The sequence below is a fragment of the Balaenoptera ricei genome, chromosome 1, assembly GCF_028023285.1.
Source record: "Balaenoptera ricei isolate mBalRic1 chromosome 1, mBalRic1.hap2, whole genome shotgun sequence".
Lineage (NCBI taxonomy): Eukaryota > Metazoa > Chordata > Mammalia > Artiodactyla > Balaenopteridae > Balaenoptera > Balaenoptera ricei.
Window position 1 is genome coordinate 50,134,846 of NC_082639.1, and position 1,105,745 is coordinate 51,240,590.

At 41.3% G+C, this 1,105,745-nt stretch overlaps 4 protein-coding genes, 1 long non-coding RNA gene and 1 pseudogene across 17 annotated transcripts; 2 read left to right on the forward strand and 4 right to left on the reverse strand.

Annotated features, from left to right (window-relative positions):
- Positions 1-211,279: 211,279 nt before the first annotated feature.
- Positions 211,280-329,579, reverse strand: LOC132366173 (uncharacterized). Its single transcript, XR_009503404.1, has 6 exons — positions 329,415-329,579; positions 328,842-328,902; positions 247,929-248,032; positions 245,195-245,249; positions 220,323-220,540; positions 211,280-211,359 (listed from the first exon to the last, which is right to left on the reverse strand). It is a non-coding gene; the product is annotated as an uncharacterized LOC132366173 (long non-coding RNA).
- A 102-nt stretch (positions 329,580-329,681) lies between these two features.
- FGGY (FGGY carbohydrate kinase domain containing) lies at positions 329,682-740,848 on the forward strand. Of its 8 annotated transcripts, none has more exons than XM_059898898.1 (17): positions 329,682-329,787; positions 348,460-348,612; positions 350,361-350,575; positions 364,017-364,128; positions 369,888-370,039; positions 397,622-397,710; positions 488,219-488,334; positions 536,436-536,564; positions 566,035-566,138; positions 604,726-604,833; positions 619,480-619,541; positions 630,913-631,060; positions 647,654-647,728; positions 653,575-653,695; positions 659,757-659,851; positions 735,747-735,808; positions 740,620-740,848. In XM_059898898.1, the coding sequence occupies exons 3-17, from the start codon at positions 350,375-350,377 to the stop codon at positions 740,699-740,701; spliced, it is 1,656 nt and encodes a 551-aa protein (XP_059754881.1). In that variant the 5' UTR covers positions 329,682-329,787; positions 348,460-348,612; positions 350,361-350,374; the 3' UTR covers positions 740,702-740,848. The 8 variants fall into 8 exon arrangements, with proteins under 8 accessions (XP_059754881.1, XP_059754872.1, XP_059754920.1 ...); XM_059898908.1 differs by lacking the exon at positions 329,682-329,787 and adding an exon at positions 344,209-344,230; XM_059898889.1 differs by lacking the exon at positions 348,460-348,612.
- A 29,544-nt stretch (positions 740,849-770,392) lies between these two features.
- On the reverse strand, positions 770,393-925,950 carry LOC132350016 (cytochrome P450 2J2). Of its 4 annotated transcripts, XR_009497795.1 has the most exons (10): positions 925,660-925,950; positions 914,643-914,805; positions 911,947-912,096; positions 911,390-911,550; positions 908,606-908,782; positions 906,654-906,795; positions 903,700-903,887; positions 900,846-900,984; positions 895,326-895,693; positions 770,393-770,426 (listed from the first exon to the last, which is right to left on the reverse strand). XR_009497795.1 is itself a non-coding variant. In XM_059899009.1 (9 exons), exons 1-9 carry the CDS (start codon positions 925,867-925,869, stop codon positions 895,515-895,517), a joined length of 1,455 nt encoding a protein of 484 aa, XP_059754992.1. In that variant the 5' UTR covers positions 925,870-925,950; the 3' UTR covers positions 895,218-895,514. The 4 variants fall into 4 exon arrangements, 3 of the variants coding, with proteins under 3 accessions (XP_059754992.1, XP_059755000.1, XP_059754978.1); XM_059899009.1 differs by lacking the exon at positions 770,393-770,426 and having other exon boundaries at positions 895,218-895,693; positions 925,714-925,950; XM_059899017.1 differs by lacking the exon at positions 770,393-770,426 and having other exon boundaries at positions 895,218-895,608.
- On the forward strand, positions 781,015-845,244 carry HOOK1 (hook microtubule tethering protein 1). Of its 3 annotated transcripts, XM_059898966.1 has the most exons (22): positions 781,015-781,216; positions 787,889-787,974; positions 794,411-794,483; positions 797,229-797,279; positions 798,571-798,703; positions 805,963-806,030; positions 807,213-807,275; positions 808,217-808,300; positions 813,476-813,642; positions 819,644-819,784; positions 820,922-821,123; positions 821,938-822,048; positions 827,603-827,690; positions 827,778-827,838; positions 829,489-829,629; positions 831,775-831,868; positions 834,905-834,939; positions 835,493-835,575; positions 836,198-836,298; positions 839,091-839,192; positions 841,088-841,156; positions 842,949-845,244. In XM_059898966.1, the coding sequence occupies exons 1-22, from the start codon at positions 781,154-781,156 to the stop codon at positions 843,117-843,119; spliced, it is 2,187 nt and encodes a 728-aa protein (XP_059754949.1). In that variant the 5' UTR covers positions 781,015-781,153; the 3' UTR covers positions 843,120-845,244. The 3 variants fall into 3 exon arrangements, with proteins under 3 accessions (XP_059754949.1, XP_059754966.1, XP_059754959.1); XM_059898983.1 differs by lacking the exon at positions 839,091-839,192; XM_059898976.1 differs by lacking the exon at positions 807,213-807,275.
- LOC132349998 (large ribosomal subunit protein eL43-like) lies at positions 821,471-821,780 on the reverse strand (annotated as a pseudogene).
- Positions 925,951-984,047: 58,097 nt separating the features above from the next.
- On the reverse strand, positions 984,048-1,093,122 carry C1H1orf87 (chromosome 1 C1orf87 homolog). The gene is given in 13 exon segments (XM_059913533.1): positions 984,048-984,208; positions 991,882-992,089; positions 995,378-995,457; positions 1,016,350-1,016,414; positions 1,035,365-1,035,462; positions 1,042,635-1,042,786; positions 1,044,492-1,044,564; positions 1,046,541-1,046,624; positions 1,048,045-1,048,185; positions 1,063,727-1,063,876; positions 1,063,878-1,063,962; positions 1,091,624-1,091,727; positions 1,092,931-1,093,122. Coding segments are annotated over 13 exon segments (1,593 nt in total).
- Between the last annotated feature and the right edge of the window lie 12,623 nt (positions 1,093,123-1,105,745).

Consider the following 1,105,745-nt stretch of genomic DNA (forward strand, 5'->3'; position numbering starts at 1 on the left):
CCCACACGCCACGTGTAGATTCCTCATCCTCACCGCCCAGCCATCCACCCTGTGATCCAAATCTCAGGGAAATGCACCACCATCCATTCATTAAACGTGCAAGGAGCAGCTTCAGGGTACTAGGCACTGCTGCGGGTGCAAACAGGATAGCAGGGAACAGAACAAAGTCCCTGCTCTCATGGCATTTATGTTCCGTCTACCAAGATGTCCAGTGACCTGGGACTCGTTGCAACCATCTTCACCATCCATATGGAACTGGACACCAAGACTTGTCAATTCTGCTTTCGTAATATCACTTGGATTGGTCCCCTTCTTTCCAGCCATTCTTACTGCCATGACTTAGTTCAGGCAACTGCTTCTGACATGGTCTACCAGCCTCGAGTCTTGCCCTTCTAATCCACTTGACGTTGCAGCCAGTGTGTTTTAGAAACACAAATCGGGTTATGGTCCTCTTTTGCTGAAAGCCTCCCATGGCCCCTTTCCACCACCTTAAGGGTGAAGTCCACTTAGCTGGCTAGATGTGTATCAGTCAGTTAGGGGTCTACCAGAGAAAGAGAGCCAGGGGGAGATTAGGAGTCTGTCTATCTACCTATCTCCCTATCTCTAACTATCATCTCGAGATTTATTTCAAGGAATTGGCTTCTGTAGTTGTGGGGCCTGGCCAAGCAAGTCCCAGAGGTGTAGGTCAGCCCGAAGGCTGGAAACTCTCAGGTAGGAGCTGACACTGCAGTCCACGGGTAGAATTGCTTCCTTCTCAGGGAAACCACAGTTTTGTTCTTAAGGCCTGTCAATGGATTAGATGAGGGCCACCCAGATTATTAAGGATAATCTTTACTTAAAGTCAACTGATGGTAGATGTTACCCATATCTACAAAATACGCTCACAGTGACACCCAGATTAGTGTTTGATTGAATAACTGGGAACTACAGCCTGGCCAAGTCGACACAGAAAATGAAGCATCACTACATGATACTCTTGGACCTGCTCCATCCTTGTCCTCACCTCTTTTTTTTCCCTCTGTCCCTACCTCACACTCTAGGCTCAGTCACCCCATGCCCTGTGCCAGCTGGCCTCCTGCCACCTGTCCCTACACAGGCCTGGAATCTTACCCACCCCTTTCCTAGATGACTCTTATTTGTCTTTAAAACCACCCAGGTGCTGCCTTCTCAGGAAGTCTTCCCTGCCTCCATCCTTGTCCAAGCCCTCTGAGCTAAGTGCACTGCCTCTGAGTTTGCAAAAACCCCACTATTCCCACGAGATGGAGACTGCCTGTTGGCTGCATGGTCTGCCCCCCCAGCATGGGAACAGCTCTGGGACAAGAACTGAGTAACTGTCATTTTCTATCACATCACTCTGTGAAGTCCCCACATTGCACAAATCCCAGTCAGCAATTATCTTTTTTATTTACTTGTGTATAAGTACCCCCCCACCCACCCAAAATTAGAATATAAGCTCCATGGACATGGGAAATCATGCCTGTCTTATTCTGTGCAGTATCCCTACAACCTGCTTGTGCCTGGCACATAGTAGATGCTCAATAAGTATTTTCTGAGTGAATGAATTAATATTTGTTTGAATGCATTGAACAATAAATACTTAAGTTCTAGGCACTATTTGGGGGGCTGGAAACATTATAATCCACAAGAAGGGCAGGGGTCTGCTCTCATGGTGCTTATATTCCAAGGAGGGGAGGCAGACAGCAACAAAGTAAATGTAAATAATCAGGCTAGGGGAAACGAAAATGTAATATGACTGAATGAATAAATGAAGGGATGGATGAATGAATAAATGAATGAATGGCTGGGAAAAAATATAAATATATCTGGCTTCCTCTAGGGGAAGTGCCACATTGGGAGAGGGGTGGGAAATAGTGGAATGGGCACTGGGCTTGGAGTAGAAATTAGAACGGTCTGACTCGGTTCTTTGCTGGTGGTACATGTCTGAATAAATAACCTAGCCCCTTATACCTAGGTTCCCAATTTGGGATAAAGAGGTTTCAGGAATTGCTTTGTTTCTCTCACAGGGCTATCATATCACATGAGACAGCAACCATAAGTGAATTTAGTAACTATGAAACTCTGTACAAAAGTTAGGGGTCATTGTTGTTGCTGTTGTAATTGTTGCAAACCAAGCACTTGAGTTCTGCAAGTTAATTGTATTGTTTAGTTTGAGAGAGGCAGAAAGGAATTTTGGCATGAGACATGTGGGTTTCAGTTCCATTTCAGCCACAGAATGGTGAGCCGTGTGACCTTGAACGTGAATTATTTCACCTCTCTGGGTCTCACTTTCCTGATCTGTGAAAATGGGGAGAACATTTAGAGCCATCTCAGAAGGATGTTGCCAGGTTTAAACAAGACAGTCCATTCCAAGCTCTTGGCATAAGGTTGAGCCCATATGAATGGCTCAGCTAATGTTAGCTATTAATAGTCATTCTGTCAATCACTGGTGGCTGTTCATAAATGGAGCCATTCATGGTTCAATTTCTCAAGTCTCACATTTCTGCCAGGGAACTTCCCGAATTCTTTATGCACCAACACCTGTGATTATGCAAAACTCCGTTTAAAACCACAATCAGCATTCATATCCAGAACATAAACAAACGGAGAATTTGATGTTCAGTACACTCCCTCCCAACTTTCCAAAAAAATATTTTCTGGAACATAGAGAGAGATGCACTCTCCATTTCTGTAGAAAACAAGTGTTCCTGGTTTTATGATCCTATAACCCTAAACTGTTATGTTTTTTCATGTAAGGCATTTTAGAATTCCCATAAAGGAGTCCTTGTCGAGAGAAAACACAGCTGGTGCCCAATTAGAGAGGTGATCAAGACCAATCGACCGGCAGACTCTTAATTAAGCTGGACCCCAAGCTGCAGGAGGGATGGCGGCTGGGAAACTGAGGTGGCCCCGCATGCTCACGCAAAGGCAGTGAGTGGGGAAGGCAGAAGGTTTTCTTCAGGAGGCAAAGAGTTGGTCATTTCAGTGACCCCTGAATTTAAGATTTATGGCTGGCTCTGCAGAGGCTGACACCTGATTTTGGCTCACTCCTTTCCAGGAGAAGCCTCAAAGTCTTCAACTTCTATTTAGGCATCAGCTCCTGTCTTATTTGTCATCACAGACCCCTGGGAAATTTCCAGAAGGGGAAGAGAGATAATCAGCTTCAGGAGGGCCTCCAGTGATGACTTGTCTGTGCTTCTCTCCTGCATGGCCATCTTCAGACAACTGCTATCTTCCTTACCAACCCAACACTCACACCCAAGTCTCTCCCATTCTAGCCTATGGCTGCCGCCTTCTCTGCCCCTCTTCCCATTCTGCCCTCTAGAGCCCCTATATGTACCAAATGCATGCCATTCAAAACCTGGCCGCTCTGTATGCCTCATCTCCGGACTTTAAGTGGAACCTGTACCATTCGCTCTCTCTCTGGAGATGCTTTGTTTTTCCATATCTCACATACCTCAGGGCCAAGAGGCAGGATCAAGTTTCTTGTCTCCCAGTGCTACTTAAGTCATAATCCTCTGCCCTCTGTCACACACACACACGCACACACATGCACACACCTACACCTGCTCCCAGGCATTTGGTAACCATGTTTGGAAAGAGATGTTGTACTTGCTGTGCCCTGAATAGTTGCTCTGTGTCTATTTGTGAGGCAGTAGCAAGTGTGGTCTTGGGACCCGCAGCCTGAGGATCACCTGGGATCTTCTTAGGAATGAAAAATCTCAGGCCCCACCCCAGACCCCTAGGGGAGGGTCCCAACACTCTGCTTAATGAGCCCTGGGTGATTCTGATGCTGACCCATGTTGGAGACCCACTCATGTAGCAGTTAAGTGCATGGGCTCTAAAGCCAGTTTGCCTGAGTTCAAATCCCACTTCTGACACATTAGTACACAACCTTGGCCAAGTTATGTAGCCCCACCTGTGCTGGGAATAAAAATGATACCTCTGTGTAGGGTGTCATGAGAGAATTGAAGCAGCTATACATATAAAGTGGTTAGGACAGTGTGTGGCATATAATAAGCTCTCATGAACTGTTAACTTTTATTATCGTTACCATTGAATGGAACTTTTAATAGACTCCTGGTTGTTGGATGTTTGCATCTCAAATCCTCCTGGTTGTCATCATCTACGACTTTTCAGTGATTCTTCTACATCTAGTGCTTCTCCAGCTTTCTACTGGAGAGGGGAGTGGGCTTCCACACAGACCTTTTTTGAGGTCTTATATTTATATATCTATGTTTGATTATTAAAAAGTCATTATTTCCAAACCTCATCTCCTGGTGAAATGTACAGCCCAGGGAGCTGCAATATACTTAATCAGTGGCTTGTTATAACTTTGCCTGGACTCCCATTCTCCCCAGGGAATGGAAGCACTGCTCCATCTGTCAGAAACTTGACCTCCTCAGCTCTGGGGACCTTCACCTTTATGCCACTCCAGCTACCCACACACAAAGCCACACCTGGCTTTTATCTTGGCTGGCTATTGCTCCACCCCTGAAATCTCAGACAGCACGGTCCCACTCTCTGACCCCTCCCTCTTATCTTTCCAGAGCTCTCTCACCACACTGGCCCTTTGACCTCCCCCTGAATTCCAGGCTCTGGACGCCTCCCTCCTTCCCTTCCCAGACTTTCAGATCTTAGTCTCTCTGTGTCTCTTCTTCTGATACATTGATGGATGGACGAGTTGCGTGAGCAAGAAATAGATTTTTTGTGTCTGTCAGCCACTTAGAATGGTTCTCGTGTGTTGTTGTGGTTTTTTTAAATTTCTGCAGCATGACCTGGGTCATCCTTACTTAGGCACCTGCCTCCTGGGTGAATGTGAAGATGAAAGGAAGGCATGTAAGTAGGGCACCAGGCCCAGTTCCTGGCCTGTAATAATTGCTCCAGGAATATTAGCTTTTACTCTTATCCACCCCCCACCCTCCAAATCATAGAGTCCATGGCACTACCTTGCAATGTGTCTGCAGATCCCCAATCAAGTCAGTCTCCCTTCTGTTCAATAGCAATTCCAAACTTCATCCTTTATCTTCCCACCAGACCCACAGCCTTCATAGAGAAAATAGAAGCAATCAGGTGGGTACTTTCTCAATGACTTTTCTCCAAATCTGCAAGTTTCAATTTCATTGAAATTGAAGAGACAGTTGGGTTCTATGTCCTGACCGCAGGAATTGGAGGGCAGAAGTAGAAGTGACTTCTAAGACTGGGAAAGGTTAGATGTTCACTCATTCATTTATTCATCCATCCATTATGAATAACTAGTGAGAAGGGATCTGGGGCTTGGAGAGACATGACTTGAAGATGAGGGAAGATTGAGACCTAAAGGGACAGCCAGGACAGACCTATTTTTCTTTCCCAAATTGGCACTCTCTGTGCCATCTCTTGCCCGCCTCGCCTACCCAGGTACATCCAGTGGCCAAAGGTGGGAAGTGGGAGACTGGACTGAAGCTCATGAATCAGGCCATCCCGCCACCATCCTGGGCATATGGAGGAAAGAACGAGAAGCCCAGTGAGGCATCTGTGAGGAAAGCTGGAGGAAGAAGATGAAGTGGGGATGACAGTTCCGGAACCCCCATCCGCCTTCCATGATGGCTACCTGAGCAGTTGACCCACAAAGGCCTTCGTGCTTCCCCCACCTCCAGGCAGGTTTTCCTGGAACCCCAGACAGACAGACAGTGATGTTTCTCCTCTCCAGACAGCATCCTCAGCAGCTACCGCTGACTCAGCCTCCCCACCCTCCGTACGGGTGGGGTAAGTGGGCGGCCCAGTCCCCAGGGGTGATGCTGTAGGTGGCACCAGGAGAAAAGTCACAGACATCTGCGGACACAGAGACCTTTGATCTTCTCCCAAACCCAGGGACATTTGCAACTCTCTCTCCTTTACCTGTCACTCAGCCCCACCATCCGGATACAAATCCAAGCAGTCATCAGCACCCTCCTTAGGAAACTGGGATGGAAAGTCCTTGGAGGCAAAGCAGGTTCCATCTGAAAGGGGCTTAGGGACTGGCAAGTGCTACCCCTGGGGAGAAGAGGACCGCCCACCCATTCCAGAAAGATCCAGGAGTCCTGAGGGCAGCTCCTGAAGAGCCAGAAGAGCTGAACAGCCGATGTCCGGGGTGATATTCCGCTAAGTGCAGCAGGCACAGAACCTCGGGCCCACCGTACTTTAAGTCAAAGAAAGTGTTTCAGTATATAATATTAATGTATTTGCCTTTATACCAATGCAGTTGTAAAATATAATTATACATACACATATGTACATGCATATGTGCATGAGTACGTATGTGTACATACATGTATATGTATACATATATGCACATCTATGAAGAAAGGGGTCCATGAAGCTAAAAGTGCCTAGAGCCCACAAAAGTTCTCTTGCAGCCCTGCTCACATCACCTCTTGGGGTCTCAGTTTCCCCATCTGTAAAGTACAGATCATAACACCGTCTGCACCATTCGCCTCCACAGTGCCACAGTGCCATCCATGAACTATCACGTTCCCAATTCACAGTTTGGAAGCCTCCCCATGTACACCTCATACAACATCCAAACCTCCTAACTTTGCATTTGAAGCCTTTCACTGTTTTCCACTTTGAGCTTCTCCCGCTTCCCCGGGATGTACAGCTCTCCGACTAGAAACAGCGTGCCTGGCACTGTTTCCAGGATGAGCTAAGCCTCAAGTTACGGCATGCCTTTGCACACTCAGAACCCTTTTGCTTCAAAGATACCCCCTCTTCTCTGCCTGATGGTCTCCTATTCACAGCACTGCTATATAATTTGTCGGGTCCAGTGGACAATGAAAATATGGGGTCCTTCGTTCAAAAATTCAGAACTCCAAGATGGCAAAGTAGAACATTAAACCAAGCACAGGGATCTTCTGAGCACAGGGCCTGGTGTGACAGCACAGGTCACAATCCTATGAAGCTAGGTCTGGCTCCTCCTCTTCCAAAGTCAGCTCAGATCTCACCTGCTTTTTGAAGCCATGCTTGATCCCTAAGACAAATAATAGGAAGCCACAAAATGAAGCACTTCTTATGTCCTAGCCACTGTGCCAAGCACTTTACAGCCAGGGGTTCATTTAATCCTCACAAATGTCCCATGAGGTAGGTAGGATTATGGTCCCCATTTTGCAGATGAAGAAACAGAGGCTCAGCAAGCAGGTGTCAGAGCAGGCATTTAAACCAAGGGCTGCCTGGGCCCAGAGTTCATGCTCTTACCAGCTAGGCTGTACCAACCCTTCTGACTCCATAGCCTTTTAATCTTGGGTTTGCCATCCAATTTCTAAACTCCCCGGCCCTCACCCTGTTCCCTCAGTCCCTGGGCATCCATTCTCTGTGCATCTCTGGCCCTTCAAACACACCAAGAAGTCAATGTCCTTCTTTCCAGCCCAGAGTAGCTTCTGCTTTCCCAGGAACCACACATTGAATTGAAACATCTTTTCCCTGGGACACCTGGGAATTATCAGTCAGTATTCTCACGTTCTCTGTGACCCCAAGTTTAGTCCATTTGGGCTCCATAAGGTCTTATGAGCCCCATGCTTAACCTCCAGTGCCAGGGGTAGTTCAGTCCCTTTTTAGCCTTTACCAGACATCAACGTTCCCCTCACTAGCCCGTTTCTTTCTCCGATCTATCTGACCCCCTGCAGCCATCCTGTCTTCTAAAAAATGCAGACCCGTTCATGTCTGCCTTCTTTAAGATCCTTCTGTTCTCCCCGTTTTCCTCAGCTCCCTGAGCCTGGTACACAAGACACCACCAGCCCCTCCACTAGAACCCTCCCACATGATGATCACTAATTACTTATTTGAAATTCCCGGAAAGAGTCATGCTTTCTCATGTCCCCGTGACTGTGCACACGACACTTGCTTACCTGGCATGCCCTTCCCAGAACTCTTAGAAAACTCCTCCTGACAAGTTGGGACTCATTTAGCCTCACCTCCTCCGGGAAGCCTTCCATACTGGCCCTTCCCAAGGCTGAGTTAAGGGCTTCTTCTCTGCCCTCCCTCCACCCCAAAACTCCCAGAGCTCGCCTCTGGCCCAGCACTTACTTGGGCTCAGACCCCTTTGGAGGTGGAGACCACATCTAATTCACCTCTGGGTCCCCAGCCTCTGGCACTGGACCTCTTTGGGACCTAGAAAGCACACAATAGGTATTTTCTGAGTAAAATCTATAGATGAATGACCATTGGGCCAAGATGCATCTGACCCTGGTCACCTCTCTGGCCTCAGGGGCTCCATTGAAACACAGCTGGGTGTAGCTACCTCTGCAGCATGCAGAGAAAAGGTGTCTGAATTAGAGTAGGAGCACTGAAGGCTCTGGAAGGAAGCAAGATGGACAGATAATTGATTAGCTATTGCGTTTGAAACTTCTGAGAAAAGATTTACATTCTCAGATGGATAAATGTGCTTAGAAAATGAAGTGTATCGCATTAAAACCTGAGACCTTAATTTCAGCAAAAAGAATAAGTTGTACAAAAGGAGAAATTTAATCATCATACTATATGGTTCAGCTGTGATCTACGGGGCTGCAATACTAAATGCTAAATCTAACCAAAAATTATGTTGTAACTGGACTGGGAAGTTGGGGTAAGGGGAAGTGGCTTTGTAGGGAAGAGAGCTAGATCCTTCTCTTCCATCATAGCAAGTCGATAGAACATATCTCAAACTGAAAATGAAGGAAGAGATGTTTAAACCCATTATTTAGAAATATGGAGTTAACTATGGAAGAAATACTGGTGGTTGACTGCCTCTGGGCAGTGAGATTTGGGGATGGGGGGAAATGGGGCTGGGGAAAGGGCCTTACAGGACTGTCTGACTTTCTGAACTATGTACGTGATGTTGGTGAAACACACATGTAATTTTTTAAATATCGCCTATGGTTTGAAAGCAGGGATCTGTCGTGAGGCAAGCGTCTCTGTCCAATCAGCCTGACTCATCTCCTGAAACACCACTTGCGTAGTTCATCCCAGCCCTCCCAGCCCTGGAACCAGACTGGGCTGGGCCACCTCCCCTGCCCTCCACGACCCGACCCCACCCTGCCACGCACAGCGGCCTTTGCTCCCTGCAGACCGGCCTCCTCCCATTTCTCCTGCAGACACTGCTGCTTCCACCCTTTGGCTTTCGCTCAGGCTGTGCCTTCTGCCTCCAGGTTAACACCTTTCCTCCCTTCTGCCTTCCCAGCTCTTCCTCCCGACACTAAGGCCATCGGGGACAAGCATGTCGGCTTTTCCCGGGCCAGCGCTGCAGACATCTGAGGGATGTCGTGGGCTGCCCCTCGCTCCCCTGGGCCTTGACACCATCCCTGCTCTCTGGATCTGAGTGAGAAGGCCTGAGGAGCCGCATTCCAGCACCATCACACCCACCTCTACCATCACAGCCAAGGATCTCTCTGAGTCTGTTTCCTCACCTGGAAAATCGAGATCTTCAGGACCACTCGCCAGGATGTTCATGAGGGTGGGCTGACATGACCTTTGTGGGAGGGCGCAAGCTGACCCCCCGCTTTCAGGCCTCCTCTTCTCTAGACACATCTTGCCCAACGGCGGCAGCAGCTGCAGTCAGAGGTCACATTTATCAAGTGTTTACAACGTGTCGGCACTGCCCAAAATGGTGCATCATCTCATTGAACCCTTACAGTGGATAACAGTATCCCCATTTCACAGATGACAAAATGGGGGCTCATCCAGGGTAACTTGCTGGTGAATCTACCTGTCGCCCCCCACATTAGACCACAGCAGCTCCAAGCCAAGGAGAACTGTCCACCCCTGTTCGTAGTGGCGTTATCACAGTAGCCAAAAAGATCCATCAACAGAAGAACGGACAGGTAACATGTGGTCCGTACACTCAGTGGAATGTTATTCAGCCTTAAAAAGCAAAGAATTTCTGACACACGCTACAACACAGACAAACCTTGATGTCTGTGGACATGATGCTAAGTGAAAATAAGCTAGGCACAAAAAGACAAATATTGCGTGATTCCCCTGATGCCAGGTTCCGAGAATAGTCAAGTTCATAGACACAGGGAGTAGAATGCTGTCAGGAGCTAGGGAGAGAGGATGGGGAGTCAGTGTTTAATGGTACAGAGTTTCAGTTTGAAAACGTGAGAAATCTGGAGGTGGATGGTAAGGATAGTTGCACAAAAATGTGAATATACTTAATGCCACTCACTGAACTATGCACTTAAAACATGGTTAAAATGTTAAATGTTAAGCGGTATATTTTATCACAATAAAATGTTTTAACATGTAGTTAGAGACAGAAGGTAGAATGTATTTTGATGCCACTGCATTGGGCACTTATGAATGGTTAAAATGATAAATATTATTTATGAATATTTTACCACGCACACGTGCAAAAGGCGGGGAGATTTCTCTTTGATTTCTGTGGACCCAGAGTCTCAAGCAGGGCCTGGAACATAGCAGGTGTTTAAGAGTGTCTGTGGATTTGAGTAAGTTTCTGTGGGAAGGGAGCAGAAGCCTTCAGCCTGGGAGAGATGAACAGGATCAGGACGCTACTTGGAGTCAGTTCTGGGGCCTGTTCTAGCTTCTCTGCGGGCAAAAGTTCCACGGATGCGTGGAATCCCCCAAGACAGAGACTGAAATGGTAATAACATTATTAGAAAGCGGCTATTAATTGCTAGGCATTTTACACGCATAATAGGAGCTAGCAATTATCGAGTACTTAATCTATGCTAGATGCTGTTCTAAGAGTTTTCATGCCTAACAATCCCTCTGAGGTTGCTACGATTGTAATCCCCATTTTGTGGTTGAGGAAACTGACACAGAGAGGTTAAATAACTCGTCAAAGTCGCCCAGCCAAGTCGCCATGAAACCCAGACTTGCCCGCAGGCAGCCTGGTTTGCTTAAAGACCATGGTTTGCACTTCTGTATGGTGTTGTCCCTGGCATTTCTGCGTCTTCCCAAACCCCGGCCAGGAGGGCATGGAGAGCCCCTTCAAAGCGGGGAGGGAAGTTAGGACCAGGGCTTTGGAGGCTCCACATTGGGTACCACCCCAGGTTTGGGCATCACCCAGACTTGGCTCAAGGCTGGCTCGGCTTTTATTGATTGCCTGGCTCCGGACAAGCTACTGCGCCTCTCTGATCCTGTGTTCTCATAGCAACAGTATCCACTTCATGGGGTTTTCTAGGGGTTACATAAATTAGTAAGCATGCACCTTTTAGTGAGCATGCTGCTGGGCGGGGGAAGCTCCCAGGAGGTGGGAGTTGGGATGGGGCTCACGCACTTCCTGGAATGATCTTGGGCAACTTCCCTTCCTCTCTGAGCCCCGCTGATCTCAGTCACGAAGCAGAATTACTAAAACCAACCCCACAGGTTTGTTGTGGGGATTACACAAACACCTTGTTTTGTATTTATATCTATTTACAACCTTAACTCATTCTCCAAAAGTGTTTAAGGCAGCTAACAATAATACACGATTATTTTTAACTGGAAAATGAAGAACGGGGGGCAAAGAAAAAGGAATGGAAAGAAAAAAAGAGGAAATAAGATAATTTTTAAAAGGGCCTGACTGTTCTGACACACATTAGACAATCAATATTGAGCGTTATATTCTGGCTGTAACATGTGGTCCAGGTGAATCTGGCTATTCAACGTAATCAGGGCCTGGAGGTGAGAGGGACTTCAGAGTGCATCCAGCTGCACTCCTCCTGGAACAGGGAAAGCAGAGGTGAGACTTGAAGGGTCAGAGACCACGTCTCACTTCAGAGAAGCTCGGACTTTATTTGTATTGCACATTGGGCTTCGAGTAAGATTTCACTTCAAGAAAAGACTTCACTACTAGAGAGAGAGAGAGAGATTGAGAGAGATGACAGAGAGACAGAGAGAGAACGGGAATTGTGTTTTAAAGAAAAGCACTGGTAACTAATTTCTTCATTTCACAGAGACAGACACCAAGGCTCAGAGAAGAGGCGTTAAACGCATTTGGCTATTTACATCTGTTGTAAGACTTTTCCTATGGAGAAACCCACCAATCACAGATAAACCCTTTCTTCATTGATCTCCATTTAGCAAACATTTCTTGAGCCCTTCCTCTGTTCATGCTGTCCTGCTAGGAACTAAGCTACGAATAAAACACATCTCTGCCCTCAAGGAGCTCACTGTTGAGAAATGAAGTCAGAGGTCCAGAGACACAGAGTGAAAGGGGCTACCTCAGGCTTGGGGAAGTCCGCCTGATTGGAGGCGTACTGGACAGCTTCACTGAAGAGGGATGCTGACTTATGCCTCAGAGAAGAGTAGGGTTTTGTCGGGTAGTCAATGTGAGGATAGGTTCACTCTTTCTGATCTCAGCACTCCCCATACCCTGTCCTTACCCGGTATTACTTGTCTAACTCTCTTTCCTGCCAAGTTCTCAGTAATTTGTGGACAGAAAGGATTCCTCGTCCATTTGTCCTGCTGTATCCAATGCCCCCAACACAGGAGAAAGAAAGAAGAAGGGAAGGGACAAAAGAGGGCATTCCGGGCAGGAGGAAGAGCACATGCAAAGAGCCAGAGGTGGGAAACAATACGGTTCTAAGAACTTTGGGTTGTTCGGGGTGGTTCTAGCCTCCGCTGATGACTTGAGTTTGACCAGACATTTTTTAGATTTCATTTTGTGGTTGATGAGAAATCATGTGTCCTGAACTTGGATTCAGAGAATAGGGAACTCTTTGGTGGTTGGTAGTGTTACGGCAGCAGATACACTGTCTGAGGAACCTGGAATCTTGGATTTGAAATGAACCTGAGGCCCTTCAGTTATATCCATTCACCTGAGAGATCATGAACCGTGTACAATGAACAAAAGATGTGGCTCCCATTCTCCAGCAACCTGGCCACCCTGACATTTCTGTTAACTGCCTCAATTATATTGCAGGATGTGTTACAGGATTCACCTTTTGGCTTTTACTAGATAATGTTTGTCCATAGTTATTGAGTGTTCACTTTGGGTGATGCATTTTACATACCACTAGTTCATAGACTCTAAAATGCGAGAGATTACAAGACACATTCTAATTTCAGAGATGCTAAAATCACTATCTTAGGATCTATGAGCTATGATACAGTTATCCTTAAATTCTCTAATAAATTTTGGTGATATCCAGATCTACATTTGAGAAACTAAGTCTCAGGGAGGCTACACACTTTGTCCTCGATCTCACGACACATACTTGGCAGAGCTGGAACCTCCAAAGACCCCCTTCCCTCTCTCCATTTTTCCTCCCACCCTCCCATTGCCACCCTGAGTATTCAGGAGGCCCTTTCCATTATCTTGCAAAATCTTTCTAAGATTTTAGTCAATTTTGCTACAATAGGCAAAACTCTGCTCCTTCCTTCTGCTGCCACCCAGGCTGGAAGTATTTTTCGGTGTTGCTTTGTTTTTTCCTCCTTTGCATTTTTCGAGTGAGTGGACCAGTGTGCTCCCATCATTTCATAACTTTCCAGATTAGCCAAGTGCTCTCATGTGACCCAGTCCTCCGGGCTGTCACTTGAGTGGAGTGCTTCTATTTTCCTCCCAAACTTGGACAGCCCACCAAGAAGTGTTCTGGGCTTGGGGCCTCCTTCCTCCCCTTCTTTGTTTTTTCTGTTGTTGTTGCATTAGCCAAAGATAAGCATGCTCACCACCCCACCCCCTCAGGAGAGCTCTCCGCTGTCACCCAGGCCGCTCTGTTGTCATGTGGCAGAACCAGGGCAAGTCAGATTGATCAGTGGGAGAAACCCTGGTTTGAAATCCACTGGGGACCTGTCTCCTGCTTGGGCTTGGGCTTAGAAGAAGATGGGCAGATGCCAGTCAGGTAGAAAATAGCAAGAGGATAGATTCAAGGAACACGTGTGTGGTCTGGCTTGCTCACAGATACAGTAGTTAATATTCACAGATACGCTGGGAGGTAGATGTAAGAGCTGATAGGGACCTGGGTCAGCAAGTATGGTCCCTCCTGTATCAGACGGAGAACAGAGACCCAGAGTCAAGAAGGGGATTGACTGAGGTCAGGCGGCTCATGGCAGGACCAGTATTAAAATATAGTACATGCCCGTGTGCTTCAGGCCAGTGTCAGACTCTGAAAAGAGTGGCTCAGCTGGGTGGCCTATGTGGGGTGCAGACTGCAGTTGTGTGCCTGACACCCTATGTCAGCAGCCCTGCAACTCCCACTGCTGGACCCACTTAACTTCCTCCTCTGGACGCTGCCCTGGCCGTATGCTTGAGGTTTTTGCTCAGCTGTTTGCATCAAGTTATCCCTGTTCCCCTCTGACCTTGTGCCCTAGACCATTAGGTTGGTCTTTTGCCTTATAAGGAGATCTTGCCTTACATCTCTGTTGGAGCCCTGGCCCCTGCCTTTTCCTCCAGCCAGTTTCCCAGAAGTTCAGACTCGGTCCCTGCTTCCTTCTTCCCTGGCCCTTTCCCATTGCCTGCTGTGGGACTTGCTGACATGATGCTTTTCCTACTGCTGGGGATACCCCTGGCACCTTTGCCACACTACTTGCATTGATATCTGCTCTTCCAGGCCTGAACCCCTATTGGCACTACAACTGGGGCATTTGGGGATCACCAGTTCAGTTCTGTCTTCTTGATGTCTGGAATCCCCTTCTCCCCAGCCCAGGGTCTGCTTATCCCTGATGGCCATACTCTGATCCTGACACACAGATGGCTCTTCAAGCTTGTTACATGTTTGAGTTTTGTTTTTGAAAACTGATTTCCCTCTTCTGTTTAACCAGTGTTTACTGGATTGACTCCAAAGGCAATTGTTCTTAAGCCTGAGTGTGTTTTAGAATCAGCAGGAAAGGTTGGTAGACAGCCCTGCACCCAGCAATTCTGGTTCAGTGGCTCTGGGGCCTTGGCCTTGGAACCTGCATCTTTGACGAGACCTCCTTCTGATTCTGAGGCAGGTACTAAGAGAACCATGCTTGGAGGAATCCTGTTCCTCTGAAGGAAGGTGGCAGTTAATAAGAACAACAGGAATCTCACATGTCACAGTTTGCAGGGTACTATTAGTTCATCGACACCACCCTTTCATTAAAACGAAAACAAGACAAAATAAAATGCATCTTACAAACTAGTATAGAAAACAAGGGCTCTGGAGTCAGAGAATCGGGGTCCCCAATTACCAGTTAAGAGACCCTGGACACCTAACCTTTTTTAGGCTGTGTTCACTCCTGCTTAAAGGGGCTCTTAATTTGGCTCTACCTTAGAGCATGGTCAGTATTGAAAGAAGTATTGTATGTAAATGTGTCCATTTTCATGTCCAATAAATGTTTGGAGAACAAAGGAAGAAATAAAGCTAATATGTTGTGATCTCTCACTGTTTGCCAGGAAGTGGGTGAAGAGCTTTATATGCATTATATCATCTCACACCCATGGTGGCCTCCCAGGTAGGGACATTCTTCCCCTTGAAGTTTCCAGGAGGTTATGTGACTTGTCCAAGGCCACCAAACCAGTGGCAGGGCAGCTGGATCTCAGACTCAGTGTCTCTCACCTTAGAAACAGAAGTCCTACCTGCTGTGTTGTTGTGCTACTCAAACACGTAACTCACACAGTCCTTTAAACAATTCTTTTGGGATTTGATCTCCATCTCCTGACATCACCCTGTAGAAAGACCACGGGCCTGGGAATGAGGGAAATGGCAGTCCAGGCTCCACCGCTAATGGCTGTGTGACGTTGGATAAGCCTTCTCCCGTCTCCGGACGGAGGGGCCATGATTCTGCATTTAGATGTGGGGCTGTACAGAAGGCTGTTGGGAATACCCACTGTGATGTCCTAATGGAAGCAGCTGATGGTTTGGGAGCAGAGGAGGAATTTGGTGTCTACATATACCCAGCTGCTGGCCCCTGCTCCCCTGGCAGGGACTTCTTGGAGCAGGTCCTCCTCACCTCTCCTCCCCTTCAGCTCTGGGTGCCAGCACATACTTTCCGGGAGATGCTCATGAACGGATATGCCTGTGTCCATTGGTGGTAGGGGGTGACATCTGCTTCCAGAGGGGGTGGGCACTGCCCAGGAAGGGATGACCACAAATGTGTGATGTCCACCTCTCTTTTCAGTCCCAACGCCCACCGTTATGGGGACACACTACAATGCAAGCCAACACCCAACACATTAACACAGTCTGGCCATGTAGATCTTTTACTTCGGCCTCTATAGAGAGGAGATGTATTCTTCCTGCTGGAAGCATCAGAAACAACTAGAGGGCCAGAAACTCAAGTAGGTCAGAGGAAAGGAAAACCTCAAACCAGAACTCTTCCTGGCAGTGCAGGGCAGGGGTTTAGGGTGTGAGCTCCAAAGTTGTCGCCTTTGAGTTCCAGCCCTTGTTCTGCCACCCACTAGCTGTGTGAACTTGGGCAAGTCATTTGACTGCTGACATGCTGCGTAAGTCTATCTGAGAAGTAAACACACACAAAGATGAAGGCTGTCCCGTGATCATGTGCAGTGGACACGTGTTCTTGTTCAAGCCTGAGCTACCACTCTGAGGGACTTGGGCTTCATCTAATCCACCTTCTCAAACTTCACTAGCAGTTGCTAACTTCCAGATGGAGTTTGGGGTACTGGGTATACAGCAGTACAGAGATATGCTTGTTCCAAGGAATTCACAGCCTAAAATTCCTAAAATCTTTGTTGACCTTTTCCCTCATACATGGGGTTGGCCAAAATGTTTGTCTGGTTTTTCCGTAAGACGTTACAGAAAACTCAAAAGAACATTTTGGTCAACCCAATACTAGTAGCAATAATGATATTAATGAACACCTTGAGCCATTTACTGGACAATTATTACATGCAGGTTCAGTGCCAGACCTTGTATATATATGAGTATTGTTGATATTCATAACAATCCTTTGGGGGTATGTATCACTATTCCCATTGAGGACGGAGACTGAGGCTGGAGGAGTGAGGGTGATTAGTTACTTGCCAGGAGTTCTGCACACATAAGTGATAGAGCTGAGACTGCAACGCAGATCCTTCAGATTCTAATAAATTCCTCTCCTCCCCAGGCCGCCTCCAGTGGACTTCACCACACTCCTCCTCCCGGGCACAAAGCTTTACAGACGTCTGACATTTCTGCAGGACCTCATTTAATCCCCACAACCACCAGGAGAGGCAGGAACCTTTATTACCAGACCCATTTTCCACGTGTGGGATCCAAGCGCAGGTGAAGGAATCTGCCAACTGTAGCTCAGCTCGTGAGTTATAAAGACATTGCGTGTCTTAAGATCAAATAAAAGGCAGCTCTGAGGCTGCTGCTTGGTGAGAAGCCTTTTGCAGAGGCGAAAAATATGTGCAAACAAAACCAACAGCTTTCTTTATGTTCCCCAAAGTTACTAAAAATGCCTGCGGGTTTGCACACAAGCAGACGCTGTGCTGACAGAGCTGTGTGGCTTCTGTCGTGGGCGCTGGCAAGAAGAGACCTGGCAGGTATTTCTCACGTCTTGGTTAGACACACACCAGACCAGGGAAGGAGCTCCAAGGTAGTCCCAGGGTGTGGATTTCTGCCAAGTCTCCTTTTTATTTGTCATTAAGTTAGGGGGAAAAAAAAGACACCTCATGGACGAGTGGATGAGCCCTTGAGGTGACTGGTGTTCTTGAAAAATGCTTTCTCTGTACTTGGAGTCAGACAGCCCTGTGTCCTAACTGGGGTTCTTTTCCCTGCAAGCCCCATGACCTTGGCCAAATTACTTAGCCTCCCTGAGCAAAACTCAGTCTGCCCATCTGTAAAATAGGTAATGTGTTCTATAGGAATATAAGCTCCATGAAAGCAGGGACTTCTGTCTCTTCTGTTTGCTCCTGCATTCCGGTGCCTAAAACAGTGCCTGACACAGAGTTAAGTGCTCTTACTTAGTTGAATGAATGAGTGAGTGAGTGAATGAATGAATGAGTTGCTATCTTGTAGGGTCATTGTATGGTTGAAATAAGATCATGGATGTGAAATTGCTTTACAAACTGTAAATTGCCATACAAATGTGAGGATGTATTATTATACAGAGTATGGTCTGGTTTCTATCAAATGAATTTATTCAGTCAATCAGTCAGTGATTGCTGAGTGAGCTTTTTCTTGGGTCTGGCCTTGGGATCTAAAGAAATATGAGACCTGGTTCATTCCTTCAAGGGCCCACAGTCCAGAAGGAAGCCAGACAAGTAAATCAAGTACTAAAATACAGCAGAGACAAGCGTAGGGTGCTGTGGGAACAGACAGGAGAGACAGAGCTGCCCTGGAAAGGGGTAGGTCAGGGAAAGATGTTCCTGAACATTCTGGAAAAAATGTTCTGGGACTGTCCAAATCCCAAATCCGTTGTCAGACTCTTCCTAGCAAACCTAAGCCTTTGGGCCACTGGCTTCCTTATTACACCCTTTTAACTCTCATATTGTCATTTTCATTACAGTCACTCCCTGATGTACAGTTTCTCTTGTCCCATGTGACTCATTACACTGCAGGGCAAAGCCCCCAACCTGGCTAATGGTGGCCCCTCCACTCACTCTGCTGCCCCACCCGTGCAGTTAACCACAGCCTGAGAAAAACATGCAAACACGCTAACTGTGCCTGGCGAGATACTATAGTTTATTCTCCCGTCACTCTCCCAGTCTCAGCTATTTCAAACTTTCTCCTCTGTCCTCCAAACTCCAACCCCTCCTCCTCCGTCATCGCTTCCAGCTGGAGACCTTGCTTCCCAGCTCACCAGGGAAACAGAAGTCCTCGCAAGAGAAGTCCAATGTGCTCGCATCACTCCTACCACGAGGACGCCCTGGGGAGGGCGGGCCTTACTCTATCTAAGGGTAGAAGCGGAGGGGAAGCTTCTGGAGACATTCTCCAGGCAGGCAGCTGGAGAAAGGACATTTCTGCCCAGGTGACGGTCTGCACCCATCTGGAGGGACGAGCGAGAGTCCGTCCTGCCAACTCACTGGGCGGCTGGTGGGGCGAGGCTGGAGATGGAGAGGTTACTGAGGGCCAGGGGGAGACTGCTGGGCCAGGGTCTCAGGAGTGGCCTCGGGGAGGAGGGGAAGGCCTCTAGGTGGACCCTGAAAGAGCGCAGGTCCTGGGTTTGTGGGCAGGCGGTCCCCTTGGGGGAGAAGAGGAGAGGCGTATCTTCCGGCGCTGGAGCCCACGCCCATGGCGTGACGGAGAAGTACACTGAGAAGGAGGATGGCTCCTGAAAGAACGTGGCCGGCGCAGCCCAGCCCAACCCCCGTGCAGCTACTCGCTCCATTCTCCCTTCGTTCCTCCGACATGTTCTCATGGGAGACCGCGGCAAGGCTCTCCACTGGGACTGAGAGGAGCGCACGTGTGAAGAGACAGCTTCTTCCCTGACGACAAACGGAGGAAGACAAAGCCAACTGCAGATTCATTCGCTTGTTACACGTGGGCGGCACGCTGACTGCGTGGCGCCGGCGGTCAGCGAGGCTGTCCTCACCCGCGGCCGGCGAGCAGCTCGCGTTCCAGGCAGGGCTGACCGCAGGCCCAGGAGGAAGGGCCCCGCGTGCCGGGGAGAGGGGAGCAGAGCAGGGGAGAGACAGGGGAGCGGTGGAGAGGCCCACATCCAAGTGGGCGTCAGGGAGGGCCTCGCTGACAAGGCGGCCTGGAACAGGGACGCGGGGGACGCCCACCAGCCTGGGCGTGGCTTCCAAAGGCACAGCGCGCCAGGCCCAGGCGGGTCTCAGGAGGGCGAGGAGCAAGGCAGAGGGGCGCGGGCCGGGCACAGGTCCTACAGGACCTTCCGGGCTCCTCTGCTGACTCTGCCTTATGTTCTGTCTGTAATGGGAGAGCATCGGAGGGTTTGGAGCAGAGGGGTCACGTGACCTGCCTCTTGTGTTAATAGGATTCCTCTGGGGACTGTGTTGAAAACAGCCCAGGGGGACAAGGCTGGAAGCGGGGAGACTCCTTGTGAAGACTGGATGACCACTCAGGGGAGAGACGATGGTGCCCAGGTTTGGGCAGCAGAGGTGGTAAAACATGGTCAGACTCCGAACCGCTTTTGAGGGGAGAGCCAACAGTACTTGCTGACAGCTTGGAAGGGCAGTGTGAAAAAGAGAGAGGAACTAAGAAGGACTCCAAGGATTTGGACCTGAGCAAAGGGTAAGACTGAGCTGTCGTTAGCCAAGATGGGAAAGATGGCAAGAGGTGCGGGGATGTTCGGTGAGGTAGGAGGTAGGAGGCGGATTTTTGTAAACATCCAGGTGTTGTAGGCGATGTGAGATGCTTGAAGACGTCCACGTGGAGGTGCTGGGCTGGCAGGGGAGAGGCTGGGCTGGAGGTGGACATTTGGGAGCCAACCGTGGAGAGACGGTATTTGAAGCCAGGAGGTTGCAGGAGATCACAAACGTGTGAAGGCAGTTACAGAAGGGAAGAGGACCGAGGACTGAGTCCTGGGCCTCCTGTAAACTGTGTGGGAAGATGTGGAGGAACTGGCAAAGCAGACTGAGGAGAAGCCACCCAGGTGGAAGGGGAATCAAAAGACTCTTGGTCGTAAAAGCCAAGGGCAGAAAGAACTTCATGGAGGCGGAGCAGGTGGTGAATGGTGTGTTACCTGCCGCTGCTTGGATCAGTAAGATCCGGATTGAGACTCAACCATTGGATTTATGGTCAGGGGTTGCTGTGACTTTAACAAGAGTACTTTTGGGGGGGGGGGCGGGGGTGGAGGGTGATGTGAACTTGACCAGAGTGATTCCAAGAGCAAGAGAGAGGAGAGGATTTGGAGGTAGGGCGTGTACTCAACTTTTCTGAGTATCTTTGCTATAAAGAGGAGCAAAGTAGCAGGATGGTGGATGGAGGAGGGTGTGGGCTCAAGAGGAGATTGTGTGTGTGTGTGCGTGTGTGTGTGACATCACAGCACGTTTGTATGCTGATGAGAATTACCAAGTCTAAAGGCAAAAATTGATGGTGAGGGCGAAAAGGAGAGAATTACTGGAGCACTGGCCTTAAGTACACGAGACGGGATGGGATATGGTACCCAGGGGAGGAGTGCGGGTTTGCTAGAAGCCCTGGCATGCAACCATAATAACAAAAGAGAAGTCATAGGAGAGGAGCCAAAGAGACAGTGAAGTATATTCTCAGTGCTTAGCGCAGAGTAATAGAAACCCACACTTCCGTAGCTGAACTGTGTGCCAGGCACCGCTCTGAGCCATTTACATATATTAATGCAAATTCTCATAACAACCCTCTGAGATGAATATTGTTATTGTGCCCATTTTACAGAAAGAGTACTGAGGCATAGCGATATTAAGAAGTTTGTGCAAAGTCACACAAGTAGCAAGTGGCATCCTGGCTGATGACCACCACTCTCTGTCTCGGTATGAATGGAGGGATGACGGATGAGTGGGTGGTGCAAGAGAGGCTGCATGACTTTGGTGAGCCCAGAGCTGGGGCGCACTACTTGGTTTCTCCTTCTGAGACACCTGTCCATCCACAAAGCACTGTTTGGTCATTACCTATTGAGTCAGAGGTTGGGGAGGCAGAGGTGGGGGGCTGGCTCCAGTTTCCAGTGTGGCCTTGGTGCAGTCTGGAAGGATGGCTTTCTCCCTACTGCCATGCATCTTCCACTGGTTCCGCAGGGAATTATTATCCTTTCTTTTCAGAAACACCCCTGGGATTCTGAACACCTGGGATGCCACAGTCCTCATATCTTCCTGATGAAGGGAAGGGAGGGAGAAAAGCATCGGGGTAGCAGTAAACCTGGTCCTGATGTGGGCTGAGGCCAAGTCACTTCCATCCTCCAGGCCTCATCTGTGAAACACCGGAGAGGCTAGGATGGTACGTACTTTATGGACTCACGTGTTCCGTCAGCACACAGGTTGTGAGTGCAACTGTATAGCAGGCAGGGACAGGGCATATGACAGCAAGCAGAAAGGACACATTCTGAGTTCGTGGAGATTACCGCCTGGGGAGAGGGGTGTGGCAGGGGAGAAACGGACAATTGCACAGTTATAAACCATGATGCTTGAAGGAATGTTGAAGGAACATTCTAGGGCGCTATGACAGTACCCTTTCCTGAGCATTTTTGTAATTTGGGGGAAATCTGACTGAGGTTTGACCCCAAAACAGAAACGGCCTTTGTTCATTGTTTATTCATTCACTGATTCATTCCTTTTACAAATTATAATGAACACTTATCTTTTGGAGTAATAACTTTGCATTTTGCATTCCCCAAGGAAAGTATAAATTGTAGTTGACACGAAATGGGACTGGGAACCAGTTTATTTGTTCAAGAGAAATTTGACACGTGCTACTGTGTGCCAGGTAATAGGGACATGAGTACATAGGGCAAAAAGCAATGGTGTCTGTCCTCAGTGAATTCTCTGGGGGTGCCATGAGATCTAAGTATTGGGGGGGGAGTAAGGTGGACTAGGGTGAGACCACTGGGGTTTGAGTTTGTGCTTCAGCACACAGGAGTGTGGACCTAAGGAGAATTTTGGGACATTCTGTAGCCTCAGTGTTCTCGTCTGTATATAAAATAAGAACTTTTCTGGGTATTATTATACACTGTTCTAAGCGCTATGCATGCATCATTTCATTGGCCCATAAAACAACCGTATGAGGTAGGTACTTTCCTATCTCCATTTAACTGATGGGGAAACTGATGCTCAGAGAGGAAAAGGGTTGGTGGCATCACGATACTGCAGAGGGTTCTCCCTCCCGTATTCCCATAAACAGGACAGGCACCTAACAGGAACCTTGGAACCATCAGACAGAGGGGTCTCCAAACATTTCTGATCCTTCATCTCTCAGCAGATAATATTAGACATGTCTTTATCCATCATGTTTGTTTAGAAGCATAGGTGTGTTCTACCATCAGTCTAAATAGCAAATACTAGAAAAGATTAACTTCTTATCTTGGATAAAATTAAACGTAAATAGATTAAGTATTAAGTATAAAGTTGCTACCTGCCCCCCCAGACTTACTGAGCACTTGGAGACCACTTGCCCAGAGTGTCTTATAGGGGAGGGAAGATTTTGCCCAAAGGCGACATGGGGCAATATCAAGAGACATTTTTGGTTGTCATAATTGGTGTGTGTGTGTGGGGGGAGGTTACTGGCATCTAGTGAGTAGAGGCCAGGAATGCTGTAAAACACCTGACAGGGCACAGGACAGCGGCCCAAATGTCAGTGGTGCCCAGGGTGAGAAACCCTGGCTTGAACCCTAAAACTTGGACTGAAATTAGGTACGTGTATGGTCTCTGAGTGTGAATCTGGGCTCTGCCACTAGCTGACGACTGTGGGCACATCACTTAAGCTCTGACCTCTAGTTTTTTTCAGCTGAAAACGGGGTTAATAATACCACTGTGGGGAGGTGATGGCTTTAAATGACATCCCTTCTGTGTGAAAGGCCAAGGGTTCATTCTCATCTTGTTCCACTGCCCAGCTCCTCAGTGAAGCTGACTGGTTTCCCGGGGTGACAGGGGAGGGTAGGCTGAGGGCCACTGGGGGGTTTGGGAGCCACAGAAGCACTCTAAATGTGGAACATCCAGTCCACTAGGGATGAAAACTTCCAACACCAGGTTTCGGTCGTTTCAAGACCTGAGGCAGAGTCCAGGCCAGGCCGTGAGCTCTGTGTCTGTGGAAGAGGTAAGTTCCCATCTACCTACAGCACTGCTATCTCCTCCAGCTCCAACCTCCCTGAAACTTTCCTGTTCCACCTCCTGGGGGTCTCTCTGTCTTTTCTTTTCTTCCTTCCTTCTCATGAACAAACTTCAGACACCATGACACAGATACAACACAGTCCTGGACGTCTCTGGCAAACAGACATGTAAATAGACCTTTATAGTCGGTGTCCTGGTACAGAGGGGACACCAGGAAGGAGGCGGCCACTGCTATCTGAGAATGGAGGGGGCTTTGGGAAAAGGGTTCTCAGAGGGGGTTGCTGGAGCTGAAGATACCCTTCCCCCCACCCCTAGTTAACCTCTAACCAGGTTAGATGCTTCTGCTACCAGATAGTCAGTAGGCTGCAGGTATCATGTGGTCAGGGACTTCTATTTTGCTCCCTGATGTAGCCTCAAGGTCTAGAACAGTGTCTGGCACATCGTGGACACTCAATACATACTTGTGGAATGAATAAAGAGTATTTTAAAAGATGTCTAGAAATTTGCCAAATGGGCCTGGGAGGGAAGGGAAGGGAAGGGAAGGGCATCCCCAGCACGGGGAACAGAATGAGCAAAGGCAGGTAAATGATGAGAATTATGAAGGATACAGGAGGAAATGATGGGGTTAGTTAGTTAGCTGGGCAGATGGGGCCACACAGGGGCTGATAGTAGTGGCCTTTGTATGTGCATGACAAGGCATTTGAAGTCATCTCAGGATTAGAGGACTTTACAGGGAAAGGGCGGATGAAGAAGGAAAGTGTCTGGAGAGAGCATGACTGCATTCACTCAACAACATTTACCGAGCACCTGTGAAGTCCTAGGCACCGTGCTGGCCTCTGGTTCTTGAGAAGGTTATTGAGCTGGCCCAGAGGAGAGACAGATGGGACCAGAAACAGTGAGGATGCAGCTCAGGAGATAGACTCACATGTCACTGAGTACTTGCCAGAGGCCTGCACTCGGGGGTGGGTTGGGAGGGGGGCTGCTAGGGAGAAGGACCAGTTAAAGAAGACTCTGGACTCTGGTTTTAAACCATGGGAACTGCCGGAATGCTGGAGTCATTGATAAAAATAGAGGCTACAAAAGGAAGAGTTCCAGCAGAAAGGGGACTTTTTGTGAGCCTGTTATTCTTTTTAATACTAACATCATCATGACTACATACCAGCCATGTACTAGGGGCTTTAGGTATCCATTTCACATTTAATTTACTCCTTATAACACTTCTGCAAAGCAGCTATTATCTCCCCTATTTTACAAATGGGGAAATTAAGGCACAGAGGTTAAAGGATTTGCCCAAGGTCATAGAGATAGGCAGGGGCTGGGAGAAGTGGTGATGTTATTGATTCTAGGACAACTGACTCCAAACCCACTCCTTTCTCCCTCCACCAGCTCAAAGAAGGAGGCCTCCTGGCGGCCAACCTTAATCCTGAAATGCCTAAACTGCCTCTTCATGACCATCGAGGCTCCCTGGACCTGAGCTGGGGCTACAGGGCAGGAAACCTGCATTGTTCTCAGGACTGGTTTATTCCCCACAGACCGTTCCCTCAATTGAGCCTTGAATAAAGGTTAAAGCCAACTTTTGCACTTTAGTCAGGAGGTTCCTTCCCATAAATGTGAAATCTTAGTCTAAATGAGGCTGTACCAGTCTCTAAAATAGGGACGATCAGTAACGCATCTCAGGATTGTCCAGGGGACGAGGTGAGTACTGCCTGGAAAACAGCTGCATTTTGCTTCTTCGCAGTAAGAGCTTCGTACAGGGGCAGGCAGTGGGGTGAGTGGTCGAGCTCCCAGGCTTCCTGGAAGCAGTTGGCTTGCATTCAAACCCCTGTTCCATCACCCAGTGTGCTAGCTGTGAGATTTGGGGCAGGTCTTAGCCTCTTAGTGCCTTGGTTTCCCCAGCTGCAAAATTGGTATAATAACAGAATCTACTACGCAGGGTACTTGTAGCGACCAAATGAGTAGAGATTAAAGCCATGAAGCACTTGGAACACCGCCTCTGACCTCCTTGCCACTGGAGGTCTGGATCCTGATCAAGCAGAATCCCCTCAAGGACTCCTGCCTCAAGCTGTTCTCAGAAACCGGTCCCTCCATGATGAGGAGTTGCTGAGAGCAGGCTTGGATAAAGAGGAAGTGAATAGCGTGGGAGGAGGCTTGGATTCATTCTTTTCGCCAACATTTTACTTGGCACTTCATTTGGACCGTGTCAAACACTTATATGCTAGGGACCTTCCAGGTCTCACCTCCTGTCACTCACTCCCAGGGACCCACCATGCATTCTCATTCCGTCGAGCCTTTGCACATGCCAATCCTTCTGTCTGAAACACCTTTCCCCTTCTTTTGGGCCATCAAAAGCTTTCCATGCATGGATCTCAGCTCAGTGGCCCTTGCTCTGGGAGTCCCTCCTCAAGGCTCTGGCCGCTCTCACCTCAGATCTTGGGAGGGATGACCCTCTTCCTTGTTCTGCAACACTGGGTGCAGCTCTCATATGGGGGCTGCAGCTCCAGGCTCCAGGTGGCCGAGTCTGTGCCAGCATCCAACTGCCTTTGCCACATGTCACCATGCACCCGTTACGTGCCAGGCACCGGACTGGGCTCTTGGAACACAGGGGTAAGCCAAACAGGTGTGTGTCAGCCTTTGCAGGGCTGGTAGCCTGGTGGGGGACACAGGCCAATGCTCGGGACCATATGGACGGCTGTTGGCGGCGGAGGGGAGGACGAGGGCTGTGACTTGGGAAGCGCAGCAGGGCTTTGTGGAGCAAGCAATAGTAAACCAAGGTGTATTTAGGGGGGACTAGAGGGGAATTGACTAAAGGGGAAGCCAGTGTCCCAGGCAAAGGAAGCAGCCTATGCAAAGGCCCAGGGTGAGAAGAAGCTGGGTGTCTCAGGATGGCACAGAGGTTGGCAGTGCCAGGGCTGCAAGACCACTCTGGAAGGCGAGCCCTGATGGACCCCTTGACCATGAAAGGTTGCCTGAATCCTTCCTCCCTCTCCCACTCGTCTGTGGCTCCAGGTGGCTTTGAGGACAGTCCCCTATGGCGGTTAACAGCCTGGCCTTGCAGCCAGCAAACCTGGGCTTGATTTGAGTGACCTCAACAATCTGCTTAACTGTTCTGGGTCTTACTACATCTTTTAAATGGGAATATTAATGGCCACCACCTCCTAGGGTTTGGGAGAAGACTATATAACTTGATAGAATAAGCACAGTCTCTGGCACATGGGAAGAGCTTAATCATGTGATTGTCACCGTAGCGGTAAAAATAACATCTGATATTATTGTTATCACTAGTATTCTCATCCTTATTTCTATGACTGGATCTGAATCATTTCTGCCTCTCTCATGGGGGGCACAAAAGTCCCCTGTTGCCTGCCCAGCTCTTGGTCCTGGGGAAGGAGCAGGGAAGACGGGCAAGGGCCATGGTCATAGAACAACACTTTGCCCTCTACAGCTGTGCACAGGCCAAGGTATGAGATGTCTGTGGCTGTGTGGACTATTCTGGCAGATGCGCTGGGCACAGGATCTGGATGCTGTGTGAACACCTCGGCCTGGCCAGGAAAGCTGCCGGTCAGCCAGATTCCCTCTTCCCCTTCCATGGAATTCTCTTTCTTGGGGGAAGAGCTGGCCCTCTTAGGGTTGGCTGTTCTCACGGTCCCTGTAGGATGCCGGGACACCTGCTGTGGTGGTAATTCTTCTTTTGTGGTCATTCCCATCCAATCAATGTTTCTGCTCTCTGTTTGCTCTGAGTCCCAGAGGACTAACCCCTAAGAATGGCATCACTCAGACTCCCCAAGACTAAATTCTAGCTGAATCTGGCCACAGGGAATCTGCAGCAGGGGAAAGGAGTGTGGGAGGAGAAAGAGGTCAGGTGTCCATCCCTCCCTCTGTCTGCTCCTTTCTTCCAAAGTCTGGCATTGGCTGTGACCCAGAGAGCCATAGCACCGAGGTTGCTCCCCCTTGGTGCCAGCTCTCCAGCCTCCCAGACCATGTGTTCCTTCTCTTCCCTTGACCCCTAGAGTGGCACGGGCTTCCCGTTGCCCTACCCCCAGGGTGCTTTGACCTCTCTTGCTGGTTTCCTTAACCCTGCCCTCACCACTAACCAGAGTCCTGCCATTAGAGTATTTGCTGCTCAGCCCTTCTGTGTGCAATTTGTTTCCTGCCATGATTCTGGTCAGTAATACCATGGAGGCGCCCCACGATTCCTCAAAGAGACCTGCCACAGCCAAGAGCCAGGCACTAGCCTGTTCCTCTCCTCAGCTGCTCATAACCTTGCTGTCTTCCAAGAAGGCAGGATGAGGTCCCATGTGGGCACCCATCCTGAAGGGACTGGAGCTGCCTGGCTTCCCGAGGCACGTGGGGCTGCAGAGGAAGCCAGGGCCCCATCGAGGAGGGCCTCAGCGGCCATAATGGAGGATTTGGGATTTTACTGTAAGAGCAGTAAGTCATGACAGATGTTTGTGCTGGGGAGTGCCATAATCTGAGTTATAATTGTAGAGGATTTATCCTCTGTGAGGTTCTAGGGGATGGACTGTAGACCCTGAGAAACTATCTGGGAGGCTGGTGCAGTAGGTCCCATGTAATGTTATGCACTGCCACCCTCAGAGACATCTGCCACCTCCACCAGGAAGCCTCAGCTGATCACCCCATGATGAGTCAAAGTCTCCCTTCCATTGTGTGCACAAAACTTTGTTATGGCAATGCTCACAGTTGGCTTCTGTGACCTTCTCCTCCTCTCCAGGGTGAGTTCCTGGGCTCAGTGCCCACTCATTCCTAGGGTCCTGAGCCCAGCACAGGGCGGGTAAAGCAGGGCCTGCACACCGCTGAACTGGTGGGTACTTGCTAGTTCAAGTACAAGTGCCTTTGAAGGTATATCCTGTCATAACATTATCAATGAATAACGGAGGTCTAATATCAGATCAGCCTGCATCACCTTATCAGGCACAGAAAGAAAGTAAACATCTGACAAACATGGGCTCCATGCTGGGTGATTTTCCATGTGTGTTGTCTTATCAGTCCACACACCAGCCTTGGGCATAGGCAGGACGGTCCCCATTTTACAGTGTGGAAACAGAGGCTCAGAGAGGTGGTCTAAATGGGCTCAGGTCGCCCAGCTTGTGAGCGGCAGAGCCGGCATGCAAACCCGGGTCTCTCTGTCTACCAAAGAGGGGAATGGGAAAACATCTGTTGGAAGAATTAGGCCAAGCCTGCTGAGGAAACTGGGCCTGGAAAGACACATTTGAATAATAACCAATCAATACAAATTCAACATTAATGATGTCTAGCTTCACACACTTTAGAGGCGTCAACCATCACCCACTGCCAGGGCAGAGAAGATGCGCCCTGAGTCTGTTCCCTCACTGTTAGCTATGGGACTTTATACAACCACTTCACAGCAACTACTCACCTTCAACAGCCTCTTCTAAGAAGCCTCCCGGACCTTCCAAGTCTTGGCTAGGCACCCCTTATATGTGTCTATGTAGTCCTCGTAACTACTTATATACACACACGACATACAAATACCACACACACACCTGCACTCACATAAGCATATGTGTATGTATGTGTGTGTACATATATATATACATATATCTATAGAGAGCCTTGAGGATTCTGGAGGCACCTCAAGGAGGGCCTGAGAGATGTCTTCTCCTATGAAGAAGATTGCAATGGTGGTGAGGGTGTAGGCTCTTTTTGAATGGCCCTGAGTGGGAAGGGCTGATGGGTGGAAGCTCCAGAGAGACCACTGTTAGACTCCCTTTAGAGTCGGTCTAAGGAAGAACTTTCTAGTGGTGAGCATTTCTTCAGGAGGCAGCAGGCTGCCCTGAAACCCTGTAGGCACAGGCTGGAGAGGAGCCGCGGAGGAGACCGCACTTCAGATGGACCGGGAAGGGGGTAAGACTGGACGCGTCCTGACAGATTGGAAGATCTGTTATGAGAACAGAAACCTCCACTGATTAATTTCCTACAAAGTGCTTGGCCCATCACGTGCATGAATTCATTTAATCCTTACCTTAGCCTGTGAGGTAGGTGTAATCCAGTTCATGGATGTGGAAACAGTGTTCAGAAAGTTAAGTCACATGCCCGGGAGATTTTGGCAGAGCCAGGATCTAAATATGAGCTGAGTCTGACCCCGGAGTTCCCCTAATAAGCCCGCTGCCACCACCTCCCCCAGGATTTAGGTTCATACAGGCTACACCTGCGTCACCAGCACAACTTTATTTTGTTTTGTTTTCATATGCCTCAGTTTCTCCTCCAGGGTTCCTACCTCCCTGATGCTAGCCTAGCAGGCAGGCCATCAGATACAGTAGGCTCTGGAAGAGTGGAGACCTGGCCTGGGGCATTGTTTCCAGATTGCTTGCTCCCTCCCCAGCCTCCCTTTGTCTCCTTCTAGAAGGAATCCATCATTTATCAGCTTGTTACTGGATCTCTGTACATATTTACGGATCCACATGGCCTGGGAGGGGTAAGCAGGTGACATGAAACATGGCAGCGACAGCTGAGAGAGGTTTCAGAATGGTCTGTGGCTTCAGGTTTAGGTCTGATGAAAGAAAAAAAAAATCTAAACCCAAACCCAGCAGGCTGCCTGCCAGAGTCTGTGAAACACGGTCCAAGCTAAAGCCAGTGTCGGCCAAGAGGGAAATTACAGGCCTTAAATGGGAGACAAGTCTGCACAAAACTTCCAGTTGTGTTTGGCATAAGTTTGTTTGCATACATATGTGTTTATGTAGATGTGTTTTTCAAAGTGCGTCTTTTATTTATATATGTATTTAGCCCTAAGACCCTTTTTAAAAACAGTGTACAAACTGTACTTTAAAATACTTTAGCCCTGAATGATATTTGGGGCAATTCCATTTAGTTTAGTTAAAAGTCAGCCAGTATTTACTGACAGCCTATTTTGTGCCAGGTACTGTGCTCGGCTCTGGGGTCTAGGGATGCAGAAGGCACTACCCTGTCCTGAAGCCGCTCATCGTCCATCATGGTTACTTTAAGGGATGTGGCTTAAAGTGGCTACTTTAATACCCACTGTTGTGTTCCTATATGACTTGATATTGCTAGGTATCATTTAATGGAGCTAGGTTTTTCAACAGTATAAACACAGGCAATCTTTCATTTACTTAATTTTTGTAAAACAAACATTTGTGATTTCTGTGTCATGACTGTGTTTGACAAAGGAGATAGAAGGAGCAATAAGACTGTCTTTGAGGGCAGAGATGATTTTAAATTCCTTTTTACTTCCCATCACACCTAGTAGGTACTCAAGAAATACTTGCAGAGCTAGCCAGGCTTGGCTATATTCACTCATGGAGGTGTATTAGTCAGGTATTGCCACAATAATGCTAGGTAACAAATTGCCCAAGACTCAGTCGCTTACAACTAGACGTATTTTTTCTCACTCATGGGTTTGAGGGGTGGCTGGGTGGCTCGAGTTCTGGCTACAGGTTCAGTGGGGTTGTGGGTCTGGTGTGGGTCTGTTTCATTTGTCTCATTCTGCGGGCCAGGCTGAAAGGTAGCCTCTGGTTGCTCTTCTCATGGTAAATGAGCAAGTAAGCAGACAAGAACATGATGAAACAGGTTATGTCTCTTGAAATCTCATCCCAGAACTACCATGCTGTCATTTCCCCCTTTTGCTCAACATTCCTTTGCCCATGATAAAGCCCAATATCACTGGGCAGGGAAATACATTTGCCCACTTTAATGAGAGGCCCTACAAAGTCAAATGCAAAGGGTATAATTCTAATACAAGGACAGCATGAAAATTTGGAGAAAGGTACTGGGCTTCGGAGGTAGACTTGATTCCAAATTTGAGTTATTTCTTACCTGCTTTGAAGACTAGAGAAACCGTTTAACTCTTCTGAATCTCTTTCTTTCTCACATACTGAGTGCTCACAATATGATGGTCACCGAGCTAAGTATTTTAGGAACATTGCTGTATGTAAGGTAGGTAAGGTAGGTTTTCAGCCCCCATTTAATGGATTAGAAAACTGAGATTGAGGGAGGTAACAGACATGCCCAAAGTCACATGCATTCAGAGTTTCATGCCAGGCTTATACATGCCACTTCTTCTTGATTGAAAGAAGGTGTGTATACTGTCCGCCATATAGAGGAGAGGGTGCTTGTTTCAGGTGAATTTCTGTTTTCCCCTTATAGTATCTTGGAACCTCCCAGGTCACTGAACTTTTACTGTCTGATGAACTTTTCCCAAGGGATAACCAGCTGATGTGACTGGCTACCACCACCCAAGTTTCAAAGTTCATTGTGGTTAGAAAAAAGTAAGGGCTATTATTAGCAGCAATAGGAGGGCAATCACACTTCCCAGTCACGAGTCTTCAGGAGGAAGGACACTTGAAGCACAGCCTGGATGGCATTGGTGGTGCAACGTGTTTGGTGCAGAGGGGAGTTTCGTAATCGCCATGCCTGTCAGGTGATGCCGAGGTCTCTGCTCCCCAGATATCTTTCCACTCTGGGGCCAGCTGCTTTGACATCACTCGGGAAGGACAGATGGCAGCTTCTCTTTTGCAAGATTTGATTCATGTGGCATGGAAGATACTAGCAAGAGCAAATCTTGGATCAGACTGACCTGATTTGAATCAAGGCTGTGCCTCTGGCTGGTTGGGTGGCCTTGCCCTCGGCAGCACTGTTCCCGCTGCCTTCACGACCCCTCCTTCTCAGGGCCAGCTCTCTGCCTAAATGTCCTGTCATCCAGGAGGTCTTCCCTTACCCCCTCCAGCCCTTTGCTCCCTTAACACCCCAGACACCCCCAGGCCCTTCACTCAGGTTATCCTATTGCTTGCTTCATTCGTTCTCTGCTACTAGAATACCTGCTCTGAGATGGCAAGCCCTGACTCTTGTTTCCCACAGAAATTCTCCTTCCTTCCTAGTGCCCAGGGCATAGTAGCCACTCTAGGAACATTTATTTATCTAACGAATTCAATAATAAATTACTAAAAGCAGGCCATTGCTTCATAACCTTTCTGTGGTGGATTCAATATTGTCCGGGCTGTGGAAGTCACTTGGCTCTAAATCCTTGCCACTTCAAGTGTGGTCCTTGGATCTGCATTTCCTGGGAACTTGTAAGAAAAGCAGCGTCTCAGGCCCCACCCTAGAACTACTGAATCAAGAATTGCATTTTAACCAGATCTCAAGCAATTTGCGTACACATTAAAGTTTGAGAAGCACTGTCCTAAACAGCTTTAGGCTACTTCTAGAAATCAAATCTAAGTGTTGAATCTTGCTTGGAGATATTCAAAGACTGCCCCAGCCTCTAAAGCCAGCTCCATTAGCAGAAGCAGCCTGGTATTTGTAAGTGTGCAGACCCTGAGGGGGGACTGCTTGGACAGGACTGCCACTGTTGGGGTGGATAGGTGACATGTTTGTTAAGCAAGCAATTGCCTGAGTCCTTCTGGTGACTAGTTTCAGGAGCATGCTGGACGCCCCATGGTCCCCTGGAGGATTTTCCATTAACTCTCTAACAGGGACACAGGGATGGGCCAATGCTTGGTGTCTCGTCTCACTGTAGATCTGTGAGGCAAGCAGTATAATCTCCACTTTATGTGGGAGGAGGCTGAGGTCCAGCGAGGGGAAGTCACTTGCCCATGGCTACATAGTCGGGGAAGAGGTTCAGTGGGGATGTTCTCTTTGCTCCAAGCTGACTCTCCAAGGAAACTGCCCTTCTCACTCTGACAGTAAAACCTCTGCCTTATTCCACGTTCTGTTCTTAACTCCTCTTCATGCAGGACTAACTACATTCTCTGAACCATGTGAACTGGCTCTTCTCCATGCTCCTGACCTCATCTCTTAACACGTATGCCCACGGCTCCCTCTGTTCTAGCCACACTGGCCTGCTTTCTGTCCCTTGAATACACAAATGCTGGTGCCCACGCCAGGACCTTTGCACTTCCTCCTGCTTGCCGATCTCCAGATCTCTCTGTTTGCCTGTTTGCCTTCTTCTCATCATTCAGGTCTTGCTCAAATGTCACTTCTTCAGAGAGTCTTTCACCAACCACCCCAGGGAAAGTCATCCTCCCCACCCGCCTCTCCACCCCAACCAACCATCACTCTCATTCCCATTATTTTATTTTTTTCATAGCACTTAGTTTATCCAGTATTACCATAATAATTTGTTCACATGCTCTCCCCACCCCTCCTTCTCCCTCCGTTAGAGTGGAAGCTCAGTGAGGACAGGGGCCTTGTCTGGTTAGCTGCTGTATCCCCAGACTAGAACAGTGCCTGACACACAGCAGGGCTCAATGATATTTGTTGAAGGTATGAACGCGGGATCATATTGAAAGTTACAACACAGAGTAGATGCAGCATGGATTTTGCCATCTGATAGACCTAATTTTGAGATCCTAATTCAATTTCATGACCTTTGGCAATTCTCACTTAGCTATGTGAACCTCAGTTTCCATATCTGTGAAATGGGGATAACAACCCAACTCAGAGAGGTGGTGAGGATCACATAAAACCATTTAAGAGATAGAATTGGGCATAATTCAGATACTCAGTAAATGTTAGGAAACTCCTCAAACCCGCTCTACCCCTCACATCCTGAGCCTTAACCGTGACTGAACTTTTTATCGTTCCTCTGAGCACATCAGCCTGGTTCTCACCTCCAGGTCTTTGTTCATGAGGTACTTTGTCTGTACTGCCCTTCCTTCATCTTTGACTGTCTGCAAGTACTTACTCATCTTTCAGAACTCTCAGTAAAGTCTCCTGCTCCCCAGGAATCCCCATTCTCTGCATCATGATAGGACCTCACCCAAACATCTAGTCAGAGCCCCTGTGACACTGTGGCATGATTTCACACCTGGATTGGGGGGTGGGCATCTCCTCTCCTCCTGGCAGGTGGGAAGCCAGTGCAAGTCCTGACATAAATTCACTGGAGAGTTAGTCATTGTGATAAAGAGGTGTATTCGAATTACCCATGGACTACAATTGATTTTGACCCTGTCTTTGAATGTAAACTCCATGAGGCTGGGCAGTGTCTGCTTTTCTTATTGCCAGTACATGTCACTTGCTCAGCCCTTTGGAAGGAAGCATCTGATAAGCATGTGTTTCTTCTCTGACTTGTCTGGGTCTCAACTGAAAATGTTAACAATGGTAGGCATGACTTTTTGAACTCTTTTTGCTTTGCTCTGCCTGAGTCAGATATAAAAGGAAAACAAAGTGAAGCAGAAAGGAATGGAGGGGACCCTCATCCTCTTGTTTGAACATGTAAAAGCCCCAGATTTGGGATGTCAACTTGGGGAAGCCATCTAATTCCTGGATTCAGAGTGAGCCTGATTTCTGCTTTTTATGAGAGCAAGGCCCGTTGTCCACTTGGGCTGTGGCATTACTGAATTGAATTGCCCTGTTATATCCACATCATCCCTCTGTGGCATGCCCATGGTGACGCAGAACCCCTATACACACCCACCTAGTGGGCACAGAACCCCAGCCTGTGCTCTTCTGTTTCTAGTCTTGGCTAAGTTAGCCTACAGAGATAGGATTTGCAAACCAATCTCTGCCCATGGTCTGGTTTATAACAGACCTGTTCCCTAAATGCTGTGGGGTGAGGCATGGTGCTGAAGCATTTCTTGGACAGTTTGATCCAGCTTGAGTGGAGAGGGGCAGTGAGTTGGTCCTAATAGATCTTGAGGGCCTACCGTGTAGGAGACATTTTGTATACATGATCCTTAATTCTCACAATGACCTTTATTATGCTCTACAGATGAGGAAGCTGAGGCCCAGAGGAGTTCAACGAGTCCCCACTGGCCCACAGCCGCTATGGAGGAGAGCCTGTTGCTTTATCTTCCAGCCCAGATTCAAGGTTAGAGCCAAGGAAGTCCAGGTTAGATATACCAAGTGCCTTGACTGAAAGGTCGCATCTCCTACACCCCTGATAAGTGGCAGACCTGGGATCCAAACCGGGTCTGCCTCACTCCCAAACTCTAAGCTGCCTGCTAACCCACACCAGCTCCAATTCCCTCTTTGTCATAATTGAGGAAGCAATTTGCCCGAGGTCACATGAAGAATTAGAGGCTGTGCCACACACACATTGTCTCTGCCTGAGACCACACCACCCGTCCTCCCTCGGCATTGCCCTGGGAAAGTGCTTCCCGAGAATGGTCTCAAGGATGACTTCTGATCCCCGGTTGACCCAGGCTTCTTATGAAGCCGAATGAGTCACTTTGGGGAGGCTTGTGGCCCCTCCTCTGAAGCACTGTTTCTGTGTTTAGTCTGATCTGCCTCCAGGGGCAAGATGATGAAATGGAGGATGGCCTTGGACAGCTTCTGTCACTTGCATGCCAATCTGTCCTCGTGTTTTCCTTTTGCCAGAGGGTCTCCAGAGCTGGGCTAAAACCCATGAGCTCAACACTGGAGGGAAAGAGAGCTTATCTGCAACTCCAGCTGTAGAGAAGGAATAGTCAAGAGGACTGGATGACTTCCCCAGAAAGCCAGGCTGAAAAGTCCTTCCGGTCTCTATCAGGGAGTCACAGCCCTGGAAAGATTCTTAGAAAGCCTAAGTAATTGCAGCTTAAAGGCTGGAGTCAGGTCTATGATCCAGCCCTGCTCTGCCTCTTCCCACTACTTCCCGTACTAACTCAGCATGGTGGTGATTTTAAAATGAGATATGTGTCATACGCCTGGTCTAAAGAAGACAAGCAATAAATAAAGAGCTGTGTGTGTGTGTGCTTTCCCCTCTTACGTCCTCATTTATAGACAGAGAAATAAGAGCCAGAGACAGAAGTTGTGATGCACACAGACACTTGGGAGATAGTGACAGAGCCGAGTGGGAACGCTTGTCTCTGGCCTCCCAGGCCAGTGTTCTTTACTCAGCATCACAACCATAAGGATGACATTTTTTAAACATATCCCTAAATTAGAATTGGGATTCCATGGCCTAGAGGCCATGGAAGCATAAAGAAAGATAATTCTCAGAGAGCATAGGGTGGATACACTAAAATGAAATTGTTCTTCAAGCACTGCAGCATCTGAAAAGCCCTTCAAGGTAGAATTCTTGTATGGTCAGGGCAGTAGGCATATGGCCAGACTTGACACTTTTCACCCAAGGGACAGTTAAACTCAGCACTGTCCTCGTGCCCATTCCACTCCCAAGACCAAAGGATTTCAGCCAGGTGTGGTCCAAGAGGAAGTCAAGGGCAGAATACAGGCACATTGTGTACGGGCCCTGGAGCCAGCTGGGGCACCTTTATCTATAAGATAAGGACTGTGAATGAACCTTATAAACCATAAGTTAACTTTAGTAATTTTGTTGCTATTATAAAGGACTATTCCAGAAATAACCTTATCCCTCAAGGCCCAGGGCCTTTTCACTGGTCTCTGAGACCACATTAGAGGATGACTCTTACATCACAGCACAATATAAGGATGGCATTTGTTAAGCATATCCCTAAACTGATAATTTGAGGGAAGTGACATTCATAATTAAGAGTCAGAGATAGAGCCCCAGCATCCTTTGCTGCCTTCTGAACATCAAGAAAAGGCTCAGGCACGGCTCTGGTCATCTTACTGACCTTCAGGTCTCTGTTCAAATGACCCCTTCTCAGTGCAGCCCACCCAAACTAAAATTGCAAAGTTGCCACCAACATACTCTATCTTCACTCCTTAATTGACTCTTCATCTTCACACTTACTATCATGCAACATACTACCTATCTTACTTACTTTGTTATTGCCTGTGTTCCCCCACTATTTATTTAACAATACTCATATGCCCTAAGTGCTTTACAAATATCAGCTCATTCAGTCCTCAAAACAACTGTAAAGGGAGATACTATACTTGCCTCTCTATTCAGATGAAGTAACTGAGGTACAGAGAGGTTAGGTAACATGTCAAAAGTCACACAGCTTGCAAGTGGCAGGGTTAAGATGTGATCTCTGGAGTCTAGCTCCCAAGTCGCTGCTCACACCCACCACGCCGTTCCACCCATAGGATGTGACTTACACAGGGGCAGGGCGTTACCTGTTTATTCCCGGTGCCTAGAGTAACACCTCGCACACCATGGTACCCAGTGGTTATCTGTTGGATGGAAGGTTGGTGAAATGGTGCTTCTACTATTCCATTGCTTTCAAAGCTATTCCCCATGAACCAAATCTGTGGATCATAGAAAGGCAGTGGGGCAGGTAGAAAGATCATGGGCTTTAGTGTCAGAAAAAAAGGGGGACCACAGTCCTCACTCTGTCAGTCACACATACAATATTACCTGAGCACGTGACCTTAACAAATTCATCTAACTTCTCTGAGCCTTGGTTGCCTCATCTTTAAAATGGAGAGAATGGTTTGTTCCTTATAGGGTTATGCATTACAGTGAAAGGTCAATGTAGATAAAGGGCCAGAACCAAAGCAGGTACTCAGTAAATATCAGTTCTCTCCCTCCTTGGGAAAGATGGAGGAAAGCATAGTGAAACTCCATCTTCCTTTTGCTGAGCAAGCTCTTACTTTTCCAGAATGAATATATTAGGGTCAGGGTATGGGGAAAGCAAAGAAGACCAGGAGATGGAAAAATTTCACTTTTCCCTTCTATTGCAATTAAGACTGGAACAACTTCAGTCAAATCAGCAGTATATTTCTTTTGATTCTCAGATAAAGCTGTATTGACGTCACTTTTTTTTTCTTCTGTTACCTTATTAAATTTGGTTGCCTATAACATAAAACACTGGCTCTTCAGAAGTGGTTTCCACCATATTATTGAGCAGGCGGGATGATTTCAATCTATCTTCCACCAGAAAACAAAGTCTGCTTTAAATTAGAGAGAACAAAGTTGTACATCTGATGTTGAAGTTTCCCATTCTTCCTAATTTGTACGCAGAGCTTTTAAAACTCTAAATATTTGTCTTACTTCTAAGACTGTTTTCTTCAAGTCTTAGGGATTCTGCTGTGAAACCAACCAAGAGTCCTGGGCTCAGGCTAAGTTGGGTTGTGGTGCTTGGAAGTTGCTTCTGCTTTCCGGATTCGGTGAGCGCCTTGACATCAGATGGCATTGGACTTCCACAAACTGCCATCAGACAGAGGTCTCTCCTTCTATATGGGGAGGTCCAAGGTCCACGATCCTCTGGCATGTGCTCTGTTCTCTTTCCTGGATCCTCCTTTTTCTCATGGTGTGAATCTTGCATGGCAGCCACACTGAATTAACTCAATCTCTGCACTGGCTTTGCACATGCTGTTTCTTCTTCTTGGAATACCCTTCCCTCATATCCTCTGAACTCAGAAATCTCCTACTTAATCCTCAAAACCCTGGGGCCTATGGTTGCCAGCTCTGTGTCCTTTCCTAGCAACTAGCCCTTTTATCATCTTTAAATGTTCTTGTTTTTTTTTTTTTTTAATCTCGGAGCTCCTTCAGAGTAAGGGTGATGTTATTCATTTAAATATCTTCAGGCCCTAGCATGGGGCCTGGTCTTCAGCAAGTACTCAATGAATGATAGATTTAAAGAGCAGTGCTGATGTTTAAACTTTATGTGCAAGTGAACAGGGAGTTGGGTCCTTGATGGCAAAAGCAGGAGGATGAGGGGTGTGTGCACTGCTCCCTAGACGACTCCTTGGGTCAATCTGGTCCAGCCCCTGTGATTTTGCACACGAGAAAGTGTGAGCTTAGGGACATCCCCGTGGCTGCATGTGTAACTGGCAGGGCCGAGGTCTCCTGCCCCTAAGTCCAGTGCCTGCCTGTGACATCAGGATACCTCTTGTCCTCATGAGAAGGAGCTGCAGGAGGACACGGCTGGAGGAGTGGAGAAAGGCATCCTGGGGCAAAATACTGGGAGTGAGCAAAAATCATGGGAGCATGGCCTGCCATCTCGGCAGCAGGTTGCCTGGCGACTTGGAGGATGCTGATAAGAAGAAAGCCAGGGGGAGGGCGATGGGGAAGACCTCTGCAGTGGAGACTTGGGCTCTTCAGGCAAGAACCACTGGCCTGAGTCAGCACGGGAAGCAGGAAAACGTGCCACAGAGCCGTCCCCAAACCAAAGGCTTCTGGCTCCTTGCAGCCAAGCATCTAGCCAGACATGAAGGAAAGGGGACATTGCAAAAAATCTCTAGTAGGAGGAAGTGGTTTGCATTTCCTGCTTGAAGGAGGATGCTTCATTTAAATAGAATTCAGTAGAATTACAGGGAAAGGGGAAGTATCTTCAGCCTTCCGCTTGGACCTTGAATTCTGCTTCTTGTAGAGAAGGAGGATTCAGAAATGGCCTTCCAGGGAACCAGAGGGAGGTTTTGAGCAAAGACTCTCAACCAGGGTAGGAATGGATGTCACAGAATACATTTCCATCTATTGAACACCTATTCTGTGCTAGGTACTTACCTCAGCTAGTCCTCCTGACATTCTCCCCAAGTCCTGGTAGAAACTCAGGTTTTCAGAGGGGAAGTGGTTTGCCGGAAAAGACGCAACAGAGCAAAGCCTGCACTCAGATCCACTCCACAGACTGCTGCTGTATCAAAGTTTGCTCCCAAAGCCGACTGACGAGCCCCGAATCCTTTGGACCTCAGTCTAAGTGAGCGTCTCTTGTCTGTGAGCTGAACGTCACCAGGCCAGTCCCCTTCCCTGCTTTGCAAATCTCAGTTTTGCCCAGCTCACCCCTTTCAGGAGACTCCGAGAAGATTAGACTATGAGTGTCTGAGGACAGGCTCTGGTTGAATTCAGCTGGTACCCATCCCAAAACCAGGAACCGAGTAGATGCTCTACAAGGGCTTCCTGCGTCAGGATCTTTCTGCGTATTAGCTCATTTCACTCTCACACCAAACCAATGAGGTAGTTTTATCATGCCCATGTTTGAGATGGGAAAGCTGAAAGTAATTTTCTCAGTTGATTGTCTGTTTAAAATAAAGGTGTTTCTGAGTATGGTATAGGTAAGAAGTATCCTATTTATTTGTACAGTTGTCCCTCGGTATCCGTGAGGGACTGGTGCCAGGATTCCCGTGGATACCAAAATTTGTGGATGCCCAAGTTCCTCATACAAAATGGTATGGTGTTTGCATATAACCCACATACATCCTCCTGTACACGTCTCCTGTGTAGTAATCATCTCTAGATTACTTATAATAGCTAATACAATGTAAATGCTACGCAAATAGTTGCTAGAGTGCAGCAAATTCAAGTTTTTGTTTTTGGAACTTTCTGGAATGTTTTTTCCAAAAATTTTTGTCTGCCGCAGTTAGTTGAATCTGTAGATGTGGAACCCACGGGTGCAGACTGTTGACCGTACTTCTAAATCAAATCAATCTGGCTTGCCACCCCCCTGCATTTGGCAGGGAATTTCATCTCAGTTATATGAGGTGGAGGTAGCCCCAAACTCTGGGGGTTTAAAAGGAATGGAGTTTAAGAAAGAGTCTGTCTCTGGTCTTCAGCTCCAAGATGTTCCAACTACAAGGGTGATGTTAATGAAGCTTCAGTCTCAGAACCCCTCACTTGCACAGGCCCCCTCTGAGAGGGACCCTGGAATGTGTCCACAGGTCGGATATTAGAAAATTTGCAAAAGTGTGATATTTTAACTTCAGTGGGTGGAGATTGCTGCCTCCTTCCACCCACCCTCATCTCCTCCATCACACTTCCCATCCCCTCCATCACACTTCACATCTCCTCCATCACACTTCCCATCTCCTCCATCACTTCCCATCTCCTCCATCACACTTCCCATCTCCTCCATCACACTTCCCATCCCCTCCATCACACTTCCCATCTCCTCCATCACACTTCCCATCTCCTCCATCACACTTCCCATCCCCTCCATCACACTTCACATCTCCTCCATCACACTTCCCATCTCCGCCCTCACACTTCCCTTCTCCTCCAGCACACTTCTCCTGCTGGGTGAGTCGGAGTGACCATGGGCACTTTCTATTTGTAATTTTTTTCCTTAAAGAAAGCTCCCCACATTGTATATGGTTCAGGCCCCACGAAACCTAGCTCTGTTCCTGCTGTGCTCCACTCAGAGGGGGCAGTGCCCCTCCACACGTGCCCTGGGCAGCTCGCCTTGTGCCCCTGAAGCCACGGTTCTTCCTGTTCAGTCTTCTGGCTTTTCACTTTCAGAGGTGCTGCCCCTTCTGGAGGGAGAAGGGTGCTATACGGGAGTGGGATGCAGGTCCCCTTTTTTGGAAATAGAAGCTATTACAGTTTACTTTGCCATCTTGGGGAACCCCTGCCAGGGTCAGTCCATTCCCCCTTTGAACTAGAAGAGCAGCCTTGCCCATCCCTCCCCCACAGAATGATCGATCCCTATTTTACCAGGGAAGTAGGGGAGAGGATGTGCAGGACTGCTCAGACCTTCTGAAAGACAAGAGTGGCCTCCTGTCTTGTGAGAAGAGGTATTCCACAGTATGCGAGGAAACAGACCAAACAACTGGCCTATTTTTTTTTGACCTCCTGCCAGGACGCATGGACTGAAGGGGATGGGGCTTCCTGGAAGAAGTGGCATTTGAACTAGGCTGTAAAGAACAGAAGGGTTTCTGTGGGGTAACAGGGTGGGGAAGCCATGATTGGAAAGGGTCCGGAAGTACATATGCTTTGCAAACAGTGTCAGAGTCAAAGAACAGAGGAAAGGCCAGCAGTATAACAGTAGGCATGGTGGATGTGTTTGTTTTTATTATCTTAGATGAAGTTCAAAGCAAAGGTCTCTGATATCCCCTGAAGAGAGAACATCCAGGTTGTTTTCCTGCCCAGAGCAAAGTAAACAGGATTATTGGAACCTGTGGTGGCCTCAGCAGGACACTGATGCCCGTCTGGCCCCGGGAGAGAGGGCAGTGTGGAAATGGCAGAGATTAGACACCGCCCTGGCCTCTGGACTTGGTTCCTGAGGAAACGCCTTTGTTGGGACAACCTGTCTCAGACACTTGGAATCTATATCTCAGGTCAGAAAATATGCATAGCCTTTGACCCAATAATTCCGCTGTTAGAGATCCAGCAAGAAGAAATAGTTGCTGATGTGTGTAAAGCTATGTGTACAAGGATGCTCAACTCAGTGCTGTTTATAATAGAGAAAAATTGGAAGTAAATATCGAGCAATGGGGGGTAAGTTAGGAAACTTAGAGTGCATCTATGTGATGGGAAAATATTAGTCCATGTTTATTGGTATGGAATATTCAGGATATTTTGCCAAATGAAAAACTGGCTGTAAAGCAGTATTACTATCTGCTCTCAATTATGTAATATATATTATGCTGACATTCACTGAACACTTACTGTGTGCCAGGCATGGATCTAAGCATTTAAAATACATTAATACATTTAATCATGCAACGAGCTTATGAAGAAGATGTTTTTATTATCTATACATTGCACATAAGGCCACTGAGACACAGAGTGTTTAGGTAATTTGTCCAAGGTCACACAGTAGTAAGTGGCAGAACCTGAATGTGAACAAGGCAGCCTGGCGCCAGAGCCCATATGGAAACCGCTAGGCTGGTATGATCTCTCTTCCTGTGTATATGTGTGTTTGTATAGTTTTCTCTCTCTTTCTCAAAGGATTTACACCTAGATGTCAACTGTGTGTTAAATAATCTTCTCCTACAACAAAATAATGGGATATTTCTGTGGTACAAGTGAAGATTCCAGCTATTTTGCAGTTATTACTATCTTACAGCTGGTGTAGGCCCTGGAGAACATCTTGACCTTGAACACAGAGACCACAACACATGCCTATTTGGATCTTCCACTGGCCAGACACAGCAACTCCCCAGTTCACTGATTTAGCAGAGATGGAGTGCCATTTCTGCACAGGCCTGTTCTAGGTTCTGAGGATTCAGCAGTGAACAAGGCAAGGCACACAAGGCCAATTCCCTCATAAAACTTACATCCTAGTTGGGGAGGCAGGGAGGTAACCAGTAAATAAATAGCTAAGAAAAATACCACATGGAGTTCAGTTGCTGTTGAGAACTGCAATTCCAATGGTGGGATAGGGACCATTAAATGGTCAGGGAAGGTGACCTTTCAGAGGTGACATTTCAGCTGAGACTTGAATGACCAGAAGAAGCAAGATCCATATCTATACTTCTTTATCTATCTTCTCTATCACTCATCTATCTCTATCTCTCATCTATCTCTAACTATCTACCTAATCTTAGAGAGGGAGAGAGAAATAAAGCTCGCTCAGTAAAATGTTAACGTTTTAAGAAGCTGGGTGAAGGGTACTTTAAAATATTTTATATATATGTTGCAACATTTCTGAAAGTCAAAACTGTTTTAAAATAAAAGGTTGAAAATATATGAAAACAAATATATAAGAAATAAAAATGATCGTTCTACATCCAAGGAAGTAGTCAAGAGAGCTTGCTGTTGAACAGCATATGGTAGGCGAGGAAATCAAGGGCTAGGTGGATGCTGGTGCCATTGACAGAAGTGGGGTGAGGCTGAGGTTTGAGGAGCAGAAATCAGCATTGTTTTGGGGCCCTGTTAATTGAGATGCCTCATAGTCATGGTTTCCAAACTGCTGTACATTCATCTCCTCATTGGGTCTTCCCCTGTATATCTGTGCATTAGTTAGGATTGGAATGATATTTCTTTTCTGCCAATGAAGAAATTGAGGCCAAGAGTGTGAAAATGATTACATAAGGTCTCGTGGTGAGTGTGTAGCCGAGTTAGGGGCCAAAGTCAGATCTTCCAGATCTACTCAACACAACATTCCTAAAGCTGAGTCATAAGAGGCGCTCTGCATGTATTTTCTGCTGCTCCTAAGGCCCTATAGACATTGAACAAGCCGACAAAAAAAAAAAAAGTATATGGAGGAAGCACATAGTTCAAACTTAATTAGGTTGTCTGGGAGTGGTTGACACAACATTCTTTCTTAGAAACTGCCAAGGATCTCCAGTGGCCCCTGACCCAATCGAATCCCCAGGAGGTACAATGCCATGGGCTGCAACTTGACTTCTCTTGATGCTAAATTATTATTCAATTTTTTTATTCTATAATAATTATTACAGATGTAGGTAAGACCACCTATTCCCATGCAAAGATAGTTATGAGAATTAACACCCAAGGGAGATAATGCAGATGAAAGGGCTTTGTGGTCTTCAGTACCCTGCTGGACAGAACTCCTGGCTGGGTCTTGGGCCTTGTTCATTGTTTCCAAGCACGTGGCAAGTGCTTCAAAGTGCTTTTGGAGCTCGTGGCTTGTGACTGACTTCACTTCTGCCGATTTGGAGACCAATTTAAAATTACAAGACATTACAAAAATGAAACAAAACACAGGAGCTTAGAGAAACAAAGATGACTATCACCAAATCAGTACCTACCAAGGTCCTGTTACCTCATTTAATACCCCCAACAATATTTTGAGGCAATTCTGTTAGCCTGGTTTTACAGAAGAGGAAACTAAAGCTTAAATCAAAACATGACCCTACCCCTGCCGTGAGCCCATACTGTCTAATGTCAAAGCCCCCACCCTTTCCACTGTACCACATGGCCAGGTTGACCCTCTCTGCTCCAAAAGACGAAAGCTAACCCAATCACAAGGTGCAAGAATGAGTTGCCTTGGAATCCACACTGTTTGCAGGTCTCCACCACCCCAAATCAACGATCTGCATTATTTCATTGGGATGGTATGCATACTTGACTTATGTTGGCACAGAGCAAGCTATAAATTGTGCCCATGGACCCATGGAAGCCTTTTCTCACATTGGAGATGTTTATAGAAACAGAAAACATGGCCTCTGCATGAACATACTGGTCCTCTCTATGTCAACATCCTCATAAATAGACGTATCCAGGATCTCTGCCTGGACTGTTTTCCATAGATACTCAGCAAGCCCATGAGGTGGGTTATGATTACCAAGGAGGAAGAAAGAGGCCCTTCCTATGTCTAGAACTTATCCTGACAAGAGGCCCACTTCACTGGGGGCTATGAAAAAATGCCCCGCCCCCACTCCCCCTTCTCTGTTGCTAACAGCTGAGTCTTGTCCTTTTGGATGTCCCTCCTCTTTTTTGCAGCTTTGATCAGCAGACTCCTGACCTGGAAATCTGGAGTTGTAGAGCTGTTCTCTGCTCCTGGAGAAGCGGATCCGCCCTGTGGATTCCATACACCTCTGCTCTCATTGCTCAGTCTGCAAAGCTGTCCCGCCCTTTAGCACAGTGGACTTGCCTAAGGGTCACATTAGGGACTGCTTTTAATAGCCCCATTCTGCAGATGGGAAGAATGAGGCACAGAGAGGGAAGGGCTCATTATTTGCCTTTACATTTCTCCCAGAGTTTAGCATCTTTGCCTTTCTCAAGGAAATTTACAGTGGTTGTAGATTATTACCACTGTAGCCATCAATATCTGTATCCATGAAATGGCTGCCAGAAAACAGCCAGCACGCTTATAAAGCATTCAGATTAAACAGCACTTATGAAGATACTACCGTAGAGGTGGGGACAGGGTTAGGGACTAGCACCTAGGAACTTGCAACAGTCAGGAGACTTTGCCATCTCTTTGGGCTGAATCTTTCCCCCCAAAACTCGTATGCTGAAGTCCTAACCCCTGTACTTCAGAATGTGACTATATTTGGAGATAGCGTCTTTAAAGAGATAATTAAGTTAAAATGTGGTCATTAGTGTAGACCCTAACTGATGTTCTTATAAGAAGAGGAAATTTGGACACAGAAAAATACAGAGGGAAGACCATGTGATGACAGAGAGAAGAAGGATAATTACTCTCTCTTCTGAGAGAGTCCTCAGAAGGAACCGCTCTGCCGACATGTTGATCTTGGCTATCTAGCCTCCGGTACTGTGAGAAAATAAATTTCCATTAAGACCCCAGTCTGTGGTACTCTGTCATGGCAGTCCTAGCAAACCAACACACTACTCTCTAAGCTTGAAAGTGAGGGAAGGGAATAAACAGCTCAACTCTTTCCCTCCCTGCCTCTGATCTCCTGCTGGGTCCTCCAGTGAGCTGAACCCAACTGAAAACCAGGTAAGATAAGGGTGTAATTAGCATATGATCACAGTGAGAGCTTTGGATAAGGGCTAAGCCCATTCATTCATTCATTCATACATACATTTATTCAACAAATATTAATCAGATATCTACAGTGGACCAGGAGCTAGTCTGGGTACCATGGATACAAAGATAAATAAGATACCATCCCCTGCCCCCTAGGGGCTAACAGTGTGGTAGAGAAGGCAGACCCTACGACGTGTTCTACTCTGTAAATAGCCCACTATACAATGCAGTCTGTCTACTAGCCGATACCTGCTGTTTGAGCATGGAGCTGTGGCAGCACAGAGGAGGGCTCACTCACTCAGCCAGGGAGGTGGGAACAGTACCACAGAGGAGGGACATTCCGGCTGGCCCTTGAAGGATGCATGGGGTTTTACAGAGAGATAGAGGGGAAGGTCATTCTGGGCTGAGGGACATGCAAAGATCCAGAGATGCAAAAATGGAAGACTCCTTTGGAAGGAGAGGCTTAGAGATAGATGTAAACCTTGTGTAGTTAGAAGCACTTCCTAATTGTGATGCCTCACAACACTAAGGTCTGTGATCTGAGTACTTGTGGCCACATGGTGCCGTGGCAAGAACAGGGTTCTAGGGTCTTGTGTTCAAGCTCCAGTGCCAGCACCTTCTCCCCGGGTGACCTTGGGCAAATCACTCAACACTTTCAATCTTCTGTTTTCTCTCTGGTCAATCGTCTGCCAACCCTATTGGGCGCCTTCTCTGTTCAAAGCCCTGGAGCTGTATGAGCGCATGCGCTGGCCCTGGGAGCCCAGATTAGAGGGAGGGGCAGACCCTATACTGAGCACCTTTGTGCAGACGGGAAGGTTCCCAGTGCTCTGCCTCAAGTGCTCTGGGGATACGCAGGTTAACACACCGCCCTGCACACTTCCTGGGGACGTGGAGGGAGTCTGGGGAAAAATCAAAAGAGCAAATGCTTATAAACTGTTATTCTGATTGGGTGGCAGTTGTGGCTGCTGGCATGTTACATAAAGGCTCGTGTTACGTAAGGGTTCATTGTTCTTACGTGCTATCCTCACTGTACGTCCTGATCACTTTTACCTTCGCACCTTGGCTCACACCACATCCACCTTATGCCTCTGACTATTGGATTCCTAACCATCCTTCAAGGTCAAGGTCCAGATCCACTGTGTCCAAAAATCCTGCCCAGAAGACAGGCCACAGAAGTATTGCTTTCCTCTCTACTCTGTTCCATCTATGGGCTCACTGGGCATTTATCCATTAGTAAAAGACAGTTGGGCGCTCTTCTAGGAGCAGTGTCTGGTCCACAGCTGTCTGGATCGGAGAATGCCAGGGCTGGAGGGGACCTTAAAAAGCCACCATGGAGCCTCCAGTGTCCCAGCTCGTCCATCTGGCAGTCAGAATGATCACCCAAAACATAGGCTGGAGTGTGGTCCCCTACTGCTTAAGACCAGGTGACTATAACTTATTGACCAGACAGGGATACTTTGGAGGGCAAAAAGGAGTGCTATTATCATAATGTTAGGACAACAGGCTTAGACACCAAGCCAGCTAGGGCAGACAGTCCCTGTGTGACCCGCCTACCTCTCCTGGACTCCAGCCAACCTGCAGTGTCCCAGCCTCTACTGAACAACTTGCAGTTAACCAAACATTTTTCACTTGTTCTGGCCCGTATGCCTCGTACATGCTGTTCCCTTTGCCTGAAATGCCATCCTCTTCACCTTGTCTATTTCATCTCTAAATCTCAGGCCAAGGGTAGCTGCCTATATGAAGTCTTCTGATTTGCTCCGCACAGAGGGAATTACTTCCAGCACATGTGTTCTGTCTCCTAGCACAAGGTTGTCCCCACCAGTGAGCCACTGGCCTCTCCACTCAACTCTTGAGTTCTCAGGCACCCTTGTCTCCCCATCCACTGGTCCAATATCTGTGTCTGACCCCCAGGAGATGCTCAGTGTTTATTATTATTATTTTACAGATGAAATAGTTCACCTTTGCACGTGTTGCTCTGTGTTTTCACTTCATTCTTTTCCTATTTAACTTTTGATGTGTAGGTTAGACATCCCAATGAGGGCTGACTGCTCAAATATCACATCATGAAGATGGAGGTTTATTTTATTACTCCAGATTTTCCAGCAGCTTCAGAACCTGAGGCATGGCTCTCTGTGTCTCCTGGTGGGAAAATCCTCACCCCATACGGCAACACACGTTGAGTAAAAATTGCCAAAAATCTTTCAGAGCCAAGTGAGGAAGTGAGTGAAGGAAACAACAGGTATCCCCGTCCACGCCGACTAAATAAATGCGTGAAAAAGAAAGGAAGGAAGGGACAGAAGGAAGAAAAAAGAGACTAATGTTCTTATTTTGCTTTTCAACTAAACCTGAATAGGATTTTACAAAAGGGAACTGGCAGAGTAATAGGCAGAAGCATAAGAGAAGGAAAAGGAGCTAGCTTTTACTGAGAGTATATTGCATTTAATGGACTAGCATTTGGAAATTATGTGCTCTCACTTTAATTTAAATGTGACAACACCCCACTAGGGCAGAGATCATCATCTGGGTTTTACAGATGAGAAAATTTTGGCCCAGAGAAGGTAAAAGATTTTTCTCAAGGTCACACAGGTTTAAACTGTGGCTTGAAGGGACGTTATACCCAGGTCAGTGTAACTCTACCTCTCCTGATTTGTCTCTACCTTAGGGAGAAGTCTAGAGTCTCCCAGCAGGATTTTCAGAAGAGTCACACCCATTTGGATGAGTCTCTTCTGAGTGATTTTGTTTTTAAAAAGCAGCCCTCTTATTTCATAATCACAGCTTATAGATATGAGAAGGACAAGGCCATGTCTTGTTTGTCTCCACAGGGGTTACTCCATACACATCTACTGAATGTCTGAGATCAGGTTCTCTGGCTTTCTGTGGCCAATCCACCCCAGCAGGCCCACTTCTCTGAGCCTTTTGATCTCTTCCTCTCTTCTTTGCCCTGGCATTTCTACTTAACTTAGTGTGGGCACTTCCTGTGAGCTTCTGCAAGATCCCCACAGCCAACGTTGTAGCGCATTGGGACTGTCTCTCAGGGTCCCTGCCAGGTGTTCAATCCTGTGTCGGAGGAGGGGTGCTCCCATGTCAATAAACTCTCTGTCATCCCACTGTCTTTTTTTTTTTTTTTTTTTTAAATGGGTGCATTTTTTTTTTTAATTTTTATTTATTTATTTATTTATTTATGGCTGTGTTGGGTCTTCATTTCTGTGAGAGGGCTTTCTCTAGTTGCAGCAAGTGGGGGCCGCTCTTCATCGCGGTGCGCGGGCCTCTCACTATCGCGGCCTCTCTTGTTGGGAGCACAGGCTCCAGACGCTCAGGCTCAGTAATTGTGGCTTACGGGCCCAGTTGCTCTGCGGCATGTGGGATCTTCCCAGACCAGGGCTCGAGCCCGTGTCCCCTGCATTGGCAGGCAGACTCTCAACCACTGCGCCACCAGGGAAGCCCCCCACTGTCTATTGCCTCTGGATCCAGCCCCACACACATGCTCCTGGCACCTGCCAAGGCAGGTTGGGTGGGGCCTGCAGCTCCTTCAGGGTGTAGCCCCTTTCCTGGAGGCCCAGAACATCCCTGGTGGGATAATGGTGTGACTTGATCCTCATTTTTGGTCTGGGGGTCTGGAGAGAAATTCCTGAAGCAGATGTGTGCTACTTTGCCAGACAAAGTCCTCTGTGTCATCTGCAAGCAAGGGGGAAGAGTCCATAATTGAGAAGACTGGGCCACTTCTGCAGCCCAGAATGTCCAGGCTGGGCTGGAGTGTCAAGGTTCTCAAGTGCTTCATCCCAGATGTCTTAACCCTACATCTGAGGGTCCCACTTCTTCCCAATCAGGGCCCTGACCTTAGTCAGTCCAAGGTGGAAAGTTATGACTTTACTGAAACTCTGCTACCCTTCTAAGTACGTCCTGGGCCCAGTCCTCAGCTTTTTCTGCTCTCCAGCTGCAGGAGAAGAGAATCTCTTGACAGGCTGCCAAGGAGGCCCTCTGAATTTCACACATTGTCTTAAATTAGTGATTAATCACTTCCAGCCTTTCACTGACTTTCTCCAATACATTGATAGACCTCAGTGGAGTCATCACATTCCATAGTCTTAATAATGACTGCTTTCCCCCAAATCTCCCAAATGCCTGACGTATGGCACCAGCCAGTGCTTTTCCTTGTACTATCATCCCACCCCAGCTCACCAAGAGTGAAAATCCTCCCAGTTTCAGGGCTTCAGGACTCCAGGTGCTGTCAGTACTGTCCCTGCCCCAGTGGTGGCATGCTAACGCCGGCCAGCTGACGGGTGACCCAGCTCCAAAATCCTAGATAGAGCCATTCCTGCTACCAACAGCCTTAGGATGTGTGTCTTGGGAAAGAGACTCTGAGACGGATATTTGTACGCAGAAAGTTTATAAGTGGGTGCTTCTGGGAACACACCCCATGAGGGAGTAAGCAAACCAGGATTGGGTGGAGGGAGAAGTTGAGCTGGGGTGCAGTTGCCACGGACTCTGCGGCTGGGATGGCCCTTCTAAGTTGTCACAAATAGAGGCAAGGGGGCAGGCTCGTGTACCTTCCACATCCATCCATTGATGGACATGTGTTGCCCCTAGAAAGCAGCACAGCTTTTCTCGGGACAGCACCCTTCATCTAATGGTCATTCTTGGAGAGGATGCCAGCTGTGAACTGTCAGCAGCCAGCACCCCTGGCAAGTGGGGAAATGGCCTTAAGGGGACATCCGGGCAGTACTGCACAGAATCCACTACACTGAACGAATGACTGAATGAATGAACGTTCTGCTGCTCTTTCGAGCTACCTTGAAAATCCTTGGAAAAAAAAGAAAAAAGTTCTTCTATTCTGTGGTCTTTTCAGACCCAGCAGTGCTGGTTGCCCAGGATTATGCTGTATATTCGGTCCCTTCACGTTAGAAAGAACCTTTGAAAATGCCCTTCTAGTTCAATCTACTTATTTCCCGGCTGAGAAAACTAGGATCCAAAATGTGTAAACAACTTGCCAGAAGTCCTACAGTGCATTTGTGATTGAGCCGAGACATCACAAGTGTTCTTTCAGCTTCAGAAACAGAGGTCGAAACACACAAGGATTTCCTCTGATGTATAAAAGAAGCCTGAAGGCCCAGAGTTGTTTGCAAGCTCTCTAGTTATCAGGTATCCCCCATTCTAGCACATGGCTTCCATCCTCAAGGTCACCTCAAGTTCCAACATGGCTCCTGGAGTTCCTTCTATCACCTCTGGTTCTAGATTAGCAGCAGGAGAAACTGGGGGAAGCAACAGGACACGTACTCTATCCCTTTTCAGGAGTCTTCTCTGAAGCCCCACTTGCCCTCTCTGACTATATATCATTGGCTAGAACTTCACCCCATGGCCACTCCAACTATAATGAGGCTGGAATTCTGTCTTTATTCTAGATGGCAATTTGCCCAGCAGAGAGTAGAAGTTCTACATCTAAGTGCAAAGGGGAAAATGGATATTTGGTAGGTAACTTACAGAATTTGCCTCATTGGTTATGGGACTGTAAAAAAGCATACACTTAGGGATTATACCTGGATTGGTCCCCTCTTAGATGTTGGATGAGTTGAAAGTTATTTAACCTCTAGACCTTTAGTTTCTCCACATGTGAAGTAGACAACGATCCTTAACCTCACAGTTATATTGTGAACTGCCCTGTGGAAAGCACCTAACCCAAGGTCAAGTACATGAATCAGCAGAATGGCTACCCCTCCTTCTCCCAAGTACCAAATAACTTGGTTACAACTTAATGTCATTACATCCCATTGTCTTGTTCTAAAAAATCCAAAAGAACCATTCCCATCTTGCTCTTGGAGCACAGTTTGGTTGAGACGTGTCCAGCATTCCACCGATTTGTTGGGGATTGTTTTGTTTTTGTTTTTTTGGCTGTGTTGAGTCTTTGTTGCTCCATGTGGGCTTTCTCTAGTTGCGGTGAGCAGGGGCTACTCTTCCTTGGGGTGCACAGTCTTCTCATTGCGGTGGCTTCTCTTGTTGCAGAGCACGGGCTCTAGGCGCAGGGGCTTCAGTAGTTGCAGCATGCGGGCTCAGTAGTTGTGGCTCCCAGGCTCTAGAGCGCAGGTTCAGTAGTTGTGGCACATGAGCTTGTTGCTCCGCGGCACGTGGGATCTTCCCGGACGAGGGCTCGAACCCGTGTCCTCTGCATTGGCAGGCAGATTCTTAACCGCTGCGCCACCAGGGAAGTCCCTGGAGACCATTTTATGGGAGGAGAAAAGAAAAGTCTGACACGAGGATTTCAACAGGCTTCTCTGTGAGTTCAGCTGGTGGCAGACAGACGTAAACCCCAAACAACCCCCGGAGCACTTTTGAAATGAAAACCTTTCTTCTCCATTTTTCTTACTCAGGAGGCCAGATCCAGCCTCTAATATTGCCACACATGCCCTGGGCAGCTCCTCCCTATGCAACGCAGCCACTGCCTGCTCTCCACAGGACCCTCTGCCCCTTTGGGTGGCTCAGCTCCTCAGACAGCTTCTGTTCATTGAGTCAAGCTCTGCGAGAGAAGCCGGGATATAGAGGTGTGCAAGGTAAGGTCCCTGCTTTTGAGAAACCACAGTCTGGTGGGGAGACCAATATGTAAATAGATCATTCCACTTTTGTTAGTTGAACGATCAGTAAAAGGAGCCAGGGGTACAGAGCAACACCTGTCCCAGTTTGGGGGGGGAGCTCACAGAGGACTTCTCAGAGGTGGTGATGCTTGAGCTGCATCTTAAGGGAAGAGTAAGAGTCTCCTTAGCTGAGGAAGAGGACAAGGAATGGGGAGGGTCCCCAGGAAAGAGAATAGCAAGAACAAAGGCTCAGTGGAATAATAATATAGTTTGGTGACAGTTGGATTGTAAAGGAAGAGACAGAGGGGCCTCATTATTGGAAGGACCGTTGGGTCTGACAGTCAAAGTTTCAGTGACTTATCTCTTCTCAGCTCTCAGAATAGGCCATTCTGGAAAGCAGTGAGCGCCCATCAGTGCCAGATTCAAGCAGTGGTGAACGGTGGGGGATAGAGAGTACTAAATCTAGTGTAATTGTTCTGTAATTGATCACTGCTACAGTCACTTCCAGTTTTAGGATACTGTGATTCAGGATGCTCCTGGAGAGTGTTTCTCAGAGATGTGTTTGCCTGAAAACATCTGGCCTTAAGTTTCTTTGTGTTTTCCTGGCAGACCCTAATTCTCTTTAAATAGAAAACACACAAGAAAAAAAATGGGCAACTTGGAACACCTTCACTGTGCTAAACAGCCACTTTCACACGCCATCTCCTTGAAGCCTCACAAGTAGTTGTGAGTAAAAAAGATGAGCCTAAAATTTTTTTTTAACAGATGAAGAAACAGATTCAGTGGCACGCCTTCATTTACACAGTTAGTGATGAGGTGGGGAGTTGAATCTAAGCCCACCTGACTCTGAAGTCCATGCTTCTACCACCATCTTAAATGTCTTGGTTTGGTTGGATAGAACTTTGTTTTACTCCCTTCCTTCCTTTCTCTCCTCCACTTTAAATCCCTGCTCTTTTGGGAACTTTCCCTCCAGGATGACCTTGAAGTTGGGATCGCAGCCGATTATTCCAAAAGAGACTCCAGAATTGGCTGAGGTCGGGTTCTCCCAAGGAGAATGGGCCTTTGTTTGACGGTTCATTCTTCTGTTAGTCAGTTCTTGCCACAGGTGGTTTGTAAGGGTCCAGATCATGGAAGGTTAGAGCTACAAGGGACCTCAGTTTACTGGAAACCACCTCCCATTGTTTTACAAGTGAGGTCACCGAAGCTCTGACTGGGACAGTGGGTTGCACATGGTTGCTCAGGGAGTGAGCAGAATTTAACGTAATTTCATGAGAATGTTGTGTTTGGATTTACCATTTCTCTTTTCCTAATGGATTTTTGGCTTCAGGAAGAGAGACAGTCAGCCAGGCATGAGCCTAGACATGCAGACCAGTGGCAGGAGTTTCTGTGCTGGTTCAGAGACTGGTGTGAATACTTGAAAGAGTGTGGGAGAGGATCGTCAGGTTTCTGCTGACTTGGGATCATCATCAGACAGGTGACTATTCTCGGTGGGAATCCCAGGACTAAAGGAATGTAGAGGACTATGTGGACACTGCAGAGAATTAGATGTCTCCAGGAGGGAAGGGAGCTTACCGATTATTGAGTACAATCTTTTTATTTTACAACTAAGGAAACTGAGGTTCAGAGAGGGGAAGTGATTGCCCAAGGTCGTAAAGTGAGTGAATAACAGAGCCAGCTTTCAACCTAGCCCTTATGAAGCAGGAAGGTCTGTGGGTCAGTAATCAGAGCACCAGACGTTTGGGTTCAGCCTCTGATTCTGCCGCTTTCAGCTGTAGAAAGTGTAGCTGTGAGTCTTTAGAAAGTTGCTTAGGATCTCTGAGCATCAACCTCCTTGTCTGTAAAATGAGGTCACTGCCCTATACTCAGAGTGTTGTTGTGAGAATTAAATGTGACCCTAGCATAGGTGCAAGTGTCTGGCCCACAGTAGCTCATTTCCAGGCCAGAGCATCCCACTTTAATATTACCAGAGCATCGAAGCTGTGGTAATATTATGTTGAGGCAGGGAAGAGAGAGAGTTGTTACGACGACATTACACATAAAGGTGTCGGGAAGTCAGGTTGTGAAGATGCGGGGTGTGCTATGAGTCTGGAGCACAGGTGTAGCAGGATAACACATGAGGCTGGAGGAGCCAGCAGTGGCCAGGGCCTGGAGGGGGTGTTTGGTTGTTGTTTGTTTGTCATGTGAGTAGCTTATACTTAATCTTACAGGTGAAGAGAAACCACTAAACGTTTTTAACCCAAGAGAATAGCATGGTCTGATGTGAGTTCTTTAAAGTTCCCTACGGGGACTGTGTGTCTGATGAGAGTGGAACCAGCGAACCACTAGGAAACTAATGCAGTTTTCCACGGGAGACATGGAGGGTCTGAGCCAGGGTAGGAGTGGCTAACGCGGGGTAGATGGCAGAGAGAGGAGAGAAAAAGCAGCAGGGCCTAGAGACTAATTTAATGTGTCCTCACAGACACACCCAAATAATGTTTAACCAAATGTCTGGACGCCCTGTGGCCCAGTCAAATTGACACACAAAATTAACCATCATAGGTATTAAGTTTCCTGGGTGTTTTTTCCCCCTGGTATCTTTTAGCTTAGACGCTAGGGAGGGCAGCCTGAATCCTGGAGCTGAGCAGTATGCATGGACAGTAAAAAAATCCAAGATAAACTCTCTCCTTCTGGCTAGAGGACTAGGAAGAGTGGGTCCTGCAGGACCAAAGGTGTTTGTGCTTTAGGAGGAAGCAAAATCTCATTTTATTTTACTCATTTTACTCTCTTGGCTTGACCCCAAGGCAAGTCCTAGTCATGAGCTACATTCCCGCAGTGACAGTGGCAGCTTATTAAGCATGTAAAACTCAGAAAGAACTCTTCCTCTGATCAGAAGAACTGGGTAAAGGGATCCCTGTGGTCTAAAGACTATTTTGGGGTGGGTATCTTTTTATTTCTCCTTCTTTCTCCCACTGATTCATTCTCAGGGGGGACTCAATTGTGAAAAATGTGTGCTAGCATAAGGGAGCTAACATCCTGACTTTCTATCCAGCACACCAGGAAAATGGGACTCTGAGTATGGGAGAGGGAAGGATATCCGAGAAGAAGGAGCTCAAGAGAGGGGTTCCTTAAATTTGTGGATGAAATTCTGGGCTCATTCCCTGGCTGCACATATAAGGAACTGACCCAAAGCAGCACAACAAAAGCTTATGACTTAACCATTGTACAGAATACTTTCCAAGTCTCAGGCTTGCCATTGGGTGGTTCATACATGGTGTTGACCCTAGTAGCACTGCAAAGGCTATAAAAACTAAACTGGCATTACAACCTTAGCCCAAAAATGGTAGGTTGGGACTTGTGGTCTAACCCTAGCCATGTTAATTGCTTGCTTAAAACAAACAAACAAAATCCTTCAGACACTCTTAAGAGGACCCAGAGTCTCTTAACATAATATTCAAAATGTATCCAAGATACAATTCAAAATTAATCAATGTACAAAGAACAAAGAACCAGGAAAATTTCAATAACTCTCAACGGAAAGACAATCAATACCAAGCTGACCCAGATATTGGATTACTATGACAAAGCCTTAAAAGCAATTATTATACCATGCTTTATGAAGCAAGAGCAAACATTATTGAAACAAATGAAAAGATAGGATTTTTCAACAAATAAATAGAAGCTATTGAATAAAACAGAAATTTTATAACTGAAAACTACAATAACAGAAATAAAAGATTCACTGGGGTCGGTGCGGGGAGGGAATCAGTAATGTAATGGAGTCAGTAAACTTGAACTTATATCAGGGGATGGATTGGCCATCTTCTTCTATAAAGGGAGAGATAGTATATATTCTAGAATTCTCTGGCTATTCAGTCCCTACTGCATTTCTTCAGCTCTGCAGTTAGAACATGAAATTAGCCACAGAAAATATGTACATGAACAGGCATGTCTGCGTTCCAATAAATCTTTATTTACCAAAGCAAGCAGCTGGATTTGTCTTGATTGGAAAAAAAAAAAAAAGAACAGTCTCAGGGCCCAGTGCAAAAACATCAAAAGATTTAACACACATGTCATTGGTGTCCCAGAGCAGAGGAAAAAGAAATGAGTAGCAGAAAAATATTTGAAGAAATAATGGCTGAAAACTTCTCAATTTTTATGAAAGTTATGAATTTGCAGATTCACAAGGCTTAGTGAAACCCAAACCGGATAAACTCAGTGTAAAACACACCCAGATACATCATAATCAAACCAAGTATAATGAAAAATATCTTGAAAGTAACCAGAGAAACTTGGGGAACAATGATTTCATATTTCTCAATAGAAAACATGGGAGTCTAGAAGATAGTGGAACAGCATCTTTAAAGGGCTGTGAACATTTTAAAAGAGCTGTCAACTCAGAATTCTGTATCCAATGAAAATATCCTTCAGAAAAAAAAGGCAAAATTAAGATATTCTCAGATGAAGAAATGCTAACAAAATTTGTTATTAGTAGATCTGTTCTAAAATAGTTGCTAAAGGAAGTTCTTTGGGTGGAAAGAAAAATAATAACAGAAGGAAACTTGGAACTTCATAAATGAAGAAAAAACAAGATAAAAAGAAAGAAGACACAAATTGCCAATATCAGGAATAAAAGAAAGAATATCACTAGAGAACCCACAGACATTAAAATAATAATAAGAAATAGTATGAACAACTCTATACCCGTAAATCTGATCACTTAGATGAAAGGGACCAATTCCTTAAAAGACACAAGTTACCAAAGCTCACTCATGAAGAAAAACACAACCTACGTAGTCTTATATCTATTAAAGGAATTAAGTTTATAGTTAAAAAACTCTCTGATAAAGAGAAGTTTGGGCCCAGGTGGTTCCACTGGTGAATTTTACCAAACATTAAAGGAAGATATAATATTAATTATATATAATCTCTTTCGGAAAATAAAGAGAGAAATTCCCAACTCATCTTCTGTGGCCAGCATTATCCTGATACTAAAAGCAGAAAAAAAAACAGTAAAAGAAAATAAAGTTAAACAAAATATTAGCAAATCAAATCCAGCAAATATAAAAAAGATAGTTCACAACTAAGTAAAATTAAAGAAATGCAAGGGTGATTCATCATTTAAAAATAAAAGAATGTAACCACTATATTAGACTAAATAAAAACTACATAATAATAGATGCAGAAAAAGCAATGTCCATTCTTGACAGACTATCAACAAACCAGGTATAAAAGGAAAGTTCCTGAATCTGATAAAGGACATTTACAAAAATCTGAAGTTACATATTGATACAGGAATAAATCTCAAAGATATAACGTTGAATGAGAAAGGAAATAACCAGGGTGATATTTTTAGTATGACATCATTTATATAAAGTTTTATTACATGTAAAACTGTTACATATTGTTCATGGATAAAGTATAAATGTTTGCAAAGAAATAGAAAACAGTAAAACCAGAAAAGTGGCCACATCTGGGGAATGACACAAGGGCATAGGGTTGGAGATTGGCTCAAAAGGGAACACAGCTTTACTATAATGCTTGAATTTTTCTTTAAAAAAAAATCTGAATCAAACATGATAAAATGATATGATTTGAAGAGCAGAATGGAAGAAACATGACTGTTCATTATATTTATTCTCTATACTTATATGCCTGGTGAAAAATCTTACAATTTTAAAAAATCTGGTAAAATACTGTGATAAAAGGGTACTAAGGATCTTATAGAAGTACAGAAGCCTTAGATAGAAGGGAAGAAGGCTGGGTCTTGGAGAACCTCCTGCAGAGGAGGCTAATAATTCTTGAACACTTACCATGTGTCAGGCAATATCCTCAAGTAGTAATGCTAGAAGTAATAACTGATTTCACACAACAACCTTATGAGATTCATACAACCATCCTCATTTATTGAGTAAGAAATTGAAATTCAGGTTAGGTAACTTACTCTTGGTCAGAAAACTAGTGAATAGGGAGTTGGGATGGAAACTAGGCAGTCTGGTCCCAAATCCTGAGCTGGTCACCCTGAGAACAACCCTCTGCCTTTCTGAGCAGAGTGGTGAATTGACCCTATCTCTACTTGAGAGTAATTTCTCTGCTTGTGTCTGGAGAGACATTTAGACTTAGGTGAGGCTGGAGGTTGGGAGATAGAAGGTTATTTTTGTCTAAGCCTTTCTCTTTTTTCTTATTGATTTTCTTCCTGAATTTTTATATATTCTTAACACAAACCTTTGTGTTTTTTATTTACCAACATCTTTCACCATTCATTGCTCATCTTTTCCCTTTATTTGTGGTGGCTCAGGTATGGAGGTTTTTCATTTCCTCTGGAAAATGGGACCTGAATTGGTGGTGAAAACTAGGAGGAGAGAAATTCAAGAGAGGTTGTGAATTTTTTTTTTTTTTTTATGGCTGAGTAGTAGTCTATTGTATATATGTACCACATCTTCTTTATCCATTCATCTGTTGATGGACTTTTAGGTTGTTTCTATGTCTTGGCTACTGTGAATAGTGCTACTATGAACATAGGGGTGCATGTATCTTTTTGAATTATAGTTTTGTCTGGATATATGCCCAGGAGTGCCATTTGCAGCAACATGGATGCAACTAGAGATTGTCATACTAAGTGAAGTAAGTCAGAAAGAGAAAGACAAATACCATATTATATCACTTATATGTGGAATCCAAAATATGACACAAATGAACCTATCTATGAAACAAAAACAGAATCAGAGGCATAGAGAATAGACTGGTGGTTGCCAAGGTGGGGGTAGGAGAGGGTAGGAGTGGGAGTTTGGGATTAGCAGATGCAAACTGATATATATAGAATGGATGAACAACAAGGTCCTAAGGTATAGCACAGAGAACTATATTCAATATCCTGTGACAAACCATAATGGAAAAGAATATGAAAACGAGTGTATATATATGTATAACTGAGTCACTTTGCTGTATAGCAATAATTAACACAACATTGTAATTCAACCCTACTTCAATAAAAAACAAATTAAAAAATAGAAAGGAGAGGTCATGAAGGCAGCAGAAATAGCAGTGTTTGGTAAAGCTTCCTGCCTCCCATTACTTGGAGATGAGGCTGGCCAGCCTGAAGGGGTGTTTAATTCTCTCTGTTCTGTTCAAGTCTAACCTCCTCCTAAGGCTGACTTATGCTGGGCTTGGCATCTCCCACAGCACCTAGCTGAGGGTCTACAGGGCTGGAGCACTTGACATCTAGAAGCCAAGGACTGGTCACGGTTTGAGACATGTTCCTCACTCCTGGGGTAGGGAAACGAGAAAAGCACCAGCAATGCAGTAAGGTTTTCATAAAGCTAAGTTTATTCAGCTAAACTTTATTGTGTGTGTGGTTTTTTTCCAAAGGGTATGTGGTTAAATTTCTTCCTATGTAAGAATAGTGACATTTGGGACTTCCCTGGTGGCGCAGTGGTTAAGAATCTGCCTGCCAATGCAGGGGACACGGGTTCGAGCCCTGGTCCGGGAAGATCCCACATGCCACGGAGCAACTAAGCCCGTACGTCACAACTACTGAGCCTGCGTTCTAAAGCTCGTGCTCTAGAGCCCACGAGCCACAACTACTGAAGCCCCTGTGCCTAGAGCCCGTGCTCCACAACAAGAGAAGCCACTGAAATGAGAAGTGCGTGCACCGCAACGAAGAGTAACCCCCTCTCGCTGCAACTAGAGAAAGCCCACAGCAGCAACGAAGACCCAACGCAGCCAAAAATGAATGAATTAATTAATTAATTTAAAAAAAAGAGAGAGATATCAGAACCAGAGCAGAGAAAATGAAAATGGTGACCTTTGATGTTTAAAAAAAAAAAAGAATAGTGACACTAGATGGTGAATTAATTGCTTTCCAATGTTCTTGTTTTGCCAGATAAAAAGTTGGCAATAAGTCTGTTGGTGCCTCAAAGTTATTTTTATATTTTTCTGCTCAGTTAAATTAAAAAAATATCTGAGAACAACTGTCAGAAAGAGCATGGGCTTTTGAGTCTCAAAAACATGTGTTTTCAGTTCTGTCACATGTATCAGCTATATAAACGGGAGGGAAGTCACTGAACTTTGGTGAATCTTGGTTCCTTCACTAAAATAGGATAATTATACTCACCTTAGAAACAGTATGAGGATTAAATGAGATACCTGTAGGCCTAGTACATATCCATGAATGGATCAATTCAGGTTTATTTTGTTGCCCTCTGTCTTCCTGGAGGGCAGAGACTGGACTTTATTTGTATATCCTGACAATTATCTAGTTGAGACTTGGATCATAGTCAGTGCTCAAAAACTCTGTTAAAAACCACAATGAGATACCACCTCAGGCCCATTAAGATGTCTACTATTAAAAAAAAATTCCAAAAGAGAAAATAAGACGTGATGGTGAGGAAGTGGAGAATGTGGATGAACTGGAACCTTTGTGCATTGCTGGTGGGAACGTGAAATGGTGCAGCTGCTATGGAAAACAGTATGGCGGTTCCTCAAAAAATTAAACACACAATTATCATAGGATCCAGCAATTCCACTTCTAGGTATATACCCAAAAGAAATGAAAGCAGGGATTTGAACAGATATGTGTACACCCATGTTTGGAGCAGCATTATTCACAATAGCTGAAAGGTGGAATTAACTCAGGTGTCTGTTAACAGATGAATGGATAAACAAAATGTGGTATATACACGCTTGGCATATTATTTAGTCTGAAAAGACAAAGAAATCTGACACACGCTACAACAGGAATGAACCTTGAGGACATTGTGCTAAGCAAAATAAGCCAGTCACAAAGGACAAATATTGTATGAGTCAATATGAGGTGCTTAGTGTAGTCAAATACGTAGAAACAGAAAGTAGAATGGCGGCTGCAGTGGCTGGGAGAAGTGGGAATGGGGAGTTCGTATTTAATGGGTATAGAGTTTCAGTTTTGCAAGATGGAAAGGGTTTCGCAAGATAGAGCTGGATGGTGGTGATAGTCACACAACAAGGTAAACACAGTTAATGCCACTGAATTGTACACTTCAAAATGGTTAATGTAAATTTTGCATGTTTTTTTTTTACCATAATTAATAATAAAAACTTTAAAGTTTAAAAATTGTCTGCTAAATGAAGGAACTGATAAATAAATATGGAGAGGAGAGAGCCACAAGAATGACTGAAGCAAGAGCCTTTTAAGCAAGGAAATAGACAGCAAGCATACTCAGTCCATGGAGAACCAGCTAAGAGGCCTGCTGGGCTGCGGTGGGGTGAGTGAGGCGGGGACTGGAGGAAATGAGGGCTGAGGGGCAGCCAGCCGGATCACGCAAGCTTTGCAGGTCCTTGCACTTTATTTTAACTCAATATGATGGGAGGGAACACATATGAGCAGATAGAGGAAGGAGGGCATCCTGGAAGCCAGGAAGAGGGGCAGGACTGTTGTATCAGAGCTTCTGCGTCCCTCTTCCCCAAGCACACACCTGCCCCTTGGACAGAGTGACCAGATGACGTGCAGGCATTCCCTGGGGACTCATGGCATCCTCTGATCAGACCCCTCCACCCCTGAATGTCCTGATGGTAAGTTTGGCTGGACAGGGGGAAGTATTGTTTTCCCCAGAGACCACTGAATGCACATCACTGCTCTTGGTTTCTAACGTAGGAGGAAGAAGTGTGAAGGGTGGGGGCGTGGTTTCTTTTATCACACAATTATATTAGAAAGCTGGTGGCTACTCCGGGCAGGGACCCACCCATGCCTGGCCCACATGGGAGTTGCCCCTGTGGGTGGCCCAGCTTTGCCCTGGAGGAGCTTGAGTTTTCTGGCTCTGACTTCTTTAGTTCTTCATATTCTTGAGAAAAGGCCTGTGCCATGCTTCATGTGAAAGCCCAAACCAGATTCCCCCAACTCACTTTGAGTCCTATGTCACTCATGTATTCCCTCATTTATTCATTCACTCATTGATCATTTTTTGAGCACCTACTATGTGCCAAGCACTATTCTAGACCCTGTCGCTGAGTTGCTCAAAGAATCAATGTGGGAATCAGACAGATAAACCTGGAATTATACTTGGTGTGTTAAGGACTGTGATATACTGATAATAAAGAGATAAAAATAAGCTGGCTAATATTTATTAAGTGCTTACTCTGTGCCAGGCACTATTCTAAGTGATTTGTAAACATTGACTCATTTAACCCTTAGGAAAACCCTGTGAGGTGGATATTAGCAACACCCCATTTTACAGATGCTGATACTGAGGCACAGAGAGGTTAAGTGGCAAGAACACAAAGCAGCGAAGAAATGTTGTGTCCAGGAACAGCAAGCTGGGCAGTCCAGCTCCAGAGCCTTGTAACACTCTGCTGCCTCTGCATGAGAACTTTGGGGAGCGTGGGTAAGGGGCATCACCTAGGGGAGGTGCCACCTGCATGTTGGCAGATGACAAGAAGTTGGCCAAGCAGAGGGCAGGGGCGGAGGATTTGTAAGGACTCTCACCAATCAAATTTTCACCCATCAAAAGTTTCAAGTGCAAAGTTGAGAAGCACGTCAGGACAAAAGCATTCCAGAAAGTTCCAAGAGAGGAGAGGCAGGAGATGAGCTGGGAGAGAGGGTCTGGGACAGGCTGCCAAGGGTGGGGGGCTCACGTCTTTAGGTACTAGGAAACCACTGTAGGCTTTTTTAGGTCTGAAGTGATGTGATTACCATGACCCCTTTAGGATTTTTGCAGGAGTTTTGTTCATGGTTTGGGTTGACTAATACTAGCCAATATGTAAGTCACAAGGAATTCCTCTCTCCAAACGGCCTAGTGATTCACCATTTGCACCCTCTTCCCACTGAGCTTTATTCTCTGGTTTGCACTGTGTCCTGGGAGGCTGACCCCTAGGATTGCATCCGGGGACTCCCTTGCCTCTGTCTTCAGCTGGGCTTGGCCAGTGACAGGCAAAGGCAAGGGATTAGAGGGTGGGAGCAGGAGAGGCTGGGACACTTCCCCTCAGCTGCCTCCCTGCTTCTTTGCCTCTCTCTGTCAGTGGCTACGTTCCTCTAAAACTACAGCTCCTGCCCATGGCCCCCTCCATGGTTCCACCTCTGACTGGGCTCCAGCAATGCCTGGCCCTCCTCTTGTCCCATTAGGTCTAGGGCTGGTGATAGGTCCCACTGTTGCAGGTCTCTGGGTGACTCAACATCCCTTATTGGTTCCCCTAGCCCCACCCATCCCTATAAATTATCCCTTCATTACATCCTCTTCAGAATCCCAGCAGAATCAGCCTTCTTCTTCTTGCCATAATTAGTTCTGCCAAGAACTTCATAAAAATGGCCATTTACTGAATACCTACTGTGTGCTTGGGGCTTCACATACATTTTTTCCCATTTAATTCTCACCACAGCCCATGAATTATAGATCATTTGTATCCGTTTTCAAGGTGAATAATCTGAGGCAGGCACATACACAGATGTTAAGTACCTTGCCCAAGACAGTGTAAGCTTCTTGTCCAGAATCACACAGCTAGTCATGAACAAAGTCAGAATTCAGTCCCGGGTCTCTGGACTCCAAAACTTATCATCTTTCCACTGCTCCATGTCACAGAGTAAATCCTTATAAGTGCTTAGTTTGCCAGACTCTGGAAAATCAGTGAGGGCTGTAATAGTAAAATCTCTAGGGGAAGTGGGAATGAGGTATTTTGTGGAAGGATGTGTGTCTCTGGAGGAGAGGCAGATCTTTAAGTAAAAGTTCCTGAATGTTGCCAATCCTGCATTGATGGAAAACACAACGGAGGATGATTACCCAGAGTAACTCATGCTACACAATGTAGTTCCTCTGTGGAGGGGAGTGGAGGCCTTAATGAGTTCAAAAAGAAGAGGAAACTCATCCCTCCAAGACCCACAGCAGAAAGCATAAGGGTTTATTTATAGAGAAGAATTTTATTATTTTTTAAAGTCACTGTGGGTTCCTGCACAAAGCTTAGGAAAAGGCACATACTCGTGGCCAGCGGTCAAGGGAAACCACCCTGTTTCTTGGCAGTGCTGTGGCTGAAACGGCCCTTCCCAAAAACAATACGTGGGGGAAGGAAAGGCAAAACCAACAGGAGGTTTTAAAACGCTGTGGTTTGCTTTTCAATTTTTTTTTTTTGGGTGTGTGTGTGTGTGTGTGTGTGTCTTGGGGAATGGAGTAGGCAGTGGGATGGATTCTACAACTGGTCGGAATCGTAGTGCCCCTTCATATATACAATGGAATATTAGCCATAAAAGAAACGAAACTGAGTTATTTGTAGTGAGGTGGATGGACCTAGAGTCTGTCATACAGAGTGAAGTCAGTCAGAAAGAGAAAAACAAATACCGTATGCTAACACATATATATGGAATCTAAAAAAAAAAAAGAAAATGGTTCTGAAGAACGTAGGGACAGGATAGGAATAAAGACGCAGACGTAGAGAATGGACTTGAGGACACAGGGAGGGGGAAGGGTAAGCTGGGACGAAGTGAGAGAGTGGCATAGACATATATACACTACCAAATGTAAAACAGATAGCTAGTGGGAAGCAGCTGCATAGCACAGGGAGATCAGCTCGGTGCTTTGTGACCACCAAGAGGGGTGGGCTAGGGAAGGTGGGAGGGAGATGCAAGAGGGAGGGGATATGGGGATGTATGTATATGTATACGTATAGCTGATTCACTTTGTTATACAGCAGAAAACTAACACCCCATTGTAAAGCAATTATACTCCAATAAAGATGTTAAAAAAACCCAAAAACACAGTGAGTGATAGCAAAACAGACAGTCCAACAATTCAAAGAGAATGAGTAATTAATTAATTAATTAATTCTTAGTATATATAAATGTCCTTTAAGTAACGGTTTTTTATTAAAACGTCATGACTCACAAAAAAAAAAAAAAAAAAAGAAATGTAGTGCCCCTCGTCCTGAGCGTTCCTGGAGCTGCGCTTGCAGTCATGCCTTCTCTGACCTCCTACCGCCTCCCTGCCCTCATCCAGGCCCATCTGCGAGGGTTAGTGATAATAATGCAGCTATGATAACGCCTCCACTTTAGTAGATTTTAGTAGCTCTCTCTGTTTCCCAAACTCTTTGGTATTGTAACAAAAATGGCTGCCTTTATCCTAAGTACTTGGTTTTTTATCCTCACGATTTTATTTCATTTTGGAGCCAGTCCTTATCCTCACTTGACGAATGAAGAAACTGAGGCTCAGAAGATTAAATACCATGCCCCAAATCACGCGGCTAGTGAGGAAGAAGCTGAGATTTGAACCCAGGTTCATGGCAAGGCTGGTGTCTTGTGCTTCAGAACCGTTCTGGGGATTGGTGTTATGTTCCCATTTTCCAGATGAGGAAAATAGAGAGAGATGGAGGAAATGCTCCAGACCACTGGCTAAATTGGGGATGACCTTGGACCAAATGCAGAACTCAGGATGCCCCCCAGGCAGGGCCCGTCCACAGGCCCGTGGCTGCGTCTCACAAATGGTACCAGCTGGTCAGGTGGACAGACCACCACCTGCCAGGACACATCAACCAATCACAGAGCTTTTGTTTCAGACCCAAACAGGCACCCACCTCGGCTCTGATACATCCACAGCTTTGCCTGGTGATACCATCAGTTCTTACACATATTTTTAAAGAAGAGGACTTCGACAACTCTCCCCCTGCCAAAAAAAATGTCAAGAGGTAGGTGGTGATTGAATCTGACATAAAAGAACCCAGCCTGAAGGACATCTGAATTTACCTCATGTTCAACCCCAAGAGGAATCAGAGCTGGAGAAAATGCTCTTGCCTGGAACACCTCTCCACAGACTCTTGCCCTCCTGCATGCTTGGTGCCCTGAACTCTGATTCACCGTCACTCACGAGCTGTGTGTCCTTAAGCAAGTGACAGAACTTCTCTGAGGCTCGCTTTCCTCAGAAAACTAATTTAGGTTTTCACAGTTAGGAGTTTATTCCTTCTAAAAACCTGACTAGCTGCGAGGGGACCCAGCTGGGCCTTCTGGACCTACAGGGACACAGGACCAGTGCTGAAGAGTAAGGTGGCTGCTAAAACTTAAACTCTCCCATCATGATTCACAGTTTATTTTAAATGTGGAAAGTTTTAAGCCATTACAAAGAATAGTGTATATGTTTGGAGCTGGAAAATTCTGCTCTCCTTTCACAGAATTTCAGAGTCAATAGGTCCATACAAGCCATCTTGTCTGACAAGCCCCTCATGGTATAAAGATTAAGGTCCAGGAAAGGTAAACCCTGGATTGAGACCTCATGAGGGCTTGAACCAAAACACCAGCGTTCTTTCCAGTAGGTCTTGCCTTTTAGAGTATTCCCTCATCTTCATACAGGAAGAGTAACTAACACGTATCATTTTTCTGAGGATAATAAGAATTAAAGCCTATGCAAATGTTTTGTACACTAAAACAGCGTGCATCTGACAAGTTATCATTCATCACAGACAGAGTCATACCAGGATGCCGAGGAGGCAACGTGTGATGGGCCCATGGGGAGGTCTTGCTTGAAAACATAATTGTGCTTCCATTTGTTTTCAGTCAGTATATTGACATTGCTTAGAGATTGTAATCAACATTGAAGGTAGGCGATATCTGATTTTGGTTCTCAAAATGGGTGCCTGAATGTTGAGAGAGACTGTTTATCAGGACTCTCAAACTCACATCCGTCCAGAAATCTGCAGATGAATGCCTCACTGTGGGTGGTGAACTCCTATCTGCTCTAATACCAGCTGATTTTTGCCAGACAGGAATGGAAATTTGCCCCCTTCATCATGCTGATGGCTGCTTTTTATACTTAGGTGCAAGAATGGGCTCCAGATTTTCTTTAAACCTTGGTTGAGCCCTCCCAAAACACACCTGCGAAGCTGATACAGGCTGTGGGACACCAGGGAACGTACTCTGTTGGTCCAGGTGTTAACTTTGGTGGCTTCTGTTCCCCTGCTTAGCACAATATGGGCATCTTCTTCTTTAAGTCCACTAGACACCAGGACCATGTTACCATTACTTACCCCTGAGGCTAGGGTTGTAGGCCGAGGGTGTCAGGGTATGGAAAGTGCATAGGCTCTAGGCAGGTGGCCCAAGATTGGGTCTCAGCTCTGCCATTTACCAGCTGAACAAGGGACATAATCACTCCAATCAAGCCTCAGTTTCCTCATTTGTAAACATACAATACCCACCACCCTGCGTTGTGGAAAGGAGTAAATGAGATGGCAGGTATGAAAGGTTTAGCCCATAAAAGATGCTCAAATATGGCAGCTCCGTTCTCTTTTTATGAACCTTAGCTTATGTTCAAAGTTCAGTGCAGGCTTCAGCCCTTCCAGAAAGGTTTTCATGACCTCTCTTGACCACAGGATGCCTTCCACTTATAATTTCCAGTTGCCCTTTATAATTGATATTTAGTGGACAATCCTTGGCATTCCCAGGTAACTTTTCATATGTACATGATGCTTTGCCTCAATTAGGTCATCAACTCCCCAGAGGACCTTCTTTTTCCCTTTTCATGAGCTTAATTCCTTGCATTTTATTTTCCACCAGGCACTGACTTGTGTCAAGCTTTCTCACAACAACTGCGTATGAGAGGGAGCCCCATGGACTGGATATCCCAATGGGGCAACTGGCACACAAAGTTGGATAACTAGAAAGACCTAGGTAAATGTACAGTGTTCATGGTCACCAAGGAGACTAGGCAAGAGAGTGTCGATGATCAAACTTAACCTCACTTCCACTCCTAGAGAAATAATGCAAAGGGCAATTTTCAGGGAGAAAGCAGGTGTGGTAGGCTGAAAAATGTCCTCCAAAGATATCAGGTCCTGATCTCTGGAAGCTGTGACTGTTACTTTACATGGAAAAAGATGTAATTAAGTTAAGCATCTTGAGTTAGAAAATTATCTTGGCCCAGACGGACTCTCAATGCAATCACAAGTGTCCTAATGAGAGAGAGGCACAGAGAGATTCAACATAGGCAGAAAAGAAGAGAAAGAAGGTCCTGTGTGGATGGAAACAGAGAACAAGGCCTGACTGCGACAGAAGAGAAGAAGAAGTGTGTTGGAAGAAGAGGGAACCAGAATCAGAGAGAGAAGATGGTGTGCTGCTGGCTGTGAAGATGAAGGAAGAGGCCACGAGCCAAGGAATACAAGGAATGCAGCTGTAGATGCTGGAAAAGCCAAGGAAGTGGATTCTCCCCTGGAGCCTCCGGTGGGAGCGTGGCCCTGCCAGCATCTCGATTTCAGCCCAGTGATACTGATTTCCAACTTCTGGTCTCCAGAACTGTAAGTGAATCAATGTGTGTTGTTTTAAGCCACTGAGTTTGTAGTCATTTGTTACAGCAGCCCTAGGAAACGAATTAGAGCAAGCAAGGGAAAGAAGTAGCAGAAAAGAAACAAGGATGGGGTGTGGAACTCATGTGAGGTGCTTGAAATAGCCCTTCAGAAAATATCAGAGGACCAGGGTGCTCGTCCCAGCCATTTCATCATCTGGCTATTTCAGCTTGGGCAAATCACTCAACCTCTTGGAGCCAGGATTTCCTTATCTGGAAAATAGGATAATAACCTACCTGTCATGTGAAGAAGCTCATAAAGGCCAGCTGTTATTATCTTAATATTAAAGTAGGCCAAAATATCATGGCCAGCTAGCAGAGGTGGGTTCCCATCATGCTTCCGTGGAACATGAGAGCCAGGCTGAAGCAACCTGCTCACGAAATTGAATAGGAGCCCCTTTTTATTCATTTCACAGGGAGGGAAAGGAGACAAGAGGGATAGTTTTATTAATTTTATGTTTTGTTCTCATACTTTTCTTTAGGCCTTTGGCCTTGCCCATAACCAGAAATCAGTTAGGATGGCATCTTAGTGCAAAATTATACATTTAGTCATTTTAAGTTTAAAAAAGTCAAACAACATTCTGCCTATAGGTGATATTCTGCAGAGACAACCAAGACCCTGAGGCTCTGCATCAGAATCAGTCTTTGAACCGCTGCTAAAAACTAGCTGACCCCTAGAGGTCATTCTGCCACTTCCTGGTTAGGTGACCTTAGGGAAGCTCCTCACCTTCTCTCTGACTCAGTTACCTCATCTGTAAAATGGGGATGCCCCCTTCCTCAAAGGGTACTTTTGTGGGGTGGTTGAAATAATATATGTAAAGTGGGTATAGAAAGTGCTCAAAAATTGGCAGCTTTTAGCAAGGTTATTATTTGTTATTATTGTTGCCCAGCTCTCACTGAAGCTAATTAACTATAGCAAAATTTCATCCCCTATATTCTTTAACCAGTTAGCTACAGCTCCCACAAGAACCTTGTGATATTGGAGCATTAGAGCTTAGTGGATAAGAGGCATGAAGTTAGAGACTAACCTGAATTTGCACCCTATTCACACCACTGGCTGTGTGGTATCAGGCCAATCATGGGAACTTTCCGAGCCTCCATTTTCTCATCTGTAATATGCACCATCTTGGTATTTATCTCTCAGAATCCTGAAGAGAATTATTCAAAATGATACGTTTAAAGGGCTTAGCCTAGCTGGCACATAGGAGGCCCTTAGTCAATATTCAGCGAAGTAAATTCCCTTGCTTTCATTTTCATTTAAAAATAGAGGGGGAATAGAAGTCTGAAGGTCCAAGGCAACGAAAGTTTTTGGGCCATTAACCAAAAGTGAAAACTGCAGCTTCATGCCTGGCGTTTGTGCCACTTAAAAACGTAGAGTTAGGGCTTCCCTGGTGGCGCAGTGGTTGAGAATCTGCCTGCTAATGCAGGAGACACGGGTTCGAGCCCTGGTCTGGGAAGATCCCACATGCCACGGAGCAACTGGGCCCATGAGCCACAACTACTGAGCCTGCGCGTCTGGAGCCTGTGCTCCGCAACAAGAGAGGCCACGATAGTGAGAGGCCCGCGCACCGCGATGAAGAGTGGCCCCCGCTTGCCGCAACTAGAGAAAGCCCTAGCACAGAAACGAAGACCCAACATAGCAATCAATCAATAAATAAAATAAATAAATCTTTAAAAAAAAAAAAAAAAACGTAGAGTTATTTCTAGGAGACTGACTTAACAGGAAATAGGACCTCTCTCTTCCAGAAACCTGAGGTATTGGCCTGGAGAAAAATCCCTGAGCCCAGAGGCTGTTCACTGGTGACCTTTCACAGGCAAATTTACCCAAAGCCCGGAGGGGAGAGGCGTGGGCCCACCCCTTCCCAAGTGCACAGCTGTGGGATTTTCCTCCTGACCTTCCTGGGCCTACCCTGCTCTGCCTGACTGGGCTCCCTGTGGCTTCTGTCACCCCTGAAACTGTTGTGGAAAGTTCAGCTTGAGAAGAAGAGGGAACTGGGCTGTTTTGATTTTTTTTTTTTTTCCCCCTTCTGTTTGAAAGTCGAACAAACCCACGACTTGATTTCAGAAAGTTTAACCCAAACCAAATGCTCTTCTAATGGGGGGAGGGACCACTCTGTGGAGCACCCGGGCATTTTGACTTCGTGAAGACGGTGACAGTGGGCAACGCCAGATCTCTCCAGAAATCAGAAGTTACAGGTTCACAGGCCAGCAGGGACCGCTGGAATGTTGCTTAGTTTTGGACTCCGGATTTATAGTCCAACCCCTCCTTCCTCACCCCCTGGAACTTGATTTATTGTTGTGCAGATCCAGTGGCTCTCCTCCAACTTTATTTCTTTCTTCAGAAGTAAACAAGAATCTTACCGCTCCATAACCTCCCCGAAGTTTGTTTGTTCTTTCCTCCGTACAGTGTGGGCCATGTTTGTTCCCTGGGAAAGTCTCTTCTCTAATTATTTTCACATTGCCACAGTTTCTGCTTCTTCTTCTTTCTCTGAGGTTTATAAAAATGCTGATGGTGGATTTGCTTCAGGCGAAATTGTGCTGTAAACATTTTCTCCTAGGCAATTGGGAGCCTCAGTGACTGGAGGCCATGTTGCCTTTTCTTATAGTGTAAAGTGCCAGAAGGAAATGTGAAAATCTTGAAGTGCTTCTTTGGATGGCTGGAGGAAAAATAGGTACATTGGTAAAATGGGGAAATTCTGCTGATCTTGTACAAGGGGACTTCTTTGACAGCTCTGTGTGCAAGACTCAGCTAAGAGTCACAGATGTAGAAAACAAACTTATGGTTACCAAGGCGGAAAGGCGGGGGCGGGATAAATTGGGAGATTGGGATTGTCATATACACACTACTATATATAAAATAGATAACTAATAAGGACCTACTGCATAGCACAGGGAACTACACTCAATACTCTGTAATGACCTATATGGGAAAAGAATCTAAAAAGGAGTGGATATATGTATATGTATAACTGATTCACTTTGCTTTACACCTGAAACTAACACAACATTGTAAATCAACTATAAAAGTTAAAAAAAAAGACTCAGCTGAGAAAAAGGCTTCCTCGAAAGTTGAGTTTTCATTTTAGTTGAGATCTTTCTGCCTCCAAGCACAGATGGAAAGTTGGTGCATTTTAAGGATAAGAATTTAGGAAATCAAAGGCTGATATTCCTAGCAAAATCTTGGATTATGGAACAGGTAATGGCTTGTTCTCACCAAGAAGTGTAAATCTAATCTCGATGTTTGCATGTCCAGTTTGAAAACTGAAAAATCTGTCTAACAATAGCAATCGTTGTTTCTGGATGAAATTGAGGCTCAAAAGGATGGTGGGTTGTTTGTTCCTCTCATCCTTATATGGTCCTAAGGGTCTTGCTTGTTTCAGTACAACCTCTCCCTACATCTATCCCCCAATAGCATTACCACCTATATCTCTAGAATTTCAGATCCACACATCCAGTCAGCCATTGTTTGAGGTTCCAGGCCTGGCCCTAGTATCTCTCCTAGTATCTGATAGGAACCTCTTTTACATGCAGCTGTCCAGTTTTCCCAGCGCCACTTATTGAAGAGACTGTCTTTTCTCCATTTATATTCTTGCCTCCTTTGTCATAGATTAGGTGACCATAGGTGCTTGGGTTTATCACTGGACTTTCTATCCTGTTCCATTATTCTATATTTCTGTTTTTGTGCCAGTACCATACTGTTTTGATGACTATAGTTTTGTAGTATAGTCTGAAGTCAGGGCGCCTGATTCCTCCAGCTCCGTTTTTCTTTCTCAAGATTGCTTTGGCTATTCGGGGTCTTTTGTGTTTCCATACAAATTGTAAAATTTTTTGTCCTAATTTTGTGAAAAATGCCATTGGCAATTTGATAGGAATTGCACTGAATCTGTAGATTGCTTTGGGTAATATAGTCATTTTCACAATATTGATTCTTCCAATCCAAGAACATGGTATATCTCTCCATCTGTGTCATCTTTGATTTCTTTTATCAGTGTCTTATAGTTTTCTGAGTACAGGTCTTTTGCCTCCTTAGGTAGGTTTATTCCTAGGTATTTTATTCTTTTTGATGCAGTGGTAGATGGGATTGTTTCCTTGATTTCTCTTTCTGATCTTTTGTTGTTAGTGTATAGGAATGCATGAGATTTCTGTGTACTAATTTTGTATACTGGGGCTTCCCTGGTGGCGCAGTGGTTAAGAGTCCACCTGCCAGTGCAGGGGACACAGGTTCAATCCCTGGTCCGGGAAGATCCCACAGGCCATGGAGCAACTAAGCCCATGTGCCACAGCTACTGAGACTGCACTCTAGAGCCCGTGAGCCACAACTACTAAGCCCGCGTGCCACTACTACTGAAGCCCACACACCTAGAGCCCATGCTCCGCAACAAGAGAAGCCACCACAATGAGAAGCCTGTGCGCCATAACAAAGAGTAGCCCCCACTTGCCGCAACTAGAGAAAGCCCGCATGCAGCAATGAAGACCCAACACAGCCAAAAATAAATAAATAAAATAAAATACATTTATAAAAAACAAGATTTTGTATCTTGCAACTTTACCAAATTCATTGATGAGTTCTAGTAGTTTTCTGGTAGCATCTTTAGGATTTTCTATGTATAGTATCATGTTATCTGCAAACAGTGATAGTTTTACTTCTTCTTTTCTAATTTGGATTCCTTTTATTTCTTTTTCTTCTCTCATTGCCATGGCTACGACTGTCTAAAATGGATTTTGTATCCTTACCTTCAATCTACACTCTCCTCACATTTCCCACCTCGGTGAGGGGCACCATCATAAGCTAAGGCCCCTTGTGGGAAGCCTGGAGGCATCTGAACTCTCTCTCGCCTATCTGATCTGGCCTTAGTCCTGTCCACTCTAGCTGCCCAGTGGCTCTTGAATTGGTTTGCCTTCGTCTTTTCTCACAGCCATTGCCTTATTCAGACTTTCATTGCCTCTCACCTAGACCACTACTAGAGACTCCTTGTTGGTCTCTGCCATGATCTGAATGTTTGTGTCCCCCCCCCACCGTTCCCCAAATCATATATTGAAATCCTAATGCCTGGTATGATGGTGTCAGTAGGTAGGGCCTTTGGGAGGCAGTGATTAGGTCATGAAGATGGAACCCTCATGAATGGGATTAGTGCCTTCATAAAAGAGGCTCCAGAGAGCTTCCTTGTCCCTTCCTCCATGTAAGGACACAACGAGAAGTCTATAGTCTGCAACCCAGAAGAGGGCCTTCACCAGAACCTGACCATGTTGACACCTTGATCTTGGACTTCCAGCCACTAGAAGCATGAGAAATAAATTTCTCTTGTTTTTAAGCTACCCAGTCTGTGGTATTTTGTTTTAGCAACCTGAATGGACTAAGACAGTCTAACCCACAAATCTCACTTCCTTGCCCTCATTAAAAGAATTGCCTCCCAAGCTATGAGAGTGTTCTGACCACAGGATCAGATCATAGACATCACCTCTGTCCCCCTCACCCCACTGTCCACACAGGCTAGTCCAGGCCCTGAAGCATGGCTGGTTCCAGCCTTCTCTCCAGGCTTGTTGTGCTGTTCAATGCCCACATCCACCCACCCATCCACATGGCTGGCTTGTCCCCCCAGTACACACCATGCTCTTGCATACTTCATGCTGCTCCCTGACTTGGAGTACTCTTCTGCCCCTTGTCTAACTGGCAAAAGTCCGGTAAACCTTGAAGGCCCGATTCATACATTAGCTCCTCTGTGAAATCTTCCCAGATACCCCTAAGAATGTCTGTTGCTCCTTCTCAAGTGTTTCCAAAGCAGTCTGTACACATCTTTACACTGTATTTTTGCCTTAGCCTGTTCTCACCTGTACTCCCCATCCCCCATCCCCTGCCTTTACAAGGACTGTGAGTCCCTGGAGGGCAGGATGTGAGTCCTTCCTACCTTTATATCCCTTCTGTTTAGGACAGAGTCTGGCCTATGGGAGGGACCAGGGATGGGTGTGGAAAGATCCTATGGACCGAATTTTTCCCCCCATCCCCATGACCCAAATTTATATGTTGAAGCCCTAACCTCCAATGTGATAGTATTTGGAGACAGAGCCATTGGGAGGTAATTAAGTTAGATGAGGTCATGAGGATGGGACCCTCCTGATGGGATTAGTGTGCTTATAGGTAGAGACACCAGAGAGCTTGCTTTCTCTCTTTTTTCTCCACCATGTGAGGGCCCAGTGAGAGGGCGGCTGGCTGTCTGCAAACCAGGAAGAAAGCCCTCACTGGGGAACCTTGATCTTAGACTTCTAGTCATCAGAACTGTGAGAAATAAATTCCTGTTGTTTAAGTCTATGGTATTCTGCATGGCAGCCTGAGATGACCATGGAGTTGTTATTAAGTCCATTTCAGCACAGACCCCCCTGCCCCGGGATGTACTTGTGGTGATGAGGGTGAAAACATGGCTTCCAGCATTGCTTGGAAGACCCTGGACAAAGCTTTGATCCAGGTCTGGGGGAGACCAAGACTCTGAATGGAACAGGGCAGAGGCTGCTGCCATAGGCTTCAAACTGTATCCCCTGCAGGGTTTTCCCTTCAGAATAAAGGAGAAATCATCTTGGATCCCATCTAACTTCAGGTACCATGCTCTGTCTAGGACCTCTTGCTGCTATACGCCGTTATCATCTTGGTCCCTCCTGCCCCACCTTCCAAGCCTGAATTTGCCACATCCCTAACAACAGGAGGAATTGAACTGGGGCCACCCTGGCTCAAGGTCCTGCTCCCCCAGCTCTGATATTGCCCTGACTTGGCTTCTTTCACACATGAGGAAATCCCAGCATGCCTCAAGGATGATACTGCTTTTGACTGATGGTACATGTTTTATCCAGGAATAGGGCAGCAAAGAGTCTATGAGGCTGAGGGCAGTGTCTCCTCTGCTAAGACTTGAATGAGGCAGGAAAGATTCTAGGATCTGAGAGGTCAAAACTACAGAGTTTAATTCATTTATTCAATTCACTTTTCAGAGAACCTACTATGTACCAGGGATTGGAGTTAGGTGATGAGGATACAAAGATGAGTTAAATAGCATACTTGTCTTAGAAGACAGCGTCTCTTGACTCTGTATGGGAGGTTCCCTTCTGGGACCTGCCTAATCCCAGCCTCAGCCTGAGGACTAGGAAGTCTCTTGAGCTCAAAGTCAGGCTGCACATGCAGGATGGGTAGAGCTGGGCTGGGGGTAGGGAAGTGAGAGAGCTGAAGGTTAGTTCCAGGAACGTCTGAGTCTTGCAATTATCTGGGGCCCTTACTTTCTCTGTGCCTCAGTTCCCTTGTCTATAAAGGAGGGACCTGCATCCTTGCTTGTTCACACTACAGGACTGTAGGCACCTGCAATGTGGTCAAGCCTAGGGATGCAAACATGCACCCAGTACAGTGTCTACTATAGGTGCTCAAAAAATATTGGTTGAATAAATGAGAACAAATGAGTGGTTTCTGTTCTCAGCCTTAGAGGGAAAGGTCATTCACTTATCGAGTGCTTGCTGTACTTTGCCTATGTCACAACATAGCATATGCTACCACAGATAACAGGACGAGATAGCGTAAGTTGAGGCTCCGTGTGGAGCAAATGGTTTGCTTTCCTTCTCCACTGGAGGGACAGCAGTTTCTGTTCAGGGATGCTGGGAAAGGCTCCACGGAGGAGGGGAGCTCAGAGCAGCCCTATGGTAAGGTTGGATCATACACTCTTGAACCCTCCCCCAAGGCTCCTTGGAATACAGCAGAGTTTCCAGGGAGGGTCTCCTTGCATCTCAGCCTCCTTCTTCTTGAGCATGGCAGGGAGATGCACAGGGATTGTGCATCATGGAGGCAAGACCCTTTCTTGGGATCCTCTGCAGATGGAGAAGAGGTCTTTGTGGTAGGGAGACTCCTTGGCCCTGTCTCTGCTTCTGTGTTTCTAGGTATTTTACCACATCTTCCTCTCTTCCTCCCTCTGGGTCTTGGTGTGCCTCTGACTGTCTTTTATTTTTGCTCTCATGATGTCTTTTCTTCCTGCCCACTTCCACTCTGGTTGGAGGTGTTTCTCTTTTTCTCTCTTCTCTTCTTTTCGAAATGAAACGACTTTGGAACTGACTGCGGTTACTTTTGACCTGGAAGTTCTTTGATCACAGGCTCCTTGAGGTCAGGAATCCACATCTGTCTGTTCACTGCAATGTACCTGACATCTAGCATAGAGACTACACTCAGTAGGGACACCCAAATATTGTTGATTGAATACGTGGAGAAGGTACGTTTGCTTGGGAAGGCTGAGCAGGGTCAGAATAGGGCCTGGAAACTCTGAGCAGGGAAGCTATAGCTTGGGTCTGGCTTCAGTCTAAGCTTTAAGGGAAAGGGCAGAAAAACATCCCTTGAGAGTTTTAGATTGTCCAGCCCAGATTCCTACGTGAAAAATCTGACAGATTCTGAGTAGAAGCATCTCTTGAGAATAAAGAGGCTGTGTCTATAAACACGTTCCCTGGGTTTTATCTCTTAGAAACATGAAGACCTGGGAAACAGAAAGTTCTAAGGCATCCTGATGCTATAGGAGCACTTAATGCAGAGCCCCTATCCTCAAGGACCTGACAGTCACCTCATAAAGATCTTAATTGCAGTAGCGGTCCCCATTCTTGTCCTGTCTCCGGATGGCTGTATGAACCTGCACAAGCTGCCCACTCATTGGCCCTGTCCCATCTATAAAGTGAAGGGTATGGGCCAGATCCCTAAGGGCTCTGCCAGGATCGGCTGTTCTCGGATTTGCGGTAAGGGATGGGCTGGCGATTTGATAAGGATTCCTTATCAGAAGCTGTTACTCTCCCAGGAAAGATGAGAAACAATAATTTGATTGATCTGCTCATTGCTGGCAGCACTGAATGTGCCTCTGAGCTGTGTGCTGACTCATACAGGCCTTTCTAGAGGGGCTGCTTGGCTCAGGTATGATGCTACCTTCACTGTGAATGTGGTAACCAGCACATGTGAGCATAGAGCACAGAAATCCAGGTCTCTAAACACAAGTATACGTATGGAGGATAAACTAAATGTTTCACAACTTGAATTGTCAGGAAAATAGTACTTGGTTGCCTGGTTCATCTTTATATTTCCCCCTTTGGGTGGTCTTCCTACCTTCCAACAGATACATACTGACCACAGCTAATGAGGTCAGGCAGTGTATGCCCCCTGAACCACACACAAACACATCCACCCATGTGAACACCCAGCATACATACACATGTCACACACATAGACACAAGACTTAGACACATAGAGAGAGTCTATATGTTCTACACACAAACAAACCTACCTGCATACCGAGATATTCTACTTTTGCCCTTGGACTAGCATTTGGGGATACACAGTGTGGCTGGCAGAATAATGGCTTCTCAAAGATGTCCACGACCTCATCCGTAGAACCTGTGAGTATGTTATGTTACATGGCAAAGGAAACTGAGATTGCAGATGGAATTAAGGTTGCTAATCAGCTGACTTTAAGATAGGAACATTAGACGGGACTATCCAGGTAGGCCCAATATAATCACAAGGGTCCTTAAAAGATAGAAGAGGAGGCAAAATAGTCAGTGTCAGAGTGACACAATGTGAGAAAGACTCCACCAGCCACCGATGGCTTGGAAGATGGAGGAAGGGACCATGAGCCAAGGGATGCAGGCAGCCTCCAGTTGGAAAAGGCAAGGACACAGGTTCTGCCCTAGAGCCTCTGGAAAGGAACACAGACTCCACACAACTTGATTTTAGCCCAGTGAGGGCTGTGTTGGACTTTTGACTCTAGAACTCATATGATCATTAATTTGGGTGCTTTAAGCCACTGAGTTTGTGGTAATTTGTTACAGCAACAATAGGAAACTAATACCCACACAGGCAGAGTCCTACCACCATGGAGCCCATGGTCTAGTAGAGGAGACAGAACCAAGGTTCTAGAATGCAGAATAAAAAGACTATAATAGGATCAGCTCAGCCTGCTGAGAAAACACCCAGGAGAGCCCCCCAACCCAGACTTGAGAACAAAGGGAAGGTTTTCTCGTAGAAACTCCATGAGGGAGGGACCAACGCTGACCAATGTCAGCAATACCTACCACTGTATCTGCATGTACTGTGTCCAATAAATATGTGTTGGAGGGAGGAAAGAGAGAGGGAGAGAAGGAAGAAAGATGAAAGAAAAGACAAAGCTAGGGCCTGATAGATAAATAGGGTTTAAGATGAGTGAATACAAAGCAGGGGAAAGTGTTTCAGGCAGACGGGACAACATGGACAAAGACCTGAGGGTTATTTAGAGGACTAAATAAAATTTAGTTTGGCTGGGACACAGTGCCCCACAGGGAATGGGGAAAGATGAGTCAGGGCAAGGTACAGATCATAAGGGGCCTTATCAGCTATAATTAGACATTTGGCCTGTATCCTATATGCAATTGGCATTCTCTTTCTCTCTCTCTCTTTTTTTCTGGGGGCAGTTTCTCTCTCTCTCTCTTTCTCTCTCTCCCTTTTCTCTTGGTTTCTATTTTAATATCTCTTAAATGGAATGTGTATATTCAGTCTCACTTAAGTCAAATAAAGCTTATGGAAACATCTCATTCTTGTCTTGCAGCTTATATTTCAGTCACTCCCTCCATTTTAGCATTGCTTTACTACCTAAATCATCTATTTTCATTTTGGGTAAGATGGGCTGGTCCGGTAGACAAAGAACACTGGATCTGTAATCACGGTCATCTGGGTTCGAGTCCACACTCCTCTATTTACAAGCCAGCGGCTCTGTATTCTCTAGTTTCTCAGTCTGTAAAATGGGATCAGGATAGTGCTTACCTCATGGGCTTTCTGTGAAGATCAGATGAGTTAGTCCATGAAAGAGCTTTCAAAGCGCTAGGTATACATCATGTAGTTGATGGCAGCCATCTGCCAAAATCATCACTCGTGGTATAGTTATTCTCAACCAGCCATAACCATTGTGCTGGTAAGTGTCCATGTCCTCCAGGTCCCTCTCACCCTTCTGCACCCCAAGAGGCTGACCTACATGGACCATGTCAGTGAGCTCCCTGGCCCTCTAATTTATTTATTTATTTATTTATTTATTGGCTGTGTTGGGTCTTCGTTGTGGCGCACGGGCTTTCTCTAGTTGCAGCGAGCAGGGGCTACTCTTCCTTGTGGTGTGCGGGCTTCTCATTTCAGTGGCTTCTCTTGCTGTGGAGCACGGGCTCTAGGCACGGGGGCTTCAGTAGTTGTGACTCATGGGCTCTAGAGCATAGGCTCAGTAGTTGTGGTGCATGGGCTTAGTTGTTCTGCGGCATGTGGGATCTTCCCGGACCAGGGCTCGAACCTGTGTCCCCTGCATTGGAAGGTGGATTCTTAACCACTGTGCCACCAGGGAAGTCCCCCTGGCCTTCTAGTTTCTAGTTGACTCCAGCCTATGGGAGGCATCAGCAGGAGGTCCGGAGAGTAGATTGGGGCATTTGTTCTCCTTGGCTCCTTCCTTTCAGGGTTTCTGGGGCTCAGCTGATTTCCTTTATCAAAGGTGGCCTCTTCTCTGGAGGCCCTCTCCCTACAACTACCCACTTCTGGTTGCAGGAACTTCTCCCTCTTCTTGTCCTTTAAGACCCAGTGATGGTAATGGCTTTCCCACCTTTGCAGGCCCCAAGGTTTCCTTCATACCATCTCTTGTTGGTTTCCTTAGCACCTAAGTAATGGTCCTTTCATTAAATGTCCCCCAAATGACCCCGTTTGAGCATGCCTTCCGTTCTTGCTGGAACGCTGACCAAGACAACTTTCTTTCAGGTATTGGGCCTGCTGGCTTAAGAGGCCAATAAGACCTCATCCTGTTAAGGAAGCCCTTGTCCCTCTGGTCAGCTGTGGAACCTTCAATGAGGTGACCACATTGTCACAAGACCACTTCTTTTTCATTCTGCAAGAAGCTTTGGAGGTATCAAGGAAATTTGTAATCTTAACATACATGATGACCATACTCTGTGCCAGAAAATGAAACCAAAACCGAGTGGCCCAGGGACAATACTGGGTTGCTGTGGGTTTCCAGCAGCCAAGGGGCGATGAGTCAGAGTGACTGGTATGAGTCCATGAGGGGAAGTAGGTCAGTGGATCTAGGGACCACTGTAGTCACCCTGCTGCCCTGAGCCAACTCTGACCACGCTCCAGGGCTGTGTGGTCCCTTCATCCATATGCTTCTCCAGCCCCATTCTTGAGCAGGCTCTCTCCTGCCGGCAACACCACTGAAATGGAATTTCCAAGTGGTCTTCTCCTGCTATAGCCCTGGTGTGACACTAAAGAACTTGAAGTTCAGTTGTGTCTATACTTACCCCGTTCACGTGTGCAGGACCCAGCACTGGCACAGCCCTCCTCTGTCTGCTCCTCACCCCCATCCCATACAGTGGTTCCTTTCTTGTTCAAACCAGGTCTTCCTTTTTTAGACTGAGAGCTTGTTGTGGTCAGAGAATGAGTCTTTATATCCTTGGTACCCAGCTCAGAGCTTGCCTTTTAGAGAGTCCTGAGGTTAGCAGGAGAGTTAGAAATATAGGCTTTGGCAGCAAGGAGATGAATCTTGGTTCCCTTAGCCTTTTATCCGTCACTTCTCACATTACTCTGTTAGTATCTTCTGATTCTAGTCTCAATACCACTAACTTTAGGTAAGATATTTCATGTTCTTGAGCTGTATTTTCCTCATGCATAAAAATGGAGAAAAAATTACCCTCCTTATAGGGTTGTTACGGTAATTAGGTAAGATTAGCATATACAAAGACCTTAGCATATTAGCAAACACAGAAACTATTATTGTTATTACACTGATGAATAAAACTTTCTGAAATTAGAAACCCACATACCTACTTGTCTATAATTTCAATAGACAAGGACACAAGAGAAACATCAGAAGATCTGATCAAAGCAGGTGAAGCATCGTGTTTCCATTAATGTATCCACCTGTGTCCACGGAGCAGCAGTTTCCTGTAGCATGAGAGGCCTGGGTTTTGAGGAGGGCTTTGAATCTCAGATTTGTCAATTACAAGTTGCTGACAGGAGACATGTCACTCCACATCCATAGCCTCAGTTTCCACATCTCCAAAACTGGTATCCACTCAAGGTTATTTTCTCACTGGATGATAATTGAGCACCTACTATGTGTCAGGCACTATTCTAGGCTGTAAATATAGCCACAGACAGGACAGGATAACCCCTGCCCTCATGGGGCTTACATTTTAGTTGGGGAAGGGGCAGGGGGTGTGGGGAGACAGATAATAAGTAAATGAATCCATAAGCTAATTTCAGGTGTTGATAAGCATTATGGGGAGAATGAAAGAGGATACTGGAATATAGAATAACCCTGTGGGGGGATCGGGTTGGGTTCCTTGATTAAGGTGGTCAGGGTGAGACTCTCAGAGTAGGTGACTTTGGAGCTTAAATAAGAATGGAGAGAAAAAGCCAACCATGGAAGGATCTGGATAGGGGTTAAGTATTCCAGGCAAATGGATAACCAGTGCAAAAGTCAGAGGTTGAACAAGCTTGTATATTTAAGTCATTAAAAATAGACCAGTGTGGCTGGAGCACAGTGAAGGAGACAAGGTCAGAAGGTAACGAGGATTAAATGAGATGGTGTGACTGAACTGTCCAGAACAGTGACACTGGGGGTGTGTTTGATGAGTGCTGTCTTTCCCTCAACAACATCTATACCTTGAGGACCTACTGTGCGTCAGTGTAAGATGCAAAATTCAGAAAACAATATTGCTATCTCTAAGGAGCTCATGGTCTAATAGGAGAGGAAAGATATCCACTTTAAAAATAAACAAATCAAAATGAGGCAAATGATGAGACCTGAAAACCAGTGATAGTACCTGGGTGATGATATAAATATAGAATAGATACAGATATGGATGTGGGTGTGGATGTGGACATTGGATGTTGGATACGGGTGTAGAAGTTGGATGTGGATGAGGATATAGATGCGGATGTGAATGTGGACGCAGATATTCGATATGCTTGTGGATGGTGGGTGTGGAGGTGGATTCGTATATTACATATATATATAATGGAATGAATGAATAAGTGATTGAATAAGTGAATACATATAAAGGAGGCAAAGAGTCCTGGGTGGATGGCTGAGGAGAAGGCTTCCTACCAAAGGCAGAGGTAGGCAGAGGTGGTGATGCAGAAGACATGTCCACCACTGGAAGACACCAGCTGGGCTGGAACAGAGGGTTCCTGTAAGGAAGTAATAGCTGGGAAGTAGGTAGAAGACCGATCGTGAAGAATTTTTGATTTGCCCTGTGGACCTGTCACGTTATTTATACTTGTACAATTAATAGACATTTGTTTAGCACATGAATGAACAAAGCATGTCTACAGCAGGCCCGAGTTTCTATGAGCATATTCTATTTCTCCAATTTCTCCATGCGAAAGCAGAAACACAGAAAATGACTTCCTCCTGCCCTTTCTCCATAACCATTTTGAAGTCAGTTATTATGTCTTAAATTCAACAATCAATGAAACATAAAAAGGCTCATTTCAGGCTCTGATGGGGGAAAGAGGATGGAAGAGCCAGTGGTGATTTTAAAAAATGTCATACATTTGTGTATTTCTTTAAAAGAAATATTCGTAATGTTAAAATCTGAGCATGAAACAAAAATCAGGACGGTTCAAAAAATAAAATTATCATAAATGTCAAAATTGGGGTGGCCCAGGAATACATATCGGCAGACCATAAGGACCCTCATGATTTCTACTATCCATTTGATTCTGTGCAGCTTCATGGTCAGAACCAATCACAGATTTAGACTATAGAACTCCCCACACAAATGTTCTTCTCATGGAACTGTGTTTTGGCAAAGGAAGCTCTGGGAAAAGCTAATATATGCCATTGAATATAGTCAGTATGATTTAAACTGAAGACTTTTTAAAGCAGGGATTGCCAGTTGTTCACTAGAACTGTAGAACTGCAGAAAAGATTTTAATAATATACTACAGAACATGCAGTTTTGAGCAATATAACTTGTCATTAAGATTTTTTAGGTTGAATTAGTTGCAAATTATGTCACTAAAATTACCATAAAAAACTGAGCCAGGGCTTCCCTGGTGGCGCAGTGGTTGAGAATCTGCCTGCTAATGCAGGGGACACGGGTTCGAGCCCTGGTCTGGGAAGATCCCACATGCCGCGGAGCAACTGGGCCCGTGAGCCACAATTACTGAGCCTGCGCGTCTGGAGCCTGTGCTCCGCAACAAGAGAGGCCGCGATAATGTGAGGCCCGCGCACCGCGAAGAGGAGTGGCCCCCACTTGCCGCAACTAGAGAGAGCCCTCGCACAGAAACGAAGACCCAATACAGCCATAAATAAATAAATAAATAAATAAACCCAAAGTTAAAAAAAAAAACAAGAAACAAAAACTGAGCCATTGTAAGGGTTATGGGCTATGAGACAATTACATTTTTGTAGTTGTCAGCCCAAAACAGAGTTTTAGAAGTGTAGATATTAAGCTGTCCTTGCTGCCAATAATTGGATAAAAGATCACTTGCCCGTTGAAGTAATAACTTCAGCCAAAGAGAAGATCCTTTCCCCCAGTCTCTATGGGAATGTGGCACGGGGCATGTTTGTGAATTAGCATCCAACTATGATAGTCAGGATCCAGCGTTGGCCTTTGTAGCTCAGGGGTCGACATGAAAAGGACCTCAAAAAATACTGGGTGACAGTGATGCCAAGAGAAGGTTGCAGCTCTTTTAGAAAAGGACAGCTGGTGGCTCAGTGGTTGAGAGTCTGCCTGCCAGTGCAGGGGACGCGGGTTCGAGCCCTGGTCTGGGAGGATCCCACATGCCGCGGAGCGGCTGAGCCCGTGAGCCACAATTACTGAGCCTGCGCGTCTGGAGCCTGTGCTCTGCAACGAGAGGCCGCGATGAGGCCCGCGCACCGCGATGAGGAGTGGCCCCCGCTCGCCGCAGCTGGAGAGGGCCCTCGCACGGAAGTGAAGACCCAACACAGCCATAAGTAAATTAATTAATTAATAAAAAAAAAAAGAAAAGGACAGAGTTGAAATAGCAGAGTTTTGTTTTGTTTGTTTAGAGAATGTAATAATTTGGAAGAGTTTTTAAAATCGGGGAGTGAGTCCATTTTGCCTTCCCTGGCTGCGATCAAATTGGTTTGCCTTTGAGGCAGGTGAAAGCTAAGCGCTTGGTCCTGGTATAGGTCTTGAGTAGCCCTGTGTCCCTCAGTTTGACAAAGACTGTCCTTCCCGCCCCCGCCCTGAAATCATTGCAGAAGCAGGGGTCTTCTAGTGTTTGGCACTCAGACCAGGATTTCAACCTGCTCTAGGACACATTTACCTAAAGGGCCCCACACCCAAATGTCTTGTTTCCCCCGAGAGCCTCTAGACCTAAGCTGCCATGTGTTGGAAGCCCAGGGCCTGTGGAGTGGAACAATATGACTCCTTTCTCCCCCTCATAAGTTTTGGAAGGTTCAAAAAAAGCAGGTGCAAATCACAACTGAATTTGAAACCCCAGAGGAAGCCAGAGCAAATCAACTTAACAACAACAAGAAAGCTTATTACAGAAAAACCTGGAGATAAACTTCAGCTGTGGTATCTCCGAGCAATTATCAACTCCCTGGCTGATTTCAAAGCCCCCTCAGGATCTCGTGTAGATTGAATCCTCATGATCTTGTCTCATGTGAGGACCAGTGGGCTGTTCTTGAGCCTTGGGTCTGTGGTTGTGGGTAAATATATTGATATCCTAGCAACTTGTGAAAGCCACAGTAACCTAGCCAGGGCTTGTTTTCACTTTTTGTTAGCAGGAGAGTAGGTTTGAGGTGGGAGCCTGGGGATATTTTGAGCCAAGCAAAGAGGTTCTTGGTAAACATATGAATTCTCTAACTTCTGGTCATCCTTGGCTGCCCCTTGAAAGTTGGGGTCATCTTTCCATTCAGCCTTCCCATGTCCTCCTGAAATCTGAAGTTTGCTCTTCTTTTAAAAATGTAGAAACCATATCATTCATTCACCAAACTTTCACTGCTTTGGGGTGCCTAGCTCCAGGCACTGTGCATGGTTATGAAAATGGAGGTGTTCAAGACAAGGTTTCTACCCTCAAGAAGCACACTGTCTAGTCAAGAAGACTGATTGCAACAGCCATAGCAGACCTGCTGCTTCCCACCTTCGTGTCCTTGCACTTGACCTTTCCTCTGCCTGGACAGAATGCCCTTGTCTCCCTTTCTCCTCTAGGGGAGGCTTCCTCCATCCCTACCCACAGCCAAGTTGTCCACACCTCTGGGATGCTCTTTACTTTGGTCCCACATCTGTTTCACATTTTTCACCTAGTATAGGATGATCTGAGATCCTGTTTATTACTTCTTCCAGACATATTCCTGCCTGGACTGTTTCCTGGCACATGGTAGACACATGATCATTATTGGTGGAATGAATGAGTGAATGAATTCACAGGAAAGGTGTAGCACTCTGAAGCTTAACTGCCTCAGCTTAAATGCTGACTCCAATGCTTATGGATTGGGCAAATGAAACTGAGTTATTTTGCTTCCCAATACTCACTGTTTCTATCTGTAAAATGGGAATAAGACCTGTTTCACAGGGTTGTTGCGGGGATGAGCAAATCCCCCTTGATACGTGCTTAGCAAAATGATTGCCACTTGATAAGAGCTCCATGCATCGTAGCCATTAGGAGAGTCATCACTAGTACACATCTACTGGTTGACCACTAGGTGCCCTGCACTGAGGATATAAAATGAATAAGGAATGGTATCTGCCATCAGTGAACTCCCAGCCTGATTGGGGAGACAGATGCAGTAACAGAAATTAACAGGCTGTTTTACCAGTAAGTGGGATTAGGAACACAGGGGTAGACACCTAACCCAGACTGGGGTGGAGGGGCTAGATCAGTGAGGAAGGAATCACAGAAGTGATACTGGGGGATCATGAGATCTAAAAACAAAAACAAATTCAGAATCTTGAAGGCCTATGCCCAAATCCTGCCTTAAATATTTCCAACATACTTCAGCATTTCCTTTTTTCTAGCTGTATTATTGACTTTCATTATTCCTTGACTTCCATGAGCATACTGCTTTACAATTTACCAAGGGCTTCCACACACCATGTAATGGTTTTATTCGATTCTTCCAACTTCCCTGTGAGGCAGATAAAGCAGGTAAAATAAAATTCAGTTTACAGGTGAGGAAATTGAGGCTCAGAGAAACCACACAGCTTCTGTGTGATATCAGCTAGATGTGGCCCCCATTAAGTCTGATGCCTTCCCATTCCCATAGTCTGTACGCCCCATGAACAAACCAGGAGCCCACCACCTCTGCACCTTTGCCACACTATTTCCTTCACCTGAAATGTCCTCCCCATCCTCTTTGTCTGAATCTTTCTCTTCTCTGAAGTCGCTACTCTAACCCTAACTCCCCTGGGGAGTCTTTCCCTGTCCACACAGCTGGCAGGAGTCTCTTGAACTCCAAGAAGACTCACTGTCTAGGCTGTAATAGGACATTGACATCCTCTGGCAGAAGCTTTTGGTCTTTTTCATGTGCCCGTGTCTGCCTTCCCTACCTGGCTGCGAGCCTCTGGAGGGAGAGTACCTTGTTAATCTCTGTAATTGACATACAGTAGATGTTCAGTAAATGCCTGTTGATTAAGTGAACGGCATCAAGGTTGTTAGCCAAGTTTCCTTTTAGGCTGATGGGAACATACTCGCAGGAGAAGCAGAAGAGCTTTTATTAGGCAATGAGGTCCTGAAGGTGGAAGTGAGATGGAGCGTCAGTGAGCACAGAGTCTGCCAGCAAAGCACATGTATAACAACTATACAGATTGGAAAGTTCCAAACAGAGTAAGACACGTGTAATGGGAGAACCCAGGTGGTAGATGGAGGGGATGGAAGCACCGACAGAGGGAAGGGGCAGTGGGGAGATCTGAAGAAGGTCATGGAGCGTGAGAAGGAACTGACCAGGAAAACAAGGGGTGGCAAGGCAGAGTGTAGACAGGGGCTCCCAGGTCTACAGAAGGAATAAAAACCAAAAACAACCCAGAGTCATGAAAAGACATGAAATGGATCTGAAGATAATATGGGATATTGTTTAAGTGCCATCCTGAAGTCCAAATAGATTCTGCCTCCTCAATGGATGGATGGATGGATGGATGGATGGATGGATGGATGGATGATACGAACGTCCACTCAGAATAAAGAGGAAACATAAGTCAAAGATAAACTCTTGACTCTGAATACTAGAATTGTTCGTATTGATAACTATGTGTTGACAAAAGCAAGGTAAATTTATTCTTTAATAATCAGGAACCAAAGGTTAGCAATTTAAAAAATTACTCTTAATCCCCCCCATCCATATATAACCACTGTTAATATACTGGTGTAGGTCTTTCCAGTCTTTCTTTTATGTCTCTCTTATCCATCTGTCTGTCTATCTAACTATATACCTACTTTCCTCCATATCTACCTATGATCCTTCTATTTATTCATCCGTCAATCCATCTAGTCTTTACTAAAACAAAAATAGGCTCATCCGGCACTTTACATTCTGTAACATAATTTTCTAACCAATTTATTATAAGAATCCAGTTATGTCTACCTATTTTTAACTCAGATTATAGTAGGTGCATAATATCCTTGTGGAAAGTACCAGAGTTGATACTACAATTCCCTACTTGTTTTTGCCATTATCAAAGATACTTCAGTGAACGTGGGTACTCTTTTTTTTAACACCTTTATTGGAGTATAATTGCTTTACAATGGTGCGTTAGTTTCTGCTGTATAACAAAGTGAATCAGCTATACATATACATATATCTCCACTTCTCCTCCCTCTTGGTCCAAAGTTCCAGCACAGAGGCTTTCTCTAAAGCTGATGGGGTTCTGGCTTGACTGAGCAAAGATTGAACTTGATACAGGGACAGGTTTAATCCTCTGACATAAATCACCTGTCTCCTGGAGTGACACCCCTTCATCTCCTCTGGATTTGTCTCTGCAGCCGCCAGGCAGGGTGGAGGGACCTCTGCCGCAGCATAGGTACATTAATGCAGCCATCGGCAATCGCAGGCCGTCTCCAGCTGATACGGTTTGACGGCACCAGCCCTTCTGGCATCTTCACAGCACTGGTGATTCAGAGCTGTCAATTAACACAGCTGCAAGAAAATGTCAATGATGGATTTATGGTGTGTGGCAGTGACTTCATGACCCATAGATGGAAAAGCAGATGCCTTTGAAATAAGACTAGTCAATTTGGCAAGAGGAGGAGAGAGAGACCTACCTTATATAGTAAAACAGCACCCATTCTGTTACTTCCTTGAAGTTCAAGAATTCAATGGCTCCACACAACTTCCAGGAAAAATACCAAACTTTTTAGTCAAGCAAAGAGGTAAGTGATGTGGTACAAAGAGGATGGGCTTGAAAGCCAGAAGTCATAGATTCTAGCTCAGTTCTGCTCCCCACTAGCTGTGTGACCTGGGCAACTGGCTCTCCTCTTGGGTTTAGCTTTCTCCATATATAAATGATCATACATAGAAGATGTCTGAGTGAGTAAATGAGTCAGTAAAAAGTCATGCATCATTTGAAAATCACTTACTGAGGGAATCTGATGTGCAGAGGGTACACAGTTGAGCTAGATAAACCAACCCCTGACTTTGGAACTTGTATTCTCAGGGGGTGTGTACTCGGGGGTCAGAACATAAAATAAACAGACTGTCAAATAGTGATTAAGTGCTCTGTTGAAGACAAAGCAGAGGAATGGTAGAGACCAGCTGGGTTGGGTTGGATTGGGTGGTCTGATGATGGTGACTGGGTAGGTAAGGTTGGAATGAGAAGATAGAGAAAGCCACAGGTAGAGCTGGGGAGGAACAATCCAACCTGAGGGAACCACTATACAAGGCATATATGTGAGTTTGGTGTTCCATTAATTAAACACATATTTACTGTGTATCCCTCTGCTCTACCACAGGAATGGGAGGATGAACAGGAAACCCACAGGCTCTGCTCTCACTGCACTTGGAGTGAAGTGGAAGAAAAGGACTATTTATTAAACAGGTGATTGTGACACAGACTGATGGATGAGCACCAGGAGGATGAGCCGGAACTTGGGGTACTTCTGGGAAAATATGACAGGAGACTCTAACCTAGCCTGGGAAAGCTGGGAAGGCTTCCTTGAGGAGGTGCCACTGAAGCTGAGTTCAGATCAAGCAACATCAAAGCAAAACAAAACAAGCCAGCATGGAATTTGAATTTGAATTTGAACCGACCATTGGTCTACCTGCCCATGCCCACTCTTTGACTGGCCACATTGGGATTCTGCTGGACCCAAAGTGATGTTGCAGAAAGTCTTTATTCATTTGGAAGAAGCCCAGGACATCACAGGAAAAATACATGAGATTCATTAAAGCATCAATAAAACATTCACGCTGTCACATTATCACTTATTGCAGGGGTTCTCAAACTTGGGCTCACATCAGAATCCCCCTAGTGGACTTGGTTAAACAGAGTGCTGGCCCTGTACTACCCCCTGGTTTCTGATTCAGGATGCTTGTGTGGGGTCTGAGAATTTGCATGTCTAATAAGTTCCCAGGTGATGGAGCTGCTGCTGGTCTGAGGACCATACTTTGAGAATAACTGACTTCGAAGGGGTGCTTGAGTCTCTGGGTAGGACTTTTAGGGCCATGGGAGTGTTTTCTAAAACTTCCTCGAAGCTGATGAAGGAGAGAAGAAAGAGCAGAGCTGGGTACAGGAGCTCCCAGGCCAGGACATCTGGGGCCCTTCCAGAAGGATCCTCTCCAGCCTGGTTTCCCCTTCAGACTTCTTGTAGCCAGTGGATCCCAAACAACAATACTTACCCTTGCTTTGGCATTTGTATTCTAACATGTAAATGCACTTGGAATTTTTCTTCTTTTCTGAGAGAAAGGTAGCAGGGCTTTGCCAAACCAACTACACATACTCGAACACACATTTCAGCTTGGCCTCTTGGATAGTTTACCCTCAGTTCTTTTTCTCTCTCCCAAAGTCCATATTAATTCTCTGCTGGGTCAACTCCCAAAGATGTTGCTGTCATAGCCTCTGGGCTCTGGACAATGTCCAGACAAACCTGCTGGGCAGCGTGTGAGGGGAATAGAGCAGAGCAAGTCCCGGCTTTGCAGACACCTCACTCTGGTTCTGAATTCCTGACCAACCACGTAGCAATGACCCTTCATGGGAGCTGCCTAACCTCTCTAAGCCTTCGTAGAATGGTTGGGGAGGGGGAATAGCTCCACAGGATTGTTGGGATCTTGGCCAGAGATGATGGATGTTAAGCCTGGGGGCATAGGAGGCTCCCAGCAGGTTAGGGACCCACAGCATTCTGTCATGTAAAGTGGTGCTGGACACAGAATTGCTGGCTCCAGGTCCATCACCCTCTCCCACATGGCTTCCAAAACACACAAGAGCGGCTGGAGGGGCCATCGCTCAGTGCTTACTAGCCCTCCTCTGGCATATTTCCAGGCCCTTGACATCTTTTGCCTGGATTATTATTTTTTTAATTAATTAATTTTTTATAGATTTTTTTTCAGTTTTTAACATTTTTTATTTATTTATTTATTTATTTATTTATTTATTTATGGCTGCGTTGGGTCTTCCTTGCCGTGTGTGGGCTTTCTCTAGTTGCAGTGAGCAGGGGTTACTCTTCGTTGTGGTGCACGGGCTCTAGGTGCGCAGGCTTCAGTAGTTGTGGCACACGGGCTCAGTAGTTGTGGCTTGGGGGCTCTGGAGCACAGGCTCAGTAGCTGGGTGCACAGGCTGAGTTGCTCCACAGCCTATGGGATCTTCCCAGACCAGGGCTCAAACCCGTGTCCCCTGCATTGGCAGGTGGATTCTTAACCACTGCGCCACCAGGGATGTCTGGCCTGGATTATTGCAATGGCCTGCAAACGACTTCTCTGCCTCCAGAGTGCCCCTAAAATCCCTCTTCTGCCTCATCCAAGGGAACCTTTGTAAAGTAGAGGCCTGATCATACCTCCAAAAACTCTTCAGAGTCTCTCCACCATCCAGAGCAGAGACCATGTCCTCAGCGCCTACAGATGGCAGTAGGAAATAAAAGTGAGTGCCAGGACCATGGGTAGGCAACAGGGAGCAGTGGGGATTATGGTGAACTGAAGCATAGCTGTCCAAAGGCATTCAAACTCAGAATTCTGTAAAATCCTCCATGGGCCAAGTACAGCTTGTCCTGGCACTGAGTGTAGCCTTGGATTACCAGTGTGTGAGAGCTCACCTGGTGTATGAAGTCCAAGCTCCTTAGCCTGGCTTACAAGGATCAGCGTCCTCCTCCTTGCTCTGCCCTGACTTGAAATTCATACAACTGTCCAACTGTTCGCAGTTCCTCCACATGTGCTGGTCCTTAGCTCTGTACTTTGATCAAGGCTAGAATGCTTTTCCCCTACTCTTCACACGGTAAAATCCTGCTCATTGCTTAGAACTCAGTGCAGGCAACACCTCCTCCAGGAAGTCTTCTTTTCATTCACTCCTGGTTCTGCCAGATGGGTTATGCACCTTTTCCTGGTGCCCCAATGATATGTGGCTTTTTTCCATCGTTATACTCATCACATGGTACTACAATTATCTCTTTTGCATCTGCCTCTCCTGCTAAGGTGTAAACTCCTAAGATTAGGGACCAAGTGTGATTCACCTTTGTGCCTAATGAAAAGGAGCTGTTCACTCATTGTTTGATAAATGGATGATGGGAGGCAGGTGGTCTCCACAGCAGTGAGAAGTCTGAACAGTGGCACAAGGGGTGCACCCATTAGCAACAGGCAGAAATTGGGAGAGGCACAGGACTGGTCATCCCTCTCTCCCTTCCCAGGATGAACATCACAGGAATGAGTATAGAACAATGAAAGTAACAGAACTGAAGTGCAAGAATGTCCTTGACTTTATCTCTCAAACACTAAAGACTGTGTCCTCTTATTGCTGATTTAAATTCCCAAGAGAAAATCTGATTGTCCAGTTAAATCCCTTTAGGCCCCATGGGACAGCTGCCCACACCAGACTAGCCCAAGATGCTGGCCAGGCTGCATGTTGGCTGCCTATGGTCAGGGGTCCTTCTTTGGTCCAATTGGGGCAGGATCATATGCAAGAAAACATGGCACCTTCCATGGATAGAACCTCTCCGAAGGGACTTTGAGTGTGGCAGGTGAGTTCTCTAGCTTGGGTGGTACAGGGTTCAGGACTGAGACTAGGATGAAGCAAATGAGGTACCTAGGGTGCAAAATTTCAGGAGGGGTCACTCAGGGTCATGTAGGTGCCTCACTCACCTCGCTCTAATCCTAGTCCTGATGGGTCTGATTTTCTGCATGACTTCAGGAATTCCCTGTCTCTCTGACCTTCAGTTTCTTCATCTGTAAAATCAAGAGGTCAAACTATTTGGCCTGTTAGGTTCTTTTTGGTTTTAGGACTCCTTTATACTCCCCCAGCTTTGGGGACAGCTCACCTTCCCCCATCTTACCCACTGGACTTTCCCCCTTTGTCTGAGGGACCTGATCATCTCTTGATTAGCTGCCCTGGCCAAGCCTGGCTTGATGTCCAAGGGCCCAGCTCACAAGCCACTTAGCAAAGGCAGTCATGAAAGAAAACATAACATCTGTTCTGGGCTTTCATGGAGGACATGCTTCACATTCTTCCCCTCAAAGTAAAATGGATCAGCCTTGACCTGGGGTCAACCAGGGAGAAGTAATCCTCAGGGGGTAGGGTGCCATTCGGTGCTCAGATGAAGTCATTTACCACATGGTCGTTGGTAGCCCTGAGGAATGAAAAGTATTTGCCTTCCCTATTAATCACTCAAAAAAGTTTGTGAACATCTTGGGTCAAATTGACAGTTTGCATCTTGCACACAAAGGGGCCTAAGGTTTGACTCCCACTTAGTAAAAGTCCATGTAGGTTTGTTCCTCTGAGGATAAGCCGGAGGACCACAGAGATAGGAAGGGGAGATAATGGGAAGGCGGGGAGAGGAGGCAAGAAGGTGTTATTCATCTAGTCCAGTCTCAGATCCAGTGCTTGAACCCAAACTAAGAGGGTTCCATCAGTCATCCTCCTCCAAAGACAGCTCATTTCACTGACAGATGGCAAATGTTATTAGAAATATCTTTTATACTGATGAGCCAAAGTATATCTCCTTGACACATCCATATATTAGTCAGTATGGAAGAGGAACAAGTCAATATCTCACCCAAATAGTTGCCCTTAAAGCATTTGAAGACACATCCTACTTGAATCTCCTATTCCCCATGGAAAAAAAAAAAAATCCCTAGTTCTTTCAGTCCATCCTTATACAATATTTCCAGGCACCCATCCCCTCTGGCTCATCCTGACCCCCTCTTCTGGGATCATAGTGTATTGGTGACCTTCACACAGTGTGGGGTCAGACCACACATGGTTGTGCAAGTGTGCAGAGCAGATCAATCATCTGAACACACAGATGCCATTGGGTGATGACAGAGCCAGGAAAGAGCCCAGTTCTATTGATTCCCAGGTACCTGGGGCAGATGGAGAGATACCAGTAAACCAGCGAGGGAGGGGACTAGCCTTTGCAACATGCAAATAGTTGCATGGAATTTATCATGTGGGTACCATCCCTGGGGGCTCCCGTGGACCACACATCTACACAAAGCCAGCACGCCCATAGATACAGAATCCAGATCTGAGCAACCAGATGTGCTATCAGCCAATCAAACAAGTAACAATTCCATGGCTAATGTTAAAAAGCCTATAATACAGTGTAAAGGGAAGGCCTGGATGAAGACTCACACCTCTTTGATGTATATCCGTGTTGCCTAAACTCTCTTCCTTTCCTTGATTACTAACAACCATGGAGATGCTCAGTTCCCTTTATACTACATTTCCAAGAAGCTCATACAATGTGTCAGCTCAGTTTCCCTGGCTTCCCTTATTCCAAAATTCTGGAACAATTATTCCCTCATTTCATATGGTACCAGATTTTTCATTCTGCTTTTAATGATGCTGTGATTTCTTCTTTAAGGTATATATTAGTTCCATGAATATTGCACAGTATTTCTATGGTAATGGAAAGGACACTATTCTTGACTTATCCCAGTGGTTTCAGCTGCTACATACAATGACATCTCCCAAACTTTTACCCTGAACTATATCCTAAATCATGCACTACATCTTTCCAATGGTACCTCTCCCTTTGGGGGTTCCACAGGTACTTGACATTCATCATCTCTCCTCCCCACCCATACTCTGAATAATCTACCATGATTAATGGTCCTGTGATCACTGCCAATCAGAGCACTGTGCTGCTGAGAGAGGAAATTCACATTTCTTGAGCATCCACTGCAAAGTTTAACAACTGTGAGGTACAAATATTATCCCTATTTTATAGAGAAGGAGACTGAGGTACACTGTCTTCTGCCCCATGCTTGATCCTTTAACAAATGCAGTGGGCTCTGCTTCCAAGGTACATCCAGAATTCTAGTGCATCATACACATTTGAAGCATAACTATCTTGTTTCCAGCAACCATCATCTCCTGCTGTGGTTACTGCAATAGGCCCTAACTAGGTCTCTCTGTTTCCATGTTTGTTCCTCTAAAACTGAACTTTGTAAAGTCTCCAGAGAGAAGTCTTCATGTGATTCAGATAAACTCCCTGCTAAATTTCCATCTCACTTAAAATGATGTTCTTCTCATTGTCCTAGAAGACCTATGTAATCTGCCTCCAGTTCCTCTTGGAACTCACCTCCAACTGTGATTTCTCCCTCTCCCTGTGCTCCATCACATGGGCCTCCTGGAACTGCCACAAACACATCAAGACACTCTTGCCAGAGGGCACTTGTACTTGTTTTTCTCTCCATCTGGATACACCTCCCCCAGATAGCCACATGGTTTCTCCCTCATTTCCTTCAGCATCCCACTTAAATAGGACTGTATTCCCTGACCACCCCATGCATAATCTTCATACTCTCCCTTCTCCTTTCCTCACATGCTCATTTTCTTTTTCTTCCTGACACATCTACAGCCAACATATATATTCAATTTTTATTTGTTTGTTGTCCAGCTCCTCTCACGAGAATATAAGCCTCATAAACTTTTATTCTTGTGACAAAATCTATTTCATCTTACATCAGGGGTCCCCAACCCCCGGGTCATGGGCTGGTAGTGGTCTGTGGCGTGTTAGGAACCGGGCTGCACAGCAGGAGGTGAGCAGTGGGTGAGCAAGCCAAGCTGCATCTGTATTTATAGCCGCTCCCCATCGCTCACATTACGGTCTGAGCTCCGCCTCCTGTCAGATCAGTGGCGGCATTAGATTCTCATAAGAGCGCGAACCCTGCTGTGAACTGCGCATGGGAGGGATCTAGGTTGTGCGCTCCTTATGAGAATCTAATGCCTGATGATCTGAGGTGGAGCTGAGGCAGTGATGCCAGCACTGGGGAGCGGCTGCAAATACAGATTAACATTAACAGAGAGGTTTGACTGCACAGAGACCATAATAAATCAATTGCTTGCAGGCTCATATCAAAACCCTATCAGTGAGTGGCAAGTGAAAACAAGCTCAGGGCTCCCACTGATTCTGCATTATGGTGAGTTGTATAACTACTTCATTATGTATTACAATGTAATAATAATAGAAATAAAGTGCACAATAAACGTAATGCACTTAAATCATCCTGAAACCATCCCCCTCCCTGCCCCAGTCCGTGGAAAAATTGTCTTCCATGAAACTGGTCCCTAGTGCCAAAAAGGTTGGGGACCACTATATTACATCTAGTAGGTGCTCAATAAATAGCCAGTGAAAGAATGACTAAGAGGCAACTGGTAAAATAGGGAGGACCCGAGATGGTATGGGATTCAGAGACCATCACCTACAAGAATTATTGGGAAGGAGGAAGAAAATATGACCTGGAAGGATAGCACAAGGAAGGGAGCCATGAGGACTGACTTCAACTATTTGAAAGGCTGTCATGCAGAGTAGAAGATTTATTCTGAATTTTCCATAAGGTAAAACTAATACTACTGAGTAGTTTGCCAGGTGGACAAAAGGGGTGTGGCAGGCATTCAGGACAGAGAATTATTTGAGCACTGGGTTGATGCTGAGACATGGAAGGACATGGCTTGTTTGCTGAATACCAGTTAGTCATGTGTAGCTGGAGGGGAGGGGTAGTAGATGAGGCCACAGAGATAAACTGGGTGGGCTATGTAAATATGTCATGTCACGAGCTTTGACTTTTATTGTATTTATTTATTAATTTATGTAAACATCATATGCTCCCCATTTAATGAGCACACATTCTGTTCTAGGCTCTCTACTGGGTCATGGGGATGAAAAGAATGGAATATAAAATCTCTGTCCTTAAAGGATACTAATGGGCATTAATCAAGTTCCTAATGGCCTCTGCACATAACAGGTGCTCAAAAAATACTGGATGCCTGAATGCAAGCTAAATTTTTCTAGTTAACACTTATAACAATCCTGTGAAGCAAATGAAATTTTACCCATTTTATAGGTGAGGAAACAAAAATTTAGAGAAGTTTTCTGTCCCATCTCTATAGAGTTGGTTAAATTTTGAGCCATCATTTAAACCCAGCTCTGTCTGGCATCAAAATTTTTTCCTTTTTTGCATTATGTCCTCTTGTCACCTCAAAGGAGCTCAGACTCTCATAAATGCCTTCATAGACCAGGGAAGTACAAAGAGGAGGGATGGATCTACTATATACATCAGGGGAGTTTTGAGGGGGAACCTGAAAAATGAGTGAGACTCTTTAATCTCCTTGCCCAAATAGTTACCAAGGACCTAGAATGTTCCCAGTGCCTTGCTACCAAACCCTGGGAAGCAAGGGTCACCAAGATTGAATGTTCCAGACTTGGGTTGTACAGTCTGGGTTTAGAACACCAGCTTTCCCCTTGATTAGCTCTGTGACCCTGGGCTATCAATCTTCTTAATTCTCAGTTTCCTCATGCATAAAATGGGTATTAAAAATTGTACATCCTGGGACATCACTACAGATCCTATGGCTATTATAGGGAAATAAAGGAGTACTATGAACAACTCTATACCTACAAATTCGACAACCTAGATGAAATTAACCAATTCCATGAAGGACACAATTTGCCAAAACTCACACAAGAAGAAATACATAACCTGAACAGGCCTATGTCTATTAAAAAAATTGATTCAATAATTAATAACCTTCCAAAACAGAAAGCACCAGGCCCAGATGGGTTCAGTGGTAAATTCTACCAAACATTTTAAATAAATTTTACTAAATCTCTGCAATCTCTTTCAGAGGATAGAAGCCGAAGGCATACTTCCTAACTTACTCTATGAGGCTAGCATTACCCCAATACCAAAAACAGACAGACATTATGAGAAAAGAAACATACAGACCAATATCTCTCATGAACATAGATGCAAAAGTCTTCAAAATATTAGCAAATTAAGTCCAACAATATATAAAAAGAATTATGCACACAACCAAGTGGGATTTATCCCAGGTAAGTAAGGCTGGTTGAACATTAGAAAATCAATTCATGTTATCCATTACATCAACAAGCTAAAAAAGAAAAATCACTTGATCATATGATCATATCAATAGATGCAGAAAATACATATGACAAAATCCAACAACATTCATGATAAAAACTCTTAGTGAACTATGAATAAAGGAGAACTTCCTCGACTTGATAATATCTACGAAAACCCCACAGCTAATATCACACACGATGAGAAACTCAAAGCTTTCACACTAAGGTCAGGTACAAGATAAGGATGCCCCTGTCACCACTCCTTTTCAACATCATACTGGAAGTTCTAGCTAATGCATTAAGACAAGAAAGGAAAAGAAAATAACAGGTATGCAGACTGGGAAGGAAGAAATAAAACTGTGTTTGTCTGCAGATGACATGATCATCTAAGAAAATCTGAATTAGCAAAAATCTCCTGGAACTAATAAGTGATTATTACCAGGTTGAAGGATACAGGTCAATATATAAAGGTCAATTGCTTTCCCACAAACCAGCAATGAACAACTGGAATTTGAAAGTAAAAATACAATACCATATACATTAGCACCCAAAAAAATGAAATACTTAGGTACAAATCTAACAAAATATGGATGAAATTTATGTGATTAAAACTACAGATCTCTGATAAAAGATATTAAAGAAAAACCAAATATATGCATAGGAAGAATCAGTATTATCAAAATACTGATAAGTATCAAGTTCTTCACAACTTGATCTGTAGGTTCAATCTAATCCCAATCAAAATCCCAGCAAGTTATTTTGTGGATATTGTCAAACTAATTCTAAAGTTTATATGCAGAGACAAAAGGCCCCAAATAGCCAACACAATATGGAAGGAGAAGAGCAAAGCTGGAGGACTAAAACTACCCAACTTCAAGACTTATTATATAAAGCTACAGTAATCAAGACGGTGTGGTACTGGTGAAAGAATAGACAAATAGATCGGTGGACAGAGTAGAGAGCCCAGAAATAGACCCACATAAATATAGTCAACTGATCTTTGACAAAAGAACAAAGGCGATACAATGGAGCAAATTTAGTCTTTTATACAAATGGTGCTGGACCAATTAGATGAACACATGCAAAAAAAAAAAAAAATGAACCTAGATGCAGACCTTATACCCTTCACAAAAATTAACTCAAAATGGATCACAGACCTATACGTAAAACTTAAAAGTATAAAACATAGAAGATAACATAGGAAAAAAACCTAGATGTGGGTATGATAATGCCTTTTTAGACATAACACCAAAGACATGAACCATGAAAGAAATTATCATTAAGCTGCACTTCATTAGAATTAAAAACTTCTGCTCTGTGAAAGAAATGTCAAGAAAAGGAGAAGATAAGCCATGACTAGGAGAAAATATTTGCAGAAGACACATCTGATAAAGGACTGTTATCCAAAATATATAAAGAAATCTTAAAATTCAATGACAAGAAAACAAACAACCTGTTTAAAAAATTAGCTAAGAACTTAACAGACACCTCACCAAGGAAGACACATAGATGGCAAATAAGCATATGAAAAGATGCTCCACATCATATGTCAACAAGGAAATGCAAATTAAAGCAGTGATATACCACTACATACCTATTAGAATGGCCAAAATCCTGAACACTGACAACACCAAGTGCTGATGAGGATGTGGATCAACAGGAACTCTCATTCACTGCTGGTGAACCTGCAAAATAGTACAGTCACTTTGGAAGACAGTTTGGCAGTTTCTTACAAAACTAAATACATTTAGCAATAACAGTCGTTGAAAACTTATGTCCAAACAAAAACCTGCACAAAGATGTTTATAGCAGCTTTATTTATAATTGCCAAAACTTGGAAGCAACCAAGGTGAATGGATAAATAAACTGTGGTACACCTAGACAATGAAATATTATTCAGTGCTAAAAATAAATGAACTATCAAGCCATGAAAGGAAACTTAAATGCATAATACTATGTGAAAGAAGCCAATCTGAAAAGGTTATATACTGTATGATTCCAACTATACGACATTCTGGAAAAGGCAAAACTATGGAGACAGTAAAAAGATTCGTGGTTGCCAGAAGTTGGGAGGGGGCGGGGAGGACGAATAGGTAGAGCACAGAGGATTTTTAAGGCAGAGAAAGTACTATGTATAATGTTACAATGATGGATATATGTCATTACACATTTGTCCAAAGCCATAGAATGTACAGTACCAAGGGTAAACTATGGATTTGGAGGTGATTATGATGTGTCAATGTAGATTCATCAGCTAAAACAAACATACTGCTCTGGTGGAGGACGTGCATAATGGGGGAGGCTGTGCATGTGTAGGGGCAGGGGTGACGTAAGACATCTCAGTACCGTCCCTTAGTTCTGCCGTGAACCTTAAACTGCTCTAAGAAAATAAAATCTTAATGAAAAAAATGTACCTCTCATAGGAGGTCATTAGGGAATTCAGTGACATAAATCATGTAGAATATTTAGCACAATTCCTGGCACAAAATAAGCGATCACTGACTCTCAGCCATGGGATAATGAAGGTAATGATGATGAGGGTATTCTGGCTCCAGCTGACAAAGCCAAGGACACGTCTGGCTAATAACGTCAGCTTAGAGGCTTCTAATCTGAAAATATTCAGAATAAAAGCTGGGAACCCATTCTTCACAGCCCCACAGTGAGAAGTGCTGTACCTTAGGTAGGACAAGGAGGAAGATAAATTGCTCTCCAGCCCACAGTGCTATAAAACCCAAGAAAAGTTTGTTTTTGTTCTAAATCCTTTTTAAATTAATTCTTTTAAAGAAATAGTATGACATTTGCCTGGGGTCTAATCAGAATGCCTATAAATTTATATATTCGAGAACGTTAATACAAAACACTTTTCAAAATTCCCTTTGCTTTGGGGATGCTGATCTGCATTTTGTGTAAGTCTCGGCTGTGCTCTAGGCGGCTGCTCTAATATTTCTGCTGAGGCAGGCAGGGTCCACCCACCCAAATGCATTTCATCTAAGTGTGATTTGGTCTGGGACATCTCGGTAATCAGGCAAGACAAAGCAGATTGAAAGCATGTGAGCAACCAGTTTCCCAATGAGCTGAAACAGGCTCTGTTGATAGAAACCACTCCACACAGGGCACGGGTGGGATGTGGTGAGGGAGAGGGAGAGAGGGAAGCCCGAGGTCAGGTTGTGATGAGGAGGTAGCAGTTTGGTCAAGCCCGGGGTCTGTCTGGGATGCCAGCCATGAGAAAGCAAGCTTCAGCACAGCTGTCTCAGATATGGAGTAACCCCACATATTTATATTTCAAAACTCATTTCCTAGGGGGGATTTTTGGGAATTCACAACATGTTGTTAAGGTCAGAAAATCCTTGGGCCTTGGTATTCTTCTCCCAGGACTCTACAATATTCAGTATGAGGAAAACCCAAGAAATGACCCACTCTGACTTGAGAATCTAATATGTGCTTTTCTTAATTTTCCTCTAATTATCACAGAAGAGATTACTAAGTTTCAGAGAGGAGCAGTAATTAGTGTTTGAAGACCCAAATGTCCTAGAAGGGCCCTGGGAATCTACTGGGGAGGAGAGAAGGAGGGAGATCTCCGTTTATGTCACCTTCTAAGTTGTGAGCAGGGCACTGGAAACTGAGACAGGAACGTGGGCAGCCAGTGAGCAAGCCCTGTTCCAGATCATTCTGGGGAGTTCCGCTTCAGTTCAGAGGGCTGTTCCAGGTTCCCTCAGGGGTGATTTTGGAGGCCCCACAGGACTTCCCAACTGAGATAAGGAAGGAGAGGTCATCCCTATTCCCTTGAAAATGATTCCGCCAAGCCCATCATGTCAACCTTCTGGACCAGTGAGCAAAAGAATAATAATACACATTCAGTCTTCTAAAGGGAAAGTGTCATCACTTATCCTCATTTTTATTGTACTGGAAGTAGGTTTGCCAGATAAAATATAGGATGCCCAGTTAAATTTGAATTTCAGATAAATAATGAAAAAGTTTTTGGTATAAGTATGTCCCAAATGTTGCATGGGATAGACTTATACTTAAAAAATTATTTACTTTTTATTAGAAATTCGAATTTATCCAGGTATCCTGTATTTTTATTTGCTTAGTCTGGCAACTCCTTCCACAAGTCACTAGATAACTTCTTACAAGTGTCCCCTTGCAGGGGGTGGGAGGTAGCAGGACATAGCACAACTTGCTATGGAGATGGGGATGATGATAAAATATGCTACTGAGTGGTAGTCAGCCTCCTGTCACTGAGACTTCACTTGGTAGTTCCCATACCTTCCCTGTACCCTTAACCCCTCACTCTTCAGCTCCTGGGGAAAACAGCATGGACCCTGAGCCAACTGCTTGGGTTTGAACCCTGGTTCCACAAATTGTTAGCTGTATGACCTTATATTAAGTAACGTAACCTCTCTGTGTGTTTCTAGGTTTCTCATTTATGAAATAGAAACAATAATAGCAGTTCCCTTAAAAAGTTGTTTTGAAGCTTAAAAGTACTTAGATCAGTTCTTGGCCCATGGGAAGAAATAAATGTTAATCATTATCATTCTTCTTCTTATTGTTCCTCGGTAACTGTATATAAAAGGAGTTGGGCTGGTGAACATCCTGTGGTCACATCAAAGCTGGGGCAGAATTTTGGATCACAGAAGACTTTGTAGAACCACTGTAGTTCAGAGAAGACAAAGGCTTTGTGGACATTTAGTGCCATCCTCTTGTTTTACAGGTGAAGAGAAAACTCAAGGCAGAGAGGACAAATGGCTGGCTCCAAGCTTCACAGGTGGTTGATGGTAAGGTCTTGGGTGAAAAGGCAGATATAGATCAAAAGAAACTAAAGGAATTGAGCTAATGGTGGAGAGCCTTTTTGCTAGAATCATAGAATTACAGGATCATGGAGCCACCACGAAGAGCCATGGCAAACTTTGCACCAGGGTTAGCCTAAGGCGAGCCACTGACTCAAGAGTCCAGGGTTGATGATTCCTCTTCCAGTTTTGCCCTGATGTTTGCTACGTGTCTTTTGGAAAGTTCTCACCTTCTCTGGCCTTCGGTGTCCCATCTGTCCAACAGAGATAATCATCTTAGCTCTGTCTGCTTCCTAGGGCTATTGCAAAACCTTTGGAAGGAATGACACTCTGGCCACCTCCCAAAAACTCACTACCCCACTTTGCCCTTTTGGCCTCTCCCCAGCTCATCAGAGTGCTGCCTTCCTTCATGTCCTTGGCTTCTGGCCCTCAAAGGCCTGGGGTATCTGGACCTCAGCTGACTGATGACCGGCAGATTCCAGTAGGTGGGGTAAGGGTGGAGACGGCTCCTTCTTGCTGGTTTACATTACCCATCAGCCTAGATTTAAGCCATGCAAAGACAGCCTCTGAGCTCAGCTCTCAAGAAACACTTCTTGAATTGAGCAGTGACTTTGCTAAAAAGCAAGTCTGATCTTGACACTTACCAACCTAACTTGCGTATAGGTGTGAAACTGGTCCCCGCCCACACTGCCATTTATTACTTTTTACCCAGTTACCTCTGATCAAATCCATTCTTTACATGGCCGCTGAGAGGTCCTTCTAAACTAAAATGTAATTAAGACAACTATTGGCTTAAAACCCATCATCCACTGCAGAGATTTTTTTTTTAAGTTCATGGATAGGCTTCAGCAAATTTTTGAACACCCTGAAATGCACACCATATTCTGCTTGTGTGCACATTAACTTTGATCAGATTCTCAGAGGGCTCTGTGACATCTCCCACGTTGCATTATGCACCCCTCCCCCCCAGAAAATGTTTTCACACTTCTGCTCCACAGGATAAAGTCCAAACTCTTTAATTTGTAGGGCATACAAAGCCCTTCATGATATACCAGCTTCATTTTGAAGTCTCTTGATCAATTGCCCAAACATATCATACTATTCCTCACCTCCTTGTTTTTGCTCAAGGTCTGCCCTCTGACTTGAACATCTTTTTCTTCCTATCTCTCCTGCTGAACCCCCTCACCTGGTTGACTCCTACTTAACTATTATAACTCAATTCAAGAGTTCCCTCTTCCAGAAAGCTTCCTCTGACCCTCTCCTCCACCCCCCACTGGAGGAGAGGTCCCCCCCCTGGCCTGTCACAATGCAGATGCATCCACTTCTCTAGAATTGCACCATTCACACTGTGCTCCCATAAAATGAAAGGTCTTTGAGGATCAGACTGTGTCTCGCTCACCCTTTCCCTCCTCTCTTTCCCTAAATCCAGTGGTCCTCTGGGACCAGCAGCATCTGCATCACCTGGGACCTTGCTAGAAATACAAATTCTCAGGCCCCATCCCAGACCTACTGAATCAGAAACTCTGGGAGTGGGGCTAGCAAGCTGTGTTTTAACAGGTCTTCCAGGGGATTCTGATGCCCACTCAAGTCTGAGAAGCACTGACCTGGAGAGACTCTCCTATCTCTTGCCTGGTCTACTGGGACAGCGCCTCACTGAGCTTTGCCATCTGTTACTTTCCAATCTATTCTCCACACTACAGCCAGATTACTTTGTTGTAACATGTAAGGGCCCTGCTCAAAAGCCTTAAGTGGCTTCCTTTTGCCCTTAGAATTAAAGTCAGATACCTCAACATGGCCTACAGGGTCCTCCATGATCTGGCCTTGCTTTTTTACTCCAGCCTCACCCTGCATTTCCCCTCCATTAATTCTCTACCACCAGGCCCACTGGCTTGCTTTAACTTCTCAGACCAGCAATCCCTTCCTGTCTCAGGCTATGTGCTGGGGCCAGGGAGAAGGACACAACTGAGTCACCTTCTCTGCCGTTGAGAAGGGGCAGTCCAGTAGGAGAGACAGATATGGACACAAATAAACATTTAGATTACAGGAAGCAGAGGAACAGAGTTAAGTACGTGGTACAGAAGCAGTCAAGATTAATTCCATTTGGGGGCTTCTTTTCTGTGGCCATGTCTAAGTGTTTCTAAAGCTCTAAGGGGTAGGTTTTCCCATTTGAACATTCCAGCCCTAGTCATTCCATTGCCCTGAGCCTCAGTCCCCAAATCTGTAAAATAGGGACATGGGAAGGGGCACATCAGGATGCACGAAGAGCCCACCTGAGCACAGGGCAGGCCAGGCCTGCAGTAGGGGCTCAGCAGGGTAATGGTTCTCCCTTATTTCTGGAGCAGAGTCAAGTTTAGATTGTGGGGAGACCTGAGCCTCAGCAGAAAATTAAGTACAGCCTGAAAAAAAAAAAAAATGAGTTAAGGAGCAAGCTTGAGGTTAGGCCTAAAGAGAAAGGAAATTTCCCCTCCACGTTGAGAAATCTCCCTCCTGTGGGTGTGGTAGCGAATGTGAAAGTGGAACCTCCCTCCTGGCCCCTGCACTTACCAGAAGGGGCAGTGAGGCTTGCAAAGGCCTGACAGAAAGAGCAGCAGCTGAACAGGAACTGGGGTGCCGGTTCTGGGAAGCTGGGGGCTTCTGGGGCAGAGCCCAGAGGCCCAGTGTTTACAAAGCCCAGAAGCACCTGCCCCCAGACTGTGTTAGACACAGAGCAAATCGCGTGGAGCTCTTGGCGCCATCCCCGGTGCTAGAAAGTTGGAGAGAAAGCCAGGATCACTTCTCCAGGGCTCAGAGCTCCCAGCTTTCCAGACAAACAGCCCAGCTATGGCCACTGGGAGGAGGTGGGGGACACAGAACAGGTTGAGTGGGTTAGATATTCATGTATTCATTTATTTATTCATTCATTCACTCCCAATTTCTCCATCTTTAAAATGGGAAAAGGAATTCCTTTGCTGTCCATTTGGAATGCATATCGTGGGGAAGGGTGGAGGAAGGGTTGTTATAGAGATCAAATGAGAGAAAACATTCAGTCATCATTTCATGTACACTAAGTAAGCATCTGCTATAATAAAAATAATAATGGACACTTACAGAGTGCTGCTTTAATCCTTACGACCACTCTCTGGGGCAGCCGCTGTTATTTCCACTTACGGATGAGGAAACTGAGGCTCAGAGAGAGAAATGTGCCCAGATCACATGGCTAGTCAGTGGTGGAGCTGGGATTTGAACACGAGCAGACAGGTGACTGGTCCTGTGCTCAGAGCCACAAACAGGGCCTACATCTTATCTCTGGCACTAGAGTGGGGGATCTTCAAAGTCAGGAATGATCATCTATTGACCTCTGAATCTGCAGTGCCCAAGCCACAACCCAGGATGTAGTAGTTGATCACTAAGTGTGGGTGGGCAACTTGAATATCTATAAAACAAGGTGAAATGAAGCAATCTGGTAGGCAGACAGGGAAGCAAATGGCATTGTGATGTAACAGGTAGGTCCCTACAAAGGACTCCTTGGAGTTTGTGCTGGGTCAGTGTATACCAGTCAGGGTATCAATGGCCCATCTATTTATTTATATTTAAAGGAGGGCTTATCTGCAAGGATGCAGATGTAGAAGAATCACAAGGGAGAGCATAGCAGCTTAGTGGCTGCTGAACTTTTCCCAGAGGGGAGGGAGAGTCCTGCAGAGTGGACCACCTTAGGAGAAGCAGCGAGGGGCATGGCCAGCTCCAGTGCCCTTGCAAGGAGGGAATCATTCCCTCTCTCCTTCTGGTCCCCTTCTGAAACTCCCAATTGGCCCAGAACCCACTGATGCCATCCGCACAGATCAACCTCCTGGGCACAGAGCAAATGGGGAAAGCTGGAATATGGGTCTAAAAGGGAAAACAAAAGATATTCTGCACAGATGGAAGGGAAGTGCAGGTGTTTACTGGAAAGCAGAGCTGGAAAGGACATCCCGTCGAGGGAAAGGATGTGCAGTCACATTGTCCGGAAGGCTTGGAATACTTTGGTATATCAAAGGCATTGGGAATGAGAGATGGAGTGGTAGGAAATAAGATTAGAGAGAGAGGCAAGGACTGGGTCATGGGGAGATAAAGCAGGGGACTCTATCCCACAGCACTGAGGAACCATGAAGGCATTTAAGCAAGGAAGTGACTAGCATGTATAAGTTTAACATATTATTATTAATATTATATAAACACTTAAGGTGCCTGGTATAAGATAGATGCTTTGCAAATGGTGGTTAACTACAGCGGCCATTCCCCAGTGAGAAAGCAGACTCCAAGAAATTAAGGAAGGTCGGGCCATACTGCAAGAGCCTGGTCTTGCCAGAGTTCAGCTGCAGTTCACTCTTGATTTCTGTCCTGTAGGATGAAGCCAGCGTGATTGGCTGCATGAAAGTGAGCTCTGTCTCTCTGTCCCATATGCAGGGTTCCCCCCCGCCCCGCATCAGATAAGCCCTGTGTAATCTAAATCCATTTTGATCTCAACAGAGATCTATGTATACGTGCACACACTTAGAGCCATGGGCTGCAGACCTGGTGCTCCTGCTTGTGATTTGAGCCATGTTATCAATACTTGCGAGGGTAAACTTGGGAGATCAAAGCTATCCAGGTCGGAAAGGCTAATATTGAAATTCCAGACTTGCAGGCACAGCTCTGAAATTCCATGGCTCAGAATCAAGTTCCCATACAAAATCAAATCTAACATTTGCTTGACAGAGTTGTAGGGCTCTGGAGTGTGGGTGGGGTTTGCATTTAGGAGAAATTGGGGGCCCGCCCAGAATGGAATTCTGTGAAATTCTGGCTGAGGATAGTCTTTCGGTTAAAAGCTCTGTGTGACCCTAGTTGGAGTAAATATATTTTCATGGCCCAGCTTTAACATCACAGAAATGTTTACAGTCTTTGGAAATAATACATTCTGCTGCTCTCAAGAGGTAAGACCTGGAGATACCACCATTTACCTTGCAAGGTAATATGAAAACTAGAGATAATGGACATAACTTTCTGAAACATAATAGGCTCTTAACACAAGGAGCTGTTTTTATAATTGGCCCCGTTCTTACTGTTCCATCCCCTTCACCACCACAAACATGCAGACAAATACAATACTCTTTGCAGATGCCAAACCATCTTTGTCTGCTTACCCCATTCACTTCAGTAAACCTTTGGAGAGTGCCTTTCACATGCTAGGTAGAATGTAAGGCTTATTTTGAGTGCAAAGATGAAAAAGATGGCCCCTGAAGTAGATCAGTCTGGTCTTGGGTGGCAGATACACTCAACTACTAGTTATAATACAATGCAGATGACTTAGAAGTGGGATATACCCAAGTCTGTGAATTCACAGGTAACAGAAAGAGTCATTCATCCTAGTAGCAATGGATTAGCTTTTGTGGATGAGCTGGACCTCCAACCCTTTCCCTAATGTAGTATAATAAATAGCACTGGATCTCAGAAACATAGGTTCAAATCCTGGTTCTGCCACTTTTTGAGTGTTATCTGGAGCATATAACTTAACCTCACTGAATCTCAATTTCCTTGTCTGCAGAATGGGGATAATTATAGGATCTACCTCATGGAAGTGTTGGAAGAAATAATGAGATATCCATGTAAGGCACTTAGCACTGTTCCTTGTAAAGCTAACACAGAGTAGATTATTAAGCTACCATCATTTCAAAAAGGAATTAATTTAACCTTTCATCTTGAAAATGTAACATCCCTTCTTATTGTGCTGACATACAGCTTAATTATATCTTACATCCATGTAATTCTTTTAACAATTTTATAGTAAGTTGAAACATACACAGTTGCCAATATTTGACCAATTTTGACCTATAAAATGGCAACTTCATAATAGCTTTTGAAAGCACCTTCTCCTGCAATGTCTCATTTGATCTCTACAAGAATTTTGTGAGTGTGTTGGCACCTGTGGGATGTCCTCCCACGGTCCTTTTCCAAAAGTTTCTCCTCCCCCAGTTCACACGGACAATGAGACACAATCATGTTCAATGGCCGCTGCTGTTTGCCAAGCATATGGCCTAGTTGGACCGAACAGTTTCTTCTCTGAGATTTTTTTTTTTCTTGTCTGAGTAGAGTCCTAGAGACTTTTGCTTGCCTTTCTCCAGTAACTGAAATTGTTCAGTATTAAACTCTGGAATAGTTGGTGGCTCTGTTTTCTACCATTCATTTAACTAATTAGCATATCTTGAATACCATCTATGCTCCAGGCACTGTGTTGGGGGCAAGGGATTAACAAATGGATAAGATCCTTTCCCTCAATGAACTTTATTGTACTTGAAGAGACTGAAACTAAGCGAGAAAACAGATCAGTTATGGCAAAGTGTGGTCAATGCTGTGCTGGGAGTGTGCGGAAAGAGCTAGGCTACATCGAGAGAGGAGGATGCAACCAATATACCGAGAGCTGCAGAGAAAACGCTGGAGGGAGCAGGACTGGGATTTCAGTCCCTGGTTCCAGCAGCATCTGAGGCCATGCTCTCTTGCTCTCCTCCCAGCACCTTAGTTATTCAGTTTTCCTTGGATCTCATGTTATAGTTGAATTCAGTTCAGCTTCTATCATCTGCAATCAGAAGGACCCATTGTAAAATATAACAATCTAGATGGAAGCATTTATTCTTCTCCCTGTAACAATGAAACAGGTAAGGGTATGTTTGGAAAAGTGGGTCTGAAACCTAAGCCACACAAATCCTTTTTGGATATGTAGCTTAAGTACAAATCATAAATAACTAATGTAATCTGGGACATGGCACGAGATTAAAGAAATAATTCATCAACTTTAGTTGGGTCATTGCTCTCATCACCATCTTTGACAGCTTTCTAATGTTCAACAATATGAAAAGATTGATAGGATCAGAGTATCTGGAAGTTGAAAAGAACTTTAAGGATCATGAAATCAGAACTCATTTTACAGATGTGGAGATGGAGGCCCAGGGCAGATACATGACATGTTCAAAGTCACATAGCTTGAAGGCAGCTGGGTTAGAGTTGAACACAGGACTCCTGACTCTCAATCCATGTTCAGGCTACCATTGACTCATTCATTCACTCATTCAAGAAACATTTTGAGTGTCTATTATACGTCAGGCCCTGTTGTAGGTGTTGGGGTCACAGTGGTTTCTGCCCTTATAGTTTCACTCTAAGTGGGGGGAAGACAGACAATAAACAAATAAATAGAAAATCTCATGGTACGTGTTAGGAAGAACCTAAAACATGATAATATGAGAAAGTATGTGTGTATAGGGGGAGGAATCATGTTATTCTAAGTCGAATGGTCAGAGAAGTCTTCTCTGAAGATGTGCTGTTTAAATCAGGATCTGAATGGCTGGAGGAATCAGCCATGTGAAGATCTGAGGGAAGAGTATTCCAAAGAGAGGTGACAGTTGGTTCAAAAGCCCTGAAATTCGAATGAATTTACTTATTCAAAGAACAGAAAGAGGGATAATGTGCCTGAGGCACAGTGAGAAAAGGGGAATGAGGGGTTGATGTGAACTGAAATTGGAGAGGTCAGCAGGGGCTAGATTGCGGCTTTTGGGGCCAAGGTAAAGAACTGGGTTCTTATCCTAAGTGTAACAGGAAGCTATTTGGACAGTTTTAAAGAAAGAAGCAAAATGATTTAATTTCGAAGGTCAACGACTGACGATGTAAACCTGAAAAAGAATCAGTAGAAAACCTTAGAGGGCAGAGGCCATGGACTGCTGCTCAGTTGCTACACAGCTGGTTATCTGGTCCCCTTATTCCTCATTGATTAATCAGTGTGGAGCAGCCTAACAAGTAATAATCCGCATGAGAGCAAACCACAGAGAGGTAGCCAGAAACGGCCAAGAGGTTCATCCCAGCATTGAAAGTTACCAGGTCAAACCCCACCTGGAGATGGACATTCCATCCATTGGACCAGGAGGGGCATTCCAGGCAGAGGGAAAGCATGTGGTCCAAAAGCCCAGAGATGGGAGCCTCACAGTGAGCTGGGAAGAGAGAGCAGGGGCCCTCAGACAGCATTTCATTTTGTAGGGGAGAAGTAGGTGTAAGGAAATATCACCATGCGAACAAGCGAGGAGGAAAAACAGACTGATTCATCCATTCATTCATTTATTCAAACAAATCCTTATTGAGCCCAGTCTTCATGTAAAACGGTTCTAGGTACAAAGACATAACAATGAACAGAACAAAGATCCTGCCTGCAAGGAGCTCACATTCTAGTAGGAAACGACAGACGGTAAATGAGAAATATAACCATATGTCAGGAGCAGGTAAGTGCTGTGGAGAAAAATGAAACAGTGTGTGTGTTTTGTCTGGGCATTTTGTTCTCTGCCCAGAGGGGCCTGGCTTACAGAGAAAGCAGGAGAGAAACGCAGTCCTTGCTCTGCTCATCTAGCTCTGCCCAGCAGCTGGCTGCTTCCCCACCAAGGAAGCCTTCCTGCTCTTTCTTGGCACAAATCACTGGGGTTGAATGTACAAGGGCAGGGGAGGGGAGGATGAGGTCAGAGAGGTAACAGGGCCAGGTCGTGTAGAGCCTCGTAAGCAGTGTCAGAATCTTGGGTTTTACTCTGAGTGTGATGTGTTTGCTAGCACAATGGGAAGGAAGGCACAGGGAGAGGGGCCCTATGTTTGTTCCCAAACAACCCTACTTCATTCACCTGTCCCTGCCCCTGCCCTGCTTTGGCTAATACGTCCTCTGCAGGTAGATAAAGAAATCAGAAACTTTCTCTCTCTAAAGAGACACCTACCAAACATCCAACTCTCTTTTAGCCCCTTTACAGAAACCCCTCCAGAAATTTTTGAGTTTGATGGGGGGAGGGGTAAACCTACTATTTCCTTCAAACCTAATAACATCCAATTTAACCCACTCTATCCCCAAGGTGGTCTTCTTGGTGGGAGGGCTCCAGGATGAAAGAGGAGATGCCAAGGAACTTGGTCTTGGGTCTGCCCCTGTCTGTCTGTGTCCCCTTGGGTAAGTCAATTCCCCTCTCTGTGGGTGAGGGGAGAGTAGTAGCCGAATGGGGGCTCAGACTTCATTCTCTCTAAACTTATTTCCTACTCTAGTATTCCTTGAAGCCCCATCATTCCTTTCCTTTTCAAAGGGCCGCCACCTTCAGGCTTTGAAATGTGTACACCGTTGAAAACAAGGAGTAGGAGGTTCAGGGTGGAGAGGGGAGGCAAGGCTGGGCCGAGTGAAGGGCGAGGCTGGCTGGTCCAACACCACGGAGGCTGGGCAGCGGGAGCATGGGGTCCCTCTCGGTGACTTGGGGCAAGTACTAGCTCTCTGTGCAGAGGGAGCTCTGACAGGCTAACGCAAACCAGATGTGCACCAGAGGGAGCAGAGCCTATTACAGAGTGTTGTGAAACGGCCCAGGGGAGGTAAATAAGCAAAAACAGGCCAGTTGCCTAGCAGCATGTACAACCAAACAAGCCCCAGCTCAGTTGGCATTGGCAGGGGCGGGACTGTTCTCTGCAGTGGGGAAGAAAGAACAGGGAGGGTTTGAGCCTGATGGGGGCCTGCTCCCCAGCGGCCCCGCCCCACTCCCGACAGGCAGCTCCTGCTTTCGGGGGGCGGGGGGGCTTTGCACCCAGCCAGCCCCACAGGGCTGGGTAGCTGAGAGGAGGGAGGGACTGTGTCCACTGCTAAGGGCTGTGCTCTGGTGTATCCACCAGGCCAGGGAAGAGGGGGACCACAGCTATAAAGATCTATTAAAGCTGCGCTGTGTGCCCACCTGTGCTTTGCACGTCACATATTTCTTGAGTACCTACTTTGTCCCAGGCTGACCCCAGGGATAGACAGAAAGGAACAAAGAGACACCCTGCTCTCCACCTATGGGAGGAGACATTGAATGAGGAATCACATAATCGAATGCACGATTATAAATTGTGATAAGGACTATGAAGGAAAAGGAAGATCAGCATGAGACCATGAAAGAGGGGGTTGGATTTAAACAGAGCATTCAGGGAAGGCCTCTCTTAGGAGGACAAATTGAGATTTAAAGGATAAGTAGGTGTTAGCCAGGTGAAAAGAGGGGAAAGAGAGTCCCAGGAGGCTGGAACAGCAGGTGAGAGATCCCTGAGGCAGGAGAGAGCCTCTGCTTAGGAGGCAATGATAGAAGGGAGAGTGGGCCTGCAGAGGAGTCTGGAAAGGGGTGGTGAGTGCAGAAGTAGGCAGGGGCCAGATCACAAAGGCCCTTACGTGATAAGGATGGGGGTTTAATTCTAAGTGCAATGAGAAACACTTGGCATTTATTTGTTGATAACATTGGGGAGGAGCTCTAATGATCAGATTTATGTTTTTAAAAGATTATTCCTGGGTACAACGTGGCAATTCTGAAAGGGAACAAGAGAGGGGACGAGAAGGCCGGTTAGGAGGCTCCTGCAATAATCCCAGCAAAAATGTCAATGGCTTAGATTGAGGGCAGGAGAGCGGGAGATGAAACAGCAGAGAAATTCAAGGTCCGTTTTCCATTGACTCCAATATTACAAGTCAGGTATTATTATCTCACTTATAAAGGTTGTGTAATTTTCCCAGGTCACACAACTCCCTTGGAGGGGCAGTTCATAAAGGACAGATCTGGACTTGGAACCCAGATCTTCTGGACTCCTAAGCCCTTAATCTGTTCATAACCCTGCACCACCAAGACTGGTTTTCGCCAATGACCTGCTAAGGATGCAGAGCTGAAGACGGTTGGCTCTGGGCAAGTGACAGGGGTAGAGTCACAGTAGCAAGGGAGGGTGTGTGTGTATGATGTCTGTGTGTGTGTGTGTGTGTGTGAGTGAGAAAGAGAGAAAAGAGGGGGAGGAGGAGGATGACGAGGGATGACAAGGCTGATGAGGAGGAGAAAGAGGAGAGGGCAGCAGGCAGAAGTGCTTGCACAGCTTCCCAGCACGTTTCCCGCCTCTGTGTGGCAGCTTTGCAAGGCATCTCTGGCTACTGTCAATTAGCTTTTTCCAGGCCAGTGTCTGCTTACCCCCAGCAATGATGGAGACACACACTCCCTCCTTAGGGGATGGTTGAGGCAACTTCTGCAGCTCAGCAACAAGCTGGTCTGGGAGTCAGGAGTTGGTGGTTACTTCATGGGTCCAGGCTTGGATCCCAGCTCTGCCTATGACCTTGGGCTGATTTATGAACTTTTTTCCATTTTCAGTTTGCTAATCTGCAAGATGGACATAGTAATACCTGTGTTGTAAGGTTAGCATATTTAAGGAGATATTGATGCTTAACTTAGTGCCTACCACAGAAGAAGCACTCAATAAAGAGTGTCCATTTTTATCATGGTAGCTGAAGACCCTTGTCAGAATTAAACAAGGAGGTCTGTACTCCACATCTACAGTGGACATCTCCCACTCCTGCCATGTTCTGCTCTTCAGAAGAGCACTGGCCTGGGAGTTGGGAGACCTGAGCTCTCCTTCTGGCTCTGCTGCTGAATTGCTGTGTGACTTTGGGTGAGATCCTCTCCTCTCTGAGCTTCAGGTGCTCTCACCTATAAAATAAGGGGGTTGTACAGATAGGATTCTAACCCAGGGCCTAGAAAAAAGACCGTGCTATTTACTTGGGGCTGCTCTGGTGATGGAATGGAGGAGCAAGGCCCAGAGGATAACCTCAACATAAATGCTTTTAATTAAATGTGGATTTTTTTCCCCTGAATGCTCTTTAACATCCCCAAAGAGTCTGCACTTTGGGTAAATGTGACCTACACAATAGAGTTGCCTATAGCCCCACAGACGGGTCCTCTGGTCTCTTGTTCTACTTCTATTTCTTCCACTCAGAGACAGTTCATCAACCACAAGATTGTAGGATCTCTTTCCAGCTTTCAAAATTCCTTTGAACTTTCACAGTGTTGGAGAAAGAAAAAAAAAAGATAAGCAAAAGTGGAGTGCTAGAGTGAATCCCATGCTGCTGGGTTGGAGTTGGAGACATCAGCATAAACACTCGTTTAATTTAATGAATATACACATGGAAAGAGATGCACGTACATGTAGGTTAGTAGACATACATATTTTCCTAGCTCTGTCTACTAAAAGGGCCCAGAAGCAATGATACTCCAAGAGCAACAAGCTCAACTTAACTGCCCAGGGCTTGGTTTCTAAATACCATTCTCCAATAAAAGAAATCAGGATTCCTTGGAGAAACGCAAGATGAGCCTAGAGTATCATATACTAGCAAAAAAAAAAAAAAAAAAAATGTGTTCAAAACTAAGCCAAAAAAGGATGGGGAATGTCAAAAGGACCCGTGAACCAACCTGAAAAGAGCTCCCAGTGGCCAAGGCTAGAACAATTTGAAGAACAAAATAAAAATTGTATTAAATCGTATCCAAAGAATAAACTGTACTGTATTGAACACAAATAATAAAATAAATACACATGAATCCATATTGATATAGATAAATGATTAATTGAATAAATAAGTTGGGGGGAAAGGATCAATCTTCTTTACAGACCATTTCCCATAATGAGTGTAAAAGAAATGAGAGAAATAGAAAATCACCATGAGAACAGCACAGTAATAATCGCCTCAGGTAAGATCCACTGATGAAGGCTAAAATGAATGGATGAAACCTTAAGGAGAAACAAGATATTTTGCACAGCCTCAAACTATTTTCCCATAAATATGTATTAATACTGTGGCGATTTTAACATATGTCCTAAATTCCTTGATACTCCTCTCTCCAGAGGTAGAACTTAATTCCCTGCCCTTGAGTGTGGGTTAGACTTAGTGACTCACTCAATTCTAGTGACTAGAGTATAGGAGGAAAAAAAGAGCAGCTTTGCAGTAGAGAAACCTGGCAGACACCACCTTATATAGGTGTTCCAGGTTAGCATTACCAGGGATAAGTCATGGTGATATGGGGTACCCACTGACAGGACGAGATGAGGTGGCAAATCATTTATGTGTATTCTTCCCTCAGATCCATAACCTCAGTCTAATCCTGAGAGAAACACCAAACAAACTGAAAATCATTCCGCAAAATCTTGTCTTTCTTGATCTGTATCAAGATCAATGTTATGAAAGACAGAGAAACTGTCACAGGTTGGAGGAGACTAAGGAGCCTGGAATGGTAGATTGGATCCTGGAACAGAAACAAGGACATAGGAGGAAAAACTAGAGAAATCTGAATCACATCTGTAGTCTAGTTAATACTAATGGACCAGTGTTAACTTCTTAGGGTTGACAAATGTACCTTGGTTATGTAAGATGTAACATCAGGGGAAGCTGGGTGAAGGGTATGTGGGAATCTGTACCATCTTTGCAACTTTTCTGTAAATCTAAAATTGTTCCAAAACAAAGAGTAAAAACAAAAACACAAAACCCTTTAGAGTGTAAACTCTTCTAGGGGAAAGGTCATAATGTATATTTTTCTCTATCTTCTCAGAGTTCCTAGCAGTGTCAAATATTCTCAAGGAATTCTTGTAGAAAAGACTCTTTGGGAGGACAGAGTGTGTCCTAATCATAACTGTATCCTCAGCATTAACTAGTGCTGGCATGTGAGAGATGAACGTGGCTCTGGGAGCCTGGAGAATGGGGTGCCAATTCAGGTTTCACAGTAAATGACTCTGTACACCTTAGGAAGCTCACTTCATCTGAGTCATAGTTCTTTACCTAGGAAATGGGGACAAAAATACTACTTGCCTTATAGGGTTATGAGGATTAAATGAGACAATGTATTGTGGGGAAAAGCTTTATAAATGGCAAAGCCCTGTGTAAATATTCGTTATATCGACACACAGATGCTTATCAATCAGAAGTTCCACCTGAAAGGATCGGTGTTTCCCCAGCTCTCCACCTATGACACACCTATGCACAGAGTCAGGACTGCAACCTTCCCTTCCGGTGCTCACCTAATCCAGCTACCTGTCCGTACACATCCTGGATAAGTTAAGCACGTGAAAATGTTCAGCCCTCTTTTCCTAACATGGAAAGAACCATCTTCATTCTCTGCTTGCTTTTGTTCATGTGCTGGCAAAGAGAAATGAGGAAATCCTGGTTGTTCCACAGCATCTAAGGCTTCATAAAACTATGAAACTCTATAAAGTTGTAATATGGTGAGTAATAATAATAATAATAATAATGTCTACCATTTATGCTGGGGTTCTAAGGGTTATATGTGGACTAGTTTAATATTTTTAGCCATTTTAGCCATTTTTGCTCCGTCTTACTTTTTTCTGCCAGATATGAGTATCATTATCATCTCCAATCTGCTTTAACATGATTCAGTGTATATTCAGTGAGCTCTGTAAGTCTATGTTAGTTTATTTTATTCTGTACCCTGGGATGTCTTGTTGTCCTAAGGAGGAAAACACACTCCGGGGGTATTTAGCCAGCATTTAGTCAGAGGTGTTTAATTAAGAGGTCACACTTCAGAGACAACATTTCAGTTATATTTCACTCCGTTTAACGCCAAAAGTTTTGTTAATTAACATAACAGATGTTAGAAATAGGTTTTTATTGATAAAATTAATGATTTTAAAGATATGCAGTTGGCTAAAATATTATGGAAGCAGTGGTCACTTTTGTATGAATAGTACACAAGAATCTAGTGGGCTCTTTACTTTTCACTCTTTGGAAGTGTGGATGAGGCTTGATTCTAAAACACTTTGAGTACAGCTACTGATGTAGAGCATTCTGATTGTCTGCCACTATGGCGGCCATGAAAATGGGCTTCTCAGATCACTGACTGCATGAAGCTTAAGAGCCCTCACCTCTGGGCTCTGCAATCCATCACTGCATTAGCACCTGAGCCATGCTCCCACCTGCTGCTCCCAGCCCATGACTGCGCACACCAGGAATACTAAGATAGGCTGGTTGTGAGGAGATGACAGATGAGTACCATTGGCTCAGGACTCCCAACAACTTTGCCAAACTTCCCTTGGGACTGCGCTATCATCTAAGACACTTCCACCCAACTTTCCTTCCTTCATTTTCTCTCCTTCATTTAGGGTTAGACCAGCATCAGTGTCTAACACTTTCCTCCCAGGATCCCCCAGCTCCTTCCCTAGGAGCTTTTCTGTCACACATTTAAATTTCCCTAATAAATTGTCACACGTTTAAAACTGGACAGCTACATGTAAAAGAATGAAATTAGAACACTCCCTAACACCATATACAAAAATAAACTCAGAATGGATTAAAGACCTAAAAGTAAGACCAGACACTATCAAACTCTTAGAGGAAAATATAGGCAGAACACTCTATGACATAAATCACAGCAAGATCCTTTTTGACCCACCTCCTAGAGAAATGGAAATAAAAACAAAAATAAACAAATGGGACTTAATGAAACATAAAAGCTTTTGCACAGCAAAGGAAAACATAAACAAGACGAAAATACAACCCACAGAATGAGAGAAAATATTTGCAAACAAAGCAAAGGACAAAAGATTAATTTCCAAAATATACAAGCAGCTCATACAGCTCAATATCCAAAAAACAAACAACCCAATCCAAAAATGGGCAGAAGACCTAAATAGACACTTCTCCAAAGAAGATATACAGATTGCCAACAAACACATGAAAGGATGCTCAATATCACTAATCATTAGAGAAATGCAAATCAAAACTATAATGAGGTATCACCTCACACCGGTCAGAATGGCCATCATCAAAAATCTACAAACAATAAATGCTGGAGAGGGTGTAGAGAAAGGGGAACCCTTTGCACTGTTGGTGGGAATATAAATTGATACAGCCACTATGGAGAACAGTATGGAGGTTCCTTAAAAAACTAAAAATAGAACTACCATATGATCCAGCAATCCCACTCCTTGGTATCCAGAAAAGGTGAAAACTCTAATTCTGATGAAACTAGGGGCAGGACAGGAATAAAGATGCAGAGATGTAGATAATGGACTTGAGGACACGGGGAGAGGGAAGGGTAAGCTGGGACGAAGTGAAAGAGTAGCATTGACATATATACACTACCAAATGTAAAATAGATAGCTAGTGGGAAGCAGAAGCATAGCACAGGGAGATCAGCTTGGTGCTTTGTGACCACCTAGAGGGGTGGGATAGAGAGGGTGGGAGAGAGACACAAGAGGGAGGGGATATGGGGATATATGTATATGTATAGCTGGTTCACTTTGTTATACAGCAGAAACTAACACATTGTAAAGCAATTATACTCCTATAAAGATGCTAAATAGATAAATAAATAAATCCACCTTGTGTCTGCTTCTCAGAGGACCCAGAACAGCATAAGTGGCACTGAGAGTGCTCTGAAGAAACAGACAGTAAAATTGGGAGTTGAGATGGGCTCATCCCCCACATGGCAGGAGAAGGGGACAGAGTCATGGTTGCTAGGTGAGGCACAGATGGTCCCTGGAATCAAGTGGTGGTCTCACTAAAAAGATTTCATCAGTGGTGACCTGAAAAAATGTCCTGGTGGAAGGAAACGCTGTGGCAGGTTCAGTGATGTAAACATTTGAAAAACAAGGGAGCACAAGACCTAAAAGACTAGGGAGTTGGCTGGTTACTCCCAAGTTGCATTAACACCCAAAAGAAGGATAATGAGAGAGTGAGGGTATTTAACAAGCAGTTAGTGCCCAAGTATGAGAGTCATCAGGCCTCTATGGCAGCCTGCACAGAGGCCCTCATCACCTGTGACTGAAGGGCAACTCCAATCAAAGGGCATGCTGAAGCCCTAACTGTGAGAACTGCAGAGCTCCAGAGATGTTTGAATGCTTAGTCAAGGAAGATCTGTTACTTGAAGGACAGAGTCCTGGTGTGAAAACCTGGGACCCTGAAATACGGGACAGGGACATCTGGATGGGTCCCCCTGAAGATGTTGACTCTGCTGACTTCCAAGCCAATATCTAGGATTAAATCTCCACACAACTCAGCTGGAGGTACGCTGGGTCTAGTAAGAGAGGAAAGAGACCACACACTTAAAAAGTTGCAAGAATGAGCTGTTATGCACCAACAGGAGCCAAGGGACTACCCCTGAGATTGGATTTTGAGGATGTTTGATCAAGGAAGCCAGAAAGCAAGACTGGATAAGCAAGAATTCCTTGACTTGGGGGCACATTCTGGGGACATGGGACTTAACGTTCCAGGAAGGACACAAGGATGAGGCAAACTCATCCTAGGAATGGCTGTTTAGAAGCCTGGAAAAATGATGGTCAACTCTCAGGGAAGTGGAACTGCCAGAAGCATCCTGGCAAATGGTAGAGGAAGGAGTAGAGGGGCTGAGAGATGAGGCACGCTGGAATTACCGCAATATATAAGGCCAGAAGCTCCACCTGAAGACACGCTATTCCCCGAGGCCAGCAGCAGTGCACTGGTGAGAGGAGCACAGCATTGCTGAGTCCAGAGGCGGCCTTCTCTGCAGGCCAGGGATAACTGCCGAGAGGCCATCACAGAGATGGGCTCTTTGATAGCCCCAGGGGGTGATGTCCCACCCACCCAAATAATGGAGGTCAGGTGGTGGTGCTTAACCACCAGAAGCCAGGACACCACAATTACTGCAATGACTAACAAGGTCAGAGAGGTAACCAAGGGAGATTGACCCACAGGGAGCTGAGGAGATGGTTAATAGCACGTGATGTCCGTAGGGGAAAATAGATGAATAGTCAGCCAGGATGATGCTTATTATCTATTCCCAAGAAAAACAAGCATGGAGGGGCAGGAGGTTGAGGGCTGTCACCCTCATAAAAAGCCATGATCCTTGTTCAGTTCCATACCTGAGCCAATTTTCAGATCCAGAACTCATTGGTGCAGAAGTGGCTGGGTCCCTCAGAGGAAACACCCTGGAGCACCATGACAAGCACATACTGTGATGCTCTCCCCAGTCCCTTCCTAAATGGACCTATGACCATTTACCTGGGTGACTATTCTGGGGAAAGACGGAACATCAGGATTGGGTGCATTATTAGCTACAGCTAGTGCCGGCGTGCCTGGGAGGATGCAGGGAGGCTGGTTCTCCAAGAATTGGAAAACCACCACCTGGATTCAGCTGGAAGGTATTACGGCTGCCAGAGTGAAGAAGCAAGGCTGGGGCGACACTGACAGGAACAGGAAGCAAACAGGAAGGAGCAAGTCCCCTCTTCCTCTACCAGGCTTACAGTCTCTCTCTAGCACCCCATATTGGCAGAGCCTAAAAGGGAGCTGGTGGTAAAGGAGGCATTCGGTTGACAGAGTCCCAGCCCAGCATCTCAAAACGGAGAACGGAAGTGGGAGGTGGGGGAACAAGGGGTTGTAACCCAGAGACAGTCTCTTCGTAACTTACACACAGAGCCATCCCCAACACTGGTGACAGTGATTCGGTATCTTTATTCTTTAATTTCTTTAAATGCTCCGTTATAATAAGTACTGACATTTGCAAATCTCACTGTAGTTTTTTTTTTTAATCAAGCCTATTGTCTCATTTAATCTTTTGAGAATGATAGGAATCATTCTTTCCCTGTTGAAGATAATGGTGCCCAGAAAAGCCGAACACCTGCCTAATGATATAAAACATATAAATGGTAGACTTGGGTCTCTCGGATCTCATGACTAGGGTCTTTCACTACACCCTACTGTCTTCTCAAAATCTGGCCACAAAGCAAAAGCACTAGTGACCCTATCTTTATTAGAGAATCCTCAATTAAACAAAAAGTAATTCAGGTAAGCATATTTAGTAAATATCATTTTAATTCTCCTTGAGTGAGTTAAATTTCATCCATTCATTCAACAAATATTTGATGAGTATACTCTGTGCTGCAGAGGAAGATAAAACCTGAAACAGAATAGGCTATCTGTCCTCAAGGATCTCCAGTATAATGTGGGAGATAAAAGTTACAGTGAGTAAGAAGTGTTATTCTAGGGGTGATATAAGATGCCAGCAGAGAGGACAGCCACCCTTCTCTACTAGGGGAAGGGAAAGGAGGCGAGGGAAGTCAATGAAGGCTGTGGGGAGGGGATGACAGGGCCTGAGCTGTGTTCCAGGAAGAGGGCACAGCCTAGAAAAGTCCAGAGTCTAGAAGGAGCAGGGTTCATTTAAGGAAACTGCTTTTGTAAGTGCATCAAGCCTCCCTCCTGGAGAATGGGCGGAGAGGAAGGCACTGGGGGAGAAGGAGAGAGGTACCCAGCTATCTTGAATATTTTGAATGCAGTCCTGAGGGCACTCAGGGAATCTTTGTCTCAGGGGTCTGCTCTTCAAACAGCGGCAAAGCCAGAGTTTGCCTTTGGCCAGCTCATTTGTGTGCTTGAGGTGGCAGAAGGTAAAACCTTCCCCTCTCGTGGGTGCCCTGGACTAGGAGGGTTCTGCTCTAGGTAGCCAGGACCAATTGGTCCTAAGTCCATTGCTGAAGAAATTCTCGTCTTTCTTGGTTCCATTAGCTCACTCTTTGATGTCACAGGGCATTTTTCAGGGAAAACATCCGCCAAACTTTCCTCCTGATATCTGGGCAATGTCCCCACAGAGAAATTAAGGAGGAGAAAGCCCCTATTTGGAAAGCCCCAGGTGATCAAATTTCCAGCACTCTGTGTTTTCATTCTCTCTCCTTAGCTCTGTGAAGATCCCTTTCTGAAGTCTCCATAGACTCTAAATCCCCATCTGAGAATGCAACACAAAGAAATCTGCTCCTCCACATAATAAGCCCAAACTCACTACCTCGTCACCTAGCACACTGAGGGGCTGCAATGATTTTGAGCTGAAGGAGAAACTTCAGATCCTTTCAAAAAAAGGTCCTGTCCATAATCAGGACAGCTGAGCATGACTTTTGGCGGTGGTCATATTCTTAAATACTTTAATTACACCATTAACAATGGTTCTCTCTTGGGGGTCGATTACCAGGGTACTTCCACACCCTATGTTTTTATGTTTCTGTATTGTTTGAATTTTTTTAACCATCTGTATCATATATGTAATTTAACAAATGTGTATGTAAGAATATACTTAAACCCCTCGGAAACGTTATTCTTGTCACTAAAAAGAGTGTGATGTTTTTAGAGCACAGGAGCTGGAGGGAACTTTTGAAACAGATTCTTACTCCAACTGTGGTCCCCGGTCCAGCAGCATCAGCTTCGCTTGAGCTTTTTAGAAATGCAGAATCTCAGATTAACCCTGGGCCTGCTGAATCAAACTCTGCATTTTAACAGATTCGTAGGTGATTCCTATACACATTAACATTTGATCTAGTGTAGCCAACTTCCAGGACTTTGATCACTGAGGCAACAGGAGGGGTAACAGGAATTATTTGTTAAAGTTCACACAGCTCCTCAGTACCAGAACTAGGGCTTTAGCTCCTATCTTTAAACTCCTAGACCAGGACTATTTTCATGCCTTTGGGTTGCCTCTCCAGCTTGTGGTCTTCCTAGAACCTCAGCTTATTTTTCTGTACTTTATAAGGGAATGCATTCTAGGTCTCAGGGCAACATGGAAGGTGAATATCAAATCTCTTAATACAGCTCAATACTTCTTGGTAAGATAAAGCACTGCAGTCTAGCAATTAGGTCCACCAGACCTGGACTGGGCCCCAAATCATATTCTAATAGTGTTTGAAAGAAAGCCCAAGGTGGATTTAAGAACAAGTAACAGTAGGAAAACAAGCAGGGCCAGTGACATCAGAGCATCTCTGGAAACTCAGGGGCAGGGGAAATATCCAGGAATCCCGTAGTTATTGGTTCCCATCTGTACAGGTGATGGAATGAGTCAAGTGCTGGCTGCTGTGTTACAAAGAAGGGAATCACCTCTGATTGAGTATTCAGTGCTTTTATGGATATTAACCAGCCAAGCTGTTCAGAATTTGAATTCAGCTCCCTGTACACACTTACCCAGAGGAAATCATCACAGGCTGTTGGCATGTCTAGAGGAAGAAAGCCTGGGTCTACAGTGCTGGCTGCCCCTATGGATCTGAAGTCATCCTCAGACTGGGGTATATCTTTTTTTTTTTTTTAACATCTTTATTGGAGTATAATTGCTTTACAATGTTGTGTTGCTTTCTGATGTATAACAAAGTGAATCAGCTATATGTATGCATGTATCCTCATATCTCCTCCCTCTTGTGTCTCCCTCCCACCCTCCCTATCCCACCCCTCTAGGTGGTCACAAAGCACGGAGCTGATCTCCCTGTGCTATGCAGCTGCTCCCCACTAGCTATCTATTTTACATTTGGTAGTATATATAAGCACATGCCACTCTCCAACTTCATCCCAGCCTCCCCTTCCCCCTCCCTGTGACCTCAAGTCCATTCTCTATGTCTGCGTCTTTATTCCTGTCCTGCTTAGACTGGGGTATATCTGACTCAAGAAAAGTCTGAGTCCAGCTCCAACCAGCAGAGAGACCAGATCACAGGAAGGCCTCCGCAGTGCCACATGTCTGGAGCCAAGGAGTCCTTGTCTGAGACCTTTGGCGATACCTTGGGAGGCCAAAGGTACAGGCTGAGCCAAAAATACACAAGAAAGGCGGAGTCCCAAACATCAGAAGTACTGTCCAGAAATGAGGTTCACTGCAGGAAATGAGCACAAGGGAGAAGCCACTAGGCAAGAAGAGTGGTGTGGTTAGTAACTAAGAGGTGAGCGATGCAGGAAGGGTCAGTTCTGCCTCCAGTAATCTCTAGTTGTGTGATCCTGGGTGAGCGCTTTCTTCTTTCAAAGGCATCATATATCAAATTAAGTAATATTATTGCAAGTTAATATCATATCTTGTTCAAATTAAAGCACTGAATTCTACTGATATAAGGAGTTGAATACAAAGTTACTCCCTGCTATGGTCTGAATGTGTCCCCCCCACCCCAAACTCACTTGTTGAAATCCTAATGCCCAACGTGATGGTATTAAGAAATTGGGCTTTTGGGGAGGCTTAGGTCATGAGGGTGGACTCCTTATGAGTGGGATAAGTGCCCTCATAAAAGAGAAGCCACAGAGCTTCCTCCCCCCTTCAATCACATGAGGACACAAAGAGAAGTTTGCCACCTGATAGAGGGCCCTTCTGTGACCATGCTTGTACTCTGGTCTCAGACTTCCAGCCTCCAGAACTGTGGGAATAAATTTCTGTTGTTTACAAGCTACCTAGTCTGTGTTATTTAGTTATAGAAACCCAAACAGATGAAGACACCCCCTCTTTTGTGAGAGATCATTTTTTGGGGGGAGGGATCGGGTAGAAGGAACAAACATTGCCTTATATTCAGGCCTGCAGGTGAACTTACTCAGGGTTTTAGTTAGTGAGTGGTCGAGTGGGATTCAACACAGTCTCATCCCAGAGTCTAAGTTCTCAGCCAGAAAGCTGTGGCAACATTTCCTTCAGGACAAGGCTCCAGCATCACCTGCCCAAGCCCTCCCTGAGCAGTGCCCCCTCTTCTTTCCTATACACATAAGACCTGGTTAAGTAGCTCTGCTCTGCCATCCCTTGGGACTCCAGGCTTTCCTCATAGAACTTTGCACACTGTGCTGTAAATTGGACAGGAAAACTCTTTGAGGGTAAGGGCTGTGTCATATTCAACTATGACCATGGCACTTAATAAATGCTCAGTAGAGAAACTTTGTTGAATGACTCTCAGGATATGATAAATCTACTTTGCCAGATAGGGTAGATTAGCACTCCATATCCATTTCATCCTCCTTCTAGTAGATATTGCTATAATGTGGGAGCTAGAAAGGTAAAACATACATGTCCTAGACTCCCCTGCAGCTGAGCTTTGGATGTGATTTAGGTTTGGCCAATCAGATGCATGAACATGAATTCTGGAAAGCAGAAGTGAGGGGACCAGCTTCTGCTGACTCTGCTGCTTCTGGGGCAAGCTTAGCTGTGAGGATGTTTGGTTTTTTGGTAGCATCCTTGGTGGAGGGCCCAGAGCTGGGTTGCTTATTTTGTGGGGGTCAAGAGACAGGGCACCAGGGGTTCATTCTGTTGGCGGGGACTGTAGCAGGCATAACGTGGCTCTTCCTGGTCCTAGTAGCTCTGGAGTAGTTTTGGAACCAAAGCTTCCATTCCATAGAAGGTCCAGGAAGAGATAGATCTCTGCCTTGCCCAGGACTTTGGGCTCATTTCTAAAAGCTCAATCTAAATTCTATTTATTCAGTCCTTCCAATAGCTCCACAAACCATTTAATACTAGATGTTTCTAGTTAGGCCATTGCTTCGGCCACTTCACTAGGACAAATACAGTCACTTAAACAAGGTAAAAGGCAGTCCAGTGAACTATGGTGGCTCTGCCTCTCAAGGCCATTCAAGGACTCAGTTCTCTTTTCTCTTGGTGCCCAGTCACTCCCTAGGGTGCTGCTCTCATCCCATGGTTGTAGTTTTTCACCACAGCCATGCCCCATGTTCCAGTATGTGGGAAGTAGGCAAGAAGAAATGCAGGGGAAGCAGCTTCCTTTTAACGAAATGAATTAAAAAATTCACACATCCCTTCCTCACAGACTCCCTCGGCCATAACTTAACCAGAGGACCCCCCCTTACTGCAAGGGGACTGGCAGTAAGAATGCATTAGAGGGAGCTGAGAGCGAAAACAGGGAAACCAGTTAGTTTTTGCAGTAGTCCAGGTCTCTGGATGCTAAATTTCAGATACTTTTCACTACACCACAATGTGTACTTTGAGGTACTGGGGCTAGGAGTTTGCAAACCACATTTTAGGCTTGGCTAGCTGGTGACCTATTAAACTCTGCCAATAGGGGTGAAAGAGGGAGACTGCACAGCTGGTGGGGTGAGAGGGGACTGCTCCTTCCTGTTTACTTTCTATCTCCTTGGCGTTCCTGTCTGTGTTACTGAGCGATGCTTCTTTACCCTGGCAGCAGGAGTTCCTGTTAGGAGCAACAGTTAAATCCACATTGCAGCAACATTCATAGAACCAACCTCACTGTGCCCCCTCAGTGATACCAGCCAACCCAGAGATCTGGGTCCCCAGCCAATGGAGCCCCTCCTTCAAGCTCAGAAACGCCATCATAAGCCAGGTATGACCCCTTCTCACAATCTAAGTTTCAGCTTCATAAGCTCTCACCCTTGTTTTTCTAAGTTTTAACCTCTTACCCCAACATAATAAAGGCCATTTATGAAAAACTCACAGCTAACATCCTAATCAATGGGGAAAAACTGAAAACTTTCCTTTAAGATCTGGAACAAGGCAAAGATGTCCACTCTCACCATTGCTATTCGACAGAGTACTGGAAGTCCTAGCCAGAACAATCAGGCAAGAAAAAGAAATAAAAGCCATCCAATCAGAAGGGAAGCAGTAAACTTATCTCTGTTTGCAAATGACATGATCATACACATAGAAAACCCTAACAATTCTACACACAAACACCCCACACACACACAAACACGCATACACACATGCAATCTTGAGCAAGAGGAACAAAGCTGGATGCATCATACTTCCTGATTTCAAATTATATTTCAAAGCTGTAGCAATCAAAAGAGTATGGTGCTGGCATAAAAATAGAAATATAGACCAATTAAACAGAATAGAGAACCCAGAAATAAACTCATGCATTTATAGTCAACTGATCTTCAACAAGGGTGCCAAGATCTTCAACAATGGGGAAAGGATAGACTCTTCAAAAAATAGTGCTGGGAAAACTGGATATCCACATGCAAAAGAAAGAAATTGGCCCCCTATTTCTCACCATACACAGAAATCAACACAAAATGGATTAAAGTCTTAAACATAAGACTTGAAACCTTAAAGTTCCTAGAAAAAAAAACAAGGAAAAACCTTATTGACATTGATATTGGCAAAATTTTTAAAAATAATGATGCCAAAAGCACAGGCAACAAGCAAAAATAGAGAAGTGGGACTATATCAAATGAAATAGAAACAATCAACACACAAAATGAAAAGACAACCTATGGAATGTGAAAAAATATTTGCAAATCACACATCCAATAAAGTGTTAATATCCAAAATACCTAAGGAGCTCCTACAACTCATTGCCAAAAATACAAATAACCTGATTTAAAAATGGGCAAAGGACCTAAATACACTTCTTAGAAGAAATTCAAATGGCCAACAGGTATGAGAAAAGGTGTTCAACATTTCTAATCATCAGGGAACTGCACATCAAAACCTCAATGGGATATCACCTCACACCTGTTAGAATAGCTGTTATAAAAGAGACAAAAGATAACAAGTGTTGGGAAAGATGTGAAGAAAAAGGAACTCTTGTGTCTGTTGGTGAGTATGGTAATTGGTGCAGCCATCGTGGAAAACATATGGAGATTTCTCAAAAAAATTAAAAATAGAACTACCATATGATCCAGCAATCCCACTTCTGGGTATATACCCTGAGGAATCAAAAACTGTATCATAAAGAGATATCTGCATTTCCATGTTCATTGCAGCATTATTCACAGCAGTCAAGCATAGAAACAAACTAAATGTCCTTCGATAGATGAATGGATAAAGAAAATAAAGTGTGTGTGTGTGTGTGTGTGTGTGTGTGTATATACACACACACTGGAATATTACTCAGCCTTAAAGAAGGAAATCTTGCCATTTGCAACAACATGATTGGAGCTGAAGGGCATTATGTTAAGCAAAATATGCTAAGCGAAATAAGCAAGACACAGAAAGAGAAACTGCATGATCTTATATGTAGAATCTAAAACAGTCACACTCATAGAAACAGAGAGTAGGTCAGTGGTTGCCAGGAGCTGGGGGAGGAGGAGATGGGATGATGCTAGTCAAAGGGTACAAAGTTTTAGTTATCTAAGATGAGTAAGTTCTGGAGATCTAATGTACACATAGTGATGATAGTTAACAGCACTGTGGCATATACTCAAAATTTGCTAAGAGGATAAATCTTAAATTAAATCTTCTTAACACATACACACACAAATGGTAACTATGTAAAATAATAAATATGTTAACTGTTTTGTGGTGATCATTCCACAATATATACATATATCAAAATATCAAGTTGTACATCTTAAATATATATACTTTTTATATGACACTGATATCTCAATAAAGCTGTTAAAAATTTTAAGCTTTGCAATCAGGAAAATAGCAGAGGTGCATACTAGCAATGTGACCACGGGTATGACCCTTAACCTCTGTGAATCCTAATTTCTGCATCTGTAAAGTAGGTATAGTAAACCTCTATTGAAGATGGTCATTGTGGGGGTCAGCACATGCCGGGCACGTCATAGGTATACAATTCATGACAGCTATTATCGTTAAAATATCTCACATGGAGAGCATTTGATTTTAGACTATTAATTTAACAAATATTTTTTTTAAATGCTCTGTAAATGTTAGTTTTCTTTCTCTTTTTTCTTGCCAACCTTCAGGTGCCTCTGATTCATGACTTCTCTCATTCATGTTCCTCAGAGTCACTTCCCTACACATTCAACTTGTCCTCACTTCCTTTTTCTCCCTCCAAAACCTTGACCTTGACAGCATCAGGAAGAAAGCACTCAGCACAATACCTGACATTTGTACACATTCAATAATCATTTGTTGTCTGTCTGATCTCCTCTGCTTTCAAACCACTCACTCCTGGCTTTTCCTGGTTCTTACATCCTCCAGATACTTTTGCTTCCCAGTCCCTCATGACCAGGACCAAACATCCAGACAAAAAGACAGAGGAAGAAAGTGAAAAGAAGACACTTTTCACCCACCCCATGGCCTCCTTCTATTTTCAAGGCCAGTGACACGTTGACAACCAGCTTCCCTTTAACCTTGGCTGGCTGGAGCCCTATCAGCCACCCCGGGTGGGCAGCTAACACCCATTAGCAGTTGATCGAGGAGTAATTAGTGAGCCCAGTCGGGGCCATTAGCATTTCTAAGTTCCCATTTGTAAATCATAACTGGCTTGAGTGGGGTGCAGAAGCAGCGGGTGTGGGGAGATCCAGTCTGGAAATTCAGCTGCAGCTCCCACTATAGTACATATTAGAAATTCTTGGGAACCTCCATAGGCCAGATATTTCCTGTCTGCCTGCTTGCCCACCCGCTACGCCACTATCACTACATGTACACACTATCCACAGGGGGTAATAGTCACCAAGACCTCTGGACCTATCCTACAGCACAGACGTTCAAATGTCTCCACTCCTAGTAAGAAAGGGCTTGGCCATATTGAACAGAGATTTGGAGTCAGACAGACTTGGGTTGGAAACCCAGCTCCTGCACTTACTAGTTTGGTGACCTTGAACAAGTCATTTAACCTCTGTATCAGTTTCATTTTTGAAAAACACTCTTTTCTTTACAAAAGAGTTTTTATTACTTTTCTAGCAAATCAAAAGGGTATTTGATGGTAAAAAGATCAGTGTTTGCCAGGCTTCAGGGGGAAGGAGGGAGAGATGAATAGGTGGAGTACAGGGGAATTTTAGGGCAGTGAAACTATTCTGTGTGATATTGTAACAGCCAATACATAACATTGTGTATTTGTCAAAACCCACAGGATATACAAAATAAAGAGTGAACCCTAATATAAACTATGGGTTTGGATTTAAAATATTGTATTATTGGTTCATCGATTGTAACGAATGTACCACACTAAGGTAAGATGTTAATGTTAAAAGATAAACTAAAGCATGTTAAAATGTGTAAGTTTATTTGAGCAAACATCCATTCCAATAGGGCAGCGCCAAACCGGAAATGGTTAAGAGGGCTCCAACAACAGGAGTAGGGGGGTAGAGAGGTCCTAGACTTTAGTGGAGAAGATGCAGAAGCAAAGCAAAGGAATCATTAATTAGCTCTAGCTTTAGCAGTTGCCTTATTTGGGGAAGCCTAGTTGGCCATTTGTGATTGGTTGTCTTCAGGTTCCAAGCTCTTAGCCTTGAGGCATTTATAGGTTAGGTTTGGGTTTGCTTAAGCAGGCAGCCACAGCATTAGAAAACCACCTCTGTCTAATGACCTCTTTGTTTAATTAATTAAATATTAATAATAGGGGAAACTCTGTAGAGGGGGGAAGAGGTATGTGAGAACTCTACTTTCTGCTCAATTTTTCTGTAAATCTAAAACTGCTTTAAAAAAAGTCTATTTTTATTATTTTTTTTAAAAAAGAGTCTTGGACTAGTTATTCCTTACCTGGAGTTGCCTCACCCAGTACTGCTTGAACTTTGATGTACATATGAATCACCTGTAGGTGACTCTGTCAGTCCAGAGTGGGGCCTGAGAAACTGCATTTCTAACAAGCAAGGCTGTCGGTCCCTGACCGTACTTGGAGGTGCAAGGCTCCAGACCGAGGCAATAATTGTCTAAGTAAAGGAGCTGTGAAGTGGCAGGTGCTCAACAAAGTGGGACAAATATTAATATGGTTCCCTTCCCTGCCACAAGTTAGGTCTTGAGAGGACCCAACAGCTGGCTCCAAACTTCAGGGACTTAGCATTTAAATAAAAAGTGGGTGCAGGGAATTCCCTGGTGGTCCAGTGGCGGTCCAGTAGGACGCTGTGTTTCACTGCCTGGGGCCCGGGTTCAATCCCTGGTCAGGGAACTAAGATCCTGCAAGCTGCGCAATGTGATCAAAACAAACCTGAGTCCATTTAGGAATAGAATTGTCAAATAAAATATAGAGCACCCAGTTAAATGGGAATTTCAGGTAAGCAACAAATAATTTTTAATATAAGTATATCTTGTGTAAATATGTTCCTCAAGAACCAACCTACTTCATCAGGGAAATGCCTCTCTTCCATCACTTTCTTATCCACTTATTACTCATGAGCAAATGGCCAGCAATGACTGGATGGGTAGAAATACTGAGAGTGTGTAGGCACACTGCTACTTATCTCTACCAAGTCACTGCTAACACAGTGCACCTGACTTTACAGTTTACTAAACACATCATTTAGCTCAATGTTTCTCAAACTATAATGCACATACAAATCACCCAGGGTCTTGCTAAAATACAGGTTCTGATTCAATAGGTCTGAGGTTCTGCATTTCTAATAAGCTCCAGGTGATGTTGATGCTGCTGGTCTGTGGACCACTTAGATCCCCTTTTCCTGGGATTTGATGACATGAGGAGAAGAGAAGCGAATAATCGTAGGTGGTAGGTTGTATCATCCCCATTACATAGTTGAGGAAATAAAGCCTTAGATTAAGTGGACATTCTCAGGACTGGGGAGAGAGAGAGGGAGATGGAGAGAGAGGAGGAGGGGGAGAAAGAAAAACTTACCAGGATATAAATCTGGGTCTACCGTTCTGTGATATACCATCTCTGCAGGAGGGAGAAATCCTGGGCCTACGTCCCTTTTTAGTCTTTCACAGGCTGCATGATCTTGGAAAAGTCATTTGGCCTCCCTGCATCTCAGTTATCTCAACTATGAGAAAGAAGGGTGATGACCACTGCCTCCCAGAGAGTGCCTTGAGAGGCAAGGAAAGGACCTGTGGAAAGGTCTTAGACTCTGTAACATGATACAAACGTTGGCTATTATTTCTATTAGTACTTGAGAACAGCTCTTTAAAAGATTGTTCGAAATGCTTTACATGTGTTAAGTATTTAGTCCTTACAATGGCCCTCAGAGGTAAAGAGTATGATTTTTATCCCCCTTTTACAGTAAAGGAAACTGAGGCACAATGAGGTTAAGTAAACTGGCCAAGGCTGAGAGCTAGCAGAGGCAAGGTTTGGGCCCTGGCAGTCTGGCTTCGCAGCCCATGCTCTTCAGCTCTAGCTATATTGCTTCTCTGTAGGTATTAGCCCACCTCTCCCCCTGCTGGTTTTATAGATAGGAAATTGAGGTTTGGAGAAGATAAGTGACTTTCCAATGGTCACAGAGCAAGACTCTACCTACATGAACCACACGGAATCTTCACACTTTTCTCAAAGCAATTGTCTGGTCCCAAGAGGGCCCCACCTCTCTACCTTACAGGAATCCAAAGAAGTGTCTCAAAGGTGGGGAGATAGTCCTAAATATTGTGTCCTGGGGAGGGGAGTGGAGAGGACCAAAAGGATCTTTTCAACTCCCTTCCAGTAAGGCCAAGCAGGTGAGACCATGTCAGCCCCTTGGCCCACTCATTTCTACCTCCAGGCCAACACCCTCCAGTGAGACCCTAGAATTCATCAACGCTGGGCAGACACACACTGAGATGAGATGGCTTCTTGACCTGAAGGTGAGCAACATGCCTTTGTGTAACAGATGCAGCCCAGAATTCTAGGACAAAAGTCTGGCTTGCTACATGTACTCAACAGTTATAATTTTAAGACAATTTGGTAGGAAGGGCAGCATGGGTCGTGAAATTTGGAAACCAATTTCTGGCTCCACCATTTTCTAACTGAATGACAATAAGCAAATTTCTTCAGCTGGCTGGGTGTTGGTTTCCTCCTCTGCAAAATGAGGATGATGACAATGTCTCTATGCAACTGAATGTCATCATGGATGTGGAAGCACACTGTCAACTCCAAAGGGCTGTACCCTTATTAATTACGACTAATATGATCGAGTCCAACCTGCCCATTTCTCAGTAGAGAATGGTCAGGACATTACCTGCCCCATGACACACGACCACACCACTCTTTCTCCCTAACATACTGCAGACCTTCTGTGTTCAGGCCTGGCTGCCAATCTTCTACATGGGATGTCCCTCCCTGTTTCCCCACTTGGGGAAATTCTCCTCGTGCCTTAAGGCTCAGCTCAGATGCTGCCTTCTTTATGAAACCTTCTCTCCTCAATTGGAATTAATTACTCCTTTCTCTGTGCTTCTACAGTATATACTTTTATTTTTATTTAGAGTGAATGAATGTATATATTTGGGATTAGATACCTGAGGTAGAATGCTATTTCTTCTACTAAAAAATCACTTGAAAAAGTGATTTACTGTCTGAGCCTCAGTCTCCGTTTCTGTGAAATGGACATAGGAAACAAACTTGAAAACCATTGCCAAGCTTAGGGTATGCACATACAAATTTGCCTGCCGTGTGACTCTGGACCCCCCAGGGATTCGATGCAATCTGTCTCAAACCTCATTGAAAACAGTGTCCCGGATTTGTGACCTGCACCATTGTAATAACAAAGTAAGAGTGTATAATCCAATCATTCAGCTCATGAGGTGACCAGAGACTTGAACTCAGAGTCTTGACTATGTGATGAACTCACTTCTTTTTGCCATTATCACCCACCCTTTCAATTCTGCTCTGGGAGACCAGCTAAATTTGTTTCTGAAGTGTTTCTGTTTTTCAGCTCTGGTAGTGTTCATAGTTATATTTGACAACATTTATCTCACAGGATATGGTGATGCGTAAATGAGTTTGTTACAGTGTTTGGTGTATGGTAAGCTTAATAAATGGTAGCTAACTAGTAGTAGTAGTATTGTTATAGCATTAAGGTAATTGCATACTTCTCTTTTCCCCTAGAGGTTCTGAGTGTTTTGAGAGTAGGGCATGTCTTACCTCCCACAGTCCCCAGCACACTGTTCCTGGCACGGGAATTAAAATGAATGTGAAGGTTATTTTTAAATGATGAAGCACCCTACAAGTGGGACTTGTGATTATTGAATAGATATTGGTAGAAATGAACTGAATTGAACCCCTCTCTGGTCATGAGGACACAGGGAAGAGGAAGCATAGAGATGAGGGTTTATGAAGGTAGGTGTAGAACTCAAAGAGAACCAGACCCACACAGAAGGTGAGGAGTTTTAACTGGCTTGACTCCAGCATGTGGGAGATGGATCCACACGATGGCAGATGAGGGGGAAGTAGCCACCTGCTAAAGCCTGGAGCTACCTGGGTTTGGGTGAGGACTCAGGGCTGCAGTGGTGGGGTGGGGATGAGCGGACGGATCTTGGCGTATTTCCTGGATTGTCTCCGGGGTGAGGTGGGTGCCCAGGCTGTGCCGCCCCTGGAACTCCTCCGGCAGGGAGTGGTGGCTACTTGTTCATGTGTGAATAGCACTGGCAACACAGAACCCCTCTCCCCTTCCTGCGATTGAAGAGGGAAAGAGCTTCCCAACAGCCTCCGGGTGGCCCATCAGTGCTCAGAAAGTCGGCCGGGTCACTAAAGTGGTCCTGTGATCTCAGTAGTGCACTTAATCTCTTTGTCCTTCAGAGTCTTGTGTCTTTAAATAGAGGATAATAATGCCCACCCTGGTTACCTTGAAGGTCATTGAGAGGGTTATATATTGAAAAACATAAGGTATTAAAGAGAAATTTACTGGTATCTATCACCAAAGCTAGGTACAGGATACACAAGAATGAAGCAGACACAGATCCTACCCTCAAGGAGCTCACATTAGTAAGGGGAGAAAGAGAGAGAGAGATTACCATACCGTGGTAAAACAGAATTATTTATGAAATGTTGAGGAATAGTTATTGACAATTACATAACAGTCATAGCCCATTACCTTAATATTATTGTACGATCATGATATACTATTATTTTATTAGTGTTATTTTCACAGCAAACTTAAGAGGCAGTTATTACTATCCATGTGTACAGATAAGGAATCAAAGACGTAGGTTAACAACTGGCCATGGGTTGCAAAGCTGATAAGTGGCAGAGCAAGGATTCAGATGCAGGCAAGCTGACCTGAGTCCTGGGGCTTAGCTACTGCCCCTCAGCGACAGAGGGCTCTAAGCTGCAGAGGAGGTTCCTGGGGGCTCTGGCTCTCTCCTCCTTCATCATGCAAGTCCACTAATGTTTATTGATTTTGCTCTGTGTCAGATGCTGTCAAGCCTTGGAAAATCAACAGTGAAAAAGGCAAAATCATTGTTCTTCCTTTGCAATGCAGACATTCTAAAGGGAGTAACAAATGAAAAGCCAAACACAAAGCCACCTTGAATGCAGGCACTGTGCTAAGCGCATTACAAATATTATGTAATCTTGGAGACTCTCCTACAAGGTCCCATCATTAGCCTCATTTTACAGATGAGGAAACAGAGGCTTGAAGAAATGAGACAGTTTGCCCAAGGTCCCATAGCTAACAAATTACTAAGCGAGGATCTGAACTCCAGTGTCTGACAAAAGAGTCAAACCCCAAAGCATAGGGTCTATCTGAGAGCTAAAGACCCACTGGGTACTAGGATGGTAAAGTGTGAGGTATAGGAGAAGATCTCATTGAGATGGAAAGACTGGAGACAGCCTCTCCAAGAGATGATGTGACATTTAATCCAAAGCTGGAATGATGGAAAGTTCTAATGGCTGGGCACTGTGTTAGGTGTTAATTAAGCCAACTTCCCCCATCATCTCCAGGAGCTCACAGTCTCCTGATAAAAAGAAAGACAACGCAGTAAGTGCTAGGACTGACCTCTTTCCAATGTTCCAGAGGTACCTGGGAGAATCCAGGAGAGAGCGCTTAATTTTGCTTGGGGGCATGGATGGGTTGTAGCATCCTTAAAGGGGGCTCTGCTGAGGGTGGAGGGCACTACATAAGCCAAGGCATGGAGAGAGCCATAGTTCAAAGTCCGAGAATAGCTGAGTTCACAAAGAGCCTCGGCTGCCATGCTAAGGAGCTTGGCCCAGATCCGAGAAGGAGGCTGTGTTGGAAGCCCAGGCCATAGACTCTGGAGGCCTAGAGCAAGTACCCACTGTGTGCCAGGCAGTGCTGTGGGTGAAGAAGAGGCCATGGGTCAACATCAAGGTGAGGGGGCAGAGGCAGGCTAGGTGAGGAGAGAAGGTTCTCTTACTCAGCTTGGCAAGTTTAGTGGAGTCTTACTTGTCAGGCAACCCTACTGATGCTTCAGGAAAGGTAACCAGTGATTTCTGAATGAAGCTCTGAACCTGCTTCTCAAGGGTGAGGGTGGTGAGACGTCAGACTGCAGGAAGGAGGGACTGAACTCCTAAACAGGTTACCTGCCCAGCCTGGTCAGCTGGACGCTTGCAGGATGATCTCAGAAAGGGTTCTCGACCCCAATCATGCTGAAAGCATGTTGGAATCAGACAGACCTGTGCTTTTACTTTTTTTCTTTTCTGTGCTTTGGTTTCCTTGCTGTAACACAGGGATAACAGTTATATCTATTCCACTAGGTTGTAGAGGATATACGAGATAACTCACTCATTATTGTTGTGAAATGAAATAACTCAAGAAGGCGTTTAGCACAGTGCCTGGCACAGAGTAAGTGCTCAGTAAAGAGGGACTGTGGGTGAGAAAGAAAAAATAAAAGGTTTCTGAAGTAATCGGGCAGTGGGAGGAAGGAAGGAAACAACTGGATGAAACCATTTAAATCCACATCATCAGTAAAAGTGATTTGCCTACTGAAATCCACAAGTCTCAGAGTTGGGAAACTCATTTTCCTAAAGAGGGGATGCAAATGAGTTTCTCTGTCTGTAGGGACAGCATTTCTCTCTCCCTCCCCTTCTCCCTCCCCAAAGAGAACTGCTCTAGGGGAAGGAACCTCAAGTTTGCCTAGTAGCTACCGTGTGCAGGGCCCTTTATCAAGATCTTTCTTTTATATCCACCCAACACCTTGGTTGCGATGTAAATTCTATTCACTCCATTTTATGGAAGAGGAACCAAGACTCTGGTTGAGCGCTACACCCAACACCGGTCCGACATCCACCCAACATCCCAAGCTCATGTGTGATGGATCCTGGATTCAGACCCACCTCTGTTGAACCAACATCAAGGCTTTGATGGTTCCTTCAGCTCACAGGAGGCCCTCCCTGGGCCTGGCCAGTACTCACCACTCAGCTTCTGCCATGACATCACTCAGCACCAGATGATCTTGAAGGCACTCTACCACCGAGCACAGAATCGTTTTCCCACAAGCTAGGTGGTTCAGTTGTATTAGCCCCACTTCACCCCTGAGAGAAGGCAATTGAGTTAATTACTTGAGCTGAGAGCCCGTGGATGGTATCAGCTGAGATAACAATCACAGCTAGTGGCTGCCAGCCCCAATCCGAGCTTTTGCCCCCTATCTTCCCCCAGAGAAACAGCAGCACTCAGTTGATCACTAACATGATTTGGATAATTTTCTCAACAGCCCTCCAGTGGAGCAGCTGAAGAAGAAAACCGTAAAAGCCCATCAGTTCAGAGGCACAGCCACCCCTTTATTATTTCTTTCCCCCATAGTCGAGAAAGATAGATCTGCCTTGGACATCTGGCTGGGACAGTCACTTGCTGGGTGATCCTAGCTTATAATGTCCTCTCTCTAGGCCTCCTTGTAAAATGAGATATAACAGAACGTGTGATTCATGTGTTGTTTCAAGGACTAAACTGGTAAAGTTTGTAGAGATGTCCTGGAGTGTGTCTGGGGTTTAGGTGGTGCTTGATGGGGGGAGTAGAAAGGGAGTAGGCAGGTTTATTGAGTGCCTGTTGGATGGCAGGAAATGCATAGACAATATTTTATTTGATCCTCACAACAATCCTATGAGATAAGTAATATCACCCTTATTTTCCCGCTGAGGAAACTGAGTCAGAGAGCTTTATTCGAAGTTGTATAGCTGGTAGTAGCAATAATTCAAGCCAAATCTGGGGGACTTCAAATCTTGATCTCTCTCTTTTTTTCTGTTTCTCTTTCTCTTTCATTCTCTCTCTGTGTGTCTCTCTCTCTGCCTGTCTGTCTCTGTCTCTCTGTCTCTATCTCTATCTCTGTCTGTTTCTCTCACTGTCTCCCTCATTGTTTCTCTGTCTCTCTCTCCATTCGCTCTTCCTAATCTTCTCCCCTTCACTCTCACTTGCCTCTCGTTCATTCTCACTCTTATTTGCTCACTATCTTTCATTCTTGGTCTCTCTCAGGCCATGTTATTTCCCTAAATAACTAGGAAAAAGGAAAGGGAAAAGACTGGACAAAGATATGGCAGGCAGAGCAGTGATGAAAAGCCTGAGCCCAAGAAGGGAAATTTTAAAGGGTGAGTAGGAAGGGTTAGGAAGGCAGAGAGTCCTTCGTCTATGGATTTACATACCCAGGGTCAAGGCCAAACCCAAGGCAAAATCCAACCTCTAAAACACCTCCAGTAAGTGAGAAGAAAAAGCACAACTTTTTCTTCTATCCCTGTTTCATTGGTGAGACTCACATCTCACCTAGAGACTGGGTTCAAATCTCCAGCCCCACCACTTTAGCACTGAGACTTTGGACCAAGCCCTTCACATCCTCTGAGCCTCAGTTTCCTCATCTGTAAAATGGGCATCATAGAAACCTCCCTGCCCCCAGGATCTAGGTGAGGATTACAGGCAGTGCTGTGCACCCTGCCTGGTACACGACAAGTACTCAGCAAGTGCTCAGCAGAACTAGTATGGCTGCTATCACAACCCTGAATAAAGCTATGTCCCTAGTTTCCTCAAAACTCTTTTCTCCATGTGGGTCTTTTGTAAGTGTGAACTTTTCCCTTTCTGCAGACTTCCCATGGTGATCTGCCCCCTTTAACTACAGAGATGTCAAGGAATCTTTGTGAATCAGCCATCAAGTGTAGGCTGCTGATGTGACTCTGGGGTTAACTTACAAGTGACTAATTTTTGGAGGCACGATTTTGTACCTTCCCACCAGTGGCACCTGGCTGGGTGTAATTACTACTGATGAGTTTACTGAGGGGCTCATTAAAGTGCTGGTATTAATATCCATATGAATACTTTCAACAAAACCTTTTGTTCTTGGAGGAGGGGATGTAGGAGGTGGTTACGGGAACTGTCCTGCTTTTCCAAACTTAATTGTCTAAATACAGTGCTGTCTCAGCAATTCAGGATATTTTTTCCCCACTCTGTCTCTTTTTTCACAGGGCACTGCCAAAAGCCTACTTTGGCAACAGGAATGATTAGTTTGTGTTTCAATAAAATCGTTCCCTCAGAGTCACTTTATCCCAGCAGGGCACGGGGAGCTGAAATGTGCTCTCCTTAACCAGTTTGAACTGTCATTTATTAGAGATGAGTCCAGGGCGAGATTTGTGGGAGTTTGGATGAAGAGGAGCTGAATAGCTTGTAAGGGAGTCATCTTTCTTTTAGCGGATACTTTGGGCTCCCCATGAATGTCAGGGTCAGAGTCTCCCTAAAGACAGACCCACCTCCCTTTTCACAGGCTGCTGAATTAATAATTGCTAACAGTGCTCTGAGTGGCACAGCGCAAAGCTTTGCTAAGTTAATCTTCACAATAACACATAGAAGAAAGAACTATTGTCAGCAGTCTCATTTTGCAGATGGGGAAACTGAGTCTCAGAGAAATTAAGGAATTTGCCCAAGTTCACACAGAAATCAAGTGGTGGCATCAGTATGGGAACCCAGGTTTGTCTGATTCCAGAGCCTAAGCTCTTAACCACACTCCTCTGCTGTTTGAAGCAGTTTGGGGTTCCTGGGACCCCATCCACAGGCTTGCACAGGGTCACAGAATTTTGTAACTGGGAAGTCTTGATTTGCCTGAGAATGAGGGGTTCTTGTGATATGGGACTTTCAATTTTAAAACTGGGACAGTCCCAGTCAAACCAGGACGAGTTGGTCATCTCCTACAGGCTGGAAGGTTGGCCAAACTATCAAAGAGATAAAAAGTGAAAAAGCTTCCAGACTAATATGAGGCACTCATTACCTCTTCCTCTCTAAGTCTATAGATGAGGAAAGTGAGGGTAAATGACTTACCCAAGGTCACTCGGCTCCTTAGTAGACAGAGCAGGAAATGGAAAACAGATCTTGAGACTCTCCTGTCATTTCTTTCTTCCAATGAGCGAAGCTGCAGAATTTCAGTCAAGGAGCATTTATTGAGCTCTTACTGTGTGAGCAGCTGGGCTGTGGGTTAGCAAAAGCCCAGGAGAAATAGGAAGCATCTAAGCAGCACTGTCCAATAGAACCTTCCATGACGATGAAAATGTTCTATATCTGTGCTGTCCAATATGGCAGTCATTAGCCATATGTGGCTAGTGCGACTGAGAAAGTGAATTTTTACTTTAATTTAATTTTAATTTAATAGTCACATATGGCAAGTGGCTACCATATGGCACAGATCTAATGGATATGATTAATATTTCAGAGGCATTTTCTTTCTCTAAGAGAACAGATTCTATCTTCTATTGTGGGCTCACTCTTGAAGATGAAATTATTTCTTCCTCTTAAAGAGAAGGACTACTATACATAAAATAGATAAACATCAAGGACCTACTGTACAGCACAGGGAACTATATTCAATATCTTGTAATAACCTGTAATGGAAAAGAATCTGAAAAAGAATATATATATATATATATATATGTATAACTGAATCACTTTGCTGTATACCTGAAACATTGAAAATCAACTACATTTTAATAAAAAATTTAAAAGTTAAAAAAAGAGAAGGGAAGATGGGAACAGAAAGGAAGTACCATTTATGGATGGCATACTGGGTACCAGGACGAAGTAAGCATTAACTCACTTATTCTGGAGGACTGTGGCCAGCGATTCTGCAAACTTTCTAACAAGCTTCCAGGTGATTCCAATGCTGCTGGTTCAGGAACCACACTCTGGGTAGCAAACCCTGTCTCTCTTGAAAAGCTAAACTTCCTCCCTTCCTTCCGCTGTCAGGAAACACTTACTAGACACCTGTGGAAAGGAGGAGACATTACAAGTTGTAAAAAAAGTCATGAAAGCTCTGAGAAAGAGTTCCCTGGTTGACTTGAAAGAGAACACCTCCACCATCGGAGATTTGAGGGGCTTTTCCTCAGGTGAGCTTCATCCAACAGCCAATCACATATCAGTTTCATCAGATGGTACACAACCAACCAGGAAAGGGTTTTGAATGAGAAGCGTGAGGGAGAACAAAGAACGTGTGCTTTGGAATGAGGCCGACCTGGGGAAGGATACCAGTTCTGCTCCTTACCAGCAATGTGACCTAGTGCGAATCGCCATCATTCATCCCTCTGAGCCTCCATTTTCACCCTTCACCCTAATGAAAATGAGGTTGCAATTCATGGTGATGGAGATGGTATAAGAGAAATCACGTGTGTAAAGTGCTTGACCGAGTACACACTTAACAAATGGTGGTTTCCTCCTTCCCTCTCTCCCTCCTTCTCTCTTTCTTTTCTCTCACCTCTTCTGGGAAGTCTTCTCCAAAGGCCACTCCGAGCACTAGAGAGACGATGGTGCCTGTATTCAGGTCAGTCCATCTAGACTTTATCCCATTTGGCCACTTTCAACTCTATGAGCTCCAGCCAGGTTTGGAGTTCCACAGGAAAGGCCAGGAACCTTGCTACTTCTCCTTCTTACCCAGGGCCCACCACAGAAACTTCTTCAGGCCCTCTTCACCATCTTATTTCTGCATAGATTGGAAACACAGCAGAGAGAGAGAGAGAGAGAGAGAGAGAGAGAACATGCCTAATCACTAAACTGTGTCTGTGCTGAAATCCAAATAAATTTAGCGTAAAAAGATTAAGTATGTGATTTTCTTGACAGGAAGCAAAGTTCACATGAAGGGCCCATGTTTTAAATGACGGTGATGATTTTTTGTTTTGCACCTCATAAGAGTCTCAGAGGGAAGAATAGAATTTTTTTTTTAATTAATTTATTTATTTAATTTATTTATCTTTGGCTGAGTTGGGTTTTCATTGCTACATGTGGGCTTTCTCTAGTTGTGGCGAGCAGGGGTTACTCTTCGTTGTGGTGCGCAGGCTTCTCATTGCGGTGGCTTTTCTTGTTGAGGAGCAGGGGCTCTAGATGCACAGGCTTCAGTAGTTGTGGCACATGGGCTCAGTAGTTGTGGCTCACGGGCTCTAGGGCACAGGCTCAGTAGTTGTGGCGCATGGGCTTAGTTGCTCCGGGGTATGTGGGATCCTCCCAGACCAGGGCTCGAACCTGTGTCCCCTGCATTGGCAGGTGGACTCCCAACCACTGTGCCACCCGGGAAGCCCTAGAATGTTAATCTAAGATGAGTGCAACTTTCTTCAGCAACCATTCCTGGGGACGACGGTGACCCTACACTCACTTTCAGCTGTTCATCTTCCCCGTGTGCTTAGTCAGGGAGAGGGGGTCTCTTCACCAGGGTCCCTCAGCCAACTGATTTGCCATACAAGTCATTCCAACACTGTTGATTATCTATTACCTGTCTGAGCCACCTATTGAACTGTAAGTTTCTGGGTTAGCTATGTACTACACATTCCTAGCAGCGTTTGACATATACTTAGAGTTCAATAAACATTTGTAAAAATGTATTGATTTGTTCATTGTTTTGATAATCCCTATGACGGTAGACTGCAGTATTGATTCCAATTCTTCAACCCACACTACCATCCATCTCTGCCATGGCTAAGCTCCTGCCATGTCCCTTTTCCCCACCTCCACACCCACACACATGCACACACACACACACACACACACACACACACAGCGTTTCTGATGCTGTAGGTCTGGGGTGACACCAGAAACAACTCAACTATAAAAAGAGCTTAAGAAAAAGCTCCAAAGCATGCATTCTTCTTTGTAACACCAAAGGAAAAGCAAAAGAAGGCTTGTTCTGATGAGCCTCCTATTTATTTTCCTTCTATAAATGTGGAGAGAAGACTAGATTAAGATAAAAGCTGGAGAGAGGCCACCCAGAAATGAGAGCTCAGCTTTTAACAGTTATTCAGCCTACGTCTGATGAATGATTGCCCTGAGACCGGAAATGGTTTCTCCTCCCAGGCCCCGTTAGACCAGGCACTTCTGGGCTGGGTCCCAGGCCTCACGGTGCTGGATCTTTTCAGGGTCCAGGGTCCAGGTCGGGGGCCTGGAGATCCAGAACTCCTGTCATTTTCCTCTCCTCCATCCCTCCCTCCTTCCTTCCTTCTCTCCTGGCAGAGACTGTATCCTGTTGCTCTGAGCAAGCCTAAGAGAAAGGCCAGCGGCAAGTGAGCGTGCTGGGAATGAAGACAAATGAGTCCCTTTTCTGTGGGGCTCCTGGCATCCTGTGGGAGGAAGGAAAGGACAATGCTTTGAGGGAGCTGGCTCTGCTGACCCCCTCCCGGCGGGCTCCCCCCTCCCCTTTCCGGTGCCACGTTTGTCAGCCCAAAGCCTGCACTTCCTGAGTAATCATTAGATGCATGCGTGAGGGTGAGGTATGTGGTCCCCCATGCCCGGGGCAGATTCCTGGCCCAGCCTCAGGAAGTGCAGCTCGGAGAGTCCGGGCTGGGACCCTGAAACACAGAGAGTCTTGGCTGCTTCTCTCTCCCTGCCAACGTGGCTCCTGCCAGGTCACTGCACATCCCTGGGCCTCCGTTTGGCATGCTTATGAGTGCCTTCTGTGTGCCTGATATGGCCATCTGCATCAGCGCTTTCCAGACCTCAGTGGGCACCAAAATCATCTGGGGGCTTTGGAGCCCTCCACCTTGAATGTGCCAATCCTGCCATCTCGGCACACAGAGCAGACATGTCATCACTGGAAACATTCTGGGATGATGCCAGGCCCCCTGGAATGAAAGGACTATCCCTCTCTCTCCCCTTGCCCAGCTATTTCCAATCTCTTTCTGATAAATTGGTAGATGAGAGGTTGGTAGGCACAGGGATGCTGGAAGTAGTAAGGAGTAGCAGTTAGGAGAGCGACCTTCAAAGACAGATTCCCAGCAACCAAAACACAGACCCACCACCTGATCCACAGCCTTGGGCAGAACGTGTAACCATTAGGTGCATCCCTTTATTGATCTACAGAATAACAATAATAGTAATAACAACAACAACAACTTCCTAGGACTGTTGTGAGAGTTAATTGAGTTGATATGTCCATAGTTGATATGTCCAAATATCTTAAAATAGTATTTGGCAAATTGTAAATACTATATAAGTGTTAACCAATATTATTATTATCCTAGAGGTTCACAGGTATATTTCTCCTTCATTGAACATATAATGAACATCTTTTTTGCACCTCATGTCAGGCTAAGCAGTGGTGATTTAGTAATGAATAAAATGAGCTTCCTTGTCCTCAAGAAGCTTTCAGGATAGCAAAGTCTTTTAGACTCATAAAGAACTAACTATAATATAATATTGTCACAGGCTGAGTCCCCGAAAAACTAGACTTGGAAGGTGTTTAGCACACAGGATGTTTTTAGGGAGTGCCTTGGGATTAACACCTGTGGAAGCGGGCAAGGTCAGAAGAAGGATTGGCAGAACGAAAGGCACTCCAGAGTTGTCTGAAGTTAGGTCAGGATGGCCAAGTCTTTATACCCCTGAATTAATCAGTCACTGGACGTGGGCTGCCCCAGGAAGACCTGCGACTTTGGGGGAGGTGGCTCTTCACAGCTGAAGCATCTCTGAGGGCTGTCAGCTGATGGTGTTCCCAGCAGCTGGAGTCATCAATTACAAGTTCCTCATTGAAAGGAGGTCTGGCTAGGTCAAAACAGTATCCACCCAAATATGGAAGGGCAATTCTGATGAAATGACAAAAAGGACAGATGAGTGCTTCAGAGGATGAATAGTTAATAATATATTTTAAACGCCACATATTTCTATGGCATTTTATATTTTTCAAAACATTCTCCCATACAAAAGCTTACTCATGATTTCCATGCTGGGTTCCGCAGGCAGGCTGGGAAGCCATATGCTCTAAAGGAAAAGCATTGGATTTGGAGCAAGAAAAGACACTGAATCCCAGCTCTGCCACTGCTTAGCTGGGAGTTCCTGAGCAAGTTGCTCGTGTTTTCTGGGTCTTCTCTCTGAAAAGGAAATGATCATACACAATTCACAGACTGGCTGTAAGGATTTAATTAAGGAATAGATGGAAAGCAGTGTCTGGCACATAGTCAGAACTCAAAAAATAGTAACAACACAAAACACAACTTCAAAAAAAGCAACAACAATAAACATTATCTTCCCCATTTTACAAACAAAAGTATTGAGACCCATAAAGGTAAGATTCATCCCTAAGAACTCACAGTGGACTCTAGGTGGATCCAAGACTATTCTACTCAATATAACCTACTGAGTTCAGTGCTATGTAACCCCATAGCTTTCATCTTACCTACAGAACCTATAGAAGTTGCACACCTTTGAGGGCTCAATCCAGATGTTCTCTTTATGGTTAACGTTAGAAGGAATCTTAGAGATTATCTTCTTGTAACTTTCAGATATTCAGGGTTCTATGTGGCCTAATCTCTACATGTAGACTATCAAGAAGCCTAGCCCAGTAGTAATTAAGGACAAATTCCTGTATTTTTCTTATGTCTCGTGGGAACTTTAAGGAACACCAATTCTCAGCAACACTCCTCGAGAAATCTTTCCTCCTTAACTTATTGAATTGTACTATTGCTCCAAAACCACACACTTAGCAAATACACTGGCATTATCTCTCAGACTTTAGCCTTCAAGGTTTTCTTTTCTTTTCTATCTCTTCTCCTCAACTCTTTATTACACAGATCACCTAGTTTCCCTTTCCTTCTGCCTTTCGGTTTCTGTTTCTTCTACATTTTCCAGATTCACCATCACATAATTTAAGGACCCGTATTAGTAAAGATAGAACTCCATAGGTGAACTGGGTCTGTGAAGGAGGAGAAGGAGGAGGCTAGGGGCAGGGACAATATTCAAAATTGTTAACAGCTGACATAGTCTAGATACTCACGGATCAGAATAGACTGGCCAAAGATTTGGATTAGGGTCCCAGAGGCTCCCTACTGTGTGATGACTTAACTATTTGGTTGCTGACTCAAGGGGAGGTGTGAGAGGTCCTGGGAGCGGTCTGGGATGGCTGAGGTAGCAGAGGGAACCAATGAAGGGATCAGGGCAGCAGCAACTTATGAATCGGTAGGAAAATATTTCTGTTGTTATTTCAACAACTAGTACAGTCTTACAAGTAAGTTGCAAACTGTCTGTCTCCCAAGCCAATATACATCTTCTGTGTGGGGCAGTCAATGCATTTTACCACTTCCATCCCTGGCTCCCTAGTCTCTGGTGTCCAAGGAGAGCCTGTTGATTTCCAGGTACCTTCTTCATAGGGTTCTTTAGAGTACTAAGTAAGTTAATACATGTTAAAAAATGTTTAAGCAGTGCCTAGTAATGGAAGTGTCCAATAAATATTATCCATTATTAGTAATTAGAGGCTTACAGGCATTTCTCATTTAATTTTACAACTTATAAGGTGGGAACTATTATCCCTATTTTACCAATAATAAAACTGAGGCTCAGAGAGATTAAGTAATTTGCCGAGGTTCACACCAAGAGTAAGTTATAGAGCATGAATTTAAGCCCCAAATTGAGGGACTCCAGATTTATTGTCACTACACCTACTGTCTCTGGCTCCTTCCCTCTGACTCTGGCTCCCAAAGTTTCTAGATTTGGACAACTACAAGCCCCAGGCTGGTTCTACCTCTGAAGACTCAAGCATTCAAGTTGAATCAATGCACACACTAGGGGACTTCCCTTAAGACTCTGCTCTTCCACTGCAGGGTGGGGAGGGTTTGATCCCTGGTTGGGGAATTAAGATCCCACATGCTGTGTGGTGCAGCCAAAAAAAAAAAAAGCACACACACACACTATGGACTTCCTGGATTCTGCTTTACTCTGTATTCCTAGAGGCCAGAGGTTGAAGCCAGCAAGTCCAGCTCCTCTAACATCCCGTCTTCTGGAATGGATGTGAGCATGCAATGTTTAGTCTATTGTTTGTTTCCAGTAAGTCTACTTTCCAAGCTGCTTTACTGGAGGATTACAACTTAGGAATCCAGAACGAATGGCTTTTCCAAAGCACTCCTGATCATGTCTTTTGCATTTATTCATGCTGAGATGTTTTATCATGTTACTTATCTGATGCAACCAAAAATGTCAAATGTCATGGTGTCTGGGATTAAGTGACAGGCAACTCAGAGGTGCTGTGTGCAAAGCATGTGAAGCACATTCTCAACCCCCCAAAATGTGTTTTAAAGTTGAGAACTCTTTGTAATGACTGCATTGAAATTTCAAAACTATTCATTATGTTACAGTTATTGTAAATTTTGACAACTGCATTCAGAGGTATGTTGTAATGGAGTCTATAGTCTAGTCATTGACTCTAGGGAAATGAATCCCAGCTCCACCACTTACTAGATGTGTGACCTGAGGCAAATAACTTCATTTGTTGAGGCTTCAGTCTCCTCATCTATAAAAAAAAAAATAATAGTATTATTATATTTCATAAGGCTATTGTGAGGCTTAATAAGCAAGTGCATGTTAAATGCTTAGACGTGGTTAGACATGATATTAGCTCAATACTAATTGACGTATTATTCAGAGCCAATAACCCTGATTTTTCTAGAGCTTTAATAATTTGGGTAAAAGCAATTAGTATAATGCTTGGCACAGAATGAATGCTCAACAAGTATTCGTCATCAATAGCGTTGCTGTTGTTTTGGCATTATTATTATTAAACCTGGAGGGTTTTTTACCTTTCATTCATTCAATCAATCACAAACGTAAAGTCAGACATTGCTCTCAACACTAGAATGAGTCAGACATTCTTGGTGTCTAAAAGGTCACAAAATCATGGGGGAGGCAGACCGATCAAGAGAGAAGGGTTTCTGGAGGGTTTTTATCATATATGGGTGTTGAATTTTGTCAAAAGCTTTCTCTGCCTCTATTGAGATGATAATATGGTTTTTCTCCTTCAATTTGTTAATATGGTGTATCACATTGATTGATTTGCATATATTGAAGAATCCTTGCATTCCTGGGATAAACCCCACTTGATCATGATGTATGATCCTCTTAATGTGCTGTTGGATTCTGTTTGCTAGTATTTTGTTGAGGATTTTTGCATCTATGTTCATCAGTGATATTGGCCTGTAGTTTTCTTTCTTTGTGACATCTTTGTCTGGTTTTGGTATCAGGGTGATGGTGGCCTTGTAGAATGAGTTTGGGAGTGTTCCTCCCTCTGCTCTATTTTGGAAGAGTTTGAGAAGGATAGGTGTTAGCTCTTCTCTAAATGTTTGATAGAATTCACCTGTGAAGCCATCTGGTCCTGGGCTTTTGTTTGTTGGAAGATTTTAAATCACAGTTTCAATTTCAGTGCTTGTGATTGGTCTGTTCATATTTTCTATTTCTTCCTGGTTCAGTCTCAGAAGGTTGTACATTTCTAAGAATTTGTCCATTTCTTCCAGGTTGTCCATTTTATTGGCATATAGCTGCGTGTAGTAATCTCTCATGATTCTTTGTATTTCTGTAGTGTCAGTTGTTACTTCTCCTTTTTCATTTCTAATTCTATTGATTTGCGTCTTCTCCCTTTTTTTCTTGATGAGTCTGGCTAATGGTTTATCAATTTTGTTTATCTTCTAAAAGCTACAGTAATCAAGACAGTATGGTACTGGCACAAAAACAGAAATATAGATCAATGGAACGGGATAGAAAGCCCAGAGATAAACCCACGCACATATGGTCACCTTATCGTTGAAAAGGAGGCAAGAATATACAGTGGAGAAAAGACAGCCTCTTCAATAAGAGGTGCTGGGAAAACTGGACAGCTACATGTAAAAGAGTGAAATTAGAACACTCTCTAACACCATACACACAAATAAACTCAAAATGGATTAAAGACCTAAAAGTAAGACCAGACACTATCAAACTCTTAGAGGAAAACATAGGCAGGACACTCTATGACATAAATCACAGCAAGATCCTTTTTGACCCACCTCCTAGAGAAATGGAAATAAAAACAAAAATAAACAAATGGGACCTAATGAAACTTAAAAGCTTTTGCACAGCAAAGGAAACCATAAACAAGATGAGGGGACAACCCTCAGAATGGGGGAAAATATTTGCAGATGAGGCAACTGACAGGGGATTTTACAAGCAGTTCATGCAGATCAATATCAAAAAAACAAACAACCCGATCCAAAAATGGGGGGAAGACCTGGATAGACATTTCTCCAAGGAGGATATACAGATTGCCAGCAAACACATGAAAGAATGCTCAACATCATTAATCATTAGAGAAATGCAAATCAGAACTGCAATGAGATATCATCTCACACAGGTCAGAATGGCCATGATGAAAAAATCTACAAACAATAAATGCTGGGGAGGGTGTGGAGAAAAGGGAATCCCCTTGCACTGTTGGTGGGAATGTAAATTGATACAGCCACTATGGAGAACAGTATGGAGGTTCCTTAAAAAACTAAGAATAGAACTACCATATGACCCAGCAATCCCACTACTGGGCGTATACCCTGAGAAAACCATAATTCAAAAAGAGTCATGTACCACAATGTTCACTGCAGCACTATTTACAGTAGCCAGGACACGGAAGCAACCTAAGTGTCCATCGACAGATGAATGGATAAAGAAGATGTGGCACATATATACAATGGAATATTACTCAGCCATAAAAAGAAACAAAATTGAGTTATTTGTAGTGAGGTGGATGGACCTAGAGTCTGTCATACAGAGTGAAGTAAGTCAGAAAGAGAAAAACAAATACCATATGCTAACACATGTATATGGAATCTAAAAAAGATAAATTTTAAAAAAATGGTCATAAAGAACCTAGGGGCAAGACGGGAATAAAGATGCAGACCTACTAGAGAATGGACTTGAGGATACTGGGAGGGGGAAGGGTAAGCTGGGACAAAGTGAGAGAGTAGCACTGACATATATACACTACCAAATGTAAAATAGATAGCTAGTGGGAAGCAGCCGCATAGCACAGGGAGATCAGCTCCGTGCTCTGTGACCACCTAGAGGGGTGGGATAAGGAGAGTGGGAGGGAGATGCAAGAGGGAAGAGATATGGGGATATATGTATATGTATAACTGATTCACTTTGTTATAAAGCAGAAAATAACACACCATTGTAAAGCAATTATACTCCAATAAAGATGTTAAAAAAATAATAAAAAATAAAGAAAAGAGAAAAGATAAAGAAAACACAATAAAGTAGATCAAACATACATATTTATAAGGAAGATCATTTTTAAAGCAAGTCTTCTTAGCATGTGAACTCCTTGCGTTAGGGGTCATATATTTTGAATGCTCTAACCAATACTGAACACGTTGTGGATGCTTAATACTAAGCAGAAAGACTGTCAAGACAATTATATTGTGGGAAAATGAATGATGAATTTAAAAATTACAATTAACCAATTAAAAAAAAAAAAAAGGAGACTGCCAGACGGTCTTCCAGAGTGGCTGTACCGTTTTGCATCCCTACCGGCAATGCGTGAGGGTTCCCATTCCTCCACATCCTCACCAACGTTTGGCATTGCCAATGTTTGGGATTTTAGCTACTCTAATAGGTAGGTAGTGGTATCTCATTGTTGTTTTAATTCATAATTCCCTGACGATATATGACGTTGAACATCTTTTCATAAACTTACTTGCCAACTGTGTTTCTGCTTTGGTGAGGTGTCTGTTCGGGTCTTTTGCCTATTTTTCAATTGGGTTGTTCATTTCTTATTGTTGAGTTTTAAAAATTCTTCGTGTGTTTTGGATAATAGTCCCTTGTCAGATGTATCTTTTGAGAATGTCTTCTTCCAGTCTGTGGCTTGTCTTCTCAACATCTTGAAAGTGTATTTTTCAGAGCAGAAGTTTTTAATTTTAATAAAGTCAAGCTTCAGATATTTTTAAAAACCAAAAAAAAAAAAAAAAAAGAAGAGAGAGAGAAGGGTTTTAGCTGCTGTGACAGAATGAAAGGCTGTACTGGGGCCAGTCAGCAGGCAAGACTGGTGGAAGCAGTAACTTCTGGATCAGAAACAGTGAGAAAAACTCTGCTGAAGAAGGCATTGAGCTGAGGGTTGATGGAAATGTGGATATTCCCTGGAAAGACTGGGCCACTCCAGGCACGCAGCCTTGAGAGATGAAGCAGCAAGTGTTGCACCTGGGAAACTGCAGAGGGTTTAGAATGGCTTTATGCATTGCGACAAAAACATGGTAAAGGAATTGAATGAGACAAGAGTTGGATAAAGCACGACGGTGGAGGGCCTTTTATGCACAGTAAGGACTTGGGCTCCAGCTCATTGTAACCCCTTGACCAGATTTAAGCATGAATGTGAAGTGATGGTCTCTATGTTTTAGGCCCCTGGAGGCTGTGTGGAGGGTAGGTTGGAGGCACCCATATGGGGAGACCAATCCAGAGACAGTGATCTGTGCAAGAGATGATGAAGACCAGGACTAGGGTGGGAGAACAAGAATGGAGAGGAGGGAACAAATTTTACAGGTCTTAGTAACTGCTTGAAGGTGGGGGGTGGGATTCAGGTGACTGGGTGGATATTCACACCATCCTCAGATAGTACAGAGAACACAGGAAGACAAAGAAGCAGGTCTCAGGAGATAGTGATGAGTTCAAATTGGGGCACATTAGAATGGTGATGCCCAGGGCACAATCACCAGGCAGAGATGTTGTCTCTAGGCTGATATAACAGATACCATAGACTGGGTGGCTTAAAGAGAAACATTTATTTCTCAAAGTTCTGGAAGCTGGGAAGTCCAAGATCAGGATGCCAGCAGATTCTGTGTGTGATGAGAGCCCACTTCTTCGTTCATAGATAGCTGTCTTTTCACTCACTGTGTTCTTAAATGGCAGAAAAACCCAGAGATCTCTAGGGAGTCTCTTTTATAAGAGCACTAATCCCATACATGAGGGCTCCACCCTCATGACTGAATCAAGTCCCAAAGGCCTCACCCCCTAATACCATCACATTGTGGGTGAGGGTTTCAACATATGGATTTGAGGGGGCACAAACATTCAGTCCATAACAGATATCCAACAGCCCCCTGGAGCTCTTCTGTATCCTTATAGATAAGGATTTGAGAGTCCTCAACACACAGGTATTTAGAACCAGAAGGTAGCTAAGGTTTCTCAAGAGAGGTTTGTGAGGTGAAGAGGCCTGAGGATAGAACCTTGGGGAACCCTGGTATTTATGGGGCTAGCTGGGAAGTGGTGCCCACAAAGGAGACTGATAAGGAAGGATACAAGAGTGAGGGGTAGAGAGAAAAAATGACAAGGTGTCCAGCTAAGGCCAAGGTCTTGGGCATCGTACAAGTGTGGATTTGAGTCCAGGTTCTGCAACTTACGAGCTCTGTGAGCTTGAGAAACTTACTGAAAACTCTGAGCTTCTGTTTCCTCTTCGGTGAAATGGGACAACAATAGCATCTAGCTCATAGGAATGTTGTGAGGATGGGATGTTGTGATGACGCAAGTAAGGTCCTGCACTCATTAAGAGCTTGGCAAATGTTGATGAATCAGGAGGCTGTGTCACAGAAACCCAGAGGAGACGGAGTTGTGAGGAAAGGGGACTGTCAATCCTGCAGGTGTCGTAGGGAAATCAAGTGAGACAAGGTCTTAAAGGTGACCAGCGGATCAGGTCGTTGGAAGGCCAGTTAGTGATCTTGGAAAGCACTGCTTCAGCACAGGTGCCTGATACAGTAGGTTCCCAGAGTGGGAAGAGGACTTTTGAGGATATCTCTCATTGTAGCTTTATTATTAGACACGATGTAAGAATAGAAGCCCCACCTTGATGGGAATCTCTCCAGCCCTGGATGACTGCAAACCACCCACCAGCTTCCAGCCGGAGTGCCTGCCCCTCATCTCCCATAGTTCCTCCCCAGGTCAGAACCCCATCACACTCCTGACTACCTGCCCAAATGTAAGCCCCACAGGAGCCTCAACCCCTCTGGGTCCTGAGTACCCAGCAGAGGACCAAGCACCAATCTACCTGCTGGGACAGAGATGTGAAGCAGTAGCCAAGCCTGGCTCTTGTGGAGTTTACATCCTAGTTCAGGAGACAGACAATGAGCAGGAGACTCCAGACAGGGATAGAGGCTGTGAAGGAAGCCCAGGTGTGTAATAGGGCGGAGAGTAGGCTGGCGGTGGAGGGAAGCATTAGATTTGGGGTAAGGAAAGGTCTTGGTGAGGGGCTGGCTTTTCGGCTGAGAGAGGCAGCCGTGCAATAATCAGGAGGAAGAGCAGTCCCAACCCTGAGACCAACAAGCACAAATGTGCTGAGGTGGCAACAAATGTGGCCTGTGTGAGGAGAAGGAAGGTCTGTGGGGCTAGAGTCAAGGGGGAGGGAAGGGACACAGGAAATAAGATTGCAGGGATAAAAACAAAAACCAAACAAATAATAAATAAAAATAAATAATAAAAACATTAAAAATAAAACTTTTTAGTTTTTTAAAATTTTAAAAATAATTAAAAATTTAAAAAATAATGCCATTTGCAGCAACATGGATAGACCTAGAGATTATCATACTAAGTGAAGTAAATCAGAAAAAGACAAATATCATATATCACTTATACGTGGAATCTAAAGAAATTATACAAATGAATTTATTTACAAAACAGAAACAGACTCATAGACATAGAAAACAAACTTATGGTTACCAAAGGGGAAGGGGGGGAGGGATAAATTAGGAGTTTGGGATTAGCAGATACAGACTACTGTATACAAAATAGATAAACGACAAAGTCCTACTGTTTAGCACAGGAAATTATATTCAGTACCTTGTAATAACCTATAAAGGAAAAGAATCTGAAAAAGAATATAAATACGTATGTATAACTGAAATCACTTTGCTGTATACCTGAAGCTAACATAACATTGTAAATCAACTGTACTTCAATAAAAAAATTTAAAAAAAAGATTGCAGAGAAAGGCAGGGCCTTATCACTGGTGTAATGGGCCCCTAATTTCCTCACTCACACCCCCTCTTCTGATGGTCTGCCCACCTTGAGAGTGTCCTGAGGGCCACTGTCACACACACTGAGCCCACTCTACAGGTGCGACCTCAAATGTCCTCACAGTGTCAAGGCTGTGTGTCTCTGTGCTGACAGCTGTGGTGTCACCCACCTGGCCCATGGGTTCTCTGGCATAAAGGGCCCAGGGCCTGTGGCAGAGGGAAGCATTGTTCTGAAGCTTTGTATATTTCACTCTATGGCTAGAAAAAGAAAAAGAGACTTTTCCCTCAAGTTTTTATTTGTAAAATTTGAAATTTACAGAAAAGATACAAGAATAATACAACGAGGATATGCTGCCCTTTCAGTAGCCCCACCAAGTGTTCATATTTGGCAACATTTACTTTCTCTCTCCCTCTCCCTCCCTCTCTCTCTCTCTTTTCTACTCTCTCTCCCTCTCTCCTATGTGTTTATCCATTTTAAATTTTTTGCTGAACCATTTGAATATTAGTTGTAGACATCATGACAGTTTGTCCCCAAACACCTCAACATGGATCTCTTAAGAACAAGGAAATGGGAATATTCTCCTACATAACCATAATTTTCACACTCAGGAAACTTATATGATACAATACCATTATATAATATAAAGTCATAATATAATATAATATAATAATAATATAATATAATATAACATAGTATAGTATAACATACAGTCATATCCAGGATCCAATCAAGAATCACAAATGTTAATTATCATGTTTTGTTAGAATCTCCTTTTATCTAAAATAATTCCCTAGTTTTTGTTTTTATTTTGGGGTTTTTTTTAAGACTTTTATGCTAGTGAAAAATCTGAAGCGTCTACGCCAGTTGTGCAGAATGTCCCTCAGTTTGGATTTGTCTGATTATTTCTTCTTAAATAGTTTCAGGTTGATCAGTTTTGTCATGAATACTGTAGAGACGATGTTGAATCCTTCTCAGTGCCTCACATCAGGGGCCACAGGATGTCCCATCGTTGGTGACATTCTCTTTGATCATCTGGCCAAGTGGTGTCCACCCAACCTCTCCACTGTGGAGACAGCTTTGTAGTTGATAAGTAACCTATAGAGTGGTGCGTTCAGACTGTGACTATGCCGGTCCCCATTTTTTCACTCAATGGTTTTAACGTCCAGTGATGATTCTTATTTGAATCCAATATTATGGTGGTTGAAAAATGGTGATTTTCAATGTTTAGCTTTCCTGTTACATTTCTTAAATGATGTGCTTTAGTGAGGAAGAGCTTTCCTCACCACCCACCTCCAGGACTTATCCACTCCTGATATTCTTGGTGCTTGGGTTACGCTGTCCGAGATTTGAATTCCATTCAAATTGAAAGTCCAACTAGCCTAGCTTAGGAGAAGGTGATGCAACTTAAATCACAGCTCCACTAAGGCTGGGAGAGGGGTCATTCCTCAAAGAAAACTTGATGTGCAACCATTAAAAGTGGGAAAAATGGAAGCCAGACAGGCAAAAGCAACAGCTACTCATTATGGCAAGGAGTTAATATTGATAGGACTTCTTCCCATTGCTGCCTGACATATCCTAGTACCCAAAATAGCACTGGCTTAAAAACAATAGAAAGAAATCTTAGGTCAACACATCAGGAAGCTATTCAGGAATGGTTAGGGCTCATAGTGGCCCAGACTGCTTCTATCCTATGCTTCAGTGGGTGTGGCCTTCATTCCCATGGTTACCTCTTGGTCCCCAATAGCTCCTCTAGCTTAAGTTTTCAGCACTATATTTCAACCAAAGGCACGAAAAAAGTAGAAGAAAGTCATATTTCTACCCTTTAGGAATATTTTCTGGAAGTTGGACATGCCATTTCCGCTGGCATTCTACTAGGCTGAGTTCACTCATATGGCTATGCCTTGCTACAATGAAAACAGAGGAAGTGTGGTCTTGGGTCCAGACAGTCATTTGCCCAGCAAAGAACTGGGGATTCTATTACAATAGAGGAAGGAGAAAACCAAACTGAAAAACAATTAGCCCTTCGAAAGACCCCACAAGGTACATGCTCATTCTAAAGGGGAGAAAAAACACAGTTCAGGGAAATTGAACAACCCAGTAAAGGTTGCACAGACAGTAGTGTCTGTTTGCTGCCAAACAACACTGTGCTAAAGTCATTCTGATTTTATCTCATTTGATCCACTTTCTAACTCTGTATATCAGTATAGATTTGTTAGATTGCTTTCTTGGTGGAGTGAGTTACAGCCTCATGACATAATGACTCTAGTGACAGCAGGTCTTTCTTAGAAATGTGCTGTTCATTCCTGGCCAATGTTCCCTAGACGACCAGTGCAAACAGCTGAAACCCTGATACGTATGTGGCAATAACAAGAGATGCAGATGGAAAATAGAATGGCAGTGGGTATGTGTTGGAAAATACCCCAGCCTGGGAGCCTAGATACCAAGTTTCCAGCCCCAGCTCAGTCACTCATTAATTGTGTGATCCTGGTCCGATCATGACCTACTGTGCCTCAGCTTCCCCCTCCACGTGTTCCTTCTAGCTGTGACTCTCTTTTATTTTAGGTCGTATCTGTTTGCATGATGACTCAAACTGGGATCTGGATTCTAAAAGTTTAAAGCCTCTACTTCCCTATGTGGTGCAATTTTAGAATCTGTTGGATTGCAAGGCCATGCTTGCTAATTGGGTTTGCATTTTGATTTTATAAAATCTCATAGGATTAATGGGAAATGTTCATTAACCAGAAGCTCTTTGAGAGCAGGAACTGTGTTTGATTTTTCTCACAGTTATATCCCCAGCAACTGTCGAAGTCCCTGGTACATGGTGAGCTCTGCAATACTGATTGACTTATTGACCAACCTAGACAATGTCCTTGCTAGACAGACATATATGATTAATTATTCCCCTCCCCTGCTCCTTAAGAGCAAGCATGAGCTTCAAGGGAAGGAATAAGGAAACTAGGATTTACACGACACTTATTTTCAATTTACCTCATTTACTTTTCACAAAAACTCTTCAAGAAAGCTCTAATAATCCTCTTTTTTATGGATGAGAAATCTGAGATTCAGAAGGATGAAGTGACTTCTTAAAAACGGCATAATTGGGCTTCCCTGGTGGCGCAGTGGTTGAGAATCTGCCTGCTAATGCAGGGAACACGGGTTCGAGCCCTGGTCTGGGAAGATCCCACATGCCACGGAGCAGCTGGGCCCGTGAGCCACAACTACTGAGCTTGCGCGTCTGGAGCCTGTGCTCCGCAACAGGAGAGGCCGCGATAGTGAGAGGCCCGCGCACCGCGATGAAGAGTGGCCCCCGCTTGCCGCAACTAGAGAAAGCCCTCGCACGAACAGAAGACCCAACACAGCCAAAAATAAATAAATAAATAAATAAAGTAGCTATAAAATTAAAAAAAAAAAATCAGTAGATTCAACTGACTATGAAATTCTATATATAGATTTTTTAAAAAAAGGCATAATTTTTGACAAGAAATGTTCAGAAGTTATACTAAGAAAACTATAAAACACACCTGAAAGACACAAAAGTAGACTTGAACAGCATTTATGCCATTTACTGTCTCTCAAAGCAATTCACAAGGTCATCCCAAATTCAACAGCAGAGAAAATAGACTCCACCTTTTGCTAACAGGAGCAGCAAATAATTTGTGGCCATGATAGTGTATCACAAATATGCACGTGTGAAAAAGAGTGGGGCACATCTCCATGAATGGATATGGAGTGACTTCCAGGAAGGAAAGCAAAGTGCAAAAGTGTATATTTTGTGTAAGAAAGAGGAAGAAATAAGGAAACAGAAATGTATCTTTCTACTTACTTCTACAAAAAGAAATATAGGAATGATAAAGCAGGCAGCAATCAAGTTGGTTACCCACCAGGGCTTGAGGGAGTGAGGTGGAAAGGATTAACTCTACGTTTTTGTAGAGTTTTGAGTTTGGAAGCATGTTAATGTTTTCAATATTCAAAAAATAAAATTAAATCCACACGGAAAAATGTAAATCTGAATACAAATAGAAATAAATGTACCAGTAAGTACTCCAGTTACTGGAGGGAAAAAAAACTGCTATAAAAGACATTGAAAAAATTGGAATACAGACTGTACATAAAATTATTCCATTAAGGTTAAAGTTCCAGAAACTGCACTGAGGTTATATTAAGAAAATATCCTTGTTCCTACGTAGTACACATGAAAGTCCTAAGAGGTGTGATTTATGCAGCATGATATATGTAATCTACTCTTGAGTGGCTCCAAAAATAAATTCATATTATTATGTAATATCATAGCATGTCCCAAAAATGTTAGTGCAGTTTTAAGCTGTAGTAACTTTAGAAGTATAAATGCTAAAAACTTACAAGCAGTGGCATTTTAAAGTTTACTTATATTTCTTTTACATTTATTTAGTTTTGTGATTTTTGAACAATTTTTTGTTGTAATTTTTTGTTTCAGAACATTTTTGTTTGTTTCCGAATGTAATTTTTTGTTGTTGATGAACATTTGTCCTCTTCAACCAGAGGGACTAAAACAACAAATTAAAAGAAAGAGAGAAAACGAGATAGCAAATGTGGCAAAATGTTAAAAATTGGTGGATCTGAGCAAAGAGTTCCCAGTACTATTCTTGTAACTTCTCTGTAAGTTTGAAATTATTTCAAAATTAAAAAAAAAAATTTTAAGATTATACAGTTGGTAAGTGAGGCATCTATGTTTCATTCCTAGGGTTGTCTGATGTCCAAGCTCAAGTTCATTCTTCTTCATGGCACTGCCTTTCATAGTGAGTAGGAGGGATGGATTCACACTGACCCACCCTCATTCTCTAATCACTGGGACCGAGCAGGACCATGGGCACCACTGGCCAGGACTGGGCAGTCAGCATGCAGCCGTGGAGCAGAGGAGGGGAAAAGCTCCCACCGCCCTTGGCTTTGAAGAACTCACTCTCTAATCCACTGAGCTAACCATCTCCAGACCTTTCCTTACAGAGAACCGTGTAATAGGCATGTAAAAGTGATGAAGGGGATTGCTTTGGAAACTTGTGTAAATAACTTTTTGGGCAGGAGAAAGATTGCCAACACCTGCTTTTTGTTTTCTGGTATTTATTAGAGCCACCCTGTGAGGGACCTCTAAGCTTCCTGGATCTTATTCATTTATCTGAGTTCATTCTTGGTTCAGGGTCAGCATTGTTGGGGGGTGTAGAAAAAGTTGGCAAGGATCAGAGGAGGGTCACTGATTCTGGGCTTTCAGTAAGTGAATATGGTTCAGAAGTCCCCAAATCAACAGTAATGATCTTCAGGCCAAATCTGATTGTTCACCATGCTTTTCCTAACCCATTACTTCCTACTCTACTCCTCTCACAGTCATTTATGAATTTATCCATCCGTCCACACATTCACTTACCCAGTAATAATAATTAGTCTCGTATCATGATAGGCATTGTCCTAGATGCTGGGAATACGGTGTTGAAACAGACTGGTCCATGCCCGCAGGAAGAGAAAGGGATGGACGATTTAGTACAGCATGATCAGTGCTGTGACAAATGTAGGTACAGGGTACCTAAGCCAGACATGTGAGGCCAATCCAGAGAAGTCTCTGGAGATTCATCCGGAAAGTGGTGGGAGTGGTGGGTTAGAGGAATAGCGTGAATAAGGGCAGGGGAACCTAAACTTTTGCTGCTTAAAAGTGTGGTCCATTGATCAGCCGAATCAGCATCACCTGGAGCTTACTAGAAATGCAGTCTCTTGGGCCCCACCCTACACCTCCTGAATCAGATGCTGCGTATTAACAAGATCCTCGGGGAAGTCCTATGTACACTGCTATTTGTGAAGCACTAGTCTAAACACCATTCTCGGGGAAATCACCAGTGGTTGCCAGGCATCACACTCCTAGTCCAGAACACCCTGCTCTCAGCCCCAAGTGAGAATGCCCTACCTTGCTGCAAACCCTAACATCCTCAGCTATCTTATGGTTTCTGGGAAATGAGAAGTTCCTCTCCCTGGAAGAGTTGCCATGTCTAGCTTTCTTCTAGCTATAACGCCGGCTGTACTTTTGGACCCAATAATTCTACTCTGAGGACATTAGCCCAAGGGAAAAAAAAAAATCCAAAAGAAAATAGTCATTTATACTCAGATGTAAGATGTTTACAGCCATGTCATCTTCAATCATAAACAATCAAAAGAGAAACAACCCAAATGCCTAGCAACGGTGCAGGAGTCGAGGGCAGGGAGCTGGGTGTTCCCTAAGCACATGCGGGGGAAGCCGGAGCTGCCTCTGGGGACACGTCAGGATGTCCTGGAACATGTCCTGGCTGAAAAGTCAGGAAACCTGGGTCTACTTTTCCGTCTGCCCCTTTGAATTGGACCCCTTTGGGTAAGCCCATTCCCATCTGAGGTCTTCAGGTTCTTGGGTGATCTTTATTCTGTGACATTCCATCTGTGCTCCTTGGTGCCCTATATCCTCCCAGCGTAAGCCTGCCCTTCCACCCAGAGAGGCGAGGTCAGACCACAACGACCCTGGGAGGGGTGACGTGGAGACAGAGGTATGAGCAGAGCCAACAAAAACTGCAAGGAGATGATAGAGAAAAAGAACATGTACTGAACTCCTAATCTGTGTAGACTCTATAATACTAATAAAAGCTAATGTTTACTCCACGCTTGTTGTTTGCCAGACTGTTTTAAGTGCTATATATGAATTAATTTTCTTAATCCTCACATCAATACTATAAAGTCAGAATGATTATCACCCCCGTTTTCCAGATAAGATTTAGGAATTGCCCCAAGTCACTCTCCTAGAGGTGGCAGTGCCAGGAGTTGAACCCATTGTGATCTGTCTCAAGAGCTCACACACTTAACCCCAGACCCAGTGGTGATCCCCAGACCAGCAGCATAACCATCACCTGGCAACGTGTAGGAAAGCAGTACTATCCAGACCCACTGAATCAGAAACTGGGTGCTGGGGCCCAGCAATCTCAGATTTAACAAGCTCCCCACCAACCCAGGTGATTCAGATGCAAGATACATTTCTTGAACCACTGTTCTAGCCACTTGTTGTTTTTAGTATTCATAACAATCCCTAGAAATAGGTATAATGAACACCACTATATCACCGAGGCAACTGAGGCTCCAAAGGGTCACATGCTTATGGTCCAACAGCTAGAAAATAGCAGAGTCAGGATTTGAACACAAACCCACTGATGCCTAAACACCAGCTCTTTCTAGTATACCATGCCCACCTTCAGTCCCTCTGCAAATGTCAGTTTACCTGGAAATAGAGGAGATGGAGGAAAGGCAGAGGAAGGCAGTGGTTCTAATGGGGGAGGGGGATGCAGGAGGAGGGTGGAGAAAGAAGATGCATGTGGGGAAATGAGCCAAACATCCTCTCTTTGGTCACTGTGCCCCTGGGATGGTGGTGGCTGTTTACTTCTGCCTGGTTGGCCAACCCCGTATGTGCCGGGCTGCTGATTTTCCTGGGCTCCACAGCACAGGACCTATTTTTAGCTCAGCCCTGATGGGACATGTTTGCCCAGTGTTGCCAAGTCATAAGAACCATCACACCCTGGTAGCAGGCGGGCTCTGCTTGGCTCACAGACCACACAGGGCTGCCTGGGCATGCACCCAGCCTCCACCCAGATGCTACTTCCACCTGGGCAGGCCCTAGGTGGGGAGAAAGGGATTCCAGGGGAATCCATGCCATGGCACATCCTTTCTCCGGTCACAGGAGGCTGTTGCTGATGCGGGTCTCAAAACTCAGAGGCCCAGAGGGGCACTGTGACTTATCCCCAGTCACCCAACCAGTTGGCGGTAGGGTGAGAATCAAAAGCCAGGCTTCCTGACTCCTTTTCCCTCACAATGTAGATGATCTTTGTGTCTTCCAATATGTTTGTGTATTTGTGTCCTATCTGTTTCTGCTAACAACAACAACAAATTATCCCAAGGAATGCCAATGCCCATTATAACAGATGGAGCTTCCCAGGAGGCAGTGTGCAAATAAAGAGAGCAAACCAGCAACCACAGGAGACAATTTTTTATGCACAGCAACAGCAATCCAGAGAAACTGGTCAAGGGAGCAAATATTGTGGCTCCTGGTCACAACTGTAGGTGGTATTTTTATGCTAATTTCCCTCCAAAGTGCTAAAAGTTTCTTCCTCTTTATTATCTAATAGCTCATCACAACTCACCTAAGAAGGAAAAAAGCCAGAGATGCTTTATTATTATTAATCATAAAGATGTTTGCAATGATAATAACTGCTATATTTGCTGTCAGGCTCTCTGTTTTGCATTCATTAGCTCATTTAAGCCTCACAATAACCTCATGAGCCTCATTTTACAAATGGAGACATGAAGACTCAAAAAGTGTTAGTCAGTTGCTCCAGGTCACATAGCTAGTAAGTGTCAGAGCATCAGAGCCAGGCCTGGAGACACCCAAGCATGTCAGCTTCACCATATGGCACATGTGCTCTAGAAAATTGGAGACTGATTGGGAAAGCAGGGGACAAACATGGGAAAGTGCCTTCACATAGCAAACGGGCTATTCTGTAGCATGAGGAATAAGCAAGACCTGTTTCCTAGCCGAATCAGAGCTGTTGGGTGAAAGTTCCCAGGATGCAAATATTATTCATGTACGAAGGGAGCATTGTGCCTCCTCGAGTAAGCAGCCTCAGATGTCGCCCCCAAGTCTGGAGGTGTGCCACTAGGAATCGAAGATGCTGTGTCTAGGACAGAGTAGAAGAGAAGAGTAAACCACCCCCAAGATTCCTCCCAGCTCGGAGATTCTATTGTGTGTGAATACACCAGCCTCTGCAGGGTAGATACCACACTCAGTACTGCCCCACTGATGACCCAGCACAGGCCTGCTCAGTCAGTGGTGAGGACACATTTGCTGGGGCATGGTGTTATTGGAGTTGCAACTGACTTCCTCTTCATGGGCCTCAGAATGGACCAACGGGGGGCAACTCTCTCTTGGCCACACTAGCAGGTCTCAACTCTAGCAAATGGTGATCCAGAATAAAGCCCTCATTTCCTAATCTCTCTGGCTCCTAAATATGGGAATGTGGCTAAGGTCTGGTTAATCAGAAGTAAACAGAACTGGAGTGTGCAAATTCCAGGAAGTGTCCTCTTCTGCCACTCTCTTGACTGAAAAACAGATCTAATGATTCAAGCATGAGCAGCCCTCCTGAATCATGAGGTGGAAGCTGTGAGCTGAGGATGGCAGAGCAGTAAGACAGCAAGAGCCCAGGTTTGACAATCAGGGGACGGCTGCCCTAGGCTTGTGATGCTCACGTGACAGGAGAGAGAAAGAAGCTTTACCATTACTTGAGGGTTTCTCTTACTCCCAGCAGAATCCAATTCTAATTCTTACAGAGTTGAAAAAGTTCAAAATTCAAAAACAACCACATGAAGAAATGATTGTGAAGGTAAATCTTGAAGGGTTATTAGGATATAAATAGTCATAGAAGAGGAGAAAAGAAGACAAAGAAGAGAGGAAGAAAAAGAAGAAGGAGAAGAAGAAGAAGAAGAAGAAGGAGGAGGAGGAGGAGGAGGAGGGGGGAGGGGGAGGGGAGGGGAGGGGGAAGGGGGAGGGGGAGGGGAGGAGGGGGAGGGGAGGAGGAGAAGAAGAAGAAGAAGGCGAAGGAGAAGGAGAAGAGAAGGAGAAGAAGAAGAAGGAGGAGGAGGAGCAGGAGGAGGAGGAGGAGGAGAAGAAGAAGGAGAAGAAGAAGGAGAAGAAGAAGGAGAAGAAGGAGGAGGAGGAGAAGAAGGAGGAGGAGGAGAAGAAGGAGAAGGAGGAGGAGAAGAAGGGGGAGGAGGAGAAGGAGGGAGGGGAAGAGGAGGAGGAGGAGAAAGAAGGAGGGGAGGAGAAGGAGGAGGAGGAGGAAGAGGAGAAGGAAGAAGAGGGCAACAGCAACAAAAATGACAATGATGATAAAGACAGGAATGTGTCCTGTTTACAACCAGGCTACAATATTCCTGATGCCCAATGTGTGAAGAACTCTACGTTCCCACGGCCACCGTCCTAATTCATATGCATGCCACATCTCAGTGAAAATTTGGGTCAGCTTTCTATTTGGCATCTGTCTCCAGTCTCTCCTTGCCTTTTCTCCATCCATTCTGCAGACTGTTGTCCTAGACATCAATATCACTCCCTTGTCCCTAATCCTTCCAGGCTTCCCTTTGCATTTCAGACTAGATAAGAGCTCCTTAGCTTGACATGTGCCAAAAATCTACCATGCCTGCCTTATACCCCCTCCACACCCCACCCCCCTCACTCACCTTCCATTTCAGGAAGAGTAAATTAGTCACTGTTCCTCAAATGTTCCTGTTAAATTCCTGTCCCTGTCTCTTTGCTTGCACTGGCTTGCCCTTTGCCCTCATCTCTGAGTGCTGACACCTCATCTGTCCTTCCAGTCCCTGGTCAAATGCCCCCTTCCACATGAATACTTCTCAACTCTTTCACTCCAGCTGTGATCAATCTCAAAAACTCACGCATTTTCTGCTACACCGGGCTACCTCCTTCAATGTTCACACCAGAGCCTGTCTATGGCAAGAGGACTTGACAAGAGAAGGAAAAAGAGGAGGAGGAAGGGGAGGAGGACAGATGTCTCTCTCTGCCATAATCTGGCCTTTTCTGGCTCTTCATTCCTACAAAGATGTCCTAGGCCAGGTGAATTAAAGGAGACATTCCAAGATTTTTCCACCTCTGAGACTGTATCACTGTGGCCTCCATCTGTAATCTTCCTTCCCACATAAAGACCTTCTTGTTTCTCAAGGCTCTGCTCCAGTTTACTCCTCTATGGAGCCTTCATGATCCTCTGTCATCTCTCCCTTTTCTGACCACCTCTGATCTCACAGAGCATTCATCATGCTCCTTCCTCCACTTTATGGATCTGAGTTTTTATACTTGCTGGACAGAGCACGGAGCTTTGGAATTAGATTTGTCATTGGACAAGATAGTAACCTTGCTCAGCCTCAGTTTACATCTCTGTAAAATGGGGATCCTAACACCTACCTCACAGAGTAGTTATGAAGATTAAATAACACAAACTTGTGCTAGAAGCAAGGTTAGCATCACCTGCCCATGAAAACTCAGCCTACAAGTTGAGCGTTGCTGTTATCTCAGTAACACCTGAACAAGACGGGCTTGACTGTGTGGTGGAGGACAAACCCTGAAACTTCCAGAGGCAGAGAGACAAAAGGACCAGGTAACCTCAGATAAAAGGCTTCTCAAGTGCCCAGTTTAGGCCTTGGGACAGCCTGGGCTTCTTTGTCACCGGGAAGCTTAGGAGAGCAACAAGGAAGTTCTCATTGACCTGGTGAAGCTGGTCCAACAGGAGAAGCTCTGATGGGAGACCTCAGAAGATCTCAAGAGATGTGAGTCAACTGTCCCCCGGTACTCTGTGCTGGCCAGACCACTCTCAGGGAGCTTGGTTCTCTCAGAGATCCATTCTATCAGAGGGATTTGAATAAATGCAAGGTTTCAGAAGAGGGGGGCAGCTGGAGGGTAGGCAAAGATTCCAGCCTCATTAAGCTCATTGAAAAATTCATTGAGCTAAGATAAGTCTGAGGAAAGGTAGTTCAGAGAGCTTGGGTCCTGTATTCAATGGGCTATCATAGGAATAGAAAAGAGTGAAGTGGGTCAGATGCAAGAGAAGTAGGGCATGGTGAGAATATACTCACAGGCAGCTGAGTACAACTGACTATTACACAGAGTGATATGGGTCCAGATCTTCCAGGTTTTCTAGAGAAGATATAAATCTGGGTTTTCTTGTGAAGTGTTATAATTTTTCCTTTTGGCAATTCATTAAAAATTGTCATTGCTCTGCACCAACCAACGCTGCAGGCCAAACAAAACACATCTCTAGAAAATGAAAGGGTCCCTGAGCTGACAGTTTGCAATCTTTGGATGAGATGATCCCTAGGGTTGCTTCTAGATTGTACTCTATGGTTATAAAATGGTCCATAAATTTGGGGTAGGTTGACTCAAACAATGGGTGTTGGCATCATGTGTCTTAGGAAAACATACCCTGTTATGTCTCTTTAGTCCCCACCATTATTGCTCTCATCAGCCAAAGAAGGGTTGAGAGCACACAGTGGCTGGAGTCAGGCAGATCTGGGTTCAAATCCCAGTTCTGCCACTTTGTAGTTCTGTGACCTTGGGCAAGTGATTTAACTTCTGACCTCAGATTCTTCAGCTTGAAATAGTAGCTGAATTTGAGTTTACAAGTGCTTTATTTATTAACTTAGTTCTCTAAACAACCCTAAGATGGGCAAAATTACCATTACCTCTATGCCACAGATGAGAAGACTGAGGTAGAGAAAAATTAAGGTCACAGCTAGTAAATAGGAAGCCGAGATGCAAACTCAGACACTCTCCTTCCAGGGTCTGTGCTCTTAGCACTTTATAATACTGGCTTGAATCTGAGAAATGGGGATGGTAGTGGGAGTGGACCCCAGGATTTTTTTGAGAATATAAATGAGGATGTATATAAGATATTTAGCCCAGTGCCTGCATATTCTAACAATACAAAAAAAGGCACTTATTAACCTTTTTCAATGTTCACGCTCATGCTCTCTTTCTCCTTGTGTCTGTCTCTGTCTCTGTCTCTCTCTATATATTCTAATTATTAGAGTCAGGATTATTTCAATACCCACCTCCAGAAAAACCTTTTTCTATTTACCTCCACACCATGGCTTATTCCTATTCATTTTTCTGTTCCCTGCAATCCCTCCAGAGTTCCTCCCCAACCTTTTTGTTTAATCCTAGGGATTATTTATCAGGTAAATCTATCATGAGGTAATGTTTTAATAACACATTTCCCATCAGATAGTGGCTATTACGTATTCCCTGTAACCAGCCATGCACTATGGTAAATATTACCCTAAAAAGGAAATTCATGACTCACGAATAACTGAACAGCCAACTGGGAAGCCAGGGAGTTCTCACTTATGAAAATTATTATTGTTTGATTGATTTTTAACCCACCCACTGCCTGAGGGTCCTTTGAGTCATGCTGTACATATGCAGCATGCAAACCAGTGGGGGCTGATTGGCTGGGGATGAAGTCAGGGTTATTTACAATCCTATATTTATAATATCTACCTACAAGGGAAAAATCTCCTCTGTTTTATGCCATTACCTATAATCAGGAATTTGCTGGCAACGCAACCTCGCGAACACTGACAATGGCTCCTGCGCCTCACCTGCCCCAACAGGCCAAGAGATGCTTCCCAGTTCCTTTCCTCCATCCCAGGGCTGAGCTGTATGGAACGTTCTCAGGTCTGGCAGTCACTCATGCCTGGTTTGAACCCCAGCACGGTCACTGACTTGCTATGTGATTTCAGGCAAGTGACAAACTCTCTGAGCCTCAGTTTCCCCCCTCAGGGATATTGCCATGAGAATTAAATCAAATAAAGTGGCATACATAGTAAAGTGTTCAAAATATGGCTTTGCTGAGGGGGGCATCGAAGAACGTGAGGTTGGAGAAATTCTGCTCCAGGACAATGGTGGCTATATTTTTGAGATCATAATTGGGAAGGGACAAGGCTCCACACACATTTTAGAACCATCAGTCATTTGTTTGCCTTATATTAGTAAGTCTGGAAACAATGCCTCCTCCATACAACAAGGTTGAAATTCACATTACCTGTCCTTGAGCACTTACTACAGGTCAGGAACCGGGGTGGATAGATGCAGGGTCATTTAGAGATGAATGTCATATCGTCCCTGCCATCACGGAGCTCACGAGTAACCAAGATTCTCTGAGTTAGATGTAGTGTCCAGACCACCTTAATTCCTGTGCCTTGACCCCAGACATTGAATCGTAATCTCTGGAGAAAAAGCCACTGGTCCTGCATTTTCACAAGTCCCTCTGATTGATATTATGTACACTTGTCAGCAGTTAGCAGCATCCAAGATTTATTGTGTGTTGATTATTCATTCCTTCACTGGACAAATATGTGCTGAGGGTATTTCTGCACCAGGCGCCGGTCTAAGTGAGTTATATGCGCTGTTTCAGCACGTCTACACAACAGGTACCGTTAGCCTTATTGCTCTAGCCAGAGAGCTAAGGAAAGTACACACTTTACATGACTGGATGTGTTAGGTGTCATAACAAAGGGACATAGAATGTGCTCTGGAAACCCCCAAAAGGGAGAAACCACATCTAATAAAGAGAGGCAGTGCCAGGAAGCCTCTAAAAAGGGCCAGATCAAATTTCCCTCCAGCAGAGTTTTGGAGTCCTTCAGGGATGGGCAAGGCACTCACTCACCAAAAAAAAAAAGGCAATTGCTCCCAGGCTCCCTAGTTACAAGGTGTGGAAATGCAGACGAGCTGTCCCACAGAGAGATTTATACATCAGTAAGCACTTTGTGTGTTTCTCAGACATAATTGATAGCTTAATAATCATATCCATATGCACCAAGAAGGAAGCATGGGGCTTTTCTATTAATGTGAGGTGTTTTTAAAACGAGTTGTCATTCTTCAACTAGTTTGTGTCAGTGACATCTATTTTTCTCTAAGTAAAACTAAGTACAGTCTGTGGTTACAGAGCTATGAATGTGATGCCTATCAGATACACAGGATTAAAAAGAGAGAGAAAGAATAGTCAGTGTTGGCAAGGGTGTGGTGAAAAGGACATTCCCAGAAACTGCTGAAGTTGATGGGAGTGTAAATTGCGTTACACCCTTTCTGAGGGTTATTTGGCAGTATGTGTTAAGAACTTGAAGGAATATTCATACCTTTCAACTGTATCATTCCCACTCTGGGAAACTCTCCTCATGAAAAAAGCAAAGGCTTGGAAATACATTTATCAATCATTATGCTGTCCCTCACAGTGTGATTTTTTTTTTTTAAGGGCATTAAATCAGAAAGAGTTGAAACATTCCACCACAGAGATTGGTTAGGTAAATGACCACAAGTTCCCATAATAGAGGTGAAATACAATGTAAGCCCCATCGGGGTAGGGATCTCGTCTCCTTTGTTCATGCTGTATCTTCAGCACCTATCACAGTGCCTGGCACATAGTAGACACTCAGCAAATCTTTGTTGAATGAGTATAACACCGTAGTCAGGCAGGTGGACCTCCTGGCCCTCACTCTCCTCATCTGCAAAATGAGGGTGAACATAGAATGTTTTCCATAGGACTCTACTGAGGATTGAAGGCCACAATGAACACGTAAGGTGGCATTAACATAGAAGCACAAAATAAATGCTGTCTGCTGTGATTATCCACGGGAGTTCATAAGGGAGTATCCTCATGGTTAGTAAACACCAACATCCCAACTAAATTCAGTGAGACTCAACAGTTGCAATAGGAAAGTACAAACACAGTATTTATATTTAAAAGATGAGAAGGAAGCTTACTAAGTTCAGTGATATCTGAACCACGGAAACACCATAATTTTCATGAGCAAAGGAACAATGTGCCCCTGAAAGACTTGTGATGAAAGACAGAGTTTAATACATCCATGTCTCACTCTCTGCATTCACAGCCCCTGAAGGGATCAAAGCAACTCGGCAGCATCTGGGGGCCGGGGCCGGGGAGCGGGGGGCAGTGGGGGAGAGAATCATGCTGTAATCAATTATCAAAATGGCAAACACAGGGCTTTGAAAACTTTATTCACATCAAGCCACATGTTCGATGTTGAGATTTGATCTTTGTCTGCGTGCTGATAAGAGGCCCCCCCAAATGAAATTTAGTTCTTGGCATACTTCTAGAATTGGTAGAGAACATCTGGGAACCTCAGGGAAAGTTCTGTCATTTGCTATTTCAAGGTTTCCCCGAAGCGCTTCTTGGCTCTAGACAAAGCACATGCCCAGACGGCTTTTCCAGAACTTTGTCTAACAACATCAGTTAGATCTCGCCAATCTAAAAATCCTATTGGGTAATTCATGTTTTCAGAGCTTGCCATAAAACTTCCTGGTGGCATGGGAAGCCCACAATAATCTGTGGTTAAGAGCAGTGATAATTGTTTGGAGTGACTTCGTGCTTTAAAGGAGCTACAGACAGAGTTCATACTATGGAATTTTAAGATGTTTCCCAGGCCACCAGCCTTAAATACCATCTGGGAACCCAGAGGAAAGCCAATGACACAAAAGCATTTTCGTGGTTCCACCTCCACCTCCACTGGACTGTTGGTCCATAGGTGGGCTGTGGAGAGGGAAAATGGGTGAGAAACCAGTCTTGTATGTACAATTCAAGTATCAACTACTGAAATCAAGCGTGAGAGACCCCTGACTGAAAGCATATTTATTGAGAGACATGTTGAGAACATTCATTAATCACAAAACAAGGGGAATTTTTTTTTGTTTTAAACTGCCTAAAAAAATCAAAGCAGAGAGGTTTGGCGAGGTGGTGTGCTGGTTAAAATTCAGATTCCCAGGTTCCAGGCCAAGAAATTCTTACTTGGTGGATCTGCATGCACACTGTTATCTGCATTTTTAATAATCATACCAGGTGAAAAACACTAATCTAGGAAAACTTCAGTTTAGGAAATAAATCCTATTTTGCTTGAGAAATTACTTTAATTGGCTTTTTGGACTCTGCAAAGGTAGGTGCCAGGGCTCATCTTGATGGAGAGGTTAAAAAAAGACAGGACTTACATTTTTAAAAATTTTACAACATAGTAGAACTTGGGGGTTTCCCACTGTCAGCCCCTGTCAGAGTCTAAGTGCTTGAACTTGAGAGAGAATGGAACATGGCCAGCCCCATGGAAGGAGGGGCTGAGTCACTGCCTTCAAGGGGCGGATGATGAATTCCACCAACATGCTGTCTGACATTTAGCTTTCCTTGTCTCCTCTCTTGTGATGTGACTTCCTTACTTCATCACCAAACCTGTAGTAAAATGCTGTATACAAAATGGCTCTGTGTTGGTAGTTCACCGGGGGCTGAGGAGAGAGGAGCATGCCGGGGTTTTCCGGGGAAATAACTAGAGAGAACTGGAACAGCCAGGAGGAGCAGGGGTGTGAGAGTGAAAAGTGGGTGAGAATCGAGGTGGAGGGAAATTCATAGAACAAAGAAGGAGGGGTTCACGGGGCAATCTGCAGACACTTGAGGGACCTTCCCTCTGGAACCTTTGAGAAGACTGCTGGAAGCCCGGGGTTTGTGGAATATCATTTACATACAATAAAATACTCCCATGGTACATGTACGATTTAATCAGTTTTGACAAATGTATATACCCACGTAATCATCATCACAGTCAAGATCTCCACCACCATCACCTAAAAAGTTTCCTTCTTCCCATCCTATCAGTCAATCACCACACACCCCTGGTCATAAAAAATGGTCAAACAAGTTTTTGTCACTGTAGATTAGGTTTGTCTCTTCTAGAATTTCATATAAATGGAATTATACAGTATACACACTTTTGTATAGGATGATATTTGAGGTTCCTCCATGTGGTTGCATTTTTTCAGTAGACTGGTTGGTGGCTTGATTTGATGAGCAGTGACTCATTGTATGGATATACCAAAATGTGTTGATTCATTCACCTGTTGGTGGTCATCTGGGTTGTTACCAGTTTGGGGATAGTATCAACAAATCTGTTATGACCATTTGTGTACAAGTCTTTGTGTGAACATATGTTTTCATTTCTCTTATGTAAATAACTTGAAGTAGAATTGCTATGGTGTAGGGTAGTTATATAGGTATCTGTTTAACTTTATAAGAAAATGCCTTTTTCCCAGAGTGGTTGTACTGGTCTTGTTACCACCAGCAACACAGAAAAATTTTAGTTAATCCACATCCTCTTCAATACTTGATATTGCAGTCTAAGTTTTGCCATTTTAATGACAGTGTCCTGGTGTCTCACTGTGATTTTAATTGACATTTCCCTAATGACTAATAATATTGAGTATCTTCTCATGCTTATTGGCCATTTCTATATCTTCTTTTGGAAAGTATCTGTTCTAGGCTTTTGCTCACTTAAAAAAAATATTTTTTGTCTTCTTATGTTTTAGGAGTTCTTTATATATGCTAGATATTTGTCCTTTGTCAGAATTATCTATGACAAATATTTTTCCCAGTCTGTGGGGTACCTTATTATTCTTTTGATGGTGTCTTTGGAATAGCAGTTTTAATTTTTCATGAAGTCTAATTTATCTAATTGTTTTTATACTGTTTGTGTCCTATTGAAGAAATATTTGCCAACATAAAGGTTGCAAATATTTTCTCAATGTTTTCTTCTGGAAATTTGTAGTTTTAGCTTTTACATTTAGATCTATGATCCATTTTAAATTTTTTTGGTGTTGGGATTTAAGTTACTAGGTTAATGGTCTTGTTCCTGATCTTAGAATGAAAGTATTTTGTCTTTCACCTTTACGTATGTTAGCTGTAAGATTTTCACAGATGCTCTTTTTTAAAATTTTTATTGGAGTATAGTTGATTTACAATCATAGATGCTCTTTATCAAGTGATTGAGGAAGTTCCCTTCTATTCTCAAGAGGTGTTTTCTTTCATTATTAAAAATATAATGAATAAATATAAATTTTTTAAAATGCTTTTTCGGCACCCATTAAACTTCTCTTTTTTCCTATTAATATGTTAAATTATATTAACCAATTCTTAAGTGTTAAACCAAACCTGTATTCCTGGAATAAACCCCATTTGGATGTGGTATATTACCCTTTTTAAATATATTCCTGGATTTTATTTGCTACTTTTTAAAAGGATTTTTACACCAATCTCGTGAAGGATATTAGTTTGTTTTTTTTTTCTTATAAAGTCTTTGGTTTTGATTGCAAGATAAGGTTAGCCTTATAAAATGAGTTGTGAAGTGTTTCCTCCTCCATTCTTTTCTGAAACAATTTAAGTAGGATTGGTATTATTTCTCTCTTAAATGTTTGATATAATTTACCTTGGAAGACTTTATTTTTATCCATGGAAATGTTTTAATAACAATTTCAAATTCTTTAGTTGATTTAGGGCAATACAAGTTTTCTGTTTCTTCTGCTACCTGTTTTGGCAATTTGAATATTTCAGAAATCTGTGCATTTCATTTAAATTGTTGAATTTTTGGTATAAGATTGCTTATAATATTACCTTATTGTTCTTTAAATTTCTGTAGGACTTGTAATGATGTCCCCTCATTTATTCCTGTTACTGATCATTTAGGCCTTCTTCCTCTACTACTTGATGAGTCTACTAGAGATTTATCCACTTATTTATGTTTTTAAAAAAACAGCTTTTTAAAAAAATAAAAATAAAAAAAAAACAAAAAACAAAAAACAGCTTTTAGGTCAACTAATCTATGACAAAGGAGGCAAAGATATACAATGGAGAAAAGACAGTCTCTTCAATAAGTGGTGCTGGGAAAACTGGACAGCTACATGTAAAAGAATGAAATTAGAACACTCCCTAACACCATACACAAAAATAAACTCAAAATGGATTCGAGACCTAAATGTAAGACTGGACACTATAAAACTCTTAGAGGAAAACATAGGAAGAACACAATTGACATAAATCACAGCAAGATCTTTTTTGATCCACCTCCTAGAGTAATGGAAATAAAAACAAAAATAAACAAATGGGACCTAATGAAACTTCAAAGCTTTTGCACAGCAAAGGAAACCATAAAAAAGACGAAAAGACAACCCTCAGAATGGGAGAAAATATTTGCAAACGAATCAACGGACAAAGGATTAATCTCCAAAATACATAAACAGCTCATTCAGCTCAATATTAAAGAAACAAACAGCCCAATTCAAAAATGGGCAGAAGACCTAAAAAGACATACAGGTGGCCAAGAAGCACATGAAAAGATGCTCAACATCACTAATTATTAGAGAAATGCAAATCAAAACTACAGTGAGGTATTACCTCACACCAGTTAGAATGGCCATGATCTAAAAATCTACAAACAACAAATGCTGTAGAGGGTGTGGAGAAAAGGGAACCCTCTTGCACTGTTGGTGTCAATGTAAATTGATACAGCCACTATGGAGAACAGTATGGAGGTTCCTTAAAAAACTAAAAATAGATTTACTATATGATCCAGCAATCCCACTACTGGGCGTATACCCAGAGAAAACCATAATTCAAAAAGACACATGCACCCCAATGTTCATTGCAGCACTATTTACAATAGCCAGGTCATGGAAGCAACCTAAATGCCCATCGACAGACGAATGGATAAGAAGTTGTGGTACATATATACAATGGAATATTACTCAGCCATAAAAAGGAACGAAATTGGGTCATTTGTTGAGACGTGGATGGATCTAGAGACGGTCATACAGAGTGAAGTAAGTCAGAAAGAGAAAAACAAATATCGTATATTAACGCATGTATGTGGAACCTAGAAAAATGGTACAGATGAGCCGGTTTGCAGGGCAGAAGTTGAGACACAGATGTAGAGAACAAACATATGGACACCAAGGGGGGAAAACTGCAGTGGGGTGGGGATGGTGGTGTGCTGAATTGGGCGATTGGGATTGACATGTATACACTGATGTGTATAAAATTGATGACTAATAAGAACCTGTAGTATAAAAAAACAAACAAACAAAACAACTAATACTAAACTTTCATTGGGTTATTTGTATGGAAATATGTTAATATAAATGTTTCAGACATTACATGAAATTTCTAAAAATCTTATATGTTCTGGTATAATGTTATAAGTCATAATTCTAGTTATTACTTTAAAATGTATATCTCAGAAATAACTAAATTTCCTTGTCAATTGCATTATTATGAACTTTCATCAAATCTTTAACCATGGTCATTTTTAAGTCTTTTGTCATTTACAGACAGTTCTGGGTGTACTCTGACGCTTTTGCTATAAAAGGGTTTCATCTTCAAGGAATTCATGGAAAAGACTCTGACAAGTACAGGTTTCTGGTAACTGACCGTACTGCTGAACTGAATGAATAAGCATTTTCAGAACTCTAATGAAAAACTGATGAACTCATAAAAGTGCTAACAAAAGATCAAGATGAAAAAATAAAAATTAATTACATGGGACTGAGTGATCTGATGAGGATGATTATAATTTTTGTGACTTTCTGTTTGAATTAAAAAAAAAAAAAATCCCACAAGGACTCAGAGGCAAAGAATATACAAATCTATTTTCACTGCAAAGTAAAGGAGCTGTTACAGTGGAGGATTACTGGACTGAATGTCAATATTATGACATAGTATGAGTGTGTTTCGCGTTTGGTAATTGCAATCATTGTTGCTTTTGTTGTGGTCATCCATTTACAATGCTTGGTGTCAGTCTATTTATCTCTTGTAAAAATAAAATACAGTGTGTGTGTGTGAAAAAAAAAAAAGAGTACAGGTCTTTCACCTCCCTGGTTAAATTTATTCCTGGGTATTTTAATTCTTTTTTATTTGCTTGTACAATAAATGAGATTGTTTTCTTGAAAAAAACCCAAAAAAGCAAAAAAAACCAGCTTTTAGATTCATTGATTTCCCTAAGATGATTACTCTATGTCATTGCTTTCTGCTATTATTTTTATTATTTCTTTTCTTCTACATATTTAGGTTTGAAGCAGTTTTCTTCTTCTAGATTCTTAAGGTGGATCACTGATTTTGGACATTTCTAATTTTCTAATATAAGCATGTAAAGCCATAAATTTCTCCCTGACCACTGCCTTAACTGCATTCCACAAACTTTGATGTGTGTTGTCATTTTCATTCAGTACAATATATTTTTCTAGTATACTTTGTGATTACTTTTTGACCCATGAATTATAGAGAAATGTGTTGTTTAATTTCCAAATATTTGAGGATTTTCCACACATATGTCTGGAAATATGATTTCTAATGTAGTTTTATTGTGGTCAAAGAGCATACTCCACATGACTTTAATACTTTTACAAGTATTATTTTCTTGCATATGGTAGATCTTGTTAAATGTTCCATGTGCACTTGAAAAGTAGGTGCATTCTGATGTTGCTGGGTGGAATGTTCCATAAATATCAATAATATCAAGTTGGTTGATACCTTTGTTGAAGTCTGCTATATTTCTTTATACTTGTTATAACAATCTGTGGATTTGTCTATTTCCCCTTTCTGTTCTGTCAGTTTTTGCTTCATGCATTTTGAAAATCTGGGGTAGGGATTTAGGAGTATTGTGTCTTTCTGATGAATTGACCCTTCTGTCATTATGAGATATCCCACTTTATCCCTGGTCATATCGTTTTTGCTGAAGCCTACTTTGTCTGATGTTATCATAGAGAATCCAGATTTCTTAAGACTGGTGTTTTCATGGTATATTTTTTCCACCCTTTTACTCTATGCCTTTATGTTTAAAGAGATTTCTAATAGTATATTGTTGAGGCTTGTTTTTTTTAAAAATCTAGTCTTACAATATCTGCCTACCAATTTGAGTGTTTCCACTACTTACATTTAATGTAATTAGCAATATCGTGCTTCAATCTACCATCTTGTTATTTGTTTTCCATTTGTCCCATCTGTCCTTTGGACATTCTTTACCTTTTTCTGCCTTCCTTTGGATTGATTATTCCACTTTCTCTCCATTATTAGTTTATTAGACTGCCATTTTATTTTATTTTTTTCTTTTTTTTTGCAATATTGCTTCTGTTTTATGTTTTGATTTTTTGGCCAAGAGGCATGTGGGATCTAAGCTCCCTGACCAGGGATCGAACTCACTCCCCCTGTATTGGAAGGTGAAGTCTTAACCACTGGACCACCAGGGAAGTCCCCCATTTTATTTTATTTTCAGTGATTGCTCTAGGCAGGGGTTAGCAAAATACAACCTGTAGTCAAATCTGACCCACTATTTATTTTTACAAATAAAGTTTGATTGGAACACATCCTCACTTACTCATTTGTGTATTGTCTATAGCTGTCTATCTAGCTAAGGAGTTTCATGCTATAAAGGCAGAGTTGAGTAGTTGTGACAGTGATCATCTCACCCACAAGCCTAAACTATATACCATCTGACCTTTACAGAAGAAGTTTGCCAACTCCTGCTGTAGTATTTACTATATGTTTCTATAACTTACCACAATCTACCTTCAAATAATATACCACTTCACATATAAAAACTGTAATATCTTATATTTTCATTTTTCCTCTCCTGTCCTTTGTTCTATATTTTACTTCTACATATATTATAATCTCCAAATATATTGTTATTATTTTACTTTGAAGAGTCCATTATTTTTAAAGATGTGAAGAAATAGGGATTTCCCTCGTGGTCTAGCAGTTAAAACTTCGTGCTTCCACCGCAGGGGGCACGGGTTCGATCCCTGGTCAAGGCACTAAGATCCCACATGCTCAGCGGTGCGGCCAAAAAGTAAAAAAAAAAAAAAAAAAATTAAGAAATAAAAGGTATTTTATATTCACTCATACATTTACCATACTTTGCATTCTTCACTTCTTTTGTACATCCAAGTTTCCATCTGTTGAAATTTTCCTTCTGTCTAAAGGACATCCTTCAATATTTCTTATAGTCAGGTCTTCTGGCAAGAGATGATCTCAGCTCATATTTGTCTGAAAGTGTTTATGTCATCTTCATTTCTGAAGACTATTTTCATTGGGTATAAAATTTTAGGTCAACATTTGTTTTTTTCTTCTTCTATTATTCAGCACTTTAACTATAGTGTCCCATTGTCTTCTTACATAGTTTCAGATAAAAAGTCTATAATCATTTTTTTTTTATCTTTGTTCCTCTACACATAATGTGTTTATTTTTCTTTGGGTACTTTTAAGATTTTCTCATTATCACTTGTTTTTGAAAATTTGGTTATAATGTGCCCTGGTGGAGTTATCTTTGTTATCTTGATTGAGGCTCATTGAGCTTATATTTTTCATCAAATTTTGGAATTTTTAACTATTATGTTTTCAAATATTTTTCTGCTTCCCATTGCCCTAACCTCTCCTGTAATTCTGTTAAACCACTTCAAAATTGTCTCAAATGTCACTAAGACACTGTTAGTTATGTTTTTCAATTATTTTCTTCTATGTGATTCATTTGGATTGCTTCTATTACCATGTCTTCAAGTTTACTAATATTTTCTTTTGCAATATATAATATACTCTTAATCTTTCCAAAGACGTTTTCATTAGCATATATATTTTTTAATCTCTAGAAGTTTCATTTTGTCTATTTTAAAATCCTCCATCTCTCTCCTCACTACATACATGTTTATAATAATTCTGTATAACTTAAGAGCTGTTTAAAGTCCTTCTCTGCAATTCTATCATCTCTATTACTTCTTGGTCTGTTTCTATGGACTGTTTTTATATTCCTGATTGTAGATGATATTTGCCTACTTCTTGGCATATCTACTTGTTTTTTAGTGGATGCTGACTATTGTGTTTTATGCTGAGGGTCTGGATTTTGTGGTTTTCCTTTAAAGAGTGTTGAGCTTTGTTCTAGCAGGGAAAGTTACTTGCTGATCAGCCTGATCCTTTCCAGACTTCTTTTTAAGACTTTTTAGGGCAAGTCTAGAGAAAGCCTTTACTCTAGAGACAGTTTAACCCTCTATTAAGGCATCACACCTCTCTAGTCCCTACTGAATGTCCCAGATGATCTATGAGGACCTTCTACTCTTAGTGGTTGAAGTCTCCCAATTCTGTGACCTCTGTGAATTGTTCAGCCTACAGCTCCCCAGTCATCTATCACTTGGTCTCATGGAGTTATGTCCTAGGCATAGATGAATTAATATTCAGCAAAGACTCTGAAGTACTTTTTCTATGTTGTTCTCTTTTCTCTGAAACTCTGCTCTACAACTTTGGGTCACCTCAGCCCCCCAGATCTCTGTTTTCTCAACTTCGTGAGACCACTGTGTTCAGCTTAGGATTCCCTTGCCTGAAATGAGATCCAGAATGTGATTCTAGGCAGAAGGCCAAGGGCTTACCTCACTTATTTCCCTTTTCTTGGGAATCACAATACCATACTGTTTGTTGTTCAATGTCTGAAAACAGTTGTTTTGTATAATTTTTTCCAGTTTTCTTATTGTTTTTGATGGGAGAATATATCTGGACCCTATCACTCCATCATGGCCTGACACAGAAGTTCAGCTATTGCACTTTTATTTGTACATTAGAGAAAAAGGTAAACCTCAAGACTGGAAACAGGGATATTCATGTTACAATAGCAAAATGAAACAACATTTACAAAGAGTGATGTCTAAAATGTGAAAACCATCCTAGCCTGCATTAAAGGAAGTATGGTGTCTAAGACTAGGAAAGAAATAATCCCACTTAATCCCACTCTACACACGATTGGCCTTGTTCCCACATTCATTTATTCCATAAGCATGTTTTGAGCACCATCTTTGTCATTGTCTGTGCTAGGCACTGAGGATACCATGATGAATGAGATATAGCCTTTGTCCTTAAAAAACTCATAGACCGGGGAGAAATAGACAACATGGAAATAATCATACATCATGATAAGTAATACAGTAAAGATAATCCCAGGGGTTATGAGAACACAAAGGAGGGATAGCTATTCCAAACTGAGTGTGGGTGGGAGTGTCAAGGTGGACTGTCTATAGGAGGTAATGATTTATGAGTGGAGTCCTGATGCATGAGTAAGAATGCATCAGATGAAGAAAGTGGGAGGAGTTGAGGGTAAAGCACACACATGAAAAAGCCTATTTAATTTCTTCAGGGAATTACATGTATTTCAGAGTGGCTGAATTGTCAAGTGGGAAGAAGAGGAGTGAGGTGAGATGAAGCTAAAACGAGATGTAGGAGCTGGGTAATACAAGGTCTTATTAAAATTTTTAATTCTATTCTAGGAGAACTGAGGAACTATTGAATAGTTTATCCAGGTGAATAATAGCCTAATTTGTATTTCAGAAAAATATCATGGGCTGCAGTTTGGAAAACAGGGCTGTATGGGGGAAATAATGATCCATCAGGAAGATTTAGCATTAATTTAGGCAAAAAACGCTTTGGACCTAATCTGTTATTGGAAATGGGAACCAAGATAAGTAGATGAATGAGAGATATTTAGAAGGTATAATCAACTGAGCCTAAAGAGTGGCCAGATATGGGGAGTAAGGAAAGGGAGGAACCATAGACAGCACCTGGAGTTTGACTAGGATGACTCAAGCATTCTATTAAGGGATAGCAGATTTCTTTGTTTCTGTCTGTATTGACTATTGTTTTGCTATGTGTGTGATTCCAACCTTCTGGTTACCTGGGCCTAGGCACTTCCTCTGGGTGTTTGAGATTGTTTCCTGTCTGCTAAGGTGCCTTCTATCTCTTGCCTCTTCTAACAGTCAGAATGTGTATGAGCCAATACTCCTGGCTGCTCTCCTGGTTCTGCCTGGATTACCAGGTTGGGTACCTTACTGGGTATGTCTCATTCCTCTATCTGCTCTAGACCCTATATGTCCAGCTCAAGAGTTCTGCCATATTTCTTTCTATGATTCATGGAAAATTGTGACATAGAGCTGACAAAATAATACTTGGAGATCAGCACTAGAAAGGAGTTAGGCACTATGTGGAACAACATGTCAATTTTTCAGCTGAAAAAATTAAAAACATAGATTCATCATTCCATTGATACATTCCCTAAACCTGTGTTGATTTTACTCCCCTTCCTGGATCAAATACAACTTATTAGTAATTATAACTCTCCCATGTATAGAGGCATATCTGTATATTCTTACAGTCTTGTATTGGGTAAGAAAGATGGTGATTTCCTTGCATTATGGATATCAAGACTGAAGGATAGAGGTTCAACCTACAAAAAGTGAACCTAAGAACTGATCAAGAAAGACTGATGGGACCATGGTCAAGACTACTAGCTGTTCCGTAATATGGGTTCTCTTCTCCTTTTTTGGTAATAGAACCTTCAATTTTTAGGTGAGTGCCTGGCCCATAATAAAAACCTTGTAGTTAGGTAAATGTGTCAAAGTCCCAACAGAAAACAGATGACATACTAAAAATGGGATAAGCCAAAGAGGATTTATTTATAAAGGGGCTATTTACTAAGTTTGGGTATGGAGGAACTGTAAGTATAATGCAGTAATCTAGTGCTCATAGCAGCTAGGCTGTTACCTCCCTCATTGCCTAATGGGATGAAGGGAGGGAACAGTTACCAGAGCCTAGAAAAAGAGAGAGGCAGGCAAAATCAATTTTTCAAGGATCATAACCCTCAGTTGAGGGATAGAGCCTACCCAATGCAAACTTGAAGGGAGGGATCCAGATAAATAAATACCTGATCTCATGCTTCTTTTTTTTTTTTCTTTTCTTTTCTTTTTATTATCTCCTGCTAGAGCCCCTATTGTCTGAACTAGAACCATAAAAACCAGAGGTTACCATCTCCCATTGATGAGGTCCCACAGGCCAGCCTCCCATGGCAGAGAGCAGATGAAGAAGAGTAGGCAGTGGGTCTGGAGAATCAAATAGCTGGCATATGGGCGTTATATAACTACATTTTGGCCAATGTAATAGAAGCAGAAATAGTGTGTTCCACTTTGGGGGGGCACACCTTTAAAAGGAGGGGCATGTCTTCTTCCTTCCTATACGCTGGATTGGTGACTAGAATTTGTGAAGCCATCTTGGCCCATGAGATGGAAGTTCTGTCCTGAGATTGGCAGAACAACATGATAGAGGGAACTTGGGTGCCTGAGGATCAGGCAATTAGTTCTGGTTGTCTACATTCACCTGAGAGAGAAATAAACTTGTAACCTTATGTTGGGTTTTCTGTCACTTGCAACTGATACAAATCTTAATTCAGAGACCAAGCAGGAAATTTTGGGGGGATTTGTACTGTATTGGTTATGATTTTTTTTTTAACTTATAAATTTCTGAAATAGACTTCGTCTAGCTTAAGCAAAGGGGAAATTTATTGGAAGGATGCTGGGGGTGTCTCAGAGAATCAAAGGAAATGCTGAACTACCAAGATAGGAGAACCCAAGGCAGTTCTGGTATCTCAAAATTCTTCATGGCTTTTCACCCTGGAGGACTGCCACAAATGTGACTCAGCTCCAACAACTCCCAGGCTCTTCAGCAATCCATTCCAAATTTCATATTTCTGTTAGAGAGAATCTGATTGGGCCAGCTTGGGTCAAGCTCTCATGTCTTTACTGGGGGGGTAGGGTGGGGGGGGTCACAATACAGACAGGGTCACTGGGGTCCTCCAAGATTCTTAGAACCAAGAATGCATTGTGTGTCAGACAGTCACTCCAGTGACTGTGACCATCACCTCGGTTTAAACCTATCATTTAAATACTAACAGCATGGACAATAATAATGCCTGGTCCACAGTAGCTACCAAATAAAGACATTACTTGATGTTATAAGCTCATTACAGGGGTAAGGATGGGCAACAACTCAAAGCCACAATTTTTTGTAAATTCAAAATTGTAACTAGATTCACCAAAATTCTCAATACCTACTCTAAGCCAGGACCTATGTTGAATACAACTGACAGGGAAAAAAATGACTAAATGTTTTCAAGAATTCATAGACTGGCAGAGAAGAGAAGCATGTAGACAAATGATCATAATAAAAAACAGCAAGTCATATGCCATAGTAAAATTAAGTGTCAGATTCCTTAAGAGAGAACAACTGAGAGAGTTGGAAGAGGTGATGTTTGAGGCGGGTATATGTGGATGAGTAGGAGTCCTACAGGCATAAAATGGAGGAAGAGAATTCCAAGTAAAATGAATAGCAGGTGCAAAACTACTGAGCCATTTAAATGCTCATCCACATTCAGAGAAAAGCTAAGACCTCCAGGTGGATAGACTTCTAGGTACTGACTGGAAACTCCTTTATTCATTCACCAGTAATTCATTGAGTACTGCGCTGTGCAGGGTTACCAAGGAGTCAAAGATAAATGAGATGCAAGCCTCACCTTCAGAGCGAGAGGCAAACACAGTGGCTACAATCAGACGAACGTTAAGCAGAGGGGAGAAAACTACTTGAAATGGAAACAGGGGAAAGGACGTTACCTAGGAACTTAGGAGGAGCCTAGAGCTGTAGGCAGGAGTTAGGACCTTGAAACTCATGCTATAGCTGCTTGAGTTTCTTTATCTTGTAGGTCATGGGACCGTCTAAAGTTAAACTCACATGCGTTTGTTAAAGTAAGACGATTCTTATTTGCTGAGGCTGTTTAAAACCCCTGACTCAAGACAGATAAATCCCATTTGTTTCATGCTTGTGTGCCAAGCACTGCGCTAGGGATTTTATATATGTTCATTTGAGCTGAGACTGGTCAGCAGATGGAGAGTCCTACACGCCCAACTTTGGAGGTGAGCAAAGCAGAGAACAGAGAAAGGAACACTGTGTAGTGTGAGGGGAGGAGGATGGTTGAGCAGGTTAATGCTATTTTGTGAGTAAGGTACAGGAGTTTAAATTCCACCTGCATTTCTGAGAAAGGTCCCTGCTCTAATCAAAATGCTTACCATTTATTTGGGTATGTATGGTGTGTCAAAGCCTAGATTATTCCATCAGTTAGGAATACAGACAGCTGCAAACTGATTAGGCTAACCAGGGTCGATTTGTCTCAAGCAATGAGAAGTCCAGGGAAAAGCAGCCCAACAATACCAGGAGAGGTGCAAGCTCTTCCATCTTTCCAAGATGGCTGCTGAATCTCCATTTTTGTTCTCTATTCCTTGGAATGCACTTCCATGCCAAGAAGGAAGAAGGTGAGAAGAAAGGCTTTTGCCAAAAAGGTTTAACTTTCTTATTCAGGACCAGGTACCCTTTCTAGAGACTCCTGCTTACATTTCATTGGCCAGAACTACATCATATGGCCACACCCGAGTGCAAGGGAGGCTGGAAAATGTAATGTTTTAACAGTGTGTCTTTGCTGCCCCCTCCACATCAAGTTAGTTTTGAGTCCTAAAGAAGGAGGAAATTGGTAGCACATGGGCAGCATATATAGTCTCATTCCATGTTTCCAACAGTTCTATATGGTAGATAAAGTTATCCCCATTCTACATATAGGAAAATGGACTCAGAGAGGAAAGTAAATTACCCAAAGTCATACCAAGTAGTGAGTATGCAATCACTACTTCATGGAATAAAGATTTTAAAACAAGCCTGTATCATTCCAAAAGCAAAGGATTTTTAATGATACCAGTTTATCTCCCTTAGCCTGTGACCTTGAGCAAGTCACTAAATTTCCCTTAGCCTCCATTCCAAGATCTGTAAAAGAGGATAATCACCCCTGACTCAAAGTTTCTTAAAGCATCAAGTTAGATGGTGGATGCCAAAGGGTTGGAAAGGATAGTATCGATGGGACCCTGATTATTATCCATATACATCTGCCAAAGTGTCTCTCCCAAGGTTGACGAGCAGGAATGGCTCTTGGAGAAGCACAGCTCCCAACACTGGTATTTGAGCTTGGCACCAGTAAAATCTCTTGACTGGCATTTCCTATTTGGGCCCCATGACAGTTTCCCAGGAATTTCCACTGGCTGGGTTTCCTTTGTCCATTCCAATAGCTGCCCATGCAGATAAGTTATGAGCCACATTCCACAGCAGGTCAGATGAAAACAACGTGCAAACCACTCATCCATCTCTCTTGCCTTCTTCCTCTGTGGCTGTTCCCCAGCTAGAACTAAACTCAGGCCCCTGCTCTGACTGTGCTTCTTCTGGTGCCCTGTTTCAGGATGGAAAACCATCTGAGCACCGAGGGTGTCAGTCCAGCCACAGACCTGCCACAGCCCACGCTGTTTCATGCTCTGGGCCTGGGTTCTTGTGCACCTGTGCCTGGAAGGCTTTGCCTTCACTGTTTTCCCCTGGACAGCTCCTCCTCCCCAGCAAAGGTTCAGGCTAACCACCAGAGCCTCCTCTTCTGTACCTCTTCCCCTGTGCTTCCAGGAAGATGTTTGTTTTGTTTTACATTCTCTTCTGTGTTAGCACAGGGCTTTGTCCATACTTTTATTACAGTGTAACACATAGTTCACCAGATTGAACTAAACCTCATCACAAGTCTGGCTTTGCCTTACTGGCACCAGAACCTTACCAAAAACAAACAAAGTGATATTGATACCCAAATGCATGTTCATTATACTGAAAGAAGAAAGGATAGAAGGAAGGAAGGAAGGAAGGAAGGGAGGGAGGGAGGAAGCCACAGATATAAATGGGGGGAAAAAGTCCCATCTGCTCCTTCCCTTCCTGCCCCTATTCCTTATAATCACTTAGCTATGTATCTGGTGTGGCACCACCATGGACAAATCGGAACAAAGAATCATAGCTAGACTGCCAGAGGGCTCCTGCAGAGACAAGCGTTCATTTTTTAGAATCTGGTCATCTTTCCATTTCAACACATCTTTCCATTCCATTCTATGAATATACCATCATTTTTAAAACCATTTCCCTACTTTGGAAGCTTCTGGTTTTTCACTGTTACAAATGATGCTGGAGTGAATTTGCTTGAAAATATATTTGTGAGCATATGCGCTGGTAAATCTGTGTGGTAGAGTCCTGGAAATGGAATTTTGGTGGAGACTCCAAATTTAGACTCCCACTAACTGGATATCATCTACCTATTTCCTCAGAATCTCATGGACCCTGGATATTGTTGATCTTTTTAACTTTTGCAAACCTTGAAAAAAAACTCAGTACTTAGTTTGAATTTCTTTGATGATTTAGTGCAATTGAGCATCTTTCTATATGTTTACAGGATATATCTTTTTCTTCTTTTGTGCCATCACTGTTAGCATCAGAATCTTGACTGCAATGGGTTCCACTCAGTCCTGAGATCCATTTCCAACAACACCCCATTAAGTTTTTCAACTCAAGACCATATGACAGTGAGGCGAGAATTTGTTAACAGTGACTGAGACAACACTCTGGAATTAGAACTCCAAAAAGTTTTCCCCTTTGGAGTTTATTTGACATCATTGTGTTTGTCAACCACGCACACCATTCACTGAGGTTCTGAGGGCAACTTCCAGACCATCCTCATTGAGCACATATTGAGGGTCCTTCACTTGTGTGGCTAAAGGAAGAGTTTTATGTGGAGGTTTGTATATGGGGTTGGTTTTTTTAAATTTTTTTTCAGTTGACTCATCTGCACGGCTTTTGTCTTTGCTTTGTCCCAGTCTGGCTGCATCCCTTCTGTGTGAGATGATGTCTAGCTCTGCAGTATTCTGACCTGGGAAGTCACCTTCTCAATTTAGAGACCTTGGTATTAAATAGTCGTAGCCAACTGCCTTTGTATGATGAGTCAATTGCATTTCATTTCAAAGTCAAGGGGCACCTACTCTGTGCTAGACTTTGGGAATACAAAAATGGATAAGACTCAGTCCCTGTTTTAGGGGGAGCCTGACATCCAGCGGAGATGAAAGCCACGTAAAGGGGATTGTCATGGTCATATGGTTAAATCACCAAAGAGTGGAACCCAGGTGCTCTGGGAGACAGGTCAGCTCTCCTGCTTCCCACTGATGACATCTCAGGCAGGTGATGTCAACTCTGTGTGCCTCAGTGTCTTCATCTGTAAAATGCAGAACATAGCTTCCCTTACTTAATAGGATTATTATGAGGACCATGAGTTAATTCAAATAAAAGCAATTAGAACCTGTCATGTAGTAAGTGATCAATAAATGGTGGTTTTTCAAACTACTATCAGTATTATTTTAATAGCACAGCAAAGGGACCTAACCCCATCTGGAGGCTACTGGAGAAGGTAATGGCAGGGTCGAATCTTCAAGAGTAGAGAAAGTAGATGTAGACTTGATCTAGAGATGAAAATATCCCATTATTATCATGTGCTGAGCAGTGACAATGGGCTGGACATTTAACCTTTATGACCTCACGTACAAATGAAAACACTCAGACACAGAGAGGTTATGTAACTTGCCCAAGGTTAACACAGCTAGTAATATATAGTATTTTTATTTCTTCTGTTTTATAGCTAAGAAAGGTGAAGCGTGAAGTGGTTTTAGGGGCAAGATTTAAATCCATGTCTCTCAAACTCCTAAACCCATGTTCTTCCCACTACACTATGTTGCCATCCAAGGGAGTATATGAGTCTTGTCTCATTGGGACTTTTGAACAAAACATGGGCTTCTTTATGCTTTGGTTTTCTTCTGTCTAAAGCAGGCATCTCCACACCTCTCCTCTCTGCACACAGCCCTTCTTTCAAGCTCCAGGAGAGTCTGTGACAATGAGTGGGCTCCCTCTGCAAGATGCCTTGATTCCTTTGAAGAAAGGCAGCCAGGAAATGTGAGGTATGGTGATGGTGGCCTTTTCAAGGGTGGGTGATGAGTGGAAACTTCCTGACATTTCAAGTGACAACATCAGAAAGGAAGTGGAATTTTCCTGAGGCACAGGCAGGAGATCTCACCAGCTATTGATTTGGGGTGTGCATCTCGCATTTAACCCAGTGATTAATTTGGAAGGAGGCAGCATGCATGCTGGGCTTTCATTTAGTGAGTTTAAAAGCATACGCCTTCTGATTTATTTTTGCTTTATTCGTGCAGGGCTGTTTTATTGCTAAGGGTTGAATGACAGGCTTCCCAGCAGGCTGTAAAGACAGGTAAAATTTAAATAAGAAACATAAAATCTTTCAAGGCACTCTATTTATCTTTTATAATTTATTAATCACACCTAGTGAAGGCTGGTTGACCCTCTGGGAACCAGTTCAGCAAAGGAAAACTATTCGGCAGGCTCAGCTTGCCAATCCCCTTGCTTTTCTTTTTCTTTTTTATGGATGAGAAAACTAAGGATCCCAAATAGGAAGTAACTTGTCCGAGTCATAATACGGGTTAGAAATGAAGTTAAGTCCTAGCCCTGCCTGGCAACCTCGGGATCACTGAAACACAAGGAATACGTGTAGAGCTCCAAATATGTTCCCAAAACGTTCAAAGTATTTTCAAAACAAATTGATGAATTAACATATGCACTCCCTTGTCTACATCTCTTTCGTTTTCCTAAAGGACAAACTTCAGGGTGAGGCTTACAAGATCCTTTAAGAGCTGGCCTCTGCTTAACAGACAAGCTTCATCTCTGTCTTTCCTCCTTTGAACGCATCCATTTATTTGGAACATCTTTATCTTTTCCCATATAGAATATCCTTCTTACTGCTGGGTCGATGAATATGCTGTCCATCTGCCTGGAACATTTCTCCCTGGATGGATGGATGGATGGGTGGATGGATGGATATATGAAAGAATGAACAAACAACCTAGGACCTGGGTTTATAGCTCATTTCATTAGAAGTCACTACCTCATTAGGTGAGTGCTCATTCAATCAGTTCAAACTACCTCTAACCCCCAAGAATTTTAACTTCTCTAGCATGACTTTATCATTTGCCTGAGATTCTCCAATTGTAACCTTTGGGTCTGAAATGACCCACTTAATTCAGGAAGCTGCCATACTTCCTGTGGTACAAGTCTTCCCTCTTAAAAATTCAAGAAATTCTCTCCATTTGATGCCTTACTAGGAAAATCCCCCCATCTATAAGCACATGGATTCCAAGAAATCAAATAAAAATTTGAGAAGTTCAGAGTGAAAAAAAAAAAGAAAAAGCAGGCATTTCCAAAAGGGATTGGGGATGTACAAGACATGATATAAATGTGATAGGCTGCTGAGGGGCAGGTAGAGATCACAGGGCGGGAGGGGTGGGTGAGCATGGAGAATATGTCTTGACTATGTTGTTAGCCTCATGGAAAAGACAGAACCCTAAAATAAAAGGGTGGAGGGATGGGGTGCTGGGAAATTTGGGCAATAGGTACACATTTTATTGAGTACCTACTATGTGCCAAGCCCTGTTCTGGGACCTGGGTGTTTTCAGAGAAAAACGTGTGATGGAAAGAAAGTTTAGAATTCAACATCATGGAAACCTGGATTTCAATTTCAGTTCTATCACTCATTACCAGTTTGATCTTGGATGGTTTATTTTGGTCGCCTCATTTGTAAAATGTGTGTGTCCTTTTGTCCTTTCATGTTTATCAATAGTCTACTATGTCATTCAGACACTATGCTAGGCACTGGACACCCAAGAGTGAACAAGACAGATATGGTCCCTGCCCTCCCAGAAGCTTACTGAGTAAGGGAAGAGACTGACAAGTTATTAGAGTAAGCTATTTGCTGTGGGAAGATTAGCAGGGCTGAGATAACACTTGACATACAGGACTATTAGGATTAAATGAGATGAAGTATTTGAGAGCCCACCACGCCTTTGATAAGAGCACAGGACAGGACTGGAACAAGACTGCCTGGGTTCAAATCCCAACGTGGCCACTTATTAACTATATCACTTAAGGAAGTTACTAAGCCATTTTCCTCATCTATAAAATGGGGATAATGACAGTACTCAACTCATGGGGTTGTTAAGAAGATTAAATAAGTTAATATATGTAAAGAGTTTAGAACAGTGCCTGGCACACACTAAATACACAGTAGATATATATTAATTATTGTTTTTGCTGTTGCTGTTTGCACACACTGGCCCACGTGGGTGCTCACAATCGCAAGTTCCCTTCCTCTACTCCAGTGCTCTTCTGAAAGTCCACGGCCCTGGCAGAGAACAGGAGTCCATGCTCATGTTCCATCATATATCAAAGACTCAGACTGGTAACTACAGAAAGGATTGTTCTCAGTGTAATTTATAATTTATTCCTGTCCAAGCAATTTGCCTTGTTGAGCCTTTGAAGAGCACAGAGTTCTTTCCTGTACTTGGCTGAACTGAGCACAAAAGGTCATGGTAAAATTAGAGCTACAGGGATGAGAGCTCCTGGAAAAGAACTTGGGCCCCAAATGGATGACAACTGGCTCCTTCCCTGGGAGCCTCATGGGAGAAAAGGCCACGTGTTGATGTTCAGCCATAAGGGGCCTTTGGGTCTCACACACTTGTGAACAATGCTTGGCTCTGCAGATACAAGCTGTGCAATCTCCTGGGTCATGTCTACATCTTAGGATCACCATGAGGATTATATGGAATGGCTAATTTTCAAATGCCTGGCAGTTGTCCAGCCTTGTCATCAAATGATGTTCATTAAATTCTCAGAGCAAGAAGAGCTTGCTTCAGGGAGGTCAGCTCGGTGCTTTGTGTCCACCTAGAGGGGTGGGATAGGGAGGGTGGGAGGGAGACGCAAGAGGGAGGAGATGTGGGGACATATGTATACGTATAGCTGATTCACTTTGCTGTATAGCAGAAACTCGCACACCACTGTAAAGCAATTATACTCCAATAAAGATGTTAAAAAAAAAAAAAAAGAAGGGCTTGCTTCTTCTCAGCACTGAGTGGTGGTTGCTGCAGGGTTACGGTTCTGCTAGTCAAACAGCTAAACAGCTTTCCTCCTCCAGTGTTTGAAGATCTGGTCTACACCCTCCCGGGAATGCAGCCTTAGAATTAGTGGCCCAAGCTCCATGAAGGCAGGCACTGGTGAGTCTAGCTCCTCGTTGTGGTCCCAGATGCTCCCTGGCATGCAACAAGAATGCAAAGAATACTTGCTGGAAGGATAAACTGTAAGGACAGGCATAGAAATGTAGCACGTTTGGAAGGAGACTGGCATGGTGAAGGGACTCAAAGCCACTGTGTAAGGAACATTTGTGGAACTAAGGCTGCAAAACTGGAGAAGGAAGGCTGGGGAGACAGAGGTCTTGTGAAAGGTGATTGAATCAGTCAGAGTTCAACCAGTAGGACAGACAGATAACTGAGATAGATAGGTAATAGATGACAGATGATAGATAGATAATAGATTCATTAAAGGAAAATTAATGTTTTATATATATATATACGTATCTCAAATCATGTTGTACACCTAAAACCAATACAATGTTATATGCCAATTGTATCTCAATTTTTAAAAATGTCAAATAAATAAATAAAAGTAAGGGAGCTGTTTCAATGACACTTGGGAAAGTTAGGATCTGTTGTGTCAATACCAAGAATTTCATGTGTCTGATTTTTGTCTCTTTCTTGTTTGATTTTATTAAACAATACCACTCCAAAAAAGAAGAAGAAAAAAAGTGAGAAAATTTACAATCCACATTGTTACAGGAATAGCACAAGTTTGCTTTTTAATAGAATACCAACTATGTGAGGGTAAAATCTTCTATAACTGCAAATCCCATCAATTTTTGTCTGAAAGCAAGAACAGCAAATCAAGGAGAAAGCAGCTCAGTTTATTTATAGATTTAAAAAATCCAGTCATGTTTCATATATTCAATAAACTAAGGGCTTTTGATTTACATATAGGAAGCATATGCAAACAAATTGAAGAACAGGCTTAAAATATTCTAAACTCTGACGAAAACCTATTACATAGGGACTCGTTTGTAGACCAACCCCCAAAATAAAATTTAGCAAGAAATGTACTAAGTATTCACATTTTTCTAAGCAATGTATTAATAATCAATTTTATATTATCTGTGCAACAGATTAAAAAAAGAGGGATATCTTTTAAAAGGAAATTTAGTAATTTACAATTCTTATTGTTATTACAATTGTTAATTATCCTGTGTAATCTGGGGAGCTGGCTAAGCAAACATCTCCAGGTAAGCAGTCAGGAAGGGAGGACCCACAGGGAAGTGAAGTCATTGCAGACCCCTGCTGGCTGTGTGGACCAGGAGAGACTTCCTGGGGAGTTAGGGTTAGAGCAGGGACTTCAGAGAAGAGAAAGATTCAGACAAACAGAGAGGATGGGGAGGGCATTTCAGGTGGAGGAAATAGCGTGGCAAAGGTGCAGAGGCAGTGGGCTCCTGGTATGTTCGAGGGGCGTACAGACTGTGGGAATGGGAAGGCACCAGACTTAACCCTGGGGGCTGCGTCTAGCTGATATCACACAGAGGCTGTGTGGTTTCCCTGAGCTTCAATTTCCTCCCTCATGGACTGGATGTTATATTACCTGCTTCATCTGCCTCTCAGGGAAGAAGATTTGGACCCAATTGAAGAAAGAACTTCTTAACAGGTGGGAATGGGTTTCTGAGTCCTTGCTATGGGCAGGCTTATTGGGAGGGTGACCTGTGAAGACCGTTCCCATGCCCACGATTTTGTGATCCCATGAGTCAGAGATGCAGGCCCAGCTTCTGACATTGCCCCTCACACATCAGCCTCATTCAAATACTCAGTCAACATTTGTTGCTGGCCTGCTCTGCACCAGGCACAGTAAGATCTGAGAGGCACTTAGATGAAATGACACCTGCATCACTTCAGTTTTAACATCCAATAAATCTCTTCCTAGGAATTGAGAAGGTGCCACTGACACCCTTAAAATTACATCACAACAAAGACAGGACAGTTAAAACCATGTACGTCAATTAGTGGGGGGAACGCCAGATTTGTGGATCATGTGGCCTGGGGCAAAAGCTTCGACCTCACCCCTCGGGCAAACACAGAGGTGGCTACATTGCACCCGTCGGTCTGTAGCGGATCAAGACCTCGAAATTCTACATGAGGATATCGAATCTCTTCAAATTGCAAAAATATTTTAGACACTCTTTCACCTCTTGAAACCCCTGCACCTATTATTGTGTCCTTTTCCTGAAACCCTTACAGCCTGTTTCAGGTATATAATGCTGCATAACAAAGTGCCCCAAACATAATGCTTTAAAACCACAAAAATCTTTATTTTGCCCCCGAATCTGCAATTTAGGCTGGCTGAGAGGAAAGAGCTCACCTCCGCTTCACTCAGTGTCAGCTGGGTGCCATGAAGGCTGGGGGCTGGAATTAGCCAAAGGTGGGCTCCTGCACATCTCCCTCTAATGTGTGTGGCTTTTCCACGTGGTGTCTACAGCATGGCAGCTTCAGGGTAGCCAGACTCCTTACCAGTCAGCTCGGGGCTCCCGAGGCATGTGTCCCAAGGGAGAAAGAACCAAGGAGAAGTCGTATTGCATTTGGGTGACCTGGCCTCAGAAGTCACATGCATCGCTTCTCTGCCCTCTCTGGGTGGAAGCAGTCACAGGCTGCCACCCAGATTCAAGAGCAGGGAACACAGAACCCCCTACTTCCCCATGTGAGGCATGCCAGTCCCATTGTGAGAGGAGCACGTGGGACAGGAGATATATCATGGTGAATGTATCTCTGAAAAGTATAATCTGTATCCACTCTTTTTCTGTCTGAAAAACTCATGCTTCAAGACCCAGCTCAAATATCACCTCCTTTATAGAGCTCCGCCCCCGCCCCCCTGCCGCCATCTCCCCGAGGGCTAGTTACCTCCTTCTCAATGGGGCTTAATTGCACCTGGTACATCTGCTTTCAGAGAACTTAGCACCCTGAAATGGTGTGGTCTGTCTCTTTCTGGAGACTGTGAATGGTGAGTTCTTCAAGTTCTGGAGCTGTAACATGTATTTCAATGCTCCTACCTTTCGGTCCTGGGGAGGTGCTTAGGAAATAGATGTTGCTACAAGCTAGACGGGGGTTCTCATACCCTGGATTACCTGCAGCAGAATGCCTGGGTGCTTAATCAAAATGCAGACTCCCAGATCTGCATCAAACCTGCTGCACTGACTCTTGGGGGTGGGGCTATAGAAGCTACATTTATTCAACTCCTCGCATGATTCCAATGGGTATCAACCTTTGCAAGCTATTGTATCCCCAATGCCTAGTACCGTGCCTGGCACGTGGTTGCCACTCAATAAATACCTGCTGAATGAATGAATGAATAAGTGAGTGAATGAATACATATTTTTAGACTCGACTAGGTACACAAGAGTCAGTTCGCTCTTTTGGCTAACATGACGTCCAGGTCTGGCTCCAGAGTCAGATAAGCAGACATCCCTCTAGGTTAGGCCCAGGTGGGACTCAATGCCCCCACTGTCCCTTAAATGGGCTGGCTTCCTGGAGGAGGTGGCTGAGCCAGTAGAAGGGAGAGACTCTTGGCAGGTGTCAAGCTGGTGCATTATCTCACCCTCTACCATTGGGCTCCTTTTCCATCCCCACCTCCTGCTCATCTCCCCACCCCCAAGCATCCTGTCACATCCCAGATCAGAAACGTTCTGGAAGCAGTATTTGCTAGTTTGACATTTCAAAATAGCATCGAGGAGGCTAAAGATAGCTAGGTTACAAGGGAGGTTAAACAGCTTGCCAAATGACGCTGAGCAAATTCGGTCTCCTCCGCGTCGTCCAAAGAGTACTTTGATGTTTTCCCTGTTTGCAGGAGTAGAGTACTGGATGAAGGGGGAAGAGGATATTGAGCCAGAAGCCAAAGAGCACAACCCTGGTGTGAATTCAGTGAATGGTAAAGGAGTGTGTGTTTCAGAGGTCTAGTTAACAAACTCTGCTTTCTCTAGCTGTCTGGGACAAAAAGCCGATATGGTAAGACCCTACTTGCTGGGCTGCCTGCGTGGCCCCGGGTCTACCTATGCATCTGGTTTCCACTGGGACCAACACAACCATGAGGAAACGATTGGTCCATTTGAGATAGTAAAATTTTTAAAATGTCACTAGCCTTTTACTTCCTTTTCATTTCTTCCTGGCTCGCTCCCATTTTAACTAAATTGCCCCAAGGCAGGACTGCGTGACTGTGGATGTGGGAAGGTGGAGGCCAAGAGCATGGTGACTGCGCGGAGATGCCGTGTTCTCCAGGAATCAAGTATCCACGGAGAGATCGGCGCGTCCAAATAATAATACCTACCATTTATGGACTGTTTACTGCTCGCCAAGCTCTCTGCTAAGTTTCTTGCATCCTTTATTTCATTAATTCTCACAACAGCCCTATGCCTTAGGTAATATTATGGCCTCCCTATAAATGAAGATCTGCCAGTGCTGTAGAGATGGGATTCCAATCCAGGCGCGCCTGACTCCAAAGCCTGCTCTCCTCCCAACCATGTTACAGCATCTCCCTTTACAGAGACGGACAAGGTCCATCTTCCCCAACAGGCCCTGCATTGAATCCATTCCAGAAATCACAGCAGCTTCAAAGAGCAGACGGGTGCCCCTTGCGATGGGCAGGCCACCATGGCAGAATGGTGGGGAGGGACATTCACACCCAGTGACTCAGCAGCCCAGCCCACTCGTCTGACCTTTTCCCATGTCACAGATATCTAATGAAAGGGTCAGCCCTGCTTGCGCCCTGCAGCCCCAGGGGCAAGTGGCAACCTGAGTCACAAGGGACGGACTGAATGTCAGAGTTGAAGTGAGTGTCTCTGCCTCACCCTCTCTAATTGTGACCGCAGCTGCCCATTCAGTGGTGGCAGTGCTGTCACAGCCAGAACTGTTGGCAGAGAGGCAGGCAGGGTGCCTGAGGGGGCAGGATGCTGGTCATCTGGCTACAAAAGAGGGGGGCGGGGGGGAGGCGGCCCAATTATGCCTGGCTTTGGTTCCAAGCTCTATAATCGGATTCAGGTGCTTCCAAAAGCTCCTGCCTCTTCCGAGCAAATTCAGTGAAGGGCAGGGGGAGGGTGCGCTAATGGTTTCCACATTGGGGGCCCTCAGCAGCGAGGCCTCTCAAGCTCAGGGGCGAGGAATCTGACCTCGCCTCCAAGTAAAGCCCTGCTCTCTGGAACACAAACTTGTTCATTAAGCACCTCTTAGGAGTGAGGGTCTTAGGCCTTGTGGGCTGGACTCTGGGAATATGGTAAATAAGCACACACAGATGCAGCCCGCCCAGAGCTTACAGCTGGTGGGAGAGACAGAGAATGGACCAGAAAATTGCAAGACAGAGTGAGGAAGGCTGCAGGCACTGTAGGAGCAAAGAGAAGGCCACCTACCCAGATTTAGGGGTTCAGGGGAAGGGTTGGTTCCCTGTGTTAGTGGCTGAGGCCGTGGACTGAAGAGGAGTGCACCAGGGAATCTGGGGGTTCCAGGAGCAGGGAAAACAGCCCATGAGAAGAACATGGGGTGGGGGAGGCGTAGGGCAGGCCAGAGCGTAGGTGCAAAGGCCCAGAGTGTAAGGAGTTAAGTTAGGAATGCGGAGCGGTTGGTAAAAACTTTCAGTCTTGTAATCCAGCAAGGGGAACAATTGAAGAATTATAAGAAGGCCAGAGATATAAGGAGATCTGTTTAGAAAGGTCAGTCTGGCCGGGATGGGACAAGCTGCGTGCAGGCGGACCAGTGAGGAAGCAGCGGGGGTGATTCAGGGCAATGCCAGTGATGTCCCAGACTCGGGCGGAGAGGAGGGGAAGGGTACATCTAGTTATGAGGCCAAATCAACAAATTATATGGTCCTTGCCTTCAAGGAGAAAACAGGTTTAGTTGAAAAAACATTTTCTCCCTTAATTCATCCCAGCCTTATATGACCGGAAGGGAGCTTAGGGGTCACTGAGTTCAATCTCCTTTGGCAAGAAGTCCAGTGGTTTTCAATCTGGGTTTGAACTCCTTCAGTGCGGGGAGGGAGTGGTGGAATATTAGGCAGCTTGGGAAGAGTCTGGGTGGGCAGCTGGCCTGAACACAAGTGTTCTTGAAGTTTCAGAAACCCTTGGACCTGAGAGACTGTATATCCTCCTGGCAAAGCCCCTGGCTGCAGGCAATGGGGCAGTTTTGAGGCGACATCTATTCTGTCAGCTGTGATGGAGCAGGCTGCTGCCCTCCCCCAGAAGAGGGGGGCCACGGAGGTTGGTTGGGGGCTGAGGCCACTTTTCTGCCGATAGACCCGCCCACAAGCGCTTGCTGAGTGACTGCCCCGTGCCCAGCCTTGTTCCTGGAAACTGCTGTGATAACACTCCCTGGGTGAGAACCAACACTGGCTGACCTTTTACATGGGCAGAATTCGCAGGGAAAAGTTGTTGAAAATTTAATGACAGCAATTCCTGAGGCTCGTAAAACTCTTTTAAGTTTCTCTAAGCACAGATGACAACATCTTCTCTTACCCTGAGTCAGGTTCTACAGCTCTAAAGCACTCACTCATTCAGTGTCGTGCTTTATCCGCAGACAAGCCAGGGAGAGGCAGAGATCCTGGGCCCTAGAGCCCAGTGACCTGGATTCAAATCCTCACTCTACCCCATACGACAGTGTGACTGTGGTCCTTGCTTTACCTCTCTGAGCTTCCTCTTCTGTAAAATAGGGATAACACACCTATTTTGAAAGGTTGCTGGAAGCATTAAATGAGAAGATACTGTCTAGCCCAGTGCTTCGGAAAGGTTAATTTCCTCTGCCTTATTTCTCTCCCATTCCTATATTCCAAACAAGGGCATATCCAAGGTTGAAAAACTAGAAGAAGTGGTGCCTGGCATATAGTGTCTTAGTCAGCTCAGGCTACTGTAATAAAATACCATAGACTGGGTGGCTGAAATAACAGACATCTATTTCTCATGGTTCTGGAGGCTTGGAAGTCTGGGTGCCTACATGGTCAGGTCTGGTGAGGACTCTCTTCCTTGCTTGTAAATGGCTGCCTTCTTGTTATATCCTCACATGACATAGGGAATAAGCTCTGATGTTTCCTCCTCTTCTTATAAGATCACTAATCCCATCACAAGGAGCTCCATCCTCATGACTTCATCTATACCTAATTACTTCCCAAAGACCCTACTTCCTAATGCTATCACCTTGAGGGGTAGGGCTTCAACATATGAATGTAAGGGAACACAAACATTTCGTCCATAACACAGTGGGTCTGAAATAAACCTTAGTTTTCCTTTTTCTCCACTTCAAGGCCCTGAACTAGGGCTACCTCTTCTCCAGGCTTCCTTTTATGCGTCCTCTTGCGCTTCCTGGCAACCCCCTGTGAGAATGTAATGAGAGCCATGGAGCCTCTCTCCTGAAAATGCACATGTATATAAATAGGTACCATGCACACCTTCTTACCTACCCAATTTTGCTTACAATTTTGCAGAGGTCACAGATCCCTGAAGCTCATTCATGAACTCTAATTTAAAACCTGCCATAGCGCCCATATGACACAAAGTACCTTTTGTCACAAATTGTGGTTCAGTTTTCTAATTTCCCCAGGTGGATTATAAACTACAAGAAATCGGGGGACCAGTTATTCTTGTTCAAGTCTGTATGCCATATAATGACTAGAGAGAGGTAGGTATATAGTGAATATTAATTGAATGCTTTGGTGGATAAATGGATGGATGGATGGATGGATGGATGGATGGATGGATGGATGGGTGGAAAGAAGGATGGATAGATGGATGGAAAGGTGGTCGGTGGGCGTGTGGGTGGGTGTGTAGATAGGTAAGATGGATAGATAATAGATAAATAGGTGGATGGCTGGCGGGTGGGTGGACAGATATGTGGGTGCTTTGGGTGGGTAGATAAGTAGAGGGATGGTTGGGTGGATAGATAAGTTGATGAACGTGTTGTCATGCTCAGAGAAGAGCCCAAACAAGCTCTTCTTGAGAAGATAAATTAATGGTGGTGGGGACCCAAATACTGGGGGACATTGAAAGCCCTGGCTAAAGACCTCTGAATTAACTCAGTAGAGAATATAAATATAAATTCTAGAGAGAACAGAAGCAGAGGAGGCATGGAGGGAACAATGTGATAGCAGGCTGGGTCTGAAGCAGGGCTTTGGGCTGGGGTGGGAGAAGAAGACTCTGAGTCAGAAAGCCAAGTAGGAAGATGGACAAGAGGTGGGGGAACCTCTGATGGAAGTACTGAATGGAAAGCAGAAGCTGCAGGACCCATTTCTAAGGCAAACTGGAGAGAAGGCAGGACCTAGTAGGGAAGGGAGAGGGCTGAATGGAGACACAAGAATTCATCGTCTGTGAAATTCTCTGAGCCATGCATTCAACGATCGTTTGTTGAGCCCCTCCTGAGTGCCAGGTTGTTGTAGGCACTGAGGAGAAGTCCCAGTCCTTGCTGTCAGATAAGAAAGACAGAAACACTAGTAAAAGTTGAAATTTACAGAGCACCTACCATGCACCAGCCACTGTTCTGAATGTTTAAAGTGACTCTCCTCAACAACAACCGTACGAGGAAGGTATTATTATCATCCCTACTGAACGGGTAGGGAAACTGAGGCACAGAGAGGGTAAGTTACTTCCCAAAGTTAACACAATCAGTTAAGTGTGAGGGTCAGGATTGGAACCCAGGTTCCAGAGCCTATGTGCTTCATCACTGTGCTATATTGCTGCCTTAAATGAATGATGAAGCAATAGTCGTAATGCAAGGTGATGAAAGACATGTTGGCAGTCTGAACTGTTACAGTGGGTTATAGAAGGGGCGGCGGGGTGATTGACTCTGGTTGGGTGAGTCCAAGAGGATTTGAGAGAGGAGACCCTTTGGAGCTGGGCCTTGAAGAATGAGTAAGGTTTATTAGGCATCCTGCGAGTAAGGGGTACAGGTGAAGAATGAGGGGAAGGGCATTCCAGGCAGAGAAATCAAGCTGTGCAAAGGCTACAGGCACTGAGGCATGAAACAGGAGAGACCTGTGCAGGTAATCGTAAGTAGTTCTATGAGACTGCTTTGCAGGACTGGGAGTTGGGAAAAGGGGAGACAAGCTGAATGTTGGAAATAACGCTTAGGGATGTTCCCTCATACTTGTGTGAAGATTTATGATGTTCAACACATTTTTCTGTCTGTTTTGATCACTCTGAACAACCCCAACAAGTAAGCAAGTCAAATATTAAGTCTATCCCTATTTTGGAGATAAGGAAACAGGTCAGAGAAATTACATGACTGGTCTAAGGTTGTATCAGCATGTAACAGAGACCAAACTAGACCCTCTGACGCCTAACTTGAATAATCTGGACACTTCTGGCACACAAAGCATTTTGCTGAGCATTGATAAAAAAGATGAATACGATTGAGTTCTCTGTGTTTTCTGCTACAAAGGGAAAGATAAGGCAACTCAGATCACCAAAGGACTGGATATAAAGCCTTGAGAGAAAAATAACTACCAAGAATAATCAGCATGGGCATAGCGCTTCACAGTTGCAAAGCACATGAACAAACAGAATCTTACTTGATATCTAGGAAGACAGTCTGTGGCAGATTGTACATATAGTATTTTTGTTCCCATTTTTTAGTTGAAAAAACTAAGGTTCAGAGATAGTAATCGATTTGCCTAAGGTCACACAGCTTGTAGGTGATAAAGCTAAAGACTCAAACATAGTTCTTTCTAACACCAAAGTACAAAACCCATGAGATCTGTTAATATGATAATAGCCAGTATCCATCCTATGATTACTATGTGCTAGCCACTGTGTTCAATGCTTGTCATTTCATTTCTGCAAATATACCATGAGACAGATGCTGCTGTTAAGCTCATTTTAAAATAAAGAAAATTGAAACTCAAAACAGCTCAGGTCCTCCCACCACTAGGATGATCAACCAACCACCACACAAAGCCCCCGTTCTTTGGCACCATGCAATACTGTCCTCACTGACTTTGGACTCTTGTCTAGCCCACCTGAACTAAGGAAAAAAAATGCTTTGAGCTTTGCACAAAACCTCTGTGAAAGCAGGTACATTTGATGATGAAAAGTTTCTAACTATTCTATACAAAACTATCCCCTTTGTGGGTGAGCCAGTTAAAAAGGCTTTGACTGAAAATCCACTGGGTTCCAAGACTCCTGGGATATCCCTGGTTCCTTCACAATCAGGACTAGAGACCATGACTTTCATTGCTCTGGGAAAGAAAGGGCTTAGACTGGGCAGGAGCCAGGCATGAGATAGGCCTGGGCTGCAGGGCACCGTGTCCCTGGCCTGGGTGTTGAAATCGGCAGGCTAGAGCTGGGATAACAGAAGAACCAGCTAACATTCACTGGGTAGTTACTTTGTGCTAGATATGCTTCGTAACCTTTAACAGAAATTATTCACCCTGTCATCTGCCCAGTGAGTCAGTAAACATTACAGCAATCTTTCAGATGAGAAAATTGAGGCCCAGAGAGCTTAAGTGACTTGTCTAAGATCATACAGCAAGTCAGTAGTGGAAGCAGATTTCCAGCCCAGCTCTTCTGGCCCCAGAGCCTATGTGCTAACCTACATGTTACACCTGGAGGAGGCTTTTGTAGCCAGCAAGCGGAGCTCTCCATTTAACCTGTAAGGAGGGCCCAGAGAGGTCATAGAACTTCATCAGTAACACACAGCATCACCCAACTCTCAGTCCAGTACTCAAAAGTTTCTACTCCAGAGCCATTCCACTTCTCCTTCCTCACCTCCCTCTTCTTTGTGGTAGCCTTGCCTCCAAGCTGGCCTTGTAGGTTAATGGGAACCAGCTCAGGAGTCAGTCAAACTGGGGGTTAAATCTTGGCTGTACAACTTACCAGTTGTAGGTACTTGGACACGCTGCATGGTCTCTCAGCCTCAGTTTTCATATCTATCAAATTGTTATATAGTCTTATTCACCTAGAAGGGGGACTGAAAGGGTTAAATGAGGTACTGTTGGGTCCTTCTGCATCATTGTTTTTATTTATTCAGAGAGCTGTGAAGAACACCATCTATTGGACAGCGCTCATCCTGAACGGCGTCCAGCACAGACTAGGTCCTCAATAAATCACTGAATGCATGCATACACATTCTTGAATAAATGAGTGTCCAGCACAAAGGCCAACGTAGGTAAATAATAGTTTCTCTAGGTGACCTCAGAGGATCCGGCTGTCTGCGTTAGGCTAATAAATTAATTTTGGTTGAGGTGTCCATAGCTCCTAACAGTTGAAACTAGTGTCATTCTTCAAGATCAGATTGACATTTTAACTGCAACTTTCTAGTAGTCGGACAAAAGTAGCCTTTTTAGTTCTACCATGGGACCTTCCGGAAGAAAAATTCCTTGAGATACAACAAGGAGAGGTAGAGGGAAGAACAGCAAATTCTGGGAGGGCAGGGGAGAGCTGGGGTGCGGAGGGAGCAGTGGAAGGTGGGGAGAAACGGATTGAAGACCCTGTAAGTCCCCTGCCCACAGGTTCCCTTGTTTCCACCGCTCACCCCCCAAAGCCTAGGACCATCCTGGGCACGTCGTGGGCGCCTCATCACTCTTTGTTTAAAAAAAAAAAAAAACACGGGATGAGAATGAAAAAGGAAGAGGGGGCGGGGAGAACAAATCGGGTAGGGGGAGACAGAGATGAAGAGAGAAAAATCAGAGACGGAGCTCCAACAAAGACCCGGAGACTACAGCCAGAGGCAGAGAGAGAGTGACCGGCGGCGGGCGGGCAGGCGGAGCGCCGCGGCGGACCGGAGCCCAGCGCCGGGATCCCACGAGCGCGGCCAGACCGGGCGGCGGCGGCGGCGGCGGCCTTGCTCCCGCGCGCAGCGCTTCCGGCCGCGGGCCCCCGGCAGCCTGCAGTGGGACGTGGCCGGCGGAAGGTCATGGCTGGGCCGGGGCGCTTTCCTGGCGTGGGGGTGGAGGACCTGGGAGCGCTGACCTTTAACTTCCCAGGTCAGACCACCCCGCGCGGCCTCTGACGCTGGGAACCCACCCGGTGTTAGCCCGCCCGCGAGGACGTGTCCTCTGGCCTGACCTTTTAAGTCCCTCCCCGCCTTTAAGGCTCAGATAAAGTCCCTCCTTTCCCCCAGCCCAGGGGTTCTCCCACTTGAGCGCATCGCAATCACCGTGAGGCTTTGTTCATTAATTTAATCGAACGATTTAATTAAGTCCGTGGTTTATTTGTTGTTAAACCCATTGTTGCACGCTCACCCCACCCTCCTGTTTCTGATTCAGTGGGTTTCGGGTGGGGCCTAAGACTATGCATTTCTAATAAGGTCCCAGGTGATGCCGATGCCTCTGTTCCGGGCACCAAAGCTTGAGAACCACTGCCCTGTATGGGACAACTGTCTCCCTCATTTTCCTCCTTAGTCCACAGAGTACCTCGTTCGGCCTCCCGCTGAGCCTGCAACCCTTGACAGCTAAAGAAACAGGCAGGGGAGAGGGGATCTGCATTTGGGCAAAGCCAGGAGGGAACCGGGGAATCCCGACTCCCAGCGCAAGAGGCCGGCCCACAGCATCAGCTGCTTCCTCTAGTCTCTAGGGAGACCTATGCGTGGGATCCAGAACAGGGCAGAGCCCTGAGTAGTAAAAGCTGAGTGGAAAGCAAGATTAATCAAGTCCCGCCCCAGGAAAGGGAGCAAGACAGTCCTTTTCTTCAGGAGAGGAGAGAATGCATGGAGGATGCCTATCCATCAGCCAATCGTGCCCCAAGCAGTGCCACTGACACTCACTTATTCCAGAAAATGTTAGTTGAGCAGCTACTCTATGCCAGGCACTGTCTGGGTATTGGGGATAATGGAGGAAATAAAACTGAGGTCAATGTCTTTAGGGAGAATGCTTTCTGGTAGGGAGATTAACAATAAACATAGTAAAGAGTAAATTATTGAGTATGTTAGAAGGTAATAAATGCGATGGAAAAAAGAAAAACAAAACAAGAGTAAGGTAAGGGAGTGCCAGTGGGTGCAGTTTTAAACCAGATGATCAAGGTAGGCCTTGTGGGGAAGGTGACAGTTGAACCAAGAGTTAAGGTAGTTAGCCATGTGATAGCTTAGAGGAGAACTTTTGGGTAAGGGGAACAGCCAGTGCAAAGGTCCTGAGGCAGGAGCATGCCTGTGTGTTTGAGGCCCCATGAAGAGGTCAGTGTAACTGGGGTGGAGATGCGGTGCAGGAAGAGCTGAGTTGGAGATGAGGGCAGAGAGGTAAGGGGCAGGCAGGAAGATATTATAGGGCTGGGTGGGCCATTCATAGGGGCTTGACTTTTACCCCAAGATGTTCCTCCATTTTTCTTTACTTTTTTGCCCTGACTGTTCTTGCCTCTTCCATCTACAATACCGGGTTTAAGAATAGTGTTAATCTGGCTCACAGCTGGAGCTGGTTCTGAGAAAGAGACAACTTTCAGTAAGTCAGTCAGCCCCACCTTCTCAGATTGGGGGCTTACAAAGTTTGTAATAATAGAAGGTTAGAAAGAGTAATGAGATAGCAGGATAGAAGGTTAGCAGTTCACGTTTGCCTCAGCATCCTCAGCATTCTCTTCTCCCATCATTCTCCACGCCTCCTCCAGGCTCTAGTTTCCCTGATGCCCCTGCTCTCTGACTCTCCCCAGCCTTCTACATCAGCACTGTCCAATCAAAATATAACATGAGGGCTTCCCTGGTGGCGCAGTGGTTGAGAATCTGCCTGCCAATGCAGGGGACACGGGTTCGAGCCCTGGTCTGGGGGGATCCCACATGTCGTGGAGCAGCTGGGCCCGTGAGCCACAATTGCTGAGCCTGCGCGTCTGGAGCCTGTGCTCCGCAGCAAGAGAGGCCGTGATAGTGAGAGGCCCGCGCACCGTGATGAAGAGTGGCCCCCGCTTGCCACAACTAGAGAAAGCCCTCACACAGAAACGAAGACCCAACACAGCCATAAATAAATAAATTTAAAAAAAAAAGTATATAAAAAAATGATCAATTTCATTAAAAAAATATATAACATGAGCTGCACATGTAATTTAAAATTTTCTAGTGGCCACATTAAAAAAAATTGAAAGAAATAGACAAAATTAATTTTAATAATAGATTTGATTTAACCCAATATAACCAAAATAGCATCATGTCAACATGTAATCAGTACAAAAATTAATGAGATGTTTTACTTTATTTTTTCCTATGCTCAGTCTTTGAAATCCAGAATGGTTTTTATACTTATATCACACCTCAATTCAGCCTAGCCTCATTTCAGGTAGTCTAAAGCTTCATGTGGCTAGTGGCTACTTGGACATCACCACCCTAGACTATACTCCTGATCTTCCCTGGCCTTCCCCTCCTCAACATAACTCCTCCTGTTTCCAGAATAAGCTGACACTTCCTTCAGGAAGCCTTCATTGATTTCTTCACTTCCCTCATTGGTCTGTGAGAATTAAATGAATTAAACTCTGAATATAGAGTACTTAGAATAATTCCTGGCACAAAGTAAATTCAATTGAGCTTTTAGCTATCATTATTATACCACTTACTGCAATTGTAATACACTGATTGTTGTATAACTCTTATTTCCTGTTTTCCTCTCCTGGCTACACTGAAAGCTCCATGAAAGGAAAATGGCTGCCTTTTTCACCGCTCCACCCTCAGGACCTTGTGTCTGGCACAAGTAGATGAACAGTCAATATAAATGTATTGAATGAATGAATAAATGAATAAGAAAATATGCTTGGAGTTATGATTAAGTATTTTAATTCTAACATTACAGTAGATAATCATAATCCTGGATGACATGATATCAGGTTCCATTTTTACAGAAGTTCAGACAGTAGGTACTAAGGAGAAATGAAGTCTGGTTTCAAAAATGAAAAAAAAAAAAAAAAAAAGCAGGGTGGTGTGGTGAAAGGGCCCAGACTCTGAATTCAGACAGACCTGGGTCTGAAGTTCTGTTACCTCACTCACTACTTGTATGACTTTGGAGAGGTTAGTTAATTTCCCTGTGCCTCAGTTTCCCCATCTGTAAAATGGGGATGTGAGCACTTCTTTACATTATGTACCTACATGCATAGTTAGTTTGTAAGTGGCAAGAACACAGGTCCCAATCTCAGCCCAGCTACACTTTGGCATGTTATTTACCCCTCTGTGCAGCAATACCTGGGTGTGAGTGTGTGTGTGTATTCTGTTAGTGTTTAATGAGATATGATACTATACATACAAAGGTTTGATACACATTAGATGCCCACATCAGTGTCTTTAGTTTTTCTTTCATTTCCAACCAGCGGCATGGGATCTTTCTATTCTCCTTCTCCTTTTCTTCATCAAAGGAGAAAAGTTCAAGCAGTTTATTTACTATTTTGGGGAAATTTCACCATCCTGCCTAGTAGGTAGTGTGAAACAGGTTCAAGTTAAGAAAAGGCCCCTTGTCAAAACTGTAAAACACGCCACTTTAGTCTCCCTGCCCTTTTGTCTCTTTCTTCAGCCTCCCTACTTCCAGAAAGTCCTTCTTTTGTACCATTTTGATTCTTGGCATTTTCTTCTCTCTCTGGCTCCCAGAGACAAAAGTAATTCCCACCCACACTGAATTTTGCTGCGTGTTGAAGAGGAATTCCAGGCACCTAGAAATGGTTGCTACTCATTCCTCAGCGTCCTCGAAGCTCTCTCTAGCTCTGCTACAGTGCTTTTTCCATTACTTCCTAATGTCTGTTGAATGCATTCTCCCCACCGGACCCCTGAACGGTACGGGCAGATACAGCCACATCTCTCTGGATCCCAGCCCTTAGCAATCAGCCAGACACATAGTAGGTGCTGGATGAACACGTGCTAAACGCATACGTGCACGCATGATGTCTGAGTGACTGTTTCTCATTACCTCCCCTCGGAAATGCCCAGAAGACTGACAGTTGTGTGCAGTGAGAGCTGTAACAGGAGGAGGTTGGCTGCTTGTTTAGAAATGAAATGGAACACGCCGAAAAGCTCAGCTCCACCGTCTGCTTTCCTTTGCTGTCCTCTGGGGACGAAGGGGAGGAGGGAGGGGGTGGGGAGCTCAGGAGGGCTGATAAGGTGCCCTCTTCAGCACTGAGTCAGCAACACCCAGCCCTGTGGACAGAGGAAGATCCCGCTTTCGGGGGCTGAGTCACATGAATAACTGGAATAGTTGTTGTTTAGATCATAATGAATTCCCAGAAGCTTTCCAGGCCAACCAGCAGGCACTTGCTCTCTCCCTACCCTAAGAGCTTTTCAGCTTTGTGACTTAGCAGAAAGGAGGAGCCAGGGCTGGGGTTCTGGAGGGGAAGGGCAGCAGGGGAGTGGGGTTACAAGCATCTTTGCCATTCCCATCAGCCGGCACTGCAGGTTGTTTCTGGGCCTTTTTGTGTTTCCAAGAAGGTGTAGAAGGAGGTTGGCATTGCGGGCACAAGTCCTACACAGTCCACACAGCTGTCGTGTCAACTGGGTAAGGTGTGGACCAGAGGCCCTGGCACCTCTCAGTAAGCAATTAGGGTGTCAGTGGATACTAAATGCCTCAGGAGCCCAGACAGGTTATCCTCTGCTGAAATGTCATTAGAGGTCTGTGTACCTTGGATGAAACAAGATATCTATCTGCAGCCCTAGAAGAAGTGTATGGGGGAGGGGAGAGGTCGGCACCCCAGGCATTGTGGGACTGGTGCACAGGTCCACAGGGTGTATCTTCTCAGCTGCAAGTCCCAAGACCAGCAGCTCCCAGAAACGCCTGTTCTGAGTGTCACAGAAGCTCTCGGGGAATGCCTCATCCAAAATATTGGCCGAGTTCAAAGCTGTGTCTCAGTGTTTCCTTCCTGAGAGCATCCAAAGAAGATCTCAGGCTTCCAAAATTTTTCTATACCTTCTTTGATACCATATCTACTGTGAAAGTCCCACTTAGGCCAGCAAAATGCCCCTAATGCTGTATCACTCATGCTTATGCTTGTGCTAGGGCAGTGGTTCTCAGACTTGAGCATACATCAGAAGCACCTGGAAGACTCATTAACACAGAGTTCTGGACCCCACCCTCAGAGTTTCTGGTTCACTAGGTCTTGGGTGGGCCTGGGAATAGGCCTTCCTAACAAGCTCCCCAGAAATGTTGAGGCTGCTGTTTGGATCACACTTTGAGAACCACTGCCCTAAGGCAGAGTTCTGAAATGTATTTTTAGGTCAAAAACCTATTTGAGAATCCTTGATAACCCATTTGATAAGCCTTGCCACCACTTCCCAGAAAAACAATACACAAATGCTGAAAAACTTTGATTACAACTTCAGCATTCATTAGATTTGCAGAAATTCATCCATGAATGTCTAGGTTAAAAGAACTCCTGCTTCAGGGTCCAAACCAGAATTAACAAGTAAAATGCAGATTAATACAGTACAGGAAAGCAGCTTTCATGACTAAAAGGAGAGGCGTTTCTTAGCAAATTGGTTGAGTATTCGTTGTCTAAAACTAGACAACCTGGTTTCAAATCTGGCTCTGACATTTGCCGGCTGTGCTTCAGTTTCCTCATCTGCAGATGTGAGTTGATAACTGAACCTATTTCACAGGGTTTTGTAGGGACTGAATGAGTTCATACATGCCAAATGGGTAGAATAGAGCCTGGCACATAGTATACATGCAATAATTGTTCCCAATTATTTCAGCTCAGTTGAGTCCTACTGATTCCCTACCTCCTGACATATTCCAAGTTCCTCTTCCCCAGCCTAACATCCATTGTGACTATATAATATGCTTCCTCTAACACTTTAGTGCACATATACATACATGAATCTGTGGAAGACACTGCTGGTTATTCTCCCAATATCAACTCTCATCTTCTATAGTACACGTCCATTTTCCAGACTTCCCTGTAGATAGGGTTCTGAATGAAAATTAAGTTCTACCAATAGACGCACTTGAATGAGATTTGAAAAGTAAAAATGAAACAAAGGAAATCCTGCTGTTTTAGATCTTTTCTGCTAGCAAGCCCAGTTGTGGAGACATGAAGTTTTTCTGCATTGTATTACAGTAACTCATCAACAGTTTTACGACTTTCAAGAGTCAGTTTTAACAGTATCAATAACAGATTCCTGCAGCTGCCTTTCTGATTCCCTAGATTAAAATATGGGACTTGTTCTAGTTCTAGAAACTAGAACTCATGATTCAATTTGGGTCCTCCTGATGTTCACCTTTCTGATGGGGCAGAGGTAGCAGGTCTCTCTGGAAATTATCCTGGAGCCTACACTCCTCCAGCCCTTGCAATGATCCTATGAGCCTCTAATCCCCACATTGAAAGCCTTTCTGCTCAAAATACCGAGATGGTTTCCATATCTTGAATTGAACACTGAATAATAGAGTCTATTTCCCTCACCCTGTTGAAAGTTATTAGGCTAAGATCATGTCTCATTCATCTTTGTATCCTTCATGTCCAAAATTGTCAAGAGAGGCTTCTGGAAAATGAACCCCTTAAAGAAGTGGGTGGAGCCACTAACCTAAGTTAAAAAGGGGCTTGACTGCCAGCGGACTGAGGCAGGTCATTTATTTGTATTCACCAGATGACCTTTGAGGGCAGAGCTGCTATCAGACCAACCAATGAACAACACACTACCATCACCAAAATAACAAAAGGTAGGGGTTGAATGAATAGCTGAAACAGCAGTGCCAGCTTTGAAACAGGAAGGTGCAGACCTTCCTTGCTCCTCACTGTGGGGCAGTTCTCTCCTCTGCAGATGCCCCTGGCCCCTCAGAAGCCCAGTGGAGATGTCAGGAGATAATAAAGGGGAAGAGACTATGAGTAGTTCCAACAGCCTGGCTTATGAATATGCATCAGGAAAACTGCAAAGAATCAAGAAAAGAATAAGTACTGCTGGGCACAACCCCAAGGTCTGAGGCCCAACATGGCTGGAGACCAGAGGGGTTGCCTGTGTGGGGTACAGGTGCGTGGAATGAGGGACATAGTGCAAAAACCTAAGACGCATACAGTGGGAAATCCATGCACTTTGGAAATCAGACTGACTCATGATCCAATCCCAGGTCCGTTGCTAATCTCTGTGTGACCTGAGACAAATTCTTCCAGCTGCTTTGAGCCTCTGCCCCTCACTCCTAAACTGAAGATTATAATCCTTATCCCAGGGGATTAGCACCCCAGCAGAGGCAGCACCTGGCACACAGCCCTCCCCGAGACCCCTTCAGATCCTCAATCTCTGCACGTCCCTCAACCCCAGTCTGGTATTCTTTCTAGTGTTAACACTTTGCCCTATAAAATAACTGATTTAGTGTTTTGTTTTCTAATGATGGTGCCTGAAGGTAAGTCACTGAGGTTTGTGTGAAGGGCAATTTCTCAATCCACTCATTTTGTCTGAAAATGCTTAAGGCAGGAAGTAAGATTCCCGGAAGTTTTTAAGTGCAGAAAGGATGGAAGGTAGGAGGGAGCTGTTCCAAGAAGATTGCTCCTGCCAGCTGGGGAGAGAGTGCAGGACTTGGCTTTGCTGCCCCTGTGTAATCATGTTGTCCACGCTCATCAGTGGGGCTATTAGCATTTGAGTCTAAGCCAGTCTTCCTGTGGCATCCCGGAGGATGGCTGCCTCCTTCCATGTACGCTTTGTAATCTACTGTAGGTTTATTACGATGAATTTCTCCGCCAGAAAGACCAGAATGTTTCCACTTAGTGAGAGAGACGGCTATCTCAGATATCTCACCCATCTTTTCACCAAGATATGTCGTATTTCCTTCGGGTAGAGAATATCTGAAGTTCTTCAGGACAAGTCTAAGCCCTAAAACACTGGGAGGGCTGTTTATCCTTTTAATGAGTCTGTGATGTTCCAGGGGCCCCTTGGCATCTTCTATGAAGCCTGTTGTTGGGTTTGTGGACTGAAAAAAAATGCACAACCTAAAAGTTGAGAATTATGTTTTATTTGGAGGGCTAAACTGAGGACTTAAGCCCAGGACACAGCCTCTAAGATAGCTCTGAGAAACTGCTAGGAAGAGGCGAGGGAGGAGCTGGGATATATAGGAGTTTCTGCAACAAAGACCAGGGAGTCGGAACATCAAAAGATTACTGTTAATTAAAGAAAGCCAGATATCTCAAGTTAAGGAATTTAGCGCTTTTCTATGTATGGGAAGATGCAAGAGTTTGGGCTCACTGAAATCATTCCTTTGATGTGCACCTCAGCTATGTGCAGCCAGTATCCTGTGCTTTCCCATCCTGAGTCTCCTCAGGGTGCATCATGGGGGGTGACTGTAGTGACTGAGGGCTTGGCAGTGGGCAGCCCATTTGTCTCCATCCTGAGTTCCCTCAGGGCTCACCATCGGGGTGGCTGTAGTGGCTTGATGGCTGCAACATCCTTTGCTTGAAACGGCAGGCAACATTTTTTATGGACAGGTTCATCCAGGACAGGTAGGACTCAGGGAATTAGCCTCATAGAAATTGAAGTACCTCCTAGCAGTGAAGACACATATACAGAACCTCAGTAACATCAACCATAGGGGAACTTGGAGAGATGGCCCCGATACCTCTGTGGAAGTAGAAATCAGAATTAGGAAGAAAACTGTCATTACTGGGCACCCATTATGTTCACAGCATTGTGGCAGGGGATTCTGTAGCTCTCACAGACTGGGCATGAAACAGTTACGCTGTCAAATTCTAAGCTTCAGCAGCCAGTGGGAATATTTGATGTTACTGCACAGGAAGCTTATCCTAGACTGAATAATTCCTCCATAGGAGGGGAGCCTTTTTGCAGGTTGAACCCTGTCTGGAAGCTGCTCTTTTCTTGTCAAAGAGCCAGGGGCAATAGCTATCATCCTGTTCTCCTGCTCCTGCCCCTCCCCAGCCAAGAAAGTGGTGCAGGCAACTCAGTGCCAACAGAGAAACACACAAAGCTCCAGGTAGAGATCCCCAGAGCTCCTACTGTACTTTGTGCACAGTGGGAGAAAACAGACCTCCTTCTTAGCTGTTGATGACCACCTGTATCTTTAAGTCCCTGCAGACCGAGAGACTGGGAATCCTCTACCATCGCTTTAAAAAATTACCAAGTGGAAGTGACCATTGTTTTGTCTACCTGAGCAGGATATAGACAAGGAGGAACTCAGAAAGGGATGAGAACAATGTAAAAACAGGATGACTAAGAAGAGCCTCTAGATCAGAGGGCTCCCAGATCCCTGGTGAGAGACTAATACCATAGGATGTATTGGGGTGCGATAGTATTGGGGTGTGTTAGGTATATGTGTGTGAGAAACCTGTTTTGCCAAGTGTGTGTATTATACATACAGAAGGGAAGAAAAGATTAAATAATGAAATAATAAGCAAGATGCCATTCCAGATATTATTCTACATGAATATCTGGCATTGAGGGTATTCTAATAATTCTTACAATTAAAATTCTCCTAAGAAGCTTTCTTTTTAGGACTTGACATTAACAAGGGTTATTCTCATTATTTTATGCCACTTGTTAAAAAAGAGTGTTTCAGTTATTCCTCATAGAAACACTGGGAAATAGTTCCCTATATCCATTTCATAGACAAATGAACTAAGGTGTAGGGGTGTTAACTGAGTTGCCAAAGCAACATAATTTATCAAGTAATAGAGCTAAAGTGCAAGTCCAAATATACCTGATTATTTACAAACCTGTGCTCTATTTACTAAACCATGCCCTCGTCACCCCCATCTGTGTTCTAATCTGTGGCATGTCCTCTTAGAGAAGAAGGAAGCCAACTCCAGGGGGAAGAACTAGGACAAATAATTTTTTTTAAATTAAACAATCCAATAAAAATAAAAGGAACAAAATATTTGTCAAAATAAGCCTTTTGACGAAGGAGATATACATGGCAAATAAGCACATGCTTAACATCATTAGTCATTAGGGAAACACGAGTAAAACCCACAATAAAACACCTCTACTTGAGAGCTAGAATAACTAAGATTAAAAAGACTGATCATATCAAGTGTTGGTGAGGATAAAGAGCAACTGGAACTCTCAGACATGGCTGGTAAGAATGTAAAATAGTACAACCACTTTGGAAAACTGTTAGATAGTGTCTTAAAAAGTTCAACATACACCTCCCATACAGCCCAGCCATTACACTCCTAGATATTTATTTACATAAAAGTGTATGTCCGCACAAAGACCTGTGACTACATGAATATTCATAGTAGTTATATTTGCACTGATGTGCATACTGTTATACATAGCAGCATCCATACAAAGAACAAGGTATTGATATACTCTAAGTCATGGATCTCAAAATAATTATGCTGAGTGAATGAAGGAAGACAGAAAAAGAATACATACTATATGATTCCAATTACAATTCTAGAAAATGCAAACTGATCTATAGTGACAGGAAGCAGATCAGTGGTTACCTAGGGATGGGGAGAGCAGGAGAAGAGATAGATTACAAAAAGACATGAGGAAAATCGGGGGAGGGAGTAATGGACATAATCCTTATTTGAATTGTAGTGATTTTTCATGGGTGTAAACATATATCAAAACACATCAATTTGTACTGGTTGTTGTATGTCAACTGTACCTGAAAAAAATCAGTAGAGATAGGCTGCCAAGAAGATACAGCAGTAAGAAATAGGAGAAAATAAAAGCAAAATCAAGCAAGGGAAGTAACCTAAAAATAAATGCAATATAATAGTTAAGAACCCAAGCCGTAGACTCAGTTCTCAGCTTAACCTTAAGCAAGGCACTTAACTGCTTCTGTAAAATGCAGATGATAATAGTATCTACCTCACAGGGTAGTTGGGACAATGAAATGAGTCATACACATAAAGCCCTAGACCAGTGCCTGGCACTTAATAATGATTCAATAAGCACTAGCTATTATTATTGCAGAAATCATTGTTTTTCATCTAAAGTCAACCCTTTTCCATTGGAAAAATCTTAAAGTCCCATCCAGCTGATAAATCCAGAAATGAAACCAGAGGCCAGTGATTTCCAAATTCAAGTTTTCTGAAGGTCGATGCCTCCTCTTGAACATGGCTCACTGTGGCTCCTTGAGATTTTGCAAGTCAAGTGCTAAATAATGTATTTAACTGCCCAATACACTCACTATCCAAGCATCAGGGAAATAAAGGATAACAAGACTCCCTTAGTGAGGGTGAGGGTAAGCAACAAGATACTGAGTCACTGGGGTAGAGCATCACCTGGATTCTGTTGCACTGTTCACTCTCATGGATATATATTTGTTCCTTGACCAATTATTCTTGCTGCCTTGGGTTCTACAACCAGAAGGTCTTCCTTTGGCCAGTGTTAATCAGTACCAGAACTGAGAGGAGAATTGAGGAGCATTCCATCATAAGGGACTGTACCACCTTGGTAGTTCATTTCTGTTTGAGTCATGAATGTGGATCAAGGGTTGCTTTCAGGGTTGAACAAGCACAGGTCTCTGTTTCCTAGGCTCGAGTCTTTCTTACAGCACAACTCTTTTAAGCCCTTTCTTAGCCAAGCCTATTGACTGCATTGGGTTAGAGGAGGGAGGAGGCAAGGGAGACTCAGTTTGCTGGTACCCAATACCAGAGATCTTGCCCAAATTTTACTTTTGAATTTGGTCCACACATTTGTAGCATCAGTTTCTTAATATCAATCCTGGGGACTCTGCACGTCTCCCTAAATCTTAGATTATTGGCCTCTGCCTCCAAGTTTTAAGAATCATAGGCTGGAGTAGTGAGGAAAGGCTCATTTTTCCTGCCATGTAGCTCATGTCTCAACTTCACTACCCATCCAAATGTGCATTTCCAACTTTCCCAGGCAGGGATACACAGGAGAGTTGCTCAGAAGCAATCTGGGGTCATCAGGCTTCCCAGATTCTGCTGGATCCTCCCAGATATACAGTATCCTAATTAATGCACCAACAGTAAGACCATATTCTTAAGGCACTTGTTTATCTGATTCAACAGATTCAAATTCCTAACTACAGGTAGAAAGAAATTAATTCTTTGAACAGGGCTGCAAATCCACCCAGCTATTCTCTGTCAGCTATCAGACGGGCCAAAATCAATAACTTACTTGAAGAAGTAGCCAGAGGTGGCAATATTTTGACATTTTTCTACCAGGTTCCTAAAGTTCCTATATTGTGGGCAACACTCTGAGTTCTAGCAGAAAATTGATAATCTTTTAACCAACTGATTTTCTACCACCTAACAAGGATTGCTGGTATCTCAGCCCCGTATGGCAGAGTCCTCACAACTCCCTACTCTATCCTGACTCAGCCAGTTTTATATTAGGGGGATCTGTCAGTGGTAACATTCCTGCATTAGTCAGGATTCTTTTGGTTAGAAGTGACAAAAACCTGTCTCAAATGAGCTTGGGCAAAGGGATAACTTATTGGAAGGATGTGGGAGATTCCACACAATTGAAGGGGAAACGGCTAAGACTTCTGAGGGTAGTGACTTAGCCAGCTTTGGTCACTGTTGTAGGCCCACTACCTGGAATGGAGTCTGTTGAATGTTAAATGAATAAAAGACCAAACTACAGTAAGGGCAAGGTTGCCACTTGGCCTTGATAATAACTAAAACAGCACTTCATGCCCCAGGAAGAGAGAGGAGATGGGTCTTTGTAATAACCAGCTTTGGGTTGTCTCCCCAGTCCATCTATTGTCAGAACTTCCCTGCTTCCATCATCTACATGGTGTCCAGGGATCATCCCCAGGAAGCCAAACTCATACTCTGTGATCCTTCCTCCTGGTCAGTGTTGACTGTGGCAGCATTGGCCACAGGATTGGAGTGTGGCCAGTCACATCTGCTCTGCAAGAAACTTTAATTGGGCCTGAGATTCAGTCTCTTTTTGGGTGGTTGAATTGGTTACATATAAATGTAGATACTGATGGAGGCTGTTATTCAAAGTGAGAGAGAGGAGGTTGGGGGAGACAGGAAGAGGAGGAAGAAGAAGGAGGAGGAGGGGGAGGGGAGAAGAAAGGAAGAAGAAGAAGGAGAAGAAGGAGGAGAAGGAGAAGAGGAAGAAGAGGAAGAGGAAGAAGAAAAGAAAAGGAGAAAGAGAAAAGAGAAGAGCAGATAGCATTAGAGAGAAACAGAGTGCCAAATGCTTTTGAGGTCCTGGTCCAATTCCACTGCCAGGCTCGGCTGAATCCCTGTACTTGGGTTCCAAGAGATGTCTCTTTTTCCTATAACAATTTCCCCTCATTCACAGAAGCTAGCTCAAGTCCTTTTCTGACACTTTCAACCAACAGATACCTCCCACCAATAAAAATATGGACACTGAGAATTCAGAAGTATACAGATTTGCCTGTTAGTGAGAGAACAGACAATAAGCACCATGGCCTTTACTACTCCCTCACTCCTGAAAAGAAATTATTTTGGCTGCAGATAACAGAATAGAACTAATAAAAGCTTAAGAAACAAAGGTATTTTGTTATTGAACTAAATTAGGAGAGGGGAGGCAGGCCATTGACGGGTTTTTTGCAAGCCCCAATAATGTCACCAAGCACCTAGCCATCCTCAACTTATTGGTTTTCTATCTTTATGTTTTTGGTCATAAAAGGCTACCACATAGCTGGGCATCTTGAGCAAAATCCAGTGGCAAACCCAGAGGGACTATGCTTGCCCCCATTGTGTGACAGGTCTGATATCATGTTCCTGGCCCACCATCAGCCTCCTTCAGGGCCCATCCTATAAGCAGCTGTGATATTAAGAGAAGAGTCCATGATGGAGGTGAAAGTCTGGCACTGGAATCTAAGCCCTTGTTTTTTCTTCTCACTATTTTATGTTGGAAGAGTCACTGAAGCTTTCTGTCTCAATTTCCTCATATGTTTTTTAAAAAAAGGAAAATCGTTATCCTCGATGGTTGTGAAAAGTAAATGACATAATATATATAACTGTGCCTAGTTTAATACCTTGGAATTGACACATTTCTCAAAGAATGAGACTTTCCTTCCTTCTTCCTTCCAGCCTCCTAGTTCTCCTAGGGGAGAAAGTACAAGAGCCAGCTCAGGGAAAGCATGGGCTTTGGAGTCAGACAGATTTTATTTCAAATCCTGGCTCTGTCATTTATTAGCTATCTGGCTTTGATAAATTACTTCATCTTGCTCACTGGCAAATATTTACTGGGCACCTACTATGTGCCAAGCACTGTTCTGCCTGCTGAGGATACAGGAATGAATTAGAAAGACATACTCCCTGCTCTTTAAAGCTTATATTCTAGTTTGCTCATTTATTAAGACTAATAATACATTACATTCTATTATTGCTGTAAGTATTAAAACAATTCATGCAGAATACATGTGAATAGCAGATGCTCTCTAAATGTGAATTCTCGTCTCTCCTTCCCTTTCTTAGGCTCTATTGGATGCTGGAAAAAGTATTGGCTTGGATGTTAGAATGCTGGCATTCTAATCCTAGCCGTGCAGTTGACTAGTTAGTTGTGTGATCTTAGGCAAAGACTTTAACCTTTCTGGGTCTCAATTCCTCCTCTATAAAATAAGAGGGTTGTTTGAAATAATTTTTAAGACTCCTTTTGTTTGAATGAGATTCTGTATTTCTCAAAAGCAATCATTCACCTTGATATATTGTGGCAGAATGGGTATATTAGACTATGTGATGATTTAAAGACAAATTTATAACTAACATTCATCAAGGACTCACTAGGTCCAAGCATTGTGCTGTATCCCTGTTTTCTGCTTTAATCCCATGACAACTGTATAAGGCAGGTATTACAATCTTCAGTTTATATGAGGAAATGGAGCCTCAGAGAAGAAAATTTGGTCAAAGTCACTCAGCGAGTCAGAGGCAAAAGTGCCATTGATACCCACACCTGTCTGACTCTAAAAGCCAGCTTTGTCCTTTACTGCTACCGTGTGGCCACTGAGAACGTGTTATAAGACCAATTGAACAGAGTTAGTGACTCTATAAATGAATCAGGATGTCATGTCGGGAACGAGTGCCTCCTGCGTGGTTCATCCATGGGAAGACACAGATATAAGTCTGGGCCCCTTCTGCATCCCAGGTCCTATTCCTGGCTTCCCCTATAGCTGCCTCTCCCTACCTCCATCTCTGTGGATGGGTCCATGTGATGGCTGGGAAACCAAACATTATTGTTCAGGGATGATGTTTTTCAAATTGGACATCTGCTGCTTATTTGGCTGGGAGTTTGGCAAGTGTTTCAGTTTGTTGTGGTGGTCAGACCTAGAGGAAATAATTAGGTAGTCATGGCAACCAGCATCCCAGGAACACCACAGTGACGCCAAGGAGAGAGCACTGAACGGAGGGTCCAGATGTCCACTCTGCCATGAATGCTCTGGCCTCAGGTTCCTCAGCAGGGCGTCTGGAACTTCAGTTCTAAAAGTCTCTCAATAGGAGAATGAAATATTTAATTCCATATGGAAAGAGATAGGTCCTGAGATCCAAAGAGCACCTGGACAGGTGGTTCAAAATTCATACGAAGCTGAGAAAGACTAAGGAGGGGTGCAAAAATGCATCTATGAAGCATCCACTATGTCCCAGGAACTGTGCTATATGTGTTGTACCATCACCTCAGTTCATCCTCATGATATCCTTTGGACAGAGGAAGAAACTGAGGCTTAGAGAGGAGACATGACTTGCCTAAGATCACACAGCTAGATAGTAAAGGAATCAGAATTTGAACCCTGGTCTAGCTGATCCTAAAGCTTTGCTACAACACCTATACTTATCAGTGATCAGAACCTTTCCTAAGATCACTTCTGCTAGTAGTGGAACAGGGGCTGAGTGGAAGGTTAAGATGGCATCAGTTCTGAAGGCCATGTCACTTGTTGATATTCTCTCCCCTATGTTGCCCAACTTGGTGGGATTCTGCCCTCTGGCATAGACCTAAACCATTTTAGCATAGGCTGAACATCTTCTCACCCCAATTATTTTAAATCCATGTTCTCTCTACAGTATTTCTGTTGTGCCCTAGGCAGTATACTGCAGTTGAGTCTGAGCCCAACTCTCTCTCTTTCTTTGCCTTATTGAAAAAAAAAATGACAGAATGTGCAAGATGCTCTCCAATTCCTGAATCATGGATCACCCCTCTGACTCAGAAGTTGGATTGCTTGTTACCTTATAGATCTTTGAAAATTCCTGTTCCCCTTGCCAGGTTCAGAAAAATCCCACTCTTCAGTGATTTTTCTTCCTTTTTCCAGCTTCCTCTAATTTTTTTAGAGTCTCATGATATTATTATATACCCTTTGCTTGGTGAGGGCAGGTTATCTGGCACTCATGCCTGGTAGGCTCGAGGAACAGATGAAAATTCTGATATTCCTGAAAAGTGGAATCAGAGGACCTGCCTTTGAGTCCCCTTTCTGCCACCAACTAGCCTGTAACTTTGAAGAAGTCAGCGGACATTTTTCCATGTGCCAAATGAGAAGTCAGACAAACTCCACCTGAAGGTGTCTTTCAATGCTAAGATGTGGCAATTCAAGTCAGCCTTCTAGTAAACAAAATTTCAATTCCCATTTGAAAGTTAAGATTGTTCAACCTGCTCCTCACTTTAGAATGGACAGGGTTACCTTTAAGATGGATGCAAATTCAATCTCCTCACCTTGAGCTCTGGATTTTTCTACTTCACATTCTCTCTGAGTTCTGAGGAGGTAATCTATGAGTTTTTAAGAGAGCTGTCCTTCTCTCTCCTGATGGGTAGAACACTGAATGAAGGGCAAATAGAGATGGTGGTGGTGCCAGCAAAGAAAGTAAACAAGTTAAATGATACCTTCAAAGAATTGAAGGCAAGGGTTGCCTGGGTCAGGCTATCCTCACTATTACCGTATTTCACTGTGCTTTGGCCACAGTGGATGATGGTGTAATAGAAAGGGCACAGCCCGTGGATCTGGTTCTGTCACTCACACCATCTATAAAAATTAACTTGAAATGAATCAAACACCTAAATATAAGGGCTAAAATGATAAAACTCTTATACGAAAGCATAGGTGTAAATCTTTGTGATCTTGAATTAAGCAACTATTTCTTAGATATGACACCAAAAATACAAGCAACAAAAGACAAAAAATAGATAACTTGGACTTCATCAGAATCAGAATCTTTAGTGCTTCAAAGGACACTATCCGGAAAGGAAAAAGACAACCCACAGAATGGGAGAAAATATTTACAAATTATGTATCTGATAAGACACATATCTTTAAAATATAAAGAACTTTTACATCTCAATAAAAAAAGACAAACAACCCAATTAAAAATGGACAAATTATCTGAATACATATTTCTCTAAGTAGTCCCCCCTTATCCATTGGGAATAAGTTCCAAGACCCACAATGGATGCCTGAAATCGCAAATGGTACTGAACCCTATATATACTATGTTTTTTCCTACACATGTATAGCTATGATAAAGTTTAATTCATAAATTAGGCACAGTAAGAATTTAACAACATTAATTAATAATAAAATAGAACAATTATAAGAATATACTGTAATAAAATTTATGTGAATGTGGTCTCTCTCTCTCTCTCTCTCTGGCTCCCCCTCAAAATTATTATACTGTACTCACCCTTCTTCTTGTGATGATGTGAGATGATAAAATGTCTACATGATGAGATGAAGTGAGGTGAATGATATAGGCACCCTGACGTAGTCTTAGGCTCCTGTTGACCTTCTGATGATACATCAGAAGGAGAATCATTGGCTTCAGGTGGTCCTGGATCATTGAGCCATGATGATGTTGATGCTTGGATGTCAGGAGCAGACGACATGGAAGCTTGCGGGGTCCTGGGTGGGACGGAATGGGACTGCATGAGATTTCATCGTGTTACTCAGAACAATGCACAATTTAAAATTTATGAATTGCTTATTTCTGAAATTTTCCATTTAATACTTTCAGATCATGGTTGACTGTGGGTAACAGAAACCGCAGAAAGTGAAAATGAGGATAAGAGGAGACTACCATACAAATGGCCAATGAGCACATGAAAAAATGCTCAACATCCTTGGCAATCAAGGAAATGCTAATAAAAACAACAAGGACGGGGCTTCCCTGGTGGCGCAGTGGTTGAGAATCTGCCTGCCAATGCAGGGGACACGGGTTCGAGCCCTGGTCTGGGAGGATCCCACATGCCGCGGAGCAACTGGGCCCGTGAGCCACAATTGCTGAGCCTGCGCGTCTGGAGCCTGTGCTCCGCAACAAGAGAGGCCGCGATGGTGAGAGGCCCGCGCACCGCGATGAAGAGTGGCCCCCGCTTGGCACAGCTAGAGAAAGCCCTCGTGCAGAAATGGAGACCCAACACAGCCATAAATAAATTAAAAAAAAAAAAAAAGGTTTAAAAAAAAAACAACTAGGACACAGAATTATTATTAGGGCAGTCAAAATACTCTGTATAATACTATAAGGATGGATATATATCATTATACATTTGTCTAAACTCATAGACTATACAACACCAAGAATGAATTGTAATGTAAACTGGACTTTGGGTGATTATTATGTGTCAATATAGGTTCATCAATTGTAACAAATGTACCATTGTGGTGGAGGAGGCTAATAATAGGGGATGTTATACATGCATGGCGGCAGGGATTACATGGGAAATTATACCTTCCTCTCAGTTTTGAGAACATAAAACTGCTCTAAAAATAAAGTCCTTAAAAAATTAAAATAAATAAATAAAAATAATAAAAAGTGTTGGGGAAGATGTGGAGAAATTAGAATCCTTATACGCTGCTGGTGGGAATGTAAAATGGTGCAGCCACTTTGGAAACCAGTCTGGCAGCTTCTTAAAAGATTAAATGTAGAGTTACCATATGACCCAGAAATGCCTCTCCTAGGTGTATACCCAAGAGAAATGAAAATATATGTCCACTTGTATATGAATGTTCTTGTACACAAATGTTCATAGTAGCATTTTTCATAATAGCCAAAAAGTGGAACTCAATGTCCATCAATTGCTGATGGGATATATAAAATGTAGTATATCCATACAACGGGGTATTATCTGGCAATATAAAGAGATGAAGATTCTACAAGATGCTGATAGATTCTACAAGATGGCTGAACCTAGAAAACATGATGCTAAATGAAAGAAGCCAGTCACAAAAGACTACATATTGTATGATTCCATTTATATAAAATATATGGATATATAAAATATCCATAATAGGAAAATCTATAGTGACAGAAAGTAGATTAGTGGTTGCTTAGGGCTGGGGGAAGAGGGATGCAGGAACAGGGGGTGATAGCTAAAGAGTATGGAATTTCTTTTTGGGGTGATGAAATGTTCTAAAATTGATTGTGGTGATGGTTGCACAACTCTATGAATGTACTACAAACTATTGCATTACACACTTTAAATATGTGAATTGTATGGCATGTTAATTATATCTCGGTAAAGTTGTTACTCAAAAAAGTAATAACCTAGGTTGGAGTTGTTGGTGAAGAGTAAGTGAGGGAATAGGGGGAAAAAGGTTGATTGGCTAGGATTTGATCATGTTGAGGCTGGTTAATAGGTACATGCAGGTTCACTATATTATTTTCCCTACTTCGCTATATGTATAAAATTTTCTACAATAAAAATAAAACAGCAAGACATAATAGGCTGGCACTAAATGCAACTATTACTATTATTATTATATCCTAGAGCCAAGCACTGAATTTAAGAACTTAAGCATATACCCCTAAATAACCCATTATACATCTGACAGTTTTCCTTTAACTTGCTTAAATTCCTTTTGCAGGAGTTAGCTCTTTTCACCATGGCCCCAGAGGAGCGGGAGAACTGGTCACAGACATGAAGACAGCATGTAACCCCTGATTTGCCCCCTTCTTTATCTCCCCATGGCTAATCAGTCACCCGCTCTTGCCAATTTTCCTTCCAAATGACTCTTATCTTCAGCCACCCTCATTACCCATGCCACCTACCTAGACCAAGCCCTTGGCAAATTCTACCTAGGCTACAGCAAGAGCTCAGCTTCTCTCACAGACGTTCATCATTCCCTCTCCCGAATCTAGCGCCCATCTCTCCTACACACCACCAGCAGACTCTTCCCATGAATGTCCTTACTTATTCCTTTCCCCTGCTCAAAGATTAACAGGCTCTGCATTGCTTATGGCATAAACTCTTAATTTTTCTATCTGGATTCCTAATATCTGATGCCATCCTGTGAATCCAAACTTATCTCTATTTCAAAATTTGTCCCTATTGCTTTGATTTAGCACTTCCATCCACTGTGTGCTTTCAGGCATCCATGTGCTTCAAGGGAGGTAAATCTGAAATAGTCTTATCCAATCATGTTATTCCATTTTTCTTCCCAGTGACTGGTTTGGGAATGAGCATATGATGAAATTCTGAGCAGTAATCTAGGAGAGGAGGTCTTTTGGGGAAAGTACATCTTGGGGGGAAAAAAAGTATTACACATAAAAAGACATGGAGGAAGAGACAGGCCCTTTCCATCTGCCTCCAGCCCTAGACATCTAGGCACTGAGGAACAAAATGTGATGCCTGGAATTGCTGCAGCCCTCTTGTGACCATGAAGAGAAGGCCAAGAGAATGAGAGATGCTGTTGAGCTGGAGACGTAAATCCACTGAGCTGCTGAATTAAACCAAACCTGGAACTGAGCTACTTCTGCACAACTTATTACATGAAATAATAGATGTCCTTATGGTGCAACGCAGTTTTACTTCAAATCCTAAATCTTCGTGAACCATCTCTATATAGAGTCTCCCTGACTCTGGTTTAGGAGACAGCCAGACTCTGATTTCCAAGCCTCTTCCTGTGACTTATTAGCTCCTTGAATTTGTCAAGTTACTCACTTTTTCTAGTCCAGTGCTTCTCATATGTTAGCCTGCATCAGAATCACCAGGGGCGCTTGTTAAAACACAGATTCCTGAAAACGACCCTCAGGGATTTATTTTCAAGAGGTTTGTGAAGGAGCTGGAGAATTTACATTTCTAACAAGTTCCCGGGTAATGCTGTGGCTCAGAGGACCACACTTTGAGTAAGAGTGTCCTAGGCCTAAGTTTCTTTGTCCACAAAACAGACATGAGAGCATTCCCTAGTAGGTTTTATGAGGATTAAACATGATAATACAGATACAGTGCTTGGCCCAGTGTCTGGCACAGAAGTAGAGCTCAGAGATGATAGCTATTAATGTTAACTTGGGAAAATATTAATCCTGCAGCTGAGGGCTCAGTTTGTGCAAATTCCAGGTTCAGAATCATTTCTCTGGAGTTCTGGGACCTTGCATAGCAAGCTTTCCCAGACAAAAGAGCCAAAAGAAACCTGTTGACTGGGGATATTAACTAGGTGGCTGTGGGAGAATGACATGAATGATTTGCTGGGATGATTAGAAATCATCCGAAATATGGCTAGGTTGAGAAGGAGCCGGGAGGAAGAATGGCCTTCACTTATCAGACTCCCATTAAAATGGTTTGTAGTGTGTCCCAGCTTTATCCAAATGATTAAAGAGGTGAGACCTTGAAGAGGGGTGGGGGAGGGAACCAGACTGGCCGCTGGCTTTCAAAGAGAGGAAGGCAATAAAAGATTAGTTATTAAATAAATGAAGGTCAGGAAATGATCCAATGTCTTGGGAGTGTTCAATCTCAGAAGACGAGAAGCTTCTAACCTTGTAGAGCCAAAGAAAATTCACAGAGACACACACTACCTCAGGCATGCCATTCTCCTGCAGTTTCCCAGGGTAAGGAAAAATTAAGAAGACTGAGAAATCTGGATTAAAAAAAATTTTCCATGAATTCTTTTCCTAAAATTTCCAATAGATCTTACTTTTTTTTACTTCCCAGCAGTAAAGAAAGGTTTCTATCGCTGTTGTTGTTGGTATGTGGCATAAACACAGCCCCTTACTGAGTCCTTAATATGTGCCAACATGGTGCTAACATTTACCTGCATTATTTCATTTAATCCCTTTAACAATTCTAGGATGTAGGCTCTATTGATGTCTTTTAGAGATGAGTAAACAGGTTCAGAAAAGTGAGTGGCTTGGGTCATATGTCTCGTAGAAGCGTCTTTAACCTGGACCCAAATGGTATTTTAACTTTTCAAATAATATGTACCTCTATTTCTCACTGTTCTCCCCAGAATGTCAAGTAGGTGTTAATATTCCTGTTTTTTAGATAGGGACCTGGAGATGTAGAGGATTTACATGATGTGCCCAAATGCCATCATGCATATGAAGCTGTGAAATCAGAGTTGGAACTCAGAGCACTCTCTCTACTGTATTACACTGTCCATGGAAATCACTCAGTTGTTTTTTAGAGGTAATTTGTATGACATACATATTTATAATTCCTTTCCCATTGATAAATGAGACAAAAGTTTCCAAAATCTCTTCTCACACTAGTTTCTTAGAAACAGTGTTCACCTTCATTCTAATTTTCGTTCCTTCTTGTTTCCATTTCCCCCCATTGCCAGAGGAGGTACCACCTCTCCAAACAATTCACCTTCTGACTTTGCTATGAATTTTCATGTATGTGCGAACCCTAGAGAGCCGGAGTGACTATGTCAGAGATCTTTCTTCTTTTTTGTCCCTATTTCCTTTTAATTAGTCCTCACCACCTACAACTTGCAAAAGGTCAGACATTACTATCTCGATATTAGAGATGAGGAAATTGAGTCAACAGAAATGTTAAAAACATTTTCTACCAATACAACCACACGGCTTTAGTCAGTGTTCTTTCTGATTTTAAAGCCTGCACTCTTTATAAGCCTTTACCTTGAGTTGGCCAGAGATCTGATCTTGAGAAGAGTCAGAATCTGTCCACAGTCAGCTTAAGATCAGACTGATCTCAAGCAAATTGCTTATCTTCTCTGGTGTCTGTTTCCTCTTTTGTAAAATGGAATTTCTGTTAAGTTTGGAGGTAACATGTGTAAAGTGCTGGCTACTGTGCCTATAGCAAAAGACATCAATAAAGGCAGATTTTATATATATGTATATATACACATATATATGAATACATACATATACATACATATATACATAAACTTATAAAAGTGTTACAGTGTTCGCTCTTATGTTTAGCTTTGATCCATTTTGGGCTAATTTTTTTTTGAGTTAATTTTTGTATATTGTTTAAGATAAGGGTCCAACTTTTTTTTTTTTCCACATGAATATCCAGTTTTTTCAAATACCATTTTGTTGGAAAACTATCCTTTCCCCCATTGAATGGTTTGGTATGCTGGTTGAAAATCATTTTACTACATGTGTGAGGGTTTATTTCTGGGTTCTAATTTTGTTCCATTGGTCTATGTATCTATCTTTATGCCAATACCTCACTGTTTTGATTACCAAAGCTTTTCAATAAGTTTTGAAATGAGGCAGTATGAAATCTCTAACTTTGTTCTTCTTTTTCAAGATTATTTTGGCTATTCTGGGTCCCTTGAGATTTCATATAAATTTTGGAATGTGCTTTTCTATTTCTGAAAAAAAAATCATTGGGATTTTAACAGGAATTACATTGAATCTATAGACAGCTTTGGGTCATATTAACATCTTAACAATATTAAGTCTTCCTGTCTGTGAACACAGGATGTCTTTTCATTATTTGTGTCTTTAATTTCTTTCAGCAACATTTTGTAATTTTCAGAGTACAGGTCATTTGCTGCCTTGATTAAGTTTATTCCTAAGTATTTTATTCTTTTTGATGCTATTGTTTTCTTAATTTCTTTTTCAGATTGTTCATTGTTACTATATAGAAATGCAACTAATACTTTGCATGTTGATTTTGTTTTAACTTTTTATTTTATATTGGAGTGTAGCTGATTAACAATGTTGTGATAGTTTCAGGTGCACAGCAAAGCGACTCAGCCATACATATACATATATCCATTCTACCCCAGTGTATGTTGATTTTAAATTTTTCAACTTTGCTGATTTATTTCCTAGTTCTAACAGTTTTTGTGGAATCTTTAGATTTTGTACATATAAGATCATGTCATCTTTGAACAGAGACAATTTTACATTTTCCTTTCCAATCTGGTTGCTTTTTATTTCTTTTTCTTGCCTAATTACTCTGGCGAGGACCTCCACTATTATGTTGAATAAAAGTGGCAAAACCAGGTATTCTTGCCTGTCCTGCTCTTAGGGGAAAAGCATTTAGTCTTCCACCATTGAGTATGATGTTAACTATACGTTTTTTCAGATATGGTCTTTATTATGTTAAGATAGTTCCCTTCTATTCCTAGTTTTTTGAGTACAGATTTACATTTTTTAAAGACACTTTTGCTACTCAGTGGAGAATGGACTGGTTGGGGATGAGCTGATAGCAAGGAGACCCTTTTGGAAGCTGTCACACTAGGGTTTTGTTTTGGTTTTGGCCACACTGCGTGGTTTGCGGGATCTTAGTTCCCAGACCAGGGATTGAACCCGGGCCATGGCAGTGAAAGTGCCGAGGCCCAACTACTGGACCACTAGGGAATTTCCTGTTATACTAGTTTAAGCAATAGGTAATGTCATCCTGAATTCAGAAATTATCAGAAAGAATGAAGAGGAGAGAATGGTTATAAGAGACTTTTAGGAAATAATGTTAGTAGATCTTAGTGATTGATTTGAGGTGCTAGAAAGGGAAGGGTCAAGGATGCTTTCCAGTTTTCTGACTTGGGAAACTGGATAAAGAAGAACCCTTTGAGGAATAATTTTGTGAGGAAAGATGATGAATTAGTTGAAGATGAGGCACTCAGGGACAAGAAGTTAGACGGAAGGGTCAGAAGCTTGACAAGAAAGGCACAAACTGGAGAAGTTTTGAAGTATTTCCATCCAGGTGGTAGTCAAAACCATGTGTATGGATGAGTTGAACAAGGTTTACACAAACAAATTCTTGGAGAGGCCAGGCGGGGAACAACCATAGTGAATGGACCTGATGCTATACTCTAAGGGGTCACAGGGCCTGGGGCAAATGACCACGCATGTCCTGCCCAAAGACTTTCCAATGTAATCAGCCAAGCAGAGACTGCTGGCTTGCATGCAGGTCTTCTCCCACCCCATTGTTCTCCCTCATTAGACCTAACAGAATAGGTTCCATCATCTTAATGGAATTTCAGGGAGCGTGACCAACCAATGGGGAGGTAATTAGAGTCAGGAGACACCCCTCGCCTTCCCCCTTGACATCATTCCACAGAGGCAGATGTGGCTCCAGCTGCAATTGGCTCTGTTTTTAGCAGCATTACTCAGAGCAGTGGCTGCTGGGAGCTCAAATTTGAGACCCTGGGGGTCTTTAATATGAGAAAGCCAAGAGATCTCAAGGCCGAGGCCAGCAGACCTGCCTCCTGTTTCAGGGTCTGGAAGCACAGTTCTTCAAAACGTCAACGTATTAATGACCTGCTGAAGGCTTGGCTTCCAGTGCATGGGATATGTGGAAAGAAAAGGTTATTTTTGTTGTTGTTTTTATACATAAATAACACAACCTGACTTTTCAGCACTACAGATAGGTCTGGGCAGCCAGGATGGAAGACCCCCCACCGGGGTGACTTTCTGGAGCCAGTTCTTACATGAGCCTGAAGCTCCAAGGGGATTTGGGCCTGAGCAACCAGAGGTCAGCATCTCTGTTCCTGTTTTCCCTATGAATGGCAGGCCAACTAGGGCAGGAGATTGAGATAATTGGCCTACATTGTTGAGGCTGATTTTTGAAATGCTAGATTAAACAAACTTAGCATGTCTGTGATTTTTGCCTCTTTGATGCAGACCAGGGAGGAGATTTTAGGAAGCTCTTTCCAGTGATAGGAATAATTAGCTCCATTAAGCAACTAGCAAGCAAATACATTCACCTTTAAAATCCTAGATCAGATGTCACCTTCTGCATCCAAACTTTTGCCTATATCATTCCTTTGGGGCCCCATAACATTTACTTCTGTTTTGAGCCTAACTAGACCATACTTTGGGCTTCTCAAAGGCAAAGAGAATCGTATTCTAATTCTTCATGTATCTGCTCCAGGGCCAAATGAGAGGTGCCTCATACACATTGTGTTTGAATGAATTAATGTATGGTTTTATTGTTTCATTAAGGCATTGTTCCTTCCCTCACAGTGCCTACTTCCTGTGGCTCCCACATAACTTTTATTTCTTTTAGCGATTGTATTAGTTTCCTAGAGCTGCCATAACAAAGCACTACAAAGTGGGTGGCCCAAACAACAGAAATGTATTATCTCACTGTTCTGGAGGCTAGAAGTCCAATATCAAGGTGTCACAGGATCAGTTCCTTCTGAGGGCTGTAAGGGAGATTCTGTTCTGTGCTTCCCTCTTTGCTCCTAGTGGTTTGCTGGAAATTTGAGGTGTTCTTGCTTTGTAGATACATTGCCCCAATCTCTGTCGTCATGTTCACATAGCATTCTCCCTGTGTGCACATCTAAACTTCCCCTTTAATGAGGACCCCAGTCATATTAGATCCAGGGCCTACTCTACTCTAATATGAACCTCATCTTAATTAATTTCATCTGCACTGACCCTGTTTCCAAGTAAGGCCATATTCTGAAGTTCTGGAGGTTAGAATTTCAAATTATGAATTTGAGGAAGACACAATTCAACTCCTAACATGTTTTAAACCTAGCAATTTTCACAGCACTCTCCACTCTCATAGCTTTTTCCAGGTCAGGGATTATGTCCTGTTCTTCTCGCAAGGCTGAGGTGTAGTAGAAGGAGCTCTCTCTAGAAGAACAAGTCACTCCTACTTCCTGGCCTTGGCTTTCTCATATGTAAACTGCAAAATTAGAGTAAATAATCCTTCAGGTGACTCCCAGCTCTGAGATTCTTGGATTTCTCTGGTACTCACTAGCCTCAGGGCCTGCTGTCTTTTCTAGGAATTCTTCCCTCATCATTAACTAGCAGCAGACCTCACCATCAGCATGTGACTGTTACCGATCAATGGCACTTCTCATTTTTTATTCAATAATTTCCATAATCTTCTATAGTTTGTTAATCAACATTTTTTGCTGGGTGTGAAGGTATACTCACAATGTAATTTTTAATAACCTTAAAGAAGATGTTATCCACACAGTCCAAAAGTAGTTCACACTCAGTTGTCCAAATGATGATCTAGCCTTCTCTGAATTCCTGTTGCATTAATGAACAACTAGGTCTGGTATCTACCTTGCGACCCAGACACCTATTGTTCACCTCTATCAGCCAGTTCTTTCCTTTATGCACATTTCTCTAGCCACATTATATGTGTATGTCTCTGTGCATCTCTGTATGTATCATCATTATTAATATCCATTCCTACCTTTATGCCTTTGTTTTAGACATTCTTTACTCCTCACATATTGCCTTTTCCCACCATCTCCTACTCATCAGTCAAGATCCTGCTGAAATGCCACCTCTTCCATGAAGCCTTCTTTTACCTCCCTAGGCCAAAGAACTCGCTCCATTCTCTGAGCTGTCATTGTACTATATGTGTATTTTCTTTCACATTTAATCACTTTCTACTTCGTATCTGCAGAGGATTCCGCCTCACCACTTTTCAGCTCCAACTCTGAGTAAATCAAGTGAATTTTCAAGTCTCAGTTTATCCATCTGCCAAGTGGGAATCATTATGCCCAACATCTAGAGTAGTTATGAGAATTATTTAATACAATAAATGCAAAAGTACTAGAACACAGTAGTAGGTGCACAATAAATGTTAGTTCCCTCTTTGTCATCTCCCGTGTCAGGCTGGTGCATTTGTTCATTTCTGTAACCCCCCCCCCCCCATCACCTTCTAGAACAGAACCTGGTATTTGCTGGATGCTTAATAAAAGATGGATACATGGATTGATGGATGGATGGTAAATTGAAGAACCTGTGAGAAAAGTTGAGAATACTCAATTTGGGCTACTACTTTTATATCAGCAATTCTGGAGTTGAGTCTTCATGGTCCAAAACCATGATCTAATTGGTAAACAAAGAAAAATATTTCTGGTCCTCTACATACAGGCCCTCACCCCACGCCCCAACCCCAAACTCACACATTATTTATTTATTCACTCCTATTCAGACACTCAAAATGCTAAAGCTGCCTCTTGGCTGTTATATTCAAGCCTGCCCTTCTCCCTGGACTCGACTTGTTCTATGTATTCTTTCTTGTTTCTCTCTATTTGTCCATCAAAATTTACATGCTCCCTGTGCTAATCACTTAGGACTCCAGTTGTCACCAAAAAAAGTCTTTAATTAGTAGCAGGAAGGGCTTAATGATATGGTATCATCCTCCAAAATGGCCCTGAATGAGCCTCACTTTATGATAGCCATGCCCTAGTGTAGTACACTCTCATGTTGAATAAGGATGACTTGGGTGATCCTTAGAATATTGAGAAAGTGACTGTGTGTGATGTCCAAGGCGAGGTCATAAAACACATTGCTGCTTCTGCCTTGGGCTCTGGGATTGCTCACACTGGGGGAAGCCAGCCACCATGTTGTGAGGACACTCAAGCAACCCTAAGAATAGACTCATGTGGAAAAAAACTGAGGCTTCCTGCCAACAGTCAGCACCAACTTCTCAGTTATATGAGAGACCCACGTTGAAAGTGGATCTTCTAGACCCAGTCAACACTTCAGATGACTTTAGCCTAGACCAACATCTGATTCAATCTCATTAGAGTCTTAAGGTTTGAACCACCAGCCAAGTCACTCCCCAATTCCTGACCCACGAAAACCATGAGGGATAATAAATATGTATTTTTTATTTAGGTCACTACATTTGGAGGGGATTTTTTTGTGTAGCAATAGATAACTAAGACATTGGGTTACCCAAGAGCAATTGATTCCTTATACCCAAAGACTAAGAGTACAATTCCTGCATTCCAGGAGGTACAAGTCCAGTGAGAGAGAGATTGGGAGCAGATGGAACTATCTTGAGTTCCTACAAATTAAAAGCAGGGAACACTTCAGTTACTTTGTAAAACTTCATGAGGGTATCTACAAAAGGTGAATATGTACAAATCCTAACATTCAGAAATTCCATTCACAGATATATACTCAACAGAAATGCATTCACTAAAGACACATGCAAGAATTTTTAAAGCAGCGTTATTGATAATAGCCCAAACTCAGGAACCACCCAGATGCCTGTCAGCAGTAGAATGGATCAGTGAAATGTAGTATATTCACTGGAACACCGTGCAGCAACAAGAGTGATCAAGCAAGCCACAATTACACACAGTATGGATACATGTCTCAAACATCGTGTAGAGTAAAAAAAAGCCAGACATAATAACATCTATCTGTGATTCGATTTGTATAAAGTATAAAAAGGCAAAATTAATCTGTAATCTAAGGTAGTAGTTACTTTCAGAGAGGGTAATAAGGGGGCTGCCGGGGTGCTCGTGATGTTCTGGTTCTTGACGTCAGTGCTAATAACGTGGGGCAGATTCCTTATTTGGAAAAATCAGTGAGCTATACACTTATGATTTATGTACTTTTCTGTATGTATGTTTACTTCAATAAACAATGTACTTTTAAAAAAGGACTTAATTTTGAAAAACAAATAAGTGTATCTGAGAGCAGTACAAGTTTAAAAAGATCTTGCTTTATATTAAGGAGGGAGATGGGAAATTCCTGGTCTGCCATTAACTTGCACTGGGCCTCAGTTGCCTAACCATAATAAAATAATTAAAAATATTCATTTTGTACCAACTATACCTAAAGTATTATGTCAAAAAGCAAATAAGTATGACATTGTAATTAATTATAAAACAATATTTCAGGACAGATGATATTATACTCATTTTATAAATATGGAAACAGAAGTCAAGAGAAATTGAGAAACTTGCCCAGAATTACACTGTGTATCAATGACATGGGTTGCATTTGAACCTAGATCTCTGGCTCCTGAGACTGCTTTTTTCACCAATGCCACGTGCCTACTGAAAAGAGGGAGGTAACTAGGTGTGACTTCTCTTCCTCCAGTACAAGATTAGGATCTATGCAAGTGTAAATCTATATTGCATGTGTATGTAGGTTTGTACACACACACAAACACACACCCCTATGTGTGTGGGGGGGGTGTATGTGATTGTTCATGTACTGAGTTATGTGGTCAAGGCTCTGTCTGCCCAGTGCCAAGATCTAGACGGAAATTGAAAAATGTGAAGATTCACAGGGATGATTCCAAACATTTAATTTTTAGCATTGAATAATTCAAGCAACTGACTAGACCCTCCCTCTGCTGTTCATCCAGATATTTACTCAGTACAGACACTGACTCAGGTTCAGTGACCTCATGGGTGAATTGATCTGTACAACCGTCCTTTGGTATCTGCAGGGGATTGGTTCCAGGACCGCCAACCCCAGCACTAAAACCCATGGATGCTCAAGTTCCTCATATAAAATGGTATAGTATTTGCATATAACCATGCACATTCTCTTGAATACTTTAAATCATCTCTAGATTACCTATAATACCTAATAAAATATAAATGCTATGTGAGTAGTTGCCTACACAGCAAATTTAAGTTTTGCTGTTTGGAGCTCCCTGGAATTTTTTCCAAATATTTTCCATCCTTGGTTGGTTGAATCCACAGATGTGGAACCTGCAGGTACTGAAGACTGACTGTATTCATTTCCCTGATGTTTTTCTTGCTTCTGCTATTCCTGATCTTGAATTTAGAATAATAAAACTCCCAAATTGAAGCTGGGCACATGGTCACTAGAGACTACATTTGTCATCCTTCCTTGAAGTGGGACATGAAAGAGGGTAAATGATGCATGGAACCTCCAGGTTACCTCCTTAAGGATAATGTCCTTTATGCAGGACTTGCTTTTTATCCTCCCTGCATGCTGGAAAGCTGACGAGACAGCAACCCAGCCTCAACCAGAGAGAAGGATGACACTCTAAAGATGGTGCAGAAATCAGCTGGAAGAAACCTGTGTGGCTGGTGGAGTAGAGTCACCCCACTAACCCCACTGCTTTCCTTTGGACTGGTAAGTAAGAGAGGAAGAAACCTGTTCACATCAGCCCAATGTGAGGGCTCCGTTCAGCCTCCCTAACAAGTGTAGCTTTATAGGAGGGTGTTAACGCACAGAGACGCATGAACAAGCACCTTGGCCAATGGCCAATAGCTCAGCCCTCGGAGAGCAGACACTTGGGTCCCCAAGTTGGAGACCACTCTGTGGGAAGCAGCCTCAGAGGAATGGATAATGTCCTCTTTCCCCCGTGGCTGACAACACAGTCCCATATGCACCTTTTTATTTGATCCCCACCACAAACATGTGGGGTAGAAATTAACTTTATTCCACTTTGTTGGAAAACCGGGTCTCAAATAAGTGCCTTGGTCACATTAATAAGTGACATGGAGCCAAAAGCTTTTCATCATTCCTGGTCTCCCTGGAAAAGGAGCTACACGGAAACTTGAGGCCAAGGAAGGGGTTCCTGACAGATGGCTTTTCACCATTCCCACAGAGCCACACAATTCAGAATGGCAGTCCAGGCCTCCTCTGCAAGAAGGTAAAAAAAATGCAGGAATTTCAGGAATCTGACTCTAAATCAGCCTTGCTCTCTGTCCTTTGCCAGCCTTGGGTACAAGCTGGAATAATTGGAAGCTTTATGATCATAACCTAGACTACGGCACACTCATTCTCATTGGAGCCTCGCAACAAACCTGTATTTTTATTTTTCCCATTTTTTATAGATGGAAAACCTGAGGCTCAGAGAGCTTAAGCAACTTGCCCATGGCACCCCAGTGAATAAGTGAGATTCTTCACATCAAACTCTCAGCTCTGCCTGAGCTCTGGCTCAGTGTCTGGCTCTTTTGAAGTGTACAATAAAATGTGAGTTACTATTTGGAATGGCAGGTAGGGATTAAATTGAAGTCTCCTGGACCTAAATCCACTGTTCCACTTGGCCTCTGTCCTGATGCTTTTTTCCTGTCCCTGAGGCTGCCTTGGTAACCTACCCAGTAATTATGATGGCATCACCAGCATGGTGTTTACTGTGTGCCAGGAACTGTTCTACTTGCTTCATTTATTAACTGTGTCCATGCCCTCCAGACAAAGACCACGAGGAACAATCTGTAGTTGAACGTTGGGTTGATGGACTCATTGTAATGAGGGAGCGTGCACATCACAGGGAACCATTGGGTGTTTCAGCAGAGGGTGACAGAAAGGACTTATAGGATGTGTACTTAAAGGAACTGAAGTCAGGTGATCTTGGAGAGAGTTCAAGGAAGTAGGGGTTTGCTCGGTATTGGGTGCTATCAAGAAGCAAGGATAAGGCAAAATATTATACATAGGATGGATAAACAACAAGGTCCTACTGTATAGCACAGGGAACTATATTCAATATCCTGTGATAAACCATAATGGAAAAGAATATGTAAAAGAATGTGTGTGTATATATATATATGTGTGTGTATATATATATATATATATACACACACACACATATGTATATGTATAACTGAGTCATTTTGTTGTACAGAAGAAATTAACACAATGTTGTAAATCAATTATACTTCAATAAAATTAAAAAAAAAGAAGCAAGGATAATTCTGATTTGATACCTTAGTGGATCTTATCTAGAAAGAGGGAAGAACAGAGAGAGGCTAAAGAAGTAATTAATAAAGAGGCAGCAGTCACTCACGCATATTAGCTGGGAAAGGGGGACGTCTGGTATTTTTGTGGTTTGCATGGTGACCCCGTTTCTGTAAATGTTTAGAAAAAATATAAAATAGCCCTTTTTTGGTCTCATTTGTGAGATGATTTATGTTCAGCAAGAGAACACTGCAGCCTGGCTACAAGGGTGAGGCCAGCACCTAACAACCTTGTTTTTAGTGCTGGGCCAGTTCACAGATGTCCGGCAGCTTCTTCTCATCTATTTCATCTTCACAAGAATTCTATTTATGACTTAGATCCTATTAGTATCCTAGATGCGGAACATGAGATACAAAGGATGTGAGTAACTTGCCAAGGTCCCACAGGTAACAAATGGAAGCACTAGGGTGAGAACCCAGGCAGTGTGGCCTCAGAAATCTTCCCTCCTGACTGGTGGGTGTAATATTCCACCTCTCCAGTTACCTCCCCGGGGCCTAATTCCATCCGTAAACCCTCAGCGTTTGACCCTAATGGGACACTCCTGCTGACTCCCCGACCCTATGCTGTGGATTCCCCCCAATCCCATGGCTGGATTCCACAGATCCTCGGTGGCCCAGACTCACTCTCTGGAAAACAGCTGAAACTCCTGACCTGAGAGCCTGCCTGGACCTTTCGCTCATTCCCACCCCAAACTCTCTGGAAACCTGCTCCGCCTGCTTTGCTGGACAGCCCCCTCATCACCTCCTAAGGCTCCCCGATGTCCTCCCCGCCCTGGCGAATGAGGCTTGTTTCTGGAGGGGCTAGACTTAGGGCCTGCCCAACCCCAAGTGCCTGTTGTGACATCCTGAAAGAATCTGATGAAGGCCCCCTAGGGTGTTCGACGCTGCCTGCCAGCTTGGAGGTGGGGTTGTATAGGAAGCACTAGCTGATCCCCTATTTAACAGATCTATGTCCTCTGGGCAAGTTACTTCACCTCTCTGCGGTTCATCTGCTGTCAAACTAAGGGCACTAATGACCCCCTCCAAGTGCTGCTGGAGGATCAGATGAGATAAAGTATTCTTCTTTTGGTGGAAACTGAGGAAGGGATTAAGTTTTCTGTCTGGGTTGATATGGAACAGACTAGAGAGAGTGAGCAAGGGAGGGCGACACAAGCTAGAAAGCATCCTGTGCGGGGGAGCTTTCTAGAACTATTCGTCTTCCCCTCCTCTTAGGAGATAGAAGGAGCACCAGGTTGGGGTCTATACCCTAAAGGTTATGAGCACAGACACTGTCACTGGGCCTCCTGGTTCCTTGTGCCATCAGTGCTAGTGTGTGACCTCAGGCAAGTTGCTTAACCTCTCTGGGCTTTTCTCTCTTCACGTGTGACACGGGAAATAACACCACTTGCACAATGGTTGTGAACGAGCAGCGGGTCAGCATCTGTGGAGTGACTGGACCAGGACAGGCTTTCGGCAGAGGGAGGTTCCCTCCATTCCCTCCACCCTGCGAGGGTGTTTGTATTTGAAAAGAGGCTGAAGGGGAAAGGGCAGTGTCTAACTTCAAGGTCGGAAGGGCTGACACAGCCCTTTCAGGTTTTTGGGGTCGGGGGAAGGAGGGCATCCCAACCCCTATTCAGCGAGTGACCACCTATCGTGAACAGCTCAGTGCAGGGCCAGGCTGCCAAGGTGAGGGTCAGGGGAGGGTTTCAGTCTTTGGTGGGCCTGGGAATGCAAGATATTGAATATAGTGGAAAAGTATTGAATTTAGCCTCAGAAATACTGAGTTCTAGATCTGGTGCCACCATTTTCTGGGCTTGGGAGAGTCACTTAACCTCCATCTTTTTCTCCTCTCCCTCCTCAAGAACTGAAGGGCAGTTCCTATAAACCCAAGGTTAAGTACTTGACTTCTGCTTTTTAGTCTTCACCACAACGACCTCCAGTATGTAATATCGTTATGCCCATTTTACAGAAGAGGAAACTCAGGCTTAGAGCGGTCAAGGAGCCCATCTTAAAGACACACAGCCAATAGCAGCTGGGCTGTGACGGACCCAGGTGGCCAGACTCTAGCGCCTGTGCTCTCAACCTCTCCCATGAGCACAAAAAGCATCTCAAGTTTTCCTCTTTCTTATCTGAAACCCTGGAGGAAGAACTGCCCCCCTGCTTTCTTCCAGGAAGCTCTGAGGATCAGACGGGCTGATGGATGTGACTGGGACGTGCTCTGTTGACTGCAGGATGCATGGCAGAGATTTGGGGGTGTCTTTGCTCACTGTGGCTTTGGAGGGCAGCATCAGCACAAAAGAAGTCCTCAGCATGGATGAGAAAAGCAGATTTTAGCTCCAGGTAAGGGGCAGTCTTTCTGAGGCAGGAGATAGATGGGCCCCAGGCTGAACAGCTGGAGTTTGTCCCCTGTGGACAGGTACTTCAAGATGAAGACAACAGCAAGAGGGAGGAGAAACGGAGCCCTGCCCAGATAAAAGATAAAGAGACCACATATTCCTCATTCTCAAGGTCAAGGAGACCTTCCCGACTACACGTGTGTAGAAAGGCTCCTCAGAGGTCAAAAGGGAGGGGGCACCACCCCATAGTAGGTGATGTCAACCTACCCATAGCCCTCTTCGCTAGAATCCGTCTTGGCTAAGAGATGTGTGCACGCACATGGCAGGACACTGAGATAAGCCAAATATGGACTCAGAGCCAGGCAAAGCAAGATGATTAGCCAGAAGAAATGCCCCATATAAGTGATTCAAACTACCTTGAAGGCACAAATCTCTCTCTGAGTCCGCCCATGTGTGCCTATTCACATGTACTCTTTTTCCTAATAGACACTTTGTTTCACTACTTTTCACCTCTTTGTGGAAACTCATTTCTACAAAGCTGACGGGCCAGGTGCCTTGTCACCGGCCACTGGTCCCCGGTGGTCTCGTGGCTAGGATTCAGCGCTCTCACTGCCACAGCCTGACTTCAATCTCTGGCCAGGGAACCGGAATCCTGCTTCAAGCCACTGCAGGCCGAGGCTACCCGAGATTATTTCCACAGTGCATGCTCCTGAGTGAGTTGGGTTGCCTCTGAGGCAGGAAGCCTTCCCAGCAAAAGAAGCACCTGATGAGAAAGCATGGGGGTTCCTTACACACCTAAGGTAGGTACTGGAAGCTTCTAGCACAGGGCTCTGCCCACGGGAGATGCACCATTCAGTGGGGTTTCCCTCCTCTTCCTCTCCTCTTTTCTTGTTAGATGTTCTCCAGCCACCATTTCCCCTCAGATTCTGTGAGTTCTCCTGTTTCTGTGAGGTTGCCTGAGCCCAACTAGATCTGAATGTCGTTTGCCAACTTCCTCACAGCCTCTGGGGCAGGGGTGGATCTGCGGGAAAACATTTTGCCTGAACTCTGGCTCGGACTCCTGCAACATCTGTGGAAAACAAGGGAGTTTACCACACAGCCCTCTCCCAATCACACACTCATTTCATGCTTGGCTCCCCAGAGCGACCTTTCTCAAGAAAAATACCATTTAAAACTTTTTCTCCACCTCTTTCCCTCTTTCTGAGAGAGGGAGTTCTGAGGCCAATGACAGAGAAAGAGTCTTTGGTTTCTCCCCTGCAAATTGTTGTTCTAATAGCCTGGGCCAAAGCAGGCAGAAGGGACCTCTGAGTGTGCCCTGGTGTGACCTCCACACCGCCTGAGTGGGGACAGAGCAGGGACTGAGGTGAAGGGCTAACAAGGCAGCACTGGCTCCTTGACAGCTTTCCCTGTCACCAGAGGACAGGAGAGCCCTGTTTTCTCAGGAGCTCTGGGAGAGGAGGATGAGGAGGATGAAGATGATGATGATGATGCTGATGTTGATGGTGAAGAAGAAGATGATGATGCGGATGAAGAAGAAGAAGAAGATGATGATAGGAGAGAGAGAGACAAAGAGAGACAGAAAGAAGGAGAGAGAGAGAAAGAGGCACTACAATGCCAAAAGGAATTTTCCATCCCTTTGAGATCCAAAGCCCTATGACTCAAGGTGTGGTTCACAGACCAGCAGCATCACCATCACCCATGAACTTGAGCTTGTCTGAAATGCAGAATCCCAGACCCCACTCCAGATTGACCAAATCAAAACCTACATTTCATCAAGACCCTCCGGTGGTTTGGAGACACATTAACGTTTAAGAAGCACTGTCCGACATAAGATTGCCTCCAAGCTCCTAGCTATGTTCCATGGAAGTCCAAATACTTAGTGCACATTCTATGGAAGTCCAAATTCCTCCCCAAATTGTCTGTGAATTCCCAGGGAGCTCACTCTCTGAGAGTCACCTTTGGTAACTCTGGAATAATTGTTATTTCCCTGCATAAGACAGTTTATAGCTTCTTTTGCCCTCCTTTGTTCACTCTCTCTGTCTGACCTATATCAAACCAGATTGGAAACTGAGTCCCTTTCTCAGTTTCCACTAAAAAGCAACTCACACAGAGCATTTGTGTGAATGTGTAGGAGATTTTCCCCAAATGTGTTGAGTAGTGGGGATGGGGTAAAACAACAACTGTAACCACTTTATACTGAACGCTAGACATCTCTGATCTTTGACTACACAACACTGGGAATTCTTCACTGGCCCCTCACCCCAGGTGTTCCCTACTTCACCTCATCTCCCCGGATCATCTCTTTCTATCCCTCCTCCCTGGTCCCAGTCTTCTCTTCTCTGCCCATCCCTTTCAGGAGCTAAGCTTCCCTCATTCTCTCATACAGAGCAGTAATGACATCCCTTCTGTCATCTTCATACTATGCTCCTAAGATTCCCCATCTCTCCTACATGTCTCAAAACCCATCTTTATAGCAGCACTATTCACAATGCCAAGAGGTGGAAGCGACCCAAGTGGCCATCGACAGATGAGTGGATAAACAACATCTGGTATATGCACACAATGCAATATTATTCAACCTTAAAAGGGAAGGCAATTCCAACACATGCTACAACAGGGACGAGACTTGGGAACATTATGCTAATAAAATAAGCCAGTCACAAGAAGACAAATACTGTATGATTCCACTTACATGAAATATCTAGAGTAGTCAAATTCATAGAAACAGAAAGTAGAATGGTGGTTGCCAGAAGCTGGAGGGAAGGGGGAAATTGGGAGGAGTTGATTAATGAGTACCAAGTTTCAGTCTCACAAGATGAAAACTTTCTGGAGATGGACTGCACAGCAATGTGAATATATTTAACGTTACTGAACTGTACACTTAGAAATGGTTAAGATGGTAAATTTTGTTATTTTTTTCCACAATTAAAAATTAAAACAAACAAACAAACAAACAAAAGACCTCTGGGCAAAGAATGTATCCTTCTGAATCTTAGTTTCCTCACTGGATATTGAGGATGAATATATGTGCTCTCCTCTAAATACACCTCACAGGACTTTTGAAGCTCATGTAAATTGATGACTTTGAAAGAAAAAAAAAGACAATTCTTTTCCCAAGAGGAATTCTGGTGCCAGTGGTTTAGTTCACTTTCCTTTGTAGCCTATATATCTCTCATTTCCTTCTCCTGTCCTTCCTAGGCTCCACCCCTCCCCTAGCCCTGCTCCTCTTCCTCCACCACTTCCTCTCACGGTGTGCCTTAGCATTCATTTCCTTCCTTCTCTTATGCTTCTGATCTCTCTGGGATTTCACTGACTTTCAAGGCTTCAAGTAGCTCCATGGGTAGATGAACACCAATCTATAACTCCTGTCCAGATCTCCTTCCTAATTCAAACTAGTTTATCCTATTGTCTACTGGACTTCTCCCCTACGCACCTCAACTTGGCATGTTCAAAGCCAAACAAGCCACCATTCCCCAGCAACCATCTCCTCCAAGGTTCCTACTCTTATTGAAAGGTCTAAAAGCCATCTCCCTGGTTGTAAAAAAAAAAAAAAAAAATCTGGGAATCACCCAATGACTGCCCCTCTCTCCTTCCTACCCTCACTCCTTAAAGGCCTACTCAAGGGAGAGGGTCTCAGATGAGTAATTTCTCAAAGGTTCATTTCTCTCTTAGGTTACTGTCGGAGGACACTGCAGGGTGGCTGTGCTCTGCTCTGCATGCCTTCTTCATTCCATGATCCAAGCCGAAGGGACATGCCATTCTTATGGCAGAGGGGAAAAAAGACATGGCTGAAATTTGCAATGGCTCTTAATATTTCTGCTTGGTCTTGGCCTAAATCACTCCCACTTTTGTTCCATCAGCTAAAGCAAGTCATATGCCCACATCTGATGTTAGTAATCTATTTCCTTATTGCATTGCAAACAAAGAAAATAAGACATGCAATGATGAGGAGGTAAATTTCAAATAAATAAAAGGCAATTCTTTTACCACGGCAGGAGATGGACTCATTAAACTCATTGACCCAACTGGGGAATAGACTTGAAAATCTGTAGTGCTTTAATGAAACCTGGCCTAAGGCAACTTCAGACAATTCTCAAGCCCTCTCATTCCAGGGGAATCATGATAACCCACACTCTGCAGTGCCTATTGACAATACAATCTTTTGTTTTTAATCTTCTCAGCTTTGAGGGTGGCATATCTCAATCGGATATGAAACGGGAGAGGGCAAGGAAACTGAGCATGACTGTATGGTCCTATATCATGGGACCTCATGTCATGTTACAGATAGAACATGGGAGCTCCAGGAGGTAATATAACACGTCTTCACTCCAACAACCTGGAATTTGGAGAGTTAGAGGGTTGTACTTCAAATACAAGTCTCTCTAACCCCGAAGTCCCTGCTTTCCTCCTCATACCTTGAAATGCCTTACAGAATTAGATAGCTATTACTGCTTAACAAATGACCAAAAGTCAATAACTTGAAACTTATTATCTCACAGTTTCTGCGGGCCAGGAATTAAGGACCAGCTTATCTAGGTGGTTCAGGCTCTGTCATGAGGTGACAGTCAAGATGTCAGCTGGGGCTACAGCTTATCTACAGGTTTGACTGGGGCTGGAGGATATGTTTCCAATTGCCATGGCTGGCAATTTGGTGCTGGTTGTAGATCCTCTCCATGTAGACCTCTCCATAGGTTGCTTGAGTGTCCTTACAGCACGGTGACTGACTTCCCCTAAAGCAAGCAATTTGAGAGACAGAGCATGCCACGGAAGCTATCCTAGCCTCAGAAGTCACATCGAATCACTTCCGCCACGTTTCATTAATTAGAATAAGACTGCCCTACGTTCAAGGGAGGGAAATTAGGCTTCACCTTTTGAAGAGAGGAGAATGATGGACATATTTTAGACCACTACACTTAGCAAATGAGAAAGAATTTGCAGCTCTGGTGTGAGTTGCCTAGCCTTTGTTTAAAATGAAGTAGAGGCTTCCAACTTCTCTCAGGTTAAAGATAAAAATCCTCAACAAGACAGCAAGGCCATGCATGCCCTACACACTGCGTGCCCCCAGCCCCAAACCAGGTCTTTCCCCTTTATGTTACACACCTGGAGGGTTTTCATTTCTTCTTAAATACTGCACTCCCACCTGCCTGAAAGCCTCTCAGAGATGTTCCCTCAGTCCTCTGTGCCCTCCCCCAACCTCCTCTTGCCTTGCTAACATTCACTCATCCTTCAGGTCCTGGTTCAAAGGTTGCTTCTTCATCAAACTTTCCCTGATCCCTCAGACCACATCAGGTCTGGTCAGAAGCTTTTATGGATCTCTGAGTTTTTTTTTAATGATACTTTTCATTTGCAGTTATGTAGGGATGTGATCATTTCATCCACATCTCTCTTTTCCACTAATGTTCAGTCTGTATTGAGATTAATTTTTTATTCACTGTTGTATCCCCGGCACTTTTCACAGTGTCAGGAACGTAAGGTGTACTCATTTACAAATGTGTTGAATGATAAGTGCCCAGACAATGATCTTCTCGTAGCAGAAGGTGTGCAAACAGAGGTGGAACCACCTCTTTATACGCGTGTTTGAGGGGAGGTTCAAGCATCAGATCAGAGCTGACTGGATGACTTTTAAGGTTCTTTTCCTTCAGAGGAGTCTTTGAGATCCTGTGAGTCTGTGATTCTAGGGTTTCCACTCACTGGGAGAAAACTCTGCCTCCCTGGATGACTCACCTATGGCCCAGGTCTCAGGTCTCCTGGCTCCTAGGACACACCCTCTCAAGGGGCAGCTAACTCCAGGCTCATCTGGCAGCCTGGTACTCACATCAAGCACAAGGAAAGGTTATGCTGGAAACCTTGGGAGCAGCTCCCTGGAGGCTCTAGCAATGGGACCCTCCGTGGTTCCTTTAAGAAGTTTTACAAGCTTAAGGTTTGCTCTAAAAATAAGCCCACAAGGCTTTTAAAAAGCTTCTAAAACCATAGGTCCACAACAGCCATTTCTGAAGGGCCAGTGAGCCTTTAAAAGCTTCAAAAGCCACTACTTGGCCTGCCTGCCACAGAGGAGAAAGTTCAATATGCAGTGTGTTTAAAAACAGACCTGCTTTTAAGTCTTCTAGAATCTGCACCTGAAACATTCTGCTCCTGTCAAAGGGGTTCAAGATGGAGATCAGTATGTGTGAGGCTTATTTCCCCAGAGGCCAGGTTCTTTGCACAGTAATCAAGTGCCCCAAATAACCACAAAACGGCAGTTAGTTGCCTATAGAGAGATTAGCTCAGGTTTTTCTTTCCTGTTCCCTCTCTCCTCCTATAGGTCTCTTCATATTATGGGGTACTGTGGATTATTCTGTTAAGTGCATACAAACACACACACACACACATAGGATCCATGGTGTGTCAAAGAAAATGTGCACCCAGATGGAGTGCCTATCAGATGATCGGCAGCGAATGAGGAAGGGCACTTATTTGTTAAATTGTTCTCAAATTCAATGTGTGGCACATAAAAGGTAGGCAGTTATATTTATAGGTATTGAATACCTATATTTCAGGTGGGAAGGCAGAGGTTAGAGATGAGTGGAGAGCAGTAGAAAGAATATCTCAATGAATCAGAAATATGTTCTCCCCCAGTACGGAGATTCCTCAAAAAACTAAAAATAGAGTTGCCATATGATCCAGCAATCCCACTCCTGGGCATATATCCAGACAAAACTCTAGCAGCACTATTCACAGTAGCCAAGACGTGGAAAGGACCTAAATGTCCATTGACAGATGAATGGATAAAGAAGATGTGGTGTGTGTGTGTATGTATATATATATATATATACACATATACACAATGGCATACTACTCAGCCATAAAAAAGAATGAAATAATGCCATCTGCAGCTACATGGATGGACCTAGAGATTATCATACTAAGCGAAGTTAAGTCAGAAAGAGAAAGACAAATACCATATGATATCACTTATATGTGGAATCTAAAATATGACACAAATGAACCTATTTATGCAACAATAACAGACTCACAGACAAAGAGAACAGGCTTTTGGTTGCCAAAGGGGAGGGGGACCGGGGAGGGTTGGACTGGGAGTTTGGGACTAGCAGATGTACACTATTATATACAGAATGGATAAACAACAAGGTCCTACTGTATAGCACAGGGGACTATATTCAATATCCTGTACTAAACCATAATGGAAAAGAATACAAAAAGGAATTTATATATATATATATATATATATATATATATATATATATATATATATATATGAATCACTTTGCTGTACACCAGAAACTAACGCAACATTGTAAATCAATTATACTTCAATAAAAAAAAGAAAAAAATATGTTCTCCCCAAAGACATTTTACAATTTGCAGGGGGATTGGAGAGGGGTACGGGGTATGATGAACCATATTTAAGCTCCTTGAATCCATCAAGCCTCAGTAAGGAATCCCCTATTGACCCCTCTACATAATGAGGAACCTGAGAAGTTAAGATGATTGCTCATGATCCCACAGGTCTATCAGCCTCTGTGCACAAATGTTCTTCATTCTGGTATAAAGGGACAGTATGACTGCTCTAGACATAGACTACTGAGGTTTGAATCCTGGCCTCACCACTCACCAATTGTAAATCTTTGGGCAGTTTTCTTCACCTCACAGACCTTCAGTTCCTTTATCTGCAAAACAAAGATAATAGCTAACATAGAGGGTGATTAAAGAGATAAATTACAATAATCTGTGTGAAACTGTTATCAGCATACCTGGAATATAGTAAGCATGTAAAATACGTTATCTCATATGAGAGAATAATTACTTTATCCTGAGTAATAAAGTATTTCTTCCCTGTTTGGGGGCAGAAAGGAATGAGCAGAGAGCTCATTTGGAAGGATTACAGCATTTAGGAGTCAGAGATAGCTACAGAACTGAAATGTCTCAGGTGCATTCGGATTACCATGGAGAGCAGAGATTCTTAGACATGAGCATGCACCAGAATCTTCTGGAAGACTTGATAAAACACAGCAGGCTGGGCTCACCCCCGAAGTTTCTGATTTAGTGGGTCTGGGGTAGGACCTCAGAATTTGCATTTCTAACAAGTCCCCAGGTGAGGCTGATGCTGCTGGTCCAGGGACCACTCTTTGAGAACCACTGTCCTAGAGCTTAACGAGTGGTAAGTAGTAATTTAACAATGATCCTCCCCAGCACTGAGCACATTCATTTTATGTCTTGTCTCAAGCAGTCCTCCCAACAGAACTCCAAAGTAACTACTAACTCACTTCCTTTGTAGAAATAAAGAAACTAACATGGGAGTTTGTATAACATGGGAGTTTGGCCCTTTATGACACAGTCAGTGGCAGAGCTGGATTGGAAATCCAAGTCTGATTGCCCCAAAGTCTGTGCTCTTAATCCCCATTTAGCAAATGAGTAAACTGAGTCACAGAGCAGTTAAATCTTGCCTAGATCCCCCATATAAAAGGTAGCTGAATTCATTTTCATATCTAGATCTGTCTGACCCCAAAGTCCAAGGCCTTAACTCAAGCTTCTGTGCGAAGCAGGGTATGTTAAAGGCTGTATCCATTCCAGCATGGAGCCCAGGACCTCTTCCCTGGTGCACGATTTTCCTTTGTCCTTTCCTTTTTGCTTGACTTCTCTGGGTAATTGCCTCCTTCCTCCAGGCCCTTGACTGGGTAGGCAGTCTTCGTGGGGATCAAATGACCACAGAAGGAAAATAACTTAGAACAGGCGATTCTTCATTCTTCCTCAGCTGGTGTTTTCCCTTCAGAGCCTGGAAAGAAATGTGGCCTCTGCGCACTTTAAATTGGACCATCAATTATTTGTGTCCTGAATATGCAGAGCTCATTAGGGCTGCATTGGCCACAGTAGAGCACCTGGGCTGAGAAAAGTAAACTTTCCTCAGCTATTTCAATCCACGCTGCCCCTCCAGAGCGGAGCCCAGCCCGGGACTGCCAGTCACTAATGTGACCAATTATTTCTGTCCTCAGTTACTAGGTCATAAATCCTGCCCTGGCACCAAGTCCCTGGTTTCTGGTGGAAGAAGGTTGGGTTTTAGGAACGACTCTACCTTCTGGCTGTGGAGTGGCATGATACTGTGGTTAGGACTCTTGGACTTGAAGCCAGAGTGTTGCTGGGACATCATTATGGCCTGTCAATAACCAGCTGTCACATTCCTGCTCTACTTCTCAGCTATCAAATGGGTCCAGTGCCTCCCAAGTTTGCTCGTGACACTGTGTTTGAGAAAAGAGGTCAGGCATCTATAAGGGACCACTGGGAATATCTAGGTGTATCTGAAATCTCTGATGTGGTTTCCTAAAAGGAAGGTGCAGAGTCAATCCCAGGCTTCTTCCCGTTCTAGGGCCTTTGCACTTACTCTTACCTGCCCAGAATGTTCTTCCTTTTGCTGTTTGGATACCTGGATTAGTCTCACTCTTCAGTTATCTCCTCAAACTTCCCCTCTTCAAAGATGCTTTCCCCAGCTCCTACCTAAAGTCCCCCTTTCCTTTCTGTGCTCCAGTTACTCTCTGAAACATCACCCTCTTTTCATCCTCTTTGGCATGGAACACAATCTATACTTACCTTGTTTATTTCTTTGATTGCATGTTTGTTACCCAATGATGTCACATGCTGCCAGGTTGAGCTGTCTTTGTGCAACATTCTGAATGAGAATTTGCTGTCCCCTCTGTGAACTCCACTCCCCCGAGATTAGGAAGCTCGCTCTTTAAAAACTCTGACAACCGCTCATCAGGACAATTTGGATTTTTCAAACCAAGCAACCAAAACAAAGTGCAGAAGTAAATTGAGTGCTGAGGGTGACACCTGATTGAAAAATGTTTGTATTCATTAACTTAGTTTTATTGTTTTTATTGATGGTCATTAGATGTTATAAATTTGATCTGTTTTTAAAAAGGCAGGGAAAACACAAATGGAAAAAGACAAAAGACAATCCCTGCTTTGAAGGAACTCAGTTAAACGGAGAGATAGAGTAGCAGACAATTGCGCAGCCATTTGCTAAGTTTGCCAATCGAGGTAATAAAACTGCGTGGAGGCTTGTGAGGTGAAGGGCAGAAAAAACCAGCATGAGTAAAGCCAGGGCTAAGAAACAGGACAACATGTTCAGGGACTTACAAGTAGCTCAGTGAAGGCTGAATGTGAGCAAAGGGGAGTGAAGGACCCATAAATAACTCTAGCGCTGCTCCACCCCATCCTGACTCTGGGTTAGGGCTGTGTGATTATTTGTCTGTCTGTGTATCTGTCTGTAATCTGAATCCCAGATTCCAAGCACGGCGGTACTTGGTGGTCCCCAGTACCAAGCATGGTGCCTTCCCAAAATCAATACTCACTTATCATTTTCTGAATGAGCTTTGAATAAATGGCCAGGTTTCCAGGGCAGTCGAGGTGGCAGGTGGCAGACATATTTGCAAAGTTGCAGACAGGGCTGAGCAAACTGGGGAGAGAGAAAGGGAGCCTGAACTTTGGTTGATGTGTAGGTATTTCACAAAGGTTTTGGCCAGTAATTTGGCCAAACTAGCATTGAAATGTGGGAAGAATAATTCTAGTTTTATAAGCCATAACCAAATGTCATTAAAATATGGTAGATAATTAATACCCAATAAAGGAAAATTAGAGTTATTATTTTATAATTTCCCCCAAATCTTATTATATATAAGCAGTATCTAGGTTCAGTTGTCTACTTCAACTTAATGGTTTTGCTAATAAATGACTAAAGGAAAAAGAGATCCTTTGGTAATGAAGTTTAAAATGCAGGATTTGAAATCAAATGGATTTCCTTTCTGACCAAAGCTTTGCCACATTCTACATGACCTTAGACAATTAACTTAATCTCTCTGAACTTCAGATGTCCTTCCCATAAAACAGGGCTAAAATTGCAAGTCTTATTGTGGCAATTAAATAATGTGTTTCAATTATCTACTGCTGCCTATCAAACCACCCCGAATTTAATAGCTTAAAACAAAAACTTGTGATGATATCTTACAGTTCTCTGAGTTGCCTGAGCTTGGCCAGGTAGTTTTTGCTTAGAGCCTCTCATGAGTTGTAGTCAGATGTTGGCTGGGGCTAGAGTCATCTGAAGGTTCAACTGGACTGGACGTCCAAGATGGCGCACTCACAAGGCTGCCAGTTGCTGTCACCTGGGAGCTCAGCTAAGGCCTGTTGATTAAAACACCTAAACATGTGCTTTCCATGTGACATGGAACAGGAACACAAACAACAGCACAGCAACAGGGCTGGGTTCCGAGAGGGAGCATCCCTAGAACTAGCACTACCAAAGCATCTCGTGACCTTTTCCTGGCAGTCCCAGATCATCATTTCTGCTGTCTTCTGTTGGCCAAGTAAGTCACTGAAGCCAGACTAGATTCAAGGAGAAGATAGAAGTGGACTTCACCTCTTGATGTGAGGAGCAGAATGCATGTACAGAGAGAGAAGGAATTGGGGGCAGCCGCCTTTGGAGACTATCAGGCGCACGGTACATGGCGTATCTTAGTCATGGATGAACATCTGTTCTCTCCTCCCCATCTTCAATTTGACTCATTACTTTTTCAAAATCCTTTTGATATATACTTTTAGAAAGTCAGAGCTAGGCAAAATGGCACTTTAAAGATGACCTAAGAGATTCTTCTCTTATTCTACAGACAGGAAAACTGAAGCCCAAAGAAAGGCAATACTCAATCCATGGCCTCTGTCCTTACGCTGTGTCCCAGGTTCTCAACAAAATAGATTCTTAGTAAGTGTTTGCTCATGAAGCAAGTGGCTCTCCACACCGTATTACTGTTTATAAAGTATTTCCACATAGACCCTCAAAGGCAAAGTGAGGTAGTGAGACGTTACCAGATTTTGGAATAAACAGATCTGTGTTAGAATTCTAGCTCTTCTACTCCCTTTATGATTCTCGGTGAATTGCTGAACATCTCTGAGCTTCAGATCCCCTTAATCTAAAGATAGTCTAATGAAGCATAGGTTTCCAAGACACTGTGAGTGCTGAGGTCATTAATTCAAGTAGCTGATACAAACCAAGTGCTCAGTATTTGGCAGCCATGTTTCTTTCTTATTAAGTTTCACAAAAACCCTGTGAGGTGGGCATTGTAGTCCCACTTTACAGATTGGGAAACTGGACCTTGAAAAGAGTTAGTGCTTTGCTTAGCACAAACAGCTAGCAAATGGCAGCTGTGGGACCTGAAAATCAGGTCAACCTCGGAAGCACCTTCCTACCCATTACCCCCACCCTCACTGCCCACACATCTATCCTTTGTAGTCTACTTGAAGAAGCAGAGAGGAGATCCTGGGTACCAACAATTTACGAAATTAATGACTACTTAGGACTTTTTTCCATTAGGGGAGGGAAATCTGCAGATCATAGTCTGCCCATATTTTAGCACTTTTTCTAGCACTTTAGAGAGTTTATTTTATTTTTTAAAATTTATTTATTAATTTATTTTTGGTTGCATTGGGTCTTCGTTGCCGCGTGTGGGCTTTCTCTAGTTCCAGCGAGCGGGGGCTACTCTTCGTTGCGGTGCGCAGGCTTTTCACTGCGGTGGCTTCTCTTGTTGCGGAGCCCGGGCTCTAGGTGCATGGGCTTCAGTAGTTGTGGCATGCGGGTTCAGTAGTGTGGCTCACGGGCTCTAGAGCGCAGGCTCAGTAGTTGTGGCACACGGGATTAGCTGCTCTGTGGCATGCGGGATCTTCCCGGACCAGGGCTCAAACCCATGTCCCCTGCATTGGCAGGCGGATTCTTAACCACTGCGCCACCAGGGAAGTCCTAGAGTTTTTATATTTTCCATGTTTCTTTGATCTTCAATAGCACATGAGATAGGAAAGGCCAAGATTATCATGTCTATCACATAGATGATAAAATCAAAGCTTACTTTCAGCAAAATGCCCATGGCTTCCCTTCATACTCTAGCGAGAGGAGGCTGATCACACTGTTTGCCACAAGGCAGATAAATTAGAGGGAATAAAGAAGATAAAAAGAAAACTTAGAGGGAATCAGAAGATTGTGAATATAGCTTTTTCATCCTCATTCAACTGGTGTCATATCGCCTTTTGAAAGGCCAAAGATGAACCTTGTCAAAAACTGTGACATTCCTGGAAGGGCATCATAAGCAGAAGAAAATTAGAACAAGAGTAAGACAGAAACCATGGGGGAAGGGAAAGGGAACCAGATACCCAGTGGGCAGACTCGGGCTGGCCCCTAAAGAAATCTTCACTTCCTGATCCACTGGACAGGAAAGGATTATAGCCCTGTCCAACCCCTCCTCCCCCAGCCCCCATCCACTCACCCACCCTCTTTAATTGTTGACTCCACTCTCCATGCAGATATTGACATTTGTGTCAGCCCAACACAGGGCCAGTCCCCGGGATGAAGGCTACACCCCTCTGTGCATGGCACACGTTTTAAAAAGGTTATTTGAAAATATGTGTTCTAGATCCCATGAGAGAGTGACTTGAGAGGAGAAGAATTATTTTATTGTTTTCTGGGTTGCTTTCCTCCCCAACTATCACCCTTTCCCCTACTATGAAGAAAACTCACTTGAGAAGCTTCCCTTTCCCCTCTCCTTCCCTCTCCAGAGCAAGATCAGAATTGGCAACATACTCTCATCTCCAAACGATAACAAAGTGGAATGATGTCTGGGGAGGGGGCTCTCTGGCCTGGCAGAAACCCAGCTTGTGTACAGTGTTTCTGTTCCCTGTCACCAGGCAGTCAGAAGACTCAGGTTGGAGGACCAGCTCTACCCCTTTACCAGCTGTTGGCTGGGGACAAATGACATACTGCCTCTGAACTTCACTTTACTCAACTGTAAAATGGGCATACTCCCCAGAAGAGTGAGGAGACTCTTCTGTAAGATGACTCCAGGAAACATGTTTCATAAAATGTTCTCCACATAAAGCTGTTACAGTGAACTTGGCAGGTCCCCTCTCCTTCAACTCCAGAGCTTTCTTTCTCCTCTCACTGCCAACTTATACCCAGATATGCCCATGGAAGAAATGTACTGTCCCAAAGACAATAACATCTTGAAAATGGGATTCGAAGGGATAAGGGGAGGGGAGAACAAGCCTTTCAAATGACAGCAAGTGGGAAGTCTTGAACTGCTTTTTCTTCTTTTTAAAATTACAGTTTACATAAGGGTAAACCTGTTGAAAAGAACATTGTTCTGGAATCCTGGAAAATGAGCTCTGCTGGAATTTACCGCATGACCTTGGGCAAGTCACTCTGCTCTGTGAACCTCACTCTTCTACAAAGGGGGTCCCTAAAGAGGAGTGTTGCATAAGAGAATACACTCTAGACACAGACAGGCCTGGCTTCAAATCTCAGTTCCTGTGGCTTACCAGCCATATGACCTTGACCACTCTAAGTCTCAGTTTCCTTGTCTACTAAGCAAGGTTATTAAAAGTACCTATCTAATATGGTTATCCTGAGGATTAAACAAAGTAAACTACATAAGAGATTTAGTAGCTTGCTTGGTTGATAGTAAGTACTGAAGAAAAGGAAGTTGCTATATTATTAGAACTATCATTATTATTATTAGTGTTATTGTTACTGTAAAACTGTTTGGATTTCAAGTAAGTAAAGCTCTATCCCTCAGTTCTCTGCACTCTCTAAGTTGAGGTCAGTCTCAGCAGGGGTATATTTTGAATGGCCCATTCTCCCCAGGGCCCACAGCAATACCCCAAAGAGACGGTGTCCATCCTGTCTGGCACACAACTTGGGAAGGGAAATTAGGCCCTCCTGTGCCCTCTTTCTGGAGTCTTATATTTTCTTTCTGGCCCTGCCCTGCCTGGCCCAGGTCTGATAGCTGGAGCTGCTGTGCTCTGGGCTCTCACTAGTCAAGCAGCCAGGAGTGAGAGGAAACCAGAATAAACATGTTTTGCAAGAGCACAGTCACTTTAAGTGAAAGCAATTCTAAATAAGGACAATACAGAGCCTTGGCCTCCTGTTGGCAGCTTCCTCCACAGAGGGGTTTGTCGTGAAAAACCAAAGGTCAGACTGATAAGCTGGGGGTGCCTGCAACCTGGCTTGCAGGAAGCTCATGACAGGACCTCCTCATTCATCATCTGAACCCATCACGGGCCAGAGGGTGTGGGTACAGGGGTGGGGAATCCAAAGACCCAACTGGAATCCAGTCTCAGCTCCTCTATTGTGACTTATGGCCTGTCCTTTCACCTTGCTGAACCTCAGCTGCCTTATCTATATATATTTTTAAAAAGGAATAAAATCTGCTCTGGGTTCCCATGAAAACTTTAAAAAGATAGTTAAATAAAGGTGGTTATAAACTTTAAAGTGATTTGCAAAACTCTGAAGTTTATCAGAAGTAGGTTTTAATCTCAGCTCCATTGTCTGCTAGCCATGTGACCCTGGGCAAGTTAATTTGTTTGTTTGAAACTCAATTTTCTACTTTGTGTGTTTCATACTTGTCCTGGTCTAGTGATCCCAGAGGTCATCAAAGCAGCAAAGTATGCTAAGTTGGTGTAGTTTCTTGTTGCTTAAAAGGTCCAGAGATCTGATATCAGTTTCACTAATCCAAAATTAGGGTGTCTCTCTAGAAGTTCCAGGGGAAAATCTATTCCTTGCCTCTTCCAGCTTCTGATGGCTGCCACAATTCCTTGGCCCATGGTTGCATCACCTCAGTCTCTACCCCTGTGGTCATATTGCCTTCCCCTCTTCCATGTGTAGTCAAATCCCCCTCTATATTCCTCTTATAAGAACACTTGTGATTGCATTTAGGGCCCCCCTGGATAATCCAAAATAATCTCATCTCAAAAATTTTAATTTAATCACATCTACAATGTCTTTGCTACATGAAGTAACATTTACAGATACTAGGGATTAGGACCTGATACCTTTGAGTTCTATTATTCAGCTACACGTAGGGATATTTAAGTAGTAGTATTCCTACTACGCTTATTAACTTCATTATTAAAGAGATGGAGGGTGTCAAAAGGATTTCACCATTAAAAAATATCTTGTGATTGAAGCTGAGGATTAGGGACTACTGAGGTGTACTAGAAATAATGTTGAAATTCTTCATATTTCTATGCTCTGCATAGAAGTCCATCTTAGTTATCTCTTTATCCCAAGCAAGTGACTGAGCAGAGACACTCAGTACAAGCTTGATGAATGGATGAATGAATGCATGGAAATACTTGCATAAATTCGAATTTCATTTGGGTATAGAAGAGTAGTTGTGTGTGTAGACTAAAATCAGATGACCTGAATGAAACCATGGTCTCCTCACTTATCAGCTATGAGATTTTGGGCAAGTTACTTAGCCTGTCCAAGAAGCTTCAGTGTTCTCAGATATAAAATAAACATAATTAAAGTATCTACCACATAGGGTTTTGCAAGGAATAAATGAGATCCATATAAAGGAATTTTCATCGTGCCTGGCATGTGATAAGCACTTGTATAATATAAACATTAGCTATTATTAACTTTTTTTTAACATCTTTATTGGAGTATAATTGCTTTACAATGTTGTGTTGCTTTCTGCTGTATAACAAAGTGAATCAGCTATACACATACATATATCCCCATATCCCCTCCCTCTTGCATCTCCCTCCCACCCTCCCTATCTCACCCCTCTAGGTGGTCACAGAGCACGGAGCTGATCTCCCTGTGCTATGCGGCTGCTTCCCACTAGCTATCTGTCTTACATTTGGTAGTGTATATATGTCAATGCTACTCTCTCACTTCGTCCCAGTTTACCCTTTCCCCTCCCCGGGTCCTCAAGTCCATTCTCTACGTCTGTGTCTTTATTCATGTCCTGCCCCTGGGTTCATCAGAAACATTTTTTTTAGATTCCATATAAGGTATCACCTCACACTGGTCAGAATGGCCATCATCAAAAAAATCTACAAACAATAAATGCTGGAGAGGGTGCGGAGAAAAGGGAACCCTCTTGCACTGTTGGTGGGAATGTAAATTGATACAGCCACTATGGAGAACAGTATGGAGGTTCCTTAAAAAACTAAAAATAGATCTACCATATGACCCAGCGATCCCACTACTTTGCATATACCCTATTACTAACTTTTAAAAGTTTCCAAGTTTAATTCATTTAATATATCCTTTGTATATGCCAAGAATTGACTCGTTTCAGGGGAAGGAAGAGATGGTTAGTTTAGAGAGAAATAGAGGAACTAGAAATACATCTTCAGACTTACACTAAAGAATTCTAAAAAAAAAAAAAAGAATTCTAATTGTTTTACTCATCTTCAACCCAGATTACCACAAGGACCAGGATTGGGCTTTGCCTCTAGGTTTTATTCCTTGGTAAAACAAAACAAAACAAAACTTAGATCAACTGAGGTCTTTCTTTCTTTTAAAAATTCCTTCAACAAGTATTTTCTGAGCACCTATGACTTAGAACCTTCCTGAACTCCTTTCCACTGGGGTCAGGGACTGAACCAGCAGTTGAGAGTTTCATGGTCCAAGGCAACAGCCTAGAGTATGGCACGGCTCTAAGCCATAGCTGTGGCTCACATGATCAGATGGAATTGGGTAGGGACAAGACTGGCAATTGAAAGAATAATATCTTCATCAGGGAGAACTGGAAGAGATACCAAAACATAGATACCAAGGCCCAAGAGATCAGAAGGCCTGGGGACTGATAAGGAGTTGGGTGAGAAGAAACGCCCAGAATATATGTTGTTGCTGTGCTTGGCTTTTATGTGTTGCTTTGTGTGGAAGAGCAGACTGCATTTAAAGGACTTATTTTCAAGGACTGTAGGCTCTACCAAGAAAACAGATATGTATACAACAAATTTAAGATGGACTGTGAAAAATGCAGCTTTAGAAGTGTGACAGGGCAGGGAGATGAAAGCAAAAAATCCAGCTCAAGGACAATGGAAGGGGATGAAACTGGGAAAGTGTTCCAAAGAAAGTGACATGACATTTCAATGGGTTTCATGCTGTTTCCTGTAACCCCTAGCCCTTTCAAAACATACTTTGAAGAATCAAACACAAGAGACCAGGAGAGATTATCTGGTTTAGACCTCTGCTTTCAAGGGCCTGTTTATCCCTATTTTATAGATAAAGGTGCTGAGGCCCAAAGAAACACAGGAAATGTTGGTGGAGAGAAAATGATAACATAGATCTTTCTGCTTCTTAATATTCTCTACTTCTAGACAGGATAGATAAGGAGGAAATACAGTTTTTTAAAATTGTAATTGCTAGATCCCTTGTATCAGCTAAAAGTATGAACAGTTGAGAATGACAAAACTCCAAACAACAATGGGTTAAATAGACAGAAATGTACTCCTGTCTTGTGTAAAAGAAATCTAGAGATACTTGTACACAAACGTCTACAGCAACACTATTCACAGTAGTCAAAAAGTGGAAACAACCCAAATGTCCATTAACAGATGAACAGATAAACAAATGTGGTGTATACATATAAGGAACTATTACTCATCCATTAAAAGGAAGAGATTACTGATATATAATCCATCCGATGTGCATGAATCTCAAAAACATTATGCCAAATGAAAGAAACCAGACACAAATGGTCACATATACTACGATTCTATGTATATGAAATGTCCATAATAGGCAAATCCATAGAGACTGAAAGCAGACTCATGGTTTCCAGTGACTGAGGGAAGGAGGGAATGGAGCGTGACTGCTTAACGGGTATGGTGTTTCCTTTTGGGGTGATTAATATATCTTGGAACTAGATAGATGTGATCATTTCATAACCTAGTGAATATACTAAGTGCCACTGAATTGTACACTTTAAAATGGTTAATGGACAATTTTATGTTACATAAATTTTATCTCAATTAAAAAAAAAAAAAAATCCAGAGGTGGGAAATTCAGAACTGGTAGGCAACTTTACGACAACTTGAGGGATCTACACTCTATCTTACAGTTCTGCCATCTACAGCTTTAACTTTTACCTCATGGTCCAAAATAGCTGCTCAAACTCCAGTAATCACAACTGCATTTCAGCTATCAGGAAGGAGAAAAGAAAAAAGAAGTGAAATAGGGAAGGACCCTGAAGAATGACATATACATTGAGATTTGAAGAATGTACAGGAATCAGCCAGAGGAAGAGTGATGAGGAAGAGCTTTCCAGAAGAAGGACTCAGAGGGTACAAGTCTCAGGAAAGTTTGGTGGGAGAAGTCCAGCACAGCTGGCACATGGGGAGTGAGGAGGAGAATCTTGGAGCATGGACTGGATTTCCTAGCCCACCATAGGCCGTCTGGCTCTGGAAATCTGCTATCTTTCCTCTTGCCACCACAGTTCTGGTTCATTTTACCATACCATACTCCAGAGCCTTAAGGAAATTGATTCCATAAAAATAAATGAGAGAAGAGTCTAGAGATGGCCTTTGGTATGCATAAAAGCACACATTTTATCTTCCAGTCAAGGACTTTTTGAAGTTATTTACCTCTCAAAGACAGCTGCCAAGGACCCCATGACTCAAGGGTTCTCTCCCGCCTCCTGAAGGCATGTTTTACTGCTGTCCTTCTAGAGGTCCTCTCCATTGTCTCCCTCCTTCTATGACCTCATTCTCAGTGCCAGTGAGAGCCAAGGTAAATTGTGCGGACTTACAGCCAGGGCCAGCTGCTGAGATGTGAACTGGTTATTTGTCTCTGCAGGTCCCAGGGGAGAGGCCTTTGGTAGAACGAGGAGGAGGAAGCCCTTGCCTTAGGTCACCAGTGTCCACGTCTCTCTGTTTTGGCTTTGAATGGAGCTGGGATTGTATGTGCCAAGGGGCACAGCTGGGGCCAACCTGCCCTGGCTGAACCTCTCACACCTGAAGAGAGAAAGCAGGAAACTGCTGTGCTCAGCTAGGGCTCCAGGACAATTTGGTGTGCCCTAAAGATGCCACGGTTTGTTGTGATGACAAGAATGGCAGAGTTGGAGGACCTGAGTCCTGGATGGGTGACAGGATGTTCCCAAGGGCAGAATTTGAAGAGTTAACCTGGTCAGCTCAAGGGTTACAGGTTATCTCATTAAATGTCTTTTGGTGTTAACCCAAGAAAACTCCCTCCAAATTGCTAGATTTTTGACCAGGAAAGTTGGGGACAGAGAGGAGACAAGAATGCAAAGATTAATAGGGAATGAGAACTTGAATACTGCTGTGTATATGAATGAACTCTTAGCCGGGAATAACTGCTGCCTGTTGATTCCTAACCACGTGCTTCACTCTAAGTGCATTCATCACACGTTTAAATTCATTTTGTCATTGCTCCAGTGCTGTAAGGTGATATGATTATCTCCATTTCACAGGTGAGAAGCTGAGGCTCTAAGAGGTGACATAACTTGCCCAAAGTCACCCAGCTATTAAGAAATAGTGTATGATCTCAAGGTCCAGGATCTTAGTTAATATCCTTCACTGTTTCTCTTTAAACTCTACTAACCAGCATTTCCCTATTCAGGCAGATATGGTGTTTCACAACACAGGAAAAGATGTGAAGAAATCACCAAGCTCCTCTTGGATTCAAAGCAGAAACAAGGTAGCTGAAGATGTGAGATGCCTGGCTGAAGGCTGGCGATGGACAGAGGGTGGAGGAGAAGCAGGGCCCTCTACTTCCTGCCATCTTGCACTAATCTGCAAAACTCCTGATATAAACTGGGTAGTTTCCATTCACCCTTGCAAATCCCCTTTCCACCTCAGTTTCTCTGGGCCTCAGAAGCCTGGCCTCCATGGTCCCCATCAACCCTCTGGCTTCCACTTGGGTTTGGCCAATGGGAGGCAACCCCAAGAGACTCGAGAGCAAGCGAGAAAGGTCAGAGTATTTATTCCCTGCTCCCTCCTGCAAGGCCACAGGTTGGCAGCGGTTGTGCTCCTCTACCAAAGGCCTCAATTCACTGCTGAAGCTACCGCACAGGTCCTACTCTCTCTAAGGGCCCCTTAACCCTTGTTTGTTTCCCTTAATTCCATTCATACCTTTGTTAATAGTTCCTTTGTTAAACTGTCCTCAATAACCCTATTCCAATGAGTCATCTGTTTCCCATTAGGACCCAGGGTAATTCAGTACGAGAGTTTTAGGTCTGGAAGGCATGTCAAGTGTCTACTACTAACTTGCTGTATAAAAAAATAAAATAAAATTCAAAAAAATAAAATAAAATAAAACCCCCCAAAAAAGAAAAAGAGTCTACTACTCCGGTGGTTTTCAATTTTTCTATTGTTACCTGCAGAGATCTAGTCAGAACCATAATTATAAAACTGATGAAGTTCTGGAAGGTCACGGAACCCTGCCGGCTCCGCATCCTACCCACTCCTCTTCTCTGCCTGCCTCCAACCGCTCCTTGAAATGTGAAGGTTGTAGGGAGCCCACTCCGGAACCAGCTGACCTAATCCAAACCCCTCACTCACACCAGGAGAGAGGCAGTTGGCAAAGTTTCCAAAGTGTCCTTTGTTGGCCCGAGTGGGTCTGATTTATGCCCTGGGCCTTCATCAACAGTTTGCCTCAATATCTTCCAAAGTGTAAAGTCCCGTAAATCTTCCCGGGGAGTGACAACTCGACCGCCGGCCCCTGTTATACAAATACACAGAAATGTCATTAAGGCAACCAAGAGCCCCACTGGCTTTGGCAGAGGTCTTTTCTGCCAGGCTCAAGTTACCTAAAATCAATATTTGAACAAGGACAAAACCACATGTTTTCAAAACCAAATTAGAGGGGTCTAATACCAGGCCTGGAGATGTGGTTACATCACGCGTGCTCCAGCTGGCCCTCTGGGGGCTCTGCCGTTGGGCTTGACCCAGCTGCACAGGCTCCCACCCCCCTGCAGTCACTGGACTTACCTGTCCTGAGTGTGTGACTTCACCAGACAGGTGACACCGAGGGACAGACTGAGCAGGAAATAGGAACTTAGAGGAAGTTAGGTGTGTTCCTTTGTGCACGCCTCAAGCAGTGATTCAGAATCTGTACCAGGCTCTCCACAAAGGTCTGGGAGCCCTAGAGTGAGCAAAGTCATGAGTCTCTGCTCCCAGGGAACTCACACTACAGCGTGGGAGGAACAGGAGACGATAGGTAAGTTGTTTTTTAATTGAGGTATAGTTGATTTACAATGTTGTGTTAATTTCTGCTGTACAGCAAAGAGACTCAGCTATACCTATATATACATTCTTTTTTATATTCTTTTCCATTATGGTTTATTACAGGATAGATAAACCAAAGTCATTTCAATACCGAAGGACGAGTACCAGGGATGCAGGGTAGTTCAGGATGCCTTTGGAAGCAAACGGCAGGGACAGGTAACCCAGGGGCTGATTAGGGGGCCTGTCAGAGAAGCCTTCCAACAGCAGATATGCTAAAAGGTGCTCTATCTAACCTATTATTCTGGCTTTGTACGTGTGAGGCCCAGGAAAGGAAGGCGGTTAATGAGAGGAGAGAAAACCCTGCCTTCTCCCAGAAGGGAAAAGTGTGAGAGGAAGAATTTGAGCTTTTCTCCCTGTTGTCAAGCTGGGGACAGTAATGGAGCAGGGCCAGCTCGGCCTTTCTGGGCCTTCTCTATTTTAGAAACAGTCTGCCACAGACACCCCCACCATCCTTTCCCCAGATTCTCTGCAAGAGTGTATGGTAAGGATGGGCACGGTTTTTGCAGCTGGGCCAGCCCACTGGTACCCGTTGCTGTGTGGGTATATCTTACTCAGAGGGCAGCAACAAGGCCTTTGGCTGCACAGCTGAAGCCACATTCTCTGGGTAATAAAGCTTTCAGTAACTTTGCTCTCCATCTGCCTCTTGTGTCCTGAGTCTGTCTTAAAAGGGAAGTGTTCACAATAGTTTCCTTCCAAAACAAATAACATGCAAATTGGTTCAGGGTATATTATTAGACACAACTATGGGACACAAAATTTTTTTTTCGTATTGTACTTAGAAAAATAAGATAAAATACAGCAATATATGAACCATGGTTATATTTATGTGTGGTGATACAAGGTTTTCTTATTTTTTTAAGGTAGTTTCTTTTTAAAAAAATCAGTATGTGCTATTTTTCATCTTAAGGGGGGAAATAAGTAAGTGTAATGAAATGGCCTTTCAAATTTGACAAAAATATAAGAGGAACTTGTAAATCCTGAAAAAGACGTTGAGGATCCTGGATGGAGCAGTCCCAAGTGGCTGTCAGAGCAGGCCCGGCCTGTGCTCATTGTCTTTTAACTTCTTAAGGAACTTTGTGTTCAGTGTGCAGGGATGGAGTCCCTCTCCTCCTGAGGCAGGAGCCTGTGACCTGTCTGTGCTCATCACTTGCCAGGACCCACATGCTGTATGACACGTCTTTCCCCGGGGAGTGAGCTCTGTCACGTCCCTGTGCAGGTGTGCACACCCCGTACCCTCGGCTGGAAATACCTTTCCCCCAAGGCACATGATGAAGACACGATGTTCAGTGTCCCCTTCCCCAGGACATCTTCCCTGTTTTGTCTCTATTTTCCCTAGGCAAACGGGACGGGTTCTACTCTCTACGCGCGTTTAGAATTTAGCTGTGAAAGTACCTGGCACTTTGCATTGGAACTGCCTGTTTACTTACCTGTCTCTCAGCGTCAGATCTGCATTCTGTTCACTCCCTGGCTTCTTTAACTAGTCATTTCCTTCAACCAGAACACTGACTATGCTCTACGACAGGCCAAGTACTGGGCACAGGGGGTACAAAAAGGAAAAGACAAAGATTCCGGCTTCCAATGGCTTATTGTCTAATAGAAAAGAACTAATATTTCTCTTCCACAGAGTAAAGTAGAGCTTGGTGGTGAAGGGAAGGTAGAATTTAGCCAAGCAGGTGGCAAAAATTTTTAAAAGAAAGAAAGATCAAGGGAGAGTAAATAGCAGCCAAGACCCAGAAGCCTGAAATGGTCCATTTTATGTAGGAACTTACAGGTAATTCAGTATGGTTGGGAGAGTAAGTGCAGCGAGGATGGGACAGAGGGGGCCGGGTGAGGTGGGAAGAGAGTGCAGAGAGGCCACAAAGTGAGGGGTAGGCCTGAGCCAGGACGCCGAGGGCTGTGTGTGCCCTGGTAGGGAGCCTGTACTTTATTCAGTAAGGGACCGAGGGCTGTGTGTGCCCTGGTAGGGAGCCTGTACTTTATTCAGTAAGGGATCGAGGGCTGTGTGTGCCCTGGTAGGGAGCCTGTACTTTATTCAGTAAGGGATCGAGGGCTGTGTGTGCCCTGGTAGGGAGCCTGTACTTTATTCAGTAAGGGATCGAGGGCTGTGTGTGCCCTGGTAGGGAGCCTGTACTTTATTCAGTAAGGGATCGAGGGCTGTTGGAGGCTTGGCGGGTCCTAGTCAGATTGGCGAGTCAGGAAGACTGTTCACCACTGTTTTCCCAGCGCCATGAAGAATAGAATCTTAAGAAACATTTGATGCTGAATCAGAACATCCTCGCCTGTCCTCAGACACTCCAGGATCTGAAAGGCCAGGCCTTTCTGCCACGGGGAGGAGCAGCCGCCTTCTCCTGGTGGGATCAGAACTACCCCAGTCCTGGCTTTAACAACTTGAACTCCATTCACTATGGTGCTTAATTCACACCCACCCCTAGGTCTCTCTACTATTACCTACACTGTGTACACGTCAGGGTGCGCACAGCAGACACCCTTTCTCTCCCTCCCCCACTTGGTCCATCAACCACCAAGACCTGTGATTTCCATCTCACTTTATCTCCCAGATCAGCCCTTTCCTCAGCATCAGGCTAAACCTGCCAGACTTTAGGCCTCTGGGATAGGCAGCTTCTGAAGTGGGTCCCAGTGCTCCCCTGTATTAGCTGGTAGTGCTGACCTAACAAAGTAACACACAAATGGGGAATTTATTGTCTCACAGTTCTGTAGGCTAGAAGTCTGAGATCAAGGTGTTGGCAGGGTTGGTTCCTTCTGGGGTCTGTGAGGAGAGTCTGTTCCAGGCCGCTCCCCTTGTAGATAGCTGTCTTAAAGTTCACATGGTGGTCTCCCTGTAAGCATCTCTGTCTCCAAATTTCCCCTTTTTATAAGGACACTAGTCATATTGGATTAGGGCCCACCCTAGTAGTTTCATTTTAACTTGATTACCTTTGTAAAGACTCTCTCTCCAAATAAGGTCACACTCTGGTGTACTAAGGGTTAGGACTTCAACACATAAATTTTGGGGTGGGAGTGACACAATTCAACCCACAGCCTCCCCCAGTAGTTAGGTCCTCATGTAATCCCCTCCCCCTGAGTGTGGGCCTTTATGCCCCTGCCGTGCTTACTACCAGTGACTGCAGGTGTGTGATTCCAGGTGAAGCATTTTTCTGCAGCTCAGGCTGACCCTGGGGGATCTGACCACACTCCTGACAGCTGGGAGGCATGTCTCTATGTCTGTCACAATGAGTGGGCACATCACTCAGGTAGAAGGGGCATAGGGAGGACTTCTAGGAGGAGGTGACACCGAATTCTGAAGGATTTTGCCTAAAGGGAGAGCAAAGGGCATTCGAAGTTGAGAGCTAAAATCAGGAGAGACAGGAAAGGAGTAGGAAGGAAAAAAGACAAGAAGTAAATGAGAGGAATGGCTACACCAGCACTTCTCCACCTTCATGGACCTTCTCTCGTTGTCATGATTCTGGCAGGATAAAAGGCTCACCTTTCACATCACACCCCCTCCTCATTAAACTCACAACCATCAGGGCCTCCTAAGTGCTCCCTCAGGGATTTTTGTCCGTACAACTCAGGCTTCATGGGTGTTGTGTCTTGAACAATGCAGTAAGTTGGGCAGGCGGGGAGGAGGCTGGTTTTAGGGTAGACCTTTTCTGGGTACACAGGTGTACCTACAAATTCTAGGGGGAGGTTCAATCCGGTGAGTGGAACAATTAGACCATGAGAGGCTGTGGTGACAGCAGCAGGTTACAGTCTAGAAAAGCGAATAACAGGGCCTGGCATTTAGTAGATTCTCCATAAATATCTGTTGATGAGTTGTCCTGCTCTGTGACGTCCTGGACAAGAAGGGGGGTACACTGACAAGTGCGTGAGTCTAGGGATATGGAACCCTGAGTTAGGAGATACCAGGAAGTCTGGAACAGTGATCAGCATCAGGTAGGATTCTGCAAACAATTGAATCTCAATCAGTATTTCAGCTCAGGGCCCTGGGATTCAAGACAGCGACCACGTAGGGGAGCAAGCAGAAACATGGTCAGCACTGCAGTACCAGGGACCATGGCCAAACCAGGGCATTTCACTTTTTTATTCATCAACACATCCTGTCCTTCATTTGTTCATTCATCCAAATATCCATCCATTCTCTTCTACATGAAATCTTTCCATAAAAGATAGCATTTGACTTCCCTCTCACTTCCTTCTTTTCCAGCCATAAATCCTTTGCAGAGAAGTGATTGTTAGTAAGACAGAATAAAGACAGAAAGGTGTGTCAGCACAAAAATATATCGAAGATTTACTAAGAAAGTTGGTCAATATTAGGAATCAAAATGCTGATTTGGCTTTGAATGTTGATGTTCCACTCTGAAGAACTGGAAGACCCTCAAGCTTTATAGATTTACTGCTGCCCCTTCAGGTTGAAGCTGAGATTCTGAGCAGAGGAGGAGGATGTATAGGCAGGAAGTGGGTGTTAAAAAGAGAAGGGGATAGACAAGGGAGGAAGAAAGGCCCTGGATCCCAAATATCTGTATCCGTTGGACTCTGGCACGGGGGATGGCAACATGAGAAAATAAACGTTTCAGATCATCTTTATGTGTGCTCAGAAATAAAAAGGATTTTCATTTTGATGATAAGAAATACCCACAAGTTATCCTGGTATTTTGTTCAAACTAGGACCAACCTTTCCTAGGCCCTGGGGACACCAACATTGTTTAAGATACAGTCCCTGCTCTGGGAGTCCCTCACATTCTAAGGGAGACGGCAGACAAGCAGACAGAGCAACGTGATGGAGGATAGTTGTGTTGATAAGGTGGGCATTACATCCAGACTTGGACTTTCAAGAAGACTTAACAGAGGAGGTGTGGTGGCTGAGAGGCTGAATTTTGAAAGAAAGGCTGGAGTTATTCAGACAAAGAAGTAACAAGAGTTGTAGGCAGTAGGAAAAGAGCCAGGGCATGAAACGCTGGTGGTGGTGGTTAGAGAAGAGGTATGAGCAGGAAGGAGAGAGGTGGTAGGGCAAGAACTAGGTCAGGAAGGATCTTGTATGACAGGATAAGAGTTTAAACTTTATTCTGACTGTTACTGAGAGCCATTTGAGGAATATTCCGCAGAACTGTGATCTTAAGTCACCAAGATGGAACTACTGGAATTTCTTGGATGCCTCCAACCGTTTACCTCTGGGTCCTAGGCTCTCATGTCTGGCCTGAAACTCATGCAGCCTTTGGCTTCATCCTGTGCCTTGGGAGCAAGGACTCACACCCCTGGCCCAGAGGATGGGCTCATTTCCATGACGTTGGGCCACTGGGTGGAGCCTCACTAGGTGGGGCCTTCCAGAAATGAGCTGTACACCCATGATGTCAGAGGGGTGGCACATGGGGAATGGAGTGGGGCGTAACCACTGCTATCACTGTCCTCCCTCTTTCCTCCTGAGAAATTACAAATCCCTCCCCAGGATGCTGATCAAAGAGTCCTTGCACTTCTGGAGAAATTCAACCTTTTGTAAAACCCAAATTACTTCTGGAAACTGTAGGATTGTGAAAAGACCTCAAGCTTTGTAGTGAAGTTGATCTAGATTTGGATCCTGGCTCTGTTACAAGCTGTGAGACCTTAAGCAAGTTAATTACTTTCTCTGAGTCTTAGTTCTTTATCTATAAGGTGGAGATAACAATGCCTCTCTCACAGGGTTATTAGGAGTATCACAGAAGAAAATATTTGTAATTATCTTTGGCAGTATTATATTAGTTCTGCCCCCAGAGAATTTTCTTCTTGTGGAGTTTTGTTCTTTTATTGGTCATCCAGGGCTCACTCAGTTCAGCTGTTCTGCCCTAGTAAAAGAATTAGGGAAGTATTATTTGAAAACACGGATGCCCTTGGCCAAACTGAAAAAATGTGGCTCATCTTGAATTCGTTAGTAAATTACACTTAGTCAGGCACCACGAATTTATGAAGTGGGAGTGCGAAGAGCTTCGGACTCAAGGTACAAGTCCTGAGCTCCTATTTCTGTCTATGTCCTTGGCCAAGTCCCCCCTCTGGAAAATGAGGTCCTTTCTGGTCCCTTCCAGTCTTGATGGTCTCCAGAACAAGCTAATAAATGATGAGACTCCAACGAGTCATGCTTATGGGGGAAACAGGAGATGAAGCACCAAATGGTGTCCCTCTTTCTTTGTTTATGTAAGTTCTGTGCATTTCCACGCAGGCCTGCAGCTAAGAAGAAATTCTTCCATGGGAAAAGAGTTAAGAAGTTCACGCTCCAAGGATGAATCATAAAATATTCCAAGAATGTCAGAGAGAAATATGACCTACCCCAGGGGACCCCCAGGGGGAGTGAGAGAGGTGAGCAACTGAAGTTGCCACACTCTGAGTCTGGTGCTTTCTGCAGTCTGATTTTAAAGAGATTAACATGATGCAATGCCAGGATGGGACTTCTCTCCACCTGTCTCTATCCCTGTCCTCTGGATACAGAAGTCCTTTCCAGGGCAAACCCATTGACGCTATCTTTGGAATCAGACATCTGGATTCAAAACCCAATTCTGCCACTTACTGTGTGATTTTGGCCAAGTGAATTCATCTCTGAGCTTCAATTTCTTTACCTGTCCAAAAGAAATACACATATCTATGCCCCAAGATCTTTTAAAGGACTGAATGAAATAACATAATAAAGCCTTTAGCCTAGTATCCTGGGAGAGAGTCCATCAATGGCAGTTAATATCTTAAGAAAAGGCAGCTGGGTGGAGTGGCCACGTGCTGCGTGCATGGCTCAGGCCCTCTCTGAATCACCCTGCGTCTCGATGGATGAATACAAATTATGAGGTTGGTTTGGTTTCCAAGCATAGATCTAGAGGTCTCTAAAGTATGGGGAGGGGAAGCAGAGACTTCTTCCAGCAACGTAAAGGGAGAAAGAGAGCTTCCAAGAAGCCGAGTGGCCAGAGGAGCAGGCCTGGCTATCCGTCTGAACGTGGACCTGCAGCTGGGCCGATACTGGGAGGGTGGGGCTCTGAGGGGTGTGGTAAGCCCGATGGGATTCATTCAGTAATCATTCAACAACTCTCTGCTGGGCACCTACTATGTGTTAGTCCCTGGTTCTGGAAACTAGAGACACAGAAGAGAACAAGTCATTGCCTCTGCCTTCTTAAAGCTGACATGTTAATGGAGGAACAGAAGTTAAACAAAAATAATTAACTGATATCTTTCAGGTAGTATGTATTTCCCTGATTCAGACAAATTAATCTCAGGTTTCTGAAGGGAGGCAGAAGGGCTGGCAGGGGCCCACAGGTTGGCAGCAGTCTCTGTCCCCAGGTGGGCAGCGTCCACAGTTGGCAGCAGGAGCGATTCACCGTTACTGGGGTTGAAAGCACAGGTTCGGAAGTCAGAGAGCCAAGGATGACACCTCACTCCACCAATTTCAAACTCTGGGCCTTGGGCGCATTACTTAACCTCTGGGGGCTTTAGTCTCCTGCTATGTAAAAGAGGTGAAAACACAATTACCTTTGGGGTTGCTATGAGTTTTAAATGAGATGATACATACAAGGGCTTAGCAAGCACCTAGCTCAGAGTAAATGCTCAATAAAGGTGAACCATTAATTAGACTGTTATTATCCTATTAATTAGCATGACCAGAATGTATGGGTTCATCTGAAATGGATTCCTACAAGAAACAGCAATGGGGTGCATGCGCAAGGAACCCCATGACTAGGGCAGGAGCTCTGTCCTGGATCTAGCAATGAGTGGGAGAAAGCAGAGGGCACTTGGGGTGAACATGAAGGGGGAAAGAAAGTGGGACTCCAGTGGTCAATGCCAAATATGGAACCTAGGCACATTTGGCAGCAGAGCAAAAATAAAGAAGAATTTTCAGACAACCTGAGGTACAAAGAGAAAGTCGGGATTCAAGCCAAAGAGTAGCTAGTCATATCTCATCTTGACTGAACACTTCCATGTGCCAAGCCCTGTGTGTTTGCTATACCGTTTAATAATTCAGCAGTTCTCTGTGGTAGGTATTATTATCCTTTATTTTACAGATGAGGAAACTAAGACTCAAAGAGATTGTAACTTACCAAAAGTCAACCAGCCAGCAAATGTTCTTAAACCTGGATTTGAATCCAGAGGTATCTAATGCCAAAGCCCATGTTCTCAGACATAAGGCCATTCTGTTTTTCCCAAACCCACTTGGCCTGCTTTAATCAGGATGGTTACCTTCATTCAACTGACAAACATTTATTAGGCGTCCACATTGTGCTAGCCATATGCCATGGACTGACCTGAGCTAAAGTCCTCAATAACTCTTAGTAGTATGCAAAGAAGGATGTGCAATTGAAGGAGTCCTGCTTGGAAAATGGACAGATCTTTGTGACTAGTAAAGGGACAGTTTCTGACAGCTCGATTCCTCAAAACGTACCTCAAAGGCCACCTAGCTCATGTTTCGGCATGTTGTATTGCACTGAAAATGGTGTTGCAGAATGAATCTGGGTCTCTGAGTCAGAAGACCTGTTGCAGGTCTTGGACATGTCATTTAGCCTACCAGAGCCTCAGTGTCCTCCACTGCAAAACCAGAATTTAAGACTAGAAGCCTAAAAAGACCCTTCTGGGATGACAGAAGGACTTTTGGCCTTGAATTAAAATCTTTGAGTTTCAAGGGAGAGCAGCCAAATGGTGGAACAGAAAGACACTGAGCTTACCTCTTCTCATGAACACACCAAAATCACAACTATTTGCAGAACAGCCATTGATGAAAAAGACTGGAACTTACTAGAAAAGATCTTCTACAGCTAAAGACATAAAGAAGGAACCACAACAAGATGGGTAGGAGGGGCAGACTCATGATACAGTCAAGTCCCATACCCCCAGGTGGGTGACCCACAAACTGGAGAATAATTATATCACAGATGTTCTCCCACAGGAGTGAGTTCTGAGCCCCACGTCAGGCTCCCCAGCCCAGGGCTCCTGTACTGCAAAGATGAGTCTCCAGGGCATTTGGCTTTGAAGTCTAGTGGGCCTTAGTTTCACGAGTCCCACAGGACTGGGGGAAATAGAGACTTCACTCTTAAGGGGACATACAAAATCTCACACACTCTGGGACGCAGGGCAAAAGCAGTAATTTGATAGAAGCCTGGGCCAGACCTACCTGCTGGTCTTGGACAGTCTCTTGGAGAGGTGGGGGTCAGCTATGGCTCACCCTCGGGACATAAACACTGGTGGCAGCCATTCCTGGGAGCTCTTTCTATCATGTGGATGATGGTGTTGGTGGGCACCATTGTGGAATCCTCCCTTAGATCATTCATGCCAAGACCTAGCTCCAACCCAACAGCCTATAAGTGCCAGTGCTGGGACTCCTCAGGCTAAGCAACTAACTGGGCAGGGACACAGCCTCATCCATCAGCAGACAGGCTGCCTAAAGATCTTCTGAGCCCACACCTGCCTCTGGACATGGCCCTGCCCACCAGAGGTCCCAGGACCCAGCTCCACCCACCATTGGGCAGCCACCAGCTCCAGAATCTCCTGAGCCCTGGCTCTGCCCTCCAGGAAGCCTGCTCCAGCCTCTGGACCAGCCTCACTCACCAGAGGGCAGACACCAAATGCAAGAAAACCACAATCTGGCAGCCTGCGGACCCAGCCTGCTGACAGCAGAGCAGACCCTACCCTGGAACCAGCTGGGCCACGGCCCTGCCCACTAGCAGGCCAACACAAGCTTTGAGACACCCCAAACCCCATATCCAACTGCGTCAGGAGCCAGCCCCACACCCCCACCAGATCTGACACCAGGGATTCCTGGGCCCTGCAACCAGACTCATAGACCTGGCTCTGCCTGACAGCAGATCTGTCCGGCATTAACCCTAGGACCTGGTTTCACCCACCAGTGGGCGGGCACCAGCTCCTGAGTCTTCTGAACCCTGACTCCACCCACCAGTGAGCCAGCACTAGCCCCGGGGCCTCCTGGGGTTCTGCAGTCAGCCACCTTGAGACCTGGCCCTGCCAACAAGCAGCTGGCAGCCTCTGTATAAAGCAAGGCCTGGCAACCAACCAGACTGGAGGCCAACCAAGCCTACCAGGCTGTTTACATAGTCAGCCGAACACAACAGAAGGACCCATGAAGCCCTCACGGGGGAACCCCTGGAGCACATAGCTTGGGTAACAAGAGGGGAGTGCACTGCTGGGACGCATAGGATATCTCCTACGGAAGACCACCTCTCCAAGCCTGGGAAATGTAATTAACCTACCAGATACCTAAAAATACAAACAGCAACTTAGGCAAAATGAGGTGACAGAGTAACATGTTCCAGATGAAGGAACAAGACAAAATGCCAGAAGAAAAAGTAAGTGAAGTGGAGACAGAGAATCTACCCAAGAAAGAGTTCAGGGTAGTGATCATAAAGATGATCAAAGAACTCAGGAGAAGAACAGATACACAGAGTGAGAAGTTAGAATTTTTTTAGCAAAGAGTTAGAAAAGATAAAGAACAACCAAACAGAGATGAAGAATAAAATAACTGAAAGGAAAAATACACTAGAAGGAATCAACAGTAGACTAAATGATACAGAGGAATGGATCAGGGAGCTGGAAGACAGAGTATTGGAAACCACTGCTGCTCTACAGAAAAAAAGAAAAAAGAATGAAAAGAAATGAGGACAGCTTAAGCGACCTCTGGGACAACATTAAGCACACTAATATTCGTATTATATGGGGTTGCAGAAGGAGAAGAGAGACAGGTTGAGAACATATTTTAATAGATAATAGCTAAAAACTTCCTGGGAATTCCCTGGCAGTTCAGTGGTTAGGACTCAACACTCTCACTGCCAGGGCCCTGGGTTCAATCTCTGGTTGGGGAACTAAGATTTCGCAAGCTGTGTGACATGGCAAAAAAACAAAACAAAAAAACAAAACAAATAGCTGCAAACTTCCCTAACCTGGGAAAGGAAACAGTCATCCAAGTCTAGGAAGTGCAGAGAGTCCCCTACAGGATTAACCCAAAGAGGAACACACAAAGACATAATGTAATCAAAATGTCAAAACTTAAAGGTAAAAAGAGAATCTTAAAAGCAGCAAGGGAAAAGCAACAAATAACATACAAGGGAACTCCCAGAAGACAATCAGCTGACTTTTCAGCAGAAACTGTGCAGGCCAGAAGGGAGTGGCATGATATATTCAAAGTGATGAAAGGGAAAAACCTACAATCTAGAATACTCTACCCAGCAAGGCTCTCATTCAGATTTGATAGAGAGATCAAAAGCTTTACAGACAAGCAAAAGCTAAAAGAGTTCAGTACCACCAAACCAGCTTTACAAGAAATATTAAAGGAACTTCTCTAAGTGAAAAAGAAAAGGCCACAACTAGAAACATGAAAATTACAAAATGAAAAAGCTCATCAGTAAAGGCAAACATACAGTAAAGTTAGCAAATTGTCTACATACAAAGCTAATAGGAAGGTTAAAAAACAAAAGTAGAAAAATAATCTATATCCACAATAATTAGTTAAGGGATACACAAGTTACATGTAAAATATGATATCAAAAGAAGTAATCATGAGGGGAGGAGAGTACAAATGCAGGGTTTTTAAAATGCATTTGAAATTAAGAGATCAGCGACTTAAAACAATCATGCATCTATATAGATGGCTATATAAAAACCTTATGCTAACCACAAACCAGAAACCTATAATAGACATACGCACAAAAAAGAAAAAGGAATCCAGATATAACACTAAAGATAGTCATCAAATCATGAGAGAAGAGAACAAAATAAGAAGGGAAAAAAATGTTCTACAAAAACAACCTCAAAACAATTAACAAAATGGCGATAAAAACATACATATCAATAATTACATCAAATGTAAATGGACTAAATGCTCCAATCAAAAGACAGAGAGTGGCTGAATGGATACAAAAATAAGACATGTGTATATGCTGCCTACAGGAGAGTCACTTCAGATCTACAGACATACACAGACTGAAAGTGAGGAGATGGAAAAAGGTATTCCATGCAAATGGAAGTCAAAAGAAAGCCCGAGTTGCAATACTTCCATCAGACAAAATAGACTTTAAAATAGAGACAGCTACAAGAGACAAAGAAGGACACTACATAATGATCAAGGGATCAATCCAGGAAGAAGATATATAATTGTAAATATATAAGCACCCAACACAGGAGCAGCTCAATATATAAGGCAAATATTAGCAGACATAAAGGGAAAAATCGACAGTAACACAATAACAGTAGGAGACTTTAACACTCCACTTACATCAATGGACAGATCATACAGATAGAAAGTCAATAGGAAAACACTGATCTTAAATGACACATTAGATCAGATTGAGATTGACTTAATGAATATATATAGATATACACACAAAAAAAGAAAAAGGAATCCAGATATTCCATCTGAAATCAGCAGAATACACATTCTTTTCAAGTGCACAGGGAACATTCTCCAGAATAGATCACACGCTAAGCCAAAAAACAAGACTTGGTAAATTTTAAAAAATTGAAATAAAATCAAACATCTTTTCTGACCACAATGCTATGAGACTAGAAATCAACTACAAGAAAAAAAAATGCAACAAACACAAACATGTGGAGGCTAAACAGTGTGCTACTAAATAATCAATGGATCAATGAAGAAACTAAAGGGAAATCAAAAAACACTTGGAGACAAAGGAAAACGAAAACACAATAATCCAAAATCCATGGGATGCATCAAAAGCAGTTCTAAGACAGAAGTTTATAGAGATACAAGCTTACCTCAGAAAACAAAAATCTCAAATAACAACCTAACCTTACACCTAAAGAACTAGAGAAAGAAGAACAAACAAAATTCAAAGTTAGTAAGAGAAAAGAAATCATAAAAATCAGAGCAGAAATAAGTGAAATAGAGAATAAAAAAAAAAATAGAAAATATCAATGAAACTAAAAGCTGGTTCTTTGAAAAGATAAACAAAAGTGATAAGCCTTTAGCCAGACTCAAGAGAAAAAGGGAGAGGGCCCAAATCAATAAAATCAGAAATGTAAAAGGAAAAGTTACAACCCACACTACAGAAATACAAAAGACCATGAGACTACTATGAACAACTATATGCCAATAAAATGAACAGCCTAGAAGACATGGACAAATTCTTAGAAATGTACAATCTAAAATATGAACAGACCAATTATCAGTAATGAAATTGAATCAGTAATAAAAAAGACTCACAACAAACAAACGCCCAAAACCAGATGGCTTCACAGATGAATTCTACCAAACATTTAGAGAAGTGTTAACACCCATCCTTCTCAAACTCTTCCAAAAAATTGCAGAAGAAGGAACACTCCCAAACTCATTCTACAAGGCCACAAACACCCTGATACCAAAACCAGACAGAGATACTACAAAAAAAGAAAAGTACAGACCAATATCACTGATCAACATAGATGCAAAAATCCTCAACAAAATACCAGCAAACAGAATCCAACAACACATTAAAAGGATCATACACCACGATCAAGTGGGATTTATCCCAGGGATACAGGATTTTTCAATATCCACAAATCATTCAGTGTGAAACACCACATTAACAAATTGAAAAATAAAAACCATATAATCATCTCAACAGATACAGAAAAAGCTTTTGACAAAATTCAACATCCATTTATGATAAAACTCTCCAGAAATCGGGTATAGAGGGAACATACCTCAACATAATAAAGGCCATATATGACAAACCCACAGCTAACATCATACTCAATGGTGAAAAGCTGAAAGCACTTCCTCTAAGATCAGGCACAAGACAAGGATGCCCACTCTCACCACTTTTATTCAACATAGTATTGGAAGTTCTAGCCACAACAATCAGATAAGAAAAAGAAATTAAAAGGAATCCAAATTGGAAAGGAAGAAGTAAAACTGTCACTGTTTGCAGATGACATGATACTATACATAGAAAATCCTAAGTACACTACCAGAAAAATAGTAGAGGTCATTAATGAACTATGTAAAATTGTTGGATACAAAATTAATATACAGAAATCTGTTGCATTGCTATACACTAACAACAAATTATTGGAAAGAGTAATTAAGGAAACAATCCCATTTACCATCACACCAAAAAGAATAAAATACCTAGGAATAAACCTACCTAAGGAGGTAAAAGACCTACAGTACAAACAGATGGAAAGATGTACCATGTTCTTGGATTGGAAGAATTGTTATTGTTAAAATGACCATACTACAGATTCAATGCAATCTACAGATTCAATGCAATCTACAGATTCAAGGCAATCTACAGATTCAATGCAATACCTATCAAAACACCAAGGGTATTTTTAACAGAACTAGAACAAATAATTTTAAAATTTGAATGGAAACAAAAGACCCTGAATAGCCAAAACAACCTTGAGAAATAAGAACAGAGCTGGAGGAATTATGCTTCTGGACTTCAGACTATACTATAAAGCTACAGTGATCAAAACAGTATGATATTGGCACAAGAACAGATACATAGATCAATAGAACAGAATAGGAAGTCCAGAAATAAACCCACACACTTATGGTCAATTAATCTATGACAAAGGAGGCAAGAATATACAATGGAGAAAAGATGGTCTTTTCAAGTGGTGTTGGGAAAACTGGACAGCTACATGTAAAGGAATGAAATTAGAACATTCTCTAACACCATATACAAAAATAAACTCAAAATGGATTAAAGACCTAACTGTAAGACTGGAAATCATGCAATTCCTAGAGGGAAACATAGGCAGAACACTGACAGAAACCGTAGCAAATTTTTTTTGGATCTGTCCTTTAAAGCAAAGGAAATAAAAGCAAAAATAAACAAATGGGACCTAATGAAGCTTAAATTTTGCAGAGCAAAGAAAACCATAGACAAAATGAAAAGACAAACTACTGAATGGCAGAAAATATTTGCAAATGATATGACCAATAAGGGGTTAATATCCAAAATATATAAACAGCTAATACAACTCAACATCAAAAAAACAAACAACCTGATTAAAAAGTGGGCAGAAGACCTGAAAAGACTTTTTTTTTCCAAAAAGGACATGCAGATGGCCAATGGGCACATGAAAAAGATGGCCAACATCACTAATCATCAGGGAAATGCAAATCAAAACCACAATGAAATATCACCTCACATCTGTCAGAATGGCTATCATCAAAAAAACACAAATAACAAATGTTTTGAAGAAAAGGGAATCCTTGAACACTGTTGATTGGAATGTAAATTAGTGCAGCCACTATGGAAAACAGTATGAAGGTTTCTCAAAAAACTAAAAACAGAACTACCATATGACCCAGCAATTCCACTCCTGGGTATATACCTGAAAAAAATAAAAACACTAATTCAAAAAAATACATGAACCCCAATGTCCATAGCAGCATTATTTACAATTGCCAAGATATGGAAGCAACCTAAGTGTCCATCAGCAGATGAATGGATAAAGAAGCTGTATATACAATGGATATATATACAACAGAATACTACTCAGCCATAACAAAGAATGAAATTTTGCCATTTGCAACAACATGGATGGACTTGGAGAGTATTAGGCTAAGTATAAGTCAGACAGAGAAAGACAAATTCTGTATGATATCACTTATATGTGGAATCTAAAACATACAACAAACTAGTGAATATAACAAAAAAGAAACAGACCCACAGATATAGAGAACAAACTAGCAGCTACTAGTAGGGTGAGGGAAAGGGGGAGGGGCTATACAGGTATAGGGGATTAAGAGGTACAAACTTTATGTATAAAATAAGTTACAAGGATATAATGTACAACACAGGGAATACAGTCAATATTTTATAAAAACTATAAATGTAGTATAACCTTTAAAAATTGTGAATCACTATATTGTATACCTGTAACATATATAATGTACAGCAACCATACTTCAATAAAAAATAAATAAAATAAAATAAAATCGTTGAGCTCAAATCCCACCTCTACTGCAAGTCTACTCTGTGAATTTTGGTGATTCAACCTCTTATACCCACCCCATCCCACATCCTGGGTTTCTTTGTTAAACAGAGGTAATTGAGTAATCCACATTCAATGAATCTTTCAAGTGGTGGCTGTTTCCTCCCCCACATTCTTGCATCATGGGGACGAGACAGGAGATTGATTAGGTGTCTTCCTTCTTACATCCAGCCCATTGTCCCATGCCTCTCCAAAAATTCACCAGCTTAGGAGCTCATCAGACACCTGACAGCTGGGAGAATGAGTGCCTGATCTGGGGGTACAGCACTACACTTGTACCACTCAGCTCTACTTGCTTTGAATAATAAGTTCAACTTAACTGAATAGCTCCTCTCGGAGCCTGTTTTTTTTTCCCAGTGAAACTTATGAGAGGAAAGTTAGTGGGATGAACTAGTCCCTGCCACTGCAGTTGGTCTCCTGGAGGCAACAGATTTGCCCTGGTCATCATGTCCTTCCTGTCCATTTACTATTAAAATTGGTCACTGGAGTACCAGAAGATGCCCCCGTGATCCCCCTGGGTGTCAAACCAATCCCTCCATGCCCCCATTGTATAATAGCAGCCCCACCTCCTGCTGATGATCAGAATCAATGAACTCTAAGTGGTGATTCCTTTCCTTGCCTGCTGGTCTTTTGACATAAAAAGCCCAAGGTGACCAGGAGGTAGAGATAGCTTAAAGTTTATTGGGATTCTTAGAGTGCATCCTGGTGGAAGTATTCTTCTTTTGGGAGCCAGTGCCTCTAAATCCACAAAGTCCAGAGCTGTGGGGATTAAAACACAGATTCTCCAAGTGGATCACTAGGAGCCATGGTAGACAGGACACTCTTACTTCTACTCCTTTGTTCCTGGACCCCTGAATTCTACCTATTGGGGACACAGCACCATATAGTGGTCATTGATTTAGCATGTTTACTGCATCCTGGAAGATAGTGCTCATCTTTGCAAGGTGCCATTTCAAGGCTAGCACTTTAGATGCTTCTTCAAAAGGCCATTCCATCACTCTATCAGGGGGCAGCTTGTGGATTATACAATATATGATAGGACCAATGGACCTCATCATATGTCACGCCTTATGTCCTTTGCCGTAAAGTGGATTCCTTGGTGTAATGCGATATTAAGAACAGTAGACTCTCTTATTAATGGATTGAACACTCTGTAATCTTTGGATGGTGGTCCTGGACAAAGACTTGCAAGTAGAAAAGGCAAACCTATACCCAGAATATGTGCCACCAAGTGACCCCTACTATTTGAGGAATCTATCATCCGCACTGCTATCAGGGAGCCTAGTTCTGTGATATTATCTTCTACAATTAGCTCAGACCCCAGTAGGACAGGCAACTAACCTTCTCAATAATGCTTGTTCTCCTCTGTCCAAATCATTCCCTTTTGTGTTGGCAAACTGAGTGTCCTCCCACAAAACATGATTAATTGGTGAGTTTTCTAGCCTTTCCTGTATGTTCACTCTAATATGCCCACTTCTTTTGATCCCTTCTTCCATCATCTGCCATGGCCATTCTGTTGATTCTACTTTACCCAGTGTTGGTTAACACTTTTTTTGAAGCTTCTGGGATCCACTGTATCATCTCCTGAGGTTTTCCCCAGGATATTAAATCTTATTTCACAGGGTAGTATTATAAAAATGAACTATCATTTATCCTACTTTATGTCCTGCTTTCCTTGATCCATCACTCTTTGGATGCAGGTCCAAATGCACTCTCCCAGTTCTTGCTGGTTTGTGTTGTGTAGGTCTTTCAGCTCCTTCAGGGTATAGGCCCTCTCCTTCTTCAGCAGGCCTAGCACTCCATCAGACTGGTTATATTAGGACTTGATGTATTTTCTGGTCTGGAGGCCATGAGGAGAGGTGGAGATGGATCCTTGTTGGGGGGATTTTGTCTTGAAAGTCAAAACTGCACTATTTCTATAAACCAAGAGGGCTCAGAGATATGTTGGGTCCTAAGGTTTTCACATACAATCAACCTAGGTGTCCCCACCCCAAGTCTCAGGATTCTTTTCCTTCCCAAACAAGGGCTTACCCCTGCTTTAGCTCGCTCACCGTGGTTGAGAATTCAATCTTCTCTAAAGCTCTGCTACCTTTATAATTAAGTTCTGGGACTGAGACTCAATGTTTTTTCTGCCCTCTGCCTGTATTAAATGAAAGTCTGTCTGTATGCTGCCAAGGAGGACCTCTGACTCACATTTTGTCATAAATTGGTGATTAATCACCCCAGTCTTTCATACCTTTTCCCAATGTGTTAATTATACTTAACCATCTGATTCCTTTGTCCTTATAATTACTCTTTCCCATAAACCTCTTAAATGGTTGAGATATTGCATGGCTAGTGCATTCCTTTCCACTGGTATCCCATTCACCACTAATTGAAGTGTTAACAATTGTATTGTCAGGGCTATCAGGGCTCTACATATCACCAGCGATAGGGCATTCATTGCCTTTCAGGATGCCCATTCAGTTAGCCCCCACTGAGACAAGGCGTCAGGTCTTTGTAACCCTGCATCAACAAGCCATTGGATGTGAACTGCCCCTAGAGAGTGGGTGCAAAATGTGATCAAGGTAGCTCCTTTAGTTGAGGGGCAGTTCCAGGGGAGAGGTGCAAATGTGAGCCGCCAGCTGCTTCCAGAAGCCAGGGGACTGAAAACCTTCATCCTGATATGGGCCACTCAATACAACATTCTCTACAATAACTTGAAATTATAGGAACAGTCTTACCACCATCATTCACACTGCAAGTGAATGTCAAATGCCATCTTACCAGTAAGGCCTCTCCCTGGCACTCTGTTCCTCTCACTCTGTTTCCTTTTTCTCCACAGCACTTATCTCCATCTGAAACTCTGGTTTATTATTTATCTCCTACCGTCAGACTGTATACTCGAGACTTAGGGTACCCACTACCAAGAAGAGGATCTGGCACAAGACAGATCCCCAACAAATAGAAATGAAATACCAAATATTTATATAAACCTACTCCGTGCATCTCACTGGAACTGATGTGAGGACTAAAATCTCTAATGTGTAGGAATCTAGCTCACAGTATACACTTAATACAAATAAATAATATAAAAAAATATAAATGTAAGTAAAGAAACGTTTGTGAATATATGCCTTTATATATGGCCTTGGGATAAGGAAAGGACCTTTCTGCTTTGAGGAAAGATACTGCAATTTGAGCAATTCAGCAGCATGGAACAGAGACTGAACTCCTTATCCAGAGCTTAAGGGCAGGCCTTTGACTCTCCATAAGGTAGGGAGATTTAAGACTAGCTTTTATTTCTTCCAGCACCAGCATTTAATTGCAGACTTAACAGGGTCTGAGGTCTATGAAAGATTCGCCTCGTTTCTCTGAATGTGTACATTATTTACCATAGAGTCTATAAAATATTTACCTTTTTCTCAGCCGACTGCACCCTGCTCAGTCTTAACTACCTCACTGCTGCTCAAAGCTGATCAAATAGGTGGCTGGCATCTCTCCAGAAATGCGTGGAGTGAGCAGCTGGAAAGGGACCACATTTGAGGCATTTGTCAGAGCACATAGCAGTCAAGGGTGTTGAAAGCCTTTCTGAAGGTACTAGGGAGAGGTGTGGGTCTTTAATCCCTTCTCACTTCTAACTACCTACCTACATCTATTCAGCGTGCACTTATAGAACAGCTACTGTCAGCTAGAGGTCTTGAGAAGATGGATGGGAGGAACACACATTCCTATGTCCTTGTTGGAGAAGACAAGTCCGATGATGAAGGATCACAGCAAGAAGAACACCCAGCTATTGGGCTAACTCTCCATATGACCAGAGTGTGCAAAGCACATGGCCTTAGGAACTAGATTTCTAGGTTGAAATTCCACCTTACTCCCTCACTTATGAGCGTATAACCCTGGACAAACTGCCTAACTTCTGGTTGCCTCAGTTTCCTCAGGACATTAATAGTCCCAATTTCATGGGATTACTAAGCATACAGTACCTGACACATAGAAAGCACTCAATAAAGGTTAGAGATGAGGAGAAAGGGGAGGACAATCCTAAGGACAGCTCTACGTGGTAAATATGTTATGATCCTCACTTTACAGATGAGGAACTGAGATTTAGAAAATTTAGTACTTTGCCAAAATTTACTTATTAAGTGGAAGAGCCAGGATTCAAGCTCATGTCTGCCTAATTCCAAAGACTCTACTTACAATCACTGCTTACACAAACACACACACACACGCACACATTCATACATAAGAAAACATGGCATAATCATCATGTGTACCACAGTTTCAGTGATACTACCAACCAACCTTCAATGAGATGAGATTTTCTTGCTATTTGTCCTTATAGCACCTCTTTCACTACAGTCACCATGATTGTAATAATTTATCAATTTGATCATTATTTGCTACAGTCTGGGTCCCTCCCTAAACTGTATGCAGACAGGTGCTTGTATTTACCATGTATTCCCAGTGCCTTGATGAATATTTCATACACACTGTCATTTAATTTCCACAATAATGTTAAGATGTAAGCAATATTTTTCTCCCATTTTATTGCTAATGAAACTGAGGCTCAAAGAAACCAAATAACTCATAGAAGAACCCACAGCTAAAAATAGGAGAACCCAGCTCAATCTATTCCAAAGCCCATGCCCCTCTATTGGGCCATACTCTCCCCCAAAGGAAGGAAGAAGCCAGTGTTCAAGGGTAGAGGAACAAATTTCTACATATTAAATGCCACCATGGCAGGCATCATACTGAAATTCATTATCGACGCTATCTCTTTTACTCCTCAAGACAAATTAATGTTCAAAACAAGATTGTTTTCTAAGACAAGTTTTTTTTGCAGACCCAGATACAATCCCTGCTGGGCTGAGCTGGTGTGGGGGGAAGAGGAGGCTGGCACTGAGCATGAAGTGACTGGGGAAAACTGACAAGGCTACAAAGCCCTTCAGTGTAGCTTTGCTCCAATACTTCACGTTCAAAGAATAAGGCCAGCTCAGTTGGGGCTCAGGCAAAGGCCAAGTTCAGGAGCTCAGTCCTGGCAAGGTGGGGTGAGGGAGGGATCAGGAGATAAGTCAGATGCTTTGACCCCATCATTTTGACTCTGACTCATACGGCACTACCTGTTTGCTATACTAATGCTCTTTCTCTTATGCTTTTAAAAAAGAAAATACAGGTACCATTGATCTTCTTCATCTTTTATGTTCAATTGCTGGTTGATTCTTAATGAACACTACTGGTAGAAGTACTTGGCACAAAACAAAGTTGATAATGATAAAACCACACATAGTATAATGTGTTACTGACTACCAGTTAACAGAAATATCAACCCTTCTTAAATAAGAATAGATTTTCAAACTGAATTTTATAGAATTAATGTTCACAAAAGTAAATTGGCAGTGGCAGAAGCTATAATCAGTTCAACTGAACATGGAAAAAATAATGATTGATTAATATAATACTCATTTTACAATTCACAAAGAAATATTTGATTCTAATAAAATTTTACTGGGGGCTTCCCTGGTGACACAGTGGTTAAGAATCCGCCTGCCAATGCTGGGGACACGGGTTCGAGCCCTGGTCTGGGAAGATCCCACATGCTGCGGAGCAACTAAGCCTGTGCACCACAACTACTGAGCCTGTGCTCTAGAGCCCGTGAGCCATAACTACTGAGCCCGCATGCCACAACTACTGAGGCCTGCGCGCCTAGAGCCCGTGCTCCACAACAAGAGAAGCCACCGCAATGAGAAGCCCGCGCACCACAACAAAGAGTAGCCCCCGCTCACCACAACTAGAGAAAGCCCGTGCACAGCAACGAAGACCCAATGCAGCCAAAAATAAATAAATAAAATAAAAAAATTTCAGTGGGACAGTCAGAAATAGTGAATTGTGCTGTACAGAAATTCAATCAAAATTATAAACTGGCTCAATAGAATTTTCTCCAGAAAACAAATTTTTGGATCAACATGAGTACAATTTTGATGAAAATAGTTGTTTCATACAGTAACAGCTTAAACAACTTTTGGGTCAAATGCAAGGTCTCTGAATATCTTATTCATCTTACCCAGGGTCTGGTGCTGCGCTGGGGGCCTTACTTAATGTTATCTCTTACCCTTACGACAACCCTTTGTTATAGGATAGCAATCCCCCGGTTTTCAGATAAGGAAACAAACCAGAAAAGGTAAGCAATTTGCCCAGGGTAGCCCATGATTTAGTACCAGGGCCAGGATTATTTGTTGATTAAAACAGAATAGTCTCATGGAATAATGGTCACCTGGACCTCCCTTCCTAGATTTCAGGACATTTTGCAAGGGGCGGAGGTACCTCTTTATTTCTTGGCCTCTCCAGAAAGGCAGGTGTGGCTGTGCCACTTTTCAGGTGGAAATGTTGAGACCTCAGGAGAGAAATGCACTAGCCTAAAGCTTCACATTGTATGAAGGGTTTGAGCTTTCCCTGATCCCCAATCCACCATTCTCTTTACTCAATGAAATGACCTGCATTATAATACTATCTCTAGAGGGGTGGGATAGGGAGGGTGGGAGGGAGGGAGACGCAAGAGGGAGGAGACACAGGGATATATGTATATGTATAGCTGATTCACTTTGTTATACAGCAGAAACTCACACACCATTGTAAAGCAATTATACTCCAATAAAGATGTTAAAAAAATAATAATAAAATAAAATAAAACAGATAACTAATAAGGAAAAAAAAAAAAGTAACTAGAAGCAGGGAGCTCTCTACTCCAAGAAGGGTAGAGTTGTATGGAATGTAAAGTGATTCATTCAGGGCTGATAGTATTCAGGGAATTTTGTCTCCCCACCAACCCCCATCCCCCAAAGTAAAACTATCCATCAAAGATACCCGAATTAATACATCTTTCAAAGAACAGCCCATGGTCCCTGCACTCGTTATTCAACACTCAGTGAAGGGAAGGAGCCTAAGCTGGTCACTTGCAACATATTAATATCAATGTCTTCTGTTATCACTGGTTTCTCCACGAAGCAGATTTCTCCTAACTGTTCAACAGCTATCTAAACTGGGGGTTCATGAGGAAAAGAACTAAACACATTTCAGGTCTCTGGGGAAAGAAATTAAATGTTTCTATTATGATTTCCATTTTTTTAAATCCAAATCAATAAAATCATACTGAACCTTATTTCACGTTCCTGGCATGACACCTTAGTGTCCTGTGATGAAGAAGCAATTTTATAGGACAACTTAGGGGATCACCTGCCCTGGTTCAGGGGATCACCAGACCTTTCAGTTTTAAAACTGAACACAGTGTCAGGCAAATCTGGATGGTTGACCACCCTACTTGTTCACTACTGTATTATCAATACTAGCAACCATGCTTGTACCTGATGTGTAATGACCCTCTGCTACTCCCACTAGAGTTCTCAGTGCCTTGATTTCTTTCCCTGTAGAATGGGAACAAAGGGGGCTAATACTTGTCCCGTCTCATTCACAGTGTTATTGTTCTATACAGTAATGTTGAGGAAGGACTGTTACTGTTATTTTTTTAACTTATTACATCTAGTAAAGTAAAAGAGAATTTAAATAATCTCTGAAAAATGCTATCCAGAGTGTCAGCTTTTTGAGACCGGAACAATGTTTTCCTGTATTATGGCATGCAGTACAGTGCCTGGCAGAAAAGATGCTCAAAAACCTAGTCAGATGAATAAAAGAATGAGTAAGTGGATAGTTAGATGAATAACTACATGAATGAACATAAAGGGTTTAAATTAACTCATTTCATAGGATTATTTTCAGAGACAGAAGTTTAATCCAACCCCTGCATTTTTCAGAGCCCACATACAAACAACAAATTCTTGATAGGGTTAAGATTAAAACTGGGTCATTTCAATATACTAAAATATGGTAAAAAAAAAAAAAATCTCAATTAACTGTACTCATTTTCCCCAATGATATTTTTTTTCCCCAGCACCAGAAACTTTAATTCAACCTGTAGTTTACAGCTCTTCTTTCAACAGAAGCCTGAGGGCTTGTCTAACAGCAGAGCACTTGGGTTTGAATCCCACCTCACATCTACTCTCTGCTCTTATACCCAGATATTGATAAGCTTCAGAGATGGCTTCAGAGAAAGACCTGAGAAGCTGGAGGGGGTTATCCAGGAGCCCAGGTCATCGAAAGACATTAGCATCAGCATCAAGAAATTGCAAGTTGTACCAGAAGCCTGACCAAAGCAAGCTAGAAATCTCAACCTGCTTCCATCCTTTCTTCTACGTTGCTTTTCCAAATCCAATCTCCTTCTAGGTCCCCATCAAATTTCTCCTCTTGTCTCTTTGGCTTCTGTCATAGTTAAGACTCCATTAGACTCTGAGTAACTTGAGGACAAGGACCTACTTTATTCATCTCTAGATTCCAGCACTTAGCAAAGTGCCTTGTAGCATAGGAGCTCAAGAGGCATAAGAATGAATAAATGAATTTAATGCCTAAAAGTTCCAGTAGTACCCCAAATTACAACATCTGTGCCTAGCTTGAAGTGTGGTTTTGAGAAATGTTAAATAAATGTGTGAAATAATGAATAAATGATTGATATGAATGACTACTATTAATGGACTATTGATTATGTGCCAGGCACTGGCTAGGAACATTTTGTATGCTATCCTATTTAATCCTTTCAATCATTTTCTCTGTAGTGCTTAGCACTATTTAACATACCATATATTTTAACTTATTTACCTTGTCTACTATCAGTCTCCTCCTCAAGAATTTAACCTCCACAAGGCCCTAAATCTTTGTCTATTTTGTTCACTGCTGCTTCCCCTGCTTAGAAGAGTGCTGGTACCAAGTTTATATTCAATAAATATTCATGGTATGAATATTGAATAAATATTACTATCCTTACCTTGCATAGAAAAAGCTAAATTTAGTGATGCTAAGAAAAAAATCCCTGATCTTGTGTCAGACATTCCAAGTCTTGCACGCTTTCACTAAAAACTGGTCACACATTATGATGTAGGTAATATCATTATTCTAGCAGGGTGGACACTGAGACTCAGGAAGATAGGATCCCCGGCTCGAATCAGAGAACAGTTCACCTAATAAAGGGCTGGGTCACAGTTCAAACCCTAGTTCGTGTGGCCTCAAAACTCTTGCTCTTGCCATGACCTCAATCCACCTTGCAATGAGAAGGCAACCCATCCCTGAATTAGAATATTCACGGGAAGGTGTTGCACACCTAGGAAAAATCGAGAGACCCCATTACAACCCAAGTCAATTTAGAAAGACCCCATTGAACAAAGAGTATCCTTTTAACATTAACAGTGCAATAAATGTTGAATGCAGGAGATTAGAAAAAAGTTATTCGGAGGAGAAAGACATGCCAATAACTTGAGCTCTTAATGAGATGCCCACCGCATCTAGGACGAAGCAGTTTCCCAGGGGATTATTTGATGTGGAAGGAATAGTAAGCAGCTCTTTAGTGGCACCCAGACACATCCTCTCACATACACACCTGCTCAGGGCTCAGTGAAGACAGTGCGTAAATGTCTGGAATATTACATAAAAGCTGTCTGCCCAACCAGTCAAAGGTATTAAAATCCATCTTGCTGAAACGAACCCTGAGAGCAGGTCAAACAAATCTAATTTTTATTGTTCCTTAAGGAGATGACTGTGTCAGAGACAAAGGAGAGAGGCAAGAGGCCAGTTAGAAAGAAAAAAAAAAAAACCCTAAGAGGCCTTAAAAAATTAAATGCTCAAAAGAACCATGGCAGGCAAGATAAATGATATATTACAGTGCTGGTTTAAACCTAATTGATGACTAATGTTGTAATGCATCTGAACCTACACTGATCTATTATCCGTCTGGTTCAGGATGAAGGGACACTGGGAGGAGAAAAATTGCTAACTGTTTTAACCTGATGGAACTTTAAAAAAATAACCAGCCCAGTTACTTTAAAAGATAAATGGCTCGGTGGTGACCTCCTAATGTATATCAGGGTCTTGCAATGCAAAATCAAATGTTAATTAAATAGAATCCAGTGCAGGAACGGTGCAGAAGGAGCATGGTTTAGAGCCCAAGAGGCCATAGGGAATTGTGTTGTCGGGTTTCAAAGAAACTACCAGTGGAGAGGCAGTAATGGCAGACCACATAGGAGTAATCGAAAAAAATCAGATGTACACACAAACACCATCTAGATAACACCTACATAAAAGTTATACAGAGTAGCCTGTGGGCACAGCTAAATCACAGTCATTGGAAGGGCAGGGTTACCAACAGAGTTGCTTAAATTCACTGAGGTGGATCAGAGAGGCTTTATTTTCTTGATCGGTTACAACACAACCTCAACATAACCCTCAGAAAACAAAACAATGCAAGATGTAAGAATACGTCAAAAGGATTCAAGAGCCAACTTGAAATGGCTCCAGATGGCCAAGTCTAGGATAATGTTAACCACAAAAGAGTGGATGTAATAAATTGTAACCAAAGACTAAAATAAGAGTCAATGAGCTCATACTGATATTAATAAATGAATATATGAATGAAAGAATGAATAGATGAATGAATGAATGAAGAAAAGGGAAATCTTGTTAGAGTAGATCCAACTAGTAAGTGTGTAAGACATGAGGGAAATAGAAAAGCATCATTTCACAATCAGCAAGATAATAACTGTTTCAGGCAAAAACCTGCAATAGATTCTAAAATTAGTGAGCAAAAAAATGTGAGAAACAGAATATTTATATGTTTCCACAGTATCTCCACTTTGAAGACAGCTGGACCAAGGGACCACAGTTATCACCAGTAATGGTGCAGGTGGACATCATGTGCCTCCTGTTAAAATGCACTGAGAACACTACAGTGGTATTCTTGATAGAAATGCATAACCAGAACTTAATCATGAGGAAATATCAGACAAACTGAAGAACATTCTGACCAGAAATTGACTAGTCAGTTCTCCTCAAAGGTATCAAGGTTGTGTATCCAGTATCAAGTCAAAGAATGACTCAGGAAGTATTCCATGTTAAAGGAGATCAAGGAGATATGGCAATGAAACACAACCTGTGAGGCTGGGTTGGACGCCGGACCAGAAAAACAGACATCTGTGGGGCAACTGGAAACGTTTGCATTAGGTCTGTGGATTAGATACCAACATTGTATCAATGTTCCTCTCATAAATTTGATTTATGATCAAATAATATTTAGTATATTGAAATGACCCAGTTATACAATGGTTATTTGGAAAAAGGTTAACATTTGGGGAATTAGAGTAAAATACAGACTTTCTTTGTTCTAATTTTGAAACTCTTTTGTAAGTCTGAAATTATTTCAAAATGAAAAGTTAAAAAAAATTAATACATAGAATGCCATCATTGCACTTTCTCTGAGGAGCTATACCTAGAACAAGCTGTTCTCAGAGGTGGGGAGAGCTACCACAAAAACCTGTATGTCCTTGCTCAATTGGGAAAGGAAAGAACCAAGAGCAGAAAGAGGTGATCATTTTGATCAAGTTCATCAGAGAGGGTTAGATACCTACAAGGCATGAGCAACCACAGAACAGTTTTGCCTGGCTTGCTCATGCCCAGGATGGTATCTGACCCTTTAGGTGCAGGGGTTACAAACGGGTACACTGAGAACAGCTCTCTACTGACTGTGGCTTAGGAGAGGGAATCATTGTTAACAACTGTGATAATAATTACACCATTTAATTTGCACTTACTGAGTTAGTCTTTGTGCTAATGTCCTTAATATACTATCTAATCTAAGATGTATAAAAGCCCATGAGAGAGGTACTGTCCATATTTTAAGAAATGGGAGAAGACATATTTGTTTTCTAAAACAGACTTGTTTCACTAAAAGAGAGATTTAGCAGTATTGTTAAAATGACCATACTACCCAAGGCAATCTATAGATTCAATGTAATCCCCATCAAATTACCAATGACATTTTTCACAGAACTAGAACAAATAATTTTTAAATTTGTATGGAAACACAAGAGTCCAAATAGCCAAAGCAATCCTGAGAAAGAAGAATGGAGCTGGAGAAATCAGGCTCCCTGATTTCAGACTATACTACAAAGCTACAGTCATCAAAATAGTATGGTACTGGGACAAAAACAGAAACATAGATCAATGGAATAGGGTAGAAAGCCCAGAAATAAACCCACACACTTATGGTCAATTAAACTATGACAAAGGAGGCAAGAATATACAATGGAGAAAAGACAGTCTCTTCAACAAGTGTTGTTGGGAAAACTGGATAGCTACATGTAAAAGAAATGAAATTAGAACATTCTCTAACACTATACACAAAAATAAACTCAAAATGGATTAAAGACCTAACTGTAAGACCAGATACTATAAAACTCCTAGAGGAAAACATAGGCAGAAGACTCTTTGACATAAATTGCAGCAATATTTTTTTGGATCCGTCTCCTAGGGTAATGGAAATAAAAGCAAAAATAAACAAATGGGACCTAGTTAAACTTAAAAACTTTTGCACAGCAAAGGAACCATAAAGAAAACAAAAAGATAACCTATGGAATGGGAGAAAATATTTGCAAATGATGCAACTGACAAGGGATTAATTTCCAAAATATACAAACAGCTCATACAGCTCAATATCAAAAAAACCAAAAAACCCAATTTAAAAAATGGGCAGAAGTTCTAAATAGACATTTCTCCAAAGAAGACATACAGATGGCCAACAGGCACATGAAAATGTGCTCAACATAGCTAATTATTAAAGAAATGCAAATCAAAACTACAATGAGGTATCACCTCACACCAGTCAGAATGGCTATCATCAAAAATTCTACAAATAGGTTCAGGGAACTCTACTCAGTGTTCTCTGGTGACCTAAGTGGGAAGGAGATCCAAAAAAGAGGGGATATATGTATACATATAGCTGATTCATTTTGCTGTACAGTAGAAACTAACACAACATGGTAAAGCAACTATACTCCAGTGTAAATTAATTTTTAAAAAGTTTAAGAGAAAAGAAAAAGTCTACAAATAATAAGTGCTGGAGAGAGTATGGAAAAAAGGTGTCCTCCTACACTGCTGGTGGGAATGTAAATTGGTGCAGCCACTATGGAGAACAGTATGGAGGTTCCTTAAAAACTAAAAATAGAGTTACCATATGATCCAGCAATCCCATTCCTGGGCATATATCCAGAGAAAACTATAATTTGAAAAGATACATGCTTCTTGAGGTGAGATTGAATTGCTATAAACTTCCCTCTTAGAACTGCTTTTGCTGCGTCCCATAGGTTTTGAGTCATTGTGTTTTTGTTGTCATTTGTTTCTATGTATTTTTTAATTTCTTCTTTGATTTCTTCAGTGATCTCTTGGTTATTTAGTAGTGCACTGTTTAGCCTCCATGTATTTGTGTTTTTTACAGTTTTATTTTTTTTTTTCCTGTAATTGATTTCCAATCTCATAGTGCTGTGGTCAGAAAAGATGCTTGATATGATTTCAATTTTCTTAAATTTTCCAAGGCTTGATTTGTGACCCAAGATGTGATCTATCCTGGAGAATGTTCCATGTGCACTTGAGAAGAAAGTGTATTCTGCCACTTTCAGGTAGAATGTTCTATAAATATCAATTAAATCTATCTGGTCTATTGTGTCATCCAAAGCTTGTGTTTCCTTATTTACTTTCTGTTTGGATGATCTGTCCATTGGTGTAAGTGGGGTGTTAAAGTCCCCTACTATTATATACAATGGTATATTACTCAGCCATAAAAAGAAACGAAATTGAGTATTTGTAGTGAGGTGGATGGACCTAGAGTCTGTCATACAGAGTGAAGTAAGTCAGAAAGGGAAAAACAAATACTGTATGCTAATATATATATATGGAATTAAAAAAAAATGGTACTGATGAACCTAGTGGCAGGGCAGGAATAAAGACATAGACATAGAGAATGCACTTGAGGACATGGGGGGGAGGGGGAAGCTGGGGCAAAGTGAGAGTAGCATCGACATATATACACTACCAAATGTAAAATAGTTAGCTAGTGGGAAGCAGCAGCATAGCACAGGGAGATCAGCTTGGTGCTTTGCGATGACCTAGAGGGGTGGGATAGGGAGGGTGGGAGGGAGGCTCAAGGGGGAGGGGATATGGGGATATATGTGTACATGTGGCTGATTCACTTTGTTGTGTGACAGAGGCTAGTGCAGTATTGTGGAGCAGATATACTCCAATAAAGATCTATTTAAAAAACCAAAAAAAACCCAAAAAACAAAACAAAACAAAAAAGATACATGCACCCCAATGTACATAGCAGCACTATTTACAATGGCCAAGACATGGAAGCAACCTAAGTGTCCATCAAAAGATGAATGGATAAAGATGTGGTATATACGATTCAACAAATGATACAAATGAACTTATTTACAAAACAGAAATAGGCTCACAGACACAGAAAACAAACTTATGGTTACCAAAGGGAAAAGGGGGGAAGGGATAAATTAGGAGTTTGGGATTAAAATATACACAATACGATATATAAAACAGATAACCAACAAGGACCTACTGTATAGCATAGGGAACTATACTCACTATCTTGTAATAACCGATAATGAAAAAGAATCTAAAAAAGAAAAAAAATATATATATCTGAATCACTTTGCTGCACACCTGAAACTAACACTACGTTAGAAATCAATTATGTTTCAATAAAAATAAAAGAAATAAATAAAAGAGAGATTTATCAATTTGGCAATGGATGGAAGTGATAACTCCATAGTCTATGCTTATTATTCTTAACCCTGGTATACTCCACAGCCTCAGCAAGAGTGCAGAACCCACTTACCAATGACTTTTTAAAAATTTAACTAGATTTGATCCATAGTTTAGGGTGAAAGTTAAAATGTGAAAAGAAAAAAAAAAAAAAACCCAAACCAAGGAATTTCTTAGCCAAGTATACAAATATATAGGCAAGAGTGTCGCAGGGTCATTTAATCTACTTAGGACACCTATGATATCCAGCACTTAGGTAGAACTTCACTTGTTTCACAGTAATCATTAATGTGCTAATTGCTAATGATCTTCATCTGTTCTTTTGAGTCAATAAGAATTTAGTGAACATCTTCTTGTGCAAAATATACTGCTGGGCCTCGAAGGGATAGAAAAATAGAAGTTACCTATTTGGACCTACTGAGGGCAAGCCATGTTAAGATCCATCATAGCAATATTCCTTCCTCTCCTTCTCCCTCCCGCCATCCCCCTCCCACCCTTCTTCTTCTTCCTTCTTCTACTCCTTTGCCTCCTCCTCCTCCTCCTCCTCCTCCTTTTTCCTCTTCTCCTCCCCCCTTCCCCCTTGTCTTTCTCCTCCTCTCCCTCTCCCTCTCCTCCTTTTTCTTTCAAACTATGGAAGCACAGAAAAGGGAGGAATTCATTTTAACTGGAAGATTTAGGAAGACTTATGGAGTGTAGAGCCCTGAGCAGGGTCTTGAACAGGAGGCAAGACTTTAATATGCAGGGATGAGAGAAAAAGCTTTTCAGGCAAGGGACTCATTGGAGCAAAACAATATTGGTGGGGGAAGTTCAAGGACATAAGAACTAGCGTGAGTGGTCAGAGCATGTGTACATGAGATGATAAGGGTAAGGAGCAAAGGGCAAGGGGTAGGAGTGGTGGGACTGCCGAGGGAGGATGTGGCTGATCCTGAAGAAGCCATTAGTTCCCTCAGGAGGGCTCTGCATTTGGCCTTCTGGACCAAAGAATGGTTACTTGTAGGAGGGGTAAGTGATGAATAAGCAGATTCCTTGTCATCATCCAAGACCTGAATCTAATTCGTGAAGGTTAGGCTCAGGAATCTGCATTTACACTCTTGAGAGAGTCTCACAAACACCAAAATGACTCTATGAGACCTCCACCTGGGCACAGGTTGTTATTATTACATTCTTTTTAAAGAAAGGATTATATGTGCTGTTGTCCTTCAAGGTTCTCTGTAATCCAAACTTTTATAATATAAACTGGCTGTCTCTCTGCTTTATAAGAACCAGTAGAGCTTACTCATAAGGGCTCACTTTCCATGATATATTTTGATGGAAGTGGATGATATGAGTGCCCAAAGTTAGGAAAATAAGAACAAACACTCTTGGGAAGAATTACTAGCTTCCCTGTTAGTGCAGGAGCTGACAAACAAGCTCCCCTATACAGAGGCGCTGGCTACTTTCCAGGCTGGCCATGACCACTCAAGCTCCCAGACCACTGGCTAGAAAGGTCAAAGTCATATTTTATGAAGCTCAGCTAGTTCAATGAAACATCATGTTGAAAAACCTCAAGTACTCTGTAAACAGATTTCTAGGGTTTTCTTGAAAGGTTTATGAGAACACCATGGCTTAGCACAAAGTTATGTGAGTGAAAGGACCGGAATGCACCTCTGAAGGGATGTGTGTCGCTTTGTAAATCTGTGCCTAGCCACCCAGATAAGAACACAAGTTTTGGGGTCAGGACGACCTGGGTCCAAATCACAGGTCTTTCATTTACTAGTTGTGTGCAGAGGCAAGTTACTTAATTCCTCTGAACCTCGGTTTTCTTGGGGCTATAATGCCTAGTTCTCAAGGTTATTTTGAGGGCTGTTCTCTTCCCCCAGATATCTATATGACTCATAACAACATCTCTTTGGGTCTTCACTAAATTGTCCTTCTCAGTGGAGACTTCCCCAAGCTCTATATTTTATGCTGAAAGCACCTCCCTACCTGACCCCAACACTTCTTATCCTCTTCCCATGCTTTAATTTTCTCCTCAGTACTTAATATAATACACTATATATTTTACCATTTTTATCTTCTTTATTTTCTATCTCCAACAGTAACATTTTAACAACAGAAGAGTGGGGATTTTTGCCTGTTTTGATCACTGCTATAACCTCTGTGCCTAGAATAGTACTTGAAACAAAATAAGTGCTTAATAAATACTTACTTACTGAATGGATGGATGATTAAATTGTTAGTCAATGGGAAGATTCCAGGGCCAGAACTTTTGGTCAGTATGGCTTGGTAAGTTCATGCTTCCACTGTCCTTGAGTGCCAAATACCCAGAAATAAGAGATCAACTACAAAAAGGAAAAAACATTAAAAACCTAACTGTGTTATATGAGAGGTTAAAATTAGGAGAAGAAGCTGGTGGAAGGTATTTGGGAACTTTCTGTACTATCTCTGAAACTCTTCTGAGAGTCCAAAAATTATTTTAAAATAAAAGTTAAAAAAAAATAACTGTGGTTGAAAAAAAAGAAATATTAGCATCTCTGTGGCCTAGAAATAGAACCAAAACACAGCAATAATCAGGGGCTAAAGGTGTGGCCCACTAGGCTCTTCACCTAGCCCGCCAAGACTGTGGGTAGTTGAATTTCTGGGTCAAGGAGAACCACATGTGTCAGGGACCCAGAGTGAATCTCACAAGCTAAAATTGAGAATCTGGGCAGGACTCTCCAATCCACAAAGGGAGGCTTAAAGTCATACTACCTGTTGTCCAGGGCTATGGCTTGTGTAGTGCTATGGGAAGGAGACAAACAGCTGTGCAACTAGGACTTGGGCCAAGCGATTTGTTATTGGCCCTCTTCTAGACAAGGGTGGAAAAGCAGTATTTGAAAAGATAGTGGATGAGAGGTTTTCAGCATGAAACATAGACCATTGGACTCAGACTGAAACACGAGGAAGGCTAAAGATAAATAAAAATTGAATTGTACTTACATAAAAAGGGCAGAACATCATGGATACCAAGAAAATCTCCAAAGCTACTAGAGAAAAAGGACAGATTGTCTACCACAGAATAATAGTGAGGTGGATGGCAGGTAGCTCATCAGCAGCAATCTCTGCCAGAACTCAACAGATACCTACAAAGTGCTGATGGGGAAAAAGATCTCACCTAGACTTCTATATTCTGTCTTACTATCAATCAAAAGTATTAATATATTAGTTTGCTAGGGTTGCCATAACAAAATACCACACGCTGTGCGACTTAAACAGAAATTTATTTTTTCACAGTTCTGGAGGTTGGAAGTCCAAGATCCGGGTATTGGCAGGTTTGATTTCTCCTGAGGACTCTCTCATTGGCTTGCAGATGGCTGCCTTCATGCTGTGTCCTCACGTGGTCTTTCCTCTGTGTACGTAAATTCCTGGTGTCTCTTTTGTGTGTCCAAATTTCCTCCTCATATAAGGACACCAGTCAGATTGGATAAGCGCTCACACTAATGGCCTCATTTTAACTTAATCAACCTTTTAAAGGCCCTATTGCCAAATATAGTCACATTCTGACGTAGCAGGTGTTAGGGCTTTATCATATGAATGGGGGGGAGGGCACAATTCAATCCATAGCAAAGAGTAAGAGAAATAAAGACATATTCAGGTCCACAAAACTTTAGAGCATTTATTACCTATAGACACTTGCTTCAAGAACCATTAAATGCTGTTTATCACTAAGGAGAGAAGAAAATACAAAAAATACTAGAAATACATCCAAAAAGTGGTAATTAAGTTGATTATAAATGAATTAAATTCATCTGTTGAAAGCTAGAGATTATCACATTGGTTTTTTAAGACATCCTGTTACATGAGTCATAAAAGAGACATATCCAAAACACAACGACCCAAAGATTGAAACTAAGTGGATGAAACAAGATATAACAGCCACATATGAATCAAATAAAGCTGGTACAGCAATATTAGAATTAAGCCAAAACAATTTAAGGAAAAAAAAAACATTAGTGAAATAAAGAATACTAGATAATAATGAAAAGAAACTCTGCCAAGAAGATGTAAAAACCGTAACTTGTATTTATCTAAAACCTAATAAAAATATATAGAACAAACACTGACATAGCAGATGTGTAATCATGACTGGAAATTTCAGATCATCTCTCTCAGAGATGATTTAACAATCTTGAGTATATATACATTTATACTCACACACACAGATACATGTAAGTTTATAACATAGAGAATATATACATTCCCCTTGAAAGTTCTCTCTGCCTTGTTAATCTGGCATAAGCTTTTCAAACTTCAAGACTGAATCTTACTTGGGTCTCTTGGGAAGAATTAGTCATAACAACTCTGGGTTCCCTTAATATCGTCCACATATCTTCTATAGCACTTATCTTAGTATTTGTAGAAAGGTACCTATTTGTTTCCACTAGACTCTGAGTCCCTTGTTGGCACTGGTGTGTTGTCCACCTCTGCAACTCCAATTCCTAGCACATAATACATGGTTGGTAATTGCCTGTTGAATTAATGAATCCATAGTTTCTGCCCTTGAGAGCTCACCAGGTAGAATAATAAGCAGCTAACATGCATTGGAAAAGTCTAGGTGTTGAGCACTCTTCTAAGTGCCTTACAGGTAGTATCCCATTAGGCATGACAGCATCCCTACAAGGTTAAGTGTTCAGATTATCTCCCTTTACAGATGAGAAAATTGAGACTAGTGAGCTTTTGTGTTGATAACTTGTCCAAAGTCACACAGCTAATAAATGGCAGAACCAGAATTTGGTTCCAAATTCTCTGATTTCGGAGTCTGAGCCCTTCACCATCATATTATGCTACTCATATTTTATATATGAAAACACAATCACTAATAGAAATGGGTACTGGCCAAGCAACCACTGAAGTAAATAGTCAATAAATTCAATGCTATTTTGCTGAAAAGATTAGTTGCACAAATTCATATCTTGACAAACTGTAAAGTGACTCCCACATCTTTCCCTTTCCCTCTTCTCTGGAAAGCACTTCTCTCTCCCACTTCTCTGGAAGGATGTCTTGCGTGGGAGATAAGGGAAGAAGTCACGTGGTCCCTTTCCTTCGAGTCCAGCTCCTCTCTGAGGTCATTCCAGAACCCTCCTGGCTACCCTACAATTCTACAGTTTTGGCAGGAATTGCAGAGTGGTGCCCTGTGACTCTCAAATCCATCTGGCTTGACGTTTCTCCGTGTCCTTAATAGGGACAGGAGAGACGAGTGGTACTAAGGGCCCATGTAGACAATTGGGCAGCTGCTTTTTTCTCTATGTTATCGAGAAAGTTCAGCTATAGGTCACTCAATGGATTCTGAGAAAAACCTGGGGTGGAGGGGAGCAAGACAACCATTTGCTTCTCAACCCTCATTATCAGGAAAACATTATGAACTATTTTATATTTTTGGTGCCTGGATCATATGGGTCATGAACTAACATATATACACATACAAATACACAGATATACACCATTGACAGCTTTATTCTCACCGAAGTAACAGTCAAGAAGAAAATACTGCTTTATTTGAGGAGATACGTATCAACTTCTCTTGAGTTCTGGACGCCCTCATGCTCCATCCAGCGTCACTGAGAAATTATTATACAGCTTACATTGCCCACTGTGTCCGTTATACGGTACATTTGACCACGGTTTATGAGACAATTTACCACCGAATAATTTCCCGCCAAATGTGGAAGCTAGAGACAGTTTAATTCATGTCTAACTTCAAAGCTGAAGCAATTGAGGGCTGCAGCTGAGCAGTGAAACAGTTGACAGGGTGAACGTTGTAAAGGTTTTGTCTACAAGATTTAGAGTGCAAATTTCTGGCCAGTAATTTAACATCAATGATCCCTTTTAAGAAATCATCTTGAAAAGCTCCTCTGGTTTTCAAGGTAGATCTCTTAAAGCCCCAAATTGGTGAGAGAGATAATAATCAAAATAACAATACTCTGTTTTTTGGTAGAGAGGGTTCGAGTTTTAAAATGTATTAACAATTTAGTCCTAATACGGATTTTGCTAAGGCTTTATTCTCCCCCCAAATTAAAAATGAGAAAAATAAAGTTCCCAGAAAAGAAATGACTTATCTGTGCAAAATCACACAGTTGTTAGGAAGTATTATAGATAAGACTTAAACCTAGATTTTCTTGTCTAATACAACACCCTTCCCCCTATACCAAAGTTTGTCGGTTGTACTTTACTTTGTGGTTATTTTTGACTGCCTTCAGATGTGGCTCCCTTAGCCAAAGAGCTAGAATCTCTGCTGTGTTGCACAAGGGAAGGACAGTCAGAAGATAGCTGAGCTGAGAGGGACCTTAGAGACCATCTAGTTCCATATTTTTGCTTTAAGATGAGAAAAGCAAGACCCAGAGAGATGGGGTTACTTACTGAGACGAGACCAGGGTCAGAATCCATCTTTCCTCATCTTCAGCCTTTCTGCTACTCCCTGACACTTCATCAGAAATGTTTCACCTCCAAACTCTTGAAATTGTATTTATTTATTCAATCTACATTTACTCATCACTTGCTATAGGACAATTAAAATGGTTTAGTTACTGAGAACACAAAGATTTATACTACAGAAACTCTTAGTCCTTTAGGGAAGATAGATACATAAACAGTTATAGTTACTATTGGAGGTTTACACAGATGAAATGGATTAGCAAAGAAGGCATAATTAATTAGGCCTATGCAACAGGGGAAGACTTAACCAAGAAGTAACAGTTGAATTTTCAAGTAAGAGGAGAAGTTTACTATCCAGATCATGGAGAAAGGGTTTTGCATGAAGAGAGAATTTTTTTGTGTAAAGGAATTAAGGCTGTGAGAAATCACTGAGAAAAACATGCCAGTCCTTAGGTATGGGTAAGTCACAGGAGACTCAGAGTGACAGGAAAAGAGAGTGGAAAGAACAGAGTCAGATGAAGGCTTCATATGTCATAGCAAGGAATGAGGACTCTCTCCACAAGGAGATGAGGAACTTTAAAGCATGGAAGGCAGCAGATTTGATTCACAGACTGACTTTGTTAGGTATTATTATTCCCAATTTTAGAGATGGAGAAACGGGTTCACAGAATAAATAACACGCTCTCATCATCCAATGTGTGTGTGTGTGTGTGTGTGTGTGTGTGTGTGTGTGTGTGTGTGTGTGTGTTAAACAGCCTCAACCAAGACTCGGGTACTCTGAATCCAAATCCCAAGTTCTTTAGACATCACCATGCTGCCTCTGAGAGTAAGTGCTTTTTAAAGGGAGAGATGGAGTCCTGAGGTCCTTCCAAAGATGTACAGCATGGAGAGTACAGAGGCCCCATATGACTACTTCCCTGATGAAACACCCACCTGACCACTGCTTACTTCCCAGAGCCTGCTTTACTATTGGTCTGTAGAGTTTAGTTTATCTTTCCCCAGCTTCTGAAAAACAAGTGAATGAAACAACCACAGTTTTCTCTGCTTAAGACCCTTAAGGGTTTGTGTTGACACGACAGGCAGTAAGATGTAAGAGGAAGAAGGCACCGCTCTCTCCAGCTCTGCCCTCAAAAGAAGAGCTCAGCCAATGCACAAAAACACTCCACAGTCATACTCTCCCTCTCCCTCCCTCCCTGTCTCTCTTTGTCTCTCAGATTATTTTGTCTCCAGACTCCTTCCCAAGAATCAGCATGTCAAGCCTGCCCTTTCTACATAATTCTAGGATCCAAACAAATTTTATTTATCCTTTCTGCTCAAAAAATGCATTGATTCTATGTTTCATTTCCTCTGTGATATACTTTCTGCTTTTTGTGGTTATAGAAATGAGAAACAAAGAATCCCAGATCAGAAGAGTTTTAGTAGCAACTCGGTCCAACTGAAGCATCTTTTGTAGCTTTTGTATCTATAGCATCTAGCACAATCATTTGTGGCCAATTCATTGAGAGTTTGTACCTGGCCTACAGTAGACCCTCAATAATTTTTAGTTAAGTTGCCCCAATGCTTGATTTCCTCTCTAGCATCTTGGGTAAAAACTGGAAGAAAAAAAATTAAAACAGCCATCTATGTACAGCTGAGCAAATTTCTAAAAATGTAAAAGAATACAATCAAGAAAATAATAATTACCAGGCCAGCCAAGGTCCAGTTAGAAAAACAGAAGCTAGACCCAGTAATTCAATAGAGGAAATTTAATAGGAGAAACTCATTTCATGTGTCTTGGGAGAACTAAGGGTGCAAATGGGATAGAGTAGTAACCCAGCAATTAGCAGGAACCCACTGTCACCCTTGAGGATGGCAGGACAAAGAAAAGAAATGGTATCAGAACTGAGAAGCAAAGCCACATAGAGGGAGGGGTTGCCAGGGGGAGATGAAACCATTGCAGAATCACAGCCACTCTGGAAATGCTGCCTGAGCAAGCAGAATACTGCACTAAGGCAGCTATTCAAATAGCCAAGCACATGAAAAAATATTTGATTTCATTAGTCATAAGGGAAATTCAAGATAAAACCACAATGAGATGCCATCATAAAACCCATCAGAATGGCTAAAATTAATGACTAGCTATATCAAGTGTTATCAAAGATGTGGAGCAACTGGAACTCTCATACATTAATGGTACCATTGTAAACTACTTCAAGCACTTTGAAAAACTGTTTTTCAGTATCAATTAAAACCAAGATGCAGGAATTCCAATACTGGTATTTACTTAAGAGAAATGAAAATACATATCCACTAAAGACATGTACAAAAAAATTTATAGCAACTTTATTCATAATAGACCCAAACTGGAAACAACACAATTGTCCATCAGCAGGAGGAATGGATTAGCAAATTATGAAAAATGTGTACAATGGAATAGGACACAGTAATAAGAAAGAACAAACTATTTATATTCACAAAAATGGATGAACTTTATAAACATGAAGCATAATGAAAGAATCAATCACAAAAGACACTATGTGGCTCTATCTACATGAAGTTCTTGAACAGACAAAATTAATCTATGTACATGGAAGTTGGATAGGGATTACTTCTGGGTATGGGTTATTGACAAGGAAGAGGAAAGCAGGAGACCACTGAGATAAAGGAAATGTTCTATAGCTTGATCTGAGTGGCAGTTACATGGGTCTATACATATATGAAAAAATTCATTGAACTAAACACTTAAGATTTGTGCACATTACTGTAAGTAAATTACACATTTTAAAAGTACCAAAATATTCCCTAGGATAAGTAATATGGTAATGTACATCTTTGTGTATAGATCATAACTCACATATCTGTCTACATAAATAGAAGAGGCCACGAAGTATGGTGTTAAGCATGCCAACTCTGAAGTCAGACTGCCTCGGTTTACATTCTAGCTCTGCAAACTACCACATGTGCAAGTGTGGGTGTGGCATGTCAACTCTACTTTTCTTACTTTTTTCCTCATCAATAAAATGGAAATAATAATAGTACTTACCTCATAGGGTTTAATGAGATTTAATTGTCCTAATACACGTAACTCACTTAAAATATTGCCTGTACATACTAAGTATTTGGCTATTGTATTCAGATTCTCCAGAGAAACAGAACGAAGAGAAGATTGATTGATTGATTGACTTTTAAATTGTTTTCTTTTCTTTTCTTTTTCCTTATTTTTTTTAAGGAATTGGCTCATGCAGTATGGTAGCTGCCAAGTCCAAGATCTGCAGTCAGAAAGCTGAAGCCCTAGGAGAGCCAGTGGTGTAGTTCCAGCCTGAACAACAATAGGCTTGAGACCCAGGAAGAGCAGATGTTTCAGTTTGAGTCCAAAGGCAGGAGAAAAACAATGCCCCAGCTCAACAATAGTCAGGCAGGATGAGCTCCCTGTTATTCAGGGGGGGGTCAGCCTTTTTTTTCTATTCAGGCCTTCAACTGTTTGAACGAGGCCCACCACACTAGCAAGGGAAATCTGCTTTACTCAGTCTGTCAATTTAAATGTTAATCTCCCCAAAACACCCTCACTGAAACACCCAGAATAATGTTTGTCCAAATATCTGGGCACCCTGGCCCAAATAACTGGGCCCAGTCAAGTTGACACATAAAATTAACTACTAATAATTAGCTATTATTATTAGTGAAATTCCTGGATTAAGGAATATTGACATATTAAAGGTTCTCCATACACATGTCACACAATATCTTTCAAATGGTTTGTACCAGTTTACATTTCAATCACCAGACTACAAGAGGGCCTGGCACACCATTTAATGAAGAAAACTATGTACAGATGTTACAGAATATTAAAAGGAAAGAACAAAGCACTTTGGTTAGGCAATAAGCACCGAGACTTGCAGCTTTAAGGGGAGCGCAAAACCCTGAAGAAGGCTGGATACGGTGATTTAAAACTAACTTGCTCTTAAAAGCTCCTTGTTTCACAGATTCCATCTTGAAATTACTGTCACCACTTTTGGTACTTGTTCTGCATTTTGAGCCCCACTCCTGTTGACTTGCCTCCCCAATCCGTCTCCAACTTGGCTACTGCCTACTTGTCATCCTCTTGTCTTGCCCTGGCACTCTTAATACACAGTTTCAGCAACTGCTATCAAGCAGCTTTCTTAAACAGATGGTGGAAAAGGGGATTCTAGATAAAGGAATTAGCACAAGCAAAGACAGAGAGGAGAACTTTTATTAAAGGTGAAACATATGTCTACCCTTGGGCTCAGCAATTTCAGTACTAGGTATTTACCATATAAGAAAAGAAAGCATACGTTCTAGTGGTGGTAAGAGAGTTTATGGCCTTGAAATTCACGATGCATGGGAGGAAGGGTGTAATAACTCAGAGTCATCTCTCACCTGTCCCACCACTTCATCACCTTCTCCACTCACTCTCCAGTCCCATTCAGTAAAAATTTCTTAATGTTCCTGAATCCTGCTCTGCTTTCTTTTGTCTCTGAACCTTTGCATGTGCTCTTCCCTCAGCTTGGAACACCATTCTTTTTTTTGGCCATGTGGCACAGCATGCGGGATCTTAGTTCCCCAACCAGGGATCGAACTTGCGCCCCCTGCATTGCAAGCGCAGAGTCTTAACCACTGGACCTGCCAGGGAAGTCCCTGGAACACCATTCTTTTTTTTTTTTTTTTTTTAATAAATTTATTTATTTATTTATTTTTGGCTGCGTTGGGTCTTCGTTGCTGCGCGCGGGCTTTCTCTAGTTGTGGCGAGCGGAGGCTACTCTTTGTTGCAGTGCGCAGGCTTCTCATTGTAGTGGCTTCTCTTGTTGTGGAGCACGGGCTCTAGGTGCGTGGGCATCAGTAGCTGTGGCACGTGGGCTCAGTAGTTGTGGCTCACGGGCTCTAGAGCGCAGGCTCAGTAGTTGTGGCGCACGGGCTTAGTTCCTCCGCAGCATGTGGGATCTTCCCAGACCAGGGCTCAAACCCGTGTCCCCAGCATTGGCAGGTGGATTCTTAACCACTGAGCCACCAGGGAAACCCTGGAACACCATTCTTAATTGTTATCTGTTGACTGGCTCCTACTGTCCTTAGGGCTCATCTCTTGAGCATAACCATGCCTATATACCTGTAAGTCAGGATGGCTGAGAGAAATGTACATCCCGAGTAACCCTTCAAACTTGGCAGAAACCTAATTAAAGCTTTCAGATGATTCCTCATTGCTTTTAGGATCAAAATCTGGAAACATGTGGCCCAAAACAATCTGGTTCTGATTGCCACTTCAGTCTCATCTCTCAGCACTTCCCCTTCATGCTCCAAGGTCCAAGTATACTGGAAGTCTTTCAGACCCTTTAACTTGACACCCACTATTGCCTCTGGGCCTTTGCACGTGTTCTCTCCCCACCAGGAACACTCCTCTCTCTGCCACTCACTCCTCTAGGTGGCTGACTTCTATTCACCCCCAAGTCTCAACTTAACGGTCACTTTCTCAGGGGAATATTCTGTGGGCCCTAGATTTGATTAGCTATTTCCCCACCCAATCCAAAGTTTCCTCTCTCCTTAAGATAATACTCATTATGCTTTATGGATTATTTACTTTGTCTTTTTCTCACTAGACTAGAAAGCCCATAGGGTGAAAATGGTATTTATTTATTTTACCCTTTCACCTCCAAAGCCAAGAACACTGTCTCCAGCAGCTTTTATCTCTAGTATTTACATAGTAGGTACTTCAGTTTATTGGCTAAATAAATGAATGGTGTGGAGGTGTGTGCATGTGTATGCATGTGTACACACACACGTAAGAAACTTTGAACAGTTATAAATGCCAGATGTGTTGGTTAATCTCCATTTACCCTCTCTCCAGATCCATTTGCTGCCCTACTTTGCCCTGCTCTATGCTTTGGGAGGCTGACTCTGTTAAGTTATATCACATTTGCAATCTGGCTTCCAGTTGGATTCAGTCAATGGGAAGCACCAATGGAAAATTAGGAAGCTGAGCAAAGAGAGGCTGGGACAGTTCCTCCCGGCTTCCTTCTTGCTTTGGTGCCTTTTCTCTGGCAGCAGCTGTGACCATCTATGGCTGTAGCCCCTGCTGAGAGGCTGCTCTCCAAGGCTGCAGTTCTTACCAGACTCTAATACACTGTTTCTTCCTCTTGCCCCTTTGGGTCTAGAAGAGACACTGGCTTCTCACTGTTAGTACTCTCAAGGTGCTTCCAAATCCCTTGTTTGCTCCCATCACTCTCTAAGTAGTCCCTTCATTACAGTCTCTTCACTTAAACTATCTGAATGAATCCTGGTTCTTTATTTTCCTCTCCTCTCCCAACTGCCAGCCCTCATTTGGAGGACTCGCTCAGTTGCCTGGCACTTACTATTCTACTTACTGATCTCTGGTCTCCATTGGATGGTGAGTGCCTTGAGGGCAGAGAAAACACCTTATTTATCTCTGCATCCCCAGGGTTTAACACAGCACCTGGCCTATACTAAATACTTAATAATAACTGATTGTTGGTCCCCATCTCATCTGTAAAATTGGACTGAACTATGTCTAAAACCATTTTTAAGTCTTCCCAAGCAAAAGAGGCAAAGAAAAAGTTCTTTTTAGATCTCCCCTCCTGGAAGAGCTGCCCAGGAAGATGCAAACACATTTGTCTTTTTTGGGATGATGTTGAAGCTGTCTCCAGTGGGGTAGATGCCTAAAGAAGCCCATCTTAAGCAATTTATGTTGGAGAAGAGATTTACCGCAAAATATCACAGTTCAGATCAGATTTAATAGACCAATAAATGGCTGCTTAACAAGGACATTTGGTTACTGTTACATTAAGTTTCCTAAGGGACTTTGTTCTGTTCTACTAAAAGGCTGCAAAGGGCTATAAAAGTACAGGACTTCCAAATTTAATTTTTTTAAAAAATTCAGTCCTTTTTGGAAATTATTTTTCTTAAGTGACAGTATGAAAACAAGCCTCAAACGTTTTCTTTTCTAGGCACTTCCTTCATGTATTTTGGAGAAAGTTTGGCCTGACTTACAAGGAAACCCCTTAATTGTCCCTTAAAAGTAGAATTGCGTCATTGTGGATAAGATATGGTGTCCAAATAGCTCCCTGGGGGCTGGACGCTTGGAAACTCAGCATGATTTTAATTGTAAGCAGACAATTTGTTTTGGATTGTATGCAGAGCATGAAAATATAACTGCTATAGGATCTAACAACATATAAGAGGATTAAAGTCTAGTATTTCTCCACTGCTTTACTTCTTGGTCCTAGGCAGTTTTGCAAGCCAGGAATTCACCGTCTAAAGTTATTCTGTGTCCTTTTGAAAATCTGAAATGTATTAATTATTAAATCCTATCTCCTTGAGGGGCAATGTCAGTCTTGTTCACTCCCATGTCACCGGTACCTAACATTATTGCCTATGTCATCTGTGCCCAATAAATATACTGCATTTCATCGATTCTAAGACATACTTCTTTTCATAGTTTAACAGCTCTGAAATCAGAATGCCTTATATCATCAATGGCATGTCATAGATTAATTGGCTTTTCCTTTTTCAGTGATACCTAAAATCATGATACCTGTTACAGCTGATGGTATCTTAGACTCAGTGAAATGTGGAATGCCGAGTGCCTATGCTGAGCCAGATTCTATGTCAAGTCCTTTAATGCATTTTTCATTATACCTTGTGATAATAACTCTTAAATGTAGGCACTAATATCTCCATTTGACAGACAAGGCTCAGAGTAGTGCAGTCAATTGTTTAGAGTCACAATTTCTGATAGAGTTGGCCTCAAACCCGAGCATGATTTCCAAAGCCCATAATCTTCCCATTATATTGTGCTGTCTCCCAATGGAGACTTCAGATAAACGTATTTTAGAAACTATATATGTTAAAATCTTGGATGCTTCATTGCAGCTTTAACTTTCTCTACCCTGGTTATCCTTAATTCAAGCAATGAATGCCATCTCAAAGAACTCTTAAAAGAGATCAAGATGGATTAATTAGTTTGTATTCTTGGTGACAGAGTGAAAGGAATATTGGAAGTATCCATGGATCCAAGTATACATGGATATCTCATAGCTCCAAGGCTAGGTGAAGGTTGGATATAGGTGGGACTCAGGAACTACTATAACCAGAGACTCCAGGGCTGACAGGACAGTATCTTGTCTCTGCTTCTCTCTGTGTACAGCTTCATTCTTCTCCTTTACTGGAAATCCATGATTTACACTAAGCAAAACAATGGCCCTTGACAGCTCCAGAGTCATACATCTTACAGCTTCAGCTAATGAGACAGGTTGAAAGAACTCTTTCTAACCCAAACCTAAAAATCACAAAGCATGGGCTCATTGGCCCAGAGTTCAAGTGTCTGCCCTGCTCACCCCTGGAGCTGGAGTCTTGGGTGTTGTCAAACTGGACTCATGTGGCAGGTCCCATGGTAACTATGTGGCTGAAGTTGGAGGACAAGCAGGGCAAGTCCCAGAAAACAACAGTGGTAGGCAAGAAAATCCTCTGACATCTGTTCTACAAAGCCACCAGAGATGTCCGGAAACCATATTTGCAGAAGATCAGAGAAGAAGGGCAAAAATATTTCCAGTCGAGGAGATTGGTGGGAAATAGAACTCCAGATGGACCTGGAAGGATGGCTATGACTTGAGTGTGTGGAGATGTGAAGGGAGGGCTTTTCAGGTAGGGAAGCAGTGTGACAAAAGCGTAGTCTAGTTAGGAGCAGGTCATATAGTAACACAAAGACATAGCTGTAAATTTAATTTACTGGCATTGAGGAAAATATATAAGAAGATGTGATAAAAGAGACCTGACTTTGTTTGAGGAATGAGGGACAGCTTCCTTGGAAAAGTGATATGTGAGCTGTGATGAGAAGGATGAGTAGACAAAAACAAAGTGAAGACCAGGGATGCTGGAGGGAACACCTCTAGGCAGAAGGAAACGTATGTAAAAGATCCTGTGGTGGGGAAACCAAGGCAAGTTTGTGGAACTAGAAGGACCAGCTGCTTCGGATCTCTTTCTGGGTCTCCGTTAAAGCCCACTGAGGGATTCCCTTATGCAAACCTAACCAGGTCATTTACCTGCCTAAAGCTCTTCTACTACTTTCCATCACTTTCCAAATGGCTTACAGTGTGCTTGAGATACTGACCCCTCCATCCCTGGACCAAGCGTCCCCCTCCATTTACTCCACTGTGCCGTAGGGAATAAAATATACTCTAATTTTCTACGTACCATGATGAGACAAAAGCTGAAAAGCACCAAAGAGAATAAAGTTCAAATATCTAGCTTACAACTTAGTTCTCCTCTCTAATTTCACTGCCAGGCACATCCATCACAATCTTCCAATTTTCACCTCTAAGATATAAGAGACACATATGAGGCTTAATGGGGAACTGGGACAATGTAATTTCCTTCCACTTTCCCTCCCTACTTGCTTTCAGAGTAGCATTTATAGATGCCTTCATGAAACTGATTCCTGAGGATTAGGCTTTTCTCTGCACTCTCTCCTTTGCTATGCATATGAGGCATAGAAATTTCTTTAATATTTTCCCCCAGCCCTCCTCCTACCACAGCCCCGTCAAACAAAATTGTTTCACACCCCTGTGCCTTTGCACTTCTTCCGTCTTCCTGGACTGCCTTGATCCAAATCCTTTGGAGCCCTAGTGCTGAGGGATATTAATAAGTATTGCAAAAAAAAAAAAAAAAAACATGATTGCATTTGGGAGCAAAGAAGATGAGGAAGCCCTGGCTGACCAGAGTTAAAGGGTGACTTCACCACAGGATTTCTCAGAGCTCTCCGCATGGTGAGTTGCACTGTGAATTTCTAGGAAGGGTAGTTATTTGGGATCCTGGGTTTCCCAAAACTCATTAACCAAACAGCCATTGTAGGCGGGACTTACATTTCCTCATCCCACAGATGGGATGAGGAAATGTTCCCAAGGTCACAGAGATGGGAATATGAAGAAATATGGGGTTTGGGTTTAGGATGGAGAGAAGTAAAGGAGGAGGAAAAGGGTGAGACAGAGAAGGCAGAGGAGAAAAAGGAGGAAGGGGAGGAGACATCTCTACCAGAATGAAGGCTCCCCTTCAAACCGCAGAGATGTGCCAGATCGTCCCTGCCTACAAGTGATTATTTCCCCCTTGGCTGAGTCCTCCAGGGTTGGGCTGTGTGGGGCATAAAAAATAAGCAAGCAAAGCCACTTCCTGCTGCTACTCAGGGACCCAGTTAATAACCATCCCTAGACGATGAGGAGTGTGCCCCTCCTTTTTTTGTCAAGGTCCCAGCTGCAAGAAGGATGCTCACTGCTTGCTGTTGGGCTGTGACGATGCCTTTTGCTGCAGCCTTTCCTTCCGTATCTCAAACAATAGCTCTTCACGCTCTGGTCAGAGTTCACTTAAGGAATGAGAGTCAAAAGGCAGATGGCTGTGGCATCATTACTTAATTATTCTACCAGGACTGTACTTTAACCACTTGAACCAACAATATACTAATATTAATAATAATGTTATTGATCAGAGTTACCATACACTCAGCATCCTTTATGTATCAGGAACAGTGCAAAACAATGTGCATAATGAGTGTTCAAAGAATGGTAGCAGGATTATTATAAATATGCCTTTTTTTGTCCTTGTAACTGCATGAGCTGCTTCACCAACTTGGGTTGCAGTTAAGGTCACATTTTCATGATTAAAAATTAAGATGAGCATGGCTCTAGCTCCCCTCTCTCTTTTTGCTTCCTCTCTTTGAATTGCTTTCCTCATCCAAAAACTCAGTGCTATTTCTAATAACTCGCAAAGGGAGAAAAGGAGGCTTTGGTCCGTGTATGAGTGGCTCTACTTTCTAGCTTCTGACACTACTGCATGGGGTCATCACCACAGTCTGGTCCCGCCTAGTTACCTTCACACTCACCTCCTGCCTTAGTGCCATTCTTACTATTTTAGACCCTTTCAAAGCTGCAGAGTATTTTTTTAAGGAAGGACAATACTATCTTCCCAGTGTTATTCTTGGCCAAGGTTGCTCCACATCTGTGCTTCCAACTATCCTCAAAGCATTCCCACCAGCAGAATCACAGGCCACACACTTGACTGAAATGACCCTTCCTTTGCACCTTCTGAGGGCTAATACTGAACCTGGATAATCAGTTCAAAAATTTTTTCATGGGCTGTTTTTTTTTAAGCATCCCTCAGTGTCATTTTTGCCAGTAGACTTTAGTTGGGCCATCTCTAGTCATTGGAAAGAGCATAACACAGTTGAATATCCAAAGGAGAGTTCAGATCTCAATGTCTTGAGTCTCTGTGCAAATATTCCTACATCCACCAAAGAGATCCACTTCAAATATGAAGGGAGGGAAGCCTCCCAAAGCCACAAATAAAAGGCTTTGTTACAGAATTCCCTCTGGCACCGTGTGTCCACTTGCCTTATGTTTGTGCAACTAAAAAGGGCCACCGTGTGAGAGACTCCTTTCAGATCAAAGAAAGTTGACTCCACTGGTGCCCAGGCTTTCTCCTAGACAGAGAGGCAATTTCGAAATGGCAGCTTACTTAAAAAAAAATGTTTTGGACCCCACTCAGGTACCCCACTACATTTAGGCCACTGTCCTTTCTCTGTCTGGTTTGCTGGCTCTTTCTGTTTCTCCTATGCTCTAAATGTGAGTTCATAACCCTCTGCTTTTCTCTTTCTCTTGACATCTAAGTTCCAGCTTCAGCATCCACCATGTTGGTGACTCTAAGATTCTCATTTCCTTACCAGAGCTCTGTTGGGTACCTACCTAGAGTCTGGCACTTACATGGTGCCCAATAAATTCCTTATCTCTAAATGCCAAAGGACATCTTCATTTATATAGCCCCTTTCATCAGAAACTAAACCTGTCTACAATTGAGTTTTTCTTCCCATAGAAATCGACCTTCTCCAAGTCCCCTTCTCTTAGTGGTGCCACCGGCTTCTCAACCAAATTTCAAGTCGGTGGGATTATCTTGGTCAATTTCTCCCCTCCACTTGCTGCTCTATTTTGGCCCATTTCCACACTTGTAAAATGGGATAATAATAGTGCCTCCCTCATAGCACCCAGCATAAGAAAGCAATAAATGCTAGCCATTATTATTGTTTATATTCAGGAACCAGAATTACTATATTTGATGTGACCAGGAACTTGTCATGATCCTCTGAGGATGGATCCCCACTTAAATTGTGGTTCTTAGTGTGATGACACTGTACACACACTAAGAGGGTTATTATAAAAGGTGTATTATTCACATAATGAGGTTTTCGGGGGAGATCAGAGTGGCTGGCAACTACATCCAAAAATGGCTTGAGAGAGGGCAGGAGCAGAAAACTTGGTTGGGTTTTTACGGTGGTTGGGAGGTGAGGGTTCCCATGCATGATTTAAACTTCCCACTGGTGCCAAAGGAGGGAGTACTGGGCTTTCTTATCAGCTTTCCCAGATGTGGGGAGGAAGACGAAGGAGAGGGAGGATGAGGCTTAAAAGCATCCACAAAATGGAGGCAGACTTTACTATAAAGCTGGGGACGTCCCTGGTGGCGCAGTTGTTGAGAATCCACCTGCTGGTGCAGGGGACACAGGTTCGATCCCTAGTCCGGAAAGATCCCACATGCCATGGAGCACAACTAAGCCCGTGCACCACAACTACTGAGCCTGGGCTCTGGAGCCCACGAGCCACAACTACCAAAGCCCGCACACCTAGAGCCCGTGCTCCGCAACAAGAGAAGCCACTGCAATGAGAAGCCCACGCACAGCAACGAAGAGTAGCCCCCGCTCGCCGCAACTAGAGAAAGTCCACGTACATCAACGAAGACCCAACACAGCCCAAAATAAGTGAATTAATTAATTAAAAAAACATAAAGCTAAAAGGCAGACCTCAGCCAGTCAGCTACCAAATCTTCTCAACTTTTAATTTGAATCCTCTCTAATATGTGCCTCTTCTCTCCCCTCTTATGATCCTGAATGAATGAAGCCTCCAATAACTTTTTCAATTCAAGTAGCACAAAACCTCCTTTCTGGCTTCCCTACCTCTGTTTCTTTGACCTCCTCTTGCCATCTTTGTCCCAGCCACCTTTTTGCTAATGTAATATCTCAAATGTGAGTTTCCTTAAGTGGTTCCCCATGTAACTTTTTAAGACATAGTCAGAAAATTCCTTGACACTTTGCCTAAAAAGAGGTGGGGTCTATGTCCCCTTCCCTTGACTAATGAGGTATGGCAGAAGTGATGCTATCAACTTCCAAGACTAGGTCAGTAAAGGCCATGCAGCTCTACCTGGTTTTCTTGGAATGCTTGCCTTGGGAAAGCCAGCCACCATCTATGAAGTCTGGCTCCCTGAGACCACCATGCTATAGAGGCTAAATACAGGGGCTTTGATGTATTTGTTTGGGAGGCTATATACAGGGGCTCCTGTTGATAGCTCCAGCTGAGCTCCCAGCCAGCACCCAGCTCAACTGCAGCCTGAGAATGAGCCATCTTGGACACCCAGACCAACCAAGACTATCGCCTACAGCCTCAGAAGACATCCGACTCAAATGGTATGACAGACCCCAGACAAAAACTTCTCAGTAAGCCCTTCCCAAAGTTCCAACCCACGATACTGTGAGTAAATTAAATGGTTGCTGTTTTACGTCACTAACTTTAGGGTAGTTTGTTATGCGGTAATAATGACTAGAAAACACTCATTTTTGGCATTAAAAATTTGGACTGTCAAAGTATAATTTTTTAAGAATATCAACAATTATGTATGTGGAATCTAAAAAAAGGGTGCAAATGAACTTATCCACAAAACAGAAATAGAGTTCCAGATGTAGAAAACAAACTTATGGTTACCAGGGGGTAAGGGGGAGGGAGGGATAAACTGGGAGATTGGGATTTATATAACACACTATTATATATAAAATAGATAACCAGTAGAGACCTACTGTATAGCACAAGCAACTCTACTCAATACTCTGTAATGACCTATATGGGAAAAGAATCTAAAAAAGAGTGGATATATGTATGTGTATAATTGATTCACTTTGTTGTACACCTGAAACTAACACAACATTGTAAATCAACTATATCCCAATAAAAAATTTTTTAAAAAAGAGTATCAACAATTATAAAGTAAGCACAAGCACAAGAGTAATCTAAGTTATTAATGAGGGAACCAGCAGATTACTAAAAATCATTCACATGTGAGACATGTTTTATGTGCTGAAGAAAGTACGTTGGAATAAGACTGCTTGGTTAAACATAAAACTGGTTAATGTTCTACAAGGAAATAAAACCATAATCTTTGGGGTTATTTTTCTTCCAAACAAAAATCATTTACATCTGTCCTAGAAGACAAATCTATAAGTTATTATCTTTCTTCACAGACTCTGGGCCTTAAACAATAGTAAATCATGTGCCAAACATTAGAAAATTAATAATCCTACAGTAGGCCTATTAGATAGTGCTCCAACATGATACTGAAAGAACACACAGCTAAAGTTTTGTCTAAGTTTTCGATAATTTTTCTTACTAGGACCTACACTAGATCTCACCTTTTCCTAAAAGCTTTTTGAAGGTTGAAAACAATGAAGGCACAAATGGAGGAGTAGTGGAGCTTCCGTCTCTGTGGCAGACAGTGGGAAAGAGACATTAATGGGTGATGATGTTCTAGCACCTTCAAACCACATCATAAAATCACCAGCCTCTTTCTTGTATTGCGGCTGTCATTTAGCTAAATCTGAGGTTTGCAGATATTATATGGGTTAAAAAGCTGACTGAGTATTTTGACTTTGGAAATAATGGAACACCTAGTAGTGAGGATGATGTTGGGGGAATGGCCTGAATATCGGGTTTTCAGACTCTAATCCTAAAGTCTTTAGCATAGTGTGATATATTTAATCTAAGTAGGAGATATTTGTACAGAAAAACAGAACAGGCCCTGGACTAGGAGTCCTTTTTACAAGCCACCATTTACTAGCTGAATCACAAAACCTGGTTTCCTGGTCTGCAAAACTGGGCTAAGAGTACTTATTTTCCTAACTCAGAGAGAGTTTTGGAAATGGTACAGCTCTTTTTACAAGAAAAGGATTATTATTATTATTACTATTACTACTATTATTGTTATTACCCAGTTGAGCACACAAACGGGGGAAAGGAGGAAATCCATTCTAGTAGGCTGCTGGGCCTGTCCAAGTAGCTGGCAGAAGTTCTTAGTGCAGCTGACTACTACCCATGGAATTGTCTGAGTGAACAGGATGTTTTGATATATATTGACAGGGGCAGCTCAGGAAATCCCCTCTTCACCCCAGCAGTGACTCACCGGGACTCAGAAAAACCAAAAGTGAGCTGGGGGAGTCTCCTGAGCCTTGAAAACACTGGATCGAGAGAAGAACTGGTCCTCCAAGGAAGGGAGGAAGTGCTACTGCAGGCTTTTGATTCACAGAGAATTGGATTAAACCCTGGCTCTGCCACTATGTGGCCACGTGACAGCAGGAAAGTTTCTTTTCCTCTTTGAGTTTTAGTGTCCTCACCCATAAAGGGAAGATAATAATACCCAGCTCAAAGAGTTGGTGGGAAATTTGAAATTGGAGAGGGAAAAATAAAAAATCAGAGAGTTCTTCATAGAGCAGGTATTCAAAGAAAACCCCCAATCCCCATTGACAGCAGAAAGGCTAAATACATGGTGATATAGCTACACAATAGAAGATACTCAGCAGTGAAAGGAATAAACTAGAGCCATATGCACCAGAGGGGGAGAATCTCTGTAATATAATAAATGCAAATGTGTGTATGTATATGTGTGTGTGCCTGTATATTAAAAGTAGGGAATAAACATTGCAAGAGTCAAGAGAGTTTGGAAAGTGGTTAATTTGGCTGGGGGTAGAGGGAGAAGGAAAGAAGAGGAACACGTGGGTAAACACCAACATTCTAGTTCTAATGTTTGGTGGCAGGTTCAATAATATTTTATTTTACTATTAACAATGACGATGGGAGTTTACTCATTGCTAACATGATAAGAGTATATCATGAACTAAGGATTACAATTAATTCAGTTTTTGCAACAACAACACAGAACGGACACTCAATACATACACCTTCCTGTCTCCTGGTCTCCTTCCTAACCTCCTTCTTATTGAAATTTTTATCTTAAGAGCAAAGCATTTTCTTTGATGTATTTGTTTTCTTCACACTGCATACACAGTCCTTTGTCCCACACGTCTTTAATTAAAGCTAGAAATTATTGGTATAGCTATGCTTAATTGCTTCCATCTTTGGTAACTGTTTTAATTATACAGTTGTCTGCTTCTCTTCTCTATAATGTCTTTTCTAACTTCTATTTCTCACTCATGTTTGCAATATAATAAGGGGGACATGCAATAAGATATTCAAATAATTGAAAAGAAAATGCTATAGTGCAGACAAGCTAAAGCCAAGACCTCAGAGCCGACACATAAGGCCTTTCACAGTCTTGCACCAAACGCAGACTTAACCCTCAATACACATCCTTTCCAGTCAAACCGAAAGACTTGTTGTTCCCCAACACATTGTGACTGTTTACACCTCTATGCTGTACCCTTCTCGAATGCCTTTAGCATCATTTTTTTTTCCCTTGGAAAATTCCTGCTCTTCTTTCAGAACCACACTTAAATGTCACTTTCCCCATGAAGGCTTCCTGAGCACCCCCAGGGAGGTTGTTGCTATCTCTTCTACACTCCTACATTGCTTGAAAAATACCGCTACGTTAGCCCTTAACACAGTGATTGTAATTATTTCTTCACACGTAGTTCCCCTACCACTCGAGAGGAGGGACTATACCTCGTTCACCTCAGACGTGTCTGGTGCATTACAGACAAGAAAAGAAAAATGTGTAGGAGTGAGTGAGAGATTGTTATATCAAATATTTCATACCTCCTCTGCTCACAGGCAATTCCTCAACTGACTTGGGAGTGCTAACAAGATCAAATATCCAGCCAGGGAGGCTTCTTGGAGAAGGGATTTATCTGGAGCCTTGAAGGATCAGGAAGGATCAGAAATATGGAAAAGGGGGTATCTTCTCTGAGGACTCCATCAGTCCCGAGTTGCTGTCTTTCTTGGTCTGCACCTGGAAGACCCATCCCCTTCCTGGTAACAGAGCTCCCGTGAGTCCCAATAAGGGAGATTACTCTCTTGTGAGAGAGTTTCACAGGAAACACACAAACACTTGTGGATACAACTTTGGGTGGCCTGGAAACAATTTCCAGAGGGGGAAAGTTGTAAGATATTTTTGTATTACTCCTATTTGGTGAAATATGTTCCATCTTCTGAAAGTGTCCATCGATGGAAGGGAAGTTGGTGTAACCGAACTCAGACTACAAAGGAGGTCAGTTAGACAGTGAACACTATAGCAGTCCCTGGTAAGTGATATGTGTGCACATCAGCAAGTACTACAGGCTACCAAGAAAAAAATAGTACGGTGTAGTGACTAAAGAAGAGGATTTGGAACTAGAATTGGGCTCAAGTTCAAGTTTCATCTACCCAGTCAAATATCCTTGGACAAGATACTCAACTTTTTTTATCATTTAGTTTGTCACTGATGATACAGTAAGAAAATTAATTTATCTCACAAGATTGTTGTAAGATCAAATGAGTAAAAACAAGGAGCATATCAGAAGTGTTCAATAAATGGTAGCAATTACTATTATTTAAACTCTCTGAGTCTGTTTGCTTCGAGAAAGAAAAAAGGTGAGGGGCAGGCAATGTTACCTACCTCCCAAGAGGTAGGTAAATGACGAAGCATTCAGTACAAATATTTAGAATAGTGTTTAGCACATGGCCCAGCATTCAGTGAATATCTGAATCAAGAAGAGAAGAAAGCTTAAAATGAGGAAATTGATCTAAGATTTTTTAGTATTTTTTTTGAGAGGTGTAATCAGAGACCCTCTTTAACAATCTTAAATAGCTATGAGCCATTTCACCAGGAAAAAAAAAAAATCTAATGTATGTATATACTTTAAAATTCTAATAAAATTGTAGTGACCCTCTGAATTCTACTTAAAAAATAGAGTGCTTGGATTCCCAGGTTTAAAATCCCTGGTCTAAATAAAGTTATAAAATATAGGTCAGAGGAAATGGGAACTACACTGTAGATTTTCTTTTCCTTGCTTTTAAATGAGTGGGTCTATTATTCATTTTAAAAACTCTTGTTAACTGAGGCAGGCAGACTGTTAAGTATAAATTAATAAACTCTCTTGGTGAAAGAAAGAGGAACCAGTGGCAAATATTTAATCTTTTCTCTTCGAAGTTGGAGTGGTTTAATCTCTGCCCTTTTTGAGCATGTTATAGATTTTAATCCCCTTTTGGCCTCTTCTTTTGATTAGAGCTAATGGAATTGTTCCCCCCTTATGTCCTCATTTTCCATTCCTCAACCTGTCTGGACTTTTGCCTCCGAAGGTTAACATCACTATGAAGTAATGTAATCCATCTTTACTAGTTAGACAGATTTATTCAGAGCTCTCTCCCCACAGCTGTCTGTAAGCACGGTGAATCCGACATTCAGAATCGCCCACTGGGGTTGGATATTATATTTATAGTATCTAAGCCCAAAGCTAAGACGCAAAGAACCCTCAAAATCCCCACAACTTGAGTGAACTTAGTTTCAATTAATTTGCCTCACTTCAGAGCACTGGAGTTAGCCTTACCAACATTTCTGGGTTGGAGAAAATGTGCAGATGCATAGATTCACAAACATTAAAGTTTAGAAGGCTGTCTAAGGGACAGCACCATTTCTTATGGAGCTTCCCTGTGAAAAGCTTCTCAACAGAGGCCCAGGTAGCTACTATCAATTAGTTGGAAGTACCTTAGGACCAGAGACCTCTTTGCCATTTCTGCTATTCTAGGGAATGCCTTTGGGGAATATCCTTGTCATCATCTCCACACTTGAGTCCCTCTTTGGAAGGGGACCTCCTAATAGCCTTTTCCATGGTGAGGCCATAGAACTTTCTTATATCCAAGAGTCAAAACCGGTCTACCCCGTTGGAACTGACTTCCTTCTTGGGAAAAAAAACCACATCTAGTCCCTCTTCCACTTGACAAACGTTCAGTGAACTGTTTAATTGATTGCTCCACTTACTATTTATTGAGCAGTAACTATATCCTAGGCACTGTGCCAGACACTTGGGGTACTGTGGTGAGCAAGATAGACCCCGGCTCTTATAGAGCCTATATCTCAGCAGGAAAGAGACTTGATGACAACTGTGATTTTTCGGATCTTCAGGCTCAACACTCATAATTTCATAAACACTTGTATGCAGTTCCTTCACCATCCTGCTCAGCCTCCTCTAAATTTGGTCTAATTGGTCTAGGACCCTCTCAAAGGTGGGGCTAAACAGAACACCAGGAGGAAGGCAGGGGAGAGCTTGGCCTATCATGACTATCCTGGATTAATTGCTTTTCCTGGTGAGTCTCTGAAGTTCTCATGATTATCAACCTTCCGTCTGAGTCCCCCCAGCTGCCCTACGGGCTAGAGGATGGGGGCAATGCCTAGACAATCTGAATGACCTGGAATAGCTGTCGGTTTCATTCTGATCTTGGGGCACTCCCACTGTAGGGGTTACTTTGAATTGAGACCATGGACTTCTGGATCAAAGAGATCTGGGCGTAAGTCTCAACTCTGTCACTTACTAACTTAAGCAAGCTGGGCCAACTTTATGGGCATGTGACCCGTGCAGTCATGAGGGTAAGGGAAGGGGGGAACCATGCTCAGAAGGAGTCTGAACTTGGTTTAATGCTCTGCTGTCACCATCTTGAAATTCTTAATAATTTCTCGACATGGGGCCCTGCATTTTTACTTTACACCAGGTCCCACTAATTATGTAGCTGTAAGCAAGTTATTTAACCTCTCAGCTTTCACGTCCTCGCCTAAGACAGGGATGATGATGATATCTACTCCACAGGTATCTGTGATCTTTACATGAGACAGTGTGTGTACCATGCATATTCCATAGTAAGGGCTACCCCTAACCAGTGTAAGTCAATGGCATTGTTATTTAGACTATCTCTTCTGAATTTATTATCTATGCTGCTAAAGTGAGCACTTCTAACTTCTATGTGCCCTTAATTATCCTATTTGTACCTCTTCTATTCTTCTAACTTAATAATACCTGCTTGGGAAAGGGGAGTTAACGTGTTTTTTTTGTTTGTTTGTTTGTTTACTGGGCATCTGATTTTTTTGTTTGCAAATACCACTTCTGCGTAGCTTATGCAAAAGGGAATTTTTGGAATGATAACATGACCTCAAAACAAACAAAAATGATAGTAAGACTGGAGAATCAGGCTTGGAAATGAGTAGGAACTAAGGCAGCTTCACTCCCAGGCAGAACAGTTCTGAAAAGGGTGGAATGCATGAGCTCCTACCATTTTCAGTCTGTGTCACTCTGCTGAAGTTTCAAATTCCAGAGAGAGCATGGCCATGACCTACCTTGGTTCACATGCTCACCCCCAGGCCAGGGAATGGCAGGGCATCTGATTACAGTATGTATCATAGATTGGAGGTGGAGGGGACTCTGCAAAATAAAAATGAGGTGCTAGGTTTTCCCTGGTGGCGCAGTGGTTGAGAATCTGCCTGTTAATGTAGGGGACACGGGTTCGAGCCCTGGTCTGGGAGGATCCCACATGCCGCGGAGCAACTGGGCCCCTGAGCCACAATTACTGAGCCTGTGCATCTGGAGCCTGTGCTCCGCAACAAGAGAGGCCGCGATAGTGAGAGGCCCGCGCACTGCGGTGAAGAGTGGCCCCCGCTTGCCGCAACTAGAGAAAGCCCTCGCACAGAAACGAAGACCCAACACAGCCAAAAATAAATAAATTTATTAAAAAAAAAAAAAAAAGAATAAGCTGCTAACTTAATTTGACTTAGGAATAGTCTTGCTTAGTTTAAAAAAAAAAAATAAGCTGCTAACTTAATTTGACTTAGGAATAGTCTTGCTTAGTTTATAAAAAAAAAAAAAATGAGGTGCTAGTAGAAGGGGGACATTGGTTTGGAAAAATAAAAACAGAACAACAAAATTTCCCCAGAGTGTCTGCTATGTACCCGTCACGCTGCTAGGGTCTTTTGCATAGTATTCATTTGACATTACATTTACTAGCATGACGTAGGCACTCTGCAGATATTTGTTGAGTAAGTGAATAACTGAGTGAACTTATTTACCTCTCATACAACTCTTGGAGGTAGGTAACAATAGTTCCATTTTACAGAAGAAGAAACTGAGGCTCCGAGAACAGAGTTTGCTCAAAATCACACAATCTACAAGTGGCAGAGTTGGGATTAAAACCTGATTCTGTTTGATTCCAAAGCTTATTTTTGTGCCACTTCATGCTGCCTGCCTTTCTTGGGGTGTATGTGAGTGACTGTTCTAAACCTCAGGACCTCCTGCAGTGCTGCCCCAAAACACAGGAGCCTGATGCATTATCGTCATTGATGGGTTCTAAAAAGTTTATCTGGGCTGGGAAAAGTTCATTTTGTGATTCTCCACTAATTTCAGAAAGGAAGTGGCGCAAACTCTTTAACCTGGGGCAGGATCTTTCAGTCTCTTCAACATTAAAAGGGTATGATAATGGTGTCTCCTACAAGGTTATTGTGTGATAACTGAGAGGATGTTTGTAAAGCCTTTAGCACAGTTCCTACAACAGAAAGCCCTCAGAAATGACACCTTATCTATAGGCTCCAAGAAGTATAGAGAAACAGGAAGAAAGTGCTGGGGAAGGCATCAGGTTTCAGTATCATATTTCATCAAAGTTAAGTCTCTACCAGCTGAACTCTTAATTTACATATCTCTTAGAAACAAAAAGCATTGCCAATTAAGTTGTTACATGCCTTCTTATGATTTCAAGTTTTTAAAAGTTTTATTAATACTGAAAAAAATCTCTTGTAGACATAATTAAACATGATTTAGATAATTTTTAAAGAAAATCTCTTTTAGACTTCTTTAACATATTTTTTAATCACATATTGCTCTTTTTAAAACATTTATTGGGCTGCCCTGGTGGAGCAGTGGTTGAGAATCTGCCTGTCAATGCAGGGGACACGGGTTCGAGCCCTGGTCTGGGAAGATCCCACATGCCGCGGAGCAACTAGGCCCATAAGCCACAACTACTGAGCCTGCGTGTCTGGAGCCTGTGCTCCGCAACAAGAGAGGCCACGATAGTGAGAGGCCCGTGCACCGCGAAGAAGAGTGGCCCCCACTTGCCGCAACTAGAGAAAGCCCTCGAACAGAAACGAACACCCAACACAGCCAAAAAAAAAAAAAAAAAATTTATTGAAGTATAGTTGATTTACAATGTTGTGTTAATTTCTGCTGTACAGCATAGTGATTCAGTTATACATACATATATACATGCACACACACGTATATATATATATATATATTCTTTTTCATATTCTTTTCCATTATGGTTTATCACAGGATATTGAAGATAGTTCCCTGTGCTATACAGCTGAATCTTGCTGTTTATCCATTCTATATATAATAGTTTGCATCTGCTAATCCTAAACTCCCAATCCGTCCCTCCTCCGCTCCCCCTCAGCAACCACAAGTCTGTTCTCTAGGTCTGTGAGTCTGTTTCTGCTTTGTAGATAAGTTCACTTGTGTCATGCTTTAGATTCCACTTATAAGTGATGTCATACGATATTTGTCTTTCTCTTTCTGACTTACTTCACTTAGATAATCTCTAGGTCCTTCCACGTTGCTGTAAATGGCGTTATGTCACTCGTTTTTATGGCTAAGTAGTATTCCATTGTATATACATACCACATCTTCTTTATCCCCTCATCTGTTGATGGACATTTAGGCTGCTTCAATGTCAATCACATATTGCTCTTGTGTACATGTAAAAAGGAAAATTTAAGCAAAATACAGTGGTTAAGGTATTCGTAAGACTTCACATTCAGAATGGTTCGTCTCTTCTGAAGCACTTTCCTCTCAGCTGTTGATATGTTTTTCCACACAATATTGTCAACTAAGTCACCTAGAGAGTTGGGGAATGCAGCATTTCTTAAAAGAGTGCTACTCTGCTGTCTTGGAAGTTTCTGTCAAGCCACCAGTACCAATTTGCCAATTTTGATGCTGGTGCTATTTTCATATTCTACTAGAAGGTACAAATAGAAGGTTTCCAGACAACAACTGGAACTCATATTTGATCCTCCAAAGGACCGTAGGTGGTTTGTTGATTAAAACGTCAATGACTGTGGTTGTCCAGTCATTCTGTCCAGGAATAATAACCAAGTACCTCCAGGCAGGCAATACAACTATGCATTGCTGGAGCCTTGTTATCTGACATCATCGATTGTAAGGCGTGCCCTGATTTCTGTGATGTTAAATGTTAAATAAGAATGTGTGTCTTAGAATACATGAAATAGAGCATTAAGAAAGTTCTGGGAATGAGATGTCCTCAGACCTTTGTTTTATTCCTCGATTTGTCACAACTAGCTTGTGACTTCACAACTAGCTTGTGAAGCACAGTTGTGCTTCACAACTGTGAAGCATTTGAAGAGAACTTAGGTATAATTTTGTTGAATCCTCTCACTTCACAGGTAAGAAAACTGAAGAGCAGAGAAGGGTTGTGACTTAGATCATCCAAGGACACTCTGAGTGGGAAATCCTAACTTCGGTTCCTCTGCCCTGAGCACTCCACTCTGCTGACTCCTATGAGAAAAGGGTTATTTCAGAAGAGTACATATCATTGGTGATCCAATGTTGTTCTGTCACTAGGAGCGCCACAAGGTTCTCTAATGGGCATCTATTCTGGGCATTCCCAACTGCTTTAGTCTTCTTGGTCTTTAAGTCCCAAATCAAATGTTCTCTCTTCTGCAACGTCTTTTCCAAGAGTCATTCTCAGGCCCCTGTCCCCACCTCCAACTCCCTAGGCAGTTAATTGCTCCAGGTTTTCTGGTTTTACAACACTTACTTACTGTTCCTCTCATAGAAGTCATCATATTGTTAGATATGAATTTATTTGATTAAAAATTTTTTTTCACATGGAATATTACAAACATACACAAAGTAAACAGAATAGTTTAATGAACCTCGATGTACCCATCATCCGGCTTCCACAATTATCAACGTCCTGTCATTCCTGATTTTTCTACACCTCCCTAGCACTCTCTACACTCTAAAAATTTTTTCATTTGATGTAAAATTCACATGTAATGAAATGCACAATTACAAATAGATATGCTCATGTAACCCACACCCCTAGCAAGGTTTTGAGCATTTCCATCACCCCAGAGAGTTTTCTCATATCTTTTCACAGCTAGGCTTCCTTCTAACCTTCAACCTTCCACCCATCAGGCAAACGCAGGTAAGTTTTTTCTCCATCATAAATTATGATGAATTTCACATAAATGCAATCATACAGTGTATGTTCTTGTATGTCTAGCTTCTTTCTCTCAACATAATTTCTATGAGATCCATTCATGTCATTGTATGAATCAGTACTTGATTCTCTTTTATGACTAGTATTCCGTTGTATGGATATATGACTGTTTATCCATTCTCATGTTAATGGACATTTGGGTTGTTTCCAGTTTGGGGTATTAATAATAAAGCTTCTGTGAACATTCATTTACAAATCTTTTTTATAAATATGTATTTCTTTTTCTCTTGGGTTAATACCTAGGAATGAATTGCTGGGTCAAAGTGTAGATATGTGCTTTTGGAAAATGGTTCTACCGTTTTACATTCCCACCAGGAAAACAGGGGAGGTCCTGGTGCTCCACATTATCTCCAGTATTCACGTCAGTCTCTTTTTAATTCCAGCCATTCTAGACGTTATGAAGTGCTATCTCATTGCAGTTTGAATTTGCATTTCCCTGACAGCTAAAGATGTTGAGCACCTTTTCATGGGTTTATTAGCCATTCATGTGTCTTCCCTTATGAAGTGTCTGTTTAAGCTTTATGCTCATTTTAAAAATTGGGATTTTTAAAAATTATTGCATTGTAGTCATTCTTTACATAATCTGGATTAAAATCTTTTCTCAGACATATATATTTCTTCCCACTCTGTGGCTTGCCTATTGATTGTCTTGTGTCTTTTGATGAAGTTTTATTTTATCACACTTTTTTATTTTGTGGTTATTGCTTTCTGTGTCCTGTACTATTGGCTTACATGCCACCTCCATCACTAGGCTGTGCGTTCCTAGAGGGAAAGAATATAAACATTTTTATCTTGTGCCCCAGCCTCCAGCACAGAGCCTGACCCATGAGTACTGCACTAAGGCTTCTGGAGGTAGGGAGGAAGACATATATATTCTCCTTCCTGTCTGATATCTCTTTGGGGAACCATCCCCGACTCTCACTATTCAGTCCTGCTGGTACAGGTTCAGAAGCTCAGCTTTTCCGAATCCATCCCTAGGAATGCGCACTTGACTAAAACTGGGCCAATCAAACGTTGTTCAGCATTCTTGCAAGAAATAGGAACATGGAGATACCCTCACCCTCATCTTCCAAGATTTAGGAGGACATTGTAAGGCTAAAGCAATTGTTAGCCATCTTTGCTACCACATGCATTGCTCTTAACTTGAATATGAAGTAAACATGGGAATTAAGAAATGAAAAATGGAGAACAAAAGACCCTTAAAGACATCATTTGAATCCCTGGACCGGGCTTTCCTAAAGTTCATCTCCCTTCTGAAATGCCCAAGTACATGAGACGATAAATTGCCTTTTGGTTTATTTGTTGTCTATTTAATCAAGCTTGATTTGTATTTTTATTTCTTACAACCAAAAGTCCTGTTTAGTATACTCCTTAATGTTACACACTTGCCTTCAAGTCCCTGTATCATTTCCATAGCTCCAGAGGTCCTTTGGGAGGTGAAGGAGGTGGAGTGGAGACTGATATTTTTAAGTATCTGAAAGTGTATAAACGATAAAACAGGAGTTCTGGTTCTATATATCATGTAGCAGTGTTGAAAGTCACAAATTTTTCATCATGATAAAAACAAAATGAATTACAAGACATATCATGGACAGACCTGCCACTAATATGTCTGAGTGTACCCCACTTCCTACTATCATTTTATTTCACCATATTGTCATCAAATATTTGATCAATAAATGAATAAAAAAAATAATCCTCAAAAAGAGAAAATTCTTTTAGTAGTGAAATGTTTGTCACATAAAAATTTTGAAAATAGAATTTATCATGTAAAATTGATCAAGTAGAGTTGTTCTGGTTCAAGACGTATGTATGTGTGCATATCTGTGTATGTGTGTGTATATCTGTGTGGTTTATGTGCCTGTGTGTTGTGTTTACGTGTCTATGTATGGATGTGTTTGTCTGTTTATGTCTGTGCAGTGTATAAGTGGCTATGAGACTGTGTGTGTATGTATGTGTATTTGTGTGGCTTGTGTATCTGTGTATGTATAACTGTTTGACTCTGTGTCTGTATATTTGTGTCTATATTTCTGTGCATTATAGTGTGGTCTAATTTGCATTTGTGTGTGTCTACGTGTGTGTACTCTATGATATATTCTTGTGTCTATGTATATGTCTGTGTGCTCTTTGTATAATGTATATATGTCTCCATGTGTGTTTGTATAAATACGTATATGTGCTTATGTGTAAGTCTGTGGGAATGTTTGTGTGGCTATATGGGTGTATGTGTGTGCATTGTGCGGCTGGGGGCAGCAAGAGGGCAAAGTTACCACCATCCCATTCTGTACTTTGTGCAAATTAGGAAAATTTGCCCTCTCTGCTGGGGCAGAGCAGCCTCGCAGGCCCAGAGTTTGGCTGGCAGAGTGGGGACGGGGTTTCCGCCCCCACCAGCCCCCTCATCCGGTGTCTTGAAGAAGAGAACAACCTGGCAGGGGAGGGGGGCATTGTGGAAGGCCTGGGAGTCCATTCAGCCTCTTCTTTGCCGTGCAGGCACCTTCCGATAGGATCCAGTCTGAAAAGTACGCAAACTGATGTTCTCTAATGGTTTCCAAATGCCATGATTCTCGAGAAGTGAATGGCAGTGGATACTGCACAGGCTCCAGGGGCCTCCTTTGATTCAGCCCCTGAGGCCTGGAGCATGTATGTCCTAACAGGCCGACTCCCACTCCTCCTTTGGCCTTGTCATCATCTCATGGCCCTGGACTCTCTTCTTCCACCTGTTCCCTCGTTGTAGAAAAACACTCATTGGAGTTTAGGGTTGCACACTGTTGTCATGGCTCATCACATAGTTTGCACTTTTGTTGAAATGACTCATGGCCAAGAAGCTGTGGGGTTGAAACTAGGCAGCGTTAGGGGAGAAGGATGTACGTGGTGTGGAACTGGTTAGGATGGTGAGGTTTGGGAACTGGGAAGTGGGTGAGCAGCTCACATATGGAAGACAAAGCTGGTGTTGCAGAATGAAACAAGTGAGATTATTAGGACTTGTATTCATCTGAAGCCTTATATCCAACATGAGCATCTCTGCCCACTTTAGCTTCTCAGCAGAAGCTGCCTCTTCGTTTTGGCCTGTGGCGTCTTTTGATAGATGACTTCCGGCAAGTTGCTCTGCCTTTGCGAGCTTTCATTCCTGCAGCAGGAATCTCTACTCCCTCAGGTGCATGGCTGGGAGGAATCACTGTGACACTGCATGTGGAAGTGCAGAGCCAGTGCCCAGTAAATGTTAGCACAGTCTTTCCTTTCTCTTTGTACCCAATACCCCCTCTTCTTCTCACCATGGGTTGCCCCTAGCACTTTCTCTGTGCTTTTAGTATAGCAGGCAGCTCTGGCCCAGCACTTAGCAAGTACTCAGTACATGTTTGTTGACTGAAAAGATGAAGGAAGGAAGGAAGGCAGGCAGGCAGGCAGACAGAGGGCAAGTAATAAAGTAAGTTGGAACATTCCCCCATCTTTGGAAATGAGCTACTGGCATCCTTTAGAGAAGAGAGTTGAATAAACTAATGATTCTGTATACAAAATACGGCTTTAGGTGGTGGTCAGGATGGGGAGCTTGGCAGCCTTTCTGGTCAGTGGTTTCCCCTTACTGACCATCTGTTGGGTCTCCAGTGAACTATTTCAGTTATTTTCCTCCTGAGAAGACAGTGTGGATTTGGAAGAGACAGTGTATGCAGTGGCACCTGTTTCTGACAGAGGATCAAGTTTAAGGGAGGCTTAAAGGAGTCTAAGTTGAGAAGGAAAGAAAGGAAGAAAGACAGGAGAAAACAAGTTGGATTAGGAGCGAGGGACCCAGGAGGCAGGTAAAGGCTGTCACCGCCATAATTATGTGCCAGTGATATACCCACTATTACAGAGCACTGTGCTAGTTGCCGAGATTATAAAGTAGAAGGCATGGTTCTTACCCTGCAGAGGCTTTCTGATCTAGGGAATGGAATTGGGTAGAAGACGAAGAAGTGTGCAACACTTACTATCTGTTCAGCCCTGGGACACATGTTTTAAGATCTATCTCAAGAAATAAATATTACTTTTCTCCAAGGAAACTGCAGAGAGGTTAAGCAACGTTCTCCAGGTCACTCAGCACACAAGCAGGAACTAGGAGAAGAACCCAGGTCTGTGTGCTCTAATGACTTTGTGCTGCTCACAGGACTGTGAGCAAGGCCATCAGTGCAGGCATGTAAAAAGGAGAATGAACTTTACAAGGTGTCCCAGGGCCAGTGCCACATGAGTAATCCATGATGATTCTTGCAGAAGCTTAGACTACGAGATGTGTTGAGGCCTCAGATAGAAGAGGGAACTTTGCCGAGAAAGTAGGCCCTCAACTAGACGCTGAAGGCAGACTATGAATCCAACAAGAGAAGGATGGCGGGGGAGGCTTTCCAGGTGGAAGGAGGCATAGTGTGCGCAAAGGTGGGAGCTGGGAAAATTCACACCCTCTGGGTTTGTGTTGTGCATTGTGGAATACTGGAAAGAGCCCAGCCTGTTCCAAACTTACTAACAGCGCAGCCTTAGGCCAGTCACCTAATCTCCCTAAGCCTCAGTTTCCCTATCTGTACAATGGTCATGATAGTAGTCACTTTACAAGGTTACTGAAGACCCTTAGGTCTTCAATGCATGTAATGCACCTGGCTCCTCAGAATCACCCATCTCAGTTAGACCTCAGTCTAAATCACATCCCCTCTCTCATAGGATCCTATGTCTCTTCCTACTCGCAACTGAATCCATATAGATATAGATATAGATATAGATAGATATATTGATATATGCTTAACCTCTCTGTACTTTATACACACACACACACACACACACACATATATACACCTGCATGCTTATTTACTGAATGTCGGTTTTGTGACTGTCAGTTCCACAACGACACGGACAATGTCTGTTTTTCTCAACACCATTTCTTTATAGAACAGTGGGCACTCAATAAATCTTTGCTAAGTGAGTGAATACGTAAATGTCTGAATGAATAAATGAATTCATGAGTAAATGAATAACCACACCTATTTCTGTGCCATGACTCTAAGAGTCTCGGGGAAAATAAGTCTTTTCTCTGGTGAGGGGCAAGTTGTTAATGTAGGAAAAGCATTCAGAGAATGCAGTTAGAGTAGCAGAAGGCCTCCACAGGTCACCAGGGAGAAGGCCAGGCCTCCTGTCTGCCTCCTGGTGTTGCATGAAACAGTCTCTGAGCAGGAAGGAAGTGACACAAACTTCCAGTTCAGCTGGTTCCAGGCTTTCACAACCTAGCTCTTTCTGTCTCACTTAAGCCTGATGTGCTGCTTCACGGGTGTGACTTGTGACCTGTCTACTGGACACTGACTCTGCGTGATCCCCACGCTGCCTGGTAGTGACCCTGAGTGGGCGTCTAGACTTTCCAATAATTGAGTCTTTTAATCCAATGCAACACAATAACCCTTTATGTCAAGTGAAGGAGGAGGAGCGGGGATAAACGGATTCACTAATAACTACCAGGCATTTGATACGTTCTAGGAGTTCCATGACAGAGGTAAGGACAGGGGACTGAAGGATACAGAGGAGGCTATATGGCCCTGCCTAAGGCGAAGCAGTGTACACACAGTTGAATAACATTTATAGCTTTCAAAATATGGTCTGTATATCATCTCATCTCAGTCTCCCTGTAGCCATGGAAACTATAGAAAGTAGGGATGGTATGTGCATTATTTGCTCCTAACATATAGGGAACTGAGGCACCTGGGCTTGGTTCAGGATACAGATCCTGTTTCAGGGCAGATATGAACCGAGTGCCCAGATCTCGCGATTATCAGTTTAGGGATCTTTCTTTCTACTGGACCTCACCGTCACACACTGGACTTTATATTGGTCAACAGTGTGAGGGTGCCTGCAATGTCACAATCCCCCTACCCTCTGTAATGTATTTCCAATGCACTTTTGTGATGGGACATCAGAATCTAATAAATCAGAGGTTGGCAAGCTAAGGCCCACTGGGGCACACTGGCCATTGTATGCTTTTGTAAAGTTGTATCGAAACACAGTCATAACCTCTCGTTTACATTTATCTATGATTGCTTTGCCCTACAAAGGCAGAGTTGAGTAGTTGCAACAGAAACTGTATGACTCACAAAGTCTAAAATATTTACTATTTGGTCCTTTATAGAAAAAGTTTACCACCTCCTAGAATAAATGAATAGAATGGAAGTAAATGGAAAAAAAATAGATTCATTCATTCACAATAGGCATTTTCTTTCCATTTAAAAGAAAATGAGAATGGGCCACAAAATTACGCCTCTTGTCACTTGGCTGGATGACACCGAACAAGTCATTTATACTCTCTGGGTCTGTTTCTGCACCTATCACCTTATAGAGTTGCTGTAGGATTTCCGTGAGATAAGGTATATGTATCAGTTATGATTAGGTTTGGCCCCATGGACAGAAAACACAAAATTAAAGTGTCTTGCACAAGAGAGCAGCTTCTTTCTTACAAGTGGAAGTGGGCAGTGGGTGTTCGTCTGGTGCTGCATGGTGTCAGAAACTTAAGCCCTTGAACCCTGGGGCTTTGCTGTGTGTAGCTTTCATTCCTGAAATCCTCTCATGGTCCAAGATGGCTGCTGGTGCTCCAGCCACTGTGCTGTTGCTGCTATTACCACTAATGATAGCATGATGATAAGAAGAGACAAACCTCAGATCAAATACAAAATGCCTAGTAACAGAGATATCTATAAAGACCAGGAAGCAAATCCATATTAATTCAAGTTTAGCCAAGATGAGACCTCCTGCCACAGTTCCTAAGGCAACCAGTATATTTCATTTATTCTATTCCCGAGGTACAATGAGGAGGGTCTGGAAGCTGTCTTACATGTATTCAGCATCTAACACTTTACAAAGTATTTCCATATTTATTACCTCATTTACTCATCACAATACTCTGGAAAGGTAAGATGAATAGGTCTTAATATTATCATTCCTGCTGTACATGATGATTCACACAGGTGCCAAGTAACCAGATCCTAGTACCTCCTACATTCCCAAAGAGTCCATGGTTAGATCTCCGGATATTTGTTGGAAATGAAGGTGAACAGTCATGGTGTAGAAGAAAGAAAACGACCCTGTACGGGAGCAAAACTTGCCACCCCAAAATGTCTCTTTGGCACGCGAATTATTTACAGCTGAAAACAATCAAGGCCCAAAAAGACTCAGGAAGAAACTCGGATGTCCTCCTTAGCTGCCTAAAGAATGTAGACAGAGGACCTCTTCCAGGAAGAAAGCTATCATTGTACTATAGTATGAACTAGGTATGGTAGACTGAGAGGAATCTAGGAAGGTTTTTTTGTTTGTTTTGTTTTTGAAAATTCCTCCCTGTGTCCCACTGTCTTAGCACACCCAGCAAACATTTGTTTACCAAACATTTGCTTTTCCATCTTCAATGTAAACTGCCCTCCTGCCTTTTGAAGACGTAAACCATTACCCCCAACATCCTTTTTTTGTCTTTAGTGGAAGATGTCTTTTCAGAGTTACTTAGTTTTGCTGGGTCTCTCCCATGTACACGTTATTAAACTTTCATCTGATTCTCTCCCGTTCATAATGTCAATTTAATTCTTAGACCAGCCAGAAGAATCTAGGATAGAGGAAGATTTCTTCCTCTGGCATCCCCAAACCAGGCCCTCTAGCAGATGCAGCTAATCACGTGGCCTCAGCCCCACTGAGCCACTATCCTCGCCTGTAAGACCAAGATGAGAGCATGTATTTGGGGTTGCTGTGAGGATAGCAGAGTGACTATCACGCACATGGCCCATACTCCAGTTCTGTGAAATCACAGTTATTACCGAGGCTTACCTCTTATCACCAGTGTGTTCTTCGAAAATCACTTCCTTTTACTGCACCTCAGTCTCCTTTTCTAGGAAAATAAAGAGTTAAGACTTCTTAAACTGTCTTCAAAATCTCAGTCCCATCAGCTTGGGAGCCTGCCTTTTTAATAGATATGGCTTATGTTTGAGCTCAGGTTGGAATCTTCCCTCCTGTTACTTACTGTGAGTCTCAAAACAAGCTAAAAAACGTTTCGGGCTCTTCGCATCTGTAAACTATGGACAAATAGTACCTAGCTAACTGGAAAGCTAAGGATCATGAAGATTAAATGACACAGGCGTGTCCAGGACCCAGCAGACTGTAACTTCCTTAAAGGCTGGGGTTCATTTGTTTTGTACATTTACAAACTGTGACACCTTTTCAGAGGGTTGTTCACAAAATTAGATGAGGACATTTTCGTAAAGTATCGGGAACAAGACCTCACGCAAAATAAGCATTCAATAAATATTATTAATTTCTTTATTTTAACACCTGTCTGCAAGAGACTTGGTGTTCAGTGCATGGTTGAGAAGCGAAGTTACAGGATACACGTTGGACACGTACCCACCAGCGGCTGAGGGGAGTTTGCGTGGGTGAGCTCTGCGAGAAGCGCCCCCAGAGTAGGAAACTCCCGGCCTGAGAGGACAGAACCCACTTCAGGCCTTTAAAAGCTCGGGGAGGCGGGAAGAAACGGGAAGAGGCCGCAGCCCACGCCACCCGCCAGGCCAGCGCCGCAGGAGGCCACGGCAAGGCGCAGGCGCGGGCCAATCCCGGGCCCCGTTCAAAGGGCCAATCGGGGCGAGTTTTACAGGGGTCGCAGCCGGCGGGGGCGGGGCCGCGCGGAGGGCGGGTCGGACCGCCCAACCGAGGCTTGGTGCGGCTCCGCGGGGTTATCGGCAGGGCCCCGCTAGCTAAAATGTAATTTCAGATTGGACAAGTAAGTGACCCTCCTCTCAGTCCCACGTGTGTATCAGGGGCTTTAGCAAAGCGCAGGCTCGCAGCGCGCATGTTCTCCAACTCGAGAGCGCAGCCGGGCCCAAGCCTCCCTCCCCTTTCCCGCAGTCGCTGCCTCCTCTTCCTCCTCTGGCCGCCTGAGTCTTAACGCCAGCCGTGCGTTGGCCCCCGAGACCTTGTTGAGTCCCCTGTGTCCACTCCTGGGTGAGGCGTACGGCCACTCAAGAGAAGGGTGGGCCCTTACTGCATCCCCAGCGCTGCCTAGGAGATGTCTGGAACTCGGGGTCCCCTGCCATCTCTATCCAGTTAACTATGTTAATTTTCAACCCCCTTCCCACCGTATTTTAGGACGTTTCCCCAGGCGTTTTTGAACCTTTTAATTCCAGTCTGGCTACCTAAGGCATTTTAAGGCCAGTGCTGCTTGTAGCTTTCAGCAGCTTGTGGTAATGTTTAAAGTGCAATTTAGTTTAGATGGTATAATGCTCTTTGGCTACAGTTATCCTGGGTAGGAAAGGCCTAGGAGTATCTTTCTATTTTTATTAATGTCCTTTCTTTTTAAGATGAACAAGATGCAAAATGGTGAATTTCCCTAATCATTGGCTATTTTCCACTAAAGCGCTCCTCATGTCTTAACTAATTTCGTCTCTAAATTAAAGAGTCAGGTCATTTCCAAGATAGGGAAGAGCAGTCATTATTAGGTTACTTTTTAAAGTAGGATATCAGGAGGGAGAAAGGGATTATGCTTTTGAACTACAAATCAGTAGAAAGAAGGCAAGCCTTCTCTTAGTTTGTAGCTTTGTATATAGGTGGTAGAATTCTGCTTTGTTTTGTTTTGCTTGCTTTTCCCCTCTTTCCTATGATCCACCAAGTGTATATCCTGAAATTGTACTTTTTAAGTTGCCAGCTGGGTCTTCCAGCCTTTTGACTGCCTCCTGGTCTTCTGGGAATCTCCTGTTAATGAGGTCCTGTGGTTGGCTTTTGACTTGGTGGCCACTGGCCTGGCTCTTGGAGGGAGCCAGCTGAGGAGGGCCTCCTGGTGGGAGGCTCAGATAACTCTTATTAAGGATGATTGAGGGAACAGAGAGGGTGAGAAGGGCCTGGAGATTGATTTTGAGGGGGAAGGAGGTTGGGAGCCTCCCTGCTGGATTTGGAAGTCAAAACATGTGTATTGGGAGAAAGGAATAACCCAGAGGGTGGAGGTCTGTGTCTTTCTGGATGAAATTAAGAAGTTTACTGGGAGGAGACTGAGCCTTCTTCCAGGCTGTGTTAATTTTTACTGTGGGCCTTGTCTTTTCCTGGAATCTGGTTCTCTTTCCCTAACCTTTCACTTGGTTCAAATCACAGTCAATTACCAGCTGGTTCTGAAAACAGTTTGAGGTAGTGAATCTTGCCCTTAAGCTCACAGCCAGAGTGGGACCACCTCCCCCCCCCCCCACCCAAAGTATTTGAAGTAATTATTTTACCAGAATGTATTACAGAGATTATTCAACCTCTTACCTGCCCATATTTTTATAAGGTGGAATTTAGAGTCAACCCAGCTGATGTAAGAGGTGGTCATCCAAACCAGCTCTTGTGTTCATTCGTTTGTTCACTAATTTGGGAATGTGTTCTTGGCCTGGCATTGTGGTAGGCTCTGGGAAAGCAAGGATGAACAAGACTTGGTGTTTGCTTTCAAGCTTTCATCCAGTCTGCTTCTGTCTAGTCTGGCAAGGGAGATTATATGATAGTGAGCTTAGTGCTGTAGCAAGGTAGAATAAGATTCTCCTCTCTAATGGCCTGTATGGGAAAATAATCTAAAAAAAGAGTGGATAGATGTATATGTAGAACTGATTCACTTTGCTGTACACTTGAAACTAACATAACGTTGTAAATCAACTATACTCCAATAAAAAGTAAAGAAAAAAAAAGATTCTCAGGAGTTGAGAGAAGTCCAAATGGCCCAATATAGGCTTTTATTGAAAACTTCTCAGAGGAGATAATACCCAAGTTGAGTTGCAAAGTATCGGTGTGATTGGGTTGGAGAAAGACAGAGGAAAGGGGATGATCTGACTTGGAACAGCATGGGCAAAGCTATGCAAGTCTGGTGCGTTGTTCATTAGTATGGGCAGACCGGAAAGGGTAAGGGGAAATCACCAGAAAGGAGGTTGGGAAGAGTGAAAAGCCCAGATCAGGGAAGGTCAGGTGAATCAGGTTAAGGGAGTTTGAAATGCATCTCCAGAGCAAGCAGCAGCTATTGAAGTGACACTCTCAGATTTGTGGTTTAGAAAGTTAATTCTGGCTGCAGGGTGGAGAATGAATTGGAGTGGTGAAGACTGGAGAGAGGCTATTATAATGCAGGTGAGAGATGGGTTAGCGTAGTAGCTATGTGACTAGAGGAGAGAGATTAGAATAGAATGGTTAGGTATTAATTACTGATTGAATGTAGGGGATGAAGAAAGGATGTAGCAGTCAAGGTACCACAGGAAAGAAAAGGCATTCCCTACTAGGAAACAGCTTTATTGAGGCTTTATTTATATCAACAGCTTTATTGAGGTATACTTGACATACAGTAAACTTATAAAAAGTCTGAGAAGTTTCAACATATGTATTTATCCGTGAAACCATCATTACAATCAAGATAAAGAACATTTTTAATACCCCCAAAGATTGCTCATGCCCCTTTCTAATCCCTCCAAGAACCAGTGAGTTGTTTCTGTCACTATTTAAGCTTTTTTAGGATTTTATCTGTGGGGTCATACAATATGTATCTTTTGTGTGCGGTGGCTTTTCCTTAGCATAATCCTCTTGAGTTTATCCAGGTTATGTGTGCATACATAGTTTTTTTTTTTTTTTTTTTCTGAGTACAACTATACCATATTTAGTTTATCCACTAACCCTTCGATGGACATTTGGATTATTTGCTGCTTTTTGGCTACTACAATTAAAGCTGGTATGAATATTTCTATAAATGCCTTTGTACAGCCTTCATTTCTATTAGTTAAATACTTAAAAGTGGAACGGCTAGTTCACATGGTAGGTGTATATTTAACTTGTTAAGAAACAGCCAAACCGTATTTCAAAGTGATTCCAGTTGCTCCAACTGGTGTGATCACTCTTTTAAATTTTAGCTATTCTAATAATGTGGAATCCTCTCATGGGGTTCTATTGTGCACTTCCCTAATGACTGATAATTTCAGACTTCTTATCTTGTTGCTTATTTCCCTGTATATATTTCATATATCTTCTTGGCTGAAGTGTTTATTAAGTCTTTTGTCCACTTTTTAAAAATGGGCTGTTTGTTTCCTTATTGACTTTCAAGAGGTTTTTATATATATTCTCATTAATAAGTTCTTTATCACAGCTGTGATTTGCAAATATTTTATCCCATTTCATGGCTTATATTTTCACTTTCTTAGCAGTGTCTTTTGAAAAGCAGAGTTCTTAATTTTGCTGAAGTCTAATTTATCAATTTGTAATTTTGATAAAGTCTATTTTATCAATTTATTCCTTTATGGATCATGGTTTTGGTATCTTAGAAATCATGCCTAGCCTGAGATCTCAAATATTTTCTATTTTTTTTAAGAAGCTTTATTGTTTTTTATTTTACACTAAATCCAGGATCCATTTCATATGAACCTGTAGGACCAGATGTGGACAAAGTTTATTTTTTTCATATGGTATCAGTTGTTCCAGCACCATTTGCTAAAAAATCTATCCTTTCTCCATTGAATTGTCTTTGTACCTTTGATCAGAATCAATTTACCATGTGTATATGTGGGCTCATTTTTGGATGTTTTATTTTGTTCCATTGATTTCTTTGTCTGTTTTAATGCTAGTACCACTTAGTTTTGATGACTGTAGCTTTGCAATAAGTATTAAAGTCAGGTAGTATAAGTCCTTCAACTTTGTTCTTTTTAAAAGTTATATTGGTTATTCTGCATCTGTTACATTTCCATATCACTTTTACAGTCATTTTGTCAGATTCAAAATAAAGGCCTGTTTAGATTTGAATTGGAACTTCATTTAATCTATACATTAATTTGGGGAGAGAATTGACTTCTTAAATATTGAGTGTTCTCACCCTTGGACACAGTATATCTGTTAATTTATTTAGGTCTTCCTTAATTTCTCTCAGCAGTGTTTTTTAGCTTTCAGTCTTTGTCAGGTTATCTGTAGGTATTTCACATTTTTTGATGCTATTATAAACAGTATTGTCTTCTTAGATTTCAACTTTCAATTGTTTGTTACCACTTGTATATTGATCATGTATCCTGCCATCTTGCTAACTGACTTATTAGTTCTAATAGCTTCTTTGTGGGTACCATCAGATTCTTTATGTGATCATGTTATCTGTGAATAAAGACAGTTTTACTTCTTCCTTTCAATGAGGATGTCTTTTATTTTTCTTGCTACAGTGCGCTGGCTAGAATCTCCACTCGGTGTTGTATAGAAGTGATGAGAGCAAATGTCTTGCCTTGTTCCTGAGCTTAGGGAGAAGCATTCATTTCTTCAGCATTATGATTTATGATGTTAGTTGTATATTTTTTGTAGAAGCTCTTTATCAGGTTTAGGAAGTTCCATTCTATTCCATCTTTGCTGAAAGGGTTTTTTCTTTTTTTCTTTTTTCTTTTTAAATGAAGAATGGGTATTGTATTTTGTCAGTTGCTTTTTTCTGTAACTATTGAGATCATTTTTCAAAGACTCTTAATATGATTAATTACATTCATTTTTTTTGGAATGTTAAATTAACTTTGTATTCCTGAGATAAATCCCACGTGGCCAGGACCTATGTTATCCTTTTTATATTTTGTTGGATTCTGTTCTGTTTGCTAAAATTTTAAGAATATTTGCATCTGTGTTAATGATGGGTACTGATATAGTTTCTTTCCTTGTATTTTAAGTTTTGTTATCAAGATAATTCTGGCCTCATAGAATGAACAGGCAAGTATTTCCTTCTTCTCAGTTTTCTGTAAGCGTTTGTGTAGAATTGCCATTATTTCTTTTCTTAAATATCTAGTAGAATTCATCAGTGAAGCCATTTGGGCTTGGAGTTTTTTTATGGGGGAGAAGGAGAAGTCAATTGATTTAATAATATAGGACTATTCAGATTATCTGTTTCTCCTTGAATGAGGTTTGATAGTTTGTGTATTTCAAGGAATTTGTACATATCATCTAAGTTGCTCATAATATCCCCTTATTATCATTTTAATATTTATAGAATCTGTTGTAATTTCATCTCCCTCATTCCTAAGACTGGTTATTTGTCTCTTTTCTCTTTATTTTCTTGATCATTCTGGCCAGAAATTTATTAATATTATTGATCTTCTCAAAGAGCCAGCTTTTGGTTTCATTTATTTTCTTTATTGTTTTCCTTTTCTTTTTTAACTTATTGATTTCTGCTCTAAAATTTATTATTTCCTTTCTTCTGTTAACTTTGGGTTCCTCTTACTCATTTCTTTCTAATTTATTAAGGTGGAAATTAAGGTCATTTACTTGAGACTTTTCTAAGATAGGCATTTGATACTGTAGATTTCTAAGTATTGCTTCAACTGCATGCCACAAATTTTGCTGTTTTTATTTTCATTCAGTGAATATACTTTCTAGTTGTTTTTAATGTCTTTTTGACCTATGGTTATATAGAAGTGTGTTATTCAGTTTCCAAATATTGAGGATGTTCCACATATCTAACTATTACTGACTTTTAATTCCACTGTAGTCACAGAGAGTACTTTGTATGACTTGAATCCTTTTAACGTTTTGAGACTTGGTCATGGCTCAGAATGTGGTCTGTCTTGGTAAATGTTCCACGTACACTTGAAAAGAATGTGTAGTCTGCTCTTGTTGGATAGAGTGCTTTTTACATGTCAATTAGGCAACTTCATTGACTACTCTTAAGTTTTATGTACTTGCTGATTTCCTGTCTATCTGTTCTACCAATTATTGAGTGACATATTTAATTCTCTCATGATAATTGTAGACATATGCATTTCTCCTTGCAGTTCTATCAGATTTTGCTTTATGTATTCTGATGCTCTGTTATTATGTGCATTAATATTTAGGATTTTTAGGTCATCTTGGTGAATCATCCCCTTTATTATTTCATAATTTCTGATGATATGTTTTGCTCCGATAGCTACTTAATCATTATTCCTGATAATATTTTTGCTTTAAAATCTACTTAGTGTTATATTAATATAGTGAACTTCAGCTTTCTTTTGATTGCTCTTTTATGGTATATCTTTTTCCTTCTTCTGCTTTTTAACCTATTTGTCTCCTTATATTTAAAGTGGGCTTCTTCTGGGCAACATATAGTTAGACTGGGTAACAAAGCAAGGCCTGACAATCTCTGCTTTTTAATTAGGGTGTTTAGACTATATATAACATAATTCATATGGTATGTTTTTTTTTGTTTGTTTTTTTTTATTTATTTATTTTTGGCTGTGTTGGGTCTTCGTTTCTGTGCGAGGGCTTTCTCCATTTGCGGTGAGCGGGGGCCACTCTTCATCGCGGTGCGCGGGCCTCTCACTATCACGGCCTCTCTTGTTGTGGAGCACAGGCTCCAGATGCGCAGGCTCAGTAGTTGTGGCTCACGGGCCCAGTTGCTCCGCGGCACGTGGGATCCTCCCAGACCAGGGCTTGAACCCGTGTCTCCTGCATTGGCAGGCAGATTCTCAACCACTGCGCCACCAGGGAAGCCCCCATATGGTATGTTTTAAATATATCATTTTGCTTTTTTTTTCTATTTGTTCCATCTGTTTTTTGGTCTCTTTTCTCTCTTTTTTTTGTCTTCTTTTAGATTAATTTTTTTTAATTCCATTTTTCCCCCTTTATTGGCTGATTAGGCATATCCTTTTTTCAGATATTATTTTAGTGGTTGCTTTAAGGTTTATAGTGTACAGCTTTAATTTATCAGAGTCAACTTTCAAGTGGTATTATACTACTTCATATGTAATATAAAGCCATATAACAATGTATTTCTAATTCTTGCCTCATAGCCTTTGTGCTACTGCTATTTTATGTTGTATATTTTACTTCCACATAAGTTTTAAACCCCACAATACATGGTTATTATTTTAGTTTTAAGCAATTGTCTTTTTAAGACATTCAAAAAATTTTTAGAAGTCTTGATATGTACCACATAGTTACCTTTATGCTCTTCCTTCCATTTTATGGATCCAGATTTCCATGTGATATTACTTTTCCCCACTTCTTGTGGTGCAGTTCTGCTGGTGGTGAATTTTGGTATGTCATCTTTGATATGTCTGATAAAGTCTTTATTTCAGCTTTAGTTTTGAAAGATTTTTTCACAGCGTAAAGAATTGTAGATATAAAGTTTTTTTCTTTTAGTCCTTCAAAGATCTTGCTCTACTGTCTCATAGCTTGCATTATTTCTGATAAGAAATCCATTGTCATTCTCATGGGTTTTTTTTCTTTTTTGCATAATCTGCCACCCCCCACCCTGACTGCTTTTAAGTTTTTCTCTTTATCATTGGTTTTGAACAATTTAATTATGATGTTTCTTGGTTTAGTTTTCTTTATATTTCTTATGCTTGGGGTTCATTGATATTCTTGATTATATGGGTTTATAGTTTTCATCAGATTTGGAAAATTTGTGTCCATTGTGTCTCATATATTTCTCCTGGTCCCTTCTTTGTTCTCTCTTTCAGGTATTCCCATTTCACATATATTAGGCCACTTGAAATTTTTCCACAGCTCACTAATGCTCTGTTTATTTTTTAAAAATCTTTTTTTCTCTTTGTTATATTTTAGATAGTTTCTATTACTGTGTCTTGAAGGTTACTAATCTTTTCTTCTGTGTTATCTAATCTCATATAGTTAACTTTTTATCTCAAACATTTTAGTTTTCATTTCTAGTATTTCAACTTGAGTCTTTTTTGAAATCTTGCATGTGTGAACTTTTAAGTTCACTCTTTCCTTTAGCTTTTTGAACATAATGAAATTCAGGTATGATAGCTGTTTTAATATCTATGTCTACTAGTTCTATCAAATGTGTCAATTCTAGGTCAGTGTCCATTGATTTTTCTCATTTTAGTAGTATTTTCCTGCTTCTTTGCATGCCTGGTAATTTTTGGTTGAATATCAGACATTGTGTATTTTACCTTTTTCAGTGCTAGATATTTTTTGTATTTCTATAAATACACTTGAGCTTTGTTTTGGGGCATGTGTAAGTTATTTGGAAACAGTTCGATCCTTTTGAGTCTTGCTTTAAGCTTTGTTGAGTAGGGCTAATTCTTCTTCACTACTGAGGTAAAACCCTTCTGTGTACTCTACCCCATGCCCTGTTAATTATGAGGTTTTCCACACTGGCTGGTGTGAATAGGCACTATTCATGGCCCTGTGCGAAGTCCACTGATTGTTCTCTGTGATCCTTTTGAGTGCTTCTGGCTCAGATAGTTTCCTCACATACATACAGTGATTGGTACTCTCTTGAATACTTAAGGAGCACATCCTCCTGTGCAGCTCTTTCCTGTCTTGTACTTTGCCCCAAGAATTCTAGCCTCCTTGTTCTACTTAGACCTCTAGCTCTGGCTTCTCAATTCGGGAAACTGTAGGGCTTGGTATGGATTTCCTCTTCTGTGTCCTCTGTCCCAGGCATTCAGCTTGAGCAGTTTTAGGACACCTCATTTTTTCCCCATCTCTTTGAGATCACTGTAGTTTGTTGCCTGATGTCCAGTGTCCCGAGAACCTTTGTTTCCTGTATTCATTATTTTAGTTGTTTTAGGTGGGAAGGTAAATATGGTGCCTGTTACTCCATCTTGGCTAGAAGTGGAGGTCCTCAACTGGAATATTTGAAGAAAATTTTAAAAGGGACTATTTGAGGTTGTGAGGAAGGGATTTATATAGGACCCTGGAGGTCCTATAACCCCTTCATCAACTTAAATTATTTAGAAAGTTCTTAACAACATGGATGACAAAATGAAGCAGAGTTCATACAGCAGGTACATATGCAGTGCTGCGTGTATGGGCTGGGTTTAGGCAGAGTGGAAAAGTAAAGTAGAAATCATTCAGGCTAAATGTATGTGTTGCCAATCCCTTGGGCAATCTGGATTTTGGGCTGAGTTATACTGAAATCTGTTGCAGACCAGGCTGAGATCTGAGTATCTTGAATTCTGCTACACTGGCCATGGGATGAAGAGATTAAGAAAGGACTCAGTTACTGATCAGCTATGGGGGATGAAAGTTGAGAAGGCAAATTATAAAATCAAGCATGATTTATATACACCAAACTCAATGTAGTTTACCAAATTCTGGGATTGTAGAATTATGTGGCCAACTTTGATATTAGAGTGTGGCTATTGTTCGGCTGTTTTAAATCATCATGTGACATAGTGGACAGAGCACGGGGTTGAAGATCCTCTCTGTTTTTTACTGACTCTGTGACATTGGGCAAGTGACCTAAATGCACAGAACCTTAGTTACCCCACCTCTGGGTTGTGAACCCTCCGAAGTTGTTGGGAGGATCAGCAAAGCTGTCTACTAAGTCGCTAGTACCAGTCCTGGAAGAGAGTAAATGCTCACGCAAAATCTGTTGATCCAAGACGAGGGTTGGCACAAAATGTGAGTTTGAGAAACATTGCGATTCATGTGAAGATACATATTGACAGGACATATTAATAGATAACACTAATTTCTAGGGACCTATTAAAGGAAGAGTAGGGTATTTGAAGAGGACTACCTCAAAGCCCACCTTCAAAGGCACTTTGTGAAGACACCCAGCTCCCCTTCCCTTTTCTCCTGAACAAGTTGTTCTGATGTTAGTGTCCGAGGTTGGGTATTGGGCTGGATGGGCTACTGATTTGTCCCAACATGTGTTGCATCTGGGGGGCCTCCAGGAAGGTAGAGAAAACCTGCTGTGTGCTCACGGTGGGCTACTAGCCCAGCTTCTCTCATCTCCACACAGCATCATGTGGGAACATGGGTATCTGAAGATCATTCTTGTTAAATGTACCAAGTGCCCCGTATCCCTTCTTCCTCCCTCTTTATTTTAGGAAAAGCCACAGCATGGAGGGGCAGTTATAGGAACTAAAAGTTTATAGCAAAGAGGAAGGAAAACTCAGGAGGTCATGAGAGTCATCTTAAAACGTTTGAAGGGATAGCTCACCTAAAAGAGGTTAGGTGGTTTGGCTGATCCCGTGGGATAAAAATGAGGACTAGAGGGTGGAAGCCATATAAAGCAGAATTCAACTCAGTACGAGGATCTTTCTTATTATTATAGTACTAGCTGCGTATTGTGAAAATTCAAACAGCACAGAGAGGGGAAGTTAAAAATTGCCCTTCAAGCTTCCACTGCATTTCTTTTCCCTAGATGTCACTGCAGTAAGCAGACTTTTGCATATTCTTCCTGAAGTTTTGTATGTTAGGTCCTTATACAATACAGTGGTTCTCAAATTTTAGCGTCTGTCAGGGTAGCCTGACAGATGTGAGCCGCCCTCCCCAGTTTCTGAATCAGTAGATCTGGGCTGGAGCCTGAGAATTTGCATTTCTAACATGTCACCTGGTCATGCTGTTGCTGCGCCTCTGGAGATCACAGTTTGAGAACCACTATTGCTTTTCCTCTTTACAGAGTTAATACAAATGCGTTCATACTGTGGTGTCTCAGAACTTGCTTTTTTACTTAATAACATATAATTAGCAATTTTCTTTAGCTCCTCCTTGTTTTTAACAGCTGCTTCTGTATCAGTTTTAGCAATTCCCCTATAAATAGACATTGAATTTGTTTCCAGGGTTTTTGTGAGTGTGCCCTTGCCTTTAAAAAAAAAAGTTGAAATGGACTTTTTTTTTTGAAATGGACATTTTTGTATACGTCTTTTAGATGAGCCAATCTTAAATTCTTAGAACATAAATTCTTAGAAGTTCAACTCTTGGGTAAAAGGGTAGATTTTGAAAACAGAAAGGAGGTTGAACCAATTATTCTCCTGCTAAAAGTGTCTGAAACTGCCTTTTTCCCCAGACTCTTGCCAAAGATAGGTACTAGCATTTTCATTTTCTGCCCATTTTTTAAGGTGTACGATTATATCTCAGTATTGTTTTGATTTGCATTTTCCTCCATTATTTGTGAGGCTAAAGGTTCACATGTATGCATTGTATGTCTTTTTCTATGAACTGCAAGTTTGTATTTCCTGCGTCACAGGAGGAGAGAACAGTATGAACAGAGGCACCAAACCTTCATTTGAGGGATTGCTAGTAGCTTTGTAGAGTTGGAGCCTCAGGGGTTGCAGTCAGGGAGGAGGCAGGGAGGTAAGGTGAGAGGCTCAGGCAGAGCCATAGCTTTGAGGGCCTTGTGGGCCAAAGAAAGAACTTGGGCCTTACTTTGGGCAGAGGCAGTACTGATGGTGTTTAAGCTTACGGTGTAGCTCTTGGCAATTTTAACAGGGCGTGTTTCTGGAGGGGCAAGCTGTCCAATAATCTTCCAGTAACTCATTCTTTAGGCCTTTCACCCTGGGCCTTGAAGCCACCTGGCCATTCTTGATAAATAGGTAAACACAAGACTAGACCAGAGACCTCAGCCGGCCTCAGGCTGGGCACTGTCTTCAAGGGAGGAGTTTTGCAAGATGGTGCAGGCACTGGATTTTGTTGCTCTACCTAATACTGTACTGCCCTGAGCCCTTCCTGAATTTACCAACATCTGACAGCAGTCATCAAGGTTGGTGGGTTCTTCTGTTGTTTTTATTTGAGTGACTTTCTGTGAAAAGCTGTGGATTTGGGCCAATATGCTAATGATAATGACATTGCTTTGAAGGTCTGATTAGTTCTGTAGAATATCATTTTATAGTTAATTATGTCAACAAATCAACAGCAACCTCTTGGAGAAGAAAGTGACAGAGGGAGAGAAACTACATATATATTTAACAAATTGTCAGAACTCCAAGAGAAGTAGGAATTCATGTATTACAAAGAAGAGTCCACTTAACAATAAAAAATCACTAAGTTTGCCTGTAATTTTCCCTATTATGTGCGTAGCTTTGTAATTGGCTTATGGGGTTAAATTATAATAACTTTGCATTTAGAATCAGGACACCAGCCCTGGCTCTCTCTGTGTCTGTTCTGCCACTTTTCTGCTTCCGGGGTCCTGGCATGAGAGTAAGAGGCTATCAGATTCAGGCTTTGGCTTTTAGTGAACTCAGGCTGTGAATTGGGTTTGTGAAAGATAGACCCCATCTTTCTTTTTCCCTCCGTGCATATATCTGTGGGAATGGGGCTCTGGGTCAAGGAGGATGATTGACCTGGGAAGGGGTGCAGTGCTTCATACACAAGAGAGGCTTGCTGATGGTGCTTCTAGAACTCTCCAGGGACAGAGAATTTTTAGAGGCTTTTTTATTTCAAAAGGTATTTGACTATTTTATACATTAATAATTTCTCCCTCCCTCACAGCCCAGGAATTCCCCTATTACTGCATGACACATGCTGTGCTTGTCTCCAGGTAGAAGGAAGTAGGGGGCAGAACATTCTCAGTTAATATCTAATGTTTCTCACAGTAGCATTTATAGTGACATAGGTGGTTGTTATTAATCAGAGCATGGAGGGGGCGTTTCTGATGGTTGAGTGAGAAGTTTTCACAGGATGAACAGACTTGTAACTGTGTTCTGAGTGTGTCCAGGATGAAAGCAGCTTGGTTAGGGAAGGAAAGCCAGGTCATTTCAGGGATGGATAAGAGTCCTGCTCTGGCTTAGACAAACCTGAATTTGAGTACAGCCTTCTTCCTCTCCAGGCGTCGTGACCATCCACTGGGTATCGCTCCTCTCAGGATTTGAGTGTCCTCCCCTGTAAATGGGGGAAGGGTGCGTGTCATAAATGTGGGCCCCCCTCTCCCTTTCTCTGCAAAGAGAATAGCTTGGTAGGGCTATTAAAGGGCTTGGAAGGCATTTTAACAAGTCAGGAGCTGCTTTATTGGCTCACAAGTATTGAAGAGAAGAGAGCATAAGCAAGGTTTTATGGAAGAGGACATGGGAGACTCAAAGTTTAATTTGCTTTGAGGTGATGTTTGTTTTTGGAGTTTGGGGATGTCATTTGATGGGTCAGATTTTCCATCCATGATTTCGTTAGGGCCTATACTGTGCATTTGGCCTCAGCATGGTTGGGGTTTGTGTTTTCTTTGCGTCAACTGTCGTGCTGTTGCCTGTGTGGCTCTTGGAGGGTGGTGGGTTTTGGCCACCATCCAGGACTGCCTCAGAATTGATCCCTGTGGCTGCCACATTGTGAGGCAGGCATGAGGATTCGGTGAGTTTTGCCTTTTCTGCCTGTTGGAATCCATCTTTGAATTTAAAAGGACAGCCAGCCGTTCTTCTGTCTGATTTAATACCATATCCGTCCTCCAGTCACCTCGTATTTGTCTTTAAAAATGGGCTCAGTCCCAAGCATGAAGATCCTCAACATCCTGAAATATACTGGGTTTCTGATCCAATGATTGGAACGGTGATGAAAACAATAAACTGGTACTTCTTTTACCAACTAATGTTTCTGTATTCTGCAGAGAAAGGTGGAGTTGGAATAAGATGCTTGGCTACAAGAGTATAGCTAAGATTCTGGTGGCAATCTGGAGACACCTTACTGCCATGTGTAATATTACCAGGTGCATTAGGTTGAGCTTGAAGTGCATCAACAAGGCATAACTTGAGGCATCACTATTTAACTTTCAAAAATCAGCTTCTTACATTAAATTGTCAGCTCTTTAAAATCAGAAATGATATATTTTTCAGCTTCCTATTCCTAGTGTCCTGGCACAGAGAAAGCACTTAACATTTGTTTACTGGAATTTGAGCTGTTAGACAAGGTGAGAATACCTAGGTATAGATCATGCATATTAAGTGATTGCAGATGTCCAGAGGTGATTTGATGGTGAAAGGGAAGGTTGGCACATGTTAATAGTCCTAATAGTTGCTGCCATTTACTGAGCATGTACCATACATCAGGCGCTGTGCTGGGCACTTCATTTATACAATCCTAGTTAATTGTTCAAAGAATACAATGAGATTGGAGCTGCAGGAGACAGCCTTTCACTTTAAGAGAAGTACCTGTCAAGAAGCTGTACTTTTTCTCCCATGTGTATTTTTGGTAAAGCCAGTGGAGAACCAGATATTATTGCCAGATTAGCGCTTTCCTTCCCATCCCGAACTTTCTCTCCATCTTAGAGCATGTGCGAGTTGTTTAAAGTGGTATTTAGTTCCTTCTGTCAAGGAGACTAAAGTTGACCAGCATACTCATTGCTTATCTTTTTCTTCCCAAACCTCCCAACCCCCTGATTGCAATATAACTAAATAAAAAAAAAAATTGTGTGGGTCTCGTGTACTTGAGCTCCCAGCCAAGGCCAAAGATCAAAGTCAAGAGAGGATATTGAGCTCCCTCCCAGGTCCCTGGGACGCTGTATTTGCAGACACTGTTTCCAAGTCAGTCCTGGAGGAGTAGCCCTTTAAGAAATAGGACTGCAGGTAAGCTCATCCACTTTGGAGCCTTGTAGTCTTAGGAAACATTGTTACTGGTCTTTGGTCACTTAGGGGAAGACAAGGAGGAAAATACAAGAGAACAATTCCCAAAGGTTGGTTTTCAGCTCCGGTATTTGAGCATGACCCCTTAGAATCTCTGGGATAGTTGTGCAGAGAACAGCCTCCGGTGTCTGTGACCCTCTTTCCTTTTCTCACGCTGCCTTTGAGCAGCTTGCATGTTTGTTAAAGAATCAGCCATGAAGCCTGTGGTTTTCTGTGGCACATTTCTAATAATATTTGTAAAGGCTATTATTTAATAAGCCGCATAAATATTTATCATAAGAGCAGTCTTTTGATCGTGAACAGGGGCCAAAAGCCAGTCCAGTCTGCGCTGGGGACTTGGCTGGGAGGCTGTTTCTGCCCTTCGGAGCCTCCTGTAGACTGAAAAGTTAGGTAAGGCTCGGGACGTGTGTGCAGCCAGCTTGAATTTCTCCCTGTAGCTTTTCTTTTCTCTTGGCCTTCACAATCTGTGTCCTTATTTCTCTGTCTGACCAGCCTCCCTATATTCCCTATTAGTTGTTTTTCTTTTTAGAGAATTTATCTTTGACTGAAATGAATGAATTGGAACTAATGTTCTGACTCTCAGCATTCATCCATTGGGCTCTGGAGCCATACCGTCCTGGCCTGGAGTCCCAGCTCCTCTGGTTTTGTGCTCTATGACGTTAAATAGCTTTATTGCTGAGAACCTCAATCTCCTAAGCTGGAAAATGAGCTCATAGTGCCAACCACACGGGGTTGTTACAAAGGTGAAGTGAAATCACAAAATCGGGTGGGCGATTTGCAGAGCAGAGCTTAATAAATGCTAGTTGTTGCTGCCTTTGTTGTTGATATTGAAGAAGATTTTGAAGGATTTGGTTTTCACTTTTAGGTTGGTATGTGGAAAGAGCCCTAATTACTGCCTTAAGAGGCCAGGGTTCAAATGCAGGTGCTGCTGTTGTTTACTGTTTGTGGTACTCAGGGCAAATTTCCCCATCCCACCAAGGTATAAAATGGTGATAGGGTTACCATCTTGACTGGGTTTCAGTCAGAAGATATGAACAAATGTATAAAAGTGCCAGGCATGTGGGAGGATCCTAATCCTTTTTTAAAAAAACAAATTGGAAAAGGGAATAATGTTTTCCATTTTTCAGTTACTTTATTTCTTTGAGGCCAAGAGGAACTGGAATACAGTTTGGAGTCTAGGACACAGCAGAGAGTACCTATGACCCAGGAACAAAGGGCACAGAAAGGGGAGACAAAGAATCTGAGTTGCAGAAACTCCTCTGGCAGAGTTTTTATAACTCACAGGGTTGAGTTTCAGGGAAGCTGCCTAAGGGCTTGAACTTCTTTGTTTCCCTTCTTTCAGGGTCCAGGTGTGGAAACAATCATAAAGAGATCACTTAAAACTATAGTAATGGGAAACATGGTGAACTTGAAATATTTAATTAGGATCTATTTCTTACAAAAACATGAACTGGGAGGTCTGTGCGAACAGTGCAGGGAGGGTATGATGCCCTTGTTCCCGTGGGTTTGACTCTCTTCCCAACTGATGTCTCAGTTAAATGGTCTAGAAGTAGGTAGTTTGCCAGAGAGAGGCCACCTGGTGTTGAGGAAGGGTCAGTCTCTGAAGGTGGGCAGCCTGAGTTCTGAGTTAGCCAGTTGTAGACAGAGTAGGCAGGAATACCTAGCAGAGTCCTTGGCAAATGGGCATTTACTAAATGGAGGGTATCAGGCAGTATATCATACTGAGAATGGTTAGGGATTTGGGAGCCAGAGGGAATGAGATTGCTCTCAACTCCATCACTTGCGAGTTATATGACACACTGGAGCAAGTTATTAACTAGTCTAGGACTCGTTTTCCTCATCAGTAAAATGGGGATGATAACAGTAATTATCTTCAGGGGTTGATGTCAGGATAAAAAGTGGATTAAGAATGTAAGCAAGCTGCTTAGCAAAACATCGGATACACAGTAAATTTGTACCTTTTATTATTTCCCTAAAGATAGGTTTTAAATGTGTCCACTGAGTCTCAGAGACTTAGTGAGTTCGTGCTATGTGCCAGGCACTGGGCTGGCACTGGGGATACAGCTGTGGTCCAGACAGCACTGGAGTTAATGTCTAATGGCAAAGCTCCACTCTCCATGCAAGTGTGTGTGTGTGTGTGTGTGTGTGTGTGTGTGTGTGTGTGTGTGTGTTCTCCCAAAGGATGGGCTCTTTCCTGTTTAGCCAAGAGATGGGTCCAAAACCCAGAGCTGGGGGAAGCCCTGAGTCAGCTGCAGAGTAGAAATCTGCCTCTTTGGATTTTATTGGAAGTAAGTCAGGATGTCTGGGTAGTGGGTGGTAAGATGAGGAATTCCTTGTAGAGGAAGACAGTCAAAAGTGAGGGAGCCAGGCCTGAGGAGCTGGGCCAGCCCCCTGGGGGATCCTTTTGTCACTGGCGCTGGCAGGAGTACAGAGAAGCCTGGATGATGGCTGGCCAGGTCTGTGTAATCCAGAATGTTTGTATAGATACTTCATTTCCTGTGTTTTACCCCTTGTTTCTCCCTCCAGTGTTTAGAATAATCTTCGAAAGTTCTAGCCAAGGACAGAGAGTTGTTGGCCTGTCAGGATCAGGGTTGGGGAGCAGCATCCCTGGGCCCTTCCAAGTGGTGACAGTGGGAAGCTAAGAGAAGGAATCCCGAGTACAGCAAGAGGATGTGTATGTGGTCAGTTCGGGAAGGTGGAACAGCTAGCCCGGTCAGTCTTCCTCCTCTTTGCAGATAAAGAAACCGAGGAAGATCTGAGCCATGGCACTGTCCTATTTCGTCCTTCACTGTATCCTCAGCTCTTAGCAGGGTGCCTGGTGCCTGGCACAATCTGCATTTCTTTGAATATCAGTCATTGATTGCAAGATGCATCATTGCATCATTATTTCATATACCACTAAGAAGGAAAGAACATGCTACTGATTAGTTGTAAGATGCCATTGATTGCTGAGTCACTAATTTTGAAGAAGCTAAATGTGAAAAAAATGAGTGTCTTCGAATTAATAAAATGTAGTTGTAAGCATCCAATAAACATTTGTTAATTGGATGGATGAAGCATACAGAGATTAGAATCAAGGAAAAACACTAGTGCAGGTAAGTACAAACCTAGGAATCCAAACTATTAAAGCATTAAAGCATGAACCTGTTGATTCTTGTTTTCTATGGATTCACTGATTTAGGTGTTCATTCCGTAAACATTTATTGAAAACCAGTTATGTACCAGACAGTGTACTGGTTTGGGGATATAGAAACTGTAGGAGCTGGAGATCCAGAAATCAATCAGTTCCTTTCTTCAGGTTCAGGCCAGTAAGGGAGACGGACACAGAAACAAAAAATTCACAGAGTGGTTTTTAAAAAGTTTGAAAAGGGGCTTCCCTGGTGGCGCAGTGGTTGAGAATCTGCCTGCTAATGCAGGGGACACGGGTTCGAGCCCTGGTCTGGGAAGATCCCACATGCCACGGAGCAGCTGGGCCCGTGAGCCACAACTACTGAGCCTGCGCGTCTGGAGCCTGTGCCCCGCGACGGGAGGGGCCGCGATAGTGAGAGGCCCGCGCACCGCGATGAAGAGCGGTCCCCGCACCGCGATGAGGAGTGGCTCCCACTTGCCTCAACTAGAGAAAGCCCTCGCATGAACCGAAGACCCAACACAGCCAAAAATAAAATAAAATAAATAAATAAAGTAGCTATAAAAAAAGAAAGTGCTAAAAAAAAAAAAGTTTGAAAAGAAAGTAGGGACACAGGACTCTGGTGGCACCAGGGCATGGAGAGAGGCAAGGAAGTCTTTCCTGAAGAGGCGGTGGTTGAGCTGGATCGTAAAATGAAAGTCAGCAGGCACACAAGAGAGGAAGGAAGTAGGAAGGGAAGAGAAGTATGAAGTGGAGACAGTCCTGCAGCGGTGCGGTACACCTGCGCTCCTGCGAGGGGTTCAGGGTGTCTGGAGCTTGGTGTGAGAACGGGCAGGACTGAGGTAGACGTGGCTGGACAGCAGGCAGAGGGCAGCTACAGGAGGGCCTCGGACGCCGTGCAGAGGGCCTCAGCCAATGGTTTTCAGCCGCCCTGAGTCCTGAGGAAGGAGCCAGCAGAGCGATTGCTGGGGGGCGGGTAGAGGGCCAGGCAAGGGTGATCTTTGCTTCAAACAGAGCAGCTCTGCTTTGATCTGTTTTATTTCAGCTTTTCCGAGTAATGGCTTGAAGGAAAGATATCCCTTTCGGATGCTTGAAGGAATGCATGGTTTGAAAACTGGTGCCACTGGTCATCCGGGCGAGGAGATGAGAAGGCATTAAGGCTGGAGCCTGAGAGTTGTTCTCTGGAGCTCAGATGAAGGTAGCACATGTTCTTAACTACAGATTCCCCATTGGCCTCTACACCTGCCCGTGTACCAAAGGGGGGCCACACAGCTTTGGGAAATCTTCGTGATCAAGTCAGAAGCTATCACTCTTAATGAAGCTGTTTTTGACTGGGATAAATATCCAGGAAGCTTTAATGGAACATCTGCTGGCTGACTTCATTTTAGAATTCCCAGGTGTGACCTTGCCAAGGAAACATTACCTTTTTGAAGTGGAAGGGTGCAGAACGCTGCTGCGGTTGAAATTAGACTCTGGGCGCTGAGGCCGCCCCCAGCTCACCTGGGGAGTTGTAGCATGTTCACCAGCATGGGTATCTTGGGGGCTTGTTCTTATTCTTTAAAAGGCCAGTCTGGAAAATGAAAGCCTCTGTGAGATGTCTGTGTCGTGGGGGCTAATCTGACCAGAGGGACTCAGAGCGGCAGTGAAGGCCAAGGAATTCCTGAGTGTTCTCTGGTCAGATTTCCTTGTAACTCACAAGGGGTCTGTAAAGAAAACAGATTGTCTAACAAGTTCCTGATCCTGTCTCCCTCGAGGCTCCTTCCCAATTCCCAGTCACTTCCTGACACGGCTGCAGTATATTTACCTCTTCTCCAAACCTGTATCGCAAGCTGCTAAGAAGGAAAGGAAGGGACACGAGACAGATGTGGGACTTTGGGTCCAGGCTGCTCTTGAGTGGTGCTGGCTAAATCTCTTAACTTCTCAGAGACCTATTTGCCCATCAGTATAAAATGCATCAATGTGCATTTACTGGTCTTAAGTGTGTGGACCTAGCATTAAGAGAAATGTTACATATCTCTTGGCGTCTCATCTTAGTCACCTGTAAAATAGATTTTTAACTATACTCACCTTCAGGGGGAGAGGGGAATTGGATGAAGGCAGTCAAAAGGTACAAACTTCCGGTTGTAAGATAACTAAATACTAGGAATATAATGTACAACGTGATAAATAGAATGAACACTCCTGTATTTATATATGAAAGTTAAGAGAGTAAATCCTAAGATACCTCACCACACAAATTTGTTTTTCTGTTTCTTTACTTTTATATCTCTATGAGATGATGAATATTCACTAAGCTTATTGTGATAATCACTTCTTAATGTATGAAAGCCAAATCATTATGCTGTACACCTTAAACTTATACGGTGCTCTATGTCAATTATATCTCAATAAAACTGGAAGAAAAAAATAGTCTCACCTTGTAGAGTCATAGTGAGTAGAGGGGCTGTATGTACTTTTTACAGTGCTTGTTGGCACATAATAGGCGCTCAGTAGATAGTTTTTTGAATGAATGGCCGACTGGGCAGATGAGGTTCCTTTTCAGCGCCATGGGCATTGTCCTTGTTGCGATTCAAATTCAGTGAGACGAAAATGCATATTTATTGCCTCCAGATTCTCAGCTCTATAACCCTTTATTTATCCTCATAGCACTTTTCACCCAGTGTCACGACTTTGCTTGAATAATTAATGCAGTTCGTAAATGCTCACCATCTGACTCCCTTCCAAGAACAGAAACTCCATGTCTGAGGTCATGCCTGTCTGTTTACCCACTACCTAGCTCAGTGCCTGTTAGCACCCTGGCAGCAATGAACGTTTTGTTGGATGAATAAATAATCAATGGCTACCAGTTCATCAGCCGCATCCCTTCATTTCCACTTTCAAGTTGTCCCATGCTTGGCTTTGCAGACCCACTTGGTCTTCACGTGGTTTTGCCCTTGATCCCCGCAGGTGGAGGGACGGCAATGCCCGGTGGAGATCAGGAACTCGGGAGCTACTACGTGGGTGTGGACGTGGGGACAGGCAGTGTCCGTGCAGCTCTGGTGGACCAGAGGGGCACCCTCTTGGCTTTCGCAGACCAGCCAATCAACCACTGGGAGCCTCAGTTCAACCACCACGAGCAGTCCTCCGAGGACATCTGGGCTGCATGCTGCATCGTCACAAAGGTACGGCCTCAACTCTCGCGTTCTCACGCGTGTTCCCCTGCTCCCGCCTGCTGAGTGTGTGTAGTGTGTCCATCTGGTGCCAGGGACAACGTCGGGGTAACTTTAGACACAGGCTTTGCCTTTAGGGAGCTCATGGTCTATGGCAGAGACCAAGAGACAGCTGGGATGTAACGTGATAGGTGCTGGGAGCAAAGTGACTGTGGCTAGAGCTGAGGAAGGGGCCAACACTGAGGGGCTCCAGGTAGACAGGATGGAGGATGCAGAACATGTAGACAGAGGATTCAGTCAGATGTGACCGAATGTGAAGATGTCACTGATAACCGTAGATGACCTCTACTGTGCCCTCAGGTGTGCCCAGTGCTGTGTAAAACGTGTTAACATGCATTATGTAGTCGGATCCTCACAACGACCCTATAAAGGTACCTTCATTTTACTGAGGAGGAAACAAAGGCAGTTAGTAAGTAAGAAAGGCAATCTGACTCCAGTGCTGCACCCTTAAGTCACTGGACTGTCCTGCCTTCCAAGTGGACAAATGAGGGGAACCTCATTTTGTTCAGAGGGAACTGCATGTGCAAAGCCACAGTGGCCTGAGAACACGGTGGGTTCTGAGAAAGGAAGGAAGTCAGGCAAGCCTAGTGCATCTCTGAGTTGTGCCAGGTAGACGTTTATCTTGAGTGGCCTTGGTTTGCGGTCAGCTTGCTGGCTTGGGAACAGGAGTGATGCTGGATGAGAATTGTTCCCTTTTAGTTTCACTCGACTGGTTTTATATCCTGGTGATCAGGAACGACAGAGATGCTTTTGTAGTTTTTTCCAGAGGGAAAAATAAAGTCCTGGGTTCTCTCTTCTCACTGTTCCTAGTTTAGTTCCTTAAATATTCATGAAGGGCTTGGTAATTTGCAGATGGACAATTCACCATTCTGTCCGTATTGATCAGTCTGTTTAAACTTTAATGAGCTCTGGGCTGATGTTAGTGCCCCCGGAGAAGAAGGCAGGGAGAGAAGGTCGGGGTGGGAGGCACTGGAGCATTATATAGGAATAAAAGGGGGGCACATCTTCTCTTCTGCCTGTTTAATTTTCCTCCTCCCTCCCCTCCCCCCGCCCCGTCCCAGCCCCCGCGTTGGTGAGAATCTTCTACTCTTTGCCCTTGGGTCTCCTTTGTTCTTCCAACATATAGCCTTTCTCGCCATTCAGGAAATTGTCAAGAAGAAAATATAATCCCCTGATGAAAAGCTACTTTAAAACAGGTCTCCTCTAAGTACAACTTGGTTTAATGTTGGATTTTTAATCATTTCCCGGTGGCAGCCACCTCTTCATCTGCTTGAGCCCCGTTAGCCACGTGAGTGCTCTGGGCATTTGTCCTTAGTGAGGATGTCTCTCTGTAGCAAACCTGGATAAAGCTATTGGGTCTTAGGCTGTTCCCCTCACATGGGGTATGGCCATGTGGCCGCATGTCAGAAGCCATATGATAAACATGACACATCTACTCACAGCTGTATTGCTATGTGAGGTTGAAGGAGGGAAGCTTGTTTATATTAGAGTGGTAACACACCAGAGAGCACAGATTCTGGAGCCAGACTGCCTGGATTGACATCCCAGTTTCAACATTTATTAGCTTGTCATCTTGGACAAGTTACTTATGGTGTCTTGCTTGAGTTTCATCATCTGTAAAATGGAATGATGACTGTACCTATCTGCATTGGGTCGTTGTGAGGATTAAATGAGTTAATGCATATAAAATGTCGTAACAGTGCCTGGAAGTGAGTAAGCGCTATGATTCCTATGGCGATGACGATGACAATAACAGAAATGAGTAGATTCTGGAGGAGAGTGAACTTCTGAGATGAAATACTGAGAAGTCAATGTCAGTAAGGGAGGCACCTCATGGGAATATTCACTCCTTTTGTCGTTAGGGTTCTTTCCATGTAAGATTTTGAGAAGCAATGGGCTGGGGCAAGGGGTGACATAAAATGCATCCCGACCTGTCTTGTCTTTCTCAAGGACTTAAGGAAGTCAAGAGTTTGAGAGCAGCTGTACTTACTGCTTCCTTTTCCCTAAGTTGCTCACATTGCCTGAGACGCTTTCCCCTTAGTCAAGTTAATAAAAACAATAAGAACAACAGTAACAGTATGATGATGATGATGGCAGCTCACATTTCTTGGGCACTGGTTATGTTCCAGGTACCATGCTGAACACTTCATACCAATCACTTCATTTTATCCACACAACAGCCTCTTTTTTTTAAAAAAAAAAAAACTGAAATATAGTTGATTTACAATGTTGTGTTATTTTCAGGTGTACTATTTTTTTCAGATTCTTTTGTCTTATTGGTTATTAAAAAATATTGAGTAGAGTTCCTTGTGCTATACAGTAGGTCCTTGTTGGTTATCTGTTTTATATATAGTAGTGTGCCCATGTTAATCCCAAACTCCTAATTTATCCCCCTACCCTTTTCCTTTTGGTATCCATAAGTTTGTTTTCTGTGTTTGTAGGTCTAGTTCTATTTTGTATCTAAGTTCATTTGTATCTTTTTTTTTTTTTTTTTAGATTCCACATGCAAGCAATATTATATGATATTAGTCCTCTGTCTGGCTTAGTTCACTTAGTATGATAATCTCTAGGTCCATCCATGTTGCTGCAAATGGCATCATTTCATTCTCTTTTATGGCTGAGTAATATTCCATTGTATATATGTACCACATCTTCTTTATCCATTCCTCTGTTGATGGTCATGTAGGTTGCTTCCATGTCTTGGCTATTGTAAATAATGCTGCAGTGAACATTGGGGTGCATGTATCCTTTCGAACCATGTTTTTCTCTGATATATGCCCAAGAGTGGGATTGCTGGATCATATGGTAGCTCTATCTTTAGTTTTTTTAAGAACCTCCATACTGTTTTCCATAGTGGCTTCACCAATTTATTATGAACTCTGTTTTAGAGCTGGAAGAAATGAGCTGTTAAGAGGTAAAGTAACCACCCAAAGTCAGGGGTTGGGCTGCTGCTGTCTCCCTCTTGCTCTTTTTTTGTCCCTCTCTTCAGCCTCATCTTATTCCACATGCCCGCATCTTCGAAATCGTATTAAGCTACCTGAATTTTTTTTTTAACTTGGCACTGAATGGAGAACTTTGAGCTTATCCTGATTGTTATATTAAGCATTCTGAATTACAAGTGCCTTTACCCAGCTGTCTGCTTATGTGGAAAATGTGTGCCCCCCGAGCAGGGGTCATATCTTGTTTATCTGTATTTCCTTAGAGTTCCTCACTTGTAATGTGCCCCATTCATGTCTGTTGAGTACGTGAATGAGTGAAGTATCTGTTGTTTTCATTATCTGGCATGCTCTTCTCTTACCTTTTTTTTTAACCTGCCCAGCTCCTGGGTACCTTTTAAGGTAAGCTTAAGCATTACTTCCCCCTGGGACCCTTCCTGGTTGACCGCTGACAGTCCCTGCCCGCCCTTGACAACCTCAGAAGAAAGAGGGTGAGAAACCCCTCTCTGCTGCCCCAGAGCGCACGTCTTCACCTGTATCATTATCTGGTCCTTACCAGATTGTGTTTTAATTGGTGACTTGTTTTAACCATGAGCTGAACTCTTGGAGAGTGTCATCTCTGTGTCCACAGCATCTAACACATTGCTTGGCACAAATTTGATGCTCAGTAAATGGTTGCTGAATTAATGTTACTCAGAGCTAAAAACAAGCGAACAAAAAACATTCTGACATCCCTCATCTTGTTCAAATGTTGCAATAACTCTATGACATAGCTTGCCATACTTCCTATTTGACACGTGAGGATATTGAGGCTCTGAAACTAATGAGTATTAGAGACAGACCTAGACCCCTACTGAGATGGCTCCAAATCCTCTTCTCTGTTCTACTCACCACTGCCCCTGAAATTGTCAAGTCTTTATTGGGTTGATGCCCACACATCTAAAGATTTCTATGGAAACACACAAGTCCTATAGCTTATGTCATCCTTGATTTTAAGGGCTTATATCCCTTTTTGGAGCCGCAAATCTTAATCACCTCAACAAGGCAAGAACGTTGCAAGGTAGTGTCTAGTAACAGCTTCCATTAGGAAGAAGATAAGCTGGAGGTATCATTCAGCCAGCAGGTATTTGTCAAGTGTCATTAGTCTGCAAATATTTATTGAGCACCTACTATGTGCTATGCTGTTTGCTAAGCACTAGATTATATATGGGAGCGAGGGCTACAACAAGTTCTCTGCCCCTAAGGATGAAATAGTTCAGTTGCATGGAAAAAAATAATACCCATGAAGCCAACGAAATACCATTTTGTTCTAAATTGTACCAGCTGTATGAGTAATGGTTGGAGAGAGAAGGAGCAGAAGAGGGAGTCACCCATGTGGGACTGAGCAATCATGTCAACCTCCTATATTTATAGAACCTTTATGGTTTACCAAGTATGTTCCTATCCATTTGATTGTCATACAAGGTGGGTAGGGGAGGGGTTGTTATTCCCATGTTAAATTGAAAAGAAATACTGAGATCCAGAGAGTTAAGTGACTTTCCCTAAGTCACCCAGGAAGTGGGTGATAAGCCTGAACTCAGGCCAGATCTCTGTATTCCCTCCATCTCCAACACCACATACCTTCATCTTTTGTCTGGATTAACATTGGAATGTAACTGACCTCCTCATCTATGTCTATGCCCTTCCCCTCTCCAATTGTGCTCCTTCTTGAGCTGGAATGATAGATATATGTTAATGCTAACTTGATCAGGTCCCTCTTTTGCTTACAGCTCTTCTGTAGCCCCATACTACTGCCTGGATATAACTCAGAATCCTTAACATGGCCTGTAGGTGCTGTGTGGTTTGGTTTCAGCCTGCTCTTGGCTCATCTCATGTTGCTTCTCTCAGCTCTGCCTTCCACCCATATTCTCCTTCTGTCATAATCCCACACATGCACTGCTCCCCCTGTCCTCTGGCCGGACTTTTGCACACATTCTTTCTTCTTTCTGCACACTCTTCCTGCCTTCTGCTGACATAGTTCACTCCTCTTCATCCTTAGATCCATACTGTCCGATACAGCAGTCACTAGCCACATGTCACCGTTTAAATTTAGTTAAAATTAAATAGAGTTTAAAATTTGGTTCCTCCATTGCAGTAGCCACGCTTCAAGGGCTCGGCAGCCACGTGTGGCTGGTGGCTGCTGTGCTGGACAGCACGGATACAGAACATGTCCATCACTGCAGAAGGTCCCTTGGGTAGTGCTGCGCTGGATCTTAGTTCAAAAGGCAGTTGTTCAAGGAGGAAGCCTTTTCTCGCCCAATGTTACCTCCCAACTAAGTCCTATTTTACTCAGTGTTTTCACATCTCTCGTACTTTTTCTTCATAGAACTTCACATGGTTTGTGAATCATTCATTTTTTTTTTAAATTTAATTTTATTTATTATTTATTTATCTGTTCATGGCTGTGTTGGGTCTTCGTTTCTGTGCGAGGGCTTTCTCTAGTTGCGGCGAGCGGGGGCCACTCGTCATCGCAGTGCGTTGGCCTCTCTTGTTGCAGAGCACAGGCTCCAGACGCGCAGGCTCAGCAGCTGTGGCTCATGGGCCCAGCCGCTCCGTGGCATGTGGGATCTTCCCAGACCAGGGCTCGAACCCGCGTCCCCTGCATTGGCAGGCAGACTCTCAACCACCGCGCCACCAGGGAAGCCCAATCATTCATTTTTTGATTAATATCAAATAGTAAAATCATTCTATAATCAAGTAATAACATAACAAAATAAATGAAGTAAAATAAAATAATTCCCATTTGTGGATTAATAGCTGTCTTTTCTACTAGATTTTGTGCCGCAGGAGGGTAGGAACTATAGTTTGCTCACCCAGGTCCTAACGTATAGTAGACCCTGGAAATGTAAAAAGAATGAATGACTCAAGACATTGGGACCTCCCTACTCCCAATCAATGAAGAAAGCTTGAGGAAGGATGTAGGGTTAAAAGTGAGACTTGAGAACACTAAGAGTGGCTGTTCAGGAGGAATATTACGGACGGAAGCGCTTAGGTGGAAAAGTTAGAGTCAACCCCGGCTGGAGCAGGTGGTTTCCAGTAGGAGGAGGAAGGGGAGCTGGAATTGGTGATGGGGGCATACCTGGGGTGGCTGGTTCTGAGGCCACTTGGGAGCTCTTCTAGAATCATCCTGGGTTTCAGACTGACCAGCAACAGATTCAGGATGGCTTGGAGGAACAGAAACTAAATTCAAGGATGCCAGTTAGGAGGCAATTTCCTTCTTCTAATGAAGTTCTGGAAGCTGAGATTTGTTTGAACCATAAGGTCTGGGAGGCCTGGGGCTATGTCTGTCTTGTTGAGCATGTGTCCTCTATGGTGGCACATGTAGGTGGTTAATACTATCTCTTTAATAAATGAAGGGCTGGGTTAGGATGTTGGCCGAGGAATAAAGAGGCAGCGCAAGACTGAGAGACTTTGGAAGGAAGATCTAACAGGACCTGGTGACGATGGAAAGGGAGGAGGTAGAGGCAGTTTCAGAGTTTCTGTTCTTGGAGGAATGTTGGTGTCACTGACATAAATGGCAGTGTTTGGCCTCTATCTCTCTACCTTATGTTCAAGGGACAGTACCACACCTGAGCTAGGATGCTGTGTAGGTAATGGACCAGGACTGGATTTGTTCATTTTACTGGTCACTAGAGTAGATTTTGTAAAACTGAAGGCCTCCAGGGGCCTTGCAGGTAACATACACCCCACACAAGCTGTATTAGCCTTGTTGTTATTCCCACCTCAGGGCCTTTGCACTGGCTGGTCTCCTTCCTGAAACACTTTTTCTGCAGTTTTCTACAGGGTCAGCTCCTCGGGTCCTACAGGTGTTTCCTCAAATCTCACTTTCTCAGCAACTACCTTCCCCTTCTCCGGCATTCCTGATCCCCCTGACATCACTTTCTAGTATACTGTACATACACTATATAATTTTTTCGGTTTATAGTCTGTTGTATATCCTTACAACGTAACCTCCAAAACAGTGAGGAATTAAAAAAAATATTTTGCTTTCCATTGTTTCCCAAATGCCCAGAAGTGTGCACAGCATGACCTTAGAAGGGGCTTGATTGTATTTGCTGATTGACTGAATGAGTAATTGAATTGTGTAGGCAACAGGGAGTGATGGGCCTGAGGGAACTGGGGATTTCATAACCTCATGCACACCCCCAAAGCTGACAAAGGCATTCAAATCAAGATTCAAAAGAATACAGTACCAGCCACACAGAACTCTACTGCAAGCTGGATTCCGTGAGGCCCCAGGCTTTGACCCTTGCTCCAAATACAGCTAAAGATAAAACCAGGTATGCCTCTGACCCTCCAGTTCTCAGTTTGGAAGATTTCTGAGGAACGCTGTCTCCCCACCCAATATGGCACAGCCTGCTGATTTAAAACACATGCAGAATTGAACTGGTTCCCACAGTCAGAACAAAGCGATGCACAATCCCTTCCCCAAACATTTGTTTGCTGCCCCGTAGCTACGAGTTGACAGTTGTGAGACATGGACCAGGTTACCGAATGAAGTTGCAGAAGTCTCCTTCTCTGGAAATTCTTTAGCAGAGCAATGTGCTTTCTCTCTAGCCTAGGAAATTCCCTTGATGCCAAGCTGTTGGGGTGAGTTTACTAGCCTGCTTTCTTCTTCCATTAATGAGCGTATAAAAAAGAATCCTCAGGTCAGCAGGTCAAGTCCCAGGGGCCTTCTGGGTAGTGTGACCCTGACAGCCATCTCTCTGAGATGGTTTAGAAGGGGCTGGGGTTGGGGAGTGGAGGGGGTCCTCATGATAAGCACGATGAGCATGGTCATAAGGCATTTCCATATAAGGCTGGGGAAATGACAGTGGCTGCCTAACCAAATCAGGTTTAAATGCATGTCACAATTATTCCTCCAGTTCCTTGTGATAGGTTTCCGTTTTAGAGATGGAGACACTGCACTTTTGAGGCTGAAAGGCCATGGTTAGAATATAGAACTCTGTAGGTCTTCGAGGGGATTCATAAAGTAGATTGTAGAGAATATTTTCTTTTCTTCTACTGGAAAGTCGCTCCCACCGTAATTCTTAGGAGGATTTGAGTTTATCCAGTCTTTTCAGTTGTTTATCCTGTCATTTTATATGTGCTTACATGACACACAGAGCATGCTATGCTTCATACATCAGAAAGATTCCATGAACACAATTAGTAAGGCATCGAGTGAGTTTTCCATCCTTCATATTTCCTACAAAGGTTTATCGGTTCCAGAGCACTTTCAAACTAATTGACGCTCTTGATCCTTACCTAGGAGTTCTCTCTCTCTCAGGAACCTGAGGCTCAGAAAGGTGATGAGATTAGTGCAAGATTACCTGATCCGGAAGTGGTGGAGTTGGAACCAGAAGGTGGCTCTTTTGACACTGTAGCCCATGCTTGTTTCTACTCCAAAGCTGCCTTGTGGTATTGAGTTTTATTGCATCTTCTACATGTTCCCTCCCAGTTCCTCTCTTGACTAATTGCAGGCCTATGTGGGGTGGGCTTGTCCAAGTCAGGCGTGCACTGTCTGGGCACAGAGACCAATAGGGCCGCAAGACAGGTAGAAGTTAGGGCTGGCTTGTTGATTGATAGATTGATGCTCCATGAGTTCAAAGAAGATTGGAGGCAGCTAATTTCCTCAAATAATGGCTGCTACTTATTGTGCACCAAATGCCAGATGTTGGGCTAATCACACCTTATTTTGCTGAATTCTCATAACATCATTAGGAGATGTAGCTCTAAGTAATAGCTTTGTGTAACCAAGGAAACTGGTTTTCTGGCTTCCCAAAGTCACATGACTAGTCGGTGGCAGAGCCAGGTTTCGAACTCAGGGAGTCTGCACCCAGTACCATTGATCTTAGCCACTACCCAGTGATTTCCAAGCCAAGTTGGAAGGACATTCCAGGTAGAGGAGGCCATGCTTATAAATGCTACAGAGACATGATCCAGCAAGGCAAGGGGGTGATTAGAATGGCTGGAATTGTGTAACATGCCCTGGGTCACATAGCCAGAGTGACAGAGCTAGGATCTGAAACCAGGTCTTTGTGGGTCATTGTCATGAGGCCATGCTGACAGGGACTTGGGTTTGCGGCTCACATTCCTCTAAGTCTTGATGGATCAGTGTAGTAAAGGTGTACAGGGCATTCACCTGGTGATGTGGGGCAAAGGAATTGCCAGGCATCCCAGATGGCTCACTAGCGATGTTCTTGCACAGAGCACATGCCCTCTCTGCAGGGTGGGTCTCTTGGGCAGGCAGGCAGTGGCGGAGTAGGAAGAACACAGGCTCTGAGTTTGAATTCTGGCTCTGCCATCGACTGGCTGTACGACAGGATTAAGTTCAAATTCTCAATCTTTGGAGCCCGCTTGCTGTTCCCTTCCCTCCCCAGTCTTCCACTTATTTTTTTAAGAAATGGAAATACTAAATGTTTCCTCAGTGGGCTTTGTAAGGATTAAATAAGATGATGTTTGTAAGTACCTGGCACTCAATAGGTGCTCAATATATGGTGGCATTTTATAATTTATTGTTGTTATTATTTGAAAAAAATTAATGCTTTTCTTTGTTGAAAAATCTGTAATAATTATGTGTAGTTCTTATTTGAGGAACCCGTTAAATAGTAAGAAACAGAATCCTAAATGACAAGTCCAACATTCCAAAACAGGAAAAAAGAAGACTTGTGCATTTTAAATGGTGATGGACACATTTGAGTTGACTTTTGTGGTATTTAAAAGGTTGTTGTCATGTTTTAAGTTGGCAGGAAATGTTAATGAGTATGATCACTCATGCTTTTTCACAAAAGGAAACCATAGAAACAAAAATTTAAAAATAGAATTAATCAATAAGTCTGTTATTCTCCAGCTTAAAAAATTACATGACAAAGTGAAAAATCTCCCATCTCCTCCAGCTGTCATTTCTGTTCTCAGAGGCAACCACTATTAGCAATTTGTTGTATATTCTTTTTGGGTTTTTTGTACCTTATTAATATATCATGGATGTATTTCCATTTCGTCTTTTATAGCTCAACTTTGTAAAAAAATATTTAACAGCTTGGGGTATAATTTACATACTATAAAATCATCCATTGTAAATGTATAATTCAGTGATTTTATTAAATTTACACATTTGTGCAATCATCACCATAATTCAATTTTAGAATAGTTCTGTTACCCCCCAAAAGTTCCCTTATGCCTGTTTGTAGTCAGTCCCCAGCCCCAGTCATAGATAACTGTTTTCTGTCTTTATAGTTATTCTTTTCTAGAAATTTCACGTAAATGGAATCATACAACATGGCTTCTTTTGTGTCTGACTTCTTTCACTTAGCATAATGTTTTTAAGGTTCATTCTTGTGGTTGCACAGATAGTACTCTTGCTGAGTATTATACTGTTGTGTGGATATAACACACGTGGTTTCAACATTTGGTTAAACCATGATGAACATTTGATTTGTTTACAGTTTTAGGGTATTATGAACAATGCTGCTGTGAATATTCACATACAAGTCTTTATGTTGACCTACATTTTTATTTTTCCTGGGTGGATACCTAGGAGTGAAATTGCTGAGTTGTGTGATAAATTATGTTTCATAAAGTGCCAAACTTCTTTCCCAAAATGGCTGTAGTTTACACTTCCACCAGCAATGTACGAGGATTCCACTTTCTCCATAATTTTCTAACACTTGGTATTGTCACTCTTTTATATTATAGCTGTTATTGTAGGTGTGTAGTAGTAGCTCTTTGTGATTTTAATATGCATTTCCTTAATGACTAATGATGTTGAGCATATTTTTGTGTGCTTTGGCCATTTGTCTTCTTTGGTGATGTGTATATTTAAATCTTCTGCCCATTTTGTAACTGGGTTGTTTATCCTCTTATTATTGAGTTATAAGAGTTCTTTATATATTCCATATATGTCTGTTATCAGGTGTATGAATTACAAATGTTTTCTCCCGATGTTTAGCTTATCTTTTCATTTTCTTACTGTTTCTTTTAAAGAGAAAAATTTTAAAATTCTGATGAAGTCAAATTTATTATTTTTTCTTTTATGAGTCTTGCTTTTTAATAAATCTTTGTCTAGCTCATGTCATAAAGATTTTCTCCTGTAAGTTTTATAGTTTTAATTCTTACATTTGCAGATATGATACATTTTTTGAGTCAATTTTTGTGTATGGTGTAAGGTAAAAGTCAAAAAGTATATGTTCTTTTTTTTTTTTTTGCATATGGGCATTTAGTTCTTTTAGTACTACTGTCATACAGTCTGTCCTTACCTGGTTGAATTGTCTTGGCACCTTATAAAAAATCAATTGATCATACAAGTTTGGGTATATTTCTTATGTTTCTATTCTGTTCCATTGATGTATAAATTTATCCTTATGCCAATGCCACACTGACTTAGTAATGGTAATTTTATTGTAATTTGAAATCAGGTAGCATAAGTTCTACAACTTTGTTCTTTCTTTTCAAAAGTGGTTAGACTTTTCTGTGTTTTCTATGTCCTTTACATTTCTGTATAAATTAGGAACAGCTTGTCATTTTCTTAAAAAAAAAAACCTTCTGGGATTTTAATAGGTGTTGTGTAGAATCTGTAGATTAATTTGAGATTGCCATCTCAGCAATGTTGAATTTTCTATTTCATGAATATGGCATATTTCTCCAATTTGTAGTTTCTTTTGTAGCAATGTTTTGTAGTTTTTGGGGTATAGGTTTTGAACTTCTTTTGATAAGTTAATTCCTGAGTATTTTGTTTTTCTGATGCTACTGTGATCAGAATTATTTTTGTATGTCAATTTTGATATGTTAGTTGCTAGTGTATAGAAGTGCAATTGATTTTTATATGTTCATCTTGTATCCTGTGATCTTACTAAGGTTGCTTATTAGTTCAGGTAGATTTTTCTTTTTGATAAATTTCTAAGGATTTTCTGCATATGGGATTATGTCTTCTGCAAAATAATACGCTTTAACGTCTTCCTTTCCTATCTGTATGCTTTAACTGTCTTTTTCTTGCCTCATTGCATTGGCCAGAACCACCAGTACAAGGTTGAATAGAAGTGGTGAAAGAGAACAGCCTTGCTTTGTTTTTAATTGGAAAGAATCATTCATTTTATTGTAAAGTATGATGTTGACTATAGGTTTTTGTAGATGCCGTTTATCAGGTGTGGAAGGTCCCTTCTTTCTTGGTTTATTGAGTGTTTTTAATTATTTATTTATTTATTTATTTGTTTTTGCATCTGTTGAGATGATCATTTGGTATTTGTGCTTTATTCTATTAGTATATGTTATACATTAATTGATTTATGGATATTAAGCGACTCTTGCATTCCTGGGGTAACCCCACATGGTCATGGTGTATAATGAATGTTTTATATGTTGCAATATTGGTTTGTTAATATTTTGTTAAGGATTTTTACACTTATGTTCATGGCAGTTATTGGTCTACAGTGTCCTTTTAATTTGATATCTTTGTTTGGCTTTGGTATCAGGGTAGTATTGGCCATGAAATGTTGGAAAATGTTCTCTCCTTCACTATATCCTAAACAAATTTGTATAGGAGTGGTATTGTTTATTCCTTGAATGTTTCACGGAACTTCCCAATGAGTCCATCTGGTCCTGGAGTTGTTGTTTTGTGGGAATGTTTTAGGTGCAATTTTATTTTTCAAGAAAGACTGTTTCTCAGTTTCTTATGTGGCTTCGGCCAAGTTCCATAGCCCCAAAATGGTTGTTTTTGATGATTTTGTCCAGTTTTATGCTTTTATACCTCTTCATACTACCACACCCAGAAGATGCTTCTCTACCTCTTCATTTTTAATGGCTGTAGAAAATTCTGTTTTACAGGTATACCATAATTTATTTAATAAAAGTAGTTCTTCCAATTTTTAGGTGTATTCTTAAACAGTTAACCTTTGTTTATATGTAATTTTACTTACTCATGCTAATAATTCACTAAGATAGGTTCCTAGGAGTAGGATTGCTGGGTCAAAAGTTATGCACTTTTTAATTTTAATAAATACTATACTATATTCTTTAAAATTTGTACTAAATTATCACACTGTTAGAATAATGTAAAAGAAGGTCCACTTCTCTCTGTCTTGCCACTACTATATACTCTTAATTTTTTACATTTTTGCCAATAAGAAAAACAAAGATTGGGGTATTTTTATTTGCATTTATTTAATTTTAGTGGAGTTGGGAATCTTTTTATATACTCTTTGACTATTTCTTTTTATTTTATGAAGTGACTTGTCATGTCCTTTGCTTAGTTTTCAATTAGATTGGTTGTCTTTTAAATTAATTTATAGGATCTTCTGATATTTTAGTGATATTGAACTTTTATTTGTTTTCTGTTGTAAATACTTTATTCTGCCATTCATTTCCTTCTAGTCATAACTGTTTTCAGTCTTTTAAAAGCCTGTATTTTAATTTATGTTTTTGTTTATTTGTTTTTAAAACAGAAAGTTGTACAAGGGATTGATTTCAACCAAATTCGAGGGCTTGGGTTTGATGCCACGTGTTCTCTGGTTGTTTTGGATAAGCAGTTTCGTCCTTTACCAGTGAATCATGAAGGTAGGACCATTTCTCTCTCTTTTCTTGGTGGTGGGAGACTGGCTGGGGCCCAGGTGGAGCATGATATCAGTGTTATCACTGTTAGTGAGATTTACAGGTGGAGCATGGAGCCCCGAAATCATGTCCCTAGAGGTTAAAGCTTGGGCAGCAGTTAGTAGGAGAGGGGTGACATTGGGATTAGGTGGATTAGGAAGAGACTTGGCTCCGTAATGCACAGGAGCCACAGTAGAAAATCTGATGTAGGATGGATGTGGGATCATTAGCTCAGAGTGAGTAGCCTTGAAACAGGTAAGTGGTCTGGGCCTTTTCAAGGAAGGGAGTGTTGTCTGTGCCTGCAGTTGTTTTGCATATGAAGCTCCTCCACCACATTCATTTGAGTGGGTGAATCAAGTTCACTTAAAGAAAATAGAATAAGACAGACAGGACCACATCTCACACAAAAGCTAGAAACAAATGGTCTCTCTATTTTCAATAGCCAGACCAAAGACATTCCCATTTAATGATGTTGTTCTAATACACTCTCATTACACTCTCATTGCACTCTCTCATTACACTCATGAGTACTGTAATGAGCTGTTTCAAATGTAAGTGCCAACTTTTATCCACTGTCAGAAATTTTTCATGGGTGGTGAGGATGTGTCCCTTTTGGGATACTCTAGCCAGTAGTGCTAGCACTGAGGTTGCAAACCCAAAAGTCAGGTAGGTAATGTAAATGAATATAGTGCGCCAGATTTGAGAAAAACGACAGCACATGTGCAGAGATAAATTTCAACTGACATGTAACCTCTTGATGAGTGGCAGACATTTGGGAGCAGTGGAGACTATGGTGCACTGGAAATTGCATGCTCCATCTAAAAGGAGTGTGACTCTCTGCATTTTCAGTCGGTTGTTGCCAACGTAGGTATCACAAGCATGTTTTGGGCTAGGCTGTATTAAAGACTCCTTAGTAGTGGACACTGCTGTAGCAACACCTTTCTTAATTGGCGGCCGTGGGTACTGGGGCACGCTGGGACACCCTGTCATTGGAGTCAGGCAATCCCAGATCTTAGCCCTGCTGCTGCCGAGCTTTGACACCTTGAGTGAGTCACTTAACATCTCCATGGCTTGGTTTCTCCTCTGAAAGAATGGGCATAATGAAACAGTAGCTTTGCTGTGAGAATTAAGTGAGAGCCAGACGCCTGAATGCTCAGAAAAGTTTCTTCAGTCCGGTTATGAATTCCTTAAGTTAGGAGAATGTGTCTTACTTACTCCTATGGACCTAATGCATGGAACAGTGATTTTTATAAATGACATGCCCTGCAAAAGTATGCAAATGGATGAATGATTAGAGCACGGTGGTAATGGTGACCATCTTTTACACACACACATACACACACACATTTTTTTCTATTTATGCCACATTTACTAGCACCCCCTGTGTGCCAATCCCTGTCTGATGAAGTCTTGGGGCTTCAGAGACGAATATGAGTGGTCCTTGTTCTCAGTGGCTGACCACTGGCTCAGCTGGCATTGTTCCGGCCCAGGAGGACAGGGCAGTCCCCGTCTAGACCACTTCAGAGAGCAGAGACCCAAGGAATGGGACTGAACCTACAGACCTCAGCTCACAGCAGCAAGCCCTCTCCAGCCATGGAGTGGGCTGCTTGGGGAGGCTGCCAGCACTTCTTTGTTGGCTTGTTTTAAGTAGCGGTCAGGTGATGGTCTGATTAGGGAGGCTGTGGGAGGAATTCTCATCTTGGATGGGACTTTAGATGTTAAGAGCCCTAAGTTCCAAGGACTCTGTACCTTCTAATCTGCTAAAACACATGGTTTTTAACTCTGGTAGCATATTAGAATCAACTGGAGATCTTTTAAGATTACCAATTCATGAGCCTTACCCCCAGGGTTTGTATTCAGTTGGCTTGGGATGAGGCTAGGGCATCAGTGTTTTTAAAGTTTTCTCGATAATTCTAATATGTGGAGAATTACTGGGTGCAGATGAATGGACAGCTAAAACATTAGGAATAAGAACATCTGAAGTAAAGGAAGAGTTCCTTGTTAAACCTGCTTATACCAGCACCCTCCCAGGTGCCATCTTTTTTCTCATTGTAGAGAGAATTGCCTCCTGTTGACAGTTCTCCTATTAAAAGTGTTACCTAGGTTGCAACCTGAATTATAAGTGTTGAAAAAATTGTATTCCACCTAAAAGGTTAAAATGTACCCGTTCATCAAATGCATCCAGCTGCAGGTGCCCTCACCAGTTTCTTGCCTTTCAACAGGTTCTATTAAGGTTAGATTTTAACTGCAATGGATTAGCCTGTACTAGAAAATGAAATTCAAATTTTAAGGATGAATTAAGAGGGTCTTTAAAGACTTCTGCTTACCTGATAATGACCCATTCTTGATTGGTTAATTGGAGTAATTGTGAAGAGCAGGGAGTGGGGTCAGGAAATTAACCATCACCATTAAAACCAAACCCATAAGACCAGCAAAACTTACCTTCTTTAGATGGTAACCAAAAAGAAAAAGAAAAAGAAAAAAAAAATCCCAAGGAAATTAAGTACACTAGTTTGAGAACACTGACCTACAAGATAACATAGTTTCATTGTTTGCCTTTTCTTATTTGGTCTTTCTTCCTTTTCAAGATCAGACCAGTGCTGGGTTGGACAGAGGTGCCATTGCTGTGTGCTTCCTACCTCTGCAACCCACCTAGCTCAGACCGTGACTGGGTGAATCATTCCAGCCACAGTAGCTCTTGGGAGGGAGAGGAACCAAGGGAGATAATTTAGGGTCAGGGAGGAAGTTACTACCTAGGTTACTCTGTAACAGAAACCTAATATTTAGATGGTTTTCTGATTCACAGTCATTTCCTTCAAGTATCCCTGGAACACCTTCTGTGAGATGTTCACAGTATTAATTGAATGAGTACAGGGATAAATGATCTGCCCTAAGGTAAACTGACTATGTAACCCAAATTCTGCTCTACCAGATTATTTCCAGTTCTCTTAAAATATGATGCCTTTATGGGTCTGTGCTCTGTTGGTTTCACGTGCTGTTTCTATTGTGTAGCCCCTCCTCCCTCACTCCTTCTTCACCTGCTTATCCAATGGCCAGTCATTTTCAGAATTAACCTAAAGCTTTCTTGCCTCTTGGAAGCTCCCTGTGCAGCCTCGGGCTCAGCTAACTGGGGCCTTCTCTATGCTCTTCCTTCTCTCTGTACCATGGCCAGGACTTCTGTCCCAGCAGTCATCACTCCATACAGACTGTTTTTCCACTTACCCACATGTTCCGTAAGGACAGAGACTGTGGCACATTCTTCTTGGTATCCCGGTACCCAGCCCTGTGCCTGGCATGTAGCAGATGCTTAATAAAAGATGAAATGAACTTTCAGTGGAGTCATTTATTTGTGATTTTCTACAGGCACTGAAAAAAAGATTAACTTCCAGGTTGTTGTCTGTAATGAACACTGTTAATTAATAATCATAATAAATATAATAAAGTAATTGATTCTACACAATGCTCAGTGTGTCATTCTGAGAGCCTCTTCATGTAGAGGTAGTAGCGGCTGATCCGTCTGTCTTTACAATAGAAAGTTTAGCAACAGGTGTTTTTGTCTTGAAGCAGCTGCAGACAGATTCTATACAATATTTAAGATGCAATGCAGATATTGTCCCCCCCAACACCCACACACCCACATTGTGTGTGTGTGTGTTTACGAATGTGTGCCCACATACCCACAGTCTGATTCCGTGATGGTTCTGGAATAGGACCTGGACATCAGTATTTTTAAAGCTATCCCAGGAGATTCTAATGTGAAACTAGGGTTGAGAACCAGAACTTTATGCAGTTTTGTCCTACAGTAGAATCACTCAGCTGTTTAAACAAAATCTTAGATGTACCTATGGAAGGGTTCATGTACTTTCTCTTATTTTAAATGTATTACTGTTGTTTGAGGAGTTTTTGTGGGACCTGAAATCTCTCCAGGCAGGCAAACCAATGAGTGAGTCCTTGACTCATTACGATGATGACCTAATTTAGATGTGTCCTTAGGCTGACTTTTTTTGTAAGTTTAAAAAATTCTTTTTCAAATATATGGAAGAGTAAGGAAAATAAGATAACAGCCTCCTATGCATGTATGAGGATAAACAGATGAGGTTTTGCCACATTTGCCACAAGTCCTTTTTTTTTTTTTTTAAGAAAGAACCACTTGAAGCTTCAGTCCATGCCCTCCCCCTCCCCTGCCCCTCTGCCCAGCAGGTAATGGTTCTGCCATAGCTGGTGTTCACAAACACATTTCTTCTGTGCTTTTACCACATGTGTGTATACCCACAACAACAAACAATATATACTGTGTTTAAAAATACCCCAGCTGGTGTCATTATTCATGTTGATGTGTGTAGCTCGAGTTTAAATTTGTTTTACTAATTTATTTATCCATTCCCTGCACAGATCTACTTTCAAAGCACACTTTGTGCTTTTCCCAGCTGTGAGGTAGTAGGCATGTCTTCAATCTCGGAGTCAGTTTGTCATTGAAAACGGCCTAGATCTCAGAGTTGTTTTAAGGATTAAATGAGACGATGTGTGCAAGAGGTTCAGCACAAGGCTTGGGACACACACACACAAACGTGCATGCGCAGCTTTATAAACACTCATTATTAGCAAAATTATATAATTGCTGCAGTTATTTTGCCAATAAGTAAAATAACGTGTGAAGTGCCTATCTCAATTACTCTTGGGTCCCTTTTATCTTCCCCGTTTATAATCTCCCAGGTATATTCTTTGCTGTTCTCTGCATTTTGCCATCAGAGGAAGCAGAGGACTGTGAAAAGAATATTGGCTTGCCCATCAGTGCAGGATGAATTAGCAGAGTCTGGGGAAGAGGGAAAGGGGCAATTAGTTTCTCTGTGGGCTGCAGGATGGTAGAGGTAGGATGTGAGGGACACTGCCCATTCTCCTTTTCCAGCTGATTTTAAGTTCTGTTTCCTGTGATTTATTCCTCTTGAGGGCCTACTATGTGACAAGTACTTGCCATATCCTTTATGCACATTATCTTTTGTTCAATGAATGAAAAATCTCAGTTAAGCCTTATATGCTACATTTTGCAGATAAGGACGCTTAGGCTAAGAAAAATTAAATAACTTTCTCAATATTTCTGCCTATACTGAAAGAACGTTCCCCATTAGGTCTGCCTTGTTCCAGAATGGAAAAAAAAATTCCAGTGATTCCCACCCCACCAAACAAACCAACTGAGTGAGGAAAAACACTTAAATTAACTAATTTTAATTAGAGTGACTAGAGGAAGTGAGAATATAGGCAAATAAAAGCCATTATGTAAATGTATATGATATTATACCTAAAATATTTGTCCATATTTCAAGGAGACATACCTTAGAAAGCTGAAGTATTGTTTTAGGCTTATTTCATTGGCTCTTTTCTTGAGTATATACCCAGAAAAGTTTTTCTAGAATAGGTGGGATAGGAAAGGAAGGGGAAAAGTTGAGAGAGAATGAATGGTAATACAATTAATTGGTGGATCTTGACTGGTTTTTCGTTTAGACGTTTAACCCTGGGACTATATTCAAAGAGCACATCTCTTGAAGGGTTCGAGATTTGGGTAGGATGTACTAGTCAGTGTTGGTGGTGGTCCTTTCGCTTGTTTCTTGTTGATGTGTGAAATTATACAAGCAGTTTTGCAGATTTTTGCCCTTGGGAATCCATAAGTGCCCCCTTGAATTAGAAGGATAAGGATGCACCTGTGTCCTCATCTCCCTTGTTTTTGCTAGGGGATTCTCATCGAAACATCATCATGTGGCTGGACCACCGGGCGGTCACTCAGGTCCACAGGATCAACGAAACCAAGCACAGTGTCCTGCAGTACGTTGGGGGCGTGATGTCCGTGGAAATGCAGGCCCCGAAGCTTCTGTGGCTAAGAGAGGTAAGTGCATAGGGTTGAGGAGCGATTACTCATAATAGCAGAGGATTCCGTTTATTGAATCTATTGGTACCAGGCACCCTGCTCATCACGGCTGTTGGGTTTGATTTTTGCAGCAGCTCTCAGGAAGGTTGATCCCATTTTATTGATTCGGTTGTGGTTAAGTCATTCTGCTTAACTCAGGCAAGGCACTGTGATAAGTATTTGATGCAGATTATCTCTTTGAATCCTAATGGCAACCCTATAAAGTAGTTTTTTTCTTTTTCTGTATTTGTAAAAACTAAAGCTAATAGAGATTCGTCAGCTCACCCAAAGTGACTCAATAAGTATGCAACAGAACCAGGATTTGAACCTAAAAATGACTCTGAAATTGATTTTCTTAATATCTGCTGTTCTACTGAAGTTCAGAGAGGTTAATTATCATTCCAGTTAGAAAGTGGCAGAGCTGGGATTCAAGTCCAAATTTTCTGACTGGAACATTCTTTCTCTGCATACTTTTAGCCCCCAATGATTAATCTTTGGCCTTAGTGGCATTTTATGGAATGCCTTTCTCATCTCACCTGAACTTGAGTTTGCATACCCTTGTGTGATAAGGTGATCTCTGGCTAAGGCACTTGCAGGTGGTTCCCATTTCCAGATGTTAGAATCATTTATGAAGTGTGGAGAATGGTGATGTCAGCTTAATGGTTCCCAGTAGAGATGGATGTGTGAGAAAGTTCAAGTCCTCTGGGAATTGCAGGAACTTGAAAACCCCTAGGTGGTCTGGTGAGGAGAGAATCCATCTAATGATAAGACCTGCCGTGATTCATTTACTGGCCCTGAGGTTTCAGGTGGATTGAGTCTTCAATTACTCAAATGTGGGGTTGGGGAGAGTTTAAAGGTGATGAGGAGGTGTCCTTGGATTGCCACCATGGGGCAGAAGGGAGATAAGTAAAAAGGACGTCAGTAATCAAGGCAGGCTTGGCTTGTTACTTGTTTAGTATATTGAGCCATTTTGTAAGTTTTAATTTGCAGAAAGACTTCTATATTTGCTAAGAGTTTGAAAACAGAGTGTTTTAGGAGTTGGGGGTTTCTAGGATCCTAATTCTGACTGTATTTGCATCACACTGCGTGACTTTGGGCAAAGCAATTCTCATCCCCAGGCCTCACTTTTTCCATCTCTAAAGTGAGAGAGTTGTACTGGATCAGTTTGGAAACTTGATACAAAAATATCCTGAAGTACAAATCAGTGTATTGATTTGTATTTGCACTGCCTCCACACTCTGCTATGTGTGCTATAGGCTTTAACTGGTCTCATCCTAACAACCTCTGCCTGGTAGATGGCATGGGAAACTGAGGGTCAGAGAGAGGGTTATATGACTTTCCCAAACAGACGATAGAGCCAGAAATTAAACCTGTGTCTCCTGGTCTCCAAATCCCAGCTCATCCCGTTAGTCATGCAGTACTAAAATCATCTGTGAAGCATGCCACTTTGGGAAGGACCAGGAATGAGGGTGGTGATGGTCTTTAAGCCAGCCTAAACATGTGCAAAAGAACAAACGGGTTGGCTATGTCACCCTTCTGGACCACAGGTGAGGAATAGCTGTTCTGAATTAAGTGAGGAGGATTAAGCAGGTGGTCATTGGTGCAATACCAGAGCCTTGTTGAGCACCTGCTTTGTAGCCAGCCCAGGGCTGTATATCCCAGGAGATCTAAATATACCTTTGGTATGAACCTGTCAGGATATTTACCTGTGCGCTTGAGATCTAACTGCACTAAATAAAGCCCATAGAAAATAATTAAGTTCTAGATTTGTGTGGCAATGATTATGACCTAAGACTGACCATCCATCCATCCATTCATCCATTCGTCCGTCCATCCATCTAATCAATTCCATTTCAGAATTTTCTGAGTAAGGCTCTAAACAGTGCCTCACTGTGCATTTAACTACCTGAAGGTTGAGCCTCAAATCTGTTTTTCAGACTTTTTCAATTTTTTTTTTGTCTTTTTGGTAAGCATGCCCAGGAATCCTTGCTGAGAGTTCCTTTGGTTTTACTGTGATTGCAAATTCAAAATCAAAACAACTTCTAAAATCATGTTTCGTACCTTCTCCTTAAAGCCTACCTGCACAGCTTACGGCTCTTCTCAAACTTCAATGTGTAAATGAATCACCTGGAGAGCTTGTTAAACTGCAGATTCTGACTTAGTAGCCCTGTGGTGGGAACTAAGAATTTGCACTTCTAACAAGCTCCCAGGTGATGCTGATGTTGCTGGCCTGCAGACTCACAAAACCACTTTCAATGCTAAAGGCTCTGCCTTTGTATCCTGAAAGCATCCATGTGTGGAGAATCGGGAAACAGTACCTTCTTTTTTTTGGGCTTATGGGAGACTGAGGCACCGGGGAGTACAGTAGCTTGAGTTGCTGTTCAACAGCACGTTCGACGTCAGAACATGAGAGTCTGTGCCAAGTTTACTGGGCTGCCATTTGTTTACTCTTCATTCATTCCTTAATTTGCCAAATCTTACCTGAGGTCCTGCTGTGAACCAGCACTGTGGTAGGAACTGGGGACATGGGCACAAAGAGGACTCGGCCTTACCCTCAAGGGGCACAGTGACCACTGGGGACAGTGGTGGGGGAGCATAAGGAGAAGAGAGGCATGGAACCAGAGCCAGCAGAAGATGCACTGAGCGCCGAGATGCAGGAATATGCAGAGTGCTTTCAGGGAAAATAATTTGCTCCCTGCACGAGCTGCTTGAGATGAGCCTCAAGATATGAGTGGAGGTTTTGCGTAGTAGAGAAGACAGGAAGGATACAGTATTCGAGAGAGAATGAGGTTCATTATGGTAAGGTGTGTAGGCCCTAGGACAGGAGCCTGGGATGCTTCCCTGAGTGTAGTAGGAAATGAGACCAGGTAAGTAGCCCGGGCTCAGTTTGTTAAGGGCCTATTTGGTGAGAGAGATTAGTGGATGGTTGTTAGGCAAGGGGGGAAGTGTCTTAGATACCTTTGGCAGGGTGAAGAGATTGGATTAGGAGTGAGAAAATGTGTGTGGGGAGGAGTAAGAACCAGTTTATTTATTTATGTTTTTATTAGTATGTATGCATTTATTTATTGACCACGCCGTGCAGCTTGTGGGATCTTAGTTCCCCTACCAGGGATGGAACCTGGGCCCCAGCAGCTAAAGCACCAAGTCCTAACCACTGGACCACCAGGGAATTCGCCTAGAACCAGGTTTCTTACTTTCCTCATTATAGCACTTAGTTGGCCTTGCTTTGCCCTTAGGATAAACTCCAAAATTTGTAACCTGGCCCAGAAGATGGTATATGACGTCATTTTCACCTCCCTCCTCTGCTTCCTGTGTGTCTCTCACTTTGCTCACTCTGATCCATCCACAGGGATCCACTCAGAGTGCCTCAAACACACCAGCTCTTTGCCACCTCAGGGTTTTGACTAGGGGTTGGCAAACTAGGGCCATGGGCCAAATCTGGCCTGTTGCCTGTGTTTGGATGTCCTGGGAGCTAAGAATGAGTTTTACGTTTTCAAATGTTTGAAAAAGAATCAAAAGAAGAGTCATGTTTTGTGACTTGTGAAAATGATAGGAAATTAAAATTTTAGTGGCCATAAATAAAGTTTTATTGGAGCACAGCCACGCTTGTTCGTTTATCTACTGTCTATGGTGCTTTTGCCCTACAGTGGTAGAACTGAGTGTTTGAGATGGAGAGTGCAAAGCTGAAAATATTTACTCTCTGGACTGTTAGAGAAAAAGTTTGCTTACCTCTGGTCTTCATGATGCTCTGATGCTGTGCCTTCTGCTTGAATAGTCTTCCCTCTTCTCACCATTGATTCTAACTCATCATGTAGGTCTCAGCTTTATTGTCACGTCCTTAAAAAAGCCTTTCCTGACCCTCAAATAAATCAGAGGTCTCTTGTCATTGTACTCTTAATTTTACTTCATTGTATTTTTCATAAACTGTAATGACACGTCAATTTGTATGATGATTTGTATAAAAGCTCACCCCCTCCAACCACAGTAATCCACAGGAGGATGGAGATGATATCCATTTTGTTCCTTGTTGTGTCCCTATCCCTAATTAAATGCCTGGCAGATAGTAGGTACTCAGTAAATATTTTCTGAATGATTTGAGTGGGCCAATAAGGAGCTATTGCAGTTTTCCAGGTGAGAAGTGATGAGACCTGAACTAGGCACTGTGGGATGGAGAGGAGATGGGTTCCAGAAATCGTTAGGAGTTAAATGTCAGCAGGACATTGAGGCTGATTGGCCATGAGGGGTGAGATAGGTGGAGGAGTCAGAGCTGACCACTCATCTCAGTATTGCTGTCATTCATGTGCTCCTTGTCCTTAGCCCGGAATCAGATGTCAAAGGGAGTTGGGCAGAATTTGGAGTTCAGACTTCTCAGAAGACAGAAGTGATGTACTAGGACCACCGTACCTTTTGGGCAAAGCCACTCGGGTCCTAGTTCTGCAATATGGAATTTTAATCATGTCCTTTACATATAAGGTTTGTGTGTTTTAGGTTGACGTACGTCTCCTTAATAAGAATTGTCAGATAAAAGGAAAAATGCCATTTGATTTTTTCATAACCCCCAGCAGTCTGGCTTCTCCATTTGGTCTCAATGATTCTGACTCTCATCTTAATGAAGGCCAAATGTAAATTAAGTTCTCTCAGGCTGGAACAGCTGGAGTCTCCTATCTTTATAAACATGAAACATTGTAGGGTAACAAGGTGCAGGCTGAGGAAGGTCAAGCAAGTTAACAGGCTGATGCCGATCCTGACAGCTCAGTGTTAATGGAAGATAATTATCTGGCTTGTAGCAGATGCATGGAGATATTCCAGTCCGTCTTTTAACTCATTTCCTCTTTTTGCTATTGTCAGCAGAACAGAAAACTAATCATTTTATAGTTTGCAATTTTCATTGTTCATTCCAAAGGTCTGGAAGCAGCTGGCTGGAATGTCAGAGGGTTTTGTTGATGGGTTTAGAAAATATATCTGCCCCTTTCATCTCCCCAGTCCATGCCCTTCTGCTTCTGTTCCCCTGATAACATATTGGGAAAATGAGTAAATGATTCTCTGATTGGTTCTAATGTGCTTTATCCTCTGTATGTAGATTCTTGGGAGGAACCTGGGAGTTTGGATACCCAGAGGGGTGGTTTGATAACTTCCTGCTAGCTGTGGAAGGTGCTAGCACACCTAGCATTGGATGCTTTGCAGTAGGAACTCTTGAAAAGAAAACTCTGTTAGACTTCAGGAAAGCCTGGTCCTTGTCCCTTCTGTACAGTAAGAGGCTGGCACAGTAAGGGCCTCGACTGACCTTATTCTTTCATTCTTCTTGATGATATAGTAACAATTATTCTCTTTTCTTTAGGTTTCTCATCTTGAAACTTTATGAAAGATAAACAATGTCAGTTTCTTTCTTGGAAATGCGCCATTTCTTTTTTGACGGCAGTTTGGTGGAAACTATAGTCTTTTTCTGTTAGTTACTCTGGCTTTAAATTTCGTGCATAGGTCTGATATTATTTACCTACATTCATCAGATCTTAGCAGTACAGCTCATACAAGATTGGAACTTTGGGAGATAGAACACAGTTCTGTAACAACAAAAAAAGTACAGGATTTGAAGCCAAACACACTTGCATTTAAATCTTTCTCCACCATTTACCAATTTTGCAACCTTAGGCTAAGTCAGCATCTCTGAGTTTCAGCATGCTTAGCTGTCAAATGATGATAATAATACCAGCCTTGTGGAATTATTATAATTTAGTCAGATATTTGTAAAATATCTTATTCAAAAAGTAGTTTAATTCTCACTTCCACTGTGCATAAAAAATGTTTGTCTCTACTGATGGGCATGTCAATAACTTTCTAGCACCAATCGAGAGAATTTTAAACACTAGACTATCTTATTTTAAGTAGCTGAGTGTAATGAGTGGTATGTTTTTCCTGTTTGAATAATAGCTACGGAAACCATCTAAAAATGACCACAAAGTTGTCAGAGACAATCATAGAAAATAGTAGAAGAATATAAAACATATTTTCAGAGTCATTCATTTATTTGAATCATCCACATCCTATGTGTAATACCTATACCAGAAAGCAGCCAGCTTTGAATTGCAAAGCAGATTGACTTACTGAATACCTTCTACTTGTTTCCCCTAAAATTCACCAGTGCCTCCAGCTCCAGAATTATTTTATTCCACAATGATTATTTAATCTTTACACTAGTCTTGTGGGGTAGATATTATCTCTTTTTATAAATGAGGAAACTGAGGCTCAAAAAAGTTAAATGTCTTACTCCTAGTCTCGTATCATGTAAGCACACGTACATCAAGAACCATACAAACAGCTCCATCCCCCCTCCCCCTCCTGTGGGGGCCTGTGCAGTTCACTGTGGGAACCCAGAAGTGGTCTCGGCCTTCACAAAATTACAGCCTTTAAAAAAAAAAAATATATATATACACACACACACACACACACACACACACACACACACACACGTATATGTATATGTATGTATTTATTTGGCTGAGCCGGGTCTTCGTTGCGGCATGCAGGATCTTTTAGTTTTGGCATGTGGGATCTTTAGTTGTGGCATGGAACTCTTAGTTGTGGCATGTGAGATCTAGTTCCCTGACTAGGGATCAAACCAGGGCCCCCTGAATTGGGAGTGTGGAGCCTTAGCCACTGGCCCACCAGGGAAGTCCCCAAAATTACAGCCTTTTTGGACTAAGCAATAAGAACAGAATAAGGAATTAGATGAAAACAGTAGCTAAAATGTATACAGTGCTTATTATATACCTAATACTTGTCTAAGCATTTCATCCATGTTAAACTCATCGAATCCTCACAACCACCCTATGAGGTAGGTCTCACCTTTTACAGATGACAAAACAGCCTCAGAGATGTTAAGCAATTTGCCTAAGGTTATTCAGCTAATAAATGGCAAGGCTGGGGTTTGAACCTTAGCATTTCAGACCCATAGAATGGGCTTATCACCATTTTACTCTACTGCCTCTTCAAGTGTTTGCCTTGCAGGGTTTGAATAATCTAGTTCAGAGAAAAAACTTGGAAGTAACGACTTCAGGAGAATCTGAGGCTGTGAACAATGGGTGGTGGGTTCATTTTTTTCATTTAAAAAGTCTTGGCTGAGTGTCTCCTATATGATGGGCACTGGGGTTGCCAAGGTGAGCAAGACAGATGAGGGCCCTGGGTAGCCTTCTGGGAACTTAGATTCTAGCATAGAACAGCAGAAAATAGACACGGAGACAAATACATATGCAAAGTGATTTTGTTTTCTGGAAAACGCTATGAAGGAGAATGGCAGATGAACAGATTTGGCATAGCTAGTGTGCTCTCTTGGGAGGTTTTGGTTGACAAGAATGATGAGACTTTCAGGAAGAGGGAGCAGCAGATTCAATGAGGGGAGGAAAGCACCTGAGAGATCAGCATAGGAGGTCAGCAGGGCTGGCAGGTATGAGCAAGGCAGGGAGTGGCAGGAGGCGGGGTAAGAGAAGTGACCAGGGGCCAGATCCTGCACAGCCTTGAGGCCGTGGACAGGAATTTCGATTTTATTCTAAGAGCAGTGAGAAATGGTTGATGGATTTTAAACATGCGTGTGACATGATCTGTTTTATGACTTCAAAAAAATCCTTCTGGCATATGTACTGGGTAGATAATAAATATTTGTATAGCAACAAGAAAGTTTACACTATAATGTGAAAGGGAAAAAAAAGTATGAGGCTGTGCAGTCTTATAAATGCATTTGTCTTAAGAAACTTACAGTATAGAAAAAAAGAAGGCTGTATATTACGAAAAACAATAATGAGACACTATCCGTGGTTGGTATAGTTTGCTAATGTTATAGCACAATGATCATGCTTTTATTACTTCTTTGTACTTTTCCATTAAAAAGTAATCTTATAGTCCCAGCTAACCTTTCTGGTTGACAACACTTCGTTATTTAGCATGGGATTTTTTTTTTTCTTCTTGGGATTATTTTCCTAAACCGTCTGCACTGTATGAGGGACTTTACATGCAGTATTTCATCTAAGCTCCTCAGTGACACAGTATTATTATCCCATTATACAGATGAGGAAAACAAGACCCAGAGGGCTTAAGTAGCTTGCTCCCCCAAAGCTAGGCAATAAGTAAGTGGTAGAGCCAGGATTCTCACCAAGTCCAGCCCGCCTTCAGCCCCTGGGCTCTATCCGTTGGCCCTCACTGCCCTGTTGCTCATTTCTGCCCATGTGCAGGGTTACAGGCTGGCAGCCCGCAAGCTGAATCTGGTCCCCAGATGGGTTTTGTTGGACCCACCCTGTGCTTGAAAAAAAATTCTTTTTTGAATTAGTGTCCAACATTTAAAAACTAAGAAACTTCACATAAAAATCCAGATTTTTCTGCTTCTTTAGAAAAAATAACAAAAGGATTTAGCAGTCCTGGGTTCACATTCCCATGTGGAAGGAACTGGCCAGAGCTGTGCAGGGGCTGCCCCTCGAGAAGGGGCGAGTGTCCTTCGTTTCACAGTGGTCCCCACCCAGCCTGCCTCACCACTTCCTTTTCCAGCAACTACCCCTCTAGGCACTTGGATTTGAGACCCATACTGCGGGAATTTGTTCAAGGAATCCATCATTACTTTTCCTACAACAAAATGCTTAGAGTAATGGAAAGCCTTTCCACATGGGGAATTTCTTGGTCAGTGGATCTAAGGATACCATACCCATGTTCTCTTACACCTCTGGGTCTTTGCTGAGGTCTTCCTTCTGCCTGGCAAACTTAAAGTCATTTCTTTTCACTTGGGGAAACTTATACTAATTCTTAAAACTCCAGGAAGCCTTCCTTGACTTTCTCCATGTTGATTGGGGTCCTGCCCTCTGTCCCCTATGGCATCCTCCCCTTACCTCTACCCTGGAATTCATTAAACTATATTGCACCTCACTTATCTCCATGTCCCTGGTGTCTAGGGCATTGCTTAGCATCTAACACTGATAACTCAGTAAATATTTTAACGGATGGATGGATGAACTTATCAAATCATTTATCATGCCATTTTTGATTGCTGGGTTTTGTCTGTCCAGATAGTTCCATTCCAAAGTAAAGATCCACTGCAAGTTGAGTGTACTTTCATTTTCTCTTCCCTGTTGTGGAAAAGAAAGTTTGGAGTATTACTACTCCTTTCTACCCCAGAGCCATCCCTTGGCTGCAGTCTGTTACCTTGAGTCACTGCTTATTTTGTGAGATTGACGCAGTAACTCCTCTGGGCCTCTCCTCTGTGTCTTTGTGCTCTGAGGGGACTAACCCCTTTATGTTGCTCCCTTCACCCCCAAGAAAATCCAAGACACATCAACTGAATCAAACAAGCTCTCTTTAGAATGTTTATACTAGGGCCGTTTTACGTTTGGACCAGATTCCTCCCAGCCTTTGAGCACTGCGGACGGTACTGTCAGCTGATGTTAGGGCATCTGTTGTGGATTTTCTCTCCAGGGTGGTCTTCCCATAAACTGGGCTCGTTAACTAAAATATATGGAGTGTTGAGGCTGATGGCCTGCCTTCATTTACCTGGACAGTGAATCCTTTCCTTATCCCTGCATTTGCATATTTGATTTATGCCAAATATGTGCTGTATTCTTTTACTTTTATAGTCCGACAAAGTAATTTGAAAAAGCAGGCCAAAATTTTTTAAAAAAAGGAAGGACTTGGCCTGATACCTAATAACATTTAATAAATGTCAGCTATTGTTATGATACAGTATTTTGTATTTTACTTTATAACTTCTATGACTTGGACATATGTTTTCTTTATTTGATTGGTGACATGGCCTTGCAAGTTAAATATTACTATTTGTTACATTTTATAGATAAATATAGTAAGCCTCAAAGAGATTCAATGACTTGTCCACAGGTATCAGGATTGGGTCTTTATGAAGGTCCTTTTGGATCTAAATCCTGTCTTGTTTTTTTCGTTTGTTTTTTTTCTGCTGCACCATGTTCCTTCCTCGTTTGGATTGGTGGATTCTTGGCTCCATAAGAGGAGGGACCAAATCTTTCTCTCCATACCTGACTATTGTCTTCCCCGACCCAAACACAATGCTTGGCATTGAAAAAGTATTCAATAACTATTTGCTAAATGAATTCTTGTTTCCTGGTCCGTTCCAGACTTATGGCTGTAATAGCATAGTCCACGTGCCCAGCTTCCTTGCTGCCAGCCTTGTCCGACCACTGTGTAGGGGTGTTAACTACATCTAGGCATTTACAGTATAACCAGAGAAGCGAGAGAAAGATTGCTAAGTTTGGCTGGCCTTATGCTCACATGGTATGATTCGATGTAAAACAAAAACCGAACAAAATTCTTTCCTCACAGTGGTTAAAATGGAGGTCACATCTATTGGCGGAAAATACTGTCTTTAGAAAAGACACTAAAAAAGACAGTGCAGTTAATGTGTGTTGTGATATAGGAACTCATTAGCGTGATCAGCTGCACTAAGGTGAACTTTTAGCTTGGAAATCTGGGGGCCCAGGATAGGTGGATGTTAACTGGGGAAAGGGAGGAGGGAGGCCGGAAGTCAGACAAGATGCAAGTCAGGGCATTCTTCTGGAGGGGTAAGTAAATCTCATTTCTCTGAACATATGGGTTGGTTTTATTCTTTTTTTTTTTGGTTCTGTTGTCTTCAAAATGAGAATAACTGTTCTGCTATTGTAAGGATATATTCATTTAATCAGTGAAACAAACATTCATCTAGTAACTGCTATGAGGAAGGCATTGTGCCTGGTGATGGGGAGACAAGGCGGAAGCCAAGAGTATCCTTTAATCTCAAGGGGCTCCCAAGTCCAGGACCAAGTGTAAGAGGCTGTGAAAGCCATTTTTTCCCAACATTTTATTATCAAAATTGTCAAACATACAGAAAAGTTGAAAGAATTTTATAGTGAACACTTAGAACCATCACCTAGATTCTGCCATTAACATTTTACTGTACTTGGTTTATCACATGTATATCCATCTATATATATGTCCTTCTATCCATCCAGTCAATCCACCTTAAGTTTTTGGAGTAAGTTGAGATATTGTTACCCTTGTGAAAGCAGTTTGAAATAATACCTTTCCGAGATACTTACTAAATTCTATGTAAGATATTGACCCTGTTTGATTGCTGTCTACAAACATCATCAACACCTGCACTAGAATTTATTAACTATCTACCGTGTGCTTTTAACTCTGCTATCTTATTTAATTCTTTTGAAAATCCTGTGAGGTAGATGTTATCACTTACTTCGCAGATAAAGAAGATGAGGATGGAGGGAGTTAGATGGATTACTACCTACTGACTCTGTTACTTCTGGCAGTGTTGGGATGCGAAAACCTGGGTTTTCTAACTCTAGGAAATGAATTTAAGGAGACAAAAGTTAGCTGGCCAACTCCAGTCTTTATCAGGCAAGGTGCCCCTGTCTACCCTACAGATGAGATACCTAGTTCTCTTAGTTTAAATTTCAGATCCCAGATACCACGTTTGTATGGCTTAAATTTTTAAGATAAATATGAACTCTAGAATAAAAAAGTTATCCTAAGTTAGACTCACAGTTAAAGAATCACGCTTGAGACCGGGTGAGGTCTAAGATTCCCTTCACTACACAAACTTCAACCCATTCCTGTTTTGTCTGTGCTCCAGCACAGGGGTCCCCAACCCCCAGGCCGCATACTGGTACCTGTCTGCGGCCTGTTAGGAACTGGACCGCACGGCAGGTGGTGAGCGGCGGGCGGGCGAGCGAAGTTTCATCTGCCGCTCCCCATCGCTCCCCATCGCTTACATTACCGCCTGAACCATCCTCCTCCCTGCCCTCGGTCCGCGGAAAACTTGTCTTCCACGAAACTGGTCCCTGGTGCCAGAAAGGTTGGGGACCGCTGCTCTAGCATGTTAGAGTTACCTCCCAAAGAGCTGGCCTCTTCCTCCTCTTTGCATTTACCTCCTCCTGAAACATCTGCAGTTGGAAAAAATGAATAAATGATCCAGCTAGTTCCTTAGTTCTTCTGAACCCCAGGGTCCTGGCAGTACTTCTGCAGCTAAGACCTCACTGGAGGCCAGTCTCTGTGCATGAAGCTGTGTCCACTCTGCTGGTTGAATGACAAAGGGACTCAGGGATCCCCATCAAAGCCCACGTCTCTCTGAATCCTTCCTGTATGGAGAGGCTGTGGATTAGGTGAAATTTGGGAGTGACCTCAGTAGTAAAAGGAAGTCTGATCTCAGCTCTACAGCCTCATCAATACCCCTACCCACACCCTCTCAAAAAGCTGCTTTAGTCTGGCTTCCAGGCTGTGTCATCTCAAGAGTCAGTGTCTTCTGGCTCAAAAATGCAAGACCAGGGAGTGTTCGGAGGGAATTAGAAGCTTCCTGGGTAAGTGGCTCTGCCCTCTCTGGCCTCTGTCTCTCATTCGGGCTTTGCTTAAGGGTCTGAACTGTGGCACGGAAAAATGTTTTCTTCCAGTAATGCTGCATGTGCAGAGTGTTGGAGCTTGCCCAAGGAAAGCAAAGCAAGCTACCAGGACATAAGATCTTTTTACCAATTAATTATTCATAATATTATTAATAATAGGGATTTCATCTTCTCTAGTACTATTTGTATTATTCACCACTGGTTAGTGAAAATGACCAGTCATGGACGAGCACCAGTTCAGGGACTGGCATTTGGGAACAGCCATAACCCCTGAAGTTCTCTTTCAGTGCTGGCATTCTGTGAGCCTAAGATAGATGATAGATGGGGAGAGAATGGGGACCAGAGTGAAACCTACTGCAGTTGTCTTGGCATGAGGCCGTGTGGTCTGGCTTTGGCCGGGGGTCAGAGACCAGACCATGGACCTGAGGAAGGGAGTGAACCACTGTGCAGGTGTTTATCAAGCACCGCCCATGTCCTGGGAAGCAGCATCCGGGCAGCGGTGAAGGAGTATTGGGTTTGGAGTTCAAGTGGCCGAGGTTTCACACCAGGTTGTTCACTTACTCTCTGCATGATCTTGGGCATTTCATTTCACGTATGCGCCTTAGTTTCCTGTTCATGAAATGGTATTGACAACAATATTTTGTATCAGAAGTTATTTGGTAAGTTGTAGGGTGCTGGTGGTAGGGATGTATTTTCAGATGATGATTAGGACAGAAGTTGATTTTTGGGCAAAAGGTTAGTGAGGTCTATTTTTCATATACTTATCTCTAGATGCAGTTAAGAGAGCTAAGAGTGAAGGGAAAAATCCACATGGTCTGAGGGTAGGCCCTTTTTTTTTTTTTTTAACCGTGCTTAATCTTGATGGACAACTTGGGGAGTAGGTAGTAGTATTTGTGTTTGAGCTTGTGGGAACAGGCTAGGAGTGAGTGCTAGAGCAGGGCATCTAACTCAAATCTAACTCAAGCCTGTGCCCTTTCCACAGCAGCTCACAGACCCAGGGCTGTGGAGAGTGGAGGAATCAGGGGGAGAGTAAATCCATCCTCTGATGCCCCAAGCAACTGTTTAGAGAGCAGTTTCACTTGCACTGTTATTAGTAGCTTATAGCGTACTGTCTTCAGTAACCAGCATTCTCAGGATGATGGCTGTAAGAGGAGAGGTCTTTAGACCTCAGAAGAGGTCTAAAAATACTAGCATGGTACCCATCGGTTCCTGCCGGAGTTGACCGAGGACATTCATTCATTCAGCAAATATTTATTGAAAATTTGTTTTATTTCAAGTACTTGGTTAAATGCTGGGAGTATAGCGGTAAACCAGAGTCCCTGTCCTCAAGCAGCTCATATTCTAGAAGAGGGACAGAAATAAAGTCACAGTACTCTGTAGGTAGGATGGAAATTCAGTTCCTTCTGGAAATATGCCTGGGTTAGGGGAGAGGAGTCAGGAGGAGGTGACATGTAGGCTGGGGGCTGATGGAGGTAAGCGGTCAGTGGGGTGGATGGACTGGCGTGGGAAGAGGTCTGGCAATCCGAGGAAAGGAGGCCTCCGTGGGGCTGCAAGTAGAGCATGGTGCGAGCCTAGAATGTGAGAAAGCAGTTCTAGTTCAGTCTAAAAGCACCCTTGGAGGCCCTCTTGCGTATTCAGTACCATTCATTATGGGAATTTCCTTTTTGGACGTCATGGGATGGAGCCTTAGCCCCAGTCCTAGAAAAGCCAGAAGCTTCTGTCGCCCCTGTTCTGACCATCACACCTCAGGGCCTGGACCTGAGAACCCAGTGACAACAGGCTTGGCGTGCTTCTGTGGCTGCAGTGTCCTCCCTGGGCCCAAGGAGAAGCCCTCCTCATTTCAGTCCTCTCAGGACCAGACTAGACAATGTCCCGGAGCGCAAGGCAGAGAATGAACCCCTCTTGTCCAGGAGGGTGGGACGGAACCCCGGGCGGGGCCTCCTCCTTCTCTTTGGTGGGCGTGTGACTCAGAGGTGGTGACATCAGCCATGACTTCATTCACCCAGAGGAGAGGCTGGCTGCAGACTGCGAGTGGGGCTCTGCCTTCTGCCCGTCCTTCTCCACGTTATGTCTCATTGTCGGGACCTTGTCATGGTCCTGCTCTTGTTTTCCACAGGTCTTTTTCATTTTGCTCTTTTTCTGTCATTCTCACTTTATTCCCTTCTCATGTTTAAACTATTCTTTCTCTTCACCCCATCTTCCCTTTCTCTCTCTGTTCATCTTTTGCTTTTGTCTTTTTCTCCTCATTTCTTCGCCACTTCTCTCTTCTACTTAATCTTTGTTTCCTTTTCTTTCTCACTCATCTTCTCTTTTGCCTCCTTTTTCCTTTCTTTCTTCCTTTTCCTCTGTTCTGTCTCTTTCTTCTGTGTCAGAAATGTGTATGGAAACTGGTCCTCCTGCCTTCCACCTCTTCTCCCCTCCAGACTTCCCACCATGTTTTTTCTGTCCTAACCTTCCTAAAACTGGAGTCACAAATCACCCCCTGCTCAGACCTCAAGGTCCCCCCATTCTCTTGTGGCCTGTCTAATGAATTCAGATTTGCTTCCTACTCCACTTCAGTGCACATCTCTCAGGCTGACATTCTCAGGGCTCCTTTTCCATGGCCAGGGATGCAGGTGCTGCTTCTTCCTGCACTTTTGTTCAGGCCCGTTGCCTCAGCTGGACTGCCCTCCATCCCATCTTCCTTAGTCTTTGCCTTCCCTCCACAGCGAGGTCAGGCACTTCCTCCCAAGTAATACGTTTCTTCTGCTGCCTGCCCACAACAGTGCCTTTCTTTCATGACCATGCAGCATCCTTAGTTTATAAATCAGATATTTTCAAACTTGAATTATTCTGTGCTACTCCTGTATCACGGCTGGGTGTTTCCTATGCAGACTCTTTGCTATACCTCACCAATAAGCAACCTGAGGATTAGGACCAGTATATTCCTGCCTTTCATCTATGGTTACCTTCATATGTAGCACACACCTGGCCACAAACCAAGACTGATAGACAAATTATTGCATGGTCAATAAGTATTGCATTTAAGAAATAGTTATTTCATGTTAACTGTAGGGCTACAGGTGAGTTAATTATGGTCCTTCCTTAAAAGGACCTAAGAGTCTAATAGGGAAGATGGATAGGCCCCATATAATTTGAGAAGAGTAAGGATTGTGGGGGAAACTAACATTTACTGGGGATGTGCCAGGATGAGCATTGTAACGTGCATAACCTCACTGAATTGAATCCTACTATCAATATAATGAGTTAAACATTGCTGTCAGTGAACAAAGGGAAACTCAGAGATATTAGGTGACGACTGGCCAGGAGTAATGTAATTACCAAGTAGGAGAACCACAGTGTTTTGTTTTTTTTTTTAATTTTATTATTTTAAAAAATTTATTTGCTTTACAATTTTGGGTTAATTTCTGCTGCACTGCATAGTGATTCAGTTATACATACACACACACACACACACACACACACACACACACACACACACATATACACATACACATATAGACATTCTTTTTCATATTATTTTCCATTATGGTTTATCACAGGATATTGAATATAGTTCCCGGTGCTATACAGTAGGATCTTGTTTATCCATTCTCTATATGATAGTTTGCCTCTGCTAATCCCAAACTCCCAGTCTATCCCTCTTCCACCCCCTCTCCTTTGACAACCACAAGTCTGTTTTCTGTGTCTGTGAGTCTGTTTGTTTTGTAGATAAGTTCATTTGTGTCATATTTTAGATCCACATATAAGTGATATCATATGGTATTTGTTGTTCTCTGACTTACTTTACTTAGTATGATAATCTCTAGGTCCATCCATGTTGCTGCAAATGGCATCATTTCATTTTTTTTATGGCTGAGTAATATTCTATTGTATATGTGTACACATCTTCTTTATCCATTCATCTTTTGATGGACATTTAGGTTGTTTCCATGTCTTGGCTATTGTGAATAGTGCTGCTGGGAACATAGGGGTGCATGTATCTTTTTGTTTTTTGTTTGTTTGTTTTTTCTCTCCAAGCATGTATAATGCGCCTGATAAAAGCAGTAAAACCATCACACACACACCTTGGAAACATTATGCTAAGTGAAAGAAGCTGGTCACCAAAATACCACTTTTTCCATTTACATGAAATGTCCAGAATAGGCAAATCCATAGAGGTAGAAAGGTTAGTAGATTAAGGACTGTGGGCGTCAGGGGAAATGAGTAACAGGTTTCTTGTAAGGTGAGGAGTTGGCACTAAAGTCATGGTGATGGTTGCACAACTCGGTGAATATACTAAAACCCGTTTAATTGTACACTTTAAATGGATAAAATGTATGGCGTGAATTATAGTTTCATTCAGATGTATGACCAGGAGTGGGATTGCTGGGTCATATGGTAGCTCTATTTTTAGTTTTTTTAAGGAACCTCCATACTGTTTTCCATAGTGGCTGTACCAATTTACATTCCCACCAACAGTATAGGAGGGTTCCCTTAGGAGAACCAAGGTTTGAACTGAAGTGTGTCAGTCTCCAAAGCCCCAGCTCCTTCCTGAAGATGGAAACGTGGCGGGACTAACATTCTAACTAATGAGAACAATCATTTAAGACGTGCTTACTCTGAGCCAGATGGTGTTCTGAACACTTCACATACACTTGCTCGTTGTTCTCTCAACAGCTCTGTGGTGAAGGTAGTACTATTGTCCTCTGCAATTCTCATAGGACAGGGAAGGAGAAGTGAAGAGTAGTTCAGTTGCTTTCTGAAGGCCACACAGCTGTGATGTATTAGAGCCAGGATATGCACCCTTGCAGTCTGACTCTGGAGAATAGGCAGTGGAGTGTGCAAAGGCACCTCGGTGTAGAGTAGCACGTTGTGTTACTAGAACTACCGTTGCATCAGTCAGATTGAGGAATCAGACGGGGGAGGGGAGGGGTGCTGAAACGCAAAGGTGTTGAGAGGTGAGGCTAAATGGAAGCCTGGAGCCAGATCACAAAAACCTTACAGTGTTCAGTGTCCTATACGAGGACCCTTCACAAAAGGTGCAGAAGTGTTCCTTAGAAAGGGATGTTTTCTGTGACATTGGACTGTTACACATCCATCATACGGAAGAGTTTATGAAGTTCTGCTCTTCTACTAGTTGAGTATTGAAGGGATTTCTCAGTCGTGGACCTTGTCTGTGCCCTGCAGGAAGTGACAGTGGTATAAATAAAGAAGGAGATATATATATACCCATATATACATACCCAGATGAGCCCCCAAGAAGTGCCAAATGGGACCGTAAAGTACACCCATCCTTTATGTGTTGGGGGTAAGCAAAGTTTGGGTTGAAGAAAATTGGGGAGAGAAAGAGGAGGGCCACCACTGGGAGCCAGCCTGGACTGGACACCAGGTTGTCCTCAGATGTCCCAGAGCACTCGACATTTGATGGAGCACTTTTCCCACCTCAGCCCCCTCTCCAGTACGCTTGGCAGCCGTTCAGCCTGGTGCTGCACTGACGCAGGAGTCCCAGCCAGGAAGTGAATGAATCCATTTTCCAATTAAAGTGAAACTTCTCCAAGGGACCTGCTCACCCCAAGAAGAGAAATTTATCTTCCTGGCAGTCTGGCTTGGCTAGGATATGTCTCTGCCCCTAAGACAGATGGTGAAAAGCCATTAACTTGAATGAGAAAAGAGAAACTGGGACAGTCCTTATTCACAACCTCATTCACGTATCCATTCATTTCTTATTTCCTTTTACATAAACTCCTATTTAGCGTCCACATCTCTGCTCATTCATTTATTTGTTCATTCATTCACCTGATGTTATTCATCATCTATAGATCAGATACAATGCGAGGTCCTAGGAACAGAGAGACTGAACAAAAACACAGTCCCTGACTCTTAGAGATTTCAGTTTAGGGAGAGAGAGAGACATGTGAACAGATGATGGGAAGTGCTATGATGGGGCTATTCACTGAGTATTATGGGGGCATAGCACAGAACACCCTACTCAGCTTAGGGGAATCAGAGAAGATGTCATGGAGTGTGTAACACTTGAGTCCTAAATGATGAGCACATGTTGGCCAGGTGAGAGAGGGAGGGTATCCAGATAAGGAACACTATGAATAAAGATGTAATGGTGAGAAAAAGGACAATGTACGTGATTTTAGTGCAGTATCTCAGATCTGTCAGAGACGAAGCTGGCAAGTAAGACATGGTTTGTACATGCCATGTTAATAAATTTAACCTTTAACTCCAAAGGTAGTAGAAAACTTTGAAGGGTGCAAAGGGTACTAGATTGAAAGCTCCCTATGGGTGGTGGGGCTGTGTCTGTTGTTTGCTCTCATTTCCCTTGCACTGAGCACAGTACCTGACATGTAGAGGATACCAAATAAATAATGAATGAATGATTTATATAGTCAAATATGCATTTTACATAGGCCATTATATGCTAACTGGCTGTGTAGAGGGTGGGAATTGAGGGGGTTAAAATTTGAAAGAGGCTGTATCAGTTAGGGTGGTGACAAACCACCTCAACACTTGATGGAGTAAAAAAGCAACCATTTATTTACCTCGTAATTATGCAGGTTACTAATTAGAGATGAGCTAAGCTAAATGGATTTTCTTGTCTCTGCTGAATGCGTTCAGGAGTCTCCGGAGGGCTGCTGGGTTTCCTGATCTTAGCTCTGTTCGGCTGTCTTGAATGTGTGGAGCCTTGGCCGGGACGGTTGGTTTTTGCTCCACGTGTCCTCTCATCCTCCAGCAGGTCAGCCTGAGCTGCCTCATGTGGCAGCTCTACATTCCAAGAAGACAAGAGCAAGGTCTTCAAGAGCTCAGTTCAGAAGTAACACAGTGATGTTTCTGCTTCATTGCGTTGGTCAAGCCAGGTCCTAAGCCCAGCCCCAGTTCAAGTGGTGGAGGAACAGATTCACCTCTTTTTTTTTTTTTTTTTTTTTAATTGAAGTGTAGTTGATTTACAATGTTGTGTTAAACTCTGCTGTACAGCAAAGTGATTCAGTTATACATATATATATATACACACATTCTTTTTTTATATTCTTTTCCATTATGGTTTATCATAGGATATTGAATATAGTTCTCTGTGCTATACAGTAGGACCTTGTTGTTTATCCATTCTGTATATAATAGTTTGCATCTGCTAACCCCAAACTCCCACTTCAGCCCTCCTTCAACCCCCTCCCCCTTTGGCAACCACAAGTCTGTTCTCTATGTCTGCGAGTCTGTTTCTGTTTCATAGATAGGTTCGTTTGTGTCGTATTTTAGTTTCCACATATAAGTGATATTATATGGTATCTGTCTTTCTCTTTCTGACTTACTTCACTTGGTATGATAATCTCTAGTTGCATCCATGTTGCTGCAAATGGCATTATTTAGTTCTTTTTTTTTTTTTAAGTCTGAGTAGTATTCCACTGTATATGTGTACCACATCTTCTTTATCCATTCATCTGTCGATGAATATTTAGGTTGTTTGCCATGTCTTGGCTGTTGTGAATAGAGCTGTTATGAACATAGGGGTGCACGTATCTTTTTGAATTATAGTTTTTTTCTGGATATATGCCCAGGAGTGGGATTGCTGGATCATATGGTAATTCTATTTTTAGTTTTCTGAGGAACCTCCATACTGTTTTCCACAGTGGCTGCACCAACTTACATTCTCACCAACAGTGTAGGAGGGTTCCCTTTTCTCCACACCCTCTCCAGCCTTTGTTATTTGTAGAGTTTTTGATGATAGCCGTTCTGACTGGTGTGAGGTGGCACCTCATTGTAGTTTTGATTTACATTTCTCTAGATTCACCTCTTAATGCAAGGAGCTACAGAGTCATACTGCAAAGGGCATGAATACAGGGTTAGGGAGAATTCTGGCCACTTTTGTGGTATACCATAGATAGGATAGCAATGATCCAGGTGATAAGAATGTGATGGACTGAAAATAGGATAGTGAAGATGTGGTGTGATGGGTAATTTTATGTGTCAACTTGACTGAGCCACAGGGTGACACTTGTTCAAACATTATTCTGAGTGTGTCTATGAGGGTGTATCTGGATGAGATTAATATTTGAATTGGTCAGCCGAGTAAAGCAGATTCTCCTCCCTAATGTGGGTGAGCCCCTTTTAATCAATTGAAGACCTGAATAGAATAAAAAGGCTGAGAAAGAGGGAACTCCTCCTACCTGACTGCCTTGAGCTGGAAATTGGTCTTTTCCTGTCTTTGACTGAAACCTTGGCTCTTCTTGGGTCTTGAGCCTGTTGGCCTTTGGACTAGAAATTACACCATCAGTTCTCCTGGTTCTCAGGCCTTTGGACTCAGATTGGAGCCCCTGGGTCTCCAGCTTGCCAACTGCAGATCTTGGGACTTCTCAGCTTCTATAATTGTGTGAGCCAATCCTGATAATAAATATACATATATGAAGAAATATACAAATGTACATAGATGTCATATATATGAAGGAGATATATATAGGATTTATAAGATATACATATTATAAGATATATATTATATATATAAGATATATATATAAATTACATAAGATATATATATGTAGTCTCCTATTGGTTCTATTTATTTGGAGAACCCTGACTAAAACAGGGGGGTGAAGAGGTGGGAACCTCTTCATGGATTAATTGGGAGTTTAAATTAGAAGGATGATTGGATGTAAGCAATGAGAGAGAAGGAGAAGATGACTCCTTGGGTAACTGGATCCCCTGACATAGAAAACCAAGGAGGAGGAAAACATTTGGGGAAAATAACAGATTCTGTTATGGACGTGTCGAGTTAGAGGTGCAGTGGCGCATCCAGGAGACGTGTCTCAGGAGAGTTTAGAGTTTGAGATCGTGCATGTTACTCAGCTAGTAGTTGGTTGGAACCTTGGGAATAATTAAAATTGTCCAGGAAGCATGTGAACAGTGAGAAGAGCATTTGGATGAGTCAAGAACATCTATCTGCGTTTAAAGGGAAACTAAGGAAAAGGAGCTCAGGAAGGAGATAGAATAGCAATGATGAGAAGGGCATGAAGGGATCCAAGAGAGTGAGGTGGTAAGGAAGACCTCCTCACTTCTCTGTTTGTCCAAGTCTCCCACTTTATTTCACGTCTGTTCCAAGACCTTACCCAGTCCAAAGCCCTCTCTTCTCTTAGAACCCTCCCTTCCACAGACAGTACCACCCACTGGGAACTGTGTTATCTAGGTTTACCATGGCATCCTTCTCTCCTCCTTCTGCATTTTATTGTGCTTTAGGGAGGCAGACCCCTGACCTCGCACTGGGCTGGGCATTAGAGATGTACATTTTAGTCTGTCTTTCCACTTATGTGTTGTGTAACCTTGGGACAGTTGTGATCCCTTTCTGGGTTTTACTTTCTTAACCTGCAAGGTGAGGTTTATAATTTCTTACCTTTCCCTTATTCTTTGCCTTAAAGAATGATACAGGTCAGATGAGATCATGCATGTCAAAGCGCTTTGAAACACGTGAAGCTCTGCAGTAGTAATTAGAGTGAAATCCGTTGACTTATCAGGCACTCCACATTATTTCATTTAACCCTCCCAACGTCCTTTGAGGTGGATGCTAGTAATGTGGCGTTTGAGGAAACTGGGGCTTAGAGAAATTAATTTGCCTAAAGCTACACAGCTGGGAAGCGGTGAGGACAGTAATCAAACTCAGGTCTGCCCGACTCCAAAGTTCTTAGGGCCCACATACCAAAGCCTTGTTTTCCTAATGCATGTGGTGGTATCACATTCCTGGGCAAAGTCAGCTTTGCAGAATACGATCCGTTTTCATGCAAATGATAACATTTTTATGGTTGGAAAATCTGCTCTAGTGTGGATTATACATTTACCTTTCTGTACAACAGTAGAGCTTTAGGGGAGGTGTGGGGGGAAGATGCATATATGTATCCAGTTCTTGAAAATTAAATAATTTAAATTATACAATGGAATTCTTTCATTTTATAAATAAATTCTGTGAAGGTACAGTTAAACAAAACCTTCTCTAAAGGGGGTGATCTACCTTGTCATTTTAGAGTTTTGTTTTTTGGGTGTCATTCTCAGCAGTAGCATAAATATTTATTCTACTTGACCTTTAGGCTTCAGCTCAAATCTATCCTCCATGAAGTCTTTTTTGGCCACCCAGGCCCCAAAGCCCTTTCCCTTCTCTGAACCCTGTTTGTGATTACTCATTAGAGGCAGATGTACAGCCACACAAAAAATATTATGAGAAAGTTATGAGGCTGACTCACCAAACCTTGGTATCAGGCTCATTACATTATCATCATACATCATCTTGTTAATTACCATTTCCTTTGCACACATCTTTCTCCAGCTTCATTGTAATTTTACTTTAAAAGAGTTTGACTTTAAGTTTCTTTATACCTCCTGAAACTTTTTGCATTTAAAAAAGTTAGCGGCTTTTTGCCCTCCAGGAGTTTGAAATTTTGAGATGGACTTAGGCACGTGAATATATAATAAGGACACAGCAAGGGATGGAGGGATTCACTGAAAAGGTGATATTTGAGCTGCATTTGAAAATCAAAGGTAGAAGTTTGGTCATGAGAGAAGATGGGAAAGTCAATCCAAGTAGAGGCATCTGCCTCAACAGAGTCAGGGAGATATGAAAGAGTACAGTGCATTTGGGGAAGAGAAAGAAATGAGGTGAGATCAGGGTGGGGAGTGATGAAGACAGGGATGATGGACAGTGAGCCAAGAAGGCGTCATACAAATAATGGCCAAGTTGGAGCTAAGTTATGTGTCCTGAGAGCCATGCCAAGGAGATAAAATGTGATTCTAAGCTGCAAGGAACTGTCGAACCATTTTAAACAAAGAAACGTCATGGTAAGTTTTAAGTTTTTAGAAAGATGTCACTGGTAGCACAAACCTCTCAGCCTATCTGTCTGACTTAAAATATCTCCAGTGTTTGGTCTTTTTCTCTGCGGATGGGAGTATGAAACACAGTTATTTCATTCATTCTGGGAAGTTTCTGTTTGGGGATTATGACCCAGTCCGTGTTTTCAGCATCTTTTTTTTTTTTTTTTTTTTTTTAAAGAATGAAGTTGAGGATTAAGTTTCTTCATGAAACATCTCTCCTTTCTGGGCCATCAGCCTGTGCCCTAATTCTCAGTCTTGAATATAGAGTGAGGATAAGGTTTTGCTTTTTTAAGGGCCGTTGTGCTGGAAAACAACATCGTGAGTATTTGGGATGTTCTGGCAGGACCATTTACTGGGAGGGAATTAGGGAGCTCTGTTCTTCCCTTTCATTCACTGCACACAGCAGGGAGCCCAGATAGAATCCCACTGCAAGTCATAACAAAATACTTAGTTGATCCTTTTTTAATTGGTCATCCCTACTTTCCCATGCTGCTCCTAGACCCTCGCATCTCCCAACATACATTGCAGTGTCTGCTTCATTTTACCCCCAAGTGTCCTTGGCATCTAGAAGGCAGCAGAGACCTCACTGCCTCCCTGGACATGGCAGTGAGAAGGAAAGGGAGAAAGCCCCATCTCTCTGCCCCAGGCTGGCCGGGTGGCTGCTGCCCGGCCTTGAACCTTGGATACGCTGCTCCACCTCCGCCCTCTGCCAAGACCCGCAGCTGTGTGTGCTTTGCGTGTGGTTTTATGAAGTAATAGATGATTAAAAAAGAGATTTGTTCTCTTTGGTGGCTTTCAAGCCTGAGGGATTGCTTAGCTCAAAGGATTGTTATTGGAATGCAGAAGCCTTTATTGCCAAGTCATACACCCCAATCACTGCTGATTTCTTTTTTTTTTCTTGAAAAGACTACTTTTTGTTAGTTGCTTGGTAACTGGAGGAGAGGCTTAACTCCTTTGGCACAGAGAGCTCCTAGTTTGAACTGGATTCAGCACCCACACGATGAGATGCGCCTAAAGTTGGCTTGTGTTGGGGACCTGCTCTGTGTTTGCTCTAGCCCGTGTACCATTTGTGCATGGAGGTTGTCGTGAGGGATGTAGAAGTTAAGTGAGTTGCCCAGAATTGAAAGTGAAATCTCTGAAATTTAATAAAACATTAAAAAAAATGTGTTTTGGAGCGCTTTTCTTTTTTTTTTTTTTCCTTCTGTGAAGAATGGTAATAGCTTCCATCATGATGCTGCCAAAAGGCCAAAACCCACAGCTCTGCTAGATCTGGGAGCCTCAGGGTGGTGACTGTGGCCTGGGAAGGAAGGAACACTCACTTCAGAGTGGGAAGCCCCATGTGGCTTTGGGTTGAGGCCTTGTCATCCGAACCTCAGTTTCTACATCCTTCACCTGCAGACTGTTGTGTGTCACCTACAACCTCTGAACCATCCTGAGAATCCAATGAGATGAGGAACGTGGGGGCACTGTTGTAAGCTCTGGAAGAATCTAAGAGGGCAGTCGCTGTGCCTGATGCAGGCCCAGTGGTTCCAAGGATAGAATTAATTCAGTAAGATTGAGGCCCTTGGCTGAGACTCTGCTGGTTGGGGAGAGGCAGGGATGGAGAGATTTTCTCATAGAACTGGATTAAGAATCCATCCACGGGGGCCAATAGGCCCTTGGCCAATCTGGCATTTGATGACTAAGCACTTGTGAATCATGTAGCCCAACCTTAGAACACCATGGGAACCTCATAGGTAGTGTCAGCATTTCCAAGTAAGGGATCTGGCTTCTGGAGACATCCCTCTCATCCAGGCAAACGCTTTCCCCCTCTCTCCTTTGCTGGCTAAGCTGCAGACTTTGCTTTTGTGGAGAAGGCAGGGAATACTACTGCTGTCTTCTCCCCCAAGACCACATGTGTTTTTAAGGATGCCTCACACTCCTAATATGATGCCATTTCTGGTTACTCATTCTATGGAGAGTTTGAGCCAGGGTCTCTGGCTTTGCTCGGTGAAGCCGGCGTTGTCTCAAGAAAAGATGGCGCCGCCAGGCTGCTTTGTCCCTCCTGCCCCCGATGTGTCTCTTTCTGGCCAGAGGCCTGATGCTGTCTCTGAGACATTCTGCCTGGGTTCCATTGTCCACAGAGGCTGTCTGCGTGGCTACAGGCTGAAAGCTCTCATTTTGCAAGGTCTGTAATGACTGTATACAAGATCTAACAGAAGCAGTTATTTTCTGAGTTGAGGAAGACTGCTTGGCTTTGGCTGGTAGCACTGATTGTTGCTGCAGTGGTTTCGTGGTTTATTTCTGATTGGCCTTGGATTTCTGAAGTCTTTAGAAGGAGGATGCCTTTTCTCCCTGAGAACTGATCACCGAAACCACGGAGCACATGGAAAGAGATTTGGGGGACTACCCGGAAGACATACTAGTAGCTTGACTCATAGTTTCAAAGGCTACCATTTTCTGACTGATCTATTAGCATATAAAGATACTGCTAGTTCAGAGCTACGTTTGGCATATTTAGTCAACTTTAAGTGTTGTTTTGTTTAACATTAAGACGTATGGGTGTTCAAAGGAAAGTTTAGCCCTTTCTAGATGTAAGCGCTCACCCAAATGCTTAGGAATTTAAAACAAACAACCAACAACAACAACAGAAGATGGGCTTAACACTGCCTTTTACATCTGAGCCCTTTTGACGTTGTTATTGTTTTAATGGGACCCTGTTCCTGGGTTAATACTCAGTTTCTCTGCTGTGCGTGGATGTCTGTGTCCAGAGAGCGGTGATAGGGGAAGAGAAAATAGGAAGAACTCATAGAATTTGAGGGCAAATATAGATAAAGACTAGTTGTATGTCTATAAAATAGACAGAACAGCACTCAGGACTTTTGTGTTGTTCTAAGGAGGTAACACATGTGGAAACCCTTTGTAAACTCTGAAGCGCCTCTCACCTGAGAGAGATTGGAAGGTGAAGCTGAGCAGTTTGTCTAGTTGTTCAACGCATATTTATCGAATGTCTGCTGTGTGTCACCTGCTAGCAGATACTAGAATATGTCTCTTTTGGATCTTCTGTCTTGTTGCCTTTAGGTCCCCAAAGATACCCATGTACTTAGGATACATTCCTTTTTGTTGTAGCCTCTTGGGGAGGGAATAATTGAAACCAGGACATGGAGAGTTGCCTGGGTGGTAGGAAACCTTTCTTGCTGCTGCTGCTTCTGTCTGTATTGATCTTCTCTTTATGAAGTCCTACTTCTCCAGGTCCTTGGCAAAAAAATGGCCACTTCACAGTTTCCAAGTTTATCTCACCTCCAGTTCCACTCAAAGGCAGAAGTTAAATGACTCCATTTGGATCCTGATTCTAAATTCCTGGGAGAAGGAATCTGATTGGCCCAGTTAGGTCACATGTCCACCTCTAGTCCAGTTAAGTGTGTCAGGGGGACTGGAGTCATGTGATTTCTACCTCACAACTAAGGGTCCAGTCCTGTGCTGGGGAGGAGAAAAGACAGTTGTGGGATATTATGGTGCATAAAACTGACAAGGTCCTTGACCTCACTGAGCTTACAATCTAGCAGAAGAGAAGGACATTATACAGATACTTTCGGGGTGATATGGGTTATATGACAGCCAGACCTCACCTGAGGAGGAGATCCTGAAAGACCTCCCCAGGGAAGGATGGGTTGGGTTAACCAAAGTGGGCAGAGCAACAGGGTGGTGGGTGAGGAAGGAGTGTTCTGGACAGAGGTGGCAGAGGAAGGAAAAAGCCCTGTGGCAGGAAAAAAAATCTGACCACATTGGCAGTGTGGAAGAAATTGGAAGCAACAAATGTTTAAAAAGTTATAAGAATAGCTTGATTCCGTACCGTTCTCTCTGGCTTAGATTGGAAGTTCTTTGTGGGCAGGGACTATCATTCCTGTTGCCTTTGGAACCAGTTAGCCTGGGGAGACTTTTTCATGGCAGGACACATTGCATTTCATCGGGTTATTTCTTAGTGTGGTTTTTCTCCCCAGTTCACAGCTGTTCAGCTTTGAAATCTTTTTATATGTCTTGAAGTGTATCCTCTTGCCCTTCACTGGGAAGATGGATTGCATACCCTTGCAGAATGTACTTCCTCCTGCTCCAGGTTGGCAAAGAGGAATAAAAGGGAAATTATAGTCATTTTTGGAAGGATCAATAATTGCCAATTTTTCTTTCCTGTATAGTACTGCTTTTGTATCACTCACCATTCCCAGCCGCTGAACAGATGTTTTATTGGGCATTGTTGGCTATGCTTTTGTTTTGAAAATTTTGAAACATTATTGAAAGAGGAGAGGGGGAGAAGAAATAGCCCATAATTGATTCTAATATGTATTTCATTTGGCAGAACTTGAGAGAGACTTGCTGGGATAAGGCGGGACACTTCTTTGATCTCCCAGACTTCTTATCGTGGAAGGCAACAGGTGTCACAGCACGGTATGTTAATTACAAGTTGGATTTTATTTGTGTTCATCCATTCTCGGGTGTCTGTGTGTGTGTGTGTGTGTATATATATATATATATATATATATATATATATATATATATATATTGCTTTCTTAACTCGCTTTGACTGGATGTACTGTTTGTACATCTGCATGCGATTTTGCATACTTGAAACATCTTGAATCCATCTTCCACCTCCACTGCACATGCCCAAACACCATTGTTCCTATGAGGCCTGGAATGTGGGTATCCAAGGTGAAGACCATTCATTAAAATTGGACACATTTAAAGGAGACGTGAATAGTCCATTGTGAAATGTGACTGTTTTTCCAAAGGCACTTTTTACATGATGAATAAAAGAAACATTTTTTGGCCCCTAAAATTAAGGCAAGAGTTACGTTTTTCAAGGGAAGGTGATTTTAACTTTAACTAGATGGGTGTGTTAATGAAGCTATTTTGCTTTTTATATCAACGTACCTGAATCATCCCAGAGGGTAGAAGTATGTATGTTGAAGTCAACAGTATTTCCCAAGAAATTACAAATGTTATAAATAAGTTATGTGCTGCACATCAGAGACAATTTTAATACTCATGGAGTGTGCTTGTGGCTGCTACAATGGATGTGTGTGCAGATGTGCATATATATGGACAGATTGGACATGTACTCTCAAAGCGTGCAAAGCTGTTGTCATCTTGACCTCAGATTTCAGGGGATGCAGAAGGGGAGGGGGCCGTAGGGCAGGGAGGGGTCTTCTTATCTTGAAAATGATTTAGAATTGCATATGAGAAAGGGGAACATTTCCCAGAGGACTGATAAACCTGCATGAGTATGTATATATTTAGGTATATCTTAAAGTCATCTCTTTGAGAGAAGGCTAAATCCTCCCTATTTTCCCTTTTATTTAAACTCATGAGAAGCTGGGAATAGGAGTACCATTTTCCCTGTGTTCTTTCTGTCTGTCTCGTTTAGTATGATTGGGACTTTCCTTGTAGAGAGTTGATGAGAGTGTGATAGTTCATTTGGCAGCAGGGGCTTCCAGAAAGGAGATAGTAGAAGACGTCTTTCACAAGCACATCATTCATCTTGTTGATTATTCTCCCCTCCCACTAATGAAATGCTAGGGTGGAGGGGATTCACATCACATATTCACATGAGGTGGAGGGGCCTCAGTAAACCTCAGGTACTCATCCCTCTCTGGGGAGAGGGCTCTGGAGGAGTGGTCTGAACTTTAACCCGGAAGGTGCAGTTAGTCACCATTATATTGTTATCATCAGTGGGGAGGGGGTTGTTTGGGTGAAGATCTCATCTGGACATTCCTCTTTTGGTGTGATATTAATTGTCCAGAGTTATTTCTGGAAGGACCTTTCTCTAGTTTTTTTCCCTATCTTTGTGCAGTAGTGAAGGAAATGTTTTGATTATTTTAGCCAAATGGACCTAGGAGTCAAAGCAGTGCTAATAGTGTGGGTATCGGTAACAATCCATTGGCACACAAGCCTTGAGAACTCAAAAGCAGAACTATGGATGGAGGAGGGCCTTGAGTTTCCTTCTCTTTTTCCTTGGGTGTTGATCAATCCAGCTCATTGATGTCCTCCCTGGTTTTTTCTGATGGTGCTAAATAGTCTACACCCCCATTTCCAAGTGTCTAATGCTGTATTAAGACACCAAGAAGCCAGCTTTTTGAAGCTAGCTCTGGCTCAGATAGATTTAAATGCATTGCCTTGCTTATCCACTGTGGAGTTACAACATGACTTATCCTCAATTCTGCCACACAAGAGTTTGGTGACCTTGGGAGTGGCCCTACCTTCTTTGAATCTCACTTTCCTTATCTATAAAATGGGGATCGTGATACCAAACTAGCCTGATTATAGGAATCAGCCGAATCATTTATTCAAAGCCCAGATCCTCAGGGCTTCCAGTTTCAAGCCCACTGAACCAGAATCCCCATGAGATACCTGGGAATTTGTGTGATTAACAAGTGCCCCAGGTGGTTATATGGTCAGGTAAGTTGGGACAACATTGCCTTACAGAGTATACGTGAAAGTAATATGTAAGGTGGTCCATACCTGTGAAGGACTGGACGTATTTTGAAAGGTCGGATGGATTTGGTAAATTTAAAGATGGACAGCTTCTCATTGGCCTATCAGAACATGCTTGGGGGCTTCCATTGCCCACCTGTGACAATCTGAAATCCTGAGGAAGCAGAAAAGTTTAGTGCTCAGAAATGATTTATTGACTGTCCAGTCATCCCTGCCATTTTTTATTGGCTGAGACACTCATGACTTATTCTACTTTCCTTAGTATGAATTTGCAGTCCCCTCCCCGCCCCTTGCCCATACTCGCCAGCACCTTCAGAGGCCTCCCTTCCAGCTTCGCTCTCCTGGAGAGCTGAGTCTGTGGACCTTGGGCACCAGGCACCAAGTTCCTCTTGTAAAGGTGGTTGCCCTCTCCCAGGCACACCTCTCTCTTACATCTATCTTTCTTCTCTGTTGTTTCCTCAATCTCTTCATTCTTTCGTCTCTATTTCAACCTGCATGATCAGGCGAAACAAGTAATCTCAGAGCTTTCTCAATTATAAATATAATTGGGGTAATGACAATACTTACTCCATGGGGTTATTGTATGGACTGACTGAGTGAGATGACAGAAGAACTTCCAACACAGCACTGAGAAAGTTTTTGAAGGAATTAGCTATTTTATTTTTCTATAAATTTATTTATTTATTTATTTTTGGCTGCGTTGGGTCTTTGTTGCTGCACGTGGGCTCTTCTCTTGTCGCGGCGAGCGGGGGCTACTCTTCGTTGCGGTGCGCGGGCTTCTCATTGGGTGGCTTCTCTTGTTGCAGAGCACGGGCTCTAGGCGTGCGGGCTTCAGTAGTTGTGGCACTCAGGCTCAGTAGTTGTGTCTTGCGGGCTCTAGAGCGCAGACTCAGTAGTTGTGGCACACGGGCTTAGTTGCTCCGCAGCATGTGGGATCTTCCCGGACCTGGGCTCGAACCCGTGTCCCCTGCATTGGCAGGTGGATTCTTAACCACTGCACCACCAGGGAAGCCCTAGCTATTTTATTTAGTTTCCTTACTCTATCAATTTTGGCAGGGAGTCTTTGCATTAAGTTTCTGGCATAGCGGAAAGAGGGAAATCCTTGTAGTCAGACTGACCTGGGTTCAATGTCTCTGCTATGTACTGTCTGTGAGAAGCTGGAGTAAATTACCCCCCCTCCCCCCCTCCCCCACCCCCCACCCAAATTCAGGTCCTCATCTGGCCGTCCTGTCAGGGTTAGAGGTACTGTGGATAAAATGTGTAGCACATAGTATTTAAACAATTCACAATTCTTTTAATGAAAAATCCCCATTGTCTTTCCATCTTCTAGAATAAGGAAGATGAGGGTCTGAGTTTGAATGTACGAATGCCAAAAAAAACTCTGGACAGTGGAACATGAACTTGGCATCCTCTGGGCCAAGGAGAGGTTCAGATTTGGTGTTTATCTGGCTCTTATTGTGATTGTTTTGGGAGGCTTTGGGGAAATGGGTGCCAAAAAGGCTAGAGGGTGTTTTTTTTCCCTTTCTTTTTTTCTTTTTATTATTCTAGTGGAGTCATGGCTAAAAAAGTGATCAGATTTCACCTTGTCTTAAGCCTTCAGACTTGTTTTTGGCAGTGACAGTGTGTAAGAAGTCTTCCTCCTCCTCCTCTTATCTGTTTTTCTCTCTTCTCCTGCTTTCCCCTCCCCCCCCCCCCCCCCCCCCGCTTTATTTATTGTTCTTATCTTCTAAAATATGGCAGCTACTCTTGTTTTTCTGGGTCACTGAGAAAATCACCACTTTGGCCTATGATTAATTTGTAATTCAGCTCCATTCTTTTCATTATATTGATGAAAATAATTATTGCTATTTTTTAAAATAATAATTTATATAATCATCATCATCATTTTTTGAGTGCATTCTCTATATCTGTGCTAACTTTTTAACAAATGTGAACCCCATTAGTCCTCCCAACCATCAGTTAAAACAGGTGGTGGTATCACCATTTTGCAGTTCAAGAACTAAAACTCAATGTTTTAGTAATTTGCCATGTCCTAGCATTTAGTGGATAACTGTCCAGAATTTTGGTAACATGAGAAGTGGGAAGTCAGAAATTTGAATAATAAAATTTTGTATAATCAGACAAAAACATATTCATATATATAAATCCTCCCTCTAAAGAGATTTGAGGTGACTGACAATAGAAGATAAAAACAGTGATAAAAATATTAAAAAGTCACAATGGAGTGAAATATTAATAGAATAAGATAAAGCCAAGAGCTTCATAGAAACTATATGGTTCATCATAATTACTGATTGATTTGTTTCCAAGCTTCCTAGTGGCCAAAGAAAAGGTGAGAACATAATCAATATTAACTGAGTGAACACATAAGAACCCAACTGCTGTTCAGGAGAAGAACTCCCTCTAACATTGGGGTCTGAGAGCAATTTCTCCTAGATTATCAAGGGTTGGCGATATTCTGTAAATTATCTAAAAGTATGTCCTTTGAAATTCAGTTATAGTTTCAAATAGACTTTATTTTAAACCTAGTTTTAGATTTACAGAAAAGTTGTGAAGATAGTACGAGAGTTCCCATTTACTTGACACATAGTTTTCCCTGTTATTAACATCTTATGTTTGTGTGATACGTTTGTCAACAATTGATGAACCGATGTTGATATATTATTATTAACTAAATTCCATACTTAATCATATTTCTTTAGTTTTTACCTAATGGCCAAGATCCTATCCAGGATACCATATACATTTAGTCATATCTCCTTAGTCTCTTCTTGGCTGTGACAGTTTCTCAACTTTGTTTCTGATGACCTTGACGGTTTTGAAGCGTGGTCATATATATTATAGCATGTCCCTCTAATGGAATTTGTCTGACGTTTTTCTCATGATGAGACATGGGTAGTATGTTTTTGGGAGGAAGACTACACTGCCATTTTCTGTTGAGTACCATTCTCATCATGTCATATCATATCAAGGGTACATACTAGCAGCATGTCATCACTGTTGATGTTGATCTTAATTACCTGGCTGAGGTATTGTTTGTCAGGTTTCTCCACTGTAAACCTGTATAATGTTCTTTCTTATGTCTATATAATGTCTGTGTTAGTTTTGCCAAGTTTTTAGGCTTAAAATGATCTCTTATTTTAATGTGCATTTTTATTATTAAATGCAGTTACCTTTTCTTATATTTATCAACCACTTGTTTTATTAATTTATGTCAATTAATGTCAATAATTGTATCTATTAGTATTACATGTATTGATTGCCTATTTATGTCAACTACTAATATTTATATTGGATTTCAGTGTTTTCTTAAATATTGGCGAGAATTCATGTTTTTGTTTGTTTGTTTTACTATTTTCCCCAAGGTGTTATTTTTGAAAAAAATTTAAAGCTACAGAGAAGTTGAGAGAATGGTATATGGAACACCATATCTTTACCTACATCAGTGGTCTCCAGCCTTTTTGGCATCAGGGACCTGTTTCGTGAAAGACAGTTTTTCCATGGACCGGGGTTGGCAGGGGGTGGTTTTGGGATGATTCAAGTGCATTACATTTATTGTGCACTTTATTTCTATTATTATTACATTGTAATGTATAATGAAATAATTATACAGCTCACCATAACGCAGAATCAGTGGGAGCCCTGAGCTTGTTTTCACTTGCCACTCACTGATGGGGTTTTGATATGAGTCTGCAAGCAATTGATTTATTATGGTCTCTGTGCAGTCAGACCTCTCTGCTAATGTTAATCTGTATTTGCAGCTGCTCCCCAGTGCTGGCATCACTGCCTCAGCTCCACCTCAGATCATCAGGCATTAGATTCTCATAAGGAGCGCGCAACCTAGATCCCTCCCATGTGCAATTCACAGTAGGATTCTTGCTCCTATGAGAATCTAATGCCCCTGCTGATCTGACAGGAGGTGGAGCTCAGTAGCGGTCCGTGGCCCCGGGGGGTTGGGGACCCCAGACCTATAATTCATCAATTAACGTTTTCGTTACGTTGTGCTCAAAAGTGTTCTATCTCTGACATGCATATATGTGTTTATTTTGCTGAACCATTTATAAATGAATTGCGGATACCACCTTCTTTCCTCATAAATTCTGCAATGTGATCCCCAAGAGTACTGTCCTTCTCCTGTGTAACCACAGTGCTGTTATCACACTTAGGACAATTAACATTAACCCTCATTATTTAAATTCCTAACAGGTGCCCTATTGTTAACTGTTCAAAGTGCCACTCACTTTTCCTTGCCATTGGAGTTCTGACTGATAGAGACTACATATAGAGCATATTAGCTAGATGAAGAATGAAAACCTACCTCATTATCTTAGAAAATACTTATTAACCTTTAATGTATAGAGCTTCTGGTATACTGGGTGGATAATGCAGCTCAGAAGTGAGACTAAACCAGCACTTACATGTTCAGGTGTATGTGTTCTTATATGGAGGAAGGCAGGCCCGATATGCCAACCAGATGTCATCACGTCAAGTAACTGAGTCAGCAGCGTGAATGCAGACCCTGCTGAGGTGTGCTTAGCTAAAGCCAGGGCACACTGGTTGCACCTGGGCGTGGAGAGTGAAGGCGTGGGCTCGATGTTATTCTAGGAATGACTTAGTACCTTATCTTTCACACAGTGACCCCTTCAAACATGGCTTAATATAGTCCAGTGTCACAACAATCAGAAGGATTTCCCTTACCCCCTTGGAGAAAGTTAAGTCAGGGAATGGGGTGCAAATTCAGCTGCACCTCCTCTGGTGCTGCTGTCGGTGGAGAGCGCGGGCAGGGAGCGGGCTCATCCTCCCTCAGGGCTGAGACAGCAGCACGGGAGGAAGAAGGGGTAGACTTCCACGATACTATCTGCCTCTGGTGGCGTGCCTGCAGTCCACATCCCTTCCTTAGTACTTGACGTCCTGATTACCTCACTCAGTTGCATATCTAAGATAAGACTTGATTTAAAAAAAAAAACAAAACAGCTTTATTGACAGAGAATTCACATACTATACAAGTCACTCATCTAAAGTATATAGTTCAGTGCTTTTGATAGATTACATTATTTTTATGAATTTTAGTAAAATATCTATAGCATAAAATTTACCATTTTAAGTGTACAATTCAGTGGCATCAATTACATTCATGGTGTTGAACAGCTATTACCACTACCTATTTCCAAAACTTGTTACCCCAAACACAAACTCTGTAACCGTTAAGTAACAACTCCCTGTCCCTGCCTTCCCCTGCCCCTGTTAACCTCTAATCTACTTTCTGTCTCTATGAATTTGCCCATTCTAGATACCTTATATAAGTAGGATCTTATATGTCTGGCTTATTTCACTTAGCATAATGCTTTCAAGATTCATCCATGTCGTAACGTGTAAGAATGTCCTTCCTTTTTCATGGCTGAATGATATTCCATTGTATGCATATGCTACATTTTGCTTTTCCATTCATCTGTTGGTGGACCCATGATGGATAATTGGGTTGTTTCTTCCTCTTGGCTATTATGAATAATGCTGCCGTGAATATTGATGCATAAGTATCTGTTTGAGTCTCTGCTTTCAATTCTTGTGGGTATATATCTAGGAGTGGAATTGCTGGGTCACATGGTAATCCCATGTTTAGCTTTCTGAGGACCCACCCACTGAACTTTTCCATAGCAATTGCATCATTTAACATTCCCACCAGCAATGTATGAGGATTCTAATTTCTCTACAGCTTCACCTGTTTTTATTTTCCTGTTTTTTTGTTTTTGTTATTTTTTTAAATTATAGTCACCCTCATAACTGTAAAGTGGATTCTCACTGTGGTTAACGACTTGATTTTTTGTTAGAAATCTATTGAATGAAAGTAAAATTGATTGAATTTAGGTCATCCTAGAGGTAACATTTTTTGGCCAGAACTTGGTTGAAACTTGACAAGGATTCTGAAGGTAGTGTCATAAAATTAAAGAGTTCTGGGAAAAAAATAACAGTTATTTCTGATATGATTGATGCTAAAACTCTTTTATATGCATTGTTTTATGGTTGTGTTGAAGGATGATTTCTCAGAACAATGGTATAAAACCGTTCTTCTAGGTTCTAGAAAGAATGATTCAGTCATCCTCTCGCATCAGCTTATTTTTTGGTATCTTTAATAGTGCTGAGAAATGGCCTGTAAATATTAGATTTCCTTTACCCTTATTTTGGGGAAAGCAGAGTGCTCTCACTCTCTACAGAAGAAAAATTATCCTTATCTCTTCACTGATGAGTAATAGAAATAATAGAAAATTAAAAATCACAGTGGTTTGAACACACAAGCGTTCATTTTCTTCTGTAAATAAATACAGATGTATAGAGTTTTGGGCTACTATGACAGTCCCACAAACTCATCAAGGACACTAACTGTTTTGGCATTTTTACTTCATTATCTTCAGCCCTGACTTCCATTCTCAAAGATACCTCATGGTCCAAAATGGCTTATGGAGTCTCTGTTTTTCAGCCCACATTTCATATAGCAGGAAGAAGGAAGGTGGGAGTTGCATAAAAAGGATGTACACACCTGAGTCAGCCTTCTTTAAAGAACCTTCTTTGAAGAGCTACGTAATACTTCTGCTTGCATGTCATTGGTTTATGGCCACACCCAGCTAGAGTGGAGCCTGGATAAAATAGGCTTTTAGTTGGTGCGTTGTGACCTGAATAAAATTGAGTTTCTCTCACTACTAAAGAAAAAAAGCGAGAATTAATACTGAGCAAATAAAAAGATAATCACAAAATTGTAATTTCTCAGTAAGTTACACTGACCGATATCCCAGATACTAATTTATAATCCTTCTATGATAGTGACAGAGAGACGGGTGAGCACAGGACAGGTCGTAGGGGTGGTGATATATAGTTTGAAACAACTGCAACTCACAGTTTGCTTCCTTCATTCATTTCACTCACTCATTCATTTATTCTTTGCATGTATGTTAATAGAGCACCTAAGAGGTCTCTTCTCTCTAGTCTAGCAGTAGGTAGGTACACATTTATTTAAACTATTCAAATTCATGTAAGGGCTGGAGCCAAATACTCCTTAGCTCAAAGTTTTGCTCTGCCATTTATCAGCTGGGTGAACATGGGCAAGTCATTTAATCCTTCTCAATCCCAGGTTCCTTTTATGGTTGAAGGGGGACAAAAATTACATGCCTTTCTTTTATGGAGAAAATGGAGCACCCTGGGTGAAACCTCTAACCAGTCTGTAGTCCAGAGTAGTGCACAGGAAGTGCTACTTTCACTTATCTTTGCCTTCAGTCTTTATTTTTTAGTTTTACATTTTAAGGTGAAGCTAAATTCAGTTAAACAGCTTACGGGTGGGGTGTGGACAGTGGGCCATTTAGAAACCAAATAACCTGTTGGACAACTTCTCTCCCCCATTGGGTTTTGTCTTGCCTTCCTGAAGGGTTCTGTGAGTCAGGGGGTGTGAGAGTGTCTCCAAAGGTCTCAGAGCTGTTGTGGGCGTGAAGAAATGAGCAGGTGGCAGGAGACCACAGGCCGTCAGGATTCAGAGGCTGAAAGTCCAGGGAGGGCAGGAGAGAATGGAATATGCCAGGGCTGTCGGGGCAGGAGGGGAACGGAGTGTTCATATCAGGGCTTCTCACCCATGCCTACAGTTGAGGCACAGACCCCCAGTGACTGGGAGTCCTGCTGCTGCCCTGCACTAATGCTTAACTATGGGATCAATGACTGTCCCTCTTTATCTGCTCCGTTGAGTCAAACCCTGGGGAAGGTTGAGGTTTCTTCTTTCACTTTTCATCAGTAAAGCAAATCTCGATGGAAAAGGTTAGGCATCCCCACATTTGTCCTTTGGGACAAAGGTGGTAAAAATGTGTGACCTTGGGTGGTTATTATGATGTGCACCCTTCAATAAGAACCACTAGTCTGAATTTGCTCCGTTCCCATAACTTCTTTAAAAAATAATAACAGCCAGTTTTTATTGAATACCTGCTGTGTATCAGGTACTGTTCTAGGTCTTTTTTTAAAGATATATGTGTATATGTGTGTATATATATATTGAAGTATAGTTGATTTACAATGTTGTGTTAGTTGCAGGTATACAGCACAGTGATTCAGATATATATATATATATATATATATATATATATATATATATATATATATATATACTTTTTCAGATTCTTTTCCCTTATAGGTTATTACGAAATATTGAGTATAGTTCCCTGTGCTATACAGTAGGTTCTTGTTGGTTATCTATTTTATATATAGTAGTGTGTATATATTAATCCCAGCCTCCTAATTTATCCCTCCCCCTTTCCCCTTTGGTAACCATAAGTTTGTCTTCCATGTCTGTGCGTCTATTTCTGTTTTGTAAATAAGTTCATTTGGATCTTTTTTTTTAAAAATTCCACATATAAGTGATATCATAGGATATTTGTCTTTGTCTGGCTTATTTCACTTAGTATGACAGTCTCTGTGTTCATGTTGCTATAAATGGCATTATTTCATTCTTTTTTATGGCTGAGTATAGTATGTGTGTGTGCGCGCGCGTGTGTGTGTATACCACATCTTCTTTATCCATGCCTCTGTCTTTTTTTTTCAGATCTCATGTGCATACCTCTAGACATGAGTTCTGTATGCGTGAAAGATAACGGCCAGTATGACTAATTTTCCAATTGAGCAGCTATGTAGCATTTCCTTTACTTAACAGTTTTCTCTGAGACCTCGAATCACTTTTAGAATTTAGTTTTGTTTGCTCTTTAATATGGTAAAGTGGAACAATCTTGGGATGGGGTTCCTCATTTACAAATAGTATGATGGTATAGTCTTTGCCAAAAATGTTTTGGAACTGTAAAAGTGCTAAAAAATAGAGATCTCATTTTCCAGGTGATATGACAGACTCCCAGAAGGGTCTCACTCTGAAGGTGAAACTAGTAAGTGAAGTATGAGTTAGGTTTTAAGGGGAACATCCCCACATCATACATTGTTTAGGGGTCCTTTCTCTGGCCCGAGAAGGCCTCCCTCGGGATGGACAGGACATCTCAGTCTTGGGGGCCTCTTAAATTAGTTTGCTATCCAGGATGGCTGTCACTGTAGGTGAACTCTTGTGAACCTAGTTATTGGGCCTTTTGAATATGCTGTACCTGTGCGACTCTGGGTAACCTGTAAGTTTCATTCACTCTGATTAAAGGTATCAGTATTCAGTCTTGGAACCCGTGATACTGTAAGGGCTGTGAGGCCTTGGCGGTGCTCAGGACCCACATTATTAAGAAACACATGGTGGCGTGGTTTGAAGCTTGGGAGATGTGTGTGGTCCAGCCAGGTAACCTTGGGCCCCTGGCACTCAGTCTGTCTGCAAGATTTGGTGATTGAGCTAGTGATCCATTTAGCCCCTCCCAGGACTAAAACTCTGAGTCTGAGAGGTAATGGTGTTGACCAAAGTCTTGCTTTGGCTTCTTTCTTAAACCTCATTTTTTGGAAAAAGTACTGTAAAAGTCTAACATTAAATTCAACCTTTGGGGATGTAATTTAGTGTCAAAATGCTATACTCTTTCCTTCTTTTTTTCACCTCTTCCAGTTGGTTTAACATTTTTTAGTATACCTTCTTTTTTTCTTGTTTTCTTCCTTCCTCTCTCTAAATTATTGTCACGGGCCTTTGAAGAGAATTCTTAAATGTTATTGAGAAATTGCAGGCAGGGAGTCCTTTGTTCCCAAGTCATTTAGAAGATTGCCTTTCCTTTTGTTAAATACGAAAAATTGTCAACCTGTATTGTGAGAAGGTGCCAAAAACTGCATTCACCAATAAAAAGAATCAGCTCTCACTATTGCCCAGATATTATTCTTTTCAAAAGCTGAGTGCTCTCTGCAGGCTTTCTAAACAATCTTCGGCTCATTCATCTTCCTGGTTTCGTTACATTTTGAACCTCTCTGGGTCTGTATAGAGTGGCAGCCTGTCTTTTAAAAATTAATGGGTTCCAAATGCCATTCAAGCCTATTTCTGCCCTCAACCTCCTGCTCCGTTCTCCAGCTCTGCCTGTTAGGAGTCTTATATTCTGTATAAATATTGAGCTGGAGATAGTTTCTAAAGAGGTGTTTGGACTTTTAATTAGCACTGACAGCCTGTCTGCTTGGGCTTTTGCTCTGCGGTCTCCATGGAAAAGTCAGGCAGGTCAGTATTGAGGGGGCGGGGAGGCCCGCAGTGGATATGTTCCTGGCGGCTGGCCCTAGAGACACTGAACTCTGAGCCAACCATGAAGTCATTTTGAATTTAAGGAGTCTTGCTAATCCAAGGCAATGTGTCTTAATTTGACAAAGTAAAGACTGCCCGATAAGCAACCCTAACTACAAGTTCTGTGAAACTGGGGGTGTTTGTAAGTTTAGATTGTGCTAGAGAAATGTGGTGATGTGGAAGAATGGGTTCATTTTCTTCTGTTTACTCCCTTTCCCAGCCCATCCCCCCTCCCCTCCTCCTCTCTTCCTCTCTCCTTCCCTCCCTCTCCCTCCCCCTCTCTCTCCCTCTCTCTCCCTCTCTGTCTCTCTCCCTCTCTGTCTCTCTCTGTCTCTCTCTGTCTCTCTGTCTCTCTGTCTCTCTGTCTCTCTCTCTCTCTCTCTCTCTCTCTCTCTTACTTACTTTGGCCCAATTCAGCCCTGCAGTCTGGCCTCTGCAGTGGCTCGATGTGAAATTTGAGAAACATATGTAGTTTTCTATTTCAGGAAAATGATCTCAGGAATTGAATGTGTTTTTTTTGGTTGGCTGTTAAGCTCTGATCTTGCCCAGTGTGGTTTTTTGATGATGGGAAAGAGGCTTCAGAATGCTTTTTATCAGAATTTCGTGTCATAAACCTTACAGCTTGGTTGCTTTCGCTGGGCCCCCACCCCCTCCCCAGCCCACGACACAATGTCATCTATTCTGTCAGGAGTGGGAAGAAGTGCGCATTGTTCACATTACAATCAGTTCATTGCTGCGGGCACGCACATACACGAAAATGGCCGCCGTGTCTGTCCTTCACAAAAGCTATTTTAAATGTAGTTCAGTGGAGGACCAGGGGTCTGCATACTGTTGCCCATAAAGGAAAAGGGATCCATGGGGGAGAAGTTGGCCTTTGTTTTGCCTTGGAAGGGCCAGTATTCTTCTTTGTTCTTGAGGTGAGAGCCAACAGTGGGCCCAGTGCCCTGCAAACTAAACTTCATTGATCTAGCCATGCGATGGATGTGCAGACCAGCAGCGTCACTGGGGCCTGATGAGAGCGGAGCTGAGAGAGGGGCTCAGGCGAGTGAGGCTGGCACAGGCGCTGGCTGAGAGTTGGGTTGGTGGGAGGCGGTTTCACTTATTTTCAGTTGGGTCCGACCTGCCCCATGTCTAAGGGTTTCCAGTGGAATGAGGCATGGCCCTAGCCCGGGAAAGGCTCCCTGACCTGCGGTTCTCCACTAGACGTGAGCTTTTTGAAGGTGGTAGCATGTCCATGTTCATCTTTGTATCCAGGGAGTACTTGCTGAATTAATAAGAGAATCATGTGCTCAAGCGGAGGTCTCTACAGAATATGCTGGGAGTACAGAGAAGGGACTGACCTACCCACCTCAAAAATTGGGGTGGGGTAAGGGACACAAAGGAGGAGAAAGTCCAGGAAAGGCTTACCTGGAGGAAGGGAGCTGACATTCCTGGGCAATATGCAAGTTATCCTATTTGATTCTTGCAGTGTATCATTTTTATAGATGAGGAAGCCAAGACTCAGGGAGGTCAACGAACATGTTCAAGATCACACAGCCACTAAGGAGCGGAGGCTGGATCTGAACCTAGGTTTGCATGGCTCCAAAGCAGTGCCCCTTGCAATGGCCCGTCCTTCTCTCAGGGGAGAAAGGATGGAAACCCTAGTGCCTTTCACACTGCACTTGTCTCCTCCCCTTGTTTGGTCTGTAGAGAACTGATCACCTCCTTCTGGCCCTAAGATCTGACCTTTGTCAGAAGGGTTTGGGAAAGTTGAAGAGACTTTCAGGCGGTGGTGGAGGTGGGCTTCCCAGGAAGTGAACGCACTGAAGCTTCAGCTTCAGGGACCCTTGCTCGCATGGCCCTGTGAGTGCAGGTAGTTGTTGGGAGTCATAGAATGTTCCAGGTGGAGGGGGGTTGCAATCAGGAAGCATTTCTATGTAGGCATTTCTGATCTCAGGAAAAGGGAACCTAAATCCCCAAGGCTCCAGGTATTTGTTTTAGTTTTTTTCTTATTGTAAATATTCATTACTGTACGTGATCTTGTATTCATAATTTTGTATTCCCTTCTTTACGAGTTCCCCTATATAAAAGCTTCAGGCCCTTCAAGATGTGGATTTGCCCTGGAAGTGGTGTGAGAGCACGCTTCACGGAGGAAGGAATGTAAACTCAAGGAAGCCACTGAGTTTGGGCTCTGGGGTAACACGCCAGCCCTGGGACTCATTGTGTGACCTGGAGCAAGCTTCTTACCTTTTCTGCACTTCATTTCCCTCTTTGTACCCTGTGGGCTTGCTGTAGAGACTGTAAGCATTCACGGGTATAAAGCTTGTAGGACAGCGTGCTTAGGACTCAACAGATGTCAGCTGCCCCTGGTGCTGTGATTGTTATTTGTTACTGGTATATGAGACCCACATAGATGGAGCTGAATACCCGTGTCTGCCATTAAGACATTGACCTTCTGAGGGGGATAGTGCAAGGACAACTTCAGACTTACATTAAAAAGCCCACAGACTATCCCTTTATGCATTGATTTCCTTATCATCTTTGACCATCATCCAAATGGCTTCAAATAAATTTCATTATGTGGAAAACTGGTGATATGTTCACAGAGCTGAGACAGGAGCTGTCTTCATCTCCAGCCACTCTTCATCACACACCAAGATTCCAGCCCTGTCAGACGTCTTGCCCAGTCCCTGGGCCTCTTCCTGTCTTCTTTGCACATGCTGTTCCTCTCTCTAGAACATCATCTGCCTGCTTTTCTCCTTGCTGAGCGGTTGCTCATCCTTCAGAACCCATCTTAAATGTCCTGTTGTTTGTGAAGCCCTGCAGACTCCCCCCGGGGCAGTTAGACACTCCCTCTTCATTGTTCCTCTAGTTTTCTAGCACTTCTCTGGTTGTACTGTAATTATTTCTCGGCACATGTTTTTGTTGTCCTAGCTTCGGAACCCTTTGGATGAAGAAACCACAGTTTATTCACCTTTGTAGTGTGTATGACGCATATTAGGTGCAGAGAAATTTGGGAGGGATTGGAAAAAGTGTTTCTTTTCGTGTCATTACAGTATGTCATTTTTACAGATGAGGAAACTGCGACTCAGAGAGATCAAGGAACACGTTCAAGATCACACAGCCACTAAGGAGCAGACAGGCTGGATCTGAACCTAGGTTTGCATGGCTCCAAAGTGGTGCCCCTTTCTGTGGCCCATCTTTCTAGCAGGGGAGAAAGGATGAAGACCCTAGTTCCTCTCACACTGCACTTGTCTCCACCTCTTGTTCGATCTGTAATGAACTGATCACCTCCCTCTGGCCCTAAGATCTGGCCTTTGTTGAAATTATTTGGAGAGTATAGGACGCATATTAGGTGCAGAGAAGTTTGGGGGGATTGACTGGAAAGAATTTTTCTTTTCATATCATTATATTTTAAAAGCCACAATCATTTGTTCCAGAAGAGCTGTATGGTATGATTACACAGAATCATGTTTTCCCATTGGTTTGTACTCCAGTTTAAGAAAGGTTCTTAATGTCTGATTGATCTTCAATTTGAAATGACTTTGTAGCGTTTTCCTTGTTTCCCTGCTTCCAGTCCTCTGATTTAAGCAGATGATGCTCTGTAAATAATTACTTGTGTCTTCCTTGCTCTAAACTGTAACTTGGTGAGTATAGGGGCTTTCATGTTTGGTCTGCAGCTCTATCCCCAAGACCTAACCCTGGGATTGACACAGGGTAATAGTTCTAGAAGAACTATTACCTCTTCTAGTAGAAAAAAGTATAATAATAATTTTAGTGGTATTTTATGCTAATAACAGTATTTAACACATGCTGGCACTGTTGTGTGCACTTCAGACATACGGGCTCCTTCAGTCCTCCCAGCAGCTTTGTTTTATATGTACTATAATTACCATGCATATTTTACAGAGAAAAAAACTGAGGCTCAAAGAGGCCAAGGACCTTCTCCAAGACCACACAGCCGATGGGCAGCAGAGCTGGGATTTGAACCCAGGCAGTCTGGCCCCAGAATGCAGGCTTTTTACCACAATGGTGTACTGCCTGTGATTAGTACTAATTAGCTCGGCACTTATTTGTTAACCGATTATTAAGGGAATCCCACAGAGACCTGTTTTTCTAAAGCGCAGAGTTCATTTGTTAGGTGTTTATTTACCGTAAACCAGTGGTTCTCAAAGCATGATCCCCAGACCAGCAGCATGAACATCACCTGGAAATATATTAGAAATGCAGATTCTCTGGCTTCACCCCATCTACTGAATTAGAAACTCAGGGAGTGGGACCCATTAATCTGTGTCTTAACAAATCCTAGAGGAGCTTCTGATGAGAACCACGGCCCAAGACTAAATCATTTTCTCTGGAATTTTACTTCCTTCTTTTGGCTTTTCTTCTTTTTCTTCTTCTTTTTTTCTTTCCCTTTCCCTTTCCCTTCTTTTCCTTTCCAGGGTAGAAAATAAGAACATTTTAATTTTTCCCAGGTTTATTGAGATACAATTGACATATGACATTGTGTAAGTTTAAGGTATGCATTGTGTTGATTTGATACACTTATGTATTCAAAATGATCACCATGGTAGCATTTAAGATCTATTCTCTTAACAACTTTCAAGTATATAATAAAGTGTCATTAGCTATAATCACCATGCTGTACATTAGACACCCAGAACTTATTCATCTTATAACTGGAAGTTTATATCTTTTCACCAACGTCTCCCCATTTCCCCCACCCCCAGCCCCTGGCAACCACCATTCTCCTCCCTGTTTCTATGAATTCCACTTTTCCAGATCGCACATGTAAGTGATATCATACAATATTTGTCTTTCTCTGTCTGAGTTATTTCATTTAACGCAATTCCCTCAAATTCTGTCTGTGTTGTTGTAAGTGACAGGATTTCCTTCTTTTTCGTGGCTGAATAATATTCCACTGTATACCTATGCCATATCTTCCTCCTTCCATCCATTGACACTTAGATCATTTCCATTTCCAATTTACATTTCCCACCAACTGTTTAAGCCTTACTGGTTGTATCTGTGTTGAGGGAAGCGGTAAGAGCTAGAGCTAGTCACTAGCATCTTTGCCAGAGGGTGTCCTAAGAAATGGATTGTAGGTTTTGCAAAGCAGCAAGGACTCCAAAGTACTCCAGAGAGTGACTGGTATTCCTAGGAATGGAATTCTGGGAGGTCCAATTCCAGAGAAAACCAGGCACCAGGTGAGACATTTTATGTTTTAAATCTCCTTGTTTTCAAAAAGTTATCTAAAAGCGATTTAACTACGTCAAGATTTAGTCTTAAGGTTTTTTTGTGTGTTAGAGAGGCGATTGGTGCAAGTCAAGACCTAAGGACTGTAAAAATATTGATGCAACTGTCAGAGGTACATGGTATTTGACCTTCTATTAATAAAGACAAATTACCGCATTTCTGTGATATTTGAGTCTGCAAGAACGTCCCTTAATTCTGCTGGTATTCCATTCCACAGCTACTGGGGCTGAGGGGACAAGGGACACAGGCTTGTGTTTCTGATTTATGAGGTGGAATAGTAGTCTGATTTACTAAACTGAAAGTCAGAGAAGGTTCAGATAACAACAGAGTGAAACTTCATGAATGGTAACAGCCACAGCAACAACTCAAGTATTTGCTGGTATAGCAGCAAGTTTGGCCTGAAATCATCCATAGAATAAAATACAAGCTGGGGGGAGTGATTAGTAGGGGAGCACAAATAAATAGAGGGCAAGGCGAGTACTGAGCTGATTAAACTGGAAGCAGGAGGACTTTGAGGGAGGTTTCTTCGTGGAGCTTTCCAGGATGTAGGGAGTGGGGTGTTCATTGTGGCTGTTTGCTAACACCGTCCCACTTCAGGGATTGTTCCTTTTCACCCAGATTTTAATGGCGGGTCATGCCAGCATGGCAGAGTAAGGTAGTACACCCTGAGTTACTTAAAAGACGTCTCAGCGTACACAGGGCAGCGTTTTTATTTTTCACCCTCGTCTTTGCTTCGTTTAAAGAGAGCACTTTGGAATCGGTTCATCTAAGCCTCCAACTTCAAAGGGAGCTCATTCTAGTTTGACAGCAGTCACATCCATTTTTTGCCAATTCCTTGACCTTTAGGACAACATGCACTCAGGTCTGACCTGTCAACTGTCTATAAAAATCCATCCCCATCAAGGACTTAATATTTTCAAGAGCACATCTAAAGGATGGGAACCCTTCTAATTTTGTTCCTGCAGGACTTGTTTTGGGAGAAACCAGCTGCTGCTTCTAGTCTTAATGAGATGTGACTTTAGAGTGGGCCTCGACTTACATTATGGTCCTGTACCCTTTTATTACAAGCTACGCATGATGTTTTTAGCCATTCACGTCAGCATTTTTCTCCAGCTGCAGTCAATTTTATCTCATTCTTGTTGATCATGATCATTTGACTGTGAAAGTATAAAAAGAAATAAAAAAAACACAAGTGTTTCCAAAGGCCATTTGCCATGGGAAAATAGAATATGGTGACCTTTCCACTTATGTCCATTTGGGGGCTTTTGGCCACGAGGGTCAGTTCACATGTGGCTTCTGGGACCATTCTTTGGTGTGTTTCAGGCAGTCCAGATGTCTTGAAATTCTGCAGAATGAAAAGGAAAAGCCAGAGAGGAGTCTGACTCGATTCAACTAGAACCTGATTGGCTAATTAGGATAACAAAATTCCTGATGCATCTTATTCATGTCTCTGCAAAATAGTAAAAATAATATTACTTTATGTTTAAATAGTTCCTGTCTTCTTAAAGAACTCAAGCAGGGTCCCTTTCTTTACGCCCTCTGTTCCCAAAATATATCTGAGATGTTGTACGTGGTTTCAGAATGCAGGCACATCATCATGAAGGATAAATGACTGTGGTGTTGGGAATAATATATTATTGGAATTACCTAAAATGGGGGCTGAGGAAGCCTGTCAAGCTTCTAATAGCTATGAGACATTTTTGTATCTCAGTTTCTTTATCTATATTGTAGGGATAATATAGTATCTTTCTCATAGGCTTATCAAGACCGTTGATTGTGTTAATACGTGTAAAGCTTTTACATAGTAATATTGGAACATGGTAAGTTCTCAGTAAGTGCTGTCATTTGTGTTGGTTTTAGAATCAGTCAGATATGAATTTAAATGCCTCCTCCGTCACTTACTGGTCATATAGTCTTGGGCGATACTGATAACGATCAACATAGCTGCCATTTACTGAATGTAACTTATAATGCCAAGCATTATATTAGGTACTTTATATACACTCTTTTTCTCTCAAAACTTACTTTAACTTTCCAAGGTATGTATGATTATACCCACTTCATAGATGAGTAAGTTAAGGTTTAGAGATACTAAGAAGCTTGCCCAAAGTAACAGAGCTAGATTCGTAGCAAAGCTGACTCTCTAAAGTTCTTGTTCTTAGTTAGCTACTTAGGTTCCACAAGCCATAGTTTTATCATTTCTAATAGGAATAACAATAACTCTGTGTCAGGATTACATACCGAACGTAAAGTATTTGTTAACTACTGGGCACTTTTGACATGATGCACTGTGATATTATTATCACCTCCTATTACAGCTTTCCATGCAATAGAATTTTCCTTTTTTCTGTTCCTCATGTCATGTATATATCTGTAGGGATTGAAAGAAAGTTCTTAAGGATGGGTTCTTGCATTTCTGAGGGCTTCAGAATCACATGTATGATTTGGTGCTATATTTGGTGTCTGGGTATCTGTGTGTACATGTACTTTCTATCCAGTCTAGAAGTAGATGGATGGGTATTAAATCTGGGTGCTATGTAAAGAAACTCACAAATGTTCAAAATCATGGACTTGAACATGAAAGTGTCTTGGCTCGACATTTTGCTTTTCTGTTTATTCTGAAAGTTGTTAAAAAAAACTGGCTCAGCTGAAGCCAAGCATTTGGGAACCAAATCAGTTTGGATGGGTAGGGTGGAGTCAGCATTATACATACATATTTGGCACTCAGAAGCAACAACAATCCTTATACTAGTATGTAAAGATATAATATATTCCATGATGTTTTAGCTTGTGTTGCCTGCCTTGGTAAGTGAAAACACTTTGTAAAATTGGGCTGCAGACTACTGCCCCATTTCTCCCTCTCCTTCTGGTGTCAGATCCTCCACATGAAGGAACCTTGCCCATTTTCTTCATTTATTCAATTACCCATTCACTCCTTAACCCCCAGCAATATAGTTTCACCCTTACTACCCACCTTTGGATCTAAATCGCTTACCTATATTTAGAAGTGATATCACGATATTAACATTAAATCCCAAACTGCCTTGTATTACTGACATGGATAGAGAGGATGGAGACCTCACTGTGATCATTGTCACTGATCACACAGAGGTTAAGTGATGCCAGAACTGGGGTTGAAATGAGCAATGCAAAGACTGAGGCCAAAGACGAAAACTCGCAGTGCTTTGGGGTAGGTACTGTCGCCGTGCCGAACTTCGGCATATTCCTGATTGATCCCCACTTTAGAGATGTGGACAATGTCGCGGGACTGAGATATTAATACCCTGCCCAAGGTCACTTGGCTTGTAAGTACTTGCCAGGATTTAAACGATAAAACTCAGACTCATAATCACTACAGTCCTGCAAGCCGCTCAGTAAGTATTTGTCAATTAAAAAAGAATCAGTTCCCTCAGTTCTCAAAATGAAGATAAATGATCATGTCATACATTATGTTTCACTGTGAAAAATGTTGTAACTGCAGAGTGTACAGTACAATGAGAAACATGTGAGGCACAATGAATTATGGTGGGATTGGGGGCAGAATGAGGGAAGGAATGGGGAGACCAGCGTCTCAGGGAGGAAGCACCAAGACTGGCTTCCAGGCCTTTCCTCTGAGCTACCAGGGCAGCCTGCATTTCCCCCCTGCCCTGGGGCATACTCTTCAGTGTTCTCATGTGTTTACTCATCTTTACCTCCCACTGGACTGTAAGCTCTCTAAAGGCAGGGCCTAAATCTTGTATCTTCATCACTTAATACAGGAGCTGGTACCTAACAGCTGTTTAATAAATACAGAATGATGAGTGAATGAGCTGCAGGGGTGAATACAGTGCACAGGTGGAGACAGGACATTACAGCCAAAGACTTGAACGTGAATGAAGGTGTGAAAAGTCATTGCATGTCCAGAGAAAAGTGGGTGGTGTGGAGTGGACGGGGCATGGAAACGTAGACTGGGGTCTTGTGAAGGGTTGGGTCTGTCATCTGTACTTAAGTGTGCCATGATCAAGGGTGATATCCTTCGATTTCTTGAGTGCATGCCTTTCTTCAGTACCTCTTCATCTTTTCAAGGACAAAGACAAAGGACCAAAAGCTGGGGTATATCGTGGGAGTGACAAAGATCTATTTTCATATCCCACTTCTGCTACTCATCACCTGTGTGACAGTGGGCATGTCACCTAGCTTTGTTGTCCTGCTTACTATAGAGCAGGCATTCAGTGAAGATTGTTTGAATGGGCTAATTAGTGTAATTATATCTTTTTGAAAGAAAGCTTTGAGGAATTTGAGATAGAGCTACATAAAAGACCTAGTGCTGTGCCTGGTGTTTATTCACCTAGTGGAAGACATGGCTTAGGAATTTCTAGGCATGAGGGACCCTGGGTGTTTGGACACAGTAGCAGCGGTGTGGTTCACAGTGGCTGGTCTGCCTGGAACAGAACCAAGCTAGTGGCAGGGTAGGCTAGGGGCAGTCAAATCCCCAGGGGGAGGGACAATTGGGCGAAAGGAAGCAAGGTTTGTCGGGGCTCATCAGGTCAAGGAAAAGGCTCCAGTCTCAGTGGAACCCTGGATGGCAAATCAAGTAACAGCTGAGATGCTCAGTGGTTTAGACCTTGGCTGGTAGAGAAGCCAGGGTTCAGGGAAGCCTGGGAGTGGGGCCCCTGGGCTCCTGAGGCCTTGGACTCCAGGCTAGGACACAAGTAGCACAGTCAACTCCAGACTGCCTTGTGTGGCTGAGCCGAAGCCTACGGTTCGCCCCCTGCTATGTGCTGGAAAGGGCTCATCTGAAAGGTTGTAGGGTCATGGAAGAAAGGAACTCATGCATTTTGATTGTCAAAAAGTAAAACAAGGTATGCATTATCAGTGAGCTGGATGCTTCTGGAAGAGTTTTATAAGTGTTCTCTGGATTTATAAAGTAAAATATGATTTTTCTTTCCTTTCTCTCTATAAATCATACCAGAGAGTAACATTTTTTTTCTCTATACTAACTTTGACAAAGACTGGACCATGCTGTGTGTATGGCCAGTGTATAGGTTTAGAGAACGCTCGGTTTCTTCACTCCTCACACACTTATCAAAGCCCTGTTGTGTGCCCTGCCTTTAGGGGACATTGAGATGAAACCAAGCCTCCCCCAGTCACATTGCAGTGCAATGAGCACCATAATGGAGGCCCTGTAGATTCTAGATTCTGCAGCCGCAAAAAGGGGAGTGATCAGCTCTGTCCAGGCAACCAGCACAGGCCTCACAGGATAGGAAAGGGATGAGCAAGAATTTACCAGGTGGATGACGAGGGCCACCTGGCAAACAGGCAGCAGGTGCAAAGCCGTAGGTGTGAAAGACCATGATGCGTCTGCAAAGGTGGAGCTTGTTGGCATAACCAGAACGTAGGGCACATGTCAGGAGCATTTGGAGAGAAGAACAGGCTGTCCCCGTGTGCTTTACTCAGGCTTTGGGCTTTTGGGCGGCAGACTGGAGTCAGACTGCATGGCTCTAAACCCTGGCCCCATCGCTTGGTGCCCCTGTGATCCTGGGCAAGCACCTCGATTTTCTGTCCCTCCTCTTCCTCACCTGATGTAATAACAGGACATACCTCACAGGGTGGTTGTGAGAATCTGAATAATAACATAAAGCACTTCGAACAGTGTCTGGCGTATCGATTATGATGATGATTATATGAGCTATAGAATCATATCATTAACAATGATCATTGTTCTTAAATTGTAACCTATAGTCCGGGTGGAACAACCTGATAAGAGTGATGCTTAAAAAAGGTGGAGTGGAGTGTGACTTGGAGCAGAGGACTGGGGCTGGCAGTGGACAAGTACTGCAGTATTCCCAGGGATGTTGGAGGGCTGACCTAATGTAGTGGAAGAGGAGACAGGTCTGGAAGATGCTGGGGAGGCAGGCTTGCTCGAGTCTGGTGAGCGATGAGATGAGGAGGGTGAGAACCCTTTTCTCTCAGCATTCAGGAGTTGTGCTAGATAGATGCTGATGTTCAGGGCTAGCATGTCCATATTTCAAGGCACCACCGTGGTTTTTATGAAAGTCCTGCTTCCTGCGTTGCCACTGAGCTCACATCCGTACTGTGCATGCCGCGCAGAGCTCCCTTCATGATGTTTTCAGCCGACTTAAATGTAACCCATGATGATGACCATATTTACATAATGTGTGGCTGGTGAAATCATGGAAGATTGGAATTTCCCGTTTTAATTCCATTTTAAAGATGCTTGTTAAGCAGAAGGATATAATTCATTTTTCAAACTGCTGAAATGTTATTTTGGCCTCTTGAATCAAAGGCATTCCGCAAGTGTTTTCTTTATTACATGCCTTAAACTTTAATTAGAATTTAATTATAAGATCCTGATGGCATGAGTAAGAGGAGCAGATGGGACAGTAAAAGCAGCTTAGTGAAGGAGGATTAAAGATTAAAAGTTGCTCGTTAATGGCGTAAGGAATGAACAGAGAGCTAAATTACTATGCTTTTCTGCTATTCTGATGCTTTTTCAATTCTGCAACTTAGTTTTATTCCTGGTTTGAAACTGAAGAATCTTATACAATAGATTTTTTTATTTCACTTTATCAATCACTGGAGTAGGTTTGTGCGTCTAAAGTAAACTCAATGGACACTTTTTATTTGAATCTCCATTCTAAACTCAGAAGGATCCTTTACTGTTGGTAAATATTTTTGAACACGAAGATAGAAAGCAGTACCAGGGTACAGGCTTTTCTCCCTCTCTTGCTTTATGGGTTAAAAAAAAAGAAAATAAAGATGGATAGATGTTTCAGTAGGTGTTTATGCAATTGTGCTTCTAGAACTTGGCTGGACTCAAGTCATTTTTATAACATGCACCCTGTGGGATGTGTCAGCTCTGGGACAGGGAAGGAACACTGTGTGTGGGGTCAGGGTCAGAGCCTTCATAATGTGCTCTTGGACAAATCACTTCATCCCTCTGATTCTCTTCCCTAACCTGTAAAAATTATTAAATAATTCCCACTTTAGTGTTGTTGTGAAGATTTCATCTAAACACAATAATTCTGTAGTGCTTACTGAGGGCCTACTAGGGCAGTGCCTGTCCTCAAGAAGCTAGCTCAAAGACTAGAGGGGAAGTGGACCAATAAATAAATCAAGATGATGTAATATGTCGTAGGAGAGGTATACATACAGTGCCAGAAGGATGGAAATCACTAACACAGACAATTGGAGCCAGGCGATAATGTATATATAAGAATGCTATTAATATAAAATGCTTTACAAATATAAGCCATTTATCAGTATAAGGTGATGAAGTTAGGGGTCCAAACCTTCTGATTATTCTCAAAGCAGATAGAACATTATTTACAAACAGGTAAAACACAAAACTGGTAAAAGACATGGCAAGATGGTGCTTTATTTCTTCTGGCACCTTGTACAGCAGTTTGTACATAGCTCACACAGTTTGGGTTCAAATCATATTTGCTGAGTTGATCTGAAAGAGGCTCACGTCTTCTCATGAGTAAACTTGAAATGAGCATAAGAGAGATTTTGCTAGAGGTGGATGGTGAAGGTGTGAGTCCATGAAGCCAGGGTAGGTTGTTCCATGGGAACGTTGGCTGTCTACTCAGAAGGTAGCTCATGTGCCCCTCCTGCCCTCAGCCTGCCCCACGATTGGCCTTTGCAGCCATCCCCCTCACTCCTTGGGTCGTTGGCTGGAGGCGTGGTAGAGATTTGGAGTGGGGACACCTTGGGACTGCCCCTCACATCACACAGTGAGGATGGCCCATTCTGCTCCCGGGGGTATATCTAGCATGACCTTATGCTCGGCTAAATGATTCCACTTCTTAAATGCTTTTGCTCCTAGTTTATCTTTCTCTTTGAAATCTTAAATTTTGAATCTCTCTCCTCCCCCCACTAATTACAAGCTTAATGCAGACCAGGTGACAGTTGAAAATAAAGAGGAAGGAAAATTACATAATGAAACAAAAAGCATTTCATCTCCTATCGTCTAGGGACAACTTTTTTTCTTTAAATATTTTGATGTCTGCTCTGTTCTCGTCGTTTGCAAATTCTGTATTTTCAAGCTCACCTACTCACTGAAATTTATTTGTAACTCCCAAATTAATACGGAGTGGTGCTTTTGTGGTCATTCTCAGATGTGCACGGAGCAGCAAAAAAATTTCTGAGTTGCTCTGATGTGCTCATTCCCAGCGGAGTTTGAGCAAGGTGACCCTCTGCCCTCAGGTTTCTCTTACTGTGTTATAAATGTGTCCTTTTCGTGGTCCATTAGTGCCCCATTGTTCTCATTTTTGTGCTTCTTGTTGGTGATTTTACTGTTTAAATGAGCCCCAAACCTAGTGCTGAAGGGCTGTCTGTGTTTCTAAGTGCAAGAAGGCTGTGTTGTGCCTTATGGAGAAAATATATTAGATAAGCTTTGTTCAGACATGAGTTAAGTGCTGTTGGCTGTTGAGTTCACTGTTAATGAATCAACAATATATATTAAATGGCGTGCTTTTAAACAGAAGCACACAAAAACAAGGTTATGTATTGGTCAGCTGGTAAACATGGAACCGGAGGCTTGCAGGAACCTAACCCTGTATTTCCCCTAGGAACGGTGAGTCTGTGTTTGTGGAGACTTTGTAGAACCTAATATTGAGAACCGCCTGTGTATCTTTCTACTCTTCTTGCTCTCTCTTCCATCTCACAATACCTCGATCTCTGTGTTTGAGAACCGCCGCGCAAATAATGAGAACCGCCTGTGTCTCTTTCTACTCTTCTTGCTCTCTCTTCCATCTCACAATAGCTCAATCTCTGTGTTGTGTGCAGTATGTATATATTTGCTTAAGTCACATGTGCATATGTTTAGCAGTTATGGTGTCACATGACACACTGCTCTGTGACATATCTTTTAACTCATCAATTGTGTTGGCCTTTGGCCTGTTTGCACCCAGATCCGTTTGTTGCCCTATCCTGCTCTATTCTGCATTCCAGATGGTTGACCCCTGCCCTCTGGCAATTTGACACCAGTGGGAGATGGGAGGACAGGAGAAAGGGAAGCCAGAGCATTTGTCCTTCCCTCTCTGCCTCGGACAGCATCGCTGGCAGTGGCCACATCCTCTGCATGGCTCTCCCACCCACAGGGTAGGTCCCCATGGCTCCAGCTTCTGCTGACTGACCCTGGCTCTTGGGCTCCAGCAACCATACCTCCTCCCTTTGTCCTTTCAGCCAGCAGGTGGGAGCAGCTTCCTGCTGCTGCTAATCTCTGAGTTTCTTCCCTGCCCCCTGGGTAAAGCATCAGATTCAAACACCAAAACAAGACCAAAAAAAAAAAAAAATGAGAGAATAGTAGCCAGGGTCCAACACCATATGAGAGAGACTGAGAAAGGAGTGGAGAGAGTCATCAGCACCAGGGCCATACGTGCTGTGTGGTGCTGGTCTCTGCGTTGTGCACAGGTTAAGCAGCTGAGATGCCGTTGGTGGTTGGAAAGCAGCCAGTGCCTCTGGTCCTGAGCGTATTTGTCTGGAATATGATGCCCCTTAACCTGACTAGCTCATCCACTGAGGGAGAAAAAAAATCCATTCTGATAATTATACTGACAGGGTTCTACCAGGGCCTCATTCCCTAGAATATATATATTTTTTTCTGGTCTCTTTTTATTCCCTTCTTTACTTTAGGACCTTATCCAAAGAGTATGAGGTCCCTTGTGGGTCTTACATTCCATTTTGAGCCTCTTGTGTTGGCACAGTCCTTATTAAAAATGTATTTTCTCTGAGCCTTGGCCACACCCCTTGAAGTGTGGATTCACATAAGGGTCGTCAGAGGCGAAAGACATTTTTGAAGAACCACTGTACCAAGCGGCATTAAATATTTATCACCTGCCACATGTAAATTGTTCATCTGTTTGCTTTACCTCTTGGACCAAAAGGTTTCTTGTCTCGTTTCTGCTAAAGTGGAGATCACAGAAAAGCTGCCTTCTACCTTACTTTCCTATCCCTTTGGTGTTTTCCTGTCCCAGGAATATGGGACTTTTCTCTATCCTCGTAGCAATACTGGGAAAGATTGCTTCAACCTTTCAGTATTTCATTGGAAGGAAATGTGGAATGATGATGGAAAAAGCCTCAGATTCTGGGGCAAGCAGAAGGGGCTCTGCAAGCTGTGTGGGTTTGGGACTCTGATATTTACAGTTTAAGTCGGTTGGGCAGGTAAAACGGGACAGCACGTGAACAGCACGTAGCACCATTCCTCGTACCCGGTGGGGCTGCCATAAAAGGAAGCTCTCTCTTCTCATTTTCTTAGCTCCTCTATCTGGGACTTTCCAAATACATTTTTAAGCAACCTAGAATAAAATATGCTATTAATAATAACCAAAAGCATGCAGTTTAATCTTATTAACTAAACCTGAAATGTTGCTCAGACACCCTTCACTATTTATGGAATGCCTTTGTAAAAAAATTTTGGTTTTGCTTAAAAAAAAAAATACCTGCTGCATCTTAAAGGCTGGTTTCGGCCTTTGTTATTCACACCTGGAAACATACAGAAGTTTGGATAAGTTTGGCATCCGCATGTGCATGCATATATATGTATATATCAATATTTATTCTTTCTTTCTCTGTCTCTCTTATTCTTTCTCTCTCTCTCTCTCTCTCTCTCTATATATATATATATGTATATGTATGTATATGCAGGCACACATATAACTCTTTAAGAAACGTTCTTCTAGTGTTTTATTTTCTTAAAGTCTGTACTTCACATCATTTTTTTTCCCCCAGAACTGTTTATCCTCACTCCAGACATGACCGTTGGAAAGGTGGCAGAAAAAACAAACGGCTTGTGTGTTTTGGGGCAGTCTACATTCCTTTTAACTCCCTGAAACTGGGCTTATGCTTGGGTTTTCAATCTATTTGTCCTGGGGCCCAACCCCTTTGATTCCTGCTTGAAAATTAGCCTGTTGTTCAAGCTCACACGAGAGCTGCCCCAGAGCTCTCTCGGGTTCGCGAACTAGAGATCTATGAAGTGTTTGACTTTATTTGTAACTTTAACCACGGCAGCCTTAACCGGCCTTTTGTTTTCTTCTTTAACTTTATCCTTGTAACCTTAACCTGATTTTGTCTTCAAATCTCCATCCTCCCCCATCCCACAATTCCTAATCCCTCTTTTATCCTCAGATTTTCCTCCAAAGTCAAGAGTATGACATTTAAATCCATCCTTTAGGAAGTGTCTAAAATCTAACACAGACATAGAGTTAGGTCTTTTTTTTTTTCTGGGTTGCTTAGGAAGATTAAATAAAGGTTTTAGAAAGTAGAATTCAAAAAAACACAGGGAGAAGTTGTGGTGTGGCTTGGGAGTAGGAGTGTGGGTTTTAGAAAGTACCACGATGCTTCACTTGGCCTTGGGGGGACGTTTTTTTCCTCTGCGAGGAGCCAGGAGCCAGGACCGTGGATGGTTTAGGCAGAGAAGGATTGAAGGGATAACTGCTTCCAGACCCTGAGCCTTGAACTCTCAGCGATGGTTCAGGCTCTCAAAAAAAGGGAGCAAGAGGCATTAAGAGGATGGGGGAGTCTCCACACAACTTCCTTTAGCTCCAGCTTGTGTGCATTCATCTCCCAGCGGGTCCCTGGCCCCACGGAACATACTTCCATACCTCCATCAACCCTCACAAGCCTGCGAAGGAGACCGTAGTGTTTCTCTTTTACGGTGGAGGAAACTGAAGCTCTTCAAGGTGAAGGAAATTTAGGGTCTAACCAGGATTACAATGAGTCTGGATTGCCCAGTTTGTGGATTGTCTTTCTCCTTCCTCCAGTACTTTTTCCTCCTTGGTTTCCACGGCCCCTCTTTGGAGCTTACTTTCTTTTAATATTCCTGCCAAAGGGAGGGACTAAGATGTGTGCATTATCTATGATGCGTCAGGCACTGTTTTATGCAATATACATCCATGCAGGGTACATTCTAATCAGAATCCTATGAGAGGGTGGTGGTCTCCCCATTTGAGACAGGAAATCCCTGAAGCTTTGAGGGTTAGGTCATTTGCCCAAGATCACATGGAAGCCCAGGTGTGACTGCATAACCTTTGCCATGCCCACTACACCAGTTCCCCACGTTAGGACGACGTCCCAATATTGGGGTGAAGCCACTCAGATTAGAAGTGGTAGATATGTGGCCACAAGTGCAGAGGTGTTGTGTGTCACGCTCTTTTGCAATCTCGTTTTATTTCTAGAGATTCAAGGCAGAGGTAGGCTTGCTTTCTCAGTCTCAGTTTCCTTAAAAACAAAGGTAGCAAGAATAATGATGAATATGGCTCGGATGTGAGTATCTGTGTGTATGTACCAGGCACAGTTACTTGGTTTTTATTTATCTTTTATTCTTCCAGGTCAACCTTATAACAACTTCAGAGTGTTCTCTCATTTACAGATTTGGAAATACTCAGGGAAATGGAGTCACTTCCCTGTCCCACCTCACACTAGTAATTAAGTGGAGGAGTAGGGAATTGAACCTACACCAAAACTATTTCTTACACCAACACTATTCTCCTTCCACTCAGCATATGGGGCACACATCCCTGGGAGCACATGTGGGGACCTCAAGGGATACATAAGATGACTTATAGTAGTGGAAGGATAGGGGTTAAAGAACACTGATTCACAGAGTTAAGAAGTGACACGCCCCTTTTCAGCTGTTTTATAAACCACTGGATTACATCAAGGAGAAAGTCTTTTTTTTTTTTTTAATTTTTTTTTTAATGTGTGGGTTTTTTTTTTTTTTTTTCTAATTTATTTATTTATATATTTATGGCTGTGTTGGGTCTTCGTTTCTGTGTGAGGGCTTTCTCTAGTTGTGGCAAGCGGGGGCCACTCTTCATCGCGGTGCGCGGGCCTCTCACCATCGCGGCCTCTCTTGTTGCGGAGCACAAGCTCCAGACGCACAGGCTCAGTAATTGTGCCTCACGGGCCCAGTTGCTCCGCGGCATATGGGATCTTCCCAGACCAGGGCTCGAACCCGTGTCCCCTGCATTGGCAGGCAGACTCTCAACCACTGCGCCACCAGGGAAGCCCAAGGAGAAAGTCTTAAGTGTAAGGATGCCTTTTATAACTTCCTAAAACTTCATCCTTTTGTTTTTTTTTTGTTTTTTTTTTTAACCAAGAGAGAACAGGGCTCAGGCTCTGAGCCTTAGGCAACAGAACCTAAAAGAACACAATGACATTTGTTATGCTTTCATTGTACTTAAAATTTTTCCCTATTTAAAAAAGTATTATGGCATGTTTATACATGCAGAATAATATAATGCATATGTAAGGTATAAAGAATATTATAATGGACACCCATGTACCTATTACCTACTGAAAAATGACACACTATTTTCAGGTACTATTAGAAGCTTCTGTGTATCTCTCCCCGTCACATTTTCCTCCTCTCTCTCCCACCAGCATCTTTCATAGTCATTGTACAATTGTCAAAATCAGGTAATTAACATTCATACAATACTGTTATCTGATGTATAGACTTTATTCTAGTTTTGCCTGTTGTCCCACTGATGTCTCTTTTTCTGGACCAGAACCTAATCTAGGATCACAATGCGTATAGTTGTCAGATCTTCTTTGTCTCCTTTAATTTGGGACAGTTCCTCAGTCTTGTCTTTTATGACCATGACATTTTCGAAGCATCCAGCCAGTTGTTTTGTGTCATGTCCCGCAATTTATCTGATGTTTCCTCAGGATTACATTCAGGTTATGCATTTTTGGCAGGAAAACCACAGAAATTATGTGCTCTTCACAGTGCACCGTATCAGGAGGCACGCAATATCAATTTGTCCCATCACTGGTGAGGTTAACTTTTGATGTCACTTGGCTAAGGTTGTGTCTTCCAAGTTTTCCACTATAAAGTTACTATTTACCCCTTGGTAATTAACATTACCTTGTGGGGAGATAACTCTGAGGCTGTGTAAATATCATGTTTCCTATCATACCTTTGGCCTCTAATTTTGGCATCTATTATTAATTCTTGCTTGAGACAATTATTCCTGTGGTTTTGCTAGGCGTTTTTCTATGTTTATTATTCCTTCTGTATTTATTAACTGGAACTGTCCTTAGGTCGCTTTCCCCTTGTCTCCCATTTATTTATTCTTTCAATTATTTATTAATATCAGTATGTACTTTTGAATTCTTATTTTATTCTATTGGTTATAATCCATTATTATCATTATTTTGTTGCCCAAACAGTCATCGACTTAACCATTGGGAACCCCTTCGTGTTGGCTTCTGTGTCCTTTAGACTTGTCCCCATCCTTGGTTGAGCACCTGTTTACTTTTGGGCACTATAGGCTGTCACTTAGTACTTTCCTTGCCCAGCCCTGGAATCAGCGATTCTCCAAGGAGCTCTAAGAGAAGCCGACTCTTGCTGTGCTGCTTCCTTTCCTCCCAGTTGCTCCTTCATCCACTATAATATGATTTCTACTCTCCCCAGTGCACTGATGCTGCTGTTGTTACAGGCAGTGGGTATTCTTGGTTCTTATGTTACTGTGTATCAGGTCCTCCCTCTGTATCACCTCTTAGGCCCATATCAGGTCCTCCCAGGAGGATGGTAAAGAAAAGTTGCATTGTTTCTTGTTTCAGCTGCCGATGCAGCACCCAGGTGTGCGTGGGCTCTGAAAGACATCCCACAGGTATAAACTGACAGTGCCTCACCTGTCCATCCTGAACCATGGGGCTTCCCTGTTGACGCCACCTGTGAATCTCCCTCTGTACCCCTGTACCCACACATACACAACCTGGATGTGTAGGGGGACTGATGCTCCCTCTCTCCCCATGGTGGGTATTCTGAGACAGTTTATATGGCTCGGGGGATTGGAGTGTGGAGGTTGGGGGATGGTACTATGGGATGGAGAATCAGTCTCTTTTAGTGGGGCTAGCTTGCTAATGCAAATTCATCTTGCCTCTCCTCCTTATCTGTTTCACTCCCTTTGTTTATGCTTCCCTCCTGCTCCCTGAGATTGCATTTCCTGTTGTAGTATCGGTACTTAAACCTCTTGCTCAGGCTCTGCTTTATGTGTTTAATACTCATTCTCTATAATCCTTTAACTTCCATAATATCATATGTTCATGCATTTATTCCAATTCATTCACTCATTCATTTAAAACTTACTTCTTGAGACCTTCTCTGTGTGAGGCATTATAAACAGGTAGACAAAGACCTTGGTCACATGGAGCCTATTATAGTGGGGGAGACAGACATAACCAAGTAACCAAATAAAAATAATTCACCTCAATGACAAGTGCTCAGAAGAAAATGCAACAGGGAGATGGTAGAAGGGTGGTCAAACGAGGAATGGCATGGAGAAGGTTAGTGAGTATTCTCTAAGAAGGCGACCTTGAGCTGAGAGGGACTAAGGAGAAAAAGTGAGCTCCAGAAAGAGGAGGAAGGGGAAGGACTCCCAAACCGGGATGTACACTTGACCTGTTTGAAGAGCACAGCAAGGAGGCCAGTGTGACACGTGAGCAAGGAGCTAGTTGTTGGAGTTCTGGCCAACAGAGGTGGAAAAGGACCACTCCTTGTAGGACCTTATAGGGTGTGCTTCAGAGTTTGGATTTTTTCCAGATGTACCGGGAGGCCACTGCATAGTTTTGGCGAACGAGTGACATGATGTGATTTACATTTTAATGAGCTCTTTCTAGCTGCTGTGTGGAGAACAGATTGTTGGGAGATAAGAGTAGAAACAGGCAAGAGGCAATTGCAATAATCCAAGTGAGAAATGACTGTGCTTTCGACCAGTCATAAAGATGATGGAAAGTGTTTAGATTGAGGATCTAGTTTGAAGTTGGTGCTGAAAAGACTTGCTGGTGTGGGGGAGGGGAGGTTTCAGGCAAAGAGTAGTCAAGGATAAATCCCTGACCCTTCTATTCCCTTGAACTTGATGATAACATACGTGCGCTTACACCTTTCTGACACTTCTGTCCGGGTCTCATTCACAGGTTCCTCTTCTAGAGTCTCTTTATGTTAGTTTTCAGAGGCTCCTGACCTTAGTTCTTTGCTCTTTTTATTCTGCCAGGGGTTGTACAGCAGAAGACACAAACTAGCATTCCTGTAGGATCCCTGGAGGTAGCAGATAAGAGGTGCAGGCTGAGATAACTGCACATGCTGACACCATGTGAGTGGGGACAGCCATGGTGAACCGTGTAGCAGGAGCCTGGTCTCAAGGGGGCTTCCTGAAATGATCTCAAGAGAGGGAATGCTGGCCCCGTATTGCAAAGCCTTTTGGTCTTTCAAGACAAACCAGAAATCCAGATTTTAAAAAAAAATTTGCAATCTTAAGGGTTTTATACGTTGGCTGAAACTTTTTTTAGAACTCTGTGGGGGCCAAACAAAACAAGTCTGTGTTCCAGATGTGGTCCATGGGCCACTGGTTTGCAACTTCTGCCGAAATATTCTTTCTGGGGTAACTCAGTGTACATGGCTTGGTTTTCTTGATTTAATTTATAAGCCAGTGGCTTCCAAATCTGTATTTCCAGCACTTTTCTTCAAAATATAAGTAGCCACTGGACATAGCTACATAGCTTTTTTTGAACATTTTTATTGGAGTACAGTTGATTGACAAAGTTGTGTATAGCAAAGTGAATCAGTTTTTTATATATATATATATATATATGTATATATATGGAGAGAGAGATATATATATGGAGTTATATATATATGTATATATCCATTCCTTTTCAGATTCTCTTCCCATATAGGTTATTACAGAATATTGAGTAGAGTTCCCTGTGCTGTACAGAATGTCCTTGCTAGTTATCTATTTTATATATAGTAGTGTGTATTGGACATAACTACATAGCTTTCCACAGTTGTCTCCTACCAGAAGGTCCCAGGTTCACGTTCCCCACCACCCTGCCCCTTTCCTGCCTGCTTCATCCTAATGACTTGCCATCTTTTCTCAGAGGTCCAGGCTGAAACCTGGCTTCAGTCTTGACGCCTGCCTTTCCGACCAACGTCGTATTCAGAAGTCCATCTCCATGTCTTGTTTGTGTTACTTTCTAAATAGTTTTCAATGTGCCTTCTTCTTTTCCCTCTTCTACAACCTTAATTCGGTCATTGAGGTAGCTTTAGAAGCAATTTATCTAAGGCTCCATTATTATACCCATTTTACAGATGATGAAAACTGAGACTTGGAGAAAACTTGTAATTTGTCCAGATCACACAGTAGCAAGTGGCAGAGTAGCAATTTGAACCCAGGCAATGTTAATTGCAGAATGTGTATTCTTCATCAGTACAATATAATGAATTGCTCATCTATATTTTAGGAGATGTAAGTAACAAGTATGTGATCTTGGTACTCATTCCACAGTGTATATGTATGTCAAATAATCATGTTGTATACTTTAATATATGCACAATTATATTTTTCAATTATTCCTCAATAAGTTGGAAAAAAAAAAAAAGAGAACAATTCTGTGGAAAATGGAAAGTGTGTTAGAAGTGGAAGTAATCAACTAGAATTGCCTAGATTTGCTTATAGCAGACCTCTTCTAGTAAGTTGATAAATTTATATATTTTTGGTTACAATATCATCTTGATATAAAATGGTGCTCGATAAGTACTCAGGGGGTATTTGAAAACACATCTTTCCCTTGCAGATTTTTAGCTCCTTGTTTTAGATACGTTTTCTTCATCCATGAAATCAGCTGAATCACAGAGAAGTTCAGTACAAATTGTGAAAGTTCAGTGTTCACACTGAAGATGCTTTAATGTCATTTACAAATATGATATATAAGGGAGTCCAGGTGTCTGAAAGTAAACAAAATTGACCCCTGTGACAGGGAGCCTGTTGCCTGCTGTCTCTGAGTCCCGTTTTTGGATGGGTTCTCTGTAGGTCGTCTGCATCTTCTGGCAGCCTTCGCCCAGCTGTCCCCAGCAGACAGGCCTGGCCTGGGCTGGCTCTGGAAGGAGATTCTGCCTGCCTCCCCTTTCCATGGCATTTTCTAGAGAGTTTTATTTTGTTTTGTTTTAATGGAGAGCTGCTGGCAACTGCATTATGACCATGTGGCAATACCCAGTTGATGGTCAGTTCTCTGCTTACTTTAGAGGGTAGATTTTATTTTGGACAAATTTTAGTCACCCGCAAGAGAGCAAGCTTGTTCCTTGGTACTCTGATGCTCTGAGTTCAAACACAACCAAAAGCCTTTGCAACAAACCCTCGGGGATTTTTCCACCAAAAAAATGTAACTGTGGTGAGTGAGAGCTTGAACTTTGGATTCAGACATTCCTGGGTTTGAGCCCCACGTCCTTGCTCTGAGCCTATTTTTTAGTCTGTAAAATGGGAATAATAATACTGCATAGTATCCTTATGTCCACTGAATTAGATAATGTCTGTGAAACCCTTAGTCAAGTACTGGCCTATAATAAGCACTCAGTAAATGTCACTTATTACTATTATTATTGTATTAATTGAGTAATTATTATATTAGCTCAGGTAACATTTCTTCACTCAGCTCCTATAATGTATTCCCTTAGCATAGCTCTCCCATTGAAGGAACGGCTTAATTATTGTTAAGCCGTGCTTGGTCAGCATTTCTTCCTGCCCAATTTTGAATGCATGAATGAATTAAACAAACACTTTTTGAGTATTTTCTAGGTGCCAAGAACTGCACTAAATACTACATGATTAAGAATGACGTGCTGTGAAATTTCACCCCTTTTTACTCCCTGTTTTAGACCAGAACTGCATTATTGTGTTTCCTCAAATGTGCCATCTCTCTCCTACCTCCACACCACTGCGAAGATTGTTCCCGTGGCCTGGAGCGCTCTCTCTCTCTCTCACTTATCAAGCTGGCAGATTTCTACCCTTTGTTCACATCTTATCTGAAGCCAACTTGACTCCCCCAGGGAGATTTAAGTGCTTTTTCTATTGTCCGTGTGCTGTGCTTTGAGTACGTTATTCCTTTGTAATATGAGTGTGTGTATTATAATTGTTTGCCTGTGTCTCTTCTCACTGGACTAGGAACACTTTGAGGGCAGGGACCGTGTCTTTCTACTTTTGCCTTCTTAACAAAGTGCTTACAGGAACGTAATTCTATTTTTTGGTGAGTTGGATGGATGAATGGGTGAGTAGATGGAAGAAAGAAGAAAAATGATATGTGAATTAAAACAAATGAATAAATAAATGAAAGAACCGATGAAAGACACAGGGACCTGACCTTAAAACCTTAAGATATTGTCATGCTTATAGAGGAAACAGGAATGTAAACACTCTCAGGGTGCAGTGATAAATGCTTAGAGATCCTTAGAGTATAAATAGCAAGTAGTAGTCAACAGGTTCTGCCTGTAGACGTGTCTTGTTTCAGCTACTCCGTGTTTGTTTATTTATTTAAAAAAGTAATTCAGGTACTGAATATAAAAATCCAGACCTCTAGCTTCTCAGATTTGGCAACACTGGGCCATTCATTCTTTGTATGGAACAGTGTCCTAGAGCTGGAGGAGCTGACAGGCAGGGGCTGCCTTTAAGTGTAGGTGAGTGCTCTGCGGTCCCCTCAGCTTTACTCATTTATGTTACCATCCTGACCTTGAATGCACTTGGGTTTGCAACCCCTTCTGTAGAGGGAGATTGGGAATTTCTCTAGGTGGGAAGTGAGAAAAAGGACAGTTTAGTGTGGATGGAAGGAAGGAGTGGCAGTGAGTAGAAATGCCTGGAGATGTGAAAACTATGTGGGATATTGGCATAATTCCCATCCACCTGAAGCACACAGCTGGTAGGGGACTAAAGGGATGGCTAAGGCCAGAGAAGCCTGCGGGGGCCCAATCAAGGGTCTTTTTTGTATTTTTTGCTAAGGAGTTTGGCTTTCAACCTAGGGTAAATGGGAGGAATGACATGTTTGTGCCTTGCAAGGTGGATAAATTCCAAAGGGCGAAGAGTAGATGGAGGTGGACCTGATAGGAGGCTATTCTCTAATTCCGTGGTTCTCAGCCTGTGTGATTTTGCTTCTCAGGGGACACTTGGCAAAGTCTGGAGACATAAAGAGGGGGTATGGTGTTGGCATCTTGGGAGTAGAGGCTAGAGGTGCCACTAATCATCCTACACTCACAAGACATCCTCCACAACAAAGAATTATCCATCCCCAGATGTCAGCAGTGACAAGATCGAGAAGCCCTGCTCTGTCCAACTGAGACATCAAGAGGTCATGAGCTCCTTAGTTACAGAGTGAAAGGGATACAGTCAGTGTATCTGGGACGTAAAATCAGTGGGCCTAAGTGACTGATTATTTGATTGCGTTTGTTTGAGGAGAGAAAAGGAGGATGAGCAAGTAGGGAGATAAAGCTGAGCAGGATTTATTTAGCAAATAAAGAAGAAGCCAGCCTTGAAAGGTAACTGAAAGTGCTATGTTATCAACGCCATCGTTCATGCCTATGGATTAAAGAGCACAAACAAGCACTTATCTTTTTTCATCTTTAAGAACAAACTGATATTTGTAATTTTATTGGGATCTAGCAAACCCAGCCTCTTAGGGGAAAAAATATAGAAAGGTTTCCATTTATAGTCTGGTGCGTTTTTTGCAAAAGATTTTTACTTTAGGGTTTTGAGATAAAGTCATGAGGCAAAGGTCAGTTTAAGTGTGGTCCCAGGTCACTTTACTGATGTTTTTCTCCCTCAAGAAATTCGTTGATCCTTTAGTACAGCGGTCCCCAGCCTTTTTTGGCACCAGCAACTGGTTTTGTGGAAGACAGTCATTCCACGGACCAGAGGGCGGGGGGTGGTTTCGGGACGATTCAAGCACATTACATTTATTGTACACCTTATTTCTATTATTATTGCATTGTAATATATAATGAAATAATTATACAACTCACCATAATGCTGACAGGAGGTGGAGCTCAGGCGGGAATGTGAGGGATGGGGAGCGGCTGTAGATACAGATGAAGCTTCGCTCGCTCGCCCGCCACTCGCCTCCTGCTGTGCGGCCCGGTTCCTAACAGACCTGTGGCCCAGGGGTTGGGGACCCCGGCTTTAGTATGTATCCCTTACAGAAATTCATCAGAAAATGGGAAATTATGAAGGTAACTCTATCAAAGCGTGTTTGAATTTTTCTTCTAACATGACTGTTTTGGCACTTGTTTTTACTAGTTAAGGGGAAATGGAACTTGGAATTGACAGCTCTTAACCTGCCTTATGCTAAAATTAATTTGATCTCTTCTGTTGGTGCAGGAGAGTCAGCTTTTGAAGGGCCAGGAAGAGGACGGGGTGGGGGGGAAGGAAAGGTTGATTAATAGTGACCTGGCATACTACTCAGTCTTGGACAAAAGCTTTTTAAAGTCCCAGATCTTCACCACAAATAGTGCTTCGTCCAGGGTCTGCTTACCTGGAAACATCTTATGTCCATTCAGGGTATATAGATCAGGCAGGATTATGAGGAATGAGATGGTGAGTACACTTAACCTCCATCTTCACATAATCATAGCTGTTCTTTGTTTTCCCTCTCTGGAAACTGCCATTATGAGAAGAGTGAGAAGGTGGGAGAAGGTTCCACTGGTATTTGTCCAGTCCCCACTGGAACACATGTGTCCATTCTGTTTTGTCAGTGTATCAGCCAGAGTCCCTGCAAGAAGCAGGTGGCACACTCCAGTGGGGTAATTTGAGAAGAGTGGGCAAGTGTGGGGTAACCACAAGGGAGAGTGTGCAAGACCCCTGGGCTACCAAAAGTGGAGCTGGTGGCAAGGGCAGGGGGCGGCTGTGTTACCAGGTCCTGGAGAGCTTGTGTACGGAGAGGCTCAACAGCGTGACCTTTGGTAAAGAACCACAGACAGGCCATACTTCCCTCTTGCCTGCTGATACCCCTCAGTGTCCCCCGCATTGACCAAACCCAGGCCAGAGGGCAGAGAACCTTTTGGTGTGATCCACACCATCAGCATCCTGGGTCAAAAAGCAGGGTGGAGAAGGAGAAGGAGAGTGAATCTGGAGAGGCAGATGGAAGATGTCTAGGACATGGGGGCATTCCTTCTGATTGCTTGCTTCTTGTGGTCAGATATTTGTGGAAGAGTCAGGTGGCGATGGAGGCTGTGCTTTGGAGTCGGAGAGTCTGGCACAGAATTCTATCTGCTCCACCTGCTAACTGAGCGAGTCTCAGCTCTTCTAAGTTCCCCAAGCCCGTGTTTCCTCATCATATAATGGGAGTGAGGTTAATGCTACACCAGAAGGTTTGGGAGAGCCTCAAAAGAGAAAATATTTCAGTGCTGTTGACTGGGACTTGGAAAAGGCTGGAAGAAGCTATAGTAAAATGTGAGCAGTATACCTCAGTGAAGTTGTTTTTCTGTATAAAACAGATACAACTGTGTTTTGAGCTTATAGTTGCTTTTTTTGTTCATTGTATTTTTCTGTATTTCAGATTCCCTACTGTCAGAAAAAGAAAGACATCCATAAGGGCTATTAATAAATACGTTGGTACTGCCCTTCAAATTATGATCGTTGGCTAATATTGTGCTCTCTGCCTTACTGAGGTGTGTGAATTAGCAGCCACAGCAGAGCTGGCTTGACTGTGGACAGACCGTCGTATGTCATTTCTTGTGATGTGGCCATAGGCTCAGTTCTAGTGTTCCAACCCCAGGAAGCCTCTGCTGGCCGCCTCCCCCCCGCCCCACCCCAGTGCTTCTCCTCTGAGCACCTGTAGCCCAAGGCTATTCCCAGCACTTAGCACATTGTGTTGCAATTACTTCCTGTACTAGACTGGGACCTCCTTTAGGTCCATGCTATGTTTTATTCATCTCCATATCACCAGCCTTGTCTCTTATTTGTAAATGCTGCCTTCATTCCTGTTTCTCAGGTTCCCCTACCTCTCTACAGGGAGTCCTCAGGCTCATGTACCATAGCTTCTACAATGGAGAACAGCAAATTCCAAAATCCTGGGAAGAATTTTGATTATTTTCATATGGGTCAGGTCCACCCCCTTTATTGAGTCAACTATACCCATGGGAGTGGTATGTTATAAAGATCTCAGCTTTAGTCAAGGATCTAGTCCCAGGGGAATCTGTTGTGGCCAGTGGGGTGGGGTCTATACAATCATGTCAGCTCTTATTTAAATCCATTGGTTGCAGTGGAGGAGGATGAATCAGTTAGGAATGCATTCAGCTTCATGACAATACTAAGAAGCTTTTATTTAGATCAGTGGGTTGCTGTGGGGAAGAAACATGGATCAGGAATATATTTGCAGGAGTGCAAACATTGTTTTCTGGAGGATGAAAGAATCTTAGATATTACAGTGGTTTGTGGCTTTCTAAATCTCATCCCTACCTAACATTGTAAACAGATATACAAGTATTAAAATTTCATGGGGACAGGGATAAGGAAAGGAATGTCTAAAAAGTCTCTTTAGTGGGGTTGATGGTGAAAAAAAGGTTGAGAAACACTGAGTTATAATGACAATAATAATACCTAACACTTACGGAGTATTTAACAAGTGCTAGGAACTTTTTTGGATGCCTTATTGTATAGTATTAATTCGTTAAACAATATACCCATTTTACAGTGGTTTAAACAAGTAGACTTGATTTCCTACTCCTGCACTCCTAAATAAAAGTCCAAAGGGGGTTTGACCTTGTCAAAGCCAGTGTATCTTTAGTTCTGTAGACTTTTCCTTCATGCTAATTACCTCATGGTTGCAAGATAATTGCTGTAGCTCTAGACGTTACATCTACCTTTAATGCTAGAAGAATGGGGAAGAAATGGAGAAAGCTGTATCTCCTTTTTTCTTTTTCTTCTTCCTCTTCTTCTTCTTTTTTTTTTTAATGAGAAGCGTAAGAACTTTTACACTCCCACTGGACTGCTTAGGTATCATTGGGTGGAATTAGGTTGCATGGCCACTTGTAGCTACAAGGGAGACAGGGAAAGGGAGAACAAGATGGTCATGGTTCACTTAGGTCTACATAATCTAATCTGATAGCCAGCTATGACTATTTAAAATTTTTTTCTTATGGAAATATAATTCATATTCCATAATATTTATCATATTAAGTGTACATTTTGGTGGTTTCTAATATATTCACAAGATCATGCAGCCATCACCACTATCTAATTCTAGAACATTTTCATCATCCCCAAAAGAAATCCAATTTCCATTAGTAGTCACTCCTCATTACCCCTACCCCCAGCCCCTGGCAACACTAATCTACTTTCTGTCTGTATGGATTTGTCTGTTCTGGACATTTCATATAAATGGAATTATACAGTATGTGGCACTTTGTGTCTGGGGTCTTTCAGTTAGCATAAGTTTTTCAAGGTTCAGTTAAGTTGTAACATGTATCAGTACTTTTTAAAAATCAGTTCCTTTTTATGACTTGTTAATAGTCAACTACATGGATATACCACATTTGTTTATCCATTCATTTGTTGATGGACATTTAGGTTGTTTCCGCTTTTTAGTTGTTATTATAAATACTGCTATGAACATTCATATACAAGTTTTTGTGTGAACGTATTTTCAGTTCTCTTGGGCATATTCCTAGGAGTGCAATTACTGGATTATATGGTAACTCTGTGTTTAACCCTTTGAAGAAATACTAGGCTGTCTCCAAAGCAGCTGCAGCATTTTATAGATCCTGATGGAAATGAATCAGTTTCTCCACATTCTCACCAACACTTGTTGTTTTCCATTTGTTGATTCTACCCATCCTAGCAAATGTGAAGTGGTATCTCATTGTGGTTTTGATTTGCATTTACATAACAACTACTGATGTTGAGCATCTTTTCATGTGCTTGCTAGCTATTTGTGTATCTTCTTTGGAGAAATGTCTATTCTGATCTCTTGCCCTTTTTTCCCAAATGGGTTGTCTTTTTAATTGTTGAGTTATAGTGGCTATTTTAATTTAGATCAGTTAAAATGAAATAAAATTAAAAATTCAGTTTCTCAGTCTCACTGACCACATTTCAGGTGCTCAGTCACCATGTGTGGAAAGTGGCTGCATTACTGTACGGTGCATGTATAGAGCATCTCCATCACTGCAGTGTAATGGACAGCACTGGCTTAGACCATCAAGACTGATCAGTTGGAGGTGGGGACATGGCCACTGTAAACAAAATCAGAATTTTCTTATGCTAAGGGAAATGGCTTAAACATTAGAACATTCTTCAGAGAGAGTAAGATGTCCTGGTCCTCAGAGATAGGGATAAACATATTTAGTATAAACCTCCTGAAGATGCATAGAATTTTCCCAAGGGAGGAGCTGGGGCAGGGAGTGAGTGGGAGGCCAAAATTCTAGACCAGGGATTGGCAACCTTTTTCTGTAAAGAGCTAGATATTAAATATTCTTGCCTTTGCTTCTACATGGTATCTGTCACAACTACTCAGCTTTTTCGTGAAAAAGCAGTCAGAGACAATGTGTAAGTGAATGGGCGTGACTGTGTTCTAATCAAATTTGGTTTACAAAAACAGGTTGTGGGCTGGATCTGGCCCACAGGCCATGGTTTGTGAGTAACATTATGTAGAAAGGTATGGAAGTTTATAGAGGCCTACCATGCTACAATAAAGGGAATGGTAAGATATTTGGCTTTAGAAAATAGGCTTTGGGGATAATGGTATATAGAGAATCAGTAGGAAGAGAGACAACCAGATTGTAGGTATCCTCAGTGCATGTCAAAGTTGTTTTGTTTTGTTCTGGCATTTTTGTTTGTTTTTTAAAATATTTTAAGTGACAAGAAACCATCAGAGGTTTTTAAGTTGGAAATTATACAGTTATGTTGGCTTTTTAGACAACCCTCTGGCACCATTGTGAAAAGCAGATTGGAGCAAAGGAAGCTAGAGGCAGAGAAGACCAATTAAGAAGCTGTTGAAGAGCCTGAACAAAAGTAGTAGTATAAACCAAGTCATTCTGTTAATGAGTATACATACATGTCTCCCTAATCATGTCAGGCTGTTTACAGAATACCCATGACAGTGCCACAGGTTAAGCGTTTGTGTCTTGGGTACAAATAAAGATCTGCTAAATATCATGCTAATTGCATCTGTACAGATATTGACAACCAAGCAGATAACTTGTCCCCACTGACTTCTTCACTGTGGGCTGGGCAAGAAGCAATGTTGATTTAAATGAGGTGTGAAGAGTGGGACTTGGACATGCTCTTTTCATGTCCCAGGAGAGTCACCTGGAAAGCCAGAGAACTGGTGCTGAATATTACTCTGAGAACATTGGTGACCTTTGGAAAGCTGTGAGACTGGAGTTGAGTGGGGAGACTTACTGTGGCCTTGGAAGAGTTATTTCTAAATGGGGAGGTGAGCTCCTTCGCCATGGCTCAGTTCTGAAAGGCCCTTGGAGGGGAAAAGGAAACCTTGATGCACTCCTCATTTATGAAGTTGGGTCCAGAGTTGAGCACAGTATGGAGGTTTGCCTGGGAGCGTCTGCCATCAGCAAAGATGAATTATCCACGTGTACTTCGAAAATAGCAAATGCAAATTATGTGTCCATGGATATTTTTTTTCAACATAGTAATCCTTCCCTGTGAGTACACAACGTATTTTCGAAGCCAATTTTGCAGACTGAGGGACGAGAACTCTACAATAAATGTTGCTAAGCTGTTGCTAGGTTGGTTTTCCTACTTGTAAGCATATTAGTACAGAATCCTCTGAAGTTTAATTTGGAGTGGGATAATGTGTAGTGATTTCTGAGAGTCTTTATTATGTGACCATACTCATCAAGAAAGCATCTTGGCTTGTTCACTAGTTAAATCATCACTGATTCCTAAAATTATGAAATATAAATTAAAATATAAGAAACAGCTTTGGGCTCTTCACAAAGCAGAATTATACCTCACCCTAGGAATGAAAATGAAGGAATATCGTACTTGCACAGCTATTTTTCTCTCCGGATGTCCTGACTTCAGATACTGTGAGCATCAGAAAAATGTCTCCTGAACCTGATTTTGAGTGGCCAGGCCTATGTCCAGTGGGAATTATGAGTAGTTCCAAGGGTGGAGTGGACAGAGGTGATGACATGAAAAGAGACTGCCCCTTTGACCAGGCCTGGTTCATGAAGTCATCTTTCCCAGAGTGGGTGGTGGGTGGGTGTGTACCTGTGCAGGCCCCTGTGGAAGCAGAGGTCCGCTGCCTCTCCAGTAACACTCGAAGGGCAGAGGCTGTGGCTCGCCCTGAATGTCAGTCTTTGATGTTCTACGGAGGTCTGATGAGAGGAGTGAGGGAACCTCATCCCTTCTCTGAGTCCAGCACCCTTGAACAGAAGGGACAGACTGAGTCCAGAGCATACAGTGTTCACTGAGTTTGTCAAATTATTTTTCAATCTTGTAGGGTTTGGGACTTCCCCAAGTGTATTTTGCCAAGTGTTTGTACACTGGTGTCTGTTAAGAGCAGTGCACTCTGTACATGTCTGATTCATCTCCCCTGGAATGATCAAAACACTGTAGCTTGGAGATCTCTGACGTCCAGAAAAGGTCTTCTGAATTTTTAAATGTCCTTTTTGCTCTTTAATGAGACCAACAGAAATGGGTGACTCCAGTGATCACAAAGAGGCCCAAGTTTGCTCCCAACTTCCTGGCCACCAAGGAGCGTTGGGCATGAGTATTTTCTGGGGTATTTGTGCCAACAGTGCTATTCTAGGGCATGTTTCTGATTGCTTTACATACACCTGCTCAGCAAAGCTGTTTTTGAGGGATTTGTCCAGCAGTCATTAACTTTTTCTTTTCTTTCTTTCTTTTTTTTTTTAATGAAGCTTCTCAAGTCTTTTCTTAGAACAGGGAAATCTCTTTGTGACAAAGAATAAATAAACGCTAGCTAGTTAGATGACCTAGTTCCTTCAACAACAACAACAAAAAAGTGCAGAGGGGGGAAAAAGAGAGAGGGAGGAGAAACTATAATGAAAAAGACTTAGGAAACATATGGACCACTCTTGATATATGGTTGTTATTTGAACCTTCACTCAAAAAAACAACTGTTAAAAGAAGAAAGTAAAATAGTAGGAGAAGTAGGAACACAGAATGGACATTTGGTGATATTAAGGAATTATTTTAAATTATGATACTATTGCAATTACTTTTAAAAAGATATCTCACATTTTATAGATGCATGCTTAAGTATTTGTAGAAAAATAATACAAAGTCTGGAATTCTCTTAAAAAGAACTGGAGTGAGGTACAGATGAAACAGGATGGCCGTGAATTGAAATTACCTGAAGCTGGGTGATAGGAACATGAGAGTTCACTAACTATTCTTTCTAATTTTGAACATGTTTATAATTTAACATACTAAAAAGTTTTAAAAAATTGACAGTTTGGAATCTCTGAAAGTCTTGGGTTCCTAAGGGAACTTCTTTTGGTTGCCTTTGCTTCTATTCCCACCTCCCTAAACCCCAATGGAGGGATATTTTCCCCTTTAGTTGTGGCTGTTTCCCTCTGTCTCTTTCTCCCTCCCTCCCTTCTTCCCTCCCTCCCTATTTCCTGTCTGCCTGTCTTTCTGTTCCCTCCCTTCCTGTCTGTCTTTTCTGTTTTCCTGTCTTTCTATCTTCTTTTCTTGCTTTTCTTTCCTTTCCTGACCTTCACTGGGGCTGACCAGAAGACACATGTTTTGTATCAAGTTGCAAATATACTTGGGACATATTATCATAGTAATACAGAGGCCAGGCACTTTCTGGAGACTCAGATGAAAGAGGCAGGCTGCCAGTGCCTGCCTGACCTCTAAGTGGTCTTACTGGGCTGAGGACAAAACTTGACTAGGCCACCCTCCCCAACATCAGTCATTGCAACTGGTTTGTAAAATTATTTGCCGTGATGAGAAGGATTGGGGTCAAAGTTAACTTCTTATCATTAGTGTGGATTTTCAAAGGAGACGTTGGGACCCCAGTCTTATGTTGTCACTGTCTGTGACTTGGAAGGAGTTCCTGGCTTTGAGGTTTTGCTATGAGATTGGTCTGATTTGGTCAGTGTCTGAGCAGACAGAGAGATTAGATTATTGACCCCCAAACTAGCCTCAGAAAGTAAGTCATGATGGCAAGAACCACCTGCAGAGATTTTTAATTTTTTTAAAAAACCTTTTAGTAAAGATACTTGGGCAACCTGCTGGGAATTCTGATTCAGTAGATCTGAATGGAAACAGAAGCTCGAATCTGTAATTTTGTTAGCTTCCCATGATTCTTATGATCTGTTGGGGATCTTCTAGATTCAGGGTTTTTTTTTTTGATAGATTGGAGGGATTCCGGTTGCTCAAGGAGCAGATCGAGATTGTATTTCCATATAGTTCTGCTTTATTACAATGGATGTGGCAAGTTTTCCATTGGTGTTATTGTTTTTAATTGTTTGCATTTAACGTGACCTGTTTCTGAGCAAGGCTTTGCATCTAGTAGTTATTACCATAAGCATAAGGTAAATAAATGGTGATTACAGAAAGTCAGGAAAAGGAAAGATAAGTAATACTTATCGAGTGCCTGGTATTGTAGTCGACTTGACTCATCATTTATGTTTTCTCCTTTAATTTTTGCCAGAGCCCTGGAGAGCAGTTATTACTACTCGGTTTTGCATTTGATGAGATTAAAGTTCGGAGAAGTTCAGTATTTTACCCGAAGTCACACAGTGAACCCGTGACTGAAGGAGTATTTGAACCCAGATTTGTTTGTCTTTTGTGCCACACAGCCTTTCTGAACTCTGCCGCCCATTTCCCAGTCCTTTCTTGGCCCCAGAGGATTGTGTAACAGGAGGGGAAATCTGTTTAGAGGTCAGGAAACCCTACCAATGGGGCAGGCTGCCAGAGCTTCCTTTGCTGGGCTGTACCAGAGTGTTTGTTTTTCTTGGTCCAATACTGGGTAAAGGTCCCACTGATAGCTTTGTCACTGCTCAGAACACCAGGTGTCATCGCTGGGAACTGTTTGGCAAAGGAACATGACAGCTGAGGGACAGAAGCCTCTTCTAGGTGGTTTGCCCGTATCTGAATTGGTGCGTGTGTGTGGCACCTCGTCACAGGCCTGAGCTGTGGGAGTTTTGTGAGCACCATCCAGCGTCTTGGCTTCTCTGACAATGTGAAGGTCAGAATGTCAGATGGAAGGAAAAAATTCCCCCGGTGGCTTCCAGGCACTCACTGTCACTCACCTGGTGTATTGCACACTGGTCTTCCTTCCTGTGGCCTGTTTTCCAAGTCACTTTCCTCAGAGGAGATCCTCCTAAAAATGCAGGTCTGACTATGCTCCTCACTTGTGAAATCCCTTCAGTGACTCCCCATTCCTTGAGCCCCTCAGCATAGCAGTGAAGACCCTTCCTGGGCTGGCTCTGTCCCTCCAGCTGCATTTTCTACTCCTCCCTGCATCAGGAACAGCCAGAGTCCTTGCACTTCACAGCTGTGCAGCCTATTCTAGATGCAGAGGGGAAAAGAACCCCAAGAAAATGGATAGAATTTAGTTCTAACTTGCATGGCGCCTGGCAGTATTTGACTTTTCCATGTGATTGTTGCCTGTCTCTCCCACTGTACTGGAAGCTCCCTGAGGGCAGGGCCTTTAACTTGTCTCCTGCTGTATCATCACATGGGGAACAATGCCCAGGACATAGGAGGTGCTCACAGGATGGAATAGATGAATGGTAGTCACTATTCAGTGCCGTTCAAGGTCAAAGGAAGGCTGGGTTATTGGCTGGAGCGTTCAAGGAGGGCTTCACAATACACCCGTTGTGAAGGAGTTCGGCTTTGAGGAATCAGCAGAACTGGTTGTGGCTTTAGTCTTAAGAGAATCAGAATTTTTTGTAGGGCTCTTGATGTATTAGAAGGAAGATGGGTTTTAGAACCAAAGAGATCCAGGTTCAAATTTGGGCTCTTTCACTTACCAGTTTTGTGACTTTAAGGTCTCTGAGTTTCAGTTTCTTCACCCATAAAATGAGATTGATATTACTTTCTTTATTCTGAGGAATTAAAGTGTTATCATATATAAAGCATGCAGCATAATGTCGGTCATGTATTAGGCTCTCCATCAGTGGTACAGATACAGTGTGACTAAATGCCTGGGAAACGGGGATTATTTAGAGGAGGTAGTTAAACTTGATAAAAATGGCGCAATTGTTAAACTGGCACAGAAGAATCAGAGTTAGATTTCACAGTTTTGTGGCTTTTTTCATGTGCTTTGGAGATTTCTCTCACATTTCCATACATTTTTTTTTTTAACTTTGAAGAATTGGGGGAGGGGTATGTGCCTCCAGCCTGCCCACCTGATGCATCGATTCCCTCTGCCCTAACCCTAGGGGCCTGCTTGAAGGGAAGGCTCTTCCGGCGGGGGGATCATGAGGAGAAGAAGAGGGGGATGGGAATCAGCTTTTTTTTTGAGGTGGAAAAATTGGAGCTACTCTTCCCATGAGAAACAACATACACCTGACTTTCCTTCTGCTGTGTGTGTGCGCGCTTCCCTATAGACCTTGGTGTGAGAGTTTTCACTGAGGTCATGATCCTGGCCTCTACGTAATTCTTCCCCTCGTCTTACGCCATCCCTCCTTTTCTCACTTTCTTCACCCACGTCTGCTTCTCTCGGGTTCCTAGAAGATGCCGAGTTCTTTTCTGCCTGGGCTTCTTTGAGTCTGCCAGTCCCTTTGACTGAAGTTCTTCTCCTCCGGCTCTTTTCACTTTTCAGAAGGTCAGCAGGCTCCTTCTCCTGCAGTAGTATTGGAGCAAAATAATGGAATTGGTTTTTCAGTGTTTATTTTACGTCATACCAAGGAATAATATTTTAAGCGTGTTTGTAATTCTCAATTTTTTTTAAACAGTGACATTTAATACATTTCAAACACACAAATGTAGGCACGTGGTAGGAAGCCTTCCTCTGGGCGCTACTGCTGGTCCTGCTCTTGGCGTCAGTCCCCGCTCCCCTGGGCTCCCTGTAAAGCTCCTGTCTCTTCAGGGAGGGCGGTTAACATCACGCTCCGCACCTGCACCCGCACCCGCACCCTCACCCTACCTGAGCCTTCAGAACCACCGCCTCCGGGCAGTTCTTCTGCCTTCGTCTGTTGCAGGTGGTTTCGTCCCTGTCCCTATGAATCCGGTAGGTGGCCCTGCTGGGGACCCAGTTCCTCCCCGTCCCCAGTGGGAGATGGGTGGGGGCAGAGGGGTTACGGGAGCGGAGTGGCAAAGAGGGGCCGGGGGTGCTTGTCATTAGGGTATCCAGGAGGGGAAGGAGGGCACAGTTGGATGGGAAGAGTCAAGAAGGACAAAGTTGCTGACGAACGTCTGAAATCACAGTATCATGCCAACAAAAATAGCAGTAATTCAGGACTCAAAAAAACCAGCACAGTATGCTTTCATACCAAAACGTGGTGGTGTATTCACAATTCTCACCTTAGAAGTTATCTCCTCAGGGAGACCCCCTCAACTGGTACTCTTCTACCTTCCACGTTGAAGTCCCCGTCGCACTTACTACTCTCTGGAAATACACTGTTTCCCCTTTTGTATTGTTTAGTCATCTAAATATATTGTTTAGTCGTTGGAATCCCCCAAATGTAATCTAAGCTCCATGAGGGCAGGACCCCTGCCTGCTTGCTCCCCAGTGCCTAGACCCGTGTCTAGAACGTAGTCAGTTCCAATCAATATGTGTTGAATGAGTGGACGGGGACAATTTTGGCAATCCAGGTTGCTTTGGGTGAGATGAACATTGAGGAAAGGGGTGTAGTTGCCTCCAGTTCTCTAAGCCAGGTCAGGCAGTGCTGATACAGGCTTGGTTATTGTCATTACAATTATTATTTTGTTTCAGAACCTTTGAGGATGCCAGGCACGTTGTGGAATTGAGGGAAGTAAAAATCTTGCAACAGATGGTACCACCTGCAAAAGAGAATAAGTCTAATTTTCTACCCCACCCTCCGTTCCCTATCACAGATATGAATAAACACACACCAAATTGTTTTTAATGCTCCCTTTGGAGGGAGGGCACATTTAGTATTCTGAGTCAGGCAAGGAGAGTCTGTAGCCACAGGACAGCTGGGAACTCAGGTCCATGGAGGGCGCCCGGGATGGAGGTGAGGAGAAGGCGCCTCCTTGTCTGGTGACAGCAGCTGGGGCCTTCTCTGCTTCCCTCCCCACAAAAATCCAGTTGGAACCAGCGCATGCTGGGATCCTGCCTGCCAGACAGAAACAGATGGCCTCAGGCCGCCGCCGATCTGGTGGCACCAACTGCATAGCTGCTGCTTTACTCATGGTCAAGGGAGACGGAGATGGAGACGGTGGAGGTGAGGGCCGGTCACCTTGCATTCCCTCAGCAGCTGAAGTGACTCACTTTGCCGTGGCTGAAGTTTCAGGTCAGGTTCTGTGGGCTGCAAGAATTCTGTCTGCTCATGCCAATGAGAAGCAGACTTGGCTGGGAATATTTGTAAACCTGTATATCTTCAATCAAAGCGTTTGAAAAAGATACTTTATTTTTTTCCCCTTCATCCTTCACCTGCCACAGAAAGGGCTTGTTGGAGTTAGCTTAGCAGTCATTTGTTAAGTGCACTCTCCCCCCGTGCAGCTCTGAGGAGGACAGCAAAAGAGGGCGTCAAAGAAGCTTCCCTCACATCCCTGAGGATGTATGAGCAGCTCGGAAAGGCAGAGCAGGAGATGGAAGTAACATTGCATGAGGAGTTAGATGGTTTACTTTCTGGGGCCAGGATCGTCACCCACTAGAGGCGGGACCCTTGGCAGGTCACTTAACCTCCATGGCCTCCTGCTGTCTCATCTCCCACACGGGAAGGTAGGACTGGATTGGGAACATCGGATAGATTAGCTCTCATGCCTGTTCTTATCGATTGGAAATTGCTCTCTGGAGCAGGGTGGGGGATGACTGGTAAGTCATTCTCAGCTAAGCGAGAAAGAAATATCCACTCTTGATGTTCTCCAAGCGTATGGACCCAGGGATAGTGGCTCACAGGCCAGATATTACCTGACTTGATGGTAATTTCTGCCCCTGTTATTTTATGATTCCATGTGTCCTACAGGGATCATTTTCCAGTCTTAATCATTGCCTGAGACTTTATTAATGAAGGTGAGGAACATACACACAATCTGACTTTTATTGAGAGTTTGAGATTCTGTCATTTGACCTTCCTCTTTTTAGAGAGAGAAAAACTATTAAATGACTTGCCCAAAGTCATTCAGCTAATAAGTGATAGAACTGGAATTCATACTCAGATCCGCCTGCCTTCAGAACCCAAGTGCTCAACCACCACCCTGCACCACTCCCCAGTTGGAGATTGTCATTAAACGTCCATGGGAATGGCACTGGATGTTAAGGACACAGAGATCAGAAGGGTGCTCGAGAGATTTGTTAACTGCTATCTGCCCATCCCTTTTGAGCTTACAAAGCACTTTCGAAATACTGTGAACATATACTGAGTGCTAAAGACCTATACAGAATTTTTTTTTACCTGGATTATTTCATTTAAACTTTCAAAGCTATTACTGCTTTTGTTCAGGGGAGATAACTGAGGCTCAGAGAGTTAGGCAGCTTGCCCCCGTGGCTGGGACTAGAGCTGAGGACTGCCCACCTCTGGAGTCTGTGATGGCACCTGTTAGTGCTGGCGAGTACTGAGTGGACCACTTGGCAACATTAGAGGTGCTTTTGAGTATGAAAGGTGGGGTGGGTATCCCCCTCACTTAGGTCTCTTCTGTCCTCTAGAACTTGGGGAAAATACTGCCCTTACTTCCCAGTGTGAGCAGGGAAGGTTCCCGGCTGCACTTCCTGGGCGCTGTCCCCTGGCTGGGGCCGAGGGGGCTCCTCTGGTCCAGGAGTGCTCAGCCAGCGTGTGAGTGAGTGGCTGGTCACCACGTGACTGACCTCACGCAGCGGGAAACTTTCTTCCCCTTCGTGAAAACTGAAAACATTAGACCATCAGATGTATGACTGCACTGAATGCAAGAGATTAAAAAGAGGTGACCTGCCGAATAGGTGACCTGGAGTAGACCTTTAGAAAAGTGAATCTCCTGTTGGCCCTGCTAAAGTTAGTTTCAATAATTCTGGTTTTTTTTTTTTTAAAATATCTTAGAATCTTAAAGGTTAAAGAATAATAAATACACATACCTAAGTATATAGAGAGAGATTTAAAATGTGTGTGAAAATAGTGCTCTTCAGAGGGTAAGCGGAATAGTACTTTCTACTTCAGCAGTCTCTCCTCTTGATTTTTTTTGCTTGGGGAACTTTCTGTCTTTCCAATCAACTCAATTCATTTGGTGCTGTTGCTTTCCTTTTATGAAAACGATTAATTCTGGGGATTCAATCAAAATAGACTTGAAAAGACAACCCTCAAATTGCAAATATCAGGGAATCTGGAATTTGCCTTTTCTGGGCTGAAGTTGTTTGTGGGTAAGTTTGCTGCCTCGCCCCTGCCTCTACCCCACAAGAAGAAGTCTCACTCTTTTCCAGGTCCCCCCTCCCAGTTCTTTTCCAGCAGACATGCATACGCACCCATGCACACCCACGTGTGCCTGCATGCTCACACACGTTTTTGACTTTGTGCTAATAGGTAAAAAAGGCCAGCATCAGCAAGGCTGGGCCGCAGGCCTGTCTGGTTTAAATCTGAGCTGCCTGGGAGATCTGGGGTAATAAGTGAGTGACAACAGGTGCAGATTTTGTTACACCCTTCTGAGCTCAGCCCATAGTTCTTTCTTTGATTCTTTTCACCCAACACCCTTGCCTTAGTTGCGTCCAATAAATTTTATAGCTGTGTGATCCTGTTTCAGAGCGGAAGGGAGATTTTTCTCTCCACTTGCCTAAATGGTGCCTAAGTCAAAACCCCACTTCCTGCCCCCTCCTCACTTCTTAAGAAGTAGTAATAAGGAATAACCGCCAGCCAGAAGCTGCTGGTGGGTCCGGTATCTGCAGTCTTGCACGTGAAGAGCTAGTTTTCGGGTCCTGTTTTAGAAAAGCCAAGAATTAACTTGCAGAGAATTAACCATTTGGGGAGAAAATAATTACTGGGCTTTTTCTGCCCTGTGATAACTGGAGCCACCGGCGGATCCTTCATAGTGGTGTCAACGCCCACTTCTATTTAAAACAAAGTATTGCTCTAGGGGCCTTGAAAGTACTATCTGGATGTGCTCTGTGGCACATTTTTGTGTGAGCCACACTGAATGTTGGCGTTACAAGGGGATTTGTTTCATATCTTTTTGGTGCAAAGTCCCAGGGCAGTGAGACATTTTCTTTTTTTTTTTTTTTAATTTTTTTTTTTGTATTGGAGTATAGTTGATTTAACAATGTTCTGTTAGTTTCAGGTGTACATCAAAGTGATTCAGATATACATGTATCTATTCTTTTTCAAATTCTTTTCCCAATTAGGTTGTTACATAATATTGGGCCAAGTTCCCTGTGCTATGCAGTAGGACCTTGTTGGTTATCCATTTTAAGCATAGCAGTGTGTACATGTCAATCCCAAACGTGTATGGCTTCTGTAGGTGTCAGACGTGTTCGTGGGCCCTGCATGCAAACTTGTGGTGAGGCCCCATCAGGGTTCCTTCAGAAACAGGCTGTGGTCTGAGAAGAGGATTGTTTCTGATACGGTCCAGTGTCCTCTAGAAATTTCGAACCTTGCCCAGCTGCTCTGTTGCCCAGTGTGTGGATTTTTTTTAAAGTATCCTAGCCCACGATACGTTTGGAAAGGAGATGGTGGACTTTTCCACTGGTTATTGGAGGGGACCTGAATACAGTGGGTCAGATGCCTCAGTCTGGTCAGAGTACAGCAGAATGTCACGTGGTCTCATGATGCAAATACCCACTGTCCGCTGCCAGCTTCACAATCTGGATGTCTGTCCTGCGTTCTCTCCTGATCTCCAGACTGCACAACGAACTCATCGTTAGGTACCTCTACTTGCCGGCTCACAGGCACCTCAGGCTCCACTCCTTTTCCCTGAAGTAATTTTGCTTTTCTTTCAGTGTTTCCTGTCATAGGGAAGGTGCTATCAGTATTACCCAAACCAAAAACCTTGATATCATACCTCCCATATCCATTACTGTTCACTAAATGAGGGGCAAAAACTATTATATTGCCCATTCACTATCTCTGGGATCCATTATCCTCCTGACTGGCCTCCTTGGCTCCCACCATCCTCCCTGCGTTTCCCCCAACTTCTATCCCACCTCACCTTCTCACTCGCAACTTCTACCCCACCTCGCCTCCTCACTCCTCACCTCCCTCCCCGAAACCGGTGGTCCGTCCACCTCTAGTCTTATCTTTGAACGTGGATCTATTACTTCTCCATTTGAAACCCTTCGGTAGCATCCCATGCCTGCAGTTTTCAAGTCTTACCTCCCTAGTGCGGAGTTCAGGCCTGCTGTGATCTAGCTATTCCCTGATGCTCCCAGCTCACCCTCTGCCACTCTCCTGGTGGAAGGGATCAAAAAACCTGGATCCCTTCATTTTCTTTCAACTCTTTGTATTTTTGCACATGCTATTTCCTCTGCTAGTAATGCCGTTTCCTTAACTGGCTTAATCAACTTCTATACTTTTGTGTTATTAGGTTATAGTCCTATTTGTGGCTTGTATAAGATGGCATCTTTCTTTCTTACGTGGTAGTCTGGAGATGGATGCTTTCCATGAGATCCTTCAGGAACCCAGGTGGCTTTGAACCATCCTTATGTGATGCTCTTGTACGCATGATCCAAGGTGGCTTTCAGCCTCGGTCTCCTTCCAGGCAGCAGGATAAAAGGTGGATGAAGAAGAAACATACTTTTCCCTTTAGGGGCACATTCTAGAAGCTGTACGTATCTCTCCTTCCCAATCTTTCCCGCCTCCTGGCTGTCTGGTACTCTACTTCTGTGGTAGTAGAAGTAGTAGCAGCAGCAGCGACAGTAATGGTGGTGGTAGTAGCAATAGATCTCTAGCAGAAGTCGTAATAATAGTAGCAGGAGCAATAATAGTAGTAGCAGTAGAAGTAGTATCATTTCCCATTCAGTTTCAGAAGAAGTTGAAAGGTTAAGTGGCCTTGGTCACAAAGTCACACAGCTAATGCATCGACTGCCACATCAGCATTCGAACCCAGAGCCCTCTTACTCCAGAGCCCACCACCAGCTTTCAGTCCAATCACACTGAGTGACAGTTGTTTCTTTACATGATTATCTCTCCCTCTAGAATCTGAACTCCTTGAGAAAAAGGACTTTTCCAGTTCACCTTTGTCTTTGTAGAGCTTGGCATATAGTCAGTAATCAGAAAGTACTTTAGACATATAAATCAGGGTTTCTTAACCTTGGCACTCTTGACGTCTTGGGCCAGATAATTTTCTGTTGCAGGGCTGTCCTGTGGGGTGTTGTAGGATGTTTAGCACCATCCTTGGCATCTACACACTAAACGCCAGTCATACACCTCTCTACCGCCCTGTCAGGGAGACCAAAAATGTCCCCAGGCATTGCCAGCTGTCCTCTGGGAGGCCAAATTCCCCTGGTTAAGAACCACTGATTTAAATCAAGTGACAGCCAAGGAGCCTTGAATGGTGCTCACATCCAGAAAGGACATCTTCGGGATTGGTAAGGCTGCTGAGTCTCTCAAAGATGATGATGTGTTTTCCAGGCCTCTGTGTGTCTGGTGTGCAGAGAGGAGGCTTGCTACACTCAGAGGGTGTCTGCGGAGGCGGCCGCAGTGATCTCCCTGAGTATGCCAAGCCTTCTTGGGAAATACCAGAGAGGGTCCCTCTGGAGGCAGATCTCGCTGGGCCCTGCAGATCTGCTGTCTGGCCTGGCACCATGTGGCAGAATCTCATCGCCTTACCCAAAAATATGCTTTTGTAACTCTCCTGGCAAAAGAGGGACCGTGTTCTGTTTCCTGATTTCTCTTTTCTATTTCCAGATGTGTCACTGGTGACATGTGGAGCCCATGGAGAGCTCTGTTGCAACCCAAGTCTCTTATTCTCTGCCAGCCCAGTTGTCATAATTTTCCCGCCATCTAAGCCAGTCTAAGTTATGTTACCATGTGGTGGTCAGTGTCTGGGTATCGTTGTCACCTACGTTATTCTCGGGCCTGTAGCATGTTGCACGGAGAAAGCTTTATAGGTTTTTCTACAAAGGGAGTTAGCCCTTCTGTGCTTGCATTGCCTTTATTGATGACAAGGGACAGGAATTCTAAATCTGCCATTTATTTGTTGTGTCATTTTGGACAGTATACTTAGCTTCGTTGATACTTCATTTGTTTACAAAATAGAGTAACCTATTTGTCCAAGCTATCCCTACAGAGTTATTATAAGAGCAGAATAAGATAATCTGTGCAAAAGGCTTAGATTTCCCAGTGTTATATACTATTAATGCACGTTTTGCACCCAAGAAGACTGCAGCATCCTCGTTCTTCGGCGCTGGTTGTTAAGTTGAGTTAAGGTAGACTCTATGTCTGCCTTTTTCTCCCAGTTCCTAGGACCTAGAAAGTATTCAGTAAATACGTGATGAATGACTGTATGAAGAAAAGTTGGACAGTCAGACCCTGTGGTCCATTGCTCCACTGTGGGCTGGAGACAGGGGTAGAGAGTTATTGCGTGGTTTACATGTCACTTACATTTGTGAAAGACGTTCCAAGCAGTCACATTTTTAAGAGTTTACAGAGTGTTTACTAGAGGTCACAAACTTGAGTGCCTGCAGAGGCAGTACACACATAAGACACTGGCAGGCATGAGATAAGACAGGTGAGGAGGGACCCAGGAAGGTGGGGAGAACACCCCCAGCCTGAAGACACGCAGTTCATGTACTTCGAAGTCTCTGCATCAACCAAACAAAATATGTCTTTGGGCCAATTTAGGTCTTCTGGCAGCCATTTTTGTCTCCTAATTTACAGGGTACCTAGGATAAACCCTGGCGCAGGTGCTGGGCAGATAAAGATGAGGCGCTCAGAGTCCAGTAGCAGAGATGGACAGGAAATGAATAGTGGAAAAATGAGAGCAGCTAAGATGTATTGAGAGCTCTGCCAAGCTGTGTTCTGTGTCCTTTACAAATGACAACAGCCCAGTGTGAGGTAGGGGGTATTATTGCCCCTGTAAATGAGGCTAGTTAAGATGCAAAGAGGTTGAGTAACTTGCCCAAGGTTATGAAGCCAGTAGCTGGCTGGTGATGAAATGTAATGTGCTGTAGCCAGTGGTGGAAGAGCACAGCAGCCCCCTTCTAGATCTCATCCTTCCACTCTTGCCCCCTTCCTGTCCATCCTCCACACATCAGCCTAAGTGATCTCACAGGGTCACTGAGATCAGGTCCCTCGCAGTCTCCCAGTTGCTCACGCAGTAACGTCCCTTCCCCGAGGAGGCCCCATGCCATCAGGTCTTGCGCTCAGCTCCACTTGCTCAGCTGCACAGGCCCCAGGCCCTTACGGTCACTCTCCCCTCTGCCCAAGTCTCTCCTTCTTCTGAAGGACCATTGTCATTCCTCTGGCCTCAGCTCCAGGGTCCTCTCCTCAGAGGCCCACCCTGCCAACCCTGTCCAAAGGCAGCCTCCTGCGTCACTCTCCTCCTTGTCATCCTGCTGGTTTCCTCCCTGGCACGTGTGTTTGCCTGGCTGACTCCCCCACTGGGATGTAAGGTCCAAGAATGCCAGGACCTGTCCTGTTCCCTGTCTCATGCCATTGGTGACACATGGCCAGCACAAAGTAGACACACGATACAGACATGTTTGTTGACTGAACGAGGCAGCAAGTGGGAGGAGGCTAACTTCACGGTGCAGAATCACAGAGATTGAGACCCACCCGACGTCATATAGATTAACGATGGCACAGTCGAGATTTGAGCTGATCATGACAGCGCCTTGCTTGAAATCCGTCATTGCCTCTCCATATTTCTCCGGTTAGCGTCCCCAGCACTTGGCACTTGGCACGGGCCATAAACCTTGATGTCTGGCCTTGCATCGCCTCCAGCCCCATGGCCCCCGGTTCTCTGCACACCCTCCCTTCCTGCTGTAGCCACGCTGACTTTGCTGCCGCCTAGTCAGTCCACGTTCTGGCCGGTGCAGCCCTTTTCACGTTCTCTTCCCTCAGCTCTCATTATCCTTCAAGTTTCAACTTAAACACGCCTTCCCCGGGAATCTGTACCCAAGCCCTCGGACCAGATTCGATGCCTCTCAAGTACGCTTCATTGCATAGATCACCACTGTCGTTACATAGTCATTTTTGTGATTCACTGTCTGATTCTGGCTCTTCTGCCTAGGCCCCCAAGAAGGGCAGCTGGTTCATCTCACTCATCTCTGTGTACCCAGGGTCGCCTCCTGGGCCTGTTAGGTGGCAGGTGCTACGTAAACATTTGTCCAGGGACTGAGTGAATGAATCACTGTCAGTAAGTGAATGAAGAGCACCTGAATCTACTGTACCCACCTCCCTTCTCTGGGAAAGCTCCCTGATAAGATTCCACAGCCTGGCGGGCGCTTGCCCTCCACAGATGTCTGTCTGTATCTGGTAACCAGAGAGGTCGAGCTACAGGGATAAGGAGCCTTGTGTTTGTCTTGTCCCAGCACAGGAAAGGGAAGAGCTTTGGCTCTGACTGTTATAATGAGGACTAAAATTAGCCCTTCGGGGGTGATCTTTGTTTACCCCTGCCCAAGGCCACTGTTCTTGGAGAAAGGTCAAGAGAACTGGACAGGAGGTGGGTGTTTACAAGTTCTGTCCCAACTAGCCCATGATACCATGCCTCAGACCCTCGTTTCCCTGACCCCTCATTAATTAGATCTGAGGAGGCAACTTCAGATGTGGATTTTGTCTTTGAAGAAGGATCTAGAGCCCAAGACACCATCCTGAAGGCTTTGTTCTCCTCCTCCCCCTCCACGCTCAGTCAGTCTCTCACCAGGTCCTTGTGATGCCAGCTCCTCAGAAGCTGCTCCTCTTCCTTGGGGGATGGGCAGGGGCATGGGGGCGGGGGGTCAGAGCTCTGCTGTCGCCTGAGGAGCCCTGTGTTTTAATTTGCATTACATGTGACGGTATCTGCCGTGACCTCCAGGTTGGGCGTTCTTCAGGGTTGGTGGTGGGAAGCCAGGTCTGTACAGAGGTGCAGTCAGAAGGGAAAAGTGTGGGGCAGATAAACCCGCTTTTGCCCTCAGAACAACTATCCCTCCACCCACCCCGTCGTGGAGCTGTCTCTGCAGGCCAGGCACTAGCTACGCACGCAGTCTGCACCACCCTGGGCTGGCCCGTTCCCAGTCACGGTAAGAGCCAGACATGGCTCACTAGCTCACCTCCAGGACTTCTGTACCTATTCAAGCCTAAGGACGGCACATCAACTCTTGCTTTTTTAGCTAGTAACACTATTTGAGACCTAGAACTTCATTGGTTTCTAATCCCACCAACACAACTACCTCGTGTATACACATCTCACTGTATACACATTCATAGGGACTTGTAAAATGGTAGGCAACTGATATTTGTTGAAGAGGATCTGGAAGAGAAATCGCAGTTGCTAATATTAGTGAGTAATTTTGGCTCTGCAACTTTGAGTCAGTTACTTAGTTTAATTCTGTTTCTTTTTACCAGGACTGTTGGGAGGCAAAAATCAGATGTGTCAAAGGTGCCTAACCATTTTTTCTTTTGATCAGCGTGGCTGTCCTCCTGGTTGGGACACTGCCCTCTCCCTCACGCCTCACTGGACAATGCTTGTTCCCCCTGCGGGTCTCACTGAGATGCCACTTCCCCAAGCAGTCCTTCCCTGACCCCCAGGGTTAATTGGGCCCCTCTTAATTGTAAGATTTCATGGTACCCTGCACTTTTCCCACTTAAGACAGCTGTAAGTATTTATATAATTTTATGTTAAATGCTGACCTCTTCTGCTCCCTCCAGGGTACAGGAGGGTAGATACCATATCTATCTTATTTCCTTCCTTGACTGGCACAGAATTGGCATTCAGATTGACTTTCCCTAAGGTCAGCGTTAGACCTCCATGTCACTAAATCCTCTTTCACTTGATTTCACTTTTTATTGTGGAAACCTTCAAAGGTACACAACAGTCAACAGAAAAGAAATTTCATGTACCCATTACCTGTAGTGGCTGAGAACATAATTGTCCTGCATCCCACTTCCTAAGCGATGGGTCTAGTGACTGCTTTGGGGGAAGTGTTAGGGAAATACTTAGTACCTATTAACACTGATGTTACAGATGTGTCAACATGCGGCTCGCTCTGGAGATTATGTCTGTGTGCACATGTGCATGTGGCAGTGATTGGTCTAATGGACCAGGATGACGGTAGACATTTAACTTAAAATGTTCTGGTTTGGAGTTTTCACATAAATGCCACTGAAAACATGAATATTTCAGACCCTTTCTCAATCTAGAGTGGTTATTAAGCTCAGGGGAACAGACTCTGTTTGGAGGGAATCTGAGCCAATTTATAGGCTGACAAGAGAACTGTGTGATGATATAAAATCCACCCTCCCCATGTGGTCTCTGCACCAGTCGGGGAGAGATCTTGGGGTTTCAGAAGAGACCATTTAATGGGGAGATTTTCCATAGGTTTGATGGACAGATTTCAGGAGAAGTATGCAGTACGTGTGTGTGTGTGTTTAAATGTGCCAAGTGAAGCTGAAGAAAAAGGAGTACTACTAATACTAGGTATTGTTAATGAAGGCTTGCCCAGGTCAGTTGCTGTGCCAGGAGGTCCTTTACAGTATATCTGTTCCTCACAGCAAGGTTTTAAGTTCAATGTCATTACCCCACCTGAGATGTGAGAAAATGGAGTGGTTCAGAGAGTTGCCCATGCCTAATCACATAGCAAATGGCAGAGCTAGAATTTCAATCCAGGACTACCTATTTCCAAAGCCTTTGCCCTTTCTATTACACAACATCCTGAAACATTCTTTTGTTTACTTGAGAGGTAAGTACCAGTTGGGAACTTATTCACTTCCTCCTTTATTCATTGTAAACCCAGAATGCTTTACAAATTCTGCAGCAGCAGCCAGCTCTAAGGTTTAGGCATGTCATAGATTTTTTTTTTTTTTTTTTTTCCAAACGGCTGACGTTGGTGTTTCTCTGCTTCTGGCTTGGAAGATTTTTCAGAGTCAGATATCTATTGTGACAATATTTTTAAACCCTTACTGAAAGTGCCAAGGCTGTCCCATTAGCTGTTCTTCCACTAGGCAATCCAATCCATATCGGTGCCTTATGGGTGCATTACAGTGGCTGGGAAGTCCAAGACTTTGCATGTGTTTAGCAGTTATCAGTTAATTGCCTAAGTTGTAACTTTTCAGTGTTAGGAATTCTGTTAAGAAACACCATAATAAATTTGGTCTGACTTATTCCAGTTGAGGGGGAAATAATTAGGAAATGACTTTATTTTGACCCAAGGATAATAAATATCTCTCGCCTCACCTTTAGAGGTTTAACATACTGGGTCACTTCCATGACCCAAGCTAAGTTTCAAGTTCTTTTTTTTTTCTTATTACTTCCCAGCAGCTACCTTTGTTCAGTTTAAACGAGGCCATTCCTTGTTCCCAGGCATGATTCAAGTATTCATACTTCTGTGTCTTTGTTTATAATGTGTATAGCATTTACCATCTTATGACTTTTTAATACCAACTTCATCATCTACTTCTTTCTCAGATTTTTTCCAGCACTTGAAAGCGCAACTGCATATTGCCTTTCTATGGTTTGTTTCTCCATGGTTTGAATTTCTGTTAAGGCTGCTTATTAGTGTCGCTTACACCACAGTAATGAATGGGCTCATTTTCCCTCCTTCACTGGACTGAGGACTGGGACTCACGGTTTATCTCCATGCTCCTGGCACCTCCCACAGAATCTGCACTGCGTAGCCGCTCGGCGTCTTTTACTAAACTGCAGTCTAAAGGGAAACTTGTGTGCTTTTATTTAAATAAGACCATAAATTGGGCACAACTGTTTTCATGACTTCGAAATTCCCAGAAACGTTACTCTTCAGTATTGTTCTTTTGTTGAGATCGAAGGGGTTGGCTTTACAGTAAATCAAACGAATTGCAGAATCTTAGGACCAGAATAACAACGATAATAATGATAAAAACTAGAAGTCACCTGCATCATCCATTCTCTTCTCTTCAGGCCAGTTCCCCAGCCACCTTAAACTGACATGGCCGTCCTTTCTTAAAGATCCCTTTGAAGAAGAATGTCATCTCATGCCAACTCGTGTCTTCTAGTCTTGTAAGTTAGGCAGTTTTCTCTCAGTTAATCTGAGTCCTCCTTTACTGAAATTTATGCTCGTTGCTTTCATAGAAATGGAAAACAGTTGCTTTCAGCTGAAAATATTTCCCTTCCTAAAGATGGTTATTCCATCATTCCATATCCTTCTCTTCCCCTGGTGTAATTTTCCCTTCCATCTGACATTCCTTTCTGTTCTCTATTTCCAAACTATTGAATGCTACACTCTTAATTTACTGGTCTTTTGCCTAAAAATACTCAGGCTGGATATGATTAGTAAGTGATCATTGATTTCAGGTGTACCTAGAAATATGTCTCACACCATTAAAATCAGTGGATCCAGCCAGTTTGGTGAGTAACTGAAATACTGTGACCCTCTGTGATCTATGGTGGTTTCTTTCTAAGCCTGCCATCAGTCATTCCCATCTCAGTTTCTCCGGTTGCCTAATTTACAAGACATGATTTGTTTGTCATAAACCTTGCTTTGCAAGGTTCAAAAGAAACAGAAATGATGCACAAGGGAAACAGTAAATATAGGCCATGGATTTTTTTTTTTTTCAGATCTGGTTTATAAATAAGCCTTTCTCAATTAGAAAAACACATGATCATTTTAAAGGAGATAAAAAAAAAAAGACATGGTACACTGTAAGTGCACTTTTACCTTTTTGTATGGTTTCTCAATTAAGAAACCCCATGAGCTCCTTTGTGCTAGTTATTAAAAAGAATAGTAAGCAGGCAACTTCCCTTCCTTATTTAGTTTAGCAAGGATATTGACTTACACTTGAGCAGAGGCCTCTGGGCCCTTTTGTTGGTTGGTTGTTTTGTTTTTAATTTGAATGCATTTAAAAACTCAACATATGGACTGAGTTGCAGTGGTAGAGCTCCAGTTCAGCCCTCAAAGCCGACTTCCAGTACAAGAATAAAATGGGTATGCGTGCAGGTTAAAGAAGACATCAGTGATAGGTACTGAGTCAACGAACATTTATTTAATGTCTTCTATGTGTTAGCCTTACTGGAGAGTCAAAAAAGCAGAACGTACATCTAGTTTACAGTTGAGGGTGGGAGACAGACAGTTTAGCAGGCAATCATAATGCAGCGCATGCTAGGATAGGGACCAGTGGAAGCACCATGGAGGGGGGATGAACAACACACCCTTGAACAAATTCCCAAAGGAATCGACACCTGAAGGTGATTAAGATTTACCGAGGGTCAGTAAGATAAGGGTGTTTCAGACAGAGGGAACTGCATGACCAAGCACAGAAGCGAGTGGGAGCAGGACCCATTCAGGAAGCTGCAGTTTGTTTCAGCCAGAGAATAGGCAAACCACCGATAACTTAGTACTCCTCACCCTAGTTTCCCTAGGATGTGTATCTCAGGCACGTTTTTCATTTTTTCTCTGGTTCACGAAGTTAATTTCTCAAGCCTTCTGTGCTCCCCTAGAGCTTTGCATTTGCTCGTATTAAAACCCTTCTTACATTGTTTTTTGCATTCCCCCCTGTACGACTATGTTCCCTTCCTCCCTCTGAGCTACTCAAGGGAGGAGATCCAGTACTCGCCTCTGTATCTCTGTGACGCCATGCTCAGTGCTGGCAAAAATGTGTCTGGGAATTAATGAATCACTCCATGAATGCATGAAGTATTCTGACTGGTTTTGACCCTAACTTTGCTGAGGGAGCACAGTTTGGGCCCAATATTGGTATGCCAGATATGAATCAAGAATTTGGTTTTTAAATATTGTATATTAACGCATGTATGTGGAATCTGAAAAAATTGGTATAGACGATCTTATTTACAAAGCAGAAACAGAGGCACAGACGTAGAGAACAAACATATGGATACCAGGGAAAGGGGGGGGCGATGGGATGAATTGGGAGATTGGGATAGACATATATACACTATTGATACTCTGTATGAAATAAGTAACTAATGAGAACCTACTGTATAGCACAGGGAACTCTACTCAGTACTCTGTGGTGACCTAAATGGGAAGGAAATCCAAAAAAGAGGGGATCTATGTATACGTATAGCTGATTCACTTTGCTGTACAGTAGAAACTAACACGACATTGTAAAGCAACTATACTCCAATAAAATTAAAAAAAAAAAAATAGAATTTAGTTTTTAACTCAATTTTACGTTGAGTTGAGCAAGAGTGAGCTGGGTTGCTTAGGTTATTATTTCATTTAGTTCACATAATGGTCAACTCAGAGCAGAAAACCCATCTCATTTCTCTGCAGTGTTCTTAACATTGTCTCAAAGCAAGGTTTCATTTGAATATTTCTTTCCTTAGTCTTTCCTTGATCAGAGGTAGCTGTGATACGGTGATGATGATGATGATGACGACGATGATGAAACAATGAGAAGAGAAATGGCTGCTGTGTGTTGGGCATGTGCTGTATACCAGGTGCTGTGCTACATGCTTTATGTGAATTAACTCACTTAATGAACTTATGAGATAAATACTACTATTCCTCTCCTTAAGGGATGAAGAAAATGAATGCAGGGAAGCATCACCGTGTCTGATCCAGACTCTGTACATGCTCAGTAATGCTTTCCTCATAGCAGCAGTGAAATCAAAAGACTGGAGGTGCCCTGAGGAGGTTGGGTATTTTGTCTCCCATCTGGAGGCAGGATCATGGCTTGAACTGAATGCCTTGGTACACACACTATGCCTAAAACATCTCGTCCACAACCTCGGTTCCCCTGGCGAACTTCTATTCACATTTCAGGACTCACAGCTCAAACTACTCCTCTAAGGGAAGCTTCCTTAATATCCCCAGGTAGGGTTGGCCTCTTCCTGCATTGTTCCTCTTAAATACATTGTATTTCACCTGTGAAATCCCCCTGTCGGTGTCACACAGAGGGTATGCTCCTAGAGGCAATGTGTTTTATAGTTAAGGACATGGCTCTGAAGCTAACTGTTTGGGTTCAAACACTTGCTCTCCCCATGTGAGCTGGGTGATCCTAGGGTGCTCTGCTCCCCCAAGAGACTGTTAACCCCCTGAGGCTAGAGAGATGATATTTACTATAAATGCTTAAATGGCTAAGTCACAAAATTGCCATTTTCTTGACATTAATAGCAAGGCTGACTGTATCCTCCTTCTGAAGAGCTGATGTACTGTTTCTTGATCTTGATCCCTGAAGGATATTGAGAACTGAAATTGTTGTTGTCATTGTTTTTAATGGACTATTTTTTAGAGCAGTTGTAGGTTTACAGCAAAAATGAGCAGGAGGTACAAAGATTTCCATATACCTCCTGCCCTACACATGCGTATCAACATCCCCACCTAGAGTGGTGCATTTATTACAATGGAGGAACCTACACTGACACATCATAATCACCCCAAATCCATAGCTTACATAATGAAATCCATAGCTTACATTACTGTTCTCTCTTGGTGTTGCACATTTTATGGGTTTGGACAAATGTAAATATGTGTCCACCATTATAGAACCATACAGAGTAGTTGCACTGCCCTAAAAATCCTCTGTGTTCTGCCTGTTCATCCCTTGAGAACCTAGGTTTAAGGCCATCTTTTTGTTTGCTTCTTCTTCTTTTCCATTTCCATTTCATTTTCCTGTTTTTGTTCCTTTCCTTTCCTTCCTTTTTTTAGAGACAAGATATCTTGAAAGTTATGAAAACTTCAAGTCTATACTTGTAGTTCACCAACTCTTTTTTTTTTTTTTAAGTTTAATTTTATTGGAGAAGAGTCGATTTACAATGTTATGTTAGTTTCAGGTGTACAGCAAAGTGATTCAGTTATACATATACATATATTCATTCTTTTTTAGATTCTTTTCTCTTAGAGGTTATCACAGAATACTGAGTAGAGTTCCCTGTGCTCTACAGTAGGTCCTTGGTTATCTATCTTATATATAGTAGTGTGTGTGTATGTTCATCCCAAGCTCCTGATTTATCCCTCCCCCTACGTTTCCCCTTTGGTAACAGTAAGTTTCTTTTCGATATCTGCAAGTCTGTTTCTGTTTTGTAAATAAGTCCATTTGTATCACTTTTTAATTCAATTTCACGTATGCGTGATATCATATGACATTTGTCTTTCTCTGTCTGACTTCAATTCGTATGGTAATCTCTAGGTCCATCCATGTTGCTGCAAATGGCATTATTTAATTCATTTCATGGCTGAGTAATATTCCATTGTATATATGTACCACATCTTCTTTATCCATTCCTCTGTCAACGGACATTTAGGTTGCTTCCATGTCTTGGCTATTGTAAATAGTGCTGCAATGAACATTGGGGTGCATGTATCTTTTCGGATTATGGTTTTCTCCGGATATATGCCCAGGAGTGGGATTGCTGGGTCATATGGTAGCTTTATTTTTAGTTTTTTAAGGCACCTTCATGCTGTTCTCTATAGTGGCTGTACCAATTTACATTCCCACCAACAGTGTTAGGAGGACTCTCGTTTCTCCACACTCTCTCGAGCGTTTATTGTTTCCGGGCACCAACTCTTTCTTTTAATGTTTTCTCCTCTTTGTCTTGTTTGAAAAGTCTTAATCTGGCTCTCTCCCCTTTGTGCTAGAGAGATACTACTTTGTGTTAAAACTCTCAGCTCTGCAAGCTAAGTAAGCAGGCAGCTCCTTGGTTGCTAGAACAGTTGGCATCATAACTGAGAAGGGCACTGGCATCACCGTGGTGACCTCCACTTATCATTATGGCCATCCTCATATTGGCATCCTCAGTACCTGGAGTATAGTGAGTCCTGACAAAGGGAGAATAGGTGAGGGAAAGAATTCTCCAAGCACTTGTGCATTTTGCACCATGGGAGAAGAATGGCATCATTTCTAGAGACCAAACCAAAATTGATAGAGAAAGAGAACTACAACTGTAAGATCTGCTAAATATTCTTAGGAGCTATAAGTATTGAACACCTGCAGGTGGTATCACTGGACAAAATCAAGCGTAGCAGTTTGGAATGTTTATTGTAAAGGAAGTCACTATGTCTTTCAAAACAGTTGAAAGACAAAAAAAAAACAGTTGTCAATGCCTCTTAAAAGATAAAGTAAAACATATTTGTTGAGTGCCTACAGTATGTTAGGTACTATGCTAAACTATAGCATAGTATAATTCTTATTATAACTAGGGGAATTTGTAAAGGTAATCCCAGCTTATCAAGGAAATGTTGGTTTTATAACTTGTTTATGCATTTATTTATATTGAAGAGTATTCTATAGTTAAGATGATGTTTGTTGGGTGCTCCAAAGGCCTAATAGCCAAATGGCCAAATGGAATAAAGGAATGCATGGGGCCAAATGGCAAGAGCTATTTGAATCTGCCCCTTTCTCATCCTCTGCCATGAATCTTAAATTATCTCTTCAAGGCAGACCGGCCCTAAATGACCATATATTAATATAACTCTCTTTTCCTTGCTCCCCACCACAAGTAGGTGCATTAGAATAGCTTTGCTCTTTTTCACATATTTCTTGTCTGTAGCATTAGATCCCAGGCTTACTGATGTGTACACTTTAGATAACGTTGGATCAGGCCCAGTGCTCAGCTTGACAAATGGCACATTTGGGATGCCATTAGGACTGAAGAATGTTGAAAGATAAGGATTGTATAGACACCACTGTCTCTGTTGATACACAGTGTGTTGTCCTGTAATAGGATAGGCCAAGATGAGCTAACCTTGGAAGAGATATTTTAATACTGGAACTCATAAAATGTTTGGGAAAGTTCTCCCTTGTGATTCAGACTGGGATAGGTGCATGTGTCCTAATCTCTTCTAAGTTATACTAAGATACAGCTATGATTGGGAATAGGTCTTGGTATGAATAACCTCATATTCATACTAAGGTAGACCTTGCAGAGGAAGCCAGTGCCAGAATGTGGGACCTTAAAGACAAGAGGTTTGGAAGAACTAGAAGGGGGCCAGTGGTGAATCTTTGGATGACCAGAGCCAAAAGGCTGAGATCAAGGCTTATGTCCAAGAAGTCAGAATAAGCCTGAAATGATTGAGTTAGAAACCCAACATCACCAGAATGGAGAAGAAGCTAGGGCAATGGCAGAGGCAAACCAGAGGCAGGGTCGGGGGGTGGGGGTGTGAAATCTGAGGATGTTCCCATCAAAAGGCAGCCCCAGCAGCCCCATTTTAATGGCCTTTAGCTCTGTGGTCTGCCACTGGAAACCCTTGGGCCCATAGCCCTGCCCACTTAGTGGAAGAATCTAGGGCAGGATATAAATTCTTGTCATTCTCCATGTCTTTTGATACCATAAGCTCTGTGAACACCCTGTAATGCCCTTCATAGTATTTATTAGAAATTCGAGTGAGCCCTTCATGGATTTTTCTCTCTTGCTAGATTCTAAGCCCGATGAGGGAAGAGACAGTATCTGTTCTTGGTATACATTAAGAGCTTACTGAATATTTGTTACTGAATGTAGGACGGAGGGAGTGAATCGCTCTTTTGTTCCTTTTTCCTCATTTGGGGAAAACGCTCAGCCCTTGAGGTTTTCAGGCTCTCTCTGAGACGTGCTTTGCACTGTACTGTTTCCCACTGCCAGCCCCTGGCACATGTGGTTCTTTCCACCTGGAACTTTCGTCCCTTTCCCCACTGACAGTCATCTCTGCCTCTCCGTCTTCTGCTCCGCCTCTTCCTCTGCTCATGTAGACCAACCATCCATCTGACTAACATATTTTTTCTTTAGCCATCTTGATGCTGTCAGTCTGGTTACTGGGAGCTCTGAATGTCCTGGAACCCATTTAGTCTTTTTAGGATAATTTTGCAGATTTCTACTCTTATTCATGACAGATTGACATTACAGCTGAAATCTCAAAAGCAGTCTTAATTTCCCCATCTTGAATGAGCATCTCTTTGTTGTCCCTGTGTCCCCACCTATGGTGTGCATCCTGAACAGCTTGACTTTTATCAGACCATCCTCACAGGAAACCTAAGGCAGCAACTCATTTGCTCCCTAGAGCTCTGTGTTTCTTGAGCTCTTCATCCCTTTTTAGTCTCATATTTTTTCTTTATTAAGAAAAGGAAATCACAGACAAGGTCAACACAAAGAAATCAAATATCTCAAATTTCTTATACTCTTCACATGCTCTGATTGGCCTTTGCAGGGACGTATAAATAGCCTTTCATGAACTGTCCTGAATACGAGCATAGTTAACAAGTGTGGACTTTTTAATGGTTCAGACCAGGGTTTGAATTTCTGCCTTGCTCCTTCCTAATGCTTGACTTCAAATGAGTTACCCAACCTTACTGAGCCTTCGTGTCCTGCTCTATCAGATGGGGATACTGATAGTATCCTTACCAGTTGGTTGTGGGAACAGTTGCGATAACCTCCATAGAAGTCCTGGGTACGGTGCCTGGCGTATAGCAGGGACTCAGAAAGCTCTCTAGTTCCTTTCTCTTTCGCCTTTATTCTTCCCCCTTCTCTCATAGTCCCTCTAATTGTTACTATCCTTATATCTTAGGAGATAAATCCAAACCCCTGAGTCCAGGGGCTTCACCAAGATCTTAGAATGTTTTGGTGGTGACATTAGAATCCTTTGTTTTCTGACTCTTAGGTCTCGTTCTCTTGGGGGCATGGGAAAGCTCCCTGGACTTGATTACTTATTCATTCCTTTCATGCTCCCCATATTGTCACGGCCACCTTCGAACCGTGTTATCGGCAAGCCTAACTGAAAAGGCAATTTAATATTGCCCTGTGTTGCATCATGGCATATGTTATTTCGGTCCGTCTTGGACCTGTCAGCAAGTCTTGATGAAGTACAGAGCCAATAGTAACAAGCCTGGAGTCTGACAGCTCTTTAACAGGAGCAGCTCTGATGGGTGCAGTGGTATTTCTTCAGAAATAAGACCCTCTCGGTCCCTTTGTTGACACAATTAGCAATCCTATCCAAGTCATATCTCCCCACGAGCTGTATCATCAGGGCTGGTAATTCGGTCTGTTGTATGGCTTGGAAAAACAGAGCCATCATAGGCCTGGGGTGTACTGAATGCCATAGGCAGGAATACCTTGGTAATTTATCCCTACTCTCAGCTCCAATTATTCTGTTATCCACTCACTTGTTTGATTGAGACTCTCCAGGTTCTGCCTTCCCCAAGCAGAGAACAAAAGGTTTCCCTTGAAAGTGGGGGCCTGGCAGTGTCAATACAGTGAACTGCTTATAAATAATGCAGCAGTGCTGACTTCATTTTTTATAAAATCATGTTGGAGAAATATGGGATAATGATCAGGCCCCTAGAACTCAGCAGGCATGTGCTTTTGATGTGTGCCTTGCTCTGGGTAAAAGCAGGAAAGTCAAAAGTTCTCCTTGTTCTGGCTGCTTCATGGTTAGAATCTTGGTGACACTTGCCCTTTGTTTCTCCCAGAGTTTGGAGGCTCCCACCAGCCTAGAAAAACTCCGATATGTACCTAGTGGGCCCATGGTAATATTTTTTGAATTAATGTGTTTTTTTAAGATGATGATGATAATTATAGCAGTTACCACTATTGATCATCGAAAATGGTTTTAGATTCTGTCATTTTAATCCTCCTAAGACTAGAGTCATCTGGCTGACCTGTTCTCTCTACACCCTCTATCTTCCCAACTACCCTTAGGTTTTTTCTTTTGTCTTGCCAGATTCCCTAAAAACAAATCCTCAGGGTATAAACCTAGCAGCCAGAGCTCTGGGAATTGAGTTGGGGAAAGGACCTTGAAGGCCAACCTGCGAAAAGGCAGGCCCTTACTTCATCTCTCTGGTCTTGTCAAGATGCCTCTGCTCTTATCTGAGCCTTGGACCCCACTCTGTCTGAGGGTAAACCTGAGTCTTCTTCAGGGTGTGGGGGAGAGAGAGTTCAGGTTGCTCATCATGAGGGCACACGGGGGGTCTAGTATCTTCCTGCATGGCTTTCAACCATCCTATTGATTTTAGCCCCACTTTTATTCCCACTTTCCATGTTCTGAACTTTCCTGGGTCTCTTTAGGGTAATCGTTGTGCTTCTGGGTTTTTTCCACTGCTACTTAAGTTTTATCTTTCTACGTCTACCAAGAGAGTTACTACTCATCTATCCGTCTTTTCTGGCTTTCAGATTTCTGTTGCTGTCATCTTCTATCCTGTCTTCTTTGACATTGTGGGGTTTTGCCTTTTTGAAATTTTCTTCCACTGCCATTTTTTTAGAATTTTTAAAGGGAGCAGAGGTCAACATGTCTAGTCAGTCTGGCATCTTTAACTGGAAGTGTCTTTGCTTTTCAGTTTTTAGAAAAGGAAAGGAGATGTGTTTGAGATTTGGCATGTTTTTGTGTCTGGGGAAGTAGGTGATGGGAGGTACATGAGGTAGGCAAAGTGCATTTTCAGAGCTGTCTTTGTTCCGTTTAGGGGGATGGTCTGTCCAGGGAGCCCAGGGCTCTGCTGCTGCCCTTGGACACTCCAGGGTTCTAACTTCTGTCTCCCTTAGGGCCTGTGCAGAGGGAAATAGCTGAAGATCTGGGCCTTAGAATACAAACAAATAAAAAGTGATTAGGAACCTGAAAGCTTCCTCCTATAACTGACATCCTAGGGTTCTCATTCATTACCTAATAAGCACGCATTGAGTTCTCAGAATTTGCCAGAGAGGCACTCTGCTTGTTGCTGGGGAATGACATGATGGATGAGGCAGATATGGTCCCTGCTGTGGGAGGTCATTGACAGGCCTGATATACTGAAATTCCCAGAAGGCCAGGTAGAACATCAGGAAATGAAACAAAATAAAATAATAACATTCTGTTATGAGAAGGTAGATCCTTCAGTACCTCCTGGCCTTACCCACTCACACACCCTCTTGCCTAAGATAGTATAAAATGCAGCAAGCCCACAGTTCTAGACTCCTCCAATCTGTCAGGTCCTTTAATCAACGTGGGCCACTGAGACCACTGAATTTCAGGCACACCTATATAAAAAACAAGGGCAACCCTAGGTGGCCACATCCAATTATACCGTCATGAATCCTTGATTTCACATGCATGTTTTTACACTGCTTGTTTGTTAGTTCTGAGTTAAACAAAGAAAAAAGAAATCTGACTTTAGTTGAGTTCAAGTTGCCATTCTAAAAAAGTATGATTTCCTCTTTAACCCACAAGTCTTCTTGGTGAATTGACCCTTTTATCACTATGTAATGGACTTCATTTTCCCTGGTAATATTTCTTGTTCTGAAGTCTACTTTTTGATGTTTGTATAGCTACTTCCACTTTATTAGTAGTAGTATTTCTGTGGAATATCTCTTTCTATGTTTTTACTCTTTAACCTATTTGCGTCTTTATAGTTAGAATAAGTTTCTTGTAGACAGCATATAGTTGAATTTTATTTTTTATTTTTATCCAGCTTGATGATTTCTGTCCTTGCATTAGAGTTTTTAGGCCATTTACATTTAATGGTTGACTTTTAATCCACCATCTTGCTATTTGCTTTTTACTTCTTCGATATAGTCTATGTAATTTTCCCCTTTACCTGCCTTCTTCTAGATTGCTGAAATATTTTTTAGTATTCTATTTTATCTCCCAAATTGGTTTATTCATTTTATCTCTTTTTTACTGGCTCTTCAAGGATTTATAATATGCATTTTAACTTATCAAAGTTTACCTTAAAATTATTTTATACCCTGTCACATATAATATACTTTCATGTCTCCCTATTATTTGTGCTGCTATTGTCATATTTTTTCTTTGTACATATAACTCCCACAATGCATTGATTTTTTCTAAATTATCTTTTAAAGGTAAAGATTTAAAGTCAATTATCTTTTAAAGAAATTTTAAAATAAAAAGTCCTTTGTATTTCCCACATATTTCCTGGTTCTGATATTTTTCATTCCTTTGTGTAAATTCATATTTCCCTTTATTATCATTTTTCTCCTGCCTAAAGAATTTCCTTTAACATTTCTTACAATGCAGGTTTCTTGGAAATGAATTTTCTCAGCTTTTGTTTGTCTGAAAAAGCCTATGTTCCACATTAATTGTTCAAAGATCCTTTCCTTTTGCTGAACATAGAATACTATATTGATTTTTCTCTTTTTAAATTACCTCAGTGCTTTAAAGATGTCATTCCATTTTCTTCTGGGTTGTGTTGTTTCTGGTGAAAAGTCTGAAGACTTTTTTATCCTTGCTCCTCTGTAATGTTTCTTTTTCTTTGACTACTTTTAAGATTTTCTTTTTACACGTTAAAAAAAAAAATTTGATTATAATCTGTCTTGATGTGGTTTTGTGTTTATCTTGCTTTGGTTTCATTGAGCTTAGCTCTGTGGATTGATAGCTTTTATCAAATTGAGAAAAATATGCGGCCATTGTTTCATCAAATATTTTTTTAACTTAGTTATATTTATTTTTTATACAGCAGGTCCTTATTAGTTATCTCTTTTATACATATTAGTGTATATATGTCAATCCCAATCTCCCAATTCATCCCCCCACCCCGACTTTCGCTCCTTGGTATCCATACGTTTGTTCTCTACATCTGTGTCTCTATTTCTGCCTTGCAAACTGGTTCATCTGTACCATTTTTCTAGATTCCACATATATGCATTAATATACGATATTTGTTTTTCTCTTTCTGACTTCCTTCACCCTGTATGACAGTCCCTAGGTCCATCCACGTCTCTACAAATGACCCAATTTCATTCTTTTTTAGGCTGAATAATATTCCACTGTATATATGTACCACATCTTCTTTATCCATTCATCTGTTGATGGGCATTTAGGTTGCTTCCATGACCTGGCTATTGTAAATAGTGCTGCAGTGCACATTGGGCTGCATGTGTCTTTTTGAATTATGGTTTTTCTCTGGGTATATGCCCAGTAGTGGGATTGCTGGGTCACATGGTAATTCTATTTTTAGTTTTCTAAGGAACCTCCATACTGTTCTCCAGAGTAGCTGTATCAATTTACATTCCCATCAACAGAGCAAGAGGGTTCCCTTTTCTCCACACCCTCTCCAGCATTTGTTGTTTGTAGATTTTCTAATGATGCCCATTCTAACTGGTGTGAGGTGATACCTCATTGTAGTTTGTTTTTTTTTTCTTTTTAATTTTATTTATTTATTTGTTTATTTGTGGCTGTGTTGCGTCTTCGTTTCTGTGCGAGGGCTTTCTCCAGTTGCGGCAAGCGGGGGCCACTCTTCATCGCGGTGCGCGGGCCTCTCACTATCGCAGCCTCTCTTGTTGCGGAGCACAGGCTCCAGAAGCGCAGGCTCAGTAGTTGTGGCTCACGGGCCTAGTTGCTCCGCGGCATGTGGGATCTTCCCAGACCAGGACTCGAGCCCGTGTCCCCTGCATTGGCAGGCAGATTCTCAACCACTGCGCCACCAGGGAAGCCCCCTCATTGTAGTTTTGATTTGCATTTCTCTAATAGTGATGTTGAGTAGCTTTTCATGTGCTTCTTGGCCATCTGTATGTCTTCTTTGGAGAGATGTCTATTTAGGTCGTCTGCCCATTTTTTGATTGTTTTTTTTTTTTTTTTTTTTAATATTGAGCTACATGAGCTGTTTATGTATTTTGGAGATTAATCCTTTGTCCATTGATTCGTTTGCAAATATTTTGTCCCATATTGAGGGTTGTCTTTTTGTCTTGTTTGTAGTTTCCTTTGCTGTGCAAAAGCTTTTAAGTTTCATTAGGTCCCATTTGTTTATTTTTGTTTTTCTTGCCATTACTCTCGGAGGTAGGTCAAAAAACAACTTGCTGTGATTTATGTCAAAGAGTGTTCTTCCTATGTTTTCCTCTTAAGAGTTTTATAGTGTCTGGTCTTACATTTAGGTCTTTAATCCATCTTGAGTTTATTTTTGTGCATGGTGTTAGGGAGTGTTCTAATTTCATTCTTTTACATGTAGCTGTCCAGTTTTCCCAGCACCACTTATTGAAGAGACTGTCTTTTCTCCATTGTATATCCTTGCCTCCTTTGTCATAGATTAGTTGACCATAGGTGTGTGGGTTTATCTCTGGGCTTTCTATCCAGTTCCATTGATCTATATTTCTGTTTTTGTGCCAGTACCATATTGTCTTGATTACTGTACCTTTGTCATATAGTGTGAAGTCAGGGGGTCTGATTCCTCTAGCTCCGTTTTTTTCCCCAAGATTGCTCTGGATTTTCACAGTCTTTTGTGTCTCCATACAAATTTTAAGATTTTTTTGTTCTAGTTCTGTAAAAAATGCCACTGGTAATTTGATAGGGATTGCACTGAATCTGTAGATTGCTTTGGGTAGCATAGTTATTTTCACAATATTGATTCTTTCAATCCAAGAACATGGTATATCTCCCCATCTGTTTGTGTCATCTTTGATTTCTTTCATCAGTGTTGTATAGTTTTCTGAGTACAGGTCTTTTACCTCCTTAGGTAGGTTTATTCCCAGGTATTCTATTCTTTTTGTTGCAATGGTGAATGGGATTGTTTCCTTAATTGCTTTTTTTTGATCTTTCACTGTTAGCAAGAGATTTCTGCTTGCTAACAGGAATGCAAGAGATTTCTGTGCATTAATTTTGTACCCTGCTACATTACCAAATTCATTGATTAACTCTAGTAGTTTTCTGGTGGCATCTTTAGGATTCTCTATGTATAGTATCATGTCATCGGCAAACAGTGACGGTCTTACTTCTTCTTTTCCAATTTGTATTCCTTTTATTTCTTTTTCTGATCTGATTGCCATGGCTAGGACTTCCAAAACTATGTTGAATAATAGTGGTGAGGGTGGACATCCTTGTCCTGTTCCTCATCTTAGAGGAAATGCTTTCAGTTTTTCATCATTGAGAATGATGTTTGCTGTGGGTTTGTCATATATGGCCTTTATTATGTTGAGGTAGGTTCCCTCTATGCCCACTTTCTGGACAGTTTTTATCATAAATGGGTGTCGAATTTTGTCAAAAGGTTTTTCTGCATCTACTGAGGTGCTCATATGGTTTTTGTTCTTCAGTTTGTTATTATGGTGTATCACATTGATTGATTTGCATATATTGAAGATTCCTTGCATCCCTGGGATAAATCCCACTTGATCATGGTGTATGATCCTTTTAATGTGTTGTTGGATTCTGTGTGCTAGTGTTTTGTTGAGGATTTATCCATCTATATTGATCAGTGATATTGGTCTGTAATTTTCTTTTTTTGTAGTATCTCTGTCTGGTTTTGGTGTCAGGGTGTTGGTGGCCTCGTAGAATGAGTTTGGGAGTGTTCCTTCCTCTGCAATTTTTTGGAAGAGTTTGAGAAGGATGAGTGTTACCTCTTATCTAAATGTTTGATAGAATTCACCTGTAAAGCCATCTGGTCCTGGACTTTTGTTTGTTGGAAGATTTTTTTTTTTTAACATCCTTATTGGAGTATAATTGCTTTACAGTAGTGCGTTAGTTTCTGCTTTATAATAAACTGAATCAGCTATACATGTACATATATCCCCATATCTCCTCCCTCTTGCGTCTCCCTCACACTCTCCCTATCCCACCCCTCTAGGTGGTCACAAAGGACCGAGCTGATCTCCCTGTGCTATGTGGCTGCTTCCCACTAGCTGTCTGTTTTACATTTGGTAGTGTATATATGTCCATGCCACTCTCTCACGTCGTCCCAGCTTACCCTTCCCCCTCCCCGTGTCCTCAAGTCCATTCTCTACGTCTGCGTCTTTATTCCTCTCCTACCCCTAGGTTCTTCATAACCATTTTTTTTTAGATTCCATATATATGTGTTAGCATACAGTATTTGTTTTTCTCTTTCTGACTTACTTCACTCTGTATAACAGACTCTAGGTCCATCCACCTCACTACAAGTAACTCAGTTTTGTTTCTTTTTATGGCTGAGTAATATTCCATTGTATATATGTGCCACATCTTCTTTATCCATTCATCTGTCGATGGAGACTTAGGTTGCTTCCATGTCCTGGCTGTTGTAAATAGAGCTGCAATGAACATTGTGGTACATGACTCTTTTTGAGTTATGGTTTTCTCAGGGTATATGCCCAGTAGTGGGATTGCTGGGTCGTTTGGTAGTTCTATTTTTAGTTTTTTAAGGAACCTCCATACCGTTCTCCATAGTGGCTGTATCAGTTTACATCCCCACCAACAGTGCAAGAGGGTTCCCCTCTCTCCACACCCTTCCCAGCATTTATTGTTTGTAGATTTTTTGATATGGCCATTCTGACTGGTGTGAGATGATACCTCATTGTAGTTTTGATTTGCATTCCTCTAATGATTAGTGATGTTGAGCATCGTTTCATGTGTTTGTTGGCAATCTGTATATCTTCTTTGGAGAAATCTCTATTTAGGTCTTCTGCCCATTTTTAGATTGGGTTGTTTGATATTGAGCTGCATGAGGTGCTTGTAAATTTTGGAGATTAATCCTTTGTCAGTTGCTTCATTTGCAAATATTTCCTCCCATTCGTAGGGTTGTCTTTTTGTCCTGTTTATGGTTTCCTTTGCTGTACAAAAGCTTTTCGGTTTCATTAGGTCCCATTTGTTATTTTTGTTTTATTTCCATTTCTCTAGGAGGTGGGTCAAAAAGGATCTTGCTGTGTTTTATGTCAAAGAGTGTTCTTCCTATGTTTTCCTCTAAGAGTTTTATAGTGTCTGGCCTTACATGTAGGTCTTTAATCCATTTTGAGTTTATTTTTGTGTATGGTGTTAGGGAGTGTTCTAATTTCCTTCTTTTATATGTAGCTGTCCAGTTTTCCCAGCACCACTTATTGAAGAGGCTGTCTTTTCTCCATTGTATATTCTTGCCTCCTTTATCAGAAATAAGGTGACCATATGTGCGTGGGTTTATCTCTGGGCTTTCTATCCTTTTCCATTGATCTATATTTCTGTTTTTGTGCCAGTACCATACTGTCTTGATTACTGTAGATTTGTAGTATAGTCTGAAGTCTGGGAGCCTGATTCCTCCAGCTCCATTTTTCTTTCTCAAGATTGCTTTTGCTATTCGGGGTCTTTTGTGTTTCCATACAAATTGTGAAATTTTTTGTTCCAGTTCTGTGAAAAATGCCATTGTTAGTTTGATAGTGATTGCACTGAATCTGTAGATTGCTTTGGGTAGTGTAGTCATTTTCACAATGTTGATTCTTCCAATCCAAGAACATGGTATATTCTCGATCTGTCTATATCATCTTTCATTTCTTTTAACAGTGTCTTATAATTTTCTACATACAGGTCTTTTTTCTCCTTAGGTAGGTTTATTCCCAGGTATTTTATTCTTTTTCTTGCAATGGTAAATGGGAGTGTTTCCTTAATTTCTCTTTCAGATTTTTCATTATCAGAGTATCGGAATGCAAGAGATTTCTGTGCCTTAATTTTGTATCCTGCTACCTTACCAAAGTCATTGATTAGCTCTACTAGTTTTCTGGTAGCATCTTTAGAATTCTCTATGTATAGTATCATGTCATCTGCAAACAGTGACAGCTTTACTTCTTCTTTTCTGATTTGGATTCATTTTATTTCTTTCTCTTCTCTGATTGCTGTGCCTAAGACTTGCAAAACTATGTTTAATAATAGTGGTGAGAGTGGACAACCTTGTCTTGTTCCTATCTTAGAGGAAATGGTTTCAGTTTTTCACCACTGAGAACGATGGTGGCTATGGTTTGTCATATGTGGCGTTTATTATGTTGAGGTAAGTTCCCTCTGTGCCTACTTTCTGGAGGGTTTCTATCATAAATGGGTGTTGAATTTTGTTGAAAGCTTTTTCTGCATCTTTTGAGATTATCATATACTTTTTCTCCTTCAATTTGTTAATATGGTTTATCACATTGATTGATTTGCATATATTGAAGAATCTTTGAATTCGTGGGATAAATCTTACTGTATCATGGTGTTTGTTCCTTTTAATGTGCTGTTGGATTCTGTTTGGTAGTATTTTCTGGAGGATTTTTGCATCTATGTTCATCAGTGATACTGCCTGTAGTTTTCTTTCTTTGTGACATCTTTGTCTGGTTTTGGTATCAGGTTGATGGTGGCCTTGTAGAATGAGTTTGGGAGTGTTCCTCCCTCTGCTATATTATGGAAGAGTTTCGGAAGGGTAGGTGTTAGCTCTTCTCTAAATGTTTGATAGAATTCGCCTGTGAAGCCATCTGGTCCTGGGCTTTTGTTTGTTAGAAGATTTTTAATTTCAATTTTATTACTTGTGATTGGTCTGTACATATTTTCTATTTCTTCCTGCTTCAGTCTTGGAAGGTTATACCTTTCTAAGAATTTGTCCATTTCTTCCAGGTTGTCCATTTTATTGGCATATAGTTGCTTATAGTAGTCTCCTATGGTGCTTTGGATTTCTGCGGTGTCTGTTGTAAGTTCTCCTTTTTCATTTCTAATTTTATTGATTTGAGTCCTTTCCCTCTTTTTCTTGATGAGTCTGGCTAATGGTTTATCAATTTTGTTTATCTTCTCAAAGAACCAGCTTTTAGTTTTATTGACCTTTGCTGTTGTTTTCTTTGTTTCTATTTCGTTTGTTTCTGCTCTGATCTTTATGATTTCTTTCATTGTACTAACTTTGGGTTTTACTTGTTCTTCTTTCTCTAGTTTCTTTAAGTGTAAGGTTAGATTGTTTATTTGAGATTTTTCTTGTTTCTTGAGGTAGGCTTGTATTGCTATAAACTTCCCTCTTAGACCTGCTTTTGCTGCATCCCATAGGTTTTGGATCATCGTGTTTACGTTGTAGCTTGTCTCTAGGTATTTTTTGATTTTGTCTTTGATTTCTTCAGTGATCTCTTGGTTATTTAGTAATGTGTTGTTTAGCCTCCATGTTTTTGTGTTTTTTACGTCTTTTTCCCTGTAATTGATTTCTAATCTCATAGCATTGTGGTCGGAAAAGATGCCTGATATGATTTAAATTTTCTTAGATTTACCGATTGTGATTTGCTTGATTTGTGACCCAAGATGTGATCTATCCTGGAGAATGTTCCATGTGCACTTGAGAAGAAAGTGTAATCTGCTGTTTTCGGATGGAATGTCCTATAAATATCAATTAAATCTATCTGGTCTATTGTGTCATTTAAAGCTTGTGTTTCCTTATTAATTTTTTGTCTGGATGATCTGTCCATTGGTGTCAGTGAGGTGTTAAAGTCCCCCACTATTATTGTGTTACTGTTGATTTCCTCTTTTATAGCTGTTAGCATTTGCCTTATGTATTTGAGGTGCTCCTGTGTTGGGTGCATATATATTTATAATTGTTATATCTTCTTCTTGGATTGATCCCTTGATCATTATATAGTGTCCTTCCTTGTCTCTTGTAACATTTTTTATTTTAAAGTCTATTTTATCTGATATGAGTATTGCTACTCCTGCTTTGTTTTGATTTCCATTTGCATGGAATATCTTTTTCCATCCCCTCACTTTCAGTCTGTCTGTGTCCCTAGGTCTGAAGTGGGTCTTTTGTAGACAGCATATATAGGGATCTTGCTTTTTTATCCATTCAGCGAGCCTGTGTCTTTTGGTTGGAGCATTTAATCCATTCCCATTTAAGGTAATTATCGATATGTATGTTCCTATTACCATTTTCTTAATTGTTTTGAGTTTGTTTTTGTATGTCCTTTTCTTGTGTTTCTCACTTAGAGAAGTTCCTTTAGCATTTGTTGTAGAGCTGGTTTGGTGGTGCTGACTTGTCTTACCTTTTGCTTGTCTGTAAAGCTTTTGATTTCTCTGCCGAATCTGAATGAGATCCTTGCCGGCTAGGGTAATCTTGGTTGTAGGTTCTTCCCTTTCATCACTTTAAATATATCATGCCATTCGCTTCTGGCTTGTAGAGTTTCTGCTGAGAAATCAGCTGTTAACCTTATAGGAGTTCCCTTGTATCTTATTTGACGTTTTTCTCTTGTTTCTTTCAATAATTTGTCTTTCATTTTCTCTGTTTGATCACTGTGTGTCTCACTGTGTTTCTCCTTGGGTTTATCCTGTCTGGGACTCTCTGTGCTTCTTGGACTTGGGTGGCTATTTTCTTTCCCATGTTAGGGAAGGTTTTCAACTTTCCCATGTTAGGGAAGTTTTCTCTTTAAATATCTTCTCAGGTCGTTTCTCTCTCTCTTCTCATTCTGGGACCCCTATAATGTGAATGTTGATGCGTTTAATGTTGTCCCAGAAGTCTCTTAGGCTGTCTTCATTTCTTTTCATTCTTTTTCTTTATTCTGTTCTGTGGCAGTGATTTCCACCATTCTGTCTTACAGGTCACTTATCTGTTCTTCTGCCTCAGTTATTCACCTTTTGATTCCATCTAGTGTATTTTTCATTTCAGTTATTGTATTGTTCATCTCTGTTTGTTTGTTCTTTAATTCTTCTAGATCTTTGTTAAACATTCCTTGCATCTCCTAGATCTTTGCCTTCATTATTTTTCTGAGGTTCTGGATCATCTTCACTATTATTATTCTGAATTCTTTTTCTGGAAGGTTGCCTATCTCCACTTCATTTAGTTGTTTTTCTGGGGTTTTATCTTGTTCTTTCATCTGGTACAAAGTCCTTTGCCTTTTCATCTTGTCTGTCTTTCTGTGAATGTGGTTTTTGTTCCACAGGCTGCAGAATTGTGGTTCTTCTTGCTTCTGCGCTCTGCCCTGTGGTGGATGAGGCTATCTAAGAGGCTTGTGGAAGCTTCCTGATGGGAGGGACTGGTGGTGGGTAGAGCTGGGTGTTGCTCTGGTGGGCAAAGCTCAGTAAAACTTTAATCCGCTTGTCTGCTGATGGGTGGGGCTGGGTTCCCTCCCTGTTGGTTGTTTGGCCTGATGTGACCCAGCACTGGGACCTACCCTTCTCTTTGGTGGGGCTAATGGCGGACTCTCGGGGTGCTCACACCAAGGAGTACTTCCCAGAACTTCTGCTGCCAGTGTCCTTGTCCCTGTGGTGAGCCACAGCCACCCCCCACCTCTTTAGGAGACCCTCCAACATTAGCAGGTAGGTCTGGTTCAGTATCCTCTTGGGTCACTGCTCCTTCCCCTGGGTCCTCGTGTGCTCACTGTTTTGTATGTACCCTCCAAGAGTGGAGTCTCCGTTTCCCCCTGTCTTGTCAAACTCCTTCGATCAAATCCTGCTAGCCTTCAAAGTCTGATTCTCTAGGAATTCCTCCTCCCAGTGCCGGACCCCCAGGTTGGGAAGCCTGACGTGGGGCTCAGAAACTTCAGTCCAGTGGGTGGACTTCTGTGGTATAAGTGTTCTCCAGTTTGTGAGTCACCCACCCAGTGGTTATGGGATTTGATTTTATTGTGATTGCGCCCCTCCTACCATCTCACTGCATCTTCTCCTTTGTCTTTGGATGTGGGGTATCTTTTTTGGTGAGTTCCAGTGTCTTCCAGTCGATGAATGTTCATCAGTTAGTTGTGATTCCAGTGCTCTTGCAAGAGGAAGTGAGTGCATGTCCTTCTACTCTGCCATCTTGAACCAGTCCCCCAAATATTTTTTATTAGATGCTAACAGGGTCAATTTTATGTTGTGAGTGTCTGGATTTTATTGGCTTCCTTTAAGGATTGTTGAGCTACTTTGCGTGGGAGGCTATTAATGTACTTCGGGCTTAGTTTTATCCTTTGCAGACTTTTTTAAAAACTTTGTTAGTGCAGGTAGTGTAGTCACACTGCTAAGGCATGTGTCTTTTGGGGTCTCCACTGAATGTCTCAGGTGATCGGTGAGGATGTTCCACTCTTAATTGTAGTAACTCAGGTGACTCCTAGCTCTTCGTGAACTCAGAACTGTTCCACTCATAGATTTCCAGTCACTCCTTCATCAGACCTCACGGAGTGTCAGTGTGCATATCTACATCTCAGTAGTCAGCAAAGAGTTCATGGGACACCTGTGCAAATTTTCAGGTCCCTCTTTCTGCATTGCTACCTCCTCTTAGGAAGTCTGTGCTTCCAGCTGCCTTAAATTCCCTGGATTCTGATCTCAGTCCCCTTAGCTTATGACACTGCTGTGTTTTCCTTGGCATCCCTCTTTCTGCTTTGTGGTCTGGTGTGTGCTTCCAGGCAGAAAGCCAGCACCATCTTAGGGCTAACCCCATTGTTTCCTTCTCTCAGGGAATCACAGACCTGTGCTGCCGCTTGTTCAAGGTCTGAAAACAGTTGCTTCTTATGTTTACTTGGACTTTTCTAGTTATTTAAGGCAGGGGGGTAAAATCCAGTCTCTGTTACTCCATCATGTTTAGAAGCAGAAGCTTCTATTATTCCCACTTTAGTGAGTTTCTGTCTTGATGTGGCATTTAACTTCATCAAATATTTTCTATTCTTCAATATGAGTTGATCATTTTTCTCTCTCTAAATAAAATACTGTGGTAAAATACATCCATATATCTTCTGTTATTAAAACACTCTTGAATGTTGTTCTTGATTTATTTTTTTCCGCATTTTTATATTAAATTTGGTCATGTCTTATTTAGAATTTTTATGTTCTCATTCATAATGTGAGAGTGGCCTCTGATTTTTGTTTCTTGTCTCTGCTTGGTTTTTGTAACATAGTTAGCCTACCTTCATAATTAACTTGGGGAACATTCCTTTTTTTTCTAGATTCTGAAATATTTTGGAGTACTCTGTTCCTTGAACATTTGTTAGAACTTTCCAGTACAACCATCTGGGCTTGAAGTTTTATTTGAGCAGTGATTTTTAACTGCTGACTCAATTTCTTTAATGGTAATAAATTTATTAAGGTTTCCTGTGTTTTTGAGTCAGTTGTGATAAGTTCTGTTTTTCTAGTAAGCTGTCCATTTCATCTAAATTTTCAAGTTTACTAGCATAATGTTATTCATGTAATTCCTTTTTTTTTCCTGTTAATGTCTGCTTTATCTGTAGTTATAGCCCCCATTTTCATTCATGATATTTGTTATTTTTACCTTCTCTTCTTTTTTCTTCCTCAGTTTTTAACAGAGGCTTTTCTGTTTCATTTGTCTTTCTTAGAACCATGTTTTGGCTCTGTTGATTCCCTGAATTTTATCTTGCTGTTTTATGTCTTTCATCTGCTTTTATCTTTACTACTCCTTTTTGATCTTTCTTTCAGTTTAATCTATTACTGTTTTTCATAATTTCTTATGTTACCTGCTTAGGTTATTAATTTTCAGACATCTTTCTTTTCCAGTAAAATATTTTAAACCTCTAAATTTCTTTGTGAAGTACCACTTTACCCATCTGGTCTCTGCTTGTATTGTAAAACATTCTTCCTTTCTCTCCCCCATATGAATATATAGAATTGAGTTTGTTGACTGCAGTGGTGTCTTTGAATTCTTCAGTAATTTTAGTAGTATTCTTCTGGTTTACCCGTTTCTTCAAATTCTCAAAGAATAATAAAATCTTTAAATAAATTGTCTCTCTTTTCAAGTGCCTTTTTTTTACTTCTAAGAGCTCTTACTTTATGTGTTTCACATTATGTTGTTCAGTTCATAAACTTAAATGAATGGTAATATTCTTCTTTGAGCATTTAGTCATTGGAGTCATCCTCTTTGTTTTGCTAATATTTTTGATCTTGTATTCTACTCGGATATTTATGTTGTCATATTTTTAAAAATTTGTATTTGCCATTTCTTTGCTGCCCTTTTTTTTTTAAAAGAAAAAAGCAAAACCTCTTTATCACATTTTTAAAAACCTGTACTGTAAGCAAGGTATCCCTTAATTTTAACCCCAGTGTGATTATTATCTTTCAACCAGTTGTAGAATTCAGCTCATTCACATTTGTTGTAATAACTGAAATAATTGATTTTATTCTTTATATTTTATTTTTGTCTTCTGTTTATATTACATTACTTGCTCTCTCTTTTAATTGGTTTAGTTTGGTTTCACTGTTAATTTTCTCTTTATTACCTTTTTATTCCTTGTTAATTTGAGCATTCTACTAAGCTTTTTTTTTCCATTAGTGATTACCCTATCATTTCTTACAACCAACATTAAACTTATGTTCTGCCCACAGATACAAAGTCCTTTTCCTGCGTACCCCTTGTCCAATGTCTGACTTTGATATTTTGCTTACTTAATATTTTCAGTTCCAGGCTATCATTAGATTTTCCTTCTAATATAGCATACCTGTTGTGTTTCAAGAAAGCTTAATATTACAAATTCCTGTTTACATGATCATCATCTATTTAGATTTAAATATGTATGTACCCATATATACATGGGTATGTATATATATGTATGTACACACACTATGGAGAGAGAGAGAGAGAGAATATGAATTAATATCAGGGTTCACCACCACTGCTTCCTGTAGTCTTTGATTTCCTCTCTGTTGAGATAACTGCTCAGAAGCAATTGTTTTTTGGTTATGTTCTTTCTCAAGTATTGTCCTCGGAGAACATATATGGGAAGTTTACTTTTGAATCCTTGCACGTTGAAAATCTTTTCCTTTCCCGACAGCTGAATAATATTTTTTCTGGATATAGGATTTTTGGATCATTTTTCTTAATGGTCTGTACATTTTTCCACTGTCTTCTACATTCCAGCGTTGTAGATGAGAATTCCTTAGCTAGGCTGAATCTCTTGCCTGTGTAAGTAACTTATTCTTTCTGTCTGGAAGCTTGTATAATTTTCTGTTTATGCCTGAACTTCAAGTATTTCCTGGATTCACTTCCTGGACTTAATGAGACTTTTCACTGCAGGCTTAAATCTTGCTTCAGCCAGTTTAAATAAATAAATAAATAAATAAAAACTAGTACTGTATTTGTTTAATTAGAACATCTCCTTCATCTTTTCTTTTTTACCTTTTCCTCTTCTTTAAAAATTCCTTCTGGAATTCTTGTTATTCTCATGTTAGGCTGCCAGATCTGCCCTCCAAGCCTCTTATTTATTCCCTCATTATTCTTTGGTGTCTTTGTTATAGATAGTAAGATATTTCGTTCACTTGGTCTTCCAGATCATTAATTCAATTTTTAACAGTGCCAGTGTTTTGTTTTGTTTTGTTTTTTTAATTCTCCTACAGAAATTTTTAATAAAATTGAAAGTTAATGGTTTTAATTCAGAGTCTTTCATGCCGCCTTCTGATTTCTCATTGCTTTCATTATTGGTGTTCTCTTCCAATTGTTTTCATCATTTCTACCTCACTGAGACCTTCCTCTTAGAGGTGTTCTGTATGATCTTCTCTCTCAGGTAAACTAGTCCCCTAAGTTAGGTATTATTTTTGTTTTGCCTACTCCTTAGTTTATGTTCTTTCGACTCTCATATAGGCTATAGGCTTTTATAGTCTCTTTGACATTAACAAATCTGAAAGCTGTGAAAGATACAGCAGTTTCTGCCCTGGTGTTCTTGCTGGCAGGGAACAAATAGTGAGTGACCCTTTTCCCTGGGTGGACTCAGCTCTCCTTTCCTGCTGCCGATCTTTGAAACAATTCACCCTGCTAGTATAACCCCTGTCTTTCTTGGGCTCCTATCTTGAATTCTGATCCTACAAATCACTCCTCCCACCCATGCTCTCACACACGAGAATGTAGGTGCACGTAAACACACACACACACACACACACACACACACAGGCTGATAGGTCAGCTTGCCTGAGGGTGAATAGCTATCCTGAGAGTGCAGGTTGTTCACTAAAACACCTGAGGGAACGACAACAGTGGTCCTAATAGAAGCCTCAGAGGGAGGCAAGCCTTTTGTTCTGCTGCTGCTAGCTTGCCTTTACTTACTAACATTACAAAGTCCTGTACTTGCTCTCTCTCTGCTGGAGGTTTCTGGAGAACCTGTGGCCTCACATGTACTCTCTAAGTATTGCCAGTTGTGCTGCTCTCATAGATCCATATTACCCAAGAGTTGATTTAAAGAGACCCAAATGGGAGGGACACTCATAGTGTCTGAATAACCCTAATGCAGGAGGGACTTACCAGAGGCATCTGCAGCTGTAAAACTTCCTGCCTCCTGGGTTTGGTCACCTTCACTCCAAGCCTACTCTCTGGCCACTTATTCTAACTTGCTGTGAGAACTGGACATCCCTGTCCTTGCCCTTATTGGGGGTGGGGAGGGGGAGTCTACCTGGAATAGCTTAGTTATGCTGTAAAGTGTTGAGCTGTTTAACTATTGCTCTGTTATAAACCACAACCAATGCTCCATAGTTCAACACAATAATCATTTATTTGACTCACAGGTAGCTCATTTAGGCTGTTCTCTGCGGGGTGGTTCTTCTGTTCTCAGCTGGACTGACTCCCTCCAGTCTTGGCTCCCTGGAGATGTGTGACCCAGGCTGGGCTTGGTGGTCATTGCTCTGCCCCATATACCTCTTATCCTCCTCCTGGGACCAACGGGCTAACCCTGAGTGATCTTCTCAGAAGTGCAAGAGAGCAAGCAGAAACACATAATGTATCTTGAAGCTTAGACTTGAAACTGGAATGCAGTCACTTCTGCCTCATTATTTTGGCCAAATCCAGTCACATGACAGAATCCAAAGTCTAGAGGTAAGAAAGGCGGCCCTGCCCACAGTGTGGGGTTGGCAGGAGGAGGGTGTAGCACTACAAATTAAGTGGCAAAGTATGTGGGTACGTAGAGAGCGGAAGACTTGGGACCATGAACTCAACCTGCCTCAGCATTTAAGAACTGCAATGAAACATTTCCAAGTTATAATGCTACTTCAAAGGAGACAGCCATGAGGTTAGCTTGGAGGTAGTGAGGACACTTGTGCAGAGGACACATTGGAACTGGACCATAAGAACAACATAGAGTTTTCCAAGTAGACAAGGTTCAGTGAAAGGAGCAAAAATCAGTCAAGACGGAAGGGGCGGAATAGAGGCACAGAAGTCTGCAAGTGAATGGGGCATTTGGGGAGTGAAGAGTTGTCCTATGTGGATCGATCATTAGAAGCAATCCTTCCACACAGTCTTTTGTTTCATTGCATTGTTCTTTCCAGTGAGCTATCATAGCTTCTAAAAAGTTGGAATTTCAGGCATTGTGCCAGGAAGAGTTATCCTATTGTATATTCTTCAGAACATGCTGCATAGATGGCTGCTTTCTTTATACCTCAAAAAATTATTTTGCTTAAATAAGGTGAAGAGTTTAGCACAAATGTATTGTTTCTACTGGGACTAGTGTTCCTTCAGTATATTGGTGCCACTTAACTTAGCTCAATGTGTTCTGCCACATATGCCACATGTGGAAAAAAATACTGATAAATAACATTTGTTTGCTTTCAAAAGACATTTAGGTTTCACAAAATGTGAGCTCTTCTGTGGAGCCCTCCCTGACACTTTCTCCCCCTTTCTCCCACCAGGTTCTCCTGCTAAAAGTTCTCATTTCTCTCTCTACTTTCTTCAGAACATTTTTGTTAGGATGTGATTTTAGTGTGATTGTTTGATCACTGTCTCCTCAATTAAATTGTCAGCTTCTAGGAGAGCAGTAGACCAGGTCTTTTGCATATAACTGGTTCCCCAGAGCCTAGCATAGTGCCAGGGTCATAGTGACTGAATACTAAATATTTGTTAAGTGAGTGAGTGAATGAGTGAATCAGTGTGAATGACTGAATGAGATAGGCCTAGACTATTGGCTCTATGAGATAGGTAGGTTTTGGTTTATCTGTAAAACTGCTAGAGTTCCCCAGGTTTCTCACTTACCTGTGGTGAGGCAGACAGACCATATTCATTCTCTAGAGCTTCCATTCAATCAGTATTCATCATGGCTTGACATATGGCTGAATGTGGACTAGGTACTGGTGATGTGGAGATCATTAGGGCTGGTTTTGCTCTGAAGGAGTTGCTGGTTTAGTGGCAGAGAAGGAAAGGGGCAAAGGCAATCATTGTGCTAAGTGTTAAGATACAGGTATGTCCACATTGAACTTGGAGAAGAGGCTTTGGACTCAGCTGGCCCTCCACGGGGGCTTTTTGAAAAGGGGCAGTCTGAACTGAGTCACGAAGGCTAATCAGCAGTTAGACACATAACAGGGAAGAACATTCTGGGCAGAATGAAGTAAAGGCTTCAAGGTACAGGGAAGTGAGCAATCAAGGCCACTATAGGATACTTCAAGTAGTTCAGTGTTGCAGAATGGAGAAAGCAAGGGTGGGGATGGCAAGTGAGGAAGCTGGAGGTCAGCATGGTCATGTCACAGAGGGTCGCTCAAGCCCAGCTAAGGACGGGACTTTTTCCTGAAGGGAGTGAGGAGCAATTGAAGGGTTTTAATCAAGGGTTGGTGTCATCAGATTTCACCTTATGAAGTTTGCTCTGGACACAAGGGAGAACAGATTGGAAGGCATGGGACTCTTGGGAAGAAGATATATAAAGAAGCAGTTAATTATACAGTGTGATAAGGTCTGTGTTAGATTTGGTTCCTGCTCTGTGATCTCAGAGGAGGAGCATCTAAACTAGAACTGGGGTCTCAGTCTAGGCTAAAGGAAGTGTTTCAAGTTATCAGGGTGAAGAAGCTGGGAAGAATTTTCCAGGCACCTAGAAGTAGGGCAGAGGCACAGAAGTGTTCGAGAATGTGACCTTTTCAGAGTGCTGCAAAGGATTCTTTATTGCTGGAGTGTAGAATACTAAGAGGAAATTGATGAGAAATGAAGCTGGAGAGTAAAACGCCATCCAGAAGCAAGTCTTCCTCCTGTTAAATATTGCTTTAGACTGCAGTTATCACATCTATACCAAGAACTTTTTTTTTAACTTTTTTATCGTAGAGAATTTTGAACATGTACAAAATAGAGAAGCATAGCGAACACCCATTTAGCCATCCTCAGCCCTACAGCCGTCAACCCGTGGCCGGTTCTGTTCCATCCACTACACCATTCACTTCCCCTTCACTTGCTCTTTTAAAGCAGATCCCAGATAATATATCATTTTATACATCAGTGTTTCAGTATGTATCATTTACCTAAGAAGCCTTTTTCAAAACATAACCACAATTATCAGTTTCATACCTAACACTTAATAATAATGCTCCGTATCATCAAGTAGCTAGTCATTGTAATTTCTGTTTATCTCACAAATGTCATGTAAATATGAATATAGATATAAATACAAATATTTACATACACTGTTTGATCCAGACCTAAGTAAAGGGCTGGGCCCCTTTTGAAAGAGAAAGAAGATGCTCTCAGTCATTAACAGGTGTCAGTGGGGACTTTTGATTTAAACAGGGATGAAAAATTACCTACTTCAATTTATTCTACTTTTTCAATACTATTGCAGATATCTGGACGAGTATTAGGCAAAATATAAAGGAAGCCAGGCTCATATTATTGGTTCTACCTCTCTCCCATTTTCTTAGGTCTCTCTGCTCCCTGGTGTGCAAATGGACATACTCTGCAGAGAAAGGCTGGGATGACAGTTTCTGGAAGATGGTTGGTTTGGAAGACTTGGTTGCAGATAATTACAGCAAAATAGGTAAAAAAATAATTTTTTCTGATTATGTGTATGTACACATGAATATATTGGTGTTTATTTTTTGTTTGTCTTTGTCTGAATTAAAATATAGGAACACAAGCCGGTTTTTCCAAGAGAAGCGAGTAAGTTATGATGGGTAGGCCATGATTAGTAGGCCCTTGTATTGGGGCTTATGGGAACTGAGTTATGAAAGGCTGCCTTGAAATGTAGACTCTTAGACGTGGGGCTAGACTGAGGAAGATATTTGCATGGAGCAGCTGGGAATAGCATAATCAAAGGAATGTGTGTGGATTGTCTCCAGTCAGACCTAGGAGAATGTCTTGTGATTTAGGTTCAAGGAACCAGGCAAGGCCATACAGAAAAAAATAATTGAAGAGGTCAAAATTGGAAGGATCAGGAGCAAGACATAAACTGGAACGTGAGCCAGTGGTTCCTGACTAAAGCCGTAGGGTCCCTGATTTCCAGTTTTATGTGACACTAACTGGGTAGTAAAGGTGTGGATGATTGGTAGGAATTTACCTGGTAAAAGAATTCAGATACTAGGTACATATAATGGTAGCTGATATGTTAAAGTTTCAGGTTTACATGTTCATGTCACAGAAAGATGTTTATTTCTTATCGTTACTACCTACGATTCTAGTAAGCTGTCATCAGGTAGGCAATTATACCTGATTAAAGAGAAGTACTTCTGTATTGTTTAGTTTGCTGGCTAGGAGGTTGTAACGAGACAATTTATAAGTACTGCGGATTAAACAGGATGGCAGAGTATTTCCCTTTTATGTAGTAGAATAGAGGTAAGTGACTATCAGGCAGCTCTGCCATTCTCATAACATGTCCTCCAACTTTGGGTCCAGATTAGCCACTTCATTTCTCATCAGTTCCCAGCCAGTTAGTGGGAAGAATAAAAAGGACCAGAAGAATCCATCCACATTCCTTGGAGGAAGCATAACATGGAAATGGGCCACATCATTTCTGATCACATCCTATTGATCGGCACTTGTTTTTTTTTTTTTTTTTAACATCTTCATTGGAGTATAATTGCTTTACAGTGGTGTGTTAGTTTCTGCTGTATAACGAAGTTAATCAGCTATACATATACATACATCCCCATATCTCCCCCCTCTTGCGTCTCCCTCCCACCTCCCCTGTCCCACCGCTCTAGGTGGGCACAAAGCACCGAGCTGATCTCCCTGTGCTATGTGGCTGCTTCCCACTAGCTATCTATTTTACATTTGGTAGTGTATATATTTGACCGGCACTTGTTAACGAGGCCTCATTAGGCTGCAGGGGTGGCTGGGAAATGTGGTAATTGGCCAGGCAGTCAGGTGACCATTCTTGTGACTGGCCAGAAGTTGAGAGCTGTGCTATAAAATATGGGTGAACAACTAGTAGTGTCTGCCATAGTTTCAACCCCCCTTGATAACCGAGTCACTTAGTAGGTCATTTCAGTCCAACCTTTCTCTGGTGGAGTCCTCATGACTACTCTCTGAGATTGCAAGAATATAAGAGTAGAAATATGAAAGATCCAAGTAGCATCGATACTGCTATGCTGTGGACAGCATAGCTCAGTTGTCCATGGTCTGTTCAACTACTAATAGCTAAATCTGGGGTAAAGAACAGAGCCAGGGTAGTATGCAGAAAGAACCCTTCTGGACTTTCTGTGGCTCGACTGAAACCGTCATAGGATCTGAGCTGGTAGAGAAGGGGAGGAGCTTGGGACCAGGGGAAGGGAGGAAGAAAGCAAAGCAGCAACCATTAGTCAGCTGCATTCTAAGTCCTTTGGTCGGTGATTTGGTAGGTGATTAATTTATTTATCTCATTTGGCCCTCACAAACCTATTTGTCTAGCTATTTCCATTTTACAGATGGGAAAACTGAGATTCAGTTCTTCTGTCTACTGTTTAGTTGTAGAGTCAATAGTAGGACTAGGGTCTCTGACTCTACACCTTTCTACCAAAGCAGACTTCCTCCTTGGGATATCTGAGACCTGAGGGAACTGATGTGGCTGTATGGCTGGCCTCTAGCAGGATTAAGCAGAAGTCCAATATTTAGCACCCAAAGCCAGTTTGAGCTTGACTGGAACAAACATCCATAGTCCACACCTAGACAGGAGTCAGAGTGTGATGGGCTCTCGGCTGATGAGTGGATATAACTTCACAGGGTATAAAAACTATTAATACTTTAAGTCATATGGTGGTTAGTTTTAAAATTATGGGTATTCAGACCATCTGGAGCCAGCAACTGAGATAGCAACTGGGGAATAGGGTCAGTCTTTTATTCTGGGGGCTGAGGGAGCCAACCAGAGGATGGCGGGTCAGGACTCCAGCCAGCCAGACTGGGGTTTTGGACAGTGCCTCAGGTCCAGCAGGGGAAATGGGCAGCCAGACAGCAAAGTGATACTCAACCAAAAGCTTCTGGAGGGCAGGGACTGTATCTGCCGTACCCTTGAGTATCTTGGCATAGAAGATGTTGGTAAATATCTACTGACAGAATGTGTTTGACTTGAGCACAATTGTTTGAATTGAGACGGATTGGAAAGAGTTAAGAGAAAACGGTGGCAAAGAGATATCCCAGGTGTCTTTGTTTGCTCTGGCTGCCATAACAGCATACTATAGACTGAGAGACTTAAACAACAGAAATTTATTTCTCACGGTTCTGGAGGCTGGGAAGTCCAAGGTCAAGGTGCCAACAAGGTAGTTTAATTCTGAGGCCTCCTCTTGGCTTGTTGGCAGCTGTGTCTTGCTGTGTGTTCATGTGATCTCTTCTTTGTGTGTGTGCAGAGAGAGAGCTCTCTGGTGTCTCTTCTTATAAGGACACTAAACCTATCAGATCAGGGCCCCACCCTTTTGGCCTCATTTAACCTTAATTACTTCCTTGTTGACTCATCTCCAAATACAGTCACATTGGGGGTTAGAGCTTCAACATAGGAATCTTGGGGACACAATTTAGCCCACAACCCCAAGGTACTAGTGCACTGGTCATTAGAGCTAAAGCAGGGCCACTAAGTCCTGAGTCCCCAGTCTGGTGTTCTGGAGGCTCCCCATGAGCTCCCTGCCTTGAAGAAGAAGCATCAGGACTGAGTACTAGGGGAGGGACTCTTGTCCTGTAATTGAGGGGTGCAGGCAAGTTGGGTCTAAAACACTGAACTGGGAGCAAGGGTAGTTTTAGTTTTAGCACCGATGGTATGAACTTAGACAAGTCTCATAATGCTGTGTATCTTTATAGTCTTGCCTATGAAAGATATAGTTAATGTAGAATGAAAACTAATAGTTTACTGTTTCTGAGACATGATACTATTGCATTGCAACCAGTATCCTTTTAAATTTTCAAAACAGCGTAACAGAGTTATTTTTATTTATCCTGTTCTATAGCTGAAGAAACCAAGGTTCAGAAAGGGGAAGGGTGTCTAACCTATGGTTGCACAGTTTGCAAATGGTAGAAGCAGAATTCAAGCCTATGTTTGGAGGATTCCAAATCCTGCTCTAATCATTTCACTGTATTGACTTCCAAATAATGTTCATTGTGTGTCTATAGTAGGCAACAAATAAACGCTAATCCTCCTTCCCCTTCTATATTTCAAGCACATTTCTGTGTGCTTTCACATACCTTGTTGCATGTAATTCTTAAAACCAGTGACAAAAGTACTGTTATCTTGTTGACAGATGAGAATCAGAGATATAAGTAACTTTCTATAACCACATGCAGAACCAATAAATGATGTCAGGATTGAAACCCTCCCTGTGGGAGGCCCTAGAAGGAGCTAATATTTTACTGGAACACAAATTTCAACTTCAAATGCTTCATTGTTTAAGTGATTTTTAAAATTTATATGTCCACCCTTTCCCTCAAATTTAGTTGTTTGTTCCTGAGTATTCCCATGGTGTGTTGAACGCAGATTTATTATAGTACACATTGATTACCTGTTCACATGTCTTGATTCTACTGTAGACTATGAGCTCCTTGACCTGTGGATTTTCACTTATTTACATTTTTATTCTGGCCCCAGCACAAGACATGGCACATTTTAGCAGCTAAATTACTCTTTGATTAATAAGTGGATAAATGAATGACTGGGGTGGCTGGTACTGGGATGTCCACACTTTTTGCTTTTAAAAGCTCTAGTGATGTTTACTGATTTTAGCAGTTACCTTAGGTGACTTGGGTTCAAGTTCAACTCTGATTTTCTGATTATTTTCATCTTTTTGTGCTCCCCTCCCCTCCAACACAAGACCCATGTTTAATTAGTATATTAGCTCTGCTAATAGAGCAGTACCTACAGGAAATATTCATTAAAAGTCCATAATGCTAATCTGGCAGAAAATTCCAGAATAATTTTATTAGATTTTGCCTGTTAAGTTAATGGATTTTTAATGGATGTCCTAAGGAGCCATATCATTAACCAGAATATTACCATACATGAATTAAAACTTACCCAGTCATCAAAATTAATTGTATGATGTTTCCTTTGATTTTCATTTCTGGTGACTTGAACTTGTAGTTTCAGTCTGAACCAGAAGTGGAGGATGTTAAAGAGGATATGAACTCTCAGTTGGGACTTTCAGAAACTCCTCTGGAAGCTACCTCCAGGCAGTCGTAGCAATTCTTGGAACTATGAGAAATGGATCTCGGAAGCCTCCCTATGAAGTGTTAAACATTTCCAGTGGACTCATTGTCCATCAAATGTGGACACTACAGTGCAAAACCTTTTAACAGATTTGAACAGCACATCATGGATTTGAGCGTTAATATAATTACCATAATTCGCTCCATGTGGAGCTTTTAGCCAAGTCTTTACCAGCCTTCCTGGGCTCATGCAGTAAATAAATGCTTTCCCTGAAAACTGAACACCTCAGCAACTGATAGTCTTATGGAGGGACATTTTTGAAATAAATTATTTATGAAGTGTAAGTTAAGGATCAAATGCAATATTTATATGGTGCATTTCAAGGACAGGGGAAGAAATTTACAATGTTTTAAGTAACTACTTGCAAGTTTCCAAAGATAAAATGTTACTACCTAATGCCTTCCTCAAGGAGGTATTTGGATGGTTTGGTTTGGGAACATTATACAAAGTAAAAGAAAAAAATAGTTTTGTGAATCAAAAGAATATAGTAGACATTTCTTTTTTTTTTTTAACATCTTTATTGGAGTATAATTGCTTTACAGTGGTGTGTTAGTTTCTGCTTTATGACAAACTGAATCAGCTATACATATACGTATATCCCCATGTCTCCTCCCTCTTGTGTCTCCCTCCCACCCTCCCTATCCCACCCCTCTAGGTGGTCACAAAGCACCGAGCTGATCTCCCTGTGCTATGCGGCTGCTTCCCACTAGCTATCTGTTTTACCTTTGGTAGTGTGTATATGTCCATGCTACTCTCTCACTTCGTTGCAGCTTACCCTTGACATTTCTTGACAATTAAAACTATACTAGTTGATTTCTTCTTCAGAATTGATGGAGAAAACCCAAACCAGTATTTTGTAGGGAATTATATACCCATAGTCCAATTAAATGATCTGTGTCAATAGATTTTGACCTTCAGTTCTCTGTGAATCATTCCCTGGTTACCTGTCTAATCCTAAACATGTATCAAAAGCAAACAAGAAGAAAGAGATCAGCAGGGAGGAAGGACCCTTAGGAAGAGAAGCAACATCCCACCTGTTCTAATTGATTATCCAGGCTCTCTTTCAGCAGGTTCCATTGCTTTTTCACTTCCTGGGAAAAGTGCTTCATTGTATTATTGGGGCAGGCCACTTTATGCATGTGTACAGCATGGCTGAATTATAGAGTGACTATGTGCATTACAGAAAGAGCCTTGTTACATAAAAAAGTACAGTGCGTTAGCTTATAGATCATTCGTTTTGTGGGGTCAGGGAAGCCAAGCAATGCAGGAACTTAAAGTTCAAGTAGAAGGAGTTACTAACTGTTAAATGAGAGGCAGAAATGATGATGAAGCCGATGTAAAGGGGGACCATTCCTTAAGGGGAGGGAGACTGCAGTTTTTCACTGGGTTTCTCTCCCTTTATGAGACCACGTTTTAGACGTCAGACACTGTGGGCCCTTCACCTGGCACATGGTACATACTGATGAAGTATTTGTTGAATATATGTTTGAATGAAGGATTTGATTAAATAAGCCCCCCTTTGGCTTTGATTATTCCTAATAGTTAATGGACCCTATAACTTCTTTTGAATTAAATGATACTACTAGGTGATAGACCGTGTTTTTGTTTCATAAATTCAGTGTTCACAGTCCTTTTTTCACTAACCTGTTCACCACTTAAGAAGGGCTCCTGTGGAAGACACCCTCCCCCACCCCCACCCCCGAATGAGAGCTCATTTCTACAACAAGTCTCTCAGAGACTTTCCGGACAGGAAATATTATAGACTCCTTCACAAAAAGACCCCAAATAACTGAAACAACTTATTTTAGGAAGATTGGGAATATCGCTTTTCCATAGAGTAAAATAAACCCTGCAGTTAACTGAAGCTGAATCTTAGATATTTTTGTCCTGTAGGCTTAAAATTATAGCTAAAGAATCTTGACTAATGACGTGTATGTGTTTGGGACATAGATATGCCAGTACTCACCACTGTCCTGCTCCAGAGTCCAGCCAGTTGAGAACATTTCACAGAGACACCTGAAGCAAAGCATGATATTGACTTTGGTTAGACTGAATTAAAGAGCAGGGGGCGGGATCCTACCCTTTTTTCTGAACCTTGGGACCTGCATGGCACTGACTTGATCCATTCATTGGCAGGCCAAGGAGCTGAGACAAAGAGACAAGACATCTGGCTGGGCTTGCTTCAGCACTTGATCTGCTGAATTTAAACTCAAACTCCAAGAGCTCGCTGGCCCTCAAGTGGTTTAAATCCAAAGAGCCCACAGGTTGTTCAAGAGGATAGACACATGCCAAGCCTGTACTGACCCCATTTCAAGGCTGTTGCTCCACTTCCACATGGCCCTGTAGATGTTGGTTTTTTCCAGAGTCTCATGGATCAGCTAAACGATTCCTCCTTCCCAGGCTGGAAAAAGTAAAGAGTATAGAAGCAGGAGATGGGAGTGTTTATACTAGGGCTACTCCATCCTTGGGGAAAGAAGAGGAAATCCCCTTGTGGAAACATGCCCAAGGGGTTTTCACCAGCAGTATTTATCAGGACCAATGTTGGGAGCCTGAGTCCAACAATGTCATCCATAGTTGTGGAGATTATAAGATCCTCTTAAGCTATGAATACTCAGTGTTCTGAATTTGCCCAATAGAACTGGACATGTTTACAAGGATTTATACATTCATTCCTTAGAATGTGAAACTTGTTTTTCATTTAGAGTTTTGCTGAACTGCTGCACCATCTTGGTATCACAAGATGCCAGTGCTGTTTTAAGTAATTTACATTGGGAGGTCTGGAGAAACCTTTGGCCACAGGTAATCGCAGCATTTTCCAGGCTCTGTTGGGGCCAGTTGTACGACCTCTTCCTTGTCCTGAAGGAGGCCATCCCGTGGGTGCTCTGGACTGGGCTTTGCCCTTGACCCTGAGCTTTGCCCTTGACCCTGAGCCTTTGATCTTACCCTGTCTACTCTTAACATCCTTCTCATTCCTGCCCAAGTGGCAGAACACAGTCTTTCCAGTACTTGAGGCAAGAATATATCCTCTGATATATATATATCAGAGGATATATATATAATATATATATTTCTCTGAGTATCGTACTGTCTTACTTTACCCTTTAAAATTAAACTTCTGCCTGATGGAGAATGACCTAGAGTTCTTCCTGTCAGTTAGTGACCTATCCAGTCATGCATCCATCCCTCCAACCATACTACTGAGTGCCTCCTATGTGCTAGGTGCTGGCCTAAGTTCTGGAGAAACAAAAATGAATTCATCATGGTCCATCCCCTTGAGGATCTCATGTCTATGGGGGTGAAGGGTGGAGATAATTGAATTAATAATCTCAGTGTTTTTTGTGTTTTTCAATAATCTAGAGATGTCCAAATTACTTGGGTAAGCAGAGCATGAAGTCACTAATAACTAGAGGCTGTATCAAAGAAGTCTTTGCATGAGCTAGCATTTGAGACGTGTCTGAAAAAATATAAGTAGTAGTTTACCAAGCAAAGAGGGGAAATGATTTGTGAGGCGGAAGAAACAGCATAGGCAGAGGCATGGAGGCATGGAAGAGTGTGAGTGTCTGTGAATGGTTGAGTGTGGCTAGAGCAGTGGACCTGGGATGGGGTGGGGATGAGTGGCGGAGGATGGGATAGGAGAGGGGCCTGGGTTTAATTTCCAGTGGGACTTCTATCCTTCCTTGAAGCTGGGGCCACTGGTAAGAGACTCATCGTCACAAGATTGGCTTCATTGCTCTCAAGAGATGGTTCCAATTACTATCCTGTCAATGCTGTAAATAAAAGTGAAGGCAGTCTTAGGAGTTTTGTAGCTCCTATGAAGATGAGAAAGAGTGTGTGTGTGTGTGTGTGTGTGTGTGTGTGTTTCCCAAGCCCATTTCTTTCCTTTAATCACTTACAGTACCCATTACGTACCTTCCTTTCCATCAAGATTTGTTGGGAAGCTGAAATGACATATCAGATCAGAGGACAATGTCTACAAAGCCTGTAGACATGTTAGCTGTTATCATTTTTGAGTGTACCTTGGCACTGGAGGACAACAGTCTTCACTCCCTGTATACTCTATGTTTCCTACCAGTGGGCCTCAAAGAAGTACCTGTGCTCCCCACTCTTCACCACCCTTAGATTCCCAGAAGTACTATTTCAGCTGCTGGCCCTTCCAGGAATAGCCCTGCAGAGCCAGAAGGGCAAGGGAACAGTGATGACCACATCATGTTGGAAGGTAATGGCTTTCAGAGGTTTTGCTGTATACAAGGTTTCATGGAACTGTGCCTCCTTTCAGTATGGCATCTGGAAGATAATTGGGAGCCTCCCAAAAGTGAGGTCAACCTCCACCTTCTCTTCCTACCACTGGACAGCCAGTGAATACCGGAGCCAAAAGGGATCATGGAGATTTTGCTCTAATACCCTCATTTTATAGATGAAGAACCAAGACTCAGGGATGCAGGGTTAATTTCTTTGGTCTTGCAGCATCTTAGTGACAAAACTGAGATCAGAAACGAGGTCTTCCAACTCCCAGTCCTGTTGCACTACTCCTGTCGCACTACTACTATTTTTTCAACCAGTTTTGGTCATTTAGCCAATCTGGATACTGTCACTTGAAAGGGGCTAAGCACTAGGAGAATGTCACTGAGGGAAAGACTTAGGTGAATTCACCCAACCCGTTGTCCAGTCTTCAACCTTGAACATGAAGGAACTGAACTTTGCCCAAGCAGCTGGAAATGGTTGCATCTTGGACTATATCAAGCAAGCTTTTTAGCGACTGATGTAGATAAAGTAAAATAATTAAGTAATATATTATCCATTGCCTATTTTAATAGTTAAGGGTTTGGTCACCAGAGTCAGACATTCCTGAGTTCAGTTCTGGCTCTGTCATATGTATTGTTGGATGTGGTACTTGATTCTTCTGAGCCTTAATTGGTATATTTTGAAGATTAAAGAAAACATTGCAGGTAATGTTCCTAACACATACAGAATCTTCAGAAAATGTTACTTCTTAGTATCTTAACAACTTTCTGTTTTCCTGAACACAAACTCCTCTCTAAGTTATAGGTCATGTATGCCAAGGCCAGTTTCCCTTGAGTAATCCCATGTAATTATTACCAACTTCTTCTGACTTTGGGGAATGTCTTTTTCTGAGCTCCACCTTTGTATTCACACAACTTTTTTTCCAAGTTGGATATAATAAAACTAATCAGATGTCTGCTTCTAAATCATAATCTGTTTCTAAATCATAATCACATTCTTAACTCTTTAAGAGGTTACCTTGGTCTGAATTACAGGTTTCCCTAAATTCTTCAGTCCCCAAACTGGCAATCTTTAGTTTTTTCCATGAACAAAAGAGCACATATCCACAGGCAAATAAAAAAAAATACAGGATGCATTGGTGATAATTAACTGGGAAACTCAGTGACTAATGTTCCTACAATGCTTTACAACTTTAGAAGAGTTTTTCTTTTCATGTACTATCACATTTATATTTCCCATCAAATTCGAAAAATAGGTTTTAACACAGATTTACATTTAGGGGAACCAAAAATCATGAGCTTTAAAGTCAGAAAGACCAAGGATTATATACCAGATTACCTATTGTCTGTATAACCTTGGATGAATCACTAAACCTCTCTGAGACTGGATTTCTTCATCTATGAAACAGGTATAGGAATACCTACCTTGCATCGTCCTTATGAAGCAGTGTTTATATATATATATATATATATATATATATATATATATATAATATGAAGTGTCTGACTTCTGGTAAGACCCCAGTAAACAGTAACTAAATTAACCAACAAAAGAAGATTCAGTACTCTATATCATAGTGGAGCTAACATTGGGCTCCCCTAATGCCAAACCCTATGAATAACTAAAAAGGATTTATGATCATTTTATTCGAAGGAAGGAAAACAAAGAAGGTTGGGCTAATGAGGTGCAAAGACAAGGTCATATTAATGACTGAGTAAAAAAAAGAGAGGAAAGACTCGTATTTTCCTTCTTTGCTCTTGTTCATCAACTTAACAGTACTAGGCATCGTGCTGCATGCTGGAGAATAATGGTGAACCAAAGCCAGCAGTGTTCCTGCCTTCCTAGAGTGTTTAGTCTAGTGGAGAGAGCATTAATCAACCCAGAACAAAATTGCCACTGAGATAAATGCTACAAAGAACGGGGAAAGGGGGCTTCAAGGGTATAAATATAAGAAGGGGTATGAACTTGTCAGAGAAACTAAGAAATGTTTGAGGAAGTGATGCTGAAAATAGGTTGATATGCATTAACTCTGTGAAGAGGGGTGGGAACAGTGCTTGAAGCAGAGGAAACAGCATTTGAATGACTCTGTGGCAAGAGGGGGCACGGTGAAATGAGGCTAGTGGGCCAGAGCTGAGAAAGTTGGAAGGAAGCAGGATGCAAGAGGATGCTGAAATCATTATCCCAGAGAACTAGCTTCATTCAGACCAAGCGTGGCTGAAAGAAAGCAAAACCTAAGAAGAGTATTTTGACTATCTCAGTCAATTTTGTACATTCATGCCTAATCAGGCATCCACAGTGAAGAAAATAAATTGTAGATATGATCTTGGAGCCCCTGAGAATAAGATTGAATTGCTACTTAGAGGTAGGAAATGGTCATATGTTATCCCAATTTTCCAAAAGTTTGGTCCCTCAAAACTATTGACCTGTGTCCTTCATATTAATGATATAAGATATCTTGGTTTTGATTATTAAGCCTATAATTGTGAAAGAAGATGTCATCAGGAGGTAGCCTGGGTTCACTATGAATAAGTCCTGCTATCCTAACCTTAGGTGTTGCCTGTTCTTGAAATTCTTTTCTCAGTAACACTCCCTGTCTGGGTGGTTGGTGCATAGACCAAGCTCCAGTAGCACCTGGTGCTTCCATCTTGTCTGTCTGCTTTTATATCCTCTTGTAGACTCTCTGTGTTTTAAGACTCTTTGTCTCCTCTTTGTGTCCCAGCATCACCACTAAATGAATGTTTGATAGAGGCATAGATGGATAGGGAGATTGAGATCCAACACAGAACTCTTGATTTGCCCACACAGCCCAGCCGCACAATGTGCTGCTCCTTCGGGCATCTCCATCTCAGTAAAAGGAACCACAGTTCTCCCAGTTGGTCAGGGCCCAAACCTAGAAGTCATTCTTGATGCTTCTTTTTCTATCACACCTTACATTCAGTTCATCAACAAGTCCTTTTTGCTTTGCTCCGAAAGAAACCCGGAATTAGGCTATTCCTACCCCTTTCCACTGTTACCCTCCCAGTTCAAGGTACTTTCATCTCTTGCTGGGTTAGTGCACCAGCCTCTTCATTGGTTTTCTTGGTTATGTTCTTCCCTCTGATAATCCGTTTTCTACATGGCAGCCAGAATATTATTTTAAAAATGTAAATCAGATCATGTTACTCTCCTGCCTAAATTCTTCCAGGGGCTTTTCATTACAATTGGAAAAAAAAATCTAAATCCCTTGCCATGTTATACAAAGTCCTATGTGATATTTCTCACCCTCTGTCTCTTTTTTATTGCTTACCATGCCCCCATGTAGTCACCATCCAACCACAGTGACCTTCTTTCTGTCCTCAAACATTTCTAGTGTATGTTGCCTTTGCATTATCTCTGCCCTCTGTCTGGCTCGGCCCTTCTCAAAATATTCACATGGCTATCTCTTTAGGTCTCAGCTCAAATGTCATTAGAGAAGAGCCTTCCCTTCCTACCTGCCCTAACATCCCCACCCCCTGCTCTAGCCGTATTCTGTTTCTCTGTTGTGTTTTCTTCTTAGCACTTGTCACTATCTGAAATTACCTTATTATTATATTTATTTATCTGTTTATTGACAGAACAGCTGCTCATTAAATATTATTTAATAAATAAATGATTTAATTAGAATTTTGAGAGCACAATAGATCAATAAAATGGCATAGAAGAGAAGTATCCTGCATGCTACACATTTTTGAGAATTTTTAAAGTTTTCTCATAATGAAAGTAGAGACATTTGAAATGAATATGTTCAAGAATTGATCCCAAAATGGCTGAGAAATTATCTCAAAGACTGTAAAGGGCCAAATCTCAACCTATTTGTGAGTTCCTGGTATGAAACGCGGCATTGCATTTTAAGTTGCCCTTGTCAATATTTTCAATCAACAACTTAGATGAATACATAGAAGACTTGATGAATAAATATGTAAATGATACAAAACAAGGAACCGTAATTAATACATTGAATAACATAATCCAAAAATTATTTTGAATATCAGCAAACTAGAAGGTAGTCTAAACTTAACAAGGTGAATTTTTACCAAGGATTTATAGTCATGTCTTTTCATTAGAAAATACAAGGAAGGAATGACAGAAGATATGAATAGACGTTTCTCCAAAAAGACATGCAGATGGCCAGCAGGTACATGAATAGATGCTCAACATCTCTAATCATCAGGGAAATGCAAATCAAAACCACAATAAGGTATCGCCTCACACTCTTGAATGGCTATTATCAAAAGCACAATAGATAAGTGTTGGCAAGGATATGGAGAGAAGAGAACATTTATGACTGTTGATAGGAATGTGAATTGGTACAGCCACAGTGGAAAACATTATGAAGGTTCCTCAAAAAATTAAAAACAGAACTACCACAAGATGCAACAATTCCACTTCTGGATATTTATCTGAAGAAAATGAAAACACTAACTTTAAAAGGTATATGTGCCCCGGTGTTCATTGCATCATTATTTACAGTATCCAAGATATTGAAGCAACCTAAGTGCCCATGGAAAGATGAATGGGTAAAGATGATGTGGAATGTATATACAATGGGATATTATTCATGGTTGCCAGAGGCCGGGGGTGATGGATGTTAACTAGACTTACGGCGATGACCATTTCACAATATCTACAAATATTAAATCATTGTGCTGTACACCTAAAACTAATACGTTATATGTCAATTATGCTGCAATAAAAAAAATACAAGGAAGGAAAAAAATGGTGCATATGTAAACTCAGTAGTAACCTAGATTTCTTAGAGAATACTTGGTTGCTAAGGAGTAATGAACCAAGTAAATATTTGTTGAGTACTTATTATGTACCAGTCACTTCTAGATGCTTCGTAACTATTAACTTATTTAATCCCCTTAACCAGTCTAGGTAGGTACTATTATACTTATTTTACTGATGAGTAAACTAAGGCCCAGAGAAGTAAGTTGCTCAAAGTCACACAGTAAGTAATGGAGCCAGAGGCAGGTCTTCTCTAGAGCCTGCACATCTGACCACAAGGCTGCAGAGCCTCCTGGGGCTGAGCTGCACTAATTCAGCTGCACTATTCAGATCAGGATAGGAGGAGCCACTTCTCGTCGGATTAGATCTGAAATCCTGTGTCCCATTCTAGGCCTCACATTTATAAAGGCCACTGACAAAAAAATTAGTTTATCTGCAGGAAAATGACCCAGATAGAAAAAGATAATTTAGACCCAGTGAATGCAAGAAACAGTTGAAGAGTCTGGGGTTGTCTGACTTAATGAAATCACCTGCCCAAAGTCAAAATATTAGTACATCATGGAGCTAGATCCTAATCCAGATCTGCTGGACACCAAAGCCCCTTCTCATTGCTGACTCAAGGAGATTCCTCAAGAAGATCACAAAAGACGCCTGCCATCTCAGAGGTTCCTTCTTCCCTTTCTCTGAAATAGCATAGGGGAAGGAGGCCTAAGGATGTGGCTCCCAGATGAATAGAACTATCTCGGCTCCTCTGAAATTCCAGAAGAACAAGTGAACAATATGACAGCTTACAAAGCAGCATGTGTTTTAATCACATTAAAATGTACAGTTCAGTTTTGGATTTTTTCCCCCTTTTTCTGAAAGTTATTAGCTTCTAGATCCTGGTTGGACACCTGAGCTCATGCCATGATTGTCATCCCTTTAGAGGACATTTAGTTCAGTGTTCTTGAAAGGCAGCCATTTCCAGTGGTTGCCCTTCTCCATCGCGTGTAGCACGTCAGCTGCTGCCTCTCCTGCTTAGCTTCTCTTGGTCACGCAGTGGATGGGTGACCACCTTGGCCTCTGAGGTGGCCCTTACCTCTAGGAAGTAAGGAGACCTTGGCCTCTGCTTTGCCCTTTACCCCAGTTCTGTAGAGTTTTGATGGTGAGATACCCATGCATGACCTTTTCAGTTTCCCAGCACGGCCTAACCTTTCTGAGAATCCACATCAGAAGGCTGCTGTGGTCAGGTTGGCAGGTCACCGGTTGACTAATGGCCTTCTCCAAGGTTTGCTGGCAGATACCACGTTGCCGTGAACTCTGTTGATCCCAGAAGTTTGCCTGCTGCTCAGACAGCCTCTGCGGGCAGGAGGCAGCCCTGTCACCCATCTGTTCTCGTGGCGAGGAGAATGAAGATGATCTCTTTGCGGTATCGTAAAACCTAGAAAGACATTAAAAATTCCGTTAAATTTTCATACCCTTTTAGCTGTTGAAATGTACAATCTATTAGGAGGGGAAAAAAAACCTCCTGCAATTTTATTTTCCCCGCTGCCCTTACTTCAGAGGCTACTTAAGGGACCAGGTAATGATTTTACGATGTTTATTAATACTTCATGTTCTTCCCTTCCCGCAATCTTTTCTACCAAGGACTATGCATTTGTCTTTAAATTGAAAGCACAGAAGCTGCCAGGGGATCTTTAAGATACAGAGCTTTTGCAATATCATATATTGTCCTGTTATGGACATTGTATGTAGATATCTGTTGTCTCAGAGGTGCTGGGTGGGTGGGGGACATTTATTTTTAAAATGCACTATCAGGGAATGGAAAGAACATGGGTTTGGGAGCCATACGTATATGAGTTTGAATCTTGGCCCTGCCATTCCCTGGCTGTGTGACTAGTATGAAGCAAGTAACTGAACCTGAGTTCACCCACCTGCCACACTGAAGAAGTAATTCCTGAATAATATCTAGTCATTAGAATGACCTCATAATGCAGGCCTCACAGAAAAAATCTTGTCTGATCTGAGTACTCAAATTAATTTTAGTTTCTCTTAGTTTTTCTGAATAATTACTTTTATTTTCTCATGGGCATCCTATTGAGTCACTGGCAAGATATTCCTCACCCCTTTAAATGCTTGAGAATTTAAAGCAAAATTGAGCCTCCTTTTTAGTGGATTTTAAAGCCATTGTTATATATGTTTAGGCCCATCTCAATTCATTTTGTTCCTATCCTTGGCTTTATTTAATCTTTAATTAATCTTTATTTAATCTTTAATCCCACTCCCCTTGTTCTGTCTTTGCCTACTAGTTATAAGCTCTCTCAACTATTTTCTAAGACAAAATAGTATATAGAAAAAACTCTGGAACATAGTAGGTACTCAGTAGATATCTGGTAAATGAATGGATGTAGAAGTGTTAGAAAATGCACAAAGAAAGGCTTCTGAGGAGAGTTAAAACAAAGGAAAGAAAGTTGAGATCATGAGTCCTGCCTCTGAGATATCTAAATGAAGACAAGGAGTAGGCAGTTGGGTCTATGCTGAGACGAGAGATATGGTTAGAAATGGAGATTTGGAAGTCATCAGCATAGGTGATATTTGAAGCTCCTGATATGTGTCAGAGACTCTAGCAGAAGAAGACAAATGGATCTGGGGGAAAGGAAGTGCAACACTTAAAGGCCAGGTAGAGGAGGATGTGCCTGCAGAGGAGGCTAAAGAGTAATGAACAGGGAGCTAATCAGACCGGGAGAGATGAGAATGGGAGGGAACAGTCTCCGGGGAGGTTGAGAGAGGAAATGAGATTAGGACTCAAAACTATCCATTTGATAAAGTGACTTTATTATACTAGTGGGGGCAGGTGATAAGGGTTGAGAAATGATGATTAGTACAACAGCTACAACTAACATTGACCGGATGCCAGACACTGTGCCACGTGCTTAATATGGATTATTATACTGCAGCCTGTAGTCATCTTATACCTCCCCCCCACCTTTCACAGAAGAGGTAAAGTGAGTCCAAAGAAATTAATCACCCAGAGTCACACAGCTGGCTAGTGTGGATTCAAGCCACATGTCAGACATGTAGTCAGATATGTAGTCTGAGATGGCAGACTCAGAATAATAGCTGAGAAGACAGAGCCAGCAAGTGTAGACGATTCTTTTTTTTAAATTTATTTTAATTAATTAATTTATTTATTGTTGGCTGTGTTGGGTCTTCGTTGCTGTGTGCGGGCTTTCTCTAGTTCCGGCGAGCGGGGGCTACTCTTCATTGCCGCATGCGGACTTCTTATTGCAGTGGCTTCTCTTGTTGCGGAGTGCCGTCTCTAGTAATTGTGGCTCGCGGGCTCTAGGGCACAGGCTCAGTAGCTGTGGCACACGGGCTTAGTTGCTCCGCGGCATGTGGGATCTTCCTGGACCAGAGCTCGAACCCATGTCCCCTGCATTGGCAGGCAGATTCTTAACCACTGTGCCACCAGGGAAGTCCCCTAGACAATTCTTAAGAAATTTGGTTGGAAGGGAAAGAAAGGGAAATGGGGGCAGTTGCTAGAGGAGGAATAGCTGAAAGTGGATGGAGTTTTCTGTTGCTTGGTTGGTTGAAGATGGCAGAGGTTTGCTTGAGCAGGTCTACTTGCTGATGGGAAGGTTCTGGTAGTTAGTGATAGGTTGAGGATACCAGAGAGAGAAGGGAGAATGGGCACTGTAAGGTCCCAGGGAAGGCAGGAGGCAATGGCTTCTAGACAGGAGCAGGGATATAGCCCTTCTACTGTAATAGACAGGAAGAAGATGGGGAGACCCAGGGGAGTGTAGGCTCAGAATGGGAAGTTGACGGAGCTCCCTTCAGGTGACTTCTGTTTTCTCTGTGAAGCTGGAGATGAGATGATCATCTGTGAGTGTGGTAGAGAAGTGGGGGAGTCAGAAGTTTGAGAAGAGTGGAACAGGTTTAAATAGAGAATGTGGGAGCAAGATAATTAGAGAAAACCTGGAGGATGGATGAATGGTACTGAGAGCCTGGGTGAGGGGTGGTCATGAATTTATTATTAATCTGCCCTGTTGTGTAATTTTCTCCAGCAGCACTCAGCATTCTGGTTGCAAGCACAGAGGGCAGGATTGTTCATTTGTTGTTTTGTTAATCTTAGTGAAGAGTAGCACCACCCATCCAGTTCTGCAAGCCCTTGACACCTCTTTTTCCTGGATTCCCCGTATCTACTCAGTTACTAAGTGCTGTCAGTTTCATCCTCCAAACATCTCTAATTCATGCCCTCTCCACCAAGTTTATATTCCTGTAATCTCCCATCTGGGCTATTCAACAGGCTTCTAGCACTTCTCACTGAGTGGAAACTTGCTTTCTTCAACCCATTCTGCATACTGCAGCCAGCATGAACATTTTATAATGAAAATGTAATCCTGTGACTTCCCAGCGTAAACCTTCCCAAGTCTTCCCAGCGCTTTTGGGGCATAAAACAGAAGTTCCACCATGGCCTTCCCTTCTGGCACCATTCTCCCCTCTGATGTCTGTCTTCTGGTCCACTGCCCTTCTTGCAGTCCTCTGCGCATCGCACCCTTTTCCTCACCACCGAGCCTCCTCTTATGGTCTTACTGTCTTGCCTCTAGTGTCAAGTCCATGTTCTAGGCAGAAGAGGAGCAGGACCAAGGGCAAAATTGTGCATGTTCAATGAGTCTGATTCCATTTTAGAATGTTCTCTTTGACAACTCACCAGCCACTCCTGCTTACATCTCATTGGCGAGAATCGTATTACACAAATACGACTATCTGCAAGGGAAGCTGAAAAAAGATAAGTTTTTCGCTTGGTTGCATGGCAGCCTCCAATAAAATCAGAGTTGTGTTATTGAGAAAGAAGGGAAGGATGTGTGGCTAGGTAGGCAACTCTTAGTCTCTGCCATAGATGAGAAAGTGTTTTCCAGGTGAAGGGTTTAATGAAGGGTATTGCTGATAGAAGTGAGAGCATACATAAAGGTTCAGAGCTGAGTAATAGGGTGTGTACAGGGAAGAAATTGCTGGAACGTTGAGTTAGAGGCCAGAAAAGGGGAGGGATGAAACTGGAAAAGTAAGCAGGGACCAAAGTATAATGGCCTTTCTATGCACAATGAGTTACTTAAGCTTTATCCTATATCTTCATGTTCTCAAAATGGTATCTTGTACCCCAAATGACGTCAAGCAAGATGGTCCATTGAGTATGGAAAGAAACTTAGAATTTCTATTTATTTTTATTTCTTTTAAAATTCCATTTTTATGTATGTTTCATAATGCACACATATAACGCATAAATTCAAGAGCATATGTATGTAATTTATAAGTAATATATATATATTGGGAACTGGTGCTAAAGACTTAGTGGTATGCACAATCAAAATGTTAGAAACCATTGCATTAGGCAACAGGGAGCTATTGAAGGATTTTAAACAAGGAAATAATGAGGTTCATTTTGCCATTTCTTTCCTTAACAATATAAAGTTCTTTAAATTAAAAAGATATGTTTTTAGACTGTTAGTACTTGGAAAGGAACATAGAGAGCATCTACCTGGTTTTACAAGGAAAACAACTGAAGCCCAGGAAGGTGAAATAATTAGAGACGGTCTCTGATTTAGTTTGAGGCAGGTCCTGGGCTCAAACCCACATCCTGTTTCCTAATGGTCCTTTGTGTGTTTTCCCTACACAATTCTTCTCTTCCTGATTCTCATCCTCTTTCTTCAACAATTACTCTCCTCATCAGAACCACAGACATGTGGGAGCCAAGAAGGGAGCAAAGGTGTACATATCTATTAAGCATGAACAACCAACAAAATAGAGTTTTTGTGAAAGTAAATTAACCAGTTTAGCCTTCAATTCTATTGACTGTTTTGCTCTCAACCTAGAAGTCTCAAGGCACAGATTCCTACAGTTTCTGTTTCCATGATGCTGAAACCATCTACAGTTCAGCTCACTGGAAAGACCTTTGACATTGTATTTGCAAAGCTAAGGGGCGACAAGATTGAACTGAACAGCTTTCTGACTTGGAAAGATAGTCTTTCTGAGGGGTGCGCTGCTCCGCTTTATCTCGGCTCTGTGCATATGAAGAAACATGTGTTCCCATGGGAATGTGTCTGTGTTTGGATATATTTCACAGAGAGTATCTTGTAAAAACTGATAGGGAAAAAATCTGATTTATAGAATCCTATTTCCTGATGCTGTGAATACTGGTTCAGGTCTATGTTAACTACTTCTTGGCCAGTGTAATTGATTTATTTCCTCATGCCATCATCAGCCGAGCTATGCAAGTAGGGGAAGCACAGAGCTGATAACCAGATGGTGAACACGATCTGTACTCTCTCGAGTATTCTAAACTATTCAGAAACTTCAGTTTATAGGGGTACAGACCAAGGGTTAGGTGTCTCTAGACGAATGTGTTTGTCAAGTTGATGATCGTGTTTACCAAGATCCTTTTATCACCAGCTGAGTCCTCTTTTAATGGCTTAGGTCACCCTGGAATTATTTCAAAAACCAGCCTGATGTTAGAACCTCCTGTGGGCTTTGCCAGACACAAATCTGAAATGAAGTCTGTAGTCTTCATGGTAGCAAACTCCAACCTCAAGCTCAATTATATGAATCATGGGCAAATGTTTTCATATTTGAGCAGGTTCTCGCCCCTGACCGTTTATTTAAAAGAGAGACCCTGCTTAAAAACATGAAAAAGTTTTGGGATATAGGAATCTTGACTACATTTCCCAAAGGGGAAATTTTATATATATATGTTTTAATGTCTTTAAGCAGGCTCGCTCTTAAATATATATAATTTATTTGGGATTCTATATAGAATCCTATTTCATATATATATATATATATATATATATATATATATATATATATATATATATGAAATTGTGTGTGTGTGTATATACACACATACACTAAACACACTTATCTGTAGTTTTAGGACCAGATAACAGTTTTTATTTGACAGTCCTGCATAGTCTGAGATTTAGTTTGTATATTGAAATAATTGCCTTTTATGGAACATTGTAACCACTTTGGGCACAACAAGAAAGAATCCAGTATATACCATATAATTTTATGGTCGTTTCTGAAGGAACATATATATGACTAGAGTTTCTGATTTTTATTACTTAGAATGTAGGCTGTTGCTACAATAAAATCTCAAATTACCGTGGCTCAAACAAGAAAGGGTTTTCTTTCTCTTGGTCCAGGGCTGTACTGCACCTGAATGGATTCAAGGATACAGGCTTTTCAACTGGTGTTCTGCCATTCACAGGGTTTTGACCATATGACTGAAGGAAGCCCATTCCAGCCCTCAGGAAGGAACAAAGAGGAGGGGGAACATATAGTCCTCTCCTTCAAGGTCATGAACAAGTACTTATACAGATCACTCTTACTCTCATCCCCTTGACCAGAACCTCGTCACAAGGCCAGAACTCGCTGCAGGAGGGGCTGGGAAATACATTCTTTAGCTGCCGGCCATGTACCTAGCTGTACTATAGAAGGGACAGAGAATGTATATTGGGGAACAACTGTTAGTCTTTGCCATACTAATTAAGTTGATGTATGTTTTCCAACATCTTTTTTTCTATCTTCAGTAGAAATGGATGTGAACTCCTATGAGACTGTTCCTCAGTCTACCCTAAAGCGTGAGGGAACAGGATGGCATGAGAACTAAACTTAGTTGAACATCTACTCTATTCTATGTCCTTTATTTACGGTATCGTTTAATTATTATAACCACCGTGAGTAGGTATTGTTCTTCCCAGTTTACAGGTAAGGAAACTGAAGCTCAGAGAGGTGAAATAATGTCACAAAGCCAAGTGGTAAGTTTGGTACCTTTTAATTTTCTAGTTATTATAAAATTTGATTCTGGAAAAACAGCTGATTTTCCCTTTCTGTGCCTCCATTTCCTCTCCTATAAGCTGAGGGGATTGGACTATATCAGCTCTTCTCAAACTGCAGGCCTTCTTAAAACACTGATTGCCAGGCCCCCTGTAGAGTTTCTGGTTCAGAAGATGTGGAGTGGGGCTTTTCCAACGAGCCTCCAGCCATACTTTGAGACCCATTAGAGTAGATGATCTCTCAGATTTCTTTCAGCTGTTTCCTACTGGAGGGCCAGTGACCTTCATCTCCTGTATTGGTGGGTGATCAGAAACATTACTACTTCATGCAGTGACTTCCCAATGGCTTTGGCCAAGTTTAATGATGATCCAGGAAAAGTCTCAGTATTCATTTACTGATTTGTTCAACCAGTATTTTTTTTTTTAATAGATTTTTTTTTTTTAATTTTTATTTATTTATTTATTTATTTATTTGGCTGTGTTGCGTTTCTGTGCGAGGGCTTTCTCTAGTTGCGGCGAGTGGGGGCCACTCTTCATCGCGGTGCGCGGGCCTCTCACTGTCGCGGCCTCTCTTGTTGCGGAGCACAGGCTCCAGACGCGCAGGCTCAGTAATTGTGGCTCACGGGTCCAGTTGCTCCGCGGCATGTGGGATCTTCCCAGACCAGGGCTCGAACCCGTGTCCCCTGCATTAGCAGGCAGATTCTCAACCACTGCGCCACCAGGGAAGCCCTGTTCAACCAGTATTTATTGAGTATTCCATGTGCCAGGCATTGTGCAAAATACTGGAGATAGAGTATGATGAAGACACACCTGGCCTCTGCCTAGGATGTGCACATAGACTATGGAGAAAACAGATTATTCATTTACTGTTGTTATTGAAAAGGATGTGCAGGGCCCTATGAGGATAAAATACTCTTCTCCAGAATTTGCGATGATAGCTTCAAACTTTACCTAAACAGGTTTACTTTCTGCTGTGGTCTTAAGTCATAAATTGTCTGTTTTCTATATCTAGTTTGAATTTTGTTCTTTGCTTTTTGAGGTATTTCTGTCGTGCCAGTTCAGTAAGTGGCATCTTCAATTAATTTTTGCCAACCTAAACGTCGCCTTCCTGTCCTAGATGAAACCTTGGCTTTGTTCAAAATTTGCATTTTCACTTTTAGCAGATAGTGACAGTGTAAATAAACAGCAAGATCAGAAACCCTTGTCTAAAGCAATTTCTGCACTATTATTCCAACTTCAATGAAGTTAGAAGTCCTAGGGAGATGAATTCAAATAGTCATCTCCATCCCCACCCGTACCTCCAGCAGTTTGGCTTTTATAAAGAATAAAAGTTGAAGGATTCAGCGTTCTTGAAGGGAGGATGTCTAGTATAAAAAGAGAAGGAAAGGGAATAGCGTCCTGATAACAGTTATCGTTTGTTGAGTGTGTATTATGTGCCAGTAACTGTTGCCAAACATTTTACATGAATTATCAAGTAAACTTTCTGACAAACCAGTGAGGTACAAGTTCTATTATTATCTGCCTTTATAGATATGGAAATCAAGGCTCACAGAGGTTACATAACTGGCCCGAAGTCTCATAGTTATTTGCTGGAGGAGCAGGGATTCAAAACCAGGCCTTTCTGACTCCAAAAGCTCATGCTTTTTACCAGTAAATTACAACCCCAGTCATTTCAATCCATGCATTTTTCATGGGGATGGTGCTGAATCATTCGGCTTACTGGTTTTCTGACTCATCTCACTGAGCAGGGCCATATCCAATGTGTCTTCTGCACTTTGCCTTGTATCCTCTTTCTTCTTGCCCATTTTTCTAGCACAGTGCACCTACTCCATCACCTTCTTTCTTTCCATTGGCCGTAAAGCAAAAGCTTCTTATGGACTGTCTCTGTGATACTGTAGAAGTCTGGTAAGCTTGCCAAGGGGTAAAAGTACATTTGTTCAGGACTGTAATGTTTATTTGAAAGGGATGTTCAATCACAGATCTGACTTTTTTATGAGCCTCGTCTATATCCTTGTGATTGGAAAAATGTTTCAGTCAGTAATGCCTCCATGAAGTTTCACTATCACATGCATTTATTTTTAAAGATTTGGCAATAAAAAGCACTCAAATTATTGATAATACATAATAAATATGAAGTAAATAATGTGTGTTTTAAAATGAAATTTACCACGATAGTGATGAGAATATGGGCTTTTATTTTTTGTAAGTCGAAGACTTATGAAAGATGGGTTATCCATCACTAAGGAATAGGTAAGCCCATTAATCTGGGGGTTCAGTTTTTCTCTTTTTATTGGCAAAACATGATTCTACTCTTCAAAAGAAAGAGTTAGGAGTTTTACTTTTTAAGCTCATTAAGATGGTTCCAAAAGTCTTGGCTAGCAAACACCTTTTTAAAAAATCAATTTTTCAATAATTTAGAGTGAAGCAGACCCATATAGTTACATTTCCCTTAAGGGAGATATGCTTTCAAAATAATTAAAGTAGAGGCAGCTTTATAGATCTTGAGAAAATGTGCTCAGAAAATGTCCTTTGATTTGCTATGAACCCCGAAGCTTTGATAAAACTGGACAGACCTGGGATCAACTTCCCACCTTCATCACTAGCTCATGGCACATGACCTAGAGGTACAGAGGATGCTACCTGCCCACCTCATCTGTATACTCTTATCCCTTTTCTTAACAAAAGTCAGGCTTTCAGCTGCATATAGGGCTCTTTAAAGACTACATTTCCTGGCTTCCTTTGCAGCTACATATGTTCATCTAAGTTTCGGCCAATGAGATATAAGCAGAAGTGTTCTGTGGAATTCCTGAGAGGCCTCCTTTAAAGCGAGGTGAGGGGGCTGTTTGGAAAGGCACCCTCCTGCATACCTGAATCAGGTAAGTTGGCTGGAGTTCTTGCAGCCATTTTAGGTAAGGAAGACAAGGGCCGTACCCCAGGGTTGGCAGAGTAGGGAGCTTTGTGGTGCTACCATACCTGCCTTGGATTTGCTATCTCTGGACTTCTCTACAAGAGAAATTTATTTCTGGGTTTTTTTAATGTCACTATTTTGTGGGTTTATAGCTACATTTAATCATAACTAATAAAAATAGTGACTCATCAAGTTTGGGGAAACAGCAGGAACAATAACATAATAAGTTTAGCTGTCATTATTGAGCACCTTCTATATGCCAGGAACTGTTCTGAGAGCTTTATTTGTAGTAGCTCACATAACTCATTCAACAGTCTTCTAAGACACTGTTATCCCCATTTTACAGGTGATGAAACAGAGGCATAGAGAGGTTAAATAACTTGCCTAGTGTCATACAGCCAAGCCAGGAGTTGAAACCAGTCTAGCTCTAGAACTTTCTCTAAACCACTGTGGGAAGGTGACTTGACAACATTTTCAAAACAAGCAAAAGCTAGACTCAGACTCCAGCTTTTCCCCATGTAGGAGATTTATCCCCTACACCTGACTTTGTCACTAATTATGTTGAGTGTCCTCTGTCACTTCGTTTACCTCCCCCTGTGCCTCGGAGTTCCCACCAATAAGAGGCATGTAACAGTACCTCACCCTGTGTATTGGGCATCCACTCTGAGCCTGGCACTCTGCCAGGTACGAGAATACGTTAGTGACGGTTCTGCCCAAAAGGAGTCCACAGATTGCTCAAAGAGTTGAGACCTGAACCTTGAGTAAAACTGAGGAACAAGGGAAATGCAGAACAACATTACCACGTCCAGGGAAGTTTTTGCTGCTTGGCATATAGTAGGCAACCCATGAATGTTTCTGGAACTGAAGTGACAGCACATGATTAAGTGCCGTATGAGCAGGAGGAAATAAATGTTGTGAATCAAAAGGAATGGAGACCTTTGGAGTCCAAAGTGCTCAGGCAGTAAATGTCTTACTAAGGGTAAGTTCTCGGTTAATGTTGGTGGGGTCAGTAAGTGAAGGAGTCTTGCAGATTTGGTAAGATTTGGGTCGGTGGTAGGTAAATTAGGCTGCTCTCCCCTTCCTGCTCTTCCCGTATGTCAGGTTTAGTTCCTTGAACACATTCCACGCTTGCCTGCTTTGGTACCTAATACTTTTCTCTCTTCTGGCCACGCTTTCCCAGCCTCTCTTCCTAGAGAAGTTCTGCTCGTCCTTCTGGTCTCAATGACCTACAGGGAGGCTCTCTTGAGTAGACCAGATCTCTCTAACATACCCTCCAGATGAGGTAGAACCCATCAAAATGGAAGACTTGGTTCTATAGGCAGTACATATTGTGAGAATTTTGTCAGCCAGAATTATCCTTGAAAACCCCATAGAAAGTGAGCTCCACGGTGGAAACTGACAAACCAGCACAGGCAGTAATTACAGTATTTATTTCTTCTTCCTTTGAGACACTGGCCTATTTTAGGGTCTAGGTTTATGAAAAAATTAGATCACATTCAGCCGAGCACCCCTAGGGGGTTACGTAGTAGACCATGATATAAATGGCGCCCTCTGAAATTGTTCAGTGCCTGCAGAACTGTACACAGTGGGCTTGTTAGAGTCATATGTAGCAATAGGAGACACGTGCACTATGGGAAAATCAGATCTGAAGCCAACCCAGATGGGTTCCCTGAGTGGGATGGTGAAATAAATCACTTGCATTATTTATATTGTTTAATTTCTCTCTGCATCTCTCATTTGCTTCCTGAATCCTGTGTACAGTTGAATTTGTGTGTCGTATCTATGCAAACCACAAATCTTCTGCATTTCCTTTTATAACGCTCATTATGTTTGAATTTTTCATGGATTGTTTGTAATTATGGGTTTAATGTTCCTCCTCGATTATACATTCCATGAGGGTAGGGGCATGTCCACCTGCTGTGGCCCCAGCACAAACACAGTACCTGGCGCAGTTTTTCTAGGCAGTTCCTTGCCAAACATTGATGTGGCTTTCCACTCCCCGGCCTTCAAGACGATCCACTGAACTTCTTTCTCACTTACTCAGGGCTGAGATCTGGAGCTGCTAAGGCACTCAGTTAAGCGTGGGGGGAGATAAAACCTGCCTGGGCTGGTGCTGCTCTAACGCTGCAGAAACTCCTGAAACTGATAATTATCTAGAGACACTTGATATATGAAGGGCCTTAGGAGCTTTGGCTCACCTCGGCTCATCATCACCTCATTAAGCCCCCCACCAATGAATGCTCGTCTCACCATTCCCACTGCCAACCCCAGGCCCCAATGCTCCTCCCCAGCCTGACTTTGAGGCCCTTTCACAAGTGAACGTCACTGAAACATGACCTTGAGCATATGTCAGTGTTGGTTTCTGAAAAGACTATCCAGTAACACCAGCGTTATCTTCTCCCTTTTAATTTTTCCTTTTACTTTGAAAAGAGTGAAAGTAAAGGCAACTAAAGAAAAGTCAGAAAGTAAATGAAAGCAGAAAATAATCTTACCACTCTAATACCCCAATACAATTTTAATTAACTTTGCCTTTTTTCTGGCCAATGTAACACAACTGAAACTATATACTATCAATAGTTTATAGTATACTATATACTATCAATTTATATACTATATACTATCAATAGTTTATAGTATACTATATACTATCAATAGTTTATAGTATACTATATACTATCAATTTATATACTATATACTATCAATAGTTTATAGTATACTATATACTATCAATAGTTTATAGTATACTATATACTATCAATTTATATACTATATACTATCAATAGTTTATAGTATACTATATACTATCAATAGTATATAGTATACTATATACTATCAATTTATATACTATATACTATCAATAGTTTGTGACCTGCAGTTTTTAAAGTAACACTGTTACATATTCATATTTCCATTTTTCCATTATGCTCTTTATAAGCATAATTTTAATTACAGCATAAACTAAAATTTTCCAAAAACTTGAAAATTTTATGTATCTAATTTTGCTCTTGTAAAGTAATAATAGACACTTACATGTAGTCCCTATCGGAGGAAAGCAATCAGGCTGTGTCATTTTCTCAGATTTCATCTTCCCAGCTCTGGAATTCTGTAAGAAAAGGCTGAGTACACTTAGGATGATAAAGGTAAAATATAATATCTCAACTCTCAGTTGTTTAAAGGCCAGTGGCTAGGTTAGTTCTACCTCTCCACCTATCCTTTTGATAATAATTATTGTTCATTTATTTTGTGTGTGCTGTCTGGTCCCACACTGTAGTATATGCATCAAGAGAGATGTAATCTCTCTGCAGAGTCTAATTCTGCTGTTTCCTCCAAATTTCTGTTATCTTTTGAATCTGCTTGGCTATTTGGGTTTCTGTCTTTCATGTTAGAGCCTGCCTTCAGAGTATCAGGTGATCCTTGGCTATCTGTTTACATTCGAGAATGGTGTACTAAATAGCTGATTGAAAATTCTGTACAGGGCTTATCAGCACGGTCCTTACTGTAGGGCAAGCTGGATGGTTTGCTTAGTAAGAGAATCTTTGGGTCTCTTCTCTTGCTCTCATTGGAGTCCCCAGAAAGAGTATCTTCCAATATTTTAATATCCTATAGCAGGGATATAGGCCTGGCTTCTCGAGTTCAAGAAAGCAGGGTAGGGAAGAGGTTGGATACCTTCATATTCATTATGAAATCTTTTGCTGTTTCTTCCCCTTTTTCACTTTAACTTCCCCACTCTTAATTGCCTGGTATCCTGTATCCAGATGCCTCAGTTTTGCTTTTTCCAGGGAATAAGCATCCAGTCTTTGGCCATGTTGGGGAAAGGGATGGTCATGCCGGTGTCAAGTCACTGTTGAGTTTACCTTTTTATTAAGTAGGCTTTCAAGCAGACCTCCTATTTTCAGCCACTCTTTAACCTCATTTCCAGAGATAACATGTGCCACTAAATTCCTAAGCCTTTTGGGGTTCTGCAGGGCAAATTGTGTTGCTTCTTAGCTTTCCTTACAACCAATTTAGGATTCAGGTAGCTTAGGATTGGTAAATCTATTACCATTCATGTTTCTTCTTTCTAGCCTCCAGAAGTTTGTTGCTGTTATCACCTTTTACATGTTTTTGGCCTTATTTCTTTTAAAAGACATACCTCTTCTATCTCATACTCCTCAGGATGATGACTATCACAAAAACAGAAAACAGCAAGTGTTGGCAAGAATGTAGAGAAATTGAAAGTTTTGTATATTGTTGGTGGGAATGTAAAATGGTGTCTCCACTATGGAAAACAGTGTGGTGGTTCCTTAAAAAATTAAAAATAGAATTATCATATGATCCAGCATTCCATTCCTGGGTATATACCCAAGAGAATTGAAGGCAGAACTTGAAGAGATATATATGTACACCCATGTTCAAAGCAGCAGTATTCACAATAGTTAAGTGTCCAATGACAGATGAAAGGATAAACAAAATGTGGTATATACATACAATGGAATATTATTCAGCCTGAAAAAGGAAGGAAATTCTGACCCTTTCAAGGATGAACCATGAAAAGATTATGTTAAGTGAAATAAGACAATCACAAAAGGACAAACACTATATGATTCCACTTACATAAGGTACCTAGAGTAGTCAAATTTAGAGACAGAAATTAGAATGGTGTTTGCCAGGGTCTGGGGGGAGGGGAGAATGGGGAATTATTGTTTAATGGGTACAGAGTTTCAGTTTTGTAAGATGAAGAGAGTTCTGGAGATGGATGATAGTGATAGTTACACAACAATGTGAATGTACTTAATTGCACACTGAACTAAAAATGGTTAAGATGGTAAATTTTATATTATGTTTAGTTTACTGCAGTTTTTTAAAAAAAGGAATACCCCTTTACTTTTATTTCACACCCATCGTGAGAGAGAAAACTGATTAATATGTTCACTCTATTACTTAAATAGAAGTCCATTGTTTCCTGTTTTATAGGAAGACTTTTGGAAGTTAAATGACTTGCCCTGGTCACAGAGCTAGTCATAGGCAGGCGAGGATTTGATCCCCATTCTGGGAGGAGGGCTGGGGCTCTTACCTGCTGTGTTACATAGACCAATTCATTCTTTCAGTAACCAGCAAATATTCATTAAGCATTTTCTTTGTCCCATCACTCTTGACAGTAACAGTGAGCAGGAATGTTTAGCTTATATTACATTACAGTGTGAAGAAGGGATTCCATACAATAGCAAGAACAGGCATAAACAAGACAGTGGCAACTATTGATACGTGTTACGATGGAAACAAAGTGCTGACTGCAGTGTGGTGGGAAAGACTTTTGAGTTGAGACCTCAACATGGAGATGGTTTCAGCAATGTGAACATGTGGGCAGGAGTGTTCCTGGCATAAGAAACAGCATGTGCATAGGCCTACGGAGGGGAATAAGCCTGGCTCCTTTGATGAATTTAAAAAGACCAATTTAGCAGGATGTAGTCAGAGAGGGGATTGGCAAGAAATGGGGTAAAAGATGTGTTAAATGTGGAGCCTCATGAGCCTTGAAGTAAGGCAGCCAGAGTTTTCCTCGGGGTTATAACAGAAAGCCACTGGAGGTTTTTCAGAAGGGAAATGATGTGATGATTTTGCTTTTTAACATGCGGTTGGCTTTCACCAAGTATCTACCGTGTAGCAGGTGCTTAGGTAGACACCAGAAACGCAACAACGAGCAGACACTTCTTCCCACAAGGAAATTATAGTCTGGTAAGGAAGAAAGAGCAGACAATGCCAGTAACACACAGCTGCATAGCCCACAGTGTGCGCTCTGGGACTAGAGATGAGTTTTAGGAAAAAGTGTTCCATGATCAGTATAGAAACCTGTCTAACTTAGTGCAGCTCAGCATTTCCCAAATTTACTTGCACCAAGAGCTTCTTCTAAATAACATCTTCTAACAGTTCTTTGAACTCATGGAGTGTGAAACACACGCTGGGAAACACTGAATTTAGGAAAGATGACAATTAAGTTATATGATGGTGGGATGGCTCTGCTGAGAAGGGAACTAGCACAGTTCAGGGCGTGGAGGAGGCAGGCATTCAGGGTGGCCTTCCAGGAGGAGGTGAGCCCTGAGTTGCTTCCTGAGGGGGGGTAGAGAGGTTAGCCATGTGAAGAAGCAGGGAAGGATATTCCATAGAGAAAGAACAGCCTGAGTGCAGACATGGAGGCCCAAATAGCCACCTCATCATCCTAGGAAAATAGATGTACTAATTTCAAGCAGGACAAAGATCCATTTGCTTGTTTTGCTCTGTAGTGGAAAGAGTTGTTTTAAAATGGAGACAGTAGAATGCACTTTTCCTAATCTGGATTTTAATGTGAACTTCCGATTTCTGCTTTCCAGTAGGCCCCTGTCCTCTGTTGCCACGTCCGGCCTGTCTGAACCTTCACCGTCTCCTTTCCACACCCTTCTCTTCCCCTGCCCTGCACACTGTGCAGCTGTGTCTTGGGAAGGCCAGACAGAAACCCCTCGCTGTGCACCTTTCTTGCCTGTGTCAGATGGCGGAGCCTTCCTGGAAGTGTGGATTTCCTGCTAGTACCTACAGCTCTGTTGGCACCACTCTTTCACACTGCCGCCCAGTTTTCCCTTCCACATTCTTCCAGGTTCATTTTGCATCTGATTGGTGTAAGGCAGCATAATTAGAGGATGTCACATTTCCGCCGGAGGGTCTCCCTCCTGTGCGCCCAGCCCCTTCCATCTGATAGAATAGAGCCTCTTTACATGGATTATGTTTTCTTCATTGTTATTAAGTGATTAGTAAAAATAGCTTCCACTTATTAGCACTTACTAGGTACCGGACACTATGCCAAGCACTGTATATTACCATTTAATTTTCATAACCCTAAGTATGTGTTATTAGTTCTGTTTTACAAATGAGGAGACGAGGGCTAGAGAGTCACTTGCCCAAGGTCACTCAGCTGATCAGAAGAGAGGGCATTATTTAAACCAAGGATGCAGTTGTAAATTTCACGCATCCAGTACACAGTGTCATTAAATATTCTAATTGTAAACATTTATTTTCTGGGGATTCTGTGGTTACGTCTGCTTGTGTTTCAAACTCACCAGGAAGCTTTAAAAAGTACGGATTCTAGGGCCCCACTTCATAACCACTGAGCAGAAGTCAGATGGGGCCCGGGAATTGCTGTTTTCGAAAGCTCTCTGTGGGATAATGCAGTGGTTCTCATCAAAATCGCTTGGAGGGCCATTGCTGAGCCCAACCCCAGAGTTTCTGCTTCGGGAGGTCTGGAGTGGGGCCCGAGAATGTGCATTTCTAACAGGTTCCCAAGTGCTTTTCATGCTGCTGTTGGGGATCCCACTTTGATAACGCTGGTCTGATGCAGTAGGTAAAAAATGAGGGAACAGAGCCAAGCGATAAGAACAGGAGGGTTAGCATTTGGAAAGCAAACGCTAATGCATTTTTCTTTTCTTTTCTTTCTTTAAGTCCTTGAGGCATTATTTGGTTCTGACCAAACATTTTAATTAAGAAATAGGAAGGGAGATATGTTGGAGTGGGATTTGGAGTCAGACAGCTGGTATCAATTCCCAACTTCACCACTTAGAAAGGCTCTAGGCTTCAATTTCCTCTGCTGAAAAATGGCGATGCTAATAGCTGCCTCCCAGCCATTTCATAAATGGCATTTCAGTCTCCATCTCTTCCCTTTCCACTTACCTCAGGAAAGAATTGCGAAAATCCAAAGGCTTCACTTTTAGTCTTAGGTTCAGGAAGTTTTTCGGGCTATGGAAGCTAGCTATAGTGTGATTTCATTTTTTGAATTATTTAGACCTGATATAGTTGGTTTCTCTTCTGACTCTTTTGCCTGCTCCTTCATTGTTCCCAAGAGCATATGCGAGGTGGAAAAACGGTAGTATCCTGGAGCATCTGTTGGATAGTACGCTAGTTCATGGCCTGCGGCATTGGCTCTGGGGAGAAAGCAGTACCAGCCTTCCACTGGAGAGGGAGACTAGAGGTTACTAAGCAGAACCTCACTGAGGGACTTTGCAAGTAGGTTTGGAAGACCATCATTTTCCCAGGAGGAAAGAGTAAAACTAAAGCAACACCTGAGCTTTGGGATATCGGTGTTTTTACTCACTGGCTGACAGAAAGGCTTTACAACCAGAGCAACTAGATCCTAACTTCAATCCTGCTATTTATTTGAAGTGGGACTCAGACAAGTTACAGGTCCATCCTATATCTTGGTTTCTTTATCTACAATATGGGGATGACCTCCCCTCCCTCACAGGCTTAATAAGAGTTTAAATGAGATGAGAGCTGTTAAGGTGCATTGTACCATGCTTGGATCACTGCTGGTGCTTAGTGCAATGTGGCCCCCTTCCTTTGTACCATGATTTGCTTCTATGTAACTTCCTCTATAAGGGGGAAAAAAAGAGGAAAATAAAATACTTATGGAAAATCAGTTAAGTGCCTTGTGGTGTTCTAAGCTCTTTTATATTCATCATCTCATTCATTTTTTTCACAGCATTCCTTTTGAGTACTATTCTTCCCAGCTTATACAAGGAGAAGCAGCAGTTAAACACATAACCCAAATTCTTACATCTGATAAATGATGGAGTGGATTTGGACCCAAGTGTGTCTAAATTCAATACTTGGGCTCCTTCCATCCTATCTCGCTATTTGAGCAAGGAACCTGGGACAACATCCATCTAAGGAAGGAGATGCAGGGTTTCAGGTTTGATTTTTCTGGCTGGAGAAAAGTATTCATACTTTTGCCTTGTTTTTCTAGTTCCTTAAGGATGTGAGCTACTGGAGGATATTAGACACCTATTTATGGCTTCCACTTCTAAGTGAGGGATAACAGAGGTGCCATTCCTAAACTCCTCAAGTAAACCATGATGCCATGCATTCAGAGAGGTTCTCGACAGTATTATTTATAAAAAGAATGGTTAGAAATGACAGTGTTGAATTTTATCTGAGCAGCCCTGTGCTCCTGGAAAACAGTGAAGGTTTATAAATGTCCCCAAGCTTTACATTCCAGGAAATGGCCTACTGCAGAGAAGTGTCCTTCCCCATGTGACTTGGATAAGACTCCTGGATGCCTCCTTTGTTCACTTCTTACGAGGCCAGACACAGACCCTCCAGACTCCCATTCTTTGCCTTATGAATGATTAGCTGCACTGCTTGTCCCCACTGATCAGTTGGAACAAAATGCATGTTAACCAAACTTCGTCCTTCCTCAGGCCCCTGAACTTTGGCCTACCCTCAGCCTGAACCATCATACAGCCCTCCTTCAGAGTCCTGTATTAGGGTTCTCCAGAGAAACAGATTGATAGGGGGTGTGTGTGTGTGTGTATGTGTGTGTGTGTTTGTGCACACGCACATTATAATGAATTGGTTCATACAGTTGTAGAAGCTGGCAAGTCCCGAGATCTGCAGGGTGAGGTGGCAAAGTGGAGACTCAGGAAGAGCTGATGTTTCAGTTCAAGTCCAAAGGAAGGAAAAAAGCCCCTGTACCAGTTCAAAGGTTGTCAGGCAGGAAGGATTCTCTGTTAGTGGGGGTTGGAGGTAGGTAGAGCAAGACATAAGCCTTTTTGTTCTATTCATGCCTTTAACTGATTAGATGAGGCCCACCCACGTTAGTGGGGGCAATCTGCTTTACTCAGTCTGTTGATTTAAATCTTAATCTCTTTCAAAAACACCCTCACAGAAACACCCAGAATAACGTTTGATCAAATATCTGGGCACCCTGTGGCCTAGTCAGGGTGACATATAAAATTAACTATCACAGGTCCCTCCCCCAAAATAGTCTCGCCTCAGGGTAAGATGCTTTCTGATCTACTATCCAGTCACACCACTCTTTCATGCCATTTCTCTACATTTTGTTCTTTCTATCCTTGTTTACTCTGTAAAAGAAAGACCCCTTTTGTCTAGCTCTTGGGACACTTGCAGATCTTGTGGTCACAATATTCTCCTTATTGCAATAATTTTCCATCCCTTACTGCAAATGCCCCTTTACCCCCTTACAATAATCCTTACTAAGTCTCTCCTTACTAAGTCTGGATCTGTTTTTAATTTGACAGAAACAAATTAAGTGTCTGAAACTAAGGGATTAGTTAAGTAATATGGCACATCCATACTACAGAATATGATACATTTTCAAAAAGAATGTACTCACTGATGAGTAAAGAAGTCTGTGATGTATCACTGAGTTAAAAAGGCAGACTATAAAATTGCATACTTGTAATATCCCTTGTATCAATACATAAAATTAAATACTCGGGTATCTTAGTATTTTGGAAGGGTATTCTCTATTAATTTCAGTAGTAGTTATCTCTAGGAGGAGGAAAATAAGGGAAAGGTTTTTTTTTTTTCTCCTATCTTTCTGTATTGTTTGATTGTCTGTAATGAAGTTGTATTATCCTTGTAAACTGAAGAAAAACCACGGTGCATAATAGCTTTGTGATCTTTATTTTTGTTTAAAAAAATAGTCAATTCTGGTTATTCAAGCCAGGGCCTGGTGGACTGGCCTCATGGACACCCCCCTCCATGGATGTCCACCCTTGATCACCTTCCAGAGGCTGTACAATCCCCAAAGTCTCTCCAAAAGGCAGAGTCCTGCACAGTTTGTCTGTTTCTCCTCCCAGCTGAAGGCACTGAAGTCTGTTGGAGATCTGGGCTGGCTTCCTCTGCCCTCGGTTCCCCCTCTGGGAGACGTCCCTCTGGCCATTGTGAAAGGATGAGAGGGCTGGTGACACTTCTGGGCTTTGGGCCAACCTTTTTCACTTTGCGCAAGGTCTGTTCAGTCTCCCAGGTCCTGTGTCCAAAGAATGAGACTTTAAAAATGGAGAAATCAAATTTTGTTTTATGTACAAAGCTTGATCTTCTTATCACTTGAGCATTTTTCCCAAAATCTCCATGAGCCTTCTCCCTCCGCCACATACATACTGGATGACCTAGAATGGAGACTTAAAAGACATTAAGTTAGAGCATCATTTTTGGACACTTCTGCTGAATTCCCATGGCAACATGGTTGAGGGCTTCAGGGATTTTACTCTGACATTTGGCTCAATGCCAGCCTGGCAAATTCCACTCCTCCCCGTGGGTCCTGCAGTGCCAGCATCCTCCTTCACTCAGAATGAGGTCATTGTCTTTGTGGTTAAATAGTGGACACTTTCTGCTCTTCAGCTTTTGTTCTACAGTACAGCCTTAGAGACTTACAGTTTTACAGCTCCAAATTACCACCCCTCCCCTCTAGAATGCCTCCACATTGGCAGCCTCTCACCACAGATTAAGTTCTAGATTAGAACCTCTGTTCCTCAGCCCCCCAAATCTGGATGTCTCTTAGGTGTCAGGGCTAGGGTATCGTCACTGTGGGGCATTTCCTTTTCTAGTTGAACCAGATCGGATTTATATACTGATGCCATTTGGCGGGGGGGGGGGGGGGGGGGAAGTTCTGGTCCTTAGAAAAAAGTTTAACAACCATAGCCACATTCCATTTTTTTTTTCATATATTTGAGATGTTTCTGGGCTTTGGTGGTGAAAGAGTCTAACGTCTTAGGATAAACAACAACAACAAACTTAGCCCTTTTTGCCTTTATGTGCTATATTTCTTTGTAGCTTGGCTATTGAAACACAACAGCTATTAAACAGCTGTTAAACTGAGTTCTTCATAGCAGCCTCTCCTTGCCCAGTTGAGTTCCCTATACATTCCCCTCTCCTCCTTTATATGTATATTTGTCTGTCTGTATCTGTGTATTCATTTCCCTTTGAAGGATCTCAAAACACAAAGACCCTGGTCTTTTAATATTGTCTCTGTATTGTTGAGTTTTGCTATTAAACCTGACCAAAGGGACACACTGTCGTCTGCTTTCCATATTCTGTCTAGTAAATGGTTGGTTGTCAGGACAACGGCATTGAAGGTGGAGGGTCATTGATAACCACATGAATTCTTTAAACAAACATGATGAGAGCAAATTCCAGTGTGTGCTTGAAAGCTGCAAAAGAAGAGGAAAGGTTTCAGACAGGTTCTTCCTTTTACAAATTTGATACTCCCTTTAAGAATTAGCTTCAGTTGGAGTTGCTCGTACTTTCATTAAAAAACCCTGAATCTTGGCAGTGCCCTTGTTGGACAGTGTGCTTGTCCTTCCAGCATGTTAAGCGGGACTTGGATAGCACCCCGACCTGAGCACCTGCCTGTGCTCTTGACAGAGCCCCTAGCACAGCAAGGTGGTCCTCCACTGTGTCTCAGGAACAGACACAGAGTAACTGCCCAACACACATTGTAGGAATGAATGACCTCAAGTCTTCACAGTGTCCCTTATAGATGCATTTATGATTTATATCTGCAAAGAAACTGAATTCAGAGACTTTAAGTAACTTTTTCCAAGACACTTAAAAGTGTGAGGGTGGGGATGTGCACAGAACTAGAACCCAATTCATCCTGGCTTCTAAGACCACACTCTTTTCATTATAGCACACTGCCTCACTGTAAAAAAATAATAACAATAAGGAAGAAACATTTTAAAAAGGCAGAACACTCCTAAGATGAAGTGTATGCTTTTCAAAACAAAGGTGGAAAACCTTTTTCAAAGGTAAAATCGTTGGGGAAAAAAGAAAAAATAATATGTAATTTAATGTTCATTGAGAATAAGCAATTAATTCTGCCCTCCAGGGGTGAATTTATGTCTAGCTTATTTGCACATGAAAGTACAAGATTGGCTTCATTTATATGAAAGTAAGACATCTGGTTGGGAAGTAAAAAATTTGGTCAATTACCTGAATCATGTTTGGTCTACATGATAGAAAAGCCCCAGATGTCTTCAAATCACCAGATGTTTGGCGTTGTGCGGTTAACACCAGACCCACCATCTGACTTTGTCATGTGAGAGCTTGCTGTTTGATTCCCCCATTGTTAGAAGGCTGTTATCATTTTGTAAACCAGCAGTTTGCAAACAGTAGTCTAGACTAGAGGCCGACACTGGCCCCGACAAAGTGTTCACTGGTGTGTGATAGGATGAGAAAATAAATTCATAAAAGGAAATGTATTTAAGTGAATGTCCTTTATTTTGAGATCATCTCCTTTCTCTTTTTTTCAGTGATAGAACATTGTGTCAAATGATCGTGATTCTAGGATTTTTTTTAATGAATCTAGGGGACCAAATAAAAAATTGAGAACCCTATGTCAGTCCCCAGTTTTTTTTATGTGATTTTTATATTTTACTGGATCGTGCAAAAAGAAAATAAAACTGGCAAGACCACTGCTCTAAATCTGGTAATATCTTCAGCATAATGACAGCCAAAATATTTTCATATATTTCCTGAATTTGCCTTCCCCTAGCAGTGGGGGAACTCTCCATGGCAGAACTGTTTGTCTGTTTCTTAAAAGCATTGGTCATCTTAACAGTCAAGGGTTTTGCTGACAAAATCATAACTTTCCCTTTTGAAGCAAACATTTGGTCCTTAAAATAACTCTGAAGGGAACACCTTCAGCGCTTTTAAAACATTTCACTCTGGAGACATGCCATGGAGACACGACCATGGGGAGACACTTTTTGTGCTGGAAAACTGAATTCCATCACTGTGAATATTTTAACAGATTTTCACAGTTTCTGCAGTTTGCTCTCATAACCCCCAAAGCATATATCTCTACATGCCCTAACATTGAGGATCTCTCCTCAAGCTTTATAATAACCTCAGCCAGAATGTGCCAGGCAATATCCCATACACCAGCAGTATGGAGTCATAATAACCATGATACCTCACATTTAATCAAGCATTTGCCATGTGGCAGACAGCATCCTAAAGTGCATTATATGTATCATCTTGTTTGATTCTCACAACCTCTTTGGGAGAAAAATAGCATTATTGTACCCTTGTTAAAGGTGAGGAAACTGCAGCAGGGAAATTGAATCAATTGAATCACTTGCCCAAGTCACAAGCCCTGTGATTGGTAAAGCCAGCATCCCCACCCAAGCCTGCCCACCTCCTGACCTGACCTCCTGAGTGCTTTGATAAACTGAAAGAGCTCTACCCTCAAGGCAGTTAGAATCTAAAATAGAAGAAGGAGGCACAAGGAAAAAAGCCATTATGTAGAACAGAATGATGTAATTCCAAGAAACATGCTGTGGGATTGTAGAGGAAAGACTGATTAATTATGATCTACCCAGGAAAGGCTCTTTGGAGGTGGCCTTAGGCTAGGTGAGGACAAAATAGGGCATCAGCAATTAACTAGAGAATTAGGTCACTGTGGGTGTCAAAGTGGATGATTTCAAGCTAAAAAGACTGCACTTTGTGCTCTGTATAGTTCAGAATTGGCCACCTACACCGCTGGAATCCACTGGATCCTTGCCACCTCTCCTGTTCTCCCCGTGACTTAGACTCTGACTTAGGTGAGCTTCCTGCTCCCGTTGGGGGAGGGGGCAGGATGGCACTGTCACAGCAGGGAGTATGGAGAAGTGGAGGATGCCTGCCTCTAGTTGGGAGCCCTAGGGTTCAGTCCAGACTCTACTACCACAGGGAGTGACCCCAGGGAACCCACCTTTCTCCTTGGTTCCGTTTTCTCTGCTGTAAAAGAAATACACTGAAGTTGATGGTCCCTAAGGGCCATTTGAAGTCTGTTTTTGAAACCTGCCTAGGAGAGGAAAGGAAGGAGCTAGATGATTCAGCATGCTGGGATTTCATGTTCCTGGACATGACCCACCATGGGAGCCTCTTGTAAATGAAGCTTCCTCCTTTTGTATCCATGACAGTCAACACACACTTGAGATCATTCTCCCTGGCTCCAATATCTACCCCCTTGAATCTACGTGGTACAGTAGAAAGATCTCAGACTTTGGAATCTGAGAATCCTGGATTGAAACCCAGACCGTGCCCCTCATCAGATAGGTGACTTTGAATAAATTATGTAACCTTTCTGTTGTGTTTATTTCTACAACTGTAACATGGTGATTCTAATACTAGCCTAATGGATTTGTTGCTAGCATTGAAGTGGATAGCAACTAAACAATGCTAAGAACAGTGACTGAGAGTCCGTAGGTTTTGATAAATATAGGCACTATTAGGATATTTATCTTCCTAAAATACAAGTTGTATATTGTATACAAGCCACTCCTCTGCTCACTGACCTATAGTGGTTACCAATTGCTTGTTAGAACAAGTCCAAAGCCCTTGGCCTGGTGTCCCTCCTTAGTGATAAGACCTGGGGCTTTTCACCTATAAGTTGACCACCATCCACTTCTTGAATCAGACTTGACCAGGCAAAGAGAATTTGAGAGCCTCTATTTCACTAAGGATGATATCCACAATGTCTTGTCACCACAGCATCACTGTACCTAGTGAGAGGCTTGGGCCTGCTGGTCAGCCGTTTTCTAGGCACGTGCATAAGCCTTAATACATTATATTGTGCCCGAGTTAGAGAGATGAGAGTGTACGACTGGTGGGGATTATATTAGGGAACATGTTCCTTGTCTCAGGAGTATTCAAGAGTTAAACTTGAATCCAGTCTCTGCTCTTGACTCTCCCAACTGCTGATATTCAGCATCCTGGGGTGTGTGTATGTGTGTGTGTGTGTGTGTGTGTGTGTGTGTGTGTGTGTGTGTAATCTTTTTGTCTAAGTTAGTTGATCTGTACTTTATGTTCTTTTCTTTCTAAAAGAAATCTATAAATTCAGTTGAATGAATATTACTGAGAACTTATGTTCTGGACACTGCTAGGTGCTAGGGGGAGGGGAAATGAATGCAGAGATAAATAAAATTGTCTTTGAGCTATTCTCTGTCTAGTAGGAGAGAAGGAAAGAGATAGACACAGGGAAAAAACAAAACATAGCATAAGGGTTATTTAAAATTTGATTTAAAATATATGGTATGTTTATTGATTGAACACTTACTACAGGTCAGAAGAGAAGGCTAGGGGCATAAAAATATAAAAAAGAGAGTCCAAATCACAGAAGAGCTTACAAGATTATAATAGTGACAAAGTATTACTCAGAAGAGGTATTGGCTGGGAATAGTGTCTACTGAAAGTAAGCCCTATGAGGGCAGAGACCCTTATCTATCTTGTTCTTTAATTCATTGTCAACACGATAACAGTGCCTGGCACATAGTAGGTATTCAGTAAACATTTCTTTAATGAATGATGAATGCTAAGGATATCATCAGAAAATTATTTACTCAGTAATTTAAAATAGAACATAATTCCTAGTTAAAACAAGATTATTTTTAGGAGGAAAATGAAGGGACATGAACAACTTAATGTTTTGGAAGATGTCTTTCAACAGGTGGCAGAACATGTCAGGTTTGAGTTTTTCATTACTTTCTCTGAGTGAATAGTTCTGGGTATGTGTACCTCCCATTCAGGAGCAAGAATTACTAGAATGTTTTTCAGTCAGTCTTATATCAGTTGTGGTTCCAGGTGTAGAAAAGTCCGTGAGCCAACCTGCCCAGGTAAGATCTCTGTAGAGGAATTTAGGTGCTAGTTATGCATCAAGCCCCTGATTCTATAAGTTCTTTTAAAAATAAGTTTCCATAGCCAGTCTACTGCCAGCCATGAGCACACAATAGTATTTTGTTTTGTTTAGCTGAGGGTTTGTGGTTCACGTAACTTTCGAGCTCTACCAGAATTGGACCAGGTCTTTACACATCTTTGAAACTACCCCAGCACATAGTATGCCCATGTGAAATAACAAACTCATAGAAACCACAACATTCTTTTGAAATAACTCCAGCCTATTGTTTGAAAGTTGGTCTTGGTTTTCGTTCTCCCACCTTGAAACCAGATTGAAAGTGGATTCAATCTGAAAGGACTCAGAGACCCACTCTGCAGGCAGGGCAGGATGTCACTTAGAACTGTCCCAGCTGATCCAGTTGGCCTGCTGACCTTGGCAAAACTAAGCGGGGACGGGGGGTCCAGTGCCAAACAAGGAGGAACCGGCTTGCATAGCACCCTCGCCCAAACCTCTCTCTGACATTTCCACGGGCTTTGAGCCAGCTCTCCCCCTGGATTTCATCTCATGTTTGTAGGAATACAAAGGAACACTGAACCTTCCAGTTAATACAACACCCCGCCCCCAGCTCCCCCTTCCTAGAGGGGATAACAGTTCTGTTGACCATTATAATGCATTTTCTGTCTCCCAGCAATCCACACAGTCATTAATTTCTGCGGCTGACGTCAGGAAAGAGGATTATGTGTGTGTCTGAAACTGTTCCCAAAGTGCTCATTAGTCATAGATAATTGAAAAACTGGTAGGGGAAGATTTGGTGTAATAGAACCCCCGCCTGTGAAGAGCGACTGTAACCACCGGCTAATTGTAGGCCCCAGCTCGTGACCCTCACGCCAACTCTGCCCATCAGAATGGGAACCAGTGGACAAAAGCCCAAGAGCCCTCAGAGCAATTGCTTTTTTACACCCCAAGGTGAGAGTGTGTTCACAGGAACAGAAGCCAACCAGATCAAGAAAATAAGTGAACTGGCTTTGGGCCTCTCCCCTGCCTTCAGGCTGAGGAGCAGGATTTGGCAAAGGCTTGCGGTATTCTCCTTACTTTAATTTTGCTTTTATTTTAACCTAACTAGTTTCTTTTGATCACAAAAGGAATACAAGGCCAAGGTACAGAAGAAGCACAAATGACAGAGAAGAGCGCCCTGCCCTGGATCCCAGTCCCCGCTGTAACAATATTCTATGTATTTTTCTGGGACTTTTCTGAAAGCGTATGTGCTTACATTTCTGTGTCCTCTAACAAAATTCATAAATGGGATCATACTCTGAATGCTACTCTGCATCTTGCCATTTTCACTTAATTTATCTTGGACTCCCTTCCAAATCCATATCTTAATTCTTCCTCATTCATTTTACTGGCTATGAAGGATTCTGCTGAATACATGTGCCCTAATTTATTCACCCTGCACAGATTTAAGGGGGAAAACACCTTCAAAAATATTACACAAGAAACACATGTTCAAGGTAGAACAATTAGAAAGTATAGGTTGGGGACTTCCCTGGTGGCACAGTGGGTAGGAATCCACCTGCCAATGCAGGGGACACGGGTTCGAGCCCTGGTCCGGGAAGATCCCACATGCCGCAGAGCAACTAAGCCTGTGTACCACAACTACTGAGCCTGCTCTCTAGAGCCTGCGAGCCATAACTACTGAGCCCGCGTGCCACAACTACTGAAGCCTGCGTGCCTAGAGCCCGTGCTCTGCAACAAGAGAAGCCACAACAATGAGAAGCCTGCGCACTGCAACGAAGAGTGGCCTCCGCTCGCCGCAACTAGAGAAAGCCCGCGCGTAGCAATGAAGACCCAACACAGTCAAAAATAAATAAATAAATAAATAAATTTATTAAAAAAAAAAAAAAGAAAGTATAGGTTAGTAGCAAGAAAAAAAAATCATAATTTCACTATCCAGAGAAAACCTGTTCTCTGTATTTTTTCCCTGGGACTGTGTTTTTACAAATAAGTCCATCTACATCTTTGTTGTTGTTCTTAAAAAGAAGTCATCTCCGGGACTTCCCTGGTGGTCCAGTGGTTAAGACTTCGCCTTCTAATGCAGGGGGTGCAGGTTCAATCCCTGGTCAGAGAGCTAAGACCCCACATGCCTCAGGGGCCACAAAACCAAAACATAAAACAGAAGCAATATTGTAACAAATGCAATAAAGACTTTAAAAAAATGGTCCATGTCAAAAAATCTTTAAAAAAAGGAAGTCATCTCTACATAATGTTTCGCAGCCTGCATTTTTCAGTTGGCTCTGTTGTTTTAAAAATAAAAATGATTTCCTTTTCTCGCCTTTCTCGCTGCAGGTTTATTTTCTTAAATGATAAACAAAGAGCTCAAAGCTGTTGGTCATCAGGCTACATGGCCTTAGTTGGCTCCGCCTGAGGTCCCCTGCTGCCTCTCTTGCCCAGGAGGCCACAGGTCTCCTCTCCTCCCTGGTGCCCTCTTTGCAAACATATGAACGCCTCAAACACTCTGTGTCCCTTGGGGCTCCCTATGGTGAACGCGCTTTTCACTCTAATGGCATCCATCTCCCCGAGCACTGAAACCAGCAATCTGCCACCTGTCTTTCCAGACCAGGCTCAAATGTCACCTTCATCTTGATTTCCTGCTCTCCCCCGGGCCACCCTCACCGTCCCTCCTCGGTGCTCTGGGATCACCACGCACATTCCCCTTTGAGAGCGTTTCATCTACAGTCTAGAGAGCCTTGGTCTGCACAGACCACTGTGTGAGCCTTCTGAGGTCAGAAGCTCCTCTTTCACTCATTCGCCAGCACCTAGATCTGGGCACAGGGTAATCGAAAATATCTGGGGCCATCCTCATTACCACTGTTCTTGAAATGTTTGCTAAAATGCGTGAATAAATGGTTGAATGAAGAAGGGAAGAGACTGAAAATGCTGAGGCTGTGAAGTTCTCATTAAGTCTGGGAAAACCGATGCTGTGATTAATTTAATTTTATGGTGAAAGAAGAGCGAAAGGAGGATTATTTCCGGAAAAGTCGTCAAGACACACTAAAGCCTGCTTCTGACAGCTCTTCTGGTCCCCAGTGCACTTCTGGCTGATAAAGTGTGATTTCCTGGGATGAATTCTCAGAGATTCCCGCCTGTTTCTATCATCCTCTCTTATGCCAAGCTGTTTCCCTTTGGGCTCTAGCTAAACAAAGCTTCTTCCTGCTTGGGGTCCAGATAGACGGTTCCTGAATGCTGTGGTTCCAGTTCACAAGAGGGTGTTAATCTTTGTGCATATTTATTTTTGTTCCTAGACGACTGGATGGAGGAGAAAGCCTGGCTTACTGCCCTAGGTCGGGTTCTTTGGAAGCAGATGCTGAGACAGATTTGGGGGTTATAAGATGGTCATTAGGGGTTGCCACCTGTGAAAGGAAGGGGGCTGGAGTAGGATTGGGTGGAGGGAGAATTCAAATGTGATGAAGTCCCACGAGACCTTGGCCGACCTGGCAGAGTATTCTGGAGTGAGTGGTGCCCATCAGAGCCCTCTGATCCCACTCTGCTAAGTCTCTAGGTGTGGCCACCCTGGGAAAGGCATCACCTCATCAAGATGATACTCGAGGAGCTGGCAGCTGTCTGCTGACAGCTGGCAGCTGACCTGACTGCCCACCGGACAGCAGGTCCATCCTTAATGGGGATCCAGGTGGTGATGGCTCCCTATCTACCATACTCCCCATATCCAAGCAACCACCACGACCTGCCATTTCTTTTTCTTTTTTTTTTTTTTTTAACATCTTTATTGGAGTATAATTGCTTTACATTGTTGTGTTAGTTTCTGCTGTATAACAAAGTGAATCAGCTATACATATACATATATCTCCATATCCCCTCCCTCTTGTGTCTCCCTCCCACCCTCCCTATCCCACCCCTCTAGGTGGTCACAAAGCACCGAGCTGATCTCCCTGTGCTATGTGGCTGCTTCCCACTAGCTATCTATTTTACATTTGGTAGGGTATATATGTCCATGCCATTCTCTCACTTCATCCCTTCCCCCTCCCCGTGTCCTCAAGTCCATTCTCTACGTCTGCGTCTTTATTCCTGTCCTGCCCCTGTGTTCTTCAGAACCATTTTTTTTTTTTTTTTAGATTCCATATATATGTATTAGCATACGGTATTTGTTTTTCTCTTTCTGACTTACTTCACTCTGTATGACAGACTCTAGGTCCATCCGACCTGCCATTTCTTGCCCCACAAAATCTCTCCTATCTGCCTCTGTTTCTGCATCTCACTTGCCAATAACGTTAACAAATGCCCTTCTCTTTTCTCTGGTTACTGAGATAGCTTCACCACTGCTTTTCCTTATCCCATTCTGTCCTCTGCTACAGTGCTGCCAGAGAGACCTTTAAAAAGATGCAAATCCATGTCTGTGAGTCTGGGTAGTATATTCAATATCTTGTAATAAACGATAAGAGAAAAGAGTAGAAAAAAAGAATCTAGATATATACATATATGTATCACCAAATAGCTTTGCTGTACACCTGAAACTAACACGATATTGTAAATCAACTCTACTTCAAAAAAAGAAAAAAAAAAAAGATGCAAATCCAGTCACCTCACTCCCTGGCTTAATGCTCTTTCAGAAGCTTACAGTGATCTTTGTGATAAATTCAAACACCTTAGTCTGGATTTCCCTACTTTTCTCTCCAACCTTATAGGCCTCCTCCACCCCCTGCTGGGCCCCACCCCAGCGTATGTGCCAGTTCAGTCAGCCCGGTTGGCCGTCTCCCTTCTTTCTTGGCCTTTGCTCAAGATGCTGCCTCTGCTGGGAAATCTACCTGTGCTCCTCCAGCATGTAATTTGAACCCAGATCTTATGGCTGCAAGCCCAGGCCTCTCTCTGCACCTCGCCAGCCAAGGCTTCTTTCTAGATGACTGTCCAAAAGGCTTGGAAGTGTACCCCACCCTGCTAATCCTTTTTCTCTTCTGAACCTTTTTTTTTCAGTGAAAATGACAGCCTTTGTGTTTGTGAGGATTGGGGATGAAGGTGGAATAGAAGTTCCCATTTTGACCTTCCTGTGAAAATTCACCCTGAAAAAAAAAAAATCTGAATGTAGTGGGCAGGATTTCTAAATGGTGCCACTTTTTAAACATACATAATGTTTGTTCTACAAATACATCTCTTGATTCCTTCATTCACTTAGAAGCTGCACCAGAATGTAAATGTAAAGAATAAGAGCACAGGTTTGGTATCTGTCAGAGTGGAATCCATGCCCTGTGCTCCAACACTTTCAGTGACTTTCCCCATCCATCTGTGCAGTGGGGACAGATTAGAACAGTACCCACGTAGGGTATGTTCCCATAGGGTTATTGTGACAGTAAAGTGAGAAAATGCATGACATGTCCTTAGCACGGTCCCCAGCATAGAAGTGCTCAGTGAATGGGAATGCTGCCTTGTACGTGCTAGCTAGTAGACATAGTGGCATGATTGAGACAGTGTCCAGAGCCAGACTGTCCACAGCTAAGGGTGCTGCTCTCCTCCAGGTTTCTGCTGGTTGTGCATGCAAAGCAGACTAGAGGCTCCCTGTGCTCTCCACCCCATCATTTGAGCATCTGGACCTTATCCTGCAGTCCAGTGCTGTCCAATAGAAATATAATAGAAGCCAATATGTAATTTAAAATTTTCCAATAGCCACATTGAAGTAAAAAGACATAAGTGAAATTAATTTTAATATATCTCATTTAACCTAATATATCCAAAATATCATTTCAATATATAATTGATCTAAAAACTATTAATGAGATATTTTACATTCATTTTCTCATATGAAATCTTTGACTTCTGATGTGTATTTTCCACTTAGTACCTCTCAATTCAGACTCTCAATTTTCACTGTAAATACTTGATTTAGATTTCTTAAATTAACGTTGAAAAAGTAGATTTGCACGCCCAAGTTGTTCCAAACGTACTTTTCAGTAACTGAACTATCAGTTTTGAAATTGAAATGGAAATGGAAATGAATTCACATGAAATTAATTTAGCACCTTGGTTACTCGGGCCACATTTCAAATGTTCAATCCACATGTGCCTGGTGACTCACATAATTGGACAGTGGCACTCTAAGAAGCCATGCAGCGGGTTCAGTCTTCTTCTGCTTCTTTTTCTTAGCTAAACTTTTTCCAAATTGGATAGAATTTGATAAATGGATAAAAATGATGTTGTGGAGGAGCTTTGTTTTCAGTTAGGGGAGGTCGTGAGCCATTCGCCCTCTGCCTCCCTCTCTAACCACCCCCCCTCCCCCCCCCCCCCCCCCCCCCGCCACCTCCACCCGCAGAAGTCCTGCAGCACCTCTGTGCGTCCCTGGAACTCCATGGAACAATTAACAAGTGGCAGGAATCTTAGCACTGAGCAAATGGCACACATTCAGAATCTCGGACCCTTGGAGCGCAGAGGGATCTTAGCATATATAGAGGTCCAGCCCCACCCTTCTTGCAGTGCAGAAATACTTAAGATAAATTCCTTGGCTGGGGTGGGTGGAGGGCGTGACTCAGCCCCTGCTGAACACCTGGGAGCAGATGGATCCCTTCATTCTCTAATGACTTACATGGTTCTCTGTGTCCTGATCTCATCTCCCTAACTAGGTTGGGGGCAAGGATCGCCTCTTACAGTGACACAGCGCCCACACAGCGCAAGACAATCAATAAATTCTTAACTGAAGGCCTGACTGACTGCAGGAATTCAAGGTCACCCGAAATATCAGGGTCACTGCATTGCACAACTCCAAAGAACACCATTCAGATTGTACTCTGTGGTTGTGCAAGTAGCAGCCTTGTAAAGTTTGCAAAGTTTAGACTGGGCTCTCTTTTCCAGCTGAGAAAAACTTTTAAGAAATTCTTTGTTGAAACAAAATAATTTCCTCCCTTATCTTCTGATAGGAAGCAACTACATAAGTAAATTTTCTCAACTTCTTTAGGAATATACGTTAATCAGGGAGTGTGTATGGATGTGTGAATGTGTGTGTAAGGTATGCTGGTAGGGCTGCTGTGTTAGGAAGCTCGTTTGGAACAGTTTGACCATTTCAACCTAGGCTCCAAGAGGCCACTGCATTTGTATCTTTTGGAATTTCTCATGAATGGAATCTTTCTCTGATTTGAAAGATGCCGTAGAGCTCTTGGCTTTGTAAAGCACCCCAGAGCATGACCTTTGGGAACCAAGGACATATACCAAATGAGTGTAGGGACTCTTCGCAGCTGCATGGTTTCCATCTTCATGAAGCTGAGAAAAGGCAGAGGAGAGGGGAGGGGGCAGAGAGGTTCTCTTAAGAAAACCCTCTGTTTGCTTTTGTGTTTTTCAAACTGACAGGTGTTTATTTTTTCTCCTGTCTACCCAGGAAACCAAGTGCTGCCTCCTGGAACTTCTCTTGGAAATGGGCTCACACCAGAGGCAGCAAAGGACCTTGGCCTTCCTGCTGGAATTGCAGTGGCAGCTTCACTAATTGATGCCCATGCGGGAGGACTAGGTAATCTCTTACTCCATGTCACTACCAACACTGTGTTCAAACTCTCCTCAGAATCAAAGACACTCCTTTTCTATTTTTAAAGCAAAGACTGAGAGCTGGTGATTCAAGATACAGTAAAGAAAAACCTTTAACAGTTAGGCATGTGGGTAGAATTGTAGAACTTTTCATCAATTATAGGATTCATTTATAATTTTATTAATTTCTCCATAAAATAATAGAAAAAATGATGTGAATAAATATCTGGGTGGTTCTTTCCTTTACCGAAAATTTGATAAAGGTACATTAACTTCCAACCAGCATGGATGATGATGGTGTACTTAACCTGTACTGCTTTTTTCTACAGATACTCCAAAACCCTTACAATTCTAATTTTATTTTCATAATATATTTGGCTTATATGCTATGTCCAATTACTTGGGTATATCCCTGATTTCATCTTCTAAATAAGTCTCCAACCTGGCATTCTTGTATTCATTTATTCATTCATCAAAGACCCATTGAACACTTAGTATGTCCCAAGCATGGTGCTGGGGGACAGTGAAGTTAATTAAAAACAAACAAACAAACAAACAAGATCTCATCGCCAAATGGAAGGCAGACAATGAGACAAGGTTTACAGTAAAGTGTGATAACTCTATCCTCTTCTTCATCCTTATTGCAGTTTTTTGGCAGGGAGGGAGGCCTTGTTCAGATTCTCAATATTTTTCACTTCAATTGTAGCCAAATTTTTCCTAGCCTTTCTTTCTAAGAGTGTTTCTTTTTAAATTATGGTTCAAACTTCATGAGATCAATTTAGTAGACCATGACCATTGGATTTTCAGAATAGAATGGACCGACCAGAGTAGAAAATCTCAGAGTATGTCTAGCACAGTAAGGGTAAAGCACTGTTTTGTGGAACTTACGTTTCCACTTCCATTTTATGTGTCTGTGCATGTGTATACTGGGCCATGATGAAAGTGAATTTCTTACTGTGGGTTACAGTCCAAAAAAACTTTGAAAGATATTTTAGTCCCTACTTCATATTACAGACAAGAGTTATCTATTTAAAGGCTTTCATCGAGCTGCATTCCCAGAACTCTGTCCATGCATCTTCACCTCCATGTCTTTGCACATGTGTTTCTCTGCCTAGGATGACTGGTCCTCCACTTTGCCCACTTGCTAACTTCTACTCTAAGTTGAAAACCCATCTTAGATGCTTTCTCCTCTGTGTAGCTTTCCATGGAAGACACTTCCATTTATGTTGAAATTCTCTAAGCTGTCCTTCTTTCAGCACTTTTACCTATCCCTATGGAAGAAATGATTGTGTTGTAATTGCTGTTTTATCTGCTTGTCTTTTCCACCAGACTGTAAGCTCCTTGAAGACAGGGGCATTGTATTACTCATCTTGTGTAACCTGTGCTGAGCTGTGTCTGGTTCTTATAGGTGCTTGATAAATTTATTAAATGAATAAAGTCACATTAAGGCAAGAATAAGATAAAATAGCCCTACCCTGTAGAGTGAAAGTTAATTAATCTGTTTCCTTATACAGCAGATTATGAAGCAGTGACTAGTTCTTCTGCATGGTCTCTGGATTTTCAGAGCAGGATAGCTCTCATCTATCTACAAACATGTCTGTCTTATTCATCTTTATGTGTTCAGGATCTAACACAGTGCCTGAGAAATAGTAACCAGCCAGTAATGCATGTGGGTTGGAAAATACTGCTTATAGGCAAGGGTGTTTCTTTCCCTTTTCAGTGTGGGCAGTGTCTGCTTTTGATTGGAATGTCATGATTTTGGTTTTTAAGAACAGGTACAAAGAGAATTTGTGGTCTAGACAGACATGGAGTGTTCCTGTCTCCTAGTAATCCTGACCTCCCATAACCTGCTTGAGGCCCGGGAAGCTTCCTCCATCATGCTCTTTCACTTATCCCTGGGCCAGCAGTCTCCGTCATCTACCCGCACCCAGGGGACAAGCACTAGGCTTGGACCACCACATGCTGAAAGTCAGCAGGCTGCACCTTGGGAACTTGCAGGACTCTGGTTCCCTTGTCAGTTTCCCAGACCTCCCTAAGGAACAGACTGAAACACACCTTCTCACTTCTGCCCAGGACTCGCTGCGCCCTCTAGGAGGGGAGACTGTGTCCTTACAGGCACCTGGTACTGAAGACACTCAAGAGATGTAAGTTGAACCGCACTGAAAGGAATCCAGGCCGTGAAACGACCCCCCTCTTTTCCTAAATCAGAGATGGTCAGTGGCAGAAATTTTTACCCTTAGAAGCTTTGGCTGAGATTTTTTTTTTTGCCCTCTAAAACACAAATGCATGGGGCTTCCCTGGTGGCGTAGTGCTTAGGAGTCCACCTGCCAATGCAGGGGACACGGGTTCAGGCCCTGGTCCGGGAAGATCCCACATGCCTCAGAGCAACTAAGCCCGTGCGCCACAACTACTGAGCCTGTGCTCTAGAGCCTGCGAGCCACAACTACTGAGCCCACGAGCCACAACTACTGAAACCCGTGCACCTAGAGCCTGTGCTCAGGAACAAGAGAAGCCACCGCAATGAGAAGCCTGCGCACCGCAACGAAGAGTAGTCCCCACTCGCTGCAACTAGAGGAAGCCTGCGTGCAGCAACAAAGACCCAACACAGCCAAAAATAAATAAATAAATAAAAACAAAACAAAACACAAATGCACTTACGTTAGTGAGTTTCCCTTGTGTTTTCCAAAAGTAAGTTCTTTAAGTGGAAAGATAGCCTAGGACCTTGGCTTCTTAAAGGGCTGAGCCTAGGGGCCAGCAGTGGCTGGGGAGGGACCAGGCAGGCGATTCTCAGCTGCTGTGGGACAGTGAAGACCTACTGAGCAACTTTGACCAAGTTTTATCCTTCTTATACCTCCATCTCTCCCCTTCACCTTACAGCCAGTTTAGGGTTAGGATGTCTGGGAAAAAGAGATGGCCTGGGAGCCAATATTCCCTCTTGTTTCCCACGCCGCCTATGCCCCTTTCAGAATGTAGAAGAGAAGAGAGGCCTGAAAATCTTGAAAAGGTCGTCCACCCATCCAGCCGTGCAGTTACTAAAGATAGCTACTGAATGTGTGTAAACATGGTGGTTACTGGTCTAGGCACTGGAGATTATAGCAGTGAACCAAGCAGCCAAAGCACCACACCTTTTGGAGAGAAAATTCTCATTCTCTCCTGGCCTGCATGTTTGTAACTTAATAGTATTGGTTTGAGACAACTAACCCCTGAGACATATCATGATGCTGTAATAAGGGCTCTGAACATGGAATCTGAAGATCTGGGTTTAAATTCTTACTCTCTCTACCTGTGTACCTTGGGCCAAATATCATACCTCTTCACACTTCCGAATTTCCCCTTCTGCCATACAAGATAGTGATGCCCTCCTCACAGATGTGTTATGACATAAACAGGTAAAGCAGCTGGTGTAGCATCTGGCACATAGTAGGCACGCAATAATGAGGTATCTTTCTTCAATTTTTCTCACTCTGGAGTGACAGTGCCTGGCACAAAGTAGGAGCTTTATAAATGGAAGTTCCCTGAGTTACTATCCAGGAGAACTGTCTTCCCTTTGCATAGGCAGTCAGAGAAGAACCCCAGGCTCCTGGACTTCATCTGCCTCCCATGAATCTGCCCTAAATTTCCTTCCCCAATACTCTTTTACAGAACACAGGATTCACTACTTCAAGATTCTGTACAGATTGTGGTCAGAAGCAACCTCATGATCTGGTTAGATGAACTCCATGCTAAGAGATTGTCAAGTGTCAGGTTAAGAATCTGGCTTTGGAGTTGGATGCCATCCAGGCCTTGCACAAACAAGCCCCTGACAATCACGGTCCCTTCAAGTGCTGACCTGGTGTGACCTACCTTGGACCCCACATTCTGACTGGTACGAGGGGTCGGCATTCTGCTTTGGAGAAGGACTCTTGGACTCTCAGTCTCCAGGGAAGCCTGGGACGGGAGGATAAAGATCAAAGAAGCAAGTGGAACTCAACTCATGATTTTTCCAGTTCTGGAAAAAAGAGGAGGAAGGACTTGTTGGGAATAGAAATCGAAGCTAAGAGAACATTTTGTACTTAAGGTGCTGGTTCGTAAGTTCTCCCGCAGATAGCCAGAAGACGGGAGGAGGTGTGTTTGCTCTTTGTGGGGGTGGTTCTGGCCAGGGCTCCTGCTGCTGCTCTCTTCCTAGCTTGTAAAAATAGTGGTAACTTTGTTCCAGGTCTGTTCTTGGCTCCGGCAGCCCAGCTGTCCTGAACGGCAGTAACAAGCTGATTTCTGTCTCAGGCCCTCTCCCCTAGTTGTTCTTCTTTATCAGACCAGCTTCTGATTCTCCATCACATCCTGAAGCCGGGCTCTCTCCTCCGGGAGCCTTCCCTGACTCCCCCAAGCTGACTTAAGCCCTCCTTCCTCTCGCTCCCATGATGCCTGGGACTTGCCTCCTTTACAGTACACATCACCCAGGTTTACGTGCGCAACTTTGTCTCATTTACAAGTTTGTGAACTCTTGGAGAGTGAGCCCCGTGCCGTTTCATTCTTATATCCCAGCACCCAGCACAGTGTTTTGCGTGTGGAGGACCGTTAACACGTGCATATTTAGTGAAGGAGTGAATGAATGGGATCCCCTGCGTGAGGGATGGATATTCAACTGAGAAGTAGAGTAACCTCTCGTTACAGAGGCGGCTGCCCTGTACCTTAGGTGTACCTGGCTCCGTTCTCCCTGAAGCGAGTGAGTTGTTCTGAGCACTCCCTGATCCAGTCCTGGATGTCTGGAAACTCGTGTCCTTTGTGCTCCCATCATGTTAGCAGGTGTTGGCCGAGAGCAAACGTTGTGCCTAGGTTTAGCGTCACTCTGATTCCAGATACTGGGTTCTTTGCCAGATGTTGATTTGGCTTAAATTGCTCACTAGGCCAGATGTTGATTTGGCTTAAATTGCTCATCTGAGTTGCAGAATCAAACCAAATTGAGGATTTTGAATTTCTCCCTCCCCTCCCTTCCCCTCCTCTCTCCTCTTCCTTCCTTCCTTTCTTATAGCAGAAGAATTGGTTTAGCCCGTCTTGCAAAAGGAGCTTCTGGTCCATGCCCTCTTAGAGCAACACATAGTTAATTCCAGTGAGCAGTAAAGCTTGCCAACTTTTCTTCTCACCGTTGTCAGTGCTCTAGAGCAACACTGATTCTCAAAGCAACTTTATACATACTATTATTTTGTTCCATTCGTTAAATGAAATAATGAGGCTCACAAAGACTACCTAACTTACTCAAAGTCACACGGTTAGTAAGTGGTAAATGCATGATTTAAACCCACACTATCTGATTCCAGAGCTCCCACTTCTAGTCACCATGCCTTATGGAATGCATATCTGTTACAGTGTGCTCCAGTCTACTCTTGAATTTGACACTTAAAGTAGCATTTGAGTGAGTAACAAGTATTAAAAAAAGAAAGTCTTTCAATAAATATTTATTGATGACCCCCTTTACTAGTTGATGAGAGTATAAGGTGAATATGAGAGAGAACTGGACTTGTGGGAACTTGTAGTCTAGTAGAGAAAACAAACATTAAGTAAACAATGCAATTATATGTTCCAAGTATATAAGGCTTTGGAAAAATATGGAATGGGCCCAGAATTGAGACTTGAAGAATTATAAAAGGATTCCTAGAGGAAGTGATGTCTGTAATGTAACTGCAACATTTCCTGCCCTATTATTGCTTCTTGGTAAAATGCAATTCATTTACTTGTTGTAACTTTCCAACTTCAGTTAGGCTTTATTTCTAATAATAATAATAACAGTAATACACTAATAAAACAAGAATCACTACCCTTATTGGTACTACCTTTCATGTGCCAAGTACTCTGCTGGACACTTCATATACTTTATCTCTTGCTTCTCATGATGATCCTACAAGGCTATCTGGTTATTTCCCATTCTGTACGTGAGGAAGCTGAAGGCAGAAAGAGTAACATTTCCACCATCACATAGCTAGTATTGTGGCAAGATTTGAACCTGAGTCTGACTTCAGAGCCCTTGTTCTTTTTCTTTGTACCAGTGGTTCTCAACCAGGGGGGATTTTAACTCCCCAGCCGCCCCCACAGTACATTTGGCGCTATCTGGAGACATTTCTGTGATTGTCATTTGGAAAGAGGAACTGGCATGGCATGTGGTGGGCGGAGGCTAGGAATGTTGCTAAACGTCCTACAGAGAGCTCAGGGCAGCCCCGAAGCAGAGAGTTATCCCGCCTCGAAGTGCTGGGAATGAGAAGTCCTACTCTAAACCGAAACCCTTCCAATGATAGTATTTCCCTTCATCAATTCAGTTTATTTCCGTAGAAGCCAAAACACAGCCCCAAATAAGGGTCTTACTGATATATTAGTACTTTGTCAAAATAGACTTTGTGAAATTAACTCTTCGGTGAAAATAGTTGAGATAAGACAGTAGAGTGAAGACTTCAGACTAGGGAGTATAAGATGATTCCTGCCCCTTCCGTCTTACCCAGAGTCTGACACGAGACCACTTGTCCAGCTTTCAACACGTCATATACACTCGCCTCCTTGCCTTTGGTCATGCTGTTCGCTCTGTTTGGGGTGACCCCGCTCCCCACCTAGACAGTCCTACTCATGTGTCAGCAGTCAGGCTACATGTTACTTATACAGTGGAGATGTCTCCAAACTGAACCCTGCTCTTAGAAACCAGGATTCACTCCCTCCTCTGTGTTTCTGCCACACTTTCACCTATTTCATTTTTCCCACCAAATCATGTTCACTCTGCCCATCATTCAGCATAGGACCCACAGAGTCAGTCCCCCGTGAATCAGTGAGTTAATTAAGATAATAAAAGTGAGAGGATTTTGAAATATACAAAACAAGGATTGCTAAATCCAGGTAGGGGAGCCTTTAAAAAATATATAGATACGTACAGCCTACCCGCGAAGGATCCTGAGTCTGAGTGTCTGGGGCGGGGCCGGGAAACCGATTATAGGATGGAAGTCGTCACCTGGTGCCCAGAGGAGACGGTTTGCGGGACAGGTTGGCACTGGGCACACAGGTCAGAAGCAGAAGTGATGTGCAACTCTCAGGTAGACAAATCAGACCAAACCACAGCTGTGCTGAGAAGGAGCCAGGCCCAGGCTCGGACCGGAAACTGGGGGCAGGAGGGAGTGTGTGCAACAAGAAAGAGAAGCTTGGATCCAAAGAGGCAGACGGTCTGTAAGGAGGGGGATTAGAAGAGCAGATAAAGTCTTGCCGGGCAATCTGGAAGGAGAAAAGCGGTGTCAGTGCCCAAGCAGATAGGGCGAGGATGACTCCGGGAGTTCCTGGATGTGAATCAGAAAGGGGGAGGAGGAGTTTGTTGGTGCGATTTTAAGGTTATTGTGTTAGGCTGAGGTTTGGTTTAATGAGAACCACTGCTGCCTGAGACCAGAGCAGCCACATGAGCCTTGGTGAGGGGCAGAGGGGATGGGGGGAAGGACGGCTTTGGGTTTGCTGTCCCCAGACCCCAGGCCTTCCCCGGAACACTGCGCTTCTCTGGACTGTGAGGGATGAGCCTTAGCTGGGAGACCACTCTTTTCTGTGGTCAGAAATCAGGGAGAAATGCAGGCCTGCGGGGGTACAGCCCCCTCCTGCTGTCCTACGCCTCTCTAAATCTGTGCCACACAACCCAGGATATGCAGCTATGAGCCTACCCTGAAGTGGTTAACTTCTTTATTTTATATACAGAGTCCTGTTTGGATAATGAGTGATCATAGGCTTAAGAACTAAAAGGTTGCTCAAAGACTTTCTGTATCAAATTCTTCAATATGCAGATGAGAAAACTGAAGCCCAGAAAAACAGTGAGTCATCCAAGGTTACCCCAGCAAATTACCGTCAGAGTTGAATTTAGAAACTGAGCCTCCTAATTCATTGGTCAGGGGCCCTGCCCCTGTTATGCCACACCATCTCCAAATTAGGAAAAGGGAATGGTTTTGGGTATCTGGAACTCTATCCGTCGTGGAAAATAAGAACAGGCAAGAAGTGGGTGTATTCACACCTGTGCTTATGTATATGTGCAGCTGTATATGCATTGCGTGTACATACACGTGTATGTGTGTATACATCCCTGTATGTGCGTATATGTTATTCCGTTCTACACATGATATCCCATTTAATGGCTGCAGTCAGGATCCTGGCTGGCTATCAGATAGGTAAACTAGTTGTTCTAAGCCACTCATGAGTAAGTCTCTTCCATTTCGTGGTCACAGTCTGCATTAAGGGTCTCCCTCAAAAGCTGGTAATAATAAAAATACCTGGCATTTCAAGTTCCTTCTGAAAAGTTCAAAACAATTGTTTTTGTTTCAGTCTGTGCCCAGCTTTGTGCTGGGCACTTAAATAGTCAGTGTCATCAGCTCACAACCACACTGTGGGCTGCCATTGTTTTCTGCATTTAATATACAAGGATATCAAGGTTTAATAACTTGTTTCAGTGTGACATTTCAGTAAATGATAAAGTTGGATCCTAGGTCCAAGTTTTTTTTTACTCCAGAGCCCATGAGCTTTTTCCTGCTTGCCCTTCTAGTATATTTATGTATGTCTAGGTATGTCTGTGCATTTACTTACCTTAGCCTATAATTACACAAACATATGTCTATATCTAAAACGGAAGATAGAGCTTCTATTAAACATTCTTCCAGGTAGGTTTGTTTCTAGATCCATTTTATGGATGAGAGAGTTGAGGCCCAGATTGGGGAAGGGACTTAATAAAATATACTTCAAACAGCACACGTGTTTGGGGCTCTCCCAGTCACGGGGAATAAGACCAGGCTTATTAGACCAGGCTGGCTATTTTTTGACTGTGTAGTGGAGAGATCAGTAATACTAAAGTTGATAATAATTTTGTTGATTATTTTTGTTGATTAATGTTGATATTAAACTTATCTGTGTAGTGACTTGCCACTTTCAAACCATCATCCTGGTATTTTTGCTTCCATTAATGGTTGAGCAAATGAACACTCCAGTAGGTGAAGGGATTTGCTTAAGGATACAGGATGAGGAAGGATTGGATCCAAGACTGTAATGCTGATCTGTCTCTCCCCGTCATTTCACATTTACTTTGGTGAAGACTTTTCATCAAACAATGGAGCAAGTGCTTCCTTCTAAACAGAGCAGAGTGTGTTGACTCAGTGTGAGTTCCTGTGCCCAGAGTCCCTGATTTCAAGCAAATCTCTGACCAACTCATCAGCTTCAGAACCTTATCTGGTATCCAGAGGGAATTTTTAACCAGAAGGTTCTACTTATTCACTCATGTATTAATATGTGACTGAAAAGATGAGCTGCTGTGTTCCTTCGCTGAGCTTGGGAACAAAAACAAAAACACACAGAATAACCCAGCCCCAGGTTCTGATGCTGCCAACCACCTGTTAGGAGGACTTCCCACCCCAAGTTCAAAAGGTAGAAGACTGCTGGAAAAGTGTTTGTTTGGGGACCCAAAGTCTAAGATTGCACTTGCGTCACTGGCTGTGAGAGTAGGCTTACCCCAAAGGTCCACTGTTTTTCATGGCACAGAAACTCAGCACATGGTGCTTCACATCCATGTAATAACCCTGAGCGCTAATGTTTACTCTGGGGCTTGCACATCCGCAGCTGTTGGTGGGAAAATGCACATCTCCAGTCATCGCCCCTCCGCGGCAGCCTCACATCTGAACCGCTGTCTGCTTCCTTATCATCTCCCCACGGGCCTGGGTAATTTCCTTGTTTTCAATTTTCTCTTAACTAAGCATTCATATGAGTCATTATAAAGGGTGAAGAGAAAAAAAGATTGTTTTTTCCCTGCACTGAGGATCTTGAGGATTGCCTCCTGGCATCCTGCAGCCAGTATAGATGTCTAGAGAAACTAAGAAAGAAAATTTTTGGGGATATAGAAACATTGTACTAGTCTCTAGTTAGATCTTTTAGTATCATCTCCCCGACCCCAGCTTGATAACTCTAATTTTATCATGTTGTGTGCTATGATATAGGAATGTGACTTCTAAGGACAGTGAAAATGAAAAAGTCTTGAGGTAACACAACAGTAATTAAGAACACATAACTGATTCAAATCCTGATCCACTTCCTGTCTGTGTGACCTTGGGAAGTCACTTGACACTTCATGCCTCAGTTTTTCCATCTGTGAAATGGGAATAATAATCGCACCCACCTCATAGAGTTGTTTGAAGAATAAATAAGCTAATATCTGTAAAGCACTTAGAACAGTGTCTGGTAGTGCTATGTGTATTTAGGTATGACTAATGGGATCTCAGCGGATTTACATCATGAATGATAGCAGTGAGCAAGAGAAATTCAAAGATTCATTCCTTTATTTACCAAATATGTGATATCTTCCTTTTATGTGCCAGGCATTGTTGTAGGGGTGTTGGGTATAGTAGTAAATAGAGACAAGTTCCTACTCTGTAGAGCTTCTATCTTGCTGAGGGTGTTCATAACCTTACATATAAACATATATGTGTATATTTTTATATACACTGTATGCATGCATGCATGTGTATGCACACACATGCACATGTATGGGCATGTTCATGCGTGTGCTTATGTGTGTCCACGTGTGTGCATTTGTTATACATATCTGTATGAGCATCCATGTATACATGTGTGTGCACAGATGTGCCTATATCTGCATGCTCATAAATGTGTATGTATGTCTGAATGCTTGTGTGTATGTTTGTGTATATGTGTGTGTGCCAGTATACACACACACACACACACACACACATACACGCTTGGATATATGTGTTTATGCATGTGTGGGTATATGTGTGTATATATGTATGTGTATAGGCATGCATGTGTGTTTATCAGGTACTGCTAAGTGTTATGAAGAACAGGTCTGTGTAAAGCAATGGAGAGTTCCAGGAGTTGCTGCCAGTACAGAGAGTTCTGGAAAGTTTAATCCAGAGTGGTGACATTTGAGGAAACAGACCTCAGTGAAGTGAGGGAACATTTTATGGTTTAAGAAGCAAGGTAGCAATTAATTTAATCAGCAAATATGTGTTAGGCCCATACTTGTATGGGCCTCAGATGCCATACAGGGCACTGGGGCTGCCAGAGATGAGCCAGTCCTCTCTCTAGAGGAGCTTAGCAGCTGGTGGAGAAGGCAGACCTGTCATCAGAAAAATCTCATTGTAACCTGCATGCTGCTTTTCCCGATGAGAGGGAAGTGTCACAAGAGGGCAGGGAATGGATCAACTAGCTCTGCCAGGACAAGTGAGAGAAGCATCACCTAGGAGGTGGAAACGGGATAAGCATTTCAAGAGGCAGGAACAGAATGTGAAAAACTTCAGAGTGTGGAACGGCCTGACTTCATCAAGGAGCATTTCAGTATGGGAAGCTTGCTGTTCAAGTGTGAGGGGAACAGTGAGAGATGGCTGGGAAGTCAGAGCCGTGTACCATGGTGTGGGCTCTGCGCTCCCAGCTTTGCCACTGGTTATTAACAAGTTGCTCAGCTGCTCAGTGCCTCAGAGTTCTCCTCTGTAAATGGTAATGACAGTAGCGCCTCGTCCGGCGGTTGCATTTTATAGACGCCTTCTCCTGACACATGGTGAGCCCTTAAGTGTTAGCTCTTCCAGGTCAGAAGCTCAAATGTAAAAAGCCTAGAATTCCAAGTCAAGGAGGTTGGATGCTAAAATTAAGTTGGATCAACCCTATCTATTCACATAGCTTCCTCAGCACTGATTGTCATGTGAAAACTATGTCAAGTGTTCTACATGAAGCATTTGCCTTTTGGAGTGCAGCTCTGATTTGTAATACCAATGGGTGATAGTGCAAAGGAACAGTTAGAGCAGTAAAAAAAAAACAATGCCAGCTCATTTTAAGCTTAGAACAAAAGTGTTCACTTCAATGGAATGAAGCAGATGTTTATTTTCCCAGTCCCTGGGAATTCGGAAATAACCCACTTGCTGCCAGGGCTTTGCCGTCTACCTTTGCAACGTCACTTACCCAACCTGCAGAAGCATAGCTGGAAGGGAAAGTGCATTTCCCCACCTCTGACTTCTGTATCTCAGCATCGTTGTTACTCATCCATCAGGCCTGAGGGTGGGCAGTGCTACTTTTCACTGTCTCCTACCCACTCTGATCTTGGCCACTGTCTCTGTGAGAGGAGATTTATCTCTGGTCCTGTCATCTCTCTTCAAATCCAAACGGAGAATGTACAAAGTCTGCCCATGCTCACTGTAGTCTGAGTTGCTGAGTGTTCTTCCAGAGCCCTTTAGGATTTCTGTGCCCATACTTCTGAATGTTCCATCTTCATTTTGTTGGTGGCAATGACAAATTTTCCCACATAACTTCCCTCTGTTCCCATTTTGGTTAGAAATGACTGTTTACTGAACACTGAGAATGGAAAATTCATAGAGGGGCAACGTGAGAAAATAGGTTATTTACACTATTTCCAATTACCCATGGTAAATCGAAATCATAACACAGATAATCCAAAAAAAATGAGTATTTTAATTTGAACATAGTTAGGTTTTTGTTTCGCTTGTTGGTACATCTGATTTCTGTCCTTATTTACGTATTGTAGTGGTTTTCAAATTTGAGTATGCGTAGTCAACTAGGGAATTAGTTAAAATGCAGATTATTGGGTCCCTGCAACCACCACTATGACAGATTCACACCAGTAGGTTTGACGGGGGCCTGAACATCTGCCTTGTATCTGGTCCCCACATGATCCTAATGGACTTCACCACTAACACCTTAAAAGAGGGCTTTTGTGGGAGGGCTGGTCTAAACTCAAGTTGGTTACAGTCAAAAGTCATCTGTATGTAATCCAGAAAGAACAAAACTGAGTCCAGGCTAATTGAAAGACTGCATTTTAAAATTTTTATTTCAAAAGCAGAGCAATAAAGAGCTCTTCCAATCTGGTACACTTACCATGATCTGGGCACCACCTAAGCGTTTACCTAGACAACACTTGATATGCGCAACAACTATGGCTGCGTACATTCTTCCCACCCCCATGTAAGGGCCACAGTGAGACTTACCTTGGCTCAGGCATGTGGGTGGGATGGGAGGAGAACCTCGAAGGTCTGTCTGACTCTAGGTCTCCTGTTCTTACCATCAGATAGCTTCAGCCAAGCCTCTGTTAACTGAGTTAGCCATGGACAATTTTTTTTTTAGTGTTCAATAAACAGAAAACTTGGAGCATCTTTGGATCAAATGCTCAGGTCTAGGGAAAGCTGTTTGTTTTAAAGAGATTGTGTTAGGCTGTTAAGCTGTATTGTTACAGTTTCCTGGGCTGAATTTAGCCTAGAGAGTTAAAAGTATGCCAGCCTTGTGACTCACTACTGTGAAAACGGAGGGGGGTGTGGACTCCGCCACCAGTATCAGTAACATGAGTGAAGACTCTATACACCTTTTATATTCAGGCCTCTCACCACTGAAAGTTGTAAAGAAAAACCCACATAGCTCAATTCTGCGAAATGCATTAAATATTCTGGAATAATTTGGCTCTTATTCACACATTGTCTGCTTTACTGTGGTGTAACCTTATTGCCCAGCCTAATGCATGTGGGCTAATAATTCTTTCCCCATGTGCCTGTCTCTGAATGTAACACATAGACAATAACATTTAGACACTTAAGTAGATGATTATATTACTGTCTCCCCCACTTAGACTGTGAGCTTCTTGTGGGCGTTGTATCTGGTCATATTCATCTCTGTAACTTCAGACCCCAGCACTTAACCCAGGAAGCATATGCATCAGTTAATGTTTTTGTCTATAAACAACATGTTGTGGCAAAGTCAATGACGTAAAGAAATAGAGATATAACATGAGGACTAAGTTCTATAGGAATTTGAGAAAGGGAGAAGTCTCTTTCAGTAGAAACATTAAGGCAAGGGAAGACCAAAGATACTAATATTCCTTGAGTGACTTCAGCATGGCAGGAATGTGCTGGGTAGGCTCCTTGTATGATCATCACATCATCCCCAGCCGCTTGTTCAAGGTCACGCAACTAGTAATGAGAACCCCAGAACGTCAGCCGCCATGGTCCTTTGGGGAAGTGGGAGGGGTAACCTGTGAACCGTACCCAAAGTAATGGGTATCTTCTCCACTGGAAGCAATGAAATGTAGAAGAGTCTGGATGGAGAGAATAGCAATAGCATATGTGAAGGCACTGAAATGTGTTGAGAAATGGCAAGCGTTTCAATTTGGCCAAAGCCTGTGATATCTATGAGAGATTCCTGGAAGATGAAGCTGTCAGGGTCAAATAGGTGGGGAGAGAATGGCAGTACTTGAGCACCATGTTGAAAAGTCTGTGCTCCCCGGCTCTTCTACCCAGGCATTGTCAAGCCACTGAAGGTGGTTTTAAGCAAGAGACTTATTCCACGCAGGACTTATGTATTTCTATTCACAATAGTTTGGGAAGAGGAAGATGTGCAGGAGAAGGGGTAGCCTGAAATAGGGTTGTGGCAGAGGGCCTTGAAAGGAAGACAGGGAATTTGACATCTTCTTCCTTCTCCCCCTCCCCTTCCCCCTCCTTCTTCTTCTTTCTAAATCCATTGATTAGGCAAGAGTTGTTTACAATTTTGGATGCTCTTTATATTTCTCCTATCTATTACTAAATTAAATGTATGAAAGTATCTTTTTAAATTTGAAATAAAATTTCTCTCATATTTGGCAGTAAATAGTAAATAACTTTTTAACCTTAAAGTAGCAGAGGAATTCATCCAGTTTCTAAGCGGGGCTTTCATTAAAACCTATTGTCTTTCATGGAGATATCCACTTGACTTGAGGGGCCATAATCAAAAGAGAAACCCAAAGAATTGGGCTTGATACTTCTACTGCTTTACATGCTGGACATTTGCTGATTTGAAATCTGCAGCTGAGACTCTGGTAAGGGTAAGTGAAACACCAATTTGGTAATCTCTCCAGGCTGGAAAGACAACAACTTGAGTTCAGGGATCATTAAGGATGAAGAGTACTGATAAACACCCTAGGCTTTTAGTTGGGACCATAAGAGTAAACTGAAAAAGACAAACTTTACAAAGGCTGAAGCCTGGCTTTGAATCAACTCAGTGCTTGATTAAATTCTGTTAATCTGTCCCTACTTCAGCTAGCTGCAAGAAGGAAAATTATATTTTTTCTGGAGGAAGATAACATAATCAGAGGTTCAACTTATAAATAAAATTTTTCATATACAATTTCTCTATAGAACAATCTAGTTATACAAAATATAAGAATTTTCATAAAACAAGAGAAAACCCAAACCCACAGAAGATCCAGATGTTGGAAGTATTATACATGGACATTAAAGTATCTTTGAGTAATTTGTTCAAGAAATTATAGGAGAAGATGGAGAATTCAGAGAACTGGGAGTTATAAAAAGAACCGAATAGAAATTGTAGAACTGAAAATGCAGTAATTGAAATTAAGAACTGAAGAGATGGTATACAGTTAACAGCAGACTCAATATAGCCAAAGGGAGAATTAGTGAACTGGACAATAGGTGGGAAAAATATCCATGCACACTAAAAAATATCTGTGGAAAAATATCCATGTATATCCATGCTGCAGCACAGTATACAAAGGATAGAAAATACACAAAATACACAAAAGAGTATGAGAGATGTGCATGGTAAAGGGGTCTAGCAGAGATATAATTGGAATCTTAGAATGAGAGGAGATATATAATAAAGCAGCAGCTATATTTGAAAAGATAATTTCCAAAAGTTTTCCAAAACTGGTAAAAACACTCAAGTGAATTATTTTAACATTGGAAAAAAACTATTAGTGCAATTTCATATTTTAAAAAAAGAGGAAAATGATATGATAATTTTAATAGTTGTTTAAAAAAAGGTCTTTCATAAAAAAATTTAAGACAGAGTCATGACTTTAAAAATATCTCGGTGGGCTTCCCTGGTGGGCGCAGTGGTTAAGAATCCACCTGCTAATGCAGAGGACACAGGTTCAAGCCCTGGTCTGGGAAGATCCCACATGCCGTGGAGCAACTAAGCACATGCACCACAACTACTGAGCCTGCACTCTAGAGCCCGCGAGCCACAACTACTGAGCCCGCGTACCACAACTACTGAAGCCTGTGCACCTAGAGCCTGTGCTCTGCAACAAGAGAAGCCACTGCAATAAGAAGCCCGCTCACCACAACAAAGAGTAGCCCCCGCTTGCCGCAACTAGAGAAAGCCCGCGCTCAGCAGCGGAGACCCAGCACAGCCAAAAATAAATAAATAAATAAATAAATTTATTAAAAAGAAAAAAGAATCTTGGCAAACGAAGAATAGAAAGGAACTTTCTTATTCTGATTAAGGATATATAGAAAACAAAACAAAAAACCTAATTCAAACATTAGACTTAATGGTGAAATAACACTTTCCCATTCTCACCACTTCTATTCCACATTTTATTGTAGGTCCTAGCCAGTGCAGTAAGTCAAGAAAAATATAAAGATTAGAAGAAACAAATAAAACTAACATCATAGATGACACAATAACACACATATAGAAATTTAAACATTTTATAGATAAAATATTAAAATTTATAGATAATTCAGCAGGGGTGCTATTCAAAAAGTCAAGACAAAAATAAGTTTCATTTTTGTAAAGAAGAAACATTTAAAACAATAAAATTTTAAATAGCGTAATTAACAATAATATAAGAAATCTAATACCTAGGAGTAAATTTAACTGCACATGTGAGAGACATCTATGTAGAAAGCTGTAAAACATTATTGAGAGAAAATGAAGAAGACACAAATAAATGGAGGGATATATGATGTTCATTGATTGGAAGATGCAATATTACATAAATGTGACAGTTCTCCCTAGTTTGTAGTGTAGACTCAATGAGTCCAGTTCAAAATTCTAGCAGATTTCTGTGTGAGGGGCTAGAAATTGATGATCAGATTCTGAAACTTTTAGGGAAAGAGCCAATCATAAGACAACCTTGGAGAACAGCAAAGTTGGGAGGACTTAATACTAACAGATATAAAAAAACTTGTTATAAAGTAATTAAGGCTGGTATTAGGGCAAGGGTATAAAAAAAACTTGTTATAAAGTAATTAAGGCTGGTATTAGGGCAAGGGTAGACAAACTAGAGGAAAAGAGATTAAGGAGTCTAGAAACAGATTCACAGTTAATTTATGACAAAGGTAGTACTGCAGAGCTGTGAGGTATGTTAAGTGGATATCAATATGGGAAAGATTGAATGTTGCCCCTTGCCTTATACCATACAGTAGAGTTTATATACAATTTATAGATAATGGAATATTATTCGGGCATTAAAAAGAAGGACATCTTGCCATTTGTGACACATGGATGGACCTCAAGAACATTGTGTTAAGTGAAATAAGTGAGACAGCAAAAGGCAAATACTGGATGACTGTATGAGCTCTCTTACATGTGGAATCTAAAAACAAGCAAACAAGCAAACAAATCCCAAGCTCATAAATACAGGGGACAGGTTGGTGGTTGCTGGAGAAACGGGGGAGGGGGTCAGAAGGTACAAATGAAAACTAAGAAATGAGGGGTGGATACCAAACCTTCCCAGCTAAGTTCTGATAATTGACAGTGGTTCAGTACTTCAGTGAACTGTGAAAATGACTTTGAACCCTTTAATCGTTTGTATTTTTTACATGTTCCTCCCTCTGCCAGGGTAAGAGTAAAAGCAAAAATTTACTCGTTTCCTGTTGTGTTTTTTTTCCCACTAGAGGTTTTCTTTTCTTCCCACTATTATAGTTCAAGTTTTATCCTGACAAATTCCAGGACACTAGTCAAATTCTTTTTCTTTTTTAAGGAAATTTGGTTGCATTACTTGATTGATAATAGCCCAAATGGACTCAGGCCACACAGCGCCATAGAAAGAGGATGGTATGAAGACGGAAAGAACACCTGTGGACCTGCCAGAATTTAGTCTGTAGGTTGGCACGTAGATGGCAGAATGTGGGGAGGGTGTGGATGATGATGAGGACCAGCAAGCTTTGGGGCACTGCGCCCAGTGACAGCACAACAGGTGTGCCGGGGCGACGCAAGGTTGGAAGGCCCGGCAGGCGGAAGCTGCTTCATGTTGTCTGTTCGGTTGCTGCCTCTGGTCTGCGCTGCAGGTGGCCTTGGGAGTCGTCTCTCCAAAGAGCCCACAAGGAGATGCGCTGACATGGACACACTCCAGAGGTCTGCCCAGAGGTGCTTCGAGAAGACGGACTGAGTGTTATTTTTTAAATCACTCAAGAATTCTTCCCTTTAGAATACAGAACTTAGAAAGAGAGCAAAGGAAGAGTGAGAAATAATATGAATATACAGCATATATCCAACAGAAATGTTGGCTACCAAAAAACCGCCCAAGAATACCCACAACTCCATTTCTACAGTCTCATGGTTGGAAAACATGATCTCCAGAGCCAGACTGCCCGAATTCCTATGCCACACCATCACCTGCTCTCTGTGATCAAGGGTCATTGACTTACTGCTGGCTCTCAGGTTCTCATCTCCAAGATGGGCCTCATAACAGTAATTGTGAGGATCCAATACCACGGTAATTTCCATAAAGCACTTAGAAGAGCTCCCTACATAGGTATGGACTGTTATGATGATGGTGATGTAGAGAAGACCTAAGGCTTTTGAGGTAGGCTGCAGCGGGACCCAGGGTGAGTGGCCACAGCCAAGGTGGAAGAGATCTCTGACCATCAGCTCAAAGGGGAAAAAGGTCCTCAGTGGAGAAGCCCGTTTGGACCCACATGGGGTGAGTCCATTCCTCCTGCTAGAGACTTGCTGTGCCCCTGTGGCAGCCGCGGTTAGGCTGCTGGGTACCAGTGTCCTTGGCTCCCAGGAGACTGTAAGCCCTTTGAGGACAGGGATTATGCTTTTTCAAGCATTATTTCCCCTGCAGTGCTGAGCGCGGTGTCTCATGGAGAGTTGTGCTCAGTAAAGGTTTATCGAATTGGATCCTACTGAACGGAGGAGGGAGAGAATATTATTCGGGGCCTAACATGTGCCAGCACTTTTCTTTCAAAACAAGATTGTATTTTTACATTTTACTTTGAAATCATCACTTCCCTTTTACAGAGGAGGTACTAGAGGCTCAAGGAACTCCACTCATTTGCCTGAGGTCATGTGGCTGGAAATGACTCTCTGAAATCCAGTGCTCTTTTCAGGCCATTGCCCTGTCCCCCAGGGCCTGGGAGACAGGCACAGAGAAAAGAGAGCAGAGCCTGGCTGGAGAGCAGAGCCCAGGGCTGCTGTCCTGAGAACGTGGGTGTCAGAAGCAGGTGCGTAGGTGGAAAGGGAGGGCTGAATCTTGATCTCTGTTGAAGCAGCGATGTCGTTTCAACTACAGTTTTTGAAAAATGCCAGTGTATTCCTGTGGGATTTGCTGTAATTCATTTTTGCTCTCCTCTTCCACACTATTTATTTACCTAAGCCTTTGTTCTCTTTGAAACTATTTGAGCCACATGTCATTCATTGTGTTAAAACCCTGGGCCCTTTATCCTGCTCAGGTTTTTTTTTCCTCTCTCCAGCTGCTCTGCATAGCACTTAATTCTCTGACTCTCTGGCCTGACTCTTATCCGGCAGTAGGTCGCCTTACACTCCCACCCCCATTCTCCCGGGAATGGGGGCCAGGAAAGGAGGATCCAGCTTCAGACTCTATTTTTCTTTTCTGTCTCCTTGTTGTCTAAAGCATGAGGCAAGGTTAGATCAATCAGTCTAGGTGTGGTGAAGCCCCGTGACCCTCCCCAGGGGAAATCCTAGCCCCATAGAGACTTGGCTGGTTTTGGCTCTGGGAGTGAATTCCAGGCTTTGAAGAATCTGTCAATGTTCAACTAACCCCACAAAACCTCTGGAAGTTTTTGATGGAACCGAAACTCCCACCAAGGGAGGAGGCCCTGAGCGTGGCATCAGAGGCTGGGGAGAGAGAGAGAGCCAGGGAGCCAACTAAGATCTTTTCCTCTGAAATTCAGGCCTCTTCCCCAGGTTCAGGTGTCCTAAAGAGTCTGTCTGAGCAAGTCCCATCTCCCCTTAGCATTTTCCTGAAGCCTCTCACTGGCCTGCTCTGTGTCTTTAAGGGGATTGTCAGGGTGCCTAGTGCCTTTCTCACCTGCAAGGAGCCTTCAGATAATTTTATGAATGAGACCATTTGTCTAGGGGCAAGAAAAGATTGCTGAAGGAAACCTAGTCCTGCTGTCTCCTGGGAGAAGTTGGATACTGATATTTATTTAGCAGTTGTTCTGTCTTGCCTTATGTGTAGGGTGACCACGTATTACAACTTGCTCAGGACTTGGTTTGGTACTTCCTGGGACACTGGGAGTACAGTACTAAAAGCAGGAGTAATGACCCTGTAAAGTAAATACCATTACTCTCACCTCACACTTGAGAAAACTGAGGCTCAAAGAGGTGAGTTAGCTTATGGCAGGCTGCACAGCACACTTGGGGTGGACCTGGGAATCCAGGACTATAAATTGTCTGACTTCAGACCCTGAGCTTTGTCCAACCACGTTCTTCAGAATACAAGGTTGCATCTCCATCAGACTGTGCAGCCCAGCAGCTCGCATCATCTCTTTCTCTCTCCTGTGTCTTTGTTTAACTGTCTCTTTTGTCTCCAGGGCTACCTGAAATGCCTTTCCTTTGCTGTCCCCTTCCCCTGCTGACTGAGGAAGCTCCTGGCTCACCTCCTCCAGGAAGCCCTTCCTGACCGTCCAAACTAGGTCGGGGTCCTGGCTCCACGCTTTCATTAGTCGTATTCAGGTCTGAGTCACTGGTTGTCCCATACTGTCTTATAAGTGTCTGCCTGTATGCCTTTCCAGCCCTCCTAGACTGGGGTCTTGTAGAATAAAAGGAAACAACTTTCATCTTTAGAGTTCTAGCTCCTCACACAGTGCCTGGCTTATAATTGGAGGTCAATAAATAGCTGGTGAATTAATTAATTTATAAAACATCAGAAGACAACTGTGTGATTTAGAGTCACAGTTTGAGATCTATTTAAGGATTTATTCCTTAAGATACATTTGTGGTACTTGGACCAGTTCTCTTATTTTAATTTTTTTTTTTTTTTTATAGTGCTGCAATGAACATTGGGGTGCACGTGTCTTTTTTTGATTTTTAATTTTAGAAAGTAAGTAATTTTTTGTGAGTTAACTTGGCAGTTTAGATTGGATTTCAACTTGACCCTTTACCATGTCTAATGCCTGCGAGTGAAAAATTGTCTTTTATGAGGTCGCAGGTGAGAATGTCCAAGTAATCTAGAGGCTGTGTTGAGGTTAGGAAGAAAGGAATTTCTGAAATCAAGTTTTTGCTTTGTCTTTACTATGGATTTTGCTAGTGTTCTCTGAGTCTCAGATTTCCAAGTTATTACCTATTAGCCTACCTTTGAGATTCAATCTTTCTGGGTAGAAGGGAGGAACAGAGTAGTGAGACCCAGTTATCTGAGGTTTTATGCTTTGTTCTCTGACCCTCCCAAAGCTCTTGTATTGACGTCTGATGGGTGCAGGTCATGGATGAGTGTAGCACTTAGACAGAAATGACATTTGCCATCACCAAGTTGAATTGCAGGACGAATGGTGCTACATGTTATCGTGGCTTTAGGGATATAAACAGCTTTTGGTTTATTATCAACAATGTTTAAAATGTTAGCCTGGATCATGCCTACTACCTGGTACCCCATTTTCTTTATTCGCCTGAGCCCCCCATTATACTGTCATCAGTTGTATACTCAAGGACAGAAAACAAATGTTCCAGTCAATCTAAGTAAGCCCAGATCCCTCTGGCAAAGCACGCACCATGCTAAGAGGGAAATGCCTGAACTGTCAGTCCAAGCCCTGCTCTTAACACCAAAGACAGAGTGGTCAAGTGATGACAACAATGGCACAACTATGTGGAGTAAACTATGATCCAGGTACCGTTCTCCTCACCTCATCTTCACAATAGCCCTATAAGCTACATTCTGTCATCATTCCGATTTTATAGACGAAGGAACTGAGGCCCAAGAAGATTAAGTGGCTTAAGACTTGCAGCTTGTAGACTTGAAGTCAGGCAGTCTAATTCTAGAGCCCTCATTGTTCACCATTATGCCCTAAATAGTGCAAATATCTAGTAAAGTCTGTTCGCATCTCATTTAAACAAAGACCTTCCCTATTATGTTTCCAGCTCTGTGGTGGGGTGGAGTGTAGGGGACAGGGATGGTGGCAGTGTCAAGGTGTGTAAAATTTCTTTGTAGACTTTTTACATGGGACTTTTTTAAAAGGTGAACCTACTTTAGGATTTAGATTGGATGCATTCTAAATGGCATTTCTTTCAAAGCCAAGGTGATGCTTCATTAAACGCTGGGATCACAGAAATCTTTTCAGCTGTTTCACTCCCTTTCATGTGTTAGGATTGAGATGAACCCTTTGGGCTTGCTTTAGTGGATTATAACAATAAATCCTGAAAGAGATCTGAGTTCAGCTCTGCTGTTTGTGAGTACTTAGAATTCTTATAAGTGGTTGTAAAGAAAGGAACTGGTTTCTGTAGCTCCATGAGATTTAAAGTTGGGTGGATCTGCGTGTGACACCGTCCTCCCCACTGTAACTCTGGGAGAGCTTGGACAAGTTCCTTGAACAACTTTTGGTCTCATTTTCTGAATTAGTAAAGCAGTGTGATAATAACTACCTCTCAAGCTTGTTATAAGAATTTAATACAACAATATTTGTAAAGTGTGAGGCACAAAGCAATCTTCCAATAATCAGAAGGACCATAGGACCTTTACTTTTTTTTTTTTTTTTTTTTTTTTTTTTAGAAGTGGTCCCTGATCAGATTCAGGGCCAGTTGCTTCTCGGAATGTTTTGGTGATATTCTTTTTAAAGCTTAATTTTTATTTATTTATTTATTTATTTATTTATTTATTTATGGCTGTGTTGGGTCTTCGTTTCTGTGTGAGGGCTTCCTCTAGTTGTGGCAAGTGGGGGCCACTCCTCATCGTGGTGCGCAGGCCTCTCACCATCGCGGCCTCTCTTGTTGCGGAGCACAGGCTCCAGACGCGCAGGCTCAGCAATCGTGGCCCACGGGCTTAGCTGCTCCGCGGCATGTGGGATCTTCCCAGACCAGGGCCCGAACCCGTGTCCCCTGCATTGGCAGGCAGACTCTCAACCACTGCGCCACCAGGGAAGCCCAGGACCTTTACTCTTTACCAGTGATTCTGACAATTCTAAACAAGGTGTGTTGTGAGGCTCCAGTAAAAGTTTTACCGTCACCCATGAGTTGTCCCTCAAAACTCTTCAGTATCTTTCACTGTTAGGTATATTTAAGGCATGGAGTATTTGCCCATGATTAAATCTCCTACCTTATCTAGAAAATGTCTTGTGTTTTACCAGTACATGCCTTGTGCCACACACATTCATTCCTTTGTTAAACAACAACAACAAAAATTGGTGAGTCTGCCCTGGCCTCCATCGGCTCACAGTATGGTAGAAGGAGACAGCTGTGCAAACAAATACGTTACAGATTCAATGATAGAGTCTGTACCGTGTCAGAGGGTGGGGCATAAGGAAAGAGGCCTGGCCAGTTTTCTCTGGCTGGGGTGCCCAGGGGGATGGGGGAAGACACGGTCAGGAAAGGCTTCTGATGAAAGAGCTGGGTCTTCACCATGGAGTCTCTGTTCCCCAGGGAGATTGTTTGGGGATGGAGTGTACTGTAGAAAGAACATTCTAAGAAGAAGGAAGAACATGAGGAAATGTTCAGTGGCCTGGCCGAGCAAGGCCCATTCAGGAATAAGTAGGAAGTCTCTACACTTATGCCAAGCACTCCTGTAGGTCCTGGATTTCATAGTCCCATTTATTGAGTACTGGTAGGTCCCACATACATCTCACTTAATCCCTACAGCAATTTTATAAAGTAAGAGTTGTTATCCAGAATCTTCAGATATGGAAGTTGAGGTTCTAGAGATCAAGGCATTTGCCCAAGAACATGTCAGTGGGATTCAAGCCTAAGTCTGAAGACAATAATATAGCAACAGTAATAAAAACAGCAAGGATTCCTGTAGTGTGCTAGGCACACTCTAACCAGCGCTGTCCTATGCAGCACCCACTAGCCACATGTGGCTACTGAAATTAAAGTGGAAAATTCAGTTCCTCTATTGCACTAGCCACATTTCAAGGGCTCAGTTGCCACCTGTGTCTGGTGACTGCTCTATTGGAGCACGCAGATAGAGAACATTTCCATCATCTCAGAATGTTCTCTGGACAGCATTGGTCTAAGCACTTTACACATGTTAACACATTTAATCCTTATAACAGTCCTATGAGGAGGATACTATTCAAATTGTACAGATGTGAAAACTGAGGCATAAAGGAGATAAGAAACTTAACCAAGGGCCCATGATGAATGAGTCCAGGTTTTTAAGCACAGCAGTCTAATGCCAAACCCATATATTATTTTCTATATAAAATGAATGAATATTAGTCAAAAGAATAAATTCAGTATCTTCTTGTGTAGAGGCTGGTGTTTGGTCCTCTTCAGAGAAAATGCCTTTGATATGATTCTTACCATTCCGGGAGCTTAGAGTTATTGAAGCAGGCTTTGCATACGTGAGGCTTTGCATACATGAGGATCCAGAGAGCCTTCTCCCCGGGGACCCTATAAAGCTCTTGGCCAGCTTAGTCAAACAACTCATTTGATGGAATTTATCAGTCAGTTCATTCCTCCAAATGGCCGATTCAAGAGTCTCAAGTTGATAACAGTCTTAGGTAATGTTCGAAATCCTTCGTGTCCTTTTTTCCTTCAGAGAGGGTATCTGGGGCTGTTATTTTAAGAGCACCTTTTTCAAGATACCAATCCATCCAAAGCAGACCTTTTTTATTTTTCAAACATAGGGAAAAAACTTCAGACTAGGAGACTAAAAATCCTAGTTTGAGCCCTGCTTCTGCCTCCAAGTAGCTAAATAAACTTGAGTAAGTTACTTTACCTCTCTGAAATTCAGTTTCTTCAACTGTGATCTCAAAATAAAATAACACATAGGATTTTTTAAAAGCTACATGAAGGGTACAGTGTTTAAGGATGCTTTGCAAGCTATAAAGTACTTTATATAGCTATAAAGTATGAGATAATTATAGCACAAATGCTAGAGCTTGGGATGTTTTTCTTCTATATAACCTTTTAAAGTTTTCAAAGCAGTTGTGGCTTGATAAATTACAGGATAACCCACTCTTAATCATAACATTTGCAAAATCTCTTTTTTCTTTGACATAAATAGATATTCAATAAATGTTTGGATGGAAGGATGGATGGTTGGTAGATGGGGCAGAGGGAGGGAGATAGCACATAAAGGAAAAGAAGTTTTAATTTTTTCTTTTAATTTTTCCTTTTTAATTTTGTGCTTTTAAAACATATTCCTTGATATGAACTGTGTTCTTGTATATGTGGAAGGGGAGGAGTCATTAAATAAAAGGCCCTGAATTGATTCATTGACTCAGTATGCTTGTTTTTCTGCTATTTGTTTTCCATTCAACAAAAAATTTACTAAGCAACTACCATTAGCTGATCATTGTGCAAGTTTCAGGGAAGACCCAGTTGAACATCTCACAATTTTATTTTTTTTGGTGCCTATTTCTTCAGCTGCTAATTTTGCCCTTTAAACTTTCTGAGGAATGCTGAATACACTGACACATGAACAGTCATGTGAAGGGCCCCAGCAGTGCTGAGGGCTGCGCTTATCAAAACCCCGTCATAGGAATTGTTTCCTGATGTACACGTGAGGCCCATGATCTCTCTATGGATTGTGAAATGTGTTTATGCAGAAAGGAGAAAGCTCCTCCTCCCCTTTGTTGCTTTCCCTACTTTGGGCCTCTTTTCCCCGGGTCGGCCCCTCCGCACTCTATGTGGCCAAAGGAAAAATGAGATATGTCAGGGCTGGGATTCATGTGGTCTCACAGAGGCATCAGCCCTGCACAGCTCTTGGATCAGATCAGTTAGGCAGAGTGCAGAGAACCTCTCTGGAGGGGAAATTGGGCAAGACCTGCCTCTCACCAGTGTTGTACCAGCCTGGCCTGAGGTTTTCTGGTTTTCTAAGTCTCCTCAGGACTCGAGAATATAGGATCTTGGGAGGGATTTTTTTTTTTTCCTGCCCTCCTGTTTCCAGGCAAGGAGACAGTGGACTTGGTATTTAAAAAGAATCACTGTGTATATTATGTACTGAAAATGGCTGGAAAAGAACCTCTATCTGTGATCCATTTCTCTCCTTGGGGATGTGAGGGAGCAGTTTAGACTTTCAGGTGGTTTGTGGCAGAATCAGGGCTCAAACCCAGATCTTCAAACTCAGCCCGTGGCTATTGCTAAATTTCCCTGGTGAACTGACACTTCCAACTATATTTCCTTTATATAAGACAAGTATCACTTCATAAAGTGAGGGATTCTAGAAAGAACATGGGTTTTAGGGTCAGACAGAACAAGGTCAAGGTGCCATATCCTGGCACTGGTCTTACATATCTGTGACCTTGGGCAAGTTACTTTGCTTCTTCTGTGTATGTCAAAGGGAAGAAAGAATATTTATATTTTGTAGATGTTGCAAAGATTAAATGAGACAATATTTAAAGATTTTAATGCAGTATCCAGCCTATCCTAGCTATCTAACATTTTTTCTAAAAATGTGGGAAGAATACAACTGTCTCTTGAGAAAGAGTTCAGATGATATTGATAATATTGATGGCGATAGTGATGGTGGTAGTAGTGACATAGCAACCATTAATTAATCATTTAATTTTAAACATTCCCTCTGTATCAGAGGCACCATGTGATATTGTTATCTTCTTCATTTTATAGCAGGTCTTTCTGTCTTCAAATTCCATGCTTTTTTCATTGTAGCACACTTGTTCCCAGATTTTAAGCCTAGTAATATCAACAATGAATCTGCTAACGAGAGAAGAAACAGAGAAATATTTTCCACAAATTTCTTTTTTCCCATGTTTAACCCCCTTTCAGCATTGAAGTACCCTGTAAGATAAACTTTGTCCATGGTTTACATATGTGGGACCAGTAAAGGCGGTCACCATCAGGAATTCCTTGAACTTACTTATAACACCGTGGACCCGCAATGGCCAACCCCTTTTCTGTCAAGGATCTTAGGATCAATATATTTAAGGCCACAATATTTTGAGATACGCAGATGAGTAAACATCATCCACCTGGTCATTGGGTTTTTATCTTAGAGAAAAACCTAAGACCTAGTAGTTCGGAATCAGACTACGTGGATGTGATTCTCAGCCCTGCTTCTGGTGAGCTGTGTGACCTTGGTTCAGTCACTTCTCATTTCTAAGCTTCAGTTTCCTCCTCTGTAAAATGAGGATAATAATAACACCAATCACATTCAGTGGTTGTAAGAATTAAATGAGACAGATGCAGAGAGAGAGCATGCAAATAGAGCTCAATTAAAATTATATCTAGGGATTCTTCCTGTTCGAAAGCCTTTGTGCCCTGGATGGGGAAATTTATCACCCAGGATTTCCCAGAAAAATGTAAAGCACTCTTAAGTACATAGAAAAGAGGGAATTTAATACACAAAAATGGTGACCCAGTTATGAAGGAGCCGTGAAGGGCTATATTCCCTGTGAAGCAAGCCAGGGGTCAACGGAATGGAAGCTGTTGCCACCCCTAGCTGGAGGAACATAGGAGGAGGTTGTGTAAGCAGAGGCGAGGGGCGGTGAACACAGGCCAAGTGGGAGCATTGGTGGCCCTGTCAGCAGAGCTGAAATCATGGAGGAGACGCAGCCACCTGACACGGGGGAAGCGGGGGAGATGCACTCTGGCTCTCCAGTGCCTTCAGCCCTCAGACCTCCTGGCAGGGCTGGCCTGGTGTCTGGGAACCACGGGCTGCAGGGGCAGCCCCACGATGCCGAGCAGAGCAGGGGACTTGGTGAAAACTTCAGGTTGCTTCCATGTCTTGGCTCTTGTAAGTAGTGCTACAGTGAACATTGGGGTCCATGTATCCTTTCAGATTATGGTTTTCTCCAGATATATGCCCAGGAGTGGGATTGCTGGGTCATATGGTAGTTCTACGTTTAGTTTTTTAAAGAGCCCCCATACTGTTCTCCATAGTGGTTGTAGGCCCTGCAGTTTTTCTTGTCCCATCCTGATCCCTGCATTGAAATGCTTCATCTAGGCTTCTCCCTCCCTCCCACAGGACCGTGAGCATCCCGAGGACAGGGACTGTCGTCTTATCCTCACATTCTCAGGCACTGGTACTTTCACCTTCTACTCTGTGCTGGCCACTGTGGTCGGTGCTGGGGGACTAAGCACGTGGGCGAGACAGTGCCAGCTTCCTGCAGCTTTTATGATTAAAGGAGAGGCAGACGGGCTGTGGTAGTTCTGTAAGTTACCAGTGTCTTGTATGCTAGCGAAGCCCAGGGGGGACTGGGAGCTGCATCTTTCCTGGAGGAACAGGGAAGCCTCCCGAGGAAGTAACATTTGAGTTAGGAAGGAATTGGAGTTCACCTGGCAAAGAGGCTGGGGAATGGCATTTCAGGCAGAGGGCAGAGCGAATGCAAAGGTCTGGAGGTGGGAAGGAGCACTGAGGATTAGAGATGGAGAGCGGGGAGGCACAGCCCGAAGCCCATGGAGCCGGAGGGAGCTGTTCTCTCCCGCATCCGGCTTCTGTGCTCTGCCCTGATGCTTTCCACCTCCTGCCTGTGTCCTAGCTGGGAATGTTTGCATGTTTTTGGCTCCCACATCACACCCAGTATATCGTTTTATGTGTACAAAGTGCTCGTTGGATATTTGAGTAAATGACAGGCGACTCAAGGCTCTAAATGGTCTCTCTAACTCTCCCCTCGCATTTATAACTTCACTTGCCCAGCAAATATCAAGGAACACAATCTGTGTGGAGAAGCAGCCTGAGCTTATACCATTTATGGGAAACTCTCTGCCACCTGGCATTCTTTCAACAGAAACTCACTGTCAGTCACTCTATCCTTTATACCGAGAGTTCTGGGATGAGTAGTACTAAGAATGGTGAGCCAGAGATGCCGAGAAGATCCAGTCATCAAACGATTCTTTTGCCTTCGTTGAGATTGAAATGTGATGTGTTAAACCAGATTCCCTTCAGCCCTGCTACTTACTAGCAGTGTGACCTTGGATGGGTCACTGCATCCATAGGTGGGCCTTCCTTCCTCCACTGATGTGTGGGGTTAATAATATCAACTTGACAGGCTTAATATAAAATGAGACTATACGTATAAACATTCAGCATGGTGCCTGGTAGTTCGAGATCAAAAATCACTGATGGCTGTTGCTTTTATTATTCTAATTACAGTTAGTATTATTATTCCAATGTTCGAGGCTGTACACTGACGAGAGTAAAGCAAAAACAGAACATGTTTCCCTCCTGTTCCCCTGGCAGGCCAGTTACGTTCTTTTGGTTTCTGTTTGAGACTGGCCTACACATGGAATGCTTTCTCAATGTTGTTTGGTATAAAAAAAGAGTATTTTATGTTTGTTTTAGTTTTCTTTCCTTCTTATTTTTTTTTAAGAGGATTTTGTTTTGTTTTGGTTTCTCACAGGAGTGATTGGAGCAGATGTGAGGGGGCATGGCCTCGCCTGTGAGGGACAGCCGGTGACGTCACGGCTGGCTATCATCTGTGGAACATCTTCTTGTCACATGGGGGTGAGTCTGCCCAGCAAGCGAGCGAGGGTGGGGCCACCACACTCCAGGGAGGACAGCCCAGCCCGGGAGGAGATCTGAGCTGCTGGCCCCTCCCCGCCTCAGTTCCTTCCCTTCCTGCCCGTCCCCCCGCCCCCCCCCCCCCCCCCCCCCGTGCTGTGTCTAGTCGAAAGCTCAGCCCTCCTTCCAATAGCCTTGCTTAGATTTGCCAGATCTTTTTCCAGGGGCCAAATTCTTAAAAAGTGTGAAAAGGGTTGAGTCTGCCTTTGACATCACCCTGGCTAGAGAGCCGAGGTGGAAGGGGTGAAATCGGATCCAGAGATGGCCAAGCCTCGCTCCCAGACGATCTGTCCCTAATGGGTAGCTGAGTCTTCTCTGCACAGGGGTGTCTATTTTCCTTGGCCGCTGAGCTCTCTCTCAATCAATATAAATCCATCTCCCTGGGAGCAGTCTGATGATGTATAGAATTAGGCTGCATATCATGACTTCAAAAGAACACTGATAAGCAATTTTCACTTTGTTAATTTTTCTTCATGAATTAGTGGAAAGGCTTTCTCCAAGATTGCAGTTAAAATTTAGTGCCTGCCCTAAAATTTATATCTTCTTTAAATGCATGAGTCTGAAAGCATTCCATTTCGATAAGTACCCATTTCTACCATATTTTTATTTAAAAGTCGTTACTCTGTTAAACTAAGATGGACGATGGACGACTCCTTGGATTTTTCCCAGATGAGTAAAATAGAGGGGAGGGTGGGGGAGGAGGAGGAAGGCAAACGGGAGAGTAGCGGGGACATGCGTAAGGATTAGAGTGGGATCTGGGATACAGCCCAGGGCAGAATCTCTACGACGATGGAGGGACTTATGTGCCATGAGAAGCTGTGTTTAGTTACCGTGGGGACCAATGAGCCTTTTGTACCATGAAATATTTTGGTTGAGTAAATATTGATACCTTTACTTATCCAGTGATCCTCTGCTTTTGTGTCCGGGGCTGTGCTAAATCCTGGGGACGCAGGGATGACATAGGGCCTCCCATTGGTGAGATAGATGATGACAGGTATTACGGTACAAGGCCTCACAGGATAGATTCAGACTGAACTCGAGATACTGAGCATCTAGTATGTGCTAGACATGATGGCAGGGGTTCTCACACGTTTCATAAAGATGATGGGGCCACCCAACTGGTTTCCAGTCCCAGTTCCTCCACTTCCTAAGGATGGTCCCTCAAGCAAGGCACTTAACCCCTCTGGGCCCCAGATTCCTCATCTGTGAGATGTGGAGAGTTGTAGTACATGTCTCATAATATTGTGAGGATGGATTGAGGTGACATTGCCAGGGTTAGCTCTCCATCACTTGCACTGGTGTTGCTGGGCAGAAAGGACACAGTGGCTGCCTGGGGAGGGTCCAGGATTAGGGACAACTTCCTAAAGGGACAGTAGTGCTGGACTTCTTGCACCCCCTCCAAAAAAAATTTCCTTCTGTTTGTATCTGTGGACGAACTCTTAAATGGAACTTCTTTAAGTTTAAAAGCCCTGGCCTCTTTCTTCCCCTCAGCAGCCCTATTGTAAGGCTTGGCTGTCAACTGAAGGGAGAGATCTACGGAGGCCTAAGGCCGCCTTGAACAGGAGGTGCCCACCAGGGCAGTCAGACCTTATCTCCCCCGACATGAGTCTACACTTGCTAGCTTGTCTTCACTGAACACTGTTTTAAACCTTTTTAAATCATCTCCCATTTTCACAGGGACACATCTGATCTGGTTTCTCCTGTAAAGCCTAAATTTCAGGCATTTTTACCCCACTCAGTTGGGATTTATGAGCAAAAGCAAGTCCATATGACCGTGAGTCTATGACATCCGCATGTCTCAGTTTCCTGATCTCTTAATGAAAATGATGTTCGCTTGTTGTACAGCATCCATTTTACAAATTAAGCAACTAAGGCCTAGAAAAAGCCAGTAATTTTCCCAAGGTCACCAGGCTATTCAGCTGGAGCTGAAAACTCAGGTCCAGCTCTGTCTGAGTCCCAAGTGCATCCCCCTCAGTGCCTTACTGTGTTGTGCATGATTATGATGTGTCCATACAGAGGTGGAGAGAGCGTGGGCTTCAGAGTCAGACGGGTGTAGGTTTGGACATCTGCTTATGTGCTTTTTGGCCCTGTGACCTAAGGTGTGCTACTTAAGTTCTCTGAGCCTCAGATTCTTCATCCGTCACACTGAGGGTGAGGATGCCAGTCTTACAGGGCTTCTGGGTAACATGAATTATGTACATACATCCGTAGTACATAGTAGACACTCAGAAATTGTGGGGATTCTTATTACACTTTCCTAGTGATATAAAAGGCTCCCATGAAGCAACTGTTGGGCTTTAACGAGTTTGATGGGCAGCTGCAGTTGGTTGCAATGAATGAAGGCCATAAAATGCCAGTTTATTATGGTCGTGTTGTGCTGGAAATAAAGTCCCCACTCCCACCCCGCTTTGTACTTGGGAGTGGGAAGGGACCTTCTGGGCCAAGGGGATTAATCATCAGCTTTAATGTTATGTGGTGAGGGCGAGACTGTGGTCATGCTGGCGTCGGAAAATGCCTTTGATCTGGCTCAGGTGCTGGACACCCAGCAAGCCAACAGCAGTGACACCTCTGTGAGGTCTAGGAGAGGTGCAGGTCTGAGGAAACGCTCCCAGGGAAACTCAAGGACCCTCTCTGTTGTGGTTCTGGCAAATAAAACCACCAACTGTCAGGGAAAATTCACCGAACAGAACACAGGGACCAGAGGGGTCTGTGGGCTTTTCAGAAAAGTGACTTCCAACTTGGTCTGAAGGATTCTCTTTCTTCCTGTCTGCTCACTGCTGATGTTTCTAATTCTGTAGGTTGATTGGGTCAAAATTCCCAGGAATATTTTGTGTTTGATCCTGGTGGCTTCTTTCTAGCTCACCCAGAATGAATGAATGAAGGAATGTAACAAGTATTGGTACTTAGGAGTTGCCTTCCTTCACATCCCTGTTACTTCTAGGAATCTGGCGAAAAAGCCTGAGGTTGAACATCAGCTTTACTAATCAGGCCTTTGATATTTTAGAAGATACGAGTGTGGGCTGCACATTTATCTTCCTCGTATATGATTTAATTAACAAGGAAAAAAAATACTGTTCTTTTTTTAACTGCATGAAAGCGGAGCTGCTTGTTCAGAGTTAATTACTACCAACTCACCAAAACCCAAGATCATACACAGCAGGGGTGAGCCAGAGGTTGAAAAGTCACAGGGTCAGATGGAGCTGATCCCTGCCATCGCTCCGGCACCCCTTTTCTCAAGCTGTCAAGTCAGGTTGTAACTTGGCAACTTGTCTTTAGTCAGCATGACAGATGGAGAGGGGACCGTGGGGAGGGGGTGGGGAAGACTGAATAGGTAAGATTTGAGCAGAACGATAGCTGGTAAGAGCTGGGAATTACATCTGCGTCTTAAATCACTCAGAACTGAAGTTTTCTCAAAGTCTTAGATGACTGTAGGCATGATGGTTCTCTATCATGCAGTGGGTGTGGAATTTCTAAAATAGGCTCTTACGCTGGCTTCACCACTTACTGTGTGAGTTTAGGTAAGATACTTTATCTTTCAGTACCTCAGTGTCTTCATCTATTATATGTGGGCAGTAGTATTTACCCAGAACGTTGTTTTGAGGATTAAATGAGGTAATCTTTGTAAGCGGCTTGGCACTGTACCTAGCACCATATACCAAATATGGTATTATTGTTAAAAATGATTCATTGAAGCTAGAATGATCCATGTGACAATGGATTTGAATTAAAGACATCAGGATGAACTCAGGTTGAGCTTAATGTAGATTACAGATGGATATATATAGAAATATTTACAGACGTGCAGGTATACAGGTTAGTAAACATACATGTATTTCCTAGCTGTGACAGTGGAGGGGGCCTAGAAACAAGGACACCCTAGCAGATAGTTGCTACAAGCACTCCTGGTGCCCAGATCTTGGTTTCTAATACCATTCTCCAATAAAAGGATCAGGGCTTCTTGGAGAAATGGTTGATCCTAGGACCAGGGCTGGAAATAGACAAGATGAGCCTAGAGTATCTTGTAGCACCAGAAAGTAAGATAGTGCTCAAAACAAAACAAAGTAACAACAAACCCCGCCTCCCCCCAACCCCACAAACTGAAGGGATTATCAGGAGCCAACCAAGGGAGCTTCCAGTGGCCAAAACTGTAAAAATTTGAGCAGAATAATAAAGTGTGTTGGAGTATAACCCAAAGTATAACATAAATATTATGAGCCCATACTGATATAAATAAATGAACAGAAGAGACTAATCTATCATGCAGGAGAATTTATATAGATATTCCCCCCTTAAGGAAGTGGAGCATAACTTCCTGTTCCTTCACAGCAAAGGAAACCATAAACAAAATGAAAAGACAACCCACAGAATGGGAGAAAATATTTGCAAATGACATGATCGACAAGGGATTAGTCTCCGAAATTTACGAACAGCTCATGCAGCTTAATATCATCGAAACAAACCAATCAAAAAATCAGCAGAAGACCTAAATAGACATTTCTCCAAAGAAGACATACAGCTGGCCAAGAGGCACATGAAAAGATGCTCAACATCGCTGATTATTAGAGAAATGCAAATCAAAACTACAATGAGATATCACCTCACACCAGTCAAAATGGCTATCTATCATCAAAAATATCCACAAACAATAACTTCCTATTCCTTAAGCATGAGCTGCACATGGTGACTTCCTTTCAAAGAGGACAGTGCAAAAAGGGAGAAAAAGAATAATTTTATAGTGGAGAAGTCTGACACACTAACTTCAGCCAGGTTATCAAGGTCAACACCAACAGTGATAAGTCATGTTGATAGTATGTACTGCTGACATGGTGTGAAGAGAATGGCGCTTTATCTCTGTTATCTTCCTCGAAAAAACCCATAACCACAGTCTAATTAATCATAAGAAAAACATCAGACAAATTCCATTTGAGGGACATTCTACAAAATACCTGACTAGCACTCTTTGAAACTGTCAAGGTCATCAAAAAACAAGGGAAGTCTGAGAAATTATTACAGCCAAGAGGCGCCTAAAGAGATATGTAATGTAGCATCCTGGATGGGATCCTGGAACAGAAGAAAGCTGTTAGGTGAAAACTAAGGAAATCTGAATCAAGTAAGGTGTTTAGTTAATGATATCATTATCTTTCTTTAATTGTGACATATGAACTTAATGTAAGATGTTAATGATAGACAGAACTAGGTGTAGGGTCTGTGGAACTCTGTACTACCTTCCCAACTCTCCTGTAATCTAAAACTGTTGTAAAATTAAAAGTTCATTTTAAAAAATTGTTCATTAAATCATTCACTCATTACCAAAACATTTTCTTGTATTTGCACGGCTAAATACTAAGGGTATTAAGATAAATAAGATAGCGTGTCATGCCTGCCTTCATCGAGAAAGACAGACAAGAAGGAGATGACTGGGCTTCCCTGGTGGCGCAGTGGTTGAGAATCTGCCTGCTAATGCAGAGGACACGGGTTCGAGCCCTGGTCTGGGAAGATCCCACATGCCGCGGAGCAACTAGGCCCGTGAGCCACAATTACTGAGCATGCGCGTCTGGAGCCTGTGCTCCACAACAAGAGAGGCCGCGATAATGAGAGGTCCGCGCACCGCGATGAAGAGTGGTCCCCGCTTGCCGCAACTAGAGAAAGCCCTCGCACAGAAACGAAGACCCAACACAGCCATAAATAATAAATAAATAAATAAATAAATAAAAATTAAAAAAAAAAAAAAAGACCTGCATTTGCCATCTTTAAAAAAAAAAAAAAAAAAAAAAAAAGAAGGAGATGACTACAGTTCAGAGTGGTAATTCCGATGGTAAGTTTAGGGCTGAATATGGAGAAGGGGACGACTCAAGCTTCCAGTAGACAGGGAAGCTTTCCTGTAGGATGTGCTATTTGTAGGACTGTAGTTTCCCCCCCACACTGGGATGCTATTTCTGCCCAGTTTCAGGCACTAGACCCTGGCCTCACCCTTCTCCTCTTTCTCTTCTGTGTCCACATCACCCACAGCAATACCAGTTTGCTCCTGGGTGGGATGTGGGTATTGCAGGTCCATTGGGAGAGCACCACAGGAAGGGAGAATGTCACAGCTAAGAAGAGTGTGGGCAGGTTTCTCTGTCTTGGCCTCTTTAGCAAGTGGCATTGGCAGAGGTCACTGAGAGAGGTGGAGAGGGAAGGGAGTCCATAAGGCACAGATAGGACCACTGTTACACCTACCTCCCAGTGAAAGAGCTGAGCTACTGTGCATGATTCGCCAGGACTCGCTGTTGTCAGCCTCTGGGATCAGTGTTCTCAGGAGTCAGTCTCCCCATACTGAGGCTCACCCTGGGCCCTGCAACTACATGTATGGAAAACAGGCTGTATGCTAGGCATCGATTGGCGAGGAGAGGTTTGATGTGGTTCCATGAGCAGTAAGACAGCTTGTGCATTCAGGAAGCTCAGCGTAGTGTTTCTCCTGGCATTTGGCGCAGGACAGTTCTACAGTGTGCTGGACAGAGGATGTTCAGCATCCCTGGTCCAGCCTCAGTCATTATAAGGAGACGTTAGCTCCTACCATCTATTGAGCACCTACAGTGTGCCAGGCACTGTGCTAAATCCTTTATGTCATGTCATCAGTTCAGCAATCCTGTGAACTGGACACCATTACTCTCCCCATTTCACAAGTGAGGAAACGGAGGCAAAGAGCAGTTAAGTGGGTCACACAGTGTGACACACAGGAAGGGGGGACGCTCGTCTGAGCCCTCTAGGGGACTGACCCTAGAGTCCTTGCTCTTCCCTTTCAGGTACACAGCTTCTCCCAAATGCCTAGAGGAGAGGGAGAGCAGACTCTATTGGAATATGGGCAGATGTTGGTGCATACATCTCACCAAAGAAAAAGTTTGAATGACAAACACCTGAGAAGATACTCAACATCATTAGTCACTAGAGAAATGCCAATTCAAACCCCAGTGAGATCCACTACATGCTTGTTAGAATGGCTGACATTGTGGTGAAGATGTGGGAAAGTGGAACTTATGTGCTGCTGGTGGGAATGTGAAATGGTACAACCACCGTGGAAAATAGTTGATCAGTTTCTTACAAAGTCAATGTACACCTACCGTGTGATCCAGCTGTTCCACTCATAAAAGCATATGTCTGTACAGAAACGCATAGCAGTTTTGTCATAGCCCCAAACTGGAAACAGCCCAAATGTCTATCAACAGTGAACAGATAAAGTGTTGGTCCATTGTTAGAATGGAATACTACTAAACAGTAAAAGGGAATGAGCTATTAATATAAGATACAACATGGATTAATCTCAAAATAATTATGCTGAGTGGGAGAAGCCAAAGAGAAAGAGTACAAACTATGTAATTCCATTTATTAAAAATTCTAGGAAATGCAAACTAATATATAATGACAGAAAGCACAATGAGTGGTGGCCTGCAGTGGGGCAGTGGGCAGGGTAGGATTACAAATGGGCACAAGGAAACTTCTGGGGGTAATGGATATACTTACCTTGATTATAGTAATGTCTTCACTGGTGGGTGTCCTCTATGTCAAAACTTATCAAAGCAAATGTTTTAAAAATGTGTAGCTTATTGAATGCTAATTATAGCTCAGTAAAGCTTTTTTATTATTAATTAATCAATTTATTTATTTGGTTGCACCAGGTCTTAGTTGCGGCACATGGGCTCCTTAGCTGGGGCTCGCATGCGAACTCTGAGTTGCAGCACGCATATGGGATCTAGTTCCCTGACCAGGGGTCAAACCCAGACCCTCTGCATTGGGAGCACGGAGTCTTAACCACTGCGCCACCAGGGAAGTCCCAATAAAGCTTAAAAAAAAAAAAAAAAAAAGAATACCAGAAAAAATAACAACAATAATAGTAGTGCCTGCAATCACTTATATAGTGCTTACTATATTCCAGGCACTGATTTAAATCTATCTCTAAAAATTGTTTGGTCCTCATTTAAAAAATAGTACATAGTAGGTGCTCAATAAAAATACTAGTTGTCACTTCTTTCCTTCTAACCCAAGTTAATTCTCTAGCTACTCTGATATATTTTACTGTTCTGCTCTTTTGATCCCTAGCACGGACCAATAGGTATGGTTATTTGTGTTTTAATGGTAGCAGTTTGTACCTCAGATGGAGCTGACTTGCCTAGTGTGTCCACGTTAGTGGGTCCATGTCTCCATTGCCCCCCTTGACCCATGCTGTCCAGTTGAGAGCTGGGGCATAATAGATGCTTAGCGACCGTATGTCTGGATTGCTCCCCACCCACGGCCCTCGCTGACAAGTGTGCAAGCGCTTGGATTTTCCTAAGTCTCCTTTCACTCCTTCCCAGTCCAGTGGGGCTGTCTTTCAGCATCCGTCTCTGCTGAGTGGGGACCAACTAACTGGGAGAAGCCGCCCGTGTCTGAGGTGCTGTCAGTCTTGTTTCCCACCCCACCTTACCGGGGACACCTGCGAGTTCACTCGGCCTCTCTGGGAAGTGAGAGTCTCACTGAACAGCTTTACTTCAGTGGGGCCTGGGAGATACAAACCAGCCACACTTGCCCTCTCTTCTTTCCTCCACCACGCAGTCTTCCGGAACTCTCCATTCCCATCTATCAGCCCCCTGTGCCCTTGGGGGAAGAACAGGATCCATTCCCAGCAGCTCTTCAGGATGCACTTTGGCTCAGAGTGGATCTGCAGCCTGACCTCTATTCTGTTGGGAAAAGAGGGTTCAGGAGCCCTAGAGTCTTGGGCTCTAACCAGAGAAAAGCCACCCTTAGACCATGCCACGTCGTTGGAGCTGCATTCTTTGGGTGATGACTGTAGCAGCTCTGTGTTTCACCCAGGCCCGAGCTAGAGCAACAAAGGATGCTGTGCATCATTCCTCACAAGGGAAATGCAAAGGCAAATGCAAACCCCAGTGAGACCCACTACACGCTTTTCAGAGTGGCTGAAGTCCGGCAAGGATGGGGAACTGGAACTCTCACACGCTCCTGCTGGGAACGCGAAATGGCACAGCCCCTTTGGAAAATAGTTGAGCAGTTTATTACAAAGAAACTCATACCTACTGTGTGATCCAGCCGTTCCACTCCCATAAAAGCTGGGCAGGACTGTCTGGTCCCATGTTTCTGGAAGCCCACCAGGAACGCAGCAAAGCCAGGTGTAACACAAGGCCTTTCATAAGGTCAGAAACAAAAGCCTCTGATGAGAGTCTGTCAACTGGCCTGAGCTCAGCTTTCCACAAAAGACGGCAGGCAGCTTGCCTGGAAGAATGGTAGAAGCAGAGGGAAAAAAACAAAATTAGCAGCAGTAACAATAGCAGCTAATGTTTACTTCATGATTATCATGGGCTAAGAAATGTGCATCTATTACTGTATCTAACCCTCATAATAACCTTATGCAGTTATCAGCATTATCCTCCCATTTTACAGGGACTGCAACTGGGTCTCAGAGAGGCAAAATACTTACCCAAGTCATATAGCTAGTAAGTCCTAGAGATAGTTTCTAACTCAGGCTGTTTGATTCCAGAGCTCACATTCTCAATTCTTTGCAGAACCATGAGACTGGGGCCATAGCATGGGTTAGTCATGCACACGGGTGTTTTGCAGAAATGGGGTGAAGTGATTACAAGGCAGATCTTTTCCAAAGGCTGGTGAGAACTGCAAAGTGAGGGCTGGATGCAGCTTGACCACAGTGTTCTCATTTTCCCTCCTTCCCAGTCTTTCAAATCTCTGCCTTTCAAGGGGCCCCCAGTCTAACGATAACAATAAAAATAAATAGCATCACTTGTCACCATCATCCCCTGGGCGGAGAGTATTTATGAGACTTTTTATTTGTCATCTTCCCTGTTTCTGTGCTGCTTTGTGGTCAAGTACTGAATTAGGCAATTTGAAGACATGTGGCTAACTTCCCAAATCACAGAGATGTTTTGTATTCGTTTGGAAGGGCATGAAATGAAAACCACATTGATTATTTTTTTTTCCCTTTTTCTATTTACCACTCATCTGCTGTATGGGTTACTGTGGTACTGTGGCTGCTGAGGACGACCTAGCAGTGATGGAAGTATTTGTGCTCTTCCAGCGAATGAGTGAGGATGAAAAGGAGGCTGAGACAGCCAGGGCAGAGCCCTCGCTAAGTGTCGGCTACTGTGCCACGGGCCTCAGCACACATCAGCGCATCTAGTTTATTAAACTACGTAGTCACTAACCAAACGAACTTTTTGGCCAGCCCAATGCATCCATTTAGTCCAGGGGTTTCAGGATTTTCGCCTTGTTGCTTCCCCCTTGTTTTTTCATCCCCATCTCCCACTCTCCTTGTGCGCTCCACCAAGGGCCTCTTTTTTCACCTTAATTAAATTTTCATATTTTTTTGTCCCCCAGAGCCATCAGAAGTTTGGCATAATATTCTGTTCTTCCACTTAACCAGTGTTAGAACACCAGGAGGAATAACATCTAAGAGACCAAAGATCCCAGAAGAACCCATGAGAAATTTTTTGAGCAATCAGTGCTGAAGGACTGAGGTTGAAAGTCTCTTTCTAATGAACAGTCAGTGGCTCCCTACTGCTGATAGAAATAAAAAGGTTCAGTGTGAAAACTGAGTGGACATTTTGGCCATGTTATAGATTTGAGATATATTCAGTTGAAAAAGAATGGAAGTCTTAAATCCCAAGGAGGTGAAAGTTACTGCAGTGCTGTGATGCATTTTTTTAAACTTTTTTTTACTGAAAGATAATTCGCATACCATAAAATTCACCCCTGCCATGTATTTTTCAAACCTCTAGAGAACTGAGTATAGTGATGTTTGAGAAAGAGAAATTCTCAGTGCCCAGATTTTAGGTTATACTGTGGAATGATACCAGCACGGGATCTTTATTACTTACAGAGGTAACAGAAAGATACCACAAAGCAGTAAATTTCCACTTGCTTGCACTTAGGGTAGCACCTGACACATGGTATGGGTCTAGTAAATATTGGATTGATAGATGGGCAGAAGGATGGACAGAAATATACTGGGCAACCATCAAGGTTTGTTGAAGAATAAATCGTGCCATACCAGTTTGGTGTCCTTTTTTTTTTTTTCTTTTTTCTTTTTTCGTTTTTCGATGGGTTGACAGGCTGTGTGGTGAACGAAGGGACATCCAGCATGTCAACTCTCTGGTCTTCAGGAAGGCTTCAGGTTCTTTCTTGATGAACTGACCCTTCCCACTTGACACAGCAGCGTTGGTCCATTCAGTCACAAAATTCCGTCCACCTGAGAACTGATTTTTTTCACTGAATTATACCTTGAAGCAGGCCATAAGCAAAATCATAAAACTGATTGAAGAGTATTCGTATCATCCAATTGCCAAATTTGTGTTTGGGCCTCCAGCCATTGGTTTTAGCCTTGTGAGGAGCCAGGCAGAGACTGAGCCCTGATTCTGTTGGTTGGGGGGATGTTTAACTGGAGGGTGCTTTTGAATGATTGATCAGCCGCCCAGGAGCTGCTTGACGTGGACAAGTCACAGGCCACCCTGACTTACGTACCTGCCATCTGCCTTCACGTTAAACTCTACTGCAAGTTCCTCAGGTTTCTATGTAACTCTCAGCTGAGAGATTAGCTATGATCTTCAAAGACAGGGCTAGGGTTCTCTGGAATTAGGGAGATGACCCACGAAAGAAAAAAAGAGGGAGCCCACAGAGAGGATGGCCAGTTATATTAATATATGTACTCATTCTTCTGTGATGTGCAAGACCCTAATTTGCGTGGACCTACTTTGACAGACTCATAGTGAAGATGGTCTTGAATACTAAGTCTGATGGCTTCACTCTCCCGATTAAAATCTCTCAGTGAGTCTCCTGAATTCTCGCTCCATGTAGGAGATCTCGCGTGATCTGAGCCCTGCCCACCCCTGGCCTCATCCCCTGCTATCCCTCACTTTTCATCCTGTATTCTAGCAGGTACATCTCATATCTTTATATGAATTCCATGGGGCCAAAGTTTGAGAATAGAGAATATCCAGATTTTAGAAAGTTAATACTGTACGTCTACAGTATATTACGTAACAATGCCAGTGAGATCTGGGGTAGCACCCATAATCAATCACATTTGTATTTCTGTAGTAAGACTTGCGAATATTCAGACAAAGTAGGTTAAATAGGTTCTAAAGAGCAAGATATTTATTCATTTTGCCATCCAATGAATCATCAAAAAACTTTGGTATTTGGAATGCTTTGAATTGAAGTATAGACTTCTTGAAAAGAGCCTGTGCTATCTCACTTGGCCTTAAGACATATTTTTCTCTCTGCCTGGAGTGGCCCCATCTCCCTTCTACCTGGTGAGTATCATTACCACCAGAATCATCATCATTATTATAATTCACATTTATTGAGCACTTACTATGTTATTTGATACTCCCATTAAACTCTGGGATGGCCCTCATTGTATTATGATCCCAAATGTTCAGATAAGGAAACTGAGGCTTGGGGAGGTCACAAGGCAAGGAGGAGGTAGAACTGAGGTTGAACCAAAGCCCAGGGACCCTAGAATCTGTGTTCTTAGCCACTACAGTATCCTCAGTATGTGTCTTCCCCAAGGTTCCCCAAAGGTCAGGTGGTACTTCCATGCAACCCTTGTTTCTTTCTCCAGCATGTCTGGTGAGTTGTACCTCCTCAGAGGCCCTCAGAGTTCTTTAAGCCCAGCTCTTGGACAGCACTTACCACTCCCTGTCTTCCCCACAAGGCTGAGCTTATTGAGCAGTCAGGGAAAAGCCTACTTCATGCTCTCTGACCATGGCACATAGTAGGCACTCAACACATCGTATGTTATCAAGTTCACCCAAAGAGGTGTGCTAACAGATAGCAAATAATTTGTATCCCCTGTGAGGTTAGATAGTAAACACCATCACAATTTCAAGGATAAAAAATTTGGATCTAAAAAAGAAAAAGAAATACTCGCCAAAAGAAGGCTACTCAAGTTTATGTGTGGTTATGTAAAGAAGAGGAATTTGCTGGGGACAGTATTTTAGGGATGAACAAGGAACATGTTTATACTTAGGAAACAATAGCTAGGATTTATTAAATAATTACCATGTGCTAGTTTCTCTGCTAGGCAGTCTATATATAGAATATCTAATCCTCACAATAAATATGTGAGATTAATTTATGAAAGAGAAAGGTGTAGTAGCCATGTTTTAGGTCAGAATAAAGAGTAATACAAATATATTCAGATTTAACAGAAGTCAAATGTCATTAGAGGGCGGTAGCCTAAAATGACCCAATAGGGTATATTTCTCCATCTAAGAGATGATAGAATTGAGGTCAGAAAGATTACAGAGCTAGGACACTGCAGGGGAAGCCAGGTCTGGCTGGTCTCCTGTCTTTTATATTCACTCCTTGAAAACGTTAACATGGTACCGAAGTATATCCCACTATCCTACCCAGAACTGGGTCCGGTTTCGAGTTCTGCTTCTGGAAAAAGCTGCTGGAACTTGGAAGGAAGCACATAATACACAGCTACAATGTTTAAGAGAAAGTGAGCCCCACGAGCAAAGTTTGGGATGGTTAAGAGATGGGCTAGTTCTGACTGCTTAAGAGAAACCTTATGAGTTGGCTTAATTTTTATTGTTTATTAAAGTTTTTGTGATCATAAAATGACTAACTCTCTCTTGGTGCTTTAGAGTTTGTAAAATGCCTTTTGGAGTGTAATGCTCGGAATTACTAAGTGAGGCAGACAGAGCAGGTGTTTTCTTTTTTTAAATGAGGCTCAAAGAAACTGAGTGATTTGTCCAAAGTCCCACAGCTAGTAAGGGTTAGGGCCAAGACTCAGATACATATGTGAGCAAACCCCAAGCCTCTTCTGCCACGTGCTTAGTTGGTTCATCTTTGTTTACTCAAATTGAAGGATCCTGCAGTTGGGGAAAGTCTGGTTCCTCACAGGAAGGGCTCTTGATTCTGCGTTACTAGTCCCCATTGTGACTGTAAATTCTCCATTGAACTGCCAGCCAGTGGTTCTCAATTACTATGCATAAAATGTCCCTGGAAACTCCTTACAAATGCAGTTCTTCAGGTGCCACTCCCACGGGGAGTGATTCATTGAGTCTTGCTGGGAAGGAGTATTTATGAATCTGTCATTTTAACAAGTGCCCCAGTGATTCTAATCAGGAACTTTCAGAAAAATGGCTTTAAGCTCCTTCCGAGTAGCAGTTATATCTTTCCGTCACTGTTTCCTCAGTGCCTAACAGAGCGCCTTGTACATAAAAGGTACTCTAAATTTACTTCAGTGAATTACGGAGTAAATGAATGTAAAAGTAGTGTAAAATGTAGTACATTAAGTTGGATGGTCAGTCAGTCCCTGCTGTTTTGGGTCACGCTTGGAGATTCCTTGAGTCTCCATCCTTTCAAAGAAAGCCTCTCTTGGTAGGCTTAGGTCTAGACAGATTGAGAAGTCAGGACTTGGAGAGAGTACCTCGTAGAATCTGCCAAAAATTAGAGATTGTAGAATTCTTATTTTCTTATGAAAAGCAGGATGAAGTGAAACCATGGGGGACCCCATTTGCAGCTCTGTGCAGACAGACTCAGAAACCAAAGCACAGACACACCAGGATGCAACAGGAAACCACAGGGGTCTAAGATCTTTCAGTGTAAATAGGAAGTCAGAGTTTACTTTTGAACACACAAGTGCCAAGTTGAAGTGCAGTGTGTAATCCACCTCTCTGCCCAGGCCTTCCTTGAGCCCGGGCACAGATGAAAAATGATGCCATCTGGGTAAAAGTGTTTTCAAATGTTTGTTCTGATCAGGGCTTGGAGCTTGCTTCTTTTGTTTGTGCTGGTGAATAACTTGGGACACAAGGTGCAGTTTGGACTTGAAAGCATTAATTGCTCTCCCTGGTTTTCCCTGTAGTGATATCTGAAACTCCCGTCTTCCTCTACAAAGTAATCTTAATCCACATACGTTTATAAAGCATTTGCCATTGACAGTTGCCTTTCATATACCGCATCTGTGGACCTTTGTGTCCAGGTGCATAGTAGTGGAACGTTGGTGGACACTTAATAGGTACTCTGTGCCAATCGGGTTGACATCTGTAATCGCATTTGATTGCTACCATTGCATTGGAAACTAATAAGTAGGATACAAATGATCATCACCGTTTTGAGATAAGGAAAATGTGAGAGCGATAGAAAAGACATGGGTTTTGAAGTCAGATAGACCTATATTCACATCCAAAATACTTAAACTTTCTTATCCAGGGTGCCTTCTTTTATTCAGCCAGTTGTTCTTGAGCTTCTACTGTGTGCCAGGCACCGCAGTGAAAATGGTGAGCAAAAGTGGACACAGACCTTACAGTCTAGTGGGGAAGATGGATTCTAAGCAAACAATCACAAAAATAGGTAATTACAGACATTGATAGATGCTTTACATTCATACCCTGCTGGAGGGAGTACAAATTGTTATAATCACTTTGGAAAACAGTGAAGCGTTGTTTGAATATGCACACACCCTGCACTCTACCAATTCCATTCCTAAGTAAAAACCTGGAGAAACTATTGTACCCTTGTACCAGTGTGTACCCAGAGACAAGTACAAGAGTATTCATAGCATTATTTTTCATAATAACTCCAAATTTGAATCAACCCAAATTTCTACCAATAATAGAATGAATATACTTAATTGTATTATATTCTTACAGTGGTATACATACTTAAATTGAAGGAACTACAGCTACATAAAACAATGTAGAGGAGTCAAACAATTTTAAGTGAAAGAAACAGGGCATGAAAGAAAATACAGAATTATTTTACTCATATAAGGTTCAAAGAAACAAGAGAGTCAATACATTTTAGGAATGTATGTATAGGTGCTGAACCTAGAAAGACAAACAAGGAAATAATTTTTTTGCCATGAATATCAGGACACTGGTTACTTACATGGCGGTGGGTGGGGTGCTGGTTGTTGAGGTTAAAAAAAAAAAAAACAAAAGTGCCTTCCCAGAGGGGCTTTGGAGAAGTGGCATTTACTGGTGAAGGATGGATGAGTCTTTATTATCAGTCTTTGAATTGTGCACATCTGTTTTATACACTCTTCTGTATGTATGATATGTAAGTGCTGTGAAGTGGAGGAACAGCCGTGGGAACGTAAAGCCAAGTGACTGATAAAGTTTGGGTGGTCGGCTTCTGTAAGGCAGGGATGTTTGAGCTGAGATACTTTGATTAGGCAACTAAGCAGAGTCTAGTAGGGAGCAAGGAGGGTTATATGTGGCGGTGGATAAGAGGAAAGTGGTCCAGGAAGAGTACAGCAGGATAATGGGAGGGAAATTGGCAGATTGGGTGTGGGACAGGAGGGAGGCGTGACACAAGTTAAGGCTGGAGAAGCAAAAAGGGTCAGAACATGCTGGGTTTATAAGCCTTATGAAAGATGTTGGTCTTTTATCTTAAGAGAAACTGAAAGGTTTTAATCACAGTGGGTAACATAAGTAGATTTACAAAGGATCAAAATAACTACAGTTTGGAGAACAGATTGGAGAGAGACCAGAGTGGATGCTAGGAAACCAGATAGAAGGAGATTGGAGATCGGGTGAGAGATGATATCGCAGTAGCTTGTCTCAGATTATGGCGGGGGAGATGGAGAGAAGTGGATATATTTGAAAGATGGTTAGAAGGTGAAATTTGTGGTACTTTTGGCAGTGAAAATGCCCAGCTTGCAGGGTGCATGCAATTGGGGCTTCCCAGGAGAAACCTTTCTGTTTAAAATGGATGTTAAGGAGACAAAAGAAACATGACATCTAAAGGCAGTGTATGATCCTGAATTGGGTCCTAGACTAGAGAAACTGTTTTTCCTTTTCCTGTAAAAGACGTTTTGTGGACAACTGATGAAATTTGAATAAGGCCTATAGATTAAATAATAGAATTGTGTCCATGTTTATTTCTTGATATGATCATTGTACTAGGATCATATAAAATAATATCCTTCTTTTTATGAAATGCATACTTAAGTATTTAGGAGTAAATGGGCATTATATCTACAACTTACTCTCAAATGGTTCAGAAAAAAATTTTTTACATACACACAATGTGTGTGTGTGTGTGTATGTATGTGGATGATGGATGGATAGATAGATAGATTAGATAGATAGATAGATAGATAGATAGATGTAGATAGATATTCTTTTTCATATTCTTTTCCATTACAGGTTATTACAAGATAAGTAATACAGTTCCCTGTACTATACAGTAGGACCTTGTTGTTTATTTTATATATAGTAGTTTGTGTCTGCTAATCCCAAACTCCTTATTTCCCCCCTGCCCCTTTGGTAACCATAAATTTGTTTTCTATGTCTGTGAGTCTGTTTCTGTTTTGTAAGTTCATTTGTATCATATTTTAGATTCCACATATGATACCATATGATATTTGTCTTCCTCTGTCTGACTTATTTCACTTAGTATGATAATCTCTAGGTCCATCCATGTTGCTGCAAATGGCATTATTTAATTCTTTTTTATGGCTGAGTAGTATTCCATTGTGTGTGTGTGTGTGTGTGTGTGTGTGTGTGTGTGTGTGTGTGTATCACATTTTCTTTATCCATTCATCTGTCAATGAACATTTAGGTTGCTTCCATGTCTTGACTATTGTAAATATGCACTTATTAAATTATAAAATATGCATGTATTATACACTCTCTGCATGCATGATATCTTTCACAGTAAATTTTAAACTATAGAGCCAGGTGATCTTTTGTGGTTTGGATAGTCAAGGAAGGCTTCTGTAAAGCAGTGATGTTAGAAGTGTCATATTTTGGTTAGAAAAGAAAGAGGTCCAAGCAGAAGGGACAGTATGAGCTTCATCTGTGAGATCATTATCACCTGCAAAATTTCTTCTCTCTCTTCCCTTCTTTATACCTTTTGTTGTTGTTGTCAATTTTTGCATAATTGTGTTTGTCAGGACCTTCAGTATTATATTGAACAGTTATAATGATTAAAAAGCCATCTCATCTTGTTCCTGATACTAGAGGGGCTGTGTCTGAAATTTCTCTCGTGAATATGATATTTGCTGGAGATTTTTGAGATATATAGATATATCAATAATTATAGATATAGATATTCCTTTTGTGAAATTGGGAAAATGATCTTCCATAGCATTCAGGACAGATGATCAGTAACCCATGCTTGAATAACCACTAAAGTTGATTTTATTTGACAGTTCCCTTCCGGGGCCAGGGAATAGCATCACTATGAACGTCACAAAGGCAGGGACTGTCGACTCTCCATTGTATCCTCTGTGTCTGTCCTAGTGCCTGGGACTGAGTTAGGCATTCAGTACTTACTGAATGAATGAATGGAAGATACTTAATAAGTATTTGTTGAATGAATGGGTTAAAGTTAGAAATTATTTTTTTAAGGGGAGCCAAAAACCTCGCTGCTCTCTACAGCCCCCCACACGCTGCGAACAGTCAGTGGTGCTGCCGTCCTTCCGTGCTCTCAGCACGTGGCACAGTCAGCTGGGCATTTGACGTGGGGAGGAAGAAATGAATGATTCAGTCACAGAACATTCCGTTGCTGGCTATTAGACTTTGCTCCTAATGATTCACCTTTTTTTGAACTGGAGCCAGGTGGTAAAAGATGGTTTAATCAGGACAAACATAAAATACTCTCTTTAGTGGAATAATTGCTCATTTCATTTTCTGCTTAAAGTTGGCCATTCATCTCATGCCAGTGTCTTTCAATTTATGTATGTTGCCATGAAGTATTGAAAGTGATTGTTCTGAATTAAGTCAAAAGTACTCACGAAGAATTGTCTTAGTGTGTTAGCAGGGGGTTCAGAATTCCAGTATGAAATTGGAAAGTGGTTGGTAGAGTGGCAGGCTTACATCCAAAAAGATTTGAATGCCCTAGTAAGGTTATATAAAGGTTTATTGGTGAATAACTGAGGGAAGTTGGTTGTCATAAAACAGGCAGTTAGGTAAGAATATCTTAGTAGTTTTGAATACTTTATGGTGGTTCTAATCGTATATATACTTCTCATTTTAAAGGGAATTTCATTTAATAAGTTAGTTAAAGTAACAGCCAGTATTAGAATGTCTAGTGTCCAGAAACTGATGACTTTTTCCTGACTTGGGTCTCTGTTCAAAAAGCCTTTGATGACTCCAGAAAGTAACAGTTAATTTATGGAGCCCTAGCTAGCTCTGTCCACCTCCTCTCCCACGTACACTCTCCGCTCCAGCTACCTGTAATGAGATCTTATAATGGGGGTCTTCCTTTCCTCGAGCTTTTGGAAGAGGCCCTAGAGACCAGACCACCTATGTAGGGCTTCCTAAAAGACTGTAAAACTAGTGTTAAAAGCCACCCTGAGGATATAAAACAGAAGTAGAAGTCTGAGGAAAGAAGCCAAGGTTGACTGTTGTATCTGAGATACTAAGTCAAAAAGTGAGGGCTGCTCTGGGAACGGGCTGTATGTCCACTGAAGACAAGGCAAAGGTGTGTGTGGGTCCAGCACAAGGGATCCAGCTGGGTATGTCGTAAATGGGACCCCGTCCCAAAGGAATGAGTGAGGAGCAGTTGGGATTACCCCTGAGGTCCAGGAATGAAAGGGAGTCATGAGCAGAGCAATGGAGAGATGGAGAGGGATAGAGAGAGGGAGAGAAAGCACACCCCAGGCGTACTACTGTGGGGTTATGGGGAGTCCCCAGTGGGCTGGTTGTAGTGAATCACCAGAACCGCATCATGAGAGAGTTCATTTTGGACCTGCACCCCACCGTGAGGACATGTCGGAGCCAGATCACGACCCTGTCAGTCAAGTAAGACCTCCCCGAGGCACCTGCCCCGTGTGGAGCAGACTGAGCATCAGGCAGCTGACCAGCAGAGGAGAGGGTGGAGGAGGAAAGATAGGAGCAACCTGAACCCCACACCCCCCTGCCCCCAGGTATGCTTCGAAGTCAGTTGTAGCCAAAGGAGAGAGACATTTTCAATTAGATGGGATGGGAGTTTTAAATATTATTGATAAAATGGAGTGTTCACATTTAATGTTGAAGGTGGACCGAGGACTTTTTATTATTTCAGGGTGTAGGAATAGTATGGCTCTGCCTGAAATTTCATTCCAGAACTAGGAAGAAGTGTTCACAGAACAAATTTTACAGGGAGTAGAGAAGTGAACAAAGCAGTTTTCCTCCTATATGCTGTAACTATGCGGGCCCTTCCATAAACTAGGACATACTCCAGGCTCTGGCCGTTCTTCCCTCTCTCTCCTATGTTGACAAATCTTTTTCTGCTTAATCATATAAGACGACAACATGCTGTAGTAGCTTCCTTCTAAAGAACTGGAGAGAGGGAGGAAAAAAGCCTCTCTCAACCCCATATCGGACTCCTGTATCCCCATTTATTTATCCCCATCTGCTGTCTTTACTTTTCTGCCCTCATCTATCACTTTTGTCTTTGTTCACACCACTCCAGCTGCACTGATTCTTTGTTGTTCATGTAAGATGGCAAGCACACCCCTGCCACAGGGCCTTTGCACTTGCTCTTACCTCTCTGCCTGTATCACTCCTAACTCCATGCTTCCCTCCCTCATTCCCTTGCAGTCTCAGTTTAATGTAACCTCATCGTTAAGGTCCACCCAGATCACCCTGTATTAAAATAACAACACTTGCCCTCATGACACTACTTAACCTCTCTTTCCTGCTTTATTTTTCTAAAAAGCCTTATCACAGCTGACAGATTATATATTTGAATTTTCCTGTATTTTTATCACCCCGCTTTCTACCACACCATATAAATTCCATGAAGGCAGGACTTTGTTTTTTTTCCCAGCTATATCCCTAGACCCTTGAACAGTGCCTTGAATATGGTAGCCACTTACAAATACTTCTTGAATCAAGGAATGCTTCCTGACTTGCTTTGGCCTTTCCGTATGCTATTTCTTCAGGCAAGAAAGCTTCTCTTTCCCTTCCTTTTTTACACCTCCACCCCAATGAGCCTGCTAAAATCCTGTGCATCCTTTGAGATCCCATTTGCATACCACCTCCTCTCTACCTCTGTCCTATTCAGATGTTATCACTCTCCCCAGAACTCTAAGCTCTCAGTTATGTTTCACTTTAATCTTCACCACTAGATCGTCCTGCTTCAGGCTCATGTTCTTTCTTGATGTTTAGGTTTCAGAGATGACTCACTCGGCAACCGCAGGTCCTTCTCATGTTGTAGAATTGCAGACTAGCTGTCTTTAAACTCCATACAACAGGATAAATCCTAAATCTAGCCTTTCTAATCCCTCAGCATTTTCCTTTCTCCTTCTCTTTCTCCTCCTCTTTCTCCTCCTCCTCCTCCTTCTCCTCCTTATTTTTCCTCTTCTCTTCTTCATCATAAAGTCCCAAGCACATATATGTAGGTCATTTTCTTCAAGCTTCTTTCATTTACTGGTCAAGGAGATAGCCCATCTCTTCCATTGATTGGCCTTCCCTGTAACCATGCTATGTAAGGAATCCTTCTCTCACTTGGCCTATAGAACAGTTGAAATGCCCCCAACCATTAGTATTATAAAGTGAAATGGTGCCTCTCAATAACAACTTTGGTAAACTGGTCATCTAATTTTTTTTCAAGTGTACAATTTGTTTATATTTACAATACCCTACAAAAATGGAAATTTAGAAACTTTAGTTTTTATTAACTTTTTAAATAATTTTAACCCATTGAGTAATTTTAACATAATTTATACATGGGGGAAATGACATTGGGTTGTTGAGCACGTGAAATCATTTTCTATCTTCCCTGAAATGGTTTGGGAGATGAGGCAGGTCAGTCATTTTAGCTCTGTGCCTCCCTCGTAAGATCCCATTAAGGTTTTGACCAAGAAGATGGTAATATTTCATGATGAAACTTGGAGAAGTTAAAATTTTACAGATGAGCTTATGCTTTTTCTCACTTTTTTTTTTTTCACTTCCTCCCTATTTTTATTCCCTGAGACCATTTGCATGAGGAGGAATTTCTTCAGAATCCCTAGTTGAGAACCACTATAATGGACAAAATTGGACCTGGAGATAAATTCTCTCACAACTTCTATGGAGTGAGATGCATTGAACAGTAGATTAAACAGCTTGTTTATAAACTATCGGTCACCAGCTTAAACAGCACCTCATCTGTAATAACTGAGCCTCCTCCCATGATTCCAGGCAAAAGTCATCACAAGTTCCTTTGTGTTACTGTAGCACTTTATTCATATGTTATGTTGTTGCACTCATTTTATTTTATAAAAATGTAGCAAATGGGTGTCTCTGCCACTAGACCTTGAGCTCCCAAGGGCTGGGACAGTGGTGCATTCATCTCTGATACTCAAGGTCTAGCATGTAAGAAACGGTGAAAGCTGAAAGAATATACTGAGCTACAGTCTGCCCAGTCCCATTAATAGTCGGTGGGCATTTCTTGAGTAACTGCTATGTGCCAGGTATTTTGAAATACTGGTGATCTTTATTCCTTATAGTGACCCTAAAAAGCTTTGTTATACCTGTTACAGATGAAAGAGGGTATAAGTGATTTACCCAGCCACAGAGTCAGTCAGTAGCACACCTGGCCCTGAACTCGTCACTGGGAGCCAAATTCTGTGTTCTTTCTCCCTTCTTAGAGCTTAAAAGATCTTTCAGGCACCCGTTGATAATGCTTAGCTACCAACTCTATAACATCATGAAAAATATTTCTAGAACCGTGATCATCCATTCAGAGAACAGTTAAGAGACCCAGAGGGAACTTTAAAGATCATCTAATTGCGTTCTCTCATTTATAGGTGACAAAGTGGAGTCCCAGAGAGGACAAAGGTCTTGGCCACCATCTCCCCTACCAGCTTGAATCATACTATTCTTCCCCTTCCCATCCCCCCTGCAGTCAGTACTCTTAAGTTCTTAGCAAGTTTGATGACCCTGTGTATGGCGTAGCCCATGTTGACCTCTCTAACCCCATGTTGCACTCTTCTCCTTCCCCTTCTCTCTCCTCCAGCCCTGCTGTACTACACTCTCTGCTTCCTCTCCTTCTCCCTGAAATGCCCTTTTTTTCACTCCTCCTGGCTAACTCCCACTTAGCCTTTAAATTTTAGTTTAGGCATCATCTCTTCCTGGAAGCTTTCAGACTACATTAGGTGGGTTTCTGCGTGCCCCCATGGTACATACCTCTATCACAGTGCTTGTTGTGTGGTTTGTTTGTTGTTAGTTGGGTGTATGTCATCCTTGCTCAGTGGCTGTGAATTCCTCAAGGTCAGGTATTGTGGCCTGTTCATTTCTGTATCACTAATGACTGGTATAGCCCCTGACACAAAGTTGGCTTTCAGTGAATTTTGAATGAAGCAGTCGCTCACTTAGGATTCAGGTCTGAAGTGGGACAAGCATTGAAGATGTGGTGGTGTTGAACGCTCACCTTTTTTTGGTATCTTGAAGGCGTTCTTGAAGGCTCTCCCAGTCTTGAGGATCCAAAAAGCCCACCATTCCATAATGCCCAGGTGGTGGTGTTGAACTGCACCAAGAACTTCTGTAGAAAGGTTTGGCATGGCCTGTGCAGCCTCCTCACCCGGTTTTGAGGCTCTCATAGTATCTGTTCTTCACTGCCACTAAGGGAAGAAGCGCTTTCAGAGCAAGGAGAGCTGGGGGAGGGCATCTAAGCCAAAGTTGTCAAGAGGAGTCAGGATATAGAAGACTAAATTCAAAGGCCAGGCCCTTGAGACCAGGCTTGTTATGAGTGAGAGATGGAGATGAAGGTCTTGGGTGAGATGTTACCTGAATCAAGGCAGAAGCGGGTCTGAAGTGGCTGACAGTTTCCCCTGCCCCTTTCCTTTGAGATGTCCAAGGCTCACATTTATGTATCGGCTTTTCTGCCAGTGCTGGTCAGGTGGTTTAAAAGTCCAAGGTCAAAGTAGCAAGTTTGAAACATTCAGAGCATGGAGGGGCAGAAGGTGGTAGAGAGCACAATTTGGGTAAGAGTAGATGGATTAAATGAGGTGAGGCAGTAAAGGGCTTTCTGGAGAAATGTATTAGCGGCAAAGCCTCTTTTCCCCTGCCTAGAACTGTTGACTTAGCAAAGTAGAAGAAACCACACATGCTTACACACCAGGAGGCTGATCCAGAGCTTGGAGGCTCCAGAGGGCCAGGGAAGGCCCAGCTCTGTGTGGAACACTTACGTAGCCTGTGACCGCAGGAACTTTTGGGCAACATAACAGATAATTATCATTCACCATGCATTCAGTTGTGAATCAAAACAAACCAAAATGAACCACTGTGCAATTTTGGCCTCTGGTAATCCAGAATATGTGTGCTTGAGAGGGGGCAGCAGTGGGTTTGTGGACTTCTAGCTACAAAGTAACCAAAACATAAATTGGGATTATTTCTCCCATTGCCTTCAAGAAAAAAAAAAAAAAAAATCCCTACTCTTTAGCATGTCGTGAAAGGATTTTCATCATCTGACCTCTGCCTGCCCTCCACTCATAGGTCTGACATTAAATATTTGCATGTCCTGCACCATGGCTGCCTGACCTTGGGCAAGTTATATAACCCCTCTGAGCCTCAGTTCTCACATCTGTAAAATGGGGATATAGACACCTATCTTACAGGCCTGTAATAATTATTACATGAGATAGTGCAGATAAAGCCAGTAACCCAGGCTTTTGCTCACAGTATTTGCCAATTCAACATTTGTGTGATTTACTGTATATTCTACATTCCAGCCAAATCATAACACCTTCTTCAAGCCATTGTTGTGCTAAGAACTTATATCTTTATTGAAGTGCTTATCGGAGTCTCTTGCCATTTTGAGATTAGCAGTCAGACATCATGATGACACTGAAAACTAGGACAAGGACAGTATCGTTTTCCTCTTTGTTTCTCCAGGGCTTGACACATAGTAGGTGTTCAATTAAATGTTTGCCAAAGAAGTGTGTGAAGTGTCTCTGCTCTAGAGAGTCTTGATTCTCCACAGGCCCCAGATGTTTCCTGGGCCCTCCTCTCTTCGCCTGTCTTAGGGACCTGCTCGGTGTCAGAAACCACACCAAGTGCTTTGCATGCATGGTCACAGCTAATAGCCCCACAGCCCTAGAAGGCAGCTGTGGAAACTCTTCACAGATGAGTGCAGAGCCTCAATTAACAGAAATGCTTCAAGTGTAAACATTAGATGTGTTTTTTACCATCAACCCATTAGGGACACAACTTGAGATCCAAGCCATCCTCTGGGTCTGGCATAAAAAATGAGACACAGATTTCTTCCACCTAAAACCTACCGAATCTCCAGCCATCCACATCCTCTGCCTGCACCTCTGTTATTTGCACATGAGCAGGATTAACCAGGCTGGTCTGCACTCTTCACTCAGAAAAAAGTAGATTAAACATTGCCTGGCTTAACATTTCCTGGTTCAGAAAGTTAAATAATCAGCTATCACTTGTTGATTATTTACTGTGTGCAGGCAGTATGTCAGGGATTTCTCTCTGTTGCCTCTGATCTTCCCAGACCTTCTGGAAAGTGAATACTCTTGTCTGTCACTGACATGGAAGAAACCAAGATTCGTCAGGCTCTCATAACTTGCTGCATGGGCTGTGATTCCCAACCTGGCTGAACCGAAATGCCTCTTCTTCATGGCACTATTCAGCTTCCAGGACGCAGTCTCACCGGCCCCCAGGCCTCATTAACCAGCACTCCCCTCTGTGTATCCCCCAGGGGCAGGTATAGAGGGTGGAGGAGTATTTCCCCCTACCACAGCTGAGTGCTCAGTCACCACCCTCCAAGAGCAGGCCAGTGAAGTGGAAAAATAGCTCTTACTCCTAACCCTGACATCTGTCCCTCAGGCGAGAGCCAGATTCTCAGATTGCTAGGCCAATGGCACATAAGCCCACACCGCACACATAGGGTATCAACACACAGAGTGTTCTGCCAGAATTCACACATCCTGGGAGCCAGGCTGGCCCTGGTGGCCAGTTTCATTTAATCTTGTGTCTGATTGCTGCATGATGAGTGGAGAGAGGGAGAAAGGCAGGACCCTAGGGAAGCATACTGAGCTCCAGAAACCAGGCTTGGTTTGCTCATTAAGGGTACCCTTAGGCAGTGCCCTTACCCTTGCAGGCACCACGGGTCCCTTTCTGTCAACCCACAGCCCAAACTAAAACCGGGAAGGAGAAGGGCTGGTTCCACTGAACCCCTTACATTCACCTGACTTTTCTGGTTCCCAAACATCCAAGAAGCAGCTAGCTATAGTAGGAAGAGCTTTTGGAGTCAGACAGACCCGGATCAAATCTCCATTCTACCACTTGGCACCCATGTGACCATGAACAAGGGCTTTGAATTTTTGTGAGCCATGGTTTCTTCATCTGTAAACCAAAGGAAATGGCAGCGTTCTCATGAAGACTATACCTGAGAATATGTATGAAACCATCAGCACATAGTGGCAGCTTGGCAAGTGTTAGCTGGCCTTCCCTCCCTCTTTCCCCCTTGTTTATTTGCAATGCCTTTAAAAAAGAATAAAAACCATTGTAGTTGTCATTTGTTATGTTGTAAGCCAAATACATGACTGATTAATAACACAGAAACTCTATTTAAACCACTCTCCCAGAACCGTAACCCTGTCCTACATCAGATCATATATTTTATATTTTACAGATAGCTGCTTTTTTCCCTTTTCTAACCCCACCTCCACCCGCATTCTTTTTTCTAAGGTAATCCAGATGGGCCCTGGTCCGTTCTCATACACTAAATAGCCTATAGCCTAGCCAGGGGTTAAAATCAGGCCTGCCTTACATGCAGAGGATCTATTCATAACAAAAGCTGCCTCCTGGCCATTGCCCACAGCTGAACACTGTTACTCTGAAGCCCCCATTTCATTTGTTTATGATTGTTCTGCAGTGTTTACATATCGCCTGTATTAGCCCGGTCTTTTATAAGAGTACAGGCACAGGGCATACCCTCTCAATCAACTTCCCCTCCGAGCAGCCTTTCTTCTTTAGTCCCCTTGCCTCTGTGGTACAAGCCATTTCTCTTTTATAAGAACTCATTTAAATAGAAAAACAATTTTTAAGTAGTTTCTGGTTTTTTGGTTTTTTTTTTTTAAACATGAGTCTCCCTTAACATTCCTAAAGAACTGCTATTGAATAGGGAGAGTATGAAAAGATACCCTGGAATGTGTGAGTTCTCTCTCTCTCTTTTCCTCCCCCACAGTATAGGAAAATCCCATCATGTCTGTTGAATTTGCAAGGGACATATTCCATCTGAGGTCCAGGAGGAGCTGGGCTGGCTCCAGACCAAACAGTGAAGAGGGCGCTGCTCTCTGCCTGCTGTGTCCTTACCTCTCCTTTTTACAACCTTTTTTCTCTAAAAAAAAATAAAAAGCGTCTCAGAAAAGATACGGACTCTTTGGTCTGATTTGAGTTTAAATCCTGATTCTGCCTTGTTTGGAAGTTTGGGAACTTGAGTTAATATTTCGGAAGTTCAGCTCCCTTTCTCATCAAAATCAAGTGTGGCACAGGCTTGCCCAGCATCTTAGGCGGGGGAATGTATGTGAAAGTGCCCCCCATGGAATGACAGAGAGGCTTCAGGGCATGTCACTTCATTTGACTTGATGGCAGTGGCTCTCCAGCACCCTGGATGCCTCATCCAGAAATGGCAGGACGGAGGGCCGTGATCACTTACCTGCCGTGGACACGCTGTTGCATGTGCCACCTGTGTGCTCTCCCTGGTAACAAAGTAGGTAGCCAGAGAAGGTTGGGTTTCACAACTTTTCTCCCTATCTCCCTTCTCCTGGCCTTCTCCATCCAACCATCACTGTATTTTAATGTTCTCATCAGTCTCCTTTGTTACAGAGAAAATGTAAGGGGTAAACCCCTTTACCCTATGTATTGCATAAACACTTCTCAGTTTATAATACTTTTGCAGTCATTCATTGAGGGAGCTATCCATGTAACTATGGATAGTTTTTAGTTCTCTTCGCCCAGCCAGACTGGCCTTCTCATCTTCTGTGAGGCCAAAAATGGAGAGAGAGTTCTGCAGATAAGGATTCTTCAGGTCTAGGGACTTCCCTGGTGGCACGGTGGTTAAGACTCCACACTCCCAATGCAGGGGACCAGGGTTCGATCCCTGGTCAGGGAACTAGATCCCATGTGCATGCTGCAACTAAGAGTTCACATGCCACAACTAAGGAGCCCACCTGCCTCAACTAAGACCCAGTGCAACCAAATAAAGCAATTAAAAAAAAAAAAAAAAAGGATTCTTCAGGTCTAGACTTGTATGGACTTGGCTCAAATTCCCCTGAGCATTCCCTAATTAGCAGGAGTGGGGTCTTTAGGGAGCACTTCCAAAAGGCAACGACTAATGCATGTGCACAGGAAGTCTTTTATCAAAAGAGGCCCCAGTATAAATCAGCCAAGGCTCTCTTTGCCTTTATATCGTATGCTGTTAACAGGGTAAAGCCTCACTTGTATTTAATCCCAGTGATAGATCTTGCCAATAGAACTGAACCCATCTGAGTGATAGTTTGATTCTTATCTTGCTCTCTCTTCTCTAGAGCCAGTACAACCTCTGTACCCTACTTTAGAATTCTAGTCAAGAGGGTGTCAGATGGTACTTTTTAAAATTAAACACCCACATGTATGCCAATCCATAAATAAGAAGTACACTTTGGCCAGTATGGAGGTGATGATATTAATACGGGCTTCATTTCCCTGGGTCACTGAATGTACCAGGCACTGCACCAATGCCTATAATAGACTGTGGCACATTTAATCTTTACAAATCTGTAAAAAGAGGTCCTATGTGCCCCATTTTTCAGATGAACACCCCAAGGGCCAAGGTGACACGGCACGTTAAGACAGAACGTTGAGAGTTAAACCAGAAAATCAAAGTCCCTGGTCAGATTTATGAGATGATATCTGAGGCCAGACACGGGTATTAAAGCAAACAGTCTTAATAAGGGAAATGCAGAAACTGATCAGGAGCAGGGCTGGGAGAGAAGTGGCCACAACTTAGCAGTTAAAATCAGAGCATGTCTGACAGAAGCGCTGTGTCATAGGTGCCAAGGGCCTGTTACAAGGGAAAAGGCTGTGTCATCCTCCTCTGTACCAGCTGATCAGCCTCGGCTGAGAAACGACTCCCAGGCATCTTTTTAAAGGAACCCTAAATTCTGTAAGAGGGAGCTGCTTTTCCTAACAGCTCATTTAGAATCAAAAGAGCCTTGGTTGAGCCATGTTTGAGAACCGCTTAATAGTACTGTGCTCACTCGTGGAGGGTGTGACAGAAATAGAAAATATGGTTCTGATTTTGAGGGTCCAATTTGCTATGTGCCATCAGAGCAACAAGAGCTAAGAATCCGTCTGATGAATAAATACTGTGCAGAGCACCCCTCCTCTTTAGCTCCCTCCCCTACACCCCACGGCCCCCTCCCCTGTTACAGAAGAAACCAGTCATTGTTTACCCACCACAGGTCGTTTGGGCTGTGAAAAAGATGCAAGATATGAATTTACATCTTTGGGGTCATACAGCTCTCAGAGCTTCCAAAGCTGAAGGTAGTCCAAGCTCCCTGGAGCCAGTCAGGCATTTGTACAGGGAAGGCCAAGTGTGGCTTCTGGTCTGCAGGGGAAAGGAAACTGAGGGGAACTTTAGGAAGACCCCAAAGTTTCCTTGGCTATTTAGTCTCTCTTGCAATCAACTTCAGTTGCGTTAAGTGGATGAGAAACATATGAATGACATTTCTGTTGTGATCACATGTGGCTTTCAGCATGAGGAAGAACGAGGCTTAAGGAGTCCAAAATCCTTTGCAAATAATTCAGGACATTGCAGGCAGTATCTGGCAGCCTCCCTCCATCCCAGATTTGGGAACCGTTTGGTTGGGTGATACACCTGCTCAGTGCCCTCCCTGCCCGCTTAGGCTGCTAAGCCCCAGGGGACATCTGTGAACAGGTTTCATGTGTTCTTGTTTTGCTCAGACTGAAATAAAGGAATTGGGTTTCTAGGAAAGGCGAACTCTTTACTGGAGGACTCTGAACCTTTCCAAAACCTCCAAATAGAGGAGAGGAAAATTTGGCAGGCCTGAGCTTTATTAACCGTGGGTCACTTACAGGTGATTGGACATATGTTATATTCTATTGTTGCTCTTAATGCCAGTGAGATTGTTATGTTAATAATAATTTTAGCCATGCTCTACATTTGTGTGATGATTTCATTTACAGAGCATACTGTGTACATATTGCATCATCAAGTACCTATTATGTATGTATTTATAGATCTAGGTATATACGTTCACACATGTAACATGTGTTAGGACAGCCTGCAATATGGAAGCTAAGGGAAGATGCAGGGAGGCACACTCAACCCGGCAATGGCGGAGAAGTCAGCGTTTAGAGAAGGCTTCCCAGGGCAGGTAATATGGAGTGGAGTCTTATAAAAGGACGTGTAAGAGTTAGTCAGGGGAAAGTGAGAGGGGCTGCCTTTCAGTCAGAGAGAGGAGGATTGATGAAGACTCAGAGATGAGAAAGAAAAGGGGAATTGGGGGAATTTCTAGGGCAGTTTCTCTCTTGGGGAATTTCTGGGTCTTGATGGGCTTGCTGCAGTAAAAAATGATGGGGCAAAGGGCGGGGGAAATGGTCACATGTATGATTAGGCCAAACAGATCAAAGCCAGGTCAGAAAGGTCTCATGCCATGGGGAGCATCTAAAGGATGTAAGTAAGGGAAGTGATATAATTAGGTTTGTGTATTAGAAGGATCATTGGGGTGCAGGTATGGAAATTAGAGTCTCTGAGTGGGGCTTGTGGAGGAGCAGGGAGAAGGACAATATTTGGGGGAGGGAAACCAGTTTAACTGCTGTCGCAATAACCCAAGCAAGAAAAGGTGTGGGACTGACTAATGTAATGACAGTGGGGAGAAATGCAAAGGCTTGTGTTTGAAAAATAGAGTTGATAGTCCATGCAACCTACAGTAGAGCAGATGAGTGAGATCAAGAAGTGAAGAATGATATCCTGCTGGATGGGTAAATAGGGTACCATTCACTGAGACAGGGACCCCCCGAACAAGAGGAGCCCCAGGAGGAAAGATGACAAGGTCTATTTTGGACATGTCAATTAGACGTTCAGGTCAAATGTCTTGTATGGAACTCAGGAGCAAGTTTGGAGTTTGGGATAAAAATTTGAAACTCAACAGCATAAAAATTATCATAATACACATGGGAGTGTGTGAGCTGACCCTGAGAGTTGTGGTAAGTAAGAAAAATCCAGGAGGGAAGAGAACGAAGAGCCCACCAGAGAGACAGAGCTGATATGGGGTAGGGTCTGGACCTGACCCCGGGTCTTTGGACTCACATCTTTCCACTATCCCAAAAAGGAATAGAATGAAACCATCTGTGTTTCACGTTTATCGAGAGCATGTTATGTCCTAAGATCATTATATACTTTATACCATTTAAGACTGGCACAAAACTCTAGTAGGTGAGATTATCTCCATTTATAGATAAGGAAGCTGAGACTCAAAGAGATTCAAAGGTTCATGGCTAGGATGCGACCAAACCAGAATGGAAAACCAGGTTTTCCTGACTCCAAGGTCTATGCTCTATATTATTGTACTAAACCGTGTTTATTTACTGCCTTTAAGATAAGATGTGGTTCTTCACCATTTCGTAGGAGAGGCAAACAGCTCACTTCAGTTCAATCTGAGAAGTACAAAAATAGAGGTGAATGCTAAGAGCCCCCATTCATAAACAGAATTCTCTGTGCTCTTTTTTGTACTGTGTAGTGAGCTGGGAGTTGGCTGGAATGTGTATAAATGGTTTTTTTCTAGTAAGACGATAGCACAGTCCATTTGGAGGGAGAGATGAGCCACCACGGAAATACCCAGCCCCACACATGCCTGCGGCTACCCTCGAACATTCCCAACCTGGCTGGAGACACTCAAAACAAAACCTCCTGTTCCCTCCCAGGACCACTGGCGCCTGGAGCCTGCCTCCTGCCCCTGCCAGAGGCTTAGGCCAAGCTCGGGATGATGGGGTGGGGGAAGGCAGAGCGGACGTCTCTGGAGCGGCTCCCTGCCCTGAGCCCAGTCGTCACTCCCAGAAAGAGGTGTGAGCAGGCGCCTGGGTTTTATCAGCGCAGGGAAACTCAGCTGACAGTAGCATAGCCTTAGATCAAAGTCAGCCAATGGCATCCACTCATGGATCCAGCTTGGGGACAGACGTGAAAAGAGGCAGGAGCACATAGAGAGAGACTTCTAATCCCAACCCCACCATTTCTGATCCTTGCGATCCTGGGTAGTTTGCTTACTGCCCCCGTCCCTGGGTCTTCACCTGTAAAACGGGCTGTGCGTGCTTGACCCCATGTACTAGTAGGGTTATTCTAAGTCTGAATGCAAATGTACGCTCAGAAGTCCCTTGATACCTGAGTTACTACCCAGCCCATCCTGCCCTCCCATACCTACTAGATTGTAAACTTCGACAGGGCAGGGATTATGTCATTTACATGGCTCTCGACACCCATCTTTCTGTCTTTTTATATTTAAATAGTAGTTTGAACTCAGTCTGTATCCAATAGGTATGTGCTGAATATTTACTCAGCTAATGTAAGATGTTATAGATAGTAGCCATTGAATATAACCCATGAAGTTGGCACTCAAGAAGAGCCCCCAGTAATCTTGGCCACAGGTCAGAGAGGTAGTAGAACAAAGTGGATACTTACAGAAGCCCCAAGAGGTAGCCCCATGCAACCCCATGAGCCCCAGGGCATGTGAGGGCAGAGTCTGTGTTGAAATAGCTTGCTGGAGAGTTCTGATTGGCCAGCTAGGGGAGAATGACTCAACTTCCCAGAATCTTCGTCTCAAAGACAAGAGAGATCTTAAACATCTCTAGTCCAATCCATTTATTTTATAGATAAGGAGAGTCAGATCTAGAGACAAAAATAAGTTGGTAGATCATACCTTGGATACTGCTTGTATCTTGTAATTACTCCTCTCGTATTTACTAGCTATTTGACCTCCTTCAGCTTAGATGTCCTCATTTGTGGAGTTTGTATAATAATAGGACCTCATTGGGTCCTCACTGGGTCTCATTGGGTTGTCATGAGTCTTAAATGTGATAATGTCTATAAAGAGCCTAGAAGAGTCTGGCACATAATAAGCCCACAATAACTGTTAGCAATTACTATTTGATTTCTATTTCTTCTTCTTCTTATTTCTATATTATAATTTCTTCTTCTTACTGCCTGACTTTGAGGGTGGTTTCACTGAGACTTTTTTTCAGCCACCGTATTTTAAAAATTGAATCTTTGACAAGCAGTAGGATATGTTGATGCAAAAATATACCCATCCTTCAAACCATGTGAACTTTTATATAAAGTAAAATGTGGAACTTTAAGCCCTCATGAGAATCAAGATGCTTGCACAGCTTCATGACTCTGAGCGTTGCTGCCTGGGATGGCCTCCCTCTCTACCTAAAGAAGCACTTATTCGTCCTTCAAGGCCTGGCTCCCATGTGGCCACCTCTGTGAAGTGCTCACTCTTCTCCCAGGCAGTCTGGGCTTCTACCACACCTGTCACCCACCTCACTGTAGCACTTGGCATGTTTCGTTGTAATTTTTTTATTTCCACTTCTGTCTGCCCAGTCTCACTAGGAGCTCCTTGAGGAAAAGGGCCATGCTTTATTGTTAATTCTTCTCCTACAGCTCCTCCTCCCTCTTCCCCCTCCCTCCTCCTCCCTCCTTCCTCGTCTCTCTTCTTCTTCTATTATTATTATTGTTGTTGTTCTTGTTATTTTGCCTTATTATTTTTATAACCTTGTTGCTGATCTCAGTGCCTAGCATATAGTGTGCAAAACAAATGTTTTGTTTTTTAAATATTTTATTTATTTATATATTTTTGGCTGCATCGTGTCTTAGTTGCGGCACGCGAGATCTTCCTTGCCACATGCAGGCTCTTTCATTGCGGCATGCGGGATCTTTCATTGTGACACGTGGGCTCTTCCTTGCAGCCTGTGGAATTCTCTCTAGTTGTGGCGTGCGGGTTTTCTCTTCTCTAGTTGTGGCATGCGGGCTCCAGGGTGCATGGGCTCTGTAGTTTGGGATACGTGGGCTCTAGTTGAGGCGTGCAAGCTCAGTAGTTGTGGCGCACGGGCTTAGTTGCCCCGCGGCATGTGGGATCTTAGTTCCCCAACCAGGGATCGAGCCTGCATCCCCTGCATTGGAAGGTGGATTCTTTATCAATGGACCACCAGGGAAGTCCCAAATGTTTTGTTTTATTGCAGGTTTTTATAACTTTATTCACATCACACATAATTAAAGAATGTGTCAAAGGTCTACATACACTTTAAACAATACTAAATTGAATACTTATGTACCACCACCCATGAAAAAGAATATTATGGAAGAGAATATTACCGGTACCTTTTAAGTGCAGAATTTTAACTGTGTGATCAAAGAAATGTTAACTACTTTCTTGCTGTATTTTGCTTAATGTTCTAGTTCTTAAAGTAAGTTTGAATCTTGATTTGGACCTGGCTCATGATAAGTAGTCCTTCCAAGTTTATGCCATCTGAAAATATAAACTTTGCTTCTGTATTGTCATCTTCTACTTCATTATTAAGACCATTGACTAAATAAAACGAAGAATGAATCTAGAGACCTCCTTAATGGTTGCAGTTACTTTTGGCTGTGGCCATTCATCCCAGTCACCTGACTATCCCACCATGCAAGCCTCATTTCAAGGAGCACTAATGTTTACTTGGTATTTAACATATAATAAGCTGTTTATATGTGACAGCTTATTTCATTTTCACAAAAGTCCTCCCATATTTATATCATTCTTCCCATTTTGGAACTGAGGAAACTGAGGCTCAGAAAGATTACCTTTTATAAGGTCACCTGGCTGGAACATGGTAGTCAGGATAGAATCAAATAGATCTTTGACTCAGCCCTTGCTTTCTCCTCTGCTCTTCACAAGTGTATGGGGGAAAACTTATCAAAAGTCTTTTGCTCATGAAGATTCCCTAACCCACTTGTCATCAAGGCTAAGAGGTTGGTTCAATCTGAGTGAGTCTATGTTGGCTCTAATGACCCTTGCTTTCTGCCCTTGAAAAGTAAGTGAAGGACTCAAAGAATCAATGGTAGCCTAAAATCAAGGGCATACTTTGGCAGAGACAAATACAGAACCTATAGAGCCTGGCTACTTTGTATTTTTATAACCTAGGGCATGCTATTTAAGTTTCTGCCTCAGTTTACACATCTGTACAATAGGAATAATGATAGACTCTTCCCTTTAGGGTCATTGTGAAGATTAAGTGATTTAATTCCTGCAATGTGCTTAGAATATGGCCTTTAGTAAGTACCCAGTCAGTCGTAGCTGTTGTTGTTGCCAACAGCACATTATTGCTGGAAAGTCAGTGTCCTGTATGGACGCCTGTCATTAGTGGAGTAAAATGTGCTCCTTCCTTTTGGATCACAGAGCAGCCTTCAGGCCAAGATAGCCATCAGCATGGAAAGAGCTTTCACAAAAATATTTTTAAGTATTTAGGTTTATTGCAAAGGATTAAAGCACACATAAATACATGAATGTGCTCACTCTCTCTCTCTGTCAAAACAAACTGTTACTTGTTTTCTCCCAGAGTTTGGGAGTGATTAGAGGTGCTCTGGGAAACATATTTCTGTGTCCTTGTTTCCTTGCTTTAGTCATGACGTCTGATGAGAAGCGTGTGCCATTCCAAATGAGTGAGCACAAGCAGGAGCCAACTCAGAAATTTCTGGACAGAGCCAGGCAGAGCCTTCACCTGCCATTTTTGATCAGCAGAGCCCCAGTCTGCCAATGGAGTTCTTCAAAAGCTGATGCAAGAACATCTTTAAATCGTGGGGTTTGGGGTTTCGGTGGGGGGGAGGTGATGCAAAGCTCTCCTAAGCAATTTATGTATACAAGTTTTGTTTGTTTGTTTGTTTTTTAAAAAGCATATCCTGGGGTTTGAGGCCAGTATCTACCTGAGTTCAAGTCCCACCTCGGCCATTTACTACCTGTGTGACTGTGGACAACATGCAACCTCTCTGAAACTAATCTGGCTAATGGTGCTGGAAGAGTTCTGGAAGGGAAGGGGTGCAGGGCATGAAAAGAGATGGCTTGACTTTGGTGGGTATCCATCCACCTGTCCAAGCCCTGGATCCCAAGTGCTTGGCATGGGCTGTCTTATTCACCCCAAAGCAGCTGGGGCATGCAGTGTAGGGCAGTAGTTTCTAGAGTTGGCATGTGATAAAATTTCCACTGGCAAAGACAGAGTGACAAAAATGAAGACCATTTAGTGTGTGCTTCTTCTGTCTGGAACACTCTCTGTATCATATACCAACACAAACACACACACACACACACATATACAAATACAGACAGATATACATATACTCACACCTGAATAATTTCTATGTATGTTTTCATCTTAATTCAAATATCACTTCTTCAGAAAAGCCTTACCTGACCCCTAGAATATATTAGGTCCCTCACTTATGAGCTCTTATAATACCTTTTGATATTCTTTCATTTATTTATCACAGTTTGTATTTATACGTTTGTGTGATGTCCATCTTAGGGTGACCAGTTGTCCCTTTTGCCTAGTGCCGAGAGCTTTCCAGGACATAGGACTTTTAGTGCTAAAACTGGGAGAATCCTGGCCAAACCTGAATCATTGGTCACCCTAGTCTGCCACCCTCTGAAGAGAGCAGCTCCGTGAAGGTGGAGACTATGCTCTTTTGTTTACATTTACTTTCAGTGCCTGGATCACAGTAGGAGCTCAGGAAACATCTGTTGAACCCATAAAGGAATGAGTGAATATGTCAATGAAAGCTAAACTGTCTTTTCTTGCAGGAAAAAAAAAAAAAAGAAAACGAAAACCTTTTTTTCCCCCTGAGATTATTCTTTTTCCTTTAGGTGTTAAATTTACCCTTTTATAAATTACCTTTATTTGACAAAGTTTAAAGTTGCTAATATTGTATAGTCTCCTGCCTTCCCTCACCCCCTTCCTCTTTGGAGGGTGGAATTCTTGCTGATTTGAAGACTCACTCATTTAGTGAAAAGAGAACCAGAATAGTTAGAGCTCAGACATTTAAAGAAGGTTTATCCATATGCTGAAGTGCTGTACTATAAACTTTATGAGGGCAGAAATTATGGTTATATTCCGTTCACTTCTATATCCCCAGGGCCTGGCATAGTAAGGGCTGAATAAATATTTGTAGAATAAATGAATGAACAGATTCTCTGCCCAGCCTCAAGACACGCAGGAGTAGACCCAGTGTGCCTAACTCCTTTTTCCTCCCTACCTTTTAATACACCCTTCCACAACCATAATATCAGTTCAGCATTCATCCCTGCTTGGTGGATGAGAAGCTCATGCCATTCCAGATGAGTGAACACGTGGTCCATCCCTGCCTGTCCTGGTTCATCTCTTGATGTCCTTTCCTAACACCTAATGGGCTTCCATGGTCTGCTACCAAAAAAAGATGTTGCCGTATCTTGAATAATGAGAGCATCTCTCTCACCTGCATGTCTTTGTTCAAGCTATTCCCTTGACATGGAATGCCTGTTCTAATTCATCTGGCTAAATCTTACTAGTCTAAGCTTATGTCCCATTCTCTAAGAAGCCATCTCTGGACCATTTCATTCCTCACCCGCTGTGCCCCTCCACAGTATTCTATGTTTTGTCTTTACCATCCCATGGACCACACTGTTTCCTATTTGACTATTTACTTATCTAACTACCCTGAGATGAGGAGCTTCTTGAAGACAAGAACTCTTTCTGATTCATCTCTGTGTCCTCAGCACCCAGTTGAGAGAAATGGTATGCTATAAGGTGTCTAATAAGTGTTTGTGGAAGGAGGGGGATATATCAGTTATTTCATGCCATTAAAATGCTAGGTTAGAAACAAACATAAAATCCTAGCGGAATACAAAAGGACATGTATTTTTGTTCACAAGTCTATCGATTGGCTGGTTGATTCTGGTGATTCGGGCTCGCCAGTTGCTGGTTGACTACAAGGATTTGCTGATCCTATTTGGGCCCTCTCATGTATCTGAAACGTCACGTGTGACAACTGAGCCGACTCAGCTTGCTGCATATCCATCCAGCAGGCTCGCTGGGGCGTGTTCTTGTGGCAGAGGGAGAGAAGGAAGAGCAGAAGCACACAGTTGTCGAGGCCTAGGCCTGGAAAACCGGTGCACAGTGTCTCTTCCGCCTCATTCTGTTGGCCAAACCAAGTCACAAGGTTGACCCAGACTCAAGGGGTGGGGACCCCACCTCTCAACAAGAGGCGCTGCGAAGTCACATTGCACAGTGGGTGGAAGCAGGGAGGGCTAGAAAATGGGGACCATTATTACAATCAGTCTACCACAGAGAGGGAGCTGGCCAGGAACAGTTTCTTTCCAAAATGATCTCTTTTGCTACCTTGACACCTGAATGAGTTTATCAGAAAGGTTTCCAGAGGTGAAGCCAGGCCTGTCCTTTGTCAGGACTAACTTCCCCACCATCAAAGGTATTTAATAAGAAGCTGAATTCCGTGGTCATAGAAACATCACATGGGAGGAGGGTAAGGCTCCTTCTAGCCTTGAGGGACAATATTTTCACATACTTTGCCCCTTTCCTTCCAGATCAGCAAAAACCCGATCTTTGTACCAGGAGTCTGGGGCCCTTATTTCTCAGCCATGGTCCCTGGCTTCTGGCTGAATGAAGGTGGCCAGAGCGTTACTGGAAAATTGGTAAGTTGACACTTTCTTCGTATGGTCTTTAATGTTTTTACACCCTTGACTAGTCCATTTTGTTACATTCCCCGTATACCCAGGATCTGGAAGATTTGCAGACTCCTACATCAGAAGAATTAACTTTCTCTTAGCCTAAAGTCTCACATATGGAGCATATGCAGCCTGTGTTTGCCAAAGGAATAAATGTTGATCCAGGCACTGATGACTAACCCATCTTCTCACCTATCTTTCTTTCTCATAACAACCCATTTTTCTCATGGCAACAGGAGTAATATTCTACTTTGTAAAAAGGACTATGTTAATCTCCAGCCAGAATCCTTCAATGGTTCCCTGTAGCCCTTGGGACATAGCTCAGATAGTTTTCTGGCCACATCATTCCCTTTGTGGTCTGTCCCCTCCAGTCTCACCCATGTACTTGTCACTAAGGCCAGATTGCCCTACTCACAGCTTCCCCATGGCTCCTGTTATTCTACTCCTCTGTGCCTTTGTATATGCTTCTTTCCCTACTCGGAGAGTTCTTTATCACTTGCTAGTTTTACTTGATCTTTAAGATGTAACTCCAGTTCTTAGCACATTCTGAGATAATCTGTCTTTTCCAGAAATCTATGCACTCTTTAAAGGCATGGGTTGTATCATACTTCTCTTTGTATTTAGCTCAGCGCCTGGTTTGTAGAAGGTGCTTGGAGAAAATGTGTTGAATTCATGGGGTCATCTCATAGGGAAGACAGAAGATCTATAAAAGTGAGATGAGTACTATACCAGAGGTACAAGGCACAGAGTTCGCACAAAACTAGATTAAGGAATTCTTTGCAGGGGAGAAAGCATTTGTACTGCACCTTAATGATAAATAGGGACCAACCAGACAAAGAAAGGTAGGGATATTCTTCTAGGTAAGAGAACTTGCATAGGAACAAAGACATGGGAGTAAAAAATAGCAAGGCCTATTTGAGGGTAATTGCAGAATTTCAGTTGTGGCATAAACTGTTCTTAGAAGAATGACTTACAATAAAAGTTAGAGAGCTGGGCAGGGACCAAACAGAAGAAGTCCCTGTAAAACATGCTAAGGAGTTGAACTTCAGGTCGTAGACCACGGGGAATAGGTGAAAGATTGGAATAGTGACGGGTGTTGTCAGACCTCTGTTATAAAAACTGGCTAGCAGCCGTCAGGAAGAAGGCCTGAGGGTGCACCACTGGATGAAGAGAGACCAGCTTTAATAGGTTAGTCCACAGACAAAAAGCCATGAGGACTTTGGCAATAATGGACAGTGGCAATAATGACTGAGAATTGAGGTCAAGAGATCAGCGGACCTCGGAGGGATTAAATGTGGAAAGCAAGGGAAAATAAGACCCAGGCTCAATTACTCAGCCTCACATTCACTATGTTGCATTGAAGTCATCTGTTTATGGTCTGCTCCCCTACCAGCTCTTCTAAATGTCCAGCCAAATCAAAAGTGATCTGATCTCAAGCTGGATGTGGATACAAATAACCATTGATTTCCATTTCTTAGTGTGTTTCTCTTTTATTCTTAGCTGCCTCAAGTTCTCTCTCAAAGTTGATGCACACATAGGTGGTGGCTGGATTCAAAGAGCATGTTTTGTGCCTTCACTCTTGTGCCAGGCTGTAGAGATACATGAACTAGTCCCCCATTAGTCCCTGGTTTTAAGGAGCTCATTGTCTAGTAGGGAAGCACAGTGAGTATAAATTAAATAACATCTGATAGGTCTTAATAACCACTTAGACTTTTCTAGAAAAGTCAAGAAAAAGACATCACTCTATGCCTAAGGTACAGTGGGATTGAAACTTTACAGTCTCCTATTTAAACTAGTGTCATGTATTTACACAACTTTCAACTTAAATATCCACTCCCTTTCTATGACACATAGAAAACCCGTTACTGAAACATAGCCCTTTTCAAGCCCACATCATGGTATAATTACCCTTAGGAGAACCAGAACTCATAACAGACACAACCCAGAGTCTTTTTTAACAAGGATAACAATCCAGTAAACTGACTCTTTGTGCAGGATGCATTGTCCATGAAGCTGTCCATCAACAGGTTTTCAGAGAGTTAGTTTACTAATTGACCATCTGTGTCAGTCTAGAAATGCTTTTCCCAGTATTTGACTCAGAGTTGGCTCTGTTGCTATGGATATAAGCCATCTTTGCCCAAACATTATGACGTATCTTGGTGGGCAAGAATTGGTTATGCCTGTTTCCTAAGCCTGAATTTAAATTTTAAAAAAATGACCCTTTTCTGACCATTAATAAAATCTTCATAATAGTCCACTATGGTTTTTGACAAGAATCATGGGACTTGCTGGTCTTTATCTAGCTAGTTGATTTTGCATCATCAACCAATGAAGTTGCATGTAGAGTTACACTTAGGGCAGTTCTATGTATAGAGTTTCATTGGACGTAGGAATGGGGTATGACTGACTTACCCATGGGTTACAGAAAGCAAAATCTAAGGAAGTCGAGAAGTTAGCATAATGGGGCAAAATCTGAATCAAGAACAAAACAGACTGTCCAATAAATCATCAGTCCAGAGAGGCCAAGCAAAGAGACAGAAACCACCTATAAAATAAAGAGATATAAAAATAATAACAATGATGATGGTAATAATAATAACAACAATAATTGTACCTTATTGAGTACGTTTTCCTGTGGGAAATATTTATATATATATATAATCATGTTAATCCTTGAATGATACTCATAATAATCACAATGCCTAATATTTATTTTGAAGACTTATACCCCAGTCTCAACTCCAAGAGCTTTTCATGTCCTATTTTATTTAATCCTCTGATACCCCTATAAGTTAGGTACAGTTATTATCCATATTTTACAGATGAGGAACTGAAACTCAGGGTAGCAAGCACAGCCTGGAGAGATTCCTGATGCACTGTCAATGGCCTTTTTACCTGTTTCCGTTGGTACTCACCTTTCCTTTCCATTTACTTATTCTGGTTTATCACTGGTTTTACAGCCTGTTGTCATCATACAGAACACCGTAAGAGGAAGTTACATTGCTTTTATTCCGTGTTTCATATGTACATATTCTCTCATATGCTATGTCTGAAAGTGGCTGCTCTGTTATTACATTGTCCAGAATATATTATAAACATGCAGTTGTAAATATATCATCTAAAGCAGAAGGGAAGAGATAGAAGAAGAAAAGGGAAGTAAAGGAGGGGAAAGAAGAGAGGGAAAAAAGAAAAAGAAAAAATTTATCTAAACTCTAGATTTGGAAAAAAGATATTTTGTTTCATTTTTACAATTAAATACAGATCTTCCATCACAAAGCAAAATCCTTCATTCCAAGTATATGAATAGATTGGTACTTTAAAAAAAAATCTCCATCTGGTTAACTTCAGGATGAAGAAAAAAATAGGATAGGATCTTTTCTGGCTCTGGAGCCTTTGCAATTTCATCTGTCTGAGATTTGGGCTTGTTTTTCACTCATTTCAAGCTTGTGCTGCTGCTATTTATTTCCTCTTAGAAGGGCACATACCCCATTCCCATGGATGATTTACTTCAGTTCACCAAACACCCATCAAAGATTGTCTCGTGCTTGTTGATACACTCTCCAGAATAGTTTTGCAAAAACCATCACTTTTTGCCCAGGCTTTTTCCACAGAGCACCAACTGGTACAGTCACTGTGTCCAGATGCTGAAGCTTATTTCCAACTGGACCTCAGCCATCCCTCTCTCCAAGCACTCTTCTCTGTCTTACTTGAAGTCATTTTTATTGGGGGAGGCATCGGGTAAGAGAGCCTAAGACAGTTTCCTAAGCTGCCCTTGTGGTGGAATTGGCTTTCTGGGACAATTGGGCTTGGTGGGGAGTTACCTTTGAATTGTTTGAAGCCAGAATTTAAATTTATAAATTTGGGCCACAGGGTCATAATGTTTGCAGGGTTCTAGCTCTTGGAGTTTTAGAATTGGAGCATTGCGAGTGCCTGTCTGCCTCCTTCCTTATCACCAAAGCCCCTCAGCCTGGGGCTAGCCTCAGGGGCGGGTCAGCCAGCTCTTCCATATGAAGAGCTTGCCATGTCCTCAGTGCTGTCTCGGTTAGAGGTAGTGATGTCATCCCTTCATTCAGTCACTCTTTCCAGCATGTTACAGAGATTTCCTGAGGGATTACTCTGGGCCAGGCAAGAATATGGTCACACATGATTCCTGTCCTCCAGTGGCTTATCATCTAGTGGGAAAGTTGGATATGGAACTGACAATTATAATTTATTGTAGCACATAAAAGTTGATTGCACTACCCCTACAGCCGACTGGGAGAATCTGTTCTATGCTCAGCACATTGAGGCCCTCATGAAGATTCAGGATTTCATCTGATCTTCACAGCATATCTATGTGGTCAGTTTTATTATGTCAGTTTTACTAGTGACTAAGGCTCAGAACAGTGAGGTAACTTGATCAAGGTCTTAACAGTTGTAAATGGGGAGAGCCTTGATTCAAACCCAAGTCAGCTACCGGAAGCCCCATATCTTTCTAGAATTGAACCTGACTTTTATAGAGCTGCCTTTCTGAATTTTTCTTAACAGTTCTCTTGTAGACTTCCTTGAGAAGCAATTATTGTATCAGTTAGTGTGCCTTTCTTTTCAAGTATATTAAAGCACATAGAGTTGGCTGGCTTTGTAAGGCCATGAGAGAGAAACTTATGTGTTATCAGCCTTGACAGGATCTAGGTATATAGACTTAGGTGTGTCCCCAGCATCTCACATTAGCTAATTGGAATGACTTCATGGATACAAAGACCAGCTCTGCATAAACAGATGCCTCCGTGTTCTCTCCTCCTGCCCAGGCTTTCACTGTATTTTTTGTACACCCACCTGGATTCCTGCACAGCTTCCTAATTACCTTACTCTTCTTATAAGGACACCAATTCCATCAGATTAGGGCCCCACCCTTATGATCTCATTTAACCTTAATTACCTCCATAATGTCTCCATCTCCAAATGCAGTTGTATTGGGGGTTGGGCTTCAACATCTGAATTTTGAAAGGATACAATTCAGTCCATAACAGTCATACATATTTCAAAAAAGTTCTGAGAAACAAAGCATAATCCTTTGTGTTTACCTACATATTTACCATTTCCATTGTTTTTTATTTCTTTATGAAAATTTAAGCTTCCACCTGGTATTTCCCTTCAGCTTGAAGAACTTCCTTTAGCATTTCTTTTGTTGTTGCAGGCCTACTGGCAAACAAACAAACAAACAAACAAAAACACACCTTCTTAGTTTTCTTTTTTCTTCCTTCAACACTTAAAGATGTCAATGTATTGTATTCTGGCACCATTGTTTCTTATGAGAAGTCAAACATCATTTATTTTGTTCTTCCCCAATGTACAGTGTATTCTTTTTCTCTGGCTACTTTTAAGATTTTCTCTTAATCTTAGTTTTTGTTATGGTGTGCCCAGATATGGTGTTTTGGGAATTTATCCTTCCTCCCCCAGGTTTGCTATACTTCTTGAATTTGTAAATTCCTGTCTTTCACCAAGTTTGGGAAATCTTTAGCATGTATATATTTAAATGTCTTTTCTGCCCTATTTGCTCTTACTCCTACTACTGTGACTCCAATTACACAGTTTTAAGACCTTTGTTCCATATTGTTCCATAGCCCCTGAGGGCTTCTGGGTTTTTTTATTCCCCCCAATATTTCTCTGTCTTTCTCTCTCTGTCTCTCTCCCTCTCTCTCTCAATTAGACACTCTCTATTGGTCTTTTTTCAAGTTCATTGACTCTTCTGTCTGCAATCTCCAACCAGCTCATGGACCCATACATTTCAGATATTATATTTATCAATACAAGAATTTCTACTTTTTAATCATTTCCATTTCTTTGCCATTTCCTATCTGTTTGTTAGTTATGAGAGTGTTATCCTTTACATCCTTAAGCATTGTTAAATTACTGGCTTTAAAATTCTTGTCTTCTAATTTTAACATCTGTGTTATCTCTGGGTTATTGTTCATTAAATGGCCGTTCTCTTAAGTAAGAATTACATTTTCCTGTTTCTTCATATGTCTAGTAATTTTGACTCATATCTTGAGCATTGTTAATTGATGTATTGTAGAGACAGTGGATTATTCTTATTTCTCTGAAGAGTATTTTTTTTAAGCAGGTAATTTAATGACAACTCAAACTCCAAGTTTTGTCTCTCCTTTGTTGAGTTCTTTAAGCCTTAGTTGGGCTACTTATTATGTAATTCAGAGATCATCCAGAGATTAAGGTAACCTTTATGCATAGTGTTGAGCTCCCTTTCTATGTCTCTCTCCTTTCTGAGATCTCCTTACCTTTTATTTTCTAGTTGCTATGGTGGCCTTGAACTCTGACCTCTCATTTCTTAGCTATGAAGACTGCGTATGTCTATCTATCTGAGTATTAGCTGTCCTGCATGGCACTGATTAGGGCCTGCTCTCAGGCAAAAATCTGTAAAATCAAGAAACACATATAAAACTGTTTTTTCCTTCAATGTGTCTATTCCTTCTCAGTTTCTACCTGGCTTTGGTCACTTTCCAGTATCTTCAGAGAATTGTTTGATATATTTTGATCAGCATTTATAATTGTTACCTGGGAAAGAATTCATATGATAAGAACTATTTAGCCATTTTAAGGAGTGGAACTGGGCAGAGGGGTGGTGGTGGTGGGATGAATTGGGAGATTGGGATTGACATGTATACAGTATACACTAATATGTATAAAATAGATAACTAATAAGAACGTGCTGTATAAAAATAATAATAATAAAATAAAATTTTAAAAAAAAGGAAAAATATTTCAGATGTGGAAAAAACAATATACTGGCTTCAGAATTTTTAAAAAGGCAAAAATAAATGAATAAACATTTAATCAAAAGTCTCCAAAAAAAAAAAAAAAAAAAAGAAGAAGTGGAACTCCTGACTGATTTCTTTTAAAGCAAATAAGATTACGTTTCTTCCCTGATTAAAACCCTTCTGTTGGCAATCTGTATGTCTTCTTTAGAAAAATGTCTATCTAGGTCTTCTGCCCATTTTTGGATTGGGTTGTTTGTTTTTTTGATATTGAGTTGTATGAGCTGTTTGCATATTTTGGAGACTAATCCCTTATTGGTCACAACGTTTGCAAATATTTTCTCCCATTCTGTAGGTTGTCTTTTCGTTTTGTTGATGGTTTCCTTTGCTATGCAAAGGCTTTTAAGTTTGATTAGGTCCCATTTGTTTATTTTTGCTTTTATTTCTTTTGCCTTGAGAGACTGATCTAAGAAAATGTATTGCTACGATTTATGTCAAAGAATGCCTATGTCCTCTTCTAGGATTTTTATGGTGTCACGTTTTAAATTTAGGTCTTTAAACCATTTTGACTTTATTTTTGTATATGGTGTGAGGGAGTGTTCCAATTTCATTGCAGTCAGAATAGCTATCATCAAAAAGTCTACAAATAATAAATGCTGTAGAGGGTGTGGAGAAAAGGGAACCCTCATATGCTGTTGGTGGGAATGTATTTAAATTGGTGGAGCCATTATGGAAAATAGTATGGAAGTTCCTTAAAAAAAAAAATAGTGCTAAAAATAGTGCTACCATATGATCTAGCAATCCCACTCCTGGGTATATATCCAGAAAAAAGAAAACTCTAATTCAAAAAGATACATGCACCCCAATGTTCATAGCAGCACTATTTACAATAGCCAAGACATGGAAACCACCCAAGTGCCCATCAACAGATGATTGGCTTAAGAAGATGTGGTATATATATATATATATATATATATATACATACAATGGAATATTACTCAGCCATAAAAAAGAATGAAATATTGCCATTTGCAGCAACATGGATGGACCCAGAAAATATTATACTTAGTGAAGTAAATCAAAAAGAGAAAAACAAATACTATATCACTTATCTGTAGAATCTAAAAAATAATACAAATGAATATATATACAAAATATAAACAGACTCACAGACATAGAAAACAAAGTTATGGCTACCAAAGTTATGGAGGGAGGGACAAAGTAGGAGTATGGCATTAACAGATACAAACTACTATAACCTAAAATAGATAAGCAACAAGGATTTACTGTATAACACAGGCACTGTATTCAATCCTTGTAATAACCTATAATGGAATATAATCAGAAAAAAAAAAAACTGAATCACTATGCTGTAAACCTGAAACTAACAAAATACTGTAAATCAACTGTACTTCAATTTAAAAAAAATCTTTCTGTATCCTCTCATTGTACTTAGAATAAAATCTAAAGCCTTTGCCATGGCCTGCTTGATTTTCTCCACTTTCTACCTCTCTATCCTCATTTTATACAACTTTCCTACTTATTTACTCCAGTCTAGTCTCACTGGACTCCTGTCAATTCCTAGGACATATGAAGCTCTTTGCTACTACAGAATCTTTGCATTTGTCTTTCTCTTTACTTGGAAATTGTTGGTTCTTTTTTTTTTTTTCATGTCTTAGCTTAAATTTCACCCTCAGGTCTTTCCTGAACCCTCTACCTAAAATCAGTGTACATATTACAGTAACTTATCCATTTCCTTCAAAGAACTAATCACTATCTTTAATTATTATATGTATTTATTGACTCTATACGTCAATAGAATATAATCTCTGTGTGGACAGAAAGTACACCTGCCTTAATTGCTACTGAATCCCCTGTGCTTACTGACTATGACCAGAGCAGAGTAGGTGTTCAATTAACATTCATTAAATCTATAAAGCCTTATCAGTCTAGACTATATTTGAATATTGGGATACCCATTTTCCCTTCATAAGGCAGAGCTTTGTGAAAGCGACGACTTCTCTTTGTCTTTGTATCCTGAATTATTAGAATGATGCCTAGCACAAAGTAGACATATATCACGTTAATTTCATGAATAAGTGAACTAACAAACTGTAAAAATGAACAAAGCTACCAATTTTGATGGTGAATGAAATTGACTAAACTAGCCCTGCATTAAATCAGAATTGATCGACTTGTAAGAGAAATTGTCCTATGTAAAGCTTATATTAAAGTTGTAAAAAAAAAAAAAAAGAACACAAAACACATAGTTTATATTTTCCTCTCAGGAATGTTTGTTGTTCCTAGGAACTGTTCAGTATTGAAACTCGCAGTCCTTTCCAGCAGTATAAAAAAAATTGTCTAGATTGGGCTTTCTTCTTTCATTAGATTTTCATGAGAATTTGAAAGCTGGGAAAAATCAGGCAAAATGTTTTTGCTTTGAGATAAGAAGATTAGGTAAGCAAAGAGTTGAAATAGCTTAGATGAGTAAGTGACATTACAGGTAAATACAAATGGAAAAAAAGCAGTTGTCACAAGTGATGAACATTGCTCTGAGCCTAATGATTGTTTTACCTGTAAAGAAGGGAAAAGACAACCTCAAGACTAATAGATAGTCTTGGTGGCGCAGTGATTAAGAATCCACCTGCCAATGCAGGGGGCACCGGTCCGAGCCCTGGTCCAGGAAGACCCCACATGTCCCAGAGCAACTAATCCCGTGTGCCACAACTACTGAGCCTGTGCTCTAGAGCCCACGAGCCACAACTACTGAGCCCACGAACCACAACTACTGAGCCCGTGTGTCTAGAGCCCGTGCTCCACAACAAGAGAAGCCACCACAATGAGAAGCCCGTGCACCGCAACGAAGAATAGCCCCACCCCGACTCGCTGCAACTGGAGAAAGCCTACGCGCAGCAACAAAGACCCAACGCAGCCAAAAATAAATAAATAAATAAAAATTTAAAAAAAGAGCAGATTGCTCCATCTCCTATTAAAAAAAAAAAAAGAAAAGACTAATAGATGAAACTGATTTTAATAGAGAAAAACCCATCATGCAATAAGATAGCTTTGTCTTAGCAAAATGATCATGGAACCTAAAATTCTTAAATTTTAAATTTGCCTTTGTGATGTGTTTTTCTTGCCTGTAAACTCTTTGCCAACGGTTTTGCTATCTCATGCGGTGCAGTTCTCTGTGTAATTTTACAAACTCTTTCCTATTTGTCGTATTAACTTATTCAGTGTTTTAGAGAGAGAATTAGAAATGGTCTTGTCCAAGGTCATGCCCTGAGCCAGAGTTGAGCTCAGGTCTCAGGAGTCCTTGTCTGCGTTCTCTCTGCCATATCAAGGGTCAAAAACGCAAATGCTTAAAGGAGTCAGACAGCATAAATGAATAAACAGACCAGGCAAAGAGGTATTTTTTTACTTCTACAGAGAAGTTTCTTTTCAGCTCTCAGTACTCTCGGGCTGAATTCCATGTTCCCTCCTTTGACAGATAGATTGGCATAGAGAAATAGATTGCTACTACAAGTAAAACATTAGTGCCATCATGATGATAAATTGAGTGGTGGTGCCTCTCACAAACTGGAGGGTGCAGGCCTGGCTGAAGGGATCAGTCACCACTCAGCTCCAGCTGACCCTTGCCATGGGGGAATATGGTGACCAAGTGTTTTACGTTCACCAGTTCTTCAAGAGAAAATAAAATCTGGACTTAAAGTGAAATCTCCCAGTTTTAAAATATTGGCTCATTTTTAAAAACATTATATATCCCAAATAAAATACATCTGTGGGCCAGATGCCACCTCATACTACCCATGTATGATCTCTGTGTTATACTGTATTGCATTTCTATTTTTCCCATGTTCCAAATGCAGGTGCCACCTTAATAAGGAAATGCCAAAAAAACCCCACAATTCTAGTTGTGTATTGTAAGATGGTCTTTTCCTCTTGATCCTGACCCAAAAGCCATCCTGAAGAAGATCTGACTCCACCCAGCTTAAGCTTCCTACTTATCCAAATAGCTTGTAGCCTTTTCTGCCTACTCCTACAGCTGCCAGCTCTCAGAGCTGAAATCTGAGAAGATGGAGGAAACAAGAAAAGAGTCATAGAGTCAGGATAGTTCTGTCTATATATTTCTAAGGCAACCACTTGGCAAATATAGTTATTGTGGTCACACTTGTTATTTCATTGGGAAACAAATAACCACTTAATGGGATGCTGTGATCTTCTATACTGTGCTAAATGCATTAGAAAACAGAAGTAGAAAGATCAACCCTTGGAACAGGCGCTCCAGACTTTTGAAATGAGTACTCAGTTATTTGACAAACTGGCTCCTTCTTTGTTAATCAGGGTGGGCCTTTGCCATCAGATGCTGTGGGAAAAAAAAAAAAAAAACTGCAGCTGACCTTTTAAGATCTTGTTCTTCCAACCATTTTTACTCTTTTGGTGGTACTTCCTTCTCTTTAATAATAGGTGTTATGATCTAAAAGCCACCTATATATCACTCACTACAACCTTCCCTGCAAAGCAAATTTTACTGTCCACATTTTACAGTTGTAAGAGAAGAGGCTCTGAGAGGTCAAGTAACTTAGGTAGCAGAGAATGTAAGTATAGACCATGAGTTTTGAACCTAAGTCTGTTTCCAAAGCCCGTGTTTTCAGCTACTGTCTTAAAAATGTGGATTTTATTATTATTCAGGTATGATGAGGCCAGCAGATCAGGAGATGATTGCCACTGAAAGGATAGTTTGTTACTGACAGTTCTCAAGAAGAGGGGCCCGGCTAAACCACGCAGGGCCAAATGGGAAGCACTAAGGTTGTCCCTAGTTGTCTGGTACCTGGCTCTGGGGTGATCAGAGCAGGGAAATAGAGGACGTGGTGAGGAGGTGTGCTCTGTATTAGTCAGTTTGCATATGAAAGGCATGCTCACAGGCCAGTGGAGTCCTTTACTATCTCTAGGAATTGGCTAGCCCTGGAAAGGGCAGTCTGTCCAGGGTCAACAGGGCCCCAGATCCCAAAGCATCACAAATACAGAAAAATAAAAAGACATGATTAAAACGACCACATTTCCTTTTCTTAGACCCAAAAGTTCAAAGTCATCCTTTCACTCTGATTTTCTTATACTCTGTAACTATTCAGTCACTAAGTTTTGTTTTATTTTCTTCAAAATGTGTCTCATTCATTCTTTCGAGATGCCAGGCATCGTAGGCACTGAAGAATGGGAAATAATGAGGCTTTTGATTTAAAAGAGCTCAGAGCGTAAGGTAAGAGATAGACATATAAACTAATAGTTATAGAAGAACTTGATAAATGCTGCAATGGAGCAAGGGCAGGGGATATTCGTGCCTCGTATTCCCAGTGTCAGCCTCTGAGCCCTGTCTGTGTTTCCTACCCTCTGTGCCTAGTCCTCTCCCCACTGTACATACCCTACTGGGTTAATTTTCCTTAACTTGTCATTATTTTGCTCCACAAATCAAAATAATTTCCTGTGGCCTGCAATTCAGTAAAACAGTAGTCACTTACCTGACTTTTAAGAACCACTGTCTGTCCATACCCTCCTCATGCATCCATATTTTCACCACTTCATTTATTCTCTAATTTAACATACAGTTACCCTCTGACCATTGTGTGCCCCACACAAACAGACACAAATATAAAGCGTGGTAAGTGCTCCCAAGAAGTACATGGTATTCTGTGGGCATGTGGTCCATTATGGTTTGTACATCCCACATTTATCCAATAAATACTTATTGAGCATCTATAATATGCCAGTCTCAGGGCTAGACCAGTCTTCTTACTGTCTATACCCAGATTCGTCTTTCCATCTTCATATCTCTACTCATCACAGCCTCCTTTCTGGTATCCCTTGCCTCTAGCCCTTTACTCCTCCAAACTGCCTGTTCTTGGCAATTATTATATATACAACTATATAATAATTGCCAAATGTTATATATACAACTATACAGTAATTGCCAAATTACTGACTTCTTGCTTTATGCTATTATGTATTGTATGTATTTCTTATTTTCCACTCTATCCCAGAGCCTAGTCCCAGTACCTGGTGCATTAGGCATTCGGTAAATACCAAATAACTGCATTCATGCATGTGGGACACATGCTAGCTTCTGTGCTTCCTCCGGGAAGCTCATTTAAATCTCCCTTCTCTGACCTCCTAAAGCACTTCCCATAGAAACTAGCATCAAATCAAGGAATGGCTTTAATTATCCATTATTGATGCCAGTGGCTTCATTGTGATGCTCCGACTGGATTGCAAACTCTTTCAGGTCCAAACTGTGCCTCATTGCAGTAACCCAAAACTGAACCTTCGGCAAGTAAATATTCAAAACCTGAATGATTTTCTTTCCATAGAAGTCACCAGTCGCTTTGGTATTACTTTGAAACATTTCTGCAGCACTACACAAATGGAATTTGACAACTTATACCTGGAAGTTGCATAGACAATGTGACATGGTAGTTAAGACCAAGGACTTCAGGTACAGAGAGACCTCAGTTTGAGAACTAGATCTGTCACTTACTCCCTATGACCTTAGGCAAGTTACTTAATCTCTTCTAGTCCTGGTTTTCTCATCTCCATGGTGGCTAATAGTATCTTCTTCACGGGAGGGTTATAAGGAATAAATGAGATAATATATGTAAAATGCATGGCTTAGTATTGGTGTATGGTAAATGAGTCAGTAAATTTTAGGTGATATCATTTATTCTGTTGTTGGCATTATGGTAGGCACACTCTATGTCGCAGAAATCCTGTTTTAAAAGGAGACTAGGACGGGGTTAGGGGGAGAGGAGGTCGCTGAAGCTCAGAGCAGTTAGGTGACTTGCACAAAGTCACATAGCTAGTTAGTATCAGAGCCAGAACCCAGACCCAGCCTCGGTGTCTCCAGAACAAAATCTCGTCCTCTTTACACAGACCTGACGCTCAGGAAGCATGCTCGGGGAAACTCTCTCCATGAGGCCACAATAACCGGTCTGTTCGTAGTTTGAATGAAAATAAATAGGTCAGAATGGTTGTTTTGGAGATTCATGTAAACATTGAGCCGATACACAGATTAGGTTCAGGAACTCAAGCCCATTGTTGGGTGTGTTTTAGCAAGCAGAGTCACAGCATGGGGAAACACATCCCTTCCTGATGCACAGTGCATATTATTTTGTTTAGAGCCACCAAGTGGATTAAGGAATAAATCCTAGACGTGGAATTTCAAATGACACGATGGTTGTCTGCAGAGATCAGACATTTCTGTCCTTGGAGAGCTCTGTCCCAGTTTCCCATGCAATAACTCCTCAGTCAGGGGAGATTCTCTTGACAGCTCTGGGGCAACTCTTTTTTGTGTTTTTTTAAACTGGATCTCCCTCCTCATAGACTCTTTCACTAAGCTTCTCCATTAGTAAGATGCAGAGAATAATTCAGGGTCTGACATTGCCCTGGGGTAACAGCGTGGGGTAACGGGGGGGGGGGGGGATGATGTAATCCAGAGGTCAGTGCTTTTAACACCCAGGCCGGCCCCCCTCCACCCCATTTACCCTGAGTTACACCTCCTTCTCATGCCTCTGTCAAACCTCATTCTTGGACCTGATACTACCTGCTGCTACCAGTTCAGCCTTGGGAGTTTCTTTTCCTGCTGTTCTTCTCTTTAAACTTCTTTGTTTTATAAATCCAAGAGGCCAGCAGTTGGTTAAACAAAGCTAGATTTCTGAAAGAGCTGAGACACTCTTGCTGAGTTAGCATTTTAACATTCTTGGATCCTCTGTAGACAAAGAATTGAAAGAAACAGACATTTTAATATATCTTCTTCTGGCTTTAACATAGACTGGAGAAGCTATAAAATTGACCCATCTCTCTTGTTTTTCAGATAGATCACATGGTGCAGGGCCATGCTGCCTTCCCTGAACTACAAGCCAAGGCCACAGCCAGGTAACAGCTCTCTCTGTTCTCTACAGCTTTCCATGCCCGACCACACTGGGGGCACTGACTTTAGGCAGCTGCATGATTTTCAGATCCTGTGAGCAATGAAAATGCCTGGCAGTACTTGGTTATAAGATAGTCATCTGGATGATACAGGACATACATGTATTAATTTTCAAAACAATCTAAGAGAGTTCACAAAAAAACTAGAGATCCTCCAAGAATATGCCAGTAATCATGGTTGAGAAGCTCTGACATAGAAGAAAGAGCATGGATTTTTTGAGTCAAAGTTTCTTGGATTCAACTCCAGTTTTTCTCCTTAATAACTATGTGACCTTGGGCAAGTTATTCAACTTCTTTAAGCCTGTCTTTTCATCTGTGAAACAGGATAGTAACTGATAGGACTGATTTCTAGAATATATTGTTAAGTGCAGAGAGCAGAGTATATTATTTATTTATTTATTTATTATTTTTTTGGTTGTGTTGGGTCTTTGTTGCTGCACGCGGGCTTTCTCTAGTTGTGGTGGGTGGGGGCTACTCTTCATTGTGGTGCGCGGGCTTCTCACCGTGGTGGTTTCTCTTGTTGCGGAGCATGGGCCCTAGGTGCGTGGGCTTCAGTAGTTGTGGCACACGGACTTAGTTGCTCCTCGGCATGTGGGTTCTTCCCTCACCAGGGTTCGAATCCATGTCCCCTGCGTTGGCAGGTGGATTCTTAACCACTGCGCCACCAGGGAAGTCCATAAAGGAGTGTTTATAATATACCCCTTTTTATGTAAAAAGAAGGGGATATAAGAAAATATATGTGTATCTACTCATTTATGCAAAAGGAATATAGGGAAGTTAAACAAGAAAGTAATGAGGTTGTTACCTATAGGAGGTGGGGTAGGAATGGGATGGAAATAATGGGGAAATGGGAACAGGGTATAGGAGGGAGCAGCACTTCTTTGAGTATACCTGTTTATATAACTCATACTCTTAGAATCATGACGATGCTTCATGTCCCCCTGAAAATAAATAAAAGAGAGATAGATAGATAGATGGATGGATGTGTGTGGTGGGGGTGAAATACAAACAGTGAAAAAAAATGAACCTATAGTATTAATAATAAATAACATGATCACACTAACGGGGGTTTGGGAAAGAAAAGAATTTTCCTAAGTAATTTCTACAAAATTATTAGCAATATGCTTCAAAGATTAGGAAACTTAAGGAATTACTAGAGAATTGTCCCAGATTTGAGGAGACTAAGATGCTACTACATCTAGAAACAATGTATGATCATGGGTTAGATCTTGGCCAGAAAAAAGCACATTAGTGGGGAAAACTGTCAACATTCAAATAAGTATGGAGATTAGTAATAATACTGTATTTATGTTAATTTCTTAGATGGTGAGTATAGGGGAAGTCTGCATACTATTTTTGCAATTTTTCTGTAAATCTAAAATTATTTTGAAATAAGTTTGAAGAATAATTATTGAATGAATTTCATGATAATAATGCTTAGTGGTTGGGCTTTTTAACAAAAGTAAGGTATTTTATAATATTTTCAGAGAAACCCCATTCATGTAGCTAGTACCTGGCAAAAGGGAGCTAGTCGAAGGTGGAGGTTACTATCCTAGATCCTGGAGCCAAATTGCCTGTCTCAGCTGCACCCTTTAGTAGCTTGTTACCCTGGGCAATGTACTTAACCTCATTGTGCCTTAGTACTTCACTGTACAGGAAAATAATAATAGTAAACACCTCATAAGGTTGTTGAGAAAATTAAATGAATTCAAATAGTGTCTGGGATATAGCAACATTTGCTGAGCTATAATAAGTATTCAGTAAGTGGTAGTGGTAGTGATAAAAGCTGTTGTAGTTACTCGTATTAGACACTTCCATTCCACCAAGGGACGTCTGTTCTTATGGGGAGGCACACCTGCACAGAGCAGAATGAAGTGCATACTGACTAGAATACAAACACTGTGTCATCAGGGTGTAGAGAAGGATTGATCCCACCAAGGAGTTTGAGAAAAGTTTCATAAGCTTTCCCTTCTAGGAGTCTCTAGTTACAATGTCATTACCATCTACAGGGATCATACCACTTAGCCAATAACTAGCACTTTAGTTGGCTTAGAGACCACATAACCTAGAAGAGGGATGCCTAACCTCAGATCACCAGGGAACCCCTTAATTGTGTGCAGAGTTTTGTTGATTATATACTTAACGCGTACATTTCTGGGAAGAGGGGCCATAGCTTTTATCAAATTCTTGAGGGGATCCAGCATTTTGAAACCTCTAGCCCAAAGGAAAGAGCACAGATGTAGAGTTTAGAGATCTGGATTCAAATCTCAGCTCCCACATACATAGTTGTTTGAACCTTAGTTTCCTTATCAGAATATGGGATAGTAGACATGAGAGAACCAGCCATGGATAGCTCTGAGAATTTATTTTGAGTTTACGGAAGCAATGTATTTGGAAAGGCTTTGTAAACTGTACGATGACAATGACAACAACCACTACTACTACTTCTACTGCTATTACTAATGATTATAAAAGAGGCGGACATTTTGGAGGGGATTGTTCTAGGGTTAAGCAGCAGATGTCAGTCATCCATCACCTGCCTACCTTCTCATGGAGTAGCAAGAACACTGGACTGAGGTCTTGGCTTCTGGTACCAATTCTGCCATCAATGTCTTGGTGACTCAGTTTCCTCACCTATAAAATTACCATAATCCTACCCTGCTTAATTCATTTTCCAGGTGTTATGAGGATGAAAGTAGACCATGGAAATGCCAGTCTCTGAAGATCTTAAACCTCAACGCAAATCTAAGGGATAGGTTAGACTTTGCAATGAAATACTCAAAATGTCCAGAACTTTGTTCTGTAGCTGAACCTCATGTGAGTAGTTTTGATTGAAAATAGGAAGAAAGGGAGGATTTATGGATTAGCATGTAAACCCAGAGAAACAGCAGCATAGGGTGGTCCAGAAGCAGTAATTTATAGAATTCAATCTTAGAGTCAGACTGGATTTACATCCCACGTCTCTTCACATGCCAGCTGACTTCATCCCGCTTTCCAACTACCTCTCTGTATTTTTCCCTCTCTTTAGAGCTAAGTTGCTCCAAAGCATTGCCTGTACTCTTGGTCAGTTTCCTCACTCCTCCCTTGCCCACTCCAGTTTGATTCTGTCACCATCGGCCCCTGAAACGTTTAATGTTCAGGTCCTCGGCGACCACAGGATGTCTTCCAGTCCCCTTCCTTGAGCTCTCAGCTCCATGTGGCACCAATGATCACTCCTTCTCCTTCCAACACTCTCTTTTCTTGGCTTTCCAGAATGTCACCCTCACCCAGTTTTACTTCTGTATCTCTGACTATTTCTTAATCTCCTTTTCAGGCCTATGATCCTTTTCTCTATCACTAACAACAAAGTTCATCACAGCTACATTCTTGGACCTCTTCTCTCTTTGTGGTCTTTCCCGTGATCCCATCTACATTCTTGGCTTCATTTCCTTCTATATTTTGATGACTCTCAAAATTTTATCTCCAGTTCATATACTTAGTGGGCATTCAGTATTGGTTCTCTTCCCTTCCAATTTCTTTTTATTGTCTTGCAAAGGAAAATGTGTCTCTATCTTATCAGGTCTATAAATAGACTATATCAAGACTAGCACTCACTATGCTTCAGATCTTAGAAATAGGAATAGTTGTTATTAAGTGAAGTTAGTTATTTGGAAGGGACAACAAATCCCTTGGAATCAAAAACTGTATGCCTCTTGTGGTACGACTTAGTGCTGTCTGCAAACAGCAATGCAGGTCACCCCTATCTCAGAGCTTAGCATCAGCAAATCCTATTTGAAACCATAGAAACAAGTGTTGATAAACAGATTGAGTATTTTATACTCTTGATTTACTGTAATCCTTCTAGGCTTCATCCTGAAGAGAAGCGTTCTGTGAGCTTATTAATTAAGTAAACAATAACTAGATGTACCCATGCATGTAAATGGCAACTGGAGTCTCTTTCTATGTAGGGCCAAATATCCAGAGATGTTACTGCGTAGCCAGAGATCGCCTTCCATTGATTATAACTTCAGCTCTTTTCCTCTAAACTGCCCATTATTGTCTTACTTTTCTTAAAGAATCTTTACCAGTGGTTCAGAATGAGGTTATGGTGATGGCACGTTTCGGTGGGAAGATGTTGGCATAATCCACAAGTGCTGGATTCAAGGTTGACAGCAGAGCCAAGGTTAAAATCCAGGTCCTCTGACTGTCTGATGAGTGTCTTATGAGCACTTATGGTATAACAGTGAACAAAGAAAAAAAAATCCCTGTTTTCATGGAAATTGTGCTCACGCACATACACACACATATACCTATATGTGAGTGTGTGTATGTTTATGTTTGTATGTATGGAGAGAGAGAGAGAGAGAGAGAGAGAGAGAGAGAGCGTACATACTCCAGGAATTGGTAAGCATTCTAAAGAAAAATAGAGATGAGTAAGGAGACATAGAATGACGAGAGGTGTTGGAGTGACAGATGGGAACTATTTCAGGTGAAGAAGCCATCCTTGATGAGGTGGCACTCAAACAGGACTCTGAACTGAATAAAGAGAGAGATCAAGCCATGGTTATATGGAGGAGATCCCTTTAGCCCAAAGGAACAGCAAGTCCCAAGGCCGGGAAGCAGCAGCCAGCTTGGCAAGCTCAGTGGACATTGTAAAGGGCACTGTGACTGAACCAAAGTGGGAGGGAATGGGGGACAGATGAGAGCTAAAATTTAGCCAAGGGTCAAACCATGCGGGTCACTGTAGAAAGCTCTAAGACCACTGCACTTTATTCAAGATTTTTTTTTTTTAATAGTTTATTTATTTATTTACGGCTGTGTTGGGTCTTCGTTTCTGTGCGAGGGCTTTCTCTAGTTGTGGCAAGTGGGGGCCACTCTTCATCGCGGTGCACGGGCCTCTCACTATCGTGGCCTCTCTTGTTGCGGAGCACAGGCTCCAGACGCGCAGGCTCAGCAGTTGTGGCTCACGGGCCCAGTTGCTCCGCGGCATGTGGGATCCTCCCAGACCAGGGCTCGAACCCGTGTCCCCTGCATTGGCAGGCAGATTTTCAACCACTGCGCCACCAGGGAGGCCCAAGATTTTTGTTTTTGAGCAGACGGAAGACACAGATTTACCTTTTAAAAGGATTACTTTGGCTGCTCTGTGGAGAATAAACCAGACCATTGGTGGGGACGGAGGGTCAGTGGAAGACATGACTCCTGACCTCAGCAAGTTTATGGTCTACTGGAGGAGGAGGACTGGAGACAGAGAAGCCCAGCCTGTTCTGAGCTCCTTTTACAGCGGTCACTGCAAGCAGTGGTCATTTCTCATTGTGATTCTGTTAATTTCCGGTCTCTCAGGGGTGCAAGGTTCTGCTAATTCCCATCCTCTCTCTCAATCTGTCTTTCTTTTATCCCACTTTCCCTGGAATGTTTTGTTATTCCTTTGAGAACAATCAACTTTTCTTGATATGATTTATTCTTCAAACCTCTTTTGCTTCTGTGATTTCTATAATCCCACTGAGGATCACTTTAAAAATGTACTGGTCCCCCATATGCCAAATCTCAGGGTATATCTAAATCTTCCCATTAAAATCTGTATAAATCCCCCCACCCCAGAGCAAGAAAAGGAGAAAGAAAGACCAAGAACATTTTTTAAGAATTTTCAGTGTGCCTGGCACTGTGCTTAGTGATAGTTTTATATATATATATAATCTAATTTAATTCTAGTTGAGGAAATGAGTATTATAGGGACTCCACTTCTAAACATTGTTTTCACTGTGCATTCTACTCTTGTGTTCTCAGATTGTTCCCTTGGCCTTTATGGCTTCTTCAACCTTGGTCCCTCAGTCTGACAACTGGGGCCATCAGTCTATCCACAAGTATTGACTTAGGCTCCCCTGAGCTAGGGCAATCATAGAACCAGGGTGATGATATTAACACCTTTCATCCCCTAGGGTGTGCCAGGATAAACGGTAAATTCTTGATGTCTCTTGGATGAGAAATGTTTTTCTAAATAGACGTAAGCTGGATATTACAATGCCTTTCTTTGACTTCCGTTCTACAGGCAAGGATAAGAAAGTGTTCAGGGCACTGGGGTCCTCTCAGGAAGACTGAGGGCTGTGCTGGCTTAGGAAATCAGTTCTTCATTTTCTACCTCTCAGCAGATTCACTGTAGCCCAGCATAGTGCCTGGCACATGGGTGGAAGTGCAGGGTGGGGTGTCACAAGATGCTTATTATTTTTCTCTGCCCCCTTCTGTGGGATATACCAGCACGCCTGGAAGGTTGTGTCCATATGACTCCAGAGATCTACTCTTTTGGCAGCTGTACTACAATGAGAGGGAGAGGTAAAAATAACCTCTAATAGTCCATGCGGGATCAATATTCATACATTCTACACTTCAGTAACCGTGTTGAGCACCTGGTGGGATGCGTAAGATGTGACTCTTTCCCAAAAGGAATTCAGATTCCAGCAATGGATGCAGATAAAATTAAGAGGCAATTATCATACAGTGGAGGAAGGGCCATTCATTCATTTGATGGCTACTCTTGGGTGGTTCTGTGTGCCAAGTTCTCTGCTAGATTTTGAATGTATACTGGTGATGGTCTGCCTTCATGAAGCTTAAAGTCCAGAGGAGGCCATAGGCAGTTAACAAGTAAATGAACCCATAAATAAGTCTATGGCGACCAAACATGATATGAAAGAAACTAACAGAGTACGATGATAGAATATCAGGGAAACCCCATTTAGATGAGGTGGTCAGGGAAGCCCTAGCTGATGGAAGCACAGTTAAGATCTGAAGGATATAAATGAGCTAACCATGTGGAGAGCAGAAGGGAAGTACACCAAAGGTTACCAAAGGGGAAAGGTTACTAAAGGGGAAAGGGGGGTCGGAGGGATAAATAACGAGTTTGGGATTAGCAGATAGAAACTACTGGATATAAATAGATAAACAATAAGGTCCTACTGTGTGTGTGTATATATATATATATATATACATCTGAATCACTTTGCTGTATATCGGGAACTAACACAACATTGTAAATCAACTATACTTCAATTAAAAATAAAAAGATGAGTCTAGAACAGTGATTGCCATAGGCAGGTAAAGAAGATAAGGAAGAGAATTCTAGGCAAGAGGGAGAAGAATAGGCAAACATTCAGAGGTTAAGACCTGCATATTTTGAAAAATTAGAAGTAGTTTAGTGTCACGAGAGCATGATGTGTACAGGGGTGAGGAAGGATGAAGAGTGGAAGGCATGCCTGTAACATGGTACAATGTAGGGAGAGCTAGATAATGAAGAACATTATGCCAAACAAGGAAGTTTATGCTTTATCTTGAGGACAATGGGGAGGAATCACTGAAGGTTTTAGATAGGTATGGAGTCATCATCAGAGTTGCATTTTAGACGAACCACCCAGGAAGGAGTGCAGAAAACCTAGTTGGAGGGACACAATTTCAAGACAGGAGATAAGTTAGAGGGCCAGTCCTCTAATCCAGACATTTGAAGAGGGCCTGCATAAAGTAGTAGCAGTTATCAGGGAGAAAAGCATGCTGGTTAGAGGAATATTTAAAATAATAAACTGACAGAACCTGGTCCAAAATTAAATTTGGAAACTGAGGGAAGGAGAGGAATCAAAAATGATACCCACTCTGACTCTGCCCCCAAAATGGTTGCTTGAGCAACCACTTAAATGAGATTGCCTTTGGTCAAACCAAGGAGCATAGAAAGAAGAGTGAATATATCAGAAAAGATGACGTGTGTCATTTTAGACATTTTTTAATTGAGGTCCGTTTGGGCATCCAGGAGGAAGCATTTGATGGGTGCTTGGATATTTGACATGGAACTCATCATAGAGAAATGAGCAGGAGATAAGGGCATATATTTGGAAGTCTTCAGCACTAGCTAGTTAACTGGAGCCCTGAAAGGAAGATGGGATCATCCAAGGGTATAGAAAGAATGAGAAGAGGGCCAAGGACAGGTCTCTGGGAGTCTTCATATACTTAAGGGACAGAGAGAGGAAGAGAACCAGCTGGAAAACCAAAAGGGTATTGTCGCCTGGAAACAAGGGGATGAAAACAAATTAGTAAGAAGTGACCAAGTGGTACAAAATGCAAAAGACAGTTCAAGTAAAATAAGGCAAATAATGGTCTATTGGAGACAGCAACAAAGCGGGGATTTCTCCTCATGGTGGAGCCAGTCTCAGTAGAATGGGGCAGGCAGAATACCTATTGCAGTGGGTCAAGGAGGAACTGGAGATAGTGTGGAAGCTTCTTTTCCAAGACTTTCTCTTACTCCTAGAAAAGGCACAAATTCTTCTGTTAGACCATGCGTTCTGATTTGGGGTTTGAAAGTATGGTCACCATACTTTTGGGCATCCTGTGAATCCAAAGAATTAAATGGTTTATGGAGAAGGAAAGTAGAGATTCCAGGGGTGTAGTCTGCATTGAAGATTGTGAGCCATAAAGTCTGAAAAAATCTTCCCTGACTCTAGAAGTGAATTTCCTGTGATGGAAAACAAGAGGGAACTATTTATTGATCAGCTATCATTTTATAGTACTCAGGACTCCATATTTAATCTTCATAACAGCCTATAAGGTAAAAGTATTAGCCCTGATAGCAAAAAAGTAAACTAGGCTTGGAGAGGTTTAGTGTACCTGGTCAGCCACCTGGTATACAGTGAAGTCGCTTTGTGATTCTTGAAACTGTATTTTCTTCTTCATACACAACAGGACTAGGAAAGCAAGGATTTCTCTCTCTAAGAGAGGATAAATGAGTCTGGAGTTCATGAAAAAGAGGGAGACCTATCACTAGGAACAGTTAATATGTGATTCCCGAGCTGGAAGAGGGCAGACCGCCATTTGAGAAAGAATTGATAAAACATACAAACTGAAACAAAGTCAAAACCAAAAAAGGCACCATGCAAGGTTAAAATTATGTGAATAATGATGTGCATTTGTTATTTTAATGTTTTCCAAGTGCATTTCATTTTGAATGATATACTCAGATAGCGCACATGGTAAGGGATAATTGAAAAAACGTGCAGGAGAATGGCTGCATTCAAAGAATAAACATACAGCTGCGAGGAGGTTAGGAGTCAAAGGGGTAAGCATATGCCCCATCCCCCAGGGATCTCATTAGTGCACGAGTGACCGTATATGTAGAGGCTAAATGAATCTCACTGTTTGCAAAGACCCACAGTAAATGAGACAATGACAAATCAATAGTAATTAGGCCGATAGGTTCTTATTGACCCAGATGTCTGAAACCAAATGCCCTGCTCTGAGATTCCTTGAGAGACAAAAGATTTATAGACATGTGCTTCTTTTTTTTTTTAAATCCCTTTACTCTAAGTGCAATGATGCTCTTCTGAAGTTCAGTGTTGCTAGAATTAGTGCAGACTCTTGACTTCTGGCTGGAAAGGATGTTTTTGTGGCCATTGCTGGCCGTGTGATTGTGTTGGACCAGGAGCAGAGAGAGCTGGGAGATAGAAAACCAGGGTGTGATCGTATTCTCCCCAGATATGTGGTTCTGGCCCTACCTTCCGTGGAGACCTCAGAGGATCCTTTCCTAACGCTGTCACAGAATCATTCTAAAACAGAGTTTGAATGTAGGGCTTTGACAAATAATTCCTGGCTGGGGATACAGAAAACACATGGCTTCAGAATCACAGAGAGGGTTTAACTTTGGACTCGGTCACATGTCTGCACTCCTTACTCATCCCCTCTGTAAAGGGGTGTGAGCGGTACTCGGCTCACTGGGCTATGTTTGAAGGCCAGAGGAACAAGGAGCCGCAGTTGATGTTACTCTGGCTGGTGAGCCTTTTCCCAACAAGATCTTCATCTTCTAATACAATGTAGGGCCAAAGATTTTTACAGACAGGAATGAGGAGTCAGGGCAAGAAGCAAGGAGAGTGCCTGGTAGGTAGGACTGCCCTTGCCTCCGCCCAGCACACTTCTCACACTCACACACATGTGCATACACACATTCTCACACTTACACACATACACGCACTTACATAGAACAGTTTTGTTTTTCTATATTTTCTATCTTGGAGTTCCACATAAAGTTTTATTTAATAGGTGTTTGAAAACCACTACTCGTTTGTTTCTTTCTTTACACTTAGTTTAGAAAACTTTTAGGAATTTCATGGGATCCAGAGGGACACTCACAGTGTCACAAAACTAGAACTAGAAATCGCTGAGCTGCACTCCTAAAACATTTTAAATGTAAATAATAAATATTATCTTATGTATCTTAGATATCAACCTCCCTTGGTCATTGATCTCCTATACTTTTTTCCTACTATTATTCAAGCCATGTTTAAGGCTGTGGTTCCAAGGGGACCAGTGGGAAGTGGCATGGGATGCCAACCCACTTTCTTCTAGAATTGTCAGTTCAAGAGAAGGAGGCACCTTTAAAGAGGGGAAGGGTAACGAACTTCTGTGTCATGCAGTGAGATTTCACCCAGTGAGGTATTTTATACCCATTATATGTATGGGAAAACTGAAGTTCAGAGAGGTTAAGTCACCGGCCCATTTTACCCAGCTAGGACAGGTAGAACCAGCATCTGAATGCAGGACTGCCTTGACTCCCAAGCCCATCATCTCTGTCTCCCTCTCAGGTACATAGACTGAGAGAATGAGAAGGGTCATCTGACTCTCTCATTCTACATGTGAAGAAACGAAGGCTTAAAAAGAGAAAGAACTAGTGCAATGTCGTCGTTTGGTAGGTTTGGGCTGGAAATCAAGCCTCCTAACTCCTGATCCTAACTGCATTCACTCCATCATATCACTGCCCTTATTAGCAAACTCCTATCCTGAGTCCAGGAACCATCTCCATTCACCAACATATTATTATTATAATTAGGAATACTGATTTTTAAAAAGCCTTTACATATGTCCAGTAGTGTACATTTTGCAAAATCCTGTGTCTTCATCTACATAGTCTCCTTTGATCTTCACAAAACCCTATGAGGTCAGTTGGGCAGGGATTATGATGGTTGTTTTTACAGATACAAAGAGAGTGGTTCAGAAAGTTTGAATAACTTTCTCACAGTAGTGGTTACACACCTACAATGGAGTAAAGCCATTCTTGGATCTGGTCTTCTGAGTCCAAACCTTTCCACCTTCCACCAGGACAGGCCTCCTATCCTTGATGAGAGTACAGCGTGATTTGAGAGTGTGGTTTGCTGATTTCTATGGGTTGGGGGTGGTTTTTTTGCTGAAGCTTTTTTGGACCCTGCTTACTTTCTGGATCTGATACGGGAGTACAAATGATTTCTTTCTACAAAGCAATTTGCTCCCTGACCCTACCCACCCCCCCTTTTAAAAACAAAATCCACTTCTCTTCCAGATGCCAGAGTATATATGCATATTTGAACAGTCACCTGGATCTGATTAAGAAGGCTCAGCCCGTGGGTTTCCTCACTGTTGATTTACATGTTTGGCCAGATTTCCATGGCAACCGGTCTCCCTTAGCAGATCTGACACTAAAGGGCATGGTAAGTAACAGTCAGTCCTTGCACGAAGGTGAAGGCGGGCCAAAGGGCTACAGAGTTTGAAAGAAACAAAGTGAGGAGAAGGCAAAAGAGGAAAAATAAACAAAGCCGGCCAACAGCCCACTGGTTTCTTGCAGATGCATTGCTGTTTTGAAGGTTCTTGCCGCTCCTCAGGATGATCTGCTGGAAGTTCTCATTGTTTCTGAGCCACCCTTGAGAGCGTTCAAAGCAGGATTTCTTACATGTAGCTACTGCTCCCTCTTTGTCCCACGGAGCGGCTGGAAGTCGCAAGCCCCTGCCTATGTAATCTTTGTATTTACATCAGTTTGAAGAGTCATGTTCTCCATCTCCATCTCCAGGCTGCCGGGTGAATAAGTGGTAAATGTTACCACCTATGGTCTAGCTTACTGCAGCCACCCATCTGCCTAGGCCCTGAGTCAGGGCTGCTGAGAATGCATGCCAACGTTATTAGGGTTTCAGATAAACTCTGGTAAAAGTAAAATAAAATTAATAACTTACGTTGGTGGTGAAATTCAGCTCTTAGTGACCTTCAGAGTCACTTCTAGTGCAGATATTTGGGGCTGGAGGGGCCAGGATGACCTTGGTGGAAGAGCTCACAATCACCTAAGCTAAGAGATAACATCTTGATGGCCAAGTGAAATCGGTTGGCTAAGAGTAGCTTAGCCACAGAGAATTGTGTTTGAGGATGGATGAAGCATGTGAAAGCTAGGGAAAAAGAGCTAAGCTACAGTTCCAAGAGGCTAGGAGAGACCACAAACAAGAAAAGAGGCCATGAATTCAGAATTCAGATGTCAAGAAGTGGAGAGCAGAGTGTGAGGTGCATCATGGCGGGGGTGTAGAATGGAGGCCATGAGCAGTGCAAGGTTTATGCAGTGCGTGACAGTGGAGCAGGCCTGCTGGCTTGAGGAACTTCAAAACTTAACAGGCTTTGGCTTTGTGATTAATTCTATTGAGAATATTTTAAATATTTTTATGAGGCCAACAGAAAGACCCAATCTTTATTTTCATTACCTGCTTGACATGAGCAACTTCTGCTAATAAAAGGGAGTCATGGTGGAAAGAAAAGAAATTGGACATAGCGAAAGTGATGTCTGTCCGGAGTCCATGAAGCGTGCCCACACAACAAATAATGGTCTTGGCCTCCTGTTTGGCCCATGGAAGCAGAAGAGGAATGTCTGGAGAGGGCCACATGGCCACAGGCTATAGCTAGAAAGCCATACTTTCAGGTAACCGGCTTTCTGGGTACAAACAGAGGTTAGGGGAAGCACACATTTTGTATGAGTACAAAAATCCATGTCTTAATTAGAGACAAATATCTAAAGCCAAATATAGGAGACACTTAAAATGTTAAAGAAGTGAAGAAGCATGACCAGTTCATAAAATGACCCCCAAACAAAGCAGGGTTGTATCGTAAAATGATTGCGGCTCTGAAGTCCAGGGCTTGGATCTGGAGTCCTTCCTTTGGGGTCCTTTCCTTGCCAACACCTGCTGTACCAGCTTCATCATCCAGCATGGCAGGTGCCATGGCTTCCCAGTGGCTTTTGTCTGTTTCTTAAAACCAACCCTGACATCCAGAAACTTAAGAATTACCGTCATTAGGATTCCAATAAGGGTAGCCCAAACACAGACTAGAATGCCAAAGGAAACAATGGAGTGCTTTTAAGAGTGTCTGTCTCATTAGAATAAGTATGAATAAGTATGTAATCACCAAAGGAGACTTCTTGCACGGGGACATATGCCCAATGGTATTAAAAATCCTGGTATATTTATCTTTTTAAAAGTTCTCTTGTTTTATAAACATACCTCATACATCACCTGATGTTTCTTAGCAGTGATTTCCCTTAATAACTGCCCTTGGGTTAGCCTTACCTTTGAATAGCTGTCATTTGATGAATTTACCTCACAACACTGGAAGGAGAAGATGACCTAGTTAAGATAGAAGGAAGGAAATTCTGGGCTAAAAATTTTCCCCAAAATCTCTCCTTTTTTTAAGATTTTTATTTTATATTGGAGTATAGTTGATTTACTATGCTGTGTTAGTTTCAGGTGTACAACAAAGTGATTCAGTTATACTTATACATATATCTATTCTTTTTCAGATTCTTTTCCCATTTAGGTTATTACAGAATATTGAGTAGAGTTCCCTGTGTTGTACAGTAGGTCCTTGCTGATTATTTTTTATATAATAGTGTGTATGTGTTAATCCCAACCTCCTATCTTGCCTCCCCCGCACCTTTCCCCTTTGGTAACCATAAGTTTGTTTTCAAAGTCTGTGAGTCTGTTTGTTTTGTAAATAAGTTCATTTGTATCATTTTTGTAGATTCCACATATAAGTGATATCATATGATATTTGTCTTTCTCTTTTCGACTTACTTCACATAGTATGATAATCTCTGGGTCCATCCATGTTGCTGCAAATGACGTTATTTCATTCTTTTTTATGGCTGAGTAGTATTCCATCGTATATATGTAACACATCTTTGTCCATTCATCTGTTGATGACGTTTAGGTTGCTTCCATGTCCTGGCTATTGTAAATAGTGCTGCAGTGAACATTGGCGTGCATGTATCTTTTCTAATTATGGTTTTCTCCAGGTATATACCATATATATCATATGGTAGTTCTATTTTTAGTTTTATAAGGAACCTCCATACTGTTCTCCATAGTGACTGTATCAATTTACATTCCCACCAAAAGTGTAGGAGGGTTCCCTTTTCTCCACACCCTCTCCAGCATTTATTGTTTGTAGGCTTTTTGATGAAGGCCATTCTGACTGGTATGCGGTAATATCTCATTGCAGTTTCGATTTACATTTCTCTAATAATTAGCAATGTTGCGTATCTTTTCACATGATTTTTGCACATCTGTATGTCTTCTTTGGAGAAATGTCTATTTAGATGTTCTGCCCACTTTTTGATTGTGTTGTTTGTTTTTTTGATATTGAGCTGCATGAGCTGTTTGTATATTTTGGAGATTAATCCCTTGAAGGTTGCTTTGTTTGCAAATATTTTCTCCCATTCCATAGGTTGTCTTTTGTTTATGGCTTCCTCTGCTGTGCAAAAGCTTTTAAGTTTAATTAGGTCCTATTTATTTATTTTTGTTTTTATTTTCATTACTCTAGGAGGTGGATCCAGAAAAATATTGCTGCGATTTATGTCAAAGGGTGTTCTGCCTAAGTTTTCCGCTAAGAGTTTTATAGTGTCTGGCATTACATTTAGGTCTTTAATCCATTTTGAGTTTATTTTTGTGTATGGTGTTAGGGAGTGTTCTAATTTCACTCTTTTACATGTAACTGTCCAGATTCCCCAGCACCACTTATTGAAGAGACTGTCTTTTCTCCATTTTATATTCTTGCCTCCTTTCTCATAGATTAATTGACCACAGGTGTGTGAGTTTATTTCTGGGCTTTCTATCCTATTCCATTGATCTATATTTCTGTTTTTGTGCCAGTACCACACTGTTTTGGTGACTGTAGCTTTGTAGTATAGTCTGATTCCTCCAGCTCCGTTCTTCTTTCTCAAGATTCTTTCGGCTCTTCAGTCTTTTATGTTTCTATACACGTTTAAATTTTTTTTGTTCTAGTTCTCTGAAAACTGCCATTGGTAATTTGATAGGGATTGCATTAAATATGTAGAGTGCCTTGGGTAGTATAGTCATTTTGACAATACTGATTCTTCCAATCCAAGAACATGGTATATCTTTCCATCTGTTTATGTCATCTTCGATTTCTTTCATCAGCATCTTATAGTTTTCAGAGTACAGGTCTTTTGCCTCCTTAGGTAGGTTTATTCCGAAGTATTTTATTCTTTTTGATGTGATGATAAATGGGATTGTTTCCTTAATTTCTCTTTCTGATCTTTCATTGTTGGTGTATAAAAATGCAACAGATTTTTGTGTATTAAGTTTGTATCCTGCAACTTTACCAAATTCACTGATGAGCTCTAAGTAGTTTTATCATAGCCTCTTTAGGATTTTCTATGTATAGTATCATGTCGTCTTCAGACAGTGACTGTCTGTCTTCTTCTTTTTCAGTGTTGATTCCTTTTATTTCTTTTTCTTCTCTGATTGCCGTGGCTAGGACTTCCAAAACTATGTTGAATAAAAGTGGTGAGTGTGCACATCCTTATCTTGTTCCTGATCTTAGAGGAAATGCTTTCACCTTTTCACTGTTGAGTGTGATGTCAGCTGTGGGTTTGTCATATATGGCCTTTATTATGTTGAGGTAGGTTCCTTATATGCCCACTTTCTGGAGAGTTTTTATCCTAAATTGGTATTGAAGTTTGATGAAAGATTTTTTTGCATCTATTGACATGCTCATATGGTTTTTATTCTTCATTTTGTTGATGTGGTGTATCACACTGACTGATTTGTGGATATTGAAAAACTCCTTGCATCTCTGGGATAAATCCCACTTGATCATGGTGTATGGTCCTTTCAGTGTATTGTTGGATTTGGTTTGCTAGTATTTTGTTGAGGATTTTTGCATCTATGTTCAAATCTCTTTCCCTCAATCCAATTTTGGATAACATCAAAATAATCACCCTGAATCTATTTATCATGTTACCCTTTTGCCAGAAGCTACAATGTGACTACTTTTTCCAACATTCATTCACAGAATGTGTATTTGGTGCCTACTTTGTAGCAAGTACTGCTAAAGTATAATCCTTACATTCATGGAGCATATTTCAAGGGAGGGAAGTGCTTGATAAAATGTTAAGTTTAAAAAATACGTAACATCTAGAATGTCAAGAAAATCCCAGTAGGACAAGAACCATATATGATTTTTTCTTTGGGCTCCTGAAATATTTATCTGGGCACATACTAAGTGCTTAATACGTACTTATTGATAATTGATAGTCAACATGGAGATAATAAGAGGTCATCTGTTGGTTTAGAAAAATTATACATGTGAGCAATCTGCTAATTCTAAATGAATTAGATCACTACTGACTCTTACTATCCCTATGATCAGTATTTAAAACCAGTCATAATGTCCAGGTAAATGAAGATAAGTTTCCATTTTATTATAATTATGAGTGCCTTTGTTCATCAACGAATTAACTAATTATTTTAACAAATGCAGGCCCTGTTATAGTTGGTGGGGGATATAAGTAACTGGACACAACTGCAGCTTTCAGGAACACTGGTGTTTTGGTGGGGTCGGGGAGGGGAGGCAGGCAGAATATATAAACAGGCGATGGGGCTACAGGGTCAAGCTCCAGGTGCCACTCACTGTCCAGCGCTCCTTAGACGTGTGGAAGATGATGGCCTAACATGGTCTCAGCACTCAGGAAAGGCTTCAGATAGGAGGTGACATTGACACTGAGTGACAGAGGGAACAGGGTCTGGGACCAAGGGAATCATAGCATGTGCAGTGTTCTAGAGGGGAGGAGAGCATGGCGTGTGAATGTTCAGGATTTTTTTATATCATTGTCTAACCAGTGATAGATTGCATTTAGCATTTTATCTAGGTAATTAAAAGACCTTCTCAGAGAATGCCTGGCCGCTCCCTGTTCTCCTTCTGCTTCAGCAGCATCACACTCTTTCTCTCCCCTCTGTTGGCTCTTTTCTCTTACCCTTGTTAGACATTCATCCATTCAAAAAATGCTTATTGGTCACCTACTACGTGCAGGCCTATGCCAAGCTGAGGGAACACAAAGAAAAAAAGAAACTGTGCCTGTTCCAAGTTCACATGAAAATGGGGGAAATAATATTGTACATGTGTGAGAGTGTGCTTATGGGTGTATGTACATAACGTATGATCCCTATAATACAGACATCTATCTATACAGGCCGAAGGAGGTGCTCAGTAAATATTTGATTCTGAATTTTATTTTTAGGTGGCATTTGGGCAGCAAACCCCGATGCAGCCTTTCTCTGCTTCGCTTGAAAATACCTGTGAAGATAAAAAAAAAAAAAGCATAAACTCATTCTGACTTTAACAATTAAGATGACTTTCAACTAGGAAAACTAGAATTGACAATCTCAGAGAGAATCTGGGAGGACCTTCCAGAATCTAAAAGACTAAATGTAACTTGTTTGATAATCATAATATCTGACATGAGAACAAAATAAACCACCAGCCTTGCAAAAGTTGGGACCTCTCCACTTTCTGGTCCCTAGCTTAAAAATGCAAGTTCCCTTTAAGCCTAAAAACAGAGCAGTCATCCCTCTACTCTGCTGCTGATGATTAAGGTTTTTTGTTCTGTTTTGTTTTGCTTTTTGGAAGCAGCCAGTGAGTTTAGTTTCCCAGAACTCCTCCGCAACCCGGACCTTATCTTCCCTTTCACTTCAATCCATTAGAAAACTGCCAACCCAAGTAGACAACTGGGCTGGAAGTCTGATTTAGAATGAATGGTGATGCACTGCAGCTCTAAGGACCCTGAATCAAACTCTGTTAAAGGGGCAGAGACAGGGAAACCCTGTGAATTTGAAGGAGGGGTGTAGTTTTGCATGTCTACCATCTGTTCTAGGATTAGAAAGCAGGGTGGTGAGCCACCTCAGGGCAACAGAGGGACACAAAATAAAAACTGCTGGACTCTGGGAATTGGCAGCTAGCTATAGATCTAAAGAGGTAAATCCAAGTTACAGTTAGTGGGGCTGAGAGTAAATTGTGTACTGTATGCTGGGAAACACTGAATATGTATAGTGCTCTAGTTAAAATGAATTTAAAAGATAATAAAGTGAGTCCATTAGGAAAAACATGTTGCACACAAAGAAAAAGAAATACCATTTTGAACACTTAAGGGAAAGGCCTCTTAAAAATTACTTACTACTGAAACCAAAAGAAAATATTTTAAAACTCCTTTGCATATTCAATAGGATTTTTTTTTTAAAGCACATCTCTATGAAAGAGAGCAGAAACTTATTAGGAAAAAAAATGAGTTCAGATGGAAAGGCACTGGAATGAGGGGAAAAAAAGGAAATGATAAAGACAGCTAAAAATACAAAAGCAGAATTAAAACTTGCATTGAAGGTTTTAATGCAAAACACATAATTTTTACTGAAGAAAATAAGATCAGAGCTGTCATAAGACATAGTATATATTTTAAATTTATTAGAAAAAATTTTGATGTAGGGGCTATGGCTTATTTTCTTTTTAATTTCACCAGTGCTTAGGTCAAAGATAGGCACTGAATAATTGCCTATGGTTAAGCAGTTAGTTCAGTCTTCACTTGTCAAGTGAGGAATGAATAGTGTGACCTGCTCAAGGTCACAACACCGAGAAATAGCAGGGCTTAGATGAAAACAGGAATCCCGACTTTTAGGATGCACACTCTTGAGCCTCCCTTAACTCATACCTCTGGACTTCACGGAATGCACTGACTGTAAAAAGTGAGTCCCTGCAGTTCCATCATGCCTGGTTTCACACTGAACCAGCACGTTCCTCAGCCCAGTCCCTGCTCCCCTGTCTGACCACCAGCCTTCTCACTCGTTCTCCCATTTTTCCCCTTACCCTGATTCTTGGATTTAAGCTCTGACCCTGTCTCTTCTCAGTAATGGTTCTCTTTTTCTTTCCACCCTCACTGACTCAGATTTCAAAAGTAATCACCACTCCTGGTTTGACCTGGCTCTAAACGTTTCCGCTTTAGGTGCCTACCCTTATAAGTAGGAACAGGGCATACCCCAGGAATCCTTCTGTTAGGCTCGATAGAATCATTTTCTTTTGTCTGGTAAGAGTTGGCTCCCTGCCATGTCACTAGCTGTTTCATTTCTCCATTGGTGATGCATATATTGACCTGCAGCATTGGGCTAAAAAGAGGTGGCGGTTATGGGGTGGGCAACTTAATAGTATGCTTAGACCAAGTAGCCATCCGTGTAAATATTTCTCCTTGCCACTTGATAAATGAGGCACGGAGAGGTAAGGGCTGTACATATGATGTTTGAAAGAAGCAGAGGCTTGGGTAATAGCAATCAGCCACAAGACGTTTAACACCAGTGATTCTAGGTTCTTTAAAAACGAAACGAAACGATGCTTTTTAAAGAAATATGACGTGGTCACACATAAAGAGATGAAGCTAAATACCACCAGGAATGGTTGCATGTTTTAGATAGTTCGTGTATGTGTGATTGTTTTTATTTTGAATGGTTGGTTAGATAGCTTTTACTCTAGTGAAACAGTAAAGTGAGCCCAGGATTTGAAGCCAGACCTGTATTGGCATCCTGGCTTGAAAATGTGCCAGTCACGTGACCTCTGAGGTTAGCTCTGTGAGGTCTGTCTGCTCATCAGGAAGCGGGTGCGGCGCAGGGTCGTTGTCAGAATCAAACGGAGAGACTGTCACACAGCGGACAGACAGCAACAGCAGCTGCTTTTGAATCTGTAGCTCCTGCTGAGTGGCCCTTACTTGCATGTTTACAAGATGGCCTTTGAATCCCGGGCAGCCAATCGTGAGCCGTCCACCTTAGTCCCAGGACCAGTGGGGCCTACCAGTCACGGAGGTCACCAGCCATGAACAATCAGCTAGAGAAGCTGAACAATCACTTGGTCCATCACAGGAACCAAGTTTCATACAGGTGTAGAGGTTAGTCTTCTCTACTTAAGTATTTAAGTTCTTGGCCCTCAGTTTCCTCAGCAACACAGTAAGCAGCTCAACTTTGGTCCACCTTACAAGACAGCTAGAGCTGTAGGAGTTGTGAAAGAGTCCTTGCCTCCTTGTGTACATGACCAGTTTTTATTCTCCAATTAATATGACCTCTTTGTTATGGTGGTGTTTTTTGAAAAGTTCTTTTCCTGAAATGCCCACTCAAAGAAATAAATTACCTCAGAGATATATCAGGCCGTGAGAACACACCATATTCACCAATTGGTTGAAACGTGTTTTTCCTGCTTCACTTTGCAAGTACAACACTACCCAGAACGGAAAGTTATTTTCTGGTTCTTTGAAGAGCTGTGATTTCTAACATAAGGCCATATGCTGCTCAAACTGCTAGAGAGGTTGAGTGCTGTTCCAAGCGTTCTTCAGAGCAAGCACAAAGCAACGTGCATGTGGAAAACTGGGAGAGAGTCAGGAAAGAAGCGTTAAGAGATCTTAGCCAGTTCCCAGAGTGACTCCCAGCTAGAGACAGGCATCACTAAACAGAGTCAGATGCGGTGGAGTCAGCGACTCGGATGAGTATTTGCAAGAGCTCAGGAGAAGTCAGGGGCTGTATCCCTGTGGCTTCCTCCGATGGGGAGATGGATGATGGAGCTGGAAGCTCATGGGCCAATTAAGCAGCCTTTGAGTGATATATTTTAAGCCTTGGAAACACATGGACTCTTTGATATGAGTTTGTTGATGTTTTTGTTATGATATAATGCTGTTTTTTATGTACCGTTTTTTACATATTGTTTTTCCCTATGAAAAATTGAATCCTATAATGAAGCTTAATATCCTCAGTATCGCTTAACTGGTTTTGGATAATGTATTTTTTTATTGAAGCAACTAATTTACCAACTGGTATTGTGATTTGTAATACGTGCTGTTTTTTCAGGGAACGTGATGTACCAAACACCGTGGTAGATGCTTTCCAAGCATCATCACCAACTTCCCTTACAACCCTGCAAGACAGTGTAGTTACTGCATTGAAAGGAATGGAGAATCTGAGGGTCAGAGAGTCTAAGTAATTTACTCAGAGGAGAAAAGACCAGAAGTGGTAGTAGAACCCAGTCAGTTCAAACCGAGGTCACTGACATTCTCTGAGAGGAAAAAAATTCAAATATGAAAAACCAGATCTTTATATTTTTGGCATTCCTTCTGCTCTGTTTTCAGTATGTCTGAAATATTTCTCCCTCATTTTAGTGATTTTTAAAAAAATGATTTTGCATTACAGAATCAGACTTTTCTTTTTTAGTGCTTTTTATCTTTGCTGTATAAACCAAACAACAAATAAAACTGGGGGTGAGAGGGGTGGTGTGGACTGTGGACAGGGGCCCTTCCCAAGGTAGTGTATAATGATAAAAGACTGAGGAGTGGGACTTCCCTGGTGGTCCAGTGGTTAAGACTTCACCTTCCAGTGCAGGGGGTGTGGGTTCGATCCCCGGTCAGGGAGCTAAGATCCCACATGCCTCGTGGCCAAAAAAACCAAAAAAAAAAAAAAAAATAAGAAGCAATATTGTAATAAATTCAATAAAGACTTTTTAAAAATGGTCCACGTCAAAACAACTCTTTTAAAAAAAGACTGAGGAGTGAATCAGGTGGAAGTCTGCCAGGAAGACCCCAGGAGATAAATAATAAGAAAGAATTAAGGCCAGAGAACCAAGGATGGGATCCAAGTTGGTGTGTAAGTCCAAGACAGGGTTAGAGGACAGCAAGTGTGGACCAGGACGGTTGACCAAAACAGCCTTGGTTACACTGGTGCAAACGTGTGTTAAAATGACTTAGATTTAGAGCATCAGAAGCAAGGCAGACCGAAGTGTGAGGTGCCTGGTACATCTGGGAAACAGCAAATGGACTAGCGTCACATGGTGTAGAGTTCACCAATAGAATAAAGTTGTGAGGAAGAATGTCAGTCCATCATCCAGTCGTTGTATGTGTATTATTGTCTGTTGCTGCTATAATAAAATACCACAAACTTAGAGGCTTAAATTTATTATCTCACAGTTCTGTAAGTCAGAAGCCCAAGCTGGCTCAACTGGTTTCTCTGCTCCTGTTTTCACAAGACCAGAACCAAGGGCTTTTATCTGGAGGCTCTGGGAATAATCTGCTATCAAACTTCCTCAAGTTGTTGGCCAAATTCAGCTCCGTGCAGTTGTAGGGCAGAGGTGCCTGTTTCCTGGCTGACTGTCAGCCAGGGATCCTCAGCTTCGAGAGGCCACCCACATTCCTTGGCTCACTGCCCCCTTCCTCCATCGTCAAAGCCAGCAGTGGTGGATCAGGTCCTTCCCATGCTTTGAATCTCTCTGATTTCCACTTCTACCTCATCTCTCCTGCTTTATTCTTCTACTGTATCTCTTGACTGACTCTTTTGTCTTCCTCTTCTGCTTTTAAGAGCTTATGTGATTACATTGTGCCCGACTGGATAATCCAGGATAATCTCCCTATTTTAAGGTCAACTGGCTAGTAACTAGTTCCACCTGCAAAGTCCCTTTACAGCAGTGCCCAGATTAGTGTTTGATTGAGTAATCAGGGGATGGGAACCTTGGGGGAGGGGGAAACATCTTTAGAATTCTGCCTCCGTCATTGTGTTAACACATTTATGTGCATTTCCCATTTCTGGGTGAGTTTTCGGCAATGCCAAGTGTCAGTGTCCATTCCTGATACTGATACCTATAAATATTTTCAGGGAAATTTGTCCCCCTTTCTCTTCCAGGCTGCTGACTATCTCAGACCTGTTCTCCAGTCCCTGGCCTCTATCCAGAGGTTTTCCAGAAATCTTTCTCTGATCCTCATTTCCTTGCTGTCCGGTCATCAGCGCCTCCTGCATTATTGACTAAACAAACAGCATTTTTTTGCCCCTTTGTGTTCTGAAAAACTTTCAGTCAGTTCCCTTGAGCCTTGGATACCCCCTCAAGCTCTGATGACCTAGAAAATCTCAGGACAGGGAATCCTGTTTTCTTGTCTTTTGTAATCTTTAGAAACCCCTTGAGATCTATTTCTAAGCCTTTTTTTTTTTCTTAGCAACATATATAATTACTTAAATTCTTTTAACAACTAAGAAGGGAAAAACTTAGCTAACTAAATTACTGATATATTTGTTTATAATCTCAACTACTCCAGGGCATATGGACCTATAATTCACAATACCAAGGTTTAGGGCAATCATTTCTACAATTTATTGTGCATTAAGACCTTGTTAAAAATGCAAAATTCTGGGCCCACACCAAAAGTTCAGTAAATTAGGAGTTGGATCACAGGAAATCTGCCTTCAACTCAGATCCCGGGAAAGAGTTAAGAGATGTGCCTAAATTCGCACAGCTGCCAAGTGGCAGCAGGATTTAATCTGAAGTCCAGGATGAAGATCATCTGTCTTTCCTGTTCACAGAGTAAATGGAAGTGTGTAGGTTGATAAGGACTAAGGCTTCTCCAAGGAGTCCTTGCAAGTGAGTCTCCCACTGTCCTACTCCTGGGTGCCCATCAGGGGCACGCTGCTTCTCCACACTCCTAGACGTCCAGACCTTTCTCATACGATCCTGATGCTGACGGCCAGCACACTTTCTACCCTACGTTCCCCACCCTGTACAACCACTGGTCTTCAGTCCCCATCGCTAATACCCTGACAGTACCCACAGCATGTTGCAGGAGATCCTTTATTGCTGTATCCCAATTAATGAATGGGATTGAGCCCCTCACTGCAATTCAAGAGAAAGGCAGTGAACATTATTAAGAGAAAAGGAAAGAGAATGAACATTTATTAAGCACTACAAGTGTCTAGCTCTTGTCGGTTTGGTACAGCTTGCTGAAAAAGTAAGACGCTGTGCAAACGATAACTCATTTAATCATTAAGCACCTTGAAGTATTATTATTCCTATTTTACAGATAAAAAAAAAAAATGAGCCTCAGAGTGGTTACAAAACTCACACTGTCCTGCAAGCAATTAGAGGGAATGTTGAGATGTAAAGCCAGGTGTCTTACTCCAGAGCACATCATCTTTCTATTCACCTACACTTCTCTTCTGAGCTCAGAAATCCCAATAGTATTTACATAAACATTTTATAATCATTATCTAGGAGGTTGAAATTATCCATTGCAGTTCGTATCTCTTTGGCCACCATATGCCGCTTTCACACACCTCTAAATATTAACTATGAGTGTTTTCTATTACAGTCCTCTTTTCACAATAACCAAAATAAATAAACTGTGCTTACCATTGCAGCTCTCCGTGGGGCTTCCCCACACATTTCACTCTCTCGGCCAAGCATTCGAAAGAGACACGCGCACATCTATAAACAAATTCCTTCCACTTATGCTTCCTTCCCACTTTTTCTTACTGATAGAGCCATTCAGCCTTCAGCCAAGGGTATAGGCTTCTCTGGCCCATCCCAGCTTTCTCGCTGGTTACAAAGCTGCACCTCGCCCAGGACATCCCTGACATTCTCAGGGCACTCCCACCTTCATACACCATGACAGCTCCCTGAGGGTCCTCTGTAGCCTCCTGAGTGGTCCACATGGCCGGCACTCCTTAGAAAGTTCCATCTTGGGCTGAATGCCATTTGATTTTTGTCAAGGTGGGGCTGGGATTCCTGATACTTGAGAGAGAATCAAATGATCATCTGCCCTTCTAGTGTCTCCATTTGCAAATCAGGTAAGATGTCAAGGAAATAGGGATCCTGGACCATAGTAATTTCACAGTTTAGAGAGGTGTCTTTCACTGAGTCACATTTCAACCCCCTGGCTCTGGTGTTAGTGGTGAGGGAATGTTGGAAATAGCTATGGGAGAGCCATGTTTGCTTATTTATGCCCTTTTGATACTGAATACCTTCCATATGGTAGTCCATGTAATAAATTCCATCTAGAAATTCTTCCCAGGAATAATTTTGTCTCTCTTGAAGCATAGGTATGTTTCATTTGTCATAAAAGAAAGGCCATGTCATCCATTATATGTCCCTTTTTTGCCATAGCTACTAGTAAGCAAGCTCAAGAGTTAAATTTAGTGCTCATTTACACTGATTATCTCATTCTCAATTTCTGAAGAAAAGAAGCTATCTTCTCTTTTCTTCCTATGACTTTGAAGCTCTGAAGGCACTAGAAATTTAGAGAAGGGCCCATGACATCTTTTTGCTTGAATATCAATACTTTGGGGAAGTTCTCATGCATATTTGCTGGGATTAAGGAAGCAAAATCTAGTGATATTTTACCCCTCCTCTCTTATGGGTTCTTACTAATTGAGAAGAATATCAGAGCCAGTTATTGTCAATACAGAGCCCTGGGGTTCCTAATAAATTAATAGGAGAATGCATCTTATATAAAAAGTCAAATTCCAGCCCTACCCCCATCACAGTTTATCCGCCTTTGGCACTCGGGACCCTCCTGTGGATGGACGTGTGTCTGCCAAGCAGACACACACCCAACCACGTGGAGGGTCACGGCTTGATTCGCATCTCACTGATGACCAGCGAGAGGAGGCCAGAGGCAGCCTACCTTCTGGGCTGGCTCTGGAGGAGAGCTCTAAACTGTGGCCCAATCAACTTTCCCAACAGACCACCAACAGAGATGCTGTTGAGGCCAAGCGAGTTTTGGAGACGAGTTAAAGAGAGACCATTTATGACTAGTGATCTTTACCCAGGACCAGTGCACACCGTGGGGCTAGTTGCTGACACGGGGCGTTCAGCTGCGGGGGGCTTAGGGCAGGGCTGAAATCCTGTCCACTCTGCTCCTTTTTAAAATTCACTCTTCCAGACGGGATGCCTTTTGCATTTAGTCCACCTGGAGGGAGCACCTTTTTCTAATTCACACAAAGACTCCATATACGCTACATATAAGTAGGGTGACTGCTTTTACTCCATTCTCGTACAAGCCACTCCTCTGATGAGGAAGGGTAAGTGTGGAGTTTGGGGGAGGGGGAAGAGCATGCAGTAAGCAACTAGAAGTGATGGTCCAGTGTTTTTCTCCCTTGGGGCATGGAGGAAATATACCCCTCCACCTCTGTGAATATATGAGGGGCTGAGGTAGTAAATACTGTCCTCTCATAATTGTATAATATGACAGAGAAGGATAGGATGTTAGGAGAGAGAATGGTGTGCAGAAGGAAAAAGGAGCATTGAAGTGTCACTTACACATTCAACAAATATTAACTTAGCGCCACTATGTGCCAGGCACAGTGGCAAGCATGGGAGATACTGTGGTGAGTAACACAGTCTGTTGGAACACCTAGGTTCTGGCTTCCATGAACCTCTGGATTCTCTCTTAAGCAAATTATTTTCTCCTCTGTGAATTGAACTTCTATGATATCTGTGTTGCTCGTGTTCTCCTAATTCTAACATTCTTATTGTACATTTAGGTCTCTAGGGACCTTTCTGAGAGATGTTCCTTCACAGAGTTATTGGCTGGGGAACATGCATCTTTAGAGCTCCTTTCTGATTTCTCATTCAAACCTCTCATGCTCCTGTGTGTTCAAATCAAAGCCGTTGTTCTCACTGACTGGCCCCATGATCTGCCAAAAAAAAAAAACCTATCAGCAGGTAGCACTACTGAATTTAGGAATACCCGCTTCAGCCAACTTAGATGAGTAATCAGAACAGCTGGAACACACGATGCTAAGTGAGGACGGGAAAGACTAGACACTGGCGAAGAAAGCAGGGCTGACCCCGGGCAGAATCACTCAGAGAACACAGGGAAGGTGCTTCTGCTTCAGAATGAGGGCAACAGGGGGAGAACTTTTCACATGATCAATTTGCATTTGAGAATAAGCACTAGCTCCCTTGTAGAGAGGAGCCGAGCGCCATTAGAAACAGGAAGATTTGATCAGGAGCTATTTCAGCAATCAGGAAGGATGCGATGGAGGCCTGAATTAAAGAGATGAGTGACAGTGCGGACAAAGAGAGGGGGTGGCTTCAAAAGAGATTCTGGAGCTCAAATGTATAAGACTTGGAGACTGATTAAATCCTGGAAGGGAGAGAAAAGTCAGGGGAAAGTGTTCCCAGGTTTCTGGTTTCGGTAGTGGAGTGGTATCTGTGCCCTGTAACAGGCCAAGGCTGGCCCCTTAATCCCCGCTGGGGGTGGACTCTGGAGAGAATAATAAATGGGGCTGGAGCAATGAAGGACAGGGACTTTGGTAGACCACTAGGCTCTCCTATTTTAGTACAGGCTGCATGTCACCTCCTCATTGAACTCAGGACCATATACACTGTAGGGCCTGAGAAAAAGTATGTTACGTGAATTAATTTTGTAATGAAAATCTAAAGTGAACTCTGGCGTTGATGCCCACCAACTTCAGGCTAGGCTTGAAGAAACCAGCAGTCTTCACCCTCTAGAAATGTCCCAAGAGGACACCTTCGTGAATGGGAGACGTGAAAGTGAGACTGTGAACAAGTCTTGAAACTACCCAAATCCAACATCCTGTTCAGTTCTGGAATCTCTCAGAAATTGACATACTCCATATAAGCATGTGGTTCCGATTGACTCTAATGGGATTCCCTGGTAAACCACAGATTCCAAATTATCCCCTAGTAGGTATCACATTTATAGTAGACATGTTATTTTACTCTGAATACCCCCTGGATGCTGGTCCACTGAATTCTGACAGTAGCAGAATTCGGAATAAGATCACCTTTTACTAGAATGCCACTGCTATGTGTTCATCTCTGTAAGCCAAAGAAAATAGGTGTTTGTAATAAAAGAATAATGTTTTTAAAAAAGAAAGATGTTTAATTCCATGCTAAGAAATATCAAACACAATCTCCTAAAAAAAAAAAATCTCCTTATAGTATTTGTTTTGTTTTTCTTTAATCCAAGGCAAGGCATTTTCTGTGGGGGAAGAAGGGATACTTTTTCCCAGGTCTGGAGATTAAACAATTTAGTAGTCACTTCACGTTCAGCTTACAAAAAGGGGATTTGCATATGAACTTGTTTCGGCAAGAAAACACATCTGAACGTGTTTCATGGGAACTATCTCTAACCATGGCGCCATCTCCTTCTTTTCTTTTCTTCATCCCTGCAGGTCACCGGATTGAAACTATCTCAGGACCTCGATGATCTTGCCATTCTCTACCTGGCCACAGTTCAAGCCATTGCCGTAAGACAATTTAATGCCATTTTTAAAGAGACTTAGATCTATTAACAAACTCTAGACCATATACTCCCCAAGATACCTCATATGCTTTTGTGTCAAAGATTCTAGGGAGCTTGCCAAAAATAGATGCTTGTCTGTGCAGAAGGAAATTCTAAAGGTCTTTACCTGCTTTACTAGTAGCCTCACATAGCTGAAAGCTAAAAGGAGTTAAAGTCTTTGAACATCATGCTTACCATCTATCTAATTTGTCTTCTAAGTTCATTAAATAGAAGCAAGCAAGTAGATGCCATGTATGCTTGCATTAAGAAGAGCTGGCGTTAAGATTGTCCAGATTTATAAAACACATGATATTGTTCACTTTGCAAAAGGATCCAGTCTGGGGTTCCTTTAAATAGTAAGCTTCCTTGGAGCATGAAAATGTTTATTTTTATAATTAGCTGCTTAAATGAGAGGTTCGGATGGTTAGGGAAGGAGAAAGGGGGGAATTTAAAGTGTTAGAAGCTCATAAACTGAAGATCAATCAAAAATGAAAACAAACTCCTAGAAGCCCAAACATCATTGTCTAAGGACTCTTATTGTCTAGAGGTGATCCATGAGTGAGCTACAGAAGGGTTCTAAACCCTGAAATCACACACGAAAGTTTGCACGTGTGTGCGTGTTAGAAATTGCATTTGAAGGGAGTGGGTCATGGCTTTCAGGATCTCAGGGCTGGTAGGAACCCCAAAATAACAGTTAATCCAGTAAGGCTTAGCTGATCTGGAAATTGAATTGGGGACCAACAGAAAGGAAAAAATCAGTTCACTGAATTGAGAGTCAAAATTTATTTTTCAGAAATATACCTATTTAAACAAAGTACTTTTGTTTATTCATGCTATATGGACATATTTATATGCTATTCAATCTGTTTCTCCACATACCACTTTCATATCCTCATTGCTTCAAATAATAGAATTACATGCATTTTTTCTGTATATCCATGTCATCAACAAAATTGCTTTTCTTATGTTTAGATTTATCCAGGTACCACATACACACAATAAGAGAGCAGAACTGGCCAACTCAATTAGATTAAACAGTCCTTTTTAGCTTATAGACCAATTTGACTGTATCTTCCTGAAACAACTATCTTATTGATTTAATAGCCTGTCCAGTTCAGTAATATCAGTCAGCCTGCTTTATTTATGGTAACTTGATCAAAAAAAGACAATTCTGACATCTATCAAAATGGCGGGAGTTAACTACCATGAAAAAATGAAAATGGAGAACAAAAATACGCATCAGTAATAAAAACAGTTATTTAGCGATCCTGCTTTACAGTAAAGATAATAATAATATCGATAAATAATATAGTTTGGGGGTTTTATATGCCAGGAACTATGCCAAATATTTTACATACGTTATCTGACTTTACCTTATGAGGGAGGTATCATAATCCCCCTTCCGAAGATTAGAATCTAAGCCTCAATGAGGTTAACTAACTTGATCGGTTTCATACAGCTAGTAAGTGGCAGAGCTGGGATTTGAACCCACAGCTTTCTAAAATAAAACTAGGTACACGATGAATTGAGGAGCTTTTTTGTTTGTTTTTGTTTTGTTTCGCTTTGAATTTTTGAATTTTATTTATTTTTTATACAGCAGGTTCTTATTAATCTATTTTATACATATTAGTGTATATATGTCAATCCCAATCTCCCAATAATTGAGGAGCTTTTATTTTCTGATGTTAATATCACTGTGTGAAAAGTCTCACAGTGGAATGAACCACTTGCATTAAAATAAATAATCCTGGAAAAGCAGAGGTCCGTGAGGCTCTTCCTTCTGAGTCCATGCTAAGAGGGGGACACGAAGAACGAGGCCACACAGGATGAGCCAAGGGGCACCATCCTGTGATGACAATCACTGGTCCCTCTCACTGACACCCACTCTCTGTGCCAGGCACCAAACAGGGTACTTCACCCACCCGTGAGTAACCCAGTAAGTAGGTGGGATCGTCCTCATTTTACAGACAGAGGGAACACTGCTTGCCAGGGTCAAACAGCTAGTGTATGGTAGAGTCAGAATCTGAACCTCTGTCTGTCTACTCTTAGGCTTTTGCTCTTTCCATGTTACCATGCTGCATTTTTCTTTGATCGGTTTGTAAAAGCTACATGATTGAAATAAGCCTTCAGGCATTCCCGAGAACAGTTTTGATTTGACACATCTTAGACGACATCATTAATTTAGCCAGGATTGTCTCACAGAGGTCCCCTTACTGGTAAGAAGTCCAAGAATGTATAAATTAGGTTAAACCTAATGCAGGCTGCGGGCTAGGGAGGGCTGGGATGGGGGAAAGCCAACTACATTTTCCCAAGTACTACACACTTGGAAAATCAATTTTGTATGTAATGGGCCGTACATATATTAAAAGCTATCATATTTATTCTGTCCATTGTTTTAATGACCTTTATAATACCATGAAGAGAAGGCAATTTAAGACAGATTTTTCGATAAGGCTATGTTGTATAGTCAGTTGAACTGTGAGGAGTTCAGTCTGTTTTGCAAAAGTATCTGGGTGTTCTGATCTTTTAGTGCATTTGTGCATTTTAATGTGCATTTTAATGAAGCATTCTGATAACAGATATTTTCCCATGATGTTCAACTTGAAAAAAAAAATGTGTTCATTGACTCTGAATATTGCCTTTACACCTATTTGTTGTGAAGTTAAAGTTAAGCAAATTCTTCTCTGTAGTAATATCTATGGTTGATATTTTGTAAGAACGGGATGGAATTAGAGATATTGTAATGAAGTTAACTTGGGACTATGCAAAACCCTCCATGAAGTGAAATTCTCTCTTGACCAAGCTTAATTGAAAGACCTGTCAAACACCCCGTTTATTCATAGCCTGTTCATCTATAGCTTTCTTTGCAGAATAGACCCTTAAAAAGTACTATTTGCATTTGAAGTCTCCCCATTTGCATTTGGTTATGTACATTCCCAGTGGAATAGCCTAATTTTAATTTAAATTTCTCTGTGAAAACATTTTTTCCAGAAAGGTGAGCACAAAATCATTTTAGCACAAAGCCCTTTGGTGGGGCATTTAAAGAGGGTGGAGTGTTTCACACAGTGGCGTCTGGGACACCGAAAGGGAAGGCCCTGTAACTAACCGGGCAGCCCGAGTGGGAAATTCCTGCTGACAATGCCACATGGGAGAGAGACAGGCTGTCACAGCCCCTCTGGAGCGAGTGCCTCTTGTTTGGATTGCTTCTTGCCTTTTCCCAGGGAATGTGCTTTGTGTTACTCTCCTCTCAGGCCTGCTAATCACATGAGGCCTCAGGTCTCTGATTTTAGAAACATCAGAAATATCAATTTTGCATGGCATTTCCATGCATATTGGGAGGCAGCTTCCCCTCCCCTAAGGCAGATTGCATGGCTTTAGGCAAACTATAGAAATCCTAAATGGGGATAATAATATGCAGTTTTTGAGTTTTTCGTGAAATTAGAGGTGATATTAAGGAGCATAGCAGAGTGCCTAGCATATAGCTAATAACCAGAATCGCTCTCATTTCTAAATGCCTTCCATGTACTGGACACTTCTATGAGCTTCAGATACACTGTCTACAGCAGCAAACTTGTAAAATAGATGTTACTGTATTTCATCAAGTCTAAGACCACATTTTAAATTTTTGTTGCATGTTAACATTTCAGACAATCCATGGAGTTATCAAATGAAAAATATGGTGTTATTATTCCCATTTTTAAAATGAGAATTGAGTCATGGAAAGGTTAGGTATGGATTTGATTCAAGAAATAGGTGAAATGCCTGAATACCATCCCAGCTTTTTTTTTAAATTCAAAAGCCATGCTCTTATCTCCTGCAGATTCATGCCCCTAGAGTACACTAGGGTTACCTGGAATCCACAGACACCAAAGGATCCGTGGTAGATATAAGGGCATTTGTAGAACTCCTGAAATTAGTTATAATATTATTTTATATATGACTTTTTTCTGGGGAGGTCAGTAGGTTTTATCATATTCTCAAGAGGGTTCATGACCCCCCAAAAGCTTAAGAAAGAACATCTGGGGGTAATCAGCCATATTCAATAAGCGGGATCTGGCCTTATAGGGTACAACATGTTTTAATTTTTTTTTTTAACACACTACATCTGTGGATGATCTTTGGAGGCCCAAGTTTTACCTAATCCATATTCTTACCATATTCACTAATAACTTCAACAAACCTGAAGATCTATGGGCTGGAAATGCTTGGTTCTGCTCCTGAACTGCCCCCATCCCTCATCATTTACTACACAGCAATCAGGATTTCGCACCCCCCTGGCCCCCAGATCACCCTCTAGCCCTGCCTCTCCCAGAGGCACCCTCTGGCCCCAGGGAGACAGCTCTCTGTAGAGTCCTGTGAAAGAAGCTTCTACATCCCCACCCCCCAGGGGTCAGGGGAGCATCCTGATAACTTCCTAAGCCCTCTTCCTTTATTTTGGTTAAGCCTCTGATGCCGCATGCCCTCAAGCTGAACTGTCTTCTCCTCCTCTGTGCACCTGAACACCATCTTCCCAGCACCACTGTCACACCTTCAGCGAATCTGTGATCCTCTTCTGTCCAGCCCGAACCCCGCCTTCTTGGTGGTGGCACCATCTCTGGCCTCCCAGATCCTTGACCTCCGTATTCTCTCTTGACCTCCTCCTCCCCCTTGACCTTCTCCTCCATCCGCTTCAGCCCCTCACTCGCATGTCCACACCTGGGACTTGGTCATCCCCCAAAGTTGCTTACTCTCTGAACATCTCAAAGGCTATCTTGCCACCAAAAAACCCTCTCCCTCATTTCTCCCCAGAGCCACTTTCTCAATCATCGCCATGCAGCTGCCTCCTAAGATCCTATCACAGTTCATCTTTTTTGTTTTTAATCCTTCTCTCAAAAAAAAAAATGATGATTTTTGGACTTTCAGTTTTCGAACTTTCTAGGAAATTATGATTTTTTTTAGCTACTCGAATACGCTAGCTAAAAGTAATGACTTGTACATTAAGATTCACCTCGATGACCCTATGGTAGTGGTCTCTTGTCAAGCATCAGTAATTTTTACTTTAGTGAACTGAGCAAGACAAGGACGATAGATAACACATTTTCAGAAAAAGGAAGACACAAGGGCTGAAATGAAAATATGGTGAAGCCCTGAACCAACCAGAGCATGTGGTTTCTGCATCATCCGAGATCACTAAGGACTGACTGGGAATGGATTCTGGCACTGGAAGCCTCCTTATTAGAACCACTACCTGGTTTCAGGTGGTAACAAAGGTTCTTTTGCCAGCCTGAAGTCTTGTGTCCTACCTTCTTTGTGCAGTTAGAGCCCTCTTTCCATGTTTCTGCTGCTGAGTTTGTTGGTGCCATTTCCAAGGAACAAACTTCTTTAGTTCCTCTTTAGGGAAGGAAAACTGACTCAGAGATCTCCAACTGTTATCATTGGAGTAGAGCTGCCAATTACTCCATTCCCCGTACCTCATAGAGGACCTGGGCCGTAATGGACACTCATCAAATATGTATTTGAACGAACTGTGTTAATATGAACCGTGTTAACATTGTCAACTCTTTTTGTCAACATTGTATAACTACTGATAGAAGCAAATGGTGCAATGATTCAGAAGGTTTTGGCGTCAGGCAGGCCCAGGTTGGAATTCCTGCTCTGCAACTTAATATAATGGTGTGATCACGGGCAATGTAATCTTGAGTCCTGACTTTCTGAGGTAGTGTATCTAGAGCTCCTAGTGCGGCATCTGGTACTGGGTAAACACTGAGTAAATGTTCCCAATCATTTACCTTTGCTACCGTACTGATGCTTTCTTCTGTTCTTCCCTTTAAGTTCGGGACGCGCCTCATTATAGAGGCCATGGAGTCAGCAGGGCACTCGATCAGCACCCTTTTCCTCTGTGGGGGCCTCGGCAAGAACCCCCTTTTTGTGCAGATGCATGCGGACATTACCGGTAAGTCTAAGAAGAAGGAGAGAAAGTCACTGTAGGCTTGGCAGCAAATGGGCATGGCCAAGATCTAGACAGGGTAGAGAACAGGAAGATATAAGTAGTGTGCCAAATTATTTTGAATATATTGAAATGTATTTTTTTTTCTTAAGACAGCTATGGTTGTCACAGTGGGGAAAGTGACTTCTATGTGTATCTAACGATTGGATCATGGTAAGAAATGAGACACGAGAGGTCAGCAAGGACTAGATCTTAATTCAAGTATTTACTCGACAGTCTTGAGTACCTCTTCTGATCCCCTCCATTGCGGGCAGTATTGAAACTACAGAGATGACGACATGATCCCTGCCCCCAGGGAGCTCAGGGTCTATTGAAGAAGGCAGACAGCAGACATGTCAAATCTAGTGTGGCAAGAGCTCTGAGTGAGAAAAGCACAGGGTATTATGGAAACACCGTGGGCCACCTCGCCCTGGTTTGGACCTGTGACGGTGCAGAGCAGGTGACTGGAGGAAGTGATAAGGAAACTGTTTGAAGAAAGATTGCAGAGCCCAGCCATGGTGGAAGCTGTGGGTGTCTGGCTGCAGATGGGGGTTTGGGCCCTAAGACCCCCAAGATCCTGTGATTCCTTCTCGGCTCATCAGAGTCAGGGATCGTGACACAGATGGAGAGAATCCAGGGTAATGGGCTGATCTCTCTGTGATATGAGCAGACAAAAGCAGAGCAGGATCTGTAGTGCAGACCCCTGGGCCCCATAGGCAGGAGGCTTGCTGCTACCCCAGAGGCTGGCCTGGGCTTCCATCCCTCTAGACCTGTGCCCTCATGCCCCTTGCTCCTTTCTCTCCCTGTGTCTCCTGGGGACTGATGTCCCCCCTCCCCACCCCATCCCGGGGTGGCCAGGCACCAGGGCTGGGCAAGGATAGGGAAGTAGGAGAGAATTGGACCCTGCTCACAGCCCCACCTCCAGTCTCATCTGAGCCCACCCTCCACTGGCCTCTGTTCATCATGATCTCTTGCTGTCCCCTGTCCCCTGGATTCCTTACCTCTGACAGCTGGGTGGGTCCAGGTTTCTGCCCCTGACTCTCCCTTCCCCGTCCAGGCCATGCAGATCCCTGCAGGTGAGAGCTTTCCCAAACATGATGGGCAAAATTTACCCCCTGCACATCGTGAGATCAAACTAAATAAGTTACTGATCCCCATCTTAAAGGTAGGCAGACTGAGGCACAAGCCAGAGAACAGTATCAAAAAGCACACAGTCTAAGGGTAAATATATAAAAATAGGTATAGAAATGACTACCGTTAACCACGCTCCCACTCTGTGTTGATATGAATCACCCTATTTACATTGAATCCGCACACACCACCAAAAGGTAGAAATTGGTGTCCCCGTCTTACAGACAAGGAAACTGAGGGTCAGGAAGGTGAGTTAAATTAACTGTCCAAGGTCAGACACCCAGTAGGGGCAGGACCAGGATTGTACCAGATGTGTCCAGGCCCAGCGTCCCCTACACTATGCTCTGACCCAGGTTTCTTAACTTTTCTGCTCAGTTTGTAACCATTTGATGATGACTCCTCCTTTCCTAAAGTGTCCAAAACCTATGGCAGTAGGCCATTCTGAGGCAGAAAGAAGAAAGACGTAAAAAGGAGCCCAGATTACCTTAGATTTTTCCTAGGAGAAAAGCCATGACTACATTTTATCTCAAAGTCAGCTAGCTTGTTCAAGTACAGTTCAGACTTAAAATCTGATCTGTGAGTGACTTTTTAATTTCCAGCCTCCAAATAGCCACCAAAACCTCCTACCTGGATTCAGGAGGGGAGATAAAATCAACCTTGGCTAACACATCACCCAAGGGAATGGGAAACAGGGCCCCCCAGAGCAGGGCAGCCTGTGAGACCCAGGTCCTGACTCTGCACCGCTGCTCCAGCCTTTACGAAAGTGAGTTCTCTTCCAGGCCTCACACCCCTGAGCTGACTCAGAAGCAGGGGTGCAGTGGCTTCAGAGAAAGTTCTGCTTTGGAAACTGTTCTCCTTCAGGCTCATGAATGAAAAGGCTGTTAATCGTTATTTGGATTCCAATTGAAACTGGACCCTTTGTCTCTGACTGTGGACCAGTTACAGTTCCGGACAAAGGGGCCTTTTCTTTGGCCTGAAACTCCTCTGCCTTGGGAAGCCGGTGATTGACAAGTGATGGCAAAGTGCATCTGCCTTTAAATGCTTTGGGTTCTGCTAAACTCATTAATGCGTCAGATAAAATAGTTCACATTCCAGGCAAAGCTGCCTTCTTCCTCTCCTTCACCCAGCATTCTGAGAAAAGAACACATTTGCATTTGTTTCTGCAAAAGATGGGTACACAAGCCGGGGGTGTATAGGTAGAGTGTTTGGTGCCTTTAAACGTTGTAATTGCTCTAGTTTTCCTGCAAAGAAAGCTGTAGAAAGAACCATAGACCTGGTACATGATTCTCAGGAATACATGTGAAAAACACAATGGAATTTGGGAGATGCTTTGGAGATAGAGTGGAGTAATGGAAAGAGCAGGGGACCAGCTCTGTGACTTTGGGCAAGTTGCTTTACCTCTCTGAGCCTCATTTCCCTCTTCTGAAAGGTAGAGACAATATTATTTCCCTCAGATAGATCATGCTGAGGAATTAATACTCACAAGTTTGTGAACACCAGTCTCTGTGCTTCACTTAAAATAGGTGTTCAATGACTGTTAGCTCACTTCTTCCCTGAAGGCAGCCCCACGCCAAAAAGGTGGTGCATTTCAGAAAAAAAGGAAGTTAAATATTTTGTAAGCAAATCTTTGCCATTTGGGGAACAGTTTGCTCCTGCCCTGGGCAAGCAGGGAGAGTAGGGTTTTGCCAACTTGGGAAATGTCCTCTACGTGAGGAGGAAGAATCTCCTTGTACCCTGGGCATATAGTTAACTGTGGTTTCAAGAAATACTTGGTGTGTACTAAGTAATTGTAGGTTTCCCTCACTGACTTGGGACTAAATGTTCCTCCTAAATTTTGTTTTGTAGAATTCTGGCAGTTTCAGTAGGGGTTTCCCTCTTCCTGCCTTATTCATTATTTCACTCATTTACTCCTTCATGTATTCATTCTCTGAGTACACATGCTGAGCTTGGTGCGGGCATGCAAAGAAGAACAATAATGTCCTGCCAAGAGGGCCATTACAAACAGAAAAAGTGCTCTCGTGCTCTGACCACTGTCCAGCGAGGACGGGGTACCCAGAGGACGCTGGTGGCAGTGTGAGTCAGATCCAGGCAGAGAACAGATGACACACTCAGATTGGATTAACTGGAGAACACTCGAATAAAGGGTCTATTTACAGAGGTGTGGGCAGGGTTGAGGGAAACCCCAGTCACCAGGCAGTACCGTGGGGCTGCTCGCAGTCTGACCTCCCCTAGACTTGCAGGGGCTGGGGCAGCAGGTAACCCACCTGAGACTGAGTGGCTACGTGAAGAGGGGCCGCGTGGCTGGAGACGAGCTCAGTCCAGGATGTGGCCGGAGGACAAAGGGGCTACAGACTTTGTCCACACGGCAGTGTCCCAGGACCCAGAACAGGTGTTGAGGCCGAGGTGAGAAGAGGGTGGGAATAACTGAGATGCGGTAAACATTAAGAATCATAATAGCTAATGCCAATTTAGTGCCTCCTCTAAGCACTTTTAACCCTCACAGCAACTCTGTGAGATCAATGGAATTTTAACCTCATTTTGCATCTGGGAAAACAGGCACAGAGGGGTTAAGTAACTTGCCTAGGATCACACAGCTAAGGCAGGGAGGAAGCCAGAATTCAAACCCTGGCAGCTTGGCTCCAGAGCACTCTGGGCTGCAACTGGAGAGCTGATGGGGGATCCACCCGGCTCCTCTGGCTTCCCGTTCCCGAGGAGAGGGGCCTGTGAGTAGTTCCTCCCTGCTCAGACCAGTGAGGCTTTGACAGGGTAAGGAGGGCTAGGAGGCGAGCAGCACGTGGAGTGCTGGCTTCTAAAAAGTCCCAGGGCCGTGGGATGGTCATGGTCACACCCCCGTCCCCATGATCCCCAGACTCTGCAAAAGCTTGCGGTGCTCTCTCCTGATGCAGCCAACACAGCCCTTCCGCGTGGCCTGGTGTCTTTCCTGATCCTCTGGATGGTTGATGGGCACCTGCCCCATCCTTTCCCTGCTGGTCCACTTTCCAACCCAGATGAAGTGCATGGAGGAGGGCTTCACCTCTCACTGAGATTCATCCTAACAATAGCGGCCACCACTCTCAAGGGCTTATCATAGGCCAGGAAATGTGTTAAGCCCCATATGTGCCCTTTTTCATTGATCCTCACAGCAAATCTGTTATCATCCCCATTTTACACAGGGAGAAACTGAGGCTAAAGGGTTTAAGTGACTTGCTGAAGGACACAGGGCTAGTGGAACCAGGTCTGAGCTTTTCCCAGAGACCCCACCCCACCTGATACTTGTCAGCAAAGTCTCCAGTGCTGGCCCTGCAGTGTGGTGCTGGTACTCCTAAGTCCCCTGGGATATGTGTGGGAATTCTGTCCTCCACCCCCTTTGTCTGGGACGGCTGGGGCAGCTGCCCCAGCCCTGGAGTAGGACAATGAGTTAGGAGATGGTGGGAGCACAGAGGAGGATGTGTCAGGGAACTCTTACCAGAAAAGATAGGAAGAGAAATCCAGTCTTTGGAAAAATAATGTCTTGAGTAGAGGAAGATCTCATAGGTCTGGCCACAGAGCTTACCTCTGTGGAGTTTGCTGCCATCTCCTGATTAGCAAATATATTTATATTTTATGTACGTTTCTTTTCATATACACACACATATAAAATACTAAGAATTCTAACTTATTCCTATTCACCTTAAGTCCACTGTGAACCTTCAGCCTCTGGCAGTTGTCATGTGGAGTGTTCCTCCCTGCCTGGTGGACCCCTACTCATCCTTCAAATGCTTGTTTAATCCTGAGCTCCCCTGCTCTGACCCCCTTCCCCATCTCGAAAATTCATTCATTCATCATGTAAGCAGTTACAATGCGCTAGACGCAGCTCTCAATTCCAGGGATTCAGCAGTGGACAAAAAGTCCCTGCCCTCATGGAGCTTATGTTCTAGCAGGCAAGACAGACAGTAAACAAGAGAAGTAATAACACGGTGTTGGAAGGCAATGAGGAAATCATGAGGCGGGTAAGGGATGTTGTGGGTAAGTTGTCATTTAACTTCAGATGGTCAGGAAAGCCGCAGTGGCGGGGGGGGGGGGATATTTGCACAGACTTGCAGGAGGGAGTTGCCATGGGGACATCTGGAAGCAAGTGACCCAGACAGAAGGAACAGCACAAGCAAGGGCCCTGAAGCAGATTCAAGAAAGAGCAAGGAGGCCGGGCAGTGTGGCCCGGAGGAGAGGAGAAACCAGTCAGGGTGGAAGAAGTGGCACCGGTCCTGGAGGGCCTTGTCAGCCTTGGTAAGGGCTTTGGCTTGTACTCTGAGGCCCCTGAAGGAAGGATTCATCACACCCTCTCTCACTACTTCCCTTTCCTTAGTGCATCTCAGTTGGAAACCCAACCCCCTGTGTGGGCTTTATCTCTCTCTCATCCATTTCCCCTTTGAGACCTGAAGAGCAGGACAGTCTTATTCATCTCTATATCACTGGCCCCGCAGAGCGCTTTGTAAATGTTTGTTTAACTACTTGAAATGGCAGGTAGCAGCTAGCAGAAGCCTGGAAAACCTGGGCAGAAAGGTCTCCTGAGTTCAGATACATATAGATAGATAGATGATAGATAGATAGATAGATAGATAGATAGATAGATAGATAGATAGATATAGATATAGATAGATATAGATATAGATACAGATACAGATATAGATATATGGTGTTGGCTTCCAGGGGACCCTTGGCTACTGCAGCGGCAGGCAGAGGCAGGGAAGTCCTTTAGAGCCAGGTAATCCCAAAGAACAGGGAACTGCAAGGGGGAGGGGAGGGAGCACTGCCGCTGCCTTTACATCAGGTGTTTGTGCTGCTGGAGCTGCTGGCCGGCTCCCCACGTGGCCCCTGGCCCGACTACTCCCTAACCAAGGTGTGGCCTTGTCCTGCGCAGGCATGCCTGTGGTCCTGTCGCAAGAGGTGGAGTCTGTTCTCGTGGGTGCTGCTATTCTGGGGGCCTGTGCCTCGGGGGATTTCGCTTCTGTGCAGGTACGTGAGGACCGAGGGGTGGGCCGCGGCCCCTCCCCTGTCTGGGGCTGTTCTTCCTCTTGACAGCAGTGCACGTCTTGCAAAGCACACACAGGATGTAATTAAGAAATGATAGGTTCCAGCCAGGGAAAGCACAAACACTTCTAGCCTCAGACATATTTATTGCAGTTTTCGTTTGACTTGGCCTCCGTTACTGTCAGTCGTTCTGTCTTTCTGTTGGTTTTCTTTTTTTCTCCTTTAAAATAGCTCTTATATTATTTCATTTGAATTTCCCCTTGACCATTTTTCTTGTAGCAAGTGAAACAGGTAAGGTACAAAACAAATTTTTCATGTGAATTTCTGATTTGTATTTGCTTCTTTCATCTCCCCCCACCACTTTTCAAATACCTATGAGGTCTCTTTCAACAAGGGACACAAACGAAAATGTTAGTAAAAGGGAGTTAGAAGAAGAAATGAGGAACAAAGATACAGGAAGAAGGAAACAACTCGATGGCAGTGATGGAGCAGACAGTTTGACTCTGAGCTTCCTGGCAGCCAAGACAAAAAAGAACACATGATAAGTTACATAATTCTTATTTTCAAAAAGAGGAAGCATGCTCATTTCTTTGGGAGACAAAGCTTTTCCTACCACTGAATTGCAAAAGACATTTCACATGTGAGTTTTATGGAGAGACTTTGAGTGGTAAAATAATAGGATTAACAATAGGTTTACAAAAAAGGTAGAGAAGCAGTATAGGTTAAGGCTGAAAGCACAAGCTCCGAAGTCAACCCTCGCTTGACTTCCAACTAGTTCTGTAACCTGACCGTTCTGCTCTCCACTCCACTTCTTTATCTGTAATGATAATCAGGAGCACATTATGAGTTCTTTCTCTGGACCAGGAATGCACGTTCAGTCCCGCAACAGCTCTATGATTCCCATTTTATAGTTGAAGAACCTGAGGCAAAAAGAAGTTAAATAACTTGGCTTACGTTGAAGCAGCTAGTAAATGCCAGAACCAAGAAGTCTAGCTCCCAAGTTGTAACTGAAAGTTGAAGAAATATTTGTTCAGCTGAGCACCAGAGAGCTTAAGTGACTTGCCCACGGTCTCAAAGTCAGGACTAGAAGCCAGGTTTTCCACCAGTAGCCCAGTAATGAGAGCTTTATTTATTGTGACCCTCTTACGTACCAAGAACTATGCTAGGTGCTTTTCATATAACCTTCCTGGTACCTCTCACAACCCACACAGGCAACAGAGATCCAGAAAGATTATGGAACTCAAGTGTACACTATTGGAAGTGGTCACATGCAAGAGTCTGATACCAATATCTGTGCTCTTTGTGCCACATTTTGGGAAGTGTGGTGCATGGCACCCTGCCCAAGCCTCTCAAGTTGATGCTTGTGAAATATCTCTTCCAAAGAATTGAACCCACTCATGAATGCGTGTGGATCTTAACTGGAGTTTTTAAACAAAGATGGTAGAGTTTTCAGCTTTTTTCTGGATTTTCTGGTGCTGTCTCAGGAACATCACATGGAGATGTTTATTTATTGTTGAAATGTCAGTGACTTGTCAATTATTATTTTAATGTGTTGATTTATGAAGATGTTCTCATAACTAGGTGCCTTGCACTTCCTGGGACAAAGCATAATTGCCAAAACAAAACAGTAGAGTTGCTTACTAAGGCCCTGCATAGGTTAATGCATATTATGGACTGGAAGTTTCTGTCCCCTCAAAATTCACATTTGAATCCCTAACCCCACAGTGTGATGGTATTTGGAGATGTGGCCTTTGGGAGGTGATTTTGATTAGATGAGGAAATGAGGGTGGGACCTTTATGCTGAGATTAGTGCCCTTATGCGATGAGACACCAGAGCTTACTTTCTCTCTGCCATGTAAGGACACGGCAAAAAGGGGGCCATCTGCAAGCCGGGAAGGGAGCCCTCACCAGAGCAGCCATGCTGGCACCTTGATCTTCGTGCCTCCAGAACTGTGAGAAAATGAATTTCTATTGTTTAAACACCCAATCTGTGATATTTTGTTATGGCAGCCCAAGCAGATGAAGACACCTTGTTGAATCTTGACAGTCTCCATGCCTGCGGGATAAGGCTTTTTATTCCTGTGTTATATATGAGGAAACCCAGGCTCAGAGAGGTTTCAAGAAATTTGCCCAAGGCTGCAGTTAATAAGGGGCAGAAGCAGAACTGAAATCAAGGTCTCTCTGGATTATATCCTCTGTTGATTTTCATTCTTTTTTTACTTTAGCCTAATTTTTTTTTTTCTTGAAAAAAAAAATTTGGCTTCTTAAATGTTCAAAGGTGAATTTCCTGAAAAGAAATGTCATTGGTCACAAATCAGGAGACAGTCTGCCACTGAAACAGAGTAGTGTGACAAGATCTGACTGCTCTATCAGATACTTCATACCATGCTTTGTGGCACCTCATTGACATCTTAGTCAAATCTGGAGTTTCTAGCTCTGAGAAGATTCCACTCACATCCTCTCCTAAGTGGAAACTGAGCTTCATCCCACACTGACATCTTCTTCACTACATAATATTTTCCCTTAATATTCTGGAGCAGTATCTAAGATATGGTAGATTGAAAATTGTAATTGTTGACTTGAGTAGCAGCTGCAAGGCTCACAACATCTTAAAGACAAGTTCATGTCTCCTATTCAACCCGAGGAATTATGTGCCTCTCCTGACTATTTTTAGGAGCCACTGTAATCTAGTAAAGAAAGCCCCCAGGTGCCAGAGACCTGAATCTTACCTGTCATCACATGCCTGAGGGAATCCGTGTGGTCTTAACCTCTGTGCATGGTTGTTGTACATCTTCAAACAATGTCACTTGGCCTCTCCAGGTGCTCATTTCATTTGTTTGTTTTATTTCCTTTTTAAAAAATGTTTAAATAAGAATTGCCATTCCTGTGGAACTGCTGAGATAGAGCCTTTGAAAGATTCAATGGCCTCCGTGAAGCCCAGGTATAATTGTCAACATTGTAATAATGATTATATTTGGAAATGTAAATGCATGTCAACTTGGCTTCATTCACCCCTCTCTAAAGAAGAGGTGCCAACCTATGTGCCCCAGGCCTGGAGACCAGCTCAGGATTCTGGCAAGTTGAGGTGAAAAAGAATTACTTCCTCCCTGTGATTCATATTTTTCAATCTGAACTTCAACACAGTTTTTTCTTTGAACTTCAAAGATCCTAGCTTGATCTTCAGGGTGCCTGGCACTCCTTCCTGTAAGAAAGCTGAGCAGAGCTTGCCAGCAGCTCAATGATTCCAGCAGTCCAGATGTTTTGTCTTCTCATAGACCACACATCTGGTCGTTGGATAAAGGATTTCACTTCTTATCTAGATGGGCAGACTTTGGTAGACTCAGCCAGAGTCATCTCCTTCAGAATGAAGGAAAGTCATCTCCTTCATCTTCCTTCAGATGAAGGAAAGGCTAAGAAGACTCCAGAAGACCCAGGCTGCAGACCTAAGGAAGAGTCCTACGTGCCCAGGGAGACAGGGTTTCCCAATTTCCTAGGCCCATGAATGGATGACTTCAGCCAGGGGTAGAGCGCTATACCTTCCTTTGGCGGTACCAACAGATCAGAAGGACTTAGAAATGTGGATTTTACTTACAGCTATTGCAAACTTCTATATATTTTAATTCTGGGGGAAGTTTATCAGCTGGAGGGAAAGGGACAGTGGATGGAACTTTCTGATGGGGGTATTAATGGGCGAGATTGGTTAAGTACAAGGTCCATTGCTATTCCAAATTTTGAAGCCTGCTGACAGTTCCTGCTTCCACCTCTTGTTCATTTATCCGTTCATATTCTCATCCTCAGAGTCTCTCTCTCCCCCTCTTCCTCTGCCCTTTCCTACCCTCCCTTCCTTTAGACAACTAAAGTCTTCCTGCTATTCCCTTTCCAAATTAGGATCTCACAAAGGGTAGTTATAGCCGTCCATCTGCATTAAAGAGTAGAATGACTAATAATATCTTAAAGAATTGTCCCTCTCCAGAAATGGTGTTCTCCTTTTAGTAGTTTTCAAAACTATTCTTCCACTAGACAGTGTGACAAGTATGATGTCACAGTTGTCTTTGTATCTGCAGCTTAATAAAATGGAATCAAATCACAGAGATGCCATTTTCATGGTAAAAGTTCAGCTATTGAGTAAGTGGGAGGGGATGCAAGGAAGGTGGTCTCCCTCCCTCCTTATAGTTATCCAGGCAGTCTTGGCATCTGTGGCCTTTCCACCTGACCACTCCCCCATCCCTAGAATGTCACCCATCGCTCCTCTGGCCATCGGTGTGCTCCAAAGTGATCCTCTCAAATTCTGTATATCCTGGAAAGCAAATAATTATAATTAGAAGTTGGGAGCATCCCATAACAATTCTCTAGGCTCCCAGGCCCTGGGAAATTAACACACTGGAAAAAAATCACTTTATGAACTATCAACATGCTTACATTTCCTAAGCACAGACAATAGAGAGGTGCTAAGAAATGCAAAGGACACATAAAACAAGAAACCAGTTTCAAGATGCCGTGAGAGAAAACTCAATCCAATGGCAAAGAGGCAGAAATACAAAATGGCTTTCCACTTTCTGCTTCCTTCAGCCCCTCTGCAGATGTCATTAGCTTCCCGTAATGTCTTATCTTAAAAGAAAGTTTCTTTCCCCCCAAGACTATTTATATAAAATAAGCTTTAATTCTAACTGTGCTATTGATATTTATCTTGACACCCACCCTTCCCCCCAAAAAAAACAGTAGAGGAAGCATCTGAAGCAAAAATCAGCAGAAGGAGACAGTGACAAGAGATCAAAATGAATTCAGCCATCATTTTAATGGTAGTACCAGAGTAAAGAAAATAAGCCCTTGGAATCAACCAATTAATCAAAACCCTTTTTTCTCCCACGGTGTGAGGGTTGCCGCCTCTGTAAACCATTGACTCCGTGCGTTCCCACCATCAACTTTCCCTGTCACGTTCCAGACAGACTCCTGTGTCTCGCAGACCAATGCATCTAAGTGGCCAGTGGAGAGCGGTGATTACTCACCCTTTCTGTAATGTGTGCCCACAGGATAAACTATCCGCACTGACCGCAGTGGTCTACCCTCAAGGTCAGTCCTTGCAAACATCCTCACTGCTTAGCTGAAGCCTCTCCTTCTGTTCTTTTTCATGAAATTTACTTCATTTAGAGCCAGTTTATATTCATCACCTATTATGTGCTTCAAAGCCTGTTATTTTTTTTATGCTATACAATACGTATCCATTCTGTTTTATTTTGTGAGAGTCAACTTTCTGTGTTTTTTAGTCCTGTTTGGCTTCCTGTCACCATAAATACCAGTTTTACATTTTGCAAAGTGAATTTGATTACCATGATCTTGCTTTCTGGAGGTTTGGAAAGACTGATATATAATAGATGTTCAGAAATATGAAACCATGCCATTTCTTGGCACGTTCAATCTTAATTTGCTGGGTTTCCTTCCTTTTTCTGGAATACAACTACTAATTCATGTTCATTGGGAAAAAATAAGAAAATTCAGTTAAGCTGAAAGAAAAATATGAAAACACTGATATTACTACCCTAAAACAACCACTATATTAGATTCTGGCTTCTATCTTTGTAATCTTTTTTACATACTTTTAAATCATTTTATACTTTTCTAAATTACAAAACTGTGTTCATACAATGCATATTGTTTTGTAGCCTTTTTTCCGCCACCCAAAAATACATAGTAAACATCTTTATTTATCATGTTTGTAGGCTGTACAATTTTCTGCCCCATAGTATACCAGCGATCCCCAACCTTTTTGGCACCAAGGACTGCTTTCGTGGAAGAAAATTTTTCCACAGATGGGGGTGGGTGGGCAATGGCTCAGGCGGTAATTCCAGCGATGGGGAGCGGCCGATGAAGCTTCGATCCCTTGCCCTCCGCTCGCCTCCTGCTGTGCGGCCCGGTTCCTGACACGCTGCGGACCAGTAGTGTTCCGAGGCCCCGGGGGTTGGGGACCCCTGCTATATACCATGACTTATTTCCCCAGTCCTCTAGTTTTGAATACTTAGGTTGTCTCCGTTGTTTTAAAGAATGCTGCAACTAACGTCTCTGTATCTAAATTTTTGCCCACACCCTAAATTATTTACACAAACTAAATTATGGAGGTATAGTTGTTTGGTCAAAAAGTTTGCCTAACTTTTAGGATTTTGATACATATTAGCACTTTATACTCCCACCAATAGTGTGTGAAAATTCAGGGCTCACATTCCTTGTGTATAAGGCATCTTTTGCTGTGAATTTTAGTTTCATTTGGCTTTCATTCCCAGGTCTCTTAAAATCCTATTTATTTCACATATGGTCCTGATACTATCATTTTTTTTTAAGTAACCTTTTGCCCTTTGCTGCTTAAGCATGTGTTTCAGGAGATAGGAGATTCTGGTTTCTAATTAAATGGATTCAGGTTTCTGATTGGATTTTCTGTATCCTGTCCCATATGTGAGTGCCTCATAGAAAATCAACAGAAAACCTGAAATGGTAATTAATAGTTTAAAGAAGGGTTAAATTAAGAATGCGATGCTGGTCCTAACATTCTTTATACTTATTGCCATACCTGGTTAACAGTACATTCTTATCTTTTTGAGAATTGCTCCCACTCAAAAAAAAAAAAAAAAAACCAACAACAAATTCAGGTTCTGATTAATTATACATCTCCTTGTTCCAACCCAATTGGCAGAATGGCACCATGGATATAAAAGTCAAAAATTAGTGCAAAATTAGAATTCTATTTTTAGGAAATTATTTCAATTTGTAAGATATGTGACATTTGACTCTCCTGTTCCTTACAGGGTGATCCTGGAACAGGGCCTGTTACTTTCCATCCTTTGTCATTCATAGAATCCTTGCATCAACCAGTGGATGTTAACAGTCCCCACTGTGCAGATGAGGACAGTGAGGCATGGAGAGGTCATATGACTTTGCTTGATACAAAGTCCATGCTCTTTTTGTTCCATCAAACCATGTTCTTTATATTCCAGTAAATATATATCTGTTGCTCGGAAAAAGTGTAGATTCCAGTATAGCACTTTAGCTGAGCTTCTACAGGGTAGTATGGTTTATAGAACATATCAGCAGCACATGTTTAGCCTCACTGCTTGGTTGAGTATGGGACATAGAAATAAAAAGAAAAAATGTACCCTCTTTGGTTTGGAAATTTTCTAATTCCTTTGCCTGGAGAAGACTTCATACCATACTCCCAGTAGTGTTTTGTTTTATTTATTTGTATTTAATCATAATCTGTCCATTTACTTTTTATACAGATATATATAAAAAAGCACTTTAATTAAGAACTTTAATTAAACGACACTTTTTATAGTATTGTTATTAACACAAAGATTTAGGCTAACAAATATTTTTTCCAAATATCTCCCTCCCCTTGCAGTTTTTACTCAGGAACTTAAGATTTGGGCTTTTATAAAAGAAAACAGTGGCCAAACATCTACTGAGTACTTTAGAAACTTAGAAGGGTTTCAGAACTGTATTTCTAAAATAAAGTTTACCTACCTCTTTGACTTCATTTTGTTCAAGACAACATTTTATACTGGTGCAAATCTGAAAAAATATGTTAGATTATTTAGTAGAAATGAATGCCTGTAAGTACTTAATTCCTCATTCTAATGATCATTTATGCTTTTACTTTTTATAATAAATGTCTTAGTTGGAATAAATCAGAAATGAATAAGTAGGACTTTTTTTTTTTCTCCCTTTAAGCTAGGATGTCATGAATAGATTATCCATGCTGTATAAATTTAATATTCAACACAGTAAATTAGGGTATGGAACCAAATAAGAGATGAGGGAAGACAAGACCTTTAGTTAAATCAGGAATTGTCTGTAATTGGGAAAAAGTTCTGAAAAATGACTACACACACACACAGTCATATACACATACATACCACATACCACTGGACAAAGTTTGATTCAGAGTCATGGAATGTTTAGAGGTCTTACTGAAGTCTATGAAAGACTTTTGGTTCCATCATTGAGGCAAATGATCAAGAAGTATGCAAAAGAAGAAATACCATTATTACAGTTGCTTATTGGAGGTGTTTGATACGCTGCAATGAACCATAAAGTACCACGTGTGTAGAAACTTGGATGGCATGTCTCTCATCATATGCATATCAAAGAAATTTGAACATTTAAAAATTTAGTACCATGTTAAAAGTTATACATAAGGAAATTTCCTATACTATTATCATCATAATTTTACAAGTGAAGAAACAGGGTAGGAGGGTTTAAGTGACTTACCAAAGCCCATGGCTAGAAATGGATGGAGCCAGAATCCAAGGCCTAGCCTAGGATTTCAAAGCTGAGGATTGTTCAACTTGGTCATACATGGAAGTGGACTCCTCTGGGGCTGAGTGTGATAGCCATTATTTTAAAAAACTAGTACCAGTTTTTTAGACAACTAGAATTTTTAAAATTTATTTTATGGAAGTGTAGTTGATTTACAATGTTGTGTTAATTTCTGCTGTGCAGCAAAGTGATTCAGTTACACATATATATATTCCTTTTTGTATTCTTTTCCATCATGGTTTATCACAGGATATTGAGTACAGTTCCCTGTGCTATACAGTAGGACCTTGTTGTTTATCCATCCTATACTAGTTTGCATCTGCTAATCCCAAACTCCCAATCCATCCCTCCCCCACTCCCCCTCCCCCTTGGCAACCACAAATCTGTTCTCTGTGTCTGTGAGTCTGTTTTTGCAGACAACTAGAATTTGAATGTACATTAAAATGTCCCTGTGTTAGTCAAGGCCCCCACAGAAGTTACCTTCAAATTAGGGTAGTTTTAGAGAGTTTAGTAGAGGGACTATTTACAGACTGGGGACCGGCCCTGGAGAAATCACAAGGGAGGATATAGTATGCTGGGGTTTGTAACAGCTGGACCTTAAGAGGTGAAGGGAGAGCACAGTTACTGGAGCCCCTGAGCCCCAGAACAGAGGGCTGTGTGGAGGCGGCCGAGTCAGCTGGCTTGCCAGTGACCCTGGAAGTGAAGAGCTGGATTATTGTTCCCATCCTCCTCCGGCTCTCTGACTTACTGTCGGGCTCCCCACTGGCTGGAGTCAAAGTCAGAGGGCAAGAGAGCTCATTGATATAGTCCGTACAAGTGAGCCCGGCTCAGCTCAGAGAAGGGTGGGAGGGGGTCTTTAGGAGCGAATGCAGCTGTCCTCCACAGTCATCCAGACTGGGCTGTGCAGGTCTGTCTGTGACCAGAGGCCAAGCTGTGAATTGTTTGTTACAGATTTGCAATGAGATAAGGGACTTGCATCAGAATGTAAATCAATTACAACATTTTGTTCGTAGCAAGATGTTCCCAATGAGAGAATCAGGGTGTTTGTTTACTTTCTGGAGCAAACTCCTTATGTCATTATGAACGGGCCCTTTGAGTAACACTGATCAGATCTGTCAGCTCTGCAGGTGACAGACAGGCTAGGGTGCTCAAAAGGGACCCACTTATCCCTGCTTTCCTTTTTCTGCCTTCCCTTCTGCTAAAGACAAGAAAACTGTGCCTCTTCTGAGCTGGGCACTGTGCTAAGGTACTTGAGATGCCATTTGATTCTTGCAAGGTAGGTTATTCACCTCACCATTACAGATAGGAAACTGAGGCTGAGAAAGTTTAAATAACAGATCCATCATCTAACAAGTAGCAGAGCTGGCGATTAAATCCAGAGCTGACTCCAAAACCTGTGTTTTTTGTATAGGCTGCCCTAGGGCCATGCTTAAAATTATCTGACATTAATACCCAGGAAACAATGTAGGGTTCTAGGGGGATTGCCTTGTTTGGAGACCTATGGCTGTGTTCTCTGTTATTGGTAACAACCACCAATTCATGGTTTCTGGGAATAGACACACCCCAACTCCCAAAAAATCAGACAGCACCATTTATGGGTCCCATGTTACTCTGCTTTACAAGGCCTTTCCCAGCCCAGCCAGCCAGATCAGAAGGTGAAGTCAGTTTGTTTCTAAGTGGCTCTTGTCTGTTTCTATCTCTTTTTAAATCTGGGAGGTGGGGGAAGAAGATGGGGAGAAAGAATTCATGAGAGGGATACATTTCCTTAGAAATGTTATTAATTGGATGGGCAAAACAAGAGAAGGAAATAAAATAGCTGCTCCTTACTAAGTAAAGGCATCTTCTTCCCTTATCTCATTAAAAATTAAAAACACTCTTGGTTTAAGTAGGGCAAATTAGTAATTAAGTGCTATATAATCAACTTGTGTAAACATAATATTGAAGGGGAGGCCAAATTAATCACTCTGCTGGCTTGTTTTTGCCCCCATCAATGCACCTTTTACTTGGGTCCTTCCTGTGATGTCAGGATGCATTTTCTGCTCTCCTCTGCAGCTGGAGATAGGGTGGGCTGTGATAGCTGGGCTGACAGATGACAGTGGGCTACATCTGGAAAAGGCATGTGTCTTGGCCTTGATTCAACTAGGTGATCAGGCTCCCTATTTAATATTTTGAGGCAAGACTCATCAGCAAGAGGCTGCCACATGGCAGGGACAGTCCTAGATGGTAGCAGGACAAAGAAGATTTAAACACATCTTGGGGCCCATGGAGTTCCGGTCGGGTGGGGAGGAGGTGGACACAGACATATACAGTTATGAAAAAGTCAACACTAAATGTAATGACAAAGACACAGCGCCTTGGCTTGGGCTCAAATCATAGCTCTGCCACTTACCTTGAGTGAGTTACTTAATTTCTCTGTGCCTCAGAGCCCTCATCAGTAAAACATAACAGTAATATCTGCATCATAGGTATATTATCTCACAACTCGTGTTGTAAGAGGTAAACACGTTAGTGCATGGAAAGTAGAATAGTGTCTATTTAATGTTGGCTCTTATTTGTTTAACTACAGTTGCTATACAGTGGATAATGGAGCACCAAGGAAGGAGTGTCTTCTATTGTCTTAGGGCTAGAAATAGAAAGGTGCTTCTGAGAAGGCAACATTTGAACCGGGCCATATAGGATTAGTTGGTGATAGAGCTGGAACTCTGTTTGGAGGGGCATGTGAACCGGGCTGGCTCTTAATCTTTGCAGTAGAATACCTTCTCTGAAAGCAGAGGAAGGAGCATGTGCCTCAATCCTGCACAAATCTCTCTCCATTTCAACTCAACACAATAAATATTAGTAATAACTGCTGGAGCTCCGTCGTGTTATGGCAACTGCCTGCCAAGTCTGGGGGGGTGGAAGAGGGTAAATGAGCTGAATCTGTTGTGGACGGGATAAGAGGAAATCAAATGCGGCCAAAGAAAGTAGCCCACTAAGTCACCTTGCTACACTCAAGGTGATGGCATCTCCTTGGCTTGCTAGCTATGTGAACCAGCCTGGCTGGGCAAGGTACTTAGTTTCTCTGATCCTCAGTTCCATATTAACTGACCCCACTGAGTTACTGCAAATATTCTATGCATGAAAGCACAGTTAGCACAATGCCTGGCACGCAGAAAAGTACTAATATTAATATTGCCTGTATTAATTTGATCCTTACCCAAAAACCAGTAAAGTAGGTGGTAGCATTGTCCCACTTTATAAAGCAGGAAATTGAGGCATCAAGACGGATAAGCTGACCTGAGGTCACATGGATGGCTAGTGGGGGGAGGAGGGCTGCAATTTAGCTGGTCTGGCTCTAGGCCCACTCTCTGCATATCCCCTGCTGCCCAGTGTCTCAGAGGGCACCTAGAGCTGGCTTTACATATTATATGCTAGAAATAGGGCAGAGGTCACTTGATTATGTCCAGGCCCCTCGGTTGCTAATGAGGAAGAAATCCTTACTCCTGTTTAAAGGAATGATAGGGTTGAGCCTATGACAGTGGTAACCCTTTAACAGGTGGGGCAGGTGGGGCAGGCCAGAGTGACTCACCAGGAATGGTCAGCCCTTGGATGCAGTGGGGATGCAGCTGCCTGCACTGAACTTGGCAGTTTTGCTTAGGGAAGAAAACAATTTGTTTATTTTTTTATCATTCATACTCCTCTTCCATAAAGGATTTGAGGAAGCTTATAGTAAATGACTAAGCAGAGTAAAACTAAGCAAAATAAAACTCACAAGTTAGAAAGTATGTAGGAAGATAATACACCAACTACTTAGACTAGGGGGTCCTCAAATATATCTATGCCTGCAGATACCAGGTAGGCCATGTAAACAAGCAGAGAACAAGATGATTTCATTCTGTACCGGATTGGAGAATGTATACTCTGCCTAAGGACATTGAAATTCAAATTGTTTTAACCCTGCATTGGTGAGTGTCAGACCAAGCAGATGTGTGGGACAGATTTGGCCTATGAGTCTCTGACCCATAAATAAGGGGATTACTTTGAGCTTCCCAGCAGCCAACACAAAACTGGAAATATGTCAAGTCATATAGTGTCCACAGAGTCAAGGAAGTATACCAGTTTTCCAAAAGATACCACAGTTCCCTGGTACCAAATTCTAAGATTGCCATTCCTTTAAAAACAAACCAAGAAATCATTCCATGGAACTTTACAGAAGCAGCGGAAGAATTCATCCTATACTACCTTGCTAAAGGTCCAGAGCAGGACATTGAAACTTGACTTGAGGTCAAGAATTGCCCGACCTTATAACTTTCTGGAGCTGTCACCTGCCCCAGGGGTAGAACTGAGAATACCCAGCATGGTGGATGGATGGCATGTCCCTTACCACTCTTCCCTGAATATTCCTTCCCTCAGGCAGCTTCACAAACAAAGCTGCGTCACTGACCTAGGAGTGTCTTAGAGGACCTCAGTACTAAAGCTTTTTCCCAGCCTGGCATCAGGGAAGTGCTAAAATGAAGCACCCATCAATCGAGAAGGGCAACAGATGTCGAAGCCTATCAAATGTCAGTAAACAGCAAGCCTTCAGAGGCCACCGAACTTGGCATCCTCTTAGCAAAAATACACTGTTGCCTTCAAGAGGGAAAAGCCATGGACTTTTATAAACTGCATTAAGTGATGTATTTTTTTCTTAATCTCTACTTTTTTTTTTAAGGGCAAATTTTATGTTCCCAGAGTGTTCTAGGCTTTCAGTCCTGGAAATGTAGGTCTTCAAAATATCCTCCCAGTAATTATGAGAAGTTTCATGTTCAGCTTATCTAGTACCCTCCCTTTTACTGTTAGCAGTATGATTCATATTATAAGCAATAAATAGGACCATAGTTAAGAGCACAGACTCAGATGTCACATAAATCTGGGCTCCAATCCTGAGTTCAGATGCTAAAGCTGTACGTTAGGTCAGTCCCTTTACCTCTCTAAGCTGGTTTTCTCACTGTAAAAATGAGACTGTTAAGAGTGCCTGCCTCATAAGATTGTTGTGAAGATTAAATGAGATAATATGTAAAGAGTATTTAGCACAGTTACGGGTGTGAATAAACTTTCAGTGAGCTATACAAAACTAGAGTAATATTTATGATACCTATCATTATTAGCTGACTGTAAATCACACGTTGTTCTAGCGCTTTATGTATATTATTGAGATGGCTGGGCCACTCATTTGCCTGTTTGCTCTCAGATAGCTTATTCACGCCTGCCCTGCTGTGTATTATATTTCCCAGGCTCTCTGGAAACTGGCCACTGAGTAGATTTGGCCAGTGGGAGATGCTGATGGAAGACTGACCTGCAGGAAGCAAGCAGGGAGAAGTCAGGTCATTTCTCTCTTTCACTGCAGCAGCAACTGCATCTCCTGTGTGATTCCAGCCCCCAGCCTTTCCCTTCAGGTCCCAGTGCTGACCACTCAGCCCTTCTTTGGTTTCAGCTCCAGCCTAACATGGTCAGCCCCCAGCTCTGGCCACACCACTACCTCCCATCATCTCTTGATCCCTAAGAGGAGGAGTGGCTTTGTGCCATCCCCGATCTCTGAGTTCCTTCAATATCATCTGTTTGGCGTCTTGGCTTCTTGTGTCATCAATGAAACCAATTTCTTGTGCTCAGTTCTTTTTGTTGGATGACCTAGAGTGGTTTTGCTTCTCCTGACTGGACTCTGATTGATACAGTCACTTTTAAGCATTAAGAGAAGTCATTCCTTACGGCAAATCCACTTCCCTTCCTCTCTCCCTGTCGGAATGAGCTAGGCCAACGGGAGAAAGGGTGGCCGGTTATCATGGAGAGCAGTTCACTTTGACTGAGTGACACCCAAAAGAGAAGAAATTGACGTTAGCAACTTTAGTGAATACCCAGCTCTGAATAAGCCCACTCTGAGTCAGGCATTGAGGCCAGTGGCCACAGGTAGCTTAGCACCTCTCTCAGGAGACACAACTTGATTACAAGTCAGAGCCAGGCACAGTTCCAGGTAGTGTCTAGTCAAAAGGAATAGAAACTCCTCTTTCTTGAACCAGAACTCTGGACCATTCTAAGTGAATCACTATATTACATATGTGATTATTCTCATCACCCAAATGAGAAAATAGAGACTCAGAGAGGGCAAGCGATTTGACCAAAGTCACATAGCTATTAAGTAATGGCATTAGGAGTTTAAGTCTATATGTCTCAGAGCTTATGTTTACTGAGACATATCTTTTACTCAAGGTTTTCCAAGCTTTCTTCCTATCTCAAAGCAAATTATAAGAAAGCTACATGCATAACTCATATTGCTCTGGTCTTCTTGTAGATGTTTCCTTGCAGAATCAATATTTAGCCTTTCTCACCTAACTCTCACAATAGGTTTATGTGCAAAGTTTCTTGTTTTCAGTTTTACAAATGAGAAAACAGACTCAGAAATTAAAAGAACTTAACCAAGGTCACACTGGGTGTTAATATTCAAGCTGGAATTTGAATACAGGTTTTTGTGTCTCCAAGCACATGCTGTTGCTACTGGTGACTTCCAAGTAGTGGATAGTGTAATAGAGGGCCAAATGTTTTACAATTTTAAAAAAGAAAAAGGAAAAGCAAGGCCAGGTTCCCCACCTTCAAGGAGCTGACAGGCTAGAGAAATAAAAATGAAGTAACCTGAAACCAGAGAGTGCCATTAACATAATCTGCTCCCTGGTAACAGCTACAAGCAGGAAAAGAGAAGTGTGGCTTTGTATAAGAAGTAGGGCTTGAAGTGGAAATGTTAATTTAGGATGAGCAGAGAAGCAGCAGGAAGTGGGCTTTTCAGATAGAGGTGCTAGTGAAAGCAAAGGAATAACACAGACAGAAAGACATCAACTCAACTCCTAGGAAAGCATCCCAGTTCGGGAGTAGCAGAAGAGAAAGCTCGATATATAAGGACCACAGCTGATAGGGAATGGGGCTTGTCAGCTATAAAGGAATCATTAGGAGTTTGATCAGGAATCTTGGGAGCATCCTTGGCCCAACATCCTCTGACTCTATCATTTTTTATAAAAAATGTTGCAGGCTAATAGTCTCATTTACTTAAAATCAACAACATTAAGCGCTTCTTAGATAATAATACTGCTTCCTGCTTAAGAAAAAAGCCTGTAAATTGATTCAGCCTGGGAGTAACGACAAAGATTTATTATTTATCTCCAACAGTTCGGAAGCCTCCCTGAAATATAAGGGGACACTCTTTAAATGCCCCTAGGAAGTTATCCTGTTTCACTAGAGTGCGTTTGTGTATAGAGTGTTATAACATATCAGGTTTGAAAATTTCAGGATGAAGAAGGCACCTTCTGAGACAAGGCCACTGAGATATGGGAAGCAAGCAACCCACCTCACCCCACCTCAAAATCTACCCCCTCGCCCCTCCCCCCATCCTCAGCTGACACCTTGGCCGAAGGAGCCTGTGTGTTGCAGTTGATCAGACTGAAATTCCTACCAAGTTGGCCATGCCAGTTTCACCTGTCAGCATCTCTGATGAGGAGGGATCCTGACAAACCAGACTGGTTTAGATAATTGGATTATAGCAGTTGTCTTCATCTTAGTAAGCTGACTAACTACTATAGACAGACGTTTACAGAGGAGAAATTTATAGACAATCCTAAAGTGGAGATTCGAGGAAGTGCTTAGACAACTGGGAAGCAGCAGGCCTTAGTGAGTCCAGTGATGTGGTGGGGAGCTGGGACCCCTCTCTTCAAGGGGCTCCTAAAAGGATAACAGAGGGTGTTCACGTAGTTTCGCCAGTGATCGAGTATGTGACTTTGCGGATTAACTCACTTAGACCTCACAACAATCCCATGAGGTCCTGATATTCCTTGTGCTTTGCAGATAAGGAGATCTTTGCAGATAAGGAGGCCAAATCACAGAGAGGTTCAGTACTTTCCCAAGGTCACATCCTAGTAAGATACGCTTGGTTGATGTTCTGACCCTGTAGCCTGCTCACTGGGAGAATACTGGAACCCATCTGTAAAGTTGCCTTGGGACACTTCCTCATGGTCAGGCCTCCCTCTACACTTGCCCCACCTCCACCTGTGCTTATCTCTAGCACTGCCCTTAGATGTTTCCATGTCTGCTTACCCCACTTGGGTGTGAGCTTCCAGGGAAGGATCCCAGAATTCCTCACCCTCAATCAGTAGCAGGTGCTGTGTAAACGTGTGTTGTACCAAAGCGGAGGTGAAATTGACAGAGAATTTGTGGTCTCCCTGGAGCTGGCCCAGCAGACTGGTTACCCAGGGACCCAGCCACTAAAGCAAGGGTGCTGCTGTGATGGATGTGGACGGAAAGCCCTTAGCAGGTAAAATCCGACCCAAGACCACCTAGTTCTTAGCTCTGTCTCTGAAAACAGCTTTCCCTGTTCACACTGGCACTCACTCCAGACCGTCCCTGTGCTTCTCAGTTACTCTCTCTTTTTCAAAGATGAGCTCCCCCATCCTCAGTGTCGGTTCTGTTACTGAACAACTCAATATATAACCTGGGACAAGAGGTCTACCTCTTTGGGCCTCAGATTCCTCATCCTTACACTGAAAGAATTAGGTTCTGGTTTTCAAACAATTTAAAGTAGTGGATCACTTGGGAGCACACTGTACAAAACAGATAGAAGCTGAGCCGTGTCTCCTGCTCACCGTGTCACCCCCTCCCTTTCCCCATGGCACGGCATGACCCCTTAGAGGGTCTCAACTGAACGTAAGAAGCACTGGACTCGATCGCTTCAGAGGCAGTAACCCAGGATATATTAAGGTAGTTAACACGAATACTTAATAGTATTGTACAATAACAAAGTAACTTCACAATGGAAGATCCAAGCCACTGAGGAAGGTGGGTTCAAGGGCTCCTGGCTGGACCCCTGCGCCTGCTTGTCTGTCGGATGCCGTGTGCTCCTGGAGGAGTTGTCGGCTTGGCCTGATCGGGTACAGTGGGTTGGGGAAGCTAAAGCCTCTGGACCCCATCCTCCTTGGCTGGGAATAGACCGCGTGTCGTGGAATTCTGTCCGGCCACTCTTGGAGATTGATTTTCCATCTGAGGATCTGACCTCTTGCTTCACCAGCAGAGGAGGTCAGACTGTCCTGGGGGGGGTGGTCAGCGAGCTAGCCCCCTGAAAGGCCTTCCCTTTCTTTCTCTTTCTCTTTCTTTCTTTTTTAACTGTATGTTTCAAAGGGAATTTCCAATTACTCTGGGGGCTTAACACCACCGGTTTGAATCCCTCTTGGCATTGAGAGTTTTGAGATAGCCATACCACCCCCCCATCGGTGCTTTGTGCTAGGAGATTACTAAAGATTTAATTCCATTTATGTCATTGGATTTTTTTCAAAAAAAATCCAAAAACCTTTTGGAGTCCGGGATGAATGCCCCATTTCCTTTATTTTTTGTCAGTTTTCACAGATTCCTTATGCGAATGCCTCAAGGGTAAAAATCTTGCTTTAGTTATTTCCGTATCTGCAGTGCCTAACACAAAGACTGACGTGGACTGCTTGGGAAATATTTGTACATCATTCAACAAATATCCCCCCAGGTACAGTGATGTGTGAAATAACCATTGTACTAATTTTCATCACATTTACAGTCGAGTGTAAGAGGCAGTTAAATACAAATAAGTATATAGTGTATCTTGGGTTAAGGGCTGTAAAGAACAACAGTTTCAGTGGAAGAACAAATTTGAATGACTGATGAATGAATGAAAGTAAAACGACCTCAACTGCCAACCCAAAATCTGTCTCATCTCATCTCTTTGTAAATAATTATTATTGCTATTATTTTAATTATCACAACTGCTACCATTTCTTGAGTATCCACCACGTTCCAAGCTCTGTGCTAGCATCTTCCTATTTGGTACATCAGATTCTCAAAAGAACCTTGCTGTTTAGGCCTTCTTACCCCTTATTCCAGATGAAAAAATAAGGCCCAAGGAAGGTAATTAACTTGTTCATGGTAAGAGAGCTAATAAATGTCAGAGATGAATCCAAGTTGGTCTGACAGAGCCTTTGCATTAAGCAAAACAGAAAAAATTCCAAAGGTTATCACCAGGGATCCAACAGGGTGTCCCTGTTTGAGGAACACCTCCTACCTTGTTGCGAAAGATCAATTATGTTAGGTGAGAGGAGGAAAAAAAGAGAAAAATCTATGCTGGAGAGTGAGAGGGAAAAGAAGGAAGATAGTATTCTTGAATTGGCCATCTTATCAGCCTAGCAATAATAAACCATCACCATGGGAACAGGAACTCTAATTAATGACAGATGTTGAGTCTCTTTAAAAACCACACCATCTGAATGCCGAGCTGGTGCCGTAACCCTCTCTCCCCTGCCGCAGCTGGGAGCATGCTATGATCTTGTTGGAGAGACCCATCTTTCGTGGGTGGAGCAAACTCTGGACTTGGCATCAGAAGACTTACATCTGAGCCCCAAATCTGCCTTTCTGAGCTCTTTTGCCTTGAACAATAAGCTCACCAAAAGTGAGAGGTGGCTATCATTAATTTTGTCATTATTATTATTACTAGTAGTAGTAGTAGCTTTCTGAGACTCAATTTCAAGATCTATAAAATAGTAAGTAATATCATTTCATCAGTTACTACAAGAAGTACACTTACAGCAATGCCTGGCGTAGACAGTGTGCCACAGTATTTAACCATGGTGACGCCGATGCTGGAGGAGAAAAAGAGGAAGTGGGAAGAGGAAGAAGAGCAGTTGCAGTGATGTACGTGCGTAGAACTATGAAATCTCTGAGGTGTGATACAAACGAGGGCATTCTACTCATTGTCAAAATATTTTTGGTCAGTTCCTGGGCTGGTAGCCCATTCCTGTGTTTAGTTTTCTCAAAGGTTCTATTGTCTGTGTTGCCTGTTTGTCCAGCCCAGTATGCATGTCTCTCCTGCTTCCGGCTGTGCAGTTTAACTGGGGGAAGGACAACCAGGACAAAGAATTGACAGAAACCATGAGAAAAATTTACTCAGAGCCCAAGTTCTCTATAGGCCAGGATTTTGCAAAGGGTGTTCTTTCATACATTAGAAGGTATTCCTGGAAAGAATTCATTTGGAAAATGCTATGTTCAAGTTAACTAGGTATCTTTATAGCGAGACTTTGCATAAGCCTTTAATATATAAACTTGCGTTGTGAATCTCCCGGGTTGGGGAGGCATTTAGAATATAGACTTTCATAAATTTACTTGACCAAAGAATTAGTCTTTCATGGAGCATCTTACTTTGCTCAAGGACCAAACATTGGGAAATGCTGCTATAAGCCGAAGGTCAAGACCATCAAGTGTACAAGTAGTACAACATAACAGGCTTGAAAACCTCCACCAATCTTCCCATCAATTCATGTGTCTATTTAACAAATTAAAAGAGCACCAGTGCTATATTTGGCAGTGACTACATGCTAGATGGTAGAGAAGCAACAGCAAGATCCATGTATTTCCCACTCTTACCCTCTCGGAGCTCTTGTGTGCCTATTGAGGTGAGGGAGAAATTGCCTGGCAATAGCAATGCAGTGTGACAGTGAACAGATGGAGATCACAGGGTGGCATGGTACCAAGGGTGGGGGGGGGGCTTCTTATCCAACTGAGTGGGTCAAGAAAAGTTTCCCCGAGGAAGGAACTTCCAGCCTGAGATCCAAACAACAATTAGAGCTCTGTAACACATTGTCAGTGCACTTTCCCATGTGTTGTCACATTGCATCCTCACAGCAACCCTCCAGGTCAGACACAATGAGTGGTAAAAGGAAAGTTGTTAAGTGCTGCTTAATGAGCTCCTACTACAGGTTAGGGGCTGTTCTAGGCATTTTATACACTTACTGCATTTAATCTTCACAACAATGAGTGACCTCAGTTTACGGATGAAAAATTAAGTCTCAGCTTAAAGTAGCACAAAGCTGCACGTGTAATTTGTACAAAACGAGGATTGAACTCAGAACTACATGATTCCAAAGCCACCTCCCATTGCATCATCCACCAGTGATGAGCCCAGCCAGTGGCTAGTCCATGACAGAGTTTTTACCAGAATGAGGAATGTAGAAAAGTAAGCAGAGCATCATAAATGTTTTCTTCTTAAATGATTGATGTTATCCTGAGAAGTACCCTGGTCCCAAATGTTTGGTGTAGAAAGTCCTATGCTTTTTTTTTTTTTTTTTAATATTATCTTGTATGAGAAAACCTTTTTTATTTTGAGTTCTTACTTGGCAAAATAAAAACTTGCTAACCATATGCCATTCTCCAAAGTAATTTTGGAAATATTAGTATCCATGAAATTTAAAAATCTTGGAAATATTCTGTATGCTATTTTATTGAACATACTCATTCTAAAGATGAGAGGAATATGAACCATCACATTGCTTTGGGTCTGCTGGTTTGAACTTGGATGAGTTACTAAACTCCACGGACTCAGGTGTCCAGCAGCCATAAATGGATACAAAGTAGAATAATGTGGCATCTCCCTAAACGTACACATACGCCACCGGTGGCACTCAGGATGACTTTAGCTGGCATGTAGACACTCGTTTTCTAATAGTTATATATTTATTTTAATGTATATTAGAAAAAAAGGTAACCAACACCGTACCTATGTTTTCATAGACATTTCTGCTTAGAACAAGGCAGTTTGAAAAAAGAAAAAGGAATTTATTTGGAATTTATAAAATATATTACATGTATAATACTACAGATGGTACTTGGATATGGAAACAATTATGAAGATGGTATGTGAGTAACTAAAATTTGTGAAATAATAAGATAACATGTGTGAAAGTGTCTCGTGCATAGAAGGCCCCAGTAAATGCTTCCTTCCTTTCTGATTCATCTGGCTAGCAAGTGGCAGAGCACAGGACTAACCCTCATAGCCTCAGACTCCCAGTCCGGTGCCCCTTCCAGGACACCTTTAACTCTACTGCTTCCTGTCTGCCTGCCTCACCCAGCACCCTACCCCTCGCCACTCATCCCTCAGGAAAAATGCAGTGAGTAGGTATTTCAGAAGTGACTAGTGGCTTTGCAAAAATGTTCTGATGAATGTCAATAATAAATAAAGTATACCTAACAGCATAGACAGTGTTAGCATTTGGAAAAACAGGAATTGGAATCTGAGAATTGAAAGGGCCCTCAGAGATCATCTCACCCAATCCTGCCTTTTACGGATGTGGAAGTTGGGACTCAGGGAGGGGAAGTGCTTTGTTCAGAGCTCTTAGCTGATCAAACCAGGATGAGGATTCATATAAAACGTGCAGATATAAAATGTTACATGTTTTTGTTTTTGTTTTTTTTTTTAAAAAGACCTGTGTCCTGCTTTCCAGAAAAGTAGCAGGGATGTACCACAAAAGGACTTTTATTTCCACAAATCTAAAAATGTGGAAGGTCATGCTTCACACTGTGCCCATCAAGAAAACATTGTAAATGATCACTGGAGAAGGCATTCCTGGTGGTATTCTTTTGTCTGTTTGCTTGCTTGTTTGTTTTAATTGTAAAATACACGACAAAATTTACCATTTTTGCGTGCACGGTTTAGTAGTGTTAAGTATTATTCACATTATTGTGCAACCAATATCCAGAACTCTTTTCATCTTGCAAAACTGAAACTCTGTACCCATTAGACAACAATTCCTCACCTCCCTCCCCTCCAGATTCTGGCAACCACCATTCTGCTTTCTGTCTCTATGAATTTGACTACTCTTGGTACCTGATATAAGTGCCATCATATAGCATTTGTCTTTTTTTGTGACTGGCTTATTTCACTTAGCATAATGTCCTCAAGGGTCATACCCATAGGAGCACGTGTCAGAATTTCCTTCCTTCCTGGTTGTTTTCTTGATGCAACACAGCCTGTTCTCTGTGGTCCCCGTTTGTACCCATCATCACTGTGAAGACTTTGGCACGCTTAACATTTTAGTGACTTCTCTCCAGTGGGGAAATATTGGGTTGGCCAAAAAGTTCATTCATATGGAAAACCCGAACGAACTTTTTGGTCAGCCCAATATCCCAGTTGGGGATGACAGCAACAGTGAAAAGCGATATCTGAGAAGAACTTAAACCCCCTTCTCCCAGTCTTTTCTAAGTAGGTGACAAGGGAGAGAAATGAGATTGCATGCTGCATGCCCCACCCTCACCCCCAATTTCCTTCATTGCTTCCACCCCAAGTCTTCAGTCAGCCGCAGAGGAGCAGTGGGGCAGTGGGGTTAGTGGTTTCAAAAGTGGATTTTCAAGTAGGATAGCCTTGCATTCCAGTCTAACCTCTGTAACTTACTAAATCTAGGATGTTGGATAATGCGATTAAGCTCTCAAAGCCTCATTTCTATTATCTGTGAATGGACAGAATAATACCTGTATCCAAATAAAAAAAAAAAAAAAAAAAAGCTTGCTTTTTTTCTCCTTCTGAGTGGTGAGATATTATTTTCTGGATACTCTATTTTAGTTTCTCAAATTAAAAAATAATAATACAGTGACCCCGTCCACTGGGTTGTTCAGAGATGGGATGTGATGTTATCTGACATTTTGGCCACTGAGATGTCTTGTTCTAGGCTGAGGATTTTAGGGAACCTCATGACATTGGAAAGGAGACGATGCTCATCTATTATGCAGCATCTGTATGTCAGATACATTACTTTTTCATCCAGAACAGAGTAGAACTCTATTATGGCCCTTGACTCTTTGCATCATTAACATATACTGTCTCCCCAGCTTGTCTTAACCATCCCTGTTCCCGCAACTCCCACCCTTGAACAGCGCCTAGCATAATGCCCAGAAACCTACAGATGTCCCCCCTCATTTAAAAAAAAGAAAAAGTGTTTCTTTAATGCATTGGGGATCACTCAACATTTGCCTGCGTTTATTTGGCCACTAATACAACCCCATATCTTAAGATACTCTCTTCGCACTCCGATACCCCCATGGCCTCGTGATAAAAGGTACCATTCATTCGACCTCTCAAGTCTGGCAAAGAAGGAAGCCTGGGTATAGAAACTGATTTTGGCTCTTCTCTGAGCACTCTCCTTGCTGACCACTCAGGAATTTTTTTTTTTTTGACCCTGGCTTTTGACCCTCCCCTCTTCTTTCTTTTGATAAACCGGACAGCTGTCCCCAAAGGGATGCATCCATTACCTTTCACTAGAGTTGAGTTTACTTTCCGTTGCATGTTTCTGTTTAAAAAGAAAGCCTTTTAAAAGGGTCGAGCATACACTGAGTGTGTACTTAATTTTTTTTTTTTTTAATTTATTTATTTAATTATTTTTGGCTGTGTTGGGTCTTCGTTTCTGTGCAAGGGCTTTCTCTAGTTGCGGCGAGTGGGGGCCACTCTTCATCGCGGTGCGCGGGCCTCTCACTATCGCGGCCCCTCCCGTTGCGGAGCACAGGCTCCAGACGCGCAGGCTCAGTAGTTGTGGCTCAGGGGCCCAGTTGCTCCGCGGCATGTGGGATCTTCCCAGACCAGGGCTCGAACCCGTGTCCCCTGCATTGGCAGGCAGATTCTCAACCACTGCGCCACCAGGGAAGCCCCTGTACTTAATTTTTAATATGTGTGTGCCCACAGCCAAGAGAACAGAAGAGAAGCCTTAAATAACAGTGAGACTGAATTGTACCTGTGTGTTTTATGTGGCACTGATTCCTAAATGTATATATTCTTAGCAGCCAGGTATTATTTAATACATCCCCATTAGCCAAGATGCCAAATCTAAATGAAAACCACTTTTAAATATATTTAATAATATTATGACTTTTGGTTGACTGTCAAACTAACATAACTGTATGTTTTCCCCAAGCCAACCCTCAGTCACTGTCTTACATTTTTACTCTGAGTGCTAGTTCTTTTGTGCTATCAAGCCAATTTTGATCATAAAACAATATATACCACAGACTTTCAGCATCGTTTTCACTGGGCCCTTAAATGTGAATGTTTTAGAAAGAGAACAACCCTGAGTTGTTTGTTTTTTTTTTCTGGCTGAAAAACGAAATGTCTCTTCTTCATGGGGTGAGCCCCTGAATTTAAAAGGAAATTAATAAATGTCTTAGAGATACTAAATTGTTTGTAGTTTCTGTAACAAATGGTGTCTGCCTTTTGACTTGTTATTGCTCTTAGTGTTTTGTACTAAATGTACTATGTTCATTATTTTTTCTTGCGGTGATTCAGACTTCTGTTAGTTTTGCAATAGCGCCACCTAGGGGCTCTTGGGAACATTGACCGTGCTGCTAAAATGTTCTCAGTACCTTTTAAAAAAGCAATCCCCCTGCTCTTTGAGATGCAGTGACAAAAGGCTTGTGGGTCTTGGGGTTGAAGAAGAGAGAAGGCAGTAGTAGCCTGATGAGATAGGTTGCTAGTTCCATCCACCAGGTTTCCAATCTGGAGGCAAACCAAAAAGAGCTATAACTAAAAAGAGTTCTTTTTATAAAGAGCTAGCCAAACTTGGAGTAAAATATTCTGTTCTAGAAGATATTTTTAAACTATTAATAAAACATCAGTGCATTTATTTAACATGTTTAACTCTTGTTCTTGTTTTCAGTAGTTTTCTTACTGTTTTCATCCTTCTGATAGGCATTTCCTGTAGAGATTGCAGTGAAATGATTCTTGCATGTGGTGCTTTGATTTGCTCTCTTGTAGTAATTACTTGCCTCTCACATCTCCAAATGTTCTCCTGTTTTCTGTCTTCATTGTTCTCTGTATTAGTCCTTACAAAGTTTTATTTCAGCCTTTAGCCTATTTATTCTTTCCACTAATGTTTCATTATCATTTCTTCTAGTTTCTGGGTTCTTACATGGTTCTTTATGTTTACATCTTAAGGCTTTTTAAAACCTGACTGAAACTATCACAAATGTGTTTATTAAAGACATAATACAATTCTTTGATTATATAAATGCTGATAAATAACTCTTATAAAACTCTTTTTTGCACCATATTAAATTCAAAATAGGGAACATGTGTTTAACTTTGTACACTGTAGACGTTCTATGATTCATTTTAAAAAGTAAAAATAGTGCATAGCAATACATAAAATTCTTATAAGCAGGTATTAGCTACGTGTCATATCTCTTTGTTGATGATGATGACAGTGACGGTGATTTTAGGCAACATGTGTTGATGCTTTCTACATGCCAAGCACTGTTCAAAGCACTTTACATGAATTAACGTATTTAATCACCACAGCAATATCATGGAACTGGATCTAAAAGTATTCCCGTTTCACATATGTTTACAGAATGCTTATGCATTCCCAAAGGGGAAACTTCAACAAGGTAACGTATGAGCCTGCCATAGTTAGTGTGCAATAAAAGAGTTAACATTATTAGTTCTTTCTTGTACTTTGGGAGTCAGTTTTGGTCACTTTTCTTTGTCCCATTAACCAGCTTTCCCTTTGGAAGCTTGTGCTTCCCTTCACCCTTTGATACCTGTCTGCTTCTCCTCACTGTGTGCCTCTAGCTTCATCTATTGAAAAATCACTGTCTGCCCTCACAGAGCTTATATTCCCACTGGGAGGAGTGCAGTAACAAGTAATTCCAGAAACAAGTAATCACCGTAAATAATACGATTTCAGGTAGACAAAAAATAAATAAATAAATGAAAATGCTGTGAGAGAAAGTAAAGCAACGTAAGGGAACAAAGAGAGACCAGGCAGATGAGGTGGGAAGGACTGGCTGTGTGAGAGGTGGGAAAGGCCCTCCTGAGGAAGGATGTTTGAGATGAGACGGGAAGGGCAGAGAGCACAGGGAGTGCAAAGGCCCTGGGATGGGAATGAACTGAATGTATTTGAAGAAAAGCAAAAAGACCAGGGAGGCAGTCCTTGTTCTCAAGTTTCTTAGAATCTTGCAGGGGAGAAATACAGTAAAACAGACAACTGTACTAGAGTTGGCTCTGTGCTGTCTTAGGTGATGTACCTCACCCAGCCTTCAGGAGGCAGAGAAAACGCTCCAAAGGAGTGACAGTTGATTCATGACTTGGAAGTGTTAACTAAACAAAAGGGTGTGTGTGTGTGTGTGTGTGTTTTCAGGGTCTGAGATGGGAGGAGGGTGTACAGAATTTTAGATCTTGGGAACAAAGGATTCACGAACCTAAAGGTCAACTCAGTATGTATTGGATGAAAATGTGAATTTGAGTGAATAAACGAATGAACAAATTAATGCTTTTGTCTTGTAGGGGCAGCTCATAAGACTAAAGTATAAAGCCGAAAAGCATTTTGTTAGTTCACCTTGATAGATCACTGTTCCAAATTCTGCCCATCATTTCCCTGTAGGCAGACTCTTATGAAGACCTGTATCATTATCAAAAGGCTGCTTGCCTAGTAGATCATTCAGGGATTTATTGGGAAAACGAGCTAAGCAGTCATTTTAACCTGGGGACCGGACATATCCAAAGCCCAATGGCCAGCATTCCTGTCTTTCCTGAGCATTGCTTGGATGAGAACTATGGGATGGATGAATGGTTGAAAAACGAAGTCATAATCTCAGGGCTGTGCATAGAAGGGAGAGTGTCTGTTCGTGTTCGAGACCCCAGAGGTAATTGCTGGCTTGACAAGTAGGGGCCTGGCTTCTGGTCTTCACTCTACTTGTGGTTGCGGCATTGGTCTCCAACCTGTACAGTGGAGTGGCGCCAGGCAGTGGCTAAGGTCCCTTCCAGCTCTGGAATTCTGTGTTCATCTTACTCTGCCTGATGAAGAGAGGGAGGGAGTGAATGTGCATGGGCACCAGCCCTGTCCTGGGGTACTCGCTCCCCCAGAAGCCTGGGCATCTCTTGGCCCAGAGCACCCCAAGAAGCTGTCCTAATCTGCCACACTCATGGGTGGGTTCTGGCTGTCCACCACCTGTGTTCCTGCAGAGCCATGAATGACCACGTTCCTGACGGCCTCCTCCTTCCCCTGTGTCTGTTCTTCTGCAGTGATCCAAGAGCTAGGTATTCCTGATGTAGCCTTTTCTTAGAGTCCACACAGGGATCCTCTGGTCTGCCCATTTTCCCTCTCCCCTTCCTGCTCTAAAGCCACATCACAAGCATTCAGGTCTCAGCCCCTCCACTAACCACCTGTGTGGCCTTGGTCAGGTTTCTTAATCTCTCTGTGCCTCAGTGTGGATAGCAAATAACCTATAGGGTTATTTGTAAAGATGAATGAGATAATTCATATAAAGCAGTTAGCACAGTGCCTGGCACATCATAAGTGCACCATGCATTGCTGCCTTCCTTCCTCAAATGTTTTCTGCCCCGTTCTCAGGCAAGCAGGAAGGATCCTGAGGTACACAGGACACCTCTGCCCTGAGGAGTCCAGACCAGTGCCTTCTGTGAGGCACATGCTTTCCCTAGGTTACCTCATTGAGTCCCCACCACAATCCAGAACGATGCTTATTCTTCTCAGAATTCTTTTCAGACTGCAGCCCAGAGACCAGAGAAGTCATGTGACATTCCCTGCAGCATACAATTTGTAAATGGCACAGTTGGAATCAGAGCTCAGGTCTCTCAGACTCCAAATCCAGTGCCCTTTCCCCCACTTCACCCAGGCTGCCATCGCCTGGCTTGTTTTGAAGGGAAGAAGAAGAAGCAGTGCATCATGGGAGTGATCATATGGGAAATCAGCTCTCCTTCCCAGGACATCCACTACCAGCTTTCAAAAGAGGGGGGACCACTAGGCTCGAGAGCCCAGCTCCCAGCAGCCCTTGCATCAACCCATCTGAAAAGGATCCGTCTTTAAAAGCAAGGAGCCAGAAAAAATAATTCATACTAAAAACAAACTCTGTCATGAGTCATTTGACTTTGCTTTCCCCCGAACACATAGTTTATGTCTTGGGCGAGCTAAGGCTAAAGGAACATCTGATACGTTTTAAGCTAGCAAAGCTATTATTTAAGGAGCTCTACATCCAGTGTGTGCCCATTGGACCCATGGTTTAAATCAAGGCTTGTGCTAAGGGAGCCTGACAGTTTGTTATTGCTGTTGTAGTTGTTTCGGCGTGTGATTGTGTACGAGTTTTATCAAGGTGACAAGAATCTTTGGTCCATGATTCAAAAGTTCTCAGGTGGTGAACTAACCTACGCAGTAGCTATTCTGAGTGAATCTGTGCCTGAGAGGAAAGTGTATAATGTGCATGTGTTGAGATGGGTGAGCCCCTTTGGAAATGAGAGGGAGAGAATAGGGGAGGGCAGCTTCCGAAGGAGCTGCTTTCTGGTTGCATCAGCAGAGGAGGGAGACTCAGCCTTGGGTCAGAGTATTGCTCAATCCTGGATGAACAGGACATAACCCAGGACACAAGGCAAGTGTCTCTGTCTCTGTGGCCGACTTGCTCCTCTTTAGATAACAGAAAAATGATGGAAATCGACTTACATTGTAAAAACTCAAACATCAAAGAGTAAACGGGAAAGGCACAAACCTCTACTGTTCCCAGAGGTAATCGCTATTGTCCATTTTATGTCTTTCTAAGTTTTTTAATGCATTCATAGACATATATATGTATATAGGATCATATAGTACAAACTGTTCTGCAAGGTTTTTTTTCACTTATTAGATATTTGGAGTATGTCAGTGCATATAGAGCTACCGCATGTCTGTTACATATTGGTAGTAATTCCACAGTCGGCATATATAAAAAATGATTTAACCAATGTCCTATTGATAGACATGTAGGTAGTTTCTGGTATCTGGCTTTTGCAAACAACAATCAAAGGATCATCCTGGGTATGGTTCTTTATACACAAGTATGAAAAGTTCTCTTGGAGAGATACAAAAAAAGTGGAATTTCTACTGGAGGGATTTGTGCCTTTGAAATTATGTTAGCTGTGGCCAAAATGTCCTCCAAAGAGGCTGTCCCAATTTGTGTTCCTGCCAACGGTGCCCCTGTTCCTTTGCCAACACTGCATATTGTCAGTCGTTTAACATTTTTGCCCATTTCTCGGGCAGAAAATGACTGCTCATTGTTCTTTTCCTTTGCCTCTGCCCTGTTGCTAGTGAGAATGAACATTTTCTTTATATCTTCAGTCTCTTAATTTCTGTCTTCTGTTAATGGCCTATTAACATCCTCTCTTCATTTTCCTCTAGGGTCGTAGGTCTTTCCCTCGGGGATTTGGAGAGGTTCTTCGTGTGCTCTGTGCATCAGTCCTTTGTCTGTCATTTATCTTGAAGACTTTCTTGTAATAAGACCTTCAACATCCACCTTCGCTTACAGTGTCTTATACAGGACTTTTAAATTTTCATATACTCACATCTGTGAATCTCCTTCTTTATCGCTTCAAGATTTCTTGGAAGCTTTCCCTGTAAACTATTTCTTTTCCTGGAGCTGTGTTTTTCAGAATAATAACATTTTAGACTACGACACCCCGGGTTAGCAGAATGGTCTCTGTTTTTGCAGACATTCTTGGTAATTTCACCATTAATTATGGGGAAATTTTGAAACCATATGGATCAGTCCTAGGCAAATGAGAGGCAGCAGGGAACTAACTAGGAGCAGGCAGCCTGAAGTCATATGTATGGGCCTTGGACCATATCCAGGCTCCTGTACTTACCACTTGATTTGGGGACATCACTTTGCTGCTCTGAGCCTTAGTTTATGTCTCTGTAAAATGGGGCAAATCACAATTTCAAAGGGTTACTGTGAGGTTTAACATCTCCCATGTCTCAGCCTACTCAATACATGTTTGTTTCTGCCCCTCCTGATAAAAGGTCTTTTTGTCCCCCCCGCACATGTAAATGTAACTGGTCACTTAAGACTGTTGACTTTCATCTCTTCTGAGGATCTTGTAGCTGAATCGTGGAGTCACAGCTTGCCCAAGAGTCTGAGGCAATTTCCTCATGATGCATCTCTGTGGGCCTAAAGGAAACGAAACACCTACACCATTGCTCAATGCTGGAAAATTCTCCAGGGTGGCCGACCCCTCTTGGCGGAGAGAAACCAGGGCTCTTGGGGGGCTACTCCAGTCCATGTGGGTGGAGAGCTTTTGTAGTTCCTGGACTCACTGAGCCTCCTGCTCGTGCGGGGACAGTACCCTCTCCTTTGAAATCATCCCCTCTTCCCCTCCCCTTGCCTGGCATCCCTCACTTCTTATAGCAACACGACACTCGAAGTTGGGAGCCCAGACACTTGAGCCAGACTGCCTGGGTTCAAAACCCAGCTCTGCCACTCTTACTTGTGAGGCCTGGAACAAATGTCTTCATCTCTCTCTACCTCAATTTCCCTATCTATAAAATGGGAGTACTGGTATGACCTACCTCGTAGGGCTGTTATGAGAGTTGATACTTATAAAGCCCTTGGCATATAGTACAGTGATCAAGGAGCTACAAAGAAATCATATACAGTATCTGAATCCTGGCTCCTCCTTTCACAGGCAGTTGACTTTGGATAATGTACTTATTCTGACCTCAGCTCTCTCATTTGTAAAATGGGTATGAAAATAGCTATTTCATAGGACTGCTGGGAAAGTCAAATGGGATAACGTATGTCATGAGTATAGGGCTTCAGTTATTGGTGGCTACTGTGGTGATGGTTATTGAAAAAGACAGGAATGAATATGCAGGGGATGCCCAAAACTCAAAAGCAGAGAGGCTGGTGATTAAAAGAGAAGGTTCTGGAGTCAGACACACTGGGTTGGAATTCAGCCTCCGCTACCCTTGGCCCTGTGACCTTGGACCTAAACCTTTTTGTCATTCAGTTTCCTGACCTGTTAAATAGGATTGATAGTGGTGCCTACCTCTAGGCTTGTAGGCTTGTTATGAAGAGGAAATGATGATAAACCAGGAACATAGAAAATGCTTAATAAAATTAACTGTTATTGCTACTCATATCCCCTGCCCATCAAGGGGAAGAGTCTTGTCCGCAGCCAGGAGTCCCTGGGTAGGAGAAGTGGCAGCACAGCCAGAGCCCCCTGCCCAATCCATTCTGCTGGGTTTGGAGCACAAGGTAGGAAAGAGGATCAAAACTCAAGAAGGGAAACTGAGGCAGAAGCCTGGTTTTTACAGATCAACCAAAATGATTGAGGTAGAGAGAAAAAAAAACACAATTAAGGATGTCCATCAGGGTTTATCTGCAATGATATATTTCATTTTAATTCTTAAAGCAGTCCTATTGGGTAGGTTCTGTTATTTCCAGTTTTCACCTGGTGAAACAGAGGGTGAGAAAATGCAAGTGACTTGCGTAAGATCACACAGCTAACAAGTGGAGGAGCGAGGATTTGTGCCCAGAACCATCCGGCTCCAAATCCCTAATGCTACGCTGTCAATATCTGTCCTGCCTCTGTTGAGAGTGACTCAGAGGCCAAGCAGGAGCGGGCTGGGGGGGGGACCCTGTTTCTCTGGGGGAGCAGAGGCGGTGGAGACAAGGGCAGTGGGCCTGGAGCTGACAGGCTGCATGTAAAAGTTTGGAAATTTCGCCCTGAAAGACAAGAGAGTGTTTTCAGCTGAGGCCATTTTCAACTGTACCCTGTGTACTAGGCCAAGGGTAAACAAAAACACAGCCATAAATAGCACTCCCCAGAATTCTCGTCACAACAGCCCACTGTGCTCTTTCTGTTTGGAGATGACTGTCGAAACACTTCGTGTGAAGAGGTCTGAATCTGTTACTGTTCACCAAGTCAGTCACAGCCCATTCGAACGAGGTGCCTTGGGTGTGAGTAGAGATGCAAGAATCATCAGGTGACCAGCCATTATGAAGTCTCACCAAATGGCCTGCCCGGGAAACCAGCATCCCTGGACTAGGGCCAGGCCTTCCTAATGCCACTGCTTGGAAGGGGCCCATCCTAGTTCAGAGGGCCTGCCCCAGCTCCTTACAGAATATGTTTTTATAGCTATCCGTTCTCTAATTAAACATAAAGTATCAAAGCTGGAATCAACTGAACAAGTCATCTAGTCTAGTGCATTTAAAAGATGGAGACATTTGGTTCCCAGTGGGAGGTGACATTCCCAAGGTTATAGAGAGAAAACCTGAGACTGGAATCCAGGCCTCCTGATTCTTAGTCTAAAACACGTCTAACGCTGCCCTCCTGAACCTTTCCAACACAGTTGCAAAATTTCTGCCAGCCTCTCCAAAGGGCAGGGCTGGAAGGTGGGAGAGGTGGGAGGGAGGTTGTGTTTGTCCTTGATACTTTCTACCTTGCACTCTACATCTGTTCCCCCATTTCAGTGTTTCCCCTCACCTGTCAAAACTAACTAGTCCTGTGTGCCCAAATCTAGAGCCTTGAGAAGCAGCTTCTCGGGTTTGCAGAGTCATTCCTGCTCCCCTGTCCAGGGTTTTTTCCTGCTGTGGCAGTGCTGCTTCTTGAACAATGGACAGGCCCGCAGACCAGGAGGATGCCTGGCTCAGCCCCTCTTGGGTGGGTTTCCCAGGTGAGATGTGGCCTCCCCAAGTATCATTTCCACATCTCCAGAGGCAGGCCAGGAAGAGGAAAGGGATGAATGTTAATTGATCACCTGATAACATGCTGGATTATAACCACATTTAATCTGTAACTGAGGCTATGTGAAGTAGGTGGATGTTATCATCTCCGCTTGCAAACAGGAGCAAGAAGTTAGAAAGGCAAATCACTTGTTCAAAGCCACACAGCCAGAAAGTGAGAGAGTTGGGACCTGAACCTAGACTTGTGTGAAAATCCAAAGTATAAGCTCTTTCAAGTTCACCAGGCTAGAGAAAGTGTGCACACAAGCACACACACACACAGTGGAAGAGTGCTTTCTAAACTGTGAAGAGCCCCCACCGTGCAGGATGATGAGGATGACAGCACCCAGTCCAGGCCAAGCATGAAATGGCTCCCGACAGGCAGGTGCTTAGCCTCTGGGGAAACTGGCCTTCCACGAGGAAGTCTGCGGAGCACAGCCATTACTCATAGAAGCTTCTTACGAGGAGGGGAGTGGAGGGGCTCTTTAGGGGCAAGGGTCTCTCAGCTAGTCCAGTAGTTCTCAGGCGTCATCAGGGGGCTACCACAGGCAGAACCGACCGTGTAATTTATGGGATCCGGTACCAAATGAAAATGTGGGCCCCTGGCCGGGGGCAGGGAAGTCACTCGTGGCTGACAGGTGACCCCCAAGTGTTTCCAGCTTCCCAGTTGCCTACCCAACCCTCCGTGGCAGTGGGGAGTGGCGGGGAGAGACACTGCTTGCCCGGCCCTGAGACACTGCAGGCTCACAACCTGGCCTGGCTCTCCCCACAGCGTGCTTTTCCCTACACTCCCGCCACCCCATGCCACGCTGTCGCCACCCCATGCCACCCTGTCGTCACCCCAGGGGTGCGTGGTCAGCAGTGGAGAAATGGGGTGAGGTGCCAGAAGGCAGGGAGCAGGCTGGTCCTGGAAAGGGAAAGGCCCCACACCCAGCACATGCTCTGCTGTCCCATCAGCCTTCATCCGCAAAGCACACATTCAAAGGTAAAATTAAGAATTTCAAAACAGGGACTGCAGATCACTAAACCCCAAGCTTGAGCCTTCCTGGCGTGGGACCCTGGACGACTACACAGGTGACATACCCGTGAAGTTTGCCCTTACTGCAGGTCCTTAGCCAAGTTGCACTAGTACAGAGGAAGTGAAGAAATAAGGGCAGTATGTCGAGTTTTTAACAAAGCTATATGTAAACAATTTAAATGATTTCCCTGTATTCTGAGATCACGGTAACTTTTATTTTTTTTTTTGCTTTGATGTTAAAATCTTTTTTGTTACGACATAATGGTCAGAGTAAATGTTAAGTAGGTTTTTTGGTGTTTTTTTTAAAGGTTCTTGTTTGGCAAAATAAGACGCTGACGATTCTTTGTAGGTCTCCAAAAGGTTTGGAGATTGTATTGGTCCAGGGATTGGAAACTCCTGAGCTGGGGCTTTCAAGGAGAAAGCCCTTCCTGATTGTTGGGGATGAAGCCTTTTCCCCAGCTGCTGGCATCAGAAAGGCATACAGTTAGTAATTGTGATATATTTCAGTATTTTCTAGGTACATCTTTGCTTTTGTGAAGTCTAAACTCTGGTGGAGTCTGTGAGAAGAGGCAACACAGAATAAGGGCATCAAAATCAAAATTCAAAGGCTGAAACTCCCAGTTCCCTGTGACCCTTGAGAGATCATTTCTCCAAATATCCCAACCATCAGGAGCTCCACAGAAGTAAATTGGAGAGGTGATAACACACCCAGGACAGACCCAGCCTATGTCTTATGTCCTGGTCTAATTATTAGTAATCGATCATTAAACTGTCCAGGACTCAAAGGAGAATTTATTGGGATAATAAACTACGGCTACCCTTATTAAAGGCTCCTTCACCTCTCCTGAGGCAACAAGCCCCACAGAGGCTGCTGTTTCCCTGGGCAGGAACCCATGGTGGCCAGTTGAAGGGTTGCATTTGTCCTGCCAGAGGCCTGGGCTGGTTGACAGCCTGGAGCCTGGAAGATCCCCTTGTGGTGGTAAATCTGTGTGACTCCCAGCCCAGCGGCTCCCACCATTGTATTTTTTTTGTATCAAGTCGAAGGCCAACCCACTTTCAATCCTTTGATGAGGGAAAATATGTCAACACAATGGTCCACTGAACTCTGGAAATAGACAACATGCAATGCTTTTTGGGGTCTGTAGCCTAAATGGTTTTACTCCAGAAGATGTGGAATTAAACATAAAGCAGACAGCTAATTGCTATTAAACCCACATGCTCCAAACCAACCATTACGGTCTCTTCTCAGTTACAGAACCAGAGAGGCTTTCCCTAGAATAGACGTTGGTAGACTGGGCTTTGGGGGGAGAAGCAAGAAGGAGGAAGAAGGGGAAGAGGAGGGCAAGAGAGAAATAACACGTCACAGAGGGGTGCAGTTCTGAAATGCACAAAGTCTGTGCCATTTAATTGGGATTACTTTTTCTTTTTATCCCATGTGGATTTCTTTTTATCCATATGGAAAGAAGTCTTTGACAATACCTGCTTCAGAGTCTCAGGTTTAAGAAGCCAATCACTGACCCGAGGAAAAAGAGACATAAATCACTTTCAAGTTCTTCAGACAAAGAACAGCTCAAGGCAAGCTGGAGCGTTTGCAGGGCATTTTTGTGACATTTCTGGATGCCCTTTGTTTCCCCCTTTCAAGAAAAGCCCTTTCTTTGCTTGCCTTCTCACATAACAGCTTGGGATTCTTGTCCCCCCCAAAAATGCATTTGAACTTGTGGGTTTGTTAAGAGTCAGGGCATGAAGCATTTTTCCATGGTAGAAAATTCTGGCATTCCAAAGCAGAACTAATGTGAGATTTGGGAAGGCTGCCCTATTTATGCACTTAATTAGGGCTCCCCAAAGGCAGCTGATCCATTGGTGTCATAGGAAACCGACGCCAAGGCCAGCGAAGGCTGAAAATGTGTGAGTACCCAAGAGGGGGGCGAATGTAGATTCCACACCTGTTCCCCACTGACTTGGATCAGGACTCAAGGGATATAAAGACGAGGGCTTGCCTGAAATGCTCATTTGGATCCCAGGCCTGATTTCATCGTTCTGTGTGTCACCAGTGTTTGAGTCAAGTCCCAAAACACTTGGAGATAAAGGATCAGAGTTATAGGTTCTCTTTGGATCTATGAAATAAGGTCTTGGTTCTGAAGATCTGTGAAGTTGACAGAATTACAGTGGAAAAATTATAGACTTTAAAGACCAACCAGCCTGTGCTTTGAGTCTTACTCTGCCACTAGTAGATGGTGTCAGTTTTTGAAGAAGTTATCCAGTTATTTCCGAGATTTAGTTTTCTTCCCTATAAGAGGCCATACTAATACCTCTTCCACGGGTTCATTATCGTAACAACAGCTAACATTTGTTGAGCAATTACGGTGTGTAAGGCACTGTTCTAAGAGCATGAACTGTATTAACTCTTCCATCCTCTGTAGACCGTATAAGGTAAAGTCTGTATTAGAGGTTGGCAAACTGCTCCCCATGGGCCAATTTTTGCCCACTGCCCATTTATGCAAATAATGTTTTACTGGAACACAGTTATGCCCATCTGTTCATGTCTACTCTGTGGCTACTTTCATGCTATAGCTCCAAGGTTGAGTAGTCGAAACAGAAACTGTATGTCCAACCAGATCTAAAATGTTTACTATCTGGCTTTGTACAGAAACAAATTTGCCAACCCCTGCTTTAAATTATCCCAATTGAAAGATGAAGAAAATAAACCATAGACATTTTTTTGGGGTCTGTGCCCCACGGCATGTGGGATCTTAGCTCCCCGACCAGGAATCAAACCCACACCCCCTGCATTGGAAGTGCAGGGTCTTAACCACTGGACCACCAGGGAAGTCCAACCATAGACATTTTAAATAGCTTAACTGAGGTCGTACAGCTGGTGACAGATAGAACTAGGATTAGAACCCAGTATCCTGACTCCAGAACTTGTGATCTTCACCAGTATCCTACATGTATAATAATATACATGAATTGCCCAGTGCAGTGCCTGATGCATAGGAGATGCCTGACACATCTGGTTGCTTAGCGATCCTTTGCATTCCCCCACGGTTCTCCTTTTCCTTCTGCCTCCTTTTGCAGGTTCATATCAATTCCTATTGCCTTTTCCTTCTCTTCTGCCAGATTATGTTTTCAATTCTGCAGACTTCTGGGCAATTTTATACCCATTATCTCAATGCATCAAACAACCCTGTGAGGTCGGTATCATTATCTTCACTTAAAAGATGTAGAAACCACTCCCGACCTCTGAACTCCCAGGAGTTTTTACACTTCATTTGTTAACCCTCAGAGGAAACGTTGCTAGGAGCTTTGGGAACATTTATTTAATGCTGAAAACTAACATTAGAGAAAAAATCTTGACAGTTACTCAAGAAAGGATTACAATCTAATTGGAGTGAGAAAATAGTGTAAAATATTGGAACAACAGCAGGCATTTTAAAAGTTAAGTTATTTAGTACAGATCGTGAGTGGGTGTGAATTCAGGGAGCTGGGACAAGAGGATGGACCGGGGGTGTGGGGTGCAGGCAGGGACGGTTTCCAGGAGGCGGTCCAATGTGAGCTGGGCCTCGAACGTGGGGCAGGATTTTAAAAAGAGAATCTCAGATTTGAGTATCATGGGAGTGAGGAAAGGAACCACAGAGAGAAGACGCAGAAATGGAAATGTCTCAAAGGGACAGGCCCAGCAAATCCCAGAGAACTCTGGCAAATCAGAATGAGTAAATAGGGAACAGGTTGTGTTTGACTTTGAAGGCCAGAGAGAGGGCCTTAGAATAATAATAGTGCTAATTATGATAACACTTAGGTGTAAGATTGCTGACCCAGGCACTCTAGATTCATACTCTCCTTTAACCCCACCAACCCTTCAGTGATATAGGTATTGTCCTATTTCGCAGATAAGAACATTTGAGGCTTAGATTGTAGCAATCCAATGTTAGTGGGAAAATTAGAACTATTCCACAGGCCTAGTTCAAGAGCACAGGGCTTTTTGTTGTTACTTTTCTTCTGTGGATACACGTGCTTGCAGGTGGGGTTTTAGATATGCCCATACAGTATAATCTTAGGCTCTGCTGGTTAAATTGTTCTCGCTTTCTCTGATGCTATAATCTATTATCAATTGCTCGTGGACTCAGATGGAGAACACCAGGAATTAGAGGCTCTACACCTGGACCACTATGATACCTCCCGTCACAGGCACTAGGGAGCCATGGAATGCTTTTGAGTGGGAGATACCATAATGAAAGGAACTACTCTGCCAACGAAGTCAGGCTGGATGAGAGCTGGGAAAGACAGGAAGGAGGAGGTAGTATGAACTCACAAGTGTGATATGCAGTTGTTAGTTCACCTTGGATTGAGCCACAAGAGCTAGGGTTTGGGGTGACTGAAGAGGACATGGCAAGAAGAGAAGGGCAGATTTATGGAGTCAGAGGGCCATGACCAGCACTGCTTAGACCTTACTACTAGACAGCCATGCTTGATGAACAGAGGACTTGGAGTCTGAAGATTTAGGTTCATATCTTGGCTCTGCTGCTAAAGTTGCACTGTGTGAAGAAAGAGGGAGAAGGGAAGAATTATATGCTGTTTGAGTTAGACAGCATCTCATGTGTCTTCCCATCAACTCTGAGAGGTGGTAATAATAAGAGCAATAGGTAATGTGTAAATACTTCTGTGTGCCAGCACTTTCTGTGTTCTCTTCTAGCCACTTCTATATATTTTTAATCTTCATAGAAACCCCATGAGATAAGGGGCATTGTTATTCCCTTTGGATAGATGAGGTGACTGAGACACAGAGAGGTTAAGTAACATGGCTATGGTCACACAGCTGGTAAATAGAGAAACTAAGCTTTGAACCCAGGCAGTTTGGCCCCCAGAGTCCATGCTCTTAGTCATTTTCACACTGTCTCTAAGGCACGTTTTACCTCGAGGAGTGTTCTGGGGGTAAGGTTATTCTATGCCACCCTGTAACCTGCACACTGACAGTCCTGCCTCTGCACCACAGGGTCAGGGACCTCCCACTGAGAAGACTTCCTGCCACAGCCTGGTACTTCTCACAGCTGTCCGGAACCTTTCACTCCATCCTCCACCCAGACTCTCACACCCTGACCTCCTGGCTCCTGGCCACACCCATTGCCCTTGATTCTAGCTTCCCACCCCTGTAGGACTTGTGCCCCTGTACCACACCTCCAGCTCCCCTTCTCTGAATAATTTGTTTTTGTCCTTTGGACACTTTTACCTCTTTGTTCAAGGTAAGACTCTAGCACCCAGGTTCCTCCCCCACCCCATGCCAGCGCACACAAGTGGCATCCCCATCAGATTTGTACCAGCTTCTGGGAACAGGACCGGACAACTTGTTCAGCCACTTTCTCAAGGGCTGGTCCCTGGCAGCTTTACCAGTCCCACCTGTTTCCAGCCTGGTAGCTGCCAATCCAACTAGATGGGGCTATTCTGGGAGCAGCAAGAAGACTTAGTCACCCTAGTTGAGTCCTCCTTAACAAAAGAAGTCAAAAGGCCTTTTGTTGTTGTTTGTTTGTTTTTGTTGTTGTTGTTTGTTTTCTTAATGTGCATTAAAATTCTGCCCAGGATGCACTTCCCTGGTAGTCCAGTGGCTAAGACTCTGCGCTCCCAATGCAGGGGGCCCAGGTTCAATCCCTGATCAGGGAACTAGATCCCACATGCTGCAACTAAGAGATTGCATGCCACAGCTAAAAACCCGCATGCCACAATGAAGAGCCTGCACTTGACGACGAAGATCCCGCATGCTACAACTAAGACCCGATGCAGCCAAATAAATAAATAAATAAATATTAAACAAAAAAAAATTCTGCCCAGGATGCTATAGCAGTTAAGACATGGCCCCTGAAATCAGAAGGATATGGGTTCAAAATCCAGTTCTGCTACTTGCTAGCTGTGTCATCCTAGGAAAATTGCTCCATCTTAGTTCTTCATTTGTAAAGTGGAGCTAAAAGAAGGCCTATCTTATGGGGTAGTCACAAGAATTCGGTGAAAGGATGTACGTGAGCATGTATCACACCACCTGACCAGCAGTAAGTACTCAGTAAGTGGTAGTTATTATCAGCATTATATTAAGTATCATTATATAAAGTATCATTCAAGACTCCCTGGAGATAGTTCATTCAGACAGTTATTTACTCAACGGACATTTATCAGGAGGCAGCTGTTTGCCAAATCTATGCCAGGTACAATTATAGGATGTATGTTTATGAAAGGAAGGAATGCATGTTAATCACTTATTATAGGCCAGACACTGTTCTAGGCATTTTAGGGACATATTTCACTTCATCTTTTTTTTTCAAGTACATATTCATTATTTTAGTTTTTTAGTTTTTTAACCTTATAAAGTATATATATATATATATACATTTTTTTTTTTTACAGTAGGTCCTTGTTGGTTATCTGTTTTAAATATAGCAGTGTGTACATGTCAATCCCAAATTCCCAATCTAACTGCCGCTACCCTCCCCCATAACCATAAATTCATTCTCTAAGTCTGTGAATCTGTTTCTGTTTTGTAAATAAGTTCCAAAAAGAAAAGATACAAATGAACTTATTTACATTTCATCTTGATAAGGGCTTTGCAGGCAGACATCATAATTGTCATTTTACCGATGAAGAAACTGAGGTTCATAAAGGTTAACTCCCCCAAAGACGTGGCCAATGATTGAGTGTAGCCTTAAATCAACCAAGATATTCTGAGATCAATTCCCCACTATTGAGAGATCCACATTTTACTCTCATACTCATGCAATCGAATGCCTTTATCTATGCACCTTTCTGGTTAAAAGGAAGTACAAAGGAATGTGTTTTTTATTTCATCCTTATTGGTACAAACCTCTGAAAGAGGTGAGAGCTCTGCGCCTATCTTCGCATTCCAGCGATGAGCCTGGTGGGGACTGCCCTCCAATGATGGGGGATTTCGTCATCCTTCAGGATAACTTCTCTGCTTACGTGGGACTAGAACTAGAGAGGGAGAAGGCAGCAGGTAAGGAGCTTATATTGGACTCACCCAAGGCGTACTTTGCAAGTTATTTTGTTTTTTTAAATCAGTCCCAGTCATAAGCTTGCTTTTTGGATCCATGCCTTATGCCTCTAGCCATTGAAAGCCAAGTATGTCAAGGGAAAAAAGGTCCTTCAGTTAGTTGAAATTTTATTCTGTTTCTACTTTGGTGGTTTGAAACTAATTACAGACTCTGGGTTGTGCTTACATGTCCAAAATGAAATGAGAGTTTGAGCCAATTGCTCTAATAACGAGGAGAGGAAAATCCACTTTTCTTTCCATTATCTAAAGATTTCAGGCATATGTGAGTTTTTTTTTTTTTTTAAATCAAATTATGTGAAAAGTTGGCCTCAAGCCTTCATTTCACTTTGCCGTTGTAGAAACTAGTCTGAAATTTTGTTTTGGAAAGGAGATGACATGCCTTAGACTGCTTCGGCGGAACAAGAGGGTCTTGTTGGAGCAATCGCAGGCGAAGAGATTTTGGTATTGTTATGATAGAATGTTTGTGTATGCTTGGGGGAGGGAGGTGTATTGCAAAGGATGACTCTTCATTTAAATTTTTTTTAAAAGGCTGGAGTACCTAAAATAAATTTCAAGATGAACAGTTTCCATTCATCTCACTTATTGGTTCGTTTATTTGGTCCTCACTGTTGCCCAGAAGGCCCGCCCAGCCTGGCACCCACTCCTTTTCTGACTTCATCTCCAGCTCTTCGCCCCTTGCCCAGGCCGCGCCGTCTACCCTGGCCCCTTCACTCTCCGTCCACATACTAAACACACTCCCACCCCTGGGCTTTTAGACGTACAGTGCCCTCTCCATGGAATCCTCTTCCTTAGATATTTGCATGGTTCATCCTCTCATCCCCTTCAGATCTCTGCTCAAGCATCATTTTATCAGAGAGATGCCATTCCTGCCACCCTATACAAACTGCCTTGTCTACTCCTGTCATTCTTTTTTTTTTTTTTTTCTTTTCACACACACACACTGTATTTTATTTTTACAAGAGATAAATAGACTGACACCAAGCACTGCAAATGGATGACCACAACAAAAGCAACAATGATTGCAATTACCAAACACGAAACACACTCATACTATGTCATAATATTGACATTCAGTCCAGTAATCCTCCACTGTAACAGCTCCTTTACTTTGCAGTGAAAATTGATTTGTATATTCTTTGCCTCTGAGTCCTTGTGGGATTTTTTTTTTTTTAATTCAAACAGAAAGTCACGAAAATTATAATCATCCTCATCAGTTCACTCAGTCCCATGTAATTAATTTTTTTTTCATCTTGATCTTTTGTTAGCACTTTTATGAGTTCATCAGTTTTTCATTAGAGTTCTGAAAATGCTTATCCATTCAGTTCATCCCGTCATTCTTTATCCCTTATCCTACTTGATTTTGTTTCCTTAGTACTTATCGCCATCTGACATAATGTATGTGTATATGTATATGTGTACATGTTCATATATGATTTTAATAAAATATTTTTAGAACAGTTTTGTATTTATATAAAATTATGTAATTATATCTCTGTGAAGATATACAGAGAGTTTTCATAAACCCCACGCCCAGTTTCTCTTATTATCAACATCTTACATTAGTATGGTACATTTGTTGCAATTAATGATATGCAATTAATGATACCAATATTGATATGTTATTATTAGCTAAAGTCCATAATTTATTCAGATTTCCTTAATTTTTTTTTTTTTTTTTTTTGTCCTTTATCTGTTCCAGGATCCCATCCAGGATATTAGATTACACTTAGTCATCATGTTTCCTCAGGCTCCTCTGGTTTTTGATGACCTTGACAGTTTGGAGGAGTACTGGTCAGATGTTTTGTAGAATGTTCCTCAACTGGCATTTGTCTGGTGTTTTTCTTATGATTAGACTGTGGTTGTAAGTTTGGGAGAGGAAGACCACAGAGATAAAGTACCATTCTCATCACATCACATCAAGGGTACATACTATCAACATGATTTATCAGTGTTGATGTTGACCTTGATCACCTGGCTGAGGTAGTGTTTGCCAGGTTCCCCCACTGTAAAATTACTCTGTTTTTCCACTTTCCATACTGTTCTAAGTATGGAAGTTACTAAGTGGAGCCCACATTTACAGAGTGGAAGTTATGCTCTACTTCCTTAGGGGCGGAATATTTATACAAACTTGTAATTCTTCTACGTGGGACATTCATCTCCTCTTTCTTTCTTTCTTTAAAGTCATTTCTTTATGATAGCGTGGGCTTATAGATATCTGTGGTATATATGGGGTTATAATCCAATACTACTTATTTTGTTGCTTAATTCTTCCAGTTTTGGCCATTGCAAGCTCCTCAATTGCCTTCTTTATCTCTCTGATATAACTTCATAATTCTGTATGTATGTTTTTTTAATTGCTTCTTTAAATTTGGGCACTATAAGATGTTCCAGGCTCATCTTTTGTATTTCTTGCCCTAGCCCCAGAATCAGCCACTTCTCCAAGGAGCCCTGATTCTTTTTATTGGAGAATGGTATTAGGAACCAAGATCTGGGCACTAAGTGTGCTTCATTGCTACTGAGCTGTTGTTGCTTCCAGGGAGGCCAGCTGACAGTGCAAGGAAATATATGTGTGTATACACCCATCTCTATACATATTATTATATGTAATCATCTCTGCCTACGTTAAGCTACACATTAGTTTATACTGATGTCTCCAACTATAATCTGTTACTACATGAATCGTTCTAGCCTTCCTTTTTGCTTATCTGTAAACTCCCACTCAAATAGTGAGAAACCTGGCTCCCATCATTCACCATCAATTTTTTAATTGTTCAGTTCCAGTATTGTTAAATAGAAATATCAGAATTGTTAACCCACACCCCTATGTGATATAGCTTTATCAACTAGAGTACAGTGCTTATGTACAGTTTCTTTTGCCTTTAGTGTTACAAACTCTACTCATTTCCAAAATTACTTAGGTCAGCACCTTTATCTCCCACGACCTTCGGTGAGATTGTTTCATACATGTGTAATACAGTTAGATTGCTTGACACATACTACATTCCATCACAGGATTCCCCTCACCTCTGAAATTACTTTTTTGAATTTGCATACATTAAGGTTCAGTCTTTGTGCTGTAACATTCAGTGGTTTTGACAAATGCATAATGTTGTATATACACAATTACGGTATCATATAGAATAATTTCAGCACCCCCCAAAAAAATCCCCTGTGCTTCACCTATTTAATCATCCCTTCCTTCTCCCTGAGCCCTTGGCAACTACTGATCTTTTTATTACCCTAGTAGTTTTGCCTTTTCCAGAATGTCACGTAATTGGGATCATGCATATGTATCCTTTTCAGACTGGTTTCTCTCACTTAGTAATATGCATTTAAGATTCATCCATGTCTTATTGTGGCTTGGTAGTTCATTTCTTTTTATTGTGTAATAATATTCAGTTGTATAGATGTACCAGTTTGTTTATCCATTCACCCACTGAGGGACATCTGGTTGCCACTGGTTTTTGGTGACTATGAATAAACATTTGCATACAGGTTTTTGTGTGGACTTAAGTTTTCAAATCAGTTGCGTAAATACCTAGGAACACAATTGCTGGGTTGTATGTTAAGACCATGTTTAGATGTGTTATAAACTACCAAACTGTCTTCCAAAGTAGCTGTATTATTTTGCATTTCCACCAGCAAAGAACGAGAGTTCCTCTTCCTCCACATCTACGTCAGTGTTGACATTGTCAGTTTTGCAGATTTTGTCTATTCTAATAGTTATGTAGTGGTATATCATTACTGTTTTAATTTGTAATTCCCTGATGGCAAATGATGTTGAGTATCTTTTCATATGATTATTTGCCATCAGTCTATCTTCTTTGGTGAAGTTCATATCTTTTGCTCATATTTTCACTGGGTTGCTTGGTTTATTATTGTTGAATTTTAAGTATTCTTTGTATATTTTGGATACAAGTTCTCAGATACATGTTTTACAAATATTTTCTCCAAGTCTGTGGTTTGTCTCTTCATTCTCTTAAAATTGTCTATCACAGAGCAGTTTTTAAATTTTAATGATCCAGCTTATCATTTTTTTCTTTCGTGGATTGTTCTTTTGATGTTGTATCTAAAAACTCATCATTAAACCTAAGGTCACCTTGATTTTCTCCTGTGTTATCTTCTAGAACTTTTACGGTTTTACGTTTTACATTTAGGTTTATGATCCATTTTGAGTTAAGTTTTATGAAAGGTGTAATGTCAGTATCTAGATTTTTTTTTTTTTGCATGTGTGTGTCCAGTTTTTTCAACACCATTTGTTGAAAACACTACCCTTTATCCTGTTAATTGACTTTGCTCCTTTGTCAAAGATCAATTTGATTGTGTTTGTGTGGGTCTACTTATGGGCTTACACTTCTGTTCCATTGATCTATTTGTCTGTTCTTTCACCAATACCACGTTATTGTGATTATTATAGCTTTATAGTAAGTCATGAAGTCAGGTTATGTCCATCCTCTAACTTTGTTCTCCTTTAGTATTATAGTGACTAATAAGTATTTTGCCTTTCCATATAAGTCTTAGAATCATTTTGTTTTGTTTACAAATAGCTTGCTGAGTGTTCAGTTGGGACTGTGTTGAATCTATTGATCAGGTTGGGGAAACTTGTCATCTTAACAATATTGAATCTTCCAATCCATGAATATAGAATATCTCTCCATTTACTTAAATATTCTTTTTTCTTTCATTAGAGTTATGTACTTTTCCATGTATAGATTCTGTACATTTTGTGTTAAACTTATACCCAAGGACTTTGGTTTTTTGCAGTATGCTATTGTAAATGATTTTAACTTCAAACTCCAATTTTTCATTGCTAGTAATTGGTGGGATGTAATTGACTTTATATATTAACCTTATATCTTGTGACTTTACTTTGTTCCCTTACTAGTTTAAAAGGTGTTTTGTTTATTTTTTTTATTCTTTGAGGTTTCCTACATAGATAGTCATGTCATCTAAGAATAAAAATAGTTTTATTTCTTCCTTCCCAATCTGTATGCTTTTTTATCTCTTTTTCTTGTCTTATTGCACCAGCTAAGAGCAAAACAATCTTGAATAAGAGTGGTAAGAAAAGACATCCTTGCCTTGTTGCCAGTCTTTGGGGGGAAAGCATTCAGTTTTTTCTCATTAAGTATGATATTAGCTGTAGAGTATTTTGTAAATGTTCTTTATCAAATTGAGGTTGTAGAGTTTTTTGTAGATGTTCTTTATCCAATTGAGGATGGTCCCATATATTCCAAGTTTGCTGAGAGTTTTTAATCATGAGTAGGTGTTGGAGTTTATCAAATGCTTTTTCTGCATCTATTAATATGATTATATGAATTTTTATTCTTTAACCTGTTGATGTGGTGAATTACACTGATTGGTTTTTTTTAATGTTGAACCAGCCTTGCATACCGAGAATAAATTCTATTTGGTTGTGGTGTGTATTTCTTTTTATACATTGTTCAATTTGTTCAATGAAAAATCAGTTTCATTGATTTTTTTCTGTATTGTTTTCCTGTGTTCAATTTCACTGATTTCTGCTTTTTATTATTTAGTTTATTCTTCTTGCTTCTTTTTCTTCTTTTTTTCTTTGCTTAATTTAGGCTTAAATTGCTCCCCTGCCTTTGGGCTTCCACAAGAACTCCTCCTTAAATAGAGCCTGCATCTTGTAGCTCTTTCAGTTGTTATCCACTATTATTACACTGGAGCCCTGTTTGTATCATTTTAAGGTGTAGGGAAGGGAAGCAGCCTAGAATCTTTTGATTTAATCCTGGGCCTATGTCCTTGGGTTGTGACCTTCACAAATGTTTCTTACCTTTTTTCCTCCCTGGTAGGTGAGAAAGGGAGACTGGAAGGAGCTACAGTTGGAGGGATGTCCTTCCCCTGGGTGGGATAAGGCTCTGGTTAAGCCTTTTTCCCTTAAAAGTAGGCCTTTGTTATAAAGAACTCTCTGGCGTATTTTCACAGTGTTTCTTCTTTTTCACTCCTGCTGGAGCCAGTAGGGGATCATTCTTGCCTCTTTACAGTGAGAATCTGGTAGGGTTCCTGGAGGTAAAACCCATGAAAGGGTGGGCCTCCCAGTAAGACTGAAGCCCCAGAAGTTTCTCAGTCTCATGCTAGTCTACGCTCAGCCCCCAGCACTTCATCAAAATTATCACTTAAATGTCCCTACCAGTTTGTGACTCCAGTGGCTTCTGCTCTAGGTAAGAAGATCTCAACTGCAACTCTCTAGAATTATCCTGTTTCTCCAGATCTCAGCGTGGTGGTTTGCTCTGTAATCTCAGTTCTCCAAACAATCCAAGACAGATCAGTGATTTTCAGTTTGTTAGCTCTTTTCTTGTTATAGGAATGGGGGTAATGACTTCTAACTCCTTTACACAGTTGAGCTGTAACTGGAAGTCTCTCTGTATATTTCCTTAGTGTATTTCCTGATACTCTTACAAGGGTATAAACTTATGAAAGCAGGGGCTATGTCTGTTTTATTCACTGGTGTATCTTCAGTAGCTAAAATAGTACCTGACTCAGAGTTGGTGCTTAATAAACATTTGTTAAATGCATTGATTAATCAGTTGATATTCACTGAGCACATCAATATACTAGGCACTGTGCTTGGTATGGAGATACAACAATGAAAAAGAAAGATTCCCATGTGTCTACGGTCGTTACAGTGACAGTAGGGGGTATGGTGGGCGTACACTTTAAATGGAAATGACAATAAACTACGGATTAGAGGATAGGGAGGTACTGAAGCATAGAAGACACCTACCTAAACTAGCCTAAGCAAGAGGAAGTTAAAACATTGCCAGAGGAGGAAACCACCATGTGAATTGACTTGTAAAGAATGAGTAGCTTCTAGCCCATACGATGGAGGGTGATCCTGGCAGAGGGACAGCATAGATCCGATGAAGTCCATGTCGGACAATGTGCAAAGTGATTTTCTCCCCCACCTCATGTAATGTTTAGTGCTCCACACAAGGCAGGCACCATTAACTCATTTCACAGATCAGAGAGTTTAAGTGATTCGACAGAATGCCACCAATGCTGAGTAATGGAGCAAGTCCCTTTGAGTCCAGAGTCCACTTTCTTCCTGCTACAAAGATGATTAAAGCGTGAGTTCAGAGCCTGGTGGAGGAGCCAAACACATAAACAGATCTTTCTGGGTACCAGTGCTCCCTTTGAATTTGCTTCATTGTTGTTTTTCTTTAAGACTGCAGAAGTAGTCTAGAAGCAGTGAGTTGCAAATCAGGGCTGCTTTGCAAATGCCCACAAACCACTGGGGGGAGTTTTGTCAAAGAAGGCGGGAAAGAAAAATAAATGTGGGTTTCTGCTCTTTAAACCTCAGCCCAGTGAGGCGGACTTCCTGGAATACTTCAGGCCGCTTCAAAGGCCTATTGTGGGAAGTCTCCAGATGTGCGTGAAAAACCTCACTGGGGAGCTTCCCAGTGAAGAGGCCTTTTAAGCTTGAACTGAGATGAAGGAAGTTGACGTGATGAGTCCTACCAGGTGGCCCGTTTTCTGAAGGCGCCCAGATTCCACCATAACCTTGAGAAGGCGGGGGGGGGGGATTAGCCAGTTCAGATGCCTTTGCCAAACAGTGCATCTTTTTTGATTGCGGACAGCAGGGGTCTTTTTTTTTTGCTGGAATCAGGGGTGGGGGGCATTCACCAAATGATTTATCGACCTTTAAATTGTTAGTGACAGCCTGGTCATTCCTCCGGCATATCTTGGGAGGGCTGGGAGGGATTTCAGGATTGGAAAAAGTCGAGGCCCTGAGTGATTTGTGCCAGTTCTTACAAATGATGCCTCTTGCCGTTCTGAGAGCCAGCATCCTCTGGGTTCTTGCTCGGAGGCTCTGCCCTGAATCTGTGCTTAAGCTGTCTACCCAGTGCACTGTCTGACCTCGGTTCGAGACCCCATCCTCTTCTTGCTAGACACGGTGGAGTCAGAGAGACCCAGGTTTAAATCCTGGCTCTCCGGTTCGCTTTGTCATCTTGGACAGAGTAACTTCAAATTTACCAGGTCTCAGTTTCCTCAGTTGTAAAATGAGGGAAACCTAGTCCCTGCATCATCCTCTGGCTGTGAGGAGACGAAAGGCTGAGCTGATGCACTCACGGCACCCGGCACAGAGCCTGGCGCAGAGTAAGGACCCAGTCTGTTTTTATTCCCTTCCTCTTCCCTCCAGTCGTAAGGGAAGATGGGGGCTGTCCCATTTGGCCTTTGACTGTTCCTTCTGTAGCTCTTTAAATCCTATCCCTGCCTGGTCCGTATGCGCTTAGCTAAATATTTTGAGCTCACAGTGTATTTAGGGGGAAGTTCTTTTGGCTACAGCTAAAATTAGGCCTCTCTTTTGCTCCTCTGTTTACCACCCCCCCCCCCTTCCTATTTTAACTGATTAGAGGCATTGACGCTAAGAAACACTTGAGGAAAGTTGGGAGAACAGCTGGGAGTTGTTCTAGATAAGGGCAGCTGCTCCCTCTCAGCGTGCAGGCGCGGAAGAGGATGCTTCTGACCGGGAAGCAGGAAGGTGCCTTGGAGGAGATGGAGGAATGCCAAAGCCTGCCGCGGCTCGGCAGACAGCAGGGTGTGTGTGTGGGGAGGGAGGGAGTCTTATTACTGTGTCCTCTACCTTCTGCTCAGAGAAGGGGGGAGGGGGGGTTCAGAAAGAGCAGCAGAGACGGAGCGAAAGAGGGGAAGAAAGAACTGAAGGGAAGGAAGGCTTTAAGAAGTTCAGCTAGGTGGCTAGTTATTTAGTTGGTTATTTCATGCAAAAGGCTGTCCTCCCACCTGGATTACTACTGGTCTTCTCCCAACTGGTCTCATGCTCCAGGTTGCTCTTCCACTGGAACCAGAGAGGGTGTGGGAAAGTGCAAATCTCTTCCCCTAAAACTCTGCAATGTGTTTCCACTATGGAATTAGGGAAAAATTTCAGAACCCATCACATGGCCCCTGAGTGCCTGGGATGCCCTCCCCCTCCACCCCTGCCACTGCTACATCTCAGCCCTCTGCCTTTCCCTCATCTCCCTTCTCCAGGTCTTCCTTTCCTGCAGACAGATTAGCTGAGTTTTTTATCCAGGTGTCTCTACCTTCTAGCTATATGACCTTGGCTGGGCAAGTTACTTCACTACTTTGTGCCTCATTTTCCATATCTGAAAAATGGGGACAGTAACGGTAATTGCCTCAGAAAGTTGATGTAAGGGGTTAAATGAATAAATAGTTATTCAATATTTAGAATAATGACCAGCATGTAACTGCTCAATATTGCTATATCTATTGTTGTTGTCATTGCTATCCTTGTTATTATTTCTTTTCTTCCTGTGGCTGTAATTCTGCCCCTCCCCCCAACACACAAACATTTTCTTGACCCAGGTTCTCCTGTTCCTTCAGCCATAGGCTTAAATGTCACTTCCTGAGAGAAGTACTCCCCGACCTCCCCAATCTAAGCTAGTGTTACTCACGTAATATCCTGTAGCCCCTTCTGCTTCCATTCCACAGTACTTAGTGTAATGCATTGGTATAGATATTTTTGAGAATATTTGTTTACTGTCTGTCTCCCCTGTAAGACTCTTAAGTTTCCCAAGGGTGAGGACTATGCTGATTTTGTTCACCAGTGACTGCCAAAGCCTAAAACAGTGATTGGCAGATAGTAAGTGTTCAATAAATGTATATGAAGGGAAAGAGGAAGGAAAGGAGGAGAGAGGGAGGGAGGAAGGGGGACAAGGGAAAAGAAAAGGAAGATTATTGGGAAAAAAGAAAAAATACTTCCAAAGCTCACTCTCCTTGGGATCTAGTTCTCTCCCACTCCTTAGGATATCCAGGGCTGCAGAATACTTCTTGCCACTAGCTCCCTCTATGCTCACTTCTCTTTCCTGTGTCCCACCCCTTTGGGACCTGCTCTAGGCATCTCTATCATGTTGATATGACAAAGATACCTTCCAGTATATTGACTATTCCACTAATCCCTTCTCTGTTAAACACAATGAATGGGCAAACATTTGTCTTCTGGAGATACTGTCTTAATTAAACTCTTATAGGATGAAAACTCCAGGTAGTGAGCCATAAACATGAGCAAGCTTTTGGTGTCACCTGTTCACTGGGGACCTTACTTTTGAAGGCTCTTCCTCCAATAGCACAGAAATTTTCAAAGCTATCATGGCAGAATTTGGGGGTCAGGAGACTTTTCATCTGACCTCATCTTTGCCTGACTCTATGTTAAATTCTGAGCCCTTCCGTTGGTTCCTGCCCATAGCCAGCTGTGATACTCGAGCACCTACGCCCCTGGTGTGTCCCCTCCTGGTGCAGTTCATGCAGCCTCCCTCCTGGATGTCCAACATGGGGACTGACCTTGCCGTGACCCATCTGTCAGAGGAGACCTGGCAACTCTTGTCTCATGGGTAGACCACCCAGAAAGTTTGCCTGGAACATCATTTTATTTTTAGGGGAAAAATACAAAAATATATTTTAAAAGATAAAAAAGGAGGACATGATACAGCATGATATCGAGGATGTTTTACAAAGGATTACAGTCTTATTTAACAAATGGGCTTGAAGTGACCTGCTGTGGGGATGCTGACTCCACAGTGCTTTAGCAAAATATGTCTTAATTTTTTTTTTACATGATCTTTCTTTCTTTCTTTCTTTTTCTTTCTTCCTTCCTTCTTCCTTTCTTTCTTTCTTTTTCTTTCTTTCTTTCTTCCTCCCCTCCCTCCTTCCTTCCTTCCTTCCTTTCTTCCTTTCTTTTTCTTTCTTTCTTTCTTCTTTCTTTCTTCTTTCTTTCTTTCTTTCTTTCTTTCTTTCTTTCTTTCTTTCTTTCTTTCCTTCCTTCCTTCCTTCCTTCCTTCTCTCTCTCTCTCTTTCTTTCTCTCTCTCTCTCTCTCTCTCTTCCTCCCTCCCTCCCTCCCTCCCTCTCTCTCTCCCTCTCTCTCTCTCTGGGTCTTACTTGCGGCACACGAGATCTTCAGTTGCAGCATGCGGACTTCTTACTTCTGGCATGTGAACTCTTAGTTACGGCATGCATGCAGGATCTAATTCCCTGACCAGGAATCAAACCCGGGCCCCCTATGTTGGGAGCGCAGAGTCTTACCCACTGGACCACCAGGGAAGTCCCTGTCTTAGTTTTAATGAACTTATAAACCAACATGCTTCCATTTTGAAGTAAAAACAACATCCCATGTCATAGAGATGTTTACAGAGTTATTTATCTAGCAAGTGAGAAACATGCCAGAAACAAATTTCTCTAAGGAACATACTGGGATATTTTTTTAATATCTAGATCCTCATCAAGGATTGTGAAGTCCTAAAGATAATCCAAAATCTGTGCCTCGGTATAAATAGTTTCTGGCCTTAGAGAGATCCAGTAACTATTAGTTCTCAAATATCAGTCTCAAAAGGGGTGTCTTCTCTTCCTGGGAAGGGTGATTCCATAAGGAGGAATGTTGGAGTTCCTTGCAGCTCAAAGCTATACTAAGACCCACACTCATCACACCTGGCAGAGAACTTCCTGGGCTGCCATGGAGGCAAGAGGGTCCCAGCCCAGCATCACAGCTTCCGCCGGCATCACTCACACTGCCTTCCTCTCTGAAGAGCTGGGTCCTTCTTCCCTTCAGGAAAACTTCCTGCAGGAGGTGGCATTTTAGATTGGCCATTTCTTCACCCATCCATTCACTCAGCAGATATTTATTGGGTGAGCATCACCAACAAGCTAAGCCCTGCGCTTCAGCATGACCTATAGGCACAGTCCCTACCCTCCAGGAGTTGTTGGTCTGATGACAGAGTCAGAGAATAAAGAAATCATTGCACATATAACCAATATACTCGTTACGAGAGCTTAAAGGAGAGGTACAGGGTGTGATAGGAGTGTTTAAATGGGATTTGAGATCCATAAATGTGACTAGTGATTCCTGCCTTCTAAGACGATTAGCTTATGAGGGGGGGAATGTTTGCCCTGGAGGGGAGATTTGACCACAGACATATTGCCAGTGCATGTGATAGTAAAACCAGATGGACCTTTTAACCAGTCTTCTTATTATATTTTAGTTCTCTAAAGACAGTGCACCCTCCCACCCACATTGTCCACACCCGAGGTGAATGGCTCACGCCACCCTGCCCTTTGATATACCACTGAGTTAAACAAATGGATTCTAGCTCCGGGACTTGAATTGTGGATCTACCGTTTACTAGCTGGGTAATTTTTTTTTTTAATTTATTTATTTATGGCTGTGTTGGGTCTTCGTTTCTGTGCGAGGGCTTTCCCTAGTTGTGGCAAGCGGGGGCCACTCTTCATCGTGGTGGGCGGACCTCTCACTATCGCGGCCTCTCTTGTTGCGGAGCACAGGCTCCAGATGTGCAGGCTCAGCAACTGTGGCTCACGGGCCCAGTTGCTCCGCGGCATATGGGATCCTCCCAGACCAGGGCTCGAACCCATGTCCCCTGCATTGGCAGGCAGACTGTCAACCACTGCGCCACCAGGGAAGCCCTAGCTGGGTGATTTTGAGCAAGTTACTTAACCTCTGTTTACCTCTCTTTTCTCCCCTGTAAAATAGGGATAATAATGATAACACCGATCTTATAGGGTTGCTGCAAATATTGATGAGATAAGGCATGTACACTCTTAACATGGTGCCAAACGCATATGACACCAAAAAATGTTAGCCATCGTTCCTAAGGAGTGCTTAAGGAGTGGTGATGATTCTTATTTCCATCTCTTCCACAAGAGCAGAAGTAAGATCTGGTCCCTAAGCAGGAATCTGGTGGGGATGTGTGAGAGAGTGGGGGGCGGAGGAAATGTCCTTCCAGTTTTCCAATTTAAAACCGGCCTCCCCATAGCCGTTCCAGCCTTGAAAAGCTGCTGGGCTCCCCTTGAGCTCCCTGTGCAGGTCCTGCTCACACTCACTCCTGGGTGGAGGCTCCCACCCCGTGCACCCCCAGGTAAAGGCTTTGCAGTTCCAGGCAGCCATAGTTTCTTGCTCCAAGATGTCTGTGCATAAGGACACTAGCATTTTCCATGGCCTCATGTCTTCTATCTTGACACGCATTTTCCTGTCCTCCCATCTCCTCCTCACCACCCTAAGGAAACCGAGAGATGCCTCTTTGGGAAGGTCTCAGCCATAGGCACTGTGCTGAGTGTCCAGAGGTTGCACTTAAACTCCCAGGTTGTCTAGAGCTTCTGCTGCTTTTGAAAAAAAAAAAAAAAGGACCTTTACATCTCTGGAGTAGGTGCCAGATCTTGCAGCACTTACAAGGACAAATCCATTTCTTACTGAATAATGGAGCTTCAAACCCTCATGACTGGCTGATGGAAGCTTTGGCCAGGTCTGTGAGGAATCTTTGCAACATCATTTCTCTTGATGTTCTTTTCTTGCGGCTGCTGTCCTCTGAGCAGGAGGCGGGGCTGAGGCTGTGCAGCTCCGTTACCCCACGACCTTGAGTGAGCCCCTTTCAGACCTGAAGAAGCAGGCTCTGTGCAGGCAGCCCTCAGTCCCAGCCCTCACTCTGCCTCCACCTAAATGGGCAGATGCCTCAGCCCAGAAATCTAAGAGCTCTTGAGTTACTTCTGACAACTCTTGCTCCGTGACACCCCCATCTGACCCATCAGCGAAGCCTCCTGAGCACCTCTTGTATCTGTGTGCATCCCTCTTGTCCAGCAGCACGGCCCTAATTTCCCCCAGGACCCCTGCACCTGGCCCCTGCCAGGCTGAATACAGGCTGAATACCCTTCTGGCTTCCCTGCGGCCCCGGGAAGGAGACTTCAAGCAAGGGCCGTGTGGGGACTGCCTGCCTCTCGGCTCTGTCTCGTTCACCCTTGCCTTCGCTCTGTCTGCTCCAGACACGCTGGCCTTCTCATGCCTCAGATGTGTTATTTTTCCTTCGTCCGTGTGGTCCTCCCCTCTGCTGGATGCATGTTTCCCCCATCCTTCACCCAGCTAAAGCCAGCATTTCTTTGAATGTCAGCCAAGCCATAACATACAGGATGCATACACACATACATACCATATCGTTCATACCTGCGTACCATACATAGCAAGAGGCAGTGGGCCGGTCCCTGGGGGAGGAGGGAGCCCTCATCTCTTAGATTCGGCCAGCTCTCCGACAGAGCGAGGGAGGACCTGAGGAGGCAGCTGTCAGGTAAAGGCTTGGCAGTTCCAGGCAGCCACAGTTTCCCTTGCCACGCTGCTCCTCCTCGTGCTTCTGAGCAAGGCGTCCAAAGGGAGGCTGTGGACAAGATCATTTCTTCTTCCCTACTTGCCTGTAACCTGACAGATCACGTCTTGGTTATCTGGCAGAGATTAATTTGACTTCTGCAAACAAACTAGCAAAGCGTTTCTGCCCAAACTCTCAAACACAATCTCACCTATCCATCTGGCTGCATCCAAAGCATTCGTTCCAAGAATTTTTTGTCCTTTTGGGCTTCACTCTCCCAACCACAGAGACTAGGCAGCAAGGGGGAGGGGGAGAGGGATGGGGAGGGAACGGGGGAGGGAGAGAACGTCAGAGTGACTTGAGGACATTCACAAAAAGTATTCCACTCGCCCTCCTCCACTCCCCGCACACATTTCTGGCCCCGCTGGGACTCTCTTCCACTCGCCAGCCCTCCCATTTTTCCCCCACCCAGAGTTCTTCAGCTCATAAGAAAGATCTGCAGCCCGGGAGTCAGGAGTCCCACATTCTAGTCCTGGCTTTGACACCAGCTGGTTTTGTGATCTTCTCTGAGTATCATCAGTTTCCTCTTCTGAAGCATATTCAGCAGCTGGATTTCACCCCTGAATCCACTGGGCGCAGAGGTAACCAACATTTGTGAACACTTGCTTTATGCAAAACACCAGGCTAGGAATTAATGATTCCTTATCTACTCGCAATCCCTATGAGGCAGATATATTATTCCCGTTTCACAGAGAAGGAAGATAAGACTTAGGAAAATTAAGAAACCTGCCCAGGTCCACAGGTTGGTAGAAAGGAGGCAGGTTTCAAACCCTGATCCGCTCTTTCCATCACACTAATCTGAGTCCTAAGTATACTGCAGGAAAAGAAATCTTGGTGACTTTTTACAAAACAAGAAATAGAATTCACCCTCTTTCATTCATGCATTATGCAGAAGATGGGATGCCTTTGTTGCATTTTCCCCCCATACATACCTCTGCCTGGGAGCTAAGAAGAGGAAACACACACATCAGGACTTCACGTACTCATCTGTAAGAGCCACAGACCCAGTACCAGAGGAAGATGAAGAAACAGGAGCGGGAATGCTGGGTGCTGTGAGGCTCTTAGGTGTCAAAGCAAACCCAACCCAAGCCTTTGGCTACATGATGAGCAAACTGAGGGCCAGAATGGTCATAGAACTTGTTTGAATTCACCCCACTGGAGAGCAGAGCCTAGCCCCCAGGTCTCCTGACTCTTCCCACAGAATCTCCCACGTCAAATAGTCCTCCTCCATTCAAAAAGAAGAACCTTCAAGAACATTGATTTTGTACCCGTCTAAAAGCCATGCCGAGCTATGCTAAAGGTATCGGGCGTTGCAAACGTATTCTCACAGAAACGCCCAGCTGGACACACAAAGAAGCAGGTCTCCGAGGAACAGGGTAAGGATTGTCTGAAGGGATCTGTGCTGGTGAGATTACAAAAATCATAATATATGAATAAATGAACATATGGAAGAAATCAAGCAAAGCCCTCTCCTTCTTCCCGTATGTAAACTCAGCCTTTGCCTCAAGTCATTAAGCAAACACAGATGCAGCCAAACCAGGCACCAGATGGCAAAGGAGAGCTGGAAGAAAAGGTAAAGAAAGCTTTCGGTGTTTATTCAAAGATGGGAAAAAAGCCATGATCCAAAATGCTGTGGTTTCCACAGAATGGTCACCTGGGGTCACCAAGACCCAAACCAAGGCCCAAAAGTAACCAAAACAAAACAATACGAAACTAGAGTAATCATGATTGGGAAGTTGTAGGAAAACCACCACTGTCTTCTGTCAATGGAATACAGTGTCAGAAGAAAGTGATAATTCAGGGAAATGAAAGAAAAGGTTAAATAAAGTAGAAGGACCAGAGAAGGACAGGAAAGTGGGAAGAATGGGCTTTTGCTGAGTACTTGCATGTGCCAGGAGCTTTGCACCCTTGGTCTCATTTAATCTTTACAACTACCCATTTAGGTATTGGCCAAGCTTTATAAAGAAGGAGATTTCATAAATGGGCCAGAAGATTAGGTTCCAGGGTCACATCACGGGAATTCCAACCCAGCTATTTCCAGTGCTGTATGTGTACTGTTCCCAGCTTTGCAATCAGAGAACTCTGATTTCTAATCTTATATCCTGCTGTCAGATCATGTAATATTTAACACAGAAAATATGGTCCTTGAAAGACTCCATTTACCCTGTAATCACTGAGCATTTGCCACATGCCACGCCCCTGGGAATATGCTTGGGTTATAGTTGTATACCAGACACGCAGGGGGAGTCATATGGCGCTCTCTCGCCCCTTCTGCCCATCCCACTAGGTGTAAGGAAGAAAGTGACCTCGTCAGCTACTGCCTAGAGGGGAGACCAGAGGAGATTGAAGACTGGGGAAGAGAGCATGCCTGAGAACTTGACTTTATTTCTATTTCACAAAAGACACCCTTGCACATTCCTCACCCCACTCTTAGCTTGTACATTGGGGATGAGCATCTGTAATGACAATCCAAAGGATATCCTAGCTTTTCAGTGTGCATGAGTTTATGTATCCAGGATAGGAAAATTCCAAAAATGCTTCAGTTTCAATGAAAAGTTTAAAGGAACATGAACATGTACCCCCTCTCCCCAGATCATTCAGAGCACTCCGTAGCTTGCAGGTAGACCGGCAAGGCAGAAGCTGCTTGCAAGCTAGGCAGACCAATCTCCCAACTCCTCCGCTAACTAACCTTGCTTCCTAGGCAAGCTGCACAACTGCTTTCGTTCCAGTTGCCTTGTCTCTAAAACAGAGTTAATGTGTACTTTGAAAGGCTGTTGTCAGACTTTTTTACTTTCCTCTTACTCCTCTCTTCCCACCTGGCCAGTCTCTTTACAGCCATTTAATTTTTTCATTTTTTCCCATTTTCTTCTTTTACCAAATCCCAATCCAGATGAATCCAGATTTCTACCTTATGCGTGCCTAAAGGCCCCTGAACACTGTAAGGAAATACTATACAACAATAAGGCAGGCTTCTAACATTATGTATTAATGATCCCCAGATAGTCTCCCTCACCCTCTAGGTTCTAGGTGGGTTTGGCCTCTGGGCACCAGAAGGAGCCTGGAGGATAATAAAGCTGTTTGTTTCCCCAGCTCCGTCCTTGCTGAATTGCCACAGTTTAGCTGATTTCATGTACCATGTATCTATACCATAGACCACGATTCTGGCACATGGTCCTCTCCCTCTTCCCATCTTCTCTCGGGTGGTAGGAATCACTCCCTCCCCTTGCTCCTTCAGGCCAGGAGGCGGTAATGGTTCCCCGCTGTTGCTAGTCTTCTCCTAAACCTTCTTTTCAACAAACCCTTTATTAAGCTTTACATCAGCTACCCAGTGTGAGTGTCCATCTGTTTTCTCACAGGAACTAGACTAATATGTCAGATTAATTTCTCATTTTCTGCAGTGATCATATCAAACCTCTCCAATTCCCAGCCCCATCTTTCCTCTCACATTCAGACATATGACCTCCTGTTTATTCTCAACCACCAACTACCTCAAAAAGAAAATAAAAGCCATTAGAAAGACATCTGACGTCAAACCTACATTTCTCATATCCAGTGGAATGCTGGAGCTGTCTCACACTTGCTCCCAAGAGCCAACTGTGGGCATCTCTGCCCAGCTCCACGTTCAGTGACATCACATTAGCAGCTTGAAATGAGCCATAGTGGAAGTCTTTACACCACAGAAATTGGCAAACACTACAAATCAGGGCCTTTTTTGTTTTGATAGAGCCAGTTGTTGAGCATTTATCAGCACACCACTGCTTACACCCAGATGCTGCCTTTTTCTCCTTTACATTTGTTACAATGGAGAGATAGATGCCCAACCTGTTATCAGAGGCCCCTCCATCTCCCACTGCCTCTGATAGTTCGTTCGATCCCTTTCCCTGCATATTTAGCCTCTCCTTCCATACTGACTCCTTCTCTCATCAGCATTTCAGCCTGCTCTAGACTTGTGCTGTCCCATTCAGTTGCCACTCATCAGATATAGTTACTGAGCGCTTGAAATGTGGCAGGTCCAAATTGAAATGTGTAAAAGACACACCAGATTTCAGAGATTTAGCATGACTACAAGAACGTAGACTATCTTATTAATAATATAATAGGTTAAATGAAAGATATTAAAATTAAATTCACCTATTTCTTTTCACTTTTTTAAATGGCCTCTAGGAAATTTAAAATTACTTATGTAACTCACATTATTTCTGTTGGGCAGCGCTACCATAAACTCTCATCTTAAAATAAAATCCCCTCTTCTACCTCTCAGCCCTTCCAGTTATTGCCTCTTACAGGCAAAAATGTTTTAAAAAGCGGCCAGTCTCACTGTCATGATTTTCTTAGCACCATCTCCCTCCTCCTTAGCCAAGGATGATCTAGCTTCCACTTCCACAAATCCGCTAAAGTAATGCTAGTCTAAGTCACTAGTGCTAACCTAGGCCATGCACAACACAAAGGGCTTTCCAGGCCTTACCCTGCTTTACCCTTAGCAGCATTCTGCAATATGGAACACTCCCTTCATTGAAACACTTTTTTTTTTTAATTTATTTTATTGAAGTATGGTTGGTGTACAACGTTGTGTTAATTTCTAGTGTACAGCAAAGTGATTCAGTTATACATATATATATATATATATATATATATATACATTCTTTTTCATATTCTTTTCCATTATGGTTTATTACAGGATATTGAATACAGTTCTCCGTGCTGTACAGTAGGACCTTGCTGTTGATCCATTCTCTATATAATAGTTTGCATCTGCAAACTTCCAATCCATCCCTCCCCTACCCCGCCCCCCCCCTTGGCAACCACAACTGTTCTCTACGTCTGTGAGTCTGTTTCTGTTTCGTAGATAAGTTCATTTGGAAACACTTTTCCACTGACAACATACTTTCTTGATTTTCCTCCCGCTGCTCTGAATGCTGCTTTCCACATTCCTTTGCCAGCTGTCCTTTCTCCTCTACCTAGCATTCTCCGTTGGTCTTCTACCGGGTTTTGTCCATCTCATCCACTGCTAAGGATTCATTTTCTACTTATATGGCAGCAGCTCTACAGCTGTTCACATGACATCTCCACCTAAAGGTCTCACGGGCATCTCAATTTAAACATGTTCAAATCTGAACTCAGCATCTCCACCTTTGCCTGCAAAACTGGCGTTAGCTTAGGACACGGCACTGTTGGTAAGGGCACCACATCTACTTAATCACTCCTGCCAGAACCTCAAGGACATGCTGAACCCAGCCTCTCTTTTCCCTCCACTTTGGTCTCTCCTGGTCTCTTTCTAAACTATACCTCGTGTCTCTTGAATTCTTCCACTTTGCTTTAATTCCACAGTCACCATGCTAGTCCAAGCCACCATCAGCTCTCACCCAGACTGCTCCAAGGGCCTCTTGAATGGCCTCCACCTTTACCACTCTCTAACCCGTTCTCTACACATCAGCCAAAGTGATCTTTCACAAACTTGAATAGGATGGCTTTGGCTTAAAACTCTCCAATGGCTTCCCCTTGACTTTGGCATAATGTTGGAAACCCTTAACGTGATTTTAAAATGCCACCCAAAATCTATTCCTGCCTTCATTTGTAGCTTTGTCTGTTATCACTCTTTCCCTCTGTTCTACCTACTCCAGCCATCTTGGACTTCTTTTTGTCCTTTGAATGTGCCACATTATCTTGACTTGGGGCCTTCAAATGTGCATTTCCTTTAGCATGGCACCCTGTTCATCACCTTCTTTACCTGTCCAACTCCTCTTTAGCCTTCAGATAGTTCCCTAAGCCCCCGGACTAGTTTTGTCTCCCTCTGGCACTCTCCTATAGCACCTGTGTTTCTCTAATAGACTCTAAACTCCATAAGGTCAAGGATCGGAGCTGTCTGGTTCACTGACGTATCCACAGTGCCTAGCACAACACGTGGCACGCGATAGGTACTCAATAACTAGTTGTTGAACAATAAAACATTATCTGATTCAAACTTCCCATTTTGGAGACGAGGAAACTAGAATCTAAAGAAAGGAACCAACTCATTCAAAATTGCAGAGCCTAGACTCAGATTTGTACAGGACCAGAGTCTCCTGATTTCCAGATGAGTTTTCTTTCCAGTACATCATGTGCCTTGTCAATAACTTAGTAACCAGAGGGAAGCAGACTGAATTCCCTATGTCTTGTGAAAGCCAGAGCAAGCTCATATTCATAAACACAGCTGACATAGTTGTTGTTTTCTTTGTTTGTTTTATGTAAAAGGCCTAGAAATCCAACCCAGAAATAGACTCCACGTTTCTAAACCTACAACTTTTATTCCCTACAGCCCCTGTTCTGCTCATTTTTCATCTTCCTTCCCCCCATTAACCAGAGGCATCAGCTGGCATCCAATGTTGAATGGTTCCTTCATTCCATGCTCCTTATCACTCCCCTGCCCAGGCAGCATGTTACATGTAGCAGAAGATTAGGAAGTGCTGTCTTTAAATAGAAGCACTCGAGAAAACATTACAAGATCCTGTGTAATCCTGGGGTGCAGATGGGTATAATAATTATAAAAATAAAAATAACAAATTTTTAAGCTATTACTTGTGCCAGGCACTAAATTAGATGGTTTACATGCCTTTTCTCTTATCTTTCTAACTCTATGAGTAATTATTTCTATTTTTCTATTTTACAGATGAGTAAACTGAGGCATAAAGAGGTTATTAAACTGCCTAAGCCATTCAGTTAGAAGAGCCAAGGTTCTGATCTAGGCAATCCAGAGCCCGTGATCTTAACCATGTGACATCTGACAATAAAAAACAGGTTGACCTGACAGTTAGGAAATACTAAGAAGTACAACTGAGGGAGATCCCGAAGTTGCTTTATACAGATATCCTACCCCTGATTTATTCATTCATTCATTCAATCACTCATTAATTCATTGATCCATCTACTCATTCGTTCTTTCATTCTCTCAACACTATTTATTGAAAAGTCACATTATATCAATTGCTGGGAATACTGATAAAATTAATGACCTCTATCCTCTGAGCTCTCACCGTCTAGTGAAAGAGGCATATAAGTAAACAGACATTTATCCTACTGTGTGCTAAGTACTAAGATAGAGGGAAACCAGGGAGCTTTGGGAACACAAAAAAAGATTATAAACCAACTTAAAAGGACACTACGATGATTTATCCTGGACTTGCCTTCCATGCTTTCCCCTCACTCTGTCTGACCTCTGCCCCCTCCTTCCTTCCCAGTTTCCCTCCAGCCTTTCTCATGCTTCTGGTGCTTTGGTGCCATCTTTGGCCTCCCCAACTCCTGGTTTCAGACTCAACCTCTCTGCTTGTCTTTTTCCTCCTGATGTTGGTTAGAAATGCATTCTGGCTTAGCCAAAGGCACTTCTGCACCATAAACCAGTCTGAGGCCGGCCCCAAAGGCTAGACCAGTGCATGCATGCCCTACTTCTAATGTGGCTCTAGTCTAGGAGAGTTGGAGATCCAAAACAGGGAGCTTTAAGGAGTATGGAGGGCAGGATAGATGGATAGATACCCTGTGTCTTAGATAATTTGGTTATTTATCAGCCTAAACACAGAGAAATTGATTAGTGACTACCCAACATCCCTTGAAGCTCAGTCATTATGTCCTGCATGTCCCACACCACTTTTTCATTACCCTGGAATATACTGGTCTCTGTGCAGTAGTGGAATCTTTGGTTTTGCATCAGAGTAAAATAAAATAAACCCATCACACTTGGAACATAAGGAAATGTTAATACCATCACATTTTGATTCTTTGCTGCCAATTATGGTTCCCTATCTGTTGGCCAAAGAATCTTCCCAATACAGAATTAACGTTGAAGCAGGAAGTGTAAGTTTCCAAGGTGTTCGGACCCTGAGAGCTTTCAAGATGTTGCGTTTTCTCGAGTTGCAGTCTCCTGTTGGCCCACTCCATCCTAAACAAAGTTTCTCCCCTGCAGTCATAAATGAAGCATATCCTGGCTAAAGAATTTTGTGGATTAGAGGCACCAATTGAATTTGGCAACTAAAAGAGAATTAGTGGTGATTCCTATTGATCGATGTGTTTCATTTAATAGATGAAGGACTCACCCCTATATATGGAAGAAATCAGAGTCAGAAGATGTATATGGATTGAAAGACAAATAAGGGATTGAGATTCTGGAAATAACCATGAGGTGGAGGGGGACATTTGATAGGAATGATGGGGCAAGCGAGAGAATTGGATTAATGGGCAATTGAAGTCAGAAAGTGGCAATTAGAATATTGGAAACACTTTGAAAACACAAGACTCAAGCATTGGATGGGTCTTGTAAACAGATGCTGAAGTCTTACATGATGATGACAAACCTCCAGATGGATAGGGAGACTCAGATCTAAGCCTTAGCCTCATTTAACAGCAGCAAGAGGCTGATGATGACAGCACTGAGATGCAGGGGAGCTAAGTATGATTATATCTCTATCATTAGGTGGGATAAACTTCAGAGTAAGTTTTTTTGCTTGCAGATGGAGGAGTAATCATCTGGAAATAATAGTAAGGAGCCATGAGAATATTGACACCCACCACTTTCCCCAGCCCACCTACCCCACCAACCTGAAACATATACCCAAGTAATACATGGTAACTCTTACTTTTAATAAAGTTTCTGGGAAAATAAGCTTTGTTTCAGTTGATGGGTAAATAGTAGTAGTAGTAGTAACAACAACTATAGTTTTAGTCATTTATTCCATAACAATAGACCAATAAAATAGGTATTAAGATTCCCATTTTTAAAATTGAGACTCAGAGTGTTAAGTGGCAGAGCTAGGATTTGAATTATGGTCTCTATATCACCAAAGCCTTTGTCCCACAGTGAATGGTTAAGAATAGAATTCCAAAACTGTGTGTCTCCTCATCTTTCAACTGGGGATATGAAGTAGGTAAAGTGTTCAGTACAATACTGGGCCGTAGTAAGTACTCAATAAATGTTAGCTGCCATTATTATTGTTGTTGTTGAGTTATTGTTATTAGTATTATTTTTATAGCTCACTACATTACCTTATATTCTCAGCCAGAAATATTAGTAGGACCATTTCTTTTTCAGTCAATAACAGATTATTAGATGGGTGATAGCTTGCAGTTTTGAAGTCTATAATCTAATGCTTTTAGTAAGAAGCTTGATATTTTGGCTTTGAGAAAACCCATAAGAGCCAGGTCAAACTCACGTAAGTAAGATGAGTAGTCGTTCAACTATTCATTTTAGGACCCAACTCCTTAGCAGTCAGGCCAAGTATTAGGACCACACTGTAAAATATCACAGTGGTAGGTAGCCTTACCTATTGTGGAACCTCACCCCTCTGCCATGCTTGCATGACTGAGTTGGAATGAAGCTGTACCTTGCTGGGGAAACACAGTGGGTATATTCCCTCTTACAGTGAACCTAGTTTAAAAAAAAAAAAAACAAACTAATAAAATATACCATTGAGAGTAACTGGCTCATTTGTCAACTGAGAGTTAATCAAAAAAAGACATGTACATGGAACCAACAGATTGCAGAGCTGGCAAAGACTTTAGAAATAATCTAATCCAACCCCTTTATTTTGCTGATAAGGAAAGTGAGTCCCAGGAAGGGGAAGGGTCTTACTCAAGGTCATACAGCTGGCAGTAATTTTGTTTGCTTCAAAAATTAATATGAACAATCTTTCCATACATCACTGAATCCATCTTCCTGCCTTTGTAAGCACAATGTCATGACTATAATTGAAGTTGTCTTTGATGGTGGAGAAAGCAAGCTTTTAGGGTTTTACAGGGCCCTAAAGTCATCAGAGCAAGATAAATTGTCATGAACTGATGCTGAAGATCTGTCTATTGACTGTGAGCTCCTCAAGGATTAGGCCTGGTCTTATTCATGAGTTAAAGCAAGTTTCAAATCCTAGCTAAGCCATTTACTAGCTTAGGAAAGTCACTTAACTTCTCTGAGCCTCTGTTTCCTCATTATAAATTTAGATAATAAGACCTTCATTACAGAATGTTTGTTAGCATCAAATGAGGCAAGATATAGATGCACAGTGCCTCACCAAAATAGACATTTAATAAGTGTACACTTTCAACTAACCTTTAGCTAATGTCCTGCTAAAAGCTACGGACACATCAATGAATAAGAAAGCCAAGGACCCTGATTTCACAGAGCTTAGGTTCATGAGGGAGGAGTAGAGGTGAGAGCCAAAGGAAGAAGTAGACAGTAACCAAGGATGCAGATAAATTAATATAATTTCAGGCCATGCTAAGTGCTATGAAGGGTTATGAAGACAAGAAAATAGGATCATGTGGTAGAGGGTGTTCAGTAGAAGTAGACTGTTTCAGCCAAGAGTGGCCCAAGTCAGTCTCTTTGAGATTATATTTGCAGAGGACCTAAGTCATATGAAAAAGCCAGACAGTCTAAGATCCAGAAGCGCACTCCTGAAAGAGGCAGGAAGGCCCCCAGCAGGGGCAAACTTGCCACGTTCAGTCAACAGCACCATAGCCATTGCGTTTGCAACACAGCCAGCACAGTGAGCAAGACCTGAGGTGAGGTTGGAGACATCCACCCAAGTTCGACCTTGCAGTTCTAGGCCATCTTATGAAATTTCCTTCAAAAAGCATCCATTACAATTTTCAGGAGTGAGGAGAGCTATGATATAACAAAAAAATAAATATTTGACCTCTGTCCTTGACCTGGCACACAGCTTCTAAACCCCTGGGAATCTGTAGTGAAGAGTGTCTTTTGCATACTAAAGAGATGACTGGGGACCCCTAGATAACCATCAACACAGGGGTTGGTCACCAGCAAGACCAAGGCATGATTAGAGGGTTGGAACTTTGAGCCTCACTTCCTGACCTCCAAGTAGGGGAGGGGGCTGGAGATTCAGCTAATCACCAATGGCTAATGATTTACTTAATTGTACCTACGTAAATGAAACCACCATAAAAACCCCTAAACAACAAGGTTTGGAGAGCTTCACGTGGTGTGCCCCAGAGAAAGCATGGAAGCTCTGCCCACCTCCCACCCACCTCCATTATACCTTGCGCTATGCATCTCTTCCATTTGGCTGTTCCAGAGTTGTATCCTTTATAATAAACTGGGCATAGCAAGTGAACCGTTCTCCTGAGTTCTGTGAGCCATTCTAGCAAACCTGAGGTGGAAGGGCTGGTCATGGGAACCCCCAATTTATAGCTGGTCAGTCAGAAGTACAGGAGGCCCAGTGACTTGTAACTGGTATCTGAAGTGGGGGCAGTCTTGTAGGACTGAGCCCTTCACCTCAAGTGACACTAACTCTGGGTAGTTAGTGTCAGAATTGAACTGAATTGTACGACACCACTTGGTGTCTGCAGAGTTGGAGAATTGATTGGTGTGAGGAACCCACATATTTGGTGTCAGAAGTATTGTGGGTAAAAATAGCTCAGAGAAACAAAATCTAATTTACTTCATGTGGCATGTGGGATCTCAGTTCCCCAACCAGGGATCGAACCCGTGCTCCCTGCATTGGGAGTGCAAAGTCTTAACCACTGGACCACCAGGGAAGTCCCATCCAACAAATACTTATAGATCACCTATTCTGGCCAGGCACAGTTCTTAGTGCAGTGAATGAATCAAATAAAAACCCCTGGCCGCATGGAGCTTGCATGCTAATGGAATAATACGTAAAGTTTATGGAGCATTTACTATGTGCTGCACTATTCTAAGTGCTTTGCCTGAAATAACTCACGTGGTCCTCAAAACAGTCCTGCTAGAGGCATACTGTTCTTATCCCTATTTTTAGACGAGGAAACAGGCATAAAGAAGTTAAGTCATTTGTCCATGATAATGCAGCAAGTGGTAAAGCCTGACTTCAAACTCTGGCAGTTCGTGATAGTCGGAGTGTCTTTCTGAAAACTCACTCTGACTATGAGTAGATACTATTATTTCCACTTTATAGATGGGAACACTGAGGCTTAGTTCACACATCTGGTAAGTAGCAGGGCCCAGATATGATCCCAAGCCTGTTTCTCTCTACAACCTGATACCTTTCCACTAGCATCTCCATTTCCTGCAAAATTGGAGAGCGCCGCACCCCTACCCCTCCTTTATGATCAAGAGACTAATCCAAGGTGTATTTTAGAGTGAATATTGGAGAAATAGGCATTTGAAAATTTTTATTTCCATTTTGTAGACATTCTATAATGGAAAATAAAATATAAATATACCAACACATATTTATAACATACACAGTGTTTTTTCTTTTACATTCTTTTAAATTGAGGTACAGTGTACATAAAGTGAAATTCACAGATCTTAAGTGTACAGTTTTGATGAAGTTTGATAAATGTGTACACCCATGTAATCAACACCCTAATAAATAAGATATATGTATGTGTGTGGATGTGGATGCGTAGGTAGGTACGTAGATTGATACCATGTATTTAAAATTATAAATGAGGTGTGAGTCTTCATGTCATGATTAGTAATGAAGACCTACCCCACTCTTTCCTTTCTCTAACCCCTTCCTGCTTCTCAATTGACATTGTTGTCATGGAGGTTACACAGAATACCAGGTGCAGGTCAAACGATGACTGTGTCAAAAGAAAAACAGAACAAAACAAAACAAATAGCAGAACAACTAGCCATTTCTTAATGCTTGTTGGAGGAAAATCACATTGCTATACTTTGTTTTTCTACGGAGGGATCATGTGCCTCAGCCCACACATTAACATGTGAACTTGTTGTTCCAGTAAAACGAGTCAGAGCTCCTCAGGAAGGCAGATTCATGTATTTCAGAACTATGTGTCAGCATCTCTGAGAAAAGGTACAGTGTACTGTATTGGTGTGTCTCACACACGCACACACGCTCATTCTCACCCAAGGAGATGGCACAACTAATAAGCAGCAGAAGTGTGATTTGAATGCAAGCCCAGGGAACGCAAGCATCAGGCTTTTTTGCATTGCAGAGAGGACAGGAATGTTGGGTCTGAGTGTAGGGTTAAGCAAAGGCCTGGAGTCTGAATTCTGGCTTTACTGCATATTCGCTTTCTGACCTTGGGCAAATTCCTCATACTCTGTTCACTTCTTTGTTGATAAAGTGGGGATAGATGATGATATCTGTGTCATAAAGTCGTTTTGAGAATTTAAAGGGTCATGTACATAAACCAATTTGTACAGTGCACAGCACAGAGTAAGCACCTGCGAAATGTTGGCTGAACCAGTAACCTAGCAACAGCCATGGAAGTTGGTTGCTGGGCCAATGGATGCCTTGTTTTTTGGATCATGTACTCCATCAGTTAAAATTTTGAGCTTACATGCTAAATGCATGCAAACTTATTTACAAAAAAGCATATACATATTCTACTGTGCTTGTAGATTATTTACACTATAAAACAGCTGAAATATAGCTGAAATCAAATGTTATTTTATAGTGAGGTCATCATACTAACATTATGCAATATCTAAAGGTACACTGTTTATGACCAGGTGAGTTTTTAATGATTTTTTAAAATGATTATTGATGATTTCTAAACGATTTTGAATATGTCTCTATATTTATATCTCAAACAGTATTCTTTGTTTTTCTTCTTTTTAATTGACATATAGTTGATTTACTATATTATATTAGTTTCAAGTGTACAGCATAGTGATTCAGTATTTTTACAGATGATACTCCATTAAAAGTTATTACAAGATAATGGCTGTGCTTCCCTGTGCTGTACAATACATGCTTATCTATTTTATATATGGTAGTTTATTTCTCTTAATCGCCTACCCCCATCTTGCCCACCCTCCCTTGCCTCTCCCCACTGGTACTCACTAGTTTGTTCTCTATATCTGTGAGTCAGTCTCTGTTTTACATATATATTCATTTGTATTATTTTTTAGATTCTACATATAATTGATATCATAGAGTATTTGTCTTTCTCTATCTGACTTATTTCACTAAGCATAATATTCTCTAGGTCCATCTACATTGCTGCAAATGGCACAATTGCATTCTTTTTTTATGGCTGAGTAATATTCCAGTGTGTGTATGTATGTGTGTGTGTGTATAAAGCATCTTCTTTATCCGTTCATCTGATGATGGACAACAAACAGTATTCTGGATAATTTTGATTTTTTTCCCAATTCTTGTCTTATCTGACTAGGTCTTCATTGTTTTTACCTTACAATACAAAGAGCTAGCACCAAGTTAGTAAAAGTATCATCATTTTTTTGTTTCCTTGAATCTGAATTATCACCATTGCCTTTAATCCATTGGTTGAATCTTTCTCAGCTGCTTGCCCATTTTGTGAGGGTTTATTTAAATAAAATTAGATAATACCTAGAAACCTACCAACCTGGAACATGTAAATGATGATATGTAGCAAAGCCCTGGAAACTGGGGACATAGAATGGAGTGCCATGCTGTCATCCCTGGTGTTGTAGAGCTCTCACCCTTCCCTTAGGACACCTTACACATCTTACTCACTCATGACTGTCTGATGTATGGACCAACTGATGGATCTGGTGCCAATCTGCATATTAAACTTGAATTAATTTCTTTAGACTAAAAGTCATATAAATGGCACTTCCAATATTTTCTTCTGGAATCTTAACAGATCATCTCCAGCATTCCTTGGAGCACATGCATGCCATTTTAGAAACACCGTTAGATGATCTTCCATTGCCTCTGTCGTGAAAGTCATCACCCTTTCATTCAGCAGCTCAGCAAACATTAACCAAGCAGCTGTAAGTGCTAGGACCGTGTTAGGCATGAGACCCTCAGTAACATGGCTCCTACCTTCAGGGAGTTCACAGTATAGGTCCCACCAGGCCCGGTCCTGGTTATTCTTCCCTGTAGACCGTGACTCTGGACATGGCCAAGCTTGCATTGAATGCCCTTTGGTGCCTTGGTCTAGATTGCCTGCCAGCCTTCCCAAAGTCTTAAGGCCATTGTTCCCCTTCCACTGGGTGGGAGAGAAGGTATCAGATCGCCTGCTCCCCAGATTGCCAACATTCCTGTGTCTGCCACTCGTGGAATCCCCATCTTCCCAACGGGTGAAGAGCTCCTTTCTTTCTTGAACCTAACTTCCCTGGGTACCTCACCCAGTGTAGCCTAAAGCCCTTTGGTGGCTCCCAAGCCAGGCTGTTACCACGTGAGAGCTGGGAGTTCCCTGTACCCACACAGGCCTGGTGTCTGCCTGTGCTGCTCCCAGGGAAGTGGTGAGCCGCGTGTGCGGACTGGTATCTCGGCCTTGACACGGCAGCAAAGGGTCAAACCCCATGAATGCAGTCTTTCATGGCCTTGGTACAGGGCTCCTATTTTTTCCTACAGAAACTCTTACACTTGCTTTCAGAAGTGACAATCAAATGTGAACTTTCATGGTTTATTTATAGCTCGGCCTTATAGAGAGAAAGAAAAGAAGTGATTAAAAGGCGATTTTACCAAATATTTTGTTTTTAAAAGCTTTCATTGTGTGGGCAAAAAGGAAAGAGAAAAGTCCCTGTCTTCGTTGTGCTGTCTAGACTCCCAAAGAGGGTAGTGTGCTACAAATCCAGATTGTCCGACTCCTGCCTGCTGACAAAAAGTATGAATTTTGAGGCCAACTTCAAATAAACCCTTTGAACAGAAATATATTGTGGGGGGTGACTATATTTAGCACATGTCAGCATTTCCATAATAAATTCATATTGTTGTGCTATGGTAATTTCCAGATTTACTGCAGCCAGTGGGTTCATGAGGTTTCAGTTTTATGTTAATTATTTGGAGAAATGGGAAAACTCAGCAGTGCTATTTCTGATGACAGCACTGATTCTCTGGGCATTCTCCATATTGTGTCAAATACCCTTAGTGAGCCCTGCATCCCAGGAGAGAGGAGAGTGAGCACAAGTCATTTTGACTGCCTGTAGAAGCATAATTTTTTTTTAATATAAATTTAGTTTATTTAGTTTATTTTTGGCTGCATCGGGGCTTCATTGCTATGCATGGGCTTTCTCTAGTTGCGGCGAGCGGGGGCTGTTCTTTGTTGCTGTGCGTGGGCTTCTCATTGCGGTGGCTTCTCTTGTTGCAGAGCACGGGCTCTAGGCACACGGGCTTCAGTAGTTGTGGCTCTCGGGCTCTAGAGCGCAGGCTCAGTAGTTGTGGCGCACGGGCTGAGTTGCTCCGCAGCACGTGGGATCTTCCTGGACCAGGGCTTGAACCCGTGTCCTCTGCATTGGCAGGTGGATTCTTAACCACTGCGCCACCAGGGAAGCCCATAACTTTTTTTTTAGAGTGCAGTACAGTTTTATTTTCCTTCAAATGATCAAATCCCTATATGCCACTGTATAAAGTTTAGAAGACAGAAAAAACAAGTTAACAATAGAAAAAGCTATCACCCATGCTCTTGAACCTGTTAATATTTTAATATGTTTTCTTCCATTGTTTATGACGCATGTGTAGCACAGTTTCTGAGATAGAATTGAAAAACAGCTGTATTTTTTTACTCTCACTGTCCCTTTACAGTTGTGCACTAGAGCTAGTTTCTCTCTGCCCTGATTAAAAATTCTGTTAGTTCCATTACTTTCTTAGATAAGTAGAAAGTCACTTAGATAATACAAGTTTTATAGTCCCTTTAAGTCAGGAGACATAACCAAAATTCAAACATTAGAATACCAAGGAATATATAAGAATCACCACTTCATTTTTTATCCAAAGGTAAGGCAACTCCTCACTCCTCCAGCTGGGACTGTTGCAAATGTGAGGAGGTGGCTGTGATCAGATTCTCCTTTTTTCCTCATTCACTTTCTCTCCCGTATATATTTAGCTTTTTTCTTGTTCTTCTGAGGTGGTTGGAAGGTGTAAGGGAAGAGAGCTCAGGGGTGTAGGAAAGTTCTTATCTTAATCAGCATTGTCATAAATGGACTTCATGCTAAGTTTAATAGGTGTTTACAGCTAGGCTCCATTGTAGATTTTCTTTGGAGACTTTCCACTTCTGGAAACCTCTCACTGTATCCTGTCCTTGTCCTTTCCCTTCTCTATTCTAGTAGATTGCTTGCTCTTTTAATTCCTTAAAAATCCAGTAGGGGACTTCCTTGGTGGCGCAGTGGTTAAGATTCCGCCTGCCAATGCAGGGGACACGGGTTCAAGCCCTGGTCCGGGAAGATCCCACATGCCGCGGAGCAACTAGGCCCGTGCGCCACAACTACTGAGCCTGCGCTCTAGAGACTGCAAGCCACAACTACTGAGCCCACGAACCCTAACTACTGAGCCCACGTGCCACAACTACTGAAGCTCATGTGTCTAGAGCCCATGCTCTGCAACAAGAGAATCCACCGCGATGAGGATCCCACGCACCGCAACGAAGAGTAGCCCCCCCTCGCCGCTACTAGAGAAAGCCCGCAAGCAGCAGCGAAGACCCAACGCAGCCAAAAATAAATAAATACATTTATAAAAAAAAAAAAAAAATCCAGTAGTTTGCCTCAAGCTTCTTTATGCAGGCTCCCTCCGCCTCATTAGGTGGCCATACTGGACAGGATCTAAGGCAACCCAGGAAGCCCTCTCACCTGTGGCCACCTCAGGTTCATGGGAAACAGTCATGCCTTTTGGAGTCTGACACGTTCTGGCAGTGCTGGCTGATCCCAGGGCAACACTCCTTCACTGCTACACCGAAGCTGCCAGCTAGCGCTTCTTCTCCAGACAGGAGCTACACTCAACCCACCGTGTCCCACGCCCTCAGGGATGCACATCCAGATCCCTGTGGCGTCAGCGAAGCCATACTCTCACCTCTCCCCTAGAAGGCCTGATGCTCAGTCAACACACAGCTGTCTCCTAAAAAAATCCATCTCTTTTTCTGACCTTCCACATGGATGAAAGGTTTGAGTTGATTTATGGGTCCTCAACTACCCTTTTTTTCAAATTCTTCAGGGTGGTCTGTTTCCAGCTCACTTTGGTATCTCATATCTGTCAACTTTGGATCTCAGACAAAACTTCCATTTTAGCATTCTTTCACGTGTACGGTCCTTAAGTTCATTTATCCCGTAGACAATTCGCTGAGCGCATACGATACACCAGATGCTGAGTTTGGCAGTGGAAACAATTATAACAGTTCCTGCCTTAAGGAGCAGGAGTCTAATTGGGGCAGCTGATGTGCTAACAGAAGATTGTGGTGCCATGTCATAAATGCTGTGATGGATGGAAGCACAAGTTTCTGGGGGAGCAATAACTCATTCTGGTTGGGAGGCAGGTAGTGGGGATGAGTCAGGGAAAACCTTCTGTGGAATCAACACCTGAGCTAAATTTAACATTTAAATCTGTACTTTCTTGAGAAACAAAATAACCTCTTTTTAAACCTTTGAAATTTCTGTCACTGTTATTCCTCAATAATTTATTTTAAAAATAAGCAAAGGTAACGTGAAGAAAGGAAAGAAGAATTCCCTGCTATCCGCCCTGTGTCCACACATCTGTTACAGTGGGAAGGAAAGTGACATTTATGGAGCTCCTTCTCTAATACAAGTTTCCTGGATCCCACCCATGAAGGCAGTCCTGGAATGTCGGCTCCAGTCTGAAGCCTAAGCACAACCCGAGGAGTATTCCCCTAGGGAATTTTCAAGCTTCAGAGGAGGCAAGAGGAGGCGGGGTCCTCCCTAAAATAGGCAGAGCAGAGCACCGCTATGAAGGAAGAAGCAATCCCAAAACAAGAGAACCAGTGGCAAAGTTGGCAATGGGGATGGCTGAGACCGTCTCAGCAAGACATGGGGCTTACTTTAAGGGAATCAGAACTTAATTTATGAAAGAAAATGTTATGACATATGTTGGGGTGAGCAGAGCTCTTAAAATATTCTTGTTAAGTGGAACGGCAGTGACCACACTAAGATGTTTTTACTCTTTTGCAGAATGGCCCTAGTCTGACCTTCGTTGGTTCTTATCCTTTCACCTTGATTCCCTTTTCAATAATTTTTCATAATTTTTCAAATCTCCTCCTTAATAAGGCTACCATTTCTTTCTGCTGTCAGTGTGCTTGCTACTCTCAGCATCTCTGATCTCCCAAACAGCACTTTTAAATCCACTGGGGGCTAGGAAACCAGATAACTAGTTCAGAATGTCCATGGCATCCTTGGGGAAGAGTTGGTAGGACATCCTTGCCAGATTGGAAATATGTGTAAGTGATTAGCAGATGAAAAGGTATCAAGTTTCTTAATCCTTGAATAACTATTGAAAAGAAGTTTATCTGCTTCTAGCATAGTATTTGTCACACTCTATTTTGATCACAGTAAATGTCTTTTCCATTCTGTGGTGAGCTCTTTGATGAAAGGACCCATTCATTCTTCATCTCTGTATTCCATATATATTAGATGCTGTGCTTGGCACATAGAAGGGGCTCAATACATTTTATGAATATTCAAGGTACTGAGATTAAGCAGCAAATAGACAAAGCTCCCAGACTCTGTAGCTTACATTCTGGTTAGAACAAGGAACGGAGAGGGAGAGGAGGAACACATAAACCAATAAGTACACGAATTGTCAAAAAGGAATTAGTGATAAATAATAAATATATTATTTATATAATTATATAATTAAATATATGTGTGTGTGTGTGTGTGTGTGTGTGTGTGTGTGTGTATAAATAAATAAATCATAAGTAAGGTGGTAAGGATGGGCAAGGAAACACTTGGATACGTTTTGAAGGTACACAGGGCCTTTCACATTCTGTGTGGTAGTCAGCTTTTTACATTTCTTTCCTCCTCTGCTCGTGTGTGAGTTTCTCCAGGGCAAAGAGTATATCTTATGCAAATCTGCATCCCTAGCACAGTGTCTGTACATATTGAGTAATTAATATATAGAGAGAGTAAGAAGTTGTACATATGTGACCTCAGAATGACTACCTCCTTTACAATAAGAGTTCAGTAGCTGTTCCTAAGACAGGACCTATTCTGAGGAGCTTTGTCATGCTGTTGCTTGCAATCTCCCCAGGTAAGTCTTTGGAATCCAAAGTTTAGGTTTACTCCATTCCCGCTAACTTTCCCATAAACTTAATAGCATTGGGAGACTGCCCAAGGAAACTTGACCTTTCCATTCATATAATGGAGCCAACACAGTCTATGGTTGATCTTGATGCTGTTCACTCTGACTGTGTCCACCAAGACACTGCAACTTGCTGATTGCCCGCTAACCGCATTGTGAAGACGAGAAAGTCCTGAGGTCAGGTCCATTAGACTCAGCCCAGAGGTCTCACATCTGTATGAACAGTTGCAGAGACTACTGGGAAAAGACCTAAAAGTGAAATGAAGAGGCCTTAAATAGTCTATCTTAAAGTACAGGTGCAAAGTGGCTTCTGTTCAGTTACTGCTGTTGTGAATTAAGCAGGCAACGTGCTCAGTGGCTGATTATGTTGCCTTCTCAAGCCCTCGTGTCCAGGCAATGCAAAGGGGAAATAATTCCTTCCCACCACACCCTGCAAGCCATAATAAAAGTGCTTTGCCTTCCAGGTTGTTTATGCCCTGGAGGTCTCAATAGGCAACCATTTATTAAGCCCAGGCTGTGTGGTCATAGATGTAACCTTTAATGTTCACTGGATTTTAATCTTATCACCAGAGAAAGTAAGTTGAAAAAAAAAAAAAAATGGACTCACTGAATCTCTTAAGGGAAGTAAGTTCTAATTAGAATGTTCTTGCTGGGACTTACCTGGTGGCTCAGTGGTTAAGAATCCACCTGCCAACGCAGGGGACACGGGTTCAAGCCCTAGTCCGGAAAGATCCCACATGCCGCGGAGCAACTAAGCCCATGTGCCACAACTACTGAGCCTGCGCTCTAGAGCCCGGCACCACAACTACTGAGTCGGCGTGCCACAACTAGTGAAGCCCGTGCACCTAGAGCCCATGCTCCACAACAAAGGGAAGCCACTGCAATGAGAAGCCCGTGCACTGCAACGAAGTGTAGCCCCCGCTCGCCACAACTAGAGAAAGCCCACGCTCAGCAACGAAGACCCAATGCAGCCAAAAATAAATAAATAAATTTATTTAAAAAAAAAAAGAATGTTCTTGCCTGTGACAAGCCTCACATTGGTACTAACTTTCCAACTTAGTTCTGTGTGTTCTGTTTTCCATTTGACAGGAGGCAATGGCAAGAATGAGCAAAGTTGGGAAAGTTGTGTTTCCTAGACGTGAGGATAAAAGGTAAGTTTATATGTTTTCTATGCACTGTGCTGAGGAATGAGGACAACAGACACATGCAACTTTAGAGCCAGAATAAACCACAGGAGTCAGCAAGCCAGGCCTTTCATTTAATAGTTGATAAAACTAAGTCTCAGAGAGGTAAAGTCACTTTCAATTCCCCAAGATCACGGAGCTAGATAGGACCAGATCTGGAGGTCAAATCCAGACTTCTGAACTCTCAAACCAATGTTTTTTTCCCTAGGTCATTAGCAGTAAATCTGGTCTCCTCTGTTCTAAAATGGGGATCTCTTATGTCTTCCACACGGTAGCATCTGTCTGTTCCTCCACCCTTTGCATCATGTGACTTTGAGGGCTGCAACATAACTTTTATTTTAAATTGAAGTATAATACAATTGAAGTAATTTACAATATCCTGTTAGTTTCAGGTATACAGCACAGTGATTACATATATATATATATATAGAGAGAGAGAGAGAGAGAGAGAGATATTCTTCTTCAGATTCTCTTCCTTTATAGGTTATTATAAAATATTGAGTATAGTTCCCTATACTATACAGTACATCAGCATAACTTTGATTAATGTTTTAACCCCAATTCACAAACACTAATTTATTGAGTGCCTGCTATCTTCAAGGCATTATGCTTTTTGGCATCTAGGCAGGATTTAGAAGGGAATAAGGCAATCTTATTTATGCAGTAGATCATTTCAAGCCAAAGGGATATGTTATATAATAAGTATTACCAGGTGACAAAGTAACCCAAAACAGAAAAGAATTTGACCCTGTAGGAGTGAGGCAAAGCTTTTGAGAGGAGGTTAAGTCTAGCTGACTTTAAATGCTTAAAAGAAGTTGTCAGGCCAAAACTGAAAAGCACTTTGTCAGTAGAGGAATAACACAGGCAAAGTTATAAAGATGGCAACAGCATTGTATATTCAGGAAACGATCAACAACTCATAATTCTAAAATGCAAAGTATGAGATGGGAGATGGCAGGGAGTGAAATTGGGTGTTGGGGGGGAACAGAGGGTGTCCTCTCATAATGAGCTTTGAGGCCGTGCTAAGGACCTCAGACTTCATCCCTACTGGTGAAATGGAGATACTGAATTTTACACAGTGGTGGGACCTGGTCAGATGCAGATATTAGAAAAATCCTCTTAGAGGATATATTAGAGGGCCTAAGGGTAGGAGAGACCAGGTGAAAAGTTTTTCAACAATCCAGCTGAGAGAGGAAAAGGACCTATATTGAGTCACTGGTAGTGAGTTTAGAGATGAAGGAACAACTGTGCAAGTGGCTTTTATCATTTTAGTAAGTATTTGAGGTTAAGACGTAAAAGCAAATTCTACCTTATATAATGGACAGGCAAAGGTGCTGATCCCACCAAAGCATAATCGACATTTAACAGAGTGGAAATGTCCATGGAAAAAGCCATCCCATATCTTTTTATTTTCTTAAAGAGAGTCTCCAAATGGAGTTGGGCTGTTAATCCTCTGAATGTAAACCCCTCTCTAAATACCAGGGTGAGTGGAGCAGGCCCTTACATGGGGGAGCTCAATGCGGGAACATGGAGAGAACTGAGTTCCCCATGGCAGTGGGAGCTCTGGGCTAGCAACATCCCTCTTTTGTTGACATTAGAAACAGATTATTCTTCTCCATCTCTTCACTGACCCTCTGAAGACTCTTGAGGGAAGTCTGTTTTTAAGTTCTTTGAGTAGATTCCACGTGTTCTTTTGAAAAGAATCCTTGGCGGCTTGCTGTCAGCCGCTGTGAGAGAGGCACACACGATGCTCTAGCACCATCTGCAGGCGGCCTGAAGATTTGCAAGTGGAAAGAGCCAGTTTCCTTCTGAGCTACACTCAACATCTCCTTGACTCAAATCACGTTCTTGTCTGTATAGAACACTTACTTAGGTCTGTGCCACACAGCCCTAAGAATGGAAGGAAACATTTATATATCATATATCTAATAAAGGATTAATATCCATATACAGAGAGCTCCTAAAACTCAATAACGAAAAAGCCAACAACCTAAATCAAAAGTGGGCAAAGGACTTGAATAGACATTTCTCCAAAAATGATATACAGATGGTCAATACGCACATGAAAAGATGCTCAACACCACTAATCATTAGGGCAATACAAATCAAGACTACAATGAGACACCAATTTATACCCATTAGTATGGCTACTGTCAAAAAACCAGAAAATAACAAGTGTTGACAAGGATGTGGAAAAATTGGATCCCTTGCACACTGTTGGTGGGATGTAAAATGGTGCAGCCACTGTGGAAAATAGTATGGTGGTACCTCAAAAGTGTAAGATAGAATTACCATATAACCCAGAAATTCCACTTCTGGGTATGTGCCCAGAAGAACTGAAATCATGGTCTCAAAGAGATATTTATGCACCCATGTTCATAGCAGCATTATTCACAGTAGCTAAAACATGGAAGCAACCCAAGTGTCCATTGACAGATGAATGGATAAAGAAAAAGTCGTATATGCATACAATAGAATATTATTCAACCTTAAAAAGGAAGGGAATTCTGAAATGTGCTACAACACGGATGAACCTTGAGGATATTATGTTAGTGAAAAGAGCCAGTCACAAAATGACAAATATTGTATGGTTCCACTTATATGAGGTACCTGGCATAATCAAATTCATGGAGACAGAAAATAGAATGTTGGTTGCCAGGGGCTAGGGAGAAGGGGAGAAGGGAGAGTTATTGTTTAATGGGTGGCGTTTTAGTTTTGCAAAGTGAAAAGAGTTCTATGGATGGATGGTGGTGACGGCTGCACAATAATATGAATGTACTTAATGCCACTGAACTGTACACTTAAAAATGGCTAAAACGGTAAATTTCATGTTATGTATATTTTACCACAATTTTAAAAATTGGAAAATAAGAAGCACAGGGAAAGAAGCACCTTGGACCTCAGCTTCCCATGTATAAAAAAGGAAAAATATAGTCTCTCCATCTTTTGACATTTCAGGATAATAGAAGGATGTAAGAACAACATTAGCCCACATTGTGTAAGCACTTGACAGTCCGCAGAATATCTCATGTTCATGTTTAAAATTCAGTCACTCTATGACGTAGGTACTGTTATCATCCCTCTTACAGCAGGGAAACTGAGGCTCAGACCATTTAAAGAAGTTGCCCCAAATCACCTAGGCTTCTCTGCCTGGAAAGCCGATGCTTTTCCCACTGTACAAAGAATAAGGCCAATGAACAAAGCTGCTGCAAAGTTGTCAGTATTAAAATGAGAAATCTTCAAGTGTATGAGAAAGAGTACTGACCGAAGCTTCCTTCTAGAAGTTTCCCAAAGTCAGAAAATCCATCTCATATAGTGAAAAAATTGCTTGACGTTAGATTGTCAGAGAGTAGCATTTGAAGAAGAAAATTGCTGTCCCCAAAATCATTCTATGATTAATAAATTTGGAGGCTCATAGAGTGGGTTTTAGTATAATCTACATATAGTGAGATTGATGGTAATATTGGAATGTTAATTTCTTAAGTAGTAACCATAACTAGCATCGATATCACTTGCTATGAGTCAGGCACTGTTCTAAGTGCTTCTCAAATACTACCTCATTTAGTTCACATAACAGTTCACATTACCTCTATTGAGGTAGGTCTTATACTTTTTCCCATTTACAAATAGGGACATTTAGGAACAAAGAGATTAAGTAAAACATCCATGGTCACACAGCTAGTAATGGGGCCAAGCTGAGATGCAAACCCAGGCCTCAGAGTCCACCTCTTAACCCTGTGTTTGGCCCCATCACGGCTCTTAAGTTACCAGAATTCTTAAGGTAGAAATGCTGGGCAGGGGTGTTCCTATTAATCTGTTTAGCTCTGCACGTTACAGGTAGAAGTCCCTGTGTGCATTCAGGGTTACTCTTACACTCTCTGTCCCCCAATTCCCAAGCTTGCACCAATGCTCCTTCACGAGGACTTCTTTTCAGAGCACCCCAGGATCTCCCAAGACATGCTAGACAGGGTTCATCAACCCCTTACCTCACGTCAGCTCCTCCCAGCCAGGAGGAATAAGGGCCAAGCTGCCGTCTGCAAGTGTAATTTGTCTTAGCTACTATTGTCCTATTCAAGATTGTGATGCCAAGGTAGCTTCAGCTGCTCTGCCTTCTAACTCACGGCCAACACCAGTTCTAACAGGTCTTACCTGAAGACTCAGCTGGATAGTACAGGAGAAAAGGGTCCTCTGTGGGGTGCCGGGAAGGCAGGGCACAGCTCCAGGAAAGGTGTTAGTCACTTTCTCATGGGGTTTTACTCCCAGATAAAGGAGTCCGCAAAGGAAATGTAGGTGCGGAATGTGCAAAGGGTGATTAAAATGTTCAGTCTCATCCCTGGTCAGGCTGTGACGTTAAACCAGTCACTAAACTGGTGGGGGAGGTGGGGTAATCATATATGAAATACTTATTGAAGCTGGGAATGTGAAAGGCCCTGTGTCAAGCCTGGCACTTCCACTGTGTCATAGTGGAGGCTTTGAAGTCAGATAGCCCTGAGTCTGAATTCCAGCTCTGCCGAGTTTTAGCAGTACTATTTTAGATTTGCCTCTTTGAGCAAATCTCAGCTCTAAAATCTTTACCTCTAAAATGGAGATGTAAGTTCACCCATGGAGGTTAAAGGTAGTGAGTGTGGAACATGTGGCTCAGGATGCTGTCAGCATCCAAACAATGGGAAGTGTCTGCAAAACTGTAACAGGTAACACTTCTGTTCTTCTAAATGTCAGGGGAAGCTGCGTAACAGTCTTGCTTGAGATCATCCAACATATTTATTTTTCTCCTGCAGATATTATGACAAGAAATATCAAGTATTCCTAAAGCTGGTTGAACACCAGAAGGAGTATGCATCCATCATGAAAGGGGACTGAAGTGAGCTTGCATGGCGGATGCCAGGTTTCATGTCATTGCATCAGGGGCCTCTGTCATTTCACCTTATATTTAAGACCCTTAGGTATCATTTCATCATTTCTGTATTTTCTTTTTAATAAAGAAAACTGAGACGTGTGCAACCAGAACTAGAGTCTTCCATTTTACAATACCACCGTTATTTACTTGGTAGTTTCCACAGGCACCATCACGGAGACAGAAACTTCACCAAGAGTCATAGGATCTCCTATGGGACTAGAACTTGGGGATCATTCAATCCAGGAGAAACTGTCCTTGGTAATTGATTCAATGTCAGCCACTAAGGACTTACTTCAGGTAGGACATCTAATGTTTATTCTATAGGTGGCTAAAAACTTATTAACTTTTTATTTGGAAATAATTTCAAACTTACAGAAAAATTGCAAGAATAGGAATAATACAGGGAGCAACCATGTACCTAACTTTTACCTTTGAATAGTTATCCCATCTGCTTTCTCATTTATATGTTCTCTCTCTATATGTGTGTGTGTGTGTATATATATATATATGTATTCGTATACATATGAATACATATACACACAAATTTTTATGAATCACTTGAGAGTAAATTTCAGTAGACTTAATATTTTTGTAGCACTTTTATTTAATCTATTCATATTCCAGTTTTGTCAATAATTCAATAATGTCTTTTATGGCATTTTTCTCTCCTGAGTAGGATCCAGTTTAGACTCAGACACTGCATTTAACTGCAGAATAGTCATCTTGCAAACATCATTTTAAGATAGGTGCAGGCAGGGATCATCAATGGATCCAGGAGGAAAATTTTTTTTTTTTTAACATCTTTATTGGGGTATAATTGCTGTACAATGGTGTGTTAGTTTCTGCTTTATAACAAAGTGAATCAGCTATACATATACATATATCACCATATCTCCTCCCTATCCCACCCCTCTAGGTGGTCACAAAGCACCGAGCTGATCTCCCTGTGCTATGTGGCTGCTTCCCACTAGCCATCTGTTTTACATTTGGTAGTATATATATGTCCATGACACTCTCTCACTTCATCCCAGCTTACCCTTCCCCCTCCCCGTGTCCTCAAGTCCATTCTGTAGGTCTGCGTCTTTATTCCTGTCCTGCCCCTAGGTTCTTCAGAACCATTTTTTTTTTTTTAGATTCCATATATGTGTGTTAGCATACGGTATTTGTTTTTCTCTTTCTGACTTACTTCACTCTGTGTGACAGACTCTAGGTCCATCCATCTCACTACAAATAACTCAGTTTCGTTTCTTTTTATGGCTGAGTAACATTCCATTGTATATATGTGCCACATCTTCTTTATCCATTCATCTGTCGATGGACACTTAGGTTGCTTCCATGTCCTGGCTATTGTAAATAGAGCTGCAATGAACATTGTGGTACATGACTCTTTTTGAATTATGGTTTTCTCAGGGTATATGCCCAGTAGTGGGATTGCTGGGCCATATGATAGTTCTATTTTTAGTTTTTTAAGGAACCTCCATACTGTTCTCCAGGAGGAAATTTTGATGAGTAACAGGATATATGCATGGTCTTAAAATGTCTCCTCACAGATTGTTTATCAGTTACAAGAAGAAAAAGAACGTTAACCATACAGGGAAGAAATAGGGCAGCATCTTGATTGGGTGATCAAAATTAACTGCAGATGGGTAAATAGACATCATGGGCCTCCAGATGTGATAGCCTGAAAAAGACACAACATCATTCTAGCTGGGAATGCATAGCCTGGATCTAATCATAAGGAAACATAAGACAAAACTCAAATTGGGCAACATTCTGTTTTTTAATGGACTATACTCTTTAAAAATATCTCTGTCATAAAGACAAAAGTGTATGGAAAAGAAACATGGTGGCTAAAAGCTTTTGATATAGACAAGTATTTGAAAACACAGCTACAGTTACCTTAGTTGATACCATAACACACACATACAAACGCAAACATACACACATGTTCATACACACACACATACCATTTTGGACCCAAGAGTAACTGCTAGTTTTGATTCTAGAGCTGTCATCATTCAGATGAGTTTGAATAGAGAACATATGGAACTTCAGCAACATAAGTCAGCAGGTAGAGAAGAAAAAGCCACTACAGGTCAGTCATCAAACCTCTTTTTGAGTACTTATTCTGTGCCAGGTATTGTGCTATGCACTGGAGTACAGGGATAAATAAAACATGGTCCCTGCCTTCAGGGAGTTCCCAGTCTAAAGAGAAACAGAGACAAGTAAATTGATCACAGTACACTGTAAGAGGTGCCACATTAAAAGAAGGCACCTGCTGCCATAGAGCACATCCAACAGCAAGAAAAGGAGGAAGCAGTGGAAGGTTAACAGATTGGATGGAAAGCATTATGAGGTAATGGCTGTGAGCCCTGGCTTGGGATTCTAGGCCTGGCTCCACCTCTGACTTGATGTGTGACTTGGAGAAAGGCCCTCCATCTTCCTAAACTTCAGATTTTGAATGAGGATATTCATAGTACCTACTTTACCGGATCACAATGAGGATTAAGTGAAATAATACCTGTAACGCACCTAGCTCAATTGTCTGGATCATGCCTGTCTTTTTGCAGGACCTGGCACCTAGGAGATGCTCAGAACAATAACCATAAAATTTTTGAGTAGGATGACCACACCCAGTTGCAAAGGCCAGCTCTATAATAACATTCTACAGTATGCAAAGGATATAGAGATCTTGGGCAGGGACTAGAGTGTGAAGGTAGGTGTGACCGTCCAATCCAGCAGGCTCTGGCAGCAGGAAGAAGCCCAGTTCATTCACCTAGACCTCAGGCCAGAACTTGAGCTGTGGATGAGAAGGACTGAGGAGTCAGACTCAGCACCTCAGAGGAGAAGTCAGGTATAGCAGGATCTAAGGCAAGATGTCAGGACCACAGTCAGACAGGCTTAGGCTGCTAATACTGATCAGCTCTGGCTTAGAAACCAGGTCAGGCCTGGGCCCACTCAAGCAAAGCAGCAGTGAATGCAGAAGTTGTGCCGGGCTAGGAACACAGAGGTGGAAGAGTGAATAATTAGCAGCTATTTGCCAAGTTCTTCCTGTATGTTCTCTGCAATTCTTACCACAGCATAACTTACGGTAACATTAACTTCATGTTCCAGTTAAGAAAGCTTAAGACTCAGAAAACATAAACAGCTTGCCCAGAATCCCTCAGGTGGCAGTAGAGACAGGATTCGAATCCAGATCTGTCTGGGTGGAAAGCTTTGGGCGTTACCATCTTGTAACAGCTGCAGAGGAATCCAGCCCCACAGCCTGCCCTTTAGCTAGAGTACTCGTGCCGTGGGTGAACAGCGGGGCCGCTGGGCCTTCTCTCAGGCAACTCCTATCCAAACCAGCCCTGGGTTCCCACTGCTTTATAGAGAAGGGAAAACACACACAGGTGAGGCAAGGAACATGGGAACCCTAGAAATCCTCTGGCGTCTTAACAGTGAAGAGCACTGTTAGAAAGGCTGAAAAACCTTGGGTAAGATAACTTAACCTCTAGGCCTCAGTCTCCCTCCCTCTGTCAATGGTATAATCCTGCTACCTACCTCCTAATGTTGGTCATAAGGATTCAGTGAAGAAACTCTATAAAGGCCCAAGCACAGTGCTATGTGGATAATAGGCACTCTACAAATACTGTTTCCACAGTGTTCTCTGGTGCCACCTGGCCAGATGGTTAATCCCTAAGAAAATAATTCTGGTTCCTACTATAAAGCCAGTGTTTTAGGAAAATGTAAATGCCTATATGGATTTCTTTAACCATGTGTAGCTGGAGAATAAAAATTTTAATGACTCCAATACTCACCTTCTTGCACTGGGAAGGGAGGCTTTATTTAATGCACACATGTAAAAAAAGTATAAGTGTATTTAGCTTTTATAAATAAGAATTACAGTGTGGCCAGAGTGGTTTGTGGGATTTTTGTTTGGTTTGGTTGCCTACTGAAAGCTTTTCTTTCAAGTTGAAGCCAGCCTTGTTTCGTAAATCATTTTGCTAAGGAGCACATTTTGGGTTTTTCATTTTGACCAAAAATACTTCCCATATGTGAAGAACATAAATGTGGCTTTCCAAAGAGCCCGAGAGAACAAAAGCTGGGAGAGGGAAGTGGAGAGGAAAAGATAAGGACGGCGGAATGGGTGACATGGTGCAGAGCGGCAGTAAATGACAGGACCCAATGCCAGAGTTTGCTGGAGTCCAAATGCAACAGCTAGAAGGGATGCCCTCGCTCAGGGAGACCCCAACTGGGTGGTTGGTCTTGCTATTCACACCACAGTCTATGTTGTTGCCAGTTGCACTGGGGGGCAGAGGGATAGAGAGTATGCGTTCCAAGGGGAGTGGTGAAAATACCTACCGTAGGGCATCCCTGGAAACGCCCAGCTTTGAGGAGGCACCAGATCAGCAGGTAACGGTAGCAAGCTGAGTATTAGAGTCTTAATGTTAAGGTGATCCTCTTTCTCACAGGCCAGAGGATAATCAGGTTAATTCAGCTTTAAGTTTGTTGCCCTGTCACTGCCCTGGTTGCTCTTGTCAGAAACCGAGACTCTCAGGGCCTGTGTTCTCTGCACCTAAATAGTTCCCAACACATATGAGTGCTCAGTATATAAATAAATACACAAAGATGAGACATTTTTCTGCACAAAGAAGACAGATAGAACTAAAAATACCTCAAAAATATCTCACTTGCAGATCAAACAATCTATGATATGTGTTAGTGAACCTTAATTTAAGCAACATTGAAAACTTTAAAATGTGATGTGGTCATTCAGGGGTAAGAAAATCATGCCTTATACCTAACGACTTGCTTTTAGTTTTTTATTGCGCATGTGTGCGTGCACACACACACACAACACCACACACCTCATTTTGGGTTGTACTTCAAGCTCAGAAACCTTTTGCAAATTTTCAGTGTTGTTACAGACCATTCCCTGTATGATCTCTTATGGGAAACCAATTGCATCATAGTCCAGAAATACCCATTGTTCACCAGGGCTGCAGTACACATGCTTTCAGAATTCAAGGGCATAGTTACAAATAATTACCATCAAAGGATTTAAAATGAAGGACATTGTCGCTAAACAAAAACTAATGACCAAGCAGAGCTGTGTAATGTAATTATACTTAAGATGGGCCTTCTGATGAATTACAGAAGAATCTTTGTGCTGTCTCGTGTCTCCATAAATGCGCTTAACTGTTATTGACAGTAATAGGAGGAAGTCTTGAACATAAAAACCTTTTTTTTCCTTTTCTAGTTTCCACAGAGAGAACTTAAAAAGCAGTGCATTTTTAAAAAGGATGTTTCTCCCAGTACTTCTAAATATTTGACAATTATATAAAATTTATGAAACAAAAGTAACTTAAATAAAAACAAAGACTACTGCTAATAAATTAAGGTTTTCCAGTTTATTATTAGCTCACCCATTAATCTTATGGTCAATCTCTATTCTGCACAGAAAATCATTTAAAATTACATATTAGAACAAATGCTTCTAAAGACCTAATTTTATTTGCTTAAGTCATACCTGAAGTCTTGATTAGAAGTGTTTCCTTATTAAAACCTAGGGTGAGCCTGGTTCCCTACTATACAATTTTAATACACTTGAGGTGGAAAATATTTTACTTATTATTGTCTGGTATTTAGGCAAAGTCAATAATGATGCCTTCCATTTGAATATTTCTTTGCAGTATCCACGTTGACTGCATGCATGTAATCTCAGCTGCTCCTCGTAATAGATTGGTGAGGGGAGGCCTGACAAAGGGAGGGATCTCATTTTATAAAAACCACAGCTCCACGAGTTTAAGTTACTCGCCCAAGATTGGGTAGCTGGAACACAGAGGCAGGATCACTCCAGTGCTTCTTCCTAAGTAATTCAATTAGCTTATATGTGCAACAGAGGATGTTTCATTAGTTAGCTAATTGCTCTCTCCTCTGTGGTCCCCCTCTTTAGAAGATGTATGAATATCTAGGAGGCCCCTTCTGATGCTCATTGGTTGATCAAAGTACTGCGTTATTTCTATGGGCAGCAGAGTGGTGAAGTGATAAAGGCTTGAGCCACGGAGTCGCTGAGTCCTGCCTTCGGATCACAGCTTCACTGCTTACTAATGCACACAGTGTATGAACTCATGCAAGCTAGTTAACCTGTGAGTCTCTGTTCCTTATCTATAAGGTAAAAGAAATGAAAATCTGCCTCACGGCTGATGTGAGAAGTAAATGGGATGATGTTTTGAAGTGCCTGGCCCAGTGCCTGATATAAAATAGAACTGCAACAAATATCAGTTTTTCTCCTCAACCCATCCATTTTTACATTATAAAGTAAATGCGTTTTTCTAGAAGCGTCTAGAAGTGTTGTTTCCAGTAAAGTTGGATGACTTTATATCCATTTTCTATAGGTGAAAGTTCTATGTTCCATCCATAACAACCAACCAGTACTGGGCCCTTACTATGTCAAGAGTGCTGGAATAGTTTCAGTGCATAAAGGGGCCAGCTGCAGGTTGCAGAGAAAGGCGACACACATAGAAAGAGATTTAACAAGCCCAGAAATGTCATACTAGATGCCCAATGCACACCACGGTTGATAGGTTCTGCAAGAGGTCCAAGGATGTCAGTAATGCAGGCCTGTCTGGAAAGGCTCATCTGTAAGTGATGAAACATCCAGCCCTGCCTTTCTCAGCTCTGCTAAGCTCAGGTACTGAAGGTCTTTCACCCGAAGATTCAGCTCTGCTTCATCCCCAAGATAAGCCAGGCTGAGGCAGGCTGTGTACACCCAATTCAGACCAGCTGCAGCTCTTCCCCAGCCAGTGAGTCTGGAATTCGTCTTTCTGCCATTAGGCCATAGGCACTGGGAACCTCACTAAATCACAGGATTCTCCCCAAGGGACAAACATGTTTATCCAGTCTGGCATGACCCCTTGAAATTGCTCAATTCTTCTTATGCTAGGCACAAAGAAAGAAATGTTGAGTCCACTCACATGGTTCACCGCGTTATTCCTAAGCCATTTGTCAAAGTCCATGCCTCACATTATATTGCATTCCACATGTAATCCTCCTGAGCTCTGTTTACTTATTCTCTTATTTCTGGCCTCGCTAATCCCTTCAAATTTGACTTTTGCAACTGTCTCCCTGGGTAGAACCTTGGCTCTCCTTCAACCATAAGTTGGTTAAATTCACCTTCCTGCTACTCTGACTTATAAATTGTCTCTCCCATCCCACCTGGCCCCAGAAATCCCTCTCAAATTAAACCATATGGAAGGCTTATCTACCTGAACTCAGCAAACAGAAACTAGAGGTAAGCATCTGGCCCTCCAGTTTCCCTCCTGGGGCCAGAGTCCTGCTTGGATTTTAGGCGGTTTGATAGAACCCTGATACATTATCTAGCACTTACGAGCTCTCTCCCCCAGGGCCAAATGCAGTTCCCTGTAATTCTCCAGCCACCAACCCAGGCCTTGCTTTTGCCCATACAGACCTCCCAGAGAGAATCCAAGGGACTCAAGCATGCTTTCTGGCAAGAAACTTCTATTGCGATGCCAGCTCCGCTGACATGAGTGATAGCCAGTGAAGATGTTCTCCGAGGGCTTCCCATTCCTGATCTCTTATGGTTGAGTGGAATCTTGTAACCAGTTCTGTTTAATGAGCTGTGAGAAATGATGGGTGTGATTTATGGACCAAGTCTTTGTCAAGTGAGAATCCCCAGAGCTTTCTTTTCTCAATAACCAGCACTGTTCCAGAAAAAGGTTCTCCCTCCTCCTGGGCTCCAGAGTAAAGATGAGTCAGAGCAGAGCCCCCAACCAACCCACAATGAACATGCAGCTTGAGTGAGACATAAGTTTTAAGGTTGTTTCTTCCCTCAGCATAATCTTTTCTACCCTTACTGATGTACCTCACAACTGATATACCTCAAACTATTAGCACCACCCTGACCCATACGAAGCTAAGTTTGCCATGATCTGAACATCAGGCTCAGTCTTGTTACATTAATGCCCTTGGTCCCAGTCCTGAACAACCTTTCATGCTTCCTTTCCCCACTAGTGTGTGTTGAGTGCTCAATCTCCCAGGAAATCAGCAGGACACCCTCTTATTCTACTCCAGGGTTTCCCGAGAGAATGTTTGTCACTTGGGATGGTGCTGAGCTGCAAGTGATAATAACCCGAGAGTAGTTTATATAAGATTTTTATTTCCTTATTAAGAAATATGGAGGCAGGCAGTCATCAAGTTGGCGTGTGGATTCAACAATTCCATCAAAGGTCCAAGCCCATTTTATCCTTCTGTTCCTCCCACCTCAGCCAGCTGGCTTTTGACCTTAGGTTTGTTACTTCCTGATTGCAAGATGCTGTCACTTTTAGAGGCATCTCATTTTTCACATAACAGCGTCCAGAGCATCCAGGACCTTCTCGCAATGCCACATTTTTTGATCAAGGAAGAGCCTCCCAGCAGACTTCTCCTTAGGTCTCATTGGCCAGGTTCTGCATCACAGATCTGCCACTAGGGATTCTTAAGACTGGCTTAGAGAACTCAAGATGCACTGGGACTGGGCATATTGCCGTTCCAATGAAACCATTGTTCTGTTAGAAAAGGGGAGGAGGCAAGAGCTGTTGTGTAGGCAGCCAGCAGGGTTTGATCTACAGGGTTTGCCAGAATAATAGGTTTTCCTTGGAAAAGAGAGCCAGGGCCAACTAAGTTTGGGAAACACTGAGTTAAACAGGCTTTTGTTATTATAGGATATCTTAGAATAGTCTAAATATGGTATGTGCATTGTGAATCTCCTAGAGAGAGATAAGTTGTGGGACATCTTCCAGACTTATTCCATTTTTGTATCGAGCATTTTATTGCACTCATATAGAACCACTATAGTAATTTGAACCCAATGGACCAAGAATCCATAATGTTTTGACCTGAGTCATATGAATGTTTCTTTCATGTTATCTGTGAATAAGGTTTATTCAGCAAATTAATGGTTACTAAATGCAATTTGGTTGTTTCACCTGATTATAGAAACAAAATGCTATTTACTACATGACTGTATCAATTTACTATATTCACTACTTTACTATATCAAATATTGTCTTACAAATGAATATTATTAATTATCAAGGTCTAAACTAGTCATTAAAAATAGACTTAAAGAAGATTTTTATTTAGAAACACATTATAATAAATCAATTCAATTAAATTTTCCTTTCAGTTAAATTAAATTGTAGCTCTTGAAGCACCATAGATCAAGCCATTGGGATAGCTAGTGTCAAATACTAGCTGAAAATTCAATCCTGCATTTCTTGGTGATCTTTTTAAATTTAGTATTTCTATTTATTCTAACTTTAAGTCTTCCTCCCCTCTATTATATATTCCAGGTAGGAACCTCTCTGGTCACACACAGCAGCCTGAGGACATCTCACTCTTATCTCCCCTTCCTGTGCACACCCTAACCCTAAACACACATACATACCTACAACACAGACAACCTTAACATAGTGTTAGATCTTCGGCTAAAAAGAGCAGAAAGCTCTTTCCTTGAGACCAAGAAAATACCAATGGGAAATATATCTAACATTAGCTATTTTGTGACACATGGAGTTTCTAATACTAAATTTCATGAGTTGCATTAAAATTGAGCTGATTTAAATTCCAATATTGTATAGAAATTTTAATATCATCCTTTTGACAATAGGTTTCTAAGACTTTTGGTTTATTATATGTTAATGGCTTTAGAAGAAGTTTTGGCATATCCTAGAAGATTTTTAAAATACTTGTCACAGTTAAGAAGGATTTGAAGAAACTATACAGTTGAGTTATGTTAATAGCAAACGTTTTTTTTTTTTTTTTACAAATGTGCATTTTCCTTTTTGACATCTACATAGTAATTTTTAAAGTATAATTTCTGAAACATATGGCTTAGCTGTTCTACACAGGTGTTATATTGCGCTGGAGAACGTATTGTGCTTCTGTATATTCAAGCATATGTTTCAAACCTACTCTTCTTAAAACAAACACTTCATAGACTTCCTGCTATTTATATCAGAAACATATACTTGACCTTGATATCACCTGCTCCTTTTAATACAGGGTCTTGCCAGGAAACTTCTGGGAGCTTATGAAATCTACAGGAAATAAGTACAATGTTGACTTTATTCTAAAGGTGATTGAGTTGGTGAGGAAGTGGTTAAAAAAAAAACACCTTTATGACTGTAAATGTAGAATGAGATAACAATGTGTTACCCTTTTAAACCTTTCCTTATCATTTTCCTCTCCTCACAAACTTTTGCATTTGTACTTAACTCAGTGTTCTAAAAATTATTGTTTCTCATACTACACTTTAATCACAGCTCTCGTTTTCAAATATATTATAGTTTATGTACCAATAAAAATATCTAATAATGATAGTATCTTACACTGGATAAACTTGAAGAGTTTCCACTGGTCAAAACAGGGCAATTGTTGCATCAAAAAAAGAAACAACTATAATGGATTAATAGGTATATACCAGTATATAAGCATCCATGAGTGGTCCCTAAATATGAACATGACTTAATTTATATTTATCCACTGGATAACTCTGCAGCATACTGCTCATCAAATCATATTTTTGCAAATAGATTCAGTCAAATCCTTCCACCCTGGACCTGAAATACAGGGTGATATTAAACTGAAATTGTCTCTTTTAGGAAAATGAAGGTCCATGTTCCTCATAAGAGAGGAAGAATAATAGGTAGTCGTCTTCTCAAATCTGGAGAGCACAAAGGATCATAGGAGTGTCATCTGTATTAGTCTTCTCCAGAGAAACAGAACCAACAGCGTGTATATATGTATACACATATATACATATATATATATACACACATATATATGTGTGTATATATATATATATCTGTGTGTATGTGTGTGTCTGTGTGTGTAGATAGATAGATAGATAGATACTTGTTATAAGGAATTGGCTCACAAAATTATGGAGGCTAAGATATCCCACAAGCTGCTGTCTATAAGCTGGAGACCCAGGAAATCCAGTGGTATATAAGTTCAGAGTCCAAAAGATCAGGAAGAGCCGATGATATAAATCCCAGTCCAAGGGCAGAAGACAATGTCCCACCTTAAGCAGTTAGGCAGAGAGAATTCTCCCTCCACCTTTTGGTTCTATTCAGGCCCTCAAAAGATTGGATGAGGCTCACCCACATTAGGGAGGGCAATCTGCTCTACTTAGTTTACAGATTCAAATGCTAATCTCATCCAGAAACACCCTCACAGACACACACAGAAATAATGTTTAACCAGATATTTGGATACCCCATGGCCCTGTCAAGTTGACACACGAAATTAACCATCGCACCATCCAACTTCAGATCTATGGTTCCTCTAACGTAGTGATTCTCACTCCCAATTGCATATTAGAAGAACCTGTTTGGGTTCCACCTCCAGATATTCTGACTGAATTGTTCTGAGATGTGGCCTGGCATTGGTATATTTGAAAATCTCTGCCAAGTAACTCTAAAGTGCAGCTGGCATTAAGAACCACTGCAATCTAACTATAGCAGTAACTTCATTTTTTCTCTGGGAGAGAATAAGAGAGACTATCTTTCAGGAAATACACTTAAAAACACCATCACCAGCAATAACAAGCCACTAAATGCCAGACATGGCAGATCAGATAGTAATACTCATTTAATCCTTTAAATAGCACTATAAGGGGCATATTACTATCCTGATTTTTGTGATAGTAAAATAATAAATGGTAAGTGAACTGAAGCAATAATAAATAATAATAATAATAAATAAATAAATAATAAATTACCAATAGTCACAGAGCCAGTAAATCGTGAAACCAGGACTCAAACTAACTCTGCATGCATGCAAAACCCATACTCTTCACAATATCACACTTCAGATACATTTACTTCCTGGATTCTTAGCTAAAAATAGGCTGCTGTCTAGGCTGAGTAGGTAACTTCTCAGTATTCAGCCTGTGGTGACAAACATTTTCATTATTTCTTATCAAAGAGCCACCTCTGGGGAAGTGAACACTGCCGGGCTCACCTTTACAGGAGAGGGAAAGAAGGCATGTATGAGCCTGGCTTGAATGAGAGTGCACATGGTTGTTTAGAATCACTGCCTAATGGTATTGTTTTAAAATAAAGTATAGATTTTAAGTGCCGTGATCAACATTTGATAGCAATAAACTACCTCTTTCTATAGAGAACTGAGAATTTCTATATAGGAATTGCTCTGGGGACTCAATTTGGTGGAAAGTAGGAGCTACCAGACTTCTCACAAAACTGCTTTTACAAAGCCCTTTCCATAAGAATGAGAAAACGTCAGCTGTCCAAGATCAAGGAATTGAAGGGGAAAACCAGTGGAAATTGTGGAAAAGCAAAAGCCCACTCACCCTAACAACCCTACTTGTCACTGCTGCTGTCTCTCAGACAGGCAAGGATGTTTATGGAACCATCTGACTGAGGCTAAAAGGAAGAGATTAGATACTCTGTGTCTTTATAATTAAATATTATTACTATTACTATCTTCCTTTAAAGAAATCTCTTGGATTTCCCATACATCTTCACCTCTTCCACTCTCAGAGTCTAGGTTCTAACTACATCTAAAAGCTTCCTAGCTAACTTCTTGCCTCTATCTGTCTTCCCTTTATCCTAGCCTGACTTGTTGCTACCAACCTCATCATCAACTCTCGCATTCTGTCTTTCATTTGGTTTCCTATTTTTAAGGGTAAACTGAAATAAAAGGAAGACCCTGGTAAGGTCCTAAGTGGGGGTGTGGAAGGAGAATATTTCTTCACTGTGGTGGGGTTGTGAGGAGCTGGGAGACAAATGCCAGAATGATCTTCTGGAAGGGATACCAAGGTCAAGGTAGGGCAGCCAGCCAAGCCAGGTTGTTATACCCAAGGGTGAGGTGAGGAATAAGTGTGAGAAATGGAGCCCAAGTGAGGAAGAAGAGAGCAAGAACTCACGTGAGAGGCAGTCTAAATGAATGCTGGAGACACAGTGCTGATGATAGTAGCATCTTTTTGTATGAAGTCCCAGCATGACTAAGCCAGGTTTATTTAAAGGACCTGGAATGGTATGAATGCCCCTGCTCTGGCTCCAATACTCTGGCATACTTCTTTTTTTTTGAATTATTATTATTATTTTTAAATTTATTTATTTATTTTTGGCTGCGTTGGGTCTTCGTTGCTGCGAGCGGGCTTTCCCTAGTTGCGGCAAAAAGGGGCTACCCTTTGTTACGGTGCACGGGCTTCTCATTGCAGTGGCTTCTCTTGTTGTGGACCACGGGCTCTGGGTGAGCGGGCTCAGGAGTTGTGGCTCATGGGCTCTAGAGCGCAGGCTCAGTAATCGTGGTGCACAGGCTTATTTGCTCTGCGGCATGTGGGATCTTCCCGGACCAGGGCTCGTACCCATGTCTCCTGCATTGGCAGGTGGATTCTTAACCACTGCGCCACCAGGGAAGTCCCACTGTGACATTCTTCTGAGCAGGGGAGCTCTTTGGCCCATATAACCCCTGATGGATCTATCATTGGTGCTGGCTGTTGTGTCACTGTGATTCTGAAACTTCCTCCTCCCATCAGATGTTTCCTATCTGTCTGGGACTGTCTGGAAAGCAGTGGTGCTTCAGTAATCCTAAACAGACTCTCAGCAACACCTCCTTCTTCTAAACGTCACGATACCTGAAGCCCAGAATGGTTCACAGCACATTGACTATAATAGATACTTAGGAAAACAACCAGTGTAGCAATGGGAAACCTTGCCCCAGAGTTCCAGTCGGTCTGGAAAACAGGGAATTTCATCATGACCTTTGTTTTTGTCAGAATCTAATCAGGAAGTAGAAACCACCTGAGCATTCATAGTAGCGATTCCAAAACTGGTAAAGTTACACAGGTAACGGAGGAACTGAGAGCCAAAATGAGGACAGGGAGGCAACCCAAGAGTAATTGACAGAAGGAGGCCATTAAGACCCTAGGTTACAGGGACAGAGGAAGAGGTGGTACCACTGGCCTCTGGGCAAAAGCTGAGACCATGGCAGGACTGTTCATGGAGATGTAGCTGCTGCTGGAGTCATTGCCCCAGCCAGGGACTCCAATCTCCCACCCTCCAGTGTCTCACCGTTGCCTCCCATTGGCCATATTCAGCTGGAAACCATCAGAAGTGGGAGGCTGAGAAATGTATCCTGCAGGGGTCAGCCCTCTGCAAATACAGAGCAGAGTGGGGTTCCAGTGAAGAACCTACCTAAGGCAGCATGCCCCAGAGAGGCTAATCGCTCTTCACTATTAATCAAAGTATTGATACAAGGCCCTCAGACATACCTCCATACCAGTATTGCTCCTTGCTTCACTCTCCACAGTTCATAACTTCTGCCATCTTTATGCCAACCTGCCCACTGTGCCTCATGGAACCCCCATTTCATTCATACTACTCTGTGCCCCAAACCTTTTCTCCAAACACTCTCTCTTTATGACTTTAATTGAATCGTGACTCTCTCTTAGCAAAAACCTTGTGTCATTCTTTCTGTCACTCAACAATGATACGTTGAATGAGAATTATATCAATGATAACTAACCTTGCACTGTTGTTTGTGTTTTATACATAGTAAGCCCTGCTGTTCTCGCAACCCCCTTATCTTCCTTTTTATAGATGAGAACACTGAGACATGGAATACTTAAGAAACTTGCTCGTAACACAGCTCATAAGTGGCCAAGACAGGAATTAAATGTACAGCCAGGCTCTAGAATCAAAGTCTTGTCCAGCATACAGCCCTGTTCTAGGAATGGACATATAGTAGTGATCACTACAGAATGATTCCTGCTAACAGAGTTCAGTGGGAGAAGATATTTTTAACTTCTCATTTTGAAATAATTTTAGTTTTACAGAACAATTGCAAACAGTATAGAGAGTTCCTATATATGCTTCCTGCATCTCCCCTAGTGTTAATGTGTAACACAACCAAAGCATATTTATCACTAAGCATTAACGTTGGTATGATACTCCTAACTGAACTACAGACTTTAACAGACTTTACCAGCTTTTCCACTAATGTTTTTGTTCCAGGATTCCATGCAGGACACCACATTGCATTTAGTCAGCATGTATCCCTACTCTCCTCCAAACTGTGCCAGTTTCTCAGACTTCCTTTGTTTTTTATGACCTTGACACTCTTGAAAATTACCAGTTAGGTAATATGAGTTTGTCTGATATTTTCTCACAATAAACTGGAGTTATGGATTTTTTGGATGAATAATCTAAAGGTGGAGTGCCCTTCTCATCACATTGTGTCAAGGATACATGCTATAAACATGACTTATCACTGGTGATGTTAACCTTAATCATTTAGTGAAGTTGGTGTATGTCATATTTCTTTACTGTAAAATTACTACTTTTACAGTAACTGCTTTCATATTCTATTAGTTAACAGGGAGTTGACTCAGCCTAGCCTACACTCCAGGGGAGAGGAATTAAGCTCTACCTCCTGGAGGGGGGAGCAACTGCTCTTATTGTTTGTAATTCTTCTGTAAGAAACATTTGTCTCTTCTCCTCCAATTATTTATTCAATCACGTATATCATTATGGATTCATAGATGTTTGTTTTATTCTTTAGGTTATAATCCAATACTATCATTATTTATTTTGTTGCTCAACCTGTTCCAGCTTTGGCCATTGGGAGCTCTTTCAGGTTGACTGCCATGTGCTTTTCACATATCACCATTTTTTAAAGCACTTCCTTGCTCTCTGTCACTGCGAGATGCTCTAGGCTCATCTTGCATTCTCTCTGCCCCTAGAATCAGTCATTTCTCCAGGGAGCCCTAACTCCTTTTATTGGAGAATGACGTTAGAAACCAAGATCTGGGTGCTAGATGTGCTTCTAGGCCGTCTCGGTGCTAGAAAATATACGTATGTATGTATACTACCCCATGTATATACATATAGGAAGAATTTAAGTAAATAAAAGCACAAATAGGTTGTTAAATAAATTAGCTATGAAGAAAAATGCCACATTCTGTGTAAAAGAATTATAGATGTGATTTAATACAAATGGGGCGAGGCAGTGGTCAGTGTGGTCTTCTTTGTAGCAGGAATACTTAAGCCAAAATCTTTTAAATGAGCAGGAATTAGCCAGGCTAAAGGGCAAGGAGAGAGCATTTCAGGCAGAAGGAGCAGCCTCTGAAGAAGCACTTAGTAGGACGAGCTCAATGCATTTGAAGAATTGGAAGGGATCCGTCATGGTGAGAGCAGAGTGATCCAAGGGAAATGCGACTGCAAATGGGCAGAGGCAGGATCATGCAGGGCCTTGAATGCCATGGTAAGAATCTCCTTTTATCATGAATGCAATGGGTTGCCACTGAAAGGTGTTAAATAGGGGAGGGGGTACATCCTACTTCACATAGAAATGTAGGGTTATGTGAAGTGGGAACCTCCCCAAACTGCCTCAGCTCTCCTTTCCCACCTATTAGCTTTTCTCTGCTGGCGCCCATCCCCAGGAAGCCATATCACTCTGGTCCACACCACGGTCTTATCTTTCCAGTTTGTTTTGGATTTCACCAAGGCCATATCTATAAAATGTACTCATGTGAGGGATACATGTATACTTTTGTTGTAAAGTGTGCTCTCATTTACATTATTTATGTAAAGCCTTTTCTAAGAACAGATTTGAATCCAAAGCCTCACAGAACTCCAGGCTCTGCTAAATAGTATGAATAATGTTTCCTTCTTTTCCTCAGTTGCTAAGAAGTTCATGACTACATATGATACGCACTCAGTTGTATTTTCCTGTGAATTCCTGATAAAATTTTTCTCCTTTCCTCTTTTACTGATTTTTTTTTTTAGTGACTGTTCGGATTGTTTATTTTATTATACCTGTACTTTTGTTGTAAATAAATTGAAGACCTTTTTTGAAATGAGGACAGTTACAATTTATTTTAAAAATTAACAAAGAAATAAGAAGCCCATCCTATCACTGGATGAGCCCATCCTACAACTGGATGCTGGAATTTTCTCTTTGGCACCCCTACCAGCCTCAGCCTGAGGATTTCAGTAACGTGGAGCTCCTGAGTTGCCCTGTCTCTCTGAACAGCTCTAATTACTGCAGAGTTATTGATGTTTATTCATTGTTGGGCCAAATGAATTAACAATGGTCTGTTGTTTTTGTTAAATAATGAAGCACTGGTTGTTTAAAAATGTTCATAGTGCCTTACATAAAAACTAAAGCATTACTAAACTTAAAATACCTTAAGAAAAAAATTTGTTTATTAAAATCATAGATTTAAAAATGCACGGATCAAATGTAACTATTAAAATGAAAATAGTAGGTTCTATATCATCTATAGAGTAGTATTGCTGGAATGCAATAAAGACAAACAATTATCCCCAGAGGAACACTATTATAATCATTGCTTAATTACGGTTTATTTTTCCTTTCCTCTTGTGATAATTACTCGCTCCTTCAGACTAAGAGATACTGACATTTCAGTAACAGCATGATTGTTTTTATTCCACATACCCTGTGGTTTCCTCTCATTTTAGTCCTAAGACAATGTGTTCAATTATTTGCAGGTTCTAAATTTGTTTTAATGGTGTCTGTGTTTATTTAGATTAATGACTCTCTAATTTCAAAAATTAGAACAATTTTATTTTGATATTTTACAAATATATTGAGTGCCAGTTGACTTGTTAAGGAATTCTCAGTCCTCATACCATATAAAAACTTAAGTTTGAAAGTCAAGCCAGAAAAGCGTCGAGACTTGGAGTTGCAAGACTTGGATTTGAATGACAGCTCTATCACATACTAGCTGTATGTGAACTTAGATGAATCAATTAATCCCTCTGAGTTGTTCTTTTCTTATTTTTAAGATAGAGTTGGTAGTCATCCCTCTATCCAACCCACTAGGCTGTTATGAGGTTCCAATGGAATAATGTTTGGAAAACTGTTCACTTTGTTCACCATAAAGTTCTTGTCAAGGATCAGTCGTAGTAAGTGTATTCATTCAATTCAAAAACATTTGCTAAGTACACACTATGCTCCAGCCCCGGTGCTCGTGCCAGAAATGTAGAGATGTTTGAATAGAAGATTATGATGATGATGATGATGACAAAGTTTCATAGAGTTAAACATGTACACAATATTTCTTATGTCTATGAAACAACATCGGAACGTTATAATGGAGTTAGGATATTTCCTCCTGTTAAATCTTTTAAATTTATGTTCTACTCACTCTGGAAGCAATAATTTTATTGTAACTTTGTCATAGATATTATATGCTGAGTGTTAACAATTAATATAGCTGAGAATCTGGATTTGCAAAGGATATAATTTATGATTCTATTTCTAGTACGAAAGTCAGAAACTGATGAATTTTTTATTAAACTGGTGAATTTTAACAGGCTTTATGCTTAGTTCTCAGCGTTGTCCCTGATCAACTCTTTCTATTTCGGACTGACAGTGGGCCCAGGTCAAGTTTCGAGACAAACTGTCACAGAAAAAAGACTTTTGTGACCGTCTGTATCACCTATTTTTCAGGAGTTTATTTCAGAGTGCAGAAATGGCATTAGGACTCCAAGAGTAAGAGAAATGTGAGCTGTAGTTACAACAGGGCAACAAGGAACTGAAATTCCTGCAGGGACAGCAAGAGACAAATTGATATGCCGAGTTCAAAAATCAGTCATCAAATACCCATGGACCATTTACCATGTACAGAGCACTAGTGACAGGGATACAGCAGTGAATACAGACCTGCTACCCTGCTCATGAAGTTTAGAGAAATGAGGAAGAGTCAAGAAGAGTTAGGCGGAAAAAACAGTACTTGGGAAGACTTGGAGGAAGAAAGAAGTATGACACCTGTAAGTTACTCTTAGGGCTTGGAGGACATGTTCTGATTTGTTCTGTATATCTGTGTATCGCTCCCAATGTCTGGTATTGCGTTGTACACACAGAGACGAACAGCAGATATTTTAAAATCAGCAATAAATGATGAACACTAATGACTATGGCATCACTGGATCAGCTGACCCTCCCAGAGCTGGTGTAGCTCTGAATGCCAGAACATTAGTATCTCCACTGGTAAAGTATGAACCATGATATCCACTATACAGGATGATATGGAAAAATAATGAGGTGATATATGAGAAAGTAATTTTTTAAATGTGAAAACATCATCAATGTGTTCATTGTTCATCTTTGAAACAAATAGAGGAGTAGTAAGAACATGGAAAAGAAGAACTTCCAGGAAGATTCTACATTGGAAGTGGTCAGAATCCTGAACACTTTTCTTAGTTTTAGTTTCAAACATATCAAAGAACAGACTGTATCTGAATCAGAAATAGCCACATCTGTGTCAATCTGTGGACTTGGGGGAGAAAGAGAAAGTGCTCAGGCTGTCAGTGGAGTAAAAGACTAATCATTCCTTATGATCAAAGCTCACAGGCCAGTGAACCTGAGTTTCACACAGCAGAGTAGAAGGTGAACAATTTGATTAAAGAACATATTAATGATGGCAATCAGCAAGTTTGGGTAGATCCTCCACAGACTCAGACTCCTTGTGTTTATATATTTATATACCTACAGACAGATATGTGCATTACTATGAAACTTGTTAAAGCTTTGTTTGGAGGTTATGAAATGATATACCTGAAAACACATTATAATATACCAATACATATAGAACTCTAAGAAACTGCTATTATCTGTACTATTTTGATTCCAGTGCCATTACAAACTTATGGGCAAGGCTTCTTAGTAATGGTCCTTTGGGAACTTTCACTAAATGGTCTTGAACGAAATCCAAGTCTCAAATTGCTTAAACAAATTCCACTGTCTTCTGAATGGTGCAGTCGTGCTGCTTCAGGATGTGAGATAATGTTATTGTGACCCGGCAGCTTTAGCAGAGCTAACTCTATTAATAAGGCCAAATAGGCCTTTATCTAGGATGATAAAAACAAATAGCAAGCAACTTTTAAAAATAACCATTGCGATATCCTTGGAATAATGCCACACATTTAAGTCTGAAGAAGAAAAACTAATTATTTGGAGAGGGAGTGCACTCCCATATTGCTCATCTTGCCTTTTACTTAAGTATGGGAAGCGGTCAGACTATAATGATGCACATCACATACAATGAGTTTAAGTAAAAGGCCTTCAGGATGTCTGCGATTAAACATAAAAGCTACTCTCTCCATGCTGTATAAATAAATAAATTTTAAAAAAAAAGAAGCTACTCTCTCCATAGGGCATTTCCATATTATAGACCCTGTAGATTTATCGGTTAATTTACTGGTCGTATTATACCAGGCATAGCAAATAGGTTTCAACTCCCCTGCCCATATTAATTGATGGGTAGTGGCTGCTGGGGGTAGTTTGTTGAAAAAGGCTGTGATGATAAAGCCAACTCTGAAGCAAAGATCATGGATGTGTGTGTTTGAGGTTGGAGGTGAGGGTTAGCGGTCCCTATACAGTGGTAGTCTGTATTAGGAGAAAGGCTGATCAAGCACAGGCCAAAGTTTACACAGATACTAGCTACTCATTTATTCATTTGTTTATCCTTCACCTCTCCAAAAAAGACACAGAAGAGAATATCTGTAATATAAAAAGATTTTAAAACTCAGGGCAAAAGGAAAGTAAGATCAAAATGGTAAGTGAAGGCCACTGAGAAATGCAAGCCACAAAATCCTGCCCACTTAGCAATGGGGGCTTAACATTTGACTCTGAATTTCCTAACAGCCAAATTAAATATGGAAGTCATAATCATTTACAAGATTCACATTGTCAAAAATATAAGGTTGGTCATGTAATATAAAGTGTAAGACAGACATTTTGGTATAAAAGAATAGGTGTGGAACTAGAAGACGTGAATTTAAGTCCAAAGGCTGCCACTTAGTAGCCACGTGACCTTCAGCAAGTTGTTTAAACTTGACTGCTTCAGTGTCGTCATTTGTAAAATTTGGATAATAATGCTGCTTCACGAATTGCTCTGAAGTTAAATTATGAAGTGAGCATGCTCTTTGTTTTTCATTTGGTCACCTAGATCCATGCCCCTCACTTCTCTGCCCTGCAGACTGCATCAACCAGGCTCCCTTTGCCCTCTGGCTTCCTGTTCAGTTCAGCCAACAAGGAGTAACCTCTCCCCACCTCTTCAATGCCGAGAGTCTAATGGTAGCTGGTCCCTTTATGACTGTAGCCCTTATGGGCAGCAGCCTTCCAGAGCACCAGCTCTCACCAAGCTCCATGATACTGTGGCCTCCCCTTGCTTCTTTAGGCCTAAAGAGTAACAGCTACTTGACGTTGCTATCTCTGGGTGCCTCAGGATCACTTTTTGGTTTCCCCAACTCCATTCATACTTCTGTAAACTGTCTCTGCATTTAATTCTCATCAGAATCCAATGTGAGCATGTTTTCTGTTTCTGGCCACGGCCCTGACTGAGACAATGAATATTTATAACAAATGGGAGGGAGATGGGAATAGAGTCGGTTTTTGAGCCCCTACTACAGCCAAGCAGAGAACCAGTCACTATTTATCACAGATATTCAATAAATGCTGATAAATCTGAAGTAAGGGGTCTGAGACAGGATAAGGGAGAACAGATTTCACCAGAATTTGAGACACAGGACTCAGATCCTTTCCATCAGATGACCTCCTTTCTCCAATATGGAATGTCAACAGAAGAAAGAGAAAGAATCAGGATTAATCGGCCCATTTAGCCTGAGCAACAACATAATGCTAGCATTTATGAAGATGTAAAATCCTGTTCTAGGTTTCAAAAAAAATTCAAAGGGAAATGGTGCAGCAGAAAGCGAGTACATGAATTTTCTTTGTGCCATTTTAGGTACCTGGGGGAAGAGTGGAGGTGAGTGGGCATAATAGAATTAATGGAATGCCTACTGTGCTCTTGCGCCATTCCATTTTGGAACGATTTATGATTTTCCAAGGATGTGCTATCAGAACGGAAGTATTTTGCCTCCTTTTCACACAAAAAAAGATACTTTAAGAATCACAAATAAAAGAGAAAGTAACAAGAACCCATGAACTATGTTCCGGCACAGGGACAACCAAAGGTTGTGGGCACCCAGCAGATTCTGCTGTTGTCCCTAGAAACCACCAAAGGCAGGTAATTCCAAGTGCTTCCCTACTGAAGCATCCGACATGTTACTGCAGTCAGGAGAGGCTCGCATCCTCAGATCCTCTTTATTGATAGAGATCTATTTTTTTCTCTGTTGACACACATTTTTACAGGAGGGCAGAGATGTCTTAGAGCTTTTGTGCACAAGTTGTCCCCATAACCAAAAAGACAGACCTTGTACAAAATAACCACAGCGCAGGGGAGAACTCACAAACAAAGAAAAAGAAGCATAAAGTGAAATGTTTTGCTTTTCTTTTCGCCATTTTCATCCTGTTTTGATTTCCAACATGTGCAAATCGTTCTGTTGCTATAAAACTTATTAAATGAAGTAAAAGAGCAAAGACCAAAAATGTAATAATGAAATGAAGTTTTAATCCCTTACAGTTTTTTGGCATCATCAGCTTGATTATATTTGATATACACCGAAGGGTTTTGAGTTTTAGATGGAACTTTTCTTAAAATTGTTCATGCGTCCCAGATGTGACCTAGTTTCGTTCTGGGAAATGGATGCTGAGTGTTGCACAGGCAAGTCAAGCAGGCATGGCTATTTTAGGAGCCATTAATGTAGTATATTTACAGGAACCAAATATGTGACTCCAGCTGGCCCGTGAAAAACCTTCATTGAGCATGTACTATGTGCTGAGCACAGAACTGTAAACACAAAGGACCAGTCCTGATCTTGAGGAGCTCAGAAACCAGGTAACAAACATGTTATATGGTAAAAGAAAACACATGTAAAAATAAAGCCAAGGCATAACGTGTGCAAATGTCAGAAGCTGGAAGAAGGTAGAGAAGCGTTCCGTAATATGTAGGCAATTTTTTTTTTTTTGTCTTAGGAGAGTTAAGGGAATGCTTCACAGAGGAGGAAGAATCAGAACAAATTCTAAAGTTTTAATTCCAGCTGGGAAATTCTCTTCATTTAGGTCATGACTTACTTATGAACAAATGAATTTATGGTCCACTTGGATTGACAAGAAAACAGATGGAAAAAGCCTAGGATAAGGCTGGGCATAAAATAAGAATCATTAAGTGCTTTATCTCTTCTCCAGTATTATTTTAATTGAGGTAAAATTCGCATAACATAAAATTCATCCTTTTCATCATTTTAAACTGTACAGTTCAGTGGTGTTTATAAATTCACAATATTTTACAAGCATTACCGCTATCTAATCCTACAGTATCTTCATTATGCTACAAAGAACGGCTGTGCCCACTGAGAAGTCACTGGGCCTTCCCCTTCCCCTCCAGCACCTGGCAACCACTAATCTGCTTTCTGTTCCCATGGATTTGTCTGTTCTGGACATTTCATATAAATACAGTCATAGAATATGTGGCCTTTGTGTCTGGCTTCCTTCACTTAGCAAAGCGTTTTCAAGGTTCATCTAAATAGTAACATGAATCAGTACTTCATTCCTTTTTATGGCTAAATAACATTCATGGTACACAAATACCACGTTTTGTTTATCCGTTTATCAGTTGGTGGACACTGAGTTGTTACTACCTTTTGGCTGTTGTGAATAGTGTTGCTATGAACATTCACATACAAGTCTTCATTTAAACACCTGTTTTAAATTTTTCTGGGTACATATCTATAAATGGAATTTCTGGGTCTTATGCTAACTCAATAATTTAACTTTTTGAGGAACTACCAAGCTGCATTTTCCATTGTGGATGCACCATTTTACATTATTACCAGCAATGTATAGGTGTTTTAATTTCTTCACACCTCACAGACACTTGTTATTTTCTGTTTGTTTGTTGGTTTGGTTTGGTTTGGTTTGGTTTGGTTTGGTTTGGTTTTGCTTGTAGCCACCCCAGTGGGGGTGAAGTGGTATCTCATTGTGGTTTTCATTTGTATTTCCCTAGTGACTGATGATTTTGAGCATCTTTATATGTGCTTATTGACCATTAAAATACCTTCTTTGGAAAAAAGTCTATTCAGACCCTTTGCCCATTTTTAAATTGGATTGTTTGATCTTCTTGTTGTTGCATTGTAAGTTATTTATATATTCTGCAGACAAGTCTCTTAACAGATAGATGATATGCAAATATTTTCTCCCATTCTGTAGTTGTTTTAATTTAAATGACAGTGTCCTTTGATGAACGAAAGTGCTCTTTTAAATTTTTATAAAGACCAAATTATCTATTTTTTTTTCTTTTGTTGCCTATGATTTTGATATCATGTTTAAGAAACCATTGCCTAATCCAAGGTCATGAAGATGTACACCTGTGTTTCCTTCCAAGAGTTGTAGAGTTTTAGCTCTTACATTTAGGTCTTTTGATTCATTTTGAATTAATTTTTGTATATGGTTGAGGTAGATATCCAAATTCCTTCTTTTGTGTGTGGATATCCAGTTGTCCCAGTACCATTTGTTGAAAAGACTATTCTTTCCCCCATTGAATGTTCTTGGTACCTTATAGATGTCTGGGTTTATTCCTGGATTCTGAATTATATTCCATTGATCTATATGTGTGTCCTTATGCCAGCACCACAGTGTTTTGATTACTGTAGCTTTGTAGTAAGTTTTGAAATAGAGAAGTATGAAGAATTTTGTTCTTTTTCAAGATTTTGGATATTTGGTATCCCTTGCAATTACATGCAAGGGATGTAATCAGCTTGTCCATTCTTCACAAAGGCAGTTAGAATTTTGATAGAGATTGCATTGAATCTGTAGATCAATTTGAGGAGTATTGCCTCTTAACAATATTAAGTCTTCCAAGCTATGAACATGGAATGCCTTTCCATTTATTTAGGTCTTCTTTAATTTCTTTGAGCAATGTTTTGTTGTCTTCTGTGTACAAGTCTTACTCCTCCTTAGTTAAATTTATTACTATTTTATTCATTTTGATTTTAAATGGAATTGTTCTGTTTTTTTCAGATTGCTCATTGCTGGTGTATAGAAATATTACTATAAGATTTTTATATGTTGATCTTGTTTCCTGCAACTTTGCTGAATTCCTTTATTAGCTCTGTGATATATATATATGTGTGTGTGTGTGTGTGTATGTGTATGTATACATATATGTAGATTGTATATATATATTCATATCATCTGTGAATACAGATAGTTTTGCCTGTTCCTTTTCAATTTGGAGGCCTTTTTTTTCTTTTTCTGGACTTGTTGCCCTGGCTAGAGCTTCCAGTATCACGTTGAATAGAAGTGACAAAAGCAGACATTCTCATCTTATTTCTGTTCTTGGGGGGAAAGCTTTCATTCTTTCACACTGAATGGGGTTTTTATACACGGCTTTTATCATGTTGAGGAAGTTGCCTTTTACTCCTAGTTTTCTGAATAATTTTATCATGAAAGATTGTTGAATTTTTAACTTTGTCAAATGCCTTTTCTGCATGAATTGAAATGACTGTGAGGGTTTTTTTCTTTTTTTTTCTAATATGATGTAATATACTGATTGCTTTTCATATGTTAAACCACCCTTGCATTCCGGGGATAAAAATCACACTTTGTTATGGGGTGTAATCCTTTTAATATGCTCTTGGATTTGTTTTGATGATATTTTGATGAGGAGTTTTGCATCTATATTCATAAGGGATATTGGCCTATAGTTTTCTTTTCTTGTAATGTCTTTGTTTGGTTTTGATATCAGAGTAATGCTGACCTCGTAGAATGAGTTAGGAATTGTTTCCTCCTCTTCTGTTTTTTGGAAGAGTTTGAGAAGGATTGGTGTTATTTCTTGAAACACTTGGTAGACTCTACCAGTGAAGCCACGCAGTCCTGAGTTGTTCTTTCTTGGAGGCTTTTGATTATTTATTTATTTTTTAAAAATTTTATTTATTTATTTATTTATTTATTTATTTATTTATTTATTTATTTATTTATTTATGGCTGTGTTGGGTCTTTGTTTCTGTGCAAGGGCTCTCTCTAGTTGTGACAAGCGGGGGCCACTCCTCATCGCGGTGCACGGACCTCTCACTATCGCGGCCTCCCTTGTTGCGGAGCACAGGCTCCAGATGCGCAGGCTCAGCAATTGTGGCTCACGGGCCTAGTTGGTCCGCGGCATGTGGGATCCTCCCAGACCAGGGCCCGAACCCGTGTCCCCTGCATTGGCAGGCAGATTCTCAATCACTGCGCCACCAGGGAAGTCCCGAGGCTTTTGATTATTGATCAAAATAATTAGGTCTATTCAGATTTTCTGTTTCTTCTTGATTCAGTTTTGGTAGTTTGTGTGTTTTGAGTAATTGATCATTTCATCTAGATTATCTAATTTGTTGATACACAAATGTTTACAGCGTTCTCTTATAACCATTTTTATTTCTATAAGGTCAACAGTAAATCTCCATTTCATTTTTTATTTTAGTGACTTGAATCTTTTTTCTTGATTAGTAGATCTAAAGGTTTGGTAATTTTGTTGATCTTTTCAAAAGAACCAGCTTTTATTTCATTTATCCTATTTTTCTATTTTCTATTTTATTTATCTCTACTCAAATCTTCATTATTTCTTTCTTTCTACTTGCTTTGGATTTAGTTTGCTAGTTTGGATTTTTCTTTGCTAGTTTCTTAGGAAGTTTAGATTATTGATATAAGGTTTTTCTTTTTTCTTAATGTAAACATGTTAGAACCATAAATTTCCCTCCAAGAACTGCTTTAACTGCATCCCATAAGTGTTGGTGTGTTGTGTTTTCTTTTTCATTCATCTCACAGTATCTTCTAATTTCTTGTGATTTCTTTTTTGACCCATTGGTTGAGAGTGTGTTGTTTAATTTCCACATATTTGTGAATTTGGCAGTTCTCCTGTTTGTTATCTTCCTCCTTGCCTCCTTCCCTCTCTTCTTTCCTTCCATTTCTTCCTTCCTTCCTTCCTCCCTTCCTTCCTTCCCTTCTTTCTTTTCCTTCCTTCCTTTTCTTCCTTTCTTTCTTTCTTTCTTTCTTTCTTTCTTTCTTTCTTTCTTTCTTTCTTTCTTCTGTCTTTAAAAAGGTTTTTGTGTGTGTGTGTTGAAGAGCACTAAACATGAGATCTACTCTGTTAACAAACTTTAAGTGTACAATACAGTATTATTATAGGTTAACTATAGGCAGAGTGTTGTACAGCAGATCTCTAGAAGTTTTTCATGTGACGTAACTGAAACTTTATACCTGTTGAACAGCGCCACCCCATTTTCCCTCCCTCCAGCCCCTGGCAACCACAATTCTATTCTCTGTTTCTATGAGATTGACAGTTTTAGATACCTCATATAGGTGAAATCAGGCAGCATTTATTTTTCCGTGACTGGGTTACTTCACTTAGCATAGTGTCCTCCAGGTTTATCCATGTTGTCACATATGGCAGGATTTCCTTCTTTTTTAAGGCTGAACAATATTCCATTGTATGTATATACCACATTTTCTTTATTCATTCATTTGTTAATGGATATTTAGGTTGTTTCTATATGTTGGTTATTGTCAATAATGCTTCAGTGAACATGGGAATGCATATATCTTGTAGAGATCCTGATTCCAGTTCTTTTGGATATATACCTCAAAGTAGGATTGCTAGATCATATGGTAAGTCTAATTTTAATTGTTTGAAGAAACCCCATACTGTTTTACATAGAGGCTTCACCCTTTTACATTTTACATCTACCAAAAGTGTACAAGGGTTCCAATTTCTCCACATCCTCACCAACACCTGTTACCTTTTAAATATATATATAATAGCTATCCTAACAGGTGTGAGTGATATCTAATTGTGGTTTTGATTTGCATTTCCCTGGTGATTAGTGATGCTGAGCATCTTTTCATATACCTATTGGCCACTTGTGTGTCTTTAGAGAAATGTTAATTCAAGTTCTTTGCCCATTTTTTAATCTTTTTTTTGTTTTTTGTTTTTTTGGCTGTTGAGTTGTAGGGGTTCCTTATATACTTTGGATATTAATCTTTTATAAGATATATGGTTTTAAAATATTTTTTCCCACTCTTAGTTTGTCTGTTCATTCTGTTGATTGTTTCCTTCACTGTGCAGATTTTTAGTGTAATTACATATGTAATTTAGCTTTTGTTGCTTGTGCTTTTTGGTGTGTTATGCAAGAATCATTGCCAAACCCAATGTCATGAGCATTTCTTCTATGTTTTCTTCTGGACTTTTATAGTGATTTCTCATTTTATTTCATGGTGGTCAGAAAAAATGTTTTGTATGGTTTCAGCCTTTTTAAATGTATTGAAATTTATTTTGTGGCCTAACATATGGTCTTTCCTGGAGAATGTTCCATATGCACTTGAGAAAAAAGTGTATTCTGCTGCCGTTGGGTGGTGTGTTCTATATATGTCTCTTAGATCCAGTTGGCTTATAATGTTATTCAAGTCTTCTGTTTTCTTGCTGATTTCTGTGTAGTTGTTCTATCCATTATTAAAACTGGGGTATGTATATATATAACGTCCTACTATTACTGTTCAGCCCTTTAATTGTTAGTTTTTTTTTTTTTTTTAATTAATTAATTAAATTATTTATTTTTGGTTGTGTTGGGTCTTCGTTTCTGTGCGAGGGCTTTCTCTAGTTGCAGCAAGTGGGGGTCACTCTTCATTGCGGTGCGTGGGCCTCTCACTATCGTGGCCTCTCTTGTTGTGGAGCACAGGCTCCAGACACGCAGGCTCAGTAGTTGTGGCTCACGGGCTTAGTTGCTCCATGGCATGTGGGATCTTCCCAGACCAGGGCTCGAACCTGTGTTCCCTGCATTAGCAGGCAGATTCTCAACCACTGAGCCACCAGGGAAGCCCCTAATTGTTAGTTTTTGCTTCATATATTTGGGGGCTGTTTATGTGTCTATACTTAATATATCTTCTTGATGGATTATGCTTTTATCACTATGTAATAACCTTTTTGTCTTTTATAACAATTTTCCTTAAACTCTATTTTGTCTGATATTAATATAGACAATCCAGCATGTTTTGATTAGTGTCTGCATGGAATATTTTTTCACATTTCTTAATTTTCAACCTAGCTTACCTTTGAATCTAAAGTGAGTCTCTTGTAGATATAGTATGGTTGAATCATGTTTTTTAATCCGTTCTGCCATTTTTTTGCCTTTTGATTGAGGTTTTAATTTCATTTACCTGTAATGTAATTACAGATAAGGAAGGACTTCTATTTTGTATCGGCTGTTTGTATGTCTTATATCTTTTCTTGTTCCTCAATTCCTCCATTACTGCCTTCTTTCGTGTTCAATATGTATTTTTTAGTATTCCATTTGGATTCCTTTCTCATTTTTTCCTACACATTTTTAAGTTATTTTCTTAGTGGTTGCCCTAGAGATTACAATTAGCATTTTAATTCATAACAATTTAGTTTGAATTAGTATCAGCTTAGCTTCAGTTATGTACAAAATGTTTGTTCCTGTACAATTCCATCCCTCCCTTTATGTTATTGTCACAAATTACTTTTTATACTTTGTGTACCCATCAAAATAGACTTATAATTATTATTTTATGCCATTTTCTTTAAATCATATAGGAAAAACAAGTAGTTACAAAGTAAAAATACATTAATATTGACTTTTTATTTACCTATGTAGTTACCATTATTGCTCCTCTTGTGTTTTTTCCTTTCCCTTCTCCCTCTCTTCATTTGTTCCATTGTTCCTTTGCCCCTTCTTTCCTTGTTTCTTATTTTCATTTCTAAAACATTGGTAGAAAAAAGAGAAAGTTGTATTTTATTATTATTTTAAATTGGGAAGCTTATAATGTCCTTGGTAATTAATCATTTCTCTTGTCTTTGACACTCACATGGTGTGTTACAAAATTGATTTGCCTTTTTTTATAGGCAAGTTCAGCATCCCCAATTAGATGGCAAGCATAGTAAGGGGTAGACACTCTGCCGTATACTTTTGCACATTTCCAGTGTCAAAGGAAATGTTCTGTCTATAGAAGATACTTAATAGGTGGTTGTTGATGTCCTAGATATCCTGCCTCCTTCCTTCAGGTACGCAAGCTATTATTATCCCCATTTACAGTGAGAAAACTGAGAACCAAGAGAGTTCAGAAACTTGACCATGGCAATAATAAGAAGGGGAGAAAAGCATGTTCTTCTGGGCTTTGTACGTGACATTGTTTTTCAGGCAACTTGCCTCAGTTATCTCTGACAAGCCTACAACAAGCTTTCCCACCACTAGCACCAACTTGTGGCAACAGGCAGTACTTGTAATGAATAATCCAACTGAGACAGCATTCAGTTTGAGATGCCTATCTGTTCTTTTTGAATCAACACTGAAAGCAAATGAAATAGAATTATTTCCCACAGACTTCCTGAGCAGTAGAGAGAAATGTTTGAACCTTATTCTCAACTGAAGGACAATACTTGTGAGGGTAGCTCTGCATGCAAGTCACAATGAACAACTTCAAGTGGAGCAGGGAAAGCAGCATGACCATAGTTTGCTATTCTCGAGACTTGAAGTGGGTGGTACTTGTCCTTTTAGCTCACAGACCTCCTAGCTTGGCTTGGGGAACAGAATGGGATAGTAGAAGGCACAGATGAGGCTTTTGGGGCCAAACAAAAAGGGTTTTAGGGCTTCCCTGGTGGCGCAGTGGTTGAGAGTCTGCCTGCCAATGCAGGGGACACGGGTTCGAGTCCTGGTCTGGGAAGATCCCACATGCCACGGAGCAACTGGGCCCGTGAGCCACAATTACTGAGCCTACGCGTCTGGAGCCTGTGCTCCGCAACAAGAGAGGCCGCGATAGTGAGAGGCCCGCGCACCACGATGAAGAGTGGCCCCCGCTTGCCATAACTAGAGAAAGCCCTCGCGCAGAAACGAAGACCCAACACAGCCATAAATAAATAAATAAATAAATAATTAAAAAGAATTAAATCTTTAAAAAAAAAAAAAAAGGGTTTTAGTTCTGGGCTATCTGCCATACGTATTGCAACTTTGAAGAAGTTACTTCCTCATTTGCAAAACTAAGGATTGTTGTAAGGATTAATTTAAATTGTGTACGTGATGGTGCCCGGAATAGAAGAAATTGATGTTAGCTTTCTTTCCATCCATGGACCCGTCTCACTTCTCCACTGCCCCCACCCCCCCCTTTCACATTGTCCAGAGTCCTCATTCTCTCTGCCTCCAATCCCTTATAAAATATACGAGCTGAGGGCTTCCCTGGTGGCGCAGTGGTTGAGAATCCGCCTGCCAATGCGGGGGATACGGGTTCGGGCCCTGGTCTGGGAGGATCCCACATGCCGCAAAGCAACTGGGCCCGTGAGCCACAGCTACTGAGCCTGCGCGCCTGGAGCCTGTGCTCCGCAACAAGAGAGGCCGCGATAGTGAGAGGCCCGCGCACCGCGATGAGGAGTGGCCCCCGCTCGCCGCAACTGGAGAAAGCCCTCGCGCAGAAACGAAGATCCAACACAGCCAAAAATAAATAAATAAATAAATAAATTTAAAATTACCTTTAAAAAAAAAATATATATATATATATATATATATACGAGCTGATAAATACTTTCACCCTGAAGTGTAAATGGCTATTAGGTTCAATATTTTAGTTTTTACAGGGATGTTATTATTTTAACACAGAACTAAAATCCAATGTCCAAGGAATGAAATTATAATTAGGAAATGTAACCTGCTTTGGTCATAGAAATTCAGGCTTACTAAACACCATTCCCCATAAAATGGAGCCAGGGCTTCTTTGAGAAATGACTGGTGTCAAGATAGGGACAGGAAAGTACAATACAAAGGGAACCTGGAACATCTTGTGTATGGAAGAGCTTAAAAAACAGTAGAAGTATGAAGAAATGACTCAGAAGCCAACTTGAAGGGGTTCCCATTGGCTGAACTTGGGACAGTTTAATGATTAAAAAAAAATAGTGGCAAGAATTTATTATATCATATTGAATAAAAACACATTTATGAGTCCATATTTATACTTTAAAAATAGAAGGTGGATATGGAGATAAGAGGAAAAGTCTCTTTTTTTTAACAGAATAATGTCAGCTAATAGATGTAAAAAGAATAATGGAAGTAGAAAAGCACCATTTTGTGACCACCATGGTAATAATTAATTTAGGCAATAATTAACAATAGAAGAAAGCACTGGGTGACAAACTTTTGGGGAACCATATATTCACACAGTCTCAAATTACTAAGTAATTACAATGGAAAACATCTTTACAATGGAGAAATCTGGTGGACACTATCTGACTAAATTATAAAATCTAACATCTCCCATAAGCAGACAATCCAATGTCATATTCCTGCCAAGGCGACACACTGAGCTCCTATATAATCTCTGCTAAAAATGGTTAAACCAAATCTGGTCATGAAGAGACAACCTGACAAATCTTACTGGACTGGACTATTCAAAAATGTTGCTGTCATGAAATCACACACACACACACACACACACACACACACACACACACACAGGCTGGGGAACTGACCTAGATTAGAGGAGCCTAAAGCAACTTGGCAATAAGCACAACGCACGGTCCTTGATTTCTTGATTTTTGGATTCCAGAGTGGGGAAAATAATTGGGGACAATTAGGTAAATTTAAAGAAGGATTGCATATTTAATAATAATATTTTATCAATGTTAAATTTCCCAAGTGTGATAATTATATATGTGGTTATGTAAGAGAATGCCCTTATTCTTAGAAGATTTAAGGGTAAAGGGTAATTTTTTTTTGTTCTATTGAAATATATATATGGAGAGAGAGAGAGAATGTGACAACTATAGCCTAAAAACCAATTTGAACATAAAAAAAATACACCCCCAAGAGTAGGCCAGTTATTCAGTCCAAATGGTCAACTTAATTATTCCTCAGAAAAATCATGTGAAGTTTATAAGAAAAATTGTATTCGAAATAACAGGTCCAGCTCATCTTCAGATAAAAAATGTCAAAATCTTCATCCATTCAAGGTCTCTCAGTCATGTGTTTTAGTCACTAGCCTTCAGTCAGCAGATTCTCTAACAGCGACAATTAATTTCACTCATCTAGACATGATGGCTTCGCTCGCTTCACAGTGTTAAACAAAAAGAATCTTGACTGCCTGAAGAAATATTTCAGTAGCAAGGGAAAGTACAGAAACAATGACTGAAGAACTGTACATGCTATATTTTATTTTGTAATGATTGTCTTTTAAAAAATCAGTTCTAACCACAAAACACACACACACACACACACACACACACACACAAAAGAACACAATTTTTGGAGGTGATGGCTGAGTTTAGAACTTTGATTATGGTGATGGCATCATGAGTATACACAGATGTCCAAACTCATCAATATGCATATATTAAATGTGTGTAAATGTTTGTATATCAATTATACTTCAATAAAGCTTAAAAAAATGGTTCTGATCTCCGCTAGGAAAATTCTCCTCTTTACATTTGAAAACAGATTTTCTGAAGTATGCAATTTATTCATTATATGATCCGTTTCTTCATCTATAAAATAAAGATTAAAAGTGTTACCTACCTTGTCAGTCTGTTGAGGATAATGAATTAGCAAAGATGAAGCACTTAGAATAGAGCTTAGCACCTAATAAGTACTCCATAAATTTTAGCTGTTATTATTGTTGCTGTTGTTGTCGTAGGTCTTTATGGCCTCAGGATTGGATATCTTCATGGTTACCAATCATGTTCATACAAAACACTGTTGCAGCGTGAAGTCCCATACGTTAATGAAATGTGCAGCTTCTCTCTTTTCTCTCTAAGGCTAAGCCCTGATCAGTTTTTTAACTTATGTTTGTTTTGTTTTGTTTTGTGGATATCTGGAAAATATTTCCAAATCATATAACACAGTATTTATTTATTTGGTTAAATCATTTCAAAAATTTTATTAACCATAACTGGACTTCTAGGTATTTCCTACAACTGCTCATATTAACAAACCCATCTCACATCTTTCCTGGCATTTCTGTCTTTGTTTTTACAGCCCAACTTTTTATGGCTAGATAGCTCCCCCCTTCTTCTGTCCTTAAATGATCTGATAAATTTCTTCCTTTTAGCATTTTGGTATCTTAAGATGTATTAAATTCTGTAAAGTTATATTATCTAACATATGGAGAGTGAGGAAGATACATTTCCTCAGGCAAAAATCACTTCCTGTATTTTCAACTGATATATGTGTGGAGGTTTCAGAATACCATGTTTAGCCACAATGGTTTCAAGTATAGTTTTCTCAAGCTATAATAAAATATAAGCAGTATCTCTAGCACAGTGACCCCTGTCATTCTTAGAAATCATGCTCTTATTATTATTTCTGCGAACCTTGTCTCATGAATGTGATTTTATTCACTTTCCATTTATATAATGTAAATTAAAGAACTTCTTATTTTAAAATATTTATTTTCAATACCCTTGAAAACAATAGGAGCTACCTTGGGTAGTTATACTGTAAAGTTAGATTTTGCTTGCTTTTTAGAGACAAACATCTGTGGATTAAGTGATTAGCCACTATGTGTCAGTGTTTAGATTTTATTTTAAAAATCTGCTTACATGGATTAGAAGGATTTTTGTATAGAGGAAACAGGTCACCAACAGAAGGAGGCATGTGGATCATCTCTTCTAACAGAGTGTAAAATGACGACATGTCTTGTAATTCACTTAAATAAGCTGAGCTAGAAAGTACAGGATTTATATGTCTAAGTGATACTTTAGGTTGGTTACATCATCAGTACATTTTACTAAATGTTTATTTTTGCTACCTGTTGTTTTTATGTTTTTGAAAGCATAGCTTTTGAGACCATATACCTTGCTATTACATTTTTTTCTCATCTGAGTTCCTTAGGACAAGATAAAATAATCTGGTCCAATTTTATTTGACTTAGAGCTTTGGAGTGAGTTTAAAATATGCTTAATAAATGAAATAGTTATATTTATTTTCACTCAATAAATGGCAAACTAATCATTCCTTCCCATCAGTGTAAAATGCAATTGATAATATCACCCTACGTTGTGATTTATCTTTCATAACTTTTGTTTCCCCAGGCACTCCAGTTTTAAATTCTCTAAGGCAGCATTTGTTTAGTGATTTGACACCAAGCCCCTACATGAAATTATAACTGTGGCTACGATCCCTTTCCATTTTGGTGCCTTCTCAATGCAAGAACCAAGAATACCAACATGCTTCCTATGTGACTATTTTAACTTTGTGGTTATGATACTATTGCCCCAGTTAAGGTTACCTGTCCATGCTTTTTCTGAACCATGCTTTACCGTTCTGAGTGATGGTACCCCCACCTCTACCTAAATGACTGTGGGCATTACTGCTGTTCAGATGATACTGTGCTGTGATACCCAGATCCCAACATGTGGGAGTGCTGTTGGCAGACAGCCATCAGCCTTTGTGAATTGCCTAAGCTGTCATGCCACCTTTCCACGATAGTCCACATCCAAGGACTCGTCAACATGGTGGCATAAGGATCAAGCCCCCTTCATCCAAACTCAGACAACTCAGAAGGGTCATTCCAGCTTCAGAGCTCCCCAGGGATTGGTTGGGACTTTCAGTAGGACTGCATCACAGCCTTCCTTCTTTCTCCCTCTGAGCACTTCTGCTTCCTTTCCTTCCCTTCCATGGCTGTTATTCCCAAGAGCACTTCTTAATAAACCTTTTGCATGCTAATCTCCATCTCGGAGTCACTTCTTGCAATTTTTTCTTATAGTATAAATTTAAAATCCCTTGCATTGTAGATGTACATTCATCAGTGACAGAGATGACTTCACCCTTAATTTGAACTTGTACTTGGCTTGAACTTCTTCATTGAAACCCTAGAATAATCTCTTTTTGGGCAACCCAACAGGTTAGTAATAACATCACTTGTAAATACTGAACTAAAATGCATTAAAAAGCAGTATCATTAAGTGATATAAAATCATGTAAGTCTATAAAAGCCCCAGAAGCAAAATTCTCAGTGTCATGTACAGTCTCCAAATGAACATTAATTTCATAACAGGAGTGAGTTCCTGGCCAGGGTGAAGTATTCCCTTTTATACACAGTGGGAGGTAGTCCACATCCTTGATCCCCTTTCTCCAGTTTCTTTCTCAGTAGTCACCAGGGCTGAAAATACCTGTGGGGATGAAGTTTGTCCTAACCCCATCACCTAAAAGTTCAGATCTACTGAGTGCCCAAGTCAATTCTGTCCAAGATTGTCTCTTTATCAAAGGCTAAAACTCACCCATGGTTAGTGTTTGGGATTGGTCTTGCTTCCCTAAACCCAGTACAGTATTTAACAGAGCTAGGCACTTGCACTGACTGTGATCACAGGCCTGAGAACTAGAAGCTGTTTTAAAATGTCAATTTTTGTCATCATCTCTCTTCCCTACCTAGGGCTTGTAAATCCCCTTTCCCAGGGCCTGGGCATTCTTATTCCAAAACATCTCCCAGATTCTGAAAACTGTTACAGTCTAGAAATGTCTCCTGTTGCATTTAACTGACGGTGGATCTCGATGCTGATCGGATGTTGGATCTTCTGTGTGGGGGAATGCTTCAGGAATGAATGCTTTGCTGGCGAGGTCCACTGGATTGTCTGCTGCTGATATGGTGACTCTGCTAGAATGGCTGCTCTTTTTGAACGTCTAGTTCCATGCCTGTCCAGGCCAGGGTTTTCTTCTAGCTGGTGAACACCCTCAGCCATTCAGGGTATCTACATATCAGCAGAGAAAACCTTAGACTTCTCCATTTTTTCACTCCATGGTTTGTGTGTGCAAGACATAGATTTCCTCTTTGCAAGAGAGCCTACTACAATTCTTTTTAAGGTACTTAATCAAGGATTTTCTCCTTTTATCATGTATCCATCCACTTAGAGTCCAATTCAGAGCTTAAAATCTCATCCTGACCTAGTCTTTCTCTTAAAAATTTTTCGGTTTATTTTAAAAAGGTAATATTAGTTCATTTTGGTAAAATAGGAAAATAAAAAAAATAATCACAGTGAATAACCTCTACAAACATTTTAATATATCTTCTTTAAGTTTTTTTCATGAGTGCAAACACACACCCCCACACACACACCTTAAGACATACACACAGTGTAAATAATAGTTAAAATAGATTGAGCAACTATTATGAGCTAGGAATTCTGTTAGGCATTTTATATGCGTTTGGTCTTCACAGCAACGATATGAGAAAATGTGGAGAGAATTGCTGTTTTTGTTTTTGTCTGCAGTCATCCAACTCCCCTACTCCATCCACATGGGGCAACCACCCCATGATTTCAACTTGGGTCTGCAGTCCTGGTGGGGCAGCCAGTCGAGGTCCTTTGTCCTTTTCTGGCAAAAGGTTGGACACATATCCCTGATAGACCCATCAGATGCCCTTCCTGCAACTTGAATCTTGAACAGAATGACTCAGAAAGACTTGCAACCATTTTATCATATTCATCTGGGTGGTGCTCTCCTGAAAAGACTTCTTATAATTTTTGCTACCTAGATCTGATGAGCTGCCCTGGGACCTGCCCTTTCCCATGCAGAGTTCTTCAGATTTTTCTCCGAATCTGTGAGATTTTCTACACTTGCAATAACACTGTTTTCTTTATAGTTACCAGGTTTGATCTCACCCACTTACCACCAAAAAAATCCCTAAGCAATATAGAAATGTGCAGAAATATACAAGTATTATTTGAGTTTACAGATGATAAGATCACTATAGAAATTTTCAAAATTATTGTAAAGTACAAAGAAGGTAACACTTACCAATTATTCCAAAACCTAGATATTATCATTATTACTATTCACATTTTTGTTTATTTCCTTTAGTCTCTCCTCTCTCTCAGTGTGTGTATATACATACATATATACACACACATGCATACACAGATATGTGTTTATATATATACAGAGAGAGAGAGAAATCCCATACTATATGTACAGATTTGTATCATCACTTTTTAATTTTAATATTATTTTGTAAGCATTTTCCTGAGTAATTAAACTTCTTTCAAAATAATTTAAGAACTACAATATATTTTATTGTATGGATATATCATAATGTAGTTAATTATTCCTCTTTCAGACATTTAATGGCTGTTTCTTTTTTTGCTTTGATAAATAGCACTGCAATCAACAACTTTGTTGGCATCTGATTATTTTCTTTGAATAGATTCTGGAAGTAAAATTTACTTAAAGGCTTTGAACGTTTTAAAGATTCTTGATATCTATTCTCAAAAACTTTTCAGAAAGATTGTGCCAATTTATAATTCCATGGCTAGTGCTTAAAAGTTAGTTAGTTTTATTCAATTCTCCAAATATGGATGCTGACTTATAGAAACGAATGCCAAAAGTTGGAAAATAACAGCCTATATTGTATCAGGCATTTCTTTAATATCTTTTTTTCCCCTGGTATAATGTAATGCAAGCTAACTTTATAATTAAAAACTTAGAAAAATATTCTAAAATGCTTGTTCCAGTTGTATATGAAAGTGTACTTTACTCTTTTCAACATTATTTTGTGTTGTTTTATTTCAATGATTCATGTTTTGCACTTTTCTAACTTTTCATATTTGTTTGCAATATTTGTATTTCTTCTTCTCTGAATTCACAATCATGTCCTTCACATATTTTCCCATTAGCTCTAGTATCATGAGGACAACTGGGCATCCTTCCCGAAGGATCTATTCTCTGCTTGTATAGAGCCCAGAAGGATAACTCAGTTGCCCCTCAGTTACTCTTCTTAAATACTTCAAGTAGTTTAATCAGCTGTGGCTCTTAGCAGTAAGTGTTCTCATACACTTCTAAGCATATATGATTGCAGTAACTCATATTTGCAAAGGAGTTTTTAATTCATAAAAATCTTCCACATCCGTTATCATTTTTGCCTCTGTGAGGTATGCAGGGCAGGTTAGCGTCATTAGCATTATTTCAGGAATGTGGTGGTTGGGTTCCAGAGGAGAAAGCTGTCATCATTGCCAGTGAGGAGTAAGGACTCAGACAAAGTCTTCAATTCTTAGATCTTTTACTTTTCATTGTCATATTACTAATGTTGCTAGTGTCCAGAAGTATAAAATACTCCACACAGGGTAAGAAAGTTCTGGAATAATGTTAAGGGACTCAATAGCAAATGCATGTACTGTATTTTTAGAATGAGACTGATTTATATTGGGGGCCTTTTAATTGCAGTCATCCATCGGTTTTAAACTTTCAATGTCTAAGTATAAAGATGCAGTAATATAAAGGATCCAGCTGCATTTTTACACAGAGCATGAATTGATGAGTTTATGAATGAGTGAAGTGATGGAAATCAACAGCAAGACTAACAATATGCCAGCCCATTTCAATAGCCTAAGCTATACATCAGTACCTTGGAGAGTTTCCAATTTTACACCTCCCCCTCCCCCATGAACATTCTCAGAAAAGACAAGTTTTCAACCGTTAAAGAAAAATAAGAAGCATTGTACATTGATATCTTCCATGTTTTTTGAAAACTAAAAGATCATTTCATTTTTCATTTTCCTACCTTTTGCCCCATTTAAAATAAAATTGCCCATGGTTTGTGATCTCGTGAGAGCTTATTTGATTTAAGCAGCTTTATAGTATTTTTCCCCCATAGGAAACACATTTCTTTGCCTTATCTGCAAATTAAAATATCCTTTTCTAATGAGAGCCTAGAAGAAAATCAACTCTCCCTATCTAGAGTGGTTTTTATTCACGGGTAGGATCTATTTCTGCAGACGTGGTGGAAGCAGAGTGTGGGTCTCCATAGCTGTAGCCAGGAGCTGCCCTACCGGCGAGGAAGGAGGCGGGAAGATGCCCGAGACGGCCCTGTGTACTCTTAGGCCCCCGCGGCCGCTTCTGCCCTTGGGGCTGCGCCTCGGCAACCCCCCATCGCGCACGCGCACTCGCTGCCCCCCCAACCCTAGCTGCACCTGCCAGGTCATAAACCCCTTCCCACCCTCTCGCTCGTTCTCCAGGAGGCACTGTCTTGTCTCACGTTGATTGGTCGAAGCCCAAGAGGGCGCCTCCAATCAGCAATCCCTCCTGCTCAACCTATTCCCGCTCTTCCCGCCCCCTCCCCGCCCCACCCGTCCCCCTCCGGCACCTATCTTCTTTGTGACTGGTGCGCGCCCAGGTCACTCATTGCGGCGGGGAGAGGTGTGCCGGAGTGGGAAGGACGGGTGGGAGGACGGCGGGGAGAAAAAGGGAGGGGAGGGGGCGGGGCTCAGGTGCCGAGCAGCGCGGCCAGGGCCAGACAGGGGAGGGGGCGAACTGCGGGGCGGGGCAGGGGCAGCGGCGAGGAGGGGGTTACGCCGGCGACGTCGGCAGCGCGAGGCTTCGCGCGTGAGCGGCGCGGGCGCTGGGCCTGGCTACCGAGCTTTCCCGGCGGGCGAGCAGGTTCTCGACGCCGGCGCCTGGCGGAGCGCGGGGAGGAGGGAGGTTTTGGTGTCAGCGGTGTAGTTGACGGCTGTCCCAGCCATGGAAGAGACGCAGCCGCTTCCGCAGTCTGAGCTGCCACTGTGCGACAGCCTCATCATCTGGGTGAGTACGAGGGGGCGAGGGGGGCCGGGGGACCGCGCAGAGGTCCTGGGGGGGGGGTGCCTGGTCACTGGCACCTCTCAGGTGAGCCTGCGGAGCAGCGGGGACCACCTGCGCCGTAGCGGGGGCCACCTGCGCCTCGGACTCCGCTTACTGACCTCCGCGCCTCCAGTCGCCCTTGACCGCGAGAGTGCCACCTACGGGTCGCGGGGCAGGTGTGCGTCCATGAGTGAGTGTGCCTGTGTGTATGTCTTTGAGGGCGGGGGGAGGGTAAAGGGAGCTCTGGGGGGCGGGACGGAGGAGGATCATCTTACCGCCCTGATCGTGCTCCTAACAGCTGTGGCGGGAGCCAAGCGCCCATCCCTTTACTCCCCGCTCTCCCATTTTCTGCCCCTGCCCTGCGCCCAAGCCCTAGACTTTCTGGGCCACCGACACCCTTGCCTTCCGTCTGATGAACTGCCTTCCCATAGTGACCTTTGTGCCACTTGGGAGTGAAGATCCCCTCTGAAACCTCCCTCCCACTGCAACCACCTTCCTCGACTTGGACGCAGGTGACCAAGAGGTGGTTTTAGTTCGTGGATCAGTGCTTCTCCCTGACTCCAGGACATCCATTTTTGTAGAAGCCGCTTAGAAGAGATGTTTCCACGTATTTCCTGCGTGGATCAGAAGATATGTTAAGGGTGGGGGCTCGTATTCCCTTTTTCTCACTGGTTCCCTTCCCCTTCCAATGGACAAGCATTTTCCTTAAAGAAAAGAACTTGGCATTTTCGTTTGCACTTTATCCACGTTTAGTACTTCTGTTAATTTGTTGGGTTTGGACATGCAGGATCTGTCCCCACTATTCCCGCCAGCAAAACAATGTCTCTGTCACCTTTTGGAGGTGCTCAGCAATCAGAGAGAGCTGACGTTCAGGAGTGGCTTCTAACCCACATTGGGCAAGGTTGATGCTCGATGGTCCACAAGGTGCTGTCAATGATGCTCATCCCTAAACCAGGTGTTTAGTTTTGTGTAGGGGACTGTGTGCAGAATGGAATGTAAACAGACTGGATTAGGAGGCGGTAATTGGTTGATGAGATTCCCCGTCTATCTCTCAATGCATGTAATTCAAAAGAATGAGAAATTAGGGAAGGTTTCTGACAATGTGTGAAGTATATTGGAAATAACCATAATGTAAAGCAACCTTTTACACTTTGGAGGTAAATAGCTTTTGCTTTAAGTAGAATGCAAGCATCTCGAGTTTCTGAGTTAAAAGCAATTAGCTAAGTGGTCATCTGTATTTTCACTTAAAAGAAGTATTGGGATTTAGATGCCATGTTTAAGGCTGTCATGGAACAAGGCAACATTACTTCTAATGATGTGTTTTATTAAACAAGTGACTAATTAAAGGGTGTATCCTAATCTGTTGCATTGTTGCTCTAAACATCTGACTTACCTAGTAAACTTAGTCTTTATGATGTCATTGACTTATATGAGAGTTGGTGGTGAAGTATAGGATTTTCTTGAATTGTATTCCAAATTTAAAATATTTTGTGACTGTATCCATTGTTTTCATCAGTATTAATAAATAGTGAAGTTCCTACTCTGTATAAGACACTGAGAAAGAAAGATATCAAGAATAATCAAAGAATTTTCAATTTTAATTGATGTGGCAGGCAGAGCTGTGTATTTTTTAGAATGGAAGGCAAAATTCCTTAAAAACTGTAAAAATATTATTTATTTATATTTAATTTTATTTTTCTGGCTGCGCCATGTGGCATGTTGAATCTTAGTTCCCCCACACAAGGGATCGAACCCATGCCCCCTGCATTGGGAGCACAGTCTTAAGCACTGGACCGCCAGGGAAGTCCCATGTAAAAATATTATTTATAACTAAGGAAAGATAAGGAATCATAGATGACAGAGTATAATTGGTTGTTTGCTTCTCCAGTTCTCTCTCAGGCTGCTGAAACACTATGGAGAAAATGGAATTAGCGTGCAGACTGTTGCTGCTCAAATGCTGCTACAGCCAAATCCGCCTGTTCCCATACACTACCCAGCTTTACGATTAAGAGTTACCACACAGTTCCTCTCTTACTTCTCTTTGCAAACCTTTATCAGTACCCTGTTTGAGCCCCAAACCTTCTCCCCATCAGGAAAACGACCTCCTCCTTATCTTTGGCTCTGGCTCTAGATCCACCTCTTTCACCTCTTCTAAAACTTTGCTCTGTCATTTATCCCCTTTCGGTATTTATTTTTTCCTTTCCATTAGCTCTTTCCTCTCTACATGAAAACTTGCTCTAATCTTCCCTCTCTTAAAAAGAAAAAGAAAGAGCCATCACTCCCTATTAAAGCTACACTGTATTCCCCCCTTCCTTCACAGTCATATTTCTTGCGTTTTTAAGTACTCAGCCTTTATACTTTTTGAGCTTTTATTTACTCCTTAGCCCATTGCACTTGAGCTCTTTTCTCTAAGGCCTTCAGGTACTGCGATTGGCAAACTGGGAACTATTATATTATCCTTATCTTAATTGATGGCTCCTTTGTGAAATTATCTTCTGCCTTAGTTTCTTAGGTTCCTGCCTCTAGGCTTTTCTTTACCTCTCTGGATGATTCCCAGTGAACTTTGCTGTTCGTCAGCTACTGCATAGTTGGTCTTACCTCACCTCCCCAACTTTCTGCAAACTGGCGTCATGCCACACTCCTCCGTGCCCACCATGCTGTGTTGACTTTCTGTTTCTTGAAGTTAAGCTCTCTTTTTTTTTTTTTTTTTTTTTTAATGCATCAGGGCTTTTTAACTTCTCTTCCGTCTTCCTAAAATATCCTCCTTCTAGTTCTTCCAATGGCTGGCTGGCTTCTCACCATTCAGTTCTTGGGTCTCTTGTCATCTTTCAGAGACAGTGAGTGACAGTGAGTGACCTACCTGTCCCCTACTCCTATCCCATTGTAACCCGTTAATCCCTTTTTGTTGTGTCTGTAACACTTAACATTTTCTGAAGTCATCTCGTTTGCACTTTGGGGTCAGAGCTCTCGTCTGACCTGTTTTCTGCTTTATCCCCAGGAACAAAAACTGACTAGGATCTGCAGTACAACATTGAATCAAAGTGATGATAGTAAATATCCTTGTCTTGGTCCTGACATCAGAGACTAGTATTTCACCATTGATTATTCACCACTAAGTATATAGGTTTTTGTAGATACCTAGGATAAATTTTTAACTGTTTCATAGAGGATTGATGAATTTCAACAAGTAGAAATCAGGAGAAATGAGTTTTCCAGACACAGGGAAGAACTCCTAGCAGTAATGTAATAGTCTTCTTTGAGGATAAATTGAAAGAAGGTAATGGAAGACACCTTTGTCATGATATCCGTGGACTCTTAATGAATGTGCTCCCTGCCAAGCTAAGTAATGTTACGTGTTGAGGGGAAGTTGTAGGAGATATAAGATTAAAAAAACATTATGATGGAGGTGAGAAGACAGCTGGTAGTAAACTGTGTTCTTTCAGTACTGGACATTGTTCTTGGACAATAGAACCATCCTTAACAGAGAAGTCATCAAGAAAAGTTGGTTAGGTGAAGAGATGCCTGTTTTGGCGGTTCTTCAAAAGTTATATTTTATGATTTGGAGCTCACCTTAAAATAATTAGTTCTTAGAAATGTTATACTGCTACTTAGCAAAAAATTCAGGGCTGAAGGATAAATTTGGGCATCATTTACATGGTAGAGAGAGTTTGAAGTACGTGTGTGAAGATAAATTTAATTCTACCTCTTGGCTCTGTGACATTTGAAAATTTTAAATCTTTGGACTTTAATTTCTTCAATAAAATTAGAGTGCTGGACCAGGCTTTTCTTAATGGTTTACTTGGTTCTTTCATTCTTTGACTTCAACATGCTGGTGAAGGAAAAACTAATACCGAATGTATGCCCAAATAACAACAACAACAAAAAAAAGGCCAAATCATTTTTATGAAGATCTTAAAACTCAGAGCAGTGATTCTCTTTCTGAAATGAGCAGCTGAAGGAAGAGAATGTGAGAATAATTTGAGAATAGAGTTGACCCAGAGTTGAGTTTTTGTTGGGTATCAGTGGTGAAAACCCCTTTTCTTCCTTGATTTCTTTGACATTTGTATTGAAGCAGTTCAGGAACAACATTTCCACATTTCTGATTGTTTGCTTTATTTAAAAATAAAGAAGAAAGTAAGATGCTATTTGCCAGAGCACTGTGTTTAGTGATGGAAGCCCTGTTTGTCCTTTTTGGGTCACTCACCGAAAGACTTTTGCATCTTCACCTCTATGAAGAGTAATCTGAAAGGGTACATTTTCTTTTGTCCCACTGCTTTGGCTTCACTCCCCTCACTGAGCTTTATAATTTATTCACACTTCTTGGTTATAAAGTCTTTCAATTTAGCCAAATGAAGTGACATTCTCTGTTATCTAATTTATTTTGCAACTAGTTTAAGAGCTTCCAAGAAATACTTTTCATGGCCGTAAAAAGAAGAAATTGATCTTAATCTGGGTGTGGTGGGCCATGAGGCACTCAGTGTATTTACTCCTTTTACATATTTCTTTACTATTTTGCCTAATATTCTGTGTCTCATGAAGTTGTCTTTTTAAAAATCACTAATCATACCCATTTTGTAGAAACTTAATGATGTAATGTGTAAGTAGGAAGGGTTGAGAAGTGGGAGACACATTTTACCTGAATGTATATGATTATCTTCCTTTTAAAGATGCCCTAAACCCTGGGGTTTTTCTTCCTTGTACATCCACCCAACTGCAAAATCCTTCTTATTTTATATTTTAAATATTCCATGAATTCATGCTGTCCTGTTAAGTCAGCATTACCCTAACTAATCTTAGCATTCCATGTTGTCAGAAAGACCATTGCAGGAGCCTTCTAACTGAGCAAGCATAAAGCTACTCTCTCCCATTCTCTGTGTCACTCTTGCTGCTATCCAAAACATACTAAAGATGTCTCTTCCTTGTTACTCTTTAGTGATTCTTCATCACCCAGAGCAATGGTTCTAAAAAACTGATGTGCATAAGAATCACTTGGGGATTTTCTGATTTAATTTGTCTGGAGATTCTGATACATATTGTTCTTCGACGCCACACTTTGAGAAACCCTGACTCATAGCTAATGTGCTAACAGCTGTTGAGTTTGTACCACGTGCCAGGCACTGATCTAAGTACACTGTGTTTGCTAATTTATTTAATTCTCACAACCAACTTGTGAGGTAGAAACTATTCTACTGTTTCCCCATGATATAGATAATACCGTTAAGGATAATTCCAAGTTTCTTGCCATGACTCTGAGTTCTGACCCATGCCTGTTTTTTACCCTCTTGGTTGTCTCCCTTAACACTGAACAAGCAGAGAAATCCAGCAATACTGAACTGCATGTTACCTAAAAATACCATGTCTTTTCTTGTACTTGTGCTTTTATCATGTTGCTATTTCCTGAAGTTTCCTTCCCCTGGCCCTTTCTTTACTCAAGATCATCCATTGGAATCATCTCTAAGAAGTCTTTAATAAATACAAGCCCTAATTAGGTTAGTTAACTCTTGTATATTTCAGAACATTTTGTGCATACTGCAGTCATGAGACTAGAAGTGACATCTTCTACAAATGATTTGTGTCTTTTTCTCCTCTCCTTAACTCTGGATTGAAGGTACTTGAGAGTAGAAACCTGGTGTTTTTCCCTTGTAACTCCTTCCTATACTACAGTGCCCTACGTAGAGTAGAAGCTCAGTAAAGTATCTTTATCTTTGTGCTTTGAAAGTAACTGTGGCTAGATATATGTAGTTTGTGTCATTCTTCCATTTTGTATTAGGATAATGGAGACAGATTTGTAGAATCTCAAAATACAACAACCACTAAAGGTGTATTATGGTGGTAAACTAAGGAATTATAATTGAATAGTAAAGGAGATGAATATGTGTGGGAATAGAGAATCATAGTATATTTAATTTAAGATATTTATGGATTGAGATTAGATTTCTAGAAAGTATGTAATCCATTGAGCTCTGTTGTAATTTGCTTTTAAAAAATTCCTCTATCTTGTATTTGCTTATTAGGAAGAGTTGCCACTGTTTCACTTCTATTTTTAAAATGTACATGAATGTTTAACACACAGAGATTTGAAAAGTTAGTAGCATCTAAAGCCAAACTAGATAGATACAACTTGACGTGATGGGTGGGCCCTGGACTGTTCATGCTCTAAGGGTAACTGTTGGTAACAGGCAGAAGTCCTGCCTTATTTAGAGCTTATTGATTAACTAGGTAGTTTTAGACTTGGCATTTCTAGCTTTTGTTTTCCTACCAAATGATATGAGTGAAATTTTAACTTGCAGATGTTAAGTTATCTTAAAGTTCTTTTCCTGATGTTATTCTCCTAAAAATTGACAAAACACAGACTATTACTATCTTAAGAGTTCGACACGTGTTTTTCAGAAATTCTGAAGTACTTCCTACATGACATCAATATGGTTGACTATTTTAGGTATGATAATGATTTTATGAAATGTTAAGTATTCTTATAAAAATATAACAGTCATAGAAACGTATTAGTATAATTTCATTTGTTTGGCAGGGTCTGAATTTAAACAAAACAGTTTTCTCTCTAGTGTTCATTCATGTATATAAATTCAGGGGGGAGGGGAGTAAAGCAGTTAAGTAACTTGCTTTATGTCACTTTAGCTGCAGACATTCAATACTGCTGCACCTTGTCAGGATGTGAAACAGCTGACTAACGGAGTTGCCATGGCACAAGTTCTTCATCAAATGTAAGTAGTGTTCCACACTCTTCCCGAAATAATTGTAAACCCAATTTCAAGGGAGAAAATTTAGACTTGTATTCTAAAGGTTATTGAAACTTTATCCTTTCCAGTGATGACAGGCATATGTTGCCAAGGCATTCTTGCATGTAAGGAACAAAAAATTTTACCACCTGATTATTTCTTCCTTGTTCATAGAGATACATCTTAATTAAATGAGCAATCAGGATTCTTATCTATTCAAGAGATGTTAATTTTAAACTTGTTCTGGTCATGTTCACAAGTTATAGTTACTGAGAAAGAAACAGGTTAAATGAGTGATATAATTTCTTATACTGTAATGTTTCCTTCAGTTACACTGTTGTCATCTTAAGATATCAATACATGGAGATTATTATTTTTGAGTTAATTGATGCATGAAATACTGGATTTGGAAAAAATATTAAATTTAAAATCTATATTGAATTAATAATCATAATTGTATGAATCCACCAATAATGAAATGTTGTGTAAATGACATTTTAAGTCACAAATGCTGGGTACCTTAACCAGTAAAGTGATTCTGTTTGGGTTGGACCCCTTTTATATAATTATACAATATCAAAAGTTCCTAAATCCATTACTTCATAATTTTTGCCAAACATTGTATAAGGATTAGGGTTGTAATATCTACAATATGAGTTGTACTCTTAATAGGACAAACAGGGCCAATTCTGTAGTCATAATTTTTTTTAAATTAATTAATTAATTAATTTTTTTTTTTTGGCTGTGTTGGGTCTTTGTTGCTGTGCACGGGCTTTCTCTAGTTGCGGCAAGCGGGGGCTACTCTTCGTTGCAGTGTGTGGGCTTCTCATTGTCGTGGCTTCTCTTGTTGCAGAGCATGGGCTCTAGGCACGCGGGCTTCAGTAGTTGTGGCACATGGGCTCAGTAGTTGTGGCGCACGGGCCTAGTTGCTCCGTGGCATGTGGGATCTTCCCCGGCCAGGGCTCGAACCCGTGTCCCCTGCATTGGCAGGTGGATTCTTAACCACTGTGCCACCTGGGAAGCCCTGTGGTCATAATTGATTAATTAATAGTCATACTGATTTTGTATTAGCTTACTTTCATGGTAATACATCTTCAATGAGACCAGACTCCTATTTCTGCTACATGGTTTTATATATCAGAAATTATTTATTTAATTATTGCCATCATTTTGTAAAGGTTTTTTATGATTGACATTGAAAAACACTGTAGATGGATTAGAAAAAATTCTTTACCACTCTTAGAAAAACAACTTCAAACAATATCATAATCTTAGTTACTTGGAATCTTCAAGATGATCTAATTTGAATAGACAGATTTTATGGTTAACTCAAGATTAACACTTTAAAAGATAAATTTAGCATGTTAACATTTTTTTTGGCAGTCATTCTAAAATATGCCTTACTCCCCTGCTTTCTTAAAAATGTTTCTTAATTATTTATTTATACCCTAATTGGTTTCAAAGTGATTTAATTGGTCAGAACTAAGAATTCTGAATATGGTCCTTTCTTGATGATTTGGGAAAGTCATCATTGTTTTTTGTCGTTAGAATGTACGACCTGGCCTTTTCTCATTCTTGTGGGTGTTGGTGTAGACGCAGCTATGTTGTTTTGGTATAGGTGTAAGGCCAGTGAGCATTCACTCACTTCAACAGTGCCATCCAAAGATGTCATTTATATGTATTGAAGTGTCTTTGATAGCTTTACACCACAACACAGTAGATGAGAGCTGTTTTTACTATTATATGGTGATACATATGGCTCTCTGACCTCCTGTATGCTAGCACTGTACCTGATGTTTAGAGTAGGGTCAGGTCAGTTTTAGTTAAACTGTATCCTTTATCACCAGCTCATTCTTACATAATGTGTTGGATTCTGTTGTTACTGCGGATCCTGTGTCTCTCTGATTTTTCTTTTTTTATTCTCTCTTTTGTCTCTTACTGTCTTCTCATAGCTTCTCTGCAGAATTAATAAAATAGCCAACCAATCAGAAAGCTCTCATTCTTCATAAAACAAATGACAGTGACCTAAAATTGGGCCTAAACCTCTTTTTTGTTTCATTTGTCTGTTTTTGCATGTACTTAGATGTCTACACCTCCTTATCGTATAAGAGCCAATTTAAATTTATTTTTCTTTTTGAACCCCCTTCCTCTTCTGTAAGCTTTTCAGAAGTCTGGATCCAGACAGTGAAACTTATAGCATACATTTTCCCCTAGTTGGGTCAGTGTATAATATTCCTGCTAAAAAAAGCAAATTTTACCTTATTTCTTTGAACACTTCAAAGCACTTTATATATGTTCCAATTTATTATGTATTACATTGATGGCTGTTGTGACTCACATCAAAGTTGTTACTGAAAATGAGAAGGAAAAGTTTGCTTTTTAAGGAAGTAGCAAAATCTGATGAATAATTCTTTCATTAGTTACCTGAGGCAGGTATGCTTCTAAATAATAAAATCTTAAAAATCAATTCCCAAAGTATATGACTTAGACATGGTGAGCCATGGAATTGTTGCTAGGACTCTACAGTTCTTTAATTGTTATCTTAAGTCTTAATACATAATATGTTATCTCTTTTTTAAATGCAGAAACTGTTATTATTTTAAAGACACATGGGGGAGAAAAATTATAACTACAACTGTATTCATTTCCCATGGTTTCCATAACAAAGTGCCACAGATTAGGTGGCTTAAAACAACAAAAATTTGTTATTTAAGAGTTCAGGAGGTTAGAAGTCCTATATCAAGGTATTGGCTGGACCATGCTCCCTTCCAAACCTCTAGGTCAGGGTCCTGCCTTGCTGCTTCTAGTCTCTGGTAGCCCCAGGCATCCCTTAGTTTGAGTCATCATAACTCCAGTCTTTGTTTCTGTCTTCACACGGCTGTCTTCCCTCTGTGTCTCTTCTCCTCTTCTTAGAAGGACACCAGTCATAATGGATTAGGGTCCACCCTAATTTAGTGTGACCTCATCTTAACTTGATTACATCTGCAAAGACTGTATTTCCAAATAAGGTTATATTCACAGGTAGCGGGGTTTAAGCCTTGAACATTTCATTTTTGGGGACATAGTTCAACCCATAACAGCTATAAATAGTGCATGCTACTTTTTAGCTTTGTCACTTTAAGCACCAGATAATTTCTCTGTTTTGTTCTATTGTCTTTGACTAGACGTTTTTACAAGAGGGAGAAGAATGAGACAGAATGTAGAATATCCAGAGACCTCAAGTATCATGCACTTACTTGTTCCTTCATTCATTCAGCAGATATTTGAGCATTTAAAATAATAAATCATGAAAGCCAACATATGAGTATTTACTAAATGTAAGACATTGTTCTATACCCTGTACATATGGTATTTCATTTAATTTTTATTACTGTTTTGTGAGGTAGGCATTATTTTTATCCTCAGTTTATAGGTGAGGAAACAGAGGTTTATAAAGGTGAAATGACTTCAGTAAGTCAAATAATGAGTAAAATAGCAAAGCCCAGATTTTTATCACTTTGGCCTGACTCAAGCCAGTGCCCTCAGTCAACTGTAATCATTTCAGCCTAGTATCTTGAACCCCTCCTGATAGATTTTTACTTTGGAGTCTTAATAAATGAGAGGCCAGATGTGCATGTCCAAAGTACAGATCACAATTTGATGTGTTAAGCGCACAAGGCCTTTTGATTATTTAAGAAGAATGGTGTCAGGGTGTCCACTGAAGCAACACAGCTATGTTGTGTCTAGTAACCAGTAGGTATTAATTACTACCTATATTTAGTTGGTAGAATTGTGAAGACAGATACCATGGGTGGAGTTAAAAAATAATCCTGTAGTGTTTCTTACTTAGTTTTATTAGAAAACAGTTGGACCACATTTCACTTCCTTAGTCTTGTGTTCCCTTCTTATTTGGTGTCTCTTAAGTTTCATTGAAGTTCTGGGAAATACTAGTAAAAAGGAGCTAATTGTTGGGGCCAAGAGTCTAGTTAAAGCATATAGATGTGGCAGTGCAAAAAAGTAAAAGAAGGATATGTCCTGAATGTTCTGAGATTGGATATAAAGTTTAATAGTGGGAAAGATTGGCTGCAATTATAATTGTTTGAGAAGGATGGATTTGTTTATAAGAGAACAAGAGTTAGATTTCTATGGAGAAGTTAGAAAGTATTTCTCAGTTAGGGTATTATGGACTGAATGTTTGTGTCCCTTTAAAATTTGTATGTTGAAGCCCAAACCCCCAGTTTAACTATATTGGAGATGGGGTCTATACAGAAGTAATTAAAGTTAAATGAGGTCATAAAAGTGGGGAGACATGATCCAATAGGATTGAACTCCTTATAAGAAGAGAATTCAGAGAGCTCACTCTCTGTCTATAAACATACAAAAAAGAGGTCATGTGAGCACACAGCAAGATGGTAGCAACTAGAGATCTCAGAATGAAACCTACCTTGATAGCATCTTGATTTTGGACTTCCAGCCTCCAGAACTGTGAGGAATAAATTTCTGTTGTTTAAGTCATCTAGTGTGTGGTATTTTGCTGTAGCAGCCTGAGCACACTCTAAGACATAGGGCTAAAGCTGATTTGAGATGGGAAGGAAGACAAGTAGGAATGCAAGACAAAAGGAGGAAACACTAGAAGAGGTTATCTCTAGATCCATTTTCTAAAGGTAATTACAATGGAATTATAGAATTATAGAATCATATATGAAGATTTTTTTTAGGGTCAGAAGACAAGTGTAGTAGGTAGTCAGGGTTCTCCAAAGAAATAGAACCAATAAGATATGTATATATACACATGTGTATATGTACACACACACACACATGGGATGAGAGAGAAATTTAAGAATTGGCTCACGTGATAGTGCAGGCTGGCAACTCCAAAACCCACAGAGTAGGTAGACCAGCAGGCTGGAGATCTAGGGAAGAGTTGATGTTGCAGCTATAGTCGACAGGCAGTCTACTGGCAGAATTTACTCTTTCTCAAGGGAGGTCAGTCATTTTCTTAAGGCCTTCAGCTGATTGGACGAGGCCCACCCACATTATGGAGGGTAATTAGCTTTACTTAGAGTCTACTGATTTACGTGTTAATCTCATCTAAAATACATCTTCACTACAACATCCAAGCATGTTTGACCAAATATATGGGTACTGGGGCCCTGCCAAATTGACACATAAAATTAACCATTGCAACCGGCATACCTCTTCAACTTAAACTGATGTCAAAAGAAAGTAAATTTACTTTGAGAGTTTTGACTCATTAACTAAAAAAATTCAGTCTTTTCAGGTAAATACCTGGTTAGAAATATACCATTTATACACTTAGCCAAGTTATTTTGGTAATTATAGCCTTAGCATCTGAGAAAAGTCAAAAATAATTAACATTAATTTGCTCAAAAGAAAATGGTTACAAATTCCAAAGAATGAATTGAAAATGGTGAAGCCATTTCTGGTTACTGTAGTCAGAAGTGACATCTTCTGTTTTAGCACATCTGAGGCAGAATGATTTCTGAAAAGCTAGGCACTGTTTTCAGCTTTGTATCTTTAAATTCAGGATACCGCCTTGGAAATAACCCCTTTAATTTCTTCCTTCACTTTAGTTGGCTTATCTGTAAAGTAAAAATTTAGGTAAGACCTGTAAGACCTCTTCTAGCACTAATATTCTGTGATTTCTTGGTGTTCGATTACTCCTTAAAGCATTTATCACATTCTCCTTTGAGTGTAGTTATTTGTGCTCTTTACTTTCTCCCTTTAATAGCTATTTCTGTAAGAGTCAGGATAATACAGTATTCATCTTCATTTTACTCTTACTCAGAGGAAGCATCCAAGTATTTGTTTAGAATATAATCTATTATTGTAGTTGACTATTTATAATCAGGTGTTATTCTTCAAGGCCTTATTAAATACATAAAAATTTGATATAGCAAGTCTTTGTCTTGGCCATCAATGTCAGTATTGGACTTAATACTAAACTTTGCCATGTACTGGTGTCACTTGGGGCAAATTATTGTCTTATTCTCAGTTCACTGAGGAGTAAGATTGGGGATAATGGATGCTTTGCCAAGTTACTATGATATTTAAATGAAGTAATATGAAAAAACATCAAGCACAGTGCTTGATACATAGTAGACATGTTAAAATGTTTTCCTTTTTTTTCCCTTTAGGATTGGGATTTTTACATCTACCTACCAGGGTGCCTAGTATGAGATATTTAGTAAATGTTTGTTAAATTGAAGATGTTAATGACTTAATTAATTTACTATGAGAGATTCCAAAAGAAACCCTTAGGAATAACAAAAAGTTCAGTGGGTTCATTTTAAATAATATTTACTTTTCTTATTAAAGACAGGCTTTAGGATGGAAAATAACTTTGAATCTGTTGATTAAATTTGGTATTTTTCATGTAATAAAAACATTTTAATGTTCAGCATTTGTATTCTTGTTGTAGTGATGTAGCTTGGTTCAATGAATCTTGGTTAAGCCGAATTAAAGAGGATATCGGTGACAACTGGAGAATAAAGGTATGTAGAATGAATGCTAGAAGTACTTAATCCAAACAGTGGTCTGAAATTAGCACTAATCTCAACTAAATCTTATTTTTTAAATTAACTGAAGGGTACATTTTATTGTGTATAGTTTGAGTTTTGACACTTGTGTATGTTCTTATACCATCATAATTAGATATAGAACGTTTCCATTAAGCAGAAACATGCACGTATGCCCCTTTCCAGTTAATTCTCACTCTTGACTTGGCCCTGGGTGGCCACAGGTCTGCTTTCAGTCAGTATAGGTTTAATTTCTGGAGTTCCGTATAAATGGAATCAGATATTATGAACTCTTTGATATTCTTTTACTCATGTATTGTTTTTGAGACTCATCCATGTTGCCTGTATTAGTAGTTATTTCTTTTTTTTTGCTGAGTAGTATTTCATTACACTGATTTACCACAATTTGCTTAGCCATTCCCCTGTTGATGGATGTTTGAATTGTTTCTGTTCTTTCTTCTCTAATATTGGTAATTTATGTCTTTTATATTTTCTTCCTTGATAAATCTGGCTTGATGTTTTTCAATTAAAAAAAATTTTTTTTGAAAAGAACTAGCTTTTGTTTTCTGTTTTATTGATTTCCTTTCTCTTCTTTGTTATTTCCTTTCTTCTTTACATCTGCTCTTTTTCTTGCTTCTTAAGGTGAAAGCTTAAGTCATCAGCTTTAAGCACTTTTCCCTAGTAGTAAGCAATGCCTTAGCCACATCCCACACATTTTAACATACTGTGTTCTTATTTTCATTTAGTTCAAAATATTTGGTAATTTCCCTTGTGATTTTTCTTTTGACCCCTGGGTATATTAGAAGTAGGTATTTCAAATTCTAAATATTTGAGGATTTTCTACATATCTTTCTTTTATTTATTAATTTCTAATTTAATTCCATTTTGTTTTGAGAACATACTCTGAATTCTTTTACATTTACTAAGACTTATTTTATGACCTAATATATGGTCTGTCTTGGTGAATATTCCATGTGCACTTGAAAACAACATGTATTTTGCAGTCCTACAAATACAGATTATTACAGCTTTGTTGATAGTACTGTTTACTTCTTTTATATCTTTATTGATTTTCTGTCTGATTATTCTATAAATTAAGGGGGGAGGAGTCCTCAGATCTCTAATGATGATTGTGGATTTGTCAATTTCTCCTTTCAATTCTAATTTTTTAATCATGTAATTTGAATCTGTGTTATTTGGTTTATATACATTAATTTTTTATGTCTTCTTGTTGAATGAATCTACTTATCACTATAAAATGATTTATTTTTATCCCTGGTAATATTTCTTTTTTGGAAGTCTACTTTGTCTGATACTGATGTACCACTCCCGTTTTTTTAAGATTATTTTTGCCTATTATATCTTTTTCTCTTCTTTAGTCTCTCTGTTTGTTTATATTGAAAGTGATGTAGAAGCCTAATAGTTAGGTCTTGCTTTTTTATCCATTGACAATCTCTTTATTTTGTTCTTTTTTAAAAAAAATTATTTATTTTCATATATTCCTGTTATTTAAATCCTTGAACATTTTTTAACTAACAGTTTTAACTTTTTTATCTTCTAATTCTTTCATCTCTCATTTTTAGGCTTGTTTCTATTGACTGAGTTTTCTCCTAATTATAGTTCACATACTCCTGCTTCTTCACATGTGTAGTAATTTTTTATTGGACGCTAGACAGTGTGAATTTTATTATTGAGTGCTGGGTTTTTTGTATTCCTTTAAAGAGTGTTGGACTTTGTTCTTACAGGCAGTTAAGATACTTGTGAATCAGTTTGATCTTTCAAGGTTTGGGGGGATGGAAGGCAGATCTAGAGTTATTTTCTCTTCTAGGGCTAGGTTAGACTCACTACTAAGCTGTGACCTTTTTGGGGTTTTTAGTGAATGCTTGTCTGTATTAGCATAGTCATGATCTCTTCACTCTGACTGGTGGGAATTTCAGCAGTTTCTGGCCCTGTGCAATCTTCAAGGAATTGTTCAGTTTATAGTTCCCTAGATTGTTGTTTCCTTGGAAATTATTTTTGTTTAATCTCATTGAGTTTCACCCATGCACATGCAAATTAGTATTCAGCCAAAGAGTCAAAGGGACTACTATGGAGATTTCTTTCCAAAGCTCTCACCTCTTCATTTATCTGCCCTGCAAATCCCAACTACTTCGACCTTCCTGAACTTCTGATGTCTATCTTCTCAACTCCAGGAGAACATCAGGCTTTGTTTTGTTTCCACCTCCCTGTGCCATGGTATGAAAATTGCCTCTAGAGAGAAATCTTAGACTAGTGTAGGGCTCATCTTTTTTGTTTTCCTTCTCTTAGAAATTAGAGTTCTATATTGTCTTTTGGCTAAAGCTTGAAAACAATATTCCTTGTATTTTGTCCTGTTTTCTAGTTGTTTGTGGTGGAGAGTAAGTCTAGATCCAGTTACTCACTCATGACTGAAGGGGTGGACATGCTCATAGCTAAATCTTTTAAGTTGGTACTTGAGTTCGTTGTGGCTCACTTTAAATACAATCACTCTGGTTCAACTATCTAAGGAAGAAGACATTTTTTCTTTAATCAAACTTTGAATAAAGCTTTGATGTTTAAAAATCATGTATTTGTATTTATAGAACTCTAATATATATTTTTGTTGTCATTTTTATCAGGAAGTTTTTATTGTATTTCACCTTGACATATATTTTCTTTCATTGTTAATATTAAATAATTTATTTCTTATTTTTCCTCCATTAGGCTAGTAATTTAAAGAAGGTACTTCAAGGAATTATGGGTTATTACAATGAGGTATGAAAATCATCTCACTTTGTTTAAATATAAAATACTCTGTGATAATTATATTGACACTGAAAAATGACTTGGCTTTTTGTTTATAACATTTTACTGGTATATAATTCATAATTGAAATATATTATGATTTTTCCATTTTTAGAACACTCAAATTTTGTTAACATAAAGGGGCTAAAAAGTAATATATTGATTTGTAAAATAATGTTTCTATATTGATACTCTTTAAATTGATTTTTTTCTCAAATAAAATTACTTTCATCTTTATATAATTTGATTTTATGCAGTGCTATAAAGTAGACCTTATAACTAAATTAAAGTACTTTTCTATTTAAAGCATTGTTTTGATATTTCTTTCCAGTGTAAATAACAGCAAAGACATACTATGAAATTATGCTTGTGCAAGTGAATTGGGAAAAAATGCAAAATAAAAGTAGTATTAAAGTCACATTAGATAATGCAGTATTCAAGTGATTTGTTTTTCTTATTCAGCATCTTAAGACGTTCTCTAGCAGGATTATTTGATATAAGAAAGTTTATTGTTTAATGTGTGAAAGCTTTTGGTTTGGTTTTGCCATTAAAGAATTTTGTTTTTACTTTCTAAAGTTTTCATACAGTTGAACTTGTAGTTTCTTCCAAATAATTTTAGAACTAAAATTTTACAATTCATTAATGCCTAAAACTCATTTTGAAGTTTTTTGGTTTTTTTTAAATGGCAAGAATACTTTTTAGTATCTTGAAAAAAACAATCTTGGGAATTCCCTGGCAGTCCAGTGGTTAGGACTTGGCACTTCCTCTCCCAGGGTCCGGGTTCAATCTCTGGTCAGGGAATTATGATCCTGCAAGCTGCATGGTACAGCCAAAGAGAAAAGAAAAAAACAATCTTAAAAAAAAGATAGAGCCAGGAAAGATTAATCCATTAGATTTGTTGTTCATTTGGTTTACTTTGGTTCTCTGTTCATTGAACATGTATCAAAATATTATGAATTTTCTTTGACTTAACTCTGTTTATTTTTTTATGGAAAGGCATAAGTTTTATCATAATTGATCTCTCTGACAGTGGGGTAAAGAATATTTGTTATAAAACCATTTTAGTTGCTTTTGGTTGGTTCTCAAAATTTTGGGAGGTTGCTTGAACTTTACTAACTGGTTTTAGTCAATAATTGTGGGTTTATCATTTGTTAATTTATCTGAGTCATTTCATGAACCCATTTTCCTTGTAATAATTCCATGTAGTCAATTCTCTGTAGCCTACATAAATGAGTGATCTAATTTATTTTCAACACTGCAGTTTTTGGGACAACAGATTTCTGAAGAACTTATCCCTGATTTAAACCAAATAACTGAATGTTCAGATTCTGTGGAGCTTGGGAGGTTGCTCCAGCTAATTTTAGGTTGTGCTGTCAACTGTGAAAAGAAGCAAGGTAAGTGAATTTCAATCATTTGAGGATATCTACTTTCTAGAGACAACCTACATTGCTATAGGAAATCACATAAAAATGTACTATTGTAGGTTGGTGGAAAGCACACTGAAATGTAAGCCAGAAGATCTGAATTCAAGCACAGCTCTGCCATTAAAAAGCTATAAATCTTCAGTATCCTAACTGTACCTGGATTCTGAGATTCGTATTCAGTGGCTAAATAAAATGTACTTTAATTAGGTTAATTCAATCAATGCTTAGGACTTAGTGGATATTCAATAAAAATTGTACTTATTTATTTGATACCTTATCTCTTTAACATGTGAGAGACAGAACCTTAGGTTGATTCAGATTTTCATAAATGATTATGCAGCTACTAAATTATAATCCAGGCTTCTTCAGATGATATTCTGCTCTTTTCAGAAGAATGCTTCCAAAGTATCCTCCAGATAAAGATAAGCAGTCTGATGATATGAATGGAATTGGGGTGCTATATTGGTATATATGAACGTAGTGATCCATATCTTGCTGAGTACAAAAAGAACATCTTTGGTTGAATGTAATGAATAAAATGTGAACTGAACAGACCAAGGTCTACTTCCTTCAGGGGCTTCCATCAATCTGGGTGATGACATTTTTGATGCTGATGTTTTTTGCATGCTCATCCAAAATTGGCCGTAGGACATCACCTTTATAAAAGAATGTTGGGTGCTGAAGTTTGTAAAACATTTTAAGTCAGAACCTTAGAAAACACATTCAGTGTTATCTAACTAATGAAGAGAACATATGAGACAAGATAAATTCAGTAAGAATCAATTCAGGAAGGAGAAAAATGAAATACATGAAATCAGCTATAGTTTATCATAAAAAGGGGTTTGGGTATCAGAAAACTTTCATATTAGTCCATCTCTATTATTAACTGGCTGTTTTTTTTCTAGGGCAAGTCAGTACTTCTCCATAGGCTTTTATTTCTCATAGATAATGTCAAAGGTCTCTATATTAGGGTGTTTCTGTTGTTTTGTTTTTTTTTTTAATGAAAGTAAGAAACGTTTTCTTGTGGAAAGTTAAAACTTCTATAAATTTTTAACTACAAATTGACAAATAGTAATTCTTTTATGAATTAGCAATTTTCTGTTATCGTGATCCTTTTTATTTTTCTATTTAATGCTTTGTTTCTATTTCAATTACTGGTTATTTATAACATCTTTTTGCTTAACTTTAGCATGTTTGTTGGTTTTAATAGTCTTTTTCAGAGAACCAACTTTGGGCTTTGATTCATTTTCTTTGTACTATTTAATATCTATTCTGTTATCTCATTGCTTCTATTGTGAATTAATCAGTTCTTTCTATTCTAAGCTATAATTGATGTTTCAAGCTATAACTTTCCCTTAAGTTTTGTTGCCTCCTATAAATATTGATATAATATGTAGTATTTTCATAATTTAGTTCTAAGCATTACTTAGCAATTTTGACCTCAGATTTTTAAAAGGAGGCTCAATTCCTGGGTACATAAATAAAAGTTTAGCAAGTAATAAATATAAAGAAATAGTTTAATTTTCATTATTTAGAAAGTCAGGATTATCTAATTGGATTTATTTTTGGAGGTATGTGTCTGGGGTCTCAATTTTTAGGAGTGAGCAGATAAATGGAAAAAAAACTGGTGTAGTAATTTAATTAAAATGTAAAACCAAAACACATCCATAATATAAACCACCTTCCACATATTTATACTTTTCAGTGAGAATTGATTTTTCAAAATGATTCAAAGGTATTGCAGCAGTCTTAATCTTGAAAGAATTAACTAATTTGGTTAACAGTACCCTGTTTATCTTGGTGTGGAAAGAGAAAAATTTTATGAAGGTTTCAGTAGACTTGAAACACTCCATTATCCAACAAATCCAGTTAAAAGAAATCATTCCATTGCTTGTGCCTCATCTAGTTAATTCTCCCTCCAACACCCCCCCCCCCATAGAATTTAGTGGTCGGGTGCATACCAGAATCTATCAGAATTTTTTTCCAGTACTTGGCTTCACAAATAAAAGAAAGATTTAGAGAACTTTTAGAAGTCTTCCAGAAGTATCATTAAAACAATAAAAGTATTAGAAAATAATAAATCCTTAAAATTTTTGGAAAATTGTTTTAGGTGGAGAACACACAGTTGCTGTCGATCTAAACCTGCAAATACAGGAAAAACTCTTTCTCATGATTCATCACTTCTAATTGTGACAGAATCAACTTATTGCACTCCCACACGTGTGTGTGTGTGTGTGTGTTAAGGTATAAGGATCTCTTTAAGGTGAGACTTGGTGAATGTCGAGCAGGTGTTTGTAGGAAGCTGTGTAAGTCTGTTCATTGAAAACCTTCCTGAAATGAACTAAGTAGGTGATAAATGAAACTTTCTGAGCTTAGATCTTAAGAGTTCACTGAATACAGGCATACCTTGTATTATTGAGCTCTGCTTTATTGTGTTTTTCACAAATTGAAGGTTTATGGCAACCCTATGTCCAACAAATCTATTAGCACCACTTTTCCAACATCATTTGCTCACTTCATGTCTCTGTGTCACATTTTTGTAATTCTCACGATATTTCAAACTTGTTCATTATTGTTATATTTGTTATGGTGATCTGTGATCAGTGCTTTTTGGTGTTACTATTGTAATTGTTTGGTTTTTTAAAAAAATTAATTAATTTATTTATTTTTGGCTGTGTTGGGTCTTCGTTTCTGTGTGAGGGCTTTCGCTAGTTGCGGCGAGTGGGGGCCACTCTTCATCACGATGCGCGGGCCTCTCACTGTCGCGGCCTCTCTTATTGCGGAGCACAGGCTCCAGACGCGCAGGTTCAGTAGTTTTGGCTCACAGGCCCATTTGCTCCACGGCATGTGGGATCTTCACAGACCAGGGCTCGAACCCATGTCCCCTGCACTGGCAGGCAGATTCTCAACCACTGCGCCACCAAGGAAGCCCTATTGTAATTGTTTTGAGGCACCATGAACTGCAGCCACAGTAACATGGTAAACTTAATCAGTAAATGTTACAAATGTTGTGTGTGTTCTGACCGCTCCACCAACCAGCCATTCCCCCATCTCTCTCCCTTCCTCAGGCCTCCCTACTCCCTGATACACAACAATATTGAAATTAGGCCAGTTAATAACCCTGCAGTGGCCTCTACGTGTTCAAGTGAAAGGAAGGGTCCCACATCTCTTACTTTAAATCAAAAGCTAGAAATGACTAAGCTTAGTGAGGAAGATATGCCGAAAGACAAGATAGGCCAAAATCTAGGCCTCTTCCACCAAACAACCAAATTGTGAGTATGAAGAAAAAGTTGTTGGAGGAGATTAAAAGTGCTGCTTCAGTGAACACACCAGTGATATGAAAGCGAAACAGTCTTATTGTTTATATGGAGAAAGTTTTAGTGGTCTGGATAGAAGATCAAACCAGCCACAACATTCCCTTCAGCCAAAGCCTAATCTAGAGCAAGGCTCTGACTACAATCTTGTGAAGGCTGAGAGAGGTGAGGAAGCTGCAGAAGAAAAGTTTGAAGCTGGCAGAGGTTGGTTCATGAGGTTTCAGGAAAGCCATCTCCAGAACGTAAAAGTACAAGGTGAAGCAGCAGGTACTGATGTAGAAGCTACAGCAAGTTATCTAGAAGATGTAGCTAAGATAATTAATGAAGGCCACTATATTAAACAACGTATTTTCAGTGTAGACAAAACAACCTTTTATTGGAAGAAGATGCCATCTAGGACTTTCATAGGTAGATAGGAAAAGTCAATGCCTGGCTTTGAAGGACAGGCTGACTCTCTTGCTAACGTAGATGGTGACAGAGTTGAAGCCTGTGCTCATTTATCATTCTGGAAATCCTAGGACCTTAAGAACTATGCTAAATCTAATCTGCCTGTGTTAAAAATGGAACAACAAAGGCTGGGTGACAGCACATCTGTTTACAACATGGTTAACTGACTATTTTAAGCCCACTGTGGAGACCTACTTCTCACAAACAAAACCATTCCTTTCAAACATTACTGCTCATTGACAAAGCACCTGGTCACTCAAGAGCTTTGATGGAGATGTTCAACAAAATTAATGTTGTTTTCATACCTGCTAACAAAACATCTATTCTGCAACCCATGGATCAAGAAGTAGTTTTGACTTTTAAGTCTTGCTATTTAAGAAATACATTTTGTAAGGCTATAACTGCCATAAATAGTGATTCCTCTGATGGATCTGGTTTTCAAAGTACATTGAAAACTTTCTGGAAAAGATTTACTATTGTAGATGCCATTAAGAACATAGGTGATAAGAGGGTTCCCTTTTCTCCACACCCTCTCCAGCATTTATTGTTTGTAGACTTTTTGATGATGGGCATTCTGACTAGTGTGAGGTGATACTCATTGTGGTTTTGATTTGCATTTCTCTAATAATTAGTGATGTTGAGCATCTTTTCGTGTGCTTTTTGGCCATCTGTATGTCTTTTTTGGAGAAATGTCTATTTAGATTTTCTGCCCATTTTTTGATTGGCTTGTTTGGGGTTTTTTTGATATTGAGATGCATGAGCTGTATGTATATTTTGGAGATTAATCCCTTGTCGGTTGCATTGTTTGCGAATATTTTCTCCCATTATGTGGGAGAAAATATTGTCTTTTCATTTTGTTTATGGTTTCCTTTGATGCATAAAAGCTTTTAAGTTTAATTAGGTCCCATTTGTTTATTTTTGGTTTTATTTGCATTACTCTAGGAGATGGATCAAAAAAGATCTTGCTGTGATTTATGTCAAAGATTGTCCTGCCTGTGTTTTCCTCTAAGAGTTTTTATAGTATCCAGTGTTACATTTAGGTCTTTAATCCATTTTGAGTTTATTTTTGTGTATGATGTTAGAGAATGTTCTAATTTCATTCTTTGACATGTGGCTGTCCAGTTTTCCCAGCACCACTTATTGAAAAGACTGCCTTTTCTTCATTGTATATTCTTGTCTCCTTTGTCATAGATTAATATACCATAGGTGTGTGGGTTTATCTCTGGGCTTTCTATCCTGTTCCATTGATCTATATTTCTGTTTTTGTGCCAATACCAAACTACTTTGATTACTGTAGCTTTGTAGTATAGTCTGAAGTCAGGGATCCTGATTCCTCCAGCTCTGTTCTTCTTTCTCAAGATTGCTTTGGCTATTCGGGGTCTTTGTGTTTCCATACAAATTTTAAGATTTTTTGTTCTAGATTTGCAAAAAATGCCATTGGTATTTTGATAGGGATTGCATTGAATCTGTAGATTACCTTGTGTAGTGTAGTCATTTTGACAATATTGATTCTTCCAATCTGAGAACATGGTATATCTTTCCATCTGTTTGTGTCATCCTACACTGTTGGTGGGAACGTAAATTGTTACAGCCACCATGGAGAACAGTATGGAGGTTCCTTTAAAAACTAAAAATAGATTTGATCCAGCAATCCCACTCCTGGGCATATATCCAGAGAAAACCATAATTTGAAAAGGTACATGCACCCCAGTGTTCATTGCAGTACTATTTACAGTAGCCAAGACATGGAAGCAACCTAAATGTCCATCGATGAATGGATAAAGAAGATGTGGTACATATATACAATGGAATATTACTCAGCCATAAAAAAGAATGAAAGAATGCCATTTGCAGCAACATGGATAGACCTAGAGATTATCATACTGAGTGAAGTAAATCAGACAGAGAAAGACAAATACCATATGATATCACTTACATGTGGAATCTAAAAAATGATACAAATGAACTTATTTGCAGAACAGAAAGAGACTCACAGACTTAGGAAACAAACTTATGTTTACCAAAGGGGAAAGGTGGTGGGGAGGGATAAATTAGGAGGTTGGGATTAACATATGCACACTACCATATATGAAATGGATAATCAACAGAGACCTACTCTATAGCACAGGGAACTCTAATCAGTACTCTAATAACCTATATTGGAAAAGAATATGAAAAAGAATGGATATATATGTGTATGTATAACTGAATCACTTTGCTGTACACCTGAAATGAACACAACATTGTAACTCAACTATACTCCAATGTAAAATAAAAACTTTTTAAAAATGTTTCCCTTGAGGGGAAAAAAAGAACATAAGTGATTGATGGGAAGAGGTCAAAATATCAACATTAACAGGAGTTTGGAAAAAAACTGATTCCAACTCTCATACATGACTTTAAGCAGTTCAAGACTTCAGTGGAGGAAGTAACTGGATATGTGGTAGAAATAGCAAGAGAACTAGAATTAGAAGTGGAGCTTAAATGTATGACTGAATTGCTGCCATCTCGTGAGAAAATGTTAACAGACGAGTCGCTTCTTATGGATGAGGAAAGAAAGTGGTTTCTTGTGATGGAATCTACTCCTGGTGAACATGCTGTGAAGACTGTTGAAATGACAGTAAAGAATTTAGAAATTACATAAACTTAGTTGATGAAGCAGCAGCAGAATTTGAGAGGATGGACTCCAATTTTGAAAGAAGTTCTACTGTGGGTAAAATGCTATCAAACAGCACTGCATGCTACAGAGAAATTGTTTGTGAAAGGAAAGGTCAATTGACATGGCAGACTTCACTGTTGTCTTATTTTAAGAAATTGCCACAGACACCCCAGTTTTCACCACCACCCTATTCAGTCAGCAGCCATCAACATCAAGATAAGATCCTCCACTAGAAAAAACGATTACCATGCGCTAAAGTCTCAGATGATGGTTAGCATTTTGTTAGCAATAAAGTACTTTTTAATTAAGGTTTGTACGTTGTTTTTTTAGACATAATGCTATTGTCACTTGATAAACTACAGTATTGTTTAAATATAACTTTTATATGTACTGGGAAACTAAAAAATTCATGTGACTCACTTTATTGTGATAATCGCTTTATTGGGGTGGTTTTCAACTGAACTGGTACTATCTCTGTGGTATACCTGTGCATGTGAATTCATCTCATAATACTGAATATTTAACAAGAGGAAAGAAATTGTTATAATTGTTTTAACATTAATTGCAATTTCTTCTCTTTTTCTTCCTTGTAAGAAAATTAGAGGTTTTCTTTAAAACATTTATAGATATTTTTATGAATATTTTCAGTTCTGCTTATTTGTTTACAATGGACATATTTTTGTGGTAAGTAATATACTTGCATAAAGAATTATGTGTAGTGAATGAATTTTTATGTTGTTAATTGACTAAATTTCTATGGGTAAAGAGTAGGGTTTTTTCAGATCTGATTTTTTTTTTTTAAATCATAGAACATATTCAAAATATAATGACACTGGAAGAGTCTGTTCAACATGTGGTCATGACTGCTATTCAGGAGGTAAGTTATATCATGATCACATATGTATGAAAATCCTAAACCCAATTATATAAAACTATTCATATAGATTTTATGGATGTGTATTTCACTGCTCTATAAACGAGCCCTTTGTAGTAGGTTTACTTATCTTTGGCTGTTGTGTCCTCCCTTCTTTATTTTCCCCAAAAATTTCTTATAAGGACTTCAAGCCCAATTTTAGTACCTCTGCATTTTAAAAGTTAAATTAACATTGTCAGTTTCCTTTAAATAACTTCAACTAAGCAGGATAAACAGCCTCTTCCCAGTTAGGAGTTTTTATAACTTCTCTTTTTTTCTGCCAGGTAGAGTAATCTTTTCTGAAATTTTAAAGTGTGTGTGTGTATGTATCTCATATGCATTTTCCAAACGTTAGAACCGTGAGCAAACATAGTGAAAATTAGGTTTCAGAGCCAGATAACCTGGATTCAAGCCAGTCTAGTTATCTAAGTTGTACCATAGAGATTCAGAATTCATTCGGTGCACGTTCATTCTTAAAATCAGACCAAAAGGCTGAGATGAAGTCAAGTGAAGAGGAGGCCTGAGGGAAAGTTGAGTGAAGGGTTAGTGAGGAAAACATAGTTTGGAAGAGGCATGACTTAGAGGGAGACAGCATCTAGGACCTTAGAAGTGTGTATACTCTGAGTTTGCATTGCTGGCTTGAATTCAGAACATCACTATGCATAAATCTGCCTTTCATATGCAGAAAAGTTATTTTACAGGATCCTTTTTTTTTTCATATAATTGTAACTCCTGCTTTTGAAATGACTTCTCAAATTAGGAATTTTGCCACATCACTCATTTAAAGCTCTATTTTTAAAGTGCCAATTCATGTTACGGAAGAATAATTTTTTTTATTATGTGATGTGTTCAGTTTTACCTAGTAATTCATCGTTTAGAACTTGCATTATAATTTTTCAGTACATTAGTATTTTAAATATATCTAAATATTTCAAGCACATTTTACTTATGTCCTCACTAATGTAATGCTTGAACATTGTGTTATTTAGCTTAAACCTCTATTCATTTTTTATTTGAATAATATGAGGATCATCAAATTAAGGCAAGGAAAAATTAAACATAAAGCATTTTACTGTCCTTTCAAGTAAACATAGTTTTTTACTGTGTAAATCTTTATTGTACTTAATTTTACTATTTTAATTCTAGTTGATGAGTAAAGAAATAGTGAGCTCTCCTACAAATGATGCTGTTGGAGAATTAGAGCAACAGGTTAGTATTTTAGTATGTGAGGAAAATGTTGCAAACAGTGATAGAGTTCCTTTGTCAATTACTATCTTAAAGGCTTACATAGGAGACCACATACAAGATTATTTTCTTCCATGAAATTTAGATAGTTTATTCTCCTATAAGATCTTAATTGACTATTATTATGCATTCCTTCATGAATGCAAGTAGTGTTCATCTCCAGAGTTTTTAATGATCATGTTTGAAGAGATGAGTGGCATTAAACTTCCCTGACATTTGTTAATACATATGTGGCCCATTCTGTATAGTTACATAATTAAATAGTACTTAAAAATTCTGCTGAATTCTAATTTATCTAATAAGGAAACATGATTTTTGTCACAATTGCTTTCCTCTAATGTTGAAGAATTAACTCAAAGGTCCTGTACTCAAGGCTTCTTTCCCTGGTTGTTTTACACAGTTGTTTTACATGGAGGAAAAGGCACACTCCTCCTCTATATAACCCAGTCTGGGTTATAAGGGGAAGGGTAAGAGGAGAGGTAAATGCATCAAATACTTTTCCTGTTATATTTTTGGACATCTGACTTTCATGAGTGTCACCAGCCATCTCAAGAAGTATTTCAAATTAAAAAAAATTTTTCTATAAAAATTTTATTTAAATGTAAACATGCTGTGCTCTAAATTTTTTTCTGCGATAAAAATAAACAGTTCATCCTCTAACACTCTGTTTTAAATATTTCACAAAGATTTACGTAAAATTTTATTTCTGTGGGACCTTAGCCTTAAATGTTAATGAGACTCTGTTGATATTATTTACACAAAACAACATATTACTACTTACTTGTTAATAAGTAAATTTTAAAAGCATTTCCAACATCAGTGTATATATGTGTTTTGATAAAAATATATTTTTCAATTTGTTTCAAAATGTGATTTACTAAGAGTTAGGACATTTTCTATTTCAGCTTAAAAGGGCCCTGGAAGAACTTCAGGAAGCACTAGCAGAAAAAGAAGAACTGAGGCAAAGATGCCAAGAACTAGATATGCAGGTATGGATCTGAGAATAATTTCCTCTTTAAATTTACAAGAGTCTTATTTTAATTAATTAATTAGTAAAGTGTTTTGGAGGTTGGGTTTCATTTCATGGAGGGACCATTGAAAGGGTCTGTTATAGGCTTGACTATTCAAACATGAACTTTATAATTTTTCTTTTAGAGTTGGAAATTGCTTGCTTAACTACTTCACTGAGAGGGTCATTCTAATTGCAGAATTTCAACTGCTTAGATGACACCTTAGTTTGTTGTTTTGTAAAGAGGGGAAACTAAAGTATCTACTTTATAGGGTATGAATGTTAAGTGGGGTTCTTTATGGAAATATTTAGAAGGGCTTGACCCCCAATAAATTTGAGATCCAAGTTTGTTTTGCTAACACGTATGTGTATATGAACACATGTATGTAATTCTTGGGTTCATATGCACATACGTGTTAGCAAAATAAACTTGGCATGAGAGACAGTAGTTAACAGTTAAAGGAGTAGATTGTCAAACCAGGCTGCCTGTATTCAGAACCTGGTTATGTTACTAGCTGGTTGTATATGCTCAGGCAAATTGCTTAATTTCTCTATACTTCATATTTCTCTTTTGAGAAATGATGTGTTAATAGTATATATCTCCCAGAGTGAAAATTACATTTAAATGAATTAATATACATAAAGCACTTAAAGCAGGGCCTGGCGCATAAGGACTGTGTATATGTTTGCATGTATTTTTATTATTGTTATATGAAAATGCAAATGTGAAAATTATGCAATAAGTCTCGAAAAATTATACAAAGATTTAAATGTACCATCATATTATGCTGTATGTAAATTGCACTTTTCATTCAAATAATGAGCTACATAAATAATTGACTCTCTGAAAAGTGTGAGGACAAGGAACAAAGGTTGTGGTAGGATTATCCTTGCTTGATGAGATAACTATCTAAAGTGATAAGGCTGGGTAATATTTCTAATGTTCAAGGGTCTGCAAATAAGGAAACGAGAAGTGACTTGGTCAGGGTGACTCAGCTCCGTAGGGCAGTGACAGCACTAGAATCCAGATCTTCTAATGCCATCTTTAAACATCACTCCTCTATGTTTGAACAAAGCCAGTGTTTATATTTGAATGAAGCTAGTGTCTCAAAATTATGAGAACGTCTACCTTTTCTCCTTTTTTCTTTCCTAACCACACTCACCTCGCATATATATCATCACATATATGCACAGACTTGCACAGCATCAGAGATGTTTTATTTTCAAGTAAGATTATATCCTCTCTCCAGAATACCTCATATAAAGAATAGAGGATTGAATCATTCAGATATTAACCAGTCTCATGTAGGATCTCTGTACAGTTTTCTGAGAAATTCTTATTCAAAAAAGAACACAAAATTCTGTGTTAAAACATTTCAGTGTTTGTAACACATGATGGAGAGTATGTGATGATCTGATTTTAGTTGAAAAGTGTAGACATCCCAAGTTTTGGCATTTTTAATTCCAGTATCAAAATAGAGTCAACCCTCAACTATCTGCTACACATGTGAAATGAATATAATCAAAACTGCATATAATCAAAACAAAAATAATTAATTTAACATATGAATTTCACACAGGTGTATATGATACATACCCCAATTTTATAAGGAAAATTATTTTTGAAAAATGTTTACTTTTAATCATATGTCACTTGAGAGTGATTTTAAAATTTGGGGGAGAATTCTTTTTTAATACCCAACCAAAGGAACCAAAAAAGAAAAATAAGTTGCAAAGAATTTCACCGAGGGCAGGTGAACAAACAAAAGGGCATAACCTAATGAAGTTAGATTAAAAGCTAGTAATCAAGGAAAGAAGCAGGCATATGATGTTGACAGAGGTGCTGCACGGCAGGAACCTGCTGTTCTTCCTTCATCCCCAGCCCACTCAGGGGAATCAACAAAAATCTTGAGACTTCTCACAGTAATGTACCCAATCAGAAGGAAGTTCATGCTATGAGTCCTTCATTTTCTTTGGACTGGGGAAGAGTGGAAATGATGGCTAAGAAGAAACCAAGGGCCTGACTCTTTCTGATAGGAACAAAGGCTGTAGGGCCACACACTGAATTGGGGAAACAGTCTGATGCCCAAAGGAATTTCTCCATGGGAATGGAATATACTTCTCACCACCCTGGTATGAAGTACTTAAACCTCAGAAGTGAGAGCCTAGCCCAGGTGTTACAAAAAGATTGTCCGTTGTCTCAGCTGCCCCCATGCCGCCCCCGCCCCCCACCACTATCTTCCTTGACCATTCACAAGGCTATATAGAGAGGTGGAGAAAAAACAGTCCCAACTGTCACCCAGAGGGGAGAAGATACTGGGCCATGGGTTACAGTGGAAAGGGTGTCCAAGAAGTCTTCAACACTATGCCAGAACAAACAGGGTATCTTGACTGCCCACAGAACATGAACTAGATGAAAAGAATCAAAGCATGACATCTCTGTGAACATTACAGGCTAAAACCAAAAACAGATACGAGCATGTAAAAGACAACAGCCAAGCTTAGAAAATAACTTTCACTTCATTTAGTATTACAATTTCATAAGAACACATCAATAGAATAGACTAGGTGGTAGGACAACAAAGTGAAGATATAAAAGGAAATTGCAGCTAGATAGAAACAAATCAGTGAATAATGTTTAACACCAAGCCTTACCCTAGTTAAGCTATCAGACTTCAAGAATAAAGGAAAAACAACTCAGTCAGTCAAGTAGAAAAGGTAAATCACCCACAAAGATAAGAAAATCAGGCTCCCCTACAACTTCCATGCCGGAATATAGAGGAGCAATATCCACAAAATGCTGAGGCAGGGAAACAGCATTAACTGAGGAGTGCAGGTGCAAACTCATGAGCCCTTCTTGAAAAAAAAAAAAACTACTCATTGACACAATCCAGTTAGCAAACATGTTTTAATCAGAATAAAGAATGCAAGAACAGAGGAGATTCTGTAGTGAAAGATCTGGTGATGAAGCTCGATCCATTTAAATAAAGATCTGTGTGAGGTCTGTGTAAATTATGGTTATAGATACTGGGACAACTGAAATTATGACTTACTAAGTCAGGAGTAAGGCCTGATTATGTGTACTTTAAAAAAAGAAAGAAAGAAAAAAATCCACATGAGAATTTGATGTAAAGTTTTAAGAAACTTTCATGTAATTTTGGTCCAAGATGATTATGGGGCCTTGGGGCAAGTTAGGACGGGTTTATCAACCGCTCTTTACCTGCCTTCCCCAGACATTATTCATACCACCTGGCAGCAGTAGGTAGCACTGCTTCACTTACTGCAGTAACAGAGGCTGGTTATTCTTGCTTCTAGTATGTTAGAGAAAAGCATACTTTTACCCAGCATTATATAAGATTCAATGAGGCAGTGATTTTCAAACTTAAGGTGTCTACAAAGTATGTGTGACTGGGCACAATGTGATAAAGAGGACTCCAGCTATAGAAGTTTACTTTATATTTTAATTTTTAAAATAAACAATTATGATAAAAGTATTAAGTCTGAGTGATGTGAGAATATGAGTATTATTTTTGAGCTTTTTTTTTTTCTTTTTTAGCATTTTGAACTTTCTGTCTCTTTTAAATAGCTCAGAGAGAGACAGAGACAGAGAGAAACAGAAAGGGACAGAGGCAGGTACAGAGTGAACCTAAACAAAATATCACCATGGCATCTTGTTAAAAGAGATGCCTAGAACCACCACTGGACACTCTAAGTCACCCATCTGGGATGGGTCCAAGGAATTCGCATGTTTAATATCCCCCTCCTTCATATCTGTGATAAAGGTGGCTCTAGAACCACAATGTAAAGCATGGATAAGAACAAGGTTGGTTACCACTAGGTATTGAAAACTAAGTTTGCCCATGCTCCTCTCCCTTCTTCAGGGGATTCTTACCCAGTTTGAAGACGGGGTATTATTTCTCCTCTACCAGTCTTTTTACAACAGCCCCTACCTTCAAGCTAGAACGAGATATTCTTTTCTCTGTGGGCCCCCACCCCCCATAGTATACTTCCACCAAAGCACCACATTTTCTGTCCTGTAATTGTTTACATTTCTGCTGTAGGGATCTTAAAAGGGCACAACCTCTCATTCTTTTTTGTATCCCAAACACTTAGGATTGTACATGACAGGTCATAGTCACTAGACTGCTTGCATGACAAGAATGGATGCATGCATTGAACTTAGGAAGAGAAACTGTTTCCTCCTAGTCTGTCTGGGAACAGTTTCCCAGCCTTTGTTTGTGTTTCTCATTTGGAGGACAGTGTTTGTAACTTGCCTACACTGTATTTAAGACTATAATTTGATTTTAATTTCCTGTTATTAGCTTGGTGTGTCAATATGTAGTCCCATTCCCATAACTAGACTGAATTGATTATAACTTTTGAAAGTATAAATAGCAAACTTGTGCAATAATATATTGTAAGTTATGGGAGGTCAACCTTTTTTCAAACTAATCTTAATAAAATCACACATAAACTTCTGGTCTTATAAAAGGTCACAGCCTTAGCTGTAAATTTTTAAAGATGTTTTTAAATGAAAAAGAAATAAGACTGAGAGAGCAAATCATGCTTGTTAACATAAATATGTAAGTAAAATTAAAAATGTATCAAGGACTGATGTTGATGTGATTCTAAAGTTACATGTTTGTATCCATTTTAAATAGTTTCAGTGTGCAGTTGCATTCAATTCAGGTTTTTGTTACTGATTCATTAACTAAATAATGTGCCTGTTGCCTGAAGACATGATATGTAACTGATAATTTTCTACCAGGAACCTAAAATGGTAACTTTGTATATATGTGTTTATATTTTGGCTTACTAGGTAACAGCATCCTAAAAATTTATACCTAAAAGGGAAACAAATTAATTTTTTGAAGTTCTTTGGTATTTAGAGATTTTAGAGACTTAGAAACATTTTCTTCTCAGAACTAAAGCAAGCATAACATTTGAAAGATATTCTTATATGTATTAACTCTGTTTTCTCTGTATTAAGAAAGTTGATTTCTTCTGACCCAAATCTCCTAGACCCAGAACTCCAGAGTTCTAAGGATCCTTAGAAATTATCTAGTCTGCTTGACCAAGCTATTTAATGGCTTGGTCAGATTTATTCTAAGCTTTTTTGCTGTTGATGCTTATGTTTGTGTATTTGTTTTTTTAGGTGACAGCACTTCAAGATGAAAAGAATTCACTAGTTTCTGAGAATGAGATGATGAATGAAAAACTTGACCAGTTGGATGGCTCTTTTGATGATCCAAATACAATGGTTGCAAAAAAGTATTTTCATGCACAGTTGCAACTAGAACAATTACAGGAAGAAAACTTCAGGTAACATTTGTAGTGGAAATCATTTTATACAGTTTTATTAAAATAGCTAAAAAATCATAATATCAACAACTAATTATTAAGCATTACAAAGCATGTTTAGGATTAGTATCCTAAAAATACTGTTGAGAATACTGAATGGTGTAAGTGGTTCCTGCCCTCATAGGGCTAACGGTCCAGTTTGGCAAGTAGGATACATATGTAAAAAACAAAACAATTCAAAATACTGTGTGATACGGGCCAAATGAAGGCCACAGGCAAGTCCAAGAATAGTTTAAAGGAGTGATTGCTGAAGCCTGGGGAGAAGGGGGAGTTTCTTACATAGGAGAAGGAACTTGATAATAAATGGAAAAAATGTAAATCTTAAGCTAAAGAAGATGCTTTTCATATCAACTTTTATATTTCTTCTTTAAAAAAAAAAGTGTACATCTAACCTTTAATAAAAATTGATTGTCTCTTATGTGCTTACCACTGAGCCTTGCACTATAAGGCCTTGAGAATAGGTGCTCCAGTTGTACTGTATGTATTTTTGTTGTTGTTACTTTATTTTGATATGATTTCAAAGTTACCAAAAAGGTTGCAAGAATAGTATAAGGAGCTCCTTTATACCTTTCATTCAGATTTGACAGTTGTTTTACAGTTTTCTTCATTTGCTTTAGCAGTCTCTTTACATAATCATATATATATATATATATATGTATGTTAGTTTTTGGAACCATTTGAGAGTAAATTGGAGACATGCCCCTTTACCCCTATATACTTCAGTATGTATTTCCTAAGAACCAAGATATTCTCTTATAAATCACAGCATAGTGATCAAAATTAGTGAATTGGTCATTGATACAATATCATTATCTAATCCACAGATCATATTCAAATTCCAGCAGCTATTTCAGTGTCCTTTATAGGTAATTTTTTTCTTGGTTCAGAATCTAATCCAGGATCATGCATTGCATTTAGTAAATGGATCCATTTATTGATAGTAATGGATATTCAATGGACAATAATTCCATTACTGTCATCATTTGTTTTGATGCTTAAATTGTCCCAGATTTGACCACTGAGAAACCTTTCAATTTCAACATGTTGCTATCCTTTGAGTATTTTCTTACTTTCTGGCACAACAAAATGTTCCAGACTCTTCTTGTTCTTCCTCAACTCTAGAATCAGCCATTTCTCCAAGAAACCCTGATTGCTTTTAGTGGAGAATGTTATTTAGAAACAAAGACCTATGCTCCAGATGAAATTTTCTGTCATTTCTTCTGAGCCGCCTTGGTGTACAGAGCTAGGAAATACGCTTGCACAGGTTCATACCAGTCCGTGTTCGCACACGTCCGTATACGCACATATCTGCATTTATTTTCATACCTACAATTATGAACAATGAGTTCATCTTATCATCTTCCATTTTAGTCCAGTGACTTCAGGGTTCATTCTGATTTTCTCCATTTCCATATTGTAACTCCCTTCTCCAACAGTGAGAAACCTGGCTTCCACTTTCCTCAGTACATTTTCTCATTTACTCAATCCCAAAACACATAGGAAGTAAGAATTGCTAACCCATACCTCTGTAAAAAGCAAACTAATACTAGACTTCAGTACGTTTACAGTTCTTTTTTTTTTAAGATGACATTTGCATATTGTGAAATGAATAAATACTGAGTACAATTTGGCGTGTTTTAACAAATGCATACATTTTTGTAACTCACACTTTTATTGTTTGATAGATCATTTCTATCACTACAGAAAGTTCCCCTATGCCCCTTTCCAGTTAATCCCTATCTCCCAGAGAGTAATTACTCTTCAGATTATTTTCCACCATAGATATGTTTTCTCTCATCTAGAACTTCTTATAAATTGAATTGCAATATGAATTCTTTGGCGACTGGCTTCTTATGCTCAGCATATTTGTGAAATTTACAGATGTTGCTGAATATATCAGTAGTTCATTCTTTTTTATTGCTGAGTAGTATTCCATTATATGGAATTATTTCTCATTATGACACATTTTGCTTATTTATTTTCCTTTAGATGGGCATTTGGGTTTCCAGATTTTGGCTAATATAAATAAAGCTGGTATGAACATTGGAGTATAAAACTTTTTGTGAACATATTTTTTCATTTCTCGTTGGCAAATACATGAATGAACTGGTATTGCTGAGTTACACATTGTGTTTAATTTTAAAAGATACTGGCAAACCATTTCCCAAAGTGGTCATATTGTTTTACATTCCCACCAGCAGTGTTTGCTACTGATTGCTCTAGTTACTCTGCCTGTATAACATAACTTGGCTTTATCAGGCTTTTTAATTTTAGTTATCCCAGGGGATGTGTTAAGGGTGTTGAATTGTGGCTTTAATTTGCATTTTCCTGATAACTAATGATATGGTAAGTCCCTTTTCTTGTGCTTATTGGCAATATATCTTACTTTGTGAATCGTCTCTTCACACTGTTAGCCTACTTTTAAATTGGGTTGTTTGTCTTTATTACTGAGTTGTAGGAGTTTTAAAAAATATATATTCTGGATACAAAATCTTTGTCAGATATACAAGTAGTAATATTTCATCCATTCTGTGGCTTGCCTTTTCATTTTTCAAATGGTATCTATGAAAGAGTTAAAGTTCTTAACTTCGATGAAGTCTGATTTATCAATGTTTTTAAGATTAGTGCTTTTTGTGCACTGTCCAAGAAATCTTTGTCTACTCCCTTGTCATGAAAATACACTCTACTATATTCTACTAGAATCTTTATAGTTTTAACTTTCACATTTAGGTCTGTGATCCATCTTGAACTGATTTTTTGAAACTAGTGTGAGGTGTGGATGTGAAGCTTTATTTTTATTTTCCTTATGAGTATTTAGTTGTTCCAATATCATCAGCTGAAAAGAAATTTATTTTACTCTGTCAAATTGCTTTGGCACCTTTGTGAAAAATGATACAACCATAAAATTTGGGTCATTTTCTGGACTCAGTTCTTTCCCATTGATCAATTTTTCTATCTTTATGCCTATAAGACACGATTTTGATCACTGTAGCTCTAGAGTAAGTCATTTAAAACCAGGTAGTGTGAGTATTCCAACTTTGTTCTTTCTTCTCAAAATTTGTTTTGGCTATTCTATCCTTTGCTTTTTTAGTCAGTTTCTGTAAAAACAACAACCTTTTGTGATTACGATTTGGATTGTATGTGATTGATACCTTAACCATAATGAGAATTTCTGTCTGTGAATGTAGTATCTTCGTCTATTTAAGTCTAATTTCTCTAGCAATGTTTTGTTGTTTCCATCATAGTTTTATGTGTGCCTTCTGTTAATTTTATTCCCAAATATTTAATTTGTTTGCTGTTACAAATACAATTAAAACATTATTCTGAAAAGTTACTGCTAATATATAGATATACAATTGATCTTTGTATATTGAAACTTTTATCTTGTATCTTGAAACTTGTGTCTTGTATTTTGAAACCTTTCTGTCTTGCAAAGTTTCTTAATTCCCTTACTGATTCTTCTAGTTGTTTATTTAAGTAGAAAATCCTAAGGAATCTGCAGTTACCTTGTCTATTAATAGAGCTTTACCTCTTCCTTGTATTATTTCTGCCTTGTATTTATCTTCTTTGTTTTGAGCAAGAGCAAACATCTTGCTTTGTTCTGGGTCTTAGGAGAAAATGTTCAGTTAAGTACTGTCAATTATGAAGCTAGCTGTAGAGTTTTTAAATTTGCTTTTTTATCAGATTGAAGGAGTTCCCCCTGTATTTCTGCCTTGCTACAAGTTTTATCATTAATTGATGTTGATTTTTTGTCAAATGACTTTTCTGCATCTTGAAAAGATGGTTTGGTTTTTCTTTTTCACTCTTTTAATATGATTAATTTTTGAATGTTAAAAAATCTTGTATTCCAGGGGAAACCAATTGGTCATATTTTATTATCTTATATACATATGACTGGATTTGGTTTGCTAACATGTTGAAAGTATTTTTGTGTCTGTCTTTATAATAGATATTGGCCTGTAACTTTTTTCTCTTGTAATGTCTTTCAGGTTTTGTTATCAGAGTTTTGCTAGTCTCATAGAATAATTAGGAAGTATTCTCTCCTCCTCTATTTTCTGAAAGAGTTTATGTAAGAATATTATTTTTTCCTTCAGTATTTAATAGAATTTATCAGTAAAACAATTGGATCTGTGGTTTTCTCTGTGAAAGGGCTTTTAATGGCACATGTAATTTCTGTAATGGGCTTTTCAGATTTTCTGTTTCATCTTATGTTAGTTTGCTAAATTGTTTTTTCCAAGGTATATGTTTATTTGATTTAAGTTGTTGAATTTATTGGCATAAAGTTGTTCATAATATTCTATTAATTGTCCCTTTAGTGACTGTAGGAGCTGTAGTGGTATTTCCTTTTTCATTCCTGATACTGGTAATTTGCGTTTTCTCTCGTTTTTCTTGGTCACTCTTGCTAGAGGTTCATCAATTTTATTAATCTTTTCAAACACCCTTTATTAACTTTCCATATTGTAAGTTTTAGATCTCTGTTCTTTATTTATTTTACTTCCTTTGGATTTAATTTGCTCTTCTTTTTTTAGCCTCTTAAAGTTAGATGATTGATTTTAAGCCTTTCTTCATTTCTAAAATTAGCCTTTAAAGCTGTAAATTTTCCTCTAAGCACTGATTTAGCTGGGTCCCCAAAATTTGATTGATTGTGTTTCTATTATTATTCAGTTTGAAATATTTTCTAATTTCCCTCGTGATTTCTTCTTTGACTTGGGGATTATTTAGAAATGTGTTGTTTAATTTCTAAATATTTAAGTCTTTTCTACAGACTTCATATTGTGACTGATTTCTAATTTAATTTCCTTGTGGTTAGAGAACATATTCCATGAGACTTCAGTCTTTTAATATTTATGATACTTATTTTATTGCTCATTATATGTTGTATTGTGGTGAGTGTTCCATGTGTACTTGCAAAGAATGTGTATCATAAATATTAATTATATCAAACTGGTTAATAGTGTTATGCAGATCTTTTCTGTATTTTTACTGACATTTTTGTTTACTTCTATCATTTATTGGGAGACTGATGTTAAAATTTTTTTTACACAATCGACAATAATTATCGATTTGTGGATCTCTGATTCTGTCAGTTTTTGCTTTATCTATTTTAAAATTCTGTTTTTACTTATATACACCTTTATGATATGTCTTTCTGATAAATTGACCCTTTTGTAATTATGAACTGTCTCTCTTTATCTTTGGTAATACTTTTTGTCTTAAACATTTTTTTGATGTTAATATAACCACCCCAGCTTTCTTTGCTTACTGTTTGCATGGGACTTGTTTTCATCGTTTTACTTTTAATATATTGTGTCTTTATATTTAAAATGTTTCTTGTAACTAAAATATATTTGAGCCTTGCTTTTTTTATCCAGTCTGAGTCTCTGCCTTTTTAACTGGTATGTTCAATCCATTTGACTTTTATGTAATTTTTGACATGGCTGTATTTAGGTCTATCAATTTTCTATTTTTCATTTGTCATATCTAGTCTTGTGTTTATTTTTCTTCCTTTTTTGCATTATTTTCAGTTGATCAAATAATTTTTTAATATTTTAATTACTATATTGTCATTTTAGTTTTTGTTGTTGCTCTAGGCTTTGAAGTATTTATTCTTTATCATAGTCTATACTTAGAGTTAATATTTTACCACTTTACACGCTATGTATATTTTTGGATAACTTTAATATATACGTTTTCTCTTCATCTTTTGAAATTAAAATTCCTGTTTGAACTATAAAACCAAGCTCAGTGTTTTAGAAGTAAAAATGAAAATTCTGAACGTCATTTGCTTCTCAAGTCTGTTTTAAAACCAAGAGCTGAAAAGTATCTTATTTCTTTAGTTTTTTCTTCTTTTGAATGTGGAATCCAAAAACACATTTTAGAAGTAAGTTTTGCTAAGCTCATGTCTCAGTAAGAAAACAAATAATAGAAATTACATTATAAATACTTGTTTTCTTTATGCAAGGCTCGAAGCTGCAAAAGATGATTACCGTGTTCACTGTGAAGAACTTGAAAAGCAATTAATTGAATTTCAACATAGGAATGATGAATTGACTAGTCTTGCTGAGGAAACAAGAGCCCTGAAAGATGAAATAGATGTTCTTAGGTATGGCATGTCTAAATATAATTATGTCACTTCTAAGTTATTACTTAGTCATTTCAGTATTCCATATTTTAATCAGGGATTCTTAGAGTTTTCCCTATGTATCAAGTATTGATCAGTGTTTATCCAGCCTCCTAGTCTTTACTTCTTTTATGCTTGTTGATAGTTATGGACCGTTTAAGGATAATATTTGATTCTTGTTGGGACAGTTTCATAAACCTTTTTCTTATTTCTCATTTAAGAAAATGATACCTTTTTCTTAAAAATTTGTAAGCTGAGTTACTTTTAGATACATTTGGCTTGACCTTCTTGTGCTTACTCGTATATCTTGTGAAATTTTTGTGTAAGGAAATGCAGTCACAAACCATATTTTGACATTTGATAAAATATAGATAAGAATCCTAACATTTATTTCAAGCTTATCTCAGGTTTGTCTTATAGTCTTTGACAATATAAAATTTATATTTAGCTTTTGCCTGTAAAATGTTACCGAAGCAAGTAGTCTATCCACATGATTTTTATATTTTCTGTTAAATTTTCTTAATCAGCCATTTTCTTGCACCGTTTTTAGTGTCCTTATTTTAAATGAAATCTTTATAACCATTAATTTGAACTTGCATGTGATATTGAAGTGGTTTGGTTTATTTATTTATTTTTGCTCTAGCCCAGTTGTCAGGTAAGCACAACTCTAAAGGGAAGTGCTTTGCTAAACAAATTATAAGTTGAATCAACTTCCTTAATATATCAAATACTTAGAGCAAAACTACGTTAAATATTATGCACAAAGCACAATTGGCCTGTAAGCTACAGAGCAGCTCAGAATTGTTCAATTATATTTAGAAAACCATTCTTTTTTTATACATTTTTCTGATATATAAAATAGTTTGATAATTCAGTGTGTCAAATTTGAAGCATTTTTATTTTGATGACTTTATAACAGAAGGGTTGAACTTTAGACAGTTTTAGGCTTGAGTCTGTCTCCAAAGTTCTCGCAAAGTTTATGATTTCTTTTCTCTGTCCCTCTCATTTTTTTTTAACCAATTGATAGTTCATTTGGAAGACTCATTTTACAGCCAGAATAACATTGTTATGTGTACTTACTAGTTTTTACACAGTAATGTTTAGTCTTTGTTATTATAGGGCTACCTCTGATAAAGCAAATAAACTGGAATCAACAGTTGAGATATATCGTCAGAAGCTACAAGATCTGAATGACCTTCGCAAGCAGGTGAAAACTTTACAGGAAACAAACATGATGTATATGCATAATACAGTCAGCTTAGAAGAAGAATTAAAGAAGGCAAATGCAGCACGTACACAATTAGAAACATACAAGAGACAGGTAAGAAAATATCTTGATTTTTTAAATCAGTAAAATTGAAAGAGTTCAACTTTGAGTTATCTAGGTCTTTTACATTACTGTTGGCTTCTGAGCTTGTATATTTTTTGGACATTTTTATTGTTTTATTAGTATTTCTGGCAACCAGTGATAAATGCCTAGAGAATGGAGTTATAACCTAAAATATTCTCTTCTGCTATTTATCAAACAACCTAGATAAACAGGGTAGAAGGCTGATTTTTTTTTTTGCTAAGTTATTATTTGTGTATTTTAAAACTTATGTTTATTCTTCTTATCTACATGCCATTTCCACAAATATTTTTTTTTGTTACATAAGTTAACCCATTTTTATAGGCTAGCAACATTTCAAATGGTGGTGCTTGACTGGTCCTTCAATTCCTTCAGTCCTCTGATGTCAGACTTTACTGTGACAGCAGAAGTAGTATTGTAGGTCCAGGCACCACCAGCTACCGTTTTCATGCAGGAACCACAGTGCCAAATGCCCACAGCTCATCTCTTCATCTTGGTTTTGCCACAGAAGGAGCAAGTGTACTTGGCATGCTGGCTGATTTCAGTTTTCTTCACCATTTTCCTGAGGGAGGCACCATAACGGGTCCTGTATTTACCCACAATTCCAACCTTCTTGATGCGTTCAGCCATGTCACCGCAACCTAGGTCCAAGCCCAGAGAGTCCACAAATATTTAGAATTAGACTATAATCTTACTATAAATTTTATTTCCAGTTTCTCATTTATTGAACTCTGAAAAGCTATCAATATTATATACTCTCATTTTTTACTTTTGATTCCAATAAAAGGTTCAGGATCTTCACGTTAAACTTTCCTCTGAATCCAAAAGGGCGGACACACTAGCATTTGAAATGAAGCGGCTTGAAGAAAAACACGAAGCTTTACTTAAGGAAAAAGAGGTAAACATAAATATAAGTGATATGTAATATGTATGTCTTGTTTTAGTTTTTAATACTATCCTTGCTGTTTTAAGAATGGAACTGATGTAATCAATTCTATCTTTCTCCAAATTGAAATTGGTGATATAAAAGAAAGTCTTGTAGACATTCTTTATGTGGTTTTGTAAGTTTCCCTCATATGGGAAGATGAAGTCACAGAGCCAAGGTCATGTCTCAGGGCATGTTTTCCAGCTCTAGACTGTCAACTCCTTGAGAGCAAGGACCATAGATGCAATTTTTTAACAGCTTTATTAGAATATAATTTATATACCATAAATTTTGCCCATTTAAAAGATATAGTTCAGTGGTGTTTAGTGTATTCACAGGGTTGTGAAACAATTATCACAGTCAAATTTTAGAACACTGTCATCACTCCAGAAAGAGACCGTGTGCCCATCAGCAGTTACTCTGCATTCTGACCCCCCTTTCCTCAGCCTTAGCGACCATTAATCTACTTGCTGTCTCTATAGATTACATGAATATAATATATGGATATTATATATATATAATATATTATATGAATATTATATATATGAATATATAATTATACACTTTGTGGTTTTTGTGACTGGATTCCTTCATTTAGCATAATGCTTTCAAGGTTCAACCATGTTGTAGCATGTGTCAGTACTTCATTCATTTTTATTGCTGAATAATAATCCATTGTATGGATATACCACATTTTATCTGTTCATCAGTTTATGGACATTGGGTTGTTTCCACTTTTTGCCTATTAAATGAATAATGTGGTTATGAACATTTACGTACAAGTTTTTATGTGGACATATGTTTTCTCTTTTTTTTTAATATTTACTTATTTTTTGGCTGCGCTGGGTCTTAGTTGCAGCACGTGGGATCTTTCCTTGCAGCATGCGGGGTCTTCATTATAGTGCGCGGGCTTCTCTCTAGTTGCAGTGTGTGGGCTTCTCTCTAGTTGTGGTGCACAGGCTCCAGAGCACAGAGGCTCTCCAGTTGTGGCACGCGGGCTTAGTTGTTGTACAGCATGTGGGATCTTAGTTCCCCAACCAGGGATCGAACTGGCGTCCCCTGCATTGCAAGACAATTTTTCAAGCACTGGACCACCAGGGAAGTCCCTTCATTTCTTGAGTATATACCTAGGAATGGTATTGCTGGGTCATATGGTAACTATGTTTAACTTTTTTAAGAACTACCAGACTTTTCTAAAGTGGATGAACCATTTTTCATTATCACCAGCAATTTGTAGATTCTAATTTCTCCACCTCCTTGACTAAGTATATTAAATTTTAATTTTGGCTATCCTAGTGGGTATGAAGTAGTGTAGAATTATGGTTTTGATTTGTATTTCCCTAATGACTAATGATATTGAACATCTTTGCCTGTACTTATTGGCCATTTCTAATTATCTTTGAGAAATATCTCTTCAAATTCTTTGCCCATGTTTAGTCATTTGCTTTTTAAATTTCAAGTTCTAAGAGTTCTTTATATATTCTGGACATAAGTCCCTTGTCAGATACGTGATTTGCAAATACTTCCTCCCATTTGTGGGTTGTCGTCTCAGTTTTTTTTTTTTGATGGTATTTTTTTTGCAGCAGAATAGTTTTTTTATTTGATGAAGTCAAGGTTATCTGTTTTTTCTTTTGTTAGTTTTATGGTGGTGTTTCTATGAAACCATTGAGTAACCTTAAGGTTGTAAAGATTTATTCCTATGTTTTCTTTTAAGAGTTTTATAGTTTTAGCTCTTATATTTACTCTGTGATCAATTTTGAATTAATTTTTTATGTGGTGTGAGATAGGTTTCTAACTCTATTCTTTTGTGTGTGTATATTCAGTTGTCCCGGCACCATTTGTTTGCAAGACTTGCCCCATTGAATTGTCTTGGTACCCTTGTTAAAAATCAATTGACCATGATACTGTAATGATGGATATATTATACCTTTGTCAAAACTCATAAAAGTGAAACAGAAAGAATGAACCCTAATGTAAGCTATGTCCTTTAGTTAATAGTAATGTGATTATTATTGTATTGGCTCATCATTTCTTACAGGTAACCACAATAATGAAAGATGTTAATAATAGGGGAAATTGGGGAATGGGGGGAGACGAGGGAATATATGGGAACTTTGTGCTTTCTGTTCAGTTCTTCTGCAAAAAAGTGTATTAATTTTTCAAGTAAAAAAAAAAAATCATTTGGCCATAAATATATGACTTTATTTCTGGACTTTTAATTCTTTGTCATTGATGTGTATGTCTAGCTTTATGCTAGTACCACACTGTCATGATTACTGTAGCTTTGTAGTAAGTTTTGAAATTGGAAAGTATGAGTTCTCCAACTTTGTTCTTCTTTTTAAAGCTATTGTTTTGGTTATTCTGGGTCCCTAGCATTTCATATGAATCTTAGGATCAGATTATCAATTCCTGCAAAATAGCCAGATTGAGATATTGATAGGGATTGCCTGAATTTGTTGATCAGTTTGGAAATCTGGCCACCTTAATAGCGTTAACTTTCTGATCCATGACTGTAGGATAACATTCCATTTATTTAGGTCTTTAGCTTCTTTCAACAATGTTTTGTAGTTTTCCTTGTACAAGACTTGCACCTTTTAAAGCTTTATTCATGAGTGTTTTATTCTTTTTGTTACCATTATAAATGAAATTATTTTTTCAGTTTCATGTTTGGATTTTTCAATGCTAATGTATAGAAATACAATTGATTTTTGAACACTGATCTTGTATTTTGCATCCTTGTTGGATTCACTTAGTATTTCTAATAGTTTTTAGTAGATTCTTTAAGATTTTCTATGTAGAAGATCAGGACATCTGCAAATACAAATAGTTTTACTTCTTCCTTTGCAATCTGGATGCCTTTTGTTTCTTTTTCTTGTCAAATTGTCCTGGCTAGAACCTCCAGTACTTTGTTGAATAGAAATGGCAAGGGTGGATATCCTTCTCTTGTTTCTGATATTAGGGAGAAAGCATTCACTCTTTCACCATTATGTATGTTACTAGCTGTGGGTTTTGTTTGTAGATGCCCTCTATCAGGTTGAAGAAGTTTCATTTTATTCCTAGTTTGTTGCATGTTTTTATCCTGAAAGGTTTTTGGATTTTGTCATCTGCTTTTTCTGGGTCAGTGAGATGATGTGTGGTTTTTGTCTTTTATTGTATTAATGTGGTATATTACATTGATTTTTGATATTAAATCAGTTTGCATTCTTGAGGTAAATTCCACTTGGTCATAGGGTATAATCCTTTTTATATATTGCTAGATTCAATTTGCTAGTATTTTGTTGAGTGTTTTCCCATCTATATTATAAGAGATATTGGTTGGTAGTTCTCTTTTGATATCATTGCCTGGTTTTGGTATCAAGATGATACCACATAGAATGTGTTGAAAAATTTTTCCTGCTTTTTAGGTTTTAGCTCACTTAAAGTCTTTATTTAGTGTGTCCACCCACTAGGGTCATCTCATTGACTTTTTCTGTTAACTGGTTTTTTTTTTTTTCCTGCATTGGGACTGTCCTGTTTCTTTGCATGTTTCATACTTTTGTTGAAAATATGACCTTTAAAATAATATAATATTTCAACTCTGGAAATCCAGATTTTCCTTCAACCTCAGAGTTTGTTGTTATTGCTGGTTTTTTTAGTGACTCTTTTGGACTAATTCTATAAAATCTTCTTTCTTTGTAATGTGCAATCACTGAATTCTCTGCTCAGTTACCATTGAGATCAGTTAATGATTAGTCAGATATTTCCATAGATGCCTTGAGCCAGTAACTCTCCCAACCTTTGCCAAAGGACTCAGTGTGTATTTTGGAAAACGTCTTCAATTCTTAGGCAATTTAAAACTCTGCCTTTGCCTTTATTTCCTGTTTGCACAGGGCCTCAAGTTTATCCAGAGCTGAGACATTGGGGCCCTCTCAGGTCTTTTCTGGGCATGCACACAGCTCTATATATAGCTGGCCTCCTGGATCTCCAGGGATATGTCAGAACTTTTCTAAGAAGTCCTCTATGGATTTCTTGTTTCTCAGCTCTTCCTTGTAAGTTTTGCGCAAGGCTCTTGTTTGCCCTAACTGGCATCACAGCCTCCAGCAGCTATAGTGAAAACAATTGCTGATGATTGTTTTTGACACATCAATCAATGAAAAGTATGACTGGGGCTTCTCCAGGTTGCTTCTAGACAGACCAAATAGTGACAGTTCTCTAAGCATGGTGCTTTTTAGGAGGAGTTTCATATCCAGTCTGCCCATTCTGGTGGTGGCTAAGCTGCTGTTTTTCAAAGCTTCAGAGATTGAGAGGGAATTCCCTGGTGGTACAGTGGTTAAGACAGTACTTTCACTGCCGTGGGCCTGAGTTCAGTCCCTCGTCGGGGAACTAAGCCGTGTGGTGTGGCCAAAACAAAACAAAAAACAGGAACAAAGATTGAAAGGCTGCTGGTTTTCAAGGCTACTCCAGAGTTGCGGAGAGGGTGATAGTAGTAAGAATAGTTAAAAGAACAAAAAGCTCACTGTTCTGAGATTTAGCAGAGTTTCTTTAACAAGTGCTCCTCAGATCATAGCAGACCTTTGATTAATTTTCAGAGTCTGGAAAAGTTGATTTTGACAAATTAGCTAGTGTTTGCATTGCATTTGTGAAGGAACAGATTTATAGGGGTCCTCATGCCTGACTGTAGTTATAGTTTATAGTGTTCAGGGATTCCTGCGGCATCTGTGCACTCTGGCCTAAGGACCCTAACCAATTTACTGTTAGGTTGATTTGAACCACATCATGGACTAAGTAGGGTTTTGTTTACTGATTTGAAATATGACATTTAAAATATGATTTTATGTTAAAGTACTTTTCAAGTTCTGGGAAAAGCGTTTAAACATGAGCCTTTTGTACAGAATGTAGAAATTTGTCATTGGCTGTCAGCTGTAAAATAAAATAGCCAATGATATGAAGTCTTAGCATGCTATCCCTAGGAAATAATGTTTTTCCACAAATTCATACTTCCAGTATGCTACTTAGAGTAATAGAAGGAAATAACAAGTCTCCAGCATCTCTTACACGCCAGACTATAGTGTAGATATTAGACAAACTTTATCTCATTCGCTACTCAGAACACCTTTGCAGGGGCTTATGAATCAGTATTCTCATTTTGATGATAAAGATCTAAAGCCAAAGAGTCAATAACTTGCCCTAGATAGTATAGCTGGAAATAGTGAAACTGAATTCAGGGCACGATCTGTTTGCCTCCAAAGTCCATGTATTTTATTACTCTACAGTTGCATATTTGTGCTCTGTTGCATAATTACATTCATTTGGTTCAAAGATAAACTATCTAATGGGGAAAATCACAAGCTTTGTGTTGTATAAAATCTATTATTTATGTGATTTATACAAGAGAAATTACCCCTTAGCACTAAAACTAAAACATTGTCATTTTTAATTAAGTAAGGAACAGTTATCAAATTAAATTAAGATAAATTATTTTAAGCATAAATTAAATTGCCTGTGGGCAGAATTAAATATTTTGCTTATATAAACGATTCTTTTTTAGAGACTAATAGAACAGCTTGATACTCTGAAAGAAACAAATGAAGAGCTTCGATGTTCACAAGTACAACAGGATCACCTAAACCAAACAGGTGAATTTTGTTGCATTTAGAAAAGGTTTTTTTAATGGTAGATATACTGAAATGTTAATCTATTTTTTTGTTGTTGATGTTGTTTAGATGCATCTGCTACAAAAAGCTATGAGAATCTTGCTGCTGAGATTATGCCAGTGGAGTATAGGTAAACTTGTTTTTATTAATTGATAACCCATACTTAATATTAGAAACGGGATTTCTTCTTCCTTTTGTAAATTTCTAAGCCTTTAACATTTTCCATTTTACGAGTCATATGGCTTGAAAATTACTTTGTCTCATGCTTAGGCTTTCTAAATCAGATTGTTACTGTTACTATGGAAGCTTAAAAATTTACCAGAAATAAAATTTCACTAGCTGAATAATATATTCTAGTTTTTATAATACAGCCTTTATTGTGTTGAACTTATTTTTTTATCCTTAATCTCTTTGGTAATACTTTAAAATGACAGCTATTGAGTGGACAGGAATTTCCTCTTTTAAACACTGTGGAAAACCTTTTTAATACTTGGCATTCAGATCCACACTGGTGAAAAAAATAGGAGAGGAGCTGTCGATTGCAGGAGGATTAAGCTGGAGTTAAATAAAATACAAATTTTAGAGGTTCCTTTCGACCTTTTATTTTGGTATTTTACCGCTCTGTTTACTTCTAGGTATTTGACTAATCTGGCATAAAATTTTATTTTCCTTTTTTGTGGCAACAGTTTTATTTGTTAATTACTTCTAATTCTACTCTTTATTTAAACAGCTTTATTGAGATATAATTCACCCGTTTACAGATATACAGTTCAGTGGTTTTTAGTGTAATCACAGAGTTGTATAACCATCATCACTATCTAGTTTTAGAACATTTTCATCCTCCACAAAAGACACCCTGTACCTATTAGCAGTCATTCCCCATTCCTGCCTCCCCTCCATCGCCAGCTCCAGGCAACCAGTCATCTACTTTATCTCTATGGATTTGCTTGTTGTGGAAATTTCATATACATGGAATCATATAATATGTGTCCTTTTGTGAGTGACTTCTTTCACTTTGCATAATGTTTATAAAGTTGTTGATTTTCAATTTGTTCAGTTTTTTGCTGTTAAGATAGAGCTCTTTACATGCTGGGCTGGAAACTAACTTGCACTTTTTAGTTAGTAATATCCAGTGATATTAATCATTTAAAAATAGCCATTTTTTTAAAGCGATGGTGCTGGCATTCAGAAGAACAAATATTGTGATTAATTGAAATTAGTTGCTTTTGGGGAATGGAATTTAGGAGGGCAGCAGGTAGGAAGCATTACTTTTTTATTTAATACCATTCCTATCATTTGCATTTTTAAAAACATGTATGTAAACCTTTAATAAAAATTTTTTCTAAAAACAAAAAGTCTAGAGACAGTCATATGACTGTCATTATCATAAAAGTATACTTAAAAATTTTGAGCAAACTGTAGTTTCTTAAATCTACTGCTTTTTATTTATATGTTTTCTAAGGATGTGCTATATATTACCTCTAGTGTGAATAGTTTCTAAATTATCAAAGTAAAATAATTCATATCATCTCTTAGGGATTTACATAATAAACATTTATTGATATATAATATAATCTTATACCTGTACCTTTAAAAACTTACCATTTGTTTTTTTGAGACATAGTCCTACAGGGCACAGTTTTTTCTTAAGAACTTTCAGAAGCTTTGGTAATGTTTCAAAATGAGCTATCGAGTGGACAGGAATTTTCTTTAAAAAGCAAAGAATTTAAAAAACTCTTATACTTAAAAAAAATTTTTTTTAATCGCTTTTTAACATCAGGGAGGTGTTTATTCGACTGCAGCATGAAAATAAGATGCTTCGATTACAGCAGGAAGGTACTGAGAACGAACGTATTGAAGAACTTCAGGAGCAGCTGGAACAGAAGCAGCGCAAGATGAACGAATTGGAAACTGAGCAGAGGTGACTGACACACTCCTTCATAATAGATAGTCGTAGCGACTTCATTACCTAACCACAGAGTCTTGATTCGCAGACGTGGAAGATATCATTGTAGTTCAAATAATTAGGATTTGCACAAGTTTCGATTTTTGTTTTTTCATCTCTCACTACCCATTATTTTTAGCAGCCTTTGTTAAAGCAGGTTGCTTATTCTTGAATTTCATTTAGATGTCTTCATAAATGACAAAAAATTAACAGATGAATAAATGACAATCTGGTTTTCAGCTGGAGTCTTGTGCATGGATGGTACATAGGTTGTGGAGTCAAATTTGAATCCCACCTCTACTGAAACTGGGCAAGTTACTTAAATTCACACTTAGTGTCCTCAGCTATAAATTGGAGATGACACCTATTTGCAGGTTCTTATGAAGATTACAGATAATGTGTTTAAAGCAAATGGTGTACTTATCTGATATCAATGAGGTGTTCAAAAATTATAATGTTTAAAAAAAATAACGTTTATGTGGTGCTTACTAGTGTCAGGTACTTTTCTAAGCCCTTTTTTATATTAACTCAATAAATTCTCACAATAACTCTATGAAGTAGTAACTATAATTATCTCTTTTTTTATGGACAAGGAAGCTGAGGTGCAAGGTGTAACTTGCCCAGAGTTACACAGCTAGTAAGTTCTGGATCCTGCATTTGAACCCTCTGTCAATCTGACTTCAGAGTCTGTGCTCTTTAACCACTTTGCTAACCTGCCTCTTATAAATAGCATACTGACAATGAAGGTATTTGGATTTATCTGACCTACCTTTATTGGATCTTAGAGACCACCAGGAATTTTAAAGACACTTGAACCTTGTCTCTCAACTTGTATGTATGCTATTACATCAACTGCAGTTAAAAGAAAAATAACGTTTTAGCTTTCTTCTTTTTTTTTTATTTTATTTTTATTTATTTATTTATTTATTTATTTATGGCTGTGTTGGGTCTTTGTTTCTGTGCGAGGGCCTTCTCTAGTTGTGGCAAGCGGGGGGCCACTCTTCATCGCGGTGCACGGGCCTCCCACCATCGCGGCCCCTCTTGTTGCGGAGCACAGGCTCCAGACATGCAGGCTCAGCAATTGTGGCTCACGGGCCTAGCCGCTCCACGGCACGCGGGATCTTCCCAGACCAGGGCTCGAACCCGCGTCCCCTGCATCGGCAGGCAGACTCTCAACCGCTGCGCCACCAGGGAAGCCCCGTTTTAGCTTTCTGAAGAGACCATTAAATATTGCTGTTTTATATGGTTCAATATCAGCACTGGAGATCCTAGTTTCAGTTATTAATATAGGAAGATAGACATGTGAATAGATAATTATTATGTGATCAATGTAATATTGGAAAAATGGAGTATCATGATGGGCAGGTGTGTTGTGTCATATATATATGAAGAGAGAAAGTCAGACAGATAATAACTCTCTCTCTCTTGCTGGTAACTTCAATGGCAGTAATGATTGAGCAGGGTTTTTTGGGTTTTTTTGTTTTTTTTTACTGGAGTATAATTGCTTTACAGTGTTGTGTTAGTTTCTGCTGTACAACAGAGTGAATCAGCTATATGTATACATATATCCCCTCCCTCTTAGACCTCCCTTCCACCCCACCCCCATCCCACCCATCTGTAATGAGATTTTGCCAAGTTAAAAAGCTGCAGTAGTTGCTAGTGCCAATCTCTTTAGTTGAAATAAAAGTCATGAAGAAATGGTTGGAAAATGGTGGCCTTCCTCTTCTCCCAACACCCTGTGAAATCTGAAACAAGAAATGGAAACCTAGTTTCCATTCATTAAAAATACAACTGAAGGAAAACTGAGCTAGTTTTCTGATTTTTATACCAGTGAGTACAGTGCAGAAATGTTATGCTTTGCCACTGACTCATTAAGAACCTTAAACTTTTTAAATGTGGCCATATATGCTTTTAGGATAAAAATGTCTTTTTTTAAAGAATATTTCCTTGAAAGTAGGCAACTATACCATATATTATACCTAGCCACAGATAATTGTTCAGCTTTGGTTATTGCTATTAAATGTATACTTTATGAGTTAAATTGCATAAATGCACCTTTATAGATCCTTAACTACTTTGACTTTCAGTATAAATGAACATGTGTGATTCATCTTATAATAGGCTGAGCAAAGAACAAATTCGAGAATTGCAGCAGCAGATTGAGGACCTCCAGAAGTCTTTGCAAGAACAAGGCTCCAAGTCTGAAGGAGAAAGTGTAAGGAACTTAAAAGTTAGGATAATTCTGTTATGTATGGACTCTCTGTAATAGGTCCTGATGTCCAAATTAATCTTGTACTTGAAAGTGCTACCCTTATCATGGGGGGTGCCCTTAAATACCGTATATATCTGCATAACAGATGCAGTGATTTTGCCAACTTGGAGCCTATAAATTGATCATATGGATTGGAAGGTGATTTCTATCTGCCCTACTTCAACAGCTACCCTTAAGTTCATGGTAATTCCTGATTGGGAGCATGCTACAATTGAGGCCTTCACAGTTTTGCTGGGATCCCAACAGGACTGGCCTGAGAAAACACTAGTGAGAGTAATCTGCAGTCAGAATAGAGGAAAAGAGAGAATGAGAAAGTGATTTCTACCAAAAGAACATTCAAGAAGTAGGTCACGTCAACCTCCAAAGGACAGAAATCTTAAAGCAGTCTTGAAGTACATCACCCCTTATTTCTTCCCTCCTTTCATACAGACTCATGGCCTTGCCATTTCTCATGGTTTTTGATGGCAAATAATTGTGAGGGCAGAGGTAAGAGGACTTAAAAAAGATCAAACAAACAGCCTAAATCTGAATAGAACTAGCGATGTTTATATAGTTCAATCTCTATATGCAGAGAGGAAAAGAAGTAATAATTGAGGGAGGAATGTATTTAACTAAAACAACAACAAAAAGATAGGGCTAATGTCATACCTGACACATTGGACCTGTCTTCAAGACCACACAAGTATTACAGCAAATATTTTCCTCTGTTTCCATTGGGAAGTGTGACAGAAACTGAATATCTGCCCTTGATTCTTTTGCAGTTGCCACCCTATTTCCATGCTTTTCAGTATAGACTAAATCCTTCCTTAACTTAGTGCCCCTTGTACTTCTTTTATAGCCTAGCATTTAAGCTAAAATTAGGACTCAGGGCCATATTCTTGTTAATATCCCTCATAAGAAGGTGTGTTTCTGTTGTGTTAGCAACCTGTGTACCTCATTCTTAGTCTGGACTTGGAACTAGCAAACTCACAGAATGAGAGCAAAGCACAGGTGGGCTGACCTACAGCCTATTCTTTCCTCTTCTTTTCTGCAACAGCTTGCATCTCAAACAGTCCCCCAAGAGAATTATTTGATGAAAGTTTGGCATTTGGAAAATATAAATAGACTTTGTAAAATGGTATGGATGAGCAGAGATTTTTTTGAACTAATATATGAGAGAGAAAAGGAACAACATTGAAATGGGAGTTGGATCCATAAACTCAAATTGAAGAACTGCTTTCTTCCTCCACAAAGACTTCAAAATACTGAATGGGCTTTGTGCCAATAGCTCCTCAGTGGGCTATGCTATTGGGAGTCTAGGAAGCAAAATGAAGGACAAAATGTTCATTTCAACAAAAAGCCCTTTTTATTGACTATAACCTACATACAAAAAAGTATGTTGTGTATGTGCATTGTGTATGTGTGTGTGTGCATATTTCCTAGCTCTGCTCATGGAAAAGGCTTAGAAACAATGATCCCAATAAGCATGCTTGAAACTGAGCGGGACCCTGTAGGGCCCTCCCGGGTACAAAAGTCTTTCTCTGTCTCCCATTTCATGTTTTAAGGAAAAAGGCTTTGGCCTCCTAGACCTTCCCTGAGTTCTAAAGGGCAGATTCAAACAGTTACTAATTAGGGAAGGGAGGGAATGCAGAAAGAGAGGAGAAGCAGTCAAGAAACAACAGTGCAGATGAAGCATGGTCCTGGTTCCGCCTCAAAGGATGGACATAACAATGTATCTCTGATTTCTTCTACACGAACTAAGATCCCCACCCAGGTGGAGGATGGTAACTTGAGGCTGAGCACACGATTTCTAGAGCACTTCCCTGTTACCTCACCACCAACCAATCAGAGAAAGGTCATGCACCCTGCAGCCCTCCCTCAAAATTTTGCCTATAAAAACTCTTCCCTGAGAACCATCGGGGAGTTCAGGCTTTTTGAGTATAAGCTGCCCATTCTCCTTGCTTGGCCCTTCCATAAAACTTTTTCTGTTCCAAAAAAAAAAAAAAAAAGATAGGGCTAGATGTGTGTTAGATATTGATTGGATAGAATGTTAGGTAACTATACTTGTATTGATGAGGGAGAGTAAATAAAGAGATGAAAAGGAAGTTTGAAAGGGTTGAGTTTCCTTTTTGTCTTTTATATGCTTTATATGATTTTCTCTTTTTTCCCTGGGGGCTTGGAAAATAGAAATCGTCTCATGCATAGCGGCATCTCATATGTGCATATATACGGTATTGTAACCTCTCTAATACAAATTTTTTTAAGCCACATTAAAAAAATTTTTTTAATGGGATCATTTTGGGGTAGTACATTTTGCAGTGTTTTAAGGATTTTAAATTTATCTTTTTAAAAAAATTTATTGGTGTCCAAATTACATTTTAGATTATATATTTTAAACTCTTCAAACTATTTGGTAGATGATACAGAACTAGCATTGCAATCTAAATTCCTGTTCTTTTAAAGAGGAAATTTTGTGTTTTAAATTTTATTTTTTAACAAAATCCAATTGCTTCATTTTGATGTTAATATTGAAAGTGCTTGCATTTATAATGATAAAGTTTTATTATAGAGATAATTATTTTTGTTCATTAAGGCTATTCTTTAGTGAAGGTCTAAAATCTTAAAATTTGTGTTTTAGATGGATGATTCTTTAGGAGTTTAAATGTTTGATACTCCTCAATATATCACATTCAGCTTGCATTTGCTATTTTCCTTCGAGTTCAAATTTTATTTTCATTGTATTCAAAAATATGAAGTATTTTTCTTTCTGCTATTATACTTACTCTTCCTAATTTAATTTCCTATTCTCTTTCCCTTTCTTCTTTGAAGTAAGAATATACCTAAAATCTTCTGTTTTTAAAAGTATGTTATTAGAAATACAAATTTTTAAAACATTTATAATTTAATATTGTATCCCTTCAAAAGGAGGTAAAGAGATTTCAATGTCTGGAAAACTTGTCACAATAGTTATCTTACAGCAACTTTTTCTAATTTTTATAGTCCAGCAAACTAAAGCAGAAGTTGGAAGCTCATATGTAAGTAAAACTGATATTCATTTCAAATATGAGAGGGGAAGGGTCTTAAAAGCTTCTGAAGTTATTAATATCCTTTTCTATTTTGTTTATTAAAAGTAAAAACCCTGATGCCAATTCATTGTTCACCACTGCCACCAAAAGTGAAAAGAAAAACATGGTAAAAGGGTCAGCCTACCTGCTCATGATCCCAATCTCCTACATTTTTTAATCGCTAGTGTCATTTGAAGAGTTTATAAAGCAGACAACTGTCACAACTAGATTATGTGGAAGTGTGGGATGTTTAACCTATAAAATATTTACTTTAACTTTCTTAGGAAGCAAGGGTGGCAAGGGGAAAACTGTAAAATTTTTGGCACCCACCATGTGTCAGGCAGTTTACATCCTCATAACCAACCCCTAGAATATTTGTCAGGTATTATTCCCATTTCACAGATGAAGAAACTAAGGATCAGAAAGTGACTTGCCCACAGTCCACAAATGTTATGTGGCAGAAACCAGTTTTCATTCTTAGGTCTGTTTGGCTCCAAAGCTCCATGCTCTTTCCACTACTTAGGGAAAAACTAACGGAGGTCCATGAAGAATTACAGAAGAAACAAGAGCTCATTGAAGACCTCCAGCCAGATGTAAACCAGAATGGTAGGTATTTGTAAAAACCTGGATCAGACTTTATGTAAAGACTTGACTTTTTTAGTTGAAGGATGCAAGAACTGTGTATATAAGTCTTCAGGCAATGCAGATACGGACATCGCAAATAAGAATCATAATAATTTTTAGTGATTTAAGTAATTAATAAATGATCATATCCTAAAGCAAAAAAAAAGGTAAATCTAATAAAATGACCTGATTGATATATAGGAGTATCAAACATTGTAAAATATAATAAAATTAATACTATGGAAGTGTAAATAAAATAATTTATAATCAGATTAAAATGAACTTCAAACTTGTAGAAAGAATGCTTTATTTTGTGATGGTTGTGCTTACATTGTAAGGTGTATTTGCTCAATGAAATACTTGATAGAAGGGAGAAAAATAATTCAGTAAAGCAGATTAGAGATATTTTTTAAGAAAAAATAATACAAAATGATCGGGGATATATTGGGTGTAGTTCAAAAGTTTTAGATAAGAATTGACTACAAAGAAGAAATAAAATGTTTCTCTTCTACGTTCTCATTATCAGTCTTTTTAGAAAATATAATTTTTTTATGTGAGGAGGGAGTATTTTAAATTGCTCGTTTCATTTTCTTTTCAATAACAGTACAAAAGATCAACGAACTTGAAGCTGCTCTTCAGAAGAAAGATGAAGATATGAAAGCAATGGAGGAAAGATACAAAATGTACTTAGAGAAAGCAAGAAATGTGAGTGGCTTATCTTTCAGGGTTTTAGTCTTTGTGACTTGGGTTCTAATTGGGCCTATCCCACCTCTTCTTGGATCTATGTCACATCGCTTTGCTCCCCACTACCCTGCCTTGCCAGTCAGGTTCTTGGTGCGTCTCCACCTCAGTCCTCATGTTCTTTCCCTCTCACTCATCAGCATCAGAAAATACTACACGTGGCTTCATAGGGACAGTTAAATGTTGATTGTAGTGACCTCATATAGAGAAACTGACTACTGTAAGGTATGTAATCTTTAGCTCTTACAGTGAACATTTGCCTTTGTGAAAATTGAGCTTTGCAAACTTGTTTAAATTGTTTTAGCATTAAGTCTGTATTAGACAGTTAAAGATCAGTCTAAATGTTCACCAGACTAATTATTCTTTTCCTTATTTCATACTTTTTCTTCAATATCTGTAAGTACTGTTCTCATAAAATCTTTTATTTCCATGAATATATTTTCCTAATTAACTGTAAGTATTCTCAGAGAATGTTAATGTGCCCTTTTCTAGTTAACTGAATAAAAGAAGAGAATTTTATGACAGAGCCTTAAAATACTGCTAACATGTCTTCCCTTTTTATGTTTAAGTTTTTTATTTATTAAGGTGTAAATAGTACCTGCAGTAACAGGTATGCCCCAAGATCTCAAGGCTTAGCAAGATAGAAGTTCCCTTCTTGATCACACGAAGTTCAGTAGTCAGTGTGGGAGGGGCCATACTCTATGCAGTCATTCAGAGCCCCCGACTGACAAAGGGTCAGCCTTCTTCACTAAGGGGTTCTCAGATTTACTCAACGTTGTCTAGCTACAGAGGAGGGAAGACAGCCGAGATCGTATGGGACATACGTAATGGATCTGGCGTAAATCTCTTCCCTTGCATTTCAGTGGGCAGAACTCAGGCACGTGGCCGCACCCAACTTCAGGAGGCCGACTTGCTAAACATCGGGGCAGTCTGCCACAGTTCAGTGTCTCTGTTACAAGTGTGTAAATGCTTTCAGTAGAAAATTTATTGAAAGGTTCCCAGAGACAACTGCTGTTAACAGTGCATTTTTTTCAGTGCCTATTATCTCCGTGATTGTTTACCATAACACACCCACACACGCAATTTGTATGATCGTATCACGTATGATTTTGATCGTGCGATTTGTATTTTTAAACTTAATGTCCTCACGTTATATAAATGTAGCTTCATATTTATCGAGCACCTGTTATGGTAAGCACTGGGAATACAGCAGCAAACAATACACTTGTGTATGGAGCAGACTGCAAAATTAAAGAGTTAGCTACATAATATTCTTTCAGTTGAGTAGATATATCATTGTTTACTTAGTCAACATCCTATTGTTGGAAACAGTTTGTTTCCATGTCTTTTTCTTTTTTGCTCCTAGAAATAAGGCTATGGGAAATATATTTATACAGAAAGTTTCCCCTTATTTTGGTTTATTATGTTAATCTTGTTCCTAGGTTAATGCCAAACAAAGTTTTTGGGTCAAAGGATAAGAACATTTTTAAGATGCTTGACATGTATTTCTACATGATATTCTAAAAGTATTATAACTAATTAGACAAAGCAATGACAATGAATACTGTATTCTTGCCATCATCAAATATTATCATTTAAAAAATAGTTGCTTTTTTGGTAAACATGATTTCATTTTTTACCCTTACACTATTTCAGGGGAGAGGTTAAAATAGTAACATACGTACATGATAGAAAGCTCAGAAAATATAGAAAAGTCACAACCATACTTTCTAGCACTTAGAGGCAACCAATTTTTATGTGTTCTTTGTAATTAAATTATGATTTAAAAACTAATGTGTCTGCTTTTACCATGTGTACTTCATAAGGGGAGGTACTTCATAAGAGTCAGTTGCCCTGACTCTGGTAAACTGCTGCAGCCCCATCTGCCACAGTGCCTGCCACGTTTAGCAGTGAATCGTTTTCAGTGAACCACAGTAATGTTTAGGGATATTACTTTCTAGTCTTTTTTCTTTACCTCTATAAACATAGATGAAATTTTCTTGTCATTAAATTTTAAATCTTTTAAAATAGATTTGTAATTAGGTGATACAGATGACCTTATTATTGTAAACTTGTTTTGCTTGTAATTTATACCTAATATTTCTGAGTTGATTTGCTACCATACTGCTGACTACATAGTTTAGTTCAGTCTCTGAACAACATTCTGATCAAACTTTGTTTTTGCTTACATTTGGTAATTTACATGGATATGATTGAATACTCTAGAATTTACAGACAAAATCATCAATGTCTATTATATTTATCTTATATATTGAATTACATCTAACTAGATAATAGTAGTAAAAGATTGTTGCCAAGAATTTTTTTGTGTGTTAGTTACTCCTACTTTGTACAGTTAGCAAGTTCCCATATAACTATTGAATTCATTTTAATTAATTTAAAAAAATGTTTTAATTTATCTGATTCAAGTTAAAGGTAGAAAAGCGTTATTTCAAGACCTCAGTGCTCAAAGCTTGATAAGGCTAAGTAACTATTTCTGAGTACTGAGCCTGGAGAAGGAAATTTGATTTGGGGATGGGTATCTTCCCATTTTTGTACTGAATTTTTATACCATTTCTAGTCTGTAGAATGTTATTTTTGTTACTCAAATTAGAATGTAAAATAAGTTATAGTTAGTTCCTGGATCACTTTCTGGATAATGTTCCACTTTACACAGATTTTACACACTGTGTTCTTATTTTAGTATTTGACAAGATAAAGTGAACATAAGAGATTTGTTTTTTCCCTTTAAACAGGTAATAAAAACTTTAGACCCCAAATTAAATCCAGCATCAGCTGAAATAATGCTACTTAGAAAGCAGTTGGCAGAGAAAGAGAGAAGAATTGAGATTCTGGAGGTAAAACTTCCATATTCATATATATCCTCTTAATTATTCTGTCAATATATAATTAACTGCTGTCAATATTTGCCATTAATGATCAAATTTCACAAGAATTTAGAAGTTAGGAGTGTCATGTTTTAGCACGCAGTATGCTTATTACAAAGCATCTCACAAGCCCACAAGATGGGCCTCTACAAGTTTATGTATCTTGCTGCATTGTATGTCTCTCCCTCTGTAACAGCCAATCATATAGTAGCCCTTCTTTCTAGTAGAGTCCTGCCATCATGCTCCTTTTAATATTATGTGGATGAGAGTTCATTTAAAAAAAAACAACAAAACTCACCTTTTTAAAAAGGTACTATACTCAGTTAACCAGATTCTTCTTTACTTTTCTTCTCCCAATAAATCAACTAGGAAGGTTATGTTTCAGGGAAGTACACTATATTCATTTACCATTTTCTTCATATTATTTCTGAGCCAGTAGATAGAGACTGTGGTGGAAATAATTTATTTAAAGCTTTAAAGACTTTCATATACAGAGTACACACCAGCCTTATGGTGCACTTGCTGTAAGTGTTTGTCCAGGCCATGTCAAGTGTTGTAAAAAAGCACTGGATAGAAGTGTCTCTGTGAAGAAATACTATTCATTCTTCAGGATCCAGCTCCAATATCTCCCATTTATAAAGCTCTCCTTGTATATCTTAGGCAAAGTTAGTTGTCTCTTTATAGGGACTCCATGTACTTTGAACTCATGAATTCATCCCACAATAGCATTTTTCTTTATGGCATGTGTCAGAATGTCTTGAGGGCAGAGGCTGTATGATATCTCTGTACCCCCAGCATTAAATACCACATAAATCAGAAGCCAAGGTTACAGCTTTACTGTTAACTTGTCTTAAAGTTATCACTCCTCCTCTCTGGTCCTCAGTCTCCTCATCTGTAAAATAATGGGACTTGAACTGAATAACCTATGAACTCTAAGTTGCTTTGAATATTCACTTCCCAGTGAAAGCCAATGAGAACGTGCACCAGTGTTGATACTTGAAATGTAGCTCCCTTACAAGTGTGATGACAAAATGGTGCCTCTAATATAGGGCTCTGAGGAAAATCTTCAGTTAAGTCACAGCATATGGGCCTTTAATTCATGTGTATTTATCTGTACACACACTGCAAAAAGTAAAAAGGAGAAAACTAATGTTTATAGCAGACGTTATTCTGTCTGCATCCTTCTCGGGCAGTCTCTGTCTGGAGTGGATGTGAGCGAGAAGATGGGCATCTTACCTCCTTTGTTTCCTGTATGCTTTTCGTACCATGAGCATCTTGCTGTAGGAACATTCAAGTGTTTTAGATGCCACCTATATCTGGCGCTCCACAACATGTACAAAATCAGCTTTATTAGAGTAATTAGGACATGAACGTCAGTCTCTAGGATGGCACGCAGATAGGGCCCTGGGCAGTCTAGCATACAGTCACCAAGGACTGAGAGAGAACAATCTGTGCTAAGCTTTACAGGAAATTTTAAAGGATTTTCTGGGGTATTTTTCCCTACATCCTTTTTCTCCTTAGTTTTGACTCTCTTTGTTTTGTCACCTAAGCCAGTTGTTAACTTTTTTTCTCTAGATATAGGGGACAGTAGCATAAGAATCACTCGTTTCTTGTTTGTTATTGTTTAATATCTGTTCTACCAGTACAATTCCTAAAATAAAGATTTATTAGTCACAATCTTATTCTTTCCTAAAGGTGCTGGGCATGCATTTCCCATGATTCAGCTTTACAATTTGTATACTTTCTGTGCCTCACAATGCATTCTTCACATTCTCTTGATCATGGGCATAGTGAAAAAAAATATTACATTTTCACTAATTTGGGTTTATTTTTGGGATTTTAATAGTCCTCATATCTTTTTCCAGAGTGAATGTAAAGTAGCAAAATTCCGTGATTATGAAGAAAAACTCATTGTTTCTGCCTGGTATAATAAGGTGAGTTGAAATTTAGCCAGTGAATCAATGTTTAGAACAGTGTTTATCAGACATTTTGACCATGAACCACAGAAGGAAATATACTTTATACCGCAAATTAGTGTGTGTTCATGTTTATGTATAACTGAACAAAGTTACCTTGACTGTGTGTGTTGCACTCAGGTGTTTTCTGTTATATTCTCTTGGTTTTTTTTTAAATGTTGGTCATAATCCAAATTTACTTTATATTTTAATATTTTTAGTTGATTTTGACTTTTTCAAAACCACTAAATTGATTTCATGACTCACCAACCTTTAAGTTAATGCACATGAAGCACTCATACAGTTCTTAAACATTTTTAAAATCGCCTTGAGCCAAAACATTTAATTTGTGCTTCATAAAGGGTTTCTGTTGAAATACAAATATCTGTATAATGCAAAATTAAGTGCTTCTAGTACTCAGCGTGCATTTTAACATCCCTAAAGCCTCTCAGTGTGTCCTTTGTTGTATTTTCTTTTTTTTATCCAGACACTGCTCTTTAAGAGTTGTCTATCTGTCCTAACACGGAGAAAATAGTATAAAATAATTTGATATATTTTATTTTGTCACCCTTAGTATGGTGGGGTGTTTTCAAGAGTAGCATTTCCTGATGTATATGGTTCTTTTGAGTATTCTAATCAGCTAGCATAGATAATAACACAGCCATTATCTACCTTAGCTGCCATTTATTTAGTATGAGAGAATATCACTTTATAGACTCTCCACATGTGAAGCCTGTGCTTCACCGTGAAGAACTGGTTCTCCATCCTCAAACATGCCTTTTTCTTTCATGTCATCATACTTTTTGTCTGTGTTTTCTCCCTCCCTTCTCTATTTGGTGAAGTCTGGCTTAATTTAGCAAGGCCTTGAAAGAGATTGTGTGAGGTGTCCCCAGAACCCTCCTTCATGGGTTAGCCATCCTGGTTAAGATTAGGGACAGTGTATTATTTTCCTTGTTGTTCTGTGGCCTCTTGATATATAAATCATCAAAGATATGAGAGCCAAATAATGCATTATTTAATCATTTTTCAACCCATATATTTTGAGCATTTACAATATTGTTATCTATTGTACTAGTTACCAGTGAAGCTAAGTTCAGTAAAATCACTTTATGTGATCTAGTGAGAGAGGAGTAGTGACTTCTTCCCTTAGTAAGAAACCCAATAGCCACAACTACAATAATTTGTCACATACTGATATATAGCTAGACCATAGTAAATTTGAACTATTCTGTGATTCTCAAACTTTAGCATGCATCAGAAGACTTGTTAAAACACAAACTATTGGACTTACCTGCAGAGCTTCTTATTCAGTAGGTCTGGGTAGAATCCACAGGTATAATTTGCACTTTTAAATTCCCAGTTGTGCAAACGTTAATCCAGGGACCACACTTCAAGAACCATTGATCCTAAGCTTTTCTCTTGTGCTGTGTCTGCTCATAATGGCTGGAGTAATGGCCCCAACACAAAAATTTGCCTTGGGACTTTTTTCTATTGTTATAATTAAGCTTAATTCTAGAGCATTATTTTAAGCTACTGTTTTTAACAATTTCACATTTAATGGGTCAAAATAGAGAAACAGGGATTTATGCCTTTGTTTTCTCCTTTCTTACTGGCATTATCACGTGCAGTGTAGCTCCTGAACCCTTAATTTTTCTATAACAATGAGGAAAACACCAGCTTTGTAATTGTTTTGAGGATTAAATGACTTTGTATATGTGGAAAGCACTTTGCAAACTCTACATAGTCATGTTGTTTGTTTATTTTTGTTCAGAGTCTAGCATTCCAGAAATTAGGGATGGAATCTAGACTCGTGAGCGGCAGTGGTGCTTACAAAGACACAGGGGCTTGTGCTCCTGCCCGGTCTTTCCTAGCACAGCAGCGGCACATCACCAGCACCAGAAGAAATCTCTCTGTTAAAGTTCCTGCTACGACATCTGATTAAACTGCAAAAGAACACATAAACAGAAGTGCCCTTAAAATATTTTGTATCTTTCAGCTAACTACCAGGTTTGAAAAGAAGTGTATGATTCTGGATATCAGCGATTTTAAAATCAAAATGCATAAAATTAGTCTTGCCAGCTGATTTTGAAAACAGAATGTGGAATTAGCTATCTGGGGAAGCACATGTGAATAATTGGAAGATATAATAAGGCAAAAATCTCAAACATTTGTCTTTTGAGAGTATTATATTATTTCAAATTGACTTTGTATATTTTAGTTTAATGTTTTCAGTTGTACCAGTAACTAATTTGCAATGTGTAATCGGTAATATGTAATCTAAAAATACATCTATTTTATTGTTTTGGTACATGTAAAAAAAAATAGTTGCAAGGTAGGCATGTGGAGAACTATACAAGAGTTATATTTTTTGACTTGACCTACACAAGGCGTTACCTCTGTCCTCTAATTCTGTCAGTGAATGGGTATATTTTATCATGTAATGGAATATATAACATTTGGAAGATTGGACTGTTAAAATGACTTCTCCATAGTAGAAGTGACTACTTGGCAATTTTGCAGATTTAGAAGAGGTCACAGTTCTCATATGTACCTACTATAAACTAAGGTTTCTGTACAACATGGTTGAAATGTTAAGGGTATAGAAATGAACTGACTTTAAGAGATGACTTTCTGATGGGAAGCAAGCTAAAAAATATACTTCGTGTGAAATGCTCACACTATTTTAATATAATTAATGAAGATTACAATTATTACTTTTAAGCATAAAATTATCAGGGTTTCTGCTAAAAAAAAAAGATGCATTAGTAGTTTTGCCTCTTCACTGAAGAGAGATAGTGAAGTAGAGGAACAATTTGGAATCAGTTTTATCTTGCTTACTAATTAAGGAATTTGTCTTGGTTTGAGTTTATGGTATTCAGTTCATTTCTGCCCAAAGCTCTTTTTTTCAAAGGCATTACTCTATTATTTTTGGTCATTTTTAAGAGTCACACTTTGGAATTTTAATTTAGTTTAGTTAAATCTGTGCTGTCCAATAATGTAGCCAAAAGTCACATTGGCAATTTAAATTAATTAAAATTAAAAATTCAGTTCTTTGGTTGCACTAGCCACATTTCAGATGGTCAATAGCCATATGTGGCTAGTGGCTACAGTATTGGACAGTGCAGATATAAAATACTTTCATCATTGCAGAATCTTCTTTGACAGTGTAGTACTAAATCCTTTTATGATAACTTGGAAACACTCATTGATGTTAGACCACAAAAATGAAAAAAAGAAAAATGTTAGGACGATTTCAGATATGAAAAGTAATTGAATTATGATGTAACTAGTATCTTACATTCCTTATGGTTGAATACCTTATGTTGTGACATAATCTTTCCAGTGCAATTCAGAACTACATACCTATCAGCATATGTCTAGACCACGGGTCAGTGAACTTTCTGTAAAGGGACAGATGGTCAATGTTTTAGTAAGTATTTTAGGTTTTTGTGGGCCATATGATCTATTGCAAGTACTCGACTCAGCTGTAAGTATAAAATCAGCAGCCGTACACAATATGTAAATTAAATGGGTGTAGTTATATTTCAGTAAAACTTTGTTTGCAGAAACCGGCAGTAGGCCAGATTTGGCCCGCAGGCTGTAGACATCTGTTCTAGATTTTATTCTTAGTTTTTTTTTTTTTTTTTTTGCAAATATGAGTATTGTTCCAGTTACAGTATTATTCATTTAGATACTTGGTTTTTAGATTCTATACCAATAAATGTTTTCTAATCACTGAAAATATAAGAATTTCATACTATATTTGGGTCTCTGAGATTAGGGAGCATCTGTCAGGATATTTTATCAGGGTTACTTCTTTTGACTACCTCTTAGATTTTGGTGTTCTTTACTGGTACAATTATATTGTTGGATTTCATTTTCCTGTATTATTGTAGTCTCTGCTTGCCTGTGACTTTTAGTGAAATGAAATAAGCCTTTGAAAATATTTTAGCATGCTAATTAAAATTTTCTAAATATTATAGCATTTTGGTACATTTTGGTCAATGTAAGACATCTGCTCCTTTGGTGTTTACTACTTGCTTATAATTGAGATTTCACAAGCTCTTCAAGCTCCCTTTTAATGAAATTTATTGTAAAACATCAATTTCAATAAATTAGTATTTTCACAGTTCAATTGCTTATAAATTTTCAATCATTATATTTGGAATTTCTGAAAAATTCATGCAATTTCTGAATAAGGATGTAAGGCTAGATTCTTTTTCCTAAATAGAGAAAAAGCAAATTTTGTGATTTATCACTTTTCTAGTTGGTAGAATTTTAAATGCTCAATATGTATTTATACTAATAAATTACTAATGTAATTTAAAGTTCTGTATTATTGTGATTAATCATATGGAAATTCAGGAACTGATCAGAAGTGAGAGTCTTTTCCACATCTGGTTAATGTAGTGAGATTGACACCCTGTGGGTGGTAAAGCATTATAAATATTCATCTTGAACCATGATTTATACATGTCTGTGTTGTGGGGCTTGAGTGCATATACCAGGGAAGAGAAATTCAGCATTTATCTCTCTGATAAGGAATTGAATGTCCCAGTGATTATAAAGTAAAACCACAGACTAATTTGGGAATGATCTTTAATTTTGAGTATTTGCTCTAAGATTAATAAATATTCCTTTACCTTTTTAAAATAAAAGTGTGTATACATATGACAATGATGTTTATCCTCAGCTTAACTTAATGTATTGTGAAATATTTGAAGTTCACTCTATTTTTTTTAATAAGGCTGTTGAACTAATGATTTAATATAGATGATTAAGAATTAATGTCTTGTCTAGAAACATTAAACTGAGTAGCCCTTACTCAGATGTCATCGTCTTTGATAACTGGAGTGCTCATTTGAATGTCAAATAATGCTTCTGCATCTACACCTGTTGCTGTATAGTGGCACATGTGGCCCAGTGGGTTGGCTTTTAGGCCACAGTACTATCTGTGTTAGGTTCTCTATATGTATATTTAATGAGAAACATTCCTATGTAAAAATGCGTGTATATGGTTGTATGCATACATTCTTGTTGTGAACCTGTACCTTGCAAAGAAGTAGTATGGAAATTTGTAAAGCACAAACATAAAAGGAAATCGTGTGCAGTTATTAAACTTGATGGAGCTTAAATGTAATTTTTAGTTTATAAAAGGTTCTTTCTATTTTCTATGGCAAAGACTTTGACACTTGAAAAATAGAAGCAATACTTGATTTATTTTTGTATTTAGTATATTATTTTAAATAAATGATTGTCCAATAACAATACTTGTCAAATGTTTTAAAGTAAATAAACTTTCTGATTCTGTGTCTGATATGATGAATTTTTAGTGAGTACAAGTGCACATTTATTTGTTGCTTTAAATAAAGGACTTAAATATTTAGATTGGTAAAGAAAAAATAATTCTAATTTTTTTCATTTGGTTTTTTTTTTTTTTTTTTTGGTGAATGATAAGATGTGTAAACATTTTTTTTTTTTTTTTTGGTGTGCTCTTTTATGTCTCCAATTTGCATTATCATGGAATCCAGAATGTTTCTGGGTTTTTTTTGGCAAAGACTGTGACTATATCCATTCTTTCTCCCCTTTTTCCTTTAGCAATAGAACCCCATAAATTCTTCCGGGATTTCTCAAAAAAGATGAGAGATCCATTTTTCTAAAACTTTCAAAGTCTTTGTCTTAGCGACCTTAATGTGCTCTACCTTTGTTTTTTTAATGTGTCTGTCTCGCTACACTGTTTCTTGAGGTCACCGGCCTTATTTGGTTCATCTCTGCTTCCCTCACAACACTCAGCACAGTATCTTCCACACAGTTAGTTAGTAAATATGTACTAGCTGCACTAGAATTGCTGATGGACACAATGTTTTCTTTAGAAATCCAGTCTCAAGATGCTCTGAAGAGATCAGGGGGTACATTGGAAGGAATATCTGAATAGGCAAAAGATCTTCCACCCATAGACTCAATAAACTGCTTCACATGTATCAGTACTTCTGAGAAAAATCCAGAAACTAGAAAGACTCCTACACACTGGGTGACTAAGAAAACACCCACATTGAAAAAGGTAGGAAATGCTGATACCCCCTCACCATAAACCCCGCCCCAGCAATGTGCCATGCAATTGGCAAATGGGAGGAAACCCTCAACTACCTTCTTCAACCTGAGGAATGAAGGCTTTGGGCCAAACATCTAGCATCACAATTTTTATGGCTGCTACCTGAAGGACTAGCTTCTAACTCACCCATCTCTGGAAGCTGATAGGTCCTGGCATTTGCTAGTTCCCTGGGACCTCAAGGAACTATAAGGCAGTCTTGACCTTGTACAAGCACCTGCCCAGCTTGTTCCCCTTGGTTAGGAGCTGAGTGAGCAGGCAATAAAGTTCAGCTCCCAGCTGCTCCCTGGAAAGGGTTTGACTGCACATCTGGCAGTCTGACTTTTCCAGCTGCTGCCTGAGGATTTGCCTTCTAACTAGCCTGCATCTGGTAGATAATGGGGTAGGCAATTATTAGTCCTCTCAGAGCTTAAGTGGGCATGTGGGCACTGCCTGTGGCTTTTCCCCTTAGCTCGCTCCAGTGAAAAAAACCAAGCCTCCAGCTTCTCCCTGGAGGGAGTTGAACTACACAACAAGTGTCGTGATTTTTACAGCTGCTATCAGAGGGTCTTACTTGCCTGTCTCTGGGAGGTGATGGTCCCAGCCTGTACTTCTCCCCCAGGGTCTACAGAGAAAGCAACAATTTTTAATGTCCCTGCATGCTCTCCCCATGACTCCTCCTCCTCCTCCTCTCAGCTCACTCCAATAACACCCAGCTTTCAGCATCTCTTTAGAAAGGGTTAGACTGCATACTAGTGCTCTGACTTTTGCAGCTGCTGCCTGAGGGTCTGGCATCTAACTTGCCTGTCTCTGGGAGCTGACAGGACAGGCAATGACTAGTCTCTTGGGAGTTTGAACAGGTGTGCAGACACTTCCTGCAGCTCCTACCCTCAGCCTGCTACAGTGATAAAATCAAGCCCTCAGCTTCTCTCTAGAAGGAGGTGGACTTCACATCAAGCCCCCCCCCCCCCACTTTCCAGCTGCTACCCAAGGGACAGGCTTCTAACCCACATGTCTATGAGACCTAACATGACCCAACATTTGCTAAGACCCTGGGGGCAACAGAGAGCAAAGCAGGCCATTCGAAAGGGTGGTTGGTCTGAATAAGGGTGTAGAAATTTGCCACAGTTCCTCTCCCAAGTTCATTGCAGAGCAAGTGAGTGATAAACTCCAGCTTCCAACTTCTCACTAAGGAGAAAAGGAATTGGTTTACTCATCTAGTGCCCCAACTTTTCTAGCTGTTATTTGAGCTACTGGCTTCTTTCTTGCCTTCTTGAGGCACTGAGGGCTTGGCATACTTTATTCTCCTGGGGGACACTAAGAACAAAGATGGCAGTTTGGACAAGCACAAAGGTTTGAGAGGCACCCAGGATCTCTGGCCAGGATGATTGGTGAGGTTTTATTTCCTATACTATGAGGCCAGTCCATGAAGACTGAGAGAGGTGGGTGTTTAATGTGCAGAAACCAACATAGAGAGTCAAGGGAAATGAAGAAAGAAGGAAATACGTTCCGAATAAAAGAACAAGATAAGTCTCCAGAAACTGACCCTAATAAAATGGAGATTTGTGATTTTCCTGACAGAGAATTCAGAATAATGGTCATAAAGATGTTCACCTAGGTCAGGAGAGCAAAGCATGAACAAAGTGAGAATGTCAACAAAGAGGAAATTTTTTAAAGTACCAAGCAGAAATCACAGAGCTGAAGAATACAACTGAACTGAAAAAAATTTAAATAGGCTTCAGAACAGAATAGATCAAGCAGAAGAAAGCACTGACAAACTAAAAGGCCACTGGCAATCAGAGGGGCAAAAAAAAAAAAAAAAAGGAAAGAGAGAAGATAGCTTAAATGACTTATAGAATATTCATTATGAGAGTCCCAGGAGGAGAAGAGAGAAAGGGGAAGAAAGTTTATTCGAAGAAATAATAGCTGAAAACTTCCCAAACCTGGGGAAAGAAATAGCCACCAAGGTCCCTGAAGCACAAAAGACACAATATAAAATGAAAAAGACACATTATAATCAAATTGTCAAAAGTTAAAGACAGAATTTTGAAACAGCAAGAGAAAGGTGACGTGTTACATACAAGGGAAGCCCTGTAAGACTATAAGCAGATTTTTCATCAGAAATCTTGCTGTTTAGAAGGGAGTTGCATGATATATTCAAAATGCTGCAAAAAAATAAACAAACCCTGCTAACCATGAATACTATACCTGATAAAGCTGTCCTTCAAAAATGAAGGGGAGAAAAATACTTTCTCAGCTAAACAAAAGTTGAAGGATATTAAACAGCCACATAAGAGCATGAGAAGTTATGAAACTCATTAGTAAAGGTAAATATACAGACAAAAACAGAATTCCATATTACTATTTCAGTGGTGGATAAATCATTTTTCATTCTAGTAAAAAGTTGAAAGACAAAAGTATTAAAAATAACTAAAACTAAATTATGTTATTGGATACACAATATAAATAGAAGTATATTGTGACATGACCATATAATGGGGAAGGAGAGATGAAAGTGTAGATTTGTTTGTAAGTGGAGTTGTTATCACCTTAAATAGACTGTTACAACTATATTTTATATAAGCCCCATGTTATCCACACAGAGAATACTTAGAGAAGTTACACGAAAGAAAAGGAGAAAGGAATCAAAACAAATAATAGCAACAACAACAAAACACAAAGACAGTTGGAGAGAAAAAAAAGGACAAGAGAACTATAAGACAAGTAAATCAGTTAACAAAATGGTAATAGGAAGTCCTTTTCTATAAATAATTATTTTAAATGTAAATTGATTAAGCTTCCCAGTCAAAAGATATAGAGTGAATGAATGGATGAAAAACCAAGACTATGTGCTATCTTCAAGAAAGAAGTGGACAGGCTGGAAAATGAAGGGATGTTAGAAATGTAATATATCCCTTTCTTACAGCAATTGAAAGAAAGCAGAAGTGGCTATACATATATCAAACAAAATAGACTTTAACTCAAAAAGCGTCTCTAGAGACAAAGAATGTCATCATGTAATGATAAAGAGTCAATTCAACAAGAAGATAGAACAATTGTTGGGTGCAATATATATATGCACCCAACAGGGCACCTAAGTACATAAAGGAAATACTGACAGATATGAAAGGAGAAATTGAAAAAAATACAATAATAGTAGGAGACTTTAATAAGTCTCACTTTCAATAATGCATAGAACATCCAGAAAGAAAATCAATAAAGAAACAGCTGACTTGAACAATACTATAGACCAAATGAACCTAACCGATACACACAGAATTTTCCACCCAACAGCAGGCACACATGGAACATTCTCCAAGATAGATCACATGTTAGTTAACAAAACAAGTCTTAGTAAATTTAAGATCAAAGTCATACCAGCTATTTTTTTTACCACAGTAGAATGAAACTAGAAATCAATAACATCAAGAAAATGGGAAAATTTACAAATATGTAGAAATTAAACAACATACTCTTGAACAACCATTGGATCAAATGGGAAATAAAAAGAGAATTTTAAAAATATCTCAAGATAAATTAAAATGAAAACACAATGAAACTATGGGATTCAGTAAAGCAGTACTAAGAGGGAAATTTATCGGAATAAATGCCTACATTAAAAAAAAAAAAAAGATCGCAGGGAGAGCAGCCATGATGGCAGAGTAGAAGGACCCTGAGCTCACCTCCTCTCACGGACACACCAAAATCACTACTAACTGCAGAACAACCATTGATGAAAAAGACTGGAACCTACCAGAAAAGATCTTCTACAACTAAAGACATAAAGAAGCAACCACAATGAGATGGGTAGGAGGGGTGGACTCATGATATAATCAAATATCATACCCCCAGGTGGGCAACCTACAAACTGGAGAATAATAATATAATAATTATATTATAATAATTAAATTATTATAATAATTATTATAGGGAATTCCCTGGTGGCACAGTGGTTGAGAATCCGTCTGCCAACACAAGGGACACAGGTTCAATCCCTGGTCCAGGAAGATCCCACGTGCCACGGAGCAACTAAGCCCATGTGCCACAACTACTGAGCCTGTGCTCTAGAGCCCACAAGACACAGGTACTGAGCCCACGTGCCACAACTACTGAAGCCCGCCTGCCTAGAGCCCATGCTCCACAGCAAGAGACGCCACTGCAGTAAGGAGCCAACACACCGCAATGAAGAGTAGCCCCTGCTCACTGCAACTAGAGAAAGCCTGCACACAGCAAAGAAGACACAACACAGTCAAAAATAAATAAATTAAATTTATAAATAATAATAATTATAACACACAGGGTCTTGTGCATACTAGGACCCAGGGAAAAAAGTGGTGATTCCATAAGAGACTAGGCCAGACTTACCTGCTAGTATTGGAGGATCTCCTGTGGAGGCGGGGGGTAGCTGGGGCTCATTGCAGGGACAAGAACACTGGCAGCGGTAGCTCTGGGGTGTACTCATTGGCGTGAGCCCTCTTGGAGGCTGCCATTTTCTCCCCAACACCTGGCCTTACCCAACAGCCTGTAGACTCTAGTGCTGGGACTCCTCAGCCAAAAAAACCAACAGGACAGGAACACAGCCCCACCCATCAGCAGACAGGCTACTTAAAGTCTTCCTGAACACAGAGCTGCCGGATAAACATACCCCATGACACGGCCCTGCCCACTAGAGGGACAAAACCCAGTCCCACCCACCAGTGGGCAGGTACCAGACCCTCCCACCAGGAAGCTTGCACAAGCCTCTTAGATAGCATCATCTATTAGGGGACAGACAGCAGAAGCAAGAACTACAACACTGCAGCCTGTGGAAGTGAAACCACAATCTCAGAAAGTTAGACAAAATGAGATGGCAGAGGAATATGTCACATATGAAGGAAAAAGATAAAACCCCAGAAGAACACCTAAGTGAAGTGGAGGTAGGCAATCTACCTGAAAAAGAATTCAGAGTAATGACAGTAAAGAGTATCCAAGATCTCAGAAAAATAATGGAGGCACAGAGCGAGAAGATACAGGAAATGTTTAAGAAAAAGCTAGAAGAACTAAAGAACAAAAAAAACAGAGATGAACAATACATTAGCTGAAATGGAAAATACACTAGAAGGAATTAATAGCAGAATAACTGAGGCAGAAGATAGGATAAGTGACCAGGAAGACAGAATGGTGGAAATCACTGACACCGAACAGGATAAATAAAAAAGAATGAAAAGAAATGAAGACAGAAGAGACAGCTGGGACAACATTAAATGCAACAACATTCGCATTATAGGGGTCCCAGAAGGAGAAGAGACAGAAAAAGGACCTGAGAAAATATTGGAAGAGATAACAGATGAAAACTTACCTAACATGGGAAAGGAAACAGTCCCCCAAGTCCAGGGAGCGCAGAGAGTACCAGACAGGATATACCCAAGGAGGAAAGCACAAAGACACACAATAATCAAATTGACAAAAATTAAGGACAAAGAAAAAATATTAAAAGCAACAAGGGGAAAGCAACAAATAACATACAAGGGAACTCCCATAAGGTTATCAGCTGATTTCTCAGCAGACACTCTGCAGGCCAGAAGGGAGTGGCATGATATATTTAAACTGATGAAAATGAAAATCTTACAACCAAGAATACTCTACCCAGCAAGGCTCTCACTCAGATTCAATAGAGAAATCAAAAGCTTTAAGGTCAAGCAAAAGCTAAGAGAATTCAGTGCCACCAGACCAGCTATACAACAAATGCTAAAGGAACTTCTCTAGGTGGAAAAGAAAGTCCATAACTAGAAACAAGAAAATTATGAATGGAAAAGCTCACTGGTAAAGGCAAACATACAATAAATGTAGGAAGCAATCTGCACACAAATATGATATCAAAACCAGCAACTGTGAGAACAGGAGAGCACAAATGCAGGATATTGGAAATGCATTTGAAAGAACAAATTGAAAGAACAGCAAATTAAAACAATCTTGTTTGTCTATATACTGCTATACCAAAACCATACAGTAACCACAAACCGTAAATCTACAATAGATATACACAGAAAAAAGAAAAAGGAATCCAACACAACACTAAAGTTAGTCATCAAATTGCAAGAGAAGAAAACAAAAGAGGAAAGGAAGAAAAAAGACTTAGAAAAACAAACCTCAAAAAATTAACAAGTTGTTCAGGGGGGAGGGGCAAGATGGCGGAAGAGTAAGACGCGGAGATCACCTTCCTTCCCACAGATACAGTAGAAATACATCTACACGTGGAACTGCTCCTACAGAACACCCACTGGGCGCTGGCAGAAGACATCAGACCTCCCAAAAGGCAAGAAAATCCCCACGTACTTGGGTAGGGCAAAAGAAAAAAGAAATAACATAGACAAAAGAATACGGACGGGACCTGCACCAGTGGGAGGGAGCTGTGAAGGAGGAAAGGTTTCCACACACTAGGAAGCCCCTTTGTGGGCAGAGACTGTGGGTGGCAGAGGGGGGAAGCTTCGGAGCCACGGAGGAGAGCGCAGCCACAGGGGTGCGGAAGGCAAAGCGGAGAGATTCCCGCACAGAGGAGCGGTGCGGACCAGCACTCACCAGCCCGAGAGGCTTGTCTGCTCACCCACCGGGGCGGGCGGGGGCTGGGAGCTGAGGCTCGGGCTTCGGTGCTACCTGGGAGGGAGTCCGGGAAAAAGTTTGCAGCTGCCGAAGAGGCAAGAGACTTTTTCTTGCCTCTTTGTTTTGCGGCGCGCAAGGAGAGGGGATTCAGAGCGCCGCCTAAACGAACTCCAGAGACGGGCGTGAGCCACGGCTATCAGCGTGGACACCAGAGGCGGGCGCGAGCCACAGCTAACAGCGCGGACCCCAGAGACGGGCAGGAGACACTAAGGCTGCTGCTGCCGCCACCAAGAAGCCTGTGTGTGAGCACAGGTCACTCTCCACACAGCCCCTCCCGGGAGCCTGTGCAGCTCGCCACTGCCAGGGTCCCGTGATCCAGGGACAACTTCACCGGGAGAACGCACGGCATGCCTCAGGCTGCTGCAACGGCTGCAGGCTCATCCCGCATCCATGCCCCTCCCCCCCCCCGGCCTGAGTGAGCCAGAGCCCCCAAAGCAGCTGCTCCTTTAACCCCGTTCTGTCTGGGCGGGGAACAGACGCCCTCAGGCGACCTACATGCAGAGGCGGGTCCAAATCCAAAGCTGAACCCTGGGAGCTGTACGAACAAAGAAGAGAAAGGGAAATCTCTCCCAGCAGCCTCAGAAGCAGCGGATTAAATCTCCACAAACAACTTGATGTGCCTGCATATGTTGAATACCTGAATAGACAACGAATCATCCCAAATTCAAGAGGTGGAATTTGGGAGCAGGATATATTAACTTTCCCCCATTTTCCTTTTTTTGTGAGTGTATATGTGTATGCTTCTGGGTGAGATTTTTGTCTGTATGGCTTTGCTTTCACCATTAGTCCTAGGGTTAGGCGGGTCCGTGTTATTTTTTTTTTACTCAAAAAAAAAATTTTTTTTTCCTAATAAATGTTTTCTTAATAATTTTTTCCTTATTTTCTATTTTTAGAAATTAAAAAAAAATTTTAATAAGTTTTTTCATATTTTTTATTTTAAAAAATTAAAATTTTTTTTCTTAATAAATTGGCAACTTTATGCCAATAAAATGGACAACCTGGAAGAAATGGACAAATTCTTAGAAAGGTATAACCTTCCAAGACTGAATCAGGAAGAAACAGAAAATATGAACAGACCAATCACAAGTAATGAAATTGAAACTGTGATTAAAAATCTTCCAACAAACAAAAGTCCAGGACCAGATGGCTTCACAGGTGAATTCTATCAAACATTTAGAGAAGAGCTAACACCCATCCTTCTCAAACTCTTCCAAAAAATTGCAGAGGAAGGAACACTCCCAAACTCATTCTATGAGGCCACCATCACCCTGATACCAAAACCAGACAAAGACACTACAAAAAAAGAAAATTGCAGACCAATATCACTGATGAATATAGATGCAAAAATCCTCAACAAAATACTAGCAAACAGAATCCAACAACACATTAAAAGGATCATACACCACGATCAAGTGGGATTTATCCCAGGGATGCAAGGATTCTTCAATATACGCAAATCAATCAATGTGATACACCATATTAACAAATTGAAGAATAAAAACCATATGATCATCTCAATAGATGCAGAAAAAGCTTTTGACAAAATTCAACACCCATTTCTGATAAAAACTCTCCAGAAAGTGGGCATAGAGGGAACCTACCTCAACATAATAAAGGCCATCTATGACAAACCCACAGCAAACATCATTCTCAACGGTGAAAAACTGAAAGCATTTCCTCTAAGATCAGGAACGAGACAAGGATGTCCACTCTCACCACTATTATTCAACATAGTTCTGGAAGTCCTAGCCACGGCAATCAGAGAAGAAAAAGAAATAAAAGTAATACACATTGGAAAAGAAGAAGTAAAACTGTCACTGTTTGCGGATGACATGATACTATACATAGAGAATCCTAAAACTGCCACCAGAAAACTGCTAGAGCTAATTAATGAATATGGTAAAGTTGCAGGATACAAAATTAATGCACAGAAATCTCTTGCATTCCTATACACTAAGGATGAAAAATCTGAAAGAGAAATTATGGAAACACTCCCATTTACCATTGCAACAAAAAGAATAAAATACCTAGGAATAAACCTACCTAGGGAGACAAAAGACCTGTATGCAGAAAACTATAAGACACTGATGAAAGAAATTAAAGATGATACCAACAGATGGAGAGATATACCATGTTCTTGGATTGGAAGAATCAACATTGTGAAAATGAGTATACTACCCAAAGCAATCTACAGATTCAATGCAATCCCTATCAAATTACCAATGGCATTTTTTACGGAGCTAGAACAAATCATCTTAAAATTTGTATGGAGACACAAAAGACCCCGAATAGCCAAAGCAGTCTTGAGGCAAAAAAATGGAGCTGGAGGAATCAGACTCCCTGACTTCAGACTATACTACAAAGCTACAGTAATCAAGACAATATGGTACTGGCACAAAAACAGAAACATAGATCAATGGAACAAGATAGAAAGCCCAGAGATTAACCCACGCACCTATGGTCAACTAATCTATGACAAAGGAGGCAAAGATATACAATGGGGAAAAGACAGTCTCTTCAATAAGTGGTGCTGGGAAAACTGGACAGCTACATGTAAAAGAATGAAATTAGAATACTCCCTAACACCATACACAAAAATAAACTCAAAATGGATTAGAGACCTAAATATAAGACTGGACACTATAAAACTCTTAGAGGAAAACATAGGAAGAACACTCTTTGACATAAATCACAGCAAGATCTTTTTTGATCCACCTCCTAGAGTAATGGAAATAAAAACAAAAATAAACAAGTGGGACCTAATGAAACTTCAAAGCTTTTGCACAGCAAAGGAAACCATAAACAAGACGAAAAGACAACCCTCAGAATGGGAGAAAATATTTGCAAATGAATCAACGGACAAAGGATTAGTCTCCAAAATATATAAACAGCTCATTCAGCTCAATATCAAAGAAACAAACACCCCAATCCAAAAATGGGCAGAAGACCTAAATAGACATTTCTACAAAGAAGACATACAGACGGCCACGAAGCACATGAAAAGATGCTCAACATCACTAATTATTAGAGAAATGCAAATCAAAACTACAATGAGGTATCACCTCACTCCTGTTAGAATGGGCATCATCAGAAAATCTACAAACAACAAATGCTGGAGAGGGTGTGGAGAAAAGGGAACCCTCTTGCACTGTTGGTGGGAATGTAAATTGATACAGCCACTATGGAGAACAATATGGAGGTTCCTTAAAAAACTAAAAATAGAATTACCATATGACCCAGCAATCCCACTACTGGGCATATACCCAGAGAAAACCATAATTCAAAAAGACACATGCACCTGAACGTTCATTGCAGCACTATTTACAATAGCCAGGTCATGGAAGCAACCTAAATGCCCATCAACAGACGAATGGATAAAGAAGTTGTGGTACATATATACAATGGAATATTACTCAGCCATAAAAAGGAACGAAATTGAGTCATTTGTTGAGACGTGGATGGATCTAGAGACTGTCATACAGAGTGAAGTAAGTCAGAAAGAGAAAAACAAATATCGTATATTAATGCATGTATGTGGAACCTAGAAAAATGGTACAGATGAGCCAGTTTGCAGGGCAGAAGTTGAGACACAGATGTAGAGAATGGACATATGGACACCAAGGGGGGAAAACTGCGGTGAGGTGGGGATGGTGGTGTGCTGAATTGGGCGATTGGGATTCACATGTATACACTGATGTGTATAAAATTGAGGCCTAATAAGAACCTGCAGTATAAAAAAACAAACAAAACAACTAATACTAAACTTTCATTGGGTTATTTGTATGGAAATATGTTAATATAAATGTTTCAGACATTACATGAAATTTCTAAAAATCTTATATGTTCTGGTATAATGTTATAAGTAATAATCCTAGTTATTACTTTAAAATGTATATCTCAGAAATAACTAATTTTCTTGTCAACTGCATTATTATGAACTTTCATCAAATCTTTAACCATGGTCATTTTTAAGTCTTTTGTCATTTACAGACAGTTCTGGGTGTACTCTGATGATTTTGCAAATATGTTCCTATAAAAGGGTTTCATCTTCAAGAAATTCATGGAAAAGACTCTGACAAGTACAGGTTTCGGGTAACTGACTGTACTGCTGAACTGAATGAATAAGCATTTTCAGAACTCTAATGAAAAACTGATGAACTCATAAAAGTGCTAACAAAAGATCAAGATGAAAAAAAAATTAATTACATGGGACTGAGTGAACTGATGAGGATGATTATAATTTGTGTGACTTTCTGTCTGAATTTAAAAAAAAAAAAAATCCCACAAGGACTCAGAGGCAAAGAATATACAAATCAATTTTCACTGCAAAGTAAAGGAGCTGTTACAGTGAAGGATTACTGGACTGAATGTCAATATTATGACATAGTATGAGTGTGTTTCATGTTTGGTAATTGCAATCATTGTTGCTTTTGTTGTGGTCATCCATATACAATGCTTGGTGTCAGTCTATTTATCTCTTGTAAAAATAAAATACAGTGTGTGTGTGTGAAAAAAAAAAAAAAATTTTAATAAGTTTTTTCATATTTTTTATTTTAAAAAATTAAAAATTTTTTTCTTAATACATTTTTTCTTAATTTTTTTATTTTTTACTATAAAAAATTAATAAATCTATTTTTAAAAATTAAAAAAATTTTTTTTCTGAATACATTTATTCTTAATAATTTTTTTCTTTTTTTTTAATTATAATAGCTTTATTTTATTTTATCCTCTTTCTTTCTTTCTATTTTTTTCTCCCTTTTATTCTGAGCCGTGTGGACGAAAGGCTCTTGGTGCTCCAGCCAGGCATCAGGGCTGTGCCCCTGAGGTGGGAGAGCCAACTTCAGGACACTGGTCCACAAGAGACCTCCCAGCTCCACGTAATACCAAACGGCGAAAATCTCTCAGAGGTCTCCATCTCAACATCAAGACCCAGCTTCACTCAATGACCAGCAAGCTACAGTGCTGGACACCCTATGCCAAACAACTAGCAAGATAGGAACACAGCCCCATCCATTAGCAGAGAGGCTGCCTAAAATAATAATAAATAATAAATAATAAATAATAAAATAAGGCCACAGACACCCCAAAACACACCACCAGACGTGGACGTGCCCACCAGAAAGACAAGATCCAACCTCATCCACCAGAACACAGGCACTAGTCCCCTCCACCAGGAAGCCTACACAACCCACTGAACCAACCTTAGCCACTGGGGACAGATACCAAAAACAACGGGAACTATGAACCTGCAGCCTGTGAAAAGGAGACCCCAAACACAGTAAGATAAGCAAAATGAGAAGACAAAAAAACACACAGCAGGTGAAGGAGCAGGGTCAAAACACACCAGACCTAACAAATGAAGAGGAAATAGACAGTCTACCTGAAAAAGAATTCAGAATAATGACAGTAAAGATGATCCAAAATCTTGGAAATAGAATAGACAAAATGCAAGAAACATTTAACAAGGATGTAGAAGAACTAAAGAGGAACCAAGCAACGATGAATAACACAATAAATGAAATTAAAAATACTCTAGATGGGATCAATAGCAGAATAACTGAGGCAGAAGAACGGATAAGTGACCTGGAAGATAAAGTAGTGGAAATAACTACTGCAGAGCAGAATAAAGAAAAAAGAATGAAAAGAACTGAGGACAGTCTCAGAGACCTCTGGGACAACATTAAACGCACCAACATTCGAATTATAGGGGTCCCAGAAGAAGAGAAAAAGAAAGGGACTGAGAAAATATTTGAAGAGATTATAGTTGAAAACTTCCCTAATATGGGAAAGGAAATAGTTAATCAAGTCCAGGAAGCACAGAGAGTCCCATACAGGATAAATCCAAGGAGAAACATGCCAAGACACATATTAATCAAACTATCAAAAATTAAATATAAAGAAAACATATTAAAAGCAGCAAGGGAAAAACAACAAATAACACACAAGGGAATCCCCATAAGGTTAACAGCTGATCTTTCAGCAGAAACTCTGCAAGCCAGAAGGGAGTGGCAGGATATACTTAAAGTGATGAAGGAGAAAAACCTACAACCAAGGTTACTCTACCCAGCAAGGATCTCATTCAGATTTGATGGAGAAATTAAAACCTTTACAGACAAGCAAAAGCTGAGAGAGTTCAGCACCACCAAACCAGCTTTACAACAAATGCTAAAGGAACTTCTCTAGGCAAGAAACACAAGAGAAGGAAAACACCTACAATAAAAAACATAAAATATTTAAGAAAATGGGAATAGGAACATACATATCGATAATTACCTTAAATGTAAATGGATTAAATGCTCCCACCAAAAGACACAGACTGGCTGAATGGATACAAAAGCAAGACCCATATATATGCTGTCTACAAGAGACCCACTTCAGACCTAGACACACATACAGACTGAAAGTGAGGGGATGGAAAAATATATTCCATGCAAATAGAAATCAAAAGAAAGCTGGAGTAGCAATTCTCATATCAGACAAAATAGATTTTAAAATAAAGACTATTACAAGAGACAAAGAAGGACACTATATAATGATCAAGGGATCGATCCAAGAAGAAGATATAACAATTGTAAATATTTATGCACCCAACATAGGAGCACCTCAGTACATAAGGCAAATACTAACAGCCATAAAAGGGGAAATTGACAGTAACACAATCATAGTAGGGGACTTTAACACCCCACTTTCACCAATGGACAGATCATCCAAAATGAAAATAAATAAGTAAACACAAGCTTTAAATGATACATTAAACAAGATGGACTTAATTGATATTTATAGGACATTCCACCCAAAAACAACAGAATACACATTTTTCTCAAGAGCTCATGGAACATTCTCCAGGATAGATCATATCTTGGGTCACAAATCAAGCCTTGGTAAATTTAAGGAAATTGAAATCGTATCAAGTATCTTTTCCGACCACAACGCTATGAGACTAGATATCAGTTACAGGAAAAGATCTGTAAAAAATACAAACACATGGAGGCTACACAATACACTACTTAATAATGAAGTGATCACTGCAGAAATCAAAGGGGAAATCAAAAAATACCTAGAAACAAATGACAATGGAGACACGACGACCCAAAACCTATGGGATGCAGCAAAAGCAGTGCTAAGAGGGAAGTTTATAGCAATACAAGCCTACATCAAGAAACAGGAAACATCTCAAATAAACAACCTAACCTTGCACCTAAAGCAATTAGAGAAAGAAGAGCAAAAAAACCCCAAAGCTAGCAGAAGGAAAGAAATCATAAAGATCAGATCAGAAATAAATGAAAAAGAAATGAAGGAAACAATAGCAAAAATCAATGAAACTAAAAGCTGGTTCTTCAAGAAGATAAACAAAATTGATAAACCATTAGCCAGACTCATCAAGAGAAAAAGGGAGAAGACTCAAATCAATAGAATTAGAAATGAAAAAGGAGAAGTAACAACTGACACTGCAGAAATACAAATGATCATGAGAGATTACTACAAGCAACTCTATGCCAATAAAATGGACAACCTGGAAGAAATGGACGGATTCTTAGAAATGCACAACCTACCGAGACTGAACCAGGAAGAAATAGAAAATATGAACAGACCAATCACAAGCACTGAAATTGAAACTGTGATTAAAAATCTTCCAACAAACAAAAGCCCAGGACCAGATGGCTTCACAGGCGAATTCTATCAAACATTTAGAGAAGAGCTAACACCTATCCTTCTCAAACTCTTCCAAAATATCGCAGAGGGAGGAACACTCCCCAACTCATTCTACAAGGCCCCCATCACCCTGATACCAAAACCAGACAAAGATGTCACAAAGAAAGAAAACTACAGGCCAATATCACTGATGAACATAGATGCAAAAATCCTCAACAAAATACTAGCAAACAGAATCCAACAGCACATTAAAAGGATTATACACCATGATCAATGGGTTTATTCCAGGAATGCAAGGATTCTTCAATATACGCAAATCAATCAACATGATACATCATATTAACAAATTGAAGGAGAAAAACCATATGATCATCTCAATAGATGCAGAGAAAGCTTTCGACAAAATTCAACACCCATTTATGATAAAAGCCCTGCAAAGTAGGCATAGAGGGAACTTTCCTCAACATAATAAAGGCCATATATGACAAACCCACAGCCAACATTGTCCTCAATGGTGAAAAACTGAAACCATTTCCACTAAGATCAGGAACAAGACAAGGTTGCCCACTCTCACCACTATTATTCAACATAGTTTTGGAAGTGTTAGCCACAGCAATCAGAGAAGACAAAGAAATAAAAGGAATCCAAATCGGAAAAGAAGAAGTAAAGCTGTCACTGTTTGCAGATGACATGATACTATACATAGAGAATCCTAAAACTGCCACCAGAAAACTACTAGAGCTAATCAATGAATTTGGTAAAGTAGCAGGATACAAAATTAATGCACAGAAATCTCTTGCATTCCTATATACTAATGATGAAAAATTTGAAAGTGAAATTAAGAAAACACTCCCGTTTACCATTGCAACAAAAAGAATAAAATATCTAGGAATAAACCTACCTAAGGAGACAAAAGACCTGTATGCAGAAAATCATAGGACACTGATGAAAGAAATTAAAGATGATACAAATAGATGGAGAGATATACCATGTTCTTGGATTGGAAGAATCAACATTGTGAAAATGACTCTACTATCAAAAGCAATCTACAGATTCAATGCAATCCCTATCAAACTACCACTGGCATTTTTCACAGAACTAGGACAAAAAATTTCACAATTTGTATGGAGACACAAAAGACCCCGAATAGCCAAAGCAATCTTGAGAATGAAAAACGGAGCTGGAAGAATCAGGCTCCCTGACTTCAGACTATATTACTGATTACTACAGTAATCAAGACAGTTTGGTACTGGCACAAAAACAGAAATATAGATCAATGGAACAGGATAGAAAGCCCAGAGATAAACCCACGCACATATGGTCACCTTATCTTTGATAAAGGAGGCAAGCATATACAGTGGAGAAAAGACAGCCTCTTCAATAAGTGGTGCTGGGAATATTGGACAGGTACATGTAAAAGTATGAAATTAGAACACTCCCTGACACCATACACAAAAATAAACTCAAAATGGATTAAAGACCTAAGTGTAAGGCCAGACACTATCAAACTCTTAGAGGAAAACATAGGCAGAACACTCTATGACACACATCACAGCAAGATCCTTTATGACCCAGCTCCTAGAGAAATGGAAATAAGAATACAAATAAACAAATGGGACCTAATGAAACTTAAAAGCTTTTGCACAGCAAAGGAAACCATAAACAAGACAAAAAGACAACCCTCAGAATGGGAGAAAATATTTGCAAATGAAGCAACTGACAAAGGATTAATCTCCAAGATTTACAAGCAGCTCATGCAGCTCAATAACAAAAAAACAAACAACCCAATCCAAAAATGGGCATAAGACGTAAATAGACATTTCTCCAAAGAAGATATACAGATGGCCAACAGACACATGAAAGAATGCTCAACATCATTAATCATTAGAGAAATGCAAGTCAAAACTACAATGAGGTATCATCTCACACCGGTCAGAATGGCCATCATCAAAAAATCTACAAACAATAAATGCTGGAGAGGGTGTGGAGAAAAGGGAACACTCTTGCACTGTTGGTGGGAATGTAAATTGATACAGCCACTATGGAGAACAGTATGGAGGTTCCTTAAAAAACTACAAATAGAACTACCATACGACCCAGCAATCCCACTACTGGGCATATACCCTGAGAAAACCATAATTCAAAAAGAGTCATGTACCAAAATGTTCGTTGCAGCTCTATTTACAATAGCCAGGACATGGATGCAACCAAAGTGTCCATCATCGGATGAATGGATAAAGAAGATGTGGCACATACATACAATGGAATATTACTCAGCCATAAAAAGAAATGAAATGGAGGTATTTGTAATGAGGTGGATGGAGTTAGAGTCTGTCATACAGAGTGAAGTAAGTCAGAAAGAGAAAAACAAATACAGTATGCTAACACATATATATGGAATCTAAGGGAAAAAAAAAAAAAGGTCATGAAGAACCTAGTGGCAAGATGGGAATAAAGACACAGACCTACTAAAGAATGGACTTGAGGATATGGCGAGGGGGAGGGGTGAGATGTGACAGGATGAAAGAGTGTCATGGACATATATACACTACCAAATGTAAAATAGATAGCTAGTGGGAAGCAGCCGCATAGCACAGGGACATCAGCACGGTGCTTTGTGACCGCCTGGGGGGGTGGGATGGGGAGGGTGGGAGGGAGGGAGATGCAGGAGGGAGGAGATATGGGAACGTGTGTATATCTGTAGCTGATTCACTTTGTTATAAAGCAGAAACTAACACACCATTGTGAAGAAATTATACTTCAATAAAGATGTTTTTAAAAAAAAAAATTAACAAAATGGCGATGAGAACATACATATAGATAATTACCTTAACCATAAATGGATCAAATGCTCCAACCAAAAGACACAGAATGCCTGAATGGACACACAAACAAGACCTGTATATATGCTGTCCACAAGAGACCGAATTCAGATCTAGGGACACATACAGACTGAAACTGAGGGGATGAAAAAAGGTATTCCATGCAAATGGAAATCAAAAGAAAGCTGTAGTAGCAATACTCATATCAGACAAAAATAGACTTTAAAATAAAGACTGTTACAAGAGACAAAGAAGGACACTATGTAATGATCAAGGGACTGATCCAAGAAGAAGATATAACAATTGTAAACATACATGCACCCAACATAGGAGTACCTCACATCCATAAAAGGAGAAACTGACAGTAACACAATAATAGTGAGGGACTTTAACACCCCACTTCCATCCATTGACAGATCATCCAGACAGAAAATCAATAAGGAAACACAGGCCTTAAATTACATGTTAGACCAGATTCACTTAATTGATATTTATAGAGCAGTCCATCCAAAATCAACAGAATACACGTGGAACATTCTTCTGAATGGATCACATTGTGGGCCCCAGAGCAGGCCTCAGTAATTTAAGAACATTGAAATCATATCAAGCATATTTCCCGACCACAATGCTATGAGATTAGAAATGAACTACAAGAAAAAAAAAAATGTAAAAAAGAACCCCACAAACACGTGGAGGCCAAGCAATATGCTACTAAACAACCAATGGATCACTGAAGAAATCAAAGAGGAAATCACAAAATACCTAGAGACAAATGAAAACGAAAGGACAATGATCCAAAACCTGTGGGATGCAGCAAACACATTTCTAAGAGGGAAGTTTATAGCAATACAATGTTATCTCAAGAAACAAGAAAAATCTCAAATAAACAACCTAGCCTTACACCCTAAATCAACTAGAGAAAGAAGAACAAACAAAACCCAAAGTTAGTAGAAGGAAAGAAATCATTAAGATCAGAGCAGAAATAAATGAAATAGAGACTAAGACAACAATAGAAAAGATCAATGAAACTAAAAGTTGGTTCTTTGAAAAGATAAACAAAATTGATAAATCTTTAGCCAGACTCATCAAGAAAAAAGAGGACTCAAATCAATAACATTAGAAATGAAAAAGGGGAAGTTACAATGGACACCACAGAAATACAAATGATCATAAGAGACTACTACGAAAAACTATATGCCAATAAAATGAACAACTTAGAAGTGGACAAGTTCTTAGAAAGGTGTAATGTCCCAAGAATGAACCAGGAAGAAATAGAAAATATGAACAGACCAATTACCAGTACTGAAATTGAATGAGTAATTTAAATACTCCCAAGAAACAAAAGTCCAGGACCACATGGCTTCACAGGTGAATTCTACCAAACATTTAGAGAAGAGTAAACATCTATCCTTCTGAAAATATTCCAAAAAATTGTAGAGGAAGGAACACTCCCAAACTCATTCTATGATGCCACCATCAGCCTGATACCAAAACCAGACAAAGATAACACAAAAAAAGAAAATTATATGCCAATAACACTGATGAATAGATACAAAAATCCTCAACAAATGCTAGCAAACGAATCCAACAATACATTAGAAGGATCATACACCATGATCAAGTGGGATTTATCCCAGGGATACAAGGATTTTTCAATATCTCTAAATCAAACAGCATGATACACCACATTAACAAATTAAAGAATAAAAACTATATGATCATCTCAATAGATGCAGAAAAAGCTTTCAATAACATTCAACATCCATTTATAATAAAAGTTCTCCAGATAGTGGGCATAGAGGGTACATACATCAACATAATAAAGGTCACATATGACAAACCCACAGCTAACATCATACTCAATGGTGGAAAGCTGAAAACATTTCCTCTATGATCAGGAACAAAACAAGGATGCCCACTCTCACCACTTTTATTCAACATAGTTTTGGAAGTCCTAGCCATGGCAATCAGAGAAGAAAAAGAAATAAAAGGAATCCAAATTGGAAAAGAAGTAAAACTGTCACTGTTTGCAGATGACATGATACTATACATAGAAAATCCTAAAGATGCTATCAGAACACTACTAGAGCTCAAAAATGAATTTGATAAAGTTGCAGGATACAAAGTTAATACACAGAAATCTGTTGCATTTCTATACACTAACAACAAAATAGAAGAAAAAGAAATTAAGGAAACCATCCCATTTACCATCACATCAAAAAGAATAAAATACCTAGAAATAAACCTACCTAAGAAGAGAAAAGACCTATACTCTGAAAACTATAAGACACTGATGAAAAAAACTGAAGATGACAAAAACAGATTTAAAGATATACCGTGTCCTTGCATTCAAAAGAATCAATATTGTTAAAAAGAACATACTAAACAAGGTAATCTACAGATTCAATGCAATCCCTATCAAAATAAAACTGGCATTTTTCACAGGTCCAGAATAAAAAAAACTTTTAATTCATTTGAGACACAAAAGACCCTGAATAGCCAAAATAAACTTGAGAAAGAAAAACGAAGCTGGAGGAATCAGCCTGCCTGACTTCAGACTATAAATTTACAGAAATCGAAACAGTATGGTACTGGCACAAAACCAGACATATAGATCAATGGAATAGGGTAGAATGCCCAGAAATAAACCCTCACACTTATGGTCTATTAATCTATGACAAAGGAGGCATGAATACACAATGGAGAAAAGACAGCCACTTCAATAAGTGGTGCTGGGAACATTCTCTAACACCATATACAAAAATGAACTCCAAATGGTATACAGGCCTAAATGTAAGACTGGGTACTATAAAACTCCTGGAGGAAAACATAGGCAGGACACTCTTTGACATAAATTACAGCAATATTTTTTGGATCCGTCTCCTAGAGTAATGGAAATTAAAAAAAACAAATGAGACTTAATTAAATATAAAAGCTTCTAAACAGCAAAGTAAACCATAAACAAAATGAAAAGTCAACCTACAGAATGGGAGAAAATATTTGCAAACAATGCAATGGACAAAGGCTTAATTTCCAAAATATACAAACAGCTCACACAGCTTAATATCACAAAAAACAAAAATCTCAATCAAACAATTGGCATAGGCCTTAAATGGTCATTTCTCTAAAGAAGACATAGAGATGGCCAACAGGGACATGAAAAGATGCTCGATATCACTATTAGAGAAATGCAAATCAAAACTTCAATGTGGTATCAACTCATACAAGTCAGAATGGCTATCATCAAAAAGGAATGAAATTGGGTCATTTGTAGAGATGTGGATGGACCTAGAGTCTGTCATACAGAGTGAAGTAAGTCAGAAAGGGAAAAAACAAATATTGTATATTAACGCATATATGTGGAATCTAGAAAAATGATACAGAGGAACCTCTTTGCAGGGCAGAAATATAGATGCAGATGTAGAGAATGAACATGTGGACACAGGGGAGGAAGGGGAGGATGGGACGAACTGAGATTAGGATTGACATATATACACTACCATGTGTAAAATAGATAGCTAGTGGGAACCTGCTGTATAGCACAGGGAGCTCAGCTCAGTGCTCTGTGATGACCTAGATGGGGGTGGGAGGGAGGTCCAAGAGAGAGGGGATATATGTATACACATAGCTGATTCACTTTGTTGTACAGCAGAAACTAACACAACATTGTAAAGCAACTATACTCCAATAAAAAATAAAGTTAAAAAAAGTCTATAAATAATAAGTGTTAGAGAAGGTGTGGAGAAAAAGGAATCCTCCTATACTGTTGCTGGGAATGTAAATTGGTGCATCCACTATGGGGAACAGCATGGAGCTTCGCAAAAAACCTAAAAATACAATTAACATATGAACCAGCAATCCCACTCCTGGGCATATATTCAGACACTGAATATATTTTGAATATAATTTGAAACAATATATGCACCCCAGTGTTCATAGCAGCACTACTTACAATAGCCAAGACATGGAAGCAACCTAAATGTCCACTGACAGATGAATGCACAAAGAAGATGTGATATATATATATATATATATATATATACACACACACACACACACATATATAAATCATATATAAATAAAATGGAACATTACTCAGCCATAAAAAGAATGAAATTTGCAGCAATACAGATGGAACTAGTGATTATCATATTGTGAAGTCAGAAAACAAATACCATATGATATCACTTATATGTGGAATCTCAAATATGATACAAATGAACTTATTTACAAAACAGAAATTGACTCACAGATGTAAAAAACAAACTTGTGGTTACCATAGGGGAAAGGGGGGAGGTATACATTAGGAATTGGGGATTAACATATACACAGTACTATATATAAGATACATAAACTAGCATAATACAAAAGAAAATCATCAAACCATAAAAGGCAAAAGAAAAAGAAAGGATCAAATAAAAAATACAAAATCAACAGGAAAACAAGGTTTAAAATGGAAATAAATACATATCAATCAATAATTACCTTAAATATCAATGAACTAAATACTCCAATCAAAAGATATAGAGTAGCAGATTGGATTAAAAAAAACCAAGAGCTTACAATATGCTGCCTAAAAGAATCCCAATCTAGGGCAAAGGACACACATAGATTGAAAGTGAGGGGATGGAAAAAGATATTTCATGCAAACAGAAATGACAAGAAAGCAGGGGTTGCAATACTCATATCAATCAAAATAGACTTTAAAACAAAGGCTATATGGCGGGGGGAGGTCCAAGAGGGAGGGGATATATATATACATATAGCTGATTCACTTCACTGTACAGCAGAAACTAACACAACATTGTAAAGCAATTATACTCCAATAAAAAAAAGGCTATAAAGAAAGATAAAGAAGGACACTAAATAATAAGAAAAGGATCAATAAACGGAGAGGATATTACACTCATCAATATTATGCACCCAGTATAGGTGCACCCAAATACTAACAGACATAAAGGGAGAAACTGACAGGAATACAATAGTAGTAGGATATTTTAACACCCCACTCATATCAATGGACAGATCTTTGAGACAGAAAATCAATATGGAAACAGAGATCCTAAATGACATAATAGAACAGTTAGACTTAATTGATACTTTCAGAAAATTACATTTAAAAAAAAGCAGAATGTACATTCTTATCAAGTGCACATGGAACATTCTCTAGGATGGACCACATACTAGAGCACAAATCAAGCCTCAACAAATTTAAGACTATAGAAATTATTTCAAGCATCTTTTCTGAGCACAATGGCATGACATTAGAAATCATCAATAGAAAAAAGAAACGAGAATAAACAATTACATAGAGACTAAACAACATGCTACTAAAAAACAAATGGGTCAATGATGAAATCAAAAAAGAAATTAGAAAATAGCTTGAAGCAACTGACGATGAAAACAGAACCATACAAAATCTATGGTATGCAACAAAAGCAGTTCCTAGAGGGAATTTCATAGTGATACAGGCCTTCTTCAAGAAAAAAGTAAAATCTCAATTAAACAACCTAACCCACCACTTAAAAGAATTAGAAAAAGAAGAACAAACAAAAACTAAAGTCAGCAGAAGGAAGGAAATAATAAAGTCAGAGAGGAAATAAATGAGATTTTAAAAAATTAAAAAATAAATAAAACCAAGAGCTGACCTTTGAAAAGGTAAACAAAATTTACAAACCTCTGGCCAGGCTCACCAAGGAGAAAAGGGAGAGGACCCACATAAACAAAACTAGAAATGAAAAAGAGACATAACAATTGATACTGCAGAAATACAAAAAACCATAAGAGAATACTATGAACAATTATATGACAACAAATTGGACAACCTAGAAGAAATGGACAACTTTCTAGAAACAGAGCCCACCAAAACTGAATCAAGAAGAAATAGATCACTTGAGCAGACCAATAACTAGAAATGAAATAGAATCTGTAAAAAAACAAAAACAAAAATAAAAAACTCCCTACAAACAAAAGTCCAGGACCAGAGGGCTTCACTGGAATTCTACCTAACATACAAAGAAGAACTTATACTGATCCTTCTCCAACTCTACCAAAAGATTGAAGAGGAAGGAACACTCCCCAAAACATTCTATGAATGTTCTTCATTCTATGATGAAGCCATCATCACCCTGATACCAAAACCAGACAAAGACACTACCAAACAATAAAATTACAGGCCAATATCTTTGATGAATATAGCTGCAAAAATTCTCAGCAAAATATTAGCAAACCGAATCCAACAACATATAAAAAAGATCATACACTATGACCAAGTTGGATTCATCCCAGGGTCACAAGGATGGCTCAACATATGCAAATCAATTGATGTGATACACTACATCAACAAGAGAAAGGACAAAAACCACATGATCATCTCAACAGACTCAGAAAAAGCATTTGATAAAATTCAACATAGATTCATGATAAAAAAAACCTTTAGGAAAATGAGTATAAAGTGAACATATCTCAACATAATAAAAGCTATTTATGACAAACCTGGAGCCAATATAATACTCAATGGTGAAAAGCTGAAAGCCTTCCTGCAAAAACCTGGGACAAGACAAGGATGCCCACTCTCACCACTTCTATTCAATACAGTATTGGAATTCCTAGCCACAGCAATCAGACAAGAAAAAGAAATAAAAGTTATCCAAAGTGGAAGGGAAGAGGTACAATTGTCATTATATGCAGATGACATGATACTATTTATAGAAAACCCTAAAAAATCCACACAAAAACTATTAGAACTGATAAAGTAATTCAGGCATGTAGCAGGATAAAAGATTAACATACAGAAATTGGTTGCATTTCTTTACACTAACAATGCAGTATCAGAAAGGGGATGTAAACAAACAATCTCTTTTAAAATTGCATCCCCCCCCAAAAAAAGACTGAGGAATAAGCCTCACCAAAGAGGTGAAAGACATATGCTGAGAACTACAAAACATTAAAAAAGGAAATTGAAGATGATTCAAAGAAATGGAAAGATATCCCATGCTCTTGGATTGAAAGAATTAACATTGTTAAAATGACCATACTACCCAAAGCAATCTACAGATTTAATGAGATCCTTATCAAATTACCCATGACATTCTTCACAGAACCAGAACAAATAATCCTAAAATTTATATGGAACCATGAAACACCCAGTATTGACAAAGAAATCCTGAGGAAAATGAACAAAGCAGGAGGTATAATCTTCCCAGACTTCAGATGATATTTACTACAAAGCTACAGCGATGAAAACAGTGTGGTATTGGCACAAAAATAGACATTCGGATCAATGGAACAGAACAGAAAGCCCAGAAAAAAACCCACACAGCTATGGCCAATTAATCTTTGACAAAGGAAGCAAGAGTATACAATGGGAAAAAGTCTCTTCAGCAACTGGTGCTGAGAAAGTTGAACAGCTGCATGTAAATCAATGAAGTTAGAACACACTCTCACACCATATACAAAAATAACCTCAAAATGGCTTAAAGACTTAAACATAAGATATGACACCATAAAATTCCTAGAAGAGAACATAGGCAAAACATTCTTTGACATAAATCATACTAATGTTTTCACAGCTCAGTCTCCCAAGGCAATAGAAATAAAAACAAAACTAAACAAATGGGACCTAATCAAACTTACAAGCTTTTGCACAGCAAAGGAAACCATAAACAAAACAAACAACATACTGAAAGGGAGAAAATATTTGCAAATGATACCACTGACAAGGGCTTAATTTCCAAGATACACAAACATCTTATACAACTCAACAACAAAAAACAAAGCACCTATTCAAAAAATAGGCAGCAGACCTAAATAGACATTTCTCCAAAGAAGACATACAGATGGCCAAGAGGCACATAAAAAGATGCTCAACATCACTAATTATTAGAGAAATGCAAATCAAAATTACAATGATGTGTCACCTCACACCAGTCAGAATGGTCATCATCAAAAAGTCTACAAACAATAAATGCTGGAGAGGGTGTGGAGAAAAGGACACCCTCTTACAGCATTAGTGGGAATGTAAATTGGTATAGCCACTATGGAGAATAGCATGGAGGTTTCCTTATAAAACTAAATATAGAGCTACCATATGATCCAGCAGTCCCACACCTGGGCATATATCCAGAGAAAATCATACTTCATAAAGATACATTACCCCAGTGTTGACTGCAGCACTATTTACAATAGCCAAGTCATGGAGCAACCTAAATGTCCATCAACAGATGAATGGATAAAGAAGATGTGATACGTATGTACAATGGAACTCAGCCATCAAAAAGAATGAAATAGTGCCATATGCAGCTACATGGATGGACCTAGAGATTATCATAGTAAGTCAAGTAAATCAGACAGAGAAAGACAAATATGATATCACTTATATGTGGAATCTAAAAAGTGATAGACATGAACTGATTTACAAAACAGAAAACAGACTCACAGACTTAGAAACCAAATTTCTGTTTACCAAAGGGGAAAGGTGGTGGGGGGGAGGCAGGATAAATTAGGAGGTTGGGATTAACATATGCACACTACTATATATAAAATAGATAACCAACAAGAACCTACTGTATAGCACAGGGAACTTTACTCAATACTCTATAATAACCTATATGGGAAAAGAATCTGAAAAAGAATAGATATATGTATATGTATAACTAAATCACTTTGCTGTACACCTAAAACTAACACAACATTGTAAATCAACTATACTTTAATAATTTTTAAAAAAATTTAAAAACTAAAGGTCTCAAACAACATACTCTTAACCTTCAAGGAACTAGAAAAAAAAGTAAGCCCAAAGTTAGCTAAATGTTAGAGCGAAAATATACCAAATAAAGGAGAATGATAAAAAAACAACAACAAACCTAAGGGTTGGGTTTTTGTTTTTGTTTTGTTTTTTGTCAAAGATAAGCAAAATCAGGAAAACCTTAGACTAAGAATAAAGAAAACTCAAAATCATAAAATAAAGAGAAGACATTATAATGGATGCCTCAGAAATAAAAAGGATCATAAGAAACTATTATGAATAATTAAATTGTATAAAATTGGATAATCAAAAATGTATAAATTCTTAGAAGCATTCAACCTCCCAAGAACAAATCAAGAGAGAATAGAAAGCCTGAACAGATCAGTAACAAATAAGGAGATTGAAACAGTAATCATAAACCTGCCCACAAAGAAAATCCCAGGGCCAGATGGCTTCATGAGTGAATTCTACCAAACATTCAAAAAGAATTAATACTAATTCTTCTAAAATTCTATCAAAACATAAAAGCAGGAACAATTCCAAACTCATTTTATGAGGCCAAAATAACTTTGATACCAAAGTTGGACAAAGACTTCATAAGAAAGGAAAACTACAGGCCAATATCTCTAATAAACACAGATGCAAACATGTTTAATCAAATACTAGTAAATCAAATTTCAGCAGCATATTAAAAGGATATGAACCATGACCAAGTGGGTCTTATCCCTGAGATAAAAGTATGCTTCAATATACGTAAATCAATCAATGTGATTCATCACATCAATAGAATGAAAGATAAAAATCACGATTATCTCAGTAGATGGAGAAAAAGCATTTGACTAAATTCAACACCTATTCATGATAAAAAAAAAAAACAACTCAACAATACAGGTATAGAAGAAACTTACATCAATACAATAAAGACCATATATGAAAACCCCATATCTAACATCATAATCAACTGTGTGTGTCTATGTCGGGGGGAGACTAGAAACTTTTCCCTTAAGAACTGGTACAAGACAAAGATGTCCACCCTCACCACTTGTACTCAACATATTATTGGATGTCCATACCAGATCAATTAGACAAGAAAAAACAAATGAGGCATTTAAAATGGGAAGGAGGAAGTAACATTATCTCTTTGCAGATTTCATAAGCATATATGTAGAAAACACTAAAGACTCAACCAAAAACAACTGTTAGACCAATTTTAAAACTTCAGTAAAGTTGCAGGATAAAAATTGACATACAAAAATTGGTAATTCTATAATACACTAACAATGAACTATTCAAAAAGGAAATTAGGAGAGCAATCCTATTTACAATAGCAACAAAAAGATTAAACATACTTAGGAGTAAACAATCAAAGAGGTGAAATATTTGTACACTGAAAAATATAAAACACAAGGAAATTTAAGAAGACATAGATAGTTGTAACAACATCCCATGTCCATGGATTGGAAGAATTAATATTGTAAAAATGTCCATACTACCCAGAGTGATCTAGAGATTCAATGTTATCCCTATCAAAATGCCAATGGCATTCTTACAGAAATAGAAAAAAAAAATCCTAAAATTCATATGGAAACACAAAAGACCCTGAATAGCCAAAGCAATCTTGAGCAAGAAGAACAAAGCTGGAGGCATTACACTGCCTGATTTCAAACTATATTACAAAGTTATTGTAATTAAAACAGACATATAGCTCTTCCACCATGTGAGGTAAAAAGAAAAATCTGTGACCAGATGTGGGGTCTCAGCTGACCATGATGACACCCTGATCGCAGACTTCCAGTCCCCAGAACTGTATTTTCCAGTCAGGACAAGATGGCAGAGTAGAAGGACCTGACTTCACCTCCTCTCATGAAAACACCAAAATCACAACTAACTGCTGAACAACGATTGACAAAAAAGACTGGAACTTACCAAAAAAGATATTCTACTTCCAAAGACAAAGAAGAAGCCACAATGAGATGGTAGGAGGGGAGCATTCACAATACAACCAAATGCCATATCCACTGGGTGGGTGACCCACAGACTGGAAAATAATTATATTGCAGAGGTTCTCCCACCAGAATGAGAGTTCTGAGCCCCACCTCAGGCTCCCCAGTCTGGGGGTCTGTCATTGGGAGGACGAGCCCCCAGAGCACTTGGCTTTGAAGACCAGCAGGGCTCGACTACAGGAAATCCACAGGGCTGGGAAAAACAGAAACTCATTCCTGGAGGGTGCATACAAGTTTTTGTGTACCCAGGGAAAAAAGCACTGACCTCAAATGAGCCTGGGCCAGACCTACCTGCTGGACCTGCAGGGTCTCCATGGGAGGCAGGTGGCAGCTGTGCCTAACTGGGGGACAAGGACACTGGTGGCAGAGTTATTGGGAAGTACTCATTGGTGTGTGCTGTCCTGGAGGCCGCCATTTTGACACTGAGATTTGGCCCCATCCAACAGCCCTTATGCTCCAGTGCCGGGACATCTTAGGCCAAACAACCAACAGGGAGGGAACACAGCCCTACCTATCAGCACACAGCCTGCTTAAAGTCGTCCTGAGCCCACGACCGCCTCTAAACACACCCTTTGACACAGCCCTGCCCACCAGAGGACAAGACCCAGCACCACTCACCAGAGGGCAGGCACTAGTCCCTCCCACCAGGAAGCCTTCACAAGACTCTTAGACCAGCCTCACCCACTAGAGGGCAAACACCAGTGGGACCACAAACACAGAAAGTTAGACAAAATGAAATGGCAGAGGAATATATTCCAGAGGAAGGAACTAGATAGAATCCCAAAAGAACAACTGAGATAGGCAATCTCCCTGAAAAAGAATTCAGAGTAATGATAGTAAAGATGATCCAAGATCTTGGGAAAAGAATGAGGCACAGACTGAGACAATACAATAAATGTTTAACAAAAAGCTGGAAGATATAAAGAACAAAAACAACAACAACAAAACACAGATGAACAATACAATAACTGAAATGAGGAATACACTACAAGGAATCAATAGCAGAACAATTGAGGCAGAAGAACACATAAGTGAGCTGGAAGACAGAATGGTGGAAATCACTGCCACAGAACAGAATAAAGAAAAAAGAATGAAAAGAAATGAGGACCTGAGGTCTCAAACTCATTTCAGAGTTTAAGAGACCTTTGAGTCTCTCAAATGAGTTTAAGAGACCTCTGGGACAATATTAAACACAACAACATTTGCATTATAGGGGTCCAAGAAGGAGAAGAGAGAGAGAAAGGGTCTGAGAAAATACTGGAAGAGGTAATAGCTGAAAACTCCCCTAACCTGGGAAGAGAAACACTTCCCCAAGTCCAGGAAGTGCAGAGAGTCCCATACAGGATAAACCCAAGGAGGAACATGCTGAGTCACATTGACAAAAACTGACAAAAATTAAAGACAAAGAGAAAATATTAAAAGCCACAAGGGAAAAGCAACAAACGACATACAAGGGAATATCCATAACCTTATCAGCCGATTTTTCAGCAGAAACTCTGCAGGCCAGAAGGGAGTGGCATGACATATTTAAAGTGATAAAAATGAAAATCCTACAACCAAGAATACTCTACCCAGCAGGGCTCTCTTTCAGATTCGACAGAGAAATCAAAAACTTTACAAACAAAAGCTAAGAGAATTTAGCACCACCAAGCCAGTTTTACAACAAATGCTAAAGAAACTTCTCTAGGCAGAAAAAAAAAGGCCAAAACTAGAAACAAGAAAATTACAAATGGGAAAGTTCACCAGTAAAAGCAAACATACAGTAAAGTTAGGAAATCATCTGTACACAAATATGATATCCAAACCAGCAATGATGAGAAGAAGAGAGTACAAATGCAGGATACAGGAAATGCATTTGAAATTAAGAGACAAGAAACTGAAAACAACCTTGCATATATATAGACTGCTATATTAAAATCTCATGGGAACTGCAAACCAAAAATCTACAATAAATATACACACAAAAAAGAAAAAGAAATCCAAAGCCAACACTAAAGATAGTCATCAAATCATAAGAGAAGAAAACAAAAGAGGAAGGGAAGAAGAAAAGACCTACAAAAACAAATCCAAAACAATTAACAAAATGGCAATAAGAATATACATATCAATAATTACCTTAAGTGTAAATAGACTAAATGTTCCAATCAAAAGCCATAGACTGGTTAAATGGATACAAAAACAGGACCCATATATATGCTGTCTATAAGAGACTCACTTCAGATTTAGGGACACGTACAGACTGAAAGTGAGGGTATGGAAAAAGGTATCCCATGCAAATGGAAATCAAAAGAAAGCTGGAGTAGCAATACTCATATCAGACAAAATAAACTTTAAAATAAAGACTGCTACAAGAAACAAAGAAAGACACTACATAATGATCAAGGGATCAAGCCAAGAAGAAGATATAAAAATTGTAAATATATATGCACAGAACACAGGAGGACCTCACTATATCAGGCAAGTGCTAACAGCCATAAAGGGAGAAATCGACAGTAACACAATAATATTGGGGGACTTTAACACCCCACTTACATCAATGGACAGATCATCGAGACAGAAAATCAGTAAGGAAATACAGGCCTTAAATGACATATTAGACCAGATGAACTTAATTGAAATTTAGAGGACATTCCATCCAAAAGCAGCAGAATGCACATTCTTCCCAAGTGCACACAGAACATTCTCCAGGATAGATCACATCTTGGGCCACAAAGCCAGCCTTGGTAAATTTAAGAACATTGAAATGATATCAAGCATCTTTACTGACCACAATGCTATGAGATTAGAAATCAACTACAAGAATAATACTGCAAAGAACACAAATACGTGCAGGTTAAACAATATGCTACTAAACAACCAATGGATCACAGAAGAAATCAGAGAGGAAAAATACCTAAGAGACAAATGAAAATGAAAACATGACGATCCAAAAGCTATGGGATGCAGCAAATCCAGTTCTAAGAGTAAAGTTTATAGCAATACAATCTTACCTCAGGAAACAAGAAAAATCCCAAATAAACAACCTAACCTTACACCTAAATCAACTAGAGAAAGAAGAGCATAAAAACCCAAAGTTACTAGAAGGAAAGAAATCATGAAGATCAGAGCAGAAATAAATGAAATAGAGACAAAGAAAACAATAGAAGAGATCAATGAAACTAAAAATTGGTTCTTTGTAAAGATAAACAAAACTGATAAACCTTAGCCAGATTCATCAAGAAAAAAAGGAAGAGGGCTCAAATCAATAAAATTAGAAATGAAAAAGGAGAAGTTATAACAGATACCACAGAAGTACAAAGGATCATAAGAGACTACTACAAGCAAACATATGCCAATAAAATTGACAACCTAAAAGAAATAGACAAATTCTTAGAAAGGTACAATCTCCCAAAACTGAAGCAGGAAGAAACAGAAAATATGAACAGACCAATCACAGGCATAGAAATTGAAAGTGTGATTTTAAAACCCCCAACAAACAAAAGTCCTGGACCAGATGGCTTCACAGGTAAATTCTACCAAACATTTAGAGAAGAGTTAACATCTATCCTTCTGAAACTATTCCAAAAAATTACAGAGGAAGGAACACTCCCAAAAGCATTCTATGAGGCCACCATCACCTTGATACCAACACCAGTCAAAATATCACATAAAAAGAAAATTACAGGCCAATATCACTGATGAACATAGACACAAGAGTACTCAACAAAATACTAGCAAACCGAACCCAACAGTACATTAAAAGGGTCATACACCATAATCAACTGGGATTTATCGCAGGGATGCAAGAATTTTTCAATATCCGCAAATCAATCTGTGTGATACACCACATTAACAAATTGAAGATAACAACCATATGATTATGTCAATAGATACAGAAAAAGGTTTTGACAAAATTCAACACCGATTTATGATTAAAAACTCTCCAGAAAGTGGGCATAGAGGGAACCTTCCTCAGCATAGTAAAGGCCATATATGACATAGCTAACATGATACTCAACAGTGAAAAGCTGAAAGCATCTCCTCTAAGAACAGGAACGAGACAAGGATGTCCACTCTCACCACTATTATTCAACGTAGTTCTGGAAGTCCTAGCCACGGCAATCAGAGAAGAAAAAGAAATAAAAGGAATACAAATTGGAAAAGAAGAAGTAAAACTGTCACTGGTTGCAGATGACATGATACTATACATAGAGAATCCTAAAACTGCCACCAGAAAACTGCTAGAGCTAATTAATGAATTTGGTAAAGTTGCAGGATACAAAATTAATGCACAGAAATCTCTTGCATTCCTATACACTAATGATGAAAAATCTGAAAGAGAAATTATGGAAACACTCCCATTTACCATTGCAACAAAAAGAATAAAATACCTAGGAATAAACCTACCTAGGGAGACAAAACACCTGTATGCAGAAAACTATAAGACACTGATGAAAGAAATTAAAGATGATACCAACAGATGGAGAGATATACCATGTTCTTGGATTGGAAGAATCAACATTGTGAAAATGACTATACTACCCAAAGCAATCTACAGATTCAATGCAATCCCTATCAAATTAGCAATGGCATTCTTTATGGAACTAGAACAAATCATCTTAAAATTTGTATGGAGACACAAAAGACCCCGAATAGCCAAAGCAGTCTTGAGGGAAAAAAACGGAGCTGGAGGAATCAGACTCCCTGACTTCAGACTATACTACAAAGCTACAGTAATCAAGACAATATGGTACTGGCACAAAAACAGAAACATAGATCAATGGAACAAGATAGAAAGCCCAGAGATAAACCCACGCACCTATGGTCAACTAATCTATGACAAAGGAGGCAAAGATATACAATGGAGAAAAGACAGTCTCTTCAATAAGTGGTGCTGGGAAAACTGGACAGCTACATGTAAAAGAATGAAATTAGAACACTCCCTAACACCATGCACAAAAATGAACTCAAAATGGATTTGAGACCTAAATGTAAGACCGGACACTATAAAACTCTTAGAGGAAAACATAGGAAGAACACTCTTTGACATAAATCACAGCAAGATCTTTTTTGATCCACCTCCTAGAGTAATGGAAATAAAAACAAAAATAAACAAATGGGACCTAATGAAACTTCAAAGCTTTTGCACAGCAAAGGAAACCATAAACAAGACGAAAAGACAACCCTCAGAATGGGAGAAAAATATTTGCAAACGAATCAACGGACAAAGGATTAATCTCCAAAATATATAAACAGCTCATTCAGCTCAATATTAAAGAAACAAACACCCCAATCCAAAAATGGGCAGAAGACCTAAAAAGACATTTCTCCAAAGAAGACATACAGATGGCCAAGAAGCACATGAAAAGCTGCTCAACATCACTAATTATTAGAGAAATGCAAATCAAAACTACAATGAGGTATCACCTCACACCAGTTAGAATGGGCATCATCGGAAAATCTACAAACAACAAATGCTGGAGAGGGTGTGGAGAAAAGGGAACCCTCTTGCACTGTTGGTGGGAATGTAAATTGATACAGCCACTACGGAGAACAGTATGGAGGTTCCTTAAAAAACTAAAAATAGATTTACCATATGATCCAGCAATCCCACTACTGGGCGTATACCCAGAGAAAACCATAATTCAAAAAGACACATGCACCCCAATGTTCATTGCAGCACTATTTACAATAGCCAGGACATGGAAGCAACCTAAATGCCCATCGATAGACGAATGGATAAAGAAGTTGTGGTACATATATACAATGGAATATTACTCAGCCATAAAAAGGAACGAAATTGAGTCATTTGTTGAGACTTGGATGGATCTAGAGACTGTCATACAGAGTGAAGTAAGTCAGAAAGAGAAAAACAAATATCGTATATTAACGTATGTATGTGGAACCTAGAAAAATGGTACAGATGAGCCGGTTTGCAGGGCAGAAGTTGAGACACAGATGTAGAGAACAGACATATGGACACCAAGGGGGGAAAACTGTGGTGGGGTGGGGATGGTGGGGTGCTGAATTGGGCGATTGGAATTGACATGTATACAATGATGTGTATAAAATTGATGACTAATAAGAACCTACAGTATAAACAAACAAACAAAACAACGAATACTAAACTTTCATTGGGTTATCTGTATGGAAATATGTTAATATAAATGTTTCAGACATTACGTGAAATTTCTAAAAATCTTATATGTTCTGGTATAATGTTATAAGTCATAATTCCAGTTATTACTTTAAAATGTATATCTCAGAAAAAACTAAATTTCCTTGTCAATTGCACTATTATGAACTTTCATCAAATCTTTAACCATGGTCATTTTTAAGTCTTTTGTCATTTACAGACAGTTCTGGGTGTACTCTGATGCTTTTGCAAATATGTTCCTATAAAAGGGTTTCATCTTCAAGGAATTGTAACTGTACTGCTGAACTGAATGAATAAGCATTTTCAGAACTCTAATGAAAAACTGATGAACTCATAAAAGTGCTAACAAAAGATCAAGATAAAAAATTAATTACATGGGACTGAGTGAACTGATGAGGATGATTATAATTTTTGTGACTTTCTGTTTAAATTAAAAAAAAAATCCCACAAGGACTCAGAGGCAAAGAATATAGAAATCAATTTTCACTGCAAAGTAAAGGAGCTGTTACAGTGGAGGATTACTGGACTGAATGTCAATATTATGACATAATATGAGTGTGTTTCGTGTTTGGTAATTGCAATCATTGTTGCTTTTGTTGTGGTCATCCATGTACAATGCTTGGTGTTAGTCTATTTATCTCTTGTAAAAATAAAATACAGTGTGTGTGTGTGAAAAAAAAAAAAGAATCAAGAACCGATGAATACAAAGGATGATGGACAAAGGACGAACAGGTGATGTACAAAACATACGAGACACTTCTTAATACCCCCAAACCAGAAACAATCCCAATAAATATCCATCATCTGGTAGATATGTATTATATCCATAAAATGGAACATTATTCAACAATAAAAAGCAACAAAGTGCTGAAAAAAAAAAAAAAAAAAGAAAAGAAGTAAAACTGTCACTGTTTGCAAATGACATGATACTATACATAGAAAATCCTAAAGATGCTACCAAAAAATTACTTGGGTTCATCAATAAATTTGGTAAATTTGCATCTATAGATTCCAGGCAACCCCTATCAAATTACCAATGGTATTTTTTTGCAGATCTAGAACAAACAGATCTTAAAATTCCTATGGAAACACAGAACATCCTGAATAGCCAAAGCAATCTTCAGAAAGAAGAATGGAGCTGGAGGAATCAGGTTCCCTGACTTCAGGTTATAGTATAAAACTACAGTAATCAGAACAGTATGGTACTGGCACAAGAAGACTTATAGATCATTGGAACACGATAGAAGGCCCAGAAATAAACCCACACACTTATGGTCAATTAATCTACAACAAAGGAGGCAAGAATATACAATAGAGAAAAGAGAGTCTCTTCAATAAGTAGTGCTTAGAAAACTGGACCACTACATGTAAAAGAATGAAATTAGAACATTCTCTAACACCATATATAAAAATAATCTCAAAATGGATTAAAGACCTAAAAATATGTATATATGTGTATAACTGAGTCACTCTGCTGTGACTCACACAGCAGATTGGCACAACATTATAAATCAACCATACTTCAATAAAAAAAAGAAAAAGAAAAAAAATGGAGTAAAGACCTAAATGTAAGACTGGATACTATAAAACTCTTACAATATAGCATAGGCAGAACACCCTTTGACATACATGACAGGAATCTTTTTGGACCCACCTCCTAGAGCAACGAAAATTAAAAAAAAATAGACGAATGGGACTTAATTAAACCTAAAAGCTTCTGCACAGCAATGGATACCATAAACAAAAAGACAACCCATAGAATGGGAGAAAATATTTGCAAAGGATGCAACAGGCAAGGGATTAATTTCCAAAATCTAAAAACAGCTTATGCAGCTTAATATCAAAAAACAAACAACCCAATTAAAAAAGGGGGAGAAGACCTAAATAAACATTTCTCCAGAGAAGACATACAGATTGTCAATAAGCACATTAAAAGATGCTGAATATTGCTAATTATTAGAGAAATGCAAATCAAAAGTACAATGAGGTGTCACCTCACGCCAGTCAGAATGGCCATCATCAAAAAGTCTACAAACGATAAATGCTGGAGAGGGTGTGGAGAAAAGGGAACCCTCCTACAGTGTTAGTGGGAATGTAAATTGGTACAGCCACTATGGAGAATAGTATGGAGGTTCCTTATAAAACTAAACATAGAGCTACCATATGATCCAGCAATCCCACTCCTGGGCATATATCCAGAGAAAACCATGATTTGCAAAGATACAGGCACCCCAATGTTGACTGCAGCACTATTTACAATAGCCAAGACATGGAAGCAACCTAAGTGTCCATCAACAGATGAATGGATAAAGAAGATGTGGTACATATATACAATGGAATATTACTCGGCCATAAAAAAGAATGAAATAATGCCATCTGTAGCAACATGGATGGACCTAGAGATTATCATACTGAATGAAGTAAGTCAGACAGAGAAAGACAAATATATGATATCATTTATATGTGGAATTTAAAAAAAGGGTACAAATGAACTTATCTACAAAACAGAAATAGAATTACAGATATAGAAAACAAACTTATGGTTACCAGGGGTAAGGGGGGGATGGATAAATTTGGAGATTGGGATTGACATATACACATTACCATATATATAAAAGAGATAACTAATAAGGACCTACTGTATAGGACAGGGAGCTCAACTCAAAACTCATAATGGCCTATATAGGAAAAGAATCTAAAATCTAAAAAAGAGTGGATATATGTACAACTGATTCACTTTGCTGTACACCTGAAACTAATAAACATTGAAAATCAACTATACTCCAATGAAAATTTTTAAAAAAGGAACTTAAAGACAGGGCAATAGGAGCAAGAATCAAGATGGCACAATAGAAGGACGTGGAGCTCAACTCCTCCCACAAATACATCAAAAATACATCTACAGGTGCAACAATTCTCACAGAATACCTACTGAACACTGATAGAAAATCTCAGATGCCCAGAAATGCAAGGAAGATCTCCCTCATAACTGGGTAGGATGAAAGGGGAAAAAGTAAAAGATAGAAGCAGGACAGGACCTGTGCCCCTGGGATGGAGCTGTGAAAGAGGAAAGGTTCCCACACCCTGGGAAACCCCCTTACCAGAGGAGAGATCAGCCAGGATGGAAAGGGAAATTCAGAGGCTTGGAGGAGAGTGCAAGCAGCCTGTTTGTCTCAGGTTGAACAGAGAGAGAACAGCACAGAGGATCCATGCTACTTTGCTGCAGTCCCCAGCCTAAGAAGCGTGCCTGCTAGTACATGCAGGGGCTGAGTGCTGAAACAAGCTTCAGAGGACAGACCCAGGGAGAGGACTGGGGTTAGCTGTGTGGAGACAGCCTGAAGGGGCTGGAGTGTGGCATGGGCTGCAACCAGGGGCGTCTGCAGAAGAAGCCCAGCCCACCATAGAAGCAAAGCACCATTAAGAGGCATATGAAGGGAAGGGTGGGGTCCACCATAGCAGCCTCACTCTTGGTGTGCTCACAGCCACCATGCACTGCCACTGACACCCCACTGTTAATGCGTGTGTGAAGGGAGAGGTGGGGCCTGCCATAGCAGCCCCTTTCTCGGAGCTGCCTCTACAAGCTCTGGGAGCATGCAAGCACCAGTGCCAGAGGGCTGCCCACGTGTGGATGTGGGGCTGAAAGCAGAGCTCTCTCCCCACAGCTGTGTGATCCACACCACCATGACTGGCTTTGTAAACTCAGCACCTGCAGGACATCAGAGTGGACAATGGGTACTCCTGTGGCTGGGACTGGTCCGGCCTTAGCAGCTATAGTCTTTGTGAGCACATGCACATGAAAGCGGGACCAAGGTTTGGGCTGCTTCCATAGCTTCCATGGTAGGACCAGGCATGCAACTACAGCAGTCCTGGTACCTGATTTCAGTGGATGGGTACTTATGGATCTATGCTGGTGGCTTTGTGAACACAGAGCCTGAAGGACACCAGGGATGACTGCCTGCATTCCCACAGTGGAAGCAGGGCCAAGGGTAGTGTGAACAACAGTATACTTTGTAAGCCTACACAATGGGTGACAGATGACACCATAGAGTGCACTCCCTGGTGGACAGCTCCAGCAAAGGAATAATCAGTGGCTCCTCTTCCAGAGGGAGCGCTCCAATCCTGCCTACTTAATACTGCAGCTTAGAAATGGATCTAGGGCTTCTACTCCAACAACTAGGGAGCAGACCCTGACAACCACAGAGCAAAGAGGAGGCCCCATTCAACATCCAGTGCAGGCTCTGGTCACAACAACACCAGTCATACCTCCATCAAGGGAATAACGGCCAGCACACACTGAGGAAAGAGGCAGCAGGCATAAATACTAAAACAGCCCTTGCACCAAAAATATTAAACCCATGCAAGCTACACAGGGGTCCTTCCACAAAAAAACAGCCCTCCAAGACTACAATAGATAATTGTTTCTCCTAAATTCATAAAGTAAGAGAAATGTAAGTAAAATGAAGAAGCAGAGGAACCACTCCCAATTTAAAAAATCAAGAGAATTCCCCTGAAAGAACAAACAATGAAAGAGACCTCTTCAGTCTAACAGACATCGAGTTCAAAAAGGAGATAATGAGAATATTGAAGGAATTAGGAAGGGCTACTGATAGAAATGCAGATTACTGTAAAATTAACTAGAAACAATAAAGAGGAACCAAGAAAAATTAGAAAATTCATTTGCCAAGACGAAAGCTGAGCTTAAGGGAATAAATAGCAGATTGAATAATGCAGAAGAATGAATAAGTGATCTGGAAGATAGGATAATCGAAATCACCCAATCAGAACAGAAGACAAAAAGCCAAACTGAAAAAAAAAAATGAAAGCAATAAAAGGGACCCATGGGATAATAGGAACCCTTGCATAATAGGGATTCCAGAAGGGATTTCTTCCAGGAGAAGAAAGAGAAAAGGAGATCAAAAATATATTTGAAGAAATTATGGCTGAAAACTTCTCAAACCTAAAGAAGGAAATAGATATCCAGGTACAGGAAGCACAGAGGGCCCCAAACAAGATGAACCCAAACAGAACTACACCAAGACATATCATAATTACAAGGGCAAAAATTAAAGATAAAGAGAAGATTCTAAAGGCAGCAAGAAAAGAGTTAATTACAAGGGAACCCCCATAAGGCTATCAGTTGATTTCTCTACAGAAATATTGCAGGCCAGAAGGGAGTGCCTAGATATATTCAAAATTCTGAAAGGGAAAAATCTGCAACCTAGGATAGTCTACCCAGCAAGATTATCATTTAGAATAGAAGGAGAGATAAAGAATTCTCAGACAAGCAAAAACTAAAAGAATACAGCACTACTAAATCTGTCCTAAAAGGAATATTGAAAGGTCTTCTCTAAATAGAAAAGAAGCAAGAATCTACAGGAAAGAGAAAAATCATAATTGGAAAGTAAATCACTTAAATAAGCCAGTATATCAATTTAAGAACAATAAAAATTTAAAAAATTCTGTGAAAGTGATGATAACCACAATGAACAGCAAAAGGTAAAACATGAAGATGTAAAAGAGGACATCAAAATAATAAAATGCGGGGGAGGGGAGTAAGAAAACATAGACTTTTTTTTTTCAGAATGTGTTTGAGCCTATATGACTACTAGTCTAAAGCAAGTAGATATAGGAAGGGGTTAACATACTTGAAAAACAGGGTAACCACAAATCAAAAACATACACTAGATTCACAAAAACCAAAAAGAAGAGAACGCAAGCATAACACAAAAGAAAATCTTCAAACTACAAAAGGAAAACCAAAAAGGATCATATAAGAAATAGAAAAGCAACAGGAAAACAAGGATTAAAATAGAAATAAATACATACCTATCAATAATTACCTTAATGGTCAATGGACTAAATGCCCCAATCAAAAGACAAACACTGGCAGATTGGATTAAAAAAACAAAACAAAACAAAAAACAAAAAAAGAAGCTACAATATGCTGCCTAAAAGAGATCCACTTGAGGGCAAAGGACACACATAGATTGAAAGTGAGGGGATGGGAAAAGATATTTCACGCAAAGAGAAGTGACAAGAAAGCAGGGGTAGCATTACTCGTATCAGACAAAATAGAGTTTAAAACAAAAGCTCTAAAGAAAGATAAAGAAGGACACTATATAATGATAAAAGGATCAATACAAGAAGAGGATATTACACTCATCAACATTATGCACCCAATATAGAAGCACCTAAATATGTAAAACAAATACTTACAGACATAAAAGGAGAAATTGACAGGAATACAATAATAGTAGGAGACTTTAACACCCCACTTACATCAATAGACAGATCTTCTAGACAGAAAATCAATAAGGCAACAGAGATCCTAAATGATACAATAGACCAGTTAGACTTAATTGACATTTTCAGGACATTATATCTGAAAAAAAAAAAAAAAAAAACCCAAAACAGAATACACATTTCTTTTCAAGTGCACATGGAACATTCTCTAGGACTGACTACATACTAGGGCACAAAACAAGCCTCAACAAATTTAAGAGTATAGAGATTATTTCAAGTATCTTTTTTGACCACAATTGTGTGAAACTAGAAATCAACCACAGAAAAAGAAACAAGAAAAAAACAATCACATGGAGACTAAATAACATGCTACTAAAAAACCAATGGGTCAATGATGAAATCAAAGAGGAAAAAAAAATCTTGAGACAAATGACAATGATATCACAACCATACAAAATCTATAGGATTCAGCAAAAGCAGTTCTTAGAGGGAAATTCATAGAGATACAAGCCTTCTTTAAGAAACAAATAAAATCTCAGTTAAACCACCTAACCCACCACCTAAAAGAATTAGAAAAAAAGAACAAACAAAAACTAAAGTCAGCAGAAGGAAGGAAATAATAAAGTTCAGAGAGGAAATAAAATAGAGATTAAAAAATTAATATAAAAAATCAGTAAAACCAAGAGCTGGTTCTTTAATAGGGCAAACAAAATTGACAAATCTCTGGCCAGGCTCACCAAGAAGAAAAGAGAGAGGACCCAAACAAACAAAATAAGAAATGAGAGAGGAGAAATTACAACCAATATTGCAGAAATACAAAAACCATAAGAGAATACTATGAATAATTATATGTCAACAAATAGGACAACCTTAAAGAAATGGACAACTTTCTAGAAACACACAGCCCACCAAAAGTGAATCAAGAAGTTATAGATTATTTGAACAGATCAATCACTAGAAGTGAAACAGAATCTGTAAGAAAAAAAAAAAACAACAAAAAAAACCAACTCCCTACAAACAAAAGTCCAGGACCAGATGGCTTCACAGATAAATTCTACCAACATAAAAAGAAGAACTTACACTGATCCTTCTCCAACTCTTCCAAAAGGTTGAGGAGGAGGAAATAGTCCCAAAGACATTCTAGGAAGCCCCCAACACCCTGATACTAAAACCAAAGACACTACCAAAAAATAAAATTACAGGCCAATATCTTTGATGAATATAGCTGCAAAAATTCTCAGCAAAATATCAGCAAACCAAATCCAACAATACATAAAAAAGATCATGCACCATGACCAAGCTGGATTCATTCCAGGGTCACAAGGATGGTTTAACATTTGCAAATCAATCAATGTGTTAGACCATGTCAACGAAAGAAAAGCCAAGAAACACATGATCATCTCCATAGATGCAGAAACAGCATTTGATAAAATTCAACATCCATTCATGATAAAAATGTTTACCAAAGTGGGATTAAAAGGAACATATCACAACATAATAAAAGTTATTTATGACAAGCCCAGAGTCAATATAGTACTCAACAGTGAAAAGCTGAAAGCCTTCCTGCTAAAATCTGGAACAAGACAAGGATATCTACTCTCACCCTTTCTATTCAACATGGTATTGGAAATCCTAGCCACAGCAATCAGACAAGAAAAAGAAATAAAAGGTATCCAAAGTGGAAGGAAGAGGTAAACTGTCATTATATGCAGATGACATGATACTATATGTTGAAACCCTAAAGACTCCACACAAAAACTTCTAGATCTAATCAACGAATTCAGCAAGGTAGCAGGAAACAAGATTAACATACAGAAATTGGTTGCATTTCTTTACACTAACAATGCAGTATCAGAAAGGGGATGTAAACAAACAATCTCTTTTAAAATTGCATCCAGAAAGGGGATGTAAACAAACAACCCCTTTTAAAATTGCATCCCAAAAAAAAAAAAAAAAGACTTAGGAATAAGCCTCACCAAGGAGGTGAAAGACTTATATGCTGAGAACTACAAAACATTAATAAAGGAAACTGAAGATGATTCAAAGAAATGGAAAGAAATCCCATGCTCTTGGATTGGAAGAATTAACATTGTTAAAATGGCCATACTACCCAAAGCAATCTACAGATTCAATGAGATCCCTATCAAATTACTCATGTTTTCACAGAACCAGAACAAATAATCCTAAAATTTATATGGAACCATGAAAGACCCAGTATTGCCGAAGAAATCCTGAGGAAAATGAACAAAGCAGGAGGCATAACCCTCTCAGACTTCAGACAATACTACAAAGCTACAGTGATGAAAACAGTGTGGTCTTGGCACAAAAACAGACATACGGATCAATGGAACAAAATAGAGAGCCCAGAAAAAAACCCACACAGCTACAGTCAATTAATCTTTGACAAAGGAGGCAAGAATATAAAATGGGAAAAAGACAGTCTCTTCAGCAATTATTGCTGGGGAAAGTTGGACAGCTGTATGTAAATCAATGAAGTTAGAATACACCCTCACACCATACACAAAAATAACCTCAAAATGGCTTAAAGACTTTAACATAAGATATGACACCATAAGACTCCTACAAGAGATCATGGGCAAAACATTCTCTGACATAAATTGTACCAATGTTTTCTTAGCTCAGTCTCCCAAGGCAATAGAAATAAAACCAAAACTAAACAAATAGGACCTAATCAAACTTACAAGCTTCTGTACAGCAAAGGAAACCATAAACAAAACAAACACATACTGAATGGGAGAAAATATTTGCAAATGATGCCACCAACAAGCACTTAATTTCCAAAATATACAAACAGCTCTTACAGCTCAACAACAAAAAAACAAACAAGTCAATCAAAAAATGTGCAGAAGACCTAAGTAGACATTTCTCCAAAGAAGACATACAGATGGTCACTAGGCACATGAAAAGATGCTCAACACCACTAATTATTAGAGAAATGCAAATCAAAAGTACAATGAGGTGGTGTCACCTCACACCCGTCAGAATGGCCATCATCAAAAAGTCTACAAATGAATGCTAGAGAGGGTGTGGAGAAAAGGGAACCCTCCTACAGTGTTGGTGGGACTGTAAATTGGTGCAGCCACTATGGAAAACAACATGGAGGTTCCTCAAAAACTAAAAGTAAATGATCCAGCAATCCCACTTCTGGGCATATATCCTGGCAAAACTATAATTCGGGGCTTCCCTGGTGGTGCAGGGGTTGAGAATCTGCCTGCTAATGCAGGGGACACGGGTTCGAGCCCTGGTCTGAGAAGATCCCACATGCCGTGGAGCAATTAGGCCCGTGAGCCACAACTACTGAGCCTGCGCATCTGGAGCCTGTGCTCCGCAACAAGAGAGGCCACGATAGTGAGAGGCCCGTGCATCGCAATGAAGAGCGGCCCCCGCTTGCCGCAACTAGAGAAAGCCCTCACAGAAACGAAGACCCAACACAGCCAAAAATAAATAATAAATTAAAAAATTTAAAAAAACAAAAAAACAAACAAACAAAAAAACTATAATTCGAAAAGATACATGCACTTCTATGTTCATAGCAGCACTATGTACAATAGTTGAGACATGGAAGCAACCTAAATGTTCATCAACAGTTGGATGGATAAAAAAGATGTGGTATATATATGTACAATGGAATCCTACCCAGCCACAAAAAAGAGTGAAATAATGCCATTTGCAGCTACATGGATGGACCTAGAGATTATCATATTAAGTGACTTAAGTCAGAGAAAGACAAATAGCATATGATATCACTTATACATGGAATCTAAAATATGACCAAATGAAATTATCTACAAAACAGAGGCAGACTCACAGATATAGAGAACAGACTTGTGGTTGCCAAGGGGGAGGGCGGGTAGGGAAGGGATGGATTGGGAATTTGGGATTAGCAGATGCAAACTATTATATATAGAATGGATAAACAACAAGGTCCTACTGTATAGCACAGGGAAACTATATTCAATGTCCTGTAATAAATCATAATGGAAAAGAACATGAAAAAGAATATATATATAGATATAACTGAATCACTTTGCTGTGCAGCAGAAATTAACACAACATTGTAAATCAGCTATACTTCAATTAAAAAAAAAAAAGACAGGGCAATGGAATTTATCCAAACCGAAGTACAGAGGGAAAAGAGGCTGAAAAAAATTAACATAACTTCAGGATCCAGTAAGTCAATATCAAGGGGTCTAACATATGTGCAACTGAATCCTATGTATATGGGGGCAAGGTGTGAGTTCATAAATAATAATTGAAGAAATTATTTATTTATTTATTGAAAAATAATTTGAAGACCAAAATGTATCCAAATGTTCTCAAAATATTAAAGTCATTGATCCAGTAACGTCAATGAACTGCAATTAGCATAAACAAAAAGAAAATTCTACGAAGACACTTTATAACCAAACTGCTAAGGAGTAATAATAAGAGAAAAAAATCTACAAAACAGCCAGAGAACAAAACACTCATAATGAATAGGAAAAAAAAAAAAAGAATTATTGTGGACTCTTCATCCAAAGCTAATCAGAATAAAATGAAGGCTCATCTTCCATTACAAATATATTTGGAACTTTACTTTCAGAGACTTAATGGCAGAAACACCAGGGAATACGTGTGATAGAGTAAAAGTTAAAACCAGGCAAAGAATCCCTTGTAAAGTATGTCACAGTTGTACAGCATTGGTCCAGTTTCTGCTACATTTATAGTCCTGGCCTGTTCCTGCTATTCACAGTGCTGACCTTGGGAGACAGCAATGTCCTGAGGAGTCCTGTGTCATTCATCTACACTTTCATTCAACATAAAAAGAGAAATAGCATTTATCACGGTCTGATTGTGGCCCGGATAGCACATTTGTAAAGGAATGTGAAAAAGGGCTTCTTTCTTTCTCAGTTTCAGCTGGAGTCCCAGTTGCTGCCAGTCAAGTGGTCCCTGCCAAGTGCTGGTGAGGCCCCAGGGCTAAAGTAAGGCACTGGGACCCTGTACGGGCCCTGCCACGGGTACATGGAAACAGCTTTTGTAACCCTGTAGCCCACTGCCTGGAAAGAGGGTATATAATAGGTGGTAAGGTGAGGAAAGGACTCTCCTGGAGTAAACTTTAGTCAGGCTGCTCTAAACTCTCTAGGCGTTGACCTTGGTGACTGTCCTTGTCGGGCTTGCAAGTTGCAGCAAGATTCTTGCTCAGCCAGATTAGAGGGAAACCCTTACCCTCAATATCTGATCACCGGGGCCTGCCTTCAGCCAGACTCCTGTGCAGTCAGTTTAACCTTGTCCTTTTCCATCCACTGACCCCACACTGCTTCTTGGCTGTAAAGCCCCACTTGTCCCTGCTCTATGCAGAATTGAGCCCAATTCTATACTGAAGACTCTGTCCTTCTATCGCAATACTGGTGAATGAAATCTGGTTTTGCCACTTTACTGCTGTTCAGCTCTGGTTTTCTTTAACAGAAGGGTCCTCCTTACTTCCCACCCATCTCCCACAAAGGAGGGAGGGACATAGTTACCCCTCACCAGGGAGGAGGCTTCAAGCCAAGAGGGATTTACCTGTGCTGTGTGGAGTTCCTGGAGTACAAGAACGAGTGCCACATGGAGGTTTGAAACTTCCTATAGGCAATAGGCTCAGTGAGGGCGACTGCAGTGGCTCTCTTGAGAGGGCTCTTTGGGGAGGGACCTCCACATAATGTCATCTTTGTCATAATGTGACATATTGTGGACCCTGTTGCACAGCCAGCTTGGGGTCATCTTGGATCCTAGCAAGAGGACTGCCTGCACTGGTAATATGGGATAAAAGGAGCTGAATTTGCAGATGCCCAAGATTGGGAGAGAGACATTAGGTAGAGGAAAAGCATGACCCCCTCAAGGGCAATGCACATGGAGGGCCCTGGTGGATTTGGGGACCTCCTATGTGTCAGACACAGATACAAAGGAAGAGGGAAAGGGGAGCAGGAGCTTCCAAAATGGACCAGGAACAAGAGAGTTACAAAAGTGAAGAAAACAAAATCTTTGTGTCATGCTTGGACAGGAAGAGAATTCATATTTTAGAGTTTCTCCAATGAGCTTTGGGGAAAGAAGGAGACATTTTACATGGCCAGAAAAGTCAGCTACTCTCAGTCATGTGTCCCCAAGCTTTCTGGTTAATTGTGGTCACACTCTACTTGGCTCTGGGTCCCATTGCATCTATTAGGTCAGGATGAGTATCCAGGGGTTTTCCATTGATTCCACAGGGAGTAGGTAAATGCCTGCCCACTTAGAATCATGGAAAATGAACAGCGGTGCAGGAATGGAATTCAGAGATGACTCAACAAAGTCCTTCATTTAACAGTTGAGGAGACTGAGCACATAGTGGAAAGTCTTTTGGCCAGTTTCTCAGTCTTCTAGGTGGATGATCTGACTGAGGGGAAAAAAAGAAGTGGAAGACAAGATCTCAGGTGTTCTGGAAGTTCAAGGCCTGGTTTGATTGGTTTTATTCTAGAAATATCATTTGGGTTGTTTTCTCGAGATGCAACTTTCCAGGAGGTTACAAAGAAAGTACCCTCTGGTGGGTGGCTTTGGTCCTCCCTTTCTGTTCTTCTAGCAGCCAGGAAGGACCAAATCTAACTCCTACATATTAGGAAAGGTTACCGCTGCATCCAGACGTACTCTCGGCTCTCTCTGGCAGACTCAGGCGAGCACCAGCGAGACTCAGTCTCTGTCTCTGTCTCTCTCTTGCCTGCCACCCTCCGACCACCAATTTTCTCTCTTGCTTCTTCCCTCCCCCACCCCACCTCATTCTAATTCTCTCTCTCCTCCCTCCCTGTTTCCCTTTCTAATGGCCTTCACTGAATTCGCTTTTCTCTGAATCCCAAGCAACAGGAATGAAAAGCCCCAGGTTCTCATGGCCTGTTTTGTTCTGAGCTATTTAAATTACTTAAGTCTAACCACCTTAGAAAAAAAGACCTTCTGTATGGTTTAGGCCTGTTTACCAGGTGTGTTTGTGTTTGTCTGCATGGGGGTTGGCATCAAAACCCCATGGACTATCAGGGGTACCTGGCTTTCCAGTTGATGCCATTTTCTCCCCTCAATGACCACATGAAGGAGGGTTGAGCAGGATTCTGGCATTTCTAGTTCCTGCTATAAAATATTCTACCAAGGCTCAGCTGTTGTGTTTAGGCAGGGAATACTTGCCAACCGAAAGCCAGCATCAACTTGTGAGAAATGATCACACCCACCACATTGTCAAATCCAGTATGAAATGGCTTGCGAATAAATAATGCCTGAGAGGGGATTTAAGGTTAGGAGGCACCTTGAAGGCAGAAAATATTTCCACATTCGTTTCCCCCAAACCTGCTTTCCAGGTTTGGTTAAAGTGGTCACATTCTTCTTGGTCCTGGGGTCCAAGGCCAAGGAGTGTATCCTTAGGTAAATCAGAGAAATTTCTTCTCCATAGAAACCTGCCTATAAATCAGGAATCCTACCTGCCCTGCTGACTTCCCAGGGGCCATTCGGAGGCAGAACCAGGATGAGCTTGCCCAGTGCTACCAAGTGTGAGGGCCTTTCTAGCTGACCTCTGTGGCTGTCCCAGGGCCCGACTTCTCTTATCTACCATTTCGCACCACTCCGACCCGGGCCATCTCAACAGGCCAGCAGCAAGTCCCCGTCTAAGGAAGGAAGCAGGAAGGAGGCAGATCACAGCTATGACTTTTATGATGTGCTTTATGGTTTCCAAATCACTCTGGTTTTTACAGCAGTTCTTCCTTTAGAGAAGGAATCACTATTCTCTTTGCATTTCCTGGCTGGAGAGGCAAATCGCTCACAACATACCTGATTTGCTCAAGGCTCCACTGGAGGTGGCAAAGCTGGGGTTGGGATCCCGTTTCCTCTGAGTCCAGTTCCCGTGACCTGTCCTCAGAGGCACTGCGTGCTGTTCCCGCACTGCCGAGCAGGCGCTCCTGCCTCGGGGGGACATGGCCATTCTTCCTGCTTTCCTTCCCCTCTCCCTCCCCGACAACTTCATGCCCGAGGAACGGCACAGAGGCGGTGGCTGACGGGAGAGATGGTCAGGCTCATTCTGAAGTTCAGACTCAGCTTCTCGTTGTTTGGAGGCCTGAAGGTAAATTTTTGCACAAGGGAAGTAAAGAAAATAAACAACTCAGTTCTTGCCAACTGTTCTCCAAGGCACATCCGCTTACCTGAAAGACAAAAATATAAGGTGAGTTACCTGTTCGGGCGGCGTCTGTGCCCAGCAAGGACTGAAACCTTCTACCAGGTCTTGTGAAACCTGAGCAAACGGAGGGCCTGCTAGGCCCTGGGGCTTTATGTACTCGGGCTTACTTGATCGAAGCCACCTGAGTTAACCAAAGCCCAGCGAGCTAAATCCACAATCACACACTCCGATGCCTTCAGGGATGAGGCAGATGAGGCACAGGTGAGGCACAGGGTGTATATGAAAGAAGTCAGAGGCCTGGGTTGATCTAGCAAGTGAAGTCTAGCCTAAGGCCTTTCAAAAATCCATTAGCAAACAATAATGACAAAAGCAGACAAAGAACAAAATTCTAGGTAATTTTTCTCAATTCTTAAAAGAAAATTGTTGAAAAGTATAAGCAAGTAAACATCAGAGCAAGGTTTCTCAAGTATGAGGCATCTTTTCTCTTTTTCCCGTTTCCCTCCTTAATGACTGGAAATCTCTCTGCCGTGGCTACCTGCGCAGGCAGACACCATCTCATCCCACCTGTGCTTCACCTGTTCCGGGTTTCCGCCACGCCCTCCCCCTCATGAAGGTGCTCCTCGCCCGACTTGTGTAACAGCACCCCACTCTGGTCTCTACCACCAGCCCTCTTGTGGGTGTTTTAATAACTTACTTTCTCCCTAAGTAATATATATTCACTACAAAAAGAAAAAGAATTGTGAAAAGTATAAACACAATAAAAGATCTCATAATCAGGCAGAACCCCTGTTAACATTTTGACATATTTCCTCATGGTCCTTGTAAGGATTCTCCAGCACACCATCACTGGGTAGCTAATTCTGTGCGCTGCTTTTACTACTTTGTGTTTCCCCACGTCATGAAACTTTCTTGGAAATAGTTAATATACGCATGCCTCTATTTTGTCCTTGCCTGTAATGAGCTGTTGAGGAAATAAAATTAGAGCGTATCTGCAAAAGTGTTCAGTAAGTTGAAATATGCTTCAGAATTATATCGTACTTATATTGTTTTGTGCCTGTTTCCCACCAGCGTGTGCCTATTTATCTCTGTTCCCCTCATCCTTACCTCTTTACCCATCACAAATAGTACAATGAGGAAATCTGTTAAAATAGTACCAGATCAGATGTATTGTAAATACCCAAGATTTTCCTAGAAGAATCCAGATATTGTGACAAAACTGGACCTAGAGAGTCAGGAACCAGGGTTAAAGTACAGGTTCTGCCAGTAACCAGCTCTGGGCTATGAGAAAACCCTTTATTCTTACAGACCTAAACGTGTCAAACTTGTCAAACATATGAGATAATCTCTCTCCTAACTACATTATGTGGCTGGGCAAGGATACCAGTAAGACAGGAGGTATGAATTTGCTTTTAAAATTATGAAAACAAGGGCTACTTGATTTCAAAGCTTCATCCTGGACCACGGGAAACATGGACCTTCTCCTTGAGGCTCCCACTAACTAACCAGGTCAATTACCTCATTAGTAAAATGAGAACACTGACCTAGGGTTTTTGGGAAAAGTTCTTCCAAACCTTATCTCCTATGATCCAGTGACTTTTTAAACATTTTTTTGAAAAATGAGGACTCAGCCTCTTGCCTTTCATGAAGCTGTCTGCTGCTTTGTTGGATCAAGTGGGAAAAACTTAAATGAGGAAAAGAAAATATAAATTTGCAGTAATAGCTTTGCTATTTGCCCTGATTATGTACGTATCCTAATTCCACACCTGATCATCTTTTGCAAGAGAAGGGCAGGAGCTTTCCACACCCCATCCCTTGAGGGAGGCTGTTTTTAGAAAGTGCTGGCTCAAGAATGAGGCAAAGCAGCTGTGCACCAAAGCCGGGAGTATGGCGGGGGAAAGCCAGACAGTGGTGTTGACTTCTTAAGTCAGTGCATCTTTCAGGTTTCTATCTCTTGAAAACTGTTTAGCTAGGCCTCATTCTGTTACAGCTGAGGGAATCCCCAAATTGCTTGCCTTCTAAGAATTTCATTCTTCTCAGGCAGAAAGACAGATAGTGAGACCAACTGCTTGCAAAAATGGCTCCAATTTCCCCTCTCTCCCTGTACCCCCATCATTTGCAATGTGATTTCATAGCTCTTCCCATAAAAATTGTGCTATTTTCCCTTCCCCTTGCACCGGGTCTCACCTTATGACTTGCACTGGCAACAGAATGCAGGGGGGAGTGATGGTTGCCAGTTCCTAGCCTGGGCCTTAGGAGGCATTGTGTGCTTCCTGTTCTCCCTCTTGGGGTCTTTATCTTCCACATGAACACCAGCCCCAGCCGGGCTAGCTTGCTGGAGGATGAAACTTGGAAAAGAGCCCCATTGTCCCAGCTGAGGTCATCCTAGATCCACCTTCAGCCAGCTGACCTCCCAAAAAGGCCAGAGAGGCCAGCTAAGATCAGTTGAGCTCCCAGCGCAACTGCAGACTCGTGAGCAATAATACACACTTATTGTTTTAAGTCACTGAGTTTTCCACCTTTGTTATGCAGCAATGTAATAATTGATACATATGATATGAACTTGCTGAATCTTAAAATGGAAGGGCCTTTAAGTGGGGAAATGAGTTACATTGTAATTATGCAAGAAGGAGCACTAGATGAGAACAAGGGAACTTGAGTCTTAGGCCCTGTTCTGCCAATTCTTTGGGCACGTGATCTTGAATAAGAAACAATTCTCTCTTATTCTTAGTTTTCTTACATTAAGAAACGGCATACTGATCGATTGCCTGTCTAACTATTAATAACTGGGTTGCTGTAAGGATTAAATGAGATAATTTGCTTGCAAATGAAACCTGTAATTAAAAGGGTGTGTTATAACTCTCAATAACAAAAAAAAAACAGTGAGTCAAGAATAATTATAATACTTAAAATACACAGGTGAAACTCTGCACTATAATAGGAAACCTGAAGCTCTTGTAGACAGGAAGACTGGAAAGTATTCCCATATCTCGTGTCTGCTTTCATGTTAGGAAGTGACTTGTCCAACTTGAGGAAAAGTGGCATAGAACCAGAGGAAGAAAGACACAGAAGATCTAATCACAATCAGTCCAGATACACTCAGGACAGTGTCCTATAGCAGGAAAATCTGGGCTCCGGATCACGCATACATGGGTTCAAATTCAAGGGCCTCCCTTTCTGTACTTTAGTGGCATGATCAACAAAATGATACTGTCTCAGCAAATCAATCTATATTTAATTTAATGATAAGAAACCTATCATGAATTTCTGAGTGTCAACTCAGTGTAGCATAGTTACCTTTTTTAGGAGACACTGCTAGGAAGAGCACAGGCTTTAGTGTTTGATAAACCTGGTTAACATTGAGTTCTAGCTCTGCCTTGTGAGCTTTATAGCTTTTTAGATGCTATAAATGGCCCCACCAAGCCTCAGGGCTTATCTCTAATGTGGTGATAATAGGAATCTGAAACTTGTAAGTTTACACTAGAACACATGCTCCTTAAGAGATATTTTTTTCCACTTCATTCATTGTCATATCCTCAGGGCTGAATGCCTGACACATGATAGATGCTCAGGAAATATTTATAAAATTAAGAAATTGGGAAATTAGTTGAACTGATCTCTGCAACATACCTAACTCAATACATGGAATATACTAAAATTTTTCTCACTAATTTTACATTGTTATAAATTAAAACACCCTTTTGGAACTGGCTGGCTTGGAATGAGAGTTTTCACTGCATCTTCTTTTGTACATTTCAAGTTGTATACCATGTAAATGTATTAATTAGGTTTTTAAAGGGTCATTAGAAGTTGAAGCAGCAAAAGGACCTCTTCAGGGACCTGTTATAGAGTAGAATCTCATCTAGTTAAGCCTGTGGCACTTAGAGTCACTTAATGCCCATAATGAGAAGCAAGTAGCCCTTTTCCTTGCCCCGCCCCCAGCCTCTTCTTAGCAATTGGCTCTAGTTCTGTGTGAATGGGTTGCCCTAAAAAGATCTTGGAACATTTAAAACTCTATAAAGAAGGCAAGTGTTCAACCTTCTCTCTGGGAGACAGGCAGGGTCTGAGCTCTTGTTCCAGTGTTCTGGGGGACGGCAGAACGTGAAGCTGAAATCTCCATCAGAGTCAAGCCAGGACTTAGGAAGTAAGGGCATGAGTCCTGGTGACGCTCCACCCAGGGAATCCTGAGTTGCAACCAACAGCAAGAGTGAGTCATGCTGGGACTTCCCTGGTGGCACAGTGGTTAAGAATCCGCCTGCCAATGCAGGGGACACGGGTTCGAGCCCTGGTCCGGGAAGATCCCACATGCCGCGGAGCGACTAAGCCTGTGCGCCACAACTACTGAGCCTGCGCTCTAGAGCCTGCAAGCCGCAACTACTGAGCCCACGTGCCACAGCTACTGAAGCCCGCGTGCCTAGAGCCCATGCTCCGCAGCAAGAGACGCCACCGCAATGAGAAGCCCGTGCACCGCAAGGAAGAGTAGCCCCCGCTCACCGCCAACTAGAGAAAGCCCACATGCAGCAACGAAGACCCAATGCAGCTAAAAATAAATAAACAAACAAACAAACAAACAAACAAACAAAACGTGCTTTAAGAAAAAAAAAAAAGAGTGAGTCATGCTGGTGTGGACTGAAAACTGTTGCTTGCAATTCCAGTTAAACAGTGAAGGTTGCCCTCCATGAGCCATCAGTCACTGCAGCTGCCCCCAGTGGTGTGCTCTGAGTGGAATTCAGGATGGAGAAAAAGAGGATACTGGCCCTAGAGTGTTAGGAAGCATATAAAGGAATAATTTCAATGAGCCCAAACTCTTGCATCTTCCCATAAAAAGAAAGGCACTAAAATCATAAACTTGAGATGTCTGGGTTTTTTTGGGTTTTTTTTTGTGACTAGCAGTAATCTTTTGATGTTTGACTACATGGTTTTTTTCCAGCAAAAACTCCTATATATCCTCATTCTTTCCTTATCTTTTGGGAACAGTCCCTAAGAGCTATCTGAGAGGCTGCCTTCCCAGGGTAGAGTCCTCATTAATGCCTCGAATAAAACATTCTCAACTTTTAGGTTGTGAATTATTTCTTCCTGTTGAACCTGGAGACATTCCAACTAAAGCAAAGCATACCAGGGAGAAGAGTAGGGAAGGGCTGAGAGTCTGGGTTCCCACACTCTTATTTCTTGCTACTCACCTACTGAGAAAGGCAGAAAGGCTTCCCTTTTCTTAAACCGTCCATTCTCCAGAAAATGCTCCGGATTGAACATGTCGGGGGTGGCCCACTCTGCGGGGTCCCTGTGCAGTGCAGTCAGGTTGGTCAGGACCATGGTCCCCTGGAGAAGGCAGCAAGGACTCAGGTAAGACTTGACCCACACAACACACATATGCAGAGGGGTGGCAGTCCCCCCGGCTCCCACACCAAGGCTGATAGCACCCTAAACTCCCTCAGCCTCCCCAATCCGCTCCCTCTGAGCCCAACCCCTAGGACCCTGCTCTTTGCCATGGGACAGCTTACCATGATGGACTGGAATTGTCTGCTGGGAATTTTACCTGGGGAAGTGTGACTACTGACTGCAGAATGGATCTCTGCAGGGACTTGTCAGTGTATAATTTGGGAGGGAACATGTATGCATCAATAAGAGAAAAATGTGACATCTCCCACTCTCTTCCCTCCAATGTCTAGTCCGTTCTACAGACAGTTTAATAATAGAATGAGGTCGCCCAGTGAAAGGAACCACTATCCTTCCAGATACATAACAAGAAACCCAGGATTCCTCCTTACTGCCTCCCTTTCCCTCATTCTGCCTTCATCCAGTCCTTAAGCTAGGCTGGTCAACTGTACTTGAAATTTCTCTTGATTCTGTCACCTCCATTTTATGTCCACCACTGCCCTCTGGTCCAGGCTACCACCTGGCTTGGTTATACTCCTATAATAGCCCTAACTATGCCCATTCCTCTCTTCCCCTTCAGTGTGCTCCCCACACTGAAAGCAGAGTTAGCTTTAAACATGATTTAATCATTCCACACCCGTCCACCCACCACACCTGGAACCTGATAGATACTCTTCAGTAGCTCCCATCAGTCTTAGATTAAGGACACATCACCTGCTCCCTGTCTGAGCGACCCTCCTTCTGCCTGCACTCCCACTATATCAAGCTTCCTTCAGTTTCTCAAACGTGCCACATGTTCCCACTCATTTCTGTGCCTTTTTACATGCTGTTCACATTGCCTGAAATGTCCTTCCTCCCCACTCTGTCATCGAGTTAACTCTTAATCATCCTTTAATCCTCAGCTCAAACATCACTTCCTTTGGGAAGTCTTCTCTGCCTGCTCTGGCTCCCACTCCTCATGGCAGCTAGCTTGCATCTTTCTAAAAGCCAGTGAGTTTTTTCCTTTGGGCAGTTACCATGGTTTGTACTTATAAACTTGCATGATTATTTTCCTCTGAGTTGTTTTCTGAGCCCTGAACGTTTTAGGTGCTTAATGAACATCTGATGAATTAATAAAGAATAATAACTGCTATTTTGAGCACTTTCTATAGTCAGCACAAGGTTAAATATTATACATGCATGACCTCATTACATGTTCACCTGTGAGGTGGATTTAAATGCACTTTTACAGATAAAGAATTTGAAGCTCTGAGAGGTTGAATAAGATGCCCAAAGTCACAGGGTGGGAGGAAGTAGAACGATGATTTGAATTAGGATGTTTGACATCAGTTATGACTCCTAGCCTCTACAATGTATAGTCAATGGGATCTCGCAGTTCCCAGGATGATAATTCCAGTCAATATTAAAAATCAATGTTAGAACAAGTCTGTTGAGCTGGGATGATTCCCTGGAGCTAAATGAATTGCTATAAAAATGCAAAGATCACCTGTGAGATAATTTACCTCAGCCTTCACCCACAAGATGATCAATCAGCAAGAAAATAGTAAATGCAATTGCTGCAGGAATAGCTGCTTTTCCTGGCTCTGCAGGGATGGTGACTAAGGGGTGTCCAATGCGGAAGCTCCTCTGGCTTTGCCTTGAGATCATCCCCAGGTACAACAAACAGAGCAACTTAGACAAACTGGATCTAATGGATCCAAAGAGGTCCACCAAGGTGGAGAAAGGAAAGAACTGTAAATGTGCAGTGTGCAGAGAGGACACTAGAGGGCACAGGAGAGCTGCCTGCTGAGATCCTAAGAGTGGTGGGCAGAGTGAGAGCAGAATTTCCTTTGTGAGGACTGGGAATTTAAGAGGGACCCACTAAGGAATATTTCAGGGAGACTCTTTTAAAGTCAAAGTAAAGCAACTCCTGTGGAGAGAACATGGTGTAGTACAAAAAAGATGAGCCTGGGAATCAGAACAGTTCTGTTCCTGGAACCCAACTCTTGCCACTGTAGCTGAGAGATCTTATGCAAGATTAATTACTCTCTGAGCCTCGGCTTCCAAACTTATAAAATGAGGATAACAGAAGTATTCTGAAGACTGGCTAAGACATTTTAAATAACCCATATAGTCCATGGAACATAATCCTATTTAAAAAGCATTGGTTCCTTTCTCTCCTTTTCTGATATTTAATACTGCACACAATTGGATTGCTTTCCCTTGTGAGACAGTCCCATCAAGGGGCTGTAAGTCAAAGCTGGAAAAATACCAGTGGGGATATTATGTTAGAAACACCAGCATCAATGTGATGTTGGCCCAGGAGGTCTCAAATATCCCTTCATATTTCAACATTCTATAACTCAGGATTATGAAGCAGAATTTTCTAAAGTAAGTCTGGCAGGTCCCTATCCTGTAAGAAGGATACACGCTTTGCCTAAACACAGTTGACCTAGGAATCCCCCTTCCCCTCCGTAACACCTATTAACATCCAGTTGAACTAATTTTCTAAGATCATACCCAGGGAACAAAACTAGTATTTCATCAGGCATAATATATCTCTCTCCCTATTTAAGTGATTCTCTAGGACAAGAACACATGTTACTTTTCCAATTGAGATTCCCACCATTTACAATTATGAATTTGGAGATCTGAGGCTGTGAATGAGCCCCTAATTACCTTGGGCAGGTGGTATCCACCCAGGGTGGTGTCCACTGTCACCTCTCTGGGCACATTCATGGGGATGATGTTTCCCATTCTCTGCACCTCGTGGATGACAGCGTTGGTGTAGGGCATGGACTCTCGAGCTGCCGTGCTCGGCTGCTGTGACTGGCCAAGCACCCTGTCGATCTCAGCTTGGACTTTTTCTGGAAAAGCAGAGGAGGTTCTATTATTCTATTATTCCATAACTTTCCTTGAGCCTCGTTAAATTAAGGAATGGAATAACCAGGATCAAAATGGCTAAAGTTATCGTAGGCTCTCTAGACTAGCTCCTCAGGGAGGTATGTGAGTGGAAAGTGGGCCCTGGTGTGAGACAAATTTGGAGGCAAACTCTTGCTCTACAACATTCCTGCTGCACGTTACTGAAATTCTTTGAGCCTCAGTTTGTTCTTCTTATTCATTAGGATAAATCCACTTCCGCTTTAGGATGTTTTGAGATTTACATGAACTGATTTAGGGAAGCAACCAACAAATGAAAAAAAATCCCATTAATTGTGCCCCAATACCTGTTTTCTTCTTTTTCTACAAAAATAGATATTTTAGCTGGATACCTGGTTGCACAGCTAAAGACTACATTTCCCAGATTCCCCTGTGACTAAGTTCTGGCCAACAGAATGTAAGTAGAGGGGATGTTTAATACTTGGAAGAGGCCCTTAAAGGAAGGGTGTGTGCTTCCTCCTCCTTCTTCCCTTCCTACTGGTGGAAAGGCAACCTTAGAGGTGAGCCATCTTTGACAGTGCCAACAAGGGCACCATTCTAGATACAGCAGAGCAACACAATGGAAAGAGCTTGGACCCCCAAAGGGTTCTGCAGAGTCCAGCTTAGTTTCTCATTTGAAAGAAAAATAAAACTCCTTTTTTTTAAGTGAATATTTAAAAACTTTTAAAATTGTGGCAAAATAAACATAATACATAATTTACTATCTTAATCATTTTAAGTGTACAGTTTAATAATGTTAAGTATATTCACATTGTTGTGCAACCAATCTCCAGAAATTTTTATCTTGCAAAACTGAAACTCTACATCCATTGAAGAGGATGCCATTTTGCACTTTCCCCAGGCTCTGACAACCACCATTTTACTTTTGCTTTCTATGAATTCAACCACTCTAGATACCTCATATGAATAGAATCACACAGAATATGCCTTTTTGGACTGGATTACTTAGTTTAGCATAATGTCTTCAAGGTTCATCCATGTTGTAGCATGTGTCAGAATGTTTTCTTTTTAAGGCTGATTAATATTCCATTGCATTCCACATTTTGCTTATCCATTCATCCAACGATAGAAACTTGGGTTGCATCCACTTTTTATGCCATTTTAAGCCATTGTTATTTTGGAGCCTCTAATAGGGAAGCTATATCAATACGCTAACTAGGTGGCTTTTAAATTTAAAAAGGACTTCCTTGGTGGTGCAGTGGTTAAGAATCCACCTGCCAGTGCAGGGGACACGAGTTCAATCCTTGATCCGGGAAGATCCCACATGCCATGGAGCAACTAAGCCCGTGCACCACAACTACTGAGCCTGTGCTCTAGAGCCCGCAAGCCACAACTATTGAGCCCACGCACCACAACTACTGAACCCCGCATGCCTAGAGCCCATGCTCCGCAACAAGCGAAGCCACCGCAACAAGAAGCCTGAGCACCGCAAGGAAGAGTAGCCCCCGCTCGCCGCAACTAGAGAAAGCCCATGCACAGCAAAGAAGACCCAATGCAGCCAAAAATAAATAAAGAAATAAATAAAATAAATTTATGAAAAAAAGTATCTGATAAATAAAAACACAGAGAATTTAAAAATAAATAAAGAAATAAATTTAAAGAAAACCCTGTAATTCACAGTTACAAGTGCATTTTGTAAGTGCATGACTCAGGACACATAAACATAAATATATACACATATAAAACAGACATTTATTCATATATATAAGGAAAGAAAGTTTCACAAAAAAAAGCCTTATCCTTAATACACAGAAAGCACTCTGATTTCCCTATTTTTTTTAATTTAGGGAAGAAAGTTAGTCTCGATCCACTAAATTGACTTTATGTCCTGTTAATAAACTTTTACACACAGTTTGCAAAACTGTATCCCAACAGTTTTTATCCTTCATGTGCTTAAACCGTTCTGGGGCCTAGAAAATGAAAAATGATTGTAACAATCACTGTCCTCGAAAGGATTACAGTCTGTGGGGAAGATATATAAATAATGTGTGGTAAGCAAAGTAATGGAGGTGCAATTAGGCAATCTCTAAAGGAAGGAAATGTTAGTATTTTCCCAGAAGTGTGGGGAAACATCTTAGAGGGGCTGTGGTTGAGTAAACTCTTCAAGCATAGCTAGGGGTTTACCGTGTAGAGAAATTAGGGAAACACATTTTGGTATTATTCTTCTAGGGAAGAGCAGGTGTGACGGCCCAGAAGTACAAATAAGGACGGTGAAATTAAGTGACATGTGACTTAATGACGCCCCCATGCAGGGTGGGTAGAGTCGAGGCTGGACAGGCAGAAAGAGGCACAGGAGAGGGCATGATATACCAGATTAAGCAGTATGAACATTGTCCACAGGGCAACGGAAGACATCACTTAAAAGGAGGGAAGGCTGCGACCAGATTTCACACGTGAGTGGAATGGAACTCTTTCCTGGAACTCACCACAATGTCGGTGGACTTCACTGTTTTCCCCACTGGACTGCGCGTTTCCTGAGGGCTGGGACTCTCTGTTATAGTTGTGTTACATGGACCCATCACAATCCTCACAGAAAAACCGAAGAAGGTTCCCGTTCTCAAGTCCACCTGGCCCAGGAACTGTCCTACCTATCTCTCCATCCTATCGTGCTATCTTCTGGTCCCACCTTGGGACAGCGTGTTCCAGGGGGCGCCATTCTGACCTGGCCCAGGCCCATCCACTGACATGCTCACCTTGGATTTCGGGATAGAGGGCCATGTAGAGCAGACCCCAGCGCAGGGTCGTCGAAGTTGTCTCCGTTCCAGCAAAGAAGAGGTCCAGGGTGCTGTAGATGAGGTTTTCTTCATGGAAACTTGAAGTAGCACTGCCCTTATGCTAGAAAGCACAATGATTATTGGTTTATTCAGATGGTTCTTAGATGCCACAACACAGGGGCCCTCATCCTAGAGAAAACGTGGAAGGAGAGCGCCCAGGAGAAATGACTTTCCCTTTGGTCATCTCAGGAGGCAGAGGCTTATTACTGCAACATCACTACAGTCCTCCTGCCCCAAGTGCTGGAAGCTTTTATTAGCTTTGGTGGATGAAACAACACAACTAATTTTTTTACACCCATAATTTGGGAGAATCTAGCATTACACTGGAAAAACAGCCTTGGGTTCCAATATTAGTCACACCATTCACTATCTGTACGATTTGAGCAAGTTAATAAACCTTTCTGTGCTTATATCCTATTCCACAAAATAGAAATAACAGTACTCACCCCTTAAGATGGCATTATGAATTATGCGAGATGGAAAGGACACAGAGCAAATTCTCAACAAATGTTTGTACTGATACCAGAAAGAATAACTGAATTTCTCTAAAGTAAAATAATTCTCATATCCCCTGTTAATCTTTTCCTTTTGAGGCTAAACTTCTCTGATTCCAACAGCCATTCCTCATGGCACTCCAGCATCTTTGCCACGTTCCTCCAGAAGCTTCAATGCATCAACATTCCTCCCTCTGTGGTCCCACACCTGCACACCATATAGCAAGTGGCGTCTCCCCCTCTGAGGAGTAATCAATGCTTCTATTAATGTTATGCCAATAAGGTGAAACACGAGTGGAGTTGGAAAGACATCCACATTTCTGCCAACTCCAGGAGAACGAATGAATAATCTGATGAGTCAAAGATAATGACACAGATGCAGTGATGTGTGTTAACCAGAGGTGTTACTATGGTAAAGGATATACATCCCATTTTGCTTTTTTCCTGCTTCTTTCCTATAGTAATATTAAAAAGCGGATGACATGGTGATGAGGGAGGAAGGCAAATGTCCGTCCCATTTGAGGCTAATCTCTGGCAATGGACACAGATTTACTTGTGTTCTGCACTGGGAGCTGGGGGAAGGGGTAGGTAACTGGGCACTGGTCCAACTAATAATGAAACAACACTTATTCTTCCTTTTGTGTGTACCTCCCTCAGATATGGGCAGAGGACAGAGACTAGATCATGAGAAGGCAGTATTTGGGCTTTCCAAAGCCCTTAAGCCAAATACTGTTAAACCTCTATCTTTATTTCTAATTGTCTCATCAATGAACTCATACATCAATTCTGAGTTAATGTTATTCCTACACTCTATGAAGTATTGCCTCTATTTTCCTCCCCTGTGGTAGGCTGAATAATGACCCACAAAGATGTCCATGTCTTAATCTCTAGAACCAGTGAATGTTACACGGCAGAAGGGACTCTGTAGATACAGTGAATTAACGATATTGATATGGGAAGATTATCCTGGATTATCCCAGTGGGCCCAATATAATCACAAGAGTCTTTATAAGAGGGAGGCAAGAAAGTCATAAAGAGAAGATGTGAGGATGGTGGCAGAAAAGATGCTATATTGATGGCTTTGAAGACAGAGGAAGGGGCCCTGCGTCAGGGAGTACAGGCAGCCTCCAGATACTGGAAAAGTCAATCAGTGGATTCTGTCCTAAAGCCTCAAGTAGGGGCCAGTCCTGCCCGCACCTTGACTTCAGCCCAGTGAAACTGGTTTCAGCCTTCTGACCTCTAGAACTGTAAGAGAACAAACGCGTGTTGTTTTAAGCCCCACGTTTGTGGTGATTTGCTACAGCAGCAATAAGAACCCAGAATCCCCTCATTTGCTCTTTAAGAGTAAAACTCAGGTAACAGCTCTGGTTTCCTCACCTTTTCTATTTCCTTGAGGTAAGCATCAATGAAGTCTCTTGCTTCAGCAGGATTCCAGCCTCTCTTGTGGTTTTCAATCACACGGGCAACAAACATTTTCAGTTTCCCCCAGTTCCTGAAGAGCATTTGGTGGGGTCCAGGAAGGAAATTCATTATCCTTGGAAAGACATTGTAGAGCTGATGGAGAAAACAAAACAGTCATGGAGACAAGGGAGTGCCAGTTTTCTACTTTTGAAGACAATGAAACCATATTCTCTTTCCATCTCTTTTATTTACTTAAATTTAACGCTTGGAGTCACCCTCGACTCTTTTTCTCTCTCTCAACCCTCTTCTTTCCCCTCTGGCAAAGCATTTCAGCTCTCCATCCAAAATCTAACCAGTCTCGGACCACTTCTCACCACTCCATGTGCTTTGTCTTCCTGTACAAACCACCAACATTTCTTACCTGGATGCTGTAAAGTCTCCAACACGTTTCCTGATTCTATCCTTAACCCCATTCCCAGTCTATTTTCCACTGAGCTGCCAGAGGGATCATTTAACTGTTTAATTGATTATTTCACTTTTTGGCTCTCAATCCTCCAATGACTTTCCATGACATTTAGACAAAATTCTACACCGTTCTCCTAGCCTGGAGCTCTACATGAGCTAGCCCCGCACCCTCCTGCCACCTCCTCTCCTATCACTCCCTGCCATCTTGCTCTCTTTCACTCTTTCAAGTCCAGTCCCATTGGCCTCTGTGAAAACATAAAAAATGTTCTTGTTTAGGACACTGCATTTGCTATTCCTTCCATCTAGAATGGTTTTCCTCTGAAATCTGTATAACTCCATTTCCTTTAATTCATTAATGTGCTGCTCAAATGTCACCTACTTGGACCTGTCTTACCTGATAATCTTATAGTTAGTAGCACTTCTGGTACTCTCTTTCCATTCCTTTATTTTGTTTTATTTTTTTCTGTGACTATTGTCATTAGTATGTGTATGTATATATATTTGGGTGTGTATGTGTGTGTGTGTGTGTGTGTGTGCGCAAAATGTCTGTCTATCTATGTATATGTATCTTTGTATCTATGTATCTACATACCTATGTATGTATGTATCTATCTATGTATGTATCTATCTATGTTAAATATGTACGTGTATTTATTTGTCTGCCCCCACTATGATGTAACCTCCATGTGGGTAAGATATTTTTTACTGAAATAAAGTGGTCTTTGACTATATTTTCTCTAATAATACATAGTAGAAAATAGATAGCGTAAGGTAATAGAAAGTTGCCTAGATTTTAAATGAAACAGGCATGGGTTTGACAATTAGCTCTGTTTCTTTCTAGCTATAATACTTCAGTAATAATAGTAATAATAATAATAGTAGTAGTAATGATGTGATTTGTGGCTACTTTAGCTGCCAGTGGGGCCCGATGGTTATTTTCATGACTAAATGACATGAGATCCATACTGCACTTGACAGAGCCAGCAGACCACTATGGGGTGTGCTTACATATTCCCATATCTGCTTGCACACATCAGGATGATCCATCTCATCTTTAAAGGACTGCTGTAAAAAATTATCTGAGATAAAGTATGAAGAGTTGTCCATCAAAGTGCCTGGTCTACTTTGGTTCTCTAAGAAATGCTTCTTACCCCTGCCCTACTGCCCCATCCTACCCTCCCAGGATTTCTGTTCCCTGGGAACAGTCAGCCGGGTACCCACTGAACTCCCATGACTTCCTAGGTTCTGTCTTAACAGGAGGGAAGAAACTGGAATAACTGGATGGGGGGGCTACCACGGTTAGAAGTGAGAGCAAGGAACATTATTCAAAAATAACACTGACAATAAATCATAATAGCTCACATTCATTATGCCCCTTTAATGTGCCAGGAATCAACTACTTTATCAGTGTTGGTGTGATGGATCCCTAAGTCTCCAGCTAAAGATACTTGTTAAGAATAAATAAAACCCTTGGGGCTGATTTTCCCCTAGAAGTGTCTTCCAAATCCAGAAATGTGGCTGAGAGGCCAAGAAGCTGAGTAGAGGTTTTGACAGACTCACAGCACTGCCAGGACAAAAGTGGAGAGCAGGGCCCACCAAGGAAGGGGTGAGGTTTGACCCCTCTAAATCTATACCCTACAAAGTTAGAAGACTGATAATATCAAGTGTGGATGGACACGTAAGTAGTGCAACCACCTGGGAAAACTTTAAGTATTTTTTACAGGTGTAAATGCAAGAGAAACGAGTGGATGTGTCCACATGAAGGATTGACAAGACTGTTCATTCCAGATCCCCAAACTGGAAATCCCCTGAGTGTTTATTAATAGGGAACAGAATAACAAACAGGGGCATATTCATAAAATAGAAAAGTAAGCAGATTTTTTAAAAAAAGTACAACTAACATATGAATCTGAAAACGATTTGCCGAGGGAGAGTCAGGCAAAGAAGAATACTTCTGAGGGAGGATGGACATGGAGGGCTAAGGAGGGACATGGAGAGGAGAGACACAAAGGTGATGGCAATATTGTGCTTTTTAAAGAAAAGAACATAGGTCCATAGGTGCACTTCATGTAAAGTTTTGTACCTTACACGAATGTTAGAAACGTTCTTTGTCTATAGTCAATATTTAACAATATTATGTAAAATACTAAATTTAACAGATTGACTGCAAACATGTTTGTGTTAAAGTAAATTTTAAAAGGTTATATGTTAGCTTAAAAAAAAAAGGAAGAGCTCATCTGTGTCTGACATCAGCCCAATATCCTTATCCAAGATAGGAAGTGAGAACTGCCTCACCTGGCACCACATTGATGTCTCAAGACATGTGACCTCATCCAGCAGCCTCAGCAGCTCCTGGAACTGATTGTCCTCGTAGTCAAAGCGCTCCCCAAATGTGATGGAGCAAATAATATTGGAAACTGCATTGTTGATTTTGAAGTGAGGGTCAAAAGGCTGTCCTAGAGGCAGAAGAAGCGATGGATCCTTCAGATTGGTTTCTTTCTCTTCCACTGAGAGTCTACTCTACATGACATATGACATACTGACTACAGAACCACCTCTGAGACTGTGGCCCCAGCACCCTACACAGGGTCTAACATACAGCAAGTATTCAGTCAATGCCTGGGAAGTCAAACTGATGACCAGGATTTAAAACCAATAATAAGTTTAATACCCATCTTCTTATTCTTAATTCTTGAGCTCCATGAGGGCAGGTCATGATTAGCTGTTCACTGTTATCCCCTCAGTGCCCTATGCAGTGCTGGGTGCAGGACAGGCACGTAGACTCTTATTAATCACCTGGTGAGTGAATGAATGAGCCACAGTTCCCTGCACCTGTCCTATGACACACTCACCGTTCTCCTCTACTATTGCCTGGATGAGGAAGTGGGTCTCTTCCTGAATGCGCTCCTCTAAGCTCTTCCTTCCTAAACCAAAGTTCTTCAGTGTTGTCAGGGCAAACCTTCTTTGTTCCTTCCATACCTGGCCTATGGACATGATCAAGCCTGGGAAAAAGAAAGCCAACATTATGAAAAGAAAGCCAACAAGAGCCATGGGGGATAATGCATCAGATGGAAGGAAGGAGAAGGGCATTAAGGCGCTTGAAAACTATTCAGAGAAATAATCCCAAAGCAATAGATATAGTGGCTAGCATTTACTGACTGCTTCTAATGCCGGACACTTTAACATTTTTAATGCATTGTGTAATTTAGCAGTCACAGAACCTCTCTGAGGCAGGTCCTATCATAACTGCCAACCCTCCCAACAATTTTTTTGATAAGGAAACTGAGGCACAAGGGATAAAAGGAAACTCTGCAAGGTCTCAGAGTTAGTAAGCAGCTGAACAGGCATTCAAATTCAGTTCTGCCTAACTCCAAAGCCCATGTTTTGATTACTTGTCACATAAGTATATGTAAGTATTTATGTTATGCAACATACCAAGAATGCACTTAGGGATTAGACAAAATCCATACTCATAAGGAGGCAAGGCCTTTAGGAGAGGTCCTATCTAAGCTGCACCTTAAAAAATAAATGAATCATTCAAGAGCATGGAAGAGTGAAAAATCTATGCAGAAAGAAAAACACAGGCAAAGGAAAAAAAAAACCATCTTGGTGTGTTCAATAGATGATCATTTATTTCATTAATACAGGTGAGACCACACTTCTTTCATTTCTTCACTTCCAGAGCACTCTTCAACTCCTTCTAATATCTGCCTTAGGCCTCTACCACCTCAAGGACATGGCCTTCCCTGCTGTCCAGTCCAGGATCCTTCTCAACCTCATCTTGATGTGGCAGCAGCATGAGACACTTCTTTCTTCTCTCTTTTCCCAGGACGTGACACTCTCCAATTTTCCTCCTAATTCTCTGACTGCAGAGAACTTACCATACCTTTTGTTAATTCATCTTCTATTATATTTCAAAATGATCTAGTTCTTCATTCAAGTTCTGCAAGCCTCTTCTCCCCTATCTATGCTCCATTTTTGGGAAAATCTCATTAGCTCTTTCTGTCCCTCAGCTCCAGACATACATACAAGTGTCTGCTTGACTCTGCAGATTTAAAGGCATTTCAAACTCAGCATATCTATGACTGAATTCATGATTGCTCCATACAACTCCCCACCCAGGCCAGCCAACACCTTGCCCTCCTCCAAATGTTCCTTCTTTCCTGCCCATTTGGGTATCTACCTCAATGCCTCATTCTCTCTCTGTCTAGGTCATCATGTCTTATTGGATTTACCTCCTGAATATCTTAAATCCATATATCTTCACGGCCACTCTCCTGGTCTAACCTACTGTACTGTCATTTCTTGCCATCTCCCTAGTCCAAGCCACCACCTTCTCTAACCTAAAATGCTGCAATAGTCTCTTGCTCCCTTTATTCCATTCTTGACATTGCAGCCTAAAGAAGTCTTTAAACCATACCATGTAAGTACAATGATTCCTTTCTCTACTGAAACCGTTCAAGAGCTTCCATTATTATTAGGATAAAAAGCAACATCCTTAACAAGGAGATGCATGAACTATTCCTGGCCAAACTCAGCACCTTCATCTCCATTTAATTTTCTCCGTTTAATCCCTGTGCTTCCCACACTGGCCACCTTTCAATTCCTCAGTTCACTGTCCTTCTTCCCACCTCAGAGACTTTTCATACTCTATTCCCTCTGACTGATTGCTTCTTCACATTTGTCATTTACTTACATTAGCTTTTCCTGAGTCTCTGAATTAGATTAGGTACACCTAAGAAGTGCACCCTGCTCTTACCTTCATAACAGTTAAGGCCTGAAATTATTAGAGTAATTGATATTGTTTTCCTGAATGGAATGTAAGTTACAGAAGAACAGGATTTTGTCATTCTACTCACTGTTCTGGCACTGGCGCCTAGCACTGGGCTTCACGTGGCTGATAATAAATAGAGTGAATGGATGTAGAATTAATGGATGAAATATTTCAGAGGAATTGAGAAGCACCTGAAAAATATGGTGCCTTGGTAGAAGAATAATCTGAGTTTTTCATTTAGATTTTTAAATGTGTTCATTTATTTAATGATCATTTTAAGTGTTCATGCCAAACTCTTCTAATATAGATGGAAGGGTTAAGCTACCTTGTGGGGCACAGCCTTAATAATAGAGCATAAGGAACTAGAGGCAAGAAGGGATAACGTAATCAGCAGGAGGGAGCAGATCCACATCCATTTTCCTAGGGAAGAGATCTGAATGGGAAAGCAGAAAGAGAGAGCGAGAACGCATTGCCTTTCTTAAAAAACACATCACATCACTGAGTGATGTGAATACTTACTAATTAAAGCAGCCAGAGTGAGTTCATGCAGGTGATGCAGCTTCTCTCAAATCCCTGACATTAGCGCTAACCCTGCCAGGTTCCCTGAGGGGGTGTCTGTAACAGGGAAATGCGGCCACTCAGCTTCTTTTAGGGGCAGGAATTTTATGATGGGCCTGGTCCCTGGGAGTGTTGGAGAATTACAGTCACAAAGGTACCTTTCACAGACTACAAGAATATCAAACGTACACATCTTATATTAGTCAAGAAACTTACCATTCTTCTTAAAAACACGTTCTCGAATAGGGGTTATAGGGCGGTTCACAAAGTTTTGGTCCTGGTGGACAAGCACTTCTTTGATTAAGGGCAATCCAGTTATAATAACTGAAGGCAAGTCACCGAATTCCAGGCTAAAAAGGTTCCCATATTTCTTCACAAACTGAAAAATAGTAAAATAGTCACAGAATATGCACATGTCTGTGTGTCCAGGAATAGAGGGTTTGTGTAGCTGTGGGAGCTTGGATGGGGGGTGGGGGTGTCTGTGTGCGCACCTGTGTGTGCACTTAGGTCTGATGGTCTGATGGGGATGTTTCTACCTGTTTCCATTTCTCCTCCTCTCAACTAGACTCGGGCTGAATCCACTACAGGACATAGACATTCCTTATAAACATTCATTCATATGTTCAACTTCCTCAGATTGAGTGAGTGTCCACCATTAGTCCTGAGAATAAGGCCTAAAGATTTAACAAAATAAACAAGGTCTTTAACTGCAAGCATCTTAAAATCTAGGGAAGGGAGAGAAGTCATACATGTGACTCACCAGAGAAGGCTGAGATATGTTTAGTAAACATGGACTTCTTAGTAAATCATATCTGTTTAACCAAGAGAGAATGTCCCCTTCCTCAACATGTTTTAGGTGACAGAAAATTCATTATAGGGCTGGGACCAGGTATGGAGAAGAGCACACTAGTTCTGGAGCCATGTGCAAATCTTAACTCTATGGTTGACTAGCTGTGAGCTCCAGGGAAAGTTGCTTCACTTGTTCGGAGCCTCAGCTATAAAAGGAGAAAATTATTCTTCCCTCAAAGGGTTCTGTGAAGAAGAATGAGAGCAGCGATGTGAAAGGCACTTTGTTCCCTGGTACCTGGCAGACAGCCACTCGAGCCTCTGGGGAATGAATGGGCTCTGTGTGCAAAGGGATATGGAAGCACTTGCTCATGTGCTCATGTGACAGACAGGACAAGAGCACAGGGATGATGTGCGAGAGAAAGGAGCTGGTGGTCACAGACAACCACGTCCACTGGGTGCCATGATAAGCACCTTTCACGTTTTATTTCATTAACCTCACAACTACCCTATGGTAGTAATGATTTTCCTTGCCTTTCAGTAAGAAAAATGAGTCCTAGCAGAAGTAACTTAGCCAAGGTGACAAAGCTATTGGGTGTTGGTGAAATTTGCCAAGCATTATGTAAGATTTAAGGACAAAGCCATGAACCCGAGATGGTGCTTGGACCTTAGAGTTTAGTGGATGTAAGAGAATGAATGTGAGAATGAGGGTGAGGGAGCTGGGAGAGGAAGAGTGAGACAAAGAGAATGGAAGAGTGTGTGGGTGTGTCAGGAGCATACACAAATGTTCAGGTATGTGCAAATATGGCTTGGACCGCAGTCAAGGGTCATAAATCAAAGTCATCCCTGACATGCTTACTCAAGAGAGGAATCTAAGTAGACCTGCCCATTCCTGCAGACTGCAGGGCTGTGTCTTACTAAGGCTGTGGTATCAAACAGAAGCGCTCATTTCCTTCAGGTATCTGTGGCCCCACCTCCCCAGCTGGCATGGACTTATGCTCTCCCATGTCACCTCAACCTCCCTGGACTGTGTCACCCCTTCAGAGCAGATACCATGGATTTAGTCTCATTCTACCACCCTGCTCCCATATTAAAGACCAAGCCTGAACTCCATCCTTCCATTGTTTTGTTGGTCTACAGTCTTCCATCCATGTTTGTTCATCACTAGCACAGTAAGTCTGTCTTGTTAGAAAGAGCAGAGCCAAGATTCCATCTTAGTCTGGTCTGCCTCTAAAGTGCACGTCTTGTTCTAAGAAATGGCAGGAATGGGTCTGCATAAATCAAGACTTTTTATTTCATCATGCTGAATGCCTGGATGAACTACTTAGGTTTTACAGAAAGGATTTCTTGACTATTTCAGAATATACAGTAAAATATTTTTGGAATGGCTGAAAATCTCAGGTTAAGCTAAAGGACTCCTAGCTGACAATGTATACAACCTGGAATCTCAGCTTGTTCTTGGAGGGGACTTGGCACTCCAGTAGTGTTTACAGAAATGAACTTCTACAGAGTTTCACCTCTTACCAACTCTCTGCGCATGTATATTTCTAGTCCGACAGAACTACATCAAACATTTTTATGGCATGATCAACTGTGTAAACATGGATACATCAAAGGACCTCCTGTAGCCCTGGTACCAATGGTGGTGATGTCTACCAATTCTTAAGTAACCATGCGAGTCACTGTGCCGATGGCTTTACTTGGAGGTAAATGTAAGTCCCAGTGTCATCTGAGAAGACTTTGTAAGGTAGAGAATACATTTTGATGTACAAAAACAAACAAGTTTTTAAGAAAAAGACAGTGTAAGGGAAAAAAAAGAGGTTAAAAATAAGGTTGTTCAGCCTCCTACACTATTGGTGGGGATGTAAGAAGGTACAGCCACTATGGAAAACAGTATGGAGGTTCCTCAAAAAAACTAAAAATAGTGTTGCCATATGACCCAACAATCCCACTCCTGGGCATATACCTGGACAAAACTATAATTCAGAAAGATACCCGTACCCCTATGTTCATAGCAGCTCCATTCACAATTGCCAAGACATGGAAACACCTAAATGTCCACCGACAGATGAATGGATAAAGAAGATATGGTACATATATATGATGGAGTATTACTCAGCCATAAAAAGAATGAAATAATGCCATTTGTGGCAACATGGATGGAACTAGAGATTATCGTACTAAGTGAAGTAAGTCAGAAAGAGAATGACAAATACCATATGATATCACTTGTGGAATCTAAAATATGACACTACTGACACAAACGAACTTATCTATGAAACAGAAACAGACTCACAGACATAGAGAACAGACATGTTGTTGCCAAGGCAGGGTGTGGGAGAGGGATGGTATGGGAGTTTGGGGTTAGCAGATGCAAACTATTATGAATAGGATGGATAAACAACAAGATCCTACTGTATAGCACAGGGAACTATATTCAATATCCTGTGATAAACCATAATGGAAAATAATATAACAAAGAATCTATATATATGTATAACTGAATCACTTTGCTGTACAGTAGAAATTAACATAGCATTGTAAATCAACTATGCTTCAATTTTAAAAAAAAGGTGGTTCAGGAGGCTAAAACAGGCTTAAAATCAGAAATGAAACTAGAAAAATCAAGAGAAAAGGAATAGCACAGTAGCTATAAAAGGCAAATAAAAGTAATAGGTTACAGGAAACTTCATATGAATGATAAATATTCCAAACGTAAGATGAAGCACTTAAATAATAAAGTAGAGCAAAATAAATGTTTAGAATACAAAAAATTAGAAGTGGTGAGTTAGTGAGACAAGAGACTGAACCACGAGATATAAAGTTGAGGACGATTCTACTTAAGTTCTTAAACTCAAAAGCCAACAGAACAAAGACAGGAAAAGAGAAAAAGGAAAAAAGGAAGAGTGTATCAATTCTTATTCCCACTAGCAGTAGGTGAGAGGGTCTGTTCCTCTGAGCACTCACCAGCACTGAGCTCTGTGCTCAAGGAGGGCTAAGATTCTCTCTCACTCGCTAAACTATATTTTAAAATGTGTCACTCAATGCATTTGCATTGCTTTTATAGTTACAAAGCGTTTCTATCCAATAAAGCACAAAATAGAAACCTAAGGACATAGGGAATAAAGCTTTATAACACTTCTTACACTTTTTAAGTCGTAAAATCCTTCAAAAATCTAGTATGTCATGGATCTGGTAAAGCAAAACCCTGGACACATGAATGCATTTATGCATAAATGCAGTTCACCAGTCCTCTGGGGTCTCTGAACTCCTGCTAAGAATACTGGTCTCACTGGTAGTTCTTGGGGTTATGCTAGGTTTCTGAGAACAGCCTGTGGAAATCAAATTCAAGTTCAATCCAACAGGTTTTTATGAAATGCTTTCAGAGTTGTCAGGCACCTTTTGACATTGCTGTGTTATATGTGAGGGCAATACAGATATCAATATGCTATGGTGTTTTCCTGAAGTGTCAAAGCCTCTTGGGGAAGGCTGACTACAGAAAAAAACTAATGCATAGTGGAAGATGATATATGTTATAATGCTGGAGCAAGGGGCATGAAGCTATTGAAAGAAGAGAAGAATTCCACTCCAGGTACAGGAGAAAGTTTCTAAGAGGAGCTGATACTTGGGCCAGATCGTAAATGAAGGTGTGGGTACCTGCAAAAGGATATGTGTTGTGAAGGCAAAGATTTTAGGCTGTGGGAATAGCATACACCAATGCAAAGACAGGAAAATGTGGGCTTTCAGGAACAAGTGAGCTCTCTTTTCTGACTGCAATATAGGTTCATTAAAGAGCACTAACCCTGTGGTTGGTCAAGGCCGGGTGCTGGAGGTACAGGTCCTTAAGCTTAAGATGCCCTCAAGCTAATGGAGCATACAGATAAGTAACCAGTTCTTATTATTACCATTCTGTACAATAAATTATTAAATGGGGGAAAGCAGGAAGCACATAAGGGGACCAAAGGCTAGGACAGGTTTCTGGGAAAAAATACCTTCTCATTTGTGTACGGAGAGGGGAAACAAGCCTGGCAAGGTAATGTGAGCTAGACCAAGGATATTACTAATGTCAAGTGAAATATTTTGGATCTTGTTTTGTTTGCAACTAGAAAACTGAATAGGAGAGGTAAGGGCAGTGAGTGCTTAAAAACTTGGATTTTGAAGTCATACAAATCCATTTATATCCAGCTTCTGCTTTCACTTTCTATGTGATTTTTGGTCAAGTTATTTAACTTCTCTGTGTCCCAGTTTCCAAATCTATAAAATGGGGGATATTACTAATTTCCATCATTGGGATGGTGGTGATAAGTAACCATAATACTAAAATAAATAATAAAATTATTTATTGTTATTGATATATTTGGCAGTATATTTTAGCAAAAGGACTCTGGTTAGATCTGGACAAAGGAATGGAGGGGAAGTGGCCAGAGAGTGGATTAATGCAGCCCACGCAGCAATCAGGCCAGACAAGGTATGCAACCTCAACTGGCTTTTCCTTGAGTTTGTTACTATAAATTTTTGAAGTAAGGAGGAGGGTGGTAGATATAGAAAAGAAGCATCAACTATGTGCTAGGCACCCTGGCAGTAAACTGATATTCATGAACTTGTTTGATTCTTATAATAACCCTACAATGTATTCTTTGTTTTCAGAAAAAGAAGCACAGAGATTTAGTGCCTGGCTGGTGGTCATAAATTTGGGCTCTTCCTAACTCGCTCTGTATGTCTCATCCTTAACTGAAAGCATGAAGATATTCTCTCTCTCTTCTTCTGAGTGATGAAGCTCCCTAAATATTAGCTGGCCACATGACTTCCCAATCAAAAACCACATTTCTCAGCTTCTCCAGGTGTGGCCAATGGGACGTAAGTAGTGGTGATGTGTGCATCTTCTGGGTCATGTCCTTAAAGGAAAGTTGCTTCTCACCACCTGCTCCTTTCCCCTTTCCATGGACTGGAACTCATACATGAAGATGCTGTAGGACGAGAGCAGCATGATAGAAGGAACTGGGGTTTCTGGATGACCTTGTGGTACAAAGCAGCCTTCCTACCCTGGTCTTCCTGCCTACATCTGAACTCACTTCTGAGAGAGAAATAAATTTCACTCTTTTTTTACCCCACTGTATTTTGGTGCCTTTTTATTACAAGCAGCTTAATGTATATCCTCTTAATACATTTATCCACCTTATCTACCATTCTCCCACTTTAGTCCAATAAGATTTTCTCTTATTTAAATACATACACATATATCTGTGGTAGAGGAAGTTTAGAAAAAAAGGGGAAAAACAAGAATGGTTCATGGTTCCCATCATGCCATACAAATAGGCCAGTTTCTTCACTGCCCTCTCACTTTGTTTTAGCTCATGTCACTTCCTCCCATTTAAAAATCTCCTGTCCACTTTACTCCATATAACCACTTGCCTAACATTTCTTTCCAGTTCAGCCAAATTTATTTCAACATTCTATAGAGGTTATTCCCAGGGCATCCCATTCACAGTGATCCCACCTCATGATATCTCATTTGGTTACCAAAAGTTTATAACACACATTTCATCATACACTGTCTTGTACTGTGCCTGTCATATAATAAGCACTTCATAAATGTCTGTTGGATAAATGAACCCCTGAATAAGTCAATTATCCTCTAACTACATCGTGAAAAGTCAGGTAGCATAAGTCAGAGAATAGGTAAATGAGTCAAATAGTCCTGTGTCCAAGTCCTTGTTTGGCCATTATCTATGTTGAATAACTTGGGGAAATCGCTTTACCATTTTCAGCCCATCTGCTCAGTGGTAAAATGGAAACAACATCAGAAGATTCCTAACTTGTGTGTCTTTTGTGAAGATCAAATGAAAACGAATATACATCCACATACAAGACCTAGCAGATAGTTAATGTTATAGCTGATAGGTAATGATAGATAGGTAAGTAAAGATAGATAGGTAATGATAGGTAGTTAATGATAGGTACTTAATGTTTCCAAATTGCTGGAATGTAAATTTAATTACAACTAAATCACACCATTTAACTCCATTTTTTTTACAGCCAAAAATATTTCATTGCAAACCTATATAAAATAAAATTTAACACTTCTGATGAAAAATCTTTGGGCCAGAGATAAGACCCTAGCCTCAGTTTCATCCCTGGCCAGTTTTATGACATGAGGCAAATCATTTAACCTCTTTAGTCATATTTATCTTAATGGTAAAACAAGGGCACAGGCCAAGTTTCTGATTTCAGACAAGAGTGAGTAAAAGCATCCCATTTTACTCGCCCTCCTCATCATGATACTGACACACACAAAAAGTAACACCAATAAAACCCTGTTCTCTGTAGTCAAAGGACCAGATAAAGGGTGGTCCACCAGGACAGAACATTTCAGTCTTTGTACCTTCCTTTTCTGGAGACAAATACCATAAGAGATGTGGCCCTCTCACATCCTAATGAGGGGTTATAGCCATGGAGAAGATGCATGGAAACTTGCCTTCATCCTACCTTTGCAATAAGGCAGTGCCCCTCCCCTGCTGACTCCATGAGCTGAATTGTGACTGTCACCCCTGAACTGCAGTAAAGAGACTCCTTGAAGTAGTCAGTGGGCAAAATTCTGATTTCTACCACTCTACAGAAATAAGGAGGCACCTGTATCCCATGGAGATGATATGGTTAGATTACTGACTTCCCCCGACCCCCTGCAGTAAGGAAGAGGCTACCCTACTCAGAGGGGCCCCAATCTTTTGTCCCCATCCTCATTCTCTCCAGCCTGCACTGATGAGAATGTGTGTTGGAGTCCTATGGGGGTGGACAACACATAAGTGGGGTAGACCAGTATAGCACTGCAAAGACTTTATAACCTAAATTGACATTTGAACCACAGTCCACAAAAGTGAACATTCTGAACATAAACAGATTGACTATCTGCCAAAATAAAAGATTTACATAGAGTCCAGAGTCACATAACAAAATACACCAAATGTCCAGAATATAGTCCAAAATTACTCATGTTACCAAGAACCAGAGAAATCTCAAATTGAATGAGTTGAAACCAATACTGAGATGATAAAGATGTTGGAATTATAGGATAAAGATTTTAAACCAGCTATTGAAAATATGTTTCAATAAACAATTATACTCTCAAAAAAATTTTTAAATAGAAAATCTTAACAAAGAACTAGAAAATATACATAAGAACCAAAGAGAAATTTTAGAACTGAAAAATACAATAATGTAAACAAAAAACTCAAGAGAGCAACTCAGTGGCAGAGTGGTAATGACAGGATAATCAGTGAAATTGAAGACATCAATAGAAAGTGTCCAATCTGAACAACACAGAGAAAATAGATTGAGAAAAGATAAAACAACTGAGCTTCAGGGACTGATATTAGAATAACAAAAGATCTGTCAGTTGTGCAATCAGTGCCAAAGAGTACCAGAAGGAAAGGAAAAAAACATGGACTTGAAAAAATATTTGAAGAAATAATGGCTGAAAAATTCTCAAATTTGGTACTAGAAAAACCTACAGATCCAAGAAGTTGTGAGTGAACCCAATAAATCCAAAGAATTCAATACCAAGACATATAATCAAATCTCTGAAACCAATAAAAACAAAGAAAACTTCTTGAAAGCATGCAGAGGAAAACAACTCATTACTCATGGGGAACAACAATTCAAATTACAGCAGATTTCTCATCAGGAACTAGAGAGGCCAGAAAGAAGTAGCACAACATTTTCAAGGGTTTAATAAAAGAAACTGTCAACCTAGAATTCTATATCCAGTGATAATATACTTCAGAAAAGAAGGTGAAATAAAACATTCTTAGATGACGGAAAGCTAAGAGAATTTTTTTGTCAGCAGACCAGTTCTAAAAGAATAGCTAAAGAAAGTTCTTCAGTTAGGAAAGAAAGAGCAACAGAAAGGGTAAATAAATGGGTAAATACTGTAGACTAATCTTCTCTTCTTGAATTTAACGAATCATGTTTGACAGTTAAAACAAAAATTATAATACTGTCTGAGGTGGTTCTCAATGTCTGTAGAGGTAATATTTAAGACAATTTATATATTATAAAGTGGGGGAAGATAAAAGGACCTAAAGAGTTTTAAGGTGTCTGTATTCCACCTGAAGTGGTAAACTGTTGATACTTACTGCAATAAGTTATGTACACATAGCATGTAATCTTTACAGCAAGCACTTAAAAACAATACAAAGAGATATACTCTAAAACACTATAGATAAATTAAAATGGAATTCTCAAAAAATGTTCAAGTGACCCACAGGAAGACAGGAAAGGAGAAACAGAGGAGTAAAAAACAAAGTGAAAAATAGGAAACAAATAATAAATTGGCAGACTTATGTTTTAACAAATCAATAATTACATTAAATATAAATGATCTAAATTCACCAATCAACTGTCTGATATTGGCAGAATGAAAAAAATTACCCACCTATATGTTATCTACAAGAAACTCATTTCAAATAAAATGGTGTAAGTAGATTAAAAGTAAAAGAATGGAGAAGCATATATTATGCAAATACGAATCAGAAGAGAACTGGTGTGGCTATATTATATCAGATAAAGTAAAATTCAGGCAAAGAAAATTACCAGAGATAAAGAGGGACATTACATAATAAAGAGCCAATTCACCAAGATGACATAACAATTTTAATGTGTATACACCATCTAAAAGAGCTGCCAAATACATAAATGAAAACTACCAGAACTGACTAGAGACATAGAAAAACAAGTAATTATAGTTGAAGACTTCGACAACCCTCTCCTAGTAACTGATAGAATCAGTAGACAAGAAGTCAACAAGGGTTCAGAAGAACTAAAGAACACAGTCATTTAATTATATCTAATTGACATACAATATAGAACACTCCACCCAACAACAGCAGAATTCACATTTTTTTCAAGTATGCATGGTGCTGTATCTTGGGTCATAAAACCAACCTTAACATATTTTTAAAAATTGAAATTATGCAAAATATGTCCTCTGACCATAATGGACTCCAACTGGAAATCACTAACAGAAAGAAAACAGGAAAATCTCCCAATATTGGAAATTAAACAACATATTTATTAAACAACGGTACAGGTTTAGGAGCCTAGCTTTAAAATTCTGTAGACTAATCCTGTACCAAATGTGTGTTTCTCCCAGAAAGTGATAAAAACCTTCTCCATCTGAATTTGAGTTTATATTATAGGCTTGTGTTTAAAGTGCTCCAGGCATTTCTAGGGAAAGGGGAACTATTATTTGTTGGGCACCTACAATAAGCTGTATTAATATTGACCATTCACTGTTTTATTTAATGTTCACACCCACCTATCACAGTGTTGTCTGTCAGCAAGGTACCTGTGCTGAGAGGCAGGGAACCAGCTGAAAATGCTTGAGAAAGTGCTGGATGTTGGAGGGAATTCTAAGGAATTCAGAGTGACCACAGTTAGGGAGCCCTGATGGGAGATGATTATAAAGAAGTGGAAAGAGGCTACAGCAAGATTTCCAAGTGGCTCCCTAAGGAGTCTGAAAGCTGGGAAGCAGCAAGAAGCCCTGAGAAAGCCTAAGCAGAGGAGTGACATTTTAAAATGATTACTTTAGTGAGAGTGGATTGCAGGGCGAGGAGGCTGAATGTGAGGGGCTCAGTCCTTGTGGGGATGGGAGCAATTCAGTTGAAAGGCGGTGAGGATTTAGGTAGCAATATCACCATTTTCCACATGGGAAACGGAGCCTCCGAGAAGGAAGGTACCGGATTTTTCCCCCCAAGGATAATAATATTAAAAAGACAAAGTGATTATAAATATAATGTCCCGGGCTTCCCAGGTGGCGCAGTAGTTGAGAATCTGCCTGCTAATGCAGGGGACACGGGTTCGAGCCCTGGTCTGGGAAGATCTCACATGCCACGGAGCAACTGGGCCCGTGAGCCACAACTACTGAGCCTGCGCGTCTGGAGCCTGTGCTCCGCAACAAGAGAGGCCGCGATAGTGAGAGGCCTGCGAACCGCGATGAAGAGTGGCCCCCGCTTGCCGCAACTAGAGAAAGCCCTCGCACAAAAACGAAGACCCAACACAGCCAAAAATAAATAAATAAATAAATAAAGTAATTAATTTAAAAAAAATGTAGGGTGTTCCAATAATGGCTAAGAAGCAGAAAAATGTTTTTTAAAAAAATCACTGATTAAAAAAAAAATAATAATGTCCCAATAATATGTAACAAGACACACAATTAAATGACTTAAAGAACATATCGTGTCTGGCACACTTAAATAGTAAACAGTTAACAAAATTTCATCCCTAGAAGTGGAATCATGCCGGTTGCTGGTGAGGAGAGCGAGGCTCAAAGCTCCCCGGGGGCCCGCTTTAGCCTCAGAGCCCCCCAGCCTCCCGCCCTCGGTACCCGGAATGGCCCTTGTCCTGCAGATCAGGGTCAGGACGCGGCCCTGGCACCTTCGCCCACTCCTACCCTCTGAAGCGACAGGTGCCCCTTCTCAAAGTCCAGATGGAAGAAGTTGCCTACGAAGGGCAGGCGCGGGGGCCCCGGCGGGTAGTTCTTCGGGCGCCGCCTTTTGAGGAAATCAGCAAAGAAGAGAAAGGCGACGGCCCCCAGCAGGACAGTGCGGGGACGGAGAACGGTCCAGAAGGCAGCCGCCAGGGAGCCCACCGCCGCGAGCATGGCGGCGACCTCGGCTCGCTCTTCCGCGGTCTGAACCAGCGAAGGTGCCGGCAGCTCTCAGCCTCTAAGCTGCCAGCACTGCCCTCCTTCCCCGCCTGCCCCCGGCCCCGCCCCGCCCCGCCCCGCCCCGCCCTACCCCGCCCCACCCCCTCCCCTCTCCAACCCTCACTCCGCCGCGCCCCTACCCTGGCCCGCCAGGCTTCCGGGGAGCCTGGTCTGCAGGACCCGTCTGGGCTCTTCCTCAGGCCCCGCCTCCTGCCGCGCCCCTAACCCGCCTCCACCCGGTCCTCTACTCCCCTCTGCCTTCTCCCAGCCCGCCTGCCGCCCACCAGACGCCTGTGGCCGGATTCCTGGGAGAACAGCAAGGGTCTCGGAAAAGGCCTGGCTACAAGCGTTTTTATTATCTAGTTAGAGAGCCTGTCTCTCTGTGAGACCATCGGGGCTCTTGGGTTTATGATGTCATCGCATCTCAGAGAGGGCCGCGGACACTTGAGCTCTGTGTTTTTCTATCACCGTCTCACCAAAGGACTGGAACCGCGCCTGGTAATAAAACAGGAAAACAGCAGCACCTGATATTTCCTGGGCGCTTACTATATGCCAGACTTCTTTAGATGAATTGCTTAATTCTGACAAATTTATGCAGATACCCTTCGTTCCATCTTGCAGTTGCAGAAACTGAGACAGAGGTTAATATCAAATACGTGGTAAATAAATGAATCCACCGGTCTGCAGCACATTTAAAGGAGGCCCTGTATTTGTAACTGTTTCGAAGTTTAAGAAGCATTACATCAAAGGTCTAGCACTTAGGCTAGTCTTTAATAGGTGCTTAATGAACATTGAAGGTAGGTGTCTTAGTCCTTGTCCTTTTTGGTTTGCTTAGTGAGATTCTTCCTCTGAAGCCTCAAGATGGTGTAGGACCCCAGGTTCCGACCTTCTATGCTATCCTGTGTGCCTACCTGTGTCTCACCATTTGTGAGATGCTCAAAACGTGAAGCATAGTACTGGAATAGTATAGCACACACTCAGGTTCTCAACGTATATATAGGCAACCTGCTTAAAATCCTTCTTTAAAAAGAAAAGAAAAGAGCATTCAAGTCTCTTTTCTATCTTCCAAAGTCTATAGGGAGATACTAGTCAGAGTTTAGTTTTTATCCTTTCAGTCCACATCTTCCTGTTTCACTCTAGTTGTTATGCATCCATGCAGTGTTTCTAATATTTATATAAATGCTGTTTTTAAAAGAATTCTACAATCGATTTTTTTTCTCAGTATTTTGTGTTTGAGATCTATCTGGGTTGATACACGTGGCTTTAGTTTATTCACTTTAACAGCTATGTAGTTCTCTCACTACCCCACAATTTTTTTGGGGGGGGTATAATTGACATATAACATTGTATTCGTTTTGGGTGTACAGCACAGTGATTCATCTGAGCAAAATGATCACCCAAAAGGTCTCGCTAACAACCAATACTATACACAATTACAAATTTTTTTTCTTGTGATGAGCGCTTTTGAGATATACTCTCTTAGCGACTTTCAAATTTGCAATACGGTATTAACTACAGTCACCGTGCGGTACTTTACATACAGATGATTATTTTATTACTGGAAGTTTGTACCTTTTGACCCCCTTCATCCATTTCGCCCATCCCCTTCTCCTGGCCTTTGGAAACCACCAGTCTGTATCTATGAGCTCTGTTTTTGTTTTTGTCTCTGTTTTCAGAATCTACATATAAGTGAGATCATATAATATTTGTCTTTCTCTGTCTGACTTATTTCACATAGCATAATACCCTTGAGGTCCAACCACATTGTTGCAAATGGTAAGATTTCCTTTAAAATATATATAGATCTCACATTTTTCTTATTCATTCATCCATTCATGGGCGTTAGATTGTTTTCATATTTCGGATATTGTAAATAATGCTGCAAGCAATATGGGGATGCTATCATCTTCTGTGTTTTCATTTTATTCAGATAAATACCCAAAAGTGGAATTCCTGGATCACATGCTAGTTCTATTTTTACACCACAATTTATTTACCCATTTCCATATCAATGAACATTTAGGTTTGTTATCTCCCTCCTTCCCGTTTTTGTTTGTTTGTTTTTGTCTTTTGTGGGGTTTTTTTGGGGGGGGTTGTTTGTCTTGTTTTGTTTTGTTTGCATTTAAACAATGCTGCAAGTGAGAGATTGTGCCATGAGCTGGAATGGATGATGTAACATTTAAGATTAGATGATCTCTATTGACTTCTTTTCATGGACTTTGTATAAATCAAGTGCTGGACTTTACCTAAAAAGGTAATGGTTTCGATGTATTTATAATAAACTGATTTAAACTTCTTCTACAAGAAGAAAAATTAAGAGCACTTCTTTGAAAACAAAGATGAAGCTTCACCTAATTTGCTTTCTTCTTGGTTCCTTCTGAAGTAAGGTCTCAAAGCTGTGATTAATATTTTTTTCATATAATGAATACTCTCAGGACATTGTATAGCCTGTGGTAAGTACAAAGGGAAAAAAAGACATTTTCCACCTTAAGAGCTTTTACCATGATCAGTATGACCTTCCCTGGTTGAATATTGTTCTCTTCTTGTTCCATTAAGTTAAAATACAAGTCAGCACAGGTATTTGGTTCCTAATATTTTAAAATGTAGTATGACTTTAAAAAGTATTTTGTATAAAGTTGTGTGTGTACTGTGTCTATACCTCAGGTTCAAGTTACTGACTTTATGTTCTAAAGAAAAGTGAATAACACAAAATTAATAATATCCTTAGTTATAACAATAATGAGGTGATTACTGGTATTGGTGTTCAGTGTTATTTTGTACTTTATACTTTTCCCTTTATGTTCTCTGTCTTGTACCAACTAATCCCCCAAATCACTGAGTTGCTCTTAAAAAAAAAAACAAAGAAGAAAGAAAGAAAAGGAAGAAAGAGAAAGAAAAATGTTGATATTGTGTACATATTTTTTGTCGATCAAGTCACACACATGAAAGCATGTAAAGCAACTAAGTGGAATATTAATTGCTTGCTGGGAAATTATCAGATTAGTCCCTTGGTTCTTATGCCACATGAATTCCTAGATAAATTGGTAATTCATTAATGAGTTAATTGTGATTACTACTATAAAGTGATTTTTTTCAGCATTAATTGAAAACTGTTATGTGAAACCTGTCTATCCAGAGAAGTTACATTGTATAAATATTAAGAAGTACTTTAGCTAGATTATTTTTGGTATTAAATTATATGTCAAGTACTTGAAGTGAATTTGAGTTTAAAAGTAAGGCATATTTCCTAAACGACAGTAATAAATTCTTAATTTGAAAATTTCTTATTTTGAAATTTTAAAATTCTATTAGGTGTCTTTTATATCTTCTTCCACCACATAAATACATTGTTTGACAATTAAAAGACAAATGTTTTCTGAATGCTTTTAAGTATTTATTTTATTTCACTTATTTATTTAAATTTATTTATTTTTGGGTGCGCTGGGTCTTCGTTGCTGTGTGCGGGCTTTTTCTCTAGTTGTTGCAAGCGGGAGCTACTCTTCATCGTGGCGCATGGACTTCAGTAGTTGTGGCACACGGGCTCAGTAGTTGTGGTACACGGGCTTAGTTGCTCTGCAGCATGTGGGATCTTCCCAGAACAGGGATCGAACCCATGTCCCCTGCATTGGCAGGCGGATTCTTAACCACTGTGCCACCAGGGAAGTCCAAGGATTTATTTTAAAAATTGATGTGGTATATTATTTTTAGAAAGGAATAACTTGGCCCATCAGGATTTTTTTTTCCCTCATTATCTGAGAGTTGAAGGGCTTCCTGTAATAATTGTGAACAAACAATCTAAATGTGTTAACAAATATTCTTCTGTACTTTATTTGTATATCTTTAATGCCCTGAAAATCTAAAGGGTAATATAAGCTAACATGTTTTAGAATATCCAAGAAGAAAAAAAAAAAAAAAAAAACTGCTTTTTATATCAGCCTTTTTGATTTCTTGAAGATTTTGGTGAAGAATAAGAGTACATACTACAAGTATTGACAAAAATCTGAAAAACCTTTTCTATAAAACACACAATATTTAAATAAAGTTAGTCATGGAGGATCAGTGTTCAACAGTGGATATTTTGTCTTTTGTGTTTATATTATTATATTCAAATTGCAAGTACAGCTGACTCTTGAACAACAACATGGGTTTGAACTGTAAGGGTCCGCTTATACACAGATTTTTTTCAATAGTAAATACTACAGCACCACACAATCCTTGGTTGGTTGAATCCATGGATGGTTGAATCCACGGATGGTTGAATCCACAGATGCAGAACTGTATAACATTTTAATATTTGCCAAAATGGTATTGTAAAAGAAATCCTAAATATCTAATATTTTTTTTTAAGTTAAGAAGAAGTAAAGATTTTCTAAAACAAACATTGAGGGAATCTGTTGCTAGTAGATCTGCCTTACAAGAAAGGTAAAAAGTAGTTCTTCAGAAAGAAGGAAAAAGATACAGGTCAGAAAATCAGAACTGTATAAAGAAAACGAAAAGCATTAGAAAAAAATAAAGTAAAATAAATATTTTGTTTTCTTTTTCTTAATTGATCTGATAAATAAGTTTGTTCAAAATAAAAATATTAACCATGTATTCAGTGATTATAGCTTATAAATAAGTGATATGAATGTTGTAAGGGACAGAAGGAAGGAATTAGGAATACTCTGTTATAAAGTATACTTTCACTACTGATGAGGCAGTTTGGTATTACCTGAAAGTGGATTTGGGTCACTAGGAAATGTGTATTATGAACTCTAGGGCAACTGCTGGACAAATTTAGAAAAAGAAATTTAACCAATATGCTAAGACTGAAGACAAAATGGAATTATATAAAAGACTCGGTTAAAACCAGAGAAGACAGTTAGGTTGCTTCCATGTCCTGGCTATTGTAAATTGTGCTGCAGTGAACATTGGGGTGAATGTATCTTTTTGAATTATGGTTTTCTCCGAATATATGCCAAGGAATAGGATTGCTGGATCATATGGTAGGTCTATTTTTAGTTTTTAAGGAACCTCTATACTGTTCTCCATAGTGGCTATACCAATTAACATCCCACCAACATTGTAAGAGGGTTGCCTTTTCTCTACACCCTCTCCAGCGTTTATTTTTTGTAGATATTTTTGATGATGACTATTCTGACCAGTGTGAGGTGATACCTCATTGTAGTTTTGATTGCATTTCTCTAACAATTAGTGATGTTGAGCATCTTTTCATGTGCTTCTTGGCCATCTGTATGTCTCCTTTGAAGAAATGTCTGAATGTCTATTTAGATCTTCCACCTATTTTTTGATTGGGTTGTTTGTCTTTTTCATATTGAGCTGCATGAGCTGTTTGTATATTTTGGAGATTAATCGCTAGTCGATTGCTTAGTTTGCAAATATTTTTTTCTCATTCTATGGGTTGTCTTTTCATTTTTGTATGGTTTCCTTTGCTGTGCAAAAGCTTTTAAGTTTAATTAGATCTCATTTGTTTATTTTTGGTTTTATTTTCATCACTCCCTAGGTGGTGGATCCAAAAAGATCTTGCTGTGATTTATTTCAGAGAGTATTCTGCCTATGTTTTCCTCTAAGAGTTTTATAGTATCCGGCCTTACATTTAGGTCTTTAGTCCATTTTGAGTTTATTTTTGTTTATGGTATTAAAGAATGTTCTAACTTCATTCTTTTATTTGTAGATGTCCAGTTTTCTCAACACCACTTATTGAAGAGACTGTCTTTTCTCCATTGTATATTCTTGTCTCCTTTGTCATAGATTAGGTGACCATAGGTGCATGGGTTTATCTCTGGACCTTCTATCCTGTTCCATTGATCAATATTTCTGTTTTTGTGCCAATACCATACTGTTTTGATTACTGTAGCTTTGTAGTATAGTTTGAAGTCAGGGAGCCTGATTCTTCCAGTTCCATTTTTCTTTCTCAAGATTGCTTTGGCTATTCAGGGTCTTTTGCATTTCCATACAAATTTAAAATTTTTATTCTAATTCTGTGAAAAATGCCACTGCTAATTTGATAGGGATTGCATTGAAACTGCAGACTGCTTTGGGTAGTATAGTCATTCTGACAATATTGATTCTTTCAATCCAAGAACATGGTATATCTCTCCATCAGTTTGTGTCATCTTTGATTTCTTTCATCAGTGTCTTATAGTTTTCTGAATACAGGTCTTTTGCCTCCTTAAGTAGGTTTATTCCTAGATATTTTATGATTTTTGATGCTATGGTAAATGAGATTGTTTCCTTATTTACTCTTTCTGATCTTTCATTGTTCCTGTATAAGAATACACAAGATTTCTGTGTATTAATTTTGTATCCTGCAACTTTACCAAATTCATTGATGAGGTCTAGTTAGTTTTCTGGAAGCATCTTTAGGATTTTCTATGTATAGTATCATGTCATCTGCAAACAGTGACATTTTAATTTCTTCTTTCCAATTTGGATTTCTTTTATTTCTCTGATTGCCATGGCTAGGACTTCTAAAAACTATATTGAATAAAAGTGGAGAGAGTGGACATCCTTGTTCCTGATCTTAGAGGAAACGCTTTCAGTTTTTCACTGTTGAGAATGTTTGCTGTGGGTTTGTCATACATCAGCTTTATTATGTTGAGGTAGGTTACCACTATGCCCACTTTCTGGAGAGTTTTTATCATAACTGGGTGTTGAATTTTGTCAAAAGCTTTTTCTGCATCTATTGAGATGATCATATGGTTTTTCTCCTTCAATTTGTTAATATGGTGTATCACATTGATTGATTTGTGTATATTGAAGAATCCTTGCATCCCTGGGATAAATCCCACTTGATCATGGTGTATGATCCTGTTAATGTGTTGCTGGATTCGGTTTGCTAGTATTTTGTTGAAGATTTTTGTGTCTGTGTTCATCAGTGATATTGGCCTGTAATTTTCTTTTTTTGTGGTATATTTGTCTGGTTTTGGTATCAGGGTGATGGTGGCCTCATAGAATGAGCTTGGGAATGTTCCTTCCTCTGCAGTTTTTTGTAATAGTTTGAGAAGGATTGGTGTTAACTCTTCTCTAAATGTTTGATAGAATTCTCCTGTGAAGCCATCTGGTCCTGGGCTTTTGTTTGTTGGAAGATTTTTAATCATAGTTTCAATTTCAGTACTTGCTAAAATGTGCACCGCTGGGAGCGCTACTACAATCAATATTCCTTGGGGCTTCTGCTGCCAATGTCCTTGCCCCCACAATGAGCTATAGTTGACCTTTGGCTTCCCAGGAGAACCTCTAAGACCCCTAGTTAGGTCTAGCCCAGGTTCCTATGGAGTCACTGCTTTGCCCTGGGTCCCTGTGCATATGAGACCTTGTGTGTGCCCTCCAAGAGTAGAGTCTTTGTTTCCCCCAGCCCTGTTGAGCTCCTGCACTCAAGCTCTGCTGGCCTTCAAGGCTAAATGTTCTGGAGGTTCTTCCTCCCAATGCCAGACCCTCAGACTGTCTTGGAGGGCTATTTTTATGTGGGAATATCCCTGTGTAACCTGCGTGGGTTTAATATTTTTTGGTGTGAGGGCTGTTTTTAGTATAGATGTCTGCAACCTCTTTCCTCAGTGCATGCTGGCCATCATCCCCTTGATAGGAGGTGTGACTGATGTTGTGGTGGCCAGAACCTGCACTGAATATTGACCAGGGGCTCCCCTTTGCTCTGTGGTTGTCGCTGCCCTGTCAGAGGGGGGTCTGTATCCTAGTTGTTGGAGTAGAGGCCCTCAGATCTGTTTCTTAGCTGTGTTTCTGATCTGCAGTGCAAGGTAGGCGGGATTGGAGCATTCCCACTGGGAGAGAAGTCACTGAGTATTCCTCCTCTAGAGCTGTTCACCTGTGGGTGTGCTCTGTTGTGTCAGCTTTCACCTGTTGTGTGAGCTCTCAGATTACATCAGATTACACTGTTGTTGGCACTGTTCTCAGCCAGACCTTAACCATGGGTACACTGGCAGTTGGCCCTGATATCTCTCAGATGTTGTTTTCACTAAGCCACCAGCATAGATCCACTGAAGTCAGGTCCCAGGATTGCAGTAGTCCTGGATTTGGACCTGCTGTGGTCGCTATGGGGGCAGCTCAGACTCTAGCCTGGTCCAACCCCTGCATGTACGTGCCCACAAAGTCTACAGCTGCTAAAGCTAGACCCATCTTGGCTGCAGGAGCACTTGTTTGTTCAGATGTTCTGCAGACACTGAGTTTATAAAGCAGGTCGTGGGGGTGTCAATCCGTGTTTTGCACAGCTGCAAGGAGAAATTTCAGCTTTTCTTCCTTAGTTGCATGGCCCCTGGGGCTCAGCTGTGGTTTCAGCCCCACCTCTGCATGTGGGCCACCCACAGGGGTCTGCTCCCAAGGCTTCCCTGGAGCACACAAGTCTGCCCCAGTGAGGAGGGGGCACAAAGGTGGCAGCAGTTGGGGTCGTGAGAGTGCCTGCCACAGTGGGGACATGGTGCGGAGGAGAAGGCGGCGGCTTCCAGGTTGTGGGAGCCCTGCCTATTCCCCAGGTGGCAGGGTCCAGTGCGTGGGGAGGGAGGCTGCAATGGCGGCCCTGCCCCTTGCACGTCACTCAACAATGGTGCTTCATTTCTATGGCATTCTGAGTTTCCTCCACAAGAATTCCCGGTTGCAGATTTCCTTACTCCTGTCCCATCAGGCTGTCTTCTCACAGCCAACAACAGTCCTCTCCCTGGGTCTGTTCTCCAAACCTCATGTTCCAGCATCTAGCCCCCTCTGCACAAGTGGACACACCTCTCAGGCTGAGGCATGCAGGGCTGTGGTAAGGACCATCTGTGTAAGTCTCACTCTGTCCTGCCTGCCACAGACCAGTTGCTGCACTCTCCTCTGATAGCTCCCAAAGCTGCCTTTCTGTCCCAACTGATCTCCCTACCAGTGAGGGGGCTTCCCCCAAGGTGGGAACCTCTTCTCTCCTTCAGCTCCCCGCCAGGAGTGCAGGTCCTGTCCCTCTTCCTCTCCTCTTCCTTTTCCCTTCTTCTTTCTTTCATCCTACCTTGTTACACAAGAATCTTTCTTGTCCTTTTAGGTGTCTGAGGTCCTCTGCTAGTGTTCAGCAGGTGCTCTGTGAGAATTGTTCCATTTGTAGATGTATTCTTGCTGCATTTGTGGGGAGAGATGAATTCCATGTCCTCCTACTCCTCCACCATCTTGACTCCCCCATTAATGTTCTAAATACACAAATTAAAGACAATATCTGTCAGAGTAGATAAAAAACTGAGACCCCGTTTCAGATTGTTTATTGTTTGTGAGTAGAAACACAACTTATTTTTGTATGTTGATTTTACATCCTACAACTTTACTGAGTTCATTTATTAGTTCTAACATTTATTAGTTTTAAATGTGTGGAATCTTTAGTGTTTTCTACATATAAGATAATGTCATCTGCAAACAGAGATAAACTTGGTTCAGCATTGAAAAGAATAAAATACTTAAGAATAAGCTTAACCAAGGAGGCAAAAGACTTATACATTGAAAATTCTAAAATATTGTTGAAAGAAATTAAATAAGACACCAAAAAATGGAAAGATATACCCCTGGAAGAATTAATATCGTTAAAATATCCATATTACTCAATGCAATTCCTATCAGAATCCCAATGGCAGCAGTTGAAAATATAGAAATATTTTCTATAGAAATAGAAATATAGAAAATTCATATGGAACCACAAGGGACCCTGAGTAGCCAAAACAATCTTAAGAAAGATATCTCCATAGGCTTGTACATATTAAAGAAATTTAATCAATAATTAATAAACTTTCAAAACAGAAAGTTCCAGATCAAGAAGCTTCCACTAATGAATTCTACCACACTTCCAGGAAGAAATTATAGCAATTCTCTACACTCTCTTCCAGAAAATAGAAGCAGTGAGATTACTTCCCAACTCATTCCATGAGGCCAGCATTACACTAATAACAAAACCAGACAAAGCCTTCAACCTCTTTACCCTACTGAGAGCTCCTGACTACCACCCCCCCCACCAGGACTCACCATGTGGGAGCTGCTGATGCCAGGGCACAGATAGGAGCTGGACACAGAGAGATCTCTGTTGGGGGTGCTGTGGAAGGCCAGACTGAAGGATGTGGTGAAGGGTCTGGACAGAATCATGGGGCTCCCCATGGCTGAGCAAAGGGTTAAGGACAGGTCTCCAGATACCCTGGACCCAGATCCTGTCTCCCACTGCCTTGGGGTCAGGTTGTGAGCTCCTTGGCCTGTTCTTTAAGACCTCTATGCTCTAGTCTCACACATACCATACCCTGTGACACCTCTGGACGTCCCCTTCCTTAGAAGAAAGGAAAACAATATCTCTCATGAACATAGATGCAAAAGTCTTCAACAACATATTAGCAAATCAAATACAGTGTTGTATAAAAAGAATTAGAAACCATGACCAAGTGGGATTTATTCTAAGTATGCAAAGTTGATTCCATATTAGAAAATCAATCAATGTAATCTCATCACATCAACAAGCTAGAGAAGAAAAATCATATGATTATAACAATAGATGCAGAAAAAGCATTTGACGAATTCCAATGTACCTTCATGATAAAAGCTCTCAGCAAATGAGGAATAGAGGGGAACTCCCTCAACTTGATAAAGAATATCTACAAAAAAATTATAGCTAGCATCACAGTTAATAGTGAGAAACTAGATGTTTCCTCCACAAGATTAGAAACAAGGCATGGATGTCTTCTTTCACCACCTCATTCAACATTATGCTGGAAATCCTAGATAATGCAATAAGACAAGAAAAGGAAATAAAAATTTATAGATTGGTAAGGAAGAAATAAAACTGAGATTACAGATTTCATGTTTGTCAATGTAAAGAACCTCAAAGAATCCACAAAATGTCTTATGGAACTAATAAACTATTTTAGCAAGGTTGCAGGATACAACCTCGGATTGTATTACCAAAGTACTAATGAAAAAAGATTAATATACAAAAGTCAATTTCTTCATTGAGTGCCAGCAATGAACAGTTGGAGTAAGATATCCTTCTATCTTGTTGTTCACCATCCCCTATGGTGCAGGCTTTGTCTCAAAATTCATACCAGGTTCAACAGAACCACAGCCATATTCTACTCTGGGATTATGGTGTAAAAAGCTTTTAAATTATTTATTGAAGTGTATTGCACATATAGAAGGATGAGGTTATGTTACTGAAAGCTTGGCCTTTCTGTACACAGGTGCCAAATCAAATCCCAGAGACAGAGTTTTGGGTGAAGTAGAATAGGATAGCTTTATTGCTTTGCCAGGCAAAGGGGGACACAGTGGGCTCCTGTTCTCAAAAACTATGTGTCCCAACCTGGGAGGATTTGAGGAAGGATTTTATAACAATGGTTCGAGGTGGGGTCTCTGACAAGATTAGGGTGTGTGCAGGGCCTGCACTCCCTTCATCTCATCTCAGGTTGTCAGTCCCCTAATCTTGATGAGTTTCTCTGGTCCCTTTAATCTTGCCTCTGGTGGTTTCTTGGCTGCTCCTCCTTTGATTAGCAACTTTTCGTATCTACTCTTTGGAACCCAGGGAAGGTCATGGAGGCTGGAGAGGCTGGAGTCTTGCCTGCAAGAAATGTGCAACAAAAGGGCCTCCATGCCTGGGAGCCCCACAGGGCCCCACTGGGTTTCACTCATTGGAAGGAGGTCAAGAGGGCAAGTGGCTATTTTTTTTCAAGTCACGATGGGGAAATTGTTCTTGTCACTTCTACTCATATTCCATTGTTACAGCAGGCAGGTAGCTAGATATGAGCAAAGACATGAGGGCAGGGGCTAGGTGACAGGAAATCATGCATCTTGTAAAAGGTGGGGGTCCATAGGCAGACAACGAAGAATGGAAACCTTCATACTCACAGGAAACCACATATTTTGGGTGATAAGTGTCCTGGTGGCAGACAAAGAAAGGTGGGGAAAAGCAGGAATCCCTTGGTTGAATGTAACCTGTTGCTCATTATGCTCTCATTACAATAAAATTAGCCTTGCAGGTAAGAAGTTCCCATCATGTGCTGACGCCATGACACTTTTTTTGAGGGGGTGGGTGAAGTAGAAAAGAATAGCTTTATTGCTTTGCCAGGCGAAGGGGGACACAGCGGGCTCCTGCCCTCGAAAACTATGTGTCCCAATCCAGGAGAGTTTGGTGAGGAGTTTGCCAACTTAAAAAAATGCACAATGTGAGAGTTGTGAGTTAAGTTTTATTTGGGGCAAAATGAGGACGATAGCCTGGGAGACAGCATCTCAGATAGCTCTGAGAAACTGCTCCAAAGAGGTAGGGGGAAGGTCAGTATATATGTGATTTTGGTGAAGGGGGTGTACCTGCAATCAAGCACATATTTTTGCAGAAGGTTTCTGCTAGTCATGAGGAGTAGACGTCACCATGAAGGAATTTACTGCTTTTCTAGATATGAGGAGATGCAAGAATTGGGCTTATAAAATTGAAACAGGAAGGAAGGGGGCAGGGCACAAAGTTTAAAGAAATGACATAATCCGAGGACATGACATAAACTGATTAGAACCAAATGGGTACAAGATGGTGGACAAGTCAACTTCCACTAGACCCTGAACCTCAGTATATGCTCACTGTAACACATCAGCAAGCTAAATGACACACCAACAGGCACCATGACAGTTCCAAGGCCGACCATAAGGATCAAAAACTGGGCAGTGGCCCAATTCCTGGAAATCCCTGCCCCTTCCCCAAATAGCTGGACTACTCCTCCCACTCATTAGCTTATGAAATTACCCACCCCTATAAAAACTGTCAACCCCATACCCTGGTGCCTTTCTCACCTTCTGAGACGGCTCACACTCTGTGGAGTGTGCTTCCCTCTAAATAAATCCACTTTGGGCTTCCCTGGTGGCGCAGTGTTTAAGAATCCACCTGCCAATGCAGGGGATAGGGGTTGGAGCCCTGGTCCGGGAGGATCCCACATGCCACGGAGCAACTAAGCCCAGGCTCCACAGCTACTGAGCCTGTGCTCTAGAGCCCACGAGCCACAACTACTGAAGCCCGCGCGCCTAGAGCCCGTGCTCCACAATAAGAAGCCACCGCAAAGAGAAGCCTGAGCACCGCAATGAGAAGCCTGAGCACCGCAAGGAAGAGTAGTCCCCGCTCGCTGCAACTAGAGAAAGCCCGCAAGCAGCAACGAAGACCCAACGCAGCCAAAAATAAATAAATTAATTAAAAAAATAATAATAAAATAAATAAATAAATCCACTTCTTATCTATCACTTTGTCTCTCACTGAATTCTTTCTGCAATGAGACATCAAGGACCTGAGCTTCATTAAGTCCTGAAACCAGGTGCCATGATCTCAGTTGGAAGACTGTGAGCTTTGGCAGGGTTTGAATCCCAGCTGCGTAGGTTCAAGTCCCAATCTGGGTTTAGGCTGGGTTCGAGTCCCGACATATGGGTTCAAGTCCCAATCTGAGGTGCACGGTTTCAAAATCAGCTCCTAAAAATATCTAACTATATGAAGATCTGTTCTGCCAGTTTTTTCAGAGCACAGAATGCCTCATTCCTAATCTCCACCCTGAACTCCCTTCAGGGGATGTTGAAGGTCAGCAGTTGCTGCAGCACTGTGATTTAATCCTTACAGAGGTAGATGGCAAGTGCCAATTTGTAGTTGACAAGTTTTATGGCAATGTTCAAGGGTAGGGTTCCTAACAAGATTAGGGTGTGTGCAGGGTTTTAGGTGGTCAGTCTCCTATTCTTGATGAGCTTCTCTGGTCCCTTAATCTTGCCTCAGGTGGTTTCTTGGCTGCTCTTTCCTTGATTAGCAACTGTTTGAATCTGGGCTTTGGAACTCAGGGAAGGTCATGGAGGCTAGAGTCTTGCCTACAAGAAACGGTGGACAAAAAAGGCCTCCATGCCCAGGAGCCCCACAGGGCCCCAGTCAGTTTCACTCCCCCCTTTTCTCTGATACTTGAGGAGAACAGATGTTGGGAAAGAAAAGGAATAATCATTTTGGATAGAGATGTTAATCATAAGCTCTGCAGAGGAACTCAGTTTTAAGGGGACTCAGTTTTAATCCCCACTTCGGTTTTATCTTTCCCCAAATCTTTCAGGGAATGGGGCAATGGCTGCTCTACTTCCTGCTGAGATGGGGCATAGTCCTGCCTAAATTTGGGGGAATAGTTACCGAATTAGAAATATTTGAGTTCCAAGTCCTGGATCCAAGTCTTATATGATTAAGATTTCAACCCCTTAGGAATAAGCCTGAAACCTGACCTGGACCTGGCACTTTGGAGAGACTTGTTATAGCTAGTTGTTTTCAAGCCATTCCCTATAAGGGGGAAACCCATCAAGGCAATCCTGAAGACCCACAAATAGGAAGCTGACCACATATCTAGCAGTTAGAATTATCTAAAGAATCAGCATATGAGTCTATAGTTTTGTAGGTAAAAGGTGTGAGAAAGGATGAGAAAACAGAAATTTCATTCCGCTTGTTGAAACAAAGACTTAAAGTTTCCCAAAGGGTGAGATGTTTGTTCTCAGGAGTCTGCTTGCTAGCTGTAGGCAAGCTTGGCTGGTTAGTCTTGCCATGGCACTTCTGACGTAAGCTAAAAAAGAACAAAAATCCCTCCTCCCCTTGGGAAGATGGAGCTGGGATGAAAATCAGGTAATACGACCCCTAAACTTCTCCTTCCCCAATGAATATTCTGCCCCTTCATTTGTATGCCCCTCATAACTGGCTTGCTAAAGAAACCCAGGGCAGCAGCTACTCATCTGTCTGCCCACTCTCCCTCTGAGGGTGTATTCTTGTTTAAATAAATCTTCACTTTACTTTCTTAACCTCCCTGTCTCGTTTCCAAATTCTTTCCACGATGAGGCAAGAACCTTAAGTTCACCAGGAACACCATCAGCAGGAACCTAGCAACATGGCAACAACTAATTTGCAGGAGAAGCTGGTAAACGAAGCCTTGAGCTGGCAGCCACGTGTCTATCTAAAACCTGGGGTGGGGTTCTCTTGCTAAAAGAGAAAAGGGGATCATTAGTATTATAGGAGAGCAGTTTGTGTTAGTGATAAGTTGTGTGCCAAGCTCATTGGGAACCACCTGTAAACATATCTATCTTGTGGATCAGAGTTGGAATTCAAGTAGGTTGCCTTGGATCAAAGTTGCAAGACTCTGTGTGCTCCACTTTGCTTAGTCCCAGGAATCAGTGGTAGCAAAGCGTCCTTGTCTTGCCCCATCTCTTCCACTTTTTGCACCTTAGTCATGAAGACTGAGTGCAATGCCTTGTGTCTAAAGATGCCACCCTCTGATATGCATCCGTTTCTGCTCCCAGAGGTTTCATCCCTCTGCCAGTTTCACAGCAAGATTCCTTCCCCTTGACTCTCTACTTCTTGTGCTCTTTTTCCTTCCAGAAAACTCTTTTTTGCTTTATTTAACAAGTGTTACCTTAATGTACCTTTTTGGGATTAAGGGCATGCTCCTTTTAATTTCTTAATCGGACACTCCAATAAATACAAAGTATGGAGGTGGGGTGTAGCTTATTCTCAGGAGGGTAAAGAGTAAGAGGATTACTTTGGCAGTAACTGCCCTCTGTTATTCCGTTCCTCCTCTGCATTATTCACCTTCTGGGCAAGGGCTTGCAAATGTAAGTGATGAGTCTCTAACACTGCTCACTGAATCATCCTTGGACTCTAATTCTAAGGATCCCACCCCCTCACTCTTTAAAAGCCAGTGAGTACTGTTTCTAACTGAATCTATTTGGGAAGTCACAGAGAGAGCAGCGGAGCTTTGTAGTTTTCTTGCAATGAGGCACATGTGTGATGTAGAGAAGTAACTAAAGTTCAATATAGCTGGCTGCTATAGTGGAGGTTCATTCAACAAATTTTGTATACCTCCAATGTGGCAGGTATCACCTCTCCTGCTAGTAAAGGAGATACAATGTTAGGTAAATATATATCAGTCCATGTTCTCATGGAGCTTACAGTCTAGATGCTGTGCCCAAAGGAACGTGAGTTCCCAGATCTATGATTAGTCTTTGTATGTTTTAGATGTTTCCTCCTTATGCACTGCAGACCGTATATATGTCACTGTTACTCACGCCCTGAGACAGTCCCTGTTGTCTCTTAGCTTCTCATAGCTGGAAGTCCATTATGGACTGGCCATTTTGCTCACCAGTCCCAATTATGCTGTAATGTTGCACATTATACTGTCATTACTTTCTGGTGGGAATGTTTTATCACCAAAACATTCCACTTTGTTTTAAAGCTAGTTAGGGTCAGGTGGTCAGCCATGAACTAAAAAATCACCCTCAAAACTCTTACACTCTATTCTGGGTTTTGTTTCTAATAGCTAAAGGACTTTCAGGAAATCATTTAGCCTTTCCAAACTTCGCTTTTTTAGCATTAAAATGGAGACCAACAATTTGTATTTATCTTCCTCAAAATTGTAGGGCAATACCAGTGAGATAATGAGTGTCAAAATGATTTGTGAAGTGTTTTTATTATTATATCTTATATTCTTTAAGAAGTTTCTCTCTCTTTGTTTAGCATTTACTCCCTGTATCACTTGGCATTCTCTACACCCTAAAATTACTCTATCTGATAACTTTTAACTTAATAACTTCTACAAATTCAAATAATGCTACGCTCCCGAACAACTGTATCAACTCACTCTGTCACACATACACATGCACAATGGTTATTGATCATATATACTTTTAAGCTCTTACCTACCTTTGTTTTATTATTTCACTGTCCTTTTGCTTTGTACATATCAAATAAGTGCAGAAAAAAGTAGTGAGAGTGATAGGATTGCTAGTAAGATAAAGGTATTATTTCAGTGGCTATTAGAGATAAAAATGGAAAGTGATAAGAAAATGCTGCATATTGCACATATAAATAGAATGAAATATTTGATTCTTGAGAATAAAGATAAAATCATGTATGCAAAAAAAAAAAATCAACTCTACATAACTTAGAAAGAGACATGGTTGCAGGACTAACTGGAGACTAAGAGATGAGACAGAAATAGGACAAGATCCAGGACTGGATTAATGACATCTCCAGGCATCTAGGCTGCAGGTCCCATTCCATTATCCCATCTGATGCTGCTGCTGGAAAGAAGGGACTCTACCTCCTTTCCCTCCAGTCTTTTACTGCTCCAAAGCTTGAGGGGAGAGATTCCTGCTGGCTTGGCTTAAGTCACGTGCTTGTTCCTCTGCTAGGAAAGTCAGCTGCCTTGATTTACTATCCTATCATGATGTCACCCAGAGGGGAAGATTTAATTTCCCAAAAGAAAATCAGGGTACTATTAACATATAAGTGACAATGGATGCTAAATGGTCAAATGGTGTACATATACATATATATGTATATATACACATACACACACACACACATACACAAATGCATATACATATGTAAACATGACTATGTAGTACATGAAAAAGATACTTATATGCACACAGATATACACACATATCTATACACACATATTACTATACACACCATTACATCATACAACATGTGACAAATGTTTAGAGGCGGCGAGAATCAACAGGGATGGGGAAGAGTGATGGATAAAATTTTTAAAAAAGGAAGCAGGTGGATGTAATTAGAGGATTGGCATCAATGTTTAATGCCAATTTTACCCTAACGTTGGTCCAGAAGAGGTTAGAACACTGAAAGTTTGTCAAAGTAATATACAAAATGAAGAACAAATTTGAAAATTCCCTGAGCAGACAATACCATTGAAGCCATGTAAACACTAAATCTAGCTTCTTTCATGAATATAAGTGAACCTTAACTTAGATTGCTTCTTGTAACTGCCTCTGATAATCATACAAGAAATTTAAGTCATCTTCCTACAATGCTATAAAATAATCACTATTATCAATCCCCTGCCATCTGGAAACTTCCATTATAATAACCAATCATTGGAAAGGTTGAACAGCTTCCTAATTTTCATTTTATACATCACCCTGAAGAGTCATACCTCTGAGCTTCCTAACAGTTTTGAGTTTGAAAGCTGCCAATCTGTGAACTGTTCTTATGTGCATAATAAACCCTTACTAAATACTACTTCATTGGTCTGGCTTTACTTTTTCTCTTTCTGGATTTTTGACAAAGTTAAGCCCGATGGAATAGTTTTGGATGAAACTTGTTACAAGCCACTGACGTTGACCAGATACTAAAGCCCTTTTGACCCTCCGTGATTAATGAAAATGTACAGGTGAGAAGTGTGTACACTGCAGCGATGAGGAATTTTATTCATTGTTGTTCAATAACCACTTACTGAGCACTTACTGTGGGCCAGGCTCTATTCTAGGCTCTGGAGATACAGTGGGGAAGAAGACAAGGCCCCAGCTCTAGTGGAACTTACGTTCTGGTTGGAGACAGCTGATAATAAACCAATTACAAAAATAATCAGATGACCCTAAGCACTATTCAGGAAAGTGAAATGGAGCTATTTGAAAGAAAGTGACAAGTTGTTTCTTAAGGGTTGGTGGTCTAGGAAGGTCTGCCTGAGTAGGAACAGTTAACTCATAGCTAAATGCTAAGAAGGAGCAAAAAAAAAAAAAAATAGTATAGTTGAGAGGAGAGGGCAGAATCATGCAGAAGGACTAATAGTGACCCTATATGGGAAGAATCTTGGTGTATTCATGTGGTGGGGCAGGGGTACGGGAATGCTCCAGAGGTAGGAGAATAGAAATCATGTCAGACAAGGAATCTGTAAGCCACAGTAAGGAGTTCGGAGTCTATTTTAATTTTGATTAGAAGCCACTGGAGGTTTTATTTTTTTAATTAATTAATTTATTTTTGGCTGCGTTGGGTCTTTGTTGCTGTGCGTGGGCTTTCTCTAGTTGCAGCAAGTGGGGGCTACTCTTCTTTGTGGTGTGCAGGCTTCTATTGCGGTGGCTTCTCTTTGTTGCAGAGCATGGGCTCTAGGAGCGTGGGCTTCAGTAGTTGTGGCACGTGGGCTCAGTAGTTGTGGCTCACGGACTGAGTTGCTCCGCGGCATGTGGGATCTTCCTGGATTAGGGCTCAAACCCGTGTCCCCTGCCTTGGAAGGCGGATTCTTAACCACTGCACCACCAGAGAAGACTGCCACTGGAGTTTTTTAATCAAAGAGTGACATGATCTGCTTTTTTTTTTCTGTTAAATGACCCTCCTTCCTTGAAGAAAATGGTTTGCAGGTGTAAGAACAGAGGAAGGGAGAATGGTTAGGAAACTATTGTAGCGAATAGGCTGGTAGATAATGACTCAGCAGCGAGAGTAAAGATGGAGAGAAGCACCTGGGATTCAGGATGTGTCTTCCAGATCTCAGAAATGAGAAGTTCATCCTTCTAGTTTCTCAGGCAAAGAACTTTTGAATCATACTCATTTCCTCTGTTTCTTACACTTCAAATGTAAATTCGCAAATTGAGGTGTCTATCTTCAAAATATATCCAGCATTTCTCACTGCCTCCTCTGCTGACACACTTTCACAAGTATCCTCATCACTCATCTGGATTATTGCAAAAGCCTGGTCTTCCTGCTTCTGTGGTTGCCTTTGGAACATTCATACACATTCATGCACGCATATTCATGCCAGAGCGGTTCTTTTAAAAAACAAAATCAGGGCTTCCCTGGTGGCGAGTGGTTAAGAATCTGCCTGTCAATTCAGGGGACACGGGTTCGAGCCCTGGTCTGGGAAGATCCCACATGCCACAGGGCAACTAAGCCCGTGAGCTACAACTACTGAGCCTGCGCGTCTGGAGCATGTGCTCCGCAACGGGAGAGGCCGCGACAGTGAGAGGCCCGTGCACCGCGATGAAGAGTGGCCCCCGCTCGCCGCAACTGGAGAAAGTCCTCGCACAGAAACAAAGACCCAACACAGCCAAAAATAAATAAATAAATAAATAAATAAATTTATTTAAAAAAACAAAACAAAACAAAATCAGATCATGTCATTCAACTGCTCAGATAGCTGTGCAACAACTTCAGTCCTCATGATGTGCTGGCAGGCCCTACCGTCTGGCTCTTGTGGTTTCTCTGACCTTATCTAGTACTCTCCCAGGGGATCTTCCAGTCTACTGCAGTCCACATGCCTCCATCTTTGAACGTGCCAGGCACACTCCTGACTCAGAGCCTTTGCCCCTGCTCTTTTCTCTGCCTACAAAGCCCCTCCCCAAGATATCTACATGGCTCTCTCCCTACCCTCCTTCTGGTCTTTGCTCAGAAATTGTGGTCTCAGGAAGGATTTTTCTGACTACCTTATGTAAAACTGCAACTCCTCCCCTTCCTGTTTTCTTTTTCTTTCTTTCTTTCTTTTTAAAGTTTTATTTAGTTTTGGTTGCATTGTGTCTCTGTTGCTGCGCACGGGCTTTGTCTAGTTGCAGCAAGTGAGGGCTACTCTTCATTGCAGTGCACGGGCTTCTCATTGCGGTGGCTTCTCTTGTTGCAGAGCACGGGCTCTAGGCACGCGGGTTTCAGTAGTTGTGGCACGCAGGCTCAGTAATTGTGGCTTGTGGGCTCTAGAGCGCAGGCTCAGTAGTTGTGGCGCACAGGCTTAGTTGCTCTGCAGCATGTGGGATCTTCCCGGACCAGGGATTGAACCCGTGTCCCCTGCATTGGCAGGTGGATTCTTAACCACTGCGCCACCAGGGAAGTCCCCTGTTTTATTTTTCTTTATAGCACAAATTCTCACTTAGCATACCACATGCTCTGATTTTTTTTATTCTCTCTCCCTCTGTCCCCCAGTGGAATGTAAGATCCATGAGGAGCACAGAGTTTATAAAACTTTGTTTTGTTCACCAATTGATATCGCCAATGACTAGCACATAGATAGATGCTCAATAAATATTTGTTGACTATGTCAGCAGATGAAAAAAAAGGAAAGGAAAGAAGAATAATAAAATTCACATTCTAGGAAGTACAGAAGATAAAGCAATCTGAAAGAGACATTAAGGTTAAGTGGGTCAAATATTCAAAAAGATAATGAAGAGATTAGATTTTATAAAGTAAAAATGGGTTATTTTACACATAACAAAATGGCATATTTATGTTAGCATCAATAGAATTTCTAAATATAAAAATTTAATCTTTGAAATTATAATGATCACACAATGCATGTAGTACTTGTTAAGTACTGGTAACATTTAAAGCATTTAAAAAATATTTTAGAGACTAATTTAATCTGAGGAAGGTGAGATGGGAAAACCAAGGCACAGAAGAGGAGGAACTTGCCTGAAGTTATTCATCCATTAAGTGATGAAGACAGGACTCAGACCCAGACTGTCTGTGCCCCTAACCACTCCTCTTGTTTTTCATTTTTCTAGGTACTTTAATTCTCCAATTGTACTGTTTCTCTGGCCATGACCCTCCTTGGGACTTATTTTTCTTATCTATGAAATGCATGATATGAGGTTAGGCTACATAGCATGCTGAATTTTGTAAAGCGAAGAGTGTTTGCAAGATACGTCAGGGGCTGCATTGCCAGGTCCTGTGGAATGTCACCTCTGAAGTTAGAAAACTAAAAGAACAGATTAGAATTTGACCTGGGAAATTCCAAGGCTATTTAGTAAAAACCCATAAAACACCATTAATTTCTGAAAAGGTCATTCTCCCAAAGACAGGCAACACAGAACAGTACTTGAGAGTGGGGTTATTTGGAAAGCTCAGGTGAAATCTGAAGTTCTGAACCGCTCCTTGGATGCGATGGGTTGAGACTGCCCCCATGTGGTCACAGCGTGAAACTGTAGAAGCAAGCCCGCCCTCTTAGTTTTCAGGAGAACCCTGCTATATCCTTGTTTTCTTCCAACCACTATGTCACTTGACGTAAAGCCATTGATGAGACTCTAGCCATGCCAGCATTTTTCTAGAGAACATTCATAGTTTGAACTGATCACAAGATAAAATTCTGTTGGGACCATGGCATTCCTAGCCCTTGGTAATCTGGGGCCAGATAACCTATCCATCCTTGGTTCCATCTAAGGTTTTTCTCTCTATTTCCTGCACATGACAGGCATTCTCTTCCTTCTGGGCTTCTGCATACACAATCCCATGGCCTGGAATACCCTTTGCCTCCATTTGTACTACAAGAAACCCCCATAAGGCCCAACTAAAAAATTCTGTGTGACCCCTGTATTTCTGCCACCAAGAGCCTGAGTTATTTTGGGAGGAATGTCATGCTTTTCTTGACTTTGCATCTCCCAGACCGTAGGACCGTGAAACCCACTAGCAAGCTGGTACCTCTTGCTTTCAAATGTTCTTAATTGTGTTTTATCTCGAATTTTAAACAATAGAAAACAACTAGTTCAGGCATCCTTATTTCCCACCTTGACTATTGAAACATCCTCTTAAATGGTTTCCCTGCCTGCCTCCATTCTTTTTCTCCTTCACTTATTCTCCAAACAGTTGCCAGAGCAAAATGTCCAAAAATCTACATTAATAGGCCACTATTTTACAAAAAAACCTTCTGCTGGCTTTCCATTACTTGCTGGAGTGGCCCTCAAATATTTTGATTATGTACATTTATTAATAAAATACTTCTCAGCATGTACCCACAGCATAGATTTGTTTAGGTATTTATAAATTGTATAGATGTACTACTATAGTCATGAATCATGTATGTTATAAAACACATAAAAATAAAAATAAAAGGATTAAAAATAAGAACAATTCTTACAATATTTTTGTAAACATATAAAAATCTTATTGCACTAATAATCATATTTTATGGTGAGAGTCATATGATTGGATGTACTTGATTGTTTTTGAAGCTCTTTGTTCAACACTGTGTTACTCTATTTCAGTTTACTTGGGTGCTTCATTTGAATGGCTGTTGTAGCAATAGTAATAGAAGTTCAGAATTTTTTTCAGCATGTCAACGGAGAGCCTTGTGCAACCTTCGGTGCAAATGCAAGTGTATTTGGAAAATACTGACTTAAAGAACAGGAGTCCAACTCCAAAATGGCATTCAGGAGTCTTTAAAACGTGGCCCAACCTATGCTTCCACACTGGCTCTGAGCATTGTCTCCTGTACCCTGACGTACTTGATCTCAGATCAACCGCACAACTTTGAGTCCAAGGCTGCACCATACACTTTCACATTTCTGTGCTTTTGCATGTGCATGGAATGTACTTGACTTCCTTTGTCTGCTATGAACTTCTAATCATCTTTCAAAAGCATGCATATAAAAGCCATTTATCTTTGAGATTTTCCAAATTCCACCCATAACCCCTAGACTCAGTTGTTTCCTTGTTTGGTGCTTGGATAAAATCTTTACATTCTCTCCAACTATATTTTTTTTTAGTGAATTATAGATTTTTGATTTATTTGTCCCAATTTTCTGCAAGACTTGTGGGAAGAAACTGTTTATCTCTGACAACCTTCTCAGTTCATGGGAGGAGTTCAAAAAGTGTTTGTGAAGTGATAAGTGAATGCCAATAACTACCAGTAAGTCTGCACGTGTCCCCCAGACAATTCAGTCATGAATAAAACACCAGTCACCTCCAATTACTAGATGGCAGGTCCTAACCTCTGTAGTGAGACACCTTGATCTCCTATGGCTAGAAGCCTTTATTACTTTTCCTTTGCAGGAGACTTCTTGCCAGGGGCTTTTCATAATGACCTTAGTCACCTGGGATTATTCTCCGGATTGTCTAGGATTGCTGCTATTACGTGTGCTATGCTCAGCGGAGAAAGAGGAGAATATCCCTTGGACATTCTTGGATACCCAGGTTTTTTTTTTTTTTTAAACCTTGTTCTCTATCATCTGATCTGACTAGATTTTGGGGGGTAGGGAGGAGACATGGTCCAATTCAAGAAACTGACCGGGAGAATCAAGACTTTCTAACAATGAATAAATTGCCCCTTGGGCTGCATGTTCTGTTGTCAACTTGACATCACTGGCATTCCACCTAAGGGCTCTAAGAAGCCATGGGCTCCATGTACTGGAATCCCCGTCCGATGGGGTTTCAGCTTAGAGCTGGCCACTGAGCATCACCAGGAGGAGATTTGGAAAGTGGGAGGGAAGGAAAAGCAAGAGTCAGCTGAAGCCATGAGCAAAGGCAGGTAAGGGATTCTCAGAGGTTTTCTTACAAGCTCTTGAGACCATTTACTTTTCTGCTATAGACTGACACTACTGGTGGAAACTTTTCGGAGATCTCCATCATCTTTCTGGCAAGCTATTTTGAACTACCCATTTCAGTTCCTTGGGCTCAGTCTTCAGGGTTGGCTTCCCTGACATTTGCTCCCCCAGCTATTCCAATGACGTGCAGTTCCTCAACTCCTATATCCAACTCCTTACCCTTGGAATTCATGGAGTTGTTTCTGTTTTGCTAGCGAAACTCTGTGAGGTATATACAGAATGAGTTAGATAGCTGGGCTGTTGACCATCTGTAGCAGGTATCTAAATCATCCTCAAATGTAGGTGTTTAGAACAACAGCCAATTTCATTGCTCTCAGTTCTATGGGTCAGGACTTTGGACTTCCAGAGCTCAGCAAGGATGTTCATCACAGTTCTGTGAGGTGCTGCCTGCAGGGGCTTGACTGAGACTGGGAGATCCAAAGTGGTCTTGTGTAACGTCTTAGGCCTTGTGCTGGCTCTCTGCTGAGACACCTTGATTCTCCACCACGTGGCCTCTCTCTCCATGTGGTCTGCCACCACTCAGTAGTCTGGCTTGAGTTTCTTTCCATGGTGGCTGGCTTCCAAGAGGGGGAAAGCAGACACTGCAAGGCTTCTTAAGGCCCAAGGCTTGATTGGCACAGCATCACTTTGTGATGTTCTATTGGCCAAAACAGGTAACCAGCCCAAATTGAAGGGACTCTCCAGAGTCCTCCTTTTGAAGGGAAGAGTGGTGAAGTCACTTTACAAAGAGTATGAGAAGGAATGTTGCAGCCACTTTTGCAAACAATTTCTGCACCAGCTGAGGAAATGGAAGCATGGAGAGGTTAAATAACTTGCTCAAGGTCACTCAACGGCTAAGTGACAGGACCAAGATTTGACTCTGATTAATTTGACTGCCATGTTCATGTTCTTTCCCACCATACTACACTGCTTTAAGACTTCCTTTTAATTTATCTCTAAAGCTTTTCCTGACTACGTTTGTATGTCCAATTTCCACATGGCTTCAAGGCCCAGAAAAAATACTACCTTTCTAATGTTTCCAAGCTTGAAATAAACAGTCCTCCAACTTACCCTTCTGTAGCATTTTTCTTGAGGTCCTTCACATTAAAAAATAAAGCAAAAATGTCTCTATTTCAGATAACTAAATCAGAAGCTTCCCTTAGTGTCTTAATATTTCAGTTAGTGTATAGGGTTTTATCTTTCACATAAGCCTGCTAGAATCCTGTAAGCGGGCTTGGGTCCTATATAACTCCCTTACCTCTTAGATCATATGGCATAAAGTCTAGTGCACAGCAGTTAATGAACAAATACCGAATAAATGAACATGTGAATGAGCCCCACTCTGTTCCTTAAGAACCATTCTGACCTCCCTGTGTACCAGGAAATGCATAGCCATTAAAAGTAAGCTCGAAGAGCCTCAGCCCTACTCTTCATCACTTAGGACCCCCTCCTGGCTTCTCTTCTGACTTTGCTCTTTCCATGCCATGTCCAGGTAACTTCTGGCCCTTGGCTTAGCATCATGGCTTTGGCTCAGCTTTTAAGTGCTGGTTTTGACATTCTTGGTTTTGGCCCTTGTTGACTTCTGAGAACAACATTGGATTGGATCTTATACCTTGCTTCCCATCTTTGTCATCCAGACCATGCCTTTACTCCATTATAATCTTCATGAGAACAGGAAAAATGTCTTGCTCATCATTGACTGACCCCCTCAATACAAAGTTTAAAAAGCATTATATAGATTGAAATAACTGGTGCCCTTAACCAGACCCACTTTAGTCCCTAAGGAGATTGTGGTTCAGACAGAATGAGTGACAGATGTGTTATAATGAAGTGCTGTGGGGCTGCTTTTGCCTTAGGGAGAAGCATGAGGGCAGGCTGCATCAGAAGGGCTTCCCATGAGCCAATAAGCTGAGCAATCTTGAGTGAGGCATGCTTAACATAGCCATAATGAACCTGGTGTCAGAGGAGCCAACCCATTGCCAATTCTCTACACATATGTTGATCTTTTTTTGTTGAACTTCCCTGGAGCTCCTCTGCTTATTTAACTTTCCTTAATAACTAGCAGATGGCTTCTGTCTGGGCAATCATCAGCTGGTGCTTAGCAATGGCAGATTCAAGAGGAGGCATGGGACTTGTTAGGGGTGGGGGAATCCAGATGCCAACATGCAGAATGCCAGGTGAAGTTATCAGGCGTTGTTTAATTGGTGTTGGAGACAGTGAGGACAGATGAGAGGGGTATTAGGAAGAACCCTTCCTGGGAGGGGGAGACTGCTGCTCAGAGAGCCAGGCACAACTAGAGATGACAATGGCAGTGGAAACCAGGAGCAACTCCGGAGGAGAGACCAGTTCTTTTCTGAGTACTCGTTATGTAGCAGCATGTATTATGCATACAGGTATGCAGTCAATCAACATATAGGGTATGTAAACTGGGACCCACCATTTATTCACATATTCATTCATCCAACAAATATGTGTTGAGGTCCTAACTGTGCATTAGGCCCCATCCAGTGCTCCCAGGCACTAGAGTTAAAGCAGTGAACAAGATATGGTCCCTCTTGTATCTGTCATTGATTTGCATGAAAATGATTAAGTGCATTCAGGTGGTACAATAAGCAAACAAACGGTTCACTTTGCTTTAGAGGAAGAGGTTCAGGTAGACAGTACAATGGCATGGAAAGGGTATTCAGCAACCGGAAGAGACTCAAATTTTGTGTAGCCAGAGGAATGAGAGAAATAAGCAAGGCCATAGAATTGGAGAAAACCTAGGAAAGTCCAGGAAAAGCTCTCCACTGGTTGGTCCTAGTTGCTCTTCCTGGATGTGAGAGTACAAATGATGTGTCATGTGTGAACAAGTCAAACTGTTTACAACAGTGTGTGTCTGTCCTCTGTGTCAGGGTCCAGGCACCTTCTCTACCTGATGCTCACTAAGCCCCCAGACCTGTCTTCATGGGGCTTATGGACTACTGATGGGTGTGGGAAGCATTCAGTCATGCATTCAGCAAATGCTTGATGAGCATCTTCTCTGAGTTAGACACTGTTCTAGGTCCTGGGGCTGCAGTGATGAGTTATATAGATACAATAAGAATAGATTACCTTCATTCTAGAGGAAAAAAAAGTAACAAAAAAATACATGGTATAATTTCTGGCAATGATAATTGCTATGAAAGAAAATTAAGTAGAGAAAGTGGATAGAGACAGCAGTGTGTGTGGAGGGGCTGGCCTCATTGAGAAAGTGACATTTGAATGGAGACCTACATGGACTGAGGCAGTTGGCCATGGCAAGGTCGTTGGGAAAGCATTCTAGGTGGGGAAAGCACGCGCAAAATGTTTCTGATGTGGTAAACATTTGGAAAGTTTGAAAACTAGCAAGGAGGCCAGTGTAGCCAGAGTACAATCCAAGGGAGAGAGTAGTAGGAGATGAGTTTGGATGAATGGTCAAAGTCATATCATGTAGAGATTTGTAGCCCAGAGTAAGGGGTATAGATTTTATTATAGTAGTAACAGGAAGATTTTGGAAGGTTTCACAAATTTCCACCTTTGCATAGATTTCATTTCTCATCCACTCTACATGTACTATGTGGGTGAGGTGGCTTACCATAGTCACTCAGGGACCAGGCTAATGAAGGAGCCTGACACACACTTCCATGAATACCAAGATAGGGGGAAAGAAATGCTAATTCTAATCCAACTCCACAGAATTCTTTCATGTCCTCTCTCCATTTCATATTTGTATGTCTCTTCTTTTACCGTGAGACTCTTGGTTCCCCAAATCATCAATATATTTACATATTGGCTTAATCTTATAATGCAATTAAAATGTTTGGGGACTTCCCTGGTGGTGCAGTCGTTAAGAATCCACCTGACAATGCAGGGGACATGGGTTTGATCCCTGGTCCAGGAAGATCCCACATGCCGTGGAGCAACTAAGCCCGTGTGCCACAAGTACTGAGCCTGCGCGCCACAACTACTGAAGTCTGTGTGCACTAGAGCCCACGCACCACAACTACTGAGCCCATGCGCTGCAACTACTGAAGCCCACATGCCTAGAGCCTGTGCTCCGCAACAAGAGAAGCCACCGCAATGAGAAGCCCGCACACCGCAATGAAGAGTAGCCCCCGCTCCCCCCAACTAGAGAAAGCCTGCGTGCAGCAACGAAGACCCAACACAGCCAAAAAAAAAAAAAGTTTAGAGAATTGAAATAGTCCATATCACTACAAAAAGCAAAACTACTACTAGGATTTCTTTTGTTAGTTTCCTACCACCCACTTCACCCAAGACTGAGGTTATATAGTTGAATATTACATTCTTTCATTACTCAGTTATTTCCCCCTTTCAGCATATTTTATTCATTTGAAATAAGGTGGGTTTCTCTGCTTGCTCTCCATTCTTTCTTTGTTTTGTCATCTATTGTCTGCTTTTGTCTCCTTTTCCAACTATATTCTTTTTTTATTACTTTGCTCTCATATTTTAGTGGAGTTTTAGGGGCAGAGATAGATAGATAGGCAGATTTAATCCACCATATTAACTGAATCAGAATGATCTTGAAACATGTGAATTAAATTATATTTGTCAGAAGTCTTAGTTGTGCTGCAGTAATATAATGTGATCAGGCACTGATCTTCTCTTAAAGCTTTTACTCAAAAGTGGCATATATCACTTCTGCTCACATTCTATTGGTCATGTCTAACTTAAAAGTGGGCTAGAAAGTGTAATCCCACCATGTGACCATAGGAAGACAGCCAGAATATTTGTGAACAGAATTATTGATGCTCACAGGATTCCTTATGTGAAATCCCATGGATTAGAATTAGACATATCAATTTGGCCTCATGGTTTCTAATACGTATATATACATATACATATAAATACATTATCCACATAATGTGTAAATATGTGTTTTATCTTTCTAGTATATATAATAGTACATCTATAATAAGGCATATATATAGTACACATTATATATATGGATATATGTATATATATACAGTGTGTGTGTGTATATAGATGGGTATATATGCACTCATTATGTATAGATGGGGAGAAGAAAGGGCTCTTGCTTACAACAGAAGGTTCAGTGCCAACTGGTAGACATAAGGGAGTGGGAAATCATCATTTTGCTACATCATCATAATAAAGAATGGTTCAGGCAAGAATCATCCATGGTGCTAAAGGGGATATTTTAATGAGGAGCAGGATATTTTCATGACCTTAAACTATCTCTTCACTGATTGCTCTATGTATGTACTATCTTTATTCTTACAACTTTTCTGTAGGTTTGAAATTATTTCCAAATAAAAAGCAAAAAGGAAAGGAAAAAATAAGAAAAAACTCCCAAATTCCTGCAGAGCCATTGTGTGGGTTACCACCGGACATGGTCATGTGCAATTTTATATAGAACACCCCGCATGAAATTATTGTGTGTTCCTGAACGCAATAGCACAGACGTGTTTTTCACCTATGTTGTGTTTGAATTTACACAGGTGAGTTTAGTATTAAGAGAAAGAGAGAGCAGGGAACTATTGTTTTTTGAATTTTTTGTTTCAAACTTTTAGCTATGTTTTTGTCTTTTTATTTAAACTAATTTTAATAGGTGGTATAATTTGCAAGGAACAACATGCATTTCTTCTGCATTGGAGTGACACACTGCACGGGTTTTCTAAATGCTAATTAATTCCAACTTCACTTTACCTGCTGTTTCAAAGGCTGGCAGCTTGTCGTCATCGTCTGAATGACAGCTGTTTCTTATCTCCTCTTTTTGAAAAGAAATAAGAAAATAAAGATAATTTTCAAAGGAATGTAGCAGTTCAAAATGCGACTGCAAATTCTCTGATCTCCCTCCATTGATGGGTGGAGGGTCTCTACCCCCCCTCTTGGATCTGGTAACACAGAGGAAGCTGAAGTAGCACTTGGTGACTTCTGAAGCCGGGTCCTGAGAGGCAACGCAGCTTCTGCTTTGCTCTCACACCATTTGTCCTTTAGCCCTGAGCCATCAGGTTAAGAAGTCCTGTCATGTTCAGGCCACCAAAGTGACCCATGTGGAGAGACCAGACGGAGAGGCCCTGAGACTCCATGGGGAGAGAGAGCTGGCCTTCCCACAGCTGTTCCAGACTCCCATCATTCCTGCTTAAACACTGTTTGACTAAAACTGCATGAGTCACCCCAAGCCAGAAGCCCCTAACTTGGGTGCTTTCAGAATTCCTGGCCCTTAGAAAAGGTGGGAGAAAATAAAATGATTGTTTTAGTTTTAATCCACTAAGGGAAAGAAGATGGAGGTTTAGCAGAAAATTGAGAGTTGAACACCAGGGAAATGACAGCAAAAAGCAAGTTCAACTTACACTGCAGAATCTTGGAAAGCTCTAGAAACTGAAGGACCAGGAACCAAGGAAGGTGGGGGTGATGCATGAGGCTAGAAAGAATATTGTATTCTTTCTATTTCTGTATTGTAATAAAGTCCTTCTATTATCCTTTGCAGGCAGGCATTTAGCCCTTCTTTATCCTGGCAGGATGCAGGATGTTTGCTCTGTGGAGAAATTGAACCAGAAAGCCTCCGAACTTGGCAACACCAGGCATAGCAGACCATGAAGGAGAGGCTTGACACTGAAACCTGGAGGATTTAGTAAAAGTCTGTGGAGAACTCCTGAGTTCCCTTCTACTCTTGAACGTGGATCTTACAATCAGTTTTCGCATGTATCCTCCTTAACTGTGATGAACAAATAAGGAAAATTCCATTGTGGGAGAGATTACAACACACACACACACACACACACACACACACACACAGACACACGCTTTCGCAGATTACAGGACATTAGTCTCAGACTAAACAGACTTACTCAGTATTCAACACAATGCATGGAAAAGACCCATATGATTGTATGTTATCTTAAAATTTCAGAGCACCAGGTAAAGAGATGACCCTAAAATGTTTCATAGGATGGGAATTAGGTAATATTCAGAGAATCAAATAGAATAATGGGAATTGGACTTCATCCAAATTAAAAACTTTGTGTTTCAAATGACACCATCAGGAAAGTGATATGACAATCTACAGAATAGGAGAAAATATTTATCTGTATATCTGATAAGGGATTCCTGTTCATAAAGAACTCTTATAGTTCAATAATAAAAAGGCAAATAACCCAATTAAAAATGAGCAAAGGATTTAAATAATTATTTCTCCAAAGAAGATATATGAATGGCCATTAGCACATGAAAAAATGCTCAACATCGTTAGTCATTAGGGAAATATAGATCAAAAGCACAGTGAAGGGCTTCCCTGGTGGCGCAGTGGTTGAGAATCTGCCTGCCAATGCAGGGACACGGGTTTGAGTCCTGGTTTGGGAAGATCCCACATGCCACGGAGCAACTAGGCCCATGAGCCACAACTACTGAGCCTGCGCGCCTGGAGCCTGTGCTCTGCAACAAGAGAGGCCGCGATAGTGAGAGGCCCGCGCCCCGCGATGAAGAGCGGCCCCCACTTGCCGCAACTAGAGAAAGCCCTCGCACAGAAACGAAGTCCCAACACAGCCATAAATAAATAAATAAATAAATAAATAAATAAACCCAAAGTTAAAATAAAAATAAAATAAAATAGATGTAAAACTAAGGCAGGGAAGAGCAGGGCTATCTAATGGGCTCGCTCAAATCCCAACACTGTCTTTCTATCCTATTTAAAAAAAAAAAAAACACAGTGAAATATTACTTTACACATACTCGAATAGCTGTAATAAAAAAGACATACAATTGAAGTATTGCTGAGGATGTGGACCAAATGAAATCCTGATACGTTGCTGGTGGGAATAAAGAATGGTGCAGCAATTTTGGGAAACAGTCTGGAAGTTCCTAAAAATCTTAAACATAAAGTTGTCACATAACCCAGCAGTTCCTCTCCTAGGTATATACATATCCATGAGAAATGAAAACACAGGTCTGCACAAAAACTAGTACATGAATGTTCATAGAGGCTTTATTCATAATAATCAAAAAGTGGCAATGAAGTACTGATACAGGCTACGAAATGGATAAATCTGAAAAACATTATGCTTTCTGAAGGAAGCCAGACAAAAGACCACATATTGTATGATTGCTATTATATGAAATGTCCAGAATATGCAAATCCTTAGAGACTGGGGTGGGGTGAGGTGGAGAATAGGGAGTGATGCTGATGGGTATGAGGTTTCTTTTTGCAGTGATGAAATGTTCTAAAAGTGGATTATGGCACAGGTCATACAACTTTGTGAATACGCTAAAAACCATTGAATTGTATACTTTAAATGGGTAAATTTTATGGCATGTGAATTATATCTCAATAAACTTGTTTTATAAAAAAGAGTGAAGGCAAAATGTAGACTTTTTAGAAATGCATGTTTTCAAAAAATTTACCTCCCCCAAATCCCTGTGTAGCAAGTTACTGAAGGACATGTTGCATTGAGTCAATGGGATAAACCTAAAAAGCTGAAAACCTATAATCTACACATCTCATAATACTGGGACTTTAGCAATACAGTGGCAAAGGAAATCCCAGAATGGCAGCCATGAGGCAGGTCTGAGAACAACTGTTCTAACAGGAGCTGGAGGAGAAGAGCTTCAGTAAGGATGTCTCTAGGGAAAAAAAAAAAAATCTTGCGGGTGATGTGATGGATTTGACCTTGTGAAAAATATTATTCAGAATTGATTGTTGGAGAGTTAGGGAAAAATTAGAGCTGGTGATAGAAACAACTAAACAAACAGAAAAAGAGGTAATTATTAATCCTGGAAGGACAAAAAATTGAATAAGAAGTATAATTAGAGTGAACTACTAGGCTCAGCAGTGAACAACACTTAAATGGTCATAATGTTATAACTGAATATTGATACAATTGGTGTTGCCCCATTGTCAATAAACAATGCAACACACCAAGAAAATGGTAGTGTTGGGGATGAGTTTGGGTATCTCTGAGTTCAGTGTCTGCCAGAACACCATACTGACACTGTATTTCACAAGTTTAAAGGTGAATTTGGTTTCACTCTGGGGTGTCTAAGCAGACCAATTATCCCATCAATCTCTGAGAAGACCCCTTTTCAGATCTCTGCAAATATTCAGCTTTTGAATACTTTGTTTTTCCCAATGAACACAAAAGTGGCTTCAATGAGTGAGAAGTGATGAGACACTATCTTTTTATTAAAATGTTTCGATAATTTAAAAAATTGTTCTATTTTATCCAGGACATTTTGTTTTTTAAACAGCTTTGTTGATCTATAATTAACTTACCTATATATGTATAATCTCACATTGACAGATACATTCCCCATTTAAAGTACACAATTCAATGGTTTTTGTTATTACATTAACACATTTTTAAGGTCATAGGTAAAATATATATATATATAACAGAAAACTAGCCATTTTAACTATTTTAAAGTATACAGTTCAGTGGCATTAACGACATTCACAGTGTTGTGCAACCATCACCACAATTTAGTTCCGAAAGTTTTCATTACCTCAAACAGAAACTATGTTGACATGATTTGGCTTACACGTTAAAAGAATAACTCTTTATGCTATGTGAAAAAAAATTTATATTGGGAAGGGGCACGATTGAAATATGGGACCTGATAAGAGTCTATTGCAACAACCTAGGTGAGAGATGGTGGGAGCTTTGGCCAGAATAATATTTGAAAGGTCACAAGAATAGGTCAGATTGAGGATGTATTTTGAGATGAGAGATTATAGGATTTGCTGATAACATGAATATGGAGTACATGGAAAATAGAGGAGTCAAGAATGATTCTAAGGTTTTGGTTTGATCAACTGAGTTGCCATTTTCTGAAAGACGTTGGAGGAGGTTTGGAGTTGTGATGGTGGTGGAGAGTTAGGAGTTCATTTTTGGAACTGTCAAATTTGAGATAACTTAGATATCCAAGTGAAGATACGAGTAGTGAGTTAGACGCCTGTAGTTCAGAGGAGAGGGCCAGGCTGGAGATATAAATTAGAAATATTGGATGTAGGTGGTATATAAGCTATGGATTAGATGAAATCAACTAGAGAGTGTGTATGGATAGAGAAGAGCAGAGTTCAGAGGGTTGAGACCTCGGCTAGTCCAACACTGTGCCATTAACACGAGAAGCAATTTATTATGTTTTTGAGAAAAGACAGAATGTAAGAGATACTATGAGTGGTCACCCACTGTCAGAGTGGTCCAGTTTCTGTCTGTGTGGCCGCATGGACTCCTACACACCCTTTTCCTGCGTCTTGCTGTGTGGCTGTCCTGGGATCAGCATCTCAGTGGAATGATAACAGTGAGCTGTGGTGAATGACGTTACAGTATTACTCTGATGATCACAAGGTATTAAGATTTTGTGTTGGTTGGATAAGTTGTAAAATCATGGGTAACCTCCCATGCCTTTGGGGTGTGGTAGGGTATTTTGGAAGAGCTGTGGTGTTCAAGATCTGATGCTACTTTCTGACATGTATTGTGGATCCTTACTTGTCCTGCCATTAGTTGGCCCAGAAGCAAGATGATGGCACATAGAAGTAATATTGATTAAGCCTGACCCTTGGCCAGGTAGTAACGTAAGCTCAGCCCAGTCTTCTTATGATAGTGCCTCAACCTTTCACCACAGCACTCTTCTCCTTCATCATCTTTACCTGCATCCAGAGACTTCCAGGGCAGTCTTTACTTAGAGTCCTTCATGGAGACATTTATGAAAGGCCTGCTTTATCCAGGGTACCTTAAAGATATTTATTTTCATTTGATTGAATCATCACAGCAACCCTATAATGTAGACTTTTTTTATTCCTACCATTCCCAGTTTACAGATGAGAAAACTGAGGCTCAGGTAAGTCACGCAGATGGTAAATGGCAAAACTGAGAACCAAACACATGCCTGCTGGACTCCCAAGGCCATGTTCTTCCTGCTTTACACACTAATGACATATCTAATGCATGAAGCACAAACACATAACAGAACTTCTCATGGTTGCTGGTGAGGACTAAGCAGGTTTTCCTAGGAAAAAAATGCAGGTGGGGCTGATAAAAAAATAACAGAAACAGCTGGATTTCTTTATAGAAACATCTTTGCAAAAGGGTGAGTGGCAATGAAAGCAGACAAAGGCTTCAGTTGTGACTGTCTTCACATACCAACTAGGTTGGCTGAATTTACTTTGGAGGAAAGAGGTAAACAGTATACGTTTTCATCCATAACGCCAAAGCTAGCACCTCTGATTGAATGTTTTACTTTCTGGGTGGTTGTTTATGCATTGTGAAGTCATGGCATTTATGTCTCAGTGTTGGTGGAGGGTGGTGGAAAGGGACAAGATCAAAGAAATCTAAGCGCTTCAGGCAACGCTATGCCACAAACCAATCATTTTGCATTTACAGTGTACATCTGAGCTCCCCCTATTTTTCCTCCCATTGAAATGTGACCTTGGCCTCTGTCTCTGAACCAGCCAGCCTTTGAACACATGTAGTTTTATGGTTTAGGTTGGAAACTCCAGATACAAAAGCTTACACAAATTTTAAGAACAAGCGGAGATAACTGTGAAAGAAAGCTCTTGCTGGAGGAGCCACAAAGCCAGGAACAAATCTCCAGGCCATGTAATCACAAGGGGTTTATGCAAACCTCTTAAAGGAGGTTTCTACAAATATACATCCAATTTCCCCTTTAGAAAGGGCTGTTCCTTTCCAATGAGTCAGTGTTTAACAGAGCTTGGCAAAGCATGAGCCTGTCGGCTGGAAGAAGATGCGGTTTTAAAACTCGACCTATTCTTTAGAGAAGAAAATAACCCTTAAGCTGCATTAACATGGCCTACCAGGAGCAGCAGGCATGGGGATTCTGTTATCAAGGCGTCCTCTGGGCTGGCGTTTCCATTCCAGGCTGCAGCAGCCCCTGCTTGCCTGCACCTGCCTTGTTATCTGCCTCCTGCAGACTAGACTTGCCTTTGTGTGTGCCGTCTCTGAGCGTGTATCTGTGAGCAAGGCTCAGCTTTCTGGGCTTTGATTTTGAATGAGATGGAAAACACACTCAGCACAGCCACTGCCTCCTGTGTCTAAGTCTTGGGGCAAAGTTCATTTCATCTTCCTATCGTGTGAGAAAAATGGGACTGCCTTGTATGCTGACATGGTAGGATTATGCTGTAACGTGCTATTTTTAAGGACTGATCTGCTGGCCTTTTGGGGTAGTATAGTACTCTTTTCTTAGTATTTGTATGAATCTGAAATCGGAATCATTTATATCTTGAGATCAAGATCAAAGACCCAAGTTTTCAACGCATGTGAAAAGACAGATTGCTGGGTAATCTCCCAGCCTGATTAGGGCTGTGGGTCTCACATTCTCAGTAAGCCCCCCGTTCACAGAGCTTCTATTGCTAGAAAAATTCTTCTCTGCTCTCCTGAAGGAGTGGAATGTGACCTGAAAGCGATGCAGGTAATTCTTCCCTCTCTGGGATCTCCATCTGTAGATGATAACATTAAATGAAACAGAGATGAATCAGAAATGGCTTATTTGAAAGCAATACTCGATATAGCTCTCGATAAAAACCTTGTGGTATCTGCCTCTCCTTCCCCCGAAAAACGTTTGTTTGAAAAAGATCTCCGAAGTTACCAAACAAGAGATGGGATTGAGTGGAGTCAGATGAAAATACTTGGAATTTATTTTGTAGCACAGTTTCATTATTCTCTTCCTTCTCTCCCTCGTTACTTATCCCTCTCTTGTCTTTTTTTTTTTTTTTTTTTTTGTCTTGCCACTCACACTTCACTCCTTTCCCCTCTTGGTTCCAGTTGTCCCCCACAAATAAGTGACTGGACCCTCCTAGCAGAAGCTAGCTGCTGGGGTTCTAGGAGAGACCAGAGTCCCAGGGAGGAGAGGTGGGGGGGAAGAGACACAGTTGGAACAGGGCAGCTGGCTGCTGGCGCTCACTCTAGAGCAGGGGTCCCCAACCCCCAGGCTGCAGACCGCTGCTTGTCTGCTGCCTGTTAGGAACTGGGTTGCACAGCAGGAGGTGAGTGGCGGGTGAGAGTGAAACTTCATCTGCCGCTCCCCAGCGCTCCCCATCACTCTCATTACCACCTGAACCATCACTTGCTTTACTGCCTGAACCATCCCCCCACTACCCCCGTCCATGGAAAAATTGTCTTCCATGAAACCAGTCCCTGGTACCAAAAAGTTGGGGACCGCTGCCCTAGAGGTCTTCTCCACAGTCAGTCCAGCAGAGCCAGGGGGCACCTCAGTTCTGTTCATTGCCCCTGGCTGCATGGCCAAGGACAGTGTGTGTGGTTCCAGGGACGGTGACAACACCAGTCAGAGGGTGAAGCTGTGGGGCTGGTGGGCACTGGGGGGACCAGAGCACGCAGACGACTAGAACAGCAGTTCTGTGCCATCTTCGTGATGGACTTGTGCCTCTCCCAGCTGGTCTGTCCAAAATTGTAACTCAGTGGCTCATGCTATGTTCATAAAGTTTTGAAACCATTGCAGAGTTTTAATCAGAAAAAGCTGATGTTGTATAACTCTCTGTATGAGGGATAAGAAAATTGTAATTGCTGAGTTTGACTTCTGCACATAAGCAATAAAAAACCTTCATGTTTTTGTTCATTCTCGGCTTGTTGGAAACTGACCTGTTACCATGAAGGAAGAAAACCATGGCATCAACACAGTATCTGTTGAGTACTTTAGATGCTCAACAAAGATTTGATGATAGTTCGTGTTCCATGGAAATGTGTTCTGTATTATTTAGTTCATTATAAAATCCTAGCAATCCTGGGGCTCAGTCCCTCCAGAGTCTGCTAGATGGCTGAAATGGAGCTGGGAATGACTCTATGTTAGAGCTCACTGATTATGACAGTGGAAGGGACCTCTGACACCACCCTGTCCAGAGGATGTGAAGTGACTTGCCCAACGACCCCCAGTGAATCTTTGGTAGAGAAAGGAATGGTTGCTTGCTTTACTGGGCAAACCCTCCCAGATAACATTTTCATAAAGCTGGAGACTGGGAACAGCACTGAGTATTTCAGCAACCCTGAGAGCCAATGCAAGGAGCCATCTGACCTCAGTTTCCTCTTAATTATCCCCCAATTACTGCCTCGGGTTGTATCTTTTCTTGTTCCCATATCCCTCACTGCTGTCACCTCCCTGGCTCTATGGGGCAGAGGTAGGAGGGTCTCTCCACTTCAGATGCTTGGGCCCAGGTATGGCTACATGTCCTTCTCCTTGTGTCCTTAGCAAAGCTGAGAGAACTCTGGGGGTGGCGGCTTGAATGAGATTTTACTAAAGGTGGACACGTGGGGACACAACTGCCTCTTTCCTGATAGACTGACATCATCAGAGGAGTCAGGTTTAATGACTGACTGCAGGCTAATCCCCCAGCTCACAACAACTGGGTGGGACATTCAAGGCAGAGACGTAAACTTACAGCAGCTGCAAGGATAGGCTGGCTGGGCTTTATTTTTTAAAACAGAGACAATCAGATTTCTCCTGAGGTGGATCTTCCATACTGATGCTGTGTCCATTTCCTGCAGATTTCTCTCCCTTTACACAAGAGGGCGCTGGAGCCCACGGTACTGCACTCTTGGCTTGGAGAAGAGGATCCAGGGAAAGGCGGAAAAGCCATCTGGGTGTGTTCCAGGGGATGGCACTAGCTCTGCCAGCTGGAGGTTCAGGTACTGTGTGTGCACCCCGAGATGCAGTGACTCGTAGCGCTGGGAGGGAGGATGTAAACCTCACCCAGGCATCCAGGAGCAAGGGGTTCTGGGCACACCTCTGAGAGAGGCATTGCCTAGTTTGGAGGGTATCCTGCAGAAAGTGACTGTATGTGAACCAGGCTTGGGACCTTTTAGTTCAGAGAAAAGAAGATTGATGGTTGGGTGGGGATTGGGGGGATGGGAGCTGCCTCTGCAGTCCTAAAAAGCTTTTTTTTTAAAACATCTTTATTGGAGTGTAAATGCTTTACAATGTTGTGTTAGTTTCTGCTGTATAACAAAGTGAATCAGCTATATGTATACATATATCCCCATATCTCCTCCCTCTTGCGTCTCCCTCCCACCCTCCCTATCCCACCCCTCTAGGTGGTCACAAAGCACCTAGCTGATCTCCCTGTGCTGTGCGGCTGCTTCCCACTAGCTATCTATTTTACATTTGGTAGTGTATATATGTCCATGCCACTCTCTCACTTCGTCCCAGCTTACCCTTCCCCCTCCCCGTGTCCTCAAATCCATTCTCTACATCTGTGTCTTTATTGCTGTTCTGACCCTAGGTTCATCAGAACCATTTTTTTTAGATTCCATATATATGTGTTAGCATACGGTATTTGTTTTTCTCTTTCTGACTTACTTCACTCTGTATGACAAACTCTAGGTCCATCCACCTCCGTACAAATAACTCAATTTCGTTTCTTTTTATGGCTGAGTAATATCCCATTGTATATATGTGCCACATCTTCTTTATCCATTCATCTGCTGATGGACACTTACGTTGCTGCCATGTCCTGGCTATTGTAAATAGTACTGTGATGAACATTGTGGTACACGTCTCTTTTTGAATTATGGTTTTCTCAGGGTATATGCCCAATAGTGGGATTGCTGGGTCATACAGTAGTTCTATTTTTAGTCCTAAAAAGCTTTTGTTTGGAAGAGAGACTAGGCTTATTTTATGTGGCTCTAGTTGCAGAACGGGGACCTATGAAAGAGATTTCAGCTCAACATATGAAGAATTTTGAATGTGTGGAAGGTTGCATGGTTTAAGCAGGAAGGGCGTGGGCTGTGGAGGAAGCCAGAGTTTACCTTCTGACCTGCCCTGACCAGCTCTATGACTCGTCACCTGACTTCCCTTAACCTCAGTCCTCTTACCTGTAAAATGGGGATCCTGTTGTCTACTTTATAGGCTGGTTGTGGAGAGTCAATAATTTGAATAAAGTGCACAGCAACGTGCCTAGAATTTTTTTGGGGGGCTCAATTAAAAAGATCATAGTAGCTAAGCTTGATTCCTTATTCTGTGGAAATCGCTGTGCCATCTCCCATCCGTTGTCTCTAAGCCCCCAAACAACCCTATGAGGTAAACGTTCCTACCTGTATTTTACAAAAGAGGCAGGTGGGTTCAGAGAGTGTAAGAGATTTGCCTAAGGTCTCAAGCCTGTGAACTTTTGCGACGCTGAAATCCTAAGCCGGGTCTGTCTGTCTGCAGAGCTGTGTTCCTGCCAGGACACATGCTGCCTGCCTGTGTCAATGTGGTGTCTTCACCCCGAGGGCCCCTGGGTCTGGGAGCTGTTGGCGGGTTTATGTATCACACACAATGATGCAGGGGCACATATGTTGTTCTGGCAAAGGCAAGGCGCCTTTTCCAGTGTCGGCTGAAGCAGTGGATGAATAATACAGGGAGAGGGACCAACAGAAGGGGCAAGAGGAGGCCGGAGTCGCATCAACTCCCCTGCCTCTAACAGGGGCAGCAGCAGGTGCAGCTGGCGGGGCCCCATCATCCCGCCCCTGGGTTTTGCACAGCTTTCCTTCTCCATTCTTTCCCATTTTTGACACTTGTGATTATTACCAATCCTGGTGGCGCTGACGCACGGGAGTGCAATGGTTACCATGGCATGCTTAATAGCGAGAGCAGATGTTTGGCAGGCTAACTCCATGCATTCTAAATACACAAGGCAAAAGGCGGTGGAGGGAGTAATTGATTTGCTGACTACGATGGGAAGCCAGCCCGAGCTGCGCTGGGCCCAGACACCTTCTCACATCCTCTCTCTTACACAGCATGTGGCCTCCTCATGAGCTGACCTCTCGTGGGCCCCTCTGGCCTCACGTGTTACCAATTCCCACCTGCTCTCCTCTCGTCTGCTCAACACCTGTAGCCTCCCAAATAAGCTGTGGTCTGTCTCCTGTCTGGGTCTCTCAAGCTGTTACTTTCACCCAGAATCCCATCCCACGTGCCCACCTGACCTTCAGTTCTGGGCTTGGCCATCGCTCTCTAGCATGCCCTCCTGAAAGCTGAGTTGTCAGGGTCACCCTGTGCCTACCCTTTCATAGAACTTACTGCTGGACAGTAATTGCTTGCTTAATTGTTTATCTTCCCAGTAGAAGGCAAGGTTTTTGAGTGCAGGTACCATGATGTTTACAGGAATAATTTTGACTCTAATTTATATAAAAATCACATGAAATAAAACTTCCATCCTTTACCATTAATATCGCATTCCTTGCAAAAACACCTCACAATTGGTCATGACAGCAAGTGCCCATGTCCTCTTTCTAAACAGGATTATTATTATCTGCATATGAAGGACCTCTGAGCCTATGTTTGCAACATTGCCTCCATCTAGGAATCTAGTGTTTCCCTTATTCATCTCTACCTTTTCAAATCCTGTGCATCAATCAAGACAGCTTTCAACTGCCATGTAATCTTCTCTGATATACCCCTTTCCTAAGCAAATATGATTGCTTCTCAACCACGGACCCCTTCCCCATCACCCTACTTCCACTGCATACTTAACACCAGAACATACTGTTTGCATTTCTTTTGATACCCTCGACTTTCCAAGATGCAGCCAAGTGCAGTGGAGAGCCCAGACTTTGGTCTCAGGCCCAAGTTCATGTCCTGAGTCTGCCATTTACTTGTTATGTATAATTTTGGACATATTAAATGACCTCCCAGCTGCATTTCCCCATTTATTGGAATGGGTATAATCACACCCACTCCACTGGGCAGCCATGTGGATTGAATGAGATACTGAAGAGAAAATACGTAGCTCAGTACGTGGAAACAGTAAGAGCTCATTAAGCGGTTGCTATTATTAAGTCACTGATTACATATTTGCCTGACACTCCCAAGGAGACCGTGCCCTCGTTGAGGTCTGGTGCCATGAAACCTGCCACCTACAACTGGGTGAGTGGAGGAAACTTGCCCGCCTTGCTGAGCTCCACTTTCCTTGTCTGTAAATTGTGGTTACAAGACAATCTGGAGAGATAAATATTTGAGTTCCTTTTAAACTGTAAGCTCAAAAACAACCTGAGTCAACTTAAAAGAACCAGATGAGAGGAAACACAGGGAGCAAAGCCACCTCCAACTTCTGCTTCACTTTGAAGATGCTGGGGCTAGTTTATAGTCAATTATTGCCTTGGTGACACACGTGGTTTGTATTCAACTCACCCACGAGTTCTCAACCAGGTAAAAGAAGAGTCAGAGAAGGGAGTGGGGTGTGTGTGTGTGTGTGTGTGTGTGTTTTGGGGAGGGAAATGGAGGATAGAGAGAGGGTTTTCCAGAGACAGAACCACTGAGAATTTGTCTGGAGAAGAAAGAGATACTTTCGTTTGACTTTATTTTCTAATCATCACAACTAAGAGTAAAGAAACTACCAGCTCTGTGATTGTGACCAAGACCTTAAATTAATAAAGAAGAATAAGAAATCTTTTACCTAGTGGTTTGATGTAGGGCGTTGACAAAAGTGAATGGTAGTGAATGTCACTAAGCTGATCCCCAGCTGGGTGGTAGGTTTGAGAGGTCTCTGTCATTTCAGTTACACCAAAGTGTTCATAGCCTTTTTTCCCCATCTTAATGAAAATTCTGTGATGTTCAAAAACTCTATTTCAAAAGAACTATAGCTGTGGCTCATATTTTTCAAGTTATGAAGTGGATTTTTTTTATATCACGTTTTCAACAGTTGCAATTTCCACCTCCTTGGGAAAGTTACAGGAAACACATAATCCTTCCCCTCCAACCCAGTGCTCCCTTGATTCTATGCTTATGAACTGGAGCTCAGGTATTTTCTAGCATGGCATGGGCTGGAGTTAGCTTGTTCCCACTCCCTCACTTCAGCTGCCATGTGAGAGCTGTGAAGGAATTCTCTGGGTTATTGCCTCTCTATACTTCAAAGACTGCTCTGGCCCCCAGCATTGGGTGACAGCTCCACACAGCTCTCAGGTCTGAAGAGCTGGATTCTAAATCTTGATTTGTCAGTAATTTGTAACACTGAGAATGTGTTTTCTCCATTCTGGGCCTCAAGCTTCTCACCTGGAAAACACCAGGGTGGGACTCCATCATCTTCTGTGTCTATTCAGGAGATCATATGGTTTTTCTTCTTTAGTCTGTTGATAAAGTGAATTTTATTGATCAGTTTTTTATTGTTCAACCTTGCATTCCCAGGATAAACCTCACTTAGTACTTAACTTTTCATGTATTTTTGGATTTGATTGGCCAGTATTTTGTTAAGGAGTTTTGAGTCCATGTTCAAGAGGGAGATTGATCTGCTGATATCTTTGCTTGTAATGTCTTTGGTTTTGGTATCTGAGTATCCCAACTGAATTGGATGATGTTCCCTCCTCTTCCATATTCTGGGAGAGTTTGTATAGATATTATTTCTCCCTTAAATGTTTGGTAGAGTTTTCCAGTAGACTCCATCATTTTGAAGGTTTTTCATATTCTAAGCAGCTCCCAGATAACTGAGGGTCTTTCCTGGGGAAAGTTTGAAGGGGTGTCCCACCTCAGGCCTGTTAGAGGAACAGGGGAAACACTTTCTCCAAACCACACATGAAGGGTTCCTCTTCCGTGGTTACTTTTGGTGTTATGTCACCAACTTGCAGGCCAATTTTCCCAGAATGATTTGGAGCCTCTGGGAGACAGCATGGATAGTGGAAAAAGCTCAAATCTTTGGCTCTAGCACTTACCGGTCATGTAGCCTTCCACCCACATTCCTAAACCTCTCAGAACCTCGGTTCCTGCATCTACAACTGGGCAAGGTAAATTTTAGCTCTCAAGACTGTTACGAAGATAGGTTTTCAATGAGCACTAGCCTCCTTCCTAGGGAATAGGAACACCCCGTCCTATTTTACTCAGGCTGTGAGACCCATCTGGGTATAAAGCCTGTTTGCTCACCTCTGAATCTGGGATAGAGTCTTTGAAGGGAGTCAGAAATGCAAAGACAGAGAACTTTTTTTTTTTTTTTTTTACCATCTGTTCAACAAGACAAATGAGCTTACCTTGAAAACAGTCACGTTACAAGGTAACTGCTGGATGGGAACAATTTGTTATAATGCTCCAGTACCAGGACTTCCCTGGGGGCTCAGTGGTTAAGAATCCGCCTGCCAATGCAGGGGACACGGGTTCGAGCCCTGGTCCGGGAAGATCCCACATGCCGCGGAGCAACTAAGCCTGTGCACCGCAACTACTGAGCCTGTGCTCTAGAGCCCATGAGCCACAACTACTGAGCCCGCGTGCCACAACTACTGAAACCTGCGTGCCTAGAGCACGTGCTCCACAACAAGAGAAGCCACCGCCATGAGAAGCCCACGCACTGCATTGAAGAGTAGCCTCCGCTCACTGCAGCTAGAGAAACGAAGTGGCGTTATCCCTCACGCCCTTCCTAAACCTCTGGTGTTACACAGAAAGCCTGAGGTTTGGAATCAATCCTAGCTCCCTTAATTACAAATTATGTTATTTTAGGCAACGAAGACGCAATGCAGCCAAAATAAATAAAATTAAAAAAAAAAAAGATAGACTGTCACTCTCCAGTTGAAGAGAACAAGACTCAGGCAATTAAGTGATTTGTCCTTAAGATAATAAGTTGGGGATCCAAAATATAAGTCTAAGTTTTCTAACTCAGAGTCTACTGTTCTAAGACAGGACTATATTCTGATCATACCAATAAGTGGCTCTCTTCTTCTGTTAAGTTCCATGTCGTTTTAAGGACTTGAATTACCTTTACTTCACGGGATGCTCTTTTATTAGAATATGACATGGTTATTGAAAGAAACAAAATCACAATTCTTTGGTCAACATACTTTCCATTCAAAAAGCACAGTGCTCTTTTGAACCTCTGGTGTCACACAGAAAGCCTGAGTTTTGGAATCAATCCTAGCTCCCTTAATTACACATTATGTTATTTTAGGCAAGTTTTTAAGGCCCTTTGATCCTCTGTTCCCTCATCTGTCAGATGGACATAATCACATCTACCTGTTGGGTTGTTGCAATGGTCAAATTACCTGTGTACGGTGTGTGTAGTGCCTAGAAGAACGTTAAGTGCATGGTGGAAGCTAAGTCAGTGTGACTTTTCTCTCCTTCCTCCTGTCTAGCATGTACTTTTTGATCCACTTCCAGATCTCTAAAACTGTCTCCTAACATAGTAACAAATAACAGTGGAAACTAATCTTTATCACTAATGCACAATTCATCTGGGAGAAAGCCATTCCTTCTTAAATCAGGACTAATCAACAGGGCCTCAAGACCCAGATCCATCCTACCACGAGCTTGTAGGAACAGATGGAAAATGGGCTGTGCAGATGGGAAAACTCCATTTTCCAACAGGAATTATTTATTTGTGAAGTTGGAACCACTTGGAATGAATATTTTGAATCAGGAGGATGAAATATTGTAAGATTCAAAACAGGGCCATGAAATTAACTAATGCACTGAAACTCCCAGCATCACTGTGAGGCAGGGAGAAGGAATAATAATGGGGCTTTTAAAAAATGGTCCAAACACATAAATTATTTACTTGTGTGTGCATCAGTGTCAATGGCTCCCTGAAGCTCTTCTGCTGATGGCATTATCCCTCATGCCTTTCCTAAGAAAGGCCATTCTCATTGCAAGGTCCTTTGTCTTTGCGATCAGGTTATTATAGAACATGAACATTATAAATACATAGCTGTCATTTTATGAGACCTGTGTAGGGTTAAGCACTGTATGTGGTTTTCCCATACCTTATATCCAGCCCTTATGATGGTCCTGCAAAGTAGGTACTTTAAAGCCTACTTTACAGATGAAGAAACTGAAATTCAATGATATTAAGTGATGTACCCAAGTCACACAGTAGTATGGAAGAGTTTTTCCTGCTTCTATGCTTGTGTGTCATAGCTTTCCCCTAAGTGGCCCCTGAGCAATCAAAGCATTCACCTCATCTCATCACAGCCCTTTGCCCTCTGTATGGGGTCTTAGCTGGGCACCAAGGGTCTTCAAGATCCGATCCTACCTTCTCCAGCTTTGCCTCCTTCACTTTCACCTGGAACATCATGTTCCGGTTCCCAGTTCCCAGTTCCTAGAACAGAGGGTTCATATCTCAGGGGGTTTGCTCATTTTGTTTGGTCTACCTGGAAAACTCAGCCCTGCCACCCAAGTACCCCACTTCTGTCCCTGTTCTGGCAATTGCTTCTCCTCTGCCAGGACTCAGCTCACTCATAAATAGTCTAGGAGGCCTTGCCTGACGACAATGACACCCCTACCATCAGGCTGAGCTGACTGCCCCTCTGTTGTGGTGGAGTACTCCTGGCTTTCCTCTCACCTAGCACTTATACTCTGTGGGACTTGGCAGCTGTAGTGTCTGCCTTCACTGACAGATGAGTCCTGCCTTACTCGTCTCTGTATGCCTGGTACCCAGCACCACTCCAAGCATGGTGGAGTGTTTGTTGAACTGATGAGTAAATAAATGAATGGATGGATGGATAAGAATGAGAAAAGCTGGGCTTCCCTGGTGGCGCAGTGGTTGAGAATCTGCCTGCCAATGCAGGGACACGGGTTCGAGCCCTGGTCTGGGAGGATCCCACATGCCGCGGAGCGGCTGGGCCCGTGAGCCACAACTACTGAGCCTGCGCGTCTGGAGCCTGTGCTCTGCAACAAGAGAGGCCGCGATAGTGAGAGGCCCGCGCACCGCGATGAAGAGTGGCCCCCACTTGCCACAACTAGAGAAAGCCCTCGCACAGAAACGAAGACCCAACATAGCCAAAAATAAATAAATAAATTTAAAAAAAAAAGAATGAGAAAAGCTCCCTGCTAAAGCATCCATGTAGTATGTCTGTGGTATTCATAATGGCCTCAGATCAACAAATAAATAAGTTATCCGTATAGGAGTAAGTCACTAATGCCTCATACGGATCCCAGAGAGGGCTGAAGGAAATCATAGTGCCACCTGAGTGCTGTTCTCTGAGTGGGAAGGATTGAGCTGGGAGACAGGTAGATGGGAGTGGACATGCATTTCCTGACCTGTTAAGTGCCAGTGAGGGAAGCAACCGACAGACCAATTTCAGGCAAGGGTAAATATTGGAAGGAAAGAAGTCCAAGTTAGTCAGTGGTATTTGGGTATAGGCCTTACCTAGGATGTTTGGAAAACATTCTGTCTGTTGGGAAATCCTTTCACACTGTTTACTGGGGTCTGATCACAGTAGGTGCTCAGTAAATACTTGTTAAGTAAAACAGAGAGAACTATACAGGGCTGAGCTCTTCTTTTCCCTCCCTAGATACAAGAGATCCAGGGTAATTAGAAACCCCAGGAGGAAGCAGCACCCAGGCAACTGACCCCCGTAGGCAGCTCAGAATGGAGGTTAACACAGGCCTTGGAGCTGGAAAAGTCTGTGTATATATCATGACTCTACCACTCTCCTGCTGAGCCTCTGAAGCTCAGCTCTCTTTATTCATAAAGTATAAATGGTTCCCACCTCTGAAGGCTGTCATGGGTATTAGGTGAGATTATAGTGCCTGGCCACAGCATGTATTCAATACTGAGAGTTTCCTTCTCCTTCTCTTGGGTCAGGGAACGTTGGCATGAGGCAACAGGAGACAAATTCCAAGCCACCCTGGTGTGTGGAAACACAGTTCTTTGCACCCTGGCAGGCCTGGTTCTCAGAATGGGGCAGACCAGCGGCTGGCAGGTGGATAATAAGCCAGGATAGAGGAGGACTGGCAGGTCTGGAAAGTAATGGCCAATGAGAACTGTGCTGAGGGAAGGCAGATCATCATCTCTGTCTCCAATTCCTCCTGCACCTTTAGCAAAGTCACAGAACTTCTCTGAGTCTCAGCATTCTCATCTGTAAAATGCTCGCCATTCTTCTTGCATTCCACTCCATCCCTGGCCCAACCTTGTGTTTTGTTCTGAGGATAGAGGGCATACATGTGCCCTAGACAATGCATAGGCCATTGCAGTGGACCTGGTCAGAAACCACTCCCTCCAGGAGGTGGGGGAATAACCAGCCACCAGACACAGGTGTAGATTGGATCTCAGGCTCTGGAAGCTGCCACCATGCACAGGACTTTGTTCTAGGTCTGCCTGAGAAATAGCAGGGGTCTTCTGGACCTCAAGTCAACTGAGGAAGATGTTGATGTGATTACAAATGTGGTGATAGTTACAAAGAGTAGAGAAGATGAATCCAGTTTAGGGGTAGTGGTACCTTTGTTCTCTTTATCTGGCATTGAGATAAGGTGGCCAAGACCTGGCAACCTCTCAGATGCTTCATAACCCAACTATTCTGTCATTCATAGTGTCCTATACTTGGGAGGGACCACTCATCTTTCCCATTACTGACAGGTTTCCATCCTTTTTGAATGCTTCTGAGGACAGAAAACTACCTACCTTAGAGAACAGCCCACTTCACTGTTCACCAGTTCTGATTGTTAGTATGTCTCTTCTCTCAGGTTGAACCAAAGTCTTCCTAATAACTTTCCTCATTTCTCATCCCACTCTTGGACCCAAAAGGGAACAGAACACCTCTCCCACCTGTCTTTTTGTTCCTTTGCTCTCTCTCCCACTTGCTGACTATGAGGGCAGGTGGTGCTATGGTTGAGTAAGGAGTCGGAAGTGTCATTAACCAAGATCAGCCCTGGTGGGAGTATTCTGAGCTTGAGATGGCTTATTTGGGATGGGCTGATTATTCAGAGGTGTGCACATATGGAGGTTAAAAACGGAGGCTGTAGGTCAGGGTTTGAGTTATGGAAAGTTTTATATAGTGAGGGACATATGATTTTGATCTTGCAGGATAAAAAGGCATCCAACAATTAAAAATGAGTGAAAAGGGTATTGCAAGAGGTAAGAAATCACAAACATGCATAGTATCTTTAGGAAGCAGTGAATGGTCCATGTGGCTGAAATAAAAATGGGGACAGAGTGGCAAATGAGGCAGGAGAGAGAGGCAGTGGTGAGACACAGGAACGCAGTGCAATGCTTATTTCCAGCAAGATATTAGCTGAGCTGTAGTTGGTCTTATTTGGTAGGTAATAGACAGCTGTTCAGTTAGTATGCAGTTTTATGACACTTCTTTATTTATTCAAAAGTATAACTTCTTTATGGCTGAGTAATATTCCATTGTATATATGTGCCACATCTTCTTTATCCATTCATCTGATGATGGACACTTAGGTTGCTTCCATGTCCTGGCTATTGTAAATAGAGCTGCAATGAACATTTTGGTAGATGACTCTTTTTGAATTATGGTTTTCTCAGGGTATATGCCCAGTAGTGGCATTGCTGGGTCATATGGTAGTTCTATTTTTAGTTTTTTAAGGAACCTCCGTACTGTTCTCCATAGTGGCTGTATCAATTTACATTCCCACCAACAGTGCAAGAGTGTTCCCTTTTCTCCACACCCTCTCCAGCATTTATTGTTTCTAGATTTTTTGATGATGGCCATTCTGACTGGTGTGAGATGATATCTCATTGTAGTTTTGATTTGCATTTCTCTAATGATTAATGATGTTGAGCATTCTTTCATGTGTTTGTTGGCAATCTGTATATCTTCTTTGGAGAAATGTCTATTTAGGTCTTCTGCCCATTTTTGGATTGGGTTGTTTGTTTTTTTTGTTATTGAGCTGCATGAGCTGCTTGTAAATATAACTGATTCAGTTTGTTATAAAGCAGAAACTAACACACCATTGTAAACCAATTATACTCCAATAAAGATGTTAAAAAAATAAAAAAGTATAACCTCTTATAGGCCAGACCCTATTCAGGGCCCTGACACTTCAGCAGCGTAGGGCCCAGGATGTAGTATATGCTTTACCTGTATTTTCTGAATAAATAAGCGTGGCAGATGGCTTGTAAGATGTTAAGGTGCTGGAACTTTACTTAGGACAGAATTTCTTAGTATCTTGCATAGAACACTAGTTCTGAGGAATGTTAAAATATTATTTGAAAATAAAGAGTACTTCGGTCAAATAAGTTTGGATTAAATAAGGGTAAGAGAATTTGTCTCGTTTTGTTTTGTCTCAGTTGCATGTGCATTAGGCATTTAGACTCACCAAGGGGGAAGAGAGATAGCCTAGGGTGCTTCCCAAACTTGCTTGAACATGGAACACCTGTCTGGAGGGGCACCACTCGGTCTTAGTGTTCCAGGAAACACAGTCTGATAAATACAGACCTATAGGTATCAGAAAGTAAGTAAAGAATAAGAATGTTATTTTTTTTATTATTGAAGTATAGTTGATTTACATTACTGTGTTACTTTCAGGTGTACAGCAAAGTGATTCAGTCATATATATATATTTTCCATTATAGGTTATTATAAGATACTGAATATAGTTCCCTGTGCTATACAGTAAATCCTTGTTGCTTATCTATTTTATGTATAGTAGTTTGCATCTGTTAATCCTGTACTCCTTATTTATCCCTCCCCCCAACCCTTTCCCCTTTGGTAACCCTAAGTTTGTTTTCTATGCCTGTAAGTCTGTTTCTGTTTTGTACACAGATTAATTTGTATTATTTTTTAGAGTCCACATATAAATGATATTATATAATATTTGTCTTTCTCTGTCTGACTTACTTCACTTAGTGTGATAATCTCTAGCTTCATCCTTATTGCTGTAAATGGCAATATTTCATTCTTTTTTATGGCTGAGTAATATTCCATTGTGTGTGTGTGTGTGTTTGTGTGTGTGTGTGTGTGTGTGTATACCACATCTTCTTTATCGTTTATCTGCCATCTGTTGATGAGCACTTGGGTTGTTTCCATGTCTTGGCTATTGTAGATAGAGCTGCTATGAACATTGGGGTACATGTATCTTTTTGAATTAGAGTTTTCATCTTTTCGGGATATATGCCCAGGAGTGGGATTGCTAGATCATATGGTAACTCTATTTTTATTTTTTTAGGGAACCTCCATACTGTTTTCCATAGTGGCTGCACCAATTTACATCCCCATCAACAGTGTAGGAGGGTTCCCTTCTATCCACACACTCTCTAACATTTATTATTTGTAGACTTTCTGATGATGGCCATTCTGACCAGTGAGGTGATACTTCATTGTAGTTTTGATTAAGAAGCAGACTGGTTTTAATCATTAAGAGCATGGTAGAAGGACAAAGTGGAGAAGACCCAACTACTTCTTAAAATATCTGACTGAGAAGGAACACATATGACTTCCGTTCACATTCCACTGATGAGAACTAATCACAAGGCCATGCCTCAATGCAAAGGGTGCTGGGAAATGGAATCTCTGCTGGACAGCTACTTTTTTCATCTTCAACTCCCCATTACGGAAGAGGGAGTAAAAATTTTGGTAGACAGGTAGCTCTCTCTGCCACAGTGTCTGAAAGAAACACTCTATGACTGAGTTAGAGAGAGAAAACTGAAAAGAGTCTGAATGTGCAACTTTACACTGCAGAGTTCCAAGGGCTATTGCTGGAATTATGTCCCCTTTTCTCTGACTTTCAAAGGTGTATCAATAAGCTTAGCCAAGTTTGGCCATGATAACAAATAATCCCAAATTCTTAGTGGCTTAATTTTTGTTCATGCTCCAAGGTTGACTTTTGTTTATGTATATGTCTATAATACTGATTTCCACTCTGTTCCACATTGGCCTTTGCTCCTGGTCCCAGGCTGCTCTCAGAGAGCTTTCTGAATTGTGGTAGAAGAAAAAGAGAAGGTGGAAGAATCATACAATGTCTTTTAAAGCTACTGTTAGGAGTGACATGTTTCTTCTATCGATCTTTATTGACCAAAGTAAGTGATTGGGATCAACAGGGTGGGGTTGACAATTCTCTTGCTGGAAAGGGAGTCCCGAGTCACAGGCCAAACTTAACATCAATGAGGTGGGAAAGTATCACCCCCTAGGGAGAGGATACAAGTTTGTAACACTAGATATTTTGAAAAATAATATAATACACCCTACGGGGGACCCAGAATTCCCACCCATTGGAGTTAGGGCACTGGAAGTTCCTGTGGAATTGCCCACCAATTTCAGGGGAGAGTCACACCTTCAGTTGTTGGCAGTCACTCAGCATTAAAAAGAGGATTTAGATTTCCAGTCTTGTGAATGCCAGAGGTAATGTCTTCCTCACTTGGGCTACTCTCAGCATCCCTGGAGTCCTGTGTTCAATACTCTCTCCTCAACACATGTGATGAGGGAAGGACCCCAAATCCTGGCTTACGGAGTTAAGGGAAGAATGTATACAACCTGGTGTGTGTGTTTATGTGTTGAGGAGGAGAGGATGGTGAATTCTGAAAAATAGTCAGGTGGAAAAGAGATTAGATGTGGCTTGCATATGGTCCTCCCTTTCCGGGAAAGATAATCTCCTTTTACTCACCTGGAAGAATTCCACTCAGCATCCCAGGGTGAGCACAAGTGTCTTATCACAGGAAGCTCTCACTGATCTGCTTAAGTGGAGCATTTACACCCTCTGTTTGCTTCCTTATTCCCAGGAGAAATCTAACAAAGTGCTTGTCACATACATACAATTATTTATTTTCTTTCTATTATGGGTTGAATTGTATGGTTGCTTAAAGACAGGTTGGAGACCTAACCCCTAGTGCCTGAGAACGTGACTTTATTTGGAACTAGGGACTTTACAGAGGTAATCAATTTTAAGGTAATGACCTTAAAATAAGGTCATTATGGTGGGCTCTAATTTAATATGTTGTGTTCTTATAAAACGGGGAAATTTGGGCACAAAGACTGACATGCTTACAAGGAGAACACCACGTGAAGATAAAGGCAGAGATCTGGGTTATATTTACATCTATAAGCTGAGGGACACCAAAGATTGCCAGCAAACCACATGAAGCTAGGAAAGAAGCACAAAACAGATTCTCCCTCACAGTCCAAGGAACCAACCCTGCAGACACCTTGATTCTGGACTTCTAGTCTCCAGAACTGTGAGGCAGCACATTTCTGTTGTTTAAGCTACCCAGTTGGTAGTGCTTGGACACAGCAGTTCTAGCGAGCTGATATACTTGCTTACACATCTGTTCCCCCAATTTCCTCCCAGTCTTGAGACCCTCCCCAACCTGAGTCCATTCTGGAGGAAAGAAACAAAGCTTTCTTTCTTCTTCTTCCTCTTCCTCTCTTCCTCCCCTCCTCCCCTTTCCTCCCCCCTCCTCCTTTTCCCTCCCCTCCCCTCCCCCTTTCTCCTCCTCATCCCCTTCCTCTTCCCCCTCCTCCTCCTCCTCCTTTGGCTCCAAGGGAGGGTAGAAAAGGGATTAAAAGGATAACAAATTTTAGAAGAACAAATTGGAGCTGTGTGGAGAGGAAAAGATGAAAAGTAGTGAGATCCACATCTCTGAAGGTGTTCAAACACAGGGAGGCTGAAGGAAACTCTGCTAAGGACTGGTTCTATGAGAATGCTGAGAAATAGCTTTGCTGGTTGGAATCTCTCAGGGATTGGCCTATTGATCAATATTTTGGAATTCTGGTGATATGGAACCTCACGGAACTGTCAAAGATTGTGCGGGAGAGCAAGATGTGTGTTTTGAGCAAGGGCTTAGTATAAGGCGCCAATTGCTCTCCAGCAGATAAGTCTTTGCAGAGCTCAATCTGCCCGTGAATCTGTCTGGAATCCATTCCCAGCAGCACCATCTGCTTACGATTGTCCTACCATCTGACTGTTTACCCTCTGTCAACCCCCCTCCCGGGGGCACTCCCACCACCATCTAGAGGCCACCCATTGTTCAACCTGGATAAACTGAGTCTGAGGAGAGACCTGGCAGCCCAGAGAGGGAGGAGGAGGGAGACCATCCAACACACTGGTGTTCAGGGCCAAGATATGTCTGGGGAGAGCCCGCCACGCCTTCACACGGGACCTGGGGAGGGAGCATGTGGCTGAGCCAGAGCCATATTGTGCCCCAGGCAGACTGATGGCTCCACAAGTAATATTGATGCCTTTTGTTTGGAAACTCTTTGTGGAGGCTTCCCATGTCCCAACCAATCACGCTAAATGCTGGGCCTCCCCCAAGCCACTTTGCCTTTTGCATAGCCCCATGGCCAAATGTGCAGGCAGATGAGCGGCCCTGAATGCTAATGAGGGGACTGGCTGGCATTCCAGAGGCACCAGCTCTGGGAACCCCTACCTTTGTTGCTAAGGAGCCTTGGAAGCAGAGCTGAAAGGCTCTCACAAGGGGTGGGGGGCGAGGAGGGGGGAGCAGAAAGGCGAGTGTTTATTTTCAGAGCCACACAGTTCTCCAGCCAACTCCAAAGCTGCCCAGTTTCTGATCCCAATTAGAGTATCAAATCCCATTATTGTTTCTCTTAATGATCTCGGGAAATTCCTCTGAAGAGTTAGTGGACACTTAGCAAACTGTTTGGATGGCGCCATCTGTACAGTTGTGCTTCCGCTTGTGTGAAGTGATCATGTCCAGAGTCCTGAAAACACCTTTTATTCCTGTCTCCAGAAGGTGGTGATGAGCTGAGGGTACTGGAAGAGGGCAAAACGCTGCTGGCTTTTCCAAATGTTCATGTGGAGGTGCCATTCCACAAACGTGTTCCAGGTTCCCATTGGGTGGTGAATCTGGGCTCTGTGCTGGGGACAAAGACCAGGAAGACCTTGGTCCTGGCTTGGCGTGTCCACTAGACTTGCTGGGGAGTCAGACCACACACACTGACGGGAATTCTGTGGGTTATTTGCTCTAACTGTGACCTGCAGGGCACCGCTGGGCTGGAAGTTGTGCACTGGGTTCTGCTCTTGGCTTCGTCACTCACTAGCTGTTACTCCTTTGGCAAGTCCATTTACCACCCGAGCCTCAGTGTCTCATCTGTACAATGGGCAGAGGCATGCCCACCTCGTTGGGTTATGGTGAGGAGTAAGGACAAGAGAGAGAATGAAGAATAGAAATGTGGAGGACGTGGTCTCTGCACTCTAGGACCACATGATCAGTGAGCCAACCGTTGGCTTATAAGGTGTCTGTATCTGGAAAGGGCGCATAATGATTTGGCTCATTGAATGGCGTAAAAGGAAACACTGTATAAGAATAAAATAGAAAGCCAGTTCCCCCTTGTGGAGCACATCTGTGTGCCAGTGTCAGGAGATTTGTACACATTATCCCCTTCAATGTGAATGACTCTATGGGGAGGTAGTGGATTGCTCAGGGTCACACATCTGGGAAAGAGTCTGCCCAGGTGGTGAGATCCAGCCTCTGCTATGTCTTCAGTGCTCTTTCCATCTTTAGAGACTGAGGTTTTTGGAGAGTTGGGGCAGATGCAGTTGACACCAAGTCCCTCCATGGCATCCTGGAGGTTAACCAGTCCACTGCACACAGACACACATTTAGAAAGATTCTGCTAGAGAAAACTGGTCAAGATCACAGACTCAAGACTCCCTCTACCCAGTGTTTATTAGAAGTTCACAGTGACACAGTCACAGGGAGTATACGAAACAACTCTGATCTGAGAAAAAAAAAGAGAGAAGGGTAACAGATTTTCCATAAGCAAACCATGGAAAAGTCTTACCATAGTGGTCACTAAAAAGTATTCTGAAGCATAATGACCTCATAGCATGTTGCTGTTTGTGTCCAGTGGTTTGCTTCACAGCCCGGCCTCATTTAACCTCTGCTGTCACTTTGTCACCTAGATATCTAAGCTGTTCTCTATGACTTAAGTTGAATTTTTGTTTTTTTGAATGCTTACTCAGAGAAAATCTAATGAGTATTTACTTTTACAAGGGCAAGTCTTATGAATACACACCCTCACACATACATACCACACACATCCTGGGGTAAAGCAGTGGAGAATTCCAGACCGGAGATGATCTAAGAGCAACTGGCACTTGGTTCTAGAAAGCAGATATATCGCAAAATTTGTTTGTGCTGTAGCAGTAGAGTTATTGCTCGCTGCCATTTCACACAGACCATTGTTCAAACTTCCTGAGGCTCAGCAGCTAAGAGAAGGGACATAAGAAAGGCCCAGCTCTACTATGTGTCTGCATGACATGGCTTTCAGCGTTTATAAAACTCCCCCGAAAAGTACAATTACTCCCGTTTTACAGATGAAGGAACTGAAGCTCAGGGAGATTTAACATTCGCCAAGGCTGCCATCTACTAAGTGCCTGAACTGGATTTTGGCTGGTTTTTTAAATTAATTAATTAATCTATTTTATTTTATTTTATTTTAAACATCTTTATTGGAGTATAATTGCTTTACAATGGTGTGTTAGTTTCTGCTGTATAACAAAGTGAATCAGCTATACATATACATACATCCCCTCTTGCGTATCTCCTCCCTCTTGCGTCTCCCTTTCACCCTCCCTATCCCACCCCTCTAGGTGGACACAAAGCACGGAGCTGATCTCTCTGTGCTATGCAGCTGCTACCCACTAGCTATCTATTTTACATTTGGTAGTGTATATATGTCCATGCCACTCTCTCACTTCATCTCAGCTTGCCCTTCCCCCTCCTCGTGTCCTCAAGTCCATTCTCTATGTCTGCGTCTTTATTCCTATCCTGCTCCTAAGTCCTTCAGAACCTTTTTTTTTTAGATTCCATATATATGTGTTAGCATACGATATATGTTTTTCTCTTTCTGACTTACTTCACTCTGTATGACAGTCTCTAGGTCCATCCACCTCACTACAAATAACTCAATTTTGTTTCTTTTTATGGCTGAGTAATATTCTATTGTATATATGTGCCACATCTTCTTTATCCATTCATCTGTCAATGGACACTTAGGTTGCTTCCATGTCCTGGCTATTGTAAATAGAGCTGCAGTGTATCCCTCCAGCGAATTATCCATAGGCACAACCCAGCAGCTTTCTTCTGCTTCACTTCTCTGAGCCTCTGTTTCCTCATCTGTAAGGAGCTGTGAAAGCTGCCACATCGAGTTGTCAGAGTTGGATGAAACAGAATATATCAAGTTCCCGACACACAGTAGTTGCCCAATGCATATTAAATTGTCTGATCTAATATTCTAATTTCCCTCATTTGGTACTTTGGTAGCATGAGAAAGCCATGTTTTTCTGCTTACTTCTCTGCTCTAAAAGGCAGCTAGGAAGCCCAAGGGCTCTAGAGTGTTAGAGGGGCATTTTTCTGGGCAACTCAAGGATTATAAAAACTAGAGCAGGCCAGACTAGAAGGCCCTCAGAGATCATTTATGTTAGTGGATCCAAATTATTTTGTTCTTAAGGTTTAATTTATAAGATTTTAGGTGAGACCCCACTACATAAAATGTATTAAAGGGGATGCTCAGAGACCTTTCTGTTTGCTTTTTCCCTTGACCTAACTCCTTCATCCTGTCTTCCATGCACAGAGATTGGAAAATCAGGATCCAGGTCATTCAGCATTAATGATGGTACTGGGGATACTTCTGTCTCTGAAGTCCTGGGCTTCCTTCAATGAGCTCATACTGCCTGAGTGGTGTGATGTGAATGTAAGTGTGTATGTTGTGGCCAGGGTGGTGCAAATTGCAGGGGGATGGATGTTAAGACTAGAAGAACTGTGGGAACTGGTGGAAAGTTTTGCTTGGTTTTCCTGCCAGAGGAAGCAAAGAAGATGTTACCTATGTCCACAATCCTTTGTTCCAGGAGTCCCTCCTCAAAACTTGTATTCAGTACTCTGGGAGAATAACCTTGGAGACAGTGTAACATCATCTAGTTTTGTACTAGAGAAAATATTGGATTTGTTCAGAAAAATTCACTTGAAATTCTGCTTCTGCTGCTTAGTATTAAGATAATATATTGTTAATACTTTTATTTTTCTTACAATGTGGAAATCCTAGAATAGTGACTAGAGGAAAGGCTGACTTACTCATCCAAAAAAGATGTATTTAGGTCTATTATTTCACAGGCATTTTTGGGAGTTGACAACATGTAGCATGTTTTTTACTATATGGAATTGCAGGGTTTACAAAAAAACAGTTTGATCAGCAATACAGAAAAAAAAAATCATGGAATATTCATCATCAGCTTTATAAGAATAGAAGGGGATTTTAAGAAATTGGGTTTTTGCCACCTCAGAAGAGAAAACCTGGTTTCCTCAGATCACTTTGAGCTGCTTATGAGCGAGCATCATAGCCAGAAACCAAGTCCAAGTTCAAAGTGTCGACAATAGCCGCATCGGCCTCAACTCTGACAGCGCCTCCACCACTGCACTCGGGCTGAGGAAAAACATGTGTCCGGGTAAAAAGGGAGACAAAGGGAACATCTGTTCTCACAATATGGGCTTGTTATCATAGCTCCTTTAAGTACTGAAGCGCTGGCTCCAAGAGCATATTTTCTCCAGCATGGAATCTCCGCAAGGCTTGGTAAACTTTCCGAGGGCTCAGGGACAGGTTGTAAATGAGATTGTAGTTGTGAATGAGGCATCTGGCTCGTTCCTTCTCCAGAACTCCTGCCATTGGGTTGGGTGGGTGGGAGATTTTTAAAAGAGTATGGAAAAAACAAGAAAGAGGAAAATGCATTAGCTTGAATGACTTCTGAGCAAGATTAAATGCTAATATTTTGAAATTTTAAGCTTCTTAAAAACCAAGTGACACCCTAAAAAGATATTTACAATCCTGGCTATGCATCATAGATGTTGAGAGGAATCTGAGGGTGATTTTGGGGAGGAGATGGGGTCCAATATAATCCATAGGTAGACTCTAAAGCGATTTTAGCTTGTTCTTCGTAGCCATAAAACTTTAAAAGACCAAGTTTTGAAAATGGTGGGGTGCTGGCTAAAAACAATTCCTAATTGCTCTAATTTATGTTTATCTTACTGAAATATCCAAACATGTTCCTAGACATGCAGGATTTAAACAGCTCATTTTTATGCATTTCTGGAAATATATTTACTGTGACTCCCTCCAGCTTGCTGTGTGATCACAGATAAATCACCTAACTTCTTGTGGCTTAGAGTCTAGATATGTATAATAGAGATGGTGGTGCTTATCACAGGACATACTCTGGTACCCACGTGTTATATGTACCAATGCCAATGTGTTGTCCATGCTAAGCGTAAGTAGATTTTGATAGTTGCAGAGAGAAGTTTAAGTGTAGAACACAACAACAGCAAAGGTCAATGACTCATTCATAAGCCCTTAATTGTGAGCTTATATATGTCAGATACTGTGCTTGGGAATAGAGAGGATTTTGAGAAGTAGTCTGTTACCTTAGGAAGATCACCAACCTTGGGGTGATAAGAGATGCAGAAAATTAACTAGAGTGCAACAACAATAACAATAATGACTGATACTCATATATAACGTTTACCATGTTTCAGGCACCCCTCCAAACAATTTACCAATATTAACTCACTTAATACAACAACCCATTTTACAGGGAGAGAAACTGAGGCATAGAGATGGGCAGTCACTTGCCCAAGGTTGTTCTAGTCCACGCATTTAACCACCATACTGTATTATAGAATGAGGGGAAAGAGATTGTTTCAAGCAGGGCTCAGATTGTTTTCTAAATATTTTCCATGAATTGTGAAGATCTACGCTACAGGTGTCAAGCTTTTAAACATCTTTTATAGGGGTGAGATACATCCCTTGCATGTGGCTCTTCTAGTCTCCTGTACTTGTGCAGACTATAATAATGGTTGTGAAATTCTTTCTCAAAGAATCCAGAAGGAGTGGTCTCCTGGTCATTTTGCAGAAAGCTACGACCAGTCTATTAGATTTGGGCTATAGTGGATACCTGTCATCTCTGTTTAAGCTCTGTTTGGATTTAAACGTGCAAGGACAGTTGAGCATGATGCTCCCCTCTGAACTGCTCTCTGATGAGTGATTTTAAGAGCGGACTATAGACAGCTTGGGTCCTAATGTGATTTATTCCATTCAGTTCTATTCAGTTCAGTCCTGCCCTGTCCCTTCCCATCCCATCCCATCCCATCTCATCCCATCCCATCCCATCACATCCCATCCCATCCCATCCCATCCCATCCCATCCCATCCCATCTCATCCCATTCCATCCCATCCCATCCCATCCCATCTCATTCCATACCATCCTATCCCATCTCACCCCATCCCGTCCTATCCAATCCACTGTTTTTAAATTGTCTATTCTATTCAGGTTTATTTACTGTCTCTTTCTCCTATTAGAATGTTGGTCCTTTCCTCTGCAGAAATATCTTTCTTTGAGTTGGCCAATTGCATCTTTGCAATTTTCTGGATTGGGTGGAGGCTCTTGACCTGGTCTAGGTTGGATCCCTCAAGACATTTCCTCATACTCTACCTCTGGAAATATAAGTCATGGGCTTTGGAGTAAGTGTCTGACTGAGGAAGTTACTTTAATTTTCGAGCCTCAGTTTCCTTGACTCTAAAATAGGGATAATTAAATTGTTTGAAAATTAATAAAATAGTAAGTGCTTAGCACAGTGCCCAGAACTATTAAGCAGTCATTAATATAGGTATTTTTATAAGATAGTTATAATAGTTATATCATCATTACTTAAAATACATAAGAAAATATTTTAATTAGAAGAAATTATTTATATATATAATTTAGTTTATATTTTAATTAAAAATTAGAATTAATGTTAAAAAATGCATATAAGAATTACCACTGGTGTGGGGGGGGGGCTTTTCTTCTATCTTCTAAGTTTTACCATTGGTAGAGGATTCACGCATCAGACAAAAGTCCATTGACTGAAATTTATCTCTGTCTAATTTGCTGTCATTAGGGGATGCCCAAGACAGCTGCATAAAATAACCTTACAATCCATCTTAGTGCTGGGAAGCTTGTCCTTGTCCCACCAGAACTAGAATGAAAGAAATAAGAACCTCTTTACCATCCACTTCATGTTCAGTTTACAAAGAACTTTTAAATCTCATTGGATCCTTTCTCAAATCTGGGAGGTATGTTTTATTATTATCAGTCCTATTTTATAGACGAGGAAACAGGCTTGGCGCATATATGTGACTCAGCAATTGGTGAAGCCTGGACTTGAATCTGGTTAAAAACACACAAAGAAACAAACCAACAAAGCAACAAACAAAATCTCATGATCTTTCTGGTATGTGATGGGAGATTGGTGTAGCGGGAAGTCCAATAGAACTGGGTTAGACTTATGCCTCAACTTCCCACCTGCTGATATTTTATCACTTTGAGTTTGGCTTTCTCCTCTGTAAACAAGGACATTAATCCCTTCAGCATGTGGTTGATGTGAGGATTTAGTGATGCAGTGTATGTTAAGTCCAGACCCATGTCCTTGAGGGCTCTCATTGCACTATGCCTCCTTGAACTCTAAAATATTTTCTATCTAGCCTTCAGTTCACTGGGAAAATTCCTAATCTACCAGTCACTCAAATATTTATCCCAACCACCCATCTTTCTTTAGAAAGCATGACCAGTTATTCATAGTCATTCCTTATTCTTTCTCATCAAGGATATTTTCTTGACAACCCCCATTAAAGAATAAGCTCAGAGTAGGTTCCCAGAAACGCTAATTTGATGATGGATGTTCTGCCTTCACCCTGGATGAGGAATGCCCTGGCCTACATATTTCCTTGCACATAATAAAGAACACTGATTCATCATTGGGCAGAGTAGGGATGATCTGCTCAGTGTCTAGAGGAGGGCCATGGTGGTCTGCTAAATACTGTGGCTAATAAACCAACAAGATGACCTCAGTTAATCCTCTTTCCTCATTAAAGATAGTTATAGATGTTTCCAGATTTGGCTGACACATTCCTTGGCTATTGAGGAACTAATGAATTTCATAGAAACAGAGAAAACAGGCATAAATAGTGAAAAGGCCATGAGAAAGTCATTTCAAATCTGCCAGAATCTGCCCCAAAGTCAACAAAACTCCATTTTTCCCCAGAGCAGTTTAGAAGTATGAGAAAGGTCCCAGTCTTTGGGAGTCTCTTAGCAACTAAGTTTATGATCCATCATCCATCATCAAAACTCAGCATTTGTTTCTTTGGAAACGTCTTTTCTCTCTACCTGATTTTTGGTTTTGTTTTGTTTTTGTTTGTAACCCCATCAACACTCTCACAGTCTTGATATGTATACACAGACTCATGAAATAAAGGTTATTTCAGTAAACTTTTGATCTCCTTTTTTCCCAGTATCTTCCCTAAATGATCCATTTCAGCTTTCCCTGTGTTCTCCTCTGGTTGAACCTTTGGTAGACACTGGGTAGAGAATTAAGCCTCATTCCAGCCTTCAGGATTCACAATAGGGTCTCAACTTCACTATCCAATCCAACATGACCGTCAGTCTTGTCTTTCTCACTCTCTTCCCCATCATACTCATTCTCACCTTCTAACCTTTGCAGAAGATGGTTTCACACTCAGAATGCCCTACCCAGCTATTCAAAGTCTACCTCTCCTCTGGGTTCAGCTCAAGTTCTCTCTTCCAAGAAGCCCACTCTGAGTACTCACTGAGCTTTTTTTTAATCTCTTCTGTCTTTTCTTTGGACTCTTTAAGTCTACTTTGTGTCTTTAATTATAATACTTTATTCTGTCTTTAAAATTTTTCTTTTACTGGCTTTGAACTTTTGGCAGCCTCTGTGTCTTACCTAAAAGTTGCTTGAGGCCAGAGACTATGTCTCATCCTTTCTGGTTTTCCTCCTGGTCCAGCCTCTAGCACAGGGCTGGGCTCATAACAAATGTTTAATAAATGAGTTTCTAATTCATCTAGATGAAATTTTATCTAAAATTTTCCTTTCCCCCTCTCTTTGGTATAGTTATTAGAAGTCCTTGGGTATTGTACAGTATTCATACTTCATGTGGTCTAGAATTAACTTGCATTGGAAATTCAAAGCAAAATGAAACAAAAACATACAGAGAATGAAAAGGCATTAGTGCTGTTATATGATTACTTCTAGAAAGTACTAATGTATACACTAACTTTTTTTATTGAGATGTAATTGATATATCACATTGTGTAAGTTTAAGGTATACAATGTGATGATTTGATAAACATATATATTATGAAATGTTTACTGTAATAAGGTTAGTTAACAAATCCTTTACTTCCCATAATTACCATTTTGTTGTTGTTGTTATGGTGATTACATTAAAGCTCTACTCATAATAACTTTCAAGTACACAATACAATATTGTTAACGAGAGTCACCACGCTGTACGTTAAATCCTTGGAATTTATCTTATAAGTGAAAGTTTCTACCCTTTGACCAACATTTCTACATATTTCCTGGCAACCACCATTTCTATGTGTTCCATATTTTTAGACTCCACATATAATGCTAAGTCTTCATGAACGACAGTATGTAGTTAAGTACAACAATTTCAGTGCATGTGTTTTTGTATGTGTTGCCTGTTTTCCATTTCACAGGTCTCTGACCTAGTTCTGAATTTCATTACCTCACTTAGGCATTGCAATAGCATCCTTTATCCTTTTTATGCTTTAAATTTCTCCTTCATTCTGCACATAGCCATCAAGGACCTTTCTGAAATACAACCTCACCATACCACTCTCCTGCTTAGAAACACAATGTGCTCACTATCTTTGAATTAAATCCAAGTTGCTTGGTCCATCATCTAAGACCTTCCTAGATCTGATCCCATCCTATATTTTTACCTTTTTCATTTAATATTCTTCTTAATAGCCCTTGTATTCTATTCAAACCAAACTCCTTGTATTGAGCTTCATACATAATGCTTTGCTTGGCTAACTTGCATGTTTACCAGGAAGGTCCCTCTATTTCATTCCTTTGTATACAAACTGCACTTTCCCTTAATGATCAATTTCACACTAACATAACCTTATCACCTCACTAGGAAGGAATTCTCCTTTCTCTGAATGCCCACATAGCACCCTCTAATGGCATTTATCACCTTCTATTTTGGGTTTAGTTATTTATGTACATTCATTTATTTGTTTCCTAAAAAAAAGGTTGAACAGAATTGTGCAAGGTACTCAGGATAAAAAAGTATCTTAGTACTTAGATAGTACTAAGTCCCAAATAGAAAAATACAATATATCAAATATGATAATGGGTGTTAAAGAACTCTAAGAGGCCAGATAAAGGTTGGCCTAAATCTGTCTGGGGAAATCATGGGAGTCTCAGAGGAGTAGAGCTTGAGTTCCAACATAAAAGGTGTTTAGGCATTAATTAGCCAGGTGGACAGTGTGGGAAGTTGGCAGGAAGAGAGGAGAGGCAGACAGCTCAGGTAGAGGGCATAGGGTTAGAAAAGGCACAGCCATGGGCTTCTCTGGTGGCGCAGTGGTTAAGAATCCACCTGCCAATGCAGGGGACACGGGTTCGAGCCCTGGTCTGGGAAGATCCCACATGCCGTGGAGCAGCTAAGCCTGTGCGCTACAACTAATGAGCCTGTGCTCTAGAGCCCGCGAGCCACAACTACTGAGCCTGTGTGCCACAACTACTGAAGCCCACGCACCTAGAGCCCGTGCTCCACAACAAGAGAAGCCACCATAATGAGAAGCCTGCGCACCGCAATGAAGAGTATCCCCCGCTCGCCACAACTAGAGAAAACCCATGGCAGCAACGAAGACACAATGCAGCCAAAAATAAATAAATAAATAAATAAATTTATTTTTTAAAAAAAGAAAAGGCACAGCCACAGGAGAAAGCAAGGCACATTTGAGGAAGGCAAGTTGTTCATTATGATGGGGTAGGATATGCTGAGAGAATTACAATAGAAGCAGAAGATACTGGTCAGGTGGATAGGGACCAGCTTTTGCCTTGCTAAACAGTTTAGAGTTCAGCCTGTTAGCAGGCATGATGATGATTTCAATCAGGGGAATTACAAGGTTGGATTGTAGGTTAGACTCAGAGAAACTGTAAGCAACCTGCTGGGGGATTCATGTCTGATTCATCTTTGTGTTTCCTGATTGTGCTCAGCATAGGGCCAGGCACATGGTTTATGTACAAATTGTATTTGTTAAGAAGTGAAAGAAAGGGAGGTGTCCACTCTTAGACTGCAACACAAATGGAAAGGTGTATGACTGCTTCCATGTCCTGGTTATTGTAAATAGTGCTGCAATGAACATCGAGGTGTATGCATCCTTTCAAACTATGGTTTTCTTTGGATATATGTCCAGTAGTGGGATTGCTGGGTCATATGGTAGTTCTATTTTTAGTTTTTTAAGGAACATCCATACAGTTTTCCATAGCGGCTGTACCAATTTACATTCCCACCAACAGTGTAAGAGGATTCCCTTTTCTCCACACCCTCTCCAGCATTTATTGTTTGTAGATTTTTTGATGATGGCCATTCTGACTGATGTGAGGTGGAACCTCATTGTAGTTTTGATTTGCATTTCTCTAATAATTAGTGATGTTGAGCACATTTTCATGTGTTTTTTGGCCATCTGTATGCCTTCTTTGGAGAAATGTCTATTTAGATCTTCTGCCCATTTTTGATTGAGTTTTTCTTTTTTTGATATTAAGCTGCATGAGCTGTTTGTATATTTTGGAGATTAATCCCTAGTCGATTGCTTTGTTTGCAAATATTTTCTCCCATTCTGAGGGTCATCCTGAATGGACAAAGAAGATGTGGTACATATATACAATGGAATATTACTCAACCATAAAAAGGGATGAAATAATGCCATTTGCAGTGACATAGATGGACCTAGAGATTGTCATGCAGAGTGAAGTAAGTCAGAAAGAGAAAGACAAATATCATATAATATTGCTTATATATGGAATCTAGAAAAATGGCACAGATGAACTTATTTGCAAGGCAGAAATAGACTAACAGATATAGAAAACAAACTTATGGTTACTAAGGGGGGAAGAGGAGGTGGGATGAATTGGGAGATTGGGATTGACATATATACACTACTATATATAAAATAGATAACTAATGAGAACCTACTGTATAGCACAGGGAATTCTACTTGGTGCTCTGTGGTGACCTAAATGGGAAGGGAATGTAAAAAAGAGTATATGTATGTATATATATATATATATATATATATATATATATATATATATATGGCTAATTCACTTTGCTGTACAGCAGAAACTAATACAACATTGTAAAGCAACTATACTCCAATAAAAATTAATTAAAAAAAATTTGTGGATCCCAGTGCAAAATGAAAAAAAATAAGACATATGAGCTGTAAGGTGCACACTTCACCTGTATTACTCAGATCACGCAGGTAGAGGGCATTTTCTAGCCTCCTGAACCTGTCAATCCATGTCTCACATTCTTCAGACGTGTTTTTCATCACTGGACTGACAAAAGGCTGTGAGACTGGCCTGATCTTCAAAGCGCTCAGGAGATCTTTAGGGGCTGAAGTCTCAGCAGGAGGGTTTTCTGGCTGCAAATCCTTTTCTGGAGTTTTCTACCAAAACAACACAAACATTTCACTGGCAACATATTCATAACCCAGAGCTCCCCCAGTATCTTGGCCAACATGAGGCTACACAACTAGCAAGATTTATTGTAGGTCTGGCTTTGTAAAGCTGGAGGATGAGTTTCAAGTCCTCTGTACCACAGGACCATATCTGCCAAGTCTTGCTGGATATAGACTACTATGTTGAATATTTTCTTTTTTCTTTAAGAGAAGGATAAAATTGTGACTTTTATTCAGTTTGCATTTCTGATTTACACAAACAGAGGTTTTTGTAACTGACTGAGATTTTCATGATGTTCTACTCTGTTTTATACTAGTGGGCTCCATAAGCAATGCTTATAATTTCTTGGTGGGAAAACCTCTGGATCATGAGTGTGAGATTCTTGACAAAAAGTGATTGAAACAATAGTGGTGTTATCTTTGGCTTGTGGGCTCACTGTAATGAAGCATAAGGCACCTCTAGTTCTGTCTGTCCTATTCATTTAACAAAGGAAGCTGAAGTCCAGAGTAGGGAAGTGACTTACTAAGATCATATAGTAAATGGTAGACACAAAACTAGATCGAGGGTATAAAGGTTATATCTAGCTCATCTTTGTATCCTAACCCCATGTCCAGTACAAAATAGAGATCTTTTTAGAATAAAGAGACAAATGAGTGTCAGTAGAGCCATGTAAGACATTCTGTCACCTGTCATGTAGAGAGAGTGAGCATCTATTGTTTGATCTGCCAACCCCAGTTTTCCAGGAATTGCCCCTCCTTTCAATCCATATGGCTGTAGAGAGAACCGTCATGTGTCTAAGCACATAGTGCAGGACTGGGCATCTAATGCAAAATGTTCAATAAACACATTGTCCAGTGATTTTGGAACCATTTGTGAGAGTTAAAGCCAGAGATAGGAAAACAGAGATCATTCTGGATGAGAGGTAAAAAGAGAGAGACAGAGAGGATATGAAACTGACAGCAGAGAAGAGAGAAGATATAGAAGTCATGATGATGGTCAAGGTTCAAGTCTTTGATTTTATTGTTATGTTTCTATCCTTGGGGAGATATATGTATATATATATACGTATATATATATGTGTGTGTATATATATACACACACACACATATATATATAGTATGCTCCTTCCTTATCCTTCTAATAAATTAAGTTGGTAGAGTTGGTTATGTTAATTGTAATTCAAATATTCTTAACTAATTTGTCATAGAATTAGGCTTTCCAATTTGTATACCATCTGTACTTCTCCCAAATTTCAAATACATGAATTTCTCCAATTTTGTACCTTGTCTCAAACCTCTCACATATAAGTTGTGGAGATCCCATTGCTCTAAAGAATAGTAATTTCAATAAGAGGCCAAGTTAACAAACATGGATTCAGCTGCTACTGGGGAATGTGAAGAATTGTCTTGTTTAAAATAATATAATGCTATACAAAACTGTACCCGTATGGATGACTAGTGACCAGTACATATTGAGAGATTAATATATAAGAATTCTACTTTGATAAAGTCTATTTTGGGAGAAGCTGAAAGTTTTTATAAAGTAAATAGAATAGTGATTCTTATACTTTTTAGAGCTTTGGACCACTTTAGAAATACAATGAAAACTTTAGATAATCTACCCAGATAAATGCACATTTGCATACAGTTTGGTGGATGATTTTAGAAAGTTCGAAGAGGTCCTTAAGAGCTGAGAAACTGACTTTAAATAATTATATATTTCTTCAGATAGTTCAACACTCTCTTTGACCACTAAAGACAGGGAATGCGGGAATTTGTATGGGCCTGAATTAAGCTAAACCTAGGAAGTAAGTATGTAAGTAGATAACTAACTAACTAACACACCCTATACTGTTTTGGTCCCACTGTGTCAGGATGAAGTCCAGATTCTTTGCTTGGCCCATAAGACCATTCAGGTTCTTGTTCTTGCTTCTCTTCTTTCAATGTATACATCTTTTTCTCCAGCCACATAAAACCAGAAAAAAAAAAAATACAGCTGTTTGATGCCCTTATGTCTTACATATGCTGTTTCCTCTGTTGTAAAAGTCCTTCTTGCTACCTATGCCTTGATGCGTTAGGCTCCTACTCATCCTCCAAGGCCCAACTCATATTTCACTTCTTGGGGGAAGCCTTCCCTGACAGCCCCAGCCTAGGTGAGGGGCAATTCTTCGTAGCCCCTTTATCCATCATAGCACTTATTATGGGATAGTGTAATTGTCTGTTAGAGTATCTCTCCCATCCCCTAAAGATCCTGAGCCTGGGCCTGTGAGATAATCATTTATGTATCTTCAAGTTCTGGTTAGTGACTGTCACATAGTTGGCTCTCAAGATATGTTTACGGAATGAATAAGTGAATGAATAAATGAGTGATTTTCCTGGAACAATAGGAAAGTTGCTTTACCAAACTTCTGCTTCAAGTCCCCTTTCTAAAAAGTGGGACAACGAATGCTGCTTATACAGGAATATGAGAAAACTCGGTTATTGCAGAGAGGCAGTAAAATCCTCAAACAAGAGGCAAAATAAAAGAGCAAAGTATATATTTTTTATAATCTTATTCACAGCAGACTTAACACTCAAGGAGAAAAGCATTTGCTGTTGTTTCTTGCATGGCAAGAGGCTTGCCAAAATGGATACTATTTTCTAAAATATTTCAAAGTGTGAAGTGCATGAAGAGGCCTCCCGTCATCTGAAGATGAATTATGTTCTAATCCGGGCATTTAAAAACAACAACAACAGAGAAACTCAGGCTGTTTTTCAATTCTGTCTGCATCTTCTCCTGGTTAAGTGCTGGGAATATTAAAATGAATTTTAACTGCTTGCCAGATTTTCTTTTTTTTAAATCAAAGAGCCCATTACATTTTAAAATGTGATGTCTGGGGAAAAGGTCACCCTAAATTTCTGGAAGCTGGACTTAAGATGTTAAAATAGGTCTCGCAACCATCCTTTTGGCAGTTGGTGGACTGGTCACAGGCTCTGGAAGGACACCTGTCCACATGCTACAAGTTCAACTTTCAGGGGCCAATGGCAAGCCCATCACTGAGTGGTGATAAGTGGTTTCTGAATGCATACCAGCTAGGAGAGAAACCAACCACACTCTAGGAGTTTGTCTGTATTCCTTCTCTGCTGGAGTAGAGTCTTGAAGTCAAAGATAGTCTGCTATCAAGGCACTGGGTGGAAATCAAAAATTCAGAAGGGAGGGCCTCACCCAGCATCAGTGAATAGAAGGTGAAGGATTGGTGAAGCCCTTCCCCGAGGTCTGTATACCCAGCTGCATACCATATGTTCAGTTTTTCCTTGAGATATCTCATTAACTTCAGGATGCACTGGAGTAGCAGAGGTTTCCTTTCCTTTCTTTCCTGGATGAGAAAGAAAAAATGGTTTTAGTTTGGTCTCTTCATTTTAACACATACACATATACACCCAGGCAAAGAAAATGTTTAGGCTCTGCTGTGCGATTGGCATTGTAAATGGTGATGGGGTTACACGGGTGGATAAGAAAGATCTAGTTCCTGCCCTGATGAAGCTCACAAAGGGGAGGTAAATGCTAAATAATCACTCAAGATTATTATTTAATTACAAACTACCATAAACACAACACAGGAATATGTGAAAATAAATTTCTTTTGGGCTAGGGGTAGGAGTGGTAAAGGATCAGAGAAGGCTTCTTGGAGGAAGTGACACTTAAAGTGGGGACCTGAAGGATGAATAGGAGTTTCCAGGCAAAGGTGATGGTGGGCGTGTGCATAGAGCAGAGAGCTCCAGATAAGCAGAGACATCAGCCTGTAGAACTGTCCTGAATCAGGAGGGCTTTTACAGTTTGGGAAGTGGCAAGGGACCTCTTCCTGTGGTCCTGCCTCTTAGAGAAGCAGGCACTTCTGCCTCCCTTTCCACCCAAGTTTGCACTTGAAGGATCAGGTAAAACCTTTGTCTTCTCCCTTCCTTGTTCCTTTCAATGGTCAGAAGTCCTATATGGGAAGAGGTTTGAATGGCATCCCTAACCCAGGAGATTTTACTGTCCAGGTGCTAGCTGCTCAGGCTGCTGCCTTCATGAATAGAAGAAATTTCCTTAGGATGCAGGAAAGAGACATAAAGACCTTCAGTTTAAATCCTCTAAGGCTTATTGTGGGCATCATTAATTCATCACTCAGCACCTGCCATCAGACTTGGCAACATTCATTTACTGTATAAATCAGTATGACGACTACACAGCATAGACTTCTGGGAGCTTCAGCTTCAATATTTAATGTGTAATTCAAATATGCCATTAACAAATATATATTGTTTCTGAGTTGGGTGTTGCTATTTTAAATAAAATGGTTCAATCAATGAATTTTAAACGAAAGGTAGAGGGTGACAGTATAACACAGTGGTGGAGAATAGAGTCTCTGAAGTCAGATGCCTTGGGTTTGAGTCCTGGCTCCTTTCTCTCTTAGCTGCATGACCTAGGGCAAGGGACTTGTCCTCTTTGTGTCTCAGTTTCCATTTCTGTAAAATGGGGATAATGCCATCTATAGGTTATTGTGAGGATTAAATGAACTAGAAAATGTAAAGCAAATACTTGGAGCATGGCAAGTACTCAATAAATGTTAACTAATAGTGTTATCTATGTAAGGATGTTTATATAAATAAATTCACATATTGGATTAAAAAGCCTTTTCTTAGACTTTTAACATTGCACCTACAACTCATTATGAATCTTCTCCCGCAGTTTCTTGATGGAGGAGGCAATGTGATTTCATAATCTTCTCTGAAGTCCCAGCACCCAGCATTAGAATAAATACTCATTGCATGTTGGTTGACTAAATGGATGATCATGTGCCCTAATCTGAGGTTTGGAAAACAAAGTCACTGAATATTTAGTTCTGTGTCTCCCATTCCTTTTCAGGCCCTATGGGAGGAAGGATTTCTCTCTTTATCCTTCCATACCTAACCCAGATGCTATAGATGAACTTTGGTGTCAGATCTGAATGTTATAATCTGGCTGCTTCCCTTTACCAGCTGCAAGCTTTCAGATCCTAATTTTGTCAGTTGTGAAAAGGGAATGATAATAGCTTTCTGCAATAATATTGTGGAGATTTAAAAAAATTACCTAATAAAATGCCTAACACAGGGAAGATGCCCAATACAAGGTAGTATTATTTGTTATTGTGTTATTTTATGTGATCTTAAGCAATCTAGTTTCTCCAGAAAAGAGGACTTTACATTAATTATGATGTGCCAGGCATTTTTGTGGGCACTGTTCACATGCATTATCCCTTTTAGTATAAGATCTAGAACCTAGAGTTTGTCCTGGTCCAGTTTCTCTACTGTCTGCACTTCTAAAAGTTCTGTTAGAAGAAGATGCATGCTCGTCTCCCTGGTCTCTTTTAAACTTCCCTTTCTCCCTCCTAATGCCTATAAGCATATTTTAAAAGGTAATGGTTTGCACATGTGAAAATTGAGAAACCTGAGGCAGAGCTGATTTTTTTTCTTTCTAACACAGCAGGAAGGATAAATAATAACCATCTGTCTAGACTGCCAGTTGAAGACTTGTGCTGGAGGAAATAGGCCAAGCTGGATTCTAGAGATTTCCAGGTATTGGAAGGACCAGGTTTTACAGGGCTTCCAGTGGATTCTGAGAGTTACACAGCCAGCCCTACCATCTCTGCCCCACCCCAACTAATGACTTGAAATCAGTGGTCTTCAGCACTGGCTGCTAAAATGCTCCCACCTGGGGAGCTTTAAAAATTACCAATGCCTAGGTGTCACACCAGACCAATTATATCAGAATCTCTAGGGGTGAGAACCCTTTGGGACTTCTAAAAAATTCCCAGGTTATATTAAGTAAAGCCATAATAGATAACAACTGACTTAAAAAAATGAAATAATGCCATTTGCAGCAACATGGATGGACCCAGAGATGATCATACTAAGCGAAGTAAGTCAGGTAGAGAAAGACAAATATAATATGATATCACTTATATGTGGAATCTAAAAAAATGATACAAATGAACTTATTTATAAAACAGAAATAGACTCACAGACATAGAAAACAAACTTATGGCTACCAAAGGGGAAAGGGGCAAGGGGAAAGGGAGGAATAAATTGGTAATTCGGGATTAACAGATATACACTACTATATATAAAATAGATAAACAAGGACCTACTGTATAGCACAGGGAACTATATTCAATATCTTGTAATAACCTATAGTGTAAAGGAATTTGAAAAACATTATATATATATATGAATAACTGAATTACTTTGCTGTATACCTGAAACATTGTAAATCAACTATACTTTCTAAGAAAGAAAGAAAGAAGGAAAGAAAGAAGGAAGGAAGAAAGAAAGAAAGAAAGAAAGAAGAAAGAAAGAAAGAAAGGAAGGAAGGGAGGAAGAAAGAAAAAGAAAGAAAGAAGGAAGGAAGAAAGAAAGAAAGAAAGAGAAAGGAAGGAAGAAAGAAAGAAAAGAAAGAAAGAAAGAAAAAAAGAAAGAAAGAAAGAAAGAAAGAAAGAAAGAATATGGCCTCATTGGACCTACTGGATGAAGCTTTTGTGAGAAGAAAACATATATATGTTGAATATCTATAAATGTCAGACATTTCCTACATGTTTTCTTACTTAATCTGAAGAATAACCCTGTGAGGTAGAAATATCTCCATTTGACAGGTGAGGAGACTGAGCAATGAAAGTTTCAGTTATCTGCTTGAGATGACAGAGGTAGGGTTAGGTTGGGATTCTAACCCAGTCACTCACTCAACAAACATTTGTTAAATGCTTATTATGATACAACAATGAACAAGGCAGAATCTTCTCATGGAGTGTACATTCCAGTGGTGAGGGCAAATAAGTAGGTACGAAAAATAACGTCAAGTAGTGATAAGTGCTAGAAACACAACTAAAGCCAATGATGGGGGTAGCAAGTAATTGCAGTTGCTATTTTAGATAGAGAATTCACCAAAGGCCTCTATGAAGTGACATTTAAATAGAGTGGAGAAACAAGGGAGAAAGCCATGCAAATGTCTGGGGAAAGATCATTCCAGGAAGAAGCTATCACAAGGGCAAAGGCCTCAAGGGAGGGAGTATTTGGTGCATTCAAGCAATAGCTGAGAGAAGAGACTAGCTGACACGGGATGAAAAGAGAAGAGAAGTGGGTTAGATATTTGCAGAACTAAAGGGCCTTATGGGCCATGCATGTGACCCTTCATTATGCCCTTCTAGTGATATCTTGCTTTGTAGGGGCCACCCCTCCCTCATCCCAGTGCTGTGGTTTGGTGGGAATGATCCTTAGTTCCAACTCCAATCTTGGTTTCTGATTCGTTGAAGACTATTTTGGTATCTGAATCACAGTCTTGGTTCAAAGATGGACATGAAACTCAGTCTGAGTCTCTGAGATGAGAGGAGATATCTGTTACAGTTTCTTAGCTAGTAAAGTTCTCTCCTTCTTGGCAGGACCTCCCAAAAGAGAGTGCTGTGAATATATGAAGAACATAGCTGCCAGAGCTATTTTGCTATTACAGGAGTGCCCAGAGCAGTTGGGACACCAACATTTAGAGGCTGAAGATGATGCCAACAGCAGGTAAAGCAAGCAGGGAGCCAGAAAGAGAGCAGATCCTTGATCTGACACTTGAATGGCTAGATCAAACCATGTCTATAGCTCTTGCTGCTGCAAGACTTTTGAGTTACATAAACCAAATCTCTTTATTGTCTAAACAAACTGAGTTGGCTTTTCTGTCCCTTCAGTATAAGTAGTTCTAACTAGGAATTACTATGGATTTTTTTTTTCCTTAATAAAAGGGAGGTTAAGCTCTTAGCCATTTTTCTATGCTATCTTGAGTGATGGGCCATCAGAAAATGTTTGAGGGGATCAATGAACCTCTGAGGCTACCAGCATTCCCTCCTAATTTTCCCCCATCAGTAGTCATGCTATAGCCCTGCTTCATGCTTTCTGCTCTCCTTCTTTCTTCCCCTCACTTCACAGGCTCCACTGTGAAGAGATTCAAAGTTGGGGTCATATTTCATTTTTGTAAAATACTACTTTAGATCTTAGAACATACCATGTTTGGAGGAGTCTAAGCTCTTTTGTGTTTGTCTTCATGGGAGTTTGTATCATTTCTTGGATCTGTGGCTTGAGATATTTTTATCACTTTTGGAAATTTTTCAGTCATAATTTCTTCAGATATTGCTTCATCTATATTCTCTTCCTCCTCTCCTTCTGTGACTTAATTACACATATGTTGGATAGTGTCACCATTTCCTATATGTCTCTTATACATTCTTTTTTGTATACCCCATCATCTTTTCTCATTCATGCTTCAATCTGGATATTTCCTATTGAATGATATTCCAGTTCACTAATTCTCTCTTCAGCTATCTTCTATTAAACCCATCTGTTGAGTTTTTAAATTTAGTTTTTGTATTTTTTAGTTCTAGATATTCCATTTGATTCCTTTTATAGATTCAAATTAATGGCTGAAAACTCTCCATCTTATTCATTTTCTTAAACATATTAATTACAGTTATTTGAAAATTCATGTCCTGTTTTGTATCATTCATGACCATTTCTAACTGAACATTTTGTATGGATAACTTTAGAGATTTTATGAGATGTTAACGTCTTCCACAGAGGGGTTTTTCCTTCTTTCTGTTGGTTGTTCAATTTGAATTTCAAACAATAGCTTTCAAAGAAATATTGTTTTGCATTTTAAAAAATTTTTATTGGAGTATAGTTGATTTACAATGTTGTGTTAGTTTCAGGTGTACAGCAAAGTGAATCAGTTATACATATAGATATATTCACTCTTTTTTTTTAGATTCTTTTCCCGTATAGGCCATTGCAGAGTATTGAGTAGACTTCCCTATGCTATACAGCAGGTTCTTATTAGTTATCTATTTTACATATAGTAGTATCTATATGTCAATCCCAATCTCCCAATTTATCCTTCACCCCACTTATCCCCTGATGACCATAAGTTTGTTTTCTTTCTTTCTTTTTTTTGGCTGCCTTGGGTCTTCGTTGCTGCACATGGGCTTTCTCTAGTTGAGGTGAGCAGGGGCTACTCTTCATTGTGGTGTGTGAGTTTCTCATTGCGATGGCTTCTCTTGTTGTGGAGCACAGGGCTCTAGGTGCACAGACTTCAGTATTTGTGGTACATGGGCTCAGTAGTTGTGGCGTGTGGGCCCTAGGGCATGCAGGCTTCTGTAGTTGTGATGCACAGGCTCAGTAGTTGTGGCTCACACGCTCTAGAGCACAGGCTCAGTAATTGAGGCACATAGGCTTAGTTGCTCTGCGGCATGTGGGATCTTCCCGGACCAGGGATTGAACCCATGTCCCCTCCATTGGCAGGCGGATTTTTAACAGCTACACCACCAGGTAAGTCCCCATAAGTTTGTTTTCCACATTTATGACTCTACTTCTCTTTTGTAAATAAATTCATTTGTACCCCTTTTTTAGATCCCACATATAAGCAGTATCATATGATATTTGTCCTTCTGTGTCTGACTTACTTCACTCAGTGTGACAATCTCTAGGTCCATCCATGTTGTTGCAAATGGCATTAGTTTGCATTTTTTATGGCTGAGTAATATTCCATTGTGTATATGTACCACATCTTCTTTATCCATTCTTCTGTTTTTTTTAAAATTAATTAATTTATTTTATTTATTTATTTATGGCCATGTTGGGTCTTCGTTTCTGTGCGAGGGCTTTCTCCAGTTGTGGCAAGTGGGGGCCACTCTTCATCGCGGTGCATGGGCCCCTCACTATCGCGGCCTCTCCTGCTGTGGAGCACAGGCTCCAGATGCGCAGGCTCAGTAATTGCGGCTCACGTGCCCAGCCACTCCGCGGCATGCGGGATCCTCCCAGACAAGGGCTCAAACCCGTGTCCCCTGCATTGGCAGGCGGACTCTCAACCACTGTGCCACCAGGGAAGCCCCATTCCTCTGTTGATAGATATTTAGGTTGCCTCCATATCCTGGCTATTGTAAATAGTGTTGCAATGAACATTGGGGTGCATGTATCTTTTTTAAATTAATTAATTAATTAATTATTTTTTGGCGGCTTTGGGTCTTCATTGCTGCATGCAGGCTTGCTCTAGTTGCAGTGAGAGGGGGCTACTCTTTGTTGCGGTGTGTGGGTTTCTCATTGTGGTGGCTTCTCTTGTCATGGAGCATGGGCTCTAGGTGTGCGGGCTTCAGTAGTTGTGGCATGCAGGCTCAGTAGTTGTAGCTCATGGGCTGTAGAGCGCAGGCTCAGTAGTTGTGGTGCATATGCCTAGTTGCTCCGTGGCATGTGGGATCTTCCCAGACCAGGGCTTGAACCCGTGTCCACTGCACTGGCAGGCAGATTCTTAACCACCTTGCCACCAGGGAACTCCCACATGTATCCTTTTGAATTATGGTTTTCTGGGGGTATATCCAGTAGTGGGATAGCTGGGTCATATGTTAATTCTCTTTTTAGTTTTTTAAGGAACCTCTGTACTGTTCTCCATAGTGCTGTATCCATTTACATTCCCATCAACACTGTAAGAGCGTTCCCTTTTCTCCACACCCTCTCCAGCATTTATTTTTTGTAGATTTTTTGATGATGCCCATTCTGACTGGTGTGAGATGATACCTCACTGCAGTTTTGATTTGCATTTCTCTAATAATGAGTGACGTTGAGCATCTTTTCATGTGCTTTTTGGCCACCCATACATCTTCTTTGGAGGAATGTCAATTTAGATATTCCGCCCATTTCTTGATTGTTATTTTATTTATTTATTTTGATATTGAGCTGCATGAGCTGTTTGTATATTTTGGATATGGATCCCTTGTTGGTTACTTTGGTTGCAAATATTTTCTCCCATTCTGAGGGTAGTCTTTTCATGCTGTTTATGGTTTCCTTGCTGTGCAAAAGCTTTTAAGTTTACTTAGATCCCATTTGTTTATTTTTGTTTTTATTTTCATTACTCTAGGAGGTGGGTCAAAAAAGATCTTGCTGGGATTCATGTCAAAGAGTGTTCTGCCTTTGTTTTCCTCTAAAAGTTTTATACTGTCTGGCCCTATATTTAGGTCTTTAATTAAATTTGAGTTTATTTTTTTATATTTTATTTTATTTAATTAATTAATTAATTAATTTTAACATCTTTATTGGAGTATAATTCCTTTACAATTGTGTGTTAGTTTCTGCTTTATAACAAAGTGAATCAGCTATACATATCACATCCCCACATCTCTTCCCTCTTGCGTCTCCGTCCCTCCCACCCTCTCTATCCCACCCCTCTAGGTGGTCACAAAGCATCGAGCTGATCTCCCTGTGCTATGCAGCTGCTTCCCACCAGCTATCTATTTTACATTTGGTAGTGTACATATGTCCATGCCACTCTCTCACTTTGTCCCAGCTTACCCTTCCCCCTCCCCGTGTCCTCAAGTCCATTCTCCAGTATATCTGCGTCTTTATTCTTGTCTTGCCCCTAGGTTCTTCATGACGATTTTTTTTTTTTTTAGATTCCATATATATGTGTTAGCATACAGTATTTGTTTTTCTCCTTCTGACTTACTTCGCTCTGTATGACAGACTCTAGGTCCATCCACCTCACTACAAATAACTCAATTTCGTTTCTTTTTATGGCTGAGTAATACTCCATTGCATATATGTGCCACATCTTCTTTATCCATTCATCTGTCAATGGACACTTAGGTTGCTTCCATGTCCTGGCTATTGCAAATAGAGCTGTAATGAAAATTGTGGTACATGACTGTTTTTAAATTATGGTTTTCTCAGGGTATATGCCCAGTAGTGGGATTGCTGGGTCGTATGGTAGTTCTATTTGTAGTTTTTTAAGGAACCTCCATTCTGTTCTCCATAGTGGCTGTATCAATTTACATTCCCACCAAGAATGCAAGAGGGTTCCCTTTTCTCCACACCCTCTCCAGCATTTATTGTTTGTACATTTTTTGATGCTGGCCTTTCTGAGTGATGTGAGATGATATCTCATTATAGTTTTGATTTGCATTCCTCTAATGATTAGTGATGTTGAACATCCTATCATGTGTTTGTTGGCAATCTGTATATCTTCTTTGGAGAAATGTCTATTTAGGTCTTCTGCCCATTTTTGGATTGGGTTGTTTGTTTTTTTGATATTGAGCTGCATGAGCTGCTTGTAAATTTTGGAGATTAATCCTTTGTCAGTTGCTTCATTTGCAAATATATTCTCCCATTCTGAGGGTTGTCTTTTCGCCTTGTTTATGGTTTCCTTTGCTGTGCAAAAGCTTTTAAGTTTCATTAGGTCCCATTTGTTTATTTTTGGTTTTATTTCCATTTCTCTAGGAGGTGGGTCAAAAAGGATCTTGCTGTGATTTAGGTCATCATAGAGTGTTCTGCATATGTTTTCCTCTAAGAGTTTTATAGTGTCGGGCCTTACATTTAGCTCTATAATCCATTTTGAGTTTATTTTTGTGTATGGTGTTAGGGAGTGTTCTAATTTCATTCTTTTACATGTAGCTGTCCAGTTTTCCCAGCACCACTTATTGAAGAGGCTGTCTTTTCTCCAGTGTATATTCTTGCCTCCTTTATCAAAGATAAGGTGACCATATGTGCGTGGGTTTATCTCTGGGCTTTCTATCCTGTTCCGTTGATCTATATTTCTTTTTGTGTGCCAGTACCATACTGTCTTGATTACTGTAGCTTTGTAGTATAGTCTGAAGTCAGGGAGCCTCATTCCTCCAGCTCCGTTTTTCTTTCTCAAGATTGCTTTGGCTATTCGGGGTCTTTTGTGTTTCCATACAAATTGTGAAGTGTTTTGTTCTAGTTCTGTGAAAAATGCCATTGGTAGTTTGATAGGGATTGCATTGATCTGTAGATTGCTTTGAGTAGTATAGTCATTTTCACAATTTTGATTCTTCCAATCCAAGAACATGGTATATCTCTCTATCTATTTGTATTATCTTTAATTTCTTTCATCAGTGTCTTATAGTTTTCTGCATAAAGGTCTTTTGTCTCCTTAGGTTGGTGTATTCCTAGATATTTTATTCTTTTGGTTGCAATGGTAAATGGGAGTGTTTTCTTAATTTCACTTTCAGATTTTTCATCATTAGTGTATAGGAATGCAAGAGATTTCCGTGCATTAATTTTGTATCCTGCTGCTTTACCAAATTCATTGATTAGCTCTAGTAGTTTTCTGGTAGCATCTTTAGGATTCTCTATGTAGAGTATCATGTCATCTGCAAACAGTGACAGCTTTACTTCTTCTTTTCCAATTTAGATTCCTTTTATTTCTTTTTCTTCTCTGATTGCCGTGGCTAGGACTTCCAAAACTATGTTGAATAATAGTGGTGAGAGTGGGCAATGTTGTCTTGTTCCTGATCTTAGTGGAATTGGTTTCAGTTTTTCACCATTGAGGATGATGCTGGCTGTGGGTTTGTCACATATAGCCTTTAATATGTTGAGGAAAGTTCCCTCTATGCCTACTTTCTGGAGGGTTTTTATCATAAATCCATGTTGAATTTTGTCGAAAGCTTTTTCTGCATCTATTGAGATGATCATAGTTTTTCTCCTTCAATTTGTTAATATGGTGTATCACATTGACTGATTTGCGTATATTGAAGAGTCCTTGCATTCCTGGGTTAAACCCCACTTGATCATGGTGTATGATCCTTTTAATGTGTTGTTGGATTCTGTTTGCTAGTATTTTGTTGAGGATTTTGCATATATGTTCTTCAGTGATGTTGGCCTGTAGTTTTCTTTCTTTGTGACATCTTTGTCTGGTTTTGGTATCAGGGTGATGGTGGCCTTGTAGAATGAGTTTGGGAGTGTTCCTCCCTCTGCTATATTTTGGAAGAGTTTGAGAAGAATAGGTGTTAGCTCTTCTCTAAATGTTTGATAGAATTCACCTGTGAAGCCATCTGGTCCTGGGCTTTAGTTTGTTGGAAGATTTTTAATCACAGTTTCAATTTCAGTGCTTGTGATTGGTCTGTTCATATTTTCTATTTCTTGCTGGTTCAGTCTCAGAAGGTTGTACATTTCTAAGAATTTGTCCATTTTATTGGCATATAGTTGCTTGTAGTCATCTCTCATGATCCTTTGTATTTCTGCAGTGTCAGTTGTTACTTCTCCTTTTTCATTTCTAATTCTATTGACTTGAGTCTTCTCCCTTTATTTCTTGATGAGTCTGGCTAATGGTTTATCAATTTTTTTATCTTCTCAAAGAACTAGCTTTTAGTTTTATTGAGCTCTGCTATTCATTCCTTCATTTCTCTTTCATTTATTTCTGATCTGATCTTTCTGATTTCTTTCCTTCTGCTAACTTTGGGTTCTTTTTGTTCTTTCTCTAATTGCTTTAGGTGTAAGGTTATGTTGTTTATTTGAGATGTTTCTTGTTTCTTAAGGTAGGATTTTATTGCTATAAACTTCCCTCTTAGAACTGCTTTTGCTGCATCCCATAGGTTTTGGGTCGTTGTGTTTTCATTGTCATTTGTTTCTAGGTATTTTTTGATTTCCTCTTTGATTTCTTCAGTGATCCCTTGGTTATTAAGTAGTGTATTGTTTAGCCTCCATGTGTTTGTACTTTTTACAGACCTTTCCTTGTAATTGATATCTAGTCTCATAGCGTTATGGTCAGAGAAGATGCTTGATACGATTTCAATTTTCTTATATTTACGAAGGCTTGATTTGTGACCCGAGACATGATCTATCCTGGTGAATGTTCCATGAGCACTTGAGAAGAAAGTTGTTGTTTTTGCATGGAATGTTGTTTTTTGTATGGAATGTCCTATAAATTTCAATTAAGTCCTTCTTGTTTAATGTATCATTGAAAGCTTGTGTTTTCTTATTTATTTTCATTTTGGACGATCTGTCCATTGGTGAAAGTGGGGTGTTAAAGTCCCCCACTATGATTGTGTTACTGTCAATTTCCCCTTTTATGGCTGTTAGTATTTGCCTTATGTATTGCGGAGCTCCTATGTTGGGTGCATAAATATTTACAATGGCTATATCTTCTTCTTGGATTGATCCGTTGATCGTTATGTAGTGTCCTTCTTTGTCTCTTGTAATAGTCTTTGTTTTAAAGTCTATTTTGTCTTATATGAGAATTGCTACTCCAGCTTTCTTTTGATTTCCATTTGCATGGAATATCTTTTTCCATCCCCTCACTTTCAGTCTGCATGTGTCCCTATGTCTGAAGTGGGTCTCTTGTAGACAGCATATATACGGGTCTTGTTTTTGTATCCATTCAGCCAGTCTAAGTATTTTGGTTGGAGCATTTAATCCATTTACATTTAAGGTAATTATCGATATGTATGTTCCTATTACCATTTTCTTAATTGCTTTGGGTTTGTTATTGTAGGTGTTTTCCTTGTCTTGTGTTTCTTGCCTAGAGAAGTTCCTTTAGCATTTGTTGTAAAGCTGGTTTGGTGGTGCTCAATTCTCTTAGCTTTTGTTGTCTGTAAAGTTTTAATTTCTCCATTAAATCTGAGTGAGATCCTTGCTGGGTAGAGTAATCTTGGTTGTAGGTTTTTCCCTTTCATCACTTCAAATATGTCCTGCCACTCCCTTCTGGCTTGCGGAGTTTCTGCTGAAAGATCAGCTGTTAACCTTATGGGGATTACCTTGTATGTTATTTGTTGTTTTTCCCTTGCTGCTTTTAATATTTTTTCTTTGTATTTAATTTTTGATAGTTTGATTAATATGTGTCTTGGCGTGTTTCTCCTTGGATTTATCCTGTATGGGACTCTCTGGTTTTTTTGGGTTTTTTTTCATAAATTTTATTTAATTATTTATTCATTGGCTGCATCAGGTCTTCGTTGCGGTGTGCGGGCTTCTCGTTGCGGGGGCTTCTCTTGTTGCAGAGCACGGGCTCTGGGCACGTGGGCTTCAGTAGTTGTAGCACGCGGGCTCAGTAGTCATGGCTCGCAGGCTCCAGAGTGCAGGCTCAGTAGCTGTGGCACACGGGCTTTGTTGCTCCACGGCATGTGGGATCTTCCTGGACCAGGGCTCGAACCCATGTCCCCTGCATTGGCAGGTGGATTCTTAACCACTGCGCCACCAGGGAAGTCCCGGGACTCTCTGTTTTTCCTGGACTTGATTAACTATTTCCTTTCCAATATTAGGGAAGTTTTCAACTATAATCTCTTCAAATATTTTCTCAGTCCCTTTCTTTTTCTCTTCTTCTTCTGGGACCCCTATAATTCGAATATTGGTGCATTTAATGTCGTCCCAGATGTCTCTGAGACTGTCCTCAATTCTTTTCATTCTTTTTTCTTTATTCTGCTCTGCAGTAGTTATTTCCACTATTTTATCTTCCAGGTCACTTATCCGTTCTTCTGCCTCAGTTATTCTGCTATTGATCCCTTCCAGATTATTTTTAATTTCATTTATTGTGCTGTTCACCATTGTTTGTTTGATCTTTAGTTCTTCTAGGTCCCTGTTAAACGTTTCTTGTATTTTTTCCATACTATTTCTAAAATTTTGGGTCATCTTTACTATCATTATTCTGAATTCTTTTTCAGGTAGACTGCCTATTTCCTCTTCATTTATTAGGTCTGGTGGGATTTTACCTTGCTCCTTCATCTGCTGTGTGCATCTCTGTCTTCTCATTTTGCTTAACTTACTGTGTTTGAGGTCCCCTTTTCACAGGCTGCAGGTTCATAGTTCCCATTGTTTTTGGTGTCTGTCCCCAGTGGCTAAGGTTGGTTCAGTGGGTTGTGTAGGCTTCCTGGTGGAGGGGACTAGTGCCTGTGTTCTGGTGGATGAGGCTGGATCTTCTCTTTCTTGTGGGCAGGTCCACGTCTGGTGATGTGTTTCAGGGTGTCTGTGACCTTATTATGATTTTACGCAGCCTCTCTGTTGTTGTGTGGGGTTGTGTTCCTGTCTTGCTAGTTGTTTGGCATAGGGTGTCCAGCACTGTAGCTTGTTGTTTGTTGAGTGGAGCTTGGTCTGGGCATTGAGATGGAGTTCTGTGGGAGATTTTCGCCGTTTGATATTACGTGGAACTGGGAGGTCTCTGGTGGACCAATGTCCTGAACTTGGCTCTCCCTTCTCAGAGGCACAGCCCTGACCCCTGGCTGGAGCACCAAGAGCCTGTCATCCACACGGCTCAGAATAAAAGGGATTAAAAAAGAAAGAAAGAAAGGAAAATATAAAATAAAATAAAACAAAATGAAATAAAATAAAGTTATTAAAATAAAAAAAATAATTATTAAAAAAATTTAAAAGTAATAAAAAAAAGAAAGAAAGAAGAGAGCCAAACCGAAAAACAAATCCACCAACGATAACAAGCGCTAAAAACTATATTAAAAAAACAAATGAAAAAAACAAATGGACAGACAGAATCCTAGGATAAATGGTAAAAGCAAAGCTATACAGAGAAAATCACACACAGAAGCATACACATGCACACTCAAAAAAAGAGAAAAAGGGGAAAAAATAATATATCATTGCTCCCAAAGTCCAGCTCCCCAATTTGGGATGATTCGTTGTCTCTTCAGGTATTCCACAGATGCAGGGTACATCAAGTTGATTGTGGAGATTTAATCCGCTGCTCCTGAGGCTGCTGGGAGAGATTTCCCTTTCTCTTCTTTGTTCGCACAGCTCCCGGGGTGCAGCTTTGGATTTGGCCCCGCCTCTGCATGTAGGTCACCTAAGGGTGTCTGTTCTTCGCTCAGAGAGGACGGGTTTAAAGGAGCAGCTGATTCGGGGGCTCTGGCTCACTCAGGCCAGGGGGAGGGAGGGGTATGGATGCGGGGTGAGCCTGCGGCAGCAGAGGCCAACGTGACATTGCAACAGCCTGAGGTGTGCCGTGCATTCTCCCGGGGAAGTTGTCCCTGGATCACGGGACCCTGGCAGTGGCGGGCTGCACAGGCTTCCGGGAGGGGAGGTGTGGATAGTGACCTGTGCTTGCACACAGGCTTCTTGGTGGTGGCAGCAGCAGCCTTAGCATCTCATGCCTGTCTCTGGGGTCCGTGTTGATAGCCGTGGCTCACGCCCGTCTCTGGAGCTCCTTTAAGCGGCGCTCTTAATCCCCTCTCCTCGTGCACCAGAAAACAAAAAGAGGCAGGAAAAAGTCTCTTGCCTCTTTGGCAGCTCCAGACTTTTTCCCGGACTCCCTCTCAGCTAGCTGTGGTGCACTAGGCCCCTTCAGGCTGTGTTTACGCAGCCAACCCCAGTCCTCTCCCTGGGATCCAACTGAAGCCAGCTCAGCTCCCAGCCCCCACCCGTCCCGGCAGGTGAGCAGAAAAGCCTCACGGGCTGGTGACTGCTGGTCGGCACCGATCCTCTGTGTGGGAATCTCTCCATTTTGCCCTTTGCATCCCTGTTTTTGCGTTCTGCTCCGTGGCTCCGAAGCTTCCTCCCTCCACCCCCCACAGTCTCTGCCCGCGAAGGGGCTTCTAGTGTGTGGAAACCTTTCCTCCTTCACAGCTCCCTCCCACTGGTGCAGGTCCCGTCCCTATTCTTTTGTCTCTGTTTCTTTTTTCTTTTGCCCTACCCAGGTACATGGGGAGTTTCTTGTCTTTTGGGAGGTCTGAGGTCTTCTGCCAGCGTTCAGTAGGTGTTCTGTAGGGGTTGTTCCACATGTAGATGTATTTCTGATGTATTTGTGGGGAGGAAGGTGATCTCCACGTCTTACTCTTCCACCATCTTGAAGCTCCTCTTGAGTTTATTTTTGTTTATAGTGTTAGGGAGTGTTCTAATTTTATTCTTTTACATGTAGCTGTCCAGTTTTCCCAGCACCACTTATTGAAAAGACTGTCTTTCCTCCATTGTACATTCTTGCCTCCTTTGTCACAGATTAGGTGACCAAAGTTGCGTGGGTTTATCTCTGGGCTTTGTGTCCTGTTCCATTGATATGTATTTGTTTTTGTGCCAGTGCCATACTGTTTTGATGACTGTAGCTTTGTAGTATAGCCTGAAGTCAGCGAGCCTGATTCCTCCAGCTCCATTTTTCTTTCTCAAGATTGCTTTGGCTATTCGAGGTCTTTTGTGATTCCATATAAGTTGTAAAAGTTTTTGTTCTAATTCTGTGAAAAATGTCATTGGTAATTTGATAGGGATTGCATTGAATGTGTAGATTGCTTTGGGTAATATAGTCATTTTCACAATATTGATTCTTCCAATCTGAGAACATGGTATATCTTTCCATCTGTTTGTGTTGTCTTTGATTTCTTTCATCAGTATCTTATCAAAACTTATCTGATAGTTTTCTGAGTACAGGTCTTTTGCCTCCTTAGGTAGGTTGATTCCTAGGTATTTTATTCTTTTTGTTGCAATGGTGAATGGGATTGTTTCCTTAATTTCTCTTCTGATCTTTTATTGTTAGTGTATACGAATGCAAGAGATTTCTGTGTATTAATTTTGTATCCTGCAACTTTACCAAATTTATTAATGAGCTCTAGTAGTTTTCCTGTAGCATCTTTAGGATTTTCTATGTATAGTATCATGTAATCTACAAACAGTGACAGTTTTACTTCTTCTTTTCCAATTTGGATTCCTTTTATTTCTTTTTCTTCTCTGATTGCCGTGGCTAGGACTTCCATAACTATGTTGAATAATAGTGGCAAGAGTGGACATCCTTGTTTTGTTCCTGACCTTAGAGGAAACACTTTCAGTTTTTCACCATTGAGAATGATGTTTGCTGTGGGTTTGTCATATATGGGCTTTATTATGTTGAGGTAGGTTCCCTCTATGTCCCCTTTCTGGAGAATTTTTATCATAAATGGGTGTTGAATTTTGTCAAAAGATTTTTCTGCATCTATTGAGATGATCATATGGTATTTTGTATTTTATCTAGTCTTCCAGTTGATCCTGCTAACAGGTCCATTCTATTCCTAGGTCTAACTTATCAATATTAAGTTTTTATGTGATAATCATACAGACAGCAAAAACAAGTTCACAGGATTTTTGTGATTCCAAATGTGATAAATTTTATAATATGAGGCAGTATATATAAAATTAGTCAGTTTAATCAGGTTATGATAGAACCCTTGAGTGAAAATGGGAATGAGAAAATTTACAATTCTACACACCCTAAATTAGTAGCTGTCTTTATTTTCTTATAACGCCACTTCTTTCCTTTCATGACACTTACATATGGGGCTAGAGAACATGCAAACAAAATGGTCCACTCAGTGCCTAACAGCATTTAATAATCATAGCTCCAGCAATACTGAAATGGGAAGAGATCAAGACATTAAGTTTCTCAGTAAGCAACAGGCTATCACAACTATGCAACAACAGTACCACGATGCTCCTGTTACTCTATACAGTGTAATATTGCCTAAACTTTTTGTTTGTCAGACTCATAATCACCTATGAGATTCTAGGTTCTGCTAATAGTATGTCTTTTTCTATGTTTCTTCAGCCCTAAGGATGGCAGCTGCTTCCTACAGTTACTAATCTCTGGGTTACCTCATGGTCATGGGTTGTATTGTGTCCCCTAACGTAGGTACCACTGAAACCTGTTAATATGACCTTGTTTGAAAACAACATCTTCTATATGTAATCAAGTTAAAGTGATGTCATTATGGATTTGGGTGGGCCTGAAGTTGAATGAACAGTAGTGTCTTTGTACAAAGAAAGAGAGGGGGATTAGATGCAGAGACAAAAAAGAGGCAGAGAGGAAAGAAGGCCATGTGAAGACAGAGGCAGAGATTGCAGTTATGCAGCCATAAGCCAAGGAAGGCTTGGGGCCAGCAGAAGCTGGAAGAGGCAAGGAAAGACTCTTTCCTAGAGCCTTGAGAGGTAGCATGGCCCTCCTGACACCTTGATTTCAGACTTCTAGTCTAAGAACCATGAGAGAAGAAATTTCTGTTATTTTAAGCCACCCAGTTTGTGGTATTTTGTTAATGACAAATGCCCTAGGGAAATGAATACACTCACCATCCTCATTTTGCTCTTTCAGTCTTCTATCAATAATATTGATAATAACCAATCCCTCAATCGCCTGCTATAAATTCCCTCTGTTTGAAATACCTAGTGAGGTATCTGGTTTTTCCACTGGAATGTAAACTGATATACTATGCTTCCCCCAAAATTCTCAGTACCTTGTATCTTGATCCAAAGGGTAATCAGCAAACAGTTGATGGATGTGGTAAATAGAGAATTGCAACAACAGATTAATATCAATGCATATTTTTTCACTTGTCATATTTAACACTTGCTAATTGCTAAATATTTTGCCCAATTCATCTTTATCATTTCACTTAATAATATGTCTTGGAAATCTTCCTGTATCAGACCAGCCATGTTATTTTACAGCTGCGTAGTTTTATCAATTGAATATACTGTAATTTAATTAAATGGTGCCTGAAGGATCCTTTCATTGTTTCCATCTTGTTTTTTTCTTTTAGGTTCTTATCAGTTAACTATTTTATACATATTAGTGTATATAAGCCCCGTCTCCCAATTCAAGCCCCCGCCCCCGACCCCGCTTTCCCGCCTTGGTGTCTATATGTTTGTTCTTACATCTGTGTCTTTATTTCTGCCTTGCAAACTGGTTCATCTGTACCAGTTTTCTAGATTCCACATATATGCGTTAATATACAGTATTTGTTTTTCTCTTCCTGACTTACTTCACTCTGTATGACAGTCTCTAGGTCCATCCACATCTCTACAAATGACCCAATTTCGTTCCTTTTTATGGCTGAGTAATATTCCATTGTATATATGTACCACATCTTCTTTATCCATTCATCTGTCAATGGGCATTTAGGTTGCTTCCATGACCTGGCTATTGTAAATAGTGCTGCAATGAACACTGGGGTGCATGTGTCTTTTTGAATTATGTTTTTCTCTTGGTATATGCCCAGTAGTGGGATTGTTGGGTGATATGGTAATTCTATTTTTAGTTTTTTAAGGACCCTCCATACTGTTCTCCACACTGGCTGTATCAATTTACATTCCCACCAACAGTGCAAGACGGTTCCCTTTTCTCCACACCCTCTCCAGCATTTGTTGTTTGTAGATTTTCTGATGATGCTCATTCTAACTGGTGTGAGGTGATACCTCATTGTAGTTTTGATTTACATTTCTGTAATAAATAATAATTTTAAGATTCATTAGGTCCCATTTGTTTATTTTTGTTTTTATTTCCATTACTCTAGGAGGTGGGTCAAAAAGGATCTTGCTGTGATTTATGTCAAAGAGTGTTCTTCCTATGTTTTCCTCTATGAGTTTTATACTGTCTGGTCTTACATTTAGGTCTTTAATCCATTTTGAGTTTATTTTTGTGTATAGTGCTAGGGAGTGTTCTAATTTCATTCTTTTACATGTAGCTGTCCAGTTTTCCAAGCACCACTTATTGAAGAGACTGTCTTTCCTCCATTGTATATCCTTGGTCCTTTGTCATAGATTAGTTGACCATAGGTGCATGGGTTTATCTTTGGGCTTTCTATCCTGTTGCATTGATCTGTATTTCTGTTTTTGTGCCAGTACCATATTGTCTTGATTACTGTAGCTTTGTAGTATAGTCTGAAGTCAGGGAGTCTGATTCCTCTAGCTCCGTTTTTTTTCCCCCAAGATTGCTCTGGCTTTTCACGGTCTTTTGTGTCTCCATACAAATTTTAAGATTTTTTTTTGTCCTAGTTATATAAAAAATGCCATTGGTAATTTGATAGAGATTGCATTGAATTTGTAGATTGCTTTGGGTAGCATAGTCATTTTCACAATATTGATTCTTTCAATCCAAGAATATGGTATATCTCTCCATCTGTTTGTGTCATCTTTGATTTCTTTCATCAGTGTCTTATAGTTTTCTGAGTATAGGTCTTTTACCTCCTTTGGTAGGTTTATTCCTAGGTATTTTATTCTTTTTGTTGCAATGGTGAATGGGATCGTTTCCTTAATTTCTCTTTCTGATCTTTCATTGTTAATATATAGGAATGCAAGAGATTTCTGTCCATTAATTTTGTATCCTGCAGCTTTACCAAATTCATTGATTAGCTCTAGTAGTCTTCTGGTGGCATCTTTAGGATTTTCTATGTATAGTATCATGTCATCTGCAAACAGTGGCCATTTTACTTCTTCTTTTCCAATTTGGATTCCTTTTATTTCTTTTTCTTCTGTGATTGCCATGGCTAGGACTTCCAAAACTATGTTGCATAATAGTGGCAAGAGTGTACATCTTTGTCTTGTTCCTTATCTGAGAGGAAATGCTTTCAGTTTTTCACCATTGAGAATGATATTTGCTGTGGGTTTGTTGTATATGGCCTTTATTATGTTGAGGAAAGTTCCCCCTATGCCCACTTTCTGGAGAGTTTTTATCATAAATGGGTGTTGAATTTTGTCAAAAGCTTTTTCTGCATCTATTGAGATGATCATATGGTTTTTATTCTTCAATTTGTTAATATGGTGTATCACATTGATTGATTTGCGTATATTGAAGAATCCTTGCATCCCTGGGATAAATCCCACTTGATCATGGTGTATGATCCTTTTAATGTGTTGTTGGATTCTGTTTGCTAGTATTTTGTTGAGGATTTTTGCATCTATATTCATCAGTGATATTGGTCTGTAGTTTCCTTTTTTTGTAGTATCTTTGTCTGGTTTTGGTATCAGGGTGATGGTGGACTCATAGAATGAATTTGGGAGTGTTCCTCCCTCTGCAATTTTTTGGAAGAGTTTGAGAAGGATGGATGTTAGCTCTTCTCTAAATGTTTGATAGAATTCACCTGTGAAGCCATCTGGTCCTAGACTTTTGTTTGTTGGAAGATTTTTAATCACATTTTCAATTTCATTACTTGTGATTGGTCTGTTCATATTTTCTATTTCTTCCTGGTTCAGTCTTGGAAGGTTATACCTTTCTAAGAATTTGTCCATTTCTTCCAGGTTGTCCATTTTATTGGCATAGAGTTGTTTGTAGTAGTCTCTTTTAAAACGTGTACAAAATGTTGTTTCACTAAACATACATTTATAAATCTTGGAGAGTTCTTTGGTGAGATATTAGTAGAATAAGTACCTAGCTACAGGATTCTCAGATCTAAGGGACTGTACAACTGAAATTCTAATAAGTAATATCGACTTCTTTTATAAATGTACTACATCCTTCTCAAAGGGCTATCACTAGAGACTGCTTCATGATATAATACAGCTTGGAGAATTATGCCTTTTACAACCCAACTGACCTAAAGGATAGCCATCAAGGCAAACTTCACTCTTATTTTTTCTTCACTGGTAAGCCATTTATATTTCTGGGAGCAATAAGATGAAACCCAACAAACAAACCATTGGGGCTAAGTCACAGCATCAACTAGAGCCCTGGGAATAGGAGGTCTCTCGAGGAACAAAATAACCAAACTCACCAGGAAGTAAATCAGATGACAAATAAGATGAAGCTCCGCTCAACAACTCAACAAAATTCTGCCATCTGTGAAAGAAAAGGAAACATAATACCTGTGATCAATGTGGGAAACTCTGGAAGAATGTGCAATAAAGCTTAAAGTTTATACAGATAGTGATATTAAAGGAGTTTTCTGATGTCTGTATCATTTGGGGTGCAGTGAAGGAAACACAAGCTACTTTAGGTGTCTCTACTAGAAATGGAAATTAGGCATCCACAAAATTATTGCAGGGGCTAGTAGAATGGAGGCTGGTGTCTGCTGCTGGGCTAAGGGTTAGGTCTCAGAAGATGTAGTCCAGAGTCCAGAGAACTGCAGGAAATTCTGGCTGACGTCTCAGGTGCCCTTGGCCATGAGTTTGGTGATTAGGCAGTATATAGGGCATTCTGGCCACCAGAAAAACTGATGTCTGCCAGGGTTATTGGAGTTGCTACTACTGCAGAAAAACAATAAATACGTATAATGTCCCTGCCCCTCTCCCCAGTCTTCCTGCCTTTCAAATCTCATGCAATTGCATCTCAGTGATGGAACTTAAATCAATTCCAGAACCTCAATGTCAAGGGAGCTTTGGAAATGTTCTTTTTAGCCTTCCTAAGTGTGGGAAGTATTACAACATAGGAAAGAACATAGAAGGGGATAGAAATGGGTGCTAAGTGCAAATAGATAATATTTAGTGAAGTCCCCAAGCAGAAATTGCATTGAAGAATGTGTGAGCATTTGACAATCAGGGAGTCATTTAAAACTTACAAGTACTTTGGGAACACTTTGGTAGTGAGAATCACTTATATTTGCTTGCCCAACATCCATTCTCCATTTATATAAAAATATGTTTCTTTGGGGTAATGGGCTACAATCAATGTCCCATACCCTTCCCTAGACAATGTTGTGACCCACTCAGGCTAATTAATCTCAATCTATCACTTCACTTTCCCTATCCCTCCCTCCCTCCCTTCTTCCCTCTCTCCCACTCTCTGTCTCTGTGTCTCTTATTAACTTTTGTTTCTGGTGCTTCCTGAAGTTTCATGTCCCCTGATTTTGTGTGTAACTCCATATCCTTTCAAAAATATTTCTTTTTGCTTATGTTAGCAAAAAACAGTTTCTGCTTCTAGCAACCAAACTACAACTGATAAGAATTTTTATCACCTCTTTGCCCATCAGAAGTCAAGCAAATATAAAGAGCCAATTGTGAGAATATGTCCTGTGTTTTCTAGGAGAGTTTTAATGCCATGTGATTTTATTCTTTTTATTTTTATTTATTTTTTAACAGAAGTATAGTTGATTTACAGTGTTGTGTTAGTTTCAGGTGTATAGCAAGGTTATTCAGTTTTATTTTATTCAGTTTTCTTTTTCAGATGCTTTTTCCTTATAGGTTATTACAAAATATTAAGTATAGTTCCCTGTGCTATACAGTAGGTCCTTGTTGGTTATCTGTTTCATACATAGTAGTGTGCACATGTTAATCCCAAACTCCTAATTTATTGCTCCCAACCTCTTCCTCTTTGGTAACCATAAGTTTTTTTCTATGTCTGTGGGTCTATTTCTGTTTTGTATATAAGTTCAATTGTGTCATTTGTTTAAAGATTCCACATATAAGCAATATCATATGATATTTCTCTTTCTCTGTCTGGTTTACTTCACTTAGTAAGATAATCTCCTTGTCTATCCATGTTGCTGCAAATGGCATTATTTCACTCTTTTTTATGGTTGAGTAATATTCCATTGTGTATATATATATATATACATGACATCTTCTTTATCCATTCATCTGTCGATGGACATTTAGGTTGCTTCTGCCTTCTGGCTATTGTAAATAATGCTGCAATGAACATTGTGGTGTATGTACCTTTTTCAAATTCTGGTTTTCTCTGGATATATGCCCAGGAGTGGGATTGCTGAATCATATGGTAGCTCTATTTTTAGTTTTTTAAGGAACCTCCATAAATTCATTAGATACATAACTAGTTTGTTTTGCTTATACCTCATAAAACTTTTTCTATACATGGTATCACAAATCAGAAAAGTTCTTTGTCAGTATAGAAAATATGACCTCCAGAGCTTCATGTCACTTTAGGCACAAGAATAGATAAGGCATAGGTATACAGAACCACAAGCCAGATAAGCTGATGACTATATCAGCTGCTGAAAGGCTAGGCAGGGAAAAGAAAGTTGGAGAAGTAGCACTCTTAAGGAATATTAATAAACATATAAAGATCTGATATTAGCACAGATCTGGAAATGAACTGCAGTAGAAGCATCTCCTGTCTTCTACACTTCCTGCAATGCCCTCCTCTTAGGAGGGCCAGGTTTATGCCTACAGCATCTTCTGACCCATTGAACAACAACACAACAAAAACCTAAATCCATTTATATTTCCACATTGCATAACATTTATTTTTCAGAACTGTTAGGAGTTAGCAAATATTCAGTAAGGGCTCTGGACAAGATGGCACCAGAAACTCTCCTGCCCCTTCTTGAATTTTTGCTGATAGCAGGGGAGGGAAATTGCAGGAAATGTTTCTAAGTACTGAACTTGGACACTGCCTGATTTAAGTGGTATATAGGACTTAAGTGACCAATGAAATCCTTTAGATCCTCTAATAAAATACCTTCTTTAATCCATACTCTTTATATGACTCTAGGACCTTCAAAGAGCCATTGACAATTTAAGTGTGAGAATGGGTTCTTGTTGCCATAAAAGGCAGTGTAATTCTAATCACAGTACCAGGTGCCAAACTCTTCATGTTGAGTCAGAGAGGTCAGGATTGAAGGACAAGCTCTGTGAGCCTGATTGTAGATTCAGGCAGATCTGCGTTCAAATTCTAACTTCATCCAAACTTAAGTTAAAATGGCCTTAAATTAGCGTTCTGAGTACTTTGTGTGCATTCTCTCATTTAATTGAGACAACCATCTTATTAGACATGTAAATGACTTGCCTATGGACACGCTGATCAATGGAGGAGCCATGATTTAAACCCTGAATGTCTGACTCCAAATCCTGCACCCTTAACCATTGTACTCTATGGCCTTACACATGAATGTAATATAACTTGGTTTCAGTTACATTTTTCCCCCCCTTTGGAATTCCATGAACATGGTTTCAGTGTCTTCTGATATCTACTATTGCAGAAGTTTTTTGTTTTGTTTTGTTTTTTTACCGTAAGTTAAACATCTTTATTATGGTGTTTAAATGCCAGATTGAAAGAAACATACTACAGTTGACCCTTGATCAGTGCACTGGAGGTTGGGGTGTGTTAGGGGCGCTGACCCTCTGCCCAGTCAGAAATTCATGTATAATTTATAGTTGGTCCTCCATATTAGTGATTCCTCCTTTCCACTTGTCCACATTGCTAAAGTTTGAGGTCAGTCTGATTTGGATTCATTTATAATTATTTTTTGCATTTATTTGCTTTGGTTTAGTTTTATTTTGTTTTGGCTGCATCCTTAAATAATTTTCTTTGTCTCTGTAGCACAAAAGTTTTGTCAGGAGGGACATGGATACTTTTTTTCTTAATTTAGTTTAGATAATAATGAATACATTCAGTCTGTACACAGAGGGTTTTTCTTTTTCCCATCTCTGCAAAATTTCTTCAGCTGTGACTTTTGGTTTTATATCTTGTCCAATTCTTCTAGTTTCTTATTCCACAATTTCAGGGCCTCTTAGGTTCAATTTCTATTTTTATTCTTCTATCTCTACTATCTGTTTTCATTTTTTTCTGTTCTTTTTCTCTAGATTTTGTGGAAACCTCTCAAGTTTGACATTATGCACCAGATTTTCTCTAGCATTAATTTTGCTGTTCATTGATTTCTAGTTATCCCTTTTTCTTTTGTAAATAATATTTTATTTAAACACCACCCTGGCCATTCGTTATGTGTTGTTTTTGGCTGCTTTCAGGCCACAATGACATAGTTGAATAGTTGCAACAGATTATAGACCCACAAAGCCTTTAACATTTATAATGTGACCCTTCAAAGAAAAGGCTTGTTGACCTAAACATTTAACATAAATGTCTTAATATCATTAAATATCTAACAATATTCAGATTTCCTTGATTGTCTTATAATTTTTAAATTGAGATATAATTGACATATAACATATTAGCTTCAAGTGTACAGCATAATGATTCGATATATGTATATATTGCAAAATGATCACAATAAATCTAGTTAACATCCATCACCAAACATAGTCACAATCCTGGTTACCTCTTCATTATGCTGTAGAAGTTTCAGTTTCCTTGAAACTATCCACATTTCACCAAGTTCAATTTAATTTCTTCTGTTCACTTTAGTGCTTTTTACATTTCATTTTTAATCTCATTATGCTTATTACTTTACAGTTCATTTCAACAGAGACATGGCTCCTTATATCCTATAGAGAACACCAGTGGCTTTCTAAATGTTTTCTAATTTCTAGAGTAAATCATTTCCAAAAATTTGCTGTTATTTGGAGTCTGTGGGATCATAATTACACCTCCCTGTTCTGCAGTATTTTTGAAAATTAGGCCTCATATATTAGGGTTTTCTCTTTATTCAGTGTCAGTGAGGAACTGTTCACATTGTGTACAACCCAATAGATGAGCTTCATAAGTTTCCCTTGGTCCTACTCATTGCTCATTCAGCCCCTCAGTCAAGGGGTGAGTGAAGATTCCCACCAATATTTGGTGCTTCTCAGGCATTTGTCTTGTGCCCCTCTGTTGGGACCACCTCAGAGGTGGGATCTTCTCACCACACCTGCTGGATATCAGACACTAAATTGGTGTAGTATGTCATAATGGGTACACTTGTTGACCTGAAACAAACAGATTGCCAGATATTTCTCCAGCAAAGATGGGTTTATTCAGGATCAATAGAGAATTGCAGTTTGTGGTCTGCAATCATGGTGAGCCATGCTCAAGTCCCCCAGACAGCAAGGGAAAGAGAATGCTTTTATAGAAAGGAAAAGGGAGTTGGGAGGGCTATAATAAACAAAGTGTCCATGGCTTCTCATTGGCTGAGTCCTTGCCAGGAAAGTCCTTCCTTACTGTTGGGCTCTAATGTTGCAGGGCATGAGAGCTTTCCCTTCTGGTATCCCAACTCTATTTAACTGAGGTTTCTGTATATTAATTTTTTACACACTCCTCAACATATACAACTACCAGGGATCCCCTCTTTCTTCTTCAACCCACGTGACTTTATATTTCCATATGCAAATACCACAGCCGGGTCTAGCTATTCCTGCCTTCTTCACCCCAACTTTCTGCTCTATCATTCCTAGAAGTTGTGGTGTCTGCATAGGCACAAAAAAGCAGTGTGTGGGTAAGTGTACTGGTGTGTAACCTTGGATGAAGGAAGGAGATGAAGGAACAGTACTCAGGTGGATACAGAAAGTAGCATCTATGTCATTTTCTGGTTGGTTAAGACTTGGGGCCTCCAAATCAAGGGGAAGACTGTGGTGAAGGGATGAAATATCTTCTGTCTTCTGCACTTTTTATAGGTAGGCAGGACAAAGCTTGGGGCACCAACTCAATGATTTTCCCAGATTCCATGTGTCTATAGTCAGTGGAGCTTCCTTCTAGATTCGGAGACCAGAGTGCCTGTTAGTTTTTGCTTCTGGTGTGTGTTTTTTGTTCTTTTTTGTTGGTTTTTTTTTTTTTTCTCTTCATTTGTTCATTGGAATTTTAATAAAATTAAAATGTCATCTGTTATGCAGATGCCAAAAACACAAAATGGAGGCTATTTCATAGAAACATCCTTGTAATCTTGATGATGTTACTTACAGGTGACATTTTTCTCTCTGAGTTTTATACAGGCTTCAATCAAAGGTGTGCCAGTACTCCCTTCCCAAGCTCATTGCCTTTCTCCACCTTGTGAAATGTATGCTCTGGCCACAATGGACAGTTTGGTTCTCCAAACCTATGTTCTTGTTGCTTTTTTGTCTTGGCACACACTGCTCCCTCTACCTCTGAGTTACTCTTCCCCATCCCTCATCTGGTGAGCTCCTACAAGTCCTACCAAGCTCAGCTGAGTATTAAGTAGTACTGAAGAGCCAGCTCTGTTCAGACTGCTAGAATCATAGTTAAGTCCCATGATTTGAAAAGTTAAATCATTAGAGCCATTCCCTTGAGAATCCTGTAATCTACTATTCCAGCTGAGGGGCACAAAATATGCTAGGAAAAGGAGGCAGATAGAAAAAAGACTATGCAAGGGGCTGTTAGCCTGCAGGAGCTGTATAGTTTGCTAGGGCTCTATAACAGAACACCACAGACTGAGTGGCTTAAACAACAGAAATTTATTTTCTCACAGTTCTGGAGGCTAGAAGTCCAAAATCAAGACGTCTGTAGATTTGGCTTCTTCTGAGGCTCCTCCTTGCCTACAGATGGCCACCTTTTTGCTGTGTCTTCACAGGGTCTTTTCTCTGGGTGAGCCTATCCTTAGTGTCTCTCTGTGTGTCCAAACTTCCTCTTTTTATAAGGACACCAGTCAGATCAGATGTGGGCTCACTCTAATGGCCCCATCTTAATTTAATCACCTCTTTAAAGACCTTACCTTCAAATACATGGTCTAAGGGCTGGGGGCTAGGGATTCAACAAATGAATTTAGGGGGGATAAAATTCAACCCATAATAGGAACAAAGATTTAAAGAATCCCAACTTTTGGGACAATTCACTTAAGGACTCTGAACCTCATTTTATTCATCTGTGAAGTGGGTATAAAAATACATTAACTCATGGGGCTGTTGGGAGTATGAAACGAGATAAGCCATGTAGAGCATGTAGCCCCATGCCTGGACATGTGAGGTGTACATGCATCAATCCTTCTGAGTCAGGAGGTTATTTTGGTTGTTATTTTACTCAGCTGCTGGAAAGCTCATCCAACTGCATCATCTTTCTTTGCTTTCACCTTCTTAATCATGTAGCCTAAACTGTATTCTTCTCACCTTCCAGTTACCTGTGAGAAGCATAGCCCTTCCTTGATACATAGTCAATAAACTCTCAAATCCAGACAAAAGGATTCTTTTTCCATTTGACAGGTAGAAAATTAAGGTTCAGAGAAATTAGTGACTTGTCCAAGTTCTCAAAGCCAGTGCACATCATTGTTGGGATTTCCATCTAGGCCTATGTGATTCAGGAGCTCATGAAGCCTTTCTGCATGGATGGGGGCTGAAGGGGTAGTGGAGGCGCTAAACAGGTGAGGAGATGCTACCTGCAAGCCATGGGCTTCCTTGGATTATACATGCCCCTGGAACTTAAAAGTGTCCTCACTTTGTATTCATATCCTACACCTCTCCTGGGTCCTAGGGCAATAAGATACTGAGCTCCTCAAGTCCAGAACTGTGTTCAGCACCAAGCCCAAGGGTAGAGCTGGCTATGAAATGCAGGCAGTTTGCCTAAAGCCCCTGTGCCTAGCCACTATCCTATAAGCCTTTAAGTTGCATAGGACTTGTAGGAGAGTTGGTATAGTGTATTCAAAGCCAAGACCCCGAAGCTAGAGAGCCTGCGTTTGACTTAGCCTTACTGATGAATTCATTTATCAGTTACATACTAGTTTTAGCCTTTCTGTTCCTCAGCTTCCTCATTTGAAAATAATAGTACCTATCTCATGAGGTATGTGTAAGGATTAAAAGAGTTAATATTTATAAAGCACTTAGAACATTGCATGGAATATAGTAAACACTATATAAATGTTGGCTATTATTAATAATAACTTTATTAGCAATATTATTATTAGAATTCTTACCCCGTATGAATTATGGGCTCTGGAAGAGAAGATTGGAATTAATGAACTCATAAAAGCCAGATCTGGTTTCCAGGACCCAACCAATGGGCAGATTCATACCATGTCTCTAATAGCTCACTGCCTAACAATTTTCCTATTCCCATTAAAAAGTAATTGCTGAATCAGACACCTCATGTTTCCTTTATCTCCTAAAATCCTCTGGTTGTTCCTAGGATTATCAAACCAGTCCTTTTCAACCTAATTGCACTCCCAACAATGGACCAGATGTGTATGATAAGTTCTACTTGGGGCTATGTCAATTGTGCCACTCTATTTACGAAGCCTCCATAGCAGCTTCATTATTTATCCCCTCCCCTGACACAATTTGGCTCATGTGCCTATGTTTTAAACTGGGTTTGAAGCATTTAATTTTGCCAATACAGTTTTAGAGTATTAGTTTGCCTCCTGTTCTCTCTCTGCCCTCATTAATTACCATTTACTGCAAAGTCACAGAGAAACATTAAATACTAATTCTGACTTACATGTTCCTGGCCAAGAACCGGGATAATAAATTCCATTCAACACAACCTGAACTCACTCACTCATAAGGGTGATTCAGAGTAGAGATTTGAAATCGTAATCAAGTCTTTCTCAAAATCGCCTTATCCTGGCAGTCATTCACTAATGTCTCTGCTTGGTAGGGAAATGGCAAAAAACAAAATCTCAATGTTAAAACACACACACACACACACACACACACACACACACAAAACAACTTTGCCGCAGTGTTCTCGAAATTGCTCCTCTCATCAGCTCTTGCAACGTGATAGTTTAAGAAAACAACACAGCTCATTTTATTTGGTTAGATGGGGCTAATCCCACATCACCATAATCCCTCCTGATGTTTTATTGATTCTAAAGGACATTTAATCAGGAAGCAGTTCAGCACTAGAATCCTGCTAATTAGTAAGCAGCCACATTCCAAATGGGTTCCCAATAGAACAGCAGATTAATGGACAATATGTACTAAAATAATGATTCATGCATTCAGCTTCTAAAATGTGTGTCTAAATTGCATCTTTAATCTCTTAAGAATATAGGTTTGCATACAAAGCCCTTAACTGAATGGATTTAATTCAACAGAAGAAGCTTTAACCAATGACTGTCTAAGGATGAAACAGGTTTATCACTTATAAATGCAATTCTTCATTGGTCTCATAGTTTTGATGTCCTTGAACATTCAAAGGTCAAAGACAGGTGAATAAAAAAAATCGGTGTGCTTCTCTGATAGACACATAAAATAGTGGGAAATTGAGAATTTTGATATAATTGTAAGTAGCCTAACCTCATTTGTTCCCCATTCACTCTTATTCTCATATCCCTGATTCCTGGAATCTTGGTCCTGGACCCCAACTTCTAATGAAGTATACTCAGTATAATGTGAGCTTTGACACTTGCATTTTCTCCTTTTATACTGGTGCCTTTTTGGGACTCCCAATTTTGGCTTATTGACGTTCTACTCGGCTCTAATCCCACTTTTTTGCTTTTCCTGCTTAACCGCCTCCCTCACCTTCACCCAACCACCTCCAATATTTTAGAGAAAGAAAACAGCCATGTCCAAACCTGGTCTAGTGGAAATTCATTGGCTATGCTCAACCTCCTCTCATCAGTTATTTACCACTTGATGTCCCCATAACCTTTTATCACCATGTGATATGTCACATATTCTACTTTATTTATAATTTATCTTCCCCATTAGAATATAAGCTTCATGAGGGAAGGGACTTTGTTTCATTCATATCTATATTCCCAATGACTACAATAGTGATTGGTATACAGTAGGCACTCAATAAATATTTGTTAAATGAATGAATGGATTAATCAAATATTTACTCTGTACCTATCATGTGCCAAGCACTGGCCTACAAAATGTTGGAATATAATGTGTAACGATCCTTGCCAGCATGGAGATCACCATCTAGACATTAAATTAACAAATCACACAAATAAATACATAATTACAAATAGTGATAAGTGATAGGAAAGAACATTACTGAATGCTAAGAGAGTGTATAGCACAAGGAACATGATTTTGATGAGATGGTTAGGGAAGGCCTTCTTCAATTTGACCATAAGCTAAGGATTAGGGAAAACTCATGTATCTGTATCCCTCAGAGTATTTTGAGACTTTATTCTTCCTCTAGTTCAGTTCAATTCCGCAAATATGTATCAAATACCTACTATGTGCCAGGTAGCGCTTTATACACATGGGATGCATCAATAAATAAAACAAAGATTCTGCTACCCTATGGCACTATAGTCTATAGTTTATCAGAGACTGACAGATAACAACAATAAACAACATACATCAATTTGATTAAAAGTTTATACATTAAAAGTTTATAAGTGTATTGAGGGAAGCAAAAGGAGAGCAGGTTAAGGGGAAGAAAGGATCAGGTGACTACAATTTTTTTAATTAACTAATTTTTGGCTGTGTTGGGTCTTCATTGCTGCATGCAGGCTTTCTCTAGTTGCGGTGAGGATGGTTACTCTTGGCTGTGGTGCGTGGGCTTCTCACTGCAGGGGCTTCTCTTGTTGTGGAGCATGGGCTCTAGGTGCATGGGCTTCAGTAGTTGTGGCACAAGGGCTCAGTAGTTGTGGCTCATGGGATCTAGAGTGCAGGCTCAGTAGTTGTGGTGCAACTGGGGCATGTAGTTGCTCTGGGGCATGTAGGATGTTCCTGGACCGGAGCTCGAACCCGTGTCCCCTGCGTTGGCAGGTGGATTCCTAACACTGCACCACAAGGGAAGTCCACTACAACTTTAAATAGAGTGTTTAGTGTAGGCTTCATGGACAAGGTGACAACAGGGGAAAAACTTAAGGTGAAGGAGTTAGCAGGAAGATATTTGGGGGAAAAGCATTCTAGGTTGAGTAATCATTCAGAAGATAGGTGTTAAGGTGGATCTGTGCCTGGTATGTTTGAGGAAGAAGGAGCACAGTGTGACTGGAACAGAATGAGAAAAGGAAGTTGTAGATGGAACCAGAGAAGTGACGGAGGGCAGGTCACATAGAACCCTTTATGAGGACTTTGATTTTTTTTTCCTTTGAGTGAAATAAGGTGTTCCTGCAGTGTTATGAGCCGAGCAATGATATTGTTTTAGGTTTTAATAAATCACTGTAGCTGCTGTATTGAGGATAAACTAGGGACAAGGGAGAAGAAGAATTCATTTAGAAGGCATTATAGTAATCCGGGAGAAAGATAATGGTAGCTTGGATGGGGTGTAGTTAAGTAACAATAGAGGTGGTGAGAAAGGACCAGAATCTTGACATATTCTCAAGATAGGTTGACTTACTAATGGATTACTGATGGATTGAATATGAAATGCAAGAAAAAGAAAAAAAGGAGAGGGCCGACAGCAGAAGCAAGAAGAACTACAATCCTGCAGCCTGTGGAAAAAAAACCACATTCACAGAAAGATAGACAAGATGAAAAGGCAGAGGGCTATGTACCAGAGGAAGGAACAAGATAAAACCCCAGAAAAACAACTAAATGAAGTGGAGATAGGCAACCTTCCAGAAAAAGAATTCAGAATAATGATAGTGAAGATGATCCAGGACCTCGGAAAAAGAATGGAGGCAAAGATCGAGAAGATGCAAGAAATGTGTAACAAAGACCTAGAAGAATTAAAGAAGAAACAAACAGAGATGAACAATACAATAACTGAAATGAAAACTACACTAGAAGGAATCAATAGCAGAATAACTGAGGCAGAAGAACGGATGAGTGACCTGGAAGACAGAATGGTGGAATTCACTGCTGCAGAACAGAATAAAGAAAAAAGAATGAAAAGAAATGAAGATAGCCTAAGAGACCTCTGGGACAACATTAAACACAACAACATTCGCATTATAGGGGTCCCAGAAGGAGAAGAGATAGAGAAAGGACCTGAGAAAATATTTGAAGAGATTATAGTGGAAAACTTCCCTAACATGGGAAAGGAAATAGCCACTCAAGTCCAGGAAGCGCAGTGAGTCCCATACAGGATAAACCCAAGGAGAAACACGCTGAGACACATAGTAATCAAATTGGCAAAACTTAAAGACAAAGAAAAATTATTGAAAGCAGCAAGGGAAAAATGACAAATAACATACAAGGGAGCTCCCATAAGGTTAAGAGCTGATTTCTCAGCAGAAACTCTACAAGCCAGAAGGGAATGGCATGATATACTTAAAGTGATGAAAGGGAAGAACCTACAACCAAGATTACTCTACCCGGCAAGGATCTCATTCAGATTTGATGGAGAAATCAAAAGCTTTACAGACAAGCAAAAGCTAAGAGAATTCAGCACCACCAAACCAGCTCTACAACAAATGCTAAAGGAACTTTTCTACGTAGGAAACACAAGAGAAAAAAAGGACCTACAAAAAAAAACCCAAAACAATTAAGAAAATGGTTATAGGAATATATATCGATAATTACCTTCAACGTGAATGGATTAAATGCTCCAACCAAAAGACACAGCCTTGCTGAATGGATAAAAAAACAACACCCATATATATGCTGTCTACAAGAGACCACTTCAGATCTAGGGACACATCCAGACTGAAAGTGAGGGGATGGAAAAAGATATTCCATGCAAATGGAAATCAAAAGAAAGCTGGGGTAGCAATACTCGTATCAGATAAAATAGACTTTAAAATAAAGAATGTTACAAGAGACAAGGAAGGACACTACATAATGATCAAGGGATCAATCCAAGAAGAATATATAACAATTATAAATATATATGCACCCAACATAGGAGCACCTCAATACATAAGGCAACTGCTAACAGCTATAAAAGAGGAAATCGACAGTAACACAATAATAGTGTGGGACTTTAACACCTCACTTACACCAATGGACAGATCATCCAAAATGAAAATAAATAAGGAAACAGAAGCTTTAAATGACACAATAGACCAGATAGATTTAATTGATAATTATAGGACATTCCATCCAAAAACAGCAGATTACACTTTCTCCTCAAGTGCGCATGGAACATTCTCCAGGATAGATCACATCTTGGGTCACATATCAAGCCTCAGTAAGTTTAAGAAAATTGAAATCATATCAAGCATCTTTTCTGACCACAACGCTATGAGATTAGAAATGAATTACAAGGGAAAAAATGTAAAAAACACAAAAACATAGAGGCTAAACAATACGTTACTGAATAACCAAGAGATCACTGAAGAAATCAAAGAGGAAATCAAAAAATACCTGGAGACAAATGACAATGAAAACACGACGATCCAAAACCTATGGGATGCAGCAAAAGCAGTTCTCAGAGGGAAGTTTATAGCTATACAAGCCTACCTCAAGAAACAAGAAAAATCTCAAATAAACATTCTAACCTTACACCTAAAGGAACTAGAGAAAGAAAAACAAACAAAACCCAAAGTTAGCAGAAGGAAAGAAATCATAAAGATCAAAGCAGAAATAAATGAAATAGAAACAAAGAAAACAATAGCAAAGATCAATAAAACTAAAAGCTGGTTCTTTGAGAAGATAAACAAAATTGATAAACCATTAGCAAGACTCATCAAGAAAAAGAGGGAGAGGACTCAAATCAATAAAATTAGAAATGAAAAAGGAGAAGTTACAACAGACACCGCAGAAATAAAAAGCATCCTACGAGACTACTACAAGCAACTCTGTGCCAATAAAATGGACAACCTGGAAGAAATGGACAACTTCTTAGAAAGGTATAACCTTCCAAGACTGAACCAGGAAGAAATAGTAAATATGAACAGACCAATCACAAGTAACGAAATCGAAACTGTGATTAAAAATCTTCCAACAAACAAAAGTCCAGGACCAGATGGCTTCACAGGTGAATTCTACCAAACATTTAGAGAAGAGCTAACACCCATACTTCTCAAACTCTTCCAAAAAATTGCAGAGGGAGGAACACTCCCAAACTCATTCTATGAGTCTACCATCACCCTGATACCAAAACCAGACAAAGATACTACAAAAAAAGAAAATTACAGACCAATATCACTGATGAATATAGATGCAAAAATCCTCAACAAAATACTAGCAAACAGAATCCAACAACACATTAAAAGGATCATACACCACGGTCAAGTGGGATTTATCCCAGGGATGCAAGGATTCTTCAATATACACAAATCAATGAATGTGATACACCATATTAACAAAATGAAGAATAAAAACCATATGATCATCTCAATAGATGCAGAAAAAGCTTTTGACAAAATTCAACACTCATTTATGATAAAAACTCTCCAGAAAGTGGGCATAGAGGGAACCTACCTCAACATACTAAAGCCCATATATGACAAACCCACAGCAAACATCATTCTCAATGGTGAAAAACTGAAAGCATTTCCTCTAAGATCAGGAACAAGACAAGGATGTCCACTTTCACCACTATTATTCAACATAGTTTTGGAAGTCCTAGCCACGGCAATCAGAGAAGAAAAATAAATAAAAATAATACAAATAGGAAAAGAAGTAAAACTGTCACTGTTTGCAGATGACATGATTCTATACATAGAGAATCCTAAAGATGCCACTAGAAACTACTAGAGCTAATCAATGAATTTGGTAAAGTTGCAGGATACAAAATTAATGCACAAAAATCTCTTGCATTCCTATACATTAATTATGAAAATGTGAAAGAGAAATTAAGGAAACACTCCTATTTACCACTGCAACAAAAAGAATAAAATACCTAGGAATAAACCTACCTAGGGAGACAAAAGACCTGTATGCAGAAAACTATAAGACACTGATGAAAGAAATTAAAGATGATACCAACAGATGGAGAGATATACCATGTTCTTGGACTGGAAGAATCAACATTGTGAAAATGACTATACTACCCAAAGCAATCTACAGATTCAATGCAATCCCTATCAAATTACCAATGGCATTTTTTATGCAACTAGAACAAAAAAATCTTAAAATTTGTATGGAGACACAAAAGACCCCGAATAGCCAAAGCAGTCTTGAGGGAAAAAATATGGAGCTGGAGGAATCAGACTCCCTGACTTCAGGCTATACTACAAATCTACAGTAATCAAGACAATATGGTACTGGCACAAAAACAGACACATAGATCAATGGAACAGGATAGAAAGCCCAGAGACAAACCCACACACCTATGGTCAACTAATCTATGAAAAAGAAGGCAAGGATATACAATGGAGAAAAGACAGTCTCTTCAATAAGTGGTGCTGCGAAAACTGGATAGCTACATGTAAAAGAATGAAATTAGAACACTCCCTAACACCATACACAAAAATAAACTCAAAATGGATTAGAGACCTAAATGTAAGACGGACACTGTAAAACTCTTAGAGGAAAACATAGGAAGAACACTCTATGACATAAGTCACAGCAAGATCCTTTTTGACCCACCTCCTAGAGTAATGGAAATAAAAACAAAAATAAACAAATGGGACTTAATGAAACTTAAAAGCTTTTGCACAGCAAAGGAAACCATAAACAAGACGAAAAGACAACCCTCAGAATGGGAAAAAATATTTGCAATCGAATCAATGGACAAAGGATTAATCTCCAAAATATATAAACAGCTCATGCAGCTCAATATTAAAGAAACAAACAACCCAATCCAAAAATGGGCAGAAGACCTAAATAGACATTTCTCCAAAGAAGACATACAGATGGCCAACGAACACATGAAAAGCTGCTCAACATCACTAATTATTAGAGAAATGCAAATCAAAACTACAATGAGGTATCACCTCACACCAGTTAGAATGGGCATCATCAGAAAATCTACAAACAACAAATGCTGGAGAGGGTGTGGAGAAAAGGGAACCATCTTGCACTGTTGGTAGGAATGTAACTTGATACAGCCACTATGGAGAACAGTATGGAGGTTCCTTAAAAAACTAAAAAATAGAATTGCCATACGATCCATCAATCCCACTACTGGGCATATACCCAGAGAAAACCATAATTCAAAAAGACACATGCACCCCAATGTCCATTGCAGCACTATTTACAATACCCAGGTCATGGAAGCAACCTAAATGCCCATCAAGAGATGAATTGGTAAAGAAGATGTGGTACATATATACAATGGAATATTACTCAGCCATATAAAGAACGAAATTGGGTCATTTGTTGAGACCTGGATGGATGTAGAGAGTGTCATACAGAGTGAAGTAAGTCAGAAAGAGAAAAACAAATATCGTATAGTAACACATATATGTGGAATCTAGAAAAATGGTACAGAGGAACCGGTTTGCAGGGGAGAAATTGAGACACAGATGTAGAGAACAAACGTATGGACACCAAGGGGGAAAGCAGCTGGGGGGTGGGGGTGGGGGTGTGATGAATTTGGCGATTGGGATTGACTTATATACACTGATGTGTATAAAATTGATGACTAATAAGGATCTGCTGTATAAAAAAATAAATAAAATAAAATTCAAAAATTAAAAAAAAAAAAAAAGAATGACCTGAGGCTCTTGTTAAGTATACCACTTTCTAGCCCTTCCCTTTAAAGTATTATCTAGTGGGCTTGGGAAAAAAAAAAAATAGAAAAAGAAAAAAAGACAAAGATTACTGGTGTGTTGTGTTTTCATTTTAATTCAGTTCAAAATATTGTCTAATTTTCCTTGTGATTTCTTCTTTGATCAGTGGTTATTTATAAGTGTATTGTTTAGTTTCATAATGTTTGGAGAATTCCAGGATATTATTTTGATTTTGTTTTTTGATTTCTAATTTAATTTTTGGGGGTCAGAACACATATTTTATATGATTTAATCCTTCTAAATTTACTGAGACTTGTTTTATGGATCAGGGTAGATAGGGTTTTTCTCTTAAATATTTCATGAACACTTAAAAGGAATCCGTATTTTGCTGTTGTGTGGAGTAATTGCCACTTACATCAAGTTAGTTGATAATATGGTCCAAGTCTTCTATATTCTTACTGATTTTATGTCTACTTGTTTTATCAATTACTGACAGAAAGATGTTCAGTTCTCCAACTATAAATTGTGAATCTATTTCTTCTTCCAGTTTTATGTTTTTACTTCATGTAAATTGAAGCTATATTATTAAGGGCATGATCATTTAGGTTTGTATGTCCTCTTGATGAATTGAGTTTCTGGCAATACCTCTTGATTTAGAAGCTACTTTGTCTGACTTTAGTGTAACCATCCCAGCTTTCTTTTCATTAGAGTTAATAAGGTATATCACTTTCCATCCTTTTACTTTCAGTGTGTCTGTCTTTACATTCTAAAGCGTTTCATTTCAGATAGCATTTAGTTGTGTCTTGATTTTTAAATGAAATCTGAAAATTGCTGCCTTTTAATTTAATTTAATTTATTTATTGGTTGCACCAGGTCTTAGTTGCAGCAGGTGAGTTCCTGAGTTGCGGCAGGGGGGCTTCTTAGTTGCAGCTCACCGGCTCCTTAGTTGTGGCATGTACACTCTTAGTTGTGGCATACATATGGGATCTAGTTCCCTGACCAGGGATCGAACCCAGGCCCCCTGCATTGGGAGCACAGAGTCTTAACCACTGTACCACCAGGGAAGTCCCTGAAAATTGCCTCCTTTTAATTGGCGCATTTGAATCATTAATACTTATTGAAATTATTGATATGGTTGGATTTAAATCTATTATTTTTATTTGTATTTATTTTCTATTTGTCCTATTAGTTTTCTTTTCCCTCTTTTTTTTTTTGATCTATTCTTAGTATTTACATGTGATTATTCCATTTAATCTTCTCTATTAGTATTTTTAACTCAATACATTCTTCCTTCAAACAAAATTATACTACTTAGCTAATAGTATAAGGAGCTTTTTACAGTAAAAGTTTATTTCCACCTCCCAGTCTTGTATGCTATTGTCAAATGTTGTACTTTATTATGTTATAAACTCCACAGTACATTGTTATTATTTTTGCCTTAAACAGTCAATTATTATTTAAAGAGGTTTTTTTAATAAGGAAAATGTATTTTTATTCATTGACATTTATTATTTCCTGTACTTTTCATTTCTTTGTGTAGATTAAAAATGATTATTTTCCTTCTGCCTGAGGGCTTCTTTTAATATTTCTTGTAGTGCTGCTCTGACAGTTATGAATTTTCTCAACTTTATAGGTATGAAAAAAGTCTTAATTCCCATTAGTTTTTGAAAGATAGTTTTGCTGGATGTAGCATTCCAGATTGATAGTTTCTTCCTTCAATACTTTAAGGTTGTTTTTCCACTGTCTTATTGCTTACATCTTTTCTAATGATAAATCTGTTGTAATTCTTATCTTTGCTGCTCTATATGTAATTTGTCATTTTCTCTTGTGCATTTAAGGTTTTTTATTTATTGCTAGTTTAAGCAATCTGATTATGATGAGCCTTGGTATGGCTTACTTCAAATTTCTAATATTTGAAGTTCATTAAACTTCTTAGGTCCATGTCTTTATAGTTTTCTTCAAATTCGGAAAACTTACAGCCATTGTTTTTTCAACATTCTTTTCTTTCCCCCTATTTGTCTTCTCTCCTGAGACTCCAATTTCTCATGTATTAGGCTCCACTACAGCACAATACCCTTCTGGGGACTCTAATCAATGCCACATGTGTTTCTCTTTGATGGGTGGAAATATGAACTATTCCCAACTCTGTGTGAGATCTAAAAATTTCCCCACCTTTTTCTTTTGGTGTTTCTTTCTCTGGCCTTGGGTAGTTTCCTCAAATGCATACATTAGCCAAGTCTTCACATGAAGACATGAGGGCAACTCTTTGGAAATCTCCAGAAAGTACTCCTAGGGGATCTCTCCTCGCTGCTACTTTGTACTGGGCATTCTAGCCTTCTTGGCCTTCCTGAACTTCATACTCTGTCCCTTTAGCTCAAGGAGAATGCTGGGCTCAGTTTGGAATCCCTCTTCTTGTTCAGTAAACTGAGCTTACCTCATTTCCTTCTCTCAGGAATCACTGTTCTATGCTGCCTGATGTCCAAAGTCTGAAAAATATTGCTTCATATATTTTGTCCTATTTTTTGGTTGTTTAGGGTGAAATGGTAAATCTGATTTACCATTTACCAGTAAACTGGAAGTGGAAGTTTACTGCTTTTGTTTTTCTATGACCAAGAAGATCCTCTGTTCTTAATATAAGCAAACATTCCTTAACTCTTTCTTTAGGTGATAAAATTGATTGCTTCATACATAAAACTTCTAGCCTAAAGACAGATCTATGTGTTTGGTAGTCTAATAAAGGACCGTGTGAATAAAAAAATTAACTTACTTTATTTTGTCCTGGTAACCCAAATCTTGATGGTTAAGCAATGTTTCCAGAAGGCTCAAAGTCAAATATAATCCATGTTTCCCACATATAGCCCTGACCTGCAGATAAGAAAAGATTTGAAATTTCAATATAATGAAATTAAGATTTGAATTTCCCTCCTATAATCAGAACTTATATAATTTGGACAAAGAATTAATAACCAGGAGTGCATTATACCATTAAGATACCATTTAGGACAAGAATGTCCAACTGAATGTGCATCACCAGCAAATTTTTAGTTGCTTGACACAAAGGTATAGTTCATTACTCAGAAGTCACTGAACTTTGAAATGCTGATCTTACATTTTTGTCAGCCATGGAATGGGCGGTCCAGACCTAGAAATTATACACACTTATTATATAAGTAAATTACAAAGTATTTTTGTACAACTACTTTGATTTACCAAAGAAGCTTGTTGTATTAGTAAGGTTACTATCACTATCTGTATTTTATATATGAGGAAACCAAGGCTTAGAGAGATTAAGTGACCTTCTCAATGTCACATAGTTAATAAATGATGAAACTTAGTCTAGAAACCAGGTACTCAATTAATGTTTGTGGGATGGATGAATGAAGGGTCACTGCAGTTTCCCAAGTACTTAATATTTTCTGAGTCCAGCTGACAAACCAGTTCAGTTCTCAAGTTGGTGGGTGGGTGATACTTAGATTCAAACACGTCAAACTTTTAGGGTTGCGATAGTATGTGTTCTGTGTTTAGCATAATGTTTAAACATAGAGACTTAAGAATAAAACATGACTAATTTTGAATTCCGGTTATGCTGCCTGTGATTTGTGTGATCTCAGGAAGTTACTGAACCTTTTTATTCCCAATTACTTCATCTACTAAGTAAGACCAGTATTTTCTACTCCTCAAGAGAAAATAAGCAGTTAGAATAATGCTTGGATTTTAGTAGGCATTTGATTAATATTTGTTGAAATGAAGAAAAGGAAAGGAGGGAAAAGGAAGAAGAAGGGATATAGAGGAAAGAGAGAAGAGAAGAGAGGGAAGGAAAGGAGAGAAGGGGGAGCAAGAGAACAAGAAAGAGAGAGGAAGAGAGAGAAAAAAGAAGGAAGGGAGGAGTAAAGGAAGGAAGAAAGGGGCAAAGAAAAGAAAAGAAATGTCTAATTCAGGGTTTGGAAAAATTGTAGCTACTATTATTATTTTTAGAGGAATTTCCATACACTGACTGTATTAAGCATGTCTTTTTATTCTGATGCTTTGACATCATGGGGCCTTGCTGACCCTGGAGAGACTGCCTCTCCCCTAGGGCTAGCCAATTCCTAGAGATAGTGAACGACTGGCTTGCAAGTGTGTCTTTCATCTGCAAACCAACTACTTCTTTTATTGAGGCTCTCACACTTGGGCCACTATTTCCATGTCCTAATTACTCAAGGGCCAAGTGCTAGGCAACTAGGAATGGCCCTTATGTCCCAGAGCCCACTGAAATTATTCAAACTAGCCAATCCTAAGCCTTCTTACTCTTGTCTCACGCATCCCACAATAAAGGCTCTTGCTCACATTTTCCCTCATCCTCTCTGCCTCCTAACCTCCTGGTGCTTCTCCATGTGGCCTGTGCAGTGTGCCATTCCCCTCCTCCTGGGAACTGAGTAACAAACTGTCTTTGCAATGGCAATCACCTCCTGATCTGTTGGTCTGACCGTACTTGAATAATATAACCTAGATTTTAATATAGTGACAAAAAGCTAATCTTCATTTGTCTTTATGCAAGGAAACAGCCAATCTGGGTTAGAAACTTGCACATGTTACTTACTAGCTGTAGAAGAGTATGTCAGGGAAGGAAAAAGATCTATTTAAAACATGAAAAAAATGAATAATAGTTTGCCAGAAGAAAAAGGGGTTGAGTATAATTCCAGGCAGAAGAAAAGCATGTGTAAATGATGGGTGAGAAAGAGCATGGTGCTTTTAATAAACTGCATGTATTTTGGCATAATTCACCCTATTATAGTTTTATACCCCTTTTCACTGGGCAGTAAATATCTGTTCATGAGAGCTCCTCTAAAAGACAGTGGTTTACTGAGGGCTGGAATTGAGTCTCCTTCATTTTCCTATCACCATTCCTAGCACAGTGTTGAAAAATAGTTATTGAATAAATGAATACATGGATGAATTAGGAATGAGTGAATGAGTTGAAGGTCCTGAAGAGTGGAATGTGTATGGGCATAGGTTGGAAAAAAATAAATTGAGAGAGGTAGAAATTAGTCACATTATGCCATTTTACTCAATAAATAAAAATCGACTTATCCTCATGATTAGAGCATATTAGTGTATTTTTAAGCATCAATATTAAGAGGTTATTCTAAAAACACTTTATTTACTTCTGGCAACACTGAGTTTTGCTCCAGGCTAAATGAAGAGCAGATTAGAAATAGTACATCAGGGTTCCTAGAAGCAGATTGATTGATAGCTGCTAAGAACTGACTGCTGACAGTTGTGGAAGAGCAATAGAAACATCTACCAGAAAATCCTGGCAATTTAGTGTTATCTAGGATTATTTTAAAAATCCATATTCATTAGGATTTCCCTTGTTCAATAAGAAAATGTTTGGCTATGTATAGTTTCTTCTGTTCAATAACGACATTTAAAAAATCAAATGTAAATAAAATATTTACGTTATTTAGGAAATGACATGTAAAATAAATATTCATTTCCTCAAAATGCTCCTTGAGAGAGTGATGCACAGATGCTCTCTCAACTTCCTCCCTTCCTATTTATGGTTCCATTTGCATTTTACCCCATCACTCTACTTAAATTGTGTTTACCAAATCATTAGTAACTTCCGCAGTTTCAAATTTAATGAATACTTTTCAGTCCTGATTACAGAAGATCTCTTTGCAGCATGTGACATCGCTGATCATGCCATACTTCCATAAATCTATTCTCTTGGCTTTCTTGACCACTGCCATATTTCTTTTGATTATTTTTAGTCTCCTTTCTTGGCTTGTCTTCATCTACCTACTCCTTAAAAATGGGTGTCCTCCTCAACCTTCCCTTCTCACTTTCCATTATGTCTTTGAGTAATCCTAATTACTCCCAAGGCTTCAGCTCCATACTGAAGACCCTTAAATCATTTAGCTTTAAGCTCTCAACCTACATCAACATGTTCAAAACTGAATGCATCATCCTTTCCTTTACCTCCCCAGCTACTGATTTTCTGTTTCCTATCTCAGAGAACGGTGCCACCACCTACCAAGTTGCTAAAGCCAGAACCTTGGGAGTCATTTTTGATTCCTCTGAATTCAGGACCCACGTCTAATTAAGTCACCAAGACCTACTTTTCTATCTCCTTAATATCGCCATCCCTCCTGCTACTACCCTGGTCTAAACCCCCATAATTTCTTGCTTGAATTACTGGAACGGCCTTTTAAAGGTTCTCTCTGCCTCTAATTCTTCACATTCTATTAGAGTGCTCTTTTCAAATTTCAAATTTGATCATATCATTCACTTGTTTAATATCCTTCGATGATTCCACTGGGGCTTTAGGATAAAGTTCACACTTCTTAGAAAGACCCTTCAAAAACAGGTTCCTCCTTTCCATTCTAACATCAACTTGAGCAGCATCTCCCACCGTCCCCAGCCACCATATATTTGCTGTGTCCTGCCTATATGAAATGGCTTACAGTTCCCTGAATTAGCCATGTTCTCTCTTACTTCAGTGACATTTCACATTGCACCTTTTACCTAGAATACCTTTCCTGTCCCTTCCTCTGCTCTCCCCCAGTTCTTTGCCAAATTCACACGTCCTCTAAGATTCAGTATTTGCATCATCTCCTCTGGAGTTTTTGGGTGAAGCTAGGTTGGTGTTCCTTCTCTGTGTTCAAATTTACTGCCATCACTGCATTTTACATATAGAATTGTATCATGTTTAAAACATTACCTTTTCCCTGAGCTCCTGGAGAACTCTGGAACTGAAATCATAATAGTTTGTTGTCCTTAGTATCTTATCACACAGAACACATTGAGTGATTAATATGTTGAATGTAAGAATAAACATGCCATATTGTTCAGAAATCTGGCTATTGCTTTGGAAGAAGGGAATGATTTGAAGCTAGTAGAAACCATTTATCGTTTTAGGGCAGAGTGTACTGATATAGAAACAACTAAGTACAAAAAAGGAGCCTGGCAAACTGCAGAAGAATGTCTTATTTACAGTTCTGGTCACTTGGTAAACTAGTGTCATAGCTGTAGTCTTGCCATGGGAGTGAACCTCACATTCACAAGCCCCAGTTCCCTAAGTAAAGGGACTCCCTCTTGATGATAATGAGAGAGTTGCATGAAAATGAAGCAAGAGTAATTAGAGGTAGAGCAACCTGTGTTCTAGCAGCTCCTCCTGGCAGGAAGGTCTGCGAGTAGTTTGGGAGGTCTTTGTGATGTAGAGCAGAAAGAGGATGAAAGAATATGGATTATGTATAAAAGTGTTAAACTGAGCCTGCATGCTTGGAAACTTCTTAGGTTCTACAGACTATTCAATCTACACCTGATTTGAATAATGGTCAGGGAAGTTAATAAATAAATGTCTGTGGATCCATGTTGCCTCAGGAATTCTTCCTGAGCCATCATTGTGTCAAAAATGTGATAGAGGAACAGAATGAGTGAGTCCACAGAATGAGGATGACAGATATTAGATACGTTTTTATACTTTTCTTTGAGAATGGCGACAATGCCATTGATTCGAGTGACAAGACCCATAGATCACCCTTCAAAACTGCATTTATTTATCTGAGAAGAGGCAGATGATCTCTGAACTGTCTGAAATATTGGCTATGAGGATGTGCTCTTTTTCCCCTCTGGGCACGGGGTGCATAGATTTCGTGAGAAACTTAAGGAGGTCTGTGAAACCCTTCCAACTCAGATGGCCTTTCCCAGTGTCCTCTGAAGTCCTGTGTCCAGGAACAAGTATGTTGGGGTGCAATCTCTGCTGCTTGCCGTGTCCAGTGTCTGTTGGGCCTCAATTTGTCTCACGTTCTGGGGAAACAGAATTCTATTTGCCATGCCTCCCAGAACTGTAATATACTTTGAGTGAGTTCCAGATGTCTTAAGAGATGCCAGATGGCTCATGAGAGGCAGACCAGCTTCAAGGAAAATGTGCCCTATTTCCTTGGATATGAACCACAAATTTAAACTTTCAGGGCCAGCTCAGGGTGGAGGACATTCAGGGCCCGCTCTGATGGCCAGCGTTCAATGTGGCTATCACTTGACCCTGGGAAAGGTCTCCCTCCTTAGGCTATTTTGTAGTGATAATTTCACCAAACACAGATTTTTTTTTTTTTTTTTTAATATAAGGAAGGGAAACCTATTTACTGAGTGCCTCATATATCAGACCATATATTAAGTACCTTTACATACTTATCTTGCTTAATCCTCACAATAGACACAGGAGGTAAGGAACCCAGTTTTTCCAGGTGGAAAATCTGAGGCTCAAAGAGTTTCAGTAAATTTATTTTGATTTTCAAGTCATTTATACACCATTCTACCAGGGCATCTGAGAACATTCAAGCTTCACTGATGCTGTTATGAATTTTCCAATCTAACAAGAAATGGTTTCTTCTTAGTCAATTTCCACTGATCTTCTCAATAACATAATAAAGGCCATTTATGATGTGTGGAATCTCCTGTAGTGTTGTCTCCCTCTTCTAGTGGAACAGGCTTGCATGTTTAATATTCATGTATACAATATACATGCACACACACATGTACACACTATCATGTGCTTTGCCTTTGCATGGTTAGTTTACTGTATAAATGAAAGCACAGAGAAAGCTACTTCTGTCCTAGAATAAGAATCCATTTTCAGCATGTTGTGTCCTTGCTTCCTTAGTAAACATCTCTTGTTCTTCTGAATTCTCTGACTCTCTCAATTCTTAACCCCTGTTTACCTGGATGAAAGGCATTTTCCAATCTTTCCTATAGGATTTTTTTTGGGGGGGGTGTCTGTAAATTCCAATTCCTTCTAGTCCTCTGGAATTCTAACTCCTGTATCCTGGACTCCTTCCAAATATAGCCTTCCAGATATATTCTGCTTATTGGAGTTCCAATTCTGTGTCTCAATTTCCAGTATTCTTCTGTATTTTGAATCCTGGCTCTGCCTCTTGTTGGCTGTGGTCCTTGAGAGATTCAGTTGGCTTCTCTGAGACTCCATTGTTGTTGTTGTTGTTTTGCATTTATTAAATGGGCATTATAACATCTACCTAGATCTTGTACTTATTTGTAAGTGTTAAATGAGTTAATGTAAGTAGAGCATTTAGTGCAGTGTTTGGCACTGTAGGAAGAACTCAGTAAAGCTTGGCGGGGAAAGTTGTTGTGAATGGAATTGCAGTAACAGTGGTCATTATCCAAGGTAACCTCATGACTGGAGTTTGTCTGGCTAAAGACAACACATGAGTTAATATGGTTCTGGATCCTCTTTCATGAAACATATCTGCACTGTTAATTAATGCTCCCAAACAGCTTGCTAATCTCTGTCAGCAATAAATCACATCAGTCCCTACAATTTGGTGTCCCTAAGGAACAGAGTACCACCTGCTAACCTCACTGGAAGCTGGTAGAGGGTGTTAGAAATGAAAACTTGGCCTTAGAAAAATATTTGTTTTCCATTGTGAAAGATTATTTGGTATTGTCATATTGTCTATTGTTAGCGTAAAACATAGCCCAGTGTAAGTAATGCCTGGACCAATTCTGCACATTTCACAATTCCTTTTCTCTCTTGTTTTTCTCCTCTTGGGCACAGAAAACAAACAATTGTGAAATGTAATCCACAGGCAGAACACAGATCATAACTGTGCCTTCTTTTTTTTTAATTTGAATTTTTATTTTAGTGTCTTCTAATCACTTTTAAATTTCTATTAAACAAGATATTGCTTGATTTCCAAAGGGATGGCCAATTTATCATATAAGGGATTAGATGTAAAAACAGGAAGAGGAAATCTTTTACTGTAAACATTCTGTTTTCTTTAGCACATCACTTTCCTCCTGGTTGATTGAAATTTGGGAAATGATTATTAGACTTACACAATAAATATTGAACTTACATTATATAAATGCTCCTAGAACCTACATAGTATATATGCATTCCTACTTTCAAAGCTAGTCAGTTATGTATCTCAGTATGTATTATTCTTAGTGAATAATATAACTGTGTCTTCTTACTATAAACCTAGTGCTCCGAGGTAGCCTTCTAGAGATGTCTGAATCTGAAATCTAATTTTGGTTACCTTGGGTAGGGGGAGGTAACCAGAGAACGAGCGATCTCCTTTTCGAAAACTCCGGTTGAGATTCTCCATGTTGAGTTTGCCCTTGGTTGCCCTTAGTGCCATCTTCAAGATCTCCAACAGGTGGTGGTTCACTTCTGACTGGGAGTTGGAGTCTTAAGGGGCAGTACTGCTTGGAGAGGCAGGAGAAAGGCTGTGAAAAGATTATCCACTCAAAGCTGTATGGTTGATTCACTTTGCTCTACAGCAGCAACTAACACAGCACTGTAAAGCAATTATACTCCAATAAAGATGTGAAAAAAAAAATGGTTCTGAAGAACCTAGGGGCAGGACAGGAATAAAGATGCAGACGTAGAGAATGGACTTGAGGACACGGGGAGTGGGGGGAAGGGTAAGCTGGGACGAAGTGAGAGAGTGGCATGGACTTATTATATACACTACCAAATGTAAAATAGATAGCTAGTGGGAAGCAGCCACATAGCACAGGGAGATCAGCTCCATGCTTTGTGACCACCTAGAGGGGTGGGATAGGGAGGGTGGGAGGGAGACGCAAGAGGGAGGGGATATGGGGATATATGTATATGTATAGCTGATTCACTTTGTTCTACAGCAGAAACTAACACACCATTGTAAAGCAATTATACTCCAATAAAGATGTTAAAAAAAAAAAAGCTGCTGTGTGCTTTCACACCACACCTCTCACCCCAATACATACTGTGGAACGAGAGGACCCACCTAGTAAGGCCTTCTAAATCTGGGAAAACTCGTCATGGGACTACATGTGGAGATTGCATAGATTAACTAAAGTCTGTTCCACTCTAGTTGAGTCCCACAGTCTGTTCTCCCAGAGGTACCAACCAATTGAACTAGAACATAGACCAAAACTTGTAATCCACTAACTCTTTTTATCCAGGTTAGAAAAACTTAGAAGTGACCATAGTAGTTTACTTTTCCTGCTTGATCTTACTTTTCTTAAGCCCAGATAATTATTGATAACAAATCAAATTTCCAAACTGTCCATCGCCACAAGCAAAGCAAAGCAAAGCAGATCCTACCAGATCCCTGTAACCAGGGAATCTATATAGAAGGAAATCTTGAACCAGGTGAACTTCCTGCATTATCCTCGACTCTGCTCTTTGTATCTGGAAAACCCAGAAAATGTTTGGGAACAATCATTTACTTACCGTCTGGCATGCAAATGTAAGTAGTTATTAAAATAGTGTATCTAACTGACTATTGTTACTTTAAATAATTGGCAAAAAAACAATAGGGTGATGAAATGTTATAGTCATTTATTTTGTGAAACTAGTTTGAGATGTTTACTCATTTAACATTCATATGTATGTGTCCTCCCAGATCCAAGCTGCACTATCTTCTCCACAGTGAAGCTTCTCCTTATTTCCACTCCCTCAACTTAAGTGCCACTTCCCTAGAGGGACATTCCATGACATCCCCCAACCTCCACTCATGTAAATCAGTTTCCTTTCAGTGGTGTGCTGGTAAATCTTTAACGACTAGCTCTCCAAGATAAAGCCCTAATCTGTAGCATTACTAATTTTCATGGTGCCAATACTCTCACCATGGCTGATTTCAAACTGCCAATATGATGTCCCTGAATGAGGAACTGGGAATTGAGGCTCACCGGCGGCCCTCCTTTTGCTCCAGAACCCCCTGCTTGAGAGACTCTTTCATAGTTCTTTGTTCTTTTCCTTAGTAAGTCTCCCTCAAGTTGCAATTGCTTCCTTATTCTTTCAGCTGTTGTTTCCTGTCTGACCTCCTCCCTAGTAGACTGCTCCGTAAGACGTGGGCTGAGTCTGTTTTGCTCCTACATCCTGTGGATCTTGTGCACATTGGCCTTACCAATCTGATGTATCTGTCCAAGATTTGAATCAGAAGTTTTCCTTCCTCTTTCCTTTTCTTGCAACACCAGTTCCTGTGGGTAGGAATTCATAAGGTTTTGGCCTTCGGCTCAGCACACGGAGTACTGAATGGGCAGGTGTTATATGGAACCCATTTACTGCAGCTGGTGGATTTCGTAGCAAAACCTGCTGCAGGAGTTTACTTCATCTGGTCCAACTTAGGTGATGAGAGCCATTGCCACTCCTGCTGCCACTGGTGATGCTGGAGGCTTTTTAAACATCACAGAGTGCCCCATATAAGGCTCTACCTGATGGAACCGGGGAGGGCCTTTTTCTGAGCTGTACATTAATCAACAAAGAGCCTGGATTAATTACAGGTCATCAGTCCTGCACTTCCATAAACACACTGTCTGGTTTATATAGAGCAGCACCTTCTCTGATGAATTCAAAATGATGTCTTTATGCACCTTTTCTACACAGTAGATATCCGAATGTCCCTGTGAGTGAAGTGATGCAAGCTCTCTGGATAACTGGAGTGCCAATGACATTCCACATATTTATTGAGCATCTCCCATGTGCCAAGAACTATGCTAGAAGTATGCTGGACACTGAGTTGGCCGGGAAAGATACCATTCCTAACCTCAAATGTCAAAGAAGTAATTACAAGCACAATGACTGTTATAAAGGGAAAGGGCTATGGGGTCATATAGCAAAGAGATATAACCTAGTCTAGGGCTCAGGAAAAGTTTTCTGTCTAGGATTCGTAAGACCCATATCTGCCAATAAGTGGCAATATGTTCTGGTGCATCGTCTACTACCCTTCAGGGCACAAATCTCACTATCTGTTCTATATGAAGTGTGGTTGCTGATTATTAAATATTGCCAGGGCTTTACAGTTCTCAGCAGGGCAGTTGCGCCAAGTGATAGTTGACTGGTGTACCCACATGGCAGCATCACTTTCTTTACCCCTGAGGGAGAGACTGGGCCTTGCCAATCTCTGAATTCACTGTGCTCAGCAAAGTGTGCCTGGCAAGCAGCTGGCATTCAATGAATGTGTGTTGAGTGAAGTACTGCAGTCAAAAAGGGCACATCATAGAAAGGAATCAAGTCTATCACTTGGCCCAGGGATATTTTTATAGGACACTGTGCCTTTTTCCTAGAGTGAAGTGATACACTTCAATGCCATGGCTCTTAACCACTACATCACATTATTTGCAACGGGAAAGAGTGTCTTCTGGTAGGATAGTTTAAAATAGTAAAAAACACTTATATAGCACTTACTATCTATCAGGTACTATTTTTAAGAACTTTGCATTGACTAACTCAGTTCCTCTTACAAATCTATGAAGTGAAAGGAAATCTATCATTGTTCCCATTTTACAGTTGGAGAATGGAAACACAGAGAGGGTTAAGTGACCAGCCAAATGTTGCAGAGCCACTAATGGGCAGAAACAGGAATTGAGCACAGGCTTCTGTCAATGGAAGTTATGCTCCTAACCACTGCACTTTGTCATTTTTCGTGGAGAACACAGAGACTATCATGCTTTACTGTGCCTCATTTCTAAGGCTATTCCTCACATCCTATTTTTACGTTGAGTCATTTCTTTCCTTTGAGATTATGTAAAGGAATTTTTGATTTCTGTGCCTCAAACCTTTCTCTGCTAGTGCCTGTAACCCAGGAGTTCACTGACTGAACATATTTCTGGAATCATACTGTATGAACTGGAGCTCCCCCCCGGTATACACTCATTTCTTATTTCATAATGAGGTTCTTCATTTTCACATGGCAACTTCATAAAAAAGACACTTGCTTGACGTTAAGAAGCTGGTAATTGTTGCAAATAACTTTCTACGCTGGCCTGAGTACAAGAGAGAAAAAAACTATAAGCAGAAGCCAACTGTTGGTGAAGAGCAAAGTGATTCTGCATTAGGTGAAGTTTTCGAGTGTACGACCTCCACAATCCCTGCCAGCTCTTGAAGTCTACAAACACTATGCCCACAAAAAGGGAGAAAAGTACCTCTGATGGCTACCACCCTGAGTTTCTTTCACCTTGCTGTCCTCAACTCTTTTGTTTTGCTGTGGATCATCTGAAGCTGCAACTTTTAAAAACCAGAGTAGCTTTTCATAATTCACCTGAAAATTAAATATCAAACAGAACATCCCCATTTAATTTACATGTAGGGGAAAGAAGATGCCTGCTGAGATAAAATGTATTTGGAAAAGTTTTAGCATTAAAAGTGTTAAAAACAGGTTTTAAAATATAATAATTAGTAGTGCTTTTTTTTACCAACTATTCATTTTATTTTCCCTTCTGGACATACGGTAAAATAATACTTCCTGGTTGTCTTGTGGTTGAGTAGGGTGATGACCAGTTCTGGCCAGTGAGTTGTGAGCAGAAGTGACATGTGCTACTTCTGGGCCGAGGATTAAACTGCTGACATGACACCCTCCAGGTCTCTCTTCTTCCCCTCTGCCATCACTTTCAAAAATCCTACAGAGTGGATGCTTCATCAGCATGGGTTTGGAGCTAAGATGATGATGGTACTGAGAAGACCCTGGGGTGGACTCATTATGAAAAATAAACTTTTATTGTTTTGAGCCACTGAAACTTTGGGGCAATCTGTTACAACAGCATAACCTAGCCTCTAGCTTCTCTCTCTCACACACATCTCTTACATAGATATATTCAACAGATATAGTCAGATTACTTAGGGGCAAGGCCTTATTTACCTAGGTGAAAAACTCAAGACTTTTTTTTTTTTTTTTTTACATAGGAAAGGACTAAAAGAATGTCATCATTTCCATTGCTGGGCTGGATGACATGCTAGGGACTCTGGTCTGGTGGGCAGACAACGCCAGGGCAGTAGAGGGTGTAGCACGGGGATGGGAAGCCAGATAAGGTCCTGATAGAAACTAGATCTCAGGCTGGAGAAGTGGCTTGAACTGAAGATTCAGAGAGTTTATACTAATAGGTTGATATTGTATTGCTAAATACTTCTCATAAATATACAACTGATTCTATTTTCACAGATTAGGGATGGGCAGGAGATAGAACTAACATTTATTTGAGTACCTACTAAATGCTAAACATGAGACCAGGTAATTTGCATTTATTATACTACTAAATCCTCAGATTAGACCTATGAGATTGGTTTTGGCCTGATTTTCCATCAACACATGCTCACAAGGGATTTATCCACTGGTAGTATTTCTTCCTATTTTAGGATATTTTCCTTTAGCTTAATGTGTATCATCTGTCTTTTACATAATTTTTTGATTATATGAGAATTTAGAATAACAAATCTTAGAGACCCATTGGATCTGGGAGGAGGAAGGGGGAAGTAAGATGCAATGTTCAGGGGAATCATTTGAGGTTTGCCTGTGAACTCCTCAGGGAAGCTTCCTTGAAAGCTGATGGGACATGTGGAGTGTGGTGTCCACCAGTCCATGCTCAGACCTTCTTATTATCTGTTTCACATCAAAATATACAGTCAACAAATAATACCCCTTCAACCACAATAGAAAACAGCCCAACAACTCTTAGGATACACACATTGGGTTGGTCAGAGCTGCCCCTTGCCATCTGTTCTAAGGACGAGTCTCTAAGGTTTCTCCTGGGGAGGCCATGGATATAGGACAGGGACTGGTCTCCAGTTGGTACAGAGCTGCAGTAGACATTTTCCTGGTTGGGAATCTTAAAGAAACAGACAAATGGTAGTAAGGATCAGAAGGGGTGGGTGAAGAGAAAGAGAAAAAAAGGGAGGATATGAATGAGTCAACAAATTCTTTTTTTTTTTTTTAATAAATTTATTTATTTATTTATTTATTTTTGGCTGCATTGGGTCTTTGTTGCTGCGCACGGGCTTTTCTCTAGTTGTGTCTAGCGGGGGCTACTCTTCGTTGCAGTGCTTGGGCTTCTCATTGCAGTGGCTCCTCTTGTTGCGGATCACAGGCTCTAGGCGCGTGGGCTTCAGTAGTTGTGGCACGTGGGCTCAGTAGTTGTGGCTCGCGTGCTCTAGAGCTCAGGCTCAGTAGTTGTGGCGCACGGGCTTAGTTGCTCCGCAGCATGTGGAATCTTCCCCGACCAGGGCTCGAACCCATGTCCCCTGCACTGGCAGGTGGATTCTTAACCAGTGCACCACCAGGGAAGTCCGAGTCAACAAATACTTAAAACACATTCACAGTTCCAAATGACTTCAGCCCATGTGGTCATTGAGTCATTGAATCCCCACAGAAGAGAAAGGTTACCTCAACATTAACTTCATCATTATGCAATTAACACAAGTTTGATAAATAAATGGACAATTAGACACTTTTTCATTTGTGCAATAAAGAAGGTGTCTGTGACGAAGAAAAAATAGGTAGACCATAAGGTGTTTATAGGCAAATGGAGGGCTATTATTAGAGATAGGGCTATCTTTGGGCTGTTTCAATTAGCAGATTCAAGAAGGGCAGCAAAGGCAATTGTGAGCTTTGTCAAGAATGGAATAGAAGAGATTAAAACACCCAGAATATTACACCCCCAAGAGCAATGTTATTAAAGGCTACAACAGAATAAATGATGGAACAAGGGTCAATGATAAAATCCCATTCCCTCATGCCATGGTGTATGATGTATTAATAATGTTTTTTATTTTCTGTATTTTATGATGGTTTGACATCTTGGGGACCTTGCTGGCTGGAGGAGACTGCCCCTTCAAGGGCTAACTAATTCCTAGAGATAGTAAGCAGCTTGCCTGCTAATACATCTTTAATATGTGAACCAACCAATCCTAAGTCCATATCTCCAACCACCTCCTTTATCTAACTCTCACACACCAAGCCAATATTTCCCCTGCCCTAAGTCTACCCAGGTCCAGATATCAGACTGGGGACAGCCCCTCTTTGGGCCTCCAGTGGGCCCAAAGCCCACTGGAATTGTTCAAACCAGCCAGTTCTGGTCTATTTACCCTGCCCTGCATTACCTTTCCCATGGAAACCCCAGTAAAGGCTGTGGCCTGTGCTTTCCCCTCACTCCTCTGCCTCTTGATTGACTCTGGTGCTTCTACATGTGGCCCTGCATGGTGTGGCATGCCCCCTTTTCACTGGGAAATGTAAATAATACATTCTTTCAAAGGCAGTTGCCTCTATATGTGTCACCTTGCCATACCTGATTAAAATAAAATCCTGGGTACAAATTGAATCACATGGCTATTTTTAATGTCAAGTAATTGAAAGGAGACATTATCAAAAGGATCTGAAAACTGTGTCTGTACTTAATTGATAGTTATATTGAATAACCTATCAGTATGAATAGCAACCTACAGATGCTGTATAGTCATGAAATATTTTAAAGAAAATTCAAGAGGGTCTCTAGAGTGGGCAGAGTGAGCAGGAGTGGCAGAGGGTTCTAAAATAGGCATAATAATAACAAGACATATATTGGGCACATACTCTCTACAAGGTACCGTATGAGTACTTTGTTTATATCATTCAATTTAATCCGTACAACAACCCTATAAGATAGGTAGTATTTGTACCTTTTTATATTTGGAATGCTGAGGCTTACAGAAGTTAAGTAACTGTATTCCTTCATTTAAGAAATATTTATGGCTTGCCTAGACTAGGCCAGGCACTGTGATAGGCCCTACAGTGAATAAAACAGATATGGCCTCTGCTCTCACAGAGCTTACAGATGATGAGAGGCATGGCAAGCGACTGTGATAGTACACCATGGGATGGTAAGGGACACTATTAGAACAGCCCATGGGTCCATCTAACCTGGACTTGGTGGTCCAGGTCTGGAAGCAATGACATTTAAGTCTAGGCTTGAAATATGAGCTAGATTTGGATAGGCTAAGGAGTGGAGACTTCCGTGATAGACGGAATGGGAATAAAGGGGAATAAAGAGGAGAAGAGAAGAAGGAAGAGTACAGGAAAAGGAAACTGGATGTAGAAAACCTCAAAGGTGCACACACGTGCCTAAAAGAGAGTAATGGATGTTCTCAGAGCATCACTTAAGTTTTTGGAAAGACAAAAGGCAAGGCTGGAGAGGGAGGCAGGAGAAAGGAGGTGAATAGCCTTAACTCTTGTTAGTATCTGTGCTTTATCCTGAGGGCAGTGGGGAGTCATGGTAATGTTTTTAGTAGATCTAGGACTAGGCTAGACTTGCCCAAAATTTACTCCCTAGTAAATTGTGCAGATAAGATTTGGGCCCTGGGCTTCCCTGGTGGCGCAGTGGTTGAGAATCTGCCTGCCCGTGCAGGGGACACGGGTTTGAGCCCTAGTCAGGGAAGATCTCACATGCCGCAGAGCAACTGGGCCCGTGAGCCACAACTACTGAGCCTGCGCGTCTGGAGCCTGTGGTCCGCAACAAGAGAATCCGCGATAGTGAGAGGCCCGCGCACCGCGATGAAGAGTGGCCCCCGCTTGCCGCAACTAGAGAAAGCCCTCGCACAGAAACGAAGGCCCAACACAGCCATAAATAAATAAATAACTAAATACTTAAAAAAAAAAAAGATTTGGACCCTGCTTTTCACCTTTCCTCTGGGATGAGAACGATTCCACAGTCCGTCCACAGAACAGTTTCATTCTGCAAGGTATTTAGTTAGGTATTTCAGACATAGTGTTCTCAGAACAATACGTTTCTTTATAAATTACTTGTAATATAAAATATTTATATTTTCAGGTACATATAAATATTTTCTGCCTCTAAGAATTGATACACTTCTATATTATAGTATTCTAAAGATGCAATTTATCAACACTTATCATTCTCATTGAGTCAAGGTGTTCTTTAGTCCCTTTATTCCCATTTATTCACCAAATTTATTGAGTGCCTTTATCTTTGGCACTAGAGATACAGGTGAACAGGACAGGTATGATTGCTGACTGCCCCTCATAGATCTTTTGGCCTAGACATTACAGACTAAATTTTATGGCCTTGCCTATGGAAAGGGGAAAATATATTGTGCTCCCAGGAATGCTGTGAAGAATGAATGCCATAATGTATTTTAAATATTTTGCATATTGTACAACTATATTATGAATTTGTTTGCTATTTTTTGTGTATCTCCTTCCAAAAGATCTATGAGGGGCGGTCAGCAATCATACCTGCCTTGTTCACCTGTATCTCTTGTGTCAAAGATAAAGGCACTCAATAAATTTGGTGTATAAATGGGAATAAAGGGGACTAAAGAACACCTTGACCCCATGAGAATGATGTGTTGATAAATGCTTCTTTAGAACCCTATGAAGGCCAGAACTCTCTTGTATCCTGCTGACTCCCAGCGTCAAGAAAAACACTGAACTTGAAGAAGAAACCAAGAAAGTGTCAGAATGATGACGATGTCTTGTTCAGGCCAAGGGCACGCCAGGCCTCAGGCTTCTCCTTTCACTGATATAAATCATCCTGGGCTGTTTTTCAAAAGCAAAGAGTGTTCCTAAAGTGTCAAAGAAGATAAAATGGGAAATTCTGATCAAGAATCACTATGTTTCTGACTTCAGGAGTTGTCAGAGTACCTATAAAGTCTCTGATACTACAGCTTTCTCTCATTTGTTTTACTTTGAATCAAAAAATACTGCTTGGGAATGGATGACACAGTAGCCTGAAATAACTTTGAGTGATGCTAGTTTTGTAATATTGACCTCAAAGAATCGGTACAAATGAAGCACAGAAATTTAACACAGATTCAGCAACTGTCCTTGGGCGTTAGAACTTGAAAGTGTTGGAAGTGTAAACAAGTCTTTTAAAGAGATGGCTTATAAATAAAACTATTTTTAAGTGGTTATATTGTAGAAGACATGAATACTCTGCACCAAGACAAGTGAACACAACAAACTGTCTTAATATTAGGCAATGGATAGCTGTGACTTGGGTGAAAATTTAGAGAGACAGCATTAAATGCAGAGTTGAAAAGTTCTATTTCTTAAATAACTTAGGCCAAGGTCTTGATGCATTCTAGAAGGCTGCTAAATGGCTCAAAAAAGGACACTAGTGATAATAACTACAACCATGAGAAAGATGCATGTAAAATATTTGATAGTTTTTGAGAAATGTAGAATTGAAAAAATAGTATTTCCAAATTTATATATATATATGATTTTAATATATACTTTAAACATATTAAACAGTAAATATTAGAGTTAATCATTTGGCTTATTTATTTTTGTAAAATTTATATTTTATTTAAATTTTAACTTCTAATTATGGAAAAATTTACACATAGGCACATGTAGCAAGAATAGTATGATGAAACTCCATAAACTCATCACCAAGCTTCAGTTATCAACTGAAAACCTTGTTTCTTTATATCCACATCACCCCCCACCAGAGATGACGTGAACCCCAGGCAGTGTATTATTTCATCTGCATTGTTTTAGCATGTATTTATAAAGCAGTGATTTTTACAGTGTGGTCCTTGGGTCACAAGCCTCAGTATCACCTTGAAACTTGTTAGAAATGTGAATTCTCAAGACCCACCCTAGACCCATTGAATGAGAATTTCTAGGGTTGGGAGCCTAGAAATCTGTGTTTTAACAAGTACTCCAGTAATTCTAATGCACAATAAAATTTGTGAACCACTGACCAAAGGATAAAGATTCTTTTTAAACATAACCACAATGACATTATTACACTAAAAAATTCCTTATTAACAGTAATTCCTTAATATCATCAACTACCTAGTGAGTGTTCAAAATCCCCCAATTATCTGATAAATAGTATTATTAGTTTGTTTATTCAAATCAGGAGCCAAATAATATCCACATATTGCAACTGGCTAATATCACTTACATCTTTTAAAATTTCTAGTTCTTCCTGGGCTTCCCTGGTGGCGCAGTGGTTAAGAATCTACCTGCCAATGCAGGGGACATGGGTTTGAGCCCTGGTCTGGGAAGATCCCACATGCCACGGAGCAACTAAGCTCGTGCACCACAACTACTTAAGCCTAGAGGCTGTGCACCACAATGAAGAGTAGCCTCTGCTCGCTGCAACTAGAGAAAGCCCGCATGCAGCAGCGAAGATACAATGCAGCCCAAAAAAAAAAAAAAAATTTCTAGTTTTTCCTACCCCCCCACCACCTTTCTTTTCACATTTTTTCCCTTGTAATTTATTTGTTGAAGAAGCTGAGTTGTCTGCCCTGTAAAGTTTTCCACCGTCTGGATTTTGTTGCTGTTTAACAAATTGGCCCATATAATTCCTGTAAAACAGCAGTTAGATCTAGAATCTTGATCACAGTCAAGTTCAATCGTTTCATAGTTGGTATATTTTCCCATGGAAGCAAATGCTGTCAGGTTGTCTTCCTTTTTGTGTTATTCACAGGCACTGATAATCATTGCTTTAGTCCATTTTTTTTCGTTAGGATTTTAGAAAATAGTGGTATTCTCACTCTACTATTACTTCTCATTTATTGGTAGTAATATTTCTCTAAAGAGACTGTCCCTTATCAACCATTATCTAAGATACAGTTTGTGGAGAAAAGGCACATTGAAAAAATGCTTGATTCTTTAATGCACTAATTTAAAAATTGTTTGTCTCCTAGCTTTCTTCAGAGGTGACCAATTGTTTTTGTTTTTGTTTTTAAAAATCACTGTAAACTTATGGATTTAAACATATTGAATGCCTTTAAATCTATTATAATTATTATTTTTATTGATATCCAAAATGTCCCACTTCGACTAGTGGGAGCCTTTAAATTTTTTTTTTTTTTTAGTGGGAGCCATTTTAAGTTAGATCCTGAGTCTTTTCCTGACAAGTCTTGGAAGGTCTTTGGTATCTACATTGTTTTTGGGGTAAGCAGATGTTACAGGCTCAAAGCTGGAATCAGCCTTTAGAATTTACTGAACACAATGCAGGTGGTAGGGTGCTCATTCATATGGGATTGTTTCTACATTTTTCAATGGACAAGGCTAGGAAATGTATTTTTTTTTAAAAAAAGAGTTCATACTGATATTTCCAAATCAGATGTAGGAGTATAGGAGTTTTATATTGTCTCATCAATATTATAGCTATATTTCATTTCTCCTACACTAGAAATTCCAAGTCCCAAAACCATGAAGATAGTGTCTCATTTGCTTTATCCCCCAGTACACATACAGAAGAACAATATCAACATAATGGTTACTGAAAACCTTTAAAGGTATTTTTTCAAAAAAATTTTCCTTAGAGTATATACCCCACTAGAGACATACAGTGAAGTCATTATGTTTTAAAGTTATTTACAATAGTTCCACGTTCTTTGGTTTTGCTGTCAATTAATACATAGGTTCATGTGGTAGCTAGTCTCCAAGGCGGCCCCAGTGATCCCTGCCTCCTAGTACTCATGTTCTTGTGCAGGCCTTCCCCTCCACACTTAATTAGAATTAGTCTGGATAACCAATGGAAGAACACTGTACAAGTGATGGTATGCCACTTCTGAGATTAGGTTATTAAAAAGACATTGGGGCTTCAGTTTTGGTTGTGCACACACACGCTCTCTCTCTCTCTCTCTTTTTCTGGGATAACTTATCTTGGGGAAGCCAGATACCATGTCACAAGCAGCCCTATGGAGAGGCCCAAATTGAAAAGAGACAATATCTCTGGTCACAGCCAGCAAGTAACTGAGGCCTCTGTCAATAGCCACTCAAAGGGGCCTAGAAGTGGATCTTCTAGCCCTGGGTAAGCCTTCAGGTGACTGCATTCCTGCTGACATTTGGCATGAAATTTCATGGGAGACTTTGAACGAGAACTACTCATCTAAGCCATTCCTGGATTCTTGTCCCTCAGAAACAGTGAGAGAGAATATATGGTTATTGGTTTAACTGGTCACCTTTTCAGACAATTTGTTATGCAGCAATAGATAACTAAAACAGACTTACTTTATTTTGTTTTCAATTTTTAGGGCTTGAGTTTTTTAAACATTTAAGTTAGTTTTATATTTATGTGAAATATTTAAATAGTTCCAAAGCCAAATCTACAGAACAAGATTTAGTCAGAGATTTGTGGTTTCTATTCTCGATCCCTCCATTATATTCCCTCTAGTCCCAATAGGTAACCATTTAAAAAAAAAAAAGTTTTTATTAATTCCTTCATTTTTAAAAACATAAGCAATAATAGATATTTAGATGCATAATCTACATACTTTTCTTCACTTTGCTTTTGTTTAATTAATAGTATATCTAGCTATATTATTCCATACAATGATATATAGTATGGATATATCCATACAATTATATATATGTATATGTGTGTATATATATGATTCATATATATAGTGATATTCTTCATTACTTTCTACAATTTTATTAAAGTTTTTATAATACTCCATGTATGGATGTACCTTAGTATTTTCAACCTGTCCCTTGTTGATGGAAATTTAGGTTGTTTACAGTTTTTGATATAATAAGTAATGCTGCAATGAATACCTTCTACATAAATTGTTAAACATATTTCCAGTATACCTTTGGGATAGATTTCTGAAAGTGAGATTTTCATGTCAAAAAATTCATACATAAGTAGTTTTGCTGATTATTGCCTAATTTCCTTCCAAAGTGGTTGTTCCATTTTAAATTTCCTCTACCTTCTAACAAAGTATGTTGTCAATTTTCTGGACTTTTGCCAGTGTAATAGGTGAGAAATTATATCTCAAGGTGGTTTTTTTTTTTTTAAACGTGATGATCCAATTATTTATTTATTTATTTATTTATTTATGGCTGTGTTGGGCCTTCGTTTCTGTGCGAGGGCTTTCTCTAGTTGTGGCAAGTGGGGGCCACTCTTCATCGCGGTGCGTGGGCCTCTCACTATCGCGGCGTCTCCCGTTGCGGAGCACAGGCTCCAGACGCGCAGGCTCAGTAATTGTGGCTCACGGGCCTAGTTGCTCTGCGGCATGTGGAATCTTCCCAGACCAGGGCTCGAACCCGTGTCCCCTGCATTGGCAGGCAGATTCTCAACCACTGCGCCACCAGGGAAGCCCCTGCAGTTATTTTGTATATTAATTCCCTGATCCATTTGGAATTCATCCTGGTATACATCATTACATGTATAATATGTGAAGAATATACACGATTTAAAATTTTCTCTGTGGCTAGATAATCCTATATTGCTTACTAAAAAGTATATTTTTCCCTACTAATTTGTGATGTCATCTTTATTATACACAAAATTGCATATGCCATTGGGTCTATTTCTTCACTTTTTTTTTCAATTCTATTAGTCTCATCTATTTATGTGCCAAAATAACACTATTTTAGAGACAGAGATTTTACATTTTATATCTGGTAATGCTAGCCATGTACCCACTGCTTTTCTATTCAGGGTTTTACTGACTATTCTTGCTTGTTTATTATTTCAAATTAACTTTATAACCAATTTGACTATTTACAAAACAAAAATCTGATACTATTTTTACTGGAATCACATTAAGTTTATAAATTACCTCAGGGAGGATTGACATCTTGATTTTGTTCATGTTTTTTCCCATTCTTCAGAATTGTGGTAAAATACACATGACATAAAATTCATTATCTTCACCATTTTTAAGTGCGCAGTTCAGTAGCATTAAGTCTACTCATATTATTGTGCAACCATCACCACCATGCATCCACAGAACTCTTTTTATCATACAAAACTGAGACTCTATACCTATTAAACAACTGCCTATTCCCTCCTCCCCTCAGGCCCTGGCTCCACCATTCTACTTTCTGTCTCTATGATTTGACTACTCTGAGTATCTTGCATAAGTAAACCATACAGTATTTGCCTTTTTGTAACAGGCTTATTTCACTTAGCAAATGTGAAAATTATCCGTGTTGTAGCCTGTATCAGACTTTCCTATATTTTTAAGGCTGAATAATATTCCATTGCAGGCATACACCACATTTTGCTTATCCATTCATCTGTTGATGGACATTTGGGTTTCTTCTCCATTTTAGCTATTGCGAATAATGCTGCTATGAACATGGCTGTACAAATATCTCCTTGAGACCTTCCTTTCAACTCTTTTGTGTATTACCAGAAGTGGACTAGCTGGACCTAATGGTAATTCTATTTTTAACTTTTTGAGAAACTGCTGTACAGCGGCTGTACCATATTACATTCTCACCAACAGTGCACAAGGGTTCCAATTTCTCTACATCCTTGCAAACATTTGTTATTTTCTGGTTTTTTTTTCCTTTTTTTTTTTTTTACTAGTAGCTATCCTAATGCGTATGAGTGGTACCTCATTATAGTTTTGATTTGCATTTCGTTAATGTGATAGTGATGTTGAATATCTTTTCATGTGCTTATTGGTCATTGTGTATCTTCTTTGGAGAAATGTCTATGCGAGGCCTTTACCCATTTTTGAATCAGGTTGTTTTTTTTGTTGTTGAGCTTTAGGAGTTCTCTATATATTCTGGACATTAATCCCCTTATCAGATATATGTTTTGCACATATTTTCTCCCATTCTGTGGGCTGCCTTTCTACTCTCTTGATAGTGTGTTTTGATGCACAACATTTTAAAATTTTCATGAAATCCAGTTTGTCAATTTTTTATTCTGGTGCATGTGCCTTTGGGGTCAGATCCAAGAAATCATTGCCAGATCTAATGTGAAGGTTTTTCCCTATTTTTCCTTTTAAGAGTTTTATAGGCTTAGATCTTATATTTAAGTCATAGAGTCATTTTGAGTTAATTTTTGTATATGGTGATCATACTTTTGTATGCAGATATCCAGTTTTCCCAGTACCATTTGTTGAAAAAACCGTCTTTTTCCAATTGAATCATCTTGGCATCCTTGTCAAAAAATCATTTCAGGCTTCCCTGGTGGCACAGTGGTTAAGAATCCACCTGCCAATGCAGGAGACACGGGTTTGAGCCCTGGTCCGGGAAGATCCCACATGCCACGGAGCAACTAAGCCCGTGAGCCACAACTACTGAGCCTGTGCTCTAGAGCCTGAGAGCCACAACTACTGAATCCATGCGCCACAACTACTAAAGCCCGCACACCCTAGGGCCCATGCTCTGCAACAAGAGAAGCCACCACAATGAGAAGCCTGTGCACCACAACGAAGAGTAGCCCCCACTCCCCACAGCTAGAGAAAGCCCACGCACAGCAACGAAGACCCAACGCAGCCAAAAATAAATAAATAAATAAATAAATAAATCTAAAAAAAAAAATCATTTCAGCATATATATGAAGGTGTATTTTTGAACTCCCTATTCTATTCCATTGGTCCATATGTCTGTCTTTATGCCAGTACTATACCATTTTGATTATTGTATCTTTGCAGTTAGTTTTGAAATCAGAAAGTATAAGTCCTCCAGCTTTGTTCTTTTTCAGGATTGTTTTGGATATTCAAGGTCCCTTGAGATCCCATATGAATTTTAGGATGAGTTTTTATATTTATACAAAAAAGGTCATTGGGATTTTGATAGAAATTGATGATGTTAATTTTTTCTGTACAAGAATATAATAGCATGCCTTTCCATCATTCAAATATACTCATGTTTTTCAGGAGTATTTTATATTTTTCCTCATAAATGTTTGGACATTATTTCTTGTTCAGTTTATACCTATGTACTTGATTTATTTATTAGTTAATTTAGTTAAGTATCTATTTGCTATTGTAAATGGTGTTTTCCATTTTATTTTCTAACTAGTTTTTGTACATACGTGTGTGTGTGTGTGTGTGTGTGTATATATATATATATATATATATATATATATATGCCATTGATTTGTGGATATTGATGCTATAACTCTATTTTGCCAAATTCTCTTACTGTTCTTTTTTTAAATAAATTTATTTATTTATTTATTTATTTATTTATTTATTTATTTATGGCTGCGTTGGGTCTTTGTTGCTGCTTGTGGGCTTTCTCTAGTTGCAGCGAGCGGGGGCTACTCTTCGTTGCGGTGCAAGGGCTTCTCATCGCGGTGGCTTCTCTTGTTGCAGAGCATGAGCTCTAGGCACGTGGGCTTCAGTAGTTGTGGCTCACGGGCTCTAGAGTGCAGGCTCAGTAGTTGTGGTGCACAGGCTTAGTTGCTCCATGGCATGTGGGATCTTCCCGGACTGGAAATCAAACCCGTGTCCCCTGCATTGGTGGGCAGATTCTTAACTATTGGGCCATCAGGGAAGTCCCTCTTACTGTTTTAATAGTTTCTTCATTAGAAATTGTGAGAGTTTATATATATAATCTTACCATCTGAAAAGAGATTTTCCTCCTTTTTAATTATTATGCCTGTGATTGCTTTCTCTTGTTTAATTATATTAGCTATTACCTCCAACATAATATTAAAAACAAGTAGGGATATTGGGTACTTTGACTTCTCCTGACTCTAATGTGAAAGCCTCTAGTGTTTCTCCATTAAATAATATGTTGGCTTTGGGTTAATATATAGAGAGACGCATTTTGGAAACAAAAATGAATATTCTCAAGGAATTTACAGACTCATGGAAGGAGATAGACAAGGAAACAAACTATTTTAACAGTATAACAACATCTGCCATAAGGGTATGCACAGATTGATATAGATGTACCTTAGAAAAGGCAGTTTTGGTGGTGAGACAATGATGTTTCTTGATAGACCTGATATCTGTGTTGAGACCCCGATGTAATTAGGGGTTAAATAAAGAAGGAGGGAAGAGAATTTCGCATAAAAGTAATTGCATGGTCAAAGGATAGGAGATAAAAAGAAGCAGAACTCTACTTGGGACATAGAAGTTCAGTTTAGTGAAAGGTGGGGATAGAAGGGAAGTAGGCAGTGAACAGAGTTGAGTTGGTGCAGTAAGTCAAGGAGTTTGAATTTTCTACTAGGGCAGTGACGATTAAACAATGGTGTTCAAGTGTTTTAAGTAGGGGCTACACTTGATCAGTGGTTTTGAAATTCCTCCTAAAAGAGGTAGGATATATATATCCCTGCCCCATTGGTGTTGTGCTTTGCCATGTGGCTTGCTTTGGCCAGTGGGATGTTAGTGGATATGACATAAGCAAAGACTTAAAATGTACTTGTGGTTGAGTAATGCAGTTGTGTTTGTCCTCTTGAAATGTTTCCATTATCATGAGAAGAGCTTGCCTTGAGGAGCCCATTGGATTCCGAACAATAAGAAAAACAGAGCAGACTTGAACCAAATCTGCAGTCTGGAGCCAAGCCTCGAAAGTCCTACTGGAATAAATAAAAGCTGTCTTACTCACATATGTGATGTGAACAAAAACGATTATTGTTATAAACCACTCAGTATTGGGCTTGCTTGTCCCACAGCATTATTATTACCACAGCTGACCAATAAAGAGAAGAAAGCATAGAAAAATAAGTCCTGTTTTAAGATAATTAAAATCTTCCTACTGATGTGTAATGGTGGTCTGACTAGGATGATGGCAGAGGAAACAGAAGTAAGAGGACACTTTGAGAGACATAAAAAAGATGGAATTTAAAGGGCTGAGTGATTAGTTGGATATCAGAGTTAGGGATGGAGAGGAGGAAAGCATGCCCGGATTTCTTGCTTATGCAACTGGGAGAGTTGTGGGACCTTTCTGTGAGACACAGACCACAGGAAGAAGAGCAGGATCAAAGGTTTGGCTTTGAACTTGTTGAATCTCAGCTGCCAATGCACAGTCAAGTGGAAATGTCCCTGACATCTGTCTATTCATCTATAAAATGAGGATAACATCATGTTTCTCTACCTACCTCAATGGCTGTTGTGGAGAACAAACAAGATAAAACATGCAAAAGGACTTTGAAAAGAACATACTACCAATTAACTGTGATAATTATTAAAATTAAAGCACTAACACTTTCATTTTTCATGCTGCCAGATGCAAAAAGCACACTTTAATTTTAATTTTGAAACTGTGCTACTGAGTCTGTTTCTAGTCATACATTCTTTTTTTATTTTTTGAGAGAAGGCAGACCTGATGCTTCTGAGAAACAGTGTAAACAGCATATATGTATTTTCAAAGACATGGAAGGAGAGAATTTAGAGACAAAAGGTCCTAGGGCTGGCAGTGAGAAGAGCCAGGCTCTAACTGTGAGACCTTGAACCACCATATAAGCTCTCTGGGCCTCTTATTCTTCATTTGTGAAATGAAAGTTTGTATTTGTTGATTTCTAAGCTATCCTACTGTTCTTGGATACATGAAACTATGGATTCTCTTAACATTTTCAGCTTTACTTACCTCCTACTAACTATACTCTTCAAATTTATCTGTAATTTAGAACAGAGTTTCTTACTTGCCTGTCCTCACGCATGTTGGCTCAAGTCTCTATCAGTTACTTTTCTTTTAGAGCAAATTCAGCTGGTCCAGATTGCCTGTTACATCCCAGGCAGGAAGGCTTATTTTCATCTGTGTATGAGGAATAAGGACCTAGAAGGAGTTCTGATTGGTTTACTTCTTTCACCGTGGCAGGATTCCCTTTACCGCTTAGTCAAGGTGGTAATGAGGGTCTCTGTGCCAGGCAACTGTGGCTGCCACCTGGCCACCCAGGACCATACACTTGGCAGACAGAACCAATTAGGCCCCCACTTCCTATGAGGTATTGCTGTGTTTGGTGGCTGGGTGTTAGCCCTGCGGAGCCTCCCATCAGAAACCTCCTTGAATCCTGGGAGAGGAGGGACAAATCATCTCCCTCTGGCACTACAGAGCTAGCAAAGAATCCAGATTGTGGAGGTCCAAGAACAGCCTACCCAATGAACGTTCTGCCTTTTACAATGGCTAATCCAGAAACTCTACCCCAAATGGGTAGCTTGATGTGATAGGGAGAGTGCCAAGAAACAAAATTTCATTTATAAGAGAAAAACTAGAAGTGACTTAAATGTCCATCAATAAGGGATTAGTTAAATGAGCCACGTTATATCCATATAAAAGAGTGAATACAGTTTGGGGATTAAGGACCTAGAACCTGGGCCTCAACTGTGGCTCTGCCACTTCTCAGCCTTATGACCTGGTCAAGGCACTTGACCTCTTTGCTTTTCAGTTCCTTCATCTATGATCTGAAGATAATAAGAGTTCCTACCTCATTGGATGCTTGGGGAGTAGTAAGTTAGTTAATATATGTAAAGAGCTTAGAATAGTGCCTGGCACATAGTAAATGCTATATAAGTGTTAGTTCTGATTATGACTCTCATAGAGACACTAAACATGATGCTTAGGATGAATTTTTTGAAGCTGGGGGAGAATTCTTGATATGAAGTGAATAGACCAGGATAACAAAGAGTATATATATAATGGTTCATATTCAGTGTCCATGCATGGAAGAAAGAAGAGAAAGAAATATACCACTATTTGATTGAGTTTTAATTTCTTCTTATTTATATTCTTCCATTTTACAAAATTTCTACATGAGTATATAATATTTTATAATTAGAAGGATCAATAAAAATTTTAGGAAGGAAAAAGAGAAGTCCTCAGTGTTTGAGACCTTGCAGAACATGGTCTGAGGTCCATTGGTGGACTGGTAACCACTCCAAAGTCTAATCTTTGCTGCGTTCTCGTGAGCAAAAGATCCCAAATCCACAGGATTTTATATTCTCATGACTGGAAACTAGTGAGCATCTGAGTGATTTAGTAAGAGCTATTAAAATTATAAACAAAATAGTTATGTTAGAGTTTACTGCAGACCCTAATTCAGTATTCTACTAAAATATCTGGCTGTTACTTCATGCTTGGCAGTACTGAAAAACTCCTCTCTATGTCTGTTTAATTGCAACTTCAGCAATTTTTGGAAACGGTACTTGTTACCAGTGAATCATTAGTTTGTCTTGATTTGGGTCTAGTTTTCAATTGCTGCTACTCTTGCTTTTTAATTACAAATTAATAATCATTTAGATTCATCATTACCAAGTTAGTTTGTTGTGGATTGTTTGGTTGATTCTTAACAGAGTGCAGTGATAATATATTTATATCAAGGTAGTTTAGGGCTGATAATTTTTTGATATCTAGACATATTTCATTGGATTTTGAATATAAATGATCTTTTCCTGTAATATTAAAGCAGACGAACCCTCCCCTTCCAGCACACCCCAAACTTTCATGTACGGTGACATCACTGTATAACTATCGCTGAGTTAGTCACAGATAGAATAGGTTGACCAATTCAGTTAGTGGTCAGCAAAGATGCAATATACAAAATGACCTTAAAATTCATTTTCAGATGAAAAAAAATGATTCTAATTCTATCTGATGCAAAATGTGTTAATTACCATTAGTAGAAGTGTGTGTTGGTGTGAGTCTATGTTTCCGACCTAACTCTGAATTTTCCTAGCCAATTACCAAGAAAAGTTCAGGTATTTGTTACTCACTTTGCCATCCAGAAATCTGCAACTGAGTGCTCCCGTTAGGAGTTTCTGGTTGTCCTCTGGTTTCTGGTTTTTCTCTGGGTGCTTGCTCTTTTCCACATCATCTGGGTCATGATTGATTTGATGATCTGTGGGATTAGTAGAAGCTGGGGGGGTCTCTGCTAATCTGCTTTGCAGTACCAGTCACTGATTTCTGGAGTAATGTTTGAGTTTCTGCCTTCCAGTTCTCATTCTCCTTGCTGGGAAGAAACAGTTTTGCACTTTGTTACTCAGGGCAGACTCCATCTGTACTAGGCTGGCATAAGAAAAGGAAGGTATTAGCATGGTGCTGGGAACATTGGTAACTTAGCATGGCGTAATGAAGAAGTAAACGTTGGTCATTTGTCTAGGGATCATTTACCATAGAGAGACCATGTTATTCTCTTCTCAGGCTTTATCTTCCATATACTCATAATCTGTCCATCTGCTCCAAAACCCTTACTGTAAGAAATGGCAGTGTCAAAGATGAACCCTAAAAGTTATCACATATCTTTTTTACTTACAAGTCTAACAGGTATTTTCAGTGTTTGCAACTAGAAAAGGAAGAAAGTCAAGGCAGTTTGCCAGCTCCAGTTCTGCTCTATGTCTCTCCTTAATTGCCTCACTGTGAGGCTTCTTTTTATCTCAGTAGTCTTCCATTTAATTTTAATATTAATATAGAGGGGAAAAAAAAGAAAAAAACCTGTAGGAATGACTCAAAGAAATTTAAATAAAAAACAAAAATCTAAAAATTATTCAACTTTGTTTAATAACTAAAGACATACGTCAAAACAATTACAAGGTATTGTTTTATTTTTTAAACTTAATCTATTTTTTTATTGTTATTTATTTTTTAAATTTTTGGCTGCTTTGGGTCTTTGTTGCTGTGCGTGGGTTTTTTTCTGGTTGCAGCGAGCGGGGGCTACTCTTCGTTGTGTTGCACAGGCTTCTCATTGTGATGGCTTCTCTTGTTATGGAGCACGGGCTCTAGGCACGCAGGCTTCAGTAGTTGTGGCATGCAGACTCAGTACTTGTGGTTTGTGGGCTCTAGAACACAGGCTCAGTAGTTGTGGCACATGGGCTTAGTTGCTCTGTGGCATGTGGGATCTTCCCAGACCAGGGCTTGAACCTGTGTCCCCTGTCCCTTGCATTAGCAGGTGGATTCTTAACCACTGTGCCACCAGGGAAGCCCAAGGCATTGTTTCAAATATAGAAAACTTCTTTGGAAATAAGAAAAACAAGTGTTTATGGTCACATAAATAGATATAATTCTTATAGTGGATGACCAGACTAAACATGTTAAGAGTCAGGAACTTGAAATTTTTAACCTAGCAAATCAGTTTTTAAGAATGTATATTAAGGAAAAAATGCAGAAAAAGAAAAAATTTAAACTCTAAGTATTTTTTAATAGATGGATATGTTGAGTATTTCATTCTATGTTCATATGAGAGAATGTATGGAGCCATTAAAAAAGTTATGAATAATTTTACTGACAAAAGAAAATGTCTAGTTGTACAAATAAATGAAAAAATATAATTATCTTAACTATAAATTCATGTATAGATATATATGTGTTCATGTGTTAGAGTACATAATATATCTAGAAGGAAATATGTCAGAAGTAAACAGTAAGTATCTCCTAATAGAAGTTAGGATATTGCATTATGCTATATTATATCATATTATATCTTATAAAACTATTATTCTAAATTTCCTACATGAGGAAATGTTATTTTATTATCAGGAAAAATAAATTTAAAAATAGCTATGCCTTAGGCAGAACACTCTATGACATAAATCACAGCAAGATCCTTTTTGACCCACCTCCTAGAGTAATGGAAATAAAAACAAAAATAAACAAATGGGACCTAATGAAACTTAAAAGCTTTTGCACAGCAAAGGAAACCATAAACAAGACAAAAAGACACCCTCAGAATGGGAGAAAATATTTGCAAATGAAGAAACTGACAAAGGATTAATCTCCAAAATTTACAAGCAGCTCATGCAGCTCAATATCAAAAAAACAAAAAACCCAATCCAAAAATGGGCAGAAGACCTAAATAGACATTTCTCCAAAGAAGACATACAGATGGCCAACGAACACATGAAAAGATGCTCAACATCACTAATTATTCGAGAAAGGCAAATCAAAACTACAATGAGGTATCACCTCACACTGGTCAGAATGGCCATCATCAAAAAACCTACAAACAATAAATGCTGGAGAGGGTGTGGAGAAAAGGGAACCCTCTTGCACTGTGGGTGGGAATGTAAATTGATACAGCCACTATGGAGAACAGTATGGAGGTTCCTTAAAAAACTAAAAATAGAACTACCATACGACCAGCAATCCCACTACTGGGCATATACCCTGAGAAACCCATAATTCAGAAAGAGTCATGTACCATAATGTTCATTGCAGGTCTATTTACAATAGCCAGGACATGGAAGCAACCTAAGTGTCCATCGACAGATGAATGGATTAAGAAGATGTGGCACATATATACAATGGGATATTACTCAGCCATAAAAAGAAATGAAATTGAGTTATTTGTAGTGAGGTGGATGGACCTAGAGTCTGTCATACAGAGTGAAGTAAGTCAGAAAGAGAAAAACAAATACCTTATGCTAAAACATATATATGGAATGTTGAAAAAAAAAAAAAGGTTCTGAAGAACCTAGGGGCAGGACAGGAATAAAGACACAGACCTAGAGAATGGACTTGAGAACACAGGGAGGGGGAAGGGCAAGCTGGGATGAAGTGAGGGAGTGGCATGGACATATATACCCTACCAAATGTAAAATAGATAGCTAGTGGGAAGCAGCCGCATAGCACAGAGAGCAGCTCGGTGCTTTGTGTCCACCTAGAGGGGCAGGATATGGAAGGTGGGAGGGAGACAGAAGAGGGAGGGGATATGGGGATATATGTATATGTATAGCTGATTCACTTTGTTATATAGCAGAAACTAACACACCATTGTAAAGCAATTGTACTCCAATAAAGATGTTAAAAAAATAAATAAATAAAATTAAAAAAAAATAGCTATGTCTTATGCCTAGAAGGTTGTATAAATTTTAGCTATTGTTATTGACACAGTGGAAAGGACCCATTTTACAGCATGTCACGTTATGTGAGCATAAAACAATTGCTACAATACTTGTTGATTTGAATAAGGCCAAGATTTTATGTATGTATATTTTTTACATTAATTATCTTAGTCATGGCAGCATGAGAAGCAAAGAAATCTTAAGAAAGAACTCTGAGGAACACCTACATTTACAGAGGGAAGAGCCCTAAAAGGAGATTTAGAAGAAATTCTAAGTCAGGTGGAAGGGAAACCAGGAGAGTGTGGTCTGGCAGCAAAGTGAAGAGAATGTTTCCAGAGAGAGGGCATAGTCAACAGTGTCATGTGCTGCTGAGAAAGATGAGTCCTGAAAAGTGTCCATTGAGTTAAGCCATAAGTATGTCCTCAGGAATCTTGATAAGGGGAGCTTCCTGAGGTAACAGAGGTGGACGCTAGAGTGAAGTGGTTTGAGGAAAGAGGGGAGACAAAAAGCTAAAGGTAGGAAGTATAAAGACATCTGTGATGAATTATGGCTGCAAGAGAGGAGAGCGATGGGGTGGTGACTGGAGTGCAATGTTGATTTCAGATAGGGCTTTGTTATTATTATGTTTATCTCCAAAATATATAAACAGCTCGTACAACTCAACAACAAAAAAACAAACAACCCAATCAAAAAATGGGCAGAAGACCTTAATAGACATTCCTCCAAAGAAGACATACAGATGGCCACTAGGCACATGAAAAGATGCTCAACATCGCTAATTATTAGAGAAATGCAAATCAAAACTACAATGAGATACCACCTCACACTGGTCAGAATGGCTATCATTAAAAAGTCTACAAATAACAAATGCTGGAGAGGGTGTGGAGAAAAGGGAACCCTCCTACACTGTTGGTGGGAATGTAAGTTGGTGCTGCCACTATGGAAAACAATGTGGAGGTTCTTTAGAAAACTAAAAATAGAATTACCATATGGTCCAGCAACCCCACTCCTGGGTATATACCTGGACAAAACTATAATTCAACAAGATACATGCACCCCTATGTTTATAGAAGCACTATTCACAACAGCCAAAGCATGGAAACAACCTAAATGTCCATCAATAGAAGAATGGATAAAGAAGATGTGGTACATATATACAATGGAATACTACTCATTCTTAAAAAAGAATGAGATAATGCCATTTGCAGCAACATGAATGCAACTAGAGATTATCATACTAAGTGAAGTGAGTCAGAAACAGAAAGACAAATACCATATGATATCACTTATATATGGAATCTAAAATATGGCACAAGTGAACATATCTACAAAACAGAAACAGACTCACAGACATAGAGAATAGACTTCTGGTTGCCAAGGGGGAGAGGCGTGAAGGAGGGAAGGACCGGGAGTTTGGGATTAGCAGATGTAAGCTATTGTATATAGAATGAATAAACAACAAGGTCCTACTGTATAGCACAGGGAACTATATTCAATATCCTGTGCTAAACCATAAGGGAAAGGAATATAAGAAAAAGCATGTCTCTATGTGTATCACTGAGTCACTTTGCTGCACAGCAGAGATTGGCTCAACATTGTAAATCAACTATATTTCAATTAAAAAAAACAAAATTATAAAAAAGAAACTAAAGATAGTAGGGACTTTAATATATTTAAATGAAGAGCCGGGACTTCCCTGGTGGCACAATAGTTAGGAACCCGCCTGCCAATGCAGGGGACACGGGTTCGATCCCTGATCTGGGAAGATCCCACATGCCGCGGAGCAACTAAGCCCATGCGCCACAACTACTGAGCCTGTGCTCTAGAGCCCGCGAGCCAAAACCGCTGAAGCCCACATGCCTAGAGCCCGTGCTCCGCAACAAGAGAAGCCACGGCAGTGAGAAGCCCGTGCGTATCAATGAAGAGCAGCTCCCGCTCACCACAAATAGAGAAAGCCCGCGAGCAGCAACGAAGACCCAAACGCAGCCATAAATAAATAAAAAAATAAATAAACAAACAAAAAAAATGAAGAGCCAACTGACCAAAGAAAAGGAGAGGATATCATTGATTAAATAAGGTGAACCCTGACAAAGTAAGATCTCTCAGAGAACAGAGATAGAAATGAAACTTCAGGGTGGGGAAGTAGGAAGATGGGTGAGGATGTAGGCAAATTCTAACGTTTGGTGACAGGAGACTGACCAAATTGCTGACAGCTTGAATTTTCTCTTTGACATACAAGGTATGGTTACCTGTTGGGTATCAAGAAAGGAAATGCTGCGGTAGGAAGTCTGAATTAAGGACATACAGCCTGACATAGCTTCTATAAAGAGTGGAAGAGAGCTGATCAGAAAAATAAGGAAGGTTGGCGGGGCACAACTGAGCAACCACTGAAGGTTGGAGACCATGGATTTTGCAGCACCAGCTGGAGAGGGCACACGCCCAGTAGTTCTCGTGGAGATGCAAGGAAGGCAGACAGCGGGGCTCGTCCAGGGCTGGGGCTTTGCCAGACAGGTGCAATCAAATGGCAATACAGCAAGATGGGAATGCTAGAAGATGAGTGTATATATAACACATAGTTCTTGCAATGAGAGAAGACATTAACATATGGTCCCTGACCTCAAGAAATTTCATTTCATTTCGCTGTCCAAAAATAACAGAAATAATAAGGTTAACAACTGGTATAAACTTGCTTCTAGAAGTCAGGATAGTGGTTATCTTTGGGGGGGGGGGTATAAAGTCCAGAAGGGAACATCAGGGGGGCTTCTAGGATTTTGGTACCATTCTGTTTCTGGATCTGGATGTCTGTTGCAAGGGTAAATCAGGTTTGTGAAAATTCAGTGAGTGGTATACTTATAACATGTGCACTTTTATGTATAACATAGGTATATTTCTATAAAGTGTTAAAAGAAATTGGCATAAAATTTACATAAATAATATGAAATCTACCTAATTGGTATATAAATAAATGTCAAGTGAATGTTACAAAGAATCAGTGCTATTTGAAGTTCCTAAGAAAGATAAGTAACTATGGTTTGCAATGGTTGCAAAAATAATAGTATTACTGAGTATTTAGCTATATGACAGCCACATTATAGCCATTTACAAACATTCCTTTATTTAATATTTAGATCAACCGTATAGGTAGGTCCTCGTATTATTTTCATTTTAGGATGAAGAAATTAAGGTTCCGACAGTTCACGCGATTTGTCCAATTCTACATAGATACATCCACAGGGTCTAAGTCTTCTTGATTGCACCTTGATTGTTCTGAGTCAGGAAAGGATCCATGGAAGTTAGGGAATATGTGAGGAACAGAAATTAGAGGACGAGGCATGCAGGAAGTGCAGGATTAAAAAGCAAAAATGGTCATGGGGCAGACAGTTAACTCTTCTGGATGAAGGCAAGGGGGATGAATCATCTTTGCTTTAATCACCTTCAAAATCCTTTTGTGGGCAGTCTCAGGACAGAATTGCCTGAGAAATGTGAAATGTGACTGCTTGTCTGTTAAAACAGCCACAGTAGATGTAAAATCAAAAATAACCTGTTAACTCTGTTCAAAGTAAAAGCTGTTTTTCTTTTTTTTAAAAACAAACAACATACATAGCACTTTAAAATTATGAGAAAGACTCCCTAGCTGAGAAATGGCATGTGTCTGCTATTAGCACAATTCGTCAACACGCGTTTGTTGTTATGTTGTTCACAAACCCACAGTTCTTTCTTCTAGGCTTGTGTGCTATCTACCTGCAGTATTGAAAGTAGAAATTTGCCATTTCAAAGGAAGGAAAAAGATGTCATCAATACTGTCTTGGAAGCAAGACACAGCTAGCTTCCTCATATGTACTGCTAACCTCAGCTGCTGCTCTCAGGGATGCTGTGAAGGGTGTAGTGTCATCAGGGAACTACGGCAATTAGGGAGGATGACAGTAATGCTGGATGATAAATAAATGAGGAGAAAACTGTCCAATTGTCCCCTTTCTCACACTAGGCTCTTCCTGCAAATCAGCCCTTTAGTACCACCCTTTTGTAGAGCTCAGAGTCTCAGGATTAGAAAGAAACATTGCAAGGGTGTCTAGTAGCATCCTCTGCCCAAAGCAACGTACAGATCCCACACTGGCCCCACCTCCCATGCAACTCCATCTCACCAGATCTCACATTTGATTTGGATTACACCCCTCCTGAGAACATCAACTCGCAAATGGAGGACCCAGGGGGCTCAGCAAAAAGGTCACCAGATGCCATCTTAAAGGTCTGCCAGCCTTGGCAGAGACTCAGTGCTGCCAATTTCCAACTGCGTACCATCTAATAGGCCTCAAACCCTCTGGAGAAGACAGCCCGGAGTGTGCCAACACAGTGAATGGGGATCTAATTTCAGTAAATGAAAGCATGTTCTTGTTTGGAAGTAATAACAGATAATCAGCACAACCAGACTTCTCTTTTAAAAAGACAACAACAAAATGAAAAATAAAGTGGAACTGGGGAGGGGACTGCAGCTGAAAATCTCACCAAACTCCATGGGGAACCTGAAACGTAAAGCCTGTGCTAACGTAGCAAATGTTGTGATGAAATGTGAGGGTTTTTTCCTCTTCTTTTTTTTTTACTCCCTGGAGCCATCCATATACTATTTTTTTTTTTTTAAAGATATTCGCCATGTATTTCTTCTTTAGGTCTTTTTTTTTTTTAATTTATTTTTTATATTTATTTTTGGCTGTGTTGGGTCTTCGTTTCTGTGCGAGGGCCTTCTCCAGCTGCGGCAAGCGGGGGCCACTCTTCATCGCGGTGCGCAGGCCTTTCACTATCGTGGCCTCTCGTTGCGGAGCACAGGCTCCAGACGCGCAGGCTCAGTAGTTGTGGCTCACGGGCCCAGCCGCTCCGTGGCATGTGGGATCTTCCCAGACCAGGGCTCGAACCCGTGTCCCCTGCATTGGCAGGCAGACTCTCAACCACTGCGCCACCAGGGAAGCCCATCATCCATATACTATTATCATTGATGTTTAGTCTTCAGAAAGATTTTTAAAGTACATTAATTCCCAAACCCATGCCCAAATTATTTCTTCGTCATTGTAATTATGCTAGCTAACATGTCCTAAATGCTTATTTCTATGTGTCAGCCACTGTGTATAAGTTCACATAAATTATTTCATGTTATTCTAATAATCCTGAAAAGTAGGTATTATGATCATCATTGTACAGATGAGAAAACAAATCATCAGAGAGATTAAGTAAATTGCTCCTTGATAAACTGATAATAAGTAGAGATCTAGGGCTCAGACCCAGGTCTGTACGGCTCCAAAGCGTGTACTCCTTCCTCCACATTTCTCCTCAACTTCATACTCATAATAAACAGACTGGCTACTGTTAAACAACAGGATTTTGATTCTCTTTTAAAATGTTAATAAAAAATAATGTATATAGAAGTACCTAGTCCATCTTCCAACCTAGGCTTATAAAGTCCCTCTCAGAACACCCAAGTGGCCATCCTTCAGCTTTGGTTTGTACCTTCCCAGGGACAGGGGATTCATAACATTCTCAAAGTTATTTCCAAAGTATCCCACAACTCTCTTCATAGCACTGAGCCACATTCTGACAATAATGAAAATAACCAAAGTGTATTTTTCATGGCATTTTGCACTATACTACTTTACAGAATAAGAATAGTTTCTCAAATTGGGGCCATTTTGGCTGCAAAATTAGTAACCAGTTCAATCACCAGTTGTTCTTTGGTATGATTTACTTCCCCCCACCCTTTTCTTTTCTTTTTTAATTGAAGTATAGTTGACTCACAATGTTATATTAGTTGCTGATGTACAGCACAGTAATTCACTATCATTATAGATTTTACTCCATATAAAGTTATTATAAAATGTTGGCTATATTCCCTGTGCTGTACATTTTATACATGTTTTATACCTAGTTGTTTGTACCTCTTAGTCCCCTTCACCCATTTGCTCCTCCCCCAACCCCTCTCCCCTCTGGCAACCACCGGTCTGCTCTCTGTAACTGCGAGTCCCTTTCTGTCTTGTTATATTCATTTGTTTTATTCTTTAGCTTCCACATATAAGTGAAAACATACAGTATTTGTTTTTCTCCATCTGACTTATTTCACTAAGCATCCAGGTCCATCCGTGTTGTCATAAATGGCAAAATTTCATTCTTTTTTATGGCTAAGTAATATTCCATTGCATATATAATGTTCTTTATCCATTCATCTGTTGATGAACACTTAGGTTGATTCCATATCTTGGTTACTGTAAATAATGCTGCTATGAACATTGGGATGCACATATCTTTTCAAATTAGTGTTTTCATTTTCTTCAGATAAATTAACTCACAGAAGATGATATCCCAACATACCTACTCTTCTGAAACCTTCTTTTTACACATAAATCCAATTCTACAGCATTAGGCATATTTACACCATGGATGTCTTCTTCTATTTTGCTTGTTTTTTAGCTATGCATTATTACCTTCTTTGTCAGGGTTGCAGCAAGCATCCAATCCACTCACTGTCTTCAGGTTATGTTGTCTTCAAAGATCTCACAGTTAAGTGGGAAAAGCAGACATTTAAGCAGAAAATTATAATACAATGTGATAATTGAAAAAATAGAGTATGTATAAAAGAGATATAGAATCACAGAGGGTTGTCAAACCAAATCTGCTTAAGAGGAGTGGAAATGACTCCATGAAGGAATTGATTTATAAGATAGCAGTTGAAAGAGAAAGGAAGAGGTGAGAAAAGATTCCAGATAGAATGAAGGGATTGTTCTTGGAGAAAAAGACAGTGATTGAACTTTAGACCACCTGAGGAGGGTCAGAATTGTGCAGGGTGCTGGATAATAAGATAGAAACTTGGGTCACTCTGAACTTATTAAATCAGAATTTCTGAAAGCAGGACAAGAAAATTTATATTCTCATCAAACACCTCAGATGATTCCTATGTACACTGAAGTTTGAGAAAAAATGGCATAGACGATGAAAAAGGAAGGTCTTTTCCATAGTTGTGCAAAATGTACAAATAATTTCAGGCAGTGGCTAAGGACGTGAGCTATATGTCCAAGAGACCTGGTTTTGAGTCCTAACCCCAAACGTAACTTGTGTGATTTTGATAAGTTATTTCACATCTCTAATTTTCAGTTTCTCATCTGTGAGATTAGAAAAATAATACATATCAAGATAAGATGTATAAAATATTTAGCACCAAGCCTGGGTTCCCAGTCAGCCCATGACAAATTAATTTTATTTTAGTCCTAAGTTAAAGTGCTATCTCCTTTATCAACACCTTTCTCATCACCCAGGTACAGAAGGGGTGCTCTTTCCTTTGGATCCCCAAACTTTCTTTGTTGGTAGGTAAAACTAAAGTGCGAAGGATCAACATTTCACAGTTCATAGGAACTGAGGAAAATCTATTTAAACAGATAAAAAGACAGAGTTCATGTAATCTCTCCCACCACCTTGTTATTTACTAATAATAGTAAATACAAGTTATAGAAATCACCCACTTAAAAAAAAAACAAAACAGATTAATTCATATTTAAAATCTGCTCTGATAAAGCACAATTCTTTGGAATCACATTCCTTAATTTTACAGAAAAAAAACAAAACAAAACCCTAAACACTGTTGTATCAAAGTGTCCTCAGGTGAATTATACCCAGGAGCTGTGCAGACTGTGCTGTTTTTAAATCTTTGAGCCAACAATTTCAATTATAGGCTTGAAATCGAACGTTCTTTGCACTTGCATTCTCCCCTGTTTCTAAGCAAGATGATTGTGCAACTGCCTGGCCTCTTCACCAATTATCTCCGTGCTTTAAGGCACAGCTCTGAGCCAGGTTTTCCATCCATGCTCTGAGATCCTTGAACAGCTCCTACAGTTCTCCTCTCTCTGTAACACGTTCTGGATATATCCGCAGGGTCTATGGGAACAAGGAGCAATAATGATTGCTATAGGGGTTTTGTTTAATTAGATTGAACTAAATCAGTGGTATGTAAAGAGACCATGGATTTGAAAAGTGTACTATAGGAAAGGAGGGGAAGAATGAATAGGCAGAGCACAGGAGTTTTAGGGCAATAATACTCTGTATGATACTATAATGGTGAATGCATGCCATTATACATTTGTCCAAACCCATAGAATGTACAGCACCAAGAGTGAACTTTAAGGTAAACCATGGACTTTTGGTGATTATTATGTGTCAGTGTAGGTTCATCAATTATAACCAATGCACCACTCTGGTGAGGGATGTTGATAATGGGGAAAACTACGCATGTGTGGAGGCAGGAGGTATATGGGATGTCTCTATACCTTCCTTTCAATTTTGCTGTGAACTTAAAACTGCTGTTAAAAATAAAGTCCTAAAAAAAGTGTACTGCATAAAAATAAATCTGTGCTTTCTCAAAATTATAAGTGGTTAAACTATATGTGGCAAGGTATTACGTTATCTCTTTATAGAAAGTTTCCCTGTACGTATACAAGAACTTATGTTTTGTTTTGCTCTTAAACCAAACTAGGATTATACAGTTTTGTGATCTTTTAAAATTTTTCCAGTTGACAATATAATGTGGATACCTTATGCATCAATGTTTATGTATCCACAAGAACATTTAAAGTGTCTAGATAGTATTTCATTGTATAGCTATACAAGAGTTTATTTAACTAGTCCTCTATTATTTGGGAACATTTACTGTTCTCAAATTTTTACTAGTTTAAATATTGCTTCTCTGCTGGACATTTTCCTTTTCTCCGACTTCCTTGCGTCCTCATCCACTCTGAGAAGCTGACCTTTGTGGACTGATCAGCTGGTCCGCTCCCATGTCTTCTGATTCTGGCCCTGGCAGGAGATTGGTTCTCCCTGCAAGAGTGCCTCAAGCTACTTGTGTCTTTTACCCAAAGGTCACTACTTTTCTCCAGGTGGCCTGAGTTACAGAATGCTTCCACCTCAATAACATTCCCCTTTTCCTATCTCTGCAGACCTTGCAGCTGCTAGCCCATGATTCCTGTACTATGTCTTGCAATTCTTTTACTCTTGTAAACAAATCCTCCTAATTTGAGTTATGTAATCTGTTTCCTACTGGACCCAGACTTGTATATGCTTGTGTACATTTTTGAAACCAAACCATTACATCCACCCATAATTATTTCCACAGAATTGATTCATAGGTGGTGATTTGATGCCAAAGCACATACACTTTTAAGGCTTTTTATAAGTATATCTAAAAACCAATAGCATATGAGTACTCTTTTTTTTTAATTTAAAAAAATTTTTTTTAATTTATTTAATTTTTTTTTTTTTTTTTGAGTACTCTTTTTCCTTAACCCTTGTCAACCTGGGTATTTCCATTATAAAAACATTTCCAATTTGATTGGTAGAAAATAATATCTCACTGTTGTTTAAACTTCTTTCATTACCACTCAGGTTAATTCCCCACCCCACTCCCCCAACCATACATATATATCTAGTGTTCATTTTTATTTCTTCTTTTGTGAATTGCCTGTCTAGATCTTTTGCCAGTTTTTGAAACTGGGCTGATCATCTTTTTCCTATTGATTTGTAAGTGCTCTTTATACATTAAGAGGATTAATTTTTTCCTGTCATATATGTTGTAAATAGTGTTTTGTTTTTGCCTTTTACTATTTATTATATTTTTGGAAGTGTAGGATTTCAAATGGTAAAGTAACAACTTTTGCCTCACAGTCTCAAGATTTAAGATCAATGGCCACCTATTTTTTACACCATTAATTTGACATTTACTCACATAAAGCCCTATACTCTAATTTAAAGCTCTATGCCTATGTCTTGGGCTGGAGGCATATGTCCCAAACAGTATCTCATGCTCCTTTTTACTTCTCACAGTGTCTAGAATAATAATAATAACTTAAAACCTATTGTAGGAGGTTAATAAAAATGAAAAAAAACAGTGGAAAGGGCATAGGAGAAGTATGATTTTTAGCATATTACTTCATTTCTTTGAACTTGTGAAAACATAAACAATTGTTTGTGCTCTGATATCGTTCTGTTTTAGGGAGAGATTGAGTTCATGGATAGTAAGGTGATATGTAGATTATATAGCAAGAAATACAATAAACAAAGATAAATTATTACAATTAGTTATTTCTTTAAAAAAAATAAGTAGGTATTTGAATTTTTTTTTTTTTTTTTTTTTGTAGGGGTGTTTGCAAATTTTTATTCAGAATCTAGGGCCCAAACTACCTAGACTTCACACTTGAGTTTTTTTTTTTTTTTTTAGATTCGAATCGCCTTTATTTATTTATTTATTTTTTCCACACACACACACACACACACACACTGTATTTTATTTTTACAAGAGATAAATCGACTGACACCAACCATTGTACATGGATGACCACAACAAAAGCAACAATGATTGCAATTACGAAACATGAAACACACTCATACTATGTCATAATATTGACATTCAGTCCAGTAATCCTCCACTGTAACAGCTCCTTTACTTTGCAGTGAAAATTGATTTGTATATTCTTTGCCTCTGAGTCCTTGTGGAATTTTTTTTTTTTTTTTTAATTCAGACAGAAAGTCACAAAAATTATACTCATCCTCATCAGTTCACTCAGTCCCATGTAATTAATTTTTTTTTTCATCTTGATCTTTTGTTAGCACTTTTATGAGTTCATCAGTTTTTCATTAGAGTTCTGAAAATGCTTATTCATTCAGTTCAGCAGTACAGTCCGTTACCAGAAACCTGTACTTGTCAGAGTCTTTTCCATGTATTTCTTGAAGATGAAACCCTTTTATAGGAACATATTTGCAAAATCATCAGAGTACACCCAGAACTGTCTGTAAATGACAAAAGACTTAAAAATGACCACGGTTAAAGATTTGATGACAGTTCATAATAATGCAGTTGACAAGAAAATTAGTTATTTCTGAGATATACATTTTAAAGTAATAACTAGGATTATTACTTATAACATTATACCAGAACATATAAGATTTTTAGAAATTTCATGTAATGTCTGAAACATTTATATTAACATATTTCCATACATATTTCCATACAAGTACAAATATAAGATTTTTAGAAATTTCATGTAATGTCTGAAACATTTATATTAACATATTTCCATACATATTTCCATACAAATACAAATATGATTTTTAGAAATTTCATGTAATGTCTGAAACATTTATATTAACATATTTCCATACATATTTCCATACAAATACAAATATGATTTTTAGAAATTTCATGTAATGTCTGAAACATTTATATTGACATATTTCCATACATATTTCCATACAAATACAAATATAAGATTTTTAGAAATTTCATGTAATGTCTGAAACATTTATATTAACATATTTCCATACAAATAACCCAATGAAAGTTTAGTATTAGTTGTTTTGTTTGTTTTTTTATACTGCAGGTTCTTATTAGGCATCAGTTTTATACACATCAGTGTATACATGTCAATCCCAATCGCCCAATTCAGCACACCACCATCCCCACCCCACCGCAGTTTTCCCCCCTTGGTGTCCATATGTCCATTCTCTACATCTGTGTCTCAACTTCTGCCCTGCAAACTGGCTCATCTGTACCATTTTTCTAGGTTCCGCATACATGCATTAATATACGATATTTGTTTTTCTCTTTCTGACTTACTTCACTCTGTATGACAGTCTCTAGATCCATCCACGTCTCAACAAATGACTCAATTTCGTTCCTTTTTATGGCTGAGTAATATTCCATTGTATATATGTACCACATCTTCTTTATCCATTCGTCTGTTGATGGGCATTTAGGTTGCTTCCATGACCTGGCTATTGTAAATAGTGCTGCAATGAACATTCGGGTGCATGTGTCTTTTTGAATTACGGTTTTCTCTGGGTATATGCCCAGTAGTGGGATTGCTGGGTCATATGGTAATTCTATTTTTAGTTTTTTAAGGAACCTCCATATTGTTCTCCATAGTGGCTGTATCAATTTACATTCCCACCAACAGTGCAAGAGGGTTCCCTTTTCACCACACCCTCTCCAGCATTTGTTGTTTGTAGATTTTCTGATGATGCCCATTCTAACAGGAGTGAGGTGATACCTCATTGTAGTTTTGATTTGCATTTCTCTAATAATTAGTGATGTTGAGCATCTTTTCATGTGCTTCGTGGCCGTCTGTATGTCTTCTTTGGAGAAATGTCTATTTAGGTCTTCTGCCCATTTTTGGATTGGGGTGTTTGTTTCTTTGATATTGAGCTGAATGAGCTGTTTATATATTTTGGAGATTAATCCTTTGTCCGTTGATTCATTTGCAAATATTTTCTCCCATTCTGAGGGTTGTCTTTTCGTCTTGTTTATGGTTTCCTTTGCTGTGCAAAAGCTTTGAAGTTTCATTAGGTCCCACTTGTTTATTTTTGTTTTTATTTCCATTACTCTAGGAGGTGGATCAAAAAAGATCTTGCTGTGATTTATGTCAAAGAGTGTTCTTCCTATGTTTTCCTCTAAGAGTTTTATAGTGTCCAGTCTTACATTTAGGTCTCTAATCCATTTTGAGTTTATTTTTGTGTATGGTGTTAGGGAGTATTCTAATTTCATTCTTTTACATGTAGCTGTCCAGTTTTCCCAGCACCACTTATTGAAGAGACTGTCTTTTCTCCATTGTATATCTTTGCCTCCTTTGTCATAGATTAGTTGACCATAGGTGCATGGGTTAATCTCTGGGCTTTCTATCTTGTTCCATTGATCTATGTTTCTGTTTTTGTGCCAGTACCATATTGTCTTGATTACTGTAGCTTTGTAGTATAGTCTGAAGTCAGGGAGTCTGATTCCTCCAGCTCCATTTTTTTGCCTCAAGACTGCTTTGCCTATTCGGGGTCTTTTGTGTCTCCATACAAATTTTAAGATGATTTGTTCTAGCTCCGTAAAAAATGCCATTGGTAATTTGATAGGGATTGCATTGAATCTGTAGATTGCTTTGGGTAGTATACTCATTTTCACAATGTTGATTCTTCCAATCCAAGAACATGGTATATCTCTCCATCTGTTGGTATCATCTTTAATTTCTTTCATCAGTGTCTTATAGTTTTCTGCATACAGGTCTTTTGTCTCCCTAGGTAGGTTTATTCCTAGGTATTTTATTCTTTTTGTTGCAATGGTAAATGGGAGTGTTTCCATAATTTCTCTTTCAGATTTTTCATCATTAGTGTATAGGAATGCAAGAGATTTCTGTGCATTAATTTTGTATCCTGCAACTTTACCATATTCATTAATTAGCTCTAGCAGTTTTCTGGTGGCAGTTTTAGGATTCTCTATGTATAGTATCATGTCATCCGCAAACAGTGACAGTTTTACTTCTTCTTTTCCAATTTGTATTCCTTTTATTTCTTTTTCTTCTCTGATTGCCGTGGCTAGGACTTCCAAAACTATGTTGAATAATAGTGGTGAGAGTGGACATCCTTGTCTCGTTCCTGATCTTAGAGGAAATGCTTTCAGTTTTTCACCATTGAGAATGATGTTTGCTGTGGGTTTGTCATATATGGCCTTTATTATGTTGAGGTAGGTTCCCTCTATGCCCACTTTCTGGAGAGTTTTTATCAGAAATGGGTGTTGAATTTTGTCAAAAGCTTTTTCTGCATCTATTGAGATGATCATATGGTTTTTATTCTTCAATTTGTTAATATGGTGTATCACATTGATTGATTTGCGTATATTGAAGAATCCTTGCATCCCTGGGATAAATCCCACTTGATCGTGGTGTATGATCCTTTTAATGTGTTGTTGGATTCTGTTTGCTAGTATTTTGTTGAGGATTTTTGGATCTATATTCATCAGTGATATTGGTCTGTAATTTTCTTTTTTTGTAGTGTCTTTGTCTGGTTTTGGTATCAGGGTGATGGTGGCCTCATAGAATGAGTTTGGGAGTGTTCCTTCCTCTGCAATTTTTTGGAAGAGTTTGAGAAGGATGGGTGTTAGCTCTTCTCTTAATGTTTGATAGAATTCACCTGTGAAGCCATCTGGTCCTGGACTTTGGTTTGTTGGAAGATTTTTAATTCCAGTTTCAATTTCATTACTTGTGATTGGTCTGTTCATATTTTCTCTTTCTTCCTGGTTCAGTCTTGGAAGGTTATACCTTTCTAAGAATTTGTCCATTTCTTCCAGGTTGTCCATTTTATTGGCATAAAGTTGCTTGTAGTAGTCTCTTAGGATGCTTTGTATTTCTGCAGTGTCTGTTGTAACTTCTCCTTTTTCATTTCTGATTTTATTGATTTGAGTCCTCTCCCTCTTTTTCTTGATGAGTCTGGCTAATGGCTTATCAATTTTGTTTATCTTCTCAAAGAACCAACTTTTAGTTTTATTGATCTTTGCTATTGTTTTCTTTGTTTCTATTTCATTTATTTCTGCTCTGATCTTTATGATTTCTTTCCTTCTGCTAACTTTGGGTTTTGCTTGTTCTTCTTTCTCTAGTTTCTTTAGGTGTAAGGTTAGATTGTTTACTTGAGCTTTTTCTTGTTTCTTTAGGTAGGCTTGTATAGCTATAAACTTCCCTCTTAGAACTGCTTTTGCTGCATCCCATAGGTTTTGGGTCGTCGTGTTTTCATTGTCATTTGTCTCTAGGTATTTTTTGATTTCCTCTTTAATTTCTTCAGTGATCTCTTGGTTATTTAGTAACGTATTGTTTAGCCTCCATGTGTTTGTCCTTTTTACGTTTTTTTCCCTGTAATTCATTTCTAATCTCATAGCGTTGTGGTCAGAAAAGATGCTTGATATGATTTCAATTTTCTTAAATTTACTGAGGCTTGATTTGTGACCCAAGATGTGATCTATCTTGGAGAATGTTCCGTGCGCACTTGAGAAGAACGTGTAATCTGCTGTTTTTGGATGGAATGTCCGATATATATCAATTAAATCTATCTGGTCTATTGTGTCATTTAAAGCTTCTGTTTCCTTATTTATTTTCATTTTGGATGATCTGTCCATTGGTGTAAGTGAGGTGTTAAAGTCCCCCACTATTATTGTGTTACTGTCGATTTCCTCTTTTATAGCTGTTAGCAGTTGCCTTATGTATTGAGGTGCTCCTATGTTGGGTGCATATATATTTATAATTGTTATATCTTCTTCTTGGATTGATCCCTTGATCATTATGTAGTGTCCTTCCTTGTCTCTTGTAACATTCTTTATTTTAAAGTCTATTTTATCTGATATGAGTATAGCTACTCCAGCTTTCTTTTGATTTCCATTTGCATGGAATATCTTTTTCCATCCCCTCACTTTCAGTCTGTATGTGTCCCTAGGTCTAAAGTGGGTCTCTTGTAGACAGCATATATATGGGTCTTGTTTTTGTATCCATTCAGCCAGTCTATGTCTTTTGGTTGGGGCATTTAATCCATTCACGTTTAAGGTAATAATCGATATGTATGTTCCTATGACCATTTTCTTAATTGTTTTGGGTTTGTTTTTGTAGGTCCTTTTCTTCTCTTGTGTTTCCCACTTAGAGAAGTTCCTTTAGCATTTGTTGTAGAGCTGGTTTGGTGGTGCTGAATTCTCTTAGCTTTTGCTTGTCTGTAAAGCTTTTGATTTCTCCATCAAATCTAAATGAGATCCTTGCTGGGTAGAGTAATCTTGGTTGTAGGTTCTTCCCTTTCATCACTTTAAGTATATCATGCCACTCCCTTCTGGCTTGTAGAGTTTCTGCTGAGAAATCAGCTGTTAACCTTATGGGAGTTCCCTTGTATGTTATTTGTCGTTTTTCCCTTGCTGCTTTCAATAATTTTTCTTTGTCTTTAATTTTTGCCACTTTGATTACTATGTGTCTCGGCGTGTTTCTCCTTGGGTTTATCCTGTATGGGACTCTCTGCGCTTCCTGGACTTGGGTGGCTATTTCCTTTCCCATGTTAGGGAAGTTTTCGACTATAATCTCTTCAAATATTTTCTCTGGTCCTTTCTCTCTCTCTTCTCCTTCTGGGACCCCTATAATGCGAATGTTGTTGCGTTTAATGTTGTCCCAGACGTCTCTTAGGCTGTCTTCATTTCTTTTCATTCTTTTTTCTTTAGTCTGTTCCGCAGCAGTGAATTCCATCATTCTGTCTTCCAGGTCCCTTATCCGTTCTTCTGCCTCAGTTATTCTGCTATTGATTCCTTCTAGTGTAGTTTTCATTTCAGTTATTGTATTGGTCATCTCTGTTTGTTTGTTCTTTAATTCTTCTAGGTCTTTGTTAATCATTTCTTGCATCTTCTCAATCTTTGCCTCCATTCTTATTCCGAGGTCCTGGATCATCTTCACTATCATTATTCTGAATTCTTTTTCTGGAAGGTTGCCTATCTCCACTTCATTTAGTTGTTTTTCTGGGGTTTTTTCTTGTTCCTTCATCTGGTACATAGCCCTCTGCCTTTTCATCTTGTCTATCTTTCTGTAACTGTGGTTTTTGGTCCACAGGCTGCAGGATTATAGTTTTTCTTGCTTCTGTTTTCTGCCCTCTGGTGGTTGAGGCTATCTAAGAGGCTTGATGGGAGGCTCTGGTGGTGGGTAGAGCTGACTGTTGCTGTGGCGGTCAGAGCTCAGTAAACCCTTAATCCACTTGACTGTTGATGGGTGGGGCTGGGTTCCCTCCCTGTTGCTGTGGCGGTCAGAGCTCAGTAAAACCTTAATCCATTTGACTGTTGATGGGTGGGGCTGGGTTCCCTCCCTGTTGGCTGTTTTGCCTGAGGCAACCCAACACTGGAGCCTACCCGTGCTCTTTGGTGGGGTTAATGGCAGACTCTGGGAGGGCTCACGCCAAGGAGAACTTCCCAGAACCTCTGCTGCCAGTGTCCTTATCCCCACGGTGAAACAGAGCCACCACTCGCCTCTGCAGGAGACCCCCCAACACCAGCAGGTAGGTCTGGTTCAGTCTCCCCCAGGCTCACTGCTCCTTCCCCTGGGTCCCGATGCACACATTACTTTGTGTGTGCCCTCCAAGAGTGGGGTCTCTGTTTCCCCCAGTCCCGTCAAAGTCCTGCAATCCAATTCCCACTAGGCTTCAAAGTCTGATTCTCTAGGAATTCCTCCTCCCGTTGCCTGACCCCCAGGTTGGGAAGCCTGACGTGGGGCTCAGAACCTTTACTCCAGTGGGTGGACTTCTGTGGTATAAGTGTTCACCAGTCTGTGAGTCACCCACCCAGCAGTTATGGGGTTTGATTTTACTCTGATTGCGCCCCTCCTACCGTCTCACTGTGGCTTCTCCTCTGTCCTTGGACGTGGGGTATCCTCCTTGGTGAAGTCCAGGGTCTTCCTGTCAATGATTGTCCAGCAGCCAATTGTGATTCTGGTGCTCTCGCAAGAGGGAGTGAGAGCACGTCCTTCTACTCCGCCATCTTGGTTAATCTCTCGGTATTTGAATTTTTAAATCACAAAGTTTATCCAGGCTTTATGTAGGGACTATAATTGATTGCTGCTACCATCTCCTGCCTGGATTACCATAATGACTCCCTAAATGGTCTCTCTCATTTTACTCATGCCTCTTCCAGTTTATCCTCCACTCAGCAGCCAGAACCATCCTTTAGAAAGCATAAATTCGATTGTGTCCTCCACTGCTCTCAATTTTCCAATGTCTTCCCATTCTACATAGAACAAATCCAGAGTTCCTATCAGGGACCACATGGCCCATGATCTGAGCCCCGAGGGCCTCCCTGATCTCATTTCCTACGCCCCTCCCCTTGTTCACTAGCTCCACCAACTCTAGCTTCCTTGCTCCTCCTTAAGCACACCAAGAGGCTTCCTATTGGCTGTTCCCTCTGCCCAGAAAGCTCTTTCCTCAGCTATATGCATAGTTTACTCTCTGTGTAGAACTGTGGAGGCACGGGGATGGTGATGAACACCTGTGGTGTCGCTTGGTACAGACTGAATCTCATGGGTGGAAAATCAGCAGCTACGCAGCTGCCCTGATCTCTGGGTGCTGTGCTCCTGGGAAGTGACACTTTGGCACTTTGTAAAAAGCAGGCATAAGGCGACCTAGTACCAAAAAAATCTGCTTAGACTCCAGATGCTCAACTTAGGTGCTATTTGTAGCAGTTGTTGGGGAAAGCCAAATGTCCAATATCTGGAGAACTTTGGGTCTGTGGGAAGTTGCAGCCTCTTCTTCTGGGGCAGGAGAGTGAAGAAGAAACTACTAGTTCTATGGAAAGTTGGAATCTGGTGAGCCACACCCACCGGGATAGAGTTGGGCTAGTCTTAGCCAGCTCACTGCTAGCTAACCATGGATAAGTCTCATTGGGTAGTTCTGACTCATCTTTACACAGTCTCAGTTAAATGCCATTTGCTTAGAGAGGCCTTCTGGGAACATCCCTTGTGATTCCATATACCCTTATGACCCTCCTCTATTTTTCCTCATTGCACTATCCTCACTCGAATGGTCATTGTTTACCTATTTGTTGTATGTCTCCCATCACTAGAATTTTAGGTAACCTGCTCTGTCCCTAAGGCTTGACACTCAGCAAGTACTCAATTAATGTTTGTTAACTGAAAGGATGTCAATTCCATATATGCATTAATTTCTAAAACTGTTAACATTAACACTTTAAAAGAATTCAAGAAACTCAAAAATATTGATTTAATGCGAAGGGCTTTGAGGGATTAAAAAATGACAGAATATGGGCTCCATGAGAGTCATGTGGAAAAATAAAGAATTTTGTATTTATTGGCTCTAAACATCAATGTACATTATTACAAATATTTGCTATTCTTTCCCATAAAAACTCAGAGTCAGCTTCCCCTGTGCTTATCAATCCTATACCAATAGCAATGTAACTGGAATAAAATGCTTTGGGTCATTGATTCTTGGCATGGGAAGGAACTATAGAGTCCAACTTTATTCACCAGAAGCATCTCTACTCACAGGGGTTTCTTGAAAGTGACCCAATTCCTCTTTTATTTAACAACTCAATTCCCAGATTCTATAAATGTTCCCCTAGGCCACATGTCACACCCTGGAGCTTCCATAATGCCACTCCTTTAGTGCTTGCACCTTTAGTGTGCCAGGATCCCTCCTAAAATGTGGCATCCAGGATGAAGAATGGTACTTCCAGGTGACAGGTCTAGTTCTGAGTATGATGCCTGCCTCCTGCCCCACCCCCCATTCCTCTATCTGGACACCTTTGGCTCATGCTGAGCTTAAACACAAGTGTACAGGGGAAAACCCTCCATTTTATCCTCCGCTCTACTCTCTACTACTACCACACACTACTGGTCATCAAATATGTGTGGGTTTTCCCCACTCCAAGGAGTTCTTTGACATCAGCTGAGGGTCCTACATTTCAATTCCGTTCTGACACTATCTACCTGGAGTTAGCACTGATGCCATAGGTTAAGGGCTCAGTCACACAAGACTGCCCTGCCCCCTTCAGGTGTCAGTCACAAGTCCAGGTTGTTACCTATGTTTCTGACAGGGTGGCTATAAATTAGGGTTCCCACAATTCCCTCCTCAGGTTTGATGAATTTGCTAGAGTGCCTCACAGAGCTCAGGAAAACCATCTACTTGCTAGATGACTGGTTTACTGTAAAAGGATACAACTCAGGGACAGCCAGATGGAAGAGATGCAGAGGGCAAAGTATGTGAGGAAGGGCATGGAACTTCCATGCATTCTAACATAGTATAACACCTTCCCAGCACACAGATGTGTTCAGCAGCCTAGACGCTCTCTGAACCCCATACCTTTGGGATTTTTAGGAGGCTTCATCATGTAGTTATGATCAATCATTCACTCAGTCTCCAGCTTCGCTTACCTCTAGGAGGATAGGGTGGTGTCAGGGGCTGAAAGTTCCAAGCTTTTAATCATGGCTTGGTCTTTCTCGTGACCAACTTCCATCCTGGAGCCACCCAGGATCCCACCAAGAGTATCCTCATTAGAACAAAAGACACCTTATCACTCAGGAAATTCTTAGGGCTTTAGGAGCTTTGTGTCAGGAACCAGGGTCAAAGATTAAATAGTAGAACAAATGATACTCCTAGTGCTCTTATCTCTTAGGAAATTGTGAGAGTTTTAGGAGCTCCATGCCAGGAACTGGGTGGGAGCAGAGACCAGTATGTATTCTTTTTTTTTTTTTAAAGGAATTGCTTTATTTTTATTATTTATTTATTTATTTATTTATTTTTGGCTGTGTTTGGTCTTCGTTTCTGTGAGAGGGCTTTCTCTAGTTGCGGCAAGCGGGGGCCACTCTTCATCGCGATGCGCGGGCCTCTCACTATCGCGGCCTCTCTTGTTGCGGAGCACAAGCTCCAGATGCGCAGGCTCAGTAGTTGTGGCTCACGGGCCCAGTTGCTCCGTGGCATGTGGGATCTTCCCAGACCAGGGCTCGAACCCGTGTCCCCTGCATTAGCAGGCAGATTCTCAACCACTGTGCCACCAGGGAAGCCCTCTTTTTTTAAATTAAAAATTTTTTTTCATTTTTTATTTTTTCGGCTGCACCGCACAGCTTTCGGGATCTTAGTTCCCCAACCAGGAATCGAACCCGGGCCCTTGGCAGTGAAGGCACGGAGTCCTAACCAGTGGACTGCCAGGGAATTCCCAGAGACCAGTATGTATTCTATTACTTCACAGTAAGTAAAACCCAAACATTTATTCTATACAATCACTTACATGTACCCTTATCTAAAGACATACTTTACATATATTTCTCTTGATTTTATCTTGCTGGTTTTCGCTCATTTTCCTGCCAAGTCTTCCCAGCATTCTACTACTTATCTGTTTACTAAAGTGATTTGTCTATCTTCCTTCAGTTGGGGATTTCAAAAAATGTTGACTAAGAACAGGGTCACACATAAATCCTCTCAACCTCTCCACCTGCAACACATTGTGTTTACATCCATTGTTCAGTCACAACCAGGTTAGTACGTCGCCTATCTTAATACTATTCAGTCCAGAATTCTCTGCCTTATTTCAAGACTTTGTGAGAAAAATGTGCCTAATCACTCACTGAAATTAACCAATACTGTGCTTTATGATTCCCTTCATCTGCACTGCAGTAACCTCATCAATAAAGAGAATGCGGTCAGTTTAGCATGCTCTGTTTTTTAGTCAACATGCACCAACCCTTAGTGACCATCACCTTTGTGTTTTGTTCTCACATCTAATATATTTAATTCTTTGGCCTGCAATTTTGCCAGGGGTTGTCCACAAGCCTCAAGTTCTGTGATTTCATTACCAACTTTTATCTCCTTTTAGAAAATGAGGTATTTGTCTCAAGTCAACTGGCATATGTTCTTCTGGATCAGCTATCAGATGACTCATCAGGGTTCCATAGTAATATCTTCATGCTATTTTAGCAACATGGGCCTTTAGACTTGGATTTAAAGCACTAAGAATTGTCTTTCTAGATCTTTCCTTTTCTTGGCATCTATTGTACTCTAATTCATTTATTAGGCTTTCAATATGTACAAGACTTTGCACTCAGTGCTGAGAGTACAGTTGTGCACATAGAATTTACAGGTAAATGGGGGGAACACAGAAACGCATAGGAAATTGTCAGAGTGCAATAATCCCTATGAATGCTATGGGAGCCCACAGGGGGAGGAAGGCAGGCAAATCTGAGGTTGGTGATGGTGGCATTTCATTAAATTTGCATTTTAAAAAGATGGTGCTAGCTATACTTGAGAATTGGGCTTCTCAAACACTAATGTTGCATAGGTCTCACCTGGGAATTGACAACAGTGTAGATTCTGACTCAGTATGTCTGGAGAGGGGCCTGAGAGTCTGCATTCCTAACAAACTCCCAGGTGAGGTTGATGTTGATGGTCCATAGACTACCCTTTGAGGAACAAGGATTCAGAGAATGAATGAGAGAATGAGATTAGAGGCAGGGAGCAGGGTTAGAAGGCTGGTGTAGGGATATATGAGGAAAACGATGATGGCACAAACTGAGGGACACCTGCTTAACTCTTTAAGCCGGTACCTTGATCTTTTTTGTGAAAAATATGTATTCTAAGTAGGCATTGAGTATTTTCCGTTCATCTCCTGTTAGTAACTGTCCAGGCTAAGCTAAAAAAAGATGGAGGGAGTGCTATTCCAGTCTTAATTCTTAATAAGTGGCCTGACTTTAAGTTCACTGAGGCCTCAGTTGTCTCACCTCATCTGTAAAATGGGAGACTGGTTGTTATGAGTTATGTGCCCCCTCCCCCAATTCATATGTTGAAGTCCTAACCCCCAGTATCTCAGAATGTGACCTTATTTGGAAATAGGGTGACTGCAGATGTAATTAGTTAAGATGAGGCCATGCTAGAGTAGTAGAGTTATAAGCCAGCTGACTGGTGCTCTTATGAAAAGAGGAAATCTGTACACAGACACATACAGGGAGAGGCAAGGAGAGAGACCTGGAACAGAAGGATCCTTCCTGGGCACCTCAGAAGGAGCAGGGCTCTGCCGACACCTTGGTTTTGGCTGACTAGTCTCCAGAACTGTGAGACAATACATTTCTGTTGGTCTAAGCTACCCAGTTTATGGCATTTTCATACAGCAGCCCTAGCAAACTAATAGACTGATTTGTACCCTGAAGATCACTTCTCTGTCTGATATACTATCCATCTTTTCCACACATCCTATAAGAAATCTGAATTAAATGTGGTTACACAAGAGTAGTTCTATTTTTCCATCCATTATTAATTTGTAATTTTTTTTTAATCCAGATTTTCCTTATAGAGACTTCTTCCTCTTTTGGTTTTTACTTATGTTTCTTATGTACATGTTTTACTTATGGGTTCAACTGATTCACCCCAAAGAAAACACCTTCTTGAGGCCCTGGCTGAAAGGTGTAGATGTAGCATGACTAAAATGTTTTTTAGAGTCAGACTTTGGAACATGCAAAGGCATGGTAGTGGTGGGTCTGTCTTTAACTCAGCAACAAGAAGCCTCTTGAGAGTTACTTATTTTTGAACCATACAAGAATATTTTAGGAAAGCTTGTTAACTGTCCTATGTCATTCCAGCAACAGTAACATCAAGTCCATAGAAACAGAAACAGAAAACTTATCTTAAGATTAAAAAAATAACAATTGTTTTATTGTCTGTGTCATAGAAGAAACAGAACTGTGTCTTTTATTTCCAATTACTGTAGTTGATGTAATGTACTCTTATTTCCTGAATCTAAAGTTTAAAGAATAAAGAGAAATAAATACAGGTACCTTCTCATAAGACAGATGGAATTTTTCTCTACTTTAAAAGGACAAGGATGCTTCCCTTACCTCCCACCCCCATTAGGAATGTATTAGACTCCGATACCCTGGAAAAAGGAAGGGGCTGGGGATGAAGGGCTTAAACAAACAACCTCAAAGAGGAATGGAAAGTAGTAGAAGAGCAGTGTCTTCCAGGTAGAAGGAGAACTGAGCAAGGCATTCCAACTGATCTTATTTACTTTTCTGGACAACGACTTGGATTTGTCAAGATCAGCAGATCTTGAAACAATCACTTATCACAGTATCTTAGTTTCTTCATCTACAAAACAGAGATAACCTGGCATAGAATATAAAAGGGATGCCAAGTGTTTCATAGAAAGAGATTTGATTTTTTACTTAATGTCTTGTATCCATGGAAAGATTTGCCTCAATAATAATAGCAGAACCATTTACTAAGCACGTTGAATATACTTCTAGGCACTGGAAAGATGTTTTGCATACTTTTTCTCATTTGATCCTCACAACAACCCTACTAGATAGATGGATTTTATCCCCACTTGATAGAATTTGAGGCCAGAGATGTTAATTCACTTTCTCAATGTCAAAAGTCTAGGAAGGCACAGAGCCAGGATTCAAACTCACATCTCTTAGGTCTGTAGGGATCTCAAATGTATGACTCATGTGCTGCAAAGCTCACTTCCTGTGCCATGACAGACATTACTAATTGATTACAGTACTCACTTTGGAATCTCTTGGGGCAACCGTACTGATTGGTGGGGAGGTAAAGCCCATTTGCCCTTCTAAAGCCTATACTCCATAACAGTAGTCCTCATGGCCTCATCTTCAGGGATTCTGATTTAATAGGTCTTGGGTTGAACCCCACATCTTTATTTTTAAGGACTCTCCAAGTGATTCTGATGATAGACAGGTTTGGTGTCCACTGCTTTCTGAACCTATGTTCAATGAGGTTAGATCTTTTTGTTTCTCTATTTTTTTGGTCTGTGAGTTTCTGAAATAGAGGAAAGAACTAAGGAAATCATTTTAGGAGGGAAAGGCAATTACTAACTGGCTGCTATTTATGGAATGTCTACTAGATGAAAGGCAGAGCTAGTATCTTCTTTTTCTTATGCAAACCACCAAAACTCTGGAAGGAAGAACTGGTCACTTTTCTGTGCCAAACATCTAGAGAATTTTAGCGATATATGAGTGTCCCCCTTCAAGTGTGACTGTGATGTGTTTAGAGGAAGAAAGCCCTCTTAGTTATGTTCTGAGAAGCCCCTACTGGAGGAGTATGGATTATGAAGAAAAGTAAGTGAAACTCTTACAATTTATGACTCATTACCAATCCCACTCCTTTAATTCATAACAATTTGATTAACAACCTTCCTCTCTCCCTCCCCACCCCCCAAAATTACTACAGGTGGTAGATTACAAACCTGATGAGGAGAAGCAGCAATACTCCATTAATATTTATAAATGTCTCAATGCTTATATTTCCCATCTATTTGGAGAATCAGCCCAAGTAATTAAGGAGTATGGGGAATTACAAAGATGAAAACTTTAGGAAAACACTGTGCATAGAAGTTATCAACACTATTTTACTTTTACTGTTGCATCTTAATGACTTAATTTTCCATGGACAGCATTTTTAAAATGTAAATTTCTGGGTTAAAAAAAACCCTTCATTATCATCCAAGCAAAACAGGTATTTTTCAAATAGTAAACTTACATCTTTGGCTTCTCCACAAGGTATCAAAAGTGTTTACTTCCAATGATTTTCACCATCATCTCAGGCATCGCATTTGATCCACGGGCAGTCTTCCAAACTGAAGACTAATTCTCAAAACCTCTTCAAATCCTTGGGGGTGGAAAATAAGTAAAACTCTTTCTCTGGATTTTCCACTAGGCAACTGTAGCATCCTTGTCAATAATAACAACAACAATAATAGCAAGACCAAGTGCTTTTCCTATATTATTATTTCAATATTTCTAATAAAATCATGAGAAAGATACTCTTAATTACTATTATCATTCTTGTCTTACAGTTGAGGAAACAGGCATAATGTAGCTAAGTAACTTATCCAATATCACATAACAGTAATTAGCAGGGTTGGGAATTCCACCTAAGAGAGCTGCAAAACTGGTTGACAGCCATTCGGTGACTCTGCCTTCCTGTACTACAAGTCAAGTGACAGGATTCTTGTGAGATCAGAGAGGAAACCAGGGCTTTAGAGGGACGTGTGAAGAATTCAAATTCAGTTTTGAAGCTCAGTTTCCCCATTTATGAAACCAGAATAATTCCAGTTCTGCTCTCTGGATTTAGGGATAAGCCAATGAGATCATGCATCTGAAGGAGCACTGTGCATAGAAAAGGGGATTTTTCTCGTTATCACTGATCTGTTTCTGCAACAATGCAGTGGATCTAAAATTGAGATCCAGCACTAGATATTCATTGCATGTTTAAACAGGTCTGATGCCAGGGGAAACTTAGAAGTTCTATAAACCTGGTCCCAGGCTAACCATTCCCTATCAGAGGCTCTCAGAGATTGAAAGGCTTTTAGAAATCATTCTAATCCAAATGCTCCCTCTACAGATTGGGAAACCAACGCCCAGAGAGGGTGTTATTTGACCAAGGTCACACAGCGAGTGAGAGCATACCTGTTTCCAGTACCCTGGTCTGATAAGTAGAGCAGGGCTCTTCCCAAAACCCTAGCTTCACTTAGTGTGTGGTCAGCAATAGGACCTGCTCTGCGAGGGTAGCCCCATCCCTACAACTTCTTTGAAGCTATCTGTAAACTTCAAGGACCAGAATTTGTGATTATGGGGGTCCTCTCTACCCAGCAGCTGCGTGTCAGTCCTCTCCCTGGAGAGCTTAGAGGGGGCGGCCTTACCGCTCTGGCGACTCAGGGGTTTGTGGTCAGTGCTCCTCCCCAGGATCCCGACCTAGGGAAGCCTGTGGGGACCGGGGTGGGGCGGGAGACCGGAGCCCAGGAGTCGGGCCAATCACAGGGCCCCGCTCCTGGGCGGAGGCTGCACCAGCTCCCGGTCGCTAAGGACGCAGAGGGCTGTTGCTGGGCGGGGACCAGATCGCCTACCTGCGGGAGGCTGGGGCCTTCTCCGCGGGTGCCCAGGGTGTAGCTGCTGAGAGGCGAATAGTCTGGATGTTTTTTTCAAACCTGGTCTTTGGAACTTCCTCGAAGATCTGTGAGCGTCCTTCTTGAAGTCCATCTCTCTCACTTGTGTGGTCACGCCTGTCCCACTCTTTCCCTTAAGCTTCATTTTCCTTTATGAAGTGTGCACGCAGCTGGGAATCTTAACACTTGTGGCTTCAAATCCAGGCTCTTCCACTGTATGGCTTTGCATAAATCCGTTCTTTTCCCTGAGGTTCAGTGTCTCAACTGCAAAATGGAGGAAAAGTACTAACAGGGACATAAAGGTAAGTTGGTGATGCAATTAAATAAGAATATTTAAAAAAATAATTTCGAGTGATAGCCACCTGCCACATCCCTCATTTGAACCAGATAAATATTACCTTGTAAGTTAACAATTGCCAATAAAATAATTTTATTTCGATTTTAAAGATTAAGAATACAAGGCTTGAGGTATTGAGAAATTAGCCAAGACCATACAGAGGTAATTGACAGAGGCAAGATTTGAATATAAACCTACATATATCCAAAATTTCTAGGCATTTTTTATTATGCTAAAAGTCTTCAGCAAATGTGGGTAAAGGCACTTTAAACTGACTCCAGAATGGTGTTATTTCCATCATCAGCAGCAGCAGTCCCAGCATCCACACCCAGTGCCTCCTGCCCTCTGGCTGTGTTTTGTGCTTTACTGTATCATCTACTGGCACATGCTGCCAGAGATGGATGACATACTGGCCTCCCCTCTAGGGCTCACTCTCTAGTGGGCAAGACATACAGGCATATTCTATGATATACAAAGTGCCAGGGGAGTAGAGGAGAGGGGGCAGCTCCCTTCTCACTCCCCCAGTCCAGCTTTCACATGGTCACCAGATCAGTCCTCCCAAGGTACAACTCTGATAAGCCCCCTCCTCTAGTCCAATGTCTCAAAGGCCTCCCATCAGCCATGGAGGATGTCCATGGTTTCCAAGTCTTCTATGCCCTGGCCTCAAGCTAGACCTAACTTGCTATCCCACTACTTCTCCCAGACTTGCTAAACTCCATTCAACCTGGTCCACTCACTGGCCTGAATCTGCCTTTCATTTCTCTGCCCCTGTGCCTTTGTTCACTCTCTTCCCTCTGTCTACAATACCCTTCTGTTTCCTCATTGTGTCAGCCTGCTCTCCATTCTTTAAGTTCCATCTCAAATGGCCAAAAGTATGTACCTGAGAATCAGATACCTTGGGTTCAAGTCCTGGCTCTACTAGTTCAATGTGATCTTACTCAAGTCACTTAATGTCTTTATACCTTAGTTTCATCTTCTATAAAATGAGGGTGATGTTTTGTAAAGATTAATTGAGTTATATAAATAAGGCATTTAGAACAATGCCTGACACATAAGGAGCAATATAAATGTTGGCTCTCATCATTATTATAATTATCTGTCAAGAAGCCAAACCAGATTCCAGAAGCTGAAAAGGATTTCTCCATTCTCTGTATAATTTGGTTTCTCTTTTATAAAACGTGTCTTTCTTTGCCTGTTTGCATCAGTTATCATACCTTCCAGGACTACGCTTGTGGTAGGCTGAATAATGGCCCCCCAGATGTTCACATCCTAATCCTTGGAAGCTATTAATGTTACCTTCTGTGGCAAAAGGGACTGTGGATGTGATTAAGTTAAGGATCTTGAGATGAGGAGATTATCCTGGATTATCCAAGTGGGTCCAAATATAATCACAAATGTCCTTAAAAGAGGGAGGCAGTAGGAGATTTGACTACAGAAGAGGAAGTAGGAGATATGACCTTGAAAGCAAAGGGTTAGAGTGATTTGAAGAAGAGGTCCTGAGCCAAAGAATGCAGGTGGTCTCCAGAAGCTAGGAAAGGCAAGGAAACAGATTCTCCTCTAGGGCCTCCAGAAGGGACCACAGCCTGCCAATTTGTGTTGTTATAAACCACCAAGTTTGTGATAATGTATCTATTATAACAGCCATAAGAAATTAATGCAATGCCACTGAAGGATCCACTTCTTTATAGAACTGATCATACTCTATGGCTTAAGTAAGCTGAACAGTTCTTATCAATGACTAGTACACAGATATCAGAGGATAAAGAAGTCTTCTATCTGCCCACAGTTTAGTAACCTGTGAGGATAAGGTGTTGAGGCTGCTGGCAGAGATGTATATCAACACATACTACCTTTTTTTCAGTAGAAGAGGAGGAAGCCAGATCAGAACTGAAAACAGAGCCAGTGTGTGAAAGGTGACAAGACAAAGAGCCTAGATCCAGCTATACCTGAAGCTAGAGTCTAGAATTCCCAAACAGAGGAGAGATAAATTTCCCTTTTACTTAGGATATTTTGAGATGGGCCTCATTAATCTTTACCCGGAGAGTTCTGACTAATACAGAGACTCTTAAACTTCATGTTGCTAAGGTTTATATGTGGGATGCAGTTAAAAGATTGAATGACATTTTAAGTTTCACTATAAATTCTGTGATAAAGCTTGACGGAGTAAATTGATCTTGATCAAATCTGATATTCTACTAAAGACTATCCTTTGACCTTATCTTGACTTAGAGGTTTTATAAATGCTAACTAGAAACATAATAGCATTGGAGGGAGGCTTTCCATAATGCAGCTGTTCTATCAGTTTGGAGGTATTTAGATGAAATTTGATATATTTTTTCAGACCCCACGGAGCCTTTGATTTGCCATTTCCTAACCAAGTGACCTTGAACAAACAATTTAACTCTTTTATCTTTAAGGTAGAGACAAGCAATAACTACAGTCAGAGCTGCAAAGAAAACCTAGGTGTGATTGACTCTAGAAGTAGCCTTTATAACCACAACTCCACACCACCTCTGTGGATGTTAGTTAGCCATTTTTGTTGTTATTATTGTTACTATTAATGTTAATGTTTTTATTGGCATTGCTTTAAGGCTCTAAGTCCCTTAGAGAAGCAGATTCTGTGACAGAATTCTTAAGAAAGAATGGCCTTTTCTTATCTGGGATTTTTTTTTTTTTACTTCACACTCTGCTTTATGAATGACATAACCAGGAAACATCTCTCCAGTGGTTTATATTAAACAAGACAAAACAAAAAGCTATGCAATAAACATCTCCATAAGATTAAATACTGCGGTTAAAACTGCCTTCCTTGAATTCAACAGCTTTAGATTACGAGTCACCAGAGAAAGATTCCAGAGAAACATCTCCATCCAATAGAGTCAGCTCTCTCCCCTTCGCCCCCCATAAAGATGAATAGCTGTAATAAGGGGACCAAAGAATGCCCCCACCTAAGACTTCATGATTTTACATTTACCATCAGACTAAGGAAGAGGAAAAAATTGTCTCCAGTGTTTTGTTTTTGCCCATATAAGTCAGAACAGAATGAGTTTACAAATAGGAAGCAATAAAACACTGGTCTTTTGAACAGTTTATTCAAAGATCTGTAAAACTGAGGCATTTTACACTGTAGTCCCTGTCCAAAAAGAGAAGGGACAAATACGAATGTAAACTGAGCTGTGTTGCAAAGAATATGGGGTATTATACTTATTTCTTTTTTGGCCAAAGAAACATACAGGACCAAGCCAATGATCTTTATGACTAATGGAGGATGTCAGGTAAAAAGATGAATGAGGGCAGGCTGATTTTAGAACAGAATGCAAATATGGCCAAGTTTCTTTCCTCTTTAAAGTGCTCTCATGGCTCTGGAAAAACAAGGTCATGTAGCATACTACTTAGATGGATTGGCTTTGGGCCCTATATTAGTTTACTAGTATTGCCATAACAAGTACTACACAGTGGGTGGATTAAAAACAGAAATTTATTGTTTCACAGTTCTGGAGGCTAGAAGTCCAAGAGGGTATCAGCAGAGTTGGTGGCTTCTGAGGGTGGTGAGGCAGAATCTCTTCCATGCCTGCGTCCTTGCTCCTAGTGGTTTATTGACAATATTTGGTGTTCCCTTGGCTTGTAATTTCTGCCTTCATGTTCATATGGCATTTCCCTGTGTGCACATTTGTGCTCACTCTACTCCAGTATAACCTCATCTTACCTCTGCAGTCATTCTATTTCCATATAAGGTCATATACTGAGATATTGGGGGTCAGGATTTCAATGTGTGAATGTGGGGGGCATACAATTTGCTATTGACTGAATATTCATGCTCCTCCCCCATCCATACGTTGAATCCCTAACCCGCAATGTGATGGTATTTGAGGAGAGGCCTTTGGGAGGTAATTAGGTTTAGATGAGGTCATGGGATTGGTGCACTTATGAGGAAAGAAGGGACCAGAGCTCTTTCTCTTCATCCCGTGAGGATACAGCAGGAAAGTGTACCTCTGCAAACCAGGAAGAGGGTTCTTTCCGGGAACTGAAGTGGCTGGCACCTTGATTTTGGACTTCCCAGACTTCAGAACTTGAGAAGTAAATGGCTGTTGTTTAAACCACTCAATCTATGGTATTTTTGTTATAGTAACTTCAACTAACTAAGGCATAATTCAATCCATAAGAAGGCCTAACTGCTTGGATACAAAATCTGGCTCTGCACTTAGTATGGTGTTACTTCAGGCAAGGTACTTTGCCTTTCTGTAACTTTATTTCTTCATGGGTAGTACCAATGCCTACAATCATGTAAGGTTGAAAGGAATTAACAAACGTTTAGGACAGTATTTGGTATACGGTAAGGGTTTGTCTTTAGCCTTCCTCCTTAGGATGATATACATGTTCTTTCTTTCTTTCTTTATAAATGTATTTATTTATTATTGATTTTTGACTGTGTTGGGTCTTTGTTGCTGCGCGTGGGCTTTCTCTAGTTGTGGAGAGCAGGGGCTACTCTTCGTTGCGGTGCGTGGGCTTCTCATTGTGGCGGTTTCTCTTGTTGTGGAGCACAGGCTCTAGGCGCCCACAGGCTTCAGTAGTTGTGGCACACGGGCTCAGTAGTTGTGGCTCGCGGGCTCTAGAGCACAAGCTCAGTAGTTGTGGTGCACGGGCTTAGTTGCTCCCCGGCATGCGGGATCTTCCCAGACCAGGGCTCGAACCCGAGTCCCCTGCATTGGCAGGTGGACTCTTAACCACTGCGCCACCAGGGAAGTCCCACATGTTCTTTATTATGGCCTCCTTGGTTTGGCTGTTACTCACTTCTCCAATCCCATCTCCCTCTCTTTCTCCCAAACTGAAGCTGCACCAAGTTGCCTGCAGCTCCTTAAAAACCTCCCATGGAGTTTTATCCCTCATGGCTTTGCAGAAGTTGTTGTTTTTGCTTGAATGTTTTCCTCATGACCCTGTTTCTTTCAAATAAGATCGAATGTTACCAATTCTGTGAAGTTATCTATTCTTAGTGTCCCTAGGCAGGTAGGTCTGCTCTCTTCAGTAAACTAGCAGTCTAAATGAACCCATGGGTTAAATCCAATTCACCTGCCTTCACTAATCAAGGTTATTTTGAGATTTGCTTGTTCTCCAAGCAGCATGTCCTCCAAACAGCATGTAGCCAGAACAATAAGATGTTTGCCTGAGCTGTTTTCTAGGACTTGGAGTCAGCTGTGTCTAGTTTGAGCTGAGCCAGTTAAGACTCGATAAGACCACCGACCCTTCAACTGGGCATGCGCGAGTGTTCACTCAGTGATCTTTTGAACGTGCAGAGGCTTAGAGCTCTTAGTTACGCCTGCGCAGAACAACCATTGTTGCACCTTTTCCCAATCACCTTTCTCCGCTCCCCATGCCTCAGGCCTACCACTTCATTATTCATTATCCCATAAATACCCCAAGCCCCTTGCCTTCTGGGAGAGGGGTAGATTTGAGATTTGTTTTTCTGTCTCCTTGCTTGGCTGCCTTGTGAACAAACCCTCTTTGCTGCAAACTTCAGAGTCTCAGCATTTTGGCTTGCTGTTCATCCCGCAAAATGAACCTGGTTTGTAATATTAACACTTATTTCTCTCAGTTGTAATTACTGGTTTATTATCTTTTTTCCCTACTCGGTTTCTCTTGTTGATGGTAAATATTATGTCTTATTCATCGTATGGCCAGTTCTAAGCACTGTGCTGGCACATAGTATGTGATCATAAGTATATTTTAAATATATGAAAGGAAACAAACATATGTTGGATAGTTTGTAATAGCATAATACGAATTATGATAAGTAAAGACCATTTAACAAAGGATAGCATCTTCTATTTATTTAAGATTTAAAATATGTCAGTCACTGAGTGAGTAACTTATGTGTGGTATCTCATTTAATTTCAGTAATGTTCCTATAAGGGATATTTATTTTTTTGTTCTGATGAGGAATCTGGTCTCAGAATGCTGGATTACACAGGACTTTTGATGGTAAATAGGAGAAATTCCCCTAAAGCCAATGATAGCAAAAGGGGCATTTCTCATGAAACCCAGGTACAGAAATGAACTCAGGCCTCTGGCACAGTCAGGGACATGGAGTTTTTTTTTTTTCTTAACCTTTGTCTCTGCTTCTCTCTGTACATCGGCTTCATTTATTCTCTTCTCTGCTATACGTTGGTGTTTTCTGATCCCAGACCATGGGAAAAAGTTACCCCCACAATGCATGAGTATATTATTTCCATTCAAGAGACCAGTAAACCTAGAATTTCTTAGTCCATTTACTAGGGTTGGCCTAGCTTGGGTTAGGCCAATTCATCTGAACCAATGAATTGTTGCACTGAGGGAAAGGAGATAATAGCAGAATGATAAACAAAATTGTTGGAGGAGCCCTTAGCCTTGAGGAAGAGACAGTATCCAGAAAGTTACAAGGTATAGGAACCTGGTAGAGGTTAGTCTGATAGGAGGTTGAATCATTTGCCCAAGGTCTTGCAGCAAATTAGTGGTAGAACAATGATTCAGATTCACATCTGTCTGACTCTAAAGTATTGCATCTTCTCCTTGGAGCATACATTTTTAACCTCTAGAGTATAAAAAAAGAGTCCTAGAAAAATGTGGTCTTAATGAAAGGTCCTAGAGAATGACTGCAGACTAGAAGTTCTAAATCACAGAAAGACCATTCTGGTCACCTCTGCCCTGGATTGTTAGGAACATTACCTGATTTTAAGTTTTAACATCTGTAAATCACAGAATTTCAAGGTTGAAAGGAATCTCACAAGTTATGCCCAGTGATTCTGAAGGCCTCAAAGAGGCTATATGGTAGAATTAAGAACACTGACTGAGACCAGAAGGTTGGGTTCAAATATCAATTCCACCACTTACTGTTGCATGTCCTTGGGCAATGGGCTTAGCATTTATGCCTTGGTATCCTAATCTGTAAAAGGAGGATCATAACAATAACTACATTATTCTTTTTTTTCAAAGCAGTATTTGTTGCGCACTTATGTGCAGACCCTCTTCTAAGTGTTTTCTATTTACCAACACATTTGTTATCATAATAATTCTGTGAGGTAGGGAATATTGTTTTCAATTTAGGAAACTGAGGCAGAGGGAAATTCAATACCTTGTCCTAGAATATACAGTTACTTAGTGGTAGGGCTGGGATTCAAACACATGCAGTTCGGCTTCAGTGCTTATGCACCACCGCCATGTTCTATACCTCCCTGCTGCTCTTGGGAAGAACAAGTGATAAAGTATACATAAAGCACTTAGCACAGGTCCTGACACACCCTACATTCTCAGTAAATGTCGGTGCTGCTGCCATGACTCTCCTCCCAGTTCTAATCTTCTTACTGTCAGCTATGAAACCCAAGTGCCATAAACCCCTCAATTCCTGAATGCTTGTGGGGAAAGAGGGAAGCCTGCTTCATTTCCTAATACTGCTTCATGGCCTAGAAGAGGGACCTTGTGTAGATGTAGGACTTTTCAATGCCCAGTATCCCCACCCACTTCTAAAATGGCCTGATTGGGATAATGCTCCCTCTTTTTGGTGGGAAGTAAGAAAGTGGTTGAGAGAAGGAACACTTCTTGATAGATTCCCCCAAATAGTCTAAGTTGATTTTATGATAAAACTTACTATATTAGTATCACTGGTATCTATATCTATTAAATATTTATTGGGCATAATTTTAAGGTACCACATTGAGTTGTTGAAGATATGTTGATGAATCAGATTTGAATGCCCCTCTCAGGATTACCAATTGGAGAGGTAAAATATGCTCATAAATATTCATAATACAGGACTGGAAAGATTAATATTCTTGAAATGTCCATACTACATGAAGCAATCACAGGTTCAGTGCAATCCCTATCAAAATCCCAATGGCATTTTCCACAGAAGTAGAACAAATGATTCTAAAATTTGTATGGAACCACAAAGAAATCTGAATAGCCAAAGCAATCTTGAGATAGAAGAACAAAACTAAAAGCCTCATCTTTCCTCATTTCAAACTGTTACAAAGCTGTCATAATCTAAACAGCATGGTCTTAGCATAAGAACAGGCACATCAATGTCTAGATCAATGGAATAGAATACAGAACCCAGAAGTAAACTCATGCATAGATGGTCAGTTAATTTACAGCAGAGGAGCGAAGATATACAATGGTAAAAACCAGAATCTTCAGTAAATGGTGTTGGGAAAACTGGACAGCCACATGCAAAAGAATGAAACTGGAGTATTATCTTACATCATACACAAAAATCAACTCAGAATGGTTTAGACTTGAGCATACCTCCTGAAACCATAAGACTCCTAGAAGAAAATATAGGCAGTAAGCTCCTTAATGTTGGTCTTGGTAGTAACTTTTTGAATTCGACACTGAAAGTAAAGGCAACAAAAGCAAAGATAAACGAGTGAGACTACATTGAACTAAAAAGCTCTGTACAGCAAAGGAAACCAACAACAAAATGAAAAGGATACCTACTAAATGAGAGAAAATATTTTCAAATCATATATTTGATAAGGGGTTAATATCCAAAATATATAAAGAATTCATACAACTCAATAGCAAATAAAAAAAACAATCCAATTATAAATGGGCAGAGGATCTGATTAGACATTTTTCCAAGAAGATATACATGGCCAGGTACATGAAAAGATGCTCAGCATCACTGATCATCAGGAAAATGCAAGTCAAAACCTCAATGAGATATCACCTCACATGTGTTAGAATAGCTATTATCAAAAAGACAAGAAATAACAAGTATTGGTGAGGATGTGGAGAAAAGGGAACCCTTATGCACTGTTAATGGGAATGTAAATTGGTGCAGTCACTATGGAAAACAGTACGGAGATTCCTCAAAAACTTAAAAACGGAACTAACATATGTTTCCAGCAATTCCATTTCTGGATATTTTTCTGAAGAAAATGAAAACCCTAATTTGAAAAGATGTATGCACCCCATGTTCATTGCAGCATTATTTGCAATAGCCAAGACAGGGAAACAACCTGTGTCCATTGATGGATGGATGAATAGAAAAAGAAAATGTGATTGCTATATCTCTCTATATAGATATAGGAATATTATTCAGCCATATAAAAGAAGGAAATCTTGTCATTTGTAACAAAATGGATGTAATTTGAGGGCATTATGCTAAGTGAAAAAAGTCAGATAGAGAAAAATACTGTATTATATGTGGAATCTAAACAAATAAGCAAACAAACAGAAAACCAAAGCAAAGCAAACTCATAGGTACAGAGAACAGATTGGTGGCTACCAGAGGTGGGGTGGGGTGGGGTGGGTGAAACAGGTTAAGGGGGTCAAAAGGTACAAACTTCCTGTTATAAAGTAAACAAGTCATGGGAATATAATATACAGCATGGTGACTATAGTTTATAATACCATACTGCAGATTTGACAGTTACTGAGTAAGTAGATCTTAAAAGTTCTCATCCCAAGAAAAAAAAATTTGTAACTCTATGTGGCGATGCATGTTAACTAGACTCCTGATGATCATTTCTCAATGTATACAAACATGGAATCATTATGTTGTACACCTGAAACTAATATGTTATATGTCAATTATACCTCAATTAAAAAAAGAGGTGATTGTATAAGTGTTCAAAGATATAGATGCAGTGTGGCATTTTTTTTCTTTTCCTTTTAAATAAATCCTGTATTTAAATCTAAATCTTTTTTTTTTTTTTTTTTTTGGCTGTGCTGGGTCTGTTACTGTGTGGGCTTTCTCTAGTTGCAGTGAGCGGGGCTACTCTTCGTTGCAGTGCGTGGGCTTCTCATTGCAGTGGCTTCTCTTGTTGCAGAGCATGGGCTCTAGGCATGTGGGCTTCAGTAGTTGTGGCGCATGGGCTCAGTAGTTGTGGCTCGCGGTCTCAGTAGTTGTGGCTTGCGGGCTCTAGAGCACAGGCTCGGTAGTTGTGGCACACGGGCTTTGTTGCTCTGCAGCATGTGGAATCTTCCCAGACCAGGACTCGAACCCCTGTCCCCTGCATTGGCAGGTGGATTCTTAACCACTGTGCCACCAAGAAAGCCCTAAACTTTTTTTTTTCAAATATTTATTTATTTATTTATTTGGCTGTGCTGCGTCTTAGTTGTGGCATGTGGGATCTTCGTTGCTATGTGCACGATCTTTGTTGTGGCATGTGGGAACTCTAGTTGTGGCATGTGGGATCTTTAGTTGTGGCATGCTAACTCTTAGTTGCGGCATGTGGGATCTAGTTCCCTGACTAGGGATAGAATCCGGGCCGCCTGCATTGGGAGTGCAGAATCTTAGCCACTGGACCACCAGGAAAGTCCCATGGACTTTAAATCTAATTTAAAGTATTAGATTTTATACTCCAATAAAGATGTTAAAAAAAAAAGCATTAGATTTTAGATTATGGAACATTCATATAATGAACCACAAAGCAGTCATTGGAAGTGACGTAATGAGACATAGACATGTAAAGATGATCACAATATATTAAATTTAAAAAGCAAGTTACAGAATTGTATGTGTCATAGAGGCCATTTAAAAACATATAGTAAAAATAACATACTCTAGTAATAGAAAAAAAGTTCTGGCAAGAGACATTAAAACCTTACAGTATATAATTCAACAAGAAAAATATAATTAATTCAATTAAAAAACAGGCAAAGGATTTGACATATGTATGAATATTACTCAGTCATAAAAAAGAAGGGAATCTTGCCATTTGCTACAACATGGCTGGACGTTGAGGGCATTACATTAAGTGAAAAAAATCAGACAAAGAAAGACAAGTCCTTGATGATCTCACTTATTTGTGGAATCTAAAAATAGAAATAAAAAATTAAAAAAAACCCAAACCCTGAACTCATAGATACAGAGAACAGACTGGTGGTTGCCAGAGGTGGGAGGTGGGCGAGGGTGGGTGAAATGGGTGAACGGGGTCAAAAAGTACAAACTTCCAGTTATAAAATAAGTCATGAGGATATAACGTACAGAATGGTGACTATAGTTAGTAATACTGTGTTGTATATTTGAAAGTTGCTAAGAGAGTAGATCTTAAAAGTTCTCATCACAAGAAAAATAAACGTAACTATGTGCAGTGATAGAAATTAAGTAGTCTGGGTTAATCATTTTACTATACATACATGTTTCAAATCTTTATGCTGTGCACCTGAAACTAATATAATGTTATGTGTAAAATAAGCATAATACAAAATATACAGTTAGAAGGAGCAGCAAGAAATATGAAAATCTGAAGGAAGGAGAAATTACTTCAGAATAGTGGGATTAGGGAAGGTTTCATTGGAAGAGTTAGCATATGAGTTGGGCCTTTTTTTTTTTTTTTTTAATTAATTAATTTATTTATCTATGGCTGTGCTGGGTCTTCGTCTCTGTGCGAAGGCTTTCTCTAGTTGGGGCAAGTGGGGGCCACTCTTCATCGCGGTGCACGGGCCTCTCACTATCGCGGCCTCTCTTGTTGCGGAGCACAGGCCCCAGACGCACAGGCCCAGCAATTGTGGCTCACGGGCCCAGTCGCTCCGCAGCATGTGGGATCCTCCCAGACCAGGGCTCGAACCTGTGTCCCCTGCATTGGCAGGCAGACTCTCAACCACTGCACCACCAGGGAAGCCCAAGAGTTGGGCCTTTTAAAGATAGCAGTTTGATATGTGTGAAGGGAAGAGACAGTATGCTAGGCAAGGGAACAACACAGATTTAAAAAACAGAGCAAGGAATTGTGAGATGTGGTCAAAGAATGGTGTTTAGTTTCACTTGGAGGATGGTAGAAGGTAATTTCAGGAGGTAGGTTTGGGCCAGTTTGTAGAAGACGTTGAGTATGAGATTAAAATGCATATATTACTTTGGATTAGGACAGAAGGATGTGTATGCTATTTTATGGTATGAGTGAAATGACCTCACCCACAGCGTTAGTCAGGAGGGTCCAAGTTATGTCTCTTATGTTGTTAAGAGACGACATTTAAATTTCAGTGGCTTAAGAAAACAAAAGTCAAAAGTTTATTTTTATTTATGCAAATTCTGCCGTGGATTTGGGCAATTCTCCAGGGCAATTATCCTCTGTGTGTTGGTCGGCTCCGCAGTCTGGTCTCTGTGGACCCTGTGGCACCTCCATGTTAACACATGCTTCCACAATGGCTGTTGCAAGAAAAAAGTTCTGAAAGGTTACCCATCTGGAGCTAAGTTACTTTGTTCTAGAAGCCACACACGCACTGCTTCTGCTTACAGCTCATTGGCCAGATGAGTACCGTGGCCCTTCCTAATGCAAGCGGGGCCCGGGAAGTATGGTCTCTGTGTGTCTGGAAATGGGGAGGCCATGGATACTGAGGAGCCCTAGTAATGTCCACCACACCCAGACTTGCAGAAAATCACTGTGATTCAGAACAAGATTGTATTT

Bases quoted from the DNA above. Each gene is read 5' to 3' on its own strand.
- FGGY (XM_059898898.1), top strand. From the start codon at position 350,375: ATGCCCGGTGGAGATCAGGAACTCGGGAGCTACTACGTGGGTGTGGAC. The intron at 488,335-536,435 runs GTAAAAAAATAA...CTGTCTACCCAG, and splicing joins AGATAATTACAGCAAAATAG to GAAACCAAGTGCTGCCTCCT. The intron at 647,729-653,574 runs GTAAGACAATTT...CTTCCCTTTAAG, and splicing joins CCACAGTTCAAGCCATTGCC to TTCGGGACGCGCCTCATTAT.
- LOC132350016 (XM_059898995.1), bottom strand. From the start codon at position 925,869: ATGCTCGCGGCGGTGGGCTCCCTGGCGGCTGCCTTCTGGACCGTTCTC. The intron at 908,783-911,389 runs GTGAGGCAGTTC...TTTCTCCATCAG, and splicing joins AGACATCAATGTGGTGCCAG to CTCTACAATGTCTTTCCAAG. The intron at 906,796-908,605 runs GTGAGGAAACCA...TGTGCTTTCTAG, and splicing joins ACCTCAAGGAAATAGAAAAG to CATAAGGGCAGTGCTACTTC.
- HOOK1 (XM_059898966.1), top strand. From the start codon at position 781,154: ATGGAAGAGACGCAGCCGCTTCCGCAGTCTGAGCTGCCACTGTGCGAC. The intron at 807,276-808,216 runs GTTAGTATTTTA...TTTCTATTTCAG, and splicing joins TTGGAGAATTAGAGCAACAG to CTTAAAAGGGCCCTGGAAGA. The intron at 821,124-821,937 runs GTAAGAAAATAT...TTCCAATAAAAG, and splicing joins TAGAAACATACAAGAGACAG to GTTCAGGATCTTCACGTTAA.